We start from the raw sequence: 1,112,842 nt of genomic DNA, 5'->3' as shown, positions 1-1,112,842 counted from the left end.
AGGTCTTGACAGGCAAGAATCGACGACGGGGTACGTTGACACCGTGAGCATTGTTGAAGTGGCGGATGGCAGCTCCGACAGCAGTCTCCAACTGAAGGATGGAGATGTCAGATTCGCCCTTCTTATCACCAGGAATGGTCTTGCCGTTGGGGATGATCTCCATCTCGAGCTCGTTATTCTCTACAACGCGCTTGATGGCCTTGGTGTTCATCCAGATGTTGTTAGTGTTGAAGTACTTGAACTTCTTAATCGACTTGAATTCGTTGGTGTGCTCCTTCGGGACCTGGGCAATTTCCAGCAGGCGCACAGATCCGTCGTAGTCGATGATAGTACCGCCCTTGACATCGGCCTTGGTCTTGTTGGTCAACTCCATAATGTATTCGGCATTCGTCTCGACCATGTGTTGTAGGATACGTAGATCCACGACGGCACCTAGGTTGTCGACGTTCGATAAGAAGATAATCTCGATACCGCGCTCGATGAGCTTATCAAGGAGGCCGGAGTTGTAGAGAGACTCGAATACGTCACCGTGTCCGGGAGGGTACCACTCGTTGATGGACGAGTCGAAGTTCTTGGGGACAGGTAGAAGCGAGTCCTTGTAGATTCTTGGGTATCGCGACTGGTTGAAGGTAAGGATATCGACATTGTGACCTTCGTACTTCTTGATGATGGCAGCGGTGTCGTCGTGGGTGTTGAAAGAGTTCATCAGGATGAAGGGGACGTTGGTGCTGTACGTTCGGTTCAAAAACTCGACTTGTCGTACGGACATGTCGAGGAAAGACATGCCGTCGCGGACTTCGATGACGGACTTGGGACCAACACAACCCATGGAGGTACCCAAGCCACCATTCAGCTTCAGAACAGCTAGCTTGTTGAGGAATTTGACAGACTCCGAGTTGGACAGGTCTTCGTAGTCAACAACCTGCCCCTGCGCAGGGGGGTTGATGCGATCCCAGTCACTAACCGGCCTATTGTTAGCTTGTTTCTTCTTAATCTAGGGACCACGACGAAACTTATACATACACAGAGTTGCCCTTGGCCTTGTCATTCAGGTATCGGCGGAAGAGAGCAAAGAAGTTGTCCATCTCAGTCTCAAACAGCTAGTCCCATGGGTTAGTTTAATATGTCTTAAGATGTGTGTTGTTATGGATACATACCTTCTTCTGCTCCGGGTCCTTGACGGTCTCGGCAAGTTCAGTCAGGGAATTGCGCATTTGCGCTGCGGCGACGTTGGTCGAAGCATTCTCGAAGGCCTTATCAATTGTTAGTAAGGTAGGCATGGTTGAGATGATGATTAAAAAAGAATTCCAATATAATTAAGTGACAAGGGTGGAGGGATGAAAACACAATAAATGCTCTGGTGTTTAAATAAGAATCACAAAATCAGTGAAAACGATGTAAAGACGATGTAGTGACTGGAAATAAGAATGGCTGTGACTTAGAGTCTGGTGTTTAAGGCACCGAACTTTCCAAGTTGCCAATGTAGAAAAAACTTTATCTTGCCATGCTATCTGAAGTTCTGATGGATACACGCGTGGATTCCTCGGGTTTCTTGGGCTCCTCGTCATGGTGAATAGGAAAGAATGAGAGCGATGCAGGTTCAGGTTGAGGTTGAGGTTGAAGTTCAGGTTCAGGTTTAGATTCAGGTTTAGGGGGTAACTCCCTTCTTCTCATAGATTTAAGGATCCGCGAACCCAGGGTACTATGGATTAATTCCAAAACAGATGAAGTTGCACTCACCATGTGCGATCGAGTCTTTCCGTGGTGTCGACCAGCGAACTCGCCGTCCGCTTCGTTCCCGCCGGGCTTTAGATGGGAAGGCAGCGCACTCTTAATTGCCTGAGCCATTCTGAATTTGTGTAGATTAAAGTAACTTTATGCTTGGGTATCTTTCTCAACAGATAGTTACTGAATCAGCAGTGAATAAGCTCCCAGTTCGCTATGGGCGTGTATATGAGAAAAATGTTTTTAAGGAGGAAAAAGGAGTTCAAGATTTATTTTAGTAACGGTTTTGGGATGACGATTGTGTCTAGACTTTTTGGGGGGGCAATGGCGGGGTAAATTTTGGTTGGTAGCGGAGCTTCGATAGCTACGGTAATTTTTGATACCTAAAAAAAGGGGGGGTTAGCTCACTTCTGCAGTTGTTAATGCACCATTGACGTAATGCAGACTAAATCAGAGCAAGCCACTTTCTGTCTTTCCCTGATTGCTTGCTTTAGTTGTTGCTTCGTGTACTTAATTTTTTTTTGGTTTTCAGTTGGGTTGTTCATTTCTGACCAATCCAACTATCTTGTTCATCTCCATTTTACCTCATCATTTGTCTTGTCTTGTCCCGGTTCCTATCCGGGAACACTAATGACAAAGCCAAATACACTTGTTGAAAGGACTCCCGAAGATCAAAACTTCCATATCGCAATGACTTGCTGGACGATGAATTATTTCTTCTCGTAACAAGGACGTGGCGGTTTTTCAAGCCTCGTCGTTCTGTGTCTTGCGTCCTCCGTTCTGTATCTCAGATCTGAGGCGCTCAATCACATGCTAGACTTGAGTGGGGAAAGACAGAAAAACATGCGATAACGTCGCAGCTATTAAATTGAAAAAGAGAAGATCATAAACATACCTGGCGAATATCCTGCACTCAACTATCTGCAATCTTGCCTGATCAGTGGAAGTGTGCGAAGAGGAAAGGAGGACCGGTCAAGTAACTGACGGGAGCATCTCGTCCCCTTTTATTTGGACTGGTTTCCTCCTAGCCGTCTTCACCCCCTTCACCCCCTTCACCCCTTGATGGGTTGCTCCAGGAAATTATCGGTTGCCCCATGGCCACGATGAAGCGGAGGTAAATTCGATATGCGGTGTACACTATGTATATCTCCCTTGTACTGTACAGTACTTGGCCGCGAATATTCGATTTACAAATGGATCACTTCTTCAAAAATGCCCCTTCAAACGGGCCGGGCTAGTCCTATTATGGTATTTGTGGACATGGGCTAGACCCTGCTAAGCTAGACGGTTAAAGATCCACTACCACGATGTTCACGTCGAACTTGGTGCCGTATCCCAGCCACGATACATACTTGGATGCCTTTGCTGGACGGAATACTGCAGTCTCTCTCTCCAATGTCGAGAGAAGGCCCGTCTCCCACCGTGACATACAGCACCATTCCATATTAGTCAAGTATATAGGTAGGGTATCAATACATTTTCAGGGCGTGCAGGCTTAAAGCGCTTCAAGGCTGAAAAAAGGTTATCCAAGAGATCTATCATATTTTACCGACATTCGTCTGACAACTATGGAGAGTGGGTCGGAAGTTCAAAATTTGGCTTGGGCTTGCATCCGCAGTGAAGTCTAGCCTGACCGGACTCCAATGTGGGTGGGTAGTATTTTCACCTACCTACTTCAGTGTCGTGGTTGGCGTTCAAGCCACCGATAAAAAAGTCTCTCCTTCTTAACCTAATCGATTTCTCTACATGATCTAGGGGGGTTATGACGGAAAGGCGGCTTTGTCGAGAATGCTTCTTAGACATCCCACTCTCAGACTACCTAAACAAGCCCCCAAGGTTCTAGTAACTAACAAATTGACGATATTATATCTCGCAATACTTAATAAATGCAACTTCCTCTCCACTATAGATCAATTAGCTCACCCAATACATGGCTTCATTTCAGACCAGCGGGAACTAATTGTGTACTAAGTTCTAGAGCAATCCACTTGATACTCGTTTAATAAAATTCTCATATTGGTTGGTCTAGGACAGCTTCCGCTATCGAAAGCCGGTGAAACGGTTCGCCGAAGGCCTCGATCAAATCAGGTCTCGGCAAAAGGCGGATTTTGTTGTCGATTTTGATTCCAGAATGATAGTTTATATTGATAGCTTTTGTAAGGTTATGATGTATGATGACGAGAGACTAACAACGGCTGCCACGTCAGTTTTGTAGCAAATAGATAATCGGGAGATTTCCACGTGGGGCATACGGTACAAGGGAAACTGGTTAATCAATGCAAGCAGGCCTTAATGTCTGACTTTATTCTTATATCCCTTAGGCTGGGCAGGATCGACATCTTCACGACTAAGACAAGAGCCGCATCTAGCTAACCTTAATTACTGTATCAACGCCTCAAAGCTTGAGTTGAGTTATTTAAAGAAAGTATAGATAGGTACAGCAAAACAACAGGTATAATATGGTAATTTAAATAGCATCTATGTAAAATACCCAGATAATACGCTAATACTACCTCATACTTCATATCTAGAATAATAGAGTATTACGAAAACCGATAATATAATGATAATAAAATATATATATTTCCAATCTAATAATACGTCAAGTAAACAATGCCGTGATAGCGTGTACAAGCCATGACACAGCACCTCTAGCGTTCACAGGGACAGAGTCAAGGATATCCATTTAACTCCACCTTTATCACATGTTATAGCTGATTGGTCAATGGTTTACGGTCAGCAGCCCCTGAGATTCTCGAATTCTAAACTGAATCGATACCAGGTCCCCGAGATTTCGTTGCACAGCGCTTGCCATGAATAACAACTATTGACAATATTTCCCTAAATCAGAATTTCTTGGTTGTACCTCCCAGCCACTTTTCGAGATTATCATCTATCATCTATCAGCTAGCCAGGACTATCATAATCGGCTATACCTACTCGCTTTTCGCCTATTCTCTCCAGGAGTAGAAACACCACCACTATCAAACGGTGGTATACTTCTCTACCTATACATTAGGTACATAAGGTACATAAGGTACATAAGGTACATAAGCATTAAAACTCGAGATGGGAAGCGTCGACGGTCTGCACTATTGGCAGGTTAACGTCCCTGAAAATGAACGGACGGAAGAGTGTCCGGAATTCCTCCGCAGCCTGAGCGTCAAGGATATCGGCATTATCGGCACTCCCGACTCGGAGTACACAGTGTCGACGTGGCCAGAGGTACAGAACATAGTAGCCGAGAACCGGTTAGGATCGTTTAGACGTATCCCCTCTGACCTGCGGCGGTACCTTGAGTACACATGGAAGTTGAAGAGAGACTACGGTAGCGTCATGAATTTCGTCTTAACACAGCGGCTGCACTGGGAGGCACCTGTGAAGTCTAGAGGCAAGCCATTCGAGTTTGAAGACGACATCAAGATCCTGTGGAACGACTGGCCATATGGAATTGATGATCGGATCGTTCATCTTGTTGTATGGACCAAGTTTGAACTACCTGAGGATCCCGTCACGACGGATCTGACTGACGAGGCTCGGGCCGAGATTGATGGATACGTGCAGAAGACGTTTGGATCTAGGGTCCCGAAAGATCGCGTAAGTGAGAATCGATACCCTTCCTCATTTTCTTGCTTCTTGGTTAGTCACGCTAACATGTTTGGGTAGTACATCTGGTTCAAGAATTGGAGGTCGCTGAAATCCGTCCAAGCCGTAGAGCATTTTCATGTCATGCTCTTCGATCCGGATCCCAAGTTTATCGATGAGATTACGAATGGCGACATCCCGTCTTGCCGCAAGGTCTGACGTGGCTTCGTCTGTTAGGCTTGCTCTTCATGATTGATGATATATGATAGAAACGGTGCATATTTTGTTTTCTATAGATTACCCAAAGACCCAAGAATCAACTAGTATAGATTCTATATGCCGGGCCGTATCCTTGTCTGCATTAGGGATCTCGCATCACCCGCATGAGTAGGAATCTATTCCCCGGGATACTCAAGCCGCTTGATGTTTCTAAAAGTCTAGGGTTCTGAATTGCCCTATTGTAGCTATGAATGAGGCTGTCCAAGTCCACGGAAACCTTCACTTATGTAGTTCCCCGTCTCGTTACGCCTCACTCAACACGCTCCCGCTTCAGGTTTGATATGATGTTCACGATGTTGAACCTCGTAATGAAAACACCAGCCATCTTAATAACATAAAACCACGTCACATAATACTTGTGTAGCTTCACTACTGCCAGGGGCCGCGTATAAGAGATCTCGATCTGAGATTAAGGCAGCCCTATCTGATCAGTCATATGGTAGTAATTTAACAGAATTCTGTCATTTCTACATGCGTAGTTATAGATTATGCCATATTTCGTCACATACACAGAAGCCTCTATACCGACTTTCTAGAAATTCATACCCCTCTGGCGGTTGATATCCGCTCGGGATCATGGGACGGTACGATTCAAACGACTGGGGGGTTACCATATGATGCAACTTCTCATTAAAAGTATCTAAAACAATAGGATGTACTCGAAGCCCCAAATATTTTCTTGGTACGGACAGTCGAGGTCCTACCGATGAGACAACACTATTCTAACCTGGGACTATGTTTGGAAATTCCAACACACATGTATCCTATAATGTTAGCATAGAAATGATGCTATACGTAATATCATAGAACTTACCATCCAAAACACTCCTTGTGTAGCAATATATCCATGTGCTACATATGCCAACATTTCATCTGAATAGCATATCCCTTGTCCCCCCAGGTAATATAATCACGACCCCATGGTAACTTCCACAGCAGGGAATTCCGCCGTAGGTATCGCAATCGGCTTCTCCAAGCAGACTTTAACCCGCCACCCTCGCTCCTTCATGGGCTTCGGGTCGTCGTTGATCCTGAAGTCTGATAATATCTTATTGGCGATGTGGGAAGCAAGTGCCTCCAGCGTCTCGAAAGATGATGATTCCATTGTCTAATCGGGGATATGTAAGCGGTGTCTAGGTATTTTTATGTAGTTGAAATATGATTCACTCAGCGGACTCACCTCTACGATAATACTCTCTAATTCAGTATGTATGTCCTCCGCAACATCGAACCTATCGATCTCAACGTCTGCGACGAGCATCTGCTTAGCCTTGCGCTCGTTCGGGTTGACGCCGATCAGCGTAGGGATGTGTAGCCCTTGGATGCGTAGAGTGCGCGAGTAAGACCGTAGGGGGTTCTTGTTAGTATCGCTCTTCTCTTTATCCTCTTCTGTTGGCATGTCTTCTCTGAAGCATGCTCTTGTAGTTAGACTGACACCGGCACCGAGAAGAGACGCCTTTGGCAGCTCTACGGTTAGTGAAAGCGAACGCAGGCGTGCTGCATGCAGGAACGGTAGCTGATCCAGCGGCAAAGCTACACGGCTCCCGTCTACAACGCGCCCTGTCATGCGCACCCATAGCAACTCTAAGACATCAGCGGTTCGCGGGGTAGTGACCTCGGCTTCATAGCCCGTGGCGGTTATCGTAGCTGCTGTTGTTCCCGCAGCGTCGGGTTTAGACCCTAAAAGCTCGAGACTGCCGAGTAGCGTCTTGCTCAGATTGCCGTAGTGCACGGTACCGGAGTCGAGCTTATCGGTATTCCCCGACGAAGACTCATTCACGGAGAATGGGTCCGCGAACGATACCTCGGAGGAGAGAAGCACCGGCTGTAATTTACCGGAGCGGCCCCAGGCATCTCGGCCGATGGGAATAGAGCTTCGCAGGTTCCGCACGCGGACCACGGCTACAGACTCACCGGCGTCGGCACGGGCGCGCCACGAACTCACGAGGGGAGCCGGCGGGTCTGTTTTATCATTGGTCGGGGGTCCTGGGGACATGTTGGAGTTAACTGTTGGTGATGTCTTCCAAAAGGACGACAGCATTGCTGGTTGGGCTTTACGATGACGCAGTGCGCGGGATGGTGGGGTTGTTCAGCTTCAGCTTTAGCTGAAAGGTGAGAATAGTTGGAACTTGAAGAATAATTATAATATCTTGGATATATGATATTATGCTTAGGCTTAGAAAAAACAAATAGGTGCCTCGTGAGGTCTTTGTCAAATACGGATTGTTTGAAGAAGAGTTTGAACGGATGGAATTGCGGAATAAAGGCAAACCTGAGTAAGATGATGTATTTTAGCTGTACATATGGGCCCCACTAATACAGTATATGTATTTCATTAATAGAGGGTAATTTGAGAGCTTCATTTCTATTCATTTACAACCGAGATATGTACCTAGGTTGACGATCAACATAATTTGAATAGATATGAAGCCTCTAGTAGGTTTGCTCCTTATGCAGATAACCTTTATTTGCGAGATTCTATAAAGCTAAACAATTCTTCATCATAACCCGACGCCATGTGAACTTGAAAAGGTATCAACATTTCCTACTTTCTCATCACATATACCTACTCACATATAACTACTACTATAATGAACAGGAATACTTTTCAACTAGCAATCTCAGACGGATCATACTTCATCGACCACGTCTTATGTTCCTCCGTCGCACCCCACTTACTAAGGTCGGCTGTTAGGACCTCAATATCGCGGAACCCGTGCCTCTTATATAGCGAGTGAGCTGCTGGGGAAGACTCGAGATATACAACAAGGTTGAGCCTTTTCGCCTCCTCGAGACCCCATTTAGTTAATATGCTACCAGCGCCCCGGCCCTGGTGTTTAGGATCGGTGTGGAGGAGCGAGAGGTCTTAGAGAAACGTGGTTAGTGAGTTATCGTACTAGAAGAATATCATCTAGTGAACTACAACCCCTCATCCCTTGTTTCATATTGCGCATGAAGAAAAGAAACGGCTCTTCTCCTTTGAGGTCAAGTACTTACAAACGCAGTGCTTATCGCCCCAGATACGCGATCTCAACTTCGCAAGGTCTCCAAATACAAGTTCGCATGCTTCAGCGTTGCAACCTGAGCCAAATGACCGAGGCGTTGGCTGTGGCGGCTTCTCGATGTAGATGTGCCACTTGGCGAAAGCAATCATCTGTTCGCCTTCGGGCAAATCCGTATCGACTACCTTGAGCCAGCGCACCGTAGGGTCCTTCTTGAGCTCGGCGGCTAGTTGAGCACCGCGCCCGGCTACTGCCTCCGGAGGGAACGGCCCCGGAAATAGAATCTGGCTGAACGGGTTCGGCCCATACGCTGCAGACTCAATCTCGGCTGCTCGGCGCGCGTCGGCTTCGGTGGCGGGTTGAAGTTCGAGAGGCATAGTTTACTGAAAGCTGATAATTAATGAAGCCTAAAAACTACTAATCCCAATCTAAGCTTGGGAAATAAGATGTGTTTATACTTTTAAATGAACTTAATCTAAGTAAAATATAAGTCAAGCTATCTTTAACTAACATTGAGTGCTGCTTTTTAATGCTTATGTTTATTGGAGTAACAAGCACGCCTTATCTTCGAGAAATACCTATCGTAAGGGCTACATGACTAGAAAGTCATGACCTAGTCTTGCGGCTGAAATAGGAAGAGAAGGATCGTATCTCGTATTGTGACTCAGTCGACGCGCGGGGGTGAATATGTATGTGTCGTATGCTATGAAGAGGTAGCTTGCCGGCGGAAAGCGGCGGAATCTATAAGTCGATGTTACCTATCTATAGAGCTATGTTAGATTTCCCCGATCCATAGGCTGTGATATAAATATAGACATTTCATCGAGATAGTAGATAATATTGAATCTTGTTCTACAGGGGAGCTTTCCGTGCGACGTAGAAGAGTTTATAGAAAGTTGATAATTGAGTGATATCATGTATTAGGTAGTTGTCACATATAGACTTAGAGCAGAGAAACATCTTCTGCCGATAGTAATACATAGTTCATATAGAAATTTATAGGTATTAATTATGCCTTTTTTTTCTTTTTCTTTCTAGTTAAATCAACTCTAACTTGTAATTCTCACCACCTGAAAAATATGATTGAAAAGTGCGACGAACACTGTACAATACCAAGTTTATACCTTTTAAGATCTGCATCTATCCGGACCCACCATACTTTCAATATTCCATCTAACAACACACCTCAAAGGAGACAAACAAGGAAGAAGATAACCTCACAGTACCTATCAAGATATCCAAGATGGTCACCCTCCCACCCGGCATAATCCTGAGCCCTCCGTCTCCATCCCGGGGCCGCTCTATTCTCGCATCGCAATTTTTCAGCCCGGGAGCCGTCATCGCCGTGTTTACTCACGGCGAAGGGGCACCTAGCATAGCTATCCCGGATAACCCACACCTAGCGCGGACTTGCCACTACTGCCTAGCCATAGCATCGGATCAGGATCTCAGATATATTTCCCCGGTCCGCGTGCGCGCGTGTACCGGCTGTCGCACAGTCTACTATTGCACCCCGGCATGTCAGAAGGCCGACTGGGCGCTCGCCCACGGCCGCGGCGAGTGCAAGGCTTTCCGACGGGTTCGGGCTCCTGACCCTGCAGAATCTCAAGAGGAGACCAATCCGGATCATAAGGTCTTACCGACACCTGTCCGGGCTCTAGTCCAGGTGCTTGTGCGCCCGGAAATGCAGGCCGCGGTCGTAGATATGGAAGGCCATGTCGAGACGGTGCGTACTACGGACCCGGATGTAGCGTGGGCTGGCATAGAGCTTCAAGCTCGCGCCGCGCTACATTACTTGAATCGGGAGATGAGCAAGAGTAATCTGGCCGAGGCCATGGAGATTGTGTGTAAGGTGAGTGAAGTCGGGGTTTACTACGATTGCTCTAGATAGTTCGGGCTATAAGTCTTCACCCTTTCTACTTCTGCTCCCACTACATCTACCTTTCTCGTTCCTAAAATTCTAATTCTAACGATCACCAGCTAAAAGTCAACTCCTTCAACCGACTCGATGCAGACATTAACCAAAGCGGGACATACTTCAATCCTGCGCTGGCCATGATAAACCATTCCTGCGTTCCGAACGCTTTCGTACAGTTCGTAGGGCGCAAGGCAATCCTGCACGCGTTTCGGGAGATAAGAGAGGGCGAAGAGATCGAAATATCATATATTGGTAAGCTCAACATCACCTAGTAAAATATCCTATTCTTATTATTAACCACTCATCTCATATCAGAATGCACACTTCATCGCTCGCACCGCCAACAAGCGCTACAAACACGGTATCACTTCACATGCCTCTGTCCCCGGTGCAAAGACAACCTAGACATCTACCAAGTCTGCCAGCGGTATCCGCATCTCGAGCTGAACACATTCAGTCTCGCCCCCGATCTAGACAAAATACGGCATCATCCTGCCAAAGAACACTTGAATAGTTCTCTACAGCAATACATCGAGGAGATATACCCGAATTGCACAGAATCGCTACAAGGCTTGACTTTGCCGGAGAAGTCCAAACAGCTCCGCCAGCGCTGGAAAACGTGCGAGCGACTTCGACAAGCCGAATTGTACGCTGTCGAGCCATTAACGCAAGTGATCGTCGACGCCAACATTTATTTCTGCGAACAGAGCAATTTTCAATACGCCTTAGCTGTGTCGTGTTTTCTTGCTTTAAACAGCGATCCGTATAGAGGGCCTATGCCCTTCTTCGGACCCAGGGTGAAGGGCATGTTCATGGTTGCGAAGCTCCTGGCTAACACAGCTTCGATGCCGCCTTCCGCGTCAAGCGACAGCACTAGGTCTCTATCAGCGAGGATCTCGCAAGCGCTAGGTAAGATGGACCAAGCTACTATGTGCCAGGCAATTCTAGCCATGGTTATCCATTATTGCCCGGCGGCTCACTCAGAGGAATGGCAAATATACCACCAAGCAAAAGACGTACTGGATGATCTGGAGAGTATACCGGGTCGAGAGACTGAAAATGCTTTGATAAACGCTTTTGTTGGAAATCTGAATAATTCGGAGGAGCCCCGTTTCTTCACCATAGCAGTCCTAAAGCCAATCCAAACGCTAGCCGGCTTTGCCCTGGAGGTTATGGATACTGAATTTGGCTCATAAAATAAAACAAACAAACAGAGTGTTATTATTGCAGGATGAAAACTACCTAATGCTATCGGAGACTTCATTCTGTGCTGACATGTTAGCACTGGCATCGCTTCAACTTAATAATCCTACTTTCTTCCTCCCCTAGCTCGCCCTTTAACCAATCTTGGTAATATCAGTGGTGAGTATTTTCACGAGTAGATTCTCCCGGGGGATCCGCGTCTTCAGGCAGAGACTGCTTGTGGGCCACTTCTTTTTTGAGGTTTTTCAGCTTTGCTCGTAGCAAATATGCCTCCTCGACACAACCCTTTGTTATCGAGATACATTCTTTTACAGCTCTACCAGTTCCGTCTATGTCTTCAGTCACGCATGCCAAGTCTTGTAGCGCGGGCCTGGTATCTGAAGTGGCTGTTTCTTGCTGTGGTGGTGGTTGCTCTGTGGTTGAGGTCGACATATGGCTGCTGCTGCTGCTGCTTAAAGCTGATCGTAGATCTGCGGTTATTTGCCTCGCGGAAGTAAGCTCTCGCTCAATACGGGTGGGTGTCAGGTTCATTTCACTGAACCCTCTATTCAACGAGACAATGCTATCCTGCATCATGTCGACATCCCTGTAATAGTTCCCTACGTACTGTTTCAACTCGTCAAGCTCCTTCACTCGCTTTGCGATATCTTCTTCGGTACACGGCAGTATGTTATTGATGGAACTAGAGTTGGATTGTTGACAATCTAAACTGTCAAGCCAAACTTGCAGATGATGAAGAGTTTGGCTTCGTCTCATTGGAAGGTCTATTCTACTCATGCCAGCGTACGTATTGGTCTCAGAGGACGAAGGTATGATTGGAGGAGTATTGAAACAAGAGCGCGGATCCTCTTGTATGCCGAGCGTCTTTTCGATGAGGGGCCAAACAATTGTACCGGTCTCTAGGTAGGTATCCTCTTCGCTGTCATTCGCAAGAACGAGTATAATTAGGGAAGTCAAGAAGAACATTTGACCACTATGGTAATCAGCAAGTGATGTCCAGGTAGGTAGGGATTGCACAAAAACCTACTCGCGTAGAACGTGGCTGTCCGGTACCACGACACACTTGAACCCAATCAGTGTCTGGCAAGTGAAGCATGACATATCTTGCACTTGGCTGTTTTACAATATATGTTAGTAGTATTACCTACATATTATCTATATATATATATTAATTATTTGAGGATTAAACATACCAATCCGCTAGCAATGTCTGTTCCTTTCCAAGCCGTATGGGACCTGTATATATGATAGCTGGGAAGCCTGCATACTCGATATAGATGTTCGAGGTGGGTTTAGTATAGGCAATGGGGCCGATATAATTTTCAAGTCTGATCCATTGATTGGGGAATGAATATAGAATTTGTCTGCATCGAGCACAATAGCAAACCACTTGGTCTAAAGGCTTCGACCAGTTTATGACATCCATGGTGAGGAAATATATTTTGGGGTTCTTTGAAATTTCATTCTTGAGACTTTGGTATTTCTATCAATGGTTTATATACCTATCTAAGGGGGAGGTCCTACCTACATTTTGGGGGCCTATTATTTTAAGTAGTTTATCATATTAGCACACGGACCGTTTTTGCTAGGCGTTTGGACTAAAGGTATACTTTTTCCAGGGAAAAAACAGTCATATGGCAATATTCGGATGAAAATAATGTTACGGTAGAGTTAAAAAGGGAGTACAAACTCGTCGAGTCGCCTTTCTCAACATTCTACTGAGGAAGACCGTGTTGGTTCTTGATAAAGGGGGGCTTTTCCCAACTAAAACTTCATAGTAGACAAAGCAATTGTAAAAGCAAAAATGCTTATATCATACCTATTAAACGGTAATAATCTGACCGACACAAGCCATAAAAGCCCAGACAATTCGCGTAACTATATACCTGAGGAAGGTAGGTACCTATCCCTGACGAAGAATATAGAAATGGGGTATCTCAGAATACCAATGCCAAACACGATCGTAGCTCGTAGCTCGTATCTCATATGCCGCCTCCCTATACCTATCGTACATGCCTAAGAAGTATCCCAAAAATACATTGTCCTTAAAAAAGAGTACAAGGGAGTTAGTTAGTTCATTTGACACCGATGAAACCAATGCCATTGCGCGCAACGCTGACTGCCTTCTTTAGCGCTTGATCCTCCCTGTCCGTCCACTTTACGCTTAGATCGTCCCAGTTACTGCCTGGCGTATTGTACTCTTTCTTGAACTGAGTTTGCATGGCCTGCAGGCGCGCCATCTCGCGCGGATCGCCGGAACCGCTGAACACGATGAAACCGGTACATGGTGGTAACGAGTCGTAGATGCGCTTGATTCGCTGGGTGAGGTTCTGAACACATATTTCGAGGGACATGTTGGACAGGTCGGGAGGCGGAAAGTCGCTCTTCCCATTCCACCACCCCTGGTATGCCTCTAACTCACGAAATCGTGCGAAAACAAAGTCAACGCCACCAAAAGGTATCTCTTCGCCGACGGGATCACCCCTCAGAGAGCGCATGATGGCTTCTGTCACCTCTTCGTCTGATTTGCACCCGATCGGGAACGTTGAAGCTGCCCCAGCACCCTTCATGGGGTCACCCCAATCAATCATGGCGCTCGTCTTTCCAACTTGGACTCCTCCTTTAGCCTCAACCCCACCGTTTGCACGATAAGCCTTTCCTGTTCTGGTTAACCGTCGGAATAGATTCTCACCCGACTCCTGGTTGCCCCAGGATTTTCCCTTTTCGCACTTCTGCTTCACAAGGTCTAAACATGCCTTTGCGTCTTCTATCGAGTCGTGCCCCATCATACCCTTCTGAATCTCACGCTTGAGGAATCGCTGCGATAAAAACTTGAGACTGTTTTTTAACGGGGGTCCTCGATTGTGTGGGAAGAGAATAGCAGTGTCAACAACAAACGGGTGAGTAAGTTGCAGTGCTTTCATATCTGATTCTAGGGAGTGTCCTATAAGGATTGTGCGGGGATGGAGGATTTGCAGAAGTTTAGCCTGTATATCTCTAAGTGTGGTGGTCACAGGGGCCAACATCTGTTCCGTGATGCCTGAAAAACGGGTGACATAGTCGAGGATTGGCTTGTCGGGTTTGACTAGTTCGTCGAGAACAATAGTTCCATCCCAACCTACAAGACTAATTCTCGTAAGAGAGAACTCTTCAGGCCCCGTTACACACATCTCACAGTCAAGAGCAAGAATTTCTCGGCCCGCCGTGACACTCCCTTGTTGGATTTCCTCTTCAGGAACATCACCATCTTCAAGATTCTCCACATTAGTATGAACCCATCCCTCTAGATCTTGAAAATTTTTGCGCCGCTCTGCCGGTATACAGGCAGGATGTAATATATACCCATTGGCTAGGAAGTCTTCTGGCATCGTTAGAAACTCGGTGATTCTTGTACGGTCGTCCTTCCAACCCTTTGGCTCCTTCGCAGGTTGGACGCCCCGTTGACTCTTCTCCTCTTTAGTCTTTTCAGTGGGCGCCGTGAGTATGGTGCCGAGTGGCGAGCGTATAGTGCCATATTTCTCGTTACCTGGTGTTCTGACAGGCCATAGGTGACTAAACATATCTGCGAAATCCTTCAAGATTTCAGGAAGCTCCTCCTTTTTTAGAAGTCGCGGATAATAGTCATCCGGAGATGTTAACACTCGGGGTCTTTGGTCCGAATTAAAGGGCTGGTCATTATACGTCGTAAAGTTGACATCCTGCTTGAACATAGCTTCTTCTAGTCCCGGTACCATAATCGCGACCATCTTTCGAAATTGCGGCCGTTGGGAGATTGCAACCCATTGAGGAGCTGCGCCTTCAGCGAATATGTAAAGGATAAGGTTTCGTAGCGAGTCGAGCGCGATCTTGGATTGGAGCTTGGCGTTGTGGTTGAACGTGATGGAAGGATAATTGGTCGATTGAGGCGCCGGAACCTTCTTTTCCTTGTTGTCCTTTTTCGACTTTTTAGACGAGCGCTTGCTTACAGTTTGCCATCCTTCGTCCGCCTCGTCATGGGGTCTAGAGCGTTTCAAGCTACTAGATTCGCTCTGGGTAGTACCAGTCGAAGTATCCTCGGGGAGGTCAGTGGGAATTTGCGGCGACGGAGCTTCGATACCGAAAACTTCAGCGGGATCAGATATTGATAAGGGTCCATCAATAGGCACTTCAAGCGAGTCAGGCAGAAGGCTTTCCACTGAATGCGCGACAGTATCGTCCATGGTCGCGCGTTGTTAACTTTCAGGCCAATTATAGCGAATTGGGATAGTTATAGAATTGGATACATTGAGAAATGGGAATGTTGTACGTAGAAGTTTTGCACTTGCAGGTTGCAGGCCAAGAATTAAGAAGGTGGAATTGGTCGTCGTCGCCCCACCTAGAGCTTCCCTATATGCATATGTACATAGACGTACTATGTGGGGGAGGCTGGGATTTGGCAATTACATACTATATATGTAGATTAACGACAACTCCCCACAATAGTCTCATTGGTTAAACTTAACTTGAGATATATTCACATGTAACAGGTAACTAATAGGTTAGTACCTAATTAATACCTAGGTATTATATTATAGGTACATTGTGAACTACACCGAGCATTATAGTAGTAGTGAATTATTAAAGATTTTTAACCTATATTTTTCTTCTTCTATATATACGGAATATGCATTTGGACATCATTACATATAAATACGGATATATTCGTATTTTGTTAGTGCTTCGTGTCACTCATATAATATATCTATGCTTCGAAACACTGGTCAAAGAAAAGCGGTCAAGGATGACCACATAAAACAATACATATCACAGCAGAAGACCTCAGCCCCGTCGAAGTGTTAGTATAATGATAGGTATCTACTATTAAACATGCGTGTTGACATATAGAGTTATAAATAGGTATATATTTAGCTGCGAATATCATACAAGTACAACCCGCCTTCTCCCTACCCGTCCGCCTATTTTTATATGCAGAATGCTTGTAGAATGCTCGTAAAATATTGACTCCTCCCTTCTTTTGAACGCCTGGCGATGCATAATTTCTATATTCTTTCAACTTGGGTATAATACTAGTCGTTGTAGTTTCATAACTTGCTCTTGATTGCTTCTGATTTTCCATCCTCAGAGACCACTACGACGATAACACAGATGTCATCGACTTTGCCGCCGTGCCAATTCTCTTGAGGATAATATTTTTGAACCTCTTTAGCAAATGGCCCGTCAACCCGCTGGTTCATGCTCGCCAGTTTAGCAGCCCCTGCAATTTCTACTGCTAGTGCGCTCTGGAGTGTCAACGGCCGCTGCGTCGAGTCTTCTGCCTGGGTATAGGGCAGCAAGTTGTTAGAGACAAGTATACCACCGTCACTTTCTTGCCAGGCGCCTAGTCCAATCATCAACCGGCTAACTATGCGAAGTATGTCTTGGTTAAATAGGTTGTCCCAGACTCCGTCGCTCGCGAAGACGAGTATATCGCCATGTTTCAGCGTGTGCTGTGTGACATCTGCATCTTTGGGATAGTCGCACAATTGTGCTCCACCGAATGCGGCGGCGCGCGCCAGCATGCTTGCCGGCACGATGGATAACTGATATGGTGTGTTAAAGGCATGCGTCTGCGGCTCCGAATAGCTATGTACAGCATTCAGACGCAAATGCACAAATCCCGAGTCACCTAGGTTAGCAACTTCTAGCTTGCCATCTTCACTCGCGATACCAATCGATGCTGTGCTACCCCCAGCATGAATGGATCCATCTTGACATACGTCATCATATCCTTTTTGCATTAGAGATCTGGCCGTCAAGGACGAACCAGTTGCATCTGACCTATGCTCATACGCTTCTGAGGCCATATAATCGCAGAAGCTGTGTGAGAAGTCGGCTGGGTCAACGCCACTATCTTCCCAGCCTCCAACACCGTCTGCAATGCCGAAGGCAACGGCATTTGTGTCGCCCACACGACTTATAAAGAAAGCATCTTGTCCACTAGCCGGGCGCTTCGATTTGTGACGCTTTTTCTGCGTCTGGATGCGATTATAGGGATTGAAATGGAAGACGTCGTTTGTCGGGTTGAACCTTTTATATTTGGCAGAAAACGAAGCGGCCGCATGGTATATGAATTTGTGCGTAGAGTCTGCTTTCGATTGCGTCTCTTGGGATCGAAGAATCGTTTGTGCAGAGAATGTTCGAGTGCGATAGGCTCGCTGTCGCAAGAGAGGCGATGACGGGACCGACAGTCTCAGTTGGTACTGAATATTTGTAATTAAAGGTCTAGATAATACTCCAGTATGTATCTTCGAGAGCATCGTGATTTAACTTGAAAAGGTGGCTTTCCATGGGTGGCCACAACCTGCGATACTATGTAAACTGCCTCATATCCTTCATTTAGATTTTATCTCTCTGCGATTCAATCCGCAACGTTCGATTTCCTACTTTGAACTGTGCTAGAGAAGCAAAGTAGTACCAGCTGGCAACAGCTGTTTACTACCTTGTTGTATCTATTATGTACCTCGGTACGGATGTCCCTTTCAAGATTGTCACCAGCTGTCTGATACTTGGCCAGCAACTGTCGGGTGATTTAAAGATGTATACATTATTATCTCATGGGTTTACTATTAGGTTTTACAGCCAAATATAATTCTAAAATGAAACAGAAAACTATCATATTGAAAATATTTCATTTCTATTTATAATCTACGTTTTTAAAAATTTTAGAATTTATTTTGAGAAAACTATATCCTATTGAAATAGTAAAGTAAAATAAAATACAAATGTTAAATAGGTGAGCAGTTGTTGCCAAGATTGGTCAAAGCTTGCTCCGGGGGGAGAGAGGAGAGGAGAGCTTCCTACCTACAACAATAATTGACTCCAGACCCAGGCGTGACCCCGACAGTAGGTAATTGAAAATTACCTACCTACCTAGGTATGCCTTAGGTACGTGCGGATTATTTGCATAAAAAGGAGGGGGAATGCTGATGCCTAAAATAAAACTTGAAATAAATAGTTGATCATTTGCACATCAATATCAATTTCATTTTTAAATCTCAACGTTATCACGTATAGTTAATACTTGGTTACTGCTTACCTTGGATACTTCTTTTAATGTTGATATGCTTATACAACATCTAACAATGCCTTCGCCGAACCTCACTACTATCCCCTTAGAAATACTGTTCCTAATCGTTTCATACCTCAACACACAAGACTTTACCGCTGTTCGCTTAGTCTGTAGACAACAGCATTCCGTGTAATTGCGCCAGTCATGGGCTCATCAGTTTAGGAACTTCCCAGATCTACAGGGAAGCCAAGGCCCTTGCCGCTCGTTTTTTCACCAACTAGTAGATGGACAAATGTAACCGAGACGTATTATTTACGCACATTCCTTTCATACGCAACGATACCAGAAATCAATCCGGAAGATGAAGAGATCAATACCTAGATAGCCTAAGTGCCGATCTTTTTAACGAGGACGTTCTCTAATTATATCTAGGTATATAACTTAACGACTTAACGACTATAGGGATCATCTCTCCGGCGGTTGGTAGGGGTTTCGTATCGTACCTGTAATATGCGTTAGTGTTTAAAGAATTCGAACAAGGTCATGCGAGTTTAGTTGAGAGTGCTAGGGCGGTGGAAATAAATTCAGTTCATTTAAGGATGGAACATTTGCTCATTAACTATGGGTAGAATAGGTATACAATTTAGATAACTATAGGAAATAGGTTTGCAGTCTGCAGCACTGAGTGAGATTCTTCTCCAGTCGGTACTAACCCTAGGGGCTAGCTTACATGCATGAATATCAAATACGTCTTCGATCATTGGCTTACTTAGGCTAATGTACGTAGAGGTATGTCACAATGCACGATGCGATTCAGTGTGGGTTAAGCTTATTGGTCCTCCTAAGAATTTATCGGACAAGTGGCTCAATAGACGGCGCTAGATCTAAGAACGGTAAGTATTCACATGTAGAGGTCGGATCGGAATTAGTAACGGCCCGCATGAGTTGATTAATTGAAAGCATGTGATTGGCGGGAACCTTTCATACCAATAGCCGAGGGCAAACCGGGTCGGGTGGAAAGTTCGATGATGGAAGAACTTCAATTCCTCTTTTGCCACTATTCCTGTAACAACTTCTAATTGAATAATTGCTAGGCCGGTTGATTCTCTTTTTAGTTTCAATATATTGTCCTAGATTTTGGTCCTCTTATACCTTGGCTCACCTAATTGCCAATAACGACGGCAAGAAAAAAAGAGAATCAACCAGCTAAACCAGCAAAAACCGCTCTCCCGAATTTGCCCGCAATGGCAGCTCTCCGCTCTACCTCGTCACGGCTGTTCGCCGCTGCCGCCTCGTCGCGGTCCGCTGTGCTCCCGTCCGTATTCGTGCGATCGATGGCCTCAGTAGGTGGCGCCACCGTTGAGGCGAATCCGAAAAGCAGCACAGACTCCCGCTTGAAGTCGTTCCAAATCTACCGATGGAACCCTGACACGCCGACCGAGAAGCCGAGGATGCAGACGTACACGCTGGATCTAAACAAGACGGGACCCATGGTGCTCGATGCCCTAGTCAGGATCAAGAACGAGCTAGACCCCACGTTGACCTTCCGCAGAAGTTGCCGAGAAGGTATCTGTGGTAGCTGTGCGATGAACATCAACGGGACGAATACCTTGGCTTGCTTGTGTAAGTCGTCTTGGCGACGCAGAAGAGCAACACAACATTGCGGCTAACACGGTGCTCATAGGCCGCATTCCCACGGACACTAGCGCTGAGATGAAGATCTATCCACTACCCCACACATACGTAGTCAAGGACCTCGTCCCAGACTTGACGCATTTCTACAAGCAGTACAAATCGATCAAGCCTTATCTACAACGGGATACTCCCGCCCCAGATGTACGACACCAATCCACCGAGATTATCTCTCTTTGTCGCTTATACTGACTGTGTTGATTGCGTAGGGCAAGGAATACCGACAGAGCAAAGCTGAGCGCCGAAAGTTAGACGGTCTATACGAGTGCATCCTGTGCGCGTGTTGCTCAACATCGTGCCCCTCATACTGGTGGAACTCTGAGGAGTACCTAGGACCCGCCATCCTCTTACAGTCATACCGCTGGCTAGCCGACTCTCGTGACGAACGCAAGGCAGAGCGCAAGGCAGCGCTCGACAACTCGATGAGCCTATACCGGTGCCACACTATTCTCAACTGCACGCGAACCTGCCCCAAGGGCCTGAACCCGGGTCTAGCGATCGCCGAGATCAAGAAGGAGATGAGCTTCTAAGCTAAGCTAAGCTAAGCGAGGTGTAGAGAAGTACAAAACGGCATGAGTTCTAATAGACGACGAGATGAGCTGCGGACTAGGGCTAGGGCTGGGCTGGGGATGAAGTCGGAAAAGCGAGGAGAGAGACAACTGTATAAAGCTGGGTGACGGGATATGTATGCTAAGGAGGCTCTTCCGTCCGGCGGTGGCGGCGGCGGTTTTATAACGTCTTTAGCCGTGTTCCTTTTGTCTGCGAGCATGGTTGGAGTTGTGAGTCTCGTTTCATTGGCCTAGCAACAATAACCAACTATGATATCAAATATACTATTTGCTTATGTTACGCATGCAGGTGCTACGGATTAGTGATGCCTGTTCGATGCTCATGTGTGTTCGTCTTATAGTTTATCATAAGCGGTGCCTGCGGCGTGGACTCCACAATATCAAATCATCCCAACAGCTTTTTATTAACTCTCTCTTAGATCTCAACTAATTTCTCAACAATATCCGATTGTTTTTGCCCCAAGTCACTAGCACCACCCACTTTCTCTTCCGCGGCGTCTTCTTTCCGCAGCTCAACCTCCGTCGACGCCCTATCATCATCACCACCACCACTTTTCCCATCTAACCCCTTCGCCTTTCCTGCTCCCGCTCCCGCTCCCGCGCTCTTCTTCCCCCTTTTCTCTACCCTCTCCTTCTCCCTATACCGCAACACACCACCACCACCTCCACCACTGGCGAACCCGCCCGGCCCGAAAGCCATATTCACCGCGGTCGTATACCACGCCGGGTGGTGCGCGAGCCCGACGTCGCGCAGCCCCGCGGCCGTCGTCGGCATCTCATGCGCGTACCGGCATTGCGCGCCCCAGCGGCAGGTGCCGCGGTGGCACCAGTGCTTGCAGTATGTGCTTGAGGGGCTGCCGTTGGTGTGGTGGCTGTGGCTGCGGCTGCTGGGTCGGTGGTGGGGTTTGGTGCGGGTGGTGGATGGGGGTAACCAGGATGGGAGGAAGTGAGCGGGGGCAAGGGCGGGGGCGGGGATGAAGGGGTATGGGTTTGTGGGGGGTGTGCTGCTTGCTACAGCTGGTGAGGCGAATCTTGGATGTTGGCTTCCAGTTGTGGTATTAGTGCTGTTAGGTCTAGTTTTGGCTGGTTTGGTATGGGGGTTGCTGATGCTAGTGGCTTGGGTATTGGGACCACTGGGGCTAGGAGAGGATTCCGAGATTGGATCTACCCGCGAACTTGCTGTTGATCCCTCCTCTGCCGACGTCAACGTTGTCGATGATGAGGCGGAGGGGGAAGTGGATATTATGGGAGTGTCGATAGGCATTAGTCCGCTATCATTCGTACTCTGCACTCGGTCCCGTAGGGTGTGATAGTCCTCCTGGTGAGCAGTCGGAGTTGCTTGGAGGTCATTATGCATATACACCTGGTAGAACTTGGGATTTCTGATCGCGGTTCCTAGGTTGCGGAGACCAACGGTCTGCTCAACGCTTAGCTCGCGCGGTATCCCGAATAAGTCCAACCATTCAGGTAGTTGGTCTACGGCGATGAGGGGCACGATAGGTCCGGGTGTGGTTACTGTGCCCGACGCGGTGTGCTTTGTCGTTCCTGGGCGGACGATGAAGTAATGAGGTAGTGGTATTTGGTTCTGCGTTGGTCGGGGACTAGGAGTAGAGTTGGAACTGTAAACTTGCCGCTGGCTGCCAGCTCCTGTTCTCCCGACGTATTGGTTGTTATTCGTGTTAGCCATAATTCTGTCGGGTTGCAGATAATAAGTCATGCTCTAGATCTCCGAAGTATGGGTCTAACTTGAACGATGAGAGTATCCTAAGTTAGTGTAGGTTGTTTAGTTCAAGTTACGTATATGTGTATAGATATGATTCTATAATAGCCACGTAGTTGGCCCTGGGACAAACTTATGGTGAGTCGTTTGGGCAGATATCCGTTTCGTTTGCTAGGGCCGCAAGGACTATCCGTTTGTATAATTCATACAGTTAGGCTAACAAAGATGGAAACTGGTTAGACATTATGAATGAAATGCTGCAAGCTATTGTAACTTGTCTCAGTGTCTTCACTAACTCTCCGGGAGATTTCCTGGGGTTTGGGTTATACTATTAAGCTAACTAGCCCTTCATGTTGACTTGAATAGTCTATTTAGCTTTATTATACCAATGGACTAATATCTACCTAAAGTATCCTTTATCACCGGGCCTCAACCCTGATTTTTACATCCAAGCCGTCGACACAAAACCCAAGCTGCCGGGGCCCGTCTTGCAGCTCTGCCTCTCGCTTGACCCACTTACCGGTCTTTATGTCCGTTTGAGAGCCCTCCCCTGTATCTACAGTTTCTCCCACTTCTCCCACTTCCCCTTTCTCATGTTCTTCCTCTTCATCACTGCTGTCTTCAACTTCGTCATCGAATCCTGCAACCGGATCCCATTCCCCAGTCTCCCAAATCAGGCGTATGCCAAGCGGATTTAACCCAAACAGCTTACCAGCAATCCCCTTCACAGCGTATATATCAAAGCTCTTAGGGATCCTAGTTGTTCGTTCTACGATCTCGCCCCCTTTATCTTTGGAGTGGAAGGTGAAGTGTACTATAACCAGTCTAGCTTCTAGAAAAGCGGGATTGATCTCTTTTTGTCTATTAACGACCGGTGGGCCATATAGCTCACATAATTCTGCATAGCGTCTGTGCTGCTTGATGATTTCGGCTTCCTTGTTTTCCGGGACACTGGCTAGATGCTTTCCGATGCGGCCCAAGTAGAACATCTCTGCGTCCTGGCGGTCGGTGTTCGATATCGTACCAAAGTTTAGTATCTTGAGATTTGCTAGACGACCAACGATGAACATGTATGCTTCTTCCGTGATTACCTTAGACTGGATAGAGAATTCGGGATCTGGGTTGTCATATATAGGGTTATGCGAGAAGCGGAGGGATATCAAGCCTGGGAAACATGTTGGTAAGGCGTCGACGAATGCCCATGATGATACTTGGTTATATGAGACATCTAGGTACTTCAGAGTTCCTGAAAATACTGGTAGAGTTTCGGATGGATCCTGGGTGATGCTAGTGATGAAGTTTCCTTTGAGGTGAAGATTGCGAAGTGACGCCAATCCGGCCAGGCTAGCAACACTAGAGATGGTGGTGAAATTATTGAATTCCAAATCCACAGAAGTCAAGGTAGAAGATAGTGTCGATAACTGAGTCTCCGGCAAAAAGAATAATTGGTTCGCACTGGAAGCGAGGGATGAGAGTATCTTAAACTTGGTTGCAATATGACATATCTCCTCCCAGCTCATGAGAGTATCATCTAAAGCCAAGTCTTTGATGTTTCGCAAGGAATTCTCTGCATTCTCAAGAACTTTATCATTCAATATGTCTTGAAATCGATTTCCACTATCCTGCAATTAGCGACCTAATGCAATATTGTCCATGATCTATGGACTTACTTCAAACGTAAACTTCGTAGAGCAGGCAACTCGGAACAGATAGCCACGACGGCTCCCACGTTCTGAAATAGGTTCCGGCTGAGGTCCAACTCGGTTATCTTGGGGAATGTCTCACCAATGGGACCGTCACCCTCTAAATAAGCCGTTGCGATACGTGCACCATCGACGATGACGGCCCTTAGTTCAGATAACTGCGCCTGCTTGCGTTGTATCTTTTCGAACCCAACTTCTTCTGCTATCTTGTTTGAAAACATGATGGCAGTCGTCTTCTCCAGCTCGGAGGCGTACTTCTCAGTTACCGCTCTCACGAAGCTCTGCAGTTTCTCTGTGGGCCGTGTCGGCCGTACGAAAGACGCGGCCGTCGCTGATTTAGAGAGGCCTCCTCATCATTAGATTTCTATAATTTATTTTAAATGATTAGGATAAGTACTCACAAGTGAAATATCTCACTCCTTTATGAGAACCGTCATGTTTCCCCCGAGTTGGGTCGTCCCATTCGACGCCAAGCCAACTACCGGATGTGCCACTGACTTCGCCGACATATCGAACTGTACAAATAGCGCCGTCGTAAGACAATCTGTCGCCGACCTTTGGGGTTGTAGTCATCGTTATAGTATTTCGCTATAATAACATTGAAAAATTGTGTCTACAAGAAGCAAATTATATAATCTGGCTGGCAATGTAGAAATAATATATGGAGAGTTAGATCAGGCAACAATTTTATTTGTTACTAAGAAACTGTTACGGCGTCACAGGGGATATTGTTACCTACACACTACTAAGTTCTACCCTGGAATGCCTTTCAAGTTGGAGAAATAATATTGCAACAGCTAATCGCTATATCCTCATTTTACATATCCACAATTAACATATTTTATGGCTTAAAATCATTGCTAATACAAAATTCCGTTCATAGCTTGCTCTTGGATTCTCCCACAACCTTCATCAACGCTCTCCCGTTACTCAAACAGACCTTTCCACCCGCGACCTTAACTAAAAATCTAATCTCTTCCCATTCTCCTTTCACCTGGCCAGTCCTCCATACGGATGTGACTATCTTATCTCCAGGGCGCACAGGGCTTGCGAACCGGGCCTGGAACTCTTTAATATTAGCCGGGTCGCTGCCACCCAACTTCTGTAGTAGACCGTGACAGGCCGAGTTAAACGAATATAAACCGTGAATGATGACACCACCAAATCCCATCTTCTTGCCCGGCTCCGGGTGCGCATGGAGTGGGTTGTAGTCGCCATTCAACCGATACAGCAGGGGTGTCTGCGCATTGGTCTGGTTCTCGAACTCGACATCCGGCTTCTTGTCCTTTGGTGGAGGGAAGTTCTCGGTTGCGGGGCCCTTAGGACCACCCCAGTTACCCTGTGCTACATAGAATGAGCTGCCGATGGCGCGCGTGTAGACTTCACCTGTCGCAACGTCTACCAGGTCCTGCTGAATCTCGACGACTGAGCCTGGTCGACCCTTGTCGTATACACCAAGGACTTTGGTCCGGAGCTCGAACTTTCTGCCAACCGATGTAGTAGGGAGGGGTTTGAGGAATTGGACAAGTCGCTGGCCGTCAACAACTCGTCGCGCATCGAAGTCGGGCACACCTGGGATCTTAACTGCCTTCTCCGCGGCATAGAAGTCAATAACCTCTTGCTGGTTCTTTTTGAAAGCTATATATTGTTAATCGCGTATATTTCAATCGATTCGTAGGGCAATTCTTACGGAGGATGACCGGGTAGGTCGGGAACACCGAGAAATTAGGATCGAGCTCCTATTAGACTGTTAGAAATATACTATGGATAGTAATAGCATATATAAACAAGGGGAAACTAACGTAGAGAAAGTGAAGTTCGTCGGAAGTACAGCCTATAGTGTTGGCAAACAACAAGACATCGCGCTTTGTCCACGATACCTCGGTAGGAGGATATTCAAACCCGGCTCCTGGACTGCTCATTTTCGGTTTCACTTGAGGTTAAAGTGCGTCTGGTTGGAATTGGGAATGTAAATGGATGTTGTATAGATTTACGAGTAAAGAGTTATATGTAGGAGTGAATAGGTGTATACTGAAAGAGTGGCTAATGGGTTCTTGAAGCTTGAACGCGACAAAGATGATGGGCAACTATCCGGTATTAGGAACGAAAGTCCCACATGATCTAACGATTCGAACCGAGGTTCAATGGCTACCTGCAGATGAACTTGGCTGGTTTAGGTCTAGAACTGATTGATAAGATATCGGTACTTTAATCCCGGTATATATATACAGTAGTTCGATACATAGAATCTAATCTGTGCATTATGACATCAAGTATACATTACATAGGTATGTAGGTAGTAGGTGGGTACTTTATACTTTCATCTCAAGCTTGAGGTATTGAGAGCTCTAAACTTCAAGCTTCAAGCTTCAAGCTAAACCCAGCAATAGCAACAACAGCAGCAAACCTTTCCTAAGTACCAATCAATATGCAACCTATGCTTAGCAGTCAACAGTCAGCAGTCTAGCAGGTAGGCATCAAACGTTTCTAGGGTTGCTTCGAAAGTAAATAGGTAAGCAGACCATTTCATTCTTCTTGAGGAACATGGTACTATATTCGACGCATCTCTGATTCATCTCCATTATTTCTTCTAAGAGCTTCTATGCCTCGTTCATAGATTTGTCAATGATAGTGGATTCTGCTTCAAACCAAGATTTGACATTTCGGTTGGCAAATGTTGACCCGCATATCGACACTGACAAGAATCACGACTCACTGACAACATCCCGCTCTGGAAGTAATTCAAGGCTTAATACTGTGCTGTCTTTAACCTCCAGAGAGCTCCGGAACTCGTCAACGAAGACCGAAAAGCTTATCCTAAAACATAATAAGCTCAACAAGGGACTCTTACGTGAGGACGTGAGGACGTGAGGACGAGAAGCCGCAGCTCAGCCCAGAAGACCAGCTGTCGAAAGAAAAGCTACTACAGGGACAAAGAAATTTAAGAAAGAAAGCACGCCAACACGTTAAGAGACTTTCTCACCTCAAAAAATTGTATGGGAAGGACCACGCTTCTAAGCAAGAACAACACTTGTACGATACTATTCAACAACTAGAATCTAGGCTCAATAAGCACCTTAGACCACCACTAGTATCCCAGGGAAATCGTAGGTTGAAGACCATTAGTGAGAGAAACACAAACAAGATGAATTCCGACGAAGAATTATCTATGCCATTGCCATGCTCGGAGGCTACCGATCAGTCTAACAATTTCCCCCAATATCCGACATTAAGCAGCTATTATGCCAAGCGTGCTTCCGTAAGTGAGGAAGTATGTGGTGAAAAGAGGAAGTCAGAGGACAACGACGGTGCATCAGGCAAGAAGCGTAAGCAAGGCACTTCGAACGAAGTTGGTTTCTCGGCAGGCCTTCTGGCGAATGAGACGCGGAAGGAGAATGTTGATTGGTTTGACGAGGGCACTTAGGAGATGCCGTTAGTCCCGACCATGTCTAGCGAAAAGAAATATGATTATCAGGAAGCTGGTAATGCACTATCGTCAAACCCCTTTAGTCAATCCAATGGTCACAAGTCATCCGACAAAGGCAAAGGCAAGATGAAAGCTGAACCTCAAGAACAACAGTCAGGCGCAAGTTGCGGGTACCAGCAATCATACCCGGCAGTGAATAGCACCACAGCTAACGCATCAGCTTCTTCTACTCAGGTTGCCCAGGCTGTTGACCTAGAGAAACTTGAACAAAGACGTCGGCTAGATGAGATCGTCAAGGATCACATTGATGACTTTGGCATTGTTTATGACCGCCCCGGCCCTGAGATTCCTGGAGATTCTCCCGATGGCTCGTGGATGATGGCCGGCGGGCTCGTAACTGACCCCCTTCAGGTTCAGGTTAGTTCTTCACCCCTCTAATAGTTTTGTATTGGTTCTAATATTAGCACTCTATAGGGATTGTGGGACGTTAGGATGTCTACTTCAAGCCTTTCGTCGTCAGGAGAAGATAACAACAATGATGAACGCAAAGTCGCAAGTCAAGAAATCTCTAGCTTAGCGGAAGCTTCAACTTTCCAGGGCGATAACCGTGCTACGCTACCTAATGACATACACAACACTGTAAAGACTTCGTCTTTCGACCCATCCACCGCGGCTTCCCCGCCAATGCCGAATACTATGCAAGCCTGGGGACGCCAGTCTAGCAATCCCGCCCATCCTACTCAGATCAGAGGTTCTTTGCCCCCTCAGTACTTTGATCGAGTCACGCCCACGACATTCCGCGGCGATTCTCAAATGGACGGTCCGGCCCAGGAAGAGGCCGATATAGACGGAGACGACTATTACGTGCGTCCCGGAGCAGTTAGCATGAAACGACCCCGATCAGCAGCATCCATCTCTACGTCGCAGCCTTAGGCAGGTCCTGTTAACGGAAATCCTTTTGGAACCCCGACGTCATACTCCACGGCCCAGCCGCAATCGCAGACTCAATCGGGCCTCCGACCGGCCTCACCTCCCATTCCGCAGCCCATTGACGATCTTGTTGTTCTTGTCGGTGTCCCGGGAGTCGGCGTACCCGGCACGTCGTCTTCTCGCCACTGCCAGGGACGATGTATCAACCGAGAGTTCAGTCTCGCCGAGGCCCTTGCAAGGGATCGTATGGTCTTAGATAGGGAGGAGGAATTGTGGACTATGATGATGGGGTTTTAAGACTTTTTGTTGATGCGTTTAGGGATTGTTTATTCGTTGGTCATGATATTCGGAGGTTTTTTTTTTTTTTTTTGCAAGGAGTTGGACTCGCTGAAGGTAGATTCTCGTTATTTTAGGGATGGCGGTTTTGTACACCACTTCTTTCTAATAACCTGAGTTTCTATAGGTAGTAGTCATCTTCGCACTCGTCGGCGCGATGTTAGTGTATGTTAGTGTAATGTAGTACGATGCTGCAGGTAGCCCTTGATTAGCCACAACGCTGGCCTTGATAGGTTAATTAAGTACATCCTGCCCATCAATACGTCCACCATGGAGTTGACCATTTACTTCCGTAGGTAGTTTAGCTCATGTGGGATTCATGTAAATAAACGCTTCATATAAGCATGATATTCCAGTTCGCATTAAACGAGGGGGGTTTAAATCAATCTCACAATTTCTTGTATTCTATTAGAATTGTTTTAACTAGTAACTATTTGTAGGTATAGTTAACTTATATATCCTGATCAATTTAAGTCTTAAGCTACGTTCTGTTTATAATCCAAGACTTTACGCTCTATGAATTGCATGCAAAGCGAAACAGACCTCCTGCTAATCCGGTCAGAAGAAATAATACGAAAGGCAACTGAGGTCAAATTCAGGGTATCCAAGTTATTAGTCCAGCCAAGCCCACGTCTTCAACAACTTGCCCGGCCGAGTCACCTCCATCTCAGCTCATAACGCTAATACCTACGTAACCACAACCAAAGGCTCCTTACGCCAAGCCAGACCCCCCCCTCCCCCCCAAAGAAAACCACGCAAGCCTCCCAAGAGGACGATCAGGTCGCCTTCTCCCTCGGCTCGAAGATAATCTCCACCGGCCCTGGCTGTGCCGTGATCTGGTCTTTCATCTCGCGCCACATGGTCATCGGGTCGTAGCCCGGTGCAAATTTAAGATGAAAATCCCGGACTAGGCCCGCGGCGAAGAGCCGGAGCTCCGCGTAGGCGATGGGCTTGCCGACGCATTGCCGACCGCCGGTCGAGAAGGGCCCGAAGGCGCGCTTGTCGAGGATCAGCTCGGGGCGCGAGTACCACCGCTCCGGGATGAAGTCGTTGGGGTGGGCGAAGGCGGATTCCACTGGTTAGGTAGGGATATTAGCTGTTATTGTGGAGAGATAAATTGAATGTGTGTATTAGGAATTTAGTACTTACTTCGCATGATGACATATTTGGGCGCCGTGACTTTGGTGTAAGGGGGGATTAGGACGTCGTCGACCATCAACCCATCTGGTCCGGTTATTCTTGCGGCACCGGTCATAGCGGGTGGTACGAGCCGCAATGTCTCTTGGATGAAGCCCTCGAGGTGAGGCAGGGAGGCAAGAGCATTAGGGTCCCTCGTGTCTACACCTTGAGTCTCTTCGTATATTTTCTTGGCGTGCTCGGGATACCGCGCAAGGAACCAACATGAAGCGATTAGAGCGGCTCGGGTGGTATCACTATGATAGTTAAGGGCGTGTTAGTATATGTGCTAGTAACGATGATACAGCGTCAAGAGGGAGAATAGGGGTTATGGTTGACTCACCTGCCTGCGACTACAGCTGTGACTGCTGTTCCGTGAAGATAAAGATCGCGTTCCTCTATGGTATGGAATCTATGAAGTTTTTGATACTCGTCGATGAAGTGGGTTGCCATGTCCGCCTGGTCTATATTATCGCCCTCCTATATCATACTACCGTTAGTATGGTATTATTCTTCAGTAAGAAGAAACTTACATTTATACGTTGCTTCATTCGACTTTCGCAGAATGCAACCATCTTAAACCAGTCCTGAACTCGATGCCAGAAAGGGGCTAAGGAGAAGATCATGTGTGCGAGCCAAGTTACATCATTGATAGGCCCGACCAGCTCGAAAGCACGGTCTCGGTGATCGAAAAATGGATGCCAGGCCTGGGTCTTAACGAGTTTCCAGTCCTGGTTGAATAATATGTCTCCAACTACGTCGAAAGTGAACCGAGATACTTGTTCATCTATGTGGACTGGCCGAGTACCGCCAAATCCACGGAAACATTCGCATAGCTCCTGCACATGTTGAGAAATGCGTGGGTTAAACGAATTCATGGCTGGATAACGTGTTAATAGAGTCTTTGAAGCAAGTTAGACCTTTTCAGGTGAGGGTCCCCTTACTTTTCCCAGAGATCGCTTGCACCCAGGCCCTACGACCATCTTTGTGCTCCTGTTCACTCCGAGTGAAGACAGCAGAGCTCCTCGGCTTCAAGATATCATACCAAATGTCCTTAGTAGTAGAAGTTCCCCACCCATCAAGCAGCCTAAACGCAGCTGGGTGTACAATGGTAACTTCATTGGGGCCTATTTGAAATACTCAGCATATATGAAACATTGAGATCAATCGACGTTGGTGTAAAAATAGGGGTATAAACCTACCCGTTCGTATGATACTTCCATACTTCTCATGCAGCTCTTTCAACCACAAGTGGTTTGTCGAGTGTCGAATCTTGAATACGTGCCATAGCTTAGTGACAGCAGCAAGCTTTGGTCCCGGGAACTTAGACAGGCGGTGGAAGAACAAGCGATAAATTGTCATGCTAGTAAACATAGCAGTGAAATATGACGCCGCTATAATAGAGGCCTGCCGAAAAGCTTCTCCAATGGAAACGAAGCCCCAGGCTTGGTATACAAGACCTGCCGTGCCTAGCCATAGTAGCAAGTGGACAGCTACGATCTGTGGAATATAAAGATGCCATTCGCCGCGGATGAAGACGCCATTGTGAGCGAAGAGCCCAGCAATGGCGGCGAGAAGTATCGGGTAAAGCATCAGAATAGATTGTTCGACAACAACAGCAACAATAACAACAACATAGAATAATTAAACGATAGCTGCGAGCTTCTCATACAGCTAGCTAGCTACCTAGGCGAAGCTACTCTATTGAGCTGCTTAGTATCATGTACCGGGTATGGCACATATGAGATAATGATTACGGTAGTTAAAGGAACGAGACACTATGTACGAGCATGCATGGGCACAATTAATACTATCACTTTTACTGGCTGTAGTCCTAAAACGGTGATGAAGCGGTGCCTAAACCCTGTTTTTTCTCTACGACTGTTATAAGAAAATACCAGGTAGGCATATATTTATTTCGACGTGGTGACACAGGTACCGTACCCTTTCAATACATACAGCGCTCACTTTGCCCATGAAGACATAACCGACCTGTTAGAACAGATATGCGGGACTTACACGCCCACCTAACGTAAGACCTAAGCCTTAAGGTATGATTTCGGACTACGACGACGGCCCGATTGGCCGCAGCATCTCTTCTAATGGGGATATGGCATCTCCATTCTAGGATAGACGATACATATAAAAAGAAACGTATCGTATCGAAAGGGTATCCCCACAATAGAGTATTATCGTGATCTGGTATATACATAGTGTATTGACAGGGGAAAATGTGGTGATAGTGGGGGATATGACAATCCTGCTAAACTCACACCCTGTGCGGCACAAAAAGGTACCTAGGTTAGGTAGTTAGGGACCTAGGGTTGTGTAGATGCTACAGCCGACGTCACATCCGAATACTTCAATGCTACTCACATTATTCAAAAAACTCGGTTTGCCCACATATAATTATAAGCACGTGTACGGAAGCGTCGTATGCAAGACGATAGAACATGAGGAATCTTTGTCGATGCTACCCTAAGGTGAAGATGTAATCTGTAGCGTAGCTATTGGAGGGTTACGCTGCCCCTGTTTCCGATGATTTGGAACCAACATGCGCATCCCAGCCGCCGAAGATAATATATAGAGGTATATATGTATATAAGTCGTCTCGAAGGATTCAAGTTTCCAAGTTTCAACATGGGATATTCTTAATCCGGTTATACTACCTTCTCAACATGGACAAAAATATGAGATATATGCAAGGGGTCAAATCCAAACGAGTATAGCCTAGTGACGAATTAGGCTTATAATCGCCGCTAACTTCGCCTCCCGTTCGCAATACCGGCGGGAATCGGCAGGTCTAGCGAAATTCTACGGATTTGAGAGCGCTTAGATCAAAACGGCTTCTATGCCAAGGACATATACCGAGGATTCAAGTTACCTATGTATTTGCTAAAATCCTTAGCAACAATTAGCTCGGTCCTGCGGCAATGGTGTTCATTAACTTCTTTAGGCATCCATAATGCATCACATGTTTAAGTTGACGTCTTTCTACATAGTATATACAAGAATGAAACCACATGTTGCTGTGGGGGGTCCCTTTTTATCCCATATTCTCCTCATAATAAACACCCTTCTGACAGATACATCGGTTAGTGGAATCTAATATGATATGCTCCCCCCCGCCGCCTGTATGCATATAGTAGACCCCCCGTAATAAAATATAATGTTACATCAAAGATAGTAAATGAAGATGTTAGTTGAATAGTGGCACGGGTCACCACTACCTAACCTTGCATAGCCGGCCATCCTGTCGTATCTCCCAATACTCACTTCCTACGGCTGTTTGACCGTAGAACGTGTCATTCGGATCATACTTCCTCTTGATAGATAAGAGCTTATCATAATTGCTACCGTAGAACACCTGCTGGAAGTTAGACTGACCAAAGTCAGCCTCATTCAGGTACGCAGCGCCGTTGGGGGTTATGGCAGAGAGCCTCGGGACCATCGAGTTCCTGATAAGTTCCTGATCTGCCATGTTGGCGCTATTATCCAGATGATTGTAATAGCTGTTGGCGCCAAGAGTTAGTAATATGTATATAGACCAGGGGTGGCAACCGGGATGAGACTTACGTGCCGAAGACAGAACTAAAAGCCGCAGAACGCCAGACAGGATTTACGGAGTTCGGAGAACTCGGCGTGCGGTTGACATTGACTGAAAGTCCTGACAGGATTGCGCCTTCATCAACAACGAACTTCAACGCGTCGATGAGCGTCGCTACAGAGTCATTCGATAATAGCGAGCGTGGGATCAGACGACCACCAATATTAGCCTGAGTCACATTTGGCTCCGCACTCATAGAATGGAAGCTATCAAGGAAGTTGGGGAAGTCCTTAACAGCATACTCTGTCGATAATGTTAGTCCAATTAAGAAATCCTGTAGGCATAGATAGATTAAAAGGGGAACTCACGATAAGGTAATTTCACTCTCTCTAGCTGGTCGATAGTAGGTTGCAGCAAGGCTGTCAATTGCTTAGAATCTAAGTTCGGGGCCGTTACAGACTGGATTGTGAAGCTCGCGTTCGAGAGCATCCAGATACACACGGCACCAGCATCGGTGATCTTAGTTAAGCTTCCGAGGAAGACTGTAAAGCTATCCCAGAATGCTTCTGATGTAGTTTCGAGATTGAATGTAAGGTTGCCGACAGAAACAATATCAAAATCTGGATGAGCTTTAATAGTTAAGGACAACACAGCTGCGTATGTGCCACCCCCACCTCCTGAAAGAGCCCAATATAAATCCGAGTTTTCATAAGGGGTAGCGATCAAGTGTTTCCCGGTAGAGGTTACAACCTCCCACTCAAGCGTCTGGTCAGCGGCAAGTCCCAATGTAGATACGAGGGGCCCATGGCCACCACCCTGTGAATATCCGCCAGCTAACCCGACAGTTGAGGAGTCACCGCCCACAACTACGAGGCCGTTCGCATGTGCTACACGCTGAGCCTCGCCGTTCTGCACTCCGGCACCAACCTTGATTGCCTTGCCTATAGTTGCTGTTAGGTATTTGTTCATATTTAATTTGGTATGATAGTTGAGCCCTTACCAGTGTAATGCTGAGAGGAGTAGTCGCTAACTGTGATATCCTTTAAGTGGTGTGTCCAGATAGCTAAACCACCGGCACCGGTCGACTTGCCGAAGTAATCATGACCGGTATTACGGATGACGAAACGGATATTGTGCTGCTGCGCAAAAGCAATTGTCGATTGATAGTCTTGAGCCGAAGAGGCGTTTACAGCATACTGGATTAAGGAGCCAACTACACATTGGGCGTCAGGTGGTGTAAAGGGGTCGCAGCTCATATTGGCGAAAAAGGGCGCCATAGGGGATGATGAGCTCTCATAGTGAGTAACAGGGTAGTCCCATACCGATATGAGCTTTGCGCACGCGTCAGCATCGTATCGTCCAAACCCGCTATTATGGCAAACGCTAGCCAGAGGAATTGTCGTAACTAGTTTGCCATTGATCGTCTTGTTGAATTGGCTCCATTCTGACCTGGATGGCCAGCAAGCGTCGCCTGGGAAGCACCGACATTTCGAGCTGTTCACAGAAGCCTCAGCATCGCGAAGTAGGACTGAGTTTGAGGAGTGTGGTTGGAGGGCTAATGCCGCCGCCGCGTAGGCGGAATACAGCAGAGGTAACACTGAGCGAAAGATCATCGCTCTGAAATGTGTCTCTAGTGTTACCGTACTTTATCTTGCCAAGTCGAACCTAATGCCCGCAGAGTACGGAAGCACATGTGCATGTAGGTGAGACAGGCAATGTGAGCTTAAGAGCGATTCACAGGGAAAATCTAGACTCTTCGCGGTTCACTCGGATCCGATCTCTACGTGAGATGCATGAGCTGACGGGCAAACAACCCGGGAAGGTAATTTAATTACGGATTTTGGACATCTTCCTTGGTGACAAAGCAGACAGAGTGGCACAGCAGAGCTGCGTGTCTCTCTCTCTCTCGGACATGATAACATTTATTCCCGCACAAATCAAGATACGATGCCCAGAAGTTGAGTGTTCAAGGGACTTGAAATCTTGGTAGAGATATGAGCGGGGGACGGAGTTGAAATTCCCCTGGAAAATTCCCCTTAGCTTCGGGTGCATTAAGCTTTACGATGTGGTGGGAAAATGTAACTTGGAAGGTACCTTGGGTAGCATATTGCGAATGAGATACTACCTATAGGTAGCTGCTCCGATGCTTTACCGAGTTTCATAAACCACGTGCACCTCCAACCAGGCAGGTGCATATGTACATACCTAGGTACCTACCAGGTACCTACTCCCCTAGTTCATGGCCCTATATATGGCCCCCACTCCGATTCTGTGATCCAAGGTTCCCAATCTGACAGTTCCAGAAAATCAACCAACGAGATATTGATTTGACACACTTATTCATCGTAATTCGTCACTCGTTTACTACCAAATCCTGCAGTGTAACCCTATTCTAAGCCACCGTCAGCAATCTGCAGTTGGCAACTACATACATATAAACCTTGTTTGATACAGGTCTCTGGGATGAGAGATAGTAGCGCGACGCTAAGTGGAGATGTTTAACTAAATATGGCTAGCAGGTAGCTTTACGTATAAATTTGTATATAATAGTACTGAATATTAATACTTTTCGAACTGAAAGGCTGCTCCTGAATATCAATATATGGGTTTGGATAAAAAATTAAGTATAAAAAGTTGATCTTTCTATTAAAGTTTTGTACTTTACGTATAAATTTATATGTAAGGCTACCTGCTAGCCATATTTAGTTAAAAATCTCCACTTAGCGCCGCGCTACTATCTCTCATCCCAGAGACCTGTATTTAAGACGTAACTACCAAAATTACACTATATACGCGATCGCTATTGATAGCCCAATAGTATAAAACTTGGACTAAAAAAAGGCTAGTTTACGGTAGATTTTTTATCTAGTTCCAACTAGTGTATGTATGCAGCCACGAGGTTGGTAGGGACCACAGTATCCATGCCCCGGCCCGCATCCTACATCCTTTAACGGTATGTGACCTTCTTAACCGTTACATCAACTGCCGGTCATCGCAATCACAGGTAAGGAAAACAGAGTTATCGTCCACAAACACCACCACTTCCACGTTTGAGAATCCTCCGTCGGTGTTCGCTTAAGCAGAACCCTAGCGATAACTACAATTCCAATTATGCCTGGTAAAGCGAACGCCGGTAGACCGAGGTGCCAGAACCTAGTGCAAACGAGGGACCAGAGTGCCACGAAGAAGGCAATGGATGTTCTCGAAAACCACTCTCCTATGAACAGAACCACCGTTCGGCGTCCTCGCGTCTTGTCCCCCGCTTGGTCCTTCAGGTCTTGAACTTGCATCGTGGTCAGAATGACACCGCTAATTATGGCTACCCATATAAACGCTTCTCGACTGATGTCATTGCCAATAGCAATCTTCAGCGAGGCGCTGTGAGCAACCCCATACGCAACAGCGATAATCAGGTCTCGGACGATCTCGTCACCGCCTCTCAAATCATTGTAGAGGTAACTCAAAATAGGTACCATAACACCTTGCTCCCAGACTCCCAAGCTGTAATTGAGCCATAGTGAGATTGGGATGAAAAGAAGCAAAGCCCTCCGGGTCTGTTCCGGGGTAACTTTCCCGGTCGGTATGGGCCGCCACGGCTTATTTAGAAGATCCTCCTGAATCGATTCTGCTGAGCGCTGGTTGCCGAGGTCGAAAACTAGTACATTATACCAGTTAAACGCGATGACGATGGGAAATCGTTGGAGAACTTCAAGAGCCGTAGGCGGCCCGCTTGATCCTACAGTAGCAAATGCAGGTACAAGAGCACCCAGAATCCCAAAGGTCGAATTCGGGATGACGAACGTGGCAAAGTTGCTCCGTGTGAACTCCCATACAAGGTAGGGTACAACATAAAACCACCCAAAGTCGTCGTGTGCAATGGTCGAAGTTGGCTTCAGTTCGGCCTCTGAAACCGGCGTTGTATCACTTTTCAAGGCGTCTTCCATAACTCCTCACTCGAGCGCTTAAGTCAATATCAAAAACACTACAGAAATTGAGACAGAAGAGTGTGGTCGGCCTGCTTTAACGGGTTTCTTAGACGATTTCTTCCAATTTAACATGCGTTGGGAATCCCTTCCTTCGATAACCTTTTTGAGACGATACCATGTGCTGGAGTAGCATTGCTACCGTTACGAGAATACTACCCCTCCTAACTCACTCGTTCGGAAGTAGAAGACTGCCTGCGGAAGGATTCTACTTGGTGATTGGCGGACGGTATCACGACCCTATTGGGTATTGCGAACGTTGCATCACATAAGAACTATTCCTTGACCTTGGTCCAACAGCTCCGCCTCTTAGATACCTGAAATATACATACATACATCAGCAACTCCACAATGCTGCAGAGCCACCATGAGATGTGCCGGCCATCTGACCACCAATCTACATGTAGTGCAGCGGTCTTGGTCTTGATATACTTACCCCCCATAAGACCGCAGTTGGTCTACTGGTGCTGACCTGAAATCAAAGGAATCAGCGCTAAAACAACAATTGTGTATGTCTTGATTGCCGCCTCCCCGTAAGGTGTATATGGTGATCTTTTATGTCTTTTCTCTGAAAATAAGCGTTCTGCCTACTTTTCTCCAAGTCGGGCTCGTTGGGTGTCGTCGAATCTGTATCATACCGAGCCCCTCAATCGTACACACCTTGTGCCACGGCGCCGTGGCGTTTGAATATTACCGAATATCACCACTATTTGGTCCTCACTGAATAGTATTCAAAATGCCAGGCCGGGACCCACGAGGCGAGACGCTTCTAAGATGGATGATAGCGTTTACCGTTATCGTCGGTGTAATTCTACTGCTGCGTCTATGGGCAGCTAGGTTGATGAGACGATCGTTCTACCTCGACGACTTATTTGTGCTTATCGCTTTTGTAAGTAATCTCCCTATGCGTTTGAATTTCTGTCCCATCGCCACCGTACGCCAAATTCTAAACGATGCGGCGAATAGGCAAGCACAATTACGTTCGAAGGCGTTGCCGTCTGGGCTATTGACAACGGCGCCGGTAAACCTCAAGCCGATCTCACTCCTGAGGAACTTGCCATACAGGCCAAGGTATGACCCAATTACAATAAACTCTCTAATATCTCCACTTGCTAACAAGGTGAGTTAGATTCTCGTACTTCCCTCTTCCATTGCGTGGCTCGTAGGGACTGTCGCTATCAAATTCTCCGTGCTATGGCTTTACACGAGAATCTTCTCGACGCGGTCGTTTAAGAACTGGTCATACTCTCTCATGGCGCTGGTCGCATGCTACTTTGTCGCTTTTCTCGCCGTTTTCATGACCATCTGCAAGCCCATCGATCAACTGTGGAATCCGGTACCGTGGGGCTCATGCCGAGACACGTCAGACCAAGAGTTCACCTCGATCAGCTTTAATTTAGTAGTGGATCTAGCGATCTTCGTATTGCCTATGCCTTGGCTTTGGGGGCTGAAAATGCCTCTACGTAACAAGATTGCTATTAGCGTTATGTTTAGCATTGGTCTTGTGTAAGTTCATACCTAAGACATATTCTAACGAGTCCATCGCCATTAACATGCAATAGAACTATTGGCGTCATGTGCTGGCGACTAGCCGCAACGAAGGACTCGATCGCGCACCCCGACGCATCGTACCATACCACAGACATTGCGCTCATCAGCTTGCTCGAGCTGTGGCTAGGCATGATTGTTGCTAGCATACCAACTCTAGCGCCGCTACTTCAGAGATACGTGAAGCCGGTTATTACCAAAGTTACGATGCACTCATCTGGCTCGCGGTACCCGCAAAACCAGTACAAATTAAGCAATTACAAGGAGAGTCATAGTAGCCGGAGATACAAGAACATCGATACCACCAACAGTCAGTACGATGTCAAGATATACGCAAATGACTTGCAAGGGTCGACCCAAGGTCTGGCGATCACGACGGAGTGTACTCACGACCCTGTGATAGAGCCCCCAAGAGATATTCCCACTCCTGGCCAGATACATGTTCGGAGGGATATTGAATCACAAAATTGGTAAAGGGGGTTATGTTTTTTTAAGTAAAAAGTGTTGATGTATATTATGGCTATTACGAAATAAACATTATGATAACGTTTGTCTATGTGCGATATAATTGTCTATGAGAGATTTACCCAACTTGAAGTCTCGACGAAGGATTCTTAGCGCCGGTATAGTGATATTATAGATAATAAATCACCTACGATATCACGTATATGCTTTTAATATATCATGACTAACAACTGCGTAATTGCCTAATTGTTCATAATTGTATTTATTTACCTTTCCTATTTGCTAATTACTAATTACCTCTAAATACTATATATTAATAGTGTAGTATTTAATCCGGTCGGGCTAGTTTCCCAGTGGTCAGATTTGTCATTCTCATCCGGAGTTAATGCAGCCCAGTGGCTGCGCAAAGAAATACCACTACATGTATGCATCTTTCGTTCCATGGCGCTACTACGTCAGCGACATCCCACTTATACTTACAGCTAACACGGCGCGCCCCGCACCCAACGGCCTCCGAAGTTATGATTATGAAGCCAAAGTCCCGGCGGTTAGTTCTATATCCCCGAGAAATGTATAATAGGATATGTACCTTTTTTTTTACGTAGGACTTGCCCATTACATATAGCTTACGTAAATATAATATATCTACATATCATATAATACGATAGATAACCCCTTGGGCCTTTAGATATCGAACTCGTTCTAGGTTTCCGTAACTTGCCGCTTTGTCCTCCTTCAACACTAACGCAAAATATTGAAAGAATGGCTGCTCCTGTACCATCCCCGACGCCAACTTGGCACAATGATACCTACGCAGCTATCTCCCCGAAGCGGCCTGAACTTAGTGCTGCGGGGAAGACTGTCGTGATTACCGGCGCTGTGAGCTTTAGCCTGACTTAGTTTTTTATTCCGCCATCTAATATTTATAGGGGGGTGGCGTCGGCCGCGAAACTGCGCTCGCATTTGCTGAAGCTGGAGCTTCTTGCATCGTACTTCTGGGCCGCACTGAGGAGACCATCAAGACGGCGGCTTCTGCGCTTCCTAGTTCCGTCTCGGCTCAGACCTTTGCGGTGGATATTACTCAAGAAGATGCGCTCCAGCGAGTCGCGACTGAAGTCGGAACGTGGGATATCCTCATCCATACCGCTGGTTATATCTCTACTCCGGGCCCCATCGCTTCCTCGGATACCAACGAGTGGTGGCAAAGCTTCGAGGTAAGACGAGCTACATACATGGCCTCGCATCTCCATAGCAAACCTACCTAGGTACCTACCTATGTACTAACACTCGCTAGACAAATGCCAAAGGCACATTCCTCAGCATCAAGACCTTCTTGCCCACGGCGAATAAGACACATGCTACCATCCTAGCCCTCAATACCGGCACCATTGCGCTCCCCAGCGTGGTCCTGCCCGGCCTGTCCGCCTACATGGCGTCGAAGCTCGCCGAGACTAAGATCATCGAGTTCTTAGCCGCGGAGCAACCGAATATCTTCGCAGCGACGGTGCACCCTGGTCTGATCGAGTCGGATATCTTCCGGAAGAGCGGCGCGAAGGCTGAGGCTGTGCCTTTGGATAAACGTAAGTTGAGTTCCTAGTTGAAGTTTATCGCCAACTTTGCTTTCTACGTTGTCTTGTTATAAATCTATGTTGCTAACGAATGAATTATTCGACTTAGCCCAACTCCCAGCCCATTTTCTGGTATGGTTATCCAGCCCCGAAGCCAGCTTCCTGAAGGGCCGCGCTGTGTGGGCTAATTGGGATGTGGACGAGTTAAAGGGACAGGCTAAAGCTATAGAGTCGGGGATACAATTTACGAGTGGTATTAATGGCTGGCCGTTCTCTGCTGCGTAAATGGGTAGGTTGGCCATATGCTACTAAAGACTAAGAGTTATTTGTTTGCTTCAGGGATTGATAAGAACAACAGTTCTGCTCGTGCACTACGAAGATACTTTAAGATAAAAGATGATCCCGTAGACTTATCAAAGTAGCAGGTAACTAATGAATTATGAAACCTAAATCCTGGTATTTTATTTGTTTATTTATTTATTTATTTCGGAAAGTCTACGTAAGAATACCTGAACAATAATATCAAAAAGCGATCCATTGATGTTGGACGCCTACGACTTATAAGTTAAACGGGTGTAAGCGGGACATTGTAGCTATTGCAAACAGCATCCTAACACCGGTTTTACATGCTTAAATCCGTAATAATAAAAAATAATACTAACAGGTAGGTACCTAAACTAAATACGAATAAATATTAGCACTTAGGTATGATACAGTGATAATATTTGATATTCCGAAAATAATAGTAATGCATATTCCTAGAATATCACAGCGGATTACGACCCCATCCCTTAGCTGCACCTGCACGTTTCCCCTCTTTCAGTGGGAAGCACAAGACCCCTGCTATCCTTAGGTACCTCCTTAGGTACCTCCCTAGGTACATACTGAATTACCAAGCACAGATTACAGAAGAACAGCAGGTACGAGAGGGTGAACGTATACTGCATAATCCCCAGTACTACATAAATAAATGTACCTAAGGTACTTTAGGGAGCAGATATGTAAACCATAAACCATACTATTTTGCTCGTTATTTCAGTCGTGGTCGGTTCACTCGGATTTACTATATGCTTTCTTGCAACCCGATTTATTAAACTTCGCCATATCGTGTAGAAATTATGGCATCCGAAAGCTTCGACTTTATTATCGTCGGCGGAGGACTGGCGGGTCTCGTATTAGCATCTCGGTTGTCAGAGGATCCCGCTGTCCAGGTCCTTGTTATCGAGGCAGGTGAAGATCAGACAGCTGACCCTCGAGTTAACGTCCCTGCTATGTGGCCTACTTTACTTAATACTCCTTCTGCATATAGTTTCAGGACCGTGCCTCAGGTATGTGCTCTATCATCATCCGTGTCATGCTTTCTAATGTGTTAGTAGAAAGAACTCGAAAATCGAGAGATTTGGTTCCCCCTAGGTCGTTTGCTTGGGGGATCCAGCGCACTAAATGGCATGGCCTTCAGTATAACCTCGAAAGCTAACGTCGATGCTTGGGAAGCTCTAGGAAACCCGGGGTGGGGTTGGTCGAGCTTCTCCGAGTCCTTAAAAAAGGCGTATAGCTTGCCTTCGGAAGGGGCAGACGCTAAAGGCCCGGTCCAACTTGCTATCCCCGACGAAGACACTGAGTGGCCACGAGTTTGGAGAGAAACGCTTACTGCACTCGGCTTCCCAGTAACCGATGACCCGTTTTCTGGGCAACTTTCCGGTGGCCTGATCGTCACAGATTCTTTACATCCTGCTACAAAACAGAGGAGCTACGTCGGAAATGCATACCTCGAGGCTGCACAACCTAGGAGCAATCTCACTATCTGGACCAAGGCCCTGACGGAGAAGATCATATTCGACAAGTCAGATATTCCCATAGCTACCGGTGTCCAAGTTAATAAAGATGGGGAAACGAAAATCGTGGGAGCTCGTAAAGAGGTTATAATCTCAGCGGGCACGATCAACTCGCCCAAGGTATTGGAGCTTTCGGGTATCGGCGATGCGAAACTCCTACAGTCGCTTGGCATCGATGTTGTAGTTGACAACCCAAACGTTGGAGAAAACCTTCAAAATCACCCCTTGATCACTTTGAGCTTCGAGACTCAAGGACAAGCAGGCTTTGAGACCATAGACAAGCTTGCCAGGCAAGACCAGGCAGCCCTGGGTGCCGCGATGGAAGCCTATGCAAAACAGAAGGGTCCTTTGGCCAAGAGCAACTCAAATATAGCTGCACAGCTCCCATTTCCAGGGGTAACGAGTGAACAGGGGAAACAAGAACTTGAGAAAGTCTTGCAAGGTGCAAGCTCCACGGTTCCCGACAAACCTACATCGCTTGCAGAAGCCCACGAATCATTTGTTCGGTCCATACTTGCATCACCTACCGAGGCATCCGGATGCTACCTCGCGATCCCCGGTTACGCAGGATCCAGCGGCGACGGGACGATGGCCGGCCCGCCTCCTGGAGACGAGAGTTGGTTAAGTTTCGTGCTGCTCCTAGCACACCCGCTCTCGCGCGGCTCCGTACACATCACTAAAGCTTCCGCCGACTCATCAGCCCTAGCCATCGACCCCAAATACTTCAGTCATCCCCTCGATCTCGAGGTGTTCGCGCGTCACCTACAATTTGTAGAGAAATTCGCCCAGACCGAACCGCTGGCTAGCGCGCTCAAGCTGGATGGTAGACGCACGCCGACAGCACCACCGCTGGGCAGCTTTGCGGACTTGGACAAGGTTAAGGAGTATATACACAAGACGGCGGTTGGGGCGCATCATTTTACAGGCACGTGTGCCATGGCCCCGCGAGAGCTGGGGGGTGTTGTTGATGCGCAGTTGCGCGTGTATGGGACTCAGAACTTACGTGTCTGCGATGCGAGCATCATTCCCATTACGCCTCGCACGAATCCGCAGGCTACGGTTTATGGCGTCGCAGAGCATGGGGCTCAGATTATAAAGGCGACCTCGTGAGAGCTATTAATTCGGTGGATCAAGTTGCTTATAAGAAGCCGGTGTTTTAGTTGAAAGACTATTAGAGTCTCATCGTGGGAAGCTTATTTGGACGAAGGCATCAAAGACGCAACATATATGGTGTGAAGCTATAGTTGAGCGATGCTACGATAATAAATCAACATCGAGGTTTGATCTCACAAAGACGAGCAATTGACTCTTGTCGAAGATAATAGGTCTGCCCCTGAATATAGCTCTTTGTTTCTTTTTTCAGCGGAGTGAATTAACGGAGCTTCCGAGCGCTTGGGTCCCCTAGTAGCCTACCCCTTAGCAGCTTAGAGACTCCAGAATTTATTCGTTTAACCAATGGAAGCCATGGAATAGTAATAGCCCCATGGGCCATCCCCATTGAGTCCACTAAGTCCACTATTTGGAGTCGCGGGGTCGCTAACTTATACCTACTTAGGGGATGCCGATTGAGCTCCGGGTTGCCGCGGGTTAAATACACCCGAGAGCTGTCAAAGCTGGAGCTGGCTTTCTCAATTCCAATATTTTCAACTAAACAAAGAAAAAAACAAATTCGTGTGAGCATTTTGGATATTATCCTTTGCTATGTTATGAAGATGGCAGAGAGGCTCATTAGCGCCGAGGAAGGTAAGATAAACCTACTAATACCTCTACTCTTAGCACTTATACCTTTATGTTCCCTCGGCTATTGTAGTTGGCTAACTATTGTATGTGCGGCTTCTCAGTCGTGAAGCATACCACGCCCGAGAGTTGTTGGGTGGTGTTGTACGGGAATGTCTATGATGTAACCGAGTTCCTACCGTCGCACCCCGGCGGTTCCAAGATCATCTTACAGCTCGCCGGTCGAGATGCGACGGACGAGTACGATCCCATACACCCTCCGGGTACACTAGAGGAAAATCTTAAGCCTGAGGCTAAATTGGGTCGAATTGACCCTCAGACTATAGTCCAGGCCAGCAAACCAGCTGCTAAGGAGGAAAATAAGGATGTAGAAGGTCCGCCACCTATGGAGAGTCTACTAAATCTCAATGAGATAGAGGAGGTTGCTACGAAACGTATGCCTGAAAAAGCATGGGCCTATTATTATTCTTCCAGCGATGACACAATTTCCAAGTCTTTTAACAATGCTGTTTATAAGGACATCCTACTGCGGCCACGAGTCTTCATCGACTGTACTAAATGTGATTCTTCTACGACTTTGCTAGGACACAAGGTCGACATACCGATATTCGTCGCACCAGCCGCGATGGCCCGATTAGGCCATCCCGACGGTGAAGCCGGCATTGCTCGGGCCTGTAGCCGATTCAACGCTCTCCAAGTGATCTCGAACAACGCCTCCATGACGCCTGAGCAAATCGTCGCAGACGCAATACCAGGGCAGATTTTCGGCTGGCAGCTGTACGTGCAGAACGACCGGGCCAAGAGCGAAGCCATGCTAGCCCGCATCAACCGCATGTCCGACAAGTTCAAGTTCATCTGTCTGACGCTAGACGCGCCGGTCCCCGGCAAGCGCGAGCTCGACGAGAAGCAAAACTTCAAAAACGCCGTCAAGGTCGCCTCCGGGGTCAAGACCTCGGACGAGCCCAACCGGCCTGGCGGCGGCGGCGTGGGACAGCAGCTCTTCTTCGGCACGGCGTCGGATCTCACGTGGAAGATCACGCTGCCGTGGTTGGCGAAACACACGGATTTGCCGATCGTGCTGAAGGGTATACAAACCCACGAGGACGCGTTCCTCGCGGCGAAGTATGCGCCCCAGGTCAAGGCTGTTATACTGTCGAATCATGGTGGGCGCGCGCTGGATACCGCGCCGCCTGCTGTGCATACCCTGCTGGAGATCCGCAAGCACTGTCCGCAGGTGTTTGATCAGATTGAGGTTTGGGTTGATGGCGGTATTAAGCGCGGGACTGATGTGGTTAAGGCGCTATGTCTGGGTGCTCGGGGTGTAGGAATTGGCCGGCCTGCTCTATTCGGGCTCGGAGCTGGGGGACAGAAGGGTGTTGAAAGGACGTTGGAGAGTGAGTATATTCTTTTAACGAGGTGTCTGGCTTGTTGTTTGCGTTGAACTTGACTAACAACGTGATATAAACAGTTCTCAAGGCGGAGACAGAGACATGCATGAGGTTGCTTGGTGTAGAGAAAGTGAGCGACCTAAGTCCGAGACATGTAAGTACTTCCCACCTTCATAGAAGACCGAAGCTAGCTGACATATTCCGTGTAGATCAACTCTAGGAAAGTTGAGAGGGATATCTTTGACGGGGATGCGGGACTAGAGACGTTCGGCTTGTGGGATAAAGTCAAGTCTAGGCTATGAGTTACTGCCGATCTTGGTATATATAGCGTAGATTAGAGAAGGATATATACCGTGTAAGCTTGGCAATAGTTCTACTCTTAGATAAAATTATGTAGCATAGCGATAGCGATAGGTCTTTATGGAATACGATATTATACACTATATACTCTAACACTAAATGAACTTTGTCGAGGTTCCATGGTGTTAAACGCTTTCTAACTTTATTCAGCTCGTATATACTTTACCACTATATTAAGAGGTAGATATTGTAGATTTCCACCTCCTATAAGGTTTACCTACCATGCCTTGTCTCTAATACTTCCATAGAATAAATGGCTCTTGGACGCCTCTGGAATACGTAGCATTCAGATTTATGCGGAATAGGAAGGACGCCCTATTATTCCCAAAGTACACATTTAGGAGCAATTAGCTTCGAGACGAGGAAAATCACTATTGGAAAAACTGGCTAGGGGGGGGGTTAACGTTTAGATATATCAAATATATTGTCTAAATAAAAGTAATATGAGAGCAGGGAGCAACCACATTTAACTAATATAGTCAAACAATACAAATCCATATAGCTTTCTCCTGATAATCACGAGTCCACAGTGTAACTTATTTGTGCCTCCACTTTACTCACGATCCGTGGCCGTGCTTGATTTATATAGAGTTCCAGTAATTGAAACCTGACCAAGACTCTCCGGGTCTTGGACGTGGTCCTCGGGCAGCGGTGTATCAGCAAACAGGGCAAAACTATGTTCTTGCGGATAACGGGCCCCAGGACACGAGGCATTTTCGACGAGGGTCCGGATCCGCGCAACCTCGTCTGTCGAGAGCGAGATCGACGCAGCTGCACAGTTCTCCTCCAACGACGCAACTTTCGTAGTCCTAGGAACCGCGCAGTTTTATTAGAAATACTCTTCTAAGCTTCGATGGGAGATGCCAGACGAGCACGTCTCACTTACCCCGGAATCGGGAAGATGTCGTCGCCCTGGCTAAGCAGCCACGCGAGCGCTAGTTGGGCGGCCGTATGCCCCTTTTCAGCCGCGATTGTCTTCAGCTCTTCAACCACAGCCATGTTCTTGGGGAAATTCTCCGCCGAGAAGCGCGGGTAGTGGCGTCGGACGTCCTGAGCTTCGAAGTCGGCTGGGCTCTTGATTCGGTCGCTGAGGAGGCCGCGCGAGAGGGGCGAGTAAGCTACGACGGCGACGCCGAGCTCCCGGCATGTGGCGAGGAGGTTGGTTTGGGTGTCCTCGATGTCGGTTGTGAATGGACTGTATTCGACCTGGGATGTAAGTTAGCCGGTTTTTTTTTTGGCTTGGGTATTGTTAAATAGGGAATAGGGGTACGGTTCGTACTTGTACAGCGCTGATCGGGTGCACGGCATGAGCACGCCTTAATGTCGCTGCCGATACCTCGCAGAGACCTAGGTAGCGGATTTTCCCTTGCCTTTTCGATTATATTAGCTTTAGTAGATCTTCCACCCTTTATAAGTCTTCTACAAGAAAGTAAGGGTGGAGTAGAGTAGGGATATGGTGAATGTAGGTATGATAAAATAGACGTACTCCTTCATCTTGATCATCTCAGTTATGATATGCTCAATCGGGGTACTGCCATCCAACCGGTGCGGGTACCACAGATCGATGTAGTCGACGCCTAGACGCTTTAAGCTCTTGTCGCACGCCTCGTGGACATACGCCGCATCACCGCGGAAGGCGAAACCCGCTTCTCCTAGTAGTATACCGCCGAATTTGGTAGCAAGGAAGATATCAGAACGCTTGCCAGTCTTGGCGAACCATTTCCCTATTAGATCTTCTGAATCTCCCTAGTATACGTGTACATTAGTCCTGCAGGCAAGCATACGCGAGCATCTTTACCCGATATTGGTTAATATATGGGCAAATACTTACGTAGAAGTCGCTAGTATCCCAGAAAGTTTCTCCGATGGAGTGGGCGTGGTCAAGTAGTCCAAGCCTCTGCTCATCGGGTACGGGTTTGCCATAACTCATCGAGAGGCCCATAGTACCGAAGCCTATGCGAGGGACTAGAGGACCGCCCTTTCCTAATTGACGAGAGGGAAGATGTGACATGGTTAGGTGTTTACTTAGATATTAATACTTGATTGTATATTGAGTTATGTTGCTGATTAGCTTTTGAGCAAGATAGTTCGACGATATAAAAGAGTAGATGTGATATTTACAGCTAGACACAGTTCACACTTATAGGAAGACGAGGCCAACATTAAATATAGGAGAGGCTATAGTAACTCTTTACTATATGTCTGTCTTCCGCATGTGTCGTGCATAATCCGCTCCGCGTATACAGACGGGGGGCGGAATTGGCGGACTGCGGAGTTGTGGCAAACCCATGTCTTCGACTATTCTAAGAGCCTCCCGCTTGTCTCATAGCAAAACATTTTCATCTCGTCGACACCGAAAGATCTATGGATACAGAAGTTAGTCACTGATAAAGGAAGTGGAATAACTCGATAAACTCACAATGTGAGGAAAGCAAGCGCAAAGTCATCCACATCGTCTCCTTTTCCAGTCCGCAAAAATTCATCGAAGTAAAAGGCCGATATGATCCACATGGGCTTCTCTTTCCATGCCCTGTGAAATTCTAAGGGGTTCGTAGCGGCCCATAGGTATCTCGATAAGGTCCACCGGTGGACGTATTGCCAATCCCCAAGATCAGCTACATCTATATATCAGAATCCAGTAGTTAGGTAGATTTAGCATGCTGATGTCCTTACTAAGTATCTTCTGTCCTTTCAATAAACCCCAAAAGTGAGCAAGAGCAGCACATATCATATAAGTTCTTCTAACGCTCTCTGCGAACAACCAACGCTGGACAATGTGTCAGTGACCACGATGGTTTCAAAGGGCAATTTGTTTACACCTACTTCCCAAGACTCGGGTGGCTTATTACGGATCTCAGCAACATCTAGTTCAGCGAAATCTTCGAGGTTATCTCTTATCTTGCGCAACTCCCCATTCCAGGCTTCTAATAACGGTACATCTTCATCGGCTTGTTGCCCTAGAGTAGTGTTTCCATCAAGCATACGAATAGTTTGATAAACAAGTAGAGCATGGACTCTCGCAAGCTTTTCCCGCGGCGTTAATGATGTACCGCTAACCGTTATTTTAAGATTATGGACGTTCTCGTAAAGAACTCTAAGGACAAAGCCACGGTTTGCCTCGGTCTGGTTCGTGTAGAGAACACACATCGAGAACGCCTGTAGTATACAAGGTGGCGTGTCAGTTAGATATAAGTGACGATGCATATATATAGTGGAGTTATCCCGAGCAATTGTTTTATGAAAGTTCTTGAATGTTTTCATCGCGTAAGCAATTCTAGTTGAAGGGTCCTCAAGTTGCCACGGAGCATAATCGTCCTACTAATGTAAGTCCTAAGAGAGTGAAAAAATGCTTCTTACTAAAACTTACGCATACAGCTGCCACCCTAGAATAGTCTTCAGAGGATAGGATTTTACTCTTTGGAATTGATGCTATCTGTGTATCTTGCCTCGAGAAATCGGGTAGCCCGGATAAGTCGCCAAATCCGTGCCCATCCATTGAATCCAATAGAGACTCAAACGTACTATCGAGGTGAATAGTTTCATCAGGAGAAATATCTACGTCAATGCCCATAGTAGTAGTAGGAACGCTGCCGTCATCTAGTACAAAACTGTCACCGTAGGACGTGGACGGAGGACCGTTGAAAGAGTCTAGACTTGTTGGAACACCCGCAGAGTTACTGTACGACTGCGTGTCCGACTGTTGCCCGTAGATACAGAGACGCTTCTTCTTGGTGCAATTAGCACAAGTTGGGACCCGCTGGTCACAGCGTCGCTTGCTCCTCACACAGGCATTACAGCTCTTCTGCCTAGATGAACCTCCGCGCGGAGCCATGGATTCCGCTTTGGGAGGAAGACGCGCTAGCTGTGGGAATATTTGCAATATATCGTAAAGACGACTTTCTCGGCCACGAGTAAACGGTATTTACAGCAGGTAAGATTGGTCTGAACGTAATTAGATAGAAGCTAAAGCTAAAGCTAAAATCGGTCTGCGGAGGATGACGTGTGAAGTCCGCAAGTCCGCCGCCGAGTCCTTCCAACTCCGCAATTTCACATCTCGGGGATCCACCGTTTTATTGTCCCCGGGTTCAACAACGGAGCAAGATTGAATTCGAAATGCTTTTGGACTTCACTATCGTGTCTGACGTAGGCACGTCCCCCAAATCTCAAATCCATTTAAACGCCACCCTCGGCCTAATCTTGTTAGGCAAACTCATAATTGAATTGTTGCCAAGAAATATAAAGCCCATATTCATTGTGGATAGTGTCATTTCCTATCGGGATCACTAATCATGTAATCAGTAAGGGCGTTTTTATATCTTCTAGATTGACCCTAAATATGCATAGTGACCATGCTTGGTTATTGGTATCATAGATTGGCGTTATTTCTCACGTGTACTACTACGAAGATGGCTTTAAAAGGTACCTATGAACGTCCAAGCCGTAGTTCTGAGTGACCTGACCGCTGTGGCGGACACGAGGCTAGCTGCAGATGCACAGCTATCACCAATCACACAGTTGGTAACACTTTGTGGGTTTCTCGGATATGTTGCAAAAGCGCCATCGACCCCTGAAACCGTTACACCAGATTCGTCCCGAGAGCCACGGCACTGGTACTACGAAAAAGTGTCATGATTCTAGTAAGGCGCATGTGTTTCAGTAACTAGGTAGAGAGCAACTCTTTTAGGGGATTGGCTCTCTAAAGGAAGTGTGCTAATATGAGACATGAGCTATGCTACGCGAGGGATGCCAGAATATGATATTCCACTAACTGGCAAGTATAGTATACCAAGTAAAAAAAAGAAACCCTTTCTCGTGCTAGATTTAGCCCCAAACATTCAGCGCCGAGCAAGCTCGGATATGTCTATGTCTACTCGGTCGCGAAATCCTGCCTATTCAAGATCTAGATTCGGCCGTCAAGCGGTAACGGGAGACCGCTTCAGACGGAAAGCGGCAGTGCTTAAGCAAACCGACAAGCTTTTATTTCCAGAGCGTGACATCCGCGCCCGAGACAGACGGGTCTCAACGTGTGATACTTCGGGTTATCGCATCAGATCGCGCTACCTCTCTCGGAATCTAGAAACGTGGTATACTGCGTACAGATTATGCCGTGTCTCCAAGTCGACGTCTTACATGTTACCCCGATCGTTGGAAAGGGGAATATGTCCTATTAGAGAGACAAATTGGGGAGAGCGCATGCGATAGGTAGACGGTCTCGCCAGCATCTTCCCCGTGAGGCGGGCTCGTGTTACGCACCGCCTCTCAGTGCTACGGGAGGACTGAGACACCAGGATTGGGGTCGATAACAATACCTTAGGTAGGTAGTTCCATATTGCTCAATAAACTCATACGTACCTCTTAATCTAATCTAACCTAGAATTCTCATCGGCATAGCTAGGAGGTAGCTAGTATGAGCAACAAAAGTATCTCAACGTGTCCTGAAGGTCCTTGTTCTTCTAGGGTCATACGTTTAGCGAGACGGGATGGTGCTAGTGCACGCTGACATCGAAACTATTGGCCTAGCTGTGTAATGAAAGCCTGCGATTCACACTAATCGGGAGCCCCTGGCGCTGACTATTGATAGGTAACACTTACTATGTGATCGATCTTAGAATGAATATGTTGTGTGTTGTGTAGCGGAATGATTATTCCCTAGAAGATAATTTAGAGGCCTCTTAAGCCATGTTTCTCTGATACTGGTTTTGAGCCTCCAAGCCATTAGAGAAAGTTTAATAGATCCCAGTCACACGTGTGAACGAACCTTTGAGAAGCCTTGCTATGAGGTAAGTAGTCGTTGTTAAATTTATTTTGGTATCCGGTGAGCCCGTATACTAGGTAGGTGAACAGGGACGAAGCTGACGCCAGGACGGGTTCGGCCGAGTTAGGATTTAAACCATTAAGCTCGCAGAATGCCCATAAGCCCCCATTTACGTGTGTAGTTTATTCGAAGGATCAAGCTCACCCGCAGATATGGTATTACTAACCATGGTCTCGGGCGCATAGGCTGACCATTCAGAGGCTGGCTTTCTTCCCATACGCACGTACGTCGAACCTCTAGGCTGGCGTCACAAACGGGATAGCCTCCGACGGGAGTGGCGCGCCGATCTGTGGGCATTCCTTCGGCGATATCTCACAGACCGAGATCATACTATTCGAAGGATATCACCGAAGAGCTGAACATCTACAATTTTGGATCCCTTGATGTTTGATATTCACGTGAAACATGAAGACCAAAAAACTGAGAGCTGGGTTAAGGTAAGAAAAAGGTAGTTTGTTAGTTATGATCCGCCTTGATGGAATGGTGACACCGAAAGGAATCGGCTCGGATTAGGCGAGGGTGGATGCTCCTTCAGGGGACCTTCCGCGGGCGGCGTCTAACTGTTAACGGTCAGAGAAGCGTAGCTATTTTTGAAGCCTGTTCGTAAAGGACGAATTGAGTTTAGGATTCCGTTAACCTACTATTAGTGTATTAACCTATGTGATGCCGTTTGTATAGGAGGTAAGGTATGCGGTGAACCCCATGTGATTGATAGCGAGGGATAACGAGGCTATTGAAGGGCCAAAGCGTTAATATCGTATTATGTAGTAATAATTAAAGATGTGGCTGACTTCATGGACGCCCGACTATCTTATACTATCTTCTAATGTAGTATCTTATTTCCTGTCGCACGGTTTAATTCCGTCAAGATGTTTCCGAGCACTGTGTGTATCTTCATCTGTAAGGCTGGATCTCTCTAAACCCCACAAGGTCGGCGCATGCATAATGACCATCTATTATATACCAGTCTCGTGCGAAGAATGAATCACGTACATAGTTAAGAGGGAACTGCCCGGGTAAAGGTTACATCTGCCCATCTAGATCTGCCCCGTCTGCTGATCAAATTACAACTGTCAAAAGTAAAATCCGCAATTAAAGAGGCAGGGGAGTTTAACAGATAACGCATACTTTTTTTTCCCGTATTCGATAGTTTGTTGGTTCGGCGGACAGTTCGTAGTTTTTGCGCGAACGGCTAGACATGCCGAAGTGAAAAATAAGGTATTACAGAAATAGCATTAGATAGTTAGGTTTCGTATGGCCGTCTCATTCTGACGCTACAGAAATCCGTCACATCAACAAGGAAATCTTGTTGGTTGGATGTGCTATTTATCCTTTACCTACTGGGTAGCCCGGGTAGATATGGAGCCGCTGGATGTCACCATCTTAAAAAGGTGAATTTACTTGAAGGTATATTATGTAAATAGTTGATACTGCGTAGTACTAACGGAACCCTCCTCCTTTATGAGCGTTGCATACTTACTCAACATACGTGCATTGCAGATAATCGGTTCAAGGTCTCGGTAGTTATGGCATATCATGTTCGTGAATACTGCTGACTCTTGAGTAATTGACAATATCCTGTAAAATCTTCTTGGCATACTTACACGTATAGTAAGCAGAAAGGGGTTAATAGCCTGCCTATAGGTGTAGCGCGTGGAGTGCATATGGCTTTGTACGTACGTAGATACCGTACGTAGGTAGTAGCAAGTACACGTGTAGCACGAGGCAGATTCTGTAAGCAGTAGATGCTGGTACACTACATAGGTACGCTCTTAGGTATGTGATTGACCGAGAGGACCTAATCGCTCGGGTACCTACTTACCTACATAGGTCCGTCATAGGAGTAAGGAGGCACAGCAGTACTATAGTAATCCAGCAGCCCAGCCTAGCCCAGCAGCTTGTTACTATGTACGTATGAATTTAGCAGGACAAGGGATTGAAAAGGACTTGGTAAGGGACTTGAACCACGGGCCAGCATGAGGCTTGTCTTTTAATATCAGATCTGGGTGCTAATCGAATAATGGCTCGGTCAAAAAAGGACGGGGAACGGCCGAGCCAGGACTTGGATCTTACTCCCGAAATGATGAGAACCACCGAAGAACCCTGGTAATTCCTAGCCTTACTACTAGCGGACGATACCTGGCAACCCTTGGCACTAGGCAGGGAATCCAGGATGGCGGAGACGCTAGCTAAAGGAAAATTCCTTTTAAGTGTATGAGGAACGTGGCATGCCGCATGCCGCGTCCACACTCGCACGAAGTTTGGGGGGCAAGGGATGGGGAAGCCTGCCAGTTTCCTGCAAGTCTGCGAGCCTGAAGGGGGTCATCATGAGAGAAATTTTAGGAGGGGTGGTAAGGTGGTAACCACGATCACCGTTATCCGCCTTGCAGACACACAAGAACCTTGACCTACTTATAATTGGTACCGAATCTTCATACCTACATGAAAAATTCTGACTGGTCCAACGTTGACGGCACGTCCTGTAGGCTATCACATAGGCCAGTTTATGTTTGAAGTGCCGTCCGCCCCCAGATTATGTTCCCCGTCTCTATTTTAAACATTGAAACGCAACTTTACATATATCGTGATTGAAGACCATCTTTGCCGTGTTTCTATCGTAGAGGGTTCAATCTTACGGCTAGAGAGATCGGAGAGCGAGGAGATGATAGGATTGCAAATGACTTGGACAATGTGGAACGCCATCAACCACGTGGGCATTTGCCTACGTACATTAGGCATTAGGTACATAAGGACCTTAGTTCGAATCTATACACCTATGTGTAGATGATACTTAACTTGTACACTGCATTAAACATGCATTATACTGTATAAAGCGGAGAAAAATGTCTTAGTAAAGCCCTCCGCCCCCCTATGTATACATCACACGTACGAAGCTGTCTCGAGTCGTACGAGTTTCTAAAGATCCAATTCGTCAACTGTAAAAAAGCTCTGGGTAAGGTTGGTAACATCTCACCCAAACTTTTGTATGCGGCGCGGATATTCTACATATGAGACAGGCATACCTCATGCCCTTCCTAGTGGTGACCCGGATACTGTGTCTGTTTACTAAAATTCTATATTACTCCCCCCCAAAATAATAACAATAAAACCCTCGCAGCACACCGGAAAGTGAGTTATGATAAATATCATCACACCGGCCTAATAACAAGCGGCAAGTCAAATTGCGTGTGTCCTCTCCGTATGTTTGTGTGCGACGCGTGTTGCGCATCCTTGGCCAAGCCCGTCCATAGGTCTCCTAGTCCCAAAGATGTAAGTAAGATGCAAGACGTCCATAAAAGGTAATAAAGGCCATTACCGTTATCTCCTCAACTTCGGTAGACGATGATGACTATAGCACTATATTTCGGATATGAGGAGACGGGGTGTAACACATATCCTGTATATGACCCCCTATGATTTGTCAAAGATGTGCGAGAATTACGTTTATCGACGAAGACCTCTCATTCTCATTATGTTGATCTGACTCAGATTGACTTGAGCTTTTCCGTCTATAGGTACGCAAGATGGATGACGCGGTTCAACGAAAAGGTCCTCGAGGCTATAGGTCATACACTATAGCCGAAGATGATAAATAAACGCCTAACTAAGTACCTACCCAAGTTAAACGTCGGCCCGGCTCCTTAGATTAGATGAGAAGGAAGCGCTGGTATACCCGAGACATCAGATTTAAGATTTAAGCCTTTTGCACATATGAAGTTGATGCGTCTAGCATCTTTACGCTTGGATACATCCCTTTGAGACGAAGCGCAACCTTCTAGCAAACAAGTTACACATTGTTAGAGTTATGTAGGATGCCGCCACCAATTTTTGGAATTGTGCTGTTAGGCATTTTTGTCATCGTATGTTGACTGGAACTAGCCCGTCTGTTCTACGCGATGATAAGGATAGTCAATAGTCAAAACGGCGGAAAAGCTAGGTTTGTACATAGCCAGATACCTATGTAGGTCTAGTAGCATAAGTTAGATCTCAAGTATAGAGGTACGGCGCGAGGACAGCGGCACGGAGATCTCTATGTACTACTAGGTATAGGTATGGAATGCCATGTTATGTATACATAGGTATGTAGAGCGGCCCCCGCGACTTAGACGATCAACCATAAAATCTTGACAGGTCCGTCGGAAAGCTATCCGCTGGGAACGCACCCCGCATAATCGATAGGATCCATTGCATAACACTCGCAGTATTGGGCTTAGCCTTTGGCCAAGCCAAGCTGCTGATTTGGGCATTTGTCGATACGCCCTCACGTGGCGGCGGGAGGATCGTAACCAGCCAAGCAGGCAAGGTATCGTATCGTAAGAAAGATCCAGTTATAAACCATACATCGTCATATAAACCTACTGCGGCGGATCCTACCGAGTTCAACAGCGCATACACTACATAGTTAAGCAGCCACATATATAAATCTTTAGGTGTAGGTGTTAGCTGCATTTCGGGACTTACTCCTTTTCAGGGACACCGACAGTAACGTACCCTTCCATGGTGCTTCGCATCCTAGGCTAATCTATGATCTCAATTCTACATACCTACATAATACCACTATACATACTTCGTATAGTAGTTCCTGGTTTCTATAGTCGTGGTAGCAGTAGCAAATAGTATAACTAGAGTCTTACCGGTCTTTGAGATATTTGCCACGTACAAAACAGTTCGCTCTGCTTTACATATTTAGGATATCATCGGCTTTAATATAAACTGTTGGGAAATAGTCGAATAAAGGTTATTGTGTACTTTGACTCATAAATGCCTGCTTTAGTACGATATGGCGAGTAAGTAAGTATAAAAAATATTGTTCTTAGTCCTTACTACTTGACGTTTTTGGATTGTGATACCCATGCCTTTCTTTTAAAGCCTTTTGTACGGATATGCTTTATATGCTTTGTATGGGAACCCTAACAAAAAGCCTCCCGTGTACGACATCGCAATCCATGTTATATTATTTACCAACAAGGCCGTTATCCGGTATTTGACTACAATCGGCTCTAGCACGAGCCATTTAACAATCCGTGCTTTAAACAGGGAGTTGACCTGGAACTCCTCTCTTAATGCCTTTCAGGGTCGCTCCGATTGCCTGAGCTCAACCGCACAGGCCAAAAACAGACCACCAGTTCCCTGGACTCGGGCGACAGAACCAAGCTTTGTTAAAACGCCTCGATTTGTTGAAACCATGTTGCTTCGTATCTTATGACGGGGGCAGTATATAATATATAGGTACCTAACATACCTAGAACCGAGTTTTCAAACCCCCCTTGCGTGTCAAAAAAAAAAAAAAAGAATTGAACTTTCTGACTTAACTCCAAAAAAAGAAAGAAGGAAAAAAAAGATAGCGTCATAGAATAAGATTCTCTCTATTTGCGGTTCGTGCCCAGAACTGGACTTTTGCAACTTTTGCTGCCGCTCGATCCTATCCAAAGTTGATCGTAGCATTATATAAGGCCTACCTAATCCGGAACCTTTCTTCGTCGATTTTAGTTGGGGTTAGGAGGTAGTACACTATACGCTACACGTTTGAGTACCTAACCTAACATTACTCTGCTCCCTCTGCGTGTTGATTGAGGTACATATATGCTGCATAGTACATCTTGTATGCGGAAGCCGCAAGCGTACATATCTGTTGGTACCTCTACATAGTATAAACGTGTTGCATCATGTACCTAGCCTATACATATAGGTATTCCGCTACGTCTGCATTGGTGTGGATGCCATATGGGATGGCGTATATAGTACAATAGTATCTACATAGGTAAGTGTATAGTTAACTTTAGTCACTTTCGACTGCGGCCACGGGGCGCTCCCATGTCGTACTCCACCATCCATGCACATGTGCATAGGCAATCCCTGCTCAACTTCCCTCACGTGTTCCCGGTACATGGCTAGCCACGAGGAAAAAGAAACGACGGGCGGCGCATTAGTGACACGCTAGCGTAGAATCTATAGCACAGCATGTACCCTATACTCTCGGTCGGGGTATCCTTCGCTAGCAATATTCCTGGAAATAGCCATGCGACAAATCCTTAGCCAGAGGGGCCCAGCTGCATCGTCTCATCGTCTAAACGCCATGGACAAACCTTCCTACATACCACGCTACACTAAGCGTACATACATCCGTCTGGTACATGCAAGTTCATACATCTGTCAGATATTTGGATATACTATCTATAACGTACATTGATGTGTGTGGCTTTGCTCGTGCTGCTTCTTATATGCAAGTTGACCCTACATCTCGAGACTTGAGATGTATCTGCATAGGGTAGGTATCTATATATGTACCTATCTCATACCTCTTACATTTATAGTACACGCTTACATACATACACTATATACATATGTGTAGACAACTTACATGGAGGTAGCGTGCTAAGTATGCATTAGGAAATACATAGGAATGGCCATCCTCTCGGCTCTTTTTTTTGACCTGCCATTTCTCTCTTGCAGTTCCTCCACAGCACAACACGCGCAGGGCCTCCCTCCTTCGATCCCAGCAAGGGGGGGATCCTCTTTTTTTTTCCCATCCTCCATTTTCATTTGGGCTTTCAATTCTCTGAGAAAGCGCTTCCCCCGTCCCCGTCCCTCCTCCTTCAAGAGGGAACTACCCCCCGTTACACGGCACTACCTAGGTACATAGGTACAATTGAAAGATACGTACATTATCTTTCTTTGTATGTACACTTTGTATGTACAAGAGCCCTTGTGCTGACGGGAACTACTCTACTCGAGCTGGGGGGGTTCTTTATCCTCTCTTTACTCTTGGGACATATTCATCCATAACTTGTCAAAATCTCCTCTTTACCTCTTTTTTACTAACTATATTCTTCCCAACCCTTAAGTTTAAACGCCCAATAGTCGTTTCTGATGCGCATCGTCATTTTGTGGTAGTGCTGTATTCGCGTGCCGGGACCAACGACACGTTCCTGACGCTTCCTGACCTGTCGTTCTACATAGTTCCCTGTCGGCTTTACTTATCATTACTTGTTACTACTACTCGCTACTATATTTTACTTCTTTTAACTACCATTAACTACTACTACTACTACTACTACTTCTACTAGCTAGTTTCTTTCCCGCTTTCCGACTTCCGCTCTCTGCTTTTTCTTCTCTTCTCTTTCTCATCAAAGCATCAAGCATCAAGTCACAAGCTCGAGCTCGAGCTTTTATCGGACTAGTTGCGCTTAATTACGATTGGTTATTTAGCGTCAATGCTGATCAGACCCCGTTCACCAATGTAAACCGATGTCGAGCGCTGCCGCGTCCCAAGTCTATCCGTCCGTCTGTTAATTTAGTTCGGGCGACTTTAGTCTAAAATTCCAACTTATACCGCGACGTCGCACCCGCACGTCTTTGCGTCCTCATTAGGTGGCCCTAATGATCACCACTTACTAAACATCCCATTAAACCTACCCACTTAGCCCCTCGACAGTTGTTTTACCTTCTTCTCTCCCTTCATAGATATCCAATTCGAACTTCGCGAGCATGGCGGCAGATCAGTCTCGACCTGTGTCGCAGAAAATCCCAGCCGGGTTGGCTACAGTATTGAATGCCCCCGAGGATAATCGCGACTCAGCCTATTATTCAAGCACAGATGCGTCTAGCAAGCGTATGTAATTACTATACTATACCTCGAGCTGAAAGTTGAGTATCAGCATTGCTAATTACTAGGGTCCCTATAGATACTTCTGTGGTCTCGGGCATAGGTATCAATGTATATCACTCCGTCCATGACAAGACTCCTTCTCCGACCACCACGAACCTAGTCCCACAGCCAATAATAACTCCCGCGAGTAACATGAGCGTGGCGTCGATGGTGTCGCCGACGACACCAGGTAGTGGGCGCTTTGATCGGCCGCAGTCTTTCGATTCTATACCCGGTAGCATGTCTTTAGGTGCAGCAAGTGTCGGGCCGGATTCACGACGGGAAAGTGTTGATAGCAGAATTAACCAGGGGTTCGGCGATTTGAGATTGGGTGGTTCTCCTTACGCGAGTCAGAATCACTCTACGACTTCGTTTCATGGAAGTATGGTGCAGCAACGCAACTCCCGCGCGGGAATGGAGCATCTCGCGGTGCACAGGATATCTAATGGATACCAGCCCAATGTCGAACGCACACCTAACGATCAACATCTAAAAACAACTAAAACCGCACCGGCTATCACTGGTCCTGCCACAAGCACGATTGCTAGGGCAGCGGAACCAACGAAAGGCCAAGCTTGGGCATTTCCTGAGGAGGAGATTCAGCGCATGCCCTCTACGGTTGGTAACCATACATTTTTCGATTCCAGGAGGAGTAGTATTTCGGAATCGATTGCGAGTAGCCAATTTACGACCGAGTCACGGTTACCACCTGGGCAGCGCCGCCTGGACGATGGTATAGCCCCGGATTTCCAAACTATTCACCACCACACGCTTCAACACAAGCAACTCTCAGATCTTCATAGTGAAGAGTCTAGCCCGCACAGTGGCAATCAACCGTATAGTCGAACACCTGAGCTTCGGGAAAGTCACAAGCTAGCGGAACGGAAGCGGAGAACAGAGATGAAGGAATTGTTTGATCAACTTCGCGATTTGATGCCACAGGAACGAGGGTCGAAAGCATCCAAGTGGGAGATTCTAACGAAAGGTATGCCGCTATACAATTAAGAATTGATGCACATGCTAACTATTATTTAGCTATTGCCGAGCATCAGAAACAGGGCGAGGCTCTTAAGAGTATTACAAATCATTGCCAAACCGCTATGCAAGAAGCGGAAATGTTACGCCGTGAAATTGATAGGTTGCGCATGGAGAACGCGCAGCTTCGAGGAAGTATTCCAATACCACCAGGCCAAGGCCCGCCAAATACTGCAATGCCCTCACAGCCGTCTGCAGATCCCTACGGTCAGGACCTGTACGGCAGAGCCCCCCGCCCGGAGCTACCACCCTTACGAGCCTTGAGCAACAACATTCCTAACAATCCAGATTCCATGACAGGTGTCCAATATGATTCGCAAAGGCCACCTAATGGATATCGCCAAGATTCTCACCACCAAGATCCTCGCCAAGGTCGGTTCCAATAGCCGTAACTACTATCATTCATATTTCCTTTTGTTATTGTAAACATATCATATTGGGGAGCGGCAGCTATCAAAACTAGACTTGCAGCGCTTTTCATCGATACCCCGTATAAGCAAACGGCTATTCCCCGCCGATGAGCACCTCGGAACTTAAGGCGCGGATGAACTTGATACAGAGGATATCATATCGGAATAAGGATACTGCCTAGTTTTGCTATTTTGGCGTTGGTGGAACTGAGGCGGGTGGCTATTGGATCCCTTCAGACTCGCCGATGATATCAAGGTGTGGATTGATGCTAGTCATTCCTTATCTAATCACCTTGACCCTTAAATTGCTAGCCTTGAGGGATACTCTGCTTTCCACCTATAGAAAAGGGGGAAAAGTGCGGAATTTTATTTTCAAGCAGCGGACGGACGACCCGGCTGCAGATATCGACGATTAGCCGGTGCTTACTCGAGTGCCGGCCTTCGAGATATCATTCACGGTTTCACCGTTGCTCACGTTGAGCCTATTGGAGTGTATATACACATATACCCGCCGTTCTGTTGCTCGGCTAATTTTATGTTACGGATTTAAGGTGTTTAAATTCACGATTGGTGAATAGGTAGCTATGAGGATATATTTGGGTTGGGAATGGAGGGAAATAGTAGGAGAGGCTAAAAAAAAGGCTTTGGGGTTGTGGTGGGAGTTAGAATGGCGTGTAACGATCCTTTGAAACTGGGATCAACCTACCCAAGCAACACGGGTCAAATAGACCGTAGTTCAGACGGCGAAGATATGATAAAGCCTCATGTCTAAGATTTTATATCGGTCTTGAAATGAGTTTGATGGTATAATAACTGGCAGCTTATAACTCGTGTTTCTAGAACAGGCTTGCCTTTGTTATGATAGCCTAAGGCGACCCACGCTTAAGAAAGTCGACTTGTAATAGAATGAATATTACAAGTAGGTGGATTCGATTATACATGCAAGATTGAATCGGATCGCTTGCATTAATATTCAGCTTCAAGTTGAAATATTTGGATATAACTATCAATACTTTCAGTACCTAGGTACCTAGGTACTTGATTAAAGAAGATTATTTGGGTACTAGGGTACCTGACTAAGGCATTCAATTGTAGTGGCGTGCTCTAAAAGTTATGTGGATTCGGATAAGCAGATAAGGTACACACACTATGTGGGCATTCCCTTAGTGGAGCGAAATTTTTTTTCTTCAACAATTCAAAAGTTCTTTTAGAGGGTAACTTACAAGTTGAAATATTCCCTTACATCTTATAACTTCACATCTAAATTGTTCAGAGGGGTATTTCTTTGTTTCAAAGAATTCTATTTCTAAAATGTATGAACCTGGCCCTTTTTTATTAGAAACAAGAGATCAATTAGAGCTAACTGTTTGATTTAATAGGCATTCTCTTCGACGCGCAGCTGCTAGAGCAGCATGCTCTTCAACCTTTGCCGTCGCTGCCCCGCGCCAGCAGATTGCTTCTTTTGCCATGCAGATCTGCAAGGCGAATGCGCAGCCGGCTACTCTCATGCCTCTAGCTCGTTATTTCTCCCAGACATCGCGGGTGGCCCAAGATGAGAGTGAGCGGGCTGCTGTAGAAGAGGCTATCGAATCTGCTGGACAGACCGGGTCTACGGCCAACCAGGATCCAGAGGACCTTTCCAATAAGATCTTCGTCAGGAACCTTCCCTACGAGGCTACTGATGATCTTGTTAAGGAGGCGTTTGATAAGTATGGAGATATCGTAGATATCCGCATAGGCCGTGACCCCTCAGGCGCCAGTAAAGGGTACGTGGATGCATTGATTTATACAGTTCTTACCCTCCGATTATCGATTGTGTGTGTTAATAGGGTTTTAGCTACGGTTTCATTACCTTCTCAAACTCGGAGTCAGCAAGCCGCGCCATTGAGGAAGCAGACAACTCGTTTTGGCAGGGTCGTCGCCTCTTTGTTCAGCCCAGAACATCGCCTTCTGGTCCGCGAACTACAACAAAGATTCCGGAACAACCGACGTCGTCGCTATACATCGGTAACATCCCATACGAAACGTCCGATGCCGATCTGAACAACATCTTCCGGGATCTGGAAAATGTTGTTAATGTGCGCGTAGCCGTGGACCGCAACACTGGCTGGCCTCGCGGCTTCGCCCACGCTGATTTCAAGGACCTTGAGAGCGCACAAGCGGCATACGATAAGCTCCTGAACTTTAAGCTAGGAGAGCGAACTCTGCGCATTGACTACGCGAGCAGTCCGAAAACCGATCGACCTCGATCTACCCGAAACCGAGACCCGCGCAACTAGGCGGGTTTCAACAGGTGCGATGATTTTGCCTTGGGATTGATGGCTATCTTATATTCCAGAAGGCACTTGGTTGGACGATGGGTTATGTGACATGTGACCAGGAAGGTATCATGACAGATGAATCATGAGAGGTTCGAGGCGACATGGATCAGGCCTTACTAGCAGCTATTCATCAATTGAATGGAAAGCTATTGTATGTAACAACACAAAGTTCAACTTCTTTTAAGAAGAATTGCCTCTATCAAATATTGGTAGTTAGCACGAAACCGGGGTTTCATAGGAAAATGAATGTAAAACTTCTCTCTCTAATATTTGTTTACTTTATGTGAAATTGTAAATGTAACATGTTGTAGGTATTTTGCAACTCTCAATGAAGCTTTTCATGAAGTTAGCAGTATACTGTTTTTTTTTGCACGGGCCACTTATCACGCTAGGCTATTGTACAGTCAAATGGAAGGTTACCACGAAGCTTTTGGTGGGGCAAATCATTGACCTCGGCGGATGCCGTAGGTATTTGTAGGTGCAGGTGGCTGGCCTCTGGCTTTCCTCGGCATCTTGGGCCATTTAGGTACCATAATAAGGTAGGTACGCTACCGTTAGTGAGGTCACCTCGTTGTCAAACTGGCTTTGTAATAAAGTTTTACGATAAACCATTTCGCCCAAGTTCACCCATCTTTCATCTCTATGTGAATTAGGTATTCTTTCCTTTTCAAACTTCAATTTTAAAAAAAAATTAAATCATCTGGGTTAGGTGATCATCTATACTTTTTCCCTACTTCATATGATAAATCCCTAACCTAAGGTAGTGCACTAAGTTCCGCCAACACCTCCCGACATTGACTTGATTGTAGTAATCAGCATTGTTTACATCTTCTAAACCTTCCATTACTATCGCCCATTACTAAGGAGCTATCTATAGTACCCAAAAGTTCGGCGCATAGTTCCATCTGCAAATTCAATCCGTCAGATTGTACATAAATCCCCTTCCGACTTCCGATTTCCGACATGTCTTTCCTCGGTGGCGGGCCTGAGTGCTCCACGGCGGGCAACCCTCTCAGCCAGTTTGCAAAACATACTCAGGAAGACAACAGTCTGCAAAGAGATCGTATTAGAAATGGAACTCCTCAGGGTGGCATGGGCGGCTTTCGTAGTGCCGCACAACATGGTCCACAAGATGAGGTATGAATGCTGATCAATAGCTACCTACCACGAATGCACAAACTAATAGTACATATCCATAGATGATGAACGGCTTTCTGCAGCAGAATGGCCGGCTACCCGACATGCCGCTTGAGGGCATGAATCAGATACGATTAGATCACCCCGCACACGGTGTTCATCTACGAGCGAACTCGACTTCACCAGCATGGGCGAACGAATTCCAGCAGAACCCACAGGCAGCGATGGAATCCGCGTTCAAGGTCCCCCAGGGCACACAGTTCAGCCCCGAAGATTATGCCAAGTTTCAACAGATGACAAGTCAAGCGAATTCATCTCGAGCGAGTCCCATGCCTTCAGCCATGCAGTATCAAAACCCAATGATGGGAATGGGATCGATGAACGGCATGAATATGGGGATGGGCTACGGCATGAGTGGCATGCCCATGTACCGTCCTATGCCACAGCAACAGTTCTCGCCAGAATCGATTCAAGATAAGGGGAAAGGAAAGGAAAAGGTGGTAGAACTAGACGATCAACAATGGGAGGAGCAATTCAAGCAACTCGAGCTACAGGAGAAGGATGTTAAGGAAAAAGATGAGGCCGCCGCCCTTGAGCCCGAGCTCAACAAGCTAGACGAGCAGATCCTAGAGTCGGAAACGAACGAATTTGGAGACTTCGAGTCTATCTGGAGAGGCATCCGAGCAGAGGAGGCCGCCGCTAAGGAAGCTATCAACGAGGAAGAGTGGGTTGAGCAGTTAGGGGATCCTGACTGGGCCGATCGCTTTGGAGACTGGGGTATGCCCGGTGCCAATAGCAGGTTAATGGGTGACCCTGAAATAGAGAACTATCTCTTCGAAGAGGAGAATCTATTTAAGGACACCGCAAACCCATTTGAGGAGGGTATGCGAATCGTCGACGAGGGCGGCAATCTTTCATTAGCCTCTCTAGCTTTTGAGGCTGCTGTTCAAAAAGACCCGAAACACGTGGATGCGTGGGTCCAGCTCGGTATGGCTCAGGCGCAAAACGAGAAGGAGACGGCAGCTATTCGGGCATTAGAGCAAGCCAAGAACCTCGACCCGAATAATGCACCCGCACTCATGACCCTAGCGGTTTCCTATACGAACGAAGGCTATGATAGCATAGCTTACCGAACCCTAGAGCGATGGCTATCCACCAGATACCCTTCCGTCATCTCACCTGGCGACCTCTCCTCCGCGGCCGATATAGGTTTCACAGAACGCCAGCAGCTTCACGACCGGGTTACGCAACTCTTCATCAAGGCCGCACGGCTCAGCCCAGACGGCGAGCACATGGATCCGGATGTGCAAGTAGGTCTAGGCGTGCTATTCTACGGTGCTGAAGAGTACGACAAAGCCGTGGACTGCTTTTCGGCGGCGTTGGCGTCATCCGAGCTTGGGGCGTCTAACCGGCAAAACCAGGTGCACTTGTTGTGGAACCGTCTAGGAGCAACGCTGGCTAATAGCGGCAAGAGCGAGGACGCGATCGCGGCGTACGAGAAAGCCTTAACGCTGAAACCTAACTTCGTGCGCGCGCGGTACAACCTCGGTGTCAGCTGCATCAACATGGGGTGCCACGCCGAGGCCGCGGGCCACTTGCTGGCCGCGCTCAGCATGCACAAGACGGTGGAGAAGGAGGGCCGAGAAAAGGCCCGCGAACTCTTAGGCGGCGGTGTCAGCGACGCTCAGCTCGACGCAATGACCACCCAGAACCGGAGTACGAACTTGTACGACACTCTGCGCCGCGTCTTCACGCAGATGGGCCGCAGGGATCTTGCCGAGAAAGTTTTACCTGGTGTCGACCCCGAGTCGTTCCGTGGCGAGATCGACTTTTAAAGAGGCTATTTACGGTAGTAGGGGTTGTAGGCCGATAAATTTCGAGAATGAGGGGGCGAAATATGGTATAATGAAAAGTGAAGGAAAAGGGGGTTAGCGGTAGGGATAACGAAGTTGCATGACCTCGCGCGTTTTAAATGCTAGGAAACGCCAGCGTATTTTATATCGACGCCAAGGCCAGAATAGTTGACTGAGAAGGTTGTTGAGGTTTAGATGACCAGCCACCTACCAGACTATAGGATCTAATATGTGCCAAGTGTGGATTTACATCAGAAGACATTCGCTCTCGACGGGGTGTCTATTGCAAGCGTGTTGAAAACAGGATAGGGTAGGAATTTAGTATTAGTATATATGTGTTAAGCTCGTGGATTTTATAGGAATGACTGCCTAGGTTAAGTTATAGTTACTATCTATCGAGGCTTTTCAAAGACTTTTGTGTTCGCATTGGTGACGGTCTTACATGTCGAGGAACGGCGAGTTGATTATGTAGTTACATGCCTTTTTCTTATTAGTCATTCAGAATATTGACCTCATAAGTACGCCAAAACCCCCATTCCGGATATCAACAATGCATTTATTCTTACTGGACTAGTTTAACAATCAGTTGGGGGGTTGTTCTAGAAGAAGCTCATGTACCTATATAATTATCCTCTCCTAGAAATTTAAAGACAGTTTCATAAGAATGTCTCACACATTAGCTCCCCACTCATTCTAGAAGTGTGTTTATATACATCGTAAGATTAATATTTTGTTGGAACGTACACATGTCGTCTTCTTGAGCTAGCTAATCGTACTACGATCTACGTTACCCGGCAGATATGCTAGGAAAAGAAGAGCATGTGATACCAGTTGATGTCTCCATCTAATTACACACAAAGGATATACGTTCCAGTCCAAACAAGAATAAACCTAGGCACCACGACCATATACAAAGTACATCATAGATACAACATAGTAGCTGACTACGACGTTGACCGGGCTAGAAATTAACAAAGGGACGAAAAGACGTCCCTGTTGCCCTAAAACCAATGTATACTCACGTCGTTGGAAGTAACGCCCGAGTTTGAAACATAAACTTTAAGACATCATAATTACCTCGCATGCTTATTCTTCTATTGGGCCATGCGAGATCCCGCACCGAAGTCTTAGATCAGGTATGTAAGTGGAGAAGGATAGCCTTGGCAGACGTGTCTTTGACCTTAGTTTAACTGAACGATCTGAATTTCATTTAATACTAGCAGATGGATATTATCACGACTATGCGAAGGAGAGTACCTGTCGCTGAGAAGATTATACATTGATCTGGGATACTATACGTATACAACGGAAGTAGTCCCAAAACGCTTCATACGTCGAAATCCCTTTAATAGCAACAGCTCTTAAATCATATGTTCCCTTCCATTAAGCCTCAACTACCAGTATATGGCATTGTATGGGAGGCGAAAAGCGTATTTGTACAACGAAAACCCCCGGACCGGGAGAACCACGTTACTCTTGTTGAGTAGCGCGAGTTATATCATGCGCTTACACGAAAAGCGCACCAACTGCGAGAAGCATCGGGGCCACAAACGGAGCCACCGTCTGAGCGGCATTCGTGTTGGGCACGGCTGTCTCGGAGGTAGCAGACGAGGTCTTGGCAGCGGAAGAAGCTACAACTTGTTAGCTTACCAAATCTAATAGGGACATATTATGTTTGACTTACTGGAACTAGCATGTGTGCTAGACGAGGTGATAGAACCACTGCTGGTGCTGGTAGTGAAGCTGGAAGACCCAGACGACGTGCTAGAACTAGTAGGAGTCGAAGAAGTCTCACTGCTAGTGACGGTGGCGCTGCTAGAGGTAACAGTCGACGAGACAGCCGAGGACGTGCTAGTCTGCGAGGCTGTGGTGCTGACTGAACTGCTGCTAGCAGAGCCGCCGGAAATCTCAAACTGCTGGCTGTAGTTCACCTCGGTGCCGTCATTGATCTCGAGGGCGTAGGTGCCAGAAGGCAACGAGGAAGAAGGGACCCAAGTGTAACTCTCTCCAGTCTGGCCAGCTGTGTATCGTTAGCAATGGGTTCGGTGAGTGAGCTATCAAGTTTTTGTAAGACTTACAGGTGATCTCCGAGACGGTCTTGAGGTTGTCAGAGGGGCCATCCTTCAAGGTGAGAGAAACGGGGCCAGCAGCATCAGACCAGGTAACCTCGAAAGGCTTGCCAGCCTCGATGCCGTTGAAGTTGGTGTTAGTGATGGCGACCGCACTAACCCAGGCCGGGAGGGCGGCAAGGACGGTAGTGATGAAAGAGACCTTCATTTTGGCTCGTGGTAGGAAGTATTAAAGTATTTAAAGAGTGACGATATGATCTGTAGAAGGACGAGAACAAGATTAGCAGAGCTCCCACGTAACTGATGTTATCCGTAGAGACGTTAGATGATTTTTAAGTGGTTCAAGTCCCATAAACCGTAACCTTCCACTTGCCGATTGGGATCTTAAAAGATCGTTGCGACGTAGCGGGCCAACAGAGGTAGAAGTGGGTTGATTATCTGAGACTTCTCTCGCGGTTTATATAACATAAAACAAATCGCAAACTTACCGATGTTGTTGGAATTAGAAGATTGTACGCGAAAAGGTGACAAGAGAATGGGATTTGGATAATGAGCGTGTAAAGGTTGAAAAAGGAATGGAAGCTCAGGTGAGCAGTTGGCGCGAAGGAGAAAAGAGAAGGTTCTTGCCCAACTTGTGTGCGCCAACAGGCCAGGGAAAGTGCAAGGCCACGTCCCCGGGGAAATTGGCAATCGCAAAATACAAGATTGACTTGCGATAGCACACCAACTTTAGCAGCCAGGAACGGCTAAAATTCCATTTGACTAATCCCAATTTAGTTTAATCATGACAAACTTGCCTAGAAATATGCAATTAGGCAACCTTTCCAATCTTCACCAAGCCATGTGCCTTTCCTTTTCGAGAAAAGAGCTAATCTTGGTCGGGTGTTGCGTAGTATTATAGATCAATTCCAGCCAATTATCTCCGCCAACTAAGCCTAGGACTTTACGTAGACCCTGTCTGGGCCATTACTGCGGTTGCCCCAAATATTTGCCCTATTGCATCTTCACCTAGTACATATTTGAACCTGATCAGGTCTAGAAGACTTTCTTTCCAAGATTCTCTCATCCAACTTGAGGCATGACGAATATAATTACTTGTGCCGATTACATACCTAAGTCAACTCGAATTATATAAACACATGCAGTAAAAATGCTGCGTGTGCCAAGATTAGAGCATGACGTGCAGCCTTGGACACACAACCAGGGGCTTGTACGCTATTATGCGCCTATAAAAAATGTCATATGATTTCATTTAGCAGTGCTTACCAGCTTAGTATGTACTACCAGTCTTCTAAGATACTTTTTTAGAGCCTCTTTAGCTCATCAGAGTAGCTACATCTACATATGTAGGAAGGGCATTAAACATTACACATATCCCTTAACTCGTTATATTTAGGTTTCAAGCAGGAGTCTGCAAACATTGTCTATCCGACGAGGTCTGCTGATAAGGGGAAACTGCAGGCATTGAACAATGAAAATACAAAGTCCGGTTCGCGGCAGGATCTCGACCCGTGCAGCCGTGTAACCTAAAGCAGACGTGTGGGGCCGCGCAATCTCGCCAAATCCACGCTACATGTGTCTAGGCTGTCAGTCTTAGGTGATTAGTTCCTGCATTAAAGATCTAATTGGATCTAAATAACAGGGGCTCTCCCAGTCAGAGCCCTCCTTGCAGCTTCCCCAGGTATGCAATTTAGGGGGTTCTCCGTAACCATAACCCACCATAACCCACCACTCCCGAATCTGTAAATGACCTCAACATGCGTAGCATGATTTTTCTACAAGTCTGACGATTGAGACAAGGCTCAACTAAAACCTAATCAATAATATCCTGGGAGATTGTCTACACAAGATGTTTCATTTTTGGTGTATTGCCTTTCAGGAGACAACATGTTGTTGGCTACTTTGCCCTCCTTGATCATCCAGATATGACAAGAACAAGATGGTGCCTTACTAGTGCCGGCATTTGCATTGAAGATCATCTCAGTTCTAGGTTTGCTACCCACTTGCTGTGATCCCAGCAAGCAAAATCAGAAGATCGAGAAGTTGAAACATGATACCAGCCCTTATCCATTGACTCAACTATAAGGTTGCGGCTATGGAAGTCGATTCATGCATTAACCTCGATGGATAATTTCTAATGAGGAAACTGCAGTTTTGTGGTCCCAAGATACACTCTGGGTAGTCGAGCTAGGCGACTCGGATTAGAACTCAGATCTGACCCTTCCTAACGCTACAGTCTGTTGCTTTCACAGATTTATTCGGGGCCTTGAATAGCTATATACTTGATGTTTTAGGGAAGGCTACAACGAACAACACCGCGACGGACGCCTTCCGTCTCTTCTCGGAGCTCTTCAACGTTGACACCCATCTCTCGGGTCTTGGTGACGAAGTCGTCTAACGAGCCGCCCACACCGAAGTAAAGCTTCTTGGCACCAACTAGTGCTTCGGCGGTATTACCCTGCGCCTTCTCCTCTTTGAGTAAAGAGAATATAGTCTGCGTAAATGCACTGAGAGCAAAAGGGGAATAAATGGTCTCTGCGCCAAGTATAATTGTTCGCTGACCGGATTTGTCCCCTATTTTGGAAGTTTTATCGGAGTTCAAGAGATCAATAAACTCGGTAGACCAGGCGCCGGAAAAGAAAGAAAGAGAGATGTTGCGGGCCGTAAGGAATTCATCGAAGGCTTTGAGAACTTCTGGTGTCAGTTCTAGCTCCCCTTCTGATGAGAATGAATTTTCTAGCAGGGGCGAATCTGCTCGTTGATGAAGAGCCCAGCTTAAGACAAAGTTCGGCAGTGTTACGAGCTGTAGGACAGTTGGATTATAGTCGGCCAAGACTATGGAGAAAGCAGAGTTCTTCTCGGGAGCTCGAAGACTAAGGCTCCATTGGAAGAGCGCCAATGAGGGGAGAGCCGTGCCGCAACCGAGCTAGAAATGTCCAGTTGGTTATTTCTGCAGTATTTGTCGCTTACGACCGAGAAGACTTACCTCGATCAGCCTCGGGACCGTGTCCATGTCAGAAAGGAAGGATTTTGACAGCGAGAGGACCTTGACGAGATCCACACTGCTCTCCCAGGATTTAAATCCACCTTCGTAGACTCCGGTCTTCACATCATGATTGCCCAGTCCGGGCTCGGTATCACCTCCGTTATCTTCGGCCATAAGCTGGACTCGGACATCCCATAGCTCTCGGCGCGGGAGCTGAATATTCCCAGCACCGTCTAGATCGATATCCAAGATGCCATAAGCAATTTTTGACGGTAGCTGAGAAAGCATCTGGTGTAAGTCATGACTGGTGGGAGGGAGTAAAGGTTTTCCTGGCACGGGAAATGCGCTAGCCGACGCCTGCGGCTGCGCAGATGCGCTGACCTGTGGGCCTGCAGAGTTTGACTCTCCGTCATCCTCTATATCATCACCAGAAAATCCAAAAGAAAACTGTCCAGACATATCGAGATGGTACACGAGTTGGTTAAATCTCAGCCTCCTTATCATATATCTGATACTGTAGAGTGAGGCGAGTGGACGCTATCTAAGGTTTGAATATGTACAATTAAAAGTGCGTTTTTAGACCCTTGAAAACGAAATACAGGTAGGTGGATATGTACATGTACAATGCGTGCGATTAATTAGGGTACGGTACCTCTTGGGGCTGCTTGGCTAGATTTGGTGTACCTATAGGTACCTAAAGCTGGATAATGCGGGGATCTACAAACAGATCAAAACTCAATTTGAATCTTTTATGGTAATTCCGAGCTTATACTAGGTAGAGGTACCTTCACATTCTGAGCCGTATGTACGAATACTTTATGTATTATTTATTATGAGGTATCGTTTCTTACGTCAATATTTTTACACATATAGCTTTAAGCTCATCCTGATCATTGGTCAAACAACACAAACGGTCAACATCTCACACTAGATCACATCTTCTGCATTGCACATGTACCTCATATGCAGGTATGCATTCAAAAATTAGATTCTTCCAGGGACCTTGCTCCTTCAAACTTCCCATTGTGCTCGGCTGCTTCGGGGTATAGTTTGGTATTGGTAGATGCACGCCTCAGTGGGACAAATGTCTATCATTCCAAGTACAGTGCAGCACGGTTATGGGACACAGTTATAAGAACGTGGAAGCCCCTCCATGAACAATGGGCGATTGGCTGAAATACGATACCAACGTCCAGCCCCATTCATGATAATCATGATAACCATGATAACCAAGCAAGACGACCTATCAGGCAACTCTTCATTGGCTTCCTAGTTAAAGAACTTGGCATGTCGATGCTAGGGTTGCTTTCAATTCGTCTTATTTCGTCTCGACTATCGTGGCGAACCAGCTCCGTTACAATGGACTGCTTTATCATTCGTATCCCGGCAGGGGGGATGGCTGTAAATAAATATATGACAGCCCGAGTTAGAGACGCAAACATGAGCCATATACGCAATGTGATGAGTCGAGGGGGGCAACAAATAGATTGCATTTTGAACGGATAGCAGGCAGGCTGCTTTCCTAACATAGGAAACAACGAAAATAAAGCTTCCTTCTCTGGTGGTAGGCTGGGATACGCGGCTCCCTGTTACTCAATTTATTTGCCATTTCTAGAACTACAAGGTCTAGGTATAAGCTTTGGTTGGTCCTCCTACTAGTATCCGCTTTCAGCTAAGCCTTCCATCACGCCAAGGGTACTGGATAATACGATCTTGCCTCTACTAGTTGGTTTTAACCAAGGTTCAAGTTCAAGTATAAAGCTTGTGTGTCCTTAGACACGAGAATATGAGAGATATTACGAAACTACAGCGTCGGATTTCTCATATTCTTACCATCCCAAGCAGCATGACACGCCATAAAACCAACCGCAAAGATCCTCATGTGCCAGACCATGGTGAGAAGAGTATAAGCAGCACCAATGCTCCTGAGATCGTATCAAGGCCACCTTACACAATCCGAGAAGCACCCCTCGGAACCACCAAACATGTCAGGATCGTAGGTATAGGTGCGGGGGCCAGTGGCATAAATATGATACGGACCCTTAGGAGAAACATAGCCAACTACGAATTCGTCATCTACGAAAAGAACGAGAAAGTTGGGGGGACTTGGTTCGAGAATCGTTATCCGGGATGTAAATGTGACGTACCAAGTCATAACTATCAGTTCTCATGGCGCCCAAATCCCGAATGGTCTAATTTCTTCGCACCTGCTAAAGAGATCGAGCAATATCTAGACCGGATATGCGAAGAAGAAGGTATGTCAGACGTGATCAAGACTCGACACAAGGTCGTAGGTGCTTGGTGGAACGAAGACCGCGGGCTTTGGGACCTAAGCGTCGTAGACCTTGAGACCGGCCAGGAGTTTAGAGATAACGCCAACTTCCTCATTAATGCATCAGGCATACTAAAGTAAGATAGACCATCGACCATAGGGCACACCACCTGCGTAGAACGCACTACTAATCAAGATACTCCAGTAACTGGAGATGGCCAGACATTCCGGGGATAAATAACTTCAAGGGGAATTTAATACATACTGCCAGCTGGCCTAAAGATTTCGACTATACCAACAAGGCTGTTGCTTTGATTGGGAATGGCTCGTCGGGTATCCAGTTGCTACCTACAATCCAGCCAGGTCAGTCGACCCCTATTTTTCTCAGTACAATATAAATTGACCTCCAGTAGGTGTCAAGAAGCTATACCATTTCGTCCGTACTCCGACATGGATCATCCCCCCACGAATAATGTCGATGAAGGTGATGGGAGGGCCTGCTAAGGACATCCTTGGCGAGATAGAGCTTGACGAGAAGGAGAACTTTACGCAACGACAAATCGAGAAGTTCAAGTCGGATCCTGCCTTTTACCGTAAATTCATCAAGACAATCGAGAAAGATAGCAACGGCGCATTCGCACTCGTAAGGACATGCCTACTTCCGGTTCCTCGATAACATTATCATTGACATTTTCATATGCAGGTCGTGAACGGTAGCCCAGTACAGAAGTTTGCAACAAGTAAGGTTGTCGAGTATATGAAGGCAGCGCTAGGGGGCGACGAGAAGCTCTGCAAGGCCCTCATCCCCCAATTTCCTCTGGGGTGCCGCAGAATCACGCCAGCACCGGGGTATTTAGAAGCTCTCAGTGCCCCGAATGTAGAAGTCATCACGGAAGGGATCGCAGCAATTGTGCCGGAAGGCATTCAACTCGAGTCGGGAGAAGTAGTCAAGTTAGATGCCATAATTTGCGCCACAGGCTTCGATACTTCCTTCGTTCCACGGTTCCCCATCGTTGGCAGACATGGTAACGTCCAGGACGCGATGAAGACAGAGACACCGAAAGGCTATATGTCGTGCGCACTTGCTGGCGTACCCAACTACTTCAGTAAGTACTCAATCCACAATGACCCTGGCTTTGGTGTTGCGTACTTTATCCTAACATATTCTTAAAGCCTTCCTTGGTCCCAATGGGCCTATAGGTCACGGCAGCGTCTTCACCTTAAGCGAGCACATCGCTCGATACATCACTCGTATAATAGCCAAGTGCCAAAAAGAAGGCATAAAAGCAATCGTGCCGTCGGATGCAGCGGTAGATGACTACAGTCAACATGTAACGACTTTTATGCCTCGTACAGCATGGGCATCGCCAGGTAAATCTTGGTTCAAGGGCGGCACCGAAGACGGGCCTGTCACGGCTCTACATCCGGGAAGCCGTGTGCACTTCTTCCAAATGCTCGAACATTTCCGCGGCGAGGACTTCGACTACGTCTACGATAGCCCCGCGCACAATAGATTTCACTACTTGGGTAACGGATTCTCAGCTAGGGAGCTCGATCCTAACGTCGACTCAACGTGGTATTTAGAGGAGGCGGTTGATGGACCTGTATATACGTAAATCAGGTACTTAGGGCACGAGATGAAGTAGTAAAGAAGGCGAGTCTTGTGAGTATATAGATGCATACGCCTCTGGACCTGGTAAATAATGTGGATGCATATTACGAATTTCCTTCGACGAAACGAAATCAATGCATACGATTTACGAATATATCAGATACTTGTGTAAATGTATGAGTTCCTAACTCCATTCGTTATCATCATGGGTACTTTAACTAGTCCTTCTCCCCAATACGAACTCCATACCAGCTCGTAGTCATGTATCAGTCTTCACCTCGTGCTATTTTAAGCATACAAATTCACTAAATCAACGATGTTTCATATTTTCCCGAGGGTTTGGGCTACTATTGAGCGTCGAGGCCGATTCGATATTCTTTGGTCTTGGACCGATAGGTGTTGAGCGTTTGGATGCTCTGTTGACGCCGGCACTAAACTAGGGGCGCTTAAGTTTCTTCTCTTCTAGTTACACGATATGTTATGGTGGGGGTGGTTTTATATCTCGCAAACAAACAAATATACGGTCAAGTAAGGAATGGAATTGTTTGGTTGTGAGTTAATGCTTCATGTTTTTTTTTCTTATTATCCTGTAAGGGAGATCCGACTTGGATGGCTAGCTACCTAATTGCACTGCCTTCGTAGGCGTATAGATAAGTCCGTTAGTTGCCGTAGGTGGGGGGTTGCGGTCCGTTCCGAGCTGTTAATAACCTAAGTCCACGATGTTTATAAATATGGCGCTTTCGAACATCATAATATATGAACTAGAGGATGATTCATTTAGATCTTATCCTCCTACATGGAAATAATTTTGTCGAGTATAGTTTACTCCCGCTCTATTCGGGTATAATACCAAGGGATACAAGTAGAAGTAGAGGACTTCGGAAAAGCGATGAGGCTCTTCTCAACATCAACAGCCATTTAAAGTCCAATATGGATTAATACAGTGCCGCCTATGACCCCATATTCTCCTATATGTATTAAGTATACTATGCATCCATGCATTTACCAAAGGCAGAAGCTGAAAGAAGCCGGAATATTTCGTCCTCGGGAATCCAAGAAGGTCGCAATGCGGGCCGAGGAGGCTTCGAGCCCCCCTACCCACATCCTTCTCTACCCGTCCATTCATACCACTTTACGTACCGCTGTTCGACAGCCTCCACGCAAGGCTTTTTTCCAGGCGACCGTCAAACTGGGCCGCCCAACGCCCAATCGACCCTTAAGTGTCGCGTAGATTTACTCGTTGTGCACCAACGCTCGTAGGATCCCTGTAGGCGCTTAGCTGCCTATTGGATCGTTTGAGTCGTCCGCAGCTCGCCGGGCTGCCGTGTCTCTAGCACTGCCCTTTGTCCACATGATCTTGCTGTATGTATGTGTGTTATGTTCATGCAGCAGCAGCAGTCGGGCTGTGATGTGATGTGTCGTTTTATCTCGGCCGTAGCGCATGTTATACATATATCAACCGCATGCTGGTTGGCCTCACTTGCTATCATTTTTTGTTACTGTTCTTTTTTGGCATCAATTATACCCTTTTTCTTTTCGTGCTTTTGCTCCAGCCACTACAGCGGCGATAATTAATTATATTTACTTGGCTTCTACATTAATATTATAGATCTCTTTTCTCCTATCTTGGATAATAGACCCTTGCTCGTAGTATCGCGAGGCCCTAGCGAATTAGATCTGTGTAGAGCAATCCAGGGACAAAGGAATAAGAAAAGAAGGGGAAAACGCCATGTCTAAAAATGATGGCACGCCGGTAAATCTACTTGCGTTAGGTATATCCACTCACCTATACTCATGTGACTGGTCGTCCGATATTGTCTAAGCGTAGATAGCTAACATTTGTTTTAATGATAGACGGGGGAGGGATCCGCGGAATATGCGAACTCAGAGTCTTAGACGAGATCATGAAGCGAGTCCAAAAGGCGCAAAATCTAGCCTCCATACCGAGACCATGCGACTATTTTGATCTCATGGCGGGCACAAGCACTGGCGGGTAAGGAACCTAACTAGTTGCTATTCTTAGGGGAAAAAAGGCGTTGAGGAGAATACAAGATGTTAAACTAGTGGTATATATGATCGATCATTCCACTAACAAAGTATCGTGGGGATACAGGCTTGTCGCTATCCTGCTCTCGAGATTTAAGATGACCACGACGGATGCGATCGCGGCTTACTACGACTTCTCGGGGAGGATATTCTCGAAGAAGAATAGGAAGGGGTTGATGGGCAAACTGGTCGGCCATCCATTCTATGAGAAGCCTCTTGTGGATATTATTAAGGGCATGGTCGCTACCCATCAAATTGGAGAACTCATGATCGACCCGAAACCCGAAGCTCGATCTAAAGCTTTCGTCTGCTCGCAGCCCGCACATAGACAGGGGAAGGCCACTCGCTTTCGAACCTACGAACCACCACCCCTTCTGAAGACAGAAACTTCTCTACAAGTTCCTTCTCCGTCAGGCTCTTCGTCGTCCTCTTCCTTACATTCGTCATCGTCAAAGTCCGCTTCTCAGTCTTCAGCTTCTTCGACAGATGATTCTCTTGCGCTTGGATCACCCGAGCTTAAAAGAATGACATCTACGATGAGAGACCCGTGGAATGACTACAGGGACGTCCATATTTGGGAAGCCGCTCGCGCTACGACAGCCGCGCCGTCATACTTCGACCCGATGGTTCTGATCCGCGGGAACAACAGTAGAACCTTCATCGACGGAGCAATGGGCTGTAACAACCCGGCGAAAGAGGTAGTCGATGAAGCGGCGGCACTTTTCGGAACAGACTGCGTCCTAGGCTGTCTTATTAGCTTAGGAACTGGGTTCTCTGGCGAGGTAACGATTGGGGAGGCCGAGGGTGGAATAAAGAAAACTGTCGGCTTGATTAACAACCTCAAAAAGATAGCTACAAATACGGAAGAAGTACATGAGGATCTACGACGCCTAATAAGAGCCGACCTAGACACTTACTTTCGGTTTCAACTTCCTAGCGGAGCTGAGGAGATCCGCTTACACGAGTATAAGAAACTCGATGAGCTATCCCAGCTCATGCAGGTGTATATCGAAAAAGAGTCATCCGAGATTGATAAGGTTGTGCAGATCCTGATAGACAAGGCAAAGCCACGAGGGATCACCCTTGGCCAGATCGGTAAGCATTCGGTTACTCATTATTCGTGCCTCTGTAGAATTAAGCTGACCGCAAGCAATCAAAAGCTCAATCCGACCACGGCCAGATTGATCCGCCTAAGAAAGATATCCGTAGCCGACCACCTGTCAGCGAGTTCTTCGTCGGTAGACAAGATATCATTGATACGCTTGCCAAGGACCTCTGCCCAGATAAACTACGTCCGGATCGCCAGCGACGTCATCTCATATATGGTCAGCCTGGCGTCGGTAAGTCGCAGGTCGCTTCCAAATTTCTAGACGTTTATGGACACTGGTAAGAGTTGATACCGAACTCCTTGAGTAGAGGTTTCTGATGTATTTTCTTAGCTTTGACATGATACTATGGGTTGATGCGATGAGCAAAGAAACGATAGAGGCTGGGTTCAGGGAACTCACGAATTGCTCAGAATACGGTTATGCTGGCGACGGGTCACCAAGGTCTCTGCTGATGTGGCTGGAGAAGACAGAGCATTCATGGATCCTGGTCCTCGACGATGTGCGTGGAGACGTAAGCAAGCATGTGCCCAGTGGAAGCAACGGCGCCGTGCTCTTCACCAGCCAGAACAAATTCATCAAACCCGCTCAAAGGCAGTCAACCCTTGTGGACGTAATAAACGAAACAGACGCACTCGAACTGCTCCTATCCAGTGCACAACTCACCGAAGTTGATGAAAAAAGGCGCAGAGGGGCGGCAAGACTTGTACAATCCTTGGGTTATCTGCCCCTAGCTATTGAACAGGCGGCTGCCACGCTTCGGATGGAACAATGGGAAGTCACAGAGTACGAGGCCGAACTCGAGACCCAAAATAATGACTTACTAAAAAAACCAGATATTGATCATGGCTCATTCGTCCGCCGAGCTGTACATGCTTCATTCGACGTCACGTACAAGGTCCTCAATAAGCAAGCCCACGACGCTTCCGACGAGACAAAGGCCCAGGCCGCAAAATACGCGCTTCAGCTCTTGAACCTTTTTTGCTTCTACCATAACGAAGGCCTCATGGGAAGCATCCTCAAGAGGGCGGCCACTTATCGTCCAGATAATAGAAAGCAGGATGACTATGGGGTTGGCGCCGAGTCCTTTGCTGATCTGCTAGCTGTGGACGAGTCCGGGAAATGGATTGAACGTCGATGGCAGTTGGGCATAGACCTATTGATCGCCTATTCGCTAGTCAAAGTGACTAGAGATGACCAGGTTCAGAGACTGTACTCTATCCACGGTCTCGTACATAGTTGGGCGAGCCAGAGAATGCCTGAGTATATCCGCCGTGCGCGAGCCAAAGCTGCTAGAATACTTCTTTTCGATACGGTCCCCGAATCCCAACCTCCCCCCGACGAACTTTTATACAACGTAAAAATCCTCCCACACGCCCAGGCTGCTATGAAGAACACTGAGGAGATCGACCTAGATGACCGGGCACTGAAAGCGGACCAGTGCTATAAATTCGGATTGATATTGGATCTGGGAGGGTTTACCCAGGACGCCCTTTTTGCCTTGTCCGAGGCATTCGAAACCTATTGTTCTGAATACGGAGTGTTATCCGATAGAACACTAGAAGTCTCTCAGTTCTTGAGTCAAGTAGGAAAGCGTATGTATTATTTCGCAGAATCCTTTCGCAATGCGAAATATGTATACGAGGCGATGGTACTCAAACACGGTAAAGAACATATTGATACGATCCGTGCCCTTGGGAAAGCGGCAGCATTGATGACCGAGCTAGGGACGCTTGAACTCGCTGAAGGCATATTACGAGATATCCTCACGGTTCTCCCAGTACTATTCCCCGGTGAAGAGCAGTTAACGACCAAGACTGCCTTATCCATGGTTTTATACTACACGCAGCGAATGGGTCAAGCTAGGGATATGCTTGTCGACGTAGTGCAAGAATGCACAGAACGATTTGGTCCTTCTCACCCAAATACTCTCGCGAGCATGTCTAATTTGTCTATCGTTAAAATTAGATTGGCGAAATACGAAGAAGCAGAGGATTTAATCCAATGCGTTATGGAGGCGGAAAACAAACTTTTTGGGCCCGATTACTACGAGCGGGCCACTACTCTTCATAACCTCGCGACCGTGTACTTCCATCAAAAGAAATATTTGGAAGCACTGAAGCTATTTAGAGAGGCGAAATATCTGGATTGTGACGACAACAAATTGGGTCCCGTTAGACACTGGTATCACATCCAGGGCATAGCGCTAACAAAATACAAGCTGGGCGCTCGAGCTTCGGCCATTAAACTGATTAGTAACTGTTGTAGGATATTTGAAGTAGGGCTGAGTAATTTGCATATTTGTACAGCAATGGTTAAACTGCAGAGAGACGAGTGGATATGGGAAGAAGAAAATAACCTCCCCATCCAAACGGTACACGTCTTCGATATAGTACCAATGTTTCGATATTAGCAATAAAAAAGAATTGCCAGATATAATATCTGGCTTGGCTGATATCTAAAGGAGTCATGATATAAACCATGGTTGGTGAAATGTGAATGAAACTAGACGTATAATCCCGTCGCAAGGCGAACTAGTTAACCCATAACTTCGACAATCCAGTCGGCCTGAACAGTGCTGACTTTCTTCACATAACTCCTCTGTGTGAACACATGCTCTAGAAACATTATGGCTTCTCTTTTCTGTCCGTGTAAGACGCTTGATGGGTGTATAGCTACGACATGTTTCCCTTGTATTGTGACGTAGCTAGAGTCTGGCGCTAGTAAGGCACACTTCGTACCGAAGCCCTTCATGAAACATTTCAGCAACAATGTCGCTCTTTCGGGAGACATAGGTACAAACGGCTGAGGATCTGGTGGTGGTGTTTCTGTAAGCAATTTCTCCTTCAAGCATATACCGCGAAGTTGCTTTCGGATGTTGAGGGCTTGTTTCATATTCCGGATATTGACTTTCCGTTTCTTGCACCATTCAATTCGGTTGGCATTTTCCGCCGCATACCGCTGCATGGTAGTTAAGTATGTAAGAATATCACCTTCCCGACGGTACAATTCTTTACGATATTCTTCCACTTCTTCCCTTACTTCCTCCGACTGTAGTTGATGGAAAATATTCTCTCCTGATGTAATGCAAGCAATAATATCGATAACTTCGAGGAGACAGTCGTATTGAGGCTCGCTTGCCGCAAGAAGCACTCTCCCGTATGGCGCAGAAATCGGAAAAAGAGCTAACTTCCTCCCAATTTCCGTGATGGTGCCATCATCTGCAAGTGCGCCCAAGAAATGAAGATGTATCAGAGCTTTCTCTACCGACTCAAAATCTGGAAAGTCCATCAAGGGAAATGAAAAAATATCATTGATACCCCGCGCTTTCATCGTTAAGACGGCACTTAGAACATCGTTACGGAGTATTTCTGGCAAATCAGCTTCCTTGAGTGAGTCGTATGTTGTCGATGTATAAAGCCTGTAGCATTTTCCAGGTCCTTCACGACCAGCTCGGCCAGTCCGTTGTATCGCTGATGATTTTGAAATTGCCTTCGCCAGTAACGATTCCATGCCCAACTGTGAACGAAATTGTTTAACTTTGGCTTTTCCGCAATCGATTACATAACGGACGCCCGGAACGGTAACAGACGTCTCAGCAATATTGGTTGCTAAGACTATTTTTCTCGTAAAGCCCTTCTTAGCGGGTAGAAATGCATCCTGCTGCGCTTGGATCGAGAGCTGGCCATAAAGAGGGCAGACTAGTAGCTTTGGTACATCCGAAGCCAATGTCACATTGTACTCCTCGATGAGCCGTTGAGCGGATTCGATTTCTTCCTGGCCAGTAAGAAAAGCTAAGATATCACCGGGTAATGGCTCATGCAAATGGATATCGAATATCTGCTTTAGAAGGGTCTCCTGAATGTCCGTGACAGGCTTCTTTGTGTGCTTTATTTCTACTGGATATTGTCTTCCTTCAATTTGAAGTAGTTTAATGGCAGAGTTTGGGTTCTGAGGTTTGAAAAATGCTTGAATTCTCTCCACATCTGCCGTGGCGCTCATGATCACAACCTTGAGAGGTATACCTCCTCGCCCAGCTTTATCACTCAACAAGATTTGCTTTAAAAATCCAGCGATCAGGTCAACATCGACGCTTCTCTCGTGAATTTCATCAACAATAACTGCGCTATATTGACGTAGATTCGGATCTCGCAAGAGCTCTTGTAGAAGCATGCCTTCCGTGAGAAATTTGACTTTGGTGCCTTTTGGAATATTATGGTCAAACCGGACAGAATATCCGACGGAGCCCTCGCGCGACGCTCCCAGAGGTGTTCCCATCTCACGGGAAACCCTGTTAGCTAGAGTAGTTGCTGCAACTCGTCGCGGTTGGGTGATAGCAATCATTCCACCCACATTAACCGTATCAGATTGGATTCGAACTTTCTTCTTTCGACACCAAGCTTCATCACAAAGGAATTGTGGAACTTGAGTACTCTTGCCCGAACCAGTCTCGCCAACAATAAGTAACACATCGCTATCACCGTGAAGGCAAGCCCTGATCTCGTTCTGATGAGTCCATATCGGTAGGGCCTTGCGAGATTTTAATAATAACGGATCTCCACTGTTGGTGAACCGCTTATGTAGCGGTGTTTTTTGAGTCTGCGAACCAGCTTCCTTAACAGAATCATGATGAGGCTCCTTAGTTGTAACGGGCTCCTGAATTGATACTGGCTTCTCTGATGGTTTCTTCTCGGGAGCAAGATATGCACTTAGAGATATCGTCTTGTTCCCAATTTTTACAACCGACGCATCATCCGTAGCCTTCGTTTTGCGCCTTTTGGGTTTATGTTCGTCATTAGCCATTTTTAGTTGTGTTGCTGAGGTTGAAAATAATACTTTTCTTACTAAAAAGTCTAAAAAGTCTAAACAGATGCGTATGCTATGTAGCACTGTGTGTTAGTTACAGTATGTAATGGAAACTACGGTCACGTGGTAGTTACACAGTGTTAGAAACTTACCTACATGTATCAATCCAAATGGCATAATCACATTTTAGGTACGTAGGTACCTATCTAGCAACGCAGGACTTTGAGGTATTCAGATTGTTATGTAGTTGCGATGATTTGAACTGGTAACTAACATTATATGTCTGATACAGCTTGTCATAGAATGTTTAGATATTATTCTTCAATATTTAGGCCACTCTATATTGTGCTTTAAATACTACATAGTTGTTAGAATATGAAAAGTAGCAATGCCCGGGCGTCATTCCTCGCTACCATCCCTATGCCTCTTCTGAATCGCTTTCATGAGTTCATACAGCTGTCCCATCTGTTGGTCTGATAATTTCTATTAGTGAGATGGCCATTTGCCGAGATTCAAGATAGACAAACCACTCATTTTCTCAACTTTCTCAGGATCCAACTTTTCGCCAACCCATGACTTGCCTTCGATTTTCTGAGCGTAGAGTTGCCATTCCGTAAGGAACCCAATCTGAGCCGTAGTTGTTAGTTTCCGGATAAATTTATTAGACATGAGGCTCATACTAAATGCGCCGGATTATCGACATTCCTATGAGCACGAAACTCGGCCTTGATGTATTCATCGCCAATTAGACGCTCCTCATGTGGTAAGTGTTTCCGATGAGCTCTAAATAGGCGTCGATAAAGAGGAATCGGTGGTAATAATGCCATAGGCGCTGGCCTCAGGCCGTTTCCTGTGGCTGCTGTAGCCAATAGTCTCCATGAGGGTTGCATAGTGAATTCGATCTGATATTAAATCTGGATAGTAAAACCAGACTGTTGTAACTGGACAATGCGCCTCTGGATTGGGGCTATACAGTAGATCGTTGGTTTCATATGAGAGCCACACACTGTATACTAACACCATGTAAATTAAAATAAACTAAATCGAGGCATAATCGGAATAGTGAAGCATTAACATAGAATATAAGTAGGTAATCATTAGACTACCAAGCTTCTATATTGCGAGAACTACAATATAATACTGATCCTCAATATAGGCCCCGGAACAGAAACAGACTGTCATACAAACCTACTCGCAATTCTGAAGGGATACCGAAATTTTATCATTACTCTATACTACAAGCATACATCTTGATTCTGATGGATGATGCTTGGGGGGCGACTCTACTCCTAAGGCGTCAAGCTTAGGTGAAGATAAATACCATTGTATCCATCCCCACTGTAAACTAATAATATTGAAATATTGCCAATCCAACCATAATTTTGTCCAATGAGAGGATGCACAATATCACCAATGCCTCCAACGACAATCATCTGATGGTTTGGAGCCTGCGGGTGTGCACCACCGTTTCATCGCTTAGTTGATCGCTCTGTATAGTTGTTAGTCTTAGTCTTGTATATAGTATAACAACTAGTGCTCTTACCTTGCTACCGATCCTATCGATGGTCTTGTTCTGGGTATCGACTATATCGCTAATGTTGTGAGCAAGGTGATTGATTGAGGCGAGTCTCCGGGCCGTCAACTCCATGTTGTCATCAATTTCATCCTCTTGCGCATTCACCTCATCATCATCATCATCCTCAAATGCATACTTAGACCTCTCAGCAGCACTTTGTTTTTTCCAGACGTGATTGTTCGCACTGGCCTCTGCTTCTCTGAATGTAGCCTCCATACGTTGATTTCCCATATAGCCTTCCTTACGTGTTGTCTCACGTATCTCGCGCTCTGAACGATGCTCATCCAGGGCTTTTTGCTCTATCTCTCTTTGCCTCTTCGTAGCCGTGAAAGGATTCCCCACATGAACAGCAAACATGCTCCGGTTTAGACTCTTGAGCTTCTTGGTTGACTGCTCAGCTTCTCTACTTGCAAAGCTACCCTTGTCGATAAGGGTTTCAGTGTAGTTGAGACGTTCGGTCTGTCCACCAAGACGAGCAACGGTTTGCATTGCAACATCTAATGCTTGATCGGCAGTACGTGCAATATTCTGAGTCGTCCCTACTGTAGCTAACCTCTCTTCTTTTATCTGCCGTTTGATGTCGTCGACTTCAACTTCTTCTTGTTCTTCTGCTGTGAGTTCACGCTGCTCTCCATATCCACCATACTTATTGCCAGAGTCAATTCCCGATGCGCCAGAAGCTCCAGAGATATCTTGGCCATTGGGTTGGCGTTGATCATATCGCTCACGAGCCCCAGAGAAAAGTGCATCTCTGTTGGTGTCCGTATTATTGCTGTCAGTACGGCCAAGCCCACCGTAACCACCCGAACGAGCGCCGTAACCGTTCGAGTTACTATATTTATTTTCACCATAGCCTGATGGCGCCCCGTATTTGTTGTTGCTATAGCCACCACTAGAATACGATGGAGGTTGTGTAGTCGCGGGTGGGTTATTGCCATCATTGCGAGGTGGTGGAGCAGCGTAACCATTCTGAGGGGATGGTTTGCTAGGTAGACCATTAACTTGGGAATCGGGGAGACGCGCGCGAGCTTGTTGATAAGGTGTCATGTGGGCATATTTGTTGCTATCGTTTGTGTAAGGGTCATTCGCAGGTTGTGGTTGAGCATATGGGTTGTCGGATGGAGGCGCCGGAGAGCCCTTCTTCCCAAACAGGGCCGAACGATTTGCATCGTCATCGCCATCTGCATGCTTTCTTCCGAAGCCGAACTTCCTCATTTTAGCTGGAGATATATCGTGTTGCTTAAAACTTGATTAATTGGTGTGATGAGTTGATGAGACGGTTAGAAAGAAGGAGATCTGGCAGTTATAGAGGAGGCGATTTATGGGACTGAAGGCGGAGGATGTCTTAGGTTACGTTTCGAAAAGGAGGGTGCTAAAAGGGAGTAAGGAAAGCAGATCAGCTGTATCCAAAACAATTCGTCAGTTCCATGCCGCAGCAGTTATCTAGTGGGTGGAGTCTCCATATTTTTAAATATTTAGTAGGCGGTCAGGGGCGGTAAAGCTGTCAGCAATTGGGGTGGCAAGTGCTATTTAGCTGAAGAAATGTCTATTCTAAGTTTGGCTTTCGGCTGTTCGTATTGAGGTACATGTGTATTTACATGCGTCAATGTACATATACTTTCCATTAATGTTTAACTTATACTACTTGCTATACGTACCTCCTAACCTAAAATATATCTTCATTGCTCTCATACTATCTATTTTATCCATGCAGCCAGGTAGGCATTTAGGCATTACATGAATTAATGATCGTCTCCTGTTTAGCATGTGCGACGGATATCGTAGGTATCCGATGATTTGGTATGGTATATTTTTACTGTCCTTCTACTCCAGGTTTAGGTTTAAGTGGATTTCATTAAGGGGCTAAATATTGTGCCAGCAATGCGGCTGCGCGCAACACTAGACGTTTCCACTGGAGTGTTTGAGTGCTTGGATGCTTGAGTGCTTACCTCCTCTGACGTTGAAGAATTCCGGTTAGAAGGCCTACGACCATTGTTTAACCACTGTTTATGTAAATACATGCTTATATGTATAACTACATTTAAGTACCGATAACTACGTGGGAAAACTGTACAAAGTATTTAAATATTCATTTATGGAGATATATACCTAAAATATCTATGAAAACTGTGTTTGCTATATGTACCCCGGGTGAGTCAGATACTCAACACGAGCTTGTTGGCTGTTGCCAAAGAGCACTATATTAGTTGCACCCGACCTTTACATATTACCTTACATATTCCTACTTGGCCGGTCGAATTTATACCGATGAGTCTATCACCACTTACCACTTCACATAAGATATTTATCTAAAAACATACCACCAATAACTTATAGGTCATAATGGCTGGTCTAAAGTTGCATTAAGACCATTCTTCTATTGGAGAATATATTAAAAACTTATCGTACACATATTTGCGAGCTTTCTTAGCTCCAACTTATCGAAAATGATATCACAAATATATCCTCTTTATACACAGCGAATAGCGCAAGACCATGCAATAGAATCAATACAAAACTCCTCATAACGGCAAGCAGACTGTAAATCAAGGATCAAAGGGAAAGGGCTGTGCCTTTAAAAAGCGGTCATAGCTCCCGAAGACAAGGACTATATAACGCTGGAGTATAAACGGGGTTCGACCTCGCTGCTTATTCAGTTCACCGACTTACCAGTGTACATAATTCATCGGGTAACTAAAGTCGGCAATGGCTTCTATATTCACTTTCGATCATGATCCTCCACGGGTGCACTCACCCTGGCAGTCCGGACAGGACTCCGGAAAGAGGCCTCAAACTGAGCGTTCCGTAACAACCGGCGCTATCGTCGAGGCGGAACAGCTATCGGACCCTCACTTAGAGAGGCTCGAAGCAGAGCCGCAAGACGGTCCCATCGAATACAAGTTACACCTCTTGCTACGCCCTCGGAGGGTCTACAATAAAATGAGCACCACACTTAGAGTCTCGGGGTCTCAGCAGTCCAGACCACTACGAGAATCAAAGCATCCAAGACAAGGTAGTCTTCCTCTCGCCGCTTCAAATCAAACTAGGCAGAATCGCCTCCATCACTTAACTACTCAGCTACTTTGGAGATTGCAGCAGTCATCGCCCTATCATTCCAATGCGAGACGTGAACTTATACTACCGAGGTTACCTGAGGATATCGCCGATCTCGCAGCTCTGGAGAAACCCCAACAGCTTCTCCCAGGTCTAGAGGAGTCTAACGGAGCATTGTACGAAATAGGCGTGGCTGACGACGGGACATTCGTGGGGTTGACTAAAGATGAGATGGATGAGAGTATGACGACTCTAAAAGTCATGGCTGCTAGTCTAGGTTGCAGGGTCGAGGTTCAGCGTATGAAAGCTGTCGGGAACTGCGAATGGTTAGATAGCACCTCAGGATCGAGTGATCAGATTCACATCGCGGATCTTTGGGTGGCAGAAGCACTCGTCATGCCAGTAATGAATACCCAGAGTAATAGGGACGGTCAACAGAAAAGTCAACTGGACGTTACGGCTAGGAGAGGTGTCTCGGTTACCGAACAACTTCGGATTTCGCTCATTGGTCCGACAACTTCGGGTAAAACAACACTTCTGGGGACGCTCTCTAATGGTACATTAGATAATGGTCGAGGAAGTAGTCGAATCAACCTGTTGAGACATCGTCACGAAGTCGTATCCGGACGGACTAGCTCTATTGCCCAGGAACTTATCGGCTACGATGATCGGAAGATATTTAATTATAATGTCGACAATATCAACGAGTGGCCCGATATCCATGATCGTGCAGAGAGTGGTCGATTGGTCTTTTTGCTAGACTCTGCCGGACATCCTCGATACCAACGGACCACCCTCCGAGCTCTAGTTGGATGGGCTCCTCACTGGACCCTGCTGTGTATCCCTGCAAACGAAGACGGGAACCCCGCCTCTGGTGTTCACTCACTGTCTGGTGCAGATAGTGCTATAGGAGTTGGGATAGCATCAATGGATCTAGCCATGACGCATCTTGATTTATGTCTCAAACTAGCCATACCTCTTGCCATTCTTATAACCAAATCTGAGCTAGGGCAGCGTGCGCTACTAAAGGACAAGCTGAATATAGTATTCACCAAGGTCAAGGCTATGGGTAGGATGCCGAAGCTGCTTACCTCCACGGCACGCGATGAGGATAGCCTTACAGAGGTGTCCGAAAATGACATGCAGAAGGTCAAAGACGAAATAATTGATCCTATTGCCAAGTCTACTGACCCATTATCCATTGTTCCGATCATACTTACAAGCGCTGTCAAGGGTATAGGTATCGGATTGACGCATGCGTTATTAAGAAGCTTGCCGGTACCACCTTTACCAACGGCTCGAGACTTTGTCCCCCTTGCTTTGAATCCGGAGCAGCCAGCTGCTTTGTTTCATATTGACGAAGTTTTTGAAATGTCGTTGAGCCGTGCTCAAAGTACCGCATCGTCTACGTCGGGCGGGAGTGCGCCGGTAGTTACGGGATATCTACGATTTGGAAGGTTATCCATTGGCGATAGGGTTGTATTAGGTCCTTTCCCGGGGGAGGATGAAGATGCCGATGCTCTAGTGCCAAAAGACTACCCTTCACCTGGATATGGCCTATCGATTCCACATCCATCATCTGCAGAATTTGCCCGGCTCAGTTCTCGTCACACACTGTCTGCCTCTAAACTCGAGGGCGAATGGCGCCAAGCGACTATTGTAAATATCCGTGACCTGAGACTTCCGGTGCAAACAATCGAAGCAGGACAAGCAGGCTCTATCCAAGTAGTATTTAACGACCTTCCCGAGGAATCATCCGACATTAACACCACCCTTGAAACCCCAAGGATATCCAGTGCTCGGCTCCGCAAGGGACAGGTCCTAGCGGTGCCTAGTCAACACATGGTTGATACGGGTCTCTCACTCCAAGCTGCTTCTAGTTTGATAGCTTCTTTCAAAACATCGGATGTCAAGCTACTAACTGTCAATACTCTAGTGAACGCCTACGTGGGAATGGTACGTGCTGCTGTTCGTGTACTAGGTGTAAGGCGCCAAAAGTCCGATTTTAGTGCACAGAAAGTCGCGATGGAAGACAACGATGATGTGTTCAATATGAATGACCATATCGAACTTGAGCGTAGCAAGTCGGAAGCAGACCTAGACGAGTATCATGCGGAGTATCATGTCTCGTTAGAGTTCCTAAACAACAGAGAATGGATTGAACTAGGGTCCCAGATCGTTCTTGTAGAAGGATCATCTAAAGATAAGTTAGGGTTCGAGGGTTACGTCGGTCGGGTGATTGAAATTGGAGAATGAATAATAGACCTTATAGTAGTTCTCAAGGCCAACATTGGGATATCAAAACAGGGACGAGCGATAGCGACGTATTTAATATTATTTGAGATTATATCATTTAGTGCCTTAGGCTAATACATCACGAATGTTCATACGTAGTTGTATCGTACTACCAAACGCCAACCAATGCTCGCAGAAATATAACCGAACCATCCTAGTGCTGCTATGCTCTCACCAAACCGTAAAACAGCGTCCACGTCAATATGTATCCCGCAAGTCCGCCAAAGAGACCGCCCGTCCAGAATTCAAACTGAGTTCGGAAATATCTGCTCGTGTCGAAGAGGCCATGGCCTGCCTTTAGCGACGTAGGTGCGACGCGGATCGTGTAGAAGAGGACGGTAGTGAGGATGGTGAAGATGAAGTAGAATAGGAAACCATTGTAGGATTCAAGGCCGAGGATGCCGGCTGCGGCGCCGAAGATGGATGCAGTGAGGGTCTGGAGGTTGGATAGAGTCTGGGTGGGGGAGGGATTGTTAGTATTTTTGTTTAGCTAGGAGAGTTATGGGTTGCTGCGTTGAGATGCAAGCTGGATTATTGTGTGGATGGTTGGTAGACTGACCCTGGAGTTGTTGATGATGGACTCGGGCACAATGGGTGCGATTTGGAAATCTCGTTCGGTCGGCATGGCTGCGCTAGTTCTTAGTCTATCCTTGTCTTCCTGTTATTCCTTCTTGTCGCTCAAGTCCTGTCAAAGTTGGGCGTTCGTGATTTTGGTGTCGCAGTACGAAATACGTAATGTCGAAGTCGAAGATTTAGTGGAGACGCTGCCGGCGAATAGCATGAGGCTGCTAGCCCCGGGAAGGCGGTTCGTAGCGTCTCGCGGAATCTCGCAGGAGCATTATGTAAGCTGACTTACATGGCAGTAAATCTATTGAAGCCACCTTTAACCCATATTATTAAGGAATTATGAAGCTTCTATAGATTACAGCATTGGTAGGAAATTTCCAAATGCTTTTTCTAGCTAGGTAGTTATACTATTTTATGCTTGTTAATTCTATAGACTATATTCCGTGGTAAGTACTACTATCAACTATTCAAAGCCGTTTATAATCATATCTTGTTAAAGGTCGAGTAACCTAAGATACTTCCATGCGGAATGCAGATAAAAGAACCCTATTTCTAGAAGACTCTCAGTAGTGCGATTTGCTATGATAAACTTGGACCCATGGACAAATTCGAAACTCATTACGGGGTTTGCACGAGCGTCTAGTAAGTATATACTACAGATATGCGCTCGAGGCTGTGTAGAGCGGTAATTGAGATCCGCCTAATAAGATTTTGGGGATTCTCAGCCATTACGACAAGATCCCATGCGCAAGGTTACGTAAAAAGGACGTGAATTATCGTGGCCATACATATAAACTAGCTAGAAAAATAAGATACCGGAATTATAAAAACACTGCCTTCTAACGTTGTTGTACATAATTACCATTCTCATCGGAGGAACGAAAAGGATCGGGAAAGTCTACATATCGCATTGGTTGAATCAACAGGACTGTGGCGCTAGGCTTCGTCAACTTACATAGTAGGCGGAGCATGAGCAATCCTGCGGTGGGAAGCAAGCGAGAAGATGTCTTTTTAAAGGAGAATAGACTAAGACTATAATTGGGTGGCATCATTACTGGGTTACAAAAAGACAATTGTATTATTTGTTAATTTACATCATCTATTCGAAAGAAAGTTTATAGAAAATGATAACTTCGTCATGCATTTATATGTGTATACAAAAAGGACACGGCTCTCAGGCCTGTCCGAACAATAACAAAAAGTGGAAGTAAACCGCAAAAATACAATCAGTGACCCCAACCCGATTTGAACGGATAACCTTTCGATCTGGAGTCGAACGCGCTACCGTTGCGCCATGAGGCCGGATGATAAATTTTTTGCCAAAATATGATATATATCACCAACATTGGAGAGCTTAGCGAGACCATCCGAAAATCACCCTGGGGCTCCATAGTTTGTAGTGTAATTGGCTGCCTCTGAAAAAGATGGAATTGGTGCTCCTAAATTTACGCTTCCGTTAAATCATTGGTTCATACTGGACCGCAAACGTTTAGCTAAGGCTAACTGCAGGCGCTAGACATATGTAATGTACGTACGTACATCATATAATTCCGCTAGTTCTGCAGTTCTAGACGCTGCTCCTTCTATGACGAAACTGCACTGCACTGAACTGGATACTACGGATGTTGCTGGATACGGGGGGCTTCTATGGGGAAAGCTCAACCCCCTAGATGCCCTGGACGGCCTCTCGGACATTACTCACTGCGTATCCGTTTGGTACCCGCCTAGTATCCGCGTACTGCTAGGTATACATCTTAGCTACTTGCCTAATTAGATCATTATGCTACCTCTTTTAGGGATGTTAATCTAGAATGTTAATCTCATGTGTACATGCGAGTCAAATGAACAAAGCACTTGACAACCTCTTTTTCTATTAACCATTCCGTTCCTTTTTACCGTTTCTTTCACTGACATTGTTCCTTTGCAATCCCCTCATCTCTTACGTATTCCCTTAGATTCTACCTACCGTCTTTCTTTTTTTTAATTGAATCAAGTCTTACTATTTACAATACGACTAGGTGCATATTGAGTGAATCTCAGTCGTCTCGCGCCAGATGGACGCGATCCGTCGTGCGACACTTACAATTACATGGAGACTCACGTAGATGAGGGCACGCCTTTGAGCAACTACCTCGAGGGTATGTATGCCAATTCCGTGTTATACCTTGTTCCTTCAATTTCGTCGCTAGAGCAACCCTCCTTTGGCGGCCGAAATGCCCGGAGCTCCCACAGTCCTAATTATGGTTACAGGCACGGGGGAAAGAGAAGAACCTCAGTGGCAGGAATCCGACGACGAAAGGAACTATGATGCCTCACCATCGTCAAGCCCACCGCGAGAGTTCGCCCCGAGAGGGTTTGCCAAAGTTCGGAAGAGGTTTCGGGAGCATCTCCCTAGACCCCTGCGTATCGATTCCAATAATATCCCATCCCGTCTCAACTTAGACGACTTCCATAACCATGCCTCCCCTATATTCGATGTGTTACGGCTGTTAGTCGAAGCAGTAACTTCATCTATCGATCATGCTCGATCGATCGGTTTCCTTGAGCGGCTGCGCCTTGCAATCATACAGTCCCAACTTTTAGACAACCCCTTAGTATTAGGCTACCAAGCCTCGGAAGACCCTGCGCTATCGCAACCGGCTAGCGAACCAAACTTCCATGGGATTACAGTTTCCGGCGCCGTCGCCGCTATTGTGTTCGGCTTCGGTACGGCATTACTCGTCCGCTGGTTCTCGCTAGGAGGATTTATGCCAACATGGAGGGGGTCAATAGCTTTCGTTGTGGTAGTGTCTATAACGTCTCTAGTCGCAAGGGCATACGTACGAAGGCAGATTTTAAGAAATATTCAGAAGCAAGGATTATTAGAAGCCTCGACATTCTTCTCACTCTCCCGAGAGTATGACTGCGCAAATAGTGCAGGATTAAACTTCGTAATGGAAGTAGAATTAGTTGCCCGTGGATATCGACTGTAAGTCTATTTTGCACCTAAATGCTTAGCTTAACTGGCTAATCTATAAATAGGAGCACACCCATCCCCCCTATTAGTCGACTAGAGAATAATGGGCAAAACGTCAAGTGTCTTCAGCTTAGGAAAGCCCTCCGAAATAGCTTAACAGAAGTCATTTATAAATATTACCAAGTGGCCTTTACGATTTGGGCATTTGCGGAACAGACCGAACTGCTGCAGCTGCAATCCCAGTATCAGTTTACAGTTGCCGATGTGGTGGAAAGATTTCAGGTGTTTTCAAAAACCGACGCCCAGGACGCCGAGAAATTGCAACCTTTAAAAGATGCCGCATTCCTCTTCCACGATATTCGGAAAATGTTTCTAAGTGGTCTGCTTGCTCTTCATACCGTCGGCAACGACTCCGACCGACTTCGTTTTACGACTATATTAGAAGCATTCGAGGAACTAAATACGGTCACGAAGCAAGCTTATACGCGGGTGAGGGATATTCTGGCCGATAATGACTGTAAGTGAACTCTATGAATTTTCTTAACCGCTATTTTCTAATGGTGGAATTATAGTCCAAATTCCCAAAACTCCTCGGAGTCCTGAGACGCCTAGTCATGATCGATGGCGTCACCAAGTCCGCAGGTTAAATTCGATGACTATGAATATCCGCAGTGTGCAGGCTAAATTGCATCTTCTGCGTGAGGAGTCATCTAAGGCTTTGAACGAGGCTGATGATATTACCGATTTGGGGCCATTGTTCATGGCCCAGTACGAGTCAATTGGACAAGATCTACGGGATCTAATGGAAGCGTGGCAGACAGGAAAGGCTTCGCTAGCGTCTGGGATCGACAGAAATGAGAAACGCCTATCATCCATGGGCTCTACGCTTATGTCTCCCCTGAGTACGATGAGTGGACGGACCATAGCGGAAGAGGACGAAAATAGCCAGGACGAAGGCGTTGCCGACGCATACAAGAAGCTTACTGGTGGGTCTTCGCCACCATCAGAGCCGGAGCCGGAAGTATTTGAGGCTATCTCGATTCCTCGCCCAAAAAGTTTATTCACGCGGGAAGAGAGGATTATCAAGATGAGAGAGGACCGCAAATCTAAAGAAATTTCCAAGGCGAAGGCCGAAGCCCAAAGAGGCATGATGCGAGAGCTGCAAGGAGTATTAGAAAGGCAAACCGGACGTGGTCGAGTCTCTCTTTGAAAAATTTCGTTAATACTGTATCATTTCGACTAACAGCCCCAGCTGGGCCCAAGGCGCGGGTAACGATTAGATTATGAACTGGGTCATCGGTTGTAATATGGCGCATTTGGGATAGAGAGCGATCCGATTCGAAGTTGACTTCGTCCATGGCGTTTGCTTTAGTTGGTTTTGGGGGGGATTTACTGCATAAGAGAGCTGGTCATCCATACGATCTTTGCCTATAATGTCTTTTCTATGTTGCGAGTACATACACAAAAATCAGCCGCCTTAACTAGGCGTATACATAAAGTACATACATAATAAAACCTCAGTTGAGAAGACACGATGAAAACTATTTCGTACGACTACGTACGACAAGAGTGATAATTATCAGGGGTACATATAAAAAAAAAATTTAAAAGCTATGTCTCCTTAAAATGTACGGTGTACATCACAATGAGAGCTATGGCTGGCCCCATAAAGATGCCCTGTTCAATTGATTGGTTGATTGAATTCGTAGGTACATTGTATAAGTACCATCCATACCGCTGTTACCTGTATCAATGTGGGGCATTCGCGCGTCTGCCTTCAATTAAAGACGCGTTCAACCACTCAACGCGTCTCCGTTCCCCAGCTTATCCCACTAATTTCTAGAATTATATTTCTTGCCAAATATTCTTCAGCATAACCAAATTTAGGGTACCTTCTCGACAACAACCTCAGTTACGAACAATTCTTACGATAGTAATCACATACCGAGTCTTCCTTTTACCGATCTATATTCGTCACTTCCAGACACCCAACTTTATTAACACCCTATTTTATTATATTCTGTCTAAAATTAATCACCATGTTAGAGGCACGACTCGAGCAGGCCCAGATCCTGAAAAAGGTCTGTCTACCCAATTGTGTAGCTTTCCGCTATCAATCAAGCTGACAGATTATAGGTGGTTGATTCTATCAAGGATCTGGTGCAGGATTGTAACTTCGACTGCAATGACTCGGGTATCGCGCTGCAGGCCATGGACAACTCTCACGTCGCCCTTGTGTCGATGATGCTGAAGGCCGAAGGTTTCTCTCCTTACCGCTGCGACCGCAATATTGCCCTCGGTGTAAATCTCGTCTCCCTCACGAAAGTTCTACGTGCAGCACAGAACGAAGATATCCTCACATTAAAGGCTGAAGATGCGCCTGATTCCCTTAATCTCGTCTTCGAGAGCAGCGAGAACGACCGTATCAGCGAATACGACTTGAAGCTCATGGATATCGACCAGGAGCACTTGGGTATTCCCGAAACGGAGTATGCTGCGACTATCTCTATGCCCTCGTCTGAGTTCAGACGTATCTGCACGGATTTGATGGCTATGTCTGAATCTGGTAAGTGGCAGTTATGCTCTTCTCTCGATTAGAGTTACGTATTATAAAGAGAGTATAGCTAACACGTATAAGTGACGATCGATGCTACCAAGGACGGAGTCAAATTCTCCTGCAACGGTGATATCGGTAACGGTGCCGTTACGCTTCGAAGCCACCAGAACGTCGACAAGCCCGAACTCAACATCGATATTGAGCTCACCGAGCCGGTCGGCCTTACCTTCTCCCTCAAGTACCTAGTCAACTTCTGCAAAGCCCAAGCTCTATCCAGCACCGTCAAGATCTGCTTATCCAACGAGGTACCTCTTCTAGTGGAGTATGGATTGGCCGGCAGCAGTTACTTGAGGTTCTACCTCGCTCCCAAGGTATGTCACACTGCGACCCTTGATGCTATATCTGACGCATTACTAATGATGAACTTATAGATTGGTGACGAAGAGTAAGAAATTAAGCAAGACAGAAGCTAATGAGAATCACGAATATACCACGTCGATATTTAGAGGTGGTAGACTACCACGGGACTTGCGATGGAACTTCTCGTGGTCTACGAAATGGATACGAATGAATACCGCATGCAAAATGTCAATTGCATTATTAGTATAGGGCTTCTTGGACGGCATTGGCTTTAGATGCAGTATCAATCCATGGCTTGCGAGGCGATTAAAGGACGAGATAGGCAGATTAATGGGTTTTATAACCCTAATATAAATTCATTTTCTTACCCAACATGAAGCTACTATGTACATGGAAGTTATATAGCTCATATAGCTCGTGCTAGTATTTTGAAGTTACGATACTGAAATAGATTAGATGTACCTAACGTACACCATATCTGCAGGGAGCAACTCAAAGAAGTTTAGTGCGGGGCTATATCCGTCATGGCGGGGCACTTCGACAATCTTAGACTCAGCTTTTCAATGGTCACTTATCGGAAGAGAGTCATGCGCCTTATTGTCTTCGGCACTCGGCGGAGGTTATATTATCATCACGGCTTCCGTCTGGATCCTCCGCTCTTTCTCTGATGCTTACTTCTTTAAACGGCTTCGTGGAACATAACAAAATACTTGACTTTCTCTAATTCACTTATACACTCATACACTTACACAATTCACATCGTCACCTTCCTACCAACCGTCCGCATGAGTGCCGAACCACCGTTCGTCCCAGAGACGAGCGTCTTAGCCGTCGCCAGCCATGTAGGGAAAAGCCAATGCTTCTAGCAGTCAGTTTCCTATTTTCTAGTAGCTAATATCCCTCTTTGAAGGTTGTCTCAGGGTGAGAGTTTTAGATTTATACTACCAAGGTCGTCGACGACCCTTCCGTTAACACCAGATTTCCGTGGATAGGAACGTTGGCAATAAGATCGCCGTCTTTGCGCTACAGTCTATGGGCTGCGATGTCTCTGCTATGAATACCGTGCAGTTCAGTACGTACATACTTGTTAATCAGTATCTCAGAGCCGGGTATACCACGTTCTAACATGAGTATCAAACACAAAGGCAACCACACGGGTTACAAGCAATGGAAAGGCACGCGTGTGTCAGCGCAGGAGATCACAGATCTATGGGAAGGTCTCAAGCAGTCATATCTCGATAACTTCGACATGATGCTTTCGGGGTACGTTCCCGGGGCAGCCGCCGTCGAGGCAGTCGGAAACATCGGAAAGGAACTCAAGCACAAATCGAAGGCTCAGAAACCAGGAAGCTTCTTCTGGGTGCTAGATCCGGTCATGGGTGACAATGGCCGCCTATATGTCGCAGAGGATGTAGTGCCTGCGTATAAGAACCTGATACAATATGCCGACCTTATCTTACCCAATCAGTTCGAAGCTGAGTAAGTCCATTGCTTTCATATGTACATTCCTTTCCTAGGTAGACAGATGAAGATCTCGGTAAATTCTGGTCTAGGAAGTGGCAGTTAAGGAAAGAGTGGGAGTATGTTAGCTAACGAGCCTCCTTTTCGGTAGACTCCTTTCTGGCGTAAAGATTACCGATTTTGCCTCTCTTGAGAATGCGATTCGAGTTCTACACCAAGACTTCGGCGTCCCTCACATCGTTATCACATCCGTGTCCTTACCGTCCGCAAACTCATCTCCTTCTACGGAGACAACCCGCACCATGTCAGTCGTGGGTTCGACCATGACTTCGGACCGACAGCCCCGGCTCTTCAGGATCACGTTTCCAGTGTTTGAGTGCTACTTCAGCGGAACAGGAGACATGTTCGCGGCACTGATGGTAGCCCGCATGCGCGAGGCGGTAACCAACTACGACAAGCAGAGCAATGGGGATGGAAACGGTCCCCTAGTGGAAAAGCTCTCGTGGCTTAGTCCCGACGACGCTGATGCTCAGGACCTACCGCTCGCGAGGGCAGCAGAGAAGGTCCTGGCTAGTATGCACGAGGTTTTAGATCGTACATGTGCGAGCTTAACAGCAGAGATGGCAGAGAAGCAGAAAGACAAAAATCTAGACGAGAAGGCACTACATCTTATAAAGTCGAGGGCTTCGGAGCTGAAACTCGCGAGAAATCTGGGGAGTCTACGTAATCCGAAGGTGGAATACCGCGCGGAAAAGGTGTAAATAAACTTGGATGCTGTATTGAGAAAAGGGACCAGGCTAGATTTGTGACATATGGGCATTAGGCTACCTATACCACATTATAGAATAGAAATGTGACTAGATATCACTAGAAGTAGGATTGAGTATGGTTGTGCTGTATAAGATCCTTTATCTGGTTTGAAAAGGCAGCTCTTAGAATGTTTGTAGAATTTATATTCATTTCCTTCATATCTCATCTTCTATACATGGATGAGCTAGAATCCCTTTCCCCTTGAAAAGAGTCTACCTTAGGTACATATATATGCTCCATCTACTTGGCTGGCTAATCAGTTGACCAACGAACCTGACCAGATTACCGGTAGTCGTCTACCAGTGCCGTCTAAGTTTTCATAAACCCATCGTATATCATACCAGACACTCCATATTCCAAGCCTAAGCGACAACCCCCCCTAATTCGTCCCCGTGCTTCCAAACCCGCCCGCCCCACGCACGCTCTCCTCCAGCTCCTGCACCTCGAGCACTTCGGGCGTATAAATCCTCTCCACGACGAGCTGGGCGACCCGGTCCCCCTCGGCGACGGCGAAATCCGCATCCGAGTGGTTGAATAGTAGAACCTTGACCTGGCCCCGGTAGTCGGCGTCGATGACGCCGGCGCCCGTGTCGATGAAATGCTTGGCTGCTAGGCCGGACCGCGGGGCTATGCGGCCGTAGGTGCCGGCGGGCACGGCGATGGCTATGTCGGTGTCGACTAGGGCTTTGCCGCGAGAGGGGATGGTCGTCGGGTGTGCGGCGTACAGGTCATAGCCGGCGGAGAAGGGACTCCCGCGCGTGGGCAGTTTGGCGGCGGGGGAGAGTTTTTTGATTAGGAGGGGGGGAGATTGGTCGAGGTTGGGGACGGGGATGGGGGGTTGGGGTGTGGTGGTGGTGGTGTTGTCGGAGGAAGACATTGCTTCAGTAGTGTTGTCAGTGTTGCTAGTAGTTGTAGTTGAGGGAGTGGTCTTGACTCTTTTTGCGGGTGGTGAGGTTGGTGGTGATGTTACAGATGCAGTAGTGGTCATAGTCTTGGGACTTAAATCAAGTAAATAGTCTAGAAGGGGAAGTCTATACAATGTTTGTTTGAACTGTGCAAGTAATTTGGCAATTGGGTTTGTGGGAATCGGGTTGTAGCAGTTGCGGTGAAGAAAGATTTACACTGCAGCGGAAAGTGGGATATACTTCTATACCATACATTAGGTACATAGCGTTGGGACGCGGGTGCGGCGACGCGTTGAGGGGCGTTTAGGGAAGAAGGTTGATGCTAATTGGCCAATGGCTAGACGGCGTACGGAATACTGTATTGGATGCCAAGAATTGCATATATGCACCCTACGCTAGGTACCTAAAAGGAGGTACCTAATCTACCTCGTAGATGTTGTCAACCGTGATATATCATTCCGCCATCTTGGAATCGTAGATACATCACAAATGAGAAAACGCGAAGGTGCATTGTTCTAAAACTGTCTTCGATGTTCGTGTACATAGAATAATGGTACTTAGGAGGTAGTCCTTAAAACGCCACGTAAATTGATCTTAGGTCGCTCTTTTTTGAACCGAGTAATTGAACTCAAACCCCCCTGATCTTTAGATATTGACCCTAATTGTAGAAAACACATATCCTAGTCTGGTTTGATAGCTACATGTATATACCAGTCTATGCGGTGTTTTGCACTTGTATGTACGTGAGTAAATCATGAAACCGGAGGCGAAAGCTTGAGCACGTTTTATTCATCCAAGTCTTTACCAAAGTCGATTAGCCGGAGCTTCGTAGAGTCTCTAGGGTGAAACTGCGCAACTTTAGACCTGACTAGGAACCTTGCAGCTGCCGTCTCCCTAGGGAGCTGGACATAGGCAGCTGAACTATCGCCGTCAGATTGTGCTAAGGCGTTGAGTAGTTCCTCTGTTAAAGTGCGCATCTCCTCACCCGCGGCCGCAGCTTCATCCCGGCTGCCCGCCTTAGCTCTCTCTGTTGGCTCCCCATCCTCTCGTATACCCCATATCTCGTCGATGCGTCTCTGTCGTTTGTCCTCATCTGGATTCTCCTTTGCCTTTTTCAGTTTGCCCTGAGAGCTAAATCCTGCAGCAAGATCAGACCCATCGATATCCATGATATCGCCAACAACAGGGCCTCCAAGCTCTTCAGCGGCAAGCATTCCCGCAAGATGCTCGTCGATAAACTTTCTCAGCGCTTTGAGAAGCCTGGAGGTTTCCTTGTCGTAGTACTTTTTCTTTTGCTTCAGTTCGTTTATCCGTTCTGCAGCTATGTCCTCCGGTCCCATCTCCATTCGGCTTTCCAAGCCATCTCGCAATGATTGTATGCGATTGCGCAAACTTTGCGAAAGGGCTTTCTGATCTTCGAGGTTAGACTTCTCTACCTCGAGTCGTCGCTTGGTCTTCTCAACCGAGTCTTTATGAGAGGCTAAATAGGCCTTTGTCTCCTCCACAGTCTGGTGGGTTTTGCGGAGTGCTAGAAGAGCGGGCAATAAAGATTCCGGAAACGGAAGGAATGGTGTTTGCGATGCCAGCTCATCATAAGCTAGTTTCATGATATCCAACGACGCTGTTGGGGGATAAGACTGGCTTGTGCCATGCGCACTTGGAGTAGCGCGCAGCTCGTTTAGCGCGACTTCATGCTCCCTGACTCTCTCCTGAAGCTCCCGTACCGTAGCTTGGAGATGGGAGGTGTGAAACAAATCCAAGTCGTCGCTAAGACGCGCTCCGCTATCCATTTCTTCGTCGTAATATCTAATGATTTAGGATTTAGGATGCCAAGACAAACCCTCTAATAAATCGGAAAACGATACTTGCAGCAGGATAAAATGCGGTTGATGTCTTGCAGCTTGCAGTTCGTAATAGACGTGTGTATGTATATTTCCATATTGCAGAAAATATGCAGCTAGTACCTCGTAGTGTCTAGCAAAGACTGGAGCATGGGTTCAAGGGGATGCCAAGAAATGCAACGCAGGTCAAGTGCCGATGGATCTGCGGCACAAACAATCCTGAAGCAGCTCTTATTGATTAACCCTACGGAATAATTCTAACGAATACCTAATGTATACGCGTAACCTAGTATATTAGTATAGTATCTTAGACCAAGCTTCTTAAAGTAGGTAGTAATAACTATACAATTAATATTAATTCGTTCTTTTATATAATTGTTAGGTTTAAACTTCCGAGATGATAGTACCTAGATAAAATAAAATAAAACTACACACTGAAAGAAATTAACACTTCCTGGTGTACACCGTGTGTTGTACGACATAACATACGTACATACATATGTGTGTACAGTAGCAGAACGAGATAGCCGGAATGAGACTGGAAGAGCATACGAATATACTTTATTAATGTACAAGAAAATTGGCCAACAAACACGATAATAAAAAGTACACTATATACATGTATACATAGAGGTATAGACGAGGCTGGCGAACACCATATTAGGTAAGGAGACTCACCGTAATAGCATAGCAGAGTGCAAAACAGGAGCTGAATTCGAAAACGCACAGTGGCACTAGATGGCACTAGAGCCAATTAGGTGGGAATCCATGACGCTTGGACGTTACCTCCCTAAGATTTTGTGTGGAGGAGCCCCATTAGTTACCTAGGTACATAGGTATGTACATAAGGTAAGTACCTTTTTGCAAAAGCAGCAAAAGCAACCGTGCCCACTGTAAGTTAGATCTTTCTTGCATTCGAGTAAGACAACCTTTATGTAGACAACCTCCAACCTACAACACGCATCTCGCCTCCTTCAATTCAATCTTTATCCTCTCTCCCCCCCCCTTTCCGTCCTTCTTCACAAGTCGTATCACCCCTTATCGCCTGCGTTGCGAACTTAGCACTGCACCAATTTTTTTCTGCCCCTTCCCCCCCCCTTCTATTACTATATTTTACGTTTAATTCCCCAATCGTCCCGCCTTCTTCCCCCTTGTTGAGGCTTGTTGAGGTAGTTTCGCAATCAAGTTTCTCTTAAAAAGAGACAACGGGGTTCTGTCGCTTATAAAAGCCTCCTTTACTGCACCTATCCGCAGTAAAAAGTGATTTTTATAATCGCTTTGGCGCATCTTAGTTCGCCTCGAGACGCCAAACGCGACGCGGGTCGACCTGTCCTCCACCGCCCTATCAAAGGTATTACCTGCTGGAGAGGCAGTTTCTTCTTAGAAAAGGTTCAGGCATAAGAAAGCATAAGAAAAGGAAATCGGCATCGAGATATCTGCCTAAGGTGTTTCCTATTTGACGGAGTAAAAGGTTTGAGAACTGACTACGTCTCTCTGATCCTGCCACTTCTTTCCAATCCACCACTCCTACTTCGTCTACTTCGTCCGTCCTTCCATACTCTACCGCCGACTTGATCACCACATACTCGTCTTGGTCAAGCTAGCAATCCTCTACCTCCATCAAATCGCCCTCAGCTACCGTCAGGTCATCACCATTCTCGTCCTACCAATATTCCGCCTTGCAACACGAGCGTCCAGGTCCCAGCCGGATCTTTCATATCACTCTTCTCGTTGTCCCTGTCGTCACCTAACCTGACGACTCCGATCTCGTTCCATCATCGACCCTACCTTTCAAGTCCGACCTGACCTCTAGATCCCGCATACAAACATTCATCAACTTGAGGGTACTTGAGCCATATCACGTTCCGAACCACTACACCTGCACGTTTTCCTTCGAAAACCCTCAAGGTGTAGATAAAAAAAGAACGATAATTCAATATCAATTCGACCGTCTAAACGGCCTACCGTAGCGTCCGCTCAAGAGTGAACAAGTTCATAGAACAATATGTCTGCCTCGCCTTCTCACCCTACTAATCCGGCTAAACGCCCTCTAGAGGATGCTTCCTCTCCTTCCCGGGGCATTGATCAACCCGAAGCCAAACGGCCTGCCCTTGACAAAGTTATCAACAATGGAGATAATGACAAGGATATTGAGCTTCCTGAGAGCAATGGTGATGGCGTCTCGGTACCTACTGCAACTAATGGCACAGCCAAGCCCGAGGATACCAATCAGGACAAGGCTGAGATCAAAGACGACCAAGGCGATACTGTCGTACCTGATGTTGAGGAAGCCAAGTCTGCCGTAGACGCCGCAGTTTCTGGCCCTACAGGCGTGTCCGGTGCCGCCGCGACCAACACTCACGATGAGACTACATGGATTCATATCCGTGCTGTCATCTCCAGCCCTGAAGCCGCTACCATTATTGGTAAAGGTGGCGAAAACGTTTCTAATATCCGGAAGCTATCTAGTGCCAAGTGTACCGTCAGTGATTACCAGAAGGGCGCTGTAGAACGAATACTTACTGTTAGCGGAGCTGTTGAGGCTGTGGCCAAGGTATTTAACCAACCGCTAATCTTATAACATGTCTAGACCCCAGCTAACATCACCTTTAGGCGTTCGGTTTGATTATCCGAACCTTAAATAACGAGCCTCTAACGGAGAAATCCAACGCTCAGTCCAAGACATATCCTCTTCGACTGCTTATACCTCATGTACTTATTGGGTCCATTATCGGGAAGGGCGGTGCCCGCATTCGTGAGATCCAAGATGCTTCAGGAGCGCGGCTCAATGCCTCTGACTCGTGCCTACCGCTATCTAGCGAGCGTTCCCTCGTAGTCATGGGCGTAGCTGACGCTGTTCATATTGCTACTTATTATGTAGGAAGCACGCTCCTCCAGCAACTTAACGAACGCTTCGGCGGCCCCGCCGCGTCGGCCTATGCCACCCGGAGTGGTGGTCCCACCGGCGTCGTGCCCGGAGGAATGCAAGTGGTTCCGTACTGCCCTCAACCCGCTGGCGGCAACTTTGGTCATCGCGAAAACTACGGTCGACGACCCGATCCTCGAGCCCATCACATGCCGCCGGCGCCGTATACGCAACCCTACCACCCGCATGCGGCCACGCCGCAACCTAACCCGAGTGTGCCGATGCACTACGCACCCCAGGCAGCCGGATATGGTGCCGCACCGCACATGCCGCCTCACCACGCCCCTCATGTGGGTGGCCCCCATCCTCACGGCGGTCCTCCAGCTCAGCCAATGCACGGTGCTGCTATCGCAGGAGCGCCAATGACTCAACAGATCTACATTCCCAACGATATGGTTGGTGCCATCATTGGTAAGGGTGGTCAAAAAATCAATGAGATTCGAACAATTAGCGGCAGCGTGATTAAGATCAACGAGCCGCAAGATAATAGTAATGAGCGGCTAGTAACAATCACGGGAACCGAAGAATGTAACAGGATGGCACTATACATGCTCTATTCTCGACTGGGTGAGACACCTAAAGCACCACGCGGCCGCGCGTAACAACCGTCAACAGCACTAATCATAACCATGGCGAGCAGAGAGCGAAAAGCACCGTATCTAACGAATAAAATTATCCCGCCGGCTCTCAGCATCGTTTTCGAGTTTTTCTTGTCGCGGGGGGCATTTTGTGTTTCAGCACATCGCATTCATTGTTATCTAGTTCAGAATCTCTTTGATGCATCGCCCCGGGGAGGAGGAGGGTCACAGGAGAAGGTGGCGTACATGGCTGGGTTGCTGGTAGCTTCATGTGGTTTTTAGGTAGTTGGGCAATCAGATCTTGGTCTTAAAAGCGGTAGTTCCGCTTGATAGCGGCAGGCAAACGGACGTTGGCGAGACGATAAGCTGTTTCGTCTCATACGATCTCTGCGCCTTTACTGGCAGATAACAAATACATGTTCTTCGAATGGCTATCCAGTCGTCCTAATTCTCATGTGCCTTGTTACCCCTTAATACCGTTGTCATCGTGAGTCCATGAGTTCTATATGAACGGCGTGGTGGTAGTATATGTTAACCTGGTTACGTTTAGTAGAAAGTGTACCAGTTCCATATCCGTCTTTGCAAATGATTACTACCAGTCTTATTATTATTGTATGAAGACGCCTTGTTGTTTAGAGGTTTGGTCACGCATAAGATTGAATACGCATAGACATAGACAAGTAAGTGCTGGCTAGCTAACCAGTAAGGAAAACGTCAAAACGATATGACGATTAGTACTTTCGGTGTATTATAGTCTGCTCATCTCAACTTGTCCTTCATGTAAAACTTGTCTAACATATCACATATCACATGCTCATGATCCAGTTCGGAATTCGGAAAATTTCATTGATGATCGTAACAGGTTATTATCTGCTAATCATAGCACCTATGAGACTTCTTAGATAAGATGCTATAGCCACACCAACAACACAAAAAACATCGCAAAGGCTTTCGAGGAGAAGTAATCCTAGGAGTTGGTTTGTCTAGACTGACGGGTAAGCTGTTTGGTTACTGGGAATTAACTCACTCGTACGGATTGGTAGATAATGAATAACTTTGCAGCTGGATATGTCATGTATCCCTTTCCTTAGAATACCTGCAAGATGATAAGTAGGTCAAACCCGCCTGTCTTTATAACTCGCCACCTAATCCTGGAATAAATTGCGGCCGTAGTTAGCCGTTCTTTACGAATCCCCAACCGCCATCGCGTGGATGGACTGTTATTGGGTTCTCACGCGCACACGCGAACGATTTGTCATGTAGCTTTCCCTTTCTTAACCTAAAATCAACTTGTAAATCTACTCATTGATAAATCCTCGTCCCCTAAAAGCGACTACACTAAGTATATGTATATTGGCCTAGTTAGCATAAAAAGTTACCATTAGACACTCATTGGGTTAGCTGCTACGTGAACGAGTAATAGGATCTTAAGATATATCAATCCAAGACCTGTTACTTACGCCTTGTACGTTATATACCTCCAGTAGGTCTAGCAGAAATGAATACCTACCTACCCTATCTTAGGTACCTAGTTAGGATAAACTTCTTATGAAGCTGAGGCCGAGGATAGGTTTACAAGGACTGGATGCTATACAGTACCGGTCTACCCAAGGAACTTAATCGATGCTTGATAAAGTAGTATGCACCGTTCGTACGTAAGTTTATATAATGCGAATTGTGGCACGTTATGTTAATTGTGATGGGTATGGATGAACCGATATCGAGTACCTAGGTCGGTTTCGAATAGAGATGATGCTTTCTTTTATAAGGGAGAGGAAATAGTGTATCGGCGTCCTGCTGGGTTGTGGCTTAGAAAAAGACATACACTACCGTTACTGCTGTCTGTACCTTGTAGCACCCAACCAGCTTAGAGAGTGGTTGGAGGGGTTTTATGCCGTAAGCAAACATGTAGTTAGCGTAGAAAGGAGTATATATAGTATAATTGAAATGATCATATAGAAACATGCTACTCTCCCCCTTCTGGAGATATTACACGAGGTGTAAGAGGGGGTAGTCGGGGATAAACTCTGTGATACATGACATATCTCTCGCCTTGTATTTATTGTTACATACTCGAAGTAACAATATAAGACGTGATATACCTAACAAAGACTTTCTCAGGTATGTAAGTAAGACGAACTCGCATAGGTATTTTTCTAGTAAACCAACATCCTATACTATCTACAGGTGCTAATTGGGCAACGCATCACACGTCAGTAAGACTGGCAATACTACAAGGCAAAGAACGATAAATCTTCGCACATTACTTAGATAGGTAGTTTACATGATTCTTCCTCGGGACGCACGAGCCTTCATCGTCGGACATTATATACAGAAAATTTTAAAACCTCCCTCCCTTACATCTCGGTTCTCCTCAGCCCTACGCCACCACACATGGAAAGTGTACATACGTTCTAGACTCCCATGCATCTCGCTAACCGCCTTGTTCCCCTAAACAGCCAGCCAGCCAGCCAACAGTAGAAGGCGGTCAGCGCTAGAAGACATTTGCATTTGTGCGGCTGGCAGGGGGCGCGCAGCGAAGGATTTTTCTGGCTTGCTGAGTGAAATTGAATTGGATTGAATGTAGGACCATGCGATCAATCAAATATTGTTCGCTTACATGGTATTTTAGCCCAGTTTAGCAGCCGTCTTAAGCGGTGTCGCACGCGGACAGGCAAACCTATTTAAATCATACTATTATTTATTCGTCTCACGTTGTACTTTTACAGGTTTGTTTTACGATTGTGTATCGATAGGTAGTATTAAATATTAGTCTACCTAGAGTATACCTATATATATATATGTGTGTACTTGTGGAAAGCTGACAGCAACCAACAAACAAACCCCAAATTGAGATGTCATTCCCGACATCTCCATTATATCAGAGTGGAGTTGGATTCGATGACGTGAACGGCAATGTCACGCAGGTATTAGGTACCCAATTTACGAAATTTGCAGTGCGTATGGACCTAATAGTGTATAAGCAATGGGTCCTATGTGATGCAAAGTCATCAACTAATTTAGTATACTATGTATAGGTATGTATATGGGTCGAGCCAAGAAAGCCTCACGCAGCCTTACGATGTTACGATAAATGAATGAATGAATGATCTTCTGTCGAGTCGTGTAGAGAAATTAAATGGAAAAAAAGAGGCTGTTAAGCTACCAAGGGCCACAATGTAACAAGAAGAATACGGCGTGTAACGTAGACTGTTAAAAGCCGAAGTTGCTTCGGCCCCTTTTCCCTTTTCCCTTTTACATAGTAACAAGTTAGCCGATCTCCCGTTAAAGCATAGAAGACCTAGTCGGACGATTCGCCGAAAGTCCTAAGCTGGTTGGGTAATTAATTATAATAGTACATATGCAGTATGCGGTATGGGTAGAACCTTTTATTAGGTAGAATTATTATTTTATTATTATGGTATTATGGTACAATGCATACAAGGTATTACCTAATAGCCGCTATACCAGCCTAAGGCTTCAAAGCCGTGCTGCATTGTGCCTGGCCCTACCTACCTAACCTAAGCTACTGCAGGAAGTCGCCTTCCTAGATGAGCCGACGGGCGCCAGGAATAATTGCCTACGGTCCGCGCAATCCTTTTTGTTAATTTATTAAATAAGTTTGTTTCAAGCGCCAAGTTTATGTGTTAGTGAAATTGAGTCTTTAAAGTTGTCTACGTACGTTAGGTACATACTAAGGTATATACTAATCTATACTTAGAAAAGTTAAGCAATTATTTAAATCTTAACTCAGCCTTAGACTTCGAAGTAATAGTAGTATCGAATGCATGCGCATAGCAAATGGTCATAACCAGCGCTGCATCGTGACTGCGTGACCGCGCCTCGCTCCAATTACTCGATCCAAGTTATTTACGGGTTATTAAAATGGGCGATGCTACCACCAAACAGCCCAGATCCCAGGGGTTCGAAAAGCAGGCTTTTTGCATGCCCCTTTCGCTAATTCGTTAGGGTCTTCCTTCGCGAGGGTCTTGTAATTTACCCTTTCAAGAACCCATGTAACACATTGACCAGTCAAATCGACGCGAGTTGGACGAGATGGACTTTACATAGGGGCAGGTGGGCTGCCTTAAAGTGGAGAAGAAGTTCAGGTGAAGTCCAGTAAAGAAATCTTGGCAGACGGATATCCATGTAGTTTTAGGCAGCTGGAATGTATCTTTGCTTGTTTATTTTGCCTGTAAGATACCTGTCGCGTCATTAGTGAGACACGAAGAGATCTAGCCCACGAACATGGCACGCCCCCGTCTACTAGGGGATCGCCTAGGGGACATACCATGCATGACTGGACTGACTGCCAGGTCTGTCAGGCACATTTGCTGATTTACTGTGGTATGGGGTTAGAAGACCTCATTTTTACTGGTTCTAAGTGGTTCGGTGGAGAGGATTTAACCAAGTTAGAAGCAGGGTATCGCGCTGCGAGCTGTGCCTCTCTCAGTTGTCCCCAGTTGCCCCCAGTTGTACCTGGACGATCCCTGGTCAGTCCCTCTTAGTCAACTGAATATCGTCCACCATTTTATCTCACGCCCTCCTGCCCTTTTTCTTCTTTTCTTCTTCCTACATCCAGCCGCAAACTTCCAAGTCGTCTTCAGACTCCCACACTCATTTTTAATATTCGCAGCTCAGCCTAGCTCGCGTCAGCCCAACGGCAACTTTCACTCTTTTATCAACCTGCTCCCTTCTCGGTACTCGTGGTTTTTAGTAATTCCAACTCTCTTCACCAATATAATCAAGATGCGTTCTACTACTTTCGCCTCTGCCTTGGCCTTTGCCGCCTCGGCCTTCGCCCAGACTCCTGGTTACGCCGTTCTCACCTCTCCTGCTGAGGGTCAACAGGTCGCCTCTGGCAAGACCTTCACCATCAAGTGGGAGGCCGGTCAGTACACTGGCCCTGCTACCATCACCCTTCTCGGTGGTGAGACTCCTACCACTCTCACTCCTGGCCCCGTCCTCGCAAGTAAGTAAACAACGCTGGTATTGAAATTGGTAATTAGTATTGACAAGCAATTTAGCTGTTGACGTTTCCGAGGGTACCTTCTCCTGGACTGTTGACTGTGCGCTTGGCACCGACAAGACCTACGGTATCAAGATCGCCTCCGTCGCCAACTCTGCGACTTTCCAGTACAGCTTCCCATTCGCCATCGCTGGCCCATCGTGCAACACTGTCGAGAGCAGCAGCAGCTCGGTCGCTTCTAGCAGCTCTGCTGGTGGCTACCCCACCGAGGGCTACCCTACTCAGGCTTACCCTACCTTGACCAGCAGCTCCGTCATCAGCTCTGCCAGCAGCTCTGCTCCCCCCTCTTACCCTACTGCTACCGTTTCCAGCAGCAGCAGCAGCAGCGTCGTCGTTAGCAACACCACCAGCGCTAGCAGCACCAAGGTCCCGACCTACCCTACCGTGATCCCCTCCGGTAACCTGTCCACCACTGCTCAGGTTCCCACCTACGTCCCCACGACCATCATCACCAGCTCCAGCTACGCTGTTGTGACCCCTGCCCCTAGTGCCAGCGCCACCACCTCAGCTCCCGTCACCATCCCCACTGCTGGTGCTAGCAACGTTGCTGCTGGCTCGCTGGCTTTGGTCGGTGGTCTTGCCTTCGCCCTCTTCGGCATGTAAGGCGGAATCGCATCTGTTTTCCGTTCGCGATGACGTTTTTAATAAATTTGGTTGTTTTGCCGGCGAGAGCAAGGGATTGGAACTAATGAACTAATTGACTACATACCGAGATACCTTTCTGAGTGGCATCGGCTGTTAATGTGGGCATGTTGGATGCGATGGATATCGTAATACTACCAAATATGTCTATAGACAGTCTGCTATATCTGAATATACCCATAAAAACTCATTGCTTTTGTTCCTGTGCGCACGTGATGTCGAGTTAAGAATTGCCTGTTTTGATATCAAACATGCATTAATTCGAACAATATGTAGTTGATACCCGATTATGGATTGTGACTAAATTATTGAAGTTGAGATAAATAGCATCGACGTTGTCTAAAGTTCAAGTTTAAGTTTCGAACCAAGTCCATAAGTTTTTACCTAATCCTGCCCGTCGATGTCATATCCACGTGGTGCGGCGCCCTGTGTAACAACATTACAACCGATTAAGGTTATCGCACTGCATCTACAACCCGGAGTGCGTTGCGCCCAATCGCCGTCCCTACAGCGCATCTCCCGAATCGGGAAGCCGACAACGACGATCGTGAATGTTACATTTCACAACCGAGTTGAGATGTGATATCTCCTCGGATATCTCCATTCCCCATCTCGCTTGCTTTTGCCACATACATAGTAGGTACATATGAGATGAGATGAATGGATGGATGGATGGATGAGTTGAGACGGCTCGGCGGGGGGGAGCGGCTTCGTTTGCTTGTTTCTGCTTTATTGGCGCGGATACGGGGGATGGGCGCATCCCACGGTCGTCGGCTTTTAATAGCCTACTACTTCTTAGGGAACTTAACTGCCGTACCGGTATTTTGAAACGGGTGTTTGGCATGGAGTCTACAATAGCCTACCTTTAACCTAATTTTTTTTTTTATCTTGAAACTCTGACTGCTGACTTCTGACTTCTGATATTTGGGATGAGTACAATTTTTTGTATGAATTTTATAGATTTATTTTATAGTAACTATGCGGCACGTGAAAGGGAATCCTAAGCCACGAACATATTCATATTGTGAATTATAAAAAGAATAAAAAAAATATCGACAAGGAATACTCCTAGTCAATAGATTTCCCTAATATTATACGACATAAAGTCCACTCAACAAATAGGTTCATGATCGGCATCACCTCGTATACGATAATAACCACCACATACTCCGTACACCGCAGTTTAAACAAAATAAATATTCATTCGTAAATTTCATATTATTTTGGGATCTACACTTCATACCCTGCTCTACCCTATACTATACTATACTATCTAAGCTCATTTCCATTTTTCAGTAGTGTAGTCCTAGCTAGCATCCATCTATTCCATCCCAGTTAATTCCTTATTTATCCGACTGACAAACTACCTAGATACGGGTATATACCGAAACACGTGCGCCCCAACGCCAGTCCAGCTTCCCCGTGCGTTGGGATCGTTTCAAATCTGCAAATAACCTCAAACGCCAAGATTTCGTTTCCAGAGATACTTTTATGTGGTAGTTAGTATCTAGTGCGTGCCAAGTAATCAGCGCCCGCCAACCTGTCCCTTCGGTACGGGCTGGACCCAGCATAACCCGAGATTGAGCGCGATAGTAACCACCCCGATGACCCAGAAGGCGGTAGCGTAGTCGGTCCCGCCGCCCGTGAACCGAAATATGATGGCAAAAATGACACCCCCGAGGTTACCTCCCGCGCCCGTGGTCCCGGAGACAACGCCGTTGGCATGCGGATGCACATGCGGTACGAGGGCAAAGTTAGCCCCGTTGCCCGCTTCCAGGAATAGCGCGGCTAGCGCTACAAGTCCGACCATAGCAGATAGATTATGCGGATTAACCTGGCCTATCACGACGAGTGCGGCGCCGGATATGCATCCGCACACCACGATCCAGATTTTCTTGGCCCAGACGCTACGGCCCGAGGCCTGGTATAAGACGTCTGCGGCGACGCCGCCGAGGGGCCGGGTAACCACGTTTAAAAAGCCGAACATGGCAGACCAGTTTGCGGCGTTGGTCTGGCCTAGCTGTGGGAAGTTCTTCACGTAGTATGACCCGAGTATGGCGTTGATGGCGAGTTCTCCGCCGAACGAGCACATGTATGTCAAAATGTGGAAGGCGGTCTGTGGGGAAAACGTCACCCTTGAGATCATGCTCCATGTCGGCTTTTGCACGACTTCGCCTTTGGCTACTCCTATCATTTCACCTCGCGACATGACGGCCTCATGATCCCAGTTGGCGTGTTTTTGAGGCTTCTTGGAGTCCCTCTCGACCTCGTGAATGCTGTTCCCGTTGCTAGAGCAGGCCTTGTCCGTAACATTGCCTGGGACGTCGATTATACTATCTGTCGGGCCAGGAGCCGCGTTGACGCCGTGAGAGGCCAAGTTCTGCTCAGCGTGGAGATGTCGCTCAGACCATTTGCCGGTTGGTGTATCGGGACACAGGAGTAACATAGATACGCCGGTAGCAACCGTGATTACGAGGGGAACGATGAAGGTAAGACGCCACGCCACGCCATCCGAGTAGCCTCGAGCCACGAAAGAGTCAAAGACGGCCGGCATGATGAAGTAGGTGATTCCACCGCCGGCGTTACCCCAACCTCCAGTCAGGGCATTGGCGGTACCAACAACATTTTTGTCGAAGAATCCTGTCGACCAGACCTGGCAAGGCACGAAAGACCCGCCAAGGATACCTATGAAGAAACGGCTCACGTAGAGGCCTTGGGCATTGTGGACGAGAGGGGCTAATCCGAGAGGGATCGACCCGACCAGGAGTGTACCGGCGAAAACCCAACGAGGCCCGAACCGATCGCAAGCAGGACCAGCCGCGAATCGAATCAATAATCTCCAATACGTCAGCTCGGAAAGGGAACCATAAAACCAAAGTAGTTATAAAACACATACGTAGCACACAACGAGACGATGTTGGAATTGGCAACCTCGGCTGAGGTAAGATGAAGGTTGGCTTTAATGGTATGCGTCAACTACGAAATTCGCAGATTGTCAGTTGCTCGCCTCCTTTAACATAGACTTTCCTAGAAGATCGAGATACTAACTAGTGGTGGAAACGTATACCACGCCCAAAAGGCAACCATAAATCCCCACCAGGAGAAAAAGAATACACGCCCGTAGACATTAAAGACATTTAAAACGGGGACAGAGCGGGCCTTGCGGTTAATTGGGTCCACTTCTGGGGCGGTCCAGAGGTAAGACAGCTTCATCTTGAGTGTTGTAAGCCTAAGCCCTGAGAAATCTTACTCTTGTAATTCGTAGACCCTCACAAAGGGGCTGACCGGTTGGTTTTCAACACGAAGTTTATAGCGATGGTGATTGCTGACTGGTATAAACAGTAATTTGGTGGGTTGAAAGGGGCAACGTATATATTCCTCTGATCGAATAGCATATACTCCTAGATTAGTGAATGGACTTCCTGTGTAACTGAGCATCTCCGGCCGAGTCGTCTCTGAAGCGGGTCTTGAGTAACGGACCCCACCCCAAGACTTCACGAGAGTTTTCCGCGGAAGGTTCTCCTGACAGATAAACTTATGATGTGCCGAGCGGAAACGTTTGATCCAAGTGCTAAGGAGATAGCGTGTTAGAATCGTCCAATAACCGTTGAGATGATTAGTTCTATAGCGCCAAGGAGGCTCCTTTCTATCGATGATGTAAAAGAAAAGGCAGCTACAGCTAAGAGGCTAAGACCTGGTCTTGACCGGTCTGATAAGATATAAGCTCCTGAAGATTGGTGATATTTTTACTAAAACGTAGTTATTAGCGTATTCCTGATGACCAACAGGGCTTCATCTGCCTAGCCGCACTATTCTCGACGTACATCGATAGTACCAGTGGCTTACTGGCGGAGATGCGAAGCAGGTAGCCGGAGATATTACACGAAGTCGTGATGTTCTTGAATGTTTTGTCGAATATACACGCTTCCGACTCGAGTTGATAAAGCCTCTGCTCTGACCTCATCAAGTGAGCCTCGTTTACTAATGGTAAACTCGACAACCCAGATAACTACCAAATAAAAAAGAGTGACATTCGAAGGCCAGCTTTGCCTTTCCGGTATTACAAATTGGTCCGGGCACGCACCTGGAAGAGAGCTTCTGACAGCGAATCAGACATGACATAAAAGCGATAAGTTCCCGTCGTAAAAGCAAATAAGCACGCGGATATTCGCACACGCCCAGATGACTAGTCAGGGGTACGACAGGCGACGCCAATGCAAATGCCTTCTTATCTTATCTGAAGGCGTCTAGGATCGACGATGGTAGGGCTAAGCCTTATTAGATGATGATTTCGCCCAGCCCAGAGATAAGGATGAGGGCCGTCAGTGGCCTAAGAGTTCAGGATAGACCACCGTATACGATCTCCGCGGGAACGTGGCTTGTGTTAGTTCCGGGTTGCAGATTTCTCGAAAGATCAATCCGGGGTAGGAATGTATCTTCATACGCAATGCATATAGTGCAACCAGTCCCTTGGTCGCTCAGAATCCGAGACGTTGGACGAGCCCAAACGACTGGCGCGTTGAGATGCAATTATCCTTGCAAAATGTCAACTTGTCAGCATTTATGTTAGACAAGGAGGGTGTAATTACCACCCTACGAGCGTGGTATGGGACTCACTTGGTCGAATAACTACCTAAGGTAGCTAAGGTAGATAAATAAATGGAGATGAAACCCCAGATATTGATCAAAATGACTCGATGCTAAGATGTTAGTAATTATGAAGTGTAGGTAGGTACCTTTACGGTGGACTATTAGTCCAACTGTGCCAAAATCAAGAAAATGGGTGGGAGCTGTCCAAAAAGGGTAATTTAATAAGCAACGCTAGGTGCACAGTATCCCGAAATACCTGAGATATAAGACTTTTTATATTATTTATTATTATTTTTATTATATATATACATAATACGATATATATTCAAATAACTTCATGAATATAACGTTTCAAGTATTATGATTGGTATCATTTTATAGCCTTAATTAATGCGAAAATAACAATCCAAGTTGCATGTTTATAAGATACGTATTGGATAGTCTATCCGTTGTTGAAATACCTATCTATAGCATTTTTAAGGTGGTGGTCTTGAAGGGTATCACGTATTATCCTCTCGACACAACACCTAGTCACTTGATATTAATACTAGTACAATATACCAGTTTGAAGACATATAAGGATGCAACTTGGATCATTATTTTCGCATTAATTGAAGCTATAAAATGATACCAATTATAATTTTTAAAATAGGATATTCGCGAAGTTATTACAGTGTATAAGTTGTATCCTGTATATTTACGTATTTGTATATATTTAAGGTTAAAGTAAAGGTTGAATCTTATTGGTTATTATTTCTAGTTCGTGGGGAAAGGGAAAGTAGCCTGCAATGTATTGAATAATGCTTATATTTTTTAATATCTTTACGAATTCAAGGTCAAGTTATATAAGACCTAGGTTGAAATTTTTGTCTTTTTTTAATAAAAATACCAATACCAATTTTAAGTAATTCGAACGTATATTAGTAGAGTTATCCCCATATATTACCTTATGAATTGTGTATATAGTAGAAATAGCCGAACTTATACTGTAATCTTAATGTTACTATTACCTTATTTGATATAGTGCGTCTGACTTTTTTGATTTTGGCACAGTTGGACTAATAGTCCACCGTAACCTTAGGTAGGTTTTCGATTTCGATTAGCGACATTTGTCGCTGAATAGATAGGGAGAGCTCCACCAAATTGGATACCTATCCCCTGTCTCCTTTGTCCCCCACGTACCCGGGGCTGGTACATACATACAGCTTTGATGTGCATATACATACATATGATGAAATCCCAAGCTTGCTTTATCCAGCCTTACCATCAGGAGTGACAAATCATACCTCAGCCTTACGAATGTTTACTCGGTTAACCAAACTACGACCTTTGTATCAATGTAACGGTATTTTTAATCGCGTGGATGAATATTGGTGGTTGACGACTGGATGCGTTTATTATATGTGGCGTAGACGGACAATTATTTACTTTTGAGATTTCCGATATTAAATATCCTCTCATTTTAAACCCATTATCCGGAATCAGAGGGTTCATACCTAGGTAGATCAGTATCGGATACGCCAGAAAGAAAGGAACATATAAATAAGGGTATTCATGCGAAGTACCTAAACCTGCCAACTATATGATGCATATGTGCCATCATATTAGTGTTTTAAACTAGGCTAGGGCTTGTAAATAATGATGTTTAAGAGAACGCTGCGCGTTGTGTTTTAGGATTTGCGTCTTAGCATAGGTTTCAGTGTTTCCTACGATAAAATCATCAAGTGGTTTAAACATTCTACACCTAAACTTCAGGTTTTTGAGTCTGTACTGGTATTCTGTTTTAGTATCGCCGAGCAACAAATATAGCGTCCCCTCGAGCTGGACGCTACGTTTCTTATTTCTTTCTCACCGCTCGGTCTGGGCGATTACGGATGTCATTATGCTCCTGCTAGAATAAGAATTCGATCAGTTCTCCCGCGGTAATTCCATAGTGCTTCCGCGAGCTTAGACCGAGTTACGTCTCGGTCGTCGTAGCCGCTGCCATGGTATCGCGGATCTTAGCCGTTCTTAAGAAATATTCTCAGGAGCTGGTACGGAATGGTCATGGCAACTCTATTAATAGCGGATCGGTTACTAGCTACGGATCTCGGAGTATCCACTCGGTAGTCGGCCTTGTGAGTGTAAGAATGAGAATGACATTTGGCAAGTAGTGTAGGTTAGAGCCTCATTAGTTGAAGTCGAGAAAAGGCTAGGACTAGTATCGAAGGAGCTAGCGTCATATCGTATAGTTATATGTTTATAGGGCGTTCTGGACTCACTCCATGGATGCTTAATATCTTCAAAGTGTCGGCTATCTCTACGATATGCACTGTGAAACCTGCGAGGCTCCTTAACACTGCGACAACCTCAACATTATCTAAACTATTTGTTGGGACCCCCTTTATCTTACCGAAACATTCTATAGCCATTACTGATGAGCTGTTCATGGGCTTTGATAATTTTTGCTGCAAGCAATAAGTCTGGTAGGATCTCGGACCGGCTCGGTGGGGCCGTGTTCCGGTAGTTTAAAAGTTGGAATTGAGAAGCGGTGCCGTCACCAGGCTCGATTCGGATGCTAGGTACCTGTTAAAGCTTCGGTTTATATCCTTTTGCATCGGTTGTCGGTTAACAACCTGGAACAAGATTCTTTCACACTGAATCTGAATGATGTCTAGGACACTGGGGCTGTTGTATTTTTTATGGAAGCCGCACCGACTAAGACATTCGAACGGCTCGGGTTCCCAATATGTGAGTTGTATACCTGTGGCGAGTCAATAAAGTCGGTGTGATTCCTCTTGTTTACTAAATCCTGCCTATGCGTGACTTGCAACTTTCCCTCTTCGTGATAACATTTCCTCGAAAATTTTGATACTTAAAAGTTTCCTGCTGCTTGTTATTTAAATATTCCCCTATTGGAAAACATGGCAGATCTTAAGGTCGACAACCCTCAGAATACCGAACAGAGAAGATCAGATAGTGTACAGACTACCAGGTCCAGCTCTGATTCGACTTTGTCGTCTGATATGGACTCTATATTTTCGAGAGCGTGGTGCCATATGCTGGAGCCTGTTCGTCCGTCCGGGTTTGCTGAGCTCGAGCTACTTATCCTAACCTTGTAAGCAATTCCCCGTGTAAACCAAAGTCGAAAGACTGGAGAGATATCAGGAACTAGTAGATATCTATATCGACCAATTGGATGGTTATGGTTTCGTGAAATGTATTTAGGTATGTTGGCTAACACATGCTTGCTATTAGTTGCACGGGTATGCAAGATGCCATCTCTTTTCCCGACTACCACTGCTTCGCATCAAACCAGACAGGAAATACGGTTTTCCTCATGCTGGCTATCATACTACCTCATCTTAACGGCGAAATGTTTATCACGGCAAACATTGGGTCAGCTCTGGGTTTCTTCCTCTTGGGTGGATGGTTGACAGGTCAGATTAGCCACCTCGTTGGCCCACGGCTAAGACTCTGGCTCGTCTGCTGCAACTTCATCCAGTCATGCTTGGTATTCGGAGCAGCGGCTATGCAATACCAACACGGAGCAGGATTAAAGGGTGGCGACGCCGTGATAGTTGTGGGACTTCTGGCATTTGCTTCTGGGAGCCAGGTTGTACAGTCGCGATCCCTCCAGATGACGGAGATAAGCACAGCGATGGCTACGGCCGCGTGGATCGACCTGCTAATCGATCCTAAACTCTTCAAGTTAAATAATAGGCCACGTACAAGGCGTGCCATGTTTCTCGCGACGCTTGTCCTCGGGTCACTCGCAGGTGCAGGTATTTACCGATCTGCCGGATCTTGGGTAGCCATTTTGGTATCGGCTGCTGGGAAGATGCTTGTGACGGGAATGTATTTATTCAACGGTGCTGATAAACCCAAGACGACGTCCGGCCAAGATGCTTGCTAGGTGTATTATGCGGATATATTATTAGATACTGAAGAGCGAATATCTATAGACAATATAGGTACTTATTATACTTAATTGATACCATATGAGTGAGGTGAAGTTTGGAGTTTGAAAACTGTAGGGGCTGCACTAAGGAGGTGATGACTTGGTAATGAGATAACGGGTAGGAGATAGCTTACATGATCTTATGACCTAAAGTATTTACTTACCTCATATGTATCAATTAACTATTAGTTCAACCTTATCGTGGTAAGGTTCTAGTTGAAACTCTATTGAAACTCTTTACCTACCTCTTGACGATTTATTCATTGAATGCTTATCTAATACATAGTACTATGCATTCATCATGGACGGCCCCATAATTTTATCTTGCTCTTGCTGCAAAACGCGGCATTGCTAAATTGAATCACCTGCACGCGCGACTTAGTGTCACATGGTCTAAGCTTTTTTAGAGGGTCTGTCGTGAATTCGGACTTCTCAGAGTAACACTCAACATTATCACTATCACTTAGATTTCGAAGAGAGGGGATTACATACTATGTCCTATTAGGGTTTCCTTTTTCGCAGCAATTGATTCTAAAATTCTCATGGAGCTTCTGTGGAACATAGGTTCCAAGGCGCCTTCATGACTCGAAATAATCTTCGCGATCACTTAAGTTGGTTACTTGCGAATGTTGCTCTAACCGCGCCAAACGCGCCTATTCTACCACCCGCTCGAGACCAACCATCCTCCGATATACCCTCCTCCTCTCTCACCCATTCGAATTCCCGGCGCTCCGAAACGCGTACGAAAGACGTTACTGAACCATCTCTATATCCAGTTCTTCCAGACATCCACTCTTTACACACTGAGCCGTCTGATGGGTCGACGAAACCGGTGGCGAGACCGCTCGAAGTATCCGGGGGGGGTGCGGTAGGAGAAAGGATGGGACGATTAACTTCGAAATCTGGCTCGAAACGGCCTGCTCTTATTCTACGTCAGGAGCAATTGCTTACCCCGATATCTACAAGCGGAGGCGCGGGGTTAGGATTGGGGTCGGGAACGGGATCCCTTGCTAAAGAATATGCTGCATTGTTGAAGAACTCAGGTCGGATTCTCCGTTTGCTCAACATTATGAAAGTGTGGCTAAGAGAAAATTATAGGCGTTGCAAATTCCGCTAAGAAGAGGACTTCGCCCCGGCAGCAATTTCCGACTCCAGGGCCCACACTCGGAAGCGATTGTACCTTTGACACGGTCGACCTAACCAACGAAGACGAACTGACTTCGACGAATTCTGTTGCATTCGGGAGCAACACTGGGCTATGGCGGGAAGATTTTGCTACTCGACCCGGTCCAGCCTCCACTACCACCGCGCCCTCGGTTGCGTTCGGAACCGACATTATAATATGGGAGGAGGAGCATGCTATGCGAGCAGAGCCAACCCATACGACTGAGAACTCGGTAGCGTTTGGGAGCGATGTTATGATATGGGAGGAGGAACGTGCTGCGCGGCCTGCGCCGCTAACCCCTAAACGAGGTAAAAAGAGAAAATGTGACCAAATCAGTCAACCGCCTACTACCACTTCCGCTGAAACAGATGATTTCCCCGATATCTACGAAGTTTTGTCCGAGGAAGAATCCATGCACTCTCACCTCAAGAAATCTCCATCTAAATCGCCAGCCAAGACGAAGCTAAAGACGACAGCTAGTCAATCACCATCGAAGGCTGTAACTTCGTCCAGGAAAGACACGATCCGGCGAGCTAAAAAAGAAGAAGTTACGGATGACTCTTTGTCCGCTTCTGAGCGTATTATAAAGCGGTCTCCTGCTAAGCTATCACTGAAAAATGTTGTTCCTTATGACGTAACAGATACCGAGGATAGGCGTGCGACGTCTTCCGAGCATGATTCATTTTCGGAAGATACCCCGGAGACTCCCAAAGCGCGAACGGCACAGACGACGCGGAAATCCAGAGTTTCAAAGCCTGATAACCGAGTTATCAAGGACTCAGACGATGAGCTTATGACGCCCCCTACTTATGACGCACCAGATAGCACAGCTCACTCAAGTAGTCGCCCTAAGACTTCTATTCGGATATCTCAGGATGCTGATGATGAGGTTGTTGCCTACGATACACCATCGAAGCCGAGGCAGGTAACCCAGAATGAGAGGCGCACGCCGTTCCGCTCATCCCGGAAACCCGAGCAGCACGCATCCTCCCAAGTCAGTATGGCCAGAGGCTATGACCAGGAACCGGAAGCTGGCCCCTCACAGAGATCTCAGTTGATGAGTGAACCAACTATCGTGATTGATGAGGACGAACACGATACCATTTTAGAACTATTCCTCGCCCAACCTTTAGTCACCATCGAAAAGGCGAGAGAATTGCTGGAAAAAAAGCTACAGGACAACAAAGATGCATATAAGGAGTCCTTAAAAAGTGGTAACCTTGGGCCTAGAAGTCGTCTCAAGCAGGAGAAAGAGCGACTAGCACGACAACAGGCAGCTTTGGGCGACCTCTCAAGGGACTTTCGTTCTTACGAGGAAATTCTCCTCAAGAAGGAAGCCTTAATTTCGCGGATTTCAGACGCCTACGACCAAGACCTAGATACACAGGACGATGAAGCCCGTCTTGAAGAATTAGAGGATTTGCTTAAAGAACGCCGATCAATCCTAAAGCCCAGCCTTCTAAAAGCCGGTATCGACAATCGGAGTTTTTTTGAGGCTAATGAGACCCGTAGCACCGAAGCCGAGCATCCCAATCCTATTGTACGTGCAACTCAACCAGCCAGACCTGCGCCGCCGACGAGCTTCTCGGGGGAGTCGACACTTATCCCACGAGGTAGTACTCAAGTAATTCTTCAAACCCAACTTTCTCATCAAACAGACGATTCTTTCCCAATCCCAGGGCGAGATTATGACGAATTGCCGGAGAGTGCTGCAGGAAGACCCCGTCGCCAGGTCGCTTCTCCTATCCCGAAAGATAGTGAACTAATTGATGAGCAACTGCCATTTACTATAACTAGCAATAGTAGGCCAGCAAAACCCCCCACTCGTCAGAAACCACCTGTAGCCATAAGTCAGGATCCCTATGATTTTGGTGATGATGATGATCCATTCGATGATCCGTTCCCCCCAGTCAGTCGACACGTACCAACGAGGACGACAAATTCTCAACTAGGAGGCCTTAAGGGCCATAAGAGCCCGACTAAAGCAAAGTCTAACCAACAGCAAGGCTACCAGAGCGACTACAGCGACGATGTTGACATGGTTCAAGTTGCAGAGGAGCTTGAACAACGCCGTCAATCATCATCGGAGAATAGACCGCCTAGAACTCATCGTCCTGTCCTTTCGGAAACGTCTGGAAACGTGGGGGTACGACCTCAGAAAGTAGCCATCGCGAAGATTATAGACCCATCGATGTCAGCACATATTCCACGTGAACTTAAAAACCGCCCGTGGTTTAAAGATGTCAAAAAGGCATTGAAAGATAGGTTTAGAATGACTGGGTTCAGGCATAACCAACTCGAGGCAATCGATGCCACCCTAGCGGGTAAAGATGCATTCATTCTAATGCCTACAGGAGGTGGCAAATCCCTCTGCTACCAACTCCCGGCTGTGATCACAAGTGGAAAGACGCATGGCGTTACAGTTGTCGTATCCCCCCTTATCAGCTTGATGCAGGATCAGGTGCAGCACCTCAAAGCGTTGAATATTATGGCTTCTGCCTTCAGCGGCGAGTTATCCCAGTCAACCCGTAACGAGATCATGGATAATTTGAAGAAGAGCCATCCTGAACATCATGTGCAGCTTTTATACGTCACCCCCGAGATGATCAATAAGAGCAGGGCTTTCCTAGACGGTCTGACCACTCTTTATGAAAACAAGAAGCTTGCGCGTCTCGTAATTGACGAAGCCCACTGTGTAAGCCAATGGGGTCATGATTTTCGCCCTGACTACAAGGAACTCGGCAGCTTCAGAGAAACGTTCCCCGGTGTACCCCTAATGGCTCTTACGGCTACTGCAACAAAGAATGTTATTCTAGACGTGAAGCACAATCTAGGTATCGAGACATGCCAGGAATTTTCACAAAGCTTCAATCGTCCCAATCTCTACTACGAGGTTTTGAAGAAGGAAAAGGATAGCGTTGGAAGCATTGCCGAGCTAATCAATTCAAAGTACAGCGGGAAGACGGGCATCGTATATACTCTCTCCCGTAAATCGGCGGAGAAGATTGCTGAGAAGTTGCGAGGTCACGGAATCGCCGCTCAGCACTATCACGCAAGCATCAAAGCCCACGAGAAGGTAAGCGTCCAGACAAGTTGGCAAGCCGGTGAAACCAAGGTCGTTGTAGCAACTATAGCCTTTGGAATGGGGATCGATAAGCCTGATGTTCGCTTCGTTATTCATCACTCTATTCCTAAGAGCCTCGAAGGATACTACCAGGAGACTGGCCGTGCTGGTCGAGATGGGTTACCTTCCGAGTGTTATCTATACTTCAACTATGGCGATGTATCCTCCCTGAGGCGGATGATTACCGACGGCGATGGTAACGAGGAACAGAAGGAGAGGCAGAGGAATATGCTAAATACTGTGGCTGCCTTCTGCGACAATCAAAGTGACTGCCGACGGGTGGAGATTCTCCGTTATTTTGGAGAAGCATTTGACAAAGAGCAGTGCGGCAAGACCTGTGATAATTGTCTGAACGAGGAGGTTTTCGTGCAAAAGGACTTTAGCGAGTATGCAGTTGCGGTTTTATCGATTATGAAGTCCCAAGGAAAGCTCACGCTCATTCAATGTACGGATTTCTTGATGGGAAAGAAAAAAATATCGGACTACAAACCGGGAACGGAACAATATCGTGGGATCGCCAAGCAGATGCAGAAACATGACATACATCGAATCGTCGACCGACTCGTCGCAGAGGATGCATTGAGGGAAGAGAACATCTTCAATAACAAATCTAGGATGGCTATTCAGTATTTTAAGGTAAGGAACCCTTGATATATAGCCGCTTTTTGCTAACTGTTTTGCTATAGGTTGGGCCTAGGGCGCGTGTCTTCTTAAATAGTCAACGCCAGCTTTTCCTGACTACCCGAGTTAAGGACAAGGATAGTCAAGGCGGTACATCCAAGAGGCAGACACGAATTAGCCAACCGGCTACTGCTGCAACGAAGCGGTCCGCCCCTAGCCATATCCCATCTACGAACGTGTCATCGCCTGTTCTGGGTAGAGACCGTAAGAAGAAGGGGAAGGCCTTAATGATATCGGAAAACGAAGATAGCGACGACGAGTATTCCAGATTCAGCAATGGGTATGCTAAAGATGGGTTTGTGGTCCCTGATGATGATTCTAATGACGACTTCGAGACGATGCCTCCCCCACGATCTAGAGCCCGATCCCAACGATCTACGCTCGGGCCTCCAATATCCCATGATGCGCGTATGGACAGTGTTGAGTTATCCGGCCTATATGACGATATCCTCCATAGCTTTCTTAAGGAGGCTAAAGATCTGGAAGAGAATTTGCGAAATTCAAGGAATTTGCGCTCGCCTATTTTTACCGAGCAACAACTCCGCGAAATGGCTATAAGATGGACTATTTCTCTCGATAAGATGCACTTGATTCCTGGTATTAACAATGATAAGGTGGATAGGTACGGTAGTAGAATGCTACCCTTAATACGGCAATACCATCAGCGATATCGAGAGATCATGGGCCAGACGAGCTCTCAGGCTGCTGCTACTGCGTCTGGCTCTCGCGATGTCGTTGACCTCGTGTCAAGTGACGACGGTATGGATGATATCGAGGATGATGGGGAAGAAGACTTCGATGACCCGGGTGCGATATCATCCTACTTCGTACCTCCATCTGAGCATACAGGCCGAGCAGCTACGTCATCCCGTGCATATCCTACGCCATCTGCGGCTCGGTCGTCAAAGGGAACTACATGGCGCGGAAGTAAGAAGCCGTTCCAGCGTCGATCATCCGGGGGCTCTACCAGAGGAAGCAAGCCATACGGTGGTGTTAAGAAGAAAGCCACTGCTGGTAGTCGAAAGACTACATCCTCAACCGCTTTCGGCGGATCAAGACGAGCGGGAAAATCAACAGGCGCGGGGGCTAGCGGTGGTAGTAGGGCGAGATCACAGGGTGTAAGCCATAGCGGTATCGGACTTATGGAGCATTAAGAAATCGAGCTTTTATCGATTCATTGAATGGAGCGTGTTATATAAAATTACTACGTCGCGCGTTTTATGCTTGTTGCATGATATGGACGATCGCATGAATAGGGTAGGGGGGACTGGACTGGCGTACGTGAAGGCGTCTTGATATTCTTTAATGGTGTTTTTAACTAGCTAAGGCACGCTTGCATGCGTGCGTTCATCTTGTTATTTTCAAACTTACCTAACCTATAGTTCTACTTCGACGTGGACTATGAACCAAACGATGCCTTTTATTTCCCGGCGTTGGGGTAGATAGATACCTAGATACCTGGACGTCTTTGGATGGTGTTTATGACTTCACTGCGAGGGATAGTTTACTTAGTGTGCGAGTTGTGTCTTTAGGATTGAGTGTTGAGGAGGTAGGAAGAGAATAGAAGAGAGATAAAATACGATATTATTATTATTCAACGTATATGTCCTAAGGACTAGAAAACTAATCACAAACAAGTGTCACGATGATATATTAGCAATATTATTTCTATAGTGAAGACTAGTGTATGTCTGTCATTATTCATTACATCAATAAAATCGTTGATGAGTATCTCACCCATTTGACGCCTATCCGACGAACTATCAAAATACACATAAATGTCATTTATATTCACCAAAAAACTTCGTAACCAACTATATAAGATATACACTTCCCAAATATAGTTTGACTACCAGGTCCCCATAGCTTCTCAAAGACCCTTGGGTTTCTGTCTACGATCCTGTATCCACGAAATTCATCAGTACGAGCACTATAGAAATGTCTCACGCCGGCGTAGTCCTCCTCGTGGATAGAGTATATATTTAGATCCAGGCGATGTTTCATGACCGAGAGGTTATTGCGCCGGCCAAGCTGATATGACGGGAAATATGCATCATCTGGGTCACTTTGCGAGGATTCGTGCCGTAGCCCAAGGATGTGTCCGAGTTCGTGGCAAAAGGCAATGGCCATGTGCTCTAACGATGGCTCTTCGAAGCATGATTGATACACAAATAGTCGCTGGTCTCGTGGAGTGCGGGGGTAGAAAGCTAAAGCTAAAGTTCTAGGCTTTTCACTATAGTAGCTCATGTATGTAAGCCGGATTAAGGCTGGTTGGTCGTCTGGAACGTACTGGAATTGTATGCCAACATCGCCTTTGTTCCATTCTATAGCCGCCTGGTAGAGACTGTTACGGGCATGTTCCAATGTGAAGTCGTTAGGAAAGCTATCCTGGTCGACATTATATGTCAGTATAGACCCCGGTGTCCATCGATATATTTGGTTGTCAGCTCCTACGTCGATAACTACATGGGCTGGGGGGCTTGGTTGGTAGCGAGAGAAGGTTAGCCATTTCGATGCAAGACTTCTCAAACCAGCACACGCCCGAATAATTAAATCGAAAATAATAGGATTCAACGGTAGAGAGCCCCAAATTCGAACGCTATTGGATGTGACCTGCGGCTTTGGCTGGTTATCGGTTGCAGTGTGATTTGAGTTATAATTTTCCACGTCTCGGCTTGGACGGGTGTCTGAAGACGTAAACTATTAAATGAAATACGTAGATAGTTAGATTAATAAATTAGAGGGAAAATATTTTAGTAGCTTACTACCTAGAGCACAAACCTGTTCCATTCGCTTAATCCTTTTTGTATAGGTAGTCTTGTTATATACTATCAGGGGTATCTTTCTGCTAAACGCAACAGATCCACTACCTAGGTAATTACTGAGAGTCAAACTTTGAAACTACCTATTAACTATTGGAGACTTTAGAAGTAAGAGTAAGCTTCGTTTCCCGCCAAGTCAACGCTAAGTTAATCATTTAATTTGAATTGTGACTCTAATATTATAATAGGAAAGTTAGCAAAAGGAGGGTAGTTAATATATAACAGGCACGTAAAGCCTAGCAAGATGTTCAATATTGCAAAATACGGGTTCGGAAAATTCGCGGGCTATCCGGAAGGTGCTTGTCGTTAAAGGAATACTTGTTCGAGTAAGGATTAAGCTAGAATATTCAAAAACTTTACACCTTGGAATACTAATTATAGGAATATTTTTATACTGGTTATACTCTATAGACTCGTAACTCTTCTGTTATCATATAAGGTACCTATGTTTCACTGTTGCAAGCCGGAGATATCCCTCTTATATACTCGTAAGATATATATGCGGTTTAATCTAGAAAGACGGGTTGATTTTTAAAAAAGATCCCTCGAGGACCTAAATAGGGGTAGGGATGAATCCTATTGGAAGCCGACGTGACTATCATTTAAAACACAACGCTATGGCTTGACACCAATTATCAAATTTATAGACTACGCCTGCCTGCTTATCCCGACTAGCCTCTCCCATTCATACCATACGCCGCTGGATGTCGAAAAAAACGACCGATGAATGAATGCGCTACGTAGGTACAGTAGATAGTAGATATATATCGTACAACACAATACTTGCTTCTGGTCCCGGGGTTCATCGTCCCTCTCGCCCAGAGGGACGATGAAATACCCCTCCGCCTCACCTTGTCTTCTCGCCAAGACTCCCACGAGTCTTTCTCTCTCTCTCTCTCTATCTCTCTTGCACACATCTCTCCCTTGGCATGCTCAATCTGTTCAGCCTCTAGAACCGCAAAAGCGCCCATTCGCCCCTTTAGTTATATGCTAAAGACTGCCCCCTCTCTCCAAAGAATGCTTATAGTAGGGATGGGGGTTTGGATATAATAAAAAGACATAAATAATAGGTATCACTGTAATGGAACCATATCCATGATGACCCCTGTTGAAACCTAAAAATACCCTAAGAACGCCTTGGCCCACCTCCGCATTTACCATGCTGCGTCTACCCTCGTTTCCGCGTCAAGTATGGCGGGATGAATATGGATAATGTGATGTATAATCCAAACTCCAAGGGAAACGTAGCGGCTTAGCTCGGTCGCCTCATGCCAACGAGATTCGTGTTGGCCGCTAATCCATTAACGATTGTATAACTTGAATGCTAGTAAGGCTGAAAGAAAAACAATAGTCTTTCATGATGTTATTGATGCAGAATCGAAGACAAGATAAGCCCGTCTTGCGGGACTCCGACAAATAGGATAGTACAAGGGAGTGATCTGGTCCTCTCCGTCGTTACGCTCGATCCGACTCGCGAGACTATCTAGCAAGATAACGTGTTCATTACTTAAAAGTGCCAACGGGGTTTGTTATCTTTTGACTTCGATTCTATTATGGTGCTACCCCTGTGCATAGCAGCACGTGCCGCAGCGGTAGCCTGTGGGCTGTGGCGGCCAGTTGAATCGTCCATCTTCGACTTAGGTTGAGGGAGTAAACTAGTGCGACGGTTGCTCATCGACAAGGAACTAGCCGATCGCCTAGCATCGCTCAGACCAAAATCTAGCCTTGGTGGCTGGAGTGAAGCTCTTCGACTATCAAAGGTAGAAGACCCTTGTGCTGCGAACCGAGCCTTAGCCGCAGACGGCGGGACAGATTGTCCCGCAGAAGCAGCAGCATTAATCCGGTCACGGAAGGAGAGCCGAGATGTACTCTTCCTAGGAGGCGTGTCCTCAGGAGCTGGTGAGGATGAAGTTGCCATTGCTAATGGACTGCGGAGAGGAAGCTTCGAGCCCCCAGGAGACTGTCCAAGCGAGGATACAGAGCGCCCGGAAGATGTTTCTTTAGCATATGGACTAGGGGTAGTAAGGGTGAGCGGTTTGAAGTTATGTCCTACGTCAGAATCATTGGTATTTGTGGATGCATTCCATCGCGGGCGGCTATCAGCGGCATTGGAATTGGATCTTGGGAGACGGGTGAGAGGTGTGACACTACCACTTCGAGGCGGCGTGGTCAGGCTAGTAGTACTCGGTTGGAATGTAGAGAGTCGAGATCCAGGGGGCCGCCGTGAAGGGGGAGCTAAACTCGAACTACTTCTGCGAGCCGAAGCAGGCTGAGGCAGATGACTTCCGCCGCTGGTAGTAGTACGCCTCTTATGCTGTGTTAAGGAACTGTTTGACTCTAGACCTATGCTAGACATGACGACTGATGATGGCGGCGAACTTCCCGGAGTCTCATTGCCGCTAGCAATAGTTGATCTATCATTCGAGAGCATACTGGAGATCGAGTCTCGTAGCTGTTGGCTATGCTTTTTAGACTGAATCTCCTCTATGATGCCGCTTAGCCTTCTCATAGATTCTCTTGCTTCCTCCCACTTAGATTCTAACTCGTTGTGTAGCCGAAGAATTTCGCCGTTTACAGTAAGTCTATCATTAACACCCTTGTCGATGATAGATAGCACACGTTCGATTGCTGGCCCGTAATGTACTCTCTTTGCCTCGTAGCTCTCAATCTTCTTGCTCATCGCCGCGGGACTGGAGTGCTGTAAACCTTGGTCCACTGCCTCGTACACCTTTGCCATACTCCGGTCTACAGACTCGATCATCTTCTGAGCTTGCCTACCAGCACCGCGGAAAACGAGAACCCACTTGTCCTCGCCAAGCTCCTTTCTAAGGGATTCGGCGTCCTTCTCAAGTTTCTTGTAGCTAGCCTCCAAGCCTGTTCTCCTCATTTCTAGTTCTTCGCAGGCTGTCGGGAAAGCCCCAGAAGCTCTCGCTTCAAATACCGAGAGTCGCATGGGTAAAAAGTCCAACGATGCTCTCAGGGGCTGCATCCGCGCGAACAATGCAAGTAGGCTCGAATCATCTTGGGTGAGTGCGGGAGTTCCTGGAGAGCTTGGACTAAGCGGAAATGATGGTACACTAAATCGGTTATTACGCATGACAGCGGGTGGCGTCTCCTCCACGATGGTCTCTAGGTCGCCTATATCCATCCCATCCCCATTCGAAACAGCCATCATGGATTTGTGACGCCGTTCCTCCATTTCGAATATTAATCGGCTTAGCTCATCCATTTCGTTCTGAATATCGCCTAGAACCATATTCCATAGCTCCTCCCACTCCATAGCCGTTTCGACCTGGCCTTTAATATTATTCAGAGTGTGCCGAATCTTAGCCCACGCATTCATAATAGCTTCCATCTGGGTGACCGCTTTTTGAAGGTCCTCGCTGGATACGCTGGCAATATCTGGCCTGTTTTGCAGCTCTTCAATAGCGCCCACGTAGACATTGATAAGCCCTTCAAATCTTGTGATGGCGTTTTCTACTTCTTCATACCCTTCTCTGCCTCCGGCCGCGGCCCACTCGACATCATCATCGCTGTCTAGGCCTCCGATAACTTCAGAGGCTTTCGAGATCCAACTTCGTATTTGTTCAGCAGCTCCCAGTAAGGCCTTCGCCGCCGCTTGGGCCGTGGGAATAGCGGCGACCTTACTCGACAATAACTCGGCATCAGGCAGCTGAAGCGCAGTAAGCTGGGCAAGCTGGTTAGCAAACGACGCGCGGGATATCGTATATATGGACCCTGCACGCTGAAGACCGAGGGGGTTGAAGTAGGATGGTAAGTCGGAGGTAAAATCGGCAGGAGTTGCACTCCCAGGAGGCGTATCTTTAGGAGGCAGAGGAGGTGGCGTTTCGGAGTCGTCGACGATCTCTAATTTCGGAACGCGCGAGTCTCGTTTGATATGCTCTCTCCGGGTATCGAGCTGTGCTTTAGTGCCATTTCCATTCGTGTGGTCGGGCAATCGGTATTTGTTGGTGTCCATTTCCAATGGCGGCGCCTCTATTATCTCTGGTAGTAATTCGGGCTTGGAAGAGGATTCAACCTGAACGAATGAGGTAGGTCTTTCTTCCTCGATAGCACTCTTCCGTCGAAATGAGTCGCGACTAGATCTGGACCTTAACAATTGGAGAGGTGCACCAGCACCTTTCCAAGGACGACCGCGTCGCTCGACGACAAGCTCGGTAGAATTGTTTTGATGCTTTTGGTCGAGTAGCCGCAGCTGATCTTCTGGTAAGCGGCCGACGTTTTCATGGGATGGCGATGAGGGCAAAGACGAAGCCTGTCTTTGGCCACCGAAACCTAAAGCTTTGAGACGAGCTGCCAAGCCAGGAGAAGGTCTACGTGCTTGAAGATGCTTGGCCTTAATTGTGGGAGAATTATTATTATTATGAATGTTGTTATGGATGTCGGAAGGGAGAGGTCCTAGCTGTACCAAATTGGTCGGGACGTCAGAAAATGTCAAAAGATCGAGAGGCGGGTCGGCGGCATTTTGTTGTTGCTGTTCAGGATCAGGAAATCCTGGGTCCGAAAAAGCGGAGGCCGTCGGGGTGGTGGGAGATTGGCGAGAGGAAGAAAGCGGCCGGGTGATATAGTGTTGGCCGTGGAGATAGTTTTGTGATGGTGAAGAAGCTGGCACTGCTGCTGCTGCATCTGGTGCTGGTGCTGGTGCTTCTGCAGCTAGACTGGCTCCAAATGGGCCTGTCATTTACTGATATAAGTGATAAATGTTTTAGAATATATCACTTTATTATTTTTTTTATCCTTCTTTTTTTTTTCTTATTCGGGATTCTTAACCCTTCTTCTCTAGCGTCTAGATGAGGCAGCAGTCTGTGTTATTGCCCACTTCCTACTGCAGCTGCACAGACGTAGGTGATGGGCTCCTTGTTAGTTTTTTCTTACAGCCACGGGATGATCTCCTTTTTTTTCTGGGATAGAATTACACGTAACGTGGTCGGGACGAGGAGGAATTGGCGTGTCGGCGGAGTCGTACAGGCTTGATTGGTGTGGGGGGGAGCGCAGATTCGATGTACTGTCACAAATTAAGTACAGTAGCACTTTATGTCGTTCGTTACTTCTTCAGCGTATCTCCTGCCCTAAATCTTTTACACACCTTGTATAAGTAAAAGGTATGGTACTTACACATGCGATAAGTTGCTACAAACAAATTGAACCAATAATGCTTAGTTCGCAATGAAATTTCAGGCAGGTACCTCCAAATGTAAAGTACCTCCCCCTTTCAGAACGCAGTACCGTACTTGTGTAGCACCTAGCAAAGGCAAGGACGTGCGAAAAGCTTCCACTCAACCACTCAACTATCAGGCCGCCGTCTAATGACTTCCAATTCTAAGGGTCCGGTGGGTCGAACCAATTCCGGTGTATATTGGGTAATTCAGCACTGTCGCCGGTCGGTAATTGGTCCGTATTCTTTAAAACAGCCGTCTTCAAGCCTATCCGAAGCGATCGAAAAGTCCTCGATGATTCTACCCGGGTCGAGAGAGACCAATCACCTTGGTCACTTTAATAGAAGATACGACGCTAGTTTGGCGTTGTTGATTTTTATTTTATGGTATTCGTATCGGAGCTGCAGGTCGGAAGGCGTGGAACGAATGGCTACGCGTTATGTTTGATTGTAAGTCAACGTAAGGGCCTTTAGGTCGCGTGGTAATCTTGAAAACGTTGGAAGGTAAAGATGACAAAGTTTTCGTCTGTGTTAAGTTAAAAGATGTCAATGCCCAACCAGTTCAACTTCCAAGCCACATTAGCTGTCTCGGACCGTTGCACTCGGTCAGAATGAATGAAAAAAAGAAAAAAAGCAATGATTCATGCATCTGTCATAAACAAGTCAATTGGATATTGGCTTGCATATGATGGAGGCATGAGGCATATGAGGCATATGGTACTAATACAATATAAATATAATACATAGGGAATCACCAAAAGAGGGAGACGAATATGGTAAAAGGTAGAGATAAAGCCGCAAAATAACTTCGTCTTCTAAGGCTTCGTTTTTGTTTTATTAATAGTCAGCGAGGCAACTTGAAACTTTTCCTTCTCTCTTACCCCCGGGCGACAGCCATTTGTTCATCGGACCCAGTCTCTAGTAATCTCATTATTCCGCGATTCTGGTTTACTCCTCCGAGAATACCCCAGCAGCCCAGCAGCCCATCAGTCTGTCAGCCTAGCTAGCAGAAAACAATACATCTGTATGTATAAATGTAGTGAGGTTGTAATAACGAGAAATCAGTGTGGATATAATAGCGACAAGGTTCCCTTTGCGGATCGTGACACTAGCCGTCTAAACTATCCAAGCTATCCAAACTCTCCCGCTTTACTACAGTGACAAACCTGTTCGGCATATCATCGCAGTGCTTTCCTCATTTAGCGTTGAACCCATCCTTTATGTCGCCTTGCCATTTGGTTAAAGATCTCAACTGGCCATCCCTTGTAACCATTATGACAGCAAATATTAAAGAATAATACCTAAATGATACCCAGAAGTGTCTCGTGCACGCAAACCCCCAAGCATGCCACATGGTTTAGGAAGACTCATGGAACCGTTAGCCAGGCAGTTAGGACGCAAGGACCATGTCGCCCAGCATATGTATCTTATTCCGGGCCAGCTTTACTAGGATCGGGGAAGACGCAAAATGAACATTACGACGCTACAGAATTTTATCGAAATGAGGATGTGAATTGAACATATGTATTCACAAGTTTTCGAGTACTTAATAGTAAATTTATAATCCATGGAGTTTATGTCAACAATATCTATTATATGTAGAGTTAATTCTTCATTACTTGTTACAGATCTGTATGTGGTTTTCCTATAGATCATACGTACTGGGTACCTTAACCTAAGCTACCTAGGTACCTATCCTAGACCTTACGTCATCATACTGATTCCCAAATAGATATAATTAACTTGTCTAGGGGGTAAGTCTGGTCGTTACATATGTACGTTGAAGATAGAGTATCCCCTGGCTTCTAGAAGCGCTATCACACGCATTATGCATTACCTTGCTGCAGGACTGACAGTTGTCTATACGCTATTCGCGCTATTCGCGCTATTCGCGGGGTAATTGAACAATAGAATGTTGCTGATGTAGAGAGAAAGGATTAGACACAGTTACACAACTTGTCAACTTGTCAGACATCTCGATGAAAAAAACAAACCACCGTAATTAAAGGAGAAAAGGGGGACCCGTAACGTCAGACAGGCTTTCGTACCTACTCAACAATGTAATTAAATCTTATTGCCCAGTCAGACGAACGCACCGACTTCGATTACACAGTAGCTTAGCTTTCTAGACAATATATAAAACTATGCCATACACATTACCTACCTAACTAGCTACAAAGTCATTATTATGTTGAATAATCATCACCTTTATAGATGCCAATGATTTAGTTAAGGTGAGGACACATAAAGAATCCGAATGTAAAAGGATTCGCATTCATAGAGTTGTGACGTTAGTTAATATTAGATGATAGGGCACTAATAAGAGCATAAAAAAGGGGCAAAGACGGTTATCCTATTTCGTTTTACGCGTCTCCACTAACCGAGGACCGGCTCGACGCGAATAGAATAAAACTACCTTACTAAAAAAAAGATTGTACATACATTAGGTATGTAATCTTCTATATATGATCCCTGGTTCCTTCCCCGAAGTCCCACTTCCTTACGGATGCGTTGAATAATTGGGTAACGCTAGGCACGAAGTAGATAAGGTAAGATATTCCTTAATTGCCTTAATTGCCTTAATTGCTTTAATTGATTCTCATGGGGGGAAAACGGGAAACGGCCACATGTGTGATTGTTTATTCTTTATTCCCCGATACATGGACTTGAACATCAACCCTCATTTCATATCATTTACATTCTTCATATCTCTCGTAGATGCACAAGCTCATTCGAATATCAGGCAACGCTCTTTTCACCAAACTATAACTACCTAGGAGTATCTAACCCGAAGCTGTTGAACAGCCTTTGACCCACGCTCATTTGGCCCTGCCCTCTCCGCCTTTCGTTTTTTTCGCCCTTCTATTCTGATATCGAAATCTCCTCCGCGATTCGATCAACACCCGCAGCTACTAAATTTAAACCGCTGTCTTCCCCAGCCAGATTACTAAAACCCCATATTTCCAAGGCATCAAATATGGCAACTAACCAAAATGAGCGACCAACCTTTCGTCGCGACTCTCCTTCACCCGAGAGAGCCCCTCGTCCAGCTATAGGTTCTAATCGGGCAGATTCGGCTCGCTGTCTTTCGACCACATCGTCCGCCTCCCGTGCCTCGAGTGCTGACGGTTCATATCGAGATTCACTAGTTAGTGATACATCTAGGCTGTCCTCTTCAAGCTACGCCTCATCGCGTTTGTCTACAATAAGCCTAGAAAGGCCTCTAAAAAGACGTGGTTATACCAAACCGCAAGGGACAGACTTTGCTACCAGTGCAAGGCATCGAGAGAGTGTTCTGAGTTTGGGAAGCATATCTCATCTTCAGTACTACTTTGCAAGGACAGGCTTGTTAGATGGAAAAGGAGGACAGCTAGCAAGAAAAAGACACCCGAGAGCCACCTTGGACTTATCACTGTTGGATCCCTCTGCCGTGCTGAACCAGAAAGCCTCCGGCTCAGATGTAGACTCTTCTTATGCCTCGATGGGTAGTAGCCCAGACCTTGGTCCTCAGAGTTTTGGCAATGGTCTCATGGTTGAGTCACCTAGCGAAGACCAAGAAGGATTCTATTGGGATGATTTCGAAGATCCGGATATGGATGTCTTACCACCGACTACGAGCACCTATAATCATCGAGAGAAATATATTCCTAAACCTCCTACAATTGAGGAGATGAAAGCAGACCTGACCAAGGCGCTAGACGCTGCCTCGAAAACACTTGTAGAGGCGGCACCAATAAATTCAAATCGATCTTCAGGGCATGCCAAGCCAACACAAACAATGTACGAAGTCCAAGGAGTACAGTTGCTCGACGTGATGACATTAGCTATCCGCGCTGCAAAGATATACTACACGGCGCACGAGCATCCAGACCGTTTGGACTCTATCAAGTCCGAAAAGGAGATCCGCTCGGAGCTGCTTTCTGTCATGGAGGTATTAAAACACATGGCAACTAGGTGTTTTGCCGGCGGTCCTCGTGGCGAAGAGCACAAGACGATGACTTCATGGATCGAAAGTATACGCACCATGCTTCGCAAAGAGGAAGAGATAGAAAAGGCCGAACGTGCCGAGAGAGCCAGCTGGACGTGGATAAAGGGTGACTGGTCGGGAAGAGAAATCGAGCGCGAGATTGCGTTTTTAAGCTCGATTGATACCGACGCTGAACCGTTGCCTCCATGGACGCCAGTTGGTGAAGCGACACAGTTGCCAACTCCATTCCTCGACAGCCTACAGAACGGCCTAAGGCTTGTTAAGCTTCATAACACAGCAGTCAAGAAGTCACGGCGACGCTTTGGCGCCATTGGAACTTTCCATACGGATACGCAAAAGCCGTACCGATGCGCAGAGAACTTGCGATACTGGATTAAAGCGGCCGAGCTGCGATATGAAGTGATGCTGAAGGTGGACGTTATGGGAGTAGTGTACAACACCGACCCTCAAGTATGGGTAGACTTCGAGGCGGCAATCTGGAAATGGTGTCGGACGGTGCGAGAGGAAATCACAACCGAATGGGAGAAAGCAGAAGCAGAAGCCGACGCTGAAGCGGAAGTGGAATCACAATGACGGATGTGTTTCTTCTTTTCTTTTCTTTTTTACGAGTTCACGTTTATGACGTTCTACACAGAAAGTTCCGGAGACGGAACTTTGCAGAGTCACTGTATCAGCTCAGTTGCTGGTAACCATGCTACATATATAGGTAACAAGGACGCTGCTGCATCACGATTTACACCATATACCCCAGGAGCATAGTATTGGCTGCACTGTATTATTTTGATCCTCATCGAGGGGTTCAAATTGCAGGATAAGTTAATGAACGATCAACCTTTTATATTTCTAATCAACTTCGACTATAGCAGATAATTAGCTTGTTTAGCTCGGTTTTTTTGAGATATACAATACTTTTAGCCTTTGAAGCAATGGAAGAAATTCTTCCCAAGTCATTCATCATTCATCATTAGTATATAGTTTACATGTATTATAGAGACACCTTTTGTACTTTCACTGTTGTTAATATTAAGAAGAGAGGTAGTAAATAGCATGTAATAATTATCATTATTCTCTTCTATAAATGAAATTATATTATCACCTGCTTGTTCTACTGTTGGAATCAACATTCAAATACATGTAGACATGTGAGCGTATATTACGTAATACATCCACTCACGTACATAATCCGTACATAGTGCGGCAGAAGTTCGGGCTACAGTGGGTCTAAGTTTAGCAGGCCCGACCAGGCAAACGGAAGCTTCATCAGCTACCAGCAACGGCTAACGGCCTCGACTTTGAGCTCCATCTAATTGACTTTCCATCCGCAAATCCCATCCTGATTCCCTATACGACGCCATTCACTCTCAACACATCGGCGACATACATTTCCTCTAAACGAATACTAGGTGCCTATCATTTATTACTACCATTTAATCCTCTTCCGAACCCGTATCATCATCATCAACCACAAACCATGGCCTCGGACCAAGAACGGAACCATGCGCTCCAAGCGCTCCGAACCAAGCTTATCGAGTCGCGAGAATGGGAATCGAAGCTCAAGGCCTTGCGCGTGGAAATCAAGGGATTAGAGAAGGAGTTCAACCAGACTGAAGAGAACATCAAGGCCCTACAAAGTGTCGGGCAGATTATCGGTGAAGTCCTAAAGCAGTTAGATGAGGAAAGATGTACGTCGTTATTACCACCAACCTAAACTACTTGGAACTTCCGTTAGAAATATATACTGACTTCAGCTTGTTCTTGTAGTTATCGTCAAGGCCTCTTCAGGCCCCCGATACGTCGTTGGATGCAGGTCGAAAGTCGACAAGGCCAAACTGAAGCAGGGGACCCGTGTAGCGCTCGATATGACGACACTGACAATCATGCGAATGCTACCCCGAGAAGTTGACCCCCTCGTTTACAACATGTCACTGGAAGACCCCGGTCAAGTCTCTTTCGCTGGTATCGGTGGTCTCAATGACCAGATCCGCGAGTTACGTGAGGTTATCGAGTTACCGTTGAAGAACCCGGAGCTATTCTTAAGAGTGGGCATCAAGCCGCCCAAGGGTGTGCTACTATATGGACCTCCGGGTACAGGAAAGACGCTGTTGGCAAGAGCCGTAGCTAGCAGTTTAGAAACGAATTTCTTGAAAGGTACGTACGGAAATTCCATTCTACACTACACGACTATGCCAGTTATCTTGTTTGGCTAACACTTTAATTCTACACCAATAGTCGTTTCCTCAGCTATCGTCGACAAATACATCGGCGAATCGGCACGACTTATACGAGAAATGTTCGGGTACGCCAAGGAGCACGAGCCGTGCATTATCTTCATGGACGAGATCGATGCCATCGGTGGCCGACGATTCTCAGAAGGTACTAGTGCAGACCGAGAGATCCAGCGCACGCTCATGGAGCTACTCAACCAGCTAGATGGTTTCGACTACTTGGGCAAGACCAAGATTATCATGGCCACGAACCGACCCGATACCCTGGATCCCGCCTTACTGCGTGCCGGTCGTCTTGACCGAAAGATCGAGATCCCGCTACCGAACGAGGTCGGCCGTCTTGAGATTCTCAAAATCCATGCCCAAAGCGTCGTCACCGAAGGCGAGATTGACTTCGAGAGCGTAGTCAAGATGAGCGATGGCCTGAACGGGGCCGATCTGCGAAACGTGGTCACGGAGGCGTAAGTTTTACATTCACTACCTAGCGGTTTATACTATACAAAAAAAGATTTGCTAATACTTTAATTTTACAGCGGTCTATTCGCGATCAAGGCCTACCGAGATGCTGTCAACCAAGATGACTTCAACAAGGCCGTCCGAAAGCTAGCGGAAGCGAAGAAGCTAGAAGGCAAGCTAGAGTACCAGAAGCTATGAGACAAGAGCGGCAAGCATAGCTAGTATTTGGAGGGGGGAGGATCTACTCAATGGGACCTATCTCTCCAACCCGCTTATAGCAAGGGGTTAGGGGTTCAGACCAAACAACGCACCACGAGGCATTATCGGTAGTTGGTAGCTATTCCCGCCTATTTTCTCGTATAGGTGGATTTCTAAAGCCCCAATCAACTACATAGGTAGGCAGACTAAGTCCTCAGTGTACGATTATCAAATATGTAGAAAGTAGGCGAGGTCTCTCAGCAGCCTCGCTAATAATATGATCAAGGACACGATCTTATGAGCTTATTGTGTTTCACTTGTCTTCCCCCTTTTCCTTACTTATCTTGACTTGCTAGCCTAGGTACCTAATGCTTTAGGTACTCGTAGAATTGCCACCTGGTTACTGCGACGCCTAGGGACTCTGTTCTGTTGAGTTACTTTACCTAGTCAGTGGTGGAGACTATAGTAATAGTGTTAGGGGTACCGAGGCTCTCATGGTAGAGGTTAGGATCACACCGAGCTTCTGGTACGACTTACAGGTAATTAAGGAGCATATGTCAGCTTGTTTACCCATAATCGCTCTCGTATAAAGCGTTGTTGAGATGTTATAGAGTTTCTTGTTACACTTTGCTGTTGGCAGTGCATTGTAACCCAGCAAACACCTTTGGGTCTTTTTTCATGCGACGCCCGTATTACGGGAGGCGTTATACCGTAGGCAAGATCATAATTATCTACATACGACTATCTATAGATACCTCCGTCGAGTTCCATTTAATTTGATCAGATAACAGGAGTTGGTAGGCCAAGGCTCAACTACCGTTCTAGGTATTTCAGGAGTGATTCTTTTTTAGGAATAACTATGCGGAGATATTGCGTTGGTCTTTCGGGTTAAGCCTATATGCTGCGCCCTAGAAGGGCGTCTCGTGAAGCATATATCCTATGTCGAATGTTTGTTATCTTTAACCACTAGTCTTACTGTTGTATGCTGGTGCAATATTTCTCTAAAGGTGGAGACAGCTTAGAGTTGTGGTATCTCCTATCCGTTATAAAGATCCTCGGAGCTCGGTCTACGTCGTTCGTAGATGGAGTGTTGGGCGGTTAAAGCTTCAGATGAAGAGTTACAGAACCCTCTAGTTAAAGTGTGGTGCTTATTTCATAGGAGATCGTCCGGGGTGAGTATTCAGGGAAAACGACACCCAGTGCCGAGAACTAGATATAGTATCATGTAACGAGGATGAGTGAATAGTTAGAGTAAAAGAGGGTTATTTTTTAAGCGTTCATAGTTTCCTTACCATTTTACTGACATTGTCTACATTGATACTGTTAGGATGGGAAGAGACCATAGATTATGTGGATATAGTTATTGGGAAAGAGTCAAATGTCCAGCAGGACGAGTCAGGATGTTATACAGTTAGCTTTATTAGGATTTGGATATCTTCATGGCTTTTCAGTCATATTCCGAGCCATACGCTAATAATTACAAGCACAGCATCCTATAAGAGAAAATTGAGTTATAGACCAAGTGTATAGAGATCTTATACGAAAAGCCCGAGTTGAAACTGACATGAGTTAAGATGTTTAACTGGCACAGTGCTTCTGGAGGTGACCGTAACAAAAGCGGTGAGCACCTAGGTAGAGTTACATGGTAGTCTGCATGAAGCAATCAACAAGTGGAGTTTCCGTAGCATTAACAAGACTCGTTTATGATGGAAATTTCTAGTAATAGGGTCTACTCGTCCTGGAATCATACCCAGGTGTCTGTATGTACACGGCCGGGATCAAACCTGAAGTAATACAGCTCCACTTACGCCGTCCCAAGTTTGTATTGAAGACCGAAGGTTTCCCTCGGAAGAAGCTTGGTATCTACCTAGCTTTCATACCAACTTCTTGTTTATACCGTGAGTGGGGGAAAGGAAGGTCCTGAAATTACCTATAGAAATTTTACAACCCCCCTAGTTGAAACCAGCCACAAGCGCCTATATTCTAAGGAGCTGATAGAATTAAGCTGCCTATTGGATAGAATATATCTGCCTAGACAGATAGGATCGTAGGGCTGAGAAAGTGCATGGGTGAGAATGTGTGTGTAGGGCCAACCGTTCCGTGGATTGGCTATCTTGGCCTCAAGCCCATGTATTAGGGATGTATGCACGTTTATAATATGAGCCTCTTATCAACTTGGTCACTTGGTAGGGACTTTCTAGTTTTAATGACTTATAACCCCGCGGCGTTGAAACTGAACACTTGGGTTGACGTTGATAATTCGTAGTATTGATTAAAAGCCTCAATTCCTAGCTTCTTGCGGGGTCATGAAATGTACTGGGACATAGAGACGGGTTCTCCCTAGCGTAGAGAGCTACTGTATAGCTAGCTGTGATCATATAAGGAATATGCTAGTCATGTTTGCGAACTATATAATAGGCTCACACTGGGCAAACTCCAAACTGACAAGAAAGTGTGATAGTTCGAGATATGAATACCTATGGATGACTTCAGTATCCTATTCAGGCTACTGCTGGGGTAATCAACCCCAAAGTCTCTAATATGGGTTAGCTAATTATTACTAGCAGTCCTAAGGGTAAATGAAGATATTAAATATGTTTTTAATCTGTCATGTATTCATCTTATTGGAGCAATGATGCATGAATCGTATAAAGCACGTAAATAGTTTTGCGAATTATAAAGTCACATTTACGACTAAATCATCCTACTCACAAATATGCTGTATCACTTCGTGATAAATACTACTTATGAGATGACGTTGCGCATAGCGAGATCTCCAACCAACTAGATTAAACAAGATGCAATACTACCACGTGCCGTGTTGAGAGATGTGTCGTTCGGACTTCCACGAACTGTAGGCCTCCGGGATAAATACATCAAGCCCTTCTACCCTGTCAATCTGACATCAGAATGGTGGGTTGCCGGCAATGCTACATGACTGGTAACCGGCGGCCAGGTATGAATCTTGCAGGGGTTCCTATTGGTAGATCATGTTTATGCGTTGATGCTATTCTTAGCTAACCTTACCAGGCGCGAGTCACTAACTAGGCGACGGCGCGAGTTATGGTGTGTGTTGGTAACAGGTAGAGCTGACTTGAATTACCATAATGGAGTTCTTAGCTTCATTACGAATAAAAAGCTGGACAACTCGGTCATATGACGGGGGAAACAAAGAAAAGGCCGGCGCAATTGTAATATTACTACCGAAAATCTGTTATCAGGCATCTTCACCGACAACTCGCGATTTGAATTGAGATGAGAAGAGAAAAGTTGAATGAAATACGACATCTTATAACAAGATACCCTTGTATGGAGGTTATGGAAGTTGATGACAAAGGAATGCTGACACTGACTTGTCAGATACATAATAAATGTCTTATTTTTAAAAGGATCAATAACCAAACCAAAGATCTGGATGACTGACGTTGGACGATTTCGTTCCACTAAATAAAAACTAGAGCTCGGCCGCTTAGATAGGGTTAGATAGGTATGTACATACATATTATCAAGGATGATGGCGACATGCTCTGCGGAATTGACCGGGCTTCGAGACGGCTTTTCCTCGAATTGTACGGGTCCCTTTTCGAACGCTGAAAAATGCTAATAATGATTTGTTTATTTGTTGTGACAACCATATTGCAGATACGGCAGAAGTATATACGACAAGTTATTACCATTGAGCGCCGTCGACCCCTTTTCGACATGTCGTCAGAGGAGGTCGTGTTCGGACGCTGGATTGTTTCTGATATCGGGACTTCCAACAGGCTAGCAGGGAGCTTTGGGGTGGAGGGTAACATTGTGGCCGGCCTAGGCCAAGCCTCACCTGTATGGCCCCAGGTGCAGAGAGCTCAGGTACAGCCCCAAAATAAGGGGCAGCGGCCAGGATGATGATCCGGAAAACGGCGAGCCCTGCACCTTGGAAATCGATCTTCACTGAACACGAAGACACCAATGAATAGCGTTGACACTCCATTGGGTGGTGGCGCAGGCATTAATAGTATCTGCTCGGTATTTAGTAATATTTTCATAAGACAGCTCAGCTGGTCGCAATATTATTTTACGAAAAGATAAAACAAAAAAAAAAAAAAGATGGAAGAGACAGTCATTGGCGACGTTGAGAATAGGTACAACATAATTCTTTTTCGTTCTCCGAGCTATAAACCGGGAGTGGAGGCGAAGATCAGATGGAGCGGGGTGTAGTTCTTGTAATTCTTGTAACACAACAAAGTTATTTTATTATCGTCGTATTAGCAAGCTGGCCGTTGCCCAGATGATGAAAGGCTCGGCACGCTGCATAGGTTTGTAACAATGATTGGTTGTGTTTAAAAAGAGAGGAGGTTAGCAGCACAAAGACAAGAATATATGGCAAGGCGGTATATTCTAAAACAAGGACTGATAACTGGATTCCGCCCTTTGCAACAAATAGAATGGCGGAGACTGGAAACGAGGGACATAGGGTCATGAGCCCACTGACCGTTAAGTAACTTATTAAGTAGCTTAGAGATAAGTAAAGACATATCGAGTAAGTTTATGGGTTTAGATTGGATAATAGGATTGGTTCAAAATTGAAAGACAAAGACACGATAATCCAATAGATACGGGATAATGAGAAAGAAGAGGTTTAACTTTTACAAGTTGTAGCGTCTATGAGGTTAGGTTAGGTATGTGCGTGGCATACATGTACATACCAGTTTACATGTACCTAGTAGGCGGTATCTAAGGCGGTAGGCACATACGATGCGGTATCATTGATACTTACTTCATGTACATACGTTGCAGCTGCATGATGTTGTGGATGCACTTGTGGTGGGATGTAGGGTTGTACATAGGGTTGTAAAGGTACCTTACAAGTTACGCTAATTAGTGATAGCAAGCGCGAAGATACTTAGCTCGTACATGGCACGAGTAAGGCATGGATTCGATCGTAACAAGGTACATCACTTTTCCCCCCTCCACCTTCCCCCCCCCTGGTAGCCCCTCTTACCTTCTCTAAGGTGCATCGCCGTCCACTAGTAGCGGTACTATGGTAGCTACGTCCTCGTACATGCTGCCTCACTTGGTAACAACTAAGTCTAAAAGCCTATGCCAGCAGCACCAGTGTTCTTTCGTAGAAAAAGCCATACCGTAACAACCCTTTTACCTTTAAAAGTCCCAGCTTGGCCCTCCCAAACCTCCCCCCAAACAAGTTCTGGAAACTCTATCCTTTCTTCTTCCTAATTCTGTACCCCCCCCAAAAGCTTTCACCAAGCTCACCGCTATTGACTTTCGTTTTTATCGTTGATACCCTGGGAAAACCCTCTAGAGCTACCTAGGTAGGGAGAAGAGTGAATCCCGCAATTGAGGCCAGATAACCCACCTATATTCTTACTTTGCTGCAACAACAAGCTAAAGGCAACATGTGGTATGTGAACTCGATCGAAAGTCCTTTATTTTGCTACGTTCTACGCTCCCAATAAACGGAAATAGGGCTTTGTCCTATCCGCGATTCTGGCGGTCAACCCAATCCATGGTTCGAATTATGCCGTCATGGTTACTCGGACTTTGGGATGAAGTTGTTGGGGATAAGAGCAATTTGGGAGGATCGATCTGTCAGAATCAATTCGAGGTGCTAATTCGAGTTTTTATAATAGTGGAATTTTTGGCTATATTAACTACCTTGTCGAGAAGGACCGGAAGTTTATCCTCGACACATTGGTGAACGGTGAGACACGATAACCTGCCGCATTCCGCTCTCCTCGATCCGCTGTACATGATGCCTACATTTTACAGCATATACTTAAACATGTCAAACAATAATTAATGGAAACACGAAAGCTGACAGCTGGCTTTTTATTTAAATAGGTCTCTCTCGTCTAGAGTATCGTGGATATGATTCGGCTGGTATAGCTGTCGACGGCGACAAGAAGAACGAGGTGCTCGCTTTCAAGGAGGTCGGCAAGGTTGCTAAGCTCAAGCAGCTCATCGAGGAGTCCAAACCAGACCTCACCAAAGTCTTCGACTCCCATGCCGGTATCGCCCATACTCGATGGGCTACTCACGGCCCTCCCTCTCGGCTGAACTGCCATCCCCACCGGTAAATACCTTTACATAGCAGAGCTTACGAGTCCCCTTGCTAATCCGACTGTCACACTTCCAGATCCGACCCCACATGGGAATTTTCAGTTGTCCACAATGGCATCATCACTAATTACAAGGAATTGAAGACCCTCCTTTCCGCAAAGGGCTTTAAGTTCGAGACCGAGACAGACACAGAATGCATTGCGAAGCTCACAAAGTACCTATACGACCAACATCCCCACATTGACTTTGTCGACCTTGCTAAGGCCGTCATCACCGAGCTCGAGGGTGCCTACGGTTTGCTGATCAAGTCGGTCCACTACCCCCATGAGGTTATTGCTGCTCGCAAGGGTTCACCCCTTGTCATTGGTGTGAAGACCCAAAAGCGCATGAAGGTCGACTTCGTCGATGTAGAATATTCTGAGGAAAATGGTGCCTTACCTGCTGAGGCTGCCTCGCAGAACGTTGCCTTAAAGAAGCAGAGTGATAACTTTCTGGCTCCGAGCTCCCTACTTGGCGCCCCCGACAAATCCCTACTCCACCGTTCGCAGTCTCGAGCTTTCATGACTGATGATGGATTGCCCATGCCCGCCGAGTTCTTCCTCTCATCTGACCCTTCGGCTATCGTTGAACACACCAAGAAGGTCATGTACCTAGAGGATGACGACATTGCCCACATTCACGAGGGCTCGCTGAATATCCACCGCCTCAAGAAGGCTGATGGCAGCTCGAATGTTCGTAGCATCCAGACTCTGGAGCTCGAGCTCCAGGAGATCATGAAGGGCAAGTTCGATCACTTCATGCAAAAGGAAATCTTCGAGCAGCCCGAGTCCGTCGTCAACACTATGAGAGGTCGTCTCGACATCGAACACAAGAGCGTCACCCTTGGTGGTCTGAGATCATACATCGCGACTATCCGTCGATGCCGACGTATCATCTTCATTGCTTGCGGGACAAGTTATCACTCTTGCATGGCTGTCCGAGGTATCTTTGAAGAGCTTGCCGAGATCCCGATTGCTGTAGAATTAGCTTCCGACTTCCTCGATAGAGAGGCTCCCGTTTTCCGTGACGACACATGCGTGTTCGTGTCGCAGTCTGGCGAGACAGCCGATTCTTTGATGGCTCTCCGATACTGTCTAGAGCGTGGCGCTCTCACTGTTGGTATTGTCAACGTAGTTGGTTCTTCTATCTCCCTCCTGACACACTGCGGTGTTCACGTCAACGCTGGACCTGAAATCGGTGTGGCCTCCACCAAGGCCTACACATCGCAATTCGTTGCTATGGTCATGTTTGCCCTATCTCTTAGCGAAGACCGAGCATCTAAGCAGAAGAGGCGCGAGGAGATCATCGAGGGTCTCTCCAACATATCTACACAGATCAAAGAGATTTTGAAGCTAGACCAGTCTATTAAGGCGCTCTGCTCCAATACTTTCAAGAACCAGAAATCTCTACTTCTGTTGGGACGAGGCAGCCAGTATTCGACCGCCCTCGAGGGTGCTCTGAAGATCAAGGAAATTTCTTATCTTCATTGTGAAGCCGTCATGTCTGGTGAGCTGAAACACGGTGTGCTGGCTCTGGTTGACGAGAACCTCCCTATTATCATGATTTTGACCCGTGATGACTTATTTAAGAAGTCGCTAAATGCTTACCAACAAGGTATGTGGTGTTTCCATCCTTATAGTATAAATTGAGCCGATCCTAACAAAGTGTATAGTCATTGCCCGTGGCGGACAGCCCATCGTTATCTGCAACCCTGGCGACGAGGAATTCCAAGCCAGTCTCGCGCAGAAGATTGAGGTTCCTAAGACTGTCGACTGCTTGCAGGGTATCCTCAACGTCATTCCGCTCCAGCTTATCGCTTACTGGCTGGCCGTTATGGAAGGCCTTAACGTCGATTTCCCACGAAATCTGGCTAAGTCGGTCACCGTTGAATAATCTTGAGCGTCTGTCTGTACGATTAGACTGATTATCGGCGGTTTATGAGGCAATGCGGGAGTTTACTACAAAACGATATCATGGTGGGTAGTTGGATTTGGGGCTCTTGAGAGTGCCCTTCGTCTTATATACATGGTAGCGGGATTGTGATTTGGTAAAGGGGGGCTCGGAAGAGAAGATAGTTGCTATCTTCCGTATTCCCCGATGATGCATATTGCCCCCCACGCCTACTCTTGACGTGGGACAATGTACTGCAGAGGAGGTAGATAGGCAATTAGCCATGTATATTGTCTAGGACGGCCTAGACGAAGATACAGAGAAATAAAGAAAAATCGATAGTGATACGGCGATGCTACTGGCTCGATTCTTGAGATGCAATCTGGCCATCCGTTTGATATTAATCTTCGTATCGTGATAAGACTTATGAGGTACGATGTAGCTACAATGTACGAACTGACGGTTGACATGATGTGGGAAGCATCTCCACTCACACCCTCTAATTTACAGAATTGGTGATAGATATGTTACTAGGTATAAATCCTGAGGCGCACCATGACTTCTGAATTTATAATAAAATAGCAAGGAATTACTCGTCAATGTAATACTGAGGTTCATGGGTCTTGGCTCTAATGATACAGAATCTTCTTGCTACCCTGTTATTTACTTTCTTCTCTAGTCGATCGAAAGGCATTGCAACCCTAGAGCAACCAAGTATATTTCCTTCATCGTTCTCTCATTTAGATAGATATAGATGATATCGCATCTCGCCTGGCTACTAATGCCGACGAGAGCAATGATCCTTTGCTCTTATAACCCCCTGGCCTTCCGTCTGCGTTACGGCAATTCTAGCTGGCAGCACCCTTAGTAACTAGTAGACGTAGACTTCGAAGAGTAAGCAGCGAGTAGGTAGGTGAGATCCACCGGTTATACGGTCTGGGTGCCGTAGCCCTTGATGCGGTCGGCGAAGGCCCAGCTCTGCTTCTCGAGCTTCTCACCCTCGGTGAGCTCAATGCCGTCCTTGGTCACGATGGCCAGGGAGTACGTGTCGTGGGAGCGGGCGTCACGGTAGAATAGTACTTTCATGCACTCCCGGATGACCTCGACGGCCTGCTCTCGCGTCACGTTGGCGACGGATTCCTCGTCCGGCACGTATCGCCGCATGATGGGCTGGGCGAGCATGCTGCCGAAGCCGGTGGCTAGCGAGGGAGACGTGAAGGTGGTGCCGAGGAGGTCGGCGGCGGCGAGGAAGGGCTTGCCTTCCTCGTCGAGACCGGCGACGAGGAGGTGGTTCCACAGCGGGTCGAACTTGGTGCGCCGGTGATAGAGCAGCTTCGATAGGTACTTGTGCAGGCTGCGGGCGTTCAGCGTGTGGGCTGTCTGCTGGTATGCCTCGTCGATGCCGAGCTCTGTTAAGTGTCGGTCCAGATACTGCATGTCGGAGACGTCGCCGCCGAAGCCGATGATGGAGGTGTCGGCGAAGGTGCGGATGCGCTTTACATCGGTGAAGCGGGCTAGGGAGCCGTAGGAGGCTGGGGGGGTATGTTAGTGTTGAGTGTTTGGATCGGTGTTGGTGGGGGAGTGCTAGATGGAGAGATAGGTGGGAGGATGTGTGCATACCCAAGTTATCTGCTGCCATGACCACACCGTCCTTGAACTTGATTGCTACTACCGATGTTCCCGTTACGACGGGGGACTGGGTGTGCTGGTTGGGACCGTTGGTCTGCATGTATGAAGCATCGTAGGCACCGTAGACGTCGTCTCTGGGCTGTATAGAGTCGGGTTGTTAGTTAACTCTTGTTCTTGAAGTCTGGACATACACTAGCTACTTACACGGCCCCAAGCTTGCGGTCGGTGATCCATATTGAACTGAGTTGGGCAACGGGATAAGGTTCGAGTGTCAAGACTGAAATAGCCTCAAATTTACGTTGGGAATGTGGCGGCAAAAAAGAAGGGAGTTGTTGCTTATGAAATATGAAGTTGTAAGGCTAATATTGATTGATGCAACGAAGCTCCAGTATCTTTTGGACGTTGAACCTCTGGAGCTTGGAACTGCGCGTCAGTTCTGCCTTCCGGACTAGGCTGTTGAGGTACGTACTTTATACACTGGGTGGTGATCAGCTGTTTGGCAGCTGTGTTATCTTGTACCTATGTGCCGTATCAAGACCCACTTCGAATTTAGGATACGTACCGACGTTAACTTGTGATGAACTTGCGATGAGAAACTCACTCTTTTAATTCAACCTCATATTAAAGTAATATCTCCGACTTAATTAAAATTTCAATCAAATCAATAGTCAGACTGGGCTTTTTAAGCTTCAAAATGGCAAGTCTCCTTGTGGGCTACGAAAGTAGCGACGATGAAGAAGTCGTGCAGCAGCAGCAGCCAGATCCAAAGGTATGAATGAAAACATAAGATGATAATATACAATTGCACCGGTAGGCATTGGACAGCACTGATTATGCCGAGGCCAGCCGCTGAAACAAACTCAAGATACTACCATTAGTCTGGATAAGAAGCCAGGTGAGTGTCTTTTCTTGTACTATCTATCTTACGTTGAGTATATCATCCCTTCTCTGACAAGTAAACAGACGTCCCGGCAGAACCCAGCACTGCCTCACAAAAACCAAATGAGCAAGCAGAAGCCATCATCGGACCACAGATAGGCCCAGCAGCCGCCGGTCCCAGCTTCCCCCCGCTGGAAGAAGCGCCCCTAGAAGACGATGAGGACAACGGCCCCGGCTTACCGCCAGGCTCGCCGTACACAGCAACGCGCGCGCTCCTGCGGGACCTAACGCTGCCCCCCGTCCCAAACACAGACATCCCGCCATCGCCCCCAGGCTCACCGCCGCCAGGCACCAACGCCAAGTTCGAGCGGTTTCTAGAGCTCAAGCGGCAGGGCGTGCACTTCAACTCGCGGGTGGCCCAGAACCCGTCGCTGCGCAACCCCGCGCTCACCGACAAGTTGCTGTCGTTTGTCGACCTCGGCGCCCCGGTCGACCAGTACCGGACCGCCTTGCCTGCGGATATCTGGGACCCGGCTGCGTTCCCGCGCTGGGCGTATCGCGAGCAGCTTAAGCAGAGCCAGAGCGAGGTTGAGAAGGCTAGGGCTAGGGGTAAGGGCGCGCCGGTGGATTTTGTGGCGGCGGCGGCGGATGGGCAGAGTACTTCGCAGGGAGGGGGTGCGTCGAAGGCGAGTACGGGGAAGAGGAAGACAAGGTTTGATGCGTAGGAATAGGATGGATGTGTTAGATTTTTTACGCTGGCACATTTGTCTACCTTGGAAGGGGGATAGTAGATGTGAGTCTCGAAGACAGTACATTCTTTACCTAACCCATAGGCCTCACGCTCTAACTATTTTTAGGTAGTTGGTCAATTTCAGATACCCATTTCCTCATTCATTTGTGTCATTCGTGTTTATATTTATGTTCATTTATGTATATTTGGTATAGTAGCGACATATGAAAATTCTCATATGGGACCTGTAGCCCCAAAGACTAGACTACCTAGGATATCGTTCCGCGATATGTATACAATGAGTGTGGTTCCTAGGTACGTCAAAAAGCATCCTTATTCCATTTACTTCAATTTAACCTTTCCAAGCAAGACGTGCGCCCTTCGTAATTCATCATGTATGTATCAGCAACGCGTTCAGAATCTTCCATGAGCGTGATCGCACTCCTCTAAGAATCGGTAGATACCTTCGAGGTTATCGAAGTCTTCCGAACAGTGCTCACCCGAACTGATCGGTGGCGACATACTCTCGTACCCTTCCAGGTCGTCGGGTAGGGACATCCATGGGTTGTCTTCAATCTCGCTGAAGCCCTCTTCATAGAGTTCCTCTTCTGTGGGGAAAAAGCTACCTTGAGACCTTAACGAGCGGCCGGGTGAAGTAAGTGTTCTTGCGCCGTTGCTATTAGCACCAGGGGCGAAAGGGAACTTCAGTGCCATCGAGACACCTGTTTCAGCCGCGAAGTCTGGGTCTTCCCTTACAACGCCCCTTGTCAGCCCGAGGTCATCACACAAGGACTCTACGGTCTCAGCGTCGACGCCTGGGAAGCGGACCCGCAGTGTATGGCCTTTCTCGAGCTGTATTGGAAGGTCGCCTAGCGATGAGAGTTTCTTAATATCCGCCAAGGTCGAGGTAAGGTCCTTTAGAGCGCGGGCGAAGTCAACTGACAGAACATCGAGGAAGCCATCGGTGTTAAGGGTCGTGGAGTCGAGGGCAGGAAACTTGAAGCCGGCGGAGGGGTAGGGGAACGCAGCAGCGAGGGGGCTGAGAGCAGTGACGGTAGGGCTCAGGTGGAAATCGATGAAAGAGCCTGGAATGTTGTGCTTCGCAGCCGCCATTTTGCGGGTGGTCTCGTCTTGAAGAGTTGAGACCGTACGGTACTTCCTCTCGCCGCGGGCGGTAAGCCCGTCAAACTGTGCCTTCTGGCCGGAGATCCAGAATGCTCTGACCGCAGCCGAAACGTTCTGGACAACCTGGGCCTGAGCCGCGGGTGTGTGGGAGAAGTATCGAGCTCCACCCACACGTCCGGATCCAAGACCGTATCCACCAGCAGTACGAGGGAGGGCACCTCCGGTGAGGTTCGGGCGCAGGGTGCTAGCGAACGGGGCACGGCCCGTGATCTGAGCAACCGCGCGGCCGGTCTGAGTGTTGAGGAACTTGGACCGGTCGACCCGGGGCGCGGCGTCAAGTCGGCCAGTGCTCATAAAGCGACGGATCGCAGCGTTGATGTTCTTGTACGTAGTCGTGGTGGTCGAGTGCCATCGTCGAGATTTCTGCTGGCGTATAAACGCGGAGGGGTGGATGGGCTGGCGCGAGCGGGGTGCGCTGCGTACGAGGACGGGTTCAAGGACGGCGTTGTTGGCTGGGCGAGCTGCTGCTGCTGCGAGCTTGGCCCGGATCATCTTGCTCGCGTTGAGGGCGGCAGTACGGATGACCCGCAGCGTGGCGGGAGTCCATACGCCGCCTCCACCGAGAGGGGCGAGCATCGTGTTTTCCACTTGGAGTTCGTCGCTATGCGGCGAACTGACGAAGTGAGAAAATAGGTTGGTCTGGGGAAGGAAGGGGAAGAAGGTAAAGAGAGGGCGGGCGGTGACGATGCTATTTACGCCCGATAAGGACCCTTAGATAAGCAGATGTGGCGCAGATCCATAGGTGTTTTGCCACAAACTAGTCAGGTACCTAAGTCTCAATCTGGAAGTCTCCGAGGCGGGTCCAGTGTTCCCCACCCAAGCAATTTTTATTTTTATTTTCTTCCTTACATCCTCAACGAATCTTTTTCTTCCTTCCAAACAACTTTCCATCTTCGCACACTTGCTTGCTCAAGCTTTTGAGCTTCTGGGACTTGGATGGAATGCGAGTCATGGATCTCAGTTTCCTATTCTTAGCAGCTATTTAATTATGCTGTGTTATTATCAGGTTAGTTATGCTCTACTACGTCTTCCCGATGCTCTTTGCTATGAAGAAGGAAAAATTGAACAATCCAAATCTTACAACACAATGGGGATTAAGTCTCTAGAATTACACTGAGCAAATACTATCGGGATACATTTGAAGTACGATAATGGCGGTCAATTGAATGCTAATTCGACTCAGATAGGTTCTTGCTGATCAGCTGGGTGATTCTCCTCTATGATTTTCCAGTTCAAAAAAATAAAAGGTACGTTCTTTCTCTTACGAAGTCAATATATTTTCACACTGTTTCCACCGAGGGGTGATGAAGAAATCAACAAACCTAGGGAATTCCTCTTTCCGAATACATCATGTAGATTTTGTTTAGTTTCAGCCTTGTCTGACCTCATAACCTATTCCACTCGTTATTAGATGACATGTTTGCGTACAATGCTAACTCGTCTACTCGAATAGGTACTACTTGTTCTACTACAAACCCATCCTATTCACATGAGGATATCTTGAACGAACGGGCGGACATAAATGAACCCTCGTCCCTTTTCTCATTCAAAACGAGGACGTACAATCCTTGTGAGAGGAGGATCACGGGGGATTCTTGTTGAGAATTCGTCAGCTGATTGTGTCTTGTTGACTCGAGCGTATCATCGTTAGAGGGTTTGGGACGTAGCTAACATGTCTCGGTAGGTATTGCCATTTCTATCTCCTGGTTATTATCCTCGTAAAATGATGATCATTATTCACACTGTTTGATCCTGTCCAATGGGCTTGGAAATGAACATTACAAAAAATTCTGATTTAATGAGGTATGCGTCTATACTGATATTGGCAATTGTAACTAAAGCTAACATAAGTAGACTGATAACTTTACTTATTTACACTTCGGTTGTTGTACGCCTTGGTTGACGTCGCTAACTCGATGGTCGCGATAGGTAACTTAAGCTTTACACATTCTCGAAAACGTATTATTCTTTGAAGGTTAGTGGGTTCTCTCTATACTTAATTGCAAGCCTCGCGGATGATAATCTTCTGCATAATGTCGGAGTTCTTCATGACGAAACTTTTCCGTTCTATCACCTTGGAGAACTGAAGAGGCTAGAAGCATTTTCTTGATTGCATATATTATATGTTAACATAGCTAACCTTTCTTAAGAGATTTTATAGTTGTTCTTAGTATAGAACTACGTGTATGTGTGATTCTACTGGGGAGCATTAAGCTATTGGATCAAGTAGCTACATATGTAGTGGTTCTGTTGGCGCGTTTGAGTCTGGGACGGGAGATAGTTTATAATCCTTCTGGATTAGACATAATAATACAATGACACTGAATAAGTGCCATAAGCTACTTTATGTTACGTCTACAACAACTGTGTCTAGGTGTGCATACTATCCGGATGTTAAGTTACTTCTAACGAGTCGGTGCCTTCTCTACCTACATTAAGTGCGAACGCTGTGGGCATGGATTTTCTGGGGAAAGTGGGTCTGTATTACCAATTGCCGCGTCGATTGGGGGTCTGGACCCTGTTGCATCATTGATTTACACTACCTCTTCGGACCTCCTACAGTTATGTAGCTGTATGTTCTTTCTCTTGTAATACACATGTATCAACGTATGCCCCGCTACTACCGTTCCAGATGAACTAAGATTCTTAGTCTGGATCAGGCTTTATTAACGTTTTCGTATCATTTCCCGTACGATATCTCTGTAGACTTTAGATTTGGTCACATTGTTCGATTTAACGAGTCAACCCTATTAGTTCATGTAGCTCTTGCATCGCCAACGGGACTTACATATGTACATAACTACCTTTAGGTAGACAATAAAGTAAGTGGTGTCATCCTCAAGCCACCGATTAAGGTAGCGGGGAGTGTCAATCGAAATGCTCTGATTCGATCTTACTGATATGAGCTTCCGAGATCTCCTTGTTCTTATTACTTTGCGGGGTAAAAGAGTGGTCGTTTTGTACATCGCTCCCCTATCAGGCAAGTATGGAGCTATACCTCGTCTATGACGTTCATCTGTCTGAACGAGCTTGTATGGGTACATGTTACCTCATAATCCAATTACTGCTGCTTTCACCTTGTTGCTCGTCATATTCATGTACTGTACCTCTTCGGATAACGCAGAATACTTTACACTAACTTAAGGTGGTACGATCTGGACAGAGAGGAATTGGACTAAGGGTAGGATAGTCTGATAGTCAACCCGATGTTCTAGTTCATTGGTGAAGTCATCACCGGGAGTCTATCCCCGAGCGCTGGGTGGCTCCCTCGCTGATCAATCAACTTGGCCTAGACAATGGAAGGGGTGCAGTAGCTTAGTGTATGTATGTGCTTGCATCTATTATCTTGCGTAGTAGTATCGATAGGTCTAGGTAGGTAGGGTAGCTATCACTCATCCCCGTTGGTGTCTGTCGTCGTTTGATTATAAAGGTCGCGTGGTTTTGTTCGGTACACTGTGAACATACATACATAAAAGGGATCAATCCCTCCTCTTCCCACCTTTTCTCTCGTTTCCCTATTATATTCATCATCACACTCATCACTCAGAAATCCCACACTTCCCCTACGTGAATAGTATTTTGTGAACCCATATTATATCAAATCTCAAGTCGATCGACATCCCTAATATCATCAACATGGATAGCGACAAGGCAAATAACCCTACACCGGCAGGTCCCTCTCGACGAAGAGTATGTTCTCTCTTTTCTTCCTAATATGTTATCTTGAACGACCACTTTCCTCAATTGTATTTCATTACTAACACGCACTACTTCTAGGGCTCTGGACCAACCTTCGAAGGCCTCATGAGCCAGAAACGAGCCAGCGACCCCAGTTCCCTTGCTCGACGTGCTAGTCTCCATGACCAGAAGCCCCAGGCAGGCTTCTTCGGACAGATGTGGCACAAGTGAGTTCTCCCATATCCATTTTCCTTCTTCATCATGTAAGAGAGGTAACTTAGACTGACCACGACACCGAACTATAGCTTCACACGCGGCCCGCAGAGCCCTACTAAATAAACTCACCTACAATGGATACCTACCTAATTATGAAAGCACACGGATTGAATGATTGTCATGGTGTATTGATAGGGGATATAAACCCCGACGGAACTCTACCACACACATGCACGCACGCACACTTGGCGAAATATGGGAGAACTGAAGTTTCAGATACCAATTGCTGGTAGAGTGCTCATCAACCAGACTGTAGGATATGAAGATAGCCGCCTGCAATGTTGAGACGGGTGGGGGAAAAGACGACCGGCGTCTACTTGGCGATGTATTATTGTTAGGAATACGCACTTAGCAATATCACAAACAGAAGTTTACAAGTACTTGGCCTTGTTTTTATTTATTGTTGTGAAGCATCTTACTGTCGTGTGGTCTTAGTAAAACTACCTTGTGCCGTATAAGCCTCATCAATCTATTGTGCTTATTTAGGAATAAAAAGTAGATATGTCATGCTAGATCAGACGGTTATTTTCCATGATATGATATATAGATCTCATGTCAAGTACCTAGAACTACACTCTAGATAGTAGGCCAACTACATCACCAAATCGTACACATCACAGAAATATATCTCGAAAAGAAACAAGTGGAAGCAATGTCTGGCTTGAATCCAAGCTATCCAGCACTATCCTATGCAAGAGAATCCAACGGCATCCCACTTAGACAGAAACCCCCCACCAGTTGCTCCCTGTTGTCAATTTTCTTAGTTTTTTTTTTTAGTGTCTTTCCTTCTTTTCTTTTTAAAATTTAAATAAGAGAAATGTATATCCTAAATGTAAAATAGAAATTTTCTAAGGAACCTGCCATGTTCCCAACCGCGGGATGATCAAGTCGGTTGTTTTGTATCGCCCGGATCAGACGCGTTTCCAATCGAGCCGGGGGCCTTTGAGACAGTGCGGGCGAACCCGCGAAACCTGTCCGCAGAGAGACGCGACCAGCCCAGCCCCAAGTCAGACAAGACCTACAGGAATCCTGTGGCGTTGTGGACCTTTTGCCTTCCTACCAAAACTAGCTCCCACGCCTCCGGGTGGCTTCGCACCGGTTCCGGGGACGACCCGAAGTTGGTGCGAAAGAGGCAGCATTAACGGCGTGGGAAGGGTTCTCCTCGGCCTAGTCCGAGACGCTGGCTCCGGAGCAAAGTAGCTTCTGCCGAGGTTCGCTAGAGAGATTGATGACTATATAAGTCTTGACGGATCATCTCTTGCGTTCCGGCATATTGCCCTTACTATCGCGCTTATCTCCTTCAGAAAGAACCCAAGTATATGGAGGTACAGACAGCCGTTACCTCAGGCTCAGGGCGACGCAGAATTATATTTCTCGTCTCAACACCATCATGAGCCGTGAGGAGCCGTCCCGTGATGCCGGCGTAATATGCCGAGGCACCTCGGTTGTATAGATCAGCTCGATTGCTAAAAACTTCGAACAAAAAAAGGGTATTTAGGCTTCCCCTACGGAAGATCCCCAATAAAGAGAAAACCCCAATCCCAGAGTCAGCACTTCGCTGGCTAGCCGGGTCGTGAAATGGACCGGTATAGGCATACAAGGTCGCATCCATGACCGCCATTTAGCGCAAGCAAAAATTTTGGAGCGCTCGGCGTGTAAGACCAGCATCATCTCATGATCGAGATGCTGTAATTTAATGCAGCAAACGATGCCCTTTATAGTAGCAATAGCTACTATGTCGATGATTTACGAACATTTTTTGTTCGTGTCTTAATTAGTGTATCGGTAGCCCTGGAATATGTATATGAAACAGCAAGCAATAGCCTCGGTGTTTTGCATTACAGGTTCAGGATCAGTTATGCCACCCGATAATTCATGGAGTAATCCTTTGAACTCCACAAAAAAAGAGAACTCTGGAGAAATGAAATCCAGAGGAAGTCGTCCGGGTATCATTACCCGGAGCGAAGAAGGCCGTTTATCGTCGTGCCCAGGACGATGACTGTGGAGATTACCGTGTAGCTATACAGTGTATTAGAGGTATGTATTGAAGTTATTTGGTTTCCTTGGAAAACTTACATTACATTGGCGCTTGAATTGTCCCCGGATTCTTGTGAACGCCTGAAATTCTAGGTCAAATAACAAATTTGCCGTACCGTATCTATCCGCATAAAGAGTCGTTGCTTTTACCAGATATTACCTCATCGTTGATGTCGTACATGCCGAATTGGAACTTGGTCGAACGTAGAAGTCTAGATCGTATATCTACATGATCTAGCATGTTAGCCGCCGACTCGTCGAACAGGGTACAGTGTACAAGGGACAGTGCTCACCCTATATGACGAATAGCGCTATATGACCTCTAAAGTGCCGATAAATTAATAATCACATGAAACTCATTATATTCGTTCATACTGTGGTAGCTGTACATGCGCGATGTCGTTGCCTGAGGCAAACGCAATACCACGCTAAAGAAGGCCTTTTCAATGTCTTGTCGAAGACTTGGCATTAAACCCGGATCAACTAGATCTACGTGGCTGCTCGTAGGCCTTTTTTCTTCATTCCGTCATGCCTAGGACCGTCAACGTCGGAAGTCCATATGTGCTCCGCGACTACTTGGGCCTTTTATCGTCCTGCCCAGGACGACACGACGTGACGCGGAGCCGACTTATCGAGGAGTGACAACGAGGGGTTACATCATTTAGAGAGTTCCTCTAAAGGAAGACGCGGGAGAGGTGGGGTTATATACCCGAGACTCTTAAAAGTCATATCTAGATAAAAGTTATGTTAGTCTACATGATTGTATGACGATGATCAGGAAGGGGGAAATAAGCTCACCGCCACATTCCGACTACGGTATATAGGCTAGAAGATATGACACTATAGCATCATCTTTTAAGGCGCTATGCTCGCCCTAATGAAGGGAATAAGTAAAGACGCGCGCCATCGGCTAGGCAATGCCCCACCGGACTTATATAGTCAACGGCTCGTAAATTTGGGTTTGAGCATTTTCTAATAGCTAACGATACGTATTGGAAACCAGTGAGCTATGCCAACACAAGTAACCGTAGTATTAGTTCGATGGATATTAAGTACGGAAGACGCGTATCCATTGTGGAAGTTGGAATTTGGAATGTAAAAGTAGAAGATTAAAGTAGAAGATAAGGCTTTTAGGTTTAGCAACCCGAGTGTCTGCCTTATTGGGTTTCACTCATTACGTAATTGAGATTTGTCATCCGGATTCGTACTGGCGGGGAGTATGTTTTTTCCCGAATACCGGGTGGATCCGGATTGATGCGGCTCAAGTTTAGTTGTTGTTCAGTCTTGACGACAACTTATATGATGTAAGTAGGAAAGGTAGGTAGGTAGTTATGTTATATATGATTTCTTGTTAGGCGGGATCTCGATTTTATAAGTTTTCCTTCAGATGGATGATAAATTAATTCTCTGTATTGGCCTCTTTCTTACACTGTTTTAGTAATTTAACACTCTAAGACTAATAAGAAAAAGGGCATAGTGTATTTTCTCATAAAGTGCGAACCTAATAGTTCCAACATAAGATGAAAAAATCTTTCCCTACAAACAGGCTATCACCTTCTTAATTTAACTAAATCATTTCTTATGTTTTTTTTGTGTCTTCCAATATTTTGTTTGCTTTGGTCCCTTGCGCATCGTACTTTGACCTAAGTTCGCACCTTGGAAAATAGTGTGTATGGCAAAACAGAAGAACGCTGCTATGACCTACCATTTGGTACATTCCTCAACGTGTTTACTTGTCTTTTTGATTTAGATTACTATGTGTATGATACTTAATGGACTGTATCACGCTTTCAATTGGTGGCCGTGAAAAGGGGGAGGGAGAACATGATACGGTCTGAAATCAACTCAATCATTTACTAGAGTCTTAACTAGAGTCTTAGGATGCTAAGACCCCGTAGCTCAATGTATCATCACGAACACGCTCCTGAATGCTTCTGGACGTGCCTACCTTGCTTGGGTCTCCCTGTACCCCCTAGCTTGCTGGTGCGGATCATAGATCCGGAACCGGTACTATGTGTACTATGTAAGCCAATGCGCCTTTCTCTTACTTCTAAGGTCTCTTCGAAATAATTATACTTTGACATTTCACGAGATAAGCGGAATCCTGCGAAGAATTGTTGTTAATAATTCAAATATTCTTATTTGAGTAGCAATAGGTAGATATGAGTGTATACCTACCTAACCTACATATATAGGTACTTTTGAGTGGTGGGTAGTAGCGGATTTGGAGTAAGAAATTTATGTGGCTGACGTGGCTGGACATGTTCCCAGGTCAGTCCCACGATCCGGCCAGGTAAGCCTCATTTTTAATATACTTGACCTGACTTGCATAAGGTCGAGTTTGCACGATTATTTAGCTTGGGTAATTGATCTTTTCCATAAAACACTATAAGAGCAAACGTTGATGTTTAGAATTATGGAGTCGATATTCAATTACTAGAGATAAAAGACGGAGGAATAGTTGAGGGGCAGCCCTGAAAGTAGGCAGAGCTCTTGGCGTCAACGCAATATATGGTAAAAAGAAAAGGAAAAAAAAAACAAATAAACAGATGATGTCCAGACTTGGAGTATGTTGAATCGCATATCGCGGGCCTTAGGAGTACGGTAAATAAATCCGACCGGCCTGGATATGCGTAATCCTTGGGAAACCCCCCGGTGATTCCTACTTCTCTCTTGTTTCTTATTGCCGTGTGACACAAGTCAGACGCGTCGTATGACCTGGCTTATGGCGTAAAAGTCCGAGCCTGGCGCCGACGACTCCGTGTCAAATCGGCTTTGTGCACGATCTGGCTCCGGGTCTACTTAATATAGATAGATCCTATCGGTACTTGATATTAATATGTGAGCGATTGGACACCAAGGGTGAACGGCCGCTGAAACTACTACTATATACCAAGAAGCTACTAAGATCTAACCGGAAATGGAGAGTAGAGCAGTCCCAAGTACCAATAATGGTGATAATATAAAGATTGCCATCATCGGAGGTGGCATTGTGGGTGTTGTGACCGCTCTAGGCCTGTTAAAACGTGGTATCAATGTCGAACTGTACGAGCAGGCACGAAGTCTTCGAGAAATCGGTGCTGGTCTCGCTTTCACTACCAATGCCCAGAGATGCATGGAATTGCTGGATCCAAAGATATTGGCTGCTATGAGGGCCGTATCAACCAAGAATGTTATTCCTTATTATAACTACGTTGACGGCTTCCACTGCGAGAGCGACGATCAAAATGACATGAGCGAAAAGCAGCTCTTCCAGCTATATGCTGGGAACACGGGCTTCGACGGCTGCCACCGGGCCCATTTCCTTGATGAATTGGTGAAGCATCTGCCTCCGGACGTCGTCAAGTTCCAGAAGCGGTTGCACACTTATACCGTTGGAGATGGTGGGTTAGGAATCACGTTGAACTTTGTGGACGGAACAAGCGCAACAGCGGACGCAGGTAGGTAGAAATATCCTTCAGAACCGTAAAATGAAGCCTACTAATCATATTCTGGCATTATAAGTAATTGGCTGCGATGGCATCAAGTCTCGAGTGCGCCAGCTCCTTTTTGGGGAAGACAATCCCGCCTCGTACCCAAGCTACGCCCATCAAGTCGCCTACCGAGGTCTGATACAGATGGATAAGGCACTCGCGGCTTTGGGTGAGGAAAAGGCGCTCAATCAATGTATGCACATGGGACCTAAGGGCCACATCCTGAACTTCCCCGTGGCCCAGCATACTCTTATGAACGTAGTAGCCTTTGCCGACGATGAGGGCGAATGGCCTCACGAGAAGTTGACGGCACCGGCTACGAGAGAGGAGGTGGTAAGGTATTTTGAGGGCTGGGGACCTGCCGTGAGGACTATCGCGGGACTCCTAGACGACTCACTCGACAAGTGGGCGATATTCGACACCTACGATCACCCGGCACCAACTTTCTCGAAAGGTTGTATCTGCATTGCTGGTGATGCTGCGCATGCGACTTCTCCGCATCACGGTGCCGGCGCGGGCTTTGGCGTAGAGGATGCTCTGGCCCTCGGCACAGTTATACAAGAAGCTATTACGACGCTGAAAGCCGGAGGAGCGAGTAAGGAGGCTGTTCTTTCCGCATCGTTCCGGGCATATGATGCTGCGCGACGCGAGCGTGCCCAGTGGCTTGTAAGGAGCTCCCGCCAGGTTTGCAAGACCTACGAGTGGGCAAATCCAGACTGCGGGGACGATCCGGAATTATGCTTGAAAGACATAGAGTGGCGCGCGCACAAGATCTGGTACTTTGATATTGACGGCATGATAAGGGACGCTAAATCGGCGTATCAGAAACTCGTACAGAATTGTCTAGATGGTTAGAAAGAAGGACCTTGATAATCTTGTGCTTGATGTATGGTCCTTGGTATTTAATAGCAATCCTGAATTAATTCTAGAATACTCCCTACGTATAACTAGTTGAATAAGAAAAGGGGTAAGTTTAGAAGTTAAGGCTGCAGTGGATTCTCTGGCAGCATACGATACTCCAACATCATAGAATACTGGTATTTAATTAACTATGGAGTAACTGAAACTAAATTTGAGACTAAATGCTCCTTGACTAGGACTAGAATACCCTTGGCAAAGGTTGCATCGTAAAACGCCTCATTGTATACTAGTCGAAGCGTAAGTCGACCGTTGAAGACCCATGCAAAAACATACAGGTGGCGAGAGACCACGTCGATTCCAATCCCAATATCGTGTACGACGAACGACGTAGTCGCGTCTCCATATACGCTTTTTACTAGACCGAAAGCGTTTGGTATGTACGAGAAGTCTAAGCCACTTGGGGGAGGGTCAGGTATAGACGCCTTTTTCAAATTGTTTCGCATGATCAGGGCGTACTGCCGGCGAGAACAGAGAAGGTCGGCTGTAGCACCCTTGACGTACTCAGCATGATACTGTCTCGCATTTTCTAGCCATGATTGCGTCGCAGGCACTTTGGCCATGTACCCTGCGGTGTAAAGACCTGCCGCTCCTGCTACTCCATCATATGGTGCTGGTAGGTGTGGTCGAAGACTCTGACGCATGGTACTGGTGTGGTGTTTGTGATTTGTTGTTGAAGTTGAGATAGTGTATGCGGTTGCTGTTACTGCGGCATGGAGAGCAGCGTGTAGCTCGATACCGAGCTGGCGGCATCTAGCTTCTAAATTTGCTGTCTCGTCTGCCGAAAGTGGGAGGAGCGCACTCCTCGTAGCCTTGGGGACAAGGCCCACTCCCGATTTATACGGCGTCCCCAGTGCTCCTATGTTATTCGCCAGGGTATCCAGGTACTTCTTCACTGCGCGCTCAATGTCAAGAGATGGCGTCCGTGGTAAGCTTAAAGCTTCTTCGACACTGGGCACTAGACGGATAACTTCCTCACCCCATGGTAACTTGGGTGGTTCTTCTTGTAAGGCCTCAGCGGATGCCTCTAGGTATGCATTTAGGATGTGAAATGCGCCAATTCCGTCGGTACGCCAATGTGACAGGTGGAGAAGGACAGCGACATCTTTCCTCATAAAATAGAGTGTAGGAAAGCGTTTGGGAGTAAGGGAGGCGATAATATCGTCTAGAGTAACATTCTCTTCTACAGTGACGAAGGTCTCGTCTACCCACTCCTCGAGGTCGAGAATAGTAGGCGTAAGATAATTGAGGGTCTCGTCATTAGATGTGCTAGCAATGGAAGGGTGGCGAAAGCGTAGTGTTTTCCACCCATCACGAAGTGCTTTGGACAGTTGATTTAGTTCAACATGAGTTGTAAGGCTAGCCGTTACCGAAATAGACCATACGTCTTTTCCTAGCTGTCGACCCCCATCACCAATCATCTTGATCATCGCTTCATTTTCGCCAATCGGCCGCTGCCAGGATCCGGTCTGTGTCTCAATCCAAGCCATTATGAACAGAAGGGCTAAAGTTGAGTTATAGATTGAGTTGTAGAATTGTTGAAGAACCCATAAGGGCCTGGAATATTTCACAAATAATAAACACTATGATCGATGCCTCCTAGCCACTAACCAGGAGTCTACTTTGGTAGGTACAAAGGTGGATAGTTCCCGTGGACTTCCTGCTTGAGTAAATGTCACGATACCAAGCATCGGAACCCGGAGTAGCATTACGGGCAGTAAATGAGGCCTCGCCTTAACTCAACTCATTAATCCCATCGCTGCCTATAACAATGCTGGCATGCATCTCGAAAAGATAGTTGAGGTTTTGATAGATCTGAATCACTTCAAAATGCACGACACACTTACTTACCCCGAAAACATGCAGGCCGTCAAGGTGCGGGGGCCCAATGACCTCTTCATTGATTCGGCGGCGCCTGTACCTACTCTACGCCCTGGCTACCTATTGATCAAAGTCTTTAGCGTTGCGCTCAACCCCACCGACTGGAAGCGAGTGACCATCTTTGATGGAAAGGTACCACGTACCGTCGGCTGTGATGTTGCTGGTCGTGTATTTGCATGTGGCGAGGATATCGGCCAGGATTACAAGCCGGGTGATCGGGTAGCCGGACTCTGCTACGGCATGAAGGAAGAAGATCCTACTAGTGGCGCTTTCGGTGAGTATGCGCTGCTCAAAGGCACACTGTCTCTGCCCGTACCAGACCACGTTAGCGATTTGGAAGCAGCGACAATTCCGGTCGGTACCAATTTCGTCTGTCAAGGTATGATATTATTGCTTCGGATATAGCATGTGTAACAAAGCCGCTTACCAACACAATAGCATTGTACCATACACTGAAGCTTCCGCTTCCCACGTTGCATTTCGAGCCTCCCGATTCGAATGCTCCTACTATACTCATCTATGGTGGTGCCACTGCGTCTGGGATGTTCGGGCTGCAGTATGCGCGCCTTTCGGGGTGGCGGGTTCTAACAACTTGCTCGCCTCGTAATTTCCAGCTGGTCAAAGCTCTGGGCGCTCATGAGGCGTTTGACTACCACGATAGCGAAGCTTGCGCTGCAGAGATACGCACGGCTACGAACAATGATCTTTGTTATGCATTCGACTGCGTGTCGGAGGGTTCTAGCCTGCAGATATGCGCCGATGCTCTCACATCAAAGTCTGGTGTAGCTGTATACACTGCAAGCTTACCTGTAGGTGATAAGTTCCCCAGGCAGGACATACAGTATGGTTGGACATCGGGATACACTGGTGAGTTCCTCGTATAATCTATCGGATCGGAGCATCTCTAATCTCTACTAAGCTTTCGGTGACACGACTCATCTTACGGGTAAGCTTCGACCGACGAATACGGTCGATCTTTCATATGCAGGCGATTTATGGAAAATGACGGCCGAATTATTGCGACAAGACCGACTCCGACTGGGGCCTCTGGTACATAGCTGCGAAGGGGGGTTGACTGGAATACCGAATGGTTTGTCCAAGCTCAGAAGCGGCCAGGTTGGCGTAGGCAAGCTTGTGTATAGAATCGGAAACCATTAGTAGTTCCTACAAGGCGTGTCGGAGAAGTGGGAGTGAATAATTACCTAAGCTTGTTGCCTCTAATTGTGCTCATACATATCGATGTTGGCTCGGTGTGATGCCGAAAAGATGTGTAACCCACCGAGGTGTGGATGTTGGCTTATAGCCGGGCTTATATCGTTAGCTTCGGCAACTGGCAACGTTAGAGATGATAGAATCGTCCGACAACTCCGGTAATAATTCCGACTAATTGATAAATGATCACCGGATTATGCATACTATGTGATTACTAGATATTGATTACCTACCTACCTACCTAACCTAGGTAGGTAATGATGGGTGAATAGCAGCTTGTTGTCTGGCATGTGCTAATGGTGAAGATGGAGAGTCTATAGTGGAAGCGTCGCGAACTGGATGATGCCCGTTTAGTTGGCTTACCTAAGGGATTAGAGGTCCCTGCTCAAAGTTCTACTATGTATTCCGTACCTAAGTACCTAGACAGGTACATGTAAAGGTTGTAACCTAAGGGGTTCGCCGAGCAATACCCGATGATTACCTACCCTATCCCATTCATAGACCGCCAACATGGGTCACGATAACCTCGTTTTATCCCCTTTTGGGTAACAGGTAATAATGGCTACCCTTTGTTTAAACTACCTAGGTACCTACCTAAGGCTTCAGCAAATTTATGGCTTATGTAGTTTACTTGTCGCCCCCCTTGAGAGATCATGTTTCTAGCAACGCAACAGAATATTACCTCTATTTTGGAAAAAAGTAATTTTAAGTCTTATCTATATTATGTTATATAGCTAGATTTAACATAATTCCTTGTTCGAAGCACCTCAGACAGCTTGACTCCTTGCTAGTACGAGCTCCGCGAAATCCAGCAACGACTTACTCTGCGTGATCTCGAAGATGGACACTTTAGCCTTAGCTGCTATCGTGAGCCAGTTTCGTAGCTGAACTGAAACTAGAGAGTCAACCCCGTGCGTAGTCATAGACGCGGTGAGATCTACTTCTTCGACCGGTACGCCGAAGATAGTAGCTAGTCGTGTTGCTACCGCGGCCGCAACAAGCTTTGTCTTCTCGGTAGGTGCGTCGAGGGCTCGTGCCATCATATTAGTCGGGTTGGCTGCTTCTTCGACCGTCGTGGAATCGGCTCTCACCGCCCCGCGAGGACTAGCTAGCCGTAGTGTACCGAAGCGAGGATCTTGTCGGACAGGACAGTCCTCTGGTAACTGATCCCATGTTCTTAAACCGATGATGACTTGGGAATCATCTGGCTGAATGCGCTCAGGTCCGAGAACTACAGCCTCGAGGATGCGTAGTATGGCATCTATATTGAGCGAGACAGAGCCGAGAGCCTCGATTCGGGCACCCGCAGAGTTTTTTCCTGTCGCGGTATTCTCGTCGGCAACGTAGCCGACGTCGGTGACGGCACTGAGATCAAGGCTCACGGAAAGCAGGCCATCCCGCGTCCGATATCGTGCTAAGGCGTCCTGGAAGCTATTTCCGGCAGCATAGTTGGCCTGTGATGTGTGTCCAACTACGCCGGTTAGCGAAGATAATAGGACAAAGAACGATAGGTTAGGTAGATTGTTATGTATGTTGATGCTGCTTTGGACCCTGCTTTGTATTACATGTTGCCATTGTTCGAATTCCATACGTTCCATAATTGTATCCTTAAAATGACTTTTTATTAGCGTGGCCGATCATGGTATGCTAGACATAGGGGAAGCAACTGAAACTTACATCCAGAACCATAGCTCCATTTACGACACCTTTTATTGGCGGTAAAGAGATAGAAGAGCAATATCTGAGAAGCTCTAAAAGAGCCTTCTCATCCGACACGTCGCAATTCTTCACGTGGACATTGCAGCCCCCCTTTAAGCCTTTTTGTATGAGCTCCTTTGCACTTGGGTGTGACTCGGCAGTCCTTGATACAAGAAGGATGTTTTTGGCGCCCTTTTCTATCATCCACAAAGCAATAGAACGACCGAGGCCGCCCAAGCCACCAGCTATCATGTATGTAGCATTTGCATTTGTAAGTGAAATCGAGCGTGGCCGAATAACGACCTATTTTATTGTTAACAGGAAGATTTAGAATTAGAGGACGATGATATATCGGGGAAAACTCACGTTTACCTTGTCTTGATCATGCAGAATAACTACGAGCTTGCCGACATGACGCCCACTCTGCATCCGCTTCACGGCCCTCTCCAACTCGGAGATCGAATATCGTTCAATTGGATATACCGGACCCTTTCCTAATCTTACCCTTGCGTGACCGATACGCATACCCTCGACCAGAGCTTCACGAGTACGTAAATGATCGTACTCGTTTAGTAGGGCGATGTCAAACCCAACATACGTTGCACAGCGACCAAAAGGGGTTATGTCTAGTCGCCTCGCCGCCTCGATATCGGATTTGCCAATTTCGACGAATCGACCAAAGGGGGCAATGCAGCTCCACGTTTCCTTCAGCAAAGGCCCAGAGAGGGAGTTAAGAATGACATCAACGCCCCTGCCGCCGGTAGCTGTCATGATACCTGGTGCAAAACTAATATCCCTGCTTGAATAAACGCGTTCAACACTGAGGCCGTAATTCTCAACCAGCATATCTCTCTTTGCTTCTGTGCTGCAGGTTACGAACACGTCAGCTCCGATATGCTGGGCGATAATGATGGCTGCCTGGCCGACTCCTCCAGCGGCTGCATGGATCAAAACGGTCTCGCCTCTAGCCAGACCAGCAATGCGTACGAGAGAGTGATAAGCGGTAGCATAGGCAATTGGAATTGCGGCTCCTTCTTCCCAAGAGAGGTCTTCAGGAAGCTTCGAAACGCTGCTCCAATGCGCCAGGCTTGAACTGGCAAGATGTCCGGAGACAATTCCGCAAACCCTATCGCCAACCTTCAGGTCGCTCTGCTCCGTATGCTGCCCCAATCTTGTAACAATACCGGCGCAGTCATGGGCAACAACCGCATCATGAGGTAGTTTACCCAACACACTCATAATATTTCGGGAATTTAGTCCAAACGCTCTTGTTTTAATTTCTACCATCCCGTCAGGTAAGTCATCGTATAGCACTTCATCCATAAAACTCGCATCACTTAATAAACCTGTACTGGACGGTTCCAAAACGAATTTACGACCTGGTTGATAAAACAGTTGCGGCTGGGGGATTTGGTCAGTATTATTACCGCCCCCTTTCTGATCCGCGTAGACCCTGGGAACGTAAAGATTAGAATCCTTTACTGCATACTCCCAATCGATACTGCCACTCTCCTTATTATAGTCAAAGGTCTGCTGAAAGACATGGAGGACGAAATCTATCTTATCTTCGGTCCACGGGATAGTGCTTTGCTCAAAATCGAGCTGGACGTATCGATTGTTCGAGTGCTCTTGGCGCAAGGTCCGCAACAAACCTTGAGTTTGAGCAAATTGAGGCACTTGGGGGTCAATCATGCTGCCACAGCTTAGCCAGAGTACTCCTCGACTGTTGACAACTAGATTCTGTATCATCCCGAAAGAAGCGGCGTCGGCCTTTTCGAGGAAAGGTGCATCCATTTCAGCCGTGAGAATGCAGACCTTATCTTGAATCGACTTCACCTCTCCCAAGTTCTCCACGGAAGGTGAAATGCCAGTCCGTTGCTGTATCGTCTCGGCAAGCTGCTTTACCCATTTTTGAGAATATGGCGCGATGTTCACGATAGAAATTCTCAATGGGTAAGACGGCGTCGCCACGGCAGTAGTCAGAATGATACTATTGCTCTTGAACTGGTTCTCTTCGCAGTCTCCAATCTCAAAGTCAATGCCTGAAAAGCCGGAATCCTTCAACAGGCCATCCCAAGTCTGTAACGACATGTTTGGACTGTTTCTTCGGAATGACTCCTCGCTAAGCCACCATCCCGGGAGTAGCCCGAATATCAGTTGTGTATCAAGTCGATCTTGTGTGGCTTCGATTAGAAGGAGCTTTCCTCTTGGTTTAAGGAGTTGACGAACGTGCGAAAGCGTCTTGTGCATGCTCTTAGTTGCATGGAGGACCATGGAGGCAACAATAATGTCGTAGGTACCAGTGATTGACTGGGTAGCTGGGTCTGTTTCGATGTCAAGTTTTATGAAATCCATCATGCTTGTCCACCCCGCCAACTTCTTCTGGGCGGCCTCAAAAAACCCAGCTGAAACGTCGGTGAATGTGTAATGGCCAAGAAGAGATCCGGAGCCATCTCCATGGGGACTAAAAGCTTCTAGAACTGGTTGCGTAGTTCCTCCTGTGCCTGCTCCTATCTCAAGAACGTTAGCCCCTGGGTTCTTGATAGCGATTCGTCCTACGAGTTCCTTTAACTGTTTGTATGTACGAAACTTAAGCCGAGGAAGTTCCATATAGTATCGGTTTAATAGGTCACCTTCTAGCATGAGCTCGAGTGGCATAATCTCTCCTCGAATGATCCTAGTGAGAGCGCGGCCAACCCGCACCACAAGCTTTCCAGATGCATCCCCAGCATCGAGTTCATCGTTTAGCATTTGCTTCATTCCATTCGAGGCTCTTGACCACGCTTTACAACCGGGACTCAAGGTACCACTAGTACCAAGTACGACCACTTGCTCCATCCAATTGTAAAATACTTTATGATGCCAGGCCCAGCTTTTTTTCTCGTCTCCTTTGAGCTGAGCTACAGCGTCGTATATGAAGTAGTACGATGCCCGAAGGAGTTTCTTCTCGGAATCTGCCTCCGTATCGTTCAAGAAGATTTTCATAATGTCTTTGATAGCGGCGGGGATCTGGTATGATACATCGATTTCCCAATGGCTCTTAGAGCAAAGTGGGTATTGTTGGTCTTGTGTGGTGTCGTCAAAATTCATGGGGATAGCTTGACAGTGGAAATCTTTGATTCGAAGAAACGAGATTGACGAGGCGTCACTGTTACTCCCAGCGTTCGAAACCACGACGTTCGACGTAAAGCCACGTTTACCTGACTCACGTAACTCGGTATAGACTTTGAGTTTGCTGCCAGCTTGTCTTTCTAAGCTGTAAGGTACGTACATCGAATCCATTGATCTAGGGAGTACCATAGACCCCTGATAGAGCCTCTTTTGTAAGCCGCCATATGTAGCTTGGATAATGGTGTCTAGTGTTGTAGGGTGAATGATGTAGTCAAAGGTTTCAGAGGCTACCGCTGGAATAGATAAACCTAAGATTGCCTTCCCGCCCGCAGCGACACCACCGAACAAATTCTTAAAGGCTGGCCCATGATGGAGGCCCATCTGTCGCATAGTAGCATATACTGACTCTGCGTCGACGTCTCGCTTGTTCGCGCTAGAAGCGAAGAATGAATCTTCTCGAGGGCTTTCTGTATCACGAAAGAGTGATGACCTATTAGAATTATCCATCTCAACAGAGACGAATCCGGAACAATTCTTGATTAGAGTGTCATTGTCTATAGAGCTTATCACAAACTCGTACCAGCCTATATGGTCCATCTCCTTCTCGCTGCACGGCCGAAGATGCGTATGCACTTCGATCCCACTCGAGGATTCTGGAATCGTTAAAGCATTTACGATATCGACATCCCTTAGCCGGAATCCCTGAATGTTCGAACCGACATCTTTGAGGAGACGGGCAGCCTCAATGGCCATTGAAATGTAGCCGGCGGCAGGGAAAATAACCTTAGAGTCGACCTGGTGATCAATGAGCCACGGGAGGTCCGATAAGCGTAAAAAGTTCCTCCAGGGGGCTATTGGTTCAGTGCTACCAGAAATAGGAAGACCAAGAAGCTCATGTGGAGGGAACTTCTTATAACGAGTATCCTTATTGATCCTCGGTTCTACCCAGTATCGCGTGCTGTGGTTCCATGGATATGTAGGTAGGTCTGCTATAAAAGCCGGTGTTGCCTCGCTTAACGGTTCGTTTACTGCGCTTAGGTCCACTGGATAACCCCGTGCTAATAGCTCGCAAACGAGACTCTGCATAGTCTCAACGGCGTCAATATTTCTCTTTAGACAAGCCGCATATGCTATCTTTCTACCGTTGAGAATTTGCCTAATAGGACCCGCGAGGGTACTGTGTGCTCCCACCTCCACTACCATGTCCACATTTGCGTCAGATTGACATATGCTTTCAAATGCTTCGCTGAAGCGGACAGGATTAGTAAGGTTACGAGCCCAGTGCTCTGGTGTCAGGATGTCAGGGGAGACGATATTGCCCGTTACCGGTGACGCAAATACAACATCCTTATCCCACCCTCTGTATCCAGGGACAATATCACGACAAGCCTCTATATAATCCTGAGCCATTGGCAGCATGTGGTGAGAGTGATACGCAAGAGGGACCTTTAATTTCCTGGAGAATTTTCCATCTTTTTCTAGTTGCGACGCGACCTCGTTGATAGCTGGTTCGTCCCCTGAAAGTGTGACGCTCTCCTGACTGTTAATACATGCGACCACTACACGACCGCTTGTGGTATTCTTAATATACTGGTCAGCCTGATCCGGGCCGACTCCAGCAGCGAGCATACCACCGATGACAGGCGATATCTTGTGATACTTGAGGGCAAGTTCACCGCGGAAGTAGACTATACCGAGAGCTTCCCTGGCTGTTAATGCGTTTACCGCATATGCAGCCGCAATCTCGCCGCTTGAATGACTAGTAACAATTGAAGGAATTATTCCCCATGACTTCAAAAGGTCGACTATGCATAACTGGAGAGCAACGCTTATGGGTTGAGAAAGGTTTATATCTCCCACACGAGTTGAGTGTTCATCGCGCATCAGTTCATCTGCAAATAATTAGCCTTTTTTCCTTAATAGTTTAGGATCAAAGTACCGTATAGAGACCACGTTGCTCCATAGTCTTTTAGGATTTGGTCTGCCTCGTGAATCGCGGCGTCGAAGACGGGATAGGCTGTAATAAGCTCTCGGCCCATCGCATACCATTGAGCACCCTGGCCGTTAAAAACAAATCCCAGACGTGGGCGCCTCGTAGAATGCAACGGTGTTTTCGCTGATGAATGCTCTAGTTGTACCGTTAGTTCCTCTAAGTTGCTGGCCCGAACTGCTATCATCCAAGGGAGTCGCGAGCGTCGTTCAGCCAGGGTGTATGCCAGGCTACTAAGAGATAAGCTGTACCCCCCCTGGCTGGATTGGTGGAGGAAAGCGGCTAGGTTTTTTGCCATTTGCTGGCAAGAGTTTGCGTCCTTAGCACTAAGAAGATAAACCCGATGGGCGCTAGAACTGTGTGCGTCGTCCCGGCAAGTAGTATGCCCATTGACTTTATTCGTTCCAGACTGCACATTTGGCGCACGCTCTAAAATAACGTGAGAATTGCTACCACCATATCCAAAATTGTTGATCGACGCCCGGAATGGCTTCTCCTGGGGCCATGGGGTAAGCTCAGTTGGGACCTTGTTATTCCCCTTAATTAGCGTCCATAGAGACCTGTATACCTGGTAGTTTATATATCTAACTCACCTTTAAGTTCCACTCTTCTAGTTTTATCATTGGATTCTTCTCTTCGTAGTTCATATTGGGCGCGATTTGACCGTGCTTTAGGGAGAGTGCGGTCTTGATGACTGCCGCGAGGCCACTAACAGGCTCCGTGTGTCCTATATTGGTTTTGATGGAACCAACCAAAATCGGACCACCAGTTGTATTTTCCCCAAATGTTGTAGCAAGGGCCTTGGCCTCGATATAATCTCCTACTTTTGTTCCTGTCATATGAGCTTCTACGTAACCTATTTCCGAAAGGTCCAGTCCGGCATTACTGTAGCAAGTGTTAATTAGTTTAACTTGAGCCTCCAAAGATGGTGATGTTATCGTAGATGTCTTTCCGTCTTGATTCAAACCACTTCCTCGAATCATTGCGTGAATACGATCCCCGTCCCTTACCGCGGCATCTACAGATTTAAGAACCAGTACAGCGACACCTTCCCCTCTGCCGTATCCTTGAGCTCGCGCATCCCATGCATAACATTTGCCATCGGGACCAAGAAGCCTTCAAATCGATTAGTTACTGATGTAATTATCAAGAAACGAGAATATGAAGAGATATGAGAATACCCAACGGAAGATAGGCTGATAAACATGTCTTGGCTCAGTATCAAGCTGGACGCCCCAATAATTGACATATCAGACTCGCCCGAACGGATGGCCTGACATCCTTGATGTAATGCTACTAAGCCACCTGAGCAGCCGGTATCAATCGTCATACTAGCCCCTTTCAAATCATAAAAGTGAGAGACGCGATTCGCGAGCATGGTCATAAAGTTGGTTGTCACGAATGGTGTTGGCATTGATTCGGGGTCTCGTGTCTGAATATCTTGGTAGTCCTTAGCGTAGCATCCAATAAATACAGACGTATTTGAGCCGGCAAGCTTCTCCAGTGGGATACCAGCTGATTTTTTCTGGGTCAGCGATAGGAGATACAAGTTGTGTATGGTACTAACCATCTTCTGTCCCTTCATACACCGATTCGAGTAGCATTCTTAACTGGGGATCCATAGACTGGGATTATTTAGTCTGGAGTCCAAATTCCGAAAGACGTTTAATTTGTATGTTCTTACACTTGCTACATCTGCTGGAAAATTGAAAAATCCAGCATCAAATCTAGCCACGTCCTCTTTCAAAAAGTAACCACCAATTGCGTGGCTCTTGAACACAAATCAGCATACTTCTCAATATCTCGTTAATCTAAGCAGGGGCGGCCTACTCTGCCAATCCTCTCCGAGTCCGCATCGTACAGCGATCTCACGTCAAACCGGTCCTTTGGAATCTCTGACCAAGCATCTTGACCACCGGTACAGAGATCCCAGAGCTTGGAAGGACTAGTAGCGTCTCCAGGAAACTTGCAGGCCATGCCAACAATGGCAACAGAATGGGTTGAAGGGTTCTCCATATGAACGGACATTTTACCAATCAACGGTGTTTAAATCCAAAGAAAATACCAAGTTAACGGCTTTATGCTTCCAATAGCTATCCACTTTCTTAAAAGATACCTGAAATTAACAAGTTCAAAATCATCCATAGACGACCTCGATATATAATCAAACTCGGAGTTACTAAATCTGTTTACTAAAATGTTAACTAAAACTCAAAACTTTTTATTTAACTGCCTACCTACCTCCTAGGTATATATAAATATATCTTATATAGATAGGTATTTATTTTATTTAACACATCATAAAAGACTTCTGCTTCCAATATTAGATATAAATATTTCTTTTCACATATTAATTCATTTATTGAATATATGAATAATTGAATTTTGAAAGTATTTAATTTTCATCCTTTCTCCGAATTCAACGCCAGGACACATCGGAATGAGCTCCCGAGTGGTCACCGGAATTACCTTAGCAAAGCCCCTCGTAAATGTTATTTCCACTCCGAATACGACCGATTCATGTTCATAACACGACCGCCGAGTGGCTATGCGGACTTTGAAAACTCCAGTGGCTTCCAAGGCTCTTACTACTGGAAAAGCATGAAATCGCCGTAACGGCCCGCTACAGATTGGCAGGAGACTAGAACATGTAGGTCCGAAAGATGACATACCCCTCATTCTGTTTATTCCCAAAATTAGGCTAGCTTGTAACCGTATCGGCCATTGTCAAAATCCGGGCTGTCATATCCGCACTCCCATACGGGTTATACATGCTAGATGAAGAGAGAGCATTGTGGATAAGTCCAAGTGGAAGCATCGCAGATCTAACGCACCACAGGTGAGGATAGATAAGTAGAAAGTTTGTCTTCGCACTTTCGAACTGGTAACTATCACCTCATCCCAATTCTTATTACTTAGCTAAAATGAATTCAAATCCTACCCATATTGCGCTGAACTCTCTGGATCATCATCCTCCCCCAGTTTATGCGAATTTCGTTCTATATCTACGCCTTAAACCTGATGCTAGCCCCAAGAAGGTCTTTAGTGTCCTTCAAGGAGGATTAAAGAGGGTCTTCACCCAGTTACCTTGGCTCGGCGGCAAGGTCCATAGTAGTTCGAGCACCAGCCACGGCGGCCTAGAGATACGATACGATACAGATGGAGATATACATCAATTATCTCAATTCAAATTCAAAGAATTAGATTCTGACTTGACATATGATGACTTGAAGGAAACTGCATTTCACCCATCCACTGTCGAGGACCAGACTTTGACCTGGGCGCCGTTCTTCGCTGATATCGACCATGACCCTGAGGTTTTTGTGGCACAGGCCAACTTCATACCTGGGGTATGTATCCTGACAGCGGCTATACTTCATGTAGTCTCTGACGGAACGGCCCTAAATAACGTATTCAAAATTTGGGCGGAGAATTGCTACGACTTACAACTTGGGAATATGCCACGGAAATATCCACAGGAAATATCAGACCATAACTTAGTAGAGCTGATCTGGTCTAAGGAAATAATTAAAAATAGAGCACAGCAAGTCCCGACGGAGACTTGGCGGCTGCTTGGCCTTGATGCACCTCCAAATCACAACCCGCAGAGAACGACAGAGGAACACAGAGACACTCAGCTTGCTTCAGCACCTGGACCTATCAGCTCAATGGGAGAAATGAAGGCCTGCATATTCTACCTGCCGCCTAAAAATATCAAGGATTTGCAAGATGAATGCGCTGAGGAGCCTGGCACAGCTGATGTGTCATTGAACGATGTTATCTGCGCGTTAATCTGGCGTTGTCTTCTCAGGGCAAGAAAAAGAGGAACCGAGGTAGCCTTAGATGCACAAGTGCGTCTAGACTTGCCATTCGATGCTCGCCCTTACTTCCCAGAATTGATGCCATCTAATTATCTAGGAAACTTCACCATGATCAACCAAGCCCTTACCCCCCTATCATCATTAGTAGGATCTACAAGTATAGGGTCAATAGCACGCGTACTCCGCGAAGTAGCAGGAGAGGCCACACCGTCCAGAATTATGGATGCTTATACTATGATTAAGACATTAGTGAAAGACAGTCATAAGTTGGAAAATCTAAAGGTGGACGGCAACGGGTTGATGATCACCTCATTTATTGCCTTTGACATTGCAGATGTCAATTTTGGTGAAGAAGTATTTGGGAATGGTGGAAGGCCTGAAACGGTGCGCCCGCTGATGGGCCCGATTACCCAGTCTTTCCGATACTGTGCTATTTTACCAAGAAAACAGCACGGGGGCGTGGAGTTTTTGGCTAACTTGTTTGATGATGAGTTAGACTCCCTGCTGGGAGATGAAGAATTTATCAAATTTGCGATGTTTGTCGCATAAATATCAAAGTGTCGAAACCACTCAGAATGGCCTTCGATGGTTTCCCTATCAAGTAAATTATAACTATGATCATCTAAGTAGATCGGGGGGTTTTTTTTTTGGAAATATTTAAATAGTATTTGACACTGGGTTTATATCAAAGTATATTAGGTTTCTATGCTGATATACGAAGTTATCACAATCTTTGGTGACTCCGAACTTTTTCTATTTTATTAGGTTATAAGCCCGGTTAGCGCAGTTGTATCCGCTACAAATAAATAAATTTGATAAGTGAATTTTGCAAGGTTGTTATAAGGCCAAAACACCCTAGCAAATAAATGGTTTAAGCCTCGATAACAGTAGAAATTTTGAAAACTCCGAAAAAAAAAAGTATCTATCTGCACAAAATAAATTAATTACCGCGTATAGTTGGAGGGGGAGTGCTAATATACGAAATTATTACAATCTTTAGTAACTCCGAACTTTTTCTATTTTATCATTTTATTTATACGCAGTGGACCTAAGACTACGAACATGGCGGCTTAAGGTACCTAACCACTAAACGTGGGCCAAAAATTGTATGCACTTACGGCGGACCATTATGACATTAGTGCCAAAATCAAGAAAATAGGTCAGGGCTGTCCAAAAAGGGTAATATATCGAGTGCACAGTATACTATGCGGGGTATATACAAAACCGAATAAAAATTGAATACAGAATTTTTATATTTATAGTAACTTTTCGAATATTACTGGCATAAATTGACATAAAATATTGATATTTTATTTAAAATATAATAAAAATTAAAAAAATAGTCTTATAATATTGCTGATTTATTTAGTAAAGATAATGTGTAATATAAAAGGAAGGCTATTATGTGTATAGGTGGTCATAAAGGGTATCACGTGCCGTATAAGACTTATTGGATATTGATATAACACGCTATACGATATGCCAGCCAAAAGATGTATACATGCAACCTGTATCATTATTTTCGCATTAATCAAGGCTATAAAATGATACTAATTATATTTTTTGAAATGGTATATTGGTAAAGTTATTTGAATACGTGTATACGTGTAAGTAAGTGTTATTATTGAATTTATGTATCTCGTATATATAAGGCTAACTGGAGGCTAAGGCTAAGGTAAAGGCGATATCTGATTGGCTAATCTTTTAAACTTTTGGAATAGGAAAAACAGGTACCTACCTAAATACCTATATAGCTGTCTTAATATCTTTACGAATCTTGGGTCAAACTACATGCGATTTGGATAGTAATTTTTATCATTTTTGAATCAAAATATTGGTGTATTTTGAAAAATATTTAGATATATATTTGTAAAGTTATTGTGTTATAAGGTTAAAAGGGGTGTTAATTGTGTATACAGCGCATATTGATTGAGCTTACACTGTATTTTTGCCTTACTATTACCTTATTAGACATAGTGCCACCTATTTTCTGGATTTTGGCACTAATGTCATAATGGTCCACCGTAGCACTGCTTAATCGTACATATGTATAGGACAGGGTATTTTATGTAACTTATGCCTATTACATATAAAATCTTATCTTGGTTGCTATGGATTAGATCGTACAAGAAGCATGGGGGTTTTCTGGTAACGAATTCAACCTTCTAAAACTATTGGCTAAGGTAGTGGATACAATTTTTGGCCCATGTCTGACGGGGCAATGGGATACGTTGACCTAACTAGGTACCTAACTAGGTACCTGAAAATGAGCCAAGTACCTAGGTAAGTTTAGAGAACGGTTGAAGAGCGTTATCCGTACAGACGCACCCCTGAAATATAGAACCTCAATTAGAGGAGCTCGAGCCGACGATCAAATGTCTTAGCCAAACCGTCTCTATTCAAATATGATGCATCACAAAATAATAAGAATTGGCATACGTAATATGCAGCCAACCGAAAATTGCCTGCAGCCTGTGTGAGACCTATCTTGCATGGCTATAAACCGGTCTAGATACAGGGTCTGCATTAGGACATACTGGGAATAAATTGATGGGCTGAAATGCAGCTCGCGTTATACCTCATTTCGTAAGGAATATCCGGGAGTGATGTTATATCATAAAGTTTCCTCTGGTACCCCCGCCGATTAGGATTTGTTCGCATTTAATATTGGTCTTTTCCTAGACTTTGAATTACAGGTACTCAAGTCATCTCCACAACCTCCGCAATCTTACTATGAAGAACCTATCTACGTCTAACTATGGGACTGGGCAACAAAGTAAGCGCCTCGCTTGCGATAGGTGCCGTACCCAGAAGCTCAAATGTGTTCGTTCAGAGCTATCTGAGACCTGCCAGCGCTGTGACAAGGCTAGGGCGAAGTGTAATTTTGGGCTCCCACTTCCTCCCGGGCGACCTCTAGCTACAGGGGCCCTTTCTGGTGAAAATGTCCTAAGAGAGACTCCGGGCCCTACTATAACGTCTCTGCAACAGGCAGAACTTAATTATTCCAGATCATCGCTTGTCTATGAACAGAATCACTCGAGTGACAAAAATGGAACGATATCTGCTGCTGGGAAGCATCGCTCACTCGACCCTTTTAGCCATGAGATAGGACCGTCTCAAGCAACCAACCTTGACAGTGAAAATTTATTCAATGAGATATACGACCATGCCGATACAGCGGAACTGGATCCTGCCATCTTCGGGACGTGCTCAACTGCTAGTCCCACCACCGACAACTCATCGCCGTGGCGAGGTATGGAACAGCACAACGATGGTAGCGGGGAATTAATGAACTTCTCTAATAATGAATACTCGGGCCGAAGATCTTCAACTCACAGCCAGAGACTGGACATGCTTCTTCACTCGGCGACAGACCAAAGGCATAATAATGAGCGTGCTCTAGACACCCATAAGCCAGGCTTACATAGAAATATATCAAATATGGGCAGATTGGAAAGCGAAGCTGTGGGTAGCCAGATCTCCTTGATGCAGAGGCTGACCGAGTTGGGTAGCGTCATGTATAAGATTCAGAGCACATATTGCCCAGAGGAGCATGGCGGTCGGCCTGTTGCCGTCTCCGAAACATTTCCAACAGAGCTTGCAGGAAAGGTGCTGCAATCGGCTATAGAGTTCCTCCAGTTTCTTCGACACTTTTTTTTAGAGGAACAGTATCCACCTTCAAGGAGCGGTTCGCTCATTCACCACCATGACCTGTCCATGAACGATATTGGTGGTACAAAAGACATGGGCTACCATCGTGTGTCTAATTCCTACTCGATGTTTTTCGAAAAAAAGCCTTGGTCCCAAAGTGTCCAGCCGTCGCCACGATCATCCGATAAAAAGTCGTCCAATCGCGTACGCGCTGTCGACAAACCAGCCATACTGCAGCTTATTGCAAATTATATAAGACTACTGCAGTTGTATCTCCTGCTCTATAATGCGGTATATGAATATACCCATCTTATGGAGCTAGACCTTCGCCCCATCCAACCCATTTGGAGCGATTTAAATATTGGTGGTGCATCACTATGCCAATTCGCCGACCTCCAAATAAGATTCGTACTACAGATAGCGGCTCGCTTACTAGAGGAGGTAGAAGGTTTATTAGGTCTCTCAGATGGTTGTCGGGTTAGCAAGAAGGCGACAGGTGAGGGAAGTGGGATATTGGGAGCAAATGTCACCTCTCGTTTCGTCGAGATGTGTATGTCTGACGCGACTACGAGTACTGACCAAGATCGAGGTGTTATTACGCGACTGCGGGATCTCATGCACTGTATGACGAGCATGCTCGATACTCCCACCCGCTCTTAAACCCTTGTCACTTACGGATTGCAAATATCTATAGGCCTTGAATTGTTGTTGTTGAATTGATTGTATTCAATTAGTGTATGTAATATGTAATATGAGGATACGCTGTATGTTGCTGATTGATTGATTGCCTACCTGATATGAGTCTAAATCGACTATGTGAGAAGTGATCGGACGATATCATCAAATTGGCAATATCGATTAACTGGATGATTCTTACAGCCAACAGCCAACAGTCACACATTCATAGATAAGATTGCATAAGTGGAGATATAAGTATTAATATATTGCCCGAAATGCCACATCTAGTTCTTCTCAGTAACCTATGAATATCTCTTTCCAACATGGTGTAAACCGGACTTAATATGGCTAGTTCGGAAATATGTCCGATTTGTTCATCATGATTACCTCTTATCCGATCTAACGTAATCCTATCGGATGGATTCGCCAAGTATCGCCTATATTCGGCAAAGATTTTCGTCACCTGCGTAATGAGGCTTTTTATTAGGATCATATTAGTGAGTTAGCTGTTATACCCGAAAGCCCATCGGCTCCGAGAGATGGAGCACCGTAAGGTTCATCCAAGATTTATTCCTAAGCCAGCAATCTTCATGATACTATCACCGCCATGTAATCTACTTTTCCGTCGTGTAATGTTATAAATCCTAAGGATAGGGAAATAGCTCGGAGTTTCCATCATCCTGATGGCCTCTCGGGAGAAGCTGAAAAAAATGATCCACCCATTTTAGAGCCTCCGACCAAGCTGCAGTATACCCCCAGCCCGAACACCAATATGAGTTCTCAGAGCGGAACTCGTACTGCATCTTTACAAGACATGCCTTAAAAATTACACACTAGATATGCAACGGGGTGGATGAACGGATGTAGTAATAATTGCTTTTGTCTATTCCCGTTGTGCTTCTGTGATCATAATTCAGAGCATTCTGATATCTTCTAACTAGGAATCCTAGTAACTTGGTAAACAGGTTAAGCAATTATCTCCTCTTCAGTCAAACATCGCAAACTCTACGAATGATATTAGAGACTACAAGATGGCAGATTCATTTAGTGTCAGAGGGTCATCGCTAAACAACTTTCCAACAGGAGAGTGGGCTTATGTTAGTAGTTTGGGGTCTCAAACTATAGCTCTGATCATCCCCGTGCTGCTAGCTTTGCTGTACTGGGCAGCTCTACCGAAACCACTTGCTGGCATTCCCTACACAAAAAAGTCTAGATGGCAATTTTTTGGAGATGCATTTGACTTTGTCAACTACTCGAAAGAAACGGGGGAGGGGTTTAGGTGGTTTTCCACTAAAGCAGCAGAGCTTCAGAGTCCTATCTTCCAAGTCTTTCTTGCCCCCTTCTCAAGACCGATTGTTGTTGTTGCAGACATCCAGGAGATAATCGACATGTCAACACGCCGAGCTAGAGAATTCGACCGTGGTGGGTTCCTGTCGGGCTGGGTTGGTATATTGTTCCCCGAGGGAACCATATCCATGCCCTCTCACGATAAGTTCAAGGATCAGCGCAACATTTGGTCTTCTACAATGACTAGCCAATTCCTCAAATCAGTTTCTGCGAAGACGATTCATAAGCACACTATGAACCTCGTCAACCTGTGGTCTACTAAGGTCCAGTGTGCAAATGGGCGACCGTTTGAAGTTTCAGACGATATAAAGCAGGTCACATTTGATATGGTAAGGTCCCTCATTCCATCCTTTACACCGAGCATAGACTAATCTGATCGCAGTGAGTTATTTCTCTTTTTGACTATAATCAGTTATGAGTTGGGTATTTATGATAGTTCTATCGTACCTAGTATCACGTATAAGCTCATTACCTGCTAATATATTATACCAGGATCTGGACCGCCTCTACAGGTGATGACCTTGGTTTGATAACCCGCCGTATTAAAGCCGCTGTTGTAACTGGCGACATAGATGATGGTGGCAATCAGGACAAAGCGATAAAGTTTCAGGATCCTATTGACCTTCCCGAGATTGTGGATGCATGTGAAGTCCTTGTTGAACATTTGAAAAATATGCGGAGCTCCGTGTGGTTAGCTGCCACTAAGTTGTGGGTTTGGATGACACCTTCGTGGAGGAGTGCCTGGCGCATCAAAGAAGAGGTGATGTTAAAGCTTGTTGAAGAGTCGAGCAGCAAGTTTGGGGAAGCCCAGTGTGCCATGGACGAAGTGATCAAGAGGAGTAATCTACTTGGGTCAAAGGGCAGGAACACGTCAAGTCACCGGGAAATGATCGACGAGACATTCTCATATATCGTTGGTTCGTAGTCAATGAGAATATGATGTCAGCGTGATATACTAATAATCTGTCGTAGGTGGCCACGAGACAACACAGGATACCACGAAATGGAGCATGAAATATCTCACGGCGAATCAAGACAAGCAAAGAAAGCTCCGTGCGGCACTACTGGAAGTCTGGCCCAATGCAAACGCAAATAACTTGCCCTCTTACCAGGAGATCATCGCATCTGAACATCCATATGTCGAGGCCAGTATCCAGGAACTGATTCGTATCGCCTTAACAGCTCCATCCTGGACCCGTCGGACAACTCAAGATGTGGTTGTCCTTGGTCATAGGATCCCTGCTGGAATCGACGTCTTTGGGGCGCCTAGTGTGCAAAGTATAGAGGATATGGACGACTTCGTCATCGATCCCAAGATCCGATCTTCTACCTCGAAGCAAAGAGAAACAGGAAAGTGGGACAGAGTTACAAAAGGCCAATATCAGCCAGAAAGATGGCTCGATAAAAATGGAGAATATGACCCTTATGCTGGACCTATGTTACCTTTCGGAGCCGGACCTCGCGGTTGCTTCGGTATAGTTGCCTTACACTTTAGGGATTTGATGGTGCACCGCTAACCTGCAGACAGGACAAAGGCTAGCACGCATGGAGTTACGCATTATGATCATGATGCTGGTCCTAAGCTTTGAATTCAACCCAATTCCGGAGGAATATACTAGCTTTAGGGCTGAGGAAGTGATCAACCGAGGTCCTCACATTACTTATATTCGACCTTCTCTACGTACCTAAGCCTGTTTGTCGGCGATATCTTGAATCCAGGTATATTCTGGATAACGCGATTTGGCCTCGACGTTTTCGGAATTATACCGGCCAAGTCAGATCAATACGTGTCTAGGTACCCACCTAGGGACCTACCTAGACACATTCATAGTCACTGACTGCATGGGCATGAACGACTTGTAGGCAGATCTGGGAGGCTAGAAATAACCTTGGGTCTCTAGTGATGGAGCTAGAATGGAAGGAATGACGGTTTTATGGGGTTTCCTACTTCAGATAGTTCAGTCCAACGTATTAATCCGCTCCTTAGAGTGTTAAGAAAGCCTGGCTGAATAAAACAGGTACTCTCATTGCACCCTACCCACACTTAGCGCTGGTGTACCCCACGTTCGTTGTTTACCCAAGGTACCCATTGTCAGGACTCTAGATGAAACATCTAGAATAAAGAACAGGTTTGGTATGTATAGACATAGAACCTCTTAGGTACCTAGGTAGTTTAGAGTTCCTTGTGGAATAAGGAAGTTGTTTCCACGCCGTTTGGTTCCACCTCGTGACACCCATATGATAAACACGCCTATCCAATCCCTTAGATAGAGATTAATACAACCAGTACGCACTTTGTAATCGATATCCATTTCAAAACTTAGTATCCAAATACTCAAAATTAGAACAAGGGCTTAAAGTTATCTAGGTGACCTAAGATAGGATACTGTGTTAATCTATTACTTAAAACTTTGTAGCTAAAAGCCTTGTGACTCGGGGTACATGATAGTCATAGTCATAGTAATTATCAATAAATTCTATGGAGTATTTCCAGCTAATCCATACCGATGTCTTATGGTGCCCTGACCTGGTAAACACCCCTATGTACATGTAAGGCCCATTCAAAAAGTCGTTCAGGCAACATCCAGTGGAAATATTTGGCGCGCCCTGCTACACCGCCTCTCCACACATGACCATCTCTTCCGCTTAACACATCCCTCACCAAACTTTCGGCTGTCACCTCCGCCTTCTCGTTCTCCACTTGCATTTCCCCCGAGGCTTGTTGGAAGATGAGGTGCTTTATAGATTTGTAGTACGACGAGGTAGGAAGAGCACGATCGGTTTGGCCTGCGTTGTCATAGATCTTTGTCTCTACTTCGCCAATCATGGCCGTAATGACGCGAACGTCTAGTCCTTGCATTTCGATGCGTAGCGTTTCAGAGAACCAGCGTACGCAAGCTTTCGAGGAATTATAGACACCTGTTTAATGTTATTAAACTTAGGCGCAAACTAGAGAGCAGTTCGAAACTCAACAAAAGAAGAGGTAGAAGGAATTTAAACTCAAAGGGGTCCGTTTAGGGGGAAACGAACCTTGCCACGCCATTCTGACGGCACCAGCAATGCTGGCGATATTCAAGATGACACCTTTGGACCGGACGAGCATTGGCGCAAAAGCCTGGGTCACAGCAAGCATACCCCATACATTCACATCAAACAACTTCTTGCTCTCTTCGATGCTTGTGTCTAGCAGGGGCATAGCGAACATGACGCCTGCATTGTTCACTAGAATGTCGAGACTGCCATCCGTTTTCTTGCCCACCTCAGCGGCACAAGAAGAAATGGACTGCGCGTTGGTGACTTCTAGAGACAATATTTCGATATTAGGATGTGATGCGAGGGGGCCAGCTTTCGCAGGGTTGCGTAGGGTAGCGAATACGTGAAAATCCCGTTTTGCGAACGCTAGCGCTAGTGCCGCTCCCAGGCTACCTTCAGAGCAACCTGTAATTAACACGGTTTTTTTTGTAATTGTAGCCATTGTCCCTATGAGATGCGAGAAGGAGAATAGTTGTTACGATACAGGACTTTAGGAGAAGAATGTATAGATATTATTACATCTACCGAGGTACCTAGATTATTGAATATGCCTAAAATTTAAAATTATAGGTGCTTACCTAGATACGAAGGAAAGTGGTCATAGCTCCAGACAATATCCTTGAATTTTCTAATGTATATTAATTATCTGGGTAACGCAACTCCGACTGGAAAAGGAAAAGTCTACTGCATATTCAAGTATCTGACTAAGTCCGGAGAACCTCCTCCTCCTTCCCCGTTCCCCCGGAAGGCATGTGGCGCCTTCCTACGTTATATACTAGAATTGCCTCTTCTGTACATTTCGGCGTTGAGGACCAGTGCCGATTGGCCAAACTTGCATGGCCAATCCGAAGGCCCCACAATCGGATCGGAGGTGGTGTAACCGGAAATAAATATGGGTCTCGGAGAATAGAGGCGAGGTTCGACTACACCCGTCGGTTCGAAGCAGTTCAACACGTAAGACATGATTGTGTTATCTATCCTCTTATATCGCCCGTTTATGTCATTTCCTCCGAAACTTTGCTGCTTATTAAAAAAGATCACGTGTTGCTGCTGCTGGGCCATGACATCGAGGTTAGCTATTTTTTGTTAGCTCTTAACTTTTCTAAATTCTTTTCGAAAAAAAACCTTAAATGGGGAATATGCAGGATTTAAGCCTAGATTACTGTAAAGTTAAGGTTGTATTATGTGCTTATGCCACCTTTATAAAGTGTTATATTTTAATTGATCTATCTATGTGATGTAGTCATGTGATTGGTTAATTTTTGAGCTTAGAATAACACCCCTTTTAAAAGTCGGGCGCTAAAATCGGGCGTTAAGTTGGTGGTGTGTAAAGACTTCTAAGTTTGGTATGGAAATATTACGAAGTTGGGCGGAGATAAATGAAGCTTCGAGTATCAAAAATGATCAATCTGATTCATAATACTATCCAATATAGTCCGTAAATGAATTCCATTCGGGGTCTGCCATCAGTCCATTCATATCTTCCTCGTTGAAGCATAGTAATGCATCTATATCACCAGAAATCGTCCGTGGCATAAAGTAAATATTACTCCTTAACGGCTTGAACGTAGGTCGTCTCACTAGTGCCGGCTTTCCTAAAGAACCAAAGTTGACTCGAGATAGTTGAACTTGGGCCCATGAGGAGGAGCCGATATCTGTGTCTGGATTCCACCGGCCGCCGTACACAATGTTGGACTTATCCAGCGTACGAGCAACGAATGTGGCATAGCTACGAACATAATCCTGCGTATTAACATAATTCAAATCATTGCGGAGGATACTAGCGACTTCCGGAAGGGAGGCATTTGCTAGTTCCTGAAATGTTGATACTGATGTAGAGATGGTGATAAGATCCCCCATATATCCCTGTGGGACTCCCATGATCTTCCGCGTGTCCACCGCTCGGAGAATCTTGGCATTTGCGTGGGGAGTTTGGCGACGTCGTAATCGGATAGAAATCACCCGTTGCCAACAGAAAGCAGTTAATGCATCGTTGGTAGAGATGTAAGGGATAGAGCGGTTACTTTCCTCGGACGAAGTAGCAAGTAATTTCAATTCTGCCAATTTGGCGGCCGAGAAACGAAAGTAACGCCAAGAGAAGGGTGAGTCAGGTTCAGCAAGAGACGGACTTGGATCAGACGGGGGCGGTTTATTAAAATGACTATGATCATTCATGAGTTCGCCTGGCCGTAGAAGTGGTAGCAAATTTCGCCTGTCAATATTTCCTTGCTTGACAGCCTCATACGAAAAGGGCACGTCCCCCATTCCAGTCGCTAATAAGTTGTAGCACTGTTCAATGCCACTCATGTCGATAAAATTATGTTGCGCTGCGCAGTCTAAAAGCAACCCGCCTTTGATCAAATTAGCTTGGAAGGCTATCACCGGAGCCGGGTCCTCCTCCGTTTCCTGATAGCTATCTGGAAATGCCGCGCGAGGTCCCAATATATCACCGTTGAGCATTGTGGCGGGTCCCCTTGCTTGGACTAGTTTTTCGAATGGAGGACATAGTTCCGAACAGTCCTTAATACGCAGAATGGAGTTTGGAGCCGACCACAAAGAGCACGGCTCCAGCTCAAATACACCAGAATCGCCCGGGCCACTTCCCCTATTTACTACTTTAGCGGCAAGCCAGGGGAATGCTTCTGTGAGCTTATAAGCAGATAGTTGCAAGCGATTAATAACTTGATCTCGCGATTCGTCTCGCAGAGGAAAGGCAAGTAGTAAATGGCTATAGGTCTTGAGAAAGGGGAGCTGACCCACAATATCCCTGAGATGAGAAAAGTCGGACATTGTGTATTAGCTCTGTTACTGGTTAATACGTCTAAGGTAGGATATCGTCGAATTTCTACGTAGAATTTCTTGAGTAGGTTAGGCACTTGGAAGAGCAAAATATTTAAGATCGAGGATATTATTTCTTCGACATAGTGTTAATTCCCATGCGTCATGGTGTACACATTAGCCTAATCTGGAGATGGGCTTGATACACTACATTGCGCTATATTTTGGTATTGGTTTGAAAGGGCCAATCGGCACGAGATAGCATTATTAAACTGCTAGGTCCGGAGATACCTACCTACGTACTCAACGCATCTCGGGTAATACTTGTAGCTCGTCGGTCATGAAGGCTCGTAGAACGGGTAGATACATGGGCGATAAGTGAATTATGGCTCCGAAAGGCTATCCTTACGTCCACAAGATTTAAGAATACCTTAGAAATCTATGTATCAGATTCATCAATAGGTACTGTTGAAGAACATGAAACATTATTTTCTTACAATTTACAAATCTTAGTTACTTATCCTCAAAGACTCATAAAAGTAATTAAATTATTAACACTAATATTAATTTCCCTTTCTCTACTAGGTTAATAGACATATATGCGGCACCCAAAGTCAAGTGTAAATAGTCAAAGATAATTAAGACTTTGGTATTATAGGTGTTGTGTTATGAGACTAAATCCGTTTTCCTTGGAAATTTAGGGATCACCACGACGATACCTAGTACACAAACTATACAAAGATAAGAATATACACTTTGTAGCTTACCACACACACTAGATAAATCTCTCAACATATCTGGAACATATTACTACTGTTGTCTGACTTGACTACCTTTTCTGGAAACTCTCCTTAATTACGGACCCATAATAGTCGGACTCTTTTTCTATCAGAAGGCTAGCTGAATACTTGTTTAGAACGAGGAGGCTCCACCTAGTATTACAGGAGATCTAATACGTCTTTGTTATTGGTTAGTCTGGTTTACTGGAAGATGTCCACCCTCCGACAGGTTCGGAAGTTGGGTTTCCGCGGGCCTGTGTATTACAAACAAACATGTTGGTTCGGTTGTAGTAAATAGCCTAGCTCCCTAATCGGTTGAGATATCTCGAGTTTCGACTCTTAGTTTAGTTCCAACCTCCATTATAGAAGTTATTAGAGTTTTCATGTAAAATCCCATTCAAGGAAGCAGTTAGGACTTTACCCTATTTAAAATTGGTTGAAGCTAGGCTATAACCAACATTACGACCAATATGACGACCACTACTATACCTACTGGCTTACAGTCGGGGACAACCATTCTCTTATTTGGACCCCAAGCTCTTTCACTAAGTGAAGAATCTGTTAGAGTCCTTAGAGAATATATCAGCGAGTCAAAAGATTGCCAATGGATGCTTGACACAATATCAGAGCTACCTGGCCTTTGGAGCGATTTGGTCGCTAGATTCCCCAAGCTTAAGGCTATTCCTGGTGAAAAATATCTTAAAAACCTGGCAAACTGGTTCAGCACCGGAGTTGTGGACCAAGCGACATTTCAACTCCCGAACGTTATCCTCACGCCTCTTGTGGTTCTCACCCAGCTTACGCAATTCTCACGGTATCTTTCCCTGCTATTTTCGAACGTCTCCACTCAGGGCCAGGACCTTCAAACGGCGTTCTCTAAGCTTAATGTAGAGACAGTGGGATTCTGTACTGGGCTATTGAGTGCTTCAGCAGCTTCTAGCTCATTTGATAAAGCCAGCTTCCAACAATATGGAGCTGTTGCGATACGACTCGCAGCACTTATTGGCGCCTTCGTTGACGCACAAGATGTCTCTGATCGTTTGCACGGCAGATCAAAGTCATTTGCCGTGGCCTGGACCTCGGAGTCTAAGTTGAGGGAGATGGTTAGAATATTAGACGGGTTTCCAGAGGTATTTGAGACCATCGCGTAAACAGCCATGATATAATGTATGACTTACACAATCCAACAGGCATACATTTCAGTTCTTTACGACGAGAAGCGAGCCACATTGACTACCGCCGAAGGTACGGCCCCTTTGTTGGTACAGCAGCTAAGAGAAGCTGGTGTCACAGTCGCAGAAGTTGGCCTCCGAGGTAGATTCCACTGTCAATGCCACCATGAAGATCTTGGTGATATCATTAATTATTGCGACTCCAACCCGGCCTTTCAGTTTCCAGGATTGTCCGACACTGCCGTATCCATAAACCTGAACCCTACCGGCAAGATAGATAAGGAAGAAAAGCTTCATCATGCTGTAATCCGTATGATACTTGTGGAGCAATCCCAATGGTACCAAACTTTCGCCTCCGTACAGACATCGCGGCTTAAATCCAAAGGATCTACCGTAGTCTCGTTTGGCCCAGATCGTGGTGTCCCACCGTCGTTAATGCGTAACCTTGGCGCGCATTTTCTTCATGCTACAGATCTTGACCAAGCTGGACCCCAGCCAGTTGACAGTGCCCTCGACCCGTTTGCGGTCTCTATTAACCAAGGCCAAAACGCTGGTTCTGACGATGAAATTGCTATTGTCGGAATGTCTTGTCAAGTAGCTGGGGCTGACGATCTTGGAGAATTCTGGAAAATTCTCTGCGAAGGCAAATCGCAGCACATTGAGATCCCAGAAGAACGCTTTGGTTTTGAGACCCAATGGCGCGACGTAGATAAGACCAAGAAATGGTACGGCAATTTCATCAATGATCACGACGTTTACGACCATAAATTCTTCAAGAAGAGTCCGAGAGAAATTATTTCAACAGACCCTCAACAACGACTGATGATGCAATGTGCGTATCAGGCCGTCGAACAGTCGGGATACTTTCATCAATCTTGCCCCGATACGAATATCGGAATTTATATTGGTGCTTGCGCAGCGGACTATGAGCATAACGTCGCCGGTTACCCCGCGAATGCCTTCACCGCAACAGGCAATCTAAAAAGTTTCATTGCCGGCAAGATTAGGTTAGTCAAGAGACGATTCTTCCATCCCCCCTATTGCCATGTTATCTATGTTCTCTCTCACCACGACAGACCGATCTAGAATGATCGCTAATATCTGTTATAATTAGTCACTATTTTGGCTGGACCGGCCCTGGTCTCGTTATTGATACAGCATGCTCCTCTTCCGCTGTAGCTACACATCAGGCATGCAGGGCTATTCTCAGCGGCGAATGCTCAGCTGCACTTGTGGGTGGAGTTGCTCTTATGGGCAATATTATCTGGTTCCAGAACTTAGCTGGTGCATCCTTCCTAAGCCCAACAGGCCAAGTACGTTATTTTTAAGAGTCATATAGCCCTTCTTTATATTTCATTCATAGCTTAATCCTTGGTTCAAGGAATGACTAGCTTGCTAACATCTTACCTCGTAGTGCAAGCCGTGGGATGATAAAGCAGATGGATATTGCCGAGGAGAAGCTATAGCTTGCGTGTTCTTGAAGAAGATGTCTACGGCTATTGCGGATGGAAATCAAATCCTTGGATGCATATCCAGCACTTCAGTCACTCAAAACGAAAACTGTACGCCCGTTTTCGTACCAAATAGTCCATCTCTCTCCCACCTTTTTAAAGACGTCATTCACAAAGCAAAGATGGAAGCCGAAGAGATCTCCTTCGTTGAGGCTCACGGTACCGGGACACCGGTAGGAGACCCTGCAGAGTACGAGAGCATTCGTCAAGCGCTTGGTGGGCCTACGCGCAGTAAGGCCCTTTCTCTTGGATCGGTGAAGGGATTGGTCGGACATACGGAGGGTGCCTCAGGCGTCGTCTCACTCATAAAGACAGTCCTTATGATACAGGAGGGAATTATTCCACCCCAGGCTAGTTTTGATACCCTTAGCCATCACATCAATGCTTCCTCAACAGACATGATGGAGATACCAACTAAACCGAAACCATGGGACGCAAAATTTAAAGCCGCCTTAATTAATAATTACGGAGCCTCGGGGTCGAATGCTTCCATGATCGTCACACAGCCATTCCAAATCGGCCAAAGTAGTAATTACCCAATCCATTCTGGAAGCTCCAAGCATCCGTTTTGGATCTGTGGACTGGACGATAGAAGCCTGCGTGATTATTGCACCAAGTTATTGAACCTTATCAGGTCAAGGAACATATCGGTGAACGAAATGTCAATAGCGAATTTGTCATTCAATATTTGCCGCCAGTCTAACCGGGCCCTTGAACGAGGCCTCATTTTCAACTCGAGTACTATTGAAGACGTGGAGGACAAGCTCGCAGCATTCTCTAGAGGAGAGGGGAGTATATCCTCCACCGGCTCTAGGAAAACGCCCCTACCAGTCATAATGTGCTTCGGTGGCCAGATTTCAACCTTTATTGGCCTGGACAAAAATGTTTATGACAGCGTCAGGATCTTCCGCTGCTACCTTGATCAGTGCAATGCTGTGTTTTTATCTATCGGCTTAGATGGCATTTACCCAGACATATTCCAACGAAAACCTGTTGAAGACACCATAAAGCTACAGACAATGCTATTCGCAATTCAGTATGCCTGTGCAAAAAGCTGGATTGATTGTGGCGTTCAAATTGCCGCTGTCGTAGGTCACAGTTTTGGTGAGCTAACCGCACTTTGCGTATCTGGCGTCCTCTCCCTCAAGGATACTGCGAAGATGATAGCTGATAGAGCCCTGCTGGTACGAGACTCCTGGGGCACTGACCGAGGATCAATGATGGCAATCGAAGCGGACCTTGAAGTCGTCCAAAATCTTATAGCGGAAGCAGGAGAGAAATATCCTGACGGGGCACAAGCTACGATCGCTTGCTATAATGGCCCAAGGAGTTTCACGCTCGCTGGGTCGACCGAAGCTATTGATAACATCGCAAAGATGGTGGCCGATCCGGACTACTCGTCGTGTACTAGGACCAAGAAGCTCAACGTGACCAATGCATTCCATTCAACCCTAGTTGAACCATTGATGGAAGGCTTGGAGGGGATTGGGGATGAGCTCAACTTTAGGGAAGCTGTCATACAACTGGAAAGGTCAACTGAGGAGTCTTATACTGAGATATCATCGGAATTCGTGGCTGAACATATGAGAAATCCAGTGTACTTCAATCATGCTGTCCAAAGACTGGCGGGACGATATCCATCCGCAATTTGGCTTGAAGCGGGTTCGAACTCTACTATAACCACCATGGCAAGCCGAGCCCTCGGATCTCCTTCGGATTCTTGCTTCCAAGGGATCAATATTACTAGCGACAATGGTTTACGAAATCTCGCAGATGCCACAACAGCACTTTGGGAGGCTGGGCTAAAAACTGAATACTGGCCACATCATGCACTCCAGACATATGAATACGGTCATATTTTCCTCCCACCATATCAATTTGAGAAGGTTAAGCATTGGATGGACCTCAAACAACCCCTAAAGACAACCGTTCAGGTAGAAAGGGCCCCAAAAGTAATAGACCAAGAGGTACCGACCGGTCTCTTGACATTTATTGGCTACCAAGACGAAGAACAACGCTCTGCCCGCTTCCGTATCAACACTTTTACGAAGAAGTACGAAGATTTCATTTCGGGCCACTTAATCGCAAATACTGCCCCTATTTGCCCAGCCACCCTCGAGGTCGACATGACAATCGAAGCACTCATGAGCATTCGTCCAGATTTCGCCGCGAATGGTATGCATCCTATAATCGAGAATATGGAAAACCATTCCCCCCTCTGTGTAGACCCCTCTCGATTTGTTTGGATAGAGTTCGAGGCCCTTGACGTAGAGTGCCACTCCTGGAGCTGGAAGATTATCAGTAACGTGCCAGAAAAGCCTAGGTCAGAAACCGAACATGTGCATGGCAAACTGATTTTCCGCTCCGTTCATGAGCCTGAGTATGAAGCCGAGTTCGCGAGATATGAGCGATTGGTCCGCCACGAACGGTGTCTCGACATCCTAAAATCGGATGACGCCGATGACATAATTCAAGGGCGAAATATCTACACGACCTTTTCTAGTGTCGTCGACTATGGAGAACAATACCGTGGGGTGAAGAAAATCGTCGGTCTTGGAAATGAATCCGTCGGGCGTGTCGTAAAGAAATACACGGGAGAGACCTGGCTCGATACTCATCTTTCTGACTGCTTCAGTCAGGTCGGCGGGATTTGGGCTAACTGTATGACCAACACCGCACCTGAAGATATGTTTATCGCAAGTGGGTGTGAGCTTCTGATTAGGTCTCCTAAAGTACTGAATGACAGTCCCCGGCCGGAGATGTGGCATGTATACGCCCACCATCATCAAAAGTCAGAAAAGGAGTATACTACTGACGTCTTCACATTCGATGGGACGAATGGCCAACTTGTAGAAGTCATGCTAGGAATCAAGTACGCGAAAGTTCCAAAAGCCTCTATGCGGAAGATTCTCACGAGACTCTCACCTGGTGTCGCAAAGCCAACACCACTAGCAGCTCTAGATTCAAGCACGCCAGAGAAGACAACTAATATTAGCGCATCACCAAACAAGCCAGCGAAGAAAGCTAAATTGCCAAAGGTAAAGAAGGAAAAGAAGCAGCGGTCCGGAAAGCCCGATATCAAGTCAACCGTGAAAAGTGTCCTTTCAAACATTTCAGGCATCGATGTTGAAGATATAAAAGAAGACACCGAACTAGCCAATATTGGTATCGACTCCCTCATGGGTATGGAACTCGCACGCGAGATTGAAACTGTATTTGAGTGTCCCATGCCGGCGGAGAAGCTAGCGGAGGTCTTTGACTTCCCTTCGTTGGTCGATTGTATTAAGTCTGCCTTACCGCCGGTCGAGGGCGGCGTTTCCGAAGAAGAGGATGATAATAAGACGGAATATTCTGTTGACGATGATGACGAGTCATCGAAAGACTCCGAAACCATTTCCTCTGCCGAAGACTCTGCTGCTGAGGACTCAAAGCAAAATAGTACCACTTCAGCTTCGAGTGTCAGCGGCTCGTCAACTAAACCTAGAACGTCCACGCCCTTTAATGGAGCTGTACCGTTTGCAACCAGTGGAGATAATCTCAAGATCCCAGCATCGGCCATCCTAGAATGCTTTGGCGAAGTAAAGATGAAGACTGACCAGATGATTCAAGATTACAAGTCTGATAATTTCGCCGATATAATTAACCCGAAGATTACTCAACTTTGCATTACGCTTACCCTTGACGCCTTTGAAAAGTTAGGGGTTTCGATAAGAACAGCGAAGGCCGGCCAAGTGCTTCAGCGCATCCAGTACGCCTCACAGCACCGGAGGCTTGTGGACTATCTGTACGAGTTACTAGAGAAAGAAGCGCGGCTCATAGAGATCGATGGGACTAAAGCTGTTCGTACAGGTATATCTCCTCCTACGAAGTCTAGCAACGTTCTTTATCAAGAACTTCTTCGATTATACCCAGATTGGAACTATGCAGTAAAGCTCACCCAATACGCTGGGACCAGATTGGTGGATGTCTTGACAAATAAGACAGATGGTATCAAGCTCATCTTCGGAAATGACGAAGGTAGAGAACTGGTGGGCGGTCTTTACTGTGACCATGTTTTCAACAGAATGAACTACCAACAAATGGCAGATGTCGTTGAAAAGTTGATATTAAAGCTTCCAATGAGAGATGGTCCTTTGAGAATTTTAGAATTAGGAGCTGGCACTGGAGGAACGACGTTATTCATGGCACCTCTTCTAGCGCGGCTTGGTGCTCCAGTAGAATACACATTTACGGACCTTTCGGCATCGATGGTTGGTTTGGCGAAGAAGAAATTTAAGGAATACCCCTTTATGAAATTCTTTACTCACGACATGGAGAAGCCAATTCCCGAAGAGCTCAAAGGCACGCAACATCTTGTTCTTGCCAGTAATGCGATTCACGCGACTCACGATTTAGTCAAGTCGTGCGCTAATATCCGTGAGTCCCTTCGTGAAGATGGGTTCATGATGATTTTGGAAATGACGGAGATCGTCCCCTTTGTCGATATCATTTTTGGGCTTTTAGAGGGATGGTGGCTTTTCGACGATGGCCGCAAGCACGCTATCGCCTCCCCAGACAGATGGGAGAGGGACATGCAAACCGCAGGGTTCGGTCATGTCGATTATACCGACGGTCATCTCGCCGAAAATAAGATCCAGAAAGTCATCATGGCCCTCGCTTCCGGTCCGACCTACCCACGTCTACCTATCCCCGAGAAGCCGGCACCGAAGCACGAGGTGACGGATTTGGTAGCTCGGGAGAAAGATATATCCAACTACGTCCGGAAATTCAGCGCCGGCTTCGAGCCCCCAACATCATCAGAGTCAGCACCGCTACACAACGACGCCCAGTGCGTGTTGATCACGGGTACTACCGGTAGCCTCGGCTCACACCTCGCTAAGGAATTTGCTGAGCGCCCCGATGTGAAGACTGTCATATGTCTGAATCGAAATAGTAAAACCGACCCCCTTGAGCGTCAAAAGGGGGCATTTGCTTCCCGGGGAGTCGTCCTAGATGACACTGCCTTTGAAAAGCTGCAGATTATCGAGACGGATACTACCAAACCTAAACTCGGTCTTTCCGACAAAGAATACGACTCCTTGGTTCAGAATGTGACCGGTATTCTACATAATGCATGGCCTATGTCCGGCAAACGTGCCTTAAAGGGGTTCGAGGGCCAATTTAAGGCTTTGAGGAACTTAGTCGACCTTGCCAGAGAGGCAGCCTGCACTCGCCCGGCTTCCGCTAAAATCACATTTCAGCTAATTTCCTCTATTGGGGTGGTTGGCTACTACCCATTATGGAGCGGTATCACTAGGGTGCCGGAAGAAAGAATGGAAATTAAGTCTGTGCTGCCTAACGGTTACTGCGACGCCAAATTTACGTGTGAGAGGATTCTTAATGAAACTTTGCACAAATACCCTGATCGGTTCCGTACCATGACAGCTAGACTTGGTCAAATTGCCGGATCTACGGTAACCGGCTATTGGAATCCCATGGAGCACTTCTCATTCCTTGTTAAGTCCTCCAAATCGTTGAAGGTGCTTCCAGACTTTGAAGGTGTAAGTTCTTGAACTGCTATATAATCCCTCCGAAATCCAACTCAACGCGTTAGTGGCTAACATGCTCTACGATCATAGGTCCTATCGTGGTGTCCGGTGAACAGTATGGCTGCTGTTCTCACAGAACTCCTGCTTTCTAACGTAGCGCCTCATGCGATCTACCACGTTGATAACCCGAAGCAGCAACCATGGCGCGAAATGATCGGGACCCTAGCCGATGCGCTCGACGTGCCCACCTCGAACATAATCCCATTCCGCGAGTGGGTATCCAAAGTCCGGCGGTCGCCGTTGTCAATTGAGACCGATAACCCCGCCGGGAAGTTGATCGATTTCCTAGACGATCATTTCTTGCGCATGTCTTGCGGCGGACTGATTTTAGACACGAAGAAATCATGCGAACATTCGCCAACCCTTGCAGCCACTCAACCTGTTAGTGTGGAAGTGGCGAGGAAATACGTCAAAGCATGGGAGGACATGGGGTTCTTATATTAGCTTAATGGTGTTTTTCGGTTTAATGTTGTTGCTCGTCACGCGTATACCGCGATAGAAAATGTGTGGGAATTTTACACTTAGCTTAATATCAATAGCTAGAGTGATGTATTCTAATGAGGTACCTAAGGCGGCTAAGCTCTAGCCAATCTCTCGGGTGATCCCCTGCTACGTTAGGTGCCTCTAGGGTAGCCCCCACTACAGGGTCTACCATGCTTATCCCCCTAGCTTTAGATACATGTACCTCCTCCTAGGTACGTCTCTCGGGTAGCTAGGTCCAAAAAGGATAATTCGATTATCTTCACTTCCATGATGGGTTGGATAAAATACCTATCTAAAACTATAAAGAACGAACTAAACAATAATAATGATAAAGCTTACGTCTATTAATTTGCTACAAGATGCGTACCTACCTAAATAGATATAGCAACGTATTTTCGACGCTTAAGACGTTTATACGGATGTCCCTTTGCAAGGTTTTTACTATAGGGAACCCTTGTCAAGATTGTCGCCAGCTGTCTGATATTTGGCCAGCAACTGTCGGGTGATTTAAGGATGTATACATTATTATCCCTTAGGTTTATTATTAAATTTTACAACCAAACATTGTTTTAAATGAACCAAAAACTATTGTATTAAAATGATCTTTTTATATTTATAATACTCATTTTTTAAAAATCGTAAGTTTTAATTTAAGAAGATTATTTCTTATTAGAATAGTAGAGTAGAATAAAATACATACGCTTAATAGGTAAGCAGTTGTTGCCAAGCTTGGTCAAAGCTGTTAGATAATAGATGATTGATTGAATGAAAACTAATGATACTTTCTTTTTACAAACACGTGACCAAAAGTCACGTGTTGAGATGTACTTAGGTACATCTCACAAAAGCTCGCCCGGGGGGGGGGGGGGAGAGAGAGAGGTCTTCCTATGGTAAAAACTTTTGAAAGGGACATCCGTACTCCCTGAGAGCAAAAGAGCGAACTGGAAAACATAACTAATAGAGTAACTTAACACACTAGGTATAAAGGCGACGATGTAAGCTAAAAATCTTAATCATACTACTTTCTACCAATGCTCAATTAACTTGTATAATTGCCGGCCCATAAATAGTAGCATTTGTAACACCCTCGGCGTTAACAAATGCCAGTTCCTCCTTCACAATCGTTGCGATAGTCATTCCGTGCATTACATTGTGTGCGTATGGAAACTCGGCGACGATACTTGTTATCACATCTTTATCACACCCACGCGCATCCGTCGAATAACCCTTTATCATACCGCATTCCGAAATGCTCGTGACGTTGAAGGGAACTACCGTAGGTACCAGCGCTCCATTGATAAACACTACCCTCTGAGATGCGGGATCGACTACACCTGGGACCAATAGTGTCACCGGCCCTGTACCGACAACTTTATCTTTCACATCAAGAGTAGGATATATTTGAAGCGGGATATCTTCCATGTTTGGACAGCTCCCTGGAACGATGACTCGCTGCAGCCAGCTGAACACGAGCTCTCGTGTCGACGAAGTCAAGAATGGCTGAGAACTAGGATGTTTTCCCTGCAAGGAGCGGAACCAACCGGACTGTTGGCCTTCCTGGCCTAAGGCCTGCGCGAGCACGTAAACGATAGGATAGGAGTCAGTACCCAGGCTTCTTGCCGTACGCATCTGAATATCTGTCAAGAGGCCTATGTACAAGTCCGTGAACGTCTCTGCGAAAGCAATAGCGGAAGAGAAGTCTGAGACGGGAAATACGTAAGTACAAGGAAAGATATGAGAACCATTTGCAAAGTTCCTGACCGCGTCATTCGCGTTGTATGCATGCATCTCTTCTTGCTATGCACCCATGTTAGCGGTTGCCATGTCAACTTATAGAAGACGAAGTCCAACTTACAGCTTGGATTGTGTTCAAAGTGTCCAATATGTAGCTTTGGTTCTCTACATCAAGCTCATACCCGGGTACATGGTTGGTAATGTTGGAAATAAGCTGAGTGAAGAATGCTACCTCCATAAACTCATTGAATGCTTGTAGTTTCCAGCTTGTCAATGAGTCAGCATCGAATTTTGTCGCTAGAGGCATGTTGGTAAAGTTGCCCCCCGCAGTGGTAAATAGCTGCTCCAGAGCTGACTCGTCAGGGAACGGAAAGCCATTGGGGAGAGGAAAATTGAAAGGCTCTGCATAAACCAGACATCTCCTGAAGAGCAGTAAGCCTGTGGTTAGGATGAAATTGAAGCTTTTCATAATTGTAAAAATAAAAAAAGAGAAATCTGATATGCAAAGTCACAGAGTTACATGCCTGTAACGCACATCAAGACCCCTCGTGTCCAAGTCGAACAGGATATATTAATTTCAAATGTTTACGATAGTTGGTCCTTGATCGGAGTGGCTTACATTTATCTAACTAAGAAGCCTGCATATCTGTACCTGCACCTCCGAAGGAACTGGGGAACCCGGAAACTCCGAATCCCAAGCACCGAATAGTAGAGCACCTATTTATGTACCTGCAGAGGAAATCTAGGAGGATATCGGAGATGCTAATCAGGGAACTAGTCGGCCTTAAGGCTTATCCAACGACCTATGATTGAACATGGTTCTATGTACTTAAGATAGTAGTTGTCAATTACGACTTATTATGTGCGCAACAATACGATATTTTATCTGTGACTCAACTGTATACCTTATTTTTCGTTGTCGACTTAAACCGTTTCTTTACTCTCCTATTTGTAGGCAAATTCGATCGTCCCAAATCTTAAGTTAGACTATTTTATTACCTACCTCTATCTAAGCTCGTAGTATAAGAACTACCACCCTTTGGCGTTTATCAACCAATCTTAAAGATGGTCTGGACAGAGAGAGAGAAATACACCTGGATAGATGACCTAGATGGAGCGGAGAAGGCATTCTACGGCATGTCTCAAGCTTTCAGGGGTGTTGGTAAAGAGCATGGCTCTGTATATGTAGCCTGCAAGATCAGCGCAAAGGATGTAGACCTCGATTCACGTTTAGGAACCCTTCTACGTGATGCCTGGAAACGACTGCGATTTGACTTCCCATCCTTGACCGTCGTCATAGATGGCCCAAGCAAGCTCTACCAAGCTGCCAGTGTTGAGAACGTGGAGCGGTGGGCAGAGGAGACCTTCTCTATCGACTCGACGCTTTCAATCAACCAGATACTACCAACGCTGCACCTAAAGAAGCTACCATGCTTAATATTCCTTCCTTCATCGTCTGACATAATTTTTCACTCGTCCCATTGGCGCATCGACGCTCTGGGTGCCTGTATGGTACTGAATCGTCTGTTCGACCTTGTTTCCCGTTGCATGGTAGAGGAAGTAGAACCACCGTGGGAGCTTGAGTATCAGAATCTGTCTCCGAGCCTTGAAGATGCATTCGCCTCTCCTAAGGTCTACACGGCGGACATGGAGACTTTAGCGGAAGATATTCGAAGGAGAAATTTTGAGACGGCGTACCCATCTGCCGGGCTGGTCTACAAGGGAGATAGCAGTACCTCCCCAGGCCAGTCGCAAGCTACAGCGCTGGGGTTTAGTACTAAATCTACTAGTGACTTGGTCATGGCTTGCAAAGCCCGTGGCATCAGTGTCACCGCTGCAGTTCATGCCGCGTGCGCTAAAGTGGTATTCGATCGCTCGAATAACAACAGTACCAAATATAGCTGTATAGTTTCAGCTAACGTGCGCGAACATCTTCCCATACTCTCAAATAGCAACACTGAGATACCACCGTATGCATGCGGAACATACGTCACAGGGATAACTCACATCGTTCAAAGAGAAGACAGTTATTTAGTTGGCGCCGCTCAGCTCACCAACGCTTACAAAAGGAATTGGGACGCGAAGAGGTATATGGCCGCGCTAAGACCTATATATAAGGCCCATAGCAAGGCACTGGCAGCAGCCAGTACTACGAACATCTCTAGACCACCAGCCAGTAATGTGACGGTGAGCAGCTTGGGAATTGTCGATAAGTATCTTTGGAGTTGCCATAACGTCGTGGTGGTTGAGGAGTTTCAACTAGGGAGCTGCATTATGACGCGACAGCCAACACTCTATATTTGGACGTTTCAGGGTCAGTTGAGCCTCTCCGTTAACTTTAATGAGGCATATTATAGTCGAGACACAATTGTAGATTTACTAGAATGTATCAAAGGTTGTTTGGAGAGAGAGCTGCAACTATCGCTCGAAATGAAATAAAGCCTACTAGGAGAATTGAACGGCGCTAAGGAGAGTCGAGGGTCGGACAATCTTCCGTACAAGGTACTTCTATTTATAACTACTTATTCTAGTATTGTATTAAGTCTAATATAGTGTAGCGTCCCATCACCTACCGAACTATTTCTCTATTCTTATCGCCCTCCTCAGGGGTAGCTGGTTGGGAGTGGATGATATGCGTTGAATAGACCTTGCGGATCATATTTCTTCTTCAATGCGGAGAGCCGGGGAAGATGTTCTGCTGAGAATAGAGATTCTAGCGGCTCGTCTCCGCGCGAGAAGCCAATGTACGTTGCTAGGCCATCGGTGCCGGCGCTATCAGCAATAGTAGCACGTAGCCTCTGAGGTAAATACTCAATCGTCGCATCAGTCGTGTTTTCTGGGTAAACTATCCCCCACGTTCTGTGTCGTGAGTTAAGCTTTAATACATCATCCGTGGAAAGGGGATGGCTTACTGGTGACCCAAAGCTTGACGCCACGGGTACGCGGTGGCATCATTTGATAAAGCTCTAACTGCCTGTGTAGCACAGAGGTACATGCTATTATCGCTTCCTCTCATTTGCGGATACTTGGTGACCATATAATTGAACAGCTCCGTCATCCTGACGTGGGCCTCAACGGTCAATTCATTAAACGCAGCGCCAGAGGAGGACCTCGAGCCGTAGTCCACTCCGCACGTCTCTGCACTTTGATCCCCGTTGACAAAGAAGGCACTATCCAATAACTGGTTCCATGGTACATCCGTGAAGTTTTGACGAAGGGCCGGTATATCGCTAAAGAACCGTATAGCCTTACGTCCGTCGCTCTGTGGGCCAGCATATGCAGCGTTGACCTTCATCGTCGTCTAATGATTGATGAAATGTTAGCTTTGAAGTTTAATAAGCCGTAGTTTAGCTGAGGGCCACACAACGTTTTCACCTAGACGTACCGCGTTATAAGTATCGCTCCAGGTCATATACGTAGATATACACAGTGGTGGGGGCATGGATGCAGCCCCCTCTTTAAAGGATTGGAAAAGGTCCTTCATGGCGTCGAGAGGAAATTCGAAATCAGCGCTGAAGGTTGTGCCTCCTAGTGGTAAGTCGTAAATTTGGAACGTAGCATTCAAAACGAACCCGAAGTTGACTCCAGCACCACGAATACCCCAGAACAGCTCAGGGTTCGCAACTTTAGAGGCCTCGACCACAGTCGTGTTCGGTAGCATGATCCGTACGGAAAGGAGGCTATCAGCAATGAGGCCATACAATCCCTCCAGTCGTCCAATACCACCCCCCAGTGCTGCACCGAGTATTCCCACGCAGGGGCTACTTCCAACAGCTTGAGCAGTCACATGTCAGCAGAAAAGAGGTAGGTCAGATTTTATAATTACGAAGGATCCGTACTCACGAATGTTTTTTCCAACCGCATATAAATCATTAATTACATCATTGAACCTTACAGCCCCCCCGACGGTCATGATATTCTTAGTCGCCTCAACTTCTATCTTGTCGAATTTCGCAGTAGAGATCTGCAATCCATTTTTCAAACGATCGAAGCCAGAATATATCCCATGCGCACCAGGTTTAGTGAATAGGAATTCGGTTTCAGTCTTCTGAGCACAGATTATCTGCTTGGTGTTAGAATGACTGGCTATTTCCCGTTAGGAACAAATAAGACATACCGAGGCTCTTGCATCATCCTCATTGGCTATCAGTGAGACGAGTCTGAATGTAGGTTCGTGGTATGATGAGAACCGAACTGTATCATTCGCGAAGCTTGGGTCATCAGGGAAAACGATAGATGCTTGAGGTGACAGGGAGGATCTCAAGCAGCTGACAAGCTCTTCAGCTCTTCCTACTACTGGTGAGGCCCATGCCGGGGCGGATAAGGCTAGATGAAGCAATAAGGCGTAACGCATGATGGACCAGCTGTGCGATATTGAATTCTACACCAAATAATTCTACAAAGGCAATAACACTTGCGAGGCATGTTACCTTGATCTATTTATACTATTTATTCTCGGTGGGTAGGTAGCTATCACGACTCACTCTTTTGTTTCAGCTGGCGTGTCCGGGACGCCACACAGCCTCTGCTTACCTTCAAATGGTTTAATATACGAATTGTCTAGGTACTCTCCTGGATTATGTGAGAAAGCTATTGGGATAATGTCTTATGACCCTTGAAAATCCCTGTATCAACTGTCTAAAAATAAAAAACCCATAGACTCTAAAGATTTCAGATCCGTACAATGGAATTGGAACAAAGTCATGATTTTCAACGTATACTCTGCTAATAGTGTTAAATAGCAACGTTATAAAGTCCCAGCTCGGATTGTTACATGGGGCTCTTAGACACGTTTAAAATCTAAGTGTTTTCTATGTCAAATTGCTTAGCAGTCAGTATGGATGCCGCGTTCATCGTGAATCTCGTCTAAAAACAAGGCTTCCAGGAAGAAGCGCCTGGGCTTACTAATATTACTTAAAGGAGGGTTACTCAATTCTATCGAAGATGTACGTGTGAGCTGAATATCAGGAGCATGTGCCGATGATAGAATTGTGCTACACAATGCAACTGTGGAAGAAATAAGCCACCAACTTTACAGTTATTACCGCCGTCATATTACCGGTGTAATAAAATGGGGTCTAAAGAAAGCCCGAGGCTTCCTTCCGAATGGTCGGAAGGGTTGAATATTGACTTGTCGAGTTCTTTGACCGACATTCTAACTTTTTGAGGAAGACACTGTAAGACAGTCCGAATCCGAATGTACCGAATGCTCCGAATGCTCCGTAAGTCTCTCAATCGCATGATGGCGTTAGACACAACAATTGCTTCACCAGTTTGTTTGTAATTTATCAATTAAAAGTTGGCCATGTGGTTTTCAATGTTCGGTACTAAGTGGAGCACCGATAGCAGGTCATTGTATTTATATTATGGAGCTATACAACAAAGACGGCGCCACTTACACAATCCTTGCTTCAGACTTAGCGAGAGACGAGATTGAGGTATTTGCTTGCCGTTTGCACGGTAACCTATGTAAAGTCAAAACTACATAGACACTGGGTACTTGGGTACCTGCCTAGAATAGACTATATCTCGATCTCGACGTTTGTCACACAAAGTTTGGTGCCTGATCCTAGACATCGGGCGCTGTATGAGGAATCTAGGAGGTAGGTAGGTGTGCTTGTTATTGGGACAATTGAGACAGCGCGGGGAATTCCTAGGAATAGATAGTGGTGGTTTCCATTCAAAGAGTAGAACCTCAGACGTAATTAAGTAGGATAACAAAGACTATAATGCAGCGTACTTTCTTCCTAGATGCCTGAATAAGTATAATGTTGTACATAGGTCCTTAACCCAACTCGCCCTTGATTCAAATATATGAAATACGTTGTAAATACGTAGCAAATAAAGAGGTAGCACAGCATATGAATAATGTGATTGCTGGACTTAAGATCTTGATATCGGATTTTAACTTATTTCCTTTCGTAAAATCATAGTGTCACACGTCGGAATTTGCGGTTAAGGAGATAATTGAGACGTCGACATCTACTCGTACCTAACATAAAGCCTCGGCAACACCGACCTTACAGCTAAAGAGAAAATTTACCTAAAATACCCACACAACAATATCTAACTCCTAAATCTATTCCAGCTGTATCGACATATTCTCAAACATTAAATCACATTCACTATGGCAAACCAAACTATTTTCATGACCGGTGCGAACGGTTACATTGGCTCTCGAATTACCGAGTTCGCTATCGCCGAAGGTTATAACGTCGTTGGCTTGTCGCGCTCCGAGACGAGTGACCAGAAGCTTAAGTCACTTGGAGCTTCTTTTGTCCGCGGCGACCTATTTTCATACGATGTCCTAAGAGAGCAGAGCGCTAAGGCGGACATCGTCATCCATCTCGCCGACGCCCTTGCGCAAAATATGGACCAGCCTTACTCGAAGGTGGTTGAAATCGACAACAAGGTCGTAGATGCCATCACCGACGGCCTTAAGGGCTCCAACAAGACCTTTCTCGTCACCTCAGGTACTCTAGTCACGGGCGCGGACCCGAACCACGGGGAGACAAACGAGACATCACCGCTGTGGAGCGAACCCCTCAATGACCGCATCGGCTGTGAGACGTATGCTCTAAAGCAGGCTTCCAAGGGTATCAGAGTGATTGCGCTACGTTTAGCCCCATACGTCTATGGGCGTGGCGGCAGCGGTGTCCGTCTCTTCATGAGCTTTGGCGCCCAAGCTGGCGAGCTCGCCTACGTCGACGACGGCTCAGTCAAGACCACTACGGTGCACGTCGACGATGCCGCCCGCGCATACCTCCTAGCTATCAAGAAAGGCCGGGCCGGCGAGGCGTACAATCTGAGTTACGAGACGGACGTGTCGGCAAAGGAGCTCTACGAAGCCATGGGTAAAGTCTTGGATCTCCCGGTTAAGTCTCGGCCCGCCGCCGACGCGAAAGCGACGATGGGAGAGTTCCTTGCCAGGTTCATCAGCACGGAGAATCGAGCGTCTAACGCCAAGGCTAAGGCGGAGCTGGGCTGGGAGCCGAGGGAGAAGAAGATCATTGATGATATCCTTAATGGTTCGTACGTGGAGGTAGCTAAGAGCTTGAAGAAGCCTGCTGCCTGAACAGTGAACCCGCATCGTGTAGATAGAACGGGAATGTGTGGATTTGTGATATGAAGCATACCTTGCTTACGAATCAGGTAGCTTCTAGGTAGTTCTATTGAGCAGACTAGAATATTATTCCATACGAAGCTTTTGTGTTGGTGCTTGTGCGTTACATTTGTCTAATCCATTTCGTGAACTAGCCTTGAGACATATATAATATAATAGAACAAGAAATATTAGGAAATAATATTTCAGTGGGATAGCAATGTGTTTGATATCTCCCTCTGCGTGATTGCTAAATGCCAGCTACTTCTAGCCAGGCCAAAATATTAAAACTGGAGGGATATTCTCTTTGTCAATTTTATCCCATTATGTAGCAGCTATGTACAAGCGGTGATTAATCTAATTACAACTAAATACTATTCCCAAGCCTTTTAAATGCCCCCTTATTCCATTTACCTCCCACTCCGTTACTATTAAAAAAACCAAAGTTTACTAAATTACAATTTCTCCTAGCCTAGAGTAATCGATTGAATTCTTAACGTGTAGATTCTTGAATGATACTCATCTCAGCTGCGGGCTTCCTTGCCTGCTTTAGATAGTCGGCCGCTTGGGCGGCGTATCTGCATTTGCTGCGGATAACTGCACCGTACCGGAAGAAGATGAAGGGGAATGGCGTAAGTGCTAGAGAAAGGAATGCAGGGACCGAAGAGGCCCAGTGAATACCCAAGTTCTGGTACATCACTGGCGTGAAGAGTGGAAACACTGCCGCAAAAAGAGATCGCAAGACCACCGCGCCTGCCAATGCTGACGCCGCAAATATCGTGTACGCATCTACGATGTAGTTGAATATTCCGAGGCTGATGACGGCAATACCAAATCCGAAGAAGGTCGTGGCGATTATGCTGACGATCCAATGGATCTCTGGGCCATTCGTCCAAGCAAACCAGAAGAGGCCGACGGGGACAGCGACGGCACCAGGCATGCAGGCAATAAGGCGGAACTCAGGTGGAAGAAATCTATCGGGGCTTGCTTCTAGCTTCCTGATGTAGCGCCGGTTGTCCCAAAGGATGTATAGGATAGCAACGACGGCGCCAACCAGCAGGCCGAGAAAAGGAAGCCCACTTATACCTTGTGACCAGTGTCGGGTATTCGCATAGACGATCGGGAACGCGGCAAAGGTAAGATAGAGAGTTCCAAACACCACCGCTTGATAGAGGGAGAGACATAAGATAATAGGCTCGAAGATGAGTAGCAACCATGGACGAGAGATCATCGTGAGGATTGAAGTGTTCAGGACCTTGCCACCCTTGCTCATATCCATGGCCGAAACATATACCTTTCCGGTCTCTTTGGAAAGCCTATTGGCCCTGTATCGAAGTATTATCGGCGCATATGTCTCGGGGAGTGTTAGGGTGCACACAATCAAGCCAGCACCGGTAAGAATTGTGATGATGCCTATCACCCACCTCCAACCAATGCTCTGGGCGACGAAGCCACCCACGATAGGCCCCAGAACGGGACCCATAAAGGGAACAAGTGCGAAAACAGTCAATGCTAGGCCACGTTCGGCGGGTAGGAAGCAGTCAGCAATAACACCGCCGGCGTTAGTGAGTGGAGCGGCACCGAATGCACCCGAGAAGAATCGCAGAGTGAGCAATGTCGCTTGGTTCTGCGCAAAGCAGGTACCAATATTAAACGCCGTATGTACAAGATTGGTGATCAGAAAAATGTATTGACGACCGACGAGTTCCGAGGTTGGTGCCCAGACGAACGGACCTAGAATGAAGCCGATGACGAAAAGACTGACTCCCAGGGTTCCCAGCTCGGTGCTCCCGCCAAACTCTTCCCTGGTTTCGGTGACGACGCTTGAGAAAGAGCTCGAACTGAAAGACACTGCGAAGGTGACGAGGCCAGTAGCCACGCAGAGGGTCCACCGAACCCATGCCGAAAACTGCTGGGGATCGCGAGGGTCTCCATCGAAGAACGAGACAACGAACGGGTTCTCATCGGTACCCTGCCCTTCGTAACGATGCGAGCGGATCTCGGGCGTAATAGTATCTTGATGAAGAACGATCTGAAACCACGAGGGCCTGGAAACCTGCGGTTTCTTGGCATAACCATTTGGTTCGCTGTCCATCGTGGCGGTAATAAGTACCGAAGAAAGAAACAAGGTTAACCCGTATTAGTTGATGGACCTCTAGGATGGGTGTCAACCTTATACGAACGATATGCGGAATTAACTTAAAGAGACAGAGAGAAGGAGACCTTTATTTTACTCGGACTTAATGAAAAGGGAGTTAAGCTCTTACCTTCAAAGGATAGGCTAGTGGCTGCACTTGAGCTGACGGGTGTAAAGGTCCTATAATATCCGAAAGTCTTAGTCACGGAGTGATAGGTGCCGTAATAATTCGGCAAATATTTCACTAGTATCAAAGTAGCACGTTTTGATAGGCTGGGTGACCGTTTACTTACTGTGACACGGGATATGCGGGCTTCAATGGTTGATATGCGGGCTGCAAGTCGTTGGTAGCACAGGAAAAGAAACATACATTAGGTACTTTTGAAAAAGGTGGACGAAGGCTGTTTCATTGGTAAATTAAATTCAAACGACAGGCACTTGCATTGTTATAGCATAAACAACTAAATAATTTATTTCTTCGATGTTAGGTATAATACATGGGGACTTAGGTACTCTTTAATCATACATAAAATACCTCAGTTGTACCTAGTAGAAATAACAACAGTAAACAACGAATAACTACAATAGATATGCTGTTTTCATTTTGCATAAGAAGCACCAGTAGGGACATTCACGGCTATATCGTTCCCTTAATTCGCCTAGTTTGGCCAAGGCCAAAATTCATCGCCAGAAATTGCGAAAATACTCCAGAATCAGTCGTATAAGAGGTACTTGGCCACCCTGAAGATGAAGCTCAGAGCTATTCCGTCTTAGAGTCTCGGCGTTAAATGGCGAATATGGAGGATCTAGTGCTCCGGTACGGTATGCCTGGAGCTCTATGGGATTAGTGCAATGGTTGATGGTCAAACGGTCTATATGTAGCCAATCTATGTGCTCGATACTCAGCTAATATCCTATTATGTGGGCATGCTTGCAATTGATATTCTTACTACCAATACGATTATTATTACCCACGACGGAGATGTTGTTGAACTTCCCCTGTTGCGTAAAGTCGGACCGGGGTAACTGTATTGGAGGAGACCTCCAGCTTTCCTGACTGATTTCTTCGACTTGGGCACGATGCTCCCAATCGGAATGGAAGCCACAGGAATAGTAACTGCATATTGCTCGTCTGATCCCTAGAATATAGTACATTAGATATCGTGAGAGTGTGTATAGTAGAAATCCTACCGGTGTCAAGCTTGGGCTCCCCTGTTTCGTCTAGCAGTGCTAAGAACAAATACGGAGCTCGTGCACCACAATAACATATTAAAGCTTCGCCGAGAGAGTCGATTTCAGGAGTTTGTGGCATACTGATATAGCAAGCAAGCAGTTTTGAAAACCGTCTCGTAGTAGTGCCAAGAAGAAATATATCAGAAGGGATAAGCTTGTGCCAGTCTTGAAGGAAAGTTTGCGAGGGAGATAATTGCGAGGGACGATGTTTTATAGTTATCTTACATTGAGAAATGGCTTATAGAAAAACATAAGATAAGTGGACATTCTGAACAGCCTCAATGCTACGAAGTTGATATATTAGTGGAATTTCTGTGATACATACCGATTGTACTAGCATGAGAATTTTAAGCTGTTGAACATGTTGAATAAGTAACAACTCAACTGCTTGTAAGTCCTGGGAGGGTGGCGTAGCTTGGAAGATACCTTACGTACTTGGGTAATATTAAGTTAAACTATACCTAATCACTAGGCATCACTGAGTTAGAAGTTTTAAATATAACTTATCTATTACTTATTTATGTTAAGTTAAACTCTGAACAGGTAGTATCAATACAATTACCTTTCTAGGTCTCTTATTTTATCATATTTTATTCCCTATGTTAGGGTGTTTATACCTAGGTGATTGATGTAATACATAGGATGTCATACATAGAGTGGATATCTAGGATAGGTATACCAAGTAGTATAGTATATTGATCTAGTAACGTCTGGCTTCTACTCTCTTTCGAGGACGCTGCGCGCGCCCTTATACAGTAAATAGACCCCCCTACCCACTTATACCCTGACACCCCCTACCATTTATATTATATCTAGTTCGCCATATTGCGCAAGATATTTTTCCATATCGCTTATTTAGCTCTTTCATCTCTCCGAACCTTTGAGTTTGGTTCAGCTCTCATCTTGTTTTGGTCTACATGCGTGATTTGGTCTTGCCCGGGATCTGGACCGAAACGTTCGTTGCCGCTGACGTTCTCCGGAGTCTGGGTTATGTTAATCGGCGGCGCTACCGTGGGTGTCACCGTAGGCATTGCCGGAGGAATCGGGTTGTTATTGTTCGTACTGTTCTGACCGTTCTGGCTGTTCTGGATATTCGGGATGTCCCGGGTTGCGTAGTTATTCATCAATCCGGACTTGAATAATGACGACATTACTTCAGGATTGTGAACCCCAGCGAAGGTGCCATGACCAATGCCCTTAATATTCTTCATCATCATATCATATTCAGTGGAATTGGCAAGAATCCAACCGTTTCCATTGATGTCGAGGTTCTCGAAATGAGTGCCACGCGTAGGAGAAATGGTGTTAGGGGATTGCTACAATTTTATGTTAACAAGGATTCTTTCCTAACTATTAATCTTGAAAATACATAACGTACCGTAGTTTGATTTGCTTCAGCAACGTGATTGTTTTGCTCTTGGCTATTCTCTCCTTGATTCATTTGCGTGCCATCTACAATAGGACGAGAAACATGTTAATGGAATGCTTTTAGGATTATAGTAACTGAAGATAGGGGGAAGTCTCAGACAGGAGTTGGGCTCCACTTACGGGACGGTCCGTCCGGACTAGATATCTCTTGGGTGGTAGTATGCATGTCTTCTTTTACATGTTTATCTTGTTCCATCTTGTCGTAGGAGTTTCTCGCAATCGATCTGTTAAGGGTGGTAATTGTCAAGATAAGTGTGGTTTTGTCGTGTTCCAACGATTGGAAAAGTTGAATGATGCGAGCTTCGACTGTTCTGGCTGACAGCGCAACCCTTATTTTTGTAGTGAATCTGTTTTTAGGTCCTGGACTGCTGCCTGGGCTATAGCGGGGCAGAAGAATACCTAGGTCTCGAACCTTTGGGTACATAGCCTCTATGATGTGCAATATATTATTTGTGTGTAATGTCGGGTTAAGACGAATGTCAGAAATTGCATTATCGAGGGCCGTCAGCTGCGTAAGCCATCCTTGACATTTTCCATGGGCATTCTTTAGGAACTCTCTAAGCTCTGCGATCAACTCGAGGATTTTTACAGCTGTTCCAACGAGCTGCCCTGCGGCCGCAACAGCACCGAGAACCTCCATACCCTTTCAGGAGCTTAATAAAATTTGATTTCAATTCTTAGTGTCAAGAATAAGATGGCCTCTCGGTCAGCCTACTCAAAAGCCTACTTGAAAGTGGAAAATTTGGTGGCGATTAACCTAGAGCCTTGTTGAAAAAATAGTGGAAGATGGTAAGGCATATTATATCCCACAAGGTGACAGAATGTTGTATCACATCCCATTTCGAACACATCCCCGATAAACTCGAACCCTTAAGTATTTGCGGGTTCTAAAGTACCTACTCAGCCCCATTTTGCGAATAATAGGATGCTTCCGATCATATTCTAATCCGTATCTGCGGTGCGAACTTGATGCCTCATTAGCTACCTAACGTTAGGTAGCAACTATGCGGGGACGTATTCGTACGATGTATAGACCTCTCTTTACTGCCAATATAGCAGATTATTCTTCATACCCTATATACTTAAATAATAAGCGTAGGGTAAATATTTGAGGACAATTAACACTTAGCCCTCTCTTGTATTAACCTCTAGTAGGGAATATTATAGATCCTTATGAACTAGGTACGAAGTAAAGTATGCCTAATACAAGGGCCCAAACTTATAATGCATTTACCGAGGTGTTTGTTATTGATTCGTGGCACTCGGTTAGACGTTACAGCATGTGGCGAGACATTATTCGTTTAGCCAATAATAAGTACCCTTTTGGAGTCTGCCTAGTTGTAAGTCCTGTCGTATTTCCTACTTCAGTGAACAAGGCATTATTAAAAGCCAAACCCAAGCTCACCTTTACTCCATATTTTCTATAAATTCAAGGCGTGGTATCTCCCACTCGTACCCTCTGATTAAATTAACCATCGATTCTAGGCCCTCCTGTTCCGCTATACGTAGTCCCTCGCTTTCAATCCACTCGTCAAGTGGTGCTCCAAATTCCACCAATAGCCTGAAAACCGACTCATTTTCGCCTCTCACTGCTCGTAGTAGGGCACCGCCCCAATTAATAGTGTGGTGAACAACATTTTGCAGCAGTAGCCGCACTATACTAAGATTTCCATGTCGAGCAGCTTGGAGTATCGAAATATTATCGGCTTTAAACCCCATTTCTAGCAGGTAAACAACTGTGGTTAGGTGGCCATATCTTGCTGGTCCACTGAAAGGTCCGCAAAGCCTATACTTCTTGCTTCTGTTCAGATCTTCAACTGTTAGACCAAGCTGCTTACAGAGCTGGATAACATGTTCTATTAGCGGCATGTTTCCGACTGTAGCAAAACAACATATCAATTTCAAAAGAACACTAAGCCTATTTAAAGAGCTGGTGTAACCAAACGGGCTCCAATACTCGACGATTGGATCGTCGTCGAGCAGAAAATCCTCATCCTCGAGAAGTTCCTCGTCATCAATGAGATGCACCTTGTAGTCCATAAGGCAGAGTTTATAAAGTCCATGCAAACGCTTGAAAGTATCGACGCTTGTAGTTAACGAGAAGGTCTGTAGGAGGTACTGCTCATTTTCTTCGTACCAATAATATGGGTCAAGACCCAGTTCGATCATGGCAATGTTATTGTTCTTACTTCCGTGCCGGGTGACGATGTTACGCGCTGCTGCTTCTTGCCGACCCTCTCCTACGTTTGCATCGATGAAGTCTAAAAATATGTGGACTACTTCAACATTTCCCTTGAAAGCGGCGGCTTCCAATGGATATCCAAGTAATGGATAGCCAAAACTGGGACTGTTGGGGTGAACTGTTAATGATTTATACTGCCTTGAGTTTGTTAAGATTGTAGGTTAATAAATAGACGACTCACGTGTCATCACATCCATATGGGGGGGAAATTAGGTATGGTGATTGTTGGAAATGTGGAAGCAGCTCCTTGACCAAATTTATTTCATTGGTAAAAGCTGCAGCCGCTAATAGAGCCTGCATGAAGTCCTCATCGTGATCGGTGATCTTAGTTGATATCTTGGTGTTTCTTTTTCTCGGTGGAGGCGTCGTCCAGGTTTCATAACCTGCACCGTGACGACCGTTTGTATTCATACAAACTTTGGAGATCTCGAAAATGACCTCTTCTAATTTCTCACCCCAAGTGTATTCACCGCGAAAAGCTAAAATGCGCTCTGCGACTTGGCGGACAATAAGGAGTTGCCTGGTTAACGGCTTGGTCGTACACATTAACTTATCTGTAAGATACCGAGACCAGAATGGACGGCAAATATAAGGGAATGGCAACAGTTCAGGCTCTTTAAGGATTCCTGAGTGAAATATCGCGTACATTGTTACGGTGTCCCATAATCGGCTAACAAGTCGTAACCGGAGAGCGCGTTCGATATTTTTTGCACCAAGCCGTTTACCAACGCGTACTCGAACAGCTGCGATAAGTATCTCTTGAACCAATTCATTTGGGAGAGTAGAAAGTGACATAGTCAGATATATATATTAATCTGAGTGTTGAGGTTTCGAGGTTAGTGTATACTCGAATGTATTCATACATATGGTAACTTCGCAAGATTGGGAAAATAAGGAGGTGTCTGTGTGACAACCTAGAACTGTTAGGGAAATATTGTGGCTGAGCCAGCCATGAATGTACGTAATGATTACGTAATATGGATGATTAATTATTCCACTACCGAGGGGTTATAAATTTATGTGGCTTGAAAAGGGGAAAGCATGGAAGGTTGGAAATGTACTTGCATGTTGTATACCTACCATTAATACATTCTGTATCGTGTCATCCCACACCTATTAAAATACAACAACAACTAATTCGGAACTATTAAACATTCATGACGAATACTGTCTAAACTCTATTTAGAGTAGACATGCGCGGTATCGACCTTGCTCTTTTAAAGCCAATATATTGACCCTTCCCTATTACATTTTACGCGCTAGGATATCAATCATATCCTTTTAGAGATTCAAAGCCCATATTCGCGTGCTCTGTCGCCGTAATGGGAAGCAAGCTTGGGTTCTCCATGATTTCCGTGATGAATTCATTCGATAGCTCAACGGAGTCAGCTGAGACTTTACGAGAAGATGGAGGATCAAAATGGTTTTGAGTTTGACCTCCAATCCACGCCCTCGTCACATGGAAGTATTCATTAACTTTCTCTAGGAGTTCCTCAATCCACAAATCTTGCTTTCCTTGCCGGCTCTGTGGCTCGGCTGCATTCTGATAGTAAGGGAGGCCTGGCTTAAACATAGTCAACTGATAACGCCACTGATAACCATCCCGTTCGAATTTGCTTAGGCGAAGCGCCATTCCAGCCCTGAAGCATTTCTTCTCCCACACAACAGGAATAGCTTCGTCTCTCCTTGCTGCTGTTGACTCAACTTCTTCCACGTCAAAGAACCACGGAGTAAGGAGACCGATTACATTGTGCTTTGCTCCTTTTCCTGTCTTCTCAAACTCTACCTTAGCGTAGTCGAGAAACTCGTCCACTGTGGCGTAGAAGCGGGACCTATGTCCAGTAGGCTTGTACCACTCTTGGCGCTGCTGGTCGGAGGTGAATGCTATAGGAGCAAGAAACAGCGCATTCTTCGAATCCGGGTTCGTTTCAGTCAAGGATAACCAGCAGAGGTACTTGCGAACATATAGGGGAAGACTCTGGTCGTGTGGATACAAAAGTGTGTCTTCCTCGTCTCCTTCATTATCGTGATCGATGCCGAAGAGCGCCTTCCGAATTGTCGTCTCCGCTAGTATCGCGATATCGAGCTTGCTGAAGTAGTCAGGAGGCCACGAACGGGTGACTTTAATGCCTTTAGGGGCTTTTAGGCTAGGCACACGTCTTGTTTCAATGGTGCTATCGACATGATCGATGGTTGTGATGAATCCGTCAATGGCTGTTGTTAGGTCCGTGGTTTCTTCTGTAGAATGTTCACCTGACAGATAACGGCGACGTGCACCGACAAACAAAGAGACGAGTTTCTCAAGCAGTGCAGGTGGGAAAGGAGTAGCCAAAGTTGCTGGATTCCATTCGGATAGAAGAAGGTAGTAGAAAGATCTGTCACCTCGTACACGAATGTATACATCTTTATTATTGATACCGACAAGAAAGAGCATTCTGATTGGATGTACGATTGCTTCATGAACTTCGTCTGGGGTGGCATTGCTAAGTCCTGCAGTTATAAGAGGAGAGAGGATATTGTCAGGATCCATGGACAACTGGCTGATCGAATCGAAAGCTAAGCCATCCATAAGTCGAAGGCCCTTTCGAAGGACCTTGTGATCCATCGCGACAACGGAATACTGAGGATATCAATTACTTGACTCCGATATAGATGGAGCGTAATCCATAAAAGAAAGCCCTGGGTATAATGCTGCCGACAATGATAACTAAGTGAATGTCGCGTCGTAGTTGGATGCTGGATAGAAATAGTAACTAAGTTGATAAAGCCTGCAAAACTCCTCTTAGATATGTTAAACGAGGACGGATATTGAATGAGGTATGTTCCAAACCTAAGGATTATAACAAATGATTGTAGGGCGACGATTAAAATCGTCTTAATGATGTGACGGAAGGGAAGGCGCAAAAAAAGAATGACGCCTGAAATTATTTGTGGTTTAAATTGGCAACCGAATTCTACAGAAGGAGCGAACTTGTTTCCCTAAGGATAAAATTGTAAAATCTTAGACTACGGCGCGTGCAGTGCAGTTACCATGCAAACGAGGGGTGTTGCCCAGGTACCTACCGTAGGGTAGTGGGATATTTAAGACGGGCTTGCATATGAAAAATTAGAATAGAGACAGAAATTACACCTAGCAAATACGCCGTATGACAGAGTCTAAAGTACTTCAGGGTGTTTGGAGGTAGAGCCTTTTTCATTTTTGAATAATAGTAGTAGCATGAGACAATAATTTGGGATCTGCTAACTCTTGGTATTTGTACTTTGAAGACTGGCATATTTGAGCAAGTAGTCAGATGGCCCTTGAAGAAAAAGTCTTAAGTCATAGAAAAGCTACGTGAATATACACGATTTATCATGCCTAACTTGCCTGTCAAGCTACTAAACAGAGTCTGTCACTGTTTAATGTGTGGTTCTTTTATGTGGAAATAGGTATAAGTATAGATAATAGTGAATGATTTGTAATTTTACATTTTAAGTTGAACAAGTAAATCGACTAAATTAGGTACTTAACCTAGACATAAATAAAATTAGGGAAAAAAATCCTAAACCAAACTCAACTGAGAGTAAGTATATTGATAGTTTACAGGATAAAAGGAATATCCAATATTTTTCCTGTATATTAAACATGTATGTATAAGTGAAAAATAAAAATAGGGATTTGTGATAGTATGTAGGTTAGGTGCCGGTGTAGGTAGTCACATGACTCAGGGGCTACGCATAATAATTTTCAAATCTTAACAAATGTCCATCAACCCTTATACCACGAAGCTACAGAATATTTCTATAGGTGCAAACATTCTACTGTGTATATTCTAATCTTACTAATTATATGTGGGAAAATATTCTATTTATGCTAGGTAATAGGGATTAAGGCTTACTACTATCTCTGACCGCGTTTTATACCTACGAAACATGTAATAACTAGCCCCAATAGAAGTTATTACTCTAAATTTGATACTCAAATTACCTTATGGTAAGAAGTAAATTATTTCGCTTCATAAGGGAATCTGAATAACTTGCCCCTTTCTTGTGGGTTGGCACGAAAATTTCTACCAATAAGACCGTATATACCTAGATTTGCTATCATTTACCAATGCGACAGAGATGGATGTTAGTTCATCGAACATGACCCCCCAACCAATTATCAGTAACTGTTGCCTGCATGCCGTCCGGCGAATTTTGACTACCGATGATGAAAGTGTATAAATGTATGCATTGTCCTCACGATCGAAGGTAAAGTCATTGTAGATGCGGTTCACTGCAGAACTACGTACTAAGAGCTCAAAGTCATCGATCCACTTGTTATTATCATCAACACTAAAACGCGAAAAGGTTCCCTCGGTCGAATTTGTGAAGTGAATGTAGTCCTAAGGCAGTTGATTCCGATCGGTGCTACACCCGACGAATTTTCCTAATAGCTAGAGCTGAGGCCAGCGTCGTCGAACATTATACTAGCTTCTCTAGTTCGAATGTTTATGAAAATATACACCCTTCAACGGAATCTGCACTAAGGACGATATGAGGATTATGTAAAAGTGTGGCTAGACTGTTCGTTGTAGCTGTGACTGGGACAGGAATGCTATCGATTACTTTGTCTCATTGGAGTGACACTATTGAGAGTTTTGTATTACCCCTTTAGAAAGAGATGGACATTTATAAGCTGCCGCTGATAATATATAGACTATTTCTGATAAGATTATTCCTATTATTGTCAGAGATACCCCTTAATTGTAGTCACACGTAGAGTAAATGTTAGAAACAGCAGCGAAGCTGCTATATAGTAGTCGTGTGGATAGTATAAATATTAACACTTAGCCTTCTACTCTCTTCCGAAGGCACGTAACTGTCACGTGGTGGAACCAAACAGCATGGAAACAACTTCGTTGTTCCGCAAGGAACTCTAACTACCTAGAAGGTTCTACGTCTATATACTGAACATGCTCTTTGTTCTAGATGTCTCATCTAGAATCCTGACAGTAACGCCCTTTATATATCTATCTAATATGGATCTATGCCTAATTCATACTAGTATCACTTATACCCTGACAGTAGTGCTATCATCGAAGCGAGCGATTAGTTTAGCCCAGAGCTCCTTGACCGTTGGGTCAAAAGGATATAGAGAATACCGGGCGACTCGAAAGAGCTTAGTGAAGGTTTCCACTTTGGAGGATATGTAAGCTCTCAAAAAACTCGATAGAAAAGCGATATATTTACTTCCTATGTAGATTAGATATAGTAGGCAAGTACTACAAAATACTTGAAGAAAGATAGACGAATAATGGTAAATGGAAGACGTGGTAGCAATTTAGGCACATAGGCATGAATGTAGGGAACAAAGGGCAAATCTGCGTTGGCATATAATAGGTACTTATAAATGTGATACGGAGTAAGGTATTATAGTTAGAATCTAAGTATTCGAGTAGAAACCATGTAACAATTAGGATTTGATTGTTATAATTCACAATTTCTAATATCATCTATGAAGAGTTAAGAACAACGTACTATATGAGAAATAATTTTATAGAGGCGCTTTAGAACAAGCGAGCCACGTATTTACTGGATTCTGTCCGACCCCCTTTTCCGCTTATAGTGGGGCCGCCCGGCCGCTTTCTTTTGCCCGGATTATCGGCTCATACAATTTTTAATAATGCACATGAAAATTTCGTTCACATTAATCTAGCGTACTACACCCCACGCTATTTGGAATCAACAAAATTAGTATTTGCTAGACTATCCCTTATCTCCAGGGGTAAAAAAACAAATAAACCGTTACCTAACATGACTTTGGAAGCTAACTAGAATGATCATATTTGGTATTCACAACCCTCACTATCGTATCTGGATTCGTGATCGTAAGGAGATTCTTAGGGTCCAGCCCTTCGTTGGGGCTTCTCTTGTATTTGGCCCATGTCTGGACTTTGAACTCACTGTTCAATTGCGCCGGTGCATTGATCTTAGCCAACCCAAGTAGAAATGTCAACTCGCTGACTTGTGTAGCATAGACCCAGCCTTTGGCCGAGCGCGGCACCAGCCGTAGGCGTAGCTGATTAATATCATGTTCTTCGTCGTGAACCACGGTGGGCAGCACGTTGAAGCGCATATTGGTCAGCATGTGTGCGCCGGGGCCTGTGTAAGTGTTCATGAGGAAGGAGGAGGATTCTCCAACATCGATCTCTATATCCACCTCAACAAGTTGGTACTGGCTTACTTCATCTTGGTTCACGATGACCGAGAAGATAAGATCTTGCGCAAGGTTATCACTATCGAGCTGCACTTCTTCCCAGTGCCCAATGATGTTGCTTGAGACGGTTATCTGAAATCTAGGCGATCCAGCTACGTCACGTACAATTGGCTGGCCACTGGGTACAGCCTTGGACTGAATATCTGGAGTGTATTTGATATGGGAAAGTATATTTGGTTTAGGAAGAGAAGCCGCGGAAGCGATAGAGAGTGCACGGACGTGAGGGGCGAGGAAGCTAGAAAGCGCCGTGGGAGTAGCAGCGTAGCTCTGATGACGCTGGAAAATGGCCCCGTAGTCATCGTCGTCATCTTGTTTCTTCGAAGGTGTGCTTTTAGATCTGTTATCTGAGGTAAGTTTCTTGACCCGCGCAGTGCCCATAAGCCTTAGTGTCCGGATTTCAGGACTGCTTGGCCCCCTAGGTGGCCCTACTTGGGCTACCACTTCCGAATTTGTATGGCTTTGGAGATCAATAGTCAGGTTATAGATGGGATCGTTCAGCTGCATAGCAAAAAGTGCTGATGTTGGTGCACTGTCATTGAAATAAGGCTTCTGTGCTCCGCCCTCATTATAGGTACCCATCTCATCCTGGAGCTTCTTCAGCTGCTTGGCAGCAAATTGCGGTGGCCAAATGACGCGTAAATCATTCAGTTGTGAACCAGATTTAGCGTCCCAGAGGAAGATATTATCGGTGCTGTCGCGTTCGTATATAATAGACTCTCCGAGGGCATCATGTCGCTTATCATCTTTTTCGCGAATGCTCTGGTCGACTGTGTACTGGCGCCGTATGTCTACCTTAACCTGTGCTGGGTCAACACCACGGGCAATAGCGAAGCGTTGTTGGTGTGCGGGCTGCGTGAAGACGAGACTAGCAAATTGGTCTGAACCAGGTACACGGTCCATAAAGGCCATCATAACCCCGTCTGTGACAATTTCGTGCCGTAGAAGGGGTGCGCCAGAAGAGGCAGTTACCCCATTAACGTCTAAGACCTCGACACGTAGGTCCGGGAACATGGTAACGAGGTCTGACCGTAGGTAGAAACCGTAGGCTGGTATCTGCATGGGCTGGTCCTGTCCTTCTGGCATGTGTTTAATGTAGTTGTTGAAGGCTTCTTTGATAGCTGTGCGGTCTTCATCATCGCCGTAGTGGTTACCGAGTGAAAGAGCGCCATCTATCAATGCATCGACCCAGTTATTGTCGATGCGGAAGAAGCGTAGGCGTTCGGGCTCAAGGTACGTCGGGTCGGGTATAAGGCAATGAGCGGGTACACCCGCTAGAAAAACGCGGTCAAGAAGCCATGAAAGAATTATCATCCAGTCTGTTGATATTGGATCATTGGTCTCATCGTACGTATCCCCTGATGTGCTCTGGGCAAGGTATCGCGCCGCTTTAATGGCCTCATCGGGGAAATATTTACGAATCAGGGGTGAGCCAAAGGACATGTCTGGTAGCTCGGACCGCGCGAGACGGGAACGTTTCCATCGTCGCTTAGCGCCTCCGGGAAGGTACCGTGGTGCACGAATGGGGTTTCCCGGGTTTATATCATCATTACCACTGAGATGAATCGAGGCTAAACTACGGATGGCCGAATCGATTCCGCCTAGTACGTCGCTGCGGGTACGGAAGGCTGTATCATCAATATCCTTCACCGTATTTAGTTTGGAGGCGGCATCGGCCGTACTGTGGATCGAAGTACGCAGACGGTTAAGTGCAGCTGTGTAGGCTTCGTCGCCTAGGGCCATGGTACGACCGACTTGCCAAGCAACCGAATACGTAATATCCATGATACCAAGTTGCTTATCAAGGACTTGTAAGTCAACACCCGAGTTAGAGCTTGTCGTCAAATTTTCAAGGGGGGGGACAAATGAAGGCGTAAATGGTCCGCGATAGAGGGCGACAGTGGATTCTCCCGTCTGAGTGTGATATCTTACGAGTGTGTATCCATCATCGAGCCGCTTTGCAACAAGCTGTTGAATCTTGTCGCTTGAAGTCCGTAGCGGCGAAATGATTTCCTCTGGAGCACGAAGGACGTTGAGAGTCCTGCCAAGATCTTCAAAGGCATCTGGTATGTTAAGCGTATTCGCCGGCAGCACAGTGTAATTCCAGCTATGTAGCGAGCATAATGCCACATAACGGTGGCTCGATCCGGGCCAAGACATTTCTTCGATGCCTTCGATAGAAACGAGGTGTGCAGTCATGGTTACTGGTGTCTCATTGTCCAGAGGGCCTGACCGGTTGCCAACAACAATGCTAAAGACAGCCGTGTCTTCAACTCCAGCGAGCGCCATACCCTGGCCATTTATCTTGCGCACATGTGCCTGATACTGGTATTGTAGTGCGTTGGGCTTGGAACCTTTGACAGGATTGTTATTAGGATCGCACGTCGGAAAGAGATTCGTGAAGAGGTCTGGCTTGACAAAGATAAAATCGCCTCGACTACTTTTCATGCTATCCGGTCCAAGCTTTTCAGTTACAGGCGTCGTTACATCTGTCACCTTCCATAGATCATCAATGCTCATGTTGACCGTCATAGTACCTGACTGTTTAACGGGTTTGGTGACACCAGAACTTGTATTGCGGAAGATGCTAGTCGACCCGTCTAATTCCTGAGGCTGTAGCCGCAACTCATCTTGAGAAAAGGAGAACATGACGAGCCAGGGCACGCGGTTGCGTACGGTCTCACCATTAGCACCATCTGCCAATGCCCTCATCTTCATCTGAAGCTCCTTGTTTGTTCCCTGGCTTTTACTTCCAAGTCTTTCCCATGGTAGATGCGGGTCCGTTAGAACAACATGAGGAAGGATCCTGTTTGTATCAGGATATCCGGGAGGGGGGTAGGTCGAGTGTACGCTCCCTTCCGGTAGAGAGAACTGTGGCGCGTCTACAGAAAACGACTTATGCGCACTGAGATTCAATTCCTCTCCTGTCGGTGCCTCTATTTTCTGATTCACGGTGATATTATGTTCTGGACCAGCTGCAAGCCCCGGAGCCCAGTATGAATTGAGTTTTTGCTCACCAGGTGCCAGAGGGTCAACCTCATCGTCGCTCTCAACAGCGGCTCTGCCAGCTAGCTGTCGGGCTTTGCGCTGATATGAAGTAGCGACCTTCCGAGAGTGTCGAAGGGTTAGATGACGAGGAGAGTTGATGCGAGTACTTTTTCCTCCGGGAAATATGCCCATTGTAAAGATATTTAGTGGGGAGATGATTCTAGAGACTGTGACTTAGGTGCTATCAAAAGGTTTTAAGCCGAGTCCTATACGACACAGTCAAGCTTGCTCAAGTTACTCTTACTAGACAATGGGGCATACTCAAGTTCTACTACTGCTAATAAGTCACTTGATACTTAATACCTAAGCATGGTTGGGAATCCTGAACGCCGCGACTTGCTCGAATTTCGACTTGGAACCCCTATAATAAAAACATCCCCATTGATGAATAACACCCTTATTGATTACTCCAATTTGTAAATTCTCAGGTGAGTTTCTCCGGTTACAGTTCACGGTGACGTTGAAATCATGCTCTAGAAGTTGATATAGATACACCGAGGAGTGAAAGCATCGAGCTGCATTGCAACACCAAGTCCTGCAGATGCATCCAAGTTTCCACGAAATAGAAAAAGTAACATGTAATATAAAACGTGCATACCTAATGGATACTGTATTGTGCATTCCGGAAACTACCTACCTTCTATGCAATCAACCAAGTATTGGGTTTTAGCTACATCTTGAGATGTAATTGCAATGTTGGATTTCATTGCATTTAGCAATAACATTAATAATATGGTAATAACTGCCTAAAGGGAATAATTAATATCGGAAAGTAATAGGACATTTAGATCCTTTAAGCCACCAGGTAGATCTCATTGTTTATTTTCACGTCATCAATTGAACTTCGAAGTTGAGCCATCTACTAAGCCATCCCTTACTCGCTACAAAACTTATCCAATTACTTCACAGTTTAAAATAAAGCTTAATAGTACAATTAGAAACATAGAAGCTTCGTCACTACTGTGAACATAATATTAAGACAATCATGGCGGCCTTGGCGGCGATTGTCGACAAGAGCGTTGTAGATGATACGAGCATTAGCCTTTTCTACAACACAAGCAAGGCACAGCTAGCCATCTCGCTGCAGTCCAGTACCGATATCAACTACCAGGCTGAAGACACTTGGGTAACGACCGACGATCATTATAATAGATACATCCTGAATCCGTCTTCCATTGCGGCAGCCTACTACCGCGGACTTAAATTTGTGGTAGCCATGACTATACCGAAGAAAGGGGAGGGAGAGACAGGGGCGGACGTCCAAATATCTCTTGTGTCGCCTATATGTCAAGATCTTACACCAGGAACGTTCGAGAATAACCATATTGCCTTAGGCGCGACCACAGATGGGAACCAAGGTTGGCTGTATTATCTCAAGTAAGTTGTGCTTCATACTATCCATTATCTAATCTTTACTTGGATATCCGCTTCACTCGCGAATTGATTTAACCACCTTCATAGTGATGGTTCCGATACTAGAAAAAGAGTAGTGGAATTAGATCTCAACAGCAAAATTACGCAGGTCCTAAGCAGTATAGTTCAGGTAGATTATAACAGCTCTCTAGCCGCTTGGTATGACCAGGTCAATGAGGAACGGCATATTATCTACGAAGGCGGGGGCCTCCGCGACTTCAATATAGATAAAAATACTCGTAAGCAGCTAGTTAACTCATTTACCAAGCCTTCTAAAGCCAGGAAATATGTCTCCTAATTTCCCTCTTCAATTCATATACACCAAAGATCTGTAGTTAACAATGCTTAACAGTCACTACCGTACATGCGGGCGACATGACCCCTAGTACGTCTATTGGGGTAGTCTACTCTAAGTCAACCAAAAAGGCATACCTCTACTATTGTAACGTAAACCAGAATATTATGCGAGGCGTCATGAGCGAAGGCGATTGGAAAGATTCCCAGGAGATCCAAGGCGCCCCCATGGTTGCCGAGAATAGTCAGATCACCGTTACGCAGGCAAATGGATTTAATCACGTATTTTACATTCCTAAGAACCTGGGCACGGAAGAGGGCGGGGATCAGAGCCCCTTTGCTCACATCCTTGATAATATCGATTGAGCGGTTTTTGTAATGAATAAGGATGATTACGGGACCGCAACGTTTTAAGTTGAAAGGGCATTACATTACGTTCGAAAGTTTGTTGCCAAATTACGATGTTTACTATAGGCGCCTGAAATAACAAGGCCTCTAAATTCCAGGTTGAAGCTATTTACTAGCTAGTTGCCTACCATTCCGTAGTGGTATCATGTACCAAGGGCTACTTCTAATATCAGTGCGATCTTATAAATTATGGGGTTAGAGTATTCTATTATCTACAAACTCAACTTACATTTGGGGCATTTTGAAACTATGCTAATAATTTGCATAGTTAGAAGGTAGCGATTGCATATTAAGCTATGGGTTGTAATGCTCGTCTTGTGTGAGAAAAAAGGAAAGGGGGCTACCTCTTTACATGTATACACTTGCTAAATAGGTACTTATACTAATATACCCGTTAACTAAGCCTTATGCTTGTATGATCATGCACGGTATCAACGATATACGAGGCCCAGATTCTATCGAGTATATTACTTCATTACGTTAACAATGCATGATTTACACGACACACTACGACATAAATCCTACTCTAGACACTTACAATTGCACCCAGCATCCGACGTCACACCGTCACATAACACAACAGACTGATGAGACGTTGAGACTGCAAGTTTCAGCTGGCCTGAGACGACTGATCTTACCTGTTTCTATCACGACGTTCCCATCTTTATGCAAATCTATGTAGGCGACGTGTCAAAACATACAAAATCAACATAGGAGATACTACTCCAAGATGCGGGGTTGAGCTTCCATCGGACCGCCGTACGTGGCTTACATCAGTTCGTGGAGAGGATGACGCGAAGAACTACCGTGTCGGCAGCTATCATACGTTCATGACGGAAAGACGATGCCGCGGAAATGCGGGTTTTCGTGGAGTAAAGGGAATGTTATGCAGTGTAAGAGAAGGTGTCCTGAATTAGTCTTCCATATGTCGGAAACTTGAAAACATAGAGAATGCTAGACCCCGTCGCAAGATATGTTGATTGAGAGAATCAACTACTATCGGAAAGAGGTAACTGAAACTCTCAGAACTACCTAGTCTGCTTGGGAATCTATTATTGATATACTTATTTCCACAAGGGTTGACAACTACTGGGGTGTTGAGACCATGGCACAGGAGAAAGTTCCGCTTCTTGAGGCCTTTGGCGAGAAAGGTTTCTTTCGTACGGCCTTCAACTATAAGTTAGATGAAGTAAGCATTGCCCATTCGTTATGTCAGTTAAATAATACCAAAGACGGACATAACGCGACTCGTTAAGTTATCTACAAGATTAGTATCGGGTAGAAGGAGCTAATATTCCGATAGATCAAAAAATGGATGGAAGATTGTCTTGTCGGGAACGCAGGAGGTGATCAGGCCAAGAAATCAGAAGTCCAAAAGCAATTAAAGTACATTAAGGATAAGCTCGATCGTCTCATGTGCGTATGAATTAAGTGATTACTTTGAGACAAGAGGGCTAACGATAGGAGGGAAAACATAGCCTACCAGATGGGGAAGATTTCAATAACGAGGATCTCCGACCTAAAAGTCACTTCCTACGTGTGCTCAATCCGCAATGGACTATGGAGATGAAAGATTTCATAGCAAAGTTCAAACTCGGAGATTGGCCGATCAACTACCAAGGGGTCCTAGAACGGTCTATATCCGTGAAATGGTGGAATCCCTATGACTTGCTTGGCCTATTCATAAGCATCCTAGGTCCTGCTCCAGGAACGGCTAATAGGAACAACTATTTCAAGCCCCTAATTGCAGTCTATGCGCGGTGGTGTTCGCGCATCGCGGGTTACGCGAGTAAGTGGAAACCCCCTGGTGATGGTGCGGGATTCTGGCCTTTTATGTTCCAAGCCACATGGAAACCAGTGGGCGATAAAAAATATTTCTTCCTTGGTGGCTCTATAGCAGGTGATAATTGGGATCCGAACGAGGTTGGGCAATGGAAACAGGAAGTGCAGCGCCAGCGATTCTATATGTTTCATGATTCTTTGATGAGGGTCGACATTTTTAATCGGGATTCCTTCGATAAACCACCTGTGAAATTAGATACATATCGTCTTCCGAACCATTCGTTCGGCAACTGTGGAGAGACATACCCCTTTATCTTCAACATTCGCAGTACTCGGTATATATTCCAGCTCTGCCCCCTCCCCCACCAAGTTTCCCCTCATCCACAATTGCTAACTATTCGTCAGCTCCGATAACCGAACTCTGGAAGGCCTCGCTCTTTGTCGGGACTTTATGATGAGCCAGAGCTTGGATTCATATGACAAATATTTGGAAGCTAAAAAGAACAGACTTTGTGGACCTTGTGGCAACTGTAAGCAAGTCATCAATAGGTCCAGGGCCTTGAAAAGTAATTTCTCAATATATCGAGAAGCAAGCTTGACTGCAAAGAAGCCGCAAGGAATAACCGTCGAGCGAAAAGAGGCGATAGCAACCCATATGGCTGCTATCACCGATCCACCTGAGGGATGGTCTATCAATGTCGATGATTTGGACCGCGACTATTACTGGGGACCCGATGGCGACGGTACGAGGGCTGCCCAGCAAGTTGGCTTGACCGGCATGAAGGAGCTCATGGTTGTCGAGCCCGACAGCGGCGGAGACTCATATATGTTCACCGCATCTACTGGAAAAATTTATTTGTGGTACATGGTCACTGATGAAATTTTCGAGTACACGGACCCCTCAGATCAAGCAAAGATTTTGGCTGAGATGAGGAAACCGCCAGGGACGGGGAAATTGGAACGAACATTGCTCCCTAAAGTTCAATAGGCAGCTTTATTGAGCTTGAGGAGTTGACCTATTATTTTTGGAGGGTTATTTGTTAGAAGGAAACGATGGCTACATGATGCAGGACTGGAAGTATTGGGATTTGAAATGACACCCCCCTATCCCATACGCAACCTATAATAATACTTCTTACCTTATTTAAATTAGCTGTGGTCGATCAATGTTATTGTTATCCTCAAAGGGCTTGATTCCTATTTTCAAATTTTATAAGTTTTTAAGCAACTAACACGATGCAATATATTTGAATCTTTCCACCGTGTCGTAGTTCGTGGTTAGGTGCCAAAGTACTATTCAATAATAATGGCATCATTTACTTTAACCTTCCCTCCCCCCTCGTTGAACTTCTTGCGTTGGTTCTATTTTACTTAGCTAATCGCGACATCAAGAACTTGCGGCTAACTGGTGCCTTCTTCCGAGATACTGCTCATGTATGCCTCACTCGAGTTTTTCTACCCGCCAATCCCCTAAATATCAGCATCTTTCGCGCCATTATCGATCATGAAATATTGTGTAGGGGGGTTAGGGAGATCATTTGGGACGATACGCGTTTGGCTTCACGAGACGATTATTTTGACTCGGGCTTTGGTGAAGACTTTGAGGCGGATGACAAAATTCCTTTTTAGTGATAGTTGTTCCTATAGTCATAACTCCTCAGATTGTACCTTATAGCATCAGCGTCAGCTCCAGTAGCTATCACGTTGTGTTCCCGTTCTAGTAGGGCTTGATAATACGGCCGAAAATCCTAAAGAGGTAGCTGGGAATCGACCTGTTGAGGCCGGGCAGCATGTTCATGGGGGTATCCACGTTCCTCGCTTTTCGCCTCCTAAATTATTATATATTCTCATTGCACGCGCCAACTAAGCCGCTGCGGAACTCGCACATATACTTAGACACTTTGGGCTATCCGGCTTCTTAGTCCAGCAGGCTGACGTGCTTTCTCTCCTCGCTCCACTGCCGCAGACGATTCGGTCAGTCAAGTTGAGATTTCTCCATTTCTTAGACAACGAAGATAACTACAGAGACTTGCTCGTGGATATGCGCGATACCCTGGGCTAGCACGATAGGGCCGAGGATGCGCAGCCAAAGGTCACCATCGGCCTGCGCCTACCCCTCCAATGCACCGTACGGGCGTCATAAGTCGATCAAGAGGCCTACAACTTTCTCTACCGCGATAGTGAACATCGGTTTAGTCATAACTACCATTCTCTCAATCAGGTGCCTCAAGGTAAGGGAACTGTCCAGGACGCGTTTAATCCAGCGTATCAGCAGCCATGAGTGAATTTCAGTACATAAATATGATTAAGTTACTACTAGAGATAGAGGGGTTTTGGCAAGTTTAATAGCAGCGCAAGATAGAAGATGGGAATATAGGATGTGGGATTTTTTGAAGTGGGTTTAGCAACCAGAAGAATGACAAATGGAACTGAATCAACCACGGTACTTTACTCGATTCTTTCTCGACAGGTTATCAGGCTCATGTATAGAGTATCAACCGTTACTTATTTACTGACTAGATTAGACGGCTCCCTTCCTTGCAGACATTCTTCCATCTTTTAGTCAAGCAGACCAGAGAAGACTTCCACTCCTAAAGCAGCAGCTGTAACAACAGCCAAGGAGTCACGATTCACTTTCTCCAAGGGGAATGGAAAAAGTACATTCGTGTCGTCCTCAAAATGCTGATCAACCGCTGGCACACAATATTTAATTTTATGTATAATAGTATCAACTTGACTATTGTTTTCTTTTTTTACTTAATCTTCGCCTTTTTTTCTTCTTTACTATTCCGTGTAACACAAGTAGGTATATGTTAGATAATAGATGATTGATTGAATAACAAACTAATGATGCAATTATTATTATTTTTTTTTTACAAACACTCATCATGGATGAGTGTTTGGATGACACGCGACCGAAGGTCACGTGTTGAGATGTACTTAGGTACATCTCACACATATCAATTCGTAATATGGTAAGTTAAACCCGTTTAAAACTTAACATAGGTAGCCAGTTAAAAATTATAAATCTCAATACCGTAAAATGTAGGTACCTACACGTATTAAACTTTCGCAACCTGTAATGATAGGATAAGTCGAGCCCCTTAAATAACATTCGAACTCCTATTCTCCTAATGGATAAAACTTCTTCACTATCAACACTCTAAGCCACATACACTAGTGCTATCTGTCAATACTACTTGCCACGTTCTGCTAATCAGCATTTTCCGCTGTTCAGCTTGCCCTGAAAAAAACAAACGCTTCGAACCAATAGTCACACGCCACAATTCTAAGAATCTTCACTCTTTTACAAATTAAGGTTCACCTTCGAATCCTGGCAGGAAGCCTCGCGGTCTACCTTGTTATAAGCCTTTCAAACAACAAGTGGCGGTGATTTCATGCAATCAATAAGATGCCATCTTAGATAACACAGCCTGCTTAGGGTTGCATCCACCCTGTCGACATACGCCTAATGAAGGCGTAACCTACTTAATTTTTATTAAGATATTTTCCAGCTCATGATGCAGAAAGTAGATGCTCCCTAGATTCTAATCAATAATATTTCGTAAGGTAAGGCAATATGTGTATGAGGCTTATCTAAATGACGAAGGCTAAGCTATCATTTTTTTATCTCACTCACACCTTTAGATACCTAATGTAATGCTACTTCAAGTGTAATTTTCTCGATGATACCCAATGCATGTCAGGAATTACGTACTCGAGAATAGATTTGCCTTAAATAAATATCTACAATTTACTATAAAATCAAGATACAATAATCTAGGTGCATCGACTACGTGTTACTCTTTTAAGATCATTAGGTGTTCGAGGACAAGCCTAGACATAATACGGCTTTCGTTCATATTCAGCTTCTCTAAGGGGAAAATAGAAAGAAAGGGAAAAGCCGGTTCCCTCCTTGCTCGTCTCGAATCCCCTTTTTGCAAAAGACTTCCCAAATCTGACCTTTCGGGGACCATTCGATAATCGACCCAAGACTCACCTAGACATGCATGAACCAACAGAGCTTCCAGAGCCATTTCGCTCTCTTCTCTATGATCTTGAAAAACCTTTGCCGGCTGATTTTCCCAAAGAAATGCAGAGATCTTCATTTGACGAGATGTTTGAAGGAATGCCCGAAGACCTCCGTCCTAATCTCCCCAAGCCGCTTCTCGACGAACTTACTAAATCAATCTTCGATGAATCTATGAAAGCTACTATAGAAGATTCAAAGGACATTTTACCTGATGAATATCTCCAAACTCTTTTAGATGAGTTTAATAGAACGTTGCCCGATGATACGCCGAGACCTCCACGGGATCAAGCTATTCAACATCTACGCTATACTCTCATTAAACAACAGATCGACGGGAATCAAAATCTCTTCGATGACTGTCGTCAAATTTTACTTGACCAGTATCGCAAACTTGAATATGATGAATACCGACAATTTATACGTGATGGTCATCACAAATCTTTGGCCAACGGCTTTCCTCAAAGGGTACTTGAAATGTGGCGGCGATTATACCCAGGGATTAGGGATAAGTTCTCTACGCTTAAACCCGAGGTTGATGAAATGTGCGATGTCGCAGAGCAGGTTCAGGCTGTCATACAACTCCTATGTGAAAGGGATGAGCGATTTTCCTTCATACATTCCGCACTTGAAGAGTTTGTCAATGGGCATGACGGCCTACAGGACTGTCAGGAGAGTGTAGACCGCATCGATTCTACAGACCCAAACGAACTTGAGGATTTTGTTGCTATGGACAAGTTATCTGAAATTCTAACGTGGCCCATATCGAGACGAAAGCGCGATCCAGCAGACATGATGAATCTCAAGGGTGCTCTACACGAAATTATTGATTCGACAATATATGAGCTACTTGATGTTTTCCGTGATATAAAAATTGAGCAACCATCGATTGGTACCAGCTTGATGACACACTTTGACCTTTTGTACGATCTATATAGAAAATCCGAACTATCAACGCCGCAACCAGCGATACAGGTGACCCCCAAGCCCCGAGAAGACAGCGCAAATGAGACGAGTTACCAATATCCAAGCCGCCTCAATTCCGCGATAGGGGAGGTCCGGACCATCAAGATCCTTCCTAGTACCAGGAAGGAACGTATTGAGTGCCACCTTGTAGTGCGCAATCTATACCACGACGATATTCCGGAGGCTTTATCATACGTCTGGGGTAAGGATATGTCTACGGAGAAGATTCTGGTCGATCACAAGCCTTTCACTGTCACGAATAATCTCCTTAAAATCCTTCGAGACTTACGACGTCTGGATATCACCAGAGAGATCTGGATCGATGCGATTTGTATCAACCAGTCAGATTTTAATGAAAAAACAGACCAGGTTCAACTCATGAAAGAGATCTACTCCAGGGCTAAGAATACGGTCATCTGGCTAAGCGGCGCCCACACGGAGAGCAAACAAATAGAAGTTTCAGTAAAGAATCAAGGAGAGTATCCGGTAGAAAATCAAAGAGCAGATCAGTCCTTCAACATGGAGGGGTTGTATGCCCCTATTCCTGTTGGGCTTGGTGGGGTTGACATAGATCAATACGATCTCGCTGCGATCTTGAAGGAGTCTCTAAAGTATTCTATGGACGCCCCATGGTGCGAAAAGCAAATGTTTCTATACATAATTCTCCTTCGATGTGCGGCTCTGGTCTTATTATACTCATGGTGGGAGAGAGTCTGGACAATTCAGGAAGCCGCATGCCCACCGAATGCGCCAATATTCTTCTTCCACGGACACTGCTTCTCGTTTGATGACTTTACAGCTGCTATGAATATAGCGAGTAAATTATCGTCCGGGAGCGAGCACATTACCAAACAAATCAAGAATCGACATGATATTATGGGATCCGGTAAGCATACCTAGGTACCTACCTAAACTTTTCTTTCTCTTCCCCCAATCGTGAGCTTTGGCAATCATGACGATAACACAATTTGTCTTATGGGTAAAATTCACGCTAACCTTTTAATGACGGTTAAAGAAGCATGGCAAGCCGTATATAAGATAGTCAGTTCCCAGATAGGTCTGCTAAGTCGAGTCCCGCTTCTTCTTCTGTACCGTCGTGGTCTGGAAGTAGAACGTCATTCTGTGGTGAAAACATTCATGGTTTTGTTAGCAATGGCAGAGACCTATCGAGCTACAGATCCTAGAGATAAGATCTTCGCGTTACAGTCACTTCTTCCCAAATGTATGGGACTTCTTATAAAGGTGGACTATAAAGAACATTGCGAAACAGTATTTAGAAGGGCGACAGCTCGATACTATAACGCCAGCCCAAACTTCTATCTGATGAACGATTGTAAGTTTTGGTTCGAATCTCTACTAAGTGCAGAAGACCCAGCCGGCCCCTCCTGGGTTCTCGATTTCACTTACACCGACGCGGGCTTTCGTGGCAACAAGTCAATTAGAGAAACTAAACACAAGGTGACACTTGACGGTTTTATCTCCGAGAATAACCTTTCACACCTTAAGCTTGAAGATGGCGCGGACAATATGTGCCTGTGCACTCCAACAACTCTATTTTGCACAGGGCACTATATAGACCAAGTCCGATGGGTCGGTCTGATGCCAAGATTGAGTGATGCGGCAACTCTCACAGCATTCACAGTATTGACATCACTAACTCTCGAAGTGTTCAACACTCGCGAGTCGTTACTTGGCATTCCTGCTACAACTGAATTCGGAGATGATGTAAATACCGAGTTCCTTTCTATAACCCATTTCCTTTTAATGCAGAACAATGAACCATTGGATCTAGAAAATCTCGATGAGCTCGCCAATATTCGGAATCAGGAGCTCGTTGGGAAACCAGTCTTCATTACCGAGAAGGGACTTGTGGGGATTGCTACGGCTCTCATCAAACCAGGCGACTCCCTCTCGTGGATACATGGTTCACCTATCTATCTCATCCTTAGAGAAGTGGAGAATCGGGACAACAGTTCAGACGATGTACGACAGGACTGTATTGTTGCCCGTGCGGCCGTCAATGACAAATTGATTCATGGCAAGAAGAATATGAAAGACCTTATCTATTCGACACCTAGTCTTCCCTTCCAGATTGTCTAAACATATGGGATTTATGTTCCAAAGGCTATCTACGAAATGTACTAATAGAAATGCATAGTAAACGATGTGTAGGGGAGTTAGTATTAAGGGGGGCAGATTGTTAGTTAGGAGGAGACTTGAACTTTTCATTATCTTTACTACTATTGGGAGACGTGGTTATTTAGCTGGTTAATAAGGCAAGAATTAGTTTCGTTCGAACCCTATAGCAACGATAGTAATAGCTACCTATTTATAAGAGTACTTTATTACCTTAGGTACTTAGGTATGCATACCAAACTTCATCAAATTGGATACTTTACACTTCACGTTTCCATGTCCTACTCCTTTGGCATCATGATAGGGTTCCTTAACTGTAAGAATCCCTCGACGGCAGTGTAAGGACCATTCTGAAATCCAGGTTTTGTCAAATCGCCTCTCTTCTCAATACCAAACGGATTGAATACAGTATCCCCATCTCCGTCTCCATCCCCCTCAACAACGTACGGCTCAAACCAACTCCAGTCGCCAGCTCCAAGCGACGGCAATGGCAGGTCACGCTTGGGAATTTCTTTTGCGTTGTCTTTTGTAAGCACCTGTGCCGGGTCATAGGGTGGCACGTCATTGAGTGGTAGTGTTAGGGGTCCCGCATGGAAGAATGCGGTCATAGTGTTCATGGCCCTTTGCCATGTCCATGACGGTAGTAGTAATTCGGACGGCGGCAGGAATGATGAGTACGCATGTATAGGTGTGAATGGGTCGATTATGGCGCCGAATACTGACATCCGCGCGTTGCGATGGTTATCGAAGTCTGCTGGCTCGACTGGGAAGGGAGGTTCCCAGAAGGGTGTGAATAGTGGGTATTCGTCAGTATTGAGAGGCCTTAGTGGCACAATTTCTTTATCATCTGGAGAAAAGAACGTTCTAATGTAGTCAAAGTTGAGCTCGTCAGTACCCGGGGCTGTAGTATCGAAATATCCCACCAGCCCGTCATAGGTAGCGTCGCGGTCTCCTAGCCGCACTTGGAACTTATAATAATCTTTATCGGCGGCCGACTTCGTCAGATCACGCTCTGGATCTTTGACTTTGCTCCTGGTGCTTTGATTCTTGAGCGGAGGCGAGTCTAGCTCCAGGGACCAACCCGTATTAACTAGAGCTAGCGGCTTACCCACGATGGAATTAAGGAACTGAGCATAGTCGTTCGGTGCAGCCGACAGTGTCTCCTGTGCCTTCGTAATCATGGTCCAGAAACCATGAAGATAATCACGATCGGCGAGTTTGTTGACGAGGGCATCAAGCTGGCGTGTATCGGTAGTCGAAGTATCCTTATCGGGGCTGAAGGGTAACCACTTCGGCGCATCTAACGTCCCAAGAGGTCCACCGAAGCGAACCTCACGGTAAAAGGTCCCATCTGCTAGGAATAGTTGGATACCGTAGTCGGCATAATTTGTAATAACCCAACCCCAGATGGGGTTTTCCCATTCAGATGCTGGGCGCCAGGTAGCCGATCCGGGGGAGTCGTTGGAAAGTGCTCCTAGAGCTCCAATTACCTTCTTTTCATCCTCTGGATCGTCGGAAATACGTTGGACAAAATTAGCGTTAAGACGTGCATTCTGATTAATTTGCGGTGGAAGCTGAAGGAACTCGCATTGGGCAGGGTTATCCTTGATTACTGTATTGGCATGGTCCTTGCCGTCGACCTTAATAGTTTGTGGCTCATAGAAATCGCTAATACAAGGATATAAGGGTGGAGGGCCATCGATTTGGGGGTTCTGATCGATGGGAACTAAGGCTTGGCCAAACTTGTCGATGATGTTAAGCTTGCGAAATCTGTAGAGAATCAGCAAAAGAAACGTAGATGAGAATAACTATTAGAGAAGTTAATGACATACCTGAACTGCCCATGTGTCACAGGTTTAAAGGGGCACCATGCACTGTCGAGGAAATTGGCTAAAGCAACGTACGGTGTTGAGGCCGACTCTCCTTTGATTAGTTCAATATGTTCTTTACTTAAACCTGCCTTGTCGTTTACTGCCGCATCAATAGCCTGGCTTGACTCGACCCCCGAGTCAATAGTCTTATTTTCAGGTTTGATGTGGCTACCCTCTGCTAGTGTTACTATGCCATTAGTAAAGCCAGAGAGCGGCATCGACAGGTACGACAGCTTTGACACGTTCGCACGTAGGTTGTCACGCTCCTCTTTTGACAAATATATGTCAAGAATTTCTGGCGGCGTGTTGTCAAAGAGCTGCGCTATCTTAGCCCCAAGCGAGAAGCTAGGCTGTGGTAAGATGAGTACCCGACCAGACAGCACACGCATGTCCGGACCATTGCCTTTCTGCTCATCAAGTAGCGCCTCCCATAGTGGCGGTGGTTCCTCACCGTCCGTGGAGGGAACGGTGATACCATAGCGCACCATTTCATTAACTGAAAGACGGGCCGTGTGTTCGTCGAGCTTCCAATAGTTGAAAGGCACATGTGTGTACTCAGTTTCCCACTCGACGTAAAGGGGGAACCATGGCTGTCGGTTTCCCCATTGGTCGCGTAAACTCCCGTCCGAAACGACAGTATTAGGATCATGAAACTGGGGGTAAAATGTACCCGCAGGCGGCTCATTAGAACTACTATAATCTTGTTGGATGATGTAGAACTCAGTTACTAAAGAACTAGCAGGTGCCCGGAGAATATCAGGGACCTTCTTTTTTAAAAGATCAGACAAGTCCTTTAAGGCAACTGGTAGATTGGAAGTGTCATTGGCGGGAATGGTCTGAGCCGGCGCGCGGACAGCTACCTTATCCAGGTAATCAATAGGCCAACCAGATGGGATGCCGCCAATGAGGACCGTCGGGTCGTTTGCACGGTAGAAGACGGGCTTGCTTGCCGCTTTAGCTGTCTCTAGTAGGTTCTGTAATTTATCCTGTGGATTTAGTAAATCCGTAATATTTTGTTGCAACTGGTCGATGCGACTTTGCAGATTTCCTATATCCTTTGCTAGGGCATTTACTCTCTTTTGGTATTCCCCAGTCTCGGTTTCGTTACTGCTTCCCTCGCCGTTGCCAACGTCGCTCATAAATCCCCACCACAACGAGAACATGTCCCAGCGGTATTGCTTCATGGTATTATTGCAGCTATCTAGTAGACTCTGTGCTTGATTTAATTCAGACAGCTTCAGAACAGCCGGTCGCTCAGGCTCAACCGGCTGTTCACCAGGCTTACCCCCACCTGAGAAGTGGTAGTGTAATCCACCCGGTGAGCGATTGAAAGACCAATTGTAGATTGTATTCTTAGCCTCGCGTTGCGCTTCGACACCGTCGTCGCGTGAAAGTAACAACGATTCGAGCGCGAGGATGTCCTCCTCTAACTGGTCGATATCGCCTCCGCCCTTGCGAGCATGGCAATACGATATCAGCGCGTCCATGGGAGTAGTTCCAACTGACACAGCTGCTTGTGTCGGGTCACTGATGCGGGCATTGTACTCGTCTGCTGGCGTTGTAGCAGGCTTCTTATCCTCATCCCAAACTACGTCGTACATAGCGCCGTGGCACAATGCTCTCAGCTGACTCGTATCATTGAGCCAGTCGCTCCAGTCATCTGGATTTTCATCGGCACCTTTCATTTTCATGAAGAGGGATTCCAAACTTGCGCCATGTGCAGTAAACTTGGTAGAGTTCCAGAGCGGATCTGTATCGTCCTTCCAATGCCAACCCAGGAGATAATAATTAGCTTTAGCATAGCATAGATACTGAGGCTTGCCGCTTTCATCGGCGTACTCAAAATTATCAAGAATGCTGAAGACGTTCGAGTTGTGCATTTGAAAATCGGCAAAGAGCTGATTTCCGCTGCGTAGAAGACTGATATTGGGTGGCTGAGCCTCTGAATTAGGGTCATCAGGAGTCCAGTCAGCTAACGGCGTTTTGCGTCCGATGAAAACCTCAGCCTGCTCCTCAATATTGACGTCTGCGCCCGATTTACCTGTGATGAAAGGTGCTACATCTGTCTGCAAGTCGACGTCGAGCGGAATATCATCGAGTGACCATTTATGGTCACTTTCTACTACCCATGCCTCATATTCACGACCGACAAACGCTGATTTGGCTGTTTCTGGTTGAATGCTGTCGATTTCGATCCTACGTACCACAACCCAACGCGTAGGTGGTTGAACAAAATCAGGCGTAGTAAGAGCAGGTTGTTCGGTCTCTAAAGCCGTTGCTTTTAATCCGTGCCGAATTCGTTCTTGTCTACGAGAAACCTCAGGCACCGTCTCGCTGGTTGCTACTCCTGAGCGGTAGAAACGGGGTAGCGTCCAGTGGATATAAACACCGTACCGATGACGCAACGGTTGGGGGCTAGGACGCGCGCCCAGGTCCGTCATACGCGAATTTATCTCAGCCGGGGCCGTGTTGTGTAAGTCGGCATGGTTTTGAAAATCGCTCTGGATTAGGAAGTTTTCTAGGCGTAGAAAGGTATAGTTGGGCTGTGTTATGGGACAGATATGCGCACTCGTATCGCCTTCATTTCCAGTGCCGCATACAGCTTTATTGAGAACAAAGGCATCTAGCTGCATGGGCACGAGGAGTGCCTCAAAGTCTTGGGTAGTCGACATTGTCGTTAAGCTTGTGATGGACTTGTGATAAGCTTGAGTTTCACAGATCAAACTAGCTCTAACAATATTAACTGACTGGAAACAATGGGCAAAAAGGATAACTAAGTCTACAACAGAAGTCGATTAGCTTTACCAAAGATTGGTCCTAGTAGCCTAAAGAATATAGCCTTTAGGTACTCCAAAGTCATCGTAGTCTCCTCTCTAAGCTAGCAACCAAACATGTGTTGTGATACAGATGCATGAGGTTCACATGAACGTCATTACGTGAGCTAAGTGGTATCGTACTGACAACATTAGTGAAGAATGTCTAGTTGCCAGCTGAATATCTCCAACTAGGACGCTGGCATACCGCGGTCATCCTTGGAGGGGGATATTTTGTATAGCCCTCGGCAATGGTGTGCATAGACAATCAAACATACCTAGCCATTGTAGATCTAACGTATGGATTCTCACGTCTGCCGTACGGTAGCATACCCATCCAATCAGGTTCTCCGATCTGCACGTTGCAGTTAATCTGTAGAAAGTTGTCTTGCCGGATGCATTCTGTACTCTCCCGCCAAGTCAACAAAAACTTTGAACATATAGTGTTAGTCGTCATTCGTTCGTGTAATCGGCGTAGTTAATAAGAAAGTAAGAAACGATGGTGGGATGACTCGCAAGATAAGAGGCTATAAAAGGTAGTTTGCATATTGCATTAAGCGAGCTCCTCAATATATGTGATATGAATAGGTACCTAGGTAGATTGATTGATTGACGTTGGAGAAGGTTAGAGAGAAGGTTGATTGTTTCAGCCCCCGTTAACGTTTATCATGTAGTAGTGGTATACTGTACGGAACAATCATGGAAGTTACCTTCTTGGCGCGCATACCCGCTCAGCCAATTTAGTTCAGCTTGGCTGGGATAACCTGCGCATTACCCCTAACGGAAAAAAAGGGGAGAGAACTACACATTTGATTGGCTGTCGGGTAGGTAAGGATTCAATAGTCTAAAACCCCACATCAACGTATATTAAATACCAACCTTAGGTAACATCGCAGAAGTATGTATCACATACCTACCTCCTACCAACCTACAAACTAATTTTATATTCACACCCGTCCAACACACCTCAGACAAATATTCACAGCGACATACACAATGGAAACCGGCGTGGAAATTTATGATAAATTTCAGTCACAAGGAAAAATGAGGTAAAATTTTGACTTCCTGTTCCTTGACTGGATTGTCTTAATCGGGGAGTTGGCCTTGGCATGTGTTTCGATAGATTATTTCTCTATCGTTGTTACGGTACTTTGTACGAATGGCAAGACTTCCATTGACCTTGTCTGAGACCCAAAGCCCTCTACATTGACTTTCAAGAGGGGAGCACAGGCAGCTACGTAGTGATACTGAAAAGGAGACTGGTATGAACTATGCACATTAACTAAGGTAGTAAGTAGTCAGGCACGTTGAATTCATTATCTAAAATGGCCGCCGACGACACGCTAGAGAAGTCCTCGTCTCAAACTATTCAGAGTAATGAGCTCTACTACATCTATGCTAGCTCGGCAAAACAGGATCCAGGCGAAAACATTAATGTACTCGTTGAAGGTAGCCCCATAGATACATTTGTGGCTACCCTTAACGACGACAAAGTCATTATTCTATCAAATAACCCAGGCCCAGCAGCCAGCTTTGACGACAGTGATGAGACAGAGAAATGGTTTCAGGAACTCGATTCCACAGCTACTGGCTCTGTCACACTTGATTCCAATTTGAAAGACATCGAGAGCTTCGAATTACAGTTCATGCAACCATGGCCGCTAGTATTCAGCTCAGCGAGCGACGTGCTTTTATTCACATTTGGTCGGCCATTAGATGGATCAGAGGCCTCCAGGATTCCTCCACCTGGAGTCGATGGGGAAGGGAAGATTTTGGCACTTGGTCTTGATTTTACTAAAATATCCGATACTCCTACCAACAAGCTCCGCGACCTCTTCTCATACGCTGGGAGCGAAGGTATGGTCGACTACGTTCCAAGTGAGCTGTTGGACCTTACTGCAACGCTTACAACACCTGGGCAAGGAGATCCAAAGCGTAATGCCCTTTGGTATCTCCCTGGCTCATACAAGCGCGTTGTGATGCGCTTGCAGTTCGAGGTGCCTAGCTTCGAGCCTTTACAAGACCTTCTAGGTGGAATTCTAAAAGGATTCACCCTCAATAGTGTTGAGGTAATATTCTACAAGGATATGCTCCTAGCAGCAACGGAATTGGGGCTAAAGCCTATATTCCAGGGGTCACTTGCCTTTGATATCGAGTGCTCTGTTCAGGGTAGTAGTTCAAATAACCCTAAGGTTCTTACCACAGCAGGCATCGAAATCAGCGAATATGATATGCTTCTCACGTTTCAATTCCAGTCCAGGGATTCGCTAATGGGGATTCTTAAGTGGCTTGGGTCCCTGGTCGATGAGTCGTTGGATAAGCTCGTTGATGGCATTCTCACGAAGAAGGAAGGTGATGCCGATGTATTTCCCGACTTTGCCCTGCGTATGATAACAGTCAACCTTGATACAAAGAACCTAAAGTTATCATCTTTTTCATTCGACATCGAGGTCTCAGCAAACATTGGTACTAGTGGGGCTGGCTCGGATCCAGTGGTGTTTCTCCTTTCGTACAACTGGGACAGTTTCGCAGGCGGATTCGGTCGACTGACAGGCGAGCTGTGGAATGGTAAGTAAGCGAATGTATAGCGAAATGGATGAATAGGTAGCTTACATGGACTAAATAGAATTCGACTTGTCTACGGACAAGGACCTATTACCACATGTGGAGAAATGGTCCGATCTACAACCATTGACATCGTCACCGGCAACGTCAATTGACATTGTATCCTTAATTCCTGGCCAGGAGGTGGACAATATTCCCGACACGTTGCCTACAAATATCACAATCGCTTATATGGAGCTCACGAAAGATTCCTTCGATATCAAGTGCTCTATCACAACTAGTCCTCCGTCTCCAGGCTCAGCGCCTCAGCCGCGTCTGGGTGAGGTCACGCTTGAAGGCTCATTTACCTGGGGGAATAGCAGCTCTTTTTCCCTAAGTGCCTTCATAAGTGCTGCCATCGAACCAAGTCAAGATGAATTGGAAGAAATTCTACCTGCAATAATCGAGGGATCGTTGAGTTATGACTCAGCTACTAAAGATTGGGACCTTAAGGCCTCGCTCACAGGGCTATATGCCTCGACTCTAGTCGAATTCTTTGACGAGGACTCAAAAGCTCACGTCGGACCTCTCATAAACTCAATCGCCATCGACACGCTAGCTGTTGAGTACAAGTATACGAAAATATCCGGCGGAAAGTCGAGAGGAAGTGAGTTTACTATTGTAGGTGACCTACTTATCGCCGGGTTGAGCCTAGGCCTCAATTTTTCATACAAAGATGGCGATTTCACCTTTTCAGCCGCGCTTAATCCAGGAGATAAATCCGCGAAAATCGGAGATGTGCTGGTAGGCATTTTGGGGCCCGACATTGAACTTCCTGATTTCGTATACAATACGCAGCTTGTGGGCGATAACCAGGATATTTTTGGGATTGATGTAGTCAAGAATAAAACCCTAGCTATTGATAATGTGTCCGGGGTCGACCAGGAGTCATTCTTCTTCCTGTCGCAACTCAATGTCGCAAATGTGCACATTGACTTTGCTCAAATGCATAATACAACTTGGGGCCCTAAGACACCATCTAAGCGACTATTTAAGGTCTCTATTGACGGCTTTACTAAGGTAGATCTCGAATTACCTCTCATCGGCACATTGACACAGCCTCTCGATGAGTTGTACTTCCTCTGGGTACAGGACAAGCTGCAGCAAGGCGCGGCGCCCGGAAAAGGAACGGGTCTAACACGTCTAGACCGGGACGAGCTCAACCACAGCCTACAGATCATAGGACAGGATCTAATTCTTGTCAACGATAAAATAAAACCAGAGCTACGAAATAAAACAGATCTTCTACTAGCATCTGGGTGCCACTTTGGTGTTATCATACGCAGTAACACAAGTGTGCGCACATGTCTGCTCGACTACGAATTCATGAAGCCGTCGCTATCCAGTAGTACGGCGCTCAAGGCAGGCGAGGGTGAGGTTGACGACGGCTCCCCAAGCGCTCAGGCACCGTACAAAAAGATTGCCGGTCCATTGTCAATCAGAAACGTCGGCCTGAAGTATAAGGACAAGATGCTAGCCGTCATGTTTGATGCCACCTTCCAGCTCGGTCCACTGGGCTTCTCCCTAGTCGGCTTCTCCCTCGGCTTTGCCTTTACAACGCTTAGTGGAGCCCCTACAATCAAACCCATAATTATGGGCTTGGCAGCATCGTTTGAAGAGCCACCCTTATCGATCGCCGGTGTCATTCGGCATGGCAATGAAGGAGGCATCGATTATTACGCTGGGGGTCTTACCGTCGGCTGGAAATTGTACCAGTTTGAAGCGGCTGGGTTCTACGGCATAGTCACACCAAAGGGTACTTCTAATGGCTTTAAGACCGTCTTCGTTTTTGCTAAGCTGAATGGCCCACTTGTAACACTCGAGTTTGCCGAAATCAATGCCATCTGTGGCGGTTTCGGCTACAACAGCAGCGTTCGCTTGCCAACAGTTGACGAGGTTTGCGGATTTCCCTTTATCGATAATTCACAGCTTAGCGACAGCGAAAATGCTATGGCAGCCCTAGAGAAGCTTGTCGACCCAGGTGCAGGCGGCTGGTTCAAACCACTGGACAAGACGTACTGGTTGGCTGTTGGCATGGGTGTTGGCGCTTTCCAGATGCTAACTATTGATGCTGTCGTCGTCGTACAATTTGGAAGCTCTGTGAAGCTTGGTATCTTTGCCGTAGCCACGGCTGATATCCCTACACCCGCTTCATCCTTCAAAATAGCCCACGTCGAGTTAGGTATATCAGCCGTGGCCGATTTCGACTACGGTACCCTCAAGATTGACGCCCAGCTGTCTCCACGATCCTATATACTAGATCCTAACTGCCATCTTACTGGTGGATTTGGTCTATACTATTGGTTCGACGCTCCGCACGCCGACCAGTCGACCGTTGGCCAGTATGTCTTCACCCTCGGCGGTTACCATCAAGCTTTCAACCTTCCTGTTGGCTTCCCAAACCCTCCACGCCTAGGAATCAGCTGGAATCTCGGTGGTGGCCTTACCGTATCGGGCCAGGCTTACTTTGCTATTACACCTAAGGCCTGTATGGCTGGAGGTCGTCTACACGCTGCCTTTGAAGCTGGTCCACTGTCAGCATGGTTCGATGCTTTCGCCGACTTCCTCATTAACTACAAGCCCTTCTACTTCAATATGCAGGCCGGTGTCTCCGTCGGAGTCGGATTCAGCATTGACATTTGGTTTATTCATATCCGCATATCGGTCGAAATTGGTGCCCAGCTGTACCTCTGGGGCCCACCAATCGCTGGTCGTGTCCACGTCGACTTCTGGATCGTGGGGTTCGATATCAACTTTGGCAACAACCAAAGCCAAAACGAGGCAGTCAGCCTCCACGATTTCTATCTTCTAGTATTGCAGATAGGTACAAGTCCGGCGCGATCCGTAGCTACTAGTAGCAACTTCGCTATAGGAGCTGAAGACGATGTGAAAGTCCAAGAAAAAGAGAACGAGGGCCACAACTTCTTGGCCCAATCAGGGCTCTTAAACCCAGAAGATAGTCCCGAGCGCGACCAGACGACACCGTGGGTTGTACGCGCCGGCTCCTTTTCCTTCGTTGTAGAATGCAAAATGCCAGTCAATGCCGTTAAGAACGATCCCGACGGGGTTAACATCCTAACACACGACAATATCTATGGTAAACCGATGAAGCTCACGCAAACCCTAATATCGATTGTTACAGTAGTAATTCAACAGGAAGGAGAGACAGATGATGGATGGCAGTACGATAAGTACCTCAACCGTCTACCGCATGGTCTATGGGCAAAGTGTAAGTCGTGATCACTTATGCACGAAATAAAAGCCAGTATGCAAAGCTAACACGTAGTAGACGACCCATCCACCGATCCCCGCACCAGTGGTAACAACATTCGTGACCTCCTCAACAATGACAAAGGGGCTATCACCCTTATGTCTGGGGTCTTGATAACCGCTCCCAAGCCTACCATGGCTCCGGATCCCTTCCCTGCTTACCAAGTCGCCGATGCAGATCTACAACGTCTACTTTCAGAGAAACCATTCCCCCAAATCATTAACGCCGATGAAGCTTGGGCCCCTGATAAGCCGTCTACTGGTGAGCAAGTGGAAGATCAGTACACTTCGGTGCACGAGGCATGGTCCAATCCAACAATCGGCTCAGGCGACGACGGACAAAAGGGATTCGTAGGGGCCTTAGCGGATAGTTTGAAATGGAACATTACGGACGAAATGAAGAGTATTGCGGGAATTCCGGAGAGATTGAAAAAGGGATTTATGAATTTGTATGTAGCGGCGCCATTGTTGACGAAGTGAAGTAAGGCTACAATAGCAATAGCAATAGGTACCTAGGTAACTATGACCTTTCATTTACATTTAACTATAGGCTTTGGGAAGTATACATTCTATTGAATAACAACAATCTCTTGATGCAATATCGCCAAGTACCTACTTTCAGCTTAGCCACATACAGTATGGAAAATAATCATCGCATCGACTCGATTGATTGATTATCCGCGTGCTTGACTGATTGAATTCACTAGAGCCAACTAATAGCGGTGAGGCGTAGACGATTTTAGAACTCGCTTAGCAGCCGTAGCCTGGTAGCCCTGACAGCTCAGCTGGACCGCCTTGTCCGGATTTGCTCACTCGAAAAATGAAGCCAATTAAAGAGTAATCCGATCTGCTACGGTCGCTTTCAAAAATGGGACCGGGCTTCGCCACCTCACCTCAGCAGCCATGTAGCGCTCTCGTGTAACGATACCATAGGGAAGTAGAAGGGATAATAGAAGGCAGTTATGTCAGCGCCGTTACGAGATTTCTCGTATTTGAATACGCTTTTTTTTTTTTTTTTCGGGGGTTTCCTTTCAGGGCGCAGTCAGCGAACACGGGCTCGCGTATAGATACCAATCGTAGAGAGGATCCAGAGAGACCGTAATGAGATCATGAGCTGATAGATTGGATTATCGTCATCATTTTTGTAGGACTTTACCATTTTTACTCGAATATAAGTAGAATGCATTATCGTAGTAATAAGTCGTATCTTCATTCCTCTGGTTCTATTGAAAATCGTCTTAAAGTTCATAAGCAAGACTCAGAATATTACTTTACTTATATCAATCAACCATTAATTTTATAGATTATTTCTATAATCTTCTTTTACAATGTATAAGCAAGCCATCTTAACCTCCGCCCTCTCTCTTCTCTCTTCCGCTCTTGCTCTCCCCCTTGAGCCCCGAGACACTCCCGAATTCATAATTACCAGCCTTGGCGCTACCTTTCCGTATCCGGGAGTCTACGGGGTTGACTCCGTTAACTCCTTTGTAAATGTCGCCGTAACTTTCCCGGACGCCTCGTCAACCACCGGCGCCACCCTCAACACCACCTGCAGAGTTGATTGGCCTGCTGGCACTAACCCAGGTCCGACAGAATGGACTGCGTGCGCCAATCCGGCGTTGCAATTCCGTCTGCCAGTCGATGGATGGACCGGCAATACAAACTTCCGCGTCGAATTATTTGAGGAACTCACCTCTGATGGGTAAGTAAAATTTCCTTCTTTAAATATGAGCAGTTTTACTAATATAGAATCTACAGCGCCGGTTTATATGCCACACACATCATCACATCCAACCCTGGGAACTCAAGCGATCCAAATGCGTACATGTTCTGTCTCCAGATGGGCAAATTCAACCCCTTAACTTGCACCTTAACTGGACCGTGGGGCCAGTCGGCAAGGACTTTAGTCATGCCTGCCACCAATGAGAACATAAGACCGAACTAGAGCATTAAACATAGAGCTTAGCCAGAATACAGCTAGAAAAGGATAGACTGGGGCATCTTTTTAGAACGGGATAGAGTCACACGACTTGGTTGGAATATGCACGAATAGTAATAACTTTAAAGATAGCGTGCCAGTATATATTCATAATGTTTTAATAAAAAAGATTTCTAGCTTTTAGTAATACGAACGTAATATCTCGTGACATTAGGTGAAGGTGCCTAGGAGGAGTTGACTCGGTCAGCAGACATGATCCTGCTGCGTGTTGGTTTGAATAAGCATTTATTATGGTTGGCTTGGCTCGTTTTTTGATAACTATATGGGTTAGGAGGTACCTAACTTAAGAAACCTCTGAGGTAACCACCGCTGTCATCTACCAAATAACGGTTCATATTTTAGATCGCCTGCTATAGCGTATACTTATCATGAAGCTGTATGTAATTCACTCAAGCTTAAAATATATTCCAATATAGGTACCCAAGGGATATCCATGCGTATACAACGATGGCTTATTGAAGGGGGGGTTACATGTCCGATTAACTACACTAAAGTGAGAACCAACTACAGAGCTTAAGCATATTTACTCACATTTCACGACTTCCTCTATCATAAATGAATAGCTAACTAAGCAATGTTCTATTGCTGTCAAAGAATTATCAGTAGCTAAGGTTCCTAACGACGTCTATGTTACTTTATCGTAAATAAGGGTAAACACTAACAGTGCACTTTGCTTTGGTATGGCTATCGATCTCTATAAAAAGTCGTCGGTCAAGTCCAAGCCGTATATAATACATAACCATTCAGCCTAGAATCATCTTCATTACTGCAACGGTGTAAATCTTCTAATGAGTCGTAGTTCGGGGAAGCCCTCATGCGTCTCATAGGAATTTCCAATTTGCGGGGTTTCGTGAGTCGAAACAAAACTTCACATTCTCACAAGAACAGAGTATATGGTGCGAAATAATACTTCTACCTACCTAGGTGAATCTCGCATTTTGGTTGTTTCTCATTTAAAATATACCCACCTTCAGTTAGTTATAACTAAAAACAGAACCTGACGGAGGAAATTGTAATAATTAATACGGTTTAGTTAAACGGTGTCTTGGGGATAAACACCATTTGGCGGGGTAAGCTGCGAAAGGCTACAGGGCTTTACAATATCCAATAGGGCTGAGAACAAGGGCTGCGAACACTGGCTGGCTTGGCTCGTTTTGGACCAGACTCGGGAAGATATGTATTATCTATTTCTTTCTTCTTTCTATGTTTTTCGTTGAATAGATAATCAGGCGATTAAGAGTCCTTCTTCATAAGGTGCTCGGGTCAATACTTGTGTTTGGTTAGTTTAGGTCTAAGGCTCTATGTAAATACAGCAGCCACCTACTAGACAACCCCCCAAATTTCCCATTGACAGCGATTACTTTCACTTACACTGAGCGCTACAACTCCATTACATGATGGGGGATCCGCAAGTTGGTGGCAACATCGCAGAAGGACGCTGTTTCGCATACACACCTATGGCTGATGCACGAAACCAGATTCGTCTCTTACAAATACATCATACCAAACGTGACGAACTTATTCATTGTAGTTTGTCAATTTGGTCACTCAGCAATCTTCCTCCATATCACGCCATCTCGTACACATGGGGGGATCCTTCGCAAACCACATACATCTCTATCAACAACCAACCGCTCAAAGTCAGAAAAAGCTGCGAGTATGTTTTACGCCAAGCTCGATGGTATGAGAAATACTTGCAAAACATGAGTTTGCCGTGGCGCCATCGCTATTACTGGATAGATGCCATATGTATCAATCAGGTAGACGACGAGGAGAAGAGCCACCAGGTACAAATGATGGGAAAGATCTATCGCTTAGCTTCCTGTGTGTTATCCTGCATCGGACCACATGCAGATGATAGCATATTCCTCTTACAGTTCGTGCGAAGAACCCATCATTATTTTAAATCCATCTCTACCGGCACTATAAACTGGAAACCTTCTAAACTGGGACAACTATGGTTAGCGGGGTTGGGTAATCCTAAGTCTGCCTTTTCAGTGCCAATGCAAGTTCTCGAACGGGTAGAGAGGGCTAAAGACGCCCTTATACGTCGACCATACTTCACCCGCCTTTGGATTCTACAGGAGATGTTCGCAGCTCGTAAAGTCCATGTTTGCTGCGGCGAAGACTTCGTCCCTATGGACTATCTCCACGCACTTCGCCCTACTTTAATGCACCAATCTCCCGAATACAGGAACATGCTACGAGAGAAGTTGATCTCTTCAACTGTTGAAGAAAGGATCTGCTGGGTTCACTTCACAAATCATGGGAGCAAAGAATATGTAGCGCCTCTGGGTCTTTACGTCGCACTTGGACAGTCTATGTTTCTGTGCTGCCAGGATCCAAGAGACAAAATCTATGGAATCCTCACGGTGATAGGTTGGAGTGAAGACGGCCCGTTGAGTGTCGATTATAAAAAGTCGCCTTTTGAAGTAGCCGTAGATACGCTAAGGGCCGTAGCCCAAGACCCTAGGGAAAAAATCCATTGGGATACTATCTGGCCATTAGCTACCCGAATTTTTCAGTGTTTAAATATTGAAACTTGTCCATACCTAAAAAAGGTATTAGACTCACGAAGACCTATGACTCCATTGAACAATACGGAAAACTTCTCTCCAATGACCTCTTTGCATAAAACTATAGGAGAGACCCAATGTTCTAGCTCGAAGGCAACTAACACAGTGTGCAACCCATTATGTACCTCTGAGGAATGGCTAGGGCTACGAATCGTGTCCATGGGGGGCATACTCGGATTCATGTTTCCATTCCAAAATGGTCAGCAGCAGTTTATCAAGGGAAACGGTTCACTAGTAGAGATGCCATTGTTCGTGGGAAGTCTATTTGAAGAGCTTCGAAAGTCAACCAATAGTGAAACTGTAAGCTTTATGCTACCAGCGGGAACTCGAAGTGATGACTGGATAATATTCAGATATTGTAAGTCTCGGCGTACGGATAATCGGGGACCAGGCTGTATACTGGTTGTGAGACAGCGAGATAGAGATAATCCGCATCGCTACGATATCTGTGGACAGGCAGTACCCATGGAAAAGGGAAGATTGATCCATCGTGAAGAATGTGAGGACTTTGGCTTCTTCCATCGGCTTGGAACCGACTGGGGTAGCTTCCAATGGGGCTTTGATGTGCATTTTGATTTAGAGGATCTTCTTGTCCTCGTAGCTCAACTAAATGGGCCAAGAGATTCTAATATGGATCATGAGCACAGTGACGAACAAATGAAGAGGGTAAGAATTGGCGTCTGCCGTTTTGATGGCTCGTCCTATGCGACCTTACGAGTCTAGTTTACAGCAGCTTGGTGAAGAACATGGGCATTAATTCAAATTAAGACTGGGTTAGAATATACTTTAGACTTAGAATTAGAATTAGTTAACAATATTATACCTTAGGTTAGGTAAGTAAGTGGTTATTTTAGTTGTATTTGAAGACTATACCTCTTGAGAAAATACGAAACTATCTCATTTCTAGTAGGTAGCTCCGAATTTTACCTATTTTTATCATTCCTTATGCTATTGATGGGCGTTCAACCAATGAGGTATAATTCACCTTTGGGGGCGGGTCTCGAAAGAAGGAATTACCTGATACAACTCTAGCTACCAAGGGGTATAGAATCTTTGTCATCACGTAGATCACCACTTAGATCACCATTTTCTATGACTTACCTTATGACTTAAAGTATTTAGATAAACCATACCCTCTCCCATTACCCCCCTTCCTTGTGACTCTGTTAGTGCTGAACTAACACAACTTCTGCTCGAATGATAATACTCATTTGAAAATCATAAGTCATTTAACGCCCAACATGTCGTCTACACCGGAAGCCATTCTCGCCCAACTTCAAGCAACCGGCTCCGCGTACTCCGAGAAGAAGCCTGGAGCCCGGGAGCAACTTCTAAACCTCGCCTATTCTTTAATTTCAAGCCTGGAGCTCCCAAGTGAATCCATCCAGCGAATGGGCTGGGCTGAGGTACTTATTCGAAAAACACACGCTTCCTAAGACTCTATAATGACCAGTATGAGCATCATAGCCCGCCAGAGCCGCACACTGCCGCATCGCGGTTGATTTAGGGCTGTTTGAATCTTTAAAAGATAGCGGCGAGTTAGGCATCAGTGGAAAAGACTTGGCCGCGAAGGCTGGTGCCGATGAGACTCTGATTAGTACGTTACTCGGAATAACTTAAGTACCTAAGTACTTGTGTCGCATCGTATAGATTATTGATGCTCGTGAAAGCACGAACCTTAAAGCATCTTGCTGCTATGAATGTCGTTGCCGAGACGGGCGTGGATAAGTATGTCGCGACGCCCCTGAGCAACGCTCTGACGGAGCCGAAGTACCGAGATGGCATCATTTATACGTACGTAGTAAAAATCTCCCATCAGCTCGAAATCCAGCTTCCCCTCCTATTAGATACTTACGGGTACTTATAATATTTGCAGATACGACGTGGCTGGCCCATCCTTTCGTGGTCTACCCGAGTACTTGAAGAGCATCAAGTATTCACTTCCAACGAAGTTAACGGACGGGCCTTTCCAAGCCGCCCATAAAACGGAGCTTCCATTTTTCGCGTGGCTGGACCAGAACCCACCATACCTAGAGAAATTTAATAATTACATGTCGGCTTACCGCGCCGGGAAACCTTCATGGGTTGATCGAGGCTTTTACCCGGTCTCGGAGCGTCTTGTTGAAGGTTTCGATGCTAATACCGATGGCAACGACGTGCTCCTCGTTGACGTTGGCGGCGGTCTGGGACATGACCTACGGGAGCTGAAAGCGAAGCATCCCTTACTCCCTGGTAAACTCATCCTACAGGACCGTCCTGAGGTCATCTCGGCCGTTTCTAGCGGAGGGGTATTTGAGGCTATCGCTCATGACTTCTTCACTCCCCAGCCTATAAAAGAGGCCCGAGCGTACTACCTACACTCTGTTCTCCACGATTGGGGTGATGACGACTGCGTTCGTATCCTCGAACAGCTACGGCCTGCGATGAAATTAGGATACTCAAAATTGCTTGTTAATGAGATTATTGTTCCTAATCGTAATCCGACATGGCCCGTCACTTCCATGGATCAGCTGGTATTTGTGCTTGGCGCCATGGGGGAACGTACAGAGGCACGCTGGAAGGATATTATAAAGAGGGCTGGTTTTAAAGTTGTGCAGATATATAGCTATGAGATGGGATCTGAAAGCCTTATCGAGGCAGAATTAGCATAGCGAAGGTCAAAGAGTCCATATTTGTATACGCATCTAAGTTGGAAAGGTACTTAGCGAAATGAAATGAATATGAGAGGTACCTACCTGGGTAATTCTTGTTATGTTTATTCATGTTCTTACCATTAATGATTATTGTTAGATTATAAATGTCGCGAGAACACAGAAGGATATAGCCAGCGCGAATAGGTAGGAGGTGAATAATAGGCACTCCTATATTTTTATTTTCGCATAACAGCCCCTATAAATCAGTAAAGCACAGCGCCAAAGGCAATTTAATCACCCAACCAGCACACCTACATAGATAGCCACATACCCCTAATTAGTCGGGGGACGCGAGCCCCCCGTTGGATCTGGTGCATACAAATAATGCCCATCAAACACATCCTGCCACGCCTCATCCACGCCCGGATTTCCCTCCGCCGTCGCGCCCACGTCTCTCGCGCCGTAATCAAGCATCGGATAGCACCATATAAGTCTCGTGCCCTCGGGTTCGCCCGTAAACAGCACCGCCACACCGGCAAACATGCCATGCTCGTCGAACACGACGCGATGGTCCCCCGGGGGGCCGGAGACAGGGGCACCACTGAGGCCGGGCCATTCGCCGAGCGGGGTCGGGTTCAAAGGAAACATGAACAGCTCGCCTTCCGCACGGCCTAGGTCCACCCGCTGCGCGCGGTAGTCTGGTAACCACTGTAATAACCAGTTAGTTTCCTGAGCCAAGCTATTAAGATAGGGACGGGGGCTTCATACCACCGAGTGCGGGTGCTCAAGGCCACTCCAGCGAGGGCGGAGCTCACCTGGGTGTGCGACGTACCAGGCGCCGCGCTGGAAGGCCTCGTATACGGCTCTCGCGTTAAAGACGGTGTAGAGAACGCGCGGATGAGGACACACGTAGTACTGTACCATCCGAGTTAGCCATTACGCTTTAGAGCTGGGGAAAAAGGGAGGGGGGGGGGGGGGGGGGGGGGGGGGGGGGAAGTGATAGGCATATTTTCGACGGCACTTACAGCAGCGATGCGGTTATCAGGATTATCGTGGTTCCAGTCATCGATATCATCACGCTTCTCGAGGAGTGGAATAGTGATAGTGACAGTTCGGTTCAGTGCTTCAACGACGGGACCTCTAGCGACGGTAGCTGCCTTGACGTCGGCACGGTAGCGCTTCTCGTGCGACTTGGTGCAAGGCGCAGCAAAAGCGACGAAAGGAAATAAGAGGAAGCAGAAACCGTAAAGCTTCATTTTGATGCTTGTCTTTCTGGGTATGGTTCGTTCGTTCTAACTAGGACTTAGAGGATGTAGGTATTTTAAGAGTTTGTAGATGTAGTATATAATTTGGAGGTTTGCAACGTCCAAGGGAATGCCGAAATCCAGATTGGAACGTTGGGAAGCGTGCCCTCTAATCAAATCAGGTGGTGTACCTGTGATAGGATATTTGCCGTAGAACGTGTACCGAATTGGTGGGCTTGATTCCTGATGCCTAAGGATTCCATGTGCGGACACCTTGTGGATGTGGCACCTATTTACGCACGAGAGTATATGAAAGGTGTAGACAGAAATGGTTACTTCAGTTACAGTTATACGAATGCCTTCCCGCCGTAGTTCATTATACTTCACCTTAGTTACTTTATTCTACTAACTATCAGATAACTACTATAAGTACCTAGGTTTCCCTATGGTGAAAGATGAAAAGAGCTCATATCTTCTCTCAAACACCCAGCCCCTAACCCATGCCCCCTCTCTAATCGACAATGACAACATCCTGATCATCCTCCTCTATCTTAATTTCCTCATAACCAAACCTCCGGCCTCTCGACGGCACCGGCTTAGCCAAGACTACCGTTTCAATACCCACCGGGCTCATATCCTCCGGCCCCATAGGCAGAGCCTCAACGTCAATTTCCATATTTAACAGTGCTTTAATTATAACCGCGCTACCAGCCTTGCTCATAACCTCATTAGCCTCCTTGCAGAACTCCGAGCACACGCACTCGGGACACCCCGTCTGACAATGGCAGTGCTGGACCCGTTCTAAGGCCTGTACGAGTAACATGTCGATGAACTCAAAGGCCTTGGTGCTAATGCCGGTTCCATTAGCGCCACCCTTCGCGTCGTAGAAAGTCAGCCGAGCAGGCCTCTTCCGCGAAGTTTCCTTCCGCGCAAACTCCTTTAGTCCCGATTTACATTCCGTTCGGACATCTCCCGGCATGCTTATGACGAAATTAGGCATCAGGCTCATGATAGCATGCTCAGCGGCGTGAATAGCGCCTGCCACGTGGAGGCGCCGGTCGACGAGGATCTCGAGGGCGCGCTTCGGAACATCGAGCCACATGCCTTTGCTGTTCCGGATGATAGGAGGGTTATCGACTTGCACAGCGTCGAGAATGCGACGCTTCCTATCTACTTTGAAGTAGCCAAAGACGTTCTGGGTAATGCGTATTGAGCCGTGAAAGGCGCGCGAGAGCGAACCCGCGATTTTACGCATGGCCTCTGTTTCTATGGGGTCCACGTCGGTGAAGTCCCGCTGTTCTGTAGTCCATTCCACCTTGACCTTTTCTACCTTAGCAATTTTCCTATCTGGCTGGAAGTCACGTACTAGGTACGAGTTACCCTGATGTAGGAATATCGCGCCATCGTATATAGTAAAGAAGGCCCTCGATGCTTCTAATTCCTCGAGTACCACGTTCCTCCCGTGAGATATATCAACTATTGCGAAGTGATCATCCTCAGTATCTCTAATCGCAACAAACCTTGACGGCATCGGCCTAAATCTGTCATGGCAATGGTAATACCCGAGCTCGTCTTTAATAAGACGCTCTTCTGCGATCTTCGCTAGGTCTTTCGTAAAATAGATAGCGTCGTCGACGGGTTTGATCGGCATCTCATATGCTGCGCACTGTAAATGGCCCTCCAAGACAAGCATGTTGTTTAAATCAACCTGAAGTTCGCAGTTGGGCTTCGTGAAAAGTTCATCGGGGTTCTGCATGTAGTGTTGGTCGGTTGGAAAACAATCCCCTACCAGAACGGACAGAGAATCTTTGTTTCTCCTACCAGCTCTCCCGCTCTGCTGCCTTAGGTTTGAAATGGTGTATGGAAATCCCAGTGTAATGACACAGTCCAAGGTGCCAATATCGACACCCAACTCCAAAGCAGTCGTCGCAATAATACCCATGAGTTTGCCCTCAAACATTTCGCTCTCGATCTGTCGACGATCTTGTGCCGTATATCCGCCTCGATAACCCATGACACGAGCCATACATTCTGGACGACCCAATGATTCTAATTCGTACCTAGCAGCATTGACTAACTCTTCGCATTGCTTTCTCACACGACAGAACGCTATCACACGAACTCCGCGTAGGATAAGTTGGCAGAATAAGCGAGCGCATTCGGCTATGGCATTTCCGCGCCCGCTAGTTGGGTCGCTAGGATCTTTATAAGGCGTGTTCCAGCAGAGAAACTCCTTCCGCCCAGACGGCGACCCGTCAAAATCAACTAAATGCACATCATCAATTCCAAAGATAGTTTTAAAATGCTCTCGTGGATTTGCCACGGTGGCAGAACATGATATGAACTTAACCTTTCGGTTGCCGACGGCGGCACATATGCGCCGAAGCCGTCTCATGATGAATGCAACATGCGAGCCCATCAAGCCGTTATAGTAGTGTAATTCGTCAACTATCCAAAAATTAGTCGCATGATGCAATTTTCCAACTAAGAGTTTACGTACCGACAACATAGCGTAAGTACTTTAAAAAAGTTCGCCATCTATCTTCCTGAGGGAGAATTGTAAGGTGAAGCATGTCCGGGTTGGTGAAAATGATACGGGCCTCGTCACGAATCTGATTTCTATCGTGCATCGGGGTATCACCGTCAAATGTCTCAACGAGGGCATTCCCCAACCCCGTGAAGTATGCGAGCATCTCCTTTAAGCTTTTCTTTTGATCCTGAGCTAACGCCTTCGTTGGGAAGATGTATATAGCTCGAGTATTGGGATCCTGTTCCAGTGCGTGTAAGACAGGAAGCTGGTAAATGAGGGACTTCCCTGAGCTGGTCGAGGTTGAGACAACAACATGACGGCCCGCGTGTAGATTATTGATTGCTTCGGTCTGGTGAGCGTAGAACTGAGTGATTCCTTTCGCATTGTATAGGGCATTCACCATATCTTGACTCAGCAGAAAGTCAAGTTCCCCAAAAACGGGAGCCTGAGCGTCAAACACTCGGTGTCCATCCGGCACAATTTGACCGGTATACCATGGACTGTCTTTAATTTCCTGTATGATTTCAGGAATACTCTTCCTCTCCTTGGGTATCGACGCGGGTATAGTGCTAGGCTCTGGCTGAGGGATAGTGGGCTCTGACATAGTAGGAATTGGAACATATGCTTCTGCTTCCTGGCGGATCATTACTTCTGGATCCAGATTTTCTTCTACGCAGCGGTTTATAAAGGAACTCACCGCATTCGTGAATTTTTGGTTACGCTTCTCAATCAGGGTTGTCAATTGTTTCTGGCTGTAAACTGGCATTTTCAAGTCCTCGTCCCGTAGCCTCCTATTCGGATTTGTGGGCTCTCCTGTCTTTTTGCTCTGGACTTGTCTTTTGAGGTCCCCGTCAACAAATTCAAAGTAAAGAACCTCTTGACCACTTGATGGCGAATCGTCGGGATGTCGCCTACCAAGTTCGTCCAAACCGGTAAATCCGCCAACAGAGGCATCCGGGGCGGGACCTTGAACTGTAATATCCCTTGATTTACCAGTCTTAAACGTAGAGTCTCTTTCAGCTCCCTTGATGTCAGTATGTAACATCACTTCATCCACGTAAGTGAAGTTGATGCCTTCCGGCCGCAGTGCAACGATAGCTGCAACATCCTCGACTGTCAGCTCTCGCTTCGTATTAGACTCCACCGAGGACCGAATAGTATCAAAAGTTGTCGCAATATGCTTGCGTGTAGAGCAGAAAGTAAAGACTAAGTTCAAAGCTCTATGAGTCTTATCCAAATCTTTAAATACTTGCGGCCATTCAATTTGACACTCAACATCTGTATTTTCCTTCTTCTTGCGCCGAGATGCTACATTATTTCTCGATTTTTCAGCGTTTACTTCCTCGAGGGTCTCTTCTGAATCCTCTAAGAAATCGCCCCCTTTGTCTTCTTCGGAAGGTTGCCTCTTCCTCTTCCGTTTAATGATTCTATTCGAAACCGTAGCTGCCTTGAGAGCAGACATTTCATCCGTAATCAAGATGCATGAGGGCGAAAATGCTTAGTCAGAAATCCATTAGTCCGAAAATATGTGCTTCGCGTTGACGTAGTAGAGATAGACTGGCAAGTTGAACCATTCGCGCTTCTTCTGGCACGAAATGCAGGCGGAAGCACGTGACCACGTGGCTCCATCAAAGAGGTATCTTAGGTAACATCTACCTATCTAATGATGTAGATCTTATGTAATATATCTAGGTATCTACCTTACCTTAGATACATAGGTACCTAAGGTAAAGAAAGAAGTCATCAGGGGTTACGGATATGCAAATAATAAAGAGTGAAAGTTACCTAGAGTCCTAGAACATTCTTAAAAGGTACCTAATAAAGAAATGTATATTTAACTAGACAGTTAGTCCAGAAGGTACTGCATCACTCTGCGGTCCTCCCCTACGCCTATAATAATACCTAGGAAGCATTGGATAAAAGTTTTTATTCATGAAAATCAACTAGAGATTAACTCAAATGCAATACCGTAAATAATTATTCCACAGAGCATTTTGCGTAGCGGAATGGTGCCCGGCAGTTATGGGTATGAAGCTCTATTATCACAGAATTGCCGCCGACAAATATCCATGCCACCATCGTTCATCTATGCCTCATAAGCGTGCAATTCTTCCAGAGTACCGGCACCCATGCCTCTCCTGAAAATGCTTAATGCAAAACTCCCTTACCATCTCTAAACGATTCGTGGTATGCATCACACATCTAAGACCGCTTCTCGGAAAACAAGGACGCATCGAGTCTCTTCTTCCCAGCTCGCGTCAGAGGGCCATCCAACTCTGCGACCTTGCGCTTGACTGAATCCCCAGATGAAGACCGGCTCTTTAGGCTCAGGCTGCTAGAGGCCTCCTTATCGGATCCATTCACGCTCGATTTCTTTGGGGCTGGCTGGGGTAAATGACCATTAGACTCCCCAGCAGGTTCAACATATTGTGGTAGCTCCTGCTCTGGTGCAGGGGCCACCCCATCAATTACTTTATTCTTCTTCTTTCCGTCACTCAAGTGTTCCTCGACATTAACATCGAGACCCTTTGCTTTACCGTCCTTAGAACTGGATTTGTCGGTAACTGAAGTTGGAGCAGCATTAGTTTCATCAGCTGCCTAAACTGATTGAAGTTCACGCTGTATCTTTCCGACCTCATTTAGGAAGCTCTTGGCATTTGCCGTGTTCATCTGTAAGATGGTTAGCACCTTAATGCACCTTATACGCCTTAGTATATGTACCTTTACTTGAACGCTGACAGCCCCCTCGTCTTCTATAGCCGTGAATAGGACATGAGTTGCCTTGGCTGTAGACTTTTCCTGAAAATGCATGGCCGGAATTATGACAGTGTTAAGGATCACGCGGTGAGTAGAATCTTGTCGCATGACCAAACGAACGACCTTGGCATCGGCGCCGTCTAGAGCGGATGCATCAAAGGATCCAGGAATAGCTGCACCCGTATCTTCGTCAATATCGACGCAGGATAGAGGTACGTTGATCTTCAGGTTTCCAGCGCCCCGTTCTTTCCAAGAGGAGCTAGCTTTATCGAGATGGAAGATCTTGGCACGAACTTGCAGGATAGTAGCCTCGCCAGCCTCACCATCATCAATAACCACTATAAGATTCGTAAGCACTATGCTAAGTTAGATAGCGATGTCCGATAACTTACCTCGCTGAAGCTTTGTCTTCTTCTTGTCATCAGTCGCATTCTTCTCCTCTTGAGCTTCTTTATCCTCGTTATCAGCTCTGTTTCCATCTTCAGAGTTGCCACCATCTTCTCCATTATTGTCTTCCTCCTCGCTCACAGGTGCTCCGAACGGCTTAGCCGGTTTACTGCTTTTAAATGATTCACCGGGCTTACCAAAGCTAGTAAGCTTAGATTCGCCGAATTTTCCGCCAAATGTTCCGCCGAAGACGGTACTGCCGAAAGGTTTCGCTGCTCCTCCTACTTGACCAAAAGGAGAGGTACCATTAGACAAGCTGGAACTGCCGAATATAGATGTTGTAGATGTTGTGGCAGCGGCGCCGAATGGGGACTGTGAGCCAGACGGACTAGCGAAAGAAGATAAGGGTTTCGAGCCAGGCTGTAAAAACGGCGATGCTTGGGAAGCAAACCCTGCGATTCCAGAGCTGCTGAAAGCAGAGTTAGATGTTGTGCTTGTATTTTTTCCCTTCTCGGTATCGATGTCTTCCTTTGTCGCCGCTTGCTTCTCAGTACTTGGTGTGTCATTCTTAGCATCCGTCTTAGCTTCGGAGCTGTCTTTGGACTTGAACGAAGCCTAATATTTAAGATCAGTAACAGGTTTGAATACTAAATTAACCCAGATATTCTTACAGTAAGCGCATCTGCTTTTACTTTGTATTCACTTGAGATGTCGCGAGGACGTTTCTTCTCGGGCTCAGAAATGGCGGAATCGGCGCCTATCGGAGATACATCGCCATCTGAGGAGGTGTCGTTCGGGTCGTCTACCTCATCGCGCGCCCGCTTCTTCTTTGGAGATGACACCTGGTTTCTTAAGCTATTGTTGCGAACCTCAAGAGACTCGTGATCTGATATGGAATCTTTGCCTGATTGCTTATCACCGCTCGTGGCGGCGTTGGGCGCGGGGTCAACTTTCGCGGCGGACATGATAGATAAGTCGGGTTTGTCAGAGATCACTGTCTCTCTCAATTCCTTGCGTGCGGCAGCTGTGTCCGGATCTTCAAGAGAAGGGTGATCTGGTGTCGGACTGCGTTTATTGGTAGCCATTAAATAAAATTATACCCAAGGCACCTATGCAAGGTCGTGACAAAGAGTTCTGGAGTTGTTGCGTGGGAAGAAGAAAAAAGTTTGCGTTAAAAACACTTAGTTGTAAGTATTTATTGAATCGAGTAGAAAATATGGAAGTGGTTCCACAATGTCAAAGTTCTGGGAGATAAAACAGCTGAGTAGATTGAGTAGAAAGACCCGATCGAGTAGTGAAAGTTGTAGTTGGGTTAATTTGAGGAAAGCTGAGGCTGCGCGTACTTTGTAGTGACGATTTCGATGTGGATTGTGCCTATTGTACATTGTAATATGAGCTGCCTGTACCGTTAAAAAGGTACATAATTTTAGGTAGGTTAGGTACGTACATAGGCGGGTCTAAGGTACTGAACGTTTAAATTATGGGGTCGGATAAACCTGGGTTAAACGTGGCTAGGTGCCGTAGGGACATATTTAGGTACATGATGTACCTATTTAGAGGTACGTAACGTTTTATTGAAGCATGTTCATAGGTACATATCCATAGGTACATGTCCATAGGTCCATAACTCATGTACGCTTTATTGAGGTACGTGGGTTATCCCATATCCAAATGAGCAACCCATTTCAAAGTTGTACAGTAAGAAATACCCCCATTGGATCCCTACTATCTGGATCCATTTGATGCAATGCAAGATGGCGGTTATCTCTTTCACATGATGAGTATTGGCATCCAACCAAGCAATATCGGTCAACATGAAGCCGGACTAGCTAATATTAGAACCACCCAGCAGCGTCGTAAATGTGGTGCGGCCATGCAATGCACTTACTTGTAGACAGACAATTATTATAATAATGTCAACCCGGGGGAAATGGTCGGTGTTACCATACTAGCAGTATCTCCAAGTCCTATCTACTCTCACTGATTCCCGCTTTTGGAGCAGCATGCACATATCGCACATGGTAGATATAAGATACAACCATTCTCAAGCGTATCTTCATAGTTATAGGATATGCATGAAAGAGGAGGTAGATATCGTATATAGGCTCTAAGCCTATACGCATCAAGGACCTACCTATGCTTCATCATATATAAAGGTATCGATTTTCTTTATGCTTAAATGTTTACTATACTCCATAGTATTTTTCGATTCCCTTGTGGATTAACATACATCACCGTTCAAAACTAACATCAAAGGAAATTTCTATAGGTATGAGAATCTATCTATGTAGGTAGGTATATAGGAAGTATGCTTATATACATATTATAAGGCGTTTAGAAGAACAGCACATCCTCGTCCTTCCAACCCAAATCCTTTAAAATAGAGTAAACACTCTTCTCAAGTGGTTCGGGTCCGCAAATAAGTACTAAATCTTCGCCGTTGGTGCTCTTACAAGAGCCTATTTCTCTCTCGAGGAGCTCCTTATTTATCCGGCCCCTGAGACCAACCCACGACGGCTCAGGTTGGCTAAGCGTATATAACAAGCGGCACTTAGAGTCGTTGCCGATGACCATATTGTCGATATCAGCCTTGCAAAGGATATCCAGTTCGTTACGGTTTCCATCAATTACCAGGCACGTAGTAGGATCCTCCCGATCCGTCAACACGGCGCGGAGAATTTGGAATATCGGTGTGATTCCGGACCCGCCGCAGATCATGATAAATCGGTTAACCTTCCGTTGTTGCCCCTGAATCGAACAAAGGCTCCGGCCGAGGTACTCGAATTTTCCTACCGGGCCTTTAAAGTCGACAAAGTGGCCGATGGGGATTGAGTCTAATGCCTGCGTCATCTTGCCGCCTTTTCTTCCTGGTACATCGTAATAAATCTTGATGAGAACGTGTAATTTTCCTTTCTCCGTAATCTCTGAAATAGGTGTGTATGATCGTATGATAGCCTCGCGTGTAACGGGGTCGCGCAGCCGCATCATCAAGTGCTGGCCTATAGGAAGGCCTGAAGTCTGGTTGGCATGCTCAAGATCGAAGGTGAAGATCTTGGTGTCGTCTGATATCTTCGTTCTGGTAGAGAGAATAGCTTTCGTCCATGTCTTAGATTGTAAGAATGTTGCTCGTGGTGCTGATGCTAGATCGGGGGCTCCATCTCCATCAGCTAAAGCAGCCCGCGAAGACTCATCGAGTGAGCCAATGTGATAATCCACAAGCATCGCCTTGGCATTCTCGCTGTCTATCAATACGTAAGCTTTAATCCTCGATTTTAATAAAGGATTGCAGACTTACGAATGGCAAGAAACTCCTCGCTAGCATCCTGTCCAGCAGCACCGATGATTGAAGCCGCTCCTCCGGGATGCCCTTCCATGAATTTCGTCCCATCGTAAACCTGACCATTGACCACAAACCATGGCTCGGTTTCGCTATCATGTTTCTTCAGCTCATCGATATTGATTATTCGAGTTATATCCTTATTAGTCATGCAAATATCTTTAGCCTGCTCTTCTTCGGGAGCACTCTCTTCCTCGCCAGATATCCTTTCTCCCCAGTACCCATTAGAAAGGTTTCCTCCGTTCTTCTTAACTCGTTCCATCCAACCACCTGGAATCAACGCCGGCTGAGTTGGATGCTCAAATCGTAGCGAATGGCCTTCCTTATGTATAACAACTCGGAACCATGGGTTATTCATCATGCCCAAAACACTCCAGTACATATCCCGCGGTTGTACCATCATAGATTCATCCATAGCCCGCACCAAAATATCATCCGCCGTTTGCAGGTGTGATACTGGAATATCCAAGTACCAAAAACACCAACAGAAGCAGGCTTCCCTCCAAGACATATCTAGCCGTCCACCAAACAGCTCTTCCCCCTCAGGCGCAAGCCGATATTCATCTTCGGGGTACGAAATATTAGCAAGCATCCAAGATTTCCCCTTGTCGAGGGTTATTTCGACTCTAGTAACTCTCTTGCCCCCTCCGGCGTAAGCATAGCCGCGAACTCGGTAGCTTTTAATGTTCCCCGTCAATGACAGTTTTTCTTCATGTGCTGGATAGCAAGTGGCACTATTTGTGTTGAGGTCGTAGATAGCATAACGTTCGTCTTTCCAAGCGTCCGGCATGTCGGCACTCATCTCAGGGGTGATCATTGTGGGTAACACTCTATTGTCATAGATATGATACCAATTATCACTAGGCGCTGCTGTAACGATGATCCTCTTTAACCACTTTACACTCCTGCCTCCGATCTGTCCTGGGACAATGACTCGAAGAGGTTTCCCATGGTCAGGAGAAAGCGGTTCGCCGTTCATCCTATGGGCAACCATGATTCCACGATTAGGATCCATAGCCCAATTCATTTTGACACATGTCCCATAGTAGCCATTGGGTAACTTATCAGCTCCTTCGAGGCATACGTACTTCGCTCCGCGCTTTGGTCTTGCTGCTTTCAGTAGATCGCCAATCACAACTCCAGTCCATAACGCCGTCGATAAACCCGCCGCCCCCCAAGAGAACCCCTTTGTTTTCCTTACCATGTTCTGCTCTTTTCTCCTGTTGCCTGCGCATACAAGAGTAACCGGGTAGGTTACTTGCTCGTATTCCCGGATAAGTTGTGTAAGACTCATTTTAATAGGTGTTTCCACCATGCCTTCTATCGTAAACTCCCAGTCCATAATCTCTGAGTCTTCTACTCTAGGCACTGCTCCATGGTTGCGGACGTAATGGAGATCTTTCGTTGTTATGAAACCCTCGTTGAAGAGCTCACTTAATGGCGCCTCGACATTGAAGGGGTGGACGCCTGTAAGGCGGATCAACCGAGGATCTCTAACAACATGATGATCTGGAGTCCTGAGATCCTCCGTCAACACGTTATTATCAGATCTACTTCGCGGTGGGAGGGGGTATATTCGAGAAATTTCAGGTTTCGATTCGTCGACATTGTGTGGCAGCGTCTGGATCTCAAAATCACTACTGGTACTTGACTCTCTTCTCGAGCTACTTTGCGTCGGCGGTGGAGACGGGGGATATCGAAGTAGATGCGCTGTAGGGGGTCGCTGGCTCTCGACAGGTAGATTTAAAATTTCCATTGTATGTGATGAAATGTGAGTTGGGGTTAACACAGAGGTATTAGGACGCTGATGTTGGTTATAAGATATATGTCATCATGCATGCAAAGCTCCTACGTAAGACAAGATATTCCTACACTGGGCTTCAAATTTTCCGAGAAAGGGGTAACATGACCCGACACCTTAAACTAGAGATAAACATATACGATAGAGATAGATGAAACTAAATTTCGTAAATGAAGAGCAATACAAGAATAAGTAAAGAGCGATAGTGCTCGATCAAAACATGCATCTCCATTTTGAGGCATCGTGTCCATAATGACGAACGAGAGTGACTGACCATCGGTCCACCAGATCGACTACTTGATCAAGGATTTCTATCCCCGGTTCGCAATTAGGGGCGCAAGAGAGCAACTCCGACTTTTTACCATCCATTGATATGCAGACAACCGCCTCGGAGACGGACCGGCTAGAAACCGTGACAATAACGGTATAGTAATGATATATCGTCAGAACCTAGAAGTGGCTTACACACTATGCGGCACTGCAGATAGGAGTGTTTTGAGCACCTCTAAGTTAGCTATCGGGTCCGGGATATTTGAAGCGAGGAGATGCATAAGTCAGTCGAGGATATCCCCGCGGATGTGTTCAACAGAGATATTTGACGCAGCCTGGGCCTTATCAGAAGCAATTGGGTTCCTTTAGCAATATTGACGATGACAGCGAATCATGACCAATGATAAGGGTAACAACTTTGGCAGTCAGCGGAGATATGAAAACCGCCTAGACTGGACGGGTAGACTGGGTTACCTAGGCATCACCTCGTGCCCCATCAAAACTATCCGCTAGCTTATGTGGAATAGGAAGCCTTTAAAACGAAGGGGATAAGACTCTTCGTGCTTTACCCACATTGGATTCCTAGCGCAGGATTCTGGTCCAACACACCAGAGTTATCTATCAGGTGGTGGCGGTGACGTGATGACAACAGCGATACTTCGTAAACAGGAGCGAATAAGCCGATGAACCGACATAGCGTATTAATAAAAGAGGTGAGGAGGCGCGAAGATCAAGAACCGAAAGCCCCAGTTTATCGGTACTCGCCCCGAAGAAAAACATTCGGATAATCGATCTGGAGTTTAATAAATTAAGTTGGGTAGTTTTTAAGGACGTCGATTTCCGCCTGTATACAGAAAATATGGAAGACAGGTGTTTTGTCCTGTCCTCGCTCCAGAAGAATCCATCGTAAACAGGCTCAGTTTATCCATTTCCGGGATATCATGGTAGCTAGTTGTCCTTATAGAAATTAGCAATCCCTTAGAAATAGTATTAATTTAAGTATCATTAGTAAAGCCGAACTCCTTGAATACGTGATTAAGCTGTTGTGTATTATATATTAAACCCTAGAACATCGCATCGTATTACCATCTCGGAGTAATGAAGGTCAAGAAAGACTATAAAGAGTGTACTTGTTAATAAAGTATTTAAACCGAATAAGTCGATGCAAATTCTATACTAACTGACAAAATAAAAAATGAAAAGATTTGAATTATTTCAGATGGAAGATGTAGATAATAGGGGTCAAGTAGAGAGAGAGAGAGAGAGAGAGAGAGAGAGAGTTAACTTTAGAATTGAAGATTAAAAATGTGTAAACTTCAAATGAGATGTATGCCCCCATGCATGAACTCTATGTACCTATATACCTGGTCTTACCTTACATTGGGTATATGCACATAATTGACGTATTATTAACATCAAGTACATATAGGAGGTAGACGCAGTTTACCTTAGGTAGGTATGATTTGCATGCATTAGGTACATAACCTATATGTAGATATGTGATGTAGATGTTTCCCATTTTGATTAAACTTGAAGCTTTTGGCTTTTTTCTTTATTGAAGGCAGGTACTTATGAGGTAGTGAGCTTGCACATATTTAGGTACTTATTCTAGGCCTATTAGGGAATCTTCACAGATACCTCTCTAGGCTATCCAGGGTATCAGACAGCCCTAATTGTGCAACAACGTTCCTGCATCTTTGCGTCCTTGCGTCCTTGCGTCCGGTATCCCTTCCTGTTTGTCTTACTTTCAAGTGTTAGGTACCTAAATGGAAGTTTAAGCCTTGGCATTAGCTTACTGTGGGGACAACTTACGGTGGACTATTAGTCCAACTGTGCCAAAATCAAAAAAGTCAGTCGCACTATATCAAATAAGGTAATAGTAACATTAAGATTACAGTATAAGTTCGGCTATTTCTACTATATACACAATTTATAAGGTAATACATACCTTTTATATGGGAATAACTTTACTAATATACGTTCGAATTACTTAAAATTGGTATTGGTATTTTTATTAAAAAAAGACAAAAATTTCAACCTAGGTCTTATATAACTCGACCTTGAATTCGTAAAGATATTAAAAAATATAAGCATCATGAAATACATCATGACAAACTAGAAACAATAGCCAATCAGATCAAACCTTTATTTTAACCTTAAATATTTACAAAAACGTAAATATACAAGATACAACTTATACATCGCAATAACTTCACGAAAATACTATTTTAAAGATTATAATTGGTATCATTTTATAGCTTCAATTAATGCGAAAATAATGATCCAAGTTGCATCTTTATATGTCTTTTTGCTAGAATATTATATCAATATCAAATAGGTGCTATGTAGAAGGACTAACACGTGATACCCTTCAAGACCACCACCTTAAAAATGCTATAGATAGGTATTTCAACAACGGATAAACTATCCAATACGTATCTTATAAACATGCAACTTAGATTGTTATTTTCGCATGAATTGAAGCTATAAAATGATACCAATTATAATACTTAAAACGTGATATTTATGAAGTTATTTGAGTATATTGTATTATGTACCGAAATATATGGTAATAAAATTAATAAAATAATAAAAAATCTTATATTTCAGGTATTTCAGATACTGTGCACCTAGCGTTGCTTATTAAATTACCCTTTTTGGACAGCTCCCACCCATTTTCTTGATTTTGGCACAGTTGGACTAATAGTCCACCGTACAACTGGCTGACTGGACAAGCTGTAGCACGAGGCTGAACTCTTAAGCATCTACTGCAAGCTCTGCCCCGCCAAAGTTACTCTCTAAAATAATCAAAACGGCCTCTGATTCCCCGAGATTTTCGCGGAACTCAAAGAAAGTCCAGTGCGCTGCTCTTTCATTGGATGATTTAGAACGACATCATTCACAGATACGCCTCTATTCATCACTAAGTCTTAGTTCTTTGACTTTCACCGTCGCAACACTACCACTACCAACTTTCCAACAAACCCTATTGACTATATAATCTTTTCGTCTAAATTCAAGCTGTCCTTTTCAGGACCGATCTACTCGATAAAAAGCATCAATTCCGCAAAGCGCAATCTGCAATCTACAATCTGCAATTTATCCCGGCAATTGCTTTGCTTCCTTTGCGCAGGGCAGACTTGTGCTGACTTGTCTACCGATGCCCACCAAGCCTAATTCTCCGCATCGCTTCCTCTTCCGGGGGCGATATATCCCTTAGCAGGATTACCGCCGTGACGAATGTAGCAATTGGGTCATTAACCAATCCAAATACTACGAAAAGCTGTCCGACATGGACCGCCCGCGAAAGCGTTAGTCTTCGCATCATACCACTGGCTATTATATGCCTCGGCTAACACTTGAATTCTAGGCGAGTTGCTCTCGCTCAACCAGCGTGCATGGGATGGCGAACTAGGTATTATTTTCTTCTAAATTCACTAATTATGAGACTATTAACATCAAGTAGATGTCCTCCCCGTTAGCCCGCCTCTCGACCCTTCTCTAAGGAAAAATACTGCTTTTATCAAGCGATTGCGAACTGCTATCACTCCTGCGACCTTGAACACGTTCCTACAAGATATACGAACCCTGAGTCTCACCAAATATTTATCCGAGATTATTTCAGCGTGTTATGAAGGATTAAGCAAGCTAAAGACCCCCGGGGAAATCGATGCGGCTGTCGAGATTGTCAGCGCCCTCCATCAACGATTTGGCCCTTCCGAGTTTACCGAGTATTTAGGATGGCTGCTTGGCAAGGGAATGGCTACGCCAGATAAGAGTCTATTAAAGTCACTGGCCCCTGAGGTTCGCGAAAAGGAAGAGAAGGAACGTCTTGTCCGACAACGAGCTCTTCTAAGAGTAATTACCGAACTATGGCTTGTGGGTGTCCTACGAACCCTTGACGATGTTAAACCAGATGATGCTACACGTAGTGCCAACGGAAAGAATGCCGAGTTGAAGATTAAATCGACCAGTTCTACTAAAGGTGGTGGGGCTGAGCCATTTCCTCTTGAAGTACTTAAGGATCTTCTAGGCTATGATCGAGAGCATGTGAATTTGCCCCTTTTAGTTATTTTCGTAAAATCTTTTGGTTGGGATATCCTAGGAGTTAAATCTGCCGGATCAGAAGGCCGCAAGACTGTGGAAGAAGATGGTGCCACTAAATCGACAGAAAATAACGCTGAGCGAACCGAAGGTCAAGAAGAAGCCGGCGAAGCCGATTCCGATGACACTCCATTTGCTAGCTCCGAGCTGCGTGAGCGATTCAGAAATATCCTAAAACGCTATTTTGATGATGTCAAAGCCCATCTCGTGCGGGATCAAAAAAACATTGTTACGCAGCGCGGCAGGAACTCAGAGGCATACGTCAAGTCTGGTGAAGTATTCGAGGATCGCCAAGCTAATTTTGAGCGGCAGCTAAAAGCTCAAGAACGCCTAGTCAGCAATGCTCAAGTTATAGCCGATGCGATTGGTGCCGAGATGCCAGATCTAAAGGAAACTGGCGATGGCTTCTCGGCCACCAATGGCGCTATTGGCTTAGTCAAGACCGGCGAGTATCTTCGCGGACAGAGTGAGGGTGCAGGTATCTGGGAAGACGAAGATGAGCGCCGCTTCTATGAAAACTTAGTGGATCTGAAAGGCAAGGTACCTGGTATATTGCTTGAGGATGGCAAAAAAAAGAAAACCGATACGGACGAGCAGGTTGGCAAGAGAGCTGAATCTACTGAAGCTACAGAACCATCTAAATCTTCGGAAATAAACGACGATCAGTCAACTGCGATCGCCAATAAGACCATTGGCGCGCAGGTAGACGTACTACTAACTCGATTACCAGAGCTTACGCATAAGGATGTAGTCGATCAAGTGGCTATCGACTTCTGTTTCCTGAACTCCAAGGCATCCAGAAACCGCCTTATCAAAGGGCTTACCGAAGTACCCAAAGGTCGGACGGATCTCCTACCGTTTTGGTCCCGTCTCATAGCTACCCTTGGCCGATATATGCCTGATGTCCCCAAAGGCGTAGTGGAGTATCTTGATGCGGAATTTCGCAGTCTCCAGCGGCGAAAGGAGAAAGATTTTCTCGGACAAGTGCGATTGAGCAATATCCGATACTTGGCTGAGCTCACGAAGTTCGGTATCGTGCCCGAGCATGTCGTTTTTCACTGCTTGAAAGTCAGCCTTGACGATTTCTCCAGAATGAATATCGAGATTATCTGCAACCTCCTGGAGAATTGTGGCAGGTACCTGCTCCGCAACGCTGATACCTCGCCTCGCATGGCAACCTTCCTAGAGACTCTCCAGCGCAAGAAGTCTGTGCAGCATATAGGTCAGCCAGAGCGTATGCTTATTGAGAACGCAATATATTATGTCGATCCACCGGAGAGAGCTTCGATTCAGCAAAAGGAGCGAACTCCTACAGAGTTGTTCATCCGCAAACTAATTTATGTTGACTTAACGAAGCGTAATTATACCAAGGTCCTTAAGCAGATCCGTCGACTCCATTGGGAAGAATCCGAGGTACGAATGGGAAATCTATACTGTGAGGAGCGTTTGTTAATTCATAGAACAGGTAGTAGCTATCCTCACGAAGGTATTTTCAAGGCCTGCCAAGGTCAAGTATGGCAGTATCCATATCCTTGCAATACTTCTTAGCGCCATCTACCGCTATCACCCAGATTTTACGGTTACGGTGATCGATAATGTTATCGAATCTGTGATATTCGGGCTAGAACAGAATGACTTCAAGTTCAACCAGAGGCGCATTGCAGAAGTGAAGTATTTGGGTGAGCTTTATAACTACCGGATGTTAGAGCACCCCGTAATCTTCGACACAATGTATAAAATCATGACATTTGGTTACAGTAGGTAACACCTGCGAGTGCAAGCAATACGGAACGAGCTAACTTCGCTTAGACGGCGTACCTGTCCCAGGCCGATTTAACCCTTTCGATTTACCTGATGACTACTTTAGAATTCGCTTGGTAGCTACGATGCTCGAGACTTGTGGCATGTTCTTCAATCGAGGCGCTGCAGGGAAGAAGCTCGACTACTTCTTATCATTTTTACAGGTTCGTCTATCTCAGCATCACTGAAGGTAGACTTAAGTTGACAGTTTCCTAGTACTACATATACACAAAGCAGCCTCTCCCTATGGACATTGAGTTCATTGTCCAGGACACTTTCTCTCTCACTAGACCACAGTGGAAGCTGGCAACTACTCTAGAGGAAGCCACTAAAGCGTTCCAACTTGCAGTGGCGCAGGACCAGAAGAACGCCGGCTTAGACAAGAGCGTCGACCAAGATGAGGCTTCTAGTGGTGCTTCTTCTGAAGATGAGGGCGATGGTGGCGAAGGTGATGGCGATGGAGATATCGTGCTCCCGGAGGCCGATGGGGATGACTCGGAACTCGACGACGATGATGATATTTTCGAGGTATATCCCTCCAATTCCACTTTTTGTAACTATTGGGGAGTTTCCGCTAACCATTCCTGGTTTATTCAGGATGCGGAGACCCAGCTGCACTCTCCTCAGGATGAGTCGGAAGAGGAGGCCATAGTAGTGACGAGGAAAGCCGAAGAGATTGATCCCGAGGACGAGGCGGATTTTGAACGTGAGTACGCAAAGATGATGGCTGAGAGTTTAGAGTCCCGTAAATTCGATCGTAAACCGTTATTCGATGTTCCGCTACCAGTCCGACCCAAAACTCGCGATATTTCCTCGACTACAGACACAGATGGTGCAAACGGAGAGAGTGCACCCAGCACAATGGCCTTCTCTCTGTTAACAAAGAAAGGCAATCGTCAACAGGTATATCTTATTCTGCAATTAACCCGCTTCTAAACACTCTGGGTACTAATGCTCATAGACACGAACCGTCGCACTTCCTTCGGACTCGACCTTTGCAGTTGCCATGAAGACGCAGCAGCAAGCAGAACGGGAGGAGCAACAACGCATCAAAAATCTGGTGCTAAATTATGATCTTCGTGAGAATGAAGATCCTGATGGTGATACTCTTTTAACCCCACCCAATCCCAATAGAAATATTCACACTTCTATTCATTCAGGTCACGACAAACCATCTTCGTATTACACCGGCCGCTCAGACAAGTCCGGCAGAGACCGTGGCGGACAACGCGTCCGTAGGTTACAACTTAGCGATGTTGACTGGTATGGAAACTCCAAAGACCAGAAGGTCGAACAAAATGATTCAAACCACAAGGGCTCACTTGCCGGTACTGCCTCTGGAAGGGAATCAGCTCCAGGCCGAGTGGATGGAAGCAGTATGAGCAAGCGTCATAATTCCCCAACAGATTCCCGATCCCGCCCACGAAATCGGCGAGGCCGTGGAAAGCACTGAAGACTTACAAGATACCCAAGATACCTATGAATGAATGCTGATCAATACGGCTATTTTCACGAATTTAGGACTTGATTTTCGCCATTGATCGATCCGAACGAATCATACACTACTCATTTGAGCATTGCAGTAGAGAGATTTGATGTCTCCTGGTTATGCACATGTCTCATGCGGAAGTTACAATCTCCGGTGGGAGCATAATATATTCCTCGACGCAAGACTTGAGGCGGAAGTCTCATAATCTCAGGCCATGTTAGTCTCATAATAGAGGCGCCCGTCACGACGAACCTGTCAATGTTAACGAAGCTAACATGCCCAAGTCGCCGGCAACAGAAGGCCGACAAAGGGGGGAGACAGCCCGAGGACTTGAGGATGCAAGCCAACAAAGGGGTCGGGGAAGTAGTTGTTACTTTGATGGCCATCCGGCCCTTCCCGGGTGGTCCGTTTTTTTGGCACGAACCAATTAGGTTTTAATGCCCAACTTCGTCCCGCAGGCCATCTTACGATGGACAACAAACCTGCGGATAGACTGGCGAACTTGCAGATTGCTTATATGGCACTAGCCATCGCGCTGCCTTTTGTTCTATGTATGCTGATTTATAGCTAAAGTCACTCATTTCACGCTGACTTGAAATGTGCAACATGACATAGGTGACTTTATGTATATTCTTCACTCGCGATTACAACTTAGTTTCTTAGGTAGGTAAGATTGCCATTGAGGTTCGGTGTAAATACTGTAATAAGCCTTATACAAATTGATGCTTTCCATACTATTTTTACTATTTCATGATCCTCTCAAGTGAAATTAATGACGACTAATTTCAAAGTGCTTCTTTCAACTATAAATACAATTGTTTATTAGGACTTAGATTTATTATAATAATAAGGTCTCATTGAATTAATTAACAGGATCATTATTCATTTACTGAACGTTGGGGGCTGATCCCCCCTGGGACAGACATATCATCAAATTCATCTCAGCTTCTATGGTGTAGGTATTCGTGAAAACTGCAAAGAGATACGGCGAAATATGTACGTTTTTCCTCAGCTTCTCATGTTAGGGTTGCACAGCATAGGGGGGCATTCCTATGTGACTGGTCATGACGGCGGCTCGTATTTAAGGCTTGGCGACGCAGCTCTTGCAGCTGGAATCGATAGGTCAGAGACCAAATAGTGATGGACAGAAATCGTGCAGATTCTTATTGGAACTAGAAGAAGATCATTGAACCACAAACCTGCGCCAAAGCACGTCATGCAAGTGACATTTTAGGATCGCGTTCCCTTTCATCTTTACCCGAGAAGTCTAGGAGTGAGCACGCTTTTGACTGCAGCAAAATGCATCATCATATTTGCTTGGCAACATCCATCACGTCAAGTCTCAACCAACCTATTCCTCTTCCCCCTTTCTTTTCCTGACTGTGCGTGTGTTTTTTTACGCCTCCAGTTTCGAATCACCGGCTGACGGACAAAGCGGCAAGCCTAGTTGTTTAATTCCCAACCAATTGCGCACTTTTGGCTATTTTGCAAATCGGGCACCAGACCCTAGACAGGAAGATGGAAAATAGCACGGCCGGCAGCTGTTTCTAGCTAGGGCCTGTGGCGAACTTTTCAGATACCCAAGCATTTTTTTTTTTCTTCTTCTTCCGGCCAGAGGGGGCCCACGCACTCGGGACAACGCGATCACGAACTTGGCTACATGGAATTGCAAATAGCTGCATATGCTCTATTTAATAGTCTCGCTTGCACCCGGACGCCACGGATCCATATTGTCTTACGACTAGTAGGTAGTTTCCGTTAGTCACTTCTTCTTCTCGACACTTAACAAGGCCGACGGGCTATGAACCATCGAGCGGGATGTCGGATAAACCGGTTGATGTCGGTTGGTAAGAAAGCCGTACTGGGGGGGGCTAGGATCTAGCAGCCATGGGACGGCAGGTAAATTAACCATTAAGATGCCGCCGCATGCTCCCCAGAAAATTTTATATTGGCGAGACCTTTTTTATTTTGGTTTGGTTTCGCTTGTTTTCTCCTCGCCCCTTCGCGATTGCTACCCTCTGCAATATTAATTTATTACTCTCGTGGAACTCATATTGCAGCTTACGTGTGTGCGCATGGATCTTGGATGGAACCCTACGAGAGATCTAGGCAATGAGATGCGAAGGGGAGAATGTCCGAATGTTGTATTGAGATGGTGTATGTAGGTATTGTATCTCCAGCTGTATAAGTGCTATACAATATACCCAGATAAGGTTTAGGTAGGTATTTCTAAGCTAAAATATAGAGTTAATACCTGTGTAGGTTCATCGCACATCGGAGATCTCGGCTTTACCCCACAACCCCGAACAGTGACAGTGCTCCCTTCAGCGCTTAATAAAGTTTTGTTTTGCAATTTCCGTTTGTACCTGGCGGGGTCTGGGCACGGCACACAGTAACGTGGCAGGTTAACTTTCCACCCTTGCAAGGAAATAATTCAAGGATGGTTCGCTTAGATCGACCATTAGCGCGCCCCCCCTTTTCGCCTAGACTAAGGTAAAGTCCACTACGCGGCACTACGTTGTGTCCTTTTTAAGCCGCGTGTGACGTTTTAACCATCTCCCTTTAGCGCCGGGATTTAACGTTTCTTTCTATTTCATCGTATACTCTTCATGTAGGTAAGATGTAAGTAAATCATTGATTTTTCACTTGTTATTGCTTGCCTTAAAAGTTTAAGCTACCTTAACCTGTCTTCTTCCATGAAGCAATCGTCAAACTGAATTATACAGTCCGTAATATCTGTGCTCCGTACGACACTCGTATTGAGAATACCTTACTAACTAACTTAACATATCCCAATTCTTCCAACTCCAGTCTTCATCACGTCACTTGACTTACAACTTAGATGCATTCTTGGAAATTATTGATGGATCCACCCTAAACCTATCGATCGGATAATTTAAATGCAACTGATAAGTTGGGTTAGCCTCGCAATACATACAGCACAGCACGTCTTATGTTCTATAAACAGCATTGTGGGGAGAAGAAAAAGAAACAAGCAAGCAAACTGAAATATTAATTGCTTGCTAAACGGCCCGGTACGCAGCCACCATATTGACGGGCCAGCACCAGCACTACTGGCTAAAGTGATCGAGTGTATCTTTAATCCACTTATTTACAGAAAGACCACGCAGCCTAGTTTACTTGACTGATTGGATAGGAAGGTAGGCATTCTAGACAGCTTACGCCTTGTGGTGTTTTTATTTTCCTATCAATTTTTTTTACTCTCATTCTTAATACGGTCGTGGTTGTTGTGAGTACATTTCATTTACCTACGATTCAAAAGAGCACCCTGGTTACATACATGTTAGTGTGTAAGTTATAAGTACAATATTCACATGTACTAGCTTCAATGTTTAACTTCAATGTTTCAATGTTTAAAGGCAGGTACAAGTGTATCATACATATATGATCTAATACATTGAAGTAAACATGTAAGATGTAGGTAGGTACGTTCAAGTATAAGCAGACCTTTTAAGTTTATTGTCAGTTTTACTCTCCTTCTTTCTCTACCTGAACTAACTTTATCCCAATTTCTATAACATTGCTAAGACTTCTTTCTCTTCTTATTCTTATGTTTACGTAAATATCCATAGCCGCCAAATACACAAATGCTCCGAGGCGATTTCATCTGCCGTGCATGGGGTCAATGGGATCAACGGTAAGCTTGTTATATCCTTGTAACTCATTCGGCTTTCTAGACTTTTTCTATCCCCATTTTCCTTATTCCTCAGTTACGGTCGACGCGGCCTACAATGGAAGCATCCGACCTAGCTAGGTTTAGAGTCCGGAGACTAGATATCGAATGCTCATCGTTACACTCTCTTACATTGACCGCGTCTATGCTTGCTTGCTGTCGTATGCAACCGACTTCTAGCCAACTTCACCATCTTCCGTATTATACCCTGCGACTTGCGAGTCGAGGAATATCTAGACCAGGCGGCACGCTGGGGGCTGGGGGTAGTGTCCCCATACCTGCAGTTCGCCTGCAGGTCCCGCTGACCACCGGCCATTGTACCCTTCCGCCGAGCTCCTAGTCCAGATCGGAACCATCGCCCAACTAATATACATAAGAGCTTACTGACCTTATAGCCCAGCTATCCATATTCCCTACCCGGTGAGCGCTCATTATCCATTTAAACCACTTCGGCGCCTAGTACCTAAGCTACTCTACTTGGTATCGTCGATGAGGACAGCGACTATATTCGTTCATTCTCACTTACCATAAGTCTTTCTTTCGTTCACCTATATGTAACTCCTATTCTCTACACTAGCGACAATTCGAAACAATACCGACAACTTCTGTATAAATGATGGGAACTTTCTTGATATATTAACCATTGTGCTTCACCGGACTTTTCATAGCACAACTCGGATTTTGAATAGCACAATTTGCGATTCGGGAAGGAACTGGAAGTAGCGAGTGGACACAACAGCTCAGCCGGTTGTTACGTATTCCCAGGCCTATCTCTATCATCTACGGATTATCGTGGCACTCGCCTTGCCCGTTGGGGCCAATTACCTGGTCAGCCCATACCTCGTCCAATAATAGGAGGCGCCGCCACCTCATCTCGAGGTCTAGGATACACCATATACCATAACCAGATCATCACAGCACATCCCTCGTTATACGGGACCTCGTGTCTTTTTTCAACTCTCACAGAACAAGGCGAGGGAACCCCCTTGCATCCTCCTGCGGGTAGCCGCAAATAAACATTTTGGTGTAACCGCAACCCGTCACCACTGAGCTTTTTTTTTTCTAAAGTGATAGCGATGCTTGCATGAGAAGCGAGCCACACCCCAAGCCCTTATCCGAACTTGAAAACAAGACGTGACAGAATCCATTTAACTTACAAAATCCCCCTGCCATTTCTCATTCCTCGGCCTAGAACCGATCGATAACCTACACGATCAGTTCTATGATGGCGCGAGATATCACAGAAACATGGCCGGTCCACGAGGTAAGAAGCTCTGTACTTAGCACAGAATCATTCGGTTTTTGGGTGGTGTTAACAGTTGTTTTTAGATAATTTACACCGCGATCGTGGGCGTTCTTATGTTAGCGGCCCTTCTCGAGTGGTTTCTGTGGTTATCTGCATTCCTGTATTGCTTGGTCAAAGTTTTCCAGAAGGCAGAACACTGGACAATTAGGGTGCTAGCGATTGTCGTTGGTTTCTTGTTCACTGGGCTTCGGTATGCGTATAGAGTCTCCCAACTTTACCGTTACTAACGAAACAACAGTTTTATCTTTTTGCCCATTATGGTTGTCACTCTACCTCTCCCTAGCCAGATAACCCAGTACTGGCCACCCAATATGGTCGACATTCTTCAATGGTTCGCGTTCTGGAGTTTTGCGGGATTACTAACCGTTCCGTGGCTTTTCTGCGTTTACCAGCTTGTCACCCATCAACTCGGGAGGAGGAAACGTGTTAAAGAGGTATTGGATGAGGTATCTGCACCCAAAGTCGTCATTGTTATGCCTTGCTACAAGGAGGAGCCGGATGTCCTCGTTACAGCTATCAACTCCGTTGTGGACTGCGATTACCCCCCTTCATGCATTCACGTATTCCTCTCGTTTGATGGAGACCAGGAGGACGAATTGTATCTCAACACGATCGAGAAACTTGGTGTTCCTCTTACGTTAGAATCGTACCCTAAGAGTATTGATGTTTCATACCGATCAGCTCGAATTACTGTCTCACGTTTTCCTCACGGTGGAAAGCGCCACTGTCAAAAGTCGACATTTAAACTCATCGACAAAGTCTACAAAGAGTACCTCAAGCGGAACGATAACCTATTTATTCTCTTCATCGACTCGGATTGCATACTAGATAGGGTCTGTCTGCAAAATTTCGTATACGACATGGAACTTAGCCCGGGGAACAGCAGGGACATGTTGGCCATGACGGGTGTCATCACCTCAACGACGAGGAAACATAGTATCATTACCTTGCTCCAAGATATGGAATACATCCACGGCCAGCTGTTTGAAAGGACTGTAGAGTCAGGATGTGGTGCGGTCACTTGTTTACCAGGGGCCCTGACCATGTTACGATTCTCTGCATTCCGAAGAATGGCCAAATACTACTTTGCCGACAAAGCTGAACAGTGCGAGGACCTATTCGATTTCGCAAAAAGCCATTTGGGCGAAGATCGATGGCTTACCCATCTTTTCATGATTGGAGCCAAAAAGCGGTACCAGATTCAGATGTGTACTTCGGCATTTTGCAAAACGGAAGCAGTTCAAACCGTTAAGTCGCTGATTAAGCAACGGCGAAGATGGTTTCTTGGGTTCATCACGAACGAAGTCTGCATGTTGACCGACTGGCGTCTTTGGAAGCGATACCCAATCTTACTCGTGGTGCGATTCATGCAGAATACGATACGAACGACGGCTTTGCTCTTTTTTATCATGATGCTCTCGATAATGACGACAACTATGAGAATTGATCAGCTTCCCGTCGGATTCATTGCGATTTCTCTCGGTCTGAACTGGCTGATGATGATTTACTTTGGCTTAAAGCTAAAGCGATTCAAGATTTGGCTCTATCCAATAATGTTCATTCTTAACCCCTTTTTCAATTGGTACTATATGGTCTACGGCATATTTACTGCTGGCCAGAGAACTTGGGGCGGACCCCGTGCGGACGCTGCTACTGCAGATGCGAATACGACGGTGCAGCAAGCTGTCGAGCAGGCTGAGCAGACAGGAGACGATCTCAACGTCGTTCCGGAAACCTTCATCCCAGCAGCCGAAGTGCAAAGACAGAAGAGTAAAGGTAAAGAGACTGCTACCGTTCAAAGATCCAAAAGCAACGTACTGCCTCCGGAGAAGGTCGAGGGTAAATTTGCGGCCCCCGAGAAAAAGGCAAACGGATTCTACGCATACCCAGAAGAGTCAACGTTCAGCTTCAATACCCCAGAGGGCTCTAATTCACGTTACGTTCTTCGCGATCGTGATTCGGTAGAGAGTTTCTTGACTACTGGAAACAACTCGGTCTATTTGCCCCGGCGGGTGGAAAGTATTATGGGAGACGAGGACCGGAAAAAGTACCAAATGGCACAAGCCAGCCAGTATAACCAGTTTGTCGAGAAGTCAAAGAAGTTCGCTATACCTCCACCAGGTCAAGTATACGAATTCTCCGACCTTGAACTTGAAAAAAGAGGCTGGGACGTTAAGGTACCGGAAGGCGGCCAACCTGAACGCTATAAAGACGATAGCAACGATAGCAGCCCCGAATCCTCTTCATCTCGCGCACCTTCGCCCGGTCCTTTATCGACCTTACTAGCTGATCAAGATTCGTCACGAACTCCAGCGCGGGGTCTCGGTGTACCCGAAGGGCATCACCAACGGCGTAATAGGAATGGAGGGAGTCCTCTCGGGCGGGATATCTCAACACACACGCTCGTGGCCAATGATGATGAGGAAGAAGCAGAGGAAGAGGAAGATAGACCTAGTTCGGGGCGCAAAAATTCGCGTAGACCGAATGGACATAAATAGGGGATAATCTCAATATTATAAATTATCACATTTAGAAATAGGCCTCGGCGGGCGGGTTGCATAATGGTGGCAGTTTTGGGACTTACATGATAGAAGGCGTTTAACCGGGAGACAGTAAATAATTTACAGCGCTGTACAAGAAGGTAGGTTGCATGCGCGTTTTTGGGAGCATATTCCTTAGTTACCTGCCATTTTTATCCTTCATCAAATGCTTGTAGTATCGTTCTCGTCTGTTGTTATAAGGTGTGATGCCATGGTACGTACCTGTTATCAAATAAATAAAGATCCATGTATTGTCTTAGTATGAGTGTTTATTCCATGTGACCGTTATTATATAAGTTACCTAAGGTAGGAAAAAAGAAGATGGAAGGAATGACAGAAATAGATAGCAACTATAACTCTATACATACCATAGCGGCAAAGGGTGGTTTTGAGAAACGATTCCTCGACCGAGTACCGTACCTCCCATATGCATTATTTATTAAAAAGGCAACGTTATTTCTTAGAAAATTATTTCTCGATAAATAATCATTTCTCGACAAATAATCGTTTCTCGAAAAAAAAAAAAATTTTTCAATTCTTTTATTCTTTTTTAATTTTTTTTTTTTATACCTAAGCTAATTCGAACAGTAGACTTTGGATATGTCACGGGATTTACAAGATTTACAGGTTGCGGATTTTACTACTAAACCAATTGGGGTTTAACATATACACGCGAAATTATCTTATTATTTAACATTATATATTTTATTTAATCAAAAAAAAAATCTTAATTTCAAATTCGGAAACGATTTTCAAATTCGGAAACGATTTTTAAGTCCGGAAACAATTTTCTACCCGAAAATAATAATCTAGACAAAAACGATTTTTCTTAGGTAAATAATTATAAGTATGAATAACCGTTTCTCAAAACCACCCTTTGCCGCTATGGTACATCACAGGTCTATACGTGCATGGCAACTGCGTCACAGCCAATTCCTTGAATTAGCACATGTTTCGTATGTAGGGGTAGACGTAAAAAACTCACGTGTCAGGAAACACCTAGTACGGTAGTTAGCGTGACTGCCGCCAGCTGACAGCGGTACCATGCCCCTGACAAAACCAGCAAAGGATAAACCGATTAGGCAGTTGATTACGCCAAACTCGAATGTGCCTTCGTAAATCTAATGTCGAATCTGCAACAATTTGAAACAATCTCTCAAGTTTATTGATTTTCTAGCACCCGAACCTCGAACGAATAACCTAACCTCCACACATTTTGTTATACAACCTTTGCCTCCTTCAATCGCCCAATATGGACAATTTTAAGGCTTTTGGTAGCAGCTTGAGGTACGATACATATAAATACCACATATAATACCGTCATGAAGTTATCTGCATTATGCGGGTTATAGGTAGATGCTGATATCATGCTAGCTCTATTGGCTCTCAGATTACCCCCTTCGCCTCTCGTACTTTTCAGTACACCAAAGAGCAGCTTGGCCAGGCCGAAGATAAGGTACGTTTTTAATGCTTAGGTGGGGGTGTTGACAATTATGGCTAACAATAACTTCCCTATAGACCCAACTCCCTCCCGATTATATCGATCTTGAAAAGCGAGTGGATGCCCTAAAGCAAGTCCATCAGAAGATGCTTGCAGTGACGTACGTACTCATCATCCAATGCGCTAAATACTTGTAGCTAACATACTTGGGTTTATCATAGCTCGCAATACTCACACGAACCTTACGATTATCCTAACAACCTCAAGGAGAGCTTTTCGGACCTTGGCCGTACCGTCAGCGAGAAGGTTCAGCTCCTCTCCGCTGCTACCACCCCCGCCGAAGCTCAGGCCGCCTTGACCGCACCCCCCACCGCAAAGCCCCAGCCCAAGACTTTCTCCCACGCCATCGCCCGAGCCAGTTTAGCAAGCTCCCAGATCCTTCACCAGCAACACACTGGCGCCGGCGAGGACCCTCTCGCCACTGCGCTCGAGAAGTATGCGCTGGTTAGCGAGCGATTGGGCGAGGCCCGCCTTGCGCAGGACGCACAGATCCAGAGCCATTATCTGGCCGGTTGGAACACCACCCTAAACACCAATCTGATGTTCGCGACACGTGCGCGCAAGAACGTCGAGAAGGCGCGCTTGACCCTCGACTCAGTCAAGGCCCGTGTTAAGGGAAATACTTGGAAGATCGGACAGCAGCCGCGCGAAGATCACCACGCTGAGGAGCTGAGCGCTGAGGCCCAGGAAGAGATTGAGAAGGCAGAGGATGAATTCGTCACTCAGACCGAAGAGGCTGTAAGCGTCATGAAGAACGTAAGTTATATTTGAGTTATTGATTTTGTGGTATCTTGGCTAACTTGAATTCGCAGGTTCTGGATACTCCTGAGCCTCTTCGCAACCTTGCTGAGCTCGTTGCTGCCCAGCTCGAGTACCACAAGAAGGCCGCTGAGATCTTGAGCGAGCTTTCTCCCGTCATCGAGGGTCTGCAGGTTGAGCAGGAGGTCAGTTAATGGCAATAATCTTGAATCCTCTACGTTTGAGTTAACATATCATTGTAGGCCAACTACCGCAAGAGCCGCGAGAGTGCTTCGTAGATGATTGATACCCGCGAAACCCATAAATAGGATGGAATATATCCATTGTAGGGGTTTGCAAAAACCGACTGGGACCGGGCTGCTCTGAAAGCCTACAAGGACGGTGGCAGATCTGTCAGGATTCTATTTCTTTTTTCCTTTTTTTTGCTGCTTGATCTGACATTTTGCGTGTTTGAGCAAGTGTGATATAGACGAGAGTGAAGCAATCGAAGAAATTCCCTAGCGGAGTTCCTTGATGCTTTGTTTTCTGCTTCCGTTTGGGAGACGATGAATTGAGACGATTTTGCAAATATGAAGGTCGTACCATATGATACTTCTGGCCTAGTAGTGTGACGATGTGAAGCTACACTGGATTCCTATTTTACTAACTGATGGAATCGCCGTAGACAGATTATTATTCTCACAATAATAAATATTGAGACCATATACAACATTACGTTCGATAAGGTGGAATTCTCTATGAGAGATAGTAACGAACTTGGTGTTGTTAGTATAATAATAAGTGACTTATTTTACCCAGGTATATGCTACGGAAACAGGTACACAATAGGCGAAATAAAGTGACTATTTGGCTTTAATAAGTCTAGAATAATAGGTAAGGTCTAGTCATAATATGGCGGGTGTAGTTCTCATAGCGAGGCTTACTATCAATAGTACGCGTAAACGGCACAAAAGGTAGCAGCTCCGAAATAAAAACATCGAGACGAGATCTGCCAGCATTCTACCCACCAATGGAGCAGATAGAATCACTATTCTTACATAGCTACGCTACACTACAAACATTTAATTGTCTCTAATGCTAATGTCTACTCCTATTCAAAGTCATCTTCCTCATGGCGATGCACAAGGCACCGGTCACAATGAAAAGGTGGGTTTTCTTTTCGCAAAGAGAAGAGAACAAAAATTGCGCCCGCTACGATCCACGAGGGATAATAGAAGAGGGTCGACTCCGCGCTGTGCAATGCAGGTCTTCCCCCTTAAGGGCCCTCATGCTTGAGCGAGGGTCCTTCGAACAAGGTAAGTATGAAGAAGAAAAAGGGAAAAGAAAATTCTAAGAGCGGGAGGGGAGACGTTTCTTTTGTACTGGAAATTTGGGCGGTGAGAGCGGTTGGGCGGCAGAATTATTAGTGGGGTAGGAAGGAAGGGGGGAAAGAGGTACGTGCGCTTTGCTGCAAGGGCGATGGGAAAGACAGCCCAAAACTTGCTGGAAGTTGAACCCAAACGCTAACCGGATTGGGTAGGAGGGATGTTGGTCCCAAAGTGATGTGCTTTGGGCTCAACTTTTACTTTAATCACTGCTATATTCACCTACCTATATAAATGAATATTTTTACATATTGCCTTACAATTAAATTGCATGATTGGAAAAGTATAGTCAGTTATTAAATACCTTATTAATTGATTAACTGCGAAGTAAAAAGGAAAGAAAAGGCAGGTTAAAACGGTGATTGGCTAAGAATTCGTACGATGAAATGCGTCGCAAGGTAAGGGATTTAGATACTGTGATGCGCTATAATTATAGGGGATTTGGTGTAGGTAGCGCTGTATTCTAGCGATTTGAAGCACTTGGGTTCAGCCCAAAGTGAAAGGTTTGGTCCCAAAGCAATATCGAGCCCGTAAATTCCCTGTTCTGGTTAGAGTTTGGGTTCAACTTCCAATGTGCTTTGGGGCCAAAGCAAGAGCGTAGCAGGTTGGATAAGGACATATCAGGTACTTAATAATTCGATAAATCTCATTGGACAATATCATGTGACCCCCGAGCTCTGACGTTTTCGAGCTTGTAAACCTCTCACAAGAAAATACCGATAAGAAATACCGAGGTGCCTTTTTCACCAGAAAATCGAATTCCACTAATTGGGTTGAACTTCCCTTTCCAATTCCTACCCCATTTCGTCCAAGCATATAACGACAACTGCGCACGATGCGGCGGACACTCCGACTCTTCGCGGCCGTCAAGCCCGCGCGGTACCTCGAGGCCGGCACCCCGACGGGCCTCACGGGCCTCTTCACCCACGGCTCGCCGCGCTCAACCCTGCTATACCTATACACGCGCACGCTCGAGAAGCTGCAAGACGTCCCGGAGTCCTCGCTCTACCGCCAGTCCATCGAAGCCCTGACCAAGCACCGACTCGCTATCGTGGAAGCCGCCGAGCCCCCGGGCTACGCCGAGTGGGCGGCGCGCGCGCGCAAGATCGCCGAGGAGAATCCGGACCGCTTCAGCGTGGCGACGGCCGGCGCCAAGCAATCTGCCGAGGGGTCCCGCGCGCTGCAGGTTAAGTCGGGTGGCAAGCTGTTTGTGCACCGCTCGGAGCCGGCGCCGAGGGATGACCGGTACGAGGAGTGGAATGGGGAGAGGGATGAGGGGCCGGGGTCGGAGGGCCTGAAGGGAGAGGAGGAGCGCGGGGAGCATGAGATGCTGTTTACGCGCGAGCCGACGGATCGCCCGAATGATAAGATTCAGTGGGAGCCGGAGCCCCAGTTGACTGCTGATCAGTAAGTTGCCATGTCTACTTACTCTCATATAGTAGTCCAGGTCGATTATATATATACAGACGAGGTGAGAAGACATTGCTAATGATAGGGAAATAGGATTGAGGAAATCGAGGGCAAGATCGGAGGTGGCTTGATCGAGGAGGTGGTGCGAGTAGCCGAGAACGAGTTAAGACTTGTGGATATCATGCAAGAAAACAAGGTGTAAGTTTTACTCTCTGCCTCTTTCTTTGACTTGGGGGAATTACGAATTATGGTATAGCTGACTACGATGATAGATGGGAGGAACTCGAGGAGAAGCCTGCTGAGGGCCAATGGACCTACTTCGAGCGCGGCTCGTGATAGATGGATTTGCATCACCGAGTTTCTGGTCCGCTATAGAAGTTTCGTAAATGACTTCCGTATGGTGTATCACGGGGCAGGTGTACAGTAGATAAAAGCATGTACATACATACGGAATACGGTTCACGTTTTCAGACGCTTTTAATGCTACCATCGCATGAATTAGAGATCAAACGTCGTGTCCATGGTCTAAACGTAGGAAAATATGGTGACTTTTTAGTCTTGAGAAAGCCGTCTCGCTACGTTACTCCTGGCTGAGGTTCTCCTTGTTGAACCGAAGAATCGCGTGCGCCATAAGCTATTGCCTATCATAATATGAGGATTACTGTATACTTGGGGTATAATAAGCATTTGAATTATCGGGGTTCACATGATGAATGCCGCATAGAGTCAAGTCAGCAGCAGCTCTAGAGTAGATATCTTAGTGATGTAAGTATGAGGGGTTGCTATAATATGCTTTGTAACCCACTAATACATTATTCGGATCCGAAGAAGTAACTTGAGGTATCCCTACGATCTAAATACCATATTAATATGCTCCTTTCATAATTAAATTCAATGCATTGTATTTATATGCACAGGTTGAGGTTTAAGGTGTAGAATTACGACCAGAATCATGACATATCTCGGGAAAGGAAGAGGGAAGGAAATTATTAATAACCACACCGTCTAAATCAGAACTTACTTGAGATCCATCGCACAACACCTACCTAAAAAGTTAGAATATTATTATTCAAAGAAGATAATAAAAGACGACAACGATGGTGATAATTGGGAATAACAAGCGCTAATGCAAAGGCGGCTCGGCCCGCCAACGCTTTGATAGCGTAGAAGCTCAAAAATATTGGAGCTGACTTCGAGGAACACAACGTTAACAATCTTTTCCAGAATAACTAAAAGTTTCTTAGTAACTATCTTAATTACTACTAAGAGGTATTATAATTCAGAAGGATCTTCGAATGCATATATTTATATAACAGTAAAGAAAATATCATGGGACCTTTCGCTCTCCCAGTGCCAGGTTATCGCCTTGGTGCACATCACCGCATAAACAAACCTAAGAAAACAGATGATGAACAAGAAGAAAATGGGGAGGAAGTCTGGGTCGGATCTGAATGGGGCACACCCTCCTCACGTCTCCCCTCAGACTCTATCAACCCCCTCAGCCATACACCAGATACACTTCGGCAATTCGCCGTTGCTGGACTGTCGCCCACAGAGGAGATACCGTCAAAGGCAAACCCCTCATTCCCACATAAGCCACTCCAGCCAGAAGGCAAGAAACGCAGGAAGCGCGATGTCAGCAAAGACGATAAAAATGCTACGGAGGATCAGGATAAGGGCGTTACATCAAAGCAGTGCTCGGAGCGCTTAAAGCATCTAAGCACGTTAACAGCGATCCTACACTGCTGTCTCGGCGAGGGCGACATCGCACGTGCGAAACGTGCCTTCGGGTTATTAGTACAGACCAAGGACGTAGATATCCGACAAGCCGGACTATGGGCTATAGGTTCCGAGATCCTCATGCGAGACGGAGAGTCAGAGGAAGACCAACTCAGACATAAGCAGGGACGGGACGACGAACTACACCGCTGGGGTTCCGCCGCCAACGTCGACAAAGTAAAATCCTACTTCGAAACCCTCATCCAGCAACACCCGCACGACACGCACCGGCCACACCTCACCAGCGCGCTAGACTTCTGGCCCGCGCTCTTCGGCATCGAGGTGTACAATATCGATGCGGAAATGCGGGCTGCGATGCATCATCTGCAACAGCAACAAGATCAAAACCAAGGTCGAGACCAAGAAGAAGATGATGGGGGGTATGGATTTGACGTGGACATGGCGTATTCAGACGAAGCATTTGAATCGCACAGGGAGCTCCAAGACCAACGACGACGAGAAGCTACCTACGCGGCCCGCGATGACATACGCACGCGCGCGTTGGCCGCCGCCGAGGCGGTCGCCAAGCAAATGGACCAAGTGATGGAGAACGCGCCGTACGGCGCGCACCGCGGCCTCCTTCGGCTGCGGGCGCATCTAGCGTTATTCGTCGGGGATTTGTGTCTGCCGGCGCGGCTTATCGACGGCGGCCACCACATGTCCAAAGAAGAGAAGAAGAAGAAGAAGCTGAAGAAGCGAATGAAGAAAGGCAAGGGTAAGAATAGCGAGGATGAGCTGCGGGCGCGTGCCGAGACGGCGGAGGACTATGCTGCGCTGGGTAGGAGGCGGGATGAGCAAGGTAGGGCGAGGATGTTGTTTCGGAAGGTGTTGGATGGGGGAGGGGAGGGAGAGCCGGAGGGGGATGGGGGGGCGGATAGTTGGGTGCGGAGGTTTGTGGAGGAGGGTGAGGATGAGGAGATGGATGGGAGAGGTGGTGATGAATGGTAGTTGTTTGATTGTTATTGTCTTGTCTCTTATAAGACTCAAGAGTATATACCCCGAGCAATATAAACTACAAGCCCTCCATAGAGAGGCTTCACGACACATCTGCTTTCATCTCGCATCAAAATTTTAGTGTTTAGTAGACAAGTCATAAGATTGGACGGGATTGATCATCAATGGTCGACCGATTCTCCCATCCCTTACTACGCCTCACGCAACAACTAAAGGTACGTACGAACTGACGAGCTATAGATGAGAAGCATCAGATAGGTCATTATTCCTATATCACCCTACCTGAATCCATCCCGCCAAGCTCCCTCTAAGATCCCAATATAAACAGTCCCAAAATACTGACACCTAATAATTCATCATAGCATAACTCGTAATAAATGGCAATAACTACGCCACGATTCATTTCGATCATACAACGAGACCTAGAGTACAAGGAAGCAGGCGCGGTATTCGAGGAGATGAAAAAGAAAAATAGATACAGAATCGTTGTAAAATACCGCGCGCCAACCCATGCAAATCCACATCATAATCGACGTCCTAACTGACTTAACCGACCTAGCTCATCTCTATTACCACGCACGACGCCTAACTGATGAAACAAAGGCATCCCAGCCCGACATAGAACACGAATAGGGGGTAAACAGCGATTCCAACGCGGTTCTTGACAACGCCGCTCCCGCCTAGGATACTTATGCCAGCGGCCATCGACCAAGCGACCAAGACTAGGTAGACGGGGATTCGAGGGATCATGGGCAGACCGAGGGCCGACATGAGGGAGGCGAGGACCAGCGGGAATAGGGTATATCCGATGATGCAGACGCTCTGCGCGAAGGAGCTGTCACACATATCCGTCAGTATATTATCCCAACAGTTACAGGAATAAGAAAAGGAAACACCAAGAAGAAAGGAACTCACATATTCCCACCCAACAACTTAATCTGCAACGTAACCACCGCCTCGCCAATCCACACGATCGCAAAAACCCCACTAAACACTACATCCTTCTGCCCCTCGGCCGAGCAAAAACTCAGCAGCGCCGACAAAACCAAGCAGAAAACCAACGGCCCCCAGAGATCCCAATCGCGTAGGCCGGGGCTCATATTATTCTGATTAAGCAGGCTCTCGGGATCCATGACCCTGCCCGCCAGACTCGTCAGCTCCTCCCTAGCGCCGGCCAGCCCGGCCCCGCGCAAGTTCGCATACGCGCCGCGAAGCCCGTCCGCGCTCTCGAACATGGTGCCCCCGAACAGGTACCGCGGATACAGCACCTCGCGCATCTTGGACCAGACGGCGAGCAGGTCGCGGCGCAGGGTGTCCCAGACGGACTCGTCGATGGTGTTTTGGGGCGCGCGGCGGTCCTCGCCGGGGATGCGCGAGGTGAGGAAGTTTTCGTTTAGGGGGCGGGAGGACGAGGCGATGTTGCCGGTGAGAGGCTCGCGCTGGGATTGTGCGTTAGAGAGGGGGTCGTCGAAGTCGTTAAGATCGGCTGGGTTTGTGTTAGTTATGATGGCATTACCGTTGAAAACTATAGGATTTGACCAAGCAGCAGCACGATCTTGTTGAATTCGGCTGTGGTTAACTTACCGTCATCGGGATCGATCAGGTCGTCGTCGTCTTCGATCTGGGGACTGTCATAGTGGTGGTGGCTGGATGTTGCCATTTTGGATGGTAGGTTGCTGAACAACTAACACAACAGTCTATTCGATAAGTCCTCTATTATTTCTCTTTAGAAATCGAGAGGTTATAACCTCTAGCTTGTTACGTCAAAAGTCGACGATTACATGTAGTTGGTTGATTAATTCGTCTTAGAGCTTCAGGTACCACCGTGTCAATTCTAAGTCTAAGCTATAAGTGGTCAAAGCTCTCGTATGTGGGTCTCTATGGAATTCATAGACGTACATAGTACCTAGGTACCTTCATTTCTACCACATGTACGAAGTACCTATGCATGTACGTAACGCAGACTTAAGCAGATACATTAGCGTCAGTATATAAGATCCTAAGACCGTATTGATACCGTATATTTATAGTCTAATTGTCTGAATAGTTACACCTTTCGGGACTAAAGAACGACGGTAGCCACATCTACCAACGGTATTGGTATTAAATGGTATTTTCGGGATAGAACGTTTGGTGTATCGAATGGTTTTTCCCTTGCGAATGGTTTTTTTTGACCAACGGTTTTTTTTGGGACCAACGGTCTTTTTACGGTCAGGGAAGGGGCAAGAGGTAAAAAAATATATAATATTACCTACCTACCCACTTACTTACATACTTACATATCATATATATTTTTACACAGGTATTAATAATAGGTATTCTTTTACTTTCGAACTGGCTACGGCTACGGGGTCACTATTCAAATAGACTATTACATACACAAGCGCGTATAGCCTGTAATTGTTTGGGTATATAAGGTGGCATTCGCGGCTTCCTTTACTTGAATATTACACCTTCCCAAACCGTAAAAAAACCGTTGGTCCCAAAAAAACCATTCGTAAGAAAAAAACCATTCCTAAGCATATAAACCATTCAAATACCTAACCAAATATATACCATTTAAACAAATACCGGTTGAAATATCAAAACATTTAGATATTCAAATAGTATCAGAGCCTCAAACGGTAAATGTACGGTCTATTGCTTAATTACTGTAAATGTTCGGTACCTGGGTCTTATATCCTGACGCTAATGTACTTTATCAACCACAAATTTCCATGGTTCAACTTTGTTTCACTCAATGTGCTACCTACTGCTTGCATTCTACATACAAAAAAAGAGGATTCAAGCGAGACAGGTATAACTCTCAACGGATAATCGAGCCGCTCGACCGATTTGATCCCTCGTTCCCTCAACATCACTCCACCTGTATAACGATACCAATATCGTTGTGTCATTATAGCTGCATGAGGAAAGTCACATATAGAAATCCAACCCGAGAAGCTAATTTCAACAAATATTGCATTATTCTTTGCCAATTATATGCGACAACATCCATCCAGCGCGGGTATCTCGAAATTTTTTCTGCGCTTGTTGTTCGTTCTTCAGAGTCTGGACCTCTGTACTATAGATGCTCTCCCGTCTTTCAACATCTACCGTAACAATCGTGAAAGCCCCCTTTGTAATATCTCCCTCGAAATTACCCCATATGCAGATACCGTCTCTCATGTGAACCAAGTGTCGCATAATATGATAGCCCACTAAATATGCGCCACCCTAGCTCATGCCTCCTGATGATTATTCCAGAACGCCTTAGCCGGGCCCAAGAACCAGACCTTTGCTAGTGGTAACCGCTTCATTAATACACAAAAATTTCAAAATAAATACTCTAGGTCCTTGACCCTATGACCACATGTTTCTGTAATCTCGTGAGCTATCTCTAAGTCCGTGTGCCTGCGTCGTGTGTATTGCCTGGTTATTCGCATGCTGTCTAGAATACGAAGCCGACGCTTCTGCCCACGGTTCTGCCGAATGCTGATTGAATCCAGATGATGAAGGTTGAGATGGCTGTTGTGTTTGAGGATATGGGTGCCAGGATTCAATCCCAGGCGTGTACGGCCTTGGGCGCGGCCACGCCGGTAGACTTGAGTAACCAGGACTCCTATTGTCATACTCTGTTAGAGTAGGACCGTAACCTCCCTGTGATACCTCGGCATTAAAGCCAGACATGTAACCTCCGTCCGAGGGCATATTTGATTCAATCAGACGACCCTCGGGCGGAGAACGACCTCCCCAATGTTGGGATGGTTGCGATTCGAAGCCAATATGCGGCGGCATTGGTGCTGTGGAATCCGACGTTGGTAATTCGTCATGGGGTTGAGAGCTCTCTCTTGGTACTCCGCGGCCATACGCTGCATAATTCCCGTTGATCCCTACAAGCGCCCATGCAAATACGGCCACGTCTCGGATCGACTTCATAAGCTGTTCAACTGGCGGCCCTCCCGCTGCCTTTACGTGCTCCCGTAGAGGCATGTATTGTGGCAGAAGGGGCGGCCGGAACGTGTAGAAATATTCTGGGGGGTAATAAGGTCGAATGGGTTGCTCGCTCCAAGGCGCAGCAAAGAGACCATTCTCAAAATCGATAGGAAGTAAAGGTGGATGGAGAGAAGGGATTGGTGGTCGAGCTTTTCTCAGCACAACCACAAGACCGTCCGAGGTGCATGACACAACAGCTTCGAGCTCAAACGTAGGAATTGGATTTCGGTTCCTCCTCCGTCGCCCATTTGCCCGCATAGCTGAATTTGGAATATGGTGACAGCTTACTTCTGAAGTTTGATATGACCGAGTAAAGGCTTCATGTTCTCCATTAGTGAAAACGGCAGCTTTGGAGAGCTCTGGGCTAACGCTAGCCTCGGTCTTTATCTTGATGCCGTAGCTTTCGTCGAGGTCAACGTCCATAGCATTTTCAGCATGAACGTGGCCATCTGACTTCTCATCGTCACCCTTAGATAGTTCATCATCTTGTTCATCATCTATCTCTTCGTCGTCTTCTTCGTCTTCCTCTTCGTCTTCTTCATCATCTTCGTCATCCTCATCTTCAAAATCTTCCTCTCTTCGGGGATCACGATACCAAAAGCGAAGATATGCAATAGAGTCGTTAGCCTTAGCGCTTTCTAAGCACTTAATGGCGTCGGCTAGGCAGTTCTCTGCAATGCATTCGTAGAAGCTTTTATCCTTAATTTGATCCGGTCTCACGCCAAGAATCGAAGAAACGGCGTTGGTTGCGAACATCACCGACAAAGTCCTAGTAAACCTGTTGAGTATGAGAGCGGCACGCGGCTCCCTCTCCATAGGCTGCATCCTAAATTTTGGTGATAAATGCTCAAGCATATGATATCGGGGGTCTCTCGGCGAAGATGAGAATATTCGCCGGATATGGGGCGCTTCTATCGCTCGTCCTGGATTACCGTTAGTAGCTAGCACGACCTAATCTACGACGTGATAAGGCATCTGGAACATACTCTTACTTCTTTCACCACGTCTATAGATACTAGTGCAAGCCACCAAAACATCGTGAACTATCGTAAAGCAACACTCGCAGCTTACCCATTGGCCATTACTCGACATAATCCGGGCGTAGTGTAAAACTGCGGCTTTGTCGAGGAGAACGCCCCTACTATGTACGGAGCGTGCGAATGGGACCTCGTCCGGGTGGAAGTAATCGAAGCATGATTTGCCTTGTACAGCTTGCGGCTGGTACCCTAGAATATCGACGATGGACTCAGAAACAAAGAGGATGTTGGCGTCGGGCGACAGGTCTGTAGAGTATTAATTATTAGTCGCGGCTTAACTAGTTGAGTATGAACGGCGCAAGGTGGAGCGTGTTGCCTTAGAAGATCGTGTCTCCGTCATGCCTGAGCATCAGGGGTACTAACTGTGGATAGTCATAAAAGTCTGCTCCATTTGATTCGATGTCCACTACTGGAGGATGCTACTGCTGTTCAACGAAAAGATCCAACTTCGACCCATAAGCCAAGACTTTTTAAGAGTCAAATAGCACCAGCTAAATGCTTGTTTCGGAGAGCGCCAACAAAAACCCGGGGACGAGCAGGATGTCGTGTCCCAACAGAGCTCCAGAAGCAAATCTAATGGGATGGCAAGTTCCGAAATTCGTACTTCGCGACTGAATTAGTAGTCGGCTGTTTAGGACGGTTGCGGAAAGGCTTAAGTGGACGAGCCAACGAGGTGTCTCTGGATAACCGAGTATTGTATGACCAAGATCCCGCTGTCACCGTCGGATAGGTGGACAAGTCATACAAGCTGGCCCTAGAACAGGTTTCGTGTAATGTTCAGGAAGAGAATGGCGAGATTGAGGCGATCGTCTCGCGCGGAAAGACGGTGGTAAGAACCCGTCAAATGTCTTCTACGCACGTCGCAGTAACTTGCCAGCTAAGAGGGACGTTGATTGTGGTGTCACGACGGCCTTTAGTCTCTCGGCTCAGTGCAGAAGTGAACAAGGACCGGCATACGCAATGCAAGGAAGCAATGGTAGCCACTGAGTAAGTGTACCGATTATGGGGAACGGGGCGGACAGCGGTAACCAGACGGGACATCCAGAACGACCAGCTTGTCATATAGCGTAGGGCTGGAGATATATAATTAAGAGGCCTATAATTATTATTTGAGTACCTAAAGGTAATAGGAAGTCTAATAAGTTGTTTTTTTTTAACGTGTTTGACGGAGTTCGGGTGACGAGTGACGGGTAGCGGGGATAATAAGTCCAAGTCTAATATAATGATCGGTCCCGTTCTTCTCGGGCTTGGGTTTGCGAAGTAGACGGTGAAAATGAACAAACGAAGGGTCGGTCCGTAGTTGGTCCAAGGGATACTGAGGGATATACGGTAATGTTTGAACAGCCGTTAATAAGTATAGCTGTGAGAGAAGAGCATAGGCAAGGTTAGAAGTCCGGCATCAAAGCACATCGGGTTGAATTCGAAGAAGGTTGCTGTGTTGTCTTTAAGGCTCTTACGCCAGATTTGCAGGACGCAATCCCATTTGCCAATGCTACCGGCAAAGCAGGAAAGCCGGTCTAAGGCAAGGTCTAAGGTAGCTACGACTTGACAAAATATAGTTTCGCTAATGTATAGTTTAGTACTTATATGTGAGTTAAGTGCTCGGCAATGCAGGTAGCGTAACGGCATTCTCTAGCTGCGTTCAAGTCCAAGCTTAAAAAGTGCTACTTCCACCACCAGGTAAGTACTATGGTACCGTACCTCTTGCCATAAATTATGTACTTATATCCTTACATCCATACATACATCCATACATCCTAGGATAATACCTCTTACATAGGTATGTACCTTCCTTTTTACCAGGCTTTTTACCTCGCATTTACTACATTTACTGCATATATGTACTAGCATTTACATATTACCACCATACATACATCCAATTCCCATAGGTAACCCCATGTATTCCATATGCACGTTGCAGATGCCCAACTTTCCACTTGTTTCGCACCCGTGCGTTCCGTCCAAACTTCAACTCAGTGCCCAGTTTATTTGCAGGGGTCCCTCATGAGCGAACCCCTAGAGGGGGGGTTTTTCCCTTGAAGGGGGGGGGGAACAACTTACCGTTGCCTTCTCAAAGTCTAGACTCTAACAAAAGAGTCCACGACTTTTCTATCATGTACCGTAGGTAGCTTATATTCGGGCCATATTACTGTGTAGCATATATGCTGCGGAGGCAGGCTGGACGTTGTTCTATTGTTCTTGGTTTTTATATTTTTAACCATACTTTCCTATTAGATAGCAGTCCAAATGCACGAACTTTTTCTGTTAGGATTTGTTTGCGTAGTGATCGACAATTGCCCACGAAAAGCAAAGGCACTAAGCATCTCAGTAATTGTTGCGGATCATATACATACGAATATCCCTGTTCGACCCCATATGATACATGTAGTATACATACAGGCAAAAGTTATCTTTAACTGTACAATTATCATGCATGCTGACAGGATCTTTATATGTAGGTACATTATGCATGTACATAGCATTAAAAAATTTAGGCCAATTCTGGGCCTAGTCGGCTTTCATTCCGCACAACGGAACTTGCAGCTAAATCTCACTCTCACACGTCATAAATTTAATTCATGATAAACATCTGATTAATAGGAGACAGCTACCTATTTTTATTCCTATTATACCTACTTAAGTGTAAATATAATTTGCAAGGTAGGTATGTATAAGTTTTCCTCCTTCACATTATGGACCTTTTTCCTATTTTATTTTATTAACTAACCATTTGTTTAAACCTTAGAATGATATCAGAATAAGTAGTGATCTTCAGTATAACTCGGGAATTGCGTGCGGAATAGAGGCTCTCTGCAAGGATCTAACCTAGTGGGATTAGTAAACATTTCTAGTTCCTGGGTACGTATACTTACCTAACAAGGGCTAAACCAATGTTGAGGGTGTGGTTTTCTCTGGTTATCAAGCTTATGAAGGGACCTTAGTACGGCGTAGCTAAGCTAAGATAGAAGATAACCCAAGTTTAGCGCGTTCGAAGCCTACAAATTTTAAACGATACCGAATGGGTATGTAGACCTGGTCCTTGGGATCTGCTGCCAGGATTTATTTTAACCTGGAACCGAAGATGGCTTCAAGGTTTTCCCGCTCGGTAACTTGTCGGCATTGCACGTGATAATGTTGCTGAGAGTCTTGGAGTTTTGTTATGGTAACTAAAGTATCACCATACATGACAAGCTCTTACATAGGTGAGGCGATCTTATCATGATCCTATTTACATAATAGCGACTCAAGTTTTTGTGGCTCACGAATAGACAGGATTGCTTACTATTAAAGTGCGGAGAAAGTATCTAATTGACGAATTCAATACATAGATTTTGAATATATAAAAATACGGCCCAGGGGTAATGCCTAATCGAGAACACGCCCAGGTTACCAAATTCCCCTTCTGATACATAATAAAGACCTGAAGTTTCCTAGAAGATCGAATCCCGTAGACAGGGATAATATATATTAAGAGTTCCCATTAAAGTTCGTGATTGTGAGTTGACCTGAACAGTCTTGCTCATCGGCGAGCACTGATTGGACCATACAGTCTGATTATTCTCCGTAGCGGGCAATGCGGCCATAGTTCATCTCTTGATGGCGTTATACATGCTATAGAATTACCATGTACCTGCATCAGTCTTAATGGCTTGCTTAATCATATCCGCACGTAGAATCAGTCTAAAACATATCTGCTTTTCACGCTTGCCGGGATATAAATTTAGTATGGGGATATTCTACAAGGGCGCTGCCAAGACGGAAAAATCCAGTAACGGTATTATCATCAGCACCAGCCGTGCCTATCAACACAAACTGCAAGTCGTAAATACTAAATGAGGGCAAACTCCAAGAGGAAGCTATACCGTGGTACTATTACGTCTGTCTTCATGCTTTTACCTGGGTAGCTTGCATACTATTTGCATGGCCGACGTCGTCATCTCTCCCATCGAAGCAACAAAATAGAATAGCTTACATTCGAGTGAAGCGATTTTTATGCACTACATACATCATCTGAAGGTTCATAGGCTGCGCAATTACAACATTGACAACATTTACAACTTGTTGCATGTGAATACAGTTCATTGCATTATCAGTCAGCATGACCGAATGCTGAATGCTGAACACCTGAGTCGCGCATGTAACTCTCGCTTTTCGTTCATGGGTGTGTGTCAATGAGTGTATTCGCCTTGCTAGGGTCCCCTTCAATACTACAGGCCACTAAGTTGGGTGGAGTCTAGGATTCCTTATCCAGTTTCTTGGGCTTCATTGCAAAGCTAGCGGCTGAAGAGCTTAGGGCGAACTACAATTGGACCAGAATTGGGTACTCCAGGTTGGAGACGAATAAACCTTGAAGATACCCCAGCATACCAAGCAGTCAAACGGCCGTATCGATGGAGCTCGTTCGAAACGACATCCAGAAAGAATTTCAAAAGTTCCAGTAATCATGGAGGTCTGTGCAAGGTTTACATATTATAAGGTAGTTATTCGTATATACATATGTATTATGCAGTATAGACCCAACCAAGTCTATGTGCATACAAGGCACTAACCTGTAAAGAGGCAGGTACCCTTTCAATAAACCATCTTTCCCCACGAAAGAATACATGATCTCTGTTGAGAAAGTGGAAAGAAGCATAGGGCAGTCGAAAGTCTGGGCAAGTCGGACCCTGTATTTAGGTACGGGGAGCTATATCCTTCAAATTCACTGTTTCCCCGGTACGTGACCAGATTGGTCCAATGTGATTGTACTTACCTTATGTAAGATTTATATGTACAAAATAAGTAGTTACCTTTAAAGACTTCCTTAATTTGAAGCTACCTTTTTTATACAAGGGTAAATCAAAACAACACGGTAAGCTCCAGCCACAACCTTGTCTAGCGTTGATTTAGTTTGCGGCTTGGTTACGGCGCAAAGACCCTCAAAATGCAGCCTCTTCGTTGTGGAATAATTGATTACTGAACAAAACATACCCTGAATAAAAGGGTACCATGCCTTAAATCCACCTTATCCACAATAGCTCGAGAAGCTATTCGGATTTTGATTATTGGTAATCCGATCCCTCCGAAGATGTCAAGGTAGTTGAGCATCGAGGTTTCACGATCCACGATCAAACGATCAACAATCACGAAATTCAGCCAGCGTTATTAACCTACCTAGGTAAAACTAATACCTTCAGCTCTCACGAAATTCGCGTATCCACACACACACACTCACACTCACACTCAGCCAAATTCTAGCCGCATCTTGGAAACGACCCCTGAATGGTTCAGTCCCAGCTTCACTTTCAATCATTCGGTCCTGACTTCTTACTACTCTCATAACAAACCGCCCCGCTCCTAAGACCGAGCCTATCAACTTGAAAGATAATTATGCAAGATACCCTTTTGAGATGCCATCCGCAACCAGCAATGACGAGTGGGACCTCCCACGCGTGAAGGCCTCCATCGGTTTCGAGGTAAGGCTTCTTCTCTATGCCGATATGTCTCGGACTCGGCTTGGGTGGATACAGACTAATTCTTACCTTATAGGATGATTCCCAGAGCTTGGCATCAGATGACCAAGACACAGGTAAGGCATCTCCTCGACGCTCTAGAGAATGCTCTAACTCCTACCAGAATTCTTTGACGTGAAATTCTATCCATACGGGGACGTCACACACGATCCAGTTTTTGCCGCAGTTAGCAAGAAGCATGTCGTAATATATCGACTCTCCAGCAAGATTGTACCTCCTTACGAGCTTGTTCAGCTCTTTAGGGACGATGATGTGAGTTCCGCTGCAGCTTATGTTGTCGCCATTGTAGCTTATAGAAATGTAGAAAGATGCATTAAACTGTAGTTGCACTTGGACTAAGGACCCCGAAACCGAAGTACCGTATCTATGTGTAGCTGGTAGAGACGCCAAAATCAAGGTCTACGATGTTGTTCAAGGTAAACTAGTAAAGGTCAGATATATGTTTATACACGGCCGTAGCTATTCCCCGGCTAATATCTTATAGGTCCTCGTAGGCCATGGAGGAGTGAGTTTAAAAGCAAGTTTGCTAGAATACCAGACTGACAAGACGTGGAGGAAATCAATGACCTTGCCACATGCCCAACAAATTTCCTCTTGATTGCATCCGCATCAGAAGATACTACCGTTCGAGTATGGAGTCTCGATCCTGCGCACTCTAAGCAACCATGTGTTTGCCTGCTTGCTGGCGAAGGTCACTCATCAGGGCTGTTGACAGTAGTATGTCTCCAAACGCTGTAGTAGTCCCCTTAGATGTTAACCTCTCTCAGGCATTTCACAATAGTGGCCGTTATGTTCTATCCGCCGGGCATGACAATGTTATCTGTCTGGTAAGAAATTTCATATCAGATCTTGGTCACGTATGTCTACCCAAGTAGTTTTATTAACGTATTATAGTGGACGCTCCCTGACTTGCCTCCTAAACCCAGTGGCAAAACCCCTTCGAAGCCAATAGTAATACATTACCCTCATTTCTTCACTTCGGAGGTGCACAGCGGCATTGTAGACTGGTAAGTCATCTTATAAAACCATGAGGAAAACTCTAATGAGATTAAGTGTGGCTTTTTTTGGTGACCTCATTCTCTCACGAGCCTGTCACGAGGATATAATTGTACTATGGCGAATTGAGGGATTCTCATCACACGACCCTCCCCCTGAAATTTCCGAGGCGCCTACTACGAGTGATACAGAACGCCTAACCCGCTCTGCCTTTTCCCCTGCGACAGCTTCAGCGTGTCCACCGCAGTATACTCGCTTATTAGAGTTTTGGACACCGCATTGTGGTCACCAATTCTACCTTCGCTTCAAGCTCTTCCACGACAAAGACAAGCATCCGGTCCTAGCATTTGGCAATGCAAAGGCCATGATTTTCTTCTGGGATCTAGCACGCCTGGGAAGTTATCACGACTTCATCAGTGAAGTTCGAGATCCCACTCGCGATAAGACTCAGCCAATCCAACGTCCGGGGTGGTTAGCGCCCATTCAGCATAGACACAAGGGCGATGCCGTTAGTAAGCTTAGGGATGCCGCTAGCGACAGAGAGTCGGTCGCGTCAGGACGCACTGGTAGCGTAGACGTCGAAACGCACCTTGATGTTAATACAAACTATTCTCAAGAGACGTTGGAGCAGTGGGAATTAAAGTACGACATGACACGTGTCGAGGAACCCATCAGAGCACACTCGCAGAGCAACGTTACTGTTAAGGACTTCGTTGGACGCCAGGTTGCTTGGAGCACCGGCGGCGAGTGGTGTGTTGTTGTCGGTAGCAAGAATCTGGCCATCATCCTGGAGCGATGGCATAAGAAAGACAGGACAGAAGATAAAGAAAAGAAGCCGAGCCAAGAACGACCAAATTAAAGATTGAATATTACTCTAATTGATTAAAATACCTCTTATATACTAGGAATATATTGAGTTAATGACCATTCAACCTTGATTCTACGGCGTTATGCGTGATCGAATTTGTATAGCATTCAAGGAGCGTATAAATTACAACATGCTGGTCTCGACTAACTTGAAAGAGTGGACAGTATTGATAATTCATTAGTGTGCTTCCCCTTAAGCTTTTCCTTTAGATTTTTTGACCGTGTATCATGCCACTTCAGATCATATAAATAGCCCCAATCGTCAATACATAGTATAACCATATTTGCCTGATACCCCCTAGAGCCTCTAGCCTCATGCTACTACACCCCAATATTAAACGCAGTACGGCAGATCGTTAATGTACTCGCATGCGGTGCCCTCCGGGCAGTCTCCACCATCCTACGCGGAACTGTCAGCCGAGAAGAAAAATAAGAGAAAATAGGAGGGTTTTATAGAATTACTTACGAGGAAACTGCCGTCAACATTACAGACGAGCCAGCCCGAGAAGTCGTACTTGCAGACGTAGGCTGGAGGCGTGCATAGCTCGGTTCCTTCGGGACCAACCCCGTAAGCAAGGGCTGTCGTGATGAAAGTTAGGACTGCGAGGAGCTTCATTTTGGATTTTGAAAGTGAGATTTTTAGGTGAGTGTCAGATGTCTAGATTTTGGGTGTAGGATGGTATGGTTGATAGGAGAGCAATAATTTCCTCTTGCCTAACCTCTTTCTTATACGATACCAGAGCTGTACGAACGGACTCTTCCAGTATACATCGTGAAGCAGCTACCTCAACGCAGTTCAGTGCTCGTTGTTTTCAGAGTTCGCCATGGTGGATAACGTCGTCATCTGGCGTAGTGAGCGGAATAGGTAACGAGCTAATATTTTGAGGTATGTTTTGGCGATTGAACCACCAAGGTGACCAGTTCTGCGTAACTCTATCCAAGATGACCCCATGTGAAATTTCCTTACATAGAGCTTCGGGTTTAGATTATATGATTAGAATAGACACCATTGGGTCACGATCAGCATCGCAGCATCATGACACAAGACGAGTAGATAGTAGCTAGACTAAACGGTAAAACACCTCTACGCAAGCCAGTAATCAAGTAAACAGCGAAGTTTTGTTCTATTGAATCAGTTATCGACGCGCTTCAAGCATACCTAGTCCGGACAGTTGAGCCCAATAACATACGTAGAGCTTCTATTTCATGTGATCCGTGTTATGAGGCTCGTTCTAGCCTTCAGCCCTATTGAGATGAGTAGCTGATACAGGAGTATAATTTTCTTAGCCCGTCGTAAGTCAACCAGAACTCCGGGAATAGGTCTAAGCGTTTTTGAGTTGAGGACCGTTTGCGGCGCTTTGACTAGATCGTAAACGTCACCGGCCTTAGTTATCCAGACACGGACCGGTTATAGTGGAAGTTTATACCTAGCTCCGGACTTCACATCGTTGACGTGCGGTCAGACTCTTGTCACATTACTAGCGGAACCTACGTTCGCTTTAGTATCATAAATGACATGACTAATGTAGTATTTGACGTGGAAGCTGGCTGTCACTAAACCACCTTTCTGATTCTCACCTTGATCAAACAGTAAATGTTTTCTCAGTTCTCCATACCACGTTGCATCTGATAGTTGAACGACGCGTTAATTTATAAAGTATAAAGAGAGTGTTCTCACCATCGTCCAAACTTCGGAATCTAAAATGTTAAAGAAATAAGAGTTGACAGCCGAGCAAAGTTCAACCTCAATGCCGACCAAACATGTCCGGTCTCACGTATTTGAACACCGGACCCCCAAATTTCATCACACACTACTCACACATTAACGTAACCGATGAGTCTATGTGTATCCTCCCGACCAGAATCCTCTACGTCAAATTTGCAAACGTTGGTATTTGGACTATTACGCTTTTAAGGGGATTCAGCGATATTACTGAGGCTACTAGGTTCTTGATCGCAAACATAGGTTTTGTAGCCTGAATATATATACCAAGCTCAAACTTAGCATTCGTGGCTTGGAAGTGTATGTGGGTGTGGGCTTGACCTAGAACTCGCTCGTACGCTCCTACTTGAGGATAATATCGTAGACGTAGCTTTTTAGGTTACTTTCGAAGATAGCCATAAAACCTCCGATGGAAGCATTGTCAATCATTATGAGAGAGGATTGAGTGGTGGGTTTTGGTCATGCCTGATCAATTAGGATCAAGCAAGGTCCATGTCTACTGGGGTTTAGAACAGGTGAGGACGGGTGAAAAACAGATAGAGAAATTCCATTGGCTCATGGAGTAGGTATAATTATTTTCGCTAAGTACGCAGTTGGAATTGTGAACTCTTCGAATAATGATATCTTCCGACAATAAAGTGTAGTATAACATATAGGTATTCCTTCAAGAGGTAGTATACCATAGACTACGTTTTTAACAATATACACTCTCAAAATTAAAGCTTTTGCCCACATTCATGGGTCATGGGGTTGTATCTAGTTTCTAGCTATATCAAGTTGAACATTTTAACTGTCCGGCGGTCACTATTAATTATATAAAATTTCCTTATGTATGAATGTAGCGCCTGAAGGAGATGATAGGCTTCAGCATGATTTACGTCTTGATTAATATTTATGTAATACTTAAAATTCCCCTGTTTATATCATCTTCCAATGGTGATATAACATTCCATCGTGAGCGTCATTGGAAATATACCAAGACTATATATAACTACGCATACACTCAAAGGTTCTAGTGGAATAACTCACCATACTCCTAGGAAGACATATATGATCCCAAGTTCAATAGATAGACATGTTACGAGAAATACATTAATCTCTTCGATATGTATAGCTGCAGTATAATAGTTTGTGGAATGAAGTCGGAACCAGTCTCTAACTTTCGTTATCTTTAAGTTCATAGGTACCTGTTTCTAATGTTGCATATAATATGCAGGTACCTGATACATTGAGTTAGAAGAACGTGGGAATCAATTCTCGCGGTGGGTTACCCCACCATACCCCACCAACACGCACAGGTTTTATAAGTGCAAATTCAAAGAAATATCACAACAGCAACAGCACCACAAATTGTGGTTAGGGCTTGTGGTTTAGTGGTATAATACTCCCTTAGCATGTGCGTGGTTTTGAAAATCACTTAGTACAACTTGGGAGTGGTCCGGGGTTCGATTCCCCGCGAGTCCAACTTTGAAGGTTAAATTCCTTCTATGCCATATCTTTTTTTGTCTATTTTTCTTTTTTATTAGTCTTGATCAAGTTTGGTTCTCAAACACTCTCTAGTTCTACCTAGGTAGTCTCTAAAGATTGAAGTGAAATTGAAGTGGGATTTAATCCTGACCTTCTCTCTCGTATGCGGATATGTCATACGCAATCTCTTTTACACAATTTGGAACATGGTGGTTACGGGACACGATGATTATTACTGTGTCTGATCTGCACAACTATCCTGCGTAAAATTTATATGCTGTTCGAGTCAAAATAGCATCCCGCTGTAGTACATATATGAGATTCTACTCATTGACAAATGACTATCGTATGACAACATGCGCTGGGCTCGGTAGTTTTGATATATGTTACTACACATGTAGTATAGAGCACGTTGTCTGCTGTATTACTATCCGAACACTGTCATCTCCTCTTGTCACAGTAAGAATGGCGAGAACGTGGCAAAGACGGGTGACGACAATCTTGTTTGTATATTAATATAAGGGATTTTTACTTATGATTGATTGCTTTTGCCAAAACGGACAAGCGCCTCCAGCAGGGCTGAGAGTATGTGCAATCATAGCAATCGAATATAGCATCAAATCCGGGTGTATGAAATCTCTAGATGTATGTATTACATACTAAGTAGTTCGCAGCATGTTGACGATGAGTTGCGCTGCGATAGGATCTAAATAATAAATAACAACAACAACAATTTTACTACTTAGACGCATTATGACCGAAGATAAAAATAGTGTCACTAAAGTCGAAAGGCTAGAATCACTAGCAGGTACCTGCTGAACCTGGGCAAGTAAGCGACATTCGCTGTAATCGCGCGGTAGAAACGGTAGAGACACGTCGGGCGTCTAAAGACAGAAATAGGAAGTCCAAAGGCTTTCGTTTCATGTTTCAGGTGTTCCAGTTGCCCCGAGAAGAAGCTTGAATTGAACTAATAGCCAATCAAATATCGTTTTTGTCTTGTTACGTAGCAAATTTAGATCACCGACATGGGAGGCCCCTGTTACCCCTCGGTACCCCTGAAAATCCATTTGGCGACTAACAAAGATTTGATAGGCTGTCTTGAGCTTTGATCTTTCTCAACCACATTTTCTTAGAGACTATCGAAATTCTTCCATAGTACAGCTTAAAGTTGTTTGGTCGATTGATGGCCTTTCTTTTTCTAGATGATGAATATAGAGCGTTATGGTATTAGTGCTAAGCTATATACCTATGTATTAGATACCTTGGTACACAATCTATTTAGTAAAATATATGGTTCCAATCCTCCCGAACGAACATGTCAACCAACCAATCCTTACAGCCATATCGGCACATAGTACCGCTGTCTGCTGATGAATACCAGGGCATACCTACTTCCTATTGCGAATACCAATAAACGCGATACGCTACTTACATGATAATACAACTACCCTTTGTGTGGCTATGGATCGCCTCTTGGCTACGATTCCTACAAGATCTGAATAAAAGCTTATTGTCTCCCCACTTACATATTGTAATGGTCTGTCACGGACAAGTTCCTTATTCCAAGTCACTGTTCATCCTTTCTTTGGTGTCTCTTATCCAGTCAGCGTTGATTGTTCTTTCTTTCTATTTTCCTTCCTCATCGTTCCTTTCTTGACTTGTTGTAGATTTAGACAATCACTTAAGCAGCCTATTATTTTATCTTATACACATACTTGCAGAAGCTTTGCCATTTTATTATTTTCGACCTACAATACGACTTCGTCATCGCTTTCTTCATTCACTTCTTTTGCCTCTTAAAATTACTTCGCTCCCTTACACCTAGTGTTCCCCTTCACTATTGAGAATTGGAAGTACAAGGGATTACAAGACGACACCTGCAATTTCCCAATATTTTATACAAATTGAGTTCGCTGCGCGATACACTTCTTTTCAGCAACCTATACCAACATGTTCATGAAATCGGTCAACACCGCCGCTGCGCTGGTAGCGGCATTCGTAGCACCGAAAGACCTCGATGTCAAAGACCCAAGTAAGTAATTACAATATCTTGATAGTATAACGCTGGACGGTTCATACTAATTGGTTTTCTAGCATCTATACGTGGTGTGGCTAGTACGCTTGCGCATGGGCTCATGTCATATTACTCCGGAAATGTGACGAACACCCCAGAGGTATGAGATACTACGATCCCCAATCCTGTATTCTTTGAGTTGGAGCTAACATATTACCCCTTTAGAGCATTGCAGTTTTCCCTGAACCATATTGTAAGACCTGCGGACACCCCTCCTGGTTTCTTGCTGCTTGAATTGCTGCTAACTGATCTAAATAGACTGGTGGGAAGCAGGTGCAGCCTGGGGAGCCATGCTGGATTATTCCCATTACACGGGTGATTCTAGCTACGATGAAGTCATTACACAGGCCCTACTATCTCAAGTTGGGCCTAAGTTTGATTTGATGTCGCCATTGCATTTTGGCTCCGAAGGGAACGACGACCAGGCTTTCTGGTCTTTCTCTATTCTTAACGCCGCTGAGCGGAATTTTCCCCAGCCTGACGACAGTATTCCCCCTTGGCTCGATATCGCAGAAAACATCTGGAACACGATGGTTGTTAGGTGGAATACGACCAACTGCGGAGGCGGACTTCTTTGGCAAATCTTCGAGGATAACCCGAACGGCATGAAATATAAGAACAGCGTTTCCAATGGCGGTTTCTTTCAATTGTCGGCACGCCTTGCACGGGCAACCGGCAATGACACGTATTTCGAGTGGGCTAAGAAAGTGTGGGATTGGTCTGAGAAGATTGGTTTCATAGATCAGGACTACAACGTTTACGATGGTGCTGGCGTCGAAGATGATTGCGCTGAGATCAACAAACTATCATTCTCATATTCCCAGGGAATTTATATGTATGGAGCCTCTGTCCTTTACAACTACACGAAGGGCGACAAGACGTGGGGAGCTCGCACGACCGGCCTCCTGAAAGCAGCAGACTCTTACTTCAGCCCCTACCCGAACGCGACTAACATCATGTTCGAGCACGCCTGCGAACCGTACGAGCTCTGCAACAATGACATGAAATCATTTAAGGGCTACCTTTCGCGCTTCATGTGGGCGACGTCACGAATGATGCCTTCCACGTCAAACCAAGTTCAGTCTTTGTTGAATACCTCCGCCGTTGCAGCTGGTAAAGCTTGCTCTGGAGGACAGAATGGTACTGTATGTGGGCAGAAGTGGTATACCGGTGGTTTTGACGGTGTAACAGGACTGGGCCAGCAGTTGACGGCGTTGGAGACGGTCCAGGGGCTTCTCTCTCAGCAGGCGCTTCCTCCGTTCAAGGCCGGTGAGATCAAGCACGTCAAGGGCACAGGAAAGGTACCGCCGAAGCCGGCTGGCAAGTAATTAATACTTGCGCACTTGGTTCGCTACCCTGTCAAAACTTGATCGGAAGCATATTTCTAAGCCTTGCATGATGGGATGATTTTGAATATATTAGATGGAGCATGAGCATAAGCATAGTAGGTGGTTGGCGTTTGGGTTTTCCCTACTTTCGGCTGCTTGGATTGAGAGGTGGGTTGATATCAATTTAAAGATACACACAAACACTTGAGGAAAAGCTTTGCTTCATTCTGGAAGAAACTCCATATTCAAGACTAGATGTATTATTATTGTTATTGGATAATTCAAATATATATTAATTTTTTATAAACTCTTGTAAATGTAGATTTGCCATGACTGAAATACAGCTATCGTCTACCTCAGTATATGACTAATAAATCTAAGATACATAGACTAGTATAATATGCGTTCAAAGGTAGAAAAAGGGGGGGTACACAAGACCCATTTAAATGTGGAGGTCGTAACCCTCCGATCGGCAGCCGGATTCAATGTTGCAATATGACGGACAATTCTACATAAGCTAAAGATGCTAATAAAATCAAATAAATCAAATCTTTAAGACAAGATTGGACCCATGAGGTGACTCAACTACCATCTATAAAATAAGCTAAGAAATAAGAAATTAATAAGTCGACCTATTTGTACAAGTGACTTCTTGTATCTATCAAAAAAAGCCAAGTGTTTTTTTTTATAATCTCGACTATCATGTCTCCTTTCAATCTTCAGACCTGTGCAAGGTCCAATATTCTAGCATTGGAACCGTATCGCTGTGCGCGAGAGTAAGACCTAACCAAAAACTTATCTATTGATAAACAACCGAATACTCACACTCATTATAGTGACTATAAGGACGATGGCACAAACATTCTTCTTGATGCTAACGAGAATGCTATTGGACCATCCTTGACAGCAGATGCTGTATCAGCTGTGTCTAAGGGCTCTGGGGTCGAGATAGACTTCCTAGGACTACACAGATATCCAGACCCGCACCAAAGGGATCTAAAACAGCTGCTCTGCAATCTGAGGAACACTCACCACCACACAGATAAAAATATAACACCGGACAATCTGTTTGTCGGTGTTGGTAGTGATGAGGCTATCGATGCATTGCTGAGATGTTTCTGCGTTCCCGGTCAAGACCGCATCTTAGTATGCCCCCCAACGTACGGAATGTACTCTGTGTCAGCACAGGTCAACGATGTTGGACTAGTTAAAGTTCCTCTTTTGCCGGCGCCGACGTTTGGAGTTGACGTAGCTAAAGTGCTAGAGGCGCTCTCGACGGAGCAGAATATCAAGCTTATCTACTTATGCTCACCGGGAAACCCGACCGGATCGCTACTAGACAAGGAAGATATAAAACAGATTTTGGAGCACCCAACGTGGAACGGCATAGTAGTCGTTGATGAGGCATACGTCGACTTTGCGCCTGAAGGTTCTTCGTTGGCGGAATGGGTTGCTGAATGGCCTAACCTAGTCGTCATGCAGACGCTCTCAAAGGCGTTCGGCATGGCGGGCATCCGACTCGGAGCGGCGTTCGCAGCGCCGCCGGTCGCGCAACTCCTCAACAATATTAAAGCGCCATACAATGTCTCCAGTCCGACTAGCGCGTTGGCATCATACGTCGCTTCGGACGAAGGCCTAGCGACGATGCGCGCAAACAGGGAGAAGATTGTGCAACAAAGGGAGAGGTTACTCAAAGAGCTGCCTAAAGTTAAGGGTATAGGACGACTACGCGGCGGAACGAGCAGTAACTTCCTGCTTTTCGAGATGCTGAACGCGGAGGGTAAACCGGATAATGTGACCGCGCTGGCGGTGTACGAGACGCTAGCAGAGAATAAGGGCGTCGTGGTGCGGTTCAGGGGTAAGGAGCACGGGTGTCTGGGATGCTTACGGGTCACGGTCGGGACGGAAGACGAGGTCACTAGATTCCTAAAAGCTATAGAACAGGCGCTTGCCGAGATCAACGGACACAAGACGGAGGTACCGGCAGATGAGGCGAAAAGAGAGGCTGAGGCGAATGGTGTTGTGGGATAGACGGTTGGATGGTTAAGACATAAAAAGGACCAGATAGATGAAAATGGGCTTATACATTTAGGAGAGGGGGTCTGTTACCTGGTTGAGTTTTACGTACTTTATGAAAACTAGATAAATTCTTTGGCTATGATAAAATAGAGAAGTCGTACATCTTAAACGTTTTTATTTACTACATCCTACACTGAATAAGTACCTAACCTAAGGCCAGACGAAGTGACTGAAGTTATTTGCTTAATTGCATATATGCCTGTTTGATTGTAGCTAGGACCCAATCAAACGGGCACTAAATTTTGCAAATTGCATATACCGACGTAATTCCTACTTGTGAATTCCATGGGCTTCCTCTCACTCGAAAATAAAAATCTATGAAGTTTATGAAATTTTACAGCCTCATTGCGCTATCATTCTATTCGAAAATATTTCTCAGGTGAAAATAAAAAGAACTTCTCATAAGAGATTGGAAGTAAGGAGGTAGTGCTCAAAATGCACATTGAAGAAATATCAGATGAGGTTGCGGAACGCCTCAAGCTCTCTCAGGCCGAGGGCGAAAAATCACAGTTGCAAGAGCAAGAAATTGCACAATCATCATCACAAGATGCCTCAGCACCCATATCAGCCGCTGTATTTCCAGAACCGGAGCCCGTCAATAAAAAGTCCATAGACGAGATTGTTGCGGACCTGAAGAAGACACCCTTTTTCATGACGGAGCTAGAAGAGAATGACCAAACTGAGGCATTCAAGGCGCTTGCATATGAGGGTACTCCCTTAGAAAACGGTTCCGAATTCAAGGAACGCGGCAACGAGTGCTTCCGCGAGAAGCGCTGGGCTGACGCAAAAGAATTCTACACGAAAGGTGTGCTGATACTTGCGGCCGAGGAGCGCAAGCGTGTTAAGGGCGAGCACGATCCTGAGGTAAAGGAGGAAGAGGTTCAGGAGCAAAAACGAGTACTGGAGTCCTTATACATCAACCGCGCGGCCTGTCATCTAGAGCTGAAAAACTACCGCAGCTGCTGGCTAGATTGCGCCGCGGCCCTGCGCCTTAACGACAAGAACCTCAAGGCATACTACCGGTCGGCCAGGGCGTTCCTAGCCGTCGGCCGCATCGCCGAAGCAGACGACGCATGTGCACGAGGTCTAGCCCTCGACGAGAACAACGGCCCCCTGAAAGCAGTCGCGCGCGACATCGTCAAGAAGCACGAGGAAGTAACCGCGAAGCAGAAAAAGGAAGCCGAGAGACTAGCAACAGAGAAGCGCCGAGAAATCCTCGTCAAGGTGGCTCTCAAGAGCCGCGAAATCAAAACCCGGACTACGGCCCAACCGCCCGAGATGGAAGACGCGGGTATCAGACTAGTCCCGGACCCGGACGATCCGCGCAGCGCTCTTAGCTTCCCGACCGTGCTGCTGTACCCCGCGCACCTCGAGTCCGACTTCATCAAGGCGTTCGAGGAGACGGCGGCGCTGGCGGATCATCTGAGCTACGTGTTTCCGCTGCCGTGGGACGTGGCGCGCGAGTATACGCTGGACGGCGTCGAGTGCTATATGGAGACGGCGGCGGGCGGGCTGGTCAAAGTCGGCAAGAAAGTCCCGCTGCTGAAGATGCTGGCGGGGGGCAAGGTCGAGGTCGTGGATGAGGTGGTGAGGGTTTTTGTGCTGCCTAAGGCTAGGGCGGCGGCGTGGGTGCTGGAGTTTAAGGAGAAGAGGAGGGCGGAGAGGGGTGGGGGGTAGGGGGTTTGTAGTCTGTTGAAATGAGTAGATGATAGAAGAAGAAGAATATAGTAAAAAGAGTTGCTGTTCATGTGTTTATTCAAGTGTTGTTCGAGATTGTTTGTATGTCTATACTTATATCTCTGTATAGGAGTAGTGCCGTCAGGAGTATTGTCTTGTCTTGTCTTTTACTATTTCGCATTCAACTAAACACATAACAGGATAACCCATAGATAGATACCTAGGTAAGTAGGTAGATAAAACGATCGCTTGTCTAGATACATTGTAGAACGCCGCCACCGCCGCCGCCGCCATGCCCCATTTTGACCGCAAATACTCCAGGTCCTTTCCCCATTTTAGCCCATCCGATTTGATGCGTCTATCCCAGAAAACAAAGTTGTCTAACCGCCTTTCCCCTTACTATCTACGCCAACCTCCCCTTTTCTCTCTGTTTGAGACCGTCTACGAAGTAGCTAGCTAGTTGTCTTGCTTTTCTAGCTACGTCGAATTCGATCTCACCCTCTTAACCCGCGGGAACGACCCATCGCGTGGCGAACTCATTCCTGATGTCGTCGTGCTGCTGCTACCGCCAGCCTTAATCCCTCGCTGGTCCCCGACGCTGAGGTTCATCAGGAGCAGCGCTGCGTTCTTGTCCGCGCCTCCTACCACCGGGGAGTCACTCGGCGATGCCTGTTTTATCTTGCTACTGTTGCTGCGGGGCTTCTCCGCCGCAGCCTCGTTCGCCGTAGATATCTTCGTCGAGGCGTTGCCGTGCGTCTCGTACTCGGCTTCTACGTGCTCGGCTGATCGCTTGCTGCCGCCCCGCCATGGCTGCGGGTGGGGATGCGAGGTCCGGGGCGATAGGGGGTACGGTTGTATATGTGTTTCTGTGGTGAAGCGCGGGACGGCGCTGAGCCAGGGGCTTGGGCCGGGTGGGACGTAGTGCCGTGGTGATACTACGTTGGCGGGCGTCCATCCGCTGCTCGTGGGTCGGAGGGATGGGGCTGTTACTACTGATGGCAGCGGTGGTGGCTGGATGGGGGAGTATGCGTAACGATTGCGGTGGCCGGGCTCCGAGGTTATAGGAGATGTGTCGCTATCCGGGTCCGTGGTATACGGGCTGCTGGGGGTTGCGAGAGCCTTCTGGATTGGACGGCGGCGATAGTATGAGTGGTTATGGCTGTGTCTGATTTCGTCGTAGGGATTTCGAAATAAAGGTCGTCGATCCTGGGCTGGGCTGGCTAGGCTGTTATTGCTAGCAGCGGCGGCCGAGTTGCTACATAATCTGCGGAAATGCTCTGCTTCTCTGGTAGATTGGACTACGGTAGCTGGGTCGATGATCATGCGGCTATACTCTGGCGCTTCCGAAGGCGTGCAGTGGGAGGGGAAGTCGGGGCCGAAAATGGGTATCAGGGCCCCTGCGATATTGTGGCAGAAGGTTGCGCATACGGCTTTGGCACAGTAGTATGGCATCCAATAACCTTTTTTTTTCGTGGAATAAATGTAAGTTTATGCTTGAGAAAAGGGGCTTTATGCATATCACATACCTTGGGCCATGATAGAACCCCCCGTGATGCTGTGCGTTATGTCCTTGAGCCCAGGGTTTAAGTTCAACATCTTGGCCGGCGTCGTCTACGATTTTGGTTAGTTCTTAGTTTAAAAACGAGTTCCTTATTCGTTGAAGCTAGGGGCGAGCTAACCTTGGGGTATTTACAGCACTTAAAGAAAGGAGTCATGCGGACGAGGCCGACATTGTAATCCCACATGACGGTATATTCGGTCTCGTCCCCGGGCACTTTGAAAGTATACTGGAAAACTACGTTCGGGTCAACAAATCGATTACCGCATCTTAGGGTATTATGCCTCTTTTTTTCTCTTTTTCTTTTTGGTTTATTCTGGTTATTTACCTTCGAAGCTTTCTCGGCCTGTCTTCTGGAAGAAATCCTTCTTCCCGCTGTTGTAGGGGATGTGCCGGGAATGGTCCTGTATGTTCCCGAAGAAACGGACGCGAAATTGCCGGACTTGGCGGAGCGAAGCCTCGTCTAGATTCTCGAATGGGGGAAAATTGACAGCTCCCTTAGGTCTACTCGTAGGCAAAAGAGCCGCACTCTTCGGTATCTTCTGCTTAGCCATTCTGTGATCATCTAAAAGACCCGACTCGTCTGGGAGAGAAGCCGTTGGGGATGACGACGAGGCTGGGCTTGGAGGAAACCTGTTGATTGGTGGCCCTGGAGGGGCGGGATTAAGAAGAGACGCCAGTGACAGCATGGCGGTGAGAAGCAGTGGGGACAAGATGTCTCGAATACGGATAGAGTACTGATGCAAGCAAAGTTGCGGATGGCTATCTACGAAAAGGTCCGTGGGAAGAACTAGGTAAGGAGACTCAAGACAGACAGTGCTTGCAGCGGCAAGTCAGAAAGGAGAGAGAGGAAACCAAGTCCTTTTTGAACTTGGCAAACAGACGAACTATTGAAGCACGCCCTCGCGAGACGGCGAGCCCATGCTGGTACAAGGGGACCGAGATTGCTTCCTTTCTTGACTGTACCCAGTCATGCAGCTCTCTGCAGAGCACTTGAGCGGTGTCCGGTGCTGCCTTGGTGATCGTGGTATTCGGTGCAGCGTTCTTTGTTGAAGATGTCTTGGAATCGACCTGTGAGAGTAGAGGAGCTCGTTTGTGTATACCCACCGCTCCTTAAAAGATCGAGGTTAAAGCCACCAAAGTGATAGATGACGAGAGGTAGGCCACGCGAGGGAGGGGACGAGCGAAGCAGTTCTAACTAAGTTACCTTGTACGTATCAACGAGGGCGGATCGGGGGATGATTAAAATTGGGGACGACAGGAAACCGTTAGCCGGCAGGACAGCGTCGTAGGTGATTAGTTTCGGAGGCAGAGAACTCAGAATACCAGAGAGAGAGATGCGTTCGATTCCGGAGCCTTGCCGACGAGATAGTCCCAGGCGGTACCAGGTGTATCACGTCGATCGGTGGATTATAGGACAGCATCGAGGTAAGGTAGGTTTCAATACATCTCACCAGTTCTGACTCCGGCCCAAAAGGGGCGACCACAGGCGACCGCATGACGCATCGGACCTGTAGCTAGAGACAGCAAATGAGTTTGACACAGCAAATACTTCAGCACAGAGACCCCCAAACAAGGACCAGGCTTGTTTGGGAATCCATATGGGAGTTTTGACAGAAAGCAACCTCACGGGAAGCTGCAGATAGTGCCGTCCAAGTTACTAGGGCCAGGCGGTTTCTCAAGAGGGTAGAACAAAGAAAAGGCCAGTGATAAGCATATTGAGCCCTAGACAACGATTGCTAGACTCGACACACGTGTACCCAGTGCCTCCCCATCCTGTAGGAGGGTAGGCCTAGGATGTCACGGCGGAACATGTCACCCACGCCATTCTTTGCTGTTCTTCTCTATTTAAGACAGAAAGCGAGAAGAAGTCTTGGGCTTGACCGCCGCAAAGGCGACTCACCTGGTGGAGAGCTCTGTGCCTATCCGGGGACCACGTAAGGACTCTTTCTCTCGGTTGAAAGAATTCCCTGAGTATTTCGAGAAGCAACTGAAGCACTACAAGGGGCTTCCCGTCGGCAATGGGTGTCGTGAATGCGGAGATTGCAGCTGTCACCACATATAGCTTATGCTTTCTACGAGAGTCAGAGCCGTCTACGGGTAATAATACTTCCCAGGGCAACACAGAGGCGGATCCCGTATCAATATTGCCCCATCGAGGTATATATGGACCGTGTCATCAATAGTCTATTGAATAGAGATCAACACATTGGTTGTAAGGAGTTCTTGCGTAACTTGAATACATGTGACAAGCCTCGCAGAAGGGACGTCTAAGTTAGTTGGATGAATGGACTTGAAAGATGATTACGGCGTACCTGGACGACTTGACGAGAAGATTAGTTACCCCTCTTCATTTGATTCCGCGATCATAGACTAGACCGAATAGTAATCATCTGTTCACCTTACAAGCACGCCCGGAAGCTCAGTAGTAGTAGTAGTTGAGCGGTCGGTAAGCTACCTTCGTGGGACACCTAAGGCTCGAGTCATAGCTCCCCCTGGACCTGTCTCTCAACAAGTTGTGGTTCTGACTACACTAGAACCTGCGGCTTTCCGATATGCTACCAGACTATACAGTACCAAGCAGATTGCATGGCATGATCGCAAATGCGAATCTAACAAACAGGTATAGTAAGGAGATAGTATACATACAGTATTAAATACCTAAGAGTAGCAGTACTAAGCAAGGGCAAGCAATAATATAACTATATACCTATTCAGCGAAGAGAAAACTCCATGTCTGCTATATTCACTCTTGCGATGTTCTTGTACTGTCGAAAGGCCATGTCAGGGCTGGAGTGCCCCACCGGTTCCGGTAGACGGGAACTTGGAAAGGGTATCCTGGCTACCATTATAGGAGACTTTTGAATAGACGCGGAAGATGGAACCGGCGGCAAAGAAGGCAGATGGCATGGACTAAACGATCCTGCCTCGTCGGATTTTCTGGCCTCCTGTACTTCCCAAAGGGGGTAAGCTTGAGGCTCATCAAGGCCGGTTCGGGTAAGATAGAAGGATTCAGGGCGATGATTGCCATGCTGTCTGCAGTGGTACGGCGTAGGATGGATTGGCAGGAGAAGTGGCTCCGCGACTTCTCATCATCATGCGTGGTGCGACTTTGGCAACAAAAAAGCTACGGGGACGTACAGTTCGACTTCGGGAAATTTTACGTCTCGTTACATTTTGGGAAACATTGCTAAGTGGAATCACACGACGCATGCACGGCGGAGAATTACGCACCAATTGCTTGCCGTGTTTCTTCCCTTTCATAAGACCCTCTTGGATGATGGGCCATGTGCTCTGGTAGGACGAAGAGGTAGCCGGGTAGGGAAGAGACTACCCGGTCTTAACGTGGATAGACAACTCTAGCTTGCATGTATGTAGATGAGGTTGTAAATATACCTGGTTAATCTATCATCATCAAAGTTTCATGGCCTTCTTGGTGGTTGAATTGTGCTTTGACGAAACTAATACATAGTAAGTAAACGAGCGATAGACATCCGATTTAGGTTTTATAAATAGTAGATATATTCTAATAGTAGCTGTAGTAGTATTAGTAGTAGTAGTAATTTATTGAGAGGTACTTTGGTATTTGAAAGTAGTAGATCACCTTGATTGGGAGAAGTACTCTTATGTGAATACTTCATGAAGTTGGCAAGCTGCTACGGAAATGTGATTGATATGAGAGAGCTCAACTCATTTATATGTACCTACGTACCTAATTTTGGGTATCATCTGTGGCTAGTTTAATGTGGCTCGTGGATGTAAATGTTTGCTATGGATGTCCATGGATGAGGTCCTGCCGATATTTAGCCATGTCGGACGCGTTTGGGGCAACTGCCATTTTTCAGCCGTATTCTGGTATTACCACAACAGAGGTACCTATGTCTGTTACTACAACACTAAGTTCGTTAGCCTGTAACCGGAGCCCCACTTCATCGAGGGACGCGCGACTCCTAGTTATCAAATGAAAATAAATTGTTTACATGCAATAACACGACAACGAGCTAGGACGAGGTTGCTTTCCCTGTAACAACCCCCCCTTCTCTCATCACAAAAGGAGAAATTTCAAAACAACTGGCTTTTCCGTGATATTAACCCCCAACTTTTTTTTCTTCTTCTTATGAAATCCCTGCGCAGTTCAGGTCAATTGCGGCGCTCTTTTTATAATTCAACCATATCGAGTAAATCTCTACCCTCCTTCACATCATTCACGTCGCGTGTGAACGTATCACACCAAACACATCCATCATGGACTCCGACATTATGGAGGACTCGGCCTTTGACGACTTCAATAACGAGTCAGATAACTTCTCCCCAGAGCCGGTATGAGAAACAATGCCCTTGTCTTGGACTTTTCTCAATCTAAACAACATACTCACTTTTTACCTCTACCTATGCAGTACTAACGTTGCGCTCCTACAGAAACCTAAGGCCAAGGCCCCTGCAAAGAAGACAGCGGCAAAACCTGCAGCCAAGGCTGCATCAAAAAAAATGGTTCAGACAACCCTAAAGGCGACTAAGACTGCTCCTAAGAAACGCTCAAAGCCTGATAGCGACGACGACGGCGGCGATGATGACGATGTCTCGGGGTTCTCCAACACCCCCCCGAGTGCGAAGAAGCAGAGGAAGGCACCCGCCACCAAGAAGTCGAGTGGTGCACCCTTAGGCGAGATCGAGAACGACAGTATGGTGCTCGATGACCCGAAGCCAGCCAAGAAGAAGACGGCTACAGAGACTTACCAGAAGTTAACACAACTCGAGCACATTATCAAGCGACCTGATACATACATTGGCTCTGTTGAGCGCACTGAGCAGCAGATGTGGGTATTCAATAAGGAGGCTAACCAGATGGAACTACGATCCAAGGTTGGCTTCGTACCCGGTCTTTACAAAATCTTTGACGAAATTCTCGTCAACGCTGCAGACAACAAACAGCGGGACCCAAGTATGACATACATGAAGGTGACAATCAATCGTGAAGAAGGTCAGATCATAGTCGAGAACAACGGAAAAGGTATTCCAGTAGAGATTCACGATAAGGAGAAGGTTTATATCCCGGAATTGGTTTTTGGACACCTTCTTGCCGGTTCCAACTTTGATGACGACGAGAAAAAGACCGTAGGTGGTCGAAACGGTTACGGTGCTAAGCTTTGTAACGTCTTCAGTACAGAGTTCACTCTGGAGTGTCAAGACTCTAAGAATGGAAAGCGATACAAGCAGACGTGGAGGGACAACATGGGCAAGATGGACAAGGCAAAGATAACAAGCAGCAAATCTAGCGACTTTGTTCGTGTCAGCTTCAAACCGGATTGGAATAGGTTTGGTATGCCTGAAGGCATCGACGATGATCTTGAGTCGTTGCTTTACCGTCGAGTTTATGATATGGCTGGCACGGTGCGTGGCGTCAAGGTATACCTCAACGATACCCACATCAAGCTAGACTTCAAGAAGTACTGCGAAATGTACGCTAAATCCATTGCTCTTGAGCGAGGTGCCGAAGAGGGTACCGAACCTACCGCTACGGTCATCCTTGAGGACAACAAGGCCCATGCTCGGTGGGAGATCGCTTTTGCGGTCTCAGACGGTTCTTTCCAACAGGTCTCATTTGTGAACTCTATTGCTACTACTTCCGGTGGTACTCACGTCAACTACATTGCTGACCAAATCTGCGACTCACTTCTGAAGGCGTTGAACAAGAAGAAGAAGGGGCACGCGTTGAAGGCCAATCATATCCGTAACCACATCTTCATCTTCGTCAACTGTCTAATTACCAATCCTGCCTTCACTTCGCAGACTAAAGAGCAGATGACGACCAAGCTCAGCCAGTTTGGAAGCAAATGTCCTCTAACTGAAGGGTTCCTCAAGAAGATTGGTCAGACCGATGCAATTAACAACATTATCCAATTTGCGGAAGCCAAAGCTGATAAGCTGCTTGCCAAGAGTGACGGCAGCAAACGATCAAGAATCAGCAACGCCAAATTAGTCGACGCCAACTTAGCAGGTACCAAGAATGGTTGGCAATGTACTCTGATCTTGACCGAAGGTGATTCCGCCAAAAGTTTAGCTGTGGCTGGCCGTGCCATTCTAGATCCCGATAAGATTGGTGTTTTCCCCCTTCGAGGTAAGATGCTGAACGTTCGTGATGCTTCAATCGACCAGATCATGAAGAATCAAGAAATTCAAAACATCAAACAGTTCCTCGGGCTGAAACACAAAACGGTTTATACCGATACCAAATCCCTTCGATATGGTCATCTTATGATCATGGCGGATCAGGATCACGATGGTAGCCATATCAAAGGTCTTCTTATCAATTTCCTCCAAGTTCAATACCCCTCCCTTCTCAAGATCCCCGGCTTTTTCCAAGAATTCATCACGCCTATCGTGAAGGTCTGGCAAGGATCAAATCCCAAGAAGCCCTTGAGACTAAAATCATTCTTCAACCAGCCCCAGTATGAGGAATGGAAGGAGCAGCACAAGAATGAGTTGAAACGATGGGAGTCGAAGTACTACAAGGGATTGGGTACCAGTGACAACAATGACGCTCAGGTCTATTTCCAAGATCTTGATACCCACTTGAAGACGTTCGACGTGATGCGCCCTCAGGAAGTCGACTTAATCGAGCTCGCTTTCTCCAAGAAGAAGGCGGATGCCCGTAAAGAATGGCTCGGCAACTTCGTCCCGGGTACCTACCTCGACCACGCTATCAAGCAGGTCACATACGACGATTTTGTTAATAAGGAGTTAATTCTATTCAGTATGGCTGACAACATGCGATCTATTCCCTCGGTTGTCGATGGCCTAAAACCTGGTCAGCGAAAGGTCATCTACGCTTGTCTGAAACGAAATCTAACCAAAGACAAGAAGGTCGTCGAGTTGGCTGGTTATGTGTCCGAACAAACATCGTACCACCATGGTGAAATATCCTTGCACCAGACTATCATAGGCCTTGCACAAAACTTCGTCGGCTCCAACAACGTTAACTATCTCGAGCCCAGTGGTAACTTTGGTTCGCGACTTCAAGGTGGTTCCGATGCTGCTAGCCCTCGTTATATCCACACTCGTCTCTCTCCATTCGCCCGCCGCATATTCTCACCTCTAGACGAGCCTAAACTAGAGTATCAAGTTGAAGACGGGAAGAGAATCGAACCGAAGGTTTATGCACCTGTTATCCCTATGATCTTAGTGAACGGCGCGGATGGTATCGGTACTGGTTGGAGTACGTCAATCCCGAATTACCACCCACTGGATATCATTAAAAACCTAAAGCGACGTATGGGGCGTATGGATGGGGAAGAAGAAAAGCCTTTCGAGACAATGATTCCCTGGTTCAGAGGTTGGAAGGGTACCCCACAGCCTGCCGAGTCTCATCGCTATCAGTTCAACGGTATTGTGAGCGTAGACGAGAGAAGACCCAATGAGGTCATGGTCACAGAACTACCCATCCGCATGTGGACGGATGATTTCAAGGCGAGGCTGGAGGAAATAATCAAAGGCGAAAAGGTTCCTTCGTTCATCAAGGACTACAAGGAATTTAATGACCACAACACTGTCCATTTTGAGATTCAGTTGGACGAGAAGCATATGAACCAAGCCTTACAGGAGGGTCTCCTCGAGAAGTTCAAGTTGGTTAAGCAGGTTGCTACATCTAATTTGGTCGCATTTGACACTCGTGGCATGATCCGCAAGTACGATAAAGTGGAAGATATTCTCGAGGAGTTTTACCACTACCGATTGAATATGTACAATTTGCGAAAGGTAAGTTGATGACATAAAGGCTTTTCGAGTATTATTCTAACTGTATTTAGATGCATTGGCTCGGCGTTTACGATGCAGACTTCCGCAAGTTGAAAAACCAGGCCAGGTTCATACAAGAGATAATGGATGGCGAGCTCGTGGTATCTCGTAAAAAGAAGAAGGTCATCGTTGAGGAGCTTCGTGACCGAAAATACGAGGCTTTCCCTAAAGGACAGGATTCTAAGAAGACCAAGTCGGAGGAAGAAGAAGATGAGGAGAACAACGACAACGATGAGGAAGCAGTTGACGGCATCGTGGACACCTCCGCAAATGACTATGACTATCTTCTTTCAGTAAGTTTATATGGTTGTGCTCAGTAAACGTAGATTCTAACGGACTATAGATGGCGATCTGGTCATTTACCCAAGAGCGGCTCGACCGCCTCAAAGAGCAGATTATCAAGAAGAAAGCCGAGCGAGATGCACTTGATGCCCTTAGCGAGAAGGATCTCTGGTGTAAAGACTTGGAAGACTTCGAAGAAGTATGGGAAACCCAAATACGCCTCGAACAGGAGATTGCTACAGGTATCCGTAGAAAGGGCCGTCGCACATCAAAGAAGATCGGTGCTGGTGGCGCTGGTGGACGGGGTCGCAAGGTAAAGAACGAGGAAGACGACTGGGCCCCAGCAGCCAAGTCGAAGCCGGGTCCCAAAGCTGCAGCTAAACCAAAAGAACCACCGAAAGAAAAATCCGTTCAACGGTTTGCGGCCATGTTTAATGGCGGCACCAAGAAGGACACCGCAAGCGGTACCAAAGTAGAGTCGGACTCGGATCCGTTCTCGGATGATGACTTTGCCAAGCTAAAGAATCCAGCGAAGGAGAAAACAACTACGCAAGACTCGGATATAGAGATCCAAGAGATTCAACCGGCACCTCGAGCCAAACGTACTGCAGCTTCGAAAGCCAAGAGGTTTATCGTAGATGATGACGATGAATCAGAAAGCGATGACGACAAGATGCTTGGTGATGTTGGTGACTTAGTCAAGGGTATTACGAACGGCAATAGCAGTGCATCCGAGAACAAAACTGGCCGACTTAGTTTGTTTTCCATGTCGCGCCCGGATAGCAGCAGCGGCAATAGCACTGGGTTAAAGGTTAAGAGCAAGCCTTCGAAGACCTTGGACCTAGACGACCATGATGACACCAATTATGAGATGCTGGCTAAACCATCGCCTCTCAAGAATAACCGTGGGAATGAGTTAGACAGTTTCCTCTCCGACGACGATTTACCTCCTGTCTCCAAAGCTTTAAGCAAGGCAAAGTCTTCAAAAGACGAGCCTAAGCTCAAGCCTCGGTCCAAACCAACAACTGCCGCTGCAAGCACCAGCGAGCCAGCAGTTAAGGCACGTGGCCGACCTGCTGCAACAAAGGCTAAGTCTAAAGAAGCTGCACCTGTGAAGAAAGCGCCAGCGTCCAAGGCCGCACACTTGTCACCAGCAGCGAAAGCCTATGCTGCCAAGAAAGAAAAGGCGAAGCCGAAGAAGGATGCTTTTGACATGGACGACGATGAAGACGATGATGTCGAGATGGCTGATCCTGACTCCCCCCCGCCAAAACCTGCAGCGCGTAGTAGACCTGGTCGAGCTGCTGCAGCCAAGTCAAAGCCAGTCTACATCATTGACGATGACGATGATGAAGACGAAGACAGCTTGCAGCTGGCTAATGATGATGACGATGACGATGAACCGAGTGATGAATTCGCTATGGACGATAGCGAGTGATTGTCATAATAACCAGTTTCGCGCATGCTTATCAATCATGGCTACTACTTGCGGCAGAAGTCAGTTGCAGAGTGCGGTTATTTTTTCATAAGTAGCAAGCAACCCTCATTGTTTTCATCTTGGTATTGGTGAGGAACAAAGCCGGCGTGGCGTGGTCTCATCAAGTCTTTGTGACGGAATAGGCGGAAATGGTTTCGCGTTAGGGAGAGGGACGAGGCTAAGGGTGACGATTTATCACGAGGCGTTGGTGGTCTATCTGACTTGGTCGCTAATTACTGTTTTTGCTGCTTCGCCTTTCCTGATTTATAGCACATCATTTCTGTATATGTATACTAATAAGTAGGAAATGGCATCTTAACAGAATGATTCACGAATATGAGTCCTGACTCCTGAATAGTGATATGTGTGTACTTTTGCAAATTTAAAAAATAGCAATGCTATTCTTATTGTCTACAAATGCCTCTGTAGGTAACTTCCCCTTATATCGATATAAATCCCCATTCGAATTTCCTGAGGTATGGTTACTCAGTAAGTTTCTTCAGCATATTAAGGAAATTAGTAGTTGTTAGATACTATTTTCCTCGTTTAATTAAGATTATAAATACACGCGTAAGATCATAACTAAGAAATATATAACACTTCGTAGACAAATACATACCTACTTCTTAGCCTAGGTGAGTTTGAACTGCGGCTTTTCTAATAGTCATATAATAAACCCTCAGCTCAATTCTCACACATACCTAATATTAATATATCAAGTTACATATTAAAAGAGTTCATCAGCATAAGCGAAAGGAGTAAGAAAGTAAGCATTGCTAACGTGTCTTCTATTTCATAAGTCAGCCACTAATACCGTAGCTACCGAAGAATTAAGCACCTACTAACCTAAGCAAGTGTTTACAAATATTGTATAGTCACATCATATATGAATCAACACTTGCCTAACCTATAACATAGACATCACAACGAACAAGCACCATCAAGAATAAAAAGGGAAATAGTCGAAATTACTATCTTACTAAGCTCAGGTTCACCGCATCGCACCTATCCTCTGTCTGTACTGGACTGTTCATTCATACCATCGCGATCCCCGCCACTCACGTAACTAACACAAACATTCATCGATGGTACTACTGCTACTGCAAAAGCCATTCTCGTTTCGTTTCATCCATCCACTCACTCACCCCCTACCGATCACTGAAAATACCTATCGTCCGTCCCTAACTAAATCATGTATTCCTTCTCTCGACCGTTTCGTTCTCGTTTCTTCTCATTCTTACACCGCCATCCACCGTCCATCAACAACACCACTCCAACGCCTATCGCAGTTCAAGGCTTTCGTTTTCTCTGCATGTCAGGTTGAATGCGGCATCGACTTATCGGGTAGGATTAGGACACCGGTCATCGCAAGAGAAGATTGCCAAAGTCGAAAAGAGAAAACCGATTTGTTCAGGTAAATTAAACCGTTAGCTCCGTGTCAAGAACCAAATCCCGCCTAGAGCGGCCCATTGCCATTATCAAGGAAAGTCGTAGGCGAAAAAAACTATTTGGCCCCCGTCCAGGAAGCTTTGGAAAATTCCTCAATGTCTCATATCTTTCTATGCCATGAGTCATATCAAGTCGCCGTGCCGTGCCAGTCGGATCTTAGAAATAGAGGTGGGTAACAAAATTATGTATCTAGGAGGTGGTCCATCGTCGGTCATGCTGCTTAGAGCTCGTCTAAGCAGTGACCAGAGGCTCCTCCTCATCCTCGGATTCCTCCTCAGAAGATTCCTCCTGCTTCTTCTGGAAGGTCTCTTTGGGGGCCTTAGGGAAGTCAGAGTCCTTTAGGTTGGTCTGAGGAGCAGGCTTTGACGCAGCCTTAGTTTGGCCATGGAGAATTTGCTGGGCCTTGGCGGTGTAGTCACCCACGTATTGCTTAGTGATCTCAGTCGCCTGAGAAGTGTGCTTGCTAGCAACTTCACGTAGCTGCTCAGTTTGGCTGTTAATTACATCAGAGGCCTGCTTAAGGTAGTGGTCAATGAGTTCCTGGTTGGTGGCGTAGATTAGAGGCACGAAGAACAGGAGCGTAGTGGAGATTAAGGCAAGACCCCAGTAAGGGACAATCTTAACCAAGTAGTAGGAAAGGAATGCTCCAATAGCAGCCTATCACCGTACTGTTAGTCAGATGTACTAGAGTATAGCAAATATCGCTTATATGGGGATACATACGACAGCTGAGGCGGTGACATTCTCGGCAAATAGGATTCGCTGGGACTCAATAACGAAGAAGTTAAGGAGTTCATGGGCGTCGCCGATCAAAGCATCAAGTGTCTCTCGGGGAATGGTGTAGTACTTGCGGGGTCGGAACTGGGTAGTAAGACCGTTGCCAAGGACGGCTTTTCCGGCAACTTCAGCAAGGATGGTAACGGCCAAGGCCATGTATGAGAGCTTGAAGGTGTATCGGATGACGTCGAGGTATCTAGCCACGAAGATGGCCGAGACAACAGAAGCGTAGGCGATGGCGGAAGCTCCTATGACAGCTTATCAGTATGGTGGTCTGATAAGAAACAAAGCGGTCTAGAACTTACGAGGGTTGTTCCATGACAAGAGCTCGGAGAAGAACGAATGATAATGGGTCAAAGGTTGACCGGTGGCAGCGGCCTGCGAAGGTGTTTGCCGGGCATTGGCTAAGTTGGAAAACTCGGCAGATGTCTTTGCAGTCTGGTCTTTGACGTTCTGGGCAACAGGGCCTAAGATATTGGTATCAGCCATAATAATTCTCCAAGTAAAAAATGTATAAATATTAGGGATAATAATTTACATACCGCTTGCGATCTGGTTGTAGGCAGCTGTAGCATCTACGTCAATAAGGCGTTAGTTGCTATGTTATAAACGGACCGACGGGGCCGACGGAGCCGAGGAAGGAAGATGGTAGTTGTGAGATAACTATACATGATAAAAGCCAGTTAGCAAGGTGTTCTCCGAAGCGCGGGGGGAAAATAATAAATCTTTGGATTAGACTTACCTTACTGCCTTTCAAAGAGTCAATAGAGCTGCCATTGGCAGTAGGATCATTAGAGGCCATGATGAATGATCTTGGTGATACAAATTGTTATGTTGGTTGTGTTATCGTAGCTAAAGAAGATCAGATATGTATTCTATTCGGAATGCCGGATGCCTTTCTGTTCCAAAAATTGTGGGTGAGCTCCAATGTTACTTGGGTCCGAGTGTCAATGGAAATGGAAAGTGAAGCAAATTACGTACCTGTTCTTAAGGTCTATCGGCGATGTTTGTATGTTGGTGCTGGTTGTTGCTTGTTGTTGTTGTTGTTTGGTAAGTTAAGGTGTAGAAAGTTTAAAAAAAGAGAGAGGTCAAAAGCAACAGAGAGATAAGAAAGTTCTTTGGGACTTTTTTTTTTCTGCTACTTGTTTGGTGCGGGAGGAATTTCAGGTTTATTGGTAGGGGAGGTTAGTGGGATTGAGCGATCTGGTTGAAGCAAAGGCCAGGCAAATAAAAGGAGTGATTTCATCAAGACTAGCCCAGCGGAGCTGCTTTTACTGCAAATGTGGCTAGTGCGTTGGTCGTTATGACGCCACGCCAGGGCCAGCATGATGCACCTGCCTGACCGACTGACACTAACCAACCAAATCAACCAAACCATACAAACTATCACCTAAAAACCACCCGACGAACCACTCTACAAGCAGGTGCTACAGTGACAGCCACACCTAAGGGGAACTCGCGTGCTTCTTGAAGGTTCCTCCCTCTACATACTTAGATACAATGTTTATACATTATACGCTACCCGTTAGTTGCAGCAGGAAGACGTACCCCGAAGTTGCTAGTTTATAAGGTAATATCCTTTGCAATCCCATCCCGTCAAACGTCATGCTTCCGTCCCGTTAAGTCACGAATTTAGAATTGTCAAACACGAGTACTATGTATATCCAATCACTTGAGCATATGTAGGTACATGTATGTATTAAAATAGACATATGTCTTATCTCAAATACAACATAAATTATTTAACCAAGTCCAACTTCAGTTCTATCAAACATTATAATAAATAGTAGTTAACAATTATTACTACTAACTACTACAAAAAAGAAGTAGTTGCATTGTTCTATCGTATCTCGTGCAACTCATTTCTAATCCGAAACATCCTTCGGGAAACTCGAGGGCCAAAGCCACCCATGTCGTCACTCCGCAATATATAAGTCAAAACCTTGCATGTGATTATCCGCTAAGAAGCACACGACCACCTCCCGTTCCATGCCATGGCCCCAGATCTTCTGGATACTAGATAGAATATAACCCGCCCGACGCATCCTACCTTAAGTGTGATGGAATCCGAATGACGCATTCTACCATGAGCAGTCATCATCATGGCCTTGAGATCATGCTTACCTCGACCTCGTCATCACTATGGTAAAACACGGTGCCTAGCGCGACCCGCCTATGTATCTAGGGCCTAGGCTGTCTTTCACCTACATGTAGTGGATATCATCGTGCCGTAGTCGAGAAGCTAACAAGATCTAGATACATACATAATACGGGTGTTCGAACTATTCATAAGTACTACATTAAAAGCTCACTCAAAAACTCAAAGTCTCAAGGGCGACAGGTAGGCAATATTCTATTTGGATATCATGATACTTTACTGCTAGCCATAAAGCAAAAGCAATCCGCAACATGCCTTTCCAAGCTGCCACTCTTCGGCTCTGCGCGGTGTAGGTATTCTAAGCTCGCGTATACCTTCTCAAGCTAGGCAAATGTCGAATAGCAAAAGAAAAAAAGCCGCCCAGCCAACCCCCGTCTATATACACCGGGCCGGGATAAGCACCTAGGTAATTATGATAACTGAGATAAACATAATGTTCCGCCGCCCTACAGATATATTCTGTCCTGATGAGTCGACATAGAAATGCATATTCTTCTTCCACCCATCCATATGATACTTGCTTCTAATATTAGAAGAGCTAAGCCCAAGACATTCACCATCCACCGCGCAGTGCCATGCGCTCGCTGTCTGTTCCCCCCCGGTTTCCCACTATCAAATGCTGGACGATCATTATCGTCGCCAGCCCCAGAAACTACCATTATTAGTGGCAGGTGTCGCTGTCAATGTCGGTGTGGTGGCAGGAGCACTCTTAGTACCATTGCCTGCTTCTGACACTGTAGCCGTGAACCGCCCGATCATCCCCATTGCAGTCGAGGCCACTGTTGTTGTAGAAGAATCGGCTGGACCAAGCCCGTAAGCCTTTCGTAGGCTCTCGAGCTTCTGCTTGTACTCGTCGGCTTCTTGACGAGCCACTGCTTCAGCAGTTTTAGCTTGTACCAGCTCTAGAATGAGTGCATCATGTTCGCTTGATACGAGAGGCTCTGTTTGCGTCCTTAATAATGATCCGGAACGCTGACCAAAGGCCAACTGTGTGTTGGGTGTTGACTTGCTACGTCCGAGCTTGAACTCCCGGAGACCACGGCCAGCCCCGCCACCGGTGGCGCTGTTAGCAGTCAGGTTATTTCCCGACGAAAACCACCCTCCAGACTCGGGCCCGACCGTCTCAGATGAAGCTCGCACACGCATAGTATGGACCTGTTTCTCAAGACGTTGCTTATCCTGGTGGAGGTTTCGAACATGAGTGTGACTTTCTCGAAGTTGCTCTCGTAGCGTGTTCGCCTCCTGTCCAAGTTCTTCAATGCGCCGATTGAATTCTAGAGATTTGGACATCTCGATTTTGAGATTATCTTTAGCTCTGGATAGCTCGTCACGGAGTTGTGTCTTTGTTAGCACTGACGACTCGGAGCGCTCGCGTCCTTCATTGCAAAAGCGACCCTCAACTGCTTCTAGCAATAGAGACAGCTGATTCTGAGCAGGTGCCTCTCCTCCGTCGCCTTCATCTTCTGTTTTGTCATCGACATCTTTATTATTCTCTGTAGTCTCGGTCGTCTCGTTGTTGGCCTTGTCTTTCTTCAATCCATCCAGCAATGACTTTACAGCCTTCTTGTCCTCATCCCTTTCCTCCCTTTCTTGTTGAAGCTGCGTAGCTAATAGTGCATGGTTTCGTTGCAATTCGCTAAGGGCGGTAAGGAGATCTTCGATCTGAGTGTGCAGATTCCTGTCGGCGGCGTTGCGACTAGATTGTTGCTTTGCAACGACTGGTGTTGATTCGCGAATTGACGAATCGTCAGCATTAGAAGTAGAATCGCGAGAAATAGTAGTAGCGTCGGTGGATGCCGAACTAAGGACGCTAGAAGAACTGGCTTCCATTGAATTCAATGTCGAGGCCAGGCTCTGTTTCGATGCACTTCGGCGTAACATACTTAACGGTCTCAAAGGTGCGGCAAAACCTGGAGAAAGAGTTCCAGATTTCGGGGAGGAGATGCTCGTAGCCCATAAACGTCCCAAAAAGCGGGAGGCAGCTGTGGTAACATCGGCCGTTCGCGCGGCATTGGCACTGGCGATCTTTTCCTCGCGATACCCCTGTTCTAGTTGTGCTAATTTCTCTCTCGATACGACCCCAGATAAGCTAACGAAATCATCGACAAATTCATCGGCATTGTAATGATAACAGTCCCACAAACCACGAGATAAAAGGAGCTGCATGACATCCTCCATCTCAGTACAGGCCAAGATGCGGCTCTTGTTCTTTCGCATAAGTGACAGGGCTACCCGCATGATCGTTTCCGACGCACCTTCGGCAAATATAACATCGTAGATCCGAAACAGCATTGGCAAGGGGCATGTTACCGCAAAAAATGAGAGGAACCACTGTGAAACATAGGCTGGATCAACTTGGAGATCCTCTAGATGGTTCGATAATGTGGGTAAATGCTGTTTGAGTAGTTCTCGGAACTGATAGATACGGACATGCAGACCTGACAAGTCGGGTAAGAAACACGATCGTAGGTCATAATATTCCATCAGCCTATTCTCGAATATATTAATTAGCCAAGTCACTTCTCAAGTGCAGAATTGGAAAATAGGTACTTACCGGACTAAGACGCAGAAAGCTTGACTATCCGGCATGTGCATCAGCAGAGGGCCTACTAGGAAAGCAAGTCCTTGACAGTATCCAATCTTCGTATCGTAGAGACTAAAACATTTGAGAACTCTTCCAAGCATTCGTTGACCGTCGCCGTCTGGGTCTCGGAACATATCCACGCCAGGAAAGCTTCTACCCAGGTCCTTGCCGATGATGCCTTCATAAGGACTCGACTCGCCGCTGAGCCTTTCGAATTCCTCCAAGAGATAACTATCGCGGGCGCTCGCCATACTCTGCCACACAACCCCTCGAAGCGGAGGTGGTACTCCTTTTCGAATCTTCTTAGATAGTAAAGTAGGAAGTCGGGCAGCCGTCTGCTGATAGTCTTTGACGAGGGCCATATAGAATTCGAGATCAGTCATCGGCGGGGGAGGGAGAACAGAATATCGTAGAGCTGTAGATGGAGGTGCGTTCACCATGTCCCGCATTTGTGCCATGGATGGTGGTCTCGGCCGGCGGATTGGAGGTTGTTCGACTACCTTTACTTTGACACTTTTTGGATTTGTAGCGATTTTATTATTCTCTTGTTCGAGTCGTGCCAATAGCAATGCTGTAGACTAAAATGTGAAGAATCATGTTAATATCATCGTCGTAGTAGATCTAAGCCTCACTCAGGCCAGTCAACCCAGTTCTTTAATTTGGTATGCAACATACATTATCGTCTTGATCTTTGACTTCTTCATCTTCAGTCTTTTGTAATTGGTCCCAATTGACCTCTTCTGTATCCGAGTCTTCCATTAGATCGTCGTCAATAATTTCCTTCTCTTCTTGTATAGTTGTTGTAGTTTGAATGTCCTTTGGTAGAGATTTAGGACTAGTAGGTGATTTCAAATCATGTACTTGAACATCTTCCATGTCGCCTTCCTCTACTTCCATTACGGGCGGTACACTTGGCGCGGTTGCACTTGTAGGCGTACATTCATGTCCCCAGATGCTCTTTCTAAAAGGCAAAGGGTTCAACGGAAGGTCCGTATTCACCGATAGAGAAGGAGGCTCCGATAATCGAACCGTCACCATCGAATCGTGTTCCGGCATCCTGCGTTCTTCTTTCTCTACTGGGGATTTAGGTGATTTCAGTGCGCTTGAGTCTGCCAAACTTGGCGCCGTATCGACCGGAGAACTTTCATTTTTCTGCTGGTTCTCAGAATTCCCCTCCATCATGCAAATTCTCGGGATCGAAACGAAGGTGGTCGGTGGTCGGTAGTCGGTAGTGACTGGAATGGCCGATCTACACTCCAGTGTATCTTGTCTCTTGTCTCGAGGGCTTAAGCTGTTATCCCCCCTTGACCTCAGAATTTCTTTAGTCTCATACGACGGTGCATCGACAACGAACAGCACAAAAGCAAATCGAACGGCTTCGAAAAACGGTGAGAGCGTCTAGTGCGAATCGAGGTAACGGCGGTGTATTTTACACGCATTAAGACTCAAAATGGGTTCGTTCAAACAGCTACAGCATCTACCAGCCTTCGGGTGCCGCCCGCCAAGGAAACAGGGGGAGTCGGGGACAGAGTGGGCTCGCTTCAGGGATTCGGGGATACAATCAGCTTAGACGTTTCCCTCTTCGGTTTGTCTAGGGTAGAAATCGTTACTTAATACGATGGGTTTGGTCTAGAAGGGGATATTTCAAGTTTATGCAATGGTAATTGCTAGTCTGGATGTCTAGGTAGGGGCCTGTCAGTTTGCCTGTCCTGCCTGTGGTGGATATAACTAAAGAAAACATCTGATGGTACGAAATAATAGTAAGGAGTGGATAGGTTAGGTAGTCTAGGTACCTATAGTTAAACGATTAAACGAAGACTGGTGAATTATGTTATTATGATTATGATTATTATTATTAGTTTAGGTAAAGGAATTAGTTGGTTAGGGATATAATGAGCGAATAAGAAACAATTCAAGACGAAACACGAGAAACACGAGAAACACGATAATATCAATTAAAAAGTCTAACAGTAGAAGGAGGGCATTCACAGGCGGAAGGAGGGTAAAGAGGGGGAACCCCCCCTAGCTAAGGTCTAACTAAGACTAAATTCCCCTATCACGTTAGGTTGCATCCATCCCGTATCATCGGTTTAAATGAGTTACACCAACTTTTGACGCGTTTATCCAATTAGAAGCATGAATTGGTTACTAATATGGCCCCGTCCCTGCATTAGTCGCTATTTAAACAATCTATTTGACCCTGAATCCCAATGATCCCCCTGGGTATAAATAAAATATTCAACTCGCCATTATGTATGAATAAGCCCTATCATATAAATATAAATTATATGAATTACATTCCTATAATAAACACTTTAGCTCTCTTCATTGCTTACACGTAGATATCTCAAGTACCTATTCACCTACCTACTCAAGATATCTACCATCCATCCAACTACATGATATCGGTGGCTGGTTATGGAGATAAAATATGCACAAGCTTGCTTCGATGTGAGAGGCGGTCTAGCATATAATGCACCTTATATATATGTAGTATACATACCTACATACATGAACCAACCTAAGTCTGCTCGTCTGCGGTCCTACCCCTGTTTTATACATAAGAGTTCCAGAAGCGACTTACTCTGCATGATTGGATTATCTTAAAGCCGCTTTCTCGCATAATCCCGCGACATTAGCGCATAAACGTCCCCACTCAACCTTCAGTCGTGCATCTCAATCTTCTATCATGTGCTCGCTTTATCTTACTACCACTGTCCACGGAAACCTAAGCTCAAAACTTAGCAACTATGTATTTAAACCATTGATATCTATGTAGACAAGACTCGACCTTAGTGGGTTATAATTGTTAACATGTAAAGCAGTAGTTGAGTGATGGCAAGGGAAACCAGCAGCATTCCCACTAAGAGCATATATCATTCATATAATACTTATCAAATATAGGTAAATAATAGACGGCATGTATCATAACCTCTCCATAGGTACTTACATAAATAGCCATTATATATATCAAACCTCTCGTCCGTTCTCCATCACTCAATTCAAATTCGCCCCCTAAGTCTTGCCTATAACATTTCGTCTTATTCATACATCTAGCTTTATGTGGAGTGAATATGATATACAAATGTAAGACGATAAAACCCGAAAGATACCTATTCGGCACGAAGTTTTAAAAGCTTTTGACCTTATGCGAGCTATACAGTGTTTTTGACTCTGGTATATACCATATCTAACGAAGGTAAAGCAGCATCCCATCCTAAAGAGTAACGCCGACGCCCACAAATGTCTCTTCAAGGTCCCAATATCCACCACGTACCGTTGATCTTAGCGGGGTATTTTTCTATACAAAGATACAACGTAACGTAAAATGTCTTCGTAAAAAGAAGCCAGTCCATCCAAGTCTGAAACTTTCAAGGTCCGTATACTATATGCCCTCAAAAGTCGACCTATACTCAACTCTTCTTGAAATCAAACGCTTTTAATCAGGTTAAATCGTTCTAAGGCCCGGCTGTTATATTCATGATAGAAGCTGGCGGCGCTGAAGTGGCCATCTTTGGAGTCTGTTGCCCTCCTGGACTAGGTTGGCCAGGCGTTCGAGAGCCAGGCCTTATCGCATTCGCTTGTTGAGCGTTCTGTCGTCCAGACGAGGTCGTGATTGTTGGTTCCTTGTTCGGGTCAATGCCTGGGTAAAGAGCCTGAAGCTTTTTATACAATTCTTGAATGTATTTGGCCGTCTCCCTCCGGTCCGGAGCTTCTTGATTCTCTGATCCATCCGGGCCCAGCATCATCCTTAGCTTGATACTGGTATTGAGTGGTGGCGGTTTTAAGTAACTAGGACATGGTCCAGCTGTGACATTGCCTTTCTTATCGGCCAATGCCGCTAGATACGTCAAGTTTGTCTGGAGTCTTCGCATACAACTATAATTATAGGTCAGTTTCCGTATCGTGTCTGATGCCGTATCCGAACTTACTGGAGGTAGTCTTGCGCCAGCATATCTTCCTCGGTTGGCTTCTTCTCCGGTTCGCTTGCAGTACCATCAGTGCCATTAGCGGACGCCCTCTCCTTTTTCAATATCTGTTGCGTATTTTGTATCTGCATAGCCTCTAACAATAACTCGTTGTTAATCTCCAATATTACACCAACCCGTTCCTTGTCTCTAGAGTCTGGACCGGGGCTTAACGGTGTCGACCCAGATGACGCGTTACTGGGTCCGTTATTTTGAGCTGATATCGGGAACGTTGGGGTTTGCGGTGTTGGGATATTATTAGGTGGTGGTTGCTGCTGCTGCTGCTGCTGTTGTTGTTGTTGTTGATGTTGCTGTGGTTGTTGCTGAGGCTGCTGCTGCGCATTATTCGGCGTCTGGTTTTGAGGGGTGCTATGCGCATTTTGTGGAGTTGACATTGGGTGTTGCTGTGTATTCGGCGCGTTATTCGGAGTCGGAGTATTCTGACGAGGCTGGTTTTGAAAAGATCGTTGGGGTGTAGGAGTTGACATTCCCGGTGTATTTGCTGGAGGCGGGTGCATACGCTGCATCATCTGCTGCTGGTGATTCATCCCGGGATGCATAGGGAAACCAGACATAGGCATGCCGCCCCCCATCGCGTAGTTAGGAGGGATATTCATCTGGGGCGCGACGGAGCTAGGGACACCAGCACCATAAGGCGAGTTCGTGTATGGTGGTTGGTAGTTAGGCACTGTATAAATTAGCGAATCAACTCATCGGTATAATAAACATTATCGAGTAAGGCAAATAAGCAGCAGTAGCTATCCCCATGTCTATTGGGCCAGCAAGGGAGCCACAGAAGCACAGAGACTACACAACCACCGGTGTCTTCCGCGCTGGGAGATGATGTGTGAATCTGCTATCAGCCGCTCTAGACAGTAGCATGGAAGATTACGGGGAATAGGATGTGGCTAGGGAGACAAAGAAGCCCGACGGCAAGGAAAGGTGCTTACTCGGACCATTAGCCGCGGCCATGTGCGGCATACCGGTATTTTGCATCATTCCTGCAGGACCAGGACCTGACATCATGTTAGGGGCGCCGGGGAAAGCAACACCAGCCTGCGTACCCATGGGAAACTGCTGATTGTACATCGAGACCTGGTTAGGATGACCTTGACCGGGCTGCAAATGATGGTTGTGAGAAGCTGAGTGTGGGGCGCCGCCATTGTATTGCGATCCCGCAGGAGGAATGGCATTGGGAAGACCATAGTTGCCTGCGTACATGGCTCACGATAGGCTAGCACCACGGCTGGCACAGCTGGCAGGGCTGGGCGGCGCGGGCGTGACGTGGGCGAGGGCAGATCTGGGACGGGACTCGTTGGGGCTCAGATTTGTTCACCACAACAAGCGAATATGGTGTGTCGCGCGTTTGTGTGGGGTGCGTCCGAAAATAGCAAGGGTGTATGACGATGAAGTGCCAGCTATGCACCCCGAAACCCTCACCCGAGCCAAACAACGAGACCTTGGTGTCACTTTACTAAACGTTAAACCTTGAGTCAAACTGCTTCAGGCCTATAGCAGTAATCCTTTCTTTTCCAATCGATTGGTTTGGGATGAATGGCGTCGACTTGGGACCGAATTGATTACCCAATTCGAAATCCGCAAAGGGGGTGTACAGCGCGATTCCAACGTATGTATCAACGTATGTATTGTACCTTAATCGGCGAGAGACAGGCACAACGCATCAGTACCTTGAAAGATACCTAGAGATATTGTATAGATGTAGTAGATGAAGTAGATGTAGGCCCGAATAGTTCTGATGTACCTATATTGTACCAAAGCAACTGTACCGTGCGTATAGGGCAGAAAAAGGCTAACGCCAACTAAGTTCAGACTTCTCCTTTCTAGAACAGACGTTCTCCGAAGTTCGTTTCCTTCGTCCGTAGTATTGTCTAAGACGAGAGCCAAGGATTCGTTATGAGGATGAGCCAAAAAGCTAAGACAGGTAATAAGAGCGGGACCACAGTTCTGCGTAATAGGCGTTGGATGGTGCTAATTCGCCAATCTGCGAATATCAACAGTTCCCGCGTGGGCCAGCTAGGTTGCCAGGACCAGTAGCCAGGACCCTAGGTTGTGAAAAGACTGTATCGTGTGTAGGTACCTCTCTAGGTCAGGTATGTTAGGTACGTACTGCGTACACCAGACACCAGACACCAGATGTATCGAAGGCCCCTAACGCCTGATCTTGGAGGAGCCAAGAGGGCGCGACTAGAGAAAACTACTAATAAAGGTTTGGTAGGGGGGAAAAGGCTGTGACAGGACGGCCCTATGCAGTTGTAACAAGGATTTGGCTGTGGGACGTATGTATGGCACTGCGGGATGGAAGATGCGTCAGAGTAATGGATGCTTGTGTTCCCATCAGGCTATCAGAAAAATAAAACGAGGGTTCGTTCGGGGGGTATTGTGATCTGTACCTCTTCGTAGGTAGCAATCAATAAATTTGGGCAGATTTGGGGCACACAGGGCCGGTGGGTGCGTCCAAAAGATTTGTGACTGGAAGATATGCGAGAAATAAGCGGAAAATCAAGGAAGATAGAAAGCAAATTGAAAACGCCTTCTAGAAAGGTGCAGGTGCTGTCGGTGCTGTCGGTGCTGCTCCCTACGGCAAGCGGCAAGCGGCAATTACCTCTGTGCAATTATTAACTTTGTGCAATTACCTGTCACAGGCCAGCTAGGCATATGGAAGTGGGGGCCACTAAATTGTGCTTATCTGTGCGTATCCTGGTATAATCCACTTTTATATATGCGTCTTATCCTAATTCAATCATCGACTTGCTCGCATACTCCTACCTAACTAAATGCTATTAATGCTAACTTCGACTTTTTACGACGGCCACTATCCGATACAAATTATTGGCAACGGTTTTCGTCTTAGCAGGTCTTATGCAAAAGTCCAATTAGATATCCTAAGTTATCTCAAGTTGGTTCAGCAAGCAATATTCCAGAAACCGAGAACGGAAGAAGTTATATCGAATTGTGACGAGTCATGATCAACTCTAGAATCGTGGATTTTTTTCTCTGGGACGTACCACAAGAAATATTTCTGGACAGATACTACCCAAATATAAACTCCTTCCAGTTCCTGCCCAGTTTTTCAAGCCCCTCACGGAGTTCCCATCCCTTGACCTTACATATCTTCCTGCATACTTGTTCTAGATACTGGTCCATCTGCTCACCTGCCGTGTGTAAATCACTCTCAACTAATATACGATCATCAGGGATGGCGCGGATTGCCTCCTCGGCTTTATCTCCACCTCCCGTGCTCCAATTTATCACAATTGAGAACGAGAAGAAAACCTTTGCTGGCACCGAGGGATGAAGGTATTGCCTAACAACATCAACAGGACCACTGAAAGAATGCATACAAATCCGCGGGGGGTAAGGCTTCGGTCCCTGCTTAATGCGACCCTGTTTCGCTGCCCTTTCTTTTCTTCTGTTGATAAACGTAGCATAATCTTCATCTTCATCTGAAGATGAACTAGAGAAATCTTCCGCCCCTTCAGCAATCTGTTTCCTCTCTCTTCTTGATGTTACTGGTCTTTCGTGTCCTTTCCAGAGTTTGGATATGGTGTCATAAACCACACCATGTGCCTGAACTCCGTGGACACTTACCGCGCGGCCCATCTCACCTGCGAGCCGCAGCTGGGCTTCGAGAATTCCAGCCTGGTGGGTTATCTGCACTCGGTATGGGCTAAGTGTTCTGCCTTCGCGGCCGCCGGGCGTAAGACCCGCATCGCGTTGAACTTCGTGGGTCGATGTCCAGCTTTGGGGAAGCCGAAATGCTTTATCTAAGCCAATTTCACCAACGAGAGCAAGAGGATATTGTTCCAAGCGGGACTTGGTCTCCTGCAGAAAGTCGGAAAGGGGCCGTGGCTCCGGAAGACCCTCGCTAAAGGATACATCTTTTGATGAAGGCGACGGGGTTAACACTTTATCATAGTGTGAGATTTTACCAGATGGTGTTCCATCATAGGTTGGGTCAGCAGAGAGATCGTCGTAGAATTGGTAAGAAAACCACGGGTGCCAACCAAAACAAGGAACTAAACGGTCTTCTGCGGAAGACGACGAGATAAATGAGTCCGAGTCTTTAACGCCAAGCTTAGAGGCCACATTGGCCACAAGGTCTTGGTCTTGGGATCGTGTTGACATGACGGTTAGAGCACGTGCTTTCATGTCCGGTATACTTGCTACCGACGTCATCGTGTCGGTTGGATGACAGTGGGCGTCGAAGACTCCAACGTCCCAGGGGAAAGGTTCGGAGACATCCGATCCATCGTGCACTGATGGTTCCGACGCAGCGGATAGCCCTTCCTCGCCTAAATGTTGACACATCGCCTAGGTAGGTAGCCAACCTTGAGGAACTATTCAACTCAACGTCTTTCAGTTTCTAGCTTGGTAAAGTAGGTCTCTAACATGCAATCATGTTTGAGGGATCCCTTGCGGCGAAGAGGCTAAAGTACCTAAACAAATGGGCCAAGATAACGAGGGAATCCCCGATATCGTAATCTAATCCAGAAGGATGCCCGAATTTTGCCGTCAGCAATATTTGTGTCCTTAGATCGCCGGATTTGAGATTTGACGTTCGCGTATCGAGAAGCCCATATATTTAAACTTCAAACCAGCCGTTAGTAATCTCGCTATTTTTTATAGACCTGAATTTAAAGCTTCAGGGGCATCATCTTGCTGATAAGAAGTGATCGAATAGCAAACAACATAGCTTATAGCTGTGACTCACATGCAAAAGATTCAGATAATAAGCAGGGTCCTATCTAGAAACGTAGTATAAGAATTAAAAGGCTGATTCAAGATACGGTTTTCGTGTAGGTCTGGCCTGATCCGGTACGATTGCTCTGACAACTTCTGATCTTCTGATAGCTGGTTGTGCCTTGGTCCCGAAAACATTGACATTCGCCAATGACTGCGTATCTACACTTAATTGATGAATTATTTGAGGGGTTCTATTTTAGGTCTCGTGACGTCAGGTAAGATCGCCGCCTTATCCCGTTTATGATAGGGTAGAGTATCGCGCGCATATATGTATGTTATGTGCATACAACATGCATTAGGTATACTAGTCCTATCCACAGCTCCGTAAAGCCGGGGCGGAAAGGAGGTTCTAGCCGGAAAGGCATCGCGAATTAGTGTCGATCGATTACCTAGGCAATGTAAGTTATTGGAGGAATTACATCCTTTTACCTTATCAAATAGACGGGTATGCGCCGTAGACGTATTTATAGAGTCATGGATATATATTTATTTCGTTGATAATATTCGGTATTATACTTGGCATTTTAGTGTTATCAGTTATCAGATGTTTGAATCGCCCCCCGGAGCAATTAGAAAGTTCCAAGGTTCTAGGTAATGTCTAATGGATATTGAAGTATTCAAGTACCTTTACTAAAACACATCTTAACTGGACACTCGGCATGTGAAAGTTGATTGCCGATATACCTACATGCATGCATGGAACTTACAGCAAGCAACTTAGAATCGAAAGTTTCCATGCTACACCACACCCTCCCTCTCATGATCGAGACTATATACGAATAGAGTGTCTTAGTCTCGAGTTTCTTCATGTCTTATTACATCTTCTCCGTCACTCCCCCATATGTCTCCTCATCTGTGTTACCCTCCGCCAGCACACATCCTGATCCTTTTCTTTTCTTTCCCTATCAGGTTTTCTAGCTCGCCCCCAAAGCTGACATATGCGCCAACACAAATAACTAAGACATTCTGAATTGCCCCAAATCGCAATAACAATGTGACACGACAAATTCTTCAGCTCGTTAATCATCGCTCAAGTGAAGCGAACAATTTCGCCCGATACAGTTCGCAGGACGCCTTACAATGGCGGTCTTTAGTCCACTACAATTCTTCATATTCCCATTCCTCTTCTTTGTCGCCCTTCCGCTTGCCCTCTGCGCCGGCTTCACGACTATCTTAGCATTCATGGTCTTGTTCTTACGCCTATTCCTCGTATATTTCGACGTCGGGCTTGAGACTTTGCGCTATGTGTTAGTAGGCCATACCGCACATTCTCGGTCTATGGCACATCGACGGACTCCTTCGGGTACCCCGCCGCACTCGCCAGAATCCTCTCCATCATCTTCGCCTGAGGCGCGGCATAGGCGCCGACGCAGCAAGATACATGGCAGCTTTAGTAGCGGCTCTGCCACGCCTATTAGCAGCTTCGATGGTCTTGCCCTGACACCCACCACTGGGCTCGAAAGGGACTTCGAGGGTGTGGGAGGATGGAGATTAGATAGCGTGGATGTCGATGCGGATACCGCGAACCAACAGTGGTACAGCCTTAATTCGCGGCTCGAACTTCCGGACCGACGCCATCATTCCAGATCACATAGCGGAGGTACTGTGTTGCCAGGAAATAGCGGGTTAGGCCTATATATGAAGGGTGCGAGCGCGTCGACGGCTTATAATCCGGAAGGACTAAAGATATATGCATCGCCCAATAGCTCAAGATCAAGAACACCAACAAGTAGCAGGCCACGCAGCTTTACTAAGGTCGACGATAACGAATATTTCCCCATAGTAGAGAGGAAGCATACTAAAAATAACCGGTGTTAATAATGAAGAGGAGGATACAACACGTTCGAGAGTTGTTAACAAAATGGTTTACTAGAGATAATCGGTTTATGTAAAGATTGTCTTGCTGGATAGAAAGGGTTGGCGTTCTGTAAAAACTCTTACGTATGGGTTCGTGGGGGAAAATCAGGAGTATGGTCTCAAGGTCAGAAGTTATGGACAATAGGTCTGATCTTGATTATCTGGCAAAAGTGGGATCTGGCGCTGGTTTGTATCACAACTCAAATATGTTTTATAAGTGAATTAGTATGTGTATAAGACTCGACATAACTTGTGGTATTCCAACAATTAAAAACGCCTAACACCGTGCAGTAATTTTCATAATGTTCATCCCACATAAGCCCCCCTGAGTTAGAGACTCGGCTAAAGCTCTAACTCTAGAGCGTTTGCCAAAAATAATTAGCATAGAAGAAGCGCGAGAACTTCTTGTCCATATTTATAACATGAACATCGCCCTTGCGATCGTTACGCACAATGGCTCTGGAGAACTCGCCGTCCTTTTCGTCTCGCTCTAGATCGATTCCTAGACTCCGATACACCTTTAGACGTAGCAATACCTCGTCATCGACTGGATCCCTTCTCTTTGCTGCGTCTTCGGGCGATCCTTCTAGTCCCTGTAATTCTAGTTCCTGCAAACGCGCTGCTAGATCGGCCTGTTGGGATGATAGACGTTCTGCTTCCATCTCTAAATCGGAGACTGCTTTCGCGATGCGGAATTTCTGGGTATCGAGGCGCGAAATCTCAGATGCGTGGACGGATGACGAGTGCGCTGATGTGAGCTCTTCATGTTGTGCCTGGAGTGTGTTGAGAGAACGGCCAAGTTCTAATTTGTTTATGTTAATATGAATTTAACGATTAATCGGATGATAGGGGTATCATACTCTTCAGCGAGGTTTCAGCTTCTTTGATTCGGAGCTCTCGGGCTTGATTTAATGTAGACAGAGAGTCACTGATGCGCGAAACAGCGAGCTTATCGGGGCCGATATTAAAATTGTTGATTGTATGGTGGATGAGCTAGATGGTGTCAGTAATTTGAATTTGAGATAGAGCAAAAATGGAGTTTTATTACAGTAGCAGGGTCCTCGTCTAGAAGCATCGTGACTGTGTATATTGATTTTATTCTTCGTGTTATAATCGTCAATAAATCCTAGGTTATTCGATGTGATTTTGATTCTTTTTATAAAGCAAAAAGTTGGGATGTCGAGAAGTGAACAAAACAAACCGCGGTATCACCAGGACGACCTAGCGCAAAGTACCTAGGTACAAATATGTATATATCATGTACCCCACCTATCGTTTTGCGTCATTAGCGCCACAAACATAGCCCACCTTCCGACAGCCTACAGGTGATGACTTGAGAGCTCCCGCCACATTTGGAGGCAGCCGTACTTATTAACTTTGCCGTCATTAGGATATATTCTCAACAATACTCTCGTTTGATATTACCTACGAATACATATCCACTGTACGACAAGATATACAACTCGAGCGCAAGTCACATACCCTATAGTGTGTACCATTACTACGACTCTTTCTACTTGAGAAAAACCGCACAATCCGAGCTATACACTAAAAATCTGCTAATACCAATAAGATGACGGCTCTACCTTGTGAGTATGCCTGTCTATTGCGCTCGGCCTAAGTCGCTCAGGAAATATAAAATTGCTAAATTATATTGTTTTTCTTAACTATAGATGCCGTAGATGCGGAAAGGTATAATTCTCTATAATTATTCCCCCGCTTTGACTTGTCAACTAAATTTTTATTCCGATAGCCCGCTGAAAGATGCGGAACTCCAAACGTTGCGCGCACAATATGAGAAAGAGGGCGAGATGGCCGGTATCCAAACAAAATTCAACTACGCATGGGTACGTCGATATATGCGGTCTCTCAAGAACTACCTCGCAGTATACTCATCATCTTCTATAGGGCCTGATCAAGTCGAATACTCGAAGCGATCAACAGTTAGGTGTGCGTCTCCTCTCGGACATATTTCGAGTATCGCCCGACCGCCGACGTGAATGTCTCTATTACTTAGCACTCGCCAACTTCAAGCTTGGAAACTATGGGGAGGCAAGACGCTATAATGATTTGTTGCTGGATAAGGAACCTGCCAATCATCAGGCGGCAGACCTGCGCAAATTGATCGACGACAAGGTAACAAAAGAGGGCCTTATGGGTGTTGCGATCATAAGCGGTGTCGCTATCGCGGCTGGCGTGGTTGGTGGAATTCTGTTCCGCGGCAAGAGGCGGTAGAAGCTTGGCGGAAGCCTCCGTAGGGAAAACTCGGAAACATGATAGATCACCGTAAGAGGTTGCTAATGCGGTTATATCGAACTGATGGCGTTGTAACGGCTGGTGAAGGGGAGCCGTATCCCTATCAATACATGTTATGGTAGTCTGCCTAAGACGTAGGTGTAATCCTAGACGGTCGAGGCAAGGGAACGGTTTTACTAAAGCACTGGTGTTTGGGATCTAGCGTCGTGGCATTAAGCTACAGTACAAGTATGTCGATTTATATATAAATCACTCAGCTCTATTTTTGATTGGTGTCAAATCTATCGCCCTTACGAAGAGGAATTGGTGGTTTGCGTAGTGTTGTTGATGTTGATAATATCAGTATCCAGACGACCTCGCGTGACCTTTTTTTTTTTTTTTTTTTTTTTAAAGGAGTGTAAACAACTTTGAGGGGCTAGATTTAGAAATAGGCATCTACACTTTCACTTGACTCACTAGCAACCAAGTATTACAAACAAGAGGTCTAAATAAATCAGTACAATATTTCAAGCAAACCACCTTGAATTCTAAAGTTGTCGAAAGAGTCTGGGTAGTTAATGTACCTAAGTACCTACGTACTTAAGGGCAGTGTGTGCCCATACTGAGGTCCTGAGTCAGGTACCTTAGGTAATGCGCAGTTCTATGAAAGGTTACATAATCAAACTCACGTCCATAAAATGTGGCTGTTCAGTACTTAGGTACACTGTGTGTGGACCTCACTTGGACTTTCCCATCCACCATGCCCCGCGGTACGTGTGTGGGTACTTAGGTACATGTACGTGTATCTACCTAAGGTGAACATTAAACTTTAGTTAAAATATCCACCTGTAAATGACGAAAGGAACTGGGCAACTGTCCGTTGCTAACCAAGTCACTTCAAAACCTTAGTCTTAAGCTTCTTGAAGGCGCATTATTTAACAACAAGCGCTATTAAAGCACAAAGACCTTTTTCGACTAGTAATATAAATAATAACCACTTCCGATCATTGGATGATTACCACAGAAGCTAGAGTAAGGAGACGCTTGGGGATTCTGGCAGGATAACCCTTGGTACAAATGGACATCAGATCTCTGATCTTCTAAACTTTCCTGTGGCAAGACAAATATTCAAGCTTCCTTTTTCCAACATCTCTTGGAATTTCTCTTTGCCTTCAACCTGCCGACATACACAGGTTCGACATTACTTATATGATCTTCCGTGACATCCGCTGACATATTCATAGCTGGTGCTTGATTCCGAGGTGCGCCACATTTAATACTTTACACCTTACACCTTTACAATACGACTCATCTAAATTGTTCAGCTGCTAACTAATGTATAACAGCTGTCGCAGAGCCTACCTTTGATATATTTCCTACTGTTGCATTTCGTACACAAACTCTAGGTCTAAAATCTGCCTTGTCAGGTATATGATCAACCTAACGTTGCGGCTTGCATTACAATCTACCACATATCGGACTTCAAACACCCCACGTCAGCCTCATCCAACCTCACCCAATTCAACCGACTTTATTACTTTAGTCGCCACTCGCCTAACCAACCTAAACCCTTTTTTGTCTGGACGCGATAGCCTCAAAGGGACCAGAATCGTTAAGCGATCGATACGTCTATTCTACAGTTTGATTTGTCATTCTGGCGTTCCGAGCCCTTCGAGCAGCCGGCCTAGCTATTGGCCTCGGAGTCACTGCCCTCGTCGCCTATCAACAGTCTAGACAGGGCCAGATGGCGTCTAGAAACCACCATTTAGACGCGACGGGCGATCGCGAGGTAGTCTTCTGCCATAGCTGCAATAACGAGTGGTACCAAGATCAACGCCCGGATACTTTAGAATGCCCCCAGTGCCACAGCGATATTACAGAGATAGTATGTTGGTTTGAAACATTATGTCAGAGTATCTCACTAATTAGCAAGTAGGTTTCACTAGGAAGCGATCCCCGTAATTTAGACGACAACGATTTACTACCTGGTTTCGGGCAGCACCGTCGCTTTCATCCCCCACACTTCGATTCTGATGAAGACCCCGACGAGGATGATATTGAGGAACACATACTTCATGGTCCTGGAGGCTTTTATGGCCACCGATCTATATTGCGGTCCCCCGATAGCCAAGGCCTTAGAACCGCCCCCCGAACGGGTCCCGAGAATCCCGACCAGATCATGCGCAGATTCACAGAACTCATATCAGATATAGGAGGAAACCCCTCCATTGGTCGGTCCGGTCCAGACACACTATTCGGGGGTAGTCAAGCCCCGCGAGTTACGCTTCAGAGATTTTCTGGTCCCGGCTTCACCGGTGGTGTCAGTAGTGTTACCTTTACGTCCAGTTCCGCACGAGCTCGGCCCGATCCTAGCCATGGTCCCGGATTAGGCCCTGAAGATCCGTTTCAAAGGTAAAGTTTCCTTTCCTGATATTCAACTTAGAGTATTCCAAGGTTTATATTACATTTATATAATCTTTGTTTTGTGACTTGCTAATATATATATATGACAGAGTCTTTGGGAATATAATGGGAGACCTAGGTCCTCCACCCATGGGTCGCGACTCTCCAAATGGTTCAAATCAAACTGGTCGGGAGGGCAATCTACGCCAGCCAGCAGATTTTTCGCTAGCTCTAAGCCAACTAATAGCGAGCCTCATAAATCCTCACACAGCTCACGGCGATGCGGTTTATTCTCAGGAGGCACTGGACCGCATCATCACGAGTCTCATGGAGGCAAATCCGCAGTCAAATGCGCCAGCACCTGCTTCGGAGGAGGCTATTGCAAATCTACCAAAGAAGAAGTTAGACGAGGAGATGCTAGGGCCTGAATTGAAAGGCGAATGCACTATATGTATCGACGAGGTGAAAGTGGGGGACGAAGCTGTTGTGCTACCCTGTAAGCACTGGTTTCACGAACAGTGCGCCGTCTTATGGTTAAAACAACACAACACGTGTCCTATCTGCCGTGCGTCTATCGACGGCGAGGCTGCTGGCCGTCCCGTTAATGCAGCCTCAGATGCACAGCCTGGCTCGTCTGGTACTTCGTCTCAGCACCGTAGACGGGATGATGCTCCGCCAATAAGTCGCCTAAGATCCGATCAAACTAATTCTTCAAGCCGAGCGTCAACATTTAGACGAGACTCTAACTCGCCCCCGACACACACTGGAACAGCCCCGGCCAGGGTTAGAAGCCCTTCCCCTTCCAGCCGTCGCTCGGCGCAAAGCGATAGGGCACGTGATGGAAGAGGTTCTATCGGCGGCCCATTTCATTGGATTAGAGATCAATTCAGAGGAGACAGACGCTAGTCAATATATACTTGCTCGATCCTTTCAGCCTTTCGGAGTCTTTTACTGCGTTCGGAATTAAGCATTTTGATATTATTTGATGATAAGCCAAAACACAATAGCGCAGGTTTGGCGAGGATCATGGTATCCTAAGTTTTATGAAACTCCACAAAAAGGCTACGATCTTATGAATCATGTGGCCAGACTCTTTTACCATAGGAATAGCGTGTTCAAAGGGGTTTAGGGGTCGCCTAGACCACATCCCAGTATCTCTGCGCGGACCTTCTTCGATGGATCATTTCTTTTAGGGGCTTACTAATTGCCTAGGCCGATGGATAATGAAGATTACTCGAGAATAATGAAGTATACAAGCCTGATAAGGAGGTTTGGAACGAGCCTATTGTCCACGCGGCTTTCGGGATAGCAAAAGCAGATTAGGGGCCTTCACTGAGTTAATAGATCTCCATGCGTTCATGAATATTAATTCTGCGGTGAATTAACGCAACACAAGTCTGCATTAAGAAGTCTTTTTTTACCTAGGTACCTTGATAATTAATATGACATGATCGTTTTCGTATCTTCGTATGCCTAAGGTTTTTTCCCTTGCGGTATTGTGTGAAATATGAGTAAAGATTTCTTAATTAAGATATATGTTTTATTACTTTAAGTGAATTTTTCCTGTTTTATAAGAAATAGTAAAAAATAAAAAAATAAATCATAAAAGAGGTAAAATCTTATTAATGTTTAAATGACTTAGGGGTAGATTCAGTAATAGACCTATTAGAAATAAGTGTATAAGATGCATGTAACACTCTCGTGAAGATATATATAAAAGCTTAAAAGACAAGTAGTCATAGTTTAATATATTCTAGTACCTATTCACCAAAGATATAATATTTGATAAATACTAAGTATGGTGCGGTGTAAACCTTAGGCTGTTATGTTACCCGGGGGGTAACCTCGAGTTCTATATTATCCAAACTTAGTTCGCCTACATTTCCCCTAAACAAATTATCAATTAATTAGGCGATTCCTTCACAATACCTTTAAGACCTTTGAAAGAATACAATGGGAAATATCTGAAACATGAAAGGGCCAAGTCATCTAAGATTGTGTTTAGCGACATAATGAGATTGATTCTTCGCACAATAAAGTTGTCGAGTCTCTACGTCTTGTGTATAATGGATGAATCTTTTATTCATAGTGTGTGAATAGCATTGTTCTATAATGTCGTATTCTATCAAGGCTTAGCGCGTTTCAGCGCGAGAAGTGTCTTTCATCTATTGTTTGCGGTGTCTCTATATCTAGTCTACACTTCGCCCCGGGGTCGCCAGATATTTTTACGGTTCAGGCAGACGATGAGTAGTGAGCGGCCATCATACTGCGAGCTACGAAGAGTCTGCCTGCCTTCTCTGTATATATTATCAGCTACTTCATATATATGGGACGGGTTTCGTTGGTTTTTATTTTTATTAGGTAAATGGAGGATATCCTAGGTCTGGCGTAAGCGGAGTTTTAATGACATCTATATCGAACGTATACGACTAAGAACGGAGAACAAAGGAGGTACGTTGGACGTTCCCACACATTATATGTGCTTTTAAAGCGTTGAGGTGTGCAGATATCTCGGATGGTACGTACAAACCTACTGGACATTAACGAAATCAAACGAAATCATTACTATCACCAACTAAGAACAAAGAAAACCTTACAACTACGAAGTATATAAACAACAAAGAATTGGAGAGGTTTGAACCCCTAATTATTTTTTTTTTCTACGGACTTTTCTAAACTTGGCTTGGTAAGTTAATGCAGCACCAGCTGATTATACTCACCAGAAAGATAAAACAATAACAAAGAAGCAAGATAAAGAACAAGGAACAATGCCTTGTAGATCCATGGAAATAGGTTTGCATAAGAGTCCAGCTCCCGAACCCTAACTTATCTCTCAGTACTCACCCAATGACTTTGAATAACAACGTATCAAGGTCGGTTGGTGGCTAATATCATAGAATCGCACGTCATGTCTTCGGGTATCTTACCAATGAGCGTAGATATACAATGGCGCGCTAGGTAAAGATTACAGGTTGGTTTACTAAAGCCTGAGACGATCTCCTAACCGTTTCAATATCCTTAGAAACGAGTCTTGCATAGTTAGGAGATCACCTTTTAGATCTGTCCTAGCTCGGAACGTACGATATTACATTACCTTGTCATAGTCGAGATTGAGTAGAGAGAGTAGTTCCAGGTACGTGCTCACCTTTTCCACCGAGACAAAGCTGTCTCGAATTTACCGCCGGCACAGCTGCCGGTACGGATAAGCGACCTGCCGAACGAGAATCGGCGTAAAGGTATCGAGGATAATATCAAAGTCAGGACTATTACCGGTTGGATTGGTACTAGTGTAGAAGCGCCCGTCGTGTCCCAGGAAGTAGTACTTGTCGCGTAGGAACATGATGCGAGCCAGCAGCTCCGGACGGAGATCCCAATGCCCGTTGGTTATATGCACGCCGTCGCGCTCGGCGAGCTCGTACAGAATCCGAGAGGAAACCCTCTCGCCGTTCTGCAGCGCCATCGTCACCCGCAAGCGCATCTCATCTACATGGAGCGTCTGGCCATGACTACGTATGAATCGCTCTCGCTGCAGCCGCAGTTCCTGTCGTCGCTGGTAGCGCGCGGCTTGCTGGCGCTCCCACTCGCGCCGGGGCGTGCCTGTGCGCAGACCCATCATCCTGGCGATGTACGAGAAGGTTGCGTGTCTGATGCCGTTTTGGAACGGGCGTCGAGACTGGTTTGAGTTAGATCGAGATTGCATGATTGCGGATAAGAAGCAAAGGGTGTCAGTAAGTCTTTTACTTTTCGTACAAGTGTACTTTTTAGTTCGGCGTTGGGGTATCGTTGATAGGAGTATGCTATCTTGGTATGATGCTGGAAATAAAAACTCCAGATGAAAGGGAATCTGTCCATGTATATATAGATGAAGGAAACGTAACAGGTACACTATCGTTATTCCGGAAACTGGTGATAGTTTTTGGAGGAGAGGCTTTTTTGCTAACATAGCGGGTGTTCTTTGACTTCAACTATGGTAGTGGACAATAGTGTTGTGAGGTTGGTATACGATGAAAGGGGACAAACGGGTTGTTTGGGAAGAACCTTATATACGCCATGTATATATCGTTAGATCTTCTATTTTTTGAGCCACACTTTTCTTGGGCAATTATGGACCGGTGTCTGGTTCTTTACGATGGAACGTACTATTTTATTCATGAGACATACCTATATATACACCTATATATACCTAGGTCGCGTTGAGGGTATCTTATAGACTAGGCGGCTATCAAGTGATAGGGGAAGGGTTTGGAATACGGAGGATTGGTTGGGTTGAGTTGGCTTTTGGATAACTTCTTACTTTATGGAAGGTATATACTCTCACATAAAGTGGTAATAGAAAAGCATAGCCATAATGAGGCATTGTGTCTTATTACCTTAACGAGGGAGTTGGTTTCAAGTTACAATCTAATTACACTCTTTATTAACATCGCAGAGCCGTGGCATTAGTTGATTTTATTTTGTTATAGGGGTCAAGAAGACGAGTCAATATCGTGCAGTCTTAAGAACAAGAGCCTATCTAATAGCCATTTGAAGCCTACCTACCACCCGGTCAACAGCCATTGGGTACCTCAGATACTATCTGCCTCTCTCCAAAAAGAAAGGAAATATCTTATTTCGAGGCTTTACTCAGCTCTGGACCTAAGACTTAGCGGTATAGATTAGGACTCTTTCCAGTGAGAAAAGAGATGACAAAAAGAAACTTCCTCTCAAACACCCCTTTATTTCGCATAGTCCTCGGTTAAGCGATGATGTGGAAGCTTGGATTTTTTGCTTCTTACGACTTACGGGATAAGCTTCATCTGTTTGCTGCCGATATTTAAGAGGCCTAACTTCTACTACTTTTAAAATGCTAGGTCTCCCAGCGAATACCACGTCTCTAAGGCTACTTATCTCTCGATTTTCATGAGATTTTATAGGTGATGATATATGAGTATTAAACTCATCAATACCATTATGGAACCCCATGGAAAGTGCACCATTCATTTATGAAGGGGTACTTAATCTTCAATAGAAAATAATAAAAAGTCAATTCTTATTAAAATGGAAATAACCAGGTATATTTTCCTCCAAAAATTATGACATAGGGTATCACTCCAAACTAGCCCATCCTAAGATCTTTCCGCCCTCAGCAAGCAAGTAACCAGTATCGTGGGGTGGTTGTGGACATACCAGCTCTCTTATTTCTTAGACTCCTTAGCAGCGGTGCTTTGTGCGAGACTGGTTGAGGCACTGGTGCTCCCACTTTTCCTCCGCAGTATCTTTGGCCCAGCGGAAGTGGTTGTAGTGGCAGTTGCCGTCTTGGATACTGGGTTCCATCCGTCCTTCTCTAACTTCCATCCCTTGGACGAATTGTTGTCTGCCATTCTCTTGGTAGAAAGGGTATGTTGAAGGGGGAAGTGATCCGAAATGGTAGGCGATGTCCGTTGGAAGGTGGTTTGTGAGGTTGTTGTGGTGGTGTTATTCTAGAACTTAGAGGCTAGGTTAGAAGCCTGGCCGATGTTTTATATAGAGCTCTGTGTGAAGCAATATTCATGATTAATCTAAGAATATTTTAGTGAGATAACTCCAAGGTGTTACAACAAACGTTGTTTCGAAGTAAATTGAATGGAGTGGTTATCTGTTTTCTAGTTGCAAAGTCACAGATATATCTACAGACTACATCATGACTTTTAACGAGACGAACTTAAAAAGTATGGAAGCAACTTAGTTATTCTTTAAGTAACTAGCTCTAGACTATGGAGGTTAGTGAATATGTATATTGGGAGCACCCATTGTTATAGATGCGTCATCAAGAATACTGTCAAGTTCAAATCGAAATACCAAGTAGTATTGAATCTTAGTTTGGTTCATCTAGTGAATAGGACTTAAGTCAACAAGAGAAAGCAATCTTCTTGAAACATCTAACTATGCATATTGTCTTTATAACTGATATGAAAATTATTAGATAATTTTCGGACTATTACTACCTTACTGTAGGCATTAGTGACATATGTAATGAAGATATTTACAATAAAGAAAGGAGTAAATATAAGCCACAAAATGGCTGTGTAAATATATGTGATGACTAATTAGAGAACAACCCCTATTCTTGGAACCCAACCTTTGGGGTCTTCCATATTGGGTCATGCTTCCAGCTTGCAGGGACTGCATATAATACAATTAATATGGTAGTATTGCATATTACCCTGGACGGTCCGTATTCCTTTATTTCTTGATTCTCGACTATGTGATCCCGACGATAAATTGATTAGGCAATATATCCCCGTATGATTAAGAATAATTCTATAAATACGCGTATCGTATTGACTTACACGTATAGTCAAAAGAAGGGCGTCTCGGAAGATCGGCAGAGATGAAGATAATAAACTCATATATGTAGAAGTACTTGTTTGTTAAGATTGATTGTGTAAGCTGGTGCTAGTGACGATATGTCCATGTAACAACAGCCCACTCGCTTGCCTCCAATCAGTCTGGACATTTTCTGTCAGATATCATGAATAGGTGCGTCGCCTCGACCTTCTTGTCGAACTCACCAGGCGTCCATGCTGCACTCCAGCTTTATATTACTGCTTGATGATACCCCCGTAAGCAGCCGCCTCGGGATCAGCCAATGCGCGCGTTTTTTTTTTCGGTCGAAATCGAGCGTCTAGAAAGATGCAGGAAGCACCACACAATGCAGTATTATCTTACTCTTGCTTAAGAACGATTTAATATTAAAGTTGGCATTGCTGGCGTAATCTGAGGGTGGAGGTTAAGATAGTCTCCAACGCCGCCACTCGGAAGCCCAACCAGAATGCACGTACGGTCAGCAGGGAAAGCCGGGATGCATCAGCATTGGCGTCTATGCCTTGGCCCTGCCCTCCCCCCCGGAGTCGATCGATCGCGGAAGCCTAGCCTTGTCGGATACCAGCGATAGTAGTGCTCACTGCTAATCTGAGCGGACTACCCCGGACTGGGGGGTGAAACAGTTGGTCGCGGCCCAACGAGGGATTTCACATCCCTCCCAACTTGCTACCAATACCTTGGACCGGCCTCGGCTGTCAATATGTGACTGGTTCATTCGTAGACCATCTTACTTGCATATCCTTGGGCAGGGATCGCTGTTAAGCTTCCGATGGATCGCTCTACTATCCGATGTGCTGGGAGTTGATATCTCTACCTTAATGCATCATCCTGTAGCCGCGCACCAATGATCGAGGCAGGTCGAGAAGAACCGTTCGCCCATACCAACGGCACACCATAATCGGAGTCTTCATTAAAGCAGATGTTGGTATACGAAATGAGCTGTTACTCTTAACATGATTGGATGTTGTTTTCTATGAATCATCCTTGAGCTATTCGCAAGTGTTACAAGTAAGGACCCTGGATTGTATCAGAAGATATTGCTATACTTGCTTCTACATCACGGTCCCGAGATGGCTCTGTTGAAAACCCTGTCCCGAACTTTAAGCTGGATCTTGCATAACGTAGTTGGATCCTCTTGGATATATGGCTCCTATGAAGCTCCCCCCTGGCCATCTGCTTAGACTTCTCCAATACTTCAATTGGTAGATAGTCTACTTGTTGGTCAACTAAGATGAAGCCATCTAAATAAGACAAGTGAGATACACCAAGCCGAGTTAAGTAGGTAGAGCTTAAGAACTGATGATCAATGAGGTACTCTCTTCTAGCTCTGACTATTGTGTTAATATGCTGCCTCTTAATCCTTGACAACTTGAAGACGCTTACGCAAAGGTATCCGACCGTCTAACGATTCATAGAATTGTCCTAGTTGGCATATTCCAACTAGAGGACCAGTCACCCTATGCTCTATAGCCGCGCACTGGGTTGCCTTAGGGTAAAGGTCAGGCTCGTTAGGTCAATAGCTCTTCTATGCTTCCCGAATGTTAACAATTTCACGATCATGATTGCTGTGACCATCTCATCATAGTGGCAAGGCGCAGATAATCATAGAGTTGTCTTGCCTTTAGAATCTATAGAGCCCGCAAACTATTCCAGATCTTGCCAACGTCTTACCTTCACATTATTTATCGGAGCCCGAACGGCCGAGCATACCAGCCAGACATATTCACCGCCGTCGTGGCAAAAGACTATAGACGGAGCCATCGCTGTCTCACACACCCTCTTCATTACCAATTCCTTCCCAACTAGGAAGACGCCTAGCAGTTCGAAAAATTCGGTATTTATTAGAGGCGTTATCGCATGGTTTTGAACCATGACTGCATCAATACCGGAAGCACAATTATTGTTACACAGCGGTCGAATTTGGCGTTGAAGGTCGTCTATAGGGTGTAGAGATTTTAAGTTGTACATAACAGGGCGCCATAGCGGTGAAATATCGGAGCTGAAGTTCTATGGAGATCCCATTTTTAATGAATTGAGTTGACGATGGTGATTCTCGCGAGGTTGGGCTAGGCCAGTAATTGTAATGCAGCTCATCCACTTCTCCATTTTGAATATAGAAGTTCCCAACTCCGCACTTAATTGAAGACGACGTTGTAACTTGATTAAGGCAACATAATGCGATCGGTCAAAAGCTGCGAAGCTGTTTAGAAATCGACGAACAAACTTTGACTTGGAAGAAAAATGTTCTATAATACCAGTGTTTTGTTTTTAGAACGCTGAGTAATGTCTATGTCTTATATTATTCGTCGATGCACTATGTTTAGTCAACCCGACAAATGCAGAAGAGATGCAGAACGTCCAAAATAGGCAGCCCGACCTTACCATAAGGTCGGCTCACTACCAGACCACTACCAGACCCTCGGGGACGAAGCCATTGGTTCTTAGTGCTTAGTATCTGCGAGGCTAATACGATCCCCATAGCCATATTAACCAGACAAGGTAACGGGATTTGACCAGGCTGACGAGCAAAGCCCGTTAATAAGAGTCGAAAGACTCGAGAATAACTCTAGAAAACTGTACCTGTCAGATCTAGTTGTTCCACATAGACGCCTGCATATGATTGTACATACTTCTATACCCATGATATGCATGACTAAGGTAGTAACCAAGTTTTTATATTAGCTTATGAAATAAGTCGCATGGAATCGGGGATGCAGGTTGGGGGGGACATCTTGGGGGAGCATCTTGTAGAAATCTTACTAATTATCTTAATAGAAAAGGTCAGAACTTAAGCCGTGAAATCTATGACAAGGCCTGCGCCCTATCATATTACGACGCCCTCCAATAAATATTGACGTAATCTCGTCCTAGACTGGGTTAGCACGAGGGTAACTGTAACTAGTGTAGATTTAACCCCCTAGGACTCAAGGATTGGATGTTGGATTCTGGGGATGGGGCCGCCACCGCCTAGAGTTACCTAACTAGAATAACTATACTATTATTCGTTATTGTTATTGTTATTATTATTATTGAATATTCTGCCAAGTTCTAGTATTAGGTTTACTTTGACGACAAGAAGAATATATCCCCGATCACCGAGTAACAATATCCGAGTAACGATAACTCAGTCGGTGATAACTAAACGGGTAACATGTAACATCCTAGTCCTTGTCTTCCGACTTAGCCGAGGTATACCATGAATTTACCAGATAATAGTTAGTTATTACCAAAAGTCATAGTTAATGTTTAATTCTTGCTCACGATACTATGTAATAAAATGCCCAAATATTTAGAAAGGCGACCAATAAACCGGCTCATGCTGTCATCCAGTTAGTATCTAGTTTAGTCAGTCGATTAGTTAGTTAGTCAGTCAGTCAGCACGAGTTGTTCGGCATTTCTAATCGTAGCGGCGTGCCTGCAGGTTCATATCGCCCTCCGAGTTTGCGACTTGTCATCCATGATCCATCAAAGATCCCTACCACTTCCTACCATTTTCCTACTCCGCGGGCTGACCCCTGTCGAAGCGGCACCCCTTCGGCACCTAAAGAGCTTAGCTAGACCGCTTGCGGGGGGAATCCGTCAGGTATCCAATTAATGGACCGTACAAGGTACAATACCTTGAAGTTACATTCATTAGTGTAATACACCGACATGCGCCGGATTTCGTAAACTCAACTTACCTACAGTGCTATCAAGGTCAGAAGTATCTCACTACTCGATGTAAACACTTTCATACGTACGAGTTACAAACAGGCTAAGGCTTATATCTCATGTATGTATAGACCGGGCATGACGTGACGTCCCAAGAACTGCAGCAAGTGAGCCAAGGAGCTGGGCGAAGCAAGCCATGCGATATTCTACCTAATGTATGAACTTGCATTGGTTGTATTATTACAATATACCTATGATACAAAGTCCATAGCTACCTAACCTATTGTGTATAATAAGATGTATTTAAGTAGCTTACCACAAATACATAAACTTATTAAGGAGGCGAGATAAAAAAAAATACATAATGTACCTTGGAGTATGTATGTGTATGTGTGTGTCAACTGACATATCTAATATGATAGTTACATTAAGTCCATATGATACTCTTTTAACCCTATTATTCATCTCTATTCCTTATTATTCCTTATTTTTACAATAGCTTTAAACTACTTAACCTAACCTAACTTAACTTAACTTAAACCTTGCCGTTAAATCGTGCCGAACTCTTCCCAGTCTTTTCCCAAATCGAATTCCCCCAGTCGATCCTCTTCGATTCCCCAATTTTATTTTTTAAATTCCTTGAAGAACGGGAACCAAAAACAAAAAAAAAGTCTTGGCTTCTTCCCTCAATTGTCACTTTATGTTTCTTTATATCCATCCATTCCCAATTTCCGCCAACACCCCCAACCTTGTCTAATTGATCAAGCCTCATTAGACGATCGGCTCTTATTCCCGGATGCGCCACCTGCAGTTCTGTGTTCAGCCTCAATTGAATCCTCCCGGGCAGATTGCAGCCATTGCAGCATAGCAATACCCGCGCCCTAAGATCAGAGAGACAAGAGCAACGCGCATGTCGTCATCTCAGGTTCCGACGGAATTGTTGTACGGCAGTGGAGGATACTCTGGAAATTCTGCCAATTCCGCTGCTTCCGCAACATCTGCTTTGTCGCCAATTACAATACTTACACCGACCTCAGCGAGTACACTTTACACCTCACCCGATTCGGCAACTCAACCTTTTTTCGGCACCAAGTCTGAACCTGATGATGGCGACGGCACGAGTAGTGGAGGTAGTGTTACCGCCGTACCTCCGTTCTCCGAACCCTTAAAGAAGAAACAGAAGCGCAACAAACCAACGCTATCGTGTTATGAATGTGTTGAACGAAAAACGAAGGCAAGTAAATGCTACAATTCTAGCAATTAAATAAAAATAATTTCCGACGCCACATTCTATATCTATTCTACATCTAGCCAGTGTTAGACCAAATTGATTTCCTTTTTTTCCGATGGTTGCGTCAGTATCACGTAGCACTACGGAGAAATAATGCGCATCAAATCATTTTTAACCCCTTTATGCTTTTTTCTTCTTTTATTATTATTTCCCATTGACTAGGTCATATTTCGGGAGAGAAAATAATAACAACGGGAAACTAACGACTAAATTATAAGCCGTTGTTGAAATAAGTTTCTACAAAAAGAGGAGGAATAACAGTATAACGTTAAAAGTAATACCTCGGGTTATGGAGGGATTTCGACAGAGCATCAGCATGCGTTATGTTGGAAACGAAACTGGCGTGACTTAGAAGAATTATCTTTCTACCTTCAATCGACTGCTATGATTCTACATCCGCAGCTACTAACATGTCCGGCTTCGACTTTAGTGCGATCGAGGTAGACCTCACTGTTTAGCTTGTAAGCATACTTACAATATTCGGTTCTCTTACACGATCTTATGTTTACGAGACCCTGTCAGGTATAAAACGACAAACAGAATGCAAATATGCGCACGTGGCAAACCTTCTCGAGTAAGCCGATATTGTTTACTTTAGAAACAATTTTTCGTTGAAAAGGGGGCAACGCGACTAACAAGTCTTAGAGAGACATCACGATCGGCCACTAACGGCCGTAGGATGACGAAACCACCGAAGAAGAAGGTGACGATGAGTGGGATAAGACCTTCGATTCCAAATATAGCAGATAGAGGTATTCCCATCAGTCGGATGACATCTCGTGGGTCCGTCGCGCTGTCAACAGGGCTCATCTCTAACGTTTCTCTATCCCACCCAACAGCATCCAATGTCTTTGGGGTAGGCTCTGAACATCCATTTGCCAACTACTGGACTTGCGAGGGCGGGCTCCCCGAGGTCATCGGGGTTCTACCCGACAAGTTGCAGACCGATATCCTCATCAGCCAGTACTACGACTGCGTGGACCCGGTCTATCCCATAATTGACCGCCATGCGTTCTATCTCGAGTACGAACACTTCTGGTCCTTACGAGATTCCGAGAAGACCGATGCCGCTTTCGTAGGCTTGCTCTTCACTATGATGGCTTTGGGAACGCAATTCGTTATGACGACGAATCCTAAAGATCGCAAGCAAACTGCCGAGTTCTACGCCTCGGCAGGTAATCAAGCGCTGCGCATGTCTTCATATTTAAATACGGCTTCATTACGTTCTGTTCAAGCTATGGTTCTAGTTGGCTATTTCTTGATAAACGATAATCATGCGTCAGACGGTTGGGCTTTTTCAGGCTTGTTATGTACGTGAACCCCCTAAGTGCCCATCATCCTCCCCTTTGCGCTCTCAAATAGGGGCCGAGATCAATGATTAGGAAAACCTCATGCGTATCTAGCACTATCTATACCTTGCAAAGGAGTTGTACCAGGGTATCGCACAGATGGCATAACCGGAAAATTACTAACTCTAAGCGTTACAGTGAGGCAAGCTTATGCGATGGGTCTGCATAGAGATCCAAATATAGGTAGGCCGAGGTAGCTATTAGTGACGGTGCACTCCGAGAAGCTGATGAAAAAACTTCTACCAGTGGTTCCCGGCGCAAGCGAATTCGAAAAGCAACAACGGCGCAAATTGTGGCAAGCCGTCCTCGTCCAGGATACCTTTCTAACGGTGCTACTCTCGCTACCCCCCAACGCCACGCACACGGACGTCAAAGTGGAGGACTTCGTCGACGACATATCCGGGTTCGGCGAGTCGAACCCAATCGACACGGCATACATCCGCGGGTCCTGGATGCTAGCAAACCTAGTGCAAGAAACCATCTCCAGCCCGCGCTCTCTCGACGTGCCCATCTGCTCCACGCAGCGGCAGAAGTCGAAACTAGTGGCGGATTTCCGCGCCGTCTACCGCTCGTTCCCTGACGTGTTCCGGTCGTGGGACCAGGAGAGCATCGCGCAACTCGCGTGCACGAACAAGCGCGTGGTGCGGCAGACGCTGTTTCTGAGCAGCAATTACTACCACAACCTCATGCTAGTGCACGCCTCCGAGAGCCCCGACGTCCCTGTCAACATCCGCGCGACGCTCGAGGCCGCGCACGAAGCCATCACGTGTTTCTTCGTGCTGTGCACGCTGTTCGACCCCGAGGCGAGGGTGTGGTGGGTTTTCCACCACAGGGCGTTTTTGGAGGCCTTGTGTATAGGGAGCGTGCTGCGCGAGGCGGGGAGGGATCCGGCGACTTCGGATCAGTTCTTAAGGGATCCGCTGTTTGCGAGGGCGAGGGCTGATATAAGTACGTTCTTCCCCCCTCCCCCCAGGTCCAATGCGTTTTTGGGTTCTTGCTGTTTTCTGTTTGAATGCTAACGGGTTTCCTAGCGCGTATGGTCCAGATCATGAAGATGATGGCGGATGGCGAGTGGGGATCTGATGACGCGAGGACGAGGGTGGCGGTTTTGAGCGAGTTTTTGTAGATATTGTGGTGGGTGGGAGGTGGTAGCTATGAAGATTGGTGGTAGGGGGTGGGTGAGCTTGTATATAGACTCTAATGCACATTATGATCATCGTACCTGATATATAATTATCGTTTTGCATATAAATCATAGTTCTTTGGCATAGCAGCTTCATTTATCGAAGGTTAGGGGGTTTGAAAGTGGAAGCCTACCTACGTATATGAGATAAGGAGTTTTGGTAATAGGGGTAAATGCGAATATGCGAATAGTCTAAATTGGTACGCATTGGGGAACAAGCCGTCTGTATACATACGGCGAGAATTATCACAATCCCAAGACCTATATCCTCTTGGCGCGTCTTTTAGAGGCTAATTATCAACTATTGCCTCTACTGGCAATAGTTTTAAGCTATGCTGATACCATTTATACCCCCATGGATGAACAAAGTCCAAATGATCGATCAGAACACCACCTTTCCAATTACACGGCCTTGGTGATTCATTATGACAGAATCCATCATTACGATCATCGAAGTCCAAGTTAAGGCGGCCGGTAATGACCAAAGTGCTTAAGTCGAAAGAACATCGTCGGAGACGAGGGTGTTTGAAGTCCTGTAAAGAGCAACTTGGAGGACTCCCATCCATGAAATTATCATCCAGGAAGGGCTAATTCATCAACACACGCCCCTTTTCAAACTCCCTTTCCATGAATTCAGGGAACCCGCTAGTCGGGGGTGCGTTTGATTTCGACATTGTTGGTTGAGATCCGGTGGTAATGGAAGTAAACAATCGATTTAGACTTGAAGACATTGGTTAAATGCCCTTATATAAGTGGAACTAAGTCACATGAAATCTTTCTTGTTGGCAATACATCGTAAACACATCTTCTACAACGACGGACATGACCTATACTAAAAAGGGGGGTTTGAGAAAAACAGCCTATGTGTCATTTCACAATGAGGGAGTACCACCAGTTCGTCTTATCTATAAAATGCCTCATAATACTATTAGTTTCGAAGTCGAAGTGCGAATGTAGATCCTATAGCTATAGTAACTAGATCTCGACTCAGGCACTTACCGCCTCCGTACGCATATCTAAATAACAGCTATATCATATCCTATAGGTATCTGGAATTTACTACCCGCCTTAAGAAAAGCGACGTCACTGCTCCTAGAGAAATGAGTCGAGTATAACAGGAAAGACGAGTCAAATCGATGAACACTATAGAGCTTGATCAACTTAGGTGCCTGTTGGTGCTGATAGCGGGAGTTAGTTGGAATATATCCAACAGCCATATCATGCCTAGTACATATAGTCTTTAAACCAACAGTAGTACCCGGCAAATATGACTATATCTACACTCCTGAGGCTTAATCCGACGGCTTAACACACGATCTTAGTCTCCGTGAACTAATACTGTATCACCACCTAAGATCATTTCCTGCTCATGGTGATAAGGTTGGACACTACCAAGGACGGGCTTGTTTCCAATAAGGGCTACGTGGTGATATTGTTGGTGACTCCTTCTTGCATATGGTTGGACAATTATTCATTGGGTAGGTAACATTTACCATACCAAGAACCACTTAGAGGCTCTTGACAAACTTTTTCATGCGAGCCAGCCGGCTCTTTGCTCTCTAACGGTATAGAGTGGGCGGGATACTAGATTTTCTAGATCATATGGTTATACTAAACATACGATTATCCTATATTAGGTCTAAAAATGTCTCTTATCTAGGTAGGGCAAATACGCGAGTAGTCTTAATGTATGAGGTTGAATGGAACTTAAAGGGGGATAGTCTAGGAGACAGGAATAATGAAAGGCCTTCGGAAGAGAGTAATATGAATCAACTATCAACTTTAAAATCATATACATATAGTATATTGTCTACATAATTGCAACCTCCCTTTGGATTTGCAGCTGTACCAGATGTCTCTCGGGAAAGGGGGTCTTAACAGCCAATACAACAGACTTAAGTGAAGGAGGCCCGGAAAGGAATCAACGAGCTTAATTCACGAGTTAGGCGATGATGATAATAGAACTGCTTAGACACCACGAGAGATCCAACACTAGTTCCCCGATCTACTCGGCTATGTATAAGTCGTCACAATCCTGACCCCTCTCCTACGTGTCTATCTATATACACATCAAACCTACCTCATCGACACCAACATGCGGAATATACGACGCGAAGGACCAACCGAAACACTCACCTAATCATCACGGAGTAGCCCATATAATTCCTATTCATCTAAACATAAACCAGAACGCCGAGTTACGCGTCGAGCCCTCGTCACAGAGAAAATTGCCCGAACCTCCTTACCAACCGCAGCATCAAGCTGTCGGTAGATAATTAAAATCCAAACCAACAACACAACATCACATCCCAAGTGCTCCCCGCGTGTGTATGAATCTCGCATTTGCCATAACATCGACGAGACCGATTCCATCAATGCATGTAGGGACGACACCGCATTTAATCAATCAGGTAATCGGTCAGTCCTCACCATGCCGCACGGACCGGTCCCCGTCACCACACCTGGGTACCTAACATCCTAACATAGGTATCCTCGCGAACTCACATACATAACATCTCAGATCTCGGAACGGCCTCCATAAAGGCAAGTTCACCGACGCCCACAGAACCCAACCCAACTCTACAAAACATATATATCTATCTTCGGTTCGGACAAGCGGATATCGACCTCCAGGAAGAGCGGAAGCTATCCATCACCGAACCGAACCCAGACCGAACCAATATGTTACAGCAATTTGCTTTTCTCGGATCTTTCCTTTAATCCCAGCTGGCTCGAGCGCAGCCTCCCTACATAATAATAGGTCCCAGGTATCTTAGGTACCTAACCTAACCTAATATATAGGTATGTTACAATATAAGACCTATAATACGACGTACGGGCCATACATAATGAGGCGAAAAAAAAAAAGAAAAAAAGAAAAGAGATGACCGTGAACCACATGTGGGTTTTACGCAACGCACCGCACCGCACCGCATCCCCAACCTCCTGAGCGCTGAACTCCGCGTACTCCGAACATACACATGTAAAGTCCCCTTACATTAGGCACACAACCGAATCTCGGTCAACGTCCAGACGGGCCGAATCGGCATCGCGAATCGAAATCGATATTGTACATTAATAGGTACCTTGATATGTGACACGGAGATTTATTTCTGTTCTTTTCTTTTCTGCATAAGCTGAGCTGAGCAGAATAAAACTCGTCGTCCCTTTACATATTTCCATGTTAGGTACCTACTTCTTATCCTCGTATGTATTAACTAACATTATGCAAAAAATTTCATCCCATCCAATTCATTCATCCAATTAATACGGTGCCCGCAAAATGCGGCCGCACTTTGCTCGCCACCAACGGCCCTTCCCGTCGTTCCCCTTACTTTAATTCTGACGGCTCGTGGACAAAGCTTCGATATTTGTGGTTTATTCGTAGATCATCGATAAAACGTGAAACGTCGATAGAATCAAGACAACTCAATCCGAATACAGCAACTTATTCATCATCATAAACGTCATAACCATGCAGTACAGTTTAACTAGTTAGATATATTATTAGGCTTCTTGTAGTCTCTTATGTACCAGGGGTTTTCAGCCCCCCCTCCCTCAAAACAGCATTAACTGCTGTGTCACCCTTATTCTCCGAAAAACCCCCAGCTGCTCATTATGAAAGGAGTGGCCGTATATCCGGTATTATTTGACCCACCCCCTCCAGATGAAGCTGAAAGAGGGCATATTGATAGCCTTGTATGCACATATTTTGTTCGCGGCCGTGAGTCCCGTAAAGTCGTGATAGGTGTAAGTAGTCACCATAGTAGAATGATCCTGAATGTATTCAAACCCCGTCTGGGCTGTTGATGTTAAATATCAAAACTTCCCCCTGTATCCAACTCCAAGCACATTTTAAGACTCAAAACATGTGCATGCTTTTTTCTCTGTCCGCACCCCACATGAGTAAAATAGAAAACTATATATAATTTTCAAGATGACATCTCATAATTTAGGGGGAAGTATATAGTCCTGTCGCAATAGCATCCAATAAAGCTGTCATTCTCTGTAAGCCAACTCCGTTGCGATGCTGCATGCGAGTAAACAATTTTGAATGGTTGAGATGTGGTTTGTATATACGTAAACGACGGTGGTAGGTAATTGTAGTAGGGAGACTGCTTAATCTGCTTAATGCGCATGAAGCATAACAAAGCAAAGGGACCTCGTCATTCTAAGACGTGGGTCCATCTATTTGCCCTGTCGGTTTGGAGATCGGCTGGTAGTCGTCCATATCCTGTACCCCTTCGTCCTCCACTTCAATAACATTTTGCTTGACGACTTCTTGCTTAGGAGATGTCTTTAATGCCGGCGTGCCCATACTCTTCCGCATCGTTGTGGGGCGATAGCTCCGGGACTGGATGGGCCAGGGCGAGGCTAGCTCGGGAGTGTTTTCCGTTTCAGAACGTGTTAGTTCCTTGTCGGCAGCCTCCTTCGTCAAAGCAAGGCGCGCTTTAATCTTTTCGATCTCTTCGGCGCAGTCACCGTCTCGAAGAAATTGATGTGCTCCTTGTTCACACATACCCTGAACGAACTCGAGGCCTTTGTCTAGCTCCTCCCAGATATCACCCCTGTCCTGGAATGCGCCCAGTCCGCCATTAAGACCTGATCGAGTCACCCGCGCACTCACCCTACCGGCAACTACGTTTCGTGGTCCCATTTGCCGAGTGCTCTTGAAGCGGAGCTTGATATCTTCCGCTGACTCTTCCTTAGCTTGTATGCCTGTAGCGTCGGCGGCGACGGCGATGAGATTATCCCTGGGCTTTAGTTCACCATTCCCACTACCCGGCCTGTCCTCCTCGTCATCATCGGGCATCTCAATCTCGGCTAGACGTCTGATGCGGGCCACTTTGGCAGCCATCTTCGCTTTACGCATGGCATTGCGCTGCATCGACACGAACTTGACTAACTCCTCAAAGAATGACTGTACATAACTGTCGTAGTATACGATGATCATATTCCGTGACCTATAATTTTGGACGGCGTTCTCGGTGCTCATCATGGATTCGGTCTTCGGCTTCTTCCGAACAACGGCGCGCGCTCGTCGCTGTGCCGTTGCCATAACCTCGTTGGTCTGACGTTGAAGGGAGGTGTTCGATCGTGGCTCACTCACGGGACTCGAGGGTACCTCAGCAGCACCGTCATTTGGCTGTCGAGGTTCATTCGGGGCTAGGGGAGGTGGCGTCGAGACGCGTATCGTGTCTAGTATTTGGCCAGGTGCGCCTTCATCTCTCGGTCTTAGAGATTCTGTTGACCCCTTATTCCTTATAGATCGAGCTGAAGACTTGGATTGGTTCTCAGGTAACATAGCCAGATCCTGCTGGCGCTGATCGATTTGTCCATTGAGTTCCTCGAGACGTTTAAGCCAGTCGGGAATGTTAGTAATCAGGGCTTTCAAAGAATCTGTCGCCATTCTGGATAGATAGATATGAATGTAAATATGTTGTATTTAGTTCGAGATTGAAGCTAAGAAGCAGATATGTGACCGTACCCTGACATCAAACTCCTACTTGGGAGGTAGAGGAGTCGGTGAGGAGGTGAACAGGGTAGGTAAAAGGGAGGTTAGGCGATTGTTAAGTTGATATGCCACTGGTCATGACATCTAGCCAAGCCCATGCACAATGGGCACCTGAGCTACCTAACGAACTCGACACTTCCAATGCTACAATTTAGACCTGAGCAGGCCAATTCGATGTCTCGTCTCTCGAATATTAACCAATTAGAAAATTGTTTAGTCGATGTAATATAAACGTCACAAAAACTTGATCAATTGCTCTTCGAATCAAGAGAAAGGATGGTTAATTCAGGCGGATATGGCGGGGAGAAAAAGGAAGAAATCGGATCGAGTGGAAACAGAGTTGATATCGAAGGAAGATTATGAGAATTGGCAGTTCTGTGGGGTATCGAGATACATATGCTGGTTGGTTTAAAAGCAGTTACGGTACGATTATTTCTGGGCTTGCCTTCCCTAGGATCCATCATATCCATAGGTCCACTAGGTACGTTTGCTTTTGGTACGTACATACTTGAGATATCCATCCATGTAGGTACTATATTATTGTACCTACCTATCTACTATAATAATATTGTACTATCAGATTAGTTACACTATCTTAGTCTGGGGCTTTGCCAGCCGCGGCATGTTAAGTGCCCAAGGAAGCAGGGGACTAATTGTTAGGCTAGAGTCAATTGTATGGAAATAGGTACTTAGGTACGTATATACTTGGTCGGGACTCCACGGCAAACTGATAATGTAATATGCTACCTAGGTACACTAGGTAATATGCTAGGGTACATTTAGTTACCTTACATACCTATATAAGATACATCCTAAACAAGAGCTAGTAGATGCAAGACTAGGGCACCTAGCGGTAAAGAACCCTTGTCCACTGGCGCCCGCCTGCAAGTTCTTCTCTTTTAACGGGTTGATCGGCGACTAATTAACGGGCTGCCGTTCTAGTTTATTAAAAAGCGACTTTGGCCCTCTCTCGAAATATGGACGTTCTCTTATTTTGGACATTCTCTCCTGCCCGTGCTGCCCGTGGTAGTAATTCTTATGGGAGCGGCTGGGGAGATGTTCACATTCGAGTTACACGAAATCCGTGAAGGAAGCAAAAGCTGTATTGCATTTTGCCACTTTTTTCGGCCGTCGGTCAGAAAAGGGAACGTCCACATGGCCGGTGTAGTTTATGCATTACAGTAGCGAAGTTGAAGGAGGGTATCAACGTGTTTATCAACGTGGCCTTAGTGATTGACCTATCTGAGTAATGTGAGAACACAGCTTGTTCCTCAAGATATGTCTCCATTCTAAGAAGTAGCTAACCTCTCTACATACATACATTCTCACCTGTTGCTGATATAAAAACTCGTAAGGGTCCGTTAGCAGTTTTGGGGGCATACCACTCTACATACATACAATAAAGCGTACGTGCCACATGCAGCACGGTCTTCTTTGCAGATTAGAGGCGGGAGACACGCATCCGTTACGGGATTTCATGTAAATAATGAGACCACAGTGGAGAAGACAAGAAAACTCCCATACTTTTTTGAAAAATAGTCTTACGACAAGACTTGGGCAGAGACCTTTCGGACCCCATCGGAATACGCCACTGCCAAAGGGGGGGAATTCTCAGCCTAAGGATAAGCCGGCCGCATCTGCCTTGGATCAAGTTGATCAACAAGTTGCAGTTGACATTTGGCGATTGGCGGCAGCTCGGCGCCGGTCACCATCGACCATCGAGTTTACTCGTATGGGGTCCATGACAGGTCGCAAAGTTTTTACGCTAGCTAACACGATGCATGTCACTGCACACGCGGGACCGTCTTTAGCGGTTGGACACTACTGTATGTAGTGTAGTAGACGCTGGGGGCGTAATGTGGTATGAGCGTAAGAGAGGACGGGAATAGCCTTGTGTCGTAGTAGTAGTGCACATGTAGCTGCGGCGTAAGATGGAGGGTGACCGGAGATACAGTGCCTAAACAGGATATAACAATGAGTTGGCTTGCATCGAGAATATGCTTTCAGAGATCAACGAGACATATCACTTACATCTACTTATATGATAGGTTATTTGTTTGCCTGCTGTCCTCGGTATTTTTTGGTGGGATGGAATTGAGAGCTGATAATAAATGTGATGATGATGTTTTAGCCACAAGGAGAAATATATCTGCTCTATTATTGTATATAGTTACTTTGTACACTAATACATATGAAACTGAATATCATTTATTAGACTCATTCATATACATAGTATATCTTGAAAACATATTTACACAAGTACCTCACATATCTCTTAACCTAGCCCTATGTACTTACGATATTCGCATACGTACATACGTATATACAGCCTCTTACATCACCTGAGTATTCGTCGTCGTATAATATAAATTGTAATGCCGATGCAATTGCCCAATGTGGTTGGGGAGCCATGCATATAGTTGTCTTTGCATATACATGAATTAAGCGGTGAATATGCACAGTCCATCCTACCGATCGAATTCGTGCCATACATATTCACATTCATATCGGATTGGCTTATGCCTGAAACATGACCTAGCAATACATACATAACTACCTACATATAAAGTGCGTACGTATGGATTACTTTGTTACCTCTTCGCTGCTTCGCGTCAAACCCCGCTCGAGAATCTAAAGCTTTACCTACCTATGTAAGCATATTATACACTTTATATTCGAGTTAGGTATATGATAGCACGATTCGCTTCATAAAAGGTTTATAAAAGGGTATAGTTATATGATCATCGAAACGATTTACTCGTTAATATTAGTTATACCATCTAAGGTAAAAATTGATAGTTAATTTAATAAAATAAATCGCAACATACATACAATATTTATAAGACTCAAAAGCAAAGCCCGTTTTATAAAGAAAAGCATTCCCCGAACTTAGATCACGATGCCTTTTGCCTGCCGCCGGCTCGCAGTGGGGGGCAATCAGTTTATTCGCAAACTCCCAAATAAGGTATGTACCTAAGAAAAAGGGGTTGCAGTCGGCTATGCACATTCCATATCCGGAAGCAAAACAAGGCGACAAAAGCAAGCAGAGAGATGTTCGGATAATTACTTGAACATGTAAATACCGGATACTGGTACGTGCTATTCTAGGCCCCAGCCTCATAATAAAACATGTATACCTACATACATATATCGCCAAGACTCAAAAAGACTCAATTTATAGCGGTCAAAATACTTTGAACTACATACACTATATACATAATATGTAAACCCAGCCCCTTCTTCTCCTTCCTCTTCCTTGTTTCTTTCCCGCCCCGCCTCCCTCGGGACGGACCCCGGCTTCGAACACGTGGGAAAGTCACGATGGTTGCCCCCCCCTCTCCCCCCATGCTTGAGACGGAACGCCTAAAAGCTTCCAAATGGAAGCATTTTTATTCTTCTTCTCCCCCACTTTTGACCTTCTGCGCTAAAAACACCCGTAAGATGCTGTGTGTTAGATCCGAAGCCTAGCACTCAAGGGTTGAAAACTCCCGTGCCGAGACCATCACATCCCTTAATACTATGTATATATAGACTATAACTAGTTAGTAGAAGAACTGAAAGAAATATAACTACATCCACAATTATGTTTTATATAATTCGTTTCGAGGCCAAATCAACGAAACGGAATATCTAGGTACCTATCTACCTACATGTGTTAAGACCTGCGAAAAGAAAGCATCGGTTTTCTGAACCATAAGCACTAGACGATCCTTCCCCTAGGTAGATCCTCAACTCGATGTCAGAGCTACCTATCCTGCAAAGCAACAGTACAACGACATTCTATGCCCACCGGACATGGTGCGACTAATTTCACTCGCTACCTACCTAAATCTTAACAGCAGGGGAAAACAAAATAAATGTGACAGCGCGACCAGAGAGCAATTTAAAAAATCGCCGTTTTTTTTACCCCTGCCTAGCCTCTCACCCACGAGGTCACAGAACCCGCATGGCTAAATAAATATGGGATGATCCTATGTAAGTACCTATGTATGTATGTATGCACCTCATATTCCGCACCTACATTACGTAGTATGCCGAAGAGCAAAAAAAACCCCCCCAAAAAAACCGCGATGGTTACCGGAGTGCAAGGTCTACTTTAGCATACGGCATCCCGTTCGCGGATATACTGATTGCCATGTGTTCGGCCCGGGAGGAAACATTTCCTTCTACGTATTACATCACATGTTCGAAACTTGCAGGGCTGTGATAGATCTGGTCATGCCAAGACTCCTACACACACACACACACACACATGTATGTAGGTGCTTATGTGTCTATGTGCATACGATAATGCCCATAGGTAAGGGGGTAGTAGTAATACCTCGGCAAGACGGAGCTACGCATTATACACCACTATGCTGTATGTAGGGTCCACGACCCTTCCTCACCCAGGTGACCAACAAGGTAATCAGATATGTAGATATGTCATAATCGACGTTTCCATACCACCGAGGCGTACGTAGCCGCCGTAGACTCGGTCTCTTCCTCCCGTACCAGCTACGGCCACACCTCCACCTTCTCCCACCCATCCTCCACCAGCCCGCCCGGCGCCGTAGCCTCCGACTTCCCTCCCACAAACGTATACAGCCACCTACGGCCGCGTTCCGGATCGCTCAGATCCGTGCGATCGACGCCTTCCGGCACGATAACCACGACTCTGAAATTCGCCCTCGCGACCTCGTCGTTCAGATCCGTCACCTTCTGCCCCAGCCTCAACCTATCGTCATCCACCGGCAGCGCCACCGGCGTGCCGGAAGGCGGGTTCCGGAACGAGCCTCTCATCAGGGGACTTAGATTGCCGAAGTGCGCCGTGACTTCCCGGGTGAAGCTCCAGTCCTTGCCGTCGCTCTTGCGCCGCATCCGCGCTGTCAGCAGAGACATGACATGCTTCCCCTCCGCCGAGTCCTCGACGTCCGGGCCGAGGACATACGCCTTCCCGCGGACGCGCCACTGCGTGCCCGCCTCGCCAACCCAGAAGACAGCCTCGACAGGCGCGCCGCCGCCCGAGCCCCGGAGTTCCTCACCGGTCTCCTCCACGCCGAAGAGCTCCGCCATCTTATCCATGCGGCAGTCCGTCGTAAACGTCGGGAAGTCCGTCTCGTAGACGTCCGGGTTCAGCTCAGCGTCGTTCTTGGGATTCACCTGTAGCCCCGCGAGCAAGCCGCGGAAGACGCACGTGCGAGCACGCGGCGAGTAGACCGTACCAGACGGGGAAGACGTTTTCCGGATTGTGCTTAGAGTGAACTCCGGCGATGCCATCGTCTGGACGTGTTCTAGGAAGAGCTGTCTCCAGGGCGCTGGGCCTGGAGGAGATGTTGATGTTGCCATTGCGCGGTAAGTGAGTAGTAATTCGCAAGCAAGGCGATCTGTAAGTCGTACGAGTCGCGGGGAAGAGATGATTGGGCGGTAGGCGAATCGGATCATCAGCCGAATAGACTAAACGTGGCGATTACATTCAAAAGGTACCTGGTTCCCCCTTCAAAGTAAATTATGGTATATGGCTTGTCAACCGCTAGAGATAGATTGATAGTAATTGAACATTTCTATTGGTGCGTTTGTGTCTACGGAATACTAGAGGGGTTAATTTGATCTTGGAGAGAATATATAAATTCCATGATGACGTAATTACTCTCTATTAAAGACCAAAGAATAAAGACTAAAGACACTAAATCTAATACTAGACTGCAATTAAATTTAGTCTATTCTCTTAAAAATAACAACTTAAAAAGGTTAAATATTGCTGTGTGGGTATAAGAGAAGACAGGCTAGACTTGAAGAGTTAGACACACACCAAACCAAGACGGACACACACGCATGACGAAAATTAGTATTAACTATATAGGTCTAGGTACACAACGTACATACATACGACGTACGCATATACATACAATATATACAAAATATAACTAGTACAAGATATACATATATACATACATCCAAAACAAGCTTCGTAAAAGTATACAAAGCATACATATACGCCTATACCAATACCTTTATACAATAATCATGCACTCATGAGCGGCGTGAGCCTAAATAGTGTCTAATGCAATGTTCCTATCTATATGTCGAGTAACTTATTAAAACCTTGCCAAGGATGGTTACGAAGTAGCTATCTAAACTTTTTAAGCTCCTAGATGTGTACCTTACGTTTCGTCGGTGTATATAAAAAATAGTGACTACGGATGCGAAGGCGACCGGTACGCGGAAATATACCGTTCTCAACCCGACATGACCAAAGCTAGCAGGGCCATTCGGCAGTACAGACCGTACCTCATCTAGAGATATATTAGTAAATATTTCTAAGCCGTGAGAAAACTTGTTCAAACACTTACCTGTCTGAAATAAGCTGCGCGGTGATCGTAGTCAACTTCCTCCGCAACTTCTTCGTTCCTCGGCAGGGGATGTAGCACGCGGGTAGTCTGCTTCGCATGCTTAAGGGTCGCGTTATCGATGCGGTACGAATTCTTGACCTTCTCGTACTCTTCAATGCTGGGGAAGCGCTCCTTTTGAACCCTAGTGCAGTACAACACATCACTCCTTGATAGAATCTCCGGGGTAAGCTCCTCAGATTCGCAAAGTAACTGTCCAGATTCCTTTAGGAGGCTGCGAACTTCCGCTGGCAGTGCTAGCGACTTCGGCGAAACCAGCTGAACTTGGACCTGGTAGTGTCGTAGTAGATATACTAGCGAGTGAACTGGTCGTCCGTAGAGGAGATCACCCACAAAGGTAATAATCAAACCTTGTACAGTACCAAGCTCTTCACGGATCGTGAAGAGGTCAAGGAAAGCTTGCGTAGGGTGTTCTTTGCTTCCATTTCCACCATTGATGATAGGAACCTTGCTATACTTCCTTGCAACATCTACCGACGTTTCTTCCGGATGGCGTAGAACGATAGCATCGCCGTAACACTCAAGTGTTCTGAGTGTATCTTGAAGCGTCTCTCCTTTCTGAACAGACGAATGTGTTGTGGTGATAGGGATTGTCCTGCCACCTAGTCGTTGCATAGCTGCATCGAAAGATGCCGAGGTACGTGTCGATGGTTCATAGAACATGGTGCATAGAACCCGGCCGCGTAGGATATTAAGGACGCCTTCTCGATCGACACCGAGGCGCATCTCTTGAGCCACAGTGAACAGCAGATGAAGATCTGATCGCGTGTATTGCTTTACGGAGAGCACATGCGAGCTTTTGAAGGCGGAGGGTTGCATAAGGAGGTCATGCAGGGAGTCAACGAACGGTGCTCGTGCAGGTCCCGGCAAACTGAACTCTTCTGCACCTGGCACATTCCTTGAAGCAGGTCTCTGGTCGTCTGCCTCGCCGTCAGTCAACCGCGACATCCCCACTGGTTTCCCAATGTTAGAGAAGCGTCGAGTCCGGAGAGCATCGAAGGGATGCGTTTGTTGGGGCATAGGCGGCGACATAGGTGCAGGCATACTGCCATGAGTAGACATATCCTTCCCGAGAGGTGCCAGAGGAAGAAGTTCTCCATCGAGGCAGACCGTCTTGTTGTTGAAAGTAACCCTCTGCACCGCACCACGCATGGTCTTACCAGCAAATGGCGACCACGACGCTGTCTTGGGTATAGTGTGCGGGCGGTCAATTTCAATCTCAACTGAAGTTCCGACCTGTTCATGAAGCTCAAAGATCTCCTTTGGATTATCGTACAGCCGCGTCTTGACATCATCCAACGTTAACTTGCCTTCCGTGACAGACGTCAGCAGAAGAGGCAAGGCATCAGCAATACCAACTGTAGGGTCTGCATCAGATTGAATAGAATGCGCAAGCTGATACGGGAGACTTCCGATAGAGAAGACATCAATCGTGCTAAGATGATCCCAGAGCGCCTGCTGGTCGGCGGGTGCAGGAAGATACTGGCATTCGGGGAAATCCTTCCGTGATAGGTACAACGAATAAATCGACACGTCGCAAGTGACACTCAGGCCTTTCTCCTTGCTAAGAGCAATGAGCCGGATATCTTCCTTAGTCGTGACACTAGTGACATGGATACGCCTATTGTGAAGGCTCGCAAGTAACAGAATAGAGGCGAGGTCCGTAGTCTTAGCATCGGTCAAAATAGGCTTATGGGTAGGCCAAGAGTCGAAATGTGCAGTAACCGCGGCGACCTTGCTAATATTATCTGACAAATGGTTAAACGGGATAAAGAGCGATCCAACCTCGCTGGTTACTTGGCTAATTTGGTCGGCGTTACTGGATGTGGCCGACACGGAAAAGTTGTAATCACAATAGCCTCCTTCTTTGTTACTCTGCTGAGCAATCTTTAGTGTCCTTGCGTCGGTAATGGAGCCTTCAATGCCCATAGGTATAACTCGTATCATGCTGAAGCCTGAGGCGATTGAAGCTTTTGTAACAGCCTGAAGGTCATTGCTGCCCTGAGCACCAATTCCAGGTACGAAAGCAGCGATGTTGATCAACCCTGGAAGAACTATCGTGCGATGGCTTGTCTGGTAATCACGGTTGCTGATTTCTAATTCGAAATACCTTGCGATAGCCTCGATTAGAATCTTAGCATTTTTCACGTTCGTTACCAGCGGGATCTGGTAATCGACAGCCATTCGTCGGGTCTGATATCCTTTGCTCATATAATTGGCAGGGCGGCGGTACTTGTTGTTTGACGGAAGGTTTATGTAGAGGTTAATCATGTTCTTTGCCAGATGCTGCGTTAGTGAGAACTCAGATCTCTGATCATCTTCCTCGTTGCTAAGGACCTCCAAGAACTGGACAGGAATACCGTGTTCCTGAAGGAAGTCCGCAGTACCTGCAGTAGCAAACAATTTATATCCCATCTTCTGCAATTTCTGGACCGATGGGAGCATTTCTTTTTTATCCTTGTAAGAACCAATTGACAAAAGGATATTGCTCTTCGGAATCTTGAATCCGGTTGACATCAACGCCTTGAGATATGCTTCATATTTATCCATGCCGAAGCAAGCAACCTCTCCGGTGGAGGCCATCTCTACACCCAAAACTGGATCGGCACCAGACAGTCTCGAGAAGCTGAATTGCGGGACCTTCACACCGACGCAATCCGGCTGAAGAGTCGTTGGCGGGTATTCAGTAAACGGAACTCCCATGATTGCTTTAGTTGCCATCTCAATTAGGTCAACTCCCATGACCTTCGACACGAAGGGGAATGAACGCGAAGCTCGGACGTTACATTCAATAACCTTGATATCATTGTCCTTTGCAATGAATTGGATATTGAATGGGCCAGTAACGTTAAGTTTAGCGCCAATCTTCCGGGTAGCCTCTACGATACGTTGGATTGTAGTCGGCTCAAGATCCTGCGGCGGCAGGATAAGAGTCGCATCACCAGAATGGACACCGGCATTTTCGACGTGTTCAGATATAAAGTGACCCACGACAGTTCCGTCCTTCGCAACGGCATCCATCTCGATTTCCTTGGCGTTCTCAATGTACTTTGTAATCACCACAGGATGCTCACGCGAAACCTCTGCAGCCTGTTGCAGGTATAATGCGAGATCTGCCTCAGAGTACACAGTGTTCATCGCAGCACCTGATAAGACGTACGAAGGTCGAACTAGCACCGGGTACTCGACCTTTCGGCAGAAACTTCTCGCATCTTCGAAGCTTGTAAGCTCTTTCCAGGTTGGCTGGTCGACAGCGATTTCATCCAGCATACGTGAGAATTTGTAACGGTTTTCAGCCCTGTCGATCATCTCCGGCGACGTTCCCAAGACTTTAACCCCTGAACGTAGCAATGGCAATGCGATGTTGTTGGGGGTTTGACCGCCCATAGCACCGAGAACTCCGCTGGCGGATTCCATTTGATAGATATCAAGAATGGTTTCCAAATTGATGTTCTCGAAGTACAAACGATCTGCCTCGTCATAATCAGTACTGACAGTCTCAGGATTGTAGTTAACCATGATGGTCTTAAAGCCAGACTCCCGAAGTGTGCGGATCGCTCTCACTGAGCACCAATCGAACTCGACGGAGGAACCAATGCGGTAGACGCCTGATCCGAGTACCATTACGCCATGATCATTAAAACTAATGTCATGTGTTGAAGCATTATATGTGAGATAGAGGTAATTGGTATAGGCGGGAAACTCCGCAGCAACAGTGTCAATCTGCTTGACAAAAGGAGTTATGCCGAATTCTAGCCTCATACGTCTCACTGCCAGCTCATTGGAGTCCCAGAACTTTGCTAATTGGCGATCGCTAAATCCAAGTTGTTTGCCTTGGAGAAGTAAGTCTGGGCGCTCGGAGATTTGGCCGGTGGTATATGTGGCCATTTCCTTGCTAAACTGGCTCAGGCCCATCAATTTGTGCAAGAACCATTTGTCAATCTTGGTGAGCTCCCATATTCTATCCACTGAATAACCAGCGTGCATAGCATTTGCAATAGCGAAGAGACGCTGGTCAGATGGAGTTTGTAGCTCGTCGTCAATCGACATAAGCGCCTTAGTTTCACCAAAGCCAAGATTGTGGAAGTCAATAGCTCGAATTGCCTTCTGGATAGCTTCTTCAAAGGTTCTTCCGATACTCATAACCTCGCCGACACTCTTCATCGACGAACCGAGTTGCGTAGACACCCTAGTGAACTTCTTCAAGTCCCATCGGGGCATCTTGACAACAACGTAATCTAGAGAAGGCTCAAAGCAGGCGCAGGTTACCTTTGTGACTGTGTTCTTGATTTCTTTCAGCGGAATACCAAGCCCTAGTTTGGCAGCGATAAACGCGAGGGGATACCCCGTTGCTTTAGATGCCAATGCGGATGATCTTGACAGTCTCGCATTGACTTCGATGATGCAGTACTCCTTTGAAAACGGATTCAAGGCGTACTGGATGTTACACTCGCCGACAACACCTAGATGGCGGATAACATTGACTGCAGTCGTTCGTAGCATGTTGTAATCCTCATCTGATAGCGTCTGTGATGGAGCCACAACGATTGAGTCGCCCGTATGGATACCGAGAGGATCAAAATTTTCCATGTTGCAAACAGTGATGCAGTTATCTTGAGCATCTCGTACGACTTCGTACTCAATTTCTTTCCAGCCTTTCATGCTTCGCTCGATCAGCACCTGTGGGCTCGCTGCTAGAGCTTTATTGCAGAGGTCTAAGAGCTCGGCTTCGTTGTTAGCAAACCCGCTGCCCAGACCACCCAGAGCATAAGCAGCTCTAACGATGACAGGGAAACCAATGTCCTGAACGACACGCATGGCCTCCTCCACGCTGCTTGCAGAGGCAGATTTGGCGCACTTCTCGCCAATCGAATCCATACTGCGAGCAAAGAGCTCTCGATCTTCTGTCGTGATGATAGTGTCAATGGGTGTGCCTAGCACCTTCACACCGAGGTCTTCGAACTCATCTTTGAGCTGAATACCGACCTGGAGAGCGGTCTGACCTCCAAAGGTAACGTATATAGCATCCGGTCGTTCGTAAACAATAACTTTACGAACGAACTCGGCAGTGACGGGAAGGAAATAAACCTTGTCAGCCAAACCTTTCGAGGTTTGGATCGTTGCAATATTAGGATTGATGAGGACGGTATAAATACCCTCTTCCTTCAGAGCTTTTATAGCTTGACTTCCAGAGTAATCAAATTCGCCTGCTTGCCCAATGCTGAGACCACCGCTTCCGAGAACGAGAATCTTTTTAACATTGACACGCGGGTGCAATAGCTCGTTTTCTTCGGTGGTGCCGCCGGGGAAGCTAACTGGAGAATCCAGAAGCGTTTGATCCTTGGCGCAATTGACAATGGTATTTATAAAAACGTCAAATAGGAATTCAGTGTCGCGAGGACCAGGTGTACTTTCTGGATGAAATTGTACGCTGAAGTATGGCTTGTTGACATGCATGATTCCCTCATTGCTACCGTCGTTGGCGTTCACGAACAATTCTTTCCATTCCTCTGTAAGTGTCTTGGCGTCAACTGCGAAACCGTGATTCTGCGAAGTGATATGACACTTCCCAGTAACCATACTTGTACAAGGGATATTATGTCCTCTGTTACCAAACTTCATTTTTGCTGTTTTGGCGCCAGCCGCTTGAGCGAGTAGCTGATGACCAAGACAAATACCAAACACGGGTGTTCGGTTAGCCTCCATCGCCTTGGCAATCTGTTCTACGGGTTCGCGCATAACGGCAGGGTCACCAGGTCCGTTCGAGATGAAGAGACCATCGTATTCGGACCCCGCGCCACTAGCAAAGTCATGATTCCATGGGCATACAAGTACTTCAACGCCTCTGTTCAAGAAGCATCGAAGTTGGTTATTTTTCATGCCAACATCTAGACAGAGTACACGAAGAGGGCGTCCAGAGGGATGCTTTAAGGTTGTGGCGGGATCCGGCTTATATAGTTGGGGTTGTTTGATAGAAACTGCAAGCCAATAAGCATAATGATATTGACAGTCCGTCTATAGGGAGCACCTACCCTCTGCTACGAGATTTTTTGTGTTGGGATTAACCCAATCGATTGAATCAAAGTAAGGCTTCCAATCCTTCTTAATTTGATGGCTTACAACACCATTGGTGGCTCCATTTGTTAAATCCTGCTTTTGCAGCAGCATTCGGCCTAACATACTACCTTCTTGTCGAATACGTTCCGTTAGGGCCCTTGTATCGATACCATACATAGCAGGAACGCCCTGCTCCTTTAGCCATGCTCCTAGGGACGAGGTCGCGAGATAATGCGAGAAATCCTCGCCGGCATAAGAAGATACGACGAGACCAGCGATATGAATCTGGGAGGATTCGAAATGTGCAGGGCGGTCACGAAGTAGTTCGTCCATGGTTTCCCTAGAAGGCACACCATAGTTTCCCACGAGTGGGAATGTGATTACAAGAATCTGGCCACGATACGAAGGGTCTGTTACCGACTCTGGGTATCCCACCATACCAGTTTGGAAGACTAGTTCTCCAGCGATGCTCTTCTTAGCACCGAAGCTGTAGCCTTGGTAGGAGGAATGGTCTTGGAGGTCGAGGCACATGAGGCCTTCATCCTCCGAGTCGACCATCCGCGCAGAGGCGGGCTGATAATGGATTGGTGCCGTCATGTCGACTCGCGCTGGGAGGGAGCTCGAGAGGGGTGTCTGAGTCTACCCTAGGTAGGTAGGTTTGACGATAATGACTAAAAATATGATGGAGGGGGAGGGGGAGGGGCTGTCTAAAAGCAGCAATTAGGAAGCTCAGGGGCAGAGCTTTCTAAGGCCGCAAAACAGTAGTCTGATCAATATCTCATGTCGTCGTAGAGTACAATTGACAATCGTATGATAATTGTAAGAATTGTGTAGTGTGAGAAAAAAAAAATAAGTTTGACCGAAGAAATTTTCGAAAATTCATAATGTACACCAAGCAATTTTTTTTTCTTCGTCCCTCCTTATTCGTACCTACGTACAAGCTCCCGCTCTAAGTGCTGCCAATTGCAATGCGGTGCTACGTAAGAGTCCCGCCTCGAACACTGTGGGGTCCAATCAGTGACGAGTTTCGTGAATCAAGCACTAACGGGACCAGGATCTGGACCATAAGTGCAGAAAATCCTGCCTTCTAAGTGGCTCATGCATTTTAGACTCGATCTATATTCTGAAGTATTTGAGTACCTACATGTGTACCTATGCACATGGGGGTCACTATACATAAACTCAATTAAATTTATTTCTATTATATAAGGTAAAGCTTTACTGTACGATGAGATTTTCTGGGCTTGATGACTAGGGATTTGGGTTCCCAATGAATCAGATACTTTGACAACATTTAAAACATACCTGGTCCTATGTAAGTAAGTGACTCAAATAAAGTATCAATTTCTCAGTGGCGGTATTGCCAGCATCATCAACTTGTTATTTGTTTCAAGACAGTATATAAAACAATTTTCTAAATTGTGGATTTGATTCATCCGGCACATTTTATAGCTTGAGGAATTAGACGAAAGAATGTAAATAACACTTTGCCAACAAACTAGTGGGTCACATTTAAGACGATTGAGAACAGAGGACAGCGGATGATTCAATACTGCAAGATGTATCAAATTGATGTGGATTGTGAGAAAAGATCATTGATAGACGTTTTGACCACCGTTTGCAAGGACACTCAAGTAAGGATTTATATCAGGAATATCTCTAAAAAGTAATAACCACTGTATATTAAATTATGCCCTTTGGAGCCACGCACAGGCTATTATAGGTGAGAGTAGATTGTTGTGCCGTCGAAAGAGAAGTTCAAAAGCTTCTCTAGAAGAACATCCACTACATTAGGTAAGATGTACCCGCATACCCATAGTCAAAACTGCATAGAAATAAACATCTAATTATGTAACACAGATATTAAACTCGAGTTAGAGGGTTAAATATGTAAGCCACAAAATAGTTGTTGATATCTCACGACAGTTCGTTATAATGAACATTGTCCATATGCTCAGTAGGAGTAACTACCTCCTACCTAGGTAGGTTACTAACATCATAGAATAAAGATAATTGAATTTCAAAGAGCCTTAACTTAATATAAGAAGGAAAATGTACAGTGAAGATTTCTGCTTTCTATTTACAGTATATAAAGTTCCAACCGCCGATCAACTTAAATCTCGGGACTTAAATTATTGGTGCTCCCTCTAAATGCCTACCTACCTAAGGTAGCCAAGCCCTAAGAGGTACATATATTTAAGCATTTGACGGAAACCTTTACTTGCAGATGCCACCATTGACACATTATGTATTAATATTTATATTTACGCAACATTTTTCTATATATCCAAGTTATGCTTAATTTTAATATGTTAGATTAACGAGCCGTCTTGCTGATTATTAGCCACTATGTTTACATCTTTAATTAACACTAAAGGTTAAACTTAGTCCTTTGAAATGATATCTTCTCCGGACAAAAGTACCGAGACTATTAAATCTCTTTGATTTAACGTTCTCGCCGAACCATCCTTATCCGTGCCTAGTTGCTACAACGGAGGTATCGAAATACTCTAAGTCTTGAATTCAATTGACACTTGAAACTGAGACACTGAAATGGTTAATATAGCGTAGAGTTAAGTTACCACTTAGCCAATAATATGCCTTATTGCTGAAGATATCGCCCAGGCTAATCTCGAGGGAAACTCTAAAGAGGCATGCTGGTTGGTGTTGTAAATATGATGTTGCCTTCAGGTCTTCTTGTGCTCTGTCCGAATGTCTTTAGTGGACTGAGCGTTAATCAGTGCCTAACATATTGAAATAATGTTATTAACAGAACGTCCGGGCTTCGAATTTGAGGGATTAACTACTTCCTTAAAATGGAGACTCGGCTTTGAACTATGTATGCTCGACCTTAGCCTTTTCCCGAGGAGTAGCTATGTCTCACCTCTTTGACCGATGCATTACGCGGCAATCTCCCATATCGCAAACACGAAATCCCATCTTAGGGATAGCCTACTCTGTAACGCTTGGTATCGTAGATACCACATGCATGCACTTTTGCGTGATCCGGAATTCCTAGGTCTAAGAAACGTGGGGTAAAGATATATCGTAGGGGTTGCGATGCAAGGTAACATGCTCGTCATGTGCCACTGCCGGCTATTTCAGGCTAGATGAGTGCAACCCTAAAATTGTGCCAATCAGAGAGAGAGAGCAGACTCAAAGATGTTTAAAGGAGCGGTGAATATTCTCAACGAGAAGATTGAGAGGGGAAGAAAACGTTCGTCTTTGTGGTATATTCTACATGGCGAAGTTCGGTGGTACGATAGACTAAGTGCGCAGGTCTTAGTATGTACTCCTCGGAGATGAGGCACTGCAATTGTTTAGACCAATGAGGAAGCTCAGCAGAAGTAGAAGCTTATGGCCTCGACCATCCTTAAGAGTAGCGCGGCGTATGTATGTAGACGGAGACCCCTTTGTTGTGTAAGTGGCAAGTGACTTGATAGGCACATAAAAATAAGCGCGCTTAGATTTGTTACGAAATATGTCCTCGTTTTTCCTATTATCGTGCTGATATAATACTCGGAGAAATAAATTTGAGAGAAACATTCTTACGGCGCCGAGGTGGTGGGTGGCGGTAATATCGCTGTCGATCAATATGGTGAAGAAGCTCCCTCACCTCATCTATGTAGATGCTCGAGTTGTTCCGAGATAGCAAAGCCAATGAGCGGGTCTTGCCAACCATGCGGGATACCTTATCGGTTTTACGCACATACATAAATGCATGTGAGGTAGGTCAGTCTGCAGATCGATCATCCGCGCAAGTCGCAGTAAGCCGGGTAGCTCTAGAAAAACACAGCCGAAGGAGGTGAGCTTATACCCACACGAGGGAACATGTGAGATAAAAATGCATAGTTGCCAATGGTTTTAGAGGTGAGCGGTGTGAAAAACTATTGTGTATGTATAACTGCGCGCGGGGCGGTTGGATCGACTACCTACGTTTAAGTAGCGGAGATACATAGTTGGTTACATAGTTGGTGGTTGGGATAGATGAAACCTTTTGAGATAGCAGTGCTAAATGACCAATTGACTGCCACTTTGGTGGTATATAATGGCCCAAAGCGGTAACTTCTCATAGGCGAGGTTCAAGGTTCACTAGTGTATGCGAAGTACATCATCCCATGATGCAGCCTGCATCTGCAGTTTCCTGCAAGCGAGAAGCTGAGTCTGGAAAGGAGGGAGGGAGAACATATCTTAGGTAACCATGTAATTAGACTTTATGTAGCCATTGCATTCAATTGCATCCCGTCTTTTCTCATCTTACCAAATTTTGATAACTTATCTGGAACACTTTTCATTCCCCAAAATCATCATTCTGGTTAGAAAACACTTGTATTAGGTACAGGTAACATACCTAAGGCTCTACTGTCGTCATGGAATTCCTACTGCATTATAATTCGAATCTCGATTCTGCACCGCTTAAAAATCTAGGTACGCATTAGCTGCTACATAGTTACGCCTGACTTGACCTAAGAGACACTGGGGTGAGTGTGTCATTTGTGATTCATGAATGGTGTGCACTAGTTACCAGCGCCTCTTGCACGCAGCAGCGGACGGTTCCACTCAAGCTGGCAAGTTACTATACATGTGTACTTAAAGTTAGTCCAGGGTGGATATGCTGATTTCCTTGTCGGTATCAATATCAATGCTAGCAACGCTAGGCTAGTCGTGATCTTCGCAACACCCTTATCTTTTTCTCCCTTCTTCTCTTTGTCCCACTATCTTGTCTTTCCGCGCAACGCGGTCAAGTCTTGGTGCTGTATTACCTGTACACACGAACAAGCAAGCTAGGTTGGTCCGCGAACCTATTGTACTTGGCCTGCTTCTGTCCTCCCAATGCCTTTATATCTTTCCTAGCTGTCGGCCCGGAGGTAAGGGGGAACTGGGAACAACGATGGCCGCTCCTGCGAAGGAGATGCTTTCCTCGCTGCTATTGCGGTCGGGACAGGCCGCTCAGCACGTCAACTCAGCGCGTTTTGATTCAAACGATCATACCCCGCCCCCTGATCCCACGAGCCGCGATTATGGTCAACAACGACGTGCCACTGCCGATTTCACCGAGGCTGACGAGGACGAGGAGGAAGAGGAAGATGATGAAAATGCAGACGACTTCGACCTTAATGATAGGCGGCCTGGACGTCGATTAAGTCGACCCTTCCGAGAACCGAATGCGCGTAGAAGTTCGGCTTCGATCATACCACTGTTCTCCGCTACTTACCTTGGTATGTTTGCTGTTACCTTCTGGTGTATATACATTACATATTGAGCTCTGAACTTACAATTTGGATTAGATTCTATCCCAATTTATAATGTCGTTCACGCAATTAGAATAATTGTCCAAGCAAGAACTGAGACTACGTTAACATGGGATCAAATTCGATCACCCCAAGTTTCTCAATTTTTAGTCAAGCCTATGCAACAGCAGATCCGGACCCAACATTTTAGTCGTGTAACGCTATACGCTTTAATGGCGAACTGCCTCCAATTTGCGAAGGAGGGACAGCTATACCCGGGTAACGCAGGTACGAGTATGACACGAGCGAGGGTCTGTGAAATTCTCGCCTTGAAATTATTGAAGGAATACAGTACGAGGGAGCTTATTGATGCTTTGTCTTATGACTTCTACCCGCTACAGGGAGCTCCCGAGACACCGACGACGCATGTAAAGTCCCCCGACAGCAAGAACCGCCCATCTGTAGCCCGATCTTCGACGCTCGAGGTGGCTATCCGTGCTTCTGCTAAGCACTTCCTAGCGCATCCGCTCGTGGTTCAACAACTCGAGGCCATTTGGAATGGTGCTATTAGTTTCTATTCGTCTCAAGACAACCTTCATCGAATTATGTCTAAGCCTCCAACTCCAAATGAAAATGCCCAAAACGGCCCGGCGGGAGTTCGAACACCGCTCCTCGCCCACCAAATTGCTAAAGAACAACTGTCTCAACTACCGCTACATCAAATACCTGTACGACGAACGGTAAATCTGTACGACCCGCGCCAAGCTTCTCCTTTGAAGTTATCTCGCCTCCGCGTTCCTCGCTATAGACAGTTTCTATCAACATGCTCCTTGTTTGCCCTAATATGTCTATTTTTAGCAGTTCTGATAGAACGCTCCAGTCGCATTACCGAACTGGAACTGGTTTTCTGGTTTTGGAGTGCGGGTTTCATGCTTGATGAAGTTGTTGGTTTCAACGAGCAAGGGTTTTCCTTGTATATCATGAGCTTCTGGAATATTTTCGATCTCGGCATTCTACTGCTGCTCATCGTATATTACTGTTTGAGAGTATATGCCGTATTTGTCGTTGACCCCCATCGTTGGAATGAGATGGCATATGATGTTCTGGCAGCGAATGCCATACTCTTGTTGCCACGTATCTTTAGTGTGTTAGATCACTATCGATACTTTTCTCAGCTTCTAATTGCCTTTCGGCTCATGGCGGTGGATCTCGCGGCTGTCTTCATTCTTGTCCTAATTAGTTGTTCTGGATTCTTCGTGTTCTTTACACTCTCCAGCAACCAAAATGCCGCACCAGAGGTTGCTTACAAGATCTTCCAAATTCTCATGGGGTTCACGCCAGCTGCGTGGGATGTGTACGTCCAGAAGCACCCCGGGTTCTCCGAGATAACATCAGCTAACCGAGATTTTCAGATGGCCGGAGTATACTTTCTTAGGCAAGACGCTACTAGCGGCTTTTCTCATCATATGTCATTTTCTCGTCGTGTAAGTCTGTCTTTAACACAGAGGCCATACGAATCTAACATGGTATAGTACAATACTGATTACCGTACTTACAAACTCTTTCACGGCAATTGTATCGAATGCGAATGAGGAGCACCAGTACGTCATCGTTGTCAGCCTACTTTTTAGTTTTACTTACACCTGCCTAGGTTCTTATTCGCGATCAATACCATATCCATGGTCAAGAACGATGCAATGTTCTCTTACGTTGCACCAAGCAATATCCTCGCTTGGATCTTGACACCATTACGATACGTAATGTCTATAAGGCAGTTTGTGATTTTGAATCGCACGGTCATTAAATTGACCCATTTTCCTCTTCTATTTTGCATATTCATTTATGAAAAATACTTTCTCGCTCCGTCGATTTACGAACCAACAGATCTGGTCGAGCATCAAGGGCGCCGTAAGACAAGAGGAATATCATTCACCGACCTTGCTAGTAGGGGGACGGCCCTTTTCAGCCCAAGCATGAAGACACGTGAGGAATCGATTGCTGGGTTTCAAAAAGACCGTGCTCTGGAAGAGGTCTTCCGTCGACTTCCTGATACTGGCACAATACGGAGCCAGAGAAGACAAGAAAGGAGGAAAACGCAGACAGCTATCCGCAATTGGATGGAACAAAATGACGAGATTGGTGAGCGTCTCTCTCATTGGCCTACGATTGATAGTCGTCGGAGCCCTTCTCAGCGACGAATGAGTATGAGCCGTGATTTTCCTAGGAGGTCTAGGCACGTCTCCGACATTCGATCGGCTGCAAGTGACCCAGCCGACCTTGTGTCGAATAGTGGCTTTCCTGGCTCTAATGTTAGGGAACTTAACGGTCAAATTGATGAACAACAGGCACGATACAGGGACCAGACGGAAGCAGATGGCGACGATGAATTCGTAACGAACGATGAGGAAGAAGATGAGATGGTAAACGCGAGCCGCCGTGGCAGCAATGCCAGCCCACGAGAACATGAAGACTATTTTACGTCCTCTATAGACTTGAGGCGTGAGGTATTAGTGCCATCGTCTTTGGGTTCTTCCTCACACCAGCAGAGCATGGTCGTCACATCACCCAGAACTAGCAATACGCCTCGTCGCCAAGGCCTCCACAGCCGTACACTTTCCACAAATACAATCCTTTACGCCCCACAAGGACCTAACAACTTCGAAACAAGTCCGTCCCTGATCTCGGAAGAACCATTGGGTGCGAGCTCTCACCTGCGAACCAGCCGACTAGCCACAGCAGCAGAGTCATCCGTACCAAGCGGCACACGTTCGCCACGGAGGATCCAAAATAGACCGCCCCTGGTAACTCGGCCGAGACCGATCCCCGCAAGATCGGCACCTAATCGCTCTATCCTCTACAATGCTGTCCCGAGAAACCGACGCCTTTCGTCTGTTGATGGGGGCATCAGTTCTGATATAGGGTTGGATGCGACTAATGAATTTGGTGCCGTGCCGTCGTCGTTCGCAACACAAATGGCTATGGCCACTGGCCAGCTAAAGGCTCCGAATCAAAGCAGCCAAGAGCGCGAGGATTCAGATAGAATCAGCCGGTTAATTCTGGCCAGGATGAAGAACCTCGAAGAGAACTTTGCAGACGCTATGAAGGAGATTCGAGCGCGAAGTGCAGCGCCCACGGCACAGAATTCAGACGACGAGGGCGGTTGGAGAACTGGTACAAGCGGCGAAAGGCCATCGAGCAGCAAGAGAAAATCAGGGATAAAGAGCAAGAGTGAGGGAAGTCGACCAGGGAGTAATAGGGAACAAAAGGATGATTTGGAGACAGTTATTCCAAGGAGTCATCGGTTCAAGGGCAAAGGAAAGGAAGTCGCCGGGACAACGAGCGCTGGCGAGCTGGAGGGTGTGCCAGTGACGGAATGGCCTAAGAGGGGAAGCTCCGTATAAGCGGCGTTCTCGGTAGATTCTGCCAGGGCTCTTTTATTCTGTGGGTTGATCTCACGAATCATGCATTTTGGCGTTTTGGTTTGCCTTGGGGCTCAGAAGGCAACGGTAAGCAAAAGGCCTGAATTTTTGGTATGATACCAAGGGGGGGTGAGGGGGAGAAAGGAGGTGGATGAGAGCATATACCTATCAGTTATATCTGATCTGGCATGCGATGTGACATGTCGTATGACAACTTACATGTATTATTACGCAGAGTGGATTGTGCATAAGACAGCTTATCAGAGCTGGCCATTATTCATGAGGCTTTCCTAGATTTGTTTAACATTCTTTTTGATTTTATGTTTCATGTCTAAGGGTAATAAGAAACAGAAAACGCCTGCCATTGCGTTACCCAATCATAATATACGCATACATGTCTAATGATGAGGCTGTCTAGCCCTTTGTCGTGATAAATCATTGTGTCGTGAAGTTCCCAATTAACCCAGCCAACATTCTCGTGTCGTTCGACGAGGTACGAGCAATTGTTTCAAATATTCATGAATCTCATATGATGGTTGCTTTCTCCTCTCCAAATATATCTTAGGTCTAAGTTTCCCAAGATTATATTTCTATCTTCCGAAGCTTTAGATACCACCGCCGCTCCGATCGACGCTGACGTAGAAGTTGGGGTTTTCGGGTGAGTTCTTCTGGGCCTTCTCGTTGCGTGTCAGAACCGATCGTCGGTACTGGACCGCGACTGCGATGCCGGCCGTTGCGACGGCGGCGAGGGCTAGGCCGGGGTGTCGGGACCTAGTTGGCGTTGGGGGTTAGTCTGGTGAACTTTCATGTATGTACATGTAGGTATATGCTAATTATGGGATTGGTGTACTTACAAAGGTCCTCCGGTAGTCATTCTGGCTGCTCGGGTGCGGTCCATGATTTTTGAGTTGTGAGATTGCTTGAGCTCAGTGTTTGGGAATTATAGATTTGTTATAGAACGCTTCAAAGTTTGAAGCTCTTAGATAAGAGAGGTAAAGTTTTTGGTTTATTCTATTGGTAGCAGGATAGCTTTATACATAGGTAGGTAAGTAGCACGAGGACTGGAAATCAACGAGGCCACTTAGAAGAAGAAGAAGATCGCCGGGCAGACGGGCAGATTTATGTATGCAGGTTTAAGAGCCCATCTTTTTTACTGACCGCCACATACATAACATACATACCGGACGGAGCCTAGGTTAATTGATAAGGTATTCTCCAATTTTATGTCATACAAGGATAGGCTAGCTAGATTCCCCAGATTTTCGGGTAGGGTGGGCAGACGCTGATGAGGTCTCAGTGGTGCGATGTTCGTGCGAAACGAAAAAATTAAGGGAAGTTGGCGAAGCTGGAAACGGCGCTTTTGCCCTACGCTTGACCGGTTCGGGACAAGGGACACGCGAGCGAATAGGGTAGCACCTTATCGGGAGGATTACCGGAAAGCTTAGGTGTTACATTATGTACACTAAGATACGGTAGTAAACTTTGTAGGAGGGGCAGGAGGCAAGAAGGATGAACCGTAATGCGGGGATGGGTTTATCATTAATATGTACATAGGTACCTAGGTAGGTATCTCACTATTTACATACCGAGAGGCGATAACCTTTTTAAGATCTGACTAACCTAATCATTTGATCTTGATGCTATGTTGTTAGCTCACTGGCTACATTATGGGGCTGGGGGGGTCTATTGACATGGTGTCAGCATTGGTGTTGAGGGGTAGACATAATGTCCGCGGTGCGTCGCTTAAGAATCAGTCCCCCAGCTGATTGGCTAGTATATCTAATATGGTCACCCTTGGGGGTGGTCATATCACAAATATGAGGATGACCAGGTCTGAAATAGCTACCCTACGTACACGATTATATCTTGTTGTAATTGTATTGCTTTCGAAATACTGATATATTAGGAAAGAGTAGTCCCTTAGACATAGTCACCAACGGTAGTCACGGTCACCTTATCGATATATGTCACGTATGAGGCTATGTCAGGCCAAGGACACGATGTCAGGAATTCAACACGATGTCAGCCCAGGTAATATATTAAAATAAATAAAATAAAATAAAATAGAAGAATAGAAGGCCCTGTAATCTAAGACAGGGCCTTCAACATATTATATATCATATCGCATATAACACAGGCACATGTAAAAGTCAATTGAAAAGATTACGTTGAAATATCATCACGAGATTACGGGCTACGCATTTTACCACTACACTACGAGGTCTACGAATACAATTAAAGTTTATTTTATTGCAGTATATATGCATACTCCAGGCCCTTATTTAACCTGTATATACCCGGGTATATACCCGGGGCTGACATTATGTTAAATACCTGACATCGTGTTGAATATCTGACATCGTGTTGAATTCCTGACATCGTTGTGGACATAGTGGCTACCTAAACATCGTCAACAGGCCTGGTAATTATGGCAAAATAGACAGTATCTCTGACATAATAATACCTTGACATACTGTCTATTAGTACTGACTTGTAGGTACCTGTAATGAAATCTGTACAATAAGCCTTGCAGATACTATATCGACCTGTTGACATGGTCTTGACACGATGTTGGGGGCCTGTAATTATGTAACCACACCAACACCGTTGCTGACATAATGTCAATAGACCCCCCCAGCCCCATAATGTAGTTTAGGAGCTATGCAGCTATGGCTGCTATGGTTGATGACTTGTCAAGTCTCACAATTTATGTATAAGCCAAGCCACCGGCTAGGCAAAAACCTATAAGTCAATTTGAAACTACGTGTATGATTAATATTGCAATCAATATAGAATAATATATGTACAAACAAATCAACTAGCTGGCAATGGAAACACATGGCCGTCTTGATTGATATTATTGAAAATAATACTTGAGAGTTGGCATCTCTTACATAAGGTGTGCATGCATACATAGTGCTTGAGGACTCACCGTATAAACTTGGTTTCGCCCGTAAGGCTTATATGTTGATCTTCATCGCCCTGCCTCGTCTGCGCGATACCGACCAATAAGGATACCTACTTCGTATACACTAGATATAGGAGGAAGGTACGTCCACTGTGGCTTTTACTTGTAGAGGCGCAATTGGAGATGTAAGCAGTACTTATATATATACAGTTTGCTACTTTCAATTCTACTTATTTGTATGTAGCTTAGATGTACCTATACATAATCCATGTTTCCCGCGTGAGGCATGGAAGCTTGCATATAAGCAGGCAGTCGTCAGTCAGAATATCAAAGGAGGCAACCACAGCCTTGTACTTAATAACTTTTTTTTTAATATTTATTTACTAAATACTCTTCTACGTCCCTACATATATGTAAGGAGGTAGTCATCTAAGTAAACCTTCCCTATTTTACCTCTTGTCATTATAATACATAAGCACTGCGCCCAACTTACTCTAGGTATCTACTCATATCACGACAAATAACCAGCTCAGAGCCTTGCTCTTCGAGTAATCATGTTCTCACAACAGCTAGCTCAGCAAAGAGCAGAGTCTCAAGAGCTTCTTCCTCCTCCTACATCAGATCCTACTCCTGCCACTCGTGGCTCTTTAATTGATGCAGCTATCGACCAGTTACTAAAAGACCAGCCCAGCCAAGATGACGCTAACTACGTTTCTAAGGCTCGAGAAAAGTCAGATCTCACTAGACTTCTACATGTTCACGTTGAGTGTAACGATGGGGATACTCTAGTTATCGTTAATTTTCCCTCAGGTTATTTAAGTTGTGGGAGGGAAGAGGTAGGTCAATTTCTAGCATTATCTAAGATCCTGCAGTCTACGCCTTCATAAGCGCGGCAAATTTGCTTAAGCTTTCACCAAGACTATTTCATCTCATGTCTATATATCAAATAGAGGCCTATATTACTTTGTCTCTTCTCAGTGTATGTAACTAATCAACTTCTGTTATAGTGGATCTCAAAACGCTTCTGCGTCCATTCGGAGAGACTCCTTGCTACTGGTTCTAAGGTCTTCGCAAATTTATTGTCGCCCAAGAAACAAGCCCGCTTCCAGAAGAGATTGGAACTTGCTGGTGAAACTGTTCCAAAGAAATTCATTATTGATCTCACTCCTTCGACCGAGGGAGACGATCTGGCTGCCCAGCTCATAGAGTTGTCTTTGCCCCCTAGCGTTACCGACTGGTGGACATCAAAGGAGAGACTTGGTATATCACCATATCTGGTTTCGGGGCACGACGATCACTGCCCTCACCACGACGAAGTTCCTATAGACTGTGTAAAAAAGACGTCATACATAGAACAGGAATTAGGACTTAGAGAACGCCTTCCAACAATCGATCTAGGTGACATCGAAACGACAAAATCCAGGAATATCGACGATTATTGCCCTATCCGTCATCGCGTCAATATCGTTCGTCTTCTTTTAGCCATAGAAGGTTATGATCTGGTCTTGAACTCGGCATCCCGTGTCTACACGCTCACAAGTATTGCCGGCATACTAGACTGCACACGTGTTATTGTGAGTGGAAATATAGAATTATAATATTATGTTACTAACTTTGCTAATTATAGCGAGACTCCGTGTATACCTGGCTTTTAGAAGAACCCAACACCGAATTTATTGATATCAATGCCGAAGTTGCGTTTAAAATCGCGTGGACGTTGGAAATAGATAGTATCACCCGAGCCGCGTTTCGCATCCTCGTCGTTGAGAAGGCCCTGGATACTCTCGCTGCTCAACCCCCAGCACAAAAAGATCGATATACAGTATTCGGACGCCCTCGTGTGGATCTACCTGACGATCTGCAGACTGTTGTTCAATATGCAGCGCAAAGGCTTGCCGATCGTGTTCACCAAACACTCGCAATGTTCAAATCGGATCAGTTCTATGATGTGCTCGAAATATCGGAATACCGAAAGTTCGCAAATGTCGGCGAGATCATCCGCACAGCCATTTCTACCGGCTCAAGCCCGAGTAGCGGCCGGTCAACCTCGAAGACAGATTTCATACGCGATAAAATACTAGATAGACTACTTGATTCGTTCTCTACCCTTTATACAAAGCTACAAGAATATAAGGATAAAGTCATACAGAAGGCAATGTATTCCGAAGCTGTGTATGACCAGCAAAGCGCCTACGATCGCAATCGTCGATGTTATGTGGAACATCCAAGACGAATTCCTACTTCCCTTATCACAAATCATTTCACCTATGCCCAACATCTTCTAACCCCGTGGTTCTGGGTTCATCTGGCTTCGTATCCTATCGACTTCCTGGGACCGTGCTATCTCGTCGATTTTCTGACTCTATACGTGGACGATTTCAACGACAAACTAACCAAAGCGACACCCTACCTCGACGGAGGAGGTAGCTATGATGAATTAGCGATCCGTTTCCACCTAGAGGACTTTCGCATCGAGCTTCACGCTGCCCTGGCAAAATTATGGACTACCTGGACAAAACCCGAATTGGAAGTGCCGCTCACTAGAACAGAGCACATCATCCTAGCACTGTCGGAAGACGAGTTCCAGTATCTCCCCCTTTGGGCTGGCGGACTTAACGACGGGAGCGGCGGCGTTTTTCAACCCACTGTCCCAGACGCAGACCTGGGCCCCATTGGCCCCGGTCCAGCCTACCGCACGGGTAATACAGTGGCGACAGATACTTCGAGCATCTGCCAATCCGACAAGACTCCTGGCGAAGTCAGTACCGCCACCTTAACCGCCGGACGGTCCGTAAACGCCGTACTGTCGAATATAGGACCCAGCACCGTCCCCGACGGTACATCTGTATCTGTATCAGACAGCCGCGTCTCATTTACACCTGCAGCGAGCACGACCGGGTCAACGGCTACCCTGGATAGAGATGATAGCGACGGATATGAATCCGATGACAATGATGATATTGACGAGGAGGCCTGGTCTCAGGTTGAAGAGCCATTGACGTAGTAATAGGTATGTATATTTGAGGTATAGGGTATGGGGTACGGAATGTGTTGGCTGTATAGCAATAGAATAAAAAGAAATAGGAGCGCGAAGCTCTGGTAAGCATCTAAAGCATGATATCAGGTTAGGTTGGTTTATGAGGGTTAGGTTCATATCAGCTGGGAAGAATGATTTATGATGAGATGAAACGGAATGGGGGATACCGTACGTCTTCGTCGAGATTGCATAGGTACCTGCCTCTTAAGGTATTCAAAATAGGGTTATATGATGTGCGGCGTCGGCATAAATGGATATAGATGTGTTGTGATGATTTTTAGGGCAGAACCGAACCTAATAGCAACAAATATGTACTCCCCTTATTTTTTCCCATCACATCTAGATCACATCAAAAAAAAAAAAACAACAACAAAATATGGCAAATTTATATGTTTAGAAATGGGCAAACCCTCTATTCACCCAGGGCTTTCTGCGTCCAAGATATCTGAAGCGGGTATATAGCTGGCTAGCACACTAAAGAACCTCCAAGCAGGCAGTGCCCCCACCACATGTTCTGGTACAGGAAGCAGATCAAAGGTATCATTGTCAAAAGAAAATAAAGCAGATCTGAACAGTCCGTCCTCGTTAATTGCATCCCCTTTCCTTTGCTCGGCAACGGCATGTTTGAAAAAAGAATCCTCAGAAATTCTGGATACCATGAATCGGATATCCCCCTTTTCTCGCTCTGTAAACGCCAGTTTTCATGCTCATGAATGTACCCTTCATGCTGTGCGGTAATGCAGCACTTCCCATCCTCTATCCCTTTGTTTATATGGGGATGGTTGTCCGTGAATATGTATAGTTACGAGGGTATGATAGAGAAGTGAAAATTATGTTTATACCATAGAAAACTCCGGGGTCGATGATTTTCATGCATTCCATTCCATCTCAGCACCCAAGTCTGCCTCCACTGTCTCCATACTCTGTTTTCTAGGCCGACCTCGGGGCCTAGGCTTTGAATTGGACCGTATTCGCTTCTTTCGTCCTCCAGGAGCAGCTCCTGCCTTTCTCTTTCGGCCGCGGGGGTCGATATCGACCGCGTCTTCGTCACCTTCGGCATCCGTAAGTATTGACTCACCCTCAAGGTCAAATTCTTCTTCTTCATCCGGGACTTTGACTTCGCTGTCGACGTTTAGAAGTTCCACAAACGCCCTGCACTGCTCCATCATGCGTTCCGGCGTATCCAATCCAGACATGATTCTGGAGAGGTCATCCCAGACTTTGTCTCCGGTAATCCCTTGGGCTTTGATTGGGGTCTTAGTAAGATCTTTTGGGGCACTCTTCCCTTTATTGTTCTCGCGTCGATTGGAGCTCAGCCCGTATAATCGGCGTAGATGAGTACGTACCTCCCAAAGAAGAAGGAGGATAGTCGAGCCAGCTGCTAATTGGCAAAGTCGCTGTTGATCAACAGGAGGTGGCGCAGGAGCCGCTGACTGTTCTCCACCACTAACGGGTTCCTGGGAGATAGAGGCTTGGTCCATGCGTACCTGGAAGATTTCGGACTCGATAGCTTGGGCAATACCAGATCCTATTGCGGTTACCATCTTCTCCATAGCAGTAATTGTAGCCTGTAGCTCGCCGACAGTGACGAACTCGAAGAAAGCAATGTTCTCAACTATAAAGCGAGAGAACTCGACGTGCGGTGACAATGCCTGATTTATGGGAAGCTTTGATGGATCAAAATCGACTTGCCCAACAAGCTTCTCAAGGAATTTAACGCGACTCTTGGATTTGCTAATCTTCAGCACCTCGGTGAGGAGATGGAGTTTCGACGTCAACGATTCCTTAGTCGCACCTCGCGGGTCCCCAACAACATCACGTTGGTACTGGAAGGCTGAGTGTATGGCTTTGGCATACTCCCTTTCAAGCACGCTCTCGTATTTTTCGTGAAGCGCTCTGTGCTCATGATATGCGAGCTCTGAAATTTTAGGCACTGGGCAAGTCTCAAGTGTAATGAGAGTGACACCAGTCTCCTTCGGGTGCACTAAACCTTGCCGATTGATACTTGCCAATACCTCCATAGCTAGGAAGGCGTGATCATCGCAGGTCGATAAAGTAACGCGAGTAATGTCCTTAAGGAACCGCTGTGTGGTCGCGCTCGCCACATCATCAAAGCTAGTACTACCCATAACCTTCAAGTCTTTCTTAACGGACTCCTTGCCGGTAGCTGCCGATGAAGCCGCTTGCTCAGACCGCTGTTCCTCCATCAGGAGAAATTCCTTGAAAGATCGGAGAACCATAAACTCTAAAACAGGAATATGCTCGTCGAAGGCCTGCTGGAATGTCGTATATACATTGGCGGCAACATAGTTCCTAGGGTGGGTCTGGCAGATTAGCCCAATAGCATCTAATGCTGGTCGTCTCACATCCACTGGCTGCGAGGGATTTGCAAAAGGGACGAGAACGTCTACCATGAGTTTCGACACGGAGCCTTTCCACTTTGGCAGATTAGAATCGGATTTGAAACGGTCCTCGTGGCTATCTAGGTTGCAATGTTTACCGATCATCCCAACGATGAGAGAATATCGTTCAAACTGTCTAATCTTCGTTTTGTCAAGTGGTCCCTTCTTATTTATTAGTTGGATATTTTTAAGGCATGACAGTACTAGACGCGCGAGGTTTTCGGACGACTGGAGAAGTTCACTAATGATCCATATACAAGCTACAACGTCGTCAAGGAGTGCTCTGATGACTTTAGAGGTAGCAGGCATAAGGACCTTGCGAACATCGGAAAGGAATTTCGAATGCACGCTGGATACCTGTGGTAGTACACGGCGATATATGACAGCAACGGCCCTCGAAACTGCTAGGTCTTCACTGGTAGTAACACTGGCGACACTGGCGATATGAGGCTCTAATTGCCGGATATGCTCAAAGGTAAACAGCTTCGGGTCTGCTTTTGCGAATATCACGAGAACCTGGAAGGCGTCTCTACTAGATGGAATTGATGGATCATCCGATTCGGGGTTGTTGATAAGGTCAACTAAGTTTGCAACAAGTCTTGAACAAACTCTGATATTAGCTTCGACAAGTTTGGAGTCGGGTGATAGTATCGTCTGGAGGAGCTTATCAAGAACGAGTGCGGCATTTCCATGTTTAACAGTCTGGACCATGAGGGCGACATGCTCGGTGAGAGACTGTTTGAAAGCTACCGAGTCGTCCTCCTTATAGAAAGGCGAAATCCAAATTTCTTCTATCATCTGCCTGGCGAGTTCTCGTACTCCCTCGTCTGGATCTTGCGTACGATGTAACAATCCATTCGCAATAGTGCTCCGAGTTTCCTTGCTGTCGTTCCCTAAGTAGATGTCCTTAGCCAGCTTCATTGCTCGCTTCCGCACACCAATTCCAGAATCTTGGAATCGCGCTATTACGGTTGATGTCATCCTCTCCTCCAACCTAGGGCGCATGCTCATGCACTTTCCTATAAGACCAAGGGCTGAGTCGCGCACTTGAGGTGAAGGGTCGCTAGAGCATTGGATAATGAGCTCGATGAAAGCGCTATCACCGTCAAGGATAGTAGGATCAGTTTCGAGAACGTGATTAATGCTTTTGAGACTACGGCTGCGCACGGTTGCCTGATCTGTAGTCATAGATCCCATAAGTATGTTTAAGATATTTTTGAATGATGCACAGAAACTCGATCTGAGTAAGATGATCGAGTGGGAAAGCTTTGCGTGATTGGAGACCACGGACTTGAAGCTGTACTCCCGAGAGAGCCATTTCGGATCCTCAATCATATTACGGAGGCGAAATGCAATCCTCCCAAATTCGCGGTCTCGTTCCTCCGAATCTTCACCTTCAGCAGAATCATACCCAAGGCTAGCTTGTGATCCCCAATCCGTTATCAGATATGATATAGCTCCTTTAAGGTAGGGGTCGTCGCTCAGGCGATCTTGTAGATATTCTAAGACGACGCGATACGGCCCTAGCCAACTGACTGTCTTTTCCATCGACTTGTTACCCTCCAGAACATTTAGAGCTAGATCAGCTAGCCATCGTCCGAGTTCGTCAGAGTCACTGCCTTCAAAATTGGTGGCAGTCTTCCTGACGTGGGATCGTAATTTTGTTACAGCCGCAGCCATAACGCCAAGGAGTTCTAATGCCATGTTTCTTGCCGGCGCCGCATTTTTATCGCTATCCATCTGCTGGAACATAATGTACATTGTAAGCCGAAGCAACAGCTCTGCCGCAGGCCAATCCGGGGAATCTAGACATGTAGTGAAGTCTTCTATAAAGAGATCTAGTAAATTTCGATACGGGGTATCTCCGGACTTGGTCGATTTTAGTGCCCGTTTCACAATGAAGTTGACGACATACGTAGCATTGCGGTAAGCGCCATCGGTAAGAGGTTTTGCAAGAGCCTGAAGCTCCTGGATAGCTGTCGAGTGCTGAACTGCTGCAGAGGCTTCCGTCTTGATCGTATATGTAGCCTCAGCCTTCCTATTGATACCTTCAGCGGAAGAGATGGGGTCACTATCCTCCTCATCTTCTGCTATGGTCTGCATCATCCGGCCGCGAAGCTTCTCTTTGCGATCGTCCACCTTCCCGGCACTTGCTTGGATTAGTCGCATAATCAGGGCTGAAACAGGCTGGATACTTTTCCCTTCCGAAAGTTTGAATTGCCTTGCACTTTGCTTACCGATAGGCAGCTTCTCAAGGGACGTCAAAATCTCATTGAAAATGCCTTCCCTCTGGGGAGGATTCATGAGGAATATCTGCGATAGAATATTCATAGCTACCAAGCGAAGCGTATCAAACTTTTGGACACCGACAACCGAATCTTTCTCCGTATGCGCATTTTCAACGAAAATGAGACGCGATGCCACGAACTCAAGAGTATGCACGACGGTTTCGGAGAGGTCAATACTAGCTATTAGGTCTGACATTAGGGAAAAGACCTTTTGGCAGGTTGTGAATAGAGTACTAATGGCCTTCTTATGTATTGCAAGGAGGCGAAATAAGTTGCTGGTCGGACCGGTACTCCGTAGCTCAGCCGTGGGGATGATTATGTCCTCTATGACATTCCTGAATAGATTCAAGCCTTGTTGAATCAAATCTTCGGAGTACAATTGCTTTTCCTCCCGACCACCGCACATAATGCGAAACGATGTACGAGCAGCTTTAAGGCCCATTTCGATATCGTGAAGCTGCTGAACCCAAAAGCTAACATCGGTTTCACCCCATGTCTCATCTAGTTTGAACTCAAGTGTATCGGCATGCTTCAAAGAACCCTCGCTTAAACTTTGGATTCGGAGAAGGTCATCTAGGGGCGCCTGGCGGAAACATCCAAGGTCAATGGCTCTATTTATCTGCCTTTGAGCTTTATCATGCGCAGCTATCGTCATAGTAGGTTCCTGCTCATTTGTCAATATTACTAAATGTGATGCATACTGATTTGACAGGTGATCCTCGGCAGTAAATATCTCTTGGAAGCATCTACGCAAATCTGTAAATGCAGCATTGGCGAGTTCACGCTGGTTGAGCTCACCCCCAAGGGGGTCTTCAAGTTCTTCATGAGACGTAAGCTTCCTTTTCGCGGACAAGTGCGCAGGAGTATTAGGCGAATCAGGGACCACGGCAAATTCGTTTTTATTGAAGCTCGCTGCGGGTATTTCAATACTAATTTTACCCTGTTTAGAGGAGCTTGATGATGATATAGGTAGGTTTTGGCCCGTTACATCAGATGAATGCCCAGAAATTCCTAGCGGTTCGGAGGTTTCTAGAGTGGCATGCGTCGGCTGGGGTGTTTCGGATTTCACTTTGGTCACTGATGGAGAAGCCGTCCGTGGGACTTGCGAGGTCGAGGGAGCTGGTGTTTTTGGCGTCACAACTAAATCCGCAAGCGAAACTGTCTGGGACTGAGCTGGCATTGCAGGGGAGGGAGATGGAACAGGCGGCCTTGTTGGTGTATACATAGACGCAGCTGCATCTAGTTCCTTTCGTGTAGGAAGATGGACCTCGATCCGAGATTTATTATGAGCAACCGCCTGCGCATTTAAAGTAGCAGGATTGTGCTTAACAACCTTAGGTGGTTCTTGTCTACGCGCCTTGGGCGATTTCTTCGCGATCCGTGGCGACATATTGTGGCCATTGGGTGTTGAGATATTGGGGGTTTCGGTAGCAGAGCAGTGGAAGGATATAGACGTATTATCATAAACCATCTTCGCAAAAGGGGACATGCCATCGGCAAGACTTTGGGACGATCGCTTAACTAGAGACGTAGCTTTCGGCGCAGACTTGAATTGACTATAGTGATATTATATTAGTTAGCACGGCTGGCTACGCGTAGCTTGGAAGTCATTATTGCAAATAGATAGCGATGAAAATACTCACAATTTCGTGATCTTATCAGCCTTGAGAAGGTTCTGCACAAACTCAAGGCTTCCCTCAACACGTTTAGAACGGCCAGGATTCTCAGCTTCCTGGTTCAAGGCATCATAATCTTCTCTCGAGACTAGTCGGGTAAGCGATGGTGCGAAGGGACCAGATCCGATAATAGGATTGCTAATAATATCTTTTCGACAATTTAAGTTCTCGTTAGGTTCAGGTCACGCGAAGAAAACTTTGAAATTTGTGTGCACAGAACACTACAACAATAGAGAAGGAAGGAGCGACTTTTAGGGGCTGACTCACCTGGTTCAAACGGAAAGACCGAGGTGAATGGAGTATAAGGAAGGGCCTCATTCAACGTGAAGGGATTCGAGCTATTCTGTCTCTGGAGAACATCGGGATTGGCTTGCGGATAGACCTGCTGGTCGAAATGAGGCACCATCCCATTCTGATCACCATGATATGGGTTCGCCATGGTAGCTCTACCGACACCTTCACCGACACCTTCTTCGTATTATCCACGACGGCCAAGCTACTCGGTTTCCCGCTGCGTCGAAGCCGTTATGCTATCAACTCATTGCAGTCGTCTTTTTACCATGAAGAACAGGGTAAAAGTGTAGGTCGTAAATTTCGTTCCGTGCGTAGTACCATGAAACGAGTTGAATTGCGATCTCGAAAGTCGACGCGATAAGGATGAGGGTTGTTGGTTAGGGATTAAATAGGAAGTAAATATAAGAATTAAAAATGCTAGCTGGACTCGAACGAACAGCCTGATAGCTGCAGCCTTGCGTAACTCAGGGAAGTTTTAGGTAATTTGATTGTTCAGTTTGAAGAGCAGGTTCAAGGCTGCGACGGGACATTACCACCCAAAACCGGGGAACCTGCCACGCCTTACCACGCTTGCGCATTCCATTATGTACATCCTAACCTAACATTAATGGTAGGTCCATTAATATGGCATGTAGCTTTTATTTCTATTCGCATGTAGAGGTACATAGATAGGTACCTGACATATGTATCTAAATACCTGCCTAATGTACCTGCGTTATGTCGGCAGGTCGGGTAATTGACTGATCCATAATTTATTACATAGGTATCTTATCGATAGTGAAAACAATCTTAGATTTCTCGGCATGGAGCTGCTGCAGTGAATTCCATATTAGGTGCAGTTTGATACAATTTTTCTTAAAAGATTACCTCAATCCTACATTGGAAATCTAATCCAGGGTCTTACTCGCAACACCATCACGACCTCATTTGAAACAGTCGACGGCTCGTCTAACTTGAAAATGGCAGCTATTGGCTCTCTAGTTTTCTGTACAGACTGCGGCAACCTACTCCCCGTGTCTAAAGGCAATGTCAAGAATATCTTGCATTGCGAATGTTGCGGCGCCGAAAACAGAGGTTCGTTATAGTTACAAGATAGCCGACATACCCACTTGCTTTTTTCCATGTTAGTTAGTCGATATAATTTTCTAATGTGATGGCCAATAGACACAGCATCGAAGACGACCGTCACCCAAAGCAAGCCCTCCGATTTCCCCTCTGCGCTTCGGCAAAAGCTCTCCATCGTGCAATCGGTCGAGCGACACAAAATTCAAACGGAAGCCGTCGTCAACGAAACGTGCGAAAAATGCGGACGTACCGAGGTCAAATATTCAGCAGTACAGCTACGTAGTGCAGATGAGGGTAGCACTATCTTCTACACCTGCGACTGTGGTCATAAGTATGTTGTTCCTCTACATGATAATAAATTGGATACCGCTAATCGGCTTCCTGGAATAGATGGAACACCAACAATTGAGATTCTCTTAGTAGAGACTACCTAGTAGATTTCTCAAATAGAGGTGACGAACTCGAGAGCACATCTTATAAAATCAAATCATGCGTATCCTTTTTTTGGTATCCTCCAGCCAGCCCAGACGTAACGCCAGTTTCTAAACCACCCTCTATGCTACTACCTTTGGAGCCTCCGGAATGAGTGCGTACTCTGCTTGATTTGATTGCTCGTGGTCAGCCATGTCTAGAGCAACGATGATGCTCTCGCGCACGACTTTCTCTTCGTCGTGAAGGAATCGCTTCAAGGTTTCTTCGACGCCTTCTTCCTCACCAAGGCTTCCAAGCGCCTCCGCCGCCTCGTGCCTCACCATGCTAGCTTCCTTGAGGTTGCTTAATGCTGCGGTGAGGGCTGGGATCGAAGCCGGGTGGGAGAGCTGGCCAAAGACGAACGCAATCTCGTGGCGAAATAGGGCCGACGGGTCTGCGAATCCCTTGGCCAAGGCATGGACGGCGGGAACAGCTGTCGGGAGGTCCGGCGGCGATGCAAGATCACGGAGTGCAAACATGGCACGGTATCTGAGGAAGAGGGGTTGGCTCGTGTCCATTAAGCTCTTCTCTAGTTCTTGGACAGTCTGCGTAGAGTCGGGCATCGGAGGAGCTGGGTCAACAGAAGCGAAGTCGCTGTTTTCTGATAGTTAGGATATATATCCCTCATGCAGATAGTCAATTATCCTGCCAATAAATATACATACCTTTGGTGAAGCTTTTCCGCCTTTCGTTGTTCCGAGTTCTCCCATTCGATTCGGTCGATAGCAATCTCGCAGGTCTCCTTAACAGCAACGTCTTCTCCCTCACGATCACGATACTTGCGCAGAATCTCCAAGTTCCCAGCATCGCCAAGAGCACCCAAGGCCTCCGCTGCTTCGTGGCGGCACATGGGGTCCTCTTGCAGATCTGCTAGGACTTTCTGAAGGTGGGGGACAGCTGCTAGGTTAGCGGATTGGCCTAAACAGTAAGCCAACTCATGTTTGAGCAGTGCCGATGGCGATATGAAGGCGGCTGCAATAGCTTCGATAGCTCCGAGGGCTCGGTCATCAGTCTCGTGTCGTGCGAGATGCTTAAGTGAGAAGAGGGCACGGAATCGGACGGGTAGTGGGGTAGCTTCGGAGCAAAGAGATTCGCGAAGGCTCGCAATAGTTGCTAGTGTATCTGTATCGGATGCCATAATGAATTAATTTAACGAATTTCCGAAGTATAAGATCCCGTAGGATTCAACCCAACATACAAGGAAGAGATGACAAAAATAAAGTTCGATTTAAAGACCGAAAGTTGCGGAGGGAAATTTCGGGCATTGGCTTCGCACCAAAAGTTTCGTTATCAAGTAGCGCTGTACTACATATAGTATGTACGATAATGCAGGTAACCCCTCTATCAAGATCCCTAGAAAAATTCTCCGCACTACTTAGGTACATAGTACATAAGTACATCATGTACATGCAATGGATGTACAATGCATAGCGGATATCAGTCACCATACTAATTGAAGCGCTCTTTTCACACATTGGTACCTTGGTATATAAAACTTGGCTGACAATCGTCAATATCAAGGTTTCCTGGTGTAATGGCTAGCACGGCGGATTCTGATTCCGCCGATCTGGGTTCGATTCCCAGGGAGACCTTCTTTTTTCCTGATCGTCACGGTACAACATAACATACCTTGATTTCTATTTTTATTATTACCTAACTATAAGGTTTATGTTTCGTCCCCCTAAAATATGATATAGGAAGGTATAGTTTACAAGGTAAATTGTTCGTGATCGCTTGCACTTACCACTTGCCTCAATAAGTCTTGTAACTAATAGTATATGATTACTTAACACAAGTAGATCCGTGAGGTAGTTGCGCGGAATTACTTTATACTAACTACCTAAAGTTCGTACCTGCTGTTGTGTATGTTACGCCTACACTTTAAAAAGAGGGTACCGAGACTAGTAAAAAAAAAAAGAGACAGGCGAGCTCCGCAGCTTGTCGTACGGCAAGTCTTCTCATATCTCATATGAGATACCTAATGTATAGAAGTATACAACGTGACTCCCTTGCCATAATTAAACACATTTCACGTCCGCCTCAGCGTTAAAAGACTATTTAATTTTTACATCTCTATGCTTGTATTTTCCTCCCGATTTTTAACAACTACATACAGGATGGCTTTACACTCGAGTGTGGATAGTAAACTAATATGTGTGTAGCACCGATTCACCCGAAATAATACTTAGACAAGTTTGCGCTTACATTGATATTAGTCGCTCCCGCGGGTAAAGAGGCTCATGGACAAGCAGAACAATTTACAAGGGGTGTATTAACTCGCTCAGACCTTGATGCAACCTCACCTATTCGTCAGTTTCACAAGTGGTTTGCCGCAGCCCAAAGGTCCGGTCGCGTTGCTCATCCAGAGACTTGCTGTCTATCTACTGCGTCGCTGCCATCCGGTCGTGTATCTTCCCGTGTGGTTTATCTAAAGGAACTGGATGCCGAGGGATTTGTTATCTATAGTAACTTTGGTACGAGCAAAAAGGCTCAGGATCTTGCTACAAACCCATGGGCAAGCCTCACCTTCTGGTGGGAAGACCTTGAGCGACAGGTGAGGGTGGAGGGGAGAGCAAATAGGCTCACTCGCGAAGAGAGCCAGAAATATTTCGATACAAGGGTCCGTGGCAGCCGTATCGGTGCTTGGTCAAGTCGCCAGAGTCAGGTCCTAAAACCGACAAGGGGTGAGGGGGATGAGGAGGAAGATGATGGGCGAAAGATACTCGACGAGTGGGTCAAAGAGACCGAGAAGAAGTTTGAAGGAGAGGAAAGCATCCCGGTTCCGGACTTCTGGGGTGGCTTGAGAATAATCCCCGAATACGTGGAGTTTTGGCAAGGTCGACAGAATCGCCTGCATGATCGGTTTGTTTACGATAAGAAGATATCTACGGAAGAAGGTGTCGAGGAATGGTCTCTTGAGAGGCTTAGCCCATGAAGATGATAGGATCATATCAACCATACTTAACGATCTGAACTGTCGCTTCTTTCCATTTTCCGATTATACTCACGTACAAAGCATCTTCCTTTTACTCCAACTCTATTATCAGCCGGTCTCTTGGCTCATGGCTGACCTAAAGCACAATTGCATCACTACTGAAGCATACTACGCATACGACTCCTATATGTACTAACCCTTAAAATGGTTAAAGACGAGGTTAACTATTTAATTTAACTCCCTACGAATTTTGTTTAAAACACTTGAAACCGTACCAATTGATGTCACACCTCAAACACAACAACCCAATTAGATTGCTATCACTAGAACGGAGCAACTCCCACTTATGAGGTAGCTCCAGACATCGATATCAATTTAAACCAGAGATATCAGATATTCGTGAGGAGCTGTTGTGGCGGCGGAGACGGAAATACGTTAGAATCCTTAAAAGCAAGGTGATGGTCACTATGACGCCGAGAACTCGGCACCTAATCATCAACTATGCAGCGATCGCTATTGCAGTGCTGGATCGATGTTCATACGCGGAGCTGGAAAGCTTAAATAGACATATATACCCGAAGAATAAACCGATTCTACGCCAAAATGCAGCCACAAGTCTTCTACTTATACCCAGCCGTCCCAGTGCCCCAAGGCGGCAAAGTACTTTAGGTACATATGTATCTGAGGTATGTAACTGGACTCATTGGTAAGTACTCGTCAATTTTACCGAGTGATGTTCATCCACTCATTAACGAGATACTGCAGGATGAGAACAATATCTAATATAAAATTGTTGCCTTTCAAAATTAAGCTTGGGTAAGAATGGTCTATATCTCCAATGAAGTTTTCCCTCGCAAGCTTCAAGAGATAAGAGCAATACATGTGATAATGTTTCTTGAATAGGTACAGCTCAGTCAATCTTGCTGATACAATACTATACTCGGCTCATATTACACCTCTATTCACCAAGACATATCTGATAGGTTCCACTCCCTACATGTGGCGATCCCGTATGTGCAGGAAACTAAATCGCTACAGATATTTCACCTGCTTGCATATACCTCACATGCATGCGATTTGGGATCATCTGCTCTGAGACTCTGCAATATATCGAGTAGCACCAAAACACCAGAGTAGTGCTCTCGTGATCTCAACATAATTACTTAGGTTTTAATAGACTGAATCTCTGCTTCAACACCCCTACGGAATTCCGATGCATCTAGTCGAAAGCATACATAGAGACATCTTCTTCAGACGTGGCCCCGACCAATCAAGCACTCATTTGTTGGTAGCATAGCATAATGCAGGATCCAGCGCGCTAGAAATACAGACGGAATAGGCGTGTTGCCTCCAGATCGCTCAGGGTGTGTCCCTATAGACTACCTCATGGCGATGTCGAACCCAGTGGTAGTTGTTAGAAATCTAACAGTAATGAAAGATGTGCCCGGATAAGCTAAGGGGCTTGAAGGTATACTGTAAGTTTTTAACCCGTAGTCAATCTATACGCTGGTATCAATTCAAGAAAATATAGCTTTACGCCTTAATTAACCAGTCAAGTTAAGTAACTTTCTAATCCTTATTTTCACTTTTAGTAACTAATTAATTACACTCTATGCACGTTGACGTACCTAGCTCAACAGCCCCTAAGTCACTGCCTACCAAATCGATGGCTGCTGGCCAGATGCAGGCTGATGGAGGCTTTGTCGTTAATACTTACCGCACACGGGATAAGAGTTACTTTGACAGGCGCCCGTATCCATTTGGCCGGTTTCCTAGAACCGCGGATCATCGCACTTGGTGAACGACTGTTCTTTAACTTGGCTTCTTCTCGCGCGCCAATCATCTGATAGATCTCTTATAGGCACGAGCCGGCGAGGAAATAACTTATCATGGTTCTAGTAAGACGGTCTATCCACTTCTTATATAGTTACTCGAATTCAATTCAATTTCTTGTCTTTCCCCCAAGTTGACCAATATAGGCAGGAAATCTTGCATAAAGATCATTCCTTTGGGGCCTTGGTTATTATTTCTGACAGTAATGCCCAATTAGCCCCCTTTTATAAGAGCTGAGTATACCTTTAGATAAACGATATGTCATCACAAAGCCAAGCAGACCTTAACAGGATTCGGGATAATCAAAGAAGGTCTCGTGCTCGGCGTAAGGAGTACGTGAAGAGCCTTGAAGAACGCCTAGGGGTCTACAGGCGTCAGGGAGCTGAGGTTACATCACATATCCAACGAGCCGCGCAAAGAGTAGCAGAACACAATCAGAAAATGAGAATCCTACTCAATACTCTTGGGTTTAACGATGATAAGATAAATTGTTTTCTCCAAAACGGCAGCATCAATCCTGATGAAGCTATGACTTCCGATTTCCCATCACCAAACAGACCTATATACGGCAATCTTGATGCTAATATTATCGACTCCCCAACATACGACCAAGCGAAATCAGAACTCCTTTCTGCTAACGTCAATGAGCACCTTCAAGTACGCGACGTGGTGACCTTGGATCAGAATTCCACTGGCCTTGCAGGCACTGGATACTTATCATCGTCATCACAAACACACCCATGCCAGGCTCAGGGTGAACTATCGCAACATACACAAACCTTGAACGAACTGGTAAATAAACCCCATATTTACGCCAGCCAATACAACACAAGTGCCAGTCATCAAGATATCACCATTTACGAGCAGTCATTTGAGGCAGGTCATATGGCATACCCGTATTCAAACATATCTCATACTTCAAGGAAATTCACCGGCTCTACTGTAGTTGACGCTCTACTACCTGCTACTCTACAACACAACCAGACACATTTGGACTATGTCTCCCCTGCACACTACGGCGCGAACAATAGAGGTGATGCAAGCTGTTTACCATTAACCTCAAACATATCCTCCAGTCCTCAAGGCAGATGTTCATCTTTTTGAGTCCACTATGACTTTTTATTAGGTGGATTGCATAAGTACCTCTTTATAGAATCCGACTTGATGGGCTAAATCCTTGACAGGGACTGCTTTAAGTGCGGGCCACTCCTATATTCTTGGAACATTCCAGAGCTGCTGTCCACCACTACCAGCCGCATTTGGTAGTCTACATCTTTACAAAGTCATGCACCTTTGTCTCATAATTAGTGGGATAGTCATCTGCAAGCAACCGTAGTGTGAAAGCAAACGCCGGTGCTAGCCTAGTCGCTGTTTTCAGCGTGACAGCATGCAGGATTTATATGATACAAAGCTGAACATGAACTCTTTGTTTAGGTTCTTATTATTTACACGATAAAATAATGGGCAACGTAAATTCTCATCTGCTGAATATCAAAGCTGAATTAAGCATCAATAGTCTCTTCCTTGTGAAATAATAACACATTTTGAGCCACTTTTCTTAACTGGCTTGAAACCCATATATAACTTGACTTACACAGCACTAAGGTTCTATATCTCTGATCGGCGAATAAACCAACATAAATTTAAAAGCCGGAGTAGAGTTTGGATTGGATAGGAAGTCGATAGTGTATTAAAGCGGCTCCCGCCGTCGTCTTTTTCTCGCCACCCTGTCGTTATCAACTACAGCATACAAGATGGACGTACTTGGGGTAAGCATCCTCCACGTAAACGTAAACTAGGATAATAATTGAATTGGAAATTTTCTGACATTGTGAGAATAGGAGAATAATGGACTGGACCTGTCCTTCGAAACAAATGAATTCTTCCCTGGGGTTAAGATGCCATACCAGCCGACCCGTATCGACAACCCTTTCGGGGGAGATTTGAGTGAAGACGATGAGGACTCTGAGGACGTTGAGGACGTCGATGACACTTCAATGTCCGGCTGGGAGTATCCTCTAGCTAGCATGGCAGTGAGCACTCTCGGGACTCCGAACCGGGCGGGTGTTTGGTATGGGCAAGATAAGTCGATGTTGTCTATTAATCAAGAATTCCGAAATATCATCAATGAGTGTCAGAATTACTACAATGCCAACCCGGGGTTTGACGGATCCAAACATCAGGCTGCTCACCTCTTCGACTTTATTAAACGAGCCCTCTACGCAATCGGCTTAGAGAGGCATCTCCATCTTTTTGTGGCTCACGAGAATGTTCAAGCTAAAGATAACCCTATATATTCGCCTCGCTATGTGTCTTCCACATGGGTGGAAGACCCTAAAAACGTTCATTCAGAGGATCCTGAAAATGGAAAACCCTGCTTCAACGATGTCAGATGGCAAATGGGAGGAGGTCCTGAACCTCGAAATTGGGGAGGCCTTCGAGGCGGAGCTGCTCCGAGCCCTCCTGATACAGGTACTCCTTCATATAGGTCACTCAAGACTCAGACCCGTGATTTAAAGAGGCGGATTGGCGTTAGGTGGACGAGGCCGAGACAAATGTGGGGAGATGCTCGACTGCTTGCAAAGCTAGAATTAGAGACCATTCCCGAAAAACTTGAAGATCTACATGTTAAGGAGCCTATAATGGTGCCATCTTCGGCCATAAGCGAAGAGTTACGCAATAAGCTCTCGCGTAGACTAACTGATGAGATCCGTAAGCAGACAAGTCGATACGAAGCTGCCAAAGAGCATACCATGATCCCAGATATTAAGAACCTCTTATTACAGATTGACTTTGTCATCGACTCTAAGAGGGTAGATTGGCAAATATTTTTTCATGAGTGGGTTGTGAAAGGTAAAAGGGACAAATCCCGGTTTAAATTCCAGACCCAGAGTGATGGGGAGGAACGAATCGTTGGAGGGATAATGGAGGCTTTTACCGTGATACTCTGCAGTATCATTCGGGTTCTTTTACACAACAAGCTCCTAGATCTTGAAGAAATAACAATCAACGACTTAATTTCTGCGGAGATCGAATTTGTAGAAGCCCTGAAGAGGCATGAGGAATTATGGAGGGAGTGGGATAAATTCCAAATTTACTGGGGGGACGTCAGTCCGACTGAAAAGGAGGCAATACTTAGCCGTATTCGTTTACGAAAAGAGCTAGATTGTTACTGGGGTACGCTGATCGACGAATATAAAGGCGTACTTTTAATACTCGAGAGGCGTGGCTTAAGTGCTTTCCCCGAGCCAGCTCCGAGTACTAAAAAAAGGCCACTCGCAACTGAGGTAGCAACTGAGGTAGAAACAAAGCGATCTAAGCTCAAGCGGGATAATGAAGTCACTTCGATTCCAGAGGAAGACTCTATCCCAGAGGAAGACTATATCGAAGAGGAAGACTACAACGAAGAGGAAGACTATAATGAAGAGGAAGATTATAATGAAGAGGAAGACTATAACGAAGAGGGAGATTATAACGAAGAGGAAGACTATATCGAAGGGGAAGAATGGATTCCGGAAGATGAAGAGGTTATAGAACCCTCAGATACAACTGAAGCCGAGCAACCGTCGAATATTCCCGATCCTGGTCCTAATAGAAATGCCAATGCGGGCACCCGCCAATGTCTCAGCGTGCTCAACCAACTGCGTAGGGCATACGCAGACGCTCTCCAAACTTATATCGACTCCAATGAGCAGCTCGACGGGGGCGACCCGGGGGATGCACCGAGGATAAGAGCGAACAACGAGAACATCAGGATGTACAACCAGATGATTTGGAACTTAGACATGGAGATCGACAACTTGAGAAGCCAAAGGCCGGACAATAATATCGGTAACAGCACTACTCTAGACGGTATCGAGGTGCCGGCACCGGCCCATGAGCTTTACAAGCATACCAAGAGGCTTGAAGGCCAGAAGGATCTCCCTGTCGATGTTCTAAGCCTGGCACCTGGTAACTTGCCTGGCGACCACCCAGCGCCGGCGATCCCTAGGGTCCTCGTAGGTGGTCCGGTAGATCTCGGTGGTGACCCTCTGGATGCCGCCGGTGAGACGGACAGACCTGTTCAGACCAAGACGGAGGTTCCGACCAAGAAGGAGGTTCAGACTAAGAAGGAGGTCCAGACCAAGGAGGTTCCGATCAGGACGGAGGTTCAGACCAAGACGGAGCCTCAAACCAAGACGGAGCCTCAAACCAAGGAGACTCGGAAGACTGTGATTCCTCCTAGACCCCTGTTTGATCCTCAACCTCAACCTACACCCCGGCCCCAGCCTACACCCAAACCTCAACCTACACCCAAACCTCAACCTACACCCCGGCCCCAACCTACACCTCGGCCTCAGCCTACACCTCGGCCTCAGCCTACACCTCGACCTCAGCCTACACCCCAGCCCAAGCCTACACCTCAGCCCAAGCCTACACCTCAGCCCAAGCCTACACCTCAGCCTAAGCCTCAGCCCACACCTCAGCCCAAACCTCAACCCAAACCTCAACCCAAACCTCAGCCCAAACATGAGCCTACGCCTCAGCCCAAATCTCAACCTACAACCCAGCCTGAACCTCAGCCTCAACCTCCGGTTCAGCCTCAAGGAAAGGTCTATCCTCGACCACCCCCAATCCGACCTTGGCCTGTACCTGACACTCCGACTCCTACTAGGGATCACAGCCAAGGTCAGTCCCAAAGTCCCAGACAGTACCGTGCTGGCTTCCCCATCGTCAACTTGTCGGAAGAAGAATCTGGGGCTGAGAGTCCTGACCCTCCTTACGCACCTCGACCTCGTAACTCTCGCCCTAACCCGGTTAATCGCCGTTTGTTTCAGGGCCAACCGGGTCGTTCAGTTGTCGACATAGCCGTCGAGGAGTCTACACCGCCGCTTGGGCGTGTTCCCACTAGCACCACCCGTCCAGTTTACTCTCGCCGAAACCTTCTCAGGGGCCCGAGGACTAACGCGACTCGAACACCTCAGACCACTGTCCCAACACCTCAGACTACTATTCCAACACCTCCGACTACTGTTCCACCAGTTAAGACTACTGTTACGCCAGCTAAGACTGCTGTTACGCCAGCTCAGACTACTGTTACGCCTAAGATTGTTTTTCCGCCAGTACGGACTGTTGTTCCACAGCCGCTAGTAAACCCATTGAGGCCAAAGCATGCACCACCACCACCACCACCAAAAAATCCGGTGCGGCCGGTGCAGCCGGAAACACTGGTAGAGCCGGAGGAGCAAACTCCTGCTCGTGCTTGGACTTGGAATGAACTGCCAACGATGACCTTCGCGCAATATCTCGGATCGCTGCCGCCACGTCTCCGAGTCGACCGGGCTGCTGCAAAGGCAAACTACGACCTTATCACGAGTACCGTAGCAGGTATCAATAGCAGACATAATAGACCTGTAGATCAACAGAATGTTCAGCTCCAGCCCCAACCCTCTGGAGTTCAGACCCAGGAGTCATCTGCGCTATATTCGAATACCAGAAGACCAGGGGCTACCCGCCAATGGACTATGAATGATCTTGTGAATATGACGTTCGAGGATTATTACAATTCGCTTCCGGTAGAAGGGAGAGTGGATGAGGCCACTGCTCGTAAAGAGTTCGAAGCCATTCAAAAAAGTGTAAGCATTATCGCCGAGGCCATGTTTTACGGTAGAGTTGGCCCATCGACTGGATGGCCATCGATTACAAGATTTACTAAGTATGCGATTCAGGGCCCAGATAATAAGCCTCCTCAATCCTTTCCTTGGTCCGCTTACAAGACCCAGACTCAAAAGAGGACCATCCCTCACACCAAGGGAGTAACTGAGTCCAAGGTGAAGAAGCCGTCCAGCCCAAAGAAGCTTTCGAAATTGCCTCTGAAACATCCCAAATACTGGGACTGGAGCGACTGGGGCAATGTCGTAGACGAACGATACGAGAGATATCTAGAAGGTCTCACCGAAGAGGAAAAGTCTCAGTGGGAGAAAGGGGAGGAAGACTTCTACGAATTCAGACGAAGCGCGCTTGATAAGGCGATGCAGCAGCAAGATGCTGGCACCGCCAAAGATAGAGGTAATACCATTCTGACCCCTATTCTCGATCCTAGCGATAGCCAACTGATTCTAGCTGCTACTAATCAGGTAATTAAAGACGTCACTCAGGTCCCCATCGATGACGCCGGTCCATCTATATATACCGGCCCAATAGCCTACTCAGCTCGCATGCTACGCGAAGAAAATAGAAAAAACAGGGAAGAGCGACTACGAAAGCAACAACTAGAGGAACTCCAGCACAGCATGTCTACCAACAATGTTGACCGACCTCCCAGGCCCAACCGACGGCCCAACCCACAACCGGATGCTATTGCCAAGCAGAAACTTACCAAGGTCGATTCCCGTCTTCCGCCCCTATACGATAAGTCACGTAGTGGTAGGCGAACTAGGATTTATAGAGATAGACCCAGAAATAGAAACCGAAGGAACCCGGCGCCACCGCCAAAGGACACAAAAGACCCGAAACCGGCACCACCTGCGCCTAAACCTGCTCCTGCTCCTGCTCCTACTCCTACTCCTAAAGAGGAAACTAAGGCGGGGAATCAATCTAAGCCTACACCTAAACCTACACCTAAGCCTAGACCCACTCCTAGGTCTCGACCATCACCAGCACATGTACCTATACCACCTGAACCACCTAGGCCCAGACCCAGACCCAGACCCAGACCCAAACCCAAACCCACTCCTAAGCCTCAACCAGCTCCCAGGCCAGTCCGAGTACCAACACCAACACCACCAGCCCCCTCGCCCGAACCCAGCCCGGAAGACAAGCCCAAAGCCGAACCAGTCAAACACAAACGGCCACCAAAGCCGAAAGCCTGGCCCACGCCGCTGCCCTACCCCATCCCCACCGTGCAGCCCAAGCCAGCCGGAACCGTGCCGCCGCCCGTGATCCCGCAGAGGCGCTTCGCGGGGGAGGAAGAGGCAGCCGCAGGCCCAGGCCCAGGCCGACGCCGGGGCCGGGGCCGGGGCACGGCCAGGGCCCCTAGGAGGAGTCTCGGCCCGGTTATCCCGGGTGACGGCTGGCCCGACTTCAAGTACCTGATGCGGGCGCACCGGACGGCGGTGCTCGCGTCGCAGACTATCGCCCAGCGGGGGGGGCTGCTGGCCGTCCCTAAGAGCGAGGCTATCCCGGGCATGCCCAGGCCCGTGTTTGATAATAGGACGGATCGTAATGTTTTGATCTGATCGACGTCGTCGTGGGGATGGGATTTGTTGGGGGGGTATGGATTAGGGAGTATAGGGGGAGGGGGGAGAGGGTTCGACAATGTTTTTGAAGGAAAGGGGTGGTGGTGGTGGTGGTTTGGTGTCTAGGGAGGTAGATGGATAGGTGAGACTTGTGTGGGTAGACCTAAGCTAAGACAGGTAGGCACTTGCCGGAAGACAACAAGATGGGATGGATAGATGGGATGAATAGATGGAAAGACGGAATTTCGATGGAGACCTGAATGACGCATAACTAAATAAACAACAAGAAGAGGAGGAGGAGTTATGGAGTAAAGTTGGGAAGAGGAATAGATTGTACGATGGATAAGATAAATTGGATTGTTAGACTTGTGCAGGGAGGAGAGGGGGGCACTTACACATCTACACGGCAGAGCTTTCTTATTTCCTTTGTAGAATAAATCATCTCTAGTAACTATTCCTATTCGTAACCACCGAACCGTCTCGTCTCGTCCCATCCCATTCACTGAAGTGATGTGCAAATGTGCCAGTAGGCTGAACAGGAATATATCCTAATATGATTTGATTATATGGATATCTTCTCTGCATCTATTCTCATGAGAGACCAGAATACGCCCGCCTAGTCAATCATTAATCCGAAATCTGCTTTCTTTCTGTGATATGCCTCCGGAACTCCGCCAGGTATCATACCAAAGGGGGTAAAGCACTGTTGATGGTCCGTCTTAAGCGGAATGCTACGTCCGTTATTGCCAACCATTTCGTATTATACAATTCAGTTCTTACGCCGGGGGGTCCTATAGGAAGTAATCTGCCACTGGCTTCTTGGCAGGCATACCCCTGGAGTCTTGCGGTGCGGCCTGGAATACGCGATATCTCCTTGCTGGACCGTTCTTGAGCCTCTTCTCGCTCTCTATCATAACACCCTCTACCCCGCCGTCGCTCCGACCCACATCGCCGTTGCTGCGCGCGAAAAAGCTCTCTCCGGTCGGGTCCTCGGATAACTCTAGGACAGCGGCCACGTTACCGCATCGATAACAGTAGTTAGGCGCCGACCAAACCGTAACGATACTCGCATCGAACATTTCCTTGAAACCTTCCATGACGAGCTGGTGGGCGCGCGCAATGAGCGAAAGGTCGTTCTTATGGTTGAAGACCTTGACAATATCCGCGCCAAAGAGAAAGCCTGCGCCGCGTGGCGACAGACCCCAGCCGTCAATCTCATCCGGATCGGACCACAAAAGGTCGCACATGGCACCCTCATGAGGTACTTCTTGTTTGCGATCTAATAGGCGGATCTTATCCACCGTATCGATCAGGGGTGACAAACCGCCGTGTACACATAAAACTGCTCCTGTCGGATTGCCAATGGTGCCCCCACTAGAACCTGACGCGCCCGACCCCGGAGGGCCAGTCTTAGGTTGGGTCCCGTTAGGACTTTTCCGCTCGCGGTCTATAGATTGATCGCTGTTTCGTCTCATAAATCGGCTCATGATATCTCCATCTGCATTGCACACTTCAATCTCAATATCCTGTTGAGTATATTCCTCGCTAGGTGTCATCTCATTGGGAGGCGAGAGTGTATTTGACGCGTTAAGCACTATAGCTCCGAGAGCGAGATAGTCGAAAACGTCGCAGCAATACCTCCAAACGTTAGCACTGCCATATTTTCGAAGGCACTCGTCATAAAATCCATAAACTGTCGTTATTTGACGAGACTCGTGGTTGCCTCTAATCAGTGTCATACGATCGGGATAGCGAACTTTTAAACAGAGGAGTAGGAGAAATGATTCTAGTGAGTAGAAGCCACGGTCGACAAAGTCGCCTATATGAGTACACTTAGTCAGAGATGCTATCTGGTAAAAGATGGGTATCGCGCTTGGAATATGTACCCATGAAAAGGTAGTTTGTGTCTGGAGGATCGCCTCCAACTCTAAAGAGTTCCATTAAATCATGGAACTGTCCGTGGATATCACCACATATCTGCGCGCATTATGTCAGAGATATTTCCCGAGCTTATATTATCGCGTTGAACTAAAGCGTACCGTTACGGGAGCTGTGACTGTCACGACATTTCCTTCCTCGATCAAGAGTTCTCGAGCTTTATGGCAAAGTTCCCTAACTTGCGCCTCGGGGATCGGACGACATGCTCGGAGTTGAGCGATCGCTCTATATAATTACACATAGTTAGCATACGTCTTACACCGCGTCTATAACCATAGAGGGCGCCGTACTTATCAAGGTCGCTCATATCTACGGTTGGGAGGATAGGCTAAGGGAATAGGACCGAGGCTGCAATCGAAGCTAACGCCGAGCCAGGGGATGATTTTGAAATATTCGTATGGTCGTTTTCATAACATTATCAGGATAATTAGCAGGTCTAAGAAGTGCACATAGACTATTATTGTGGTTGTGATATGCGATATGGTTCTTCTCTATGCTATGCAAATTGGAAATTGAGGATATGAAGATGTTGGTTCGCGACAAGTTCGGTTCGTCGCGTGCGGCATCTTACAGTTGACAATCCAAAATTAGAAAATACTTTAGTTTACCTACACTCTATGCACTTTATGCACTGAGCGCGAAATGGCACCGGCACTCAATTTCTGAAGTCATTTTAGCGGGTCCCTCAATTATCTGCAGCTTCCCCCTTGCTAGCCGTTACTAACCTTGTAAGTGCACTTTACTCTTGGGTCTTGTCGTGGGTCTAAGGGATTATGTAAAATCGATAAAGTTATCTAGGTTAAGTCGTCCCACCCTTCCCACCTTATCTGGCAATTCCTCGGGTGAGACCGCGAATCGGGTCCATGGGATTTGACATTGAAGCTTGAAATCAGATAATTAATTCTTTGAATGCGCTCGCTACCTTAGACAACAGCAACGAGTATCGTAACCTTCACTCGTCCTCTTACCTCCAGCTTCCAATCGTCATGCCGTGGGACCATACAGGCATAATCTAAGTAAGTCCCTAGGTTAATTGCATCAATTGGCGATTTTCAAACCCGCACCTATAAAGATTACTAGGTTAGTTAGGCACTAACAAGTTTCTCAACTTATAGCTTTACTCCTCCTCGAACTTGCCCACACCATGCCGCCGCACCTACACCCGCGGTCGCGAATGACTTCCTCGCTCTTCGCCACGACCGTTGCAGCAAGTTTCTTCGTCGTGACACTTCCGCACATCCTGCCCTGTCCCGCGCCGCGGGTGACCTACGCCGACTCAGAAATAGCCGCAGACGGCACGAGGCGGCGGCGGCGAAGGAAACCCGAGCTAGCGGTCGTGAAGGACGGTATCGTCCAGTTCGAGAGTCCGACCGAGGACTTGGAGAGGGTCACTACCGAGACCGGCGGCATTGCTACGAGGGCAAGGAAGGAAAGAGAATGCCCCGTGCCCAAACCGGGCGGCGTCATTGGTGAGCTGATGGGGTTTAAGGGCAAGTCGAAAGTGGAAGAAGGAAAAGGGCCGAGTGGTGATACATAGAAAACAGCAAGCATCAAGTTGGAAAACAAAACCACTGGAAACTTTACACTCGAAATGTATAAACTATTACTCCACACTATGATTATCACCAATAAAAGATGAACTAACTCTGTATCACTCCGGAAAGTTGATAGGCGGGCCACTTGCTTTTAAAAGCTTTAGGGGAGATAGGGAGATAGAAAAGTAAGTGGCACAAGCATAATCGCATTACTCGAGACCATAATCCATTATTTGAAACTCTATCTTCGAAATAACACATATTTACAAGCTCAAGCATTCAACATGTTTCTCTCATCTCACTTGGTAGCTCGGAACCAAAAAATAATAATTATAGAGCAAGGACAGTTTCTAGCATCGTTGTCAGAAATGCAATTGAACTTTTATTGACCATTAACCGGTGGGTTAGCATCCGGCAACTTTGGTGACTCCTTAGAACTCCTGTCGTATTCCCCGTCCTCCTAATAACTATCATGGGGTTGATAGCCATAAAGACCAAGCCGTCCCATCATCATGATGAAGTTTATCCACCTCTCAATACTGCTCAAGATTTTGACCGTGTCGATGCGAAAGGCGACCGTTGCGAGTTCCTCGTTCCACATCAACTAATTAATGAAGCCGTAGACCTGCCTGAGTCCGATATGCCTCTGCATCCTCCTATGTCTGTACTTGCGGAACAAAGAAAACTAAAAAGATTAACGCAAGGAAAGTCGTAAGAGGATAATATTACAGGGAGGAAACGAATAGTAAAAAGGTATCACTGAACGTAATCGTAAGCGAAAGGATCCAAAAATGCTTCCTAGGATGCAGATTGCGGTGTCGGCACTTCTGTCTCTTCGACTTTCGCCTCGTCTAGGTCCAGCTTGGGCTTCTTCGCAACGCGCTCAGACTCGGATTCCTCTACCTTCATCTTCAGTTCCTGGTTCTCTTGCTCCATCTCATCGAGTCGCCTTTTAAGAATGTTCTCTCGCCTATGGCTATCCTCCAACTGTCGCTGAATCTCTTCACGTTGCATGCGCTCTGTGGCAGCTTCCTTCGCAGAGTTCTCGGCAGAATGGCGGTAGTTATCAGCGGTCTGCATATCTTGTTCCAACTGTTGCAATCGGCCTCTGTATAGCTCATTGACAAGTTCGAGCTCGCTAACGCGCGTCTTCAGGCTGGAGTTGGCGGCAATTAACTGCTCGTGAGTCTGCGGGACATCGGTGATCTGCTGGTCGCCGTTCATAGGGGACTGGTGGCTAGGAGAGCCATCGGGAATGGGGTACTGATTTAGAGCGTCCGACTGGAAATGATCCATAGCTTGGAAAGCAGTCAGATGGGGATCATATAGAGACGGGGTCGCTGTGCGCGACACGGGCGAATCTGTACCGTGGCCATGTCCGTTTGTGGCATTCTGTTGGTTCGCGCGAACGGCGGCAAGGGCAGCAGTTGCATTATCATGGTTGAAGTTACCGTTGGTACTGGCAGGGAGGCTTTGCTGCAAAGAGTTGTGAGCATTTCGGACATGATTTACACGGGCGGGGTTTAAAGGGGGCATGTTCCATACCTTTTTCTTAACCTGCATATCCGGGCGCATTGTCTTTACGCGATTTCGGCTCTTGATAACGTCGGTCTTCAAAGAAATCGGACGTGGTCGGCCGTGCAGCTTCAAGAACAGGCCGCAGGCGTTGCACAGGACAGATCCCGTCTCGTCGCGACGCCATAATGGAGTAGTTGAAGTACCGCAATTCTGGCAAGTTGGCTGCGTAGATGGAGTATCACCGTTAGCGCCTGCAGCCGTTGTGGGGTGTGAGGCCATCATTTTGAAATTGAGTAATGAAGCTTTCAGTTGAAAAAGGGTTATATCGGCGGATAGAGTATCGCGATGGGAGACTGGGGAGAGAGATATCGATAGGGAAGGATAGGTTGATTGATAGAATTGATAGAACTGATAGAACTGATAGACGGGAAAGATTGAAGAATTTCTAGAAAGTGGGTGCTGATAAGGTTGTAACCAATCATAGTTAGGTACAAACCTTGTCTATACAAGGGTACCTGCGATTTCCCAAAGTTCCACGTCCGAATTGAAGGGGGGGGCATTTCCACCTTTCATGTCAACAACATGTACAGATGTAGGCAAGAAAGCCTCCTTACCTGTACACTTATTGGTACATGATTTATCCCGCGTCGAAACCTTGGTAAATCAACAGGTGCAGAATGCAGCAAAATGCAACATTCCACTTGCCCTTCCACTGCATATATAGCCCGATTTCCAAAATATCAAACTAATATGCGCGTCATGCTCAAAAGGGAAAGGGAAAAAGGAAAGAAGAGGTCCACTACGTGCTGAGATAAAAGAATAAAAATTCAATAACTCACCAAATTACCCGACGCTGTCGGAGCGTGCGCTGCAGGGGAAGAATTCATTTGGGGAATTGGTGTATGCGTCGCTCTATATGTAATGATGATAAGTTAGAATGATAGATATCGACAACGTATGTACCTATGTAGGTAGGTAATGTTCGGAAAGGTATATGTTTTTTTTAAAGGTCGAGGTTGCGATTAAGTTGCCATAAACAGTTCAGTGATCGAGACTCAAGATAGAGTATGAAAGGGTTAACAAGTACGTGGAATCAAGTCAACGAGACCTGCACCATTAACAGGCATACTGACGCTTCCTAGTGACTAAGGTTACGGTGATAATGCCGTTGCCAGGTGTACACTTAGGTGTTGAATCCTTGAGATATCTATTTTGTTCTCTCTCTCTGGTAAGATACGCACGCAGACGCAGACGAGTCGTAACCCCCTTCTGAGATATAAAACCATCGCCATGACAACAATCTCCCCCTTTCACCCCACAAAATAATTTGGTATAAGAAAATCACGTATTTATTCAGGTGTGAACTCACCTCAATTGCGGCGAACTAGTTGCTGATCCCGCGGCTGCCAACGCGGAAACACCTGGAAGCTGTGCTACCGAGGCTGTCGTTGAAGAAGTCGAACTCGGACGCGATATTGGATCAAGGGTTGCCGGTAACGGCACCGTGCTTTCCTCCATGACTGATCTGATAGGTGGTAATGCTGGTGATGCCGTACGTGTCGGGATCGGTGAGGTGATTGGTGGCAGATTGCTATCTGCCTGTAATGATGCCAGTGTGGAGGACGCCGTGGTGGGTAAAATTTCAAGGCCCCGAGTCTCCTCGGGACGAACGATCGTGGTAAAGACAGGAATCGAGGGTGGATATTAATCGGCGCGAGTAACGAAAGCGTCACGCCTTGACCGCCAATAATCTAGCGGTATGAAAGCGACTTTTGATGTAGGTGGTTGCAAAGAAGCAGCACGCATAGGCAGATAAGTACCTAGGCACTGTAAGAAATGTACTGAAAACCCACTGTATATTGGACCGTAAATCGTAAATCAGAACGAACCGATTGGAAGCTTGCAGCTCAAGAGTGGAGCAACAGAGAGAAGACTGGAAAAAAAGAATTGCAACTCATAAAATTCGACAAAATAGATATGTACGAGTAGGTAACGTCATTCAGTCAATCAATTACTTTGAAGTAAGAAATCATACGGAAGAAAAAGGAAGGTATGTAAGTAAGATGGCTCGCGCCAGGAAAGAATGAAAAATCCCCTGAGCCTCGATGCAGGATAGACACGTAGAAATTTGATAAAAAAAATTATTATTGTTGTTATCTTAAGATACGATGTATATCCTGGTAAATATTATTAAGGGAAGTACATACTCCCCTTACTTGCTTTTTTTCGTTACGTTTATGTTAGGTACGTACATAGATTAGATTTTATTTTCTTGGCGGCGGGAAAACTGTTTCTAATCTAGACGCTAAGGATTTTTGAGATCATCTGGATTACAATTGGCTACCTTAATTCCCTTGTCAAAATACCTCCTAAGGTATCTTCCTATGTACTCCTGATCAGGTAAAGCGCTGTAACTGCATGTATGCAGTCTTGCATTTGTATAATAATTACACCGACTGCCACCTTGTGCTTTTCTCTCATTATCTTATATAATTTTCTATTCCATATTATACATATTATCTGTGGAGCAGCATTTATCTTTCCATAGATAAGCTACCTGTATAGACCGACTTAAAAAAGGGCTATAGATAGCCCAGAGTCCTTCTACTATGAATGTAGTCTTTATCAAGATAAGGTTCGAGAAACTACCTGTATTTTATTTCATTTACTATTTGTTCGTCTTTCAAAGTTTATTGGTATAGAATGATAATACCAATCCATGCCTTCAGTAGCCGGCATTATTATCACCAGCAGTGTAATAATGTATACCGATTATACAAGTGTTCTAAGTACTTGACTTTCACACACAGACTGTCACAGACAAACAGGTCATAAGAGTAGTGTTTCCTATGGACTAACTGCTCAGCCTTACAATCACCCCTATCCAGGCGAGGAATTCCAACTATATATCACAGAAGGAATATACAAGAAGCAAGTACCGAAGGAAAAGAGCACACTGAGTCGTCAATAAGGGACGCTCTTGTAGCGATGTCCCTATCACTATCTATAAAGCACACACCTATACTCAGAGTAGAGTTTATCAAAGCACAACTATAGAAATCTTATATCAAGCTACCTTCTATATCCCTATGTTCCCTCGTCTGAAGTAAAACTTATATATCTAAATAGCTTGAAGGGTTTTTAATTAATGACCAAAAGGTCAGGTTGGTACGGCCAAGCGAAACATTGACATTCTCCAAACCTAAGATCTTCTTTATTCCGCAACCTAACACAAACACACTTATGAAGTATCCTTAGGCCCTGGGGTTCGATTCCCCGGCTGACCATATCAGTTTTGTTTTATTTTATTTTTTTCGTTCTTTTTTTTCCCTACTCGTCACATAGTACCATACTTCCCAAATAACATCTATAGTACCGAAGAAGGACACCACGATAATTATTAAACGCGTAGCTCCTAGATGAATCGAAGGAGTTTATTCTCAAATTTTTTAAAACATAAACGAAATTGGCACATCAACAGGACTAAACAACCACAGTTTTTGAATATAAATTATATGATTTACTAAAGACAGTCTTGCATGACTGTTACATGTCATATCATTGATATTCCTCCTCAGTGTACTTTGGTACCCAAGCCAGTATCCACTCTAGCTCTACCACTGGAGGGGCTAAGAATCTCCATTAAAAAACTTCCGACTACCGATGTTTAAAGAAAAAAAAAAGTCCCAATCATTCACTATTGCCAATCATTTATCTTCATTTGCATCGCAAACCCAAGTTCTATACGACATCACTACCATCACGATGCCGTCTACACATAAAAAAGAAAAGCCATGGGATACCGACGATATAGGTCAGTATTCATCAAGTCGAAAACTTATTCTTTAGATTATCTAGTTAACATGACTATTAGACAAGTGGAAGGTCGAACCCTTCAAACCCTCAGATAATGCTGGTGGAACCTTTGCGGAAGAATCCTCATTTGCAGTGTAAGTGCATATAGCTGAAATCCAAGGTGTAACTATCGGATTCTAACTTATAACTAGCCTATTCCCTCGATATCGTGAAGTTTATCTTAAGGAGGCATGGCCTGGCGTGACGCAGGCGCTCCAGCAACAAGGCATCGCGTGCACACTGGATCTTGTCGAAGGTAAGGAATAGCATATTGCCTACTAGATCAGCGCTAACCAAGCGATGGCAGGATGCATGACGGTCAAGACGACGAGAAAGACATACGATCCCGCTGCCATCCTTAAGGCTCGCGACCTCATCAAACTACTAGCCCGTAGCGTACCTGCGCCGCAAGCATTAAAAATACTCCAAGACGATATGGCGTGCGATATTATCAAGATAAGAAACCTAGTGCGCAATAAGGACAAGTTCATAAAGCGACGGCAAAGAATCCTCGGACCAAATGGACAAACCCTAAAAGCTCTCGAGCTCCTCACACAGACCTATATCCTCGTCCAAGGAAACACCGTCAGTGCGCTTGGGCCTTACAAGGGGCTGAAGGAAGTGCGCCGAGTAGTAGAAGACTGCATGGCGAACATCCACCCGATCTACCAGATCAAGGAGCTCATGATCAAGCGGGAGCTAGCCAAGGACCCGGAGCTAGCGCACGAGAACTGGGAGCGATTCCTGCCTAACTACAAGAAGCGCAGTCTAAGCAAGCGCATAGTGCCATACAGGGTCACGGACAAGAGCAAGAAGGTATATACGCCGTTCCCACCAGCCCAGGAGAAGAGCAAGGTCGACATGCAGATCGAGGCCGGCGAGTACCACCTCGCCAAGGAAGCCAAGAAGCGCATCGCCCACGAGGAGCGCATGGAGAATCAGAAGGTCAAGCAGGAGGAGAAGAAGCGCCAGCGAGAGCAAGATTTCATCGCGCCGGAAGAAGAAACCGGGTCGTCGGAGAGGAAGAAAAAGAAGCGGAAGAGCAAAGACGGCGAGTAGGTGTTATAGTAGTAGTAGTGTTGTCGCCTGTACAAGGGGTTTTATGTATTACTACTTCCAGCCGTGACCTTTTTTCCCGAAAATCTTTACGATACCCACGAAATTCCGAAAGCACATCATCCATCACATCAAGACTTTCGGGCGGGATGCCCCCCTCCCTAAACGTGACTTAACTTCGTAATGCGTAGATGACAATTCAGGTACCTTGCTGTACGTAGCTACACGGTTCCTAGGCAACCGACCCAAAGCCGACAAGGTTAAAAGGCTTGTTAACAGTCCCTCCATCACTCCTGACCATTCAGATACGCTACCCAAAGAGGCCGTGGCTTAGTGGTTTTCATGGTAAGAAGGTGTAGATAAAATCCGTCCGCCGGGTTTTTCGATGGCGTTTCCGGGTTCGAGTCGGGCACAGGGCGGCAAGACAGGCCATCTTTGCTATGTTCAAATGTGCGCGGCTCGAAGCCTAGGGGCCTGCTTTTTTGTGTTTATTATTTCTTTCTCTTTTTTATTTTTATTTTTATTGACATTTGCTACCATCTATTGTTCTGATAGTATTAGGATTCCTGTAAAAATTTAAATTTTTTTTTTTAAAAAAAAAACCCTTATAAAAAGGTTTGCCTTAATCTATGCTTCAGGTGGATGATGATGATGATGATCTTACTGCAGAGACGACGGAAATGTTAGGTTGTAATACTCAATCTGAACCTTCTGACTATGGGTATTTAGCTTAATTAACCTTCCGTCGTACTAGGTAAGTTACTCTTATTGGGCTAATAGTACATACACATTGGTTATTCACAGTCATATCATATGCAAGACGGCTTAAAATAAAGAAGTGAAGACTCAAAATCGCAAGTGTATTCATTCCTAGGACAGGCATATGAGCCCGGAAGATAACGCCTTAAACACCAATATGCCTATCCGTATCTTCTTCGTTGGTATCACGTCTAGCACGGTTAACTACCCCCAAGATCACCCACGTCTATCCATCGACCACCATAGTGTCGTCTCCATCAAACGCCGATTCGGGTTGCTCGACCACGACTCCTCGGCCACGACCAGCTAATAATTCCCTTCGGATCTCTGGTCCGATCTTGTGGTGTCCATGCGTCAATAGGAGGTCCAGGAGGGCTTCTCGCTGGTCTTCGGTGATCTCGTTGCGGTACCGCTGCGCAAAGGCTAGAAGGCATTGGTGCCAAATCACCGGTAGCTTCACTTGCATAGCCGCTCGCTCACTACCTATGTCCATCGAAGCGCCTTCCCTAACGGACGCAGGATCCACGCTTCGAAAGCGTAGGAAGTGGAATACGAGGGAGTCGATGACTTGGTAGGGAAGAGCGTATTTCTTCTCTAGGAGGGTCTTGATGAAGACGTTCGTGGCGCCCCCGCCCTCCGTTCCAGCAGAAGCTTCCCGTGCCGCGATATCACACAGCCCCTTGATAGCCGCGCCGGAGTGCAGCACCGGTATGGAAACCCTGGCTAGGACGGCAGATATGATTGCGGCTTCTCTCAGGGTGCACGTGCCGCTCTCTACGAGAGGGAAGAGGAAGCCTTTGAACCACGCCGCGGGCTTATAAAGCGCTTTCTTGAGTGCATTAAATAAATGCACATTTAGCTTCTTCGTCTCATGGATATCTTCCCTCACGCGCTCGAGAAGGATCATCTCCATAAATCTTCGGACGACGATCGGGTTACTAGATACAAAAATCTTGGTAGCCTGGTAGCATGCGTTCGGGGTCCACTGGTCAGGCTTCGTGCATTCGATGATATCTTCCCAATGAGGTACCGTCGGCAGAATCTTGAACGGTTTGGGGAGTTGGCCAGACTTATACCTCGATAATATCAACCCGATTCTATATAATGTTAATAAGGCTAAACAAACTCATCGTATAATCCAATAAACCTACTTTGTATAGACTTCTACAATCTTCGGCGATAGCTCATAGTCGTCATCCACAGGTCCCAATTCTCGCCCTCCGTCGGGTCCAGCTTCGTGTTCCGCTATTCTCGCCAGAATCAAATCGGCAAGGTTGGTTCCCGGACCTTGCTGCTGCGCAGATGCTTGACCTCCCCAACCGTGTGTCAATAACGGATCGTCGTCCGTAGGCAAAAACTTGTTGAATGTGTCTAAGTCTTCAGGTTCAATCTCGATCTCCTCTACTATCTCCTCTTCGTCGCCCCATACTTCTTCGTCCTCGAACGCCTCGTTATCTTCACCATCTTCGTCAAACCGAGAATCGAAACCGAATGCATTGCTCTCCTTTGGCGGTCGCGGAGGTGCCACATCAATTTCTTCTGCTAATTCTCGGCCGATCTTCAAGATTTTCCTCGACGCCTTAGAGTCTATGTAGTTTTCTTGCTCTTCGTCGTCGTCGCCGCTTTTAGCCTTCCTCTTGGGAGCCTTTGCGCGTAAGGGTCCCGTAGCTACTAGATCATCTTCAAGGGGGTTATGCCGTCGCCCTTGGCGGACAGCAGTTGGTGTGGTGGCCTTGGGCATATTTTCGTTGGACTGGTAAAATTGTCGGCTCGGGATGATGAACTCAAGTATCACGACGTGGGGCGCAAATTAATTCTGTGAATGAATTTCCAAAAGAAATTCAAAATTTTTGAGGGGTGAGCGGAACTAATTCCGCCAAGCCGATTAGCGGATTAGTTCCCTCGAGGCTCAAGCTGAGGTCAGCTACGGTACGTACCTCTAACCAGGTGCTTTTCTTATCAATCACTTACATAATTACCTTATCGGTGTCTTACGGAATTAAAAAAAAAGTCTGAGCATAATATTCCTTCGGAAAAAAAAGAAAAAAGGAAAAAAAAAAGGCAAAATTTTTTCAACCACATCATGATGTGGAGAAAGATATAGCACGGCTAGAAATGCAAAAATAATGTCCTGGGTGAGGTTCGAACTCACGACCTTTGGATAGCCCAACCTATAGGTTGAATCATAGAAATTCATAGAATTATATGAGACCAACGCTCTGACCAACTGAGCCACCAAGACTTGTTTTCATCTTTTCAGAACTGAGAACCTGGTACTCCCGGAACCGCCAGAATTTGAACTGCCAGAATCGGAACTGGTAAAGATCCGAAACTGAGAAGTTGTATCAAAGAAATAGCTGTGGAAGTTTCCAAGGTGTTGAATGAATGTTTCAGAATTATCAAAGTTTATATCTTATACAGAAGTTGCGTCTCTTGATACTAGGAGGCTAAGTGGGGCAATCTCTAAGGTACCTGTCTGCCGGTTTCCATGTTAGATCTGAGACCCATTTCAAGATATACATAACCCCGGCTAAATGCATTTGATATTACGGATTTGTATGGGTATACGCATTACACCAAAGAAAAAGAAACCCACGTCATTTTTGTTAAGCCCCTCCATAGAGCTACTCAAACCCCTCCAACCCTATCCCGTCGCAAAATTCTTAGTTGATAAGAATCTACCTCCTAACTCATAACGAAAGAGACACTTAGGTTCGACATTTTATCTATATTTTAAATTATTCAAACATTTCTAGGATGCCTACAGAATTAGAGGAGGTACGGTCAAGAAAATTTATATCATCTCATTCTTGCTGATAATTTGTTAGTTGGTTGGCTTTATTGCCGACCCTAAACCTGAGATTCGAGCTCTTGCGACGGAGCATCTAGTCCCCTATTCGACGTCTCAGCCCAGCATCTTCAAGGTGGATAATTCTAAGCCTATTAAAAACTTGAAGCTCTTAGTGAAAGATCATCCGGTATAAATTATTTCCCTAAGATTTGAAGCAACTACGGATCATAACTAATATTACCAATAGAAAATTGCTGAGCATGTTATAACTATACTTATCAACCTTGCGGCTGATCGAGAAATTCTGGAAAGCTTAGCTACGGACGACAAGTTCTTAGATGAGATTCTAAGACAGATAATTGTCAGTAGAGAAACTCATGACTAGCGGCTTGATCCAGATCATAGTCGATCCGTTGAACACCCAGCTGATGCATGCATTAGATCGCAACCGAACCTAACGCAAATCTCCTTTCTATGCTACTAGCAAACCTTTCAAAATGGGACTCCCTAAAGAGGTTGTTGAACAAGAAGCAGCCATCGCCGACCGAGCTTGGATCAAACGAGCTGGTTTTAAATCAGCTAGTTGATTTGTTCGTTAAAGGCGCAGACGGATCGTATAACAAGAACGCAGATTTCGACCATCTAGCTTATCTCTTTGCTGATCTAACAAAACATGCCGAGGTCCGGCACTTTTTTGTACGGAAGCAAGAATATGATGGGGTGATACCTATCACAAAACTGAAGGTCTTCACTGAGTATAAGTCGAGCGTCAGGCGAAAGGGAGTCGCTTCTACTCTAAAGAACGTCGCTTTTGATATACCTTCACATCCACTATTCTTATCGGAGGATGACATTGATATCTTGCCATATGTGCTGCTACCGATAATGGGGAACGAAGAGTACGACGAAGATGAGATGATGTCAATGCTTCCCGACCTTCAGCTTCTTCCTCCTGATAAACAGCGCGATGACGACCCGAACATCATCCAGACGCACGTCGAGACACTGTTGCTTTTATCGAGTACTAGGGAGGGTAGAGAACAGATGCGTAACGTCAAGGTGTACCCAATCATTCGGGAAACCCACTTGCGTGTTAACGATGAAGGCGTTCGAGATGCCTGCGAGCGGTTAGTTCAGGTTCTAATGCGTGATGAGGAAGATCCGGATAAGGTGGATCGTGTCAAGGAAATTGGACAGGACGACCAAGACGGCAACGAAGAGGATGATGACCAAATCGTCGAGGTGTAGATCACACAGCACGCGCGAACTTATTGATACCCTATTGGTAAAATTGACCTATGCCTGCTGATAATTATTAGAGCCTATGGGGTTATTCGAGCCGTTTGACTACTTCTATCAAAACGGACACTGGTGGCCTTCTGAAATCAAGCCGCTCAGCTCGGATTCTCTAGTGGGTACACTGCGTCAAGATTATATGAGGTAGCCATAACCCTCTGGACTTCTTGGCTAATGTTATGCCCTGAAGCCGAGAGTTGTGGCTGACAGGTGGGAGGGTAGCATAAGTCACACCCACTCTAGATGGGTTCCGTTGCATCAGCCAAGGCGAATCACGCGGTGTTAGTCCGTCGTCCCTAGTTCCTTGGAAATCATAGCCCTCTAGAGTAGAGGGCTTATCCGAGCAGGTGCAGCAGCTAGCGTCAGACTTTCAACACGAATATAATACCAAAGTCGATACCGAGAACATTCTCAAGAAGGCGACCTCCACGTGAAATTTTGTTAAAGGTTCTAGCTACCCGCTCAACGAAAATAGTAACTCGATTAATCCACACCCGGGATAGTATCCTGTATCCAGCACGTCTAAACGCTGGGTCCTCGTAATTTCGAGGGTTGAGTAAAGCGGATCTGTGTTAAAGCAGTCTTCAAGATCGAGGGCTGAAAGCTAACAAACTCTTTTGTCAACGTGATTGGATTTGGCTATATGTAGGCCTTAATGTTATGAATCCTGAAACTTTTTTGTTCTACATACCCGAGAGGGAGCCGTCAAGTCATTATCGTAAAGGCTCGGAACGCTCAAAGATCGAGAGCGTGGACGAATTCTAGCACCTGATTGGTTCAACGGCAACCAGCTACTAAATATACAGAAACAGCTCTTACTCATTAGATGTTGCTAAAAGGCTATTTTAGTTAACATCTATACGATCCACTTGCGATTTGAAGCAAGGTCGGTCAGTCGGACAGTCCTGATATCTGCTCACTTGCGGAATCTGGTCTGATGGAAATTGAGAGCATCGAAAAAGTGTTACAAATTTTTAATAAAGCCGAGCCCAAACGAGACTACCCTAACCGAGGACCCCATCGGATACGTGCATGTAGGTTCTAGGGATAAAAACTTATAACATACCTACAATGATATGTTGACATAATTACGGGAATGGATAACAAGCATTTCTTACCGTCTTGTCGTCAAGCCTTGGTCTCTTAGTAAAGTCTTGTTTCGACTTCCTGATAGCTTGGCGATGTTTAGATCGATGTTGCCATAGGACTAAAATGGTTTATTTCAAAGGGATGGCGGTTGTAACATCAATCTACTATGTATGTGCATACAATCCCAATCCCAATCCCTTAAAGATCCTTGATGGGGCGTAGTGCATGCGAGGCACCATATGCGAGTTGCCCCATAATTACAAGGATTATAAGGAATACAGGGATATCACAGGGGATATTCGGAGCCCTTTACCTTTTTACCTTTTTTACTTCCCTGGCCGCCATGCCGCGACCGACCCGAATAAAACCCCACTAATTTACGAATTGAGGCGTCCTCCAGGGTTCTAACAAACCTTGACGAATCAAATCGTCGGAGCCTCAACATGTGCTCTAAGCTACAACTCTAATTCGTCTTCAACCACCAACGATATTTGCTCTGATTGGTTAGAGTTACTACTTATTCAACCTTTTTCAACATTTTCAACCTGCCACCCACGACTGCTAAGCCGCTAATATCGAACATCTAAAAGCTTTTCATCAGCCTAGCCTCGTTCCCGCGTGCATCAATCATGAAGGCGTAGTCAAGAAAATCGTCAGCTTCGGTTCCCCTTCGATTTAGCTTCTATGCATTGGGGTACCTCGACGTCAAAAAGATTTCGGTCCTTTTGGACGCTAAGCAGTATGCCCTTTGAAAACGTGCGCCCTTGGAGATCTACCATCTCGATTCAGACGTTTGTCCGCTAGGGGCCACACAGTCCCATGTATACGGAATACAGTCAAGTGTCTCCGTAGCTGAGCAATAGTCAAGACCAAATCTCACCAGTCTCGTCTGATACTCCCACGCAACGAATCGTCATCTTACGTGAAGATAATTGGCATATTCGCCATGTCTCTAGCCGCATTAGCATTTCGCGAGAAACAAAAGTAACCCAAGTAATATACAAGGAGAATCAAGGAAAGTAAAGTCTACGTATTCGCAGGCGCACTCGAGTCTGCCCAGTACATCAAGTATGATGCAAAATACCAGTGGTCCTTCTTATATATATTACTATGTGTAATAGGTAGTAGTTGGAGCTGCTTGGGGACACCGACGTAATGGGAGAATCACTCAAGTCTGGTCTGGTCTACAATATTGCACCCACATTGCAGAGTTACTGATCCATGCAGCCTGCCTTTTTATCTCATGTTAAACAGACTACCAATAGGCGTAGAAGTCCCGGAGGGGCCGCCCGGACTGGTGGGATTGTAATGCCTGGGTTCCCGTCCTACCTCTGCGTCAAGCGTGAAGTGTTAAGCATTACATACGGCCTATCCTCCCACCTTGTATATGTCCTTAACACTTGTATGTATGTACGTACGTACATCCCGCATGTTGTTGGTTAGCTGACTCGGTGTCCCCTGTCACAAAGAACTTAACATTATGTAAATCGCGGCCTACCTATAACTAGGATCATAGATTGGTAAGAAAAGATACAAAAGCATAGCACGTCCCTTCAGCTACAGACAAATTTACTTTTTTGGTTTCTGCTGTCAGCATCAAGTCCCTATCGGGTGACAGGCCCTTCCCTTGCTTCCATCTACCTATCTATTGCCTGCTTATTTTTTCCCTTCGCGCATAGATTTAGAGAACCTTAACCCTTGACCACCCAGATCAGATCGATCACCACAGAGCACGGACAACAGACTGCGCTCTCCTCATCCCGCAACCATGGCTGACGCCGCGCCCGATACGGCGAATCCAGCAGCATTCACCTCAAAGACTTCAGGCGGCAACAACGCTTATCACAACTTTCATAATGACTTCTTGCACATCCAAGATCCTAACGAACGCCGTCGTCTCGCGCTCGCTGAGATTGACAAGGCTCCATTCGGGTGGTACCATGTCAGGTAGGCATCCGTTCCCCGCGTTGCGGTAGTTACCTAGGTAGTAAGTGCTGCAAGAAAGCTAACTAGTTGGGATTGCAGGGCTTGTATCGTCGCCGGTATTGGTTTCTTCACGGATTCTTACGACATCTTCGCCGTCAGCTTGTTAAACACCATGCTGGGAATTGTCTACTATCCGGAGCTGGGTAAACTGCCTAACTCTTCTGACAATGCTATCAAGCTGTCGACGTCCGCCGGTACTGTTGTTGGTCAATTAGTTTTCGGTTGGCTTGCGGACCACGTTGGACGAAAGCGTATGTACGGTCTTGAGTTGATTATCATCATCTTCGCAACTCTCGGTCAGGCCCTTAGCTCCGGTTCTCCTTCGGTTAATATCGTCGGCCTCATCATCTTCTGGCGTGTCATACTCGGTGTCGGTATTGGTGGAGATTACCCGCTATCCAGTATCATCACCTCCGAATTCGCTACCACAAAATGGCGAGGAGCTATGATGGGTGCCGTCTTTGCCATGCAAGGTATCGGTCAGCTTGTCTGCGCATTCGTCATGTTATTTGTTACTCTAGGCTTTAAAGAAGCATTATCCGTTGCACCGACTACCACTCAATGTGACGGCTACTGTGCTATCGCCGTCGACAAGATGTGGAGGACTCTGATCGGTTTCGGTGCTGTCCCAGCCTGCATTGCGCTCTACTACCGACTAACAATTCCCGAGACTCCTGTAAGTCATCTATACTAATACATGATAGATAGGATTTTCTGACATTAGCGTTAGCGTTACACCTTCGATATTGGCCGCGATGTCGAAAAGGCTGCCGACGATGTCAAGGCGTACATATCTGGCAAGCGGGAGGGTCACCCTGACGACGTCGCCCGTATCCAAGCTCGCGAGGCTGCCCAGGCCCAGATGACCATCCCGAAGGCGAGCTGGAGCGACTTTTGTCGTCATTATTCTATCCCCAAGAACGGTCTGCTCTTGTTCGGCACCGCTGGCTCGTGGTTCATGCTTGATGTAGCCTGTAAGATACCTTGAGGTTCGATTAAATTTCGAAGAGATAGGCTAACAATTGAATGTAGTCTACGGTTTATCTTTGAATAATGCCGTTATTCTAGAAGTTATCGGTTATTCCACCGCTACCGCCAAGAACGTGTACGAAATATTGTATAATACAGCCATCGGTAACCTTATCATCGTCCTGGCCGGTGCCGTCCCGGGATACTGGGTTTCAGTTGCCACGCTCGACACGCTCGGCCGAAAGACCATTCAGATGGGTGGCTTCATCATCTTAACCATTCTTTTTGTTATCATGGGTTTTGCGTACAACCACATATCCAGCAACGGACTACTCGCCATCTACGTCCTCGCGCAGTTCTTCTTCAACTTTGGTCCCAATATGACCACCTTCATCGTCCCCGGCGAGGTATTCCCCACCCGTTACCGATCGACCTCGCACGGTATCTCGGCCGCCTCCGGTAAGATCGGCTCCATCATCGGCCAGGGCGCCATCTCCACCCTTCGGACGCACGGAGCCTACCAGGGCCACCCTGACCCTTGGATGGACCACGTGCTCGAGATCTACGCCCTGTTCATGCTCCTCGGCGTCTTCACCACTTTCTTCATCCCCGAGACCAAGCGCAAGACCCTCGAGGAGCTCTCGGGCGAGGATCAGCCCGCGCGCCCGCTGGCTGCCGAGGCTACTAGCCAGAGCAAGACCGCCGAGTCTCTATAGTTTTTTTTCTTTACGAAGTTTTTGTGCACTTGTTCGCGGATTGGCCGTGCTGCGGCGATGCTCTACGGAGACTATTGGTATGCCTGTCATGCAAACGGGGGCGGTCTAATCGGCATACCACGATGACACTGATACGAACAACATATGGCCCCTTGTGTTTTTGTATCAATATAGATTAATATACCCAGTTCAATCATTACCTACCTTTTTTTTCTTGTTCGTCTAGCTAGCTCTGGTATAGCAATTTTTATACAAAATTTTACTTACGAGTGGTTATGACCCTTATGTATGTGATTTGTTAATTGTCAAAAAAAAAAAAAGTCTCTGAATGGAAAAATAATTTTGAGGCTAGTAGGTAAGTAATAGATTATGTATAGTTGAGTCTATGTTGAATATGATTATACGTAAAGTCAGGTACTATTGGTAAAGCCACTCTCCTATCTGTTGTTTCTATGGAGTACTACCGGTGCTTTCACTTCATCTTTTGCAACTAGAGTTTGGGTTGTTATATAAATAACTAAATAAAAACTGCCAAGATTTATTTTATACGGCTGTTACGTCCACTTTAGTTTTATCTAGGTACCATCGAATTAGGCTTATAACACCATTTAAGACGTTTCAAACCGGACACCGTAATGTGTAACAAAAGAGAGAGAGAGAGAGAGAGAGCAGCAACACTCACAGAAAGCGACGTAGTCTTTAATATGCTTGGCCTTGTCAAACGGTGCGGGATAGTACCACGCGGCATTCGCAAGCTCCGTATCTGTATATATGTAGACGCAATGCCGTCAGCCTGTGCTGTGCTGTGATACCTGACCGCTCACATTTCCCCGTTAGTTAGGTTAGATCAGGTATGCAGACGTACCCCCGACTTTGATGGTGTAGTAGTCGGCGTCGCCCTTCCACCCGCAGTGCGTGTGCAGGTCCGTCTTGCTGAAGAACTCGGGCTTGAGGGATGCGGGCGGGAAGTACACGTTGCTCTCGACTAGCTCGTAGGTCTCGGACTCGGCGACTACGGTGTCGTTGACGGTGGCTTGGACGTGGCCGGAGGGCATGGTTTGGGTTTGTTTTTAGGGTTCTTGTGGAAGCTGGTGGGTAAGGGAAGGGTTGGAGGAGTGTAAGTAAAGTAAGAGGTAAGATTGGGCTAGGAAGAAGAAGAAGAAGAAGTGTTTATATGTGGTAGTGGTATAATAACGGTGCTGCATGGCGCTATATTATTATATCTACATGTATATAATACATAATGCGGTCATTAAAGATTACCTAGTAGGTGCTTCTCTACTATATTGCGGGGTAGTCAGCTTCTAGAAGGATTCTGTCACTTTTGTAATAGAGGAGTTGAATGGTAAAGATGGGATTATAGAAGAGGTACTTCGTACTTAGATACATTTTTAGTACTCTACTATATGCATCAATGGAGTATTTTTACTAAAGTGAGGTTGTGGGGTATAAGAGTACCGTATGCATACTATACTAAAATGTCTATATTCACTGTGCACTATAAAGAGCAAAAAGAGTAAAGAGGCCCGGCTAGCTGGTTCCACTAGCGAATAACGGTCAACATATTTCCAAGAGCCAGCATCTAAAAACCCCGCTAGATTTTCTCCCGACGCCCGAGACGGATCCACGCTGCTCCACCGTCTCCAGGCTTTCTCCAACCTCTCGGCCTTCGTTGCGACGCTAGAGGCTAGTCGCTTGTTCCGCTAACGAACCGAACGTCGGCAGTATTTAATCCTGTGAGAGCCTCAGTGGCTAATTTTATTTATTTAATCTTTATTCAATGTAAACATTCGGTGTGTCGCATTGATTGATTTTTGAACTTCTTACGTCTTTATTAATCTCTTAACTATATATTGTACTATCATTGTAAATTATCATCCCCGCCCCCCCTATTGAATTACGCTTTACTATATCAGGAGACGTGGTCTAAGTACGTCATTAAAGGAATTACTTAAAGCGAGCAAGCGATGGCGCTTTCAGGAGTTGAAGTTGCTAAGCACGACAGCAAGGAGTCTTGCTGGGTGGTAATTCATGTAAGTTGGTTAAATACAGAGTATCTCCCGCGAGGAATCCAATATCTCACTGACTTTAATATCTTAGGGGAAAGCCTATGATGTCACAGAATTCTTACCTGGTTAGTAGCTCAAAGCATTCCGTATATTAAAACCACGAAACTAAACTTATTTATAGAACATCCCGGTGGAATGGGTATAATCTTGAAGTATGCGGGTAAAGACGCGACTGAAGAATTCGAGCCTATACATCCCCCGGATACCTTAGACAAGTATCTGGACAAATCGAAGCATTTAGGACCTGTTGATTTGAAAACTGTTGCCAAGATCCAGGAAGAAGAGGATCCCGAGGAAGCTGAGCGGCAACAACGTATTGCGGATAAGCCGCTATTATCACAATGCTACAATTTAATGGACTTCGAATCAGTTGCTAAAAAGGTTATGAAGAGAGGTGCTTGGGGATACTACTCTAGTGCCGCCGATGACGAGATAGTAAGTTCTTACTCACACATAGACTACGTGAACATATCCTAACCGAATCGAACAGACGCTCCGAGAAAACCACGAGGCCTTCCACAGGATATGGTTTAGGCCTAGGATTCTAGTTGACGTCAAGAAAGTAGATTTCTCAACTACTATGCTCGGCGCCAAAGTCGACATTCCCTTTTACGTCACGGCAACGGCGCTGGGCAAGCTCGGACACCCAGAGGGCGAAGTGATATTAACCCGAGCCGCCAAGAAGCACAACGTCGTGCAGATGATCCCCACGTTAGCCTCATGCTCGTTCGACGAGATCGTAGATGCGGCCAAAGGAGACCAGGTGCAGTGGCTGCAGCTGTACGTCAACTCGGACCGGGCGATTACCGAGCGTATCGTCCGACACGCCGAGAAGCGCGGGTGCAAGGGGCTATTCATCACGGTCGATGCGCCGCAGCTGGGCAGGAGGGAAAAGGACATGCGGACCAAGTTCACGGATAAAGGGTCCAACGTCCAGTCCGGCCAGGAGACGGATAACTCGCAGGGTGCGGCGCGCGCTATTTCGTCGTTTATCGACCCTGCCCTCTCGTGGAAGGATATCCCGTGGTTCCAGTCTATTACCAAGATGCCCATCGTGCTGAAAGGCGTGCAGCGCGTCGAAGACGTCGTCAAGGCTATCGAGTACGGGGTCCAAGGAGTCGTGCTGTCGAACCACGGCGGTCGACAGCTAGATTTCGCGCGGTCCGGCGTCGAGGTTCTGGCGGAGACGGTGCCGGTGCTGCGGGAACTAGGGCTAGAGGGCCGCATTGAGATTTTCGTAGACGGAGGTGTTCGCCGCGCCACAGACATCATCAAGGCGCTGTGTCTAGGCGCCAAGGGCGTGGGTATCGGTCGCCCGTTCCTATACGCCATGTCGGCGTACGGCATCGATGGCGTCGACCGCGCCATGCAGCTCCTCCGTGATGAGATGGAGATGGCGATGCGGTTGATTGGGTGCACCAGCGTCGACCAGCTCAATACGTCGCTCCTCGATACGCGGAACCTCGGTAGCCATGTTACGGGTGTGCCGCGAGACCACCTCGGTCATAAGGTATATGACCCGCTCGTTACACCGGCGTTTAAACCGCCTAGATCGTCCAAGCTATGACTTGACTTGGGGGTGTGTGTCTTATTTCCTTGAAACGTTGATGATGTTCGTACTTATTTAGGATATGCTTGCGTAGCATCTATTTCTTGTCGTGTGGGTTTTCGGATATACCAGCTTGGCTTGTATGCGGGTTCAGATTGTATATAGATACATGTATGCTTGTGGCAAGACGGCTGTGAACTAAATTTAAATTTATTATTTAGCCCCTTTTCTTGGTATGGCCAATGAGTCTGACTTGTTAACCTATATTATGCCACTTATCTTATTTGACCTGGCCTCGCCTTTTTCATCTTGGACGTTTCACCCTTAAACCATTATATTTCATCCTCCTTGAATCATGGCCGTCACAATTTGTCTCGGAGATATTAATTTGGTTACTCGTGAGTGGCGGGTTGCATGGTTTCATACTGGATATTATTATCCTCGCTTCTGTGTATTCTGCTTTTCTTTTTCTTATATTCGTTTTTGGGGGAATGGAGGTTTATAATTATTCATATAACTATATCTCAATAATAAAGCTCCTATCCCGCCTCGGAATTATTTGGTATGGACCATCTTCGACAACAGGCTCGGAGCCTGTTCCTTCACCGCGTCAAGATTCGTAGCGACGAATGCCAAGTATTCGAGATCTGGGGTTCGGGCGGCACGGTAATCCATTCCGAAAGGGCAATGCCTACGAACGAAGTGCCGGCATATCTTAAACACTACTCGGGAATGCCGGTTTTCAAGCTCGTCCAGTTTCCAGTTAGGATATTTTATAAATCTCACCGGCTGCCATACCAAGAGCTGGCTTGGGTTCCGGATATTCTTACCGACCTGGGCATCGAACCGTATATGATCGGACTGTTGACACGAGGCCTGACGATGTTCGAAGCGGTGGAAAAGGAGAGCTGCGAGTTAGGGAAGGTTCTTAGTATATTTATGAATGGTATTGATTCACGTATGTTAGGTAAGTCGATGTTATATATAGCAGGCTCTAGCGTGACAATACGGCTCGGAGTAACCTTCTTTGAATATGTTATGCTCGAAGTATCACACCCACCGCTGACCTACGTGCTTTTTAAAAAGTAAAAAGGGGAGTCATTACCGCTAACCATGGTATTACTAGCATCTTATAACTTCGCTACGAAGTCTACAACCTGTCTCCTGTTTACACTAGAGGAGAAGGGCTCGAATACACAGTATGAGTGCATGGCGAAATTCCTGAGGCAGAGCGGTAGTCTTTATCAGAGTAGCTGCTTCTTACCGCTGCTCGTCTTGACGGACCATGTAAGCCTCGTCCTAGACGGATTTGGCACCTTCTTCGGCTACGATCTGCAGCACGTCAAGGAGACGAATCTCCACGATTGGGAGACTTCCCGAACAAAGCTCCGGTGGGCTAAACATTATAATCACCTAGCCCGCGATATCGCTGGCTACCTGCGGAAAAAGCTGGACGAAGATGCGACGGCGGGGACATCAACGTCGCCACAGGATATCGCTATCCATGCCGAAATAAGAGGCGCATTAGACGTGTTGGAGCTGACGATTAACCCGGCTGCTCGGGGTATTGAATGGCATTTGCAGAGGAACGAGGACCACATGGGACAAGTAAGCACCCTCAGCTTATCACTTGGTTTAGCGACGTCTATAAAGTCCGAAATGACCATCTAACAAAGACGTCGTTTCAGATATCGCGTAAAATGATGCGGCAAGACACAATGGCTAGTATCAAGCTGAGCGGGGCCAGCATCGAGCTGACCAAGAGGGCGACATTTGATAGCTCGTCAATGAAAGTGATTGCGGTGATGACGATGGTATTCCTACCGGGGATGTTCTTCGCATCGCTATTTTCGGTGCCGTTGCTCCACTGGGATTATGAGGGTGTCGTGGGGGATAACTTTTGGGTGTACTGGGCATTTACTATACCGTCGACCGTGCTGATTGTTATCTTGTGGCTTGTTATTACGCAGCGCAAACAGATGAGAGGGTTGTTCGACGTGGGGAAGTATTGTGTTCATGAGATAGTTTATAGTAGGTGAAGAGGGGTGGAGGTGTGTAAATTGTAAATTATAAATGAAGAAAGGTAGAATGTTGGTGTAATACGGTGATTATGAAATATCAATTTGATTGCGTATAGTACGGGTATTAAGTAACTGTCAAGTAGTGCGTACCATGTGACTCCAACTGTATTGTACACATGGATATGAGGTCACATCTCTGCGAAACTTGGATTATTTAACCTTTTCCTATACAACATTTTCCACAAGACGAGACCAAGATTGTAAAAAAAGAAAAGAATGGACATCGCCATCTCATATTTGTATCATATCTTAGTAACTTAAGTACCTAACCTAATCTAATCTTTCTAAATTCACTTTACCATGTCAAAACTTTTACCTAGCACGTTTCTTTTCCCAGGTGAGATTGATAGGTAGTAAGATTGGCAAGATTGGCAAGATTGGCACTATGATTAGCACCTGATAAAAAAGGCCAATCCCGGCTTATCAAAGCTTACCCCAGACCATCGGATTCATACATGACGTTAGACAGGGTGTGACCTTTACACGGCTGCGTGACGAGTCAGCACCGTCTTATTCGCCGGAATCAAAACCAGTCGAATCAAAGCTCCCGAGGTTTAAAAAGAACCACTTGAACGAGCCTCAAAAAAGATCCTTGTTGTGTAAACAACACCTACAATTCTCACCCATAGCCGGTTATCAACAATAACTTTTTATTACCTATCTACCTGTCCAACATTGTATCCGTCGCATCGAAATTATTCGTTTTTATTACGTCTACTTTCCGACCGTGATAAGAAATCCCGATATAGACGTAGCACGGCTTAAATACGACACACGATACACGACACACACACAATACAAGTGTCTCAGTACAACATCATTAATCTATCGTTCATAACCACCACTTTCGAGAAGGAGCATGACGATCCAGACCCGCAACCCAAACTTCCAGAGCCGAAGTCATTCATCCTAGCATTTTCTCCCCCTAGCCTCCCCTTCTAAGGCTCCCCAAGGCTCCCCCCAGGTTCCCCCAGCTTTCCAAGCACCTGCCATCCAAGTGCCCAGCCATTACTCGCATAATCCTCCACTAAACGAAACCTTCCCCAGTGGTTCCATCCTAATATATATCATATATTTTCCGACTTGACTCAACTCTAACCTGGGTTGACCCTCCATTACCGTAGTTTGACTACACAACATGTCTTCCCTCGAGGCCAAGATCGTCGTCCTCGGCTCTCAAGGCGTAGGTAAGACATCGTTAGTGACGCGGTATTGTAAAGGCGCCTTCAATCCCGCCCAGAATACTTCTACCGTTGGCGCTAGTTTTATGACCAAGAGGGTCTTAGACGGTGACACCGACACTGTCGTTCGATTACAGATATGGGATACAGGTACTACCCTAACTCTCCATTTGTTACTTGTCACTTATATTATATCTTAAACTAAATAAAATATGGAAGCTAATCTCACATAACTATAAAGCTGGACAGGAACGATTCCGTTCGATATCGCGGCTCTACTACCGCGGAGCTAACGCCTGCATCCTTTGCTACAGCATCACCGACGCACAGTCCTTCGCCGAGATGGGTGTATGGCTAACGGAATTACGCCGTAATCTACCACCTGATATCGTTCTCCATGTAGTAGGAACTAAAGCCGACATTGTCGCCCGCGACCCCACGCGTCGCGAAGTACCTTTCGAACGGTGCATAGCTTACGTCGCCGAGAACCTCGCTCCAGGCCTCGGATCGACACCACCGCCAACCGCAACACCCTCAGGTCTGACTGCCCTACCAATAGGACCAGGAGTAAGCCAGTCGAGCGTAGTAGTCACTCCCGCCGCGTCAAGCGCCCAGGAACCCCGTAGCCCGAGTAGTAAGCGAAGCAGCGGGTTCTGGGGCCAAGAAGTTGGCTGGGACGCATGCCACGAGATCAGCGCCGAGAGCGGCGAGGGCGTCGAAGAGGTCTTCCGGGTCGTGACGCGCAAGCTCGTCGAGCAGAACCGCAAGATGCAGCAGGCTATCTTAGCTGCCACCGCGACGCCCGGTACTCCCGGCTACGAGAGCGGCATGGATGGGGGATACTTCGACGGCGCGAATCCCCGCGGTAGCTTCCGCGTCGGTAGAGATCGTCGGAGTTGGCTATTTTCCTCCCCAAACTTCTCACCGGCCGTTACGGTGGAAAATCCCAACGCGGGCGGCGCAGAGCAGCAAAGACAAGGGGAGGAGCAAGGACGGAGAGGGAGACGCTGTTGTTGATGGCCTAGGTACCTATCTTAATGGGATTATGAGGAACTACGAAAGCATGGCCGATTCTTATTCAATAACCATCGTATCAAAGGTGGTCCTTCTACGGGCCTAGGGGGCGCTAGTCTTTTTCACATCAGATCAGATCACTGCCCGGTCTAGGCAAAAGAGGTTTCCATGACATTATATAGCCAAGGAAGGGGGGAGGGGTGATGAAATATCGTCTATCGACATCAAGTACGGCGTTTGGAAATGCATATTTAGGATTAGCATCCGGGTTCAGGTCTGGTCAGGGTTAAGTTAGGTTAGGTTAGGTTGGGCTGGTCTCGGATCCTGGAGTTTGTGTTGTATTCTTGTTCCTGGTCGCGAGGAGTATATCGATTGGTTCTTTATGAGATACGAATGGATTATGAATCGTTATCAGTTTTTTTCACTTGGTTCTTTACTGTTACTGTTGTTTGTTTGTTGGATTGTTGCTTGTGGTGCATTTGGCTGGTGATTTGCATGTGGTAATTCTGGAAAGGGGTATTGCATACCTAGGTATGTAGCTTGAGGAATAATTTTAGCGGTATGGAGTTATGCACAGCATACTTAATACGGATTACGACGAATATAATATATTCAAAGCTCGTGGAGAATCTGTACACAAGGAGTCCTTTATAAATACTAAGGCTTGATGCTAGAATTCAAATCTCGAGCTGAGTACCTAAGTAACCCATATCGTATCAGCGTTAACTCATCTATGTACATCATCTATTTCATAATATCCATCACCCCTTTACACAACGAACCTCTCATGCCGAACTCCCCTGTCCCTGCTCCTGCTCTTGCCTCCCCTTCTTCGACTTATCCACATCATCATCCACCTTCGGCAGCGCCGGTATCTCCACACCCATAACCCTGTACTCAAGACCTATATACGCATCGCTCAGAACCAAGATATCGACCTTCCTCGCTTTCCCGTCCTTATCGGGGCTAGGGAGGCGGAGAGTAGTTTTAGCCGTGGGCTTTGTGCCGATTTGCACGGCGTTGGTTTTAGCGTTGGTGTTGTTGGACTTGGATTTGACCTTGAAACCAGGGCCCTGGCTCCAGGAGACACGCTTTACGCCCAAAACCTCGTCTCGCGCGACGTCGCAGACGATGGCGAACCAGCCCTCCGTCTGAGGCTTTGGATACCGCGGAGCGTAGACGCGGGCCTCGCGCTCGACGACGGGGTTAAGGCGCTTGAGCGAGACGCTGAGGGACTGCGCCGTCACATCCTCGACTTTGATATTGACGTTGGGTAGGATGGAGGCCGCGCGGACGAAGTGGCTTTGTTGGGAGCTTGGGATATTGAGTTTCCGAGCGAGATCCTCTACCTGTGGTCGGGAGAAGCTGCTTAGCTTTTGGAGAGCAGTCTTGTTGTCTTTCAAATTATCGTGGCTGGTTCCCGGAAGGATGGATAGGGGCAGGTCTTGTGGCCAGCGAGCCGACTTGACGCACTGGAGTAGCTTGATCATTTCGAGACAGCTAGACAGATATCCTAGCTCTGTCAAAACATCAATTGACGCCTGGATGATACGAATAGCCTGGTCCAAAACACTGGTCTGATCACCGACGTAATCCGTAATAGGAAGATCGATGCGAGCCATGTGTGCTTGTAGAAGCAGGAAGGCTTTGACGTGAGGATCCCACATTGGCAAGTCGAAACTGCTACCCTCAAATGGGAGATTCTTCGATAATTCTGCATTAATAAGATCTTCGTTATGTCGGACAGGGAGCTCGTCATATTCTGTCGCGCGAGACATCCAGGATAAGACATCCAAGAAGCTTGCTTTTGGCTTTGCACTTTTAACTAGATGCCGGATCGTCTTATGCGATAAGTAGTAGTAACTCATGATCTTGCCCAGCGGTGTCGGGTCTACATCGCCATTAGGATAGATCTCAACACATTTCGAAGCAGCAAGTTCATCTAACGATTTGCTGACCATATCAATCATAAAGTCGTTCGCGAGTTGTTGGGCAGCAATAGTGTTATGCTCCTCGGAGGAGATCTCGAGACCATAGTACGAAGGATTCTTATGTAGCCGGCGGAAAAAGAAAGTCCAAGTTAGATAGTCGAGTGCATCTTGCTTAGTTGTAATCGTTTCGGCTGATACTTCAGCACACAAATGGTTGTCGAGTACGGTATGTAACGACGATTCGACTGGGAAACCAGTATGTAAGAAGTGCTTATAGAAATCCTTCTTAGAGTCTTGAGTGAAGATGCGCGCAACACCAGAGTTGTCAAATTGCGGACGACCGGCTCGACCCAGCATTTGCAATACATCCGTTAGATCCATGTCTTTGTAGCCTTCAATCTTTGCGTCGTAGAATTGTGTGCCTTTGACGACGACGAGGTGGGCGGGAAGGTTAACACCCCAGGCCAGCGTACTTGTCGCGACCAAGATCTGGATCTTATTGTTTAGGAAAAGCTCTTCGGCCAGCTGCCGATCGGATTCGACGAGACCTGCATGATGAAGTCCAATGCCAAAGTTAATGGCCTCCTTGAGTGCATCATCCTTAACCCTGCTAAGATTGAGCTGAAGATCTTCTTCCGACATATTGACGAATCGCCTGGGATTGTCTTCCATGCCACAATAGTTGATCAGGTCTTTCGCAGTCAGTCTTGTCTGCCGTCGTGATGGCACGAAGACGATAACAGGTTTATTAGGACTATGGGTTTTGATAGCTAGGAAAGTTGGCCGGTTCATAGATTGCATCAGGGGGCAGAATCCTCTTACTTCCGGGAACCCGTCGATGTATAACTCCAAAGGTACCGGTCGTACAGAGTGACGGAAGTTGAATAGACCTTCCTTTACTCCAAGCCAGTTGGCCAGATCTGTCGCATTCGCACAAGCAGTAGACATCCCAAGAAGTCTCACGGCATTATTAGTAGATTGGGCGATGTAATTCATACGAGACACGATAATCTCGAGAATCGGGCCTCGGTCACCGGCAAGCAGGTGAATTTCGTCAATGATTACAAGTGAAACTTGACGAACATATCCTCTAGTCTGCCAGCTACGAGATATACCGTCCCACTTCTCGGGTGTGGTGATAATGACATCGGCGTCCTTGATAGTTCTCGTATCTGGCGTGTTATCACCCGTCAATTCGACCAACTTGAGACCAAGAGGTCCAGCAAGTCGAGCGCCCCAGTCCTTTACTCGCTCGCGAACTAAAGCTTTCATTGGAGCGATGTACACAACCTTGGAACCCGGGCGCTCGCGGAATGCCCACCACATAGCCAACTCTGCTGCGACAGTCTTGCCACTACCAGTTGGTGACCCTAACAGAACATTCGCTGGTGTGTGATAGAGCGTGTGGAATATCTGCGATTGCATTGGATTGAAGTATTGAAACCTCTTCGCATATATCTCTTCCAAGCCTGCGTTGTTTAGGGCACTAATGGGTAGCGGTTGCAAGTTGAGTAGATCCGTATACACGCTCTCTGTATCTGGGCGAATAAGGTGCTGAAAAGAGACCGGGTTTACTGTCTCTGCTCCAAGCCATTTGTCCGACACCGCCCTGACGTATATCTGGTTTGGTAGGGGGTCCGATAGAGGAATTGTGAAATTGAGTTCATGATCATCGTAGAGCTTTCTCCTATTGAGTATGAAGAACTCGTGGTGGTAGATTTCAGACGTCTCGGAATTCTCAACCCATATATAGAAAGATTCAGATGTTCCGTGTATTTGGTCGCTCCAGGTGAATTCTGGAGTGATATAGAGCTTAATCCTCAAAACATCTCGGTTTAAAGGGGCAATCTCGGCTTCCACTGATACGAGTGGGAAATGGTCAAGAATCCTCCCTATCTTCTTGCCGGCATTTTGATTATGGACTAGACTACCAATTTCGGCATTCTCCATGTCGCGTAAAACTTCGATAGGGGTATCCTTCTCATCGATTTGGTTGAGTACCGACTTAGGTAAGTCAAATTGATGTAATGGGTGCTGGAATGGCCAGACACGTTTCTCGATAGACTTTGCGAGGGTTAGCAAAACCAGACATTGATGACCCCATCGTCGATTTAATGCAATCTGGAACAAGGCGCGACAAATTCGCCCAGACTGCTGAGCCACGTAGTTCAGATCATTTGACAACGCAAAGTCTTCCAGCTGTGCCCGAGAGATATAAGACTGCAACAGAATATTTGTCTTTGCTTGGGGCGTATCAATTCCACGACCGGGATCACAAAAGACAACATCCTCATTATGTCTTAGCTTAGTCAATTCGTCGGCTTCGCTGTCTCTGGACTGTATGTTGTCAAACTCTCCACTCTCGCTGATCATCTTTAAGTTGTCTGCTTCTGTTGCTTGAGGTTTCATTAACGTGTTGAAGATTTGTATACTTGTCTGCTGGATATAGTATTGGCTTGCAATGCGGCCAATATCTTTGCTTCTTAATTCCTCTGTGGACTCGTTGAAAATAATCATTTGACTTTGCTGCAATACTTTAGCTGCCTGGATAGCAAGCTGTCGTCGCCTCTGGACAAGATTTGGATCATCTCTAATCTCGGCCCATTCGATCCCGTAAGTCATAGGACTTCTCAGCATCCGAACGAAGAGATATGAGTAGCCGATCCATTGTACTGCTTCCGGGATGGAAGTAACAGTGCCTAGAGCAATCTCGGCATTTAAATTGTCGACTAATTTTGAAGAGAATTTTGATTCGATAGGTTGCTGCGCGGTAACTGACCGCCGGTAATGATCTAACTTGTCTTGTGTTGTACAAATCATACCAATACCAGTATCTTCAAACTGAGGCCGTCCAGCACGACCAAAAATTTGGAGAACGTCGAGGATACCTAAATCTATGAATTTTCCATCTTGTGCGCTATAGACTTGGGTTCCTTTGATAACAACTGCCGCAGCCGGTAAGTTAACACCCCACGCAAGTGTTGCTGTACAGCAGAGCACCTTCATAACACCCTCAGCAAACAGTTTTTCCATGAGGTTTCTATCCGATCGAGTCAGACCGGCGTGGTGTATGCCTAACCCCTTGGGCACTAGGTCCCTAAGCTCACGCGCCTTTGAGGACTTCATATCTCGGATGGCTTGCTCATAGTAAGGATGTTCCATAGCATCAAAAAGATCCGTACAATTGTCTTCGGTAGCTTTCTTGTGAAGCATTTTGGCGGTGAGAAGAGTATCTCTTCTAGAATGGACAAACACCATGACTTGATGGCCTTCGATTAGCATGTCTTTGACTTTTTCAAAAGCTACAGCGTCAAGATTATCTCTAGACTGCCTCGAACCAGCTTTGCCTTTAACCCCGATAAAGTGTTGCTCGAGGGGAACTGGACGAAAAGAGGCGTCGAAGTAAAAAAGACCGGCATATCTGTTGACTTTGAGGAAGTCGGCAACATCGACATAGTTTGGAAGAGTAGCACTAAGTCCAACAATGCGGATCAAGGATTGGGTACTCTCAACTTGACGCTCGGTACGCGCTACTAGAGACTCCAGAACAGCACCTCGTTCATCGTGAAGCATGTGAACTTCATCAATGATGAGCAATCGAACCTTTTGAACAAGCTCGGTATCTCCAGTACCTTTTCTTGTAACGACATCCCACTTTTCAGGGGTAGTAACGATGATTTGTGTTTGCACAATTTCGGATTTGGTAAGGTGCATATCTCCCGTAAACTCACGGCAGCGTATACCGAGCCATGCGAGACGCTTCCCTAGCTTATCGGTGATTTCCGCAGCAAGAGCTTTCATTGGGGCGACGTAGACGATCTTGAAATCCTGAGTATCAACAGCAAAATCTGTTGCCTCTGTGTTCTCAATGGGATTTGGCGTTACATATTGGCTAATCGTTTGTAATATTGTCAACATAGCCGCATCTGTCTTACCCGCACCGGTAGGAGCGCAGATCAACATGTTTTCGCTGGTTTTGTAGGCTACCGGATGGACTAGACTCTGCATCCTGTTCAGTGTCTTGTAGCCCTTGAATGTTCGCCGGCAAAGCCCGTCCATGTCGGATATCTTAATAAGTTTATGTCCAGGAAGAAGCGTACCGGTTTTCCCAGCAGGAACTATGAATTCCTCATATTTGTCATGCATTTTCCGCTCGGTACCATCTGGCATACCATACTTGCTTCCGGTATGGCTTAGGGTATTGCCTGCGTTATATGCTTTGTATATGTGCGGGTATTGGGTCTCCTTATGCATACTAGGGGCTAGAGTAGCATTCTTATGCTCAAGGTCCTTCTGTCGAAGAGCTTCATCTCTTTCAGCTTTAGTCAAGAGTCGACCAGTTGGCTTCTGTGTCTCCTGGGCGGCAAAGCCTGAAGTGATTTCATGCCTGCGAGATAACACTTCAATGATGAAGTCGAAGTCATCAAACCCAACAAGATCAGTGAGTGAGGATTGTAACTCGTCCTCGGACCGCTGAGATCCTAAGATTTCTAGAGTCTGTGTTTGGAAAACATCCGGGGACAGACCGTTCTTAGTAGCGATGTTAAAGCACTGTTCTGTGAACCAAGTCAAGCCGGAGCTTCCGCTATCGAGATGGCCATTGGATTCCTCTGGGAAATCGCTACTGTACAAGTCTTCCTCACTATCGTCTATGAAGTCCCAGACATCATCGCCACTGTTGCCTGAGGTGAGGTCTTCATCGTCTAGATCGAAGTCTAAGTCTAGTTCTGCTTGGACGGGATGATTCTTTTCAGGTAGCTTTAAGTTTTCGAGGGCAGTTTTCATGGCGGCAAACTGTTCACGCCATGTGGCTTCTGCCTCGCTCATAGAAGACGGCATTTTTGAGTATAATGATCCGTAGAGAATTTAGTTATAGATCGATCTATAAGTTGTTTGATAGATATCTCTTATACCAACTCTAAAATTCCCAGCAAATGATTTATTCATAAGCGTTTTTGATTACATATAAACGGGGTTTTGATGACTGTTACGCCGATGACTAGCTGCGGCTAAGTACAATACATCATGCAATACCTAAGTAAATCTCCTCTAGGAGGCAGGATTTAGGCATCGAAGTACCTAAACTTCCCTAACTTTCTTCTAACAACTACCTCCTAACACTAGTTCCCCAGAGTTAAAGCCCCGCTACGGACGCCACGGCCCCACCTAAGTTACTCCTATGTACATTGTTAAGGTCTCCTATGCAGGCAAGACCTAGCGGTATGCATAGAGGTACATATGTTAGGTACATGTGACAAAGGCTGTGACACCGACTTCAACTTTTAGATCCATGTCAACTTTCATATTAACTGTTTCTTGATATCATTGCATTCCCAACTAAACTTGGCTAACTTCCTTTTGAGACTGCTCCTTTAAATCTATCCTTCTATTAAGAAGAAAGTGAGGTTTTACATAAACCAGAAAATCAACTACCATATCCGTCCTACCACCAACTCTCCCGAATCCACCGTCTCTTATCTATCTGTCATCATGAAGCTGCATTACATTGGAGTACGTATATATGCGCCTCAACCGCCAACCTCGATTCACGACCACGAATATACCCAAATACCTACAAATTACATACGTGCCAACATATACTAACCAGACACCTTTACTATACAGATTATCCAGAACGAGAGCAAGCCGGGCGTTGAAATAGTCGCCGAGAAGGAGCTAAGTTCCTACTCGCGCTTCACCCGTCAAAAGTACGACCCCGATTAGCCCGCCTGCGATCCCCCTCTTCGCTTACCACACGGGTGCAAGGAAAGAGATGGTTAACTAACGCTGATCTAGCTATGGCGAATTCATGACTATGATCGCGAAGACGGTAGCAGAGCGAACAAGGCCAGGGCAACGACAAGATGTCGAGGAACAAGGTGCGATCACCATCACCATTACCACCATCCCCTCCGACACAAAGCAGGGAGAATACAAATAAATAAATACATAAACAAAACTGCTTCGAACAAACCCGGCTAAACAAAGCAACAGACTACACATTCCACGCGTACGGGCGCACCGAAGGCGTCTGCGGCATCATCATCTCGGACCACCAGTACCCAGCCCTGGTAGCGCACCAGCTGCTATCCAAAGTCGTCGACGAGTTCCTCGCCGCGCACCCGCGCTCGTCCTGGTCCGCCGGCCAGACCCTCTCCATGCCCGAGCTCAAGGACTACCTGGTCAAGTACCAGGACCCGCACCAGGCCGACAGCATCCTCAAGATCCAGCGCGAGCTCGACGAGACCAAGATCACCCTGCACAAGACCATCGAGAGCGTCCTCCAGCGCGGCGAGAAGATCGATGATCTTGTTGCTAAGAGCGATGGGCTTAGTACCCAGAGCAAGATGTTCTACCGTACGTTACGTTGCGTTGCGTTGCATTGCCTTTATTTTCTGTCTTGTTTCTACCCCGCCCACTCCCCCTTTTTGCTCTACGTATTGGGTACGGTGAAACGCTGACCTCCGTAGAACAAGCGAAAAAGCAGAACTCGTGCTGTGTTCTCATGTAGACACCCCACTACTATTACTTGCTAGCTATTGTAGCTAGTACTAGTTAAGCGACCTGGCGTGCTTCCGTCCCGGCATAGTGATGGAACTTGTATGTTGCAGGCTATGTACGGGGATGGTTATTTTATTTCGTCTATCTATATCCGTGGGCATTACTGCCCCAAGCACTTACGTGAACAAGAAAGTGTGAGTGAGCAGTCATTCGTTGGCAGGCCAGTGGGGGAAATATCGTCAAGGTAGAGAGAGAATGGGCTGAGCTGAGAGGGAACGGAGAATTACGCGGACATGGCTACATAGACATTCCCGACCGACGAAGGCGGGCTGGCTTAATACTATATGAATGGACAGACGCGTCGATACGGCATGGAGCTTATCATGGAGCGTATTATATAGGGGCATAGGTGTGTTGTGTTGTTCTAAGCCAACCAACCACCCAAGAACTAGATTCAGATTTTTGACTACCACGAAACTCGATATTGCCCCAAATTGCCCCTAATCCTACTCCCAGCTGGGTTTTCTTCCTATCTGCCATTCAACGGCTCCAGTCCAAAGTAGGGCGTCAAACGATTTACCGTCAAGGCGCATCGTGCGTCCTCTCGAATCCAACTCATACCTCTTCTTCCCCCATCTTCGTCTTTCTCTCTCTCTCATCAACATAGTAAAATGGTAGTAGATAGCTAATAGCTACGTGACAATGACGAGTCGCAGACTCTTTCCGTGATTATCTTTTTTCCTCCAAGGGGTATATTCCGAGCCAAAAAAAAAATCAATAAAATAAGTCCCCTCGCATTACCCTACAACCTGTCTATATGAATGTTAAAGTGTGTGTGTGGGTAATATCTAACGGGGAGGCGCTGCAAACGCTAGGTCGAAGAGAAGTAAAAATGCAATTTTAACAAAATAACTCCCTATAGGGTAAGCTGAAGTAGGGAATGTCGTAAGGACAGACATGAAAAATAAATACGATCCAGTTTGAACCAATGCTACGCCTGGTCCAAAACGACACGTTCACTCTTTCGATGGTAAGCCAGGGGAGACTGTGCTGTTGGCTCTTCTTCAGGAATAACCAGGGTTGGCGTTGCGGTCTTCGTTTCGGCGAGCCTCTCATTCTGCGCGATAGCAATCTTAGGAACCGGTGGCGGCTGTTTCCTAACTGAGACCTTATTTAGCGGCTTCAGCATCTTGCGCTGTTGTCTGGATATCGATATCTGCCTCGCGATCGATAGTTCGACGGGGTTCATGTTGGAACTATCTAATATATCGTCGTCGTCGTCGTCATCCTGGGACATCTGGCTTAGATGCGAATGTGCAGGTGACGCAGGGGAAGGAGATGGCTTTTTATCGCTTGTTGATGAGGATGCTGTAGTTGGGGGCGTAGTATTTGGCGGTGTTATCATTTGCCACTTGGGTTCTTGCAAGTATGAGGCTTTTGGCCGTAGAGGTTCCGACTTGACGATCTCAAACTCGGGAGAAGACGGGTCGGTCGGGGAATCCAGTATCAAACTCGATGTTTCGGAGCTGAACTGATGTTCCCTAGCAGCAGCCTGTTGCTCCCTCGCTCTGGCTAGAGTCGCAATAGTGAGTTTCTCCTGTGGATAACGATGGGCAGGTGGTCCTTTGCGAAGGTGAGAGTTCGGTTCATCGCTAGGCGGCATCTTTTGATGAGATGTAATATGATCGAAACTTTCTTTTAAAGGCGACCGAAGTTGTGCTGGAGAGGTGTTGGATCTTAAACGCGATGGTGAGTTATGAGATGTCTGTGCTGGCTTCTTAGAAGGAGCCGCAGGAAATAAAGCAAGTGATGGTGACATCCCCGCAGGGGATGACTCTCTTCTCGAGACATCATGATGCTTCCTCCCCTATTACAAGAATTAGAATGTGGAAACTGATAATGGCTTGTGTTGACTTACCCTATTATTTTCTGTAGACTCATTGGGGCCTCTTAGTTTCTGAACGGTGACTTGCCGTCGAGCTGATAATGAAGGCTGTGACTGTAAGACGCTTCCAAACATCACGCTGTATCTCTCCATCGTAATCTGAGGGATTTCAACATCTAACAGGGAACCGCTTGGAGCCGTTTTATTGTCTAACGCTATCGGTATTCTCCCGTGTGTTTCCCTACTCCTTTCTCTCAACGTCAACTTTGACTCCTGCGCCGAGATATCTCCCTGGTAAGGCATTGTTTGCGACCTGGATACAATAGGTTTATGCCTTGGCGCTCTTCGTGTGCCGACGGTGTTACTCCTCTCCACTTTCGATTCATACCGAGGTTGGGATGCTAAATCTGCCGGCTGTTCAGGTAAGGGCGTGCCTTTCTGCTCGCTCGCCTTCGAGTGCGAATGATCCGACGACTTCTTTCCAAACATACCGAACAACCTCCATTTCCCCGACTGCTTCCTGCGCAGAGATTTTTCTGGGGAATCAGCAGTGCTAACGCCAGATGCGTGTGAAGCCAGAGACACAGTTGACCCTTGCCAGGTCCTAGCCATAGACTGAGGCGTTCGCAAGTTCCCGTTCGCCGGATTCATCGTAGGACTCCCAAGTGCCATGCCAATTTCCGTAGGATAAACCTCGTTAATGGATTCGGGAGTAGGCATCCTGATAGTTGGAATATATATATTTTGTGGCTGTGATGTCCGCGGACTAGACTCTGGAGTAGGTAGTGGCCTTTGTGTAAAACCATACACCCTAAATTCCGGTCTGGCACCTGCTCTATGATTGATAAAAGAGTCGTCCCTAGAGACTCTCTTGTCATACTTAAAGCTGTTAGCTGAACTCTTCGAACTCGGGCCCCCAGAGGAGCTTGGTCTTAGTGACATATTGACTTCGGGTAGCGGCGTAGCAAGTAGAGGACGATAACATAAACTCGTGGTTGCAAACAGGTCCGGGTAACGCGTACTTCTATCATTACATATAAGAAAGTTATGGTAAGGCGGGATCTGATACACAACCCAGTCTTCTTAGAACGGGGTAGTCGGGGACGTGCGTAACGAACGCATCCGGGCTTGCATGACCCCCATCGGCGGTGGTAGTCTGGCAACGGCACTAGCCAGGTTGCATAGGCGAGAACTACGATCCCTGAGTGATTCAGGCTCCTTAAACTTTAAGGATATAAGCTTTGAATATTGAGAGACTAATGAAAAAGCGCTGATTTGCGATCATTACATACATAGACGGAGTTTCTAAAAACGGACTCAAGGAACTCTTAAAAGAGTCGATGTTTGAGTCGTCCGCCGTTTGAACGGAGGGTATGAGAAAACAAGGTGCGAGTTTCTTATGCCACTAGCAGCTGATCCTTTCGGACTCTGGGGGGAATTGATGTTATTTCCCGACATAGTACCCATTCGCATTATGGGCGGCCTACATACTACACACCATAAAGCCATCGGTTATGACACCTATAGCGGTCTGGGGAATTCCATCTCTCCTAGATAATGCTAGAATATACATAGATGTTATTGGTAGTCGTTTGAAGTTAATGGATCATGGGACGGTTTTTTTGAAGAGGGTGATCAACGCCTAGGATTCAGCTCCAGAATGCATTATGGACGGCGTCAAGGGTGACCCTTGTCTCCCTGGGTATTTTGCTAGTGACCGGGGTGTTTTTGGAATGACGCGAATGGATCCTAGGGGGAAAGGATAGAATTAGCGATGGTGTGGTGTATCAAACGCCAGCACCAGCATTGACGAGATCTTAAGCCCAGTAAGCTCATTCGTAGCTGAACTACTTAGGCTAGAAGCGCTGATACAGCGTGTCATAATAGGCAGTTGTGCTAGACATGCTAGACAGGTATTCAACCGAAGCGTCTATCAGAAGGGTTCGAGAAGGTTTTTTGGATACGGGGTTGTATTGTTTGCGGTGCGTACGTATTACCAAGGAATATTCTGAGGCAACGTTCCCCTTGGCAAATTAGCCCCCGTTTTCACCCAATGGCTCGATAGACAAGGAGAATCGACAGAGTCTCGAACGAGTTAAAGGCTCGGGGCTCAAAGCTGATTAAAGTATGCGGTGTAATTCTTTGTGGATGAGCAAGATACGGCAACGAATAGCCAAGACTAGGAAATGAAAAGGAGGCTCCTTTCATCGTACTTGCAGCGGTACATTGGATCCAAGACTGCATATTCCATATTACTACGTCGTACTTCTCCGATCTGATAGGACGGGAAGCATGTTCGACCAGCAGGGAATCTTGGTCCAACTTTCAACTTGCTAGATCCCTTTTACTTGCATCTTCCAATGGAACTGTTCATCTGCAATGGAACAATCCCCGGACCTTTTTTTGCTCATTTAAGAAAAAGTTCCAGTCAGAAGAACATCTTACTTCTAAGAATGTTCGAGCGTGTCGGCTGTTGTAAAATGAGCGATTACCAGCGAGACTAGATTCATATTAGACAAGTTGTAAACACTAGTTGAACAACGTATCACAACTTGAAGTCGATGTTCGATAAATTGACACATGGCCTTAATATTCTTTAGCAAGCTTGGCTAAATAAATTAGTCCCTCAAGTTTACTTCGTTTTTTCCTTTGAGCAATTTGCGAACAATTTGTCTAGGCTCTAAGCTAAATATCGTTAGATTAGAAAAGGGGTCTACAATTCCTTGCTAGTTTCATGATACCTAAAAAGGTAAACCCCGGTCTTTGAAACATGGAAGCTGCAAACTATCCCAGAACTGCCAGAGTCCGTCTTTAGTCTGTGCTGTTAATATGTACAATCCATCCCGCCTGCCTTACAGAACCGAACGGACCCGGGGTAATCCTTCCCATTATGTCACGTAGCACGGTTAACTTTGCCGGAGATTTTGTCTTCAACGCCGCAACTAAGCCTTGTAGTTATCACCTCAAGCACTTAAGGCTACGCTAAGGTCTGACTCTAAAAAAAATCAAGTATTATTTCGAAACGCGCGGTGGTTTCTTTTGAGGGGAAATCAACAAAGTCGATATTGATAGTTACATCGAGCCATCTTTACTTCTATAAGTAGTGTTTGCGATCCTCTCTGTCAGTGCGGCATAGAGATACGCATAATCCTGGGCGACCTGGCTTAGATCATTAACGATCGACATAGTTGATCGACCGAGACGATCTAAGTCGCATCGCTGTCCGCTCGAATGCTTAAATGGTCGACGCGGCTACACAGGGTTCAACTCGGTATCAAGGTTCCTTCGGGGACGGAACGGAGGTTGCGGCCATCGGCCTAAGCTGATGAAGAGATAGCCCACAAGTGTTATTAGAAATACTATACGTGGTAACACACGTGCCGTTGATAGAGGCTCCCTAAGAATTTATGACTTGCATACGAATACGTGTCAACGAAGCCGAAACGGCTTTAACTTAATATGAATGCTAAATTAGTATTGAATAGTTAGGTTAAATACTTATTTACCTACCTACCTAATATATGCCTGTTTTACATTCACACCTATCAGTGACGGTAAACTCTCATTTAGAGCTTTACTGGATACACCTAGCACTTTTTCGGCATGTCATATCTTAGCTATGTAAAGCGTATATGATTTCATATACGCCCTGTCATCTATTGCGAATAGTAAATAGCTAGTTATACTACTCTTGGATTCTGTATATTTTTAATAACAATGAGGTGCTGGGATCGTAGCGCAATGTGTTGATACTTAGATAATTAGTGATAAAATTGAAATAAGTTAAAAGTCTTGCCGATTTACAGTTCATAGCCCCAAGGCCAACTTACATATTACTTTATAATCATTGCCTAGGTAACTATAAGATATCGCGTTATGAGCTAGTTATCTGAGAAATATTAATGGGGTAGCTACGATAAATATTTTGAGCTAAATACAAAGGAAGAGCATAGGTACCTCTTAGTAGAGTTGTATATCTTATGCTACGGTTTACATACCAGGAGTCCTTTAGTCATCCTCCTGAGCCTACCTTGATTTGACGATGCATACACTACCTAGGTACATATTACACAAAAGAGGGGAGGTTTCCTATGATAGCTATAAGATATATAACATAACAATGACGTTGTTCTTACCGTAGTTATTCTATTAAAAGACACAAAGTTTACGGCCGCGAGTACCTAATGGGTAATGAAGGCGGTGAATAACATGTTGAGCAAATGGGTCTGACAGAGGGTGTCGGATCGTCTTCATGCGCCAAACTAACTGGCAGGGGATACACCGCTGGCGTTTAGAACCAATATATAGGAGTGATAGTGGGTTCGAAGAGCATATTAAAAAAATTGCGCCTTTCTTGGATTGGAGACAATATTTTCTTTTCCACTCGGCCGACAAACTTTTGTCGAGATAGATATGTCGGTGTATAATATAATATATTATATTGTATGTAAAGTCGATTTCGTGATTGGAGATCCATGGAAAGATGACAATAGTCAGATTGACAGATGAGACGGTGAGCTGTCTCATATAGATAGATGGTTTTACAAGATCTCGATTACATGAACATGCGCTATTTATCTTGCATAAATGTTTTTGTTTCGTGTAATACGCGATGATGAAAAGAGTTGAGTTTGTAATGTGTAATGTCACGGTAGGAATATACATAGATAACTTTTTGCTAAGTATAATCAATCGAGGACCTCGGTTCTCTTTCCAATTGGGGCCGATGTACGACGGCGGGGTGATGGGTTTTACCTATCATTATCAGCTGGCAAGCTACAGAACGTTGAGCTTAATGAGCTGTTATCGATGTTGCGTGTGGCTTGACAAATTGCGAATTGTTAGGTGGAATTTTATTAGGCCAAAGGGCGGGGAGGAATAGGGCCTGAAAAAGACCTGCCACTCAAGCTAGTTAGCGCACCGCCCCAGCGCAAATCCAAGCAAGGGTGACCTGAGTGGCCTGAGTGGGTTGACACCTGGATAATGGGCCGGCAGTGGGTTGGCGGGCAGCAGTAATTATGTAAATGGTAGGATAATCCAACCCCGAAAAAAAAACAGCCCCTCATTCATCAGACCGCGCATCCCTATTCTTTTTTCCCCTTTGACATCTGAAGCTTTAGACTGAATCTTCTCCTAAACACGCCAACTTCGCCATAATCCATCCTTTCTCACTTCCTCCTACTCTATTTTGCTTTTTAAGTCATCTGCACACCCAAACAGACAAATAACAAAGTCTAGTAACCATGTCGTGGCAAGGTAAACAAATCCCCCCCCTCCTTTCGTAACTACCTTTCAACCCCACCTTTGTTAGGGGACAGGGCTGATTCTTCGTCATAGCCTATGTTGACTCCAGGTAATTATCATCACCCGCGATCCGACAGCATCGTAGCTACACGCGATTAATGTACTGATCACTCCTTCGTAACGATAGCCTGGTCGGCAGCGGCCATATTGACAAGGCTGCTATCATCAGTGTTGCGGGTGATAGTGTCTGGGCCACTTCGAGCGGATTTACGGTATTTCTGATAACCCCTGTCTTTTATTCATCCCTCCTCGCCTAGTCGCAAACTACATAGATATGAACAATGGTATCGAGCACGTGGACGCATCATACTCTACATACCATTCATAGATAAGGGAGGAGCTTGGCTAATATAAGTCTTGCAATTTATAGATCAAGCCTGAGGAGATGAAGAACATCGCCAATATCGTAACTCAAAGTGCTGGCGCCGTCGAGAAGGCCCAAGCAGATGGTATCCACGTTGCGGGCGAGCGATACGTTGCCTTCCGGATTGAGGAGCGGAGTGTCTACGGACGACAGGTGCGTTAACAGGAAATAATTTCCTCTCCCGTCTCGTGGGCGATCTAGGAGTAGTTGTTGACTGAAATATAAAACCGCATAGGGCCGAACGGGTGTCGTTATTGTCAAGACAAAGCAGGCTATTATAGTTGGCCACTACGGCGAGGCTCACGTAGCTGGCAACTCGACCCAGACCGTCGAGGCGTTGGCCGACTATCTCATCAAGGCCGGATACTAGAGCGAGCGTGGATCGAGGAGTGATAGATATCGTGGGAGAGTAGATGCCCTAGACCGACTGGGAGCATGCTTTGGGACTGCAGAGCGAGAGAGAGAGCTTAGCAAATTTTCTGTTGGTGACATACTTGATGGGCGGCTTAGGCTGTTTCGTCGCTTCGAGACAACCATCCTCCGGGCCGTTCCCCCCCTAGATTCTGCATAGGCACAAATGACAATGGCCTTTTCTTTTCACATGTAGAAAAGTTATACAACGCTTTCTGCTCGTGGCGAAACAATTTTTTCACAACCTTGCAGGCTTATTATATCTTCTAATTTGCTTCTGGGTATCCCCGAACCTAGTTTGGCACTCCCCCCAAAATCCTCTATACTGTCATATACACAATATCATACAGAACCTCCCATTTCCGTCTTAACGCCTGTTCATGTGATCCGAAAATGTCATGGCGCTTAAAATCGTAATTAGACCATCCCTGGTAGCGTGAAATAAGGAGGTAAGTGTATAGTCCGGGCCGTAATTAGGGGCAAGTTAGTAAATAAAAGGAGGCTTGCCCCTTTCAAACGGGCAACTCGGCATTCCGTAGTCCTCCAAAGCCCGGGATACGATCGATGACAAGGCCAATATAAGGACCGACGATTGGGGCGTTTCGTGCAAAACTCGCGATCGTACCGAGGAAGTCTCCGAATAGTACCACGATGCCGTATAATTCAACACAGAACCCAATCAACGCCCATCGCATGAGGATTAACGTCAATCCCAAGAAAAAGGCCGCGGTGCCTTTAGCTTTCTGTTTTCGCGCGAAGAAGAGCAGTGTCTTCTGTGGGCCGATGATGATCGTTAGACCGATTAGGAAGAGGATCTAGAATCGTTAGAGGCGAGCGGTAGTCAGGTTGAGGAAAAGAGTAGCGTACATTGCCCATCGCAAGCCTGTGCAATCGCATGTTAGTATACTTGATAGATCGGACGAAGGATATCTATGCGCAAGGCGGGCACGTGGACACTTACATGGCTCGATCAAAGAACAGCATGACACCTCCAATCAGGAAGAAGCCACCTATAGGAACAAATAGACTATATCAGTTGCTGCTGAGGAAAACATAGGTAGCTATATGCTCGCGCATGTAAACGTAGATGCGCGGGCGCAAGAGCAAGAGTAAAAGCAAGCTGGATTACCACGTACCGCCAGAGCAGAAGGCGACCCCGATTTCTGTGCGCAGCCTCAATGGTTAGTCTATGTATGTAGTCCATTATATTGTATATAATCCAATATTTTAAAGGCTTCTAGGTCCGGTCTTACTTTGGGCGTCTGATAACCACATGGTGGGCATTTTGGAGTCGGCCGTCTAATAAGACGTGACGTATATACCTAGGAGGTAGGTATGTAAGGTCGGTAGGCAGACAGGTATAGTATAAATGGAGAAAGGGAGCCCCGTAAGCTTCGAGCTCTCTACCTAACGACGGGTACCTATTCGTGTTCGTTCAAGGGAGCGTAGGCGTAATTGGTATATCGAAGTTTTAGACCCTTTTTCTACTTTGTAAGGAAAATAATTCATTCGGTTTATTTTAGGTAGGTAAAGCTACATTGGATGCATCTGGAGACGGCGGACGGAGAGACACGAATCGCGGAATTGAAACAAGGACCCCTGGCATACCAGCTGTAGAATGTATTTGGCAGTTGACTAGCAGCTGCCAATGGGAGTATCCTGAGTATCCTAATTTAAAATCGATAAGGGAATTTTATTACTCTTCCTTTCCTGTCTTTTACAAAGTTACATATTTTCACAAATTCTTCCCGGAGTAGCTATGATAAAACTCCAGCATACCGTCAATCTGGCATGAATGATGAGTGAAATTCTAGTATATTCACTTACCACGTTAACTTATCGCTCCTTGCCTTATTTTAAGCATTGTCGGTACAAAAGCAGAGCTCAATAAAGATATTCACAGTAAGAACAAATGGTGAAAAATCAAGCTGATTGCAAATATCCCCTTTGTCAATTAAGCACTGGTGGACCAGCAATCTGAAAAGTCCTTGCTTAACAGACCACTAAGGTATCCCAAATATGATATCCTGCCGCGGCGTCCTTAGCTCACAAGCTATGGTCACTGAGATTGATCCTCCTCCATTCGATCTCGGTACCCGTCAGTCACAGGCGGAGAACAAAATCTCGTATTCCCGATCACGATTAAGCCGGAGCGTAACCTGCCATCCATCACCGAGAGGTGACTGATGCATAGGATAGGCTTGACTTTGTTGGCCGGACATTTCCCTATTATAATTACCACCTCTCTACTCGGTGACCTCTGTCGTAAAGTAAATATTTCTATGCCTTAAAAGACTCCTCCTCTTAAGCTTCATGTAAGAAGCCAAGAATTTTGATACGTCAATGGTCGGAATAGATATAGAAAAGCCAAAGTGACCATTGTTGCATTGTTTAGTAGCATATCTCGTACACCTCTCATATTGCCTATTCCCTCTCATTTTAGAATTGTATGCGCGCCTCTTGCCTCTAGATATTGCTCCGCTGCGCTCTGAGGTAGAGTCCGAATGAAGCCGAACACTTCCTTGCTGTGATACCGTAACCGACTCTTTGGGTCGAGGTAAGGGGCAGGAAGACCGGTGATATCGCAGTATCGCTTTGTGTGCGCGAGCGAAGGGGCTGACTCGATGTTTGTGTAAGTCGCGCTGGGCGCGGCCGAAACGGGTGCACCTCCGGCGCCATTAGGTCGCAGGCTCTTTTCTAGTACAAGTTTCGATAAACTACGCGAGGCTTGAGCGAGGTTCGGTTGCAGGTTCGAGTTGTTGCCACCGGCCGTCTGCTGAGCGGGCGTCGAAGAACCGCTGGTAGAAAGGCCGTCACCATCTCCCGGTGCAGGAGTGACGGTGCCGCTGTTGTCCTGCGGCGTGACAATTACAGAAGCTTCCTTGCGCGAGGCATCACCTATTATGGTCTTGATGTTCTTATTTCGTCGCTGGTTTGGTCGCCAGTGAGGGTTGCGAAAGCTCTTGTGGATGGAATGGATATCAAGCTTGTCGATCAGCTCTTGATGAGCAATCTGGGCTTCTGTGGGAGCAGCCATTGTTGGTTTAATGTTCGTGCAGATATATGAATGTCGCGAATAAGAGGTAGAAAGATGAATATGATGTGTCGTTCGATAATTCCGGTTACGTGTTTAAGATTCGATGTTGCTGCTTGCTGAGTCTTGGTTTCTGTGGATTAAGTTCTTAAGGATGATGATTGTACCTACCAACCCCAAGGCTGGTTCTTAAAACGGATTTTGAGGCGTCTGGGCCGCTGGGTAACGGGTAACATAGGTAGTACATATTTTTAGTGCAGTCCCATCGCACTGTCGTCACTTCCAACCTATGTACTTCGTATCCGTTCCATTTACATTTCACTAACAACATAACCAATAATTCATCCAACACTACCCGACTTACACTTAGATTCAAGTCAAAACTCAAGGCTAAATAAAATGGTACTATTCCTATCGCTCAATTAAATTCACTACGAAGTATTCTAATATATACCTAAATATAGGAGAGCCCTCACGAGCATCAGCAGAATCTTCTGCTATCCCGTATCATCACCAACGTTGTAAGTAACATGGCTCTTAAGCCCCGCCCCTAATTAACAAGTCCAAACGACTTATACAACGCTTATAGGAGAAACTCAACGAGTCTATCGTTGTCATGAACAAGAGCCTTCAGGAGATCAACATTCAGAACATGAACATTGAGCTCGTCGCTCAGATGTTCAAGAACTACCAGTCCAACGTGCTCTTCCATCTAGAAGGTAAGTTATATCTCAACTAAATTAATTGCATGTTGAAGCAGGTTCTAAATTCTAAACTTTGGTATAGCTACGGACAATCTGAAAGAGCCTTCATGAGATGGCCTCTCTTCAAATAGCTATGAGCATAATGAAAGCAAAGCTATATGGTAGATAGTAGATAAATGTTTTTGGCAGGTTACGTGGATGCACTGCTATGAACTCGAGCAATATATCTATATTAGGAAGCTTTCTATTTGCTTATAGGAAGACTTAATGTTATACTCATAAACCAACTAACTATAGAGCCTGAAATCTCCTAGTAGTAAAAACCCTCGTAGCATATTATTTTACAAATCCCGCACAATAAAAAGCATTCCTAGAGAACAATGGTGAAGACATCGTAGGTAAGTTACCCTACGCAAGTAAAAGCGCGAAGACGCGATATTCATACGTAAGAGCTACAATAACAGCCTTGTTAGTAGTCTTTTTAGTGAGCCCCACCAATGCTTATCGAACATCTTATCGAATGGCCTATCGAGGAGGAGCTAGGTGAGCTGTAGCTGTACAGTACCTAAGCAAGGGCACTTGTCAGCCTCGTACCTTCGAACAAGAGGTGCATACAACAATTTTACATTTCTTTCATCTTTTCATAGATAAAACGCACACTTCGCAAACTTTATCAATTAATTAATGTTTACGCATTATTCTAACACTATCCCAAAAAGAATATCTACAATACGCCATCATCCATAATAACCTTAACATGCGATACATCAGCTCTTTATAAATACCAAAGCTGCGTATTCCAATAAGATGGCGCCATCAGCGACCGACCTTCCAGCACTTCCTGTGCGACAGGAGAAGACTTATCCTCCGCCTCGAATTTACAATGTAAAGGAAACCAAGTTCGACAAGCCTACTTCCTCCCAACCAGATGGCCGTGAGGAGGCCTTAGCAAAACCTCCTGGTAGTGTCGCGATCGTCATCGACAATGGTGCGCCTTCAAAATACCCCTTATGCTATCAATATGCTAATATGGACTTATGGTTACAGGCTCATCCGCCGTTAGAGCTGGATGGTCATTCGAGTCGAAACCGAGATTCAGCATTCCACCTATTATGGCCAAATATAGAGACAGAAAGCTTGGTAAGACCTATTCGTTCGCTGGCTACGATTGTTACTCCGATACGACAGCTCGAGGGCATATCAGAAACGCTTTTGAATCTGGATCTGGCATCGTCAGCAACTGGGATGTAGAAGAACACGTACTCGACTGGACCTTTCTGAAGCTGGGCATGAACAGCGCCGATGGAGCTGTCGATCTACCCATTGTCATGACTGAGGCAGTCGCAAACTTGCCATATTCGCGGAAATGTATGCTACCCCCCGAATTTGTTCTGGCTTATAACCGGCTAACATGACATAGCTATGAACGAAATCATATTTGAATGTTACCAAGCCCCTTCACTAGCCACGGGTATCGATTCCCTCTTTTCATATCGCTACAATAAGGGACAGACGGGATTGGTTGTCTCTTCCTCTTATAGCTCTACACATGTCATTCCCGTTTTCGACTCGAAAGCCATGCTAGCTCAGGCAATCCGACTCAACTGGGGAGGATGGCACGCCGCGGAATACTTACTCAAACTCATTCGTCTAAAATACCCGGCATTTCCAGGGAAGCTCAACGCATCACAGGCTGAGCATATGATAAGGGATCATTGTTATATATCCAAGTCATACGACGAAGAACTGCGGTCATACCTGGATTGGACAGGATTAGAAGACCGGGATATTGTGATCCAGTACCCGTTTACAGAAGAGGTGATAGTCCAGAAGAGCGAGGAAGAGCTCGCTCGGATAGCTGAGCGAAAGAAAGAGAGCGGGCGACGGTTGCAGGAACAAGCAGCTAAAATGCGCCTAGAAAAACTAATGCGTAAGGAGCAGGAACTAGAATATTACAAGAAGCTACAGGAGAAGATTAATAATTCAAATAAGAAGGATGCAAAACGCCTTCTTGATGCAGAGGATATGAAAGATGAGCAGCAACTTGAACGCACTATCAAGGAATTAGACAAGTCGATCAAGCGTGCTCGGACGAAGGATGTGGGTGGCGACCCCGAGGAAGAGCAGGAAGCACCTGACTTCAGCCTTCTCGAAGTACCCGACGACCAGCTTGACGAAGCTAGCCTGAAGGCGAAACGACACCAGCGTCTTCTGAAATCGAATCACGAAGCACGGGCGCGTGCTAAAGCTGAGAAGGAAGCCGAAAAAGCACGCGCTGCGGAGGAAGAGCGAGCAGACAGAGAACGCCGAGAGAATGATCTAGAAGGGTGGCTAGAAGAGAAACGCGTAGCCCGAAATCTCACGTTGCAGAAGATGAAGGAGCGGGATCGCCTAAAGGCTGACTTAGGAAACCGCAAATCTTTAGCTTCTCAGATCCGTATGAAGTCAATTGCAAATCTAGCTTCAGATAATCCTCGAGGGAAACGCCGACGCGGTAACGACGACGATAACTTCGGCGCGAACGATGACGACTGGGGCGTGTACAGGCAAATTCAGGTGGGCGAAGGCGGCAGTGACGACGAAGAGGGTGAAGAGGATCTCGAAGGAACCCTTAAAACACTCGAAGAAGACCTGCTTCGCTACGACGAGGGATTCACACACGAACACACGTGGGAAGCGCAGAACGATTGGAACAAAAGTCTTCTACATGCGTTTATGCGTGGGCCGCGACCCTTTAATCCTTCCTCCCAGGCAGAAATACATCAGATACATCTCAATGTCGAGCGTATACGAGTACCGGAGGTTGTCTTCCAACCCTCCATCGCTGGAATCGACCAGGCGGGGCTTGTCGAGATCGCGGGTGATATACTTACACAACGACTCGGGGGTATACCAGGTCTAAACCGTAATGACTTCCTAAATGACATCTTCTTAACTGGTGGTAACACGCTCTTCGAGGGCTTTGACGACCGTCTCCGCCAGGGTTTAACTCCGCTGCTCCCCATAAACTCGCCGCTTAAGATTCGTCGCGCCGGCGACGCAATACTTGACGCTTGGAAGGGTGCCGCTCAATGGGTTGGAACACCCAGCTGGAAATCGTCTTTAGTGACGAAGGCAGAGTATCAGGAGAAGGGGCATGATTACATAAAGGTATGTTTTGATTTTCCTCTTTTTTTGTCATGACTTTTCTTCTTTGTACTATGACTGCTATCATATGTATACTTTACACAATGCTCTATGTAGCAAAGCAATGATCTACGCTATGTCGTCAGAACTGCTTTTACCTGTTCTACGTCGATAGCACAAGTCAGGAATACGATCAGCAGACAGCTCTCAGCCACGAGTGTAGATCTAAGTAACCAACACTACATTCCACCCCATTCCACCCCATCAGCGATCATCCTTACGAAAACGTGTATACAATTATCCCGTTCAGCTGATACAATACCATACGCTAACCCGTTTCCGCTTCGTCATAAATATAGGAGCACGATATGGGTAACTCTTACTCTTGAGAGCTTAGCCGTCGTTACACAAGCACGGTGCTCTTTACTGCAATCGACCTAGACGCGCTCGAGGTAACCCTCCATTCCCTTATTACCTAGCTTTCGGAGCATGTAATACACAACGTGGCACGTGGGTATATTATAGTGGTACCGAAATGCTTACTCACTTTATCTACGCTTGCCTCCTTTTCTGCAATATCACAGGGGATACGTAGGTATTTGGATGAAACGAAAGGAATGTATGTATGTATAATATTATCAGACTCAATAGTAGGCGATGATACTAGGTTAATTAGTTATCCCTACTTAGTTGAGTGTCACAACTGGGACCGGGAAGACGGAGAGGATGAGGATTGATAATGGGCAGATCCCGTAATCACTTACGGTACTAGCACTTCGCAGCATTGGCTATCTGGCTCTATGCCATATACCATATGCCCTCTTCCTTCGGGCTTGCACCTACGCTTTGTACCACGCGAACGGATAAGGATGGATGGATACCTTAGGTACCTAACCTAACCTTGGTATCTTACCTTCTTACCTTTATCCCTACCTACCTACCCTTACCACTTTCCCACCTATACCCAACAAACAGATACAACATACAGATACTACGTTAGCAAGCACGCCCACATCTGACGATGACGATGACGATGATGGAGAGGGCGGGACGGAGCAGGGTAATAATATGCTATGCATACTTTATGTAGGTACGGTACATAGGCGCAACGCCAAAAGAAAACAAAAATAAAATAAAAATAAAAACATGCAATGGGCGCCTGTGCTCGGAAGTACTATGCGATCGATTATACATACTACTCCTACTATAGTTCTTCATCTAGATCGCGCGCCCTTCCATTCTCCAATTCCAATTCGTATACATACCTAGCTTACCTAGGTAGATACCCAAATATTAGTACTTAAAGTAAGTACCTACCTACCTACCTAACCCAGGTATCTCAAGTACTATAGTTCGCTTCGGACCGGAGGTAAGTAAGTGATGCTTAGGTAAATACGACACATCAACATCCAACTTAACTAATACATAGCGTGGTTTGTCTTTGCGAAGCGGTCAGGATTAGTCCCATCCATCCATCCATCCATCCGTCTGCATGCAGAGTTTGGTTCGTGCTACTTAGCCTAGGTACATAGGTAGTAGATACATACATACACACATACAAGGTAGATAGGCGTTTACGTCCGCGTCTACGTCTGCGTTTGCGGTTGGGGTTGGAGTTACACGAGAAGCGCAAAAGAAAAGAAAAAAAAAGAATGCGCTTAAGTTAATTAAGTAAGAGAAAAGGGAAAAGGGAAAAGGGGGGAAATATATTCCTATCAAAAAAGGCATCACGAGGTATGATAAGATATGTCAAAATGACCAGTAGAAGGCAATATTATTATTTCATCAGTAAGTAACAAGGCTAGCTCGCATCATAGCCCTCCAAACGAACATGTCTCATTAATCGGGAAGGGGAGATGAGACTATTCGTTGGATTCGCTGTGATTTGACTTGACTGAGGCCTCGCCTGCAAATGCTCTGTAATTAATGTCCACATTTCTTGAGTCTCGACCTTATGCTGTTGCGTCGGTCTTCTGCTCCAACAGTAGGGGGACCTTTCTCTTGTAGCCAGACACGTTCGATGCTTCGAACTCTACCCTCAGACCAAGACTTCCTATCGTCTCGCCCTTTGTATCCCCAAGCTAAGCCAGGGGATTCGATGATAACCATCTATAGCCATCATAAAACATCAATTGCGGACAACCGTCGCAAGTATGGCTATCGCAAACCAAGGTATGATGCTCTCGAACGCCTGATCCGACCAATTCTTCGAAACCATGCGAGTCCATAACGCCACGATATGACAAATAAGAAACGAGGCTGGGGATCGCAACCTCTTATTTTGCCTCCCTTAGCTCCGTAGTTCCCAATCACCCACCACCCACCCATGGCGACGCGTTTTGATCCCCATAAAATACGTGCTCGCCCCCTTTCTCGTCGGATTCGGAAATATTCACATTTCCTTGGGAATTTCTGGGTTCGGGATAAATATACTGCTCATGGAAATCTTCTGTATGTTGGGCTCCTTCGAGGTCGGTATCCAAACCTCTCTCCTGAGATGACTAGGCTCGCAGGGATGAGGGGGCCGGTCCTCCCTCTTGTTGGAGCTGCCTGCGGATTTCCTCGGCTGTTTGCGAGTCCTCGGTAGACTCCGACTTATAAGCGGGTTTCGTATACAGACCATCCGCCGAAGGCTCTCTAGCTCTTAAGCCAGCTACTGCTGCCGCAACGTCCGCTAGAGTTCCAGCATTGGTATTATTAGGACCGGGCTCAGGAGCCGTGGTCGCGTGCGCACCGCGAGCACTAGTAGAGGCAGTAGCAGGGGGGCCAATATTTACATTGGGTGGTGGCTGGGGTAATTCGACCTGCAAATCTAAGAGGCGAGATTGTAGTTGAATGACGTACTCTCGAAGAGCATAATTATCGTTTTGGATCGCTTTGAAGCTATGCTCCATCTCTCCATAATCGCGCACTTGCTGCTCGAGCTTCTTGATGTAATGTTCCTTTCTTTGTCTAAAAGCACGCTAGAGAAAACAAGTTAGTTACGTAATTAAGCGCACGGATGAGTCCTGATATGGTGGAGCAGCCAAGCTAGTACACACGAGGCGATCTACACCGAAGATGCAAGATACTCGGATCTCTAAACCGTTTTTGATTACGGTAGCTCCAGCTCGCAAACCATGACAAAACAAGGGAAGCGCCCCACTCACCTGAGCAGCTCTGTTCTGGGCGGCTCTTTTCGATTGCGACAATTCCCGCTTCGCCTTTCGCCCGTCCGTCACTGAATCATCAGGATCATGCCCTAGGAGTCCTTGAGCAGCCATGTTGGCCACGGGAGACGCAGAAATAGGTGCGCCTTCGTCCGACGGAGGTGAAACTCCTCTCTGCATCATATCAGATGCCGGAACACCTGCAGAAGACGTTCTAAGTTGAGGGTGAATATGCGACTGCGTCTCTAAACTGGAACCGCCGTATCCATGCGCCTGAGGTAAAGGGCGTATAGGCTTAAGAGCAGAGTGAGCTGCAGCGACAGAAGCTAATGGAGACGGCGCCGACGTAGGTGGTGAGTGATTCAAATAACTCGCTCCCGGATCGATCTTTGCGCGCACTTCAGATTCCTCTATAAAAAAAGCAAAAAGATTATGTCAGTTGTCAATATGTAAATACCGGTAGAGGTCTGGGGTATATATCCAAAAATGGGGAAAAGAGACATAAAAGGTATCAGAGGTAGAGCCACGGAGCAAGTGAGGCGGACTACAGACCGAATATGTATGTAGGAAAGTTTGTCCAGGATGTAGGCGGGTATTTCGTAATGAAGGGATATGGGGACCGGAAAAGCAAGTGGATGGATCCCAAATTGGCCTTGCAACGCGACCCCGAAGCCGTCAAAAGTAGCAGTAACAGTAGCAGAAAACTCCTGGCGCCAGCATATGAGGTATGTCTGATTACATATTCGCAGTAAAAGGTGACCTCAAGCGACTTAGACGGTAAGGGCATAGCTGGGGGTGGTCGAGGGGGGGTGTGTAACTGCGCAGTAATGCGGCGTCACGGTGGGGAGGGGTGAACATAGAAGTACGGGGGGGTGGGGGTGTTTATTATTATTATTATTCTTTTTTTTTTTTTTTTTTTTTTTTCCTTTCGATGATGGTTGGAAATGCTTCTAGTGCAGCACCGGGCAAAAAAAAGGAGCTAAGAGCTAAGAGCTAAAGAGCTAAAGAAGGAGCGGCTACTTACCGTGATTCTGCATTTTGAGTATCTGAGTCAGCATCAAGATAACGCGATACTTGTGTCGTGACGAACTTGGTGCGACCGTATCTGTAATAACGAAATACGCGGAAACACACTGGTCTATACCTAGGGACGGAACCGTTTCCGTCCAAAACGCACTATTAAAGAGAGGAGCGCGCGACGGGCTCCGCTCGGAGTAAGGACGGCGTTTGTTGTTGCAGGGGTGGAAAGTCAATTTGGACACCGGGATAGATACTATTGTCTTGTCCCTAGGAGATATTTCTTTTTTATCGCACACCAAAGTAAAAGGGAACGATGTAGCTTGGAGTGAAAATAGCGCGAGAAGCCGTTGTGTTTAGTTGCTGATTTGGCAAACGACTATACAGTTGGTTGCGGCAGCCGTAGCGTACTAGTAGGTAATTGTATAGTACTCCTCAACACATACAGGATGAATACGTAAGGTAAGGTAGTGATGTTGTCGTTGAGTTGTTGCGGTAGGTATATCAATACTGCAATCCTGCAGCAGTACCTTGGAACTTTGGAACTTTGGAACCTTGGAACCTTGTGATCCGCGGTAGGGTCAATGTTTCGTAGATTGGTAGATTGAAAGATAGATTGGATGCGCCTGACGGAGTAGTTAACCGTGACTTGATTACTCAAGGTAGTAGTCAATGTCAATCAACAAGAAAACTTCGATATTTCGAAAGAGTATTCCAGGCGAGATTCGGATGAGTAACAGGGACAATAAGCCAATGCGAGAGAGCCCCCGGGTTTCCTAATCGTATAGCCTGTCCAATCTGGCCTCGGCAGAATTCAAGGTGACCTCAACGGAGTTAGGGACCCAATGATACCCGCGATTCCACGTGACTGGTTCTGATTCTATCGTAATGGATTATTCAGCGCCGTTAAAATAGATTAGGTAACAGCGTGGTTGGGTTTTTAGGCATAGGTAAATCTTGTCCCGGATGACGAACGCGTAGTGTATACTAAGGTAAGAGAAATATGCAGAAACAAAATACCTCGAGGAAAGTTTAGGAACAAGTCGCAAAGTAGTTAGTTTTTTTTTTTTTTTGGCTTCGGGACCGTGGCTTGTGCGAAGATGCTTGGATAACTGAATGAGTACCATGCACAGTGTCCAGAAGTCAAAAAATGGATACGCCGCCAACAAAGAAAAATAAGTAAACAGGCAATATAGGTGGGGTATTAAAAGTTATTAAGCTGCCTGTTGGCGGTTCAATTGCCTACAGTATGTGGACGGCCGAAATGTCCGAGGGGGATAAGACCTGACGAGGGTTGATCATAGACTTGTGTTTAAGGTGAGGTTGGTTTGTCAGCACTCTGCAGCTTGTGCAGCTTGTGTTCGCCTTAAATGTGCAACCGATACGTAACTACTAAAACTAGTGTGTAGTGTACTTCAGGTAGGTACCTAATGGTGGCTACCACCAACGCAGCCAAGCGTAACCCCAAGTGGACAAATGGAAATTAGAATTGTAGGGCTGTGGGGATGATAGACTTAATAGTCGACCGAGTATATCCGTAGCACGAAAAAGAAGAATATGAACATCGAGAATTAAAAAAAAAAAACTCAATTATCTTAGAATGCTTGCGTGTAATAGGTAGACAAGGCATAGGTAGCGAACTGCCGGCGGAAGAATTTGCTGCGTGTTGGAGGGTACCTACGATGAAATGGAGGTACCTGAATGGTTGATGTTCTCTCTTTGTAATCAATGTTAGTTTGTCACTCGTGTAACCTGACTAATAATAATAATAATAACAATAACAATAAACCACAACGAACGAGGAAGTTGCAAATTGATACCCAAAACAGGATAATAGCGATCCCAGGTAGAAAGAATTGCCTAAGGGCACTACGTCAAGTCAAGTTAAGTACATCTATATGTACCTAAGATACATAATGCGCCTAACATCTAGTAGTGGTTACACATACATACTTACGTACATAATGTACATGTTACATACCTGTATTATATCTTATTCATACGTATTTTCATATGTATCGACGATTTTAGTTTACCTAATGCAGAATTCAGAAAATCGGAATCCGCACCATCGGCCGAGGTGCTTCCTTTAGCTAAAGCCAATCGTTGCTATAACTGCACTTGTATGTATGTGTTCGTTAGTCTTGCCTGTTTGTGTACCCGCTTCCTCTTCCTTTCATCTGCCGTCGTACAGCACTACCTTACTTATGAAATGCCCCCTTCCCTTCTAGGCAACTCCTCCCAACCCATATTTTACGCCCGTACATATATACGTACATACTTTGCTTAGTACGAATATCTGTATGTATATCAAAGCGTATTTTGAAAGTACATATTTAAGGAGGTCCTTATGTTGCTCATACGAGATGTAAGCACTTATTAAGTCGTGTGTTGGTATAGAGACGGTCTACACATCTTACGATACTCAGGCATAATAACATTCAGTAAGGTATTATAGTATGTGGTTGGGTTGGGTGACGAAGAGACTAGTAATAAAGATCGGACTTTTTTTTACGCCTTCTCTTTCTTGACTTTGCATACTTTGTAGGCTCAGCATCGGGTTTTAGAACTCCTTCGGCTATATGGTTCTCCAATTATTAGATACACGCCCCGGGTACTATAAATAAATATGTATGGTACGGGTTTTAAGAGAAGCACACCTTGTTCTTGCTTGCAGGTCTGATGAAGAAAATAAAGCTTCGCATCTTCAACCCTTTTTTTTTTTCATGTTTGTACTATTTATTACATTACGTAAGGTGTCACAGTATGACAAAAGAACCTTGGATAAATGACGGCCGCTAAAATGCATGTCGTAAAAAAGTTTCATCAACTTTTCATTAATAACATTCAACTCGAATCAATGCGCGGGTTCCAACCGCGGACTTACGTAATACAACAGGCTAAAAGAGGTTGTCCTCCGAAGGCACGGTTTCATTACTAACATACTTCCCTGCTTGGTTTTTGAGCAGCCCAGTTATCGACCTACATTACATGTATATAGTATCGAGATGTACGATGTACGATGTACATATGTAATGTATGTCCACTATGTATGTATGTATGAACATGGTTCTATGCGATACTAAGTTGATTGGATGATGACACGATGGAACCTCGTTGGTCTAAGTACTAAAATGAACTTTCCGTAACGAGATCTAGTTAACCCATACCGTATCGAAACAGCAACATCAAATGGAGTAGGTCCGAAGTTTGGGAAGCCGGCTTAAGGCTTAAAGAATAATTGGAATTTAACTGCCTATCAATGTTAATCGTTCATATTAGTAATATTATCACGTGTATAATGATACAGTTAGGTAATCGCATAACTAATAGTACAATCTTACTGTACTCATGTATGTAATTCGAATCTGCCGATAGGTTCAACATAAAGTTTAGAGCCTCATATTAAGGTATAAGGTATCTAAGTACAGATGCAGATAAGGTGTATATGACTTACTTCTACCTTGATATATAAATGGGAATAATACCTTTAGTCATATACCTAACCTACTTAGTAGATCCACAGGTAAATATTCAAAATTTAAGGTAAGTATCTTTTTTTTTTTTTTTTGGTTTTAACATGACATCGTCCAATCCAACCGTCTTAGGAAAAATCGAGATTGATACGCCGGCCAATATATTCCACACCTCCCTGTTAGTCTTGGCGTTCCGCGGCGGTCATCGGCAACAAGCCCTTCTCCCGTCCGTCCTTTGCTCTGTTAGGTTCACATCTGATTTTAATTACGCGTCGTTTACGGCTTACTCTGTTTGCCGCCAACAGAAACATAAGGGTTTCAACAACTTAGACGAGCCCCAAGTTTACCCCAAGGTAAAGTAAAAAGCCGAATTTACATATTGTATAATTGCTTTAGTAATCCTGGTCGATCCCATCCTCCGCTTGATCCCGAGAATGCTGTATCGAACTTACGGCATACGTTTTTGCCTGTTTTACTTGTGTTATCAACATAATGCAATGGCCTGATAATCACTCGGCTTTTGACAATCCGTAGGTCGGTTGTTCATGATAACTAAAGGAGAAGGATAATGGAGAATCGAAAAGGATTTACGAGACTATCCTGACCCATACCCATGAACTAATTATCATCTCTATACCCTCAGTTAAAAAACAATATCTTAGGAATTTCGTTCTCGCGTATTAGCATCTGCAATGGCTTCCTTCGCCTATGGCAAAGTCTTCTGGCTTGCATCCGCCGTATGATCCTTTTGGGGTATGATCTTGAGTTTACTGCGCCTTTAACTAGAAGGTTAGCAACGTGTAAGCAGCCAGTCGTATTGATGCCTGAAATTGCTTTGTTGAATTACACCTCATACCCCAGCGCCGCAACACCGCTCACGGTTTTGAAGTTGGAGATGCAACTTAATGGCTAGGATCCTTATGTTACCTTATTCCTGTTAATATCAGCCAGCGGTTATCCTATCATATTATATAGCAGACCGTCCTCATAATTTGAATGCATGCCCAGTGCCCAGTATCAACTATATACTACAGGCGGCTTATCTCCTAAAATGAAAAAGTACTAATGTAGACATAGGTACATAACTCCACCTAGATCTGATTAGCTGAACATTTTACACCATTCCCAAGAGAGTATGCATTGAGTCTTTTTCAGTGTTTCATTCGTTAATATAAGTGGATTATGTACCAATGTCTGGTTCATATTTTAGGAGATAAGATAAACTATGTAGAGGCTGTAGGTCGGTTTCAGCACTTTACCACTCACGTCATGCCAGCATCATTCAAACCTACACTGTTGGACAAGATCAAAACCGGTCATTCCGACCAACATAAGATTAGTAACCTCTACGTTTTATACGGATAGCAACGAATACATATGTTACATCTTAATGTGGAAACGTATGTTCTCGGGCCGGAATACTGGAGATAAATCAACAATAGTAATTTGCCGACTAGGTCGTTGAGGTCTCATCGACAAATCGACAAATATTAGCTCAAAAGTTATACTCTATAAAAACAGTCGACCCGAAGATCTTAGACTTTACTATTCCCGGAAATTCCGATAGAGTTACTTAATATTGATCCTTGTCGTTGAGAGTAAATGGTACATGATTAGGAGCTTGCATCTTTCAGCTCGTCCCGCTGTCTTATTACATACCTAAGAGATCGTAACCCTGTCGGAGATAAAGGTATGATTATAGTTACTCGCTCATATACGTCGTGCATCTGTGAGCCAGTTGCACCAATGACTAATAAATCCTGAACAAGTCATCTTAGACCTTTGTAGGCCAGCAGCGCCGATTTGTTGGTCTGCAATAGAACCTAATTAGGAATGCGGAACGAAGGGGTCTCAAAGTGGCGTGAACGCGTTGGTGCTGACATTGCATATTATACATACATATCTGTGTATGATCTACCGACGCCCGTGCTAAGGCTATAGTTCGATATCGATCGCTATAGGATAATCTACTGTGTACTAGTTATGTAAATTTCGGGACTACCTCTTGTAATAGGTTATACGGCTCTCCCTCCTTGACATAGCAGTGCCCTTTACAGGTCTGGAAGTACAAACCGGCCCTATTATGAGCACACCTAAAAGTTAAACAATAGGATCGAAGAAACCCAAGATATTATGGAACTGGCTTCGAGATCTATACTAAACCCAACTCTTTTTTTTTATAATATTGCGCGGTAGGATCTCAGGTATTTTCTAGCGAGTATAACGCTTGTGGAAATAACCCCAACCACCGTCTACTCAGCTAGAAGTTTCGACTTCATTAGCTCCTATGGCCTACGGCGGAATAAGATTAAATGTATTGTAAATGTTTATCAACAAGTTACTTAGGCAAGGTTACGTAGCGGTCTTTGTCTTTATGTCTTTTCGTTAACATATATATTCTTTTAGCTGTTTTAACTTAAACTCAAGTAACTAGAGTTAATAAACTATTTTTTCCTTGGTTGGTTGGTTAATATTTAATATTCTACACATGATGACCTGTAGGAAATTCTTCAACGCTTCCTAGACAGGCTCAGTATATTGATGGTCAGCAAAGGATAACTCAGAAGGTGCTGACCGCCCCCCAAAAAAGGCTCGTAGGTAACATCATGGAGGAACTTGGGCGATAGTGTGCCCGACTAAGACAACCGCCAATGAAAGGCACCGAGTCTGCGAGTAAACGAGGATTGCTTTTTTTGCCTCAGCTAGCATAAGTCCATCAAATCCTGTTTAGTAAGACTATAGCCTAGTTATATCAACAAACTACGTAGCTAACAAGCTGGGCAGCTGACCTCAGGCGTAACAGAGCGTCATTGCAAAACTAAACCAGAGTTCGGTCGATCACGGGGCTTGAGTACAAATTCCTGCGCCGTTCACCCATGGCTTAAGACTAGGAAGCATAAATGAGTTTCCAATTTGAGCCAATATAGCTCCAAGTGTAAGAAGACTGCTTATTAGGGAATCGCGTGCCAGGAATACACCCTGGTTATTTGAAACTCCGGATCTCCTGCACTGGGGTGCATAATCCTCGGAGTTTAACGAACGCGAAAGCGATTTGGAATCTTAATAACCCAGGTTTTACATGTCTACCTGATTATACATAGTATGTAGGAACCTGTGGGTTAAAGATGGTAGGTAATCCTCATGCTGAGCCTCAAGGGCGTTAGTAATAAAGGAGCGAAAGCGAAACAGGATCGCATCCGATAATAAACATATAGGAAAGTCACCCAACCCATTCATTTAATAATTTGGACGCTGTTGGTTACAGGTGCAAAATTACGACCGGGAGTAAGCAGATGTAGCGTAGCCCCAGCGGCGGTGTAGTTGTCTTCCCATTTTCTCATCGGTAATATTAGGCTTACAGCGGGATGAGAAAGGAGATTTCCACGTGGGAAACTTAGGTGGTCCGGTCCGCGACATACCGGAAATTAACGAGTGGAGAGAGACCTTGCCTCCGTTAAAAACTGCTGTACGTAATTTGGTAAGATGAAAACTTGTCACCGCCGTCTCTGCTGACAACACAGCAATCGACGATAACGGGGGTCGGGACACGGACACAGATTTAGAAAAGGAGAAGGTTAGCCCTAAAGGGGTATGATAAAGCGACCGTGCCCTTATAATGGATGTACCCGGTTTTCGGCAACTTTGTAGTCTTAATCGCCGAATGTCTCGGGACTGAAAAGGGGTTACGTTGTATACTATTGCAAGTTTTGTGAAAGACAATAAAAATAAATTGTGCTTAACCTAAGATTTTAACATGAGGTAGTAAACTCTAACAATGGTTGTTACTTCCATGAAGTAGCTCAATATGAGGTAGCTGCCCGTACCTGTATTCTATATTACCTATACGTACATAGCTGGGAAGGTATGTTCAATAGGTACATGGATATACATACCTAAAAGGTAATCACAAAGCTTAGGCCACTTAAAAATTTACTTAGGACGACTCAATCTTCAACTTACAACATATGAACATATGAACGTTAAAAAATAAAACGTTGGAAATATTTTGTAGCAATTTGCTACGTTAAACCATTCATAATTTTTCAAAACTTAGCCAAGACTATACCAGGGTAGTTCGCAATCTGCTTCCGTGTGCATCCTAGAGCTCTTATAGGTGGCATATATGACGAGACTCTACACGTTACACCACCATAAACCATCTCATATTCTGCCATCTAATAATAGTCTGTGCCGCGCCTAATGTATAACCGGTACACGCGCCCTTTGCTTTACTACGCGAAGACTGCCGCTAAGGCACCACAAGTTACGAGCAGACCCGTCGGAGCGACACGCCGAGGCGCACAGGCGGTTGCAACCTCTCGCCGGTGTTCACTCCTGTATCAGGATCAGTATCAGGGTCAAGGTCGCCGAACTTTTACTACTTCAGCAGCGGTCATGGCAAACCCCGCGAATTCCCAAGCTGCTCCCCAGTTCTCGGCTGGCGTTGACGAGCCGGCTCTAACACGGACGCTAGAGACTTTGCTGGCATCAGCAGAGCATGGCGGTCGGTGGGTACTGATCGCTAGCGGCGAGGGTCTGGAAAGGAGCTTCAAGTTCAAGACGTTTGCGAAGACATGGGTGAGTCAGCCATACCATACTATACCCATTTCCCGCGTCTCCTTCGTCGTACCATTGGTTTCCCTTCTCGTCTACCTCTGGTCACGGCATTTGCTTTATTCGGCCGCAATCGTTCCCGAAAGTTCCCCTCATTGGGACAGAGCCGCTCTTGCATCATATCCCTTACCTGCACCCGTGTATGAGAGTCTGGGGAACATCGACAATTGCCGGTGGGCTGAGCCTGAATGACTGACTAGCTGGGTAACATGGCTTCCCGAATTATTCCCCAGATAGGTTTACCTTTGGGTGCTGCTAGCATGATCGGTCGACCTCGGGGGGCGTAAACATCGGGATATCGTAACTTCAGGGTTCCCGGCGGGAGTTGCACCTCATCAGTATATAATTTTCAATACTGAACACGGGAAAAGAAGCGCCGTGGCCAACCACGCAGCGTATGGCTAGTCACGAGAGAGCAATAAAGTCTCCTGCTGACTCCACACGGGACTTTATTCGCCAGTCTCGGCCCTCGACTGGCTTTTATATAGCCGAGTGCTGGATGAAATGGTGCCACCCGGTCCTCGGGATAGTCGATCCCGGGAAGATCTGACCTGACATTCAAAAGCCTATATGATCTTCACGACCGCATCGTCAAACCTCTAAACAAGCCCCAGCTACAAATGATAGTGTGGACTCGACTAATGGTATTGGTTCCGTTAGGACTTTATGACTGCAGTATCACTGCAGTGCAAGCTCAAAAACCATCACCCGGAATGGTCTAACGTAAGGTGCCCCCTACTGTACCCCTTTCATTCGTCCCTTCGTTTATCATATAAAGAATGGGCCCTACACACGTGCCCGCCCGTGTTGGAACCAACGTAAACTCTTAAACCAAAGCTCGTCAGCTTCGACTACAAATCTCCGCCGTCGTCTTTGGAAAAGGTGGAGAGCTTGACCGTAACAGACTTATGTTATCTTTTTTTATTACCAGATGGAACACATGAGCTGTCCATTTGCTGACTTGTGGAATACAACGGCTGACTCATGTGATTGTTATTATCACACAGGTCTATAATACGACGTATATCCGGTGGACAACGCATAATCCGAAGGGCCTCTCCGCCAAGGATGTCGAGCTGGCTGCGATTTGCGACGGCCTCGCTAGTGACTTTGGTGAGATTATCGAGGAGACTGATAGCTGCGAGCTAAAACGGGTGGCTGACCGTGCGGTCACCAACGCGGGTGATTGCTGTACTCCTAAGAAATGAAGAACAAAACAGATTATGAAGCTCTAAGACATCAGACCACAACGGAAAATAGACGTCCTTGAGACCTTTTATCTGTATGACCATGACTGACCCTAGGTTGGCTGATCTAAGTCAAGGAGTCAGATAGTATTAAATACGACCAGGCCGCTCACTATAAGCAGTCACATGTGCAGCAAGAAAATTTACGAACAGATACAAGCACAATTTCACCGTTATGGCCCGAAGGCTGGAATGTCTTGATAAGTTTCGAACGTTCCAATGAAGGACGTTTAGGTTATTATTAATCTATGATAGTAGTGTCTCTTCTCTTCGTCACAATTACAAAGTTGTATTAAGTTGGCCAGCCCCATGTCTATAGAATTAACGATTGTCGAAAATCGTAAAGTATCGTTCCCTTAGGTGCCGCGTCTTGTGGAATCGGGCAATATATCCTCCCAATGGCCAACAATCAATCTTGATGGCCAGGAGCAGGCATCAGGAATCGGCGGAATGCTACTAGCTGACCTACCCGCCGTCCCAGTGCATATCCTAATGTTGTGAGGCTATGGAGCCCCTTTACTCGGCCTTCTTGGCCTTGATAGACTTGAGCTTCCTCTCGCGGCGGCGCCTGGCAGCCTCGGGACCGGACTCGGTATCAAGCATCCAGTCCCACCATGTGAAGCTGGAGGAGTAGTTTCCAATGAACTTCTCGTGGTGGACGTCGTGGTGGAAGGCACCGGCCCAGAAGGGCAGGAAATGCCTCAAGCTCCAGGGGAAATCGTATCCACTGTGAGAGTCGATGGCCTGGAATAGACGGCCGACAATCCACATGTACATGGTGAATAGGTGAAGCTCTCCGGTTAGAGAAACCCAGACAATGGGACTTCCGACTGTTCCTAGAGCGAGGAGCATAGTTTCGATCGGCGAGGCGTATTCAGCAGCTAGACCGAAGGGGGCGGAGTAAGTGTGGTGAAGCTTGTGAATCATCTTGTACAGGGGGCCGTAGTGCAGTGCTCGGTGAAACCAGTAATGCCATGCATCTTCAACAACAAAGAAGACGGCGATTTGTAGGGCCATTGTCGAGAGCTTAGGGAAGGGAACACCGTAGTCCATACCGAAGTAGGTAGCGATAGGGTGGAAAAGCCAGATCTGAGGTAATTCGACGGTAACGTGACTGAGAAGGACGAGCGCGGCGCATTCCCACTGCTCTTTCCACGTCGGGATCTTTTGGTTTTGGATCTTGTAGCGGTTGAAAAAAGGGATACGGTCGAGAACCATATAGGGTATACACCGGCCGAAGTAGATGATCTCGTGCATGAGGAAACTCATGATACCCGTCGCTAATGTGTCGTTCTGCATCCATAGATACCAGGCCTAGGTTACTGAGTCAGTTGCTTGTTCGTACCTGGGACGGTCTGGAATTTAGAGGTAAACTAACCGCCCAAGCGCGCTCTACCACGTTGAGGTGAACATTATATTTCGTGACTTCCTCGAACACGTTTAGATACGTATCGGGATGGCTAAAGACGCCAGCGACAGTGGCATTTCTGCGAAGCGCGTTAGTTCCCAATTACAATTGCAAGAACGCGATCGAAGTTAAGGGGTAAAGCGAACTTACATCGTGGCCATGATGGCGTGGCGAAAAAGGGAATCTAGGTAAACCAACAACGATGGAACAAACCTTCCTATGAGTGAAAGAAAGACCCGAATGCTAAGGTAGGAATGCTGAGGAGCTGTGCCGACACTGGAGAATGTGAAGTGGAAGGAAAAGAAAAAAAAAAGGCGAGAAGATGGCTACTATTTGTTGTAACTTTAGAAAATAAAGGCGGTAGGAGGCGATAAGGAGAGATTGGAGATTTTTGAAATTTAGGAGATCCTAGTTAATTAGCAGACGTACGACCAATCATTCAAAATGCTGCCACCATAAGACCACTTAGAATTTGCTCTTCCCGTCCCGGCTCACGCATCAAAATGTGGAGAAGCTGCATCAGGGGAAACATAACTCTAATGCGCATTGAACTGCTAGTGTACATACTTGGAGTAGATGTGGCTATCGTATTCGTATTCCAAGCTGTTTAGTGGCTTAGTGTCACTAAAAATCTACATTAATACTCCAAAAATTTAGGGTCCCTTTCAGTTTAGGTACATGTACCTAAGTACTTATGTTAGTTAGTTGATCAGATAACTTTATCGGATAATCCACGGCGGGCCTCCGGCAGCCCAGCCAAATCACCTGACTCGGAGCTGTCCCTATCCGATCTGCTCACTTTTCGCTCTTACCCTAACCCAACCGCCAATTACCAAAAAGAGAGATATTGCTCTGTGCTTACCCATGTACCTTACCCTATTAAGTTTAAAGCAGTCAACGCTGAGAAGCTTGAATTTTGAATTGTACATGTAAATTTTTTTTTTCCCTACGCTATTACCTATGACCTCATCAAACAGGCACAACTCAGCAGTAAACATCGACTGACCAACGTTCGACTTGTGGGAAACAAAATACGCATCCGGCACACCGCAACCTCAAATCGTTTCATTGTAGCCGTTTCCCAAGATCCATACGGTTACAGGTATACATACATACATACAGGTAAGGTTGAAGGAAGGTTGTATTTGGATTTTCCTAATTGGCCCGTCAGCCTAACTCGCATCCAAGGTCCCGGCAACTTCCCGGTCAGCATCGCGGAGAGCTTCCTTTTCGATTGCCTAGATAGACCACAGTTTACAAGGGTTCAACAAGACCCCGTCATGATATGAAGAATTAGACAAAGTCGATTATGTCCGGCCGTACATCCGAGCATCGACCCATATAATCTCTCCTTTTTTTTACAGAAGATTTGCACGTGTGGTTTAAATTCCAACAAAAAAAAAAGAAAAGAAAATGTCCCTAGTGGCTGAGTAAGTTTTACAAAGAATATCTTTCCATTACCAGTGATGATAATGTGGCTCAGACCTTGTTCAGTCAAGTACGGAGGTTGGACGCGCAACTAGACCGCATCCCTTTTAGCCACTTGACGAGCTATGACGCCACCCAAGCCTCGATAGACTTGGATAGTCCTCGTGCGAAAGAACTATTGAGGATCATCAAAGCCCTATCGGCAACCTCGGGATCGCAAAGTGCACCCCCCGCACGGTATATCCAGTCTCTCCTATCTCAGTCGGAGTTACTATCGGACCATACTGAGGAGATATCGGCAAATCAGTACGAGGCTGAGCTCGAGTGGAGATTGGTTAGCAAGGCAACTGTGCAAACATACGGTATCATTTTGGATACGCTGTTAGATCAGATCATTCCCCTGAGTGACCATATCTGGTACTGGGATGATGTGCTGTCGTCTCCGACGAATAGCAGTATATACCTGGTGCAAACTTCCCCTATACGAGTCTGGGCTTGGACCAGGGAAATCTACAAAGACAGCAAGACTAGATTTCAACAGTACACTAGCGGTGGCACATCAGTGGCTGGTTTGGTGAGTGAATCTAATGTAGAGTCGATCCAGGCTGGAGCAGCTCAACGATGGAGCAAATTCTACAATATCGTGCGGGAGACCATACACGAAAGGTCGCTCGCCAATGTGCAGAGGAAGATATTATCTCCCGTTGCTTTTTGTCGATCTGAGGCCCGTAAGAAGCAAGCTAAGCTGAAAAGGCTCAGAGAAATGACTTCGAGTGGCCTGGGTGTTTTAATCGACGAAGGTCTCGTCTTCAACGGCAACGGAAGTGATGATGGTAAGAGTGATATGATACTCTCAGCCAATCAAGAATGGAAAGGCGTCGTGGAGCGAAGTGTTGCTCTAATGGACATGGTCCTCAAGGACGTCCTAACATTGGATGTCAGAGTTGCCGATTTTGAAGATAGAGTCTTTGCTGGCGTTGAAGAGGATCCTGAGCTGTCAATCCTGGCTGATGAAGACGAAACACATCGCCCGGCCGTAGTGGCTAAAAGGCTTCAGGACTTACTGACAGCTCAATTACCGCAACACCTTGGAGAAGCGGAAAAACTACTAACAGAGAATGGACGACCGTCAAGATTTGTGAGATACTGGCTTCCTGCCACTGTGCTTCTTCTCTCTTCGTCCACGATTCTCCGCATCTTGGTCAATAGAAAGCAGGAGATTCTGCAGTGGGTCAGTGACTTTGGTGTGACTGTTCGTGACTTCTGGTTCAACTGGGTTATCGACCCTGTTCGAAAGGTTGTTGGCACTATCCGCCACGACGACAATAGCGAGATTGCTATCATGAGTCGGGATAGTCTGAAGGCGGACAGGGAAAGCTTAGAGCGTATGGTTGTCGAATTTGCTCTCGATAAGCCGAATATCGCAACCGGCGCCTCGTCAATATCAGAGTCACAGGTTGCCGAAATCAGAGCCAAGGTCCGGGAGGGAGATGTGACACCGATTCTTCGCGCGTACGAAAAAGACCTACGCAGCCCCTTTATGGGCACCGTGCGAGGTGACTTGGTCCGAACGTTGCTCATTCAGGTTCAAAAGACAAAGGTTGACATCGAAGTCGCCATGAGCGGCATTGATGCCCTTCTGAAAAGCCAGGAACTTGTCTTTGGCTTCGTAGGTCTAACACCTGGTATTCTCGTGTCCATTGGAGTGATGCAATACCTCCGTGGTGTATTCGGAGGCAGAAAAGGCTTCCGAGAGCACCGGAGAGCCGGCAAATGCGTCCGAGTTCTACGCAATATTGACCGCATCTTATCCGAAGCCACGCCGTCGCCCAACAACCTCATATCCTACAAGGATCACGGTCTCCTCGTATGTGAGGTTCACGTCCTTCGACAACTTGCACATAACCTCCTCCCAGCCGACATTGAGAAAGATTTCTTGGAAGACCTAGATGACCTTGCTAATCTCAAGGGCATCCAATCACAGCTGCGAGCTTTGGATAGAATACGTTGGGCATATTCTAAGTGGTTGAAATAATTGCACGAATCCAAAGTCGCTATTGGAACATTTTAGCGAATGCATATGACGGACTAGGGGTATTATGTCTTATAAACTCCGGAGTAGTATAACAATTGTCTATAGTTGTATCAAATAAACAGCTGAGATGTTTAAATATTATTATGGGATTCGGTTGAAAAAAGAAGTACAACATATGTAAATATGAGACATGCTGATAAGCCCCTTTTCTACCTGATAATGTGTTTCAACGACTTCAAGTAGCTCTATATTGAATAGATGCATAATATGCATAGTAATCTGGACCGTTCCCTTGGTACCTAATTCGTGCCCACCATTTTGACATAAGCCAGGTACGCCGGCAAAAGGCAGCCACGTATTTCCTATCATTGAGCTCCTTATGGAAGTACCTACAGTAAGTACTCAGGGGTTATAGGTATTCATACACTAAAAACTAACCGCTTAAGGCGTGATAGCTCTGCTTTGATTAATGCGATTTAGGTGTTTATTATGTACCTACCTAAGGTACTTAAGGTAGGAGGTACCTATAGTAAATCACCTGCCCGACCTGGGAAGGGTTGAGGCTGCCTCGTTTGGGCTAACGACTCGATTAAGTTGTTAGGTTGTAAAAATGCACACCGTTGCTTAGGTTCGTTGATTACACGTAGTTGCCATCTGAGTAGATGCATTAGGTAGTAAATATATACATAGGTACATGTATGTATATTTGGTAGACAGGTATAGGTACCCTTTTTCAAACTCAATGTTGTTTTTATCCATCTTAAAACCTTCAATATTCAATTGAAGGGCTCTATCTTTCCGAAACCATAAGCCTTGTGCACCCATACTCCTGTATGCTAGTACAAACCGAGTTAGATAGTTTTTTCTACTCCTATGCCAAGAGTACATACATGTGCCACTATCATTATCATTCCCATTAAACTCCATTAAACGCTACCAGCCTACCGCTACCGCTACTGCTACCAAAAAGCCACTATTAGCATTACTGCCAACCTCTGACGACACGTCGTCTTGTTTAATATCTAACCGAATAATATCAAGAAAACTCGAGGAATCGCGTTTACGTCAAAACTATTCTTCGACAAAGAATACGATCGATCAAATACCCGCCGTAGCTTTCTCTGCCGTCCACGACGAGCGACCTCTACAAAATGTCGGGTAATCGAAACTACGACTTCTTAGTACGTTCACAGCCTCCCCCTTCGAGCCGCATGCTACGGTTGGAGAGATGATATATCATCCGATAGTTTAGTTATCGAGGTCTCTTCAAGCCATGGCTTTCCCTTCCGTCTTATACTAGCTGTCAGCCTATAAGCATTCCTAAGTATACTAATGACGGTCTCGATATATAGATTAAACTACTCCTAATCGGCGATTCAGGAGTAGGCAAATCGTGCTGTCTGCTTCGGTTCAGCGAAGACTCATTCACACCGTCCTTCATCACGACTATCGGCATCGACTTTAAGATCCGCACGATCGAGCTCGATGGTAAGCGCGTGAAGCTGCAGATCTGGGATACTGCTGGCCAGGAGCGATTCCGAACTATCACGACGGCTTATTATCGCGGCGCGATGGGCATCCTCTTGGTTTACGATGTCACAGACCAACGATCTTTCGAGAGTAAGAACTCCTAATTATTACACTAGCTATATATATACTCTACACCCTCCATATGAAACGAACAGAGAGGCGTTAAGAGGGGCTCAAGTGAGCCGTGGGAATTATCGATAACGGCTTGCTTATATCACACCAACATTTTCGAAGCTCCACGCTGACCCGTGATACAGACATCCGAACATGGTTCGCAAACGTAGAGCAGCACGCCACGGAAGGCGTTAACAAGATCCTCATCGGCAACAAGTGCGACTGGGAAGAGAAGCGCGTGGTGTCGACGGAACAAGGCGAGGCGCTTGCCAAGGAGCTCGGCATCCCCTTTCTCGAGGTATCCGCCAAGAGCAATATCAACATCGACAAGGCCTTCTACAGTCTCGCCGGCGACATCAAGAAGCGTCTCACCGACATTAGCCCCGCGCAGCAGGCCGCAGCGGCCGGTGGCCAGGGCGTCAACGTGTCCTCGGGACAGAGCAGCGGCCTAGGCAAGTGCTGCTAAGGGCTGGCGGGAAGTCGTTCGAAGCGAGAGATAATATGGCGATGGTAGAGAGAGAGAGTAAGGGCTAGCCACCAAGCTGGGTAGTCAAGCTGGGAGAGGTGGCCTGGCACACATTTCATGTTATCAAGCGAAAGTTTACTGTAGACCAAGGCATATGACTTATGGAGACACCCCCGAGGACCGAAAGAAGCACGAATGTTGTATTACCTGGAGGGGGACGGGGATAAGCAGAGGAGGAGGAGTTAGCCAGAAAGAAAGAAGACAGCAAGGGTAAAGGCTAGCTTGCTTCACGATAGACATTCAGAGCCACACATGACACAACACACAACTACATAGGAAGAATGAGGCCTGGGGGGCTTAAGTGAGGGCGATACTATATTGGCGGAGTTTGGTTGATATGGGTCTAATACATTTTCCAGTCATCGTCGGTTCTTCTCTCTGACCAAGTACATAAGGTACATATGCTACGATGAGCCTTGATGCCTGTATTAGGTTATACGTTCTTCTATTTAGTATTGCGTAGAATGATATGTTACTAATGAAGACCGAAGTACTTTCAAGGACGTAAGATAGGGGCGTGAAACATGACTGCTGGTTGGCTTAAGTGGAATATATACGTAATATAATCATCACCATAGTACTGAGGTATTGAGTATCCTAGTCTCGTCCCATGTTACTGGTTTATCCCCCTCAATATCCATACGTATCTTGAACTGCCGCCGGTGCCAATACCTCACGAAGCGGTGCGCCTCGGCATTATCCACGAACGGAATGATGAAGCGGGGATACCGACGATACCCCCTATCGTCTGCCATAGTCGATTCCTTAGCCTCAACCCCTTCCCCTTTCACGTTCTCTTCACCTTCAACTCTATCCTCACCCCCCGTCACCCGTGCAGCCTGGTCCCGAAGAACTTGCTCGAAGTCATTAGCGTCTTTATCCTCTTGCTTGAGGATGCTTTTCCCGAAAGGCAGGATACCGTTCTCGAGATCGGTCACCCGCCACGGCAGATTCCGATCCTTGCCGTCCTCCTCGATGGCCTGCCGCAGCCAATCAAGCGATATGCGGCCCCCGTCCACGGAAACAAGAACCAGGTGCTTGGACCCGGCGCGGTCGGCCAGCCGGTCGACAAACGCGACGCCGCCTATATCCAGCTCCTCGATCCGCACGCGGCTGAACCCGCTCGACACGTCGAGGTAGTACCGCTGGCTCGGCGGCACCAGGGTAAACGCCCGCAGGTCGGCCGCTACGTCGCGGCTGCTGCCATCTGCGGACGGCAGGCCTGGGGGCGGAGGCACCGACCGGGAAGACCCCTTCCTGTGATGCGCCCCCGGCACGTACGCCTTGCCCAACTGCCACAGCCGCTCCACTTCGTCGCAGTACGCGGCTGCTGCTGCCTCCCGGTCGAACAGCACGAAGTAATGCCCGAGCGGCTGCAGGGTGTCCGGGTCCCGGGCCTGGATGACGCGCGAGATGCCGCCGACCCAGCCCTCGACGTGGGCGCCTTGCGGCCCGAGGCGTAGGAAGTCGCTCTCGGCGAGGTGCTTGCTAGCGGCGGAGAGGATGAGCATGCTTTTTGCGCGCAGGGGCACGTCGCCAGATTTCCTATTGCTATCGTTTTCGTTGTCGTTAAGCTCGGTGTCGGGGGAGGGCTGCGGAGGGTCGTCTAGTAGATGCGAGGCCCAGGAGGATTTGGGAGTGGCATTTTTGCCGAGGGCTTTGGCTTCGTCGGGGAAGAGTTGCTCGAAGAGGGAGGGGCGTCTGGGTTGTGGTGCGTCATCTTGGTTGCTGCTGTTGGTCTGGGAGGATGTTGAGGAGGGGGAGGGGTGTATTGGTCGATTGGTGGTGCTACCGTGCAGCAACGCCGTATGGGATAATCGCCATGCTGCTGCGGCTACCGATCGTGAAGATGGTCGGTGGAGCTGTCGTAGGAGCATGAGGCGACAAGTTGTGAAGCCCAGCGCATTGCAGTGTAGTGCAGATTCGAGTAAGTCGAAGCTGGGAGAGAATTGAAAAAGTTGGAGCTGAACTAATTGATCTTCTTTTTTCGTAGGGCTTAGAATTTAGAAAGGAAGTCGCAATTCATACTGTATTATTTCTAGTATAACACTATAGAACTAGCTTATAGAGTAGTAGAAATAGTTTTAATTGGGTTGTTGGTACTACCATAATGACCCACACTGTGCTTTTAACTATGCAGTTTATCCCACAAGAGACGTAACTGCGATATCTTCTCATTCATCTGCACTTTACTTCATGATTCTATTTCATAAATGAATTCTTCTAAAGAAAATAAAGAGAATATACCCAGAGGTTTATAACCGACAATGAGCAATACTATTATAATTAGTATCATCAATCATACCCATAAACCTACTAAGAGCGGCCCGCCTGGTTATTGACTACCTAAAGATTTTTAAGTTACTTAAAACCTCTTATACATATATCTATAACACATACCAGCGATGGGGAAAGACGACTTCAAAGTTCGGCTACAGCCGCAAGACGTAGCCAACCAGAAAAATCCCACGTATAAAAACGCAGCTAAAATATTTATCCATCCCACCACTTTTGCTCAAGGGGGCTTCACCACCGCACATCTCTGCAATGTCGAAACGGATGGACCTACTCGGTGGGAGGCCGTTGCGTGGCCGGCTCCAGATAAGAATGTTGCCAACAACATTATCTCCGTTAGTCGAGTATTTCAGAAACTGGCCGGTCTAGAATTAGGCCAGTTCGCTAAGGTTACTCCTGGCAACGGGCCGGTTCCTGACGCCGGGGTGGTCATCATGAGAGAAATAACCCCGGATCCTCTCCCGCTACCTGCTTCGGAACAGACTAGGTGGCAATACCATCTTGAAAGTCGATTAGGTGAGTTACCGAAATCTTGTTCTTTACACTTAGTAGCATCAAATCATGAGCTAGTTTATTGTTGGTGATGAACACTCCTAGACCAATACGAGGGCAGTGTTTATGGGTTCATGTATAAGTGTATACGGCAGAATCACAGTATATTTTTATTGTTGTTAAGCCTAAGGGCTGTAATTCCTTATATAATTTGTTTTTTCAGCCCCTATTCAAGTATGACTAGTCTAACAACATCAATAGAGGTAGCTGAATTCATCTTGCCGAGCATGTCATTTGATGAAATAGTCTTAAACGGGTCAAGACGTTCGTTTGTGGTTATATCTGTAAATGGCAGAACTGATAGTGTTGCCAAGTACGCTCCCAGATCTACGGTCGTCGAGTTTTTCAACGAAGACGCTGTCCAGATTAGGGGTAAATTGGAAGTTAGCCCGCTTCCAGGAATGAAGCGCCAAATAGAAGAGCTTAACGAATTCTTCAACGACTTCGACGTCGAGTTTGAAGGATATACTACACCAACTTACTCCTGTGGAGTCGTTATCTATGGAAGTCATGGGACAGGGAAGTCGATGTTACTTGATCATATCGCTGCGACTAGTTGGGGTAGAGTCGTTCGACTAAGTTATAATGATAAGCCGTCAACTATCCATATCTGTTTTAAAACCGCCCTGGAGCAGCGCAGCCCTACCATACTTTTATTAGATGATATAACAAAGTTAATAGGCAAGGAGCAGTCGAATCGCCAGGTTATGGTTGAGACAATTGGCGAGGGGCTTGATGCATTATCGAATAGGGCGCGCCAGCAAAATAGGAGACCGCATGTTTTAGTCATTGCTACCTGCCTTGACTTCTTAAACGACATTCCTCACGCCCTTCAACGACCCGGCCGGTTCGAGGAACATATTGCTCTTCCTGTCCCAGATGCACAAGGACGCAAAGAGATCATCCGTTATCACAAGCCAACATTCGACCCGGATCTGTTTGATCAATACGTATCAGATCTTGGTGACCGGACGCATGCCTACACCGGCGCGGATCTACGGAAGGTTCTCTACCGCGCTACAAAGGCATGGAGGAAGCGAGTGGGAAGCCCTTCCAAGACGGAACCCTTGATATGGGACGATGTGACGAAGGGGCTACATGAAGTGCGGCCTACAGCTATGCACGATATAAATCTTAAGCCGCCTACTGTGCGCTGGAGTGATATTGGTGGCTACGAGGAAGTCAAGGTTGCCTTACAGAGAGTGCTCAGGCGTCCTACGGTACGTTTTAAGCTTCCTATCTAACATCATAAAAAATAGCTAATAATGAAAACCAGGGTCCTCGTGCGAGGATGTCGAAGCCACCAAAGGGCGTTCTTCTCTATGGCCCACCCGGTTGCTCCAAGACCATGACCGCCCAAGCCATGGCGACAGAATCCGATTTCAACTTTTTCGCCGTGAAAGGAGGCGAGCTTTTAAACATGTACGTTGGCGAGACCGAGCGATCGATCCGCAACCTGTTCAAGAGAGCACGCGAGGCTAGCCCTAGTATTATATTCTTCGATGAGTTCGACTCGATCGCAGGATCGCGGTCGGGCGGTAGTACAGGTGGAGGCGTGCAAGCGCTCACCACGCTACTTACAGAAATGGATGGGTTCGAGCGCATCGGTGAGGTGTTCGTGCTAGCAGCAACGAATAAGCCAGAGCTTCTAGACTCGGCATTACGGCGGCCGGGCCGCTTCGACGAGCTGATCTATGTACCGCTACCAGACGCTAAAGCACGCGAGGCCATTTTTGCCGCCAAAGCTAGGGAGTTGGGTTTCCCGGAAGATGGGACTGTTGATCTACCAGAGCTGGCACGCCAGAGTGAGGGGTACTCAGGGGCAGAGGTCGCACGAATCTGCGACAAGGCGTTCTGGGATGCGGATGAGGACGAGGGAGTCTCGGCTATGGGGGTGCTGCTTACGGCGATACAGAAGACGCCGAAGTTGGTTACTAGGGATATGCTGGATCATTATAGGGACTGGCAGGAGAAGTTTAGGTCGTAGGGGGGTTTGTGTAGCTGGGAAGTGCATATTCACTTGGGTATATGACATCGTTTTGTGATAGATAGGGGGCTAAGTGCCGGAACTTAGCATGATGTCTTAGGAGTTACATCTGTTAACACTAGACTCACTCATATATTGATGATATGAGGGACCCATTAGTGGATGTATACAAAATGAAGATGTGTAACTTCTATGGGAAGTATGTCCCAAAATTCGATAGTTCAAATGGAATGGTATGAATTTACACGTGCCTCTACATCGCCAAGTCATAGTATTGGCTTCGTAATCCGCGTCACTTCTTACGATATAAGTCTGGTTATGGAAAAGCGAAACTACTAGGCAAAGTAAAAAAGGGGGTGAAGGGTAACTTCGTTAATACTCAACCAAGAGCAGAGATGTCTAATGTAAATAGGTGTAAATTGCAAGTTTATCAAGGTAGGTTACGCAATTTATCATCAACTTATACATGTAAATGTATATTCCGTTCTTTATTAATTCTCCTTCTAGATCTTCTCTAGTTGGACTATTGGGGGTGAAGTTGACATTTTATGTCATTGTTGCGCCCTCCGATATTCCGATATAAAGTCGTACAACTAACAAATCGCCCGTTTTTAACCCGAGTCTGGACTACGTTTTTAGGGGGGGTGGAGCAAAGTTGCCAAGTCGATTGTGCATAGGAAAGAGGTACCTTACTTAATGTACTATAACATTGTATGGAGCTTTCCTATACTATAAAATTGTTGTAGTCCTCAAATTTAATTTTTATATTTTATAGATTATTTCATTGAGACTGGGGATTTATTTCTACCACCTCTGGATTTGAATATAACTAGGCAATTTCAACCTAAGCAAAATGGACTCTAAACAATTTCGGGAGGCGGCTATATCGTCTATTGACGACAGTGAGTCTTCTCACTTTTTAAAGTCTCTACTCACGGCGACTAAATCGTTCTAGTCGTCAAATACTACGACACCATCGAAGAGCGCCGTGTCGTTTCAAACGTCGAGCCGGGTTATCTGAGAAAACTACTGCCCGAAGAGGCCCCTCAGAATGGAGAGGCTTGGGCTGATATCCAGAAAGATCTCGAGTCCAAGATCCTCCCCGGCATAACACATTGGTTCGCACCCTTTACTTATCCATTTATTTAGTCGCCGTCTAAAGAGAACTATGAGATTGATGAGAAAGGGAAAATTATTAGGCAGTCACCCAACTTCCTGGCATGGTTCCCCTCTTCCAGTAGCTTTCCGGCTATGCTTGGCGAGATGTATTCTGCCGCATTCACCGGTGCTGCTTTCAACTGGATCTGCTCACCCGCCGTCACTGAGCTTGAGACTATCGTGCTTGATTGGCTAGCTAAGGCTTTTGGCTTACCATCTTGCTACCTCTCTACTGGACCTACTAACGGTGGCGGCGTCATCCACGGAACCGCTTCTGAGGCTATCGCCACTGTATTAGTAGCTGCTCGTGATAAGTACCTGCATGAGGCTACGGCGCATATCACCGATGAGGAAGAACGGGAGGATGCCATTGCTATCCGCCGCAGCAAGCTCGTAGCCCTTGGTAGCGCCGCCACCCACAGCGCTACTAAGAAGGGCGCACAGATTGCCGGCGTTAGGTTCCGCGCCGTCCCCGTACACGCAGCGGATGGCTACCGGATGACAGGCGCCGAGCTGCGCCGGGTCGTCTTAGAACTACGTGCCAAGGGCCTCGAGCCCTTCTACCTGACTGCCACCCTTGGAACCACTGATACGTGTGGGATTGACGACATGGAGGGTATCGCGTCTGTTTTAGAAGAGCTAGCGCCTGCAGGCCCAGGGGAGATTTGGGTGCACGTTGACGCAGCGTACGCAGGAGCCTCGTTAATCTGCCCCGAGTACCAGTATCTTACGAAGCCCTTCGACCGCTTCCACAGCTACAACACAAACTTGCATAAGTGGTTGTTAGTAAACTTTGATTGCAGCACTGTGTGGGTGCGCGACCGCAAGCATCTGACAGACGCCCTGAGCGTTTCACTACCGATCTTACAAAACCAGCACACAGACTCCGGCCTCGTAACTGATTACCGCGACTGGCAGATCCCGTTCGGGCGGCGGTTCCGGTCCCTCAAGGTCTGGTTCGTGATACGCACATATGGCATCGAGGGTCTACGCGCACACATCCGGAAGCACATCAAGCTTGCCGAGACGTTCGGAGAGCTCGTCAAGACGCGGCCGGACCTTTTTGAGATCGTGACGGGCCCGCGATTTGCACTAACGGTGTTTAAGTTGGTGAAGAAGGAGTCGACGCCAGAGGAGCAGAACGAACTCACCAAGAAGATGTACGACGCCGTGGTGGAGGAGGGCCGGATCTTCCTGTCGAGCACCGTTGTCGGCGGCGTGTTCGCCATCCGGCATAACCCTGCCACGCCTTTGGTAGAGGAGCATCACGTTCGGAAGCATTTCGAAGTCCTAGTTGAGGTAGCTGAGAAGACACTTGCTTAGGGGTAAACTGCGAGAAGAGGCATAGTTAAGTAGAACTGCAATTTTTTTTAGAAACGTGGTAGATAGAATACTAAATAAACTAAGTCTAGATATGCGTATGCTATTTCATTCCTCATAGTCTCATGAATTCTTATATACATAGATACCTGAGGTATCTGAGTGCTACGTCCAACCGAACTGTAGCAGATGAATCATCGTAATAAAGCAACCAGAGGATATATCGTGTTCGGAGAGTAGTAAAAATGGTAGGTAATTATTAACCAACTACCAGGAGTCGCGACGACTTCTTCTACCGCGGTACTCTCGCTCCCATTCTCTCCTGTCGTCGTCATTGTACCCCCTGTCGTACCGGGATTGCTCGTAGTACCGGTCGTCGGTGATATACCTCGGGTCCTCGTGCCGTCTCATATCAACCGATTGCACGCGGTCACGATTGCTTCTCCTGCTGCGCTCGAGGTCCGCCGTATCCTTTCCTACGCTGTGATCGCTGCTACCGCCACTTCTATGTTGGCTTCTCCGCCTATCCTCGCTGTCTCTAGTGCTCTTGCTCTTACTCCTCCTGCTGCTACTGCTCTCGCCGTCTTGACTCGAAGGATGATCATCATATGAAGTGTCACGGTCTCTTCTTCGACGGCGACGATCATTGTTGTTATTGTCTCGACCTTGTTGTTGTTGTTGTTCCTCGCGCTCCTTTCGCTCCTCGTGCTTCTGGACTTGCTTCTCGATGTTCCAGGCTAGTCCGATGCCGATCATGCCGAGCACCAGCGGCTCTTTCCACGTGAAGGGGTGCTCTTTTTCGAGTTCCTTGCGCCGCGAGCGGTGCTCGGGGTGCGCCCGTGAGGGCATGTAGTTGCGTGGGTTGACTGGGGCGAGTTTTACCATTTTATTTTATTTATGTATATGGTATTGAATAGTTAGGAGGATTGTTTGTTTGTTTGTTCTTAACTCAGGTGAAGAATTTGTTTTAAGAGGCTGGTATATATTTTATTGGGTATTGGGTATTGGGTATTTAGTTATGATATAGAGAGAAAATATCTATGTGGGTTGCCCAGCCCACACTCTTATATATATATGTACACGCTAATCGACGAAGGGATCGTGATACAGACGAGTAGAACCCAATAGTCGCATGGCAGTAACCGAAGGACCGAAGGGAGACTCCACGGATGCATACATACATATGTACATACGTGTCGAATGCCATCATCGAACAAACGGGAATGCGGTTAATTCGATGGAGGAAGAAGGATCAGGGGTCAAGTTGAGATATGATGTCATGCCTAAGATCGGGAACAGGGGGGAGGAACTGTGGCTTATTCCCGATTTGGTCTGGCGGCAGCTTTTTTGGCTTTTTTTGCATTTCTGCATTTCTCATTTCTGAGCCAACCCCAGATCGATAGGAGAGATCTTAGTCTGCGGCTATGACGACGCTATCAAAGCCAACGCCAACGCCAACGCAAACAATTCCCCTCCCGCCCTGTCGTCATGTCATGTTGTTGCAATCTCACACAGAAAAAAGCACCGGTCCGCCACACGAAAACGGCCTTGTCATATTCGAGTGGAAGGTTGTGTAAGGCCGTACGAACTGTCATATCTATATTAAATTGTTGTTTCGAAACGGCGTGTTTATTTAATATATGCAAGCTGATAGATGATGGATTTAGCTGGTTTCTTTAAGTGTTCGGATTATCTGAAAAATGGAATATGTAGAAATACACCCTTAATGCCTCATCTTTTCGAATATACCTACGGCAACTCCCCTATATCTCACCGGCAAGGAATGATACCTAGCCCGGCTACCTGCTGGCGTAATTTTCGACCGCCAGGCGAGGTGAGGTCACCTCAAGCTCGCCCCTAAATGCTGACCAAGTCGGGCGCCTCAACGTGTTGGCCTCCTGTGGTCTTCCGACGTATCACATTCGACTGTCTGCGGGACTTTCGCCTAACAGCATCCAATCTACTGGATTAGGTGGTAAGGAGCAACGATTGTCCGTTCCGTGTGCGAGACCTTTTCTTATTGCGTATTGTTGTGGCTTCGTAGACTTTGCTCCGGTAGAGCATCGGTCAAGAAAGCCGCCCTTTTTTTCTTTTTTTCTTCTTTTTGGCTGAGCAAGACTGTAAAGAAATAGTTATATATATTTAAAGTAAAGGAAGGATGAACTTGTAATACTTAAGGAAACTTATTATTGTAGTGATTTAATTGCATGTTCATAATTGCTAATTGTTTCGTCATTTGAAGATATCTGCCAATCAGATAGCTTGACGGGCAGATAATCGGTCTCACAAAGAGACGTCCCCAAGACACCAACTTCTTGGCCCCTTTTTGAACTATCACGGGTGGGAGCAACATTATTCTTATGAGTTGACTATTATAAGCTTAAAGGCAGCATGATAGACATGACAGCTAATACGGTTTTCATTAGATATGAAAAAGACCCTATTTTGTCATTATATGTCTAATATCTCCTAGCAATAAGATCGACACGGTTCGAAGGGGGGCTACAGGCTATGTGTAGGTATGAGGAATCTATTTGAAGTTTTTTAACTAATATCTAAAGGATTCAAATATCTCAGTTACTGCAACATCTGATATATTGTCTATTAAACACTGGTCATGAAAATTACATTAACAATATTAAATCGTAGAATATAGATGACCTGAGTGAACGAGACTCCAAGGCTTTGGAATATAACGTAATTACGGTCTGGGATTTCGTGCTTCTCATCACACTTTTATCGTCAAGACCCAACTTATATGATTGGACAAGAATCACTACAACCCGGTTCATAGGTAGATAGCTCCCTTGGAATAATACTATAAAGCGGTAGAATCACTATACTCAAATATAAACCACCAGTCCCGAGCACTGAGTCCCGTGTCCTGTGTCGGCTTACACGAAATGTGCATAGAAAGACCCCGCCGTGCCATCGAATCCTAAGTAGTCCTACAATGTTGATATAACTGCTAGATATGAGTAGATTCAATTTGAAATAAGAATAATCGCATTTCGAATTTCAAATTCGTTATATTTACTACTGTACCTACTCTAAACTATTTCCCATATATGCATCTTCTCAGGGAACCACTAAGATAAGTAGGCTACATTTGAGCTTCTTTAGCTAAATCTCCCTGGTCATAGTAGACGGGATGTCAGGTACTATCGTTATTCAGGATGAGGACAACCACCAAGGTAAGCGGATGTAGCTTTTCACTATGAAGTATCTCATTCTTACGGGATGTATCGATATAGTTAGATTCCAATACAGCTGGCAAGCACATAGTACCGCCATTACAGACGGCGTGGCAGGTTTCACACCTTGGCAGTCCATCGACATATTCTTTAAACAGGTTTCTAAGTCTCCTGTGTTTTCATGGCCTGGGAATATAGAAAACACTCACCTCTTGATCGAGCTATTCGCCGGCGGTTACCGCCGGACCAACCCATAGGATTTCGGATCTGCAGTAGCGTTCTGATTTGTGTTCGAATGCCTCTCAGCTTCTGCTGATGGATCCGGGAGTGTCGTTAGGTTAATCGTACCACTATCTCGCGGATATATTGTACGATCTGATATCATCCCATTGCGACTGTTAGACTGTTCGTTGGTGCGAAGCGCTGTGAGCTTCTCAAAGCCGCACCAGTTCTTCGATGGAGAGTCTATTAGCGCTGGGAATTTAGAACAGCTTCCCAATACCTTTGTAGCATCTGCGGGAGGCTTGCTTTTGAAACACACCGACACGCCCGAGTCGCTGATAGTTTCTCTGGATCTCGAGCTGCGGTATCGCTTGTCGTTCCCATGGCTGTCGACTCAAGTACCTAGACGCAAAACACTGGCCATTGTCGACGGAGGGATTTCTAGTCCCGACCATGGAGGAACTGGAACAAGCATATACGCAGCAGCCGCAGCTTTAGGCATCGATATGGTTGTACTCGATAGACCTACCCATTGGATAAACGACCCACGCTATATCCACTGGCGAAAGTCATCTATTCCATTCGAGACACCGCTCCATGTTGACTGCGAATTTGTAACCCGAATTGTAGACGCAGTGCGTTCGTACGAAGGCCAAATCGATGGATTGGTTACGTTCCGTGACCATTACAAAGTTTTTGTTGCCGAAGCTGCCTTGAGGTTGTCGTTGCCTACGTATCCCCCATCAGCATACGAGATTGCCACCGACAAGTTCAAAACTAGTGTCTCTGAGGGGCATCAAGCATATCAAGCTTCCAATTTTGAGCAAGCCGCTAGAGTTGTACAGGAGCAGAACCTAGAGTTTCCATTAATCATAAAACCTTGCAATGGATTTCTCTCAGAGGGCGTGTTTAGAGCGGAGAGTTTTGCACAGATTGAGACCGGTATACAAGCTATAAACACCGAAAGGCACGGCGTAGAGTTTGTAATCGAGGAATACTGCGAAGGGCCCGAGGTAGATGCGAACTTTGTTCTTTGTGATGGAGAAGTAATCTTCTTCGAGGTATCCGATGACTTCCCTAAAGGTGTGGATGTTAATTGTTAAGGCAGTGTTAAGATCTTCATTGAGCTTGCTAATGTCCTCCCGTCTAAGCTTCCAGAAATTGAACTTGAAATACTTCGAGACGAGCTTCACCAGAGCCTACTCCGGGTGGGGTTCCGGGACGGGTTCTATCATCTAGAAGCTCGAGTTGAAAATTCTAGCATGAAGTACACGACGAAGAATGGTGTCCTAGATTAACAAGGCGCACCATTCCCGCTAAAGGACCACCGTCTGCTTGGTTGATCGAGATAAACCCGCGACTACCGGGAATCCAAGCCTCGGAGGCGATCAAGCATACGTATGGCATAGACTACTGGAGTCTCGGTTTATTGTTTCCGCTCAACGACAAAGACCGCATCAAGCAGCTCTCATACCCATTTGCATTTCCACCCCCGTATGAGAAGGGCTCGCAATACTGGTCTGAGATGGTGTTTATCCCGGTCGACAAAGGCGGGGTGTACGAATCTGGAGATGTGTGCGCAGAGCTCTTTGATAGGCGTCCTGATCTCGCGAGTTACATCTCGAAGAGCTTTTGCTTCCTGAAAAAAGGAGATCGCGTATTAGGTCCTGCGAAGGGGGTGAATTCCTGGGTAGCATATTTTAATGTCTATTCCCGAGAAAGTCGGGAACATCTGTTAGAAATTGTTGATTTTATTAGACGGGAGGTTTCATTTTCCATCGTGTAGGAGTAATCCGGACTCGTAAGCAGACAACGAGTTTCTATATTCTGGTTATATCGAAGTATATAGTTAGGTATTTTATTGAAGAAATATTTTATAATTATAGGTATATAGGTGTAGTTTCATTGGAAGGTTGTGAGGTAAAGAAAAGTTAATTGATAGATAAATGGTAGGCTTTGATTTTGATTAAGGCTGAGAAGCAGAGAGGTAAATGCAAAAGAAGAGACGAAGATGTGACGTCAATCCTTAAGGGTCTTTAAGTTAATTAAGTTTATTAGCGGCAGATCCCCTGACGAACTGCTAGAGCTGAGGCATTCAAGAGCTCTGATTGGCTAGCCCTAGAGACGTGGCTTCTTCTGCCGCGTCGTCTAGCACCTGCTGCTTGATCCTCTAAAAGTTGTAGGTGTTACATGTACCTACCTAATTATCGACATGCGACTTCTACATGAGGTAGTTTACAGATAAGCAAGCAAATTTAAAAAACAATTAAGTGACAACTAGCCAATGTAAACAATACATCACTTAATTATTCATACAATCTTACCATAATCCTTCTCTCGCTGGAAAATTTCTAGCAGGAAAAGCACCTCCAATGTGAACACCTTCACGTGCTTAATTTCCTATCGCGCCTGGGGATCGCAGCTATGGATCTTCTCAACTTGATCACCTCGATCTTGAAGGAGACGCCCCCGCATACACTATTTGCGGCGTTTGCAGCATTGGTCATTGTTGCATTCTACGGCGTATGAATCTCACCTATCTACTATAATATGATGTCTCATTAGTAGGCTAACTTAGCAGTAGCTCTACGCCGTACTCCATGTCATCGCACCTAAACCCCGAGGCGTTCTCCCTTCCGAAAAGACTTATATCACTACCACACCCACCGGAACTGAAAGACGGCAGCTTCCATGCTGGCATGACCGATGGCTAGCCGACCGACACGCAAGCGAGGCTAGGGTAAAAAATGACGATCCCACCCTAACCGACATCGCAGACACCGGATCAATCGAGCCTGCCGAAGTCCGTATGAGCGTAGTTTTCCCCGCCTACAACGAAGAAGACCGCATCCTACCGACCTTAGAAGAGGCAGTCGAATACCTCGACGCCACATTCGGCCGCGACCCTCGCCCCAAGCCTAGCGCCCTCCCCAAACGAGCCCCCGTCCCCCCTCACAGGCACGTTAAGAACGCGCCGCGCGAGGACCTGGCCGGATACGAGATCATCATCGTGAACGACGGCAGCAAGGACCGCACGGTCGAAGTAGCGCTCGACTTCGCGCGCAAGCATGAGCTCCACGACATCCTGCGCGTGGTGACGCTCGAGCGCAACCGCGGCAAGGGCGGCGGCGTGACGCACGGGCTACGACACGTAAGAGGCGAGTACGCGCTATTCGCGGACGCGGACGGGGCGTCTAAGTTCAGCGACCTGGGCAAGCTGGTCGAGGGGTGCGAGGAGGTCGTCGACGGCAGCCACCGGGGCGTGGCGATCGGAAGCCGTGGCCACCTAGTTGGCAGCGAAGCCGTCGTTAAGAGATCGGCTCTGCGCAACTTCCTCATGCGTTCGTTCCACCTCGTACTGACTATTTTGACACCGCCGGCCACTTCGCGCATCCGCGACACCCAGTGCGGCTTCAAGCTGTTCTCGCGCGCCGCTTTACCTCACATCGTGCCGTACATGCACGCCGAGGGCTGGATCTTCGACATCGAGATGCTTATGCTAGCCGAGTCGGCGCCTGCCGTCCCGGTGCTCGGCAGTGACGGCGCTGTTATTGGCAGTAGCCCCGGCATCAAGGTTGCCGAGGTGCCGATTGACTGGCACGAGGTCGGCGGGAGCAAGCTGAATGTTATACAGGACAGCATTAAGATGGCTATTGGCCTCGCTGTGCTACGGGCTAGCTGGATGATGGGCGTGTACCGGCGACGGTTGACGTAGGAGGAGACGTATAGAAAGGGCTCGGTGTACAAAATGATAGAATAGCGACAGGCTATGAATTAGCCCATGCTGATTATATAGAATCAGCGCAGTCATATTAGTTATACTGCATGGCGTTTGATTTCAACGTTGCATACCTAGATATCCGGTGGAATAAATAGAGAAAAATTTCCGCCTTGACTTATTTATCCTACTTGCTTTAAGTATGAGCGGTGATGTGAACTGCGATGTGATGATTACGACCTTTGCTTTTGAATATCCGTTGAAGACTTACGTATAACATCAAAGCATTTGTATGTGTATACACTTAATATTAGGATGAGACAGCAGACTATAAGTAGGTAGAAAGCCTACCAATTTAAGACATCCAAATTCATCTCACAAGCAAGCCCTTAAATCATTAAATAGTTCTTATCAATCTCATTTAAATCATTATAATTAAATACTGATATATATCCCGTTAAGCCGTAGATCTAATTATTCATCTTCCTCTCATGTCTCTTTCTCTTCTTCGCCGGGCGACTGATATCAAGCCCAAACATACCGAACAGAGAGACGTATGCATGTATGTGTGTATCATCTTCTGAAGAAAACACCCCCCCCCTTTTTCTCATAATTACTTGATAACGGACCTCAAAGTCCAGGTTCCAAGTCCGCGTTCCTACTACTTCTTCTTCTTCTTCATCAGGGTATACCGAGACCAAACTGCCTCTTCGAACCGTCGCCACATTACATCACATCACATCACATCACACTTGATTTTAGGTAGGTAGGTAGGTACCTAACGTATTATCAACCTCTTCCCCCCCAACCCATCTTACTTACTTACACAAACGCCTCCCGATACATGACGGGCAAAAACACCCGACTAGCCGTCCACAGGATCCAAAACGCGTTCCAGAGCAGCACCGGCACCTTCCAGAGCCCGGTAGCTTTCCAATCCAGCCAGATGGCGACGAAGGCGACGGAGAAGAAGTGGTACGCGAGGACCAGGGGGTCGGGGATCAGGCCGCCCAGCATGCCCATGGGGTCGCGGGTGACGCCGCGCTCGAAGTAGGCGAAGCAGCCGCGCTGCAGCTTGGCCAGCTCGCTGTTGCGCGCGGAGAACAGGCTGTACAGGGCCATGGCCAGGACGTTGATGATGGCGGTCAGCTTCTTGCGGCGCCAGTGGAAGGTGTCCATGGCGCGGGCGACGGCGGCGGCGTCGGACAGGTCGGGGATGTCGGCGAGCAGGTCGCGCAGCAGGACCACGTCGTTGAGGGCGACCGTCATGCCGCCGCCCGTCAGCGGGTGCCGCATGTTCATGGCGTCGCCGAGGATCACGAGCCCCGGCGTCGACGACTGCTTCGTGGGCGGCAGCCAGCTGTTGGGCATGCTCTGCGGGATCTTGGCGTCGCGGTCGAGCGCGGCTCGGAAGGACGGCTGGACCGAAGCGGGCAGCGCCGGCAGCACCACCTTGGACATGTAGCCGCGGACGCCGCCGTTGGCCGGGGCCGCCTCGGGCAGCTTCTCGGGCACGTCGACGAGGATGCGGGTCTCGCGCGTGCCGATCTGGTAGATGAGGACGGGGCTGGGGGCGCCGATGATGACGTGGCCGAAGCCGGGGCTGGGCAGTTGGCAGTCGATTAGTTCGAGGGCGTAGAACTTGCTGCGGACTACCGGAGTTTCGTTGATGTACTGCTTGCGGAAGCGGGAGGCGTAGCCGTCGGCGATGATAGTTAACTGGCCGAAGAAGCAGTCGGGCTCTTTCTCGCCGGTGGTGGCGTTGACGGTTCGCGTCTCGACGCCTAGGATTTCTGGGTTGTGGTCGCCCTTGACGGTGCCTATGGCTTCCGTCTCGAATACGCTGATGTTGGGGTGACTGAGACAGGCCTTGCGTAACTGTGAGATGAAGCGGCCGTGGTGGAAGCTTCGTCCCTGAGGCCGCGGCGGCTCGTCGCTCTTAACCTTTGCGCTCCCGTTCCCGTTCCCATTTGCCTTCTCGTCTTCGCCCACACCAAGTAGGCCTTGTATCTGGGGGTAGGGCATGCGGACATCTTTGCCGTAGAAGAAGACGTTGAAACCGTGACATGGCTGGCCGTCGATGTCGTCGATGGTGTGACCTAACCCCAGTTTCCGGAGAGAGTTTACACCGCCTGGCTGCATTAATTCGCCGACGATTCGGTTAGGTTCTTTCAGCCATCTCTCGAGGAGGATAACACTCCTGCCCTGCTCGGCTAGAGCATATGCAACAGCACACCCGAAGACGCCGGCACCGACTATTACGACCTCGGCCTCGTGGTGTCTAGCTCGTCGCTCGGCGAGCGTTTCTACGACGACTGTAGTTTCGCTCATGGGGAACGGTGGGGGGAGAGTGTTTAGTCGGAGGTAAGCTTTGTTATTAAAAGGTGTATGTATAAATTAATAGAGAGGTCAATGATAAAAATGGATTGTCTTGTCGGTGAGACGGTCTTTGTCTTAATAGGTGGGTATCGCAATAAATATTAAGGTTCTAAGAAATGCTCTGTAATAGAATAGAATGAGAGAACGGGATGGGACTTTTTATTTATTTATTTAAATACGGAATAAGAGGTAGTTAGTCATTTTAGGTAGAATACATAATAATTAGGGGTCGTTGGAGCTAAAGCGAAAAGGGTTGAGTTATAGAATTGTAAAATTGTAAAATTGTAAAATAGTGGTGAATAAAATAAATAAAACTAAATAAATCGATCTTCTCAGGTCATGATGGTTCGACGAATCGTCCCATCTATAGTGATATTCATGTTCTACCCCTTATCGGTTCACCACGCGATTCCAAAGATTCAAGCATCTCTTTTTTCTTTTCTTTTTCTTTTCCTCTTGTTCCTGGCTGGCACATGCTTGCCAAGCCCGAAAGCCAAATTGTTGGAACCCACTGAGCGGTGTTAATTATGTCAATGACCCATATTATCCCCACAGTCAATTGTCCAATGGGAAGATATTAGTTTGATACATGAGTACCTAGGTACTTTCACATACACACACCTTGATACACACACCTTGATAATATGCATAGTCTTCCAACTTGAGAAATGGCGAATTAAGTGGCTATCGAGTTGAAATTTAACTGGAAGGTAACACGGCAAGTAGGCAATAGTTATATATGTAATATAGGTATGTTTCAAAGATACCCTGTAATTATAACCAATTATATAGTTGCCTAGGGAAGTATATCGAGATATATACAAATAATAGGCAACACTACGCGACAGCTACTCTAAAGGACCGCTGCCTTTTCGTAAGGATTGTTGCCACTGTTGCTTATATAGCCTTTACCACTTTCCGACGCCTGCATGTCCGCCAATGCTTCGTTCATGATTTTAAGAGTCTCCTTGGCGATATGTTGACTTTCCGCCCTGGTCTCTCCCCGCCGTCTCGCTACCTCCTCCTTAGCATACTCTAGAATATCTACTATAGCATCGATAGTACGATCGGGGTTCATTTTCTTGACTAGTCTCGTAGTCGCTTTCAGATACATATATACAGATCTGTCTGCAGCATACTCGCTTTTGAGTAAATCTTTAATTAATTGCTCCATCCCTTTCAAATCCTGCAGTTTCGGGTAGGACATGAGCAGTGCCCTGAAGCACTGCCTTGAGAAGCAGAGATTCCCAGCCCCGCTCTTGTCCACTGCCAGGTTGCATAGCGAAACCGCCTTTTCGTAGTGGCCTAGCTTAACGCAGAACATGGCCATGTGGGTGAGCACATCTGGACTGATAACGATATGCAATGCTTCAAATTGAGTAATCAGATTCCGCATGTGAAGCAGAACGTCCGCTGCTCCCGCCTGAAGGTTATCGAGCTGGAATTTGATGAATGCTGATACTGCTGAGCTCACATCATCGCCACGTATGTGTGCAGCCTGAATCAATCTCATCGCAGAAGTAGAGGCATTCTTGCTACTCTTCAGTGTCGCTAATATAGCTAGGCGAAGGCAGTGCGGGCAAGGAGGCATCCCGTATTTTAGGGCACGCTGGTAGATCGAAATCGCCGTCGCTGGCTTGTTATTGCTTATTTCTTGATTCATTGCTTCGTAGACGTCTCGCCTATTGGTCGTCCTCCCAGCGTACGCCAACTTATCTACCGCAATATGAGATGGGCACAGTGCTCGGTTGACTCCACCATTCCTGGAGGTTTTGCCGACCCTTAGCGCAGCTTGACTTAATATGCGTTGGGTTACGTCGTCGACGAGGGACGCGTCGATCTTTTTGAATTCAGAACAGAGGGCTCGTAGTTCATGGTAGGGCATAGCCCATTTAGTCCGGCAGTTGTGGAGGAGTGAATTGCAGAAACTTGAATCCATGGCATATCCAGCTTTGCTACAGTATTGTAACCATGCCACAAAGCCTGGCATGTCGTGGCATTGTCCGTATTTGTTTGCTACCATCGTGACAATATACCGATGCATGCGTACCCCTAGAACGCTGGTATACTTCGATACAAATTCGCGGACCTCGGCAACTGGATGGCTCTCCGCGAATATTTTTAAGATTGGGATGAAAGCGTCGTCATATTCATTTTCTTGTCCACGCTTTAAAGTCTGCATCTCGACGAAAGCATTAAACACGCCATCCCAGTCTCCGGCTTCGGCCATTGGCAAAGCTATATGACCTCTCAAGGCGACGTCTGAGGCCATCTCGGGATACTTCCCAAGAAGCTCTTCGTAATATGACCTTGCCAAATCGTACTCTTTAGCCTTGATTGACAACTCGACCATTGTACGGTAAACTCCCTGCGGATGTGTGATTTTGTCTAGCAGCTCTAGAGATAACATCCCGTTAAAAAGTGCCTTCACTGTTGGAAAATCCTGGTTCCGATTCCAATGTGCATGTAGCAATTTCAGGATCCAACGGGTTCGTATTAAACCTTCACCTGGGCAGTCCATCCGATAGATAGCGTCGATTACGTGCTCAGCTTTCAACCCCTCCAGAGCCTCGACAGAGGAGACGGCGCAATCGACTATTGTGTAGTAGGATCTGCTATCAGGACTTGTCTTTGAGTAATTCAGTAAGAAGTATTTGAGTACACTCTTGTGATCGCGGTGTTCGTGAAGCTTTTCTATAGCCCACCCCGTAAATTCGGCTGCATTTTTGACAACACTAATTACTCTCCAGTAAATGTTATGGACAACGCGAAATTCACCCAACATGAGATTTTGCGCCATCAATTGCTTTCCAAAATCTTCTAATTCCTCAAAATGCACCTCGGGCTTTTCTTTAAATGCTGCTAGGAAGATGCTAGTTGCCGCAGATATGGCTTCTTTGGGAAGGTTTCCATTCTCATCTACCTGAAGTAGGTAATGGTTTATAAGAAGTATGGGCTGATGGGCGTAGTATTGGGACTCCTCGAGGGGACCAGCACTGGTTAATGAAATAAGGAGTTTAGCAGCATCTTCTAAACGGCCTTTTGAATGACAATCTTCAGAAAGTCGAATAGAAAGAGCAAACCATTCTTCGTCCAAATGCTGAGAATAACACGAAAGGCATGCTTCGGAGAATTTCTTAAGAGCTCGATCTAATCTTTCTTCGTCTTTACTAGCCAGAATACTAGTTATGTTTGCGACTGCTTGGGCGCGCTTATTTAGACGAGGCTTAAGAATTGGCGCAGGACTCGTAGGTTGATACATTCCCCAAGTCTTATGAGCATTGAATCCCATTTCCGGAAATCCTGTTGGCCGCCGAGTGCTATCTGAGGGGCGGACTGTGCCATATCGTGCGGTTTGGGAGGACGATGGTTCGGCTTGTGTAGTGGTTATCGACGAAGATTCTAAGACGCCTCCCGATTTCAGAGATACTAGAGGCTTTGCTTCTGAAGAAATATCCTCGGGGGAATGTCGTCGAGGACGGGATCTGGGCCGAGGGTCATCGTGTGTCCTGGCTATATCATCTTCCACTTGATGCCATTGGAATTGATCACCATCTGTGAAAGTTGCTTCGTCGAAGTGTACCGGAGATGGAACTGCCATGCCATGATATCTTTTAACCGACTTTAATTTCTCCTTATTTGATACGGCAGTCTTCAAAGTGCTTATTCGTCGCCTTCGGTCTTCGACTATGACGCCGATTGCGCATGAGGTACCTAGGGCAATCCCTCGGAGGGCATGGATCGCAGCCTTCGACGGGATAGGCAACGGGGGTGGCATATTTGCGAAGCGTGTGCTGCCATGTCGAGGAAATGGTTTAGATATTAACCCATAGCATTTTTAAGCTAAAGGTTTACAAGTACCTAATAGAGTGAGAATGCTATGCGCCTAGTGTTGCAGTCGAAATTGTATAGAAAGAGGCTTCGCGGGTTTGCGGACTTGCTGAATCATTTGATGGTACCATGATTTGATAGTGATATGATTGACGTGGGTCAACTGCAACAAAGGTTAGCTGCAAACAACTGGTCCAATTTTTTGCCTTAGAACCCCCCACCTTGCAGAATATTACCTGCACTCTAACTCTTCACATGATTGAATATAATAAATTTTGTATATGTGCATATGCAATTATATAGATTAGATACATCACAAGCACTTACATCTCATCTAGGTACCTTACCTACCTAGGTAATGTTCAAACACTAGGTTATATAATTCAAGATATTTTAAGATCAAATAAAATTGAGATTTCTATCCGTCCGTCTATTGTTTTCCTCATGCCCCCCGTCTTCCTTAAACGCCGTGCGCTTGTTTTGGGTTGTTATTACAATGCCCTTTAAACCCTCCACCGACACAGGATCCAACGCCCCCTCTTCATAAAGGTTGAGTTAAGTAGACATGTCTGATCTCTCTACCGGAAGCCATACCTCTAGTTTTCGCAATATGGTTTGATACAAGAACAACATGCAACCGCTTTGTACACTGGTCCAGACAAATCGCGGGCCAACTCCTCTGAACCATCCGCCAACACCTTCTGTTTTATAAATTAGCTTGAGCCCCTTCATTATCGAATCTTCGTCTAATGGAATAGCACCAGGCCGCGGTGTATGTGTAGAGGGTGATGATGTGGATATAGGGCGCTTTTGTTGCTTAGGTTGAGGTGGGGGTTGTGTCTGTTTTGAGGCTGACTCTTTAAGCCTCGACGTAGTCTCTCTAGCCGAGCGATCTTTAGGTTTGCTCACAACCGGGACGGGGTCGATCTGGGTTTGTAGCCGGGTCTTCACTACGTCCAGGGGACAGGTGAGCACTCCAGCTAATCCACCGCCGGCAGCTCCGGTTAGTAATTCTAACCGTACTCCAATCTCTCGGCTCTTCTTATATTCACGGGCCCAACTTTGAAATTGCTCGTAGAACATAAACTGCAAGGCGGAAAATGGAAGGTCTCGATATAGAGTTGCCTTATATCCAGAGAACAATTCCGAAATTCCCTCTGTCCTGACAATGGTTCTCGCAGCATCGAAAGTACCGCGATAGTTGTATCCGGACTTAAAATAAGGGTTGTTATACCGGCCCTGAAGCTGAAGGCGAGTCTTCAACACCTCGGAGGGTACGTAGACTATTGATGCAGCGAAGTCGCCGAGAAACCCTGAGAATTTGTTAGTATAGGCCAAGGACAAGCTTCGCCAAGGGTAACTCTAATGCATACCAGCTACCAGATAAGAGACATGAGACTGGATTCCATAGTCTAGCATATGCCGCTTGCTCCATTCATAGGTACCAAAGAAGAGAACTGTGCCGGGGAAAGAGCCCATCATAGCTGGGAGCCATCCTCCGTACAACCCACGTCGAATTCCTTCCTGGCGCCATATTGTATAATAAGATGATCCTAAAGAAGTATATTTAGGTGGCATATGCGGATCACCTTGTTGTCGAGTTTTGACGGTATCGAGCGAGTGCATCAACATATCACCAGTAGTTCCACCAAACCCTCCTGCGAGCATGGTCTGTGAATATAAAAAGAATTAGCATGTGTAGTCCTACGCTGATGCACTTATGCATTCACAATAGAAACACTCACGTGGATATAGGGTGGGCGCCCTTCCAATTCCCCATTGTCGAAGGTCATCTTATACCCGCGCGACTGCGTCGTAGAAGTGATAATTTACTCCAAAGATTTGTGCTCCGAAAGTCCATCATTGGTATCAGTAACTATCTAAAAAAGAAATGGGTCGTTCGGCAAGACCAGCAACGCTACTAGAATAACCGCGAGTTATTCGCTCATAGAAGTCGCTTATCTATACAAATCTTTCGAGACTTATTGTTGCGTGAGAGGCGATCGCGCTCGAAAGCGACCACCTACTGAATGTTGAATCCGAATAAGAGTAGATGGTGGGAAATTTTCCATGTACCAATAGCACTAAATCGTACCTAATCGGTCATATCGGTTTACGCGCGGTTTATCACGGTCATCGCGCCCGAGTTGGTGGGAGCCTGTGGACCTTATCCGGCTTTACCTTATCTCTTATCTGTAATAATCTGTACCTATCTAATGTACCGGTAGACTGGGAGGTCAGATTACAGCATCTTACGGTTATTTGCATACCAACAATCAGTTGACATCACACATGGTTGTAGGTATAAAAGCTTCATTACGTAGAGAGACTCAGCGAAAAGGAAGATTATAAAGATACCAATGAGTAAATAATTGTTATTTCGTTGTTTAGTTCCTAATATTTCCTGCATATTCCCACCACTGCACTCTACCGAATCTATGTAGAGGCCACACGATGTGGGTGACCTTGCCAGTTATAAGATTCGTCGAAATTGGTCCATAATCGTTGCTGTCCCTGCTCAAGCGCTCACCTCCGTCACCCTCAACCCAGACATGTCCCATTGGCACGCGGACTGTAGGAGAGGGATACGGACTTCGCGTTTTTATAATATCGCCTTCAAGCCCGACAATCCTCTTAACAGCCTCTACCTCTGGATCATAGGGGTTCCTAGAGCTGGTGTTAGCATCGCAGGAACTTAGACTTGCCATTGTAAAATCATACCAGAAAATAACAATCATGCCTCGCCGCAGCCCATACTGCGCATTCAACTTATACTTGACTACCACATCATTTCGAGTCGTCTGGTCCTTTTCCGCATTAAAAAAAGGATACATTGACGGCCCGTTGATCCAAGCTAGTTCTCCAATATAGTGGTTGAACATAGAAACCACAGGAATCCATGTTGCGAAAGCGAATAGACGGTAACCGAACCTGCCAGCATGTTGATGATCACGTTTGATTCGATTCCATATCGGCCGGAACGCCATTAGGCGTTATCAATGAAGACCTCAACCTGAAGAGAGATCTTAATGTCACTAAACAAAGTGCTGAAGAACAAGACGTTTTATAAACTTTGTCCTCATTACAACAATAAACTTCGATTTTCCATAAATGAATCAACAACCCACTAACGACCCCAATTAATAAATACCCCGAGTACCTATTGTAGAGAGATATCCTTGTATACAGCATATAATTTTACTAGCACCGCATAAGAAAATAAATGTTACAATCACTACGCCTCTTGAAGTCATCCTACTTGTACCTAATCTCCCAACATCAACTTAACGAGCAATTTACTAATATTTAAAACGGAATAAGCAGTATTAGGCAGTTAAGAAGCATAACCCTTACAAAGCAGCTTAAGTCGTTTCAAGGTACGAAGACAGGGGCAGCAACTTGAGTATTTACTTCATTTCGAAAAAAACAAAATGCTCTATTCGCATGCTAGGTACTTTTTATGACCCGTGAATGTCAAAGACCTCTAGGTTGGTACCTACCCTTTACCTAGCCGTACACCCCTTGCGGTGGAACTAATTGAAATGAACCAAAGTCGAACGATAGCTTAGACAGTCTCAGGGATGTTATCATCGCTCTCGCTAACACTCTCGTCTCCGCTGACCTCTGCGTTCTCACGTTCGCGCTTCTCCATCAGCGCCTGCAATTCGGCATCATCGGAGTCCGTCACCGCCTTGGGCTCCATCTTGACCACGAGTTGACCACCTGCGCTGGTGATAGTGCTGCGGATATCTACGATGGCTTCCTCCAGTCGGCTTATACCAACGTTCTTGTCTAGACACGTGCTTGTTAAGACGTAGAGCGGCGGGGAGACTAGTCTCACTTTCACCTGGTTCTCTTCGGTATTCCGCGCCTCCGCTGTTCTTAAGGCAGCCTTAACAGCATCGATTCCGTCGTATTCGAAGCAGGTGACCTCGATGTCGGCACGAACTTTCGTAGGCTGAGGCGTCAAGCGCTTTCCAATGTACGACTTCAGTTCTTCCGCTACCGGCTCGCTGGGGAATGTGATATCGCTCCAAACATCGGGGTTCCTAAAATTTAGGTTAGCCGCAAGGAAGTCATAACGCTAGGTGCCGATATACTCACGTTATAGAGAGCTTGAACGCGTCGATGGAGTGGCCGTATCTCTTGTTCAGTGGCCAAGCTATGCTCTCGTATAGGGTTTCGATGGGGGTTTGAGTCTTCTCGGCCACATGGCGCATGATGGAATGAACCATCTTGCTCTTGTTGTATCGTTCCTCACACTTAACGATATCCTCGGGAGAGACTCGGCGCTTCGAAAGATCGATATATCCTAACACCCACCAGTCAGTTTATCTGTACGCCATTGTATATATTCTTGCTGCCACACATACCCTTCTCTTTATCGACTCGGAGGACAACCACAACTTCATTGCGACCAACTCGGATGAGTTTCTGAATACTTCGAATACGACGCCTCGAAAGTTCAGACAGTAGAATCATGCCATCGATGTTATCATATTCGAGCAGCTTAACATAAGCACCCATATCGGCGATCTAAACTGGGTTAGGCAAAATTGATGTTGTATAATGGTGACCTACGAACCTGCTTCACATTGACCATAACAAAGCTATCGATCTCCGGATACTTCTCCTCGTAAAAGCGACAGTTTGTCAACGACATCTTGGGCGAAAATAGTAGTACTTGATCTTAAAAATGTCTGATGGGCCCAAGATCGCACGCGCGCAGGCGGGGTTTAAAATTTCTCTGCGGTTCGTAAATCCAGTATGATACTCCTTCGCCGACAGTTTCTTGACAATCCGTCTTTCTTTTGCGTTGTTGTCAGTATTGCGCGTTTCGACGTGGGCGAACTATGCTGGTATATCAATTATTATTTTCGTCTTGTGTAGGGAGTCACAAATTTGTCAATGATGGAAATCTTTATGACCTGAGCGTGGGGTGTGGCACCTAAATGCTTTTGGCGGGGTTAATAGTAATGGTGCGAATATTCGTACCCGGTAAAAGGTAGACAATTGGCTACACCTGCCAACTCTTCTAATCAACATCAACTCTAACCTAAGGTTAGCTGAGTACCTCCCAACCTAAGCTACGGAGGGCGGAAGAAATAGTTAGCCGTGTTCACACTAGTAACAAGGAGACCCACCTGAGCACCTTGGAAATCAACTAAGAAGTTCCACCAAATGCACATGTTTTCGGAGCTTTCTTTCCTCTAATAATTCTACTTTTTTTTACTCTTACTTTTCAACCATTTACATAGCCCAAATGTCTCTGAAGCCGCAAATCCGCTGGAATCCCTTTTCTAGCTCCAGCCACTCGGCAGACAGAGCTAAACCCTCGCCTTTTCACCGCGCAAAAGGATGATACTCTCATCATGATACTCTAGTCGTTGGGTAGAAGAAATATTTAAATTCTTTTTTTCAGAGGTCTCACAGGTCTTCACACATAATACATAACCATGGATTCGTCTAGCGCCACCGCCGTTGAGATGTCTCTCTCGCAAGCCGTATCGACTATTGCAAACAGCTCTTCAACTGCTATTGCTTCGGCTATTACGAGAGTAAACGATGTTGCGGATACCCAAGGCTCTTCTTCGTGGCTCGGGCTCATCGCTAGACTCGTTCTTTATATACTCCACATTCTCTCGACAATTTTGTACTGGAGTCTTAAGCTCACAACAATATCTGTGCCGACGTTACTGTTCACGTTGTTTTCCACGAGCTGGACAGTGACGATGAATGCCACAACCTTGTAATGGTTCCACTTGTTCCTCGTAGCTTTGGTGTACTAATACTTAGAAATAGGGCGTTGATAGTGTTACTCATGTTCGCTGCGGTCACTTGGGTTGTGAGATATAGATACTTGAATATGTATTCTCGTCTGCCTCCAGAACCACAGCGTAAAGAACCCGATCTAGATCTTTTCCCGGAGAGCCACGAAGAAGGTGCTAAACCTGGCTTAACCAACTATCTCGACGAGTTTCTTAGCGCCATCAAAATCTTTGGTTATCTCGAGCGCCCTGTGTTTCACGAGTTGACCAGGAGTATGCAGACCAGGAAGTTGATTGCTGGCGAGACGCTGAACCTAGAAGAGGAGAAAGGGTTCTGTCTTGTTGTAGACGGGCTGGTTGAGATCTTCGTCAAGTCTTCCAACCCCAACCAGTCATCCCGATCCACTGGACTCGATGAGAGCCCATCGCAGTCTTCTTTCTCAGACGATGAGCAATCCATCCCTGGTCAGCAACGATATCAGCTGCTGACCGAGGTGCGGAATGGCAACCCCATGTCATCCCTCTTCTCGATAATGTCTTTATTTACAGAAGATGTAAAGCTCAAGTTACCGTCTGAGGAGAGTCTGGAGCCCAACAGTGCCAACAGCCATTCCCGTCATGAACGTTTAGTCAGCGGTGGTTTTACCCATGAGCATGATATGGCGGAGTTTTTAACTAAAGCCTCGGATCTTGACCCAGTCCATGGCGGTCGAATCCCGGTTGACGAGTCTCAAGTCACGACGCCATCTTCTCCTACCCGGCCTAGGCTACCAAATATCCCCCCTATTTCCTTAGATGAACCGCAAGTGAGCCACACTCGACCTGCTATGAAAAGAACAGCTACCTCTGTCCATCCCGATATCATTGGAAGGGCGACAGTCGACACGACTATCGCGATCATACCTGCTAGTGCATTCCGTCGGCTGATTCGGGTTTATCCTAAAGCGACTGCTCACATCGTCCACGTCATCTTGTCTAGATTCCAGCGCGTCACTCTCGCTACTGCATACAACTATCTAGGGTTAACCAACGAGGTTCTTCATACAGAAAAGAACATGATTCGCTACGCTACTTGTCAGCTACCAAACATCCTTCGGGGTGATGCTTTAGAACGCCTTAAGGAAAAGTTTAAGCAGGAGAGGGAAAGAGCCGGCGAAGAGGAAAGTGGCAAAGGAATTGCTTTGCATAATGGATCTACTACAAGCCGTCGACGTAGGTCTTCGACGGGCTTACGTAAGGAGGCAGCCATGCAAGCAATGAGTCGTGCTAGACCTCGGTCTGTGGTAGCATCTACGATTGCACCGCCCCAAGAACGCCTCTCGATTCATACCCCTAGCCCTGGAGATCTGCTGGCTAACGTCCACTTAGCCCGCAGTGGGGGGGCAGGATCAAGTGGTACCTTAGAGATACCCATAGCAGAATCTTTCCAGCACTCAGATACCTTTCAGAGTGGAGATACAAGTCCTCTCGCTCGGCGTACTTTCAACCCATTCGCTACCCAGAAACGAGCTCGCTTGTCGATTGATCCTCGTGAGTCTGTTGATGAGGACAATCTGTTCAGAGTGTCTATACTAGAATGTGTTTTCAAAGCCTTAGGCATGAGCAGCAGTGGTTCCTCATCTAGAGGCCCGGAGTCTACGGAAGGGTCCCCGAGGCTTGTCTCCTATGACCAGAGAAGGCAGAAAGCTGTGTTCAGCAGTAACGCGTTTGGGTTCATGGATCCTTTCGATGGCTCGACTGACTGGGATGCTGAATCAATGACCTCTGGCGGAATTTCGTCAACTGGCACGCCTAATGCCCAGTTTCTTGCGGCTGACATGAAGCATGAAGTGGAAATTGTTTTCTTTGGACAGGGCTCTGTGTTAGTCGAGCAGGGAGAGCGAAGTCCAGGACTTTACTACGTCATTGACGGATTCCTCGATATTTGTGTCCCTGCAGAAGACTCGGGAAGCAATATCCTGAGCTCATCTAGTAGAACATCCACGACGGCGATGCATAAGGCGGAGTCCGAAGAAGCCGCTCGACGCCCGTCATCTTTTGCTCCAACCAAGAAGCCTGACAACAAAAGCACGTCTGATGCAAAACGGGGTGCGAAACCGGAACGCCGCCGAGTAGGACTCGTGAAACCCGGCGGTCTTGCAGGCTATGTTAGCACTGTTTCTTCATTCAGATCCTTCATCGACGTAGTTGCAAAAACGGATGTATATGTTGGCTTCATCCCGCGGGCAACATTGGAGAAGATTGTAGAGAGGTATCCAATTGTGCTCCTGACAATGGCAAAGAGACTCACGAACTTACTCCCGCGACTCATATTACATATCGATTTCGCCCTTGAATGGGTCCAAGTCAATGCTGGGCAAGTCCTATTCCGTAAAGATGAGGAAAGCGAGGCTATTTATATTGTTCTCAACGGAAGGTTGCGATTAGTAGAAGACCGAAAGGACGGTGGGATGAACGTTCGCGCGGAATTCGGCCAAGGTGATAGTGTTGGCGAACTAGAGGTCATGACTGAATCTACGCGTTCTGGAACTTTGCATGCTATTCGTGCGACGGAACTTGTCAAGTTTCCTCGTACCTTATTCAACAGCCTTGCCCAAGAGCATCCTAATATCACAATCAAAATTTCAAAGATCATCGCCTCTCGAATGCGGTTATTGGTCGATGATCCATCAAATCCCGCAGGGAAGGACGGGACTTCTGGCACATCTATCAATAAGAGTTCGTCTACGTTGAACATAAGGACCGTTGCTATTCTTCCAGTTAGGTCGGGTATCCCAGTTGTTGAATTTGGAAACCGCTTGATGAACGCTCTGGCACAAGTCGGCACACCAAACGGTGCAACTTCGCTGAACCAAGCCGCAATTCTCAGCCATCTTGGCAAACATGCATTCAATAAAATGGGAAAGCTAAAGCTAGCTCATTATCTTGCCGACCTTGAAGAGAAGTACGGATTGGTTGTTTACGTTGCTGGTAAGTTTAATTCGTTCCTTGTCCACGTCCTTTTTTTCCTTGGTATGATGAGCAAATCACACCCAGAGCGCCGTCTATGAAGGCTTTAAACTCTAATTTTTTCCTGACCATAACATACAAACTCTCTGCTTGATTTGGGCTTCAAATTATACGCAATTCTAATTAGAACTACTAGATACGAGTGTGACAGCTCCTTGGACCCAGACTTGTATCACGCAAGCAGACTGCATTCTGCTCGTAGGCCTGGCCGAAGGATCCCCTGAGATTGGCGAATACGAACGATTTATGCTTGGCATGAAGTCGACCGCCCGCAAAACACTAGTCCTCCTCCACACTGAGCGTTATTCGCCCCCTGGCCTGACGAGAGGTTGGTTAAGAAACCGTGTCTGGATTAATGGTGGACATCACCATCTACAGATGGTCTTCGAGTCTAACGCTGTTGCCGCACATCCGCCCTCTAGGAAGGCTGGGCCGACCTTAAAAGAGCGAGTACAAATTCTGCAGGCTGAGATACAGAAGTATACAGTTCAGAAGATACGACAAAGGCCTTATTACTCGCCCGACGCCCCTTATAAAGGTGACTTCCAAAGACTTGCCAGAAGACTCTGCGGCAAGTCTATTGGTCTTGTACTCGGAGGGGGTGGTGCCCGAGGTATTGCCCACGTTGGTATCATCAAGGCAATGGAAGAGGCCGGCATCCCTATTGATATCGTTGGTGGCACGTCGATCGGCTCCTTTATCGGGGCCCTTTATGCACGCCATGCTGACGTTGTGCCTATGTTTGGTCTAGCTAAAAAGTTCGCTGGGAGGATGGCAAGCATGTGGCGTTTTGCGTTCGATTTAACATATCCGTCCGCGTCGTACACAACTGGGCATGAGTTCAATCGTGGCATTTTCAAAACCTTTGGGAAGCACCAGATCGAAGACTTCTGGTTGGAGTATTACTGCAATACTGTCAACATCAGCAAGAGCAGGCAGGAATTCCATACTAGTGGATATGCTTGGCGATATGTGCGAGCATCTATGTCGTTGGCCGGTCTACTCCCACCTTTATGTGACGAAGGCAGTATGTTATTGGATGGCGGTTACATCGATAACCTCACGGTGTCCCATATGAAGTCTCTTGGTGCCTCTGTTATTTTTGCCATTGATGTAGGCGCCATAGATGATGATACGCCTCAATGTTACGGAGATTCGCTCTCGGGGTTCTGGGCGTTCTTCAACCGATGGAATCCTTTTTCAAACATTCCAAACCCTCCTACGCTAGCGGAGATTCAAGCTCGATTAGCCTACGTATCGAGTGTAGACGCCCTAGAGCGCGCCAAGATGATACCGGGATGTTTCTATATGCGCCCGCCGATCGATGAATATGGAACTTTAGAGTTCGGGAGGTTTGACGAAATCTATGATCTAGGATATAAATTTGGCAGGCAATACCTTGACCGCCTAAAGGATGATGGCGTGCTTCCATTAGTCGAAGAAACTGAGGCAAAGAAGGCATTGCGCAGGACGATGGCGCCCCGACGTGCGAGTATTTGATGATAGCGATCTTTAGTAGCGTTGTTATATATATTTGTTGTATACCCAGTCATCATCTCAGATTCGCATACCAAAATGAAGTCAATGAATCAAAATGAACCTCTATAGTTGATGTGCTTCAATATATAACTATCCAACGCAATGAAGATTATCTGAAGTATAGGTATGTATAAATGTGACGTAGAATTCCTAGTTGCCCTCCGAAATTATTGATAAGAAAAGGGAATGTTCAGGGTATGCATTATCGTAGAGAAGCTATATGGTACCATCCCAGCGGCCATGTTCTCTCTTTCAGGCTATATAAAAAATATCGTCGAGGCGATCACCCCTGAATGTCTTCATCCGAATGCCTACCTACCCCGCACGTAAATCACCAGTAGCCAAATATTTCGTTCCAGATAATATGATGGTTGAATATCACTACCAGTTTGGATGCTCGGAGATCCACGGAGGTTCAATGTGGTGATGAGACCGCCAGTCCCAGACGTACATAGCTACCCTGAGCTACCTCTTAAACCGAGGATATAAGTCGACATGGAGATAACCATAATTAAAGAGCTGATCGTCTTGTAATCCAGTATTTGGTATCTTTATCCCTTTCTATATATCTAACTGACCTCGATAAATGCTCATCTTCAAAGAGACATTACAACGATGAAAATCAAGGAGGTATTACCAGCATCTTGCCTAATAGGCATGGCGTTTTCTCAGTCGAAGTTAAAGATTAGTGAGGTCCAACTTGCGATATTCTCATTTACCAAATATACCTCTGACTTACGAGCAAAAAGTGCCATTGGGAGACAGTATAACTGAGATTACTTGTTGGAGGGCAAAGCTGTGGAATGACTTAAAAGTAAATAACTTGACGGACAAGATCGAGTTCGTCGGCTCGATGAACAATACTCAGAGTTGCGATACAGAAGACGGGGAATTTGGTAAGCAGCACCACGAAGGCCACACGGGTTATCTCGCGATCGATGTAGCGTACGATCATATCGACGGATGGCTCAATGATACTAAGCCTGACATCGTCATGTTTATGCTTGGTACGGACGACATCGCTCGAGGACGACGGTTGGAGGATGTCGTAGAGGCATACACGAATATGGTGCAATCGATGCGGCAGTACAATGAACACGTACATATTATCGTAGGCTTCTCCGTCTTCCATCTAAATCAACAGCCAGCCAGCCATTTTGAGACATAATACTAAAAATAATCTCCAAATAGGCCAACACCGTGGTTCCGCTACCAGTAAATATGAACCCCGTGAAGAGGCTCAACGACATGATCCCAGACTGGGCGGTCGAGCAGAACAAAACCGAGTCGCCGATCTACGTTAACGACATATACCCGTTCCCGAATACCTTCCTGAAAGACGGCATACATCCTAATGATGAGGGCGAGGACCGTATTGCCGATGGGTTGAATTCGCTCTTGACGTGGATTATTAATTCGAATTCGACGGGTAATACTACTGTGTCTGGTTGAAAAGGGGGGGTACCCCGGGGTGATATAGAAGGGGGTGTTAGGAGTATGGGAGATTGTGAGTTGAAAATATATACTTCTACATAGAGAATAAAACTATATACGAGGATCACGGTCGATATATGTCTACCATATCCCAAGAAGAACTTCGTCTGCTGTCGCTATCGAGGAAGCCTCATCTCTAGTCTCAGGACAGGGAATAGCAATGTTCAAGCAATATCTCCTAGTATGAACCTAGGACGGCATATGCAATCAACCGCATGCAGCCTCCCGACTATTTTATATTTGGCCCCATGTGCAGCAAACCGATGGCTAGCAGCAGCAAACTGTTATCACGTTGCCTCCTTAGAAATGAACGTCGTGATCTAAGTGATGAACAATTTCTTAGGCATCATAAAGGGTTACGGAGAAGACCCCTTTTACATAGGTCAGGTAGGTATTTTACTTGGTGGTCCGCATTCGTATATTCCACACATCACCAGTATGCTTACGCGCACATGCAGCAACCTTGACTCATCTTATACCAGTTATTCCGGACCCCCACGAAGAACACAAGTCGACATGGAAGTAAACCCAGCGCGGAGTACCTTAGGTAGTTAGTAGGGTTCTAAGCGCGATACTACCTAACGAAATATCTAGGTACCGTACCTTACTGATCGGCTAACCTGCCCTGGTCCCAGAACACGAGAAGCCATCCATCGACATCGATCACCCTTAAGCGAAGGCTTATTTATTTCCTTTCCCTTGACGCCAGACACTCCAATCTGACATTCACTCACTTATCTCCTTCCCCCTGTCCTATTTCTGAGAACGTGATCCCGGTTCGATTCGCTCGCCATAAGCCACCTCCACGAAATCCCACTTTAACGCCGACGTGCGGCCTGGCGTTGGCGCTCGTTACTGACTGCGATTGGCACTGTTGTGTTGGGGAGGGAGGGTCGCGTAGGATTAATCTGGTTGCTTACGGTAGCAAACAACCGCATTTCTGACGACTTGAGGATCTGATATATGATAGGTTTGCAGTTCTCGTAGAGGTAATAGATAGTCGTCCGCGTTACGGGCTACGAAAGTCGACTTGTGTTTGTTTTGGCCATTGGTTAACGTCGATGAACATACGAGAGCTGATCTAGGGGTCTTATTTCCCTTTAGCCAGCCTACCTACCTTAGGGCTCAATATATCGCTGCCGTAGGATTAGGATCTTTATGGATACCTCAGCATAGCATATTAAGAGGTACCTATGTAGATAGTCTGTGTGGTACACAAGCGATACGCCGTAAAGCGATATTATTCCTTAAGAAACATCTAGCGGTAAAGTATACGGCGTATGGCCATTCATCAATACCCAAGGAATAAGTAAGATTCTCTAAGTCCGAAGACACAACTATCAGCGTCTCTCTTGTGCTTATTCTCTAGCGTCAGCTCATGTCTCAGCTTACATGCATCACGATAGCTCTCCAGACGCACAACCTAGGAGAAACCTGCCAAACTAAGATTAGAACGGGGTAAGATTCTAGATCCCGCCATGGGGGACAAGGTTACATTCGGCCTATGGCAGTGCATATCAACCACCCATCATGCATCTTAGCGTGCAGATGCCATGCGGGACACGTTCGGCACGTCCCGACCTCCCCCGTTTTCGATGGAGGGGCTGTCGTTACGAGTTGCTCTAGGTGGTGAAAAGCTTCCTTTTCATACCAATATTGCGAGATAAACAGCTACGAATATCATGTCCCAGACGAACCGATGTATAATTTATAGCCTCGAGGCTAGAAGCTGTAATAGCTATTATACAGTTTCATCTAATAGCCCGTGTCGATCCATACTCCAGAAATAACTATCCGCTCTTGGTAACCCACATTAAACTCCTCGTAATGCTTCGTAATTATTGTAGATCTATAACTGCAGAATGTACAGGTATACGCTTTGGGAGGCCATCCCATGCCGCTAGGAAATAGATAAAATATACCATGATAAAAACAACTTGCAGATGCATTGCTGCTGTGTGTAAACCCGTGATGAATACTAATAGCCTTCGTCTAGTGTGCCGCAGTGGTGGGTCGTCTCCCAAAGATCCACCACTTTCTCCGTTCTCGTTTGTCTCTCGGTTTCTTGTGTAATTTCCTCGTTTTCAGTGTGAGCTCGGACGAGTCTTTACTGATCTCGCTGGTCTTCGGTTCAGCTACGTGGCTCGCTCGATCGAGTTCAGAAGCAGTGGGACCGGGGGCAGTTGAATTCGACTTGGTACGCTGTGACGCATCGATCGACAGCCTGTACTTATCATTGCCGCTGCTGGATGGCCTAGGTTTGGACAACCTACGTGATCTCTTTTGATGAGATGAAGTCGAAGGTACGATTGCATCTTGTTCCTTAACATCTTTTGCTGTCGTATCTGCAGGAGCTTTGCCTTTTTCCACCGAAAGGTCCTGTGGCGTTTTCGCACAAGGAACGCTAGTGGTTGTTGTCTTGTTAGTATTCTGTTCTAAGCCGGTAGCTTCTTCTGTAGAACATGGCGCAGGTGGAGGGGCCACGATGCAGGGCGGTCGAGGTGGTGCAATAGCGGGACCGATAGATGTAGTGGATGGACCAAGGGAGGATTCGCTTAAGATACTCGCCGAGGAAGTGCTCTTATCAGTTCTCTCGGCAGCAACGGAGACTGGCGGGATGGCCGTCTCTGTGCTAGATATATTTTTATTTTCTAGCTTATATAGTTTGTTCCCGGTCCCCTGGTTTGCTGTATGAGATGCTGAAAAATAGGCACTTTTGGTCGGCGGCGGATAGTACCGATCACTCTTCACAGGTGCCCCGACAGTTGTTTGAGAGACAGTGAAAGGCGTTTGATATGACTTCTCGCTAAACGAAAAACTTTTCTGAGAAAGGCTTGGCTGATAGCTAGAAGTATGCGAAAGGCGGTTGATGGCCTTGTTGTCCACCCTTGGTTCATCATTGGGGGTGCTTGATATTGCCGACGTTTCGTCAAGAGGCGCATCTGTTTAGAAATTAGAGAGAATGTACGTATACCGTGGCATAGGACTTTTACCTTTACTCGATGTAATACTGGAGTCTCCAAGAGATAATCTCGGAACCGATGATATAGATAAAGGGGATCGTATGTATTCCGGTTCTTTCCCCTTGCCGCTTATCCCGCTTCTCACGCTTCTTATGCTTTCCGGGTGATTCGAGTTGTTGAGACCTTTTTGGGAGCCAAGTATCTGCGGGGGGTGGTACGTGAGTTTAGGCCTGTCGTTTACGTTGTATGGTTGGTAGTTTTTTGGTAGAGGAAAGACAGGAGTTTTATAGATGGAGAACGAGTCTCGAACCCGTGGCATGCCGGCCGCCTTACATTCCGCCCTTGCCCGCTCGATATTTTGCTTGTTCAACTCGATTACCCTGGCATTGTCTGCCTCTCTTGCGCCTGGAGGGGCTACTAATAACATATCGCTAGCAGCATGCGTGACTACGTGCTTGTAAGGCACCTTAGCAGGTTCTTCCTTTGCCTTCTCTGTCACTTTTTCATCTTTCTTCGATTTTTTCTCTTTAGCTTGTAACCGTCGCTTCAATCTTGAAAATAGAGACATGGCTAATCCGGATTGTCTTAGGATTGTCGAATTAGAGTAATGTATATGTAGTCCCCAGGTTCGCAAACGTAGATTGATTTATGCCAGCATTAGCATCGGTATCGTCTTACTAGAAGGACTTAGATTACACGGTTTGACGACGGCCTTCATCCAGGGTAGGCAGACGGACCAAAGTAGCAATCGAAAAATACTATAGATAATATGATGATTCCGTAGCGAGTGTTAGGAATCATAGGAAGAATAAGAGCTAAAGTTGTCTGGTCATACATAAAATAAAGTAAAAAAAGAATAAGTCCAGTAACGAGTGTCGGAGGGAAAGAGTGTAAATGATAGGGAATGGAATGCCGGAAGCTACGACGGCGATGGGTAGAACCCGTATGAACTTCCTATAATATGAAAGATAATATGAGAGATAAGAGTTTCTCCTAGAGCCTTGAAGAGATTGAAACTACTTTATGTGAGCATACCTAAAGTTAGAGCCGAGGAAGAAAATGTATTTGAAGAGCAAGATAAATATTTATTGCCACTCCAACGATACAGAACCTATTTCCTTATCGTGTGAGGTCGCATCGACAAGACTTCCATGTGCGGCGATAGATACCTTAGATGCAGCAGGTATGCATAGACGACCCAAGAGTTCGTATTTCGGCCAGCGCATCGGGGGAATTATACTGCAAGAGTGCAAAAGTAGACATAAAGTAGGCATCTATTGGCTTTCTTGTACTATTAAATTCGTAACTCCACTTACCTTTATGCAGTTGCTTCAAGCATGACGATATATACCCAGACTCATGGGTTCGCAAAATGCCTCCAATGTTTCATTGGTACATTGGCAAGCATATTAGCGAACTTATCAGCCCCCAAGTAGTATTACTACCTACTGATCACGGTCAATTAGCAAGGCTAGGGTTGATGATAATGAGATTGGAGCTTATAAAATGTACCAATTCTTAAAAGCTAAGTGAAGCTGAAGTTATTACTTTAAAAGTTGAATATTAAGGAGATTAGGTGTGGAATAGGAGTGGGGTGTAAGTACATGTAAGGTACCTTGGATAAAGAGGTATTATAAGCCTTAGGTACCTAACTTTTTGTACCTTTCTATCCCCTCGGGTCAGATTAGGAGATATTTAGATGCATATATCTTACATAATTCGAGTTTCTGCTAGATGATCGAGATATACTAACCCATAGTCACAAATACTACATATTATAGTATACAAATACTTATTTCCATGTGCTTACCTTGGCTATTACCTGGTAATAAATATTATGTATTTCGAGATAAGATGTTATGAGTCGGACTTAAAATGAGTGTTCCGCGATTTATATGAACCTAACTAAGTATCCTATACTTTGATATTCATACACTACATGTTATAAAGATTCTAAGTAATATAGTTTTTAAGAGTGTAATTCGGGTAGATATCTGGTAAACTAGATTGATCTATTAAGCAGAGTCGAATTTATCTCATATTAAATAGAGATAGCACATGCTTAAGCTATCTATTAGGTACCCAACTAGACAACGGCTCAATCCTTAAAGAAGGATCTACTTCTCAAAGGGTTTAATATTGTGTAACGAGATATAACACATGTTAAAAGCCTCATTCGACTAGCGTTCCCTAAAGAACATGAATATACTTTTTAAATTTATTGGGACATTATATCAAATTAATATTTACATCATTGAAAACAAAAGGGGCCTGACTTCCTCCAGCTGAGATGGGTAAAGGACTCTATGCCACCACTTAAAGCAAAGCTAAGTCTATAATACCACGTATCCCGCAATATGCTTTATAGTTGCAACTACGCAACTACTTATGCCATTTCCTTGAACTTCCGGAATTCTATGTACTTTCGGGGAAGATCAGCAGCATTTCCTTATAAGAGAATGTTGTACAACGTCAAATGCGGACGTTTAGACAATAAGACTAACCAAATGCGACACCTCTCTATCATTGCGGACAATTCGATAGTGCCCCTTTGTATATGCAAAATATTCAAAGTAACTCTAAATCTCGAGTCCCTCCATTTCCACAACATGCTCCTTGTGTTGACATTTAGAAACTTCTCCAAACCCTTATGCTAGCATTTAAATTCGCCTTATAGAATTATAGAGATCTCGAGGGAATACTAGCAAGATGGTACGACCGCCTCCACTTAGTAAGACAACGTAGGTCAACCTTTGGCTATTATAATTAGAGACGGGCTGATATAATATTAGGCATATAGTCAGCTATGACCCGCCGGATAGTTCGAGACATTTGCTAGCAGACGGTTCACGTTGGAAAGCATCTGCAGGAGTAGGGAAAAGAGGCCCACCACAACCTGCGAATCGCTATAACCTACTCTTGTATCTTAAAGGTATAAGCCAAGATCAGGACGTTCAGCCTCTTGTTAGAAATGCCTTCATGAGTAGGAAAGATCTTGGGGTAGACTACGTACTATCAAACGCTGGAATATCAGAAACCAAGTTGCAAGGAAATGACCACGCGGCTGCTCTTATAGCTGAATGGGACGCTGTTATTGAGCTGGCCAGGATAATCTGGCAAGACCCAAACAATCTCGAAGACTGGATGACACACATGTTCTACGAGCAATTTCGAGGGCGAATTCTGAGAGATGACGAGACCAAAGCACAGACGCTAAGCCGAGTATTGGGATGGGCTGATAAATGGGCTGAAGTTCGTTACCGATACTTAAATCATTATCTGCGTGATGACCCAGACCACTGGATGAGAGCAGAGCAGAGGGCTTTTAGAGATGCCGGAGACCACGCTAACGAGATAGTTCACACATCCTCATTGCAGGATGACTGTCTACTAGCTGAATCAAAGTGGTTTGTACCTGTACACAGGGCATTGTTTTTTGATGTTTACCGAATAGGTGTTAGGGAGGGCCGGCGATTGGGTACGTATATTCATAACTGCCTCTATAATTCGACGTAGTTCTAATGTTGATATATAGTTTATCTCGCGAACTGGACCGATCTCCCAAGGGCTCTTAGGGAGATATTCAGATGGTCAATCGACTATATTAATCGTTATATTCATTGGCGGGAGGGATTGATGCGGGCGGAAACCAGAGATCACTTAAACGAAGCACGCCGCAATACTCAGTTATCAACCCAAGCAAAGCAGAACCAGAGAGTTCAATTCGCAAATCACATGAAAACGAGCTTAAGGGGCACAGACGAGGCATATACTAGATTTTTAGGTGTATTACGTGTCTTAATGATGGAGGCAAGGGACCGATTGAAACTCCAACGAATTTCGTGGGAGGAATTTTTGACATTAATTGATATGGTGAGGCATCAACTTCGGACCTGTCGTCTGAATCGCCACAACAATAACCGGAACTGGGATCTACGACAGAATTGGCCCAAGCATTCAGGCCAAGATGCTTTCCCACTAAAGCCTCAAACTCCAGATAACAGGTTTCTATTCTAATATAGACGGAGAGGTTGTCAATTTGTTGTATTATAAATTTACTTGAGCTTAACAAGGCAAGGTAACACGGTGCACTACTATATTGAATAAGGATGTCTATATTGGACTTCTTTGAATACCTGGTTCTAAATTTAGAAACTTGAGTATTGCGTGTGTCTTGGGTGAAGAGCGTCATTAAGATAGAATAATAAACGAGTAGAGCTAGTGTTATATGTTAAATGACCATATATGAATATTGCCGTTGATAAAATTAGCCACGCTGAGCGACAAAAAATATGGAGGGTTTTCGGGATTTAAAGAGTTGGTTGAAAGCACCTATGAAGATGTGAAGAAAGTAAGAGTATCCCCTTGGCTGGCATAAGACAGCAACTCCATAACTTTCAGTATTAATATATACGGATTGGCTAGAAAAGAAGGAAAGGCTCGTGCGGTACTAAGTTAACCAATAATATTTGCGGGTTGCGGTTTTAGAGATTAACCATAAGACTTTTTCCTATTATGTTAGTGAATGACGTTAAGCCTTATGTACTAATACTGAAAGTTATGGAGTTGCTGTCTTATGCCAGCCAAGGGGATATACCTGTTTCGATATGTGTGGCGCATTTAAGTCATTATATCTTACCTAATCCACGCTATATTCTATCAATAGGTACAATACTAGGCCAGTATGTACCTATAACGGATAGCTGCAGTACCTAACCTATAGGTCAGGTAGGTATAGCTTGCTAAGCGCCCCTCTGCCAAGATATTTAGGTATTTGGGTACCCAATTTCCCAGTATCCCCCCTGCTATTTCATCACGCACGGACCATCTGACATATATTCAAGAAGCAGTAGTCCGAAAGCTCCAAAAAATCCCGACTTTAAAAACAACAGCAACATTACCGTTACCGCAGGTCGTATTCCTGATGTCTTCATGTAATAAACATGTAGACATGTATACATTGGAACTTGGGATTATTGATAATATTCTGCCTTTTTACATTTTTGTCTGATTATTATTTTAACCTGATTATTATAATCTCATTATCATTTCCATAACTCTCATTGTCGCAATCTCGTCCTTGTCTTTCGCGCCTCACCCAAAAAAAATACGTCACAGTCTAATCTGGGCACGTCCCCCCCCCAAAACTAAGAGAAGGTCCTCTCCACCCTAGGCGAAACCAATCTAGACCCTGTCGCACGGGGAGGATAATCCTAACCTGGCTGCGGCTGCCTTGTCTACACTAAGTAGCCCGACGCTTTCTCGACATTCACATCTCACGTCGCCTCATATCGTCTCAAACCATATTCATCATCCGCTGTTCACCATCCACCCATCCACCCATTTAACCCACCACGAGCCACAAAGCCCCATCTTTGCTTGTTCTTAATCAATCACCCATTACACCTTGCTTTCATTCTCGGCCCGCGCGTCCCTTTTTTTTTTTTTTTTTTTTTTTAATTTGATAGTCCCGTCTTCACCTTGCCACCCCCCTCCGAACATAGATTTGTCGCGTGCGCGCCCATCAATTAGCGCGCCTATCTTAAGGAAAAAGTGGCAGCGCTCACCCTCCTTAGCCAGGCCGACACCGAATTATCCCTTCAACAACATTTAGATCTTGCACCAGATCTTTTACAGTATAATCGTCTGGCTGTCGACGTCGAACCTGACGTACCGTTGACGATGGCGGCACAGCCCGTGCCTCATCCGTCGACGGATAAGAAACGAGTAAAGGTCTACGAGTTGCGCAATAATGACTGGTTCGATCGGGGTACAGGCTTTTGTACCGCTGCTCTCAACATTGTAAGCATCTCTTAGCTCGCGACGCGCTTTGCGCGAACCTTACTATTCCATCGCATTGGTTCCCTTCCTTGCCTTTTGTATTCTATCGCTGCTAACGTAGAGACTGATATTACCTCAGTCCGAAGATGGCCACCAAAGAGATCCACGAGTAATTGTCGAGTCTGAAGACCAACCGGATCGCGTATTGCTCGAGACAAGGATTTGTAAGGAAGATGGTTTCCACAAACAGCAGGGTATGCCAATGGCTCAATATAAAAACTTTGCTATGAAGTGCATGATTATTGACAGTTATCTCTAGAAACCTTGATTGTCTGGACCGAACCTACCAATGGCGTCGATATGGCTCTCAGCTTTCAGGAAGCTGAAGGTTGCGCCATGATATGGTATGGCTAACCGCACGCACTTGATTCTGATATATCCATGGGGAAAAATAGTGACTAAACATGTTGTAGGAAGTTCATTAATAGTATCCAGCAGCAATACCAGTCTGTGAATGCGCCAGGTATATATATATATTGATTCGCCTCTATTCACTGATAGGCCGCTAATCTGGTCTTATGTAGACGATAGCCTGTCTGATGATCTCGCCATGGACGGTCTAAACCCGATTTCCCTCCCCCCGGCTTCGATGGCAAACCTAGCCGAAATAGAATCGCAAATGCGTGGGCTTAGTGGAACGGTAAATGGTCGCGATGCCCTCACTAAGTACGTTCTGGCGGAAGATTATATCGGCAAGCTAATCCCCTTGGTTTCCGACGCGGAGGACCTCGAAAGCCTCAACGATTTACATCGCCTTTGCAATATTATGAAGATCATTATTCTGCTCAACGATACTAGCATTATAGAGCACGCCGTATCGGACGAAAGTGTAATCGGCGTTGTCGGCGCGTTGGAATATGACCCGGATTTCCCGAGCCACAAGGCCAATCATCGGCAATGGTTGGAAGGAGAGGGCCGTTTCAAGGAGGTTGTGCAAATCGAGGATATCCAAATACTAAAGAAGATACACCAAACGTATCGGCTTCAGTATTTAAAGGATGTCGTCTTAGCGCGTATTCTAGACGATAACACCTTCTCAGTACTGAACTCGCTTATCTTCTTCAATCAGGTCGATATCGTACAACATCTCCAGTCAAATGCAGCCTTCCTCGCCGAGCTATTCAATATATTCAAGTCTCCTCAAACCGACCCTAGGCGTAAGAAGGAGGCAGTACTATTCATACAGCAATGCTGCGCTATTGCTAAAAACTTACAGCCGCCAGCCCGCCAGACTCTGTACAACAACTTTCTCGCTAATGGTCTACTTCAAGTCATTAACTTTGGCCTGCGACACGGCGATGTAGCAGTGCGAGTTGGTGCGACGGATATCCTGGTGTCTATGATCGATCACGACCCGCAGATGATAAGAGCTATGATCTACAGGCAACTTCAAGAGAAACAGCCACCTTTGACGGACTCGCTTATCGACTTGCTCTTGGTCGAAGTTGATTTAGGGGTTAAGTCGCAGATATCCGATGCTCTAAAGGTACTGCTTGACCAAGGTCCGCCAGTACAGCAGGAGGCGTTTACGAAGGCTAATGGCGAGTACGGAGTTCGAGCTGCATCCAGAATACCGCCAAGCGCAGATCCGCAGCAGGATAACTTTCTTAACACCTTTTACGAGAGGTCAGCGTCGAGACTATTCCAACCCCTAATAAACCTGGAGGGTCGAACAAGCATGGAGTTTTCAGTTCAGCAGGCCTCTATCTTCACATATCTTATCGAGATTCTCTGTTTCTTTATCCGCCAGCATCAACACCGTAGCAAATTCTTCGTCTTGAATAATGATATCGTTTCCCGCATCAGCCAACTTCTCAGTTGCCCGGAGAAATTCCTAAAACTTAGTGAGTTTCTTAGATACCAGGTATTTGTTTTGGGGATGCTAACCCTCTCTTAGTTGCCATCCGGTTCCTTCGACAGCTGATTGGCCTGCAAGACGAATTCTACGTAAAACATGTGTCGGAGAAGAAGGTTATCGGTCCAGTCCTCGACGTCCTCATTGAAACTATGCCAAGAGACAATTTACTTAGTTCCGCATGCTTGGAATTCTTCGAATTCGTCAGGAAAGAAAATGTCAAGGACTTAGTCAAGCATATTGTTGAGAACTACCGAGACAAGGTTCAGAGGCTTACCTACTTGGATCTCTTCAGGACCTTGATTACGCGATATGACCAGACTGGGGGATTCAGTGCTAATATGGACTACTTCATAGAAGTGGACGACGAGCCGAGAAGACGGGCAAATATAATTAATCCTAAGACTGGAGCGTTAATGGAACATATTGCTATGGACCAGGCCGAGGAAGAGTATTGGAACACGTCTGACGATGAAGAAGAGATGCAGGCAAAACCAGGAAATCGAACGACATGCACAAATGGAGAATCAAACGCGAAACCCCTGGTCGATTACGCTTCGGACGAGGAGGGCGATGAGAACTTGGATGCCGGGGCGCTTTCGGCTGACGAGGACAGACAAGATGATGGGCCTAAGAAAGCAGATGACAATTCTGGAGATGTTGCGCCTCCGCTGGAACGCCTGTCCGAGAAACGCCGACGCGAAGAAGATGAGGAAGATGACCTGAGTAAGATGGTCCAACACAAACGTCGAAATAGCTCGACCGCCAGTTCTAGCGCGTCAAGCGTATCCGGAGTTCTTCGCAAGAAGAGGAGTATCTCGGGTGCCAGAGATGCGGGAAGCGCACCAAGGAAGATCGCTATCAGTCTCTCTCCGAACCTAAAGGGCGGTGGCGGGCAGGGTCAAGGTCGATCAGACGACGAGGCATGATAAGACCAATAATCTATTATTTTCTTCTCGGGACCCTATTTACGTACTAGCATGGTTTGGTTTCGGTACGTCAGTGATGACAGGAAAGGCGGCCGGCGTTTGGCGAGAGGGATCTTTTCGACCCTGTGTCTAATAGGGATAGAGCCTAGATACTAGGAGCAAAGGAGATGAGAGTCTAGGAACAAGGACAGAACTTCGTGGCTCGAGGGTCCTACAGAAGCCGGGATTGGCTCTGTCTCGAAAGTTCTGCGATGGAAAGTGTATGTTGTGGTCTCCGATAACCACAGGCCTGGAGAATGTCATGTCACTGTATTACTATTATAAGCCACCCTGGCAAAATAGCCCCAGCGTCTGCTGGTACGCGGAACGGGCGGGCGGAGACTGAAAACAGGGGGTTGCACAAATTAAAACAATGATTACAAAAATAGGCATGTAATTCGCACCTTTAAAACTTAGCTACTATAGTCTGGCTACTCGAATCACTGGATGTGATCCTGTACGGTTCTCTTAGGAGAGAATACCGTTAATTATTGCAATGCGTTGACTTCATAACCTAGGCTTTGATTTATAGTTTAGAGCCCGCCTCTTCGTCGGGCGAGGAGATTTCTATAACGAGTTTACCAAATTGCTTCCCATGTCTTATGTCCTCGAACAGATCATCGAGAGCCTTTAAGTTATCGAGTCCCTTGACTACACGGCTCACAACAGGTCGTATCTGGTGCTTCCGCACAAATTCTACCATATCCCGGAACTCGGCGCGCGACCCCATCGTCGTGCCCCGGAGATCAACGTTCTTCATCACGGCCTGCATCAGCCAATCCATCTTAGGCCCGACCGTCATCCCGTAGATCGATATCACACCCCCCGCTTTTAATAGCCGCACCGTCTTAGCCACAATATCCCCTCCCGCACCGTCAACAACCAGATCCAGGTACGGCCGCGACGCGGGCAGTTGTGCTGCGAGCTGCTTCTCCCATCCGGCTTCCTTGTACGATATCCCGCCCTTGGCGCCCAGCGCGCGCGCTCGCTCTAGCTTCGAGGCGTCGCCCGACGTCACGTAGACATTGCAGCCGAGCGCGGTGGCGAATTGCAGCGTGCAGAGCGCTACGCCGCCGCCGATGCCTGTCACAAGGACGTTCCGGCCCGCGACGTCGGTAATGTCGCCGCCGAATCCCTTCATCACGAGGGCGCGCCACGCCGTCAGCCCGACGAGCGGGAACGCGGCTGCTTCGGGGGGAGACAGGTGCGGCGGGGCGAGCTCAACTTCGTCCGCGGGCACGAGCACAAAGTCCTGGCCCGCGCCGGCCGTGTACAGCGTGGTGCCGCCGATGACGCTGAACTTGCTCGGGTCCTCGGGGCCCGCGGGCGAGCTCGACCAGCCGCGGGACGGGGTCAGTACGACTTTCTGGCCGAGGAGGGCGGCGGAGTGCGATCCCGGGCCGGACTCGACGACGGTGCCGAAGCCGTCGGCTAGGAGCGGGTTGGTGAAGGATATCCCGGGGTATAGGTGTTGCCGGATGAAGAAGTCGCGGTGGTTGAGGGCCGCGGTGTGGATCCGGATTAGGACCTCGTTGGGGCCGGGTTTGGGCTTGGGGACTTGGACGATTTGGAGGCTGGGAGGGGGGTGTGTTAGTTTGGTGTGATGTGAGGGATGAGATGGGGTGGAAAAGGGGAGGGGGAGGGGGGGGGGTTACGGGTAGTAGACTTGGCCGGGCTTGCCGTCGACTTTCTTGATGATGAGAGCCTGTGGCATCTTGGGCGGGATTTTGTTAGTGGTTGGTTGGCTATACGATTACGATGATGGCTAGGTTAGGTACTATTATAGATACTGCCATTCAATTCAAATAAGTCGGGAGATGTTACATGGATGTAAGGGGTGATGTAGGAAGTAGTGCTGTCTATAAGTAGTAAAATACTAAGGTTAAAGTTAATGGTAATTGGCAATATATATATGTATGTATATTGTATACCTAAGTAAGGTATAACATGTAAGGAAGTCTATAGAGCTACCTTAGGTAAGGGTGCATCTAAACGTGGTTGAGAGTTGCTATATTCTACGGCTCTAATTTGTCAGCTCTGGGACGTCATTTACGATATTGGGCTAATCTTTCCCCGCGGGGTGCTATAAAACCTCGGTACCCTCCAGCCTACCTAGGTATAATAAAATGGACACCCGCAATTCTATATGCGCATGCTCGTCTGGTCTAAGCTACGTAATTCTGGTGGGGTAAAATAAGGTTATTTTAGAGATAGGTACCTCCTAGCCTAGGTTAGGTAGTACATAGGTGTATTATGTACTTAGTAGGTGCTTTCTATAGGAGCTTTATCTTTCATTTCTACCTTCCTAGGTTATTTCTTAGGTCAAAGGAGTGCACCTGCTAAGTATAATAAGATGCTCGAAGCTGGAAGGAAAGGGTACCTAACTTAAGGTACATAGAAAGAACCTTAGAAATTACCTTAGGTACCTGCGCTCATATGAAACTTGCCTTCTTCTCAATTGTATTAGACTTCGTCCCTGTAAACAAAACAAAGACATCATGCCCATATCCTAGAATTCGCATTCGGCTCGAGGTCCGAAAACGGCCATGACTTCTTGATTAAACCCTTTGACCCTGTGGCTGACATTCATTTCTTTCAAGCCTAGCTATGGTAGTGATCGTCAATACTCAATACCGTGGCATTGCTCTATCTCGTTGCCAAGTCTTCTCAACATTCTATTTCTAGAAATAGGCGAGACGTGGCGTCCGTAACTAGGTACTCTACATACCTATTCGGGCTTTGCTATCTTAATGCGACCGAGGCAAGCACGTGTATCCTAGGACTTATAATATCAACCACTGTTCCGAGTCTTTGGGTCCGTTAGTTCGATTTTAAAGGTTGCATAATACCGACGGTTGATAATCTAAGGGTTAGCAAACCAAGCTTGGCGAAATCTCACTCAGCTCTCATACAAAGCTCATATGCAAAGCTGCGAAGGTATCCGTGAAGACGGTAGATATATCTTATAGATAAGTTAGACGAGGAAGAGAGGTAATCAACGAATCCACGACCTGGGAACTTAGGATCCGTAATTCGGTTCCAAGGTTAAAGGCCCATAATTCAAAGCCGTTATCCCCACTCACTTCGGCGAGGCGCACGGATAAGATCCATGCGAGATCCCCGATACCCTTAACTCTTAGTGATCGCCGTCTACTACAGTATATACGCCAATATGCCAATACGTATATACTCATCAGCCTTGAGCTAAATTCCGGGTCCTCGTGCTAAAATATTAGCGTTTCACAATAACGTTCTCGAAACATGGATCAAATAATTCGAGGAGGATTTCGAAGTCGCGTAGAAGTCCCCGCGTGCAACCATCCGCTCACCCCCTTGCGCATAACGTGCCATCCTCAAGTCTGAAAGGGAGCATGGGACTACCAACTAATAGCATCTATGGAAATATCTATCCAGTCAGAACGTACAGAGTGAAATAGGAGGTCAATATGGCACCTATATAGCATGGAATTATATGTCGATATGATATAGATGCTGCTACACTAGCGTCGCCGACCGTTGAAATCGATATGGGACTTGTGCAGCGGGAGGACATGGATAGGGGAAATAAGGGAAAGTTCCCTAGACTACTAGGTCACCATGTGTTTGGGTACCCATCTCTACATCCGTTGCGGGTCCTTTTCTAGGATGTCTAGATTAAACGGAGAAGGGTCTTTGATGGAAACAAAGCTTCGAATGGACTAGAGTCGCCGACTCAACTATACAATATGACTCGAATATAATAACACACTATCAAGCTTTTCAAGTTCGAATTCACCACTGAAGATTCTTCGCCCATTCTTTTTAACTATTCCTACTGGAGCAGTTTGTTCTGCATCAAAGATACTACACGCTGGTATCTGAGAACATGTCTAGACCTTTCGTATCTGGCGTCGCCTTTGGTGCTGCTCTAACGGCAGCGGCGATTCACCTACCAGATGTCATCGTCGAGCAAATGACCTTTCAGAACTGGCACATGGTCGTCACATTCCTAACAGCTTCTGGTACTAGCACGTAAGACTATGTTTCTCCTTGATAAAAAATCATGATTACCTTCTCAAGGGCGTAGTGTAATAAATAACTAACCTCTGAAATAGTCTCCTTGTCAACACACTACAGCGGCTGGGTTATCTCCGCTTGAATCCGCGAGACTATTCGACACTCGGCATATTTGGCGCTCTCGATGGAAATATAATAGGAGGGTTGATTCTGGGTGCTGGCTTGGCCGTCTCTGGGTCCTGTCCAGGGACCGTTTTTGCACAAGTAGGGGCCGGTATCCGCTCTGGCCTCTATACACTCGGCGGAGGGATACTTGGTGGCATAATCTGGTCGGGTTTCCTGCGGCCGGCTCTTCGCAACCGGGCGAAGCCAAGTACAGAGCCATCGGGTGGTAAAAGCCATCACCATTTAACTTTAGACAAGTGGACGGGCACAAGCTACCTGGGAGTACTTGTTGCGGTCGAGACCTTGTTTGCGAGTGCCGTTGCAACGATAGTCTATCTTGCTTCCCCTGAATCTAGCGGATTGGTTGGTCCAGTCACAGGTGGTATCTTGATTGCAGGTTCTCAAACGGTTTCCATCGTCACACGAAAGTCTCTTCTAGGAACTTCAAGTTCCTTTGAGGAAGTCGGCGACTATTTTTGGTGGGCAGTAGGGCAGAGAGATAGGCCGAAGTCACACAGCGCCATCGCACTCACTACAGGTATGATCATAGGGGCACTAGCTGTTTCTCTTGCATCACCAACGGCGCATGTGACACCAGACATCACCATCGAGCCCATTAGAGCAATTCTTGGTGGCGTGCTCCTCGCAGTCGGTTCGAGGATGGCAGGCGGCTGCACGTCTGGTCATGGGATTTCCGGCATATCGCTTCTCTCGATCCCAAGCTTTGTTACTGTGGCTGCTATGTTTGCCGGGGGAGCTGGCATCGCCGCTATCATGGGGTAATCCAACCATTCAAAGAGCCGTGTTATTCTGTGAGGATCATATTCCCCTTGGGACGGATCTTACCATCTCGGAATAGACTATCCGATAGGGTAGGAACCTTCGTTGCACGCATGGATAATAGTGATTGTTTCGCGTTGTAGTTTCGTCTACTACGCTCCTACTCATCGGTAATAGCAAGGTAGCCGGTCCAGTTCACTTATCCCCGAGAGGCAAACGAGTTAATATATCGAGGCTAGCATAGTTCATCTAGGAGAAGGGTAAGGGGAATAGCCCTACTACAACCAGTACCTACTCAATAAAGCCCGGATTTAGAGAAGAACGGCGTAGTGCGCGTCGAATATTCGTCTTACTGAGCAGGGGATCATGAAAATACATACCTAAAGAGATCAGCGATGCTCACAAAATGGTCAAACCAAAGACGGGATACCACGAATATGGTGAGCATGTGAAGTAGGTAGTCGGGCGATAATACTCAGCCCGGGAAAGCCGGGTCGGCGACCGAATATATTTATAAGTCCTGAACTTGGATTTAAGGTACCCATTTTCCCTTCTGTGTCGCCGTGCGACGTCGGACTCCGGCATTACTACCAATGGAGGAGGTCCTGCAAAGTAGTATTGCACGGATGGGGGGGAGCGGGGGATAGTAAGCGTATAGAGTAATGTCTCGGCCATACCCGGCCAACCATCCCCCCCTTTTTATTAAAGGAAAGCCTCATTTGGTATAATACCTCCGCGCTTTTCTTATATATATTGGATACACATGGGCAGACACTGCCTCCCGCGTGTTACACTACGTTTAGGATATATGTGACGTATCGCGCTCCATCACAAGTCTTGATGCCTTGGTAGTTAAGGCACTGACTGCATGCTTGGAGTATTATAGTACCTCGGCGATTTGAGATGCATATACACATATACCTACCTACCTACCTACGGTATTTATTTATATAGCCTATTAACTACACACTATCTACCTCACCGCACGTGTCCGAAACACCAAGTCGTCTACTCCCTCCTCTGCTCGCCGACAACCACAACGGAGATATATCGCCGGAGGATTTGCCATGCGTGCATCATATCTAACGTACGTACGTACGCACTTCCTACTACCGACTGACCGCCACTTCGACGCTCTGCATGTCATACCAATACCAAGAATATAGCTTGCTCTTTCGACCATCCATGAGTCCATGAGCTCGACACATGTGTCGGTATATGTCCCTACCTACCTAGGTAAGTAAGTAACTCCTTACTTACCTTGCTCTCCCATCTCTTCTGACCGCTACTACGCATGCCTACCTATATCATATCATTGGATTAGTATAAAACAAGTACCCTAGCGAAAGGATCAACCTGTAGGTCAAGCAACCTATCTCGCCGAAAATAGCTATATTCATACGTCTGCTTCAAGTACCTACCTACCTAAGCATATGTGGGCATATATCTAGCTACACACCGACTAACTCGACCTTTAAAAACTCAATGTCCCCTTTTCCTTTTTTGTTTTATCCTCCCTTAGTATTCGATCCTGTGATGTACTCCGTATGCGGGATTACCGATGATCCACGTGCTGACAGGAATATATAGCTGAGGTACGTAACTGTAGCTTGGCTGCATATGGCCATCTGTGTAGGAATGTAGGCTGTACATAAAGATATTGCCGTTTATGAGTAAAATATTCCTGAGAGAGAACTACTTAAATCGAGATATCAATAACTTAAGAGATGAATACATGTCTAAATATACGACATACTAAGCTTATATACTATCATCGTAATATGATAACAACATATATGGACGCAAGCCTCGCTAGACTCCCACTCACCTTCCCAAGTTATGGGTCAGGAGTAGTAAATAGTAGGCTCAGTTCAAACATAGCACAAATATAAAAAGGCACAGCCAGGGAATTCAACAAGTTTGCAATAATGCGTAGTTATGTACTGTACAATTCATTACGTGAATAATTTAAAAGCGAATATCGAGCTATCTAGATAGGTAGGCTATCGGGCTGTCTCAACAAGGGGGCACCATAATATGCCAGAGTCCATTAGGCACGTTTCTCCCTCCCAGGAATGTCATGTGACCGTCATCGTAGATAGCAAGTTAGGAGATCGTTTTTCACCTTCAAAGGGAGGCCCGACGAACCCTGAACAGATTGTAAGGCATTACAATTCTGAACTGAAACCTTGGTGAAAATGGGTTAGGCTAGATTGCCTTGTCGATGGGGAGAATAGGGTAGTGGGTGTATTGTCAGTATTTTGTCATAAGAGAAGGGAAAATGATTCGATGCCCATCGAATGTCATCTGATGGTACAACAAATAGCAAGTGAACTTGGCCTTTTTAGAGGCAAACGTAGCTTCTTACAAATTAGTAGAGTATGGTGGGCGTGAGATTATCAACCTCGTACTCAACCCAGGTAATTGTTGGGGAGTAGAATTTAGTAGTTCAATTCACCACCTCCTCCACCTGCAACATGGTCGAGATCTTCGTAGCTCTTGAGGCTACGGCCTTGAACGGCTTCACGAGGACCGACGGCTGCTCCGCCTGCGGCACCATCGCCCCAGCGACCGGCACCACCCCTACCGCGGCCTGCACCCTGTCCATCCTGACCCCAACGTCCCTGCTGTTGCCGCCTGTCATACGGGCCGGTACGGTTTTGAAAACGTCCGGAATTAGCACCGCCACGACGGATAGGGCCTGCACCACGTTCCTCGCCTCCCGCAACCCACCCGGGGGCTTGGGCATTATGACCACCCGTGAAGAGCGGAGGCATCCCAGGAATGCTGGGGAAACCGGGGAACTGTGGGACCATATTGTTCATGGCGAAATTCTGGAGATTAAATCCGCGAGGAGTGCCCTGTTGAGTTTGACCATTGGAGGGCGGGAAATGGCCGTTGCTATTGGCATCAGTTCTCGAAGGCGCAATGTGAGCAGGATCAAGAACATATGCGTTGATAAGGTCAAACTAAATTCATGGTCAGTTGGGGCTTTCTTATCATCGAACAGTACTGAATTTGAATTACCTCTTGCTTCATAACCTCTAGCCAATCAGCGTGGCGCTTCTCCACGTGCTTCTTCCAAAAGTGATCCTCTTTGAAGAGCTTCGTGCACTCAGGAACTTTACATCTCCATTTGTGTTCATCTTCTTGTTTGACAAATTTGGAGAGTTCGTCATTGAGAACATCCTCGGTAGGCTTACCACCGAGTTTACGAATGTCTACTGACTCAGGCTCGAGGATTTGCATAATCTTGTCTTCGAACGTCTTAACCCACTTATACGCACGTTCAAGCTGCTGCTCAGATTTAGAAGATGCGTTACGGAATTTGCGATCAGGCTCAGGCGCCTCGCCTTCTTCCTCCTCTTCCTTCGATTCCTTAGGTTTCTTAGAAGGAAATGCATCTCCACTGGCACTAGCCCGTGCTACATTCTTGGCAGCGGAAGAGAGTGTGCTTCTGGGTCGACGAAGATGACCACCGGGACACTTTCGGGTCAATTCGTGAATAGAGTCGCTCTCAAAAACACAGAAGAAGCAGAAGTTGAAGACTCGGCGAAGATACTCAATCATAAGATCGAGCTGCTTCTTCTTTACCAGAATGTCTTCGTCATCGACTTCATCATCTATGGCACCCTCTTCGTCAGATTCGCCCATTTCTCCTTCTTCACCATCATCCATTGCCTCATCAAAGTCAAGATTACGATCCTTCTTAACCCTCTTCGCTGTCGGCGATGATATAGCCGGCTGTAAACTTCCAGCGCTGCGTAAGGTTTCCACTCTTTCTTCAATCCTAAGTGTAGCATTGAAATCTGAACCGAAATCTTCCTCGAACTTATTGACGAGTCGCTGAGCAAGGCCAAGATCTTTCTCGATTCTTTCAGGAGCAGAGAAGAGATCCCACAACGCCTTCTTGCGAGGATTGCTTGGGGGGTTGTGAACACCTACATGGCACACAAAGTCGCCACGAACTTCATCCTTGACGGTCTTACCATTAATAGCCTCAAGGGCCTTGTCAGCTGTTGTGGTAGCTACGGGTGATTCTACCTTCATCTCGTCTTCCTCTTCGTCTTTCGGATCCGCACGTTCAACAGGTGCTGCTGTCTCGGATGAAGGATGTAGCATTACCCAACCCATGCGGTGGTATCTTTTGCTGGGATTAGGATCGCTGAGGGATAGCCATTTGAATCCACCTTCCTCTTCTCCAAGATGCTCTTTGCAGAAGGTTTCTAGATTTTGGCGGCTAACGTGAGGAGCAATCGTCTTGATCAAGAGAGTAGGCTGATATAAGCTTTCATCCCGGAGATCGCTCCCGTTTGTGGGAACTAGATCGCCGACTCCTAGAACTTCGTTTGCGGCCGTGGCCTCGCCCTCTTCCTTTTCTACAATTCCACCGGCCCCGTTGCTTTCACTCTTGGGTATTCCCTCCAGAGAAAATTCGTCGAATGTGCCGGACTCTAAGTCTTGCTCCCATTGGCTATACGCACCACGACGAAATTCGTTCATCTGCTTGCGTAAGGGATCTCGGACTTCGGGGACGTAACGCTCGCGGAACCATTGCTCCTTCTTGTGTTCGGCAACGAAAGCTCTGGCCATTTTAGCTTGGAGCTCCTCCTTGTATGCGTCATAGGCAGCTTGTATTCTAGCCTTCTCTTTATCACGATCTTCTTGCGTGTCTCTACGAGGTCGCTCAGGGTCGCGTCTCCGACCAGTTCGGGCGCGCTCCTTCTCCTCTTTGATCTTCTCATTGGCTCGCCACCATTCGCCAAAGTAAGAGAATCCAACTTGGAAAGGCAATCTGACAGGATCTGTCAACGGATTCACAGTTGGTTGAGGAGGCTGAGGGCCTCCTGGGCCGGGAACATAACGGTCAATGTTCGCTGGAGGTGAATTGATGCGTCGCCTGTCATCTCGGTCACGGGGCACAGTGTGGTCCTCTCGGCCACGTCCTCTAGGCTCGTAGCGGTCAACTGGGGGAGGGGAGCGCGATCGATTACGTCGTGGGCGGTCATGGCCTATTATAGTCAGTCCCAATTTGAAGCTATATAAGTTGAACAAAATGCCATTTGAAATAGTATGTGGAACGAGGACATAGTATAATTCAACGAGCATATGATGTAACATGAATAAGAAAAAATCAGCATGTGATCGTAAACGCACCAGGTGAACGACCACGGTAGAAGCTGTCGCGAGACTCATCTTTGACGCGATCATCACGGCCACTCCAGCCGCGATCGGGGGGAGAACGACCGGAAGCGTCGCGATATGAGTACGAGTCCATCTTGTCTGCTCCCTGGGACACAATTGGCATTGACACTTCTTGGCTTGGGGATTCTCGGTTTCGCGTTATATTAAAGGGGTTCTTGGTGTCCTTTAACAATGCGACGGCGATGGCGTAGACGTTGGTTTTCTATATGCGATAATTGTCGGATGTTAGGTGATACCGATTACTTGTATTTGGAGTTGGACCTGTTCCCTATTGTTTGACGAGGCGATTGCCGTTAGAGAAACCATCTTGATAATGTTTGGGGTGAGCAATGAGAAGAATAAAAGGTATTGGTCTAGCAAGATCACGAGATAATGTGCATCGGCAAGCTAAATTGAGAAGCTGAGCATGGGCGGGAGCATGAGCTCTGCAATAAGCAAACCGAAAGTAGGGGAGCAAGGAAGACATAAAAAGTTTGTTCACGGCTTTTGGGAGGTGGACATGGAAAGCGGAATGATGGTTAGAGGAAGATGAGCTTCGGTCAAGGTGTACAGGTTTATAAAGGGGGAAGAGATCGTGAGGAAAACGGGGGGATAACAATGGGAGTGCTATAATAAAAGGCCATTTGATAAGAAGGAAGTAGTGAGAAGAAAGGATAGACGAACTATAAATGACGATGGCGGAGGATTCCTGAGGGCGCGATGTCCCAAGCTGGATGTCCGCTGATTGTTTGTAAAGGGAAGAGAAGTAAGTTGTTGGAGGTTTGGACGATCGACGGGTCCAACCAAAAACTATCCGGCGGACCAACCAAACTAACAACGGGAGGATGTGGCTAATCCCCGATGGCATGCGGCAGAGAATGTCGATAAAGAAAAGCGCGTCAGACAGGTATTAGTCAGCTGTTGTGGCGCGTTGTACGTGTCGAATAAAGTTGCGGCTAAAGGGGGATAGAAGGTTGGTTAAATGCAATGAACAGTGGGGCGCGTCGCATGACCAATGATACTTGTAACAAATATGTGCGATAAACCCATTGATGCGGCGGTTGCAAATTGATGTTTCGTTCCTGCCGTTATTAGCTTTACGTATTGGATACCTGCATATACCATGCATAACATCATATTTACCTCTCAACCTAGCTTAGTTTGCGACTTCCGCCGATATATCCATTTGCTATAGTAACGGCCGTTGCCGTATTAGAAACTTTAGCGTCGATACCAATTCAAATATTTCAAGGACAAATCGGAGGTTAGAAGCTTTGCATTAGCTTTAGACTTAAGGATGAAGCCACTTTGACCTTAAAACTAGGGATGTACCCGACGTAAAAATATCCTACGTCATTGCAACTTTGAGACTTAAGCCTCTTATTAATACCACGAGTGAACCTTACGTGCACATACCTTAGAATCTTAACTACCTAGACACATCAGGTTGGAGATAGACACATAAGGGGCGAGTAGTCTCTTAATACCTACAATATTCTAATATAGTATACGAACTTGGTACTCTCAAGATGACGGCGTACATTCCTCGTCTTAGCACAATACCGTACGATGTATTCGCGAACCCGGCCGCCTCGATACTGCTACCTATTGCGCTGGGTACTGCTGTAGGCTTTAGCTCTCGACGTACGTGCTTTATATTCCCAAGTATCAGGTTACCTGGATGTGCGCTGCTAACAGTAACACATACAGCAAAACAAACCCAAGCCACATATGCTGCCATGAAGCAGCCGCCGTTGCGACCTCCACCACAGGTTTTTGGTCCTGTCTGGACGGTACTCTACGGGTTAATGGGCTACGCAGCTCACCGCGTCGTGACGAAGTATCCGTCATCCTTCGCCTCGACGGACGACGTCCGCGCACTATATTCCGCGCAACTCGGCTTAAACTTGTTGTGGATGCCTCTCTTCTTCGGGCTACGAAAACCAGTTCTTGCGTTAGCCGACATTGTATCACTAGTCGGGCTAAACGGCTACCTAACATATCTGTACTTTTCAGTTGACAGCACAGCGGGCTGGTGTCAACTACCATACATGGTATGGTTAGGTTTTGCGACGTACCTAACAGCGGGCGTTGGGTATTTGAACAATTGGGATATATCGGAGGCTACATTGGCGAAGAGGATATAAGTGAAGGCTGGGCACGCTTTATCTGCTTTAGGCCAACCCTTATGAGACGTGTTTTGGATCTTGTAACTAGACTCATGCTCACGTAGAAACATCCTTACTCACTATCGTATGTGAGATATACGAGGCACCGCTCAATAGATCTATGACAACCAACTATGAATGATGACGCCTAAACGCCAGTGCTCCTAACGTTCGCTCTGTTTGTACCTTCTCTATCATACGTCGGTATATATCGATATATGGCTAAAATGTCATTCGAAGAATCATTCACATCGGAAAATACCGTTTTAGGCCATCAAAAACGATAAAGATGAACGCTGAGCTGGGTGCTGATCGCAGAACTGTAATACCGCATCCGCGATAGAGTCCGCGCAATCCGTGTTGATTCCACAATGCCTTCCCCTCCTGCCAAAACGTCCTAGGTTGAGTAGACTGGCCAACTGGTGCGGTCTGCATACGAGACTTGACGGTGTCGGCGGGAAAGAACAAGAAATTATAGGACATACCGGCAGAGGCGCCAGCGACAGCTTGTTGCCATAACGGCAATGCCTCTGTAGCCAAGATATCCTTCTCCGCTTGCGACGTAGCAGATCGCTCATTGAGGAGATAGAACATTTTTGTTGTGGTCTCTTTGGAACCGAACCAAGCTGCGCAGCCGCCGGATTCTCGGAGAAATGTACCCATTTGGCCATGCCAGAAGCCCTTTATGCCCTCGTGTTTGTATACATCTCGGATGACGGACATGATACGGGGGGGCCTCGGCGCTGCCCCATCTATACTAGTCGTTGTGGGCACTTGAATCTTGCATTTTACAAGTTCAATTGGTGTAAGGACGAAAGAGGTGAATGCTCCCGAAAAAGCGCCAGTAAACCATAATGCCGAAAGCGGAAGCACCCGATCGCGCGAAAAGTATCCCGACGCGTACACCACTTCGCGCCCTATGCGCTCGAAGAAGAAGAGGCTACTTGTCTCAGCCGCGGCTCCGAAAAGCGGCGCACTTATTCCACGATATAGCCCTAGAAAACCATCGGCTTTGATAGACTGCCGAAAGCAATCAAGCGGACCAGTATAACGAAGAGGGAGATGGTCCGGTTGAGACTGCAACCTAACCTTGACTGTGTCGAAAGGATATTCAATGTATTTGCCTACGATGCCAGCGGTCTTCTATTGTTAGAGTGCTCTAGAAATTGGATACGCATTGATTGGGAATCAAACTCACAGATCCATAAACAATATCTTGTACGGCTTCTAGTACAGCCGACCTTCCTTGAATAGAAGTCTGCGAGGGTTTCGCCGCCATTGTCTCTACTTCTGCGCTTGCCATATTTCCAGCGTTGAAGATCCAAAGAGTGGAGAGGCGCCGATATTAAACGCTTAGCTGGAATCCCAGGTCAGCCTTAGAACCACGAAGGAAAGCTGATTGCTAGAAATAAGACAGTCACGAATGATAGAAGCAGATGGGAGCGACGAAACCCAGGCTGAGTTACTGCTAGAACATATCGATACTATCGCGGGCGAACGTGGTGAAGTGGAGCTAGTTCTGAGGTCCGTAGCTTTTTTTTTTTTTTCTTTCTTTTATAGATGCGACGGACAATAGGTAGTCACCGCTTGTCACTAAGTGCTAAGTGGGTGCAAATGCCATTATTAAAGTAGCGCCTATCGGGCTATCTCGGCGACTAGGTTAGGTGAGAGAAATAAAAGACGAGAGGGTTTTTAAAAAGTGGGTGAGAACAAATTCATGGAACTGCCTAATTAAAAGTCATTATGTACAAGAAGTTGGAGGTTCCGAGAAGTCTTCGCTCGGTGAAAGTGTGTTATAACAAGGTAGTATGCAGTAGGTAACATGTAAGGTGGTAGGCAATTGTATGAAAGGTTCTGCCTCTTTTTTTATTAAAAATATGACAAAGGTCTTGCACATCTGAGTTTGGTAAAGCCATGTACAAGTAGAAAAAGAGTTGCATGGTCTTACTAAAACTACATATAGTGGCTAATATTGCTGTACATATAGTGGTAAACTTACCTAGGTACCTAAATTTAGCGGACAAGCCATTATCCGACCTTTAACTTAGCGTATAGACATAGTACCAATGATGTACCCATCAAGAATCAATCACCCAGCTAATTGGCTATCCTTCGTAATATAATTACCCTTAGGGTGACCGTATCTAAAGTATAAGGATGGCCGGGTCTAAAATAACTACCATACGTGCACAACTATTACTTTCAAAAAGATAATATATAAGGGAAGAGTAGCATTTTATATATCGTCATTAACGGCAGTCACAGCCACTCCATCAAAATGTGCCACGTACGAGACTACGTCAGTCCAGGTCTATCACGAGGTAGACTCGTGGAGCAAGAAGCAGGGAAACAACTCCATTGTTCCGCGAGGAACTCTAAGCTACCTATGAGAGCCTACGACTATACATACTGACAATGTTCTTTATCCCAGATGTCCCATCCAGAATCCTGACAAATCCACCAACTTCATGTAGTATACAGGAGACATTCAAGGAGTATACGGGAGACATACGAGGATGAGCATCGAGGATCGAGATCAGGCAGCTTGATGAATGTCAGCGAGATGCTTCCCATGTTTGTCGTTATGTATTCAAAGTTAGGGATTGCTTACCTTGAAGACAATTCGAAAGCCTACCTAGGATTTGGGATTGTCTTAGTTCACTCGAAGGTGGTAAGCTCCAGCATCGCGTCAAGATGCAATCCCAGCGCTGGAGAGACACCGGCTGTTTGTTCAGACCCGGTGCCCACCTCGTACCAAGAGGCTAAGAGACTTCGTGTCTCAATCACGCCGAATTCCTACGTCTGTGACGATCTTGGGAATCGGTTTTTTCACCGCGAGGTGGTGACTGTGGAAGTGCCCTTAGGACTCTACCCACTGCGAGATCTACCTTCGCCCCTAGATCTCGCCCGAGTTGACGGTTCAGCTCACGAATAAATTCATGGACTTGTCGCGCCAGATCAAGGGCATTCTCGCGGCCATCAGCAGAAACATCGTGGATGACAGGCACGATGGCGGCAGCAAGAGCGGCAGCAACACCACTCTGACAATCGTGGATCTTTCTGAGATGTTCCACTGTCTCACTCTTCAACTCAATAAGCAACTGCATGGTCACTTCGTGATTCCTACAATGCATATCATAAGACTTCAGATCATCCGCGCGACGTATGTCGTCGGATTTCTCTTTGTCACTCTGATATTTATTGTAGTATCTTTGTAAGGCCATCAAGAAAGCTTCATGATCAGAGGGCAGTGGGGACTTTGGAATTTCAAGCCCCAGTGAAGCTAGGAATAGCTTACACTTACGTTCAAACCATTTGCCCAACGGAGAATAGGCAAAAATAAGAGTTACAAGCCCGAATACAACGGGACAGACAAGATTAGCGATCACAATAAAGCCCGCCATGGCTAAAACGTTGCAGATAGGTAGTCAGAAAGTGAGTCTGCAAGTAGTATATCCGATTTGGTGATATAAAAAAAGGAGAAGAAGGAGAGGAAGAGGATGTAAGAGACAAATGTGCTTTATATTATATATCTCTGGTGTTCCTCCTCCATCGTTGAGATATCCGAATGGAAACTACAACCACTTCAATGTAGCAAGGTATCGTAGAAGGTAACGATCCACATTATCATATTCTGGAAACTACCCCTCGATGTCAAACAAACTAATGAACTTGGATTTCAAGATATCCTACTCTCGCCTTCCCCCAATTTCACGTCCGCCACGTCCCCTGGGCCCGAAAAGCCAAAGGAGATCACGTTGTACCTTCCCTACTGTCTAAATGACGTAGGAGTGTATTGCAGATTTTGGAGACCACTTGCCTGGTAATCTCCTTGGACTCGTTCATTCCGTTACATATGTACTATAACCTTAATAGCATAAATTTGCTCTTTCTTTCTTTCCCCAACTCAGATAAAGCTAATACTAGATGCAAATGATGTAAGTTATTCCTGACTAAAGTAACTACTGCCTACACGTAGGTATTAATATGGAAATAGAAACCCAGAACTTAGCCTACCTCCTTTGCTGGGGAGAGTTATAGTTGGAAGGTCACGACTGAGTACAGACCTAGGTAGGTAGGTAGTTTCGTGTCTGCCCCAGATACCCCTGGACTAGAGGCATTCATACAGAAAGCAGTAACCAGGGTCAATAAGTTTGACATTGAAGGGTAGGTAGGTAGTTGCCTAATATTTCAACAGTATCGATTCCAGAGTAAATATCACTAAGCTACCTATATTCGGGTTACAATGCCCATATTCGACTACTATTATGGTAATTTAGGAATGCATTGGATAGTTATAGGTGTGATGCACCGAATTAGTTTATGCAGTATGCTATTTCTAGATTAGATCTGTTCGATCTTTCATTAATACCGTACGTGCTATCTAGCAGCTCAATAGTTGTGTCGTGCACGACGCTGAATAGAATCGAATGAATGGAATAAAGTGTGTACCTTGGCCACGCCGCTCTGCTAGAGTACCTGATATTTGTTAAACTTTGCTAGCTACGACATTTTAACGAAACGGCCCCTTTTTGGTATAAAGTCTCAAACTGCCTCTATCCACTGACGCTTTATGTCACCACAAAGCCCTTTTAGTCCCTCTTGTTTGTGTAGGTCGAAGTCCACAGTGACGCGAGACATCATCTTCCATGTCGTATCAGGGGGTAACGAGCAAGTACCCAGATCATGGTATGTTATATACGCAATAACCAAGCCACTCATAGAATTGTTCCACGAAATTGAAACCTCCCAGTCAGTCTTGCAATATTTGCAACGTCCTGTACTCTGGTAAGCAGAATTTGAGGAGAGTTTTGTATGAATTTGAGGAAAGTCTGCGTATATGGGATTGTATCCGCCATTAGAGCCATTAATTATGCAATGATGGCATATATAACCAGATGTGTCTATATTGGTCATAAGGTCTTGTAGGGCCGCAATATTAACCTGTCGTTTCTCCAGTTTGTTTAAATAAACCGTTTTCGTACATGATAAAAAAAGCTCTTCACCAACCCACTTGGCTATCCGCGAATAATCGTTATACATTTCGCACTGCTGTTGCATGAATTCTATCCGCCTTATACGTTCCTTTCGCTTGACAGATAGACACGATAGGGGAACGCCATGTTCAGGGCCAAATAGTCGGTAGTTTCGAACAAGCCGAATGTCTTCGTAAGATATCTCTCCCCATTTGCCCTTATAAGTCATTGGGTCAAAATGTGAGAATTCGCCACAGTAAAGTATTGTGTGAAAGGATATAAGGCCGTTGTTGTCGAAGGGCAATAGTTTGTTTAAAAGAGGGGCATATATCAACCCTATAACCTCTTTCTCTAGTCTTATTAGAAGTATCTCTTTCGCTTGTGGGTCGAGTTGCATTACGTTTCTATGTATTATAGAAAACGTAGCTTTGCAAGTTAAAGCAAAGCATACCGCATCGACATTCGGAAGATGTTCGAAGATAAGATATATTATCTCGACAGGGAGGTTCATTAAGTATGACACGTCTTTTTGAGGTTGAATGGTATCATTTTTTCGGAAAAGACGGACAAATAAAAGTGAAAAGCAGCAATGCTTTCTCAATAAATTGTGGATCGTGTTGCGCATTATCACGATTCTTTCTTATTGCTGGTATTCGGGTAGGTTAGAGGACTTTATTATTGTGTATCTAAGGAAAAGAAAAATCATATGCACGAAAATAGGTACCTGACCTGTTATTTATAGATTACTATGGCCTCTCTATTAAGGGTTTGCAATGCCTTGATAATCAAAGCGGTTCGCGATGCTATGAACATATTTTCTCCTTTAGCTATAATATTTGAAGTAAAAAAAGGGGCGAGCTACCTCAAAGTATGTGTTGGCTATGTCGTGGAGCAAAGCTTATTAAAAATTGATTTGGCGTTACATTGAATTAAGCATCATCTTTTGTTAGTGCGGGGGAGGGGCTGACAGGTGGCAAAAAGACTCCTTTTCCAACAGACTCTATTATTAGCGCAGCTGTTACCAGCTGTAAGCTGAAGTGCAAGTTTAAATTTACTAAGTATATTTTTGCACCTTTTCCCGACTCCATGTACCAGGTAAATTAATGAAGCACAAGAATAATACATGTATCTACTACCTACCTAGGTACTTATATGCCTACGTCACCCGTATAAATACATCTCACCATGGCAAAAGATAAGAAGTCCAAGTCGGACTCTAAGAAGGCAAAACTTGCCGAGAAGAAGCAGAAGCAGGAAAAGAAAGCCCAGAAGAAGGAAAAGGTTAAGTCTTCAAAGGTCGAAGGGAGTGATGCCGAAGATGTCGATTTAGATGCGGTTCTTGCTGAATATAAGAAGGCTCAAGAGGAGTTTGTTAAGGTCACAGAGACCGTCTCCGAATCCCCTCCTAAGCCCCGGTCGTCCTCGACCTTCTTAGCTTCCCCTTCAAATAGCAACCAGCTGTTATTATTTGGTGGAGAAACCTGGAATGGAGCCCTTGCGAGTTTCTTCAATGATCTCAATATCTACTATACAGATAGAGATGAATGGCATTGCGTGACTTCACCAAATGCGCCCCTTCCACGATCCGGACATGCCTGGTGTAGAGGAGGAAATCAAAAAGACTCGGTTTTCTTATTCGGTGGAGAGTTTAGCAGGTCCGTCGCATAATACCTCTGTCATGCCATATAAAAGTGTTGTTGTTGCTTATAAGATCCTATACTAACATTGCACCACGTATAGTCCCAAGCAAGGTACATTTTATCACTACAATGATTTCTGGCGACTGGAGCCCAGCACTCGGGAATGGATGCGCATAGAAACTAAGGGCAAGACTCCTCCAGCAAGGAGTGGGCACCGTATGACTTACTATAAGAATTACATTATCCTCTTCGGCGGTACGTGAGAGACATCGCGTATTTATTAACGGGTTTGGATAAATGTGCTAACATCAAGTCAGGCTTTCAAGATACTTCTAATCAGACGAAGTATTTAAGTGATCTTTGGCTTTATGATACCCAGGTAGGTAATTTATTTTCGTAGGTCGTGTAGCAAGATTGGTACTAATGTTTGATACAGAATTTCGTCTGGCATAACCCTACGCTTCCACCAGCGCAGCTAAAACCAGACGCTAGGTCGTCCTTTACTTTTCTCCCTCATGAACAAGGCGCCGTATTATTTGGAGGCTACTCTAGAGTAAAGACAACTGTATCAGCTAATAAGTCGGCTAAGGGCGCATCGCAAGGGCAAAGAAACATTCTTAAACCATTAGTACACGAAGATTGCTTCTTCTTACGAATAACTCAACCCCCTACAGATTCTCCACCGAATACGCCACCAACCGTAAGGTGGGAGAAACGGAAGAAGCCAGCAAATACGCCTGCCCCAGCACGGGCTGGAGCAACTATGACTTACCACAAGGGACGTGGTATTCTTTTTGGCGGTGTTCACGATGTTGAGCAGAGCGAAGAGGGTATGGACAGCGAGTTTTTTAACCAGCTCTACGCATGGAACGTAGAACGAAACAGATTTTTTCCGTTGACACTACGCAAGTCAAGGGTCCAAAAGAAAGCCCCTGCATCGGAGCAGAGAGTTAGTAGGCGTGGCAGGGCTCAAGCAAATGAGGAGGAACTATTAAAGCAGCTTGCTGCTTTACAGGCTGGATCGTCTGTAGAAGACGCAGACGATATAGACATCGATCTAAAAGCTGGACAGGAGCCAGAAGAGCCAGAAAAGCCAACACGAGAGATGCCGGTATCCATGGATTTTCCACATCCACGATTTAATGCCCAATTGGCAGTGCAAGATGATGTGTTATACATCTATGGTGGTACTTATGAGGCGAAAGACCGGGAGTTTACGTTTGACGATTTGTACGCTGTCGATCTCGGCAAGATGGATGGCTGCAAGCAAGTCTTCAAGAGAGAAGACGATACTTGGGTCGTAAGAATTTCCGTTTTCCCATTATTAGTAACTTCAATTTGGTCTCTTTGGTCTAACATGAACACTATAGGGCTCCGACGATGAGGATGAAGACGAGGAGGACGAGGAGGACGATGATGAAGATGAAGATGAGGAGGATGATATTGAAATACCCGACGAAGAACCTAGTGTATTTGCATCACTAAGTAAACGCAAGAAGAAGCAGATAGACGAGGTTTCGGTGGCCGACACAGCATCTACTGCAGGATCTTCAATGTGGGACGATGAGTCAGAAGCCGGCACGGTTGCAACTACAGTTGATGATGGATTACCACATCCACGGGTATGTTTCTCTATAGACCACCCCTTTCGTAGCAAATAACTAACCTCGTATAGCCTTTTGAGTCCAGAAGGGATTTCTTCACCCGGACTTCGAACGAGTGGCAAGAAATTCTTATGACGAGCCTGAGATGGAAGGGCATTCAACCTGAATCTCTTACAGTTAAGGAGATTAAGACCAAAGCATTTGAGCTTAGCGAAGAAAAGTGGTGGGACTGTCGCGAGGAGATTACTGCCCTCGAAGATGAACAAGAAGCTGCTGGCATTGGTGAGGTTGTGTCACTAGCCGATAAAGGTGATTCAGGGGCTGGTGGTGTTGGTGGTGCTGGTCGAAGAAGATAATCTTCTTTTTTTTACTCTGAAGGAAAAGAAAGGAACGATGTCGTACATATATGTCAGTACATAAAAGAATAAATGAACAAAATCATTCGATATTAGTACATATATTCATGTAGTATATACAAGCTACCTATATGAGACTTTTTGATAATATTAAGTACCTAGTATTTATATGTTGAGTTACTTCGAGTAATTGACCTTAATAGATAACGGTTTGAATCGGAACCCGGGAGGGCCGCAGGTGATGATGGTGGGGCTTATGGGGTGTTCTGCCTGTAACGCCGATAAGATGTCCCCTATAACCTCTTAAACCTTAGGTTATGTAGGTACCTCCTAATAACCGCCACATCGCTTCCTATTACAAGGCAAAGAAAAAACGAATCATTTAGGTTCCAATACCTCTTAATCCAATGCTACTTCTCTATTCTCATCGTTAAGGGTTCATCATAAAACCAATTTACTTTAATCCGTTTATTAGCTTGGAAGAGCCGTAGGAAATTGAACCCTTCTCATCGATCCAAAACAACAACATTCTTTATACCATCTCTCTTGCAGCACGCGTCAAAGAATCATTAAATACTTCACAATTAAATCCCACCTATTGTTTCAACGGCTTTCTCGCATATCACGATGCCTCTTGGATTCGAACGAATCAACGCAAAAAAATCACAGCCAAATGACCGTATCGTCTTTATTAAACCCTTGGAAGGTCCCGACAAAGAGATCGCGCAGCAATTCTTAGAACGGATCGCAGCACAATGTTGTAAGTGTCAAATTAAACCTAGGTAGTCTTGATTATATACATAATATTAAATTAAAGTCGACTTCATTTACTAATCGCTAGTAGTACCAATTATGAAAGAACATCATATCTCAGTCGTATCCTTAGAAGAGTACGAACCAAACAGGGAGTTTGTTGGACGTAATTTCAATGCAGGAGAAGTTGTACAGCTAGTGTTGAAATCACTTTCTACCAGACAATGGCTACCCTTCAACTATGTCCAGATGGTGATGATGCACGAGTATGTATTCGTCTAAAATCTTATCTACGTTTAATGCTAACAGTGTCTTCAACAAGGCTAGCCCATTGCAAACAGATGAATCACTCCAAAGCATTTTGGGCTGTCAGAAATAGCTATGCAGATCAAATGAGAGTCCTATGGTCGCGCAAATACACTGGTGAGGGATTATGGGGAAAAGGCACGCTACTAGAAACTGGAGAGTTCGAGAAGAATACAGTATTGTTAGACAAAGATCTGCCGGAGCATCTGTGCGGCGGAACCTATCGTTCAAGGCGCAGAAAGCGAAAACAAAAGAAGCAATTATCTCATCAAGAACGAAAAGAGCGCCGAATTTTGAAGAAATTTGGTGCGAACGGAGTCGCTCTCGGCGAAGATGAAGCTATTAAAACCGAACTAGAGAAGGGAAAGAAGACTCAAGGCAAGCCCCGTGTAGCAGGAAGCAAACGCGGTCGGGAACTCAGAGCGGCTGCAGCCCTGGCACGGTTCGACCAGCAGAAGAAGACCGAAGAAACGAACGATGAACAAGACAGTGATGTCAAGAAAGAAGAAGGCAGCGAATCGGAGACGGCTAGCGATAGCGAGGGCGAAGCTGCCGTGGATATCAACGGTCGACAACTTGTTGATACTAAGGGCCATAATTTGATCAAAGTATGCGAGGACGAAGACGCTAGAGACGAAGATGTACAGAACGAACTTAAGGAGCTTTTCCAATCCACTATTGAAGTGAAGCCCGAGAAGCTCGAAGTGGTAGCACCGATAAGAACCATACCTCAGGCGACGGGATCAACGAAACGACGTGTTAGCGAGAAGAAGTCGAGTAAGACTATCAAGAGTTCCCCGTCCGAAGGGGCAAGCAGCGCTACTATTTCTATTAGTAGTGTCCCGAATTCATCAAGGGGCACTTGTCCCATGTGCTCGTTCGATAGTGGTTCAGGAGCTACTATATGTGGTATCTGTTCTCACGTTTTAGATCCCGGCAAGGTACCGAATTCGTGGAAATGCAGAAGCTCTTCTTGCCGGGACAGCTTGTATTTGAATGCCGGGGACTCGGGAATCTGTGGTGTTTGTGGTGGACGAAAAGGAGTGTAACCAACGTGTACACCGAATTCAATTAGACATATTGAACGTTTCTTTTAAAAGAGAATCTTCGACATTGGTTGGCTATTAAGTTCTTAATAAGGCGATGCACGTAATTCAACCTTGGACCTTTTTAATCCTTCCCGGCCTAGCTCATCTAACGTTGTTTTTTAATAGCTTACCGTAGGATCTTACGGCACCGAAATGCTTAACTTAAGTCAATCCATGGTAACGTGGTGATGAATTGGCTCCGAATCTCTAGCTGGTAGCATGGGGGTTCTAGAAGGGGGGAGGAGTTGGGAAGAGCTATCGGGAATTACAGGTTTCAGAAACATTGAAACAAACTTGGATTTGCTTGGATGGGTGGATTGAGACGATGTCGCCATTTGCCATTTGCCAGTTACCCCTGTATCAACCCCGACGCCACCGTTTCATGTTGGCTCGATCCCACCGATGTCTTTCAACGTTCGCATCTCTCTCCCGTCCTCTCGAAGGTATGTGATCTCCAGCGCTTATCTGGATGTGGCTGGAAGATAGAATCAAGACAGATCTCTCCCCCGGCCCTTCCTAACGAGGTAGATTGATGGTAAATCCCTTTTCATCGGACGAATTTGAATGAAATGATCGGACGGGATCCCCACATTCCGATATTCAAAGAGAGAGAGATACACGTGTGTATTAGTTATACTTGTAATGTTAGATATAGGTAAGTTAAGTTATCTAACAGGTAACTAACTATACAATATCGTCAGTTATTAAGAACTAACGTGTAAGAGCATGCGCTTTTACATAACACTTCTAGTTTGAAAACGGCCAAGCTGTTAGAATCGGTATCGTCTACCTACATACATACATAGTAGTTCACGGCCGAACATTCCACCCCTTGCGTGCCGCCGCCTCCACCCCGGACACCCTCGTCCCAAAAAAAAAGAGGCTCGTCACAGATTGATCGGCGAGCGTACCACTTGGGAACCAAGCCGCCGGGGGTCAGGGTTCTCCGCCCTGGCCTCGACTAGGATTGCGACTGGGCTGGCTGGGCTGGGGATCCGGAAATAGTCATGGTGTCCGTGGTTTGTGGTCCCTGTCTGTCTGCCCTGTGCCTTGATCGTTCCCTGTGTCATGTCATGTCTTGTCTCTCTCTCTTTTAAATTTTGAGCCTGGCCATTTCTCTACGCACACTCTTTTCGTAAAACTTCGTTTCTGCTTTAAGCCTTACCTCAAACCGTCGTCGATCTATCTAAATTTTCTTCTGCGGCTGGAAAAAGTGCAGGTCACCGCCTCGTTTTTTTTCTTCTTCTCTTTTTTCAACATTCCAGACTTGACGTCTGTTTCCTTCATACGTTCCTTCGACTGCTAAATTCACTCTTTTTTTGTTCATCTTCATCTTCGATTTCGTTCTTTTCTTTCTTTCTGAGCTAGACTCGAAAATTACCTTCTACCAGCCAAGATGCTTTCCACGACTCTTCTTCAGTCCCTTGTTCTGCTCGTCGCCGGCGCGAGTCTTTCGTCGGCAAGCCCCGTTTGGCCGCACTACTCGATCGACAGTGAGCACCTCGAAGTCCTTCACATGAGGGCCTCGACGTCGGTGAATCCGGCAGCGGTATCGGGCGTGGAGTGCATTGACCGAAATACGTAAGTTTTCATAGACTATAACTATATCTTTCCATCTACACGTGTAGCATAACTATAAGGACTCCAGCTAATTGTCAACGTAGAAACATCGTGTTCCACGATCAAAACGTAGCAGAACTTGCTATCTGTGGAGGCATCGCAGGGTCTATCCAGAAGTGCGGCGGTGCGCCCAAGACCACGACTGGTCGATCCGGCAGCGCCGAGTTCAAGCTGAGCGCGGCGACATCCGGCGCTACGATCAACATCTCCAAGGGCCGATGGGAGCAATGTATTCGCGCGGCCAGGGCTGTCTGCCCGACAGGCAGCATGAAGGGTACGTGTGCAGGCGGCGCATCAAGCGGCAACGTGGACTTCACGCTCGACTCGCCGTTGTAAAGGAGTGGACAGCCAATCAGTCCGCAGTGTACAAAAAAGTCTCGGAATCACTCGCATTATGACGGGATAACGGAGGACTATTAAAAAACAAGAGCTATGCTTTTCTTTTGTAGAGATTTGGCGGAAGGCGTACGTGTATAGGGTCTCGGATACCCTGGCGGACATCGGGACTCAGGGCGTTTGGCAGGTTTGGCGCGCAAACCCCCTTTTTTTCGTCTATGCGGCGCCGTCGTGGACATGGCTGCCGCGTTGGTTAGGTAGACCTGTATAAAAGATATACACACAAAACCTTTACCTCCAGCTGAACTGGAGGGTTGATGGAAACAAATGAACGCTGTATATACATTTCAACCAAAGAAACTCGTTTAAATGCTGAATTTGCTTTGTATTGTGACTGGGTATCTTTCCGACATAATTATTCTGCGCCTTGTCCTCTCAAATATATATAACACGGAATAATCGAGAACCCCCCTTTTATAACCGGACGCCTGAAGTCTTTCGCTAACCCATAAAGCAAAAATACCACTACCTAATATAAACTTCCCAATAGCTCAAGCTTCTTCTCACCCTAATCTATCTCTGTACCTACAGCCATAGCTCCCTATTCGAATTAAACTACACTAAATAGGTAGGTACCTAGGTACCCATATCACAACCCATACCGCGAAACGCACTCCTCGCGATGCGTCTCCAGACACTCCAGCGCGCACACCCGCACCCCGCACCGCATGCACCGCACGCGTCCCCAATACCCGCACACCTCGCAGAACACGCGCGCCGGGTACTTCCTCCCGTCGTCCGCTACCGTCCAGCGCCCGCGCGCCTCGGCGTAGTTCAGCGGCGGTGCCGATACCAAGGTCCGCAGCTCGGCTTCGGTGGGAAGTGCGGGCACGCGGGAGACGAGGAGGGGGTCGTCGTCTTGGGGATGCGTGGGGGGTTGTCCGGGGCGCGAGTACGGCGTTAGGAGCGACGAGGAGGAGGAGGAGGAGGGTAGATTGTCTTGGGGCGCTTCGGACATCTCGACGTCTTCTTCTTGTTTTACGGCTGGTGCGGCTTTGGAAATTGATGCCGAGCGGGATATGTTTGACTTGGAAGATCTTTTGCTGTTTTTTTGCTGGTGTTTTTCTGCTGCCGCACCACCACCACCACCACCACCACCCTTTTTCGAACTCCCTAGATTCGAAGAATTTGCGGCGGCTGCGGAAGCTGCGGAGGTTGGGTTGGACTTCTCTTGAGCGAGGAGGGCTTCGAAGTCGTCGAGGTGGTTTGCGAAGGTCTTCTGGGACTGTAGGATCTTGCGGACGTTGGGGGTGTGTTTCTTGACGGTTGTCTTGCTGCTGTTGCTTTTCGCTATGATGGGTATGCTCACGTCGCGGTGGTAATTATCGCGGTCGAGAGCCTCGATCTCCCTGCGCAGTTTGGCTTCTTGTCGAGCATCGGCATCGGCGTATATGGCACTGGTGTTTGTCACTTGGTTGCGAGCAGCTCGTTTTCTATTCCCCGTTTGGAGGGATGCAGCGGCTGCTGCTGCTAAGTGAGGGGCTGTATCAGGCACGTAGGCCCAGCCCGGGGCATTGGTAGTTTTGGTACTCGCGAGCTCTATTACGCCGAAGTTGTTCATCTTGACGATTTTTAGTTTTAGTTGAGGAAATGGGAGCTTTTTAGGTCCCTGCATCCTATGACGATCATCTTTTATCTAATTCTTTATCTACGGTGGGGCGTCTATTTAGTAAGACATAGTTACGATTATGTAAGTTTTTAGACTCATTACCCCTGAATGACCCCTTTTCTATAATGAATGTTGTTCTCGAGATTGAGACAGACAAACTCAATTCATTAACAATGAGAAGTGAATGAAAACAATTGTATATTAATATAACTAGGATTTTGGTAATTAATAAGTCTTCTTTCTTTTACTAACTTGATGATGGAAATTGACCTAGAAACCGAAATTTATATAGTTAACCTTGAAATTATTGCACAGCCTCCGGAGATTACAATATTGTTGTATCACATATATAATTGTCATATAATTATTACGATGCTTTTTCATGGATTCAATTTTCTATAGCTAAAATATGACTAGTTATAGGCAGTAAACTACCCATTTAGGTATCATTTCTTACGCCATGAGTATCATAACGCTTTCATTCTTCGTCTAGCTTTTCGGCTGCTGCCTCCCAGTCCTCTTCGACAGGTTGCTCCTCGATCTTCTTCCTTGGTTCTTTCCTCAGAGCGATGAACCCACCCCTACGCGGCATAGCAGAAGCTGCCGGAGTGGTAGCTGGCTTTGGGCGGGCGGAGCGGCGCATAACCGAACTCCAGCCCTCATTCCCTTTGCCTTGGGTATCTTTTTCGCTCCGTAATACATTCAAATGCTCATCCACATGACAGAGAGAAACCTCGCTGGCAAATCCCGAACTCGTAACCTTGGCTAATAAACTAGGTTTGAGAGATGAAAGCGAAGATTCTATATTTTGTGGACTTGGCGGACCAGAGCCCTTGATAACAACCTCGTTGGAAGGTAGGAAACTTGTCTCGAACTTTATATCTGGATAAGAAGCATACTCACGTTGAAGCGCTGAATCAAGTTCCTCGATAGTCAACCCAAATTGCGGTGCCGACAAAAGTAGAGCATTAAAAGGTTGTCTCGTCGAGATATCTTCACTAGCTGCTGCTGATGCTTTTGTAGGGAGGAGTTGTGCTAGGGACTTATTCTTTATACATTGTGAAAGCGTCTTCATTGGCGCGGATACGAATCGCGGTGTCTTGAAGAGACATACATGCCGATGAGGTTCTGGATCAGCACTTTCGCTGTCAAATCCGAAGTCTTCAGCAAGAGAATGAAGAAACGCTCGCTGAGAAGACTTCATTGGTTTAAACCGGATGAACTTTTGCGTCGAGTCTACTGCGAAGACGCGAAGTTCTCGTTCGTAAGTCTGTGCGAACTGCGGATCGTCCTTGTAAAGCCTTATAGTCGTATTAGAGTACGGCACATGATCATCCGTGTGAGTTAGTGGATCGATATTTAGGGCGCTTGCCAAGAGAGCATTTCGCTGTAATCGAAGGCATTCTTCATCACACTTAATCGTATCTCGTTGGGGCGATGAATTACGTTTCATTGCCAGACACCTAACTTCCTGCTTTCTACGTTGGCAGTCGCATGTGATAAATGTCCTGGCTTGACAAGGTTTGTCCTCTTTGCACGGGTATGGGGCATGGCACTGTTCAGCATCCAAATGCCCACAACTCCGTTTCTTACCGCAGGGCTGTTTACATCGAGACCCTGCGATATCAGCATCTTCACATTCACCTAGACGGTGGCAGGTCTTCTCGCACGTGTGAGCGCCGCATTTGAGCTTCTTCCCGCAGGGCAAGCCGCAAAGTGGCTCTTCAAACCAGCAAGGCTGGTTCTTTAGCGCTTTCTTACCGCAGACGCATCGTTTCTCAACTAAGAACGGACATTTCGGACACAGCTCTCTATCGAGGTGGCAATTATGAGATACCTGGGGGTGACCGCACGGGCGAGGCCTCGTACAGTCGAAGCGACATTCTGGCACTTGTGTACCACAAGGCTGCGGTGGTTGGAGAATCGTTCGGCCACAGTTGCAGCTGATTTCCTCGAAAATGGCTTCAGGACATGAAGGACAAGGTCCCTTGTGACACATTTGTTGACATTGGTGTCTTCCACATTTTAAAGCTCGTCCACAGGGGCGAGTACAAATGTGTTCCGCTTCTACCTCATTATTTATTGGACCAGCGTTCCTGTTCTTCCGCCTGGCGGCTGCTCGTTCCATTGCCTTCTTTTCTCCGGAGCAGCAATGTTCGCCATGCTCATGTCTCCCACAATTGAGCTGAACCCTGCAAATCCTCATGCACTCGGGAGTCGCAATTGTTCCTTGGTGGCAGATCGAGGCCGTCTTCGTCCGACCACATCTGCAGTTAATCTCCATTATCTGCATACATGGCGCACAAGGTCCAGTATGGCAAGTGTCTTGGCAAGAATGACCGCACGACAATGGTTTGTTGCACGTTTTCCCGCAATTAGGAATCGGATCTTCGCAACTCTCCCTTGGCTGGTCTAGAATATCGACTAGTGGTGTTTTCCCGCACGGACAGTGGGAAATCGAATCAGGAGAGAACGGGCAATGCTCGTCCTTCTCATCTTGAGGATGACAGCTCTGTTTACAGCGATGCTTTTGGCAATCAAAGAATCTGTCACAAACAGAATTGCAATCAAAAGTACCCCAGTACCAATGATCAGGTAAATCCTCGTTCTCCACATCATCTTCCGTCTTGACTTGGCCGCGATTATAGGATTCTCGTCTGTCACCACGCTGTTCGCAAGGAATGTTTTTGGACTCTCGGCTACAATAACAGAGAGAGAAGACAGGAATATCACAACTGCCGCAGAGGCCGGAATGACATTCCCTTTGGCATTCATGCTCTCCACAGGGAAGTATATCTCCGCAGACTCCGTGACAACTCCATCCATTAACATAATCCGTCTCGCCACAGCGTTTGGTAGACGTAAGTTTACCACAGAAACAGGATTGAGTCGGCCCCATGAGCTGGCAAGGTGGACAGGGGCCAGCATGGCATTCGAGGGGACATGGGTGAGGACAAGTCGCCCTGGGTTTTGAGCATGTTTGGCCACAACTATGGGGGCCAACCCCAGGAACCGATCGAGGGTTGATCTCCTTACCACACCAACAGTGATAAGTAGTAGGCTCGTCGGTCAAAGGGGAATTACATCCCGGACACCTCCAGTTGATTTGGTCTGAATTAATTGTCCGGTTGGAGAACCATTTCTTAACACAAGTCATATGCGTTACGGTCCAGCATATAGAGCATGACCAGACCTTCGAGTTCCGCAGAACCTCATTTGTGCAAATCACGCATTCGTATTGCCCATTATCTATATCCTGAGAAATACGTGTAGTAAGATCAGAGGCATTAGATTTCGAAGCTTTTCTCCCACCACTGTTCTTCGCCTGAGGTTTTATGGCGGTACTATTACTTCGGTCAGCTAATGGTTGACCGGGAACAAACTCCGTAACATTAGCATTTAAGGACGTCGAACTCGTAGCATCAGACTCCCCGGTGCTGGTTGTCAGGTGACCGCCAAAGTTTCGTGGTCTACTCATTGTCGCTCTCTGGGCATTTTCACCACGTCCTCTCCTTTGGCCCCTGAAGGCTCTCCGACCTCCATCACCTCGACTGGTGGTATTTGAGGGCGCAGTAGCCGGAGAAGCGACGGAAGTTTCAGGATTTGCTGGTAACGTCTCGTTCCTTTCGACAGCTTGTAGATTACGCTGACCTCGGTTGCCGCGGCCTCCACGGCTCCCACGGCCCCCACGACTACCGGACGTTCTCCCTCCTCGAGGGCGATGGCCACGATTCCTCGATGTTGAATTTGACGGCAGTTCAGAATGTTGCGAACCCTCCATTGTTGTTCCGTCCATAGTTGATAACTTCAAATAAGTTTATTCAAGGTTACCTAAGGTATCTTAGGTAGGTAGTCTAACGGCTGAGGGGTGGTTATGACTAGACCGCCTTGTAATGCGCTTTTTGAAATACAGCGGCTTTAAAAAATGCGAAAATCAACGACTCGTTGATATAAACGTTTGTAAGTAGCGCTTACGCAATGCTGCGCGGCAAGATGTGAATTAAAGAGAGACGTCTGGAAAAAGAAAATAGAGAATGATTTCGTGAAATTCGTGAGTTAATGGATGATAAAACTCGGATACCACTTTCAAGACTTCATAAAGCCGTTTGTGGCGGATAGCTTAGCTTATATCCACCTAGAACAAAATATGTGTGAGGCAACAATAGATATGTTAAAACACAGTCCTTGTATAGTATTATGAGATCATTATGTGTAGTATGCAAGGCTATGAGTCAAAGTCGAAAAAGGATGGCTAAATTCGGATTTAGTGGAGATTTCGTAAGAGTCGAGGCTTTGCTAGACTTTTAGACCCTAAAGTCCTTGACCCAACAAACGAAAGATCGTAAGGTTGCGACCCGTTATCTAGGCGGTATCCACTATTGCCGTCTAACCGAGGTGAGTTTTAGTGCTCGCGGCCACCGGCCACTATGAAGACGCGGGAACTACACTAGTGTACGACCGGGGATTAAGTAATAGCACGCCTCAATTAGAATGACATTTCCAATACCTATTCCAATCCTTTCCATTTTGAAAAACTTCTCTTCCGAATTTAAGACCGCGGATTCCCATTAATTCCATATTACTGTAGATGTCTCGGAATATCGATTACCCGCATCAAGATATATCAGACTCTACGATAAACCATCATTCGCCAACTCACATGACGCGAGTGACGCGAAATTCTAGTTGACTTCTAGATTTTATCAGATATTAAACCAATGAATGTTAAGTGGTCGATATACCCCGATTTTAAAGTTGACAGCCTGCTGGAGAGCTGAGGAGCTTTCGGCCCTATTCAACAGGACTCGAACTTGTGTGTGGCTGTTTTTCACTCGCTACGACGCTAACTTGAAGTCCCTTACTTATGAGGGCTTCCTTGCTGGCTTCTGCACTTCTGTGTTTACTCGGTTACTCAAGTTCCAATTCATTATAATGTAACAAAGAGCAGCCTGCATATAGTTACGGGCACCAACTATCTATCACGTGTGCTGAGTGGCGTCAAGGAAGTCAATTTGATTGCTTCTCTATCACTTATCACCTAGAAGTCTCGTATCCCTAAAGCTTAGGGTGGCGATAAATTAACTAGAGTAAGGGTTGTAAGTAGTAGTTAGAAGCTGACGATGAAATATAGAGAAGTTCACATACTTGATGTAGGCTAATTTGAGGTAACTAGCCTAATTATAAGACGGTGCTACCCGTCTCTAGCAACGAGGTCTTTAACAGCAAGAGCTTCGTGGAAATTTCTCTTAGGGATTCTCCAATGTTCTCCAACTCGCGGAAATACGCCTCTTAAAATTGCCCATGGGCGCTGAAAGTTGCGTATCAATTTTCGGAAGGGATGCATGTATTGGGCAGCTAAAGTCAAATTTAGTAGCAAAAAGCAACCTTATGGAAAAAATATCATAACGTTACAGTTTCCTGCAGCATAAAATCCGTGAGCTGACAGTGTCAACCAAGAACGAGAACTCTTAGGCTTCTGCTATTGGTTCAAACAAGATAAGAAAGCCATTCACAATCAACATACATGCAGCCAACCTCGTATGCAGCATTGGCACTGGGAGACCTGCATTAAAGAGACTACCTGCCGTCCGTGTCTGCTCGAAATGCAATCCAACCCGATATCAACTACATCTTATCGTCATCTGGTGAATTATGTACTTAGGTGTATACTAATCAGCCTCCGATATAGTGCTTGTTTCCTAGTCAAATTTGCTTATTATTCCCGTTATCTGAATTTCAAAAATTTTAATAACTTTTAGGAATATAATGCTTCTAATAACCAGGTAACTACCACAGGTCGGCTTGCTAATAACTTCATAAAGAAGTATTTGGAGAAGGAAGGAAGTCTATGGTTAACTAATAATTAAGTGGCTTAAATAGTTTGATGAGGCTAATGCAGCCTATAGAAAAGAGACACTGGTCGCACCGTTCGTCGCCTAGTTAGATGATGCAACGGTCAAAAGCCACATCATTAAAGAGGTAAGCGCCGGATTGGCGGTTGCTTCTTAGGTAACTTCCGCTCAATACAACATCCCGAGGTCTTTACTTTCATGATACATACCTACATGTATGTCATTGCTCAATCCCTTGCAAGTGCATACAATATGTACATTCAATTCTTCAGATGACAAGTATGGGATGGGCATGCACATGGGCATGTACAACCCAGACGGTGTTGAACGTCTTAGGTACTACCTGGGGTATTAACAGGAGTCCGTAACTCTTTACTTTTAACAATACCAAGAGGTAGTCTTTCATTTCTCTTCTTGGGCGCTTAGGTGCGTCATTAGAAACAGGCATGTTGACATGCATATTAACCCATAGCTTTACGTGAGCCTTATGCCGCGTTTCTAAGGTTACCATATCTTATTACCCTTGTTGCCATGCGTTTTCCCACGCTCTTTAATCCTTACCCCTGAACTCGTATCAATCAACACCCCTTATCGGCTTGTCTCCAAGAGTTCGACATACTTATCATCTGAGGTAGCTAGGCATATTCTCAACCGACCTACCAGATTGCCCGCTAGTCTAAGACGATATCACTTTCTGGATCGGGGACTGTCACCATTAGATTTGTTTCGATACGAGAGGGAACGGAAAGGGATAATTAGAACCCTTCCTCCCCCACGACTGAGCTCATCGTAAGATACTGGCGCATCTTCGAGAAAAGGGCAATACTACGCACCTGTACAAGAATACTTCTACGTTTCTAGCGGAGTCTGGACTCTCTTTTTCGCACCCCTTCAACCGACTTACGCCAGTGTGGAGATTAGACATTGCTATTAAGCGATGGCATGAATGCTGCTATTGGTCTTGTCATCCACCTGATTCGGACCCCTAACTATACTACATCCCGGAGTGGGTTACAATGAGGTCTAGCCGATTCCATTACCATGGGGAAAGTATAATAGCATCTTGTATTATGGTAAGACCAAGACTATATATATCCTTACAGTTTTTCGTGAACAATTCCTCGGGCGTCCTATGCAATTCCTATCCCCACGGCTTCAGACTTATAAAACCGAAGTTTGTGGATAGGCCCTTAGGCTTCTTAGGAAGTTTTCCATCATGCGGACTACTCAAGCCTTGTCGTCACTTTTCTTTGCTATATCCTTAATATCAACATCTTTCTCTATAGAACAGCAAACAGTCCTAGGAGTTGATCAACTCGACGGAAAATGGCGCTACAAAGGTTGTTATGTGTAAGTAACTTGCCCCTCAGGCAATGAGCGTCGATACTAAGTGACTCCAAGTGACGCTGGTCGGATGATCAATGTAGCCGCAACTTGTTCGGATACTACGACCCTGGAGAGTTGTGTCGCGTTCTGCGATAGTAGGGGGTTTGCTTACGCCGGAGCTAAATATCATAACGAGTGCCGTGAGTTTACTCCCTACCTAACCGTGGTCCTATTCGTATTAATTATTGCTAGATTGCGGGAATGAATTAACCAATGAGACGGTGGAAGAGAGAAAGTGCCCAACAGGTTGCTCGGGCAATAACACAGAGGCATGTGAAGGTTCAAATTGGTTGACCTTATTCTTCAACCCGTATAACGCAGGCCCCAGGCCAAATCTCGATATTCCAGACTGGATGCATATTGGCTGCTACTCGTGAGTCTCTTGTCCTCCGCCATTGGTATAGGCATGACCCTGCTAGGCCTCAGCCTCAATTTGCTTCAAGTTGTAATTAACACGTTCCACAAGCGAGGGAATCGACGGCCGATGCTTGACGTATAAGGCACCAATCTTTACCTTACCGGTCAACGCAGAGATCTGTACTTCTGTATGTCGTGCTACTGGTTACACCTTTGCCGGTACCAAGAATGGCGATGAATGCTGTAAGCCACTGTGTGACTTCTTTAACTTGGGTGGCATCAACTTACTAGTAACAGATTGCGGCAATACTATTGCAAATGGCGCCGTATTAACCGATGGCTGTGATACAGTTTGTAATGTACGACCCTTCAGACATACTTCAATGCCCTTTCTATTGTACTACATGACCAGGCTATATGTTTTCGATCGTCCATAAACAATAAACTTCTAAGGACGGCACTATAGAGTACAAATCGCATTTATTGGGTGTTATTACTAACATCGCGTACCATAGGCAAATGATCCCGAGGTATGCGGCGGACCCGACCGCTTAAATGTATATAACTTCAAAAGTACGTCTAGCAGATCCACCCTCTCCAGCACTCCTTTAAAAGTGACGAGCTCGCCCATCGTTGCTCATTCAATTGTCCCGAGAGATGTTACCACTGAGCCGATTGTTACTGGCACAAGCAGCGCTTCGTCCGCAAGCTCAAGTCCTACGGCGCCTTCACAGCCCTCCGTCATAGGTGATTACATTTGGTATGGCTGCCAGACTGAAGCTACTAACATCCGTGCACTGAGCCTGTATACCTACGCCGATGATGCTATGACATTAGGTAGCTGTCAGGCCTTCTGCAGCGGCAAGGGGACAACGTACTTTGGTGTTGAGTATGCCCGCGAATGCTACTGTGGCAACAAATTCGAAACAGGTTCTCTCGAAGCTCCTGAAAGCGATTGCAATATGCTTTGTGCTGGAGACCAGTGGGCATATTGCGGTAGTGGCAATCGCCTCTCTGTATATATCAAAAACGGAACTTCGGAAGCGACAACTACTAGTGGTTCGGGTCCGACTAGTAGTGATCCCGGGACACCAGAACCTACGGGGTTTCCTGATGGCTGGACAGACCAGGGCTGTTGGCAAGATGGGCCCAATGGTCGTATCATGCCAACTTTCCAAGCTCCCGACGACCCTCAGTTGACGCCACAGAAATGTGCGCAACTCTGTGCTGATGACGGATATACGGTGTCAGGTACTGAGTACTATACGCAGTGCTTCTGTAGTAATGCTATATATAATGGTGGCGTCCGAGGCGAAGACACTTCGAAATGCTCGACACCTTGCGGAGGTAATAGTCAAGTCATGTGCGGAGGTGCCGGATACTTGTCCATCTACTCGAAAGGTACACCGGAAACGTTCAAAGAGCCCGCTCCGGTAAAAGAAGTGAACGGTACTTGGACGTATCAAGGCTGTTACGAGGACAATGTTAATAATCAGAGGACCCTTTTTTGGTCCTTAAGGTTCCCTACCCCCATGACCCCTGAGCAGTGTCTGGGTAAATGCGCTTCTTTTGGCTATGCCGCCGGCGGTATGGAGTATGGCGAAGAATGTTATTGTGGTGACCCTATGGACGTTGATGCTTCAGGTGCCACAGTAAGGCCTGAGAGCGAATGCAATATCGTATGTGCCGGAAATGCCTCCGCGATATGTGGAGGTGGTGCTCGGCTTTCAATGTACTATTGGACTGGCGAAACCCCCCTTTATGTGTTTAATTACCCCCAAGGAAATGATGCAGGTTCCTACTCCAACCTAGTCGGCGGTGTCGTTACCCCTCTAATGACTATGCAATCGATCACCGGCAAGGTTACCTTCCTGGAGAAATGGGGAACTGGCGCAGCAAATAGCACGGGGGCCTATGAACTGGACCTTAGCCGGCTCGATGATTTCGATGCTGCCTGGAGAACCATGCACGTTAAGACTGATATCTTCTGCTCTGCGGGAGTCATTCTGCCCGACAAGGCAGGACGACAGCTTACCGTCGGTGGCTGGTCCCTCGATTCGACATATGGCATCCGTCTATACGCGCCTGATGGATCGGACGGCGTAAAGGGTACAAACGACTGGGAAGAAAATGTCAACACTCTAAAGCTTCAGAGAGGACGATGGTACCCAAGCGCTATGCTTATGGCGAACGGGTCCATTTTAGTCGTTGGTGGTGAGATTGGTTCAAACGACAGGCCCGAACCTTCTCTTGAGATTCTTCCCAACGTTGGTCCCTATCTTTACATGGACTGGCTTGAACGTACAGATCCGAATAATCTATATCCATTTTTGGCAGTCCTTCCCGGCGGTGGAATTTTTGTTGCGTATTGGAACGAAGCCAGAATCCTGGACGAAGTTACCTTTGACACGATACAGACTTTACCGAACATGCCTGGCGCTGTCAACGATGACCTTGGGGGCCGTACTTATCCTCTTGAGGGGGCTGCTGTTCTCTTGCCTCAGTTTGCCCCATATACGGATCCCCTTGGTATCCTCTTATGCGGTGGTTCGACCGATGGCCATTCTGCTCTCGACAATTGCGTATCTATGTACCCCGAAGCGCCCAACCCCGAATGGACTCTCGAGCGTATGCCTTCCAAGCGTGTCATGAGTTGCATGGCACCCTTGCCAGATGGAACCTATCTTATTGCCAACGGTGCCCACGAAGGCGTTGCCGGTTTCGGTCTTGCGGATGATCCCAACTACAATGCTATCCTATACGATCCATTTAAGCCAATTGGCTCCCGTATGTCCGTCATGGCCAACACAACCGTCGCGCGTCTCTACCACAGCGAAGCTATCACTCTCCTCGACGGCCGCGTCCTGATTACGGGCTCTGACCCCCAGGATGGCAAACACCCACAGGAGATCCGCGTTGAAGTCTTCACACCTCCATACCTCTACAGCAATAAACCACGCCCGTCCTTCACCATCACGAACAAAGATTGGGATTACAATGAGGAAGTTAGCTTCGACCTAGGTGAAGAACCTGAGGGAGAGATCAAAGTCTCGCTGCTTGGAGCAGTATCTAGCACCCATGGCAATTCGATGGGAGCGCGAACCCTGTTCCCGGAGGTCTCGTGCTACGGCACTAAGTGTACCGTCGTTGCACCCCCGAGGGTCCACATCGCTCCCGCGGGGTGGTACCAGATGTATGTTTTACAAGATGACATACCGGCTGTCGGTACCTATGTTCGTATCGGAGGCGACCCGGGTAAGCTTGGAAATTGGCCGCAAGGCGATGACTTTACTCGACCGGGCGTCTGAAAAACCAACACGCTTGCTGTTCTTAGAATACTTAACTCTAGTGCTTAGTGTTTATTTTCATCGGGAATGGCTAGGGAGGTTTGACGAAAAAACCCGGATAGGCTTGGTTTGATTCAGAGTAAAGGGGCTGGACTAGGAACTGGAAAGGAAAGTGAAGGAAAAGCGTGGAATTGGCAGTACAGAAAATCCGCCGTTATATCCTATTAGTATCAGTAATAGATAATATTTATACCGCGCCTAGTATCTCGTTTCCTTTGCGTTGTCCTTGTTATGATCTAGACAGGGCAGGATTTATTATTGTATCTGTTTATCCAAGTAGCCTACTCTATTCACCTCTAGGTATAAGTTTTAGTAACGCCCGCATTGGGAAATCCATTAAGCAATAAGTAATAAGTCCCATATGACATCCTCACCAAAATATTTCCAAACTGCACAGGCCCGCATCTCAAGGTTAACTACAAGTAAGTCGTCGGACAATCCCGCTACCTGGTTGCCAGGCGACGCCGATAAGACATAAGTAACGCGTTAGCAACACATTCTCTCACCCCTGATCAGTGACTGTCTGTGTTGGTCAAATTGGTCGTGGCCGGGCAGCTGTTAAAGAGGGTTAGAAATAACTCCTCGGGGAGTTTTTCGGAGGACTTGGGTTCGAGCCACTGTCGGGGCGGCAGGCAGACCAACTGTTCAGGTCAATCGACAGTGGTTTGGATTCTAGGTTCCGAGCTTTTTTGCAATTTTTCTCTTTTTATTATTTTTATTTAATTAGGTACCTTTCTTTTCACTTTATTATGTTTCAAGTTTCTGTTATGTTCTATCTTATACAACTACTAGGTCGCTATGCTGAATTTCGCGATGTCTTCGTCCTCCGTGTATGCAAGCGTGGATGCTATATCCGAGTAGATGGAGACGGAACTCCGACATTTTAAGTACTACAATGGCGGACGTAGATTAGTATGTTTGTACTTGGTTCGGAAATGGCGTAGAGGCGTATGTATGACATACATGAAAGGGCTTTCTCTAACAAAGGCGATCTGATACATCACAGATTGTTAGAGCAGTACATTCTCATTCGGTACGGCCATGGTAATGATCCCTTAGGTAACTTTTTTGTCCTGTCAAAATTGGCCCTCGGTCTCGGGTTGAGAACGTTGTCGTCAGGCAGGCTTGGCAACAGTTTATCGATGCGTATTCCGGGGCTTTAACTGGCTTAGACATGATTTTAGAAAAGGAACTGATCTACATTATTCAGTAGTAAATTCGGTGTCTACTCATTGCTGTATTACGGCTTATCACGATAATCGTGTCTTATATATAGTCCGTAGACGCAAGACACATACGCGATAAAAATACGTGAAGGTCCAATTGATGATCTGGAAATCGAGAGCTTACGTTATGTCTTGACGTGAAGTGGCACATCTGAACGGACCAGCCCCTATAGCCCCAATAGTGACCGTGATAAAAGGTAATATAAAAAAAAATAACGCAAACGGCTGACCTGTAAATGAAGCTGAGGCTGGTGTCGCAGTTTGCCCTTTGAGGTGAAGTATCTTCATTGCTTAAAGGTGTTACATAGTCGGCTCCCATATTCTTATAGAGATACATGGCGATATTGTGTTGGGTGATAATGATCTAGTTTAGTAGGCGCAATGTCGAAAACTACCTAGACATTGTTGGTAATATTAGTTGGATTACGAGTCACCTCGTTATTTTAACGGAGCCAAATTGCATATTTCGCCCATGTCTCGGCCAACTAAGGTTCATTGTACTGAGGGCCTCTTTTCCTGGACGCCATGACCTCCATCATGGCCCAGCAATGGATCATCAGCCTGGTTTAGTTCTCACTCAGCAAGCCTTGTTCGAAGCGTCTTAGCATCATGAAGCTGCACGTGGAGGATTCTCGGCGATTTAATTAGTGTAATGCAGCCCCAATGTCTTAAGGATTGACGCTTGTGATCAAGTTGAAAGTACACGGCAGAGGCAAGACAGTCAGGTGGCATGTTAAAAGCCACGATTCCAAATGGCACGTTTGATCGTTAAATTTATCCATCTTATCTTTTCTTTCCATCGCCAAATTGCCATGCCACAAACAACTAGCTGAAGAAACAAACCAACCCCCCTCACCCCGCCACCATCGAGACGGCCTACGATGGAAAGGTCGAAATTTTCTCACGAACATAGTCGATAACACTTTCTCAGGTCAGCCTCGGCCGGAATTAGATAGGCCATAGCATCAACTCCTTCAAAATACGTCTCCTTTGTTAGCAGCACAAAGCCCTGGTTATTGTCTAATGATATTGTCTATGGGTGATAATATTCGAGTACCAAAAGACTACCTAGACGAACTAAACCTCACATCTATGTATACAGAAGACGGGTGTAAGTACTGGCAACCAAATTTATTAACATGCACACGTACAAATTCTATTTTAAATGCCTACCTAAGGTAGATGTGTGTGACCACGTAAAACTAGTATAATCTCATATGTATTTAATAAGAACATATACACTTTGTATTCTACCTATTTCACATCACTCTACTTAATTTCCAGGTACCTAAGCATAAGGTTCATTCTTTGACGATTGCCTCTACCATACCGTCGCCACCCACTTCCGGGGATGGCCAGACTTTAACAACTTCGAAGCCGGCCGTCTCCAACAATTCGCGCCATTGTCGCTCAGTACGTTCCATGCCTGCGTTGAAACACATCATCGTCATGTCAAGCATAGCGTAGAGTGGGGAAGCTCCAGTTTCTGGTATGATCATTTCGTGAAGGAGTAGTTTCGAATACCCGGGCTTCATGGCGTCTCTTACATGCTTCAATATTTCCAAGCATTTATAATCAGACCAGTCATGTAATATGTGATGGTAGTAGTATGCCCTTGCACCTAAGCGAGCGTCAACAAGACGGGGTATTGGGGAAGAGTAAGAAGTGAAAGTAAGCATACCTTTAATGGGTTGTTCAGCGAAGAAGTCGTAGTACATCGGGTCAATCGCAGGATCAAGTTCTTCAATCGTATCGATCACAAAGTCTTGAAGTACCAATCGACCCTTATGGGGATATCTCTCGTGGAAGGCGATAAGATCATGGCCTTTACCACCGCCAATGTCTACAAGTAAGGCCGAATCTGGTACCGCGCCATCGATCAACTCTTGGATTGGGTACCAGTCAAGCCATATCTTTCTCGATCCCAATGTACTTCCCATGAAATTATTAAAGTCCTTCTGAACTTGAGGGATCGAGTTGAAAAGTTGGAAGGTTGTCAATTTCGTTTGAAAGGCATATTGCATAAATCCGTCATTCGGATCCGTCGGACATCTATAACCAGCTTCTTTGAGGTATTTCGGCGCCTTGCTGGCGGCTCCCATTACCATGTCACCACTTGTAAGCCTCAGCAAAGAGTGCCCTGAAGTAGAATGTAACAAACAAAAAAGAAAACAAAAAAAAAACTCACACCATTCGAATTCCAGCAGAGATTCCCTTACTGGCCATGGCCTTGGTTATTGGAGTAGCTTGCCATGTTTCTTCGCCAACTTCGTCCAAAAGATTCACCGAGGCCAGAACCCGAAGTAGTCGAGCTAGAATCGTTAGCAATAGCAGCCCATGATATTGAATAGATCGTACTTATAAGTAACGCTTCTCCACCAGAGAGCGAAGCGAGTTCTTCAGAAGTGATTGCTCTATTATGCTTCACAATATGATCCAAAATGTTCATATCGACAACGATTCTCGCAGCAATTGGAACAAGAGGCTTGTTTTAGCTTATTAGCATGAGTACTACAGCGTTGGGAAGTATAACTGAAGTCGACTGAATTACGGAAATGATCATTTCGGTAGCAACATCTTCTGGCCGCTCTAGACTCATGGTGAGTTTTCTGCTTAATCGTATAGCTTCAGCTCTGATGGATTGGTCATTAGCCAGCTCAAGTTTCGAGCTGAGGCTATTGAGCTGTTCGATAAGGGTGGCAATACTGCCTGAATCAACGGGGTTTGCGGTCATCTCCAGGTAATTGTCAATGTATTAACATGTAAGTTAATGGATTTCAAGAACGAAGCTGCTTAGAATACGAAAAGGCTTCGAAGTGGTGAGTGAGAAAATATTGGAACTATCAGTGAGTGGAGCTTCTACTCATGGACTTTCGTTATGTAGATACCTTTGTATTTAGTACTAATGTCAAGGGTAAGCCAGATATGTATGTTCCCAATTTCAGATGCGCCTTCTTACTCCATTTCTCATAAGCGAATGGTATTTGACAGTGGCTGAGGCTACACATTGCCCGGTTACGCCGATTCAGGCAAGGGAGGCAACTAATCTACACGTGTACTTAGGTATCTAGGCTGTCATAAATTCTATACCTTTATGTAGTCGGAATTAAGCTATGTAATGTACTGACCTGACCTTTTCGTATATCGAGATAACCGCCTAGTCAGTATTCTAGAACAAAGAGCATGTTCAGTATGTATAACTAGACGTAGACCTTCGTAGTTAGGTTAGAGTTCCTTGCGGAGCAACAAAGTTATTTTAATGCTGTTTGGTTTCACCTCGTGATACGCCCATCTTGTAGCCATTCTAAAATTGAGGGCAGAAGTGAGCTTCTCATTGCTTATAAGGCATTGTTTCTTTCAACTCGTTAAATACAAATGGCATATAAGCAATACAAGTATCACCTACGGGGGAAACTCACAACTACCTTGGCTTTGTTTCCAATCTCATTCTTTGAAAGTCGACGTATTCTCTTTCGTATGTACTCTAGAATACCGTTATCCAAATATGGATACAACAACGAGTAAACCATCCACACGTTTAGGTACCCTTATTATCAGTTTAACTTGGATATTATTTGTCTTTTCTACTGCCGTAGTTGTGTTCCGGCTGTACGTGCGCCTTCGTCTCCGCCCTATTAGAAAGCTTGCGGCTGATGATTATATTGTCATCACTACCTATGCAAGTACCTCCATTATTTATTTGTATCTTCGCAGTCTAACACGTTACCTCTCTAGTTAATAAGTATAGCAAATAACATATTCGTAACTATTTCCGCAGCCTGGGGCTTAGGGCAACATATCGATGCATTTGTACACGACCCTCAAAGTATTCAATATGTCATAAAATGGGTATTCCTGAGCGAAGGTACCGCCATTATGAGTGCTGGATTCTGTCGTATATCATACGCTATCCTGCTTCTGAGCATCACACCGCCATCAAAAAGGCCCCGTAGGTTTCTATGGACTATTATCGGCATCCAGTTCATAATTGATGTGGCAGCTGTAATCATCAGCTATATTCAGTGCAGTCCTATCGAGGCGTTCTGGAATACTTCTATTGATGGCCACTGCTGGCCTCCATACGTGCAGCAATACGCGGGCTTTTTCCAAGGTTGTAAGCAGCTTCGTTACAGCACTTAAACAAATACTCCTAGACTAATCCTTTACAGCGGTATGCTCTACCGTGGATTTAGTCCTCGCATTGTTTCCAGCATCTTTGTTCTGGAAATTGAACATGAAATGGCAACAGAAGGCGTACCTAAGCGGCATTATGGGAGTAGGCCTTATGTAAGTACGATTACCCCCATCAACAGGAAACGTATATTCTAACAAGTGCTCCACATTGAAAGTGCTATGGCGGCTTCGATTGCTAAAACAGTGAATCTGAGGGCATTCACAACAACGCAAGATCTTACATGTGAGTTATACCAGTCATTGCAGGGAAGCGTATATTAACTGGATGAATTCCGTTAGTTGCAATGGCAGAGCCAGCAATTTGGTGGACGTAAGCAATTCGCACCTCCTTTGTCAATATTCTAGCAATTAAACCCTCATTGGTTTACTAATAAATAGACCAGCGTGGAAGCCAACCTTATCCTCATTACCGTCTCAGTGCCAACTCTAACACCAATTCTCATGCCACAGAAATCTCGAACAGATGCTCCAAGAGATGTAAATATTAATACATTCAACTTGTGGAAGCTAGCGCAAGCCCAAAAGAAGCCGGGACCTGAGGACTCGCTTGAACGACTTCAAGAGGAGGCACTTGTCAGCAGTGAGGTTAGCTGCAACATTGATACACATAACAACGAGCTTGATGCTTATCACATGAATTATCAAGGAGAACGTGGTATACGGAGAGACGTTACTGTATCGGTGACTTATAGTCCGGGCATTAGACATAATTATGAACCTGTCACATAGTAGATAAATACTGGTTGAGATGTCAAAAGAAGTTGTCAGTGCTAGTTTTCGCCCAGAGGGTGAGGAGGTGAAAACTAGTACTATATAAAAGTTCCAATAACCCGACAAGGGTGCCTTATAGACAAGACTTTTGAAAGGGCCACCCGTACGGGCTTAAACGGTGTAAAGCGGTCCGGCCTGGGGTTAAAGGTTTTAAGGCTACTATTCCCGCGAACCAAGGAGTATATACCTAGACAATACGGACCAACAGTTATACCGACCGAAAGCCATGATAGTAACTAGTAGATAGGCTAGAGTGCATCAAGATGGCTAAGAAATATGCTATGGGTCGATCACCATGGGGTAAGATGTCATATTACTAGGGGTTTAAATCAGAGCCAAGTTATCAAAATATAAATTCAGGCTTTATTCGCTTGTAAGATATCAGTTAACCCATCATCTGAGATTCATCGATAAGGCTGAACCGAGTATATAAACCAGAAACCCAAAGACATTCCGTAACGACAGTAGCAATAATGGCTTCCCCCTACGACATCCAGACGTACCTCCTTGACCGGGCCAATATCCATGACACAGTGACACGGCTAGTAAGTAAATCCGGTATCCAGGTGCTTTAAACAAATTTCGAGTGGCTAAAATAACTAATATACTATTTCTCAACAAGACTTTCAACTGCGACCGAAAGTCGACAGACGGCCTCATCAAAGACGTATACGCTCCCCAAGTCGCCCTCGACTACACTTCCGTGTTTGGCGGTCAACCATTTGAGACGACTAAGGAGGAGTGGGCCAAGACTATTACTTCGGCGGCAGCCAGCTTTGACAAGTGCCAGCATATAGTTACGTAAGTTGCCCTTACAATCATATATCTCCTTTCTCTGTAAGATGTTAGATAGAAGCTCATTAAATTATTATAGGGGTCTCATCATAGAACTCCCACAACCCTTCAACAATGCTACCAGGCCTGACAAGTGCCGGGTTTTCGCCAACGCAACCGGCCACATGGTTCGTCAGGCAGCGAGAGGCGGGCCTATAATGCATGACGGCGTGAGTCTACTTCTCCTATTTATTTACCTTGGTATTTCAATTAGGATCAGCTAATAAAATATCCATAATCAGGCTCAATTTGACCTCGATGTCATTAGAATTCGAGAGCTGGAGCAAAAAGGGGAGAACCCCTGGCGAATCAGCAAGCAGGTCGTTGAGATCTTTTGGGAGCAAGGCAATAGGGATGTCATCGTGGACAAAGTTGCGGATATTGGAAATTAAGTCTTCAAGGTATAATAGCTTTATTGAGACCTAGATTACCGTGAAAGTGCTCCGCTCATAGTAGCGTAGACGTCCTCTGAGGATGAGAAAAGAGGCAATTTGCCTAATAAGGGCCTCCGCCGTAGCGGTGGACTGATGGTACTGCTATAGTTGGGCGTCTGAGCCATTAGATGAATATATGACCCTAATCATAAGCCGCACGAAAATTTTATACTTACCGAATATTAGGTCAAGTACTCTATATACTACACTGGCTATAGGAGTGTTTTCACTTCTGTAGAAGTTTACCCGTGCGTTCAACGTAGCCGTGTAACTACACCTCTATGTCACTCTAGTCATCATCAGCCAAGCCTCTTATATATTTAACTGCCCAAGACTTCCTCTCGATATTTCTTAGCTTGAATAAGCGTGTAATTTATCTTTTATCCACCTCTAATACCAATTCGACATCTTCCCACGAAGCAACAATAGCTCACGGTCTAGATCCCTCATCATACCACCGGAGCACCTCCAAGCGCGCCCTCCAATCTAGTTAATATTACCTACCGCCCCAAGTCCACATTGCATTCCGTCCACCATCAGCGGCACGATCTGCTCACCAAGCCATATCGTAACATATAAACATGTCCCCAAGCGGCGTCAAAGCAATTCCTCGACCCTCCATCTCGCACCCCGCAAGTCTCCGGGGTAGTAGATGATCTCGACGCATCCTCACGTCAGCATCCTGCCAGGAACCAAGAGGGCCAGATTCCAAATGACGGTGTCATACATAACATAGAGAACGATTGTGACGTTAGCCCCCGAGCGACATTGCAGTAGGCTCGGGGCATATCGACCGAATCGGAACGAGAGTAGAATACAAGTGTGCTAATCATGCCACTTAAAGCTACAGTATTGACAGCTATGGAGGTGGGTGGTTGTTCCTTTAATAAGTGTCACTGAGGCGAAGAACATCGGCTTACTAAGTAATTCAGACCTGGTCTTGGCCATGTGTGTCTCAGGGGTTGGAACACCTCGTAGAGGGGGGGGACTGTTTCTGCTCGAAGCAGGTCTACCACGTGCTCTCCAAGCATTGGCGCTTGTGCCTAGCAATTGATGATTTCGGTATTGTTTAGAGTAGATATGTTAGCTACATATGGGCGGATTGCTGCAGTCGCATTTACATAGGCCTGTTGTCCTCGTTGTTAGACGCGTAGGCGACCACGGGAGTTTTGATGTGGGCCAAATTAAGTCGACCTTCTGTATGTTAGATGAGTTTTGAGGGAATTCTATTTCGCTCTTATGACTACGCCTAGATATGTGTAATATGTGCTGCATTCTAGAGCTATATGAATTCCGCCCCTTTCAGCCCCCGATATTTTGACGCGATAGACGACATGAAAACGTGTTGTTAGACGCGAACACATGATACTAAGTTGTGACCTAAGAGGTCTCAGCCATTGTAGTATACTATCAAGTTGCATATCTGCAACGCTGCGGATCTCGATGCTGATTGCAGAGAGTCCGGGTAAGGCCATTTTATTCATTGGCCTTGCCAAGGGGATCTCTACGGCGCAGTAGCTTAATTAATAATTATCCCCATTTTATCGTAGACTGTTCCTTAATTTCAGCTACTTGAACTTGACGTGTTCGGGCATAAAATTCGTAAAAAAGGAATCAGCATATGACCGTAATAGGCAGTTGGTTTGGTATAGAAATTGTATGCGATAGATTTGGTGGATCAATTGACAACATATATAGAATTGGGAGGCTATACATGTACATGAACCCAAATTAATAGCAACTATTGAAATCTTGCATGTTACGCAGGTATATAAAAAATAATAGGAAATCTTCGAATACCTAGTCCTTTTACTTGATCAAGAGACTGTAAGCTCGGTAATTCGGTAGGCAACGTTGGGGCCGATGCACGTCGTTCAAGATGGCCAATAAACCCAAAGCTACGAGATGAAATAGATAGATGTGACCCTAGGATCAGTCAGGCAGCTATCATTGGTGTTATTCGGTAGCAGGCCCGAGTGGCTTGTCAGCCTTAGATCTGTTACGCTTTAGTAACTCCACACACCTAACTTTAGACTTATAATTAGCACTGCCACCCCTTGACCTTGACCTTGACCCCTACCCCTGATACCTCCCCATAAGAGCGATCCTCGGCCGGCTCGACCACGCTGCTGGTCAACATGATGGATGTCGTCGGGTGGTACCGGATTTAGTGAGAAGGTATCAGGTCCGAACATCGAGACATAATAGGATCTAGCTTTAGCTTTAATCGGCATGTTTCGGTTAGAAAGGTCGCCTTAAAACCCAGCTCCTCGCTGCTAGGTAGATACATGTAGACAGGTAATTATATACCTAGAGGTAGTCAGATAGTCTTTCGAGGAGCTACGCAATAGTGAAACCACTCTGACTGCGCCGACTTCATCCTGTACCCAAGTAGATTGTAAGGAGTCTGTTTTCTCGACGCAGCTGGGTCATCTTTTACTTATTATTAATTATCCCTTCGCTCCACCGCCCTACCCTCCGCCTTTCTCGTCGAATGCCGTTTCCTCTATGAGTTGAGATGCCGATAGATATTCGAGATCACTTTTCCTCCTCACGATGAAATCTATAGCTTCGTGCAATTTTGACACATGTCCAGTCGCCGCATCCCCATATGGCTACCCGCCAAGTGCAGCAGCGGGGGTCATCTTCTTCGTCATTCACCTTGGATCCTTCGTCGCCTGCCTGGTTTACTCATTCTACCTAGCCGAGAGGAATAGATGGTTGGAATTTAGTATTCCAATCTCTCTAGGCTGTCTTCTCGAGAGTATCGGCTATGCTATGCGAATCGGAAGTTCGACTGATCCGTGGAACGTGTCTTTATACGCAGCGTCAACAGCGTTTATGATAATACCGCCGGCCTTCATATCGGCAGCGTCAGTAGAATTCCTCTCTTCTTACTGGACATTCTTAGCTACTGAATAATATGCTGACTTATTTAAAGCATCTACTTTACCGTACCCGAAGCAATCAAAATCTTAGGCACGGAGCACTCGCCAATCAACGTCTCGCGCTATGCTCTCCTAACCTGGATCGACGCGTTTGGGTTTCTTTTCCAATTCATCGGAATCATCGTCTCCTTCTCAGACCTTTCTTCCGACACGGGCCTTGGTCATAACGCTCGCGTCGGCAGTCCCATTATCGCCACTGGTATGGTGATACAAGCCATTTCCTTGATCATTTATATAATGCTTTTCGGCATCGTCTTACTTCGAGCCGCCGTAGCAAACAGCCAATTTGGATACACGACGTTCCATCCGGTTCATGGTTTCGTCCCCATGGCACACAGATTCAAATTCTTCCTTGCGATGCTGCTGGTTTCCGCCATGTGCCTCTTCGCGAGAGCGCTCTACCAGGCAATAGTACTAGCCAATGGACTAGAGAGTTACACTGCGAAGAATCAGGCGTTATTTGCGGGCTTAGACAGCTTTCTTGTTGCGGAAGCCGTTGTTGGATTGTGTGTTGCACATCCCGTAACATTCTTACGGGACGGAATAGAAAAGAGACTAGGCAGCAGAAGTGCAAGCGCGATGACGGAGGAGCAGAGGATAAGCCAATTTATGGGAGGCCAATATGCGGAAAGTCAGTATAGACAGAGCCAACTCACGGAGAGTCAATCCGTGGAGGACCAACATTTGGATGTTCAAAACAGGGAGAGTCAATATAGGCAGAGCCAATTTAGGGCGAGCCAGTATAGTATGAGCCAGTATAGCATGGCTAGTAGCCGCAGCACAATGGAGCCAATAGGGCCAATAGGAGGAGGCCAGACTCCGTGGAGCAGTACAACTCGCATCGTATAAAGCATTAATTAAAAAAAAGAATTGGCGGAATCGACCTCATTACGTACGGGCCTGGTTGTTGACTGAACCGAACAACTTGGCTTATTTATAAAACCAGTGAGAAGGATCGCTAACCAAACTGGGAGGTTATGTTTCTATGTGAGTATCTTCGTCTTTGGCAGCGGGTATGTAGGTCACCATTGCCTTACTTGCACCCTCGACACAATACTGCACAACCTCGATCTTAGTCCCATCGGGGACCAGCTTGGCGATTTGCCTCAGATCGCTTGTGCGTGGAAGGTAAAGGGCATGGTCCATAGTTCTGTAGGCGCCATGTAATTGGGCCAAGCTATAGGGCTCCATGGTATTCAGATCGAATATTTCATCGGTCCTGTAACCTGGCCCACCCCAGGGCGGCGATGCGAATACAGCCGTGGATGCCACATCTACTCGTAAGTCATCCTCTAGCTTGTCTGGCGAGTTCACCAAAGCATCAAGATACTTAAAGCTGTCACCTAGGACCCAGATGATATGGTCAGCCACACCATGCAAGGAAGCGTTATGCTGCGCACAGGCAAGAGTGGCTGCATCTAGCTCAATGGCGATCACCTTGTTCCAGCGGGGCGTTGAGCCGTCTTCAGCTGTAGCCAAGGCAAGGGCAATAGAATTCGCCCCTACGCCAGCAAATGCATCTATGATTGTAGTCTTTGACTCGCTAATAATAGAACCCATCTCTCGCGCGATTTGGCTAGAATAAGAATAGTGTCAGATCGTATCGAGACTGGGATTATACGGAATAGGATCCGAGTGGGAATCGAGATATGAAACTTACTTCGCAACTGGTTCGGGGGTCACGCCAAACCAGGCATCTTCAGTCATGTAGATACCCTCATCATAATAAGGAAAAATTGTGTATCTTTGCTGCCAGTACCTATAGTTTTCGACTACGTAAGTAAACCATCTATATAAGTTGCAAGTCCTCTACTTCAACAACTCACTTTTGTAGGTCCCAAGGCACTTCGCCCAGACGAGTCCAATGATGACAGTCGTTAGTCAGGGGGAGCGTGTTCACTCGTTTCATCTTGAGAGTGCTGGATCGGTATGCATGAGCTGCCTGATTCGTATTGATCTTGAAAAACTTGAAGATGGGTAATTAATTAGATTGCTTTATGGGTCTTTGGTGTATATATCAAATATCAGAATTGTATAAAATACTGAATAAGCAAAATTGATGTAGATTTCTTGATGTTGAAGTGAAGGAGGCTAACAGTGATTGTAGATACTTCAGTACGGATCCATAGGCCCACTTCAGCTATAAACAGAAGCTTTGACCACTACTAATATTTAGCGCATAGCCGGCGTAAGGCTAATAGCAAGCTAGGAAATGACAGCTTTCTTGATAGGCTATGACTTTCATGTGAACCAAACAGGCGCATACCAACATCTGAAATTAACTTTGTAGGTTAGATAACCAAACAATAGACTTCTATAACTTAAACTACCTAAGTTACCTACACTATTACTTTACATATGAGCCCACAGCGACGCATATAATATGTTCAACGCCTTAAACCGGTACCTCTCGCGCCTCGACGGCGACGCGCGGCCGCAGCGAAAAGACGGCCACGGATACGGCTTCCAAGTATTGCGCAACACGAACCTCGAGCTAGGAATCGAGCCATGGTTCGACTTTATCGTTGGAATCAACGGCCGTGTAATTGTACGCCCCCCCCCTTGCCCCGCCCCCTAAAATCCACAAGTCCTCTCTATGTAGTAGCAAGAAGAAGAAGAAGAAGACATATAAGATAACTAACAACGAGTCGCAAACAGGACAACCCCGACCCCCGACTCTTCGCCCAAGAAATCCGCAACTGCGCCGGCAGCAGCGTCGCCCTCGGGCTCTGGAGCGCCAAGGGCCAGCGCACGCGAGTCCTACACGTCCCCGTCCCAGCCGATACGCGATCGCTCGGCCTCTCGCTGCAATGGACGCCGCTCGACGTCGCTTCGAACGTCTGGCACGTGCTAGACGTAGCCTCGAACTCGCCCGCCGACCACGCCGGCTTGCTGCCGTATAGCGATTACATATTAGGTACTCCAGACGGTGTGCTGCACGGAGAGGGCGGGCTGGGCGAATTGGTAGACGACTATGTGGGCCGCCCGCTGAGGCTGTGGGTGTATAACAACGAGTACAATGTCACGCGCGAGGTCGAGATCGTGCCGAGCCGCGAGTGGGGTGGTGAAGGCGCTCTGGGTTGTGTTCTAGGATACGGCGCGCTACATCGTCTTCCTGCGCCTTTAAGTGAGCCGGTTAATGCGCCGGGCGAGACTATGTTCGATGGTGATAGCAGCGGTGGTGCAAATGCCAATGTTGGCGCCGGCGCAGATCAATTCACGACATTAGCTCCGCCGAGCGATACGGCAGCTAATGCGTTCGTCCCGGCAGCATCGCCGGATTTCCTTGTCCCCGCGCAACTAGTTAGCAATACCCCTCCACCGGCAGGTAGTGCGCCGCCACGCAGTAAGAAGAAGGAGAGGCACAACCACGCTCCGAAGAGGTTGATGGACGACTACTTTGCGGAAGAGGAGAAGAAGAGCAGGGAACTGGATCGAAACATTTCTGCAAGCAAGACACCACCGCCACCGCCTCCTAAAGCCGGTGGTCCTCCCCCGAGAGCACCGCCAAAGGCCGAGGAAACGAAAGCCAACAGCGGGGATGATGATGTCGACTAGACGTAGTGTCACGATTTGAATGGAGATATAATACAGCAAAAAGTTCAAAGAAGCACGATTTATTCATTTGCTTGCTATACATAGTCGTGACTTTAACGTTTCTCCTAATACGGAGATTTTCCGCCTTATAATTCGAATCCAGCAGCCATTGAAGTTCCACACAGGTCTCGATATCCCTCCTGCGAGCTGCCCTGTTTAGTTTATGAAGTTGACGCAGAAAAAATGTAGGATTAGGCTGCCGACGACGTAATCTGCAAAAGCCCTATACGAAGATATTAGCCTCATATATCTGATCATAGAACTAGGTAGGATGCATACCTTTCTGGTGATACCGAAGGGAACTCGGACTTGTTCGCTTCTGTAGTCTGTATGCGTAGTGATGCTATTCCCACCGTTAGCACCCCAATCAGTCTCCCATGCCTTGTCCTATCCAATTCGTTTTAGAAAACGTACCGGTAAGGACGAATTGGCCAACTGTCGCCGAGAAGCCCGAGAGGAAAGCGTTGAATGGCTATAAACATCAAGTACTAGTTAGCAAGCTCTTCTAAGAGCATGGTGAAGTAAGTAGTAAGATACATACGTAATTGCCCGCCAAGACACAATACGCAAATTGTAGACCACCGACAACAACCAAAAATGCCATGAAGACGTCAAGCAGCTTGGTGCGTTGAGGCGTCGCCTTCTGGTAGTGCTCGATTATATTCCATGCTACTTGGTCGATCGCCTGCGAACCGCTAGTGCTAGTCTTGGCTACGGCGACGCTGGGAGCTGTCGTAGGTGCTGCTGGTGCGACTGGCGCGGGCGCAGATACGGGTGCAGGAGCTGTAGCAGCAGCGGACTTTTTAGGCGCCATCGTGGTTATGTCGAGTCTAGTACTACTGCTGGTTGGTTGGTAAAGGTGTGAATCAGATTTGAAGGGTACTTGTCGAGTTATTGTTCAGTCGTCGAAAATAATGGGTCCGGGATTGCGTGTAAGGGACACGAAAGCTTCAAAAAGTTCACGGTTCACATTAATGATAAAGCAACCAATAAAACGGGTTTACAGTGGATATGTTAAGTCAGGTACCATGGGGTAAATGTGGCTAGTATGATAGAGCTTCCGCCACAGTACCTAGTACAGCTACTTTGTATCCAATTGAATTTCGAGTCTTGGCCAGGTCGCATCCCCTCGGTGCTGCGGCCCCGGGGGTCCGGCCTTCCGAGCTCGTCATCTATGATACCTACAGCCTTCGCCTTTGTTTAACTTTACGAACTTGACTTCTAGCAACGCCAATTGACATCAAGCAAAGCTATAGAATCTCATATCTTTCGATTAAAAGACTCTACAACCTCTAGGTTATCAATTTTCGAGACAGAATGGTAAGTTAAACAAATCCGATGATCCGTCAGAGCTAACGCGGGGTTCCGTGGCAGGCTCTAGAGACTATCGCATTTATCTTGGGCGCCTTGACTGCAAGCGGCGGTACGATAGGCTACGTCAAGACGGGATCTGTCCCCTCTGTCATAGCTGGCTTAACAGTCGGTATATTGTGTATGTCAAGAGTTACCAAGTCAAGACGAGACTGATTTATAATGTGTATTAAACTAACTTGATATCGCAAAGATGCCTTGGGAGGTTATCGTTTGCAATCGCGTCAGTCTTTCGGTATCGAACTCGCTCTCCTCGCCTCCGTTGTCCTTGGTGGGGCCTCTATTCCCCGAGCCCTCCGTAGCGGAAAGCCGGTCCCGACTGTTCTAAGCTTCATTTCCGCCTTCGGTCTATTGACCTTTGGTAATGCCTTCAGAAAGACTTTGTGAGGGAGTGGTTGATTGTAGTGTGGGTCGATTATTCTGTGATAATTTGTGGCGCAACGGATTCAGGTCAACCAGTATGTAGCTGTCAAATTGAAAGGATGTTCTGTAAACAAGTTTTTGGGGCCGTGATCAGAGTAGAGTATAAACACCATCCAAGTATCCCCTTGCGAAAAGACCAACCTGCCGGTGTAAACCAAGCCAAAATGCTATAACCCTTTTTAGAACGCCATGCCATGCCATGCTAAACTCAAGAATACCCTCGACATATTCTCGCTCTAATATAGGAGACTAGTAGGTTTCGCCGTATAGGTATTCGTTACGAGTTCTCGTCTATATCAGCCCATGCCGACTTAATCTTGTCGCGTTTGGCTTTAGCAACTTCTCGGTTCTTTGCGGTACGTTTTACTCGTTCGGCTCGGAGGCATAGGGTAACTTGATGTTTGGCATCGTTGCACATGCCCATTGACTTCCAGAGGAACCCTCTAGCGTGACATTCTTCAAGGGCGGTCATAACCTCCTCGCAGGCTACGAGATATGCCCATTAGTTATTTTATTCGTAAGTATTCATAGACTAAAAGACATAAAAACATACCAATGTTATCCTTTGTATGTAAGTGCGGATGCATATTTACACTTCTTGGAAAATACACTTCGAGACGGGGTTGTAGGAAGATGATCTGACTGATCTTAATGGTGCCACTCTCAGTCGCAAACCAACCAAAAATTAGTTGCGACAGGAACAAATTTAGATAAAGCATGGGCCACTTTTATAGGCCCCACAATCACCCCTCCAGCCCTTCTAACCCCTCCAATGAATTAATTTATAGTTGCTCACTACAACAAACGTCAATTAATTCAAAAGCTGCTAGATAAAAGTTAATCTTATCTTAAGACACCTAGGTTACCAGTATATTACTCTCATACACAACTCCCCGTATCAACTCCCGTCTCTTTGTAGTGTCAACTACATAAAATCATAGTAATGGCATCTAAGGGGATATCGGCTAAGAAGCAGCAAGGTGTGTCACTAAGAACAACTTACATGAAAACCAAGAGCTTCCACTGATTTTATCTCGCAGAGCTGCAAACAACATATTCAAACTATAAGAATACCCTGCAGCAACTGGCTCAGAAGATTGGTGATGTTGAGCAAGAAGCCGAAGAACACAAGTTCGTGAGACTCTTTCTCTACCCTCTCATTCTTGACATCACGGAACCACATTCGTGAGCTCCCTGGCATGGCACGGCATGGCAATCCGCTCGCATGGCCTCAGCCCTACCAGGGTTCTTTTTTCTCTAGCGTCTTGACTAGATCATCTCACAAACCTCACCGCTTCATTTACTGAACTCACCGCTAATCCGTCAACTATTCGGTATCGCTAGGCTTGTTCTTGATACCTTGGAACCACTTCCGCGGGATCGCAAGTGCTTCCGCATGATCAACGGCGTGCTGGTGGAGCGGACAGTCCAGGACGTAATCCCTGCTTTGAAGACCAATGCTGAAGGGTTGAAGAAGGTGCTCGACGACTTAGTCAAGCAGTACAAGATCAAACAGGACGATTTAGAAAAGTGGAAGGTACGTCACCTTCTCAAACTTGGAATATCCGGCTTATCTAGCTTAATGACCCTACTCCATTTCGATTGCCATAAACTTACATGACCGTTTGAACAGAAGAAGAACAACATCCAGGTTGTACAGTCGTGACGCAGTCTCGGCGCTGCAATGCAGAGGAATGATTATAGAAACCATGCTAGGGTTACGATACGGATAGACGTGTTTTCGAGGCCCTCGATAGACGTTCTGAAATGAATAGGCTAATGGATGATTACCAAGTCAGACAGCATCTAAGTACGACTGATTCATAGAGTGCGTTGGTCTTTAGGCACTATGACTATATTAAGAGACTCGATCGAGATCGAGCCGGACTGACTTGTTGCACGACGCTGAGATGGATGAGATGGTGCCATATAGCCCTCGCCTTGAAGTCGTCGGCAAAGGCACGGCGATATCGAAAAGATGGTGTTGATGCGTTGTACAATTGGAGGTGCAGGCGGCGGAGCCTAGCGTCAAGGGCGTCTCAGTGCCCAACGACAGGCTTCTGTCAAGGCTGTCATGATCAACGTTTGCAAGCGGTAGTGATTGGAGGGTAGGCCGCGGAAAGGGTTGGCTGTCTTGACTGGTCGTAAATGATCTGATCAAATAGGGCGGCTTACGCTGACTATGCATCTACGAGGCACACTGATATAGCCTGCCATCAATACAACACCCCTGCACCGTATTAAAATTCGAAGAATATGGCCTGAAGAGATGATGGACTACATATGGATATTATCTGCCTCGTTTATCGGCAGATGTTCCGAGGGCGGGGTCCCTGACATGCGCTTAGGAACTCCACATGCCACATGACGATTTCCTTAGAGTGACGGCGATGCTCGGGTGGTCGAGTGACAACGTGTCGCTGATGACAATGATCTGCCTGCCTGAAACAGGAGTGACGGTCCTCCTACATAGTAGACTGCGCAAACCGCGACTCGCCCACCTAAGACGTGCATAACATGAGATAACATAAGTTCGTGGAGGGGAGTGACGATAAAGACTACTACGATCCTAATTGAAAAGCTCGGCCCAACACATGGTAGGTAGTCTGCAAGTGCTAGGTTGCCTTGGACGTGATACGGAATTCCCGGGCAGCTTTAGCAGGACGAAAGGTACGGCGCAATGCTTGCTGTATGTAGGTCGCTCGATCGAAGAAGTAAATCTTCAGCTGGCTTGAATAGGGAACTACACACGAGTACTTCTGAGCTTCGCACGGCTGCACGGCTGCACCTCTGCCCAAGTGTCAGCAGGGTGTTGATCCGGAGGGGAAGATGGGGGGGGGAATATCCCACGTCCCTTTCCGAACCGGACGGGAGAGTCTCGGAGCTGTTTTGATTTTTGATATAGCAGCGCATTAACTTCGTAGATGCACATTATATTTGTCGCCAATGAGTTGCTTTCCCAGCACAGCGGTAACTCTCATTTTAGTGCATCCTAGAGCGAATCTTAGTTTAGATGGGATATTTAAACATTACATCTGCTAAGTACCGCATTCGACGGCTACAAGGCTACTTTCGCATTTTCGCATCCGACGATTGGGCATCCATGGGATCGTACGTAGGTATATATGTGGGTTCGTAGGACACAGTTAGGCCGCATACAACGTGCATGTCGGTAGGTACCAGGTGCTCAAGCGTACAGATTTGAGGTCGACCAAGTACGCAAGTACGGTGGTATGTAGCACCTAAGCTTTGCAGGGCTGGCCGGCCAAGAAAAGAAGACTCGATTTGATGGGCTACCAGGATTAAGCGATGACGGCGATATCGCCATGGAAGCTTTCAAAGCCTATCATTTTCTTCTCCACATTCCGGGACAGGAAGAAGCTCCTGAATTAGAATTACGATTTTACTTCCAATCAGAACCGAATTTTGGTGCTAGGTATTGCAATTGGCCGGTAAAGGGTATTAATGCGAACCCCTAACCTACCTAAGGTCATCTTTACAGCCAGTCGTCATCTTCTTCATCTCTAGATGCTGAAATAGTTATCCAAACAGATGTCGCGGCCCCCAAGATCGAAGAGCCATAAGCCAGGCCGCGCTTCCTGTTCCTGTCGGGTAAGCACATACATCGGACAGCTGTTTATTTCGGGGATTGTCGAATCAGCGATGGAATCACCCCTCCACTCCGTCCCGCGTCGAAGGTGAGTTGCGTTAGATAGGTATCACAACGACCGCAACGACCGCATGGGGTGAGCGACAACGGATGTTTGGCAAAGATTTTAAGATGCCGATAATATGAAAAATAGGGCTGCCTATATCTCAGAGCATCATGCGCTCAGCCAACTTTGGGGTAAGTTGACTTCACCGCTTAATGTATGAGATGCATCGGCCGGCTTGGTCCGTAGAGGGGGAATGGGCCGGTGTGACGGATATGATGGCATATTACAGTCCAACAGTATCGTTGCGTCTAAAGACCCGAAAGCCACTTGCGACTTGCGACTTGAGCTGAAAAATCAAATCAAGATAGCTAAGGGAGGGATTTATGCGCAGATTTCAGGTTTGAAGTAACCCTTGAGGACGAAAATTGTTCCTGAGTATATTTAATGTTAAGTCCACGAGTATTAGTATGTTAGGTACGTAAGCCTTAAGGTATCGATGTTTGATCGAGGTAAATACATTAGTAATATTAGTTAAATGTATAGAAGTAAGTTAGGTACTTCCAATCTGTCGATTTGTAATTGAAGCAAGCACGATACATACCATACATGTTTATACATATAAGCTACCTTGTGTACTTTCTAAATATGTATGGGAGTACGGATTATAGGAATATTGCCATCTACTATTACCCTTTCCCATTTTCTATACATGCGTCAACTTGTTGTCCTGTTTTCTTCCAATATTATCTCTTCATTCGTGTACAAGTCAAACAGCTGTCCTTGACTCATTAATTCTTAATTAATTTCTATTATTAACGTCCAATCTTTTCCCTCGCTTTATTAGTTATGTTGCGGTTCTTCCTCAAGCGGTTTCCTGCACGTTCCCCACGTAAATGCGAGCTTCAATGTTTCTATGAGACGTGCATGACCTATTTGCCAGGTAGTTAATATACTAAGATGATTCATTATCCACATCTCTGGTCATTATATCTACCTTTTAACTTATACGCGCAAAAGAAATACGAGGTATCATGTTGGTTTGTTTTATTCTTGACTTGCGGCTCGTATCCTAAGTATGCCTTATAGTATCTATGAAATATAGCTACCTAGGTAGTGAATCAATACCAAGCTTAATATCGGCAAGCCGAGCCAGACGCTGGTTTTCTTTTTGAATCTATATCTTACCCAGATACTTAACGAATAGCCTACGTAATTATAACAAGGAATAATGGGAACTTATGTCGTTTGTACATACATACCATGTTGGATGATAATGCGCTATGCGGCCAGCCCGTAGAAAAATCCACTCCTGTGCATTTAACTTCGAGCTGGAGTTTTCCAGAAAACGGCCCCCAGTTTTTGTCAAAACTGAAAGTCTTGTTTCTTTGTCGTATGTTCCTTACATTTTAACTAACAAGTCTTCTTGAATATTTGCCCATAGAGAAAGAGCGAGAGAGATTCTGACCAAGTTTAATTTTTGGTGTAACCCATACCGTACACATCCACCACACCCTTACGAAAAAAATCAACTTTTGCCGGACTACCTACTATAGTAAAACGTTGATGAGCTAGTTAACTACTGTAGCTACTGTAACTTATGACAAACCACGTACTGTTTGTAAGGGTTATAAGGCAGCCGCATTTGTCCACTGCCGACCCCGAACGTTAATTCCTCATACTTGGGAGAGAATCCATTAACCCCACGTACCAGGCACCATACATACATCAATTTTATGTACCATTTTACATACATCCAACCTGCACAATGCAGTAAGGTGATCTTGCTTCGAAGAACTGGGTACCGTAGTTATCCCCGCCACCCTAGCGCTAGGAAGTTAGGAGGTTAGGAAACTGCGAAGTACATAGCAATTAAGACTGGCTTCGACAGCTGGAAGATAGGGTATTATACGGAAGGTGCTGGTAATATGTAGGTAGGTACAGATTTGTAGAAGGTAGAAGGTAGGCACGTTCGCATACCTGTTAGCATAGGTAGTTAGGAATTAGGAAGTTTAGTCTGTCTACCTAGGTAGGTATTAGTTAGTAGGTATTACTTAGAAGGAAACAGCGGGTCTCCCAAGTAACGCAACCCTCGGCGTCTTCTCAGGGAAGAAGGACCCGCAGCAAATCCCCGCTTCCCTTTTCCAAACCCGGACCGGTTAGGTACTTTTGTACCTCAGATCGCATCCTGTCCCATTCTCCCACATCCACATCTCTTTTTGTGACTTTGTACCGTACACCAAACACCACCCAACCACACTACTCACACTACTTACTCACTACACACTACACACTTACACACTACACTACACTACACCACGCTACAGTATACTACCTACACTATACCAAGCCCAGGCTTGCTGCATACACATCCATACACGTCCCGTACATACCCTTACATATCGCCCGTTGCTGCAGATTCCGTCATAGCCTGAAGTTCGCGACAGGGCGTGCCAGCGGGACAAGTAAATAGCTCTAGGTCATAATTCTGGGACCCGCGCGACAGGGCAGGATTGACGCACTCGTCTGCAGCTAAGCCGCGCTCAGTTGCAAGCCCTACCACTTGCAACGTGTCAGAGGCAGGGACACATCATCTCTACCTTGTAACCAGCTGTGCGAGCTGGCAGTCCAAGAAAATTTTACAAGAAGCTACCACCCGCTGCAGGTAGCCAAATATGTCGGATTCCCCCCAATCTCCTCCAAAGGACGTTGAGCCAGGTGTACAGTCACCCGACGATGAAGCACAAATGAACGACCCTCAGGACCCACACGGCTCTGGCCTTGCCTATGAGTTCGAGGTAAAAGAGCAGGACAGGTGGTTGCCCATAGCCAATGGTGAGTTGAGACCCTCTCCGACTCTTGTCTCTGATTTGGTGCACCCGAGTCTGCTTTTGGGATCTGGCCTGCAAGCTTCGAAGAGTATCGCTCCTGCGGAGCTCTGACCGCGGCGCGTCCGTCAATTGGTGCTTTATGGGCCCCCTTAGCTCGAGACAGCCGTGCATCAGCAGAAGGCGTCCATGTCTCACGATTCGTCGTCTAAGTCGCCAGAAGCGCCTCGCGCTTCTAAAGCCGACAGGTATGATGTTTACGATGCTAACATACGAAACTTCGCTCCAGTTGCCCGGATCATGAAAACCGCACTACCCGAGAATGCTAAGATCGCAAAAGAAGCAAAGGAGTGTATGCAGGAGTGCGTGAGCGAGTTCATCTCCTTCATTACCAGCGAAGGTGAGCGTGCAACTTTATTTTTCATCTCGCTAGCCTTTATTCCTCCTGATGCAAGCGAAGACTAACACCGTACACAGCATCGGAGAAATGCCACCAGGAGAAAAGGAAAACCGTTAACGGCGAAGACATCCTATTCGCTATGACGTCTCTGGGCTTCGAGAACTATGCGGAAGCATTGAAGATCTACCTGTCTAAATACCGAGAGGTACTGTTTCCGCCGGCGTCCCTTGCTTCGAGGCGTGCACGCCGCCTGTGCCCGACATTGCTTATGAGTAGTGCTAACCAATGACTAGCAGTCCCAGTCCAACCGGGGTGAAAACCAGCAGAACAGGCCGAACAGCCAGGGTTACGGAGCCAGCGCGCCGAGCGGATCCGGTGCTGCTGGAACCTCGGGATTTCAAGGAGGTGACGGGACGGGAGGCATCGGCGAATCAAGCGAAGGCTATATTTACGCCCAGCCTAGTCACAACGGCGCGGCCGGCGAGACCTATTAAGTTTCGCGCCAAGCGTCCGTAGACGAGATAACCGGGTTATAGAACCTCGACCTGATTTCTAATATCTAGTTTGAGACGGTCTATACTACTTTCAAGTGTGTATAACTACTAGGATTCTGAGGGTTTCGGCGCATTCATCCCCAGATTGGTTCTTCGGATCAGGGATGAGTGTCCATCTTTTACCCCCTGTATATGGACTCGCAATGGATGGCGATGGAAAGGGGGGACTGCGCGTTAAAAAAAGGATCTGGTTTCGCACTTTTTCACTTCGATAGATTCCCCGAGGCGTTCTTCCCCCCCTATTCGGTTCTCAACGTTTCTCATGATCAGTCTTGAGATTCCGCGTCAGTTTACATTCGGCAGTTATTCTAGCTTCACGAGGGTTGGAGAACAGACCAATTCTCGAAGCATTACAAGCTACCTATATAGCATTATTTCATTATGTTGAGAAACGAATTTACTTTATGATTTTCCCCTCTGGTATATTTAATAGGTTGTTACTATGTTGGCTTAACTATAGCTATAAACCCTCACAAAACAGATTTTTAATAAGGGTTCCTACGGAAGTTCTTACAGGTCATTTATGATTATTATATTAAAGATCAAATTCTTTGAGCACTGGTAAAAGAACTAAACTTTATCTTAGTCCTTGATTGATATATTAGGGGAGCTCATTAGTATATATTGATGCTTTATGAGGTTTGGAGGTTTGTGTAAGTCGATTGGTCTAACAAAAATCTACTCAGGTACCTTGGTGCCTACTACAGGTACCTAAGGTACGTAAGCACCTAGCACCTATGTAGCATGGAAATTATAGAGCTTACATAATGCACAGACCATTTGATACAGGCCCGTCGTTGCCCCTCCTACTTGTCATCAAAAGACCCCTGTTTTTTTTTTCTGTGGATGCGGGCGTGCATATCGCTGAAATTTTGTGATTTTTCTTCTTCTAAAAATTCTCTTCACAGCCTTGCCGATTCGCGTCAACCTCGCGATCTTACCATAAAATAGCACTAGGACCAGTATGCCGGAGTACTGCATAATAGAGTCTACGGTGGTTTGGACTTGGTATTCGATAGCAGACTTGAAAACAACCTAAAATTCTGTAAACAAACCTCTATGTCACTCGTTATGACCAGCGCCACCCCGCAGCAGCTCGCTCGGCCGCCGGCGAAGGCCATTCCGCTTAAACCCATATTGAAGTCGTCTTCATCATTACTCAACACTAAAAGAACTAGCGATGACGCTGGCCTCGACAGTGATAGCATGGAAGCTCCCGAGAGTCCCCGAAAACGCCAGAAAGTAGAGTTCGATTTAAACAATATCGAGATTCACGAGATTGGAATACGATCAGTAGACGAAGTAAAACAGGAGGTTAGAAAGGCCTTGGATCGCCATGATCAGGGAGACGACGAGGACTACGACATATTGAAAGAGACGCTATCTGGAAAGCAGTCGTTATATGAAGATGACGAAGACGAGGATGCGGATCCTACTTTACCAGCAAAGCGACGTCAGGAACTTAAGGTTTACTTGATCTCACTTGCAAGCTTCTCTCCTCGTCTAGGTAGATCATGCGACGGTCTGGTTAAGAGCATTTTACAATGCCAATGGCTTGGGCGGGACGAGCAATTTGCGAAAATCTACGTCCAATTCCTCGCGGCTCTCGTCAGTGCGCAAGGCGCCCGTTTAACACAAGTCTTATCATCCATCGTCGACAAATTTACCGATTCTCGACCCTCTGATTGGGCGGTTCCTACCTACCCTAGCGTCAACCGTGAGACTGCTCAAGAAAGACTTCACATTGCACTACGATACCTAATACAATTATTTCCCGCCGCCAAGCCTGTCCTAGAGCATCTTACAGCTACTAAGTACCCCTTCCATGACGAGTCAAAGCGTATGCATTTGGTATATGTCGACAATCTTTTGAGACTACGATCATACTGCCCTGATCTGAAGACTGAGATCATGGACCTGATCGTCAGCCGCCTAGTAAAAATCGACGTGGAAATGCAAATGGACCTGGACGATATGGACGATAGGCTTACTACAATGGTGGCGATGGCTCTCCGTTCTTCTCGAGAGAATAGAAATCAGGACGAAGAAGATGAGGATGAGAGCGACACTGAGTCGATAGACAGCGATGAGTCTGAAGATGACGAGTATACGCGCGTGAAAACAGCAAAAGAGAATATCGAGAAGATGGATTCTGTTCTTGATACCCTCTTCGAGCTCTATACGCCTAGCTTCGCTGACCCGGACTCGGACGAAGCTCTAGAGGCGTTTGAGGACCTACTATCCGAATTCTCGAACATCATCTTACCTACAATTAAATCAAGACATACTCAGTTCCTAATCTTCCATTTTGGCCAGAAATCTGAGAGGCTCATGGACGCGTTCTGCGGCACATGTATCAACATTGCTTTCGAATCTCAACGTCCAATGGTGCTACAGCAGGCGGCGTCCGCCTATTTAGCGAGCTTCGTCGCTCGTGGAGCACACGTGCCAGGTCATATTGTCGTAAAGATCTTTGAAGTTCTAGGTTTCCACTTAGATCAGATGCGAGCCCTCTACGAGATATCATGCCGTGGGCCTGACGTCCGCCGATATGCGCCATTCTACTCGCTAGTACAAGCGTTGATGTATGTTTTCTGCTTCCGATGGCCGGATCTCATCAAGTCGGTACCCGAAGAGGTCGATACAGATGACCTTTCATCGTATCTAGGCCAGGAGATCGAATGGGAGCCGGAGATCAAAGATATCATGCGTCGTAATATCCATTCGAAGCTGAATCCACTCAAAGTCTGCTCGCCAGTGATCGTGGATGAGTTCGCAAAGCTAGCCCATCGGTTTGGATTCATGTATGTGTACCCAACTATCGAGTCGAATAAGCGACTTCGTCTATCACAGTTCTCAGTCGGTGCATACTCTAGCGGAGGTGCCCTACGCGATCTATCTTTCGATATGAACGATGAGAGCTGGCAGCAGCTAGGATCCTTCTTCCCATTCGACCCGTATCAACTCCCAGTAAGTAAGCGGTGGGTAGAGCAGGATTACCTACCATGGCGGTCTATACCCGGCCTCGACCGAGACGAGCAGGATGAGGATATTGACGAGGAGGAACGAGATGATGAGAACGAAGAAGTGGACGAAGATACCGCCACAGAAGAAGAGCCTAGCGAGGACAAATAGTTACCTACCTAGGTTAGGTACTTGATGTAGATTCTACGATATGCATTTAATCGGCGTTGGTACTTGGTAAGGAGGGGCTGGACAAAAAAAAGGGAATGATACCTGTATTTAGGGATGGCGCTCTCGGTCAGAATTTGACCGTAATGATTTGATATATGTTTCTAGGATGTTGAGCGTTTTCCCCTTCCTAGTCGATCACGCCTTTTTACATCCGAAGTTAGATATATGTTGGTCTCTAACTTGCTTATCCGCTTTATAGTAGAGAACCTTATGAGACTTGTATACTACATACATACATACATGTACTCGCCGCAATTATTGTATTTCGGCACGAGTTCTATAATAACTAACTTGAGATTCTATAAAGACAAAAAAAATAAAATGGAATCAATTAAGTTTTTAGGTTATAAATCATTATTTCCTTTTATGCCTTGTTGCCTTTAGTATTATATTATAACCCCTGCACGTGCGTCTGGAAAGTTTTCGTTCGATTCTTAGAAGAGGAGACGGAGATTCCAAATCACTGGCCTCTACAACCCCCTGGAACTGGAATAGCCCCACGTTTCTGCTTATGCTTACTTGTTCCCGTTGCTTTGTAGCCGCACCACCGCCATAACGATAACAGTGAAAAATCCATTACTCGTCACATGCGGTACCACTGTCCCGGGTAACACCACCTTAGCGTCGTGTAGTCTTTGCTAAGATATTGATTGTTGTTGTGTGTGCGTGTGTGTGTGTGTGTAGTAGGAAATATGGCCAGCTCATCGTTGGAAGGAGAGGAGGAAACGGGTAGCATTGCGGCGGAAGATAATCGCAGTACTAAAAGTGGCAGATCGAGACCCTCGTTTACCGACTATTGGAAACGCACGAAGCAGGCGGCGAGACATATTACCTTCGTCTCGAGTAATCCGGAACAAAGCACAGGTATGTGATTATATGTCATATGTCATATTGTACATACATATGCTGCTCAAACGGGCTGGGAGTATTTGTCATAGGGCTGAGGCCGTCGCGTGCCAAGCATAGTATTGGTTGGTAACAGAAATAAAAATCACGGCGCCCGCGTTGGCTGGTTGCTGTAGGTGTTGTGCACCAACGAACGCAGACTATTGCGGGCCTTAGGGGATGGTAAGGTTAATAGGGGCGGGACGAAGCAGCCAAGAATACTAATGGATGTCCTGTTTGTTTTCTCTGTTTTATCCCCCCTATACGGACAATAAGTAGCACGCACATCTTGGCTTCATGTTACCTTCGTCTGGCCCTAGTAGACGACCTGCATCTTGCTAGTGGTCATACAGCGCAGATAGGAGCTTACTAGACTGCATATGTTTATTTTCATATTTCCACATATATATATCTATGTATATGTATCTCAGACATATATATATGGCCATGTCGTATATCGTACTAGTCAAGACTAACACTTGGCTATTCTACACAGGACCCAGGAAGACAGATTCAAACCAGGAGGACGAGGACGAGGACGACGATCAGCAGGAGGACCAACACCAGAGCGCGCAAGCCAAGGCGCTAGCTCGACGACAGCAGGTGCGCAAGGCACAGAAACAGCATCGCCAGAGAAAAGTCAACTACACCAACCAGCTCGAGATGGACGTCGCCAAGCTGCGCGACCTGATAGAGCAGACGGAGCGAGAGAGTCTCGCCATCAGGAACGAGAACGAGACTATCCGCCGCCGTCTGCTCAGAAACCCGGCTCCAGCACCAGCTCCGGTTCCGGTTCCGGTTCCGGCTCCGCAGGCTAGTCTGATGATGCCGCCGCCGCCGACGTCGACGTATAGGTCTTCGACGTCCCTGCCGGAGTACACCGTCAGTCTTATTAACTCGTCCGAAGCCCTGGACAAGCCCATGTTCCAAGTCCAGCGGGTGTCGGCGCAGCAGTCGTCGTGGTCTCCGCTCGGCGGGTTCGCAGGCGAGCAGATGGCTTCTGGTGCGGGTCGTGGGTTTGAAAGTGCTGGGGTAAGGGGGAGGAGGTTGTTGACGCAGACGGAGACTGATCAGGCGATCAATTTTATCCTAGAGTACGAATTATTCTTTTTTGTTTTTGTTGCTCTTATTATATATATATATGTATAGGGGGAGTCTCTGCCCCTAGCCCTTGGCAAAGCTAACACGGTCGAACATAGACTCGAACGCATCTGCTGGAACCACTTCCACCCCTCGATGTACAACCACAACGACTACGACCCAGAAGCGCGCGAACACGGGCACTCGCTCATGGTCAGCACGATGGCGCTGCGTAGCGCACCACCAGAAGCATGGGCACAAATCAGCGCGGAAAAGGCTCGACAGGCCTCACTCCCCTCCCAATCCCACTCAGCACCTCCTCCCTCCCTACCTACTTTCCCCTTAGACACCCATACCCACACCCACTCTTCCCACTCTTCCTCCCCCCATCCCCATCCCCATCCTCACATCCACCCCCACAGCCACGCCAACATAATAACATCCTGGCCCACCCCCAGCACCTCCAGCGCCGACCTCACCCTCGAGAACCTGCGCGGCCTAGCCGCCGCCCTGAACCCCAACCCGGAAGAGTCCGCCGAGCTGGCCCCCGTGCAGGCCTGGTTCGAGATAGCGCGTCTATACGGCGGCGTCGCGGCCCTCCTGCACGACGCCGCGCGTCTGGAACGTCTGCGCTCCGAAATGGCCGCCGTCGTCGACTGCATACACTACGGCGCTGTGATCCGGCGCGCCGATTTCGAGAGTACGCTTCAGAGGGTTATGGGGCCTCCTGTTGGAGGGGGTGGGGGTGGGGGTGCTGTGCCGGGTGGGTATTCTGAAGGAGGCTTTATTTGATGATATCTAGGTAGATATGCTATTAGGTTAGGTGCTGAACGCCTGGGTGGATGGGGGGAGAGGAGGAAGGGAGAAGCAAGGCGAAGGAAAATAAAATTTGTTTACGGCATAGGGAGAGGACGAGATTTACGTGTATATATATACGACTGGAAGTAGGGCAGAGCATACAATGTGAATAGCGCTGGATTAGGTTGGATTTCTAGAAACAATATAAAAGTTGTCCGGAGAGTTTGCATAAGTATAGAAAAGCAGTCCTAGAGAATCATTCTACATTATGAAGATTAATCAACGTACGGAGCCTGAGTTTTGTAAAAGGAGATAAGTTAATTATCTCCCGAGAGCTCTATACTACCCAGTTACCGTATAATCAAATCAAGGCATATCGCCGTGTAAATCTACAGCACTAATATGATGTTTAACAAGTTGTCATCTACTTTATTCACCTATCTCACTAACGTTCTAATCCGCTCGCGGGTAAAGTGTTACACAGCTAGGTCCAATACGCGGGATAACCCTCGACCCGCCCCTTATACTCCCCCAGTTAGCTACAATTACAAGGCTTTAACAATCGTCCGCTCATCAAACAAGTCTCTCAACAGACTGTCCACACACGTCTCGACGTCCAACGTACCCATGGCATACGTGGACTCAAATGCGTAGATACTCAGCTGTGCGAAGAACGGCCGCAATATCTTGGCTACCAGCTCGTCCTTTCTGTCTACTGTCAATTCATCGCTGATACCTCCCGGGAGGCCTAGAAGCGGCCTGCGCTGAGGTGGTCCGCTTATAGTTGTCGCGGCTGCCGATTCTGTCTGTAAGGCTGCGGTGGTTACATTGGATGCTACGTTGCCTAGTTCTTCGGACAGCTCATCTACGAGTGCTACCGGCTGGTAGCTAGGAGATCGGTAGATGGAGTCGATGGTATCCGTGACGAAAAGCCACTCGTGTAACTGGAAGTCGTCTGGTGCTGCAGCGATGAGCAGATCTAATAGCTTGCAGGCCTGTAGAATGGACGTGTTGCTAAAAGTGTCCGATGAGGCGCTATTGTCTGGCGCTGCCACAGAGGATATAGCTGCGTGTAACTCTGCATTGATGGTTGGCCATATAGGCGCAAGATGGATAACGGAAGTCCGAAGTACAAGGGCACGGACCACCATATAAATCTCGGCGCGCGTAGTTGAGGAAGGCGAAGATGTAGATGTCGCCGCTAGGAGCTCGATAAGGCGCTCGAGGATAAGCGGAAGGTCTGTAACGAACGTGTCTGTACCACACGCAAGAATTATAGTGGCAACGCGGCGCAGATTGAGCTGTGTCTTTCGGTCCGCTTCTAATCTTGCCGAAGTAGCACCTACTCCGAAGACTATACCGGCTGTTGTGGGTGGTGTTATTCGTCCTAGTATTTCCGGCATCCGTTCCTTATCTGCAACTGTCCAAAGTTTTAATAGGGGTAACCAGTCGCTTCGTACTAGAATAACGGACGAGTTGAAGAATCTAGAATCGTTAAAAGCGTCACCGATATCCTTCTTCCAGGTTTTCTGATTATTTGGGAGCCTGGTCAACTCTTGAAGTAGAGTTAATGTGCTCTTGGAAATAGTGTCGGGAAAGGCCTTTGAACGGATAGAGGGGCCAATCACGTTTGTAGAAATAGCGCCTGCTGCTGTCAAAACGCGATCAGATTCTACGAGGATTTTGGGTAGGTTAGGCACGATGTGAGATAAGATGCCGACCACGTCATCTGCCCTCTCGGCTGGCAATATAAGACGACTCTCACCGACTTTGGACTTCTCCGACTGTAGGGGTGATTGGCCATCTGTAAAGGACGCTGGTCTCGTGGTGAAAATAGCTGTCAGCAGTCTCAGAAAAAGATCCTAATTTAGTGTCAGCAGTAAGTTCAACATCTTTGGAATATATATAGAATACGTACCCCGAGCTCCCTTCGCATCTTTCTTTGCTCCCCGAAGTTTGTGTTGTCGACCTTCTCTCCTAGAATTGCTGCGAATTCCAAGAGACTTGGTAATGTCTGCCTGTGCGGGAAAGGATTGCCTAATAGATCTCTTAAGAAGATCATACAATCTTGCCAGATTTCGTCCATCGCGTCATCTTCAAGAGACCGAGCATAATCAACTAAGAAGATGACTAGATCTGTATCTTGTAGTTCGATAGTTAATGTTGACTTCCTAGATGTCTCTAACGCGCTCGGGTTTGATCGGCTATATATCGCGTTAAAGATAGCGGGGATAGTATGCCTTGGACGAGATCCATCCAGAGCAGGGAGTAAATTGAATACTTCCGAGTGTTTTGTTGTGTCAGGATCAGTCAAGGAATTCCGCCAGATATCAACTACCGTCTCTAAGCATTCTAATGCTTCGGCGGCGAATACGTGTTCTAGTAGGCGTCTAGCCCGGTTTCGCATGCGCAGCGATGTGTATTTGAACGAGGAAGCCGAGTCAATATCTAGGCTAGTAGCTTCGCTTCCTTGTCCCCAAGACCAGATCTTGAAGCACATCCGGACAGCATCCTGGAAGGCAAGCAGAACAGTCAGCCTGTCATTGGCTGTCGCGCTTCGAGACTGAGGAGCATCTGAGTTGAACACACCAGATACCATGTTCCCGAAGAATCCTTGAGGCTGATCAGGACTCTTTATAGCCTGAACCCTAGCTTCTGCGGCCAGCAGTTGGTCATGCGCCTTAGCGAGAACTTGCTCGAGTGCGTTGAGTAATGATATAAGAGTCGATTCCGGAGCGTTAATCCGCTCTGGTGGCTTCCCATTTTGCTTAAAAGTCTCTTGTAGGTTGCCAAATGTACCGGCAACCTGACCGCAAAGCGTTTCCACTAAAGGAATAAGAACTTGGAAGATAGAGTCTGAATAGAAGGGCAAGCACTCTGTGAGGAAGCCTACCCAGCTGTCTAGGACAGGCCGACTACTGGACGACTCAAGACCGGCTTGTATACATTTAATTAATGAAGGCGGTGGTGGGGTTATCTCAGGAAAATGCTCGAGGGATGCTGCAGACAACCGCACGCTACCGGATGCGTAGCTCATAGCCCGCTTCTCTCCCATTGGCGAAGACGGTGGTTCCACGGGTGATGCATCTCGAAGTTTCAGCGCGTCGAAGGTGACGTCGAGTAGAAGTACTTGAATATACGGGTCAGGTCCTCCAAGGGACTGGGTGAGACGATCAATTAAGGTGTCTTCTAATTTTAGACGAGACAATCCATCCGCGTAAGGATTTAATAGAATCTGGTGTAGAAAATTCAATGCGCAACGATGAAGTTGAGTTATTCGAAGCTGTAGGTGCTTATCACTCGGAAGTATATTGCCAGCAATACATCGCATGCAAACGCGTAGGAAGAATTCTAGGAGGGATAAGCTATTTTCCGTACCAGCTAGTTGCTATTAGTGAAGATTCAAAAACTCTCTCATATGGAGTTATCTCACCTATTTCTATTAGACTCTGATTAGGTTCCTCAATTGTTCTCGTCGCAAGGACTCCCCAGAACGCGTCGGGGGCCCACCGGAATATGTTGGACAAGGTACGAAGATAATAGAGTGCTAGGTCAAGGTCATCTTCCGCTGAGAATTCAACAGATTGGCTCGACCCAACGGGATTAGCCGACGGAGGGAAAGTTCGAAGGAACTTAAGTTGCGATATTTTTGTGACGAAAATCGAGAATAGCCTAGGTTAGGTGTTTGTATTAGCTACGTAGCTCTTGTTACTTGTTTGGTAAGGGTTCAACATACTTATCAATACCAACCATGGTGTTCAACCAATTCTTTACCATCATAAATAATTGGCTTCGTTCATCTAGTAAAGAATCAAGCATTAAAAATAGGGGCCTAGTGAGCATGACGTCGTAGTGATCCATTCCAGACAGTCGAGTCGCCGGTCTAAATTCACTAATAGGGGTCTTTGGACCTCTTCGGTCAGAATGAGAGGCGTTATCTTGTAACGTATGAGACCATAAGATGGTATAACTCCGGCCTGGGTCGGCCGGTCTTATGGCGAATGTGCCTGTCACATCATCCTTAAGCATCAAATCAGCAATCACCGCTTCAATATCGCGGTTCGAAGTTGTGAGGGCTGTTTGCAATTGCCAGAGGCATCTCACAGTTTCGACATGATACTTCGGTTCTGTCAAAGATAAGAAGCCCCACGCGTGGCGAACTAACGGCTCAACTAGATCTGATAGGTGAGCTATCGGTATTCGCTCACCGGTATAAAGTTGCGTAGAGAGAAAAAGGATTGATTTAAACGAGATGAAGGGTATGTTAGGTGCTGATAACCGTGCTTGCATAGCAGAGAGTAGTTTTGCGGTATCTATCGTATACTCTTCGGGGATTTTAGATAGAAGAAGCCCCATGAGTCGGCTTCTAACGGATATCGCGGCCTCCTGGTTGGTGGTCGTTAGACTGTCGCAGGTCAGGCCGCACGCCTTTTCAATAAGGAGAGCTCCTACGGTCCGCGGCGCAAAAGGCGCTGGTGTAGCCTCGAGATTTCCTTGATCGGCGTCATAGAAGTTCTTAACCCTTTTAAGGACCTCGCTGTTTGACATAGAGGCCACTACCGGCCCCTCCATGGATCCAACCGAGCCTCGCTCTCCTGACCTGTTTGGGAACGCTCGCTGAGGAACGAGCTCGATTAAATTACGAGCAATATCGAGCGCCTGGGACTGAACAGCCGAGGCGCCGCTTCCATTTGGTGTTTTAGATGCGCTTCTATGGTCTCTTACGTCCTCGAGCATTGCTAAGATAGACAGGGCAGTTAGAGGCGCGTGGACGGTTATCATTTCCTCATCCCGGATATTAAAATGTGTCATGATAAATTGGACAAGTGCCAATTTCTCATTACGTTCTGCGTCCGTCGCATTACCCTGACCAACGGCTTGAGCCATAAGCCCTATCATTTCACCGAATATGAGACCGCTCTCGACGCCGTCAAAGAAAACACTCGCACTGCGTAACACTTCATTGAACTCGGCCTTGCTAGAAGCTCTATTTTCGAAATTCTTAACACTGACCATTACGGGCAGGAAGATTTCCGGCACTACCAGGCCACCTATCTCCCACCTATCCATGAGTGATAGACATATTCGGTATGGCTGGGCTCTTTCTGTAGGATTACTATTATAAGCGGTATTGATCATTGATAATAATGCTCGAGTTAGAGGATGCAACCCGTATTCTTCGAAATAACTCGTTTTGGAACCAAGAAACCCATGCTGGTCGGTGGGAGAAGTGGGTGACTTCGGGCCACTCTCTTGTTCTTGGCTTGAAGGTTCGGGTCCTAAAAACCAAGCCCAAAGTCGCCGATTGAGACTCATATCCCTCCGGATGACAACACAAGCAGCGGCTCGAAGCAGAAGCTCTAGGTCGTCACTCTTGACCCTCTTCTGTAGCACCTTCGAGTGTAGTGGAAGATGTGTAACCAGAAGGTCCAGAAAACCTCGTTGTATGAGGAGCTGTTCGTCTCCTAATCCGGATGCGAAGCATCTAAGGAGTAAACCCGGTTCAGGAGAAGTTACAAGATTCGAAAGCTCAGACGACAGCGCATCGGCCTCGGTCTCTTGGGCTTTATTTGGGTTTACCTCCTGAGTGATCGGGTGCCCTAGTTTTGGTAGTCTGCGAATGAGATAGGCAAGAGCACCAGGTCGCCGGCTCTGGCCTGTGATTGTAGCCAGAAAGAAACACTGCCAGAAGAAATCATCTCCGGTCGAATCTGTTGACGTAAGGTCCCTACAATTTGGAGGTCGGATAACCACCTTGAATTTCTCTAATATCTTGAGCGTTCGGTCAAAATCTTCGCTCGTTTCGTCTTCTAATCCAGGTAGAAGAGCTAAAATAACACTCTTCATTGCCGGCCGTAACGACCTAGGATCTACATGAAGAACATGGGCTTCGAGGAGATCGAGGAACGGCGCCCTAACGGTTAAGGACGCAAACGATAAGGTGGGCGCAAGACCTGGAAGGTAAAGAGGAAGGTCCTTGGACAGGCCATCTTTTCCTATAATTGAGAATACATAGGTATAGACCTCGAGTGCTTTCTGGTGTACACCGGAAGGGAGCGAAGGGTTTAAACATTGCGAGAGGCGCTTTGCGACTAGAGTTTTGGAGGGGATGGATGTTATACTAGCTTGACGTGCTTGTAAGGCCTATAAGAAATATGTTAGCTTAATATTGATTCGCAATAGTTACAGATATAAGATATATGTATGAGGCGAAGCTCTTACTTTAAGCAGCCTACTTAAGAAGGATATATAATCCGCCCATTCTTCTAAAGCTGTATCAAACAGCGACAGGGCTCGCTCAACGCCTGACGCGTACTTTCGGTAGTGCTTATCTTTTATAGGTGTATCCTCTACAGTTTAACTATGTTAGCAAGGCATGAGTAGTTGAAGAGGAATATTGGCATTGGTGTGAAGTACCTGCGCCTAGTTGATTTCTCCATTGTCTTACAATAGGTGTATTTTGTCCAGAGCTATCGGGAGAGATGGAACGACGAGGACCAGGTTCGAGTGCCATAATAATTAACGTAGCTGATACTAAGGAGGCACAAGTCGTAAGACCATAGGGTCGCGTTCAAGACAAGAAAAATCGAGGCGCATATCTTTGCCGCGGCGCATCTGTTTTGTGAGTTTCGTTTGTGGTTCAAGAAAGGGCCACAAGACGATAGGTACAAGTAATAAGGCATAGGCTGAAATAATTGAAGCGCATTGGATCTTTTTTTGCGAATTACGTTGCAGGCACCCGCTAAACCGCTAAACCGGTACAAGTTACATCCCGTTCAACTTGTCAGGGTACTTCCCGATTGCATAAAAGCGGTACCTCGAAACAGGGCAGGTTTTAGAGCTATCTCATTGGCTACACTCCCCAGCTTTATGCTAAAGATATCTCCCTTTCCGAAACCACCACTAGAATTAGGATAACCAGGGATGACGTTTAAGGGTAGATAACGATAAGGTGATCCACCATTTCCACCACTTTAACTCCTGTATTGTAACTTTAGAGTAAGCTAAGCTATTACATACTTCTTGGACTTGATACCTAGGTATAATTAATTTCTCAACCTCTTCTCCTAATGAGAGCGTATCATAAAATGGCGATAGATAGTTGAGATTAAATGCGACTTACTATTCGATAAACTAAAAAAAAGGATGATACAGCGAATCTTTACGGAAACGGAGGTACGATGAGCGCGGAGAATGCTGGCTCATCAGGGGACGCTGCCGCCTTAGGCGGAGAACGGCCTCCCCCTTTACCTCCTAGACCGTCTCAAACACAAGTCAATGATTCAACTACGGCAGTGCCGGAGAGGCCGAACTTATCGTCAAAACCGACTACTGCAATTTCATCTATGAATATCCAGACGCTTTCATTTCCAGATGGGTCACGTGGAACCTTCTCGACAGTCGGGGAGAATAATTCTCAAGGCACGGAGCAAACGTCTAGTTCGACAAATGCCGGGGCAGCAAGCGTGGGCTTTAATTCCATGGGCAATGACATAGACGAGTCTATGAGTATCATGAGTCTTGCACCTACTTTACGACCACCGGGAGACTTAGAGAGTCTACTTGTCGGAGACATGAGCAAGAAGAGTCCCGCGTGGATGCTCTTACATTCGCAGTCCGCAGCTGTGCAGCCCTTTGAAACTATCAGGGCCGATGAGGGTACGATTTTCGCCGATTTCGCCCGCGAATTCGATGACATACCCGAACCCGGCGAGTCCTGGAGCGACGAGGCCAGACTAAAACTTTGGAAGTCTAAGCTCAAACACTTTATGATTTTATCGTCGGCTGGCAAACCGATATATAGTAGATATGGGGACCTGGAAATGATCAACTCTTCAATGGGCGTTGTACAAACCATCATCTCGTTTTATCAGGGGGCTAAGAACCCTCTTTTAGGTTTTTCTGCTGGAAGTACTCGGTTCGTTATCGTGACAGAAGGTCCCCTTTACCTCGTCGCTATAAGTAAGCTTGGAGAGAGCGACTCTCAGTTGAGGGCTCAACTTGACGCCCTCTACATGCAAATCCTATCAACCTTGACGCTCCCAACTCTCACTAATATTTTCGCTAATCGGCCATCCACCGATCTACGGAAACCTCTACAGGGTACTGAGTCGTTACTCTCCTCTTTGGCGGATAGTTTCACTAGAGGATCTCCATCTGCTCTATTAGGAGCGCTGGAATGTTTAAGACTGAGGAAATCGCACCGACACGCCATCAATAATGCTTTTCTAAAGACCAAGACCGAAAAACTCCTCTACGGTCTAATAGTCGCAGGCGGAAGGCTAGTCAGCGTCATCCGGCCACGGCGCCACTCCCTTCACCCAAGCGACCTACAGCTTATTTTCAATATGCTATTTGAGTCTGGCGGTGTTAAAGCTGGAGGCGGTGAAAATTGGATCCCACTCTGCTTGCCAGCTTTCAACAACCGCGGTTATCTTTACATGTATGTTAGTTTTCTGGATGTTGATCCAGAGTCGGAGAGAAACTTAAGTGCGGCTAGCGAGGAGATTGCAATTATATTAATAAGCCCGGATAAAGAGAGCTTTTTCGACCTACAAAACATGCGAGACGACGTCGTAGCCGAACTAAAGAAAAAAGGACATCTAGACATAATCAAAACTGCAGCACAGCAGGGACGCCCAAAAATGAACGAGATCGCACCAGGAACCCACATCAGCCACTTCTTATTCAAGTCGCGGGCCAACGTCCAGTTCTGCATGCCCTCTCTGCGCCCAACATTTTCCAACCTCATCTCCCACCGGCGACTCATGTCCCTTTACCACAACCTGCACTCCACCATCCACGCCAAGCACACGCACGTAAAAGTTCTGCACTGCGTCGGGGAGGACACCACATCGCTAGCGTGGATCACGCCGATATTTGAGTTCTACTGCGTAGCCGGGCCCAACGCCTCGCGAACCGTCATGACGCAGGGCGCTAATAAGATCATGCAGTGGGCGAAGCGCGAGGAGGAGCGGTTGTTTATTATAGGCGGAGGCGTGTTTTGAAAAACAGAAAAATCAAAATTACCATTATTAATTATCATCGCGAATTACGCATTGCAATCTCTCCCCTATCCTCGCCTCGCCTGTAAGTGCCTAAGATAGGTATTGATGAAATCCTCGGCTTTTAATCGGATAACTGTCGCCATCGTATATGGTGCCTTAAGCAAGGCACCCACCCGTATCCTGCGGGCTTATAATAGCCTGGAAAACCACTGGCTCGTGCTGCTGGGAGTCTTCTTGCTGGCTCGCTCGCCGTTCGCCCCGGCGTTGTATGAGGCTCCCCTGCTCGAGGTAGTGCTTTTAGGTGCAGACAAGAAGCCATTATCGTACGGATCCTTGGGTGTGTGTCTGCTCGGGCGAGATCCAGAGTGGGCCCTCGTTCGCCGCAAGGGATTCTTATCCCCGTTGCTATTCCTATTCCTGCCACGCCTCGCAGCTCGTCGGGGCCGCGATGTCGGATTCGCAGAGTTAGATCCAGGTGCTTTTTGCCGGGAACGAAGGGGTTCGCTCGGCAACTCGTTCAGCTCGATTTCCTCTTGTCCGACATTCCCATTAGCCATGTCGGGTGGAGGCGTCGTGTCGAGCCCGAAGAAGGCTTTTATCTTTTGCCAAGTATCGGCGGCGATCTTGTGGCATGTTCCCTCCTGTGCGTTTAGGTGCTTGGTTAGAATTTGGTCTTGTCTTGGGGCTGGGGTTTGAAGGATGAGAACTAGAACTAGAACTAGAACTAGAACTTACCTTCCAGGGCCAAATCCTATCTCTCTTTCCTTGAGCCCTCTGGCTTTTCTGGCTAGGCGTAGACGCGTGTCTGTTCTCGCTCCTTTGTCCGCTGGTAGCTCTGTGTGCAGTACCATTCGTAGGTCTGCTTGCCGACCCGTTGGATTTCCCATTGGCCATTCCGTCTGCTACTCCCTTCACAGGCTCATTTGCCTGGTTGTTCGCCAGCTTCGGCTCACTGCTTCCGTTCAGTCGTATGTTGGGGTTTCCTTGGTAGTCCTGCTGTTGACTGCTGCTGGTGCTGCTTTGACCCTGGTAGTTGGATGAAAGCGGTGTTCTGTGCAAATAATCTTGAACCGACGACACGGCAGGTGCAGAGCGCTTTCCTTGGTTAACATGAGATGGATCCGGCTTCACATCTTCTACTCCTCCGAACTGAGGTGGTGGGGGTAGTTGTTCGATAAACCTCGTCCCTTGCGACAGCTGCTTTATCGTCACGGGATAAGGTATCGCATCATTTGCCGACGAACTTAATGTAGAAGAGCTGATCTCGTTGCGAAGTCCCTTCTCACGGTACTTGAAATAAGGGCTAGGTGGGCGAGACGAGTCCAGTGCAGAAAGGTCGATGTACTGGGCGGCGCTGCGGTGAAGTGATGGTTCAGCTGGGTATTCAGATGCAGGCGTAGAGGAATAAGATCGGTTTTGTGCATCAATATCGACATCAAATATAGATAAATTATTCTTGCTTAGCATAGTGTTGGCATCGCCGAACATAGGCAGGTGATTTCCGTAAGGGTCTATCATGGCTGCTTTCTTGCCGTTGGTATGCAAGAACGTAGGTTGTTGCTGGCTAGAAGAGCCCGTAGGAGATGATGCCATTCCGATCGTATGTATCTGCACTTTTAAAATACTCAGATACGTAAAGATGAGTCGGTTTTATTCTCGTTTCAATCGGTGCTAGTTATTGTTTGAGTGAAGAATGTTAGGGGGACTTAGCGACGAATTTCATTGCTAAGCAATAGTTTGCCCAAATAACTAGCACTTATCTACCACTGCTTTAATGTGAACGAATGTAACAAGTATGCTAAGCATAGATTCCCGATTATGATGCTGTTATCAGCAAGTTAATCTAAGAACCTAGCTAAACATATGTTATTAAGTATTAAGCTATTACTCAAGTAGAGAAAGGGAGAAAATGGGAAGAATGGGAGGAACAGATCAAAAGGGGGGAAGAAGTGCGAACAAGCCCTTCATATTAGAGTATGAGCGCAACTTATACTAGTCCCTCCTCAGCTTTAGCTATGACAAGACGAAGGTTATAATGCTGTCGAGTGCACTTAGTCACAGTTTGAATAATCACAATGCACACCAAAGTATACACATACTTCTCTATATTCTATAGCATCTGCTTAGATGTTAAATATAGCTGATTTAATCGCTATCTCCAGTCTTCTCTCAGACCTCTTTATCCCCAACAGATAATCATGTAGAAAATTTTATCTCTCTACCTAGCTCTTGTCTTGATTATTCACCGGAGCTAAATTCAGCATGTAATTTCAGTCAAAAATCTAGGGAAGCTCAGGATCAGTTATAAAGTCTGGGCCATCAAGTACGTCATGTTGTTGGAGACTATTATAAAGTGAACACAAAGGTAGCTAGCTACTGCAAGTACATGGCATGCTCAAAGTCTCACCAAACCCGATCTACCCTGCTTAAGGGGACCCTCAACGACGGTTTATACCAAGTTTCCTACCCCATTACTACCGATCCGACTACAGCAAGCAAACATGGAAAAGCATCCGTCCGGACCTGACCGGCGATGGGTCCAAAATTTGTTCCAAAAACTGGCTGATTAAGACCTATTTGTAGTGTAATCCAACGAAGGTCGAACCTATGGTTTTGAGACTTTCTGTTACGGACAACTAAGTGACTAGGTTAAGGTAATATTCCAACCCTGTTTCGTTTTTCAGGCATCGCGATTCTTTTTTGCGCATGCTCGCACTGCTGTTCTAGCGTTTTTGACCCATTTGAGGATTCTGGACCGTACCCTTCGACTAAATCCAGCTCGACCGTAGTTTCCTCGAATTGAATGCCCATCTCTCGAAGCGGATTGGCGACTGACGATATTAATATTTGATGGCGTAACACCTCGACTCGTCTTATTTCCCATCCCGCCCTGCTCGATAGTCGTGTCTGTTATCGTTGAAACTGGCCCTGGAGGTCGTGCTAACAGACAATGAAGGTCCGATAAACGTCTTCTCAAGCCCCGAGGCTGTCTGACATTAGAGCTTGCACGAGTTTCCATAGATCGTGAATCATATAGTGGTTTATTCCGAGCTTCTCTATTCGCCAGCGATGTCCGTTGTTCAAATTGAGGTGCTGCTTCTTTTGGTGGGTCAATGTCAGATGTGCCCCTAGTAGAAGAGTCCTCAATGCATTGTGGTTGCGGCGACTTTCCGTTTATTGAAGAAGGGGTAGGACTTAAGTTGGTTGAGAATGTGAACAAGTCCCTCGGATTTTGTCGTGTAATGCCATTTGTATGATCTCGTGCCTCTCCATCTACATTCCGGCGAACTCTAGCGGACGGGGCAGTACTAGCAACAGTGCTTCTGGATGATCTAAGTCTCAACTTATTCCTACTTCTCGTTCGAATACCACGATCGGCGTTTTGACCCCTAAGATATGTATGAGGAGTTCCAGAAGGCCAATATCGCTCCATATCATTATTATAGAACCCTGTTCCGGAGGCGATTGTAGCATCCGAGCTATTGGAAGTTTTAATTCTGAGTCTCAACTTTGGAGCACTTTTATGTAATCGTATTGCTCGATTATCTTTGAGATCGCACTCCGGTACTCTGACTACAGCATCTTTAAACTGAAGGAGGGTAGGAGACTTAGAAAATTTAAATGGGGCGAGAACCTCGACAAAGTCAGTATCGCTACTTGACGTGCTCTGTATACTTGGTGTTGGGGGTGGCATATAATCAGGATCTCCAGGCAAAGGTGGTAGGGCTTTCATTAGTTGAGGTATGCTGTTCTTCAGCTTTAGTTGACGCGCAGGTGAAATCGGTTTCGGTGAGACGATAGGTGTAGTAGAACAAGATGGCGAGATATAAGGAAAGCCTTCGTTGTCATCTCTGGGCAAGCTGCTGGTGCTAATTCTGGGGACTGCCTGGTTCCTCTTATGACGCTGGAACCGCTGTCTCTGTACGACTGTTGTCTGGGTTGCTGAGGATGAGATAGTATTACCGTCTCTAATTCCACCGTGCTTGTTTTCCCTGTTTTCCCTATTAGCGGCAAATGTGGCATTATCACGAGTATTATATTCGCGGGTGCCGGAACCACTTATGACCGTCATTCCAAGGTCACCACTCCGAGTCGCAGTTCTACTACAATCTGAATAAGCACGGGCTATCGTGCCGAATCCATTTTGAGCCTCGTATTCGGTATCGTGCCTGATGGACTTCGAGAGCTCTTGAGTTGGTTCAGAACATGGTCGTTTTATGATGGAGTGGTCTTGAAAACTTCGATTGGCTTGTCCTTCAGCTGGGTCCCCTACACCACTTTCTCCTACTTCATCTTCGTTTAGAGTCTCGCCCTGGGTGTCGTCCCTTAATATGACTCCTTGCTCGCTTCGAATTGTAGGAGCTCTACCACCTAGGACCTGGACCTGTCTCTCTGGAGAATGTGCCTTCGTCTTCGGTGTAGCTGTCAAGCGATAGTCCGCGTATCTATATGTTGGAGCGTCTCTTGACTCTAGATCAAGACTTGGGTTGAATGTATCCATAGAATCTCTACCTACTTGCGACGGCAATAGGTCAATATCACTTCCCCTTTCTAGCCTCCTATCCGTCTCTAAGCCGTCAAATGCGATGGATCTACTCTCGGAACGGATGGAACCGGTGCGGCAACGGGAAGGTACTCGATCCACCGTAGCTTGATAGTCTTCTACGCGACGCCCGTTCGTATCGTTCAAAGCTTCGAGCCCGTCTACCCTGCCAGGACTGCCACTACCAGCTTCAAAAAATGCCGAATCCCGCTCTCCAAATGCAACCGCTAGATTCTCATCGGAGTCCTGTAGTACTAGTGGGCGGTGACAATTGGATACGCGAGTAGGGACCGGAGCGAAAGGTTGAACTGGAGTTATAGCGCGCGGTTGTTTATTCTCGAACCCTTCGGTATAGTCGTAGTAACGTGGTACAGTAGTGGAAAGTCCACTCGGACCAACTCTAGGCGTGTGTGGCGTCCTGTGGTACATATTCACAAGTGAGGTAAGACTCGACGTCCTAGACGAAGAACTGTCGAACCTTTCGCGACACGGGGCATTATAAGATGCCATCGAGGCCGTGGAATGGGTCCGAATTGAAGAGGGTCTAGGTGGCCTATTACGGCTAAGAGGCGGCAGACCTTGTGAGGGTAGCGAAACAGTGGATAAATTGACGTCTGCTCGGAGACCTAGAGGAGCAGGTCTTCGTGGTGTAGGGGGGTAAGAGGGTTTGTATGGGCCATGGACAGTTCTCTGAAGCACATTGGTAAGAATTTAATAATTCCACATAGGGATTTTAATACTTACATATGAGGCTCGATCAATTTCCACCATACGACTATAGTCAACTCGCCCGCTTTCTGTAAGGGCCGGAGAAGCTGGGCGAACTCCAGGTCGCTTCAAACGCGTTGGATATGGGAAGGGCGATCGAGGACGTTGAAGCGGACCTCCACTAGCCTGACTCTGCAAAGTCGTTGTCGACTTATGATGAGAAAGGTGGCGGGATCCACACGTAGTCATTGAATATGAGCGCAGTCCAATGTCATCTGAACATGTGGGGGTCAATGTGCTTGTAGTGGATTTATGACTCTCCGAGTCGTGCATTGAAATTATTTCAGAGGCAGTGTCTCTACATAGGGAAATTTTGCCATTATTCCGACGTTGTAGCTCTTCAATAGAAGGACGAGGTGATGGGCGTTGTTGACTGATTTCAGAAAACGTACCTCTTCGTTGCGGCAACGGAGGCACAGGTTTAATGCTGAAAATCCCGATATCTCCCGTCTCTGTCGTAGTTTTTAGCATGCTCTCCAATGCACCCGGCGAAGGTAGCAAAACGGAATTCTCGTTGACACTTCGGAGAGGTTTGTGCAATGGGCGAACAGGGGATGGCCCGTGAGCAGATCGCCCATGAGAATAACTACTATGAAGAGTGCCATGACTTGAGCTATGCCGCGGCAAGCGATGATGATCCATCAGGAGAAGTGGTTCAGATGGAGAGGTCGGCACAGGAGCAAAGAAGAACACTAGATGATGAAATTAAAAAAAAAAAATTATTTGGGTTCGACATGGGGTTAAGAAGAGATCCTAGTTGGCTGGACCTAGAGCGACATCGAGCCTAATTTTTGGGTCTAGAGGCTTCGTCGGTTCACAAAGTCGCCAGACGAGATATGATGTTGAAGTCGGACAAAGTGGGAAAATGTCTGTGGTATTGCGAGAGTACCTATACACTTCATGTAGTACTAAAAGGTAGACAACTTCAAGCGTGCAAAAAGGTATTCAAAGGAAAGTCAAATCACCAAATTCCTTAGATGTGGTAGTTAGAGGAAACAGAGGAAACTGAAAAGGTAAGAGCACTTCTCATCTGACTACTCACCTGATCAAATACTAATCGTAACTTCTTAATACGCCAACTCGTAGATACCTTCCATATAAAAGCCGCTACCTACCCCTTTTAAGCTTTATGTAAGAGAGAGGGGCCGACATTATTAACCATCTATATCTTATAAGTAACCATAACTCTCACGGTATACCCAGATATCGAAAGATACATGAGTCTATATATCAACACGACATTTTCTAGTTCCTTTTAGAACTATTTCTTTTCTACACTTAAGCTATGATAAAAGCTAAAAGAAGCATTTCTTATTAACCCTATGCGAGTTATGAGTAGTAGCATAGATACCATTAAGTGTTTAGTAGTTATTATTAGATGTTTTATACGTAATTTTTATAGTAGCATAACTATTCATCTCCAAATAATTCGAAATATCCGGTACACTTTTGAATTTTCTACACGGGCAATTGTATAATGTATTTGAAATCTAGAGAAAGCTCGGAGGGAATTAAATACTGACCTAAGTATTTGCATTTTGAGATACTATGTAATTTATTAATCCTACTTCGTCCGCTCATATGCCTACCTGACCAGCTACTAAATGTAATTCTTTCAAGCGTACCTAAACTAATAAACATGACCTACTCAGGTTGTTATACTAACATATTAACTTTAGTCTCGAGAAATTAATAACGTTAAATCAAGCGAAATCGATAGTTAGCATGACTACTTGCAATTTCTCATTGAAGATGCTATAGGAAGTGGTAGCGTCGCAAAGACCAAATTTATTACAACGTTCAGGGTCCTGAGATGGGGCTCATTTTCAGCCTCGCTGCGGAATGGACTGCAATCTATGCAATAAATCTGGCAGCGTGCATTAATCAACATTCCATATGCAGGGATGGTAGATGTGATCAATGGAATAAGCTGCCGATATAGATATGCATATCACAAGGTCTCATATGTAGTCGATAATCCCCTTGATTTGTAACGAATCAATCCCTAGTACGACAATTTAGTAACCACCTGATAACAGCAGCCATTCAGCCATTCAGCCATTGCTTTAACGTTAGAAAGTTGACAACTGGCCAGTTGGAATACATTAGGTAGAGATTGATACATCCAAGTATTCATAAGTCACATCGACGGGTTTATGAACCGAGCCTACCGGGTATTGTGACTTCCGTCATTATATTCGTTTAAATCCTCGAGCCCTTCCTTCCGGAATTACTGATCTGGGTGTTGATCTGACTTAATTTATTTGCGATTGAGGCATCTGAGTGGGGTTGGTAGCAAGGTACGTCGTACATATAGAATTAGGTGGATTCGTTGCAGGGGTTCCCCAAAAATCCCATCGGATAGGTGGCGGTGCGCTCTCCGTACATGGTACTTTCTCAGATTTTTAGTGGCAAGAGGGGCAGAAAAGAGAACACTTGTCATTAAGTTTGCCCATCAATTAAACTCCACACTGCTTGATAAGCTTGTTTAGCTCTATCTAGAGGTGGGGCCTTTCTATGTCCCTGCATTTCTAATAATTGTCTAGGCCATCTGCTAGAGCTGCGTAAGCCACAGATATTTAGTAGATATTTAGTGGGCACGGTTCTGAACTATCTGATGATTAAGCTTGGGGTTGGACAGACTGTGGCCAGATATTCGGAACCATTCAGCCATTTATCCAACTTTGTCAATCTTCTCCAAATTCACCTTCCCTGTTCTCAAGGGGACACATATGCCATTGTAGGAGAATACAAAACGTCTTCATCTACATTCTACGTTCACTTCAGTTTTTTTTCTCCGATAGTTCATTGCTCTTCTACGTAGCCAGTGGTAATATTATAGGTGCGTTAAACTAATTTTTTTTTTCTATCTCCATGGTTATCCCCCCACTGCATTTCTACAGGCTTCCCTAGTTCTATTTCTGCAACCTCCTCCACCTAGATATCGCAATCTGAGATAGCTAACCTAGTCGATTACTATTCAGGTGCTTCACCATGTACACGGCTCGGAACTTTCTTTTTGGCCTGCTTGCAGCCAGCACAGGCGTTCATGCTGCAGATGCTGCATCAGATGTCACACAACTAACCAAGGACACCTTTGAGGAATTCGTCAAGGGCAATGGCCTCGTTCTAGCAGAGTGTAAGTTGTGCTTCTAACCACGAGGTATCAGAGCTGTAGCTAATACTCTGTGTAGTCTTCGCTCCCTGGTGTGGCCACTGCAAGGCGCTCGCGCCTGAGTACGAAGAGGCCGCTACTACGTTGAAGGAGAAGGCGATCAAGTTGGCTAAGGTCGATTGCACAGAGGAGAGCGAACTCTGCCAAACATATGGCGTCGAGGGTTACCCAACGCTCAAGATCTTCCGTGGTCTAGAGAGCATCACTCCTTACACCGGACAAAGGAAAGCTGCTGCGTAAGTAATCCACTGTATCCAATTACGTCCGCTTGTAATTGCTGACTTGACTTATAGAATCACTTCATACATGATCAAGCAGTCCCTCCCCGCCGTTTCGCTTCTGACCTCGGAAACCCTCGAGGACTTCAAGACCGCCGACAAGGTTGTCTTGGTTGCTTACATCGACGCCTCTGACAAGGCCTCCAACGAGACTTACACCAAAGTTGCTGAGAAGTATAGGGACTCTTACCTTTTTGGTGCCACTAATGATGCTGCATTGGCTGAGGCCGAGGGTGTTAAGGCACCGGCCGTTGTTCTATACAAGCAGTTCGATGAGGGCAAGGCTACCTTCTCGGAGAAGTTCGACGAGGAGGCTATTGAGAAGTTCGCTAAGGTTGCCTCCACACCCCTGATTGGTGAGGTCGGCCCTGACACCTACTCCGGCTACATGTCTGCCGGTATCCCTCTTGCCTACATCTTCTCCGAGACTGCCGAGGAGCGAAAGGAACTCAGCGATGCTCTCAAGCCCGTCGCCGAGAAGTACCGTGGCAAGATCAACTTTGCTACCATCGATGCCCAGGCTTTCGGTGCTCACGCCAACAACCTTAACCTCAAGGCCGATAAATTCCCGTCCTTCGCCATCCAGGAGACCGTTAAGAACCAGAAGTTTCCCTTCGACCAAGAGAAGGAGATTACCTATGACACTATCAGCACTTTCGTTGACGACTTCGCGGCTGGAAAGATTGAGCCTAGCCTTAAGTCTGAGCCGATTCCTGAGAAGCAGGAGGGCGCGGTCACCGTCGTTGTTGGCAAGACGTACGAGGAGATTGTCTTGGATGACACCAAGGATGTCTTGATTGAGTTCTACGCTCCCTGGTGCGGTCACTGCAAGGCTCTCGCCCCTAAGTACGAGGACCTTGCTTCTCTGTACAGCAAGAGTGAGTTCAAGGACAAGGTCGTCATCGCAAAGGTTGACGCCACTGCCAACGACGTGCCGGATGAGATCCAGGGTTTCCCCACCATCAAGTTGTACCCCGCTGGCGCCAAGGACCAGCCGGTCAACTACTCTGGTAGCCGAACTGTTGAGGATCTGATCAAGTTTGTTAAGGAGAACGGCAAATACAAGGCCGAGGTGTCGGAGGGACAAGAGGAAGAGACCCCCGCTTCCCCCGCTGCAACTGAATCCAAGTCTACCAGCAGCGAGGCTGCGCAGACGACGCACGACGAGTTGTAAACTAAGGAATCGAGAATAAGTCAAGAAAAAGCAAATGTACACTTTCTAGTTATACGAACCGGACACCTTAATCGGCCGGTACGTTGGGTCATTGGGACTGGGATACGAATGTTGACTTCAGGTAGTTCAGCATAAAGGGTCATGAATTTTCCGTTTATATGTTTCATGATTGTTTTGGTCTTAATTTTGGTCTTAATGATGGTTTTGATGCTGTTTATTGATAATGTGCTGTACGTAGTAAGGTAATATTTCTAGCCTTACGTACCTACCTAACAAAATGTAGTACACATCAGCAGATCAGGCACCTAAATGTAGTAGTAGCAGTAGCCAACCAAGAGGACTCGTTTAGTGAGCTGTTCCCGAGATTGACCAACTATCAAGGTCCTGCCGAGAAATATCCGTGGCCTGAGTAAGTTTAGGACCCACCTTGGGAACTCTTAACTCAATTAATTGACGTTCTCTTTGAAGCTCTTTGGCCACCCAACTTTAAAACAACATTGACTTTAGTGGAATCAATTTAAACATCGCGCACGGAAATATATAAATTTCGTTGTTCGAGAACCATGGCGTCGAAGGTTTTACTAGGCCGACTTCAAAGCGCCTCCATGGCCGTTCCAATGCGCGCTACACGCAGCTTCCATGCGACAGCACGAACGATGGCCGACGCAACTACTCCCTTACCTGTTCGCAAGCCCGTGGGTGCCTTTCGTGGAGGGTGAGTTATATGTACGATAATAGAAGGGTTTACTTAGAGACTAATGGCACATGAATTGCGACAGACTCTTTGGTTTCCTCCTCGGTTCGACTCTCGCGGGTGCTGGCATTTACAGCTATGTCCTGTCAGTATAACCTCGCAATTACGTTCTATAGGTCTCTAGAATCCATGAATACGCTCTATGCGAATACATGACGTTTATATCATAGGGATTCCAACCAAAAGCATCGTTTATATGAACAGGCGAGAATAAAATACTAACCTTAAGTTCAATAGACGAGAATATAAGGCCTCCAACGAGTTATTAACGGAGGACATCTATGTGCGTTACTGCATTTGATTATTCCGAATCTTGCGTTTTTCTTTCCAGCTTTGGAGTTGGGGACCACTTTTAGCGATTTCTTTTCCTAGCCATGAATTCCTCCTTATCCTCCTCTCTCTCGACCTCGACTCCTTCGGAAGCAACACCCCGACTGACTTGTGGTGTCCGGAAAACAGGCTCTACAGGCTGCATGCCAACGACTGAACACGTACGTACAGCAACTCGAAGATAAGATGGACGCCGCGGAAAGGAAAAAGAAGTAAACGGACGGACGGGCAGGGTCGGATATAGGGCATGGACGACTGGATAGGTGATGGGGGGTAATGGTGTAGGAATATGGGCATCGTACATACATTTCTCGACACTGAAAGCAACATGCAAAGGGTTCGCACCTCAAAAGAACATTAGTTTTTTGTCAGCTAGCGGGGAGTTAAAAGCATTGATGGCTAAACTATACAGTAACAAGAGCACATTTATAATGGTTCTGCAAGACTATGCATTTCATATCTATGCTACTTCCCGTCCTCGGAAACCGTACATTACGCAACATGTCTGCTTCAATATGCTTGAACCATAGATATACAGGTGCCTTCCTTAAAATTGGTTCAATACCTAATGTAGCTTTTTATTGACTACCTGTTACACCACATCTCAACATATCCGACAGCTCCCGGATCTCAGCTTAGGTAGATTCCGGAGAGGTTCCACTTTTAACCGGGCCGGGCCGCATGCACTTATGAACTGTGGCCAGATGTTTCTAAAGTACGATTCGGTGGTCTGATTAATGAAATTTTGTCCGAATAACTATTTTCTAACTTAGGTGCTATTTCCCTCTTGTGCTGCCAGGCATCTCGTTGTTGAGTTTTACTAGCCAAAGCGCAAAAAAGGTTGGGCAACCAGTTTTTTTATTGCTTGCCAATCACACAAATTCTACCTGCTCATCAAGTTGAATAAGTTTTTAACAATTTTATACAAGTAGCGAGAAGTAGTAGGAATGATACTTGAAGTTATATTACCTATGTGTTAACATGAAAAAATATTACCAATAGATATTTCGTGAACCAGAACGTCAAGTCATTCAAAATGACAAAAAGAAAAAGTTAAACAAAAAAAAGGAGAGAATGTGTGTGTGCGCAAGCTATGAGTTCTCATTATCCTAAAGCTTTTCAACCCCCATAAGACATCTCACTAATCTTAGGAGATAGCTACCTAAATAAGAACATTGTGGTGAACTTCAAACTTTTAATGCGCAGCAGCTTCGGTTAAAACTTCGAGAAGGACATAATACACCGAGAATAAATTTACAGGAATGCTGACAGTACGGCAGCTGAAAAAAAAAAGTTCCATCTTCAGCCCTATGTAAAACCGCGTAGTGGTGCGTTCATGTTCTTATGAGGATCGACATGCACGTGTGAGATGGGGTACATCTCAAAATACCGAGCATAAGATGCTTGGATATGGGAACGAGGAAGGATGGCGGAGCTAATTCACATATGGGTCTATCGAGGCTTATATGTTTTGAATAGTTTGAATGGCAAATAATAGTACCAACACGATCAACGCTTGACCTAGTATCGACTACGTACTAATAAGTATTATAGGCTGATATATACCGAGCTCCATAAGTTGTGGATCACTTATTGCAACACTCGTTACACGTGAAGGCTGACTTTTATCCATATTTTTATTGTTTTCGGTCCTTCGAATGCTTCCTTGTACCAATTAAGAGTAGGCTGGGTTGCCAAGCAGAATCCAAAATCTGACTATACGTCAGAGTGTTTAGGATACTAAATGAAGCCAAGGATGGAACAGAGAAGGACGCTACTGAACGTCGATCATTTAAATATCTACGCCCCTTGGGGAGTGCGAGGGGAACTCGCCTACGGCGATGCTGGAAGTCTTGTCTTCATTTAACATCCAGCTACTGTCTGAAGTAGCTATGTCTCGATGGCATCGGTAGATCACCACCATGGCTCCGAACCTTACAGCACGCTCGAGGTGCAAAGCGTAGAGGCTTCGAATCCACAGGTCCTAGAGGGTTCAAACAAAGAAGTGGTACCTCATCCAGAAAGTGAATATCCGCAGCCAGTCTCCACACTCAACGCATGGGATGCTCCAGAAGTGAAGGGCGTCGATACGGAGGCAGCAATTGCCCAGGGACAGAATGACGGCAATGCGAAGCGAAGGATATGTGGACTATTACCACGCACCTTTTACATTGTCCTAGCGGTTGTCATACTAATTATAATCGGAGCCATCGCCGGAGGTGTTGCTGGAGGCTTGTCTAGCAGCCACAGCGATTCGAGTTCAACGCCAGACCCGGGACCAGAACCGGGGACGACAGAAAATGTTAATATCCTAAGTACATCAAAACTTGCGGCTTCCAACTGGACAGACTCCCAAGGCAATACTCACAGACACGTGTTTTTTCAAGATCCTTACAATGCTATCATTACTCGGCAGTGGGACTCGGAGAATAAGACGTGGACGACAAAGAACGTCAGCCAGCTACTATCATCATCGACTACGGGACCTATTCACCCAATCCCGGGGACGTCCCTGGCTTGCGCGTCTGCTGATAATAGATGGGGTTCCCTGTACGAGGTGCACGTCTGGTTCTCAGAGGCTTCGACCGACCCAGACCCTACCATTAGTTGGGTGAATTTGAACAATCCGGTCGGAAACCCCAATTTCTGGACATATAGTTCGTCGATACTTCGGACATGGAATAACACTCAGCTATCGGTGGCTTGGCAGCGCTGTCCGAGAGAAAACTGCGTAGGAAACTGGATTCTCGCATACCAGGGGCGAGAGGGGTTCATTAGGATCGCAAATGCCAGCAATTGGGATAACAACACAGAGCCGGTAATTAGAGCCAACGCCGTTTCTGCCGGGGCTAGCCTAGCTTTGGTACCGTCGCTTAATGGGACTTATGTCCATGGACTGACGCTTGCTTCCCAAAGGAGGCCGAGTTCGATGGGCAAGACGACGTTCATAGGAGATTGGAACTGGAAGCAAGATGGTAAGGTCGGGTTCTCATCACACGCGAAGCCTATGCTAACCGATACTAGATGGAACGATATTAGACGATGTTGACCCTCTAATGACACGGCAATTCGCCGCTACTACGATGAATAACTGGAACGAAGCGCTTTTCGTCGCCCTATCTACAGACGGGGGTGTAAAGGGGGCTCGATGGGATGGGACAAGCTATAATGCGATTCCGCAGATTAACTTTGTTGACGGAGAGTCTACGAACTTCTCCGCTATTGCGATGACGACGGACGCGACGTTCTACGGGATATCTGATGACCAGATATGGGAATATACAGTCGATACGTCGGATCCATCCACTTTCACGCTTGCTGGAAAGGTATACCCGTAGTTAGTGAGCAGTAATTTAGATTAAAATCAAAAGGCGTGAAATGAATGAATGAATTCTATCTAGCCATGATGCTCGAGTAAAATTACGGTAGCCTCCTGTTCTTAGTAGTTATGATAGTCAATATTGTTGAGATAGGGATACGTCGGTTTATACCAGACGAAGTCATGGATTCGGGAGAATATGCCTAAAGTAAGCTTGCATGGCAAGGGATTTACTTAAATTAATGACTGCACTAGACCTACCAGCAAGGATGCTGACCTTGTCGGTCTCAACGTACATCGTCGGCGTTGAGACCGACAAGGTCAGCATCCTTACTAATTCAGATAGCTATCTAGTGACGGAATTTGGCCAGAGGTTGGACTGAACCGCCTTCTTGATCGATCTAATGACATATTATAATCTTTTATAATACATCATTAGATCGATCAAGAAGGCGGTTACCTCAAAGCAGTGTGTCCTATTGCGTAGAGCGATAACAAAAATGCCCTTGCCTTTGTATTTAATCTTCCGGCGTGCCTGTGCGACTGGCCAATTCATCCCCCTAAACCATGCCCCTATTCCTATACTTGCAATAGCGCGTCATGTGCCGTCGCAAGTTATCACCCCGTCGTTTGAACTTCTTCTCACACTGAGGACATTGGTCCTCCTCCTGCTGGTGGATCGACTGTACGTGGCGGCGTAGGTCTCGTGCTTCTGAGAAACACCGGTCGCATTGGGTGCAACGGTGATTTCTCTCGTGTCGTCTATTATGTGTACTGTGAAGTGGTGAGTACGAACTCCTATCTCTTCCTCTTTATCATGGAAGACATACTTTAACTTGCCCTGGGAAGGGAAGGAGACGTCACATGTCTCGCACACGAAATCCGGTCCCGTAAGATTTTCTGCTGAGCCCTTTTCTGAACGCGTGCCCGTGGATAGTCCACTTTGCTCCTCTTCTAATAAGGAAGGCTGCCCAGCACTAGGATCAATGAAGTTCAGTGACGACAGGTCTAAATCCGAGCCCATATTTGGATCGAAGTCCAATTCGGTTTGGCTGATATCGGCGAACTGGGCTTCCAAAGGCTGCCCGGGTGAAAGGCTGTACTCGTCATCACCACCATGAGTGACGTTGAGTCTCCCTACCAACCAGTTCGACATCGGGAACTGGCCAGGCATCGGCACGCCAGACCACTCATCCTCCAGCTCTCCACAACTCTCACCTCCACTCCCCCCCAGACATACATCCGGACATACACCCGGACGTACATCTGAACATATATCTGGATTCACATCTGGATACACCTCCGGACATACATCCGGATCTATATCCGGATGTATCTCTGGAAGACACTCCCCCAATATCCCCCCTGGATCGTCCCCTGTATAGTAATCGAGAACATTAAAGCCTCCGGGAAATCCGAAGAGGTCAGGAGACGCCTCCAGTCCAACAAAAGCGCCCTCGAGACCGGCCTCAAACGGTATTTCGTCAGAGCCTCTACTTGCCTGACTACTGCTGCATCGTTCCGAAATTGAGTACGAGGGAGGACAGTCTTTGCCCTCCCTCGGGAGTCACTATGAATATTGTAACAATCGACGAAGCTTGACTTAGCTATAGAAAAGGGCTGTTAGTCATACTGAAGCTAGATATATATATATATATCTGTATCATGATAAAGACTCACTTTGACGAAGGTTGAGGAGCGATCTCCCGACTCCCCCCTCCGAAATGCTTAGCAAGAAGAAAGGAAAATCTGACGGCTGGAGTTTGCGCGGGGTGTTTATATGCGAAGGTGGTGCGAGGACCTCTTTAGGCCAATGTGATCGGATAAGGCTCTGAGGCCGCACGAAAATTAAGCCGGTTCAATGCAAGTTGTGTTACTTCTTAGGACGCCATTGTCCGCATATGACGCGAATCCGGGGACGTAATCCAATCATCGCGTTAATTATGTGCAGGAGGCGCATGAGGCCCAGCCAATAAGAGAGACATTGACGGATGTCGACGGCCAATTCTTACACCGAATATACACCTGATGCGCCCGGTCGAATAGTTTAGGTTACCATCTACCATCTTCCATCATCATCTATCATATCTCATCCTCTTCCACTTAAGAAAACTTATAGTTAAGTAAATTCTAATCTCACTATCACGTGAGTTCGCTCATATTTATATGAGGCTATCCAGACTTATTGTTATCCCCCCCTTTTTACCAATTAGCTTCGGGCTGGCCGGTTGAGATTGCTATATATTCTCATATATATCTATCCAGATTAGGCACTCTATTCGTTTGTTTTAGTGGGGAATCTGACTGCGGTCAACAGTGATTTATTTTTGTAGATAGCCGCGTTGTGCACGGTAGTTCAAATACTTGACCCCTGTTAATATGGCCGATCATTCAATAATTCATGCTACTAAATCCAAAAATTCGTTAAGAATGGACGAGGCTATACTACTTTCTTTAAAAGTTTCGAAATATTCCCCTTCTCCGCCTCTTTAACACAACTCTTAAACCTAGGCGGTCAAGATCCGGAGCCGTCCATTACTAATTCGGACAACATCCCGAGAATACTACTCTGCCACGATACCACGCCAGAACTATACCCTCTCGTTTTTTCATGTGCTTCTTACAAGGGAAACCCTTGAAGCGGCCTTCAAGATATTACTAGTTTCAAGTGGTGGAACAGCATGAAGTGCGCCACATTAGGGCCGGACTTTTTACAACTTCAATCTTAGGTTAACTAGGCAGGTAGGTAACTACCTAGGCAGCTAGATTTCTCTTACGAGTCTAACAGTTGGTCGACTTATCTTTGTTTGCTAACTCACTAAGAGACAAAGTTCCATATCAGTATGACGTCTTAAACCAATCTCGTACTCTCATAACCCACCTCAACCAGCCTTACGTATAAGCCGAATTAATTAGGATCCGCTGGGCCGGATCTGACATACATTACAAGTGGGCTTGTTTCCATAGTTGGTCGATTTTACGATACTTGGCGATCAAAGTGTAGCATTAGAATCCATATCACGATATGTGTGAAGCATTGACGTGTAATTTGGGGGGGGTTATGCCCTATGAAATCGAGTAGGGCTACCCTAGGCAGCAGGTAGCGTCATATCAAACCTATAATAAAAGGCCTTGTTGATATACATATAGAAAGTCCGTATGTATATGAGACCCGAATTCCCGCATTTCGCGTGGCTAAGACAAGGATATAATCTACCTGGTTCATATATATGCCTACCTAACCTACCTCATATATAAAAATAAACGACCCTCGGAGACGGAGCACAAACATCACACACCCCTCGACAATGGAACTTCTACAAGTTCGAACGACGCTCGTCGAGTTCATCCGGGCCGGACTGGCACCGCTTGCTCTAATTGTAATAATAGACCTGTCCTTGAGCTTTATAGTCAAAACTAATATCCACAGATTGTCGGTTTTTGGGCATATCAGATAATATACAACCTTTATTTTCACCCGCTCTCTAAGATTCCAGGTCCTCGGATCGCCGCTATTAGCGACGTAGGTTCAACACTATGTATTATATATAGGTAACTGGGCTCAATACTTATGGATATTATAGATTCCGTACTGTTCGTGGATTCTCGGAGGTCGCCAACCTTACAAGTTACTTGAACTACATAATAAATATGGTATGTTGGTCACATATATATGTATGAATATAATGGAGCTGATGACATAGGCCACGTTGTCCGCGTCGCACCAAACGAGGTGTCCTTCAACACCGCACAGTCATGGAAAGACATCTATGGCCAAAAGCCCGGTCGCCAAATATTCATAAAGGGAACATTCTACGACGGCGGCAACTTCGCTGGAAACGGAACCAGTTCGATTATAAGCGAGAGAAGACCGGAATTCCACAAGGAGATGCGAAGTGGTCTAGCTGGCGCATTTTCAGATCGCGCCATTGTAGAGCAAGAATCGCTTGTTGCTACCTCCGTTGATAAACTTATCCGGCTAGTTGGTATGAAAGGCTCCACGGAAATGGGGGTTGATATATCGACACTGTTCGAGTCGATGACTTTTGATATTACCGGCGATCTTGCCTTCGGAGAGACATTTGGTGCGCTGGACAATGGTGAGTCTTTACTTTTTGCTTGAAATTCTTCAACTGGCCTCTAGCTAAAAGGACAACACAGATGAACGACACCCTTGGATATCCACAACCCTGGATGGTTTGATGCAAGGAGTGTTTATAGATATTTTCAGCCGCTATCCCACTCTCGGCGCAATTCTCCGTGTACTCATGCGCTCCAAATTCAACAAAGCCGTGGAGGGTGTCAGAACCAACGAACGATTATGCTACGAACTTGTTAAAAGGTATGTGTAGAATAAACCTAACGCTTAACTCATTGTTGTTACACATATGTACTAACTCCAACAAGGCGGATAACAAGAAAAACAGATCGCAAAGACTTTTTAACCCGAATTCTCGAGGACAGAGATCCTAGGATCGTATCGGATAGGCAAATTGCTGCTCACGCCTCCGACTTTGTCGTTGCTGGGAGTGATACAACCGCGTCTAGTCTGGCTGCCATAGTCTACTACCTCCTGCAAAACACATACACCCTGGCGAAGCTGACAGACGAAATCCGAGGAACGTTTAAGAGATACTCAGACATTGGCTATCTTTCCACAGCGTCGATGCCATATCTTCGTGCGGTCATCCTAGAAGGAATGCGTTTATACCCCCCAACACCAATGGGCCTCCCTCGTCTTGTACCAGATGGTGGAGATATAGTCGATGGCTGTCCTCTTCCTGGAGGGGTACGTTATACTAGCTTCTATCGAGTACCGTAAAGAAACTTGCTGACTTCTTCATAGATCACCGTGTATACGAGTCCTCTTTCAGCCTGTCTAGCCTCGGCAAACTTCCAAGACCCATGGTCATTTAAGCCGGAAAGGTGGCTCGAATCTGACGGAAGCGACAGCCTAGATTGCAGTCAGCCATGGTCATTAGGCCCCAGAGGGTGTATTGGTAGAAATCTGGCATGGCTAGAGTTGCGAACTACGCTCGCGAAGTTGCTCTGGGTCTATGACTTACAACTTGTCGATCCAACTCTTGATTGGCACGGCGAGTCTCGGATGCAGACCTCGTTATGGCAAAAGCCAGCATTAATGGTCCGTGCCCATAATAGGGGGGTTAATACTGAATGAGCACACAAGGGGTGGCTAATCTATTCAATAAAAGATAAATAAATAAATAAAGAAAAAAGGAACAAAAAAATATTACCAGGTGCCGGATTCGAACCGACCTCTCCTTCATAGCAGTTCCATCATCTATTCATGTATGCTCTTGGTTGTGACTCAGCCTTCCACTTGTCTCCTCGTGTACTAACTAGTACACGTTGTCATTGACTTTGTTTTGACCGCATTAGTCCACTGAGCTAACTAGAACATCAGGAACTACTATTCCTCAGGCGACTTCACCAACAGTCTGACCCGGCTTGAAAGGTGATCTTTATTATGGTATATAACCTTTATCTAACTCAGGTATGTGACCTGACAGCCGACTGACACAACACTCTGCGCCTGGCACCCTAGCATTCGACAACTGCCACCACTATACTAACCTTTATATTATGCATTACTATGGGTGTACATGTGAAGTTGTTGTCATGTCATTGTCAGGCCTCTTCACTTATTCTTTCCATTGGTAGACGCTCTTGTCCTGGTCCTCAGCATAGTAATGTTTATACTATGATTTGCTCTAGAAGTGATGCGGCTTGTGTATTAAAAGTACATATAGTTCAAGATAAGTTGAGAATATTCCCATCGTAAGTCGTGCTTCTTAATATCTCTCCCTATTTTACCAAAATAGAATCCAGCTTATCTCCCACTCAACTTTTCGCCAAGAGCACACCTCTCTTCCAGCAACTCGTTAAACCATTTTGTCATTTGTTGAATTGGTGCGTGTCCCAATCCTTCAACGATCAAAGCCTTCCCAGGGTTCAGATACTCGATCAACTTCCTACCATGATCCACCGGGATCATCCTATCTACAGTTCCATGCAACACCATAATCCTTTCCCTAGATACCCGGTCCGCCAAATCTCTCAGCTGTTCAGGGCTCTTTCGGTGAAACCCACCAGCGACGGCTTGTAGTAGAAACCCGTTCTTGCTCCGCCGCATATGTATCTCTTGCGCTGCAAATCGCTCATAGTTGTTATCAAACTTCCCGTACCCGCCAGCAGGTATTTCGCACTTTGATGTTTTCTCGCTCGGCAGCTCTGTCTCGTCTGGGGCTATGAGCCAGTCCTCTGGGAAACAGCCATTTGCCGTTGAGCGGATCTCACTCTCGAGACTTCTAGGGAACAAAGCACCAAGGCGGCCCATACTCTCCGTAAATGTGCCATTGTTCTCTAACTTGGCCGCGGTACAATGCAGGTTCAGACTAGCAATGCGCTCTGGCACTAGTACTGCAACCTCCTGAGCAATCATGCCGCCCACTGTAGTTCTTTGAATTAATGACCATTATACATCTATAGGGCAGTATATTCATATGTGGCTTGAGTAAAGGGACCGTCCTCGAAGGTCTCTATAAGAAAAAGAGGGGCTAAAGGGGGGGAGTGGAGGGGGGTGAGATTGGAAGATACATACTACTGCCACCCGAGATATGAAGTTGACGATCTGCCATCCAACCGAGATGATCCAGAACTTCAAGCAAATCACGCGCCATCTCCGACGTACTATACCGCATCACCGGTTTATCCGACTCGCCTGCACCACGATTATCGAAGACGAGCACGGAGTACCTGTCTCCACGTTCGTGGCCGAAATACAGGGTTTGCTGCTGCCAATCCGCCTTCGCCAGGCCAATGCCACCGATGAGCTAATAATGTTAGGGCCATCATCATAAGGAATTGACAGGTTAATAAGGACACTTACAATAAGCTTGATAGGCCCTTCACCATGGATCTCCCAGCTGATATTCAGGGGCCCCCCTCTCTCAGCAGCGACAGGCAAGAGGCCGTACTGATGCGGCTGGAGTCTCCATATTGCCGTCGGGAATGCCGGGGTCTTTGATACTGCTTCTAGCGATGGAAAGACCATATTTATCTACTTGATATATCAACAGTGAACATTAGGTGCCTTAAGTATGTACGAACTATACTTGGCTAATATGAGTTACATATACTAAAGTGAGGTTCAACCAAGGGGATCTCTATGCATAAACGGCTAATAGGTATTTGAGAGACAGGCAAATGATTAAAATATCAAATCCAAGAGTAAAACCTCGGGGCCAGTTAAATCTATAGCTTCTTCAGCTGAATCGTATAACCCGATCAGCTCTGACTTAGCCTCGAAACGTATTGTTAACCTATCCGTGCTAATGCAAGACAATTTCTTCAAGGTCCGGGATTTTGCGGAGAGGATCCAAGATCAATCGGGGTCCGACCAAATCCGGATCTTGGTATTTGCTTTTCACCTAAGAGATACTACTGTAGGGCTGGATAGAAGGATTAAATTAGAATGTGAAACTGCTGAGGTAGTATTTTTTGTTAATCAGCTATCGCCGATATAACCATAGACTTGCTAATAAGTAGTAGTTACATTCGCGCTCACAAGTCAACTAAAATGAATAACAGTTTCCCTTCATTTCATTGAAATGTCTTGTATTGAAAATTATATAAACAGGTTAATAACGTACCCTCGAGCCCTAGATCGTCTAATCGTTCTGTATCTTCAACTACGTTGTGTGTAGCAAGACTCGTATGTCGAAGTCATACTATTTACCGTAAGTTCAAATTGCAGAGCCTCAAGATGAGTCAAGGTTGCAATTTACCCCAATACCTTCTACCTCGACTGCAGAGAAAAATGTTAAAACGACCCCCCTAGCCGACTTTCGGTTCGAGTAAAACTGACTCAGAGAGTTATTCTTCTGAAGGGGTCTAACTGGACAGACAAACATATCACATGGCCTGAGTTGAGCCTAACAATGTCTAAGATAAAAAAAAAAAAAGATGATGTTGGATGAAAAAAAGGTTGGGCGGGATTGATTGATTATTGGAATCGAAGATATTGATTCGCTAAGCTGACAAGTACTGGCCTCACGGTCTACATTCAATCGAGCTAATGAATGAGTCACTGGGTTGGGCTAATTTCTCTGATTGTAAAAGCGACTGGGCCTGAGTTGTAAGACCATAAGCACAATATAATAAGAATTATCGAATCGGGTCTTTACCCTTATCCAAGACTTTAAAGCCTGGTTATTCCGTCGTTCAACTTCATCGATTCAATTCAGGGCCGGGTGGTGATGATGATAACAAGTGGCTTTTGACATTCTTAGCCAAGATATGCCGCTTAGACGTCGAATAGGCCTTGAAGGTTTCGTAATCTCTACTTTATATGGCTACCTATATAAAGCTTTTAAGGGCGAGACGTACAAAGATGAAGTATGGAACAATCGGCGATGGCAAATGAATGTAACTTCTTCATCTTAGAGAAGCCCTGCTGATAGGTGACACGTATTGCGGCGCAAGAGACTTGCATAAATCGACTTCAGTTGGTCCCGATAAGCGCGCAAAGGGACTGTGTTAGCATTTAGCCGCAGGATTTGTTGCTGACAGAATCCTACGAATTTGGGTCCTTTTCCCCGGAACGTGAACCGTAGAAGTCTTATGAGATATTGTGTCATTAGAGCATATTGCTACATTCCATTTAGCAATCCGAATATTTGAAAACACCAATCGTCTGTCATGCATAAGAATATCAATATACTATATTCTATAGGTAAGACCCATCACGTAATCTGACGTGAAGGTAGGGGTATCTTTCAAGGTAAACGATTAAAAAGGACGATTGGCCTTGACAAACCCAACACCCAATTTTGCCCGGTCGTCCAAAATATTGAAGCATCCTTCTCAATTAACATTATGATTTCTCATCCCCGGCATTATTGGATATGAAATCTGATATGGCCTCAAAGTATCCCTCCTCCAATACGCTAGAATTATGATCGCCACCCGGTAACGGCTTCCATATCTTAGTGGGTGTAGTAGCTAGTTCGTATAGTTTCCTCATGTGGGAGGGTCTAAGACAGGTGACGTTAGCCGACAAATCAGCTGAGCTTTTCAACTGAGACATGCCAAGTCTGCCGCGTGGAGGGGCTCTATATCAGGAACAATGCTTTAATCCGCGCTCGAAAGGGAGCTCAGGTTTTGTGGATGGTTGTTTAAATCATCATATGGTTTTTTGTCTTGTAAAGAAATATGGTGGAACGAATATGGTTAACTTACGGGACGATCTCATCTTGAAGGCCACTCAAGAATAATATAGGAACTTCTGTTATAGACGGCAAAATAGACTCGCTTGGCCAGACTTGGTGACACAACATAGTCAAATACTTCGCCGGGGGGATAACGGATGGAATTAATGATCGCATGGAGAGAAACGTATTCTCCAATATCAAACCAACAATATCTCCCGCATGTTGGTTCTTCGATACCAACTTAATACTGACGGCTCCTCCCAAACTCTGTCCGTAAACAACAAGCTTGTGACTGCTCGTTTCAGCTCGACTTCGTAGATAATCTAGGGCGGTCTGGGCATCGATTGCGATCCCTTTCTCATCCGGCTCTCCGGTCGATAAACCGTAGCCCCGATACTCGAGCATAAAGACATTACAACCGATATAGTTGATGAGCATGCGGGCTATGGGTAGCCGATGTCCGATATTGCCAGCATTACCGTGGAACATTAAAATAGTACACTTGGAATTACGACCACCTTTCGGGCCGCGTATATAGAACGCCGATAGTTTCTCGCCATCGTTGGTAGGTATAACTAATTCTTCAAAATCTTTGATACCAAATTGCGAAGGTCGAGGTACATTAGTTCGAGCATTCGGGGGCATGTGAGATGGGTATATTAGCGCTCTGTAAGGGGGGGCAAGGTGGTTAGCTTTCTATAGCACATGATACGTTCAGGTTAAAGTGGTGGGTGGTATACGGCAGAGAGCCGGGCTGCTCACTTTTGCTTGAAGTATAGTAGGGTTGTTAGAACGGCGGCAACACCCTGAGTGACATTTGTTAGCTCGGTTGCGGCTCGGCATTGTCTGGCAATGGCGATTTGCGTGTTTCGACATGCTCGGAAGAACTTTGAAGTAGACGAGGTGGATGCCGAAGACTGGAAAGAAGATGAGCGTGAAGGCATACCGTGGAGGCCAAAGCTGGCAAACGCATGTAAGCGGCCACGGTACAAAGGAGCGAGGCGGCCTGCTCCAGATAGCTCAGATGTGACGATGATGCTCCTGAAGGAGACATGGCCTAACCAAAGTAGCCCGGACTTTTAGTTCTAGGAGAAAGAGCGAACGGAAGGGAGATATGAAAGAATTGCTTATACTATTAATGTACAGTACTAGCCAAAATACATGAAACGCACAAAAGGAGTACCTAGGGGAAAGGCTTGCATTCGTTCTTGTGGAGCGGAGGGTCTTGACTCGCGAATTTGGGAATTTGGGAATTGATGACGGGAATATCGGGCAGGGGTTTTGTTGGTCGGTTGGTTGGTTGGGTCTTTGAAAAAGTCTTGGAAGTGAAAGAACATCCAGTTAGAAAAATCTCAAACACCCGCAAACAACAGGTGAGCCACGGTCGAACTTGCCCGGGGATCGATTTTACCAGGTAGTTGTAGGCAAACTTTAGTGCTGAAATAGCTAAACCTAGCTAAACCTAGCAAGCTTCCGCTAGCTTTAAAGTACATTGTTACATGCTAACCACTTCTTACCTAGATCTCAATTACCATTGGGTTTTAGACTTTTGAGGCGGTCCATTAACTCCATTCTGGCTGGCGGTCTCATCACTTTTCTTCTTCTGGTCTTACGATCACTCTCGTGTAAGTATCTCACGTAATTACCGATATTTCTAAGTGAAGTCGATCGTTTCCATACCTGGCTATCAATATATATAACATGATCATACATAGACAGGGCAACAAAGTCTTATTGGAAAATGAAAATATGCATAGGTCTTCAGAATTAAATATTAGTGCATAAAGATATTTATTACTTTAGGGATGGTCACGAGATTGAATAATTATAGATCACAACTTACAAGCGCCAGGTCCCCCAATCTTAGCGTTCCGTAATGGTTTTGGATTGATATAAACAACGCTAAACCAGATCGTCATTGGTCAAAAGTTTCGATGCCGTTCCGTTCCTGGTCTGTCTCTACTTTTATACATAGTGCATACCTTGAGTTAGGTAGTATCAGTAAGAGAGTCGGCTCTTCTCGAATCTCACCAGTTACCAACTTAGGAATATCTTATTAATTAAGATAATGCTAAAAGTATGGGTCGATTTACCGACCTACCTTGTTTGTACCGTTGCATGCATTAACCCTCGTAAATGACGAACGTTATGCGCGTCGGCTCTACATACTCAGTCAATGTCAAGTTATAGGATGAATATATGATAAAATAAGCACTTAAGGCTACAATTAGGACTATGCCCTTGCCTTTGGGTACATGATATTGGGTACGGATATATGTATGTACGTAAGGCATCTACCTAGGATGTAGGTACCTTACCTTAGCTACATGTATACTATATCCTATATCCTTGGCTGTTGAATAAGCGAATCAGCACTCTCGTTACTTCCAATGCTAAAGATCATCCTGGGCATTGTCGCAGCTCTAGCGCCTGTTGACAGCTGCCCCTCTCGGTAACCAACTGACCCCAAATTGAGAAAGACCCGCAAGCGCATAACGCAACGGCGCCCAACGCGAAAAACTTCAATGAAATTTGCACATTTGCACACCCGAGGTCTTGAAAAAAAAATATTATCGCAAGAATCTTAGATCCCTCATTATCGGGTCGCAAGATAATTATTCTTGTTGAGCTTTCTAGCCGAACTTGTTTACTCTTTTAAACTTGGTATACTCACTCCAATTCTGCTTCCGCCTCCAAATTCCTTTAATTCCCTTTCCGCGATCCTGTAATAGATCAGCTTGCAGTCGTTACCCCGGACGAGATCGCTCTTTGTTCTAATAATAAAGAGAGCTTTGACTTGGGGCGATAATTAACTGCCCAGCTAACATCAGCCCCGATTAGAGTTCTGGTTTTCAGGATTCTGAATACGTCCGGTTCCGTCCTCGTTGGCATTTATCACCATTTACCTATCACCATCGACTGAGAGGAGTCATACTTGATTGTCCAATTATATGATTTGGTGTTTACAACGACGTACTTGTGAGCAGCATTAAGACGAAATACTTAAAAGTGTATCGTTCCAACAAACTGTGGCACCTTGAGCCGGGAAAAACACCACAATCCATAGTAATCCTGTCATACGGGCTAGGAACGCGCCGTCTATCATCATTACTATATCGTTCCCGAGTTGGAATTCCCAGATCCTGATCAGCCGGGTTCCCTTTTCGTCCTATCAGCGCAGGTCTCTTATCCGACTTCGCCCATCTGCACTTATCTGACGTTGCGCTGCACTGCCATATCTGCCATATCTTTATCTGCCAGTTCCAAGGTCCCTAAGAAAAAAAAGAGGCAAAACAGAAAATATCAACAAATTTAACACTTGACCACTCACAGCCAAGCTACACGCACGAAATCGTGCAGCTGCGCGCCAATCAGCATCTTACATATCTTACATATCCGACAGCACATCACTTCTAGACCATTCAGAGACATGGTTTCCTTTTCGTGTGAGGTAATATTGCCAATTCTATCATTTTAAATCCCCCCCCCAAAGGGCCCCCCCGGTGTGCCTGACATCACGGCTTTCAACCCTCCCTTCTGGTGTTTTCTGGTGTTCCCTTTCGAGCAACACACGACGTTTCGCGTTGCGTTGCCCCCCTTTAGCTCTTCAGATCTTTCGCGCCATCCCTCCGATCACCATACATATACTATACATAGCCAATACATCACCTGGGCATTGACCATCCACCATCCTTCACACCCACTTACCGTTACCCCCTGTTTATATTTACCCCATAATATTGGAACCGCCGCTCTGTCTCGTCTCCTGATCTCGCCCACCCCTCTGCCCCTCCAACCAGATAAAACACACGCCCCCTGAAACCAATTGCGTTCTCCGTATCCCTCATCGCATCTTTTAAACCCACTATCTCTTTGCATTGTACTTTTATCCAACTAACTCGACCTCTTCTCTCCACAGGCTTGTGGTGACGTTTTAACCAAAAAGAAACTCGACCCACACAGAAATCGTTGTTACGGCGCTTCCTTTACCTGCATTGATTGTATGGTACATTTTCCCGGAACTGAATATCGCGCGCATAGTGTAGGTCGCAAGTCTATCTTCTAAATGAAACAAGTCTAACGTGTATCTCTCGATCAGAGTTGCATGTCAGAAGAACAAAAATACCAAGGCTCTCTATACAAACCCAAGAGACAGAAATCCAACGGCGTCGAATCCTACGATAGAACTGAGGCTATGGCTCATAACGCATACGTCGAAGACGTGACCGAGGAATATGAAGATTACCGGCGATACGAAGTTCACGATGGCGAAGATGGACACATAGGAACAATGCCACCGCCGGAAGCGCCTACTCCCCCCCCTGCCGCCTCTGATGATCCCAATCTGAACGTCTTTGACTTCCTGGATACGCCAACCGTTTCTAATGTCAACCTACAATTTTTCGATAACCCTGCACCACCCAGTGGCGGCCGACAGCTCGTGCGCTTCGAACAGGCCACGGAAGATTACGTAGACTCGACAGGATATATGGTCGACGACGGTGCAATGGTCCATTACGGAACTGGCTCCGTTCCCGCTAACGCGCTCGAGACGCCAGCACCTAAGCTCCAGCGAAGAAAGACGAAGGATAGCGACGGAAAGAAGACTAAGAAACGCAAGCAACTGCACATCGAAACGCCTGGACCTTTGGCGTTGGAAGCGGTGCATGGCGACGAAATAATGACTGATGCGCCACCTGTATTACACTCGGGCTTGACCGGCGGTCTGAACCGTATGATGCGCCCGTCTCAATTCCCTCCATCGCCAGATTACTCCGGAGGCGACGGAGCCGAGAAATCACCAACGGCCCCTATTAGGAAGACAAAACATAAGTCCCACAAGTCTAAATCTAGTCGGACAGATACAATCAGCGGAGGACTCAGGGCTTTCATATCGGGAACTTCAAAGTCGAAGGTGTCTAAGAAGCGAAAGCATTCATCAGATAAAGATAAAAACGAAAAGAAATCGAAAAATCACCATCGCTCGAGTTCCGACAAAGCCCCAAAGCTAATCGAATATAAAACGAAATCAGGGGATGAGAAGGACGGGGAGTCGGGTCAGATGATTCTTTACCGACCGAGATCCGACCTGTTTCTGAGTCTGTGTAGCAAGGGCCCAGAAAGCGAACGAGGCTGCAGCGTGAACAAGGCTCTGAAGAGATTCCACCGCGAACGATCGGAGTCGGGTACCAGCCTGGGCAAGTCAGTGGAGGAGAAGGAGCTCTGGCGGTCATTACGTATGCGTCGTAATGAACAGGGAGAGATTGTCTTGTTCTCGGTTGAAGTCTGAGAACATGTATTGATGAAGAAGAAAAGAGAAATGGCGTTCTAATAGGGTTGTTTTCTGGGGAATTAATGTGATACCTACGTGCGGAATGGCGGATTAGGGGAAAACGGGGAAGGACGGACAATCTGGGATCCGTCGGTTTTCCACATGGAAACCTGGCTGCTTCTGAGCTGGTCTTGAAGCCTCATTATAGAGGAGGTCGTGTAAGGAATAGCAGAGCGGGTCGGCTCGGATTGGTTATCGGCTTGTCATCACTACCTGTACGTTTCTCGGTTGTCCTTTTCGAATGTTTGAGTATGGGCACGCAGGTAATGTGGAGGATAAGAGGATGGAAAGAGTATTAGAATTTCCGATCACATGTAGAGCATATCTATTGTCTCCAATATATGAACGTCGTCAAATCTTTTGTTTTTTTCATTATAATAAACATCGCGATGCTATGGTGTATTATTCCTTCCTGGCTATGATATAAAAAACTTGGCCCCTATTCTTATTAGACATACAACAAACGTCATTATCAAACAGCCCGCAGTGGTAAAATATGCTGGACTAAAGCCTCGCGACGGCATAGCGGACATTCGGGTTTCTCGCGGACCCAGTCGCCAATGCAAGCCCAGCAGAAGACGTGACCGCATGGTGTGGCGGACGGATCTTTAAGCTCTTCGAGACACAACGTGCATTTGCGCTGCTGTGTACCCTTGATCCAACGCATACCCTTCTCGTCAGACAAGTCGTATCGGGGATTGCCGGTGCCTCCCGGCGGTGCTGGCGTGTGCGTCGCAGCCAAGACATCGATGCGAGTGGCGCCCTGGGAAGAGCCGGCAGCCGTTGCGAGGAGGAGCTCGTTATTAGAAGCGTAGGTATTGCCGTCGAGCGATACGGCGAGTATGCCATCGGGTCTGGCGCGCTCGGAACTAGCTGGGGAAGAGGGGGATGCGGAAGCAAACGCGGTCCGCACATGCAGATATCCTTGCACGGCCATCTGCACGGCTAGCAGCACGCCTAGAAGCTCGTACCCGGCGCGGTCGGACGACTCGCCCACCTTGCGCGTGAACACGTACCGCAGACCTGCGACCCGCTTCGCTAGCTCGTAGTACGACCCGCCGAAGTAGAATAGCGCGAGGCTGACGGCGTGGACGTGGGACTCGGAGGTTAGCGAGGGGAGGTGCGTGAGGAGGTAGGCTTGCAGCTTGTAGGACCAAGTCTGCTGCCGTTTGGTTTTCAGCTTGGCGTTGATTTCATCGGCGCTCGTCGTCGTTGTTGACGAGAGCCCTAGGTTCTGCTGCAGACGCGCGCGTATCCGGGCGCGGAGCTTGGGGAGCAGACGGGATAACCCGTACGGCGCGAGGATGCTCCCGGCGATGTAGAGGGCGCGGCGGTTCAGCGCGGGCAGAGCGCCGGTCTCGGATTCGACTTGGACTAGGCCGCAGTACTCCTCGCCGAGCGTGCGGTTGCCGAGGAGGGTTGTGAGGGTGAGGTACAGGAGGTCGGCGAGGGTGCGGGACTCGGGGGCCCAGGCGTGGGCGGAACGGGCGCCGAGGAGGTGTCGGTGCAGGTCGGCGATTTGGTTCGTGAGAAGGCCTTGGAAGTAGGCGTCTTTTTGGTGGGCGCGGATTATGTCGGGAGCGAAAGCATAGGGGTATGGGGAGGATGAGGTGGAGGATGGTGATGATGATGTCGGCGGTTCTGATGGGGAGAGAGAGGAGGATGGAGTACTGGAGGGCGGCGGTGGCGCTGTGTCGGTTGCCATTGTGGTAAAGTGCTATAATATGTTTGGTCGTGATGGCATATCAACAGAGATTTAAAGGCTCTCTAGCATATATAATTAAATCAATTAATTATATCGTTGATATTAAGGGTAGTATAAAACGACACGTCGTCTTGTTCGTTTGTAAAAAATTGTTGAAGCTGTAAAGTTCTAAATTGTGAAGCAGGTGAAGCAGTCAATATGCGATGCACCTGCAAGTATGTATTGTGAACCTCGGCGATTGGGTTAACCGTTCTTACCTCTACCACAGGCTAAGCCAGCCAGGGGTTTCGGCTGCTTCAACGCTAGCGCGGCAGGGATCCACGGTACTTCGTTATGGGTTAGCCTACCTAACCTAATGTAGTACCACGCCAAGGTGACGTCGCCAATATGTACATATGCTAAATTTCAAAAAAAAAAACGGTAATTATCTGGCATGTACGAATAATCGACCCTTATCTAGTATTTATGTACTAACAATTGACAAACATCGTTCACCAATTACACCCCGCGAACAAAGATATTCACGACCTCGGTATCTCACCAGTTCCCAATTCAAATTCTACGACCCCCGATCTCACTCGTTATCGTCCGTCTGGACTTTTGTTACGGAGCAGGGTCTCGATGCTAGGTTCTCAGAGTCGGCAGCGCCATGGACGGTGATCCAGCAGTCGAGCCGGAGCTTGACTCCTTCAGCTTGACGTTTCCCCTACCGTACCGCGTCGCCTTTATAATCGTGCTAGGTGCGTGTTTCCCCTCTACTTATTCCCCCATTCATTCATTCATACATACATACTCTCCACCAATTCGACACTAATATCCTCAAACAGCGGTCTGGGCTTGGGGCATCAACCTACACTACCTATACCTATCCGGCATCGACGTGCCCTCGCTGATCCGGTACCCGGGCCGGTCCTCGCCGCACCACCCGACGCACCACCTATCTACCTACCGCCTAGCCACCGTGCTCTCCGCCGTCTTCGCTTTCGCCCTGCTCGTCTTCTGGGCCTTTACGCATCGCGACCCGGACTTGGTGCTAGCCTGGGACTGGCTCCCATTGCTGTACCTGGCCGTGCTCATCGGCATCCTCGTCTTCGCGCCCTTCTTCAAGTCGCTATCGCATAGCGGGCGCACGCGTCTGCGCTCCACGCTCCGCCGCATTAGTGTCGGCGGGCTCGCCGAGGCCAAGGATGGCAAGTTTGGCGATATCCTGCTGGCTGATGTGCTGACTAGCTACGCCAAGGTCTTCGCGGACCTGTACGTTGCGCTATGCATGTTCTTCCGGTCCGAGGGTAGCGCGACTGCGCGCCCGGACCGTGGCTGCGGAGGCACTTTCATGGTGCCGATTGTCATGGCGGTGCCTTCGCTTATCCGTCTGCGCCAGTGCCTCATCGAGTACGGCCGGGTGCGGCGCGGGCGTATCACCGAGTCCACGGGCTGGGGTGGCCAGCATCTAGCCAACGCGCTCAAGTATTCCACCGCGTTTCCCGTGATCATTTTCAGCACGTTGCAGCGGAACTCTACGGGTGGACAACCTCCGCCCATTGGTTACTACCGGGCGTGGATTGTAGCCTGCATCGTCAATTCTCTGTACAGTTTCTACTGGGACGTAGCTAAGGATTGGGACTTAACACTATTCGACGCAAAAGCGAGGAGCGTACCAGACCTAACGGCGTTCGGTCTACGGCGGCGTCTGCATGTCGGGCCACCGGCGTTGTACTACGGCGTCATCGCGATGGACCTGATGCTACGGTGCACGTGGAGTTTAAAGATAAGCCCGCATCTAGGCCGGATGGCTGACTGGGAGGGATCCATCTTTGTGATCGAGTTGCTCGAAGTCTTCCGCCGATGGGTGTGGATATTTTTCCGTGTCGAGACCGAATGGATCCGTAATATGAACGTCGCCGGCCCTGGTGCTGACGACATCCTGCTCCCAGACTACCACAATAACAATATTCAAGGCCCCAGATATCAAGATGACGACTAGGAGCGGAGCATCGGACGAGGGCGGTCACGAAATGGGATCAGAAGATAGATCTATCGAAATCTAATAAAAGGGATACTACAGAGGGGTGCCTTCACGTTATAAGAATCATGAGAATAGAATAGGGGGTGCGTATATCTGTCCTATATATGCTCACGTGTCGGCGTCATAGTTGCATTGCAGGCGTTGTTTATTAGATTAGGTACGGTTAAGCAGGTAGGCTGTTGATTGCTAGCTAATAGAATATTAGGATATGCTAATCAGGTATATCATCATTGGAGGCGTAGATATATATAGTGAATTTTCCTGAGGCCATTATTGACAGACGTTTCACATGTAAATAGTTGACTCACTGCATACTTCTAACTTGAGACTACGTTTACCAATGCTTTTCTTTAGGTTTTTGACTTCAGTTATTCATTTTGAATTCATCAGATGCGCACATGCGACTACCTACAGTTCAGTAGGTCTATAAAACGACTGCCCCTTGGTATCCTGTTCTTCCCGCCCCCTTTTCCCATGCGATGGTTTGATATAAGTACACGTACGCCAAAAGCACCGCAAGCGCCAAGGCTATGCTCTTCCCAGTTGCATATCCAATGCGACTAGTGACCCAGTGGAAATTCGAGAGGAAGTAGTGACAATAGATATAGACAGCCAGAATGCTAATTGCAGCAACCGTCGACGGCCGCCACGGTATTCTATACTATAGAAACGACGCGAACCACGGCCGTTTTATGGTGGTAGGCTGCTTTAGCTTATTCAGGCAATACGAGCCATAATTCCTTGGTGACGGCCCGGGACATTCGCAACGGCACCCAATGCCGTTATCCTCCTCCGCCGCCCACGTTCCGCTCCCGAGTAGCTGTGACTCTGGGAGTTGTCCGCCTGGCGCGTTGGCCGGACATTGGTATAGGAGAGCATGTCGATATCCGAAATCCTCGAAATGGTGTACCTTTCGCGGGTCTGCAAGCATCGCTATGGCAAGAGAGTGCACTGCCGCGTCGCCCCACTACAACGTTATTAGTTTGATAGTCTTCAATCCAGCACCGGAATCCTAGATTCTATTGTACCACTTACCCGCTCAAAGTAAAATCCTCCCTTCTTATCTAAGTAGTCGAAGAGGTCTTGGTACGCCCTTGTTCGGAAGAAATCCATATCGGCAATCTCGAAGTTGCTCCAGTAGTGGCACAGACTCCACGCATCGCCGTACGCATCGCGATTCGGCAACCAGCTCATGAATCGCCGGAATGGGTACGGCATCCATGAAGCTGATACCGTAGCCTTCCAGAGGCTGCTCGTGGGAATGCCCATCATCTCCTTCCAGTCGGCGATCGAGCGGTATAAACCCGGGCATGACTTTCCCACTTCCCATAACGCAATCGTAAACCCGTAGACCTTCTTATGTCGTGCCATATGTACAAAGGGATCGTACGTGATCGCGCAGGTAAAGTCGACGTCAGGTTCGAGTCGCCAGTACCATTTGTACTTCTTTAGCACATCGAGCTGATAAAATTTGCTTCAAGGTTCGTCAGTTCGGATGGTGATTCTAAATGCGAAATGCGAAATGCGCTATACGCTACGTCCGTAACTCTCCTCTCTACACGGGATGAAACTTACCCCGAATAAAAGCGACACATATGGTGGTACCCTTCTTCCCCAGCATGTGGGATACCCCTTTCTCCTTGCTCCTTAATATTTTGCTTTGCTGCATCTATATCTACACCCTCTGGAAACGTCCATTGCGCCTGGGGTATAACATCAAAGGTGGCTAGTCCTCGGGCCGTTTTATTTAGAACCTCTATGAAGTTGGGATCCCATTTCTCATCGTTTAGGAATACGTATGGATAGTCGAACCACCTGTTGAATTGCTGTTCTATCGAGGTAACTGTCCTGTTGGCTTTCTCCAGTTCATTATTCCGTGCAAGCATTACCAAAGCCGCATTTTCTCGTTTTGCGCTGACGTCGGGCTCCTGGCACGAGGTGAAAAACGGTGCATCAAGCTCGCTCGCAGGTCGTGGCACGCTATATTGCCATTGGTGTACGACAACCTCGAAAATAAAAGGTCCAGCGACAGTAAGTATCAGCCAGAGTGGCAGTCGTCGTGCGGGACGGATAATCCGTCGTAACATGGTACGGGTTCTGTCCTCGTGCCCTTCTCAGATCATGGTCCAAGTGTGTCTTCCTGCAAATTCGAGGAAAACGTCGGGGGGAAATGATATCGATAGCCAGGATGGGATCGATTGGACTATGACAAATGATAAATCAAAATAATGCAGGGGGGGACAAGAGAAAAGGGAGAAAGGGTCCTCAGCATGTATAAAAAAAAAAGAGGGCAACGAAAAGGCAACAGAATCCACACACGCGCCTGATAAAAGTCTACAAGTTGTGGTTTTCCAACCGATTAGGACTGATTACCTCCAGGCTGCAGGCTGTAGGCTGTAGGCTGCAGTCTCGGGGTTAAGCCTCTGCGGCACAGAAAGCCAGAAAGCTGAGAGGTGCCAGGAAGATGGACTGGGCTTTCTGGGTTGGCTTGGATGCTGGATGGATGGCAGATGGCAATTGGTAGATGAGGCTGAGCCGCAACAAAATTGGACGGGGATGCAACACAAAGCGTGGAGAATTAAGTAAAAATAGGAGAAATCTTTCATTTTAATGAGCCACGGTCCTTGTATTATGGTCTTATGGTTTTGACACCAAAATCCAATTGTCGGTGAGTGATAATAGATGGGATTTTCCCACCGTCAGCGGTTAGTACTACATTTCTCTTTTGTTGTGAATTTGAATGTTGTAGAGGTTTAGTTTGATTTTGTTTAGTTTGGTTTCTCTTGCCTGGTGACATTTCAATGTTGGATGGATGGAAGTCTTTGAATAGGAGGTACATGTGTATGTACTACATGTACTACATGTACTTTAGCTTCCATTGGTGCTTCGTACACGTGTGTACCTCCTAAGGTACCTAAATGAGGTATGCAACTTCCAAGCTTGGTATTCAAAGTGCGATATAATCATGATTGCCGAAGGAACGAACTGATTAGTACGATAATTGAAACTTGATGTAGGTACATGCCCTAGAATGCTTGCAATATCCGTAAGGCAGTAGTGTTATAATTCGCTATTCAGGGTAGCACAGCCGCGTCATAGTCCATCACATAGAAAAGACCTGCACAACGTGAAGATACTTGAAGCACCACACTATATCCCCAAGTTATTTGAAACATGTACCGATCAGCCCTACGTCTAGCTTATAAAGATCTTGTAAATAAATACATTGTTACAATGAATATATCTAATATTCTCGTGAATAGTAGGATTCGGATATCTTTAATTGCCATAGACCGTGATATTAAATATATCAATAATATATTAATAAAGTGAAATAGTTTAAGTATTGCTAGTTAACGCTCTAGTTATACGATCCGAAAGTTTAAGTACCCAAGGCTTCGGATGATACCTAGAAGCCGAGCTCAAGCTATGTGCGGAATACCCGGACTCCGATATGCAAGCCCCCCACCTTTGCCGAACCGCCCGCGATTTAACTCTTGCTTATCTCTAACCTACTAAACTGCCTCCTAGGTATATAAGCCTATCCTTCAACATCACTCTTATAATTCCGTCATAGGCCATACATACATATACGCCATACTTTGAGTTGATACGATATCGTCTTCTTATTGCGTAGCTTGCGTTTGTCAATTTAAAACCCAATGGACTTCGTCAACCATCGCGTAGCCCAAGAGGCCGCTAAAGACCCCTCTGAGATCTAGTGCGTTCTTATAACTACTTACCTACCCTATAGCCGAAACTTAAGCTAACAAAGCTATCGCAGTACCGGTCTCGTCACGCCTCTCAATATCATACTCCTCCTCATCACCCTATACACGACGTACCTACTCTATAAACCCTCCCCTCCAGTATCGTTTCCGCGCGAACCGCCTGCCATCGTCTTCCGAACATTCACCCCACACACCCTACTACACTTTAACGGAGAGGAGGGCAAACCGGTGTACTTAGCAGTACGCGGCCGTGTCTTCGACGTCACGAGCGGTCGTAACTTCTACGGTCCCGGTGGTCCCTACGAGAATTTCGCTGGTCGCGATGCTTCGCGCGGCCTTGCGTTCCATAGCTTCGACGAGGAGATGCTGACCAAGGATCTCGATGGGCCTCTAGATAAACTAGAGGGCCTTGGACCCGAGGAGTGGGAGAGCTTGCAGGGCTGGGAGGAGAGATTCAACAGCAAGTATATGGTTGTTGGAAAACTGGTTGCCGCGGCTGATGCGTAAAATGGTCTCGACCGAACCTACGGAGGCTAAATTAGATGGGACGAATTATGGTAATGTTCTTGAGCGCTCGGTCTTTTATTTACGGCTAGTGTTAGCTACCTCTATTACTATCTACAGATGGAAAATAAAGGATTTTTACCTATGAAGATGCTCAGTCAAGTTCAAGCCCATGCTAATATTTGTTTGCTTTAACTATTTATATGCATAGAAAATTTCATTGCCTAATGTGCATTATGATAGATCATAATCGACATCTTGATATAAGAAAAGTCTATTTTGCAAGACGAGATAGTTGTTCGCCAACATTCTTGGACTATAACTCTCTCTTTTACAATTGTATTCCATGTTCGAGTTCCGTTAACAAGGTAACTATATATATATTACAACGTAAATATCTTAGGTTCTTGTGGGATTTTCGTCATATGGCCGTTGGGTACACTGTACGCTGTCTATTGTTAGATGTATATATATTACCCTGTAATTGTTGTTTGCCTGTTGTCTCGTTCTTCACGGATGACAACCTCCACACCTCCACTAGAAACTATCGTGTAGAACACAACCTAACGAGATTTTTTATCAACTTCTACCTAGGTAAGGTACCCTGTCCTTGCGTTCCCCGGCAGTTCTACTGTCTTGATACATTTCCACCGCCCACGATTCCAAGGCAGAAAAGAAGTTGGAAACACGTGTACCTACCTATTTACTCTAGCTAGGTTACTCGAACCTCTTTACCAGCTCCTTTTCCCCTCAAAATGAACTAGGTACTGCCTTCATCTAATAGAATCCCCCACTACCAATAATCTCTACCTAAAAGTAAAGACAACTTGAATCATATTTGCCATGATGTCCTCCCTTATCCTCATCCTTCTGTCCTTCATTTCGCAGGCAGCTGCCTACCCTACAGCGGATACCAATGCTGGCATTTCAAACCTTACATCTCTTGCCGATGGAATCTGGCCTACAAATCTTCCGAATGGCACTGTCGTATTCAACAATGTGACAGCAGGCGATGAGCGTGTAAGTTAGCTGAAAAATTGGCTTCTATTCCGTCCAATTTCGTGCTGCCCCTTTAACACGTCACTACTCCCCCCTTTCCTAAATTACAGCAAATTCTAACAAAGCCTATCAGTTCAACGAGCATTGGCAATACGACAACTCCGATGAGTGTAAATGGGCCATGAGCTATATCCCCTTCGTCAGTTCCGAGTGCACAGAGTATTGCGACGCCGACACCTACAACTGGGGTAAACAGTATCACCGCCTCCGCTACCATATGTGAGAAGCTACGATAGTCCCATATTCTCCATAAGAGCCTTCGGTACTAACACCGCTTAAATCAATTTAGCAGGCTTTCGGGGAACGGTCAGGACCCCCACCTCTGGTGTGACAACTTTAGGGTGAGAATGATGCGCGACTGTGCCGTCCGGAAACCCGACTTCTTCAACTGCAATACTGGCAGAGCTCCAGCGTCACCTATGCTGGATAGCTGGGCTGCCACACCCGCTGGAGTCGTGAAAGCGACCGGCATCAACCTTAGATTCGACTTTAGTCCATACTGGAACTCCCGTGACGCACAGCACGACTGTGTTAGATCGGCTATCCGTGAAGCAACTTGCGCTGGAACGGTTTTCACCAACGGTCTTAGATGCATCCCTGTGTTGTATAAGTCTCCGAACGCAGGTACCGTAAGTGAAAGATCTTTGCGCATAAGCAATGTCTTGATACTAATCCTATAATATTATCTTTAGGCCGAGTTTGACGAGTCCTACGTACCACCTAATCCGCGGTGTCTCTATACCTATGAGGTCCCGGAAGAGTCAACATGAACAAGCCTAGTATAAGAGTAAAGTGGGCATATCCGAATGAATCCCTATGTATGCTGTAGCCATGGAAGTCACTCTCTACCGGTAGTTGAATACAATTTGCCTCTTTCGATATATCATGCTGAACAGTGAATTTATAATGAATAGCTCAATATGATAGAAATTCAATGTATATCAAGCCATCGATCTCAATTGGATATACTATAAAATGAAAGGTGCCTATCTATTGAGTACCTGAGACAAATAGAGTTCTTTCCCCTCTTACGAGTCAGTGTACTCCTTATGGTAAAATTTTAGACATTCCTTAGGAATATATGGGTGGGAAAATCAATAAAACCTGCTCATAGGAATAGTATATGTCGACTACAGAAGTCCCCTGTTATCATCCCTCGATGCCGTCAAGTTACCGCTATATTTATTACACATATCTTACTATTGTTAAAACGATGTAGTTGTGGGAAATGAAGCTACTAAGAGGTCAATAAATCTAGGAACTTTAACACTGGATAATTAATATATCCCTCTACCTCAAGAGCCGTATATAGTTTCGATATGAGGTCATGGTTGATACGCGAGACGTTGCTGTGATATATGGTTACAATTTTCAATTTCATGTTCAGGGGTTAATCCCTACGGATAGAGCCAATGGATTGAAACCCCTTATATCAACTTCTATACGCGTGATATATCTTTCGTGGCGTACCAAACTCCTAATTTTTATAACTACTAACCTAGAGATATCCAATATAGTCAATCTTCATATCACGTAATTCAGTATCTTTTAAATTTATGACCTCGTTGGTAATCTAAATGTGATATGAATCGTGGGCTAATATGGGGAAATTGATATTTCCAGCTATGGAGCTACAATCCACATTCGCGAAATTCTACGTGTCCAATTAGGAGCCACCGGTCTGCGAACTCCTTCAGACTATTTAACCGGCTAGCTGTAGATATCAAAATGTCGTCGATTATCATAGTAAGACGATTCCACGTGATTCTATATAATTAATAACTAACAACATCTCTATGCCAGATTAGGTACGTGTTCGTATTCTTTATTAGTTGCTCACCAAGAGGTTAGTCTGGACTTGGCTAGCGACTAAACATTCGATGCCGACTAGTTTCTGATCTATGCCGTTGGTGTCTTGTTCCATCCCGTATCTGAATCCTACCTGTAAAACCAACAGCGCTATTTAAACTATCCACTTCTCCTCATTTTCAGATGCATTCGAGGTTACCAAGATATTTATCCAAGGTCTTCAATCACTCTCCTAATATGGCCAATCACGACGAGTCCACGCCCGCGCCCACCACCACCTCCCCTACTGCTGTTTCTCCTATTGCTTCTCCTACTGCTTCTCCCGCTGCTTCCCCCACTACTGCTGCTCCCGTATCTCCGAAGCCAGAGGCGGCGACTTTAGATAAACCAACTACATCGGCTGAGTCCGCTAGCCCTGCGGAACACTCAACGCCGAATGTAGTACCAGGATGGACAGATGAGCCAATCGAGGCCGCTCCACATGTAAGAAGATCTGACGTTCGAAGCCACTAGTTTAAGAAAAGCTGTAGCACGTATAGTTTGACTGACAATTGTCTACAAGGAGGAGGGCGATAATTATGATGATGCAGATTCTGCTCTAGGAGAAGGTGATACGTAAGAAGTGCCTTTTCTTAATAAGAGATGCCCTGCCGAAGCTAGAATAGCTATAACAAGATAAAAACACAAGTCTAACAAGAAGCCGATAGTGCAAGTTCGACAGCATCTCTGACTGAGAGTGTTCTTGAATATCGCACACTTAATGGTCGTACGTATAATAGCGGCAGGCATGGAACTGATAAGTACTGGGGACCCAACGATGAACGACAAAATGAAGCTATGGACATGAAGTAAGCCGCAATGATCTGAAGTGACTTAAATCCTCTAATATCTTCTTAGCCATCATTTCTTGACCCTCTGTCTGGGTGGCAATCTTTTCCTAGCCCCTTTAAAGGATGATGTAGAAGTGAGCGTATATATATATCTACCTTAGTAGGAGTTTGACTAACATTCTACAGCGAGTACTCGACATTGGTACTGGAACAGGTGAATTGACCCTCAAAAGTAAACCCTGGCTTATTACTAACCAACTATTCAGGATTATGGCCAATGTAATCAAATTGTCCTACGCCATATTGTATTCGGAACACTAATAAGGCTTTAGTGATATGGGAGACGAATACCCAAACTGTGAGGTTATTGGAACGGATCTATCACCGATCCAACCAACTTGGTGTCCACCTAACGTCAAATTCGAAATTGACGACCTGGAACAAGAATGGACATATGCTCCCAATAGCTTTGACTACATACATATCCGGTACATGGTAGGTAGCGTGTCGGATTGGCCGAAGTTATTCAGGCAAGCATTCAGAGCGCTCAAACCCGGCGGATGGATCGAGAGTTTTGAAGTCGAAGCCGACTACCGTAGTGACGATGGCACCCTAAAACCCGACTCGGCTATGATCATGTGGCGCGACTTATTCACCGAAGGCGGCAAGAAGCTAGGCTACTCGTTTACTCTTCTCTCGGATGACGTCCAGAGGAAAGGGATTGAAGACGCTGGTTTCGTCGACTTAACGGTTAAGGATATTAAGGTGTGTCGTTTGGCTTTTCCGAGTTTAGGTCATCCAACTTTTCTAATCATATTAGGTACCTATGGGTCCCTGGCCGGCAGATCCGAAGTTGAAGGAGATTGGACAGTGGGCTCAATATACTCTTGAGCAGGACCTAGAGGGTGAGTGGCTTCCTCCCAATTTACTGCCGGTTTGATAAATCTGTTAGTTAGAAGCTGACATGTTCTCATAGGTTTCGTCATGTTTATGTGGAACACGGTCCTAGGCCGCTCGTTAGAGGAAATGCAAGTATTCCTCGCAACTTTCCGTAAAGAATTACGGTCTAGCAGGACGATTCACGCATACCTACCACAGCGGGTTGTATATGCGCGAAAGCCAGAGGCTGCGTAGATGAACTCTTGAAATAGTGATCGATGAAGCATTAAGTAAGTACCTAAGGCTCTTAACTGATAGCGTCGAGAGGGTTACAGAAAAACGGATGATGCTCAAAAAATTTAATTGTTGATATCTTTAACGATATTTTAGTATATATAAGACTTGGTTAACTTACGTATAATCGATTATCTACCTTAGGATATTATCTGTAGTCATAAATGGCACGTGGTATTCTGCTTTTCCCTTTCAGTTGTTGAAGAGCCTATTCAGGTAAATTGCACGACGTATCTAAAGCATCTATTGGTCGAATTAAATTGCTAAATTTAGTTCCATCCATGTGATATATGATATAATATATATGTCGTATAGTTTGCCTGTAGATATCCCTGTTTCTGCTCGGTCCTCCGAAGTATGATTCGGACTGCGGAGTTACTTGGATCACCTAAAATAGCTATCACCCTATAACTATCTCAGTCTTTTTGTAGTTATAACTTTTAGAGCTGATGAGTATATACTCTTTTACCTTTCTACATAGTAAAAGTTTAGCACTTGAGGCTTTTCTGTATCTACCCACTTTCTCTCCGAGTATTCTCCTGAATAGTATTCAACTAGTAACTAAAGTGTTCGTCACACTTATATCAAACTTATACCTCCCAATACTACAATTAACCCCCAATGCATAATTCTAGTTTCGAATCTCCGCGTGCTATGGCTCGTTGACGGTCCGGCAGCACCGTTTGCAAACTGTACGAAGAAATCGTTTGTTAAGCCCGCAGGTGTGCATATCGTCCCCGCAGCACAGTCCATCACGGCGCTCCACTGTCCAGCCGCACAGCGCTGCCACTGATTCGTAAGGCAGTTCCATTGACCCTCGGACCCTTCACACGATGATCCCTCTTCCATTTGTCTTTTTTCAATCGTGGCGTTGCCATATCTGCTTCCGGAGTTGCTTATTTCCGGTTGGTCTGTAAAATCCGAGACTGAGGATAGTGGTTTTGTAGGTGATGCTAACGCTAACGGCGATGCGAGGACTAATGGTGCTAACAAGTGTAACATGTTTATGAGTAATATGATCGTTATTGATCTGGAGTATCTTTCTCGAGAAGGCATCGTGATGTGTATGAGGTAAGTAAGGGATATGAAGGCGATGTTTTTGGTTGTAAGCTCTGTTCTATAATAATGCGCTTAGGACTATGAAATGAGTCAAGCATTAGTAAATAACATACATTACGCACGATAGAGTTATTAAATAACCATAGTTACTGCTCCTATGGAAATGTTATAATTGCTTTTATACGCCTTGCTGTTGTGCTTGCTCACCGCTGTATTACGTGGCTTCCAATCGGCACTGCTACCCGATCCGAACGTGGGCATATTCAATTGGCGAAGAAGCTTCGAAGAAATCTAATTGCAGTAAGTCATACCTAGGTTTCTATGATATAACAGTATGAGAAGATGCTGAATTCTAGTCTTCGTGTGACTCTACCTTTGGTGTGTGGATAATGTATTTGACTACTTGCTACGATTGGATGAATGATAATGAAACGAGGTGAATGCATTAAGTAGAGGTAGCTATTAATCCTTCGTATGATGAGGGTATACTTTGTATTAATTCTAAGTAGAAAAGCCTGATATATGTCTCTGGTTGCGCATGCTTGAACTTTGTGAATCGTCCAGACCCGACTCAGGATCTGGTTCATTGCGCCTCCTTCCGAAGGAGCGAAGTGCTCTTCTGGATACCATACTATCGAAAATAGAAGTGGGAGTTAAGAGTGTTAACAATATAACCTCATCTTCTCCCCTAGCTCCCTCGTGGTAATTATTCGTAGCCCTGCCGTGGAGATACGAATCTTGAAGATTTCTATTTTGAAAGTTCTTGAGGGCCATTTCCTTCATGCCCTAGGCTATCTATACAAGCTTCTCGCTCAATCCTATAATGCTCAGATTCGGTTTCAACAAGAGTCTGTACAATTCTAGATTCACGTTGATCAAACTTCGTGCGTATCCTAGCGTTTACTGTATAAGTAGATGGGTTGAGAGTCCTATGGCTCAATAGGGGCGTATGTTTCTCGCCCCTTTTGCTCATTTTGCAAATTATCATTGGCTACCTAGGTAGTCATGTGGTATTTAAAAGAGCTAACATACCGAAGGATAAGTATCCTTCAAAGGGTTTTCTATAGGAATAAGATCGTGTCGTTTGGCATTCATGATTATATACTCAAATGAGATGTCAGTAGCAATGTTACGTATTCTAGCATTCCAACATAAAGAACTATTTAGTTCAATATAATAGTACAATTTTCCTTTGTGCACAATATATTTATTTAGCAAGGGATTTACTTAGCCACTAGAAGAGCGTAATTATTATCCCTTACGTCTAAGTCTCGAAGCTAAGGAAAAGAGTGCTACCCTTTTGAAGCGGACCCGAACTTGCTTAGCCAAGGACTTAATAGACAATAGCTTCAATTAACTACAAAGTGTCACCCTCCATAATCGGACTATGTATAATAGCAATGTATTTAGTATCGTCATGCGGTAGTCAAGTCGTGTTGCCTTTGTTGTGAGAGTAACCTGATCAAAGGATTTATGAATGTTTTCTTCGCGTTTTGAATCTTGACCATGTTCTTGTAGCTGTTCACGTACGCCGTAGTGCGCTGTGTCTATCTCCTATACTTTCACCTAGCTTCTAAATTTCTAGGACCTAAACTGGCGCTTATATCGAACTTCTATTATGCATACAGTTGGTATGTAGATCCTATTTGAGGTCGACATGGAAAACCTAACGAGTTAGGTTGCGGGGAAGATACCCATGGGTAGTGTAGTAGAGCAGCTTCCACCCAGAGCGTTAGCTTTAGTCAAATCATCCCAAGTACGACAAGAAGTTTTCCAACGACGACCTTAATTGCTTTACCCCTTTTTATAGGCCCTAGAGCTTGTACGGGAAGGGAAATTGCCTGGAGCTGTTCCTTGCTAAGGTGCTATGGACCTTCGACTTGGAAATGGTCTGCGGACAGGATAAAACATTCGATAAGGACTTTTTGACTCATGTTATGTGGGCTAGGCCGGAGGTGCGGGTGGAATTCTTGCAACGATGAACTACAAGTTGAAGTGTAGAACGGATTCTATGCCACGTTCATTACGAAGTACAAGATGGTTATCTTAAAATGCACTTAACGGGGGTTGGTGGAGAAAAGATGAGCCCGTTAGTTGAATTGTCCGTGCTAAAAGGATAGAATTGGCGCACTCTTAAATAGGGGTTAGGGGTTCAGGAATCTATTCTCGGCTGCCCCTGAGCACCGGCTCTTGCTAGCAAAAACCAAGCGTTTCATTCATTCCTCCCATAATTGCATTCCATGAAGTTAATTGAGTCCTAAATATGCAGCCCAGCAAGAATACGGCGTCGCCTACTGGTACTCTGGCAGCATACGAATGTTGAAGAGGGCTGTCGTGAAGGTGTAGACGATATTAGGAATCTCCCATGTTTAAGGTACCTACCTACCTACCTACTTAATGCAGTTTTCATAATGCGGTTTGTGGAAAAAACTATGCCTCTAGTAGATAGAAGAAGATCGATGAAGCTGGTAAGATTAATGGTGAAAATAGTCCTTTAGTTCTCGCCTTTAATCTTTAACGAGTATTAGTTAAGAGTCATCCGCGTCAAGCCGGATTGTCTGCCCACCATGCACATGTCACATCTCTCAATGTCCGTCGATCGTCGATTTGGATGAGAGTTGAGATCTAATTGGGCCCTATTGTAACCCTACCCACCTATATAAGGATATGTGTATATGTTTCACAGCAGCGTCAAATCATGATTTTAGAGCGTACATTAGGCCCTAATTTTTATTAAGAGATACCTATCCTACCCTGAACTCCATCAGAAACAATACGTCTCTCCGTGCGCATTTTCTTCACCCATTGAGTTTGGACATAAACGCTTGAGGCATGTTGATATTGTCGGGCATAGAGCCATTTATAACGTCAGGTATTGGATCGGGTTAATACGTATGAGGAGTGTCGCCAAGGCATGGCAGTGGGATTAATGGCGGTGTAAGACCGTTACAATTAGATACTGTCAGGATTCTAGATGAGACATCTAGAACAAAGAGCATGTTCAGTATATAGACGTAGAACCTTCTAGGTAGTTAGAGTTCCTTGCGGAACAACGAAGTTGTTTCCATGCTGTTTGGTTCCACCTCGTGACAGATACAAAACAGTGCAAGATATTCGATATTATAAAAAACGGTCTCTTAGCTTTAGTGCCTTTGCAATCATGATATCTGGTCTAGATGTCAAATATACGACGTTGTGGAACTACCGAAAAGTGCCTCCTCTCTACCTCCGCATCTCAAAGCATACAGTATAGGAGCACACGGGATTTCCGACTATAGAGTGCACTAGGATAAATATCATGTCCACACGCCTCACATCCGACTGGACCTTTGCTGTTTAAAGCCCATTTAATATTAGATATGAATTAACGAAGTTTGTTCAGACCAAGGCACTGTAGTGATACCCCCGGGTAGGGATCAAGGAGAATATGTTGGCTTGCTGCCCTTAGACGTTTTGGGTTTCTAAGCTTCGGTATATGGACTTATATATTTGTGCCTGAGCGCTTGATCCAGTGTATCATAGAGGCACGCATTATAAAGCTAATATCAGCCTTCAGTGATTCAAACCGAATCTATCAACTTCATCACTGTTCTAATATATTTAACTTTATCAAATTCATCGTTTCCAAGTGTGTTATTAGCAATATGGAGCACTCTGCAAGTGCGAACAGCCAGAAGAACGATGGACTAGAGTATATCAAACAAGTTACAGATGAAATTTCGTTGGAAAGATCCGATGCGAAGACAGACGACTTTAGCCAAAATATCGATAGTGCTGCAGCGGAAAAGAGGCTCGTCAGGAAGTTAGATCTATATATTCTTGTAAGATGGTGTTTGTACAGTCTCCTCAGTCACGTTACTAATTGTTATTCTTGCGATAGCCTATTTCGTGGTTCATGCTCTTCTTTAACTTCCTAGATCGAAATGTGATAGTTAACGGCAAGCTCGACGGGCTGAGCGAGCAGTTACATATGAAAGGATATCAGTATAACACCTGTGTAGCGATATTTTCCGTGGGTCATATAGCGGGACAGATTCCCTCTAATATGATTTTAAACCGGGTTCGTCCGTCATATTTCATGGCCGGTATGTCATACAATAAAACATGTATATGGCACGCACTAATGTGGCTTGTGTAGGGTTTATGACAGCATGGTCCATTACGACTCTATGTACGTTCTTAGTACACAACTATACGACCATGTTGATCGCACGGCTGGTACTTGGCTTCGCAGAATCGCCGGTAAGAACTCCTGATATTGTTGAGTCCTTGATGACTTATTAGATGTAAAGTTCTATCCCGGGATGATATATATGCTAAGCATGTTTTACACGAGGAGAGAGATTGCCATACGGATATCGATATTTCACACAGGAAACATGGCGGCAAGTGCTTTTTCCGGGCTGATTGCTGCCCCTATTTTTACGAAATTAGGGGGCGTCTATGGCCTTGCTGGATGGCAATGGTGAAGAGTGATAGTCTAACTAAAAAACTGCATATGGACTAATTTTTATAGGCTATACATCATTCAGGGGTCGCTCTCGACGGTAGTTGCTATAATCGGGTTCTTTTTCTTGCCAGACAGCCCACTTGAGCATCGGTGGCTAACTCCAGAAGAGCGACAATTAGCCCATGACCGTATTATTAACGACACCACAGAGAAGCGTGAAGGTACTATGAGCGTCATGAGGGGTTTCAAAGAAGCTGTGCTTGATTATAGAACCTGGTTGTTCTGTCTGGCGTCAAACCTTCATATGGCTAGTCATGGTTTTCGGAACTTTCTACCAACTGTCGTCAAAAACCTCGGCTTGGATACCACGATGGCCCTAGTTCTTACCTGCCCTCCGTATATTCTCGGTGCTCTGGTCTCGATCGCCGTTTGCTGGTCCAGTGGTCACTTCGATGAGCGAACATGGCACATCACACTCTCAAAAGCAGTCGGTATCATCGGATACATCATCAGCATGGCGACGCTTAATACTGCGGCTCGCTATGTGGGAATCAGTACGTAATATTAAGAGCACCCCTTTTACCAATCCTGTAGAAAGTCCAAAGACAGGTTATGGCTAATTTATTCGCTTAAAGTGATCTTTGTGGGAGCTGCCTACGGTGTAAATAATATCATCTTAGGGTGGACAAGCTCAGTCTTAGGCCAGTCAGACGAGAAAAAGGCTGTTGCGATTGCTATGTGCAATATGTTTGGTAATATTGCCTCGGTTTACAGTCCTGTTAGTACTATACCCTCACTCCCTTTTCAGCTCATCGAGAAAGGCATACCTGATGCTCATGCGGCTCGCTTTAATGAACGCTGTATCTACAATTGCAATCCTGACCATTTTCATAGTACCTGTGGCCGGATTCAGATGCGCCGCAATTTATCAAGGCTATGTCAGCATCTATTGGTTTCTCAGCAGGAGTTATTATCTGTGCTTGGTTATTGCGAGCCCTGCTCGTGAGGACGAATAAGAGGATACTACAGGATGGCCCATCTATTTCACACGTTTATGTATATTGAGTAAAGTATTTTCTTTGGATATTTCCCGGGGGAGCTGGTTATTCGTTCTATGATTTATAGTCCTTTTCAGTATTGTTCCGCTACTACCACTGGCCTGGATAATTTCAAATTACATTCAATCTCTACCGTTAAACGAAGTTGACATAACCTGAACCTTAACAACTACTAACCAAAAGTCAGCAATAAGAAGAAAGGATTTATTTAAACCTTCGTAGTTTCTTTGTGTAGCCAAGCTTGTCATCGCCGTTTCTTTGCTATTTAGTTGGCTCTTACTTTTCTGGATCCTTCATACCTATTTTCTAAAGTTGTTCACCCCCTATTTATCCAACTGTAGGCCAAGGACACCAGCTCTATTTCTTTTTACCTAAGATTTAATAATACCATTAGGGCATTCATAATTGAGGTAACCAATAATCATATTAACATTATCCCTCAGTCTATCCCTTACCACATAAATGCCTCTTTAACCGTTTCAGAAAATTTGTTTAGTACCTCTTTAGGCTCGATTAGTGACCTACCCAAGTGGATTCTTCGTAACTGGAGCTACGATCATCAATCAGACCATATTATGACAAATTAGGGGACGATTCTTATGTGGGCGAGTACATTATTGGGCAGCAACCCCACAGGTACCCCAGATTGCCCCTCTGAGGAGAATGTTCTTTATACCCCTCACCCGCTATACTAGTAAAGGCGGCTAGAATGTCTTAACACTATTTTTATAGTTAGAGCTTGGAAACTTATAGACGTGGGATCTCTCGAAGGTATAATGGGAAAGATAAACAAAATCGAATATTTTCGGCTGCCACCGCGTTGGTTATTCGTCAAAATCGTGGATGACACAGGTTGTTATGGATGGGGTGAAGCTTCCTTAGAAGGACATACGCAGGCCGTGGAAGGTTGTCTTGATGCCTGGGCGGAAAAGTATATAGGATACGAAGCCGAGTGAGTCGTTAAAACTATCCCTTGAAAATTTCATCTTGTCGCAATCGCTGACCAGACACTAAGTGACATCGAGCACATATGGCAGTTGTCATATCGTGGGGGCTTTTACCGAGGGGGGCCCGTTCTCATGAGTGCCTTAAGCGGAATAGATATCGCGCTATGGGACATGAAAGGTACAAAATGCTCAAAGAATACGTTTAAGGTCCAGAGCGCTAAATTATCTCTAGCTAGGAAACTGAACGTTCCAATCTATCAGCTGCTGGGTGGAAAAGTCCGAGATAAACTGCGCGTATACGCGTGGATAGGGGGTGACCGCCCAAGTGATGTGGAGACACAAGCGTAAGTATCATCCCACTCGAATTATACATCAATTCTAAACTCAATCAGGAATGTTCGTAAAGCCCAAGGATTTAATGCGGTCAAGATGAATGGTACCGAAGATCTCGGATGGCTAGACTCTCCTCGTAAACTCGAGGAATGTGTTGAACGTGTTAAAGTAGTGAAGGCTTTAGGTCTCGATGTCGGGGTAGATTTTCATGGGCGGGTGCATAAGCCGATGGCAAAGCAGCTAGTTGCTAAACTAGAGCCTTATGACCTTCTCTTTGTCGAGGAGCCCTTGCTAAGCGAAAATATTGGCGGCATCAAGGATATTGCTGCTCGTACGCATTGCCCAATCGCGCTTGGCGAACGTCTTCACAACAGATGGGATGTGAGACCGTTCTTGGAATCAGGATGTGTTGATATATTGCAACCAGATATTTGCCATGTTGGTGGGATATCTGAGATGCGCAGAATCGCTTCTGCTTGCGAGACATACGACGTTGCGCTGGCGCCGCACTGCCCATTAGGGCCAATCGCGTTAGCGGCAAACGTTCAGGTTAACGCTGCAACCTCGAACTTCGTGATACAAGAGATGAGTCTCGGTATTCACTATAACGTTGGTGGGCAGGATCTGACAAGCTACACACTGAATCCCGAAGTTTGGAAGGTCACAGATGGGTATATTGACTTGATGAGCGGGCCGGGTCTTGGCATTGACATCGATGAGGTACAGGTACGGGCCTTATCAAAGGACTCAAAAGCGTGGGTGAGCCCGGTATTCTCTGGCCCAGGGAATGAATTGAGGGAGTGGTAATAGAAAATGTACGATGAAGGCCCTTGATAAGTTAGACTTAGAATAACGCCGTAACTATCCGTATAATATACCACGTTTGACTACCCAAGAACCCACCCCGTCTAAACGGATGTAGACTATCAGTTAGGTACTTATACGATATAATTATCAAGAGTATATGTATATACCTTGTATTTATTAGCCTATTGGCTCCTTGGACGGAGTACTACTATGAAGTGGCGGAGCTTCGACACTGGTTCGAAGGACTATCTTTACCGACTTGTTCAAACGCAGTTTTTCTCCATTACCAGCCGTAATTAAGCCGATATTGGTATATATAGCCTTTTAGGTAATATCGGTCTTCGAAACAAGAGCTTCACATAATTTAGTTTGGTCTGGGGGGGAGGGGGGTTACTATAAGGTATGATTATTGCAACGAGATTATCCTAGACAACCAAGTATGGAGAGTAAGTTCGGTACGTACCATTTAACTTATAGTCTAGATTAAATGAAAGAAGACGTTTAAATGTAGAAGTTTTGTTTACCCAAAACGAAAAAAATAAAATCTATTATTACTATATTTTCCCAGATATTGAAAACTTTTTCAAACACCACATAAACAATCGCCAGTTTCTAAGCCTAAAACGGCTTATACTAAAAAAATAAAACAGCTAGTTAAGCAAATATGCTTAACGAAAAACTTATAAAAGCTTTTAAATACGAACCATGTAAGGTACTTACACTTATCGACAATTTTATCATGGGTTCCAGCTTCCACCACCAGGTACGTAATTGCCAGTCCCATCTTGGTCAGGGTCCGGGCTGTCACTGTCAGAATTGTCGCCGGAATCGTCATCAGAACCACCATCCTCGTCGTTACCGTCGCTATCTTCATCAGGATCCGGAGTTGAATCTACGTCTGAGTCGCCGCCGGCCGGCGGAGGTGGGAGCGGAGCGGGCGGTGGTTCGTACGCAAGATCGTAAATAGCCGGATCTCTATACCACAATGTTGTAACACTGGGATTTACATGGTTCCATCGCTCGTAGGCGCCTAAACCGCCTGCGTCCATCATTTTCCTAAACTTGGCAACAGGCGTAGGGGTATCGTCTGAGTCCCCTTCATTCTGTGCATTGTTGTCGACCTCGTCGTTAGATGCATCGTTTGCATTAGGATTGATCTGTACACTGTTAAGGCATTTAGTAGTTAGTGATTTCAAGTTTCGATAATTCGGGCAAACAATTCTTAGGGTTTACTTACAACGGCGGAATGACATGCCTATTCAAAGCAAGTTAGCGTTAGTGATATATTTTATGTACATGTTGAGCAATAAATGAATCGAGGTTAACTTACTCATAAGGCATTAATTTCTTGGGTCTAGTCCACGATACGTCCAGGGCGTCGAAATATCCTCTAGGCGGGTTGACGACACCTCGATATCGCCTGACCTTTCTCCGGGCGAGTGGCAACAGCGTGTTCACAATCCAATCAGCAGAAGGGAGGAAGCTTGAAAGAGGCACATCATTGCCGTCCTCGTCTTGCGTATTATCAATTATCGAAGCGGCGTATTGGGAACCAGGGTACTCAAAACATGAAAGCATTTCGATAAGTTCGTCTGAGTAACGCTCGTAGGGAGCAACGATGTGATCATTTACCGTATTCATTAGGCGCCCGTTCGGCCTGTCAAGCTCATCCTCCATATAGCCATAAGGTATATGTGTTTGAACCATTTCTCGAAGGACCTCTCCCATAGCGTATCTAATATGTTAGTTAATTTTGGTTTAACAACCCGAGGCTATAGTTTGGGGGTGTTGAGATTTGCTTAAATAAATCCATAGAATAATATGACTTACTATCAGGTACAAGTTAGTAACTTTAGCAGAAGGGGTTCAGGGGTTTAAAGAAAGCAGAGGGTTCATAAGGTACATACCATGTCTTCCCATCGGTGAACTATTCCGTCATTAAAGACGCCATTCGATATTATCTCGTCGTCATCATTTTCCATATTGGCCTCGCCAAAATCGCCTACAACAACTATAAATTTGAGAGTTAGCACCTTTATCTCTTCCGAATGGCTAAGATTTTGGGTTCCTATGCTAAAAATGGGTACTTACTCTGGGGGAAGGCGTTAGTTTCTTGACCGGCAACTGGTTGTCGGCCTGGACGACGTGGATGATAGTGAATAAAAACGTTCGTAGGGTACAAGTCGCGGTGAGAAATAACTACACATTGATGAATTAGTTAATAGAAACTTAAGGCGTATAAACCGGATACTTACATTCCCAATCCTCTCGTGCGCGATGACCACCTGGCGGCGTACCGAACTGGAAGAAACGGACGGCTTTGGCGAGCCTCTCGGCTACGAGCTACAGCACTAGAAGTTAGCCTTTTTAATATTCTTTATAAGATGAGTAGGTGCCTACTTACCCAAACGAAATGCTCTGGTACTGGTATAGCCCGTTCAAAATGCCTGTCTATCAATTGTTGTATATTTCCGCCATTGTAGTATCTGTAGTGACTGGTTAGATATTAGGTCTTGGAGATGTTAGGTAATGAACTTACGGAAAATACAGAGAAAAAACTGCGTTGCTACCGTCTCGTATCCGCTGCCAAGCGACCAGTTCGATGAAATTTATTCTCTCAACTCCATTAACCGTCGTAGGTGTCGGTAGGCGGCAATATGATATACCTGGCGCAGTTGAAATCCGAATCTCTAAAGGCGTCCGCCCAGGCCATGGACCAGCCATGTAAATCTTGTTGATAAGAACTTGTCCTGTGCCTCTAGATTGAACACATGCTACTTTGTCATTCTTGATAGAACGAACGAATACCATACCGTCCCTAAATATATTAGGGTCCCTAGTCCATTGGTCCTGTTCGTCAACTTCTGGGGTTGGGATGATTGCCCCAGGGTGATGGAATTTCAGAGTACCCGGTGCCGACATTCTGAATGATATAATATAGAATGGAGACAGTAGATGTCAGATAACTATTGTTAAACTGTTGTCTCTCTGTGTGGTGTCGAAGAGATGTAGGTATATATAGATAATAATATCTTTAAGAGTCGTCTATTGTCACTCGCACGTTATACTCTTGAACGCAAATAATCCTTTATTTACCTGAACTATAGCTTTGTCTATAATAACTTAGTCTATTGTATTCCTTTATAGAACAGATGTGGTATTAAATAAACAAACATTATGAACGCACCGCGTCCTTGTAGTCGATCTACGCGGTTAAAAATCCCGGCGGCCGTAACATTATTACCTTTTTGTTATACGGATAATATAGCTCAAATCTATTGTTTAGAATATAAATATAATCAAAAATAATGAAATAGTTAAAATAATTATAAAGTAATTAATATATAATTAAAAAAACGAGGAGAACGAGTTTCTTTCAGGTTCAAGTCCTAATAGCTATTAATAAAGGCTATTTCAACGCAACCCTTTCGATCTCGAATAATAAATCTCTTTCCTTCTTTTTTCTCATGAGTAAAAGAGTCTATCTGGCATCTTTGCGGAATCCTAAGGTTAACTCTTCCACTTCTACCAGTTCTACTACGCCAGACATCTCTATTCTCACTGATTCTATCGCGCCTACCATTTCTAGTTGCACTAAATCCAATATAGAGTCTACTCCAGGTTTCAATCAGTCACAGAAGGCTGCTACGGAAGGCAGATAGCTAACAACAATGGCCACCTACCATAAAAGGTAATCACATCATGGGTACTATTGAGATACCACTCCCTAAACTGCGTCATACAAAGGTTACAAGAGGATGATTCAAGTTCTCTTTAGAGAACGAAGCTGGCAACCCTTATAACAGGTATCTCAGTAATCATACTGTTCTCTTCACGTCAACCCTTTCATCAATATTTCGTCCCGATTAAAATGTAGCACATCCAGTATTCTAAATGGCATTTTGATGTCAGGTTGATGAAAATCTAAGCCCGTATCCTCAACTTCTTAGGAGATAGTAGCACTATAACCGAATCTAACTCGAGCTGCTAGCCCTTAACTATACTTGGCCTCTTCCGCTTCGCACGCGCGAGCTTCAAATAAGCATTCTCAAAACCTCGGACTTCATCTTCGATCCTCCCTTAGATAGACCAATGGTTTCTGAGTATCTAAATATAATCCCCCTCGAGATATAATGCCTAGATTGAATAGCCTTTCCATGAGTCGAGCAACACCACGGGTTTCCAGCCACGTGGTGAACTAGTGCCACTTCTCGGTCATGCTATTATATTACAGGTTGGCGAGTTGGTCACGGTGCAGTTGGCCCACCCTGTTAAGATGAAATGAGATATACGCTTGTAGTTGTTACACAATGGTACAGGCCATATTATACGAGTTGATGCATTTTCGTTTTTTATTCGACAATAGCTTATACACTCCAGCCGCTAATCCCCCTAGCTACGTGGTATTCGCTGTAGAGTAACCTCTAGGCTCTCATGAATTGACCATTTCCACGGTTAGTACGTAAAGCCAAGCCATAGATCTGAAGACGCTCGAATCATGTCAACAGATGTAACGTGCCAGCGTTGACGTATAATAATCCTTCTGCGAATATAGATGGGGATCTAGGACTAAAAATATGACAGGTTATACGACTAGTCCGAGGCGGCTGCTGATGGCTGCTGATCTGCGGCTGAAGTGACTCGACGCCTCATCGTATTACCCTAGCGACGTATATTCGGCCAATAAGATTGCGACGGGAGTCTCTAAAGGGTAACTTGGCGGCGGCGATTCCAACTGCGCCTCAACAAGATCTCTTGTCGAGCATGTTTATTATAGAGCCCTAAATGATGTTTCCGGCCGAAGAATCGCGGAATTATAGAATTCAATAAAGATAAATAGAAGCTCCTTTTACCGTTTAAATTTTATAATCATCAACTTTACCAACTTCCTTAATTTCATCGACACCTATAACTTCGTCCACTTCCTCAACTTCGTTAATATCTTTAACTTTGTCAACTTTGTCAACTTTACCATATTACATCTATCAAAATGAAGTCCTTCACCATTGCTACCATTGCCACCGCCCTCGTCTCCTCCGCCGCGGCTCTCCCCAAGGAACCCCCTTTCGCCAAGGTCAACCTAATTGCGATTAACCGCCCCATCAGCGGTGCGTGGTCCGAGAAGCGAGTCACTGTCGACCTCGCGACTCTCAGCCACCAGGAGAACCTACCGATCACCGGTCTATCAATCGAGAGCGTCTACATCACCGCGCCTCCGGCCCCCGGTCGGCCCGCCATTGGTGTAGCTGACATCACTTGCCAGCGCTACAACGACCAGTTCGGAGTCCAGAGAGGCAGCGCCGCCTTCACCAGCTCGGTGAACGCATCCATCAGCACCAACTCTGTCGACTTCGGCTATGTTCTTTGCTACGCCAACCCCACCTCTTAATTCAGGGGTTAATCGATCGGAGGAAGACGTGCAGACATGAGTCCAACTCTAGGTGGTCTTGGAGTAAACGGAAGGGCATAATGTTAATGGGTTATTATTGCATTTGGATTTGGCGAAGCACACTCCTTACGATTTGCATATAGAGAACATTTGCTTTCGGGGCTCGGGCCTCTTGCATAATATATAAATATTCTAATCCTCCATGAAATCTCCCAGGGAGAATATCGCGTCCATTGTGAGACTGCACACGATACCTTCATTCCTCGTGATAGAACGAATCTGAGCAATAATCCCAATAGGTTAGGTACTTGGTGAGGCTAACAAACTTCAATCGTGACCCCCAACTTTGTAAAATACTCTTGTTGTTATCGGTAAAACCTGGCGCTATCTCCTTCTACATCATAAGCATATTTTTCGAGCAATGTTTCCATCGTCTCAGGTTCGGAGCTTCCAGTTCTGAAGACCGAGACAAGGGCCTTGATAGTTTAGCTGGTTAGAACGTTAGTCTCATGCCATATATGGGATATCTAAAGGTCGTGAGTTCAAATCTCACTCAGGGCAATATTTTTTTCTATTTTTCTTTTTTAATCCCCTAGATTATTTTTCAATTTCTATCTTATTCTTTGTATAGAAAACTTACAACTCGTACGCTTTAACCTTAGTTAATAAGTGTCGATCATTTTAGTATGGTGGTTAAGACAACATCAATGTTGATATCTCAAAAGGCGTAATGACGAGTTTTGAAAGGGCATGGGTGCCGTGGCTTTTGAGCGGCACAGGACGTTTCCATTGAGCGGTGATTGGTCAATGGAAAGGCATTTGCTTATAAGGTGTGCCTCTTTTTTTTCTTTTTTTTTTTTTTCTACACGTGCAATATCAACTTCTACCAAGCATACTTGGGTAGATTGGATCTACAATGGACGATATCACGCATGTTAAACCTGCTAGTATAAATACTGACGGTCCATCAGAGCCGGCTCTTATAAATAAACAGAACATAGAATCGCTCAACATACTCGAACCTCCGAAAGTTCGCACAAAGCTGCGTACCTACACCCTCTTAGTCGCTCTCTATGTATAGCGCCCCTTATTTCAAAGAACGAGCGCGTAGTTGTTAGCTAACGATATCACTAGCTCACCCTCTTTGTTGCGGCATTAGACCAGACCATCGTAGCAACATCCATCCCCTCGATCTCTGCCGCCCTGCACTCCGCTTCCGGCTACGTCTGGATCGGCGGCGCGTATGTGCTAGCCAACGTGGCCGCGGGCCCGATCTGGGCGAAATGTAGCGACATCTGGGGCCGCAAACCTGCTCTCTTAGCAGCCGTCGGCGTCTTCGCCGTCGCTAGCATCATTGCGGCGTTAAGCACGAACATGCAGATGCTAATTGCGGCTCGAGCGCTTCAAGGCGCTGCTGGTGGGGGGCTGCTCCAATTGGTGACTATTACCATCTCGGACCTCTTCGATATGCGGAGCCGAGCCTTGTATCTGGGCTTCCTCGGTGTGATGTGGGCGCTCGCCGGATGTGCCGGGCCTCTGATTGGAGGAGCGTTTACCCAGCTTGTAAGTTGGCGGTGGTGCTTCTGGATTAATCTGCCGGTCTGTGGTGCTTCGTTCTTGCTCTTGCTCCTTTTCTTGGATGTCTACGATCCTCATACTAAGCTGCGCGACGGCTTGGTGGCCATTGATTGGTTCGGCACCTTCTCCATTTTGGGAGTTACTCTCCTACTTCTTCTCGGGTTGGACTTCGGTGGCGCGATCTTTCCGTGGGATAGTCCGAAGGTCATCTGCTTGATTGTATTCGGAATTGTGATGATCGGCTTCTTCATCCTGAGCGAGCAGCGCTTAGCCAAGTATCCCCTAATTCCGCTTGGAATATTCAAGGATTGGTCTAACATCGCGACCTTCCTTCTTGCTTTTGCACATAGCATGGTCGCTATCGGCGCGGAGTATTATCTACCGTTATATTTCCAAAGTGCGAAGCAAGCATCACCTGTTCATAGCGGTCTTCTAATACTGCCGATGATGATAACGGAATCAGCTGTGGACGTATTGGTCGGTGTCTTGATCCATCGCACAGGCCGCTACAGGGAAATCATATGGGTCGGGGCAACGTTCATGACGTTAGGCACAGGGCTGTATATTAATTTCCGGCCGGATACGTCTCTCGGGGAGATTATCGGATACCAAATCATCAATGGCATCGGCACCGCACTTCTATTCCAAGCACCCATGATCGCCATTCAAAACACTGTGAGCCAAGCCGATACTGCGTCAGCTACATCGGCCTTAGGCTTCATCCGCAATTTAGCGACATCCTTATCCATCGTTGTCGGCGGCGTAGTGTTCCAGAATAGTATGACTAATCGCCAATCGTCCCTTGCAGCGGCTGGTCTCAGCGGGTCTATTCTCGAGGCTCTATCCGGCGATCAAGCAGCAGCAAATGTTGAGATCGTTCAGTCCATCCAAGATGCAGCTCAGCGCCAAGTGGTGCTGGATGCCTTTTCGTGGAGTATAAGGAATATGTTCATACTATACACGAGTGTGTCTGCCCTTACGGTGGTAGCGAGCGTTTTTATTAAACATCGACAACTGAGAACGGAGCATACTGAGACGAAGACGGGGATCCAAGAGTTGACGGAGCGGAAGACTTGAGTGCTAAAGTGGTTCGTAACGGGAAATATTACCTTATAGATACGCTAGAATTGGTACTCTTTCTTCCATCCCCCTGAAGTTGGTCCGTGTCCTATCGTCATTTATAGTCTTTCAAGACACGAAGGGTAGAAGGTAGCGATAGGTATCAACAGCTTTTATAGGCCGGGTCGTAGCTATCGTCTATTTAGAACAATCTAAATACACTTTAATATAGGGGTTCGGCGCTAGAAATCCAAGTTAAGTTCAATCTTCCAAGAGTATTTATAGCTCAACGGCCGGGGATAAACGCTTCTAAATGGCGTTAACTTTACTTAGATTATTTCATGAATATCACTCCTATTATCAGTTACCTTTCTTCACCCCCTTTTTTCATTGTCTATTGAATCATTTATTATAATTTTGCCATCTTCCATTTAGTCTACCCTATCAATACTTGGGGAAAGCCTGGGTTTCCTCCGCGGGCGCTAGATTAACATATTTTCTCCTGAATAATGGAGCAGAAAAACTAAGGAGGTAAAAACATCAATCGCTACCGATTCCTCGACCGTCTAGTTGGATGAAAATCATCTTCGACTTTTATGTAGGGATGTTTTGTGTTTTGGAGGGCGATACGCTCGATTATATAGTTCTTTGATGCTTCCGGGATGTTTGAATATGGGATTACGGCCACCTGGGGGTACCATACCAAAACGAGGGTCCGAGACGTGTAATCTCCAAGCTTTATCTCCTTTGGTAACACGTTAGTAATAACTCCTCTCTCGGATAGATCGGGATTTTGGGAAGAGAGTTGCTCGATTCTACGTACCCGGAGAACCCTTAGTCCCCATATCCTGCCATGCATGCACTATGGTGCCCTCTTCGTGTATGCGAACGTGCAAGTCGGTAGCGCAGAGTTGACAGGAAGCTGGATATGCGTCTCTCCCATTGAGTATGATATCTTGTTTAATCAGTTGCAAGGTGCCTACTTCGTGAACTGTCATATGTCTCATATCGCCTAGTAGAGCTAGATGTGGACATATCTTGATGTCTCCCACTGTTACCAACGATACCTCCATGGAATCTTTTCGGAAATCCCAAAAAGACCGCAGCATATATCTCATATTTCCGTGAGGATCCCATACGACCCTAGGAGTAGCGACATACTTAACTTTGAGTACGTTCTGTCGGTTGTACGGATATGGATGGGTAGGGAATTTGGTGTCATGATGCTCCGCTAACAACTTGTTAAGGTAAAGTTGGTACCTAGGATCTTGCAGACGTGTGTACTTGAGCGCGAGCTGGACGTGACGATGGTCGACAGAGACGTAGCGGCTATCAAGCCGGAATGGCTGACCGTACACCTCATGACACCACCGATCCCAACGCAAGGGACACGTCATTTTCCACGATGATAGAGGTGTATCGTCTTGAGAGATAGGGTGTAGCGTAAAACAAGCTTCGCATACCCACTGGTCTGGAAGATCGCGAGCGACTCTTACGAGATATCTAAGGTACCTCGCGACAGAAAGCCTGTGTACATCTGAATTGCCTAAGATACGACGTGCCGAGCGACATGTCAAAGAAAATATAGCTCGGTCTATCGGCGGCAGGAATCCCGATATTTCCTTGATTAATTCGGGTGGTAATGAGTTAAGGAGGAGGCTATTGGTATTCGGGTCCTCCATCTTCCTTTACTTCGCTAATCGCCTTGACAATATCGCCTAAGCGTTGTACACGAATTTAAGGAAAGTTAAGATGATGAAATGCATATAAATGAGTGAAATAGCTGAATATACGGAGAGCCGAGTTTTAGCTATATTGTTATAAGAGTCTAAGTTGAAGATCCTGTTGTGGTTTAAGAGACTCCTCGTATTATTATTCGTACCTGCCTTCGTCAAAGCTTTTGTAACTCTCCTCGTTAACACTCGTGGGTAATGATATAGTAGCACTTTCTTAATACACTTCATCGCATACTTTGGCCGTTGCGCCTTACATGATATACAGTGATAGTTAGGTACTTTCTATTGAGCACACCCCTTTTAGCTGAAATCAAGTATAATAATCTTGATGCCATTGCTATCTCTATTGGCTTGAGCATGAAAAAGGCTTTGATGGTTGGTTAGCTATTTCGCCGGGGGGGATACGTATCCTCTTTGTTACTTGTAAAGTTGTCGGTTTATAATATTCCCTCTTTTGTCTATAATATTTACTTGACGTTGGTTCCACCCCGAATTGGCTCTTTGGATTGGGTGAACTCAAGTTATACTGTAGCTGGAATGAATACGTGCGTAGTAAAATTCGCATTCGAATGGTGTCATTGGACCGAGGTTATAAGCTAGTAACTTGCTTGTACGGCGACGCTGTAACTATGTAGATACTAATTCTATAATTGGGTTCCTTGGCTGCTTGGCCAAGCGACATTGACACCAATGAGATCGTCATTCCTTGATATTACGATGTACTAATTGAACCAAGGCGTGTAGGACACTGATAAGAAGACAGTCCGTGAGCTGCCCCGCCAATTTGTTGTGAATTATTAACTTAGATGCAATATAGGTCGGCATATTAATAAAACTAGAAATATCAATTTGATGTGACCTTGGCCTTGATTGACTTTAGAATCCTGACAGGTTTTCGGCATCGTGCTTATTTTAGTGCAGCGGCCCGCTTCGTATTAAGAACAACTCGGTAAAACTTGATTCAGTCAACTATTTCGTCGACTCAAAACAGACGCTGAAGCTGATTCACTCAAGCTTAGCGGGATTACCTTGTGATGATTAGATGATGTTATGACTATACCCCACTCTCATTCGGGTAGCATTGCCATCTTATATTCTTCAAATACACATATGTTCCACGTGTAACACTTAGCTACGAAAGAACGGCCGGTTATTCGGCGCCTTAAGAAACAATGAACCGGCAGGGGTTTGCCGTGGGAGCGTCGCATACAGATCATCCGGCGTGTAATACTACTCCAGAACGTCGCGTGCATGTGTAGGACCTAGGTACTACTACGCCATCTCGTTTGTATGACGATTCTGTAGTAAAATGAATTGACGAACAAGGAACTATGCAAAGTGCATATAGAAACGTAGAAACGTAGAAACGATTCTTTGGTACCGAAAACAAACTTTAGAGCTGCTATAGAAAATTCGAGCGGTGACTATATAGTTTTTGCAAGCTGAAACACTGTTTGAGCGGCCCGTGGCGCGGATACCGACACGTCTATAGTAAGAGAAGAGTTTTCTGCATCTATGGCTGCAGCTATCGATGTAGGTTGGCGTTGGCCGGTGGTGGCGGTGCTGCTTATTCCTGATCTACTAGCCATTCCAAGGATTAGAAAACTTCGGGAACAGCGATGCTATTATTGTTGCTATCCGTAGCTGTAGCGTCGTGTTTATATGCGGGATAGTCAAACTGGAAGGGATCAGCTGGAATTTTTAAGTCTCCGGGACAGATCGATGCGACGATCATTCAACTCGGGGCGATAAAATGGCAGGATGGTACGGTACAGACTACGTAGCTAACAATTAACAATTGAATCAAGTAGCTAGCATATTCTGCTTCGGTCTAGATACGAAGTCGATATATGATGTTGGTAATTCTTGAGCATGGTCGAGTATCGTTAGACAACATTGAATTGAACGATTCACAAATCAAGGTTTGACTGTCTGTCTGTCAGTCAACCTAATATTGGGAAAGCTGCATTTTACATATGTATTAAATATATGTAAATATGTAAAATAGTCAACCCTGTATTTCAGGTGTTGTAAGGAGGAAAGCTATTCTACATTTGTGTTGCGCTGCTTGAAATTGCCAAATCCCATTGGCTTGGTTCGACGAGCTAGCGACACACTAGGCGATAAGATCCCTGACGAAATTACGTCGTTTGGAGCCACATGGGGCCACGAATCTGGGAACATCTGGGAAAACAGCTGTGAAGTTAGCCAAGCCCGTAACTTCCAATCACTTCCAATTCTGGTACCCATTTAAACTTTGAGAAAACGAGGCGCTGCGTGGCTTTTCTTTAATTGCTAAGCTTATTTTCGTGACTATCGCCAACTTCGACTACTTCTTGACCCGATTACCCTTTACTTTTTTCCTCTTCTCTTCTTACTTGTCATTTCTTCTCCCCCTTTTCCTCAACTCTTAAGGTACGGCAGCCCGCAATTGGAAGTAACATACTCTTGAACTACCTAATTACTAGCTTACCCGCTGCCCTTGCATCTCCTTACTTACATGCATCACTAATAGCTGCTTAGAATCACTAGTTATCCTTTAGCGCTACATCATCGTTACCCACCTCCTGTTAGGTAGACGACTTAATACCAAATCTACGTACCTTTGTGTTACCAGCTCTACGTTCATTTAGCTCAGCCCCGATTTCCTTGTCAGAACCTGCCGCCCCTCCACAACTGCACTCTACGACTCCCTATGATCTGTTACACACCGGTCGGCTACTTATTCTTCCCCCGCGTTTGAGCCGCCTCAACAGCTGCCATAGGAGCATTCCACCGTCAATATGGCTACCGAACGGGAAGCCAGCGAGCTCAAGCAGCAAGGGGCTCTTGAGGCTTCTCGTGATCCCGAATCTAATGTTACTGCGGATGCCGCCCAGAGGAAACTAGTGGAAGAGAGCAAAAATGCGGGCGTAGCTGCTTTCACGTTCGATCCAGATGCGAGTCCGGAAGAGAAGAGTGCTCAGGCTAGGGCTGTATGTTCTCTAAATTTCTTTACGTCGAAGACGCCAGCTAATTGAGCTAACTTAGGCTATTCCCAACGACCCCCGCCGTCCACGAAGGCCGAAGGGTGTGGCTATTGCTACCGACGTCGACGACGGCACGAAGGCCAATTACGATCTCCCAACTCCCTCAAAGGCTGGGGCCATTGAAATTCCCAAAGACAAGGACGGCAGGCCGATCGTGGATGGAAATACCCCTGAAGAAGAGGAAGACCTGGCTGCCAAAGTTGGTTGGACTCAACGGTTCGGTTGGCCTGTCGATAGTGTTGCGGAAGGCGAAAGTCTATTGGATCACTCTACTTGGCTAGAAGAGAGGCTTCCCGATCAGTATTTTGGAGGTTAGTTTACCCAATTTCGATATCCTCTGGATACAAGTTGTTAACGTTGGCTGGCTCTATAGAATGGTACCATAATGCCGGAGTAATTATCTTCGCCTGTCTTGCCTCGTGGCTGGTTGCCCTGCTTGGTGGTGGGCTGGCCTGGGTCATCATCGTCATGGCCTGTTGCTCGACGTATTACCGAACATCAATTAGACGAGTGCGGAGAAATTTCCGCGACGACATTACCAGAGAGATGGCGCTGAAGAGATTGGAAACAGACCACGAGTCTCTCGAGTGGATAAACTCGTTTCTGGTCAAATTCTGGCCCATCTATCAACCTGTTCTCGCTCAGACCGTTATCAATTCCGTCGACCAAGTGCTAAGCTCTGCGACTCCTTCCTTTCTCGATAGTCTCCGCCTGAAAACCTTTACTCTTGGGTCTAAACCCCCCAGAATGGAGCACGTGAAGACTTACCCCAAGGCAGAAGATGACATTATTCTCATGGACTGGAAGTTTAGCTTCACACCAAACGACGACGAGGATATGACGGCTCGGCAGGTCCGCAACAAGATTAACCCCAAGGTAGTCCTCGAAATCCGGATCGGTAAGGCTATGATTAGCAAAGGTCTCGATGTCATCGTAGAAAACATGTCTTTCTCTGGTATCATGCGCCTGAAGATTAAGCTCCAGTTTCCTTTCCCTCACATCGAGAAAATTGAGATGTGCTTCCTCGAGCGCCCAGAGCTCGGTTATGCCTGCAAGCCCCTTGGTGGCGAAACCTTCGGTTTCGATATCAACTTCATTCCGGGTCTAGAAAGCTTTATCCAAGAGCAGATTCACGGAAACCTAGCCCCGATGATGTATGCTCCGAACGTCTTCCCAATTGAGGTAGCCAAATTGCTTGCAGGTTCTCCCGTCGACCAAGCTATCGGCGTGATCGCGGTAACGCTTCACGGAGCCCAAGGTCTCAAGAACCCTGATAATTTTGCTGGCAACCCCGACCCGTATGCTGTGTTTACCTTGAACAAGAGGGCACCCTTAGCCCAGACCAAGGTTGTCAAGGACACTCCGAACCCCAGGTGGAACGAAACGCACTATGTCATCGTTACGTCCTTTAACGATTCCCTCGATCTCATCATTTACGACTATAATGATTTCCGCAAGGATAAGGAACTCGGTGTTGCCTCTTTCCCGCTCGAACGAATGGAGGAGATTGGCGTGTACGAAAACGAACGCCTGGAAGTCGTCGCTCATGGCAAGGCCCGGGGTGTGGTCAGCGCCGATTTCCGTTTCTTCCCTGTCCTGGAGGCTATGGAGCATGACGGCGTAGAAGAACCGCCACCGGAATCTAACACGGGTATTCTACGATACACTGTCGAGCAAGCGAAGGATCTTGATGGCACTAAGAGCTTAGTTGGCTTACTAAATCCGTATGCTGTTCTATTACTCAACGGTAAAGAAGTTCACCACACCAAAACACTTAAGCGCACCAACAATCCTATCTGGGATAACGGTTCCAAAGAGATTCTTATCACAGACCGAAAGAATGCCAAATTGGGTCTTGCTCTCAAGGACGACCGCGATATTGCTGGCGACCAGTTGATTGGCACGTACCAAATCAAGCTTGACGATATGTTGGAGATGATGGAAAAAGGACACGACTGGTACAATTTATCAGGAGTCAAGAGCGGACGAGCGAAGCTGACTGCGCAATGGAAACCTGTTGCCCTATCCGGCGTGCTAGCAGGTACTGGAGGCTACCAAACCCCCATCGGCGTGATGCGTCTCCATTTCAAGAGTGCCCGCGACCTACGGAATTTCGAGACTATGGGTAAATCGGATCCTTACGTCCGCGTGCTCCTCTCCGGTATCGAGAAAGGTCGAACAGTAACCCACCGTAACACCCTGAAGCCCGAATGGGATGAAGTCATTTATGTGCCAATGCATTCATCGAGGGATCGTCTAACGCTCGAAGTCATGGATGCTGAGAAGATGGGCAAGGACCGTAGCTTGGGTTTGGTTGAGGTCTTTGCAGGTGACTACATTTCGGAGGATGATAATGGCGAGTATCTCGTCCACGATGCGAAAAAGGTACAGGAGACCGGACTCCGACTACATGGAAAGGGCATCGCAAAGGGAACACTTACCTATACCGTCTCGTTTTATCCGTGCATAAATGTTGCAGACCCCGAGGAAGAAGAGGAGAAAGAGAAGGAGAAGGAAAGCGAAAAGGAAGCAAACTCCGAAGTTCCAAAGCCATCTCTCGACGTCCCCCGATCCTTAGATGCCGGAAAAATTTCCGCCCTTGAGAGGAAAGAAAGTGTCCCGACTACACCAACTACTCCAACCGTTCCCAAATCCCCGGCCTCTCCCAAATCAACTACGTCGGAACGAAAGTCTCGCGAAGCGCCACGGGAGCGTCCCAAGGTTCACCTTACTCCGGAAGAGCTACTCAAATACGAATCTGGGTTCCTTATCTTCAAACTGATTGAAGGAGAAATGCCAAAGAGCGGAACGCATCTTGAAATATATGTCGACGACATGCTATATCCTAGCTATATCTCGGGCACGGCCAAAAGCAAGGTCTTCAAATTCGATGAGATTGGCGACTGCTTCATCCGTGAACTAGACTTCTCGCGGCTAACTCTCAAGGTGAGAGAAAAACGCGAGAAGCCAGGCGAAGAACGTGATGAGGATCACACAGTAGCTCGCCTAACAGGCAATACTCTAGATACCCTCAAACAATGCCTAGTAAGTTGCTACTATCCGCAAAAGTTGCAGTGTGTTGCTAACAGTTCCAGAATAACCCAACGGTTTTAAGGCTCAAGGATGAAGAGAATAGAGCGGCCACGATCAAGGTCAGCTTGAAATACATCCCCGTTAAGATGCACCTAGACCCCAGCGAGAGCATCAACAACATGGGTAGTCTCCGTGTCGACGTATTAGATGCGGCAGAGCTACCTGCCGCCGACTCGAACGGCAAGAGTGATCCTTACTGCAAATTTGAGCTGAACGGACAGGATGTGTTCAAGACCAAGACGCAGAAGAAGACTCTTAACCCCGTGTGGAATGAATTCTTCGAGGTTGCCATACCATCGCGGACTGCCGCTAAGTTTACTTGTAAAGTCTATGACTACGACTTCGCAGACAAGCCCGATTTCTTAGGAGGGGCTGATATCAATCTTGAGCAGCTCGATCCATTTAGGGCGCAGGAGCTCAAGCTGCTACTCGATGGAAAGTCCGGTTCGATTAGACTGCGACTGCTCTTCAAGCCTGACTACGTCACACGTACTCGATTGGGCACTAGCACATTTGCGGGTACGTTTGGTGGTCCTGGCAGGATCGTGACCGGTGTTGTTGGTGCTCCGGTTAAAGGTGGCGTCGCAGTAGCCGGCGCAGTGGGCCACGGCGTTGGTAAGGGTGCGAGTTTCATCAAGCGCGGCTTTCGAGGCAAGAAGGATGAGGATGGTAACGGCTTGGTCTTGACACCAAGCAACTCTGAGATCCCCACGATCGTAACGAATGGACCAGATGCTCCCGCAGCTGGATCTGGTCTCAGGCGGGCCACAGGCTTAAGTGTTGATGGCGACGCCGCCCGCCCTGTGACGCCTAACGGCAACTCGAAGACACACGGGCGCAATTCCAGCATGGGCGGCGTCTCTATTTACAGTCTGGCCCCGGGTACCGCCGGCGCTGGTACTGCTACTTTCACTGTGGTCTCTGCATCAGGGTTCCCTGAGTCGGCAGACATTTACGTCCTGATTAAACAGCTCACCCCCAAGGAGAGGACTATCGGCAAAACAAAGCATCACGAAGCTCCCGGGACAGTACGGTTCGACGAGACGTTCAAGCACACGTGTACCCCGGATTCCCAGTTCCGTATCGAGGTCAAAAACCACCACACCTTCGGGAGTGATGACGACTTAGGCGAAACGTTGTATTTCGTGGACGAAAGTGGCAGCGGCGAAAAGGAGATCAAGGTCGGTACCGGAACAGTGGTCTTGAAGAGCGCATTTGCAGAGTCAAGTATAGAAAACAATAGCCCGAGTCCAAATTCGAGAAGCGGGAATGGTGGTCTGCGAAGGAGTTTCTTGAGTAAGAAAGAGGCTAGACCAAAAAGCCGCGAGGGGCCTCCTATCTAATCACAAAACATGTGCTCGGTAGTTAGGCGTTCAGGAAGCTATGGGTATATCGTGGGAATTGGTTAAGGGATGATCCCACCAGCGGAGTTTTCATAATCAAAAGTAGAAGTTAGTTACTAATGATGAGGATTTTGCCTTATCATAGCGGCCATGGCGGCAGAATGTTGAGAGGCCAGAATGATGGTTAAAATCGTTTTGACTTCCACTAATATATGTTATTGAGTTTTATCGCTGGGTGCCAAGTCACCCATTCCAAGCGCCGTTATTCATAATACAGTGAATTTATTATCCCTTCCCCCACCCAACCGAAGGGGTTGTCAAGGCTTCAGCCACCATACGTATATCTTCGCATTAGGTGGTTTGTTCGTCTTTAAGGGGTAATCAAGTAGTGTTGGCCTCACCACCAGAAACAATCTCTTTAAGCCCGATGTGTATTAGTAGCCATGATGCGTAACAGCTAAGCTGTGTAGGGACTTACTAGCTTAGGTACTTACTCAAAGTAACTGTACAAAGGCAAATTTACACAATAAACCGACGATTACAATATAGTATCGCGATTGTTGTATGACAGAAGAACTGTTCAGTGCAGATCAACAAGCTATTTATGTTAGGTATGCCCCCGATCAGTAGCTATAGACTCCAGCTTCCAAGTTGCGGATAACTAACCATAATTACTCGTAATTCATCAGTAATCTATCTATATTTAGATATATCAAGTGATTTAATTCGATTTCCCTTCAATAGCACACACACACACACACACACACACACACACACCATGGCTACTATTACCCGAGGTGGAATCCCCATCGAGCCCTTCAGGGGCGAAGATGGTAAGAATGTGTATCATTTTTATTATCCTAAATATGCCCCTTTCGACCCTTACTACCGCATCGCGCTCCACAGACGGGCATACAAACCTCGCGAAATTCTAAACTCTACCATCAAGGTCTTCTATAACCGACAGGATGCAGAATTAAACCCGCGGCAGACGGAAGCGCGGGAGAATTTCTGCGCCAAGTACGTGGTGCAGAGTCCGTTGTATGGGAAGCAGCTCAAGCCCGGTGAGTCGTACGAGTACGTAGACAGCGACGTCAAGTTCTGGGCGCAACAGCTTGACGACTTTTTTTTCTTCGGGCTGCTTGGACGCTATGTCTTGCTCGAGACTGGCTTTGACGTCGTCGGTGAGGACCCGTTGCATATCGATGACGAGATCTATGGAGAAACTACCATGGTCGCGAATGAAGAGGGCTTTAGTTACGTGCGTATCGTGCTTAATACTGGTTATGGTGACACCATCTACGATCTTAATGATATTATAGGCCAGCTCATGCACGAGATGGTGCACGCCTATTTCTTAGTCTTCTCGTGCGACTGTATGAAGTGCGAAAGGGCTCTCTTGAACACCACCGGTCTCCCAAGGGATGGTCACGGGCCTGTCTTTCTGATGCTCCATCGTCTCATCTTGAGTGAGATTAGGCGATGGGGTAACGCCGGTGGTAACGACTTGGCTGAGTTGCTCTCGGAGGAGTGTCCGGAGTTGTGTATTAGCTTGGACGGTAACTGGAGAGCTAGGATGGCTATTAATGGACTTACGCGGCAGGATAGAAGGCAATATAACAGAGTCCGTACGTACGATTCCAGCGCCAGGCATCTCGTACGCATCACGCACACTGGTGCCGTCGCCGTCCAACCGAGTATTAAGCACAGACAAATCCAACTTGAGAACCTACTCAAGGATAAGCGCATCCGAGCGGATGAGTTTAGAGTCGACCTGCTAGATCACTGGCAGGCGTACGAGGATGAAGAGGAAGAGGAGGAGGAGAACGAGGGCAGCGGAGAGGAAGAGAACAATGAAGAGGTAACCGGTTAAGGGCCGATACTCCTCCCGATGGTAATATCTAAAGTTTAGTTGAATCCCTAGTCTATCAAATGATTTATTCATGAGGTCAAAGCACTCATTGGATGACTCACTTTGTAAGATGTGACGGCCGTCGAGACTAAGCATAGATATCATGATACGTCCATAGTCCTAACATACTTGAATAGTAATAGGAAGCTGATTCAAATTGGCTTTATAGTGATACCGGCCCTTCTAATGCCGAGAGATTTTGTAGTAGGACTCGTCCAAGCCCATGAAACAATATCACATGTTGGTATGGTTGAGCTGTTGCGATGTTTGATCCTGTTGGGCGATCTGGATAATACCACAGGCGATGAGTGTCTGGATCGTGAGTATATATGTCGCCCTTCCCTCGCTCTCATCGTAGATCTTTTTCTTCTATCAAACATTTCTTTCCTTCTCATAGTTAGTCTCAATCTTCAAATCAAACTCTTCGTCGACAACATCATCGACAATGAAGTTCACTCAGATCCTTTTTAGTGCCGCCGGTTTCATCGGCGCCACCAACGCTGCCGCATACCCAGTCAACTCGTACATGGACCTTACCAACGGAAGTAAGTCAATCCCAAATACCTCTTGATCGACTCCCATTCGTAACGAAGGATAATCTCGACGCTGACCCCCTCTCCTAACAGTGTACACCATCCCCATGGTCGATGGTGGCCTCGACTTCGGCAAAGCCGTTCGCGACTGGGACGGCGTCACCGCCTTCAACAACACCAACACCAGCAACAACAACACCGAGATCGTAGCCCGCGCTCTCTCCGAGCGCCGCCCACCGGGAGAATGCGTGCCGCAGTTCCCCACGCGCAAGACGCTCTGCCGCTCGCGCGTGATCCGACGCTCCGAGTACCTACGTGCGTACGCCAAGTTCCTCGACTGGATCGAGTCAGGACCCGACGAGGGCTGGATTCCCAAGGAGAGCTGCAAGTCTCTTCTGTGGGGCAACGTAGTCGTCAGCGCCTGCTCGTCCGGCGGCATCAACCCTACCTGCCGCGAGGAGCTGATGGAGGCCATGCGCGAGCTCGACGCCTTCTGCGCCGAGAACCAGGGTGGCGACATCGTCATCCACCATTGGGCCAAGAGCTACGGCCGCCACAACATCCGCGACGGCGACGACCTCGACGGAGGCAAGTACAAGCTTCCTACCGGCAAGCCGCCAAAGAACGATGACGACGCCTAAATGTTGCGCGTCGCCAGTAACATGGGATACGAGCCCGCTGCTAATTCAAGATCCCCTAAGCTGATCTATCGCATGGCTGGGGTGGTGGCTCGAACCTATGAATACTGATAATAAATATTATGGAGAGAGATTAGGTACGGGTGAGAGTATTGATTTTGGGAGAGTTTAGAACTTTTGGATTCTCAAAGGTTCAAGAGTTATATGGAAGTACCTAATCTATGTTAGTAATAATATTTGCTTTCTTAATCCGCTATGTATTGGGGATTCGCATAATAAGTTGCCAAGCCCTAATCACTTACCCCTGACCCCTTGCCCCTTTACCCCTATTGGGAACACCAAAGACCAAAAAAAAAAAAAAGGATAGTTCGTCGCATTTGCTTCTTTGCCTTAGGGATTAATCCAATACATGTTTTATCGTTATATCCCATACTCTTTAATCTCTCCATTGTGACAGAGTAATCAAGTTAACAAGGTGCCGTACAATATAAGGAAAGCGGTTGCACAATTAAATCTTCCGTCTGGGTTTATACCATCGTATACAAAACTATTACTAGTCTAATCTCTTATGTTCTACCCCTATCACCCAAACTACATCTATCCATCTAAAATTTCTCTATCAACTTGATAAGTCTACCTTGGCCAGTTCGACAACGGGGAGATGCGCCATATGTATCTTGGCGCTTCCGAAAGGCACGAAGCGTGCGCTGAAAGGTTTCCCAGTAATCTTCGGCTCGAGAGGAGGATCTGCCGCAGTGTCGAATTCGAGAGGCCAGTCTATCTCAACAGCGGCCACGCGAAGTTCAACCGGGGGAGCACCAAGATCCCAGATCGGATCCGCCAAGGTCGACACATCCGCTTGCACCACCTTTATCTGTGACGGATCGATAGCAATATTCCATATGCTCGCAGGCTCTATAACATGATCGTGTGTATGGGACGTAGTGCTCGTACTTGGTATCGCGTCACCGCTGAACGCGACTACTGGTACATCCGATACGTTGGCATCGATATGGAGACTATAGAGCAGCGATCCGTAGTATATTGCTGCGGTATTGTTGGGCCTCGTGACTACACGGGGCTCCGTCTCGAGATTAACATTGATAAAGCTGAAACCTTTGCTAACTTCAATCTTCTGTAGCCCCTTATCCGATGGGGAAATCTGACTCGACTTGCCGGAAGGTCCTACGATGGTACTCGATTTGTCTGCCCAGCCTGGGATTCGAACGTAGAACGTAAAATCGGATGCTGCCGTGATCGAGTATTTGATACCCATGCCGAAGGGATAATTAGTGTCGGCCTGGATAGTTACTCGATTATGACCTAACGAGGTACTGATGCTTCCAGGGATAAGTAGAACATGAGCAATTCCTCCATCGGTAAGCGTAAAGGAATTGGCAAGGAACTTAGGATACGCCTGAGGGTGATTAACCGTACAGCAGGGCTATCGAATGTTTAGTATCTATATATCACTTTTTAAGTAGTAAGAAATAGGTAAAACTAACGTAGTTAGGTTCCAAGCCAAACACATTACCATGAATTCCAACATTTACCCACATATCGGGGTTCACCAACAGAGTACGCGACCACGGCTACAAAAACAAAATTAGTCTGTATCTTAAAACTTCGGAGTTATCAACTCACCTGATTTTCCTGCTGTACATACTGGTGTGACCACCAATCTGGGAAAATCGATCCGGGCACAGCATTGAATGCAACTTGCTCTGCCCAGTCTGCCAAGTCGTTATCGCCAAGATACTGGTAAATATACGCCATAGAGAATGTCATCTCTGCAGCAGTGCAGAGTTCTGCCCCTCTTATCGGGTTGAGATCTGTAATGAATTCATCGCCGATAATCGTTCCAGCTAAAGACTTGTGATATTGTGCTAACAAATCTACCGCAGCTCTAGTCTGCGTCTTCAATGCCTCGTCATGCGTCATTCGGTATATCGATAATGGGTATCGAAGGCCTAATCATATCAGTCAGTCTCTATTCAATTTTTAATATTGTACTTAAGCTATACCTTCCGCCATATTAACACCATGGTTGAATAAATCTTTAAAAGGTTCATTTCTAGGAGTATATGTGACTTCTGGGTATACTCCCTTGACCCAAAAAGTTCTCCAATCACTACTGGCTTCGGCGCTTCCTTCGATCATCAGCTCCATGGTTTCCCATATGATCTGTGAGTTGTTTCGAGGGTGCTGCTCATAAAGCCATTGCAGCGGTATGTGCATCTCGTGAGCTCGCATGGCACCGAACCCATCTCCGTCGAAATCTTGGCCATCCTTCTGTATCAGCCCACTGAAGCCGTCTTTTAGCATACTGTGAGCAAGTTGGATGTATCGATGCATGGCATCCACAATTCTATTTTCTTGAGAAGGGTCTGCTTGGGCGTATTGCTACAATAATTAGCCGGGCGACTCCCGAGAGGTGCTTAGAATAGTAGGCTGTCCCAGCCTAGACATACCATCAACCCTAACAGAAAGTAGCAACGTGCCCATAGGCCTCGGGATTCAGGAGTAGTCTCAGGCCCGAGCCAGCCATCCTCCTGCTGGTTGTTAAGAACATAATCCATATAGGAATAAACCTGTCCCTTAAGCCTCGGATCATCCAATCCGAAGGCAAGAGGTACAAGACCATTGAACCAATATGGAGATGCCTCGTTAAGCACGGAATATTCTGTTGAACCACCTATCCACATAGAGTCGTGGACGAAGCGGTAGAAATCGAACAAGTTACCAGCAAGTCCGTGAGCCTCTAATTGTAATTGGTCTTTGAACCATCCTCGCGGCTTAATAGCACCGAGGGGGAAAGATTGATGTATCGGCTGTACAACTAGTCATATATCAGCTTCAAGTTGATGACAGAGAAGAAACCACCTTACGGCTTGACCTGTCTCTGCTCTTCAAGTATTTATCTATGGGTGAATCACGAGGTAGCCCGAAGCCAGGTGCGATTAGAAGAAAGGCGGTAATCGCCTTTCCTATAAATGAGGTAGCCATATGTATAGAAGTGCACGAGACAACATGAATATCTAAAGGAGGCACAAGACAGAGCAAGGAATTTATACGCAGCCAAAAAGGAAGCTCTATATAATAAAATGACCACGGAGGTAAAACGCGATATTAACGGGAATGCAAACCTGTTAGTCTAATAAAAGAAAAGAATGCGGCGCATAGTTCCACAGAAACCCAGGTATATTATTAGAGGTAAGTATATGTTAGGTATATGTTAGGTAGGTCTTATTCTATGATCCGCTTCGGATAGAAGGACTGACCAGTCCAGTGCATGTAACAAACTCCACCGGGGACAAAGGGAAATCGTATAGATTCTCCCTTGCCCTCATAGTGGATGATATGCAGGAACCTTACTTCCATTGCATGATTACATATATGTATACCTATAATGTATATGTATATGTATATGTATATGTATATGTATATGTATATGTATATGTATATGTATATGTATGTACCTGTATTATGTCTACTGCATGTCTCTTGCGCTTTCCTCGAGGTTGGGCGCGTACAGGGTTTGTAGTTGATAAGGCTATGTTGGTTGCATCACGGGGTCGTACCGGCATTATAAGGTGCTTTCTCCAAAAAAAAAAAAATTAGCGTATTCCAACTTGTACTCCATGCACTCCTTGCATTCCTTACTGCAGCTTTGTTAGCTTTTCCCCTCAGCGGCCGTTCGGGTCCTTGGCGCGTACCCGTGACGGAGTCACGAAGCGGACATGAATTCTTTAGGGGAAATTCACTTGGTACCCTTGATTGGATCTAAGCTCGCGCTTTAGGAAATTAATAGACACCTGATTATTACTTTGGTATAGTTTCCCCTGAACATCTTCCTATGATGTGAAAAGTTTGCTTACTTTTCTTTTACGACTCTTTGATATAGTTACCCAATACTTTCCACCTTGGTTTCCTATTCCTACACTCACTCATATCACATATTCACTCACTCATATCACAATATGTGATCGTACTACGTATCGTACAAATACTAATCTATATCCGTAAATCACGTATATCAATCTCCCTGGATACATACCTTCAAGATCCGATATATTGGACATCATTAATGTTGGTCATTGTTCAAGGCAACAAAGAGAGTAACGCTGACCCCACACACGGAAATAATCCTCTTCCCCACACGACTCCACGAGGCGGTCAGGGGGCGGGTCCGGGGTTCGGTCATAAGCTAAAAGTATAAGTCATCTAGCCCCGGCACTAGGATTGGCTAAGATCGCGGGGGATTGTCAATGGGGAAAAAGTTGGAGGAGATTGTTTGTTGACCTTGGCCGGGATGCCCAATACGATACTGCCCAACTAAGACCCTGACAACAAAGACAAAAACATGTTTAGATCCTCGAGATCTAAGTAGAGTGAGCTCATAAGGTCGACATCCAACCAAACCAACCTACAAGCCTCTATATTAGACTTGATATAAGTGGTATTATTCCGTATTAGTCCCGAGCTTGGCCTACAACTTAAGCGCCGTGACGTAGACTCATTTGATATATCCCGTCTACCGACATGAACAAAAAAATACCGCTAAACTCGACAGATAAATATGCAAACATCACATGTCCACTTCTCATATTCTACCTTCCATCTTAGGGAAACCCCAATCGACAATAGGCAATTAAATAGGCAATCAGTTCGACAGCTTCCCTTGCTCGCTACTACGCTGTATGCGCGCTTATCTTGGTCCTCTCCCATCGTTGGGGTTTGGCGTCAGATTCCTTGACTTACACGTGCTGCAGCACATCATTACAATCTCAATTTCAACCCCAGATGCTTATCTGTTCAGTTCGGGCCGTAGCTAATCTTCCTATTCTTATAAACTAAGAATCGTCGAACAGGTTAGGCGATAGTTGGCATCGAAGCAGCTATAATTATCGTAGGCTAAGCCTTATATCATGGAAAGGAGAGACCCGGCACTAAGTCACCGCATACTGCACGATCGTGCCGATACGATATAAAACTACGGCGAGTTATATTTTTAGCTATAGGTAATATTAAATACCGAAGTCTTTCTGAGCCTCCCACATGCGCGTTATGCTTCCCGACCAGCCACATGGTCAAACTAAGCGCCATCAATATCGCATGTAAGACAACATATTGGGGCTTATGTAGTGCAACTAACGAATCATATCGGTTTGCTCCAAAGTCCGGTGAAGCTGAGATATTGGCGGAGCTAGCATTTGTTCTGTCCAGATTGACGGGCGCAGTAGGCTCACATAACACGGAATGCCCAAGGATAATAATAGGGATGTTTTGCACAGGCACGAAGTTTAACCCACGATATCAAGATGCGCGTCACTTACATTAGCGTAATAGCACATCCTATCGAATGGTATACTCCTTTTAATTAGCATAAGATGACTCTTTCTTTAATCAACGACAGCTTATACGTGGAACGGCATGAGATGGCTTATGCATATAGGACTTGATCGCCCAATGATACTCAACTTTGCGATGTCGCGCTGATTATGAACTTGCATTGCAAACTGAAAACTGCAACGTCAATGAGCAATATCAACCAAGACCATGTCGTATCTTACCGCCGAGCTAAGTGTATATTTGATACCAACCAATGTAGCTTTACCACCTGTGTTCACCAGTCTTAACACAACTAAGCGTATACGACGTCAGGTCAATATAATCTAAGACCTCAATCTAAATCTATCATCACTCCCCTAGTAGTATCTGGTGACAATGATCAGACATACATATCATAACCGAATGTAGCTAAGTGTCAGTTGCTCGTTCCAATTTGCACAGGATACTAAGACACCCTCAAATCATAAAAAGTAGCATGACCTCGTTCGCTTTGCTGATATCTTGAAGAGATGCTTGTTTAAGGCCTAGACACCACGACTATCCCAACGGATAACTACCCTCGATAACTAGGTAGTATCTAATACTACACGTCTCTCGTGGGCCAGCAAACTGTCATAACCCTATTTTTCGAAGGGGCCCAGTCAGCCACATAGAAGAGACTGAGGAGATTGGAGAGTAAGAGCAACGGCGTCACGCTTGCGATAGTAGGGAATTAGCAAGTATCTCGGAATCAAACTACACGATGATAGTTCCCATAACACAGTTCAGTGCATCGTTATCGTAATCTGGGAGCCTGGCCCACGGCAACCGCATCACAGTAAACTGTCCATATACACAGATTTTTATTCACTCGCCGATATCAATGTAATCTCCCGTAGCAATGTCCGGGCGAGTATATTTTTCGCCTCAGGATGTTGAGAACGGGTCGCATTGTACTAGTCGGAGGAGAAGTGGCTTATAACATCTTCCTAAAGGTTCAACGTTACATTAAAATGAGCAGAATGCATTTCGCATATATATTCGCGGAAATACATCGTTCACGATATAGCTAAGGGCCAGCGTCCTGTGATATAGCGAAAGACAATGAATATATTGAATACACAGAAAAAGAGGGGGAATCTACACGATTCAACTTATCTTCCAACGCTATCATCCCATCTACACGCCAATATCGCTCTAAGCTCGCAGAGCTGGGGACAGGGCCACTATTTATCTTGGCGCTCATTAGCTACCCCTGCGGGGGTCGACGACCAGCCAGTGATAGCTTGCCATCTTATCGTTGGATGAGAAGCTGGAATTACGTCAGGTAACTGATAGATAGGAATTCTAACTCAGTAAAGAAGCCATCAGGTACGGCTGAATTACTCAGGGACGGGGGAAACGGTGACAATTGGTTCAGTTAGTTGTGCCTATTATATTGCAAAATGACCTTCTAGAATTCCGCAAGAAGCATTCCACGAGATGTTATTGGCTTACCCACCCCCAGCTTAGAGGCTTCCAGCGCAATGGTGGCTGGATTCGATAATGCTGATACGATATCTCACGAAAGCCACCGGCTACCGGCCACTTAGGATTCGGACGGGTTTTGGCATTGATAGGAACATTGGCATGGGCCAGGGATATAAATGAAAAGGTCAGATGACGGAATGAGACAGGAAGGGTGAATCAGAGGGTTTTGCTGGGGGGAAAATTGCGGCTATCAATGAGTGAGCCTCGTTTGCACATGTGTACAACATCCTAACCTACATCTTTCCCAATTATTTCCCCCAACTTCACACATAAATAGTACATAATAAAGGTATGTAATATTTCTCAACACAGCGAACATTCATAGGAGCGAGTCATCATACCAATCGATATATCCCCCACCCATATTCCTTGTAATAGAGATGTCTATGATTTACTATCGATCCAATGAGTCAGGATTGTTTTGTTATTCTTCAATAAACAAAGACAATCTATCCGATTCACAATCCCTACTTACATAGCAAACCCCTCCAACTCTTAGAAATCGCATAACTAAGACCGACATCCGTCGCAGATCCATCTACAATGACTACACCCGAAGTATCCCACGGCCGCGGCGGCGCCGGCAACATCAACCCGGACGACACCAAGTATGTCGATGGCGAGATCGTGCGCCAGGGCCAGGAAGGTAGCCACGGTGACGGCGCATTTAGCACCGGTCGAGGAGGCAAGTCTTTTCTATTTATCTACCTAACCTACTTTACCTATTATACCAGCCAACCACCCCCCCAACGTCCCACTAACACCTCTTCCGCGCACCAGGCGCAGCCAACATCGCCGACGCCGACAAACCAGCCTCCGCAATGCGCGCAGATCAGGTGGTCGTCCCCGAGGAAGCGACGCGCCCATCCACCGACGGCGAGAGCTTCCACGTAGGTCGCGGCGGCGCCGCCAACGTGCACCTCTCCGAGCAGGACAAGCAGAAAAAGGAAGAGAAGCACCACGGCGCCAGCAGCAAAGTCGTCGACACCCCGCCGACGCCCGGCACCGCGCCCAACTTGAGCCTCGCCGATAAGCTGAAGCATAAGATCTTTGGGGTGTTTAAGAAATAAAGAGAGGGTTGCCATCTTTACAAGGTTAGGTACCTAGGGACTTATGGTTGAGGGGTTAGGAAGAGGGGGTGTAAGTAAGTAAGTAAGTAAGCCGGCGGAAGGGAGGAATGAATGATGGCTTCTTATTACGTGGAAGGGGGGTGGGCTGAAGAGAGAAGGAAAAATTAAGGCTCCCTGATTCTTTGCTTAATATTCTTACTACTACTGGCGACTCGACGCTGCCGGTCGCGATTTCGACTTGATTTTCAATGATATCCCGTTTTCTATATACATACTCTCTGTCCACAAGGCTACTCCGCGCGATCACAATATTTACTTTACTTCACATCTATTCCGGGTAAGTGTTGCCTCGGGAACTAAGGTTTACGCGCAGTCCTATATCTTCAGAGCGTCTGGGGATATACAATCTTATATATATTAGAATTGGTAATATATACAGTTAAAAAAAATCACGAGGTCGTTTCGCTAACCCCCCCGAACCTTTGCTATTTTTTATACCAAGCCTTCGCTAGTCTGAAAACAGGTATCAGCTTTATTTTAGGGCGGTGACGACGGCGTTATACGCGGGCTTGGGGTTGAAGCTGCTGTCGAAGAGTAGGGGGTTGGTGCTGGCTCTCCAGGAGTCCTGTCGCGTCCGTCTGTGGTCAGCATATCCCTACCAAGATTTCGGGGGGAAAGGTGGGCTTGTTCTTACCGAGTCTCGGACACCCCAGACGGTGATACCGACACACTTGGGCTCGTCTAGGCAGGCTTTGGTGACGGCAGCGTAGTCGTTGGCGGGAGCGGTCTGGATGTCGACTTCGGTGAATGCGACCTCCTTGACACCGGTGGCGGCGAGGGCCTTGATGGAGGCGGCGGCTTGGCTGGCGAGACCGGCAGTCAAGTGGGCTTGAGATCCAATACCGTCGATGGGAACACCGGCAGCGATCCACTTCTTGACGTGGTCGACCATACCCTTGGTGAGCTTGGCACTATATCGTACGAAGTTAGCAGATGCTCGGTAGGGGAGAGTCTTCGCTTCCGGAACAGCTCAACGTATAGCTTTTATATGCCTTTGTCTAAAGCACATGTGCAAACAATGAGATATATGGAATATACGTACTAGTTCGGTTGATCAAGGTTGTAGTCGTTGATGTACAACTTCGCGTCGGGGTCAGCCTTGCGAGCAGCTTCGAAAGCAATGCGAACGAAGTCCTCGCCTAGAACATTAGAGAAGACCGACTGGCGCAGGGAACCATCCTCGTTGAAGATTTCGTTCACGACGTCCTAAATACGAGTTAGCTCACTTATATCAATAATCTTTTCGCGCCGCCGCGGTGAGACGAACCCAGGCGTAGATCTTGCCCTTATACCGCGTCACCAGAGTCGTAACGTGGTTCTCGAGGACCTGAGTGAGCTTCGTCTTGTCCCTGATGTTTTGGACCCAGCCGGGCAGTTGCGAGTGCCAGCAGAGGGTGTGGCCGCGGATGGTCTTGTTGTTGGTAGTGGCCCAGTCGACGAGGTAGTCGGCTCCGGCAAAGTTGAATCGACCCTCGGAGGACTCGGTAGCATCCCACTTCATGCTGTTCTCAGGAGTCACCTGGCCGAAGTCTGCCTTGATGACATCGGCGGACTTGCCGGTCGACAGACGGTTCTGATCGGCGCAGCTTCCGTAGTATAGCTTTCCCTTTGCCTTGATCAGCGCGTCGATGCTATCTGCTGCCTGTCGCTCGGCGAGCTCGGTAGGAGCAGCCAATGCCGCTAGAGGAGCCAGCAGGTATAGGAGAGTAGACTTCATGTTGTCGGTCTTTTCGCTACGACTAGGTACTGGGTTATTCCGCAAGGACTAAAGTGAAACTCTTAGATGGCGTAATGGAGGCATTACCCAAGGTTTTATAGTTGTCAATCCAAATACAACGGAGGATAGCACCCGTGGTAGGTAAGGCTAGATCTGGCTCCATAGCCACCCCCCATCAAAATAATTCTACGGCGGTAAAATAGAATAGCATAGTGGTTAATTCCCAAGACGGAAATATTGCTTGTCTGGAGCCCCCTTCACGTCTTCCCCTGTGCCAGCAAGGCGAGATTGAGGGGCGATCGGTGACAACGGCCCGCCAATATAATAAGCGCTATACATAAAATGTTGGCAAACCGGAGTAAGGAAGCGCAGTTGTCTCGACGAAAGAACCATACGGCCCCGCGAAAAGAAGCGCCGTGGGGTGCGTCACGCAATAATAGCCTAAAGCTAATGCTGGTATCGAGTATATATGCGATCATTATAGTGCAAGGGGTTTATGAACATATTTATAGAAGATGCTCGGTATCAAAACTCCGAAATAAGGCTTGAAAGCATTTCAAAGTCACGAGCTTATGCGTACCTATCAAGAAATTACTCTAGATCAGGGACGTGGAAAATGCACCTGAAGAGGTCATGAGGTCAAAGAAGGCATAATAAAGAATTAATGTAGAAAGACATCCTCAACACCTTCACTAGGGAAGGCTGGTTTCCCCATACAAGATTCATACAGGATTTTACTTGCTCTCAGGTTTACGCTCTGATGTTACTAGTAAATGATGAATATACTGTAAGTCATTCCGAGGCACACAATAGTTAGATCATGTCGTTAAAGCTATAGGATCCGGGGATATGCAAGGGAACCCATATAGGTGTCAGTCAACACGTGGTATAGAGAGTAGTATGTTATGCGAAATGGTAAAATGTCCCACGCTCGATACAGGCTAAAAAAGGGTAACCTATATCCTAAATATAGGCGAAGATTGGTGGAAAATTCAAAGGCTGAGTGTAGCATCCGCTAATCTATGTAATTGTCGCTTACATTATACGATGGCTATTTAAATTGGTTGAGAGGCGATGATATGATGGTAATATGCTGCTCACGTCTAGACGCAATGCTGATAATCAACAACCCATAAAGCAAGAATCTTGGGTATGTCTGTGTGGTGAAGATACTAGGTAAAGTAGTTAGTTGCTAGACTCGGAGAAGTGGGACAGACTTGATCGTCCTAGATCCTAGTGTAGATCGAATCAGCAGGATAAGTAACTGCTAAAAGGGTTGGTTGGTGTTGTTTAACTTTGCGGATGTTTGCTTGATCAAGAAACCATCTAGTAAGAATAGCGCCCCGTTCAGGAATACAGCAGCCAGTTAGTTATTACAACTACCTAACACATAAGATTCTCGAAGCTGCTATAGTTTGCTGTTGCATAGCTTATACAATGGTCCTATAGTGTTTAATCCGATTCGTCTTAAAGGGGGAGATCATACTGTTTGATGGGAATTTCTTTCTCCTTGTTCTTTTCAGAGTAACTAAGGAAATCTTCATCACTACTTCGGATAGGTAATGAGCGTCGGGCCGTGAGCATCCCTAACGTCCCAAGTGGTTACCCAAGTGACGATCCCTGCCTTCAGTTTGGCTTTCTATTTCTCCTGCGACGTCATGCCTTGCTGCTTGTGAACCATCATCGGACCACGAACGAGGGGTAGCGTGTTAGAAAGCAGCTTAGCTTTTGGGTCCCTAGGTAGTTAAGGTATGGGCCTAGAGTAGTTTGTACCAACGATCCGTCCTTTCTTTGTGACGAAGAGATGGCCGTCTTGTCTCCTCATTCATTCATAGTTCATCCATCCAGTCCCGACTGAACTGCTTCTTCTCATGATTACTGGCACAAATATTGAGTTATCGTGTGCTGAAAATCAAAAGACTTTCGTTTTCCTAACCCTTGGCGGAAGCTCTAAATCGACTATGATACCTTAGGTAGTTAGATCAACCCGCCGGTAAGATACTCCGCATTTAATAGGCCATCGGGCGGGGAGAACCTTAGAGGTTCACTACCTGACTACCTCCTAAGGTGGTAACTTTGGTTGGAGGTTGGTCAGAGGTTGGGGAGAAGCGGACCAAAAATACGACGAAATAGGTCAACCTATTAACATTCTTATATCACGGTCGATACCTTAGGTAAGGTATTGAATTAACTTTATTCAAGTTCTTGCGATTAAGGTTAAGTGCGGCCTTTCTGATTAATTATTATGGGACGTTAAAAGTCCACCGATTCCACCGATTGGGGGCTCAGAGTTCCCCCAAACTGGATCCAGACATTTGCTGACAGCGGGAGCTTTTTAAGGTTTAGGTCGGAAGTTTAAGGTCAGGGGGGCCCCCCTAATGAGGACCCCTTCCAGCCTTTCAGCTAGGTACCTACCTAACCTAAGGCTCCAGCTGACTGCCCGGTAACTGACTGGTAACTGAGTTCAGTGTAACGCGGCGCCATTTCGTCACGTCCCTTAAAACCTAATCTACCGCTTCCATCCAATTATGGTCCCTAGGAATGATGACCAGCTTCGGCGCCCAGCTCCAAATTCGCGCTTACTTTCAGTCCAGTCCATCGTCTCTAAATATTCCCTTCGTTCTCATTCTTCCTCCTTCGAAGCTGACGATGAGCGATCGACATCTACTGAGTCAGGCAGAATGACACCTACGCCTAGCATCGAGAACGGTTCCCCCTTCGGTCGCTATCATGGCGAAGACACTCGCCCAACTAGTAACAGGGAGCTTGCTGGTTGGTACATGTATGCCTTCGCTGCCGAAACCTACGTAATATGCGGTTAGTAAATCTAGACTCTTTTTCCTGTTTACTAGCAGCACTTGAAATGATGCTGACAGTCACTAGCCATCTGTAAGTAGCTACCTCTTCTCTTTAGCATATATACAATATTATGCCTAGTTCGATATCCGTCGTATTCGAAAACTTTCACACACCATCGTCACAACTACCCGTATATAACTGGTAAACATGAGCTTACCGAACGTGAATAGCTTCGTTTATTCCGATTCTGTTGGAGAGCTTAGCCAGAGAAAATGGCGTACTCTTGAGGGATCGGGAAAGCCCTTGCACAAGAACTTCGGACGGCCCATGTATCGTCACTGTTGTCGGTATCGAGATCAATACGGCTAGTTTCGCCATGTATACCTTCAGTATAAGTGTACTACTCCAGGCATTGCTAGTAGTCAGCATCAGCTGCGCGGCAGACCATGGCAACTATCGAAAGCGTTTGTTATTGACATTTGCATGGATTGGAAGCTTCTGTGTCATGTGCTACATATTCATCTCTAAAGAGATATACATATTCGGCGCGCTGCTAGCTATCGTCTCCAACACATCTTTCGGGGCGTCCTTCGTTCTATTAAACTCCTTCCTTCCTCTCCTTGTCCGCCACCATCCGAGACTATTGGAGTCGGTAACCGGCGTACCTGAAGATGATGACTTGGAATCAGATACTATAATCGACTCTCATTCTCGGTCGACATCCCCTACTCTAGCCGAGCACCCTCCAAACGATCCGACAACCCCCTTGCTCTCGCGAAACGACGGCAGCTCTGACATCCATGATTTGCGACGAATACCTACTCACGAGGAACTTACCTCTATTGAGCTTCAACTGTCCAGCGAGATATCTGCAAAGGGGATTGGGATCGGCTACGGCGCTGCATTGTTCGTGCAATGCGCCTCCATATTAATATTAGTGAGCATGCATAGTTCTATTTGGTCGCAACGGGTCGTGCTATTTTGTATCGGGGCTTGGTGGGCCATTTTTACGATACCAGCAGCTATATGGCTCAGAGCCAGACCCGGGCCTCCCCTCGCGGAGAGCCAACACCGAGGCACCCGTGCTTGGATATCTTACATTGTCTACTCGTGGAAGAATCTATTTCGGACGGTCAAGCTTGCACGCCGTTTGATCGACGTTGTCTTGTTTCTGGCTAGCTGGTTTCTGATTTCCGACGCTATCGCGACGACTTCTTCAACTGCCATATTGTTTGCGAAGACAACCCTACATATGGAGCCGTGGGCATTAGGAATGATTAATGTTATATCTACGACCACGGGTGTCGCAGGTGCTTTCGGTTGGTCGTTTGTTTCTAGGTATTTCAAGTTGAAACCCCATCAGACTGTGCTGAGCTGTATTGCACTTTTTGAAATCATACCTATTTATGGTCTTCTAGGCTACTTGCCTTTTGTCCAACGATGGGGAGTTTTCGGGCTTCAACAGCCGTGGGAAATGTACCCTCTAGCTGCCGTTTATGGTCTCGTCCTTGGTGGACTTAGTTCATATTGTCGATCACTTTATGGGGAATTGATACCTCCCGGCTCTGAAGCTGCTTTTTATGCATTATACGCCATTACCGACAAAGGCTCAAGCATATTTGGGCCCGTTATAGTAGGAGCCATTATAGACGCATCCGGTGAGATTCGACCGGCATTTTGGTTCCTGGCAGCGTTGGTCAGCCTTCCTGCACCATTCATCTATTTCGTCAATGTCGAACGTGGCAAGTTCGAAGGAGAAAAACTGGCCGAGATAATCGAGGGCTTTAAGAGTAGAGATGATATTCATGAGGGCAGATTTGGTAACGGTGTCGATAGCCAAGGAATTCTTTCGGCTTACGATGGACAGGATGATGAGGAGGTTGACGGTCATGCGAGGTCATAATACCCCGGATTTATTCAAGAGTACTTTTATATGAGGGTCTATCTTGCATAGCGACGGCGTTGACTCTTCTTCATTTACGCAGGGGAAATATTGGATAACCATACCTAATTCTTAGATATCTCACTCCGTTTTCACCTGGGGACTTAATTTAATCAAACACAGGTAACAACGCCTGGCAAGTTATGTAGGGGGCCCTTCCTTGTTTAGTATACTGATCACGATATCACACAGAAACTGACCAATACCGTTACGCGTTATAGCCTATTACAGCCAACGCCAATAGCATACTCCTAAATCCCAACAGCATAATTACGTAAATTTAAATACTAAATAATTACCTCCTTACTTCGGTATATACGAAGCAAAACAAAGCAAAGCAAAACAGAGCAAAACAAATTTCGGAAACTCGAGATACTTCACATCACGAAACGGGTGATGGAAATCTGATCGACATTACCGAATATCTGTAGCCAATGCTTTGGGCTTATCGATTACTAGGTACGTTAAGTACATGTACGATAACGGTAGATTATGCCGATTATACCAAACTAGGCTTAGGGTATGCCGATAATTAACTGCAGCTTCTTAGGCTGCTAGTGGGCTAGTGATGTACCTAGCTCTAGTATTTTGAACTTGGACCTCCACTTGCTTCCCATTTCTCCTCTTTGTCTTCTCCAAAATCAAAACACAATTCGAAGCGCAAATTCGAGCTGGCAGTGCTGCCTAGGCGGTGGTGGTTTAATCGGAACGCGAATCGCGCTATCACGATACTAAGGTACACGTAAGGAACCAACTTATTATTAACAATCACCTATATGACTACCTATATTATTATTAGTTATTATTATTATCCCTTGCACTTGTTCATAGGTAACTAACAGCTACCTGTCCATCTCAGGTCCGAGCCGGCATCTGTTCCGGAAGTATCTAGCTAGACTCTACCGCGTACTCCTTTGTCATAGTATACACGTCCCGGAGCTCTCATTACTCGATTGGAACAGTTATGTTATGATTCGGCCCCCGGCGCATTGTAACACGGTGTAGAGTAGGATCTCGACAGTTAATTGAGAGACGCGCCAAGCTACCAAATATTTCCCCCCTTCCCCGCCACATCCGTTTCCGGCTTACGATTTCTCAATCGCATCGCTATCGAATCTCATCCAACATCGCGAGCTTCGTCCTCGACACACATAGGCATAGGGTCAGCTTCGATATTGTTATATACGCGCCTGCACTTGTTTAATAGCCTCTCGCCATTTTTTTGGCCGGATATTTATATTGGTTACGCGAAAGATAAGACTTTTTTCTTTTCTGAGCGCAATCAACCTCCTTACCAGCCATCGATTTCGTACTATATAGCCTACGTTTGCGCATCCAACTACCTTATATATAGACAAGTTATCATTCAAGATTCGCGATAATGGCGACCGCTCGTAAACGCCCGCGCCCGGAGCCAGAGGAGAGCCAGGCAGAATGCCCTTTTAGCGTTATCCATCCCGACCCAAACGAGAAGGAAAAGAAGGCGAAGCGTAGACGGCAAGAATCCGAAGACCATCCTCAACCTAAGATATTGCTTCAGGCGTCTCCCTTCTCGCCTATGGGCAAGTTTAAAGATCCCAATAATACTATGGACCGGCATTACCAAGTTCAACCATATCAGAAATGGATGGATATGACGCGGTATAATAGTTTCGTCCGTAAGTGTCTCGAATTGTTCGCATTTCGCGCAGTATACTCAAGGATATTTAGTGAATGGCGTTAAGTACTGGAGCGAGGGTTTCATATTCGTTGCCAACAGCTCGACGATCGAGCGCCAGAAAAATCCGGGTGAAACCATACAGCCTAGGAAGAAGTCAGACGACGATTGGGTAGCAAGAATCTTGGAAATCCGAGCAGCTGATGAACATCATGTATATGCACGCGTTTATTGGATGTACTGGCCGGATGAGCTGCCGGTAGGCACGCAAGATGGGAAGAAACTCATACAGGGACGACAGTGGTATCATGGCGCAAATGAATTGGTCGCGTCCAACCATAGTAAGGCTTAACACATTTCCAAGTTTATCATAGTCAACTCCTAACAAAGCATAGTGGATGTGATCAACGTAGTCAGTGTTACTGCTGCAGCAACCGTCAATCAATGGGACGAGACGAATGAGGACGAAGTTCAGCCTGCGCTCTACTGGCGCCAGGCCTTTGATGTTCGTAGTATGGAACTCTCTGTAAGTTGAGCTCATTTCTTCCTCTTACTTTCATCAACTAACAAGAAATAGTCTGCAGAGCTGCGCTGCAAATGCAATCGTCCCGAAAATCCGGACAAAAGGCTGTTTGGCTGTTCAAACGAGGAATGCAAAAAATGGCTTCATGATGAGTGTCTAATCCATGAAGCACTTCTAAAGACGTACAATCGCCTAGGAACCGATAAACCCCACAAACCCGCACCGGTGAAGGAGGAGGAAGCTGGAGAGGCGGCTAAACGGCCACTAAGTCCCAGCGAGACAGGTGCAGCACAAACGACGGAGCAATCGATCGATGTAAAGCCCGAAGAACAGCAACAAACAATAAAACTTGCCGACGTCGAAAACGCCCTTCCGGCTATCAAGGCCGAAAATGCGAGTGTCTCCGTCGCGACCTCTAAGCCCAAACAAAGAGGGCGACCTCGTAAGTCGGAATTAAACGACCGGGCGGCAGCGAAGCCATATGAAGGATTGTTCGAGGGTATAATACAAAGTGACATAAGTCCACCAGTCCTCGAAATCACGGATCTCCGAGAGAGCGTCACGGGTGGAGACAAGTCATGGACAGAACCCCTTCACTGCTTAATCTGCGATCACGAGATCCAGTAGGTGATTACATCGATGCGCTATATTTATTCTACGAGACGTTGCAAGTTATCGTAAGGTTCGACGAGTATATATTCCTGTCACTTGTGCTTTGCCAGACAGCCTTGTCTTTTCTGCTCGGCGTTTTAGGGAGCAATTCATTATACCCTGCATTCTTTTTGCGGGGTGGCTGTTTTTATATGTTCAGAGTATGAAACAAAAATTGAGTTGTAAGTTGTACTAGCCAGAGTAGATTGAAGCTCTAGGCGAAGTTAGAACAGGAGAAAAGGAGAAAAGAATAGGAGAAAAGTTGAGGGTCGTGGACACCTGTGAGTTTTCAGGGGTAAGTTAGGTAGACTTAAATAAGACAAATAACTAGGTATTATTAGATTAGTCTACTCGAAGGATGTAATCGGCATGCCCATAGTAGTCAGTCAGTACGGTATGATCGAACCTTAGTGGTGGTTATTGCGGGTTGACTTTAGACTCGGATTTGTATATAGTATTAATAGAAGTCATCCGAAATTCGCGATTAAAGGCGAAAAGCAAGACTGTAAGCATGGAATTTTTTAAGATTAAGATCCAAATACTACAAAACTAAGACCCAAGAGGAAGATGTCCTATATGGACTTAGAACTTATCTGGAAGGTCCTCCGAACGCCATGGGAATTACCAAAGCTACTAGGTTAGTTACCTAGGCATTTATTTACTTGTTAATAGAGTCTAGTACGTAAACAATATTATGCTTATTATTCTTAAAAGCTACCTTGGTAGTCATATGTCCAAAGTAACATTGAATGTGAAAGATAGGTAATTGTAAAAGATACATGTACGTAGCTGAAGCTCTTTGAAGCTTATTCCTTTCCAACTTGCAGCTAACATCAATTCAATATAGCTCCTCCCCCCTACTTAAGGTACTTACCATGTAAGGAAACGACCCACTTTTAGAACGAACCCCACCATCGATTGAAACGCCAACTGCGGTCGACTTTCAAATGTTTCCCCTCCAACATCTAAGAAGAATATCTATCTCAACCATTACTCCCAACACTCTATTAGGTTGTCTGGATTACCTCTGGAATAATTACGTCGTACAACCCTTCGAAGAAACTGCAAATAATATCACAAGTCCTTTAAGAGTCACCATGGCCGACCCGTTTGACTCGGCTCTGTACGTATTCCCCTTCTCTCACTCTCACCCTCCATCATCCATCATCCATCATTGCCTTATTCTCTCTACCCAAGCCATATAGCAAGAGACATATCTCCATACTACATATATACATACACGCATGACTAATACTAATGTTCTTTACTACATCAGCGACCTACTCCGACGTCTCAACCCCAAACACACGACCGCACACCTAAACTCCCTGATCCACTTGGCACCCGACCTAACTGAGGACCTACTCTCCTCCGTCGACCAGCCCCTCTCGATTCGGCGGTGTAAGCAAACCGGCCGTGACTACCTTCTCTGCGACTATAACCGTGACGGTGACAGCTACCGCTCTCCATGGAGCAACGAGTTCGACCCGCCGCTCGAAAGCGGTGCTGCTTCTGCCGCCAGCTTACCGTCCGAGAAGGTCCGTAAAATGGAGGTCCGCGCCAACGAAGCCTTCGACCTCTACCGAGACCTCTACTACGAGGGCGGTGTTAGTAGCGTCTACTTCTGGAACCTCGATGACGGCTTCGCAGGCGTTGTACTTTTAAAAAAGGGTAAGTTTAGCTTATGAATTCTCATTACTCTTCTATCAATGGAGCATGTGCCTAGGGTTCATGTTCCCTTATACTGTTGGCTCTATATCCGACAGGTCTGAGAAGTGCTTGTCGTTCCGTTACTACTCGTCAATATATTCGAAGGAGGTGCTTTAGAAAGTAGTCACAACAAGAGAGGACATCATGTCATTCCTGGATTTTTAGAGCACTCTGTGCTTTGAATTACCCCGAAATATAAGACGTTGAGTCTAAGAATAAGCGAAAAGGAGGAGTAACATAGCCAAGCTCAGACTCGGAGGTTACAGATCTTGCATCCTACATCTGAGACCTCAAAGCTAGCACGAGCCAACTACAGGAAGACAACCGACGTAATTGTCGGTGATATATATACTTCCTCACCTACCTCGAATATGAGATCTCCGCGGCTAATACATTGTACCCGTATCAGAGGCCAGACCAGGCAGTGCTAGTGAGGGCGCTTGGGACTCGATTCATGTCTTCGAGGCGATCGATCGAGCCCGTTTCACCCAATATAACCTAACATCCACCGTTATTCTATCGCTATCTACCAACTCAAACAGCCTCGGAGACATGGATCTCTCAGGCAACATGACCCGCCAGATCGAGATCGAACTGCCGGCCGAGAGCGAGGAGCAGCAGATTGCCAATATCGGGAAGCTCGTAGAGGATATGGAACTCAAGATGCGAAACCTACTGCAGGAGGTCTACTTCGGAAAGGCCAAGGACGTGGTTGGCGACTTAAGGAGTGTAGGAAGCTTGAGCCAGGGTGCAAAGGATAGAGAAGCTCATAAGGAGCTCGTCGGAAGCATGATGCGATGACGGGTGACATCGAACCATTAATATGACACTTCTAAGATATGATGATACGGAAAGGTTTACGTCCGGGCGTGGTTTTTGGCTACGGGAGTCTCGGGCGATGAGTATGACAGCGATGACGAATAGTTGTACGGCAGCAACAGATCGGAATGATGACCAGTCACAGGGTCTCGGAAAATATGTCTGACAGTTTGAGACTTGGTAAGTTCGTGTATGGTCCAGTGTGTGGTCCAGGGGAAACATCTTAGATTAGACGTGAGGCTTTGTCTGGGTATAATCTCCCCCCAACAGTTTTGAGTTTAAGAGATCCAAGGTCCCAAAGTCCCCAAGTCCCCGCAAGATCTTTTTTTTATTTTTATCGTACGATCCTTTCCGGCTTCAGGGCGGAGTAGATAATAATAACTCGTTCGGCATATTTATTATTATACTATGAGATCGGACGATACGTAATTAAGATATATCTGTCAATAACTCAAATCTCGTTTCCAGAGTCTAGATTCTCCATGTTTCGATGTTTCGATGATTAGCGATGCACGAACTTATGGGCCTTCCCGTTTCGAGACAGCGAAGTCGAAAACGAGGGACCCAATTAACCCCCCTTGCGTACCCCCGGATGCAATTCCGGCTGCGGGAGACGTACATGCAGTAGCATCGCAATTGAATAAGACAAACATGAAAAACGAACAAGAGTTAAGGTAAAAGTTTGGTATGTACCTAACGTATGTAAGTTAGATGAGTTATATGCGTGTCTAAGATAAGAGGGGGGAGGGGGGGACGGGGCCGGGAATGGATGGAAACGTGGTGACCGGTCAAAGTTTGAAAGTTGTGGGAAGAAGAAGAACTTTTTCCGTCTTGGACTCATTTGTTTCAAGGACGATGCAAGTCGACGCCGTGGTTCATTGGTTTGTTTCTTTCTGACTCTTCTTTTTTTTTTTTTTTTTTTTTTTTTCCTCGATACATATTGGACTAACCAGACTGGACGGATGGAGACTACGTTACTATGTATGTATTGCTGAATTTAAATAAATGAGCAAATGGGCAATGACTTGCATAGAGGTAGGTATGTATGTATGTATCTTAACCCGGCCAGCCCGCGTCGCGAGCGACCGTTGCAAAATACAACATTGTAACATTGGTTTGAATGAAGACTTTATGGATTTCGTGACTGCGACTCTGGATGTATGTAGGCGGATGGGAAAAGGGGGGGATCGAGAAGAATTATGTTTATTTTATTTTATTTTGTTATTTTTTATTATTGTTTTCTTCTTGCGTCTATTTGCATTCCTTACCCCTTGATAGGAAAGGAAAGGATTAATTGGGAAAAGGGAACGACGGGATGCAATGGAACATGACCACGTTTCTATATACACTACATACATACATGTGCGTTGCTTGCTGCTGGCTGTTCGCGTTACCTACTTACCCCCTTAGACAAGAAATAAATAAATAAAAAGGGGGGGGAGGGACGGGGGGAAAGAGAAACAGGTTGGCGCGTTTTCTTCTAGCCGATGATCTCTGCTTCCAGAAGGAATCCAGATCGCGGATGGAATGATTCGGGTTTTCTTCTATGTACGTCGCATGTATGTATGTATGTATGTATGTATGTAAGGTACAGAGGTGTGTATAAGTAGGTATGTATTGGGACGGATGGAGCCGTCGTGTCGCGTGGCCGAACACATCATCAGAGAGGTTCAGTTCAGGTCTTGGATTACATATACTGGACCCGGTTGTACATACATACATATGTTAGGTTAGATAGACTACGAAATGGAACCCGTATAGAACATTCCTTTCTTTATTCTTTAGTTATTCTTTTCTTTCTAGACCGCTACCTATACTACCTCCACTATACATACATACATACATACATACATAAATAAATACGTAGGTGTCTAGCTTCAAGACGATCTATCTTAAATAGCGTCATTAGATAGAAAGGGGAGGTCGATCTATGTACGCGGTAAGGAACCCCGTAAAAAATAATAATAAGACTAAAAAAAATATAACAGGCATATGCTAGCATTGGAATTCGAGGTAATTAGAAAATATGGTAGTGTATGGATTATATTTAGGTAGATCTAGACTCGGGAACATGCAGGTAAAAGTCTGCGATAGAATACCGGTGCAACTAGAAGAGAATACGGTAAGGTTAGGTTTAGGTTAGGGTATGTAAGGTTGTAAGGTTTAGGTATTCTCGCTCCGTCCCGCCGAGTTAGATACCCAAGTTGGAGAAGGGGCTTTGGAGTTATGTATTAGTGTAGGTTTAGATATCTGTTACATAGGCGGGCGAGTAATGGACATACCTCACTTAGGTACTTACCTAGCGTAGAAATAGGACAAGACAGGTCTTGCATTGGATGTTTTGTGATGCGACTCTACATAACCTACACTTACATATACTGAGAATTATTATCCTGCCTGCCTATCTGCCTGCCATGATCGTCCTATGTCCACGCGGCCGGCCGGGGATGGTATCCGGTGCAGTAGTTGTATTTGTCGACTCTGCTCTGCCTCTTCTCTGCGCGCATCGGAAATTGTATGTAGTCTACGTGGTGTACGAGCGAAGTCCTAGGCCAACCTAAGCTAAGGCTAACCTTGCCTTACCTTGCCTTGCCTTGCGCGCTGTTGTCTTTCTCCCATCCTCCCGCTGCACGGGCTGCACGTCGGTACATTGGTAAGTTAGGCAACTGAGAAGGTGGTCTGAGATTTGATGAGAACTTACATACACCATGTACATACCTACGTACACAGCATCGCAAGTTTCGGCACGTTTCGCCAAGACCTACAAGTGCGGAAAGAAAAGGGACAAGAGCACAGAGCGCAGAGCAAACAGGCGAATTATTGTTGGTTGACGTTTACGCCCTGTGCCTGTGTGAAGATGATGTGCACTGCATGGAATGTTTCTAGAAGGACGCTCCGCTTTCGTGTCTCTGCCCAGCCCACGTAGGATTCGCTCGGCTGTCAGGGCGATTTGGGGTTTCCTGGATATTTCTAATAGGGGGTTCGCTGAAAAAAAAGAAAAAGCACGGATGTCAGAGAGGCTGGATTCTGGATTCCTTGTAAACGTCGGCAAGTCGGTATGGAATAGATGTCCTGACATACATAGACGAATACCTACATAGGTAGGCATACATAGGCAAGCCCCTTGTTTCTAAAGATTCGTAGACCTGCAGCTAGGGCTTGCTTGGGCTTTGCTGGGCTGGGCGGATGGCGCACGGGGTTTTCATGTCAATTATCATTTCAGGGAATAATTCGCTGCATCAGCCAGCCAGCCGAGGAGAATTTACGATTGGCCGGGAAGGGATATTATCTGTGAGCTTACACGGCAGGACGGTTTCGGTACTCTGCTAGAACAAACCTGGGAATCTTCTCGGGTCCCAGTATTGGTCCAGTAGTGCTTATGAGCCTTGCCAGGGTGGTGTGTCATTATGAGCCTATCCGCGCCGTGGATGTTGGTATCTATCCAAGTATGTATGTAGATACCCAACATGGACGTCCCCATCGATACCTTTATCTATCTATGTAAAATGCGTGTGGGTTTGCAGAGCCAGCAGGGGGACTCGAAGCGGATATCTGATACAGACGATCCTAAAGTCCGGGGACGTTTGATGCTCAGGTGATGATATGGAGACTTCTTGGCCGTACATCAGACGAAGCTTTCTCCGTAAGAGCCTCTTTTTTACTACCTAGACTGCTAGGTAGGTATGAATATAATATACGCCATGTAACCCGCGTCGATAAAAAAGGTGCGATACCGAGACTGTCCCTGTCGTGAGAGTGGACAGGTGACCTAAAGTGCCTGAATATCGGCCGTTTGACGCTGTATGGAACTAGGTCTATTAAGGTCTGGACTACGGAACGACTGATGCCCAGTGGTGGTGATCTATATTTTAGTCTTAGAAGTTCTCGGAAATACGTGCGCAATTATGTCCAATATGTGTGAGCATTATATACGTCTAAGACCGAATCATCGACCATCTCCACGACGAGATTCCGCAACGTTCATGCGTATCGGGGACTATGTCCGCGAGAATGGAACCCAATTATCGGCCGTGGCGTCATCGAGACCTAGTTAATTATCTATACCTGAAGTTGAATCGAGACTGAAGAGTATGTAATTAAGAGTTAGTAATTAGTAGTAGTAACAGCCGAAGTTTCTGTCACCGGTGTTATATATGTACCGATGGCGAATGCATTAATACCTGGATACTGTGCTTGATATCAGATATTGTATGTGTTTCAAGTTTAGTAACCTGGTATTAGTGGTACTATGATAGTGTTTTGCCTCAGCTGGCTGGGAGTTATCTAACCAAAAGGGGATATACTTAATAACTAGTACCTGTTAGTTACCTTACATACATATTAATAAAGTTTGCTTCCCATGCCGCCAATGTATCTCTACGTTACGCTACGCAGTAGTGTATCTCATTAGCGTACCTTCTCTTCTCTATCCCTTGGGTAGGTATTTCCAGTCTTCCGGACGGGGACGGGGAAAGAGAAAGACCTCGTCTTAAACATATACGAGACCGGTACCCAATGCCCAATGTCGTAGTTGATGATGAAATACCAAATACCTAAAACCTTAACCTATTAAACATTCCCTCGTTCCTTATTCCTTATTTATCATTTCATTCTCGCCTCTCCTCCTATAAAGTAAGATAAACCAAGACATATGGTCTCATCCGTTAATAATATCAAATCAACACCGAACATCTTTGACACCCTTTGAGTTGCATCGCGTAGTTGCTATAATTGTCCACTACCTACATACATACATATGTAGTACGTGCGTTACGAGGCGGTGGCCATGACCATCCATCCCATCCCATCTGCAACGTTATGTATGTAGTATACATATAATGAACTAGTACCTACCTAGGTATATACAACCTCGTTAGGTACGCCACCCTATGCGTTGATTATGTACTATAAACATTTGTATCAAGTTTTTTATATTTTTCTAATCTTTAATGAGAAGGAAGGTTGATGCGGTTCGTTCCGTTTTCTGTCTCTGTTCGCTGTTCGATTATTCACTAACATAACGCTACGTACCTAAAACCAAGCCTTCCTTCCCAAGCCCAACCCTAAGCCCGGGCCCCCAAGCGATCCATCTTTTGAACAGACAAGGGGGTTGCAGCTAAGGTGCTCTTTTAGCGGTTACCGTAATCACTTGGTGCATAAATGAACCACAAGGAGCAACCTACTGGGACTCCACAGCTTCTCCTGATGCTCCATCGACCATACCCATAAACCATATCCATACCAGCCCAAACCTGGGCTGGCGGCGGTGGCGGCCTCCCCATGCGTACCGATCTACAGTACGTTACATATTGATTTTCTCTTGCTTTTTTTTTTTTTTTTTTTTTTTTTTTTTTGTTCCCATCATGTAAGGTTAAGGTAGGTATGTACATTAGACCTAAACATCCTACAATTGTTCTTTGCAGATATCTCATACGTACATAATAATCCAAGCCTCCCCTGCGTCACATTGCACATTGCACATTGCACATACGACATATTTTAAATTTAAAATTTTTACTTCCCTCTCTCTATCTGTTCTTAACAAGTTGGGGTTACACTAGATATCAAAGTATCGAAGCAGTAAAAGTAATCTTGATTCCTTCTGCGGCCTATTAGCTCTGTTCCGTCTATATAGGGCTGGTCTGCTCGCTTGGACTGGATCTGCCCTCACCCCCCCCCTAAACCGCGAAATGAACCAATATTACTAGCTTCGGGCAGCTGACACAACCTTCGACGGAGTTGGACGGATAGCCCCTTGCTCCACCTTGACAATACAGACAGGCATTCCCTTGGGTCTTTAGTACATAACCGCAGTGTCGGTGCTTTGTAGCTTGTTCGAGTTCAGCTCTTGAAGTCTCCAAGACCGGGAACTTTTTCCCAACAATAGCCTTGTCCGTCATTTCATCTCTTCACGATCACGGCCCCTCGGAAGAAAAAAAAAAAGTCGTCTATAGCCCCGCGCCCGTGTTGCGCCTCGAATCCCGTTCTCCCCGTTTCCTTCTTCCCTCTAATACATCACAACCTATCGGGTTGCAATAGCGCACACAATGGCCGCAGAGAAGCCGTCGGTACTCATCATCGGCGGGCTTGGTTATATTGGACGATTCTTGGCCCGGTATATACACGAGAACGATCTCGCATCAGAAATTCGCTTAGTAGATAAGGTATTACCGCAACTCGCTTGGCTTGCGCCTGAGTTTGAGACTGCATGCTCTTCAGACAAATTCATACAAGCAGACGCAAGTAAAGAACGTAGGTCTTAACAAACTTCGTTAAAACTTTTTCTCCCTTTGAGCCGTACTAATTATGAATTTCCCGTGTAGAGGCTTTGGCACGGATATTTGACCGGCCCGATGGCAAACAATGGGATTATGTTTTCAACTGCGGCGGCGAGACGAGATATTCCCAGGAAGATGAAGTATACAAAGTACGGTCTCTAGGCCTGTCGTTAGCAGTTGGTAAAGAGGCGGCGAAGAGAGGAGTGAAGTGCTTCGTAGAATTGAGCACGGGGATGGTATACAAGGCGAATTCAGCGCCGAGTAAAGAGACGGACAAGCTCAAGCCTTGGAGCAAGATTGCCGTATTCAAATTACAGGCGGAGGAGGAACTCGCCAAGATTGAAGGGTAAGTTGACACTCTTTAAGTTTTCAAAGGGTGGTCGAATCTAACTATAAGCTCTTTTTCCTGTACAGCTTAAATCTCGTTATCGTACGCTTACCCCATGTTTACGGCCCGTATGCATCTCAATGGGTGGCGACGGCATTATGCATGGCGCGCGTCTACCAAGCGATGGGTGAGGACATGAAATTCCTATGGACCAAGGACCTGTACACAAACACGGCACATATTGACGATGTTACACGGGCTCTATGGTCGGTTGCCGCCTGGTACAACGCTGGCAAGGCCAATTGGGATGAGAAGAATATGGGCGCGACGCCGACATTCAACGTGGTAGACAAAGGAACGACAAATCAGGGTACGATCGCCGAAATCATTGGCCAAGTGTTCGGTATCGAGACTGGATTCCAAGGCCAACTTCTAAGTAACCTCGCTCGTCTCAACATGGACAGTGTTGTAGATGATGTCAACGACGATGTTCTAGGACCTTGGGCAGACCTTCTTGCAGATGCTGGAATAACGAGACCGGGTCCGCTGACTCCATTTATGGAAAAGGAGCTGCTGAAGGATACGGACCTCAGCATGGACGGTAGCCGACTGGAGGCAGTTGTTGGATTCCAGTACCAAAAACCAGTTATCACGAAGGAACTAGTGGAGGAAGTGATCGAGAGCTACAAGAGGATGAAGTGGTGGCCTTGATTTGAGCAGCCCTAACAGGAGAAGCTCGAGAAATATAACCTTACATACCCCCCCAAAGACATTATTCACTCGCCTTTTAAAGGCGAGCATGTATAAGCAGCCAAACGGCTATGGCGATCCCAAATCCTTCCAAGCCTGGGAAGGGGAAAATCTGGTTGCCAGTGATGACTCCATGATAACGGGTCGACGACGGATTTGGAATTGCAGGCGATGGTAGGCTGTCGTCTCAAAAAATAACTATTTTTTTTTTCGGTGTACAGGAGCAGAAGACAGGCGACACAATTGTATTGTATGAGTAGGATATCCCCCTTTTTTTGTTATCCCGCGTTCCCTTTCATCAAGAAATCATGTCCGTGTATAAAAGATCCTAGGCGTATGGGGTTTTCACCGTACTTAGAGCCGGGACCTAATTCATTCTAATAAGAACACATTAGAGGCTTAGTTCTAAGTAATGCTATTGAATGCCATGGAGATGTTGTACGCGAGCAAGTAACGTTTCAAGCCGCGCAGCCAGACTGTCTATTCTTCCCCGTTGGTTACAGATATGAGATCTCCCTGTTACATCACATGAAAGTACAAGACTAGATGGGAAGTTGAGTAACGGCTAAGCCTTCAGTAACATTGCCGAGAACATTGTAGTTAGTCTATATTTTGCTAGCGCTTTACGTTTCCTTTCATCCATGTTTCCTGTAGTATCCTTTAGAGTATGTAAGTAGCCTGGCTCTGATCATCAAGATCCGTCTAAACGGGAAGGCTTATCAGCGGTGAGCTTGTATGTAAGTGATGGCGTTACATATAAGCATTGGCACCCGTAGAAGCAGGTGAGATATGACAAGCGTCCGTAGGTATGTTACGCGTCACCTACTCTTGCATCTAGAGATGGGCTAGTGGAATGCATGATCCGAACTAGAAAGATATCAATATTCAAAAGTGTAGTTTCAATTTCTTCATTCCAACTATTAAACTTTGAGACCAGACGAAACGAGACAACAGATACATATTAGGAGGTAGCTAAGCACATGTATGGAACTAAGACACATGGGATGTACTTACCACATAGACTACCTACCTGAATAACATTTCCAAGACGCCGCTGTCGATAGTAGCTTCCTTCCCATCCCAAGCCCGCTTACATATTAGCGTATACCCCGCATACATAGAGAGATACCAGGCTACCTCATACCTAGGTAGTACATACCTATTGATGTAGGTAGCTTCGCATAACCAAATTAGGCAATCGACCCCTCCACCGAACGGCCGCTTATCCCTCAGACTCAGATCAGAACGCAAGCTTTATACCCTGGAGTGCGTCATGCCTCGGGTCGTCCCACGATTTTGAGTTATTGGTACTGCAGAAGCATATGATCGTTACCAGTTATAGAAATAACATTAGTATGTATGTATGTATACATATTAACCGATCGATCTACTTTGACAATAATTTAACTAGCCAGGTCGTAGAACGTGAGCTATTTTTTCTTGTTCCTGATTGTGATACCGATACCTACCTCTCTTTCAATACAACTTTTTTGAGCTTCGACGTCGTACAAAGCTATACCATACCGCCTTAGCCTATCGACCTTAGCTAACACAAGCTCCTCTTGGAATTTTTATTTTATTTTATTTTTATTTCTATCTTTAGTCCTGGTCCTAGACGCAGCCCCTTCTAAGACATCAAGCGCCATGGCGGCTCCCGCATCCAAGACAATTGGCGATCTGAACGGGAAGTGGGTTCTAGTAAGCAAAGCCACCATCATCACCACCACCACCGTCTCCCGTTCGGAACATCTTCCGCCCTTACATATCTAAGGTACATACACTAAATAATTCCTCCTCCTCCTACAGAACAAAACCCTCTCCGACCCCATCGACCCCGCCCTCTCCCTCCAAGGCGTAAGCTGGCTCGTGCGCAAAGCCATCGGCGCCGCCACCGTCACCCTCGAGACGAAGCAATACCAAGGCCCCGCCACGCCTCCCAACACCAGCACCGAGCTAGTAACCCGCATCGACATCCAGCAGATCGCGACCGCCGGCGTCAAGGGCACCGCCGAGAACCGGTGTCTAGACTACGAGTTCCGCGAGCACAGCGACTGGCTGTTCGGCCGCGTGCGCGGCCGCAGCCGCTGGATCGGGCCCGAGGAGTTGGCGAAGCACGTGGGGCCCGACGGGGAGGCGCGCAAGACCGCCGTTGTCGAGGATGACTTCGCCGCGAGGGATTGGCTCGAGGGGGACGAGGAGAAGGGCGGGCCGCTGGGCGAGACGCATGTTTTGAATCATGTGGAGAGTTTGGATGCGGGGTGGACGGCGCTGCAGGTCTGGGGGTTCCAGAATGTGGGTGGTGAGAGGAGGTATGTGCGGAATGTGGTTGTGGCGAAGGACGGCACGTTTGTCAACTTTAAGATGGTGTATGACTGGGTCCCTGAGTAGTTTGTTGCATCTGGTATGAAGTGCTCTCCATCTAGCCGGGAGCTAGGGGTGTTACTCGAGCAAGTGAGATTTAAAGGGGGGGGGTAGGGGGGTAAATATAAATGTCTATTACGGCATAATTATTCGTGTTGGTTCGCAATCTGAAGCACATTACGTACAATTTAGGACTTCTTCGTCTTTGCTCGAATGTTGCCTCCATTTCTTGTTGAACGGAGCTCTTGTGGCGTAACCAACCCGAGGTGTTGAATCCCTCGATGCAAGGAACATTCCGTAACAATCTCGAGCCCGGTGTGATAAAGCACCTTCTTCCTATAGCGCCTTTCCTTTAATTGCCCAATCTTAGCCCATTGCTTGCCATACCCTCCTAATATCGAACCCCGTCTAGATCATGTCGATTAACTCCTAGGCGCTACATCCGCTCACTCGCTCATCCATCACGCCGGTCTTCTCTTGACGAACTCCTCCAGATCGCTCCGCGTGGCAACGCCGAGGACGAATCTCCTATCCTCGTCGGTTACGACAGCAAACTCCTGCTTCTGACCGATGCCAGAAGCGCCGCCCTCGAAGAACTGCTCGAGCTCCTCTAGCGGTGTGGCCATCGTGATGACCTTATACTTCTTGCCTTTGCGCTCGAAGTGCGCCATGGCTTTGGAGATGGAGTCCTCGGGCTTTACTTTCCCCGTGTCGAGCTGTGCCTGCAACACCGGTATGGCGACGTAGCCTAGCAGCGCACGAGTCTCCGAGTCTACGATCGTCAGGTGCGTGTAGTCGCGCTCGAAGGATGATATTAGAGCGAGAGAGACGGGGTCCGAGGGGTTTAGCGAGAGAGCTGCGGGAGGCTCGAGGTCTTGTACTGTAGCCTAACGTAATATGTTAATATTCGTCTTGGATATATCTGGTATTGAATAGGAGATGTATGAGTATTGATATGGTGTTCGTGTTGCATAGTATTAGACTCAATTTCTTAGGGGTAATATGACATACCCCTCTATATCTGGAAGACCATTTCGATACGAACGGCTTGCCTCCTAGAGGCGACGGACCGACGTGCGCAGAACTCTTGATCGTTTGCGCCATGTCTGTATATTGTGTATAGAAACGATGCTGCAGGGGTTAGATCGGAGAATCCTGTCCTTGGCAAAGAGCTTATTAAGACGGTCTATTCTTTTCGAATGAAAGATTTGCCTATCTTCGGTAACAGCCTTTTCGCCTAAAGGTGGCCTCGTAATTCCAAGGTCCGTCTGACAAATATCAGAGAGGTCAATTAGTTCAATGTATGAGTAAGAATTTTGGATTTGCTTGAGTCTTTGTGGAGTTTGGGATGACGGAAGATATCACGAGCTAACCTTCTTGACAATTTCGAGGTGGGGACTTTTTGATGCCCCACGGTAACACAGCTCTAGGTTAGTGTAAACTACACTTGGAAGCTGCTACACATTAGGTACTAAAGTAGGTAGGTACCTACACATATATCTTGAGCTTGCCTGTTGAATTAGAACTAACTTTAAAGGTGTATTGGATTGAATTGAATTATATTGAATCGTATTGTATTATATTTTATACTCTAATAATAATATGCGTCGAAATTACCCCGCGGAAGTATACTAGAGGTAGTAGTAGCTCTTCTAATTGCGCCTTTACGTCGTATACTATTAGATATCTCGCGCAAAAAGTCAAAACCACTACAAAAGACTCTATAAATCTCAATTGATCTGGTGAAGTAAAAAAGAAAAAAGACTCATCTTCATCTTTATATTAAATATAGTTACATAAACTTTATACACAAGTTTATCTATCTCTGTAGATTCGCTGCTTAACTCCACTAAATTGGAAAGTCTAATCAATCATTGGGTTTGGGCTTCTGTAACAGGGTAAGCTCCTACCTTGCCGACCCCTCCGACGTCACTAACAGGAGATGCCTCTACAAGGGAAGGAATCGTATTGGACGTTTAGACTACCTTGGTAGTAACCATACCTTATCTCCGGAGCATCCTTCCCTCAATCCTTTTCCCTGTTAAATCTTTGAGCCTCTAGAAATCTTCTCCCGAACAACATTACCTCCTGCTCAGCGGCAACTAGATTCGCCATCACCAACTTGTCAAGTCGCCTCATTGTAGTAGAGTGTTTGACATCGGGATATTGAGGTTTGCGACCGACCTTGAATTGATTAGAATATAATAATCTACCTAAGTGAAACGGTACGTTACCTGTTAAACCCGCTATCATATTACGTTCTCTTATTCTATTGAGTTATTATTCAAGTTTAGAGATATTGCGCTGTAGAGCATTAGACTTCAAGGCAATAGTTGATATTGTTGATAATGAAATGTCTCATACTAACTGAGCGGCAGTAGATCGAATCGGACCCAGTCACCATGTCATACTTATTTCCTAACCAGCATGTTCTCCACCAGTCCTTCGGCCCGCCGCTGAACACCAAGGCGCGGACTACTCCGGCTACCAAGGCCACTCCGTACCAGGCCCGCCCGGAGCTCTATGCAGCGTACTCCGTCGTTGACGACGCGAAGAACAAGACGAAGCAGCTCAGCGCCGAAGCTCAAAAAGAGCTTGACAAAGCTAGCAATGCTGTCAAGAGCGACAACAAAAAGCTAGAGCTCTACAGCCCTACTTTCTACGCCGCAGCTACATTTGGTGGTCTTCTCGCCTGTGTAAGTGAAACTCATCATGCAATTGCTTCCGAGAACGATGTCTCATATTAGAATTATAGGGCCTGACTCATACCGCCGTCACTCCCCTAGATCTCGTCAAGTGCCGTCGGCAAGTCGATGCAAAGCTGTACAAGGGAAACTTCCAAGCATGGGGCATAATTCTGCGACAAGAGGGCATCCCGGGTATCTTCACTGGCTGGAGCCCGACGCTGTTCGGATACTCGGCGCAGGGGGCGTTCAAGTACGGCTGGTATGAGTACTTCAAAAAGACGTATTCTGATCTCGCGGGCCCCGAGAATGCGTACAAATACAAGACGCTGCTATACCTCTCCGCTTCTGCCTCCGCTGAGTTCCTTGCTGATCTCGCCCTATGTCCGTTCGAAGCCGTCAAAGTCCGTATGCAGACGACAATACCGCCACCATACAAAGGTACGTTTGACGGTATTAGCAAGATCACAGCGGCCGAGGGCATTGGTGGACTATACAAGGGTCTATACCCGCTCTGGGGTCGTCAAATCCCCTACACCATGATGAAGTTCGCTTCTTTCGAGACTATTGTCGAGAAGATCTACGAACGCCTTCCGGGTAAGAAGAGCGACTATGGCACGGGTGCCCAGACAGCCGTCTCCTTCACTGGTGGATACTTGGCTGGTATCCTCTGCGCCATCGTCTCTCACCCTGCCGACGTGCTGGTCAGCAAGCTCAACGCGAACCGCAAAGCTGGTGAAGCCTTCGGTGCCGCCGTGGCCCGAAACTACAAGGACACCGGGTTTATGGGACTGTGGAACGGTTTACCAGTCCGAATTGTCATGATCGGTACTCTTACTGGTCTCCAGTGGATGATTTATGTAAGTGTCAAATATTACCTTTTCCCCTCGGGAACAAAATCCGTACTAGTTAAATGGGCGATGTGCTAACAACGCGATAGGACTACTTCAAGATGTTCATGGGTTTCCCGACAACAGGTGGTGCCGCGCCGCCGGAGGAGAAGTAAGGTAGAAAAAGTACGGAAAGCGAGGCGGTATGAGAATTATCCAGGCGGATGCGTTAGTACATGCCTTGCTGCGCTATTTGCTGGTCCGATCCGACTGATCGGCCCGCTTCCTTCATCGCGTAAATCTTAGTAGTCGAGTTTGCCTAGGTTCTAGTCAGGGTTCTAGGCGTTTGCGTTGAATATTGCCCTCCCTTACGTATATAGTTATTTTGTGTCCTAGCAAAGTTTCCTGTTACTGCTGAATATCCCCATGTCATAATATTGTCTTGGACTTAGATAGTGCGAACTGATTACCTCTCTACTCTTAACGAAACGTAATTTCTAAGTCTTGCACGCCTATAAAAGTGCTTGCGTGATTTATATAAGTAACATAACCAAATGGTGTATGTCTTCGTATGATCTCTCAGAGAGACCCCTGATAAATTACCCCTTGCAGGACTACACATTCCAGTAAATGGGCGCTAAGTGGAATGAAAACTAATAGTGAGAATGTTGATGGCCCGTTCTGGACTTCTTTGTAATTATGAGCTTGACCGCCTCACAGTAAAGCCATAAGGTAATTTATCGAGACAAGTCACGGCTCTTACCTACAATATGTATAAATTTATAGCATATTCATATAAGATTCGTGCCTTAGGATCGAATTAATAGCACCGAGTGGCCAGCTGCAATATATATATCAGTTTATAGATAGGCGAATACCTGATGATATATATGAAATGCGACGCTGATAGGCGATGGTGACAGTAATCATATCATGGTGGAGCGGGGTATTCAGCTACCATTGATTTAGGTTGCCCGTATTTCCTGGAAAAGGCCTCAAGCACACATCAGCTCAAGGTCGCACGGAACGCACGCGGGTACGTAGCCCGGATTCTGTATCGGTGCCTTCTAGAAGGCGCCCTACGAAGGGGGCAACAGCAGATATTTCGCAGCTTGGCTGGTCAGCCCTTGCAGGCCTGCCACATGGGCTTTGGGGGGGGACTTCAGACCGCGCGGAGCGGGATTGGACTATGGGCTATGGTAGGCCGCGCCGCTACATTCCGTCATCGCGCGTTTACCACACCTTACGGCTGCAGCTCGCTCGTGACAGGTTTGCTCGTTGGCTCGCTCCCGATGCAAGGCGGCGCTTTCTCGGTTCTGTCCTGCGTGCTGATCGTCCTGGGATCGCGTGAGTGACACAAAAAGCCAAGTGTTGATTAGTGAGAACGGCTACGAGAGCTTAAGCAAGCTGCGGCGTCTCACTTTTTTTTCACGTCAGTTGCCTTCTAGGCTGACGTTCGTATTAATAGCTAGTTAACATCACTTGACAATAACTACGAGGGGATACGGAGGAAGATTATGATGTTGTTGTAGTAGTGTAGTCTGCTTGCTTGTAGTCGTTTTCCTGCGATCGAGATGGGTTATTCGGCCGAATGCATTCGTCAGCCTTGGGGGCTGATTTGCTATTCGTGGGCGCTTGCAGGACCGTATTCAGGGTCATGGAGCGATTGTCGCTGGCTGGCAAATCTGGCAAGTCTGGCAAGTTTGGGCCAGGTTTGGGGTTTAGCATGGCGAACTATCTCCGTTCTTGTGTGGGAGTTTGCCCGCTTGCATACCGTATGTCCGTCACGACCGTTGTTGGCGGCTAATAACCCCACAAAAGTCGATATTCAGACAGACAGGACAGACCAGATATAGTATGCATGGTCCTAAGCTAGGTAATTGGTATCACGCTAAGTGAACAGGGAACCGATGCCTGCGGAGAAGAAGCCTGATACGATTTGCGGTAGCAAGATGCAAGTTACCGTCTTACATATTGCTGATAAGTGATGGTGGGAGTCCACCGCATTGTTGTAACAGTTATAGTAGTAGTCGTTACACTTCTGCATCGATGTATCGATAATGAGATCGATGTATGTACTTCCTCTCCCCGTCTTAATGTTGGCGCCCCTGAGTTAGGAAGAAGGCTGGAAGCACAATGGAAGTTGTCTGTATCCAAAGCATTGGGACCAGTCGTCCCTAGTAGGCATTATGTTGATCACCTGCCCCTTCAAGTCTAGAACTTTTTAAAACAGTCGAACCACAAACGACGAAGACGCTTGGCTCTGCTTAGAAGCGTGGTAAGTGGAGCTTGTTGAGACATAAATTGCAAAAAAAGGTTCCCAAGAAACTCCTGTTCATGGATGGATGATGGATGTACGTACTGGATTCCCCGGTCCCCCCACTTTGACGAAGTCGCCGCTTGCTAATTGCGGTAACGTGGGCTTGATAGGTCTTAATTTTCAAGGTCGTAGTACCAAGTTGAAAGCTCCGACTACGACTCGGCAGAGAGAGTCTCCTTAAGGGGGAAATTCCCGAGTCGAAGATGAGTAAGTAAATTAGAAATAGTAAACAGGCGTAGTATGTAGTAGACGACTTGATATTGTCTTCTCGCGTAATGAGCATGTAATTAACTCGAGAGTGCTGTAATTTTCTTGAAATACTCGATTTCCTTGATGCAAGGTGAGTCCCGTTATGGGAAAACTGCCGCTTTTGGAATCAGATCGAAAGCCCGACTGGCTGTCACATCAAAACTAGAGTACCAACCTTCTGTTACCCATACCAGCAGATCAGCCAGAGAGGCCGGGAAATGTAGGAATATGTGTATGCAGAGGCTATCTTTGTTGGGTTGTTTAGGTTCAGATAGGCAATCTTAGTACCGAGAGACTATTCTCATCCCACGTAGTTTGATAGTTTGACTAACTACCTAATGTAGTAATAATGAGAAATATACCTTGTGCTTCATGACGATTGACGATTGACGATTGACAATTGACGACGTACTACGGCTTGTACATATTTGGGCTTGTATTTGGAGTTACAAGAAAAAAAAAAGTTACGACAGCAGTTACACGACGCGCTTAATACAGAAATGTTAATACAAAAATACAGAAAATTCGAATAAAGGAAACTACCTTACAAGGTAGGTACCTCCTAACATATGGTCTTCAGTGGAGAAATTGCTAGGTATGTATTAGCCCGAAGAGCGCTAGTTTCTGGGGGTTACCCCTTAGATATATGTAAGTGTCTGCTTAAGTCAAGGTATTACCCCATCTTTTTAGAATCTCCAGGCTTTTTTTTCCCAGTACTCTCTAGTGCTTTAGTGCTTTAGTGCTAAATTTGTGGCGTTGGTTCAGGGTGCTTCCAGTTGTACCGTCAGCGGCATGACAACCCGGTCATACTTCCGGCTCCTTCCAATCTATCCCCCGATCGAATCCTCTTCCCATCGAACCAGCAATAGTCACTCGCTTTCTCTTTCGATTCTTTAGCTGGTAACTCCTTTTTAACAATTTCGACCTCGTATTTCCTCTCGCTCGAAAAAATTACCATTTGTCATATTATAAGTTTTGCCCGCGCAATTCGCTTACTTGCCGCACAAACTACAAAGAAAGTTATCAAGTCGTCTAAGACGTTCCAACACCACCTACGTATTACAGACGCTCTCCTTAGTTGGCGACCTCGAATAATATATACTCTAGAAAGACGAATAATTTATAACGTCCTTCTCTTACGGGACCTACGACTTAAGAAGCGCAAACTTATATCGTCTAGTGTATTATCTGATATCCCGAGAGTTCCCACTGTTTACTGCCGAGGCAGAGTCCTTCGGATGACTATCACCATCGACTTCGTCCGTCCTCGCTAACCCTCTGCCGCGCTCGGCCGCTGGCTTGTCTCGATCGAACTCGCGCAATACCGCAATCCGGTCGCCTCTACGCTCGTAATGGCGAGTTTCCTAAATAAATGGAAGACCAGCGGTGCTGTATGTTACCGAACTTAAGCTTAACGCCGAGTCGGATGTGTCCACTTGACAAAGTGCACCTCTGGGATCTTGAGCTATGTACAAGGCGATTGTTAAACATGCTAATGAGTTTCTAGGCGGCCTCGAGTTCGACAGGCAAAGACGGGCCAAAGAAGAAAGAGGAGACTCCGCTAGAGGTCACTCCGTTGGAACGGATGCTTCAGAATGCTGGCGCACCTAGGCAAGATGGAAGCGACAAGTTCTTTGGCATGGAGAATGTAAGTTTACCTACCATATATATATGTATATACTATCATTTTTGGAGTAACACTAACTTCAATTGTATAGTTCGGAAATACTTGGTAAAGAAAAACACGTTTATTTTGTGCATTGAAGGCCATGATCTGACCAAGACACAGCTATTGCAACTCGATTGTCCAAGCCCTCTACTATACCGTACCATTTCGAGAGCAGGTGCTTAAGTTCCCGCCATTATCACCCTCAGATACCCCTAACGGAAGCCGACCTAGGGTTAACGTCCAAATCCGAGCTCCAGCTGTGAACGGAAGCGCGCACGGAGGTGCACACGGAGGCGCAAACGCGAAGAAAGGCTCTGTAGCTGATGCGATGGAGAAGAGGAAACAGATTAACTCGGGCCAAATCCAGCCAGTTCGGCCAGAGGATAAACCCGACACCCCCGAATATAAAAAGAAGCAAGCGATGCTGAAGGGTCCTATATTAGAGTTGGCACAGGAAAGCCACGAAACCTACGGGATGGATGAGTGCACGTTCACGGGCCTACGAGATATTTTTATGACACTCGTAGATAGTACTGTTCGTACTGGGGTTCTTAGTCCGCAGCGGTTCCTTGAGATCTTCAAGCGCGATAACGAAATGTTTCGCAATTCGATGCACCAAGATGCACACGAATTCTACGGGCTCGTTTTAAACGATATAATATCGAACGTCGAGAGCACAGCTAAGCGGTTACTTAACCAGCAGGTCTCTTATAGTAACGGTAGTGTTGAAGAATCGCTCAAAGCAGCATTAGGAGCAATTGCTAAGACTACTTCGAACGGTATAAATTCTCCGGGGACGGGTTGGGTGCATGATATATTCGAAGGCGTGTTAACATCGGAGACGAAATGCCTTACCTGCGAGACTGCTTCCCAGCGAGACGAGACGTTCCTGGACTTATCGATTGACTTGGAGGAGCACACCTCGGTAACTGCATGCTTACAGAAATTTTCGGCCGAGGAGATGCTCTGCGAGAGAAACAAATTTCATTGCGATCATTGCGGCGGCTTACAAGAAGCCGAGAAGCGAATGAAGATCAAAAGACTGCCTAAAGTGCTGGCATTGCACTTAAAGAGGTTCAAGTATACGGAAGACTATAGTCGGTTGCAGAAGCTGTTCCATCGTGTAGTATACCCGTATCATCTGAGGATGTTTAATACAACGGAGGATGCCGAAGACCCAGATCGGCTGTATGAACTGTACGCTGTTGTTATCCACATCGGCGGCAACGCATACCATGGACATTATGTCTCGGTCATCAAAACGGAAGATCGAGGTTGGTTGTTATTCGACGATGAGATGGTCGAACCCGTTGATAAGCACTACGTCCGAAACTTTTTTGGGGACAAACCGGGTATGGCTTGTGCATACGTGTTATTTTATCAAGAGACGACTTACGAGAAGATGCGAGCTGAGCAAGAGGCGGAGGGTCTTGAGGAAGTCAGGATTGCTAGCGAAAAGGCCGGTGTTGCTCAAGAAGATGGTCAGCCGAACGGTTCAGTTTCCGGGTTATCAAGACAGCTAACACAGCCGGTTCGGCCACCCGAAGATCGGGAAGGGTTGACCACTCTAGATCATGCTGCTACAGCACCTGATATGTTCATCGATCCAGCTGCTCCTTCCCCGGCGTTATTACCTCAGCTAGACGGCGCGGTACCGCCCAGCCCCTTGATTTCAGAAAGGACGGATACGACCAAGGGCGAAGCAAAGTCAAAAGAAGAAAGGAGCCGAGAAAAGAAAGAAGCCAAGGCTCAAGAAAAGGCACGGAAGATGGCAGAAAAGGAAGAGCTCAAAGCCAAGGAGAAGCAGCGCAAAGAGGCCGACGCACGGTTGCGCGAAGCTCGCAAGGCCGAACAGGAGGAGCTAAAGAAAGCCATCGAGGCAAGTAAAAAGATGGATGAAGAAGAAGACGAAGCCAGTCGCAAAGAACAAGATGATAGTGTTCCATCATTGCAGAAGCCGGATAGGGGTAGCAGGTCCATGTCGAGAAAGAGCTTTGGGTTTTTAAATAGAGACAAAGCAAAACGGGATAGCCTGGAGGTTTTGCCCGAAAACAAACAACAAAATGGCGAGAGCGCGGCGTCGAGCCACGACAAGCCAGAACAACAGTTCAAGCTTAAGAAGAGCTTCAGCTTTAGTCTTGGGCGAAGAAAAAGCCATAGTACCCTCTCGTAAAAACACATAGGAATTAGGGGAATATCTTTGAGGGTATTGTTATTCTTCATACCCTAGGTACCTAGCTATTTAGCGCACGGGATGGGGGGCATATACGGAGTTCTGGGGGTATCAAAAGAAATGCAAAGGTTCTTGAGCATTTACGGAGGACGCGCACCAAAGCTGAAATTCGTTTTGGATACTCTGTAGAACGAGGTTGCTTCTGCTTCTGCTTCTCAGTAGCACTATGAGCGTGAGGTCTGCTCACGTTATGATGGATATTCTGTATAATAAGGCCGGACGCCGGAGCTCATACCCCTCGTAGTAGCAGAGGTACGAAATAAATAAAAAGACAAAGCTTTATCGCCATCATCTTGGACCAAATCTTGATTGTATAGTGTTGACTTGACGTGTTGCTGTCACTCTAAACCTCCCTTCGCACGACGGCGCGTCTCACGTTGCCGATCTCATTTTAGCCATATTACACCAAACCAAAGTGTATGTACACCCGAACGCCTGGTTGAAACCGAATGCAAGCCCCTATACGTCCGTCATCGTTCGTAATACCTGCGTATCCTCCCTAACCCAAGACCAGCTCGTAGAGTATTATTAAAGTGTTGATCGCTATTAGAGGAACTGCTCTGCTAGTTAGCCTGGTGTTATTAACCCATAAAGCGACTTCTCTCTCTCTCTCTCTCTCGCAAATAGGCCAAGCACATACTTCTCATTACCATCCGGACGCTAGCAATTAGGTTGACAACTTTCGCCTTTACGCTTTGGGTGTCGGGGCCGGCGCCGAACGCTGGGTCGAAGGAGGTGGATGAGAGGTTTACTAATTAGAGATGAGGTGTTAGATGGTACAGAGCGATGGGCCTTGTACGGTAGAAACACATACTGCGTGCTAGGAAGCGGTCTTCGGACAGGATGGCGATTGCGTTTATAAGGAGGATAGAGACTATGATCGCATTAGCTGCTGGTTTCCGGTAGGGCGTCTAAGAGATGCTATACCATAAAGTAGGTTCCCGAGGAGAATCATTTTGACAGGCTAGAGTTTTGGGCGACGTGTTAGAAATTTGGGGAAGCGTGAGACTTGCCTCTGTCAAAGGGCGATAAATCAAATGTTGTATATCTGCATGTACGTTATGTTATGTAGTAGTTTAGGTAGTGTCTATCTCTTTAGGTACAAGACAGGTGTCGACGGTGCGGCGCCAGGTTACGGGAACTGTCCATTAGGTTTGCCTTATGTAAACATGATTGAAATATTGTGGCGGTGCATTAACTAACTAAGCCACGTGTAATTCAGTTCGAACAGATACTCCTTACAGACTTCTCGAGAATGAAATAAATTAAAGTAGTACAACAGCAGGTCTGTCAACAAACAAAATGGGGATTTGAAATTATAATCTAAACTTATTCACTCATTACAAATTGATATCAATTGAGTTTCACACCAGATGCATCTCTTATGAAAACGCTCTCTCATATTATCCAGGTATAAGCTACCAATGGCAGCTCTCGGTATGTTTGTTATTAGTATCACGGTATTTACTAACGAAATAATAACTTACAATGGTAACAGACTTACTTCTGTCGCTGGCTATACCGGCCTTAATAATCATACACCTCTTGGTAGCCCCACATACCAAAGTTGAAGAGTCTTTCAACATCCAGGCAACTCACGATATTTTAGTGTATGGAACGCCCACTAAGGATATATATCAACGGCTCTCATCTCAGTATGACCACTTTGACTTCCCTGGTGCTGTCCCTCGCACCTTTATTGGTCCAGTTCTACTAGCGGGGATCGGTCAGCCTATCATCGCGCTGGTAGGCTTCCAATATGCACAACTTGTCGTGAGAGGTATTCTGGGGCTCTTCAATGCTGGAGCGCTGTGGGTGTTCAAGTCGAAGGTGGAAAAGGCGTATGGAAGGTCGACTGCGAGGTGGTATGCGTTATTGCAACTTAGCCAATTTCATATCTTGTTCTACTCTTCTAGGACGCTACCTAATATGTTCGCTTTCGGCTTGAGTAAGTGGTCACTAAAATTTAAGAGTTTTTTATATTTTGTATTGACAATTCCTAGCGACGTTGGCCTTTTCTCAACTGATAGGAGACCCATCTCAAAATATACAGGCTTGGAGATACAAATTGGCTATTGCATATCTCACCATAGCTACCGCCGTATTCAGGTCCGAATTGGCAATTCTCATGGTGACCGTCACCCTCTATGGTCTAGCTCTCTCGCATATCTCCTTAGTAAAAATCATCCCTGCCTTCATCGTTTTCTTTGCCATGTCGTTGTTACTCACGATACCGATCGACTCTTACTTCTGGCAGAAGCCGTTGTGGCCGGAACTATGGGGGTTTTATTATAACGCCGTTCTTGGTTCTTCCTCTGAATGGGGCGTTTCCCCTTGGCACTACTATTTCACATCTGCCTTACCTAAGATCCTCACGAACCCGTTGAGCTCGACCGTTCTCATTCCCTATGCTCTTTGGAACGCTGGGACGAGAAAACAGGCTCAATCGCTAGTGATCCCTAGCCTTTTGTTTGTGGCGATGTACTCTCTTCAGCCGCACAAGGAAGCTCGTTTCATATTCTATGTTGCACCACCGTTGACAGCAGCAGCGGCTTTAGGGGCAAATTATATCTTTACAAGACATAATAAGTCTATCGTCTTCTTACTTACTTCTATTGCAATAGTTGGCTCGGTACTTGTTTCATTCGGCCTCAGTACCGCTATGCTTATTATATCTTCTCTCAATTATCCCGGTGGCGAAGCGCTATCGGAACTTCGTGGTCTCGTTACCTCGTCTTCCTCGTCTGATCTTCAAACTATCATGGTTCATACGGACGTACTGTCGTGTATGACAGGAGTAACACTCTTTGGGCAACATCCTTACCCCCCTAATGATCGGCACCCGGCAAATGGATTGACGTTTAACTACGATAAGACGGAAGATGAAAGCACTTTACGGAGCCCGGCATTCTGGGAAAAGTTCGACTACGTGCTCGCCGAAGATCCGGCTTCGGCTATCGGCCCTTGGGAGATAGTTGGTGTGGTGGAAGGTTTTGCCGGAGTTGAACTAATCAAACCGAGTGCACACTCCGGTAGCGATATTGAGAATGGCCAAGATAGAGTATTCGGCAGAGGAGTTTTCGTAAGAAGAGTGAAGAATTTCGTTAGAGCATTAACTGGCGGTTGGTGGATTGGTCCGAGGATGGAGCCGAAAATACACATACTCAGAAAAATGCGCGAGGGTGAGGCTAGACGAGCTGTAACGGAGTAGGGATTCCTGGTAGATAGGCTGAAATTCGAAATCGATTGCCGAGCTCGGCATTCTATCCCCGATATGGCTTTACGGCCCGCGGACCACATCGGATGCGAGAAGAAGTGGGAATGTCCGGTGATACCGAACGCCGCCCCGCTGGTGTGCGTTTAGAAAAGGGGCTGACGGGACGTTACGATAATATGTAGCACATAGCGGCAGACCTATCTAGATTTACCATAACGTTTACAGGTCCGCCTCGTAACCAATCTGGCGACTCAGCCCAACACCACCAGATCGACCGTCTCACAGCCCCCAATTTAGAATGTAACCCAACGTAGCCTTACGCACATCTAATTTTGAAGCGCTCAACTAGCCTCGCCATATACCGACATGGCTAAGTATATCTTTTTATATCAATGTGCAGATAATGGTGGCCGAGAACGTGCGTGTATCCATATGCTATCCGTGTTTTAGCAAATTTATACAAAATAGACTGATATTTGATGATCACTAATATAGCTTAATACGAGCAAGATATGTTGACGAGGAGATATATTAGTAAGAAAGGACATGCATATGGTAAAATTCAGGGGGTTTGATTTAAGAGGATAGGCTATTGCAATTTGCAAAGTATTAGGGACCTCCTAGGATATATCAGCATCCACAATATAAAAGTTCAGTAAGAGCCGAGGAAGCAGAGCAATCCAGACCGGCGGCTATGCGCGCCTGTAAAGCGTCTGTCTGCTAGTATTGAATTCTAAGGCTGAGGTGCGCTTAAGGCATATTATTTACAAAGAGATTCGTATCATATAATATACCAATTTTAGAAAAGAGAGAATATCGTGATGAGCCTCACGGGCTAAGGTTCGTGTACGAGCATATGAATATGTGGAAGATGGCTATGGATACGTATTATACCTAGCATCTCCTTTTTAGTTGCCTCGTAACGGCGATGCCAAGGATAGCCCAAGAGGGTGGTCCCCTGAACGAGGATATGTACCTTAACTATGGTATGCACGTATATAGGCGGGCGCCACACTAGTCTAGGGTCCACCCGAATGTCAGGGTCTCGTTCAATTCGTCCTGATATGTCCTAAATTCGAGTTGCTTCGCCAGGTGCAACCAAGATGCATACATACAACCTAATTCATACATGTACCTATGTAATGTACAAAACTTTACTGCGCAGTTTCCAATTGAGTGGAAAGACTTTAATCAGGTATTATGTACGTACTGTATCATTGATAAAGCAAGCAATATCGGTATGTATACATCTTATTTATCTACCTAATTATGAGTTACTATTGGACTAAAGTACGGTTATAGTACTTTTATTAGCGCCAGTCCCTTTTAGAACTGATTTTCAAAAAGAGTCCTAACTTTTTAAGATATTATGCACGTGTCGAGGACTGGGACGTCGGACCTTTGAAAGATGCGGGTTTCGCCTTAGTCCCGGACCCAGTGAGTTGTAAGTGTACCTGAAACTTGGTCGATCTGCACGACCAATTCAGCACATGCGCACATAATACATGTACCTAGCAGCATAGTACGATACAAAGTAGCGGCAGGAGCAGGCAATTACCTGGTATAGGTTCGGTACCAACCAACCAACTACTAGCATACGTTAGCATATTAGCATACGTACATGTATTGTACCTTATTACTTCCATGTAATTGATGTTACATTATGTACTCGAACTTGCACCCCCAAACCTCAAAGCACATCAAATCAGAAATAAAACGAGAGAGTACAGAGGACGGGGTGGTGACACACGACATATTATTCATACAATCCCCGTTTAACAAAGTAGATTGAATCCAACTTTTTATTTATTTTTACTTTCCCTTACTTTCTTGTCTATTATCTATTGTCCAATTCACCTCGGCATCACTTTGACAGTTCTTGTCGCATTCCACCGCCACCTTCTTTGGCTTCTTTGGTAGATTTATAGTGGGTAATAAGGACGAACTAACCCTCTGGCTGGCTGGCCGCATACTTGTGCGCGCATCTGTACTACTGTACTACTGTACTACTGTACTATTACACTACTACGCTGTATCATTATTCACCCCCTTGGTCCTTGGTGGACGACGATCACAGCCAAACTAAATAACATCATAATCTCGCTTTCGAGAGCCCGTCGGGTGGAAACTGGGCACACAAGTAAACAAACACAAACCCTCCACGACAACTCCCGCCGAAACTTCATATTAGTCTAGCTCATTTACAGCCATTGCATTACCTATTATATTCGATACATTCGATACATTGGACACACTCGAAGAACACGCGACACCACCAAGCCATTCGTCTTCTTATCAATTAACTTATTTTTACCCTCTATAGTAAATATTACTTCGCTTCACGATATTCTCGACCATTACTTGGCAACTACACGCCAGAACCACGGCAAATTGATGGTTTATCTAGGCATATATGTTGGTATACCCCGCGAAATCACGGTCGACGATGGAGAATGATGCACATAATGAAGGCTCTCGACGACGGGATCGTATAATGGGGAAGCTGTTCGGCAGTAGCAGTACGGGTAGGGATAAAAAATTGTCCAACGAAGAGAGTGCAAACGAAATATCCGACTTTCTTGGTCACTCAGACCGATTGACCGTTTCTCACCCCGTTCCTCAGCCGCCTTCAACTGTTCCCAGGGGCCCACCATCTCTGGCTCTTGATACGTCCAAAGTTAGCCGCTTCCCACAAACTCTAGGGGTTGAGAATGAGTCTCAACAGCGGGCACGATCACGCAGCCCTTCCCGACCAAAGAAAAATAAAGGACTTGTTGTCCGGTTCGCCGATAATTACCCCGAGATCATTGGCGAAGGAGGTGACGAGTGCGAGACTGCCGTTGCCGAGATCGGTAGGAGGAAGAGGTCCAAATCTACACCACTCTCGGCACCGATACCGCCTACGAAAGAAGGTCATGAATATGCTAGGCAAGTTGGGGCATTTCAAGAAGTACAGAAGAAGGAAGATGAATTTATACCTGGTCCCATACGTCGGACTCAGACGGGCTTTTCTACAATCTCAGATTTCCGGTTGGAGGAGCCGGGGCCTGCCCCTATTTCTAGTCCGCCGCCTCCTAAGCCTCGTACCGTCCCGGCGGGCGAAGCCCAGTCCCGCTTCTTAGGCACTAGTAGTCAGAAGGATGAAAACCGCCGCTCGTTTATCGAGATCCATCAGCAGGAGCAACGGCAGGCTGAAGGAATGGCGTTTGCAGAAGCAATGCGATCTGCTAGCGCCAACTCTCATCACCAATGGGACGATCAGACCTCTTCCCCCGAGCCGGTCCGGGATACACCGCCGCGCCTCAAGCAAATTCAGGTACCGACCATGCAGGAGCCAACGCCACCTCCGGAAAGATCCATGTCTCACCGGGACCAGTCTTCAGTGTCGCCTTCGCTACAGGATTCTATCTCTTCGGTGTTAAGAACTCAATCTACGAGATCTCCCTTACGGCCTTCACCCATACCGCAAGCAGCATCGAAAAGTCCTTCCACCGGATCACCAGCGTCCCCTTACCACGATCTACCTCTACCACAGATCCCATCTTCCTCTAATAGATCAGCTTTACCTCCTTTGCCTACTCATGATGCACTGCCGGACTTCGACATGGTACCCACTCTGTCACAACGACCAGTGTCACCCGACGAAGTACGCGTCAAAACAACCCACACCGCAGACAGTCCTACGTCCCTGTATTCAAACTCTGTACATTCAACTCCCGATGTTTCTCACAAAGCAACACCGGTTACGCGGAATCCTTCACGTGGATTCCCACCTTCTCCGGAAAAAACTACTCGCAGGCTTCAAGAGGCGGTAGTTGTGCCTGACGTCGATGCGCTAGAACTATTTATTGTTCGTACGAAGCACTTGTACGAGTTGTTCCGTTTGCACGCGGAGCAATATAGGCCCTTAGGTACCTCCCGACCTGATGATATGTGTCGAGCAGCTCTGTGGTGGTTCCTGAAGGGAAGAACAGCTCTGGAGACGATTATTAGAAGTCGTCCAGCAGACCCCGACGAGCCTCGTCTTCTCATGGCCAGGTACCAAGCCTATACGGACTTGGCAAAGGGGTACTGGCTATTAGAGCATGCCCTTCCCGAGATTGCGGAAGGCAAGTATAGCCCTGTAGATGGCGAATTGGGCGAAGTTAGGCAAGTTTTAATATCTAACTTGAGGAAACTATCTGGGTCTATGAAGCGAAATGGTTTCCTACCGCCCGAGGAGCCTTTCCTCCCGCAAACGATGGACAAATCTATCTGGGTAGAGTACCCGGCTGTGAGCCAAGATATAGTTGCCCTTCTCAATGGAATCTGGGGCTCGGCTGTTGCCGCCGTAAATCAACCAACTCGTTCTATGGAGGCGCTGGAAGCACTCCCGATTGGCGATACTACTAAAAATTTTAATTTTGGCCGTGTGATGACCAACGTATACTTCATGGAACAGGGTATGGACTCGAGGCAGGCTTGTTTCCCCTGCATGTTGTCTGTTGTTCGATCGCAGAATGATCCAAACCTCAACTTCGTTATTGCTAGTCAAAACGGTTCCGTTTCATTGCGCATACAGACAGACAAGAAGGCAGGTCTAACATGGCAAGATGTAAAATGGAGACCAGACTCTCACCAGTTAGACATCAAGTTGCCCCGAGGCTTCATGCTTGCTATCGAATGCTCGCAGCAAGACTATCGGATGCTATGGAGCATGTACGACTTCAGTTCCAAAGTCCAATCTTACTTATACCAGCGGAAGGATGAAGTCATGAAGCATACTACTGTCCTTCGCGGCTTTCACTATTTTGATGCTAACCCTCAAGGGAGGACATTCCCTAAGGAGCCTATAGGACAATGCTCTATAGGGTTGTTCGAGAAACTCCTCAAGGAGAATAGTCCAACCGGACCCAGGACCTTCCACCGGGGTTTCCGACTCGCCGTAGTCACCGGGCCGAGGATAAGGACGCTGAGCGGAGTAACTCATTTGTTCTCGCCGCAACTTCCTGTCAAATTCGCCCTGTTACGGGGTGAGCAGCGCGCGCCAGTCCTCCAACTGGATTTTAACGACGGGAAGGACAAAGGGCGGATGGTTTTGACGTTCGACGATGATAGAGAGCGCGAGATGGTATTGAAAATGATTACAGGGACGTATATCAACCAAGATGAGGACGTTATTACGGAAGTTCCGTTGGAGGGTATGAACATATCAGACGGTGTCGGTGATACGAAAGGAGGCCTTCCAGCTATCCAACGCTTACCTTGGCAACGTGCTCGTATTATCAACGATAAATATTCAGAAGTGCCGCCAACGGTATTAGCGGAGAAGCTCAGAGTTGAAATCGAATCGTTAGATAAAGGCGGAGTTGGTGTGGTTAGCACCATTACGGACAGAGTCAATGTTGCGCCTGGCGAGTTGAAGCTCAGGCTCGGTACCAAAGATATTCTGACGCTGCAAGTTCTACGGCACGCACAGGTCGATCTAACGGTTTCCATACTAGAGAGCCTTGTACCTCGAGAATCGCATCGCGAATTTCAGGGTTTGCAGAACACGATCCAGCGTGGGCCAACAGTGCGTACCTACAGGTTTCCGAGCTTCCGGGACTTGCATGCGTTCCAAGCGGGGCTCACGGGATACTCGGTACTCTTCGACGGTATCGCTGCAAGCCTGAACATCTCGCGGCGAAGGATGGTAGTACCGATTCACAAGAAATGGGAGGCTGGTACTACGCGAGTTCAGGTAGTGCAGCAAGAAAAGACGGTTCAACTACTAGCATTTTTTGAAGATTGGCACCACGGGCAATGCATGGGGTTCATACTCAAGGGAACCGATGTGTTTGAGTCGTTCAACCGAAACGGGAAAGCGGGCTTGAAATTAGCTGACGCCAAGTTCCCGCTGCCGAAGACTCCGCATGAAGGCGGTGACAAGACGGATGAGATGGCATTCCTATGTCTGGACATGCCCGATTTTGCTGGCGAACATGATGACATAACGATATTATTCGAGGATAGTTTTGGTAAGTTTAACTGTATCTTGAATTTATTTTATTTTATTTTATTTTAGGGACTAACACAATTATACAGAAAGAGATAGACTTTGTTCGGTTCTACCCGCGCCAGTCAAAGGGTCGCGCCTTAGTAGGGGAAAATGATGGAGTTCGGCACGATTGAACGAGAACATGATTCATGCAGATGGTCTGCATAAAGTTTGCACCGGAAGGGCGTTGAGTCCTATATAGTAATGCTATGTCAAGATACCCCCTGCGGTTATTCGAGCAAAAAGAGGGTGCTTCCCGAGAGGCGCAAGGAAATTACAATGCTTTTGCATCTAGACTTTTGGTTGTTGAAGAAGACAATTGGAACTGGTCTGCATATATATTTATTAAACTGAAAGCTAGGTTTTGAAACTCGATAGAAACCTCAAATACCTATTTATTAAAGATCGACCTGGCTCTCTTAGCTTTTGTACTTGTTATATGACTTGCTTAGGTACCTAAGGTATTTAGATGCCTATTTAGATGCCTACTTGTCTCGGCCGAAGTATGTAAATGAAATGATACGCCCTACCCAATTGACGTACGTCATCGTTCCCCCCTCCTCCTCCCCCTGAACCTCGTGGCCTCCAGCTTAGTGGATACTTTAATACGTAAATTATGCCCTTAAGTAACTCTATTTCGAAAAGCCCACTACGTAACCACATAATGTGCAAACGCTGCATTCAGTCACTAGTCACTACATGTAGTCACTAATCACTAATGCCTAATATTTCCCACTGATTATTCGGGTAGTGAGCTGAATACCTAGATGCATTTATTATCCCTTGTTCGTTCACAAATCAGGCATCGTTATTTGTGCATAGTTATTTAAAACTAGGCTGCTGTTGGATTTATAATATTTGCTCCCTCTTTTTTTTTCTCTCTGTATTATAATATCAAACTCTTCTACATACATACATACCTAATCCATTCTTCCTACCTACCTACATACATATTCTACCTTGCTCGTGTTAGTGAGGTCATCGGTCAACCCCCTGTGCTTTAGGGGTAGGTTTAACTGTAAGTACAAGGATCCTTAATCGATAACAAGCCAACAACCCTTCTCCAGCGCGGGGAGGGGTACATACGTTCACTGTAGGCGTACAACATCCCGCCTTAGGACCTTAGGGCAGGACTTACAGGCCAAGGGCAGCGTTTACTCTTCAGTTGCCAGTTGCGACCCTTCAGTTGCGACCCTTCCAGCCTTCTGTTGATATTGTTCGACAACCTTTACCTGTACCTGCAACATTTATTGCGGGCAAACTTCTTTAAAGTTATATTTCCTCCCCCCCCCCTCTCCATTATTAGGCGCATCCGATATAAAAAGAGAGATGCACGCGGGAAAGATAGCGTCGGGTCTGGCCCGTCGTCGCCGGACGCAGTCGAATGCTAGTATGTAACAGTTTTCCCCCTACTTCTTCTAAACGACGTGTTGCGACTTCGGACTGCATTTGATTATTGGCGCATTGAACCCTTATTCTTTACTGGATCTTATTTTTTGCTGTTAGATATACTAGATCGCTGACACTTATGCCACCACACATAGGTAGTAGGTCATCTGGGGATGGCGTCGATGACGATGATACCTCCATTATAGAGCCCGAGCAGGGCAACGGTGAGTAAATTCGATATTTTATGGTTTACTATAGCTAACGGTATGGCTTGGGTAGTCTTAACACATATTATCTCGCAACTACGGCCTGGCGCTGATCTAAGCCGAGTTGTTCTGCCTACGTTTATTCTCGAGCCTCGAAGTATGTTAGAACGAATCACCAAGTGCGTACTCCAAAAATATTATTTTATAATCTAATATACGGAGGCTAACATTAGAGAATTATAGCTTCATGTGCCACCCAGAAATGCTTCTCCCTATCCCTCATATCGAAGATCCTGTCGAACGTTTTGTCTCTGTCGTCAAATTTTACCTTAGCGGATGGCATATTCGACCACCGTATAGCTCCCCTAGCTTCTACCCCTAAGCCCGCTTTATAACTCAACCAATATTTACTAACATACGAAAATAGGGGAGTCAAAAAGCCTCTCAACCCCATCCTCGGCGAAGTTTTCTCGTGTTATTGGGACCTGCCTGACAATACCCGCGCCTATTATATTTCTGAGCAGACATCGCATCACCCCCCTAAGTCGAGCTATTTTTACATGGCCCCCGAGCACCATATTCGTATCGACGGCACTCTAAAGCCTAGGAGCAAGTTCCTAGGCAATTCGGCTGCAAGTCTTATGGAAGGAATCGCCGTGCTTACCCTAATGAATAGGGGTAAAAATCCTAAGCAAGGGGAAAGATAGTATGTGGGATCTATGAGACTTTTGCATAAAACATAAGCTAAACGTATCTCTAGTTGGTTAACACAGCCTAATATGTACGCGCGAGGAATCCTGTTTGGCAACATGAAATATGAATTAGGCGACCACAGTGTAGTGAGGTGTCCCGAGTTAGGCCTCACAGCCGACGTCGACTTTAAAACGAAGGGATGGGTCAGCGGTACGTACAATGCGATTGGCGGCACGATAAAAGACGAGAAGACGGGACAGGTGCTCTTCGAATTGTCGGGTTTATGGAGTGAAGAGATGTTTGTCAAAGATCTTAGGGTGGGTAACCCGTAAAAGTGCTGCCTCGTCGCTATCTAACGCTACATAGAATGGGCATAAGGATATGTTCTTCGACGCCCGAAAAGTAAAATCTTCGAAACCGCGCGTTCGACCACTTGAGGAACAGGACGAACGAGAGTCGCAAAAATTATGGTACAAAACAGCGCAGGCAGTAAAGGAAAGGAATCACGAGTTGGCGACGGACGAAAAGACTAAAGTCGAGGACCAGCAGAGAGAGGAAGCAGCGAAGAGAGCCGCCGCAGGTGTAGAATGGCATCCGCGGCTGTTCCGAAGAGTAGACAAAGACTACGGCGGCACGGGCGAGGATATGGATCACTTAGAATGGATTATCAACGCTCATATGTGCGTGGCGCCCCCATAACAGACGGCCCTTTCGAGATATCACTACTAACCCTGGATCTAGCGATGCCACAACACCTGATAAACAAGCCGAGCAGATCATGTCGATATACCCGGTCATACCAGGACAAAGGTCCAGTGATTGGAATATAATCCCGCCGGGCGGACATCCACACCCGCATCCTCAAGCGGCTGAGAAACAAGCACAAGCACAAGCTTCGGCTCCCCAAGGCGAGACGCAGGATCTAATCGACTTCGGCCAGAACGATACTAATACGCAAGCCCAGACAACGCATAATGCTCCCGCGTCACCGCCGCTCACCAATTCGGCTAGTAAAGAAATCGCCACGATGCTGCAGTCGACGGGTCAAAAAGCGGAGAACGGCCCGCTACTCGATTTTACGAGCGATTTGAAGAACGACTTACCGCCGGCCAAGGGTAACTTGAGAAAGGAAGATTCGACAGACAGTAATAATACGTTCTTTGATGCCGAGGGGTGATTGATCGATTGTGTTGGTACAGCACGTATAGTTCAGGGGAAAGCCGAGGAAACACCAATGTTGTACCCTCGCGATTACCCGTTGCTTTGGAGCTCCCCCTTACTTCGCTTCACCTGGATTGAGCTATTTTAGGCTTGTGGGATAGAGGGTTCATGAGCTGAGTTACATTAGGTAATTATTCAACAATTGGCTTTTTTTTTTTGGCTGCTGGGTGATTATTGGGTTGGTGGTGTACGAGCATGCTGCATGTAGGTATCTTGCTTTTTGGCAATAGGGGCAGGGTGGGACAGGGCAAACCATTGGGTTTAGATCCGGTAGACAGGCAGATATAGTATGAGGAAAAGAAGACCCTGTTTAATGAAGTTGATAAATCTATATGAGCTTTTACTTGTGGAATATCGTGACTATAAGATTCAAGTGGATAGATAGACAAGAGTATACAAGACATATATATTATCTTGATTTAACCTTTCTCGTGCTGCTAACGAATCAAGTACCTATTTTACATATGATTGCTCTAAGAGCCCCTGTTCCCTATTTCCTCTTAAGCACGATACTTGTCTTGGGATCGAGAAACCGTGAGTACCTAAGGTAGGCAAATGATGCCCGTTTCACGTATAATTGAGAACAGCCTATTTTACTCACTCAGCATATATTTTTCCTAACAATGTAGTAGCGTGTTAACGGCAAAGATAGAGAGACGAACCGGTCCAAGGGTATGGTGTATCTATCCCGAATCCTGCGTATTTCTTTTCTCACACGAGCGCGTTTCGTATAAAATGTTTTTCCTTGCTTGCTTGCTTTGCTTTCTTTCTTCGCCTCCGTCTTGTTATCTAGATATCACCTCATCACGTCTCGTCACGTCTCGTCTCGTCTCGTCTTCCTAATATTAACAGATTGCGTTTGTGCATGTGCTGCTGTCTTCTCCCATCTCCTGGCCTTCTTTTTATCTCAATTAGGTACTACTAACTCGGCTCTCATACGTAAGTAAGAAACCTCGGTCTCAGCCTCGAGGAAACGATCGATCGATCGATCTCTGCCGCTCACACCCCCTCTCCTACTAATGAATAAATAAATAAATAAACAAATAATACAATAATGTCCTCCCTTAATACCGCTTCCGCGTGGGCTCCGGGCTCGGGCTACGACTAACGCTCTTCTCGTCGCGGCCCCTCATCTTGAGCCACTTCTTCGTAGACAGGGTCAAGTCGCGCTCGAGCTCGGGGGAGGGATTCTTGCGATGGATGAAGTTGCAGAAGCCGCCGCGGACGCAGCCCTCGCCGCTGTTCAGCCGGCAGCAGGCCTCCCTAAAGTCGGTGACGGGGCTGAGCTCGCAGTAGACGGGGCGGCCGGCGTACCAGCGGGAGTTAAGCTCGTCGCACGCCTTCTGCGCCGAGTCCTCGTACTTGAACCGCGCGTACACGTTGCCCACCAGGTGGTCGTTCGTGTTGTCGCACACGACCAGCTCCTCTAGCTCTCCGTACCGGCACAGCTCGCACCATAGGTCCTCGTAGAAGGCGTCGAAGTGGTTCGCGCATTGCTCGGGTGTTAGGCGCGCTCGCGTGTCGTGCGCGGGGTTCTGGTATAGGGATGGTAGCAGGATCGTCTGCGAGTACGACGGCTTCACGTGTTTCCTGCTGCAGCGGTCGCCGTGGCGGCACGCGCCGATCTTGTAGTAGAAGGAGCAGTTGACTTTGTCCTGCTCCGTGCCGAAGATGGAGGCGAGGAAGTTGGCCATTTTGATGGGTGTGTTGTGTGTGTGTGTTTGTTTGTGTTGATTGTTTTTTTTTTCTTTTCTTTTCCGAATTGATTTATGAGGGATGGAGTGTATTTGATTATCGAAGATGGGCTAGTCGAGGGAGGATATTTGAATTGTCGCGTTTCTTTGACGATGATCGCGACGATTGATCGGTTGGGTGGTTGGTTGGTTGTTGTATTTGGGAGTCGAAATTTCCAATGGTCTGGACGGTAGGAAACGCTGAAAGGGAAGATAAAGTTTAGAGCTTGAAGTTAAGTGGAGCCGGGATGCAGGTTACAACGCAACCAAAAAGCTTGGCAGTTAGGTAGCGAGGCTGGCCAACCACAATGGAACCTTGCTATGAGTAGGTCACTCGCCACATCTAGATACTTCCACAGCCACACCTTAAGCCCGGATAACAAGATTAATCAGCTTCACCTACTTTCAAAGACAAGTCGTGCTATCTTTTCCATTTGCTGCAAAATACATCATTAATACATGTAGTTTAGTAATTTATAAGGTGCTAATATTTAAAGCTTAAAAGTTAAAAAGCAGGTTTATCCCGTTAATCTTTTAATTATACTGTATCAAAGTGATATGAAATAACTATTAATATAAATAATGGAGTGCAACATAAGCAAAGTGTTATTATAATAATTAAAGTAAACATATTTTCTTATAAGTAATAAGATACCCAATAGATATCGTTGTGTCAAACGTTTCTATTCAACCCCATACTCCATATGAATATAAAATGACGGCGCTGTATATACTAGCCAATTATTCAAAAAACGCTATCTCCAATTCCCTATCTTCTATCCTGGGACGCCCCCGTCTAATTCCTCGTATACCCATTGAAGTGCGTGCGTGCGCGTCGCGGCATGTGTGTTCTATAATGTTGAATGAAAATAATATTGATAAGCTTCTTTTTTTAGTACGAACGGTGGTGTCGCTGGAATCTGTTCGGCCGGGTGAAACAGCCAAGAAAATGAGGACCTTGGTGGCCGGGTGAAGTGGGCTATCACGCAAGTACCCGACATGTTACTGAATATGAATGGGTGCCCACGCCGATTAGGGCGGACCAAGATACTGCACTTGTTCCGAACTTTGCCCCCGTCGTGGGACAAGTGTAACATATACACGATACCGAATATCGGCAGTTATTGTCTAGACGATTTTATATACCCTCTTTGCAATGATAAAGCAGGCAAGGCCGAAAAGTAGCAGCCCTGCGGTAATGGCGAAGAACCACTTCAGATCGCCCTCGTATTCCTGACCTGGGACCCAGACGTTCATACCCCAAAGACCGGTGATGATATTCATAGGCAGAACGATAGTACCGAGGACAGTTAACTTGCCTAGAACATCAGCAGTCTGCTCCTGTCGTTCGTTCATGCGGATATTGATTTGTGCGATGTAATTGGCATGGCAACGAGCGAGAATCCTGCTCAGGTTAGTTGTAATTCCAAAAGGGGGACCAAAGGGTTAACACTCACATTTCATAATGACTAAGGTTGGCCGTCATAGTCACGATATGATCCTGGATATCGCCAAGGTACAGCCCGATTTCAGATCGCGGAGCAACTTCCCAGTGCTCGTTACAGCGCTTTGCGAAACCTTTAATGACATCCGCCTTGTTTCCAAGAAGTCGGTATAGAGTCATAACCTTCTTCCTGCAGTCACCGACGCGACGGAGCATATCTCCGCCATTATCCGCATTCGCTTCAGTGCTTTTCTCACCATCTCTCCGCTTTTTCTCTTCAGATGACAGAGAAGGATCAGAGGGAGAATGGAACTGTAAGATTCTATCGTCAATATCATCCACCTCCTCCTCGATGGTCTGGATGAGAGGAAGGTAGACGTCCGTGATGTCGTCAATAATTGCATAGCTGATCCAGTCTGCGCTGAGGATCATAAAATCTTTAAGCTGGCGAACCCTGCGTCGAACGTTTGCCGGGTGCGGGGTCTGACTGAAATGAAATGAGATGACACCTTCGCGGAAAACCACGACATACATGTTGACCGGCTCGAGGTGATTCTCTGATTCGGCATCTTGATCGAAAGACCTGTAATTGACAAAGTAGTAGTGTCGAAATAGTTCAACCTTCTCACGTTGTTCCTGGAGCATGATATCCTCCGAGGTTAGAGGATGAATCCCAAACGCTTTGGCGAGCACCTTCATCTCCGATTCGGTGGGGCTCAAGACATCCAGCCACCATACGGGACGTTCGCCGTATCGAGGCTGCTTCTCGCCATTTGGAAGAGGCGATTTGATGCCGGAGAATGGGGACTTGGACCGCAATGGGCTGGGGTCGCCCGAAGGATTTCTAGAGGAACTCGCAGACGTTGAGACTTGTTGTCTAGAAGCTGCACCTGGATTAAGGTCAGATGTTGTGAAATTTGGTGTGAAAGATGGCTGGCGGGAGAGTCCTCTGGTAGTTGCGCCGCTATTTCTGGTTAAATTTGGAACCTGGGTAAGAGGTCCATCGTCATCGTCATCATCATCAGATGAATCGGATAGGATTGGAGGATCTGGGAGGAAAAGTTCCTTGAAGCCTGCGTCTGGTTGAACAAGCTCCGATATGGTCTGGCTGTGGATCGTGCTTTGGAACTCCTCATTGAAGTAAGTGAATCGATACGGAGCGTCTTCTTCTATTCGATACCACCCCTTATGGATCGGCCGCAACCTACCGTTCACTAATTGTGGTTCCGTGATTTTCTTCATTCGCCTTTCTTCGCTACGATCCTCCTTCTCGATCCGGGACCATTCTTCAAGGATGGCCAAATCCGGCCACTTATTTCGTCTTCTACGTCGCGCCCGAATACTACGGCTGTCGCGAGCTTGTTGAGCGTCCTCGTCGGCCAATTCTGACATTCCCTCTTGAGGAAAGCAGACATCCTCCTGTGCCTGCAGTGCAATCGTATGGCGTCTCTCAAAGGGAGACTGGTCGCGAAGTGGGTCATTGTTCGATTCCAGTACGCTATCGGGGCGAGTTGCATCCTCTGCGAGATCATCTCTCATCAAGATATCCCCAAAGCTCATATCCAGGGGATCTGAAGGCCCGAGCGTAGGCGTCCCAGGAATGGATGGCGGATAGTTAACATTATATTTATCAGACGGTGTTATAGGAGCTATTTGGGATTTCTTGCCCGATCTGCTAGAACCGGGACGACTGATAGATGTGTCGTTCTTCCGTCGTCCATCTCCCGACCCGTAGCCTCGCGAAGAGGTAAGATCCTGTCGCGAAGAACTAGATAATAAAGGTACGGTCTCGTTATTGTCTTCCTCCACTTCCTCGTGGTCGTGGCTCTGACTACTCTGCATTATACGCGATCGGCTTGATTGCGGCATGTGAAGGGAGGCCGTGAGAGTGGAGGGTCGTCGCGGACGAGGATATTGATGCTCCCTGGATTGAAATTAGTTATAATTCTATTATGGATATAAATTGAAGGTTATAACGAACCTGTGGTCGAGAAGCGCTTCGCTGTCGATGCTCGTATTACTTAGATTTCTCCCACGCATGTAGAAACCGGCCCTATTACCGCTGTGGCTGGATGGAGGTATAACTTGATCTGGAATGTTTTCTGGAGGAGCAGCGAAGGACTTCCGTCTCGCTTTCTTGTGCTTTCGTCCTGCACGATGCTTTTTCTTGGGTGTTTGGTTGGTTGATGCCGTCGCATTGGAAGAGATCGAGGGGTCAGCGGGTGCGCGAGAGGAACCAAGAATAGGAAACTGATTGCTAGACATAACGGCGAATACGCATTCTCGTTGTAAGAAGTGTAATTAAAAAAACTAAGTTATTTGTTGACAAACACTCGGGGATGAAGTCGAGGTTAAGTTTTTTTTTTCATAAGCCAAGGAGTAATGGGGAGAATGGGAGGGATTGAAGCTGGAGCTTAGCTGTTCTAAGTTCTTTAGCCCATTCTTAGCATATCCCTCGGTGGTGATGTCAACGGAAATAGGCGGGTACCTTAAGTGTGCAGAATGCCAACCCTTGCAAGATAAGCCTTGGTAACTTCCAAATTTGGTTAAGAACATTTAGTGGGTAAGGTAACTTTACATAAAGGGTCAGAGGGCTTGCATTATGCTGAAGCCACTGAAGTATAATACATACCTAAGTATTTGGCACTGACAATATTGGCGCTAGCTTGATACAAATCGTTGAACGTTGTTTTATTTGCTACCGTTATCGTCGTGTATAGGTAACCTGCATGATATAACTTGTGTTACGTTTGGGGTTTTAATGATTATAAAAGACAACAATAGTATTTCGGTAAAACCAAGATACTGGTATTATGCTATCTAATCAAATATAGGAAATGTATCATTGGCTCCGATGTCTTTGTAAAGAGGCGCGGCTATCTCTTCAAAGTTAGTAACGACACGTAATCGGAATCATATATAAAGTTCATATTAGGTCCAAGATTAAATAACGGCAACTCATCATCATGAGACACGCTTGGACTGGAATATTGACAGTAATGTTGCCTTATTAAGTCAGTGCGAGTAAAATAGTACGAAGAACCCCGTTTTACAAACCGGAATACGAAAGGATGAATTGTTGAAAGTTAAAGCATATTCTAGGTATGACACCGAAATATATCCGTTGAACTTTTACTACTACTCCAGTACGAAATATGCGTATAAGCTTAGCTCTCGAGATGAATAGAAATCCATTATTAGATGTGTTTGTTCATATCGTAGATTTAGTATTCGGCATTACGTTATTATCAATGCCAAATCTTGCTCTCCCATGGCACACCAATAGCATTATTACATACAGTGCGTAGTACCAGCCCTACTCCCTCGAGATACGGCGCGATGCCTTATGTTCCGAATGCCTTTGTACCTGAACCGTAACCTGAACGCCGACTCGCAACTGTCCGTGGGGGTATGAGAAAATTGACAGAAAATGATTATACCTCATGGCCACCAAGGCACTTAGCGCCTTTGGGCCATCATGCCCGCTCTTAGAGTCAAAATCTGTTGGCGCTCCGCCTCGGGAAGCTGATCGATCATCTCCTGCGATAAGTTCATGACTGCCTGCATCAGGGCCTCCGTATCCTGCTGTGGCGCCATGGCCGGCGCGCTAGCTGTAGGAGGCGCATAGCCAGGCTGAGCAGTTGCTGTAGCGGGCGGCGCATACGGTGCAGCGACTGGGGGTGTGACCGTCGTGGCACCCGTGTACGCGGGGGGATAGCCGGGCACGGGCTGTTGAACTGGAGGCGGTGCGGCCGAAGAATCGACAACAGAATGTATAGCTTCGGGAGAGACGAGACCCATTAATAGTAGAGCTTGGAAGATGGCGTAAGACAACTGTGGCGCCTGCTGTAGTAGTTCAGTCGCGCGGCCTGGGTCGGTTGTTGCTAGAGATTTCATCTGAGAGAGAATATCGAGAAGCTGACTCGGAGGTAGAGTGTTGAGCGTTCTAGAGATAGCATCGGTAGCGCTAACTCCAGCAGGCAACTCTTTTCCGGGTGGGAGAGGGGGTAATGAGCCTGCGGGAACAGTCTGAGGAACGATATACGAGGCACCATTTGTGGGCTGGCCAGTAGTCGTGGATGCGCTGTTAGAGTCATCGCCATCGACCCGACCTTCCGTACTATAGTCGACACGGAGCTTCCGCCCCATGATTTCGTAGTCGTTTAGGTTGCGAACTGCTGAAGCTGCCGAGTCTAGAATGAGAAACAGTAAGTATAGGCCCAATGTATAATTGTAGTAGAGGCCAAGATCCTACCTGCGTCGGGGTACTCTGCAAACCCAAAACCCTTCGGCCGACCTGTATCACGATCATAGACGAGACGGAAGTTTAGGACCTTGCCAGCAGTGCTGAAGATGTCGGTAATCTGCTCTTCCGATAATCCATAGGGAATATTTCCGACGAAGACGACACGCGACGGTTGTTTTGTCGACATTGTTGTCGAAAGTAATTCGCGGATTGAGAGTCGAAGAAAAGCTGTGATACAATGGAGGGAAAAGGAGAAGAAGCTGTTGATAAACCAATTGGATCAGTTACGAAATTGAATTGGTTTGCTTCGGAAGGTCTGCCTCGTAGCTTTGAGGATCGACGTTTTTGGTTATCGATAAAGCCTATGTAGAAGTCGCGTTCACTAATGCTAACACGAGCACGGGCCGCTTAAAAGTGGATATATATGTGTACATATTAGTAGGTATCTACCTAGGTACATGTATCTCAGCTCCATTAAGCCTTACAGTGTTAGGTCATGGTAAAACTGCAACGTCGGAGGGGAAAAAAAGACGGAACACCATTGGTTGGAGTTAAGAGCTTCCGGATCTTTTCAATGTTCTAGCACCACATTCTCATTTGTCACTACATCACCAACGAAACCGCCACCATTCCCATTTGACATCGCATAACTCTGCCCAAGATGTCGCGTTCTCCAATGGACGACTATGTGGAGAGGATGCGATCCATGGTGCGTCAGAACCGAGGTGGATTTCCTGGTGGTCGCCCTCCTCGTGGTGCGGGTATGGCAGCAGCAGCTGTCGGCTTAATTGGTGGTGGTATTTTTATACTACAGAACTCCCTATTCAACGTCGACGGTGGTCATCGAGCTATCAAGTACCGGAGAATAAGTGGTGTTAGCAAGGAAATCTATACTGAAGGTTAGTCCGGTCCGTCCGGGTTCCTAACTTCTATCGTACTTATATGAAATGTCATGCTCATACAACTACCTATAGGAACTCATATTATGATCCCTTGGTTCGAGACTCCGATAACTTATGACGTACGAGCGAAACCGAGAAATGTTTCGTCTCTTACCGGCACCAAGGATTTGCAGATGGTCAACATTACTTGTCGTGTGCTCTCCCGACCTAGCATCGAGGCGCTCCCGCAGATTTACAGGACGCTCGGACAGGATTACGATGAGCGAGTTCTGCCTTCTATCGTGAATGAGGTTCTAAAGAGCGTGGTAGCACAGTTCAATGCTAGCCAGCTGATCACGCAACGAGAGAACGTTGCTAGGCTAGTTCGAGACAACCTGTCGAGGCGAGCTGCACGATTCAACATCTTATTAGATGACGTTTCTCTTACGGTATGTTAGGAGTTCTCTTATGATAGCAGAACATTAATTTACTAATTTTGGTTGTTAGCACCTTGCCTTCTCCCCGGAGTTCACTGCTGCGGTTGAAGCAAAGCAGGTAGCGCAGCAGGAGGCCCAGAGAGCGGCCTTCGTCGTCGACAAGGCGAGACAAGAGAAGCAGGCTATGGTCGTTAAGGCGCAGGGTGAGGCACGATCAGCAGAGCTTATCGGAGAGGCGATCAAGAAGAGCAAGGCGTATGTCGAGTTGAAGAAGATCGAAAACGCAAGAGTCATTGCCGCCCAATTGCAAGAAGCAGGTGGCAGAAACAGACTGCTACTCGACTCAGAAGGTCTTGGCCTAAATGTGTTTAGCGACGACCGTAACAGCAAGCAGTAGGGACGAGCGGTTAGGAGTAACTAAAATCCCCACTGTATGTTTAAAATAATACTTGTAAAATATGAATTTACGACTACGTCCTGCTTTATGGCCTCAGGCTTCGATGAGGAAAACAACTTAGTGCTTACACATACAACGCTTTGTTATATTCAAACTGCATAAGATAACCTGGGCTGATCCCCACTCGGCTTACACGTAGACGGAGAGTATTTTATAGGAGTATGAATATGATTACTCACTTGCCTTAGGTAGTTGGTTATGTTAGTAAATATGTTAGTTAATATTCGAAAGTAAGAGTTTGATCTGCTTAAGTGAGACGTTTGTATATAGGTACCTAGGCACGATACCATTTAAAACAATCACTTAGGTACATGTACTTAAGCATAAGTCCATTGAGTGACTGGAGCAAGTGAAAGCAGCTGCCTTCAGGTGGGGTATATACCTTAAAAGCCCCACCTGTCCAGGTAGACACCCCACTATGTCCGAGTATGGGTACCTCTCTCTTTCTCTCTCGTTACTTATTATAAACCAACCATACCAAACGCAATTGTCGACATCTTATTTCTCTTTTCTTCCGTCATACAACACATACGCATACGCTGCCACTTACCCATAGGTACAACATCCTCAAAACCACTTACTTCCAAACCCCCAGGTTGTTATCCTCCAACACCGCCCAAGATGATGATCAAGTACGTCGCCCTTCTCTTATTCGAACCCGCGCCCGTGAGATCGGACGGACAGACGGAGCTAACAGACGGCGCAGAGTGAGAACCCTTACGGGCAAGCTGATCTCGCTCGATGTCGAGCCTACTTCCAAGGTACGCTGGCCTATCTTGCCTCTTCTTCGTTTGAAGGAGTGGCGACCAACTGTCACCGCATTGCGCCATCTTACCTCTATTCCCCAGGAGCACGCAAGCAGGCAAATAGATAGACAGATACAAACGCATTAGATATCAGGGTGCTAACGATATATCTCATCTCTCTAGATCGAGGATGTCAAGAAGAAGGTCGAGGAGAAGGAGGGAATCACACCCGATCAGCAGCGACTTATCTACGGCGGAAAGCAACTGTTCGTATCCTATTCTTTATACACCAGTTCATAATACTCTCCCTCTACGCAAACAGTTATAACTAACCCCACGCGATGTACCCAGGCACGACCAGTTGACCATGACGGAAGCCGCCATCGTTCCCGACGCAACTCTGCACTTAGTCCTGACCCTGCGTGGCGGCTGCTGCTGCTAGACTAGACACCACTCTCCCCCCAACCCTCTTCCGATTCGAACTCCGGATTCCAAACTCCCAACCACGTATCTGTCACATTGCGCCCTCGGTATCTACCTACCTACCTACCTACCATGGCAGTCATCACACACCTCCCACCTCTTAAGATCGAGTCTGTAGTAGTACCAGCAGGAATGACGGGGTCTACAACGGCGTTGATGCGGGAATTAACAACACTGCCATCGGGGAAACATCGTGGACAAGCCTGCGCATATTGGAACTTATCCTCCCTCTTCCCTCCTCCCTGCTGTTACGGAAGACTCGTATTCCGCTAGGTAGACTTGGCATCGCGGAATTACCGCTAATAGACCATAAGTACGCGGACCCACGCACCTACAAGTAGCGTTCCGAATTAAGATGAACTTATATGAATCTTGAGTGCCGAATTTAACCGTGAGCCTCCGTGGTTTGCTTTGCTTTGCTTTGCCAGCCGAGGTATACATATATCTTAATATTTTGTCCGTAATCTAGCTATCTCTAGCCGTGACAGCACCGGAGGAGTTGTAAGTGGTAATGCCTACTAGACCTCGACTGTAAGTTACGATAAATATACGTATAGTATGGTTTACGTTACGTAGACACAAAGATAGGCTTATCGTTTAAAACCTAATGCATTTCATTATAAATCAGTGCTCGTCTATAAAGTCCGTAGCTCATGGACCAAATACAACCGCAGCATATCTCATCCATTCACTTCTCTTCCATGGCATTAGTATATACCCATCCCCCTACTGCTGAACCATGCACATGCCAGCCTCGGATACCGCAATACCGATAGATGATAGACATCAATATTATGCCTAGTAACTAGCCCTCTCTGGTCCCTCGAAATGAAGAGGAGCAAATCCGCAACGCAGCCTTTCTCCTTATAAATATCATATCCTCCGACGCCATGTGTAAATCATTGCGCCCTCGCAAGGGGAATAGAGAGAAGAAAACCCGCTGTACAGAGAAACAAAAGATCCGGTATTATCGCTCTGTCCATCCTATAGTAGAGAATTCCTCGGTATTAAAACGATTTAAAAAGTGGTTGAAAAGAAGAGAAAGTCTTATAGAAAGTATCGAAAGTGTCGTAGAATGAGTTTGCCTGAGCCGGCTATTTAGTGGTCTCATGCATTTATATGTAGAATTTTGCATATGCATTGTCCCCTAACGAGCAGTCTATAACCCGCGGTAGACATCATGTCCCTTAGGACATTCGTCGGGCCTTCGGCTTTGGCTTCATGAAGATGCTAGGAGGATCCTTTCGCTTTTGTCCAAGCATAGGTTTAGGCTTGGGTTTAGGGTCGGCGCTTGAGCTACTGGTGCCCGTATAGGTAGAACCCCCCGCGGGAGGATGCGAAGGGGATGCGTTCGATGGCATTGAGGGTCCTGGAGGGGGGGAGACTGCTGTATGTTTGGCCGCCGGCGGAGAAGATGCTGATGACTTGGAAGCCGCCTTTGACGCAGGCGACTCTACGGGAACAATTCTTACAGGGTTATTCTTCCAGGAGTGGCCCATCTTCATCCCAGCGAGACCGGATGATCCAGATGCGCGAGTAGAGTTAGAGTTGGGAAGGGATGAGTGCGAGGAGGGCTTGTTTTGAGAAGACACCACAGCAGTCTTGATAGTTTTGGGAGCATTGGATGTAGAAGGCGTGTCGTCGTCAAAGAGATCCTCTAACTCTTCAATATTCAAACCACCCTCTTTCTGGACCTCGTCATCATCATCGTCGTCGAACTGGTCGTCTTCATCAAACTCGTCGTCCGAAATAATAGTCGTTTTCGTAGTAGTAGTTCCGCCCTTCAATTTGAGCAACCGAGCCTCGCGTTCCTTCTGCTCTCGCTCCCAGCGTTCTCCGGTACGCGACTGGGGCGCTTGAATTCTCCTTGCGGTAGGCATAGTAGGAAGAGTCTTGATTCGATGCTCCTCTCGCATACCAAGCGGAGCTTGGACGATCTGCCCCCGTCGAACTGGTAGTTGGCCGGTGGGAGTCATGAGCTTATTTCGGCGACTGATTTCGGCTGCCTCCCGTCTAGCCTTCTGCATAATGCTCTGGGCCGACGTCGTCTTAGTTCGCGATCCACCACCCCATCGAAGACCGCCCGCACCAGCAACCTCTCGTCCGCCCACGCCTTTGCGACGACCAGGGGCGGGCCCGAGAATCTTTGCGTCATAATTGATAACCTTGCTGGCCTTCTCCTGTTTCTCCTTCTTAATGGTCTTCAGGCTAGAAGTCAGCTTCTCCAACGCAGCGCGCTTCTCCTCGACTTCGATCTTCTTGTATTTGTCGTATATTTTGTACCATAAGGTAGGGTTGCGTGGTTCGAAGTTGTGCTTCTTTACTTGGTGAGGGAAATGGCGGTTGATGAGGCGCTGCCAGCATTCGGCATCATCGCCTTGGATGTGAGGAGATCTCTCCTCCACTTCTCGTAGTTGCGCGGCATTGTCGATCCTCAAAAGAATAGGGCGAAGAAGCGAGTAATGCGCGCTACCTACGTCGGAGATGTCTATGGAAGGACCCATTATGTTAATGTTGTTTGAAATTTTTGTTTGAAATTTTTGTAGAAGGAATAAAAATTGTGTGCTATGGTAAAGTGGGAGGAGAATACAGTGTTTGTGGTGGGAAAAATAAATGGTGGGATGAGAAGCGCTTTGACGATATGTGGAATAATGATAAGGTGGGATGATAGTGAGGTGGAAGGTACAACATTGACAGCATTGACAGCATTGACAGCATTGATGGGATTAATGACCTACCTTTGACGTTTTTGATACACACTGCAGTGCACAGATCAACTAATGTTTTGACCATTGTAGTTTTGATTCCAAGACCTAGGCAAAAACAATAAAATAATGTAGTCACCTAGCCTGGCCAAGCCACTCAGAACGATTGTTTATTATTCCCTTTCTTGTTGTTTACGTTTGTTTACTTTGACAACGATAAAGTAATAAGTCCGGATAAAGGGGAAAGGTTTCGAATTGAATATGTGATATCTCTAGGAGTAAATATGGAAGTCGTCGATTAGGATATAAGCTGTGAAGATTTACACATAATTGATCTGGGATCGGCGACTATTTGAAGGCAGTGAAAGAATCGTACAAGGAGAAAGGACGTCGGGGTTTCTATAGGTAGCTCAGTTCTCGTCTAGGAAGTCTCCGATTCGTTCTTGTCGATTATGCTATTGTATATGCTATTGTCGTCCCTGCCGTTCTTTAATAGGTTATCCACATGGATGCTTGGGGGTCATCCAGGCGAATCAAGGTTTCCAAGCAAGAGCGATGATCTATTAGAATTAAAGTAATATGTCGGTAAGAATAAGCATATACTATACAGTTTTTTGGTATTATAATTTAAAGTTAAGGAGGTGGTCTTTTTGAAGCTCCAGCACATTGTTAAGGTTCTATTCTCGTACAAAGACTCAAAGGAAAGAAGATGTAGTTATAAAGTTGGAGTTGAGGCTGACACGTGGGTCGCTGATCTGCGATACTAACTTTTGTTTGGTGGCCCTACCGGTCCGAGAGTACGCTATATTACGGTTCACCCTAGTACGCTAAGTATCTAATATTACGTTACTTATGTCTACCCGCTATTTACGTCTTAACCTCTGTGTAATACGGAAGTCGCCTTCAAAAGTTTTGTCCATACCAAACACCTGTCAGCCTTGGCGACAGCTGTCAAACAGCTGCTAAGTAGCTTGATCCACTTGGCACTCAAAAATCATGAAGTATATTAGAATCTACCATTTCTTATATAAATGACTACACGACCAAATATATTCTATAAAATATAGCCTTTGAATATATCGTAAATATAGAAGCTTAAATCTATTTCGGTATAAATCTTAATATTATATCTTATATATTTGAGGTTAAATAAATAGATGAAAATGAGGTATAAAAAGGAGTACATTTGGTATTACGGCCGACAGTTGTTGCCAAGACTTGCCAAGATGACAAGGGCCGACCTATGGACAAAACTTTTGAAGGCGACTTCCGTACATACGTATATTAATGACTAGGATATGCGCCACAGATATTTTAAAGATCAATAAATTTTAACATGTAATTCAAACTAATGCTGTGTATATAGTTCTATACCAATTATTCACCCTAAGATATTTAAAAAGCAGCCACTAATATCCACATGAAATTATACTACATATAAGCTTGAACTCATTTGAAGACAACGCTTTTGCGATGTATTAACTCAGTAATATCAGACTCTGTCGCCCGAGAGCTATCTAAGGTTAAATCATAATCAGAATGCAACCAACCGAACCGAATGAAACTCCCATCATGATTTTGACGACCAATACGCCCGCGGCTGTTGGTATCTTCCCAGCCCCGTATCTCCCATGCGCCGTGACACCGTTAGACTATGTTTGTTAGAACCGCTCGGGAATATCCCAACAAGTGCAGCGAAGTATATACATGAACCATTACTTCATCTTTATCACCACAATCACCAATTACCCGGTAGTAAGCAATAAGCAATCATGCTGCCGCCGCTACAGCTCGAGAAGGCGTAGCGATAGCAGGCTCGGGTTGGTCGGCTTGTGGTGCTTGTTCTTGGTTCGCAATCTCTCCGCCAGCTTCTGTCTCGGCCCAAGCTCCCCATAGACCACGCTTTCCCCTGACCCGAATAGGGCCGCCAAGCGTACCTTCCTTCTGCTCGACTTTGATGGCATCCTTGGTTGCTAACACTAAGCATTCGAAGAACATCTTCGTGGCGTCCGCCTTGGAAGTTCTCCCTTCGGGAAGAAGGTCCTGGAACACTACTGACTTCTTCCGCTTTTCTTCATTTGCAGCTGCCTCTTCACCGAACAGATCTCGGAGTACGTGGACCGCATGTTTTGTACCCATGGAGACTGGGCCACTATCGGCGGGGTGTACTATAGGAGCTGTAGTCTCGTCAAATGCCGGCATTGGGCTTCCTTCACGGGGCTGGTGATCGTCATCGTCGTCTTGGTGTACGACAGTGTTGTCTGCGGGTATCTCAAGGATGGTGCCATCAGGGGCAACACTGCGATCACCCAAGCCTGTATCGGCGGTAACTAGTCCATCGTCGTCATCACCTATGTCCAAGCGAGGCGATTTAGATGCCCCTTGGTCCTCTTCCTCACCAACATCAGCAACACCGCTATCTCTCTTTCGCTTTAGGTCATTGACTGGTCTGATAGAATCAAGTGATAATAGTCCCCTTAGCTCCGGAGCCCAGGCTTTGCTACGGGCGTCGCCCATGATGCTAGACACAAAACTGCCACTGTTCTTTAGCTCAATTAAGGCTAGGAAATAAGGATCTCGTGAGATAAAGGTTGGTGCCTTTAGGATATTTTCGTGACTTTGTTGCTGTTCTTTAATGTGCGCGCTAGTAAGCTGAGTAGATGGGTCCAGCCCAAATATCTTGCGCTTCTTTGACCTCTTCTGAGGAAGGGGCTCGGGCTCCTCAGGTTCTTGGCCCGGTTCGTAGATACTAGTGTTGTTCAGGCGCGTCCACTCCTCTACGTCCCGGGCTACGTTTTCGTCGATATCCGAAAGAGGAGACTCTGAAATGCGAGCTCGATCGAGGCCAAGAGCACCACCCATCTCAGGCGCTACTGACTGATCTCCAATATTAAACTGGAAATCATCGTCCATTGGAATATCACCATCCCCGTCCGCGATCCTAACATTATCGTCTCCAAAGTCCAAAGTCAGCGATGGCTCGCGGTCCGCACCCTTTGCTGGTGGTGCAACATCTAGCTCGCTAAAGATATCATCTTCAACCGCGCGAGGTGCAGGTGCATCTCGACCCATCTCAATACTCTTGTCCCCTCGGGGTCGTTCGTCGATATCCATTCCGAAATCCAGATCTAACTCCAAGTCGTCCATAGGAGCAAGTGCTACCTCGTCCTCGTCCATATGATCGTCGTGTAAGAACTGACTATTGTTGAAGTCTTCTTGCAAGTTGATATCGCGATTGCTAGGTCGACCACGACCTCGAGAGCCTGCGCTACTTTGGGGAGCGTTCACATCTTCCATCTGGCCGAGCAACCAGTTGGCATCTGGTGGCGGTAAAATGTTTAAGTTGTCGGCAGGAGTAATACGATCGGGAAGCATCAATGCTTCCCGATTTGGCATATTCAAATTCTCCGGTATATCATTGTTTCCAGTGGAACGAAAAGCCTATGAACCAAGTTAGTAAGGCAAGGGATAGCCCGTATGAAGAGACGACTAACCATTTTAATCTTGAGCAGAGCTTCGTTGCAATCATCTAGGAGATAGCGGGCCTTCCGACTATAGATTCGGACAACACCAAGCAAGAGTTGACCACTTAAGCGGAGCGCCATCGGCGCTTGGTTAGGAGTGATGATGGCATCGACACTGTCAGGCAAATTGGATTGCAGAATGTGAGTTTTGGAGAGTTTGCGCTCCAAGTTTGCCGACAACCAGACTCGGGCCAAAGGCCCTGTCTTCTGAAGCAAAGTCTCAGAATAGAACATCGCGATAGCGATGACGAAGTGGCTTGGAGGAGCAGATGGTTAGGATGATAGGGAAATACAAGGCAACCGAGTAATAATTATGACATTAAAGAAATGATAAGGGCCTTGCGGGTGCGACAACGCGTTAGGGTCGGGTCCCTTGTCTGAGATAATGACGAAAGGCGGGAGGTATCGGGTGGTGTAAACAAGGGAATAGGAGCGCGTTGTTTTGGGCGCAGACCGCGTTGGAAGCCAGCGCTCGCACCGACTTTTGCTAGTTTAAAATCCACAGATTAATCGGCGCGACTGATGCGCAATCGTAATAATGCGCGCGTAAATGGGATTGAAGCTACGAGCGATAGCAAGTATATATTGAATAAGGTGGTGGATGTTTGCAAGGTCGGGGAGAGAGGGCAAATGAGTTGAATGAAAGACTGAAATTAGAAGTGGAGGGGGATCTTTGGGGGGGGAACAGCGTAGGAAAAAGTGATTCGAGATTGGGTCCGTCCACTGACCGCAAGCGAAAGATTGCTGAACAGGGCGACTAAAAAAAAAAATCATCCGTTTCCCTGCTTAAAATCCAAGTGGCTGGAGGTCTTACTGGGGTACATAGTGGGGCAACTAAAGTGAATAACTCTTCTAATTGGGTTTCCTGTGACTTAAACTATGACTTTTAATTGGGTATGTCCAGGCTGCTACCTGCAGACAGTGCTGAATTGTACCCTGAATTGTACCTCCCCAGAAATCATGTTGGAAAAATGATTACGAATGTGAACTGCGACTAAACCCTTTCCGGTTTGAAATTCTGTGGCTGGTTATAGGTGATTTAGGTGACTTAGGTACTACCTAGGTACCTAAACCTACACCTTACGGTGCCTTTATTCAAGATAGGTATATATATGAGATGTGACTCGTATGCTAAGTTTTATACTAATACTTCAGTATGAAATATAGATAATTGCGTTTACGTATCAACTTCTAAAGAGTTACATTTAGAACCGTGTACATTCAAATTAGCAATAACCTAGTATATAAATAAGTGAGTACCTAGCATGCCAGAACTGCTGTCTGGAAATGCAAACACTTGCTTGTTTTATAACTTTTGAGACGTGCGCCGCTAACGGTTTTTAGAAAACATATGTGTCGTATGCCTATAAACCAGATACCCCTATAGAGCTATGCAGGAATCTAGTTCTAAGCCGGAAACGAAACTCGCTATATAGCATAAGCTATCCCCTCTTCAACAAGAAAGTCTAACTATAACATTAAACTATATCATAATATAGATTATGTTCCCGAAAGGAATCCCATCAAGCTCAAGGATGTCCTATACATATGTATACTTAATGCGTAACATGGACTATTAGATAACCTGTGACGAGTTTGTATTCCTACCTCATAAAATTTGAGGTTGCTCATGGTATGAGGCTGAAGGTCGGCAGCCACGCAGCAGTGGACGCAGCACCACTGCAACAAGGGGTTAATCTTGCCTTAGCGTGCTACGATGGCGCTAAATACTACGTTGGGTAGGCTCGACAGGCTCAATAAGCTTGGTAGGTACGAAATCGGCAAGCAACTTTCCAAGATCCGAGCTTGCCTTACAGGGGCATTATACTCCCAAAGTATTGGTTGCGGCCCCAATTTTGGAAAAAAAAGGTCCACGTCTTCCAGATGCGCATTTGGCCAAAAAGTTCGCCAGGTGCGATCTTCTTTAGACATCATTAACAGACGTCACTTTATTCAACCCAACTCGTTAATATGCATTTTTCTACTACTTTATAATTCTACAAGTACATTTTTGCTATATTCTCAAGCAATCTCAAGTTGCTAGTGTGTTTGTTAATGTAATTAGATTCCCCCCGATGTGGCACTGCGTTTCTGCGGTCCGCCCGTCGCCCTCGTTCCCAAGATGCCGTGGCCATGGCGCGATCGCGAGACCGATAACGAGTCACTACTTCCTATATCAATACCCAACATTAATGGAATAGATCGGGACTATAACCAAGATGGAGACGACTTTGATGAACGGTCGCGGTCGATCACTAGAAGATCGGGCCATGCCCGTACTACATCTGCTCAATCACGGGTAGGTTTTCCTCCTAGGGACACCTCGAACGATGGCCCAAGAGGTTTCCATTACTAGTTTACAAACTAGAATAAGCTGCTAATACATTTCATTGTTGCAGTCCGTAGCAGATGGCTTTTCTTTTCTAACACCTGCCGAAACAGCAGCACGACTTCAAACCTCTTTAACTTATGGACTCTCCCCTACCGAGGCCCTCTCCCGACTAGGAGACTTTGGCCCGAACGAGATCCCCCACGATCCCCCAGATCCACTATGGCTTCGATTCATAATGCAGTTCCGGGAGCCTCTAATTATTCTACTCCTCGCCTCCGCCTTTCTCTCGATCTTCGTTGGTAATACGGACGATGCTGTCAGTATAACCATCGCTGTGACTATAGTCGTCACCGTTGGCTTTGTGCAGGAATATCGATCCGAAAAATCTATTGAAGCTCTCAACCATTTAGTTCCCAACCATGCTCATCTGGTCAGGGCGCAATCAGCGCGGCCTTCGCCAGGAATTAAAAATTCAACGTGGCCTCCCGCCATTAGCGACCCCGAGGAGAAACATAACGGATCTGAATCAGAGACACCAGGAGAAGAATTAATGGAAGCTACATCGTCAAAGGTCATGGCAGCCCAGTTAGTCCCAGGGGATTTGGTATTTTTCACTACTGGTGATCGTATCCCGGCTGACATTCGGATTACGAGAGCTGCCGATCTGACTATTGATGCATCGAATCTCACAGGGGAGAATGAGCCGCTAAGAATGACTGCCGATGCGCGATTCCGTAGCCATACACCATCAACGTTTGACCATAGTGCATTACGACTCCCTACTCCGTCTGCCCTGTCTCCCCCTTCGTACGATGGAGAAACCAAAGAAGATGCGCGCAATCATGGAATTAATAATATTGCGTACATGGGAACTTTGGTCAAGTCTGGTCATGGACAGGGTATCGTCTTTGCTACCGGCGGAAACACCCATTTTGGGACGATTGCCACGAGTGTATCAGGCACTGAAAGCCCCCGTTCTCCCCTTCAAATAAGTATGGACGATCTGGGGAAACAGCTCAGTCAGATATCATTCGGCATAATCGGTGTAATATCTTTAGTTGGGCTATTACAGGGTAAAAATATCCTTGAGATTTTTACTATATCCATCTCGCTTGCTGTTGCCGCGATTCCCGAAGGGTTGCCTATTATTGTGACAGTCACTCTGGCTCTCGGTGTCCATCGCATGGCGAGGCATAACTCTATTGTTCGAAAAATGCCAAGTGTCGAGACGCTGGGCTCCGTTAACGTTGTCTGCTCTGACAAGACAGGGACACTAACCATGAACCATATGACAACAGCAAAGATGTGGTATTTTGGCACGAGGGATCCGATTGATGTTGATTCCGATGACGAAGCAGCAGAAAGGACGCCTAATACTGCAGTACGGGGGATCCTACGAATCGGCAATATCGCAAACAATGCGCGCCTTACCCAGTCCGCTAAAACCGTACTGCCGGATTCCCAAGGTAGAGAATTTGCCCCGTATACGCGATGGGTTGGACAGCCAACTGATGTTGCAATGCTCGATTTGCTCGACCGATTTAAGGAGCACGACGTGAGAGACTCGATTGGTCCCCGAACAGCTGAGACTCCCTTTAGCTCCGAAAGGAAGTGGATGGGTGTGGTAATCGGCGCGCAACCTGGAAACAGCGACAAAGAATATGCATACATGAAAGGCGCCATAGATAAGGTCCTCGATGCTTGCGACACGTTTCTTACTGCCGATGGCCGTGAGATTGTCATGGACTCTGTCCGGCGTCAAGAGGCATTACAGGCAGCCGAAAAAATGGCGGAAAGGGGGCTCAGAGTCTTGGCGTTCGCGAGCGGTCCGGTCACCAAATCCTTCCGAAGCAAATCCGGACATGGTGTTTCTACACGAAGCACCACGCCGCTTAGTCGAGATGAGAGTCAAAGCCCAGGGCTGCCTACTCACGAAGAATTGTATAGAGGGTTGACTTTCACTGGATTGGTAGGGATGAGCGATCCCCCGCGACCGGGGGTGTCTCGATCCATTCGAAAACTAATGCGAGGCGGAGTCAAAGTCATAATGATCACTGGCGATTCTGCAACTACGGCGTTAGCCATCGGAAAGGAACTCGGCATGCAAATCGCTACGCCTCGTGAACACTCGTCAAACCAAGTTGCAGTAAAACCCGTACTCACGGGTGACGAGCTTGATGCAATGAGTGATAACGACCTCGCGGCCGCGATCCAGAACACAACTATATTTGCACGTACAAACCCGGATCACAAACTAAAAATCATTCGAGCCCTCCAATCGCGCGGCGATATTGTTGCCATGACTGGGGATGGAGTTAACGATGCGCCAGCATTAAAGAAGGCTGACATTGGTATTTCTATGGGTTTGCATGGAACAGACGTGGCAAAGGAAGCTTCCGATATGATTCTAACGGACGATGATTTCTCTACGATCCTTCGCGCCATTGAAGAAGGCAAGGGCATATTCAACAACATCCAAAATTTTATCACATTTCAGCTTAGTACCAGCGTAGCTAGTTTAGCTTTGGTCTTCATCTGTACCTGCATGGGATTCAAAACCCCCTTAAATGCTATGCAGATTCTCTGGATCAGTAAGTACTCCCGCTTCTCTATTATTATTCTATAGCTAACACTAAGTTCAAAGATATCATAATGGATGGCCCGCCCGCCCAGTCTCTAGGTGTAGAACGAGTAGATCCCGATGTCATGTCCCGACCACCGCGATCTCGAAGTGAGCCGGTGCTTACGAAGGCCCTACTTCAACGTGTTTTGACCTCAGCTGCCATCATTATGGTAGGTACTATGGTCGTATATACTCGCGAAATGCTAGATGGCGAAGTCTCACGACGGGATACGACAATGACATTCACATGCTTTGTGCTGTTCGATATGTTCAACGCGTTAACCTGCCGGTCAGAGAGCAAATCTGTTTTCAGGGGTGAAGTGGGCTTATTTTCCAACAAATTATTCAATTGGGCAGTGTCATTGAGCATGGCTGGTCAGCTACTTGTTATCTATTTCCCGTGGCTCCAGGAGGTGTTCCAGACGGAAGCATTAGGGCTATTTGATCTCATCAGGTTAGTCGTGTTGGCGAGCTCGGTGTTTTGGGCGGACGAGGCTAGGAAATGGTACAAATACGGACGGAGGCGGTTGGGCGGATACAGTCACGCGGTTTAGTAATTCCAAGCAACGATGTTACATCGTACGGGGACTCTATGTTGGATTATGCAAAATATGTAAATCTACCTATTTATGCGTATATCTGTCACCGTTTTTAGAGTTCGTAGAAGACATAAGTCGTCGATATTCCAACTCGTCATGCGACCCTCTCATCTGTATCAAAAGCCACCTTCTCACGTCCCTCATCCTGCGGGTATTGGCCTTCACTAGCCCGTCGTTCAGGGTGCCGTTGCAGTTGAATCTACCTATGCACATGGTCTCGTAGATTTCCTCGCCTTTTCTCCTGTCGATGGCGGACCGAATCCCGGTGCTCTCGTTGGTCCCGGTTGCGGTCTGTTCTTTGGTGGTGTCTGACTCTGGCTTTGCAATACTTTTTGCTTCGCTTCCAGACTCCGTGGGTGCGGTTGTGTCAGCCATTCGCAACAGTTGACAGGAGTTATGCTACGCTACGGCTACTTCTAGTTGTGAATTATATGTAGCACGAGGAAAAAATTTTATTGCTTAAGCTACTTTGCCGGGCACGGTTGGTATTGGTTATCAGGTAGAGGTGACTAGTTGTAAACTAATATGTTTGCTCAACTGTGGGACGACGAGGGTGCTAGTTAGGAACCTAGGTTAGGTAGGTAGATATGACACTTGTAATGTTTTCCACACCGTGGTGGTAATATGGTAATGTAAATGGTGTAAGGATGGTTCTCGTAGAAATTATCCCACACCGCTGGCAGCGTGATGCATTGAGTCAGTAGCTATTCGTAACCTTCTGTTCCAAAATCTCTCCAGGAGCTTTGTATAGGTACTTTGGAGTACTAGGAGAGGGAACAAGCAGTTCATATAGAAGAATATCTACATCTTCCTTTGACGAGTAGTTTCTAGGTTCAACAACTTGTGTCTGTCGCCAGGCCACTGATGACGGCATGTAATTTCATTGGATAACCTTTCTGTATAAACATTCTCTTAATGGGCTGTAACAACTAGCTTAAGGAACGGTGTTGATCTAAGCAGTTGATCTAGAAGCTGTTCGGGGGACAATGGGCGTTCTCACAATATACGTAGCAAGGCCTTTGTGCCGTGTTCATTGGCTTGGGTTGAGCTTCTGTTCAAGTTTCTTTCATTATACTTTGTCTTGCTGTCAACTATAGGGTTTGTGCTGTCTGTTTCTTCCAGCCCCTATTGAGTTCCAGCAAAAGTATGACATAGACATTTTCCTGCCACTGGAAAGGACAAGCCTCTTCTCCCAAGGTCGAGCTACCTAAAGACTACATATAGACTTTACATACTGGTTGGACTCCTATCTGATTCTTACACATAACCTACAAATTTATCTGTAGCTGCTAAGATTTTAGTGTATATAGACAATGAAGTGATAGTAACCCTCCTCCCCTTTATTTTCAATTCTAAAAAAGTCGCAAACCAATAGACTTGCCCTATATAATATAGTTCAACATCGATGACCCATCGCTCCATCACTGCTTCAAGGAGCATCGGTGGGATCCCTATAATACGTTGTCAGCATAGACTATAGTCCGTAGCATTTATTACGTGACTTACCAATCCGTAACAAGTTTCTCATTAAGTCCGTCCATTGTTTCCATATCCTCCGCGGAAATCTCAAAACCACCTACCTGGACGTTTTCAAGTAGACGCTCGCGTTTTGCGCTCTTTGGCAAAGGAACGAGCCCGTGCTGAAGCGACCACCTATCTACCGTTAATATCGATGTCCAACGTAGAAATTTGTGAGTCATTATAGATTTGACTTACCGAACCAGTAGCTGCGCAGGCGTACAAGAATATTTATTTGCTAGTTCCACGATGGTCGAATGCTTCATACGCATCGCTCGAGCTAACGGAGCGTAGGCTTCGACGACGATTCCGTACTTGGTGCATGCGGCCCTGATCTCAGTCTGTGTGTTGAAAGGATGGACTTCGATTTGGTTGACTGTTGGAGTAATCCTTGGCTTTGACGCCATGAGCTCTTCTATCTAAACCCAGCTAAGCGGTTAGTCAAATAAATCTTTCCCTATATAACATCTTCTGTCTGAAAGATAGCGACTAACATGGCTGACTCCGTAGTTGCTGACCCCACCCGACTTAACCTCCCCTTCATCAATCGCATCCTCAAGAGCTTTCCAACTCGTCAGTCGAGCCTCACGGCCGCCATACGGGCTATGAAGGAGAAACAGGTCGATATAGCCGAGCCCGCAGGCTTCAACAGACTGCCGTATAGACCGGCGCACGGATTGGTAAGATGTGCTATTGCTAGCCAATTTCGAGGTGTAAAATATGTCCAGACGCGTAAGGTCGCCCGTACTACCGTTAGAGCCGGAAAGATATTCCCGTATAGCTTGCCCGGCTTCCCTTTCATTGCGGTACATCTGAGCACTGTCAAAGCCCCGGTAGCCTGCAACCAACGCCCACCGCACGGCTACCTTGACTTCCTGACGGCTCATCAAGTACAAGCCTAGCTGAATCTGGGGCATGAGCTTGCCGTTCGGCAGCTGACCAACTTAACGTCAGCTGAGTGAGACGGGGCTTGCGATATATACATTTTTTATAAAGATGATACATCACTTTACCTTGACTTTACTGGCTAGTGAGAAGTTGCTTGGCGACATAATTGCTCCGAGTTATTAGATGCATGGAAATTTGGGGGAATTTCTAGCGTGAAGATTCATTGTACGGTTCGGAATTTATTGAATTTAATCTTTTCAAGGTACCGGGTGTTATTTTCCCTTACCTCATCGACGTCGACGTCACACCTGCCGTACCTAACCTAACTTATGCCGAGAGCGGCCCCGCCCGGAGGACGCCGAGTGGTAGATCTTCCCGCTCAATTTATGCTTATAGGTAACCTAGGTATTTCTTTGTTAAGATAACTATCTCCATGATACTATTTGTTTTTTGTCTTATTGCTACCAATCAAAAGTCAATAATATCACAAGGTTCTACCTGTCATATCTTTTTTTTTTTTTTTTTTTTTTTTTTTTTTTAGTCAAGCTATAAGAGAGGTATGCAACCTTCTCTATTGAATACCTCCCGTTATAAGTAAGCATATCCGCGGTGATGGTGTGATACTACCTACCTCTTAATACTTCTTTCATTCTCGTACTTAGGTTATGCTACAATGATAGTTAGTAGGTGGACATGTCAAAGGCCCTACGCCGTAGTCTCCAAATGTCTATTAACTCTGATATAATATTTGATAGAGCTCGTATAAGTCGGGTTTCTCTATAACTATTTTATTTCTATAGGTAAGTAAGGATAAGTCTTAAGACTGCTTGGGTAGTAACCTTGATCATTATTATTTTTAAAAGATCAGTTGACAGTTTCGTCTGACCGTTGTCAACTACATATGTGTAGCTAGACGGGTATGCGGCGGGCATATACAGTAGTAATAGGTAGGTAATGGTGTGAGAACGCTTTTAACAGCGCCTCCCGGTCACGGGATAATTCCTATAGGCTGCTCGAAAAGCCATCTCCGCTACTCGGCTTAACTATTGCGGCCATGATTCTGCGTAGCACAGCAGTAGGAAGCTAATGTATGGTTAATGTATGGTAGTATAAAAGGCAAGCCTGACAAAGGTAGATACCTAGGTATCTAGGGAGTTAAATAGATGAATGTAGGTGAATGTATGTACATGTAATACTGTCAAATGCAAGACACGACATGTCATGACATGATATGACATAGATGAGGAGAAAAGTCTTGGTTCCTGGAACTAGCTCCGGTGAATGTTTAAAAGAATTCACCATCATCCTGTATGTTTCTATTCAACCTTGCGGAGATCAAAAACCAAAATAGAATTTATTGGGCATGACATGATTACTTTAGTACTCTGGTACTTTAGGTCTCTTTATCGCTATCGTTGAAAAATAAATGTGGAATAAATGTGGCTGTCGCGTTGTGATAGGTTCTACTAAACGTGGCTAGTACTAAAATTGGGATCTTACTGGAAAAAAAGTTAGGTTGTCTAAGTATCTTTGTACTACAGCAAGCGACCTTGTAGGCACAGTACAGGTTGTACAGGTGTAGGTAGGTAGGTCCAAATCACGCCAAGACTCATTCAGGCAAGAACGCACTGGTCGCTGTTGTTCTGTCCGTCATCCGTACCCGCCTTTGCCTTGCCTCGCCTCGACGATTTCCTTTACGCATGAACTCATTCCACCTCTCGCCATTCTTTGTACCAACGAACATTTTGTTAAGCATCGCGTCTCCGCCATTCCCTTTACGCTGCATACAATCCTCACCGTCGCTTTGCGCATATACGTCAAACACGCAATACCGAATGCCATTTATTTTTTAGAGGGACCAAAGAGGCATTATTAATTCTGTTCCCTCGTATCTCCTCGACTTTTTGATTTTTTTTACGACAAGAACTCCCATGCGAACAGAACAAAGACACTAGAAAAATTAGACTGCATCGAAAGGAGACCTCGCATCCCCCTCTCGCCGACGAAATATACACATGCCTCAGAGCATCAGAGCATCGATATCTCCCGCTTGTTTCCCGATCGATACCACAAAAGCCTTGGTGAGCCCAACTTCAGTCTCGCGCCGCGCCGGCGGAAGGGGGTTCGAGGCATATGATGCCTGGTGTCGTCATGATGGAGAACGGCGTTCGGGCGTCGCTACCCACAAATCATGACAGAGACCACGGCCAATTTGTTAACGGCAACGGGAATCACGCACCTCAATCCGCTCCTGACCGACACAATGGCATTTCTACCGGGGCCGGGGCCAGTAACAATAACGGAGGAAGCTCCATGGCGAGCAGGAAAGAACATGGCGACGCCGCGAATGTAGCGCAGCTACAGCGAATAGGCTCTAATCCATCGCGTATGAACGACCTCCCAGATGAGATAAAGCACATTACAGATGGATTCATTCCCTTGAGTGTGCTGTTGTCGCGACTCGCGCAGAAAACCCACAACCAGCTAGCGGACGAGATAGTTGCTTTGGCTAAGATGCCGGCGCCGTCCTCTGCTGTTAACGGCAATTCCTCACACAGTTCCTCCACAGCAGACGATACTTCACCCGAAAATCTCACCAAGAAGACTAGAATTCTAAACTTCATCCAGGATAAACACGCCGAATGGGTAAAAGCGACAGTCATTGCGAGATGGAGCAGGAATGCCTCATCTGTCAGCAGTCTGATCGACTTGCATTCTTTTATCAGAATGGAGCAGAAGAGATACTTTGATATTATGGCCATTATGGCAGATCATCGATGGTCCCTGGCCTTTGCGCGACTTCCAAACCCCGACCTGCGAACTGCTCTCCACGTACTTTCTACCGGAACCGCCCCCTGGATGCCGGACCTCAATTACATTGACCCTCCTCCTCTGACTCAAAAAGAGCAGCTGCAATGGATCGAAAATCTGAACACGCTACTTTCGATTCGACTTAATTTAGAGGACTATGATAATATCCCTTACCATTTTCGAGACTACACCATCGATTCTGGGCGCGTCACCTTCAAGGTCCCTGGTGAGTTCGAGGTAGACCTCACAATAGCTGACGAGGACTTCGAGAAGCAGTTCTGGTTCATCGACTTTCGGTTCGATTTCACCCCGGCACCCTCTGAGCTATCTGACTCGATGAGAATGCATTTAGACGGCAAAGTCAATGAAGTGCTAGAAAAAGAAGGCCTCAAGGGATGTTATAAATTCCTCCACGAGCTGGTGCTGACTCACAAGATTACGGAATACCTGCGCCAGGCTTTCGAGCTGAATAGGGATCGTTGGGTGGATACCCTCAAGGTTGAGCGGCTTAACCGGGCTTTGGCTATTCAATATTGGGTCGGCCGCTACCCGCCGGAGGGCCCGAAGAGTTGGATCATCTTAGGTGTTAGCACCGGCAAGAAAGCAGACGCACCCGAGGATCCCAAATCGACGAGTCGTCTTACCTTACGTTGGTTTAGGGATAATAAGGAGGTGAAGGACATAGAGGTTCCACTTGACGATGCGGTTATCTCAACCGAGGATCTCTTGAACCGTGTTATCGGAAGACATATCGGACATATCCTTGGCTCAATATACTCCAAGTTAAAACCGAATGGTCGATTTGCCAAGCGGGAAGCTGGCCTTGTTCTAGACGTACAAAAGGACGACCCAGCACAATCGTCGCTCGGGGTGCAAATAGGTTACGACCACTATCTGACCGTGAGAGTCAGCCCTATCACCGGGTTTTTCTCGATGAAGCCGCAGTCGAGCATGTCTTGGAAAGGAGAGCACAGATTAAACTGGCTATCGAAGGATCCTATTCAAGATGGGGCTGTCTGCATAGAAGGTGTAAGATGTCACTACGTCGTCGACGAAATTATCCGACGCGGGAAGAGCACAGGCTGGTTCGTCTGTAAAGCGCCCGTGAAAACGGAGGCTGTCAAGGAAGCATTGAGGTCACGGGAAGTCGGCCAACTTGTGTGGCTCAGGCGACGTGGTTGGACAGATCAGTGGTATTTAATGGTAAACATGAGCTTAAGCGGGGATATATGGTGCTTGACGGAAGCGTAAGTTTTGAAGACCGTTCCTTTCTGAGCCTACGACTAATGAAATATTGCATAGCTATAATCCTCCTACAGGAGACCCGCGAATCTCATCATTTACCAAGTTACCGTTCAGCTCTTACATGCCAAACCTCAAAAACAAGTTCTTCTCCAACTTGACCATCTTTACTGCTGCTATAATCTCTCATATAACGGACATGAGGTCCCTCCATCAACGACGAATCAAACACTCCACTTACGCTGGAATCAACTACGCACTCCCCCCGAGCTTGAAGGTTCCGGCCATCTTTCTAAGGCTTACGGATATATTGAGGCCACCCCAATCGAACGAACCCGGTCGGCGGATTGCATCTTGGGCACACGACTACGTGCAGATTATGTTCAGAGGCGCAAGTGGCCCGTCTACTAAACCGCAGATTTCAGACCGTCATTTACTGGCTAATGAGGGTACCGGGGAACATGCATCGTTACAAAAAGAGTCGTTGCATATATTCCTAGAAGCTCGGATTCAGGTTTCCAAGCCTTCTCGGTTTGGCCTCCTCAAGGGACACGTCGAACGGGATGTGGCATATAGCAGACGGTTAGGGGTATTTGCGCTTCGTCTGGAGGAAACAATTGGAGGCACGATGCTGGACACACTTGCTCAACGCCTACAGGCCATTGATAAGCTAGCCGACTGCATCGATGCGATACGCCAAAGCGATAGGGATATCCAGTGTGAGGAGATTACGCTTACAAAGATCGTGGTTAATTACACAGACCGACTAAAATCGGTGCCCGGTACGGCAGCGCAGCTACATGGTCAGCGTTGGAAGGCGACGTTAGAGTTAGGTCCGGACGGAACTAGGCTATTGTTTGAGAAGGGTAACCCCCAGTTACGCGCCTTGGATCTATTCCGACAACTTGTCAATTCGGACCTTCGTTGCGAAAAGTTACCATTTTTCTTATCAAGCACGTTACCAATCCATCGTGCTTTAGACTCAGTCGAGGATGCTTGGGCTAGTCTCGAGATAAATAATCAAGGTCGCGTTGAAATATTTATGGCGCACCTGGATTGGTTCAATATACGCTACTACCTTCCACCGACTAGGAATTCACACGTCCAACGCCGTTTGACGCTACAGATCCGACTCCAAAAACGTCGTGATACCGTTGAATGGGTAATGTCCCGCGAGGAAGCCGGCACGTTAAAGAAGCCCGATGACGAGTTTAAGCAGGCACTCGAAAAGGTTTGGAATGCAGATAACAAGGTTTGGCATTCTTTGGTTGACGCAGCTGCGTGCAAGACGGACCACCGCGTAGGAGATATGATCAGAGCCGTAGACGAAGGCGTCAGGCGGCTTTTGACGCGCTCACCAACGCTTTTAAAACAGAACCATCCCAAAGGCCAGGTACCGGCTAAGAACCCGACCCAGGCTATGTATCATAAGGCGATGGCAGCCGGTAGGGTTCGAATGCAGACGGACCAAGTTGTGGTATTGGATGACTAGGCGACGGAAGAGGAAGAGGAAACAAATTAGTGATGGCGTAGGGAGCAAAGCAGGTATACGACCAAAAAAGTTTTAGAAAGACTGCGATGTGAATCGGGGATGCCGGCCATACTTGAGATACCCTTAGGAAACAGAGGCATGAGGCGACAGGATAGTTGCCTCCATCGTCCGAAAGTCACAAATGAAATTATTAGTAATGATTATATTCCACAGAGGTTTTTTTTCTTCTAAGTGGTGATGCAATGATTTCGATGAGTATATCCGTTGTGGATGCTCACAGAAGTACTTGACTAAGGTAGGGGATATATTACTATAACTACCTTAAGTATGTGTATGTAGTAGTAATAGTTAGTAAATAACTACTGCATTTGTTTATCCTAATTTGGTTAACAAAGACGGGGACAACCGAAACTACCTAACTAATAAAATATTCCTACGTATACATACTAAGAAACATGCAAGGTTGACGGCATCTACTCTCCTTTCGGGTTGAAACCAGAACTGATTGAATAACGGTTTCGCGGCGACGGACCGTGCTGTTAGGCCCTGTAGTTTAGGATTTGTTAGTATAAGTTTATACCTAATCCAGGCGCTACGAATGTAACCTCGGGAAGTATGACAGCCATATATGTATAGGTAGGTATGTATATGTATGATAATCCCCTTTAGCCGTTTATGGTTCATGATGTCAGGGTATCCGAGCTCGTGTTAGCTAAGGCTTATGTATGTATGTATGTATGTATGTATGTAGTAGATATGGTACATGGATGTATGTAAGTAGGTAAATATTCGTAAACTGGTTGTTGGTTGGTATTAATTTACTGCCCAATATTTTACGTTCGAAATAATTGACAGATCGACTTGAAGATATTATACGCAACTTCAATATATACACAACGAGATAGGGCAGTGCAGAGTCGATCGAGAGAATAATGTCGTGTAAGTTTCTATACTTATCATATACTTCCATGTCTATCCTCCGATTTGCCCCTCTCATTCCCGTTCCTGTGCCTGTTCCTGTTCCTGTTCTCCCCCGCAGCGCTGCCACCCGCGAGATATCGCTATCGCATCTTTAGCTGTATTGGTGCTATATCCCTATATACTCTCATTATCTTCATTACGCTCGTAGATTACTAGATATATACACACACATACACACACACACACATATATATATATATATATTAGCTATGTAGAATAACCAAATAACTAACCCCTCCGGACTTAAGTCTTCACAGGAACGACCAAGCTGGTTAACACCTCGCCCATCCCCTCCGACGGCGACCACGCCCGCATCACCAAAGCCGCGGCGGTCGAGCTCCTGCACGACCACGTCTTCTACCTCAAGTGCGAGCCGCACTACGTCTCGCACCGGGTTCTGCCCCCCACCCCCACCAGCACCGACGCCGCCGCCGCCAAGTCCGCGTACCAGCTGCCGCGCGACCTGGAGCCGCTGGGCGAGCCGGCCGTCAAGCTATACGAGGTGGTGGACCACGTGCCGAACCCGGTGTGGAGCTCGAGCGTCGTGAGCAGCGAGGAGTTTGTGGACTTCAAGGATGGCTTGTGGGTGAGGATTCGCAGCCCGTTGGCGGTGGTCATGGAGACTAGGTGGTCGATACGGGATAGGAAGGGTATGGGGGATAGTGGGGAGGGGGGAGAAGAAGAAGAAGATGGGGGGCTGGAGTTGGTGGAGGAGGTTATGATTAGTTGCTCTAAATTATTGCTAAGTATTGTGAAGGGCCAGGTTGATAGTAATTGGAGGGAGATACATAGGAAGATTGCTGCGAGGCTGGTTGAGGATGCGAAGAAGGTGGGAGGGGAGGGGGAAGGGGAAGGAAAGGAGTAAGGAATATGATGGTGATGGTAGATAGACGATGAGGAGAGGATGTACATCTATTTAGAGGCGTATATAGAATAGTTTTATACGATGTAGGGCCTGCTGCTAGTAACTAACTAATCTTTATATGAATATTCTACTTAAGTACCAGTCGAAGTGTTCAACTTTACCGGGTCTAGTAATAAAAGCAAATTACGAAGCGAAAGGAAAGGAAGCAGAGAAAAAAGGTAAAAAAAAAAAGAGCGAAAAAGTAGAAAAAGTAAAGTTGCCAGCTGCAGGGTTCGAACCTGCGCATCTCTCGATAATGGTGTTCAAGATCTTGAAGACTTAAAACCACCGCCTTAGACCACTATTATGGATTTGTTAGTGCGTGATTTTTTTTTGGGAAAGTTCTGGTAAAAACATACCTCGGCCAAACTGGCTTAACTGCAATCATTCTTATCTTTCTTTAAGTCTACGCATTTGCAGTCATCCAATCAATCCTCCCCTTTTATCAGGTACTTGGGTACATCTATCTATCTGTATGATTTATCCCCCCTTTTTCGATGGGGTACTGAATTGCTAGACTTCATTACCTAACGCATCAACACCGGTTGACGATAGTTATCTATAATCTATATGATATATCTTGTCTAAATTTGTTTATTTTTTTTAATATGTTTGTTTAGAATATAGTTAGTTATCATCCGTGCGTACAAATAAAAACGACGGGCTTGCTTGGAATGCCAGGCTCGATGCAGAATATCATGCAGAATGTCATGTCAAAATGCCTAATGTATGTATGTATCATAGCGTGCATTCCCGCTGCCCGATCAAAAAGTATCCGAGATGATGTTATTATATGATAACTCAAATAACGCAGCCGTAGATCTCAAGGGTCTTGGATGCTACGCCAGTAGTAGCCAAACCCGGAATGAAGATAGCCCACGCGGTACTCGAGAACGCAAGTTTGGCGTTCGCATAATAGCCAAGAACGCAGAGACGCTACTGTACTTACTTGGAGTTATGTTTCTTAGTAGTCACGAGGCAGGTTGAGGATTGATGTGCATAAATTCGGACTCTAGGAAACTTGTGTATGATACAGAATCCTTATTTATAACTTAATACAAGTTCTTAGTTACCGTCGTCCTTAGCAATAATATGGTTCGATACTATACGGTGGGCGGGAAGGTGTATTTCTAATACTAAGTAACGGCTTACTAGTAGCTCGACTGGTAGAGATAAAATATAATCGACTTTAATCTACTCAAAGTCAGGTTTGAATATTCTAGGGGCCTTGACACGAGCTATTGTTCCCGGGGATACGATTGATAAAACATTACCGGCCTGTAATTTCTAACGTCCTTCTACGTACTTAACTTGTTTACGTGTTACATGTCGTCCATTGTATATTCTGTATTCTGTTGCTAGCCCAGTTCGCTATTACAAGTTCCCAGAAATATATATCGCAAATCGTGACATATCCCCCCCAATCCTATTTGTATCTACTTGAGAAGTTGCTAATAGAAGTAAAACAAATTGAAAATCCTCGGGAGAATGTTTCATATACTAATATAACTGAGATTAAATAGTATCCCTAAAAACGAGAGCGCATCCAAGTAATCGAATTTATATACTTAAGAATAGCCCATAGCTTTCTACTCACACTACCTCTCAACGCTACTTTCCTATCTAAAATATAGCGAGACATAGTTACGTGCTATAGGTTAGGCGCTACTAAACTACTAAGCTTCAGTAAGGCATTTTGCGAGTACTAGATAGGGGTAGTCCTATATATCGAGCGCAGTGGGAAATCCCTAGGAAAAGGGTCTGGAGCGAAACTAGTTAGTTGTAACGCAATATTCTGATCTCAAAAACTGCTAATGGAGGCCATGACCTAGCGCCAACTCCCCTCGCCGCTGGAATCCGCACTTGCAGCTTGTAGAAGTAGAAACGGCCGCGAGTTCCGACCATTGTCGTCAATATCGAACGATTCCTCGCCGTCGAGATATGTAGTTACGACGAGTTCGCAGGTGTTTCCTAGCAAGATCCAGGGGTCATAACCGGTTTTTGCAGAGGCAGAGGGATATCAGATGAACACTCGCAGCAAGTCTATTTTGCGGATCTATGTAGTATATGCACGTCAAGTTTCAACATGACCTATCTCAATTAACTTGGACTAAGAAAATCCATGTAGGGCTGTGCAGGTACGACGACAGAAGGAAGCCAGTATCAGGGTTTCTGCATGCCGGGGAAGATCAAGGCGAGCTTACATATGCGAGACAGTAACCACTAGCAGCATAGCGATAGGTTTGAAATCAACTACGAAGTTAAACTAAGGTTAATTACTGGTTAACGTGATTCACAAATCAAAGGCCCACACAAATCAAAGGCCCACAATTTTACACCTATCTAATTAAATTATTTATTATATAATAATAATATTTAAAATTAATTAAAAATTAATCTAATTTTTATAATTAAAGGTTTCTAATTTAATTTAACAAATTTACGTGTTATAACTTATATTATTATAAATACCATAACATTATTAACTTTATTATTGTTTTTTTATAAAATTACCTTTAATAACTATAATATTACTTTTAACGTCAATACCGTTTTTTTAGGCTAATAACGCATTTCTTTCTTTTTAAATAAAGGATTCTTCTTTTTATAATTATTTATTTTTTATTTATCGGCGTTTAAAAAACATATAATTCATTTTTTAAAAATCTAAAACTTCCTTTTTTAATATAACTATTTTATATAATAACTTATACATAATTTTACTTAATTTATTAATAATTTTTAAAATTTTAATTAATAAATTAAATTAATAAGTAAAAATCTTATTACGTACGAAAATAAATTATAATATAATTTTATTAATATTTTTTAATATTTTAAATATCTAAAATAAATTAAATAACTTGGGGTTTAAAATAGAAAAATGCGTAATTTTAATAATATTAAATTATAAAATAACTTGATTAAAATTTAAAAAAATTAACCTAATAACCTTAAAATTAGCTTATATATTTTTTTCAATAAAAACAATATTATAAATTTACCAAAAAATTAAAAAAAAATCTTCTTTCCTAATATAAATTAAACCTTATTGTATTAAATTTTTAATAACCATCTTATATATGCGTTTTAAAACTAAAAAAACGCTTATATTTAAAAGTTAAAATTTATAAAATAAATAAATAAATATATAAAAAAATATAATATTATTATTACGGTAATATTTACAAAATTCTATTAATATATAACTTTTATAACTATTTAATATTAAAAAATGTTTAACACTTTTTATATGTTTTTTTATATATTTATTAAAATATGCCAACCATTTCAAGTTAATTTCATTTATAATTCAACTGTTTTCGAATAATTTAATAATTTAATTAAATAAAAATCTATTATTGTAATATTATGAGGCAAGGTATATTTTACCTACCATAACAATAAAAAGTAATATAATCTAATTTTATAAATTAATCAATTAAATAGTTGTAAACTATTTTTTATCCCCAAATATAACCTAATAAAACCTTTAATGTTGATTTAAGTTTATAATAGTTATTTTTATAATAATTATACCTATTATAAACCTGGTTTTATTAAAATTATATATATTTTTAAATAAAATACCTTTTTTTTTTATTGTATTAACAATTAGTTTATACCATGCGTAATAAACATTAAAATCTTTGTAAAAAACTTTTTAATAATTAATTTAACAATTTAAATATATTTTAAATTTAAGTTATTAACGTATAAAATTTATAACCCAATTTTTTCTGATAAATTCCCTGTTACGTTTTTACAATAATATATTAGTTATTTTTTTAACATAAAAAAATTTAAGGAAAAAAATTTAAACATTTAACTTAAGAATATGTTGGATAATAATATTCTTTTTATATTAAATTAATTTTTATTATAGTTTTATTATATTTGCGCATTATTAACAACTATATATTTTACCGTATAATATTTTATATAAAATATTATAAACGTGTGTAACGCGTTTTATATTAAAATTTTTATTACATTTTATAATGTTAAAAATTAGGTTTATCCTAATTTCTTTAAATGGCTAAAATATTATAAATTAATTAAGTAATTAATTATTAAAATTAGAAGGTAGTAGTTTAGATATTTTTAGGCCTTTGACTTATGTGGGCCTTTGACTTGTAAATTACGTTAGTTAGTTATATTTTCTTAAAGAATCACGAGACCTATGGTATCTTGCTTGTTGCTATTCCGAGCTAGGAAGACAGAATTACAGGCACTATCGGGATTACCCCCTCGAAAAAGAAACTATCACGGTTAATCTTTGTGTGAATTCCTTCGTGGGGTTGGTTCAAATATCACCACGAACTGGATGTCTAAACTGGTAATAACAACCTAGAGGTCTGAGTGTCATAGGCTTGAAAGACAAACGGCACATGACTTGGCGAGACTGCGGCAACGGTTGTTGAAACGGTAGTGCCGGTGTTGTTCTTATCCGAGATGGGTTAGACGATGGATGCTTCGCTTCAGGTATCAACTTTCAGCCTTCAAGGTATTAACTTTAGGTATCAACGTCCGGCTCGGTCGATTTTCGTAAAAGATCTTCAAAGTCTAGAACTAACTACGGAAAATTAAGAATTAGTTAAGCATGGTAAATAGAAAAATCCATTCGCAAACTATGTTTCGAATCCTCCACGCTATAATTTAACAAAGCCTACTCTCTCTGTCAAAGCGGTCAAGTACTAACGGTCTAATATCCGCTTATGAATGGTTCGCGTGGAAATATTGCACATAAATATTCCGGCGCTATAGCAGAACGAGGAAATAGCTCTAGCTTAAAGCGGTTTTGCGCCGGTATTATGAAAAATCAAGAGAGCTAGAGCTACGAGCGAACATATGTATGTATCAAGCAGGTACATACATAATCTTACATCAAGGCGAGATCCATATTCTACGAGAATAATATCGGTTGTTATCTATGCAATGAGAATAGATCGCCGTTTACCTTTGGGTAACTCATTTTCGTCTTGTATATGCAGCGACGGGATGGTAGAGTTTACATGCGAGATAACGCGGCAAAAGAATGCGAGTATTCTGCTTTGTCGATCTTTCTGCAAAGGGCTCTCCCGTCAAGTTAAATTCTTGGCATATCTCATCAAGTTGCTCTACTATGTAGAGTAGCGTTCAGAATGCAACTGCAACTGCAACAAGAGTAAACATGCAGTAATGTCCGCCATGGTGTTGATTGCGATGAACAAGGTAGAATAAGGCTTAGACTAGGATATCGTCGTGATAGGAGTGGGAATCATAGGACGTGCGCGATCTGTACTCCAGATGAGGCCATCACGATGTCGCCAAGAATAAGATATTCCACCCCGCACATCGTTTTGAGGAGGATTCGCTGAGAACCCCTCATCGCTATTACGTACTTTCAAGTCTCATGAAGCCTAAGCCATGTCAACAGTGCAGGAAACGACGCAGGTGTTGAAGATTTTGGACCATTAGGGGTTGTTCCGTTTGGTTTGGCGAACAGACCACGCGAGAAATTCCCCTGCCATTCGTGGATGCCGGACCTGCGGGCATGCAGCGGCATATAGTCCTTACGACGTAATTAATAATATATGCACCGTAAGTTGCATCGCAGCAAATAAGCGTTGTTTATCAACGAAATGTTCCTGCAGCAGCGTATCACTGTAGCACGAGTTTGGACATGTTTTCCTTCCCGTCCCTAACGTCTGGTCAAGGGAGGAGGGGAGGGGGGAGATTTTCTTATCGGCTTGTATAAACCTTGGATCATATAGGGGTCAGTGTGCATCCCGATTTGCCACGATGTTACGCTCTTATTGACTTTGCTCGTTTATTGTCCGTGCACTGCTGCTACTGCAAGGTAAGTATAAGAGTAAACATAAAATTTTAAGGATATGCTGGCGCATATGTCGTAAAGTTGAAGAATGATGGTATCAGCTCATACGTTAGACCTTAGGTAAGAGATGGAAAATAATAGGAGAAATGCCCGTTTTGTAGATAATATTTGCGTACCTGTATAAGGCATAGTGCATTATAGGCCATCTCCGTTTTTAATAAGTATCTGAGAGTATCATCTTAAAATTTGCTGTAGCGTTACCGTTTATGGTGTACATAAGCAGTACGCGACTAGGATGTGAAGAAGGGGGCACTTCTCTAGCTTCGTTCCCTGGGATTTTCTGCAAGGGGAAAATGGGAAATCATGAACCTTGAACCACATATCTCGGCCAGTTAAACAAGGATGGAACGGACTCTAAAGTAACGCTAAAATCAATAACGCTAAAGCCACCAGTTGCCATTATGTACTTTACTATGTACCTATGGCTATGACTATGGCTGGGCGATTGCTGCTAATGGCTGCCACCTGCCATCTGCCACTATGCGGTCCGCCACCTCTTGCTTCAACTTGCCCTGTCCTCTTTTTTTTCTTTCACTGTTTCACACTCAAGTTTTGACACTTTTCACCCGCCACGAATTCATGGTATTCGATCCCTTTTCTATGCCATGTCATTTTCTTCTGCCGCTCGGATCTTGACTCTTTCCGGTTCGTAATCAACTCCGTTCGTGTCAGTCTAGCCCGCAAAGAGAAATGGCTTCTAGCTTAGTGCGTTATGTACGACACATTACGGCAAACAGTAAGAGTAAAACTAAGAGTGGTGGGAGAAGAAATCAAGTCGACGGAAACGGAATGGCTTGAATGTTGACTTCATCCTGAACTTGGGTTGTCATACATAGTACATTTGCTTCCTAGGTCTTGGAAAGTCTTGCAGGTCTTGCAGGTCTTGCAGGTCTTGCAGGTCTTGCTGGGTAGTACGTTGTAGTAGCATCGTGCTCCAGCCTCTAGCCCTCAAGACTTTGGCATCTCATAATCCCTGATCTTTCAAGGGTTCTCTTATTCCATGCCGGTGTCGATCACTTTCCTCACACGAACCCACAAACCAATCCAAGGTTAGCCTACAGTCCTGCGGGCGGATGCTTTGACCTCATCAAAGTAAATTTACACATGATACCCCAGACTTAAACCGGACAGGGCACCAATATCCAACTCGTGGGTACTCGGAAATTGTAAGATTAATATAGAGATATCACCCGGATATCTCCTTTGAATATCTCTACTCTTTGGTTTGGTTGATGTCGTCTGTCCCTTTTGCTTACTTGAGACACTATTCAAAAAAATACATTCTTTTTTTTTGCTTCTGACAGTTCTGACAGTATCTGCGTCAATAGGGACAAACCCCCCCTGTTCCGCATCTGCAGCAACTTTGCTTCTCTTTTTCGAGTTTATTGTTAGATATACTTTCGTACAGTACGTAAACCTGGCCTCGTTGGCTTTTGTTTGTGTCGTCATCTTAAACTCTCGGACTTTGCTTTCTCAATCGATTCCACATACTTGAAAGTGAACGGTGTTTGTGTCAGATCCCCAGCCTGCGCTTATCGACTTTATATTTTCCAGCCGCCTCAGAACGGCACGAAGGGGCCCAAAAACCAAAAGTCATTTCGGTAAAACGGGCCAATTATTGTTTTTATCGGCATTGGAGAATATCAGATTCCATTTTTGGATTAAGGATTAAGGGTTGATTAAAAAGCGGAAATTTCCTGACTGAATAGTTTCCCTCTTGTGGACCCGGTTTACTTGAGCGTTGTTCGTCGATACAGGTTTGCTCGGAGTTGCCACAGGGACGGTTGACGCGTCAGGGACCTCGGGAGTTGTATGGAAAACAACTTGAGACTACTCCGGTATTTTCGAATTACAGCTGTCATCTTAGTCCGGAGCCTCGACTATCGTCTGTCATACCCGAATATCCACCACCAAATACATATCGGTATCACAGATTTCCAGCTTGCTCGACATACAGACTCACGCGCTTCGCCACTGTGTGATTCTCCGATGAAAATCTAGTCGTGCTGCCTCAATTCTCGGCAGCCTGCATTGTCGATCGACTTCACTTTCAGCTGCTGTCTCACTCTTGGTTCAACATCGGATAACGGGTCGAGTATATTCACGTGGACCCTCGCCGAATCCAGGACGCTATCATTACTACAGCACGATTACAACCACGTTTGCTTCAACAATAGTAACCATGAGTGGGCTAATACCGTTGCTACTACCAGCTTCCGCGGGATGTAAATCAACCATTGGCTCTACTACAGAGATAAACCGCAGAGCGTCACTAATTCCATCTTCATTTCCAACTCCACCATCGTCCCTAATTCATCGCCGACAACGGTCTTTGCCGTCTATTGGGACGGCAAGACGGGGTTCTCTTACTCAACCACCTGCCTTACCCATTATTCCATCCACCCCATTGGAGTGGAAGAATGCTGTAGATGAGGTCAAGCGAAAGTATCTTAACCACAAGTACCGAGCATGCTCAGCAAGATGCTGCGAGATTATAGATAACCTCAAAGACGCATCTAATGTGGAGCCTCTTTACTTAATTTATTTACACTTCTATGCCGCCTCCTCTTTCGAGCTTTGCGCCAGGCCACTATCGTACTCATCCACTTACCGCACCAGGTTACTTAGCGATGCCGAGATTCACTATGGTAAGGCCGAGGCGTTGATCCAGAACACGGAGGAAAACATAACCCGAAAGACAAGATCTACGTCGTCATGCTCCATTGCTTCTAGCATACCCTCCCCAGGATTGTCGCCTAGTGTACGATCATCAGTCTCAAGCACGACATTTTCATCACCTAGGACTTCGGTATGTTCAACAGGAGACGAGCCCGTGATAAAGCCAGGCCCGAAATCAGGGGTCAAGGCTAAGAAGAAGGTATCTTTTTCCGGACTAACCGATCTTATCGAGTTCCAACCTGAACCATATATTCGCCCAGACAGCCCTACCTTGGGATGGGAGGATGACATCTTTCCCCATCACTCGGATAGCTCTCTTCCCCTATTCTCAGCGAACAAATTGAAGTCGGCACCTTTATCGAAATCCGAGCCTAAAGAACCGGAATCACCTTTCGAACCACAACCTACAATACCAGAGCGCTCCGTACCTCGTGATTCCCAGTATGTAGAGGAGTTAAGCATCGCAGACGACAAATTCGATCTCGACGCATTCTTACAGACACGTTCAATGAATAGGATGTGCGCACAGCTTTCGGCCTTACGTTCACAAATCACCTGGCATCGCGACGGAGTTCAGACTTTACTCGCTGGACCTAATGATACACCGGAGGAACCTGTGCCAGCATTATCAGAAGACGTTTCCCCTGTATCTTCGTCGCCCCTTGGTGGGATGCGGCTACCTCGTGCGAATACTCTGCCCATTGAGGTTGGATCAGACTCGCTACCATGGACAACCTCTGGCCAACGAGACCGCTTCACCGACTCACCCGTTCCAGACAGTCCCAGAGCGATCAGCCGACCGGCATCTGCAGCCTCAACTATTCGCTGTACCGATGAAGCTCTAAAGCAACGCATAGAGCGCCTGCGTGCCAACGGCTGGCAGAGAAAGCGATTCGATAGCAGACGATACGAAGCCCTGCGAGAACAGGTCCTTGGTGAACTTGCATAGGATGCTCTTCGCACCAAGCACTTTATTCGGCAGCGCAAATCCTGACTTAAAAACTGAATAGTCATTACCAACTTCATATAAGCTTAACCACAACCAGTTAGCTCAGGCACCGAAATATTTACCCATCCGTGTATTGGAGAGGGCAAGGGGTATACTTGATTCGATTCTTGCTTTGTATATTGCATACCATTAGTATATTTATTTCATTTGTTTCGAGGAAGGAGGCGGGAGGAAGGGCAAGGAAGTGACACGGAAATAGGAGTCAGGAGTCAAAACTGCATGTAACGAAAGCCGACGGGAAAGCATGTTGTTGTTTTTTTTTTCATTCACCTGGCAATCATTATACCCGGCTACGAGGCCACCCAAAGCAAATCGATGGGATGGGCACGATCTGCCAAAGATAAGGAGGACAAGAGGTGGAAGTGGATATGCCTATAAGGAGAAGCTGTCCTTGCGGAGACATGATGAATTTGGCACGAGGAAATGTATTTGTACGTGTACGTCTGCTGTCGTTGTTACGGGATTACGATTCCCGTGATATTCCTCTCTCTGTTCCTGCTGGACCGAACGAAAGAAGGGAGAGGGGAGAAATATACATTTAATGATTTACGTTATTATACGTATACGTACATACCGACTTAATTATCAAATAATCCTGCCAAATGCTCTGTTATTATAGCCGTGAAGTAAAGAATGAGTCAACTTAAAGTGGTAGATACGAACTATATCGCAGATAAACTTACGAACTAAGATGGAACGTAACTGTTCTCGCTACTTTCAATTACTTATTCTGTCCTACTTACCCCCTCCCTACCTATGATATCGAAGAAAATAATCAACACACGTCCGTGGCGCATTAATTAATAAAAACCAATCAGCAACCGCAAGAGGAACTAGACGAAACGAAGAAGAACGTAATATTTAATATAAAAGCCAAGCTCAACAAAGCACTGACCAAACGCAAAACGGATATCAGGAGGGAAAGAGGAATAGAGAAAAAGAACACGAGGAATCTCTTGCTTCCCCGGACCGAATAGCCAACCACTTTGTTCCGTCCACTCTGCCAGCCCGTGCTGCTATGCGTTGTAATGTGTTTCAGTTTATGACTGACAAAAACGATTTTTCATCATGCCGTCCTTGGATATCTTTCCATTCCCATTGCCCTTCCAAATACGAAAGGGGGGTATCTATTATATCGCTAAGATGCGTTTCTAGCTCGATTTTGGTTTATTTGCTCAACCCTGGAAACTCTTCCGCTTCGCCTCCTTTTCCACTTCTTCCGTGACCTTTAGAGTCTGCTCCTGCTCCTTCATCTCGCGGACTTTAGCCAGAACCACTTCGCGGAAGATGGCACCCTTCATTGCGCGTGTGAGCTTGCCCTTGCCGGTCTCCTGCTGAGGCGACGCGGGTTTGTCTGATCCTTGGCTGGCTGGAGCTACTGAATCATCGGCAAAGTCAGGGTGCTCTGGGTCGTCTTCTTGGATCTTGAGCGCCTCGATACGGTTTGTCAGTTTGACAAGTTCGATACCACGACGGAGTCTTGCCTTGGCCATGTAGGCCTTGATCTCAGGAAGTAAGTTGTGATCTGAGGCATTTTCGCCGCTGAGCCAGGGGTGCTTAAGTGCTTGCTATGGAGATTATTAATATGGAGATGTAGAATCTGTGGTGGAGGATAAGTGTGACATACCTTGCTGGACCACCTGTCTTCCGGATCCGGTTGCAACAGGCGCATAATAAAGTCCTTCGCATCGTCACTCACATCTCTCCAGTAGCGCTCATGGAAGACCACTTTCCCATTACTGCATTCGTCGATCAAATCCTGCAGGTTTTCGGAGCGGAAGGGAGAGTAACCACAGAGAAGAGTGTAAGTAATGACACCTAACGACCACATATCCACAGGCTTGCCATGACCTTTCTTCAACATGACTTCCGGTGCTGCGTAACCAAAAGACCCCGCCATTGTAGTCAGAACCTCATCCTTGGTATCAAGCATCTTTGCAATTCCGAAATCTGCCAAGACTAAGTCGGAATCGGGGTCTTTGCTGAGGTAGAGGAGATTCTCGGGCTTAAGATCTAGTTGCATACAGTTAGATAACCGTTATATAGCTACTGGCGGTGCTGTTTTTACTACGTACCTCGGTGTACTACGTTCCTGTCGTGGAGGTAGCTGACAGCGTCGAGAACCTGCCTGATGGTCTGTGAAGCGTCCTTCTCTGTGAACTTGCCCTGTTCGCAGATGCGATCGAAAAGTTCACCGCCGGTGGCGAGCTCGGTGACAATGTACCATTTATCCTATACGTAACAGGGTCAATTGAAGTCCGCTCGAGAGCACATATACTTTGGATTAGTAGGACATACCCTTGACTCGAACCAATCCACGAAGCGAACAATGTGAGGGTGTTTAAGACGCTGGAGCATATCTAGCTCATCCCAGACCATTTGCTCGTTTCCCTTAACATTTTTCTTGAGGATGATCTTAATAGCGACTTTGCCTTTGGGGCTATCTGCTTCGCGCACGATACCATATGTGCCCGCACCAAGGGTTCGACCAAATCTGTACTTCGCTTTTCTTTCGTAACTTTCTGGCTGGCCTCGAAGGCTGCTAAACATCGCGTTGACTATAGGAGTGTTGTAGTTAGTAAAGAGTGGTGGTTATATTGGCATTATACACTCAACGCTTCGACGAAGGGATTGAGACCAGCAACGAGCGAATCGACGAGGACATAGCCGAGACGATTTTATTGTTTTTCCCTGAAATAGAGAGGGGAGACACATTGGATTAGGCGTTGGGGGCTGAGATGACAAGTGAGGATGGTAGAGAAAAACTCACAACTCATTGCGACGTGGGGTAAACTGAACAAGGAGAATCGATGAATGGTGAGGGGCTTCCTAAGTTGGTCGTATGCTATTTTGGCCGATAGGTTCGTGGAGTCGAAAGGAACGATCCCCTCTCAAAGAAGGGGAAGGGGAATAGGAAGTTAAGTATGTAGAAAGAATCGAAGTTACAGAGAACTAAAAGCACAGGCCGTTAAAAAGACAACGAGGCTTCAGCTGCTCTAGATAACGTTCTGTAATGTATGCAGGTCAGAGATATGTAGGTAGGTATGTTTAGGTACCATACGGTAATGAGGTATTGGGCTTGAAAAGTGAATGAATGAATGAATTGCAAGCCGTAGGTGGATTGTCAGATAGGTAACAGGGTACCGAATGGTGCTAATTTGGGTACGGGTACGTGGATTTGATATAAAATACCATATAATACGCGTATACGTACAATATGTAATTTGTACTCGTACTTTGATGTAATAATAAATGTTGTACTATGGGGTAAATCTTGTAAGTGGTAGAAGTTGGCCCCTCTTCTAATGGTTCCTTCTGATGGACCCCTCCTCTTAATTATTATTTTAGGTGGTACCTAGGGTAGGTATGAGTAGCTGAATTTTGATCGACTCTTATAAAACTGGATCGAGGGGCTTTCCGCTTTCTGTTATACGGTTGCCGATGTTTGCCGTATTAATTTGATAATTATTGGTACTAAATAATCACTTGACGTGGAGGATGAGGTAGTTTGTGTAATTTGTGGACATAAAAATAGTTGAGAGACAGGGAGAAATATATCTATCCGTATCATCTGTATCATCTGTATTAGTTGTACCTAGATGTTAGGTCCACAAAGGTATGACCCTATAATCCCATGTGTTTTGCAGGTAACACCCTGGTTAGGTAGGCTGAGTTTGGAGGTAACCTTTTTGTGTTTAGTCGTCTCTCTGTCTACCTTACCTTACAATTGTACCTAACATATCTAACATACATATGTCCTAGGTATGTGATATGATGTGATATGATATATTCGGAGAAAGCCTTGCCGGGTACCTTGTCCAACTAGGTGGGGTTATGAATACCGCGTATTGCATTGCGCCTATCGAGAGGCAGCTTGTGCATCCCAGCATCATCATCGCCAGTATGAGGTATGTATTGCTGATAATATTAGTTATTAAGTAACCTTCAATAGCGTATGTGTTAGGGCGACTCAGCCGCAATACTGGGGCAGTACCAGCCGAATAGCTCCAATAACTTAGCATCCACGAATTGAATCCAGTGGATGGCTCAAGTGTGTGTAATTAGATAACCTGGTTCACGCGCATCTTCGGAATCCGGAATACCGGCCACGACCAGCTTGCGCCAGCATAGGTAGGTTAGGTACTCAAGCAGCAGGCCATCCTTGGGTTCCCTCACTAGAAGGTACATATAAGCTGTGGCTGAGTATGATAATCCTTCTGGAGTAAGTTCAATATTTCCATAATTCAATTCCAATGCCAATGCCACACTTTATGATGTGGCTTCGAAAGAAAAATGATAAAAAGAATCCTTTGCCTGCGTGTGTATTGATTTGGAGAACCACGTATGTAAGTTATAAAGAACCTTTGAAGATAACGGGCTTACATGAGTAATTAGTGCAGTGCCGACTATCTAACAACAGTCGTATCACATGCGAGAAACCTATATAGAACATAGGTAATATTAATTTGAAGCGACGCACCCCCCCGAGGTACAGAGTAACAGATATATATGACTAAGGTGTTCCAATACATCGGACTTTAGGTGATCATATAGTTATAAGATTATGGAATTGATGATGTCAACTTGTTTAACTTACCTAAGGTAATAATTTATTATTTGTAGAGTGAATTTGGAGAGTTTCGCCCACCTACTTTCTTATAGCAGTTGTATAATATAACTAGTTATAACGTTTCTTAACTGTACTTACCTCCTGCCTTATACGCTAACGGAAGGAGTCATCTGAGAGGCGCTTATTATCGATAACCAGGATCCATAGGCTACTCGTGTAGGTAGGTCGGTATAAATACTAACGTCACCTGGCAGTCAGGCCGAATACTACGCGCCTACCTACTGCAGGTAGCTTTGTTGAAACTTGACTTTGCGGGGCAATTCTATTTTCAAAGCTTTAGGGGACCTTCACTTGCTGCTTCCTGCAATAAAAAAAATCATACAATACATTCGAACATATCGGTTATTTTCCTCCTTAGACCTGCCATCTTTGGTCTCGGAGGAGCTTAGTTTCGACAGACAATGTGCACCTCAATTTAACATTAGTTACTCCAACTCACAAGGTATTTTGACCTACCTAAGCTCAAGCTATCCAAACTGCCTTGCGCACCGTCTAACTTATCTAGAATAATTTCCTGTACTGCTGTACTGCTGTACTGCTGCCTCGTTCCTTGACTGCACCCGATCGCTTGATGCTCTTTCGGGTTGCTTCGAAGTCCGCTTAAGTTTGGCGAACAACTCAAATCGCGAGGGTTAACCTAATTAGCGGCAAAGCCGAGTAACGCCACTCAACATTGAACGTCAACCTACTTGCGCCTCTTCGCGTGTCTGTTCTCCGTTTCAAAATGGCCAACTTGGGTCCTAGGAGGCTGACAAAGGAGCTGGCTAAGGTATTATCGATTCTTGCAAGAAACAATTGCTCTTACAATATGACATTGCTAACAAGATTCTGACCTTCAGATCTCGAATAGCTTGCCTCCCGGTATTGCTTTAGTCTCTGCAGATAATCTCGAAGAGTGGTTTCTTGACATCCAAGTTCTAGATCAGAATCCAATCTATGCAGGCCAGACATACCGTCTAAAGTTCAAGTTCAGCACCTCGTACCCCATTGGTAGGCGCTCCCACTATCCATTTCACTGGAGGCTGAGAACTAATGCGAATGTAATAGAACCCCCCGAAGTAACTTTCGTGAAGCTAGAAAACCGCCCGATACCTATGCACCCTCACATCTACTCAAATGGAATCATATGCCTCGACTTACTAGGGTCACAAGGATGGAGCCCCGTCCAGAACGTGGAGAGCGTATGCATGAGCATCCAGAGCATGTTGACAGGAAACACTAAGAGCGAACGTCCACCCGGCGACGAAGAATTCGTACGCGGAAACCGCTTGCGACCTAGAGACATCGATTTCTACTATCACGATAACACCGTATAAAAGTATCGCGTCTATCTTCTATATTCCCTGGTAGGATTACCAGTGGCGGTTTCACAACTTGGCGGTTCTCTGAGACTCGAAATACCTTGTTTCACTTGCATAACTTTTGCCTGGAGTAGATTTGCGAGGCGTACTTTGTTGGACACTTAAAGGTATAGGAGATTCATCCATCCAGTCAGGCTGAATCCTCTCATGATATTAGTAGCATGAAGCTGATAGGCATTGCGTGGATAGGCGGCATGCGATCGTCCATATGAGACATCTACATAGGAGCAAAGGCCCCTTTGTAATTAGTATTTTACGACTACGATCATGATCCCACGTTCTGAGTGATTGTAGCTTGGTTTTCCGACACGATTATTACTTGAGCAAATCGTAACACCGAGGTCAATATATAACATTTTGATAACATTCTTAACATAAAGGTGTAGCTAGATATTGCTTCCTCGTAGAATTTAATATCATACAACCATGCGACTATTCACATAACAATAATATATACGACAATAAGATAGTCCCATCAATGATAGATGTATAGGTTAGGTATATCAATAGTTAGGTACATAAATACATACATCTTTATATAGAGCGGAGCTGTGACGTCGTGTCCCTCCTGCTTGTACAATCGGCTAACTAAAATTGGAATAAGCGATAAGCTCTTCTAACCCACCTAACCTTACCCAATTTAACCCAAGTTAACCTAAAGTTCCCCAAGCTTTGAAGCTACCCCCCCAGTTCCATTTATAATTCCTCCAGAAAGCTCCAGTTACAATTCCAGCTTCCAGCTTCCAGCTCACAACTCACAACTTACCAACTCTATCTATACACCGTTTCTTTCGCTCACGAGTACCACCCCCATGAAGAGCTCATAATGGCTCCTCATGCGGGGTTCGACGCCGAACAGATTAGAGACAATGCTCGAAAGGATCTTCTTTATCTTCTTGAAGGCGTAAGGCTACTTTAAACCTCTGCCATCTTGTTTGGATAATCGGGAATAACACGACTACTTAGGTTCGCGGGAAGAAGAATCTCGTCATCGAGCGTAGCTTGGCTGGCCCAATAGGTGTCGTAGTCAAGGTATCAACCCTACAAGATTATGGCGTAGACAAGTTCTTCATTCTCGAAAATAAGAATGCTGACACGAGCCAACGCAATGTCGTGTTTATGGCACGAGGGGAGTCTGCCCGCCACGCTCAATCCATAGCAGGTTCGTCGTCTCCCTCATATTCATCTTCGCTCTCATCCTCCGGCACCTCTTTCAACGTCGAAGAATCACGGGCTCTCCAGTAGGCACCATGGAGTTATTTTCCAATTCACGATACCAGTCAATATTGCCCCAATATGAAAATCTTATGAGCACAACCTATAGTGTTTTCGCCAGAGTCGACGCACAAGACACCATCGTAAAATACTAACATTTGGTACAGAGCATATTAAGCGGCTACAACGCGAAAGCCAGACCGGTCACGAATTCCACATCTTCTGGGTACCCCGCCGTACTCTGGTATCTGATAAGCTCTTAGAGGAAGCTGGTGTGTTAGGCGATGTGAACATTGCGGAGCTCCCGTTATATTTCTTCCCACTTGAGCGAGATGTCCTATCTCTGGAGCTCGACGACTCTTTTCGGGATCTTTTTCTATTCAAAGATACAACACCGACATTTCTAATGGCGAGAGCCTTGATGGGAATTCAATCCAAACACGGACTATTCCCGCGCGTCATTGGAAAGGGTGACAACGCGAAGCGCGTGGCGGAACTACTCACCAGAATGCGACAGGAGATACTGGCTGGGGAAGATGCGAGTGAAAATACCCGGTCTGGGCTTACACCAAGCAACACGATAGAAAGTGTGATATTGATTGACCGCGAAGTCGATTTTGTTACGCCTTTACTCACGCAACTGACATATGAAGGGCTGATTGATGAGGTCTGGGGGATTCAGAATAATCAAGCTGATATCGATTCTACTATCGTGGGAGCTCCGCCACAGCCTGTATCTCAGAGCGCGACTACTCCGACAGCCAGTGCCCCTTCGAGGAAGCGTAAAATACAACTGGATTCTTCAGATAAACTTTACGACGGACTCCGCGACGCAAACTTCGCAATTGTTGGTACACTACTCAACAAAGTTGCACGAAGGTTGCAAAGCGACTATGATAGCCGCCATTCGTCTAAGACAACCGCGGAGCTTAAAGACTTCGTGAAAAAATTACCCGGCTATCAAACAGAGCACCAGAGCTTGAAAATACATACTGGGCTTGCCGAAGAGATTATGAAACATACACGAGCAGATCAATTCAGTCGCATGCTAGAGGTCCAACAGAACCTCGCTGCGGGTGCCGATCCCAGTTCCCAATTTGAGGCTATTGAAGAATTAATCGCAAGAGATGTGCCGTTGCAAGAGATACTGAGACTCTTATGTGTATATTCATGCATATCTGGTGGTATCAAGACAAAAGACTTCGATCATTTTAGACGCTTGATATTAGAAGGCTACGGGTACCAACATTTCTTAACCTTAGTTAACTTGGAAAAGCTGCAGCTATTCTTATCTCGCGCTTCGCCTATGGCAAGCATGATCCCTATGCCCGGTTCGGGGACGACAACCGGAACTAAAACAAATTACGCCTACTTACGCAAACAGCTTCGTTTAATCGTTGACGAAGTTAATGAGCACGACCCCAATGACATCGCATATGTATATAGTGGCTATGCGCCCCTTTCGATCCGTCTCGTACAATGTATACTGCAGAAGCAATATCTCCTTTCCATTACACGTGGCAACGGGACGACTGGCGCAAGCACAGCTGCTAGTAGCGGTGCGCAAGGGTGGCGAGGTTTCGACGAGGCTGTGAAACATGCACGGGGTCAGACGTTTGACGAACTACAAAAGGGCGAAGACAAAGCAGTCAAGGCTCGAGCTCTATTATCTGGAGGGGGCGACAAGAAGACGGTGTTTGTTGTATTCGTAGGAGGAATAACATTTACTGAGATCGCTGCGCTGCGATTTATCGCAAAAAAGGAAGAAGGTCGGTACCGTATTTACCCCTATGATATGTTCTTTCAGATCAACTAACAATGTTTTTAGGTAGGAGGAATATTGTAATTTGCACTACCTCGATCATTAGCGGGAATAAGATGATGGATGCTGCGGTAGAGAAGAAGTCATTTGCGAGGGAGCCACCTAAGCCGGCTGCTGCTTCGTCTACGGCCTAGCAATGCAACCATTTCCCTTGTGTCAAATTCACCATGATAGCAGCCGCATCCTAGCGTACGATCATATGGGAAGAATAGCTCTGATTTATGTATTTATAATAGCTGGGTCCAACGAGTAGGGGGATAATGAATGGTACCTATGCTTGGCAAGGTGAATGAGGTTTATTAAGATCTAGACCCAAGGGATATTAGCGGATGCGAATTGAGGATATATTTAGCATTGTACTTATTCTATAACTATTATGTGCATCGCTGATTTATAGACGCGATACGACACTAGGAAACGATACCGGGTGCCTACGAATATCTAAGGTCAATTGTTGAAGATAAGTGAATCTATAGATCAACAATTACCCTTAAGTAGATAACGATTTTACGTCAATACACAGATAGACACAGAAGACTAGGGGATCACGTGCAGTAGCGGCGGGGAGCACGGAGCACCGGCTCCAAAAGACCAAAAAATTGAAGTGGCAGAGTGGCAGAGTGGCAGAGTGGGCAAGCCCGCAAGGGTAAGTTTAGCGGCTAGCGCAAGATTAGGAGGAGCTTTTAGTTATATGGCATTACTTATGCAGATTTGAATTTCTGTGTAGGTACATACATACATGTCTTAATACGCCAATGTCCATATCAATCTTACCCTCTCCTCCCCCTTCGAGATTGGGTTATAAAAAAAACCGAGGAAATCTCTCCAACCTCTATTAATGCAATGCACAATGCAAAAATAACACCTCTCGAATCATTATAATAGGTTCCAATTATTCAATCTTTTCGAGACCTAAAACAATAACCGATTATAATCGAGTCGAGATTTATGTCTCGTAAGAGTACAGTACTGAGACCCGCTTATTTTAACTGTGCGTGATCATTCGATACTTTAATAAACCTCCAAATTTGATGAGGCAAGGTTCTTGTATGTACACTGTTGACTAACAAGACTCTCTAGAGTTCACAAGAGTCAAGAGTCCAAAGTCCAGTCTCCAGTCTCCAGAGTCCAAGTTGCCGATAACTTGCGGTAGTCAGCATGACATTTAAGTGTCAATTTCCTGCAACCAATCTAAAACGAGATACTTGATTATTCAATGGGAGTCTTGGCCAAACTCCTCATACACGAATCCCGGACGACCTCGCTCATACCCATATATCGATGCATGTGTATGTCTCCAACCAACACGGAATCTGAGCTCGTCAGCTATGAGCAGCACTCAGGAGGTCTTGTTGGAGGAGGGTAATTTTATAGGGTCGGGCCCTCTTATGGATTTAGAGGAATTGGACCATCATCTAGAATCAATACTTGCCTCTCCGGCTGATATCACGAGAACTCTTCCAGCAGCTCTCCTTGCGGACTCCTTCAAATCATATAATCCCAGGCTATCTACCTCAAGAGACACCCCGAAGACAGAATCTGAAATAGTTGTTCGAATTGACGGTATGGACGTATCTTCGGATAATATGGCCTCTGCGCCTGTATCACGACAAGATCCTGCGTAAGTCTCTCATGTGATATATCCGTAATAATCACTCCCACCATTAGTCTCGAAACTCTAGTACCATGTTTCCATATCCTAAACAGATAATAGGTCTCATCACAGTCAATCACCATCAATAAATTCCAAGTCTTCAAAGGCTCACGAGAACTCTGGAAATTCATTCGGGTCATCAACTTCGACCATGTCAGATCAGTCAGAATTGACATCTCCACCATCATCGTCGCATTCAAGTAAAGCGACAACGCCTATTGACATGGGTTCGTTACAAGAGCCGCTGATGACCCACATCGACAATAAAACCACAACTAAGGCAAAAAGACGCCCATTCGACGTGCGACCACGAGTATCTATCCCGACAGACATCTCTCCACATGAGTATGCCAACCAATGCATAGCCGCAGCCGAGTCTTCTCGACTAAATCCTTATGCTCTACATCAGGATGAGTACTTGATGTTGAGAAATCATCTCAGTCATGCTCAGGTGACTACCTATCTGAACATCCGAAACGGGATCCTACGATTATGGTTGAATAACCCTCGAATCGGAGTTTCTCGTGAAGAAGCTATTGGATGTGCCAAAGATCCAAGATGGTTCGACGCTGCAAGCGTATGCTATGACTGGCTCCTTCGATCAGGATATATCAACTTCGGCTGCGCAGAAGTTTCCTCAGCTCAGAAGCGGCCGACGAACGTCAAAACGAGCAAAAAGGGAAAGACAGTAGTTGTCATTGGTGCCGGAATGGCTGGCCTGGGGTGCGCAAGGCAATTAGAGAGCTTATTTGGCCAATATGATAAACGATTTCAGCATTTGGGAGAGGAAGCTCCGAGGATAATTGTCCTCGAGGGTCGAAATCGCCTAGGCGGTCGTGTGTACTCACGTGCACTTGATGGCAGCAAAAGTCAACATCTGATAGGATTTCAAGGCCGGCGGCATAGTGTAGAGTGTGGAGGCATGATTATCACTGGATTCGAGCGAGGTAATCCACTAAATATTTTAGTGAGAGGACAGATGGCCTTGCCTTATTATGCTTTACGACCTGACACCACCCTCTACGACGCCAATGGCAAGGCTGTGGACGATGTACGGGATCGCCTTGTCGAAAAGCTTTACAACGATTGTCTTGAACGAGTAAGCGACTATAAGTTTAAGAACCCGCCGTCCAAACTCATTGAAGGCAACAAGGACCTGATGGATGAAGGTCGGGATAGTTCATCTGAAGGTCAAAAGACTATCGCTCAGGTTGAAGAGGCAACGGCCGCTCTCCCGCAGGCACCACCGGTCTCAGAGCAGAGCTTAGGGCCTCAGATCAGTCTCGTCCCCGTCTCTACGGACCGAGCAACTGGTAGAACCCATGTCAAGCCGGGCACCCCAGCTACCCTCAAGGCAGCCTTTAAAGCGCATCTGATGGGTTGGGCGCTCAAGGAACATGTGACTGAGGACTATGATTTAGACCTTGAGACAGCAGCCAAAGCTCCTAATGCCACCCTTGGCTCTGTCATGGACGAGGCGATTACGCAGTACAAGAATATCGTTGATCTTACGCCCCAAGACTTTCGACTTATGAATTGGCACATAGCCAATCTCGAGTATAGCAACGCAACCAATTATAATCAACTGAGCATCGGAGGCTGGGATATCGATGCTGGTAACGAGTGGGAAGGTAAACACACAATGGTGGTTGGTGGCTACCAAGATGTCGCATGGGGTCTGGCAAATATGCCTTCGCGATTAGACGTTCGGAAGAATACTAGCGTTAAACAAATATTCTACGATCCCGATGGACTAAAAGCTGCACGTGTCGAATGCGAAGATGGCTCGACCTTTGAGGCAGACTATGTGGTTTCTACGATTCCTCTCGGAGTTCTCAAGCATGGCAATGTTGAATTCAACCCTCCCCTGCCGCCTTCCAAAGCAGGCGCTATTAGTCGCTTGGGTTACGGTATTCTTAACAAAATCATTCTAGTCTACGCAGAGGCTTTTTGGGATACGAGCAGAGACATCTTCGGTTGCCTACGAACTCCAAACTCTCGCCATAGCCTCAAGCAGTCTGAGTACACTTCACAGCGTGGGCGTTGCTTCCAGTGGTTTAACACGTCAAATACAAGTGGCATCCCAGTACTTATTGGACTAATGGCTGGAGATGCTGGCTTTGATACTGAACATTCCAACAATGACGAGCTCGTAGCTGAAGCCACCGAGGTCCTTCAGAGCGTATATGGTGCTAAAGTTCCCCAACCGATCCATTCGATCGTCACACGCTGGGGTTCTGACAAATTTGCTCGAGGGTCTTATTCCTCTGCCGGCCCTTCGATGCGTCCGGACGACTATCAAACGATGGCTAAATCAGTTGGCAACTTATTCTTCGCAGGCGAGCATACAACCGAGACTCACCCTGCTACAGTACATGGCGCATACCTATCTGGACTACGCGTAGCGTCGGAAGTAATCGATGCTATGATCGGCCAAATCGAGGTCCCCACTCCGCTGATACCACGTAAAGAGTCCGCTTTCTCTTCCCAGGGGTTGAAGCGCAAGGAGCCTGGAGATGGTCCATCAGCCATCTCCCCCAAATCCAACAAACAGGCTCGCATTGATGAGTATGAGGCCGCAGTTTGGCGACATGTCATAGCGGCAATCGGGGAGCGACCTTGGCGACCCCAGAAAGTTGCGGGAAATGCCTATCTTCTATATAGTAAGGCGTTCTTCGAGGCGGCACGCAAGCGGTGTGCAGAGGGCCGCCGAGCTGGCAAGGGCAAGCCGGGTCCAAACGAAGTACGAGTCATGACAAGTAAAATGTGGAAGGAGGCGACTCCTGAAGATCGAAAACCGTTTGAAGATCAAGCGTCCGATCAAAAGCAGAAGTATAATGAAGCATTAAAGGCCTGGGAAGCGAAGATCAAGGAATGGGATCAGCGTTACCCCATAGTAAGAAGCGAATATGAAAAAGACCATAAGCTCGTGTTCGAGGACGAGGGAAGCCCTACTAGTGAGAGCGGAAGGGAACGGAGACGCGCTAAGGTCAGCAACTATGCTGAGAGTGAGGGAAGTGATATCGACATGGAGGAGTAAAACTTTGGAGCTAGGGTAATACGTCCACTCCAAGTTCTTTCGATTACATACATACGTTAGGTACCTATACATAACCAAAACTCTGGGATAATACCTCTATTCAGAGGGGTAGGAGTTGTACAAAAAGATTTACTAGGAGGCGCTGGCCTACCGGCTGGCGCGTATAGGGGTTAGGCATATTTACGTTTGTCGTTGGCGTACGGGCTTTGCATCGGAAGTAGTCATAGGGGGCGTTGGGACGGCGTGTGATGGTTCCTGAAGTACATAGTTGCTAAGGCCCAAAGGCTCTACTAAGAGCCTAACACGGGGCTTCTGAAATACGTTTATTGCGATGCGTTTATCATATTCATTTCTTGCTTGCGTGTAGTTGTGATTTGTGTCTTCAACGTTAAGAGGTAGTGATGCCGGTGACTTGAGCTGGATTATAATACCCACATATTTTCTCCTGGAGAAAATTATAGACTTGTATTTCCTGACAGAAGTAGGTAAGGCCGTGGATTCGTGGTTTGTTAGATTACTTGACTATTGACTTTAGGGACTAGGAATCTGAGAAGTTGATACCTAGGTAGTGATGCTGTCCTTGGCTAGGAAGCCGTCGGATGTATTGACAGGCAAGTGATAACGTGAACCCTTACACATAATGCTTAAATAGTCTGAAAAGGCGCTATATCATTTTCTGCGACTGGCCGTATACTATTAAGTTAACGTAGCAGCTGCCAGATAGGGTAGGTGGATGTTGTGGTTTGGGAAACTTGCATATTAGGTAGGGTAGGTTGGTAGGTATTCAATATATCATTAGGTAGTTAGTAGAAGCTCTAGGATATGATATGGACTGCTCCTGTAGACTACAGGGTGGACAAACATGTTGGAATGTAATGTCACAAACTCTGCTGCATGTTTCTGAGAGGTAGGTAGGTAGGTAGGTACCTAGTTTCCTAGAGCTATGCATGTAGTTAGTCCGTTTGGTATAAAGTAAAGTAGGTAGATACCTTAGGTATACATGGTAACGTGGCGGGAGGGTGCTTCTGAATCTGTTATGGATTGCTTGAGTATCTAAATTGATGATAGCAAGTAGATCTGTGGACCTTGGGGCTTCTATGTGACGTGTTAACCAAGACATGGCTCGGCTGGTTGATGTAGCCCTGAGGAGGTAGTGGTGTTTATTGAAGACGCAGGGGTAAACGTGTCTATCTCAAATTATATCAACTAAGTGGCTAAAAACTCCAAAGCGTAGGGGGGAGGGGGGGGATAAATAGACAGCTTCACTTGATATACTAGATGTCGTTTAAATTACCGCTGTGTAGGTGGTTTGTCTTGGTGAGCTTGAAGCATGAGTGGTCGAAAATGATAGGAGGTACTTTGTCTATCTACCTTGTCTATCTCTATATGATATGGTACTGGTAGTAATGATCTACCCCCTCACCGTATTAATGGGGACGGTCAGTGTAGTTTAGGTGAATATACACTGCAGCTAACTCACGTAGAAAGCCTCTAAGCACTGCTTCAGGGGCAAGTTGACGTTTCAGTCGGATGCAAAACTGCGTCACATAAAACAAAGAGGATAAAGAAGGCAAGTAGGGCTGAGGAACTAGTTCATTGAATTGATACATCCAAGGCGACAGCGCCGAGGTTTTGCTTAGGGTACTTTGATACAAAGGGAAGATGCGATTGGATTATTCACCACCCCATCTATTTTTCTATCACCCGCCGCTCTACATGTCCTCCGAGGCGGTGGCACCAGTGATGATTTCGACTAGTTCGCCTGTAATGACGGCTTGACGAGTTCGGTTGAAAAGAATCTGGTACTTGCTGATCATCTCACCAGCGTTCTTGGAGGCGTTCTATAAAGAAGGTTAGAGGCGGGGAGGCTTGATAGTTTGATAAGGTTGAGTTTGACGGTTTAAACTTACATCCATAGCCTGTTGTCGGGCAGAGATCTCGCAGGCGTGTCCCTCGGCAAGAGCCCAGTAGAGAGAGTTAGCTAGGGCGTATTCCCGGAGGTTAGACAGAAGCTCCTCGTCGACCTCGAAGGCAGAGAAGTTGGGGGAGTTGGCAATGGCCTCCTCCGAGAAAGCCTCGATGATTATGGGTTCGTAGCTGGTAGCGTTGATGAACTTGTTGTGCACAATCTTGATGTCAGTGTAGTCGGTAGGAAGCTGCGTAACCTGGTCGGCGATGGCCTGGGCATCGGCGAAGGTCGGGATATCCTTTCCAATACCGGCGAAGCTGAGAACGATGTCCTTGGCATTCGTACGGCTGAGCTGGGCCCTGGACTTCTCTCCGATGAGAATTAGATCGGCAGGTTGATCGTTGGCAGCTAGTTGTCGGCGCATAAAACGCGAGAGACCGGAGTGAACACCACCGCAGAGACCCTTGTCGGAGCTGCACACGATATACAAGGTCTTCTTGCCCTCACCCTCGAGGGGCTTAGTCTCGGCGGATTCGAAGACTTCGTTGGAGGTCTGGCCGTACTTTCGAGAGTCGTTCATGACACGTTGGGCACGGGTCAACTTGGTGGAGGCCACGATCTTCATGGTGTTGGTGATCTTCTCGATATTCTTGATAGACTTTAGACGACCTTCGATTTCTCGAAGGGTAGCGTAGCCAGCTGCTCCATTGTTGACGGCACTGTACCAATTCAACTATTAGTACGTCTTTCTTTATAAAATTCTTAATTCTTAGAGACGTGATCGAGGGATGTATTTTGAGGGTAGTCGACGAATTGCCTCATATAATTCCATCCCACTTCAAGATCCGACGTACCGAGCAGGAATAGCCGCAGCTCCAGCTCTCAGAGCCGGTCGTGCTACCCTTGAAAGCATCTTGAAGAACTGAAGGGTGAGTCGTGTCCTAAGCCCTTAGATAAGGATTGATTGCGATGCGATGGGGGGGGCGCAATCAATTGTTGACTCTGGGGGAACAATTATTTCGATGGAGATTCGATTTGATCTCTTTTTCCAACCAAAAGCTTCTTTCCTCGCAGTTCCCGACCGGGCCACACTTGCGGCTTTCTCCCACGTCCGGAAATTTCTCGGCTCAAAACGAACCGCTTTACTAGGTACATAGGTACTTAAGGTACAATGTAGGTAAGTCTGTACCTCTTGCCAAGCAAATTAATCTACATGTATTTTGTATCTTTTTTGTTTTTCTTAAGCAGGCTAGCTGGTAACTTCTATTTGGTGGTCCTTGCGCACGGTACATGTACAAGTAATCACGATCCCATCCATACATACGGACGTACCTAACCTAAGATGTATGTACTAATTCGGAAGCGACTCATCTCATGCAGCCTATATTAATATTATCTAATCATTTTTCTATTTGCTCTAAGCCATTTTGGGCTCTTCTTTACCAGGTTCACTAACAATTTTTTTTTTCCTTTACTTTCTACATACCACATGCAGCAAGGCCAGCACTGAGCAAGCCCAGCAAGCCCAGCAGCCAGCAGTTCAGCACGTAGCAACAGACCAGCCCGGCCGCAGCAGTAGGGCATTCTTTGGATTCTTCCTACCCAGTCCCTACTCATCTCTTCTCCACTCATAAGGACAACACCTGGCCAATAGGATCCGCAGCGGACTCAACCTGTGGCTAACGGGCTAGACTTTCCAATGAAGCCTTCTTTTCCAAGTCCTCACACTCGTCGTCTCTGACTTTTTCCCCTTCTAATCTCACCATTTCTCCCCCTTCTTCACTCTCGTTGCTTGTTTGTCCTCTCTATCTTATAGAATAGGGTGGTGCACTACGGTGTGGTCCACCCTTCCTACAAATCAATATCGCAAAAATTCACTTTAAACCCATCTTTCGCGCTCTCTTTATTCGCACCTTTACCTCTCGAATCCTAAATTCTTACCCGAATCCCCTGCTAAGTCAACACCACGCACTCGCGACTTCCCGACGCCGACGTTACGCCCCCAACATGTCCGACTCTGACGACGACATGCCTCTGGCTCGCACCAACGGCCATCGTAAGTCGACTTTCTTTACTTGTGACTGATCTAGGTAGTCTGTCGTACTGGTGTCACTTGCCTTGCGCCGTCCCATCATACTAAATTCATACTCCTTCATTCACTTATCAAACTCGGACCTATCTACCTGCCTTTTTAGTTCCTTCCAGCCTCGCTTTTACTGACGCGCCTTCCGATATTTTAGTCTCGACCTCGAGTAATTCCAAGACCGGAGGTAAAGCCATGAACCACAGCGCTACCAAACCCAAGCCTGCTCCTGTGTCCATTCGCAACGGGCCAGTCAACAATATGTCTCCGCAAACAAACGGCAATGGAAAGCGCAAGTCGAGGGTTTCTACCAATAACGTGAGCTATAAGGACGCGTCAGAGTCTGAAGATGGGCGATTGGTATGTTCGGATTTGTTTACACCGGAACCGTGCCGCAGTGTAGAAAGCCTCTGTACTAACCCTTAAATCAGGCGAAGCGTCAAAGAAAAGTTGTTCCCGACGACTCCGACGATGAGATTCTCAGCAAGAGGAAGACTAAGCTACCACCTGCTGCTAATGAGACTGCTATGATGGAAGATTCGGACGATGACCAGCCGCTGAATGCCAAACTTGCTTCTAAGAGGAAGGCTATCGAAAAGAATGCTGAAAAGGAAGCAAAGGCCATCAATGCGAGCGCTTCTAAATCGAAGAAACCTACTCCAAAGAAGGCCGTCAAGGATGAGTCTGATGATGATGTACCCTTAGCAGGTGCCAAGGGGAGAAAGCGACCATCCAACGGCGTCAATGGAAAGGGGAAGGCTAACGGCGTCAAGAAAGAAGAGTCTGACTCGGATTTGCCTATTCGCAAGAAGGCAAAGACCGCTCCTGGCAAGGCTAATGTGAAGGCTGAGAAGTCTACCCCAGCTAAGAAAACTCCAGCCAAGAAAGCCAAGAAGGAGGTGAGCGAAGAGCCAGCCGAAGGTGATGATGAGGAAGAAGAGTACCGTTGGTGGGACGCCCCCAAGAAAGAGGATGATAGTGTCAAGTGGACTACTCTTGAGCACAATGGTGTTCTCTTTCCCCCAGCCTACGAACCCCTTCCAAAAGATGTGAGGCTCATTTACGATGGCACTCCGGTAAATCTTCATGTTGAAGCTGAAGAAGTTGCTGGTTTTTTCGGATCGATGCTCAACTCAACCCACAACGTTGAGAATCCTACCTTCCAAAAGAATTTCTTTAGCGATTTCAAGGAGGTGCTCGACAAAACAGGCGGAGCAACAGATCGAAAAGGCAACAAGGTCAACATCAAAGAGTTTTCCAAGCTAGACTTCAAACCCATCTTCGATTATTATCATGCCAAGAACGAGGCGAAGAAAGCTCGCCCGTCTGCCGAAAAGAAGGCGGAGAAGGCGGAGAGGGATAAGGCCGAAGCCCCGTATATGTACTGCAAATGGGATGGTCGCAAAGAAAAAGTCGGCAACTTCCGAGTCGAACCTCCTGGGCTGTTCCGTGGTCGTGGCGAGCATCCCAAGACTGGTAAAGTCAAGAAACGAGTTATGCCTGAACAAATTACCATCAACATCGGCAAGAACGCAATGGTCCCGGTCCCACCTGATGGCCACAAATGGAAGGCTGTTCAGCACGACAACAAAGCCACATGGTTGGCAATGTGGCAAGAGAACATCAATGGTTCATACAAGTATGTCATGCTCGGTGCGACCAGTGCTGTCAAGGGCCAGAGTGACTTCAAGAAATTCGAAAAAGCTCGAGAGTTGAAGAAGCATATCGCAAGGATCCGCAAGGACTATACAAAGGATCTGAAGGCAGAAGCCATGGCTGACCGTCAGCGAGCCACAGCAGTCTACCTGATTGACAAGTTTGCTCTGAGAGCTGGTAACGAAAAAGACACCGAGAATGAGGCCGAGACAGTGGGTTGTTGCTCGCTCAAATACGAACATGTCACCCTCCAAGAGCCTAATACCGTCATTTTCGATTTCTTGGGTAAAGACAGTATTAGATTCTACGATGAGGTCACGGTTGACCGACAAGTGTTTAAAAACCTTCGAGTATTCAAGAAGCCACCGAAGAAGGAGGGCGATGATATCTTTGATCGCCTAACAACTGCGCAGCTGAACAAGCATCTTTCCTCTTATATGGCTGGCTTGACAGCGAAAGTCTTCCGTACCTATAATGCTTCTTACACCATGTCGAACCTACTCAGGGACTTAAAGGTCTCAGATTCTACCATGGCAGAGAAGATCAAACTATACAACGATTGCAATCGGGAGGTTGCTATTCTTTGTAATCACAAGCGGACTGTCGGCGCAAGCCATGAAGCTCAAATGGAAAAGCTTGGTGATCGAATCAAGGGCCTTAAGTATCAAAAGTGGCGAAACAAGCTGATGCTCCTAGATGTGGACCCTAAACAGAAGAAAAAGAAGGGCGCTGAATTCTTCGAAATGGACTCGGATCTCAACGAAGCTTGGATCCTAGAGCATCAGAACTTTTTAGTCGAAGAGCAGCGAACGAAGATTCAAAAGAAGTTTGAGAAAGACAACCAAAAGCGCCAGGAGGATGGCGAGAAGCCTTTCCCTGATAAGGAGCTTAAGGAGCGCCTCCAAGCTGCAGATGAACTAGCGAAGAAATTCAAGAAAGAGAATAAGACTAAGAAGGTGGAAGCCGAAGGAAGAGGTCCGACTGTTGAGAAGATTGAAAGCAACATCCAGAAGATAGAAGAACGTATCAGAACCCTGGAGCTTCAAGCTGCCGACCGTGATGGCAACAAGGAGGTTGCTCTCGGCACTTCCAAGATCGTAAGTTATATTAGAGACATGCTTTGGTTAAAGCGGATGCTAACTTGGTGTCTAGAACTACATCGATCCCCGTCTCACCGTTGTCTTCGCCAAGAAGTTTGACGTTCCTATTGAGAAGTTCTTCTCTAAGACTCTGCGTGAGAAGTTCAACTGGGCTATCAAGTCGGTAGAGGACGACGATCACTGGGAATTTTAAAGCGATGAGCTATCTATCTATTATTATTACTCTGGCGCATCATCATCAGTATATTTATTGTATAGTACACATCCCGCTAATGGCGTTCGATGGTTAGAGAGACCTAGAAAAGAGATGACAGCCGGGGATGGAGGTCTCAGAAGCAGACCGGGGGAAAGGAAGAAGGCGTAAGGACTTGTGAGAGGAGGCATAAAAACACTTCTACAGCATGACCAGCTACGATCGACGAGCATGATCGGACGAGCCAGGTACTTTAGCATGGCGCGGTGCATTCCGGGGGGTGCGAGTGTCGGGGTCGGTTCATGGACAATTCGATTTGTGTCATTTCTACTAGAGTAATTCTAGACGGACAGAAATACGATGCATTATTAATTTCCTCATCTTGGACTAAATTTGCGAAGCAATACCTACCTACCTACTCGTACAACTATACGTAGTAGTGATTATGCATGTAGTTAAGATCTAATTATTACATATGTACTGAGAGGCTATTCGAAATGGATTTGTTGTAAAATAATGGTAGGGCAATATGGTAGAGCAATATGGCTGGGTAGTATCTAGGCAAGTAATAGCCTATCTAGCCTTGTTCACAACTAGGCAGAACATGACGGAATCAATATATGCGCTTACTCGTTACACACCAGCTAAGCATATATGAAGCGCCCGACCATACAGATGAATTCGATATATTGGATCTTTCACACTGCAGCAGCCCATACGTCATGCAAGCCACCTGTATATGATTCGCCGGTATAACGTGCATGAGCTAGAGCCAGCTAGAGGTCTTCCATTCCCGTCCATCCATGTCCTGTCCTATCTATGCGAATCCTATGCGGCTCAAAAAAGAAAAAAGAAATCTTTGGAAAAAAAAAAGGGGGGGAGGGGGTTTCTTTTTTTTTTTTTTTGGAAGGCCTGCATGCTATGTTACCGCCTTTTTAAAGGTCCGTCAGATATAAGCCTCTAGGTAGGTAGATAGGGTGTACTTTGGTAGCTATGTAGATGGATGGATGTATGTATAGGAGGTAGGTAGGTATCTAATTACACGGCTAAGGGGGGTTAAGTATGTATGTATTGCAGGTATCATGGCTCCAACTCCGACTTCAACTCCAACTCCAACTCCAACTCCAACGGCAGCTAGTAAGTACCTAACCTAACCTAACCTAAAGTAAATCTTGCCAAGAACAAGTGCGATTTCCCTACTTAGGTACCTAGTGACCGTTGGTGGTGGTGGTAGAAAAGCTCTCGCGCACGGCAGCGCCGAAGCGTTCGATGGCGGCGTCCATAGCGGCCTCGGAGGCGGCGGCGAATGTGGTGCGGAAGAATAGGCCGCTGGGCGGCTGGTCGCGCTCGGCGCGGAACCAGGACCCGCGGATGGCGAGGACGCCCTTGTCGATGCACGAGTTGAAGATTTCTTCTTCGATCTCGAGGATGGATTTGGTGGTGGCTTGTGGGTGTTGCGTGTGGTCGACTTGGAGCCAGAGCTGTAAGGGGGGAAGGGGGGGGTGTTTGTTAGTTATCTAGGTAGTTATGATATAGAGGGGTTGTGGGTGTGAAAAGGGGGTAAGGGGGTGACATGGTAAAGGGGGGAGAGAATAGGAGAATAGGGGGGAGGGGGTAACTTACAAACATACCCGCAGCCGGCGGAACCCAACTCACGATATCGCGAGGGAGATGCTTCTCGCACGCAGCCAGGATCGTGTCCCTTCGTCGCGTGTACTCGAGCCGCATGTGCATCAGCCACCTCAGATATCCCTCGTGTCCCCACGTCTCATCCACGAGCTTATACATGAGGATCTGGGCGATCCCGCTGGGGCCCTGGCTGCAACACTCGGCGTGCCGGATGTACCTCTCGACGATCTGCTCGCTGGCGGTAATCCAGCCGACCCGCGACCCCGGAACAACCACCTTGCTAAACGAGTCCAAGCGCATCACTCGCCCGTCTACGTCCATGCTGAGCAGACTAGGGACCAGGTTGTCGAGGAATTCGTCGACGGTAGCGGGGGCCGGGACGGCGGGGGTGTTGGGCCCGGTATACGGTTGCATCTGCAGGAAATAGTACGGCTCGTCCTCGAGGATGTAGACGTCGTGTTTCTGGCACACGGCGTAGATATCCCGGCGGCGCTGTTCGCTCTGCGTTGCGCCGGTGGGGTTTTGCCCCGAGGGCACCGTGTACAGCAAGGTGGGTTTCCGGGCGCCTCTGGACTTCTCATCCCAGGACGACAGGATCTCGTCCATGCTCTCGGGCAGCAGACCTTGTCCGTCCAGACGCACGCCGAATACCTTGATTCCCAGGGGAGCCGTGGTTTCGAGGGCTGTTGAAAAACTGTATTCTTCCGTGAGTATCGAGTCTCCTCTCGCGCGATCGCAGAACATTCTCAGCGCTTGCTCGAGGGCCCCCGTGCTCCCGATGGTCAAGGCACATCGCCAGTCCGAGTACGGCAGGTCGCGGTGGACAAGCTCTGTGTGCTCGGTGACCCAACGTAACAGCTGAGCGGAGCCAATGGCTTGACCGTAGTTCATGGCGATAGACAGATCGTACACGCCGCCGTTCTCGTCCTTCGCAACATCATACTTGCCTATCCTGACATCCTGGCCCGACAAGGCCGTCTCTGCTTCAGTGAAGTGAGGCGGTGTGGGCACGTGCATGCTCAGGGAGTCGATAGGGAAGTTCTCCGCCGACGGCAATCCGCCGCCGAGGGAGATGAGCCCGGGCTTCTTGAGGTGCTTGGCTGCCAGCTTGAGCACGCAGGCTTCCCGGGCGATAGACTCTTGGCTAAGACGGTCTAATGGGGGTAAGTGTTAGAGAGCTAAGACGTTATTTCTATATAAGCGAGAGGGAGTGGATGGGTAAAGTTGACTTACGATCCCATCGTTTTGCTTTGGGCTTATCAGGCGCTTGCTATACCGCAACATCCATACCAAACGTCAGTTAAAAAAAACTCTAGCAGATAAAACAGGTAGATACGGCATAAGACAGGAAGACAGCGAGTTTTCTCACAGGAGACTTGAACATGTCACTATCCGAATAAGACGCCGTGGGAGCATATAGCTTGCCTGCCCTTGCCCTCCGCTCCTTGATACCATCGATCGTCAGCCGGTCGTGGGCCTGCTGGCCAGCAACAGGATCCTTCTCCACCAACATCTCGCTTGCAATATTTGAATACCGACGGTGCTGGGAATTAGTAGAGAACAAGTATTTTCTAGAAGCCGGTACAAAGCGTCGAGTCGAACGAACAAGTAACAACGACGACGACGAGAGGGTGCGATAAGGATTGCAGCTAAGTCTCGCCATTATGTCCAGGAGCAAAGAATTCTAAAGTTACAAGATATATTACAGGCATCAAATTAATGATTACCTAAGAGACCCGAAAATTATAGACTCGTGGTCGAAAAGTTGTTGTCATAATTGCGGCTTTCCCTTTGTTCACCGAGTCACACTCGCACTCATAACGGGCCTCGGTGCGATAACGGGGGACGATAGTGGGGCTCCGGCCGATTGTAGCCGGCCTTAACTAACCAATACCATTCCCCGGTTTATACCACCTATTGACGTTTTAGGTCATACGTAATTACTAATTACCTAGGTACCTACTAGAGTATTTCTATCTCGTAACTATCTCCAAATACCAATGCGAGAATAACGTACTAAGGTTAGGCTAATTCACATCGGAATTATAAAAGATATGATCATCTATTACGTTATAATACTCACCTTCCTGACCTATCTAGGTAGTTATAACTATAACTATGCTAAAAAAAAACTATGCTTTCCTAACTCATAATAATGCATGTGACGCCCTATGTATGATGCCTTGTCATATCTTATCTATAACGATCATCCATCATATCAAGTCTAGACTTTTGCTGCTTGTTTGCTCCATTATACGCCCTTTACTTGCAGATGCCAACGCCAATGTTTCCCTATCCCGTGACCCGAGTCGATGTCTATTTTACTTCCATAGGTGCTTCTACCTATAATTATTACAAATTGCTCATAGTAAGCTATGTATGAGTAAGGAAAATATGTTCCTAAATATCGAAAATTCGGAATAAATAGTGCTTTGAGAAAGAGGGATCCTTCTTAGATAGCTAGGTAGTTAACGGGTATTAGCCTAGTTATTGGTCTGGTCTTTACGACGACGGCCCATATTCCGGCGTTAAGGTACCGAAAGGCCCGGTGATGAGGCGGTGAATCTTTGACTACCCAGGCTGATACTGCGATTGCGCTCTTTAAAGCGCAAATCCCGAAGAGGCAGTTATCCTTGCATACGTACGGCCTTTCCGTCCCGGTCGCCGCGATGGTCTTCGACTGGACAGAATCAGGTGCCTCAGGTACGTCGGGCTGGGGTTAATACGCTCGTATCGATTGGCCAGTTGATTTGCTGATAGACGTAACCGTAAACCTGCGCGGACACGTTCCCTAGTCCCAGGACTAAAGCATATGTCTACTTATTTGCGGTCTCCGATTCAGGAGAACTTGTGACGCACCCGGCCGTAAAACGTAAAATCCCCTACTCATAAGAAGTCATCCTCATAATAACACTTATTTTGCTTTTCGTCGTTTCTTACTCCGCTGTCTACCTCAGCGCAGTTGTCATACCGCAGTGCTTCAAGGCCAAAACCTTCGGCTACTCGCTAAGATGGCGCAGAGGGTGAAGATAAAGATGAAGTGGTACGTAGGGCCTAAAGAATATACATGTTAGTCTCATATCTGGGCGGCGGGGGAGGGACCTATGAACATACGTAAGATAGTTGAACTTGATGGTACTATCTTCCCCTCCGAAGTCATAACCCAACCCTCGGGTAAGTTATTAGAGGAGGTTGAGCCCTGGTTATCTGAACCTCCTATGCCTCCGGCAGGAACATTAGCCGATCCGGTCGCAGTCGAACCGCTCGCAACCGCAGTGCTAGTTAAAGTGCCGGCGTTACCCAAATTACCATTGACTTGGCCGCCGTCCGCCTGGATGGATTGCCATGAGCCGGAAGTATCACCGTAAGTATAAGAGTGACCTGTGCTGTAATCTGTCACCTTGACACTCTTTACGCTCATGCTAAACGGCCCCTGGGAGTAGTCGGTAGGACCGCGCGCCCAGTCGATCGTGCCCTGGGGATTATTAGAGTCGCCCCCAGACCATGCGCCGAATTTAACCTGCATTGGCGTTTGAGGGTATTGGCCCTGTTCGGCTTCCGAAGCTTGGAGCGTCCGCACCACGGTTCCGTCCACGGTCCAGACAACTCGATCACTTGTCCAATCTATCACGTAGGTAACGAAACCACCTTGGTTGTTTCCCATTTCATGAAACTGCCCACGGTTATAGGAAGCAGTTATCCCCTTTCCAAAATAGTTGGATTGTACCTCGGTCGAGTCGGCCCCCAGCCATTCCCAGTCGATCTCGTCGAGACAGTCGGATTGTAATACGAAGGAAGACACGATGCCGGCGCCAGGGGCAGCTTTCAAGCTAAGTTCGACTCGACCAAACATGATGTAGAAGACAGAAGAAAGCTGGGGCGCATCGCCGCTCTGTCTTACCGTAAACGTTACGCCGTCGGAGCCGTATGTGGGTTGGCCGCCTGATGTGGTGAAGGAGTTCACCTCTCCTTGCGTAAAGTCGACGTCTATGGCCATGCCAAGGGCGGTATCCGCGGGGCAGGCTAAGAGGTGTAAGCCATTGAAGTGCCAACTTGGGAGACTAGGAAGGTTGACTTACTTGAACTCAGAGGGTTGCATGATGTGTATGTCTGGGCTACACTTCGGCCTGAGAACAGCACAGAGGCCAATATTGCGCATCTCCAAATAGAAGAAGCCATGACAGCTGAAGCATGCATCTACAAGGATACGGGGATGGTGTGTGTATTGAGGGAGAGAAACAGATGTCAGAACTCCGAGTCAACGCTCAAATTATTGGTTACACTGGTAAAGAAAGTAGATCATGGGTAGTGCTATAGCGATCCTCGAAATGATCCCTCAATAGTAACGGTGTATGTATAGTATTGTACGACGTTATGCGCAAAAGGGAGATTATCTTTTGCCAAAAGGGTAAAAGAAGGGTTCTACAGATTGCAGAAAATATGCAAGTGACTCAACTGGTATAGGTAAGAATAGCAATGAGAAAGCAAGGGAAGTTTAGGGAGCGACGAAAAAGAAGAGAGATCCAACCACCCAATATATTCATGGCCCACGTAAGATCGTGGCAGATGGCAACATGGCAGCATGGCAGCATAGCAGCATGGGTAACACTACGCCGATACATCATCGTCATCTCCGACTGAAAAGAAATACGACAGATGTGAACAACACCTGCCAGGAAATGGAAGATAGTGGAACAAACAGGGTCTAGACCTTGAATACGAATATGAATTATGTGTATGTGCATGTGAGTCCATAGCAAACGATATTGGCATTGGTATTGGCATATGGTAGGTCAAAACTACTGACCGCTGGCGTTGCGACGTTAAGATGCGACCAACGGTGTCCCACGCTAAAGTTAATAGAGCTTAGTTGACTCAAATAGCGCCAAGCCAAGTGGCTCATAAAAGCTGGTTTAGCTGGTTTGGCTTAGCAAAGTGGACCTGACGTACCCGGAACAGCTGTGCCGGGATAAATCCATGAGGCTGGAGATGGATGACCTTTTTTTTAAGGGTGGCTGGAAAGTTTCGGGAAGCAAGGCACTTAGACTTAAGAAGGACAATTTAATGGAATCAATCTCCTTCCTCCTTCCGTGTTGGCAACGCCTAACCCGAAATCTTGGTTCCTTTCGGGAAGGAACATTACGTATGTTCCTTAACGAACTATATGTAGTGGACCTCGAGTTTTATCGGATCTCGATAAAATTACTCCAACGTCACTTTATTCTCCATCAATCAAACAGAGTCTAAAGTCGCACTGACCATAATCACATTCAACAATACCATCCAAAGCGACTGACGTCAAATCTATCACCACCATAGTCAATTTTCCTTTTAACTAGTTCTACAATTTACTTCCATGTTCTAGTCATCTATAGTCACACAATCCAAGTGTAAAAGAGTAATTCAATAGTTAAGTGGACTTTATGATGTTTAGGCACTAAGCAATCCAGCAACTATTTAACAATTCTCGCCCGTCCGGGAACGAAAATAATATTGATATTCCACATTCGCCTCGTCGGATACGCACGAGGAACTAAAACCCGAATATCACCCTATAGTATGATAATGTTAACTGACATATATATAATATATGTCTTCCCTTGATACTGGCTTCATAACACTGTCCTTGGTATCTGCGAAATAACCGCAGAACTCCAAGTACCACAGTGTTAGCCAGTCTTCTCTACTAGCTAGTATGGCTACTAGAGTTTGTAATCGACCATTCGAATGAGAATATAATAAAATGAAACGGAACGGAACGGAACGAACCCTCAGGCTATTCTAATCTGCTCGAGACAGACTACATATCACCAAAATAAAACAGCCTTATTAAGAGCCGAACTTTTTTCACCTTGCCCTCCCTCCTTTTTACATTCATTGAGGTCATCACGCCAGAAATCTCGTATCATACTATCGCATGACGATGGCAACCGTCCGGGTCCAAGATTTGATAGAGATATATCTGATGAGTGCTGGCTTAGCGCATTATATTGTCGTATCTCGCCGCCATTCATGTGAGAAAACAGCTCGTCATGGGGGCCAAGCATGAAGAACGAGTGTCCATCCACATCACTCTCAGCACCAGGAGGTATCAGTTTTGGGTCCCGCGCTTTTTTCCTGTGACGGCTGTTTTGGTTGAAGCGTCTAGATGGTTCAGTATAAGGTCCACCTCAATGCATCCAAAAGTTGTCTAAGATAATCTACTAACCTTGAACAATCCTCAACAAATAAACTCATAAAAGCTATCAGGAGAGGAACACGACCGAGCAGGAAAGATACCGAGACGTTGGAATGCGGTATCATGATGAAGATAACTGCAACGATCATAACCAAGGCCAAGAAAAAGTAATTGACGACGGCCTCCCAAATAAGAGCATTATGGACGAGTGTAGAGATCCCGAAGAGCCATAAAATGCTTACAGTGTCAGCACGACTCAATCAACGATGGGATAGGTACCTCACAGGTATCGGTAAAAGGCCTCTTCGTGCTGGAAAGCTGGTAGGAGCATAGCAGCACCGACCATGATACCTCCAGACAGCACTCTAATACGGTCGAACATGACCTTGTCCATACGTGCCTCAGAATAATCAAACATTGCCAACCGACCGGGGCGGCTAGTCGTATTAAAATTTGGGTGATGGTACGAATCAAAAGCCGCCCGTATACCATATATTATATAAATTTCAATAAACAGTTGAATGAGTGGACGCAATAAGGGATCTCTACAAGTGCGGAGGAAGGAGATTATTACCTGCTGAGTGTGGCTGGAGGAAACGGCGCCTGTTTACTTGTCCAGCCAGAGGCCTCTCTATTTAACAAGCAGGCGATTTTAGGAGGGCACCCGTTCTCATAATACAATCAACTAAAAGAGGTAGCCCGTCCTATCCGAGTAGAGAAGAGGCTATCGCGTTGCAGCCCAATATCTGTCTATACACGCCTTTTCGCCGCCGTGCGAAGAGGGGGGGTTGCCTTTGAGTCATTCAGGAATGGCATATAAGTAGGACTTTTCTTGTTAGCGGTTTGCCTAACTACAGTTCAACCAACAAATATATACCGAAGGAATACTCACCGAAAATCTAATGTATCATCGTAGGCATCTTATTGGAAGATGCTGTCATATAGCCTCGCAGTCAGCCTAGCATCGAAGGCTGCAGCTCACGGATATGTAACTTGCTGCGCCCCTTGGAGCCCAACTGGTATCATGCGGAGTAACACAACGCCCTGTAAAAAGTGTCATGATGTAAGACAAAGATCGTCAGAGTGTCAGCTAACCCTGCCTACATCACCTAGACTCCAATTTCTATAGCCATGCAAGCCGGCGAAGTTCAGCGAGGCCATTGGCCAACGCGTAAGCACCAAATTCGACTTTAGACCATCTCGGGAGAAAGTATAAGGGTCTCAGGGTAGAATGGTATTTTGATCGCTGACATCTTCAAATCGGTGCGCCTACATCATACGTCCTCCGATGTGTCTGAATTGAATCTACCGATCTTTCCTTCGCACATTCTTCAGATGTACGCAACATGTCGTTCATTCGGACCCCCTGGAAACCAGGTCTATCACCAACAATACATATTACCGTCACGGCGAAAACCCTCGCTTTCAGAACTTGCTGAGCTAGTTCCCGCCGTGACTTGTAGTTTTCTTACGACGTGTTATATCGTTCGCGCGGAATCGGCGCGGGGGGATGTTCTTGTAAATATCGACGTGCGTTGTCAGCCCAACCTCTCCCTCTCTTTTTTTTATTGATACCCTCCCGCTGAAAGCAACCGTTCCGACTCTCTAGTCTTATAGCCAAAGCCTCCTCCGCGCAGTCAGGCTCGACCTGCTGCTAAAAAACGTGCCACCGGGACTGGCACTCGGCTCCTGTCTGGTGTTGGGGTGTTGTCTATCGTCGTACACCCACCGCCGCCGGGACCGGGATCCGTACCAACCCGTCGTGTTCGCGGTCTGGATCGTCTGGGCCGTGTGCATCGGCTGGGGAACGGGCATAAGCGCCAACATGGTCACGCTGGGCATCGTGCCGTGGGCCGCATGCGCCGCCATGCTTAGCAGTTTCATCGGACACGTAGGAGCACGATGGGTCTTTAACAGGGAGATGTGTCAAGGCGTCTATACCATGAGTGTGATGAACGACAAAGGGATATCTTTCGATATGTGATTTCCGGCTGTTTTTTTCCACCATAAGGTTAAGAACTGCTCTTCTTCTAGCACGGAGACATTAAACGACGCTTTGACAGCAGTTACCGTGCTGTTAGTGCGGCTGGCGCATGTCTTTTTCGATATCTGTGTGTTATCCTTTTTTTTTCCTTCGGCACTCGAGGTTCCGACTTTCTTCACACATTTAGCGGCAGGGTCGCCTATAGCTGCCAATGACTAGAGATACCTACGAGAAATTAATAGGAGGAGGTAATTTGATTTCATAAATCGAGGGAGGTTATTTAAAGGAAAGGGAAGAAGGCCATGTAAAGCCATATTATGGAATCTACGATCTAACGGCGTTGTGCCATTATCACTCGCTTTATAATTCGCTTTATAATCATATACCTGTCAGATAGAACTAATAGAGACGAAGTCCTCACTATATTCCTTAACACAGTGGAACTGGTAGACATGCTATGGTTGCGCGTATCGTTTCTAATAAACACCATATTTATCCTCAGTAGTATCTTTGTGGCCTGTTGCGGGTTTACTGTGATGGTTCGTCTTTACAAACTGAGCCTGGCCACCTATATAATGATATTGGAGAGAGTGGAGGACAGACTGTTATTACTGCTTGATCACCCCCTATTTCCCTATTTCCCTATTTACACGATAGTATAAATAATAACCAAGTAAAATAAATATATAGTGTTGCTCGAGTAAAAGCTAGTCTATACTACACATTTCATATAAATTTACATGATAAGACATAATAACAGGCATAAATTTGCTTTCTCTCAGAAACCAAAAGGTGAAGACGACGTCGGATAAAAATAAAGATGCAACATAGGTACCCACGTAAACAAACATTTCTTCCGAAATGATATATCACTTTAGAAAGTCACACACACACCAGCTCGACACTTTTATTTATATAAAGGCAGCCATTTTAAAGGCACTTTAGACCCCCCACATACCTTTCTAAGCAGCTCAATCCTTCCGACATGTCTACCTAACCTATTGATTGTGTTGGTCAGCGGCGCACCGCTACTACCTACCTACCTACTACACACCCCGTCAGCTCGGCCGAAATAAATCGGACGAGCAAGAATTATGTACTTTAAAAAGGAATGACTGCCCAGACGCAACCAAAATTATTCAAACCGTCGTCAATTAGAGTTATACCGGCATATAGCTATACAGAAATTTGTCTTTCGTAGGTAGTTTCGTTTCTCGTATTCTGCGCGATAGCAGAATTGACCTGGTTAATGCTAGAAGGTATAGTATGATATATACGTGAAGTCACGGAGACTTGGATTCCATTAAACAAACAGCTTTTCTTACGAAGTCTCTACTTCTTCCTTTCATTCTTTTAATATTTCCTTTTTTCTTCTTTTTTTCTTTTCTGCTTTTCTATCATCTCACACCTTCTTCGCCTCCCACAGCGCAACCCTAACGCCATCTCCCGGTTTAATCACAACCTCGGACTTGAGCTTGGGTTTGCCCCCGTCAATCTCGTGCATGAAACTCTCCACGCGCTCGAACCGTTGGAACACGCGCGTGAGCACGTACGCCATCTCCGTCAGCGCGAACTGCTGCCCGATGCAGATGCGCGGGCCCCCGTTAAACGGGATGTAGCACCACGGCTTCGGCTGCCAGGAGAACCATCTTTCTGGACAATACACATCTGGGTCCGATCCGGCCGGGTACAGGTCGGGCCGGCGCTGCATCACTAACGTCGAATATCCGATCGCCGTGCCCTTTAGCACCGGCAGCGGCAAGGAGCCGTCGGGCCCGCCGCCGCGCGGGAGTGTCGTGTCTTTGAGCGCGGTGCGTACGTTGTACGGCACAGCGGGGTACAGGCGTAGGGTCTCGTTGATCACGTTCTGTAAGTACTTCATGCTCTTCAGGTCGGCGTACGTAGGCGTGCGGTCTAGGCCGACGTGCTCGATGATCTCTTGGCGGATTTTGTGCACGACTTCGGGATGGCGGCCGAGCTCATAGAATGTGAAAGATAGTGTGGAGGCGGTGGTATCGCGGCCGGCAAGGAGCACGGCGACGAGTTGGTCACGGAGTACTTTCCGGTCGCGAGTGAAGGAGGCAAGCTCGTGTAGGAAAGTATAGTCCTGGTCGGACTTGGTCTTGGATGCCAGTTCCTCGGGACTGAGGCGCAGTGCGCGGTCGATATAGATGTTGCAGAGTTCGTTGACCACCTTGAGGCCTTGGCGGAAAGTCTTCTTAGGCACGAACGGGTCGAGCGGGCCAGCACGCGCGCGGATATTCTGGACTCTCTGCACCTCGTTGAAAGCGTCGGCGAAGGGCTCACGTGGTTTTCTGTTGCGTGTAAGCTATTTCCGTCCCCTGACAAGGGCAGATGGGAAGCGCAGGGTATTCTTACGTGAGGGACTGTACGTCCAGTCCTAGCAGGAAGTCGGTAGCGACATCGAGAGTATATCTATATAAGAGATCACAGATATCGAATGGTTTACCGTTACCGGCCTCAATATCGACCTTTTGCTCCTTGCCATCCAGAACACCGCCATTCGCTATAGCTTTGAAGAAAGTTTCAAGATGAGACTCAAAGCAGTTCAAGTCGCTGATACGCTCCCTCGAGAATTGAGGGCGGATGAGCTGTCTACTAGCATGCCACTGATGGCCGTCGGTAGCAAAGATACTGTCGCCGAGGAACTCGCTCCACTCCTTATGGAACTGCTCGCCCTTACCAAAATCCGCGAACTGGGTAGCGAGGACCGCCTTAATGTTCTCGGGGTCGGCGGTCGTGACTACGCGGTTTCCGAGAAGGACGGACTCGGCGGTGTAACTGGGTTTATCGGCCACAAACTGGAGGAATACCTCGTAGCTTGTGTGGGTGATGGAACCGACGATCTGTTTCTTGATGATATCTATGCCTGTTCTACTTGTCAGGGTACTAACCTCTGGATAGCATTTGTCTCTCATGGACACTTACCGAACGGTGCGTTACTCTTGATCTGAAGACCCCGGACGCCGAGCCGTCGCAGTCGAACTGTTTCGTCAATTTTGACATATATAGTCCATAGGGCATAGACGACACCGAGGACTATGATGGCGGATTTAAGGGACACATGGTCCAACGCCGTTTCGATCAACCCCATGATTATGAGCAAAACGAAATGAACGAAGGTTTAGGGTAGCTGTCGAATCTAGCTCAGTCTTTGACTTCTTATACCGATCTTTATATTTAAGCGAACATAAGGTGAGTACGAGGCCAGTCATCTACGATTACTATACATTGTATCACATTGGGTCTGTCGAGAACGAATATGTTCTGTTAGACAGAACACTTCGAAGCGATACGGTCCCGCGGGGTCCGCGGGCGAGGAAACCCCAGGGGTAGAACCCAGTTCATTAGGAGAACAGGCTTCTAGCCGACAAACAGCGGTCGACATGAGTAATGTGACACAGATACATTTGGTATCGCGTTCGCTAGTTTACAGCGTTCATGGGGTATATCCCTAACCTACCTAGGTGTATCCAGTCGGGAGAGGAGGAATACAGGAGGCCGAGAAGTTGAGATAATTATTGACAGGATCGGCTGATTCATGGTCCTTGACTAAGCTATTCCACCGCTGAAGCGTTGAAGCTATACTCTTTACGTTTGGCGTGCCTATTATTCCGATTCACCTTACCCACTTGGACGTTGAAGATCGACGTTATAGGTGTGCGAATATGGTAATACCGAGGCGTCTCAGAAACCGGATGCGGGGTGACGTATTACATGACTTGCGTTTGGCACATACCTATCGTTGATTGCGTATATCGTATTTTTATTTAAAGGCGTGACGCAGATCTCGCTCTTATCCCGTTGACAGGTAGGTTAGGTAACTGTAACCTGGCCGGGTTACCGCATCTAAGGTAACTATCGTCGTGTAACGCGTAAGAACATATCTATATCTCGTCAGTCTGGCTCGCTAGAGGAAAGTTGCCGAACCCGTTTATCGTAGCTCGACGAAGCGATGACTCCATAATAACTTGAGTTAAATACGACAAGGGTATAGCTACGGATGAATTCATTACACCGATTCATCAAGAATATGAATCTGCTAAAGATTTATTGAGTATCGTGATGCCGACTCCGAACACAACAGTGGGGACTCAAGTTCTGTTGTGTTTGTTGAAGTAAAAGTATGAAATGTATTGAGGTAGATAATGTGCTGACAGAAGGATATTAGACTTTAAAGCCTTAAGACATCTGTATATAGTATGTATATAGTAAAGACGCAGCTTCTCATTGACGAGCCATGAATGTGCGGAAGGTGCAGTAAGACGTACCTAGGTAGGCAAGAGGTAGGCATAAGGGTCTTACATGATAGTCTGGCACTAGCCGAGGCAAAAGTATAAATCCTACGAATATGGGAATTGCGCCCCCTAGACGTCACTTCTTAATGTCAACTTCATATAGGTAGACTTACATTAAATTTATTATTGCCATAGAAAGACAGACTTAAACACAATCTATCACATATACCGAGTCTTACGGGCTTCGTTTCCTATTTCAACACAGCAGATATCAACTCGAGGATCAAGCTGTCATATTATCAATCCTCCATATTTAGCTCCTTTTTAGCTAGATATGTAAAAGTATTAAGTATGTACAAGAAGATCGTCGTTGACGCGAAGAGCGCGGCGCTAAATTTTTTTTTGAGGCGTGATGGTATAGTCCTTTATTGGAAGAGGCACGTATTAGGATCCATACCCTGCGTGCAGTACACCATTTGAATTGGCTCGGCCCTAACCCCACGCGCCAACATACGCTCGCGGAACTCAGCTAGACGCGGCGCTGCGTCGAGCTGCGTTCGGTTCTCTCCCGCGGCGTCAAGGCGGCCCGACCAGAGCACTTCGCCTGCGGCACTAGCGCGCGGCCATAGGATACTGTCAAGATTAACTTCGTCAATAGCTTCCGCCCATGCACCGACTTCACCGCCGATGACTAGTTCAGCCTCTTCGTCGGTTAGGCCCGCGCGCGGGTCATACGAGTAGATCAGACGCCAGTTCTTGGTTGGCCCACACCAGTCGTTGAATGGATAGTTCTCCTCGAAGGACTCGCCCTCGGCAAAGTTAAGCCATTGGCCGCGGCCGCAGTCGAGGTACTGGGATTGTTGTTAGTAATGGTTCAGAAATGGCTTAAGAGTGCTGAATCTACTTACCCAAAAGTTGTAGTTACTAGTAATGACCTTGTGGCCATTAGCTGTGAGGCTCTTAATAGCCGCGTCTCCAAGCCAGGATTGCACCACAACGTCGTCTCCAATAGTAACGTTGTAGCTCGCAGGGATCTCTTCCCAGACCATAGGTACCAAGCCGGCCTTGCGCACTCGCGCGTGGTGCTTGTCGATGAACTTTTGTAGGAGTGGCACGATTACCGATGAATCGTTCGTACCAACCGTAGGGTCGAGGTTGTACTCGTTGAAGTTGACCTCGTCACCACCCGTATGGAAGTAAGCTGAGTACGGGGCGAGCCTTGGCAGGAGATCGTCCATCAACGTGTCGAGGAAGGGGTCTACCTGAGGCTCGTTGAGCTTGAGCTGACCGCAAGGAGGCTCGGCGCAGTAAGTTGTCCACGGAGATGCGCCCCAACCCGTAATCAAGTCCGGATGCGACAGAGCCGCGACGCCGAAGTGTCCAGGGGAGTCGATCTCAAAAATAGCTTGTACACCGCGCTGGATCGCGTACGTCTGGATGGCTGCCACGTCGACAGGCGAGTATGTCTTTCCCTGAGCATATGCGCCTTTCTGGTGGAGTTCTGGAAGCGAGGGGATCTCCAGCGGCCAGGACTGCGAGTCCGTAGCGTGGATATGAAGTCGGTTCAACTTGCTCCACGATAAGGCATCGATGGTTCGGTAGATGGCGTCGAGGGGAAGGTAGTTTCTAGAAACGTCAAGAAGGATACCTCGGTGGTCATATTGAGGCGCGTCGGTAATCTTGACCGGAGCTAGCTTGGTGTAAATAGGACCCTTGGAGTGCTTAAAAAACAGCTGCGAGAAACTCTCAAGAGCTCGAAGAACACCCGTGGAGGAGACGGCTGTGATCCTGGCCTTGCCGTTGGCGTTGAGAGTTAGGTTGTACGACTCGTCAACATCACCCGCGAGGGGCTTAAACGTCTTTGCCGTGTCCTTTCCAGTCTGAACAATCTCGAGCCAAGTTATGTAAGTCTTGTGCTGCCAGAGACTTGGTTCCGTCTGCTCGAGCGCTAGTCGCGGGTACAACTTCCACGGGATATAATTATTATCCAGGATATTCTTCACCATACGTGAGACTCCTCCTTTGACGATCTCCTTGCTGGAGAACTTGGGGCCGCCGAACGGGATGTAATTCTTGATCCAAGGAATCTACCAAATAAATTAGTTTATGTTAACATTTGCAGCATGGCCTAGATGCCTAAAAGAAAAACTAGCATACTTTATCTCCATTGTAAGTAACTAACAGAACGTCTCCTATCCAAAGCGTAGAGTTGCCCGTGCTAATGGACTCCGGAATCGGCCAGATAGCCTGGACCGACGTGACGGTAAGCAGTAACAATGAGAGGACGGCTTTCGACCACATGACGCCGATGGTAGAAGGTTGTAGAACACGAAAACCAAGAAAAGACGGAAGGAGGATGGAATTAATGAATGTCTAGGAGTGGATATCGATCTTTAATACAGATCTTATCCAATGCTTTCCCCCCAGCTAGGCGCGTCCAACGATTGCGACGATAAGCTGATTCGAGGCCGGGGTCCGTTTGCCGTTCCAACAAACAACTCCAACTCCTACGAGGTGTCCCTATGACAGCTGTACGAGGTGTCCTCTCAGCGTCGCGAACCGGGTTTTTGGAGCCGGCTTCCTATCCAGACTAGGGCGCAGCTACTCCTGCAATTATAGGCAATCTACCCGAGAGGCGATAGATGGAGGAGGGCAGGTCGAATAGGTCGGAAAGCTGCCTCCAAGATCCCGGGATTCGTCCTTCGCTATCTCTCCCGCTAGCACGCGTCGCAACGTTACTTTGTTAGACGGTGCCGTCGTGTCGGTTCTGCGGCGACGACTGCGTGATAAGGCGATATGCACTGACAGTTGAACGAAGGTTGCTGAACCTGGAGAAAAGCTAGGTGGCGGGGAAGGAAGTTTTATTATTTTCTTTTTTTATTTCTAGACATTTTTAGGTATGTATTGTTCCCCTACATACATACACGGGAATGGGAAAGTAGATCTCTATGCAGTACGTGCTTAACGAGATTGATATGATTGATTGGTTCGTTAATTAATGCAGGTCCTCTTCTTTCATCTAAAGGATCGAGAATAAATGCCCACTCGGCTAATCTTTGCACATAAACGGTGCCAGGGGCAATGTTCTTTTCGGGACAGCTCATTAAAATAAAAATAAAAAGATCCCAAAGCGACCCTTGGCAATTGATCCTGTTATTATTGAGGTCCTCTCTCTTCTTCTCGTGTAGGATCGTACCTTAAGAGAATACGGAAGGGATCTTCACCCCATGATTTACCCTATATGGACTAAACCGATTGGACCAAGGCCGAAAGAATGGCCCAGCATAAGGTAGCATAGCATACAACGCCACCAAAGAACCTGTCAGTCAGCCTGTCCTGTTACACCAAGCCAGTACCGGTATGAGGTAGCATGGGCATCATCATCTGGGGAAAATGGAGAAGACGTCAATATATCTTAGTGTAACGGCCCAAGACCCGGCCAGGCGAATTAGCCCACAGACGGGCGACGGATACGATTTAAGTTGTTATTTAAGTTACCTAACGGGCATCCGGTACATGGCGTTCGTCGACATCTGTTCGCCGGTAGTTGGCGTTGACGTTCGCGGCCGCAAGTGCCGACGAGAGAGTTTTGAAAAAAAAAAAAAAAAAAAAAAAAAAACCATGCCCCTTGTCAAGACGGGAAGACCGTCAACAACCTAACAAACGGACCTTGCTAACTAGTACCTACCTACCTACCTACCTAACTACATAGCAGCTAGTTAGCCCCGTTTGTGCGTTAGTTTTACGCGTGCAGCCGCGTGGCAATGCCCGACAACCTTCTACCTAACCTACCTAGTTCGTGGGATCGCGCGAGTGGAAATAGGGTGCACTATACATAGAGTTAGCTCTGGGGACCGAGCACATGTCAAAATTCTACCTTCTAATAACGACTATAACAAGGCGATCATAATTGCTGACTTGCAGAATGTTAGCTGAGCCCTACGAAAAGGAGACCACGGTAATATGGACCAATTGACGAATCACGAGCAACATTAGAGACCAGGATTCAATACACTACATAATGGAGCTAAAGAATCCCAGTTCGAGAAATTCAGGCGATGGGCCTGCTTATCATGCTGTCATGTCAGGAACGGCAGACTTCCAAGGAACAGGCAGCTCATATTCGCATATGTAGGTATTCCTTCCCTCCTGCTTCCGTCGTCGTGTGGAGCCGAACCAAGCAATGCAATTTTAAGCTCCCAATGCCGCGATCCTTCAGCCTAAACCCCACCTAGCAATGGGGCTCTCACCTTATCCTATGAGAGGAAACATGTAAGAACGGTATAACTAACACAAATTGGAAAGCAATATTAAGTTAGACTATTAAGTTCCAACAGTTGATATCATTACAGGATTGATCTGCCGTACTTTTCTGAGGCCGACGGACTCTGATGTTCTTACAATTTCTGACCTAGATTCACATGAATGGACTTGGTTTGCAAGTATCCGGCGAGACCAGCTTCTCCTAGCTCTCGGCCGATACCGCTCTGCTTCACACCTCCGAACGGGACTCTGAAATCCGAATCGTTGGAAGAGTTGATCCAGACCATACCCGCCTCGATGCGCGCGGCAACGCGATGAGCAAGCTCGAGGTTCTGGGTGAAGATAGCTGAGCCTAGTCCGTAGGTGGTGTCGTTCGCCATCGTGATTGCTTGATCTTCAGCCTTGAACGGCACGATGACAACGAAAGGGCCGAACACCTCCTCTCGGTAAATCTTCATGCTATCCTTTACATTGGTGAAGACGGTAGGCGCGACGAAGTAACCCTTTCCATTGAGCGGACAAGGGATACCTCCGTCCGTTAGTGTGGCTCCTTCTGACTTACCTGATTCCACAAAGCTCAGGACCCTCTCGTACTGCGCCTTGGTAACTTGAGGGCCTTGGAATGTACCCTCCTCGAAGGGGTCGCCGACCTTGCTCGTGTTCTTGACCTCCTCCCGGAACTTCTCTACGAATTTATCGTAGATGTTCTCTTGGACGAGGATACGCGAGGTCGCCGTGCAGATCTGGCCCATGTTGCTCATGATTCCGGCATGCGCCCATTTCGCTGCTTGCTCGATATCAGCGTCTTCGAAGACTAGCAGAGGAGATTTACCACCAGTTTCGAGGGTGATGTTCTTCATGTTGACGCTAGCTGTCTTCATAATCTGCTTTCCTGTTACAGTCGAGCCGGTAAAGGCAACCTTGTCGATCTCCAGATGGCTTGCGAGCGCATGGCCAGCCTCTCTACCATACCCATTGGTAATGTTGACAACTCCGGGAGGGAAGCCAGCCTTGGGTATGAGACTCGCCAAGTATAGGATGGATAGAGGAGTTTGCTCAGCAGGCTTCATGACAACTGTATTTCCACAGGCAAGTGCTGGTCCCAATTTCCATGCCGCCATCGCCATTGGGTAGTTCCACTATGTTATTCAGATATTAGTATTCAATCACATGTGTGAGATCACATGTCAGATCCTACTAATAGGTGAGTGAAGGATGTCATGAAATATCGCACTTACAGGGATGATCTGAGCGCAGACTCCAATAGGTTGTTTCAATGTGTAGGCAAACTTCTGGTTTGTGGTGGGAATAGTTTCGCCGTGGATCTTGTCAGCATAGCCAGCATAGTATCGAATGGTATTGACGACCTCAGATACGTCTCCATGAGAGTCGCCAAGTGGTTTGCCATTATCCCAGGTTTCGATAGTGGCTAGGATATCCTCTTCTTGTTCGATTATATCCGCCAATTTATACATCATCCTACCGCGATCAGTTGGAGAGATATCTCGCCATGACTCATGGTTCAGTGCAGCTCTTGCAGCAGCTACGGCTTTATCAATGTCTTCGACGCTAGCTGCTTCGACAGAACATATTTCTTGCTCATTTCTAAAAGTTGAATTGATTAATATCTAGATGAGTACCTAAGTTATATTTAAGAAGGAAGAGGTGAGGGAAGGGAAGGGAAGGGAAGGGAAAGGGGAGTCTAACGTCGGGTTAATGCTCGCAATCTTGGCCCCTGAGCTTGATTTAACGAATTCATTATTAATAAAAAGACCGGTAGGGAGGGTAAACTTCTTGCCGTTTGGGGCAGTGAGATCAACCTTTAAGTCAGCCATGGTTGATAATAGCTTAGTTAAGTTGTTGTTTTTATTTAAACGGCGAGATGTTAAACTAGAGCGAATAGTAGCTCTGGCAATAGATTGAAACATGACCAGAGGGGGGCAGCGGTTTCCCACTTCTCGTTTTATAATATCGCTATCTTCCTATCAGGCGGGCGGACGAATGGCACTGAGGTGATTTTTTGTGGCAAGAGGTTCCCCGCATCAACACAGTTATCGGTAACTACGTTTTTAACAGTAACCATACTATAGGTACAGATGGTACAGATAGATACACCAAGTCTCTAAGCTATAGGTACCTAGATATGATGCCGCAGGTAGGCGCGTTCGTCGGCGGGGGTTTGTAGTAAGTCTAGGTACTTACCTAAGTTAATACCTAATGCTTACGTTCTTGTCCCGGTTACGCTTATCTCCTAGACTGCGATATGGAGAAACTCTATCTCTTACGTTAGGTAAAAAAACGTACCTAAGGTATACAGCCCCGCTGAATTACCTACCAATCATATTCTAATTCGCATAGGTAATCTATCAAGTATTACAGAAGAGTATAAAACTAGCGGCTCAACGGATCTTTTCTACGTGCTAAGGTAAAACGTAATGTTTTAAACGTTAGTTAACTCATAATCTAACTAGTTATTGTCTATAAGAAAAGATTCTAGTTTACATAGAGGACGAATAACAAGACACCATATGTTACTATACCCATAAACTTACACATACCATTCCCCCTCTTCAGGACATCTAACATTAGATGACTCACCGCCGAAGCCAAGGTGCATTACCGTGTTTCCACTCTCCTCGCTCATAGCCTCGGCAACGTCACTTGGTAGGCATGTAGCACCCCATTTCAGTTTCGATTGAGACAATTCCAGCAGCATTTCTTCTTCTCGGTCGTCGAAATCATCCGTTGCTAGCCTCCTGATATCATCTTCATGGTCATGGGTGTTGACGACCACTGAACTCATTAGTCATAGTTGACATTGCTATTTTGATATATGTTTAACTTGCCTTCATCGTTCGAGGGTGAACCTGCTTGGCTTTGAACGTCGGCCGGTGGGGATATAAAACAGTGGCAAGCTGCTGATATAACTAACGAGTCTGAGGCCCCTATCACCATCTTCCCCTTAGGCTTTCGCAGGCTGAAGAGCAATGGTAAGGGCATGAGGACACAACAAACAATGAAAAATGACAGCATAGCAGGTGGTGAATATCCGAAAGAGACCAAAGAGTTATCAGAAACCTGGAAATATGCTTTCGTGTTTTCCGCATAGCTTCTTCCCCAGAATCCTGTTAATCCATTATTATCATGCTCTTAGTAAAGACGCCATTTAGATATACATACCACCTTCGATTATGTACAAAAATAATGCATTAGACAAGAGCCAGTGGCAGGCCACGCTCATAGTTATGAGGGGTATGCTATACTTATAAGGCAGTTGTAACCTATAGCTCGAGACTTGCTGGCCTCTAGGATGGGAAACCCGAAGGGGTTGATATTTTAGGCTGTAGGAGTTCCACTCCCGCTCAACTTGGAGGCGAGTAAAAAATCCATTGTAAGAGAAGTAGCAGATTGATAATAGAAGCTGGGGACTATTAGAAGCAATAATCACGAGTAGATACCCAGCCCCGTCCATTCCACCACTTCTTCGGTTCGTGTCTGACTGGCCGAATGGTCCCTGGCTAGGCGGAATTAATATCTATAACATACAATATTAAACTATAAGCTCCTTAGGACTTACAAGGAAAATGTGTTTGACTCGTAAGAGAGTGCAAGCCCTGCAGACAGTAGTCCCATTGAAGGCAGCAGTAATAGAATATACGTGCGGATCCATACAGCCCGAGGTATAGTTGATATATAGCGCCTCTCTAGATCAAACCACTGGCGAGGTTTTGTTGTTTCTGTTAAGGAAGATACCTCATCTGATGACCAGAACCGGCGAGATTGAATATTAAGCCGATTGCTATCAATAATATCCAGTGACCCAAGCCCGCTCGTGTAGTCATCGGGTTTAGCTATAAATGATGCTATGGCATCACCTGGTGTAACAATTGTGTACTCCGGTAGCTTCCAGAGAACCACGGCGCACTGGATGACTTTGGTAAACGTGCAGATAATGACAACAAGCAGCAACATATTTGATATACCGACCTTGCAGACTCTCGGATAAGATTCGACGAGACAGTGCTTGACCGGCAAATTGTCAAACTTCTCATTAAAACCAAACTCGGCCTTTAAACTTGGAGACAACACCATCCGTTTGTGTAAAGAAATCATCCAATCTAATGGCATGGGTCCATCTATGCCTTTCGTCATGTCATCAGTTGGAAATATGTATCCGCAATTATTATTGCACTCTTCCCTGTCGTATCTTGCTTTTCGTGTTATGTTGCATTGTGTGGAGTACCATAATGAGTTAACACGATTAGGAGGGACGTATCTGTCCCATTGCAGAGATAAGTCATAAGTTAAGTTGAAGACTTCGTTCCTACGCCATCCCTTTGTATTGTTCATGCCATTCTCGACAACGATAACTACGTCGCGGCGTTGGTTTCTCGGCTTGCAAGATATATACTCAGCAAGGCAGGCATTGGGATCCAAATTATCCCAGCTTCTCCCAATTTTTGCTGCCTTGCTAATATCCCGCATAGGCTCTGACATCTTATCCAAGTATTGTTCCAGGGGAACCACACCGCCGAAGCCGCTGAACTGATTACTACAAGAAGATTCATTATCAAGACAGTCCACAGGGTGTGATGATCCGGCAGGTGCTAGGCTGGCCCCTGGGGGAAAGAATTCCGCACCTTGCGTAAAAGCTTCAGTTGCAATAGTAACCTGCCAACTTGAGCCTTGGAATTGTGTTTCGAAAATAGTACTATTAAAAAAAAGATGTATGGGAAGAGATGATAAGAGTAGGACGCTCCAGCATATTCTTTTAAAATAAGAAACAAGCCCCATGTTCTTGAAAGATGGTATTCCAATATCCATAGAGCGTAGGAACATGTGAGCTTTGTCGATATCTTGACGTGATGGGGAGCTTATAATTTGCATGAAGTAGTTGGAGGACGCCAAAATACCGGTTGATAATATATTGAGAAGCAAGTGAAGTATCGTGTTAAGTCTAGACGTGCGGTTGCATTCTCCTTCGAATATAATAGTAGTTCCATTTATGGAGGTTCCTGGCCTCTCGAGACTTATGATAAGGCATACTAATAACGAAATTCCGCACATTGATATTAGAGCGATATTGATGGATCCAGTCCGCCGCCAAGCGTCTCGCTTGATGTCTTTGGATGATACCATGTTCACCTCAATGTTCTTAAATTGTAGATAGAGGCCGAATGAGAACGAATGAGAATAATCATAGGGTAACTTACGCATGAAACTAACACCAGGGAAGTTAATATAGTAGATTTACCTTTCGATGTTAAGTTTCTCGCCTAGGAAATGAAAATCTGCCTTACTGTCTCAGCCACCGCACCAAGGCATTTATAGCCCCTTGACACAACATATGAGTTACACAAGTGGCGGGTGATGCTACGAGTGGGAGTCAGAAATATAAAAGATCCTTGGCCGATAGATTCCCCCCTCCCTCTCCCATCAATGAGAAACAGTGATATCGCGACTTGATAGCAATAAAACCCGAATATCCGCACAATAATATAATCCATCAAAATTTTTTTTTTGATATATCATAGGAACATGAGACTCCCAATTTCTAGCATATTCCGCTTGAATAATAAATATATTTGCTCGTTGAGACGACAAGGTCAGAACCAATACGAACCCAGGACAGCTCAAGGCCAATATGTAGAATCCGGAGCATTCGAAAGAGCAAGAACAGAGAGTACAAGCAGGACTCGGGATTTTAACGATTTACAGCACCCCCCGGGGCCAAAATGGAGTTTAGTTCGGACGATTCGTCTTTTATTCAATGGGTCCCGACTCTTCTTTGACATTACGTTGATCATTATCTTATCGCATCATGATGGTGTTATCATTTATGCTATAATCGATATTACCATCGTAGGTTCCTTACCTATTCTTATTTCTCAAATAAAATTGAGGACCCGAGTTGACGAAGATCAGGCTGGCTTTCTCATACTATGGGACTTGTTAGAAAAATTTTGCTTAAAGAGCGACAGCCCCTACACTACGACATCTAAAATATCTATCTCCATAGAGGTAGCCATACCAATTGGGATAGTTGTTATGATGTATTTTGTTATTATATATCAAGATATAGATTATCTAGGGTTGGATATTTACAACCCTATTCATATTTCTACAACCCTCCTATGGGTGCCTGTCGTGTAAGGTCATTGAAAGGATTTGCCTGCCTAGGTATTTAAGGTACCTGTAAATGCTAATATGCCATTTTCTTTAGAATCATAAGCGGGGTGTTGATTTATCATCTGGTAAGAAGCTACATCCAGAGACGACATGATCGAAAGATCCGGCCAATTGTAGTGTTTACCAGGACTGGGGATCCAGTCGCTGTTATGCCGCGAGCTCGACCGCCTAACGATTCAGCATCAAGGATTTCCATCGACTCTTTGATACAAACCTCCGAAGAGCCCAGCCTACAGGAAGTGCGTGTCCTCTAATACATATTGAAGAGATGCTAGGAGAAACACCAAAGTGTGTAGTGCTATTAGATTGAGAACGCATATTGTGGAATACTTCACTCGAAATTGGTGGTATGCTATTTTGTGTTTGATAGGAACTTAGTGTATTTGTAATCGAAGTTAGAGAAAATAACAATGAAGTGGCAACTGGTGCTCGCAATGGTATTAATCTATTTAATCTATTGATGCTAACGTACTTAGGTATGTTATGTAAGCAAGCAAGAAGGTTCTGTAGTTATCCACGTGACTAACTGTAGGACCTTTTTTACACTATATTCTGCACGGATAGGTACCCACAGGCTAACTGCTATTGGTTATCCAGCCCGGTAATCTTTAGTGGCTGAAGGTACAAAGCGTAGGTACTTATCGTTCTTTATCTAATTTGAGGCGGTGCGTGCCATTGTGACAAGGGAAATTGCTCTCCCATATTCCGGCCTCCTCTACCTAGATCCTCTCACCTCCAACAACGTCATTCTTTTTTTCCCGACAACAGCATTGACACTTGCTAGGTAATCCGACACGTCCATTTGACGATTTACAGCGTTATTGATTGCGCCGAGTCTTCGTCAAAACTCGCATACCTCACCAGCGACTCTATTAAAAACCGTGTTGTGGTGCTTTGCCACCGCTGCCGCCTCGCGATCTAACTTGACGCGCAGATCGCTTTCATATTCTTACCCTATAATAGTGTCTTTCGCCCACCGTTACTTGTCTACACCTTCCAATAATCTACTTTATACCGAAAACAAAGTTAGCCCAAGATGTCTATCGAGGTTGCTATGAATACGCCGCTGGCGGATGCGCTTAACATGGCGATCCAGCCGAAGCTGGTAGAAGTAGGCTGGGCATCAGGTGGCGCCGACGACAGCGCGCTGTCAGAATATATCATTTTGATGCTCGTGAACGGCAAAACTCAGGATCAAATTGCTGCCGAACTAGCTGGCGATCTTCTTAGCCTTGGCCCTGACGACCCTGGCGCACGAGACTTCGCGAAGTGGCTCTTTGATCAGATCGAGTCTTTGAACTCTCAACTGAACGGAGCTCCGCCCCAATTAGGAAACAATGGTGTTGGAGTGCCCCAAAACGCGCCGTCTTCCACAGAACAGGATGCAGATATGACTATGTCCCTTGATGGTCCCGAGCTGAACGCGTAAGTTTCCACTATTAAATTTTTATCTCCCTATTTATGTCTTTTTAACATAAGCTAACACCAACTAGTCCCACAGGTCCTAGATCTATGAGAAATCCTAATATGCGAGGCAACCGAGAAAAGCGGATGCTTGGACAGATGAGCAAGGCTATGGATCGTAGCCACGACAATGTGTTACACCGCGTACGAGGAAATGGCAATGAAAGGATCAATGCCCACCGAGCGCCTCCTACTGGGCCGAGGGGCGGTTTCGGACGCACCAACAATCGTGCAGCGAACAACCGTGCGGCTGGGTTTGCTGCTCATCTAGGTCAAGCTGGTGGAGCCTTGCCGAATATGCACGACCCTAATGGAATGCCTAATCTGAACAATGATATGAATTGGATGATGCCTGGCGGTGGTACTCCGGAGCAATTGTTCCAGCTCCTCCAACAGCAGAACCATATGATGGGGCAGATGTATCAGCAACTCACCCAACAGAGCCAGCCGAACGGAAGGCCTAACGGAAGGTCGCTTTTCGACCGGGTACAAAATCCGCGAGGTGGTAGGCGAGGAGGCCATGCCAACGGCCACAAATTCCACCAGGGAGATGGGTCTAGTGTCAACGAGACCGGCGCCGACAATGAAGACGTTGATATGACGCAGGCCAGACGTGAACTGTCTAACCCCGAAACGATGGTTTGCAAGTTCAACTTGTCATGTACTAACAGGGATTGCAAGTTTGCTCATCAGTCTCCGGCGGCACCGCCGAATACCACGGTTGATATTAACGATGTCTGTTCATACGGCGCGGCATGCAAAAACCGGAAATGTGTCGGTCGCCATCCCTCACCGGCAACTAGGCGCGCGCATCAAAATGAACAAGAATGCAAGTTCTTCCCTAATTGTACCAACCCGAGCTGTCCTTTCAAGCACCCGGATATGCCTCCCTGCCGGAACGGAGGCGATTGCGCCGTGGAGGGATGCAAGTTCACTCATCTCCAGACCATGTGCAAGTACAAGCCATGTACCAACCGTTTCTGCCCATACAAGCACGACGAAGGACAAAGGGGAACATTCCAGGATAAGGTCTGGACTGCTGATGGGACAAGGGAGCATGTGAGCGAGAGGAAGTTTGTGGATTCGAATGGCCTCGAGGAGCTTCTTGTGCCCGGTGGAGAGGCTGGTTCGGGTCAAGAAGCAGCAGCAACAACTGATACCATCATGTGAAGTTTGTCGGAAAAGGGGGGATTCGCAATGGATGGAGTATGATGATGTAGCGGGAGTGGGAAGGTTGATGATAAATTAGTATTCTCAATGAGCGAATGAGGGATAGGGGGGATAAGGAGGAAATTCTCAATTTTAGAATTGCTATTGATACAGGCGTTAGGTCGGTGATAGGAAAAGTCAAGGGACTTCAGCACATTACAATATACCCAAATGCATTTTGTGACTTGATGAATAATACAAAGATTTCCAATTTATCTCGAGTTTTTAATTTATTGTGATGTGACTTGTTTTATAATATGTAATATGCAGTAGTCTTATGATATCGAATGTATTTACGGATTACATATGTACCTACCTAATATACAGGTATATATATTTAACGGGGGCAGCTTCGACTTACGTAGTGTATGTACATGTTAGTAGTACGAAGTACATAACTAAAGTAATTTCTAAAGCAACTTGAATTCACCACGCCACTTTATACATTTCTCCATAAACTTCAACATGCGACCTCTACCGCTACAACCAGCTATATAGCCATACTACGTGTGCAATGAATTCCAAACGCTCAGAATATGTTCTCGTAGGTCTTCTAAGGTCTGCATACCGTAATGCGCGACATGGCTCTCCTACCCGAATATCGACATCCCCGACCTCACGACAGCTAAGCTCCCTAGTAGCTCCGAGTAGCCTTCTTCATTCGTCAATTCGAAAGCAGGTTGCTTGCTCTCGATCTGGGAAGCTCCCCCGATCTCAAAGCCAGACATTTGCAACCGCAATAGCGCTCAATGGCAAGAAGCGGGAAATTGCTGTTCTTGGTGGCGGCATCACTGGGTTGACTACTGCACACTACTTAGCCCGCCATGCTCAGAACGCACATATCACACTATACGATACGTCGCATATACTCGGTGGATGGGTATATGGGGGACTTGTAGATATAGACAAGGACAGTTCCGAGAAAGTTTTGTTTCAGTCTGGTCCGCGCATGCTTCGATCGGGGAATTCGTCTCTAAAGTATGACAACCTCGTCTTCTACGATGTAGTGGGTACACCTTCATGCGACTGGTCCTTTTCGACAAAATAAGAACTTCGCTAATGGTTACATCCCCCTTACTTCAGTTGCTAAATTTAGGCATTGAAAGTAAACTTTTAGTTCACCTTGGCCCTCCCCCTGCTCGTTATATATATTATCCAGACCGCCTAGTCAAGCTACCGACAGGTGATTTCACTCCGGAGAACATTTTCCATACCATTCAATCTTATCTTACTGAACCCATCTGGGACGGGGCCTTGAAATCTCTTTATAATGGTTTCCCGTTACGGGAGAAAGTACCTGATTCCTTGCCTGATTCATCTATGGATCAAGATGAATCCGTGGGCGATTTTTTTGGTAGGCTTTTCAAAGACGATCGGCTGGTTAATAATATATTATCGGGCATGATGCATGGCATATACGGCGGCGACGTATATAAATTGAGTGCAAAGCATACGATATTCGATTCATTCTGGCGTTCGGTCAAATGTCCAGGTGACTCTGATACGCCCTTAGTAGAAGCCAAGGAACCAGTTCTCCTTCATAGCCTCATGCACAGTCCTAATCGTTCCAAGATCCAGGACTTGGTTAGGATGACCGGTACGACTACTATGGGGTTTGAAGATGGCCTTCTTACCCTCTCAAAGGGTTTAATTAAAGACTTGAAGAGTCAGAAAAATGTAACAATCAAGGCTTATAGTCAGGTCACTTCTTTGGAACATAAAAGTGGCCAAGTGTCGGTAAGCTCTCTAGACTCACCCAAGAGTGTTATAAAAGCACGCTCTCTGATACTGAACTTTTATAGGTAACTTCAACGACTACGGTGAACGACGAAAAACGGGAACAAACGAGGCAATATGACCAAGTAATCAGCACCATTTTCTCCAAGCATCTTGCCGGACTGGTCAAACCTAAAAATAGTCTCCCCTCGCTGGAAGATACTCACGCCGTAACCATCATGGTCGTCAACCTTTGGTTCCCGAATCCAAATCTACTCGAAGGTAAGCGTGGCTTCGGCTATCTTGTACCAACCTCGACACCCGACAACGACGAGTGCGTGCTAGGCGTGCTTTTCGATTCGGAAATCGAGATGCGCGGCGAGCGTCCGGGTACGAAGCTCACCGTCATGATGGGCGGCCACTACTGGGACGGCTGGACCAATTACCCGACGGAGGAAGTGGCGCGCGTGATGGCCCTGCAAGCCGTCCAGCGTCATCTCGGCATCCCCGTAGATCAAGAGCCCATCTCGTATGCGCGCTTGTGTCGCGACTGTCTACCACAGCACTACGTCGGGCACCGCGAGCGCATGAGCGCCGCGCACTACGAACTACTCTCCGCCTTCAAGGGCCAGCTCACTGTTGCCGGCCCCAGCTACACCAGCATCGGGGTGATGCCAGCCATGCGCGCTGGTTTCGAAGCCGCTATGCGCGTCGCTCGCGGCCGCGGCCCCCCCTGGTTCGAGCTTGATCTCAGCACCGCTGAGTGGAGCCCCCGCCTCAGGGAGGCCGGACCATTCGCCGGCGGCATCCCGGACCACGTCGGCGCTACGGGGCTGGAAGGCTTCACCAAGCCGTATTATAATACTCTGGTCCGCGTGAAGCAATTTCCCGTCCCAGAAAAATGATAGCAATTAGATGCGGAGCTAGGCCAGGGCTTCGAGATGGATGGATAGATCGATATGCAAATATTATTTATACGTGAGTTGGATAGGGGTCGTTTTAGAAAAGGGAGGGCCAGCGGTTGGTAGTATGCTATCTGTGGAGAGATAATGTTACATTGAGAGATTACAATACGATATGTGTCTATGGGTTATGATATGAATACTAGCAGTAGCACTACACCATAGTGAATGAGAAAACTCGGTCAAGCGAGGAGTTTAGTCTACATACCTAGATCAGTTCTTTTCTATGTGGTTTGTACGATATCTAATTCTACTTCGTAGCTCGAGTTGGATTAATCACCAATAGGCGATGTATATATACATACCTAAACACCTACTTAGGTGGGTACCTAGCCTATGCTTCAAATCACTTTTACAATTACATGTTACGAACGTCACAGCTTAGAATAAGTATAGGTACACATCACAAATCTGAAGATAGAAGATCGAAGGAATTAATTTTTTGATCCAGAGATCTGCTCAATGATAATTTAACCCCACCCCCAACGCCTAAGCTAATGCTGTATATATGTACAATGCTGCACGGCATGGCCGTTGCCCTCTATGTCTATAGTCTATGCATGGGGTATCGCCTTGTACAATTCTGTGTGCCTCCCTTTTTATTCTTTTGGTAACGCTGGCAAAAAACAGGATTCTTACGCTGATCGTCTCTTGCGCTAGATGTGTATATGTGCCCTCATTCTGGCTTTAGGGACGGGCTCACTATGTCAGTGCCCTTTTATCCGCTGTATTATCTATACCCCCAAGTGTCGTGGCGTTAACAATGAGAGATCGTGGTGTCTTCTCTCATTACTAGGATAGTGTGGTGTTGTATAGTGCGAGAATAAGGTGACGGTTCTCGATATGGTTTAGGTAGGCCGAGTTGTATTGCCAAGTCTAGGTATATATTTAGTCCTAAACTCATCCAGAAAAATCGCCCTTTACCAAAAGATCTGGGCGGGAACTCGGAGTATCTTCTCCGGCTTCGTGACGTCGTAGTGATATGTGGTTATTCGTGGTATTAGGGTAAGGTAGGTATGTTCTGCGTCGTAAATGGGTCGGTATTAACTTAGGGTATCATACTCTCTTCTCACTCATAAGGTCAGTGCAAGTATATACTGCAAAGACAAACGATAGCCTGGAATATAGAAATCATTTTCATGCTACGTCGTATATCGAAATAGCTCATCCGGGAAAGTAGGCCCCTCAACCTAAAATCCTAATAAAGATGGCACTCTTCGCTACTGTGGAGGATAGGTATTCCCTCGTGGAATATTAGTAAGTAAAAGTACACACTACACTGCCGAAAAACATTCTGAACAGTGATACGTGTTGACGGATGTAGTCATGGTAGGTACATGCTGCGATGGCGGACGGATGGTGATGCTAGGTTGCGCTATGACATGGCGCGTCGGGTATTGGTATAGGATGTCTTGGGTATCGAAGTATGTAATAGGTCTATTAGAAAATAGACACCTAAACTAATTATAGGCGAATCGTGTATCATCGCAGTCTGAGTATATGTATATCGTAATAAGAGAAGATGCAGTTGCTTGGGAGAGGAATGGTGCTATGATATGATGTTTGAGTATCGAAGTATCCATTTGTAGGTCTCTAGAGAACAAAGGCTCCTAGCCAATGTACTTTAATGGGAGATAGTGGATGTGCTTCGTATGCTCGAATGATATGTCGGGTATGTGTGCGAAATGCTCTTCACCGTAGGGTCTAAGCAAGTACGTGTTGCAAAGACAAATAATGTTCTTCCAGTATATCGGGTATCTCTGATCAATAGGGTCAATACAGGTACGTGCTGTAGAGACAAAGTTGCTCTTTGAGGTATCGATCCTCTTAGACAATGGCGTCTGCTCAGGTATATGCTGCAAAAGCTAGGGGTGAAAAAGGTTCTAGGCATGTCGTGTACTATGCCTCAATATCTGTGTCATTGGAAGTTTTTTTTTCTCTTTTCTTTTTCCTGTTTTTTTCCTGCTAGTTGGAAAGAAGTGAGTTGTTGGATAAGTCAACATCGATACCAACAATGGACGATGGAGCCTATTAAGATCTGACAACAAGGAAATCAACGAGACCTAATGACAAGAGCTAATGTCGAGAGATAATGGTGTGTATGCATATCATGCATCGTGTGATATAGCAAAGGCCTTTCTAAGAAGGTAGTCTGCCGCTTAGATGAGTGTGGTGGTGCGCTCGAACTGGAACTGCTAAGTAGTCTCGGATGCTCCAGGTACCTCAAGTGCTTCAAGTGCTTCAGGGAGGTCGATCGGCTCATATTCTTCGTCTCCTAAGAGCATACGCTTCTTGCACTGCTCTTCCACAGATTCTTCCTCTTCTTCTACGCCCCATACTCTTTCGACGCGGGCAGCAAGAACTAGCTTCTTGACGCAAGAGTTGTAGATGAGGCACTCTACCGACTTCTCTGTGATGAAACGTATTATCTCTACTGGCCTCGTCTGTCCGATCCTGTGGGCACGGTTGGATGCCTGTACGTCTTCTTGCGGATTATCCGACTGGTCGAAGAGGATGATCTTGTTCGCCGCGGTAAGGTTCAGTCCAGTGCCGCCGGCCACGGTGGTAATGAGGAAAACGGGAATATCTGGGTCGTTCGTGAAGCGCTGAATCTCCGGGAACCGATCTGCCGTATCGGTGGCTCCTGTAATGCAGCAATATGGGATATCTGCATAGTGTAGGGCCTCTCGTAGGATATCTACTACAATTTCAAAACGGCTGAATACCAAAACACGATCTCCGTTCTTCATATAGCCGCGTACAAGTTCTAGGAGCTTTTGAACCTTGGGGCTGTCCTCCCATGATCGAGTGGGGATATCAAAATGTCGGATTCGCTTGAAATATTTGCAATCGAGGTGCAGTTGGAAGTCGGTCTTGTCCAAGGCAGTATCTATGAAACGTTGCTTGTAGCGTTCATCCTTACTCTCGACACCGAGTTCTTTAGCGGGGTAGTGCTTCCACAAAATCTCTACCATCTCCAAGACTTTTTCATCAGTAAAATGATGGCGGAATAATTGATGATGGATTGCTGCCTTTCGGAGTGACATCCATTGATGTGCATCCTTTTTAGCTTTCTTGACGCCGTTCGGTAGTACATATTTGCCTTTGATCGAATCATAGATCTCTTTCTGTGTTTCATGCATCCCCACGATTTCAAGGCGCTCCGTCTTAGGAGGTAAAGCGAGGACTTCTTCCTTTCGTCTCTGTAGAATGAACGGAGCCATGACCACACGGGCACGTTCGACACGTTCTGATGCAAGCGCTGCAAAGTTGAGGACATCTTTGCTGGGGACCTTTGCTTCGAAGATTGTATTGAGCGCATCGAACTTGTCCTTGTCGAACATGCCAGGTTCGATAAAACGGAGGATGGTTAAAAGCTCTTTTAGATTATTCTGTACAGGCGTACCGCTGAGGATAAGACGCCATTCGGTCGGTACCCGCATCATCTGCTTGTAAATAAGGGTACTCTGATTCTTGAGTTTATGGCCCTCGTCGAATATGGCGGCCTAAACACTAGTTAGTCAAGCTCGTGTATATAAATAGAATGGGTTCACAAACATATGGTTCTATGGCCTGGAGGAACTTAAGATCCTCGCGCTGTCTTTCAATTTGCGGATAGGTCGTTAAGACGACGTGGTGCTGCTTTGCGGTTCTAGGAGAAATTCCTCTACGGCTTGAGCCTGTGTACGCCAAGACCGAGACACCAGGAGCAAACGTTTCGAATTCCTTTATCCAGTTCTCGAAGGTACTCGACGGCACAACAATTAGATTCGGCCAAGGCGTCCTGGAACCCGGTTCACGCTCCGACTTGACTAGGTGAGCGATGAATGAGATGACCTGACAGGTCTTACCAAGACCCATGTCGTCAGCGAGGATGCCGCCATAACCTTTCCTGCGCAGCAAGTCCATCCAGTTGAGCCCAACCATCTGATAGGACTTGAGCTTGATGCTCTCGCCCATCAGCTTCGGCTTCTCTTCAATCGGTAGTCGAGCCAGAGTGGCTGCCTCACCCTTAGACTCGCCATTCTTATCAAGATTCCAGGTGGACATGATACTATTAATCTCCGCTCCTCTTCTATCACACTCGTCGATGACGGCCGTTGCTGCTTCGCATGCCTGTAACCAGGACTTTAGCCTCTCTACGATGTTCTCGCCGACGTTGACTATTCTAATCTTCTTCTTTGATTTAGCCTTGTCTTGTCGCGAGACTTTCTCGGCATCGGCAATGGATTTGAAAGGTCGGGAGCTGTTCATCAGCTGGGCGTCCGCTGTAGAACCAATCATGCGGCCCAGATTCTCAACAGTACAGGTGTTGAGATACTCGAGGACATTAGAGAGATCTTCAACAAGTCCGTCGGGATTAGAGTCTTCGGCGTCAGAGTCCTCGTCGGAGATTTCATAAATCTCATCACGCTCAAGTTCATCATCAGCCTTACGCTTCTTGGGCGTGTCAACTTTTGTCTTCTTGTTAGGAGGGGTAGGAAGGTCGGAAGCTTTAAGCTCTAATTGATCCGAATCTCTCTTTCGCGATTGAATCTCACTCTTGTCAACCTTAGACTTCTTCGTTGGGAGTAGGTCTTCTGCACCCGATTGTCTCTTACGAGATTGAGCAAGTTGAGCTACAGAGGGGAGCGAGTCTGACTCGGAATTTGAATCAGGATCGGGAGTCTTATTACGACGACCCTGCATGAGTCGGCGACCGCGGGGCATTGCCTTAGACGCGGCCGCCTGAGCAGCGGATGACCTAGTCTTCATATCGAGACTGTCGTCTGGCGATGACTCTCTTGACTGTGTTAGACTAGTAAGAGTTGAAGTAGGTGAGGATGATATAGAAAAGATTGCAGATGGTGTTGAAGAATGATTTCGTCCTTGTACAAGACGTCTGCGAGGTGGGTTGTTGTTAGATGTATTTGATGTAATTGAATTGCTTGAAAGAATTGAGTTGCTCGAACTTTGTGTGCGAGAAAGTTGTGTTGAAGTCTGAGAAGAAGATTTGGTTGAATTTGCAGAGGGGGGAAGCTTTTTCAAAAAAGTTTGCAAACTATTTCGAGGGGCATCGCACCCTGAGGTATCTAAAGAGGTTGGGGTTGATTCGAAATATTCACTATCGCCAGCTGCACGTTTAGTGCTTGCAGTGCTACAGCTGCTGTTGGACAATGCACCTGTAGATTTCGACAGCGAGAGAGATTTGGTTGGCCTTCCCGTCAATGAATCCACCGCTTTCGAAACTTGCCAGCCGACATCCTTCTGCAACGCTTCCTTGCAGGCTCGAATGGTAATTCCAGGTACAGCCCTTTGGACGATTTTATAAACTTGCCCGGTCAGGTGCCGTAGTCTGATATCACGAATATCGTTAAGAGAAATGTCTGCATTCTCAAACCAAGTAGCTCCTGTTCTCGACACCGGGAACGATGGGTTCTTCGCAAAAGATGAAGGTCGTATATCCCCCCTAGTGGGTGTATCGTCATCTGAACTATCCTGCTTTTTATAGTCCTCTAATAGATCATCATCAGAGATATCTATATAGTCTCGTCGGCCCGCAGGACCGCCAGCTTTCTGTGGTGGTTTCTGCATCGTAGGTGGCCTAAATGAGGTTCCCGCTGGCGCCATTAATGATCCTACTCTACTTGCTACGCCAGACTTCTTAACTAGCACACCCGAGGGCTTTGCCTGACTCTCGGCCTGGAATGGAGACGAAGCAGGCACTTCAATAGTCGCACGTGGAGTATCAGGCACTAAAGGAGAGGATGGCAGTTGCGGAGCTCGGTTTACTATTTGAGTAGGTTGAGTAGCTCTGTTAACTATTTGCGTTGGCTGAGTGAAGTATGGCGAGACCCCATCGATAGCAAGCTCGTCGATGTCATCATCGTCACCTATATCAATATATGCCGCGCTGGAGCTCTGTGCTCGGCGGCTGGGCTGGTCTTTCCGACTCAATCCTGGAGTGCCAGGGATTGGAGTAGAGCCTTTGCCCGAGATCGACGGAGATGGCCGTCCCATTTTTAAGAATGGATACCTAGAAGTAATATATCGTACTAGAGAATGGTAATTTTAATGTAGATATCTGGCTTGAGGTTGAGATAAGAGAGTTTAGGTTTGATTGTATATCGTGAAGGGATGATAATTCTGTGTGTGTGTGAAGAAGAATGAGCAAGTTTAGTTAGGCAAGTACTCATAGTACGGGTTATATATCGTTGGGATACACGGTATTTGGGTGGGCGATACAAGTCTGTAAACTGGAGAAGTTGGCACAGAGGATATAGAAAGTATTAAATCAAAATGAAAGCAACTTTTTTTTTTCTTTTTCGACGTTAAACGCACAGGAGATAAAGTGGGTACACGCGCCTCGACGCGGTAAAGTATGGGTCAAAGAGCACTACCGGCGCGCTATCAGCTGACGGAGAGAACGTTTAATTGATTCCGTACCTGGGTTGTATGTCGAAACAAATATTAAACCAAATACATAAGAATAAGAAGGAAGGGTTTAAAGATATAGAGACCCAATTTGTAGAGATATACCTATTCATCCTAGTTTCAGGCTTTGTTCGTCTTAATGGATAAAGGTTAGATCAAAGATACGTAAATTGAGGAATGATGTACTTACATGAGTACTTACATAGGTACACTGCTCAAAGGTCCATACCTACCTAAGGTACCAATCTTTATACGTCAGGTACCTACGGTATGTACATAACCTAATTCATTAGGTACTTTAGTGCAATATAGGTCAAAGCTCCTTCTCTTAGTTTCTAAATAAGTACCTCCTAGTCCAGTATACGTACATAGGTACATTGATGCCCCCACTCTTACATCCATCAATTGCCTGAGCCTCTTTGATGTCAGGGCCCGTGTCCAGATGAGCCTCAGTACAACAAGTAACAAACCACAATAAGATTGTCGATTTTACAACTAATAATCTTAGCACCGATTAAGTCACTACCAGTGTTAATTATCAAGTCAACCCCAAGAGAAGGAAGAAGAAACAGAAGACGAATACAATACAATGGCTACTCGTCGTATCATTTCCACAGAGAAGACCCTCCTCGACAAAGATGAAGATAATACCTCCGGACAAGAACAGTCGAGCAGCATCGCGCCAGCCGTCCCGATGTAAGTAGGGAAGTACAGTTCACCCAAGGCTTAACCACTTCATAACATAAACCTTCTTGTCTTCTAGACTTACTCCTTACTTTCCGCCGCCTCCCTACTATCAAAGTGAAATAGCTTAGACAATCTAACACTACTAATAGGGGTGTAATTATTAAGTTGCTAGCCTTCACCTTCGCCATGGTGATCATACCAATTGGATCTTATTTCTTAACGGTGAACACCATCTTCAAAGGTAAAGCCGAAGCGCCCATATTCCTTCTTCCTCTATAATTTTCTTTTCTTCTCCTCGCTAGTTTGCAATTATTGCATATTATGTGGCCACGTGACGCATCATCTACCCTATTACTTATTCCAAGCGCGCTAACAAGCATGACTAGGAAATTCGACGTACGCAGGAGCCCTTGCGGCTATCATGGCAAATGTTGTTCTTGTAGGCTATGTGATTGTAGCCATGAATGAAGACCAGTCAGAACAGCTAGCAGCCAAGAAGAAGGAGGGAAAGAAGGACTAGTCAATCAAAGATATCTATATGGGAAGTTGTTCTCACTGTGGGTTGCTATATTTGGGGACCTAGACTTATTAACTAGCTGTGTAAACATGCCAGGAAAGTAACGGCGGTCCGTATTTCCCCAAAACCATATCTCAGCCCAGGAAAATCGAAGGAATCATGCCTTAGGCACATATATATGCCATATGCCTTAGGTTGCAAGCATTCAGCACAGCACATAGCATGCAGGTAGTATCACTACGAGCGATACTGCGGAAATGAAAACAACTTTGTTCGGAATTTCTCCTTGGTATTATATCTTCATTACGTGACCTGTTTCGTAAGCATTATTCTCCCATGGGTTTGGTAAGGATTCACGCCCAAAAAAGAGTTCACCATGCCATATTATGAAATCGACATTGAGTCAAATGTGACATCTGTATTCTAGCAGATGACTTCTGGCAAGCCACTGAGTGCGGTACACCCTTGCTTGTCCGATCCCCTTTCCACATACCACATAGGCCTCGCATATATCCGCCCGTAACAGGGTCATGAAGAATAGGGTCATTAAGGATAGGCAATAGACTATGAGACGAGGAAACTCGCCCTGTCCTCCAAATATTCCTAACATCGTGAACATAACTTTCCACCAACTCCCCTTTCTGATGCTACCTTATTATATTTCACCAAAGCCTCCTCCCGTGCCCGCAAATGCGACGTTTCAATAGGAAACACCATACCAGATGCTGAATGTCGCAAAATTCGTCCTTATGAACTTCATCCTCGAACCCTGCTCAACATTCAGGGTACACATATCCGGGTCAATCCATGACCTCTGTCCATTAATGATCGTCAAAGCTGTATCTTCTAGAATTGCATCCCAATCGGGATTATAACATAAAAAAAATGATTCATGGGAATGTCGGATGTCGTAGGGACAAGGGGTATCTCAAAGAGGTATTAAGTTGTGCGAATAGTTCGTTCCATCGCAGAAGCAATATCGACTCGTTCGTTAATAGGTTTATGATTTACTAAATCGTTTAAACCAACTCTTTCGCTTCTCTACCTGCGGTCGCTCTTCCGAGTTCCCACTAGGTACCGCAGCTTTTGAAGGTTTCCTCAATATTCCATTCTCTTTACGTGGATTAGGTGGCGCGAGTCCCAGATTCGGGGTTTGCGTTGCCTGGCCAAAGCTGATGCCATAGTCGTTTACTGGTTCCTGTCGTTTTGGTGGCGAACGGCGATCGATTGAACTATTATCACTACTAGTGGGATCAGTCTGATATCCCGCCGGCTCGCCCAAGCTTCCACTACCGGAACCGGACGCAACCGTCTCGTACGAGCGGTGATTGTTCGGCATGGGATAGACGTTCTTATCGACAACCCCGCGATGGTTCACATACGGATCGGACTGCATTCTCGAAAATCTATTTCTCGGACCCGGGTTACCATGGCTATACGGAGCGTTTTCATATCCTTCGTGATAACTTTCTCGGTGATTGATCACGGCCTGTCTGGGATCGTACATCGTACTTTCTGGTCGGAATCCAGAATTCGGTCGACCTCCGTAGTAGCTATCTTGGGGAAAGCGCGGGCCGTTGTCTAGTGGTGTCTTCTGTGAGATGGTGTACATATGATTAGGTGAGGGTGATGGAAATATGTATTGCTTACTTCCGTAGTAGCTTCCTCGCCTGCTAAAATTGGCTACTGATGCGGTATCTGATTGGCGGCCATATGCGCCATCAATGGCAGCTTCAAAAGCTCGAATGGTATCAAGAGGCCGTTCCATCCGGCTTCGAGTAGGGTTCGATCGGTCGGGATCGGCTTAAATTATAGTTAGCATTATAAATAGATATATAGACACTATACTCACTAATTGGGTTGCCATAAACATCCTTGTGTTGAAAGGAGCGCAATGAGGCTGGATTAATACCCCCTTTAGATTGCGCTTCCATAGCTATACCTCAAGTCAGTATGTACCATCAAGTGTTTAAATATACGGTTCGGGTAACGTACATGGTTCTAGCTCAGTCATAGCTAATGTAGGGTCAGTTTTGCCGTGGAGTCGATTAGCTTCCTTCTCGGCTGATGTCTCATGAGAGTTGTTCTTATTATGAGAGTTCGAGCTCCTGTGAGATTTCTCGGACCGAAAACTAAACGCTCTCGACTTCGGTCGGACCCGCTCTGGTTTCTGCGGCTCGGAAGGCTTTGCGGGTACTATTGGTTGCTGTCGTTGCTGCTGCCTTTGTTGTAGTTGCTGCTGTTGTTGTTGCTGCTGCTGATAATAGTGATGTGGTGGAACGGGAGCTTGTTGTTGGTAAGATTCGTCGCGGTATTGCCCTTGCTGCGGCGGCGTGGGCAGAGGGTGATGGCTGTAACTTGTAGACGCCATTGTTTCGGACGGGCAAAGGCCAAATGTTTTATCGCTTTGAATCCCTGAAAAGGAATATCCACTGGTGGGGACGGAGAAGCCAGAAACGATGGCAAGTGGATCGGCGCTCGATTGTGATATGCAAGGAAGCGATCGTGGAAAGCGCAATCTTGAATTTGACGGTCTTGTCTTATCGCAGACGGCGCGAGTGGGCTGAGGAAGGTTCGGGAATAGAGAATTCCACTGGGCTGCTGAGCAGCTGTAGGTACCTACTTTTTTGTTTTTCTTTTCTTCTTTTTTTGCGATAAGAGCAGTAACCCTTGCAAACTCAAAGTGCGGTAACTTGTGCGGGTCTCCCCGGGTATCTGTCAGTCAAAAGACTGTGATCTTCAAAGACTTTAATCAACACTGTGCAAGTGAAAATGAAAGCGGCTTGATATCTTAAAAAAAAATATCGGGACCCGGAACCTCGGATTTAGTTGCTTTTTCGTCTTATCAGAAATATTGATGCAGGATACTGATCTACAATATGTATGGCGTCTCTGCAATGACTGTGCGTAGTGTTGTGTGACCTTCGCACTGACAAAGTAGAGTACTGGTATGCAGAATCAGGCGGTGGTTGCTATTTTTTTCTTAGGCGGGTTGCAAGCTCTTAATGTCAACAGGATTGATGGTGGGCGGTAGATAATGGATCAGGTACCTCTAAGCTTATTAGTCGTCTCAGGATGGGGCCGAATTCAAGGAAATGTGGTTTCGCGTGGCTGGGATACAAGTCCAGGACAAGGGTAATAATGGCGTTTCTGGGCAGTGCCAGCAATTACGTTGCCTCGCCAGACGCCAATGACTTTGTCCAATAAAATAAGATCAGAACCTGACCGAATAACAACTTGACTACCAACCAAATTCACCCGTTCTTCGACTGTCGTATTGCACACAATATACGTATCAACTCCGGTTCCTTGGCGATCTCTTTGTGTGGGCGGGTATGTACCCGTATGTGGTATTCAAACGGCCAGATGTGGTATGTAAGTGAATCCCCAGTGGCACGACGGAAGTCACTTAACTAAATGACAAAGTCGAATGATTGGGTGATTTATTGGATGATTTAAAAGATTGAATTTTATAGATTGAGATCTCCTTTGAAGAGAGTTTTGCATCCGTGGTACCCGTTGCTGCCGCTGTCGAACTTCAACTGAGTTAGATCAGACGATTCTTCTTGCACGGCTTTACACGTGCGATTGAGAATGGCGATGAGGATTTAGTGACGTCAATTTGCGATTTCCCGCTCTCATCAATTTTTAAATAATGGATTGTTTCAGAAACGATCGCTGAAGGTAGGGATTCCGCTCTGTCCTTCCGCCAGTTATGCGACCTGGAGAGGAGAGCTGAGAGGAAAATCGAACAGTGGATCGAGGGGTTGCTGTCGAGTTGTCACAATTGACGCTTACGAGTTGGCTTGTTAACTTGTCTATTTGTTTCGTCGTTCTGCAAGCCTCGAGTAAGGTAGATCGCCGATTGGGTATTGTAGGTAATGTATTAAAATTTACATAAACGTTGGACGACGTACTGAGGTATTCTGCAGAAGCCTTGAAGCCTTGATAAGTGAGTGAATACTAGATAGAGATAAAGCGAGTGTAATAGAGACAACACATTTGCTAGATTGCCAAACAGCGAGTGAAAGGCGTAAATGTGTGATAGAGAAAGAAGTAGTGTAAGTTGAAGTAGGACGGGGAAGAATTGCATTAAACGACCGATCTCGTCCCAGTCTCACGGAATCTTCCAATACCTGATGTCTTTTCTCGATATGTACGGCCCTAGAAGAGGCAAAGATGCATGTCAGCTTGGGTGGCCTGACAAGGGTAGACGAATGTTTCGAGTTCAATTCCCATATACGGTACGTACCTCGTACATCTCGGCCTAGGATAGGTCAGTGTAGGCTATCGATAGCGGATACAGACTAAACAGGGATAATGGCTGGGCAGATATCATCACTCCACCAACCAGTTCATTCAAAAAGAAACTACCTTCGCTTCCTGCAACACCTTTGTGGTCTTTGATTTTTATTATCTATTTACACGTAGAAAGCGCTTAAAGATTTCATCATCCGCCTATCTTGCTACCTAGGTAGATGATAAGATCAACCTCGCCTCACAATATAAAATTCAAGTCAGGGATCACTTTTGGTACTCGACGTGTTTAGGCGAAATGAATTTTTTCGTCATGACAATCCTTAGGTGCACCATTGGCTGCATTAGGGACTTCTATCACCTATAGAAAGTAGGTATACATGCAGATACGGTTTTTATAGCAGTAACACACATGCGGTAAAATGTAGCTTATCTGTACCGACATTTCTTTGTCATCAAAAACGGGAGCTTCTAGCTTCTAGCTTCTAAAGTTCCGGTCCCAAAACCCCCTAACCAACATATCGGCAACGCTAAAGAGCCTGCAGCAGAAACTTTCATTCAAGTTATTTGGTCTCGCAAACTTATCAGGTACTAATTGTAGGCTCCCAGCTTCTGGCCCTGCCGTGATCGACCGATCCTTAACTGTCCTTTGCCTAAAAGCGGAGGTGGGGAAAGGCTGGCACTGCCCCCATTGAGTCGTCACCATAGGGAATACGAATTACCATTCCATTCCACCACCTCGTTGCTCGTGTAAACGAGAGTAAGAAACTTCGCCCTTACAGCCCTTACAGATCAAATATTTTCTAGAAAACGGAAGCCCGGGAATTGTGACAATGTCCGATGTACTTCAAACAAATACCATCTCAATTTTCTCTTTTCTCTTCTGATCAGCATTTCCTTTTAAGATCCGGAGAATTCACTACATAGCAAACACTTGCTTTAACAGATTCTTTAAAAAAAGGCCCGGTTTATCTCATCATCGAAAAGAAACCTAATAAAATATATTACTAAGGTTCCGCATTTGGAAATCAAGTAAAACATCGCTGACCAAATTCCATATTTTTACTGTTTTCTATCCTATCCGAATAGAAGAGTGACAAAGCTGCGGCTAGCTTTGGCGAGACTCGGCCTAGACTCCGATATGATTACGAGTGTACACCATCAACAACTCGTCATCGTTCCTGAACAAGTTTGGTATCATCCATCGCCACGCAGAGATCAGCACAGGGCCAAAAATATTGCATATTGCATACATATCGCCAAGATGTACCCTGCGGGAATACACTAATAATATTGACTTGTTCCAAGAGTGTACAACCCAGATTAATTCGTGCCTGACTGCTCGTATGATACGGCTATCTAGGTAATGAGATCCTAAAAAGGTCGGTCTGAAGTCACTTAGGTAGGTTAGAGAGGTCGTATTTGTGTGATTCGTGACACGGCAACGAATAACTTAGCACGTCTAGTTAGGTCTAGTCTCCCCTGATAGGCATCGGTGGGTTTAAGTTGGAACCAAACAAACTTAAAAAGAGTGCAGCTATCTCCTTCATACTGCATTGCATGGGGGGTAACATATGCATCCGTCTCTCCCGAACATTGAAGCTTTCTTTTCCCACGTAGAAATTCCTACCTTAAAATTCCTACCAAACGGACTCAACTCCTTACTTATCCTAGCTGTCCCATGCATAGCGGGAAGTAAAATACGACTATGGTCATATTCTAACCACGCATTTGCTTATTACTTGAAGTTGAAGCCTAAAATGCATTTACTTGAGTGATTTCCTGAAGATATAGGGCCTATTGGGTTCCAGCCATATATGTTCATATCGAAAACGTGAAGCCGCAGGAAAGATTTTCACCTGCGATGTAGGTCTTTCTCGACCAGTCCTGACTAAGAGACAACCATACCTATGCAGCCTGGTCTCTCATTTCTCATTTTTGGAAACATTGCCGATAGAGGAAATAGTGATGGTGTATGCATTGGCCGAGCGGTAACCCCCCAATGCAACTCTGCACTAGCATCTGGCAACACACCCACCCATATCGGCTTATCTTCACTGATCCTGTCGAGAGAAAGACGCCTACATGTAAGACAACTAAAAAAGAGATAATATTCTAGCTACCCGAAGCCACAGACGTCTTTGATCACTCCTAGACCGAGAATCTTGCAATCCCCGACCATCTGGAAATCAAGCTTTTGTCCGTTCAAGCATATAGTATTTTTTTTTTTTTTTTTTTTTTTTGCAGACGACATGCGCACTCAAGGAATAGCCTACTTTCGCCTCCATATGCTACTAGGGGCCCCTGCCTGTCGGTATGTGCAGTTAATCTTGCAGATGCGAAGGCCGAGTAAGACCGCTCTTCATGTATGCGGCGGCTAAGCGATAAGAAAATAGCTGGTATTCGTTTCACGTGATTGGACGTTGTGGTCTGTGGAACGAACATTTTATATTGGCTACCATATTAGATCACGAGTATGCGTGTTGCTCATTACCTACTATTATTTGATTGATAACGGGCATCTCGGAATTCCTAGGTTAGATCTGTATTGTCCTGCTGTATGACATGACAACAATGATCTGCTCATGGTTATTGGGAAATAGATAGAGGCTCATAGTTGAACACGATGACATGACCTCCGGAGTTCCGAAACGAACATATGTTTTTTTTCTGAGGAAGATAGATAATTGTCAGTAGGAATCCATCCGGCCTGTATATTCGGAATTTGAAGCTTGCTACGCTGATTAAAGCCGGGAAGACTTGGATATTGTGTATACTACACCCTAGGTAGCTTCACGTCTAGAAAGACGAGTAGCCAGCCTTGTACAGCATATACAATTATACCCTTTGGCAAAATACCACACGGCACACAAGATATAGTAGGTCTAAATTCGGAATAAGTAAGATCTAATAATATTAATGAACCAAGTGCCGAGCGCGCTCTCTTTGAATCAAGAGTACACAACCCTCTTAAAGAAAACCTTCGAGCTGTCTCACCAGATACAACTACTCCAAAGCCATGGAACAACATGTTACCAAATTGCCCATTTACCTTGCCTCTATACGATCTCATCGTAAAACAAGGCAGGCTTATCGCAAACTCGAACCCTAAACTCTCTACGCGGTTCCCTCCAGGGTAATACCGAAACCGAACTTAGCCCACCCCCTTGCACATTTAAATGTACGAAGATCAGAGAGGGGACGGCCCGGACGTACGTCTACGCCTACATATACCGAGAGGGTGTAGCCTATTAATAAACTCCGGGCCCGTGGGCGCGGGTGCCTACGTTATTCCGCATATCACGAACGTCAGCTTTCTCGTCCTGACGCCCGCTGCAAGTAACCTACCGCAGCTACCCGTGTCGTCCCCGACTTCCACTTGACTCCACTGTCCACGTGTGTCGTTCTTTTCCCCTGTAGAATTTCAGACTGCTGGCTCGTGTAGTTAGAATAATCCTTAAGCTCGGTAAGTTTGACAAGTTTGGCGTAGATTAGATGACTCGGGTTCACATATGACGAAAATATATCTGCAAGCTCCTTATCCTATTGAAGTTATCTATAGGACTTCCCCCACGGAGCCTCTTAGCCTCACATATAACCTGTGACTTATGATATCACTTGTCTCGCACTGCTATGGTAATGAACCGGCGCGGTGGTCCCGTTTATGTCAGTTTACCCCATATCTGAGTATAATATTGATGTCTTGTGTAGGAGTATAGGAACTCGAAATACCTAGACATAGTAAGTCTTAGATAAAAGCTAAGGTGGACTTGCATATTATCCACTTCGCGAATCTATAACCTTGATTCATCACGTTCCTTGAACTGCCCGTGGAAGTATGTATGAAGTAACGCATGTATTAGCTATGCCACTGATATTTGACAATCTGATCCATTCCGTGAGTTCAATATCCGATACCGCCCATCCTGAATCATTCTCGATACATCGTCGGTTGATCGCAATACCCGGAGGGAAGTTCAAAAACTATCCATCTTCTGTCGCGTTCCCGACTCCGGGGGATCGAATATCATGTTCTCGTTAAAAGGAAACCGATGCCAAACCAGCAATTCACAGACGAGACTCCATGCAATTGCAGGAATTCTTTCTTTTTAATTGTTGATGCTAGACGCAAGGCTGGAGCCTGATACCTTGCCTAACCCAGATGCAGCCAATCATGAGAACCGTCCACACTACCAACTCCGGCCCTAACCCATCTTATATCGACGAAGGGTAGAGCATGATACGAACTGAAGCACCGAAAGACTTGGAGGGGAGGGGAGTAGCGAACTTCGCTCGGACGACGCCGGAGTTGCCTGGGTGTAATTATTAGCATGATATCTTCCGGAACGCTAAGGTAAGCGGGAAAGACATACCGTGAGGTCGGGTAACCTTGCCCCAGATCACGCGGATCTTGGTTCCTCGGATCTCCTTCTGGCCCTTGTAGACATACGCAACCTTCTTTCCTAGGTAGAAGCTGCGCCAAATATGTTAGGTTCTAAGTTGAAGTAGTATAGATAGTTCTTAAACCTACTTGGCGGCGTTGGTGTCATCGACACCCTCGATCTTGATCAAGCTCGTCTTAGGGTGGGTGGTGTGTCGGCTACGTTGGTAGCTTAGGTGACGTCCCCTAAAATACGAATCCAAGTCAGTCCTTGCTTTATTCTCCTATGCGTGCCTGATTGAACCATGTCGTCGTGAATTCCTATGAAAAAGCGGTCGGAATGTCGGGGGAAAACTCCGGTCTTTCCTGTAAAGAATTTGGTTCGAAGGGTAAATGATTTATAGATTACTTACTTGACGTATACTGTAGAAAAATAAATTAGTATATATTTAATAATTGAAATATTTCCAAGTAGATTGAAGCCATTAAGCTGCAAGGCGCGAAAGGAAGTGCTTTACGCGACCGCGATAATGCCGGATCAACCCCGTAGAAAATTCATAGTACTTACATCTGTGACCGGCTTCTGAAGGCATCTTGACTGAGTTTTTCCACGGCTCTCAGAAATCCGATATGGTACTGGAATCCGGGAGAAGTCTTTCGCAGAAGAAGACCTTTGTACGCTGGGCGAGTTTCTGTCGTCGAATGTTGTGATGACCAAATCTCAAGGTGGGTTAGGCTTGACGATGGAGGTTGATTGATGGAGATGGATTGGTGCGAAGTGCTAAGCGAAGCCCTGTTGCAACCACAGAAAAAACAATTTTTTTGTCTGGTGTGGTGGCTGATAATTTCTTATCACTGGCCACGGTGTGGCTTAGATATCTATAGACCCCCACCTGACCTATCATCATGATCTCCACCTCACTAACAGGCTACCTAGGTACCTAAGTATTCCGTATCACCTTCTAGAAATCAAAGCTCGCCCCGAGATGCCCGAACAATAACCTCAAAACTTTGACAAAATTATAAGCACCAAGAAGCTAAAAATGAATCATTATCACATATAGCTACCAAGTCTACAACAGTACCCAGAATACCCATCTACCTACCTATATAACCAGACTATATTACAATCCATAGTGCTCATGACCTTGGGTTTTTGAATCGGATTTAATCTGTAGCACTGCAGAAATCTTATCTCCATCTAATTCCGCAAGATCGCAGCTCTTTGAGTGTTACTCTAACTAACAACTCATAAAGGCAAGCGGATGAATGGCATGCATGGATGGTAGTAACACCCAACAGATGACTTACTAACACCACATACGAAGACCCAACCCTTATAACGTACAAGAGTGGTTTGACCATTTGTGCCACTCAAATTGGAGCCTGCAGCTAATAAGTCAAAGTGTTGACAAACACCAATCCGGCGTTTTCTTCATCTTACTTCAGTCATATCTATTCATTAACCTTTCATGTATTAGTACCATGTCTCAAGCTAACTAATTAGTATTTAATGTCTGATGGTCATAGACACCTAACCCAAATCCCGAAGGATAAGGTATTAGCGAGCACAGCACATGGCTACTCGAGTCTTCGCGATGCTACATCTCATCTAAGAGGCGAATTTGTGTTCATTACAGTAAATCATCCCGTCAAAGTCGTGCCGCGGCCTTCCGTGTGATACAGCGGCATTACATGCCCTCTTTTCCGCCTCATTACTAGTCTATCAATAATCCCTCACACTTTTGTGTGCCAAGTTGGTGTGGCCGCTGCAAGAGGCTCACTCTACCACCATCCCGTTGCAACCATGTATTAGCCAGGTGGTTTGCTGCCTGTAAAACTTGGGAATGATAAAAACAGAAATTATGGCCCAGGGATAGTAGAATAAATATCTGCCGAGGCACATAGTGGAAACCCGCTGAGTGAGAAGGGAGGCTTATTACACAAATTCATAAATCCCACGGGATGCAACAAGAGTCGCTCGCTCGCTTGCTCGCCCCGCGGCCGCAGGACCCTTCCGTTGAGTCTCAAATTACCCCGCGGCCGACGCAACAATTGATTTGTTCTCCACCAATGGACCAGCTTAACCGTCTTTAAGTTGAAGGTAAGCTTTCGAGTAGTAGTTTAGATAGCTTCAGGTAGGAGGTCCAAACCAAACCGCTGTAAGGGAAGGATTCAAAAGTAAGCTCTCCTCGGCTCCCCACTACTTTAATAATCCGCTATTACTACGGTCAATTTAAGCCGTTCTCGGCCATTTTCCCTTCTACCGCCGATGTCTATTGGTCAGCAGTTATTGAGCGATCAAGGTATAATACCACGATGCTATTATAAGCAAGTAATACATACCTACATACGTCAGTAAGGACATCTCCTTTCAAAATTGTACGCGTATCTTTGCTTTTCGCTTACTCATAAAGTTTAGTAGTTAGTTAATAGACAAGATGTATTTACCAAGGCGAGGCTAGTAGGTAGAGTATATTAAAAACCTTACAAGGCCAACAAGTCGAGGTTTTTTTTCCTTCTTCGTCTTCTACCGATACATACATAAAGCAGATATTCGAGTTAAGTAAGGTAAAGTAAAAGAAGAGAAGAAAAAAAAAAGCAACGGTAAAAGCAAAACTGATGATCATACATCATTCATTATCCAAAAAGAGTTTAGAGGTGCGGGTGTTAATATTCTAAAAGTGCTTAGACCGTGGAAATAGCGCTCTTGCTAATACGGCTCCGATGACATATCTGAAGGACCAACCCACTCTTAGCCACCTAAAGTAAAGTACCTAAGCACATCCTATGGACCTGATATCGGCCTTAACAATCAATTACCGCCTGTGACCGACAGCTATTCGTCCGTCTCGCCCGGCCAAACCAGACATTTACTTCCTTCAACGACTTGATCCCTCCGCCTTCCACTCGGTCTTTCCCATATTTTCACGACATCTTTTCCCCTAAACCACATAAATACCTCTTTCCATCATTTATTGTTATAGTTATTTCCGTCTTTATAATTATTATCCTGCCCTACCGGCAAACCAGTCGCAATGGATTCCCCAGCAAGGTAAGCTCACAAATACCCCGCCCCCGCCCCGCCATTCAATCATCAAATCTAGGTACAGAGAGCTTCAGGATTGCGCTTGCGAAAGCTTTTATTGCGTAACTCTGTTTCCTGTTTAAGAAAGATGAAATATCTGGAATTATGTATAAGGAATTGCTTTTTCATGTATAGAACATGTACTAACAATCCCTCCCTAATAGTGGTATGGAGCTGAAGGACAACACGGTCATCATAGTCCTCGGCGCATCAGGAGATCTTGCAAAGAAGAAGACAGTACGTATAATAAACAACTGTTTTACCACATTTAAAGCTTCCTAGCTAATTTAAGTACCATAGTTCCCTGCCCTCTTTGGCCTTGTAAGTATTTACATCAAATCCGACGTGCCCGGCGCGGCAGACTAATAACTAACGCACTCGGAAGTACCGCAACCAATTCCTCCCTAAAGATGTTAAGATCGTCGGATATGCGCGAACAAAGATGGACCACGAGGAATACCTCAAGAGAGTCAAGTCATATATCAAGACGCCTACTAAGGATTTGGAGAAGCAATTGGCAGAGTTCTGTGAGCACTGCAGTTACGTGTCCGGCCAATACGATCAGGACGAGTCCTTCTTAAACCTCAATGCTCACCTTGAGAAGCTGGAGGATGGTCGTCACGAGACTCACCGTCTCTTTTATATGGCCCTCCCTCCTAGCGTATTTACCATCGTCTCCCAACACTTGAAGAGATGCTGTTACCCTCCCAAGGGTATCGCGCGAGTTATCGTAAGGACATTTTCTTCAATGCAGCGTCTCGAGACATCTTTCTAATATTTCCATGCAATTAGGTTGAGAAGCCCTTCGGAAAGGATCTTGCCAGCTCGCGCGAGCTACAAAAGTCGTTGGAGCCTGATTGGAAGGAGGATGAATTGTTCCGTATCGACCACTACCTTGGAAAGGAGATGGTGAAGAACATTCTAATTCTTAGATTCGGTAACGAATTCTTCGGTGCTACCTGGAACCGACACCACATAGACAATGTTCAGATCACATTCAAGGAACCTTTTGGTACGGAGGGTCGTGGCGGTTATTTCGACGAGTTTGGAATTATCCGAGATGTTATGCAGAACCATCTGCTCCAGGTTTTGACGCTGTTAGCCATGGAACGACCTATCTCTTTCTCGGCGGAGGATATTCGTGATGAAAAGGTCCGTGTACTGCGAGGTATCCCAGCTATCGAGCCGAAGAACGTCATTATCGGCCAGTACGGAAAGTCCCTCGACGGCAGCAAGCCTTCTTACAAGGAGGACGATACCGTTCCCAAAGAATCGCGATGCCCGACCTTCTGCGCTCTGGTCGCTTACATCAAGAATGAGAGGTGGGACGGTGTTCCGTTTATTATGAAGGCAGGCAAGGCCCTGAACGAGCAAAAGACGGAGATTCGAATTCAGTTCAAGGACGTTACTAGCGGTATCTTCAAGGACATTCCCCGAAACGAGCTCGTGATGCGAATCCAGCCGAACGAGAGTGTTTACATTAAGATGAACTCCAAGCTGCCTGGATTGAGCATGCAGACGGTTGTCACAGAACTCGATTTGACATACCGACGACGATTCTCGGACCTTAAGATTCCCGAGGCGTACGAGTCGCTGATTCTAGACGCGCTCAAGGGTGACCACTCGAACTTTGTCAGAGATGACGAGCTTGACGCCAGCTGGAGGATCTTCACCCCTCTGCTACACTACCTTGATGATAACAAGGAGATCGTCCCGATGGAATACCCCTATGGTGAGTAGAAAACATCGGCTCGTAATATTAAATACGTACTAACCTGCATAATAGGCTCGCGAGGACCGGCAGTCCTTGACGACTTTACATCGTCATACGGGTACAAGTTTAGCGATGCTACGGGTTACCAGTGGCCGATGACATCTGCCGCGCCCCCTAACAAGTTGTAAGTAGATATCGGCATGGCGTTTCAGCGATAGATTTTGGGCAGTCTTGTAGACTTCCATAGAGCGAGCAACCCACTGATATCTTCCCCCGATAGTTAATTTTTAGTCTTGCATCGGCGGTATCCGTCGTGTGCGATGTTGACTAGACTACCGGTAAGGGGCGCATGAGAATGTCAAGCTTGGGGCGCGGAACGAAAAATGTGATCTCCTTTCAACGTGGGATCGTCGGATAGGGGGCGCACGGGACTACTAATAAGGTCTGCCACCGATATTTTCATAGAAAGCAATGTTATGCTCTATTTTAAGCAGCTTTAAGTCGTGATCAGTTTTTGTTCCATAATATGAAGAGCCTCCTAGATATTGCATGGGTTGGCCGTAGTCATATCCATTCCACGGAAGACTTCTAGTAGGCGCGCAGTAAGGATTGCGGGGATCCATTGCTGTAGGCTGTCAGCTGGTTGACATTGATATAAATGCCAAGGCTAGATGTCACGTAGACGTGCTACCATACCCACTATATACTGTCATCCATTGAGAAGTACGGCTCGTAGTGATAGATCTTGGACAATAAAGATAAATATCGGTCGGCTGCGATGCCAAGATTCATGAGTCACTCTGTGTTCATTTGCTAGCTGCGTTACCTTTTTAATTAGAAATATTTTATAGTGTTTCCTGCGGATCACGCCGAGTATGAGAGTCACTCTTTACCGGTGATGAGCGAGATGACTGACTGGTAGTATAACTCGAGGTATATATATTGATTTGAGCTAGGACGCACTGGTACTAGTCGTGTAAGCTTATTGCATCTACTAACTTCCTACCTCATAATTTAGTTGTCGGTGTTGTTAATGACTTCCAAATTGCATGAAGACGGGTTAAAGGGGGTGAATATGCAGGTAGGTATTTCCTGGTAGGTTGCATGGTAGGACTTCAAATTAGCCCGATCGCATTCGATTTGACATTTACATATTTAGAACATGCGTAATGATTATTTGCAGGGTATTGAATGGACTAGACTACCTAAGACTAACAGGTAACTATGTAAGACCGGGGTCGGGGAGCCTTAGAACACCGAAACTACCCACACCCGCGTCGTTGTTCTTCCCGTATATACGCCGTATTTGGAGAAGTTTATAGGATCCGCGATTGGTCTAGGCTTCGGTTAGATCTTGATGACACCCGGCCTCGCGTATTAGCGTAGGGCGGCCCTGGGTAAGGCAGAATTGAAGATTTATAGAATCCCGTACCTGGTTGATCATTTCAATATACCTCTTTTTTAATTCGACAGCTTCCCCAAAAGCGGGTTCCGCCCCGACCCTATTACATAGGTATACATATATACATACATAGTACATAGGACTCGCCTTTGACGTGCGTTTTTAAACCTTGTCGAGAAGGCAACGGAAAAGTTATTAGTTGCCTGTTTCATCTCGGTTGGGTTCATTAGCTCAGTCCTTGGCAAACCCATCCATCGCATCCAGGCTACATAACCACGTCTTACATAAAGTCCTACATATCTACGATTCGTTTCCATATGGTTTTAACGACTTTACGTGTACCTATGTAAGGGTATCTGTCCATCTATCTGGTTGATTTGCTATATGGCAAGTTGTTCGTTATGGGGAATGAAGCAACAGACCCGAAGGCGACTTTAGAGTCTGCCATCGACGAGAAGATGGCGCCGCCGACTGCGTCTACTGATAATGCGATTACTACGGAAGAAGAGAAAGCAAGACGCGATGCTAAGCTCCGGCCGGAAAGGGAGGCTGTTTTTAGCGACTACATTGTTTGTGCCTCGCCAAGTATCACGACATATCTGTATATTGCTGACACCGGTTTAGAGGATCTTTAAATATGCTACCTTTTGGGATTTCGTTCTCATGGTTGCTGCAGTTATAGCAGCCGGAGGATCAGGTGTCGTACGTATAAATCTTATGACTAGACTTTGAGTATACCAAGTAGACTAATAGTTTGTCTAAATTAAAGACCCTCCCACTGATGAACGTTGTGTTCGGTAAGACTTCTTTATGCCCAGGCATAAACAGGTAGAATTTCGCTGTAGATACTTATTAGTCTAATAGGTGCACTTGTCGGCGACTTCAATGGTTACTTTCTCCCTGTTCCTACGCAAACAGAGGCTCAATTCCGGGCCTCTCTTAACAGGAATGCGTAAGTCTACGATGTGATTCTATGGGCTAGCCGCTGATACTATATACAAGATTATACATCTTCATTCTATTTATTGCGAGATTCGTTCTCACGTATATTAACAAGGTATATTGATATTCAGCACTTGCCGTATAGAATGTCTGCTCACAGCCATAGTTTGCCTACCGGCTAATTGGTATTCGGATGTCTGCAGCTATCAGACTTGATTATCTTCGCTGTCTGTTCAGCCAAACGATTCACGTCCTAGACTCGATGCCCCCTGGTGCTGCAGCAGGGACGATCACAACGACGGCGAATACGCTTCAGCTGGGCGTTTCGGAGAAGCTTGGCGTCTTCGTCGAATTCGTTGTCATGATAATTGCTGCCACGATCATCGCATTCGTCTACAACTGGGCTCTTGCTCTGGTGACATGCTCTGTTCTTCTATTTATCCTCATCGTCATAAGTATTATCATCCCATTCTATGTCAAGGGGACGACCAAAGTCACCAGGGCGGAGACCAAATCGTCTTCGGTAGCGAACGAGGCCTTCTCGGCTATCCGTATGGTGGTTGCGTGCGGTGCCGAGTCCCAAGTTGCTAAGCGTTTCGCTGCTTGGGCTCAACAAGGACAGAAGCATGGCCAAAGGATTTCGCCCCTTATCGGCATGCAGATGTGTTTGGTTTTCTTCGCATTTAACGCCGCATTTGGGCTTGCGTTCTGGTACGGATCCAGGTCATTTGTCGAGGGCCGACTCAATAATGTAGGTACCATCGTCGTGGTGCTTATGTCGGTCATGATGATGATTATTTCCATCGAACGAATTTCGACGCCACTCATCGCAATGGGTAAGGCTACGGTGGCTGCCTGTGAATTTTTTACCGTCATAGATGCCCCTCGACCGAACACCGGCGAACTTAAGGAACCCGATGTTTCAGCGAGCAGCGATATTGTCTTCAAGGACGTGGATTTTGCGTACCCGAGTCGACCGCATGTCAAAGTCTTAGACCAACTTAACCTTCGAATCGAAGCAGGGAAACTTACGGCTATTGTTGGACCTTCTGGGTCTGGTAAAAGTACTATAGTCGGCCTGATCGAACGATGGTATACTCTACATGACCAATACATCATTGCGAAGGCTATCGAAAAAGACCCGGCAAAGGAGGCAGCGAAGAAGGGTAAGGGAAAGAAGAAAAGCCAAGACGATTCTGACGACGAAACCCCCGCTGCTGAAGTCGAAGACACTGGTCCGGCCGTAGAATTAAAGGGATCGATAGCTACCTGTAACCACGAGTTAGAGGAGATCAACCTAAAGTGGTGGCGGTCCCAGATCGGGCTTGTGCAACAAGAGCCATTCTTGTTCAACGACACCATCTATAAGAATGTTGCGTACGGTTTGATAGGTTCGGAATTCCAAAACGAGCCCGAAGAACGGAAACGAGAGCTGGTAAAAGAGGCGTGTAAAGAGGCCTTCGCTGACGAGTTTATCGACCGACTTCCGGACGGATACGAGACTCTTGTCGGTGAAAGCGGCACGAAGCTATCAGGTGGCCAGCGCCAAAGAATATGCATAGCTCGAGCCGTCATTAAAAGACCTAAAATCCTCATTCTTGACGAAGCCACGTCCGCGATCGATGTCCGAGGCGAACGTATTGTGCAGGCAGCGCTCGACAAGGTATCGCAAGGCCGAACTACCATTACTATCGCCCACAGACTCTCGACGATTAAGAAGGCTGATACGATTGTCGTTTTGCAAAAAGGAAAGGTTGCTGAGCAGGGGACTCATGAATCCCTCCTAGAGAATGACAAGGGTGTTTACTATGGTCTCGTCCACGCCCAACAGCTTTCGCTAGGAGAACACACCGATGCAGATGATTCTGAGGGCCCGGAGGAAGAGGACCTAGGAGCGATTCTTAGCCGCGAAAAGAGTGCTGCGTTCTCTGAAGCTGCAGACGCGCCCAAGGCAGCTCAGTGGAAGAGGAAAGGTCTATTTGGAAGCTTTGGAAGATTACTGTACGAGCAGCGAACCCGTTTCCCCTTCTATGCAGTTATCATCGTGGCATCCATGTGCACAGGGAGTAAGTTAGGACGATCAAAGATCGTGAAAGAACTTGAGCTAACAAGTAATATCAGCATCGACTCCTCTACAAGCGTACCTCTTTGGAAAAATCGTTGTTGTCTTTGCTTACATGGACGACATCCCCAAGTTCACAGCCGAAGCAAACTTCTGGTCCTTGATGTGGGTGATTCTTGGCATAGGTACAGGCGTGGCATACTTCGTCCTGGCATATACGTCAAATCACCTTGCTCACGTAGGTATCCCCGCCATATTAGACTGTCTATATGCTAAAGTTGCAAATCTAGTACATCTCCGCAACATACCGACAGCAGTATTTTGAGAGTATCTTGTATCAAAAGACATCGTTCTTCGACGAAGAGCAGAACTCAACGGGTTCGCTTACGGCTCGAGTCGGGAGTGACCCGAAGCAACTGGAGGAACTTCTTGGTTTAAATATGGCTATGGTTTATAATTCGTGAGTATCCTTTCATTTGGGTTCTGCATTTATCTTTTTACTAACACGGGCTATATAGATTCTTCACTCTCATCGGCTGTCTAGCTATAGCCTTTGCCTTCGGCTGGAAACTCGCCATTGTCGCGACATGCGTCACGATGCCTATAGGACTTGCAGCAGGATATCTTCGCCTTAAATACGAGATCGAATTCGAGAGCCTGTACGCGGAAGTTTTTGCCGAGTCGTCCAAGTTCGCTGCCGAGGCCATCTCGGCTTTCCGAACCGTTTCTTCCCTTACCCTCGAAGACACCATTGGCAACCGTTACGAGAACTTGCTTAGCCATCATGTCGTCCAGGCTTACAAGAAGGCGAGGCTGAGAACTTTCGTGTTTGCCTTCTCGGAGAGTATCGGTTTAGGTTGCCAGGCTCTCATCTTCTGGTATGGCGGCACCCTTCTGGCTTCGCGAGAGTATAATACTTTGGACTTCTTGATCTGTTATATGGCGGGTAAGTGAGAGTTAATTTTTACTTGGGTGGCCTTGGGTGTCTCTATACATAGAGTGCCTAGGATATGCCAGAAAACCCCCATATTACTCCTAAGGAAACATTATACTAACTACAATCCGTTAATTAGTTATCCAAGGAGCCGAGTCGGCCGGTCAAGGCTTCGGCTTCGGCCCCAACGCCGCGCAAGCCTCAGCAGCCGCCAACCGTATCCTAAGCATCCGCGAGACCCGCAACAAAGACCTGGGCGACAAGAGCACTAACATCCCCGACACACAAGGCGGCATCAAGATCGAGCTCAAGGACGTACACTTCAAATATCCCACGCGCAACGTCTCCATCTTCAAGGGCCTCAACATCACGATCGAGAAGGGCCAATTCGCAGCCCTAGTCGGTGCCTCCGGCTGCGGCAAGACGAGTATCATCTCCCTTCTCGAGCGCTTCTACGATCTTCAGCGCGGACAGATCCTGGCGAACGGCACAGACATTGCACAAATCAACGTATATGACTACCGAAGGCACTTATCGTTAGTGGCTCAGGAACCGACGTTGTTCCAGGGCACACTACGCGATAACATTCTACTAGGCGCTGATGTAGCGGACGTTAGTGAAGAAGAACTGCATGCGGCGTGTCGCGACGCGAGTATCCACGAGTTCATCATGTCACTGCCCGAGGGCTATAACACTGAGGTCGGTAGTCGTGGTGTTTCATTATCCGGTGGCCAGAAGCAGCGTGTTGCGATTGCCCGCGCTCTGGTCAGGAAGCCCGAAGTGCTACTTCTCGACGAAGCTACAAGCAGTCTCGACTCCGAGAGCGAGAAGCTTGTCCAGGGCGCGTTTGAGCGAGCCGCTACGGGGCGCACTATGGTGGTTGTTGCGCACCGGCTGGCTACGGTGCAGAATGCCGATATTATTTTCGTTCTAGGCGAGGGCAAGGTGTTGGAGAAGGGATCGCATAACGAGTTGTTGAAGAAGAGGGGTGTTTACTGGAATATGGTGAGTCGTCCCTCCAACCCCCTTTTCCTCGAGGATAATTGAACAATTGCTAATCTTACTTCGTCTTTAGTGTCAGAGCCAGGCCCTCGATAGGTAAAGGGAAGAAGACGTCGGGTATAATGAGGATGAGCATACGTAATAGATAGTACATATGTTGGATATAACCATAGGGACTGGATAACGGCTGTTAAAATGGACAGCATATACATGCAGCATTATCTCGTCTAGGTTGGTTGGCATACACGACTTTTAGAAATACCCTTTCAGCTCTGGTCTTTTGTATAATACGAAGTCAACTCAGTATAAACGGAGCATATGATATAGATTTAGTCTTGACCAAGTCGAACATCACAATGAAAAATCTGTCTCTATCTTCCTATGATCTTTGTGAGGATGTCGCAACGAAAATATAGCTCAAGTCTCTCCTCTACCTACGGTACCTATCTAACTTGTATTTATATTAGATACCTACCTAGGTACGTAACTACCAACCCAGTCCGCTTTTCAAAGAAGGTAGACCCAACAAGTAGAGAGCGGTCCGAGGTGGGGTGCAGCAGCAGTTCGGGGAGGGAACCTGGCATCTAGTTCGTACCTAGGTACTCTCAATATTCCCACGTAGGTACCTAGACATATAAAATAAAATAGCAAAGCAGCTGGCAGCCGACCCCGCAAAAAGGCTCTTTGGCCTGGGTGACATGAGGCTAGAGAAAACGGACGAGGGGAGGAGGTGAATCGTTGGGTCGGGCACGTGTTTCCGATATCCATGGCGCCAGGTCCCACGAAGCAGTTTTTCGGCGGTCCTGGGTTCGATTCCAGTTCCGTGCTTTTTTTGGTATTTTATTTTATTATCCCTTTCGGTGTTAATTATTGGTTGTCTATTCCTATCCCCTTACCCCTTTTATTCATCGCTCTTAATCACGTGATCATCTACGTTGGACGCAATTCAACAGTGTCGTCTACAACAGACTGTTTCTTTAATAGGAGGTACTTAACATGTAAGATGAAATAGTTAAGTCATATATTTATGAGATGTTACTTGATTCGACGAGCACGGTGATATGAAGGGTTTCGGATTCTTTTGTCCTTGTGACTTTCGTAAGATCCTAGCTATTTACAAGCAACTAAATTAACAATATGCAGCGATATTAGTAGCAATATATCAAGGCTTTCAAGATATTGGGACCCCTTCCTCTATGCGAACTTCAAGCCACCTAGGTGTCTCCTTTGGTCCGCTGGTGGAGTTGATGATAGCTACTTAGTTTTTGAGTTGGAAACTGTTTTTACGTTGGCAACTTTTGCTGACTGAGCGGCGGCTTCTTTGCGACCGGCATAGATTGCATCTATCAACATGGCCATATGGTCACAGTCATCTCGTAGAGAGTCAATCCGGTTTTTGATCTTCTCTTCGCAAGCTGTTCGTTTCTCGAGCGCTGCTATTAACCGCTGAAGTTGCTGCTCATTATGGTTGGACCTAAGGTATGTGTTAGTGCGCTTATATATTTCTATTCGAAAAGATGAGATATGAATAATCTTACATTTTCAGTGTCTCATCATGATAATGCTTCTTAATCTTATTCTTTAGACCGGCTAACTTTTCAGTATAATCCTTGTCAATGCCCTTCTGGATCTCGGCCCGCTTCGATTTCCATCTGTCCTATATAGATTGGGAAAGACGTTAGCATCGTGTATCTTGTGGTTAGACTATATTGAGTAACACTTGATCACGACAAATCATCCTGATGAATAGTAGATAGGCATACGATGCTTTCCATAGCCTGCGGTACGCTTGTGTTTGGTGTATAGTTGAAGCTGAAATTCAACTCAACATCGGAGCCTGAATCGGCTTCAGTTGGGGTAGGTTCTTTGCGACGAGAAGGCATTGTTAGATGTAGTTTCTAATCTAATTGGCCTATTATATGGACTGGATTGAATGCACAGGAATAGTATCAATGGGAATTCTAGAAATTGGCTAGTGTGATCTTGGTTGACTGGAATCACGTTCTTATTCAGGTTGATGCCAAGGACGTTATTTGAAGTAAATGTTAAGTATTTCATTTTCACTAAATCTTAATAATTTTTTGTAATTTTGAAACTTGATGTCTGGAGCAATGGCAGTTCTGTACATATCGTACTTGCCCTCCTGAATATGTACCCCTTTTATTACATAATCATATGACTGCCGTTAAAATATTGTAATTTCAATTCCGAGGAATTGCCGCTTATCAGGCTTATCAACCAAAAAATAATTGAAAGCCAGACCCCCACTGAAATTCGGCCTTCTCAATTCCGCATACGGTGTTTGACTTGCGATCGCGACGAGGTCAATTCAAGTCATAATGGGTCTTGCAGGTCCTAGGAAGTACGAAAGCTCTTATACATATCCTGATTTTAATATTTACTAATTCGTATGCTTCTGTAGCCGGCGAAAGCTCCAGCATGATCCGAATAATACGAAATGGAGCCGTGACGAGACGACCTTCGGTCAGAAGATTCTGCGAGCACATGGTTGGGAGCCGGGGAAGTTTCTAGGGGCGCAAAATGCCTCTCACTCTCATTTACACACGGCCGCGAGCGCCGCGCCTATCAATGTCCTCTTAAAAGACGATACCATGGGTTTAGGAGCGAAGCCCCGGCACAAACAAAACACCGAATGCACTGGCCTCGATGTCTTCAAAGATCTCCTCGGTAGACTGAACGGGAAGTCCGAAGAGGTAATTGAGAAAGAGAAGAGGGTGAAGTCAGAAGTTAAGACTTGCTTGTACGTAGAGAGGAAATACGGCTCTATGAGATTTGTCAGTGGAGGCCTCTTGGTTGGAGACCAGATGGCGGGATTGACCAGTACGACCACCAAAGCTGAAACTCCCACGGAGGATGTGAAGGATGAGGATATCAAGGAGGAATCAACCACCTTGTTGGAAGACGTTCCTGATCGTCCCGTGAAGAAACAGAAGAAGGAAAAGAAATCCAAGAAAAGGAAAGCGGAGGACGTCGACTCTACGGATGAGACTGACGCCGTCTCCGAAAAGAAGCGAAAGAAGCAGTCAAAGGACGACGCCCCGCAGGATGACTTGGCCAGAACGGTAGAAGCTGAAAGCTCTAGCAAAAAGAAGAAATCCAAGAAGTCTAAGCGGAATGATACAGAAGGACCAGAGCTACTCGAGTCGGAGAAAAAGAAGAAGAGCAAAAAACCAAAGAAGGATGCTGGGCGCGAGACTGAGAACGATGACTCGCCTATTCTATCAGAAGAGACCGGGACAGAAAAGTCTAAATCAAAGAAAGAGAAGAAAGAGAAGCATAAGAAGGATAAGAAGCAAAAACAGTCGAATTCGTCAACGGATGTATCTACTTTAGCAGACACTCCAACTCCTACGTTCAGCGCTACCCCTCAAGAGAGTGGCACGTCGACACCTATTGAGACGGGCACTTCAACCCCTCGACCACTTTCTGGACGGCATTTGGCTCGATCCCGCCACATTGCATCGAAACGGATGGCTATAGCCGATTTGCAAGCAATGAATCAAGTAAGTATTCAGATGGAGATTTGTTTTGTGTTGCTAAATGCTAATCATTGGGATAGATTTTCATGGTGAAACCGGTTTGATATATAATATTAGCGATTTGATTAATCGGGGTGTTTGTATAAGAGCGCTTGGGCTTTGATACCCGTAGATATGATCCAATATAAGTCTCGATCCAAAATCGAGAAGAGTAATGAAGCTTTAAGTGGGCCTTAATATGTAGTAAAGAGACCAACTGCGCAACTAAGTCTCCTGTGAGCTACCGTAGATAAAGATTACCTGGTATTCATATGTAGGAAAATAACTACATATTTTCTAGTAGTGAATAAACTTCGTATTAATATCGTGTTACATGGTGGAAGTAATAGAGAGAGCATCTTGTCTCTACATGGCTAGGCTTGGCTTGGGCTTGCATATCCGGGGTCTTGTGGCAGGGTTAAGTTAGGCCCAATTCATCTTACCGCATCGTGCGATGCTTACCTCTCATAATGCATTTTAAAAATACCCCTGTTCTCGTTATATCTGAAAATACTACCTATGCCATTACGTCAATGAGACCCTGGTAATTCTTTCGTCTAAATCAATATACGTGAAGAATTGTTTATATATTTTCATCTCACGATCATATAAAACATGACGGATGAGAGACCGAGCCCATTGCGTCGGGCTGGCTCATTTCCGCCCCAAGATCAACTGCATTCTTCACAGCAACCTGGGAATGACTCTTTACAGCAATTCTCTGATGATGTACGACATGTTCCGCCTCAGGGTCGGGATCGCGTCCGCTTCGTAGCCGAACCCGAGGAGCTCGGTCCGGTGAGTATCACTTATGAGAGAGGAACTTTAGGCCTTAGTTAACACACCTATAGTATGAATTTGTCACCGATAATCGACATGGGCATACGCCAGTCCTCTTGCCCATTTCTCGTACAGGGAGAGATTATGTCAATCCACAATATGTATATGCTCAGCCAATGCCAGTGAATTCGGCACCGTACTCTCGATTTAATGTACCAGAGGCTATAGCGCCTTATACCACGCCGCGGCTGGGTCGAGATCGTCGTGGCCGCCGCTCTACTACGGACTCATATCTCTCAGATCGTAGCCAGTCTTATATGCCAACGAGGAGTGAACGCGGAAGAGTCAGGTTTGCCGAACCAGAGAATCTACCGCACCGTTTATATTCTCACTCTTCATCGCCGTCGCCGCCTTCGCTACCTTCAAGGTACCCAAGTGTCTATACGGAGGATGAATCTGAGAGTTCAGATTCAGAAGCCTCTCGTAATCGGTCTCGTTCGAGGTCAAGGCATAGCCGATACCAGAGCTCATACACGAACGACTCGGATTCGGACGAAGAAGGCTTTGATGAGCTCATGGGTGGCAAGGTATTTCAATTTGTCCCTTCGCGAACTTCCAAGGCACTTTCAAAAAGCGGCCATAGTATCGAAAGCGATATTTCATTCGAGAAGTCCGAGGATGGGGTCTCTGGAGCGAGGGATGAGCCAAGTGTTCCTAGGGCCACCGATGTTCTTCACATATATCAATCTCAATACACTGGGGACGCGGTCTCAGACGGAACACATACCGCAAAATTGACCGTAATACATGACCCTAAAAGGCAGCGACAGCCCCTCTTTAGATGGGTGTAAGTGGCTTAGGATTATAGATTGACAGTATACTAACGCGATTCAAGGCATCTGGAGCAACGTATGATGAATCTCGATGAGCTCTCCGTACGTTTAGCCAAATGAAGTCTTTCTCGCCACCTGTTAACCAAACCATTAGACCGAGATTGCACGAATCCCCGCCATTACCGACTCGGAACGCAACGGGTTCGCGAAGCTGCTTGCCGAAGTAAAGAAATCATCCGTCAAGGTTAGGCCTACGGCAAAAGGGAATAATGTGCGACACATGGACCCGAAGCCTATCCGCGTGACCATTCCTCCCGATGGGCGTACAAAAGGCCAGACCTCGAGGTTTGTAACTTGGCTATGCGTGCCGTACTTTTCGCTCGAGAAGTATTCGGGACTCTTGTCGGCTAGCACAGTCTCTTCTTTTCCAATCGAAACTTTACTACAATCGGAATATGCTCGCACTACGCAAGAGCGTGATATGCAACAGGCCGTCTGCAAGAATGGAGAGGTTCCCGATGGCCACTGCTTCCACATAGCACAGCTGTGGTGTATCGTGTTGGACAATAGTAAGTCTACACCGTCGGGAAACTATCTTGTATTTTGAGCTAATTACCGAAAAGCTCTGCTTATCACATGCGGTCGAATGCCAAGTTCCACTTTAAGAGGTGATATTATACGTATAGCTAACGAACCTTTGAAGGATTCTAATAGCAAAGGGAAGAAAATATACGTGTCTTACTATGACACTGTTCTTTGGGAGCTTCCATTGGAATCCTGCTCAACTTGGTTTGTAAGTTTTTTTTTTTAATCGAGTAATAGGATTGAAGTCAATCACTAAAACATTTAGGACTTCTCGATACACTTCCGCGAGTTCTGGCCACAAGCGATAAGGATCTATCATCGCGGCCGTGTCTTAACAGAAACTGATTGGCCACGTATGGTCAATATGGTGAAGAATGTGAATACTAGAGTCGTTCTTGACCTTCGTTTATGGCATGTCCCCCTTACGATTATTACAGATGAAGGATCGACTAACATGAAGGAAGGATACACCCGTCTCCTCCAGCTATTGGTGTTTTACAACCAATTAGAGAAGAAGTCAAAGGCGTCGAACGCAAAGAATCAGCGACAGAGAATACCGATAACAAGAACACAAAGGTTGAGAAATATCAGACTACTGACGACAAATTTCACGTATTCTCGTGGCTGGAAATGGCTGAAAGTGAGGACGACAGTGGAGAGCTGGATGTCGAAGCGCTGGTTACAAACCTCCAAGAAGCAGAAGATTACCTACTCAAGTCGACAAGTTTGAGGGATCGAAATGCATACCACAACTGCAATGTGTCTTCACAGAGCTCTGTCCACGCATATCTAAGAGGTAAAGGGTTGAGGATAGAAAAGACTGACGAAAATTCCGCGGAAAAGCGAGGGTACGAAACCAAAATCGATTTCTATAACGCGGCCGATATTATTTTCTCTTTCTTCCTCCCACAAGTATTAAGCGAAGACGCGCCGACAATAGGGAAGTTCTGGGGTGCGGTTGAGAGCTTAGTAGAGGTACGGTTTCTAGTTGGCCTTAAGCTACGGCGAAGTGATCTAACTGGGAACTAGATACCAGACGCAAGAGTCAATGAGGACAATCGAATTGAACGAGAAAGAGTATCACAACGGAATGCTAACATACACAATAACCTGCACCCGCTTAGATCTACTCTCAGAGGACTAACGAGAGTGATAAAATCATTCCAGGATATTCTATCCCACGCGCCAGCCTCTCTCCGAACTAAGGTAGAGGTGCCCGACGGTCTCGTCCGTGCTTGGTTACATTTGGTCATCGCCCTTATTCAGGCGTCACAAAACGACGAAGCTTGGAACGAAAACATAAACGTCGCGGAAGCTTTGATACGAAGAGGAATGGACGACATCAGTAAGTGAACAGTTAAGACCATTTCTATACCTATAAAACCTGTGCTAAGCTGTCGTCGTCGAAGTGGACGAATTGCCTACGGAGGACCTGCTCTCCAGCTCCGTAATCCAACCGATGGAACTCGTCACATTAATTAGTTTAAAGCTACTCCAAGACTCTACGGGGACGTATTCAAGTATTAATGATACATATTCTAATTATCTCAAAGGACTGGTAAGTCTCACTAATCCCCTAGATTTACATATTGATACGAAACAAGCTTAGGAGAATGATATCACCGCCAACACCTCCGATCGTTCGCATCAGTTCCGCATCACTCTTTTCAAGCAAGAGGTCGCCGTGATTCGTCGAGTGATTGCATCACAGTTGAACGTTGTAGACGGCATGACTGTGCCTCAGAAACCATATTGGGGCGACCAAACCCGTAGGGAGAGGGAGATGCTAGATAAGGAGCGTGAGAAATCAAAAGCCGAGGCTGCGAGGATGCGATCGCGATCCTATCAAAAACAAGGTGCAGCATACGTGGACAAGCTCGACGCGTACGAAAGTTATAGCCATAATTACCCCAGGAGCGTATCAGTCCTTCCCGGCTCTCACTTCACGCCAGCCGGTCACCCTGACGCCTTCTCCAAGCTGGTATCCACCGATCCTGGCGGGTTCAGGGAGCTCCTCGGCCGCGAGTGTAAGGCCTGGTTGGAGCGCAGGGACAGCGAATTCCTGGAGCTCGACGTCGAGGCGTCACGGCTCGAGATCATGGTAACGCTATGATGTACGGCCAATAACATAGAAGCGAATCGCTAACACTCCCCCCCGCAGAATGCCAACAAAATCGAAGTGACTAAGGATCGACAGGAAGCAGCGGTCTACGCCTTCACCATGGTCACCATTATCTTTTTGCCACTTAGTACCATCAGCTCTATCTTCGGTATGAACTCCAGCGACGTGCGCGACATGGACCTCGGACAGTGGGCGTATTGGGCGGCAGCCTTACCTACTACTATCGCGGTAATCATCATGGGTCTGTGGTGGATGGGCGAATTACATAACTTGATCGACTGGGTGAGAGGGCTCCCCTCTCGGTCGAACAGGAGCTATGCACGAGTGTCGCGCCCAGCTGCAAACGGCGTCATATATTACCCCCAGGGAGACTATCCTGGGAGAGACCCGCAACAGGTGATGAGACCATATAGCCGGGCGACTCTGGGCCCGCCAGTGCCGCGGACGTCATGGCGGTACTAAATGTAGTACCTAGTACTATAGTAGCAGCTTGGATAAGCTTGAATCCGTTTTTTTCTCTCCAGTTTGGGAAATTCTCCTATCTAGATCGGATTCGGATATCAAAATTCATGCAGCCACGTCGCGCAAATCCGCCTCACTTATTCCTGGGGTCAGGTGGCGCTGGTTGGTGGGTGGTTTGCTTTCGATAATGCCGTCGCAGATCCCTTACACCATGCAAGCCCTCACGCAAGCCCTCACGCAAGCCCTCAAGCCCCCAAGCCATCAAGTCCACACAATATACGGTAGAACATGTGCATGCAGCTTATGCAAGCTTCCTGCCCGTCGTGCATGCATCCATCATCCATCCCACGTCGGCGTGAGAAAGAGCAGCAGTAGCTTTTAGGTCGAGAATATGATCTCAAATCTGTCCTATCGCATCGTGCCACTTCGGCTCGTAGCCTACCTATGGAAGACCGATTTGTCAATGGACCAGTAGCACAAGGAATCTGCCAGTAACTAATATCATATAGTGCGAATATATGATTGGATAAAGAATTCCCCCTCTCGGAAAGGAACCCCCAAGTCTTTAGCTCGAACTTTTGTTGGGGGGGACCGGCTGTGAGCTGTCCAACTCAGCCCGCAAAGGCGTCATGCAGGCTCCTGCCTCGTCGGGAGTCGAGAACTTAGGGACTTAGGGACTTAGCTTAGGGGTCCTTTCGTTTCCCCCATCCTCCCCGCTTCTTCCCCCCCCCCCAATCTTCAGCCTCTCGAGCCGTTCTGCGGGAAGCGGGAACGTTCCACCCGGTTCTAGGGAAAAATAAAATGGGCTATTCGCGGCTAATGCTGTCGAAAGACGTCGACGATGCGGTCAGAGCGCACCCGGCACTGCGAAACTAAGCTGCGATATGGGGGGGACAATACTACATAGCTTACATTTGCTACGTCATTAGATCTTGATCCTTTGCACCGGTAGTGTGATATCTTATAACCCTACTTTGTTTTGTATGGCTGGTTCGCATTGTAAATAAGTTGCTGCATCGATATGCGAATAATAATATTGTGGGTTGTGGGTTGTGTTTAATCGTATAACTAACTATACCTTAACCTAGGTTAGACAGTTTATAGGCTTAAGCTTATACTTGCAATATGCTAAAGAAGAAAAAAAAAAGTAATGTGTTGCATTTTATAACAACATTTTTCTTACACACTTGATAAAGATAAAAAAAAAAAAAAGGTCCATATAGGTAATCGGCTGTAGTTAATTTAAAACTTGTATACTCGGCCCGTGTAACAACATGTATAACATGTGTAACAGGAGATCTCGGAGTTTCCCATAATTCGTTTTGTGTCTAAAACCTGCGTTCTTGCGTTACTGCATGACATAATCTTATTAATAGTACGTCACGCGATTTTGTTGTCATCTCAGCAGATAAAATGTTTCAAATTAGATTGATTGGTGTAAATTTACGTACACTTTGGAACTTGACATAGGTATATGTAATCGCGTTGTTGCTCCTTTAGGATAGCTTTGGAAATATGATCCACACATTGATTTTTTCACGAATGGAATTAGACGATTATTACGGGTGAGCTAAAGGAAAGATGATTTGCAAAGTCTTTGAAGTGTTGGTAAGTATGATTTTTATTGAACGATTTTGAAGTAACTATAGGTAGTTTAACTAGACTATATCACTCTAACTTGATTCTATCAACAATTGTTTAGATAAGTTAACGCTAATACTTTCTAAGTAGGTAGTTAAGAAAATGTTAATATTACAAACTATTACAAACTAATAAACATGCTTTATTCAACTTTGCATATGACCTTTTTTTGACGACATTCTTTCATCCCTCGCCTCCTAGCCGTTATCTAAGATCAATAAAATAGGGCGACCAATATATTGTCTTTAACATAGCATCATACGTACCCTTGAAATCGATCTTCAGGACTTTTTTTTCGGTGAGCATAAAGTACATTTTACATATCGGAAAAGCCTCAAGTGTCATTCATATCCCGGGTTCACACTTACGTGTTGGCGTGAGGCGCCATGCATGGTGAGGCTTGCCAATTCATTCTAGCATCCATATTATTGATATCTTGTCAGATTCCCAGTGCGGTCAATTGCTTGTCTGGTTTCTCGAATACGAATATCTCGAACTAAGTTCCAGGACGGCCTTTGCCGATCAACTAGGCACTACGAGGAATATACCCATAAACACTGTTCTCGAAATCTGGAATCGCCATGCTATTACTCGTTCGCCTTACAATGGAACCTGTACGTAAACTTTAGACTCGTAGGAATATTCCCGAAGCTATCTATGTATGTCAATCCACTGCGGGTTGCTGCAATCGATCAAAGAAATCGGCAAGACGAAAAAGATCGCCACTCCACATCTCTAGACTTGAGCTGTTATTATTAGCTGTCATAACGAGGAACATCAGATTTAATATACACTTTGGGAGCCACTTACCACATTTTCTCTAGAGTAATTACGCGTAAGAGTTCCGACTGTCAAAATGTGGACTATTGATATATCCTAAAAAGAAAAATTATGCATTATGCATGCAGGGCAAAAAAAAAAAACACGGATGTGTGTTGTTGTGTACCTGATCATGTCACAAATAAGGTTATATCGAAAATATATTGTGTGTTGTTGATCTTTCCTCTCTACATGATAGGGCCAAGTTGGCGTTCATCCATATGTTCGATATTCCGTTAAGGGAAAGTATTGAAAGGGGTCTACCGAGAAAGACATGTGTAAGGTCGCATAGGACAGCGAATAAGGTCGTATATGAGTTAAAGATAGATATGATATAAATGGTAATTCCGAGAAAACAGGAGCAAGGCAGTTGTGTAGAGTAATATAGAAGCTGATAGGTCAGGTTTTGGTCGATTGATGAACCCCACCACACCTTTAACTCTTTAACACAAACTGCAAGTTAATATCAACCAATGTAAGCCATTGTAGACGTGCCCATGATACCATGCAGCCCATGATACACCCTTGCAAAAGACCCCTTGCAAGACTGCAAGACTGCAAGACTGATGAGATTTTACATACATCCTGACCCTACCTGACCCTACTTGACCGTGGTTTTACAAGTTATGGGAATACAAGATTGTGGCAAAGGTTTCGGAGCCCAAGCAAGCCAAGGTCACGCTGTCGCCACAGGATGAGCGTTGGGCTCGTGTTAGTGTGCTACTGACGCTACCGACGCTACTGACACAACCGCGCGCCGAGAATGGGAAGTCTTTAATCATTTTTTTTTTTTTCGAATATTTAACTTTGTGTCAGTTCCTGTCTTCGGTTCGTTTTTAATTTTCGTGTATTCTCTACTCTTTAAGAGGTGATAGTTGGGTGAAACCTATTTTATTGGAATAACTTCTAGAACTTATTATTATTCTTATCTACCTATTTATGGTTTATTCAATGTGGTAAAAAAAAAAAGAAAGGAACTCGTCGCACAAATTCGCATATATACGGCGCTTGTACAAATATCGTCGTACCGTTGTACCTACTACACTACAGTCCTACAGTCGTACTTTAACCCTACGGAATTACCGTTTTCCAAGCTTTTCTTTTTCAGCAGCAAAAGCAGCCGAGCCACTTAACTCACTGCCCCCACACTTTGCGCACTGCCCACTGCCCACTGCATAGGTGCCTCATAGCCGAAAAAAGACCCAATTACACGGGACCTTCCCTGTCGTATTAGAGCTCTGAACGTTCTGGGCCCTGCAGCCAACTGCCTTATCGGCTTTATCGATAGAAGTAGCGGCCTTTCAGACGATCGAAAATCCGGTTTAGATAACCGTAGAACTATCCGTGACGTCCCCCCAGCGTTCGTGAGTTCGTGACGTCGTGACGTAAGCGGCATCGCGATTCCGGTTATTCTCCCCCCATCGTCGCTTTCCATATCTAGATCCGAATCCCCATCATGTGGTTCTACACTTCAACAGGTTAGCTTTTTCTCCCTTTACATACACTCTCGACCACCTATAATTATCAATTCAACATAACCTCCCATTTATTCATTTGGTTGCGAGGATAATCCTCTATATACTATTTGTCTCTATCATATCCAATAATATACTATCAATCGTCAATTGCCATATATATATCAATAAGTCTAACATGGCTACCTACTACGCAGCTCCCCGCGAGAAGCGTTATCACAAGTATAAGAAGGTTCTTTACTTAGAACCTCCCACCAATGGTAGCAAAACCGTTCGCACTCGCGTTACCACCATTGTCCCTCCCCCTGAGCCCGAGCCCGAGTTTGTACACTGTCCGTCACCCGCTCCAGCTCTCCCAGAGCCCAGGTATACGCCGCCACCGGTAATCGTCGAACCTCTACCGCCGCCGCCTCCTCCACCTGCACCTGTACACTACTATCCTCAACCTGAACCTGTACATTACTATCCTCAGCCTGAGCCTGAGCCTGTACGTGAACCCGAGCCGGACGTCGGGATTGAGGTCATCGCAGTAGACGTAGACCCAGATCAATCTAGCAGATCCGGCAGGTCCAGGACTTCGAGGAGTTCCAAGAGCTCGTCGCGAAGCTCTAAATCATCGTCGCGCAGCAGCGGCAGCGGCCACAGTAGACACGGCCGAGATCGCGAGGTCTACATCGAACGGGAACGCATGGTGCCCGTTCGCGTACCCGTGCCTTATCACGTACACCACGTCGAGTACGAGCAACCCCAGCAAGACTCGTTCCGTTACATAGAAGCACCCAGGCGGTATGAACCCCCACGACGACGGAGTCCAGACCACGAGATCGTCATCGAAGATCATCGTCACCGAAAATATATCCGCGACGGTTGAACACACAACACCCCTGTGATCTAGCTTGTACTATATATATACCTATATATTACGATAAATGTTTTATTTACCCCATGAGATATAGGCGGGAGTTTGGGTTAACGTTTTAAGATTGTCACGAGAGTACGAGTACGAAACCGTACGGAAGTCATGATTTGCGATTAGGAGTTTTTATTTTTATTTTATTCGGAACTTGAAGCCTCAGAGAGAGATCAGAGATGGGAGATGGGGAACTTGGAGTTTGAAAGTACGTTTTGAGTTCGCCTGTACACATTTACGGGGGACATACCGACTGCCGGCCAGGCAATTTCCTATACTAATACTTTATAATGTACACCACGGAGTAGTAGTACTGCCCCGGATTGTTTAATGTTATGTGGTAGTGGTACTGCCCATACAATTAGGACTAAGACTTAGAGTTTGCAGTCTTGAATATTCAACGTTAATATGAAATATTATTGAAATATAACACCAAGAGCTCTGATGCACTTAAGTGATGCCTAAGATTCCTGTATATTAGACTAATGAGGAAGGCCATTTTTATACACTGACTCTAATGGTATTAGTATTATAAGTAAGATATCAGAAGCAAAGGAGAAGTCTGTTTACCTAGGTGGTTATTGACCTCCCCAAGAGATGGAGTTGGAGTTCCTAGCGGAGCAACGAAGCTGTTCCCACCTCTTCTAGGTCCACTTCGCGATACAAGGTGAAAATTCCCACTTGCCCACCTAGGTGCACTACATATCAAGTCTCCAGCAAGGTGTTCACCGCCATATTCCCTATTCCCTATTCCCACCTTGGTCGGCCGGTCGGGCTGGGTCTTTTGAGTTGTACAAGAGGCAGGCTGGCGGTTGGCGGTTGGCTGCGTTGTACAAAGAAAATCAATAAGGTCCCGACCGTGGGAAATTCCCGACGGCTTGTAACACGAGGATTACAACAGATGTTGTAACGGCCAATCGCGGAGACCTCTTCGGAAGTGTCAAATCTGTATCTTGTATCTTGTATCTTGTAATAGATCATTTTCGCGGGAAATGCATTAGTACCCAAATTCGAAATTCAGTATTCCGGGGTAGATATCCCGGTGACAGGTATCTCGAAAAGCCTTATGGTCGATAGTTGTGCGTGTACTCTTTGTCAGGTACATATGTCATGAAATTGCATTTCCAATAGACATGTAAGGTACCTACCTCTACCTATCTTACATCAATGACCAGTCTTGCTTTAATTCTTGAAATGCGTCATGGGATGATGACAATGTAAAAGGGTAACTAACAAGACTAAATAAACCGTGATTGTTCTTTGCATACCTAATGTTTGTTGATTTATGCAACGGGTCAGTCTGATTGCGCTGGTGTTTACCAATAATAAGGAGAGGATAAGTTGGTTACATAAGCGGGAAATAGGGGTAAGCAGTCTAGGTAGTCATGAGCATCCCGTCAACATCCCGTCAACATCCCGTCAACATCACACATCTTAACTATCTACACGCAAAAAAGGCACTCATACGCACATATCTGCAACTATCCGCCAATAGATATTGTTATTCCATTGCCAAATCCGATGTAATTCTGATCTATTTAAGTGCATTTAACCCATCGTTCTTGCAAAAGTCATGGATAACCCACTTGTAACTATTCATACTATCCGACTTGTACCACTAACAGTAGTTTATATATATAACCAATATCATGATGCACATTTAGCACTTCTTTTTAGCTTTAATTCCAGATCATTAGCTACCTACACATCATCCATACTACTCATCAGACTCCATTCCCAATGAATGTTATTGTAGATTCGTCAGGCCATATTGCACGTCTTTGGAGTAGGTATTTATTCATGCCTTCCATCCCCCAACCCAAGAGATTATTTCCTACATTTCTTTCATCATTCTACCTTTCTTGGCTTCTCCTATCGAATCTCCAGACACAGTCAATTCCCCTTTTCACAAACCTATCTAAGTATCTCTTTTTAGCCCTTAGAGAAAGTTATCTCATCTATTTCTAACAAGAAAGGGGGTTAGATTCATAACACTCTGCCGGACGATCATCACACAGAAAGAAGTCTTGTCTTCACTAATACGAGCAAAGTCTCTCAAAGATTCATATTTCTATATCGCATGACAGAATCTTTTCCAAGAGACTAATCATCACTAGGACATCAAGCACGCCATCTTCTAATCGGCGGGCATATTAGTCCAAGACAATAACAGGAGAACCACGATTGAACAAAGCTACAATATACTAAAACACACACCATCACAATTCCTCAATATCAACCATGAGTGGGGTTTTATGTTTTCTTGATGAAAGAATCGAAATCTAATGAAAAGAAACAAAATACAATAATAGCAAGTCTCCAGAATCGACTGCTTAGGCCTTGTAACAAGAAGGCATCGGTCTTTCATCATCTAGGCCTCCCCTACCCTTAAACGCCTCATGAACTCCCCTCATAAGTTCATCCATTCATTAGGGTATCACAGGGTATCATAAACCATTTACCGTTATCCACCAACTCCTGAACATAAGAAATCCTAAACATAAGAAACCCTGAACATAAGAAAAGAAGAAAGACAAGGGAATGCCAGAAATGCGGCAAGTTCCCGAAATAACCCAAGGAAAACTCCTCCTCTCGCCGTCTAGTCGATATCAATGACTAGACTAGGTAGCATTCATGCCTGTCCGCCACTGTTAAAGTATCCCTCATAGTCATAGAGAGACATGTCGCCGACATCATCCTGGCCACCCAGTTCAGCTGAGCCCTGAGCTGTGTTCATCGGGGATAGTTCAGAGGGAGCTTCATGCTCGTCGTTGAGGTTTACAGCTCGGATTTGAGCTATCTCTCGACTTAGAGAGGACTCTCGAGCTGACGAGCCTTCCTGGGCGGACGGAGAGACCTGAGCCTGTAGCTGATCTTGAGTATGGCCCTGGGTGTGAGCAGAGGCAGGTCCAGGGTTCTGTCTGAACATAGAACCATGAAGTTGGCTCTGGACCTGGCTTGAGTAAGGAGGCAGAACCGGGGTAAGCTCCTGTGCAGGTGTCTCTTCTGTCTGGAATCCCTGCACACTTTGTCCGCCCTGCAAGATTTGCATCTCCAGTTGCGTAATTCGAGCCTGGAGAGCCGCATTGTCACTGGCTAGCATAGCAATGCTCTGGCCACGGTTCTCAATATCCATCTCGTAGATGTTGATTCTGGTATTGAGTTCCTGGGCCTGCTGAGCCAGTGCCATGTTCTGCTCTTGGAGCTTCTGCACATTACTTCTAGCATCTTGCAGGGCGTCCTCCTTCTTCTGGCGACTCTTACGAGCCGAGACCCTGTTCTGATCTCTGGTGTGATCAGCCTTGCACTTGGAGATTAACTCGTTTCTGATACGAGTCTGCTCCTTTCTCTCCTCAGACCACGAGTCCAGGATCTTCGTCTGCCGCATGCCTGGCCTCCACTGTAAGGTGGACGAGTCGGACATTGACATGTCTCCCTCCTTGTCGCTCCGTGCTACCCTCTTGCCCTGTCTCTTCGTGACCTTACGAGCAGAGTCCCGCTCTGGACCAGATGAACCAGGGGCCGAGCCGCTTCCAAAGGAATAATTGACCATGCCTGATTGACGCTGTGGCATTGGCGCTCTGGAATTGAGGCGATGGGTGGCGGCGGATACTTGCAAGGCCCTGCGGTCGGGTACCGGGGTAGACGTTGAGGCCTCACCAATTTGATATTGGTGAAGCATCCCTTGGCCTTGCGAGCCCAGTTGAATGCCAGTGTCAACCTCGTAGTCTATGAAAAGAATTAGCATATTCATACATTCCACTTCTCTTTATTGTTACTTACTGGTCTGGCGAGAGCCATATGCTAAGGCCAAGTTCATGTTGCCTGTCCAACGTCCCCGGCTCATAGAGGCACCAGTCATTGCCCTAAACATAGCCGGAGACGCAGGCGGCTGAGGGTCACGAACCATATGAGACATGGTGGGGATGTAGGTCGTGGTCGGCATTGGCGACATGGGGCTCGCCGACGACATTCCCGAAGCGGTTTCTTCTGGGTTTGTCATAGAAGACATGGCGTTGGCATTGTTGAATGCCATGCCGTTTGCCTGACCAGGTGACGAGCTGTCAGGAGCAAGGGGATTGAATTCAGAGATACTATATTATGTTAGCTCTTGTGTCTATAAAGGCTTTTATTAGGGTACTATAACTCACTCGTCTCCCTGCCAGTTAGAGTTGCCTTGGCTCATCTTGATAGAGCTTCTCAATGTAGTTCTGGGTAGACGTGAAAAGCGACGGATTATAGAGGAGTGCTGCAAGTTGTGATGTAATGTTAGATGTGTAATGATGGATATGTAGGGGAAAGGGGCAAGACTTTACATGAATTTATGTAGAGCGGTAGATAGGCCCTGGATAAAAAGAGTTAGTTAATTGTCGCGAAAGTATTGTGTTATGAGTCTTCAATGTCGCTCAAGTCTAGTCACTGTTGGACAATAGTTTGGATGAAGAGGTCATACCTAACAGACTCGTGACTACGAGTATTCTATTCAAGGTTAGAGACCATCCGATGTATAGAACAAACATTCAAGACGCGACTTGACTAAGAAAAGTTGTGGTAGGAAAGTAGCTTTGGGTAGGTGGAAGAGACTTACTAGAGGTTGGATTGATCCCTTGGATTAACCACGATGAATTGATATAACCTTCGATGATTGAAGGGTTATGTCGCGTCAAGGTATGTAGTAAGGGATAAGAAGTAAGAGGTAGTAGAGGTAGTAGAGGTAAGAGGTAAGAGGTAAAGTGTTATGTTATTCTTGTTCTGACTGTAGTGGTAGTAGAAGAAGAGTTTGATGATGAAGAAAGTTGGAAGTGAATTCTCAGATTGGTAGAAGAAGTGTAGGGTTATATAATTATTTTAGAGGCACCGTTTACTACCTTAGGAAGATTAGGAACGAAGGTACGAACTCGAATTCAGCTGTAGAGATGGTCCGTACCTTCCTGTCGTCCTTCGGTTGCTATACAACAGGACCGGCAACCAACGCTAAGGAAAAGAAAACTCTACAGTCACTCGCAGAGCACGGACGTAGTTTAGTAGTCTTATCAGTGTGTTCCTGCCATTAGAGGGTTAGAGGCGACAAACCTGTGAATGGGGCCATTTGTTAGCCCCCCTTTTTTCGGTGAATAAGTAGCAATCAACAGCTGCTATTCCACTAACCTACAGTCACATACAGTTATCTACAGTTACCTACAGATATTGACAGATGATTACAGTCCCATACAGTCCCATACAGTCACTTACTTTTCAACAATGACTTAAAGAGCAAGCACACATTCGCCATGCACAGACTGTCACTAGGTACCACAAATAAAAAAAACTTCAACCTCAGATGGTAATTATGGGGTACTCTAAGAATTGCTATGGCAGTTGCGATGAGCGACGCCAGTTGACAGACTTTTTGTTGAAACAAACTGCATTAGTGGCTAACCAAGTCGTGATGGACGACGCTTCCCTCTAGAACAGTGTACGAGTTACGTTGTTAGTAAACAACAAAGCTTTTAAAGAGCCTCATGTACTTAGGTACATATTCCCAAACTACGAAACTAATGTCGTAAAGAAGTAGGTACCTAAGTAACCATGGTTCGTATTTGCCATCTGCTCAACAATTTACATACAGTATCTTCGAAATATCGGTTGTTTACCTATGATATCACAGCTTAAGAATAAGCTAACAATGTTTACCCCGAGGTTTCTACTCTTCCTACATCCAATTCTACTGTGTCACTAGTTTTCTCCTTCGAAATATATCTCGATAACAAAAGACATACAGCAAACCTAAATCAAACACTACTGCTTCCTGAATTATATCCGAGGTCGATCCGAGGAAATAGGAACCGAAATAACACAAACAACCAAGAACGTATTAGGGACGGGTACTATTTGTTATTAGAATATATCTTGGAATAAGGGGCTCGTATCTACAATAGTGTTTATGATGCTAAAGGAATCTAGACATGTTATGTCCAATATGTTAGATCAGGTCCCTCCCCTCCCCCAAAGATATTGAAATAAACAAGTCGCGAGATTACAATTTGTCTTATTGCATATCAACCTAAACATATTACACACCTAATAATACGAATGTACAAAGCCCTATGTACGAACCTACATAAGACACAAATAGTTCAATGTCATAAATGGTGTGCTATCTGTTAATCTTGTGTTTCTTAGATCTTGGGTTTCCTTAAAGGAGATTCTCGTTTAGGGACTTGACGATAACCAGAAATAATGTCTATATATTTTTAGTCTATACCTAGTAGAAAGTCACGTGGAGGGATACTTTTCATGTAATAATGATAATAATCAAGCAAAACACATATATAATCACATCTCTAGAAATGAAAGAAAATAAAGGGGGGGTATGGGAGACAATTTATTGTATAGTAATATGAAGCTAATATCGTTCCAGAATTTGGAGCGATTGGAGTAGTTGGATTACAAGGTAGATTCTGTGAAACGAGACCCCTTTAACCAGCTGTTTCCGCCCTAGAACTATCCTTATTCCACTTCTCCTGACTGCCTAATCTGTTGCTTCCTCAGCCAACACATCTTCTTCCTCCTTGCCGCCTCTATACATCGGAGTCATATAAACTGTCTCGCCACCGGAGACGTTGGCAATCAGAGCCTCAGGGCCTGCGTAATAGCCCGAGTAGCAATAATCTACCGATTCTCCGCACTTATGGCAGGGATATGGTCTGCAGTAGCAACTTTAAAGACAATGATATTAGTTATTTGCTAATCTAGTAATATGGAATGATACAAACAGGATCAAAAAAAAAGAAATAAAAACTTACGTTATATTGTCGTCGTCGCTGTCGCTGACGTAGCCCTCCCCCAGAAATGTGAGGCATTTACAGTAGCTCTTTCGGCCTTGCTTCTTGACCGGCTCTTGTAGACCATCATCCAAGGAGGGTTTGGCCTTGTTGCCACCCTTTAAACACTTGTTGCAAATGTGATAATTGGAGATAGGGGCGACGGCATTTGTGTTGCTATGCATAGTCCGGTCAGGTCTATTCTTTTCCGCTTGTCTTGCAACAAGCTCCAAGTAAAAGCTTTCGCTGATTTTTGAGGCCATGTACGACACGGAGGCGATAATTGTGTTGCAGCAACGAGAGGCAAATTCCTTGCGTTCATAAAATGAAATGAACATGCATTGGAAGCAGTCCTTGCAGTATTTGTGGGAACAAGCTGCCTCGTGCATGAAGTCAGGAGGGTAAGTGTCAAGACAGGTGTAGCACAACTCTGTGTTGTCGGTGTATGAAAAGTCTGATTGACTCATCTTGAAGGTCGCAGGCGTCAAAGATTGGAATGGAAGGTGGAAGTGAAAGAAAGGTCGGCGTCAGAATAGATTGAAAGTCAATCGTGCTTAAATAGAAGGTATTGGGACGCGATTGAAATAAAATCGAGTTGATAGAATAGTGTTTGGGCAGGATTCCCAAGTTCCGAATGGCGGTTGCGTTGCGAGGAGACGTAGAAAACTTTTGCCAGCTGATCTATATCCAACTCATGACGGAAGTTGGACATGCCAATTGACAATACTTTCATGACTTAGGTACCTTAGGCAAATAGGGAGAGAAAACTTTGTGATTGAGTTGATAAAGACTCTCCACCCTGTTGCTAGGACACGACTTGGACTAGGTACTTAGGTACGTCTACTACGAAGGGTCTGTCATGTCAGTTGTACATATTTTGAAAGCCTACAAGCTCTAGTTCGCAAGAAGAGTATTTACTGACTGCATGTGATTGTGAAATTGTTAACATCCTAAGGGGCACTAAAAGGACTAGCTAGAAATTTATACCTCCTAAGTTATTAACCATGTTAATTATAATTATAAAGTAGAAGCTGGTAGGCTATTCATACACTTGTTCGAGTTTGATAGTGCCATTCTATCATATAAAATATTAAGATGCTACCTTTTAATCCTTAACTATGCAATTGTAAAAATTCTCATAGAATCAAATAAAAAAAAAGCCTTCCTAATGGGGTATTATACTAAACATCTACCGGCCTGTCACAAGTTTCAGTTACTTGATGGAGAAATCGGAACCCTGTGGTCTTCTAGCACTATGAGAAAGAGAGAGACTAGAGATATTCCTTTGTCTAAAACAAACGAAACTAGAAAATAGCTGGTAGGTTTGGATAGTATTATAATAATAAAAATATTACGCAGCAAGTATCTTTTTCAAGTCTCCTCGTCTACCTAGGTAGCTAGTCATATAAGTAAACCATCACCTAGGTGGATATTCACGAAGCTCGAAACTCGCATACTCTCATAGGACATCTACCTAACAACTTAGTATTAAGTCTCAAACATAGAAGGTCCCTAATTCAAGCCTAGACAAAATCATTATTTTTACACTTTTCTGAGTTAATTAAGTGTGATCTAATACAGTATTGGCCGTCATAGCGATATAAGACTTTTAGAGGATATAAGTGGATGAGATATATACGTTCTCGTAGATTAATAGTCACTAACAAGTGAGAGACCAGGTATTAAGAGAACCAGAAACTAGCTAGGAACCACACTTATATAGGTGGACTTATAACTTTAAAGTCTTCTTTAGTATTACTAGTAAATAGTATATAGATAACCTAAATTAATAAGGAATCTTCATATAAAAACTATTTAACTAGGTATAGCCTATAAAGATAAAGCCTACTGCTGGCAGATAACAGCTAACCCGATTCCCTTAAAGAGACTTATCATCAAGAATCGCTTCCAGGAAGCCTTTTCAGCAATACGTAATTCAAGCCTCAACAAATTTCTTAGCTTGACGTAAGCTACAGCTACCCCGGGGCTAAGGAAAGCTTATGCTCAACCTAACCCCTGTCAAAAGGCGGTTGGCTTATGGGGTTGGTTGGATGCCGCGTGGAAAGCATGTGAATACCACGTTGACTTTTTAGGACTAGGTAAGTTCCGGTATATATACATACACTACATACTCTTACAGCCCTACTACCCCGGTGACTAAACTAGGCCCTGCCCTGCCCTGCCGTGATGGGACGAGGCACGTGGTCGTAGTGTGGGTGGGATGAATGAGGTCTACATACATACATATGTGCATAGATGAAACGAGACTAGATCTGGGGATGAGCATCTAGGGCTACCATGGACATGGAACGATCCATCGGCGTAATGCCTGCATGTATCCACATCAGTCGCTAAGTTAGATGTGACCCATCAAGTACCGCCGTGATGCTTTCACATGTTATACATATGCCCCAGAAGGCTTACCCTACCTAATGCAAGCTTCAAGGCCGACGAAGACAGGTACCTGCATAAACTGACAAGGTCTTTGGAATTCTACATATACCCTACTTGTATGCGCGTCATCTCTGGCTTAGATGAGTCTAATATGATGAACTGTAATATTATTTTTTTTGCCCGGCCTATCTTTACCCGAGATGTAATTGATAGAACTTTCGATATTTCTACCTTTTGTGTCGCCTCCCCAACTGCATTCCGAATTCGCAGCACTCCCTCCGAAGTTTTTCTACAGAGAATATACATCATGAACCAAAGAACATGCTCCAATACGCGAACACCATGCCATACCAGTCATTACAGAAAACAACCCCGATAGAAGAACGGGTTTAAAAGGTGGCAACGGCAATGGCTATGGATTGCGTTTCCGAGTGCGAGATGGAGACACTGATCTCCTTGACACCTGCCTTCTTGGCAGCATCTTGGGCATCACCGTGAAGCTATAATCAATTAGCGAGCTGGTATTTATGGGAACCATGCGTGGTTTACTTACGGAAACGATGGGAGCACCGGCTTCGTTAGGGAGAACCTCAATATCCTTTAGGGGAGCTCCTGCGCCCCTACTCTGGACGCCTAGACTCTTAAAGACTGCCTCCTTGGCGCTCCAGCGCCCGGCAAAGGAGCTCTGTGGACTTGGCGTCTTTTGGCAATATGCAATCTCCTTGTCCGTGAAGTTACGCTCGATGAAAGTGGGGTTTTCGATGTTAACAGCCGCGATGTCTTCTACATCAACACCGACCTTATTGTTCTTTCCTGTCTGAAGACTCTGGGCCAGGCTTTCCACCATTTCCTTCGTGCTCCTCGCCTTTATATTATGGGGCTTAGCAGCCCGCTGGGCAAAGTCGGCAGGGAAGATAAGCTCGGCAGTCTTGCCGTTCTCTGAGACTCTGGCATCGGGATTTAGGAGGACAGAGGAGAGCTGCTCCTCGGTGTACGGTGCGTGGTCCTTGGCTTGGAAGATGGCATTGTTGACGATACCGTTGTGCATATAGCGGTAGGCTTTCTTTTGACGAGCAATCACCTTCGCGGAATACTCGGCATATGTGTCCTTGTCTAGGGCCGCATATAGGTACCTTGGATGAACACCGATCGCCTGTGCACCCTTCTGACCAAAGCCGAAAGAAGTGAGCGAGAAGGCCTTTACACCATCGGTCTGGAGGCTTCGGCTGGGGTAGACGATTAGGTCGAATTTCTCCATGTCTTTATCGACGTTGTCGGCATTACGATTGCCAGGAACTAAACCACTGTTGAGAACTTGCAAGCAACCGTTGAACATCCAGGCTCCAGCAGGACCCTTGGGATGGCCAGTAAGGTACTTTTGGAAAATACCCAGAACGGCATTTCCCTTCTTTCGACCGAGGTGGCGCAATTGTTGGCAGATAACTGACGACTCGTTCTTGTCATTGGCTTTGGTTGATGTACCGTGGAAGGATGCCACATCCAGATCATCTATCGTCAGACCCCAAGTAGCAAGGGCGCCACGAAGAGGGGCGATTGTAGGATCTTGCTTCCAGAAATTATTTCCGAGACTTCGCAAGGCCTCCTTCTCTTGTCTCTCTGCTTCTTTCTCAATATGAACGGCGCGAGCCTGAGTGTACTCTTTCTCGTCGAATTCGTGACCTTGAGCCCGCATAGCTGCTGCCTCTTCATATAGATATTCTAGCTCAGACTCTTTCCAATTGCGAACCTGCTTCTTGCGAAGCTCAATCTGCCGACGACGGTACTTTAGGTCTAATAGAGGAGATGGGAACTTGCTAGGAGCCTCCCGAGCAGTGGTCAATAAACCTTGTCCAGGGGCTGGGACAGAACGTCCTATCTTGTCGCTTGCAGTGGTGGTAAGAGCAAGGATACCATAGATCGGTACACCCATATCAAGTGCTAATTTGGCTGTCATAATGATTTGGATACCGCAACCCTGAGATTCCATAAAGCCACTTCTGGTGGTGGTGGTCGGGCGCGACATTTCCTGTGGTGTGCGCCCGTGGGCGAACTCCTCAGCGCTGTTGCTCGTTGCCTTCATGTTGGCAAACTCATACGAACCTTCTTCGCCAAAGTCGTCAAAACCACCAACCAAGCAGATGCGTGCTTTGCCCTCCATGATGGCTTCGTAACCAACATCAACTGATTCGACTGCTGTAGCACAGGCTCCAACAGGGGTCTTGATAGGGCCGGAGGAAGATAACAGAAGCATGTTGACCCAGGCAGACATCGTGTTGATGAATGACTCCTGTAAAATATCCTTCTGGATGTCATGGTCCATCTTTCGCTTGGTATATATCCCATTAAGAGCGTTTATACCACCTTGACCTGAACCAACGCAGTTGCCGACTTCAGATACGTGGACATACTTGTAGAACTCGTACGGGTCAGTAATACCTGAGGCGAGGAGCGCTTCGGCGACAGAGACAAGCACAAATAATGTCACACGATCGACTTGGGAGATAATGTCGTCAGGCACACCATATTTCTTGGCATCCCAACCTGTGGGAATCTGTCCGGCAACGAGGCGGTCGAATTTGAGAGCCTTTGGAATCCAGAGGGTAGCACCCTTCCTGAGGCGAATGGTGTATTCGCCAGTCTCTGTAATCTCAAAAATCTCGCACTTTTCGCCATGTTGCCTCTTGAATTCCTCAGCTGTCTCTTTAGATCCCTCGAACGGTTCTAGATCTTCTTCGAGCTGGATTTCGTGTAGCATCATCTTCTTATTGGGATCATACCCATCGAAGAGCTCTGGCTCAATAAGACGTATGCCGGAGTGTTCGAAAATATACTTCTCGTACTTCTGCTTAACATCCTTGTCTTCGACTGGCTCGCCGGTCTTGGCGTCAACCCAACCGGAATAGGGCTGACCTTTGATGGGGCCGTTGTGGTTCTTGATCAAGCCCATAATCCACGCCATCTCGACGCAGCCCTCAAGTGAGAACTCGCCATAGGCTTCCATCTCCCAACGTGTTCTAGAGTTACCCCAGGGACCTATTTCAGAAAATCCAGTGACGACAACGACCTTCTCTAAGTCTACCATACCCTTCAAGCCGTCGTTGAAAGGTTGAATTTCTTTCTCCCAGTTCGGAAGTGGCGGGAAATCGAATTTGATATTGGCACGCGGTTCGATAATCTTCTTCTTGTATAGCGCTTCCGAGTTCTCGCCGTTTACGATCTTATTCTCAATAGATGTCTCTTTAGTGACCGCTCGGCGAACTTCACTCGTTTCCATAATATCCTTACGCAACCGAGTCATGGTATCATTTAGGTTGGGAATAAACTGGAGGCCGCCATTCAGATCTGCGAATACGGGTTCAATTTGACACAAGTCTACAATGTCAGGAGACATGAGACCGAGAAGGTTAAATGCCATCTCTTGCTGAGAGAATGTGCGTACACCGAACTGCTCGACGCCTTCGGCCACGATATTGTTGCCAGACATAAGACCCGTACCACGGGTCCAACCAATGACGGCGCCGCAAATAGTGAGATAGTTGGCCCAATCTTCCGAGTGCCAGCGGTTGAAAAGAGTCTCAAGGCCGAGTTTAGACTCTGAATAGAGACCGTCGCTGCCAAATGTACCGTGATTGGGAGACAGAGGGATCACGACTTGGGCGGGTCGAGTTTCAAAGCCACGCTCGGATTTCTGCGTCTTGACACAACCCAGGAGCCGGATGAGGTTTGTCAACATGATACGGTGAGCAAGTTCAGACTTAGAATCAATGCCATCGATTTGGCGGCCATTCTCAGATATCGCAGCGAATGGGACGATGTAATCGAGATCCCATCCGAGCCCGCTCTTAGCATCGTAGATATAGTTGACAAGTGCTTCTACATCCTGCTTGCTGCCTTGATTGAACGGGACAACAACCAGTTGAGACCCACGAGCGCCATACCTGGCGTACATTGCCTGGTAATACTCGGTCACTTGTCGCGAAAATCGACTGGTTGTTACAATGACTCTGGCACCTCCGCTGATAAGCCCCTGTAGGACTTCAGCACCAATCGAGCCGGCACCTGCTCCAGTCATGAGAACATATTTGTCCTGGTAAGTAACGCCAGATTTAGCAGCTTCCTCGAGGCAGTCTAGGTAGATGCCAGTCAGTCGTTTGCTATATTCCCATCCGTGCAAGTTGTGACGCTTTAAATGTAAGAACGGAATAGTTTCCATCTTGCCCTTGCCGTTTTGGCCATTGGCTTTCAAGGCGGCCTTTTTGAGCAACCCATTTGCTTTTCCGGTGTCCTTAGGTAAGATCTGGCTCTCATTCATCGCGAGCGAGCGGAGAACGTTGCCATAGAGGTTCTTGAATTCAAGCTTCGCGGTCTTCGACATTTTGTGCTGCTCTTTGATGAGCTTCACAAGACGCCCAAGGTCATTTTGCACTTTAGTCCGATTGCCGTACTCGGAGATCTTACCACCTTCTGCCATTTGTTGGACATAGTGTTCGAGCTTGCGGCAACTCTGTCGAGGAACCTCTTCGTAATTGAGATTTCCGCGAGCGTCGATGGACGTGTGGGGACCGGTTGGTACGGCTACATCCTTATAAGCTGGCGGGACATTCAAGACTTCTTTGCAATTTTCGATGAGTTGTTGCCCAAGCTCCTTGGCAAGCTTATAAGTCTCCCCACGTTCTGTCGGGCAGTTGTCGATGTGGTACTGCATGAACTCGAGTAACAGGGGATTTGACTTGCTCATGATGCGGATGCATTGGCTCACAATTTCTCTGTCAACAACTTGCAACCGGCCGAAAATAACATCATAAAACATGCTGAGAGCGTCTTGACGCGCCCAGTTCCAGGAAGAATCGTAAGTACGTGCTTTAAGGGGACTAAAAACGGGCTCGATACCCGCCGCATAGAAATCGCCATGTTCAGCACTCCAAAGGTCCAGCTGCGCCTGTAGCACCTGTTGCGATTCTTGTGAGGTCTGTGCAGCCTTATCACCTGCTCGAAGGTCCATTTTCAGGTATCTCGCGAGTAACTCTAACTGTTGCTTGAACAAAGCTCGCTGATCTTTGGTGAGCGCGTCAATGGCAGCAGGATCCATCATCATGCCGCCAGAGCCACCAGATGCCGGGCCAGCGGCAACGGCTGTAGACAAACTAATACCAGCGTTTGTAGCATATTTCTGTGTAACGTCGTCTAGATATGCTTTGGCATCGTTTTCAGAGCCCAGACGTGCTGCTGGCTCCATAGTAAGGGCTAGTATAAGGGCACCATCTTGTCTGCCAGGACCGAGGCCCCATCTTGTCTCCAGATACTTGCGTGCACTTGTCATATTAAACCCACCCGGCATCTTAGAAGAAATCAGGCGGGCAATAAGTGACTGGGACTGCTTTCCAAGCTGACCATTGAAGGTAGCCTGCATTAATCCCGATAACTCATCTATAGGGGTATCTTCTGGTTTTTCGGGAGTTGATCCAAATTCTTTTCCTAAGTCTCCAACGATTTCGTTCTGGAGTGTAGATTTTCCTGCACTCTGGTTAGCTCTTGAACCCTATACTTGTCGTAGCATATACGGACCTCCGACTAAATCTTTGATGGCCTTGCTTAGAGGTACTTCTAGGAATGGCTTCTTCAACTTTTGCGCAATCAATGCTCTAACTATCTCAAGGGCAGATATTGGAGCATCGTCTATAGATGCGGCGGGACCTGCGCTAGGTGCGGGAGCGGCAGCAACCGAGGCGGCGGCGGCGGCAGGTGCTGGCGCAGAGCTTGATGATGCCACTGGCGCAGTAGCAGCAGCAGGCTCTGGTTCCTCCTCAATCGGATCTACATCGTAGTAAATCTCTTTTGCGTCTTTATTATAGCAGAGGATTTGTCGTTGAATGGATTTGGCAGCATCGAAAGCTTCATACTTGGATGCGATTGTCCTCTTTGCCATAACACCTAAGGTATCCGCTGGCCCAACTTCGACGATCCGCTCGGCCGTTTTCTCGCCGAGGAAGACATCTTGAGTTTCGATCCATCTCACGGGGGAGGCAAACTGGTAGGCAAGAAGCTCAACTAGTAAGGTGTGAGCGAGCTCCTGCTCGACTTCTGGACGCATTTTGGGTGGTAAGGTCGAAATAGTTGGGCAAATAGGATTAAAGATAGGCTGCAAACAAGACGAGTTTAAAAGACTACAATGTCAACACTCTAATGGGTTCTGCTTGTTTGATCTTACGTCGGCTAGGAGGGGACGTATAGGTAATCGTGGGTAGACACTTTGTTCGTGTCTAACAAGCTCTCCCCTCTACGATCAAGTAATACAGCGAGGATTCGAGGTGGAAAAGAGCGTATGCCAAGCTCAACTGGAAGCAGTGTAGCCGGCAAGTTTCAGAGGAAGATGAGAGGGAGGAAGGAGGAGGTAGGAATTACTGATGGATGGATCAATGAATTACTGATCGATTGAGTAATTAGGTTTTTAGTATGGAGATTATGAAGCGTCGCCGTCGTATGGCTGGCGATCACTTTTGACAAAAAGTTTGCCTGGGAAAAGACAGGCCTGAAAATGTACAAAGTACGAAGAGGGTAGGGTTAGTTTACATGTACTATGTAGGTACGTACATGGGTAACTTCTTTCTCATGCGGGAAGGATGCCAAGTGTAACAGTCGAAAGAGTAGAGCTTTCCCAAATGTTGAACTGCGGCTATGGAAAATTTTGGCGGGATCGTTAAGATAGAGGGTCGTTGTTCCCCATTTCCGGGCCAATGGCTGGACTTACATGTACCTACATAGTGGACAATAACTTAGAAAACACCGGCCTAGAGCACCCCCCCTTCCCCCCCATGCCGTAGTCATGCAGCTTTGCTGCAGTGCCACCGCAACTGTTATGCATTAAATTACACCAATACTAATAAAAATTGTATCTTTTAGGGTTACTACAACCTCGCCAGCAAGTAGACAAATATGTACATACCTGTAAAGACTAGAAAGGAGACATTTACAAAGCATTCATTTGTTTTACTATGATTTGCCATCGAAACATCTTTTGGCCCACTATTTCTCAACCATATTCTATGGTATATGCGGCTATGCCTATCATAGATTAGTCTCTTATGAGACCCCTTCTCCACAGGGACCCAGAGACCCAGAGACCCAGCCCGCAAAGTTGGGGTTTGTCGATTTATCTTTGCCTTCCTCGTTAATAGTCAAGACATGTATTGTCTTATTCCTACATAGGTCTAGGTCTGACGAGCAACTAAGAAACCTTCTTCGCCATTGACTTCCCGAGGACAGATTAGATTCAACGACTAAGACTAAAAGAACCTCGTGGTCTTGCCTATAATTTTTAGCTCTTGAAATATTTTATTTATGTATTCAATTTGGTGGCTAGTCGTCATTCGACTTTAGTCTAATGCAGGCTTAGCGAGTAGTGTCCCCACGAATCCTATTCCGTGATACATACCAGGAACCACCCAAGCAGCCCAAGGGTGCGTCTGAATGGCTTAGCGGTAGTTTGCCTGCCGTACCATTCCAGCGGTCCAATATCCACTATGTAGACCTCCACAAACAGGGGGGTTTCCTGACCCAAGTATATGTACTTGCATGAGAGTTAGTAACGTATCCATCTATCATCGATAACTTGCATATTATCTTGATTGTTGATTGTTCCGAGGACGACTCTCATTTCCCAGAGTAGGATTTAAAAAGCGAGGCTACGAACGCCATTGATCTGTATTTGCGTCACATCGTATGAATTTTGCGAGGATCTTTAGAAGCACACTGACTAATAGGGGAAATGTCTACACACTGATTGGTTATCGTATTGTCTTAATTTCGAAGGAGTAACAACCTTCTATGATATTGCATCATATTACCGTCTTTCTGCATGTTGAAGCCTGTGTGATACATAGTAGTTCCGATGACACGCATCGAGAGCGGGTTTGGAGATCTCTTTAACCCTGTATTTTGTTTAAGCAAAAGCCATCCTGCTATCTGCGATGAGGACTCGGAAATGCATGGTGTGGGGACATCTGGGCATGCGTACCCATGCAGGCAGGCCACGTTCCAACGTTCCAGCACTCTTTTAAAGCGAAGACACGATAATGGCCCAAGGGTTCTCGTTTTGCTTTCGTAATCGTTTTGGTTACCTGTGGTAGTGTTTAACTTCGATGTGCCAGTTTGACCAACAACCAACTCAGAATCAGTCAAGTCTCCACGTCCCTCCACATCCAACATCTGCTGACTCGAGACTGGTAGCATGTCCTAGTAAATTTGTAAATCTTGAGCTAAATATTTGCCTGATGTAACCGGGGTTACAATAACTAATCATTCGAAAACAAAAATTGATTTGAGATAAAAAGGAGGCATGGGGTCTAGAACTTTGATATCTTGGGTAAGGAGGTTAGGAGGTAGGCAGGTAGGATGGGACGATAGCATTTGAGTGTGGTATACAAACGAGTATCTAAGTATGTACCTGCACTTACTGATATCCAAGTACAGATACAGACCACTGCTGTGGTACCATTAGAGTGGGGTTAAGGCCACAGCTACAGGGTTAGGTAGTTTTACAATGTGGCACCCCCTAACCCGAACAAATCCCCAACAAGAACTTAAATTTTTTTTCTGGCGAGGGGAGATGTCTTTTGTGAATATTCATTAGGCTTGTTTACTAGGTACATGTAGATATTTACGTCGGGTAAAAGATACAACGTTGAGAGGGACTTGACAGGGGCTTTAATACTGAATTGTAAGGTACCACAAACTTTAACTGCGTGCGTATGCATTGGATGTCGGTAACGAAGTTCCCTTCAACTGCAACATACCGACCCGCCACAACCCACGACGCTGTCTCTTACATATCGAAGCTGCAATACCACATCTTTCCCAGCTTCAGTCCTACCCTAAAAAAAAACTTTTCTTTCATTATTCTGCCTCCCCGTGACAGGTAATTGTCTTCGTCAATCAGCCTTTCAATAGTAAGGCTGTTATTTACCTGGTCAAATCTGTGGGCGCAATTCCCAAGTTTACCATCCGAACCACATCGAATAATTTTCCCCCACCAAAATATTCCTAACATTACATCTCCTGCTCTTTACTGAGTTTACGGAGATATAATTAATAGTAAGATACATTTTTTAGAAGAGCCTAAGTAATATCATAATCTCTAACATAAAAATCAAGCACCGATACCTACCTACCTCACCCGTTATTCTTCGATACCCTTAATCATGTACGGGACCGCGGGCCCAGGCCCTCAAACGGGCGTATCTACCCCCAGATCAAACTCATCTCTCCGACCTCTCACCATTGTGCATGGATCTCTTGAGGCTTCGTTCCTCGTGCCTACCGGTGTCCATTTCCATGCGTCTCAACTCAAAGACCGGTTTACAGCCGGCCTCCCAGCACCAACCGATGAATTAGCTCTAGATGACGAGCCATCCTCTATAGCAGAACTCGTTGCAAGGTACATGGGATTCGTGGCGCACGAAGTCGAGGAGGGGGAAGATGATGCCCAGGGTTCGTACGAGGAAGTCTTAAAACTCGTTCTTAACGAGTTCGAGCGAATGTTCCTTCGAGGAAACGATGTTCACACCCTAGCAAAGAACCTACCAGGCATTCTTGCAAAGCAGATTGCTGTTGTACGATGCTATTATGCAGCTCGTTCAGTAGCGAATCGCGCTATCAGACCGCATGAGTCTGCGCTTCTGAGAGCTGCGGACGAGGGCAGTGCTGGTATCTATAGCATCTTTGGTGGTCAAGGAAACATCATTGAATACTTCGACGAGTTGCGTGAAGTATATGAGACATACCCCTCTTTCGTTGGGGAGCTCGTCACGACATCGGCCGACCTACTTCACACCCTTGCTTTAGACTCGAGGGCAGAAAAATTATATGCGAAGGGACTCGACGTAATGGAATGGCTACGTAACCCGGATGTAACACCTGATCCTCAGTACCTCATTTCCGCTCCCGTGAGCTTACCTCTGATCGGGCTGGTGCAGTTATGCCACTACCAAGTCCTAGGAAAGGGACTTGGTGTACACCCTGGAATTCTGCGAGATCGCATTCGCGGCGCGACCGGCCATTCTCAAGGTGTCATTGTTGCAGCAGCTACCGCAGCCGCGGATTCGTGGGAATCATACGAGAAGTTAGCGAAAGATGCTCTTACAATCCTATTTTGGATCGGTGCCCGTAGCCAGCAGGTCTTCCCCAAAACCTCGTTGACTCCCGTTATGCTACAGGACTCGATTGATAACGGCGAAGGGGACCCAACTCCCATGTTGAGTATCCGGGACCTACCGCAGAGTGAGGTACAAAAACACATCGATGCCACGAACCAGTATCTTCCCGAAGATCGTCACATCGCGATATCGCTTGTAAACAGCCCTAGGAATATGGTTGTTACTGGCCCGCCGATCTCACTTTATGGTCTAAATCTTCAGTTGCGAAAGGTTAAGGCACCAACGGGTCTCGATCAAACTCGAATTCCTCACACGGAACGAAAAGTTAGATTTGTGAACCGTTTCTTGCCCATCACCGCACCTTTCCACAGCAAATACCTTATCGACGCAACTAAACTGATCGACGAGGACCTTAAAGATGTGAAGATCGACTCCGCGTCTCTGGGAATTGCTGTTTACAATACTTGTACCGGCGCTGATCTGAGAACTGAAGTTCAGGGAGATATTGTCCCCTCTTTAATCCGTATGATCACACGCGACCCCGTCAACTGGGAGAAGGCAACTGTTTTCCCTGGAGCAACCCACGTGTTGGACTTTGGCCCTGGTGGCATTTCTGGACTCGGCATCTTAACTAGCCGCAACAAGGAAGGTACAGGTGTACGTGTGATTCTAGCTGGTACTATTGATGGTGCCGCTCAAGAAGTTGGCTACAAGTCCGAACTCTTCGACCGTGATGAAGAACACGCCGTAGTATACGCAAATGACTGGGTCAAAGAATACGGCCCTCGGCTAGTCAAGACATCAAGTGGTCATACATATGTAGACACTAAGATGAGCAGGTTATTGGGCGTGCCTCCGATTATGGTAGCCGGTATGACGCCAGCCACTGTCCCGTGGGATTTTGTTGCAGCAACCATGAACGCTGGCTATCACATCGAATTAGCCGGTGGTGGTTACTATAACGGCAAGACTATGACCGAGGCACTGTCTAAGATCGAAAAGGCCATTCCGGCCGGACGAGGAGTTACTATCAACTTAATTTATGTCAACCCCCGTGCTATGGGCTGGCAAATCCCTTTGATCGGCCGGCTCCGTTCCGAAGGTGTTCCTATCGAAGGCTTGACTATCGGCGCAGGTGTTCCCTCGATCGAAGTTGCCCAAGAATATATAGAAACTCTTGGGCTCAAGCACATCGCCTTCAAGCCAGGCTCTATGGAAGCGATTCAGGCTGTTATCAACATTGCTAAGGCAAATCCGACCTTCCCTGTCATCCTACAATGGACTGGCGGTCGAGGAGGAGGTCATCATTCGTTCGAGGATTTCCACCAGCCCATCTTACAAATGTACCCACGTATTCGACGGTCGGACAATATTATTCTTGTCGCTGGCAGCGGATTTGGTGGAGCCGAGGACACATATCCATACCTTACCGGTGAATGGTCTAAGAAATTCGGCTACCCACCAATGCCTTTCGACGGTTGCCTCTTTGGCAGTCGTATGATGGTCGCTAAGGAAGCGCATACGAGCAGGGATGCTAAGCAAGCCATCATAGACGCCGAAGGGCTTGATAACGAGGAGTGGGAGAAGACCTACAAGGGTCCGGCTGGTGGCGTTATCACTGTCCGATCGGAGATGGGTGAGCCCATTCACAAACTTGCAACCAGGGGTGTCAGGTTCTGGGCAGAAATGGACAACAAGATCTTTAGCTTACCAAAAGAAAAGCGCGTTGCTGAACTGAAAAAGAACAGGGAGTACATTATCAAGAAGTTGAATGATGACTTCCAGAAGGTGTGGTTTGGCCGAAACAAAGCTGGCCAGACCGTCGATCTCGAGGATATGACCTACGGCGAAGTTGTGCGTCGGATGGTAGATCTTCTCTACGTCAAACACGAGTCGCGGTGGATTGACCCGTCATTTACTAGGCTCACAGGTGATTTCATTCATCGTGTCGAGGAAAGGTTTACTCACGGTACTGGACAGCCTTCCTACTTGCAAAACTACTCAGAACTTAAGGAGCCATTTGCTGCTATTGAGAGGATTCTTTCACACTATCCTGAGGCTGAAACTCAAATTATAAACGCTCAGGATGTTCAGCACTTCTTACTTCTCTGCCAACGTCGGGGCCAAAAACCCGTGACTTTTGTTCCGTCTCTTGACGAGAATTTCGAGTTCTTCTTCAAGAAAGACTCGCTCTGGCAATCAGAAGATCTTGCGGCGGTCATCGGCCAAGATGTTGGGCGTACTTGTATTCTTCAAGGCCCCACCGCTGTCAAGTACTCAACCGTGCTGGATGAGCCCATCAAGGACATCCTAGATGGAATCCACAACGCTCATATCTCCAACTTAACTCGGGACATATACGCCAACAAACCTGAAGCCATTCCGGTCATTGAATACTTCGGTGGTAAGCTCATTGATACCGAGGTACCATTGGATATCGAAGGCCTTACAGTATCATATGACCAACACAAGAATACCTACCGCCTGTCATCGTCTCCTGGTGTTGTGCTACCTTCCGTTGACAGTTGGCTTGCACTATTGGCAGGGCCAAACCGCAATTGGCGCCATGCGCTATTCACTTCTGAAGTGTTGGTGCAGGGCAATAAGTACCAGACAAATCCGATGAAGAGAATCTTCGCACCAGTCCGTGGTCTTTTCATTGAGATTTTATATCCTAATGATCCAGCTAAAACATCCATTATCGTTCGCGAGCAACCGCGACATAATCATTACGTCGATGTGATTGAAGTCAAGCTAGACGGCAAGAGCGAGATTGTCGTTAGCATGATCAAGGATACCACAGCTCTCGGCCAGTCCGTGTCGCTACCACTCCGGTTTACATATCACCCCGAAGCTGGATATGCACCAATTCACGAAGTCATGGAAGGACGAAATGACCGTATCAAAGAATTCTACTGGCGTGCCTGGTTTGGAGATGAGACTCTTGACCTCGACGTTCCCGTTACTAGCAAATTCGACGGAGGACGAGCTACCATTAGTAAGGAGGACATCAACGACTTCGTTCACGCTGTTGGCAACACCGGCGAGGCGTTCGTTGATCGCCCCGGCAAGGTTATGTTTGCCCCTATGGATTTTGCTATCGTCGTCGGATGGAAGGCCATCACAAAACCCATCTTCCCCCGAAAAATCGATGGTGATCTTCTTAAACTTGTGCATCTTTCCAACGGCTTCCGTATGATGCCAGGTGCAGATCCCTTAAAGAAGGGTGACGAGGTTAAGACAACCGCTCAAATCAACGCTGTAATTAACGAAGAATCCGGCAAGATGGTCGAAGTATGCGGTACGATCTATAGAGATGGCAAAGCTGTTATGGAAGTCACATCACAATTCTTGTATCGTGGTGTTTATACGGACTATGAAAACACTTTCCAGCGCAAAATGGAGACGCCAATGCAAGTTCATCTTGTTACCTCCAAGGACGTGGCAGTCCTGAAATCCAAGGACTGGATCCAGTTTGACAGCAATGATATTGAACTGCTCGGCCAAACATTAACATTCCGCCTGCAGAGTTTTTACAAGTTCAAGAATAAGACTGTCTACAGCAGCGTCGAAACCCGTGGTCAGGTGCTACTGGAGCTTCCTACCAAGGAGATTATTCAAGTAGCAAGCGTTGACTACGAAGCTGGTTCGTCTCATGGTAACCCAGTTGTTGACTACCTCGAAAGACATGGTTCTTCCATTGAGCAGCCGATAAACTTTGAGAACCCTATTCCCCTGAGCGGCAAGGCGCCTCTACAGCTGAAGGCACCGGCTTCAAATGAGACATATGCGAAGGTATCTGGTGACTACAACCCTATCCACGTTTCTCGTGTCTTCTCCAGTTATGCCAACCTTCCCGGCACTATTACCCACGGCATGTACTCGAGTGCTGCGGTGCGAAGTCTGGTAGAAACTTGGGCAGCTGAGAATAACATTGGCCGCGTCCGCAGTTTCCACGCCTCGCTCGTTGGTATGGTACTGCCCAACGATGACATCCAAGTCAAGCTTGAGCATGTTGGTATGATTGGTGGTCGCAAGATTATCAAAGTTCAGGCGAGTAATGAGGAGACGGAGGAGAAGGTACTGCTTGGAGAGGCTGAAGTGGAGCAACCGGTAACAGCTTACGTCTTCACTGGTCAGGGATCTCAAGAACAAGGCATGGGTATGGACTTGTACAATTCTAGCCCCGTTGCCAAGGAAGTCTGGGATAGAGCCGATACGTATCTCCTAGATACATATGGTGAGTTTACCCCGTACCTGATCATAGGTGCCAACCTATTAACATGTTTTAGGCTTCTCTATTTTGAATATCGTGAAGAATAACCCGAAGGAATTGACTATTCACTTTGGTGGTCCTCGGGGTAAAGCAATCCGCGAGAATTACATGCAGATGAACTTCGAGACCATTGCTGCAGATGGCTCCGTGAAATCGGAGCGCATATTTAAAGAGATTAACGAGAAGACGACGTCGTATACGTACCGGTCACCCACAGGTCTTCTATCAGCAACCCAGTTCACGCAGCCCGCCCTTACCCTCATGGAAAAGGCCAGTTTTGAAGACATGAATGCCAAGGGTCTTGTGCCACGAGACAGCACCTTTGCTGGCCATTCCTTGGGCGAATACTCTGCTCTTGCCGCGTTAGCCGACGTTCTGCCTATTGAGTCCCTAGTCTCGGTTGTTTTCTACCGTGGTTTGACGATGCAAGTCGCCGTGGAGCGAGATGCCCAAGGCCGATCAAATTACTCCATGTGTGCTGTCAACCCTAGCCGAATCTCCAAGACCTTTAGCGAGGGCGCCCTCCGATACGTGGTTAGTAACATCGCCGAGGAGACAGGCTGGCTGTTGGAGATTGTCAACTACAACATTGCCAATTTGCAGTACGTCTGTGCTGGTGACCTGCGCGCTCTGGACACTCTCACTGGCGTCTTGAACTTCTTAAAGTCACAGAAGGTGGATATTAACCAGCTTCGCCAAGACTTGAGCATTGAGGAAGTGAAGGGGCACCTCGTTGACATAATCAAGGGTTGTGCTCAAAAGACTTTGGAGAAGCCCACACCCCTAGAGCTCGAAAGAGGGTTTGCTACTATCCCTCTTAAGGGCATAGACGTGCCATTCCATTCCACATTCTTACGGTCAGGCGTCAAGCCTTTCCGAAATATACTTCAGAAGAAGATCAACAAGACTTCGATCGACCCTGCCAAGTTAGTTGGAAAGTACATTCCTAACGTGACAGCCCGGCCGTTCGAACTTACGAAAGAATATTTCCAAAACGTGTACGATCTCACAGGGTCGCCCAAGATCGCGCAGATCCTACAGGATTGGGATAGTTATCAGGGAGACGTCAATGGTGCCAACGGTGTCAACTCGCCTCCTTCGCAGGTGAACGGTTACTAAAATATGGGTAATATAAGGTGGCGCTGTGGTATTGAAAAACAATATCGCATTGGCGGTGTTTTGGGCTTGTATTCATCAGCACGTGTGCTATTATATTCACGACGTTCGGATGGAAAAACTTGGTGTTGGGTCTGTCCGCGATAGATAGGTTTGGAATGTATCTAGCTATCCAAACAATGAATTATTCAATAATTTTAACATATCTCAGATTATGCTTGACATGATGCGTATGATATACACATGTAATCTATCAGTCTATGGTAAATGATATTAAATTTTGACCTACATGAATTATGTATAATGGCAGCTGTCTTCTTGCGTTATTTTACAATATAATTTCTACGTTACTAGTTTATATGATCCTAGTTATCACTGCCGTACTTTCGTCTTAGGGATGATATTAAGACCGGCATGCTAAGTTACCTTGAACGCTTTCATGATACAATTTAAGGTCAGAATCATTTCTATAGAGCCTATATAAGACCAGCATGAACCCATCCCTTTATATTTATAGGTCCTATATATTCCATAGGCAGGTAGTGGTAGAGCAAGTATTCTGCGTCTGGGAATTCTCTGTACATAAAATCTGCCTATATATTCGAGATCCAACTCGACCAAGAACAAACACTAGGTGAAAGACTCAGGTTCACCTTAAGTCTAAACCCGGTAAATGCTAACTAGGTAGGCAAGTTATGTAGAAACAACAAGATTCTTGCATCCCACACAAGATAGCATAGCAGTCTTCTACAGTAGCGCAATCTTCCAGAAGCCAGCCAGCGTTCATCCAAGCAGCAGAATCGATTCGTTCCGTCGCGTCCAAATTCTTAAAACCCCATCCGAACCGATCCGGTCAAATTCATTTCCAACCCTTTCCCACCGCGCCTTCATAGCTCGCCGTCGTCCACTATCCCCAGGTCGACTAGCTTCTTATACAGTATATCGGCAACGGCCTTCATGCCCTCGGCCCGCGGATGATACGCGCCGCCCGCGTAGAACAGCTTCCACGTGAACCCCGAGACCCAGGGTTCCGGGGCCCCGATCGCATGGTCCTCGCTTGCCGCGCCCACAGGAACCACCTCGGCCCAAGCCTCGCGGCCTTCGACCGCCAAAGCAGTCGCTTCTAGCAGCCGCTGGCATACGGCACGGTGGTGCGCGACTCTCTCCTCGCCGAAGGGCACGTCTGTGTCCGCTCGCGTGTGCGTCCCTAGCATCGTTAGGTACTCGACCACTAGGACCTTGGCCTTGGGCGCCTTCTCGTGGATCGCATCTAGGACCCCGCCGTACCTGGCCGCCAGCCCCGCAACGTCGAGGACGGTGGTGGCGAGGGGCGCTCCGCCTGTCCCGCGCACGCGCATGACGAAGGCGCCTAGCCAGGACGCGCTGAGCGTGTCCTCGAATAGCCCCCCGATGTACCCGATGTCGTTGCCGCCGCCGAGCACAAACACCACGTCCGCGTCCGCGGGCAACCCTTCGATCTGCGGCGGGAATAGGCAGCCGCCGCGATCTTGGGGCTCTGTTGTTATGTTAGGCAGGACGGCGCCGGAGACCGTTAAGTCCGTAAGCTGGGCGCCGGCGCGTTTGGCTACTAGACATGCGAAGTTTGCCCCGGAGCGCCCGGCCGCGTCGTCTACGCATGGCGGGATGCTAGGGCCGGCGGCGAAGGAGGAGCCGAGGTTGGCTATGTGGAGGGGCATAGTGGGTGGTGGGGGGATATATAAGAGGGAAACCGGAATTTGTTTGTTACACAGAATCAGGGTTAGGGGTTACAATGATGGATGTTTGCAGTCTGCTGTTATAGCTATCACAACAGTTTTGGTATGTCGATCAGGTTCCCCTTTCTCTCTTAGCCAAGGCCGGGTAGGTGAGAGTAGGTAAGGTACCTAAGATATCGGGAGGTTGCGTATGTAAGACAAGATTGAGGAAACGAACGCGTTGACGACAACGTAATGAATGGAGTTTTCGGATGACGAGAGCGAAGATCGGCTTCGGGCTTTTTTTTTTTTTTTTTTTTTACTTTACTTTTCTTTTCTCTTTCTCTTATAGAGGGGAATTCTGTTTCACGATATTTAATGTGTTGCCGGCCCGGGGAGTTTCTATTTTGCCCCCCCTCTCTCTCTCGCTCATTATTATACCTACTTTTGTTGCTAATAATATGTCGGATTTAATAGGCGTAGTTAGCCGGATCCTCGGTAGTTTTTGTCTACGTCGTGTCCCCGGTACCTGCGTTAGCCAATCAGGATGAGGGATACGGTATTATTTCCTGTCACACCGCTTTAGTATGCGACGGCTGGCCTTACGAATGCTGGAACTTTTCTGTACGATGGTATTTGAGTCTTGTCTTATATGTAGTAGTATATTAGGTATATTAGGTATACTAGGTATAACTCCTTCTCCAGATGATCTCGAGTAAGACAGTCCGATGGGCCGATGATTGTATTATTTGTACCCGGGTAACGGTGAATTCTAAGCGAAGATGTATAGGTGATGTTACAATTTGCAACTTACGGATGTCGTTTGAATTAAGCTATTAGACGTCATCGCCTATTGTTCTACTAGTCATACCCAAAACCCTTGAAGTACCACCACCGGTGCAACGCCATGCAAGACATAAAAGCAAGCTGGGTACGAAGTTGTTGACTTTTGCTGTCAACTATCTCATTAAAGAGAGAAAGGCAAACGGAAGAGTAAAAGTAAATGATTGGTGGGAAATGGAACTCAAAGTAAATGAGCTACAGTGAAATAATTGTTTGGAATTAATTATGGAAGTCATCTTTAATACATTAGGTGCATACTTGTTTATGAGGTAATTATGTTAGTTATGTATAACTAATATTACTAGTTAGTTAACGTATAAAATAAGAAAGTATCCCCTTACCTAATAGCAGACTCAAATAAAATATACAATATAATCTATCTTATCTTGTCTGAAATATATTGTTGCAGGCTGAACTAAGACATGACTTGGGAGGTAAAGATAGCGATCGATAGCTTAATTCCCGGCGGGGTTATGGGGGACTGGGGGCTGCTGGAGGAATTCGTACATAACTCCAAGGACAAGCACCAATAGAATCAATAGGACCAATAGGAATGCGGCGCCCGGGTGCCGGCGTTGACCGACTTCCATCGGACGTGACCATAAACGCTGTGCACATGTTATCCCTTAAGTCGGTACCTTCTAATGTTAACTAACTTACCTTAGGTAAGGTAACTAGCAAAAAACTCTGGTAAGTTCCGGTCCTTGTTCCTTGGTTTGATGCAGGAACCACCGGTGGGATCTCGCCTAATCTAGAAGAGTGCCTTATCTAGTGTACCTACCTCTTTACCTTAGTAACCTACCTACATACATGTATGTACCTACCTATGTACCTAGATCGGTAGTGTACCTCTCTTAGTGTACCTCTCTTAGTGTACCTCTCTTAGTGTACCTCTTAGTGTCCATACCTAAACTTCCTTGTCATCACCAAGTACAAACATCTTTTCTATTTCTATCCCTCCCCCTTTTAAATTCTCCGTTGATGATACACCTTCTTTTCGACTTCTGTTACGTCATTTGCATCGTGCCACAAGATCTGATTATCTACCTACTTCATTACTTACTCCATCCATGTTGAGATCCTGGGTGTATAATTCACTACGCGTTTGGTTTGGGCATGGGTTGGAACTGGTATACTTGAAGCATTAAATGGAATTATATTGAGCAGGGCATAGTCTTACACTGGGCTTATGATATCTTACCACACTACTCCTAATCACGACGGGGAATTTGAAGAATCAGCAAGGGTCTATTTTGGAGTTTGAAAATAAGACCAGACACCTTCGTTTGGGTTATATCAAGGAAAGAGACACAAGTCGGAAAATTCAAGCAAGAGAGCAATCTACCATGGCTCCTCCAGGGAACGATAAGAACCAGCTATTTCTGGGCTTGTTCATACACAGCGTGAAGCTCGGCGAGCTCCAATATCTGCATGACACCGCAGTCTGTGTAGACAAGTCCGGCAAGATTATTGCTGTCGAGAAGCAATGCGATCAGAAGAAAGCTGAGGTGACTTTATATCCTAAGCTAGGTTGGAAGGTAGACGATGTCACCGTCACGATAGCAAAAGATGGCCAATTCTTCTTTCCTGGGTTCATTGGTAAGAATACTCTTCACCCCTTTTCACTTGAAGTTATCCCTTTTACTCACCAGCGGCAGATACGCATATTCACGCGCCACAGTATCCTAACGTGGGCATATTCGGCAAATCTACGCTCCTGGACTGGTTAAACACATATACTTTTCCCATGGAAGCATCCCTCTCCTCACTCCCCAAAGCTCGCAGAGTATACACACGTTGTATCCAGCGAACCATAGCCCACGGTACCACCACCGCAGCCTACTACGCCACAATCCACGTGCCGTCCACAAACCTACTCGCAGACCTATGCCTCTCGCTAGGCCAGCGTGCCTTCGTCGGTCGCGTGTGTATGGATAACCTTGGCCCCAAATACTACCTCGACGAATCGCCGTCGAAGTCCCTAGCTGCGACACGCGCCACTATCGACCATATTCGGAGTATCGACGCGGACTTCGATCTCATAAGCCCGATCCTAACTCCCCGCTTCGCACCTTCATGTAGCGTAGATGCCATGACCCAGCTCGGCGCTCTGCACCAGGAAACTGGGCTTCCGATTCAGACACACATCGCGGAGAACGTCGACGAACTGAAGCTCGTGCGGGACATGTTCCCCGACAGCAAAAACTACGCCGACGTGTACGACCGCTTCGGTTTGCTAGGCAAGCGCACGATCCTCGCACATGCTATTTACTTGAGCGAGGAGGAAGCCGACCTTGTCGCGCACCGCGGGTCCAAGGTCTCCCATTGCCCGTGTAGCAACTCGGCGCTGACGAGCGGCGTAGCGCCCGTGCGCTGGCTGCTAGATAAGGGGATTGGCGTGGGCCTCGGCACCGATGTTAGCGGCGGATATAGTCCTAGCGTACTCGATGCCGCGCGCCAGGCCGCTCTCGTATCGAATCATCTCGCCATGCCGCCGCGAACCGGGAAGAAGCAGATAGACTCCAGCGCCGACACCGAAGCTAACACATCTTTTAAAGACGATCGTGAGCTAGTCCGGCTGAGCGTCGAGGAGGCATTGCATTTAGCTACGCGGGGCGGCGCCGAAGTCGTTGGCTTAGGGGAGAAAATTGGCGGGTTCGAGGTAGGCAAGGAATGGGACGCACAGCTAATCGGACTTGGACTCGTTCCCGAGGAAGACGATAGCACGGAATTAAAACAAGACGATCAAGACCAAGACCAAGATACCGGAAACGTCGATATCTTCGGCTGGGAGCGATGGGAGGACCGCGTCGCGAAGTGGGTGTTTAATGGCGATGACCGGAACGTGAAGAAAGTCTGGGTACGCGGACGGCTAGTGCATGAGCGAAGATAGAGAGGATAAGCGAGCGAGCAAGCAAGCGATACTTGGCGCAATTTTGACCAGATACATACCTATATAGACAAAGCTTGTGTTTATACATACCTACCTTAGGTACATACCCAGCACCTACTTATTACTTTAATTCGGTATGTTATGGTACGTGTATACTCCTATTTTCTCCTAGGGTTTATAGATAGAGTCACAATAATCGAAGGGAAGACACCTAGTTAGTTACTTGATAAATATATGTTATACGCAACGGTCTATGAATTTCTGTACGAGGAAAATATCTCACTCCTTTAGGAGCTTGTTCAGCACTACAATGTACAATGAGCACGGATACTAGGATAGGCGATAAAGACCTCTAAAATACATCGCATAGTTAGTGGTATCGTTAATGTAGCTAGAACAGCTATCTAGGTACATAAAAGCTATAGCGCTTCCTAACGCGCTACATAGCTCGTTAGCATAACAATGCTAGTATCTGAGCCTAATGCCGCAGCTAATATATCATAGCATCCTTTTCCTGTCTTGGGGGTATAAACGTATTCCTTCATCTGTACAAGTATATAAATCCTTCGGTTGAAACCGTCGCCGTTCCGTAATAGCACATGTTCAAATAGACAAGACAATCGCCATCAAGGGTTATATAGACATGTCCTAATGTGTAGAGCCGTTGGCCCTTAGCAACTCGTATATGCTCTGATCGTCCGACCCAGACCCGTAATTGTGCCCAGGGTAGTTGGACACGTTAGATCTATGGCTGCTATACGCGGTCTGATTTGAGCTTGCGGTGCCGCCGTAGCCGCTGTTTCGGTTACTGCTGTAAGTGTTTTGGTTTGTACCGGCGCTACTATTATTGTTGGCGTTAAAGCGGTACCAGGTTTGCTGGGGTTGCTGATTCATGCTCGGCTGCTGTGCCGAGTAAGAATTATACGATTGAGGCTGGGATTGGGTATAAGGGGTATTCTGATGGGAAGTCCGCGACTCCGCAGAACTTGTGCCATAGTTATTAGAGGTGGATGCAGTAGTTGATGTCATAGGATAGCTATTGCTTGCTTGTGGTTGGGAGTGCGCTTGGCTGCCTCGAGCTTGTGAGGTGGGCCATTGAGAAGTTGCAGTACTGCTGCTGGTATTGTTGTTGTATCCGGATGATGAGTTGAGGGCTTGGGAGAGAGGGTCCGATGAACTTGTAGTCCGAGGATAATCATATGCCGGCGCTGAGGAATAGGACGCCGACGTTATAGCAGCTGCATGAGCCTGGTACGAGCCAGGCTCATATGCAATGCGAGTCGAACCCTGGTCGTTGTTTGCATTGCTATATTGGCTACTAGTTGCGTTGTCATAACGTGGATAAGGGTCATAGCTTGAAATCGAAGCTGATGTAGGCGTATTATAGGAGGCACTGACAGCAGCTTGCGGGGCCTGCGGAGGAGGGCGAGATGTGGATACAGCGGGCGTATCAGTCTGTGACCTATGGTCTTGTCGAGATCTTGCGCGAGTTGTAGTCTGGTATGGTGACCCCGTTGCAGGCGACGGCTGCCTCTGATTTTGCGCTGCGACATGCGATACGGCTGGTGGTTGTCTCATAGTGTCATTTGCCTGCTGTCTAACTTCTACGTCAGATTTACGTGACCTTGATCGTCTGGATGTTTGCTGCTGGGTCAATGTCGGTGACGCTGTAGTAGCATGCCCTATTGTGGAGGGGGAATTCCAATTGGGGGGGTGCTGCGGTATGGTAGGTGGTGGTACGGGTGTGGGTATCGGTGTTTGCTTATTTTGCGTGGTGGGAAGACTACGTCGGTTAGACGTGGGCGTGTTTTGCGCCTTCTGACTTGTTACTGGGACCGGTTGCGGAAAGGTTGAACCTGATGAGTTCTCAGCCTGATGGGATGATGTCGACGGAAAGACTAAATTAGCAGACTCGGATTGGGTTTCACGGGTTTGAGATTCTGGGAATGTTAAAGTTGATATTGCTGTCGGCCCGGTAGAGGGCTGCAGATTCTGGGGAAATGTGAGCCCATTGCTATGATTCTGATGGTAGTATTGCATTGTGGAAGGTTGTGTAGGAGGTTGCGTGGTAGCGGGAGGATGCTCAACAGGCCCCGACAAGATGTTTGGATCTGGGATGAATTCTTCATTATCGGGATCTGGGATCGGCGGGGAAATAGCAGGTCCTTGGTACTGCACTGGCATTTGTGTTGTTGGTATTTGCATTGGCAATGGTGTCTCCTGAGATTGCATCTGGGCCTGGAATTCTTCCCTTTCTCCAGGTAGGTCGGAATCTTCATTTTCAACAACCTCACCAGAAAGTATCGCTCTTTTCCGTCGTGGTTTCGGTGGTAAATAAATACATTGCACCTCAGCTGTAGTACATACAGAACAACTGGGATGTTCTTTAGTACACTATATTGTGTTAGTATTATATTTCTATTTAGTGATGAAGTACAAGTTACCTTGAGCTTCCTGTCTCTGCAAGTCTCACAACTTCCGCGTGTTTTCTTAGTCGTCAATTTCAGAGTCGAAGTTGTCGTTCCAATTTCGCCGCTCTGTTGTACTGACACTACTGCACCATCACCGATAGAAACTTCAGTTACTGCCCCGTCAACCTTTTTCTTTCGAGGACGCCTCTTCTTCGTTGGTGTCTCGGTTACCCCAGAAGTAGACGCCTGGCCCGATACAGTAGCAGGGGTTGCATTGGTAGATTGTTCTTCTGCGGGAGTTGAATTGTCATCTATATCATCTGGATGAACAATTCTTAACCTCGCGGGGCCATACGTAGCTAACATATCTAACGAAGTTGCCTGTAGATTTGGTGCCTGATTTGCAAATATGTTAAATTGCTCCTCCGAGAGTGTCGCAGGATCGATGTGTCTTCCATTAAGGAGATCTATCGCCGTTTGTCTACGGCGTTTAACTTCATCGGGGGGAACAATCGGAACCGATGCGACATATACACCGCCATGGTTCACAGCCTGCGATTCGGCAATGTTCTGACTATTTTGGCCATCCCCAGGAGGTTGCTCTTCCATCGGTGCTTCTGGTGCCTTTTCCTTCTTCCTTGAACGTTTCCTGCGGCTCCCTTCTTCGCCTTCCGCTGGTGGAGGTCGCTTAGCCCTTGGCGTTCTCTGGCTTCCCGTGCCGCCATTGTTGACGGGTGGGGGCGGTAGAGTAGGTGCTATAAGATCTACCAACTGCGCGACAGTCTTGTGTATAGGCGTGTGATCATATTTAACGATAACGGCTCTGGCAGATTTCGAAAAGGCAATCGTGAGAGTTCCGCGACAATCGAAGGCAGGACGAGCTATAATGAGGTCAGAGGCTTATCCACGCAAGATTTTAACATCTATACATACAGGCATTAATTGGATCCAAGCTGCCTGGCCCGCTATAGCTACCAATTACATGCTTCTCGATGTTCTTCGTATTCGCGCGATTCCATGCTTGTAGCGAGTCTTTGCAGATGTATGTGAACGTCCAACCTTGTGAATCCCGAGAAACTTTTCGTACTGTCCACGAACTATTATCTACAATTCCCATCGCACCGATGATATGCTTTGCGACAGCACGCTGGAGGATAGGGTCATCGCTGGGTTGGTTTTGTACTGTTTCGAAGGCATTCACGGATTGGGTAATAGGTTGGTGGTGCGATTGTTCGGTAGGGTTGACGACACTGTCAGCGGGGCTATTTTCGGTATCCGGATTCAAGTGAAAGACCACATTATGTCGAAACTCGAACGTAAAAGAGGCATGTTCTGCGCGCGTATCCGACGATCTGGAAGCGAGAAGACGGTGCAGTCGATCTTGTACATCTTGAACAGAATTGCATACCAGATTACCCCTGGTTGATTCCAAGAGGGCATCCATTCCGCCGATGACTCCAGGGCCGTTCTGTTATTCTCAGAAACCGCCGGCGGAATTAGGCGCGATGTAGATGGTGCGAAATGAACGAAAATAGATGCAGGTGGAGAGCTTGACTAAACGCGTTGGAGGTCGCGGCTCTGGGGCGACTTGCAGGTGGTTAGGTACTTAGGTACTAGTCCTAAATCCATACATGGTCTAGGTTAGGTAGTAGCCCTGTGGATGCAGCAGGTAAGGTTCCAGGCAACTGTTACCTGAGAACGCGGGGTTGATTATGTATTGATATTGCTGAAAAATTACGTATTACGTAAGGTTTAAGTATTAAATCACAGGTATTCAAACTTAAATACAAACTTAAGACAACCTGTGAGTTAGTTACATGTAGGTATAAAAATAGAAAAAAAATATCTGCCCAGTTAACTGAAGATCGCATTAACTTAGGTACTTAGGTACCTCCTCACCACTGCTCTTTAGTAGATGTAAGGGGAACTATAGCTGGGATACTCTCGGGTTTTGATAGCCTCCTAATTGTGTGAAATAGATCACTACCTAGGTACGTATCTCGCTAATCATCTACAAGTGATATCGTCCTTAAAGCCAAAGTCAGGCTTACACCTAGCCGCCTTAAACGCCGATAGCTACATAATTCAACTCCCTCAATTCATACATTATCTTCAATCCATTCCTCAAGCCTCTCGAGGAGGGTCTTTTTCAACCCCTTCGAATCAATCCCTCGGTCGTTCAAGATCGGTTTCAATTCAGCTACTGTCAGCTTTGACAAGGTGCCTTGTTCAAATCTTTCCTTTAGTTGTGCGTTATTCATCTCTGTACTACTACCGCCCGCTTTCGTTGCAGCTGCCTTCGATTTCTTCGCTGCTGGCCTAGGCTCATCATTCCCCTCATCGATTTCCATCTCCCGTTTGATAGCTTTAGCATCTCTAGCCATGCCTAAAACGTCATCCGCTGTCCGTGACCACTCTTGAATGTATGCACCACATCGGTTGTGGATCGCCTTATACTTGGGGACGGTCGCGTCGTCTGGTTTGTCAGGTACCTCTTCTTCTAGTGCAAGGGCTTGAAGAATTTTATAATGCCATTGAAGTGCGGGATTAGGATATCTTGATGGATTGTAGGTGGCAGTTGGCAGCTGCAAATTTCCAATAATCTTGTTCATCGTGTCAGTCAACTGGTTCGTGGTTCTGACGAGATTGGCCTGATCGGGGCCCTCGCGCAGGTCGTCAGCGTATGGAATTGGATAAAGCCATAAGCCAGCCGGTACGAAATCTATGCCCGACTTGCGGTCTGATTGCGCGGTAGAGGGAATAATAGCAACCAGCTGAGGGTTTCCATTTGTTCGAGCAATATGCCACGCAATGCCGATCTTTTTAGACCTGAGTAGTTTCTGCCACAATGCAGCGAAGACACGTGAGGACCCAACGTAACCTTCTTCGCTTGGGAAGATGAAGATGGATTTTTTGATAGATGCCCAAAATCCTAGCTGTGATCTGTCTTTGAACCCAATGATTCGGATTATTGGACCTCCAAATTCTTTGATGGATTTCTGCTCGTCTTCGCCAAAATAGACATATTCACCACCAAATTTATATGCTTTCTTGACTTCGCCTGTATGTACCGTCCTGGCACTATCTTCGGCAATATGGGCACTTTCGCCAACGGCAATCTGTGCTTTCTCACCATCTAGCCAAATATAACAGCTGCGTGCGGGGGCCTGCTTGTTAATGATGTTATACCCTTTAACCGAAATCTGAAGTCCGGGGCCCAGCTCAAGCGGCATATTACTGAAATATGCTCGCTTTGGAGTTTGTCTAGAATTTATATTTGAAGTTAACGAACTTAGAAGTGTCTGTCCGCTGCCAGACTTCGATGTGGATACCCTCCCAAGATGTGCTTCTTCGACGACTGGGTCTCGATAAACAATGTCCTAGGCAAGGTTAGTAAACGAGAATTATAATCAGATCTAAACGGGCGAATTACGTCGTAGAACTTGGTGAAATCAAACTTTTCGTCCTCACGAGTAATTGCGAAGAGTTCTATAGTGACACCTAAGTCGTATAGATCTTTGGCGAGACATGCTGCGTTTTCCCTAAGCTCTTTGCTTTCCTTATGAGGATCGTCATTGTCGGTGATAATGAAGAGTCTTCGGGATCCAAAGTTCGGTGCCTTGGTAGTGAAGAGATTATTCACTAAGAAAAGCAATCTTCCTATTACAACTCCTTCACTAGATGGTGTGAGAATCTCGTCGGCATCTTCCCCTCCTTCAAGAAGGTCTTTGAGATTCTTCACATCTTCAGCCGCGGGAATATCGAGGTCGGTATAGACATAGCAGTGCGGATAAGGAGGGTTCTCCTCATCTCGGTACTTTTTCTTTTCGGTGCCGAAGAGAATAATTCCCATCATATCTTTCGGGTTAGATATAATTCGCTGTTGTATCACTTGATATGCGCACTTCAGCGCAGCAAACACAGGAGGATCTTTGTCCGCCTTCTTGTCATTTGACTTAGGAGGTGGTCGTAACATTGAGTTGCTCACATCGATGGCGAAAATGAGAGCATCTTTCTGAGCTTTGAAGTCCTAATTGATAATTAACAAGAGGGACTAGAGTCCATATATTTAGATAAACGAAATACCTGTTCGCCAATCTCATCTTCTTCTTCCTCTTCCTCTCGTTTCTCATAGTGGTCTGCCATGGCGGATGATGAAACCTTCCCCGGTGAAGTTGGGTATAGAAATGGTCACATATGATTTAGGAAAATTAAGAATATATTTTTATTGTGTTTTTATATGGACATGTGTTGATGAATACCTAAATTAGGTATGAAACCTTACCTAAGGCACCTTTTAAACTTAGGCAGACATCGCGCTTAAACGCGTATGATTTAAAGAGGATTTTATGAAGTAATCGCGTTATCAGGTGATTTCCACAGAAACCTATAGATCTCAGGTGACCTCAGACTAGAAATTTGAAAATGGTTCGGGGGGAAGTACCTCCCCCAGCCACAACCCTCCCCAACCAATCACACCCCGGTACACCCCCCCGAAAACATTTTCCAATCTCTAGTCTAAGGCGACTCTGGACATTTTTCCCTCAATTGGTATACTTAGCAATAATAATTAAATCAATTGAAAATATAGTAAGTAAAATATTTATATATAAAATAAGTATTAATTTAATTACTTAAGTAGGTTATTATATATAAAACGTACGCGTTTCGGGTCAAAATTAGCTATAGTACCGGTCGCAACACCGGTCGCAACAAACGCTGTAATTTAAACGTCAAAGCCTATAACTTTATAACGCGATGTCTTATAAGCATGCAAAAAGGGTTAAAATGTCCGGGCAATTGAATAGATAGCCTCGGACTAAAAAATAAAAGGTATTTTAAACGTTGTTGTTGCCTATTGTGTTGTCGTCGATATAGTCTTATTAAAAGTCTCTAAATGTGTACCAGGTGCGGCTAAAAACCCCAGACGTCCCTAAGACTAGAGTTCGAGGAACGCCTCCCCCACGCCCCACAGATACAAACACACGGACCAAGGGTTTCGTGGCGCCTGTGGCGCCAACGAAGGGGGGGGAGGCGAAAGCGGGCTTCGCCCGCTTCCTCGAATTCCAGTCTTAGCACACTAAGATAAAGAGTTTCCATAAAGCAATGGCGGCGGGTGGAAGGCTAATGATGATTCCGACAATAGCAACTATTAATTCCGGTGATAAACTCATGAGGGGTAGCAGAAGGCTTTAGAAACGCCGTTTAAGCCGAGTAAATTTAGTACAAATAAGTTTGCGCAGGTGAAGGATGGGTATTTCTCAATGTATTGAATATTCAATACCTGTGACGCCCCTTTACATATTTACTTCCGACCTAATCAATGCTTCTCTTCTCATCTAAGCCTCCATCCGACCTGCCTAGCCTTGATCCGTAATCCGGGGGAGGTGATGCTGATTGGCAATAATCGGTGTTGATAAGTCTCAAGGAGCCCGAGATGACATCTATTAACAAGTAGATTCATTCTCTTTTGCTCTCATCCCACCTACTGTGCTCCCCACACCTATAAAATGACGGAGGTGGTACGCGCACGAATGGACGGGTGTATACATCTAATATCTGTAAGGCGCCTCACCCCACACTTCTAACATCCTGGGTGTGTACGTAGCGTGTCTGCAATAGCGTTTAGAAGCGGAGTGCGTTTGATATTAAATTTTAGTCGAGTTGGGCAGATTTGTGACCGGCCACGTACGGAAAATTGTATGCAGGCAAGGCGGGCGAGGGTTCTTGTCCCTTAATGAGACATATACTAAGTGACCTAGTGTTCCTCCTCAGGTTATTAACTGCTACACTCTGGTCAACTTGTCTTCGATGGATTGTATGTAAGGTCTGACCTTAAATATATGGCACTGTATACTACCTATACTACTACATCAGGCATTTAGAGGCCTAGAGAGATATGCGCGTGTAACGAGATGCCATACGAAGATAATATATACCTGGATAATTCCGCCAAATAAGTATATTATGCCTCCCTCTTCGAAATTAGCATAGATTCAGGCTAAGCAAGTAGTTTGAATTCTCCAGGGAAACTGTTCTGGAATAGCCCATAAGGATCATACCTGCGGCTAACTTCTTGCAAAAACCTCTTATTTTCCTCGCCATATAACGTAAACGGATCCTGAAAACTGGATGTATAGTTCAAGTAGACATACGGAACTATTTGGCCGCGGCGCTCTGCATCCTTCTCAATATCACCCAAAGCCTTCTGGAGAACAAGTATGATATTTTCATCGCCTTCCTTGTTCTTCCAGTACGTCAGCAATAGAACCGAAATCAACGAATCTCCAGCATTAAGACCCAGCACGTTTCCCCCTAGTTCCTCTGTCTTCCGCAGAACAGAGTTGGGGTAGCCGTCCAGCGTCAAACAGAGTGTGATTCCCTCTACTGGCTTCAGGTGTTCGATGGCCTTTGAGTATATTTCGGCGGCAGCAAGCAGAGTATTTTTGTCAGCTCGTACGGTGCAGTTCATGTAAGCGCAGCATACGTGCTCTTGCGATGCCATAGCATGTTCGGTAGCGCCTTCTACCAGGGTCATGATCCTAAGCGAATTGAGACTGCCTACCTGATTCTCAACGGTCGTGAACGGTTCGAGCATGGGCGGGACACGGGCTTTTCCGGTGGTCTCGCCTTTAGATCCGTACACCGAAGCGGCATCGGGCCCGGTGTAGTAGATCTCGTTTAGCCCCATCATAATGCCACCGAATTGCTTCGACTAGCCATGATACGGGTGTCGGCTGAAGCGTCTGGCTTGCGAAGTTTGTTCACCATAGCTTCAACTTGCCTCGAATAGTTATCACCCGTAACCGCGTAGAGGATGAAGCCTCCCCAAAAAGAGCCCTGGGGACAGGTGCGAAGGTCGAAACGCGTGACGACGCCGAAGTTGTTGCCGCCCCCTTTGAGAGCTCTCCATAGGTCTAAGTTATCCGTAACGTTAGCCTAAACAATCTCACCCGAGGCGAGGACTACTTGGAAATTGACCACATTATCGCAGATGAAACCTTCACGCGTAAAGAAGAAAAAAAGGCCACCGAAGAGCGCGAGACCACCAATGCCGCCCTTAACAGATCGACTACCCCCTACGCTAAGTCCTACAGCTTGCACTTTCTCATAAGCCGGACCCCAGGTTACGCCAGCGCCCACAGACACGATACCCTCATCGGGCTTAAACTCTATATCGGCAAGACGACTCAAACTCAGAGTAATCCCGTCGTCGATATTCGAATAGGCTTCAAGCGATTGTTAACCTACACCGCGGATAGCGAACTTCGCTTTATTGGCCTTGATAATGCGGAGAAACTGCGCGATGTCTTCCGCACTATTAGGCTCGAAGATGGCTGCTGGCGTATGTTCGCGTTGCCGGATAGAAAGATATTCGTAGTTCAAGCGACTGTAGGCCTCGGTGCCTGGCAAAGCAACCTGGTCGCTTGTAAAGGTCTGCTGGAGGTCGTCAAGAGCTTGCTTGCAGTATTTTATATATGCAGTTGGTACGGGGCTTCTGCAACTCTGCGAGCACAATGCGTTTCTGCTACAGCCGCCATCAAAGAGTCGACGCCATAGTCTGACACAGGCCTGCTAGTGTCTACGTTATCCGACCTCACGTCCAAAGCGCGTACGAGTTTGCCCTTAAACGCGTCGGCAGCTTCGTGTCGATCGTCGTGCGATGTAGCCACGAGGAAGCGCGCTCTAGCGCTTTGCGTTTGCGACACGGGTGTGATATCATTCTCTGCAGGGCCATTGCTGCTACCGGGGACATACCTAAATGTCTCCAAGAGTGGGCGACTCATTGACGATGGGACCATCTCGCCGGGCCGAGTTAAATCCGGTGGTGTTACGGTTCCAACGAGCAACTAGCTGGAATTGAAGCTTGATCTACCGTTTACCGTTTCCTCCCGTTATGTTTGATGTTGAACACCTAGCCGGATCGCAGAAATGATCGAGTACTGCGAGCAAGTCTGCAGCTCGGACCCCTACAATATCATGTGCCGCCTCCCACTTACGCCTGTAGTCTGCACGCTCGCTAACGATGCCGGCATCAATCAACCAGCCCGAGACCGAGATACCTTAGTACCTACCTGGTAAGGAGTGTTTCACATCGCCTTCGCAGATATAAACGATAAGCGTTAATGAATTACCTACACTATGTAGGTAGATATGATTTACGTCAAGGCGATCCTCGAACACAATTGAAGATTCTGTTTTATTAGAAATTTCAGATAGAGAGTAAAGAAATATTCATTAGACTATCATCACCCTTCCCTGCCTCATACTAGCACATATCAACGTCTGTGAACGCACACCTACCTTCCTCGTTAAGATTCATGAAACGAAGCGCAAACCCAAAATTTGTGGTGGAACCAAGGCTGCTAACCAGAGCCATATCAATCGTGTCGGCACACGCTGCGTGTCTCTCATATCTGTCTTAGATGATAACTTCAACAACAACGTCAACAACTTCTACAACTTCTACAACTTCTACAACTTCTGCAACGACTTCTGCCACTTCCGCAACCTCGGCAACCTCGGCAACCTCGGCAGCCTCTGCGGCTTCAGCAGCTTCTGCGGCTTCAGCAGCTTCAGCAGCTTCTGCAGCTTCTGCAGCTTCTGCAGCTTCTGCGGCCTCCGCGGCCTCTGCAGCTTCCGAGGTCTGCGCGGGTATCTCACCGGGCTCGACAACTTCTCCGCTTGGGTTCAGCTCCGAGCCTTCGGCCTCCACGGCCTCCTGCTCGGCCGTGCCGCTCTCGACGTCCTCGCGGGCCTTCTCCAGCGCCTCTTGGTTCTCCGACGTGGGGTTGTTGAACCACTTGATCAGCGCGTTGATGGACTTGACCACCAAGTCGCCCAGCACGAACGTCGCGATGCCGACCGCTAGGTTGCTGGCCAGCGCCTTCCACATCGCCGCCGTCGCCGCGTCCGCCGACGCCGTGTCCGGCGAGTCCGAGTTCCCGATCTGGCCGAAGAAGTTGGCCGCGGCGGGCGTCGACTGGTCCCTCTTCCAAAACTTCCCCGAGAACTGGTTCCCGGTCGTCGGGTTCTTGTCGGTCGACGCCGCGTTGTAGTAGAACGAGAGGCAGACGCTGTTCGCGTTGCCGTCGGCCGACGACCAGCTGATCGTCTCGTCCTGGTACGTGTAGTTCTTGATCGTCGTGCCGTTGTACGTCACCGTCGGGTTGAGGTCGTCCCCGGTAATCGCTACGTTTCCGGCCTTGGACCAGGTGCCCGAGGAGGATTTAAGATAGGTATGGTAGGTATCCTTCCAATTGGAAATCGGCGTTGGCTTGGCTGGGGGCGTTGGGCCAGGCGGCGATATTTCTCCAGTCTTGCCAAGGGTGTTATTCTTTGTAGGCTTCGAGGCGCCTTTAAGCCAGTACAGGCCGTAGAACTGTGGACCGATGTACGCGTCGGCGGCCAAGGGCTTGCCATCGTCGTTGGTAAGCAGCTGGAAGTGAAGCATGGCAGACGAGGGGATTTTATCGTCAGCTTCCCAGCTCAGCTGGCTTGAGGTATACGTGAAATCCTCGATCGAGACGCCGTCAACCTTGACGACTCCGCCCTGAATAAGAATCTGCGGTCCGGCTTTGCCATCCACATTAGTGACATACTTCCCGTCGTAGCTGTCCAAATTGCGTGCCAGCTCCCGCTGGTAGGCGTCCCCGATTGCCTGCGGGGTTGTGTCGTAGCCTTGGCCCTGCAGCCACTCGGTAATCCTATCGAAGCCATCGAGTTTGTCGCTGTTTTCCTTCAGAACCTGCGCGTATTGTGTAGCCAACTTGGGGTCGCGGAACTCCGCCTGGACGAACTGCGTCGCGATTTCATCCACCGAGCTCTTCAGGGCTAGGCGGATCAGCCCGGTGCTGCCATACCGAAGAGCCTTCTCTTCCGACTTTGTGAGGCCGTCGATACGTGCGATGAATTTCTCTCTTGAGGAGCGGAACTTGGAGACCTCCTTCGGATTCAGAGCCAGCGATTCGAGGGCTTGATACATGGCTGGTGATGCTCGGGTCTTATTATAATTAACAGGTTGCTTGTGGCTGTCGAGGGCCTTGACGGCCGCTATCTCGCGTGGGCCGTAGGGCTCATCGATAGGAAAGGGGCCGAAAGAGGCACTGGTCGTCGGCCTCGTGATTAGCCCGAGAGACTTGGCTACTGCCTCGTCCGGCTGTAGTAGTACCTTAGGTGGCAGATAGAAGGTGGAGATGCCGGTGATACTCTTGGCCACCTGCGGCTTCTCCAAGTCCTTGATCGTAAGTCGATCTTTGATCGGGGAGGCAAACGTCAGCTGGGATGCCACGTAGTGCACCACAGTGTGGTCAGGACCATAGATCTCCCACAGGCGCCGGACGAGAACTTGGAATTTGGTGTTCTTGAAACCTTTGAAGTTGAAGCCCAGGTCGCCGACCGCGCCCACCTGGAAGATGATGACGTGGCAGTCCTTTGCAATGGGGCGTTTCCGCAAGAGCACATCCGTTGCCTCTAGGGTTTGGCATCCTGGACGAGAGGGGTCAATGAGGAGGTCGGCATAGAGACAGTCCTCTGCGGACACGCCAGGCAGCATGGTGGCATCATAGCCCTCTCTAATGGCAATTCTTGCCGCACGGTGCGAAGGATTCACGAAGACGCCTGGGTGTCCGTAGAAGACCCCGACTACGTAGAAGCCCTTGCGCACCTCGCGAAGTATGGTCTCTGCCATCTGAGTGTACGTTTGATTGCGCGGCTTGCCATCGTCGTACAAGTTGTAGAGGTCGACGGCGTTCTTGTTGTGGCGTTCGATGAAGGCATCGGTCCCGGGGTCTGCTACACAGTAAAACACCTTATCCGCGTGCTCGATATGAGCCACGGCTTCCAGGGTAAACTGCGAGATGCTTCGAATCCCCGACCCGACGATCACCAGCTTCCCAGGGCGAAAGCCATGTGAAGCCGGTCTAGGGTGCTTGGTTTTGTTCATTGCAACAGCTGATTGAAATAGTGCACGATTGTATGATCAAGGCTCTTTGACGACGGAGCAGAATATTGTGGAGTAGTAGCTGAGGGCAGTGGTAATAAAATATTGGGATAAAATATCTTACATATGGCCCGACCATATGGCTCTTTTTAACTACCTAGGTTCGCTGGGATACAAGTATGTTGGATTTAAAAGATTATTAGATTACCTCGTTGAAGGTTTTTTTTTCTCTTAGAACCAAAGATACCCGAAAACAGTTGCCGTAATCTCTAAGTTCCCCGAGATACATGATATGTCTTCGATTGAACACAAACCTCTGTTACATCTCGAATTGCCTACAGGAGAGATCTACAAGATGTAGCTAGATCAAAGACCATATTTGGAAGAACGTCGCTTGAAAATATCTGTTACCAACCGTCGTGTTCGATGCCTCAACCCGTTATGGCGGGGTTACCACGTCTCAAGATGAGAATATTAAGGAAAAGGTCACAACACGTGGACGATTCTACTGGCTTGGGAAGAAGCTCTTTCTTCGGGCAACAGCAGCTCTCGTTTCTCTCGTGCCTACATCCGAGTCGGGGATAAGTTCGATTCATTGTTGCTTATATAAGATATCAAAATGGTAGCTCTAAAATCTGAGGGCATCTATCTGCGAGGCTACACAATAGATATTTCTGATCATCGAGGCCATAAATACGGCCTGTTGACTCGATTCTTACCCCCTCCTCGGGGTCCTGCTTAAGCGAGATTACTTGAAGTGTACCCCAGGTAACTTTGGTTGCGACATGATCCAATGCTTTTCTCCTTTATATACCTTGATTACCTTGGTAACATACATAGCTAGGTACTTCTAAGTGCAGTAGTTCTTGCTAATATTGCAGCCGAAATAAAAAATGGTGCAATACCTAGCTTATTACGTATTAGGAGCCAAGGATATGGAGTAAAAAGTTAAGCTTAGCTATAAAAAAGAAAACAATTGTAGATTTTAGCTAGTTATAAGTTTACTATGTTAGGTTTAAAGTTTTATTATTAATGGTGTTATGGTTTAAGGTTTAATAATGACTATTGCTATTGGTACACCCAGTACATTCAAATACATCCCACCCATTTTCAACTCCTACTACATCAACCCTCATAACTTATTCAATCCCGCATTTCAACATATAAAACTTATATCGCTATTTTCGCCTCAATTAGAGCTATCTAATGATATAAGTTTCTATTAGATGCATGCGTTATTCCAAAAGTTATTCGAGTATGTATATTGGTGGTGGTGGCTCTTGGGGAGACCACGTGATACCCTTTCGCGCGGTCGCATCTGCGTTCAATTGAATGATATATATTCGAATAACTTTTGAAATAATGCATGCATCTTGTCGATACCTATATCATTAGAAAGCCCTAATTGAGGCGAAACTATCCATGTAAGTATTATTCATTAAATTGCTGGATTGAATAGGTTGTGAGGGTGGATAGGTTAAAATGTGGTATATTTAATTTAATTGAAAAAATTGGTGGGGATGTACCTGTTGTACAGGGTGTACCAATAGCAATAGTCTTATTTTAAATTAAAAATTAAAAAATAGTTTAAAAAGATATACCAGGATATAATTGGTTAAAAAAGGGTATGGCTAAAAGAGGTAGGCATGCCCATTATGCGCATAATAGATCTATTATGCAACATTATGTATAATGCGAGTATTATGTACATAATACGTGAAATATAATGCGTTTATTAGGTAATCAACTTAGAAATTTTTTTTTGCCTCAATTCGTAGTTTTTGACAACTAAGTCAACACTTATTTTAACCGCCAAAATTACTAAATTAGGTCAAAATGCCTCCTCGAGATGATATAACGTTAATTAAAAACTCGCTGCTTGCAAACATTGTCAAAAGCAGTTGTATGCCGGGTCAGGTTTACATAATCTACGAAAACATTTGACCCAATCTAATCCCGATTAAGTATTAGTGCGTCGGATAAACGGGGGTGTCTAATCCGTTATGCGCATAATAGATCTATTATGAAATATTATATTTTATTATGCGTTATTATACGCTAGGCGTATAATAAAATTCGCATCCCTAAAAAGAGGTACTTTCCCTTGAACTATTTTCAAATTTCTAGTTTGAGCTAGCTGAGATAAAGTTGGACTAATAGTCCACTGTAACACTTTCTATTTGCTAAGCAATTGATCATGTTTTATTGGCTCTTTAACATTAATCGGACACTCGGTCCCGGTCCCTCGGAGAGCCGGCCCCGAGCATTTCGTCATTGATTGGTGAACTTTTCGAGGCTAGGTAACTAAGATCTACCTGTCCTGTTAGAGGCACCCATGCTTTTTACTTAAATAATTTCAAGAAACATTCCATGCCTTTTTGCCGTCGAACTATCATAAAGTAATGAGTTCGCGCAATATGGCAGCACGCCATTCTATTGTGCAGCTTGCGCGCAGAGCAGCTGGTACTGCTACTGCTAATTCTACACCATTACACATCCAGCCATTGAAAAATAGTATCCTACAGACGAGATCATTCGCAACACCAGTGCCCCCTGTCACACAAAATGCGACAGGATCAAAAGGCCCAACGGCCATGGTTTTCTTAAATATGGGCGGTCCATCTACGGTAGATGAAGTTGGCGACTTTCTAAGCCGCTTATTTGTACGTTTTATTTCGTCTAGTACTATGCGTCTCGGTGTATATCTAACATATAAGTAGGCAGACGCCGATCTAATACCATTAGGACGACTTCAAAACTATATAGGCCCCCTCATTTCAAGCCGAAGAACTCCGAAGATCCAGAAGCAATATGCAGAGATTGGTGGTGGTTCCCCAATTCGAAAATGGTCAGAATATCAAAACGAACATATGTGCAAGATTCTCGACCGAATATCGCCCGAGACAGCGCCTCATAAACCATATGTCGCATTTCGCTACGCAGACCCTCTAACTGAAGAAATGTATAACAAATTGCTGGCGGATGGCTTCGGAAACGGCAAAGGAGGAAGAGCTGTGGCGTTCACACAATATCCTCAATACTCTTGCTCTACAACGGGAAGCAGTCTCAATGAACTATGGAAATGGCGGCAACGATTAGAAGGAAAATCCGGACCGGGTGCGATTCAATGGAGTGTCATTGATAGGTGGCCGGTACATCCGGGATTAGTGGAGGCATTTGCTAGCAATATTGAGAAAACGCTGGCAGAATATCCAGAAGACCGACGGAGTCGAGTCGTTCTATTATTCTCAGCTCACAGCTTACCAATGACGGTAGTTAATCGAGGTAGGGAGTACACACATTCGTCTCAAGCCATCTCAACTAACAGTTTTTTCAGGTGACCCATACCCTGCCGAAGTTGCCGCAACAGTATACGCCGTCATGCAACGACTAAAGTTCTCTAACCCTTACAGATTATGTTGGCAGTCACAGGTCGGTCCTCAACCGTGGTTAGGTCCTCAAACCCAGAGCTCGGTTGAGGAATATATCGCCAAGGGACAAAAAGACCTCGTTCTTATCCCCATTGCGTTCACTTCTGACCATATAGAAACACTCTTTGAGCTCGACAAAGAGGTAATAGGAGAGTCTGGTCACACGGACACAGTTAAACGAGTAGAAAGTCTTAACGGTAATCCCATCTTTATTGATGCTCTCGCAAACCTTGCGAAGAGTCATTTGGATAGTGGCGTTGCATGCTCGTACCAGATGGGCCTGAGATGCCCTGGTTGCAAGAGTGAGCGGTGTACCGAGTCCAAGAAGTTCTTTGCCTCGCCAGAAAATGCCTTTGCAGTATAGGATATGCAATTATTTTCTCGAGAATCATCGTACTCATTAAAACATCAATACATTTGTAACTGATTTTTTTCAGTACGCGAAAATGACTCAACCTAATTTAGTATTGGCCAACTAGGCACTTATTTGGGTGTGTTATACAAATTGTGTCGGATTGGGGAATCAGTCGGTTTTGATTAAATAAACCCGACGACTCCCAGTTTATGTATTAAAATTATAAATAAGCGACGTTCAAGACTCAACTATTCAACATATGTGACAAGAAGCTTTAGAGATATATCGCCATTTCAAGCAACCTCCCTTGTCTACCTCTTACATGTGCCTAATTATATATGAGTTGATGGGTATACTAGGGGTACGTTAGGTAGGAAGGAAAGCTGGGTCTAGTATACCGGAGTTTGGAAATCTGCCGGTTGTCGGATCTTGCTGGACCCCGAAGTCCTGCACCCCACGAACACCTGCGTCATCGATTTGCTGGCGATAGCTTCGATAAGTTGAGCATATCTTCCCACTCTGCCTACTTCATAACCTACCTGCATTGGACTTGATGTGAAATTTAGTAAACAATGCCTTCTCTTCTTAATTCGTCCATCCTCTTTTATTATTGCCTTCGCATATTAAGAGTATACACTGACATACAGGTTACTATTTACCATGAGAATTATGTATGTACGTAAGTCTCTTGGATTAAGATCCTAGATAAAAGATAAGATTACGAAGTATACCTCATTGTACATATTCAGGGACATTATTGCCCTGACAGAAGGGCGTCAAAAAAGGTGGCGCTTCCTACCAAAATATACCAAAAACACTCTAACTTCTAACGGCTATAATTCAGCCAATTTAAAACTAGATTGATTATGGAATATACTATTCGATAGCCCTGATAATGGCCTATTTTACTATATTTTTCATTTAGTCTAAGATTGGGAAATAAGCCTTTAAATAGAGGTGGTTTTATATTAATATTTAATACTTTTACAATAATAATATAACTTATAATTACGTACTAACTTAGGTTGATATAAATAATAAAAAAATCATCTAATTATAATTTAATAGCTTAATTTTATTATAATAATTTATTTTCATTTTTAAAGGTAGGTTTGGGTATAGAATAACTTTTTGAAATATAATACTTTTGTATGCGTTGGTAGTGGGTGCGCCACCTTTTTTGACGCCTTTCTGCCTGATTAGATCTAGGAACTGCTAGGATCCTTAACACCCTTCCTATCATATCACGCCACGGCCTCCACCTCCGACAATACTTGTACCTACTACATTATTAGGACTTTAATAGGCTATATATGTATTGCATCTCATCTATTGTCTCGCTCCAATTACGAATACATATTGAAATACACGACTAGCGTATTATAACCCATAATTAAATATAATAATGCATAATAGATCAAATATGCGTATAATAATAAAAACGCCACTCCTTATCCGATACTAATGTCTTTGGTCAATGTTGTATATAATACCACGCTCATGGCATAGAATGAACGGGTCCATCGATCCACTGATCCACCCAATCCCAAAGATACGGGATTCAACTGATAGATAGTCTAATATAACCCACACGTAACTTTCGCATCACTTTCTCTAACGCTTAGCGTTGGCATTTTTCGGCCGTTGGATTGTCGAGACACCCGAGATCAAGCAAGCCCAAGCTCTAATTGGAATCCTAACTACACATCATCAATGTAGAGACCGACCAATAATATCTTAAACACTTATAATATAACTTTCGGCATGGAGCTTCTCTCCACCTTTCCCTACTCCCTCTTCCTAAACCCTTTAGGTCAATGACAGACCTCCATCGGGTTCCAAATTACAGATACCATCAAAGCAGAGGAGATCGCCTTACATCTGATTATATAGTTCTCTATTCGGGCGTTCCAGTTAGTGTAACGGCGCATCAGCAAATCATTCCGGAGTCCGTCGGTCGGTACCAGGTCACACTACAGAGCCCGTCAAATACTCCGGCACATCCGGTTCATTATATCATATTTGACCGTGCTAGATATTTGGGTTGTTGAACAGCTCTTAGAACTAGCCCGGAATCCGCGCAACAGGCCCGCAGCCAAAATGACGAGCAATGCGCAACCAGTTAAAAGAGACAGTAGGCCGATCTTACTTATAGACGAAGAGGCGGACCAATGGGAGGGAGCAACGGAAACAAGTCCGCTGGTCGGCGCAAGCACAAATAATAATACGATAGAAGATAACGGGAATGGGAAGAGCCAGGGGAGTTGGATAGGACATGAAGATTTCGCCGATTTCCCATGGTGGCGGATACCATCGGTACGTTGTATACAGATGAGATGCAAAGAAACTCCAACACTCCAACAGCTAATTTGGAATTAGGTATACTGGCTTCTGGCACCATATCTTCTGTTTTCTCTTGCATTTGGTGGTATCATCGTACCGAAGCTCAATTTGTAAGCCATACAACTCCAGCGCGCTTCCATTAACAACAGTCGCTTACTAGAACATTACTCTATTTAGAATTGTCCAGTTAATATGTCGTATTCACTTCACCGACCGCCAGCAACTTGAACCAAACTTTATAAACCCATTAGGACCTTTAGGCGCCGATAATGACTTATGCACTAGTGGTCCAGTCCAAAAGAAGGTCGCTGCTTTCACACTTATACTAAGTGCTCTTACCGGTGCCTTAAGCGCGATCACGGCACCAAAAGTAGGAGCACTATCTGATCGGTACGGCCGAAAACGCCTGATGGTGATGGCATCATGTGGCGGTTTAGTCAACGAGTGTATCACTATCTTGGCTGCAAAGTTCCCAGATACCGTCAGCTACCAATGGCTGATCCTAGGCGCGTTCTTCGATGGCATGACGGGTTCCTTCACGGCGGGCAGCATATTAACTAACTCGTATACAAGTGACTGCGCACCTCCATCCAAGCGCGGAGTACATATTGGCTATCTACATGCTTGTCTATTTACTGGATTGGCTTTTGGACCTCTGATTGCTGGTTATTTCGTTAAATGGACGGGTTCGTTAATATCGATATTTTATGTCGTCCTAGGTTGCCACTCAGCTGTTATCCTATATTTCTGGTTTATTCTTCCCGAGTCAATGTCAAAGAAACGTCAGCTGGCCGCACGCGAGAAGCATCGTGCTGAAAACGAAGCCGCAGCCATAGAACTTAGATCCGGACTTCCAGATTCAGTTCAGGTCTTCATTGGACCACGGGCTGCTTCTTTTGTCGACGATCATATGGGAACTTGGCTCCCCGCAATTCTGAGCGCCAACCCATTTGCTCCCTTAAAAATATTAGTCCCTAGTGGGAGAGATAATGGTCCCCTGCGGCGGAACTTGATTATCCTTGCTCTTATCGACACGATGCTCCTGGCTGCCGCGATGGGTGCTGGTACTATTATTGTACTTTACTCTGAACACATCTTTCACTGGGACACTCCGGAAGCCTCGAAGTTTGTATCAGTGGTCAGCTTGGCGCGCGTTGTCATCCTCCTCTTCATACTCCCAGCCATCAACTACGTATTCCGTGTCCTGCCACTACGTCGCCGAAGGCGTGAGAGCGGCGACGTGAATGTGGTGGAGAAAAGCTCCGGTGCCGATAACCTAGATGTATGGCTCCTACGCTTTGCTCTCCTCAGTGATGCTGTAGGTATCTGTGGCTATATATTTGTGCGTTCCGAAGAATTTTTCGTCCTCTGCGGTCTGGCTACCGCATTTGGCGGCTTAGCAAGTGCCACTATCCAAAGTGCGATCACGAAGCATGTTCCAGCTCAGCGCGTGGGCTCCCTACTGGGAGCTATTGGTCTGTTACATGCGCTCGGGAGGGTTATTGCTCCTGCGCTTTTCAACGGCATCTATGCTGCAACAGTCGAGACTTTTCCACAGGCTTTCTTCGTCTTGTTGGCTTCGCTGTTCGGATTGGCGATACTCGGAAGTTTCTTCGTGAGACCTCATCGTAAGTTTCACTCTACCTGATGTCTTAAGGCTATAGCAACTAATTTTCTTAATAGTGCATTTGAAAGATGACGGCTATATCGCCGTACCAGTTCGAATCCCCGGTGATACCCAGGACCCAAATATCATGTCTGATGAAGAGATTATTGGTGATTCCTTACCACGGGTTTAAACGACTTATTATATCGATATAATATCACATGCGGCAACCCTTTATATGTACGAAAGGAAATATGTAAGTAAAATATCGTTGACGTCTGGGTCGTATGACTACCCCCATATGTGACATTTTGGATGATATATATTATACCTATGTAGATATATTTATATGTACGAATTTCAAATTAGTGCCAGTGTGAACATCTTCGGCTTGCCTTGCGCTGATATATATAATTTGGTTAATTTTAATTTATGTTATATTACTGTCTGTTGAATATTTTGGTAGTCTCATACCTTAAGGTAACAAGATTTACTTAGGATTCGAATACAAAGACACAGTTTTACGCGCGGGCGGCGATATAATATACTTGAACAGTATCGATTTCGCACATAACTCCTGATCCCAAATCCAGTACCGTCTTCCATCAATCTCCCCGAATGGCCCAGTTTTATATGCTAATAAACCCGCTACTCATTTGCATGTTCCCTTTAATTATATCCTAAAGTCACAGTAAAACTAGTACCAGAGCATTAATAGACTTCTTTCACTCTCCAACTAACAGCCAATACTCGAGCTCCAAGGAAGCAGCTCGTTGAGATAGCATAAGACAGCGCTGCAAAGAGAATCAGCGCCAACCAGCCTTGACGCTCGTCGCTGCCGATTCCCAAAAGTGCACCAGCGATGGGGAGGGCGGTTAGGGTCCCGAAACTGCCGACCATAACCGCCGTAGAGTAAACACGGCCATAATCACGGGCGTCACAAAGCTGACCGATACACACGGGGTACAAACCCAGATTGCTTCCGGAACAGAACCCGAAGATGACGGCAAAAACGATGAGCAAGGCGCGCGAATCACCGGCGGGAAGCCAGAAAGCGAGGATAGTGACGACACACAGCGCGTTCGTTATTGTAATGACATTAAAGCGGCCAAAGCGGTCTGCTAGGAACCCGGGGAGGAAGCGACCGAAGAATGACCCAGCGTTAAGAATCGCGAGGAAGGTGTATGCATCTTTGGGATCTTGGCCATGAGCTATGGCGTACGAAACGATGTACGTTAACGGGGTAAAGATTCCCCACTCCATAAACCAGACGCCGATACAGCATAGAGTGAACTTGACATCCTTGAAGAGGGTCCAATCCGGTAAGATGCGTATTGGGTGAGCACTTGGGGGTAGGCGGGAGCGCACAAGGAGGTTGGCTATGACTGATAAGAGCAGCATTATGAAACCGATGATCCTCGTACTCCATGCGAAGCCAAGTTTTGGAATGACAGCTTGGAGGTAGAGGGGAAACACAATTCCGCCGACAGATCCCGCTGTCGCAGCAACACCAACAGCCAAGCCACGACGTCTCTTGAAGAAGTGTGCTATCACTCCATAGGCAGGCACGTTGAGAAGAGCGCCCCCTATACCCCCAAGGACCGCGTATGTGAGGAGGATCTGGTAGTATTCTATTTTCGATTATTTAGCACATGTTTTACTAATAGATATATGATAAATATAGGGGGTTCTGAATAGGGTGCTCACCTTCACATAACCCTATGATGAGCTGACTAGCGATCACTAATATGCTACCAATGGCGATAAGTAGTCTGGGGCCGTGCCTGTCAAAAATAGGACCGACCTGGACGCCAAAGAAAAAGACGATGAATAGATATACGCTAAAGACCCAGCCGATGGTCGAGGAGCTGTAGTCGGCGAGTTGGTGTGTTGAGAAGTACGATTCAAAAACGCCAACCGAGTTAATAAGACCATACAAACAAAGCATAGAGCAGAAGGAGCCAACAACGACAAGCCAGGCAGCTAAGCCACCTTCAGGAAAATTATCGTCGTCATCACTGCCGCCCCCATCTAACGACAAAGACGATGGCGATGCCGCAGTTACATTCTCGATGGAATGGGAACGCCCCTTCTGGCTCTCCTTGTCCTCGCCCGAATTAGATATGGAATTGGTATTGGGAAGTTGCTTCTTTTCGTCAAGGTGTTCCGACGGAAGTGGCATGGCTCCCGTCGGGACAGTTTGATTTATGAGGCAGCTGTCATCTGCATTCTGCGGCGTAGGGGTCATAGACGACCTCTTCATCTCTAATTACAATATAGTTTTTGGTATGAACAGCGAATCAAAGCTAACTTATTAACAAGACTCTTTAAAGATATGGCTGTCTCTTCTCCCTGAAGCTTGAGACTTGAGGCTTGAGGCTCTCCTTTGACATCGAAAGAAGGTTAAAATTGGGAACGGCAGAGGAATCCCGTCTAAGCCTTGTCAATTATACGGAGGGAAAATCTGGGGAAAGATAACGACAATTGCATTATAATTCCCTAATGAAGAGTCCGTATGTCATATGAGCCCACCAAGAATGATACTGTTACATAAAAGTTTCCTTGTTAGTTGGTAATATCATACCACCCACTCCGCCGTCCCCTTTTGAGTCTTACATATCTTCCCCGATCTGCCCGCGCCCTCCCGTCCTCGCATTGGTGTATATAAATTTCACCTTGCGGCTCGGGGAAACCTACGGTCACCGCTAGGTCTACACTTATTTCTCATTCGCCCATTGCAATGAGGTGACCGCTACGGATGTGGTATGTAGGTGGTCTACGTCTTAGATGGTCAAGATGCCTCACGAACCCCCCACAAAATCATACGCGGAATTGGCCAATGAGATGTTGAATGTCGTCTCAGCAATGCCCTTAACTAACTAGGCCATCTCAACTAATGAAGTAAAATGCGAAGCATATAGCCTATGCTCGGTGTTTGGCATTTATATCATAGCGAACTTCCAGTCTTGAAGACTTAGTTGGTATACATAGAATTCACCGGATGGCAAGTAAGGACAAAAGATCCCTGGCTTGGCCTCGCAAGTCGCCATCGGGTCCACCGAGCTGAGAAGCCTAGTCCTCTGGCGATCTAGTTTCCATACGACCTCGCCAATGGTAGCAATTAGGATTACTTATGCATACCGCATATAAAAGCAGAAATTATAGGCGATAGGCGATAGGCCTTTAGTTTTAAAGACAATAAAAAAATCTTCACGTCCGTCTTTAATTTAATTGAGTTATATATTATACTTGCCTAGGTATCGTAATGGGTGCTCGTGTAAGTCGTAAAAAAATAATATTGTTTAGTAAGCGGTAAACGGTTATGCGCCCCTTATTTGTACGGATATAAGAGGTTCAGCTTGTCATATCGTCTAAATAAAGTGAGGGAGGCGGAAGAACTATAGGTAAGTAACTTGGAGACTTATTAGTGGTTATACTCCGGGCTTAAAATAAATGATCTAACCTATTAAAATGATACCACTCAAACTTTAAATAGAAAAACTAACGACGTCATAAGTTCAATGACGATGTTTACTAAACAAGCTTCATTATCGGGAGTATCGTATAAACCATATTATCGCACTACTAGATTATTTGCGTCTAGATGATCTGCCTCATCAGAGTTTGAACAAAGAATATCATGCATTTATCCGAGTTATACTCAATCAAACATCACGTTTAGCGTCACTTGATTCTGGTCAGTTTACACCTCATCATCGTAGTAAGACTTAAGCCAAGACGACATTGGAATTTAAAGCGTTCCTTGTTTAACCGTAGGGCAGTTCCACGCGCTTTATCTATACATACCTATATAACATGGCTGCTAAGCAATAGCAAGCACACTCTATGTATATTACTTAGGCCATGCAACGAAATCGCATTTCGATAATCAATCTCATATTCAGAAACATCGCTCACAAACGAAACATGAGTTCTCAGACGACGGGGCCGATTCACTTTGGCCCGTTTGAGGTCACGCCTCAGGTAAGTCAACTTATACATAGATATGTCGCTATTGCAGCTCTAGTTTGAATAAATAGCCCAAGTCAAGGATGAGAGAGAAATAAAAATGAGATGAATCTTGACGGATATATGAATATTAAACAAACTAACCACGCCCAGGTCTTCCTCACAACACCGCACTCCTTCGCCCTCGTCAATCTCAAACCCTTATTACCAGGACACGTGCTGATCTGCCCGCGACAACCACACAAGCGGTTAACCGAGCTCACCGCGCTCGAGCTAACCGACCTCTTCCAAGCCGTGCAGCGGGTCCAGCGCATGCTAGCACGGCACTACTTCACATCCTCCTCGCAGCAAAGCAGCGACGACGACGACGCCGCCGGCACCCCCGAGGCCGGGTCCTTCAACATCGCGATCCAGGACGGCGTCGAGGCGGGCCAGACCGTCTCCCACGTCCACGTCCACGTTATCCCGCGCATCCGCGGGTCCACCGCCAAGGAGGAAGCTGGGCCCGGCGACCAGATCTACGAGTCGATGGCGGCGGAGGACGGGAACGTCGGTGGCGCGTTGTAAGTTATTCTCTCTACCTGCCCTACTCCCCTCGTTCTAGTTTACGCTCGTTCTCTACTCCTAGAAAAAAATAGGAGGAAAGAAAACTCATGGTGTATATATCTATACTAATGATAGCCGAAGATGGGATCGGGAACTAAAGAGGCTCCAGCAACAGCTGGGTAAGCGACCTAAACCCGGCGGCAGCTTCCCCAGCATCGAAGATTCGGAGCGACATCCGCGGACGGCGGAGGAGATGGAGGCCGAGGCGAAGGTGTTTCGGAAGGCGTTGGAGCAGATGGGAGAGGCTGAAGGGGAGCCTATATAATAATTGCGCTGGCGGAGGGTTCCGTAATCTAAGTGTGGGTCTAATCTGGTGTATAATTGATGATGAGTTATGTTATATGTATGATATCTATGTCAAGTAAATGATTCATAGTGAACGGATTATATCATAGAGGTTCGCGGTTTATTCGCCATACGAGTTCTATTTCTCACCACCGGAAATAAAGCGAACCTATCGAAACCAAGACCAATTAAGGGTGAATCATTAAAAACAAGCGCTAGGTTTCATTTAACAATGGATATGCCATTATAACCTGAACACCATACATATGCCCCAAGCCAATACCATACCCTAGGACCCAAAGTCATTTACACGTCAACCAGTATTAAGAGGTACCTATTACAAACCCCTAAGCAGTTCATCTAACGATAGGGGCTTCCTCACAGCGTTATTCAAGCCTTCGTGAAACGTAACCCAGATCTTAGCCTCGCCCTTTTCTTGCCCTTCCCCGCCGGCCTTACTTCTAGGCCTACCGTTGGCGTCAGTTTCCCTCAGAGCGCGGGTATCTGTGTTCTCGATGATGCGCCCGAAGAAGTCCTTCTTCACGCCGAGTATAGGTAAACCCAGCACTTTAGAGGTCTTATTCTCCTTGTTGTCGTTGAATATAAAGGAGGTGTCCTCAGGTACCGCACCATGCAGGTCGCCGCCTCGGAAGCGCGCCTGTCGGGCTAGCTTCTCCCGCTGCAGTTTAGCTTTCTGCAATTCTTGGTCTAACACCTGCCGCACGGCGTAGCGCGTCGGGGCTTGTGTACCATTGATGACGGCTGCAGATGTTTCGAAAGTGACGAGGGCATCAAGGTCACTGTAGATTTGTCAGTAACCAATCCCGAAAACTTAGCGTTGTGAACAATGTTGTACTTACGGTTCCAAGCGGTAAACCCACTCCGGACCTCTGCTGAAGGGGGACTCGCTCTCTATCTTCCCCTTTTGAAGCTCGATGCCGACCTCAGCTAGTACATCAGCGGCTCGCTTTACCATAGCCTTCTCTGTGTCCTTTCGGACACTTGCTGTGCTCCGTTGATCCCCACTACCCCCAACGACAACAGGTTTCACATCCGGAGACACTAGGCGGATGAGATATGGAAGGAATTCCGTAGCGATATCTTCAGCACTGCGGAAAGAACGCATGAGCGTCGGCGGTAGCTGAGCCTGCATTTCTTGGAGTATTGCGCGGTTCTCCTTCCCGGCCTCGCGAGCGACGAAGTCTGCTCTCGGACCTGAGAAAGGCAGCGGGGGAGCGTCATCCTCGGCATTACCTCCACCCCACTTCTGGTTGTAAGCTAGATTAGCACGCCGGATAGGCGATGCGAATAAATGGTGGCACGCGAGAATAGGTTGGCTAAGATAAGGGGCTAACTCCCAGTCTTGGTTTCCGAACAACCTCGACGAACATGTGTCGTGGAAATGCATCCACTCGTAAGCGCAGTCCGGCTTAGACAGGAATGAGTCGTCATTGAACTCATGGTTCGGATAGTCTAGGAACACCTCCGTCATCACTCTGTCTACGTCGCCGCTGGTCTCGACCATCTCTCTTAGACGCTCCATTCCGTACTTTTTCTGCTGCTCCGAAAATCCTAGCTGTGCTTGTGGCTGCTCGCTTTGGTGTTTCGAGACGGGGGCCGTGATGAGTACATTGGTCTTTGGGAATCCAGCGCCGTCTTGAAAGATACGCGTAACAATATCCCTCACGTTACCACGCCCTACGCCTCTCGCGCCACCGCCGCCATGGGACAGATCATGGACAATATTCCGTTCAACCCATTGCCTTGTTAAACTCAGTGGACCGTTGAGAGACGCAGACCTAACACGGCCCGCAACCCATTCGCCCACGACCATAATACCTCTTAAATCCCCCTCAGCTGTGCTCTCTGCGCCCCTCTTTGCATCCATACCATTACTCATGCCCCATGCTGCCTCGCATAGCTTTCGTGCGGCGTCCTTTTCGCATGGAATACCCTCTTTCTCGAACACTGTCTTGAGACGAGCCACAACTGCGTCAATAGTAGGTTTGCCAACGTGGATAACTTCAGCTAGATTTGACTGTCGTAGAGGCCTGAGCGACGGATGATAAACATCATTGCAGATTAAAATAAGAGGCCGCATTTGGCGGAAATCATCGCCTTTCTTTTTATAACGCCCTGACTGTTGAGTAGTGTTATCTTGCCCGGATGCGTTTTTCTCTCCAATAGTAATCAGGTCCATAAGGGCTTTAATAAATCCACCTTCTCCAGAACCACCGGAGCCGGTCACGACACCATCAACCTCGTCAACAACCACGCACACGGGACGTACAACTTTCTGTTGTTTCTCATCCTGGAGCTTGTTTTGCTGCACAGTTTTGACATTTTCCGTCCCTAAACTGGTGCGAATCCGGTTTTTGACGACATCTCGACTGCGGTCATCACTGGCATTTATCTCCATTACTTCGTAACCCGCCTGCTTCGCGCAAACATGAGCGAGCGTGGTTTTCCCCAGTCCAGGAGGGCCAGTGAGCATCAAAATTTTCCGGTGCGGCTTTTCTTCTTCAGCTCCCGCTTTTGCGCCCAGTCGTCTCGTAGCAGATCTCGATTTTGCTGTTCCTGGAAAAACTATCGGATCCCATCTTTTTAGCCAGCGTAAGACTTGCCGGTTCGTAAGATCGTCGCCCACTAAGTCCGTAAAATTTCTCGCTCGGTATTTTTCAGTCCACAAGAGTGCTTTCTTCGGTTTTTTGATGGCTTCCACGGATGTAATTGGCTGATCCGGTGCTGTATTAAAATCCGAGGTTCTGTTGGCGAGCTCCTTGGAAGTAGCCTCTATTATCTCGTGGATCTCGATGCCATAATAACTCTTCTTTGCTCGGCCCTCTTTCGTTTTCGACCGCGCAGCAACTATCCTTTCATAAGATATACCAGAACCAGCCTTCCGCTGCTTGACGTCGACTATGTTACCTGAACAGGTAGTGATCTTAAATGTGCTTTGCGCTTGACGAGAGGCAAATCGGTCAAAAATGGAGGATACATTGCTCGATTGGAACAATGTGCTCGTTATAGAGGGCTGGTTCCTTTCGACATCTTCGTTCGGCTGTGAAATGGTGTCGAGAGGTACCGAACCAACTTTCTTGAGGTTAAGACTAGGAATCGTTGACAGAGGTGAAGACGGCTCAGTATACTCTACGGCTGCTTTGCTACTAGTACTACTAAGCATCCGTCTCTTAGTTGCTGGCTCTTGCAGCATATCCTCATCGTCGGAGTCATCGTCAACAAGGAAGCCACTTTTTGCACGGGATCGAGGGTTCGGATCGGGATGTGGTTTCATGCGCTTTGCCGCTGCCACCGGAGAGGAGCTGGCTGGATATATAACGGGAGACGAAGCAGATATCATTTTTGACAATCCAATTCAGTTCTCTAGAAATGATAGCTTTGAGATCACCAATCTGTCTTGTTGCTTCGACGTTCCGTACTAAAATTGGCCCTTGTACAGTTGTACAGGGTAAGTATAAATGTGAATATAAATGTGAATATAAATGTGAATGTAAATTGAAGACGCGCGAACGCGTCCTAATACGCGTTTGGTGGGGCTCAGGTACATGTAATTAATATATGCGACACGTACCTAGGAGGTACATACATGCATGCACTAATGCAACACTATGTACCCTGCTGCGTCCGCGAATTATTGGTGGGGTAAGTCTCAAGCGGTTTGTAAAATGCCCCGTTATATCAGTATAGAAATGTTGGTATTATGGAACTACCTAAATAAACCTCCTATCTTAGGTATTTATCTACCTTAGGTGCCTACATGTAGGTAAATATTGTATTGAAATATTCATGTCTATTCGAGTTCATAATATCATTTTATACGTCCATCTAATGGAGCTTCAAGTATCGAGAAAATGCGCGCTAAAGAATCTGCGATAACTTCCTATTAAAAAAAGACTTAGCAAGATACATAGCATTTGGATATAGATAAGGGATAACTAACCGCGTGCTCATTCAGCGTGGTGTTAAACAATTCCCAGCTAATTTTTTCAATTCCCAGTCCCTCGATCGAGGCAATCAAACCGGCTGCAATGTCTGGCTCACTATCTTCTTCAGAGACTAGTTTGTTTTCATCGTCCGAGTCATCCTCGGCGTAGAGCAAACGGAAGAGGCTCAGAACCTTTATTGTTGGGACGTGAAGGTCAGTCAGATCATATGGATGATGTGGAAGAAAGGGCAAGGCAAGCTTGTAGCCTTCTCGTAACGGATCTGCTACCATGACATGGTGATCAGGAGGATGTTCTGAGAGAATATCTTGAATATCTATCGTTCGCTCACTCTCTTTCTCGACGATAACGACCTGTTGCAGAGCCTCGTCCTCGGAATCATCTCCAGAATATGGCTCGTCCTGCCGCGGTTGGTACATTAAGAACCTAGGAACCAGAATTGTTGTTTCAATGCCTGTTTTTGTCTTGTTTGGAATAGCAAGGCTCCGGAATAGCCATCTCATATAATCGTTGACATCTGTACCACGGGCTGAAATGAGCCAGCTGAAATGTGGCCCCCAATTTCCTGTGATAGCACCGTGACAGGCGTCCTCCCGTATGCGCGCACTATGGTGCGGCGAAAGAGTCCATACCAGCTGACAGACAGCGCGAGTGAAGGCATCTTCATCTATACAGAGTTCTCCTGAGGCGGTATGCGTTGGTGGGAAGGGGAAGAACGCATGCCAACTAAAGATATCAAGGAGCAGTACTGCAACGCCTGAAGATGTGGTAGGTAATATTGTCTCAAATAAGTGCTTAAACTTATTCTGTGAGAGATCTACAAGAGGATTGATTGTCAGTCCTAAGCATTGAGTGGCCTTCGACTGTAGGGTTACCTACATCCTGTCTCCGGGTCACATAGTTGACAGAATACTTGTCTTATGTTCTCTCCTGAAGGATCGTCTTCTTCAGTGCTTATACTACCCTTAAGATATTCCGTATATCTCTGATATACAGCATCTAAGGTAAGTTAGAGTTGACGTTGATCTCAGTGCGGCGGTGTAGACCTCACATACCTTTGCTCATAAGACCGCGATCAATGAAATCTTGGACGCTTTGGTAGGTGTTACGGCGTCGGTTGTTGAACCCGAACTTCTCATAGCTCTCGGCGCTTATGATGCAATCGTGCTTAATTTCCATATTCACTATAAATATGAACTTACAGATGATTATTTAAGCATCTGTTGAGACTGCGGATATGAAAAATACTAAATGCAGTGATTTGGAAAAACAAGTCGGTCTGTCAGCCAACATAAATCACTGCCTGATCGACAAGTGTTGGTAATACTATATTACGTTTATATGTATGTTCGCTTAAGCAGATATCTCTTTTAACTTCCCCCTCCTATCATTGCTCTCGAATTCATATATGATGATATGACACGTCGAATTTAACTTAGTTACAACTTCGTTGCCTAGAATTTATTCAGCCCCCTTCCCTTATACCAATCAGCCTTAGTGTAAGCTGTAGCTTTAAGTAGTGTGGTTAGCTAGGTACATAAGCATGTGAATGAATCTCGGGCTTATGATTGGATTTAAAAGTAACCATGTGCGTTGGAATATTACAAAAATATGTTTTAGGTGAGTTTGCGCCTTGATATTCTCAGATACGGTCAACAGTCTATAATCATTGCTACAAACTATATCATAATGTAAATGCATGTTATACGTTGAGTTAGCAGGTACCTACCTAGGTAGCTAAGATATTTCAGGTTTTTTATTCAATTTAAGCATCTCTTTTCGCCGCCTAAAAAATAGCAGCAGATCTAAGAAAAAAAAAATAAGAAGAAAGGGACAAAAAAGCTCGAAACCTAGAATTCGAACCATGCCGCCCTGACAATGATTCGAACCTATGCCCTACGAAAAACTCATCTAAGAATTATTTCATGGCCCTTCTTCAAATAACCGCTTGACCACGGCATCTGATAAGAGATGGCAGAGTAGTTGTTTAAGGAATTATTTAAGTCAACTTTGGATGCACTGCACTGCCTAGCAACCAGCAGATGTACACCTCATATGTTTCTGCAGCAGGCCTCAGCTTCATCACCACAATATTACACAGCTCTGTCGATATACACTTCTTGCCTCCGTCCCTTTCCTAGCACGTGCACTTTATATAATAGGAGGCGCCTTAATGATCATATATACAATTCGTCCAAATCAAGAGCCAACTAATTTTAATTAGAGTACAGAATCTTCCGGGAGAAGACCATTCCTCCATTTCATCGCCGAATGCTTGTTTGCCCAAGCTAGCACAGCATCGTAATCGGCACATTCGTGTTTTGATCCCCAGCCTGGACCGTATTCCGACTCTCCCTCTAAGTTGGTATCCGCGGAACACATGATGGATTGGCGGAGGTAGTCGAAGCAGTGTGACGAGTGATGGGCTACCTCTTCCGTCAATTTGACGCCAGCGTATCCTTGCTGGTAATGCTCGACGATATACGACAAGCAATGAAGCTGGTGGAAAACGGACATCATGTATGCCGGTCCGTCAGACGTCCGGTTGATGGCTACCGTATGGGGTTTTCCGAGAATATCGTAGGCTTCATAATCGGGAATCTGGACGTAGCCTCTGGCGTCTATAGATATCAATGTCAACCTGTCATATCCCTAGCAGGTACCTGGTTGATGATTGTACGTACCTGCGCTTAGTGGTATCCAGTTATGAAGAGTATGGAGGGTGTCATGTTCGTCAAAGAGCATGTCGTCGCGTACGTACTTGGCATCCGGGAGGAACGTGTACGTCTTTCGTGGAACTTTAAGATGGACAATCAGGATCTTGCTCTTGCTATTATCAAGTCATACTGCGAAAGGGGGGCATAGCTACAATTTGGAACTGGAGTTTGTTTGCCATCTATTCGTTGGTAAACCAGATTGCCTAATAGCAGAATTATGAATACTGCCATTGCAATCTCTAGTGCGAGTCGCAGGTATTGTGTTGCCTTGCGAGGACCCCGTCCTTCCCGAGACCAAGCAACATCTTCCTGGGGCGCCCCAGGTTGAAGGAATGCTTGCTCTTCCTCGTTATCGTTTTCCTTGGTGGATGCCATGATAGAAACTCGCGCGAGATTTTGAAGAGGCTAATGATTAGTTCAGAATGCGCTCTAAGTATAAAATCGCGAGACAGGAACACGGACGATAACAGCTGATAATGGAAGCGGCGCGGAGTGATAAGTCGTTCGGGGCTTATTAGGCAATGTTGAATTTACCTAAAAAGGAAATTCTACGATGCTCCGTTCCGGGTTGGGGTTAGGAGGTGGCGGGGCCTATAAGTAATCTAGAGCCGCAGTCATTGTATTATATAATATTGATGGAAGTCGAAATAAACAATTTATTGACTACCTAAACGAATGATAAAGCCAAGTTCAAGTATTGTATAGGTAAGTAGCTATGGCGTAGTGGAGATAGGGTTGAAAATTCCCTATATCCTAGCAAACGGGAAAGGGGGCTGGCAACTTTTGGCTTTATATCAAATATTTTCTTCTATACTCTATATTTGGTCTAGTTATCTGTTACTACTTTTCTAATCTCGACTCTAGTATATCTTATATCCCTTTCAACGACGGTTTTGCGTACCGCAAACAAGTCGAGGAGTAAAATAGGTTTCCTGCAATCACTTCTACCATTCCACGAGCAAATCTCCACTGGTTATGAGAAAGGCCGCAGTCCGATAGTCGTGCGAGCTCTTCGTTGATTTGGAACTCAAGATCCCATAGATACGCTCGGAGAAGGACCTTCGCTGCTCGAGGTGAAGTATTGAGAAGAAGTTCTAGAACTCTGACACCGTTGATCAGTGCAGCGCCATGTTTTTTCATAGCGTAGACCTCTTTATCGTACGAGTATAAATCGTTTGCTAATGAGAAGTGTGTCATGTATAGGTGGTGTAAGGCTGCAAGGGGCTCCATCTCGGACGGAGAGACGAAAATCTCGCATGTCAACATTATAGCTGCATTGCAAAAGCTATGGATAGTTCAGCACTGTCATATATTTATTATTATGAGGAGACTTACTCGACACCTAAGTCGCCAATGCGATAGTCGATGTAGTCATTTAAAGACTTAAATGTCATGGATCCGGGAAGGTTATTGCGTGTATATTGTACCCAGTTCAACATGCCCTTCACGAGTAGTGGCCCGACAACAGGGTCCTCTTGTATGCATTCTAGTGTAAATTCTTTAAATATGCGGTTTTTCCACAATATTTCTGTACCCTTTTCTTCGTGGCCAACAATGTCGGTGAGGGCGTCATCGATGATTGTAGATTGCTATTGTCGAAGTGTTAGTAGGTAATGTCTAAAACTAACGTTGCATGGCAGTATCATATACCTCCGTAGATTCAATGACATCTATAAAATCCTATTAGTACTACTGACATTGATTTAAAACACTGATATGTAACAATATACCATTAAGTCTCTATCACTGGAGACTATGTGTTTAACGAATGAGAGAGCATTGTGTGGTTTTTAATGGATCATGTTCTTTCCCAGGGAATGTATTGTAAGAAGGGATACCCAAAGAAATGTTTACTCTCAAGAAAGAAATAGGAATATCTCACCATCGTGCATGAAAGTAAGTAAGGTTGCTTTAACCATTAGTCTCGCCCGAGCTACATTCGCTGCAGGGAACATGTTTATTGCGGCCGCAACACAAGTATCGAGGAGTTCACGTTGCTTAGCCCCTTTCAAGCTCGAGTTAGTAAACTCTGCCGGCAAAGAACCCTGTTCCCCTGGTGCCGCAGAGACAATCTGATCCATCAAGGCTTCTGCTACTTCCTCTGCTTCTCTCCAATGCTTGCACTGCGCTGTTGCAGGTATTAATGTCGGCCATGGAACTCCTATAGAGCGTGGATCAAAAACATCGCAATTTTCGAGACCAGGAACAGTATTAGAAATTCCATCCTTTAAGAACTCGAAGCTTTCGTATTTGGTTTCCGAAGTAAATGGTATCCCAACGGGATCGAATGAACAGGTTATAGGTCGCATGTTGTACTTCGTTGGGAATGAGTAGTAGATATCGGGCTAGTTGAGAGATAAGATGAGTAGAAGTAGTAGCTATATATACCTTATATTCGTAGTGGCATAATATAATCGAGTTTCGTCCCTCTAATGGTCTAGACGGGTATTATAACTAGGTTGACTAGGTAGATTCATGAATTCTAGTCACTGGCTTTGGATCTGCAACATTTAACAAGTGATAGGAGCGACGGAGGTGGATATCTCTGTAGGCTAATATTATATGTGATTTGAATGCATATATGTAGGTAGGTAGGCAAGGTACTCGGGAGGATAATCCCGCTACAGAATGCTACATAAGGCAAGGCAAAGCTCTTCAACATCTCGAAAGCAGACTAGCGGTGTCTGTGTATACCATTTCTGGAGAATAGACGCTATCGGGATGAGGTCGCTGCTGTATCCTGGCTTGTCACTAAGACGTATGAAGGTCACTTCAGGATGGGGACGGTAGTACCACTACAGGGACTGATCCATACTTCCCATTAGACGGTAACAGTGTGCAGTAGATCCATTTCCACTAAAATAACACGTCGTGTGTAGGCTACCCCCTGAAAGTGGTGTTAGCTCCTTTGCTAGGTTGTCCGTGGTCCTTGGTAACATCATGACGTCTTGGTGATTACTGGGGATATAGCATAGCATACATGTAAAATCGAAAGTATAACTAAAGATAGATAAAGATCCTTTGATGCTTATTTTGATGTCTAGGTATGCGTAGGTGGTTCACTATGGAGATAACATATCGGCGTGTCCCGTTTTGATATTGTTTACGAAGTGGCTATTTGCATACGGTTACAGGGGTATACGTGTTATACTATTCCATGATAGCAGAGAGTCTATAGATTCTTGTTAAACACATTAGGTTGTTGTCTTTACAAGGTGGATGATATCCTCAATGCTTGGCCGATATTCAAGCTTGAGTAATATTCCTACAACAATGAATTGCTCAAACCAATAGTCGAGGCACCAAGAACCTATACGTCTTAGATACCTAAAGTACATGATAAAACACCCTCAGGACTTTCTTTTGATGATCTTGAACAGCACTAGGGTAGTAGGTTGGACCTATTCCTCTACCTTTTTATCCGAGGCAAGGAACATGAAATCTTGCTAGAGGGGCTTTCTACACTTCGTAATGGTAATTTAAGGCTATGAAACATAGCTAGCCGACCAGTTTCCAGTCAGGTAAGTAGCCTATTGGTTGAAACCCACTTGTATACCTACGTTCTAGAATAGGTACATTTTAACATTGATCCTTCTTGCTCGTATAGTTTTCACACTTAGAGGATGTAATTTAGGTATAATGTTTAGAATATGTACCTAGCTGTTAGCTTATGAGTACTAGTTCGCTAGCCTAAAATCCAAAATATAATTCCTAGTAATAAGTGGTATGCAAGACCGAAGGGGCTTTATCTAAGGCGATTCCACTTTACTCTTGACGTGATATATAGAGGTTGATATATTTTGATAACTATTGGATATAGTATATGTGATGTGTTATAGAGATAGAAACATTAATAAAGATTATTTTGACGCCATCTTGAATTTAGCTATTACAATCCTAGAATAGCGGTTGGATAACACGGCTCTAATATTGCTACCGATGGCGCGGGAGGACCCCCCTAGTCCCGTTGTGGAGTTAGATGGGATCACCCACGGACATGGATTAGGGTATGCTTAATTTAACGTTGAGGCTGAGAGTGGCGCGTAAGCCAGTAAACATCTGTGCTGCTTGAAGTGGGCATGATGAAGATGTGGCTCCGAGGGTATGGTCTTGAACTTGTCCAATGGATAACAATACATGTATTTATAGGGCTCTCTCCTATATCTATAGCTACTGGAATTCTTTTACTCCGTAACGATCTGTCTCCTCCCACGCTTCTGAATCGCATTCTTGAGATTTGGTCGCTTTAGTAAACTGATATTTCTCTACTAACGGTTAGATACACCCATGTCTGATCACATGGCACCTAATACTTAAGTGAACTAATTTGTTAACATCGTAAATCTGGCGTGATATCTACCCCTTGGATCATATTAGATACATAGACTGTAGAAAAAGGAATTGCCCCACGCTCGGTTCCCAAGGAAATGGCACAGGGGAGGCGAACCATAGAAAAAAAAACCCCGACCGCATGCCTTAGGTACCTACATCGGTACATACAAAATTCAAGCATACGCTTTGACATTTACCTATCCAGGTATGATTAGCAATGTTCCAGATGACGCACCTACCGAACATGGTTATACCAAACATTACAGGTTGAATGTTTGAGCTCTACGATAAAGCCCCTGCTCTCCGGAGAGAACATATCCCCCCAGTACATACACTAGGTATCCCGTATATGGGGATTTAACCAAGGGTAGCGACGCAAGGGTCTGACAAATCGGAAACAGAGTCACTTTATCTGATCCACTACTTTATATGTACCAAAGAAGGATATTGTTTATTCCACTGAATAAAAGTAGGCCCTGGCTCGGGAGAGTGTGGAGGTACCGTTAAAGCCCTTTGCCAGGGTCTTGATGGGACGACATGGGATAATCCTTTCACAGACTGGTAAGCTAGGTCCACCGCCCTTCCTTTATATCGCTTAATAGTTCGTTCCCCTTCTCTTACGTGATAAGGTCTTTGGGACCTAACACAAAAAACCCCGGAGCGAAACAAAGACATTTCAGTTAGTACCCGCAAAGAGATAATCAAATTATAACGATGAGAATACGCGTGAGTTGGATGTAACGGTGCGGCATATCTTTGTAGGGGCGTCTACGGAACTTGCCTTTTTTCCTGCCCCGGCAATAATAAGTATAATAGCCAACCAACATATTAGTCATGATGTTGTTAAGAAGCATACTAGTATCCTGCTATTGATAGATTATATAGCCTTACCCTAGACAAAGTCTAGGTTACTACATATTCAGATTAGCATACTTGAACAGGACCCCCACCTTGTTTGCGTTGTCCTCTGCAAGAATTCGTGGCAATATATTGCGGATTGAAGATACTCATACTTCTAGGTAGGTCACTCCACAGTTCCTTCTACTAGTCCTTCTGGATGAGAGCGTATGAAGCATTTGATCTGGATTGTTCCGTCTCAAATGTATCTTAGTGAGGTAGTTATGTAGAAACAAATCCACATGTTTAGCTCGCCCATTGGGTAAATGATACGGTCATCATCCCCATCGCTTTCCTATGTTTCTTCATATCATCTCCGAAGTGGGCCGTACCAGTTAACAACTCCCGCAATTGCCCGTTAGGCTTTTATCCTTGCTAGACCTAAAAAGGCCTTGACAGCTATTCATACAAGACCCCTCGTCTTTACTCATCCTAGATATTCTTCCTTTCCTGTCTATAAAAAAATAAGATCACTACAACAAGTGAGATCAAGATAATAGCATAGTATGAAGCTCCTCGGTGAACGTAAGAGACCAGAGCGAACCGGGCTGGCATATGATATTAGGGAGCAAGGGAGAATTTGACTTGGCTTTTCTTAGCTGGAGACGACTTTAGCATATTTCGGTGTGGTCAAAGGGAGAATCCATATGCCTGCTTTTGTGTGGGTTAAGGTAATGCTGCACAGAGTGTACAAGGGTTGCTAATACCGCCAGTTCTCGGTCTCTGCAAGCTTTTCCCCAACCACCCTTGGTTTCCAATAGGCAGATCCTCTATTGGCATCTTAGCGGGACCCCATAATAGGTCACGATAACCCTTGTACATGGGAACATCGCATAGAATATAGGCTACTCCATAAGGATTTGAGCGACTAAAATATCTTAAATGTTTCGTTGATAATGATAAAGTAAACTAGACGAGGGTTCGGCACAAAGTAAATGGGGAAAATAGGGAACAAAAAGAGGAAATAAAAGGTGGATAGGGGACTAGCTCATAAGTAGAGGTAAACGAATATCAACGAAGTAAGTATGCAAAGCAGACTGACCATCAGTCGTGCTGTTGGTCGTATATAGTATGTAGGTACCTGTGCAATCAGGATACTAGTTGCTGCGCCATGCTTAGAAACTCACTGGTCCAGCGTTGATCACAGATGTAAATACCCCGATGGATGACGAGGGCTGCATGAAATACAGAGCCATTTTCACCTTCCCTTTTCGCTGTGTCGTACATTATGAGTCTATATATAGAGGCATTTCGTGATAGCTTGTAAAGTCCCGAGGCCTTGACAAAACAAAGTTAAGCACAAGTTCCTCACTTCCGTAATCCTAAGTGGACGGATCCATCCACGGATTGAAACAAGCGATATAGATGGCACATGTATTTTGTACTGATATATATGAGTACCTGCCTACCTTATAATGAGACTACAGCGATGAACTCATTTTTCTAACCTATAGTATTGATTTTTAGAGAATAAATATGTAAGAATAATACTGCCATTTTCATAAGTAGAAGCTGTCTGCTACACGAATTCAACTAACAGTAACGCAGATTAATCATATTGTCCCGATAAACATTGTCCATTATACTCAACTTTTATCACTAAGAGGACTGAAGAAGGTATGGAAATAATTATACACACTGAAATTCTTCTGTTCTAGATGTCTCAGTTATATGGCTTCATGAACTTCTATATTGCCATCTTATCATCTATGTTTGGTCCTGACCTGGGTTCAAGATTAACCACACATACGTAATAATTCGCTTGAGCATAGGGTATCACTTCTCCTTGCATAGCTTCCGTAGTTTATCACTAGGGAATTGCTTAAAATACTAGGGACCGACATTTCTAGAAAACAGATTACTTCAGGCAGTTTAAGTATTTCACATGAATATTTGGAAAGACTGCTGAAAGAAAACTCTGAGGAATAGAATTTAGGGAATTGCACGTCAGATAGGAAAGTAGATCTAAGATCTGGAGGAAAGAGGAGAAGTAAAGAGTTGAACGAAGTCGCCTATTCCCAAGATTAAAAGGGGTTGAAGTTACAGAATGCGATAATAAGAATGTAAATATTTATGAATACCATATATGCTAGTATGCGGAAGTGCGTTTTAAAAGGTGGGGACACGTACTGAGTTTCCCGATATTTTGCCGGTGCTTTTTTAGGTACCTAGGTACCTACCTGCAGCTTTTATCGTAGCTTTTAGCTTCGCGCCAAGGCTTTTTATCATCCGTCGCCTTCGCAACAAGGAATTTCCAACAAGGCTGGCTACTTCAAATCATCTACTACCTAACGTCTACAGTCGCAACCTTTAACAACCTCCTATCTAAAGTCGCGATACCGAACGCGAATATAATCAGGATGCCGGTTGTTAAGGGAGGAGTGTGGACTAATATTGAGGATGAAATCCTCAAAGTTTCTGTTTCTAAATATGGTCTAAATCAATGGGCGCGTGTCTCGTCATTGCTACCGCGAAAAACACCCAAACAATGCAAAGCAAGATGGAACGAATGGCTCGATCCTAGCATCAAAAAGATAGAATGGAGCAAGGAAGAGGACGAGAGATTGCTTCATTTGGCCAAGTTGATGCCAACTCAATGGCGAACAATCGCTCCTATTGTTGGCCGCACTGCAAACCAGTGTTTAGAACGTTACCAGAAACTCCTCGATGAAGCCGAGCAACGAGAATCTTCAAGCCTTGGCTTAACCGGTCCCGAAGGCGGCGAGACTCAAGCACCCACAGCCGATGATGTACGAAGACTACGACCAGGTGAGGTCGATCCAGATCCCGAGAGCAAACCCGCGAAACCCGACACCATCGATCTCGACGAGGATGAGAAAGAGATGTTAAGCGAGGCGCGTGCTCGCTTGGCTAACACACAAGGAAAGAAGGCAAAGCGAAAAGCCCGAGAGCGTCAACAAGAAGAATCGCGTCGGCTTGCTGCTTTACAAAAACGCCGAGAACTCAAGACCGCTGGTATCAACATCAAGGTGGTAACTCGTAAGAAGGGGCAGATGGACTACAATGCCGACATCCCATTCGAGAAAGCACCCGCTCAAGGATTTTATGATACTGTGGACGAGCAAACACGAAACGAGAAGCAACGAGCTGCTTTCGATCCTCGGAAGCAGCAGCTTGCGAACAAGCGTAAAGGTGAACAGGATGACGAGGCCGAAAGGAAGAGACGGAAAAACGATAAGGATGCTCCTTCAGCCTCTATGCAAGCTGCCTTGAAGGCCGGACAAATGCAAAAGATTCGGGAAGCAGAGCAAAGTAGCAAGAGGCGAGCTCTTGTTCTTCCAACTCCCCAAGTCAGCGATGGTGAGCTTGAGGATATAGTCAAGATGGGTATGATGGGCGAGCGAGCAAACCTGCTTGCTCAGGCTAGCGAGAACGACGCGACTAGGGGATTAGTGAACACTTACTCTACCCTGAACTCGCAAACGCCTATTCGAACACCTATGGCTCCGCCACAGGAAGATCGGGTTGCCAATGAAATAAGGAATATTCGAGCTCTTACAGAAAACCAGTCGGCATTATTAGGAGGAGAGAATGTCGATCTTCAAGAGGGGGCTGGTTCGACGGGGTTCGAAGGTGCCACCCCTCGAAAGCAAGTAATGTCGACACCTAACCCCTTAGCTACGCCTCTACGTGCCGGCATTAATGAAGTCGGTGCTACACCTCGGAGGCCCGGTCAAACACCACTACGGACTCCCAGGGATAGCTTCGCGCTGAACGCTGGCGATGGGGATATGTCCCTGGTAGGGGGATCGACCAATGATATGCGACTCCGAGACTTATCAATGAAGCATCAGCTCAAGCATGGTCTCGCTTCCCTGCCCAAACCGAAAGAAACAGAATGGGAGCTCGAGATACCAGAGGATCAACGAGAAGTTATGATGATGGACGAAACCGAAGAGGATGCTGAAGTACGGGATCAACGGGAACGTGCTATTAGGGAAGCTCGAGAGCAACTAGAGAGGAAGAGACGGACCCAAGTGATACAAAAACAATTACCACGACCGGAATCTGTTAACTTCGAAGCCCTTATCCAACAGACATCCTCGATTTCCGACCCCATCGAAGCTCAAATTGCTAAAGAGGCTGCTTTACTTATCGCGAATGATGCGGTGAAGTTCCCGGTACGAGGTGTTAAATCCAGTGTTGGTCCTACCCAAATACAGCAGATCGATGACGCCTCGCTGGCTGAGGCACGACTAAAGATCCTTATGGAGGTCAATAATAAGCCTAAACCCGAGGAGATCCAGGCAAGTTGGGAGCGAGAGGGCAGCAATGCACTTCTCCTTGGATTAGGTTGCTACGAAGATGATGACGAGGAAGAGCAGGCGGTAGCGATGAAAGCCGCTTTCGACGTGAGTAGACCAACGTGGTCCTAAATTTTTATACATATATGGTAACTTATACTAATATTTTCTCTACAGGCGGTACAAGATTCTACGATGGAAACTGTGGAGAAGTGCGCAAAACTTGAGAAGAAGCTTACACTCCATCTAGGCGGGTATCAGCAGCGAGCTAAGACGCTCCGCTCGAAGATGGGTGAGGCATACGAAGCCTTTGAAAAGGCAAACTTCGCTCTCAGCGCATTCAGAACGCTGGCTGTGTCGGAGGAGATCGCTGCTAGGAGTCGACTAGAGGCCTTGAGGGAGGAAGTCGGCTATGTCAGCCGCAGAGAACGTGAGGCGCAGGAAGCGTATCGCCAGACCAAGGAGGAGCTCGACGCCTTAGTGGACGGCGTCAACGGCTACCATTAATTTCACCATAGGAACTGGCTGGGTTCGATTGCATAGATTGTACATTATTTTACGCATAGTTAGGTACGTACTACTACCGACTGCAGGATAGTAGAAGCGTCATGAGAGAAGGGTCAGATTTTGATGGTACAGCTTTTATTTGGCAAAGGATACCTAAACTGACTATTGTAACCTATATTAAAACCCGTTTAAGTCTATGGACGGAGCTTGAGAACAATTGAGAACGCAGAACACCATGCAAATGAATTAAGCGCTTAGACATAGGGCCCTGAATTACTATATCCCTCCCTTTTTTCCTTTTTCCCTTCCCTTTCCTTGACTAATATATTGTTCCACTTAACCATCCTAACAATAACATTCACTTACAGATAGGTCAGGTGCCCAATTAATATCCTACTTCCTTGCCGCAAGCCTCGGCAGCTTTACGGGCAGAACCAACAAAACACTGATAGCAGCGAACCCCACGAGGAACAGGAAGGTAAGTCGGATCGACGCCTCATAACTAGCAACGACCTGGTCTCGTACCGGGCCCGGCGGCAGCGCGGCAACAGCCTCGACGCTCTCGCGGACTTTCTCTATCAACGCGTCCTTCCAATCCTGACCCAAGCCCTCAGGCGGCACCACAAACGCCCCCAAGTACCGTACCAGCGCGTTCTGGAGCACGAGGGACGAAAAGGCGACGCCGAGGACGCTGCCGAGGGCGCGCCAGAGAACAAGCGTGGACGTTACCACTGCTTGCTCGCGGTGCTCGGAGGCGGCTAGCACGGCGAGAAATGTGCCTGGGAACTGGAACCCTTGGGCGGCGGACGAGGGCACTAAGCATAGGAGGTATGCGTAGTTGGGCCAACCGCGGTGCATGGAGGCTAGGAGCGCAGTGCCGACTAGGTAAAGAGACGTGCCGATCGTTAGGGGCCACTTGAGGCGTCGGGTATACGAGATTAGGAAGCCGGTGATCGTACCGGTGGTGCTGGCCGTGGCGACGGGGACGACGAGGTAGAGCCCGGATGTGGTGGCGCTGGTGAGGAGGACGGCTTGGAAGAAGAGGGGGCTGCGATTTGGGTTCTTATTAGATCTTTTACACTAATTTTTTTTTCTTCTCCATTTTCCCCTTCTGTGTTGTTTAGGTCTTCGTGGGCTGTACTCTTGATATCATAATTTCGTATCATGTACTTGAGGTATATTGAAGGTTTTGAGGCGTGTATTTGGTTAAATTGCAAAACGGGTATGGAGGAAGGGGGGAGGGGGGACGAAGAGGACTCACGTGTTAAATAAGATGGCGTTTAGTAGGAAAGAAGCGATGAAGTTCGAGAAGATGATGTTAGCTCTTGGGGATTGGTGCAAGAGGATTAAAGGCATAATAGGCCTTTCATGCTTTGACTCGACGTATAGGCATGCTGGAAAGCAGACGATGAAGACCACGAGCGAAGCGATTATGAATGGATGCGACCCTTATTTGCGTGTTAGTCTATATTGCTATAATAGCCCCCCTTTCTCCTTAGGAAAAGCGGTTTGCTACTTACATGGCAGTACATTGCCTCCGAGGTTCTACGTAATCGCAGTTAGCAGGTATAATTACACGAATGGTTGTAGAGGTCATTACGTACTATTCCCAAGATCAAAAATGTAGTAGAGATAGTTAGCAGGATAGATCCTTTAAAATCAAACGTCTTCATGCCCTCTTTAAAACTCTGATGTTTATCCTGTAAGCCAAGATCGCCGGGAATGCCGTAATAAGCCACCACGAAGCAGAGAATGATGGGCAAGACCTGGATACCGAACTCCCAGCGCCAGCCGAGGCTGTCTGCCATGAGTCCGCCCAAGGCTGCCCCCAATGCTGAAGCTAACCCATAAACAACGTTGATGTAGCTCTGATATGAACCTCGACGTCTTTCGTTCTGGTCAGTATTAATTTACTCACGATGACTATTTTCATCTCTAATTGACAGTTACAGAGATATTAAGGGAGACGTACTCGATAGGCACCAGATCACTTATAATAATACTTCCCATCCCCAGTACACCTCCAGCGCCGAGCCCGCAAGCAGCCCGCGCAAGGATAAAGCTAGTCATGCTCTGTGCAAGAGCACACCACAGCGTCGAGAGTGCGAAGATGACCACAGCGGCTAAGTAAGGCGGTTTTCTACCGATAGTATCAGAGAGGCGACCAATGACGGGCTGGAAAGCCGTGCTTGTCAGGAGGAATGCAGTCGACAGCCAGCTAGCACTATTAGAACTGCGGAAATAACTTGTGATAACCGGGTGTGAGGATGCCATCTAGTATATTGAAATATATTGTATTAGCTTTGTACCCCTACGGTTGTATATATACCTAATATATGTATATATTTCGACGTTCTCTCTTGAGAGTCGAAACGAAAAGGGTTTCTCCCACTTACTACTGAGTATTAGCCACTTCAAGTCGAACATTGTAAAAATGATAAATGCATTTTATACATACCAATAGTCCCATCAAAACACGCGATGAAATGCGTCAGCATAATACTCAAGAACACGATCCCGAACCGCTTCTTATCCGTGTCAATCAAGTACGCCGGCCTCGACTTAGAGCGCTGGACATCAGCAGCCTCGAGGTCGGCCTCGTCGTCGCTAACAACATTCGACAGCAAATCGTCAGGCTGCTGTCGCCCATCTAGCGTAGGCCGCGGCGACAGCGACGTATAGCTGCGGGCGATGGAAGCGCGGCGGCGCACGGTGCTCCTAGATCGGCGACGCCCCCGAAGCATGGCTGACTCGAAGGATTCGGGCGCCAGACCCGACGCCCCCGACGTAAAGCTGCGCGCCACCAGCAAGTCCGACTCATTGGGGTCTAGGTCATTTTCGCTCCCGCTGCCGTCGTCGGCCATGATGCTTTTGTCATTGCCCCCGCGAGGAATCGCGATGGGTCTTGGTTCTTGGGAATGTCTATCCCCCAAAAGAGCTGTTCGCTCCGTGATAGGTTCGGAGCCATTTCCGCGCGGTCGAGCTTCGTCGTCGTCGCCCATCGTGACGGCGATTAAGCTCGAGATTATTCCAGTCGCTAGGGACTATTTTTCGAAATTGAGTATAGTAGCAAGTTTTGATCCCATCGACCCACCAGAGAGATTAACTACCTAAGGTACCTAGGATTTGACAATTCCTGACGCCGTTAGAACGAGGTCCTGCTTAGATAGGTATAAATGACCTCACCTAGTATATCAAGTGCCTAGTTTTTGTCCTCGACGCTGAAAAGAGAATATTGTCAAAGCAATTAATATCCTATATATTTTCACCTCTAGAGAGAAGGAAGTACGATTTATACGTAAAAGTCGACAACTCTAAGACAGAAAGAATAGACGAGTCGGTGAGAGAAAGGAAAAGAAGAACAAGAAAAAAAATTAAAAAAGCTCATTGCAGGTGGAACTACATAGATGGATGTTGAAGATATGTATGTTATAAACACTGTATGATAGGAATCATAGGATAGGTGCTCCTTATAGAAGTCAACCGTGGTACATGCGGGTTGCTACTATGCGCACAAGGTGGAAAGGTGGACTGGTGGACTGGTGGGCGGATTTGGTGAACGGTGGGTTCCATGAGAGAGGCAGCAGATCGTTTCCGAAATATGCGGGGAACCGTTGAGTGCCCGATCCTCGGTCTTCAGCGTTTGACCAGAACTATCCATCCGCGTGACCATTGTTCGGTCAGACCCCAAGGTGTAGCTTGTATGTATGTAGTTTGTAGTTTAACTTCTACCTATATACTACCTATGTAGGTAGTCTAACTATATAAGTCAGTCAACTAGTCTCACGATGTGTAAATATTATCAGCGCTAACGTTGCTTCATAACGTACCATCATATTTAACGGCTTAATATCCTCTAAAGAGTTCATATACCGCTATACGCCATTGTTTAGGTAGACTCTAGTAGTCAGCCTACCTTACCCTTAGTTTTTTTTTCTTGCACGATAAAATGAGGTTGTTGCACATATTACAAGTTAAATTGTCTTTTCGCTGAGCATGCCCACTTCGGTGATATTCACGGCACTAAGCCGTATTGCGTGCTCAGAAATGGAGCTTATCAATGTGTAAATATGAGTAATATCCGTTTCTAGCGTGTCGGATTTTCTATCATAAGAGCGTACCTGTGCTGCCATAATATACAGCGGTCATGATGATATTCCTTTCCATGGTAGTGTGAACGTATGCCTCTCCAAACTCCGGAACATCCCTAGTCTATATTATCATGTTAAAATCTTAGGCGTCAACGTCCTTAGATTTCGCTTGAGAAGCACCGCATAATACACCTGCCCCAGTGATTCCACCGTCGTGACAAGGGCTCATGACGACCCTTACAGGAGCATCATCTCCAAACTCGGCTTGAATTATCGAGTCGAGAAACTTTTGGCAGTCTGCTAAGTAATCTTGGAAATGGACGATGCACCCACCCGTGTATCCAACAATCAACTCCACCTTAGGTTGTTGCTTCGTATTAACGGTATGGCTGTTAGTCTTATCTTGAAGTGACTTTCGAATAGGAATATCTCCCGCACAAGCAAGCAATCCAATTATGGCTGCTGCAACAATAGCTGCGGCCCTGACTTCAATAGCCTTAGCTATCCTATGTAAAACATCCGCGATTTCTTCCGTCCACCGGAAAGGTACCTTAGCAGTCGATTCCGGAAATTCGGCCTCCAGCTTCTCTAGTAATATTTCTGCAACCGGAGGGCGGAAATGACTAAGAAAGGTAGTTGTAAGGCCAAAACGCGTTAAAAGCCGCGGGGGTAAAACATCCGAAGGGATATTTAGGTGGTTCTCGAGGTAATCCAGTAGCATTAGTCTCCCAAGCTCGCCCAAGTATCGACCTGCTGTCATATATTCAAGGGGTTGAAACCCAGGCGCCTCGCCTTCAGAATCAAGCTGAGTATCCCATTGGCTGATAAGGTCAAACTTTCGTAGGGCTGGTGCTGTTCCGTTAATACTCCATTCGGTATTAACAGCGATTTTCATGTCATCGCTTGAATTTTCATCCAGGACTTTCACTTTTCCGGGTTGCTTGTCCTTGTGAAGAGTACTCCTCTTAAGGGGTATCGTCGCGTTGCTACCAGTGCCGCAGATGAGTCCCATTGCCGCTTTATGTGTTTCGTCTTCTTTAGATTGGTATATGAAAGAGACTAGTGTCGCAACTGAGTCGTTTAGGATAGCTGCAACTTTGATAGGAGGTAAGTCTGGGGTCTTAGACCTCTCGTATCCATTGACTAAATGAGTCCCAAGATGTAGCCTAGAGGTGATAGCGAATCCTTTCCCCATTGCCATTAGTGTTGCGTCGGCTAAGGTCTCCTGCACCATTGGAAAACTGAATGTGACTCCCATAGGAAGTTCTTGGTCGCGAGGTAGGTCAAATTCCCGACAGCCTTCCCGTACAACTTCTGCAATGCAAGCTCCGATCCACCTGAACAGAGAATCGGCATTCTCATTTTTAAGTACATCTGAAATTGGCCATGATTTCTCAAGTAATCGACGGATGTTGGACGTTGGTTCTCTGTTTAAAGCCTCTGAGTCACCATTGGTACTACTGCCATTGACGACTTTTTCGTTTCCGAGTAGCTCAATAAAGCCAACCCTTAAGTTAGTACCGCCACTGCTGGCTGTTAGTTCAAGCTACCGGATGCATTATAGGTTATATTAACTGGGTTCGTACATGTCAATAGCTAAATATCTGTACTACAAATTAGCCTACTGGTCAAAAGCAGGTGGAACTTCAAAGGCAATGTCTTCCGAACGCTCAATTATAGCATTGGTGGGTAAATTCTATGGTAACATACCGTCCCTTTTCTCTACCTGCGGTAGGCCGTAATACTGATTCAGATATCGGGGTCGGGAGGAATTGGTTCAACGAATTGGCAGATAGATCCTGAAATGTTCGGTAGAACTCAAGTGATAACGCATGCGCCTTTGCCTCATCAACGGAAAGGGGCCCGAGGAAGTCTTGAACACTGGACTTCATAGTTGCGATTGGCATACCCATTATCTAATTTCTGAGTCGTCGAGTATAAAATGCGATTTTTCGTGTTAGTTAAGTAGTAGGACGACTTCGTGATGACGTCGAGGTCATGTCTACGATAAGTCGATAAGTCGATAAGTCGATAAGTCGTGAGAGTTAAGCGGATGGATTTAGACGAATTTAGACGAAGCATAGATACTAAAAGAAAGTACGTAACTATGCTCTAATAGAGGATAGAATTAGGAACATGAAGTTATATATGTTCCAAGATTTGTTTGAAGGAAAGTTTGCGAAAATCGGCTTCGAATCGAGACTACCCTATATGGTACGAGTGTCTGTATATATGTTCGTTATGTTCGTAGGTAGTTTCAAGTGACTTGATTCTAAGAGGGTCAGAGTCAGAACGAACTGCCGAATCAGCGACTGTAGATTTCTAGAAACGTTACAGTTGCAGGGATGTTCATTGGGTACCGCTGTAGGTTAGTGGACTATAGTGGGTAGAAAGGTCTGAATGTATCGACTTGTATCGACTTATGCAGGTAATGTGTAGGTAAGGTGCAGGTAAGGGACGGCGAAAATATGCGTAAAATATGTACGAACATGCGTGTAGCATGATAAATTTAGGTGAATGTAATAATATCGAAACAATCAGGCAATCGCTCCTAAGACATATCGGACAGATTGGATGGAATAGGTAAGTCAATGGTAACGTTGAACGGCCTTATTCAACCCTGACTCGATTCCGAATGGTGATGTGTGGGTTAAAAGGGTCAGAGTTCCAAGGTCTTATGGTCCAGTCAGAACTCGTAATACCAGATCTACTAGAAAAAGGACTACCAGGGTTTAACTTGAACTAGGGGACCTAACCAGGGCATGTGTATGTAGGTACCTACATGTACGTAAGTATGTAGGTACTTGTAATGAAGTAAAGTCACTGCCACCGGAGGCTAGATTAATAGGTAAGGTTAAGGCAGGTAGGTTTCATCAGCCACATCGATGGATGCAACCTGCGCCCCACGTTTCCCAGATCTCTTAGGCTTAGGGCAGTAACTAAACAGATAGCAGAACAAACCGGCGCCTGACTCGCCGACTCGGTCCAATTTCAAGCAGTAGCTCCAGTTAGCTTAGTAAACTTTACGTTTTTGCGCCCCCACCCAAAGTACAGCCCGTATGTATGTGCTGGGCCACTTTGTTACATGAGACCCGCGGCAGGAGGCTCTTCGGGAAAGCCCCTTAGGTCACCTCTTGAATTTAGTCCCGTGCCTAACATTGGTCATGATAAACTTGCATTCCTATACCATCGTGACTTGATTTCGCCATTTGCCATCTAGTAATAGCAATTTCAGTCTTCATTTTTATTGCTCCAGTGCTTTTCTAAATATTTTTATACGAGATGCGTCGTTGAGCATTTCAGTAATCACGTTGTTTACCAGTCTTCAAAAAAATAATATTTAATAGACCAAACTAAACTACCAGAGAATATGGCTGCCAAAACCAGTCTTCCGATAATGGAGGAGAAGCCGGCGACGCGAAATAACTGTCGACGTCAACGCCGACCGATCCTTGCAATGACCCTCATCGTCGCATCCCTCTACGCACTTTATATGGTGTTTTCCAACCATGCCGTATCCGCATACGCTATTATGTTCGTCCAGGAACCTTCTCGACAGCAATCATTGACGCCAACCTCCAGCATTTCTGTCTCGACGGATTCAGAGCTCGTCCCTCTAGAAGCGCATATAATGAGCAAATGCCCCGATGCTAGGGATTGTCTCAGAGACTTAGTACTACCTGCTATGATGCGTGTAAATGAGAAAGTCAACTTTACATTGTCGTACATTGGAACGCCGACGGAAAATGACGGCGTCGAATGTAAACATGGCCCCAACGAATGCATGGGCAACATCATCGAACTCTGCGCGCATCATCTGTACCCGGACCCCAAGATCTATCTCGGGTTCACCATGTGCTTGTCGAAGGATTTTAAGGTGATCCCGCAGCGAGAATTAGTTGAAGATTGCGCGCTGGAACACGCTATTGACTTTGAGAAATTAAATGATTGCGCTGCAAAGGATGACGGAGCTATTGGGATGGCTATGCTAAGAGAAAGCATCCAGAGGACTGCTGACGTACGTTCTACGTAGTATTATTGGAAGTAATATTAGCTGACTGATAATTTAGGCGGGTGTCACAAAGAGCTGCACGGTCCGACTCAACAACGAAGTATATTGCATTCGAGATGGTGGGGAGTGGACCGACTGTGCTAGCGGACCAGGTGTTAATGACCTTGTCATTGCGGTTGAGAAGCTTTACCGGAGTTCTTAAGTGGCTCATACACTTCAATCCATAGGTCCGATGCCTCACCCAACGTGTAGCCTATCGAGATACTGTCCATTCCAACATCTTCATCTCCCGACATCGACTCGAGTTGTTCGATGATACTATCCAACCCAATCGCTTTCCCGACCGACTGAGTAGAAGTTGCCTCCAGCATGACGTGCACAACATGGATATGGAAATGGTAATAAGTTGGGTGGTAATGAACAAACAGTTTCAGTTGATCCGTATCGATCTGCGGGTATGTCTTCACCGTAGCGTCTATCAGCTTGGATTTCATATGTTTCAGCCAAGGGATGTGTTTTTTCTTAAGGTCCCTCAGGCTCCAGATATCTCGTCGTTCAACTATACCCAAAAGGTGTAATGCTTCGATCGTCTTTCGATCCCAGTGCAGATTCGGCAGCATCAGGAACCCTTCGTCCCCATCCTGGCCCAGCGGTGTTCTATAAATGACGTCTTCGACTTCCTTCCTCCCTTCGATGATGTTAAAGACCCAATTCAAACGGCCCTCTTCTCGGTTTATCTGCATAAGAGGCCGCACCTTGTCGCGGTAGATCTCAGGTGTCTCTGTCACAAAGCGATATCCTTGTTTGCTGTGTTTCTTGATATGCGTGTCTGTGCAAGGGCATATCAGGGATATCTTAAAGTCGGCAAACTTGTCGTTCTCATCTTCCTTTAGGATAGGCCCACCCGAGGCTAGGAACCACGAGTATATATCATTGTTGCCTAGGTTTGTGATGCTACGTAGATTAGCAGGCAAGACGGAGATGTACTCTTCAGCGTCGGGAATAGGAGCGCGTTCTAGTATAAGAAGCGCAGGTTGCGAGTCGACTTGTCCATATAACGTGATGTGCCGTCCTGCTTCCCCTTTTTTTACGATCTATTAGTTCTTATATTTCATACCCTTAATATTTATGACTCTAGAGAATGCACATATGGAGGATATCATTTTGGTAGCATTGTTAATAATAGGATTCCATTATAGTTATGACGCACCTTGATTAATTACGCGCTCAAATTGGAACTTGGGAATTAGCGCTTCAACGCGACGTTTACTTTCTTCAGTCGCCATCCTCGGTATGGGTTGGATTAATGAAAGAATATTTGAAGTCAATTTCTAATACCGCCGGTTTATCTCGTATCGACAACGCCTTATCGGAGCTACCCCTCAGTCGGTGTACTTATCTAGCTGCTCGGTGAACGGGCCGTTCCAGATATCTAAATCCAACCCCGCGGGTCGTACCTGGAAACTTGCCTAGGGTCCAAGAATGAGATCTAAATGTACCTAACATACCTAGGTAGGTAGGTACTTTAGGTATCTCATCTAGGTACCAAAGTATCATATAGGTATTTAGCCACTTACCCTGTGGAAGACAATCTCATATTACCAAATCCCTTACAAGATTAACGAAGTTGGAGAGGCACGAAACCGTAGGTTTTTAATAACGAAAAGCAAAATATATGAAAAACCCCCCTAACCCAACAGGCACTTATCATAAACTTCAATATACTTCGTACATGATTCATAATGGCTTAATAGATCAAGCGTGAAATCTAGCTAGGACAAACAACTTCCCGTGTCAACTCACGGTATCAATAACACGTACGTATTCAAGGCCATGTAAAGACCCCTTTTCAATCTCATTTCATAATAGACGCTTAGAAGCTGGTAGCAACCGATGCCGTCCTAACCGATATAACCGTAGTTTTTCTATTGTTTGCTCACCAACCCCTTATTATCCGATTATATTATGGATACCGCGGTACTTCATTAGTTAATTTCCAAAATCTTAAGCTGCTAGAGCACCTAACCGAAGAGTTCCGAATGAAGGAAAGGGGGAGGAAGCGTGAGACTCAAAAGTCGAAATTCTTAAAAGCCGCCTGGTTTAATACTTGTAAGTTAACTGAACCATCTAAAGAAATCTAGAAGACGCCAGAGGAAAATACTGGGCACGGTGGGTCGGGTTGGCGATGGAGGCTGTATAGCCAATCTATGTGTGTAAGATAGATTGATCAATAAGATGGATATTTTTCATCTACATAAATCTTATACATATTACGAGGTATCTAACCTAGATGTTTAGATGTGGCGTCTAATGTTATTTAAAATCTTTTAAAAGGAAAAAAAGGGCGCTGGTTATCCTTAACCTGCCATGGATGGTTTCAATAAGAATACATTTAAGCATTCCCATTTTTTCACTGTATTAATACACTACATACTAAAAAGAACGATATATGAGTAGTATGAGTAAACCAATTGACTAACTAAGCTAGTTATTTCATGAGTGAAGAAGGAATCCTGGCTTGTATTCAGATTCTCGGTAAGATGCTTCGTAATTACTGCACTTAACAGCAGTCCCCTTAATCACTCATTCCAGCACTATAATCTCACATTGGTCTTATAATCTAGCAATTTGAAGTTCGGAGCTGAAAAATTCCTCTTAGTTGGCTGCCTTCTGGGTTATTTGTATGTAATCATTGAGTGTTTGGGTAATGTCTTGAGGCTTCGTTCATTCAGCTATTAGGGTCGAAACCCTCCACACTCACAGGTCCATATAACCTAGTTCGGCTCAGAAAGATGACCAAAATGATTCAATTCAACATATTGGTGGACGCCATCTAATGAGTTCATCCTTAGTCGTAGGCGTCTTATTTGCTCCAGGTGACTATGATATATTAGGGGTGACACCTAAGAATCTGCGAAGTGTTGTAAGTAGCAATGTAGCTATGTTAGAATGTCGACCAGTTACACGATTCGACATATCATACTGATTTACGACATATGAATGAAGTAGGAGCTGTGGTGTCTATCATTAACCTCGCAGGGTGCTCTAATACTGCAGGTCGAAAAATTTAGAAGATCGTGTATCTCGATACGGATCTACTCTCACCATCCTACTAACTGGTGGCATAGCGCCGGCTCAAAACACGGTGTCGGTGGACTCCATTAACATTGAGAGCAAAGGTACTCTCGAAAAGATGGAAATGGATTATTTAACGGACTATGGGCTCTATAAACGATCATTAAAAAGCTATGGCCTATTCCTAGATCTTCAATGACCATCCAAGTTTGGTATGCTAAATGCTAGCGGCACGCGGAGGATTCACTAGACCCAGAGTAAAAAATAAAAGAGAAAAAAATAAAAAGAATACATACAACACCGGGGATTCGCTGGTCGTCACCGACCCAACTACTGATCCGGCGGTATCCGGTTTATCAGGGGAGAGCGGACGGGATCCCGAGTTCTCCAGATCCTATGGTCGTATGTGAAAGAGTGTGTTTTAATAGAGCTTATATATTATCAACGGTAAGATCGGGGAGTTTTACCTCCCCTGAACTACCTATCACCCTAGATTTCCTACCAAGTAATTACTATGTTTATTATAAATGGTAGCTTTTGATTCTCCTAAGGGCTTCTAGGGTGTGTGTATTAAAGAATATAACTCATATAATCATGACTACGAAATGGTTGAGACATAAAGACTACCTATAGGTAGCTACTGTGTAAACATCTTCAGTAACATAAAATTCGCTCGAGCCAGACCTCAATCCTACACTATTAGGTATGAACCATTAGCTAATATCTACATAATCTTCATAGTTCTAGAACCCCAACCGTACCTGCGTTAGATTAGGTGTCTACCCTACCTCCTTTCATCAGAGATAAGGAATGGCGACATGGTGGTGAGGATGACACCACAGGCTACATTTCAACTACCTCGTCCCATGATACCAATGTCTCAAATGGCAGCCGTAGTAGGAAGGTAAATACCGAGGTTTACCTAGGTATGCTCCGCGGCAAAATAAGCACTCGGCAGCCCCTGAGCACGGCAGAGCATCGCGTCAATGGCCAGAACCAATATGTCGGCATAGTAGGTGACCATCGATGGAACGTACCCGATGACTGATCAATTCCACGTGTGACTTCACTGGAGGATAAGTCACTACATATGTAGCAATGGATGGCTGTTAATGCTGTGGCACGTTTCACAGCATACCCGTTATTATGCAGTAGATATGTCACCGTCCATGATATTCAACGCGTCTGCATTATGCACCTAATGACCACAATTCGTCTAGTCTAGGTCTATGAGCATGGGTACCTATGAATTTGAATCAAGTTCTCTTCTCTAATTGGGCTCGTACGTGTACGTAACTATCCGATCATCTCCTTCGAACTCCACGCTTCTAAACACATCTCCTCCCAAGTGAACAACGCCTAACACAAGGTATCTGTAATTTTGCCTCAACGACTGCTCTTATCGGCTTCAAACGTCGATAATTGACCCCTTATCAAAAAAAAAAAAAATCTTGCTCATCTCCGGGAAACCCCAACTATTCAAACAAGTGATCATTTGCACGTTGACCTTTTGTCCGAACCTGATTCCTTCGTTACCACCAAGGGAATCATTTTGGCCATCCGTAAATTGAGACGCCAGCCACTCCATTTGGTCCGTTTTATAACGCCGTTAAACAGAATCCACAACACCCGCCACCTATCTGGTATTTACAGTAGAACAAAATATGTATATTGTGAGTATATATCTCACAAGGCTAAACCTGTACCGTCACCGGTCCAACGGTACAAGGCCAAAAGCTCCCGGCGACGCTGATGCTGCTCGCCAAGGTCTTCAGGCACGCGACCGCGAACTTGGGCGAGAGCACTACGCATCACCTTGCTGAAGTTGCGCTGGAAGGATGTTAGCTTAATTAACAACGTGTTGTGGGCTTAATTACTCACCTGATATTCAGTGTTTAGCGTAACAACGCACGCTTCATGGGCGCGGATGATGGTTTCGCAGGCACGGACTACACTAGCCGAAGCCTCAAGCTGTAGCTTGTCGGCAATAAGTAGTAATAGGAATGAGCCTTGTAGTAGATATATTCCGAAGAAGAAAGGCATGAATTCTAAGCCTGGGTCATATTCGAGTATGTTGCTAATAGCTTCTGCGGCAGATACAGCGTGTCCCGTAGCTGTAATGAAGCCTTGTGACGAGATCCACAAGTCATTATCATCAATGAGGTTTATAGGATCCCACTTTCCAGTGAGAAGAATATGCAGTACGTGCATGACATGTGTACCGTAAGACATGACGATACGGGTTTGAATATCGGATTCGGTCATGCGTGACGAGCTGGTATGCACAGATCGTCCTGATGGCGAGCCGATCTGGTCTAGTTCAGACGGCATCTCCAACGTAGCAGACTGCTCGTTCTTATCTTCAGAACTGGCGTTGAAATGTCTTTGCTCAAACATCTTTAGGCTTTGCTCATACGCCTCGAGATGTCGCACAATCTCAGCTTGTTGATCATCCCATTCCCTGGCCGAACGGAAACTAATGCCAAAGCGGGGGTGATTACGAGCATGGTGAAGGTCAACGATCTCGCCTAGTATAGTCATCAGGGGCAGGAAGTAACCAAAGATACTGTGACCGGTACACTCAAAGTGTGGCCCACGCACCCGAACTCCTTCGGACCCAGACTGTTCCGATAAGGCAGGATCCGTGGTATGGGCATTAAAGTTTCCGTTCTGCCATTCGGTATCATCCATGGGCTGAAGAAGACCCTCACACTCGATATCTAATAAGAATAGTGGCCTGTTGTAGCATAGTGCTAGGTGACGGTCTACAATATAGGTAAGCCACCATATCCGCCTCCGCTCTTCTCGTTCCTCTTCGCTAACAGTTCCGGGGGCGACATTGTTACCAAGACCATCCTCGGTTTCGCCATCTGCATCGACATCATTGCCATTGTTACCTTGGACCATTGAAGGTGCGCTCGCTGGGAGTTCTCGGCCAAGTTTCAACTCTCTCGCGAGAGACCACGCGGCATTCCACCATCGAAGGCTAGCACCTTTGTATTCGCTAGCGGAAACTACCGTGGCTAGGTGGATGTAAGTGATAACGTCGTCAAGCGTCCCAGCGGCGCCAAAAGCCCCAGATTCTCCCGTGAGATTTTCCATACTCATAGAGCCAGGAAGGGCAACACCTAACCCCCCTAAGGCTACACCGTCGATTACTGGACTGGAAACTGGCGAAGCTTCACCAGATGGAGTGTGTATTAATGGCTTAAGCAAGCTAACAGTAAGTTCAAGCAACTTCTGGCAGATTTTGCCTCTCGCGGACGGAACGCTGGTTAAAAATGGGGCATCGCTCGTCTGTGCTGCCACCCAGAGGATGCTTGCTAGAAGTGCCGGCTGGCATTGGCGAGGTTTGCTAGGATGCAAGAATGATCGTTTTCGAAAGACGAAGCCGAGAACATAGGGTGACATTGGGTGGGCGTGAGCAGACGACGAACTGGCAAAATACAAATCGATCAAGTCGCAAGCGAGAGACACAGGAATGATATTTCCAAGGTGGGGTATTAGGGGGTTGAGAACTGGGTATCTTAGCTGCTGGTGGTAGTTATTTTGGGGGATGTGAGACTGGAACTGCGGTGGAGGCGAAGACATTGACATCCATCCAGGCGACGCAGGCTCTCCGCCTATAGGGTATGCGCTGAGGGGGCTGGTACCTATCCGAAATGTCGGCTGGGCGTTAGATGAGTAGTTAGTAGGACTTTGGGTTTGCAATGTGTAAGGAATCTCGGGGTAATTCGAGAGATTGCCTTGGTTTGAGCCGTATGTGTTGTGTGTAGTCCCACCCATCAAATGACCCATTCCTTGCCTGTCGTATGGGTTCTGAACATTCCCATATCCATTGAGATCCAACGAAGTAGGGCTATCAAGTTGATCCCGCTCCATACCACTAGGATGACCTGTTAAATGAGGCTGGTGAGAGCTCAAGTCCGCTAAGCTATCGAGACTCCCCGTCCTTTGACTGCGCTGTATGGCATCTTCGTTGATATCGTTTAATGCCTTATCACTAGAGCTTGTCTGTTGTTCCGGCTTCACGGAAGACGCATTGTCCGTTTGTTGCTCGCCGGAGGCTTCGTTATCGTCGTTTAGGTTTGGCGATTTCTGGCCATTTTGAGCGGCGGCGGCTGCTGCCTGGGCAGCTGCTTGCTGGGCAAGATCCTTACGGGACGCTTTCCCTCGCTTTTTTCGTTCTCGGATATACTCACAGCCCAGTCCAAATTCTGATTCTATTAGTAAACTTGACTCAGTCCTAGGATGCCTCGATATGGTTACCAACCTATGCAATGGGCACAAGGGTGCTGTCCATCACACTTGGTCCTCAGCTGGTTGCACTGGTCGCAAGCCCTGCTTATCCTTCTTCTGATGGGGCCGGCTGCTCCTGTAGCCCTCGTACTAGGTCCCCCGTAGGGATGTTGTCGATGCTTTGGCTGCGGTGCTCGGGCTAGATGTGGGGCATGAACTCCTACATGTTGTTGAAGGTGTTGGATAGTGTATTGAGATCCATGGCCAAAGGTGTCGAGGCCAGCCGCGTGGAGGTGGCTCCCAGGCACATGGCCGTTTGAAAGTAATGCATTAGAAGGTAAGGCGTGGTACGGTGAAAACCGTTGGAGTGGGTTAGACAACATATTCGAGTAATCCGTGGTTGCGAATTTTACTCGATACGTTTCAAGTGAAAGCAGTGGTCTGTCGACGATCTGGTCTAACTCAGTATATTATGAACGATAGGCGACTTCGAACGAATGCAAGCAGTTGGGGCGAAGCATGAATACGTCCAAACTGCAGCGGCGTCCGATTTGTATCGGAGAGGTGCGAGATAGCTTAAGCTATATGTTTGTCAAGGAGCGGTTGTGTCCTGCAGCTCTTGGCAAAGCGTAGCCTTTCTAGACAGCGGTACTTGGACGGACCGAAGACCTTTTCACTGTGGAGATCTAGAGACATGAGCATGACACTACGTTCAACAGCATAAGGGACCCCAAAATAGTCAGGAGGGATCGCCACGGTAGTATATGAACGGCACTGGTATGTCAAGCACGGATGTCAAAGCATGTGGCGGGGTTGGAGAGGCAAGAGAGCAGCGAATCGAAGACGGGATGTGTACAAGGGTCTAGGAAGATTGAAGGTGAAGATACATACAGGGCAAGGTAGGATATGGAAGTGTTCCATAGTACCGCAGTGAGTTGGACTATCTGCTACTCCGTCCCGGTCCCTAGTAATAGCGGTTGTTTTAAGGAAGGGACTGCTACTAGGTAGAGAATTCGGAAGGACGGTGGACCAAAGGAAGTATAGAAAGGGCCTGATCTAACCAAGGCAATCTCTATTTAGGTCTGGAGTACTCTCCCAGAAGAGGGCAAATAAAGTCTGCGTCCTTGGCATGCATACAAGGAGAGGTTCCTGCTTGCCTCTGTGGATTCGATTGGAGAATGGTTACCCCTACTTGTCGGAGCAATATAGACAAGCGCAGGTAGATTGACGATGCAATATACAACGGCGGAATAGGTCCAAGGAGATGAAGTGACAAGATGGGGATATGAGGGGTGACCTTTTGGTCATTCTAGTAGCAACTCTTCCTAGAGGAGTCCTTCCCTCGGGCATTTCTATTATATGACCCGCTTTCTCACTTGAGTTTACGGCATGGTTGGTTAGGTTACAACGAGGGTACAGGGGTTCGTATTGACATACAGACGACAGTACTTCGCATAGAGGAATACATAGATTCGGACGACTAGTCACTAGGACCGACTAGGCTATGAGATAGTGGATGGGAGAGAATTCGGGTTAAGAATGACGACCCAGAAGAGGGCACACTAGCTCAGCGAGGCCCACAACGACCGGTGTGAATCCTTGGAATATGTGAAGACATTCCGCACATCTTTAAACGGACTTAGAGAGTGAGTATACGATGTAGTAGGGTATACCGGTCAGTTCATAGTAGATGTGATTGGATAAAACGCATTGCTGGAAGTGACGAGATAGGTAGCAACATTATGCTGTGTTGCAGCCTCGTCTCCATACAGCTGCTGGGCTTGCAGATGGGCGGCTCGCTTGTGAGAAGTAAGTGTGAAGTGTGGTTTTACTCATAGTCCATTAGGGCCGTTCTGTACTGGAGTAGTGGATGTTGGTGGAGGGGATGAAGCGCAAGTGACTGTCAAGGATTATACCATCCCTGATACCCCGTACCCCAGTTGCCCAGTCATTACCAGTCTTGGCAAGCATGGAGACCCGCGAGCTTTCCTAGACTGGGCGGAGAACAGCTTCATATTCGGCCAAGTGTCGCCGAAAAGCTCTTATCAGATTTTAGCATGTAAATTTTTGTTAGTAATTAAACGGAGACGCATCTTAATGATTAAACTCGATTTTTTTTTGTTTGAAAAAAAAAAAAAAAAAAAAAAAACCTCGGCACGGCGTCCAGTATTTCGTATACGTTCATAGTCGTGACTATTTTAACGACATTTTTGATTCAGTTACCATACCCAGATATGTCCCTATAGACTCACGATAAGATGTTGTAGGCATTCTTATTTTTACTAAACTCTTAGTCCGTAGTCATATCCGAGATCTTGGTAGTTTCGGAAACACACATTAGTCTGTGTACGAGTTTTACCCAGTGATTTGGTCTCATGTTGCTAAATATCTGAAGTGGTAGGTTAGATCACCAAGATTTTCCAACAGACGCAGATTAGTGGTTCTGGACATTCCTTCCCCGCGATCTTTCTGATTAGATGGATGATCGTCTCGGTGAGCCGGTGGCTCGTAGATTGGCCCACCGTAGATATAAAGGGTAGTAATAGTAATCAGGGTCCATAGGGGTAATGCTGGAGGGTTGACAACTTAGGACTTCTTTTAATGCCGTTGTCAGGAAGATGTAGGGTTGCAACAGAACATATTGCTTTGTGGCAATCTTATCTGGATACGGCCCTTAGATGAGGGAAGTTGGTGAAATTGTTATAAGCTTAAGTTGAAATCACAATCGTGGCTTGAAAAAGGTTGAAAAGGGTAAGTAAATTTTGGATGACCGAATACCGTGTACCTAATACAGTATTTGAGTGCCCTATGACTACTACTTTAGCGGGGATGACTACCTCTAATAAAATGAGCTAGCTAAGCGCATCTCCTAATAACCCCGTATTATGTAATTTAACTGAATTGCTCACAGCACTTCAAGTAAATTTACTTGAATTAAACTTTTTCACACTGTATTTTCGAAACTCATCTTTCTCAATACATTCATTAGGTACTTTGCTTATTACCATCTTCTTTAAGCATCATATATTTCCCAAGTAGCTTGGACCCTTTGAATATAAGAGTTGCAAGCTAGTTTTCTATTGTTCATGATGCAGATGATCATCTACAGGTAGGTCTGGTATGTGTTACGGACTGACGATCATGTTAAATCAGGGTTATAAGTGATACCCCGGAGCTAGGGGCCTCCCGCAAACCAATCCCAATGTTCAAAATGCTTATTCTGGTCCTGCATCTATGACAGACTGCAGAGTGCCCCATACCACGACACATCCCAGACATTGTAGGTAGTATACGAGCCATGCTTCCTGCGATATAGACTGCATATTTATTACTGAACACTAATATTGACAGGCGTGCCAATACCCAGGTAATGCGGCCCTATTCCGTGTGCTACTCTTAAGATGTTCGTTAATGGCCGAAATAGGGACGAACCGTCACGAATACGGGACCTTATATCTCTCCATATGTTCGGGTAACGATGAAACACCCCTTCAGATTTTCAATACCAGCTAAGTCAGTTTCGTATTGTTATCATTTTCCCTACTGTATTACATAGTGGCTACTTTTATATCTTAAGACTGCCACCAAGTCGCCATGTCGCGCTGATAAACATCGAATGAAAGTTTAGATCTTTCTAGGATCTAATAATAACGATCTCTATAAAGAAACCCTTTCAAGAGTAAAAGCAAAAGTAAAGTCTTATCGAATACGCTTATCGGCACAGAGATCCCCCCAGGGATCTCACCATTGGATATTTACTCTATATTACAGTAAACGCGGCACTTCGCTCTGTTCGATGGCGATACTCATGCTCGAATTCATACTGCAAGCCATCCAAAGTTAGTTGGGTAGGCAGGCATTGCACCTAAGCTTATTTAATTGCTCTACCATTCTTTTCTAAACGGTGGTTGTGCTTGGCACGTCATAACTACTAGCTTCGGATACCCGTGCAGCCGCAGCTTACACAACTGCTCACGATGTGATGCAGCGAGAGATACAACAGACATTTTGTGCATTATAATCCGTACTAATGTCTCTAGTAATATATGTTGCTATAGTTAGTACTTCATTTCTACTACCAGAAGTTAGGACGAAGCTTCAACTTAGAACTACGTAACTATACTAGCGGCGGCTTAAGAAGGATCCATTCCAACTTCTAATAGCCGCAATCTTCGATTCTCATGTGTCCTGAGTTGCATCGCGGAAACCCACCATACCGGATGCCCACTAGGTTGCAAGCTGGATAGTCGAGCCGGAACTCGGGGCCCCTAGTCACCAAGGGTGACCGGACCGAACTTCCCATTAGCACAATGGAACTACACGAAATTATCGCAAAGGACTCCTATTGGTGGATTTTCACCAAGTCCCAGTATATTTCTTGTTGTTTAATTCCACGAACCATCCGAAGACTTCTAAGAAGTTCTAATGTACATAGAAAGAGCTCGATCCTATACAGCTGACGAGACACTATATGGTAGGGCTAAGCACTAACATGAGTCCCCCGGAAAGCTACTTAATAAAGGAATGCTATTAAGACACGGAATACGACGCACGATATCTCCGACTCGCACGGTCTCCATTAACGCTGAAAGTCTGGGGAAGTTATTCTGGAGAGAAACTTACATCTCATTGCTGCAGAGGGCGTCATGCTTACCTTGATATGGGTACATGTATCTGGAGAGACCTGGGGAAATAAGCTATGCATTATTTGGGTACCTAAAACAGCGTATGACTTCAGCCCACATCTAGGTACCTGGCTCTACAATTCGATATCATGCTTCGCCTCTAACATTGCATAATGATATTCGACAATTACATCCTCTCACCATATAAATCGAAACCGGACTCAAGCACAGCTAGCTCGATTATACAACATACATGACGAGAAGCGAATTTACGATTTCGTAAATCTCACGATCTACGACTAGTCTCTCTAAAATCAAAGGAATGCGTAAGTGGCATCGGAGCTTGGAGAAATTGCCCGACTGGCTCCTTTAGAAGATATATTGTCCGGGGAGCGATACGCTACTGTACGAAGTCCACTCGCAGTTACTATTACGACTAATCCACGGTCGAGAAGCAGCATGCGGTTCAAACTAGGAAGGACTCTTCCTACTACGTAGCCCGACATGGAATTAAGATCATGAAGTTTTCGGAAGTTTAAAATGTCAGGCAGACTCCACTGATCGGTAGTTGAAAATTCGGCTACCCAGGCCATCTTACCTCCCCAGCATGGAAACGTGTGTAGGTATTCCCGTGCCAAGATGCCTAGGGTGCGATCCAACGGACACTGCAATTTGAGATGCTGGGACTCAAAGCGGAACAAGGTCCGACTTTCCACCACGATCGAATAGGGACCACTCTCGTATAGAAGAGTTTCTCAGAAACCAAATGGGAATTTCTCTTCTTTATTGAGGAGAGATGGCATTGACTTGCAACATTGCGGTACTGATTTCCAATGCGTCACTTTGGCAGTCATTTATCAATACGTCTCGGCGCCTATTTTACTCTGGAACTACTTAACGCTGCAAATGAGGCGTGACGTACGGCTATTTAGCCCAACGCGCTTCACAAGCGCCGCGTCTGCAGGTTCGCGATCTAGGCTATTCTACCATGTGCTTTATGTCAGGCATAAAATGCTTTCTGAATAACCCATTGACCTAGGACTATATCAGCTGCGGGATACGGGAAAAGTAACAATACCCATATGAAGAATACTAGGTTACACGTAACATATATTGGTCTTGAGCTCCCTGTCTTTCTGGCGCAGAAGGAAAACCAGGTTCGCAAGCTAGCTAATACACTGCTAATGATGCATAGTAAGATCAAATAATATCGATATCCCCAAGGGTATCATGGGACTAAACGACTGCCCTAGGGTTCACGTGATATTGCCTCTCTTATTGTCATTGCAGCTTCTTTCTCGTGGCGACAAAGACGGAAGAAAGGAGGAAAATAAATTGTTACCACGTGCTAGTATCCTTTTTGGTTGGGGTAGGCATCATCTCTCCTGCTATGGAGTTGGGTTACAGTGAGCATACATGCATTACCTCCGGGTGGCAGCTGCACCTCAACATGAATGGGCCCTATGAGAGGAATGTCTGGGGGAGACGTGATTGATTCACAGCATCATTATCTCTACTCTATGCACCTAACTTTCTCCAAAGGACCGGAAAACTAAAACTCAAGATCTACAATAGCGGAACTACGCCATCCAAAATCTACTATAGGAAGTGATTGACAACCCTTTTGGTGGTCTAGATTAAAGATAAATATCTTATACGTCTCAGTGCCACATGTATCGCCAATCCGGTACTACCGCATCTCATAGATGCAGTGAAACGGCAAGGCTCGTACAGATGGGCCTTTTTAAACCACTCGAAGCTCGAGAAGCCATTACAATATACGCTACCAAATCCTACCATACGTACTGGTCGACATTGGTGCCTGCATCAGTGGGAGCTGGCCGACATGTCATGTCCAGGTCCCCAGATCGTGCAGGTAAGACATGGCATGCTTGCAGACGCCCACAAGGCTTAAGGCTCCCGATGTTCCGTTCGGTATTGGGGACGACGGGAATTTTTGAGAATTATGCCAGCCTCTCTCAGTGGTCAATCTTTGGGACGGAATGTTACCCCAGAAATGGCGGGTCTGCTCCCAATTCAGACTGTCCCTCCGAGACGTTCATTGGGTTACCATTCGGCAAACTGCGATCTGGGGTAGAACATGCAAGTGCAGAGATTTGCGGTCCAATATACCATGAGCCGTACGCGCTAGACCCAGACATCCGAGTGCCTTGCAGATCGAAGCACCAGCATCCAGAGATCCGTCGTCGCTGATCCGGAGGGACCCTTCTCTTCTCTCCCGGACTCGCCCTCGCTCCGGCTGACGAGATAGCTACGGACCTCTCGCTAGACGTCCCGAAGGCACACCCTTTCTAGCAAAGATTTACGCCTCGTTGTCGTACCCCGGCACGAGAAAGAGTCTTGGCCGCCCTTATTTGGAGATCACGGAGCCACCCCGGATTCTGAACCAAATAAAGCATCAGCTATGCTATCCTAATTTGCTAACACCAGTAAAAATCATGAGAACTTGAATCTTAAGATATACTGACGAAGATGGCCAACCGAAATCGCAGGCAAAAGAGGTCTGCAGTCATGGAGTAACCTTTCTTCCCGCCCCAGAAACCTGGCGTTAGAGGTCATGTGAGAATTACCTAGAGCCTCCTTGATCACATCTACTATGACGCCTTGGATCAATCTTCACGTAGTTCGTTGTCGTCATACTCATTTCTAGATATTGGCTTCAAGTGATCACCTGCCCATGCCCCAAGTGTCGAGTTGACGGAGACTGCCCGTTAAGTCCTAGCGGTTGGGGTATCACAATGCTTTACTATCCTAGATTGAACTTAACTGAGTCATCACAAGAGCTTCTCCCAAGTAGCTGAATTGTCAACGCTATCATCTCTCGAATGATGACCATGCCACGATCTACATACTCTCTCTTCCATAATTTGCCCCTTTACCTAGTCATAACTTCTTAAACGAGTCGAGATTACTTGAAGGGTTTCATAAAATAAATGAAGCGCGGTTCCAGACCGACGACAGCAATCAAATATTTTGCCACTGTCACTCAAAATCTGCACATATATCAGGTCGTAATAACATATGAACGGCCGATCTTTCTTCCATTCGGCTCCCTGCATTATCGATTGGATATTGTTTTAATACTAGCATCTTCCAGATAAGAGCAGAAAATCTAGCAGATCTCCTAATCCAGATGCTTAACAAACAGATAAGTGACGAAGGTCATGTTAATATGTAGTTCTACTCCCAGGGGTTAGTGCAGAGTTTCCTTGTTGGGCCACGTCTAAAGAAGCTTTGCTCATCCGCACGTTGAGGCCCACTATGTTCCCTTTTCTGATCGTCGGTGGAAAATCCGGGGGTGGATCTTGACTTGTCGTTCTTGGGGCCTCTTGGACATCTCTTGGATTTCGCCTCTGGTTTTAGCGTTCCCGAACGGACATCATATGTACCTTGGCATTATAGACATCACGAACCCCTCGATTTGCGACTTCAATTATTCACTATCCGCTAGTTCTAACGCCGTTAGTAACAGTAAAGCCATTTAGTTTCAAGTATTAGAATCATTAACTATCACCTTGAAACTTGAACAGACGTATATTCCATAATACATTCCAGGCAGTAGTCTTCCTGGTTTAGTTGATAGCCTTGAAGCATCGTTTTGGAATTTATTATACAGGAAAACTTAGGAACCCGCTGTAGAAAAGTAATTGTTGATACTAACTGAATTGTGGGGCTTTCCGTTTCTCAATCATGCATTATAATTTATCCAGTCAATGTTGAATATGAAAGCTCATTCATATCACGACCATGTCAATACCAAGAGATATACGGGGGAATATGGATAAAGAGGGAATAAATCTAGTGTAGATTAATAAAAACTGATAAAAAGGTGCTATGTAAGTAAAACCCATAGGGTACCTAACTTACCCAATATTTCTACAACTAAAGTAATCACATTAATACGTCTAGCTAGATCGAAAACGTGAACTCTCTGTTTTTTTAATCATTTCTCGCCATCACAGAACGAGAGCGAGGTCATATAACAGGCGTAATATCATTATACAAAGTATGCTGTCGTAGCTTTCTTAAATCATGCCCCCCCTCGCTTGCCCAAGGTCCTTATATAATTTCAAGATTTCACATAACCTAGCACACTGGCTTTAACAAACACACGGTACTAGAAATACACACTTGAGTTAGCCAATCTTTTTACTCCAAATTTGGAAGATCCCATCCGTCCATGGAAGAAGATAAGTTATTAAGGCCCTCGAAGTTGAAATCCATGGGAGCGAGAGAGCGTCCAGCATTATTAGCAGGCGGGTTAGAAGTGAATATGAACATGGATGGATCCGATATATTCGAGCCGGATGGTCCATTCCCCATATTCCAGGTATCGAAGCCCGACTGCCAGTTTACACCATCTTTAAGATACCAGTCTTGTCCATCAACGGCGTAAATGGAATTCGGAGCTTGGTTTCGTCTCGCACCTTGGGATGCTTGGTTAGAGCTGGTGTTATTTGGAATTCGAGGGAAAGCCTGCGGATAGCTGAGAACATTCTGTGTAGTCGGAGGCTGGCGCCAATCTGGTCTACTTAATTCGTTTGTATCTAAGGGCACCGAATTACCCATAATAACCACACTATCCAACACTGGCTGCGGGATTTGTGCATCAGGTTGGAAGCTGGGTGGTGATGAGTTTAAGCTCTGCATTATCTCGGGTGGGACCGTTGGTCCCGGGCCGCCTGTTGGTGATGGGACTGAAGTCGGGGGAGTATTGTGACTCGCGGGACTGTGTTCAACTTTCCCTGGCGGTGACATCGCCACAGCTGGAGGCGATGGAGATATAGCCATGTGCGAACGGGGCGAAGGTACATCAGATGTCTTGAAAGTACCCCACCTTTCATCCGTACGCTGTAAAACATGAGAAGCCTCTTCAGGAAGCTCAACATTCCACTTACGAGCGAGAACGCTAATTATGCTAAGAGTTCGTCGCCCACAGAGCCAATCTTCTGCAATCTCTTCGAGATGCTTTACACCGTGAATGATATCCCTCCTCGCAGTCTTCTCGGGGAGATTAAGTATATGAATAGTGCAAGCAGAATGTAGCATATACACTGCAATATTACAGATTTGGCGTAAGTTGTAAAGCTTCTTATATAATCTCATCAATTTGGAGATGGCACCCGCGTTTGCGGTACATATTCTCCGGGGAGATACATGAGGTGGTAAGGGGGACGTAGCTGGAGAGTATTTGAGAAAAGGGCGAAAGAGGTGGATATATTGAAGATGGAAGAACATGCTAAATTTGATCAACCACGCTATCTCGACAGTGATGATAGAGAACTTACTGCATTAAAATGACATTAGGTAATTGGCCCTCCTTAGGTTCAAGCTCCTTGGGTAACTCTTTTCGCCAATCCTCCAGACGCCGATGTAGTTCGCTCAATTTTTTGAGCTCGATTGACTTGCCGCTCGATCGCCCTATGTGATTTGGATGATAGAAGAATAAGAGAAGGTCGCCACTAATTTCACACAATTTAGATAATTGTAGACCGACCGTACGGGTTCGCGACGGCTGCCTTGCTGACTCTTCAAACCCAGAATCGGTATACGGACACCAGGGTTCGGCATCTTCGTCTGGGAAAACGTCATATTTGGGAACGCTGTAGGAATTCTTTGGTAGCTGAGGAAGTCGACCTAAGTAATTTGACCAGCACTTATCGAACACGAAGCAGCCCCAGAAAGTGACTCTCCGCGCATCTACCTCGTGGTCGTCCAAATTATCGTTATCGCCCTTGATGCCACCGATATCCAGGTTGAGCCCTAAATCTTGTGCCATCCTGAAACTCATACCGCTATATACCCAACCCTTGGCTTCTCGTCCACAACCCGCTTCTCGTACAGACATAAGAGCTAAAGCCTGAACTGTCGTTAACCGAGGCTTTTCGTACTCGTCGTTGTCAACAATTAGTCTCTTAGCCTCGGCGAAGAAATGATCTCCTTTGGTCCAGCTATCTCCAGTTGTACCGAAGGCGCAAGCAGCATCAGTAAAGTGGCATCCCAGCGCGAGCATCGCATTGACTAATAAAGGCGAACAATATGCAACTTTATTCGGCGAGATATTTGATCTCCCATTTAGAAAGTCGCGATAGAACAGAGCCCGTGACAACGTGGTGAAGTACGGATAATGCCAGTTGAAGTACATATCGAGAAGATGTTTAACAACTTCTCGATCCTTCGTTACATCAGACCAACTCGTGACAGGATCTTTATCGACTGCGCCGGTAGTATTCCGGGACTCGTATTCCGGATTCGGTGCCCCATGTATATCCCAGTGTATCAGGTGAGAGGTACCACCGATGAAGCGCGTCGAGCCGTTTTCCAGCCGTAACTCCCCCATCTTCCGAGCAAGATCCCTCTCGCCCTCAACAGGCATATCAGTAGTATAGTCGTTCTCTATCTGATCTTCATCTTCTATTCCTACACTACCGAACTCTTCTTGTTTAAGGATTGACTCGGCCACGGCATCCAAGCTATCGCAGGTTCGTATTCTCTTGACTACTTCGGGAACATCGTCTTCATCTGCATTGAGGATAGCTTCGATTAGGATTTGGAGAGTAGAGTTTCGCGCCTTCATACTGTCGATCTTCTCTCTATAAACCCCTTTTCGGCGATGATCCGAGTTGGGATCATAGACACACTCAGTACCATACACGCTTGCGCACGCGGCGCAACTCGGGAGCGCGCCATCGCATTTCGACTTCCGACGACGACAGGCTATGCATGCGCTATAGACACCAAGGTCAATTTATATCATAATGAAATAGCAAGTGAGAAGATATTCGGGGGTATCACATACGTGCTGACGCATCGGCGTTTTTGACTGGACGGATCCCCGCCCCTCCTTGACTTCTTCTTGGTCGGGGGATGAGAGGAGTCAGTAAGAGAATGACCGGAAGTCAAGGCGGCCTGTGGTCGTAAACCCGACAAATCGGGCCCGTCCATAATAAAGTCTCACAGCAGTAGGCTAAGTTAGCTTAACAATTATATCAGTGTATTAGTGTACCGGGAGTATCAGAGCGAGGTTGGGTTGTCGGTAAAAGAGAAACGTAATGGAAAGAGCGCAGTTTCCAGGGCACATGCAAGCTAAAACTTGATAGACATGGATGTGACAACGATAATATTTCCGGGGGAGTGCTAAAATGGCGGCACCCTATCCGGTAGTTTGGGTCGATTGAGAAAGCTAGGTAGCTAATAGAGGTAGCCAATAGTAATTGGTATTGTATTGATGGATCTTGATAGATCTCGACGTTGGTGCTGATGTTGGTGCCAAACACTTCTTTGGTTTTTTTTTTTTAATAAAAAAAGAATTAAGTATACGCGAAGAGGAACTCCTCTCTTATTCCTTGATTATAATTTCTAAGAGGTAATAATAGTAAGAGACGATAATGGCGTCGCGACCATTGGCCCATGGAGGGCTCGGCGGGGGGCGAACCCTTACGGCAAATCGGTTACAAGATAACACGCTTGATCAAGAGGTTTTCGGATTCATAGATGAAATTATGAAACAGAGTGAGATTATAAGATTACTTTGTCGATGGCGTACGCTCGTCGCCCAAAAAAGCAAGTACACGACGACTGTGGACGGTGCACGACGCAAAAGATCAGCAATTAGAACGAATAGATTTCATCGGCGGAAGTCAAATGCAAACGCAGATAAGAATATGAAAGATAAGTCGCGCATCTCGTATTATATAATCCGCCAATTAACATTCCGCTAACCCACTAACCCGCTAGTGCTTCCGCTCTGACATGCGTTGAGCCGCTTGCTTACCTGAATCGGGAATAGGTAAAATGTACAATACCTCTCTGTACCTACGAAGACACTGCCTGTGTACATTTGAGTATATCTTTTAATACATCTTATAACAAAAAGTAAAATAACTTATTTAGTTTCAGTTAGTACTTTCTTGAATTAACAATAAGGGAGTAATAATATTTGAATAAGAATAAAGAGAATAAACAATCAGTAGTTATATTGAAAGGTAGGTCCTGGACATTTAAATATTTGTTATTATAGATATTGTCGTTATTATCAATAACATTGCCTTCTATAAAAACCATATGCAAATAGCCTTCCTTGCCTTCCCAAAGAGTTATAGCATGCTTGGTGCCAAGATGTTATGCCAATTCTATTGAATCCTACGTCTTTACAATACATATCATTTTCAAGAGCCAGATCCATGTGAGTTTTCCCCTGTAGCTAGGATATGAACCGTTGTAGTTGCCACCACGGTAAGTGAGGCAAAGACGATGGGAACCTGGTGCGACGGTTACATATATCCTAAATTTAGTCTACCCAATCCAAAACAATCAACTTAGATGTTTGTATACTGGCCTGAAATATCATATCATTAACATATGTTCATCGGCGATGTCGGACACGACGCAAGAACATTTAATACCGGGAGTCCCGATAAACCCGAAGCTTTGTTCCTGTTAGATGGTAGAATATATGAATGGGGGTATTATAATTCTAAGGCGAAACTTTAAGGCTGTTGGTCCTGGCCTAAAAGACTTTACACTGCAACTAGGACTAATTCGAAGTGTTGTGTTCCTTATTACTAGGTACCTGTTACACAAGATCAAACACTCGAAATAGAAAACTATTTATGAGGACACTATCCAACGTTGATGTAAAGTTTGATATAAACAATTCAATACCATTAGGCTAAGTTCTTGAGTTGGATATGCTACTGATGCTATTCCTATAAGTACAAAAGTGCGGGGCATACCTCTAGGGTTAGTGAGGACTCAGCACTCACTCCCTTAAGAGAGGTACCTTGGCCAATCAAGCTCATCACTGTTCACCTAAAGTCATTGTGGTACCGGAATTTGCCGATAAGTTATTTGGAATTAAATTGTATTATTATTGACATGGTTAGTCCTTGTAGAATAAACAAAGAGAGACTTGGCTGAGTTGTTGGCTACGTAACTTTAGATATAAATGAAATCTGTAAACCAACCTATTAAAAAGACTTCCGCATCGGTCAGCGGCCGGACCGGGTTCGATCACTAGAAAATCCCACGGGATCCGAAGTAGTGGCTGGGGATTCGTCAATGTACGATTTTGTTTGCTTTAGTGGAGAGTTATGGCAACAATTACTGCGCCGTGATTCAAAGGCCTCGTGGGTTATGCTCCTTACCTACTACACGTAGTTAGATAAATGCAAGGAACTGCGATGTTACAATACGTTACAATATGAGGTTCTGGAAGGTTGTCGCAATCGGGACTCCAATGGCCGATATCCAGCTGAAATATAAATACGGGAGAGTGAAGCAATAATCTTAAAGTACCTAAGCTACGATCAACTTGAACAGCTACGACTTTACTCTCTAACGCATCCTACAGCTTGTCTCTTCAAGTCCAAAAAGTCGTATCAAATCATTCAAGGCACCATGCACAAGAATATCCTTCTTTTCTCTGCCTTCGCCCTCCAAGCGTCGGCCCTGAATGAGACTATCTCAGGCTACAAATATTTCTTATCCGGTCCCAAATTGGGCCAGACGAAGACCGAGTACGAGCACGCAGCAGCAGAAAAGGCCCTATCTTTAGTTGAGGCGCGTCTAGATGGGCCCCTACCTGCTCTTCCCGAGGACAGTGTTGCTGCCATTCTGAAGCTCAAACAAGATATCGGTACCGACGAACTCAAGGTGCTGCTAGCGCCCGACCAGGACGATGCCGACAAGTTCTGGCATGACGTGATCAGCAGGTCAGGCGACGGATGGGTACCTGCCGATGCGCGGGGCGTCGTTTTCTTACCAAACGTTTCGTTTGCGCAGTTTGCGGCTTGGTACGCGTCGCCGAACGCAGATGCTGCCAACTTGGCCGCCAACCCCGAGCATTATGCGAAGGACACGGTGACGACCCCCACGGGTCTTTCGTCCGAGATCCTAGAGGGTTGGGGAGGTGTGACCACCAACTTCACCATTCCCAACTTCAACGCGCCAGACCGAGCTAAAGACCCATTCCTACGGGAATTGCCCGAGTTCCCCGTCCAACAAGCTGGCGACAAGGTCCTGCGCGACGGAACTAGGTTCGGTGCTCTGCATATCTCTCTCCGTCCCGTGAAGGGCGCGGACTACGGCCAGTCGATTGATGGCTTCGAGGTGTACTCGACCGTGTGGTACCAGGATGGTGCTGAGGATGACCACTTGGAGCAGGAGCGCCGCCATATGGTCATTGAGATTGTCAACTTGACCCTCCAGGCCCAGAAAGATATCGAGAGCGGCAAGTTCTCTCCTTAATTAAGGCGAGAAGGGGTTTGAGGAATGTATATATAGTTATCTGTTACCGGTTCAAAAAGTTTATACCAAGTTGGGATGTCCCTGGATCGAGAATTAAAGGGCACGTCTAACGCGAGGGCCAAAAAGGATATTTTAAATTTAGTACATTTAATGTGAATAATGCCTGAAATAACTATTCAAACTGATGCGCCATGTCTTATTCATAACAGATGAGTTCAAATAATTAGGTGACTTTCGAATAACTACTCTCAATTCTCATGCTTACTTCAACTAGTTGTGAATAATAATCGAGACCCAACTTTGGAACCTCATAATTATTCGTATTTTACATACTTGGTTCCCGTCAGGATATATCTATCAGGACTTGGACAAAAGAAATAGGGGCTATATACAATGTACCGCGCGCTAGGTTGTCTAACGTACATTACGAATAAGTCATTTATTTAGGAGCTCGCCTGTTTGATCTTCGGACTCTATCATTATCACACTACAGGCTTACTTGATATAAGCATTATGAGCCTTTAATAAACAGATATAAAAGAATGAGAGTCATAAAGATAGGTATGATATACTTTAACTTATACTGGACCTTTCGTTATGTTATCGTGTCATAGTGCTTCCGCTAACCCCGCCTCCTCTCTCTTTGAAGCATGTAGTGATTGCATATAGATGGCCGATGAAACTTATCATATAAGAGATATATATTAGAGTCAAATAAATATCTTATATAGTCGTGCATGTGCGCGATCTCATAGAATAATCATAGCTAAAATGGGGTATCCAGGCCGATTTAATTATTACCTTGAAGCGGCCTCGGCTTGTTTCGGTGGTCCTACCTCGGCTTATTTTCTGCTTAGATTGCTGCCCATCTTATACTTCACTAAGAATACCTATAATTCGACGTTTGAATAATCAATATCCTTTAACATATTATTATTTTTTGCCGCAAGTACGTCATGAGGGACTTATATTTAGGATAGGTATACGTATAAATAGAATTGCTTCGTTCAGTTTCTTAAATCGAAGTTGCCCCTCACAAGGTCCTACTTGGTTTAGCTCCGACCTAAATCCTCGAACCGGTTCGCTGGAAAGATCTAGCTAGCTGAGGCAGGCGGTGAAATATGCATTAGCTCCTCAATAGATGGATATAATTCTAAACTCAAATATCTATGCAAGATCCCGAATTGTGGGGGTCATATATGCCATATACCGAGCAGTTTTAGGCCTTCAACCCAATCAGACGCTAGTAAGAGCATCCATTAGGGTACTTAGTCCCCCCCCCTTTATATGATATACTATACCGAATAGCAGGGGTAACTTTTAGTATTCTGCCAGTCTCGTGCGTCACTCACTATTTACTGGCAGGTGCCACAGGTTTTTTGCTCTTCCCAAGCGCCTCGGTCTGTCCGGTATTGATTATAGGTAATATTTTCGATTCTTCGCTGTCACATGAAGTCTGTAAGATATCATCCGGCCGTTACTACTTTACCGAGCTGATATTTAATAGCTCGAATGCGCCTTCTGAACTTACAAAGCTTTCAATTCTCGGCTGTATGAAAACACTCTACCTATTAAGATACCCATTTGCTTCCTCTTTCAGATTTCCTGCCTACGCTCGAGTCTCACAGAAATCCTTCCTCTCGTACAATTCTACTAGACGCTTCTCACATTTCTCCACCATGGCACCGGGACTCTTAGGCGCCAACGGCACCAGAAAGCACAAGGTAACCGTGATTGGTTCTGGAAATTGGTGAGTATATCTGCATTTTGCTCCCTCATACCCGAGGATACTAACTGTAATGTGAAAAGGGGTTCGACAATTTCCAAGATCGTTTCTGAGAACACGAAAGAACACCCTGATTTATTCGAGGAGGAGGTTCAGATGTGGGTGTATGAAGAGGACGTAGAATACGAGGGCAAGACCCAAAAGCTTACATCCGTTATCAACACACACCACGAGAACATCAAATATCTCCCAAACATCAAGCTCCCTACGAACCTCGTTGCGAACCCCTCCCTCGAGGATGCCGTCAGCAATTCGTCTATTCTAATTTTTAATCTGCCTCACCAATTTATCCACAGAATCTGTGGGCAGCTCAAAGGGAAAATCTTACCGTTCGCTCGAGGGATATCTTGCATTAAAGGTGTTAATGTTACGGATGAGGGTATATCCCTCTTCTCGGAATGGATTGGGGAGGGTCTAGGTATTTACTGCGGCGCCCTATCAGGCGCGAACATCGCATCTGAAATCGCGGCCGAGAAGTGGTCCGAAACTACGATTGCGTATGATCCGCCACCCATGGACAACTCGCGCAACCCGTCTCGAAACGCAACGCCTCGCTCTGCGACTCCGAACCGCAACTCGCCACTAGCGTCCGCCGACGAGCTAAGCATCACCCCCTTGGCCGATACGCAGCACCGGGATGTCAGGGGTAGGATCAGCAAAACTAAGCTAACTCCTGTCCCGCCCGAGTACCACCCTCTGGACCATGACACTTTCAAGACGCTTTTCCACCGCCCCTATTTCCACGTACGCATGGTTTCGGATGTTGCAGGTGTTTCTCTCGGCGGTGCTTTGAAGAATATCGTCGCTTTAGCCGCGGGGTTCGTTGACGGCCGGGGCTGGGGTGACAACGCTAAGGCGGCAATCATGCGCGTGGGACTACTCGAGATGGTTAAATTCGGCCACGAGTTCTTTGGCGAAACCATCTCAACCGGCACATTCACCGAAGAGAGTGCCGGTGTAGCAGACTTGATCACGAGTTGCAGCGGTGGCCGAAACTTCCGATGTGCCAAGAAGGCTGTCGAAAAGGGCATCTCTGTCCAGGAAGTCGAGCAGACGGAGCTTAACGGCCAGAAGTTGCAAGGTACCAGCACGGCCGCCGAGGTGAACTCGTTTCTGAAGCAGCGGGGCCTCGAGCAGGATTACCCGTTATTCACGGCTGTCCACAATATCCTCGAGGGACGACATACTGTTGACGACATCCCCGACCTTGTTGCGAGGACTTAGATATCATCGGGGCATGGTTAAAGTAAATTGTAAGCAACCTAGGTAGTTGCTAATAGAATTATACGCTGAATTGATGCGAAAAGCGTAACGGGAAATATTTGGACAAGGCAATGGTCAATTGGTTAGGCTGTATTATTCACGATTGGGTGCGATAGAAATAGGCTAGAAGGACATTTCAGTATGATATGATATCCCATGACATTATTAGATTCGTCACATAAATTGATTGCCATCCTCGTAGTGCAACATTGCTTAAGTACCTCTTATGCTACCAATCCGCCAGCAAAGCATTTTTCTCGCTTCCCCACGCTTGTGTACGTATTCTGCTTGTGCTACCCGAGTCATCATCTTCCTCTTGTATCGTCCGCTCTCCGTCCCCAAACAGAGGTTTGAATACATAATCGTAGATTTTCCACATTAGATTTCGCTGGATAGTTGTTGCTGCCTCCAACCACTTCGGTATCTTGCTATCTTTACTAGCTAGCAGGTAACCAAGCAGCGCCAACAGCGCGAATGACGGCACCACTGTGAATAGGAATAACCAACGTCCAATATCTTGCCGCCACGTCGTGATAGTATACGCCTCCAGACGTGCAAGGTACGTCTGATAATCATCAGGTAGATAATGCTCGCGGGCACCGTCGCGGATCAGACGTAGATACCGCGGGCTTGGCTGCGCATAGCCCGGGGTTCGGTGGACAGGTAATAATAGCTTCTGCCACCAGCGCTTCTTATCGTCGCCACCGTCACCACCATCGGGGGGATCGAAGGAGGGTAGTTGTGGCGCATATAGGGTGCGCGCTAAGAACGGTCTCGGTAACTCGGGAATAGGGGGTTTCTCGGGGACGTGGAAAGGCGGCGGCAGCGCCAGACACGGCGTTAGGATCTCTTCGTAGGCAGTGCCCTCCGTATTTATGATCCGGGTGTAGTCCTCGCGCGTGACCTCGTAGACCACGCCGTAGAGCCCCTTAGACCAGGACGGGCTATGATCCGGAGGGAGCGAGGGGAGTAATGTTCCCGGAAGCCTCTCCTCTTCTTCTGCTACCTCGTCTTGTCGGTCGGATCTTGCGCTATATGGAGGAGGAAATGGGGGTCTCGGCGGATCGCCCGGGATAGGCGGCATAGGGATCTTGCGCGGCGACACGTTCGCAAAGCATGGCTCCCAGTACGCCAACGCCGACAGGTCAAAGGCCAGATCAAAAGTCGGTACTGACACGTTGATCTTGCTTAGCGGTCTGATGTGGCGCATGCCGAGGAAAGTCTCGGCGGAGAGGTTGGAACCATAGGCGAGGTAGAGGACGGTCGGTGTCGATAAGGCATCGTCGGGAGAGTCGGGAGAGGCATGGGCAAGACGTTCGGGAGATGTTCGTGGGATACTTGAGAGAGGAGGGTATGATTTGGGCTGAGGCGCGCGGCGAGGTTTGATATAGTTGTAGATACGGTGGATTAGAGTGTGCGCTTGTTGGGACGGATCGAGCCGATGGTTAGGGTTAAAGAGGCCATCCTCGATTGTATCCGAGCGTATGGTCATAGCTAGCTGTGATGAAACAAAATAGCGAAAATTCTATTTTAAAAGTGCGTAACTACGTCGGGGAAATGTAAGGTATGAAGTATATGATCTTGAAAGTAGGTAATCGTTGAAGAAGATTATCAAGATAGTCGCGATAGGGTAGGGACAGTAGAAACGACAGGGATTGATATACCTTGTACATACAGGTCTCTGGGATGAGAGATAGTAGCGCGGCGCTAAGTGGAGATGTTTAACTAAATATGGCTAGCAGGTAGCTTTACGTATAAATTTGTATATAACAGTACTGAATATCAATACTTTTCGAACTGAAAGGCTGCTCCTGAATATCAATATATGGGTCTGGATAAAAGATTAAGTATAAAAAGTTGATCTTTCTATTAAGGTTTTGTATCTTACGTATAAATTTATATGTAAAGATACCTACTAGCCATGTTTGGTTAAACATCTCCACTTAGCGCCGCGCTACTATCTCTCATCCCAGAGACCTGTACATACGCATTACTCGGCCTTACGGTGGACCATTATTACAACTGTGCCAAAATCAAGAAAATAGGTCAGATCTGTCCAAAAAAGGCTAGTATAAAAGGTGCACAGTATACTATGCGGGGTATATACAAAATTCTTATATTATTTAATAACTTTTTGAATATTCTTTCTAAAAATTTAAAGAAAATAGTATTATTTCAATTGAAGTAAGAAAAAAATTATTAAATTAGTTGTGTAATTTTTCAAATTTATTTCGTAAAGATAATATGTCATATATGTATGATATATATACGGGATTCCAAAGTGGTCATAAAGGGTATCACGTGCTAGCCTCTCTATAAGACTTGACACAACACGCCAGCCAAAGGCTATATATAAATGCAACTTGCATTATTATTTTCGCATTGAATGAGGCTATAATATCATATTAATTATAATATTTGAAATAGTATATTGGTAAAGTTATTTGAATACGTGTATACGTGTAAGTAAGTGTTATTATTGAATTTACCTAGGTATATAAGGCCAAGGCTAAAGTAAAGGCAATATCTGATTGGCTAATCTTTTAGAATAGGAAAGACTACATGTATATAGCTGTCTTAATATCTTTACGAATTTTGGGTCAAATCGCATGCAACCTGGACAGTAATTTTTATCCTTTTCTAATCAAAATATTGATAGTTTTCGAAAAAATATTCGGATAGATATTCGTAAAGTTATTATGGTATAAGGTTAAAAGGGGTGTTAATTGTGTATACAGCGCATATTAATTGAGCTTACACTGTATTTTTGCCTTACTATTACCTTATTAGACATAGTGCCACCTATTTTCTCGATTTTGGCACAGTTGTAATAATGGTCCACCGTAGGCCTGTAAGCTCTACGAATCCCGATAAATGATTACTCGATTAGGCAACCAAGGTACTTCTAGTAGGTATCGAGCCACAATTTTTCACTCTTAATAATTGCGAGTTTACGGCTCGAGTAAGATACTTACTAAGTATATCGTCGTCTATACTTTCATAGTTCTCACCGTTACCACAGAGAGGATTATACGCTATCTACCCGGGTTGGGTATCTGCATGTACTTTGGTTAAAGGTTGGGAGACTTTCGGCTGGTAGCATGACCGGACTATATAAAAACAAATAGTCCATCGTTTGGTTTGTCCTGAAAACTTGGCGACCTACTCTCAATAGCAGAGTTTGATATTGCTTCGTCGATGGGGATAAGAATTACTTCGTTCGTCAAACTTCATTCGTAATAGACTACCACCATCCTAGAATGGCGGCTCTACATTCACCGAATCTCTCCTACACAACCGAGAATGTCAAGGCTGAATAATACCTACTCTAGAATTAAATCAGCACGGTCTTGTAGACAAATATGATCTATCAAACCCGTATGACTTATTAGGTACGCGTACGAGATCGATTCATCCCGAAGCTTGTCCCGACCGGTCGGTCCATCGTTGATCGCTATAAATTATATTCCAAGAATGGAATGTGGACCTGCTATTCTACACTTATGATTCGTTCACCATACAGAGATAGAGAATTTGACCATGAGCCTGTGATATAAAGGTTGAGCCGCTTACACAAGTCGGCTTACGTGCCTAGATGCTTCTTAAATCATAGCAAAAATATATGCGGCTGAATTCGCCGTCCTATAATCGCGATTCATTATACCTTTATATAGTAAGATCAACCCCGGCTGCCTCTTACCTGAGAATGGTAATTTCAATGGCGTTATGTAGGTCTCAGGGATGATTTCGATAGCTCAACAATCTGATGCAACTTTAGATATCATATTTCTTTTTTTCCCCATGTGTGGACTTCGTCTTGCTTATTTTTCCCCCCAAGACGTTACCGAGCGAGCCGGCGGAAATTACACTACCAGGGTCTTGGGTACATCAGCTCGGCGACTCCATCATATTTTACAACGCTCATGATTCCCGACTACGACACGATGAACGAGGCATCAAATCAATGCATCACGATCATGTAAGTGGTCAGCGATGGAGGGCCATCCCGTCCAACGGCATTCGCTCGCCTATCAGCCCCCATTACTTGGCACATAACGGCGCGGAGGCCCGTTTAAGTCTCCGCCAGGACAATGATTGGTCAACTCCGCAATATTTAGCTGTAGCATGGCGTAGATCGATGCTATTTTAGGTACTTTTATACGTTTTGGGCACTCATGCTTCTAGAGACGAGCTGAAAGAGCCGCATTACTTATAAAATATAGAAAGTGTTTCAGTATCGTGGCTTAAGGAGTCTTGTGCGTTAGCGGCTTTGGATTTTCTTTTACGTTGTGGTTTTTATGTTTTGATATCGTATGACTGTCTGTGCTTAGGCAGTTGGGCCGGAAAACCGGAACAGCTCACGATATGGCATCATTCTTCGGCGCACTACTGCGACTACTCTTCAAGAAGAGACAGCAAGAAGGTCATATTGATGAGGAACAGGGGGCACAGAATGCCATCCCCGCGGCAGGTGTCGGCTCAACTCCTATAGCTTCGACGTTGGGGACCAACTCAAATATTCTCCCCCATACTCATCAAAGCTACCTCGTACCCGAGGACAACCGTCTTACCCTCTTCCGCCTTATGGTGGGCATTAGTACTTCGCCGTATCTTGGCTACAGCGAATCGAGCCCCGTGGGAACCCGCCCGGCCGCCAATATCGGTATATACGCGCGCGTCGTACACTCGGAACAGAAGTCTAAGGACCGTTATAAAGTATTTTCAATCCTTATCAACGCGTGTTACTTTTTCCAGATTGTAGTAGCAGCATCGATCACGGCTATGGGCGCAGCAGGAGTTAGCCACGGAGCGGTCACGGCCTTCGGCGCTATCAACACCATCATCGCTGGACTCTTAACATTCCTAAGGGGCAGCGGGCTCCCGGGACGTCTCAAATACTATGGGAACGAGTGGAAAAAGATACGCGAATTTATCGAACAGCGCGAGCGTGACTTCTCCCGTACGGGCTGCACGCTTGACGTTTACGAAGTTGTCGCAGCCATAGACCGAATGTATAATCACACCAAGCAAGAAATCGAGATGAATACGCCGGATAGTTATACATCGGTGACAAGGAATGTGCGAAATTTCAGAGACAGTAGCGATAATATTATAGATATCTCGAAGGTGGACGGTTTAGCGCACAAACTGGCAGCGAATATGGAGAGCAAGGCACAGGATGTTACGAATCACGTTCGCGATCAAGGAAGGCGGATGCAAGAGGCTACCGCTAGGGAAGTCGAGAGCCACGCGGCATATTTGGATCGCGAGGTCGAGGAACGGCGTGCACAGGCAGTTCGAGCAGTCGATGAAAGCCAACGTGAGATATCGAATCAGAGAGATCGGATAGAGCAGGCAGGAGCACAAGTTGTAAGGGATGTGGACGAGACGCAAAGAGCAGCGATGGGAGAAATGAGAGCAACGGCATCTGCTCAGGTACAGAAAGTTGCCGACAAAATAGGACACCATGATTCAAAACACGAAGAAGATGAGAAGTAATGCGGGTCGAGGCAAATTAGATAGCTAAAATATTTTAATGCTCCGAGATATCCCATACTTTAGATTGTACATATTTTCAAAATAACTCTGCATAATATTATTGCGCAATACAGTTCTCACGGATGATAATTATCTAAGTGATGCCCTCCACGCCCCCATATATCGACCCGCACCCGCACGTATCTCTCAGCCCAATCTCCCAGAGATATACCGATGTCTACCAGAAGCAAAGACTATAGTATTTTCCACTAGTCGCAAAATCATCGCTATAGTGAGGCCTCCACAAACTCTCCATAAGAGCTTTGTCCGTGAGATCCTTGTGGGAGATACGTAGAGGGATGGCTAATATCGAAAACGAGTAAAAATTTTCGCAAAGACACGGTTGAAATTATCTGTGTGGTATATCTCTTAAAGAATTTAGAGCTATATCTCAGGCTAAAGGGGTTGAATATAGTTCTATATTCAACAATTATTCGCTATTAGAGTTTACAAGCCAAGTGTTGCTTTGACAAATTATACGATAGCCGCAAGTTGAGTAAAAAGCCATAGGCTTTATAGTTTACTAATAGCTACTATAGCATTGAAGCATCTCGCCACCGAGTTAAACTCTATCATACATTATTAGGAAAATTACGAATAGCACAAGGCCTAAGCGATAAAGAAGACTTCAAGGTTTCTTCAAGGTTATTAACTAAAAAAAGGTGTAGTATGTGCGAACTACTCGTGCAAATATATAATGAGGGCATACCATCAAAATATTTTCCAAGCTCGTCCTTCATATAACTACATCAATATAATCACTCTCACACCACGAATCACCTTCACTTTATCATGGTTTCCACACATCATAAACTCAACCAAAACTAGTTCAAGCCCAACTATGGAAACCATAACTCCAACAAGTAGCGGGAAATTATCACCCAGCCCTCAATATAGAGAATACACACAGTCTACAACACAACTCTCCTCTTTCGCCGAGCTTCCCAACCAATCCAAAATTAGGGAATCCGAATGGATCGAAACATTCGATTTCCCCAGCATAACCAACGGTCACTATCCGTCCTGGGCATCCAAAAAAGACCGCTATCAATGGCAAGAAGCGCTCATTGAGAAGCTCGTACGCGTCAAATATATGCGTCTGGATCAGACCCAGCATCCGCTACTCTCCTATCTACGACAGCTTGCCAGGGCCGAGAAACTCGAAACTTGGTATCTCAAGAGGGAGTTGCGAAAGGCGCAAGAGAGCAGAAAGGAACAGCGAAACCGCCGATGAAATATACAGGAGATATGATGGCTTAAATATAGGATATTTGGATCTGGAAAACCTTGCTGTCGGAGGTTTTTTTTTTTTTTTGCAAAGTGGCAGGGGAATCATTAATTGGGTTGTTAAGGCGGAAATATTATTAAATACTGGATTTGGACAAAGGTTGGGGTTGGTTTTATTATAAAACAACCATACAGCTTAGAACATAGGTACTGATCTAAGTTAATATACAGGTGGCTCTTGGTCTTAGTGGTTAAGCATTCTATGAACTATCTATAGGGGAGGGGGTCTGCATGAGTACCTGTTTCTTTTATGATTGGTTCCGTGTACGATATTTTTTTTTACGTGTCCTATCTTATATAGATAAAAATAACAGAGTTAACGAACGTCTAAAATTACTCCGTCCATAATAGCCTCATATAAAAAAAGAGATCATAAGTAAATCCGATTAGATGATTAGGACTCATGCAATAGTCAACTCACTAACGGCATTTCGTTCAATCAGGACCATTCTATCTTCTAATATGGTAACCAACACCAATCCACATTGGCGTCTTGGATAAGAATGGCTATTATAGTTCTTTGGTTTCGGATTAGAACTACACTACTAGTGCTTATTAAACCTACATATGATTTCACCCTGAAGTTGGCTTGCGATCTGGGTTCGTAAAATGATACCGCAAGTAACATAGCAGTTCACAACCATGAGTCCGAACTATCAGCTTAAAAATTGGTACCTGTCGCTATATAGATACCTAAGATAGTCATTGAGATAGAGTCATGTGCGAGAGTTACGGTGATACATAGTTGCCACAAGGGCGATAGCGATATGGTTTGCAGTAAGCACCAGCATATCCCTTCGTCCTATATATAAGCCCTAACTAAATCAAGCGTTAAGATCGTCCTGAAATAGAACAGGACTAGAAACAAAATACGAATCTCTTTCTAGGTATTGGTACACAGCCTTCTTGTACAACATTAATATCGGGTGGTATGTGGCGACCGGTGGAGATGCCATACATCCCTTGCTTGGTAGATACGTGGAGCGTTTTCATTGTTAGAAATGTGTGGGTAGTATAAAGGGAAGAAGATCTAAAGGGCGCGCCTCTGACCCTCCTCACGGATTACTTCAAACCTACTGTCGACCCCCGAGTATAATCATGGATATATCGGAAATCAAAGAAACGACATGGGACTATATCCTTGTCGGCGGAGGATTGTCAGCTTCGGTGGTGTCTCATAGACTCTTCGAGTTCAACCCGAAGCTCAAGATCCTCGTGGTAGAAGCTGGTCCCAATGCCAATGATCGCCCGGATATCGTCTGGCCCAACTCTACCAATTTGATGGGAGGCGATTTTGACTGGAAGTACAAGACTGTCCAACAACCGCACCTTAACGGCCGTCAGATCGACTTGCCATCTGGGAAGGCTCTCGGTGGCGGGACTACGATCAACAACAGTGAGTTACTAGAATCCCACCGCATATGATTAACCCGAAGCTAAAGGGAGTTTTTACAATTAGATGGATGGGTTAGAGGCGACAGGGTTGATTATGACCTCTGGGGTTCGAAGGTAAACGACGCACGCTGGAGTTACGATGGATTACTGCCATTTATGAAGAAGTCAGAGAATTTCCAAGGTGAAAACATCAACAAGCAACAGCGTGGAACCGATGGCCCTAGCTTTATCCAATCCGTCATTTCTACGAACCGCCAGTTTCCGCTTCGCAATCATGCCCTGCAGTCGTGGGCTGAGATAGGAGTCGAGGCACTCCCGGGGCTAGACGCTAACGCGGGAAACGCGATAGGCGTTGGCGATTTACAGGAGAATAAAGTAAACGGTCGGCGCGAGATAGCTTCAGCCGTATATTCATTAGACGGCGTTGCCGTATTAACCGAGACCTTGGTAGAGAAAGTATTGACAAACAAGACAGCCGAAGACATCTCTGCGGTTGGCATCAAACTGGAAAGCGGCGTGGAAATACGTGGCCATGAAATCATCGTATCCGCCGGCGCTGTTCGCACTCCTCAAATCCTGATGTTGTCTGGCATCGGGCCTGCAGAAGAACTTAACAAGTTCAAGATACCCGTAGTTTTGGACCAGCCGGAAGTTGGTAAAAACCTAATAGATCATACAATATTCCATCATGCGTGGAAGGTCAAGAATCCCGCCGACGGGTGGGCTCTGGGCTCGAACAACCCCGTATTTGCAAAGCCTCAATACGGCTGGGGATCTCCTATGGACTTCCTTGCCACCACCGACGTGCCCAAGGAAGGTCTCGTAGCAGCGATCACGGAAGACGAAGGGTCTACCCCTGACCCCTTAACGCACCCGCTGCTCAACCAAAAGCGTGCGTTTGTCGAGAACATATTCATGTACGCGGGTGGGCCTGATGGGTCGCTGGTATCGCTTGCTCTTGTCATGCTGCTCACTACGTCGCGCGGCTCTGTTAAGTTAGCTTCGGATAGTATCAGAGATCATCCTCTCGTCGACCCTAATTATCTGAGCACGGCAGTTGACCGATACGCGATACGTGAAGGCCTGAAGATGCAAATTAGGTATGCGGGAAGCGACGCTACAATCATAGGCCGAGAGATCCTGGACGGAGAGAAAGGTGTACCCGGTTTCGACCAAGTATTATCGACAGAATCTACGGACGGAGATATCGATGCGCGATTACGTGCTGGAGTAGGGTAAGAAGTATTCATCCCTGCTAATTCATATTGCTGATATTCTATTTAGCACATGCTTCCACCCTATGGGAACAGCTGCGATGGGTAGTGTCATTGATACTAATTTAAGGGTCAAGGGCATTAAGAACCTACGTGTTGTTGATACTTCGGTATTCCCTGTTGCAATCACCGGGCATCTTCAGGTCGCAACATTCGCATTGGCAGAGCAAGCTGCGGAGATCATCTATGCTGATCGGCGCGAGTAAATTGGCGGTTATTAATAATGCAAGTCATCGAGGAATGTGTCCCTACATAAGATAGCTAGGCCTCCTTAGCTACAATATAGTGAAATAAAAACGCACATGCTGATTTTAATATACTCTACGCCGTGGCTATAAGGGGAGCGTCATACTTCATATCACTGATAGATGCCCCTTCAAATTTTTACAGTACCAGACACGCCCCAGTAAACTTCCAAGACCCCCAGCAAAGATCCCTTGGGCTCAGACACTCGATGAAGCACGAATCGTTCGTCTGCTGCTGCGAGTAAAGCCTTCCACTCGTCCAGATGTTTTTCGCGACCATCGAAGTAGCATTTCAGACTCAAATCCACTGTCCGTCAGTCGCACTTTTGCTATGATTACGGGATTACTGGGATATATATATATTCAGTGTTTTCGTCTGGGTCGATCTACGCGGCTATCTTTATCGCTGTTTCGCATCAGGCGTCGGCATTTCCCTCGGAATCGGGTTTCCACAAAGAACAAGGTTAGTTTCGCGTCGGCCTCATGTCCGACGAGCATACCTTACATATAGGGCTTCAGAGATTGATTTAATGCTTAGAATTTGTTGACGCCGACGGCTGGAAGTCTTCATGAAGATTGTCAAGCCAGCTAAGCGTCTTGACCCAGCAAAAAGCTGTAACTTTATAACTTGTATCAGAATGAAGTTTAAGTCTATTCCATATTAATATGAGGTTTGGTATTTTCCGTTTAATATATCTCGAGGGAATCTTTTATAAAGGGAATACCTTTACTAGGTTATTTTACGATGCATATGGATTATGCGACTTCATCTCCTTTCTACCCCTAGCACATAGCCCAGCAAAATGCGCTGTAACGCCTCAGAATATTTGCCCACACCCTCGGGCAGCCAGGATCGTTAATACTTCATAGCACGTATTCGACATTATGGTTCTCCCAGGGTTAACTGCGCCGCCTCGCTGATGCTATCTTCGTTAATATATAACATGGATATAGTTATGCATTACAAAATCAATCGCCGTGGACTAATGCGTCAACAAGTTTCTGCGAATCATAGAGCAGCTTGCCGAGTACTGCGGTTTGCCTTGGTGACGGCCTAACTGGTATCACTGACTTGGTCGTCTTTCTTGTGTATGCTGCGAAGATTATACCGCGATTCGCTGTTCCACCTCGTGCTAAGTGCTTCTCTCCGATAGCATTCCGGGCCATCGAGGAACAGTTGGTATAAAAAGAGCATGCCCACCCGCGAGATATCATCTCAGGGGATGCGAGCTCATCACGGTACTCATTCCAGCCCCTGCACCCAAGCATTTTCCTGTGGAACTCGGCGTGAATTCGAAAAGGTGATCCGAATTCACTTAGGCCATAAGCAGCAAGTATCTGGCCAGTCATTTCCAACTTTGTATGTGCGACGACAGCACGCTGAGTAGTAACATCATCTACGTTTTGCGCGTTGTGTTGACCATGGGAAGGAGTGGATTGGTGAGGATTCGAGTCGTCATCCTTGTCTTTCGGCCAGAGATTGACGACGTACACCAAGTCGAAGTTGTATGTTTTTGCGATTTTAGCAGCCCACATTGCCCCTGAAGTTCCCGATGAAGTAGTGGGTGAATAAGTCAATGAGAGAAATTGAGGGTCAGTAGGTGTACGGGGCGGGGTGAGTTCTCCAGATACAAGATTGATGGCGGTAGTAGGCGCGATCGGCACATGTCGAGTGGAACGGCTTCTGCCGATAGGAGTCTTTGGTGAGAACTTCGGAGGTGGTGTTGGCGGTATATCGGCTTCTGGCATGGGGGTAGCGGGTAGACTTTCTGCAACGTCTTCGTCATCGAGAGCATAGAAGTCATCAAGTGATGGCTCTTTAATATCGCAATCATTCGTTGAATATCTAGTGATAGTCGATAGCGAAGCTAAACTTGTGGACTTTCGCACGAGCTGCGGTTGAGAAATAAGACTTATTTCACCCTGAGCATAGTAGATCAGCGCTGGATCTTGGATTCTGGCTCCCCATGATTCTCGAACGACCTGTGCACGAGTCGAAATTTCCGTGCTGCGCCGAGTGTTAAAATCGGACGATGGTCGCGGCGTAAATTCAATAGGTGAAGATAAGCCTTTAATCGACGTTGATCCATGAATTGTAGTTTGCTCATACTCTTCCTCCCCATCTGATGCGGGTGGAGAATCGGGAGGGTGTGCGGGAATCGGATACAGCACATGATTTCTTGTCGAAATTGTCAGATCCTGGGCTAAAGCTTCGTTTAGTCTCCGGGATGACTTTCTAGGCGGTATGGTAATTAAGCCTTCTCTCTTCGTCCTAGGAGAAGGAGGAGAGGATGATGTGGGAGATAGCCTCGAGGCTAATGATTCTATGTCATGGTTGGATACTCTAGCTAGGCGATGGTCAATAGAATCAATAGAAGTATCTAGACCGAGATTGTTGAATAGTGAAGATAAACGTCGGGGACACCAATCTAGTATGTTCTCCGCTTGGAACTCTTGGATAGTGTGCTCTCGTGTCAGCCCTTCGACGATACCGTCTGTGGGAAATATTTCCGTATTTTCGTTCTTGGTAGTGTCATCGGCAGTGTCATCCGGAAATCTAAAACGAGAAAACATCCCCATGCCGCTCGGACCCTCATCTTCGACTAGCAGTGAGATTAATCGGATTGGGTCGCTAGGATGATGCCGGTGATTGGGAACGATGCTGATCGAAGATCGTCTTTTTAAACCACCATGCGGGTCGGGCAGACTTTGGGAGCGCTCTTTAATTATTTTAGACCATGGAACTGGTTCTTCCCGAGGTTTCATATGTGTTGATGTTGGGTGCATGAAAGATGGTGATGGGAAATGGGGACCACTGAGCGATTGCGTTGGAGTTGAGACAATTGAAATATCTTTAGTTCTCGAGCCTCTGTCCTTATCCCTCTTCCTTGAAGTGCCAAAAAACCTCTCCAGCTTTTCTAGCCCGTTAACCATCCTGTCCACCACCTTGGAAGCTGTTGGTGGTTCTGGTTTTGCCATCATGTCAGCTTGTGCATGGTAGGTATTTGAGATCTAAGAAAAACCGCATATAGAATTGCATAATGTAGAAACAGAAAATAATTGTACCTAATACTTGATATTCCAAGCGAAGGAATAACTGGTGGAATAAAGTGATTGCTTATTCACACGTGTAGTCTTATTCGGACGAGGGTCGATGAAAAATCGTGAGTCAGTATGTGGTTGACGAGCCTGACCGTATGGATACGCGTGTGTGTCTAGTCCTCAAGAGGACAATTGGAGGCTCCTAATGAGTGAATAATGTAAGAGGGCAATCCGTGACGAATTGGGGCGTAGACCAGATGGCCTTGATGGTGTCACGAGTAGGAAATAATAGAGTACATCTCATCTCGAGGTCCGCCGCACCGGCATTACACGACAGATAGGCCGAGGGTTAGTGTTAGAGGGTACAGCAGATTGGCTCAAGGAATACCGAATAAATTGGATGGTTGAAATATAGAAGACAAGATGGGATAAGTATATGTTGCGTTGCTAAGGTGTTTCTAGTGCTGGGGGCTTCCTTTTGACACCAAAATCTACGCATGAGAGAACTTGGAGAACTGGCATGTCTTAACCACAGCTGGGGTAATGAGCACAAGGGAGGACTAGATCATAGTGGTGTCTGGGGCGGTTCAAGGCTGGTGAAGTTCAATTTCGGCCTATGTGCAAACACAGTTCTTGATGAGGTGAGCTCAGATGGTGACGGCGTAATACAAATGAAGAAGTGATACGATGAAAAGGAATAAACCAACCAATTGTTATAAACTGCTAGTAGGTGTATTTGTGGTTGGACATGAGAATGTTTGACCACTAGACTAGGTATCCGACTGGGTACCTAACTGAGTATGCGAATTGACTGGGATTGAGATGAATAAATTAGACGGAGCAGTTGTAGTTGTAATTGTAATTGTAGCTGTAGCTGTGATAGATCGCGTACGCGTATGTGGTCTATGTGGTCTTCAGCTTGGCGGGCAGCTGGATCATGCAATCGATTTTGTGGTGGCGGACGATGCAAGTTACAGGTATGGACTTTAGAATCTCATTTCATCTAAAGCTTTGCGCGGTGATGGGGGCTGCGATGTGGAAGAAACCAACCAGTCGTTTGATAGATACAAGGTAGCCACGACGCCATTGGCTATGATGGCTGGTAGATGACCGTTTTGGGAATGTGGACTGGTTGGCTGGGGGCCAGGGGGTACTCAGCTGTTCCAAACAAAGCACGAAGAAAAAACTAAAATACCTACCTGAAAAGTTCATCTCAAGTTCATTCTCGGAGAAGGTAGTTACGACCAAGTCTGATGGCCATATGCCATGTGAGACTTGTCCCCCTTTCCCAAAGAATCAGGTAGGAAGTCGTGGGGTACACAAATACATGAATACTAAGGGAGGGAGGACCCGGGCATCTCGAGTCTTCCGAGTACAACAGCCTTGTACACGGGGTTCCCAGTTTCACTCAATTCAATGGTAGGTACTTGGTTATTAGTAAGGATTACCATCACTCACCTTGACACAGCACTTCTAGTGTGATTATAGTCTGGAATCTGGATCTCTTACAACGGTTTTGACGGAGCTATTAGTTAGCAATGGTGGGTTGTGTAAGACAACTCAGGCCATTCGAGCCGGGGATAAGCCAACCCCCCCTTATCCCTTCTTAAAAAGAAAGACAATTTCTGGTCATGAAATTCGGAACACTACCGAGAGAGTTGCATCGAAGTCGACAAGCCTCGGTTACCATGATGCAATGAGCGGTATGAAGAGCCAGGGGTGCTCCCATGGTTCCACAACAGAAGCAGAATCCCTTTCCTTTGAAGGACTTAGAAGTGCCGAAGGGAAGGTTGGCAGTGATTTCCTAACTCCTGGTATAAGGGAGTTTATAGTCTACATATACGCAGGTGCTAGTAGCGGTATAAAAGCAAGAAGTCCGATGATACCTACCTTACACTATGAATAGGTACATATTCCGATGTATGCCAGGTACCTAATCCTGATAGGATTCCATTAAAGTTGAAGCTGGAGAGACAGGACAGGTACGAAGTACGTATTTAGTATCTGGGTCTAACTAGCGGAAAGTCAATCTTGGCAATGAAACTCACTAAACTTAATTGGATGTATTAGCGTAACTACGGCAGCAATAGCGCAACTGCAAGCCTTACCTAACTTCTCTCGTAATTACATCTTCATCATTCTTCTTGTCTTAGAATATCGAAGGCATTCGAACATCCGTGGAAGTTATAAATGAATTCTGTTGTGATGAAAACCCTTAATTGAAGAATCATTGGTTGCCCCTCGGGTCCAAACGTCCGTTATTGTCTCAGTCAAGATCCCCGGTCCGCCCCCTAAAAAAGTACCCTACCTACGATGATCTCGTCTCATCTTCAGTCACAACGTTCGAATATCGAATCTTTCCTTTTCTTTTCCTTTTTTTTCACTTCAGCTTCTCTGCGGATGTCGAAAGCTCTAGCTCTATTAGCACAGGTAATATCTCTAATGCTCCGTGGCATATATGCTGAGAATAAGGGACTTGAGGAACCTCATCATGTCGGATTCCGCCGTACGTAGGCGGATAAGCTGTACCTCATATAACATCGCAATGTTCCGTCTGGACCACGCAAGAAGCGCAAACTACAAGGAGATCAATTAAGCTCCGAGCCCTGCATCGGGAACCAACATATACCTCTTTGGACTTTTTTTCTTCTTCTCGTCCCATCTTATTGGAAGACCGAATGCGCCCGGAGAGGTAATCCTTGGCTGGACGCCATGCTTCGAAGACTAAGATCTGATAATGCTTGGAGCGTGTCCCAGCCGATCGGGTCACTTCAAGGTCAGCCGATGTGCGTGGACTATCATCTACCTTGTCACATGAAGGTGGCTTAACGTTAGCCAATCACCCCTAGATCCTGTCAAAATTCATAGTCTTTGCATATGCAAGTCGTGGTTGATTCACAATAACTCATGGTCTACTGCATCATCAGGAACCATCGTCACTATAGCCGGCATCCGATCCGTGTAGTCAGATCCGGGCGATTCGCATGCTGCATTAAGCCTGGCATTGCTTATTTAGATAGGCTGTCTTGTTAGCTGGAGTCGGCATGTCATACCAGACATAATGTACCAGCTTTCAGGGGCATATGCCTAGATTCTCAACCTGCCTGATCAAACTCAGAATCTAGGGCACTTCTATTTAGAAGGTTCCATTGGAAGTCCGTACTTTTGTCAGCAGCAGCAGTAACAGCCTTGCTGAACGCCTCATCCGGGTATGAGTCTCTATATTATCAATAGAGGCGGAGGCTTCGCCGTGAACTACGTAACCTCTCTAGAACTAATTATTCTAGCAAGACGCTAAGACTGGCTAGCTTATGGATGAGGGACAAGGAGCTCCCGCGGTTCTCATACGTCGTACGTCTCCGGGTTTTATGTCTCGGTGCACGGTAACTTGCGTTCACGAACCAATGAGTCTCGAATGGAAGCGAAAGGCCCGATCGGTTGACTTATTGACTTATTAATTTAGTGGACGGAGAGACCAAGCTCCGTATACCTACCCTTATTACCCCATGTTAGGGTTGTTTCTATCTACACAGATGCATCATCCCGTGACAGTTGTGCTGGAGTACTACGGTTCTAAAGTCAATTAGAGGCATCACACCAATTTTGATCTTAGGTGTTCAAATTTTCGGGTTCAATATTAACTATTATGACAAAAAGCTTCTTTAGTAACCTACCTGTCAGTTCCATATTCTAAAATCCTACTGACTAGTATCCTATATTTTTCTCTCCTTCGCCCACATTCTCTAACCCTTCTCGCATCATCAACGACCTATACACCTCTCTAAGTCACTTCGTCTTGATCAGACCCAAGTCCGTGCGTGCACTAAACATTCTTCCGAACAAGATGGTTTCGCAATCCACAGCAGAAGCATGTGGATGTTAATGAATCTCCGAAATTTGAAGCTGTCACGGAGTACACAAACACGACAGATTGTAGAACGAATCCAGGCTTCAAGTTTTGAAATTGGGTGCTACAAATCTCGAGGCCTAGTCTCACTGTAACCCAATGTGTATTTCGCGGGAGCTTAAGCAGAAAGGCAAAAACTCTTGCCGGGACGTATCCTAATTACATATACGCGGTAGCGACACTTCGACATTGTCTCTAAGTTGCGTTAAGTTTCTGGATATCATCATGTTTTCGCGCGATTGAGTATCGCAGAATTGTTGCACGAAGGTCTGATATTTGTCAGAGTTGCAAAGCGTGATCACACTGCATTTTGATGCCTATTTGACATATGACTAGTTGCTAGCTTGCATAAGGTAAGAGGCTGTATATCATGGTCACATATACCGTCGGTTCTCTACTAACACTAGCCTATGTACAAGTAAATGTTTGGTTGAACTGTGTTCGATGACCTTATACGATATATATCGGGCTAGATTCCAGGCCATATAAGCTTGATAGGTTTGGATGAGCTGTCCTAATGCAGTGATGCCAATTGCATATTGTCTTCATATTAGAAAATATTTTGGCTCATAGTCGTGGCTGTACTGTCGTTCCTAGACTACGGCTGGTTCTAACTGTAACTAATTAGCATCGAGAGGCAATGAGATGGAATAGGATGTAAATACATACCTTTGCTTCTCAGTCGGTTCCCCGATCACGTTTAAGAATGCTGTATGGACCTCGTCCGTCAGATCACTAGCCTGTAAACTCCTACCCTTCTTCTCAAAGGCAAGGCGGGAGCATTCCTATGGGCATAAGTTAGAAAGGAAACCTTGGCCTTCTTCGTTTCTCAAGGTAAGCAACTTACCCTCGTAATAGCCGCGCCTCCGAAAACAGCTAATCCGAGAGTCTCTCCCTCGCTAAGGTTGCCGCCGTGGTCCCAGATCTTTCCCAGATACGCATTTCGCCAAGCCAAGAACGTCGCAATACTTCCCGTCAGCGTGTCCCCCTGACCACCACTTCTCTTATACCCGCCTTGCAGGTCGACCGTTAGTGTCGTCTCGCCGTTACTAATGAAGTCCTTGCCGCCCTTCTGCACGATCGTCACGCCACCGAGAGCGCGCGACAGCGCCTCGACTTGGTCGGGCGAATCTGCACCGCTGCTCGCCTCTTTGCTCTGAGACGACGAGTCCATCTTGATGCCCTTCCACAGCCGCCCGAACTCGACTACGTTCGGCGTGAGCACAACCTCCCGCCAGCCTATTACCAGCTCAGGCGTCTTGAGCACGATAGCTAGTGCGTCTGCGTCTAGTACTACGGGCATCTTGCGCTCGCGCGCTGCGGCAAGGACTTTGGCACAAGTTTCCTGCATCAACGGGTCTCGTCCCAACCCCGGACCCACGACTAGCGCGTGCAGCCGCGGTAGCATATCGATGATCTTGCTAGAGACTTGCGCGAGGTCCGTATCGGCAGGGGAGCTTGAGTCGGAGCCCGGAGGAGGAGATTGTCGCATGAGTGGGTGCACCATCAGGTTCGGGCTATACGTCTTGATCACGGCGGCGGCACCGGGTGTGCAAATAACGTGGGACTGAGAAGAACAAGTCTCGAGTTAGCTTGCCGTGCCCTCTTACTCTTAAGCTACATACTAAGAAACCCGTTCTACGTACCATATCGCAGCCCAAGCGAGCACTCGCCATAGCAGAGAAGTACGGCGCGCCAGTATAATCCTCACTACCGCCAATAACAGCAACGCGACCCAATTGACCTAGAGAAAAACACCCAACCGATCAGCATTAGATTCCTCAACCATCCTCAGTTCCGTTATAGCTAGATAGCCAGCAACAATATACAAAATCACATTGATCCCAATTTTCCAACTCCGCTATAAAAATCCATTCGCAAACAAACCTACCTTTATGAAACTTCTCCAACATCGGTGGCACTAGCTGACGAACCTTGCCTATTACCTCGCGCGTAGCCGCCGACATCTTCTCGGTGGTCTCGGAGCTCATGTCTTTCCTCTTTGTGGTGGGGGGGAAACGCTCGACGAAACCGCTATTCGTTCCGATTAAACCGCCGCGGGGTTATTAGAATTGTATAGGTAAGCGGAATACTAGATACAAGGACATTTACTGTTGACGTTCAAGTTGCTGAAAGAAGAAACAACGGAAATTATTAAAAATGAATGAAGTAGAGGGGAGAAAAAAAGCTGCATGAAAATATGATGGTAGTTTTATCTGCTCCGTGGTTGGAGAATTATCGCATACTCAATTTGCTATGATCAAACCACCACGTTCGATACGGGACCTATGATGTCACCAAGAGCCACTTTGGGAATCTAGCTTGTTGTAACTTTGGAATCTTTAGATAGTCTTTACCTCTTAGGATATTTTTAGGGGGACGCGAAAAATAGCTTAGAACAGTTTTTAGGACAAAAGAATCGAGTGCTCTTGAGTTTTTGACTCTATTTTACAAGGGTTCGGAATTGGAATCACTCCACCTCTAACCCGTATCCTCACTAATCGGCACCCTTGAATAATGTACCTCTCTAAACGAAACATGATCCGCCATCAAAGGCCCTTAAGGTATAGATAGTCCCCCTCCCGCTTGAGATATCATGATTCATTTAAGCGATAAAGCTCTTGGTGAAGCTAGAGACGACGTCCTTTAATTTTTGCTCGAGGTCCTTGCTGAGCGCACCCTCCTTGTCGATAGTAGCGAGCAGGTCAGACTCGTTTGTCTTCAGGTGAGCCAGGAAATCGGCCTCCCACTGTAGAACCTTGTTTACGGGCACTTGGTCGAGGTAACCGTTGACACCGGCGAAGATGAGGGGAACCATCTCGTTGACGGCCATAGGGGAGTATTGCTTCTGCTTGAGAAGCTCGGTCAACTGCACATAGATAAATTAGTTAAATTCCATAGTAAACACAAGTTCTAGGTACTTACACGTTCACCACGGTTGAGGGTCTGTTTGGTAGCGGCATCCAGATCGGAACCGAACTGGGCGAATGCAGCGACTTCACGGTACTGGGCCAAGAAAAGCTTGAGCGAACCAGCGACTTGCTTCATGGCCTTAAGCTGGGCAGCGGAACCGACACGAGACACGGACAGACCGACGTTGATGGCAGGTCGGATACCCTTGTAGAAAAGTTCAGCCTCCAAGAAGATCTGGCCATCGGTAATGGAAATGACGTTGGTGGGAATGTAGGCAGAGACATCACCACCTTGGGTCTCAATGATGGGCAGAGCAGTCATGGAACCACCACCGAGCTTGTCGTTCATCTTGGCAGCACGCTCCAGCAGACGGGAGTGGAGGTAGAAAACGTCACCGGGGTAAGCCTCACGTCCGGGGGGACGACGTAGGAGAAGAGACATTTGACGGTAAGCGACGGCCTGCTTGGACAGATCGTCGTAGATAACGAGAGAGTGCTTGCCGTTGTCACGGAACCACTCGCCGATCGAGGCACCGGTGAAAGGAGCAATGTACTGCAGAGGAGCGGCCTCGGAAGCAGTAGCAGCGACGATGATAGAGTACTTCATGGCATCGTTCTCCTCAAGGGTCTTGACGAGCTGGGCAACAGTAGATCGCTTCTGACCAACGGCGACGTAGATACAGTAAAGCTTCTTGGTCTCATCGTTAGAGGCGTTCCATCGCTTCTGGTTGAGCATAGCGTCGAGGGCAACAGCAGTCTTTCCGGTCTGACGATCACCAATGATCAACTCACGCTGACCACGGCCAATGGGCACCATGGCATCGACGGACTTGAGGCCAGTCTGGACGGGCTGGTTGACGGACTGTCGGGGTAAGATACCAGGGGCCTTGAGCTGAGCACGGCGCTTCTCCTTGGTGTTGAGGGGGCCCTTTCCATCGATAGGGTTACCCAAAGCGTCGACAACACGTCCAAGTAGTTCCGGGCCGACGGGGACATCGACCTAGGGATGGTTAAACCGCCTTGTTCGATCGATCGGTTTGCATCATTAAAATACTCACAATTTCTCCGGTACGCTTAACGGTTTCACCCTCCTTGACGAGACGGTCAGAACCGAAAAGCACGACACCAACTTGTCCAGCCTCCAAGTTCATGCACATTCCCTTCACACCGGAAGCGAATCTAATCGATGGTCAATTATATGGCCTTCCATCTTATAGCGAGTGGGGAAACCTACTCGACGAGCTCTTCGGCCTGGACGTTGGCCATACCGTGCACACGCGCGATACCATCACTGCATGAACCTTAATTAGCAAACATGATTCAATTGGTCATATGCGCATATGAAAATATTCGGTAATGGCGACAAGAAGGTAGGAACCGCTCGGGGCCATATTTTGGTGATATGGGAATGATTTGCGGCGGGTTGAAAAATCTCGCTTCAAAGGCTCCACACGTACCCAACGGAGAGGACACGACCAGTCTCAGCTAAGCTGGATTCCTCTGATACACCACGAATCCTCTGCTCAAGAATGGAAGAGACCTCTGTGGGGGAAGCTTTCGCATCGGCGTAGGATCGGGCCTGGATGTTGAAGGCGGCAGGTGCGGCATTTCGTGTCTGCAAAAAAAAGCCCCGGTCAAAGTTAGCCGACAGTCCGAAAAATGTCAACGTGGGTGAGCGAGTATGCCGCAGCTATATTTGAGAAGCTTTTACAAGCTCTATAACCTCCCCAATATCCTTCACGAATATCATAAAAAGCTCTTATAAAGCTTCATATATGCTCCGAGTATGCATTGAGATCGATCGCATATCCTTTCGGATGGAATTGGGATGGGGACTCGACAGGACCGGGATTTAACCTACCGCAACGACTCTACCCGAGGCAGAGATTGCGCTCACGGCGCGCGTGGACTGTCTAAGGGCGTTACGGAACATATTAAAGAGGGATATCTAGTCCTCCGCAATAAAAGGAAAAACCAATTGCAATCAGATTGCAATTGAGAGGGAGAGGAGATTAAGGAGGACGGGGTGTTGATATTGAGGTTTTGCAAATGGAGACTTTTTTGAGAGGGAGTGCAAGAACTGGGCGAGGCGCTAGAAAACGAAGTGGCAGAGAGAAAAAATACGCACGGACCATTATTGACTAGATCCGAAAGGCCCCGACTAGTTGTGCGAGTAATTGGAGCTAACGTGGTCAGTGCTTTTCCCCCGCCTGCCCACCTTTATATTAGGTATTAGGTAATCTTGATGTTAAGGTTGTATACTATTAATTGTAGACTATTATGACCTTGAGCAGTTATATTTATGCAATACTTATTAATTACCTCTATAGTACCTATATGATAATATAAGAAATAGGTAAGAAGTTTAATCTCATTTTGCCTTGAAAGAAATGCATACATTCACCTTCCCTATACTATACGCTTAGGACTATTTCTAAAGAGTCTACGATAACAGAACAAGACAATTGATGAGAAAACGCAATAAAATAGAATAAAGAAGTGTAAAATCCTTAATTATGCAACTAGATCTAACTAAGATTAAAACGTTTCATGGTATGATGAGTTCATTATTGACATTAACATGTCTTTTAGTGGTCACTCGACGATACAACTCATGACTTATTCCGAGGCTTTGTATAGAAAGCTGGCGAGGCTTTCTTGCATTCCATTATACTCATTAGAGAGATAATTAGCTATTAGTCTCTCAGGATGCGTATACGAAACCTATAGGTATATTGATGGGATTATGCGAACATTAAGAACGATCACCAATAAATGCTCAATATGCTCGATACCCTGTTGCGCTAGTAACTCCCAAGGGTTCAATTGGGCATCACGATCTAGATCTCCGGGTTCGCGTAACTTGAGACTGCAAGTATTCAGGTATCCAGAAGATATTTCCGGTTCCCGAAGTAGCTCGTTATTCCCTACTCATCTTGGGGGATAGGGGTTTGACCGCTGTTCCCAGCGACCACGACTCGTATAGCTAGAGGACCAAGGGATCTAAGTCACCTAGGTACTCACAATTTACTTCTAATTTGAAATAGCCATACCTGCCATGGCTTTAGGTATAATAAAAGTCACGTGATGGTTATAACTACAAGTAATCACCAATCAGCTAGAGCAAGGTCGAAAATGATTAAGAAGTACGTCCCTTGGATGCAGGTGGTAGGGAACAGGTATCCGAAATATGCGAATAGGTGTTTGGGGATGGGGTCCGGTAAGACGTGTATAGTAATAGATAGATGCTTGGGCAGGTAGGGGATGGGATTTATATCACGTTGGATGAGACGTGTAGTAGGGTAGTAGGAAGTGCTGATTATGGGTGGCTGCAATCTAAGACCTACCGGTGTCGAGGCGGGGTGTAGAAGTGAGGTACGGTACTTGCCTAGAATCACGACGTGAAAGGGATGGAGGAATTACTGTCGGTATGGAATTAAATCTTATTATAGACGAAGCCGTCGGAGTTCATAATAGTTAGCACAACGCTCGAGGATTGGGAGGATATCCGTGTACCAACGATCAGACGGCCAACTTGATTATGCTTACATAAAAACCCCCAGTTACACGTTACACGAGGAGGAACAAAATTAATTCATCGAGTTCAGCGGGGCTTTTTCTTCTTTCCCCCTGTGGCTTCCGAGTAAAGGTTACGATTTTCAGTTACATATTTGCGCCGACCTACCTATCTTAGATTATATACATAGACACCTAAGTGAGTGTTTCTTTTCATAAGATGACACCTCTTCATACCTTATAAATGCGATATCCCTAAATGCGGGGTCACCTTTGACTAAAAAGCCAACACGATATCCAGTCTCACTTTATTACCCCTTAAGGCGCTGGCTTACAGACCTCATTGGCTTATCTTCGCATATGGATTGTTTGAATCTTTGGGCAAACGTCTGGGACTAATTATGTCATATTATAACTCTTTTAGGCAGCTGTGTTTATAATAAATGATTAGAACGCATTCTACCAAGTACTCACTAACATCGCATCGTAGCGGGTTACTCTCACTTCATTCATAATTGTTCAAGTCAAATGACCTAGAATCCCGTTGATCCCATGAGATTCTAATTGCCATTACCCAAAGAAACGTTTCTCGCTGTACCAACTATGGCTGCCGAACAAACCGAGCCATTGCCCCTCATCTTAGACTTGTACGACCATGAAGATGTCGAAGATCGATTCTGCGCAGGTTTGTTGAGAACTCTGGTTGATGGTTCTCAAACTCCATCCTGGGTCGCCACGGAGCTTGATACCTGGGTTGTACATGAATCCTCGCGCAAGCTGCAGGTACTCCGGGAACGACCTGGCTTCATAGAGGCAGATGATGCCGGCCGTGTGCTCCGTCGTAGCACACCAAATGCGAGCGGATATGTTGATCACTTTTTCCAATTATTCCCTAATTTGTGTTCTGTTTTTCCCCCATATCATGCAGGGCAGACCAGAATTGTTCAGTTCCTTGAAGCCTTGATGGCCATGCCTGAGCACCAGGCCCCTGATTACTTTTTAGACGATGATGCGCTCAAAGATGTCCAAATGATGTCGCTGTGGTCGGACAAGGGTTACTCAACAGAGGAACTTCGTATTGGAGCAGACGGTTCGTGTTTACTTGACCATTCTACCGAACTTCACCGTTAACACATAGCATACAGCTATTAGATACCCAGGCTCGGGAATCGACACTCCAGGTAACGAGGCAGAGGCCCGCTGGCGCAATTACCAGTCTACTCTAGCGCGCATCGCCATCACGGGTTTCAGCGATTGCGGATTCAACAGCGCGCTGCGGGATATTATGCCCTACGGTAAAAAATGTCCCAGTTTCAACGTCCGCATAACTTCCAAGCCTGAAAAGATTGGAGGACACATTCAGGGCGCGGCACAATGGATCATATGGCCTGACGAGTTGCGCTACGTTTATGAGCAGTGTGAGAAGAAAGAGAAGGTGGATAAGGAGAACCCTCGAGATACATGGAGTAGGCAAAATTGGAGAATATGGAAAGCACAATTCGAACTTGCTGCTGATGACGAGAGGGTTGATTCACGGGCTCGTACGATGGCTACCACAGCAGTTGAAAAGATGAACGCAATCGAAGAGCAGGGCACATCCAAATAATCCTTAGAATAACACCTGATGACTTGTAAGAGCGACTTAAAGCCATAATAATTAGTTAGAGGAGAGCTAGGCAAGCCGTACGGTATATACCTACCTACCTGGTAGGTATAAACCAGATTTGCTACTTCGGCAAAGCCTTATTAAAATATGTCGGCTATATTAAGTAATTGTTAGAGATAAAGCAGTATAGGAATATAATACGCTTCGAAGATATTAGGTTATTGTTCACGACTGTCTATGAACGCATCTCCGCCCCTGAACGCTAGGCAAGTCCCTCTCTAACGAGGTCTAAAAGCAATCACTATTAATGCGAAACTATGATCATCCTACAATATTGTAGTGTAACACGATATTATAACTAGGTTAGAAAAGAGTAAATACGGGAACCAATTCGCTATCCGGTCAAAGGGTGCCCTCGGTGGCACTTTACCTAATCTAACAATTCAACTACCAACCCTCCTCTATCTAGATACATGGAAACATTGTGTTTTTACCCGTCTTCGATAAGTAATAGCAAAATGCTTCTCGTGCAACCCTCCTAAGTCCTGTCCTCGCGGTGGCTGAAACCTACGGCTGCATTTATTTCCTAGTTTGGTATCATTTGGGCGCTCCTATAAATAAACCTATAGTGTCAGCCTCTTTCTAAATGAAGGGGTCGATAGGTAACGACACAGTATTATTCGGTACAATATGGTCGAATCCATTAAAAATAAAGCATCCCAATATATACAGCAGAATACAAAAGGGGCTCTTCATCCCGTCGAGGACTTGAATTCTGCTCTTCAACAAACCAAACTCCATTCACTTTTAACACCCATTCTACGAAGCCCTCTCTATTCACTAAGATGCATTTTTTCAAGGCCATCCTTACTCTCGCACTTGCAGCCGTACCTATCACTGCTATACCCGTTGATGAAAATGGCATTGTCTCCGAGGGTCAATACCTCGAAGGCCGCACAACTACACATGTTACATGCGTACCCAAACATAAGGGCAACACAGAAAATAAGTCTTTCAAAGTTAGCATGAGCTACGCGAAAGCCCAAGCTAAAGCTGCCGGCTTCCCTCACCAAGGTCACCACACCGGAAGTGGAGACCCGCACCGCTACGGCAACGGGGATAAGATCAAATGGCGCGTCAAAGGATGCGATAAGAAGAATGCTGAGTTATGGGAGTGTATGTATTTTATAGATTCCTCTACGAGTGGTTTACCTTCCATACAACCCCTCCCCCCAACAGTCTACCCTAAAAATTCTTTGCTAAGAGTTCCGTCGAATAGACCCTATCTATTGGGAGGGCATGGAAGAGAAGGGGAAGACAAAAGAGTGGGAAAAGGACCAAAGCAGCAATAGCCAGACAAAGACACCACTCCGCGTAGTATATATAAAAGACAACGGCACGCACGACAAGAGGCCTAAGGTTTGCGGCGTGATGACACACTCCAAGATCGTTGCAGTAGGCGATGGCTTCAGGGGAGAAGAATTCTTCCAGAAGTGCAAGTAGCCTGTTGATTATCTAATTACGTCGTTATGATCGCCCTGGCGGTGTTGTATTATTAGGAGATGGAGACTTGGACTTGTATATGTCTTACTTTTACATATCGTAGAGCATTAGTTACGAATAACTATGTATCTCAGGATTCTAGATGAAACATCTAAAGCAAAGAACATGTTCAGTATATATAGACACATAGATCTTCATGGCTAGGTAGTTTAGAGTTCCTTGCGGAATAGAGAAGTTGTTTCCATGCTGTTTGGTTCCACCTTGTGATAATATCATTGAGTCCGCAAATAGAAGCGGTTGCAATATTATTTTCTGTATAGATACTAACTGTATGATTAGAAGATTCTAAGTTCATTCAATTGAATATATTTACATCTTAGTGCGAGGGGCCGTCCAATCCTGTCAGAGATACCCCTTGATGGTTTTCATACGTAGAGTGAGTGTGAGAAGCAGCAGCGAAGCTGCTGTATAGTAGCCGTGTAGTAGTGTGAATCTATCAACGCTTAAACTTCTACTCTATTTTGAGGGCGCGTAATGCCCCTTATATATCTATCCTATGTGGATCTATGCCTAAATCATACTAGTACCACTTATACCCTGACTTATATTGTGTAGTTAACAATGTCATTATATGAGAATATAGTGTGATGTATATCATAGGCTTTTGTGTTACACGGGGATGACTTCTAGGAATTGATTCTCTGTCTATTGACGAGGATTCTCAATAATTATCTAAAATGTATACTTTTACAATGTATTCATACCAAATTATCGGAACGAAACCCTAGAGGTACCATTGCCCTTTTGATCATGTGTCGACTTTTGTACCTGCTTTATTTCAGGTCCTCTTATCAGCTAGTTACCATACCCGTCTACCTTCTCCTCGTGAAGTTGGCTTAGAGTTGTTAGAGTCAACTGAGATTTTGGTAATTTTACGCCTGCCTGTCCTAGATAGGGAACTAAGTGCAGGTTTGATTGTTGGGAGGCAAGCGTTCACTACTCCGAGGGTAGGTTCGAGCTCAGAGTAAATGTTAATTCTAGCGTTCGAATAGGTGATATCAGTCAAATCCCACTCCAAAACCGAAATAACTCTAAGGAGTGACAAGACACATATTCTAGTTAAAGAACTTTAGAATGTGAGGCTAACAAAAATAGTATGTAGCTGAGAGGTACTTACATCGCCCCGAGACTAAACATCACAGCAATGCTAAGTTTCTTCGGCCATGACATCTGGAGTCTGAATAGTATTGGTATAGGGAGGGTGACGATGAAAGCATCGATAATTAGATTTGTAATGCCGGAACTAAGGTAGACTCGGTCTTGGTTCGTACATTTGCCTGGTATGCTTTTATCCCAATTGTATTGTACTGGCGTGCAAAGTGCAAATGTCTCGACAAGTACACTTATAAAATAAGCAACCGCCAACCCCATAGTACAATAACATATCCAAGAGAATATCTTCCTTGGAAAAAGTACTGTATAGAGCGACAATATCGATAGCTTTACGCAAGTATTTGCTGCCGCCCAGAGTATTTGTCCTGGTATAAATACCTTGAAATCTTTAGCTACCTACTTTTCCTAAGCAAGACAATGGGGCCAGTGTAAACCTTTAGATACCTAGTGAGAACCCATGGTCTGGTAATTAGTATTTCGTCAACATGCACGCCGACGGCTCCTATGCCTGCTTCTATAACAGCGTCAACTACAGTGTGTTGGCATAATAGGAATTTTGGGGTGCTTTACCAAATATACAGCAAACAACAAGGCCAGTAGCCAAAATTACGGCGATAATTGCCATATAATCGTTGAATTCGAGAGATGCTCCCTGAATACGTCTTGACCAAAGTCTCAATCCGACCGCTATAATCGCAAATACATTCATGACGACCCCTATGATCATCGTTTGTATACCACCGGATGAGAGCGTCATACTGCATATAACAAAGGAATAGGTATTTGGAATAATAAGCTTTCTGTTAAATAACGAAGAATTATTAAGAGACACATATCTAGAGATGACCACCCATTCGATTTAAACCTAATATGACATCAGGTGGTTTAAGAAGTAAGGAAGCAACTTCGTTATTCTGCGATGAATGCTTAAAATAACCACGGGAGCCTATGGCTATGCATACTGACAGTATTCTTTGTTCTAGATATCTCATCTAGAATCATGACATAATAATCGTGTAACGCCTCTCCAGATTACGCCTGCACGTACTTTACGCCGACTAATTTACACTGTTGGGTGTGAGACATTATTCGAAGAACGCCCCTTGCATTATGTATAGGTACTCTACCACCCCGGTGGACGCTTTAGTAGATACCTAAGCATAACTTTCAATACTAGGCTTCCAATTAATCATCCATTACCTACATTTTTTGGGTACACTTTACTAAATATGAACTCTGAATCCTACAATTTCGTCATCGCAGGCGTCGTTACGGCTGCATTCGTGGTGCTACTCGTCTCTCAGAAGATTCCAGTCAGCGCATACTTGTACTGGAGGCTGGATCTAACCATAACGAAGATCCCCGCGTCAAAATTCCAGCACTCTACTCAACTCTGCAGAGGAGTAAAGCTAACCAGGGCTTCCAAACTGAAACTCAGGTGCATATCTTCTTCAACACGCAGGGTTCGAGGCCAAACTAGATTCTAGCCAGGACTCAATAACAGACGAGTCAACTTGAGCCAAGTAGGCCCAAATATTTCAAACCAATACCTTAGCTTGTCCGGTTTCAGTACTAGGAGCTATGTTAAGTCATCATCTAGACAAATCTCAAGGCTAAGCTAAACTCACGATACCTTTGAGCTAATGTTAAATGTGATATTATAGGAAAGGTCTTAGACAGCTCAAGCGTCATAAATGTACACGTCTTTGCTCCACCTACAAATAAGCTGATCGATTCTTGGGCCTTGCTTGGTAATGACCAGCCATACAGGCTTGCTTGTAACAGGCGGAATCAATATGTATGTCTACATGCCAATAGTTAAATATCAATCGGGCAAAGGGTAGGTAACTTCCTCTTTAACTCCCCTTTTCTATCAGTCCCCTGTCACATAATATATTCTTTGGACCTAATCCAATGTTATAGACAAAAGTTCATGATGCAAATGCTCGATACGAACCGGCCAGTAGCAGGAAACCTCTCGGGGAAAACTCAGGCTCAAGCTTCGGCTTATTATGATATAGCTGAAAATATTCTACTTGACCCAAATGGATCATCAGGTGCCTACCTTACGGCGCTCGCAAATAATCCCATGTCACCCGATCCCGCCACGGGTGAACCTGTACCCCCTGTGTTTGGAGGATATATCGACTTCGTCGCCATACTCGCCCAACCACTTTCCCGTGGAAGTGTTCATATCAGATCAAACGACGTATCAGATGCTCCTATTATTGATCCGCGGTACTTAAAGAACCAGGTAGATGTTGAGGTTTTGCAGAACATATGCTTTATATCCACACCCTCGCCGAGTCGCTGTCTTTGAGTGGCATATTCAAGAAGCCACTGAAGATATCCCCTTCGGCAGCCTGTTTCACGGATCCAGATGCCACAAAGAAGTACCTTCGAGTCCGTTCTATTTCGATGTGGCACCCCGCGGGAACATGCGCAATGCTTCCCAAGGAGAAGGTGTACGGTGTAGAAAATCTCTGTGTTATTGATTCAAGTATCGTGCCGCTACTTCCTCCAAGTAGCCTGCAGTCTACGGTGTACGCACTTGCAGAGAAGGCAGCCGATCTGATAAAAATGGAGTATGGATTGAAGACTCCTAACTAGAATAGAAAATGTTGGCTGGTGTCAACAAATAACCATGAGTCGAGTCCAAGTGCGATCAACACCGCGATGAAGTCTCAAGAAACAGGGGGAATTAGCGAAGAGATAATGAGAAACGTAAAAGAAAAGAAGGAATAAAATACGTGATAAAATAAAAATAATGACAAAAAAGCTTGGACCCAGGATTCGACCTTCTAATGGATTGACCTGAACAGTTGGCCTGCCTGCCGCCTCTCATAGGGGTCGAACCTGGATCTTACGAAAAACTCCTCGAGGAATTATTTCTGACCCTACTTCATTACCACTACACCACCGGCCATATTGGTTTCGCAGCGCCGATTAGGGATGGGAGATTGGCTGCTTAAGGGGCTATTTAAGGCGACAGCGGGGTACGAGATGTTGCCTAGCAACCTCGACTAACAAATGTACCTCACTCACAAAGTAAGAAGGCTTACCTTACAAGATAATTTCCTTTTCCTGTTAATTTATTTCATATTTATCTGTCTAAATTATACCTCCTAGAGTAGTTAACGAGGTTCATATGACCAAGTTACAATACTGTTTGTTGGAATATTGGGACTAGGATGATTACCTATATAGCATACTGGTCACGTGTTATCACGTGTGTGGACTAAGCCTAAAACCCCCAATCTTTTCGGGTAGTCCACTCAGATCCAATCTTACCAATTACAACATCGGGGACGCAAAGTAGAAAGTGAGGCTGAGGTTATTAACGCCAAAGCTGCCCAGCGCTAAGCTGTGGGCTGTTATCATAATTCATGAGAGTGAACCTTATTCTTCTGAAGCTATAGACTAATCTGCTGGCTACCTGAGGTGCTAGCTGGTAGTCGAATGTGGCAACAATAGTTGAATATATGAAATCCCAAACCACAAAGTCGGAGAAAAAACAAGAGTAACGAAAACCAGAGACAGATTTTACGCCGTACATTCAGCTAAAGGCTGGATAACCTTCTCTAGATATTGCTGTTCGAAAAGGCCATCATCATGATCATCGCCAGGCAGTCGACACTCAAGCAAGGTCTTGACTACACCATGATACTTCTCTCCCATTCGCCAGCCCATGTCAACACAAATATATTTATTCACATAGTTTCGCCAGGCACTCCGGTCTACAAGCTCCTTTCGCCTGCGATCAGATACGGTTTTCCTGATTAACCCCCAACGGCCGATCTCACACAAAACGATGCCAAGGCTATAAAGATCAAGCCGCCTCGAAAATCCTTTGTCTGCGTCGGGATGGTAATAATGCTGCAGTTGATCATTCTCAAGTGGCGTACGTGATAAGGACTGTTCCTGTTGAGGACGAGAGTACTGGAACCCGGTGATAAACGGATCCGTCACATTTATATGTGGTTCATTATCCTGCTGGAGGAAAGTAATGTTGTCGCTGTGGAAACCTTTGTGTAGCCACCCGGCCGCGTGGAAGTGGCTAAATGCGACAGCTAGGGTGAACGCAAGGTAGAATCGGTCACCCAGAAGAGGTATTGTGTTAGTCTTTTGGTGTTCCATGAGATTGGCCAGCGAGACAGGTGGGAGATTAAAGAAGTCGCCTGTATATCTGGGCATACTCTGAACCCTGCCCTGCAACCAAATTGTTCGTGGAGCTCCGAAGACAAAGCCAAGACGCGTAGCACCATGTATTTCCTGGAAAACCAACCCGTAGCAACTCGGTAGCCTCAGTGCAGGCTCCCCTATTTTCTCCAAGCGGTATCCTAGTGTTTTGATCCTTTTAATGTATTCGGCGGCTCCAGCACCATCTTGCACCGTATTCCATTCGACCCACACGGACGATATCCCAGCACCTTGATTCCTGAGAATTCCCAAGTTGGAGGAACCAGAAAGGAATCTTAGCTGATCACCTGCGATAATATTCATGTCGCTTGAATCCGGTGAAGTTTGACTCCAAAGAAACTTGACCTTAGCCGACGCTGCTAAGGCACTGCCGACTCGCGTTTCTGGGTCATAGAGGGTTTGAAGTAGCTCTCGGCTGGTAATGGACTTCAGGGCGAGTGATGGCAGAGCTTTGTGCAGTAGTTGACGGTAATTGTCAGAGATAGTGAAGCTTTCCAGGTCATCCCTTAGCTTTCGAATCTTAAGGACAACCTGTTCGAAATCCGCTTTTCCCTTGATAGTCCATCGCCACCTTGCTTTTGGTTTGACCACAAGCTTTGACAAGGCTTGGGGCAAGGCGCTACTGAGGTTCATTGCTTGGGCAGGATTGTCGGAGCCTTGCGGGTACTCGGGCATTTTTACATCGTGCTTCGTTATCAGTTTTTCAGCCTCCCTATTCAGATTGACAATCTCGCCTAGAATACGTGTTATGGTTTCTTTGACCAAATCTGGCCGGTCGGAGAGGGTACAAGAGGATTCATTATTGGCTTTGCATAGCTGGCCCCAAAGATCTAGACGTGTTTTTTCAATGTGATAGGTGAGGGCAAGGTAGCCACAGCCTGTCTTGCCATCGTCATGAAATGATTCAATAAGCAAGGCTGTGTCAATGACACCTTTGAATGCCATCACAATCGCACCCACACTAACACCAAGGCTAATAGGATCCATAGTCATCAGAAAATTTGGGCGTTTGGTTCTTCAAGATGAATTAATCAGAATGGACTCGGTTAGTTTTTCAACTCAATATCGCCTAGAATCTCGAATCTAGATCTGCTTAGCTGGGAAAAGCCCAATACTTAACTGATGGTGCTGGCGAGGTATTTCGATTCACCCCGTTACATTACGATACCACACCTCGTAAGCACAAGCCAACTACCACCATCAATAAAACGTATCAACTCGCTTGTGACGTAGAGCAACGCCCTATTCTGCGACCTATCACTTCCCAAGGCGGAAACTAACGTAGATCTAGGCTGGGCTTTTGCGGCTTATTGATACCCAAGGCGAAAATTGACGTTGAGTGCAGCCTGGCAGCCTGCTTGTCGCTGCCCAAGGCTGAGAGGCGCAGTAAGGGAATTTGATACTCCGAATTTAGTTGATGCACATGTTTCAGGAATGTAGGTAGCAAGTGTAGGTTGAGCATATATAGAGCCATTGCTAATATAGCAATAAGAGTTCTGTTTGTCGCAGCATGGTTATTCTTCCCTGAACAAGAAAACATAACAAGAAATCATACCTACTTCGCGAGAATGTATTCAACATCGACAACCACAAGACGATCAAATAGGTTGCTTTCACAGGCGGAATCGCCACAGACGAAATCGTCTCCGTTGACAGCTGCCAGCCTCGATGGGACTGATTTCATGCGTATTATGCGCGCCTCTGCTGAATATGGAATCCCGATGATACAATTGCGCAAACCAGAGCCTCAAGATCAAGAGTCTGTAGACGAGCCTATTGCTCTCGGTAGCGGCCTGACTGCCAAGGTTGTTCAACACACATTACCAGAGGAGATCAGTTCGACACCACTGAAAAGTAGGCTCGTCGCGGTCAAGATCTTTGGTACCACATCTTCGGACACGGACCCGGGCGCTCGGCGCACAGTCTACGACTGCATTCTCAGAGAGCTACAGACATTTTGCAACCCAATGCTTATTGGACACCCAAACATTGTCCAACTACGCTTCATTGGGTGGAGCAAAGGCGAGCCTTTTCCACGACTCGTCATGGAACACGGGTCACACGGCTCCTTGGACTACCAGATACGAACTTTTGGCCCTGGCCTTAACGCTGCGCAAAAGCGCCATGTGACTATTGATATTGCCATGGGACTCGCTGCAATCCATAAAGCTGGCTTTGTTCACGGTGATCTCAAGCCAGAGAATATCATTCTTATGCCTTATGAGGACCGGTCTCGTTCAGTTGTGGCCAAACTCATTGATTTTGGGGGGAGTGCTCAGTTAGCCAGTGAAAAGGCAGGTCAGCCCGTTCACCATACGCCTCTTTGGAGCGCCCCCGAAGTCCTCAATGAAGATCCAGACATTGATTGGCAGAGGGCGGATATCTACTCATATGGGTTGGTAGTCGGAAGTTTGTGGGCGATCGGTCGATCCAAGGGTGGTTTTGATGCACAAAGAACAGAGAAGTCTAGCTCCAACTTCTTAGTCTCGTATCTTCCTTCCGCCCTGTCAAATGAAGAAAGGAAAGCTTTCCTTTGGTATCTCAAGAGTATCCAAGACGAGGTGTCTGACCACAGCCTTCGTAGCCTACTGAAAAGGAAGCTCGCGCAGTCTCTTGAAAGCGATACTGACAAGGAAACACTTCTTAATATTCTGGCACCTACGCTGAGAGCTTACTTTTGGTTGCGGCCCACTGCTGATGACCTATGCCGAAGTTTGCAGTATTTTGCCGCAGCGGAGAGTCGAGATACAAGGTATGTTCAATTCCCTCCCCTATGTTCGGCCTTTCTTTAGGGATTGGGAGGTCTACGAATAATTACATGGCTAACAGCATATAAAGTCAAGAGATGAACTATGTTTCAAACAGCCGTGGCCTCAATCAATTAAGTGATATAATCGATGTGAGTTTCGACATGACTGCCATTCAGGAGTCGCCAACTAATAATGATGAAGTCGGCACCGGCCGCTATCCTTCTAGAGCAAGCTAAGGTTGCATTTGATAAAATGGGAAACATAGAAACACACCACCCGTCCAACTTCGATATTCCCGATGAACTCCCAGAGGAAATGGATCCTCACGAGTACTCCAAGCAACTGGCAACACGCATCCAACAGCTTGCGCTTGGTCAAGATCGTGACCGAGCGAAGGAGAACCTAGCTCAAAATAATACCAGAGCGCAGCTATCTTATTTCATTGCCCTCGCCAATCTCGACGGCCATAGAGCCTCATCCTATCTAGAGGAATTTGGCAATAAAATTTGCGTCTCGGCACTTGGTGGTAGCAGCACAGCTATCTGCCTAGCAAGCCTGATACTTAATGACACGCCTAAGGAGTCCCGCTTTCCCATTCGCTTATTCCTCTCTTTACTTGCACTCTGTGGTTCAGATCGTGCTGCGCAAATACTATATACTCGTTGGCCCGCACACTATCGTCTCATCCAGAAAATCTGTGGCGATAGAATATTAGGTCATCACGATCCTCGAAACCTTTTCGATAGCCCCAATCTATTCATGCACTTGGCCTATGGAGGGTATAGAATACATCCGGAGACTCCTGAAGTACCATCTACAACATATCAGGCAGTTACTGAAGGGGAAGCACAGGATATTCGAAAGATTCTGCTGAGCCACACGTCGGATGAGATATCACAGAAACGGATACAGGGTGGTTTACACCTCCTTGTGCGACTACCAGACGTCGAAGCTGTGGATCTCGTTGAATTGGCATATCAAAGAGGTGCCAAGTTAGGGTATCTTGATCGGTTGAGTTCCGCAATAGGACTTGCAAGCTTTGAAGATTCATTATCCTCGGTACCTCGAGACGGTTCTCCTCTCTCTGCGGCAATTCGACGCGGCAAGTTTGACCTCGCTATAGCGATCTTCTATCTACACGTCAATTTTGAAGAACCCATACCGGACTTTGGTACTGCTCTCACACTCAGTTTTGCCTATCTACATCATGAACTTGGCCAGTTTCTTTTACAACTCTCCCGTGACAACCCCCGCATGTGTCTTGATGGTCAAAATATCTGGAAAGCAACAGATGGCTTGCTGACCACACTTCTCACACCGATCGTCTTACAGGACACCTTTTCTCAACACTATGTGGAGAGGCGAGCACTACATGGTAGTGGCTATGACAAGAAATACGAGGATACGATCAAAGTCCTGCTAGAGGAAGGAGCCAGCCCAGTCGACGGTATCCTTACCTCATGCCCACTGTTCAATGCTTTGCGATGGGATGATTTAGTAGTCACAAAACTGCTCGTCCAGAATTTACAAGAGAGGAACATAGATGCTCTATATCACCTGAAGGACCCCGGAAACTTGCTTCGAGATCCACAAAACAGAGGTCTTCGCATGACGGCATTGTCTATGTGTCTCGCCTTCAATTCACCAAATTGCTTTGAGTATCTTCTAGCAGAATTCCCAACCCTTTTGCAAGAGGAAAATCTACTATTAAACATAGCATGTGACGAAGAAGCGAGCCCAGTCTTCATCAAACTGCTTCTGCAATCTGGAGCTGACATTATGGCCAAATATGTGAAAGGATTTACCCCTCTCGCACTGGCTCTGTCAAGGGGTTCCACAGAGACCGCAGAAATGATATTGTCCCATTGTTCACCTGAACAACGTCGAAAACTATTGTCCCGTGATGCCAAAAATCGTCGCTCAATATTCTCCGACCTCATTGCCTTGTGGAGTGTTGAAAGACGTTCAGAAATAATAACAGGCATTACGTGGCTTGAAGAACAAAAAGGTGGTCACCTTAACGGACACGAAGGCGAGCCTCTTTGGCTCTGGATAGTGCGCTTACCTCGACCCGTCATTCCGTCCCATAGATTATCGGATCTTAATTTACTGAAATTACTCTTCCGCATGCAAGGGCCCTCTCGCCCCTTTGAAGAGCTGACATGGAGAGGTATGCCAATGCTACACTATGCAGTAATGAGTGGATACTTCGAGGTGGTTGAACTGCTTCTCAATAAGGGCTGCGACCCTAATATTGGGTGGAAAGTAACAGACCCGAAGACATCACAGATGCGTTTCTTCAATGCCTCAAAGGATGTAATCACTCCACTCGATGTGTCAATTTTTAGACTTGGAGGCATGGCTTTCCACACACCAGTTCCTCATTGGGGGCATCTTGAGTTTCATATGTGGACAGATGACCTGGAGAAGATTAAGCAAAAACTCTTGTCCAATGGCGGGCGGGGCGTATTTCATGACGTGGTAAAGGAGATGGACAAGGACCACGGCTTTCAAGATGCCATTTTAACGGACTTACCTGTCCAGAAAGGGGAGATTTTGAATGGTATTTGGCCGGCACCAATCACTTCGACACGGGAAGAAAGTACCTCCACCGATGAAAGTACAGACATCTTCTACAATATCATGCGGTCTGATCTCCGAAATCAACAGATCAAGAGACGCCAGGAAGAAGAGAGCAAGTTATCAACAGCAGACTATGTTCACACGGTACTAGCCAGAGCGCGTTTTATGAAGCACCAATGGCGACTTCCTCCAAACTGGCAATATATTGATTCGTTTGGATTACCAGGTGAGGATGGTGTGGGTATGTATTTCAATGCCATAACCCGCGTCATAACACCTGAAAAGCCAGAGCTCTACAAATGCAGAGACAATTCTCACCTAACGAGTGAGAGTGAGAGTGAGGAGGATATATACGATGCTACACCAAAACTGAAACCTAGTGATCCTTTACGTGAGCCCGAGACTGCCCTGAATATTGACAAAACATCGAGCGCCGAATCTAAACCACCAAACCTTGATAATATGGAAAAAGAAGCTCCTATTGTTATCCCAACATTGACGTTGGGTCAAGGCGTCGGTGGCGGGTCCCATTCTCATAACCCACTTCTTAATGGTATTGACCCATCTGCCTTTGCACAAAGCACTCTTGGTGGCAATACGATGCTTCATATGGCTGCAGTTATTGGCGATATCGAGGCATTGGCACTTTTATTAGATCAGTACAATATAGATATCGAGCGCGAGAATCCTGATGGTCTGACCGCACTCCAGGCCGCCATCATGAGCATGGAGCTTGAGGCGGCACAACTCCTCCTCTGCTATGGCGCTGACCGCGACAGAATCTTCCCCAAGCAGGGATATAGACCCCTCCACCATACTATTAGGGAGAGTAACTCCGGCATGATGGAGATGCTACTCGAAGCTGGTGCTGATATCAATGCAACAACAGTAGAGGGATACTCCCCACTGCAGTTCTGTATGATAGTCGGTGACAAGCCAGATCTAGTAGACATACTCATAAAGGGCGGGGCCATAATCGATGCGAGGGGCCCAGAAGGATCAGCGATACTGATGGCAACGAGTCGTGGTCACGAAGATAGCTTCCACAGGCTTTTGTCAGCAAAGGCGTGTCTCGACCCAGACGAGCTCTTGTTGCACGCTGCGGCAAGGAGTGGCAATGAGAGTATTATGACTACTCTGTTGGACCAGGGGCTCGACATCAACAAAAAGGATGACTCATCTCAAACGCCTATCGTTGACGCAATTGTCCATGAGCATATCCAGATGGCGAAGCTTCTATGTTCCCGTGGTGCAGACTTGGCGGTCATACAAGATTGCCAATTTTTCAGGAAATTTCGCGACGACAATAAAGTGGATAAAATGGCTCTCTACGTTGGGCATGGCAATCGGATACCTCCTACTGTGCTAGACGGCAGGGTTGGAAAAGATGATGGCAGATGGGAGGATTGGGAGCCTGCGGGAATCACCGAGATGCTTAACTAAACAGAAAGACAAACAGGATCTATGGAGTGACTTGTAACAGGTAGTAGTATCACGAGTAGTACGCCAACCGCAATGTTAGGGCGTTGGGCAACTACGCAGATATGCAGGGTGGAAGGTAATGTTGATCCCTTTCCAGGTCCGTTTTGTCATAGGAGCCTAAGATGAACATAACTTACAGAGCTTCGTGAAAGTAAAGGCTGAGATGACTTCAAAGTTGTCGATGAGTTTTCGACCCTTGTTCTAACTTTGTAAATCAAAGCACACACTAACAAAAATTTCTGTAAGCAAAACACCATAATGTAAATTCTTGTCAGATTATATGAGCATCAGCGAGGAGGTTGAATAGGCCAATGGGAGAGGTTTGACGAGCACTCGGTGTGAGTCCTGTTATGTAGCAGATATATACACGACTATCAAGCGTGTCGAGGATGCTAAACCTCGTTACAAGAAAATAGGGGTCAGTGGACAGGGGGTGTAAACAGAGTAAAGACGACATCTCTCGGAATAAGACGAGCAGGGCGGCTAACATTTCCATTTCTTCAAAACGGTCGTTTAATAGGTCAATGCCCGGATAGCAAAACGGAGCCTGGCCGGCGCAAGAGAGCCCGGGAGGACGGAAGCGCCGTACCGAATTGTCAATTTTGCATATGTGGATGTCTTGATTGCTAGTTATCCCAGGTAGTCCTTCTCTAAGGCATGTTTCATTCAAGTAGCCTATTAACCCTTTCTAGTTTCATATTCCCCGTGTTTTAATATACAGCAGTATTGTTTAGTCTCAAATTTCATTCGACTTACCTATATTGATCGTCTCTGTACTTATATAGTGATAAAAGGAAGCCTCTTGTAGAGGATATCAATAGCTTAACGGCACTACATACTGAAAAGGAGAATATAGCAGTGTGAGTCAAGTTCGGCATTTACCCTTATGTTTCACGTATTAAAATAGTTACTTTACTACTAAGAATAGAATCATTCCACATTCTATCTGTTAAGGTTTTAATAAGATGATTGATCTCCCGTGTTGTTATTGTTTCATTGAAGATGAACTATGACCATTTCTTGATCCCCAAACTTCCAACCTCGGAGGTTTCTATGCCAAATAGGCATCATTTATATGCACACTCGTCATAGAAATACCGATCCCAGAGTCACGACCCTCTTCACAAATCAAGAAACAAGCAGCATCTCAAGTGATGATGGAATACTACATAGTCCCTAGAGACATCGGCTCAAACTCAATCGACACCAAGCTAAAAAGTCTCGCCCTAAGAGCCAATATGCCGCGTTCAGCTAACACACGAATGTCGCAGCGCAACCCGCGTGCCAGAAACGACCTACCTACTATGCAATATCACGAGTTAACAGAGCGCGTCTAGGCCCTCTCTCCTAACTCCGCATTATCCGTTCGTCTCGCGGCACCTAGCAAGAACACGCGGATGTCTAACCAGCCGGAGACTTGTCTCAGACAGATAGAATGTATCACGGCTCCAAGGGACTAAGGACAAGGAAAAGTAAGATAGGAAGAACAAAAAAAGCTTGTTTTGCAAACTATCGTTCGGACGAGGGGTCCTCGTGGCGCCGAGGGCAAAAATAGCTTGAGTCATTGGCTGGCTGTCTCAAGCCCTCATGCGTCGTCGGTCTGGTCCGCAGCATCGAACTGTACCACCACTTTCCGTTATCTTGTGGGGGAGTCATGTGCGCGCGCCCCTAGACCGAGACAGCGACGCGCCGGCACCTTCGGGACGGACAATATAAGATATGGCATTCTGGCCCAAATATGATACGTCTTGTATGATAAATGTCTTTCAGCTGGTTCGCCTGGCGTAGATAGGTAAACAGATAGGTATATGCTGCCTCCTTGCTTCGCGCTTCTGTCGGATCTCGGACCGCGCGTCGTCGTATAATCAAAGGCAACAAACAGGTAATTAGCTCGATGGCGTATCTCAGAAGCTGTGTATGTATTTGCCTCTTCCAAGAAGCGCGAGATGAGTCTCTTGGTGATCTAACGGAATTAACTCATTACCTAGCCAACTAGGGCTTGCGATGATTTATGATTGGACGTTGCCATGGCGTATTTGGTGATCGGTCATATCACGTTATTAGGCTTTTTTTTATCCTTTCTCGAACACGGTTAACGTCACCTAGAATTAGATCTAGTCAAGTGCTTATTATTAAGATACAGATACTGTGCGCGGAAAGGTGGCTCTCACCGGACTTTTCACCTCCCCAGTGCCTTACGCCAGAACGATAGTGGCGTAGGGCCTGGTGATACGTTCCATACTATTTGATATCACATATAACAGGAGGCGAAGAAGAAGAAGACAATGAATTTGGATTCCGACTGCTAGTGGGTTCGTAAACTTTGATATCACCGGTAGATACCCGAGATGATCTACATAGCATCATGTCTTTGTCCTATGTAATTACCTATCTAAATGATAACATATAATACCATAAAGACTCTAGGTCACGGTGGGTCGTACACTGGGCTCCTATAATTCATAGTCTGCCATACGAACCTGTACGTCACTAGTAACCTGACGATAGTAAACTATTGGGACTAAGATTCTTTGTCATAGACAATCCATTTCGACCAGTCAGAACTCCGATGATGACCGCGTTGTGGGATTAGACGAACCTGCTGCTTATCTCCAATCCTGATCCTGATATCCTAAAAGCAAGCCTACGAACACCCCTACGAACACCTAGCGTGATGGTGGCTCTACTCGATCTCTGTGTACCTGTGATGCTATCTACATCGACAAATCTGGGGAAAGGAAGCAAGCAAGAAAAAAATGATAAGCCACAGATCAGAATGACCACTGGCAACAAGCAACGTGTCGAAAAGACTTCTTGGTGTGACACCCTTTCTGAGAATTCTCTATAAGCCGGTTACCCAAGGCGCGGCAAAGGCGTTTAGGATTTACTCTGGACATCTCACGATAAGCTTATACAACTGGAATTTACGCAGGAACCGACGATAACCATACTATAATGTATAAGTATAGCGCGGTAGATGATGCGTAGCGGATTTTGGGGATGGCGTCAGCAGGCATTTGCCTCCCAGGTTTCACCGCATCGAGAGCACCACCGTAATCAGGAATGCCTGGTCGTAAAAAGGAATCATAGTAACCAGTGTCCCGTACTAGGTTTTTTAAGGAACCGCGCCATGTGGTAGTATATCCAGCTCGTAGGATTGGATGCGAGTAAGATAGGCAGCTAATATTTTCTAAACGGTCATGCTCTCCTCAGAAGTTAAACTGGTATCATAGACGTTCTTACGTGTGTTCTACAGGAGTTGGTTTAAACCTTAGTTAGGAGATCAACCACGAGTGGCGAATTCATAACGGCGATGGCTCGGCTCCTTTGTAGCTGACATGGCAGCATGGCTCCATCCTATATGATACTAGACTCTTGGCTATCTATTTGTCTGTATAGTTCCAACTGCTGATAAAGGAATGTGTCTTCAGTGTTCTGGCTAGCAAAAAGTCATGCCAATTTTGCTAGTTTGCCAACAGTTACATTCGACAACGGCTTACGGAGTAAGCAGCCTTGCCATATCATTCACCACTCGCATGGTAGTCCTTGAACGTCTGCCTATGGCGCGGCTAGCCAGTAGAAAAGCGACGCAGGATCCAACGTAACCCTCTTTCGGAGCCATTCAGAACTGACTATTAGCGTTGGAGTAGGTGATTTACTGAAAGCGGTGTAGGCTAGCAATGGGCTGGTTGACGACCAATGAGATTTATCAACGAGCGTCAAATTTAGACGTGTGTATGTTGAAATAGAGCATAAGCGTGCCAACATACTCTACGCTGTATGGCATAGATAAAGTAGCCCATATGGACTGAGAGTCTCAAGATGGGGTCCAAGGAAGGATTGCGGTACATAATGTCAGCAAGCGTACTTAACGTAGCAACTCCTTTTGGAGGATACCTTACCGACCCTACTGGCGAGCCGTGCCGCATGGGCGCTTTCATTTCGTTGGAGTAGTTTTTACATGCAGATTCCCTCCGCATTTATTTACCAGATCGGATTCTACGGCAAAGCAAAGAATACTTTAGTTGTACGACCCAACATGTTGGGTAGTACCGAATCCTGTCCAAACGCACTCGAAAGGCGGCGCCGTCGAGCTGGACTGTGCCTTTGCTGCAGCTACATTTTGATTGTGTCGCACACCAAAGGAGTAAAAAAAAAAAATAGACAAACGTAGAATCGCGTTAGTTTTGAGCATAGACCGACGTCTGCTTACACCAAAGACGGGAGGATCGTAGTGCTTAGGCCAGACGATACTTTCGTAGACGTGCTCGTTTACTGATTCGCCAGCTTCAACCACGCCCGGGAGGATCCCGCGATCTCGCCGCCTTCGTAAACTAATCCCAACCCTAATTTAATGACGGCATGGCCGGGGTTTGCTGCGCCTCTGTGTTCATGCAATCCCATCTCGACGATAGATGGCGACCTCAATTCTCCGAGCTCTGTTAAATCCCCTTCGGTCATGTCGATTTGGCAGTCTGGCAGCTTCATGATCCTTTCGAAGAAGTTTGTCGAGAGCTGACTACATAAGATATGCTCATCGGAATCATGAGTCTGAGACGTCCCATCGATATGTGCATGTTTGGAGAATCTGCCTCAATATCGCGTGGGGGAGGCACAGCTAAGCTACCTACTCATGGGATTCTCGGGTGGGATGATTCATATCTACGACTTGCAAGGCCCTACTCGAACCGCATGTTTGTGGCGGGTAGTGGTAGAAGGTAAAATGTTATCGGCGATAGGCCATGCTGCTGGTCGAAAACGGTTGTACGCGTGTAAATGTCTGACATCTGAGACACGTTGGTTCTTACCTAGAGAGTGAGTCTCAAACAGTTAATCCCAAACTACCTTATGCTATTCAGCGCGTTTAAGAAAGCGGTATGCTTCTGTCGTAAATTCTGCGCTCGAATGTTAATACTCGAATCGAGGAATCTGTAGATTCTGTCGCGCAGCGTTCAGTCCCGTGTACCTGCATTACTGCGGAGGTAATGCGGATGTAACCTAGGTCGTACAACCCCGAACAAGTAACTCATTATCATCGTGGTGATAGTAACGCATCATTGATACTTTGCTTCGGGTTAAGTGTTGTCCTTCACCTGGCCGATAACACTTGGCGAGATGTTCCATTAGGAAGGTCGTGTAGCTGCCATCAAGTCGGAATAACTGAGTCTCATCGACTCTTAGCTGAGGGCAATATGACAAGCATTAAGGACGAGCGTAGGAGTTACACGTGGGATAGAAAAGCAAATTCGGTGATAATTATCTACAGCCGAAAGCGGCATAGAAGATTTAAGTTAATGCTTCCTTCGAACCAAACTCGTAGCTGGTTTGTCTACCAACACCATTCGTTCGGATAGCTCACTCATACCGTAGTGTGGTACTCGCCTCAACACTAGAATAAGAGCACATACACCACACTAGTTGACGAAGAGTATAGTATGTATGTAGGGGTGACGATAAGACCGAAACGTCGACAGAAAATGTCGTGGTCGCTAATCTAAAAGGGAATAAACAGACCATTCAGTGTTCAGGCGGTGTGGTTTATCCATGCTGTTACATGTGTAACTTGCATTGTTTCTAGGCGGTCGGGCTAGCCTGCGCGAGGCTCTGTTCGCCTTGTTACTCGGCCTGCCCGTTAAGAAGTTTGATTTGACCAGCCCTTGCTAGTTATGTGAAAAATTTGGAGGGTCTTCTCACGATGAACCATGATAAACCCCACGAGATTAGATCTCCGTATACCCGTTCGCCCGTCATCCGTCGCGGACTCGCGGCCCCACGGAGATGTCAGAAGCTTATTGTTTGCCATGCCATGCCTTGCCCATGCCGTAGGCCGTTGTGCGGGAGATGAAGATCTGCCTTTCTTCCTAACCTTAGGCCCTGACGGCACTTGCCGAGTTCATCGCATAGACTTTTTTTTTTTTTTAATTTTTTGTTTTTTGTTTTTTTGAAGAGAGAGAATTAAACAAAGAGGCTTGCTGGCACTTGGGCCAAGATCGTCGTAAGCAAGATCGACAAATCCGCAAGATGGCGCGGGAAAACGTGGCGTTTGCTTTTGGACTATGTAAATGGAGTTTCGGGCGCTGTCATGGGATCTCGCCCGTACCAGCTAATAACCAACTACCTAAGCGTTATTCTGACTGGATACAATTGGGTAAGAGTCTTAAAGACGGTATTATGGCTGTGGACTATATGGACCGTGGGCTCTGGGCTCTGGGCTTCTGAGGTTTGGGCTTTGGGCGTGTGGCTCTCCCGTATACGTTATAGTCAATGTTCGGGCCGCATATTTACGGTGAACGAACTCATGTTCATGCGAACTTGAGGTGGAGAACTGCACAGGTAATAGTCTCCGACGGATACGACTTGAGAGATGCCCCGGTGAGTCTAGAAGACCCATTTAGAAGACCCATAAAGATTCCTAATTAGTCCAAGGTGTCAAAGGTGAGCAAAGTTGGGTCGGCTCATGATTGGAATATTCCATCGTAGGTTTTGGAAGTATCCGTGCCTATGGCTCTGGGACGATAGAACTGCATATTCGGGTTAGGTAATTTTAACCATTAACACCTCGACCCAGTTTTGCTACGTAACACAAACATAAACGGTTAGAAAAGAGTCCGGATTTATTAGAAAGGGTAAAAAATAATGGAGTCTCGAATTTCGAGGCGGGTTGTCCGCTATGCACCGAAAACCGGGGGGAAATATTATAGTGTAAGTGCCTGTATGTATGGCCCGTTATATTGAACCTTGTCGTAGCTAATAGCGTGTTTTTGTAAATCTCACAACTCATAGACACTTTGTTCGCCTCGCTTAAGGATAACGATAGCTTTAGCTTCAAATGCGTGACACCGTGGTTGTACATACATACATATGTATGTATGCCTTAATGCTGGTTAGTATATGTATTTGTTATAGTTGGTGTTATAGTTGGCATGGCTGGTAATGGTTTAGTATCTAGCATACATAACAACAGCCTAAGGTAGTAAGTAAATGGGTCTCGGGTTTTGTACATAGTGAGGTAGGCTGGTAGGTTATGTAGGTATTAGGCCTATAGCATTAGGTATTTAGGTACCTAACATAATGGTTTGGCAGGAAGTGGGGGATACCTAACGGCAAACGGGGTCGGCTCTTTTGAAACGTAAGAAGCATTCGAGAAAGAAAGAGCGGAACGCTGCCAATTGGGCCGGGACCTGCATTAGCGGGACTAAATATCGACGGGGAAGTTAGGATGGGATCATTTGAGCCTAGGGACCGCTGCCTTGCCTTCTAGCGTTAGGTGCTAGGGATGTTAGTTGGTACCTAACACTCTAATACCCTAACATCCTAACACTAGGTCACTATGCGGATGCGGATTGCCTACGTGTTGTACCTTTCGCTATTAGTGGTACTCACCTTAGATATGGCTGGTACACGTATCTCCATAGGAAACCCCCCGGTGTTGGCTCTTTAGCTATCGTACACTAATAATACTAGTACAATATCTTTTCCTACTGGTCTCTGCGGAGTACATGACCCTAAAATGTATTCAACCATCTTGCTGTACAATATCCACCGCTTTATGTCCACTACGTCTTAGTATGTACATCAGTTTCAATGGATCATGTTCCGCGGCGGGCAGTTTGTTATTGAGGGGCTTTTCCAACGGTCGCCCTTCAAGGGCCCCTCAAGGGTCCTTAGATCTATGTTGGTATCTGTGTTGGTAAAGCTGGTAATGGCGCGGCGCGCATTGGCGAAGCTGGTTTGATTCTCTTGACCGTAAACTATCACCTTGGCAAATGCTACCTATTAGTGGTAGATTTGAGGCTCGTTTATAATTGCTTCGTATGTATATTAGCTCTTATATTATTTGGACGCTATGATCACTATAATCACTATGCTGTACCTAGGTAGTGTAATGCGGTGACGCTGTATTCAATATAGTTAGTCCTCATGGTCCTCATAGTGGCCGTTAGCGCACGGAGTTTCCAATGTATCAGATAGTGCATGTATGTAGTTTGACATCTCGCATCAAGATCACGGCTAAGTATTGCGAAACCGCATGTCAGACGCTTATTTCAAGGGCCCTCGGCTTACCAGAAACTTATCAAAAGCGTGATGATCAAATGTTTGGAGATTTACTTCTTTAATGCAAATACTCTTTTACTACCACTTTTCCCTTGTAAATGATACGTCGAAGGCCCGATTGAGAAACAACTTTCATCTAGGGGGCCTGGCACGTTGCCAGGTACGAGAACATATGCCCGCCTTCCTGCCACGCAGCTATTCGAGTCGGTATCAAAGCTCATTGGCCGAAAATATGCCGGTGAAGAAGCCAAGAACATGAGAGAAACCCTCAAGATCTTCCAGAATCACACCTGCTACAGCATGTTGCAAGGCTCCCGGTTCGAGGCTAAACTAAATTGGTGCCTTATTTCAAGTTGGCATATGAATGGGTGGAATCAAGGGATATACCTGGTCTTTCATACTATCTCGCGAATCTGGGGGAAGTGGTTTGGAGGGACCGGCACTGTTCCGCTTTTGGTCCTTGTCGCCGCCTAAAAATCGCCAATTCCGCCAACGGGTGCAGGAGGCGGTTCCTTGTCTAAACGGCCCGTGGACCATCTACGGTTCATCTATGGCTTCTTAACCAGGGAGCTTAGAACTATGAGAAATTCGGTAATCTCGTACGCTAGATGAACACGTGAAATCGTGTGTATTAGCAAGTCACTAGGTTGACTGAAGGGAGGACTATAGGTGAAAACGTAAATTAGATGCTTCGCTTTACTATATTCGGCTGATAAAATACTAGGCTGCTTGCCCGGGTGACAACTGACGATAGCTTCTAGGGCTTGAGACTTCGCATGATGATTGTCTGTCATATTGGTGTTTTGGTATCGTACGTTCCCAGGGCTTTGGGTCCGGTATGAGCGAAATGTTACCACTGAGAATGGATCATAATGGATCAGCCCATACTGATGGGACGCATCATCCCAAAAAACGCCTTCGGACAAACTTTTTGCATTGTAGTTTGTATGTAATATGTATTGTATGTATGTATGTGGTGGTTGAGCTAGGGAAGATTCCTGTTTTGAGCGGATATGCTGAATGAAGATTGCCACTCTTGCTCTCCCAATATTCCCTCATTACGGATTTCCTACCTGGTTAAGAATATTGGGATAGCACGGGCCTCTATATACTACTGTCATTTATCAAGTACCACAAGAAGCTCTAAGCTTTTTTTTGATGGCGAATTGATGTTCTGGACCGGTTCCGCGATATGATTCTCGTCGCTGACACTGGGTAACACGAAATACGCGAACTGTTTAGGTCGGCCTTTCGGGTTTTTGATGATATGTGGAAGAACTTAACCTTTAGAGAATGCGTATGTAAAACTTGCTTGTCTGCGGACCTACACTAGATTACCTAGTGTATGACCTAAACTATGACGGTCGATCCTTCATCTTTATCTAAGTGCCTACCTATGTAGGAGATAGGTAGCTAATAAGTTGTGATGTAAATAGTGTATGTTATGGTAGTAGTGTATGTAGTTGAGATCACATTTTGGGGTTGTTTCTTTTTTTTCCGGTACCTTTCATCTCCAACTGTCAGATTATCTTAAGCTCCGGATCAATTACCTGCTTGCATACCGACTTGCCATGCTTTACTCAGTAAAGTAATAATATGCCGCTGATGCGTCGTTCCTGCAGGACGAATCTGCAGGCACAAATTTGGCATGCAAGGTACTGGTCGATGAATAGGCCGAGAGAAATGCGATTGGTGTAGAGAAGTTGTAGTAAAGTATAGTAAAGTATAGATGTACCTCACAACATTCAATACTTCCATTCGTTTTCTATCGTCTATCCTGACTATCCTGACTATCCTGACGTATTCTAGTTTCCAGCACTGTGGGAGCCGGGTAACAGGCCGCATAATGGGAGGCAAATTAACTATGAGGGCTCTTGCCTGGGGTCCTGTCGAGCCGGAAGGCTTCCACGGAACAGTTATGGATACCTTGTAAAGTCGGAAGTCCCAGCGAGCTGTCTAGGCATTCTGGCGGTGGAATAATTGTCTGGACCCTGATAAAGCTTCCTGATTTGGGACTCTAATCCGATAAAACACCGCTCCACCGCTATGTTAGTACGACGTAGCATAGAACAACAGCACTGACGATATGGGGCATCGTAATGCATACTTGTACAGTACATAACCCATGTACTAGTATGCGTGTGTAAGTAAGTATATGTATGCGTAAGGTTATGTATTATGTGTATGTATGATGTATGGATGTATGGATGTATTCCTAGATTTATTCAGAAACGCAATCTCTAATGCAATGCCAGTGCTAATGCATTGGCGAATGCACTAATATGCACGGTAAAATAATGAAACGAGCGATGGATGTTTTAATGATACTGCGATAGCACGTAAGAAATACATATGCACAATAACCTACCAATGCAGAGTTGTGCTCCCTGACACAGCCCCCCTCAGAGAATCGATAATCCTCAACGCCCATATACGTACTCTATGTACACACAACATACGCTGATATAGAGTACACTTCCGTACGCTAGGAACGGTAGCAAGGTAATGGTTGCAATAGGCGAGCGTATCACCAATATTGCGATGCGGTTTCTAAGGTGCGCTATGATAGAAGCCGCTTTTAGTGTTCGTTTGAACGGCGACTGCATTCATGCGTGACAGTAGTTGGCACGTTGTTTGAAGATCCGAAAAGCTGATATCAAGTCACGTAAAAGATTACGCATGGCGTTTTGATAATCTGATGCAAACTAGTGGAGATGATGTTTGTGGACTTACACGAGGAGTCCACGTTGAGCCGTTGCGTTGCGGACGGGCTAAAAAAGAAAAGTATTTCGATTTTTTAATTTTCAATGTTTTTTTCTGTACGTAGTGGTTCCGAGGCCGAGCCGTGTGTGGAAGGTGCTGGTAGAGAAACGGCATCGGGATCCAATGACTGCATTAGAAGATCCCGAAGTACGAAAAAGGCAGGAAGGACTTGCCTTTGGTGGTGATGACGAAGTCTCGTAAAGGCCATATTACTTCCATTTTTTTTCTGCATGTTAACAAAGTTAAAAAAAGAAAGTAAGAAAAGAAGCTTATTTCTTTCCCACCTATTCCCGCTTGACGCCTAACACCTAACAACTAACAACTAACCTAACACCCGTTACTTCGTTGATTACTAGTAACATTAAGTCACCGTCACGTCCGTACTTCCGGTCCATCACGATGCCGTACTTTGGTTTCATCAACATCTAATCTAACATAAAACCCTATAAGCTATCGAGTCCAGTTGTGTTGACGCTACATAGAACGCTTCCACTACGTCGGTGCAAAAGAACCGACCCATCGGATCTTCTATCACATCGATATGTAGATGTGAAATGTGGGGTGTAATCTCATGTAACAGAATGTTCGCCGAGTTGACCGTTGACCATTGACCATTGACCATTGTGACGAGTGTTCACAATGTTCTCTCTCTTACAGAATAAGCCTACGGCTGGTATCAGCCAACCCCGTCTTATGATTCCTGTGATACACCGAAGAGAGGAAAATAAAAAAAAATCCAAGCACGTTCCATAAACAGAAGGCCTTAACATGATTTGACAGATACCGTATCATCGGCGTCTCTAGCCTCTTCTCTCTGGATGAATAGGTTGCATCTAATAGTGAATCAATGGATAGTGCTTGCATATCAGGAACGCGCGCGTTTTGGAGGATTTGTCCACTCACACATAAACATTCGGGGGCTAATCCTATGTTTCCAATTCCAATCGATGCAACCGCTTTTAGCAGATAAATTGTGAACATATCCTTAATCACAAGCTAATCTGGGGTCAATCTGCCAATGCGAGCCCAGCTTAGGCAAAAAACACTAATCATTGGTCTTCATTTACTGGAACTACTTCACACCAAAAACATATGGATTGGCATCTATATCCAATACGATGCCCGATACTGTTGTATTACGCATGCGATGGCAGGCTGCCTCTTACTGCATGCTTACAACGCTCACCTCACCTAGATGAAATTCTTCATTGAGCAGTTCACAGCCTATTAGTGAAATCCAATCAATCGGCAGTTTGCGAAATTTTCAATTGCGGAACGCTTGTTTGGCTGCATCTTGGGTTTCTGCAGAAACCCAGCATCTTGGTGTCGATGGGAGTGGGAGGTTATCCCAGCGGTCAACGTCATTACTATCACGAGCTGTGATTGTCTATATACACTGTAGTCTGTTTGCCCGTCCCGAGAAATACATGGCTTCATAGCCTTTTCATAGCCTTTTAACTTTTAATCTCTATCGGCTATCGTTCCGGATTCTATGGAGCATCTAATACCAAGCCTTCCGTGATCCAATCGACAAGTCTAAGAGGCTGTCCGAGGCTTAAATTATAAGCGCAGTCTTTCTCGTGAAGGCGCCGAATGACGAATGTGATCCATAGCGCGACGCCTGGCCATTCGTACCTGCATTCCATCACGTCGTTCTACTGGATGAGCACCATGGGCTGGCGCAGAGGACTCCGCGTCGCGCGCAGGCTGAACGGCGTTCAGCGACTGGCTGTGCAATGTTGCAGCCGAACACAACCACCACCGACTAGTGCTTTGGCAAAAAAGGACGAATTATGCAAATTGTGTGGCTCGCTTCCTCGTGTGGTTCAGCGGTCAAACCGACCTATCACAGGTGGCGGTTCACTATTGTACAATACAATACATACGACGTAGATATGCATGATCCAACCATCCAAGAAAATCCTGAGGGAAAACTTGTGCAGAGTACCATCGACGACAATCAATTCCCTAAGGAGCTCTAGAAGCAATGGGGAAGGCCGCCGAGATACTACTGTATGGGCATCGTCTCACTTGTCTTTTCGTTAGGTGTATTAATTATGCATCATGTAATGCTTTACGTATACTATCTACGTAAGGTATCAGTAACTATCAGTTATATACCAATACTTAGGTAGATGTAGATACCTATGTACAAGCCGTTTAAATATTTATATGTACCTTCTTGGCATATATCTATCATATCTATAGCATATCTATCTAGGTTAGAAGGCTTTAGATTAATGACGAATTATGTACAAGAATAACGTCTTACATAGATAACGACAAAAGATGGCTAACCCGATACTTCACCGTATATTGGTTATCCTAGAATTTACATAATACTTCGAAAAGAAGATACTCCAAAAAGAAGAGCCAACAACAACAACCCCATGTTTAGCTGTCGAAATGCAGCTCTACTATGTACTATGTATGTACGCTTGATACTAGGTCGGGTCTGGGAGTCTGTATCGTTTCTCTGAACGGTGCTAGGCGATATGCAAGGTGTCGTATGCTTGCGCATGCGTACAAACCAACGGAGTTTAAAGGTGTATACACTATGTATGTACACTATGCTGCTATGCCGCTATGCAATACTAGAACAGGTATACGACCAGTCGGACAAGGTTTCTGCTGTCCGTCGATAAAAAGAGCATAACATAGGATACATGGGACATAGGGACATAACATAATGTACCCATCAATACGCGGTACCTCGCCCTCCCTCTAGTGTCGTCCAGATTTAGAATCGCTCGGTGGCTGCGCCCACATAGTACCAGTCGACATACCCACTCATCTCATGTTTCCGTTTTTGCCCCAGACATGCAGTAGACAAGGTTGGCCAGTGGTAACGACCCAGGCCGACCAGGACCATCTTTAGACCCCCCTTGTCAGCTTCCCCAAGTGAGACATACATGGGTGACCTTGAGTTGAGTGGGTTCCCTATGGGTCTTCCATTCCACCCGCAGGCCCTCCAGTGCCTATCGATGGGCTCTTTTATCTGGTGTAGATGATCTGGGCGGGCTTCGACTATTTTACATTATCCTCTACAAGGTTCGCTTCAACCACGTTCATTACTCTCTTACCTAGTCCGTGATCGACATATCAGTCGACTTAGGTTGTCTTCTATTTCTTCATAACCCTATCGGTTCTCTTGTTTCTTCCGTGACTCGACTTTTTGGAATCGTTCGATCACTCCTCGAACTTCCTGCCCTTCTTTAAGTATACAACAAAGTCACATATTCCTACCCTCTCCCAAGCCAAGTCTGCTTGACGATAATATCCGGGAGTTCCAAATCGAGGACAGGTTCATGTACAGCAGCATATACATTGAGTCATAAGCAACTAGATGGTCTTTGATATACATCGGGACCGTTCATTCATTCAGACATCCAAGAACCGAAACCACCATCTTTAGGCCAACCGCCCAACAAACGTACCTATTGTACAATATAACAACTACCAGTATACTTAATATATAAACGAAACGAGACGCGGCAACAGGTCAGTTCCTTAGAGGATTAAGAAAAGGTCACCACCCGCAAAGACTGACAGGAGGTAAAATCAGTCACGACAATGGATCCAACTATGATGAGCTCTCAGATGGGACCAACGCCCTTCTTCTACTATACGCCAGACCCCAACCCAGAGAACCGGCACCACGGCCACTTCAGTCAACAGCCAGGGTTTCAACAGATGCAACAACAACAGGTATTCCCTATTGTACCTACGTTGCCATCGACGCCAATCTACTCGAGGCCGAATTCGTCTTGCTCGCAACAACCTCTACAGGCTAAGGTATTCGGTGCCGTTCCCAGTAATATGACTCCTATGGCATCACCGCAGGCCATACATCGACCAGCTATTATGTTGCAAAACCAACCTATGAAGTTGGCGCTGGAGACTGAGCTTTGCGATCACGATGGCTTCTACTACCCAGCTACACCGCCCCTGTCAACATCAGGTAGCTCAATGGGCAGCCCATGCAACACGAACGACATGCTAGCCACACCGCTAAACCCCATGTTCTCTGGGCTAGATGGACTTGACGGATGCGAAATGGTGAAGCCCGAGGTTGAGACAATGCCGGAGAACTTAGAGAATCTGGATTGGGCCAACTGTGGCTCACCTCCATTAACACCTGGTAGGTCCTTGTTTTTTTTTTTATGGATTTTAAGTTTTGGGTGGTGATCTAGTTGCTTTAACTTGAGCTTGAACTTGAATTTGGACAACGGAATGAGTTGTTTTAAAAATCCAACTTCTAAAAATACGAACTGCAAAAAGTGTAATTGAGTTTCGAAGCGGGTTGGCGGGGCTTGGATTGAAATTCACCGCTTATCTTGCCTATCTTTTTAAGCCTAGGGAACATTTGGTTGCTAACTTTAATTTTTTTCTTGCCCTTACAGTTTATCTACAATCGCAATCCACACAGGCACCTTCAGTCAATTCTAGCTTCTCAAGCGATCATCTTTCGCCTACTTCCTGCCCTTCTTTATCACCATCTCCGTCACCATATGCACGATCTGTTGCATCGGAACAAGACGTTGATTTTTGCGACCCTCGGAATTTAACTGTTGGCGGTGTGTCGAACCCCACTCTATCGTCCGAGTTCACAGCCCCTGTCGCATTAGAAGAATTCAGGGGTGACGTTCTTCAAAAACAATCACTCCTTGATAACTTCAACTTCAACACTGAGCCTCAACACGGTCTTCCAGCTTTTGAGGATATCTCAGATTTGGAATCTGAGGACGACTTTGTAAGTCGCCTAGTTAATATTAGTGAGCAATCTGCCGATTTGAAGAGACCGCGTTCTGGTACTTGCTCTACTACCCTATCTTTGGGTCACGAGTCTTTCTTCGCAGAGAGCGATTTCGATACAGAGGACACATCAGTTACTGGCCTTTCTAGTCCTGCTAGCTCGTCAGAGTGCGAATCGCACAAGGACAAGAAGTTAAAGAAGTCAAAGAAGGAATCGCGCAAAGCAGTTCCCGTCATGAATGTCGCTGCTGATTCCAGCTCTGCTCAGAGCGACGAGCAGCAGCAACAACAGCAGTCAGCTCAGAATGATGCCACGCAAGCTAGCAGCAATGCAGGATCATCATCAGGATCAAGCGCACCCAATACTCTTCCAGCCCCGCCAAATCGCCGAGGCCGTAAGCAATCATTAACTGAGGACCCGAGCAAGACTTTTGTTTGCGAACTATGCAACCGCCGCTTCCGCCGACAAGAACACCTGAAGCGCCACTACCGTTCTCTACACACTCAAGAGAAGCCCTTTGAATGCCACGAGTGCGGTAAGAAGTTCTCTCGAAGCGACAACTTATCTCAGCACGCGCGAACTCACGGTAGCGGTGCTATCGTCATGAATCTCATTGATGGTAGCGAAGAAGGACTCGAAATGATGCCTTCTGGAGAGTCGGACTATTCTAATTACGGAAAGGTACTTTTCCAAGTCGCGTCCGAGGTCCCCGGTAGCGCTAGCGACTTATCATCAGACGAATCTCCCAGTGAGAGCCAGGGCAAGAAGAAGCGCAAGCGATCTGAGTAAATCATCCAAATTCCTCGGGAAGGATTGAGATCAGCTTTACACGCTTTGAAGATCGAAAAAAAGGAGATCTCGGCGTACGCCCACTAATGACATAATGACTTTCACACATTCGACCGATTCCCCCCAGCGCATTCATGGATCTGGTCTCAAGGCCTAGGTAGAGAGGACTACAAAAGTTGCACTTTGATTTTTCAGCATCGACTTGTCTTCTTGTACCATTATTGTGAAAACATTTTTTCTTCCAATCATGACGACTATTTAAAAAAAGCTCAAGGGAGCGGCTACGACAGCCATTAAGGGATACAAGGGTTTTGGTGATGAGGCGCGAACGGGCGGGCATTTTTGACAAAACCATACAGAGGCGGAATTTGCCATGGAAAGCAATGCTATACACTATTTTCGGCGGCTTATAATTCTCTACGCTCGTTGTAATCTCTACAGCGGGGCGGTGCAGAGCAGCCGCCTATCGCGGTAGGACACGATCAGTAGGAGGGGAGGAGGAACCAGAGGATGATGTTCGAAGGGACCCTTCACTGAAATCGCTCTTCGTGTGTCTAATTTCTAGTTATTCAGTTTATTTCCCGACTTCGTTTATTGCGATTGGCTTTCGTGGCGGTGCTGGTCACAAGAAGATAGCTTTTAGCAGGAACCTATGTACAGATAGGAAATTAAATCTAGCAATGGATTTGTCGCCAGTAATTATTTTGACTTTTAATTCAATGCGTATTCGTGATATTCTAGTTTCTATTGCTTGAGTAGTAGAATAAAAGTGTACTACCTAACTTAGTAGAGAGGTGTCTATCGTACATGGATGTAGGTATTCAACATTGAAGGTTTCGGGACAAGTTCTTTTGTGTAACTAAAAGTATCTATCTATGTAACTACTTCAATACATACATGTACATACATAGGTACATAAATACGTATATTCTACATCTCAAAGTTCAATATTGTGTCATAGGTTGGTTATGAGATAGAGGTAAATCAAGTCCGACAATTAGCCCCCGAACAAATACGGTCCGGCTTTCAAACCCCGAAATCAAGAAAAAAAAAACATGAATAACATACGCGCGTAACGGAGGGACTTTTGTTAACTACTGTTAACTACTATTCAAGATAGCGAGATAACGAGATAGTAAACTCGTATCTTTCTCTAGTTTATTATGGTAGAACGCTTTTAGTCGATTAATCATCTCTGACTATCTCTCTTATGATGTCTGCTGATAAAAAAAAATCGGTTCCTAAAATTCTAGTTTCCAGACTTTCAACAATCCGAAACCCCGCTAAGAAGACACCGTCTGAGGAACTATCCGCATAGATCAACATAGATTCGCTTATTAGCTTCTAGTTAGCTTTCATGTATGTATTTATACTAGTTAGTTAGTTATACTAACTATATCTAACTATACTAACTATACTAAAATCTTGCCTAACCTCATAAAAGCTAGTAACTAATCAAAGTCATAGCTCAAAAAGTCTAGGGCCGCTATCTTAAAGATTATATTAAATATCATATGAAGTCATAACACGCCGAGATCAGCTGAGATATAGCTAAGAAAAGTGAGGCAATCGTGCCACACTGATGTCGCGGTAGTCGAGATTTGTTCCCGTTTCGCCTAGTACAGAGAAACCCGGGTACGGAAAACTTGGTACGCAGAGAAATGATTCCCTGTTAGGCCGGTGGACTATTCGATTTCTTTTCTATTTCTCCGAAATTGATAGCTGTCAGGCCTTTGCAATTACCGAACACCCATGCTATCCCATGCCATCCCATCCTATGGCAGCCGACAGACCCCTACACGTTGTTGCGTTGGTCTCCGGGGGGAAGGATAGTTTCTACTCCATTCTCCACTGTCTGGCGAATGGGCACCGAGTCGTAGCTCTAGCTAACCTCCACCCGCCGCCTAGAGTCAGCAATGCTAGTAATAGTTGTAACTATATCAGAGATGCCAATATTTCGGGAAGCACAGACAGAACTGAAGCTGAAGAGGTAACTGGGGCCGATGCCGGCAGCACTACTACTGCTACCATACGGATCTCTCCCGGCGTGGATCAACACCCCCAGCACTCTTCATGCTCTACTTCATGCTCGGCACCGGAAATAGACCATAGTGGCAACGAGGAAGAAGACGAGGCCGACTTGAATAGTTTCATGTACCAGACCGTGGGTCATCAAGTTATCCCATTGTATGCACAGGCCACGGGACTACCTCTATTCCGCCGACCTATCCTGGGAACAGCGGTGGACCACGGCATAAGCTACCAGGACCCTGATGGCCACCGCGAAGACGAGGATGAGACAGAGTCACTCGTCCCGCTATTGCGTGCTGTTCTCGAGGCCCACCCGGATGTCAACGCCCTGTGTACAGGCGCTATACTATCGACATACCAGCGAACTCGCGTCGAATCCGTTGCTCTGAGACTCGGCCTAGTGCCGCTGGCCTATCTGTGGCAATTCCCCGAACTTCCATTGTCCTTTGCTGCTACAGATAGTCAAGCTGCAGGTACCGATAAGAACGATGACGCGCAGCTGCTCCGTGATATGGGAGCCGCAGGGCTGGAGGCCCGTATTGTGAAGGTGGCTAGCGCTGGCTTGGGAGAAGATTTCTTGTGGGAAAATGTGGCAAGCGAGTCCGCCGTGTCCCGCATCCGCCGCGCGCTCCGCCGCTTTGGGGGCGACGGAGGACGGGGTGCCGTCTTGGGAGAGGGCGGTGAGTTTGAGACGCTTATTGTAGACGGCCCGTCGGTGCTGTTTAAGAGCCGGATAGTAGTTGATGAAGATGACAAAAGAATTGTACGTGAGGGTGGCGGAAGCGCTTGGCTAAGCATTCGTAAGGCTAAAGTTGAGATTAAGTCGGATTTGGATGCATCATCTCAGACAGATAGTTACGGTGTTCGTATCCCAGACTTGCTCGATTCGGAATTCAAGACTGTCCTCGAGTCGCTGCATAACGAGGACAGGCTGGGGTATGGTCATAGCGGGTTATCTCAGACATTACTATCACCTACATCGAGCCTGTCTCGGTATAAGCACACCGAGTCTAGTAGCAATGACTGGTACTTTGTTGGAAATTCGGGGGGCATTGAAGATCAGACAGCCAGGGTCGTTGACGAGGTTCGTCGACGGCTAGGCGAACATACCTTACCGTCAACAGCAATTGTCAGTTCCGTCATCGTGTTACGGCGTATGGGAGACTTTCCGACCGTTAACAAGCTCTACGGTGCCCTGTTCCGTGAACCAAACCCGCCTGCTCGAGTAACTATCTCATGTGGGGATTTGATGCTACCTCGAGGCGCCGACATAGTTATTCTTCTCACCGTTCAGCCTCATTTGAAGCGAAATGAAAGGCGTGGTTTGCACGTCCAGTCGCGGTCGTACTGGGCACCAGCCAACATTGGCCCATACAGCCAGGCGGTCGCGTATCCCCTGCTTAGGAGCGACGAGGGTCAAAATAACGATGCCCAAAACTCAGAAGTGCCTCTTGCGGTGTCCATCGCGGGCCAGATACCCTTGGTACCCGCCTCCATGACCCTGCCTCCGATACGGAAGGGCGGTAGCAGTAGCCTCGCATTACAAATAACCCTAGCGCTGCAGCACCTCTGGCGTGTTGGCGGTGAGATGCAGGTCCAATGGTGGAGCGGCGCCGTGGCATACTTCCCGCGCTCGGCCCTCCGTTCGGAAGCGAAACACAGTGCCCTGCTCGCTTCTGCGGCGTGGAATGCAGCGCACGTGGCATCCTCTAGTCTGTCGACAGACGCGATAGAGGAGCCGGACCCGTGGGATCGAAAGTATAATCCTGCGTATATGACATACGGTAATAGTAGTAATGATACCGCTTCGAGACCAAGTCTTCCTGATTGGGAGGTCTTGAAGGATTTCGACGCAGGTGCAGATGCAGATGCAGATGCTGACGCTGAAGATGGGAAGATTCCCCACAAACCACTACCGTTTGTCTTCTCCGCTGAAGTCGAAGAGTTGCCGCGTTCGGCTGGTGTGGAGTGGCATGCGCATCTGGGATTCGCGAATATAAACGCCGGATCTATCCGGTTGTATACCGTTGGCGGTGGAGGGACCCCGGAAGATCCCCTCTTGCACCACGTCGTTGTCGACTCCCCCTCAGGTGACGTGTTTGTTCAAACAGCGGCGGTTTACCGTGCAATTGAAGGACCTATCTCGGCTTTACCCCTCACTAATGCGGTGGACTTTGAGAACATAGTGGACCATTATGCAGCAGTTGTTAAGAAGTCTCTATTCGAACTACTGGCAGGCTCAGAGCTTGATGATTCTACTGTCTTGCCAACACCGAAATTTACCTATGTCGACCCCGAATCTTTTAAGTTTCCTGAGGATATGGGAGCTTGGTCAAGGAAGGGTGCGATAATACCTTGTAGGTCTCTATGGAATTCACAAGGTCATCGCCTGAACATGGTGTCTATATTCGAAAGTAGGTGGTCTAAAGTACGTTAGGGGTTCTAGATACAAGTGATATAGAAGAATAGATGAAGAAAAGTGACTTTTAACTTAATCGTACGGGACATAGCCCTTCTTGCCTACATATATCATAGATAGTTGATAGGTATTTTCTTGTAGAATCTACATGATGAACATATATATATATATTGGTATATACGATCTAGAATGCCGTCCGTGATATCATCTAATTGCCCATACTATAACCACCAGCCAAGTAAATCGTTATCATATCAGAGGCATAAATAGATACTCAAAAAATCAATACCCAAAACTTCATCGAACTCCCCTCCTCTGCTGCAGTGCAGGCGCAAGCCCTTTCCAAAAATCACATCTTTCCCACTGATCCTCCGGCACCGTCTCCATCGAGAAATTGCCCACCTGCATGAGTAATCTCTCACCACCACTACCAGTACCAGTACCATTCCCATTCCCATTCCCACCTCCCTCCGCATCCCACAACTCCCACACCGGGGCCCCCGGCGTCCGCAACGTAGACGGATCCAAAGTCCGCACAAACGAGATCCAGTAGTCCATAACCCACGGCACCACGGCCGCAGCCTCGCCATAATAACTCGTCGGCCCACGCCCCGGCCCCTGCTGGCTATCCGGCCCAAACACGGCCCACGACTCCCATATATGCGGCACGCCTAGCCCCAGCGCCGCGTTCATCGCGTCGTAGACGTCGTACCGGTAGCTCCATGCACGCTGAGCATTGTTCCGGCGCTGGACATATGCTGTTAGAATATTGTTCGTCGGGCAGATGAACGTCGCTTCGCCGTAGGCGGTTGCCGCGGAGGGGAACCAGGATTCGTGGAGGGGCACGGTGGCTTGTTGCGGGTATTTGCGGGGGACGTTGTTGGCTTGAGCGGAAGAGAGGCGCGGGTAGTTGTTCTGAAGGAACAGCGTCATGGCGTCCGAGCTGGCTGTGTCGGCGGGTGCGAAGACGGTGCCTTCGTTGGTGGTGGTGCCCATTATGACGGGGACGTCGATGAAGGAGCCCTGGGAGAAGAGCGTGGAGGGCGAGTCTGGGAGGAGAGAGCCGTCTATGCAGGGCGTCCAGTAGAATAGGGGTAAGGGGTCAGGGAGTCCCGGGCGTCCGGGGAATGGGGAGGGAATATTCGCGGTTTGTTGTAGAGTCGCGGTGTCTTTGCTCCGGAGACACGACATTGGATCTTCTTCCTCGTCGCTACACCCCGTCTGCGAGAGCACCAGGTCGAACTGCCACTCGAGATCCACGACGGTCGGCTGCGCGGGGAAAAAGGGGGATTCCCCGATAGCACCCACGAAGAGATCGCCGCTACTACTACTACTTCCACTACTACTTGTACTGTTATCGTGCTGCGTCTGACTACCCTCCGCATACGAAATAAGCAAGTGCAGCGCAACAGACCCAGCCCCAGCCGAAGCCCCGTTAATCACGACGTGCTCCGGGTCGCCTCCGAACTGCGCGATATGCCGTCGGATCCAGCGCATGACCTCCCGCTGGTCCCGGAGCCCAACATTCAAGTCTCCGGCCCCGCCGCCATCCCCGCGTACGCGCTCGCTCGCTAGGAAGCCCCAGAGCCCGACGCGGTAGTTGAAGTTGACCAGGATTATATTCTGGGCCGAACGCTCGACTACGGCGGTGCCGTTCCAGTTGGCGTTGCTGTTGACGGTGTAGCCTGTTTTTTTTCTTTGGTTTAGCGCGGAGTTGGGGATAAGTCTTTGGTTTAAGTGAAAGAGGGGGAGGGGGGTTGTGATTGTCTATTGGTAGGTATATAGGAGACAGGATGGAAAAAGAAGAAGAGAAAAAAAGACGAACCTCCTCCTTGGATGAACAGCCACACGGGCAGCTTAGAGTCGACCGTAGCGTTAGCCGGCGCCCATACGTTGACGTACAGACAATCTTCATCTTGGGCTCCGCCGTTAGGATACGGTACCGAGATGCCCAGGCAGATGGGGCCGAACTAGGTTCGCTCCGTGTGTTAGTTACTCGTTTCCTTCATTATAGTTCCTTTCGTCTCATTACCTTCTCATTAGGTAGCTAAGAGATATAGAAACAAGGGCAGGTAAAAACACCTTACCGTATCAGCCGCCTGGTCCCCCGAATCATCTACCTCCGGCTCAACCGGGGCCCGCCACCTGCGCTCCCCCGTGGGCGGCGCCGCATACCGCATGCCGAGGTACTCCGCGACGCCGCCATCGCGGCCCACGAGCGAGCCCTGATACTGCGCATATCCCAAGTTCACGCGGGCGATGTCCGGTTGCGAAGGGGTCTACGTTCGTTAAGTCTTAGCACTTGATCTACTGCGGAATTCTAATTAAGGGAGAACATGGGTGGGAAAAGAATGAGAGAGAGAGAGATAGGAGGGGGTATATTATTACCCTTTTGTCCTCCTCGATAGCCTCGTCGCGGTTCCGTCTGGGTACTAAAATAGCCGTGGGAGTGACTACTACGACGATGATCGCTATTGTCGCCAGCGCCGCAAAGACGTGCCATGGCTTAACGGCTTGTCTTGGAACACCGAGGGTTTTCATAGCTATGGCGGCGCGCCTGGGAGGCTTCGTGCGATATGCCGGTTGTTCATATGATATATGAAAGACGGACTAGAGCTATCGGATATGGTTGGTAAATGGTATCAAGGTATTCCCCCTCCCTAAATCCATCCGAACATTCACGGGATGGATGACACCCTTTTTTCCAAGTTAGGTAGTCAGTCACTCGACTTCCCTTCCCCTCACATCCGATCTGATCTGATCTAGCCAAGTACTGCAGACGAGCACAAAAAAACATGCAGAAGCTGGATTTTTAGCATGCGCAAAAGACTTATTTTGGGGAAAACAGTATGTTGTCCCTCGTCGCGCAGCGTCGGGTTTCCCGTCGCAGTCCTACTGTTCACTGGCGCACAGAATTTAAAAGCCGTCCGTCTGCAGCTAACCAAAATAAATCCCCGAGATACTCCAAGGTGATGGATCGGATCATGGGATCTCCGCTCTCGTGGAGGATTTGGGAATGTGATTCATCAGTTTTAGGAAAATTCCAACTTCAATAACTTAGATATCATGACACAGTTCCTAAGTCTCAATCCATTTCCTAGAGACTCGCTACGTAGCTCAAATCGAAGAGAATCTAATAGAGCGAATTATAATATTAAAATCAATTTCCTTGACGTCAATAATAGAACTACATACTTGTTATTAAAGAGTAACTAGACAGGGAACAGACCGGGGTTGTTGCTCATCTTTCTATTTTCATCCACATCTCTCATGCTCTCATGCCGACCTCGGTCAAGCAGTCAAGGTACAACCAAGCCTTGTTCATAATCGCATGCACGGTTCACCGCCTGAAGAAACAAAACATAATTAAACGAAGAAAGTATTCATCATATGCACGTACTCATTTATCTAAATAGCAGAAAGCAATGTTACTTCAACTCGATCCTCCCCTTTTACTCCAATGCTCTGCTCGCATCCGCTTTCCAACTTAACTTCGGGTACGAAGTCAAGATAGGCAACATGGCAAGTGAGACAGCCCAGATTAAAAACAATGCTCATGTCCATTCATTCCAAGCCAATACCTAGTAAGTCCGTAACGCCCTAGTCATTCAAACATTTCAATGTGGGAGAGCTCGCCGGTGAGAAGAAACGCTAGCATAACCGGCCATGGGGGGCCATGCGAAGATTCATCTTCGAGAAATGCGGAGGGAGAAGAAGTAAGATCCATCGTCTCTGCCGAGGAAAATTCATATGCCTCGTCGATACCAAACGCCAAACGCATATGCAGGGAACCGTGACTTGGTCGTCATAGTCATCATCGTGAAAAAAGCAGGTCCGTGGGGTTTAATTATCATTGAATATGCCATTAAAAACGCAACATCAAGCAGCCATCAACGCTCAGTTCGGCAGCAGCAAGGGATCGGTCTCCTATATCGCGGATACCTTGCGTGCCGTTGAGCTAACATTTGAGCTGGCGTTGATACTACCAACCCGACCGCTCGTCTTGCGCACACCCGCTGAATCCTTATTGCGGCTGGATTCGGCCGTTCGCTTGCTGCTCCTGACCTTGGTCAATATGCCTGAAGCGCTCGCCGACCGCGTTGGCGAGCCGGTGACATGGTCCACAATGGTCTTTGGCCGAGCACTGCCAATATTCTCAGCGTCATTAGATGCATCATTGTCTATGACCTTATATATTGTTGTTGTCGTGCTTTGGCTTACTGATCTCATCTTTTCATTGCGGCTTGGGGAGTGCGATGTCTTGCGATGGGTTCGCATGCGTAGGAGCCATTCCTCTTCGGATTCACCATCGTTAGACCGTCTATGGACGGAGACAACTTCCGTGTCTTTCTCGGCCCCTTCGCGCTCTTCCTCAACCGGGGATGGCTGAACCGCGTTGCGCTGGTAAGGATGGTGTCGGTCTATGCGACTCGTCTTCCGAGGCTGACCTGGCGTTGGAGCCGGTAGGTAGTCCTCTTGCGCAGCCGCATTACGTCTTTCACCATCCATTTCGCCGAGAGGCGTACGGTTTGATGGGCTTCTGCTGGGAGGTGTAGATGCCTGGGCACTTCGGCTTAGAGTAGCCTTCTGCATTGCTCGGATGGGCGTGCTGGGCGCCTGGTTCGCTGCCGCGAGCTCCTTTCTTAACTTCCTCTCTAGTCTCTCTTCGATCCACCACTCGCGGAAAACCCCTTGATTGATGTGCAGCCAATGCTGTTGAGGACCAACAACCATACCAGGGCGCATAAAACGCATGAATGAAATGACCTCATTTGCTGTAAATCCATGACGGTAGATTAAGTACGCCCCAATCAAGCATCCAGTTCTCCCAAGACCGGCTTTGCAGTGAACTGCGATACCCTTTTTCCGAATTGTAATCGTCTCGTGCGCAAGCTTGATGAACTTTCGAACGGTGCTTAAGGGGGGGCAAGTACCATCTTCAAAAATCATATCGAGATGTTGGATCCCTAACGCCTCAAAGTAAGATGGGGAGTATAAAGGCGAGTTAAGTCGGACAACTAGACCGATACTGCGCTCGGAAAAGTGGCTCAGTACGTTCTTGAATGACTGAGGGAGGCTTGGGTGAGAATCGACCGCGGAGAGTGTCTTAGGAAGAGAATCATATAATTCTGACGACTCGGTGATGCGTGCCACCGGGCTATGTTGCGGAGATGCGAATGCCAGGAAATGAGGTGTGATCCAGTTGAAATCGCCGTGTTCGACACGTTCAAATTTTTCGTATTCATCAAGATCGAAGTTGTCCAGTACGCAGCAACCTTCCTCCTTGGCTTTCCAGACACCGTACACGATGTCTTGCACAGTAATACCATAATCCGCCTGACTGTAACCAGCGTCGCGGAAAGGCATTAGAGGTGGATCAACCTGCGCAATCGGTGCCAGGGCCAAGTGAGGTGGCCAAGACTGAATCAAGACCATGTAGCAAGCGAGTAAACAAGCGGCGTTGGCCCGGCCTATTCGAAATTGTTAGTAATAGTAAGAATTTTTATATGTGGGAATTGGACTTACTCCTCGGGTCTGCACGGCTCCAAAACACAATAGGTCTATGCTGGTTTTCCTTTGCGCCAAGAACATCGTGAAAATGTAGGGCAAAACGGTACAGATGACCGATGTGAAGTGGGCCAAAATCATGGTGAAAAGCGTTGTATAAGAGGCTGTCATCGACTGTAAAGTAGTATGGGGGGTGTCGATCCGACTTAGACACGGCAGGCGAAGGCCCATCAACAGCTCTTTGCGATCGTTTACTTGGCGAACGAGTTGGAGGTTCGGAGTAGGGGAAGACGGTGTCGGCTGTGGGAGGATGGATGTAGGATGCTAGGTAAAGGCGGTCTGCAAATGTTAGTAATGTGACCGGAAATACTTCTGGATTAAGTAGCAATGAGGGATGTAAGGTATTTCGTGGGAAGCTAGGAGAAATGGTATTCCCCAGCTCGATCTGCGTCAGGCAGACGCTCAAGGAGTCAAAGGACATAACAAATGTGACTAGGACAATAACCAAGTAGGATAAATACGAATAAGAGGTGAAAGCGAATAAGTTGATATCGGGTATGCTAGAAGACTAGACGAATATAATAGTTGAAAGGAAACATACCTGGAATATACTCAATGACCTGACCCGAAGGGGAGCTCCTTGAAGGCGGCATCTTGAATGCTGACGTTATCGCTGCTTCTGCTCTTTTCTGCTATACTTCCTTTGTTGTTTCCGGCTCAAGAGCTGGCTTTGATTACCCCGTCAAGTATAGACTCAGACGGGAATACGGGAAGCTTCAATGGCTCTGCATAAACAAACGCAGGCCTGTAGTGTTATAAATGTAGCGATTGGAAATATATCAGTCGGCGGAAGGACCGTTTTAATGATATCGGTGAAGAAATGATTCTAATTTCGAATACGATAAACAAACAGTTCATGTACCGGTAACTAGTTCAATGATGTATGATGTGTATCGCGTATCGACAGCAAGTAGTAGTGAATGCAAGCAAGAAGAGTTAGGTAGCTGATAAGAAGGAAGAAAGGTGGAAGTTGAAGTAGACGATGTAAATTATTAATGGGTGTTTTTTAAGAAAAGGATGTTTTTGTATGGTTTCGCTCTATTATTATTTGATTGTTGTTATGTTGGGGTAAGAAAGTGACAAGGGTCAAACTTCTAGCCCGTCGCATAGCGTCCTCATTTGACATCTTACCATATTAGGTTAAGACCGTGACCTATGCCCCTGTCTGCCCTGTCGTGTTTACCGGTCAAGCCGTTGCTTAGCAACCGTATGGACCCATTACATAGGTGGCTGAAACGCTGGCCTCATAAGCCGCAGCTGAATTCCAAAGCTTCTTATCATCCTACCAAACCTTATCTTATCATCTTTTACGGAACATTTTGAACCTAGAAGAAACCTGGTTTGCCTTTACCCCTCCCTGTGTTCCCTGTGTTCCCTGTGTTCCCTGGCCGTGTTCCCCGCCGCAGCTCACAATTGCAACCTCACTATTTGCTTATTGCGCAATCAACATTCCAAGCCTCTTAGCCATTAATCCACCCCAGACTCTATTCACTTGGGAAAAAAGCATACAACCAGTCACCATGGCTTCAATAGCAGATATACAATATCCATGTGCACTGTATGTTAGTATTCGTAACCGTAATCTATTAATGATTTCAGGCTAAGATTGCTTCTTAGGACGATTGAGGTGCCATTCCCTACAACAAGACTAGCATCTATTGCCCTAAAGGCTTTACAAGTCGACAAAGAGCTATCGCCTTTAGTGAAGCGAACTTTCTCCATTGATCAGTCAGATGAAGATGCCATCAATGGAGATTCAGACGGGAATATTTTACGAACCGAGTATAAGGCCACCACCAACAGGATGCTTCGCGTAGCCGTCAACTCTTTTATGGATAGTCTCAACTTAGTGGTCGAAGTCATGCAAGAGCTTGACACGGATGTCCTAGCCACGGAAGATACTAAAGCGTAAATGGACTTAATGAAAACTATATCCCTTGTCACGGCGTATAAGGGATACTATCCTGCAACTCTTAGTTAATTGGAATGTGAAACAATACTAGGTGAGTATCATAGTGAATACAAGAAGCAATCTAGGGTATCGTTATTAAGACATTTCCAGGGGTTTATACGATGATGCAGAACACGTGGAAGTATTCTTAGAGAATTAATTATTTATTGCTATACGGGGGGATTGTGCTACCTGTAACTCCTATCCTAACGCCCACCATTCCATCTTATGAGGTTACTATCAATATTCCATACCCAACCATCATATACCTAACCCTTTAACCCTGCGACATCTATATTTACTCGATATCAACCTTGTGGATCTCTGTCCACTCCTTCTCGGTCTTGGGGATGGTAACGATGAGAATACCGTTCTCCATTTTCGCGGTGATGCCGAGACCGTCGATATCCTCTTTCTCGTCACTTCCGGGAGGTGGTAGCTTGATGCTTCTCTCAAACATACCAACCTTCCTTTCGCTCGAAGCCAAGGTCTGGAGGAACTCTTCATTGCCCGGACGATATACAACCCCAGCAATGTTGATTTTCTCGCCGTCCCAGTTCACTCCGATGTCTTCCTTCAGCGCTCCTGGTAGTGATACATGAAGTACGTATGCTCTCTCGGTGTTGAAGACGTCGATAGGCGGGACGAATGCATCGTCTTGGTGCTCATTCGATTCGCCAGAGGTACCATTGCGAACTTGGTCCATGTACTCTCTAAAAGCCTCCGCGAATGGATGAGCGGCAAAAGCGTGCATCAATGGACGGAAGTCCCATGGGCCGTTATAGGCCGGTGCTGTATGCGGTCCACGCCTGCCGCCGCGTCCACATCGACCTCCTCGTCCTCGGCGGGGGCCGAATGGATGCGGATGACCGTGGTGGTTCGGGGCACCCGGCGGCGGACCGTGGGGGTGCGGGAATGCTCCGGGAGGCGGTGGAGGATGATGAGGCAAGGCTCCATGTGGTGGAGGATGTGGAACCTCGCTAGTAACTGACTCGTCCGGCGTATGCCTCAAGGTTTCGGGAGAACTCTCCGTTTCAGTGTCGCCGCGGTCTTCTTCCCTGCCGGTCTCAGGTGCATCTCGATATTGTTGGTGGCCGCCCCTGCCATGTCCTCCGTGGTTACCCCAGCGGCCCCAACCGTGAGCCATCCAGGGGTTGAATTGGGCGGGGTCAAATGGGAATCCCGAATGAAACTGAGGACCGAAGTTGGCATGATCAATGCCGACGCCACCTCTTCCAGCCCCGTGCGGATTAAGTGATTGTAGGAAGTCCCAGATGGGAACTTGATTGTTGTTGTTGTTGTTGTTGTTATTTTCCATCTTGGATAATTGTTTTTTAGATCTGTAATGATGAACTTGGTGTTTCTGAAGATGTTATGTCAAACCAGAGGACGCTCAGTCCAGCCCTTATATACAAAGACATATCAAGGCTCCAAGACGGAGTACGTAACATACGACTCGCCATGGCGAATATCAAACGTAGCCGAACTTGACTTACGAGTTACAAAACAGTCAGAAATGTGTACGTAACCCAGTTTCGAACAGATCAGAACACGCTAGAAATCGTAGCCTAGCTGAGGCATCTGGCACAGACGCAGCATGATTTCGGTGGCTGCCACGCGTCCTACGCACCAATTCAGACGGTCGAGTAAGTATGCAGCGTTATGATTGGCTCAATGGTCGAACCCCGATCCCTCTTTCAGATTGGGGAGACGGGAGGCAAAAAACGTAGTTCGGGCGCGAAGAGGCAAGCTTGGTATCCGAACACTAGAGATGAGATATATTGAATCATATGTTTAAGAGTCACCATACGCTATGAATTAAAGCAGGCAGCCGGTGTATTCGTCGTTATTCCGCGTCAGATTGTCGCCTTCAGGGAACTACCTCTTTCGCATCCGACTCGAAAGGTTCGCGACCGAGCCGAGCCGAACAAAGAAAGACATTGTATCATTTCGAAGCCTTTCTACAAAAATATTGTGGCGTTCGTAAGGCTGAAATTTGACTACCTACTACTTCTCCTATACTTAGAATCAGTATAGTAAAGGGTCCATGATGATATTAATAACCTTGACGGTATGCTTCTGGTCTTGTTGATTATTTACAAATAGGTAAACTATTTTGTGAAGTAATCGGTTTTATTAAGAGTAGTATAAATTACGATGAGCTAACTTACAGATCTTATTTATAGAAATAAAGTACTCAATAAACTTGGTTGATAATAGACCAAAATTCAACATGAAGTTATAAACTATCCTTCTTATGAGATAGCGGTTCGCCTTTTCATGGCGGGGCGCCGCGGGAGCCCTCTTATTTTAAATAACTATGCTTTTGATAGTTCCCACTTGACGGGAAGGATCGTCAATGTATGTACGATACAACATGCATATCACAAGCATACAGGGGCACACCCAGCAAATAGAGCTGGATAATTTCAAAGTTTGGTTCGATAGCCGCCTATGTACATTCTTCAGACTCTCTATCTTATAAGCTACGGGCCGTGTCACGGCTATGACGGGATCTTTCTCGTCAAGTGAAAAATACTATGACCATTTGCTAACGAGTATATCCATCCATCATGCCATCGGATGACCCCTGTTACACATTCTGAAAAAGTTATCTAACAAACTTTACAATCATGGGCTTAATTTGACTATGGCACGTTAAGATGAACATCATCTGCACGTAGTAGTAAAAGTGAATCAAGAGGCAGTGTGCAGCTGACCCACCATCTCTATTTACATCTCATCCTATCATAGCTTTACTGAATAGATTCTTGCTCTGGTAGGGAGCTAACCTCTCCAATGGTTAGCGTGTAGAATAAAGTCAAGGAAAATCGACAAGCCAGAACTAGGCCGGTAGACTTCTGTTCTATGAGAGCCAGTATATGTTGCGACCTACGGCAGGTCTCATCTTGCATGGGGCTGATTGGGCGCTTGGAAATACTATTCTACTTCACTCAAATTCCCTATTTCTTAAGCGCCAACTTATAAACCAACCAATCATCTGCCCTGTCTTCCAAGTCGCCAAGCTGGACGAGTCCACTGGACCGGACAAGGTGCTTCTCTCCCCCCAAGAGGCCCAAGAGGGGCACGCTCATATCCACACGGCCAGACAATAGGTCGCATATCATAGACCTCTTCGAAGCCATCTTGTCCTTCCCGTGAATTCGTTTCACCCGTTCATGTTTTGTACTGCGCGTATATTGTACATACCGTATTCTTTCTATTCCCTTTGGTCGAAAGCCGTCAGCCTTCAGTGAGCTTCACGACAAAACCAAAACCAATCATCGTTACCCCACCTCGTTCAAGCCATCGTCTGGACGTCGTTGTACGTCCGGCTGTCGCAAAGCGCCTATAAATAACTTTTATCATCTTTTTTCCCGTGCGTCATCCCGCGTATTCTGCCGGTCCCTTTTTGCGCCTCGTTAGCTGGTTTGCGCTCCGAGTACGGGAGAATACGTGAAACAGGATGGATCGACACGGGAGACCTGAAGAGGAGATGTTCCTTAATAAACCCGCTGAAGATTGCGACAGCCCTACGGTTGAGCCTCTGAGAATATTCAATCCCAAGAGTCCCAAACCTAGTTCCGATAGATTCAAATATCCTACCCCAGCATCTTCCCAGCCTACTTTTCCCCTACCGCCGGGCGCCTCGAGCTCTGCTGCGCCTCTGCCATACCCTGATGACGACGACCATCGATTTGGTCAACCTTCCCAGTCGAGTCGACCTCCATATCCTGCCGACGACCGCCGGCCCTCTCTCAATAAGATATACACGAGTCCTCCGGGCTCTTCACATTCGGATTCCTTTAACGACACCACCCCGCGATTAGAAACAAGTCCTACCGGGAAAAGGCCCGGTCTTGCTGAACGACGGGGAACTGCTCCTAGACCTTTACCAGCGTCGCTTAGTCCGGCTAGCCCTCCAGGAGAGGATACCGGTCTCTTTGCAAAACCTCTCGGCAACCAAGCGAAACCAGCGAATATTACTACTACCACGTCCTTCCCTAACTATCATCAAAAGCCCTACTACCCCCCACCTAGGGCGAGCTCTGCGGCTTCGAGCTCAAGCTCGAACAGCAATGCGCGGCCCCAACCAACTGAAGACAATCATCTCAAGATGCCAGACAGCGGCGTAAACCGCTTTGCATCCACAGCTTCTACCTCAACCACAAGAGCAAGCCGAGGATCTCCACCCCCGCCGGAGACTCCTATCGTAGAACCAGGTACTATCCCCGGAGGAGGTATCGAGGCGAGATATGCGGCTGCTGGAATATCAGGAACCGCAACTCTTAATAGTCTTCAGAGCTCAGCGGCGGCTCAACGGTTGGCGCAATACGGACAACATCCGGCTACGCAGCAGCCACCTCGTCCTTGGACGCCGACGGAGGCTCCCGATCAACAGCCACATGGCCCCCCTACCGTATACCAGGGAGCAAACCCCGTCACTAGTCCCACTGCTCCGACTTTTGGCGCGCAGGCAACGCGGCCAGTGAACACCACCAATACAGGCTCAAGCACAGCTTCGGCCACCGGCTCAGCTTCTGGCTCGGGGCCGAATACAAGTGGCGGACCTGCACTTCAGATCAGCGTGTTAGAACAAGATTTCCAGAGAATGCAAATGTCACCAAGTCCTCCTCCCGCATACTCCAGCATCAATCCAGGTGGTGGAAGCTCCTCCGCATACCCCAATGAGAAGCAGCGGCCAGCCCAGCCAAGTTCAAGCTCGTCGACACCAGCCCAATCTACCCAAGCCACATCATCACCACCGCCCAAGAAGCAAGCAGAAGTAGCCGCTGCTGCTCTTGCGTCCCCGGCTCTACAACATCCCGGACACCCTGCTTTCGCGAACGATCCCAGGCCGGAACAGCAGCAACAAAATGGCCAACCAGTACAGCAGACCGTTGTTACTCACACTCCCTCTCCGTTCCAAGGACAAGGTCCAACTTCTCCGCCGCCGCTACCTGAGGGTTGGATCGCGCATCTCGACCAGAACTCGGGCCAGTATTATTACATCCATCTAGCTTCGCAAGCTACTCAATGGGAGTTCCCCAAGGGTCCCAACCCTATCCACCACGAGGCACCACCTCTATCTCCGACCGCATCAACCTACGGCAACCCTCTCGGATCGCCGATGTTCGGCAAGCAGAGCGCGATGGCCTCGCCTATGTTCCCGCCGCAGACGCCCGGTTATGCCGAGAGCATCATGAGCGTCGCAACAGCCACGCCGACAGCAGCCGGCTTCACGGGACCGCCTCCCGGCGCCGGAGTGGACATGTACAAAGTCCAGCCGACGAACAACGTCTACTTCGGCCCGTATCTCCGGTACACGAACATGGAGGTCGAGAAGGGGATCTGGCACGGAAGTGTCCTCATCGTCACGGACGCTCCCCAACCCCCCACCATCCACATCCACCGCAGCGTCGACCTATCCCCGAACCCGCGACAACTCGTGCCCCATACGATCTTCACGCACCAAAGGTGGCAGTTCTTCAAATACGACGTCGACCTGCAGATGGGCGACGGCGCGACGGAAAGATGGACGTACGCCGTGACGTCGCACCTAGGCTGCACGCGGTACGAATTCGTCGTCGCGGGCCGCAGCGAGACGAACTGGCGCTTCATAGCGCACTCGGGCAACGACTTCGCGGCGAGCACGTCGCAGGGCGAGCGCAGCAAGCTAGGCGGGCTGGGCTTCATGTGGAAGGACGTGCTGCAGAAGAACGTGGACTGCGGCGGCTTCCACGTGCAGCTCGGGCTCGGCGACCAGATCTACGGCGACAGGCTGTGGAAGGAAGTCCCGCTGCTGAAGCAGTGGCTGGCGCTGCCGGGCCGCGACAACAGGAAGAATGCGGCGTGGACGGCGCGCCACGAGGAGGACGTGTCGCATGCTTATTTCCACTTCTACACGAGCCATTTCGACCAGCCGTTCTTGCGCGAGGCGTTTGCGCAGATCCCGCATATTTGCCAGATCGACGATCACGACATGTAAGTATTTTCGACGATATGAGGTTGAAGTGTGTGTGTGTGTATGTTCTATGCTAACTATGTCACCTCGCCTCAGATTCGACGGCTACGGCTCATACCCCGATTACATGCAGAACTCTCAGATGTTCAAGAACATCGGCCGGATAGCAGTCGACATGTACCTTCTATTCCAGCACCACACCACGCTAGAAGTCCTGCGGAATGTAAGCCACGATATGGATCTGTTCACGGTCACGGGCCAGGGCTGGCATTTCATCAAGTACCTCGGACCAGCCGTGGTCGTAGCCGGCGTGGACTTGCGGTCGGAACGAACGCAAACCCGCGTGCTCGCGGGCCCGACGTATCAAGGCTTATTCCCTAAAATCGCCATGCTGCCGCCTAGCGTGCAGCACTGCTTGTGGATGTTGTCGGTGCCTATCGTCTACCCGCGTCTGGACACGGTAGAGAGCCTGGCAAATACGTTCGCGACGGGCAAGAAGGCGGTTAACACGACGTACAATGTGTTAGGTAAGGTGACGAGTTCGGTGGCAGGTATTGTCGGCGGCAAGGAGATGGTTGCCCAGGGCTTCAGTCAGGTCAAGAAGGCCGTCGGCAAGTCTGGTCTTATGGGCAACGTGGTCAACCAGTTCGGTGACTTGGATATCGGCGAGATCCTGAAGGATATGTGGACTCACGAAAGCAAGGATCTCGAACGAACGTATTTAATTCGCACGTTGCAGGGGATATCGCATCAGAAGGGCTTGCGTATGACCTTCTTGTCTGGAGGTATGTCTACCTATCTATCTATCCCCAACCCCCCCTTTTCCTCGTCTCCTTTCCCATAATTCTCGTTAATCTATTAAACCACGCCCTTGCTAACTCACTCTACTCCTAGACGTCAACGCCGCCGGCGCCGGCTTAGTTCACGACCCAACACACCCCAGCGACCACAAAACCATGTACCAAATCATCACTTCGCCCATCGTCGCCGCGCCCGCCGCGCAATACATCCTCAAGATGCTACACAGCAACCGGACGCACTACGTCCCAGTCAACGGACAGCGGTCCTCGCCCAACGAGGTCAGCGACACCAAAGAAGACATGATGGAGATCTTCCACACGGACGCCAGCGGCGCGCCCCGCGAGCTCAAGAAGCTTATGGGCCGACGCAATTACGTGGCCGTCGTGGCGTATGACCCGGATGCTGTTCCTGCTACTCCGTATGGGCCGAACCAGACGCAGCTGGCGAATGGTGGGGTTAGTCGGTTGAGTCTCGCGGTGGATTTTGTGGTTCAGGGTGATGGCGCGTTTACGACGCCGACGAAGTACGGGCCGGTTATTGTACCGCATTTGGAGTTTGGGAGGTAAGGTCTATATGAAATGAGATGAGATGGGATGAAGGGAGAGTTATCATATATGATATCATATGCATTGAGTTGGATTACGATGATATGAGTGAGGAGATATGTGAGTATGCTAGAAGTCAAGAAAGCGGGAGCGAGCGAGCAAGCAAGCATGAATAATGTCATTGTACTAAGGAGGTTCTGCAGGCTGGGAACTTACGGTTCGGTGCTTGACATTTTGAATATATACCTGGTTAAGTAGGTTATGAAGGTAGTCATGCCTGAATGAAATCAAAGTTAAGAAAATGGCAGGCTGTTGGTACTTTGAGGTATTTTTCTGGGCGTGATTATAAGTCCTAAGATATTTGATGAATTGGCCAACTAGGTGCTAGAGTATAAGTCTTGGTCTTCTTTATACTTGTAGGCATCTATTTTATTTTTATTGGGTGTATTTCAGGGGTTGGGTTCAAAGGTATATAGGTATTGGCGATTATATGTCCATGAGCTGCCTAAGCACTCTCTACCTCTTTAACTTCTCCTTTTTGTTTTATTTCGTTCATGTGCAAATGCAACGTAGTCTAGCCAGATCTATCAGGCGACTCTTAGTCATCATCTCCATTCATCATCGTTGTAGGATTCCTTCTTCCCTAACTTAAGCTTCAGATATCGAAGGTCTCCTTTATCTGCCTCATGCAGTCCTCGGGGCCCTCGACGGAGTGGCCAATGGTGCGGGGGTCGACGTAAATCTCGTAGTCATTGCCGCCCTTGCTGGTCTTGTCTCCAAAGAAGTGGATGTTGGTGTACTCGATGCCACCGGGCTTCTTAGCCTCGTCCTCAAGGTGCTTCAAGCAGTACGTCTTGTCCCAACCCGTAGGGAAGACATCGAAGGAGATTTGGCCACCGATCGAAAAGCTAAATTAGTTCGGTAAGTTAGCTTGTACTATTTTCTTCCCTTCCTTTACTTTATTTTATACTATGATTAAAGTAAAGGGGTAGGTTAACTCACGTCAGACCCAAGTGCCCGAACTTCTCCCTCATCTTGCCAACCATAGTCTCTCGGATCTTGTGCTTCTCGTCGTATGCCTGGTAGTCGTTGCGTTCCTGAGTGCTAGCGTTACGGCCGATAGGGGAGATGTTGATCATGCCGTTGCGGAACTCGATAAAAGTACCGCGCTTGATGGGGATGTCGAGGTCGGCAATATAATGTAGGGTCCAATTGGCAAGCTCCTTGTAGTTATCCTCGCCTAGCCACTTGATGAAGCTGTTTGAGGGTAGTTCAGCACCCATCTTGTAGGCTGTCAGACCATTCTCGCTGAAGCAGAAATCGAACATAGTGGTAACGGGGCGGTCAGCAGCGCCCAATTGCTCTTGCTGCTTGGGCAAGTTCGATCCTCCAACGAATCCAATGGCGATCTTCTGTCGTAGCCGCTCAAGCGTGCGAAGAACCTCGGGCGAAGCAGCACGACGTGCCGGTGTTAGTGTCTCGTCTACATCGAAGAGGGCGATTGTGTTCTTGATCGGGCGGTCCTCTAGGGGAGGATAAGGGGGGGTACCGGCGTCCATATTGAAATTTTAGTTGATTTTTTCTTTCTTTTTCCTTGAGACACGGTTAAAGAGTTGACGAGGTGAGGAAAAACGAAGTCGAATTTTAAGTTCGGGATGCGTGTCTTTAATTTTGTAAAAGTACGTAACGTCTTCGTCTGCGTCTGCGTTGAAGGTAAGCTGCGCCTCTCGATGGTAAGTAATTAAATACTTGGACCCCTGAAATTGATAAAATGGAGGGGGAGGGGTTAAGAGGTACTTTGTGTACTTGGTGCATGTACATACGAAGTAAACTCGTGTTAAAATGAAGGCGGTGGGCAGTACGGCAGGGCCAGGGTCGGGGAATAAGAGGGAAAGATGCACCAATTGAAGTTCAATATATCCCACATGCTCCACACTAGCTTGACTACTCGGTACCTTAGTACATATAACATGTACCTTACCTACCTTGTCCCTTCTCCCCCCCCCCCCCCCGGAGAACAACATTGAAGTACATCAGGGATGTATCGAAATAGGGGCTACACTAACACACATACATGATATCTTCATACATCTGTAACTATTCAATATTAACTCTACCCTTTCAATATACCTAACCTAGTGTATTTCGAATGTTTCAATTCCTAGCTCTCCTCTATTGACCATCTCAGCAAACTTTTCATTCAATAAGCCTACAACAAAGCATGTTCCGTAACTTCGCTCGCATCCACAAAACAATTTACCATAAACCAGTCCAGTGGAACCCACGGAGAAAGTTTGAGTCGTCTTGTTGCATCTTGTAGTTTATCTTCAGATAATATCATACTGTCGTAGATCAGCATGATCAAAAACCTCCAACTATGCTCATGCATGTGTAAGCCACTGAAGCCATCAAAATAAGAAACTTCATCTTTCAAGCCATCCCAACATAAAGCAGTTAGGAGGGCCTGCAATGGCTTCTTGGAAAGATTTGGTCTTAATCCATCTGTGGTCTTACCAGGAATCACCCAATCAACTAGATACCTAGTCAATACAGAGTTGATATGTCATTTCCCTGCGTTCTTTATAAAGTCTTGTGATGCGTTTAATATGTTCAATGGAGTCGTAGGCTACTCCCTGAACGAGGAGGATTCCCTGATTAACCACCTCCGGTTCGCGAAGCCGAATTCCTTCTGGTAACCTAGGCCTCGAGGAGTGCCTACCTATAAAAGTGGTATGGTGCCACATTGTTGACTTAGTGAGGTCTGGTACCCAGGAAGGGAGGTCGTGTTCGTTATCCATATTGTGACTAAGCCCAAAAATTTGAGGGTATAAATCTATTATTTTTGTTATCTCGTCACGTAATAGGGCATCGAGATAAACATCTTTTACAGACTTAGTATAGTCTGGTACGATGTCACAGGAAAGTAAAGCAAGCACTCCGTACACCACTTGGATAACAAAAGTTAATAAGTACTCCTTAGTTATAGTAGAATATATAAGGGAATCAGGCATTGTCTCGGGTGTAGTCACTGCCTAGAAACCCGGATTAGGAAGCCTTTGCTCCCGAGGCAGGACAGGAAGGAAATGGGCTCAACATTATGTACTATCCCGGGGATCAGCAGCAAAAGTGTTCATCCCCGCCAAATACAATTTTTCAAATACAAACCCAGGGTCATTCAAGCCGTGTTTCTTGATCACTGCCTCCATAGTTAGGTAACTATGGGAATTCGGGAAGCGAGAGAACCTTGCGCTGTCATGAGCCTGTTCACCAACTTATCTTTACCTTCAATTTTCATGTTACTCTTTTCATCTTCCGCTAGAAATAGAATATTCGCTATTAGACGTCGCACTGACATGTGAACTGCACGCCATATCATACGCTGCATTGATGCAGAGATGTTCATCCCCAAATGGGGAAGCAACCCATATATATACAGGATGATGCTATCGAATAGAGCGAGTTCCTCAAAGGTGACAGAGTCGTGACCACAAATAAACCAATGTGTCAATGTCGACCTTAAAAAGGCTACTTCTTGGACGATCCATATTCGGGTCCAGTAGGTGCAGTCTAATAATTTCACAAAGTGCTTCTTTCTTTCGGGTTCCGAGACTAGCCATTTAAGGCCCGCCCTCTTCGAACGGACATAATAATCATCTGCATCTCTCTTCCGTGACTAAGAGATAGAATCCATCATAGACAAGAATTCACGGATAAGCGGAAATATGGCGTCAAGGCGCCTAAGCTCGGGATCCTCAAGCCATGATAGAACTGAGTTTGCATTGTGGTAGATGGTCCCCATGAGAGTTACTTGGTGACTACGTTCAGCGGTGTCTTCCTGATTGATACAAATAGCGTCCAACCAGAGAAGTCGTATCTTTTCCGTGTTGTCATTACTCGGGAAGCCTCCTTTTCGGAAATACCATAGCGCACATGCGAGGTTAATAGTCACGGGAAGTATGTGCCCATTAACCAGAATATCTCGTGACGTTGGGATCGCTCCAGACATACGACAAAGCAGCATATTGAAGATCCGGCGTCAGCTCAGCGGTTCGAAGCAGGCAGCTCACCGGCAGTTCATCGTTATCAGAAGGTAGGATTTCGATAAATCTGACCTGGTTGGGACCTAGAGGGGTATAGATTCTAGCTTTTGGGCTAGGAGAATTTGATGTTGAATTGGTAGCCATATTGTGTTAACAAGAATGAATTACAATTGACCTAAAGGGAAAACTTAAATGGCTTTATGAGACTGGCTTTCAAAAAGTCTTTTTTAATAGTCCTGTGGGATCACTTATGATTGAGCATGTTTAAAGAGGGCTATGTTATACATGTATACTAGGTTATCTTCCATTGGCTGATTTTCTTGTTGGGTTGTATCCAAATCAACAACCTCGCATAAGATAGGAACCAACAGCATATATTATTTACCTAAGTACATGCTGGCCTACCTATTATCATGAATGGGTTTATACCGTATGATAGTGTGCTAGACACTAGTATAGCACCGAAAGAACATAATCTAACAGAGCTTCGAGTAGTCTTAAAACAGTACAATCCTAGACCCTCATAAGTTTAAGCTACAATAACATACATGCATCTATATATAATTATAGTCTCTTATTCGGCGAGTTGTTGCTAGATATGTATATCTTATATAAACGACGCCTAGGATTACTGTATGGTCCTCCTGCTAAAGTACGACTTAGATCTATATAAGATTTTTTTGTTTACCCCTTATAGTAGAACTTTCCAGCTACGTATCCTCCTAACACACACCACCATATTCCCCAGGTATCCCACTTTAGATAGCCTCCAATATTGCATGGGGTTCACACCAAGTAAGCTAACCTAGAGGTATGTTGGTAGAATCTGGAAGATCAAACCCGAAGAAAACCAGATTTTTAGAAAATAATCCAATGCTTATTGAGCAGCGTTACGGCAAGGCATTTAGTTAGGTTTCTTTTAGCAACATTTACCTCGGCTGAATAGAAATAGTGAACAAACAGGTATTAGACGGAATTACAGCCCAGGTTAAATATAAATGACTTAACATTACTTTCAAATAAGATCAATAGTCCCGCTAATTAGATATACTATAGCGTAAAAACGTAACAATCCCGTCCCGCCGTATTAATAAAGCTGACTCGAAACCTCTATGTCTGAACCTAAACCCCCTTACGCTATGTCCTGCCAGACTCCTGTCACTTCAATAACTAAGTTTACCACCGTGCTGATTGACCAGAGTCCAATTAGACCCCAGCCAATCTTTCTACTCATAATCCATTTGTTCATCGGTACGATAATTAGCAACGCGAATAGGGTGAAGAGTAACGTTATGGTAGAGATCATCAACGTCCCGCTGACCTGGATATGGTACGGTTTATAGTGTATCGGCCTATCGGGGTGCTTTGCTTTCTTCTTATTTGCCGCATGCATTGTCTGGTACGCGCCTCCGAGTCCAATGCCGAGTAGGATGTTCAACAACGGACCGCCAAAACAGGCCGATCTATGAAATGTTAGCCAAATAAGCCCTGTTTTTAGTTTAGGTATGGACATACAAAGCCATGACTGGGTATCCAAGCCGTGCGACAGTCACGTCTGCGACAAGATCCCCTACTGAGTTACCAACCGCGAAGATGGTAAGACCTAATATTGCTTCTGATATATCCAAGATAACACCGAATGCTTTCATTACACCGACCACCTCTCCAGCTATTGTGGATATCCAGGCGATTGATATACAGAAACCTAAGAAACAGAATAAGAAGTGATATTTGGGCCGGCGATCGGGTGACGTAGTCATAAGTATAATCCCAAGTAGAACTAGGGAACAAGCAAGTGAAATCAATAAGGCTTTTATGAAAATCGTAACGGGTTGGTCAAGATCCTCGATCGTATTCGCCCATACGATGAACACGCCGAATAATGGGCCGGTAAAAACTTGGAGAATTAATAGCCAACGATTCCATCCTTGTTCATCATCGCCCAATGTTGAGCTATCTTGTGAGAGTTCAGGGGCAGGTTTTGGAACTTGCACATTTGACGGAGGGGGGTTTGGCGCCACCTGAATTTGGTCTGGCCCCTGAGTATTATCCGGAGCAGTCACAGAGATGAGACTAGGTGAGTGGCTGCGACTAGAAGCTCTAGACCTCGCGCGTCGTCTATACCGTTGCCATTCCGTCTCGGGCTCAATAGAGCCGCCTGGCTCTGTGGATACTGGTACTGCTGTACTTTCCAGCTGACCTGACGTCGGTTGTTCTACAATGCTTTCTTCTGAGTCGTTGTCTGTTGCCTCAGTCTCTACCACAGGCAACGTGATGACCAGTAAGAATATGCTTGGTACAGATATGATACTGACAAATTTATCCCAAATACTTTTACCCCTCCAGTCTTGAAGAGTCGGGAAGAGAGTACCAACTATGACGTGTGGTGGAGGTAATATCCGGTAAGGCCACCACCTAATAGGCTTCGAATTTGCGTGTTCAACAAAGTTAAGAAAAGAAGGGCTTCGTTCTTCCGCAGCAGGTGGAAGTATTAGATGCGGAGGCTGTTGAGACTCTGAAAGAACGAATGGTGATTCTGTAAATGCAGGAAAAGGTGATAATGATGGCGAGGACCTTTCGCTGCCATGCGGGCTTGGGATGCGGAGGCGATGCAACTGTGGGCGGAGATTCGGTGACAGATCCTCTGGGCCAGAATTATCTGCGTGAAAGCCGCCAAACTGATCACTGGGTGGAGGGGCCAACTTTCCCCCTATGGTATTTGGGCTGGGGGCCCTGCCTCTATCCTCTGACGATTTCCGAGGTGCAAGGTCAGCATCAAGAGTAGTTGGTAGGGCACCGGACGACTGCGCTCGATTCCTGGCCGCAACAAAAGCATCATCGATATTTTGAATCGTTTGCGTGCTCTTGGCCCCTCGAACAATCACACGTCCTGCCCGTAGAAGGTCGGCAGAAGAACTTCGAGCGTGGTATAGTGGCCGCATGCGAACGTTTCCTTCCTCTTGTAGCGATGATAATACTGACCTAAACTCAAGCGCACCAACCAAACTAGGCCGAATTGGAGTTATGGTCGTGGTATTGCTTCTCCTTCCGCGCGGGCGGTTCACACGCATGCTGCTTGCCATCTCCGCAGCGACATGCTGGCTGCGATCAGCATCGTCATCGTCGTCGGGCGCACCAACCTCGATCCTGGGCCCTCGTTCCAGTATACTAACATCGGTAGTGCTGGACCCACTCCTCTCCGAGGAACGACGTTCTATGGGCCGTGCGTCTTCATCGTCTGGATCGTCCCTATAAGGTTCTAACTCGTCATTGCTACGTTCGCTTGCCGGTGCGTAGTAGTGACTGCGAGATAGAGCCTCCTTAACTCGTCGTGCTCGTCTCCTTTTGGAAACTGCGTGCCAGCCAACCACGACGATGACGTAGAAGATGTAGAAAGCAATCATGACACTACATTCCCATAGATGAAGGTTCCCATCGGCTAAGAATCCCATGGCAAAGCCGACAGCTGCTATAAAAAAACATATATCTCGCACGAATGTTTTTCTGCTGACCTTGAACTCGCGGACTAATGCCATAGAGCCGGCCACGACGGATGTAATAAAGCCTGCGGCACCGATTAGCTCTCCGACGGCCATGCTGCCGCTGTTGGAGCTCATGGCGGCGAAGGTGCTAAACACATCTGGAGACCCATTTCCAAATGCCAAGAAAGTGACACCGGCAAGACTTTCACTTAGGCCAAGGATGGTGGCAATAGTGCTGAGATTAACGCTGAAGAAGTCACTCGCAGCTATCCCGATAGTGGTGAACAACAGGCCTAGCCAAAGGGCCAATACGATAAAAGCAAGGGGCTGTGCGCGTTCAAGGTCGCAATAATAAAATGTCAAATATTCTATGAGACCTGCTTCGTCATCGTGACAATTGCGCCTTACAAAGGCACACTTATCTTCGGCGTAGTGCACTAGGCGACAATCTTCGCCAGATCGCGGGGATAAACTTGGCCGCTGCTCTAACGATACTGCTGGTCCTCGGATAAACAGGCTACATGTAACGATGAGAGTGAGGATAAACAGAGTGGTATAAAATGGGCGGGAAGTGAATCCCCTCCTCCCACGCACAGCGGTGTACATGTTTAAGTTACCCCTGTTGGTGTTGGCTGTGTCGAACTGCCATCGCCGGAAGGGCGCATATATGCTTATCAGAAACGAATTGGTAGGTAATTGGCGAACTTGATAGGAGAATAATTTGTTGCAAGTCAATTTTGATGAGAGAAAATGTAGGACTTAAGATGGAATGGAGGGGAGTTAAAAAAAAAAAGGAATTATAGGAATTATTGTAGGAGCGACAGTCGAGTATCGAATGGTATCGAGGTACGAAGTAATGATTAAATGTGGTGAATATTTCCTTTTACTTAAGATAGAAGGCCAATGAATTACGCGATAGATACGCGATAGATACTCTAGTGGTACGTCGGATATGTTCTTATTGACGTGGACGTCGAAAATAGGCCTGATGATGACTTGTAACTTGACTAATGCATCACTACCGATCCCAAACCACCGGGTTCAAGGAGAGTAGCGTTGGTTGCCTCAAACGGAATACGTTACACTGACGTCAAGTATGTAAAGTTGAATGGTAAGTGAACATGGGGTAAGTCGGTAGATATCCTAAGAAAAAAATGTCAATTTGGAAGGTTTCAACGGTTCGAATATGTACCATCTTATTTGAATTAGTTCTATTGCATTGGAGGAAAGTCCAAGTTAGGTATCGTCTACGTAGTCGCCAAGACAGTCGGGACCTTTCTTTTTTTGTTCTTTCCAGGTACCTACCTTTTCTAGCTGCTTAATGGATAAATTAGCCACACGCCGCGTGTTACACTAACCACCAATAATGTGGCGCGGATTTACGATGCGGGATGGAAGGAACCTTGGAACCTTACCTTAGGATACCTATCAGTAGCCCAACCTTACCTAAGCTGATCCAGCCCAATGAGGTCTCAACAGCTGCCCAGCCAAAGAGGTTAGCGCATTTCCCATTTCCGATGTCCGATTTGTTTACTTGAATGTTGCGCAAAGTTAAATCCAAAAGTTACCGGTCAACTCGGAAAACGCGAAAGAGACTTGTGCGTGCGACCTGCATTTCAACCCCGACCAAACAATTCGCATGTAGCCCCTCAACTTTACATGTAATACAAAAACAACAATCAAATATGCCTCGAGTAGCTCATGTCCCTCGCGCCAGCGCAGGCAGCAGAACGACAACTGGTTCTTCCGGTTCTCCATTCAAATCCCCTTTAAAGTAAGTCGACTTAGTTGTTTATGCTGGTTGCTCAGCTGTCATGACTCCCCTAGCAACCAAAATCTCACGGCCTAATTTTAGAATCCCTCTTAACGACGACGTCCAAGAGAAGAGGGGACGACTACACTCGCGAAGAGCCCTCTACGAAAAACAGATTAACGAACTGCAGGCGGCTGCGGCTACGCCTGCGAAGAAAGTCGGTCACAGACTGGCTGACGGTGAAAATGGCTCTCCCCGCTCAAACCCCCATACGCCACGACGCGTTATGGATGACGACGACGATGTCTATGTAGCCGGTACCAATACTGGTGTAACGCCCATGAAGCGTGTGCCCATTCTGGCCAACTTCGAAGAATGGATGAAGATGGCCACCGATAACAAAATCAACGCCACAAACTCTTGGAATTTTGCTCTTATCGATTATTTCCATGATATGTCCCTGCTGAAAGACGGAGACGGTGTTAACTTTCAGAGAGCAAGTTGCACCTTAGATGGTTGCGTCAAGATTTATACCAGCAGAGTCGACAGCGTAGCCACAGAGACGGGCAAGTTACTAAGCGGTTTAGCCGATAGCAATTCCAAGAAAAAGGATAGAGAAGGTGATGGTGACGGTGAAGAGAGCGAAGAAGAAGTAGACGAGAACGGCAATGTAGTCAAGAAGAAGTCAAAGAAGCGGGTAAGCTTCACATTTCAGAATGCAACACGAAAATGTTCTAATGCTTTTATAGCAACGGTCTTCTGAAGCGACGCTTGCGCCATCCTTCGCTTCATTGCAGCTAAAGAAATTCGAATTGGAATTCGCGGTGGATCCATTATTCAAGAAAGCTTCAGCGGATTTTGACGAAGGTGGTGCTAAAGGTCTCCTATTGAACCATCTCATGATCGACGGCAAGGGTCGTATCGTATTCGACAGTAGCGACGACGCCAATGACGCTTCTGCAGACGGTATTAAACCTCGAAGGAGAGAAGATGTCAACGCCGAGGATGAGGACGAGGAAGCGGAAGAAGAGCAGGAAGCTACTATCACAGAACAGCAAGCGGCTCAAGAAGAGGAAGATGTAGAAATCGATATTGGCGCCCTCGCCGCCAAGTTCTTCCCCGACCTAACTAGATTAGATGAGCAAGATATATGCCCATCACTAAAAACTTTTGAGCTTGGTAACCCATCAGGTTCTCTGGACATCCCATTCCTACGCGCTCTTGAAGATGAAGATGAGGATGAAAGCGGAAGTGGCGGTGTCGGCAACAAGTCTGGGATGTTTATTGATGATGATAATCTCGCCGGCTTTGACGATATGACAGCCATGGGTGGGTTCGATGTCGCATTTGGCGAGGGTGGTGAAGCCTGGGCACGAGAAGCTGCGCTGGAACCCCAGATGCGACCTTACAAAGTTGGAACCGACGACGGAATGGTTGGGGGTGACGGTGGAGATGGTGTCGACGGTATCGACGAGGAGAATGGTGACTACGTCGTGTCCATGAATCATGCTAAGAGCGCCGATAAGATGCACGAAGATATCCTAAGTTACTTTGACCAAGCTCTCCAGAAGAATTGGGCCGGCCCGGAGCACTGGAGGATACGGAAGATCAAGGACGCAAATAAGCCAGAGACGAGCACCCGCCAGCGAAAAGAGAAGGAACCTTTCGAGATAGACTTTGCGTCCCCCTTGGATCAGAAACTGGCCGAAACCATCTTTACCCAGGCGACAAGTAACTCTGCCATCTCATTACCCAAGAAGGACTGGAAGTCGAAGACTCGGAATCTACTCCCCGACGACAAGCACTTCAACTCAACACAGCTTCTTAATTTATTCCTCAAACCCAAGGCTCGCTTGAGTCGTCGTAACCGCTTTGGCAACAAGACGGCCTTGTTCGGAAACAACAACCAGCAAGATAAGAACGTCATCCCAGGTGATATGGACGAAGCCTTCTGGGCGCAAAGGGAACCGATGCAGAATGCCGACCAGGATACCGTCCTTCCTACGGGTGACTACGACGCCAACTTCTTCGATGACGAGATGCCGCTACCCGGTGGTGGCATGCTGGACGATGATGACGACGAGTTCGCCGATGCCAGAGATCACTTCTCGCCAGGTGCCGACATCCCCGCTACACAGGACATCGGCATTACCGGTATGCTCGATAACGGCATGACGACCGGCGGGTTCGGAACGCAGTTAGTCACATCCACGCGGCGGTTAAGGCCGGAATACGTGCAATATGCTCGCGTAGCAAAGAAGGTAGACGTACGCCGGTTGAAGGAGGAGCTTTGGAAGGGCTTGGGATTGCCGGACGTAGAGGAGGTAAGTCATCAGAATGAAATTCACTCCCTTAACCCAAGTCGTCGTAGACTGATATTTCGGACTAATCTAACCCACTACTACAGGAAAGTAACAACACCGGACTTCCTACTCCGGCAAAGGATCCCGAGAGGATCAAAAAGGGAGAGGGAGAAACACTCAAGTTTACAGACGTCATGAACGACCTACAGTCTGTATATCCCAGGTCGGTCATGGACGACATCTCAACCAGTTTCTGCTTCATCTGCCTTCTGCATCTAGCCAACGAAAAGGGACTCGTCATCGAAAACACACCCGAGCTTCTAGAGCTCGAGATCAAGAGGGATTGGTCCGCAGAAGTGACTGGCGAGGCCTGATAAGTGCGTGTTGTATATGCATTCGCTCTCGAACTTTTGGAATAGGAAGAAAGGAAAGAAAAAATAAATATTTACCTGCCTAACGTACGTACACGATGTGACGATTCGGACAGGCTGTAGGGCGGAACGGACATGTCAATGAGTAAAGCAGGCAAGCGATCGTTTTGTGATGGAATTGGCACGGAGGCAGTCATGACGGCAAAGCGGCTCGTGGTCGGTGCACCACTTACTTTATTACTGAGTTACGTACGAGATGATGAATGAGTAGTATACATATTCTGCACGTCTGCATAGAGCGTAGCTACCTAGGTACGTATCTACCTAATGCAAGTACTTTCGTCGTTCGATTCTGGATAGCTTCTGTGCCTTTTGAATTATTCGTATTCAAGTGTACAAATAATTCGTATAATACTAATTATAACCCTGCCAATCGTTTTAATACAGTAAGAGTATAAGAGTTTTGACGAATACTCTCTTCATATTAGGGTATTCGAATCAGGTAAAAAATACCTACTCTATATTAAACTGTGCGATTTGGTATATTCGTTGTATCATACGCTGAGTATGTCCTCAAGTGACCAGGCACGGTACGCTGCTCCTCTAAATCTGATTGGCCAACACCTTTATACTATTATGTCTTACTAGCACTTTAGGACATACTACGTTATTATTACACCACCATCACTAATCATATTAAAAACGTTTTGATGAACAGTATATCTCGTTCTTATTCCCTTGCTGTGTATCCCCACAACGAAAGGATTACGGCTATCCTCCAGCTCTGATCGACTAAGCGAAGTAGTTATATGAAGACAACCGTAGAACGTACACAAAGCAACCGATAGCAGCTTCCCAAATCTCAGTTTATCCATCGACCATTGAACATTTCGCTCGCGGCGAGAAATATAAATATAATAAGGTATAGGATGAAACAAAACCGAGACACCTCAACGCCGGAATTTTTGTCATTTCTCTTTCGTAAGAGTGCCACCTGATAGCTGTTCCCTAAAGGACAAGGAAAAGAAACTCCTATATGTAAAGTCTTATAGCGACGGTAATAAGTACTAGTCACACCTTATCATGTAACTCATATAAAACGTAGAAATCTTCCTTTCGAAACCAGCTGCCTCGAGATTTTCACAGGGATAGAAAATGGGTATTCAGCTAATTAACTTTGCAGTCTCGCAGTTGCCGCTCGTTGGGACCTCTAGAGATATAAAGAGGGGAAAATGGCAAATCCTGGAGAATCCGAGTAGCGACTGTTGACGGTCGCCATTAAGTATCATGTCGTATTGCAATTTCCGAACGCTCGTTTCCATCCAAGTAATTCCAGTCATAAATGTCCAAATATCGTAAATACCATACTCCGTCAATCCTTAGTATGCAAATATGATTAGTGCAGATGTCTACACGAGGGAAAATAAGATAGGGCAACCGATCGCGCCCGCTTTTCCCCCCTTTTTTACCGTCTATCGACGATCTCTCGTGCCTTGAGTAAGGCACTAATACCGTCAAGACTATTCTCACTCAAGCTACCCAACTTCGAGGTAGCAGTCAACTTTGGTTCGACCGGCATACCAAAAACAGTATCTTTCTGAAAGCCCATTGTTGAATACTTTGGAAGAGAATGGCCTGGATATCCTAGATAGTGTCAGTTATCAAGTTAAACTTTCCAAGATCCATCAACGTACCTTTATCATGAGCCTCGATACCATTACTGCTTGATTGATCGCCTGTTGGACGACCAGCTTGTGATTGAATTATTGGTAGCTGTGATTGTGGGGCCGGTGGAGGTGGACACGAAGGATAGGCCGGCTCTGGCTTGGATGATAATAGAGCATGTATTGGCAGTGATGCATCGCTAGGTGTTCTCGGGATATTGTAGGAACTAAGCGAGCTTATACTACCTGTTGAGGACTGCTCGGTTTTCAAAGATGGCGGTCGCGACATCGAACTTGATCCGGATCCAGAGGATCTCGAAATACGGCCGGATATATTGTTTAGACCATGACTCGAGGAGCCGGGCAAAACACTATCGGGGGAGTGCACCAAGGTTCCTTGGATACCTCTCGGATCGAACCAAGAAACCGGCGCACCGGATGATTCTCCATAAATCCGTTGGCCGTCGCCCCATGCGGATCGACGGCTTGAATGGTGAGAAGAGTGGTCACGGGAAGTGGGGCTCGATAATCCACGCGACCGCCCGCTATTCGGTTCATCAAACGAGAGTGTCCTAGGAGAATGTAACTCGTCTCCGTGGTGTATGTTATTCAGGCCAGGAGAGAAACTACTATCGATAGTCGATGTTGACGATCCTAGCCTTTGTTGGCGTGTAGGAGGAGGCTCGCTGCCGGGTTGGCTATCGGAACCACTGACTGTTCCGCTGGTCGTACCACTTGCCCCGGCTGAACCACCGCTGGTACTACTACCACGAATACTATCAGAATCTAGCTTCAGACGTTTGGAAACATCCTTTTCTTTTCAATTTATTAGCACAATTTTCTCAAATGATATCATTGAATGTGTTGAAATTACCTTGTAATTGGGTCGCTTGTCTTTTACGGAATTCATGTAAGTAGTCGTAATATTTTCTATACTCAGTTGTTTTTTTATACTCTGCCAGCTCACGGTTGTATCTCTCCTTGGCCTCATGTGCCTGTCTTTCAAACGGCTCTTTTTCGTCGCGGTTCAGATTTTGCCAATTCTCACCGACTAATTTAGCGATCTCCGTGAAGGTCAAGTTTTGGCCCTTCAGATCTTCTCGCATTTCTGTAGTTTGTCAGCACATGGTTCCAATGGCGGGCACCAATAAAAATAAAACTTACTATTCGAAAATAATACATACGCCGATGGGGGGCGCTCTGGTGCATTTTCATCTGGCTATTACAATGTCAGACCCGCGTCGCATACCAATACGAAACTAAATAAATATTGCAGTCGCCCGACCGCAGAAACAAAGTATCGAATGATAAAAGAATATCACGAACCTTGGGATGTCGTCTGTATTTGCGCTTCGCGACGGTTGTCCCGTCTGATTTTTCGGACTTGATCGATTCGGTTCGGTTCGACTCGACCCTGGCATCTTCGATGCTCGTGCATGTAGGCGATACCAAGGATGTTTCTGGCGCAACACCACGATAATTCGCTATACGACGCTGGAGTTTCTTTAGAGTGGTTAGTATACCGTATCTGGTAGGATATTTATCTAAGTGGGCGCCTTACTCTTCGATGGCCGAGCTTAACGCCAAGTGCGTCTCTGAATGCAATCATCGTCAGCGGTTGACCAAAACAGGTCAGAGCCACGGGACTTACAGGTCAGACTCGGTGATATCGAGAATAGTATCCCAAGAATCGAAGCCTTGGTCGATGAAGGCATCGAGATACTGAGTAATGCCTAGCTCGCCGAAAATCACTTCGAGGGAATTCATATAGCTGATTTTGGCCGCGTCTCTGCGGATCAAACGCTGAAAGCTTCAATTCAACATCGGACTTCCCGATTACCCGGTATGTAACGATTACGACGGATACAGCTCGCAGGGAGGTCCTATTATGGTTCGTCGAGCAGACTTCGGAAGAGTTCGGCGGTTTTTTTTTGGTTTTTTTTGGCTAACGGTTGAAAGTATTTTTGAAGATGGCTTAACCTCTTCCACGGCACCACAATATTTCACAAAGTGAGTTGTACTTCCTCACCGAGATAACTGGTCTAATAACCACCCCACTGGGACAGCGTCGAGATTGCTTATTCTTCCAGGGGTAGGCCGCAATAGGCAAGCAGCAAGCAGTTAGAGGCTGTCGAAGCTACGTAAAGATGGGGACGCGTCGTGGGTTCGATGCGAAAGTCCAGATGTGTGGGGCGTGGGGTCTAGAATTACAAGAGGAGTGAAATATGCCGAGATACCTAGTTAATGAGAAGCTCTGCTAGAGTGCTAGAGGAGAGATGGTATGGGTATGTGTGTGAGAGTGAGAGAGATGTGTGAGACAAGAGGATATGGATACAGGTTAGAATGAACATGTGCCGTGTATGGTGCGGATAGCGGGTAGCGGGTTGCGAATAATCGGTTATGCTGTTTATGTTGTGTGGCATTAAAGGATCGATGATCGATTTGTCTGTTTGCCCCGTAATGGTCAATGGCAATGTTTAGGGGAAATGTGGAAGATTAGCATTCTGGATCCCGGGCTGTTGTGATGATATACGATCCCTCTGCATTTTCCAGATCTCGATGAGTAGCGCAATCGAGGGGAATCGATGGGAATCGAACAACTTTGACGTGTGACAGCAAAAGGGAGAGTCAGAAAATAAACGGCTGCGGCAAAGGACCCAAAAAGACCCAAGGACCCAGAAAAGCTAGTGCACCGCTGAAGGGGAAAAATAGAAACTCACCTACAGGACTAGCTTCAACCCGTCCGTTTTCTTTCTGATGTCCAGCGGGCTGGCGGGAGAGTCCTGGAAACATGCAAGCTCAGAAAATGGCCTGATGGAAAATAAATAATAAGTCGACCGGTCGACACACACGGTACCTGGCTATATGTATATATCGAGGTATGCAGTCACGCTCTACAGCCCCCCCGGACCTGGGCGAGACTGTTAGACTGTTCAGGCTCGTTCAGGAACGTGACTATTTCCTAGAAGATCACAACCTGTCTTGTCCCAATGACCCATAAATGAAATGCAATGTTTAGAATCGAGCTCATGCAGCCTAGTCAGGGCTAACAGGGCTAACAGGGTTAAAAGCTTAGTAGCTCGGTGGATGTGCGTTTGCCAACTCAAAAAGGGATACCCGTCTCTTCGGGAGTCGAACTTTTCGATCTTCACGAAAAAAAGAGCGTCGTGTGCGAAAAAACAGAGAAGAAGACCGGTGGCCTTACACCCCCCCAAAGCCCGTTAGATGGTCATGGGGAATGGAGCAACGAATGTCACGACAAGAGGGCCGAGGGAATAAAAGACGACAGGTTACAAAGCTAAGAGGAGATCGAGATCGCTGGCCAGAACTTCGGACGAATCAGTGGGCTGCTTCACCTCGTGTCTCCCTGCTGGGATGTTCTGGATGCGTGTGTCTGTCCCCGAGTCGCCGCCATCCTCCCTCGCGACGTATCTTTTGACGTCGTGTCGATGTAGCGCCATGAGAGCCGCTTGATCTCTCCTTTGACGAGTCACAGTCTGATGTCTGTCTGCTCATATATCTTGTCATATCCTACCATTAAGGAAGGCGCCAAAGTTCCCAAACGGGACTGGCCTCTGTTCTCTGTTACAGTTATCTAAAGGTTCGGTTCGATGGTGACGAAGCTGACGAAGCAGCGAAGACACTTTTTGTCAGGTACTCTCTCATCTAGACTTGAACCGAAGTAGGTATCGGGGTGTCGGACCACTAGCCAGTGTTGAGAGAGAAACGGGAGCCAAGAGGGCTGCCGGCAGCCTACCAATGAGATGAAAGTATATGAGAAAAGCGCAGGGTGCCGCAATCGATTTTTCAGCCCGGGATCGAAAGTCTTGGCGCCTCTTGAACTAACGAACCCCAGAATCCTAGAGTTCATCAGTCGGTTTTTTTGGTTTTTTTTTTCCTATTACTGCAATCAATTAATCACTTTTAATGCTAGGTATCGGCGATTGCATTGCCCTGCCCCCCTCTCGCACCCCACTGGAGGAGCTAAATACCTACATACGTAGGAAAAAGGTCGTCTTGGTCCCGGCATTGTGGTATTCAAAGCGATGATCAAGATGGTAGGGTATATTAAAGGTCGTGAGGTAACATCGGCTACTAAAGGCTAGGTTCGATATTCGATTCCAAGCATAAAGAATTTAACATTAAAGGAGAATGCCCATGATAAGATATCATGGCGGTCGTCATTGTGGGACAAGATCGAGATTTAGAGGTTTTCCACAGTTAAGATAGTACTGTACTTTGCCTACTGTTGGTAGTTGCATTTGGTGGTTTGTGATGGGTTGGCGAACGATGCGAGTTGTACCTGTTGCATAAAGTTGTAGGAAATCCCTCCACCAATAAGCTACGGTTATTATTTGATCCTACCTAAAGCAAATATGGGGAATCACCTGATTCTTAGTACAAATTAGTATTATGCAATAAGGCTATATGTATGAGGTACCTTCAAGGGTATATAATACTAGCTACAGTAACTATAATATTAGTATTCTCTTTTGCCGCATAATGCTGTGGGCAACTGCGTGGCAACTGCGTGGGACTAAGAGGTATTCTCGTACTCGGCAGTGTTACCATTTCCCATCTTTTCCCATCGAAGTGGATGGAATTCTTTTTACCTTTTCTAACTTCTTCATCCCGATTCCCAGCTGACCTGACTGACGTACCTCAAGCTTGAATCCTCCGACCGGCCATCTGCATCCAACGGACCTAACGGCAGCTAGAATATCAATCAAAAATAGTAGTACAGTTACGGTATGTATGTACTTTGTACCTATGTATGTTAGGTACATAAACACGTGGGCCTGCAAGGCTATGTACATACATGTAGGTATGTAGCTTAGCTACGTGGACATGAGACCCTCGTTTCTTTTTCATCTTCAATCCCTGAATAATTCCATACTTTTTTATTTATTTTACTGCATACAAAATGTAAACCGAAAAGATCACCAGTGCCAATAGCGGCCCGTAGGCTAGAACGTTGAGCAACGGTTTAAAATGCCGAGATCCAGATATCTAGACCACAGAAAAGGAAAGACAATCTTGACAATATTCGTTTTGACGTCGGGGTTATTTTCCAGCTGGAGAGAAGATCTGCATTTGAGGCCAGCGTTTTGATTGTCGATCTTTTGTGAAATAAGACCATATTTGCATTATTTATTATACAGTACCTTATTTACATATTAGTTATACCCGAAGTCGCATGCATCTTCTTTTCATACATACCTAATGTATACTACCTACATATTTTAGTAGGTATAGTTGACATCCATACATCCTGACATTCAAGCATCAAGCATTTAAGCCTAGATTATTCTCACGTGGGGAGGCTGATAGTTCGTCCACCTATCAAGAAATCTTTCGGATCGACCCGTCGTCTATCCAATCTTTATTCAACATTCACTCAACATCCCCACCTCTTCTGTCACTTTGTTCAGTGCATTTACATACTGTCCCAACCCAGCAGGACCAAATAATTCTCGAGTGGCAACCCGAAAAAAGCTTTCAACCGTTTTCCCCTAAGAGTAACCAATCACCAGTTCTTTCTCCAAGATCCACCCCTGAATCTTGGAACCGGGGATCACATCCGATCTTCACTGCTTTAACAGTACCTACGCTCTATTTACTTTACGAGATAAAGCTGGTAGAATAGCTTCACCATGTCCAAATTCCCATCGGACAATACTAAGGATACCTCCACATCCAAAGCCCAAGAGTCTAACGGAAGTTCGGCGAATACATCCGCCTCAACTGCTTCGACTCAAGCCGAGATGGTTAAGGTAAGTCGGCGACACTCATCAAGAACATCGCTAAGCATCAGGCAATTCCTGGTCTAACAAAATCTATCGGATTTTAGGCATTCCAGGACCTCGCTAGGTACGTGACGCTTACTTTCATAGCCTTGTTGGTAATTCAAGACAGTTTCTTGGGGAGATCGACGGTCGATCTAGTCCAAGTCAGCTGGTCGTATGTTCCCGAACTTGAGGTTCGGAAGAATATAGCTACATGGAAAGCTACATGGAAAGCTACATGGCAATGCCCAAATTCGCCTCGGATGTCCCATCATTTGCCATGCCAATCACTTCTAGACCCCTAGTTTGCCCATCCTTTCGTCATGCTGAATTCCATTTGTGCATACGCATTTGTATGATACGCACGACTATTCCCCATCGCGCGGCCCCCCCCTTGTCTTTCTCCCCCCTCGATGTTCTAGATCCCCGCCTAGGAGCTACAACAAATCCAAACCAGAGCCACTCACCCACTTTACACTTCCGAAATCCCACCTGGGTGTAATCCTTACACGGGAAATCAAATTTATTCATGATTACCTTACCTTACTCTGCCTGCTGCCCATCAACACCGCTTTCACCGTGGAAGTCCCCGGTTGATTAAACAAGTGGCTAGCTGCCTTGCACTTCCTCTTGCTCGTATCTAGGCGCGACTAGCTTTGCGACTGGCTCCACGTCGGATGCCTAGCAAAGTTGCTTAGGTTACCGGCCCTTTCTCGTTATAACACCAATTGCCGATCTATCCCAAAAGTCACACAAACTCATCAGCTTTTGCGTGGCATGTCCTTGTCCATAGCGTGTCAACCATCTGATGACTAGCCCTTGCAAGATTATGGCTTGCTAAACGGGAGAGTCTACCTTCAAAAAACAACACCGTCGAAAGACTAGACTGTTTTTAGTTATACATTAGGAGCATGTCGGGAGTTCGCATGCCACTACTCAGTTTCTCTGCTGAGGACGCAGTGCTAACGTATGCTCAAACAGGGGCGAACAACAAGCCGCAGCTCTAGAAGCGAGTTTGACAAGCTTAGAGAGCAAGCTAGATGCCTTATTAGCATCTATTGAAAGTGGTCCTGCTTCGTCTGACGCAAATCAGATGAAAGAGAGCTCTGAAGAGCAAGGACCTAATGCAGAAAAATAACATGTTGCATTCCTTCCTCCTCTATCAAGCCGCGTCATGTTCAATCTAGCGGGGGCTTCCGCTGTGGTACAGGTGTCTATTGTGTATAACGGGTTGGAGGAGTACATGTCGAGCGAGGCTATCTTCACTCGATCGCCTAAGATCGCCTAAATTCGCCACCGTACCCATACTTACATACACCTACATATATGTATACCTATGTATGTATAATCCCCACATGCAGTTCCAAATAGATTATTCCCAGAGATCAGGGGAAGCTCTCTTGGAAGCTTTCCCCGCAGAGGCGCTGGTGGTACAGATCCAGGCCAACTTAGTGTACATACATGCATAGCATAGAATGAAATAGATTGGAGCATTTATTGCATTAGGAGAAGTATCTAGATCATTTATCCTACTGTGATAAATACGATGTCACTATTTGAAAGGCGGAATACTATAGGCCGCGAGAGTAGACTAATACATAGGAACGGTAGCTATACTTGTACTTTACTTCGTGGACGAAATAAGAACGATTTTTGAGGCTCAAGGTACTAAGTGACGTAGAGTATAACAAAATGTTGTCTTGCTACATAATAAATAACGTCAACAACTGGGTTAAGAAAGACCTAGGAAGCAATTTTAAACGAAATTTGAACGTCTGACGTTCCTTGGTATGAAGGAATGATACCGTTCAGGGGTGCTTCGACCAACCCCCTTCTACCTATCACCATTTAACGATCCATCCGCACACGCGGATCGCGTCTAAATCGCAAACCATCGACCACACAGCCCGATGTGAGACTCGATCGACAGGTCCAAGCCCATAACGGAACATCATAGACAGATGGTGCTTTTTCGGCTGACCGAGACAGCGGTTGGGCTGATTTGTCCATGATTGGTAAAGAACCCACACCTAGGACCTGTGCCCGGAATCGAAGAGAGGAAAAGTCCACGGAGGTGGTCCCACAATCACACGACTAGCCATATCGTAAATATGCACCAGAATCGAATAGGAGGAGTCAACCAATGGAGCCTTCTCCACGGCTCTCTCTGCACTCGGCTACGATGGGAAATTTGCTACTTCCTCCCGACGAGCCTGGCTGTTCTCTTCTGGCTCTTTTATTCTAGACGCGTCCGTAGGAAGCGGTGCTCTGGACAGAAGGAGTCATGTCTGCCCACTTGGCCCGCGTGGAGACAGACATACGACTCAGACCCGTGATGGTCTGCATATGTATAGATCCCGGTGTCGGTTATTGACGTCACGGGGAGAGACAACGAGTACTACGTCACGAAACACTGCCATAATTGGTCGATTTGAATCCCCAAGGCATATACATAGGACGTCTAAAACTCGTGCGGAGGTCGCTCCGCCGTGCTCACCTCACCATGCCTTGTTGTCAGCTCTAGATAGAGATAGTTAGCAACATTGGCCGAGTGGGTTGGACCCTGACCACAGGGTAAAGGGAAGAAATTGTTCCTGTGAAGCGGGAGCTGCTATAAGGTCTACAGAGGGAAAATCCGGGGAGGAATATAACGGGTTCCTATTCGGAGGGTTAAGTTTGTACGTTACAAACTACCAATTTTAACACAAAGCCCAAGCAATTTTGAGGACCAAGGAATAGTTTATAAGAAAGTTATTTTGTACAGCATGTCTTAGATGAATTACAAGTAGTTGGAATGATTGTCAAAAAGTATTATAAAATGAATAAACTGCCGAAGAGAGGAGTCGGGAGATGAGTCTATTCCGAAGCCTCAAAACTACGACCCCGGTATTAAACACTACCAAAGAAGCAAGGTTATATCTTCAATCCACCATCTTATATATTTACCATGCGAACGAAGAAGGAAAATTTACCTTGGCTCGTAAATGTAATTCTATTATAATTCCAGTTTCGTTGCTAAACTACTAAAACTCTCAACGCTGCCACCACAGTCGTCACCACCACAAGTAAGCTGAAATAGTTTTCCAAGTAATGGTATTTTCATATTCGTAAACCCAAGCCACACCAACTCACAAATCAGTCAACGTATTATACAATGACCAACCCCATTCACCGTTGGGTTAATATGCAAGGTGACGGGTACCCCTGGACTGAAAAAGGGGCCCAAGAGCCTTAACATTGCAACCCTAGTAATCGTCTGCACCTATGACGCCTCGAAACATGACGTCCTAAGCCACTACACATACATACCTATAATAGCCTAGGTAGAGTATTATTCCTATAGCTTTAAGTATACATACATGGTAGTTAGGCTCCTCCCCTTTCTTCATATATAACCGTGCGTATAAGTTTCGAGACAATATAAATGTTAAGCTTTGCGGACTCGCTTAGAGTATCCAACTACATTACCTATAAAGATCGCTTAATAGAGAGTCAAGGTCGACAGGCGTATCTCTACGGAACATAAATACGATGAATATGTTTTTTATTCAGTAGTGAATATCTTAGGCAAGTAAACACACTATAAATTTGTATAACTAGCAAGTATATATACTGACGACAACTTAATTATTACGTAAATCTAACTTGGATTCAACGTAGGTTAGGTACTTAAGCTATAAGGTTTCATAAGTGATTATACATCCACATCAACGAGAGAAATGCTAGGCAAAATCACCATCGTTTCACATAACTTTACACGTATTTGGAAGAGATGAAGAATCCTGGCTCGTCATTTCTTATCCATTAAAGGATGACCCATCCCATTTGCGGACCAAGAGGCTAATCCTCCCTCTTTTCAACACGGACAAGCAATCAACGAACATAGGAAGCGCCAACTGAATTCCATGATACTGGGACCCGACAATATTTACTTCCGAATATGATATAAGCCATCTGCCAAGACTTCGACAATAGGAATCTAGCATGCCGCTACTTGTCCCATAAACTTCATATTCCCCAAGGAGGCGAGACCCTCTCTTCGGTGGTCCGATATAGCCAAACGACTATACCAAGGGCCTCCCCATGACTAATATATTCGCAAACGACGCATGATTGATGTTCAAACATGAAGCCAAAATAACGCCCAATGAAACACCGACAATTGCAATATTTCCTCCCCAAAAGCGGCACATCCTGTTCACCCCCCCGTGCGTCGTTATAAAAAAAAAGCATAGACCCAAGAACGGACAACAACAGCAGCCGGGTTTTACACCACTTGTAATCAAGCTTGTGGTAACGAGAGTACAAGAAACTTAGGTGGTGATGCCTGGAACTGATGGCATTCTCATAGGCCATGGGTATCGTGAAAATGATCAAGATTAATTCTTGATTGAAACACGGACTCCGGATGTATGAATAGACACACCACTCGGAGCGAGTGATGTTCTTTACGCCTGACCGGCATTGGAAACTGATCAGCTACTATGAGCTCTTATTAGGAGCTGAACGGGACGACCGCATGTTAGTCATTTTGAACGCAAGGTTCAGAGAGGGTTGAACGTGCCCTATGCAGCGGATCGTCTTGATTCGCCGAAACGAGAGATGGGCTCTCCATGGTTCCCATCAAGGGCTCATTCGATGTTATCGAACGGCCCTCGAGACCGGGCCTCAAGTGTGCTGAGCCGTTCGGTTTGCCGCCGTTCTTTTGTTCAGCTTGGCGTGCCAGTTCCCGCTCCCGGTTCTTCTCGAGAAGAGCACCGCCAAGTGTTGCGCACTTTAGAATGGTCTGTATCAAGTGGTTTTGCTGTAGAGGTTTTGATAAGTATTCGTCCATCTGGGCCTGTATACACCTCTCCCGATCTCCCATCATAGCGTGTGCAGTTAATGCGATAATCGGCGTGCGGTGAGAGCCAAGGCTGCGTTCGTACTCGCGGATCTTATTAGTAGCTTCGAAGCCTCCCTACATACGGTTAGCAATTTGTAATTGGTTTCGGAGCACTGCGGCGGGTGTCAAACCATTATTGGCATCTGGACATCCATTAGGATGACATCAAACTTCTTCTTCTTTACCGCCTCCACGGCTTCTAGGCCGTTCCCAACCACGGTGACGGCGTGGTGATATTTCTCGAGAATCTTTACAGCCAGTCGCTGGTTAACCCTGTTATCCTCGGCAAGTAGAATTTCGAATGATTTCGTATTGTCAGCTAGGGATGGTGTAGCACGGTTCTCCAGAGCAGGAACCATTCCATTTCCTAGGTCGATTGGTTTACAAGGAGTTGTCATGTAAGATGTAATACCCAGATCCAAACATGATTTTAGGTTGACATGAACAACTGGTGCCAAAAGGACAATCGGGAGATATTTGAAGTCCTCAACGGCCCTTAGCTTACGGGCAGTGTCAATGGACTCAACAATGATCACGTCGTATGGCGGATCGTCCGACCCGGGCACGTGAGGATTTCCTTCGGTGTTCACAACCACCGGTACAAGGCCAAGCCTCTGTAGCATATTGACGATTTCTCTCCCATATTGGGTGCGTCCCTTGTCGATAAACAACACTTGATGTCCCTTGTAAGGTTTTAGTTGCTTCTCGATGGACGCAACCTCGCCGTCTGCCAACTTGACTACGCAGGTGAAGTAAAACGAGCTGCCTTTTCCGAACTCACTCTTAACCCAGACGTCACCGCCCATCAGGTTAACCAATCTCTTCGAGATTGATAGACCCAAGCCGGTACCACCAAACTTACGAGTCATGGACCCGTCCGCCTGTTGGAAAGTATCGAAAATCAAGTCGAGCTTATCAGGCGGGATTCCTATACCCGTGTCCGAAACGACAAACTCGATTGCATACTCGCGGGGATCCTTTGGAGGAGCACCTTCGGCTTTTCGAATCGTTAAGCTCACTTCCCCATGCTCCGTGAACTTGATAGCGTTGCCCACCAAGTTCAGAATGATCTGTCGTAGACGGAAGGAATCACCGACTACATAATCAGGAACAGAACTGTCAACCCGATATGTAAGGTCCAAGAACTTCTCGTTCGCCTTGACGGCCAACGTCTTCAAGGCATTGAAAACGGTGCCCCGTAGGGTATACGGGATTTCCTCTATTACCATTCTTCGAGCTTCAATCTTCGACAGATCCAATATGTCGTCAATAATAGTCAACAAACTGTTGGCAAGGTTGTTTACAATATTCAGCATTTCCCTCTGATATTGCGTGAGATCGGTATCGAGAGTTAATTGTGTCATTCCAATAATACCGTTCATGGGGGTTCGTATCTCGTGCGACATATTCGCAAGGAACTCCGACTTGGTCTTGTTGGCCTGTTCGGCCGCCTCTCTTGCCTGCGTATTTCTTTGGATACTGTCTCGAAGATTGTACACCATCTGATTGATCTTCCGCTTGAGCTCGTCCATTTCGCCGGAAGCTTCCACGTCGACTAGCTTGGTGAAGTTTCCATCGGTAGCAGCGTTAGTAATATCGCCGAAAGCTCGCACCTGGGTGGTCTAAGTAATATTATTAGCTTCGCCGGACATAACATGTAATAGAGCGTAGAAGCAGAACTTACCAAGTTCGTTGCCATTGTGTTGACATCGGCAGTGATCTCTTTCCATCGTCCCTTCAGACCTCCAACATCTGCTTGGCCTCCCATTTTACCGTCCACGCCGACATCCTTTGCTACACGCTGTACTTCATTACAGAAGACCGACAGGCGGTCAACCATGTTATTGATGGTTTCCTTCAATACGAGTATCTCGCCCTTCGCCTGTACATCGATCTTCTGGCTCATGTCGCCATCGGCAATAGCTTGAGTGACCGTGGATATACCTCGTACCTGAGATGTCAAGTTCAGAGCCATGGTGTTGACATTTTCGGTGAGGTCTTTCCATTTTCCTTCTACATCGTCAACTCGAGCCTGGCCACCTAAGGTTCCATCGGTTCCGACTTCTCTGGCGACCTTGCTAACTTCGAAGGCAAATTTGCCCAAGCGATCCACCATGGAGTTTATCGTCAATTTCAGTCTGAGCATTTCACCCTTGACTTCGACAGTGATCTTCTGGGATAGGTCTCCTGCTGCTACAGCCGTTGTAACCTTGGAAATCTCGCGCACCTGCGTTGTCAGATTCATAGCCATACCGTTGACATTGTCGGTGAGATCACGCCAGGTGCCTTCGACGTCGTTTACAGTAGCTTGGCCACCAAGACGACCTTCGGTTCCGACCTCTCGGGCAATCTTACTGACTTCACGTGCAAACTGGGATAGTTGTTCAACCATAGAGTTGATAGTCGACTTGAGTTCAAAGATCTCACCCCTGCATTCGGCTTGAATTTTTTGAGTGAGATCTCCTTTGGCAACAGCAGTAGTGACCTTTGCGATATCCCGTACTTGGGTCGTAAGATTATTTGCCATGGCGTTCACGTTTACCGTTAACTCGTTCCATATACCTTGAACACCCATTACATCGGCTTGGCCTCCTAAGATACCCTCGGTGCCCACATCTCTAGCGACACGACTGACTTCGGATGCAAATGTACGCAGTTGCTCAACCATAGTATTGATAGTTTGCTGAAGTTGAAGAATTTCACCATTGGCCGGCCTCTCGATTTTCTTAGTCAGGTCGCCGTGGGCGACAGCGGTTGTCACTGAAGCGATTTCTCGTACTGCCGACAACGATTAGCTATTATTATTATTCAACAAGATGTATTTGAAATTAGACAAACCTTGATCGGTGAGATTTTGAGCCATAACGTTAACTACACAGATGTTAGTAAATATTGGTGAATACTTTCCGAGGTACTGTACCATTGTCTGTCAGCTCTTTCCAAGTTCCGTCTACGCCTTCGATCATGGCTTGGCCACCAAGTATGCCGTCTGTGCCGACTTCACGTGCGACACGGGATACTTCGCTGGCGAAGACCTGGAGTTGATCCATCATGGTATTGATAGTCCGCTTGAAAGTCGTAATTTCCGGGTCCATTTCTACAGTATTCATTCGAACCTTCATGGTGAGATCACCTCGTGCCACGGCGCTAACAATAGCACCGATTTCACGGAGCGCCTTTTGGAAGGCCTCGTTAGCTTTTTGATGTTTCCATAACTCTCGTTCTAAGGCGGCGACCCGTTCTTTCTCAATGAGTTCAAGAGCCTTCTCTTGCAGTTGTTTCTGCTCTATAAGCTGAGCATTGACATTCGTCAACTCTTGGCGTTGGTTGTCGAGTATTTTGGATTGATCTATGACATGCTCATGAAGTCCCTCAAGATCTTCATTGGTGAGGGGAAGAACCTTCACGGCTCGTTCCTCACTGGCGCCGTTTCGGGCGGGCGGGAGAACTGCAAATCGAGAGCGACCTCCTGACGATTTACCACCTAGGGGACTAGGAGACTCGTCGCCAAAAAGAGATTCAGCCGTCTCGTTAGGCGTATCAGGAAAGATTGCACCATTGCCAACACTGGCCTTGGCCTCGAGCTGTTGGATCCTGACTACAAGGGCAGAAAGCTCACGCTCAAGAGTTTCTTTAGCATGGCTTTCGTGACCGGGTAACCTGATTTGAGAATTGGTGCCGATAGGAACAGGAGCGGAGTTGGCATCTTGGGGGTAAACAGCTAATGATTTAACAATGGCAGCAGTGGCCACCAGGGTCTCCTCGTCGGCCATCACCCTCATGATTATGGATTTAAGACGCTTAAATCGTCTTGAAATACAGGTTGTCAATCGTAAATGGTAAGAGGAAATTGGGCGAGCCAGCGTTCGGTAGGCGCTGGATGAGCTTATGACGAACGCATGGAGCAGGACGATGCCGATGTCGATGATACAGCAAAAAAATACAGGGAGCGGACTAGCGGGCTTAGAAAAGGGATCTATCTCTATCGCAATTTGTCGCGGCGTTCCCGCCTTGACGGCGGCGGTCGGAAGGGAGCGATTTGAACAACCGTGTTAAATTTAGAATTGTTAAACAGTTAAACCGTTTTTTAAGGACTATACAATTACAACGATAGTAATACTCGAGTGTAAAAAGATGATAATAATAGGTGGTCGTGTCGTCGTATAGGATAATTGTGTGACTTTGATGAGATGGATAAATCTGAAAGGGAAGTCCTCTTCTGTCGGAATAAGGAGAGACCCTGCTTGAAAGCGAGTGGGTGGAGAGACGAGGGCTCAGGCTGGGAGAGGAGGTGGTATGTACTGTAAAATGTATGTCAAGGTAGTGTATGTCAAGGGCCGCTACGTTAACCTAACTGGACAGGTGGGCCGTCTTTAGCTTTTCCAATTAGAACCCTGGTTAAAAGAAGATGCAATAAGGGAATGTGAAGATTTAGGCGGGGACGATGGGTCGAGGTGCTGGGTGCTGAAGGATGAGAGGGCAAGAAGGGCTGGGCTATGGGCTGGCTTATGGGCCACACTACATATGTGCTAGCCAGTCCTTGCCCTTAGGTCTTGCCCTTTTTTGACTGGTTGTTACTGGTCTGACTGGTCGCTAACTGTCGCTACCACCTGAGGGAAGTACGGCTTGGGGAAGGAAATAGCCGGGTCGAACCAGCCACGCAAAAGAGACAAAAAGATACCTGGGAAGATTTGAGGTAGTGAGGGTAGGAGTTGGGTTAAAGTTGTAACTGTGTATTCGTACGTAAATTCGGGCACTAATAGCCTATAATAAACATATATCCTTTTTTTTCTTCTTTTTCTGTTTTTATAGTTTTGTATACTAAATTTGCCTTCGTATATATAATTTTTTTTTTATATCTTTGTGACAGATTTGTCTTCCCATTGTCCAAATTTAGACGTTGGAAGAAAGAAGGGTCCCCGATACCCACACCGTACTTTATGTGGGTGCCGAATAGGTACATGATGTACATAGTACCTAAGGTATGTACTTTAACTAAGCCAAATGATGTAGTACTACCACCAAATAGGCTTTGCATAGGTAGACATGGACTTAACTGTATAAGCGCGATCTATAAATGTACCTAATGTATGGTATCTAAGCATCTATATTTTTTAAGGAACATTTTAAATATTCTCGACATTACATATATAGATACGTTATCAGATCCAGGGTTGGGGGAGAAGCATGCTGACCTCTTGACCCTCCAAGTCGACCAGATAGTTGACCAAAGATTTATCGCCTCCGCATGGACAAGTTCAATACGAACTGTTGGGTTGGCCGCCTATGTCGCTATGTGGGTATCATCTACATGTAAATAGTACCTCATGTCTAAGTATGTACTTAAGTACTTCTGCGCCTACCTCGCAATAGTACGATACTTAGCGCCGAAGAAGGACATGCCTTCTTGTGATACACAGATACGCACACCTGATGTATATTAAACTCCCTAAACCAAATTCATATTATACGTGCAAGCAAATCAAGACGAATCAAACAACCAAATCCCATATTACCTCCATGTTATAAGAATACATCTCGCATTTTAAAGGCAGATGTAAAAAACGGTTGTGGGGGGAGGTTAACGCCATTGCCATGCGACTAACATGGTTAGTTTAAGTATAATCGTTTACAATTAAACATAATTACCTACAATTAGGTATTCACCACCTGCACTTACCTAGGTAACCCCTAACAGGTATTCCACAACATGGTACCTATTCCACATCCACGAGACTCGACAGGGTCTAAGCTTGCAAAGTCCGCGGGCGGCAGTAAACGTTCCACCCAGATGGGTTTACTCTAACTCACTCAACTTACCTAGATGCGAGACAGTCCGTCGCTCGGGGGAGAAATCTAGTGAGGCTCGATACGGCAATGAGCTGACGCGCCCCGTCTTGTATGCCGTATTCTATTCCTATCCAGCTTCTTTTAACCTGTTGAACTTGTTAAACTTGAAGTGATGCTACCTAAATGCATTATACTAAATACCTAACCCCTAACCCCTAGGTATTTATCAAGGCTCTTACACATATACATATATAGATACATACATACGTACATACAGTTATCAACTCGGTTACAGGTTTCTCAAAGCTGAGCAGCGATACTGACGTCATGTGCTACTAGACATTCGACCTATTTTGGAATCTAGAATCCTAATCCTAGAAACTCTTGTAATTGTATCTATCGATCAATCATTTCTCACAAAATCCTCATAAAACTTTCCATGGCTTTCAACTCCTTCGAGCCTCGCGCTCGGCTCCGGCGTGGCAGTCAGTTTTATACCTACATTAGTATCAACGGCAGCTTAGGTATTCCCCCATTGGTCTGGACTGCCAAATGGACTGCCAAAAAGTCGCATATTCTGTACCCAAGGTGGCTACTTGGCTTGCCTGCATAGTGCTTGCTGCTTGCTGCTTGCATTCCTACATATACACACACACGCAGTATGTACATATGTAGGGTTGGATGCTCCATACATTAGCTGCTCGCCCGTTGGTCACTCCGACTGGATTGACTAGATTTCTGACTGGAATTCCACCTGGGAAGTCAAAAAGCATTGTCGTCCCGTCTGTCTTACCACACCGTATTCGATATCCGCTACCTAAGTAACGATGTATTGGATATTGTGTATGGCTTCGTGGATTGGTTCTAAACCTTGCCGCACAACGAGCCGAGTCCCCACCGGATTGGTACGTGGACTTCGTGCGTAGCAGATGGGCAAAATGGGTCAAGAGATCGCGGCCCATCTCCCCCTCTCCATCTGTCGGGAGTGGCTGGACCCTAGAAAGCTATTTCATTTGTGCGTTTCTCTTGTCGGCGTCGCTCTGCTGTACGGCATACAAACAAATTCGTTACAAATCTGATGAGCAGCACATACTTTCCTATTTCGCTAGACATGCTGTTTGGTTATTTACCATACAAGACCCTGTAGCCTTGTGCTGTCTGCGGTTTTACAAGCACGAAGCTTACACTCATTCAGATGTGGCAAACCAGACCCCCCCGACTCTTTTCGATTAACTAGCCTTCTTTTGCTCTTTTTGCCCCAGCGATGATCAGCAAGGGGGTAGACGGATGGTGGGCACTTCACCACCATCTATTGGCAACTTATCGTCATCGGTATCTTGCGAAATGCTTCATTTAAAATTACCTTGAGTCGCAAATTTTTATTTTTTATTAAGCAGGTCAGCAATCGGTTAAGAAATCTGAGGGAAAACTCCCTATCGAGGTTGCTATCGCTTCCTCTCTCCCCTCCCCTCCCCCCTCTCTCCCTACCCCCCATACCATCAGATAGTATGTCGAGTGACGTCACAGCATCTGCACATCTGCATGTGCACCCAGCCCGACCCAACAGGGAATCATCCCAGGGTCTTGCCCGCTCCGTGCCAGGTCTTGGCTTTCGAAAAAAAAATTATGAGGCAATCAAATGCTGTTCCATGCGCGAAACTGCCCCGATTTCCCTGACTTCGAAACGAATCATATAGGAAACCCGGGTCATCGGCTCTTGATGAGATGACAAATGGCCCGGATTCGTAGGGCTATTGGAGCGTAGCGCCGAGTTCGAGAAACGGGACACGCGATAATCCAGGGATCACTGCGGACTGTCACCCGTATTTTCTCCTTTTTTGGTTTCCTCTAGTCTTTTTTTTTTTTTCTTCTTTCCCTACTTTCCATGTATGTAGGTAGACATGTGGAAAATGGAGCCCTGATAGGCGATGGGTCGTTTCGGTCGCCACGATTCTTATTCATAGGGACAACAAAAGACCCTTTTTGTCTTCCGTATGTCAAAACCCCACAAAGAGACCGTCAAGCGCTTAGCTGCTGAAAGGAGTGGCCGAAGGTTTCCACTTAGGCTACAGACATTTCTCTTCATTTCATATTGGTCACCGTTCTATGTTTAGTCGTTCCGAATATATCCCTCTAAGCGTAGAATAGCGCCCGGCTAGAGAGGTAGGTAATTGTCCACGAGATAGAACTGATAGAACTAAGGTGAGCTAAAGAGGGTTGATTCACGCGATTCCTCAGTTTCACTCAGCTCCTTAGTAAGGCCTAGGCTTACATAGCTGGCTGACAGGCTGGCTGGCTGGTTAGCTGGTTAGCTGGTTAGCTAGCTAGCTACGCTCCGAGCACGCGAACAAAGTCAAGGTGAAATTACACACGCTAGCGTTTCGAATCGTGGATCTCGTTCGCTAATCCTCCAATACTTGAAAAGGAAATATTTTGAGAACCACTCAACACTTAAGATCATGGGCAGATACTGCATACCATCTTATCTATCACAGAAATGAAGGATAAAGATTTACACTTCGAGATCCAGGTCCGTCTATGTCTCGGTAGATCTATATACTGACTATGTATCAAACCAGTACCGAGGATCTCAGGATCTATTAATCACGCCGTTTACAACCGTTAGTTTTGACATATTGCACTTGTAGTCTAGCCTTTCGGTCCCAAGTCAGGTTATTCAGGTTATCAGGCAATCCGACACCGCTAGATCTAAAGACTCCGCCTGTACGGAATACATACACTACGTACACTACACCACGCGAGACTTCTAAATTACTTGCTAATTATGTATACTCGTACAACATTTTGACAGTTCCGACACGGCCGGTAGTGTAACAGAAAATGCCCGTATCCCTAGCCTCTTGATTCCTTATAAATCCTACGAAGCCGGGAGCTTTTCCCGGCCGCGGCGGAATCACGAATATACGGAGCATAGCGTTGAATTTCATCCTATCGCCGAGCTGTAACTTGATTATCGCATCTCTCTCGGAGCATGGCCGTGAAGAATATCTCTCATAACAAAGTCACGAAAACCAGGATTGTTACAGAAAACTGAGTAAGCACTTGACAGGATAAAATGAGGCGCACGCGGCACGGCTCTAAGTCAAACATGATAACTTCATTATCCATTCCTAACACAACTAGCAAAAGGATCAAACTCGTTCTCGCATATTACAATAATCAAGATAATGTCGATGTTGATTAATATTGTATTAAATACTAACTAGGTATTGCCGGCTTGTTCGTAGTCTGGCCCAACACCACCAGGGGACCAAAAATGATTGTTTTCCGGGAATCAAGTACTGTCCGGGAATAAGATATGTCCACGGGGTGCCGTCACATCCTCATCTGAACTGTCAAAATCTGTGTTTCAGCTTGAGAAGATCGGCCACGGACCCCCTTCCCTTCCCCCCCAATCTGTTAATCTGCAAATGCCTTGCGTGGAAATACTAGGTACCCAACCCAACGCTCATCAGGACGCACGAGCGAATCTTAGGGCCTGGGGGACAGCAAGGGCGGGGAGAGGTGGATGCGAAATTTTGGAAAATTCCGGGGTTGGACAATTATTACTAGTATTACGGATTACTGCCCAAGTAGTTATTTTATTTTTTTGTTGTCTTTTTTAATAAACCCTTTCCCGATTATTTTGTTTTTCCAAACATGGTCCAGCGCAGAACCACCGAGGGGGTGAAGATCGCCAACGGGCTCCCTCCCAACCCATCCACCCAGAAGTTTCAAAAATGTTCATGTGATGGACCTTGGTTTGCCCAACCATCGCACAAGAAGACAGGCTAGCTACCTAGCTGGATAGCTACACCGCGACGGCGCGAGATGAAGAAATATCCTTGGAGAGCTGGGGGCTCCGCGCCGAGCATTGGAATATTTCGCTTCGTATTTTCGTAGTCTAGTAGTAAATCACTACGGGCAAAATTATAAAACCACACTGCTATTACTACGTAGGTGGTTGGCAGGAAGTAGGAAATCTGATTCAGTCACATATTGGTGTTATACGTGCGTCGTATGTTACCGACGACATCGTGCGTGAAAAAATAGCAAAATAAGCATAATGGGCGTAGATAAGGCGGAAGAAAAAAAGGAAGCCATTCGCAGTGCTCTATTCGCCTAGCTGACTTGTTTGATAGGGCACCTAAATGGTGTCATATAATACCACATGGTGCTCTAGCCGATCGCAGCGATCTGCGCGAGTAGTCGACTGCCTTAATTACATGTCATTATATGGAACGATCTTCACGGCCAGTCCGCCTTAAACAGCAGCGACGCGCGATAAAGATCGGTCGTAGTTGGGCGCAGGAACAGCAAAGCCCTTCTGTGCTTCCCCAATATCATATCCCAAGAGCCAATGTGAGCCGCCTCGGACCACGTACATTAATATCTACTTGCATTTGATCCGAGTCTCGTGGGTAAAAACATACGCGAGTACGACTAAGCACGTTTCGTTGGACGGGGGCGATATGGATGGATGGATGGATGGATTCATCATTAATCGTCATTTCGTGTTACTTGGACAGCTTCATTCTGGTGTGCTAGCTACATTAGATTCTCGGCGGTTGCCGTGTAATAAAAAAGAATAAAAAGAAGATAAGAAAAATAAAAAGGACAAATCGAAGACAACGCTGAGGATACCGCTCATGGTACAAAGCGAAATAAAAGACAATTCAAGCGCCCGTGAAACCTCCAAAGCTTGCTTCGTGAGGGTATCTAGTCGAATGCCAATGCCGCTGAACTTATTGCCTAATAACGCCTTTTTACTTCCACTCGTCTGTAGATAAAGACAAAATATTACGAAGACGTATTTGAGGCGGTATCTTTAAAAGTGATGGGAGAGCATTTGAATATTAAGCTCTCCGGGCCCCAAATACGTCAGTCTAATCCATCACACACCGTCCCTCCCCTTGTCCTACCGCTGACGTCCTTAGAAACCAAGCTCTTCAACCCCACACAACTTCATTCTCTGCTCGACGTCTGATTTGACCTGATCCTGTAGAATGTAAGACTAACGTCGCGGAACACCACCCCGACCGAAGCCGCCACCAGTCGAGTTCCAGCCTTGGGTAACGCTTTGCTTCACTATCATCGCAGCAGCAGCGGCCGCGGCCATTCGCTCCTTTTGACGGTGCCTCTCCTTGAGGTATCCAGCCGCCTCGGGTCGCATGCGCAAGATCCGAAGAATCATGTCATCGGATGGGTCAGCCTGAGCTTCCTTCCGTTTTTCTTCTTTGGCCCGGCGCATGGTACCAAGGTTGCGGCTCATCATGATACTTTTACCCCTGCGGATGGTTCCCATGCTCGCAAAAGCTGGGCCACTCTGGGAAGGGCTAAGCGATACGCCTAACGACGCGGGTGCAGAGAGACGATTGGAGCTCATCTGCCCCTGAAGCTGCTGCTGCTGGCGCTGGGCGGTAGCCGCGGCCATACGTTCTGACGTGCGAATCAGGTTATCAGTAGAATCGAAATAAAAGAAGTTGAGCGAGGCGAGCTCGTGATACTTAGGCGATCTAAGGACTTCGGCGGGAACACCAAGAACTTCGCCATCTTCGTCTCGCGCGTTGAAGAAATCGAACAGGAGTTCAAGCCACTTGTAGACAACATCGAGCTCGCGTTGAGTAAGTGGCCGTTGGTTAGACGGCTTATCTGAAAGCGGTGGCACGAGGAGGGCTTCGATGGCCATGAGCACTTCTTTCCACAGACGGGTCATAACCGCAACCATGGTTGCCTCCGTCAAGGTATCCTTCATAGTAGCAAAGTTTTCATTAAAGTACGTAAAAAGAGACTGCAACGCGTTTTCGATCTCGGTATTTGTGATTTGGGGTATCGTGGACGATCGTTTAAAGAATGAATTGACTTGAGAGGCAAGGTTGCGCCCGAGGAGGTTTCGTAATGCTTCGTATGATAGTGATGCGTTGATATGCCGTGTGAGCTTTATGCGAATTTAGTTAGCTGCTTGTCTAAGTAATTTCGGAAATGGAGAAGAATCTACCTTGTCTGTAATTTTACGGACCATGTCACGCTCCGTCCTCTTCAGGTGTCGGAATGCTTTGCCAAAGTAGAACTGTATGTCGTCTCGTTCTCCCTCCATGCTTACTCTTAAAAGTATCCTCCCTTGGGTGTCAAGGTCAAGCCAGAATTCTCTGGGGAGGTAATCGCTGAAATGTATCGGATCAAGTTTCAGCGAGGTTCTGCCTACAAAATCGTGGTCGCCGAAGGTATCGTAATCCCAGATCGTAGCCACGATGTTAAGAGGGCCGGAGACTGTTACATCGACCGACTCATCCCAACGGGGATTGAGAGACCTCATAACGATTCGCGTTTTGTGTAAACGCTTTTGGTACTCGTCTACAAGTACCACGTAAGGATCGCTTGTCCCATTCGGATCACACGCTTTGATTTCCTCTGCTTCGACAATCTTAATAGTAAAGACGTATTTAGCTGGCCTCCTGACTTGTTTCCTAGGCCCATCAACCTTTGCGAGGATGTCAGCACAGGCATCCACATTCATGGACTTTTCGAGCTTATCTAGCTCTTGCATGGCCCATTCGACATTGTTCAGTTTCACTAAGGACTGGATGGTATGTTAGTATCAAGTTAAAACAATATAGTTAGTATTAATCATACCTCTGGATAAAATTGAAACGGTTCGACCCTCTCCTTAGTATTCCAAGCATCTTTAGCGTATTGCATGAACCTTCCTTGCGTCGTTTGGGATGCTGCTGCTGCCTCTTTCTCGTTTGGTCTCGGCGTGTCCATCTCCTTTATAAACCTCTGGTCTACGATCTCGCAGTACCGAGCAATGCTGTTGGCAAAAATCTTCGACAGCGCAGTCATAAACCGAGCATGGTGGACGTCGTTATCCCACTCCAATTTGAAAACCTGATCAGCAGTCTGGTGGAATAGCTGAAACATATCGATTATTGAATGGCTGTGGCGTTCGGAGTCTAATGAAATATGATCGGGTCCATGGCCTCGTACTTGGAATGGATCTTGCTTGATGGCTTCCTCAACGAACTGTTCCGCTCGGGCTTCCGCATTATTGATCCAACGCCAGACGAAGTCAACCAACAACTCTTCAACGTCAAATGTAAAAGCTCGACTTGGGAGAGAGGATCTATGAATGCGCCGAATATCTACAAGTTCCTTGTACAAATCGAAACCATCTTCGAGAGCTAACTCTTCTCCCCGGTCTTGCGCGACCTGCACGATCCTCCTTATCAAATCATGAGCATCGTCTTCGAAATTGGGAAACATCGTCTCCACAAGTACGGTTAACGGGTTTACACCTAGAATCTCTGGGTTCTTCTTGTAACGCTTTTGAATCCTTTCGCAAAGCTTCACGGCCGATTTACCGAGTTCGACAACATGGCTAAAGTTCCAGTCCTGTTGACTACGGGGAACCTCAGCATCGAGAAAGCCGCGATAGACAACTGCGGCCTGTTCTTGTAGGCCAGACTCCAGTAAGCGAGCAAACTCCTGTGCGTCTTCTTCCTTCCGTGAGAAGTCAGGGTCGTCAAAAATGTGATTTTGTAGCACGTGTAGCGCCGGTCCGACCGATGGGGGCTTTGGTTCGTAGCAATGCATCAAAGTATCGTAGAGATCGCGAAGGAGAGCATCATTCACTGCTTGTAGTGTCTGCTTATACACAGTGTAATCCGCAACAGTCCACTTGCTCCGCTCTATAGTCGCTAGGGTCTCATTATAGAGATAGATATGGGGAGGCTTCTTGACTTCTGGCGGTGGAATTTTCACCAAATCAAAGGCATTATCCAGATCAATTACGGTGAACATAGTATCGGTAAACCTGCGGGCTGCTACTTCTAGGAAGACGACTAGACGGGTAACCTGAGGGATTCGCCAGCGAACACACAGCTCTGTAAGGAGATCTATTGACTGCTTTGAGAACAAGCTAGATTCTTCGGCCTCCCCATCGTGCATAGCATCAAACTCAAGGGCATATTTTGCAATGACCTTGAAGAATTCGCGAGGCTCAGGAGGGATGAAAGTGTAATTTGCGTCGTCAACAGCTCTGATACTGCCAGTGTCGTCAAGCGACATAGATCCAAGGTTGAGTATGTTGTCCATACCATACATGGACACTCTATTCGCTATTCCTTGCTCTGGATATGATCTATCTTCTGGATATGGTGAGGGGCTTCCAGGTAATGGTTTATCAATCGGGCTGATAGCAGTGGATCTTCGAGCCAGCTCTGGGCGAGCTGTGAAAATTTCTAGCATCATTTGCGAGAGGAAGGGCGCCTCCGCCTTCTTCCACTCTTGGTACGCTTCAGCGGTATTGAAGTCTTGGCTTCCCAGGGCACCACTCATGTTAGAGTTCAGCCGATGCTGGTATGCCTTAAGATCTCTAAGGGCAGCTTCTTCGGTCCAGGCTTGCCGCTGGGCATCAATATGGCCCTGTACGTCGGAGTGGGAGAGACCAAAAATCTTAGCAACGGATTGAACCATAGGCATATCCTTAATATCGTAGCTAAGTGGCACTACCACTTCAATCGTATTTCCGGAATTCTGGCCTGTGTCAATGAAAAGATTCTGATCGTTGGTCAACAGCTTCTTTTCAAGAGTGTTTAACCTGTCCATGAGTTCTGACTTATCGCGCTCGTGCCCCTGATCACGTAAGATGCTAGATATAAGCCTTATGAAAAGCGCCAGGTGTCTGTCGACGAGAAGCTTCCAGGAATCATCGCCCGGCTCGTGGCCAAGACTACACGCCTTGGTAGCAGCTGAATAAAAAATTAGCACTAACGGCTCGACCTTGCGCTCCTTGTCGATATTCTTTCGAAATGCCTGCTCAGTAAAAGCCGTATACGCTTGCGCAAATGTCTTTTTGACAGCAGCATCGTTATAGCCAGGTATTCTTTCAGCACCCATAATAACACGTTCTAGCCTCTTTTCTAGCGGACTTCGAAATCCATGGGGAAGCTTAACGCCACTAGAATTCCCCGGAACGAACTCCTTAACTAAATCGGCAATGTTGGACGTATGAGTCCGCGGGGGTGGTTTCGGTGCGGGAACCCATTGCTTTCGTTTGGTCTTGGGTTGGAGGAGATATTGAAGATAGGCGACCCGAAGGGCGTAAGTGTAGGCATCGTCATGGTTCACAGCTAATTGCCTAGCTAAGGAATCGGCACGACTCCGTCTTTCGCTATTCTGTAGGCTGTTTATGCGGCGGTCGAGCCGTTGGAAAGATGTCCTCGAGGCGGACGACATAATACAAAGCGAAAGCTAAGTTGGGTCTTATGAACTATTGTTCCATGAATTATCTGCGCCGCATGTTTTTAGCATTGCAAAGCGACCTGTGAAATTTAGGTAAGTAGGAGACTAATTAAGAAGATTGTGTGAGAGATGACGAGAATAGTGTCGGTCAGGCGATGATAAGGTTAGGTATGTGATTAGGTATGTGATTAGGGATTAGGGATTAGGGATTAGGTACAGTTAGTGGTTATGTGGGTTGCAGGTGACGCCGCCGGCAATTCGAACTAAAGTTTTACGTCTAGAAATAGATCACAATTGGGCGGCTCCTGGGGGTTGGGCTTTTCCTTTTACGAGGTGCAGGAGGTTCCACCAACGTCATTAGAGTCATTAGGGTAGTTAGGGTCATGTACCTTTTTATATACCTATTTCCCCACAGCCAACTCGATAGGCCAATACTTAGATTAAATAGGGGAGTTATCTTATTGTTGTACACGTACGAAGTTTAAACATTCAAGGGAGTTGAGGGGGGTTCACTTATAGATTCGCATCCAATGAAAGTCACTAGATACGGTTCATTGACGCATAGTGAGACCCTTTAGTTTCCTTTTTTGATCTCCTTTTTTCAATAACTCTGTCAATGCCTTTTTGTAAGTCACATGGGCTTTTAGTGTAACGCGGTATGCTTTCTTCTCGAAAATATGAGAATTGAATCTTTTTATAAAGTTTTTATATTGCATCTAGCTTAGAAATTGCGCTTGATAATTAATATCGTGGATATCCAAGGCTTGCCGAATCTACATCTTAACCTATCTCACGAGACGAAAATATGATGTGCGGCATGCGACATGTATTTCTCATAGATATGTCCTGCAGGTAGTTCCAGTAACTATATATAATTGATACATATGTATATACATATATGTAAAATATACCTATGAGAAGCGCGCGTTTAGGGTTTCCAAGTTTATTTTTGAATATGAAGAATCAAAGTCCTTCATCAATAAGAATGTTGTAACATTTGAAATTTAGGGTACGTAATTATTTTGCATATAATTGATATATCTTCATCATGGTATAATATCGTAAAGAGATTCTATCTTGGTGGGATATGGCCACTGGTCAATCAGTCAGCTACCTGCCAAGCCGGACAATCCTACATAAGATACTGCCTTAAGTTTCGTCATCAAACCTACGTAAGTGTTATATACCTTCAATCCTTGGATTATAGACTCAAGCTATGTCAAGTGTGAATAAGTATTAAGTATTTACATATATACAGAGGTGATTATATCGGTAATAATGGTGATCCGACCCTAAGAGATGGTAACTACAGATATAAAACCATGGTGGCGATGTGTGTTATAAGACTAAAGTAGATGAGACAGTCTTATCTATTAGGTACTTAGTGTTAATCATATCACGTTTGCTTCAGACTCTTTAAAGGCATCATTGACACATGCATGGATAAGAACTTTACATACCTAAGATATAATGGGCACAATTTAAAGGTGTTAATCATCAGGTCTAATTTTGGTCTGAATAGAATTCCTTCTTCATTGTATTATACCTTACATAAGCACATTTGGCTTTGTAGGTATGTTAGGTACTCGTTGAGAGTTGGGATGGAAGGGGTTATCTGCATGTAATATACCTAGACTAAAATATGCTAGATTGGGTTTTACGAATGCAGGTGCTACTTGCTTGTATCATAGGTCATAGGTCATAGGTCTTAGGTGCATGTATAGGTAACTTGCTCTCACATTAATCGCTTCAAATTTATCATCCTTTTTATATGCTTACTTTCTTCTTCTTCTCTACACCACCTGTTATACAGCAACATAAAAGATTTCTTTAGACGTATTTTACACGTGTTCATTTAGAAATCCCCTGAACAAGATCATACTTTCGAGTAGCACACGACAGAAATTAGAAATACGCAAATACGCAAATACGCAAATACACAAATACGCATTGGATATCAGCTCGTCTTTTGACATCACATGCGGCGTTTAACAGGGTTTTCACTCAGCCTTGTTGTCCACGAGTTGCTTACCAAAGATTTTATACAAGCTGGGCGATGTGTGCCTGATAATAAGGTACGGGTCATCTCAGTTAACCAACCAAATTGTTTCAGCTAGAAGAAGAGGATCCTCGTTGTCCATTGTCTTTAAGTGAACCCCCTGTCCTGTCCCTGTCCCCTTTGCACTTTTTGCCCTGCCCTGCCGCGCTCGTGTTTCTTGTCTGATCCGTTCTCGACTTTGTTCGTGTGATGAATGCCGCGTACTTAACTTCTGCGCCATTTAGGTCTAACGTCGCAATTAATTATATTGTGCTATATTTTTGCCTCTTCGGTGACTCGAATGTCACTTGGGACTTTTGGGGGCTTTTACTATTTTATATGCAAGGCTATATTTGGCGCACTGCGCAGGGCAACACGACGCCAGCTGCAACGACACCACCCCCTTCGGTGCCTTTTGGTAACTTGACCCCGCCAAAATCCACTGTGCGCCTCTGGTTCTAACCGGATTGGTTGCCCGCAACCACTTACCATTGCGGTCGCTGCGACCGTTGCGACACCACCTTTTCTCCAATTTGATACATATCTCTCTTACAACGTCACTAGTTAATATATTAACCTTGAATCCATACCTCGTCTGCTTCTCATCGTATAATTTATACCGGATTGTTATTTCTACATTACTTTCGCGCGGCCTTCATCTGGCCAGCTTCCCTCACCATGGGCGTCGTGAGTAGCAGACTTGATGATGGCGCTGCCATCTATTTGAGGGATCAGAATCGATGTTTGTCAACTTATCTTAGGATGCGCGCAACTGAAGCTGACTAGATATAGTATCAATTGCCTCCCTCGTTATTTCTTGTCCCCGGAAGCGCATCTCAACCACTATAGTCCCCAATGCATTTCCCGCTACTCGAGCTTCAGCAACGCGATCATCGGGCGATTCTGGTCCGGCTGAATTTATTCAGGTTAGTTCGAAGACACGAGGCGGGAATGGTGTCTGCCTGGAGTTATTTCATGTCCCTAATAACGTTGATCCAGGATATTGAACCTTCGATTGCGCCGAACTTCCTTCTTAAACTTAATAATGACGACGAACTCGTATTCAACTTTACCTTTGTCGTCCGCCAAGAAGAAGCCAGCCCTGGAATAGATACGCATATCAATGGTCTAACATATGTCTATGCTTCAACCAATAGAGAGCTCGAGAACCTTGTTACCCGCGAGTTTCACGCAGACCCGAATCTACACAAAAATGCAAATGTTGAATTGGTCGGCGATTATACCACAGGCGGAAGCCCCTCGGTGACATTTGAGTGGTCGTGGAAATGGAAGCCACCAAAGGCGACAGAAGATGGGGGAGGCGGGTGGAGGAATGTTTGCAGCGTAGGTGAACTTGAACAACAACATTGGGCTTTACTGAGTATTATGATTACAGTTCGTCGAATACGACCAAAGAGCACACCGCCTGGATACCTTAGCCAGATTTTCTTTTTGGGTTGCTAGTGAGTTATGGGGTTTGCCTGTTGAACCGTTGAACCGGGTCTAACCAAGTTCTCAGATACCTCGCCTCTCTCAAGCCATCCTAACTCCCCATCTCCTGCCTTTCAGCTAGCAGTGCCTCCGAGAATACGGGCCCCATCATCTCAATCAGTCGAGTCTCGCATTAGTGAGCAAGAGGAACCGGCATCCCCTCTACACCCTCAGATTGACACATTATCCATCGCGCCCACCATCGCGACAAGCTCCCGGGAATCTGTCAAACTTGATATATCGTGCCCCCGACCAGGCGAAGACATGTCCGTAAGCGATGATGGCCCGGTTTTCAGAGCTACTATCAAGGCGCTTGAACAGAAGACTGGCAATATGAGAACTCAGATGAAGAAGGTATTAAAGAAAGCCGAGCACGCATATTCCGCCCAGATCGAGGCGAACGAAGCTTTCGTAGGGTTTATGGATGCCCTCCGGGAAGCATCTGCGACGAACGCCAATGCTGTCCAACCTGCTTTAGATCATTATTTCGACAAGATTGCCAAAGAAATCCTCAGCTACGAGAGGCAGAATGCGACCAATTTACAAAAGATTATTATTGATCCTATAGGAAAACTGTATACCTTTGATATCAAGCAGGCAGAGTCAAAGAGACGAGACTTTGAAGAGGAAAGCAAGGACTACTATTCTTACGTATCTCGATACCTTGGCCAACGACAAGACTCGGTGAAGACTAAGAAGCTTGCCGAGAGCGATACTAAGTATCAGACGAAGAGGAGAAATTTCGAGCTCAAGCGTTTTGACTATTCTTCGTTTATGCAAGATCTGCATGGTGGCCGCAAGGAGCAGGAAGTCTTGTCACATCTAACCAAGTATGCTGACACACAGGCAAGAAGCTTTTTAAATACTGCCCATAAAGTTGAGGAATATCTGCCGCAACTAGAGGCTCTAGCGAACGAGGTACAAGATGCAGACAAGGAGTTCCAATACCAAAGACGTGAACGGGAGGAGAAAAGACGCGTATTGGAGAAGAGTAATCTACAGTATAATGAACCAGAGACTGTGACTTCGGCAACTCATACGCCCCCAACCCAGAATGCCAATGGCAACCTGCACACGTCCGACTCCGAGCTTGGCCGGGCGGATAGTACTAGTTCCCAACTGAAAGCCATCCCAACAGGCAATTCAGGACCCTTGGCCGCAGCAGGCACGGATCTCTCGAGGTCTCCAGGGAGCATCGGACATGGCTCCTTACACAGCCCTGCGCAAACCTTAAAGTTCAAGGGTATACGAGACCTAGAAGAGAAGGATTTCAGCCAGTTAACCATTGCCGAGAAGAACTCGACGCACCGGAAAGAAGGTCTACTCTGGGCCCTGAATCGGCCAGGTACCCATGTAGATCCTCTCTCATTAAATAAGCAGGGTTGGCACAAGTACGTACAAGGCCGATACATGCTAGAAGTTGTGGTCGCGTGCTAACAAATATAGATTCTGGGTCGTGTTAGACCAGGGAAAGTTGTCGGAATATAGCAACTGGAAACAGAAGCTCGATCTCCACATGGACCCCATTGATCTTCGTATGGCATCCGTCCGCGAAGCAAGAAATGCGGAGCGACGATTCTGTTTTGAAGTAATCACGCCCCATTACAAGAGGGTATATCAGGCAACCTCGGGCGAAGACATGAACAGCTGGATCCTCTCCATCAACAACGCTCTCCAAAGCGCGGTCGAAGGCCGCGGCCTTAAGGAGAAGCCGATGTCTCCTGGAGAGCCGACCAGCCTTAAGCGTGATATCGGGTCGATTCTAACCGGGAAGAGTATCTCCTTAAACCATGGTTCTCATCATGGCTCGCATACCAATACCAGTTCTATTCCTTCCCGCCGGACTACAGTTGGAGCGCGGCCTGCAAATGCGAGGACGCCCAGCAGTAGCTACGACGAAAATCCGGACAAGCTCCTCCAGATGCTCCGTGATAATGACCAGGGCAATTGCTGGTGTGCTGACTGCGGCAGCGGGTCTAAGGTTGAATGGGTATCGATTAATTTGGCTATCATACTCTGCATCGAATGTAGTGGTATTCATCGATCTCTCGGAACGCATATCAGCAAAGTGCGATCGCTCACACTCGACATTACCTCATTTACGCCCGATATAATCGAGCTACTGCTTCTTGTCGGAAACAGAGTCTCTAACATGGTTTGGGAAGCTAAACTTGACCCATCATTCAAGCCAAGCCCGCAAGCTACACGAGAGCAACGCCTAAAGTTCATAACTGCAAAGTACGTGGACAAGGCTTACGTGGAACCGATTTCAGCCACTCTCTCAAGATATCCAACCGCCGACGAAACGCTCCTTGCGGCTATAAAGCGCAACGAGATTCAACAGGTTATATATGCACTAGCGCTAAAGGCCAATCCCAATGTCCTAGATAAAGTCCGTGGGACTCATCCGGTCTTTCTGGCCCTCGCAGCGGCTGATCCGGCGTCACCATCACCTACTACCCCTACATCCGGGCGACCGGAGCCCGAAACCCGAGCTGTTCCGTTCCCAGTTGCTGAAATGTTGATACAAAATGGGGCCGAGATACCTGCCACGATGCCTGCATTCCCGCTGAGCCGAAGCGCGCAGATGTACATAGAGCAGAAACGGGGTCGGAGTGCTGCTATCGAGGCCTCGGGCTCATCTTTGTCAGGCAGTTTAAGTCCCGGCCCGAGCGAGCGAATCCAGCGCGATAAGGACGCACGTCTACAAAAGCGCATCAGCGCGGGCGGACGGCTAGCCAAATCGCCGATTCCCGAGCGGTAGAAACGGCGGAAGTCGAATACTTCACTCTCATCTTCATCTCCCTTGCCGGATTCGCAGAAGAATCGGCTTAGTCGACGGAAGTCAAATGTCACAGGTTCAAATTCTTCCTCATCCACTTCCGAACGGTAGAAACGGCGATGGAATCGCTCCTTCTTCCAGATATCTCGTTTGGACCTCTCTAAGATTTTCACACCTTTCTGCCCGCTGATCTTCTGTCCTCCTTTGAGGATTGTGACGCCTCCCCCGCCTCGTCATGCGATTGATTTGACGACGACGGTTGCTTCACGAACTGACGAAAATGACCCTATATGACGATGGCCGGGGTTGCATTAAATGCATTGGCATTGGTAAAGAATATATGAAATTTCGGATCCAAAAGAGTGCGGATCTCTTTGTTCACGGCGTTATGGAGCATTCTGAGGAGAATACCAAATTAATTCAAAGGCTCTTGGCGGACTGCTGACATTATTTCCATAGCAGTAGTTAAGGATATCGGGTCGGCATTCCCAGTCATGATAGTAGGACATAGCCTTTGAACCATTGGATGGAGAGGGAGCCCATTCATAAGGATGGAGATATGTACTGGTGCATTCATAATTGTAATCGTGTACAACGAAGGTAGCAATTACCTCCTAGATATGATTTTTCAGTTAGTTGTAAGACTATCAAAGTGCATGATTTCGTCTTCTACATATCTTTATCCCCTATCTAATATCGAAATGCTGCCAATGATGACTTATAACAACCAATGTACATGATATAGAAGTACAACAAGGTGTAACCCGTCCATTAATCCGTACCTACATATTTGACCTATGGTATAGTGTGTAGAATACCTTACTTTTAGCACCTAGTATCGAAACTTGGAAATTTCAGAAAATGTGTATTACTCTACCTTTATAGGGTTAATGAATCTCGTGGATAGCGTAAGACATGTGAGGCGCTGCAGGTGGCTTTTACGAATAATCACCTGAAACTAAGGCGTGTCGGAGTGTCGAGAGCAAGACCACGCATGACCAATACTAAGCCTCACATGAAGAAAAGTTGCTACTTTCTTTCTAATTGCATAGAAAGTCGAGTAAGCACCTATTATTCATAATGATCATCTCACACGCAGCTATTCGGAACTTTAGGTATATCCAATTACTTTGTGAGACCATAGATGCAGAGACATCAGATCTCGTACATGTAGGTGCCTGTCAATTAGGTAAGACAGTAAGGCTCAACATAGGTTAGGTACGTTGAGATATAGGTACAGAGTCGTACAAGAAAGGGCGGATATCTTGAATGACGAAATTTAAGAGCGCAAGACTTGAGAGGTGGAAGAGGTGGGGCCGGTATGTACCTAGGTACACGTTGCACAGCCCTACCAGCAAGCTTGGACAGAATGAGGGAGCTTCCCCACTTACCGATAATAGCAGCAGTATCTAGCAGCAGGCGCTCATTGAGTTTAGGTAAGGAACCTGGGGATGACCTTGCCCATTATCAGCTGTTTAATCTCACAGTTTCAATATTTTATTATTTCGGATTTTCTATAGGAAATCACGGATAGATAACTATTGGCATATGACTACCGTAAACCTACTAACTAACTATTTTAAGTTTTTATACTTTCTTTTCCCGCACAATCGCAGCTGGACAATTATTCGTTATGACTCAACATATTCGGTGAAATACTCCGTACATATAACAAGGGTATACAACTATACAACTATACAAGGGTGATAGAGTTCGCAAGTTCTCCCCTGGACTTTCCCTGGTTTTTCTGTTGGTGCTCAGCCGCTAGTCCCGTGTTCGCATTGGACCGTGGGACCGTCCCTTATTATGAATTATCCATCGTACCCATCTGTACCCATTGTATCCATTATAATGTCAATCTAACTCGGAATCTTGCGAGTTGGGGATTCTTTTATACCAATAAGCTTTTTCATCTTCGCCAACCCGTCATAACAAATTTTTACTTCAACTCATCTAGGCTCATTTCTTTCGCTGGGTATTTAAGGCAGCATTCTACAGCCCCCCTGTTATATATTATAGAGCTAGACGTAACTAGTAACTAGTTGTGCCCGTCTTTTTTTTTCTTCTTTATTCTCCCTTGGTTGGTCGCAATCGAATTTTAGTACATCCTCGCTCAAGGCAGCCAACCATGGCTCCACGCGAGAAGAGTCAGTTGAAACGGGGAAGGGTACTTCAATCTACCCTTGATTTGTTCGCGTTTCCTTTCGGCTAATAGTATCTTGTAGGATTCTCCTCCTTCTAAGGCCGACAATGATATTTCAAAGAAGCCTCGTCGATCCGGTCGATTGTCGCAGAAGACAGAAAATACCGAGCAGCTAAAAACGCCAGTCATCACCAACAAGCAGAAGCTACCCTCACCCGTCACTCATCAAGGTGATAGCGATGATTTGTATAAGGAATCAACAGCCGAGCCCCCGGATGGACGACCTAGTCAGGTCACGCACCGTACTCCCGAAGAAACCTTCTCTCAAATTCAAAGATTATCGTCTCCTCCGCAAGACACACAAGCTTTTCCGACTTCCCAATATGTTGATGGAAACGCCGCTCTCTCTGACGAGGTTGAGGATGAGGAGAAAGAAGGTGTATGGGGATACCTCTTCCCGCTGGACCCCAAACACGGAGGCAGATGTGTCGTCTTGAAAAAACGGTCCAGCTGTCAACTGCCCAATGATGTTTCGGGTATACTGGCAAAGGAACAGTCTGATGCAACCGACGCCAGCGCCCTAAAACAGGAAGAAAGTTTCGAGAAGTCTAAGATCAAGGGTGTACCGTCTGGTGGATATCTGATTGGGCGACATCCTGAGTGTGGTGAGTTCATTCTTCTCTTTTTGTCGTCCTAAGTTTTACTATCACCTGGATATGTGTTGACTTCCGCTAGATATCATTGTGGATGATCCAATTGTTTCTAACCGTCACTGCTTAATATTCACCGAGAACAAGGGTGATGATACAGTTGCTATTCTCGAGGACATGTCGAGTAATGGAACTTTTGTGAACGAGGCCATCGTCGGAAGAAATCAGCGCCGTGAGCTACAGGAGCAGGATGAGATTGCGGTGATGGACAAGGCTCGATTTATCTTTCGCTACCCACGAACTCGGGCTTCCAGTGCCTTTTTACAGCAATACACGCTCCTCGACCGCTTGGGCAAGGGCCATTTTGCCGAAGTATATCTGTGCGTAGAGAAATCTACTGGCCAAAGATATGCTGTAAAGGTCTTCACAAAAAACCCTGGTATGGATGAGAGGTCGAAGACGGATGGTCTACAGCAGGAAATTGCAGTATTGATGGGAGTTAGCCATCCTAACGTCCTATGTCTAAAAGATACTTTCAACGAGAAGAATGCTGTATATCTGGTACTCGAGCTTGCACCCGAAGGGGAACTGTTCAATCACATCGTAATGAAGCAGAAGTTAAGCGAGTCTGAAACAAGGAAACTGTTCATTCAGTTATTCCAGGGTATCAAGTACTTGGTATAGCTTCCGTCTTCTCTTTCCCCTTGGCATGGCTAACAATTGAAATAGCATGATAGGAATATTGTCCATCGAGATGTGAAGCCGGAGAATATCTTACTAGTCGATAAGGATCTTCACGTTAAACTTGCCGATTTTGGTCTGGCCAAGATCATCGGTGAGGAGTCCTTTACGACCACTCTATGTGGTACGCCAAGTTACGTTGCGCCAGAAATATTAGCAGAAGGAAGGCATAGGAAATACACCAAGGCCGTCGACATTTGGTCGCTTGGAGTCGTGCTGTATATATGTCTGTGCGGTTTCCCCCCCTTCTCAGACGAACTCTACAGCCGCGATTTCCCGTATACGCTTTCGCAGCAGATTAAGAGCGGACGATTCGACTATCCTTCTCCATACTGGGATTCAGTGGGAGATCCGGCATGTAAGTCCTTGAATTTATGGTATCTTGCTCGTTGAGTCTTGTAACTAATTGTAAATATCAGTGGACCTCATTGATCACATGCTAGTTGTTGAACCTGAGAAGCGCTTTACAGTTGACCAGTGCCTTACGCACCCGTGGATAACGCAGAAGGCGCTAGGTGTTAATGATAGTACCGATGGGCTCGTGGCCGGGATTGGGGGCCTTGAAATGCAACGAAGAGGCGCGGTCCGAGAGCGGACGCTACTTAGTTCTATCAACTCGGTGCAAGTCACCAACAAGATCCCTCCAACCCCCGATTCTAAGAAGGGCCCTGTGAAGGTCTTTGCGAAGAATCCTGCTGCTGAGCAAAACGACGCGCCTCCGAAAGAACCCAGACCCGCAGACCAGCGAGGCACGAAGGAATTTATGGAAATGGGTGGCAAAGGCGATCAGGAATTATTCAGTAACGACGGGGCGAGTTTTTATTCTAAACCTGAAGCTGCCGCCGCGAAGGGTAATAAGGCAACAGGGAAGGGCAAGGCAAAGGGTAATGGGAAATAATTGTACACGATGGAATTTGGGGTAATGCGACCCTGGGCGAAGTATTGCTGAAGTTGCCTAGCGGATCTATTAGACGTTTAGTCTGAGGGCGATGCATTGCAGGAGCGTCTACAGTCTCGACCTTGTTAATATTCATATGCATGGCTAGTCCGAAGGTTGGTTCTCTGTATGTCACTTAAGGGGGTGTTCATGTTTTGAAGGTGTATGGATCTGGAGTCTATGGACGATGGTTCATTCATGAAAATGGGCGAGGGGATTTCTTGCAGTTTGCATCACATATGGTCTACCACATGGGTACCGGATATATAATAATACATGCTGCTCGACCTGAGCGCTATGACAATTGATCAAAATTATTCTTGGAAGCCAGTCTTCAAGCAAGAACATCAGAAATATAACATTATAGGCAACATTGCCACGTTTCATAGGCATTGAACGTGGCTCTCGAGTTATCTATCTTTGTTCTGCCCCAACGGACAAAGCAGTCGGTATTCGCGTCACCGAACTGATCCGGACGCATGCCTCGAGACTCCAACTCGGGATCCTTTGTTCAGCTATAGCAGCGAAATATGGGATGTCTAGCTGTTGAGGAGTGTAGGTTTCCTTGCTACTTTCGGGTCGCTCGAAAAAAGTATAGTTACCTACATATCAAATGTTGTGAGATGGCTTCAGACGATAGCACAAGCAATCAAGACAACGATAATGACCAAGTGGAAATGGACTGGAAGATTGGAAAACAGCAGCAGTATCCGCCGCCGGCAGACATACCAGAATATGTGAAAAAAGCCCTTCCTCCGCGGCCAAATCCTGGTTCTTCGTCTATTTATTCTTTACCAATCGAGAGTGCTCAACAGGAATACATTCCAAATAATCAACATGAACAAAATCGTCCCCATGTCAATTCAAGTGCTCCCAATGAAGTCGGAACGACCGTGGTGCAGCCACTTCAGCTAATGGCATCCTCCTCATCATGTTCAGAGAAAGAACCCGAAATAGTAGCGCCGCAACCAAGATATCCAGCCCATATGATTCTGGAGACGAGCGAAGCCGATGATATTGTTATCAGCCCCGTCTCAGTGCCTTTATCTGGGATCAAGAACCTCCAGCAGTACGAGGTCTCGCCGATCTCACCTAACGAGTCTACATGTAGCCTACACTCAGGAGTTTCTTCAAGTGCGAGTCATAACTCCTCCTCAGGAGAGGAGATATATATTAGTCGACAGCCATTCTTATATGAGAAGCATCCTATTGTATATCCATCGGCAGATCTACTTCCTACGTTGGATATAAATATTTTGAACCCAAAGCACCCGTTCCAATACCAGCAGATCAACCTCCGGTATAGTGACCCGGGTAGCCCTATAAGTGGCACTGTAATACATCCTCCAACCTCATTCCCGTCCGATCCTAACCTTAGGCTTTCACGCCACCTCGATGATGAAAATCAGGGGTACCCACCGACCATCAATACTGAGCCACTATCACCGGCCGACTTGGAGAATAACCTTAACAGCCAGTCGCAAACTCCCACCGGGACAACAATCAGCCCCAAAGTCGCGTTCTCCAAGACCATAAACGGATTCTCGACACGGTCGCGGGCCAACAGCAAGAGGGCGGCCCACGCACCGCCACCCTTGAAACTAAGCGAACGTCCGCTGGTAGACAGCTACATCAAGACGCCGTTCCCAGGGGCAGAGCCCGTGCAGCGACAAGATAGCTCGGGGTCTACGCGCCAGAGGCAGAATCCAGCGGAGCAGAAAGCCAAAGAAGAAGAACAGAACAGCATCTCTCGGAAACGGAACCGGGTGTCTACTCTTCCCGCGTTCGTGTTCGCGAAGTCGTTGAGACAGAGCGGTGGCGAGACGCGGGGGAAGGAGAAGGAGAAGGAGAAGGAGAAGGAGAAGGAGAAGGAGAAGGAGAAGGAGAAGACTTCGTCGGGCCCGACGGTGAAGAGTCTCTTGTCGAGGGCGAAGTCGTTTAGGATAGGTAGGGGGTTGGGGCTTGGGTTTGGGATTGGTTCGGAGGAGGCGAGGAAGGAGAAGAGGAGGGAGGAGATGAAGAGGCAGATTCGGATTGGTGAGCCGAGGTCGTGATATGTCGGAGTAAAAGGGGGTTGGCTATATAGCTCGGAGGTCCTTGTGGATGAGGGTAGCACTATTTCTAGTGCGGGTTGAAAAGGCTTATGAGATTAAAAGTAGATGAATAGCGAGCTCATATAATCCACCTTGCAGCTCATTCGCGGGCGTTATTGCAACTCATAATTGGTGTTCGCGGTTGTCTATCATATCACTTGGGTATATTGCTTAGACATGCCCCGTAACCCTAAATCAACACTCGAGGAATCTACTTTTGAGTCTAATAAGAAATGCGACGTGAAGTATAGACTATTCGTCTTGATCTCTAAGGATGAATAGAACGAACTGATGACATACATAGTAGGTACCCAGAAAATATGCCCCGGATTTACTTCCTTCGACTATACAAGGAGACCTGCCTTTTAAAACACGACGACCGAGATTACTTCTAATTCAGAGGGCCAAATTATAACCATACAGGGTCATGTTATCCTCATATCATTATACTTAATGCGCCTTGTGGTTTTCATACGATAATGATGGGCAATACTGGTGCAGATACGCCTCAGATTACTGAACTCATACGCTCGTTTAGTAACGATCTTACGCAAAGAGAAAGCGGTGATATATCCTAGCGGGGAAAATAGCATCCGATAAGCAGAAAGAGGAATGTCCAGCTAAACTTCGAGATCAGTGGAACATGTTCCTAATCGAAGGCCGTGAGTTGGCCCTTGGGTATATTATAGTCAAAGCCTTCATTACAACCCCTTTGTTGCTGAAATAGTCTTAGTTTGGTTCTAGATGAAGAAGTTCTTCTGTTAGACCAGAGTCGTCGTCTTTACAATACATGGAAAATCTTTTGTAAGAGACTGACGACCGAACAATAAAAACAGTTATCAAATGAAAAGCCGAATTTGGAACTTCTGCACAAATCCATTGCGAAAGCATCGGCATCGTGGCAAGCTAATCGGAATAGTACAAGACTTGGGAGAGCCAAACGTATTTTTGCACGGCTCTGTGAAACATATTCATCCCATAGCAACTTGGTATCGATTGTTCCTACAGACGACAAATACGTCTCCCTCTTCACCGGATCCCTATCCGCAATTGCACAGGTATATTGCAACATATGTTACGCGAACTATATTCACTAGCTTATACATTCTGTAGGCTATGGTGAATCATGAGAACCTTGCTGATGGCGTAGCTACTACCCTTGAGGAACTTAGCGATGATATGGGCTACTGGAATAAGCTCATCGAGCAACACGGAGATGGTGTAGTGAATCGATGCTATATCATAGAGCCCTATGTAATCGTTTTGGAGTTCCTGACAGAAATATTCACTGAATGGTCGAAATCATCATGGAAAAGGTCTGATTCACTTCTTAAAGTACACATCATATTGATCATTTATAACCATTATAAATACCCCTACCCGAAAACAGGAAAATTTAAATTATAGGTACCTACCCGAGAAAGTTACTAAGATGATACATGGAACAGATTCGTAAATGCTTTTGACGAGAAGGCCTTTCAAAAGATTTTTAGCGAAAGAGAATATTCAGAGTCTCCTCACCCATAGTACGTATAGTTTACCAGATAAGACATATTTGGGACAGCTATTACCCTCACGTTACGAATCTCTCAGCACATCGCCAGCAACCGACCCAAATACCATAACCCGCCCACATTCAACTCTAAGAGAGACAATGGATTTAGGAAACTTAAGCAGATCCACTAGTCAAGACGAAAGTTTCCCTCGTTCCCATTATTACAGCCGCAGGGAAATTCTACACCTTCTCGCTCCAATCTTGAACCGATACCAAAGCGATATGCAGAGTGTCATGGATATCACTTCAACAGCGTTAAACATATCAATCGATAATAATGTTGGGACGCGGATTGAAAACTGGACTACATGTTCTCATCCAGATTCAATTTGGATCCAAGGTCCTCATGCGGTGTCACATCCAAGTCAAAACATGCTGACGGCCATATGTCTTGTCGCACTATCCAACCGCAATGAGATTCCATGCGTATCCTACTTCTGCTCCCTGAGAATCTCCGCTGCTAGGGGCTCATCAGTACCCTCCTGCCGAAAGATGTTATTAGATATGGTTAAGTCTATCATTGTACAGCTCATCCTATTAATACCCGAGGAGATTTTCACCGAGGTTGATTTCTCTCCTTCACGTTTTGAGATGTTGACTAGTCCTGGGATGGATGTTAACGCTGCGCTGGCCTTATTACGAGATATTCGCGAGTTTACTCCGCCTTATCTACATTTCGTTGTTGAAGGATCCCAGGAGCTCGAGGACCGAGGTGATATACGCCATACACAAAATCTCCGACGCACACTTTATGAACTCACGAAGTCCTCGAAACCGGTAGCACCAGGTATACCTGCTGAAACTCAGGAATCAGAAGTAACCAGGGTTATTAAAACATGCTTTACAAGTGAAGGTTATGTGGACGTGCTCGCTTATCTGGTAGAGAGTGGTTATGTCGATAAAGTGGAATACGCAGAAGAAGCAGATCATTAAGCTGCTGGGGAAACTAGCACTATGAGATGGGAATAAGGTTGATGTTATAGGATATAATATAACTCTCTTTGAATTTAAAAGCATCTAATACAGATAGAAAAGTATCATTGTTTTGGGAATTCCTATACTATACTATGCGCCCTTATTAAAATTGAAATATAAGGTACCTATTTAAGGCAACTGGAAGCTTCTACTTGATACATGTCTACTTAGGTACGTAGGTAAGTAAAGTAGTATCTCTTTCTTGGATGTTGCGGTAAAGATATATGAATACGCCTATCATCTATCTGAGACATTATCATAAGGCTGAGAGAAGATTTCGGAAACCTAAGGCACCCGGATACTGTGTAATGCGTGGTCTCGCATAGCCGCATATGCACCAGGGGTAGCATCGGCTCTATAAATAGGCACCTAAGGTTAGGTAGATACCCAATGTCAAGATACAGATGTAGTACTTAGCTCACTTACCCGACCTAAGGTAACAAACTGTTGCTAAGCTCTTTCGATAATAACACTTTCTAGTCTCTGTATTAGTTCTCTTTAACTAATACTCTTCATCATGCCTAAAAACCGAGAAAGTCGTAAGGCTAACCAAACATCCAAGTTTTCACATTTATTACACTTTATTCAAGGAGGTGACGATGATGGCGAAAATCACCACTGGAGCAATAAGCAGCAAGAAGAGGCGTTTGCAAACACTCCGATTTTCACTACAGCCGTGGAAAAATTTGTTCACTCAACCTACCAAGTCTCATCATCATACTTAGCTGCTTCTGCTTCGAGTGATACATCCTCTGCCTCAATCTACACCGCCTTCTCCTCCTTATCTAATAATCCGACCTCGGAACTCGTTCCCCAATATGGCCTAATTGGTATTCGACAAGATTCTGCAGACGCAAATATCTCGGCAGAGGATCGCCTCGTTTTGGCAAATATGAATGTTCCATGGTCGGCCTTCATATGCGGATCTCAGGGCGCAGGAAAAAGTCACACGTTGTCCTGTCTGTTGGAGAATGCGCTTATTTCAAATAATGCGGCCGGTCACCTTCCTTACCCCTTGGCTGGGATGGTCATGCATTATGATAAATATACTAGCTACTCCTCAACACAGGTGTGCGAGGCAGCATACCTATGCTCTTCGGGAATACCTGTGACAATACTAGTATCTCCTTCTAACATTTGGGCTATGCGAAACCTGTATAGCAACCTTCCTGGGGTAAATGTTAAGGTGCTACCTTTTTATCTAAACGAGGACCAGCTTGATATCTCAAGAATGCTAAAGCTGATGGCCATAGACCCAGCAGCCAAGGATACGCCTCTCTACATGGAGGTGGTGATGAACCTAGCCCGAGAAATGGCGATGGAGGGTCCAGGTGTCTTTACTTACTCGAGATTCTGTGAGCGCCTTTCGAAGATTAAATGGGTAAAAGGTCAAGAGGCACCCTTAAAACTGCGCCTACAACTTCTGGACACCTTTATAGCTCCGCCATCAACAACAACTACCAAGAGGCCAGCCCGAGCCCAGGAGGATATCTGGGCTTTCGAACCGGGCTCATTAACCATCGTCGATCTTAGCGATCCTTTTCTTAGTTCTGACGACGCGTGCTCGCTATTTACCATTTGCCTCTCGATCTTCCTTGAAGAGAGAAATAAATGCGGACGTATCGTGGCGCTAGATGAAGCACATAAGGTAAACCCCACTCCATGCCCGTGGGTTATGGAAACTAACTAGAAGTAGTTCCTCAGTCAGGCTGGTGAGGCGAAGATTCTGACTGGCGACTTGCTTTCTATAATCCGACAACAGAGACATACCGGCACACGAGTGTTAGTAGCAACACAGGAACCCACGCTCTCTCCAGAGCTAATAGATTTATCGAACGTAACCTTTGTCCATCGATTTCTCTCGCCGAGCTGGTACGAAACGCTTAAAAAACATCTTGCCGGTGCGAAGGAGCAAAACCCGGGCGATGCAAGCGTACTTTTCGACAAAATCATCTCCTTGCAAACGGGAGAAGCATTACTTTTCTGCCCAACAGCGCAGATAGATATTTCCAAGAACACCAACAGGAGCAAGCAAGTAAAGAACCTTGGAAATGGCTATGTTAAGATCAAAATTCGTAAGCGCTTGACTGTGGACGGTGGCAAAAGCATTATGGCTACCGATGCTCTAGCTGAAGCACTTGAACGTACTAAAATCGACAATATTTTGATGGGAGATACCGTTCCGAAATTGCAAACCGATAAAAACGGCTCCGCGAAAGCTGTCGAGATCTTAGGTTCAGGCGTGGAGCCGAATAACACAAACGAAAGCGTACCTGACGACGCCCTCAAGACACCATCTATGACGGCGGAGCCGGCTGCGAATACTGGTACGACTATAACCAAGGCGCCGTCAGGAGGCCAAATGAAGAAGGAACTAAAGCGTCAAGCTCAAGAGATGTTCAAGGATGGTTCTTGGACTTCATTCAAGGATTTAACTAAGAGCCAGAGGACTCAGCTTTTCTCTAGCGTCGACGCTACTTTCCAACTTCCGCCCGGCACATCTATAAAGAATAAAAGTTTAAAGACCTTCTTCTATATCGCATTAGACGAAATCATGGTAAATATTGCAGTCTTGTTGTATTATTGTAGAGTGTCAATTACTAACCTATGTTTCTTAGGCCAAGTTAAAAGAATCCGAGGATAAGAAGTGAAGCGTAACAGTCGACGCACTAAGTCATCTATTGTGCTAAAGACCTGCTTGTACAGGATAGATTATATTATACACATTAAATGTATAGTAAGGTTATTTTGCGTTGGAGCAAAGGCAATGAACTGGGATATAACAGACACACTCAGGGGTAGCCCGTTCTACGCCAAGAAATTAGTCTCAATTTGCCCCCTATTTATGCTATAATCGACTATGGGATTATATAGCACCTGAATATGAATGTCTACTTAGATTAAAATGGAGAGACACCATATACACCCAATACTTTCCCGACGTAACTGTCCTTCTCTCCTTTGACAACGGTAGCAACTCGTTCGCCCCCTTGCCAAGGTTCGGCGGCATTCCTTTCTCGAAGTGAAGCGGGATTGCCAGTGAAGTTAGTAGCGCACAGTCCCGGATCTGCTCCAAACACTAGGAAGCCCTCTGGCTTCAGTCGAGCATAGTACATAACCATCAGCATATTCAAGGCTGCTTTGCTCGTGCGATACTCTACTGCCCCTGGATTGTAATAAGGCGAGGTGGGGTCCGAGGCATGTGTGATGGAGCCCGTACTCGAACTAACAAAGATGAGACGAGGCGATTTGTGAATGGCCTTACGAAGTAGATCCAGGAAGGCTTCTGTTACGCTCAGGGCACCAACGACGTTTGTTTCTAGGACATGTCGGAAGACCTCGCGTGTGGGAGGACTGACCATTGACACGATCCCAGCATTGTTAACGAGTACATCAAGTCTCCCATACTCGGCAGCGACACGTTCAGCTGCGGCGTCGACTGATTGATCGTCCGTTACGTCAATTTGAGTCGAAGACGTTGTGCCCTTAACCCCCTCGGTGGCCTGGATCTCCTGTGCGGCAACCTCTCCTTTCGAAGCGTCTCGGCTCCCTAGAATAACGTGATAATCTCGGGATGAAAGAACCAAATTCTTTGCCGTTTCGTAACCCACACCCTGGTTACCACCTGTGTATATAAGCTTAGTTTTCTGGGTGAATAATATTGTATAGAAGGGTGAAGGTAACAGTAAGTTAACTGTAGGCAATGTGCGTACCTGTTATAAGAACTATAATCTTGTCTTGAGAAGTCATTTCGTTACCTGTTCTGACGCTATAGATAGAAATAGCTTTCTGGGAGAAGTTGGGTTTGGATCATAGACTATGCTGATTACCTAGGGTGCTGCGAATCTCTTATATACATCTCTTACGACTATTTCAGTAATATGAAAACTCCTTATACGGGTTTAAAGAACCGGTCGGAGATAGCTGGGCATGGAACTTAAGTCCACAAGGGGAATATATTACGAGTTAACCAGGTTATAAGACTTATTGGATACGATCTAGAAGTATGTTCCTTACTCTGGTTTATTTCATAGAGGTCCTGTGTTTATATGTAGGAATCAAATAAATATAACTATTTGGATTGAATAACTAATTGTCTTTGGGTTATGATCTTGCTTGCATAAAACCTGTTGTCTTACCCCTTTCCCAACCTTAAAGTCCGTCGATCTGTATAATAGCATAATCTCATCAGGTTCATCAGCCCCTAATTTTAAGAATACTACTATAGTGAGGTCTTAACTATAAGGGGTTAAATACATCTAAACGCAGATACATACCTCTATGTACCTGATGCCTGTGGGGTACCCCGCGGACGCTACGTCAAGCCGATCCACTTTAGACAGCAAGCACCTAAATTAAAAACTGGGAAGGTAGGAGCCGATCCCGAAAACGGTGACTTACACATCTTCTCCTTCTCAAAATGAGCGCTACAAACGGCATCTCCGGTACGGCCAAGAGAGACGATTCACCTCCCCTCACGGAGCTCGAAACGGCCGAGATCTTACAGAGCATCCGAAACTCCACTACTAGACCCTCGACCTCTTTACCTGCTGATCTCTCCCTCTCGCTCGACTTACACCGCCAGCATCAACACCAACACCAACACCAACAACCGCCGTCCGAATCCCCCGATCTAGCTTCCTACTATTGGGATGCGTCGACGATGGCCCCGCTAAATAAAATCTCGGCGGTTAGTATAGCTACAATCTAAGCACCCATTCTCCAGTAGCGGGGTGAGAGAAAACGTAGGGGACAAAAAATGATTCAATTCATGCTCATGCGCTCAAAGGCTGCCATTGCGCGTCTGCGCGCTTATAAGCCCCCGCCGTTTCCGACCTGGGACCATCTTCCTGTAAGCCGACGTGCCGCAGTGCTGATCCTGCTATTCGCGGACCGCAGAGGTGACCTAAGAGTCGTGATCACGATGCGGGCTACAAGTTTGCGCAACTTCTCCGGTACGACAGCATGCGAATCCCTCTCTAAGAGATGAAGTAATTTGGATCTGATACGTATTGGTATTTGAATAGGTCACGCAGCTTTTCCCGGTGGGAAAGCAGATTCATTATTAGAGTCGCCCTGTAAGTATCGAGACAATAACTGTTAACTAAACCTAAAAAGGACTCTAAGAATTAATGCGTTTCCTCCTATTTATAGATCAAATAGCTCGCCGCGAAGCGTGGGAAGAAATCGGTCTTCCCATGGACGACGCCAAGATCCCGAAGCCCTTTCGAATAGAGCCGCTCTGCTGTCTACCATGTAGTCTCGCGAAGACCGAAATGGCTGTACGTCCGTGTGTAGCGTTCCTACATGCCGACGACGTACCCGGAAAACCTAAAGCTATGGTAGACGAGAGTATGATACCCCGGCTAGATGCGAAGGAGGTAGCGGCAGTCTTTAGCGGTCCGTTCCACAATTTCTTGAAAGCAAAGGACGAGCCGCACGAAGGAGAAACGATACCCCTTGGTGATTGGTACGACGGGTACTGGCATCACTGGCACGATAAACCGTGGAGAGTGCATAACTTCCACGTGCCAGTAAATAACCAAAAGGTTACAAAACCAAAGGTTCGAGATGGCGGGCAAGCCGTGCTGGCTGACGTGCTAGAAGAGGAGGAAGATGCGTTGCAGCGTTTCCTAGTATGGGGTCTCACGGCACGAATGTTGGTTGATGCCGCAAGAATTGCTTATGAGGAAGAGCCCGAGTTCGAGCATAATTCTCACTACGGCGACGAAGAAATCATAACTTTTCTAGACGACGCGGGCCGCCTCCCAGACAAGAAGAGAAAGGAAGTAGGACAAGATGCTATCAAAGACGAGGTTAAGGATGCGAAGATGTAGACGGACGGAATATGCTGTCCTTGCATTATTGTAGATTCATAATGGGCTCAAGCCGCCTGTATCTGTAATTACCAACCGCTGGCAAAATCTTATGACGCATCTAACACACTCGATCAACGCCCTCTAGTTATGGGAGAGCTCTAAATCACTCTAAATGGCTTCTTCCCACTTCTAGCTATCCGCCCACCCGCCCGTACGTATAATACTAGTAGTGTAACGCCAGTAACCTAGGTACTAGGCTATCTCGCGTCTAATGACAGGCGGTCTCTTTTACAGCTTTTGTATGCGAACCAAAGAAATAGTATCCGAGGCCAGCTCCAATAGCAACGGAAAACATGACGAAGCCATTGTAGGTCATAAAGAGTAACCTGTTTGTTGATAGCAGATTATTAGTATTGAGATTATTCAGGACTTAAAGTAGATTTCTCACTCACATAATCATAAAGGCGTAAAAGTTCTGTACGGCGTATAGCACCGCCTTAAAAACATGGGCCTGTCGCCCAATCGCATCGGCCTGGCTGCTTCGTCCTACCCCAAGTAATGTCGCGCTCTCAGTATTTGATTCGACTTGATCGTTCGCGATAGCAACATCTTAGCCCAGGATTTCCCCAAAGGCGTGCCAACAAAATGAAATTGTATTTGCATAGGTACACGGATCGTCGGATGCAGCAGCAGCAGCGCAGATCGTATCACGTTCCTATAGTTATACGACAGGCGCCGACTGCTGCTAATCCGGGACGATGGGGAGGGAGGCGGGTGTAGGAGAAGTCTGGATCGGGAAACTGTAGAGGGGATGATGGAGGCTGTACTCACTGGGTGCAGCGTCCTGCTTGGCAGCTATCGCGGATTCGTAGCGTCGGATGCCCTCGCGGAGAGCTTCGTAACCGGCGCTGATAGCAATAATGGCTAGCAAGCTGAAAACTAGCGAAGCCGTACCGCGAATGTGCCATTGGCGGAATACGATGCAGAGGTTGCTTGTATCCCATGTAAAGAGCATCTGTTCGAATTGGAACGCCAGAAGCTGAAAGTTAGCCTACATTTTCTCAAAGATCTCTCTCGGTTCGACGACACCCAATAGAAAAGGTGACAGAACCAAAATGGATGTTGGTGGCGCAACTCGAGCCGTAGTGCATAAGGCTAGAGAACGCTCTAAGCATGTAGGTACTGACATTCATGTTGCACATCGGCATGCCACCGTGTCCACCATCTCCATGGCCCATATCGCCATGGTCCATGTGTCCGTGATCCATATGCGAATGGTCCATTGGTGAGGTTACGGAAGTGGAACTCTCGAAAGGGTCGGGTATAAACGGGATTAGGAAGATGATAGAATGATAGCTAGGAGCTAAGAAAGATGAAATAAAACAGATATAAAAAAGATCAATTCAAATGGCACTTCTTCGATGTTTAAATCTTTGGAAACTTGCTTAAACGTGCTCACTTGTAGGTGACAAACGTGACGATGGTGTCAGATGGGATGGTTTGATAGGTCGTTTCTAAACGGCCCAAACAACTTTAGAGCTTCTGTAACTTGGTACTACGCCTAGATTAGGTAAAGCGCTAATGCATGCAGCCTTTAGTTAGGGTACTCTAATGCATGTACCTAATGTATGCATAAATCAATTATGCATTATGTAGATTTCATCCCTTTATCTACGGAGTATTTACTCTAACTAATAGGGGCTATGGACTTTACTTCTTCATCTCCCATATCATCTACAGGTCTCCGATCGTTCTTCTTAATAGACTTCCATTCCATTCCACAAGCAGCTACGAAGGCAACGGCAGCTAATGCTACTGCAGAATAGAAAACCCTCGTCAAAGCATAGTTATATTCTTCAAGAACAACACTGAGATACTTATCATCTACAACTTGCCTAAGATCGGTAGCACCTAGGTTGAGAATAGTTTTGGGATTTAAATTCGGTACTCTATCCGATAATCCCTTTACTAACTGTGATGTTAGAATATTCTGGGCAACCGACAACCATATGGTGCCCCCTATGATCTGAGAAAAGATAAGCACTACGGCTCCAGTCGGCACATCGATGCTCGCAAGGACATTCTGTGCAGCTGTATGTGATTGCTGGATACCCAAGCCGGCTCCCGCACCGATTGCGATCTGAAAGCCGATCCAGTGAGCTGCGGGTGATGTGACCCGCAATGTGGTGGTGAGCGCAGCGCCGACTAAGAGAAGAGCAGCGCCTAGGATCATAAAGGGAGTATAATATCCAGAACGTGCAACGCCAAAACCAGCAACGAATGAGAAAAGCACTGTACCCAAGGTAGTAGGTAGAATTCGCGTGCCAGAGCTGAATGCTGTCACGCCCTGGATAGCTTGAAACCAGATTGGAAACTAATCTCTTGTCAGTCTTCAAGTTCAGCTAGTCTATCTCTACAACTAGATGTAGGTGTACCAACATAATATTGAAAAATATTGAGAGCTCCGCCTGCGCAGAAAACGTAAATGGCACTACAAGCCACACTGCGCTGTCTTATAATCCGAGGAGGCACTGTAGCGCTCTCCTGCTTCCAGTATTGAACGAAAACAAACCCCATCAAAGCTACACCCCCAACGACAATTAGGACAATAGGCCGGGCGCTAGCCCATGGGTAGACGGAACCGCCCCATTGAAGGGCAGTCAGCAGACACACAACAGCGGGTATCATTAAGCTGGTACCCAGAAGGTCCATCTGTTTAACCTTCTCACGCCATGCACTAGATGCTGGTTCTTTCTGTGGGGGATGGAGGAATAGCATCATAGCCAGGATGGCACTCCCGCCAAGAGGAAGATTGATGTAAAAACACCACCGCCATGTCGCCTTGGTAGTGAAAGCACCGCCCAGAAGAGGTGCAACCACCGATGCAATGCCGTACATGCCACTATACGAACTGACAAAGAGTGGCCTCCTTTCCAGAGGAAGAGATGCTGCGAGGATACTAAAAAAATATGAATGCGGGGAACTGAAGACCAGGTCCAAGTGAAGTCTTACATGATAAATCCAGCATTAATACCAGCACTACCCAAACCCGCACAAGCTCGACCGACTATGAAGGCTATTGAAGTAGGTGCTACGGCACAGAGCAAAGAGCCAAGCTCAAAAATGGCAATGGAGGTAAGGAATACATTCTTTATGGAATAAAACAAAAATAGTTTTCCGTATATAAGTTGAAATGCCGCAAATGTCATGAAACTAGCGGCGGTAAGTATGAAGAGCTCGTAGGTTGGTGCAAGATGGCATACTATGCTGATCCATACCAACCGACGTCGTTGATCGACTTGAACTCATCGGTAATTCTAGGGGTAGCTGTCGTGATGATTGTCTCGTCCTAGTAGAATAAGTATGCGTCTAGGAGACGGTAAAACGTCTGATATTATCAATCAATCAATCTATCACTCACCAGAGCACACAGGAAGACTGATATGGCTAAAGAAGCGATAATTGCCGCTAGTTTAATGCCTTGAGGGTAAGATTGGTTGAGGTCGTCTGTAGAATCTTGCGCTATGACCTCTATTTGGCCATTGCAGTCGAGTTTCTCGGATTCCACCGGCTGTATCCCTCGTGTACTCATCTCGAGAATAGTTAATAGGAGGAAGATAAGAAATATATTCTTGCCAACATTTTGAGATGTTACCCTGAAGTATGAACACCAAAGAGATAAGAAGTACCTAACCTTAAATACCTACCTCCTATGATAAATATGAATCCCTACAAATACTCCGGGCGTGTTTATATACAGATCCATGTTAAATCCGAATCTGATAAGGATGTTATCGGCATAAAGCGTTCGATGGTGGGGTCATAGAATCTCTAGTAACTCTCTTTCAATCCTTACGTTATAAGAAACGGAAACTCGCGGGAGAATAGAGTGAGAGTTGATAACATAAGTCCCTATCGGTTCTAATGACTAATTGTCATCTTGAATGTTTGGGACAGTTTAAATCCGACGGTTCCGTGTGGTGAAAATCAGCATGAAAAAAGGCCAAGGAAAGAATCGCAACCTCTTAAGTCCAGCGACATAAACCCTCATAGGCAGAAGAGGAAATATCCATAGTCAATATCCCTCGTCTTAGACAACCAAGATTTTAACCAACCAAGATGCTCTCCACGCCAGTAAATCTCCCAAAGTGGTAAGCCAACAAGGTTCTCATGTGGTCTTGGCTCGACTAATAATAGCTAAGGCTTGAGGAGAACGCCCATCTCCTAAAACCACCCGTCAATAATTACTGTGTCTACAACGAAGATTTCACAGTCATGGTGAGCAAAGCCATTTATCAAACCTTAGAATTAACTCTACGGTTATAAGCTAATCTAATCCACGTACTTACTAGATTGTTGGTGGTCCCAACGCCCGGACCGACTACCATATCAATCAGACCCCAGAATGGTTCTACCAGTACAAGGGAGCCATGATGTTGAAGGTCGTTGACGATGGCAAATTCAGAGATATTATAATTCATGAGGGAGATATGTTTCTCTTGCCGGGTAATACACCTCATAACCCGGTGCGCTTTGCCGATACCATTGGCGTGGTACTTGAGCAGAAGAGACCCCAGGATACCATTGACCGTATGCGTTGGTACTGTCAGGAATGCAGTGAGATCGTCCATGAGGCTGCTTTCCACTGCACAGACCTTGGAACTCAGATCAAGGCTGCTATTGAAAAGTTCATGTCGAGCGAGGAGACTCGGAAATGTGGAAAATGCGGCGAGATAGCCAATTCTGTGCCCAAGCCTGGAACCATCGTCGACCCTAACTTAGGGTAAGGATTCACTTCATGTACTTGAGCTTTATAAATCCAATAATACATGTGTCCAAGCGTGTCAATGCCCCTCTTGAACAAAGTTCTATCACATGTCGCAACTACTCAGTACCCACGGACTTATAATGATGTTTAACTCAGAAGACTCATAAGCTAAAAGGGCACGTAGGCAAAGTGTATATATTTAAATATCTTTCACCCCCTTAACCAGGAACCTCGACTCTCCTAAGATATACAGCTACGAGATTTGCGATAGAACCAAGCGATTCGAACGATAACTATGAATAGTGCGCCGAGTGCTGTTCGACGAAGATATCTACGAAGGTCTTGTCTGGAGCAACGAATACGCTTGCCACCGCTCTTTTTATAAAAATTCAAGGTTTCAAATCGCTACTATAAATCATTGCAACTATGTCAAACACCGAGACTTCGGAATTATTACCAATTCGCAGAACCCATAGAAGCGCGAGTGCAGTCGTACAACCCCCTATACCATCAAATCTCGTCGCTATTCCTGGGAAATTCTCACTACTGGCGTCGCTACCAAGGGAACTTCATCTTCAAGTCATATCTTTCCTAGACCTCAACAGCGTAATTTGCCTTCGACGGACGGCCCGGCACTATTACCACCACTTCACACGCGACAACATTATATACTACTTTAGCGTAGATGGACAGCCTACTCCTGAGTTGCTTTGTTGCTGCATTAATTGCTTTCGACAATTCGACTACATCTTAATTTTCGATGAGGTGCGCTGGCCGAGCTCATGGAGCTCAATGTGCTCCCGATGCTTTCGTGTGGAGCGAAGTCCGGCCTACGATAGCAGAAACAAGCATACACAAATCATCTTTGCGTATGGGGAACATGGCCATGTCTGCTTCCACTGCGGCTGGCCCGTACATTGGGAACGAATGCACCGACCTTGTTACGAACGTGCAAAAGCTTCGTTTGACCATTTCATCCACATGAAGTGGCAGGACGTGTTAAACGTTATGATACTCATTCCGATTCTAACCGTTATATCCCATAGGATTCTGCCTACATCTGTTCTTTCCCCAGGATTCATGTTCTTTCAGGCTATACCTCCAGTGGTAGGTTTCTTTACATACGTCTTGCGCATATACGTGGCCACGGCTCGCTATGATAGGGGCTAACCTTCTATAGGTTGAAATTTACTCACACCTTCATAGTATGAAGAAAATTGTAGAAGAACTTAGTTACCGGAATTCGGAGCTCTTCTGGTATCCCCATTTTCTTATGGGCCCTATATTAGTTCTCCTTTGGTTGCCGTTAGTGATGCGAATCCTATATGGAGCGCTAATTAATTGGAACAACAAGCACGAGGTGGAAGGTAGTGCAGTTCTGGCCTGTTATTTCTTACTTAGACTGTAAGCTATTGTCACAACTTTATTATAGTATGTTTTTATGGTTATTTGTGCTAACATGCTGCCGCAGTTTGATACATGTTATGAAGACCATAGGTATAGCTATCTGGGCTTCAGGATACGATACTAGAAGCTGGTCTCTTCCACGATTACCATTCACACAAAAGCTCCGCTATATTTTTTATTCGTGGTTGGTAACATGGTGGACAATAAAGAAGCCATCGTAGTGAATGTCAAAGAGAAGATAGGTAATAGTCCATACACGCGCATGCGGGCGTATATTGGATTAGATACCTTTACTCAGTATTAACCTAATTTCTCACATAGTATTGGAAATAATACTTAAGAGATATATATATTAAGTAATCAATAAAATCATCGTATAACTCCAACCCTAGGTAGTCAAGCTCGCATCTTAATAAGTGGCCACCCCCTAGAATAACTCAAAGATCTACGGCGTATAGGCCCATAAGCAATAAAAAAAGATGCCTACTCGACGTACCGAAATAGTACAAATGATAGAAAATACATGTCCGACCAACCAGCAGGAAATTCCCACTCAAGTAGAATACATTATCTTAAGGCAAACCATAGGGGTCAGGCAAAATGTAGTATTCCGTGGTTAAAGGATAAGAGGTCTCCACAACCCTCTCAGCGCGGCCGGTATTTACCATATCGCTAAGCGGACCTATGTTGCCAGTACTCGCGAAGCATGCCCTAACAATCTTTGCCACTGTATAGTCCCCAGCTCGTACATTCGATGCCAGCTCTGGCCTGTGTTTCGAAAGTTCAAGAAGTGTACGACGGAGGTTTTGTCTTTGCCTTTCATCAGTTGTGCTGTCGACCTTCTCGAGCCCTTCGACAATACAGTTTAGATAATGCGGAGCGAACACTCGTATATCTCTCAGTAACGAAAGCGCAGTGCTAATACCTACTGTAGGATCGGTTAGCTGTAGGAATCTTTCGGTAGACAGATCCATATCTGTGTACACTTCATCGGGTAGGAATACGACAAGCTGTAAAATGATACATTTCACCATATCCAACAGCATCTCGCCTTTAGAGGGCTCCGGTTGGTGGTTGAGTGTTGACAGCCTAAGGGAGTAAAAGTAGAATACGTTTGGCATAAGTGCATTGTCAGATGCCACCTTGGCATATATAGCTTCCAGCGTGTTTCGACTAATAGGAGTCCGCAACCCATTCCAGGAACCTTGGATCCAGATCGTATCTTCACTGAAAGAATGAGTCCAGCTGTTGATTCGCGTTATAACATGGCTCTGAATTAACGGCTCCAAAGACGTGGTCTCTCGAATATACACATAAGTGCTATATTGATGGGAATATTCAGTTTGGATCGGACTGAGAGCCTGTAGGATATCCTCACGGACATACCAATTATAGTTGGAGAGATCGAATGCCTCCATTTGAATTGGATGTAGGCGGTTGATATTTTTTTTATAGGTTTGTTGTCGACAAGTCGTGAAGGGGTGTACAACGTGAAGATAATATTCGTTCGGGATATATCTTAGCGGAATAGTGGATGCTATTACGGTATCTGTCAAATGAATTTACGATAGCGACATGCACTCACCAGCCTCTGGAAAACCTTGTGTTTAAATGCCTTTTCAGCTCTGCTTTCATGTATCACAGTAATGACTATCTCAGGTACTTACTCAGAATTGCCCCTTTAATCCGTGTAGGTAGATAGCTGTTACATGTGTCAAGAGGTGGAACTAAACAGCATGGATACAACCTCGCTGTTTCGCAAAGAGTTCTAACTATTTAAGAGGCTCTAAGTCCATACATACCTCTAAGCCTGTTCTATGTTCTAGATGTCTCATCTAGAATCCTGACAATATGATTAATAGAGAGTCAGGCAGTTTAGTATGTGGATTACATCTTTGCCGTGGTTATTCTAATCATCTGAAGAAAATCCCAGTCACCAATTTGGAATAAAACTCTTGGGACTTTCATCATCAAACTATAGGACCATCCCTAGGATGATGGATGACTACCTACTCAGTACAAACATGATTACTCGACTTTTTAGAGTAATAGCTAGGTACCTAACACAACCAGTAAGCACCTCATCGTATATCTAAGAGAAATATCGGTCATTACATACGTGTATATGTAACATGGAAACACCGCTCACTTTCTCAAAGCTGAATCATTAATACAACTCAGAGCTTAAATATTACAAGTTCTCGAGGACTTAACAACGATCACGTACCATCATGTTCGAGCTTTTCCTACTTGTAACGGTCACGCTGTTAGTATCGTGTCTCTACGTAAGGCTAAGATATTGGCGCTTCACACAATATGCGTATATCCCACAGTTGTCAAATCACCTTTTCTGGGGACATCTCAATGTCTTTGGTGAATTTATGTATCGTGGAATCCTCGACCCCCACCCAGGTATGGTATAAGATGAGTTTGCCTGGGAAACCCCTGCTTCAAATGGATGAATTCGCACTCTCAACCATTATTCCCATTTCTAATAGCGGGAAGATTTCTGACAACTAGCTTGACAAAATCTTCGAAGAGATGTGGGAACTATAGGACGCCCTCCTGTAATGCTTGTAGATTTGCGGCCCATTAACCCCCCAATGGTTCTTTTACCCAGCCATGATGTCGCCGAGCAGATATCGAAGCCTATCAAGCTTTTCCCTCTGAGCGTGCCTAAGTCGCCAACTTGGACCTATATAACTCCTCTCATAGGTTCAACATTAATCTTAGGTAGAGAGATGAGTTTAAATATCTTGAACGATAGGAATATCTAACCAGCATTTTTAGGGTCATGACTGAAAGAATATTCGCAAAAGATATAATCCAGGGTTCACGACTCAACACCTGTGGAGCCTCTTCCCCCTTTTACTCAAGAAAATGGAGCCATTCTGGAACTACCTGGATCAACTCATAGTATCAGGGGAACAATTCTCCCTCGAGGCACTTATATCTACCTTAACCTTCGATGTCATTGGTGCTGCTGTACTAGCAGTAGACCTACATGCTCAGCATATAGATCCTTCTAAGCAAGGCGAACTAATCCATTTGTTCAGGCAATTTGTCCAGACGTATAACGATGATAAAAATAATCTCCCATGGTGGATCGCCCCTTTTACGGGGTTGAACCGAAATCAGTCAGCTGAGCGCATCGATATACTGATCAAGACTATAATACAACAGAAGTATACTGAGTTGAAAGAAGAGGCAGGCGGAAACAGATGGCAGAGCATCGTCGCGCTGGGTTTACGAGAATCTGAAGCATTGACGCCCAGCTTTTATCGGAAACGTCAGATTAAGTACGCAGTTTTCTATTTGCAGGCCACGACACAAACACCAGCGCGCTGCAATGGGCTTTCTACGAGTTGAGCCGCACGCCCCGCGCACTCAAGGCTGTACGAGACGAACTTGACGACGTTCTTGGACCCGAGCCAGACCCTCGAATAATATGTGCTACGTTTGCACAAAATGGAGATAGCCTCTTATCGCGCATATATTATATCTATGCTGTCATCAGAGAAACACTCCGCCTACACCTGCCTGCTGGTACCGTTCGAATGATAGAGCCTGGGATAGGCTTTACAATTCGTGCATCTACTGGTGAGGAGTACTACCTCGACGGTATTATAATGTATTCGTGCCAGAGCATTATCCAGCGGGATTCAGATGTTTATGGAGATACTGCGGATGACTGGGCGCCTGAGCGATGGCTCGACGAGAAAGTCAATAGCATCCCTCCCAGTGCATGGAGGCCATTTGAGAGAGGGCAGCGAGCTTGTATCGGTTCGGAACTCGCGAATCTCGAATCACGCGTTATAATTGCCATAGTGGCTCGTAAATATGAGTTTATCAGGACAGGCTCGGGTGAAAGCGTCCTGGATTAGAAGGGTCTTCCTTTGTTAAGTGAAAAGGGGCAATACAAATCCAAATCAGAATTATATAACGTGAGTTAGATTTCCACTCCACTATAACACATAGTTCCGTATTTTACATATCTATATGGATTTAGACACGGCGGATGACATCTCAGCTGGTAGATGGAACAGTAATGAAAGTTAGATTAGGTACTAGACTTTAAATATATATACGTACATCCTTTCGGGCTCTTATAAACCTACATAGCACCCATGTATTCGTCACTCAATCTTATATTAATGTGGTGTTAAGATCGTTCGTTCAGTATACTAGGCTAGGCACCTCCTATGAAGAGGGGCAAGCAGTTATATTAGGAATATAACGGTTGGTTAAATGCCTGTGATGCGTAATACGATTCATGTTCCAGGTCAACAACTAGAGTGGTAGTAGCTATATATATGCCGAAAATCAATCTAGAACTTGTTTGTATAGGTAAAGATGACCCGACGAATGTATAACAAAAGCCACAAAAGACACATCCTAAGAACTATGACGGGATAATCATAGCACATGTACAGTTTCAAATATTAGTAGATGTGTACTGTAACTACTACTGAGACGTCACGATGAGCTTGTAGTTATACTAATAGTATGATGTGGAATAGCTTCATATTTTACGGGATAACATTATTGTTCTCTTACTTTTCCCTTACACTGTCGTGTATAAAAGACATGGAAGAGCCTGTCGCACTGGCCTATAATGACTACAAAGGCATGGTCTTGCGTAGGTGCGAAGAAAAACGGTGATAAGGAAGCTGGGTTGCATAGGTAACAATAGATAAAATTACAAGACTTCCAAGACTGATTGCGTACCATTCTGAGACCTCCAGATCCTATGATCGAAGACCTGGAAAATTTCATAATGGAATTGATGCAGGGGTATCCAAAAGATGTGTGACAAACCTATACTTCAGTACATGTATAGTCGCGACTGTGTAGTCTTCATTTTAAGAGTTCATCTTCTAGTGAATCTAGGATTTGGACGAGTGAGCTGCAACTCCTTATACATATATAAACAATATATGATTTCTAAGGCTGCCAGCATTGCAACCTTCCCTCAGAAACCCCCCACTCTAAAAAAAAAATCTCATCCTAAGCTACAGCTTCCTAGCTACACCATGTTAGACCACTGTTGTGACACACTGCCAGAATTTTATTATTATTAGCTACCACTTATTGCTTAACTACCTACTTAAGTTCAGACAGAAGAGGGTTTCTCGCTGATGGCAAGAGATATGAACCGATCTAGCGGAGTAGATCCATCCGCTTGCACTCCTTTTTCTTCCATATCACGGTATATTTTATCGATATAATCACCGGCTGCTGATAAATGGAGGATATGGGCAATAGCACGGTGGAGAGCTAGCAGTCGAGGTGACGGAGGTTCTATTGTTCGTTCGGGAGTAAGATAAAGCTCACGGGTAATAGGAAATGCTGCTCGCCGGACCAAGTATCCGGGATAGAATGTTTTGATCGTATAAGTATGATCTCTGTTGGCAACGTGCTCAAAGTAAACCTGGAAATCACAGAATGACCGATGGTGATGAGCAGTAAGTGTAATAGCGTTACGTGGCCGGTCAATTTCAGGACCTTGAATTAGTTCCGCAACACCCACATCAAACATATTGAGGATCGCAAGTGCAGATTGTTTAGAATGATCCTAAAGGAAAAGTTTAGTTAAAGATACCGTCCGAGGAGAAGATACATACTAGTTCGCCTCCCTTATTGACTTTCGTGAGGGAGTGTGGCAGGATGTGGGCCACTTCCAGAAATTCCGGGTCATCTGGATCATTTTCTAGCAAGTTCCCTTCATCGTCTCGAGCGCCGCCAGGAGTATTACGGCGTTTCCATGCTTCGGCATGGTCAAATTTTCGCGATATTACACAACGATGACGGTCACGGATAAGACAGTCTCTCCGAAGAACTGACAATCGGGGACCGGTTCCAACATACTGTTGTCCGCCCTGTCCTTGTGCTTCTTGGACTGCAGAATGCAAGGCTGGGGAAGGCTGCGGGGTCTTCTTGGTAGAAGCTTTCACTAGGAGGTATTAGCAACTAAGCGGTGTAGCAGCTAAGTTGTAGCGAGGCTTTACCAGGCAAAAAGAAATTGTTGAAAAGATAATCCCCAAAGTCGAAGAATTTCGAGCGGATGTCTTCGAAATTGATAGGTTCATTTCCATCAATCCGAAGATCGACGGCTTGGAAGAAAGCGTGCAAGAAGTAATCCCTAGATTCTTGAGAAAGCGAATACGTATAGGTATAACGAATAAGCCGAGGACGGCTAAAGTCTCCCTGAGGTATCCCGGTGTCGAAGTGCTCACAAATGCTGTGGAGTCTACGGCTAGCATGGTCGCGCAGCTCCGTCTCCAAGGGTGGTTCCGGAGAAAAGTTGATGATGCCTTCAAGTGATGATTGGTGGCGGAGAAGAGGCGGTATCATTTTGCCTTATTCGAGTTTGAAAGAAATGTGCGTGGTGAAAAGAGGCGATGATAACAACAACGAGCACGTAAATGCCCGAGTTTACGAGGGATATTGTCTTAGGGTCTGGTTTACGAAGTAGGAAGTTCGTCTGTGCGCGAATTTTAGGCATTTTTATTAGGTACATCCCTAAAATAAGTGGAATTTTCCAAAGTCCCCACTTTTATCTTTTCTTAAAATACGTATCTTTTTACTTCCGAATCCCTAGGTGCCGAGCCTTTTTTTTGGGTATTAAAAGTAAGGGTTTCGAAGGTGTTATAGGTTAGGGCTTCGGGCCTTTTTCTTAGGTAACAAGTTCTCCTTTTAGGTGCCGAGCCGTGGGTGAAAATATCAAAAGTGAGTATATCGAGGTTAAAGTACCGAGCCTTTTTCTTGGGTGCCGAATCCTCTTTCAAAATATTCAATATATTTAACTTATTTTAATGTGCTAAAACTAGAGATTTAAGGAGCGGCGGGTTTCGCCCGCCTCCGTTTCCCGCCACAAAACCCATGGTTTATGTATTTATATTTATGGGTTATAAAAAAAGCGTTTTTCGAATTTTAATTTTAGCCGTTATTTAACATTTTAACTATATTTGATATACATTTTAAAGATTTAATAAAATTATATTAACAATAATATAATAAATAATAATAACGTTTAAAATATTTTTTATTTTAATTATTTAAAATTAATTTTTTATTTTTGTTATTTTTTTATTTTTTTTTATATATTTATATAATATTACGTTATAATATCGTAGGTTTTAACGTTTAAATAACTTTAAAACGTTATATTTACGCGTTTATATTTATACGTTTATATTTATACATTTATATTTACGCATTTATATTTACAACCATTTATAATTATATTTAAAATATTTTATATTTTAATTATTTAAAGTTAATTTTTTATTTTTATTACTTTTTTATTTTTTTTATATATTTATATAATATTACATTATAATATTATAAGTTTTAACGTTTATTATAATTATTACATTATAATTAACGTTATAATTAATATTATAATTAATTTTAACTTAAAACGCATACGTTTTATATATAATAACTTATTTAAATAATCAAATTAATATTTATTTTTTATATAAAAACTTTACTTATTATATTTTTAATTAATTTAATTATTATTATTATATTAAATAAAAAAAAAATATTTAAAATTATTTTAAATTAAAAATTTAAAAATATTTTAAAAAAATATATCAAAATATAATTAGTTGGAAAAAAGTATAATTAAAAAAGGTACTTTTTTTTTATTTTAATAAGCTTAAATTAAAAATTTAAAATGGTTTAAAAAAAGATTATTACTATTAATATACCTTCGTTTTGCTATCGGAAACTTATTGGTATACCTTATATAATAAGTATATCCCCACCAATTTTTTCAATTAAATCAACTATATTACATTTTAACCTTTCAACCTTTATAATTTATTTAATTTTGCAACCCAATATATAAAATTTATATCACTATTTTTGCTTTAATTAAAGTCTTTTATTAATATAAATATTAATTTAATACAAGCTTTTAATATAAAATTATTTAAGGATGTATAATAGTAATAATGGTGGTGGTTTTTGAGGATATTACGTGATATCTTTTTACATAATTATATTTATATTAAAATGAATATATATTTAAATAATTTTTAAAAAAACGTATATATTTAATTAAAATTTATATCGTTAAAAAGTTTTAATTAAAGTAAAAATAACAATATAAATCTTATATGTTAAATTGTAAAATTAAATAAGTTATAAAAGTTAATATATTTAATAAAACTTTAAAATAAGGTTTTATAGAAAACTCTTTTACGGTTACATTTATATTTAATTAAATATTTAATTAAATATATATATATATTCGAATAACTTTAAAAATAATATATATATTTAATTAAAAATTATATTATTAAAAAGTTTTAATTAAAGCGAAAATAACAATATAAATTTTATATATTAAAATACAAGATTAAATAAGTTATAAAAGTTAATATAATAGGTATTAAAAATGGGGGGATATATTTGAATATATTAAGTGTACCAATAAGCCCCAATAGTAAAACAAAGGTGTACCAATAACAATAGTTTAAAAAAAAATACCTTTTTTAACCACATTTTTTCCTAACCAATTACACTTTAACATACCCTTTTAAATCATTTTTAAATTTTTAATCTAAAATAATTTTAAACATTTTTCATTTAAACGGCCACATAATAATTAATTTAATTAAAAATATAATAAATAAAATCTTTATATAAAACAAATATTAATTTAATTATTTAAATAAGTTATTATATATAAAACGTATACGTTTTAAGTTAAAATTAACTATAACACCAATCGTAACACCGATTATAATAAACGTTATAATTTAAACGTTAAAACTTATAACATTATAATATAATATTATATAAATATATAAAAAAAATTAAAATATTTAAGCAATTAAATAAAACTATTGTTATTGGTACACCTTCGTTTTGTTATTAAAGGTTTATTAATACATTTTATATAACAAATATATCCCCACCAATTTTTTTAATTAAATCAATTATATTACATTTTAACCTTTTAACTTTTATAACTTATTCAATTTTACAACCTAATATATAAGATTTATATCGCTATTTTTACTTTAATTAAAACTTTCTATTAATATAAATATTAATTTAATGTAAGTTTTTAATATAAAATTATTTAAAAATATATAATGGTAATAATAATAGTGGCTTTTAAGGATATTATATAATATCTTTTTACGCGGTTATATTTATATTAAAATAAATATATATTTAAATAACTTTCGAAAAAATGCATGTATTTAATTGAGATTTATATTGTTAAAAAGCTTTAATTAAGGTAAAAATAATAATATAAATTTTATATATTAAATTGTAAGATTAAATAAATTATAAAGGTTAATATATTCAATAAAACTTTAAAATAAAGCTTTATAAAAAGCTTTTTTACGGTCGCATTTATATTTAATTAAATATTTAATTAAATATATACATATATTCAAATAATTTTAAAAATAACATATGTATCCAATTAAAAATTATATTATTAAAAAGCTTTAATTAAAGTAAAAATAATAATATAAATTTTATATATTAAAATATAAAATTAAATAAGTTATAAAAGTTAATATAATAAGTATTAAAAATGGAAGGATATATTTAAATATATTAAGTGTACTAATAAGCCCCGATAGTAAAACAAGGGTGTACCAATAACAATAATCTTAAATAAATAACTTTAAATTAAAAAATAAAAAGTATTTTAAACGTAATTATAAATACAAACGCGTAATTATAAATATAAACGTGTAAACGCGTAAATATAACGTTTTAAAGTTATTTAAACGTCGAGACTTATAATATTACAACACAATATCGTATAAATATATAAAAAAAACGAAAAAATAACAAAAATAAAAAATTAACCTTAAATAATTAAAATAAAAAATATTTTAATATAATTATAAATAATTATAAATAGTTATAAATATAAACGCGTAAATATAAACGCATAAATATAACATTTTAAAGTTATTTAAACGTTAAAACTTATAATATTACAACGTAATATTATATAAATATATAAAAAAAATAAAAAAGTAATAAAAGTAAAAAATTAACTTTAAATAATTAAAAATATATATATTTTAAACGTTATTATTATTTATTATATTATTATTAATATAATTTTTATTAAAAATTTAAATTTATACCAATTTGTTTTATAATATATAAAATTATTTAAAACTAAAATTTAAAAAACGCTTTTTTTATAACCTACAAATATAAACATATAAACCAAAAGTTTTATAATACAAATGGCAAAAACAAACAAAACCCGCCGCTTTTTAAATTTTAGTTTTAACACATTAAAATAACTTT

At 46.1% G+C, this 1,112,842-nt stretch overlaps 287 protein-coding genes across 302 annotated transcripts in view; 151 read left to right on the top strand and 136 right to left on the bottom strand.

Annotated features, from left to right (window-relative positions):
• Positions 1 to 1,848, bottom strand: part of GL218_07187 (putative UTP-glucose-1-phosphate uridylyltransferase) — a gene marked incomplete at both ends in the record, with an annotated part of 2,180 nt that extends 332 nt beyond the window's left edge. Inside the window, 4 exons of the mRNA XM_033583934.1 lie at positions 1 to 959; positions 1,024 to 1,100; positions 1,158 to 1,253; positions 1,741 to 1,848. The exon at positions 1 to 959 is cut by the window's left edge and continues 332 nt beyond it. Of these exons, the coding sequence (XP_033433266.1) occupies positions 1 to 959; positions 1,024 to 1,100; positions 1,158 to 1,253; positions 1,741 to 1,848 (1,240 nt within the window). The remainder of the gene's footprint in view (positions 960 to 1,023; positions 1,101 to 1,157; positions 1,254 to 1,740) is intronic.
• A 2,946-nt stretch (positions 1,849 to 4,794) lies between these two features.
• GL218_07186 (uncharacterized protein) lies at positions 4,795 to 5,529 on the top strand (the record flags this gene model as incomplete). The annotated part of the gene is made up of 2 exons (XM_033583933.1): positions 4,795 to 5,322; positions 5,392 to 5,529. 2 exons carry the CDS (start codon positions 4,795 to 4,797, stop codon positions 5,527 to 5,529), a joined length of 666 nt encoding a protein of 221 aa, XP_033433265.1.
• Positions 5,530 to 6,499: 970 nt separating this feature from the next.
• On the bottom strand, positions 6,500 to 7,585 carry GL218_07185 (uncharacterized protein; the record flags this gene model as incomplete). The annotated part of the gene is made up of 2 exons (XM_033583932.1): positions 6,500 to 6,697; positions 6,770 to 7,585. 2 exons carry the CDS (start codon positions 7,583 to 7,585, stop codon positions 6,500 to 6,502), a joined length of 1,014 nt encoding a protein of 337 aa, XP_033433264.1.
• Positions 7,586 to 8,197: 612 nt separating this feature from the next.
• GL218_07184 (putative gnat family protein) lies at positions 8,198 to 8,968 on the bottom strand (the record flags this gene model as incomplete). Its single annotated transcript, XM_033583931.1, has 2 exons — positions 8,198 to 8,454; positions 8,587 to 8,968. 2 exons carry the CDS (start codon positions 8,966 to 8,968, stop codon positions 8,198 to 8,200), a joined length of 639 nt encoding a protein of 212 aa, XP_033433263.1.
• Positions 8,969 to 9,834: 866 nt separating this feature from the next.
• GL218_07183 (SET domain and MYND-type zinc finger protein 6) lies at positions 9,835 to 11,705 on the top strand (the record flags this gene model as incomplete). Its single annotated transcript, XM_033583930.1, has 3 exons — positions 9,835 to 10,443; positions 10,572 to 10,761; positions 10,825 to 11,705. The coding sequence occupies 3 exons, from the start codon at positions 9,835 to 9,837 to the stop codon at positions 11,703 to 11,705; spliced, it is 1,680 nt and encodes a 559-aa protein (XP_033433262.1).
• A 2,082-nt stretch (positions 11,706 to 13,787) lies between these two features.
• Positions 13,788 to 15,911, bottom strand: GL218_07182 (uncharacterized protein; the record flags this gene model as incomplete). 2 transcript variants are annotated; one of them, XM_033583928.1, is made up of 1 exon in its annotated part: positions 13,788 to 15,911. In XM_033583928.1, one exon carries the CDS (start codon positions 15,909 to 15,911, stop codon positions 13,788 to 13,790), a length of 2,124 nt encoding a protein of 707 aa, XP_033433261.1. The 2 variants fall into 2 exon arrangements, with proteins under 2 accessions (XP_033433261.1, XP_033433260.1); XM_033583929.1 differs by having other exon boundaries at positions 13,788 to 15,272.
• Positions 15,912 to 16,772: 861 nt separating this feature from the next.
• GL218_07181 (Protein phosphatase 2C like protein 7, mitochondrial) lies at positions 16,773 to 17,987 on the bottom strand (the record flags this gene model as incomplete). Its single annotated transcript, XM_033583927.1, has 1 exon — positions 16,773 to 17,987. One exon carries the CDS (start codon positions 17,985 to 17,987, stop codon positions 16,773 to 16,775), a length of 1,215 nt encoding a protein of 404 aa, XP_033433259.1.
• A 1,996-nt stretch (positions 17,988 to 19,983) lies between these two features.
• GL218_07180 (Succinate dehydrogenase [ubiquinone] iron-sulfur subunit, mitochondrial) lies at positions 19,984 to 20,961 on the top strand (the record flags this gene model as incomplete). Its single annotated transcript, XM_033583926.1, has 3 exons — positions 19,984 to 20,362; positions 20,424 to 20,575; positions 20,641 to 20,961. 3 exons carry the CDS (start codon positions 19,984 to 19,986, stop codon positions 20,959 to 20,961), a joined length of 852 nt encoding a protein of 283 aa, XP_033433258.1.
• Positions 20,962 to 21,415: 454 nt separating this feature from the next.
• GL218_07179 (uncharacterized protein) lies at positions 21,416 to 22,687 on the bottom strand (the record flags this gene model as incomplete). The annotated part of the gene is made up of 1 exon (XM_033583925.1): positions 21,416 to 22,687. The coding sequence occupies one exon, from the start codon at positions 22,685 to 22,687 to the stop codon at positions 21,416 to 21,418; it is 1,272 nt and encodes a 423-aa protein (XP_033432960.1).
• Positions 22,688 to 23,139: 452 nt separating this feature from the next.
• GL218_07178 (Tubulin-specific chaperone E) lies at positions 23,140 to 24,996 on the bottom strand (the record flags this gene model as incomplete). 2 transcript variants are annotated; one of them, XM_033583923.1, is made up of 3 exons in its annotated part: positions 23,140 to 24,337; positions 24,391 to 24,769; positions 24,825 to 24,996. In XM_033583923.1, 3 exons carry the CDS (start codon positions 24,994 to 24,996, stop codon positions 23,140 to 23,142), a joined length of 1,749 nt encoding a protein of 582 aa, XP_033432961.1. The 2 variants fall into 2 exon arrangements, with proteins under 2 accessions (XP_033432961.1, XP_033432962.1); XM_033583924.1 differs by having other exon boundaries at positions 24,391 to 24,754.
• A 304-nt stretch (positions 24,997 to 25,300) lies between these two features.
• Positions 25,301 to 26,345, bottom strand: GL218_07177 (putative enoyl-CoA hydratase 2; the record flags this gene model as incomplete). Its single annotated transcript, XM_033583922.1, has 3 exons — positions 25,301 to 26,061; positions 26,114 to 26,162; positions 26,226 to 26,345. The coding sequence occupies 3 exons, from the start codon at positions 26,343 to 26,345 to the stop codon at positions 25,301 to 25,303; spliced, it is 930 nt and encodes a 309-aa protein (XP_033432954.1).
• Positions 26,346 to 27,976: 1,631 nt separating this feature from the next.
• Positions 27,977 to 29,077, top strand: GL218_07176 (uncharacterized protein; the record flags this gene model as incomplete). Its single annotated transcript, XM_033583921.1, has 3 exons — positions 27,977 to 28,267; positions 28,325 to 28,714; positions 28,784 to 29,077. 3 exons carry the CDS (start codon positions 27,977 to 27,979, stop codon positions 29,075 to 29,077), a joined length of 975 nt encoding a protein of 324 aa, XP_033432955.1.
• An 815-nt stretch (positions 29,078 to 29,892) lies between these two features.
• Positions 29,893 to 35,452, bottom strand: GL218_07175 (Tryprostatin B 6-hydroxylase; the record flags this gene model as incomplete). The annotated part of the gene is made up of 6 exons (XM_033583920.1): positions 29,893 to 30,191; positions 30,266 to 30,549; positions 33,523 to 33,804; positions 33,869 to 34,142; positions 34,208 to 34,780; positions 34,840 to 35,452. 6 exons carry the CDS (start codon positions 35,450 to 35,452, stop codon positions 29,893 to 29,895), a joined length of 2,325 nt encoding a protein of 774 aa, XP_033432952.1.
• Positions 35,453 to 36,817: 1,365 nt separating this feature from the next.
• On the bottom strand, positions 36,818 to 37,783 carry GL218_07174 (putative digeranylgeranylglyceryl phosphate synthase protein; the record flags this gene model as incomplete). Its single annotated transcript, XM_033583919.1, has 1 exon — positions 36,818 to 37,783. One exon carries the CDS (start codon positions 37,781 to 37,783, stop codon positions 36,818 to 36,820), a length of 966 nt encoding a protein of 321 aa, XP_033432953.1.
• Positions 37,784 to 38,558: 775 nt separating this feature from the next.
• Positions 38,559 to 39,844, top strand: GL218_07173 (putative integral membrane protein; the record flags this gene model as incomplete). Its single annotated transcript, XM_033583918.1, has 4 exons — positions 38,559 to 38,711; positions 38,789 to 38,893; positions 38,952 to 39,328; positions 39,385 to 39,844. 4 exons carry the CDS (start codon positions 38,559 to 38,561, stop codon positions 39,842 to 39,844), a joined length of 1,095 nt encoding a protein of 364 aa, XP_033432958.1.
• Positions 39,845 to 40,597: 753 nt separating this feature from the next.
• On the top strand, positions 40,598 to 41,688 carry GL218_07172 (putative oxidoreductase YciK; the record flags this gene model as incomplete). Its single annotated transcript, XM_033583917.1, has 4 exons — positions 40,598 to 40,714; positions 40,765 to 41,049; positions 41,130 to 41,415; positions 41,513 to 41,688. 4 exons carry the CDS (start codon positions 40,598 to 40,600, stop codon positions 41,686 to 41,688), a joined length of 864 nt encoding a protein of 287 aa, XP_033432959.1.
• A 1,163-nt stretch (positions 41,689 to 42,851) lies between these two features.
• Positions 42,852 to 44,348, top strand: GL218_07171 (Versicolorin B synthase; the record flags this gene model as incomplete). The annotated part of the gene is made up of 1 exon (XM_033583916.1): positions 42,852 to 44,348. One exon carries the CDS (start codon positions 42,852 to 42,854, stop codon positions 44,346 to 44,348), a length of 1,497 nt encoding a protein of 498 aa, XP_033432956.1.
• Positions 44,349 to 44,950: 602 nt separating this feature from the next.
• Positions 44,951 to 46,665, top strand: GL218_07170 (Cytochrome b2, mitochondrial; the record flags this gene model as incomplete). The annotated part of the gene is made up of 4 exons (XM_033583915.1): positions 44,951 to 44,981; positions 45,080 to 46,369; positions 46,444 to 46,517; positions 46,573 to 46,665. 4 exons carry the CDS (start codon positions 44,951 to 44,953, stop codon positions 46,663 to 46,665), a joined length of 1,488 nt encoding a protein of 495 aa, XP_033432957.1.
• Positions 46,666 to 47,276: 611 nt separating this feature from the next.
• GL218_07169 (Aldo-keto reductase yakc [NADP(+)]) lies at positions 47,277 to 48,734 on the bottom strand (the record flags this gene model as incomplete). The annotated part of the gene is made up of 5 exons (XM_033583914.1): positions 47,277 to 47,532; positions 47,610 to 47,929; positions 48,003 to 48,093; positions 48,210 to 48,469; positions 48,555 to 48,734. 5 exons carry the CDS (start codon positions 48,732 to 48,734, stop codon positions 47,277 to 47,279), a joined length of 1,107 nt encoding a protein of 368 aa, XP_033433215.1.
• A 287-nt stretch (positions 48,735 to 49,021) lies between these two features.
• Positions 49,022 to 50,555, bottom strand: GL218_07168 (uncharacterized protein; the record flags this gene model as incomplete). The annotated part of the gene is made up of 5 exons (XM_033583913.1): positions 49,022 to 49,085; positions 49,143 to 49,344; positions 49,397 to 49,490; positions 49,547 to 50,038; positions 50,091 to 50,555. The coding sequence occupies 5 exons, from the start codon at positions 50,553 to 50,555 to the stop codon at positions 49,022 to 49,024; spliced, it is 1,317 nt and encodes a 438-aa protein (XP_033433214.1).
• A 9,471-nt stretch (positions 50,556 to 60,026) lies between these two features.
• Positions 60,027 to 63,910, top strand: GL218_07167 (28 kDa ribonucleoprotein, chloroplastic; the record flags this gene model as incomplete). Its single annotated transcript, XM_033583912.1, has 5 exons — positions 60,027 to 60,150; positions 60,224 to 61,171; positions 61,222 to 61,593; positions 63,031 to 63,397; positions 63,469 to 63,910. The coding sequence occupies 5 exons, from the start codon at positions 60,027 to 60,029 to the stop codon at positions 63,908 to 63,910; spliced, it is 2,253 nt and encodes a 750-aa protein (XP_033433208.1).
• A 1,005-nt stretch (positions 63,911 to 64,915) lies between these two features.
• On the top strand, positions 64,916 to 66,924 carry GL218_07166 (Peroxisomal targeting signal receptor; the record flags this gene model as incomplete). Its single annotated transcript, XM_033583911.1, has 2 exons — positions 64,916 to 65,089; positions 65,152 to 66,924. The coding sequence occupies 2 exons, from the start codon at positions 64,916 to 64,918 to the stop codon at positions 66,922 to 66,924; spliced, it is 1,947 nt and encodes a 648-aa protein (XP_033433207.1).
• Positions 66,925 to 68,448: 1,524 nt separating this feature from the next.
• GL218_07165 (putative extracellular matrix protein) lies at positions 68,449 to 69,219 on the bottom strand (the record flags this gene model as incomplete). Its single annotated transcript, XM_033583910.1, has 3 exons — positions 68,449 to 68,573; positions 68,627 to 68,962; positions 69,021 to 69,219. 3 exons carry the CDS (start codon positions 69,217 to 69,219, stop codon positions 68,449 to 68,451), a joined length of 660 nt encoding a protein of 219 aa, XP_033433210.1.
• Positions 69,220 to 71,301: 2,082 nt separating this feature from the next.
• Positions 71,302 to 72,456, bottom strand: GL218_07164 (Histidine protein methyltransferase 1; the record flags this gene model as incomplete). Its single annotated transcript, XM_033583909.1, has 2 exons — positions 71,302 to 71,937; positions 71,998 to 72,456. The coding sequence occupies 2 exons, from the start codon at positions 72,454 to 72,456 to the stop codon at positions 71,302 to 71,304; spliced, it is 1,095 nt and encodes a 364-aa protein (XP_033433209.1).
• A 9,115-nt stretch (positions 72,457 to 81,571) lies between these two features.
• On the bottom strand, positions 81,572 to 83,836 carry GL218_07162 (putative ATP-dependent RNA helicase prh1; the record flags this gene model as incomplete). The annotated part of the gene is made up of 1 exon (XM_033583908.1): positions 81,572 to 83,836. The coding sequence occupies one exon, from the start codon at positions 83,834 to 83,836 to the stop codon at positions 81,572 to 81,574; it is 2,265 nt and encodes a 754-aa protein (XP_033433211.1).
• A 402-nt stretch (positions 83,837 to 84,238) lies between these two features.
• Positions 84,239 to 84,729, bottom strand: GL218_07161 (Succinate dehydrogenase assembly factor 3, mitochondrial; the record flags this gene model as incomplete). The annotated part of the gene is made up of 3 exons (XM_033583907.1): positions 84,239 to 84,312; positions 84,367 to 84,466; positions 84,520 to 84,729. The coding sequence occupies 3 exons, from the start codon at positions 84,727 to 84,729 to the stop codon at positions 84,239 to 84,241; spliced, it is 384 nt and encodes a 127-aa protein (XP_033433213.1).
• A 539-nt stretch (positions 84,730 to 85,268) lies between these two features.
• On the bottom strand, positions 85,269 to 86,630 carry GL218_07160 (Protein transport protein sec9; the record flags this gene model as incomplete). Its single annotated transcript, XM_033583906.1, has 2 exons — positions 85,269 to 85,328; positions 85,383 to 86,630. The coding sequence occupies 2 exons, from the start codon at positions 86,628 to 86,630 to the stop codon at positions 85,269 to 85,271; spliced, it is 1,308 nt and encodes a 435-aa protein (XP_033433212.1).
• Positions 86,631 to 88,121: 1,491 nt separating this feature from the next.
• On the top strand, positions 88,122 to 90,725 carry GL218_07159 (GTP-binding protein 2; the record flags this gene model as incomplete). Its single annotated transcript, XM_033583905.1, has 1 exon — positions 88,122 to 90,725. One exon carries the CDS (start codon positions 88,122 to 88,124, stop codon positions 90,723 to 90,725), a length of 2,604 nt encoding a protein of 867 aa, XP_033432969.1.
• A 202-nt stretch (positions 90,726 to 90,927) lies between these two features.
• GL218_07158 (ER membrane protein complex subunit 6) lies at positions 90,928 to 91,389 on the bottom strand (the record flags this gene model as incomplete). The annotated part of the gene is made up of 2 exons (XM_033583904.1): positions 90,928 to 91,254; positions 91,324 to 91,389. The coding sequence occupies 2 exons, from the start codon at positions 91,387 to 91,389 to the stop codon at positions 90,928 to 90,930; spliced, it is 393 nt and encodes a 130-aa protein (XP_033432970.1).
• A 2,155-nt stretch (positions 91,390 to 93,544) lies between these two features.
• GL218_07157 (putative proliferating cell nuclear antigen protein) lies at positions 93,545 to 95,497 on the top strand (the record flags this gene model as incomplete). 2 transcript variants are annotated; one of them, XM_033583902.1, is made up of 4 exons in its annotated part: positions 93,545 to 94,037; positions 94,275 to 94,299; positions 94,353 to 94,804; positions 94,860 to 95,497. In XM_033583902.1, 4 exons carry the CDS (start codon positions 93,545 to 93,547, stop codon positions 95,495 to 95,497), a joined length of 1,608 nt encoding a protein of 535 aa, XP_033432975.1. The 2 variants fall into 2 exon arrangements, with proteins under 2 accessions (XP_033432975.1, XP_033432976.1); XM_033583903.1 differs by having other exon boundaries at positions 93,545 to 94,299.
• Positions 95,498 to 96,326: 829 nt separating this feature from the next.
• GL218_07156 (Proliferating cell nuclear antigen) lies at positions 96,327 to 97,293 on the top strand (the record flags this gene model as incomplete). The annotated part of the gene is made up of 4 exons (XM_033583901.1): positions 96,327 to 96,368; positions 96,424 to 96,853; positions 96,926 to 97,215; positions 97,276 to 97,293. 4 exons carry the CDS (start codon positions 96,327 to 96,329, stop codon positions 97,291 to 97,293), a joined length of 780 nt encoding a protein of 259 aa, XP_033432977.1.
• Positions 97,294 to 97,989: 696 nt separating this feature from the next.
• GL218_07155 (putative pyridoxal kinase C6F6.11c) lies at positions 97,990 to 99,426 on the top strand (the record flags this gene model as incomplete). Its single annotated transcript, XM_033583900.1, has 5 exons — positions 97,990 to 98,046; positions 98,115 to 98,125; positions 98,197 to 98,276; positions 98,350 to 98,683; positions 98,817 to 99,426. The coding sequence occupies 5 exons, from the start codon at positions 97,990 to 97,992 to the stop codon at positions 99,424 to 99,426; spliced, it is 1,092 nt and encodes a 363-aa protein (XP_033432978.1).
• A 428-nt stretch (positions 99,427 to 99,854) lies between these two features.
• On the bottom strand, positions 99,855 to 100,463 carry GL218_07154 (Deoxyuridine 5'-triphosphate nucleotidohydrolase; the record flags this gene model as incomplete). The annotated part of the gene is made up of 1 exon (XM_033583899.1): positions 99,855 to 100,463. One exon carries the CDS (start codon positions 100,461 to 100,463, stop codon positions 99,855 to 99,857), a length of 609 nt encoding a protein of 202 aa, XP_033432979.1.
• A 702-nt stretch (positions 100,464 to 101,165) lies between these two features.
• GL218_07153 (uncharacterized protein) lies at positions 101,166 to 102,170 on the bottom strand (the record flags this gene model as incomplete). Its single annotated transcript, XM_033583898.1, has 1 exon — positions 101,166 to 102,170. One exon carries the CDS (start codon positions 102,168 to 102,170, stop codon positions 101,166 to 101,168), a length of 1,005 nt encoding a protein of 334 aa, XP_033432971.1.
• A 2,056-nt stretch (positions 102,171 to 104,226) lies between these two features.
• Positions 104,227 to 105,749, top strand: GL218_07152 (RNA-binding protein rnc1; the record flags this gene model as incomplete). The annotated part of the gene is made up of 2 exons (XM_033583897.1): positions 104,227 to 104,775; positions 104,835 to 105,749. The coding sequence occupies 2 exons, from the start codon at positions 104,227 to 104,229 to the stop codon at positions 105,747 to 105,749; spliced, it is 1,464 nt and encodes a 487-aa protein (XP_033432972.1).
• A 4,725-nt stretch (positions 105,750 to 110,474) lies between these two features.
• On the top strand, positions 110,475 to 111,357 carry GL218_07151 (putative gpi anchored serine-threonine rich protein; the record flags this gene model as incomplete). The annotated part of the gene is made up of 2 exons (XM_033583896.1): positions 110,475 to 110,697; positions 110,753 to 111,357. The coding sequence occupies 2 exons, from the start codon at positions 110,475 to 110,477 to the stop codon at positions 111,355 to 111,357; spliced, it is 828 nt and encodes a 275-aa protein (XP_033432973.1).
• Positions 111,358 to 112,921: 1,564 nt separating this feature from the next.
• Positions 112,922 to 114,609, bottom strand: GL218_07150 (Nitrate transporter; the record flags this gene model as incomplete). The annotated part of the gene is made up of 3 exons (XM_033583895.1): positions 112,922 to 114,233; positions 114,293 to 114,372; positions 114,445 to 114,609. 3 exons carry the CDS (start codon positions 114,607 to 114,609, stop codon positions 112,922 to 112,924), a joined length of 1,557 nt encoding a protein of 518 aa, XP_033432974.1.
• A 4,280-nt stretch (positions 114,610 to 118,889) lies between these two features.
• On the top strand, positions 118,890 to 119,881 carry GL218_07149 (uncharacterized protein; the record flags this gene model as incomplete). The annotated part of the gene is made up of 2 exons (XM_033583894.1): positions 118,890 to 119,083; positions 119,224 to 119,881. The coding sequence occupies 2 exons, from the start codon at positions 118,890 to 118,892 to the stop codon at positions 119,879 to 119,881; spliced, it is 852 nt and encodes a 283-aa protein (XP_033433220.1).
• Positions 119,882 to 120,806: 925 nt separating this feature from the next.
• GL218_07148 (ATP-dependent DNA helicase hus2/rqh1) lies at positions 120,807 to 126,050 on the top strand (the record flags this gene model as incomplete). The annotated part of the gene is made up of 3 exons (XM_033583893.1): positions 120,807 to 120,969; positions 121,025 to 124,851; positions 124,902 to 126,050. The coding sequence occupies 3 exons, from the start codon at positions 120,807 to 120,809 to the stop codon at positions 126,048 to 126,050; spliced, it is 5,139 nt and encodes a 1,712-aa protein (XP_033433219.1).
• Positions 126,051 to 129,225: 3,175 nt separating this feature from the next.
• On the bottom strand, positions 129,226 to 132,420 carry GL218_07147 (uncharacterized protein; the record flags this gene model as incomplete). Its single annotated transcript, XM_033583892.1, has 1 exon — positions 129,226 to 132,420. One exon carries the CDS (start codon positions 132,418 to 132,420, stop codon positions 129,226 to 129,228), a length of 3,195 nt encoding a protein of 1,064 aa, XP_033433224.1.
• Positions 132,421 to 135,871: 3,451 nt separating this feature from the next.
• GL218_07146 (uncharacterized protein) lies at positions 135,872 to 137,455 on the top strand (the record flags this gene model as incomplete). The annotated part of the gene is made up of 1 exon (XM_033583891.1): positions 135,872 to 137,455. The coding sequence occupies one exon, from the start codon at positions 135,872 to 135,874 to the stop codon at positions 137,453 to 137,455; it is 1,584 nt and encodes a 527-aa protein (XP_033433223.1).
• An 898-nt stretch (positions 137,456 to 138,353) lies between these two features.
• GL218_07145 (putative 26S protease subunit rpt4) lies at positions 138,354 to 139,761 on the top strand (the record flags this gene model as incomplete). The annotated part of the gene is made up of 4 exons (XM_033583890.1): positions 138,354 to 138,564; positions 138,644 to 139,030; positions 139,112 to 139,568; positions 139,641 to 139,761. The coding sequence occupies 4 exons, from the start codon at positions 138,354 to 138,356 to the stop codon at positions 139,759 to 139,761; spliced, it is 1,176 nt and encodes a 391-aa protein (XP_033433222.1).
• Positions 139,762 to 145,157: 5,396 nt separating this feature from the next.
• On the top strand, positions 145,158 to 147,753 carry GL218_07144 (Glutamine-fructose-6-phosphate aminotransferase [isomerizing]; the record flags this gene model as incomplete). The annotated part of the gene is made up of 5 exons (XM_033583889.1): positions 145,158 to 145,162; positions 145,392 to 145,462; positions 145,603 to 145,834; positions 145,898 to 147,474; positions 147,533 to 147,753. The coding sequence occupies 5 exons, from the start codon at positions 145,158 to 145,160 to the stop codon at positions 147,751 to 147,753; spliced, it is 2,106 nt and encodes a 701-aa protein (XP_033433221.1).
• A 924-nt stretch (positions 147,754 to 148,677) lies between these two features.
• On the bottom strand, positions 148,678 to 149,613 carry GL218_07143 (putative proteasome subunit beta type-7; the record flags this gene model as incomplete). Its single annotated transcript, XM_033583888.1, has 3 exons — positions 148,678 to 149,282; positions 149,371 to 149,518; positions 149,584 to 149,613. 3 exons carry the CDS (start codon positions 149,611 to 149,613, stop codon positions 148,678 to 148,680), a joined length of 783 nt encoding a protein of 260 aa, XP_033433228.1.
• A 460-nt stretch (positions 149,614 to 150,073) lies between these two features.
• Positions 150,074 to 150,983, top strand: GL218_07142 (uncharacterized protein; the record flags this gene model as incomplete). Its single annotated transcript, XM_033583887.1, has 3 exons — positions 150,074 to 150,148; positions 150,226 to 150,274; positions 150,343 to 150,983. 3 exons carry the CDS (start codon positions 150,074 to 150,076, stop codon positions 150,981 to 150,983), a joined length of 765 nt encoding a protein of 254 aa, XP_033433227.1.
• Positions 150,984 to 151,402: 419 nt separating this feature from the next.
• GL218_07141 (putative casein kinase ii beta 2 subunit protein) lies at positions 151,403 to 152,749 on the bottom strand (the record flags this gene model as incomplete). Its single annotated transcript, XM_033583886.1, has 1 exon — positions 151,403 to 152,749. The coding sequence occupies one exon, from the start codon at positions 152,747 to 152,749 to the stop codon at positions 151,403 to 151,405; it is 1,347 nt and encodes a 448-aa protein (XP_033433226.1).
• An 8,335-nt stretch (positions 152,750 to 161,084) lies between these two features.
• On the top strand, positions 161,085 to 162,492 carry GL218_07140 (Salicylate hydroxylase; the record flags this gene model as incomplete). Its single annotated transcript, XM_033583885.1, has 2 exons — positions 161,085 to 161,604; positions 161,669 to 162,492. 2 exons carry the CDS (start codon positions 161,085 to 161,087, stop codon positions 162,490 to 162,492), a joined length of 1,344 nt encoding a protein of 447 aa, XP_033433225.1.
• A 194-nt stretch (positions 162,493 to 162,686) lies between these two features.
• GL218_07139 (uncharacterized protein) lies at positions 162,687 to 164,045 on the bottom strand (the record flags this gene model as incomplete). The annotated part of the gene is made up of 1 exon (XM_033583884.1): positions 162,687 to 164,045. One exon carries the CDS (start codon positions 164,043 to 164,045, stop codon positions 162,687 to 162,689), a length of 1,359 nt encoding a protein of 452 aa, XP_033432931.1.
• Positions 164,046 to 164,385: 340 nt separating this feature from the next.
• GL218_07138 (Protein TOXD) lies at positions 164,386 to 165,320 on the top strand (the record flags this gene model as incomplete). The annotated part of the gene is made up of 2 exons (XM_033583883.1): positions 164,386 to 164,815; positions 164,875 to 165,320. 2 exons carry the CDS (start codon positions 164,386 to 164,388, stop codon positions 165,318 to 165,320), a joined length of 876 nt encoding a protein of 291 aa, XP_033432932.1.
• A 1,095-nt stretch (positions 165,321 to 166,415) lies between these two features.
• Positions 166,416 to 174,475, bottom strand: GL218_07137 (Lovastatin diketide synthase LovF; the record flags this gene model as incomplete). Of its 2 annotated transcripts, none has more annotated exons than XM_033583881.1 (9): positions 166,416 to 167,119; positions 167,874 to 169,856; positions 169,980 to 172,349; positions 172,397 to 172,985; positions 173,041 to 173,563; positions 173,629 to 173,962; positions 174,015 to 174,072; positions 174,132 to 174,218; positions 174,278 to 174,475. In XM_033583881.1, the coding sequence occupies 9 exons, from the start codon at positions 174,473 to 174,475 to the stop codon at positions 166,416 to 166,418; spliced, it is 6,846 nt and encodes a 2,281-aa protein (XP_033432940.1). The 2 variants fall into 2 exon arrangements, with proteins under 2 accessions (XP_033432940.1, XP_033432939.1); XM_033583882.1 differs by having other exon boundaries at positions 172,397 to 172,973.
• An 896-nt stretch (positions 174,476 to 175,371) lies between these two features.
• On the top strand, positions 175,372 to 176,817 carry GL218_07136 (uncharacterized protein; the record flags this gene model as incomplete). Its single annotated transcript, XM_033583880.1, has 1 exon — positions 175,372 to 176,817. The coding sequence occupies one exon, from the start codon at positions 175,372 to 175,374 to the stop codon at positions 176,815 to 176,817; it is 1,446 nt and encodes a 481-aa protein (XP_033432941.1).
• Positions 176,818 to 179,001: 2,184 nt separating this feature from the next.
• Positions 179,002 to 180,579, top strand: GL218_07135 (uncharacterized protein; the record flags this gene model as incomplete). Its single annotated transcript, XM_033583879.1, has 1 exon — positions 179,002 to 180,579. The coding sequence occupies one exon, from the start codon at positions 179,002 to 179,004 to the stop codon at positions 180,577 to 180,579; it is 1,578 nt and encodes a 525-aa protein (XP_033432937.1).
• Positions 180,580 to 184,456: 3,877 nt separating this feature from the next.
• GL218_07134 (NADPH-dependent 1-acyldihydroxyacetone phosphate reductase) lies at positions 184,457 to 185,419 on the bottom strand (the record flags this gene model as incomplete). The annotated part of the gene is made up of 2 exons (XM_033583878.1): positions 184,457 to 184,863; positions 184,975 to 185,419. The coding sequence occupies 2 exons, from the start codon at positions 185,417 to 185,419 to the stop codon at positions 184,457 to 184,459; spliced, it is 852 nt and encodes a 283-aa protein (XP_033432938.1).
• Positions 185,420 to 186,399: 980 nt separating this feature from the next.
• GL218_07133 (Trichothecene 3-O-acetyltransferase) lies at positions 186,400 to 187,767 on the bottom strand (the record flags this gene model as incomplete). Its single annotated transcript, XM_033583877.1, has 1 exon — positions 186,400 to 187,767. The coding sequence occupies one exon, from the start codon at positions 187,765 to 187,767 to the stop codon at positions 186,400 to 186,402; it is 1,368 nt and encodes a 455-aa protein (XP_033432935.1).
• A 1,375-nt stretch (positions 187,768 to 189,142) lies between these two features.
• On the top strand, positions 189,143 to 197,249 carry GL218_07132 (Conidial yellow pigment biosynthesis polyketide synthase; the record flags this gene model as incomplete). Its single annotated transcript, XM_033583876.1, has 6 exons — positions 189,143 to 189,664; positions 189,725 to 190,713; positions 190,821 to 191,019; positions 191,121 to 193,392; positions 193,444 to 196,757; positions 196,836 to 197,249. The coding sequence occupies 6 exons, from the start codon at positions 189,143 to 189,145 to the stop codon at positions 197,247 to 197,249; spliced, it is 7,710 nt and encodes a 2,569-aa protein (XP_033432936.1).
• Positions 197,250 to 198,323: 1,074 nt separating this feature from the next.
• Positions 198,324 to 199,491, bottom strand: GL218_07131 (uncharacterized protein; the record flags this gene model as incomplete). The annotated part of the gene is made up of 2 exons (XM_033583875.1): positions 198,324 to 199,085; positions 199,144 to 199,491. 2 exons carry the CDS (start codon positions 199,489 to 199,491, stop codon positions 198,324 to 198,326), a joined length of 1,110 nt encoding a protein of 369 aa, XP_033432933.1.
• A 596-nt stretch (positions 199,492 to 200,087) lies between these two features.
• On the top strand, positions 200,088 to 200,941 carry GL218_07130 (uncharacterized protein; the record flags this gene model as incomplete). Its single annotated transcript, XM_033583874.1, has 2 exons — positions 200,088 to 200,861; positions 200,924 to 200,941. 2 exons carry the CDS (start codon positions 200,088 to 200,090, stop codon positions 200,939 to 200,941), a joined length of 792 nt encoding a protein of 263 aa, XP_033432934.1.
• A 684-nt stretch (positions 200,942 to 201,625) lies between these two features.
• GL218_07129 (6-hydroxy-D-nicotine oxidase) lies at positions 201,626 to 203,376 on the bottom strand (the record flags this gene model as incomplete). The annotated part of the gene is made up of 5 exons (XM_033583873.1): positions 201,626 to 201,881; positions 201,935 to 202,323; positions 202,408 to 202,796; positions 202,866 to 203,085; positions 203,140 to 203,376. The coding sequence occupies 5 exons, from the start codon at positions 203,374 to 203,376 to the stop codon at positions 201,626 to 201,628; spliced, it is 1,491 nt and encodes a 496-aa protein (XP_033433186.1).
• A 1,773-nt stretch (positions 203,377 to 205,149) lies between these two features.
• GL218_07128 (uncharacterized protein) lies at positions 205,150 to 206,097 on the top strand (the record flags this gene model as incomplete). The annotated part of the gene is made up of 1 exon (XM_033583872.1): positions 205,150 to 206,097. One exon carries the CDS (start codon positions 205,150 to 205,152, stop codon positions 206,095 to 206,097), a length of 948 nt encoding a protein of 315 aa, XP_033433185.1.
• A 520-nt stretch (positions 206,098 to 206,617) lies between these two features.
• GL218_07127 (putative transporter mfs2) lies at positions 206,618 to 208,219 on the bottom strand (the record flags this gene model as incomplete). Its single annotated transcript, XM_033583871.1, has 1 exon — positions 206,618 to 208,219. The coding sequence occupies one exon, from the start codon at positions 208,217 to 208,219 to the stop codon at positions 206,618 to 206,620; it is 1,602 nt and encodes a 533-aa protein (XP_033433191.1).
• A 6,212-nt stretch (positions 208,220 to 214,431) lies between these two features.
• GL218_07126 (uncharacterized protein) lies at positions 214,432 to 215,769 on the bottom strand (the record flags this gene model as incomplete). The annotated part of the gene is made up of 1 exon (XM_033583870.1): positions 214,432 to 215,769. One exon carries the CDS (start codon positions 215,767 to 215,769, stop codon positions 214,432 to 214,434), a length of 1,338 nt encoding a protein of 445 aa, XP_033433190.1.
• A 3,186-nt stretch (positions 215,770 to 218,955) lies between these two features.
• On the bottom strand, positions 218,956 to 222,582 carry GL218_07125 (uncharacterized protein; the record flags this gene model as incomplete). Its single annotated transcript, XM_033583869.1, has 1 exon — positions 218,956 to 222,582. One exon carries the CDS (start codon positions 222,580 to 222,582, stop codon positions 218,956 to 218,958), a length of 3,627 nt encoding a protein of 1,208 aa, XP_033433193.1.
• An 853-nt stretch (positions 222,583 to 223,435) lies between these two features.
• Positions 223,436 to 224,523, top strand: GL218_07124 (Wall-associated proteinase; the record flags this gene model as incomplete). Its single annotated transcript, XM_033583868.1, has 3 exons — positions 223,436 to 223,827; positions 223,912 to 224,102; positions 224,216 to 224,523. The coding sequence occupies 3 exons, from the start codon at positions 223,436 to 223,438 to the stop codon at positions 224,521 to 224,523; spliced, it is 891 nt and encodes a 296-aa protein (XP_033433192.1).
• Positions 224,524 to 226,125: 1,602 nt separating this feature from the next.
• GL218_07123 (uncharacterized protein) lies at positions 226,126 to 227,976 on the top strand (the record flags this gene model as incomplete). Its single annotated transcript, XM_033583867.1, has 4 exons — positions 226,126 to 226,682; positions 226,753 to 226,877; positions 226,938 to 227,208; positions 227,619 to 227,976. The coding sequence occupies 4 exons, from the start codon at positions 226,126 to 226,128 to the stop codon at positions 227,974 to 227,976; spliced, it is 1,311 nt and encodes a 436-aa protein (XP_033433188.1).
• A 2,377-nt stretch (positions 227,977 to 230,353) lies between these two features.
• GL218_07122 (Heterokaryon incompatibility protein 6, OR allele) lies at positions 230,354 to 233,443 on the top strand (the record flags this gene model as incomplete). The annotated part of the gene is made up of 2 exons (XM_033583866.1): positions 230,354 to 231,975; positions 232,705 to 233,443. The coding sequence occupies 2 exons, from the start codon at positions 230,354 to 230,356 to the stop codon at positions 233,441 to 233,443; spliced, it is 2,361 nt and encodes a 786-aa protein (XP_033433187.1).
• A 317-nt stretch (positions 233,444 to 233,760) lies between these two features.
• Positions 233,761 to 238,022, bottom strand: GL218_07121 (uncharacterized protein; the record flags this gene model as incomplete). Its single annotated transcript, XM_033583865.1, has 2 exons — positions 233,761 to 235,249; positions 235,312 to 238,022. The coding sequence occupies 2 exons, from the start codon at positions 238,020 to 238,022 to the stop codon at positions 233,761 to 233,763; spliced, it is 4,200 nt and encodes a 1,399-aa protein (XP_033433189.1).
• Positions 238,023 to 245,365: 7,343 nt separating this feature from the next.
• GL218_07119 (uncharacterized protein) lies at positions 245,366 to 245,982 on the top strand (the record flags this gene model as incomplete). The annotated part of the gene is made up of 2 exons (XM_033583864.1): positions 245,366 to 245,739; positions 245,796 to 245,982. 2 exons carry the CDS (start codon positions 245,366 to 245,368, stop codon positions 245,980 to 245,982), a joined length of 561 nt encoding a protein of 186 aa, XP_033432942.1.
• A 1,451-nt stretch (positions 245,983 to 247,433) lies between these two features.
• On the top strand, positions 247,434 to 248,014 carry GL218_07118 (Heterokaryon incompatibility protein 6, OR allele; the record flags this gene model as incomplete). The annotated part of the gene is made up of 2 exons (XM_033583863.1): positions 247,434 to 247,912; positions 248,002 to 248,014. 2 exons carry the CDS (start codon positions 247,434 to 247,436, stop codon positions 248,012 to 248,014), a joined length of 492 nt encoding a protein of 163 aa, XP_033432943.1.
• A 1,839-nt stretch (positions 248,015 to 249,853) lies between these two features.
• On the top strand, positions 249,854 to 251,263 carry GL218_07117 (Demethylsterigmatocystin 6-O-methyltransferase; the record flags this gene model as incomplete). The annotated part of the gene is made up of 4 exons (XM_033583862.1): positions 249,854 to 250,018; positions 250,080 to 250,209; positions 250,283 to 250,406; positions 250,489 to 251,263. The coding sequence occupies 4 exons, from the start codon at positions 249,854 to 249,856 to the stop codon at positions 251,261 to 251,263; spliced, it is 1,194 nt and encodes a 397-aa protein (XP_033432944.1).
• Positions 251,264 to 251,578: 315 nt separating this feature from the next.
• On the bottom strand, positions 251,579 to 252,501 carry GL218_07116 (uncharacterized protein; the record flags this gene model as incomplete). The annotated part of the gene is made up of 3 exons (XM_033583861.1): positions 251,579 to 251,953; positions 252,014 to 252,160; positions 252,271 to 252,501. The coding sequence occupies 3 exons, from the start codon at positions 252,499 to 252,501 to the stop codon at positions 251,579 to 251,581; spliced, it is 753 nt and encodes a 250-aa protein (XP_033432945.1).
• Positions 252,502 to 253,000: 499 nt separating this feature from the next.
• Positions 253,001 to 256,481, bottom strand: GL218_07115 (putative ATP-dependent helicase HRQ1; the record flags this gene model as incomplete). The annotated part of the gene is made up of 2 exons (XM_033583860.1): positions 253,001 to 254,937; positions 254,990 to 256,481. 2 exons carry the CDS (start codon positions 256,479 to 256,481, stop codon positions 253,001 to 253,003), a joined length of 3,429 nt encoding a protein of 1,142 aa, XP_033432946.1.
• Positions 256,482 to 257,221: 740 nt separating this feature from the next.
• GL218_07114 (Ran-binding protein 3) lies at positions 257,222 to 259,128 on the bottom strand (the record flags this gene model as incomplete). The annotated part of the gene is made up of 5 exons (XM_033583859.1): positions 257,222 to 257,583; positions 257,638 to 257,689; positions 257,741 to 258,114; positions 258,169 to 258,778; positions 258,835 to 259,128. The coding sequence occupies 5 exons, from the start codon at positions 259,126 to 259,128 to the stop codon at positions 257,222 to 257,224; spliced, it is 1,692 nt and encodes a 563-aa protein (XP_033432947.1).
• Positions 259,129 to 260,497: 1,369 nt separating this feature from the next.
• On the bottom strand, positions 260,498 to 263,256 carry GL218_07113 (Nitrate reductase [NADPH]; the record flags this gene model as incomplete). Its single annotated transcript, XM_033583858.1, has 2 exons — positions 260,498 to 261,405; positions 261,459 to 263,256. The coding sequence occupies 2 exons, from the start codon at positions 263,254 to 263,256 to the stop codon at positions 260,498 to 260,500; spliced, it is 2,706 nt and encodes a 901-aa protein (XP_033432948.1).
• Positions 263,257 to 266,863: 3,607 nt separating this feature from the next.
• Positions 266,864 to 270,928, top strand: GL218_07112 (Regulator of nonsense transcripts 2; the record flags this gene model as incomplete). Its single annotated transcript, XM_033583857.1, has 9 exons — positions 266,864 to 266,882; positions 266,942 to 266,986; positions 267,038 to 269,088; positions 269,141 to 269,432; positions 269,485 to 269,639; positions 269,692 to 270,003; positions 270,073 to 270,378; positions 270,437 to 270,575; positions 270,636 to 270,928. The coding sequence occupies 9 exons, from the start codon at positions 266,864 to 266,866 to the stop codon at positions 270,926 to 270,928; spliced, it is 3,612 nt and encodes a 1,203-aa protein (XP_033432949.1).
• Positions 270,929 to 275,880: 4,952 nt separating this feature from the next.
• GL218_07111 (Chitin synthase D) lies at positions 275,881 to 278,462 on the top strand (the record flags this gene model as incomplete). Its single annotated transcript, XM_033583856.1, has 3 exons — positions 275,881 to 275,922; positions 275,988 to 276,154; positions 276,203 to 278,462. 3 exons carry the CDS (start codon positions 275,881 to 275,883, stop codon positions 278,460 to 278,462), a joined length of 2,469 nt encoding a protein of 822 aa, XP_033432950.1.
• A 1,294-nt stretch (positions 278,463 to 279,756) lies between these two features.
• On the top strand, positions 279,757 to 281,042 carry GL218_07110 (Protein GVP36; the record flags this gene model as incomplete). Its single annotated transcript, XM_033583855.1, has 6 exons — positions 279,757 to 279,791; positions 279,879 to 279,960; positions 280,023 to 280,105; positions 280,167 to 280,761; positions 280,818 to 280,949; positions 281,007 to 281,042. 6 exons carry the CDS (start codon positions 279,757 to 279,759, stop codon positions 281,040 to 281,042), a joined length of 963 nt encoding a protein of 320 aa, XP_033432951.1.
• A 1,921-nt stretch (positions 281,043 to 282,963) lies between these two features.
• On the top strand, positions 282,964 to 283,874 carry GL218_07109 (NADH-ubiquinone oxidoreductase 29.9 kDa subunit, mitochondrial; the record flags this gene model as incomplete). The annotated part of the gene is made up of 3 exons (XM_033583854.1): positions 282,964 to 283,535; positions 283,632 to 283,736; positions 283,811 to 283,874. The coding sequence occupies 3 exons, from the start codon at positions 282,964 to 282,966 to the stop codon at positions 283,872 to 283,874; spliced, it is 741 nt and encodes a 246-aa protein (XP_033433203.1).
• A 993-nt stretch (positions 283,875 to 284,867) lies between these two features.
• On the top strand, positions 284,868 to 286,265 carry GL218_07108 (uncharacterized protein; the record flags this gene model as incomplete). The annotated part of the gene is made up of 1 exon (XM_033583853.1): positions 284,868 to 286,265. The coding sequence occupies one exon, from the start codon at positions 284,868 to 284,870 to the stop codon at positions 286,263 to 286,265; it is 1,398 nt and encodes a 465-aa protein (XP_033433202.1).
• A 591-nt stretch (positions 286,266 to 286,856) lies between these two features.
• GL218_07107 (Protein YIP4) lies at positions 286,857 to 287,931 on the bottom strand (the record flags this gene model as incomplete). The annotated part of the gene is made up of 3 exons (XM_033583852.1): positions 286,857 to 287,106; positions 287,187 to 287,757; positions 287,856 to 287,931. 3 exons carry the CDS (start codon positions 287,929 to 287,931, stop codon positions 286,857 to 286,859), a joined length of 897 nt encoding a protein of 298 aa, XP_033433201.1.
• Positions 287,932 to 289,809: 1,878 nt separating this feature from the next.
• GL218_07106 (uncharacterized protein) lies at positions 289,810 to 291,674 on the bottom strand (the record flags this gene model as incomplete). The annotated part of the gene is made up of 4 exons (XM_033583851.1): positions 289,810 to 289,872; positions 289,920 to 291,169; positions 291,233 to 291,529; positions 291,647 to 291,674. 4 exons carry the CDS (start codon positions 291,672 to 291,674, stop codon positions 289,810 to 289,812), a joined length of 1,638 nt encoding a protein of 545 aa, XP_033433200.1.
• A 4,999-nt stretch (positions 291,675 to 296,673) lies between these two features.
• On the top strand, positions 296,674 to 298,651 carry GL218_07105 (Polycomb protein eed-A; the record flags this gene model as incomplete). Its single annotated transcript, XM_033583850.1, has 9 exons — positions 296,674 to 296,739; positions 296,813 to 296,852; positions 296,900 to 297,048; positions 297,101 to 297,226; positions 297,281 to 297,301; positions 297,352 to 297,513; positions 297,564 to 297,623; positions 297,691 to 297,803; positions 297,850 to 298,651. 9 exons carry the CDS (start codon positions 296,674 to 296,676, stop codon positions 298,649 to 298,651), a joined length of 1,539 nt encoding a protein of 512 aa, XP_033433199.1.
• Positions 298,652 to 303,799: 5,148 nt separating this feature from the next.
• Positions 303,800 to 305,251, top strand: GL218_07104 (Mannan endo-1,6-alpha-mannosidase DCW1; the record flags this gene model as incomplete). Its single annotated transcript, XM_033583849.1, has 4 exons — positions 303,800 to 303,881; positions 303,944 to 304,023; positions 304,089 to 304,116; positions 304,182 to 305,251. 4 exons carry the CDS (start codon positions 303,800 to 303,802, stop codon positions 305,249 to 305,251), a joined length of 1,260 nt encoding a protein of 419 aa, XP_033433198.1.
• A 702-nt stretch (positions 305,252 to 305,953) lies between these two features.
• Positions 305,954 to 307,282, top strand: GL218_07103 (Histidinol-phosphate aminotransferase; the record flags this gene model as incomplete). The annotated part of the gene is made up of 2 exons (XM_033583848.1): positions 305,954 to 306,027; positions 306,088 to 307,282. 2 exons carry the CDS (start codon positions 305,954 to 305,956, stop codon positions 307,280 to 307,282), a joined length of 1,269 nt encoding a protein of 422 aa, XP_033433197.1.
• A 483-nt stretch (positions 307,283 to 307,765) lies between these two features.
• GL218_07102 (Hsp70/Hsp90 co-chaperone cns1) lies at positions 307,766 to 309,007 on the top strand (the record flags this gene model as incomplete). Its single annotated transcript, XM_033583847.1, has 1 exon — positions 307,766 to 309,007. One exon carries the CDS (start codon positions 307,766 to 307,768, stop codon positions 309,005 to 309,007), a length of 1,242 nt encoding a protein of 413 aa, XP_033433196.1.
• A 477-nt stretch (positions 309,008 to 309,484) lies between these two features.
• Positions 309,485 to 311,254, bottom strand: GL218_07101 (uncharacterized protein; the record flags this gene model as incomplete). Its single annotated transcript, XM_033583846.1, has 4 exons — positions 309,485 to 310,467; positions 310,534 to 310,618; positions 310,687 to 310,802; positions 310,894 to 311,254. The coding sequence occupies 4 exons, from the start codon at positions 311,252 to 311,254 to the stop codon at positions 309,485 to 309,487; spliced, it is 1,545 nt and encodes a 514-aa protein (XP_033433195.1).
• A 3,556-nt stretch (positions 311,255 to 314,810) lies between these two features.
• GL218_07100 (DNA topoisomerase 2) lies at positions 314,811 to 320,079 on the top strand (the record flags this gene model as incomplete). The annotated part of the gene is made up of 4 exons (XM_033583845.1): positions 314,811 to 314,885; positions 314,985 to 318,320; positions 318,371 to 318,652; positions 318,703 to 320,079. The coding sequence occupies 4 exons, from the start codon at positions 314,811 to 314,813 to the stop codon at positions 320,077 to 320,079; spliced, it is 5,070 nt and encodes a 1,689-aa protein (XP_033433194.1).
• Positions 320,080 to 321,798: 1,719 nt separating this feature from the next.
• GL218_07099 (Reticulon-like protein 1) lies at positions 321,799 to 323,146 on the bottom strand (the record flags this gene model as incomplete). The annotated part of the gene is made up of 5 exons (XM_033583844.1): positions 321,799 to 322,224; positions 322,291 to 322,592; positions 322,650 to 322,811; positions 322,887 to 322,919; positions 323,092 to 323,146. The coding sequence occupies 5 exons, from the start codon at positions 323,144 to 323,146 to the stop codon at positions 321,799 to 321,801; spliced, it is 978 nt and encodes a 325-aa protein (XP_033432915.1).
• A 1,986-nt stretch (positions 323,147 to 325,132) lies between these two features.
• On the bottom strand, positions 325,133 to 327,983 carry GL218_07098 (Rab GTPase-activating protein 1; the record flags this gene model as incomplete). Its single annotated transcript, XM_033583843.1, has 3 exons — positions 325,133 to 326,990; positions 327,057 to 327,664; positions 327,762 to 327,983. 3 exons carry the CDS (start codon positions 327,981 to 327,983, stop codon positions 325,133 to 325,135), a joined length of 2,688 nt encoding a protein of 895 aa, XP_033432914.1.
• Positions 327,984 to 330,544: 2,561 nt separating this feature from the next.
• On the bottom strand, positions 330,545 to 332,275 carry GL218_07097 (uncharacterized protein; the record flags this gene model as incomplete). 2 transcript variants are annotated; one of them, XM_033583841.1, is made up of 3 exons in its annotated part: positions 330,545 to 330,965; positions 331,019 to 331,742; positions 332,005 to 332,275. In XM_033583841.1, 3 exons carry the CDS (start codon positions 332,273 to 332,275, stop codon positions 330,545 to 330,547), a joined length of 1,416 nt encoding a protein of 471 aa, XP_033432910.1. The 2 variants fall into 2 exon arrangements, with proteins under 2 accessions (XP_033432910.1, XP_033432911.1); XM_033583842.1 differs by lacking the exon at positions 332,005 to 332,275 and having other exon boundaries at positions 331,019 to 331,146.
• Positions 332,276 to 334,105: 1,830 nt separating this feature from the next.
• GL218_07096 (Cut9-interacting protein scn1) lies at positions 334,106 to 335,383 on the bottom strand (the record flags this gene model as incomplete). Its single annotated transcript, XM_033583840.1, has 1 exon — positions 334,106 to 335,383. One exon carries the CDS (start codon positions 335,381 to 335,383, stop codon positions 334,106 to 334,108), a length of 1,278 nt encoding a protein of 425 aa, XP_033432909.1.
• A 1,515-nt stretch (positions 335,384 to 336,898) lies between these two features.
• GL218_07095 (uncharacterized protein) lies at positions 336,899 to 337,636 on the top strand (the record flags this gene model as incomplete). Its single annotated transcript, XM_033583839.1, has 1 exon — positions 336,899 to 337,636. The coding sequence occupies one exon, from the start codon at positions 336,899 to 336,901 to the stop codon at positions 337,634 to 337,636; it is 738 nt and encodes a 245-aa protein (XP_033432913.1).
• Positions 337,637 to 338,031: 395 nt separating this feature from the next.
• Positions 338,032 to 338,750, bottom strand: GL218_07094 (putative kinetochore protein SPC24; the record flags this gene model as incomplete). Its single annotated transcript, XM_033583838.1, has 3 exons — positions 338,032 to 338,477; positions 338,536 to 338,668; positions 338,724 to 338,750. The coding sequence occupies 3 exons, from the start codon at positions 338,748 to 338,750 to the stop codon at positions 338,032 to 338,034; spliced, it is 606 nt and encodes a 201-aa protein (XP_033432912.1).
• A 498-nt stretch (positions 338,751 to 339,248) lies between these two features.
• GL218_07093 (Mitochondria fission 1 protein) lies at positions 339,249 to 339,910 on the top strand (the record flags this gene model as incomplete). The annotated part of the gene is made up of 4 exons (XM_033583837.1): positions 339,249 to 339,264; positions 339,349 to 339,367; positions 339,429 to 339,522; positions 339,584 to 339,910. 4 exons carry the CDS (start codon positions 339,249 to 339,251, stop codon positions 339,908 to 339,910), a joined length of 456 nt encoding a protein of 151 aa, XP_033432906.1.
• Positions 339,911 to 342,089: 2,179 nt separating this feature from the next.
• GL218_07092 (putative RING finger protein P32A8.03c) lies at positions 342,090 to 343,280 on the top strand (the record flags this gene model as incomplete). Its single annotated transcript, XM_033583836.1, has 3 exons — positions 342,090 to 342,322; positions 342,424 to 342,995; positions 343,048 to 343,280. The coding sequence occupies 3 exons, from the start codon at positions 342,090 to 342,092 to the stop codon at positions 343,278 to 343,280; spliced, it is 1,038 nt and encodes a 345-aa protein (XP_033432905.1).
• Positions 343,281 to 345,488: 2,208 nt separating this feature from the next.
• Positions 345,489 to 346,013, bottom strand: GL218_07091 (uncharacterized protein; the record flags this gene model as incomplete). The annotated part of the gene is made up of 1 exon (XM_033583835.1): positions 345,489 to 346,013. The coding sequence occupies one exon, from the start codon at positions 346,011 to 346,013 to the stop codon at positions 345,489 to 345,491; it is 525 nt and encodes a 174-aa protein (XP_033432908.1).
• Positions 346,014 to 353,216: 7,203 nt separating this feature from the next.
• GL218_07090 (uncharacterized protein) lies at positions 353,217 to 356,072 on the top strand (the record flags this gene model as incomplete). The annotated part of the gene is made up of 7 exons (XM_033583834.1): positions 353,217 to 353,540; positions 354,028 to 354,058; positions 354,120 to 354,171; positions 354,243 to 354,907; positions 355,085 to 355,129; positions 355,193 to 355,894; positions 355,978 to 356,072. 7 exons carry the CDS (start codon positions 353,217 to 353,219, stop codon positions 356,070 to 356,072), a joined length of 1,914 nt encoding a protein of 637 aa, XP_033432907.1.
• A 4,228-nt stretch (positions 356,073 to 360,300) lies between these two features.
• On the bottom strand, positions 360,301 to 361,539 carry GL218_07089 (uncharacterized protein; the record flags this gene model as incomplete). Its single annotated transcript, XM_033583833.1, has 1 exon — positions 360,301 to 361,539. One exon carries the CDS (start codon positions 361,537 to 361,539, stop codon positions 360,301 to 360,303), a length of 1,239 nt encoding a protein of 412 aa, XP_033433172.1.
• A 4,602-nt stretch (positions 361,540 to 366,141) lies between these two features.
• Positions 366,142 to 366,972, bottom strand: GL218_07088 (uncharacterized protein; the record flags this gene model as incomplete). The annotated part of the gene is made up of 1 exon (XM_033583832.1): positions 366,142 to 366,972. The coding sequence occupies one exon, from the start codon at positions 366,970 to 366,972 to the stop codon at positions 366,142 to 366,144; it is 831 nt and encodes a 276-aa protein (XP_033433173.1).
• An 890-nt stretch (positions 366,973 to 367,862) lies between these two features.
• GL218_07087 (Protein pyrABCN) lies at positions 367,863 to 374,687 on the bottom strand (the record flags this gene model as incomplete). The annotated part of the gene is made up of 3 exons (XM_033583831.1): positions 367,863 to 367,919; positions 367,977 to 374,011; positions 374,066 to 374,687. The coding sequence occupies 3 exons, from the start codon at positions 374,685 to 374,687 to the stop codon at positions 367,863 to 367,865; spliced, it is 6,714 nt and encodes a 2,237-aa protein (XP_033433170.1).
• A 4,294-nt stretch (positions 374,688 to 378,981) lies between these two features.
• Positions 378,982 to 382,722, top strand: GL218_07086 (Calcium channel YVC1; the record flags this gene model as incomplete). Its single annotated transcript, XM_033583830.1, has 5 exons — positions 378,982 to 379,309; positions 379,379 to 380,675; positions 380,734 to 380,805; positions 380,854 to 380,922; positions 380,973 to 382,722. The coding sequence occupies 5 exons, from the start codon at positions 378,982 to 378,984 to the stop codon at positions 382,720 to 382,722; spliced, it is 3,516 nt and encodes a 1,171-aa protein (XP_033433171.1).
• A 623-nt stretch (positions 382,723 to 383,345) lies between these two features.
• GL218_07085 (uncharacterized protein) lies at positions 383,346 to 383,638 on the bottom strand (the record flags this gene model as incomplete). Its single annotated transcript, XM_033583829.1, has 2 exons — positions 383,346 to 383,511; positions 383,595 to 383,638. 2 exons carry the CDS (start codon positions 383,636 to 383,638, stop codon positions 383,346 to 383,348), a joined length of 210 nt encoding a protein of 69 aa, XP_033433168.1.
• Positions 383,639 to 386,202: 2,564 nt separating this feature from the next.
• Positions 386,203 to 388,652, top strand: GL218_07084 (uncharacterized protein; the record flags this gene model as incomplete). The annotated part of the gene is made up of 3 exons (XM_033583828.1): positions 386,203 to 386,484; positions 386,656 to 387,222; positions 387,276 to 388,652. The coding sequence occupies 3 exons, from the start codon at positions 386,203 to 386,205 to the stop codon at positions 388,650 to 388,652; spliced, it is 2,226 nt and encodes a 741-aa protein (XP_033433169.1).
• Positions 388,653 to 389,554: 902 nt separating this feature from the next.
• On the bottom strand, positions 389,555 to 395,490 carry GL218_07083 (Protein rad9; the record flags this gene model as incomplete). The annotated part of the gene is made up of 3 exons (XM_033583827.1): positions 389,555 to 394,931; positions 395,019 to 395,199; positions 395,319 to 395,490. The coding sequence occupies 3 exons, from the start codon at positions 395,488 to 395,490 to the stop codon at positions 389,555 to 389,557; spliced, it is 5,730 nt and encodes a 1,909-aa protein (XP_033433166.1).
• Positions 395,491 to 396,304: 814 nt separating this feature from the next.
• GL218_07082 (DNA-directed RNA polymerase I subunit RPA12) lies at positions 396,305 to 396,819 on the top strand (the record flags this gene model as incomplete). The annotated part of the gene is made up of 3 exons (XM_033583826.1): positions 396,305 to 396,419; positions 396,510 to 396,741; positions 396,801 to 396,819. 3 exons carry the CDS (start codon positions 396,305 to 396,307, stop codon positions 396,817 to 396,819), a joined length of 366 nt encoding a protein of 121 aa, XP_033433167.1.
• A 145-nt stretch (positions 396,820 to 396,964) lies between these two features.
• On the bottom strand, positions 396,965 to 398,019 carry GL218_07081 (Deoxyhypusine hydroxylase; the record flags this gene model as incomplete). Its single annotated transcript, XM_033583825.1, has 2 exons — positions 396,965 to 397,475; positions 397,547 to 398,019. 2 exons carry the CDS (start codon positions 398,017 to 398,019, stop codon positions 396,965 to 396,967), a joined length of 984 nt encoding a protein of 327 aa, XP_033433164.1.
• Positions 398,020 to 398,998: 979 nt separating this feature from the next.
• Positions 398,999 to 399,816, top strand: GL218_07080 (putative pyridoxamine 5'-phosphate oxidase; the record flags this gene model as incomplete). Its single annotated transcript, XM_033583824.1, has 2 exons — positions 398,999 to 399,035; positions 399,098 to 399,816. The coding sequence occupies 2 exons, from the start codon at positions 398,999 to 399,001 to the stop codon at positions 399,814 to 399,816; spliced, it is 756 nt and encodes a 251-aa protein (XP_033433165.1).
• A 2,091-nt stretch (positions 399,817 to 401,907) lies between these two features.
• Positions 401,908 to 408,866, top strand: GL218_07079 (Cell surface glycoprotein 1; the record flags this gene model as incomplete). The annotated part of the gene is made up of 4 exons (XM_033583823.1): positions 401,908 to 402,306; positions 403,491 to 406,317; positions 406,378 to 408,054; positions 408,379 to 408,866. 4 exons carry the CDS (start codon positions 401,908 to 401,910, stop codon positions 408,864 to 408,866), a joined length of 5,391 nt encoding a protein of 1,796 aa, XP_033432885.1.
• A 791-nt stretch (positions 408,867 to 409,657) lies between these two features.
• Positions 409,658 to 411,111, bottom strand: GL218_07078 (Serine/threonine-protein phosphatase PP-X isozyme 1; the record flags this gene model as incomplete). The annotated part of the gene is made up of 4 exons (XM_033583822.1): positions 409,658 to 410,685; positions 410,753 to 410,843; positions 410,906 to 411,029; positions 411,095 to 411,111. 4 exons carry the CDS (start codon positions 411,109 to 411,111, stop codon positions 409,658 to 409,660), a joined length of 1,260 nt encoding a protein of 419 aa, XP_033432884.1.
• An 837-nt stretch (positions 411,112 to 411,948) lies between these two features.
• On the top strand, positions 411,949 to 412,341 carry GL218_07077 (uncharacterized protein; the record flags this gene model as incomplete). Its single annotated transcript, XM_033583821.1, has 1 exon — positions 411,949 to 412,341. One exon carries the CDS (start codon positions 411,949 to 411,951, stop codon positions 412,339 to 412,341), a length of 393 nt encoding a protein of 130 aa, XP_033432889.1.
• Positions 412,342 to 413,137: 796 nt separating this feature from the next.
• GL218_07076 (GATA type zinc finger protein asd-4) lies at positions 413,138 to 414,139 on the bottom strand (the record flags this gene model as incomplete). Its single annotated transcript, XM_033583820.1, has 1 exon — positions 413,138 to 414,139. The coding sequence occupies one exon, from the start codon at positions 414,137 to 414,139 to the stop codon at positions 413,138 to 413,140; it is 1,002 nt and encodes a 333-aa protein (XP_033432888.1).
• A 3,483-nt stretch (positions 414,140 to 417,622) lies between these two features.
• On the top strand, positions 417,623 to 418,771 carry GL218_07075 (KRR1 small subunit processome component; the record flags this gene model as incomplete). The annotated part of the gene is made up of 4 exons (XM_033583819.1): positions 417,623 to 417,671; positions 417,732 to 417,807; positions 417,865 to 417,968; positions 418,020 to 418,771. The coding sequence occupies 4 exons, from the start codon at positions 417,623 to 417,625 to the stop codon at positions 418,769 to 418,771; spliced, it is 981 nt and encodes a 326-aa protein (XP_033432887.1).
• Positions 418,772 to 419,753: 982 nt separating this feature from the next.
• GL218_07074 (uncharacterized protein) lies at positions 419,754 to 421,268 on the bottom strand (the record flags this gene model as incomplete). The annotated part of the gene is made up of 2 exons (XM_033583818.1): positions 419,754 to 420,624; positions 420,679 to 421,268. 2 exons carry the CDS (start codon positions 421,266 to 421,268, stop codon positions 419,754 to 419,756), a joined length of 1,461 nt encoding a protein of 486 aa, XP_033432886.1.
• Positions 421,269 to 422,284: 1,016 nt separating this feature from the next.
• On the top strand, positions 422,285 to 423,566 carry GL218_07073 (Protein HGH1 like protein; the record flags this gene model as incomplete). The annotated part of the gene is made up of 4 exons (XM_033583817.1): positions 422,285 to 422,305; positions 422,356 to 422,505; positions 422,566 to 422,679; positions 422,760 to 423,566. The coding sequence occupies 4 exons, from the start codon at positions 422,285 to 422,287 to the stop codon at positions 423,564 to 423,566; spliced, it is 1,092 nt and encodes a 363-aa protein (XP_033432893.1).
• Positions 423,567 to 426,471: 2,905 nt separating this feature from the next.
• GL218_07072 (Repressible high-affinity phosphate permease) lies at positions 426,472 to 428,374 on the top strand (the record flags this gene model as incomplete). Its single annotated transcript, XM_033583816.1, has 4 exons — positions 426,472 to 426,650; positions 426,729 to 427,365; positions 427,420 to 427,663; positions 427,722 to 428,374. The coding sequence occupies 4 exons, from the start codon at positions 426,472 to 426,474 to the stop codon at positions 428,372 to 428,374; spliced, it is 1,713 nt and encodes a 570-aa protein (XP_033432892.1).
• Positions 428,375 to 428,917: 543 nt separating this feature from the next.
• On the bottom strand, positions 428,918 to 429,429 carry GL218_07071 (uncharacterized protein; the record flags this gene model as incomplete). The annotated part of the gene is made up of 3 exons (XM_033583815.1): positions 428,918 to 428,949; positions 429,057 to 429,137; positions 429,240 to 429,429. The coding sequence occupies 3 exons, from the start codon at positions 429,427 to 429,429 to the stop codon at positions 428,918 to 428,920; spliced, it is 303 nt and encodes a 100-aa protein (XP_033432891.1).
• Positions 429,430 to 430,341: 912 nt separating this feature from the next.
• GL218_07070 (Cytochrome b2, mitochondrial) lies at positions 430,342 to 432,010 on the top strand (the record flags this gene model as incomplete). Its single annotated transcript, XM_033583814.1, has 4 exons — positions 430,342 to 430,407; positions 430,475 to 430,508; positions 430,565 to 430,878; positions 430,934 to 432,010. 4 exons carry the CDS (start codon positions 430,342 to 430,344, stop codon positions 432,008 to 432,010), a joined length of 1,491 nt encoding a protein of 496 aa, XP_033432890.1.
• Positions 432,011 to 432,556: 546 nt separating this feature from the next.
• Positions 432,557 to 434,031, top strand: GL218_07069 (uncharacterized protein; the record flags this gene model as incomplete). Its single annotated transcript, XM_033583813.1, has 3 exons — positions 432,557 to 432,950; positions 433,119 to 433,600; positions 433,681 to 434,031. The coding sequence occupies 3 exons, from the start codon at positions 432,557 to 432,559 to the stop codon at positions 434,029 to 434,031; spliced, it is 1,227 nt and encodes a 408-aa protein (XP_033433135.1).
• Positions 434,032 to 435,211: 1,180 nt separating this feature from the next.
• Positions 435,212 to 436,271, top strand: GL218_07068 (Ras-like GTP-binding protein RYL2; the record flags this gene model as incomplete). Its single annotated transcript, XM_033583812.1, has 2 exons — positions 435,212 to 435,404; positions 435,496 to 436,271. The coding sequence occupies 2 exons, from the start codon at positions 435,212 to 435,214 to the stop codon at positions 436,269 to 436,271; spliced, it is 969 nt and encodes a 322-aa protein (XP_033433136.1).
• Positions 436,272 to 437,053: 782 nt separating this feature from the next.
• GL218_07067 (putative helicase mug81) lies at positions 437,054 to 443,038 on the bottom strand (the record flags this gene model as incomplete). The annotated part of the gene is made up of 1 exon (XM_033583811.1): positions 437,054 to 443,038. The coding sequence occupies one exon, from the start codon at positions 443,036 to 443,038 to the stop codon at positions 437,054 to 437,056; it is 5,985 nt and encodes a 1,994-aa protein (XP_033433141.1).
• A 651-nt stretch (positions 443,039 to 443,689) lies between these two features.
• On the top strand, positions 443,690 to 444,710 carry GL218_07066 (Synaptobrevin like protein ykt6; the record flags this gene model as incomplete). Its single annotated transcript, XM_033583810.1, has 5 exons — positions 443,690 to 443,710; positions 443,825 to 443,907; positions 443,996 to 444,078; positions 444,194 to 444,556; positions 444,670 to 444,710. 5 exons carry the CDS (start codon positions 443,690 to 443,692, stop codon positions 444,708 to 444,710), a joined length of 591 nt encoding a protein of 196 aa, XP_033433142.1.
• Positions 444,711 to 445,691: 981 nt separating this feature from the next.
• Positions 445,692 to 446,519, bottom strand: GL218_07065 (uncharacterized protein; the record flags this gene model as incomplete). Its single annotated transcript, XM_033583809.1, has 1 exon — positions 445,692 to 446,519. The coding sequence occupies one exon, from the start codon at positions 446,517 to 446,519 to the stop codon at positions 445,692 to 445,694; it is 828 nt and encodes a 275-aa protein (XP_033433143.1).
• A 5,309-nt stretch (positions 446,520 to 451,828) lies between these two features.
• GL218_07064 (Profilin) lies at positions 451,829 to 452,623 on the top strand (the record flags this gene model as incomplete). The annotated part of the gene is made up of 5 exons (XM_033583808.1): positions 451,829 to 451,841; positions 451,923 to 451,938; positions 452,017 to 452,101; positions 452,260 to 452,406; positions 452,489 to 452,623. The coding sequence occupies 5 exons, from the start codon at positions 451,829 to 451,831 to the stop codon at positions 452,621 to 452,623; spliced, it is 396 nt and encodes a 131-aa protein (XP_033433144.1).
• A 553-nt stretch (positions 452,624 to 453,176) lies between these two features.
• Positions 453,177 to 453,948, bottom strand: GL218_07063 (Protein transport protein GOT1; the record flags this gene model as incomplete). Its single annotated transcript, XM_033583807.1, has 5 exons — positions 453,177 to 453,479; positions 453,532 to 453,547; positions 453,626 to 453,674; positions 453,801 to 453,827; positions 453,918 to 453,948. The coding sequence occupies 5 exons, from the start codon at positions 453,946 to 453,948 to the stop codon at positions 453,177 to 453,179; spliced, it is 426 nt and encodes a 141-aa protein (XP_033433137.1).
• Positions 453,949 to 455,098: 1,150 nt separating this feature from the next.
• On the bottom strand, positions 455,099 to 455,701 carry GL218_07062 (Chromatin-remodeling complex subunit ies6; the record flags this gene model as incomplete). Its single annotated transcript, XM_033583806.1, has 1 exon — positions 455,099 to 455,701. The coding sequence occupies one exon, from the start codon at positions 455,699 to 455,701 to the stop codon at positions 455,099 to 455,101; it is 603 nt and encodes a 200-aa protein (XP_033433138.1).
• Positions 455,702 to 456,097: 396 nt separating this feature from the next.
• Positions 456,098 to 456,513, top strand: GL218_07061 (DASH complex subunit dad4; the record flags this gene model as incomplete). Its single annotated transcript, XM_033583805.1, has 4 exons — positions 456,098 to 456,100; positions 456,163 to 456,219; positions 456,288 to 456,417; positions 456,485 to 456,513. 4 exons carry the CDS (start codon positions 456,098 to 456,100, stop codon positions 456,511 to 456,513), a joined length of 219 nt encoding a protein of 72 aa, XP_033433139.1.
• A 696-nt stretch (positions 456,514 to 457,209) lies between these two features.
• On the top strand, positions 457,210 to 459,761 carry GL218_07060 (Actin-like protein arp5; the record flags this gene model as incomplete). The annotated part of the gene is made up of 4 exons (XM_033583804.1): positions 457,210 to 457,390; positions 457,450 to 457,770; positions 457,823 to 459,552; positions 459,675 to 459,761. 4 exons carry the CDS (start codon positions 457,210 to 457,212, stop codon positions 459,759 to 459,761), a joined length of 2,319 nt encoding a protein of 772 aa, XP_033433140.1.
• Positions 459,762 to 462,029: 2,268 nt separating this feature from the next.
• On the bottom strand, positions 462,030 to 463,714 carry GL218_07059 (putative transcription factor kapC; the record flags this gene model as incomplete). The annotated part of the gene is made up of 3 exons (XM_033583803.1): positions 462,030 to 462,491; positions 462,678 to 463,087; positions 463,702 to 463,714. 3 exons carry the CDS (start codon positions 463,712 to 463,714, stop codon positions 462,030 to 462,032), a joined length of 885 nt encoding a protein of 294 aa, XP_033433291.1.
• A 7,851-nt stretch (positions 463,715 to 471,565) lies between these two features.
• Positions 471,566 to 472,992, top strand: GL218_07058 (Pterin-4-alpha-carbinolamine dehydratase; the record flags this gene model as incomplete). Its single annotated transcript, XM_033583802.1, has 3 exons — positions 471,566 to 471,748; positions 472,445 to 472,507; positions 472,792 to 472,992. The coding sequence occupies 3 exons, from the start codon at positions 471,566 to 471,568 to the stop codon at positions 472,990 to 472,992; spliced, it is 447 nt and encodes a 148-aa protein (XP_033432871.1).
• A 555-nt stretch (positions 472,993 to 473,547) lies between these two features.
• On the bottom strand, positions 473,548 to 474,600 carry GL218_07057 (Methylsterol monooxygenase; the record flags this gene model as incomplete). The annotated part of the gene is made up of 3 exons (XM_033583801.1): positions 473,548 to 474,345; positions 474,410 to 474,518; positions 474,590 to 474,600. 3 exons carry the CDS (start codon positions 474,598 to 474,600, stop codon positions 473,548 to 473,550), a joined length of 918 nt encoding a protein of 305 aa, XP_033433288.1.
• A 1,252-nt stretch (positions 474,601 to 475,852) lies between these two features.
• GL218_07056 (Nuclear control of ATPase protein 2) lies at positions 475,853 to 477,902 on the top strand (the record flags this gene model as incomplete). The annotated part of the gene is made up of 2 exons (XM_033583800.1): positions 475,853 to 475,869; positions 475,934 to 477,902. 2 exons carry the CDS (start codon positions 475,853 to 475,855, stop codon positions 477,900 to 477,902), a joined length of 1,986 nt encoding a protein of 661 aa, XP_033432866.1.
• Positions 477,903 to 479,053: 1,151 nt separating this feature from the next.
• Positions 479,054 to 480,012, top strand: GL218_07055 (GTP-binding protein ypt2; the record flags this gene model as incomplete). Its single annotated transcript, XM_033583799.1, has 3 exons — positions 479,054 to 479,083; positions 479,255 to 479,522; positions 479,690 to 480,012. The coding sequence occupies 3 exons, from the start codon at positions 479,054 to 479,056 to the stop codon at positions 480,010 to 480,012; spliced, it is 621 nt and encodes a 206-aa protein (XP_033433289.1).
• A 629-nt stretch (positions 480,013 to 480,641) lies between these two features.
• GL218_07054 (uncharacterized protein) lies at positions 480,642 to 481,949 on the bottom strand (the record flags this gene model as incomplete). The annotated part of the gene is made up of 1 exon (XM_033583798.1): positions 480,642 to 481,949. One exon carries the CDS (start codon positions 481,947 to 481,949, stop codon positions 480,642 to 480,644), a length of 1,308 nt encoding a protein of 435 aa, XP_033432867.1.
• A 528-nt stretch (positions 481,950 to 482,477) lies between these two features.
• On the top strand, positions 482,478 to 484,906 carry GL218_07053 (ATPase family gene 2 protein; the record flags this gene model as incomplete). Its single annotated transcript, XM_033583797.1, has 3 exons — positions 482,478 to 482,883; positions 483,121 to 484,139; positions 484,196 to 484,906. 3 exons carry the CDS (start codon positions 482,478 to 482,480, stop codon positions 484,904 to 484,906), a joined length of 2,136 nt encoding a protein of 711 aa, XP_033432869.1.
• Positions 484,907 to 485,759: 853 nt separating this feature from the next.
• On the top strand, positions 485,760 to 487,387 carry GL218_07052 (Tyrosine decarboxylase 1; the record flags this gene model as incomplete). The annotated part of the gene is made up of 3 exons (XM_033583796.1): positions 485,760 to 485,808; positions 485,862 to 486,024; positions 486,106 to 487,387. 3 exons carry the CDS (start codon positions 485,760 to 485,762, stop codon positions 487,385 to 487,387), a joined length of 1,494 nt encoding a protein of 497 aa, XP_033432868.1.
• A 264-nt stretch (positions 487,388 to 487,651) lies between these two features.
• GL218_07051 (uncharacterized protein) lies at positions 487,652 to 488,269 on the bottom strand (the record flags this gene model as incomplete). Its single annotated transcript, XM_033583795.1, has 1 exon — positions 487,652 to 488,269. One exon carries the CDS (start codon positions 488,267 to 488,269, stop codon positions 487,652 to 487,654), a length of 618 nt encoding a protein of 205 aa, XP_033433290.1.
• Positions 488,270 to 493,224: 4,955 nt separating this feature from the next.
• Positions 493,225 to 494,515, top strand: GL218_07050 (Dolichyl-phosphate beta-glucosyltransferase; the record flags this gene model as incomplete). The annotated part of the gene is made up of 2 exons (XM_033583794.1): positions 493,225 to 493,323; positions 493,385 to 494,515. The coding sequence occupies 2 exons, from the start codon at positions 493,225 to 493,227 to the stop codon at positions 494,513 to 494,515; spliced, it is 1,230 nt and encodes a 409-aa protein (XP_033432870.1).
• An 825-nt stretch (positions 494,516 to 495,340) lies between these two features.
• Positions 495,341 to 496,849, bottom strand: GL218_07049 (Squalene monooxygenase; the record flags this gene model as incomplete). The annotated part of the gene is made up of 1 exon (XM_033583793.1): positions 495,341 to 496,849. The coding sequence occupies one exon, from the start codon at positions 496,847 to 496,849 to the stop codon at positions 495,341 to 495,343; it is 1,509 nt and encodes a 502-aa protein (XP_033433113.1).
• A 901-nt stretch (positions 496,850 to 497,750) lies between these two features.
• Positions 497,751 to 499,250, bottom strand: GL218_07048 (uncharacterized protein; the record flags this gene model as incomplete). The annotated part of the gene is made up of 1 exon (XM_033583792.1): positions 497,751 to 499,250. The coding sequence occupies one exon, from the start codon at positions 499,248 to 499,250 to the stop codon at positions 497,751 to 497,753; it is 1,500 nt and encodes a 499-aa protein (XP_033433114.1).
• A 2,033-nt stretch (positions 499,251 to 501,283) lies between these two features.
• Positions 501,284 to 502,521, bottom strand: GL218_07047 (uncharacterized protein; the record flags this gene model as incomplete). The annotated part of the gene is made up of 3 exons (XM_033583791.1): positions 501,284 to 502,041; positions 502,102 to 502,399; positions 502,474 to 502,521. 3 exons carry the CDS (start codon positions 502,519 to 502,521, stop codon positions 501,284 to 501,286), a joined length of 1,104 nt encoding a protein of 367 aa, XP_033433107.1.
• A 594-nt stretch (positions 502,522 to 503,115) lies between these two features.
• On the bottom strand, positions 503,116 to 503,715 carry GL218_07046 (Mitochondrial inner membrane protease subunit 2; the record flags this gene model as incomplete). Its single annotated transcript, XM_033583790.1, has 2 exons — positions 503,116 to 503,395; positions 503,450 to 503,715. The coding sequence occupies 2 exons, from the start codon at positions 503,713 to 503,715 to the stop codon at positions 503,116 to 503,118; spliced, it is 546 nt and encodes a 181-aa protein (XP_033433108.1).
• Positions 503,716 to 504,293: 578 nt separating this feature from the next.
• On the bottom strand, positions 504,294 to 505,391 carry GL218_07045 (Eukaryotic translation initiation factor 2 subunit alpha; the record flags this gene model as incomplete). The annotated part of the gene is made up of 4 exons (XM_033583789.1): positions 504,294 to 504,777; positions 504,833 to 505,040; positions 505,102 to 505,264; positions 505,314 to 505,391. 4 exons carry the CDS (start codon positions 505,389 to 505,391, stop codon positions 504,294 to 504,296), a joined length of 933 nt encoding a protein of 310 aa, XP_033433105.1.
• Positions 505,392 to 506,594: 1,203 nt separating this feature from the next.
• On the top strand, positions 506,595 to 511,005 carry GL218_07044 (Lysophospholipase NTE1; the record flags this gene model as incomplete). The annotated part of the gene is made up of 2 exons (XM_033583788.1): positions 506,595 to 509,466; positions 509,642 to 511,005. 2 exons carry the CDS (start codon positions 506,595 to 506,597, stop codon positions 511,003 to 511,005), a joined length of 4,236 nt encoding a protein of 1,411 aa, XP_033433106.1.
• An 892-nt stretch (positions 511,006 to 511,897) lies between these two features.
• GL218_07043 (putative carbohydrate esterase family 3 protein) lies at positions 511,898 to 512,496 on the top strand (the record flags this gene model as incomplete). Its single annotated transcript, XM_033583787.1, has 2 exons — positions 511,898 to 512,155; positions 512,236 to 512,496. 2 exons carry the CDS (start codon positions 511,898 to 511,900, stop codon positions 512,494 to 512,496), a joined length of 519 nt encoding a protein of 172 aa, XP_033433111.1.
• An 8,687-nt stretch (positions 512,497 to 521,183) lies between these two features.
• GL218_07042 (uncharacterized protein) lies at positions 521,184 to 524,126 on the top strand (the record flags this gene model as incomplete). The annotated part of the gene is made up of 6 exons (XM_033583786.1): positions 521,184 to 521,303; positions 521,422 to 521,536; positions 521,602 to 521,686; positions 521,756 to 521,805; positions 521,867 to 523,186; positions 523,240 to 524,126. 6 exons carry the CDS (start codon positions 521,184 to 521,186, stop codon positions 524,124 to 524,126), a joined length of 2,577 nt encoding a protein of 858 aa, XP_033433112.1.
• A 565-nt stretch (positions 524,127 to 524,691) lies between these two features.
• GL218_07041 (putative zinc-type alcohol dehydrogenase-like protein YogA) lies at positions 524,692 to 525,879 on the bottom strand (the record flags this gene model as incomplete). Its single annotated transcript, XM_033583785.1, has 2 exons — positions 524,692 to 525,739; positions 525,821 to 525,879. 2 exons carry the CDS (start codon positions 525,877 to 525,879, stop codon positions 524,692 to 524,694), a joined length of 1,107 nt encoding a protein of 368 aa, XP_033433109.1.
• A 2,151-nt stretch (positions 525,880 to 528,030) lies between these two features.
• On the top strand, positions 528,031 to 529,109 carry GL218_07040 (uncharacterized protein; the record flags this gene model as incomplete). Its single annotated transcript, XM_033583784.1, has 2 exons — positions 528,031 to 528,176; positions 528,260 to 529,109. The coding sequence occupies 2 exons, from the start codon at positions 528,031 to 528,033 to the stop codon at positions 529,107 to 529,109; spliced, it is 996 nt and encodes a 331-aa protein (XP_033433110.1).
• Positions 529,110 to 531,547: 2,438 nt separating this feature from the next.
• GL218_07039 (uncharacterized protein) lies at positions 531,548 to 534,384 on the bottom strand (the record flags this gene model as incomplete). The annotated part of the gene is made up of 3 exons (XM_033583783.1): positions 531,548 to 532,075; positions 532,134 to 534,118; positions 534,264 to 534,384. The coding sequence occupies 3 exons, from the start codon at positions 534,382 to 534,384 to the stop codon at positions 531,548 to 531,550; spliced, it is 2,634 nt and encodes an 877-aa protein (XP_033432861.1).
• Positions 534,385 to 535,819: 1,435 nt separating this feature from the next.
• Positions 535,820 to 536,437, top strand: GL218_07038 (Translocator protein like protein; the record flags this gene model as incomplete). The annotated part of the gene is made up of 2 exons (XM_033583782.1): positions 535,820 to 535,934; positions 536,001 to 536,437. The coding sequence occupies 2 exons, from the start codon at positions 535,820 to 535,822 to the stop codon at positions 536,435 to 536,437; spliced, it is 552 nt and encodes a 183-aa protein (XP_033432860.1).
• A 267-nt stretch (positions 536,438 to 536,704) lies between these two features.
• Positions 536,705 to 537,761, bottom strand: GL218_07037 (Amino-acid transporter arg-13; the record flags this gene model as incomplete). Its single annotated transcript, XM_033583781.1, has 2 exons — positions 536,705 to 537,598; positions 537,657 to 537,761. The coding sequence occupies 2 exons, from the start codon at positions 537,759 to 537,761 to the stop codon at positions 536,705 to 536,707; spliced, it is 999 nt and encodes a 332-aa protein (XP_033432859.1).
• A 4,858-nt stretch (positions 537,762 to 542,619) lies between these two features.
• GL218_07036 (Kelch repeat-containing protein 3) lies at positions 542,620 to 545,034 on the top strand (the record flags this gene model as incomplete). The annotated part of the gene is made up of 6 exons (XM_033583780.1): positions 542,620 to 543,089; positions 543,175 to 543,329; positions 543,392 to 543,453; positions 543,511 to 544,374; positions 544,445 to 544,696; positions 544,750 to 545,034. The coding sequence occupies 6 exons, from the start codon at positions 542,620 to 542,622 to the stop codon at positions 545,032 to 545,034; spliced, it is 2,088 nt and encodes a 695-aa protein (XP_033432858.1).
• A 627-nt stretch (positions 545,035 to 545,661) lies between these two features.
• GL218_07035 (DNA-dependent metalloprotease WSS1 like protein) lies at positions 545,662 to 547,023 on the top strand (the record flags this gene model as incomplete). Its single annotated transcript, XM_033583779.1, has 4 exons — positions 545,662 to 545,794; positions 545,879 to 546,053; positions 546,110 to 546,927; positions 546,980 to 547,023. 4 exons carry the CDS (start codon positions 545,662 to 545,664, stop codon positions 547,021 to 547,023), a joined length of 1,170 nt encoding a protein of 389 aa, XP_033432857.1.
• A 1,554-nt stretch (positions 547,024 to 548,577) lies between these two features.
• GL218_07034 (uncharacterized protein) lies at positions 548,578 to 549,137 on the top strand (the record flags this gene model as incomplete). Its single annotated transcript, XM_033583778.1, has 2 exons — positions 548,578 to 548,762; positions 548,846 to 549,137. The coding sequence occupies 2 exons, from the start codon at positions 548,578 to 548,580 to the stop codon at positions 549,135 to 549,137; spliced, it is 477 nt and encodes a 158-aa protein (XP_033432856.1).
• Positions 549,138 to 549,786: 649 nt separating this feature from the next.
• GL218_07033 (HIT finger domain-containing protein) lies at positions 549,787 to 550,758 on the bottom strand (the record flags this gene model as incomplete). Its single annotated transcript, XM_033583777.1, has 1 exon — positions 549,787 to 550,758. One exon carries the CDS (start codon positions 550,756 to 550,758, stop codon positions 549,787 to 549,789), a length of 972 nt encoding a protein of 323 aa, XP_033432855.1.
• An 8,162-nt stretch (positions 550,759 to 558,920) lies between these two features.
• GL218_07032 (putative fungistatic metabolite) lies at positions 558,921 to 561,709 on the top strand (the record flags this gene model as incomplete). The annotated part of the gene is made up of 2 exons (XM_033583776.1): positions 558,921 to 558,931; positions 558,988 to 561,709. The coding sequence occupies 2 exons, from the start codon at positions 558,921 to 558,923 to the stop codon at positions 561,707 to 561,709; spliced, it is 2,733 nt and encodes a 910-aa protein (XP_033432854.1).
• Positions 561,710 to 564,275: 2,566 nt separating this feature from the next.
• On the bottom strand, positions 564,276 to 565,708 carry GL218_07031 (Demethylsterigmatocystin 6-O-methyltransferase; the record flags this gene model as incomplete). Its single annotated transcript, XM_033583775.1, has 5 exons — positions 564,276 to 564,595; positions 564,656 to 565,089; positions 565,163 to 565,286; positions 565,333 to 565,459; positions 565,526 to 565,708. The coding sequence occupies 5 exons, from the start codon at positions 565,706 to 565,708 to the stop codon at positions 564,276 to 564,278; spliced, it is 1,188 nt and encodes a 395-aa protein (XP_033432853.1).
• A 2,704-nt stretch (positions 565,709 to 568,412) lies between these two features.
• On the top strand, positions 568,413 to 569,165 carry GL218_07030 (uncharacterized protein; the record flags this gene model as incomplete). The annotated part of the gene is made up of 4 exons (XM_033583774.1): positions 568,413 to 568,484; positions 568,562 to 568,740; positions 568,814 to 568,943; positions 569,016 to 569,165. 4 exons carry the CDS (start codon positions 568,413 to 568,415, stop codon positions 569,163 to 569,165), a joined length of 531 nt encoding a protein of 176 aa, XP_033432852.1.
• Positions 569,166 to 573,130: 3,965 nt separating this feature from the next.
• Positions 573,131 to 574,064, bottom strand: GL218_07029 (Trimethylguanosine synthase; the record flags this gene model as incomplete). The annotated part of the gene is made up of 3 exons (XM_033583773.1): positions 573,131 to 573,731; positions 573,816 to 573,914; positions 573,982 to 574,064. 3 exons carry the CDS (start codon positions 574,062 to 574,064, stop codon positions 573,131 to 573,133), a joined length of 783 nt encoding a protein of 260 aa, XP_033433093.1.
• Positions 574,065 to 574,538: 474 nt separating this feature from the next.
• Positions 574,539 to 575,713, top strand: GL218_07028 (uncharacterized protein; the record flags this gene model as incomplete). Its single annotated transcript, XM_033583772.1, has 2 exons — positions 574,539 to 574,703; positions 574,814 to 575,713. 2 exons carry the CDS (start codon positions 574,539 to 574,541, stop codon positions 575,711 to 575,713), a joined length of 1,065 nt encoding a protein of 354 aa, XP_033433132.1.
• Positions 575,714 to 575,908: 195 nt separating this feature from the next.
• On the bottom strand, positions 575,909 to 576,566 carry GL218_07027 (Dolichyl-diphosphooligosaccharide-protein glycosyltransferase subunit DAD1; the record flags this gene model as incomplete). Its single annotated transcript, XM_033583771.1, has 4 exons — positions 575,909 to 575,975; positions 576,032 to 576,095; positions 576,167 to 576,224; positions 576,294 to 576,566. 4 exons carry the CDS (start codon positions 576,564 to 576,566, stop codon positions 575,909 to 575,911), a joined length of 462 nt encoding a protein of 153 aa, XP_033433094.1.
• A 503-nt stretch (positions 576,567 to 577,069) lies between these two features.
• GL218_07026 (uncharacterized protein) lies at positions 577,070 to 577,510 on the top strand (the record flags this gene model as incomplete). The annotated part of the gene is made up of 3 exons (XM_033583770.1): positions 577,070 to 577,072; positions 577,127 to 577,244; positions 577,317 to 577,510. The coding sequence occupies 3 exons, from the start codon at positions 577,070 to 577,072 to the stop codon at positions 577,508 to 577,510; spliced, it is 315 nt and encodes a 104-aa protein (XP_033433095.1).
• Positions 577,511 to 577,823: 313 nt separating this feature from the next.
• GL218_07025 (putative cytochrome c oxidase biogenesis protein cmc1-like protein) lies at positions 577,824 to 578,133 on the bottom strand (the record flags this gene model as incomplete). The annotated part of the gene is made up of 2 exons (XM_033583769.1): positions 577,824 to 578,032; positions 578,100 to 578,133. The coding sequence occupies 2 exons, from the start codon at positions 578,131 to 578,133 to the stop codon at positions 577,824 to 577,826; spliced, it is 243 nt and encodes an 80-aa protein (XP_033433096.1).
• Positions 578,134 to 578,489: 356 nt separating this feature from the next.
• GL218_07024 (putative prefoldin subunit 2) lies at positions 578,490 to 579,212 on the top strand (the record flags this gene model as incomplete). Its single annotated transcript, XM_033583768.1, has 4 exons — positions 578,490 to 578,526; positions 578,587 to 578,731; positions 578,891 to 579,083; positions 579,180 to 579,212. The coding sequence occupies 4 exons, from the start codon at positions 578,490 to 578,492 to the stop codon at positions 579,210 to 579,212; spliced, it is 408 nt and encodes a 135-aa protein (XP_033433097.1).
• A 4,662-nt stretch (positions 579,213 to 583,874) lies between these two features.
• Positions 583,875 to 584,921, top strand: GL218_07023 (Nuclear transcription factor Y subunit beta; the record flags this gene model as incomplete). 3 transcript variants are annotated; one of them, XM_033583765.1, is made up of 4 exons in its annotated part: positions 583,875 to 584,034; positions 584,317 to 584,427; positions 584,505 to 584,632; positions 584,724 to 584,921. In XM_033583765.1, the coding sequence occupies 4 exons, from the start codon at positions 583,875 to 583,877 to the stop codon at positions 584,919 to 584,921; spliced, it is 597 nt and encodes a 198-aa protein (XP_033433098.1). The 3 variants fall into 3 exon arrangements, with proteins under 3 accessions (XP_033433098.1, XP_033433100.1, XP_033433099.1); XM_033583767.1 differs by having other exon boundaries at positions 584,721 to 584,921; XM_033583766.1 differs by having other exon boundaries at positions 584,194 to 584,427; positions 584,721 to 584,921.
• Positions 584,922 to 586,052: 1,131 nt separating this feature from the next.
• Positions 586,053 to 588,116, top strand: GL218_07022 (RNA polymerase I-specific transcription initiation factor rrn3; the record flags this gene model as incomplete). Of its 2 annotated transcripts, none has more annotated exons than XM_033583764.1 (1): positions 586,053 to 588,116. In XM_033583764.1, the coding sequence occupies one exon, from the start codon at positions 586,053 to 586,055 to the stop codon at positions 588,114 to 588,116; it is 2,064 nt and encodes a 687-aa protein (XP_033433134.1). The 2 variants fall into 2 exon arrangements, with proteins under 2 accessions (XP_033433134.1, XP_033433133.1); XM_033583763.1 differs by having other exon boundaries at positions 586,188 to 588,116.
• Positions 588,117 to 588,868: 752 nt separating this feature from the next.
• GL218_07021 (uncharacterized protein) lies at positions 588,869 to 590,933 on the top strand (the record flags this gene model as incomplete). Its single annotated transcript, XM_033583762.1, has 3 exons — positions 588,869 to 589,040; positions 589,558 to 590,155; positions 590,261 to 590,933. 3 exons carry the CDS (start codon positions 588,869 to 588,871, stop codon positions 590,931 to 590,933), a joined length of 1,443 nt encoding a protein of 480 aa, XP_033433101.1.
• A 551-nt stretch (positions 590,934 to 591,484) lies between these two features.
• GL218_07020 (Protein dopey) lies at positions 591,485 to 595,955 on the bottom strand (the record flags this gene model as incomplete). Its single annotated transcript, XM_033583761.1, has 5 exons — positions 591,485 to 592,801; positions 592,858 to 594,320; positions 594,373 to 594,611; positions 594,676 to 594,739; positions 595,148 to 595,955. The coding sequence occupies 5 exons, from the start codon at positions 595,953 to 595,955 to the stop codon at positions 591,485 to 591,487; spliced, it is 3,891 nt and encodes a 1,296-aa protein (XP_033433102.1).
• Positions 595,956 to 598,120: 2,165 nt separating this feature from the next.
• On the top strand, positions 598,121 to 599,947 carry GL218_07019 (Vacuolar fusion protein MON1; the record flags this gene model as incomplete). Its single annotated transcript, XM_033583760.1, has 1 exon — positions 598,121 to 599,947. One exon carries the CDS (start codon positions 598,121 to 598,123, stop codon positions 599,945 to 599,947), a length of 1,827 nt encoding a protein of 608 aa, XP_033432839.1.
• A 188-nt stretch (positions 599,948 to 600,135) lies between these two features.
• GL218_07018 (uncharacterized protein) lies at positions 600,136 to 605,900 on the bottom strand (the record flags this gene model as incomplete). The annotated part of the gene is made up of 4 exons (XM_033583759.1): positions 600,136 to 600,588; positions 600,683 to 601,555; positions 604,236 to 605,180; positions 605,235 to 605,900. 4 exons carry the CDS (start codon positions 605,898 to 605,900, stop codon positions 600,136 to 600,138), a joined length of 2,937 nt encoding a protein of 978 aa, XP_033432838.1.
• Positions 605,901 to 608,252: 2,352 nt separating this feature from the next.
• On the top strand, positions 608,253 to 609,885 carry GL218_07017 (Protein disulfide-isomerase; the record flags this gene model as incomplete). The annotated part of the gene is made up of 3 exons (XM_033583758.1): positions 608,253 to 608,397; positions 608,453 to 608,669; positions 608,727 to 609,885. The coding sequence occupies 3 exons, from the start codon at positions 608,253 to 608,255 to the stop codon at positions 609,883 to 609,885; spliced, it is 1,521 nt and encodes a 506-aa protein (XP_033432846.1).
• A 563-nt stretch (positions 609,886 to 610,448) lies between these two features.
• GL218_07016 (uncharacterized protein) lies at positions 610,449 to 611,185 on the top strand (the record flags this gene model as incomplete). The annotated part of the gene is made up of 4 exons (XM_033583757.1): positions 610,449 to 610,600; positions 610,665 to 610,724; positions 610,877 to 610,922; positions 611,099 to 611,185. The coding sequence occupies 4 exons, from the start codon at positions 610,449 to 610,451 to the stop codon at positions 611,183 to 611,185; spliced, it is 345 nt and encodes a 114-aa protein (XP_033432845.1).
• Positions 611,186 to 612,869: 1,684 nt separating this feature from the next.
• Positions 612,870 to 614,307, top strand: GL218_07015 (uncharacterized protein; the record flags this gene model as incomplete). The annotated part of the gene is made up of 2 exons (XM_033583756.1): positions 612,870 to 613,944; positions 613,994 to 614,307. The coding sequence occupies 2 exons, from the start codon at positions 612,870 to 612,872 to the stop codon at positions 614,305 to 614,307; spliced, it is 1,389 nt and encodes a 462-aa protein (XP_033432848.1).
• Positions 614,308 to 617,596: 3,289 nt separating this feature from the next.
• On the top strand, positions 617,597 to 619,110 carry GL218_07014 (Isotrichodermin C-15 hydroxylase; the record flags this gene model as incomplete). The annotated part of the gene is made up of 6 exons (XM_033583755.1): positions 617,597 to 617,668; positions 617,719 to 617,811; positions 617,873 to 617,942; positions 617,993 to 618,388; positions 618,450 to 618,630; positions 618,696 to 619,110. The coding sequence occupies 6 exons, from the start codon at positions 617,597 to 617,599 to the stop codon at positions 619,108 to 619,110; spliced, it is 1,227 nt and encodes a 408-aa protein (XP_033432847.1).
• A 1,029-nt stretch (positions 619,111 to 620,139) lies between these two features.
• Positions 620,140 to 621,363, bottom strand: GL218_07013 (3-oxoadipate enol-lactonase 2; the record flags this gene model as incomplete). 2 transcript variants are annotated; one of them, XM_033583754.1, is made up of 4 exons in its annotated part: positions 620,375 to 620,456; positions 620,516 to 620,759; positions 620,911 to 621,142; positions 621,199 to 621,363. In XM_033583754.1, 4 exons carry the CDS (start codon positions 621,361 to 621,363, stop codon positions 620,375 to 620,377), a joined length of 723 nt encoding a protein of 240 aa, XP_033432841.1. The 2 variants fall into 2 exon arrangements, with proteins under 2 accessions (XP_033432842.1, XP_033432841.1); XM_033583753.1 differs by having other exon boundaries at positions 620,140 to 620,759.
• A 1,821-nt stretch (positions 621,364 to 623,184) lies between these two features.
• On the bottom strand, positions 623,185 to 624,575 carry GL218_07012 (Protein bem46; the record flags this gene model as incomplete). The annotated part of the gene is made up of 4 exons (XM_033583752.1): positions 623,185 to 623,344; positions 623,550 to 624,188; positions 624,284 to 624,327; positions 624,468 to 624,575. 4 exons carry the CDS (start codon positions 624,573 to 624,575, stop codon positions 623,185 to 623,187), a joined length of 951 nt encoding a protein of 316 aa, XP_033432840.1.
• A 2,949-nt stretch (positions 624,576 to 627,524) lies between these two features.
• Positions 627,525 to 628,811, top strand: GL218_07011 (putative lyar-type c2hc zinc finger protein; the record flags this gene model as incomplete). Its single annotated transcript, XM_033583751.1, has 2 exons — positions 627,525 to 627,563; positions 627,621 to 628,811. The coding sequence occupies 2 exons, from the start codon at positions 627,525 to 627,527 to the stop codon at positions 628,809 to 628,811; spliced, it is 1,230 nt and encodes a 409-aa protein (XP_033432844.1).
• Positions 628,812 to 629,325: 514 nt separating this feature from the next.
• Positions 629,326 to 630,558, bottom strand: GL218_07010 (Peroxisome biogenesis factor 10; the record flags this gene model as incomplete). Its single annotated transcript, XM_033583750.1, has 1 exon — positions 629,326 to 630,558. The coding sequence occupies one exon, from the start codon at positions 630,556 to 630,558 to the stop codon at positions 629,326 to 629,328; it is 1,233 nt and encodes a 410-aa protein (XP_033432843.1).
• Positions 630,559 to 631,207: 649 nt separating this feature from the next.
• On the top strand, positions 631,208 to 632,542 carry GL218_07009 (Protein ERD1 like protein 1; the record flags this gene model as incomplete). The annotated part of the gene is made up of 2 exons (XM_033583749.1): positions 631,208 to 631,298; positions 631,386 to 632,542. The coding sequence occupies 2 exons, from the start codon at positions 631,208 to 631,210 to the stop codon at positions 632,540 to 632,542; spliced, it is 1,248 nt and encodes a 415-aa protein (XP_033433075.1).
• A 703-nt stretch (positions 632,543 to 633,245) lies between these two features.
• GL218_07008 (putative mannosyltransferase KTR5) lies at positions 633,246 to 634,671 on the bottom strand (the record flags this gene model as incomplete). The annotated part of the gene is made up of 3 exons (XM_033583748.1): positions 633,246 to 633,551; positions 633,620 to 634,058; positions 634,160 to 634,671. 3 exons carry the CDS (start codon positions 634,669 to 634,671, stop codon positions 633,246 to 633,248), a joined length of 1,257 nt encoding a protein of 418 aa, XP_033433076.1.
• Positions 634,672 to 636,246: 1,575 nt separating this feature from the next.
• Positions 636,247 to 636,822, top strand: GL218_07007 (Damage response protein 1; the record flags this gene model as incomplete). Its single annotated transcript, XM_033583747.1, has 2 exons — positions 636,247 to 636,305; positions 636,369 to 636,822. The coding sequence occupies 2 exons, from the start codon at positions 636,247 to 636,249 to the stop codon at positions 636,820 to 636,822; spliced, it is 513 nt and encodes a 170-aa protein (XP_033433083.1).
• Positions 636,823 to 637,662: 840 nt separating this feature from the next.
• GL218_07006 (uncharacterized protein) lies at positions 637,663 to 638,648 on the top strand (the record flags this gene model as incomplete). Its single annotated transcript, XM_033583746.1, has 4 exons — positions 637,663 to 637,839; positions 637,952 to 638,097; positions 638,168 to 638,507; positions 638,571 to 638,648. The coding sequence occupies 4 exons, from the start codon at positions 637,663 to 637,665 to the stop codon at positions 638,646 to 638,648; spliced, it is 741 nt and encodes a 246-aa protein (XP_033433084.1).
• A 1,276-nt stretch (positions 638,649 to 639,924) lies between these two features.
• Positions 639,925 to 641,651, top strand: GL218_07005 (uncharacterized protein; the record flags this gene model as incomplete). The annotated part of the gene is made up of 9 exons (XM_033583745.1): positions 639,925 to 640,170; positions 640,250 to 640,302; positions 640,395 to 640,535; positions 640,585 to 640,651; positions 640,704 to 640,731; positions 640,784 to 640,796; positions 640,850 to 641,282; positions 641,338 to 641,422; positions 641,494 to 641,651. The coding sequence occupies 9 exons, from the start codon at positions 639,925 to 639,927 to the stop codon at positions 641,649 to 641,651; spliced, it is 1,224 nt and encodes a 407-aa protein (XP_033433081.1).
• A 5,918-nt stretch (positions 641,652 to 647,569) lies between these two features.
• GL218_07004 (D-galactonate dehydratase) lies at positions 647,570 to 650,344 on the top strand (the record flags this gene model as incomplete). The annotated part of the gene is made up of 5 exons (XM_033583744.1): positions 647,570 to 647,753; positions 648,990 to 649,209; positions 649,273 to 649,382; positions 649,437 to 649,548; positions 649,597 to 650,344. 5 exons carry the CDS (start codon positions 647,570 to 647,572, stop codon positions 650,342 to 650,344), a joined length of 1,374 nt encoding a protein of 457 aa, XP_033433082.1.
• Positions 650,345 to 651,081: 737 nt separating this feature from the next.
• Positions 651,082 to 652,051, bottom strand: GL218_07003 (uncharacterized protein; the record flags this gene model as incomplete). Its single annotated transcript, XM_033583743.1, has 3 exons — positions 651,082 to 651,508; positions 651,582 to 651,599; positions 651,675 to 652,051. 3 exons carry the CDS (start codon positions 652,049 to 652,051, stop codon positions 651,082 to 651,084), a joined length of 822 nt encoding a protein of 273 aa, XP_033433079.1.
• Positions 652,052 to 655,334: 3,283 nt separating this feature from the next.
• On the top strand, positions 655,335 to 655,733 carry GL218_07002 (uncharacterized protein; the record flags this gene model as incomplete). The annotated part of the gene is made up of 1 exon (XM_033583742.1): positions 655,335 to 655,733. One exon carries the CDS (start codon positions 655,335 to 655,337, stop codon positions 655,731 to 655,733), a length of 399 nt encoding a protein of 132 aa, XP_033433080.1.
• Positions 655,734 to 656,649: 916 nt separating this feature from the next.
• On the top strand, positions 656,650 to 658,388 carry GL218_07001 (putative transporter C3H1.06c; the record flags this gene model as incomplete). Its single annotated transcript, XM_033583741.1, has 2 exons — positions 656,650 to 656,808; positions 656,868 to 658,388. The coding sequence occupies 2 exons, from the start codon at positions 656,650 to 656,652 to the stop codon at positions 658,386 to 658,388; spliced, it is 1,680 nt and encodes a 559-aa protein (XP_033433077.1).
• A 4,501-nt stretch (positions 658,389 to 662,889) lies between these two features.
• On the top strand, positions 662,890 to 667,571 carry GL218_07000 (uncharacterized protein; the record flags this gene model as incomplete). Its single annotated transcript, XM_033583740.1, has 4 exons — positions 662,890 to 663,081; positions 663,137 to 663,446; positions 663,509 to 666,180; positions 666,231 to 667,571. 4 exons carry the CDS (start codon positions 662,890 to 662,892, stop codon positions 667,569 to 667,571), a joined length of 4,515 nt encoding a protein of 1,504 aa, XP_033433078.1.
• A 778-nt stretch (positions 667,572 to 668,349) lies between these two features.
• On the top strand, positions 668,350 to 669,444 carry GL218_06999 (uncharacterized protein; the record flags this gene model as incomplete). Its single annotated transcript, XM_033583739.1, has 1 exon — positions 668,350 to 669,444. One exon carries the CDS (start codon positions 668,350 to 668,352, stop codon positions 669,442 to 669,444), a length of 1,095 nt encoding a protein of 364 aa, XP_033432850.1.
• A 484-nt stretch (positions 669,445 to 669,928) lies between these two features.
• Positions 669,929 to 670,657, top strand: GL218_06998 (uncharacterized protein; the record flags this gene model as incomplete). The annotated part of the gene is made up of 2 exons (XM_033583738.1): positions 669,929 to 670,028; positions 670,110 to 670,657. 2 exons carry the CDS (start codon positions 669,929 to 669,931, stop codon positions 670,655 to 670,657), a joined length of 648 nt encoding a protein of 215 aa, XP_033432849.1.
• A 616-nt stretch (positions 670,658 to 671,273) lies between these two features.
• GL218_06997 (uncharacterized protein) lies at positions 671,274 to 673,359 on the bottom strand (the record flags this gene model as incomplete). The annotated part of the gene is made up of 5 exons (XM_033583737.1): positions 671,274 to 672,098; positions 672,160 to 672,246; positions 672,299 to 672,624; positions 672,679 to 673,057; positions 673,126 to 673,359. 5 exons carry the CDS (start codon positions 673,357 to 673,359, stop codon positions 671,274 to 671,276), a joined length of 1,851 nt encoding a protein of 616 aa, XP_033433089.1.
• A 4,699-nt stretch (positions 673,360 to 678,058) lies between these two features.
• On the top strand, positions 678,059 to 678,585 carry GL218_06996 (uncharacterized protein; the record flags this gene model as incomplete). Its single annotated transcript, XM_033583736.1, has 2 exons — positions 678,059 to 678,200; positions 678,296 to 678,585. 2 exons carry the CDS (start codon positions 678,059 to 678,061, stop codon positions 678,583 to 678,585), a joined length of 432 nt encoding a protein of 143 aa, XP_033433088.1.
• Positions 678,586 to 679,117: 532 nt separating this feature from the next.
• Positions 679,118 to 680,362, bottom strand: GL218_06995 (Endo-1,4-beta-xylanase 2; the record flags this gene model as incomplete). The annotated part of the gene is made up of 4 exons (XM_033583735.1): positions 679,118 to 679,210; positions 679,280 to 679,556; positions 679,688 to 679,851; positions 679,913 to 680,362. 4 exons carry the CDS (start codon positions 680,360 to 680,362, stop codon positions 679,118 to 679,120), a joined length of 984 nt encoding a protein of 327 aa, XP_033433087.1.
• Positions 680,363 to 683,537: 3,175 nt separating this feature from the next.
• Positions 683,538 to 685,064, top strand: GL218_06994 (Autophagy-related protein 22; the record flags this gene model as incomplete). The annotated part of the gene is made up of 1 exon (XM_033583734.1): positions 683,538 to 685,064. The coding sequence occupies one exon, from the start codon at positions 683,538 to 683,540 to the stop codon at positions 685,062 to 685,064; it is 1,527 nt and encodes a 508-aa protein (XP_033433086.1).
• A 1,420-nt stretch (positions 685,065 to 686,484) lies between these two features.
• On the top strand, positions 686,485 to 687,910 carry GL218_06993 (putative ebs-bah-phd domain-containing protein; the record flags this gene model as incomplete). The annotated part of the gene is made up of 4 exons (XM_033583733.1): positions 686,485 to 686,761; positions 686,814 to 687,101; positions 687,156 to 687,286; positions 687,338 to 687,910. 4 exons carry the CDS (start codon positions 686,485 to 686,487, stop codon positions 687,908 to 687,910), a joined length of 1,269 nt encoding a protein of 422 aa, XP_033433092.1.
• A 1,121-nt stretch (positions 687,911 to 689,031) lies between these two features.
• GL218_06992 (F-actin-capping protein subunit beta) lies at positions 689,032 to 690,445 on the top strand (the record flags this gene model as incomplete). Its single annotated transcript, XM_033583732.1, has 3 exons — positions 689,032 to 689,057; positions 689,211 to 689,605; positions 690,054 to 690,445. The coding sequence occupies 3 exons, from the start codon at positions 689,032 to 689,034 to the stop codon at positions 690,443 to 690,445; spliced, it is 813 nt and encodes a 270-aa protein (XP_033433091.1).
• A 6,065-nt stretch (positions 690,446 to 696,510) lies between these two features.
• On the top strand, positions 696,511 to 697,780 carry GL218_06991 (putative nad dependent epimerase dehydratase family protein; the record flags this gene model as incomplete). Its single annotated transcript, XM_033583731.1, has 3 exons — positions 696,511 to 696,715; positions 696,787 to 697,087; positions 697,156 to 697,780. 3 exons carry the CDS (start codon positions 696,511 to 696,513, stop codon positions 697,778 to 697,780), a joined length of 1,131 nt encoding a protein of 376 aa, XP_033433155.1.
• A 1,683-nt stretch (positions 697,781 to 699,463) lies between these two features.
• GL218_06990 (uncharacterized protein) lies at positions 699,464 to 700,207 on the top strand (the record flags this gene model as incomplete). The annotated part of the gene is made up of 2 exons (XM_033583730.1): positions 699,464 to 699,517; positions 699,626 to 700,207. 2 exons carry the CDS (start codon positions 699,464 to 699,466, stop codon positions 700,205 to 700,207), a joined length of 636 nt encoding a protein of 211 aa, XP_033433090.1.
• A 434-nt stretch (positions 700,208 to 700,641) lies between these two features.
• GL218_06989 (putative cystathionine beta-synthase protein) lies at positions 700,642 to 701,284 on the bottom strand (the record flags this gene model as incomplete). Its single annotated transcript, XM_033583729.1, has 2 exons — positions 700,642 to 701,067; positions 701,192 to 701,284. 2 exons carry the CDS (start codon positions 701,282 to 701,284, stop codon positions 700,642 to 700,644), a joined length of 519 nt encoding a protein of 172 aa, XP_033433085.1.
• A 1,298-nt stretch (positions 701,285 to 702,582) lies between these two features.
• Positions 702,583 to 703,870, top strand: GL218_06988 (Mitochondrial phosphate carrier protein 3, mitochondrial; the record flags this gene model as incomplete). Its single annotated transcript, XM_033583728.1, has 3 exons — positions 702,583 to 702,876; positions 702,936 to 703,724; positions 703,805 to 703,870. 3 exons carry the CDS (start codon positions 702,583 to 702,585, stop codon positions 703,868 to 703,870), a joined length of 1,149 nt encoding a protein of 382 aa, XP_033433039.1.
• A 3,745-nt stretch (positions 703,871 to 707,615) lies between these two features.
• Positions 707,616 to 710,105, top strand: GL218_06987 (putative ubiquitin carboxyl-terminal hydrolase creB; the record flags this gene model as incomplete). Its single annotated transcript, XM_033583727.1, has 4 exons — positions 707,616 to 707,654; positions 707,771 to 707,911; positions 707,982 to 707,995; positions 708,053 to 710,105. The coding sequence occupies 4 exons, from the start codon at positions 707,616 to 707,618 to the stop codon at positions 710,103 to 710,105; spliced, it is 2,247 nt and encodes a 748-aa protein (XP_033432826.1).
• A 559-nt stretch (positions 710,106 to 710,664) lies between these two features.
• On the bottom strand, positions 710,665 to 711,120 carry GL218_06986 (Protein transport protein yos1; the record flags this gene model as incomplete). The annotated part of the gene is made up of 4 exons (XM_033583726.1): positions 710,665 to 710,720; positions 710,806 to 710,916; positions 710,980 to 711,057; positions 711,093 to 711,120. The coding sequence occupies 4 exons, from the start codon at positions 711,118 to 711,120 to the stop codon at positions 710,665 to 710,667; spliced, it is 273 nt and encodes a 90-aa protein (XP_033432827.1).
• Positions 711,121 to 711,589: 469 nt separating this feature from the next.
• On the top strand, positions 711,590 to 713,376 carry GL218_06985 (Dol-P-Man:Man(7)GlcNAc(2)-PP-Dol alpha-1,6-mannosyltransferase; the record flags this gene model as incomplete). Its single annotated transcript, XM_033583725.1, has 3 exons — positions 711,590 to 711,602; positions 711,664 to 712,113; positions 712,169 to 713,376. The coding sequence occupies 3 exons, from the start codon at positions 711,590 to 711,592 to the stop codon at positions 713,374 to 713,376; spliced, it is 1,671 nt and encodes a 556-aa protein (XP_033433042.1).
• Positions 713,377 to 715,828: 2,452 nt separating this feature from the next.
• Positions 715,829 to 722,866, top strand: GL218_06984 (Oxysterol-binding protein-like protein OBPalpha; the record flags this gene model as incomplete). The annotated part of the gene is made up of 8 exons (XM_033583724.1): positions 715,829 to 719,381; positions 720,946 to 721,014; positions 721,070 to 721,175; positions 721,240 to 721,350; positions 721,424 to 721,702; positions 721,757 to 722,006; positions 722,056 to 722,369; positions 722,431 to 722,866. 8 exons carry the CDS (start codon positions 715,829 to 715,831, stop codon positions 722,864 to 722,866), a joined length of 5,118 nt encoding a protein of 1,705 aa, XP_033432828.1.
• Positions 722,867 to 723,974: 1,108 nt separating this feature from the next.
• On the bottom strand, positions 723,975 to 724,604 carry GL218_06983 (Splicing factor U2AF 23 kDa subunit; the record flags this gene model as incomplete). The annotated part of the gene is made up of 1 exon (XM_033583723.1): positions 723,975 to 724,604. One exon carries the CDS (start codon positions 724,602 to 724,604, stop codon positions 723,975 to 723,977), a length of 630 nt encoding a protein of 209 aa, XP_033433040.1.
• A 1,167-nt stretch (positions 724,605 to 725,771) lies between these two features.
• Positions 725,772 to 728,352, bottom strand: GL218_06982 (putative metal ion transporter C17A12.14; the record flags this gene model as incomplete). Its single annotated transcript, XM_033583722.1, has 3 exons — positions 725,772 to 726,048; positions 726,101 to 728,011; positions 728,069 to 728,352. The coding sequence occupies 3 exons, from the start codon at positions 728,350 to 728,352 to the stop codon at positions 725,772 to 725,774; spliced, it is 2,472 nt and encodes an 823-aa protein (XP_033432813.1).
• Positions 728,353 to 729,546: 1,194 nt separating this feature from the next.
• Positions 729,547 to 730,520, bottom strand: GL218_06981 (uncharacterized protein; the record flags this gene model as incomplete). The annotated part of the gene is made up of 2 exons (XM_033583721.1): positions 729,547 to 730,280; positions 730,343 to 730,520. 2 exons carry the CDS (start codon positions 730,518 to 730,520, stop codon positions 729,547 to 729,549), a joined length of 912 nt encoding a protein of 303 aa, XP_033433041.1.
• Positions 730,521 to 730,994: 474 nt separating this feature from the next.
• On the top strand, positions 730,995 to 733,296 carry GL218_06980 (Prohibitin-2; the record flags this gene model as incomplete). Its single annotated transcript, XM_033583720.1, has 6 exons — positions 730,995 to 731,232; positions 731,308 to 731,663; positions 731,722 to 732,044; positions 732,665 to 732,869; positions 733,038 to 733,120; positions 733,206 to 733,296. 6 exons carry the CDS (start codon positions 730,995 to 730,997, stop codon positions 733,294 to 733,296), a joined length of 1,296 nt encoding a protein of 431 aa, XP_033432814.1.
• Positions 733,297 to 734,524: 1,228 nt separating this feature from the next.
• GL218_06979 lies at positions 734,525 to 736,130 on the bottom strand (the record flags this gene model as incomplete). 3 transcript variants are annotated; one of them, XM_033583718.1, is made up of 2 exons in its annotated part: positions 734,525 to 735,825; positions 736,076 to 736,130. In XM_033583718.1, the coding sequence occupies 2 exons, from the start codon at positions 736,128 to 736,130 to the stop codon at positions 734,525 to 734,527; spliced, it is 1,356 nt and encodes a 451-aa protein (XP_033432864.1). The 3 variants fall into 3 exon arrangements, with proteins under 3 accessions (XP_033432864.1, XP_033432863.1, XP_033432865.1); XM_033583719.1 differs by lacking the exon at positions 736,076 to 736,130 and having other exon boundaries at positions 734,525 to 735,841; XM_033583717.1 differs by lacking the exon at positions 736,076 to 736,130 and having other exon boundaries at positions 734,525 to 735,313.
• Positions 736,131 to 737,812: 1,682 nt separating this feature from the next.
• Positions 737,813 to 739,800, bottom strand: GL218_06978 (Cohesin subunit rad21; the record flags this gene model as incomplete). Its single annotated transcript, XM_033583716.1, has 2 exons — positions 737,813 to 739,483; positions 739,537 to 739,800. 2 exons carry the CDS (start codon positions 739,798 to 739,800, stop codon positions 737,813 to 737,815), a joined length of 1,935 nt encoding a protein of 644 aa, XP_033432862.1.
• Positions 739,801 to 741,688: 1,888 nt separating this feature from the next.
• GL218_06977 (Calcium-transporting ATPase 1) lies at positions 741,689 to 745,075 on the top strand (the record flags this gene model as incomplete). The annotated part of the gene is made up of 3 exons (XM_033583715.1): positions 741,689 to 741,865; positions 741,966 to 744,489; positions 744,543 to 745,075. 3 exons carry the CDS (start codon positions 741,689 to 741,691, stop codon positions 745,073 to 745,075), a joined length of 3,234 nt encoding a protein of 1,077 aa, XP_033433054.1.
• A 1,474-nt stretch (positions 745,076 to 746,549) lies between these two features.
• On the bottom strand, positions 746,550 to 747,690 carry GL218_06976 (putative oxidoreductase C2F3.05c; the record flags this gene model as incomplete). Its single annotated transcript, XM_033583714.1, has 5 exons — positions 746,550 to 746,571; positions 746,627 to 746,773; positions 746,837 to 747,057; positions 747,133 to 747,573; positions 747,652 to 747,690. 5 exons carry the CDS (start codon positions 747,688 to 747,690, stop codon positions 746,550 to 746,552), a joined length of 870 nt encoding a protein of 289 aa, XP_033433053.1.
• Positions 747,691 to 749,677: 1,987 nt separating this feature from the next.
• On the top strand, positions 749,678 to 764,462 carry GL218_06975 (Mediator of RNA polymerase II transcription subunit 14; the record flags this gene model as incomplete). Its single annotated transcript, XM_033583713.1, has 5 exons — positions 749,678 to 751,584; positions 751,640 to 753,024; positions 754,310 to 754,881; positions 763,637 to 763,643; positions 763,693 to 764,462. 5 exons carry the CDS (start codon positions 749,678 to 749,680, stop codon positions 764,460 to 764,462), a joined length of 4,641 nt encoding a protein of 1,546 aa, XP_033433007.1.
• A 1,235-nt stretch (positions 764,463 to 765,697) lies between these two features.
• GL218_06974 (Calcium/calmodulin-dependent protein kinase) lies at positions 765,698 to 767,072 on the bottom strand (the record flags this gene model as incomplete). Its single annotated transcript, XM_033583712.1, has 4 exons — positions 765,698 to 766,090; positions 766,150 to 766,535; positions 766,598 to 766,754; positions 766,821 to 767,072. The coding sequence occupies 4 exons, from the start codon at positions 767,070 to 767,072 to the stop codon at positions 765,698 to 765,700; spliced, it is 1,188 nt and encodes a 395-aa protein (XP_033433206.1).
• A 2,804-nt stretch (positions 767,073 to 769,876) lies between these two features.
• On the top strand, positions 769,877 to 770,468 carry GL218_06973 (putative ubiquitin-conjugating enzyme E2 W; the record flags this gene model as incomplete). The annotated part of the gene is made up of 3 exons (XM_033583711.1): positions 769,877 to 769,921; positions 769,992 to 770,142; positions 770,200 to 770,468. 3 exons carry the CDS (start codon positions 769,877 to 769,879, stop codon positions 770,466 to 770,468), a joined length of 465 nt encoding a protein of 154 aa, XP_033433005.1.
• An 871-nt stretch (positions 770,469 to 771,339) lies between these two features.
• GL218_06972 (Vacuolar protein sorting-associated protein 33A) lies at positions 771,340 to 773,684 on the top strand (the record flags this gene model as incomplete). The annotated part of the gene is made up of 4 exons (XM_033583710.1): positions 771,340 to 771,417; positions 771,480 to 771,675; positions 771,896 to 773,497; positions 773,557 to 773,684. 4 exons carry the CDS (start codon positions 771,340 to 771,342, stop codon positions 773,682 to 773,684), a joined length of 2,004 nt encoding a protein of 667 aa, XP_033433204.1.
• A 1,194-nt stretch (positions 773,685 to 774,878) lies between these two features.
• GL218_06971 (Lysine-specific histone demethylase 1A) lies at positions 774,879 to 778,244 on the top strand (the record flags this gene model as incomplete). The annotated part of the gene is made up of 2 exons (XM_033583709.1): positions 774,879 to 775,171; positions 775,265 to 778,244. The coding sequence occupies 2 exons, from the start codon at positions 774,879 to 774,881 to the stop codon at positions 778,242 to 778,244; spliced, it is 3,273 nt and encodes a 1,090-aa protein (XP_033433006.1).
• Positions 778,245 to 779,956: 1,712 nt separating this feature from the next.
• GL218_06970 (ATP synthase subunit gamma, mitochondrial) lies at positions 779,957 to 781,066 on the bottom strand (the record flags this gene model as incomplete). Its single annotated transcript, XM_033583708.1, has 3 exons — positions 779,957 to 780,085; positions 780,155 to 780,872; positions 781,008 to 781,066. The coding sequence occupies 3 exons, from the start codon at positions 781,064 to 781,066 to the stop codon at positions 779,957 to 779,959; spliced, it is 906 nt and encodes a 301-aa protein (XP_033433205.1).
• A 1,094-nt stretch (positions 781,067 to 782,160) lies between these two features.
• On the top strand, positions 782,161 to 785,185 carry GL218_06969 (DNA topoisomerase 1; the record flags this gene model as incomplete). The annotated part of the gene is made up of 4 exons (XM_033583707.1): positions 782,161 to 782,209; positions 782,349 to 782,596; positions 782,668 to 784,989; positions 785,045 to 785,185. The coding sequence occupies 4 exons, from the start codon at positions 782,161 to 782,163 to the stop codon at positions 785,183 to 785,185; spliced, it is 2,760 nt and encodes a 919-aa protein (XP_033433103.1).
• Positions 785,186 to 786,393: 1,208 nt separating this feature from the next.
• On the bottom strand, positions 786,394 to 788,477 carry GL218_06968 (Aromatic amino acid aminotransferase C56E4.03; the record flags this gene model as incomplete). The annotated part of the gene is made up of 4 exons (XM_033583706.1): positions 786,394 to 786,666; positions 786,809 to 787,968; positions 788,048 to 788,084; positions 788,184 to 788,477. The coding sequence occupies 4 exons, from the start codon at positions 788,475 to 788,477 to the stop codon at positions 786,394 to 786,396; spliced, it is 1,764 nt and encodes a 587-aa protein (XP_033433104.1).
• A 1,317-nt stretch (positions 788,478 to 789,794) lies between these two features.
• Positions 789,795 to 790,993, bottom strand: GL218_06967 (putative glycosidase crf1; the record flags this gene model as incomplete). Its single annotated transcript, XM_033583705.1, has 3 exons — positions 789,795 to 789,868; positions 789,929 to 790,837; positions 790,894 to 790,993. The coding sequence occupies 3 exons, from the start codon at positions 790,991 to 790,993 to the stop codon at positions 789,795 to 789,797; spliced, it is 1,083 nt and encodes a 360-aa protein (XP_033433162.1).
• A 5,385-nt stretch (positions 790,994 to 796,378) lies between these two features.
• On the bottom strand, positions 796,379 to 798,091 carry GL218_06966 (Cytochrome P450 52A13; the record flags this gene model as incomplete). The annotated part of the gene is made up of 3 exons (XM_033583704.1): positions 796,379 to 797,291; positions 797,356 to 797,866; positions 797,926 to 798,091. 3 exons carry the CDS (start codon positions 798,089 to 798,091, stop codon positions 796,379 to 796,381), a joined length of 1,590 nt encoding a protein of 529 aa, XP_033433163.1.
• Positions 798,092 to 799,660: 1,569 nt separating this feature from the next.
• GL218_06965 (Beta-hexosaminidase 2) lies at positions 799,661 to 801,536 on the bottom strand (the record flags this gene model as incomplete). Its single annotated transcript, XM_033583703.1, has 3 exons — positions 799,661 to 800,086; positions 800,144 to 801,322; positions 801,393 to 801,536. The coding sequence occupies 3 exons, from the start codon at positions 801,534 to 801,536 to the stop codon at positions 799,661 to 799,663; spliced, it is 1,749 nt and encodes a 582-aa protein (XP_033433160.1).
• Positions 801,537 to 803,632: 2,096 nt separating this feature from the next.
• Positions 803,633 to 807,590, bottom strand: GL218_06964 (Aldehyde dehydrogenase; the record flags this gene model as incomplete). The annotated part of the gene is made up of 7 exons (XM_033583702.1): positions 803,633 to 804,637; positions 804,737 to 805,103; positions 805,206 to 805,388; positions 806,057 to 806,291; positions 806,345 to 806,623; positions 806,679 to 807,016; positions 807,076 to 807,590. The coding sequence occupies 7 exons, from the start codon at positions 807,588 to 807,590 to the stop codon at positions 803,633 to 803,635; spliced, it is 2,922 nt and encodes a 973-aa protein (XP_033433161.1).
• Positions 807,591 to 810,723: 3,133 nt separating this feature from the next.
• On the top strand, positions 810,724 to 812,321 carry GL218_06963 (putative nuclear polyadenylated rna-binding protein nab2 protein; the record flags this gene model as incomplete). The annotated part of the gene is made up of 2 exons (XM_033583701.1): positions 810,724 to 811,112; positions 811,181 to 812,321. 2 exons carry the CDS (start codon positions 810,724 to 810,726, stop codon positions 812,319 to 812,321), a joined length of 1,530 nt encoding a protein of 509 aa, XP_033433158.1.
• A 1,587-nt stretch (positions 812,322 to 813,908) lies between these two features.
• Positions 813,909 to 814,981, top strand: GL218_06962 (Protoporphyrinogen oxidase; the record flags this gene model as incomplete). Its single annotated transcript, XM_033583700.1, has 2 exons — positions 813,909 to 814,097; positions 814,163 to 814,981. 2 exons carry the CDS (start codon positions 813,909 to 813,911, stop codon positions 814,979 to 814,981), a joined length of 1,008 nt encoding a protein of 335 aa, XP_033433159.1.
• Positions 814,982 to 817,233: 2,252 nt separating this feature from the next.
• Positions 817,234 to 819,793, bottom strand: GL218_06961 (ATP-dependent helicase fft1; the record flags this gene model as incomplete). The annotated part of the gene is made up of 2 exons (XM_033583699.1): positions 817,234 to 818,544; positions 818,597 to 819,793. 2 exons carry the CDS (start codon positions 819,791 to 819,793, stop codon positions 817,234 to 817,236), a joined length of 2,508 nt encoding a protein of 835 aa, XP_033433156.1.
• Positions 819,794 to 822,041: 2,248 nt separating this feature from the next.
• GL218_06960 (Vacuolar ATPase assembly integral membrane protein vma-21) lies at positions 822,042 to 822,659 on the top strand (the record flags this gene model as incomplete). Its single annotated transcript, XM_033583698.1, has 3 exons — positions 822,042 to 822,148; positions 822,289 to 822,380; positions 822,526 to 822,659. 3 exons carry the CDS (start codon positions 822,042 to 822,044, stop codon positions 822,657 to 822,659), a joined length of 333 nt encoding a protein of 110 aa, XP_033433157.1.
• A 997-nt stretch (positions 822,660 to 823,656) lies between these two features.
• On the bottom strand, positions 823,657 to 825,027 carry GL218_06959 (uncharacterized protein; the record flags this gene model as incomplete). The annotated part of the gene is made up of 3 exons (XM_033583697.1): positions 823,657 to 824,459; positions 824,509 to 824,592; positions 824,652 to 825,027. The coding sequence occupies 3 exons, from the start codon at positions 825,025 to 825,027 to the stop codon at positions 823,657 to 823,659; spliced, it is 1,263 nt and encodes a 420-aa protein (XP_033432873.1).
• Positions 825,028 to 831,128: 6,101 nt separating this feature from the next.
• Positions 831,129 to 831,887, bottom strand: GL218_06958 (60S ribosomal protein L33-A; the record flags this gene model as incomplete). The annotated part of the gene is made up of 5 exons (XM_033583696.1): positions 831,129 to 831,226; positions 831,287 to 831,387; positions 831,445 to 831,540; positions 831,708 to 831,717; positions 831,863 to 831,887. The coding sequence occupies 5 exons, from the start codon at positions 831,885 to 831,887 to the stop codon at positions 831,129 to 831,131; spliced, it is 330 nt and encodes a 109-aa protein (XP_033432872.1).
• A 2,445-nt stretch (positions 831,888 to 834,332) lies between these two features.
• Positions 834,333 to 836,284, top strand: GL218_06957 (Glucose-6-phosphate 1-dehydrogenase; the record flags this gene model as incomplete). Of its 2 annotated transcripts, XM_033583695.1 has the most annotated exons (6): positions 834,333 to 834,349; positions 834,547 to 834,619; positions 834,683 to 834,703; positions 834,768 to 835,112; positions 835,175 to 836,114; positions 836,169 to 836,284. In XM_033583695.1, the coding sequence occupies 6 exons, from the start codon at positions 834,333 to 834,335 to the stop codon at positions 836,282 to 836,284; spliced, it is 1,512 nt and encodes a 503-aa protein (XP_033432882.1). The 2 variants fall into 2 exon arrangements, with proteins under 2 accessions (XP_033432882.1, XP_033432883.1); XM_033583694.1 differs by lacking the exon at positions 834,333 to 834,349 and having other exon boundaries at positions 834,551 to 834,619.
• A 1,615-nt stretch (positions 836,285 to 837,899) lies between these two features.
• GL218_06956 (Multidrug resistance protein 1B) lies at positions 837,900 to 842,538 on the top strand (the record flags this gene model as incomplete). The annotated part of the gene is made up of 11 exons (XM_033583693.1): positions 837,900 to 838,067; positions 838,123 to 838,200; positions 838,268 to 838,295; positions 838,363 to 838,450; positions 838,501 to 838,555; positions 838,607 to 840,506; positions 840,562 to 840,740; positions 840,793 to 840,962; positions 841,021 to 841,448; positions 841,576 to 842,441; positions 842,512 to 842,538. The coding sequence occupies 11 exons, from the start codon at positions 837,900 to 837,902 to the stop codon at positions 842,536 to 842,538; spliced, it is 3,987 nt and encodes a 1,328-aa protein (XP_033432881.1).
• Positions 842,539 to 843,692: 1,154 nt separating this feature from the next.
• Positions 843,693 to 844,321, bottom strand: GL218_06955 (uncharacterized protein; the record flags this gene model as incomplete). The annotated part of the gene is made up of 3 exons (XM_033583692.1): positions 843,693 to 843,912; positions 843,977 to 844,095; positions 844,202 to 844,321. The coding sequence occupies 3 exons, from the start codon at positions 844,319 to 844,321 to the stop codon at positions 843,693 to 843,695; spliced, it is 459 nt and encodes a 152-aa protein (XP_033432880.1).
• A 456-nt stretch (positions 844,322 to 844,777) lies between these two features.
• GL218_06954 (Protein PXR1) lies at positions 844,778 to 846,042 on the top strand (the record flags this gene model as incomplete). Its single annotated transcript, XM_033583691.1, has 3 exons — positions 844,778 to 844,800; positions 844,861 to 845,962; positions 846,019 to 846,042. 3 exons carry the CDS (start codon positions 844,778 to 844,780, stop codon positions 846,040 to 846,042), a joined length of 1,149 nt encoding a protein of 382 aa, XP_033432879.1.
• Positions 846,043 to 846,592: 550 nt separating this feature from the next.
• Positions 846,593 to 850,759, top strand: GL218_06953 (uncharacterized protein; the record flags this gene model as incomplete). Its single annotated transcript, XM_033583690.1, has 10 exons — positions 846,593 to 846,775; positions 846,829 to 847,604; positions 847,653 to 847,692; positions 847,745 to 848,159; positions 848,214 to 848,379; positions 848,640 to 849,150; positions 849,205 to 849,520; positions 849,570 to 849,733; positions 849,785 to 850,276; positions 850,337 to 850,759. 10 exons carry the CDS (start codon positions 846,593 to 846,595, stop codon positions 850,757 to 850,759), a joined length of 3,486 nt encoding a protein of 1,161 aa, XP_033432878.1.
• Positions 850,760 to 854,872: 4,113 nt separating this feature from the next.
• Positions 854,873 to 855,565, top strand: GL218_06952 (uncharacterized protein; the record flags this gene model as incomplete). The annotated part of the gene is made up of 1 exon (XM_033583689.1): positions 854,873 to 855,565. One exon carries the CDS (start codon positions 854,873 to 854,875, stop codon positions 855,563 to 855,565), a length of 693 nt encoding a protein of 230 aa, XP_033432877.1.
• Positions 855,566 to 858,236: 2,671 nt separating this feature from the next.
• Positions 858,237 to 859,790, bottom strand: GL218_06951 (uncharacterized protein; the record flags this gene model as incomplete). 2 transcript variants are annotated; one of them, XM_033583688.1, is made up of 3 exons in its annotated part: positions 858,237 to 859,333; positions 859,388 to 859,698; positions 859,756 to 859,790. In XM_033583688.1, 3 exons carry the CDS (start codon positions 859,788 to 859,790, stop codon positions 858,237 to 858,239), a joined length of 1,443 nt encoding a protein of 480 aa, XP_033432876.1. The 2 variants fall into 2 exon arrangements, with proteins under 2 accessions (XP_033432876.1, XP_033432875.1); XM_033583687.1 differs by lacking the exons at positions 859,388 to 859,698; positions 859,756 to 859,790 and having other exon boundaries at positions 858,237 to 859,358.
• Positions 859,791 to 865,190: 5,400 nt separating this feature from the next.
• GL218_06950 (Fatty acid synthase subunit alpha) lies at positions 865,191 to 870,892 on the bottom strand (the record flags this gene model as incomplete). Its single annotated transcript, XM_033583686.1, has 3 exons — positions 865,191 to 865,301; positions 865,355 to 870,315; positions 870,367 to 870,892. 3 exons carry the CDS (start codon positions 870,890 to 870,892, stop codon positions 865,191 to 865,193), a joined length of 5,598 nt encoding a protein of 1,865 aa, XP_033432874.1.
• Positions 870,893 to 873,998: 3,106 nt separating this feature from the next.
• Positions 873,999 to 880,347, top strand: GL218_06949 (Fatty acid synthase subunit beta; the record flags this gene model as incomplete). The annotated part of the gene is made up of 2 exons (XM_033583685.1): positions 873,999 to 879,192; positions 879,245 to 880,347. The coding sequence occupies 2 exons, from the start codon at positions 873,999 to 874,001 to the stop codon at positions 880,345 to 880,347; spliced, it is 6,297 nt and encodes a 2,098-aa protein (XP_033433123.1).
• Positions 880,348 to 881,231: 884 nt separating this feature from the next.
• GL218_06948 (putative lipase 2 protein) lies at positions 881,232 to 882,041 on the bottom strand (the record flags this gene model as incomplete). The annotated part of the gene is made up of 1 exon (XM_033583684.1): positions 881,232 to 882,041. One exon carries the CDS (start codon positions 882,039 to 882,041, stop codon positions 881,232 to 881,234), a length of 810 nt encoding a protein of 269 aa, XP_033433242.1.
• Positions 882,042 to 884,227: 2,186 nt separating this feature from the next.
• On the top strand, positions 884,228 to 885,774 carry GL218_06947 (putative guanine deaminase; the record flags this gene model as incomplete). Its single annotated transcript, XM_033583683.1, has 2 exons — positions 884,228 to 884,480; positions 884,540 to 885,774. 2 exons carry the CDS (start codon positions 884,228 to 884,230, stop codon positions 885,772 to 885,774), a joined length of 1,488 nt encoding a protein of 495 aa, XP_033433115.1.
• A 648-nt stretch (positions 885,775 to 886,422) lies between these two features.
• On the bottom strand, positions 886,423 to 892,331 carry GL218_06946 (ATP-dependent DNA helicase II subunit 1; the record flags this gene model as incomplete). Its single annotated transcript, XM_033583682.1, has 7 exons — positions 886,423 to 887,371; positions 887,441 to 888,168; positions 888,219 to 889,066; positions 889,119 to 889,653; positions 890,291 to 891,565; positions 891,619 to 892,215; positions 892,272 to 892,331. 7 exons carry the CDS (start codon positions 892,329 to 892,331, stop codon positions 886,423 to 886,425), a joined length of 4,992 nt encoding a protein of 1,663 aa, XP_033433116.1.
• A 1,855-nt stretch (positions 892,332 to 894,186) lies between these two features.
• Positions 894,187 to 895,987, bottom strand: GL218_06945 (Bifunctional solanapyrone synthase; the record flags this gene model as incomplete). Its single annotated transcript, XM_033583681.1, has 5 exons — positions 894,187 to 894,900; positions 894,954 to 895,102; positions 895,139 to 895,357; positions 895,433 to 895,625; positions 895,802 to 895,987. 5 exons carry the CDS (start codon positions 895,985 to 895,987, stop codon positions 894,187 to 894,189), a joined length of 1,461 nt encoding a protein of 486 aa, XP_033433117.1.
• Positions 895,988 to 896,607: 620 nt separating this feature from the next.
• Positions 896,608 to 899,130, bottom strand: GL218_06944 (uncharacterized protein; the record flags this gene model as incomplete). The annotated part of the gene is made up of 1 exon (XM_033583680.1): positions 896,608 to 899,130. The coding sequence occupies one exon, from the start codon at positions 899,128 to 899,130 to the stop codon at positions 896,608 to 896,610; it is 2,523 nt and encodes an 840-aa protein (XP_033433118.1).
• Positions 899,131 to 901,544: 2,414 nt separating this feature from the next.
• GL218_06943 (Ferrochelatase, mitochondrial) lies at positions 901,545 to 902,922 on the top strand (the record flags this gene model as incomplete). The annotated part of the gene is made up of 3 exons (XM_033583679.1): positions 901,545 to 901,790; positions 901,848 to 902,412; positions 902,465 to 902,922. 3 exons carry the CDS (start codon positions 901,545 to 901,547, stop codon positions 902,920 to 902,922), a joined length of 1,269 nt encoding a protein of 422 aa, XP_033433119.1.
• Positions 902,923 to 905,013: 2,091 nt separating this feature from the next.
• On the top strand, positions 905,014 to 907,055 carry GL218_06942 (uncharacterized protein; the record flags this gene model as incomplete). The annotated part of the gene is made up of 4 exons (XM_033583678.1): positions 905,014 to 905,229; positions 905,293 to 905,366; positions 905,434 to 906,884; positions 906,940 to 907,055. 4 exons carry the CDS (start codon positions 905,014 to 905,016, stop codon positions 907,053 to 907,055), a joined length of 1,857 nt encoding a protein of 618 aa, XP_033433120.1.
• Positions 907,056 to 907,573: 518 nt separating this feature from the next.
• Positions 907,574 to 909,125, bottom strand: GL218_06941 (Riboflavin transporter MCH5; the record flags this gene model as incomplete). Its single annotated transcript, XM_033583677.1, has 2 exons — positions 907,574 to 908,493; positions 908,570 to 909,125. 2 exons carry the CDS (start codon positions 909,123 to 909,125, stop codon positions 907,574 to 907,576), a joined length of 1,476 nt encoding a protein of 491 aa, XP_033433121.1.
• Positions 909,126 to 910,789: 1,664 nt separating this feature from the next.
• GL218_06940 (Bis(5'-nucleosyl)-tetraphosphatase [asymmetrical]) lies at positions 910,790 to 911,702 on the top strand (the record flags this gene model as incomplete). The annotated part of the gene is made up of 3 exons (XM_033583676.1): positions 910,790 to 910,846; positions 910,985 to 911,394; positions 911,519 to 911,702. The coding sequence occupies 3 exons, from the start codon at positions 910,790 to 910,792 to the stop codon at positions 911,700 to 911,702; spliced, it is 651 nt and encodes a 216-aa protein (XP_033433122.1).
• Positions 911,703 to 912,059: 357 nt separating this feature from the next.
• On the bottom strand, positions 912,060 to 915,083 carry GL218_06939 (Chromosome transmission fidelity protein 18; the record flags this gene model as incomplete). Its single annotated transcript, XM_033583675.1, has 2 exons — positions 912,060 to 912,522; positions 912,583 to 915,083. 2 exons carry the CDS (start codon positions 915,081 to 915,083, stop codon positions 912,060 to 912,062), a joined length of 2,964 nt encoding a protein of 987 aa, XP_033432895.1.
• A 2,824-nt stretch (positions 915,084 to 917,907) lies between these two features.
• Positions 917,908 to 918,779, bottom strand: GL218_06938 (uncharacterized protein; the record flags this gene model as incomplete). The annotated part of the gene is made up of 3 exons (XM_033583674.1): positions 917,908 to 918,308; positions 918,372 to 918,513; positions 918,630 to 918,779. 3 exons carry the CDS (start codon positions 918,777 to 918,779, stop codon positions 917,908 to 917,910), a joined length of 693 nt encoding a protein of 230 aa, XP_033432894.1.
• Positions 918,780 to 919,274: 495 nt separating this feature from the next.
• On the bottom strand, positions 919,275 to 920,485 carry GL218_06937 (Ophiobolin F synthase; the record flags this gene model as incomplete). The annotated part of the gene is made up of 4 exons (XM_033583673.1): positions 919,275 to 919,689; positions 919,740 to 919,993; positions 920,055 to 920,074; positions 920,287 to 920,485. 4 exons carry the CDS (start codon positions 920,483 to 920,485, stop codon positions 919,275 to 919,277), a joined length of 888 nt encoding a protein of 295 aa, XP_033432897.1.
• A 5,508-nt stretch (positions 920,486 to 925,993) lies between these two features.
• On the top strand, positions 925,994 to 928,405 carry GL218_06936 (Pre-mRNA-splicing factor cef-1; the record flags this gene model as incomplete). The annotated part of the gene is made up of 2 exons (XM_033583672.1): positions 925,994 to 928,006; positions 928,076 to 928,405. The coding sequence occupies 2 exons, from the start codon at positions 925,994 to 925,996 to the stop codon at positions 928,403 to 928,405; spliced, it is 2,343 nt and encodes a 780-aa protein (XP_033432896.1).
• A 393-nt stretch (positions 928,406 to 928,798) lies between these two features.
• GL218_06935 (Vacuolar membrane amino acid uptake transporter fnx2) lies at positions 928,799 to 931,407 on the bottom strand (the record flags this gene model as incomplete). Its single annotated transcript, XM_033583671.1, has 6 exons — positions 928,799 to 929,453; positions 929,667 to 929,853; positions 929,926 to 929,950; positions 930,010 to 930,292; positions 930,378 to 930,528; positions 930,864 to 931,407. The coding sequence occupies 6 exons, from the start codon at positions 931,405 to 931,407 to the stop codon at positions 928,799 to 928,801; spliced, it is 1,845 nt and encodes a 614-aa protein (XP_033432899.1).
• A 1,231-nt stretch (positions 931,408 to 932,638) lies between these two features.
• GL218_06934 (Hexokinase-1) lies at positions 932,639 to 934,409 on the bottom strand (the record flags this gene model as incomplete). The annotated part of the gene is made up of 3 exons (XM_033583670.1): positions 932,639 to 934,022; positions 934,083 to 934,100; positions 934,207 to 934,409. The coding sequence occupies 3 exons, from the start codon at positions 934,407 to 934,409 to the stop codon at positions 932,639 to 932,641; spliced, it is 1,605 nt and encodes a 534-aa protein (XP_033432898.1).
• Positions 934,410 to 935,893: 1,484 nt separating this feature from the next.
• GL218_06933 (uncharacterized protein) lies at positions 935,894 to 936,529 on the top strand (the record flags this gene model as incomplete). Its single annotated transcript, XM_033583669.1, has 1 exon — positions 935,894 to 936,529. The coding sequence occupies one exon, from the start codon at positions 935,894 to 935,896 to the stop codon at positions 936,527 to 936,529; it is 636 nt and encodes a 211-aa protein (XP_033432901.1).
• Positions 936,530 to 936,675: 146 nt separating this feature from the next.
• GL218_06932 (m7GpppX diphosphatase) lies at positions 936,676 to 937,794 on the bottom strand (the record flags this gene model as incomplete). Its single annotated transcript, XM_033583668.1, has 2 exons — positions 936,676 to 937,589; positions 937,719 to 937,794. 2 exons carry the CDS (start codon positions 937,792 to 937,794, stop codon positions 936,676 to 936,678), a joined length of 990 nt encoding a protein of 329 aa, XP_033432900.1.
• A 3,475-nt stretch (positions 937,795 to 941,269) lies between these two features.
• Positions 941,270 to 944,205, bottom strand: GL218_06931 (Xylanolytic transcriptional activator xlnR like protein; the record flags this gene model as incomplete). The annotated part of the gene is made up of 3 exons (XM_033583667.1): positions 941,270 to 941,413; positions 941,465 to 943,800; positions 943,857 to 944,205. The coding sequence occupies 3 exons, from the start codon at positions 944,203 to 944,205 to the stop codon at positions 941,270 to 941,272; spliced, it is 2,829 nt and encodes a 942-aa protein (XP_033432903.1).
• Positions 944,206 to 952,617: 8,412 nt separating this feature from the next.
• Positions 952,618 to 955,413, bottom strand: GL218_06930 (Nitrogen assimilation transcription factor nit-4; the record flags this gene model as incomplete). Its single annotated transcript, XM_033583666.1, has 3 exons — positions 952,618 to 953,707; positions 953,757 to 955,196; positions 955,268 to 955,413. The coding sequence occupies 3 exons, from the start codon at positions 955,411 to 955,413 to the stop codon at positions 952,618 to 952,620; spliced, it is 2,676 nt and encodes an 891-aa protein (XP_033432902.1).
• Positions 955,414 to 957,867: 2,454 nt separating this feature from the next.
• On the top strand, positions 957,868 to 958,716 carry GL218_06929 (uncharacterized protein; the record flags this gene model as incomplete). Its single annotated transcript, XM_033583665.1, has 1 exon — positions 957,868 to 958,716. One exon carries the CDS (start codon positions 957,868 to 957,870, stop codon positions 958,714 to 958,716), a length of 849 nt encoding a protein of 282 aa, XP_033433145.1.
• A 1,679-nt stretch (positions 958,717 to 960,395) lies between these two features.
• GL218_06928 (Glycerol-3-phosphate dehydrogenase [NAD(+)]) lies at positions 960,396 to 961,726 on the top strand (the record flags this gene model as incomplete). The annotated part of the gene is made up of 2 exons (XM_033583664.1): positions 960,396 to 960,466; positions 960,526 to 961,726. 2 exons carry the CDS (start codon positions 960,396 to 960,398, stop codon positions 961,724 to 961,726), a joined length of 1,272 nt encoding a protein of 423 aa, XP_033433146.1.
• Positions 961,727 to 961,994: 268 nt separating this feature from the next.
• GL218_06927 (uncharacterized protein) lies at positions 961,995 to 963,257 on the bottom strand (the record flags this gene model as incomplete). Its single annotated transcript, XM_033583663.1, has 1 exon — positions 961,995 to 963,257. The coding sequence occupies one exon, from the start codon at positions 963,255 to 963,257 to the stop codon at positions 961,995 to 961,997; it is 1,263 nt and encodes a 420-aa protein (XP_033433149.1).
• A 2,873-nt stretch (positions 963,258 to 966,130) lies between these two features.
• Positions 966,131 to 967,264, top strand: GL218_06926 (putative c6 transcription protein; the record flags this gene model as incomplete). The annotated part of the gene is made up of 1 exon (XM_033583662.1): positions 966,131 to 967,264. One exon carries the CDS (start codon positions 966,131 to 966,133, stop codon positions 967,262 to 967,264), a length of 1,134 nt encoding a protein of 377 aa, XP_033433150.1.
• A 2,424-nt stretch (positions 967,265 to 969,688) lies between these two features.
• Positions 969,689 to 971,465, top strand: GL218_06925 (Pyranose dehydrogenase 3; the record flags this gene model as incomplete). The annotated part of the gene is made up of 3 exons (XM_033583661.1): positions 969,689 to 969,986; positions 970,050 to 971,220; positions 971,270 to 971,465. The coding sequence occupies 3 exons, from the start codon at positions 969,689 to 969,691 to the stop codon at positions 971,463 to 971,465; spliced, it is 1,665 nt and encodes a 554-aa protein (XP_033433147.1).
• A 1,008-nt stretch (positions 971,466 to 972,473) lies between these two features.
• Positions 972,474 to 980,444, bottom strand: GL218_06924 (ATP-dependent (S)-NAD(P)H-hydrate dehydratase; the record flags this gene model as incomplete). The annotated part of the gene is made up of 5 exons (XM_033583660.1): positions 972,474 to 973,683; positions 979,123 to 979,238; positions 979,301 to 980,020; positions 980,100 to 980,197; positions 980,345 to 980,444. The coding sequence occupies 5 exons, from the start codon at positions 980,442 to 980,444 to the stop codon at positions 972,474 to 972,476; spliced, it is 2,244 nt and encodes a 747-aa protein (XP_033433148.1).
• A 614-nt stretch (positions 980,445 to 981,058) lies between these two features.
• Positions 981,059 to 983,298, bottom strand: GL218_06923 (ATP synthase subunit alpha, mitochondrial; the record flags this gene model as incomplete). Its single annotated transcript, XM_033583659.1, has 6 exons — positions 981,059 to 981,322; positions 981,379 to 982,365; positions 982,424 to 982,544; positions 982,600 to 982,656; positions 982,823 to 982,980; positions 983,227 to 983,298. The coding sequence occupies 6 exons, from the start codon at positions 983,296 to 983,298 to the stop codon at positions 981,059 to 981,061; spliced, it is 1,659 nt and encodes a 552-aa protein (XP_033433153.1).
• A 2,186-nt stretch (positions 983,299 to 985,484) lies between these two features.
• GL218_06922 (uncharacterized protein) lies at positions 985,485 to 986,487 on the top strand (the record flags this gene model as incomplete). The annotated part of the gene is made up of 2 exons (XM_033583658.1): positions 985,485 to 985,971; positions 986,027 to 986,487. 2 exons carry the CDS (start codon positions 985,485 to 985,487, stop codon positions 986,485 to 986,487), a joined length of 948 nt encoding a protein of 315 aa, XP_033433154.1.
• Positions 986,488 to 992,706: 6,219 nt separating this feature from the next.
• GL218_06921 (uncharacterized protein) lies at positions 992,707 to 994,350 on the bottom strand (the record flags this gene model as incomplete). Its single annotated transcript, XM_033583657.1, has 1 exon — positions 992,707 to 994,350. One exon carries the CDS (start codon positions 994,348 to 994,350, stop codon positions 992,707 to 992,709), a length of 1,644 nt encoding a protein of 547 aa, XP_033433151.1.
• Positions 994,351 to 994,931: 581 nt separating this feature from the next.
• On the top strand, positions 994,932 to 1,000,139 carry GL218_06920 (uncharacterized protein; the record flags this gene model as incomplete). The annotated part of the gene is made up of 2 exons (XM_033583656.1): positions 994,932 to 996,115; positions 996,290 to 1,000,139. The coding sequence occupies 2 exons, from the start codon at positions 994,932 to 994,934 to the stop codon at positions 1,000,137 to 1,000,139; spliced, it is 5,034 nt and encodes a 1,677-aa protein (XP_033433152.1).
• A 14,430-nt stretch (positions 1,000,140 to 1,014,569) lies between these two features.
• GL218_06919 (uncharacterized protein) lies at positions 1,014,570 to 1,016,541 on the top strand (the record flags this gene model as incomplete). The annotated part of the gene is made up of 2 exons (XM_033583655.1): positions 1,014,570 to 1,015,137; positions 1,015,400 to 1,016,541. The coding sequence occupies 2 exons, from the start codon at positions 1,014,570 to 1,014,572 to the stop codon at positions 1,016,539 to 1,016,541; spliced, it is 1,710 nt and encodes a 569-aa protein (XP_033432930.1).
• A 1,777-nt stretch (positions 1,016,542 to 1,018,318) lies between these two features.
• Positions 1,018,319 to 1,021,009, top strand: GL218_06918 (Diphthine-ammonia ligase; the record flags this gene model as incomplete). Its single annotated transcript, XM_033583654.1, has 1 exon — positions 1,018,319 to 1,021,009. One exon carries the CDS (start codon positions 1,018,319 to 1,018,321, stop codon positions 1,021,007 to 1,021,009), a length of 2,691 nt encoding a protein of 896 aa, XP_033432929.1.
• Positions 1,021,010 to 1,021,288: 279 nt separating this feature from the next.
• GL218_06917 (Acetylcholinesterase) lies at positions 1,021,289 to 1,023,532 on the bottom strand (the record flags this gene model as incomplete). Its single annotated transcript, XM_033583653.1, has 4 exons — positions 1,021,289 to 1,022,631; positions 1,022,817 to 1,022,961; positions 1,023,079 to 1,023,270; positions 1,023,380 to 1,023,532. The coding sequence occupies 4 exons, from the start codon at positions 1,023,530 to 1,023,532 to the stop codon at positions 1,021,289 to 1,021,291; spliced, it is 1,833 nt and encodes a 610-aa protein (XP_033432924.1).
• Positions 1,023,533 to 1,024,918: 1,386 nt separating this feature from the next.
• Positions 1,024,919 to 1,027,152, bottom strand: GL218_06916 (Tyrosine-protein phosphatase cdcA; the record flags this gene model as incomplete). The annotated part of the gene is made up of 3 exons (XM_033583652.1): positions 1,024,919 to 1,026,462; positions 1,026,518 to 1,026,838; positions 1,027,101 to 1,027,152. The coding sequence occupies 3 exons, from the start codon at positions 1,027,150 to 1,027,152 to the stop codon at positions 1,024,919 to 1,024,921; spliced, it is 1,917 nt and encodes a 638-aa protein (XP_033432923.1).
• A 927-nt stretch (positions 1,027,153 to 1,028,079) lies between these two features.
• GL218_06915 (Polarized growth chromatin-associated controller 1) lies at positions 1,028,080 to 1,028,471 on the top strand (the record flags this gene model as incomplete). Its single annotated transcript, XM_033583651.1, has 2 exons — positions 1,028,080 to 1,028,117; positions 1,028,177 to 1,028,471. The coding sequence occupies 2 exons, from the start codon at positions 1,028,080 to 1,028,082 to the stop codon at positions 1,028,469 to 1,028,471; spliced, it is 333 nt and encodes a 110-aa protein (XP_033432922.1).
• Positions 1,028,472 to 1,028,808: 337 nt separating this feature from the next.
• GL218_06914 (uncharacterized protein) lies at positions 1,028,809 to 1,029,828 on the bottom strand (the record flags this gene model as incomplete). The annotated part of the gene is made up of 1 exon (XM_033583650.1): positions 1,028,809 to 1,029,828. The coding sequence occupies one exon, from the start codon at positions 1,029,826 to 1,029,828 to the stop codon at positions 1,028,809 to 1,028,811; it is 1,020 nt and encodes a 339-aa protein (XP_033432921.1).
• Positions 1,029,829 to 1,031,976: 2,148 nt separating this feature from the next.
• On the top strand, positions 1,031,977 to 1,035,842 carry GL218_06913 (uncharacterized protein; the record flags this gene model as incomplete). The annotated part of the gene is made up of 3 exons (XM_033583649.1): positions 1,031,977 to 1,034,495; positions 1,034,572 to 1,035,260; positions 1,035,370 to 1,035,842. 3 exons carry the CDS (start codon positions 1,031,977 to 1,031,979, stop codon positions 1,035,840 to 1,035,842), a joined length of 3,681 nt encoding a protein of 1,226 aa, XP_033432928.1.
• Positions 1,035,843 to 1,036,476: 634 nt separating this feature from the next.
• Positions 1,036,477 to 1,037,380, bottom strand: GL218_06912 (Phosphomannomutase; the record flags this gene model as incomplete). The annotated part of the gene is made up of 2 exons (XM_033583648.1): positions 1,036,477 to 1,036,729; positions 1,036,824 to 1,037,380. The coding sequence occupies 2 exons, from the start codon at positions 1,037,378 to 1,037,380 to the stop codon at positions 1,036,477 to 1,036,479; spliced, it is 810 nt and encodes a 269-aa protein (XP_033432927.1).
• A 3,613-nt stretch (positions 1,037,381 to 1,040,993) lies between these two features.
• Positions 1,040,994 to 1,043,949, bottom strand: GL218_06911 (putative cation exchanger C3A12.06c; the record flags this gene model as incomplete). The annotated part of the gene is made up of 2 exons (XM_033583647.1): positions 1,040,994 to 1,041,324; positions 1,041,377 to 1,043,949. The coding sequence occupies 2 exons, from the start codon at positions 1,043,947 to 1,043,949 to the stop codon at positions 1,040,994 to 1,040,996; spliced, it is 2,904 nt and encodes a 967-aa protein (XP_033432926.1).
• A 1,208-nt stretch (positions 1,043,950 to 1,045,157) lies between these two features.
• GL218_06910 (Condensin complex subunit 2) lies at positions 1,045,158 to 1,047,773 on the top strand (the record flags this gene model as incomplete). The annotated part of the gene is made up of 3 exons (XM_033583646.1): positions 1,045,158 to 1,045,793; positions 1,045,846 to 1,047,420; positions 1,047,504 to 1,047,773. 3 exons carry the CDS (start codon positions 1,045,158 to 1,045,160, stop codon positions 1,047,771 to 1,047,773), a joined length of 2,481 nt encoding a protein of 826 aa, XP_033432925.1.
• A 1,903-nt stretch (positions 1,047,774 to 1,049,676) lies between these two features.
• Positions 1,049,677 to 1,051,201, bottom strand: GL218_06909 (FACT complex subunit SSRP1; the record flags this gene model as incomplete). The annotated part of the gene is made up of 8 exons (XM_033583645.1): positions 1,049,677 to 1,049,805; positions 1,049,870 to 1,049,979; positions 1,050,065 to 1,050,250; positions 1,050,309 to 1,050,542; positions 1,050,599 to 1,050,653; positions 1,050,761 to 1,050,937; positions 1,050,996 to 1,051,029; positions 1,051,086 to 1,051,201. 8 exons carry the CDS (start codon positions 1,051,199 to 1,051,201, stop codon positions 1,049,677 to 1,049,679), a joined length of 1,041 nt encoding a protein of 346 aa, XP_033433183.1.
• An 8,541-nt stretch (positions 1,051,202 to 1,059,742) lies between these two features.
• GL218_06908 (Histidine protein kinase NIK1) lies at positions 1,059,743 to 1,063,887 on the bottom strand (the record flags this gene model as incomplete). Its single annotated transcript, XM_033583644.1, has 5 exons — positions 1,059,743 to 1,060,180; positions 1,060,237 to 1,061,727; positions 1,061,790 to 1,062,883; positions 1,062,944 to 1,062,976; positions 1,063,026 to 1,063,887. The coding sequence occupies 5 exons, from the start codon at positions 1,063,885 to 1,063,887 to the stop codon at positions 1,059,743 to 1,059,745; spliced, it is 3,918 nt and encodes a 1,305-aa protein (XP_033433184.1).
• A 7,022-nt stretch (positions 1,063,888 to 1,070,909) lies between these two features.
• GL218_06907 (uncharacterized protein) lies at positions 1,070,910 to 1,075,132 on the bottom strand (the record flags this gene model as incomplete). Its single annotated transcript, XM_033583643.1, has 3 exons — positions 1,070,910 to 1,071,833; positions 1,071,894 to 1,072,475; positions 1,072,529 to 1,075,132. The coding sequence occupies 3 exons, from the start codon at positions 1,075,130 to 1,075,132 to the stop codon at positions 1,070,910 to 1,070,912; spliced, it is 4,110 nt and encodes a 1,369-aa protein (XP_033433179.1).
• A 2,722-nt stretch (positions 1,075,133 to 1,077,854) lies between these two features.
• Positions 1,077,855 to 1,081,431, top strand: GL218_06906 (putative ribosylation factor GTPase-activating protein cnt6; the record flags this gene model as incomplete). The annotated part of the gene is made up of 6 exons (XM_033583642.1): positions 1,077,855 to 1,077,918; positions 1,077,969 to 1,078,102; positions 1,078,176 to 1,078,520; positions 1,078,573 to 1,078,639; positions 1,078,696 to 1,080,058; positions 1,080,114 to 1,081,431. 6 exons carry the CDS (start codon positions 1,077,855 to 1,077,857, stop codon positions 1,081,429 to 1,081,431), a joined length of 3,291 nt encoding a protein of 1,096 aa, XP_033433180.1.
• A 2,146-nt stretch (positions 1,081,432 to 1,083,577) lies between these two features.
• Positions 1,083,578 to 1,085,881, top strand: GL218_06905 (putative serine/threonine-protein kinase fhkC; the record flags this gene model as incomplete). The annotated part of the gene is made up of 5 exons (XM_033583641.1): positions 1,083,578 to 1,083,616; positions 1,083,675 to 1,084,257; positions 1,084,328 to 1,084,920; positions 1,084,972 to 1,085,341; positions 1,085,403 to 1,085,881. 5 exons carry the CDS (start codon positions 1,083,578 to 1,083,580, stop codon positions 1,085,879 to 1,085,881), a joined length of 2,064 nt encoding a protein of 687 aa, XP_033433181.1.
• Positions 1,085,882 to 1,086,543: 662 nt separating this feature from the next.
• On the top strand, positions 1,086,544 to 1,093,194 carry GL218_06904 (uncharacterized protein; the record flags this gene model as incomplete). The annotated part of the gene is made up of 4 exons (XM_033583640.1): positions 1,086,544 to 1,087,867; positions 1,091,797 to 1,092,191; positions 1,092,240 to 1,093,100; positions 1,093,162 to 1,093,194. 4 exons carry the CDS (start codon positions 1,086,544 to 1,086,546, stop codon positions 1,093,192 to 1,093,194), a joined length of 2,613 nt encoding a protein of 870 aa, XP_033433182.1.
• A 249-nt stretch (positions 1,093,195 to 1,093,443) lies between these two features.
• GL218_06903 (uncharacterized protein) lies at positions 1,093,444 to 1,094,293 on the bottom strand (the record flags this gene model as incomplete). Its single annotated transcript, XM_033583639.1, has 2 exons — positions 1,093,444 to 1,094,168; positions 1,094,257 to 1,094,293. The coding sequence occupies 2 exons, from the start codon at positions 1,094,291 to 1,094,293 to the stop codon at positions 1,093,444 to 1,093,446; spliced, it is 762 nt and encodes a 253-aa protein (XP_033433174.1).
• Positions 1,094,294 to 1,094,963: 670 nt separating this feature from the next.
• Positions 1,094,964 to 1,096,380, top strand: GL218_06902 (Peroxisomal coenzyme A diphosphatase 1, peroxisomal; the record flags this gene model as incomplete). Of its 2 annotated transcripts, XM_033583637.1 has the most annotated exons (4): positions 1,094,964 to 1,095,233; positions 1,095,333 to 1,095,498; positions 1,095,571 to 1,095,621; positions 1,095,698 to 1,096,380. In XM_033583637.1, 4 exons carry the CDS (start codon positions 1,094,964 to 1,094,966, stop codon positions 1,096,378 to 1,096,380), a joined length of 1,170 nt encoding a protein of 389 aa, XP_033433175.1. The 2 variants fall into 2 exon arrangements, with proteins under 2 accessions (XP_033433175.1, XP_033433176.1); XM_033583638.1 differs by lacking the exon at positions 1,094,964 to 1,095,233 and having other exon boundaries at positions 1,095,321 to 1,095,498.
• Positions 1,096,381 to 1,096,630: 250 nt separating this feature from the next.
• Positions 1,096,631 to 1,097,645, bottom strand: GL218_06901 (Copper transport protein CTR2; the record flags this gene model as incomplete). The annotated part of the gene is made up of 4 exons (XM_033583636.1): positions 1,096,631 to 1,096,748; positions 1,096,815 to 1,096,971; positions 1,097,194 to 1,097,377; positions 1,097,550 to 1,097,645. 4 exons carry the CDS (start codon positions 1,097,643 to 1,097,645, stop codon positions 1,096,631 to 1,096,633), a joined length of 555 nt encoding a protein of 184 aa, XP_033433177.1.
• Positions 1,097,646 to 1,100,481: 2,836 nt separating this feature from the next.
• On the top strand, positions 1,100,482 to 1,101,149 carry GL218_06900 (3-hydroxyanthranilate 3,4-dioxygenase; the record flags this gene model as incomplete). The annotated part of the gene is made up of 3 exons (XM_033583635.1): positions 1,100,482 to 1,100,513; positions 1,100,565 to 1,100,640; positions 1,100,715 to 1,101,149. 3 exons carry the CDS (start codon positions 1,100,482 to 1,100,484, stop codon positions 1,101,147 to 1,101,149), a joined length of 543 nt encoding a protein of 180 aa, XP_033433178.1.
• A 6,501-nt stretch (positions 1,101,150 to 1,107,650) lies between these two features.
• On the bottom strand, positions 1,107,651 to 1,108,891 carry GL218_06899 (uncharacterized protein; the record flags this gene model as incomplete). 2 transcript variants are annotated; one of them, XM_033583633.1, is made up of 3 exons in its annotated part: positions 1,107,651 to 1,108,112; positions 1,108,162 to 1,108,490; positions 1,108,546 to 1,108,891. In XM_033583633.1, 3 exons carry the CDS (start codon positions 1,108,889 to 1,108,891, stop codon positions 1,107,651 to 1,107,653), a joined length of 1,137 nt encoding a protein of 378 aa, XP_033432823.1. The 2 variants fall into 2 exon arrangements, with proteins under 2 accessions (XP_033432823.1, XP_033432824.1); XM_033583634.1 differs by lacking the exons at positions 1,107,651 to 1,108,112; positions 1,108,162 to 1,108,490 and having other exon boundaries at positions 1,108,508 to 1,108,891.
• Between the last annotated feature and the right edge of the window lie 3,951 nt (positions 1,108,892 to 1,112,842).

Source organism: Daldinia childiae, assembly GCF_008694065.1.
Source record: "Daldinia childiae strain JS-1345 chromosome Unknown Scaffold8, whole genome shotgun sequence".
Taxonomy (NCBI): Eukaryota; Fungi; Ascomycota; class Sordariomycetes; order Xylariales; family Hypoxylaceae; genus Daldinia; species Daldinia childiae.
Note: the sequence above shows the minus strand (reverse complement) of the source record. Positions and strands in the feature narration are given on the sequence as shown.